This window comes from Myotis daubentonii, chromosome 14, assembly GCF_963259705.1.
Source record: "Myotis daubentonii chromosome 14, mMyoDau2.1, whole genome shotgun sequence".
NCBI classification, from domain to species: Eukaryota; Metazoa; Chordata; class Mammalia; order Chiroptera; family Vespertilionidae; genus Myotis; species Myotis daubentonii.
This window is the reverse complement of record NC_081853.1, coordinates 15,883,370-17,036,802: the sequence shown is the minus strand read 5'-3', so window position 1 is coordinate 17,036,802 and position 1,153,433 is coordinate 15,883,370. Positions and strand designations below refer to the sequence as shown.

Here is a 1,153,433-nt window from a genome sequence, read left to right as displayed (position 1 = left end):
ACCAGACTGTTTTGATTACAATGGCTTTGTAGTACAGTTTGAGGTATTGTGATCCCTCCAACTTTGTTCTTCTTTCTCAAGATTGCTGTGGCTATTTGGGGTCTTTTTTGGGTTCCATATAAATTTTCAGAATGTTTGTTCTAGATTTACGAAATATGCCTATGGCTTTTAATAGGGATTGCATTGAACTATAGATGCTTTGGGTAGTATGGACATTTTAATGATGTTAATTCTTCCAATTCATAAACATGGTATATGCTTCCACTTGTTTGTATCTTTCTCTATTTCTCTTGTCAATGTCCTATAGTTTTCTGAATATAGATCTTTTACCTTCTTGGTTTCTTTTATTCATAGGTATCTTTTTTTTGTCACAATGATAAATGGGATTATTTTTTAGTATAAAAATACCATGGATTTCTGGATGTTAATTTTGTATCCTGCTACTTTGCTGAATTAATTTATTAAATCTAATAGCTTTTTGGTGGAGTCTTTAGGGTTTTCTTTGTACAATATCATGTCATCAGTGAATAATGGGAGTTTTGCTTCCTTCTTTCCAGTTTGGATGCCTCTGATTTTTTTTTCTTTAACCACAGTTCTTGTGAGGCATTAAATGTTCAAAGTTTCTCCAATTGGGATGAAAGAGCCAACAGCAAACTCCTTGCAGCTCCAGGTGGTGGTAAGTCCACCACAATATTGGCAATTTCTTAGATTTTCCAAACCTCTTCCTATTTGGAAAAGCAGCAAAATATTTGAAAAAGAAAAGAAAATGCATTCTTTGGTCCCACTTATTTTTCATGTTTGACTAATGTTGGTATGACACACTCGATATTTTGATATTGACATCTGTTTCATGTTTTGCTTCTTCTTAAGTGTTCACTTCAGTTGATGTGAACTCCTCAACCTTTGGGTGACGTCTGTCCTTTGAACCGCAAAATTGCCTGTGGCTTCCCCAGGAACCCATCACGGAATAATGGGGTTCATTGCCTTCCTTAGGACCACACTCATTTGTCTTCTTTATAAGGTTGACGTCAGTGTTGGAATGCCCTATCTTCTGGAAACCATCTCACACTTCTTCGCCCGGGCCAGAGGATTAGTCAGGATACAAGATTCTCAACAGCACCCATGTTCATATCCCATCAGAGCACCTCTGATCTACCGTTTCATAGCCAAGAGCTTACATTCAATCCACCTGTCTGTTTGGCTGCAGCTCCCTCCATTCAACTTTAAAATTAAAACAGAGTGTATGTTTTGGGGACAGGGGGTGTATCTCATAGGTGCTTTGGGGTAAAATTTGAGAAATGCATGAGGATGCAAGCTTTGAAAATAATCAAATGTGTGGATAAAGAGCTTAAACAATAGAGAATGTGTTTTTTAATTTATAGCATTTTATTCATGGGTTACTCAACATTTACTCAGAACCCACTGAGTATAGATGTAACAGACATGTGGGAAAATTGCAAAAGATAGAGGAAGATACTTTTTTCTGCTTGCAAAAATCCAACTCATTTAGTCTAATGGAAGACACCACCTAAAGACATATGAGCATAGCTAAGAATACTAATCATGAAGTTTTATTTTCAAACAGAACAAATTGGAAGCCAGAATCTAGGCAATTTGACAAAGCCTTCAGACGCTCTGTTCCATCATGCCTAGGGTGGGCCTGGTCTTCGTGGTACAAGATGGCTGTGGAGTTCTAGACATCTCATTAGCATTCCAGACAGCAGATTAAAGGAAGGAATAGAAGAAGCCTTCTCTTCCCTTTTTTGGAGACTTCCCACAGATCCCACACAAGATTTCTGTCTAAATCCCAGTTTAGTTACTTGGCTGCCTATAGCTACAAAATAAGCTAGAGGAAGGAGGGTTTTTTTAAACCAGCTAAGTGATGAGCTAGCTAAAAATCAGCATTCTTAATGGTGAGATAGAATGGGAGAATGGATCAGTTATTAGGTCACAAAATGTAGGCATACACAAGCACATATATACATAATTCTTCTTAGAGAAGGGACCATCACTACTAAGGCACCATAAGTTACCATTGGGGCTGAGAAGATAAAGCCCAAGTCAGGATCTGAAGGTCTGAGGTAGGAATTAATTTCAAATGCCAAGATTCTGACATTTGTTGTTAGGTCCAAGAAAGAAGTGGGGGGAGTAAGTGGAGAGAAGATAAGGCACTAAGAATATGTGAAGGGACCAGAGAACTCTAACAGGTGGTACAGCGAATTCTTAAAAATCAAAAGAAGGAAAGAGGGAAAAGGAAGGAAGGGAAGGAGAGGGAAGAGGAGGGGAGGGCAGGGAAGAAGAGAAAAAATACTTAGGTGGTAGAGCAGCTAAAAGGGTTTGTACAACAGAGGTGGCCAATATGCAAACCTGCCTCCATTTGACCCTACTTACTGCATTCACGAAGTTATGCTTTTCTTAGCAAGTCTGAACAGTCATGGTCTATACCAGTGATGGCGAACCTTTTGAGCTCGGCGTGTCAGCATTTTGAAAAACCTGGCTAAAAATTTCTATATGTGACACGGCACCAGAGTTAAGTTAGGGTTTTTCCTGGCTAAAGGCTAGGAAGGACCTTTAGCCAGGTCAATGTATCCTACAGGGGACCATGTACATGACATAACATTAAGAAGAAGAAGCATTAAAACAAATCTGACTAAGCAAACAGGAGACCCCCTCAGAAGTCACAAACATCCCGGGGGCTCTGAGAAACAGGAATACCACAGGTCATGCAATGGGATTTGGAGCTAATTTCTTCTAGGGCAGAAAAGGCACTTCCATGTGAGTTAAGCTGCGATAAAACTTCCACTTTTCTCTCATGTCAATCTCCCAACGTAAGTGTGAAGAGGATGAAGAAATGTTTATTCGAGCTTTAATAAAATAGCAGCTTTATAATGCAGAAAAACACAGTTAAATGCCATCCAGCTGGTGAGCCGTTAAACCAGAGCCAGAGCGTGTGCGTTGTCACAGCCTCCTCCAGTTAGGGAGGAAGGGTGTGTCATTATCTCATCAGCTGAGAGAGACAGCCTACAGTGACCTGCTCAAATGCATGACTGAGGCTAGATTTGGCAGAAGAGTGCCCTGATTGATTAGTGATGTCTGCTCTGTGCTTTGGACTTGGGTGTCAGCTGTCATGCAGTAGATCTGTTGTCCTCCTTAGACCACGATGACACTCTAATTGCTGAGATTTACAGCAACACTATTAGGTATAATAGATGTAATAGACCAGCGGTTCTCAACTTGTGGGTCGCTACCCCTTTGGCGGTCGAACGACCCTTTCACAGGGGTCACCTGAGACCATCCTGCATATCAGATATTTACATTACGATTCATAACAGTAGCAACACTACAGTTATGAAGTAACAACGAAAATAATTTTATGGTTGGGTCACAACACGAGGAACTGTATTTAAAGGGCCAGAAGAGTGAGAAGCACTGTATAGACCAGTGATGGCGAACCTATGACACGTGTGTCAGAGGTGACACGCAAACTCATTTTTTTGGTTGATTTTTCTTTGTTAAATGGCATTTAAATATATAAAATCAATATCAAAAATATAAGTCTTTGTTTTACTATGGTTGCAAATATCAAAAAATTTCTATATGTGACACGGCACCAGAGTTAAGTTAGGGTTTTTCAAAATGCTGACATGCCGAGCTCAAAAGGTTCGCCATCACTGGTATAGACCATGACTGTTCAGACTTGCTAAGAAAAGCAATTTTAATGTTACATGTTTTTAAATAAAATCTTATTTAATGTAGAACAGGAAATCAAAGAGACATAGCTTCTACGAAGATAGCCTAGTTTACCGATGGCCAATAGACATGAAAAAATGCTCAGTGTCACAATGCAAAATATCACTTCACACCTATAATCAATAAATCAATAAACAACAAGTGTTGGCAAGGATGTAGAGAAAAGGGAACCCTTGTGCTTTGTTGGTGGGAATGCAGATTGGTGCAGCCACTGTGGAAAACAGTATGGAGCTTTCTCAAAACATTTAAAATGGAACTGCCTATGACCCAGTGATCTCACATCTGGGAATTTATCTGAAGAAAGACAAACGCTAACTTGAAAAAATATATGCACCCCTATGTTCATTGCAGCATTATTTACAATAGCCAAGGTTTGGAAGCAGCCCAAGTGCCCATCAGAGGATGAGTGTATAAAAAAGCTGTCATACATTTACTCAATGAAAAACTACCCGACCATAAAAAAGAAGGAAATCTTACCCCTTCCAACAGCATGGATGGACCTGCAGAGTACTATGTTAAGTGAAATAAGCCAATCAGAGAAAGACAAATACCATATGATTTCACTCATATGTGGAATCTAATGAACAAAATAAACTAACAAGCTAAAAAGAGACAGACTCATAGATAGAAAACAGGCTGACAGCTGTCTGGGGATGAAGTGGGTTGGGGAGCTGGGTCAGGGATCATGAAATCATCAAAAAAGAAAAGAAAAAGAAAAAACTCAAGGACACAGACAACAGTGTGGTGGCTGCCAGGGTGGAGGTGTGGGAAAGTACAGAAGGGTATAGGGCGGATAAATGGTGATAGAAGGAAACTTGACTTGCGGTAGTGAACACACAATATGGTGGCCAGATGGTGTGTTGTGGAATTGTGGACTGGAAACCTGTATAATTTTATTAACCAGTGTCACCCCAATAAAATTAATAAAAAGGAAAAAAAATGATACCCTAGTTTACCTAGTTCAACCTACAATGTCATACTTCAACTTCTATAACTTTCTATAAAAATATCAGCCACCCTTGGGATTCCTTGTGGAGGTGGAATAATTATAAGTAAGACAACATTGAATAACATGAGCAAAGTTTCTACTGTGTGCTACATGTTACACTGAACCCTTCAGAGATCAGATCTAATTCTCTCAGCAACCTGCAAGGTTCATGCTACCATTATCTTCATCTTCTAGGTGAGAAAACCAAAATCTTGTCCAAGATTTCGGTAAGAATCTTGCCCAAGGTCCTACAGCTGGTAACCCACCTCTCACTGCCTCTAGGAGTGAGCCCAGGGAGGCCAAGCATAGCCTCACCAATTCACAGGAGCAGTAAAAATACTCATTCCATGTCTGAGTCTTTCCTTGGGACCTGATCAGTGCGAGCATGGATTAATAGCTGTAGAAGCAGCTGGGAGGGTAGTGACATATTCATTCTCAGGGATCTTATTGGTTTGCTTCCTAATAAGAAGGGAATCTCATAACTGAAATATAGAAATTCAATTATTTTTCTGACTATATTTCCTTCCCACAGTACTCCAAGGAAGAGACCAAATTTCCTTAGACTAGAATTGGATTGTAATAACTAAGGCGTCTAAACAGACAATCACTAATCTTTCTCTCTGAGGAATAAATTGGGAATTTGTTGACACTTCCCCTCATGGGTGTTTCAGTCACTGGAATACCATTTTGTCACTAACCTTCTGGTGGGGAGTATTCAGAATGATTAACAAAGACAAATCCATGAACCCCAGTCAATGGGGGATGATTGGTCACAGGCAAGGGAGGCACAGCTTCTTAGTGTGCACATCTCTTCTCCTCTCGACACAGCAGTGTGGGGAGATGAGTGCCCTCACCTGTTCCCTACCATGATGTGCTCACTCACTCATTCCTTCTGTCTCTCCTTAATATTACCAAGAGCATACGATGCGCCACGCCCTGTTTTAGGCACTGGGGACACAGTGCTGGATAAGCCCTCTCAGAGTTCACAGGTTCTTGTGAGGAGATAATACACACTGAACATCACTAAGAATAATGATAGTAGAATGTCCAGGAGGGGTAGAAAGTGACTCTCAGAGGGGATCAGCGTCCCTGTACAGTTTACACCAGGACCGGAACAGCCCTTAGAATAAACCCTGTTAAGGAGATGCAAAGCCCACAGGTTGTGAAGAAACATGACCATCTTCCTTCTAGAGGGGGTCACAGGCTGTGGGATTTATCATACAAGGCGTCATACGGTCTCTTTTCCACCCCTGACCCAAAAAGAAGGTGGCTTCCATCTGGCCTGGCATTAAAAATGTAAATAAAAATGATGCAGTCAAGAAGACTTAGAAGACAAAGAATAATAAACTCCAGAGCTTGCCTTGAGAATACGTTTTACCAACAGGATGTGTCATAAATATGAAATGGCAAAGAAAGATGTTCCAGGACGTGTCCTCTGTCCTTTGTTAGCCAGACAGATAATGACTTACCATCAGGAATTTTCCCCCCCATTTGAACATGAGCTGCATATAACTTCCATACTTCTGTGAAAAAGGAACCCATAAATCATAAGTTATTGTTTCCTAGAAACTGGGACTACACAGGGGAGAGCCAAACAAAACCCTTTGTTTCACGAGTTTGCAACTTTTTAATTAAATACCACTTTAAACTCACACATGCGTAAGCCAAATGGAACCAATCCATTCTGCTTGGGAGCCTGGCGTCCAAATTCCCGCTTCCACCACAGTTGCTGTGATGGGGATAGGATTCTTGCATTTGTTTCTATTTTCCCCCTCTTATCAATTTAGGTGAAATTAGAAACACGGTTCACAGGACATGGACTAGTTCTTAACATTTCCTTTATAGTTATCATGACCAAGGATCAGATTAAACAGATCAGATTATAAACCAACTAGAGGCCCGATGCACAAAATTCATGCAAGGGGCTTGGCCCTCACAACTGTGGTGGCTTGCCTCAGCCCTTATAGCCCAGCTTCATTGGGAAGGTTGTCTGATCTAATTAGCATATTATGCTTTTATTATTATAGATAAGGAAGAAGGGGTGGGAGGATGGGAGAAAGGCAGGAAGAGAGAGAGGAAGAGAAGCAGGGAGGAAGGGAGGGAGGGAGGGAGGGAGGGAGGGAGAAAGGGAAGTAAGGAAGGAAGAAAGGAAGGAAGGAGGGAGGAAGGAAGGAAGGAAGGAAGGAAGGAAGGAAGGAAGGAAGGAAGGAAGGGAAGGAAGGGAGGAAGAAAGGAAGGAAGGAGGGAGGAAGGAAGGAAGAAAGGAAGGAAGGAAGGAAGGAAGGGAAGGAAGGGAGGAAGAAAGGAAGGAAGGAAGGGAAGGAAGGGAGGAAGAAAGGAAGGAAGGAAGGAAGGAAGGGAAGGAAGGGAGGAAGAAAGGAAGGAAAGAAGGGAAGGAAGGGAGGAAGAAAGGAAGGAAGGAAGGAAGGAAGGAAGGAAGGAAGGAAGGAAGGAAGGAAGGAAGGGAGGAAGGAAGGAAGGAAAGGAAGGGAGGAAGGGAGGGAGGGAGGAAGGAAGGAAGGAAGGAAGGAAGGAAGGAAGGAAGGGAGGGAGGAAGGAAGGAAAAAGAAAGGGAAGGAGGAAGAGAAGGAGAGGAGAAAGGCAGAAGATTTCTTAAATGTAAAATACTTTATCTGATCCCCACATATCATTGAGGCAGAATCTCACCAATACCCCTGTCTCCTTCCTCTTTAGCATGCTTCTAAATTGCATTTTCCAATTTGCATAAGGATATGTGACATATTCCCCACAGAATGTGCACAGAAGGGATGTGTCGATCCAGGAATGACCCCTAAAATCGCCTGCTCTGTTCCCCATGTTTGCTCCTCTTTTCTTCTGGCTACATGCAAAGGATCCAGTGGAGGTCCCTGAGACCCTAGAAGATGGTAGAGCCCCATGGTGAAGGCCCCTGGGTCCCTGAATGACCTCCTGGAGCACAATGCCCTCATCCTCATTCAATTGTAACCTGACAAAGAAAGGTAAGACTCCAAGATATCAGGACTTTTTCTATATAGCTTACCAGCCTGAACAATATACCCGTCTTAAACCGTTTGGCCTGCTGTAGTAAAATACCGTAAACTAAGTGGCTTAAACAACAAACGTTTATTTCTCACCGTTCTAGAGTCCAGGAGTCCAAGATGAAGGTGCTGACAGACTTGGTGTCTGGTGAGGGCCCAGTGACGGACTGGTTCATCAGTGGCTGTCTTCTCTCTGTCCTCACATGGCGAAGGAGGTGAGGAGCTCTCTAGATCTTTTAGAAGGGCACTGATCCCATTCATGAGGGCTCTGCTCTTATGACCTAATCACCCCCACCACCTTCAAATACCATCACATTGGAAAGTGAAGCTCAACATATACATTTGAGTGGGGACACAAGTAGTCTATAACAACCCCTTTGCTCCATTGTTCCATCCATGGCTGGTGACATAACAGATACCTTGTGGGTAAATTCTCAGGTATACTACCCTCAAACACTTATGCCATGTCCCAGGCAACGCTCACTTCACACTCAGAGGACATTCCAGAGATCTTACCTAAGTACTTAAATGGTAGTTTATATTATTAGCCAGTTTGTAATCTACCTTTCACCGCAATTCCTATTTTAAAAGGCCTTTGAGAATGAGTCCCTGACTCAAGTCAAGATGAGGAAGGTTTCCTAAATCAGGGCTCAGCAGCTTCTTTTTTTTTCCTGTAAAGAGCCCAAGAGTAAACATTTTAGGCTGCTTGAGTCTCTGTCCCAACCACGCAGTCCCCTCATCACAGCACAAAGCAGCCTGGACCACACACAAATGAATGGGCGTGGCTGTGATCCAATAAGCTCTGATGCACAAGAACAGCCAGGCTTGGCCCCTGCGCTGTCGTTTGCTGACCTGCTCTAAATCACTCTCACATTTTCACTAAATATGATGGAGGCCACATGTAAATTCCAGTATTAATTCTGATCCCTGAGACATTGGCTCATATTTATTTGTTTGTTGGTTTTAAGCATCACGCCTTGAGCAGTATCCACTAGGACAAACGAAGCTGTAGACAGTATTTACTTCCTGTCTCCCAGCACTGCACTGTGCCTGGCACAAGGTACAATGCAATACATTTTAGTTCCTTTCTGCTTTCCTTAAAGCTCGCTCTGAATCTGACTCGCATTTCTCAGTCCGTGACTTTGGTCAGGTCACTTTCTCTTTGTGAGCCTTGGTCTCCAAATCTCTTGGTGAGCCTTGTGTAAAATGAGAGTAACAATATATAACTCACAGGATTTTTTGGAGGGAGAACCAAATAGAATAATGTATATATTTCATGAAATGTAAAGCCCAGTACAGAGGTAAGAGACTATTATTATAAGCTGCCTCTCCCTTCATGAATTCTAGATTTACTCTCTTCCCACTTGAAACGTGATTTTTTTTCCCCTGACAAATCCCACGGAGGTCCACTAAATCCCCATTTAGCCTCGGCCAGGAGGCTGCTGGGGGCCACAGGCCGCCTCCACCTGTGTTCTGATTGACTGCCAGAAACCTGAGCCTCCTTACAGCCACTAACTGGATCCAGAGAAGGCAGCTCCAGCTGCCAAAAAGGGTCGCTGCTTTAGAGAGATAAAATGCAATAAAGATCTTTTTTGTAATGGGCATTCTCAGTCTGGTTTGACCGGCCAATGACACAAGGTACTTGGCCTTGGACCCAATGTTATTTGACATGAGCTCTGGAATTAAGGTCCTATTTCCATCAAAAGAGTGTTACCCCTAGCAGTCCACAGCTAAGACAGACCTTCAAAGTGCATGAAGAAAGACTCCTTTTAGTCAAGTATTAAAGTGTTGAAAAAAAATTTGTGGCTGGAATATTTACCCCTTTGCTGCAAATTTTCATGGTTGCTCCATTCAACTGGGAGTTGCCACGTGCATTCCAGATTCCACAGCAAGCCTGGTTTCCCCACATGGACAATTGTGTGCCATCTACGAATGGTGCACATTTACCACGCAAAAGGAAACAAAATGCTCTGTCTGGAGCTTCATGGATGATGCCTGCATTAAAACTTGAAGGAAAGCATTGTAATTGGTTCTTGTCAACATCATTCAACCTGCCCTGCCAGTGTCTAGAACAATGCCTGGCAACACAAGGGCTCAGCACACCTGCCAACAGACCAAGCCCTATGAGCTGAACATTGTCCCATATCTGATAAGGCAGAAATGGTAAATATCCAACAAATGTGCCGTAACTCCCTTCCCTATGCTCACATCTGGTATCAGTGATCACTCAGAATAATTTTTTTTTTTCTTGATGAACCAAAATGGAGCACCAGTAACACCTTGGCCAGGGTAGCTTTACTGAATTTCTGTACCTTTGGAATGGTTGCCCCACTGTTCGTATTTGTCCCTCCCCCAACCAGGTCCTCTTGCAACCATAGTAAACTGATCCATCTTCTCAAGATCTCAAACTAAAAACTTGGTAGCATCTTTGAAAAATCCATTAATATCTAATCTATCAACAAATCCTATGAATTCTAATGCCCAAACTAAATTTTGAATTGCTTCTCTTCAGCTCCATCATTTTGGACCCTCGTCATCGTGGGTCTCAACTATTTCACCAGCTTTTGAAGTGCTCTCTTGCTTCCATGCCAATACCCTCAGCTCTGTTACCCAAATAGCTGATAGAGGACTGCTAGTCAAACTTAAAACAGGTCGCGTCAATGGCTCACTGATGGACCACATAACCTGTGTGGTTTGGCTCTTCCCTTCCTTTCCAACATCAGCGCACCCTCCCCTCCATCACTGAAATGCAATTGCAGCGTGATGGTCTTCTTTCAGTTCTTGGAAAACAGCCAGCTCTTGGTCCCACTTAAGGCCTTCACACATGCTTTGTCATTACCTGTGAGTCTGCTGCCCATGACCCTCATTACTAAGGCCTGATTCTTCAGGTCATAACCAAACTGCCACCTCCTCAGAGAGGTCTTTCTGAATCACTCACTGAACCACCTTCTCTGACCTTACACTTTCTCTGAAGACTTGGATTTACTGGGAGTTTTACAAATATACAAGTTGCAACTTTCAGTAAAAAAGGAAGCATCCATTAAAACAGTTCCATGGTTGTCTCCTAGCAATCACTGCATTTCACAATGTTATATTATTTTTTGTTTTTATGCCACTTCTCTTACCTATTATGCAAGTGACCCAGGCATCCGGGCTTTGTTTATTGGGTGGCCTGTGTTTGCTTTAGGCTTCAGGAATCTAATAAGGGGACACCCAGAAAGATGAAACTAGATCCCTAAATGCCTATTCATTCAATAATCCTAAAATAATTTATAATAAAATCGGAAACAAAGGGCAATTGTGAAGGGTCTTTGTCTGTCCCCCTTTTCAGAGAGCCTCCAGGGGTAGTTTTCAGACCAGACATTTGGATGAGGTTTGGCCCATGTAGGTCCCATTGTTTGTGGTTCCATTGGAAGAGTGAGTCTCTCTTTCCCCAGCCCCCATGAATTCTTTGAAAATACCAGTCAATGAAGGGCGTTCCTCACAGAAGAACTTTGCCCTCAGGGAAGAGTTCCAGACAACAGGTCATAAATTTAGAAGGTCCCTGGTCTCAGAAGGCATTCGGAATGATTTCAATACAGTGCAAAGGAGAGCAAGAGCGTTGTTTTAACACTGTTTTGCCAGCCCTAGCTGGTTTGGCTCAGTGGACTGAGTGTCGGCCTGCGGACCAAGGGTCCCGGGCTTGATTCCAGTCAAGGGCATGTACCAATGGAAAAATATCCTCGGGTGAGGATTAAAAAAAAATAAAATAAAACTTTTTGCTGGAGGGGTCAGAAAAAGAGAGGTCTGTGCAGGAATACAGGCCAGTATACCTCTTAGAACATCCACATATTTTTTGGTCGTCCAAATTATACATATTTTTTGTATAAATAAAGAGGATCTTTACTTACCCATTTGACAGGTAGGCAAACTGAGCCTGGCAGGGAGGGGTGTTGCTGAGTACAACACTAGAGAATACCTTGTAGGGGAGATGCCCAGTAGGGAAGTCTCCAAGTGCCCCAAATCCCTTGTTTCTCCTCATGATCATAATCTGATCCTGACATCTAAAGTGCTCAGCACAACAAATGGGGACCTCTTGTCTTAGACAAAGGAGATGCCCTCAGGGTGAGAGCAGATAGAGTTAAGGCCACCATAACAGGGAGACATGGGGAGCTCAAGTACTTTGGATAATTTCCATGAATCCTGCTTTAGCTGACATTTGCATCCACCCAATTCAATATCTAAGGCAGAGAATTGCGTTGACTTCCTTTTGAGTCTGGTGAAGAGATACAGGAATAGCTCCAGTCATCTTACTTGTTAAACATTCTTCCTCTTTGTGGTCTGGGACTTGGTTTTGTAGCCCCGCTCTATTCTCAGCATTCAGAATATTGCCTTACAGAGTACACACGCATTACATATTTGTAAAATTGCTATTAATGAATGAGATTTACCACTTCACTCTGGCCTCAGACATTCTCTGACTTTCTGGGAGTCATATCACTTCTGAAATAGGTTATTTTTCGTAAGCAATAAGTGAACCACCTGTCGTTTCTACCATTGAAGGAAAATTTTACATGAGACCATCATTGGTCATAATCTCAAAATATTCCTCGGTCTCTCTGAGATGGATCGAGTGCAGAGCTCAGGCATCACAAACTTCCCCACGCTGGGTCTAAAGGAGGAAGGTGCACACAACTGAGTATACAACCCGTGGACCAGAGCCCAGTGACGTCACTACTTTGAGGGCCTGGGACTCTCATCACTGTCCTTGCAAGTCCGGGCTTATGGACTCTTGTGTGGACGCTGCACACCTGCAGCATCTGGCTTGTGGCTGAGAGCTTTGACTACAACCGATGGGATTCAAATCCAGCTTGACCTTGGGACCATAGTAGGCAGTGTGTTGAACTTCTTTGAAGCTCAGTTTTTTCCCACACTGGGGACCCAGCCTCAACCCGGGCATGTGCCCTGACCAGGAATCGAACCGTGACCTCCTGGTTCATAGATCGATTCTTAACCACTGAGCCACGCTGGCTGGGCAGATGCTGAATTTCTAACAAGCTGCCAGGTGATATCAGTGCTACTGTCTGGGGACCACACGCAGAGAAGCAAGTCATAGGGCATTACATAAGATAATAATAGAAATAAATGAGCTTATTAATATTAGTAAGCATTATAAAAATATTAATAATTATTAGTAGGAGCATTTTGGTTGAAACACATAAAATTACCACCAGCCAGGTTTGAATTAGACTGTTTCTGACAGAGTCTTTTTAGGCAAGTTTTGTGATTACATCTGAAACCTCCTTCAGACCCTCCTCATATGCCCGAATGTAACTACAGAAGCCAACGGCACAGTGAGAAGATATTTTATTACCCATGTATTTATGTATGGGTTTTTGGGGTTTTAAAACTGGCAATTAAAACCTTGTAAATTTGTATTATCAACAAAATAAATGTAGACGGGTTAGTTACTCATTGCTAATAAATTTGATCATTCATTTATAAAACGAATGTTCGCCCAAGAATCACAGAGCACTCTATAAATATTGCTCCAGTAAGCCACAAACCACCTCTGACAAGGAAGGCACACAGCACCCCTGAGGGGTTAAACAAACCCTCCAGGGCCCATGGGGGTGGGGTGAGGGGAGGCAGCCTGAATTCCAGCCCTCTGTCCCCTTCCCACACTGGGTTGAGCTTCTGGCCCAGAGGGGCTGGCTCTTTGAAGCATGATATCCGTTTGGAAGCATTTCAAGTCAGCCCGCCTGGAGGCCCCATCCTTAGATAGCCCAGGAACCTGTCCGCGTGAGCCGAGAAAACCATATTTCTCTCCTTTGAGAAGCTGAGAAGCACTTGCCTCCCCATTTCCTCTTTTCCTACCCTGCACTCCAGGCAGTTCAGCTACTGTTGAGAAAGGAACTCTCAAACCAAATGGCCCAACTATGGAGCTCAAGCACAAAGTAATCAAACAAAGTTGCTTTATCACCAGACTCCCAATTCAGTATCCCCTTCTGCCCTTCCCCACTGAGGGTCCTCTTCACTTCTTCTCCATCAAAGAACTCAGTCAGCCCACTTGTCATTGTGTGCTGGTGCCTTGGATGGAGCAGGGCTGGGTATCTGGCAACAATGGATGTGAATTCCCACCCAAGGCTCCAAGGACCATGGAATCTCATGTGAATTGGGATTTCACGCAGATATATAGACAGACAGACAGACACACACACACACACACACACACACACACACACACACACACTGGGTGGGCAAAAGTAGGTTTACAGTTGTGAATATGCGAAACAGTTTATTCTTATATTATTACTTATTGTATTATTTTCCATAAAACAAGTAAACCTACTTTTTCCCATCCCTGTATGCACACCTGCCACCCATACACCTACACAAATCTCACATATACCTGGGCAACCACACCCACCATCCACACATGCCCACATATAACCACACACACAGCCCACATGCATAACTCAGCCACACTGTCCTTCTACCTATGTTCACAGACACTCATATATGCATGTACACACATTTACATAATACAAGTAAATTTATAGTCCCAAAACCTACATTTTGCTAAAATTTAAACACCATTTTATGAAGTCATAATTCTGGATAAATACATATAGAAAAACTGACCTTCTCTCTGTCTGTCTGTCTTTCTCTTTCTTGGAGGAAGGAGAATTGGAGACTGGTCCCTCCTTGGCTGGTGTCATCAGCAGAGCTTTGGGGCCTTGTGGGTCTCATCCCACTAGATATCACATCTACTCCCTCTGCCCAGATTCTCCACCAGACTGTCTTCCCGGAACACCTTCCTGTGGCCCATCCAGACCAGCAAGGTCACTTCTAAGAGAAACCCAAACCTTGGCTTCCACAAAGACTGAATGTAAGGCCATATTTTTTGTTTTCAGCCTCAGTCTACTTATCCGACCGCCTTCCCTCCACCTTTGCCTACGCAGCTGGAGCAAGTTCGAGGCTTATCATCATCCATTATCTCTTAGTCAGCTACTGATTTCTTTTTAGTTGGTGGCTGTATCTGTATTCTCCCCCTGGATTCAGCCTTTGAAAGAGCAGGACTCATCCTTCTTAATGATCTTTATTCCAGTTCTATATGTGATACTGTTGTAATCAGCTAGTTATTTATAGGAAATAAGCCAAAGGAAGGCCAGACATTATAAATATGGCCATTGGGCCAGCTTCACCAGGAAGCTGCAATTTCACGCTCCCTAGAGAACCATCAGCCTATTCCCTGGAGACCACTGGGAGAAGGAACTGGACAAAGGGGAGAATAGATGCACATCCAGTGAAAGTGGGATGACATATCTCACTGGGGAACTATAGATTGGATTGACTAGAGTAGGCAGGGCCATTGCAAGCTGCACTTCTTCTAGGGCAGGAAGAAGGAAAAGGGGACCTTAGAAGCTCAGGGGGGTAATTCCACAGAAATAAAGCTTTCCTCAATATCTCATGCTCCCCTTTGAGTCTCAAAAAATTCCTTTTCTTGGGATATTGCAAGAAGTCCCACAAGCAACAAATGGAGATGTGGAGCTCTCCCCACCTGTACCATATGCGGGTAGGAATTTAATGAGAACTTGAGAGATTCCATTCCTCTTGGGCGCCTTTATCAGATCACCATGGAGAATCATAGGATTTTTGAGCAGAGAACCAAAAACAGAAGACACAGTGGATGGTAAGCGTGCTGAGGCATGTCTATCGAGGGGAGAGGATCTAGAAAGCTGCTTAATACACTTCCTATGAAAGGGCTTCTGGTCTGCCCTGGGCTTGGAATGAATTATCCCCACTGAAGGCTCTGAGACAGTTGTCACTCTGGCTACCTGCCCTGGACTGTTCTTTCCTGGGAGGGCAAACGTCTGCTATGAGTAATGCCACAGGCCGTTTTATCAGTCTGAGTTTGGCTTGCATGTGACCACCCTGAATCAGCTATCCAACCATAAAATTTGCCCCTTTAAAATGAACAATTCAGTAGTTTTTAGTGTACTCACAGTTGTTCAACCATCATTATCATCTAATTTTAGATTTCCATTACCCCACAAAGAAACCCTATGCACAGTGCACATCAGCAGTCAGGCCCATTCCACCCATACCCAAACCCGAGGCAACCACAAATCTACTTTCATTCTCTCCCTGGATTTGCCTATTCTGGACATTTCATATAAACATAATTGCATAATATGTGGCCTTTTGTTACTGGCTTCTTTTACTTAGCATCATATCTTCAAGTCTATCCATTTTGTAGCATCCCTTTTTATCCACTGTATGGATATATACCTCGTTTTTTATCCACCTACCAGTTGATGGACACAGGCTGCTTCCACTTTTTGGCTATTAAGAATAATGTTGTTATGAACTTTGGTGCACAAGTTTTTGTGTGAATATATGTTTTCATTTCTTTCGGGTAGGTACCTGGGTCATATGCTAAACTCTATTTTTCACATTTTTGGGAACTACCAACTATTTTCCCAAGTGGTTGAACCATTTTACATTCCCCCCAGAAATGTTAAAGGGCTTCAGTGCCTGCACATTTTCACCAACACTTGTCATTGTCTGTCTTTCTGATTGTCAGGCTTATAGCTTTCATCTGGAACTTTATTTCAGAAAACAAGTTTGAGGGGGAAAAGGGGGGGTGGTATCCAGAACACTTAACTCATGAAATGGCCATACAACTCTCACTAACCCTCCGACTCCTGAGCACGCAAAACTCTTTGGAAGAGAGAAGCGACTGTGCCTGAGAGCGAGGCAGCCCTGTGTTCACCTTCTCAGCGCTAAGATTGGCAAATGGTGCACCTTCGCTAGGTTATTCCACAGCTTTGGTGGCCTCACCGGTAAAATGAAGATGGTCTAGCTGTGGTCGGCAAACTGTGGCTCGCGAGCCACATACAGCTCTTTGGCCCCTTGAGTGTGGCTCTTCCCAATTAAGTTAATAACAATGTACCTACCTATATAGTTTAAGTTTAAAAAATTTGGCTCTCAAAAGAAATTTCAATCGTTGTACTGTTGATATTTGGCTCTGACTAATGAGTTTGCTGACCACTGGTCTAGCCCTAGCCGGCTTGATTCAGTGGATAGAGCATCGGACCACAGACTGAAGGGTCACAGGTTCCATTCCGGTCAAGGCCATGTACCTTGGTTGTAAGCTCCATCCTCCACCCCAGTCAGGGCCCACACAGGAAGCAACCAGTTGACGTGTCTCTCTCACATCAATGTTTCTCTCTCACATCAATGTTTCTCTCTCTGTGTGTCTCTCCCCCTCCCTTCCACTCTCTCTAAAAATCAATGGAAAAATATCCTTGGGTGAGGATTAACAACAACAACAACAACAAAACAAAAAGAACACAAAAAAATGAAGGTGGTCTATCCATTATCATCAAAATGAAATGTGACATATGTGTGAACATATCTGGAAGTTCACGTGAAATGCAATAGATAATCTAGAAAGCTCCTTTTGAATGGTTCTCCCTGAAGTCATGTAGTTTTGTGGCAGACCCACCACCCCACCAGATGAAAGGGAAATTTTGGTCAGTTTTTGTGAATACTCAATGTGTGTGACAAGAATGGATGTTCTCTTGTTGAGTACAAAGGTTTTGTATACACATACACTGAGCAAGTTAAATGTACAAGTCCAGTCCAACTTTTCTTTATTCACTTCTTGATGTCCTTGTTGTATTTCTGAGGAAGCTGTGGACAGTTTCACACTGAGTGTTCATTCCTCCACTTCTCCCTGTGTTTCTGTCATGTCTTTACAGCAGAGGTTCTGTCTAGTCCTCCCTTAAGTGTGCTGGTCCCCTCCCAAGTTCTCTAATGCTTTCCCATAGCCCAAGAGCAAAATAATGGTGTGTGAAAGCCTGGGAAGCAACAGAGTATTGTTGCTCATAGTGGAAGCTTCAGAGACACACAAACCTGAGTTTAAAGCTCAGCACCACTGCTTCCCAGTTTGTGAACTTGAGGAGCTAGCTTAACCTCTCTGAGCCTCAGGGTAGCTTCCACTCCAGAAGGTTAGGCAAATTCAATGAGATGAAATATGTACAATGCTTCTCACTGAGCTGGGATCGGGAATCTGGAAAGGGTTTAGTAAGTGCCAACTTTCATTGATAACAATAAATAACATCAACAACAGCCACAGATGCTAGCCTTCCTGGAATGCGTAATATGTTCTGGGCACTAAGCCAAGTGCCTCAGATGCAGCAGCTCATTTAATTCCCACAGCAAACCTTTGAAAGCCATGGGATCGCCCTCACCATTTCACCGATGAGGCCACTGGGTATAGAGGGATGAGGCAGTGGGCCCAAGTCACCAGCCAGCGGTAGCTCTAGGACTGCGCCTCCACCACGAGAGCCTGGGCTCATCTTTTGATGATCAAGTGGGTCATGGAACTGACAAAAAGACACACCGCAAAGGGGCCTATTGGTCTCACTTCCCTTCCTGTGGCCTCCCAGAAGTGCCCCACAGCACCAGGCTCCACACTGGGTGGCTACTGTGGTCTTCCTTTGTCTCAGAAAGAAGAGAGTTCGATAGGATCCAGCTGCCAGCTCCCTGCAGCCCTGCTCATATGTTTCCAGAGCAGCTCCTGGGGCTGGGACAACAGAGCCCTTATTAGTTTCTTGTTCCAAGCAGAGTCGCAAACATCTGAGAAAAAGCTGGAATGGAAAACCAAGCAAACCTTTAAAATGTGCACAATGAAAAGGCACTGTTGGGACACGTTTATGCATAGCGCGCTACGTTTGCTGAAGTTAACACTCTTGGACATAAGCCCCAGTTTCCTAGTGCAAGGGTTATTTTTTTTTTTGGGGGGGGGGAACAAATATATAATACACAAATATATTCCCACTGAAAAAAAGGACCCAAACCATAAGTATGATGAGTAAAATGAGAAAGTTGCTCATTACTCCCCACCTCCAGCCTGGACCCACATCTCTTAGGTATGTGGTAACCACCATCAATCGTTGGCTGTGTCTCCGCCCACGCTTCTTCCTTTGTGTTTGAATGCATGTGTATATTTGTGCACATAAACATGTTTTGTTTGGAAAAATATTTTGTTTCTACACAAATGGTGTCACATTTGTTTTCAAAATAGCTTTGTTTGTGTTATTCATTTACAATAGGTTTGGGAAATCGCTCCACGTCTGTACACACACATATCGACATCATTCTCTATAAATTACTGAGGTGTTTCCCACGGCGTGGTGCTACCGTAAATTATTAAACCTTGACTTTCTTGATGGACCTTAGTCACCATGGTCCCCAAGGTCCCTCCCTCCTGGTAGAGTGCCTCTGGGTGATTGCCTGCCTTTGAGTGTGGGGCTGGCTAGGGAATCCATAGAATAAAGTGAAGGGGTTGAGACATCACTTCTGTGATAGGAGACAAGAGACCAGAGACTGTAACTTGCCTCTTGCTAGCAGACTCTCTTTCTGGCTTATAGAAGAGCCCACATAGCAAGGAACTAAGGGCAGCCTCTGGCCAACAGCCCACCAGGAACGGAATTCTGCCAACAACCATGTCAGTTTGGAAGCAGATCCTTTCCCATTGGAGTCCCAGATGAGTCTCCAGTTCTGGCCAACACCTTAATTGCAGCCTGTGAGAGACTGGAGCAGAGGGCCCAGCTAAGCTGTGCCTGGATTCCAGATCCACAGAAATTGAGACACTAAATGTGTGTTGTTTTAAGCTGCTAAATTTGTGGTAATTTGATATGCAGCAATAGATAACTGGTACAGTTGCTAATTGCTTTCTACCACAAACAGCCCTGGAACAAATGTTCTTCTGCATATAATTAGTGGTGGATTCTAGGAACAAGTCCTAGACCTGAGATTGCTCAGTCTAAGGGTAAGGATATTTCACATAGATAAATACCAGTAAACTAATCTTTAAAAATATTTAGGAAGTTACATGCATACAAACAATATGAATGTTTCTACTTCTCTTACACCCTTCCCAAGTCATTGATCACTTAAGTAATGTCAGTCTGAGAAAATCAATACTGCATTGCTTTGATTGCATTTTCCTGATTAATAGTCAGGGGGAGCATCTTTCTTAATAAATCTATTGGCCATTTTTTTCCTCTTCTGCCTTTGAGATTTACCTCCTGATATCCTTTGCTTTAATCCTATTTCAAGTCAACTACTGCAGCTATGAATATGAATAATGTATCTGGAGACACACAGTGGCCAGCAGTTCCAGTGCGATGCTGAGGTTAATCACCCCAAGTGTTATCCAATTTCTCCACTGTGCAGTTACTACTTTGTCCCTTGAAACTAATAAGAAATTTATGGGAAGATTCTTAGCAATCATTCAAATATCCTGCTCCTCGTTAAAATATCCCTGTGGATTTTGTGTCCTTTGATGATTCTTGCATGAACAAAACTTTATTATGGTGGATGCAAAATGGTGATTTTCCAACTCCAGCACCCCCTCCACATTTACCAGTCCACATTCTGCCTTCTTTGGTAGATAATATCTCCCCTCTTGCCCGTTTATGTCTTTATTATTTGTATGAACTCACAGTTTCCTGTTTTTCTCGTGTTTTATAATTTATTACTGTTCTTATTTTGGTGCCCAAATTTTTCCAGATCTTACCAGTGGAACCCTTTCAAGTTGACTATTATTTCCTTGTGATATGAATGTCTTTTTTAAAAAAAGAAATCACTACTTTACTTTCTGATACAACAAAATGTTCTAGGTTCATCTCGTGATAACCTGCTGCAGCTCCAGAAACAGCCTTTTCTTTGAGAACCCTTGGTTTCTTCAGGTGGGCCAAGGTGTTAGAGACTATGACCTGGGGCACCAAGTATGCTAATTAAAATGGACCATTTTAAGTGAGTTGGAACTTTTTTAACCACTACCACAATCGAGACATGGAGTTTTCTTCTCCCTCCTCAGTTCCTGTGTCTTGTTTGCTATTATACAATTTCCTATGTCCAAAATGCCCCCATGTCCTATCTCCCCCACAGTCTGCAAAACCCAGGTCAAATCTGCTTTCCTTCTTAGAATTTTGTTCAGCTTCCTCAGTCAAGATTCCTGGTTCCCTCTTCTTAGTTCTCATAGAACAGAGGATAAAAGTGCTTGTTTAGTAGTCAAAGGGCTCTAGTGAAGATGGGTTCTCTTCTCACTGTGTGTCCTTGGGAACCTCTCTCTCTGACCATTGTTTTCCCATCTGTCGAATGGTCACTCTTGAACTATTCTCATATTCATCACCTGCAATCCTATCAGTTTACCTCCCAAAATGTCTCTCGGATTTTTGTGCTTCTGTACATCTCCACAGCCACACTCAGTTATTTCTCTCCTGGAGATCTAATCTCTCAACTTCTAGTTTTGGCCCATTATGATGCATTCTTTACAACACAGCCGCAGTTGTCTTTAGAAATGCCGATCAGCACCATTATTCACCAAGTGTTGCACACTCGAGTGGCTTCTCAGTGCCATGGTGAGCAAGGCCTCCCTCCCCACATGGCTAGCAAAGACCTTCTTGATCTGACCTCTCCTTACTGATATCTCACTGAGTTCTCCTGATTTGCTTTCAATGAATCATCCAATTCTCCATACACTGTCCTGCTCCCTTTTGCTGGAATACTTTCCCCATCTCATTTGCTCAATTCTTCTTCATCTTTCATATGGTTACATCCTCAGAGAGGCCTCTTCAGACTTCCCCAATGAGCTCAGATCCCCCACTGTGCACTCCTGTAGCTTTGTGTCACTTTTTTGGTAGCACTTACCATTGTGGTACCATCTCATTTATATTTTGTGATATGTCAGTCTCTGTGACTAGAATCTAATCTCATGACCGTGGGCACTGTGCCTATCCTGAGATTGGCACTTTGTGGGTATTATTTGAAAGAATGGCTACCCACTAAGAGTAAAGTGAGATAATATACATATGGCCAAGCACAGTAAGACACATGCAAAAAGTACTCAATGCTAAAGGTTCAGTAAGACACTGCTGTGTAAGGGAGAGATTTTTTTTTAATCCTCACCTAAAGATATGTTTTGCTTTGTTTTATTGAGAGAGAGAGAGAGAGAGAGAGAGAGAGAGAGAGAGAGAGAGAGATATGGATTGGTTGCCTCCCATATACATGCATGACCTGGGATCAAACCCACAACCTTAGGTATGTGCCCTAACTGGAAATTGAACTCACAACCTTTTTGGTGCATGGGATGATGCTCCAACCACTAAGCAACCATTCAGGGCTAAGGAAGGGATTTTTATACATTGTTTTTAACCACCCTACTTGCCATTGTCTATTGTGAGTTCTCATTTAGATGTCTCTACTATTTCAAAAACACCTTGAAGGTGGAAACCAAGTCAGAGTCCTGCTATAGCTCTAGCACCAGGTATAGTATCCGTGCTTAGGAAGGGCTTCGAAAGTGCCTACTGAGTCAATGAGAGGTTAAGTGAATGAAGTTATTTAACCCCCAGATACTTTTATTTCCCCATGAGAAAAGAAGAAAATATAAGTATCTAACTCAAGGGCAAATCATGAGGCTTTAGAATTGATATTTGCAAATGCTTAAAACAGTATCTGGCAAAATCAAAAGCTCTGTTTGTTCAATGAATTTATACAAATACGCAGTGCTCCCACCAGACAAATGTAAGGAATTTGAGTAGACAGGCCCGTCACAGAAAAGTTGTGTGTAGGATAGAGGGGAACTTTTGGAGGGGTAATTTCTCTCTTCACCAACATAAGACATCATCTGCTTCTGTTTTAGAACACTCCAGAGTGCTCATCATCAACCTCCTAAGTTCACATCCCAGTTTTCTAATCACCCTTTACACACTTTAAAAGACAATTATTAACTGTGAGATGGAATGGGTGTTTTCTTAAATTTCTCCCCACTGCTCATTAAAGTCATTGTTATTCAGTCTTGTTTATTTAATCAAACCTTAATGGAATTGTACAATATTAAAAACTTAAAATTTATAAATGCTCAATTTAAAGTTTTCCCCAATTATTTATGATTATTAGTTCTGAGCACATATGTGGATTTTTCTTACTCCCTACCCCCAAAATAATTCCTCAGTCCTAATATAGTGCCATCTCAAAACCTCGTTTTACATGAAAACTAAGCTCTATCAATTCTCTAACTTCGAATAAAAATTTGATGAATGTCACATCTTCCCAACAAACCTAGTGATTGGCAGTTGGTCACTTGGCACCACGACAGCCAGAGTACCTGAGTCACTTGCATCCAAGAGGCTTGCCCGTGAAGGCACTGCGCTCTTGAATGAGTCGGGTGCAAGGCAATGAGACCCTATCAGTGACCATCTGCTCGGGGTGATTCTTTCAGTTGTGAATGAGAAACTGAAAGATGGCAGCAGTCTCTTTAATATTCAGTTCACAGTTATGAAGTCATCGACATTTTTCACTTAAACTTTATTGGTGTGAATCTCCTCTAGGAAACGGAATCATGCTTTCAATTCCTTACATCGCCGAACATAATCCTTTTTCTTCTGAAGTAAATAGGGCTGTGTCCTGGGCTTTTTCTGAACGCCTTGTCGAAGCAAAAATCCTTTTCTTTAGGGCCAGCATTCATCAGTTAAGCCTGTCTTTTACTCTAACTGAAAAAGAAAATGGTCCAGCCTTCCAACTGGCTATTCTCTGGTTGCCTTAATTCATGGGAAGCCAAGAAGGGAAAAATTGGTAGGTTCAACAGTGTTGGACAAGGATAAACAGAACCATATCACATTAACTGTAATTTACAGCATTTCAACACATCCCTGCTTCTGCCAAGGCCAGCAAGAGCAGCCCCCATTGGAAAAAGAGGGAGAATGAGGTGGGGCTGGGAGGTTGGAATAGAAAATCTGAATTTCTATTTTCTAAGCTGGAGTTAGAGAATTAGAGACCCATCAGCACTTTCTTGAATGTTCTGCTTATTCATGTTATGAAAATAAATATCACAAAATATTTTCTGAACTCTGCCTTTAGTCTGTTGCTAAAACCAAAGCCAGCGCGCTTCCAAACAGACTCACCAAGGCTCGTTTCTCGAGATGGACATTGGCCGGCTGGCAGGCGGCCACCAGTGGAGTTATTGAAATTCAATTCAAAATGATGTATTCTGCATGAAAATGCCCATTTATGAGCATTCAAAAGGATGAGAAATTTCACAGGAAGATGACAGCAGTGACAACTCCTAGGACGACCAGTGTTTCCTGGAGATGATTACCCCTAAGCACACATGTACTCCCAGCGCTCTGCTGGAGAGTTCACGAAAGGCTGGGACTGTTTGTGTTCAGATGGAATCTCTGTATGTGAAGCTATTTATTACAGGCTAAGTAAACAAATACATGCAACAGAAGGTTGGTGGAATTTGTAGTTAAAATACCCAAAGCAGGGTCGACATTGTGGATCCCAAACACCAGGCTTAGACCAGAGCCCAGGGCCGAGGGACCCTTTTCTAATGAGCACTCCCTAACACATGCAGGGAATGAACATCTGGAAGTTATGTTCTCTCTGGAGAACCCCAGGAAACACTGATACCATTTTTTCCAGTACATGACCTCGAAACAATTTTTCTAGCTAAAACGATGGCTCTGTTATTGATATGCAATTTAACAACTCAACCCTCAATATTGTACTTTTTAAATTTAATCATCTTTCTCTCCAAGAGCATTGAAATGATCTCAACGATGGCATGGACTTCATCTTATTCACTGCTGCCTTCCCAGGGCTTGCAAAAGCATCCCATAAGCCCTGTGTGGTCAAAATGCATGTGCCTGGTCACAGAGTTCTTCTAGGAAATTCATCTTCTACTATTGAATCTATTAGTGAGATAGATAGCACCATAGATTTTCAAAGGAAATTAAGGAAAGGAGAATGCTCAGCAATTAAAAAAACAAAACCCTCTATTCAGAAATATTGTTTCATCCTCTGCATTGGGAGAAGACCAACCATTATAACATATTAGTAGTGGTCATTTCTTAGGTCCACCTCTATTGAACACTAGCAATTGGAGCAGCAAAGTTTGAGAACCATTGGCCTAACCTCTCCTGGCATTGCTGAGAACCTATGTATAGAAATCAACTCAGATTAGGAGGCTTGATCCTCAGCTTGGCTAACTAATGGCAGTAATGACCACAGGACACAGGTCCTGCCTGAAGCCACTCCATAGAGTTGCAAAAGGCCCCAAAGCCAGTGACGTCCAGGCTCCACTTCCAAATGAGGCTCAGTGTAGCCTTGTGTTTGGTAGGTGGAGGCATCATGCATTCATCTGATAGTAGTAACTCAGAGCCTTCTTATGTGCTATGTACTGTCCCGGGCCCTGGGAATACAGCAGGATAAGATAAAGTTCCTGCATCATGGAGATTATTTTATTCTGGTTGGAGAGAAAAAATATTTATAAAATGCATAATAGAAGGTCTGTTAGTGATGGGAGCTATAAAGTAAAGTAAATGGAGGAGAAGGTACTGATGATAGTGCATTTGGTTGGACTACTTCGGGGAGGGAACAATGAAACAAACACATGAACTAAGTAAAGGCACAAACAATATGAGAATAGGGGCCACTACCATCTGAAAAGATCCCAAGAGGCTTTTTGGTCTCAAGCAGCATCACACAATGACATCAAAACAATCAGACAAGAACAGTCCATGACACAGTCATATCTGAATGGTGAAAATCATTGGAAACATTTTTGTTTCTTCCACTAGGCTGTCAGTAAGGAATATTCTAAAATATCGATGTCTGCCTAGTCATAATAGAAAGCTATGAGTAAGTTACTACATGAGACCCAAGTACATATACATTTGCAAGAAGTCTTTACTCTGTACTCCTAAATATTTTTTTTTAATTTTTCCATACCCAACAAAAGAGAGGCAATATGTTTTTCAGCAGAAAGAGCACTAATCTTGGGGGACAGAGAGATGAACAGGGAAGTCTTGGTTCTGTAACGCCTCAGCCACGTCACCTTACATAAGTTGTCTCTGAGTCAGTTTCCACATTTTCAAAATAGAAATAGCCATGCTGGTTTTGTAGGGTGGTGGCGAAAATTATTTATGATAATGTTTATAAAGGCCTCGCCTATCTGGCGGATGGTGGTGGTCAGATAGTAATATTTGCCATGTTATACAGAAAATCAGAAAGAAACAATACTTCCCCTGAAAGCCAAAAAGTAGCACCTAAGGAAACATTTCCTTCACCCTCCCCCTATCTTTAAGTTCTAATCCATCAGCACCAATGCTCACAGACCAGGCCACTGGTGGATGAGGTATAGATGATCCAGCTACTTTTAGGTACACACACGCACCCATGCACACACACAGTATATATATATATATATTTCTGTTTTAGACATGGATGTCTGCACACATAGTCTTCTGAGACTGTGGAGCTTCTTCAGTCTCAAATAAAACCAACTCACACTAAATGGTGTCAACTCCGACCTAAATTAGTGACAACAGAAGCCACGAAATATTTTAATGAATTTAACCTCTTGAAGTGTGTAAATCAACTTCTAATTAGAATTGAGAACAACCAATTGCTACTAGAGGAGGATGCATTCACTGAACTTAACTTTTTTTCAGTTAAACATTCTTCCTCCATGCAACCATATATGCATTTATCCAACCCAAGAGATATCTACTGGGTGTTTGCTATGTGCCAGGCACCAGTTTACATGCTTAGGTTTCCTGACAAACAGACCACTTTGATGCTGACCTCACAGAATGTATATTCTAGTGCAGAAGATAGAGAAACACAATTAAAAATGATTTTATGAGTCATATGAGGTATTGATAAGTGCTACAAAGAAATTTTATTCAGGAGAAGTGGAGACCAGTGACAGGGCAGTGGAGTAGGATGGGGTATTAAACAGGGTGGTGAGTGCTAGCCGGTTTGGCTCAGTGGATAAAGCGTCGGCCCTGTGGGTTTAGTTCTGGTCAAGGGCAACATGCCTGGGTTGTGGGCTCGAGCCCCAGTGAGGACTGTGCAGGAAGCAGCCAATTAATGATTCTCTCGCATCATTGATGTTTCTCTCTCTCTTTCCTCTCCCTTCCTCTCTGAAATCAATAAAAAATAAAAAAATAAAAATAAATAATAATAAAATAAACAGGGTGGTGATGTGTCAGATGACAGGTGAAATGGAAGAGTGAGTGTGTGAAGATCAGGGGGAGAGAATTCTAGCTGAGGGGAGAGCAAGTGCCAGGGCTCTGAGGAGAAAGTGAGCTGGAGTTTTTTGAGGCATAGCCAGAAGGCCACTGTGACTGGAGCCATGAACAAGGAGAGGGAGGCAGGGCCAGCTCACCCGGGGCCTCATTGGCCATAGTAAGGATTTTCTAATTTATTCTAAGTGTGAATGAAACCTTGAATTTTACGGTATATATTTGTTTTCTTTTATATATATATATAATGTATATATATGTGTGTGTATATATAATGTGTGTATATATATATATATATATATATACATATATATATATATATATATCTTTTTATTGATTGCAGAGAGGAGGGAGAGGGAGAGAGAGATAGAAACATCATGATAAGAGAAAATCATTTATCATTTGCCTCCTGCACATTCCCCAAAGGGGATCGAGCCTACAACCTGTTGCATATGCCCTGACTGGAGTCAAACTGTGTAACCTCCTGGTTCATAGGTCGATGCTCAACCACTGTGCCATGTGGGCTGGGCTTATTTGTTTGTTTTTAGTAAGGAAGTGGTTTTATCTGATTTTCTTTTTAAATATGACATTGTTATAGGAGAAACAAAATCTGTGTGCTCTGTTGCAGGACATGGCAGGGTCTAGAGATGGAGAAGGAAGATGAGAAAACAAAACAGACTCATTAGGGAGTCACTACAAGAGTACCCTTGCAAGAACTGACCAGGGACTTAGACCAGGGAAGTAGTAGTAGGCGTGCAGTGAGAAGCAATCAGATTTTAAAGTAGAGGAAACAGAACCTCCCGGTGGAGATGTGGGTGTGAGAAAGAGGGAGAAATAAGGGACAGCTTCTAATTTTCAGCCTGAGCACTGGGCGCATTACTGAGATGGGAGACAGGAAAGGGAAACCAGGAGTGTCTTTGTGGCACATCAATTTGAAATGTTCCTTCCTGATAGAGATGCTGAGCAGGCAGATGGAAGAGAGACAAAGATGCTTAGCGTTCCGGGAGGAGCACTCAGTCACTGTGGAAAAAACTTCATTTTTTTTCTTTCAGGAAGTAACATCTTACCAACTTGACTAACTGAATTTATCCAGGAATTCTATACTCCATAATTACTGAATACAGATTATCTTTTATTTTTTAAAATATATTTTATTGATTTTTTTTTTTTTTACAGAGAAGAAGGGAGAGGGATAGAGAGTTAGAAACATCGATGAGAGAGATCGATCAGCTGCCTCCTGCACACCCCCCACTGGGGATGTGCCCGCAACCGAGGTACATGCCCTTGACCGGAATAGAACCTGGGAACCTTCGGTCCGCAGGCCGATGCTCTATCCACTGAGCCAAACCAGTTCGGCTACAGATTATCTTTTAAGTACATATGAAACTTTTATTAAAATAGACCAAATACTGGAGAAAGAAGCAAATCTTTCTCCAAGTCAACAAATTTCAAAAGAGTATATTTTTCATCTCAGTGGACTTAAACTAGAAATTAGTAACAAGAAGATTAGAAAATCTCCAGTGCTTAGAAATTAAGCAACCCATACTATATAACCTATAAATTCAAAAAGGAAAACTATTTAAATGGAAATGAAAAATTACTTTGAACTAAACAATAATAAAGTACGACACATCAAAATGTGTGGGATGTAGCTCAAGCAGTGTTTAGAACAGGGGTGGGTAAACTTTTTGACTCGAGGGCCACAATGGGTTCTTAAACTGGACCGGAGGACCGGAACAAAAGCATGGATGGAGTGTTTGTGTGAACTAATATAAATTCAAAGTAAACATCATTACATAAAAGGGTACGGTCTTTTTTTTTTTTTTTAGTTTTATTCATTTCAAAGGGGCCGGATCCGGCCCGCGGGCCATAGTTTGCCCACAGCTGGTTTAGAAGCAAACTTTCAGCTTTAAATACATATATTAGAAAAGAAAAGTGAAAGTAAATTATAAGAGCTTCCACTCAATAAATGTAGCAAATTAAATTCAAAGGAAGGAAAAAAATATACAGATCAGAAAAAAAGCAAAGAAATAGATGACCAATGTACAATGAGGAAACCTAACAAAGCCAAAAGTAGTTGATTCTTTGAAAAGATAAATAAATGGACAAATAAACCAAGAGCAAAACTAATCAAGAAAATATAAGAGAGAGAAAGAGAGAGAGAACACAAATCAAGGTTTTAAGAGGCCACACACAACATTACAGATTACACAGACATTAAAAGAATCATAATGGGTTATGTTGAATAACTTTATGCCAATAAATTAAACAAGTTTGATGAAATGGATAAATCCCTTGTAAAACACAACTTGTTAAAACTAACACAGAAAGAAACCAGAAATCTGTTAAAGAAATTAAATCTTTAACTAAAAATATTCCCACAAAGAAAACTCCAGATTCCGATGGTTTCATGGGTGAAGTTTTCCAAACATTTAAGGAGAATTAATAGCAATTTTATATAAACTCTTTCAAAGTTTAAGGAAAGGGAACATTTTTAAACTCATTTTATGAGGTCAGCATAACCCTGACACTACAACATGACAAAGCCATTACAAGCAAAGAAAATCACAGGCCCATCTCTCTCATAAACAAAATGTAATAAAAATGATTTCTTGAGAAAAACAAATTTCTCTGAAGATATTCCTTTGCTTCATGTCTGTTTCGTTCACGTCTTTACAGTTGAGATACCTTCCACGCTCAAAGAAAGGTTTCCAGAGACAAACATTTTCAGTGGAATCTTGCATTAAAAAATAGATGCCTATAGTTTGCCTGCTATCCCCAAAGGATATATGTATGTCCCAAGGACAAAATTAATCACAATTCCTCTACATGGGTCCAGCCCATTTTTTGGTTCATTTACAGAAAATGATTTAAATTAAGATAGTAAAATGACATCAGCTCCGCTCACCCACATCATTTGCATAACAAATATCTGCTAACACAAAGGTTGGTAACAGTGAGGTCATTCCCCACTGTATGCTCCTGATGATTTGCAGGTGAAAGCAGGCACACACTCAGTACCCGGAAATACTCAAATACTAGAAAGACTTGTAACCACTTGGCACCAATCACAGTGATAAAAAGATGTGATTTTGTTCAAAAACAAAGAGCAATACGCCATCCCAAGTTATTTTTATATGATAACCTGTAATTATTACTATAATAAAAAGATAGTAGTTTAATATGTTCTTGCTTATGTAATTGTCAAATATCTTTGTGTGCCATTTTATTCATCTGAGTACTCCTGAAATATGCTCACTTTGATTTGGCCATTTTGGAAGAGGGGCCAGGCTAACCTATCAGCAATGCAACTAAATAATCAAATTGCTGATTTATTCTATTGAACTGACCTGACATTTCATATGTGCTTACAAACCAGTCAGCTGCAGTTGCTACAGCGCAATGGTTCTCAAAGTGTGGTCCCCAGATCAGCAACACGAGCTTCACCCAGGAACTTTTTAGAAATACAGTGGGGCCTTGACTTACGAGTGTCCCGACTAATGAGTTTTTTGAGATACCAGCTGTCTCTTGGCCGATTTTTTGCATTGAGTTGATAGAGTAATTTGAGTTAACGAGCTCCTTAATGGGCTCCTTAACGAGCTCGGTCTCGGAATGAATTAAACTCGTAAGTCAAGGCCCCACTGTACAAGTTCTCTAGCTCAGCTCAGACCCATCACATCAAAAACCAAGTCAGAAACACAGCAGTCAGGGTTTGAGCAAGCTTCTCCAGGTGGTTCTGATCTCCCCCCCCCCCCCCCCCCGCCTCAAATCTGAGGGCCACTGTGACAACCACTGAGTATCCAAGGCTTATCGAATGCATTCTCTTCTTGCAACACATATGCTATTTGGGGCTCACATATACAACAGCTTCCCCTGAGGCACAATTTTCAAGGGAAAGAAAAGGAAAAGCATGTTGGAGAAACACTAGTAAAAGGCTACAATAATTTGAAGTCTCTCTCACTACTGATAGAGAGCAGTACTTGTCTCTCCGTTCTGGCTGCGGCATAGATAAAATTGTTTATAGACTTAGGTGTGGTCTCTGGACCCATTGGCTTTGACTCCACTCTTGACTCACTCAAGAACACAGAATGGCAAGTGAGTGGGAGTGATGGTGCTGTCCACCAGCATGACTTGCCTACGGAATGAGGGGCGGTTACAAGACCGGGTGCTGAGGCCCTGGTTTAAAGTTCACCTCCCCCTCTGATTAGCAGTGAGACCTTGGGCAAGCCTCTTAACCTGTTTGTGCTTCGATTTCCTTATCTGTAAAACAGGAACAATAATCGCTCCTATCTTAAGGGGTTGTGTATTAAGTGAAAGAAAATATATGCACAGCATTCTTAGGATGGGACTTGGCACATAGTAAGTCCTTAATAAATGTTAGCAATTAACATTACTAGCATTGATACTATTAGATCAAACAAACAATCTTTCCATAAATTTCAGAAACTTATAGCTAGACTAGGCAAAAAGAGAGAATTTACTGGGCTCTGGAAATAGTGGAAATGGTGGCCTCAGGGATGAATGTAACCAGGACCTCAGATATGCCCAAGACCCTCTCTCCTCTCTGCTTCTCTCAGCATCGCCTTCATTCTCTTAGGAAACAAGACTGGCTTCCTCCCGACGTGGACCACACCATTTAGTGAAGGGAGCAGACGATCTGATGAAAACACGCCAAGGACAGCATGGACCAGCCTGGACACTGCGCTTCTCAGGACCGGTTTCTCTGGCCAGGGAAGGACGCCTTCCCATTCCACACATCAGACACCGCAGTAGCCCCAATCGACCATGCGTTTTGCTGGGGATTTATATCCCTTTGAGGTAAGCCTGGAGCAGCCTTCCTGAACCACATGGCTTGAGAGAAGTAACTCACCATTTTGTTCTCTCTTCCTGGTGTTTCTGTCATTCTCACCACATCACAATCTGGTTCTTGGTGAGGGTCCCATCTTTCATGACTTTGGTGGCGTTTGACCCCAGGCTGAAAACGGGAAGTGTTTATTTTACCTGACAAAGTACCCATGGCTGAAGGGCTTGGAGCACTGGCGTACAGTCTTTTCTCCCCCTCCAGATGGGGCTGTAATTATAATTTAACTGTCTGGGTCCAACGTAAGGTGAGGAAAAGATATATTAAGTTTACACACATGTTATTCCCCCGCCCCCACCCACATCCCTTCAGCTCTCCACATTTCAGACGCAACCACCTTTTGGGGGAGGTGCGTGTGTGTATGGATGTGTGTGTACACACCCGGCGCGTTACAATTCTCATTTTGCAAAGTTTATGCAAAAACCAAACACCTGGGTTCAGAGTTTCCTAAAGGAGTCATCTGAAGTAGGTGCTTTATGCCAAAATGTCACAAAGATTTATGTGCTTTCATTTGTGCATTAAATTGAGGACAGGTGGGAGAATGCTCAAGCCTGAGAAAAACTGATAGCTCATTTTTCCCTCCGAAGAGAGATGGCTGTTATGACTACTACTGGTTCAGATAAAATAGATACAGACCTTGTTTTAAAAAAAAAAAAAAAAAAAAGGAGGAGGGTTCAATGTTTGAAAAGCAATATTTCAGCAGTCAAATGATTACCTCTGCGATCATGTTTCTCACAAATGGGGACACTGAGCTGGGATCCCAAGGTGAGTCCAGCCCCAGTTCCAACAGCACAGGCAGGACCATGCCCAACAGCCAAGCAAACAGCCCGGCCTCCGCCCAGCTCGCCCAGAAGGGGTCTCTGAAATTGAAGCAAATGGCGGCCTCAACACATTCCATTGTAACGGCTTGCAACAGAGTCAGTTACACATATGTAACCACTCATTTTTTAATTTGATTCTTGTTTCAAACACCTTTTCAGGACCCAATACATCTAAAAAATGTCATCACTTGATAGGTCGCTACTCTATGCCTGGCCTTGAAACAGCCGATTGGATGTGCTGAGTCTTCACCTGGATTTGAAATAAGAGTGTGAATTTGCATTTCAGAAAGGTTATACTATTTGGAAAACATGGCCAAGCCAGGTTGTTCACAAAGAGAAATGAGCGCCTGAGGGCCGGTGGTCAGCCTCCCCTGGGAGGGACACATCGCCTGTCCCTGGGATGACCTGGAGGCAGATGGGATAAATCAAGGCGATTCTGTGCACAGCCATCCCCTGAGGTTCAAACTGAGCTTCTGAATTAAATATGTATCAGACCATTGACTGATTTCTGAAGCAAGAATTTTCTATTTGGAAACCAGAGCTATGTTCACACCGAGGGGCCAAGGATAGACCATTAGTCCCTGATTTTGTATGACTTCATTCAATGGCTTGAATGCAAATGAACTTTGAAACTTTAATGGTTTCTGATTTTTTTTTTTTCTTGTGTCAGCAATTACTACAATTCCAGTGATCTGTCTGTCATTTAACGTGACCACTAAATATAATAACCAGATAGTAAGAAATGCTCAACGAGCAACAGGAAAACTTCAAGATAAAGTGCCTATAACTCCCAGACATTTCTACATGAGTTTATTTAACAGTTCAGCTTGTGATATGCATGTGTTTGCGGGAGTGATAACTATGGCTGTTGAAGGGAGGTAGATAAAGGAAGACATTTTATAAATTGGAGATAAATGGTGTTAATAGTTCAGGAAGATAAATGCTAGTCTCTGAAAATGAATTCCAGAAGGAATTGCAACACAGGAGCTGACACTACATTTTTTTTTTTTTGTATGCCAGAAAAACACACTATCTCGCCCCCAGACTGGAGAGGGGCCTATGAACAATATTGCGATGACACTCTATTTAATTTCTAGAATGTGCACCTTTTTTTGCTTGTATTACTTTTTAGCTAAAGTTTTCATTAAAATTCCACTGTTTGGTGAGAGTTAAACATGGTTACTTTATAATTAAAACAAACAAAAAAAATCTGTTCTCCATGGTTTAGAAAGCATGCCTTGAAAGACAGCCCTACCTTAAATTTGCAGTTCTTTGTAATAATGGATCTTAACTGTTTTAACATACAAATAACTGCTTACAGTGTCAATGAATCCATGGATGGTCTACTGCCCAAATGCTGTACAAGGTTATGGAGTTGGGTTACCACCCTCAGCTCTGCCCTTTACAACTGCTTGAGGAACGGTGGATCCAGAGACCTTAGTAATGCCCATCGCTAGACACTGTGCAGGGTTATAGAGTCAGGTTACCACCGCCAGTTCTGCACTTTGCACTTTCATCTACACTCTCTAACTTGATCCAAATAATAGTCCTCTGAGAGTCTTATTCCTTGAGCCTGGCCTGAAAACCCAGAGCTGACCACAGCCAACTAGCCCAGAAGCTTTTGCTTTCTCTACTCCCTCCAGCCTGACTCTGCTGCTAGCATCACCTTCCCAGGTAGGATCATCATTAAGGCTACACCACATCTTGCTTGGCAGGCTGAGTATTCAGAATGTGGTGTTTTGGTTACCAGTCTGTTTTTCGACAATGCTTCATGGGAATAGTGCTATTGCTTTTCTCCACACATCACAAGTTCTCCAAGAGAAAATTCACTTGTGGCTTCTTGGGGGTGAATATCTCTTTGCCACAGTAATACCAGAAACAAGCTGTCTCAAACACCTCCCCACCATTGCCTTCCCATCATTGGCAATGAACCCCAATCATGGCTTAATAAAAACAAGAGCTAATGGTCAGGACTGGCTCTCCACACTTATTGACTTATTTAATCCTCACAACAATCCTACTGGATAGGTGGTATTATTTCATACTTTCCACCATTTTTTGTTTTTTTCAGTTTGCTCATGGTCACAGTCGGTAAAGGTTAGACCAGGACTCAAATCCCAGTTCTGAGTCCAAGCTCTGACCACTTGACTCCACTTATGAATAAGATAAGAAAATATACACACTTGTAAATAAACAAATGTGTGTGTGTGTGTATGTGTGTGTGTTTTGACCAATAGTTTTATTTCTTTCACTGATGTGAATATGCAACCAAGAAGATTGGGAATACCCCAATCAGTTGATGGGATGTAGTTTGAGAAGGAAGCTGTAAGGAATAGAGGTGAAGAGGGGCAGTGGCTGCTGGGGACTACTTACTCATGAAGGAAAGTTGCAGATGGTCAACTTCTCTTCTGTGTTCACCAACAACAACAAGGTGTTTGGGGGTCCCATAGGAGGAGACTCTGTGTAGAGGTGAAGTGATGGTTCCAGGGGGTAAAGAGTGAAGAGCAAAAAGGGAAGTGCCCTGTGATTCTACTCAGCTGTACCTGGAAGTCTAGAATGGCTCATAACCAATGGCTACTGTCTACTGGGGAACATTAATTAGAGACTATTGCTGTTTACAGTCTCATGATCTATCGTTGTGCTACCTACATGCCTGTATCAGATGGTTTACAGGAAAGCATACAATAGGGGGCTTGGTTCTAATGACAGCAAGGTTAACTTGACAAGGTTTGGCCTTTTCCTGTACATCCCTGAAACTGTGGATGAAGTAGAACACATAGGCATGCCTTTGTCAGTGGGGGCAACGAAGCCAGTCTGTTCACCAGTATGGAAAGAGGCTTCTGTTCCTTCAGTGCTGCACTCCAGAATGTAGTAGACTTGAACTTAAGGATCATGTTGTTCAAACAATGTAGATTTTTAAGTAGCAGAATCACCCTCAGCATAGGCAGATGCCTACGCTAGAAGGCACACTAGGGAACAAGGATAGAAAAGGAAACATAGGATTCCTATCTCCCAACTCATGCCTACCCAAGGCATGACCCAATTGAAGGGAATGATACCAAAATTGATCTGAGTGGACATAGTAGCATTTGACTGAGTTAAATATGTACAAGAGGGATTCCACTGACATCTTCATAGGCAAGGCTGGTGCTGAATTACACATTGGAGTGCTGGACTAGCCAGTGACAGTTCTAATTAATTGGCCAGTGCCAAAGTGCCTTGCTGTAGCAGTTTAAAGTCTTGACTGTCACCCTCTCTGAATGCACATGTGATTCTGCACCTGTGGACCTGCACATGCACACATACATCTCCAACAATGCAACAAAGGCATTATGTGTGGGAATCCCTAGCTTTAAGGGTGCATTTTTTATCCTCAAAGCCTGTACGTAGAGCTCAGGAAGTATGATGTCTCAGTGCTGTGGCTGATGCAATGGTGTGAGCACACTCCACCATGACATGCTTCCTCGGCACACCAGGAAGTAGCAACGCCCGCCTGAATGAACTCCTAGAGCCACGTGCACAGTACCCCAGCCTTTCAGTCATTGGTCGCCTGTAGCAGCGTGTCTCCCTCTGATTGGTCCCCTCATGCTATATATACCCCTGTAGTTCCACAATAAAATGGATCTGCGTCACCAAACCTGGTCTCCAGAGTCGTGCATGCAGACGCCCTAGCACGTTGGGGCTCCGTCGTCCTCACCCCCGAGGGACCCCCTGCTTCAAAAGCCTAGTTCAAATACTGCCTTCTCTGGGCAGCCCTCCTTACTACTCTCCTATTGGGCATTATCTCTCCTTCTTTATACTTCTGTCCTTGCTATTTCTTCCACTCTGCCTTTTATTATAGGTGATTGGAGATTTGACTTCCTGTCTAGGAAGTGAGCTTCTGGATCATTAGTGACCCTTGTTTCAAGAATATTTACAAAGTCAATTTTCAATAAATTTTTCATAGAAAATAAAATACCAAGTGGGTGAATGAGTGAGCAATTTCATTTGTGTGTGTGAAACAGAGACCCATGAGAAAAAAATAACGAATTGTGTGTGAAAATACTAGTTATGTTAGCATGAAATGCTTTACCTTCTGAGGGTTCAATGTGGCCAAACTATTTCTGTCTGTGTTCCTAGTCTCTATTTCCAGTTCCCCAACACCAACTGGCACTCACAGAATGGTAGTATAGAAAACCACTGAATTGCAAAGGAGTCATGACACTTGGAATTTGGAATCTATCCTGGTAGAGATGGGAGGTGTTGAGTCAAAAGAGCATATACCTATGAGTTTTCTAAAGAAGTTATAAGCATAACCCATGGACACTGACAATAGTGTGATGAAGTCCTTGGGGGGCCAGGGGGCAGATGTAGGGTGGAGAGGGTCAATGGGGGAAAAGGGGATATCTGTAATATTTTCAATAATACAAAGGCTATACAAAAGGTCTTTCTCTCTCTTGCTCACCATCTATTTTATCCCCTTAATTTCCTAATTACCTTAATATCCCACCAGGAAGTAACTTTTTCCCAAGGCCCCATTGTGGTCCTTGGAGGAGAATTCCAGTACCACCTTCTTGTTCCAAATATTCTTGAAACAAGGGTCACTAATGATCTAGGAGTCAAAGGGCCAGAGCCAGACCCACCTTTCACAGACTCAGCATAGAGAGGACAGGCTCTCTCCTGGGACCTTGAACCTTGATCTCAGAACTCAACTGCAAGAGGTTGGGTCCTAGAGCAGCAACCCTGTTTGATCAGGCTTACCTGCCTGTTACTTTGCTTCCCTGCCTGCTCCCATTTTCCTGACCTTCCCAACAGCACCTACCTACCTTTCCACCTTCTCATTCCTCACTGTGAACTTCCCAATAGCTTCCTAATACATTCTTCAAGGCTTCAATTAGCCAGGTAAGTTCACATTGCTAGCAACCAGTACTTCTAACCAAGAAGTGCTTCCTAAAGATGTGTTATTTACATGCTCTGACTCCACATGCCCTGAGATAGCTTCAGCTGCTACAGACAAGAGCAAGAGCATTGAGCTGATAACTAGTCTTGTCAGTAACAAAATCAAACAAACTAAAAACCACAAACAAAAAACTATTGCATGTGAGGAATTGTGTCTTCTGAAGAACATCACCTCTGCCAGTCTGAATTAAGCTGTCCCTCAATATCATCTGTCTCGCCCGGCTGGCATGGCTCAGTGGTTGAGCATCGATCTATGAACCAAGAGGTCATGGTTCCATTCCTGGTTAGGGCACATGCCTGGGTTACAGGCTTGAACCCCAGTGTGGGGCTTGCAGGAGGCAGCCAATCCAAGATTCTATCTCATCATTGATGTTTCATCTCTCTCTCCCTCTCCCTTCCTCTCTGAAATCAATCAAAATATATTTTTTTAAAAAGAATGAGATGTGGTTGTCCCAAGGTTATATATATAATCTGCCTATATTGTGGGGTGTTTCCTTGCAAACCATTTAAAAAGTCACTCAAATGAAAATATTCTACATCCCCCCCCCCACACACACACACATACACACAGCAGCAGCAGCAGCAGCAGCAGCAGCAGCAGCAGCAGCAGCAATAGAAGTTACCTCTCCTGCTTTATCAAAGATGAGAAGGTTTTAATCACCATGTTGTCATGGACCAATCCATTCACTAAAGATAATTTGTTTCCTTAATGAACCTGACTCTCTCACTCAATGCCCTTGGGAAAGCTGCAGTACTATTACTTAACTACCTTTAGGTGTGTATTGAAAATGACTCCATTCAATTGGATCTAACTGGTTAAAGTAGCGAAATCAAAGCTTTAGAGTTCCAACCCAAATATTTCCTTTTTTGGTTCTTATACACATAATTACATATGATTTACAATGACACACAAAATTTCTGGAAATAAAAGCAGGAACCTTTATTCAAAATTTCACCCAATCCAGAAAACAAGTACTAGTATACCCAGGCAGCAGAAGACAGATGTCACAAACATGGGACACTTGAGTTTGCCGAGTCCATCTTCACTATCCCCTGAAGCCCCATAAAGGGCAGAAGAGCAAGATCTTGGTGGTGCCCAGGGGTAAACAAAGTTCTCAGAGGTTCTGAAACCTTCTGTGTTGCTCTACAACTTCCCTCCCAGTGATCCTGTGATTAGAAATCATTCCCCACAGTAGGAAGCAATCTGCAGAAGAGCAAGCTCAGAGGGAGGCACGTGTGTGGCAGTGGCAAGAAGAGGACCAAACCATGAGGGGTCTCAGAGAAACATTCAAGGTGAGCAATGTCATGGGAAACATCTACAATGATGTGCTGGAACTAGAATGGCCATTGAAAGGTCTAGAGCAGGGGTGTCTGGCTCTACCAAGGCATTAGGTGTGAGTTAGTGAAATGTTTGACCAAATATAACAGGCTAATTTTTAGGTTGATAATTTTGAATAGCCTGAGAATGAGGTTATAAATATCCAAATGGCCCTTGACAGAAAAAGATTCCCCACTTCTGGTCTAGAGGCTGAGGGATTTGTAGCTCAGGACTTAGCCTCTAGGGAAGATGGGAAGGCAGAAGTATCATGTTGGCTCATGAGGGAAGGTTAAGCAACCCAGTATTAAACTGCTTATCTAAGCTGAACTTGTGAACTGCTGAGGTTTCTCCATTCTGGGTAATAATAGCTGCACACAATTATCAGCTCTAAATAGCAACCATTGTTGAAAGGAACCTGGGCCAAAATACTGATTGGGCATTTGCAAGGATTTATGGGTGAAATCAGGTCATGCAGTTGAGCCTGGGCATATTCCTCCCCATCATCACCCTCTCAAAAACAAAACAGAAAATGAAAAAGAGAAGATGTTCTCTCCAACTACCAACAGACAGATTGGCTTGGTTGGGTCAAGTTGGATCCATGTTCAAAAAGGAGAGGCTCATAGCCCTTCTCCCAATCTAAGTAGACAAATGAGAGCCCCCTGTCTTTTATGGAGGGCCTGCAAGACTCCCTGTGCCTGGCTCCTCATGCATCTCTTCAGCCTCCTTCACACCTGTCCTCCTGTCACACCTTTGGTATACCTGTCACTCAGCCTTCAGCCACTTTCTAGACCTTACTCTCTTTACCCCTCCGTGTCTTGTGTTTGCTGTTTCTCTGCCTAGAATGCTCTTTCCCATAATTGCTCTTCTCTTAGCTCTATATTTATTCATTTTTTAAATCCTCACCCGAGGATATGTTTTTATTAATTTTAGTGAGAGAGGAAGGAAGAGAGAGAAAAACAAATTGATGCAAGAGAGAAAAATTGATCAGCCGCCTCCCACATGAGCCCTGAACAGGGATGGAACCCGCAAACTAGGTATGTGCCCTGACCAGGAATTGAACCCACAACCTTTTGGTGTACAGGAGGACACTCCAACCACCTGAGTCACCTGGCTGGGTCACACATTTAAAAGTCAACCTCCACAAGGAACACTTCCCTGGAGACTCTTGAGTAGTCCCCATCCTGTTATCTCCTTGAGCAGAGATGTCAGTTATGGCTGAGGGTCAAATATGGTAGTCCACCTACTTTTGTAAATAAAGTTTTATTGGAACATAGCCCTGCCTGTTCATTTACACATAGGCTGTAGCTGCTTTGGTGCGATAATAGGAGAGCTGAGTAGTTGTCACAGAGACCATATGGCCTGCAAAGCCAAAAAGAACTTACTTTCCTTCACATAGAAAGTTTGCCAACCGCCATTCCATAGATTTAACACATCCTATAATTATATTCTCTCTATTCACTTATGATTATTCTACTCAAAGCTGTATGTCCACATATGCAGGATCTTGTCTGTGTTATCCCAACATCCATTACATTGCCTGGCACAAAGACTGCACACAACACTAAACTAAGCAGGGGGATTACCATCCCTATTTTCAAGATGGAAATGTTGAGTGGGAATGAGAGGAATTATATCTGTGCTGGAGGGGCTTCACTGGAGTTGGGCTATTATTCCTTTTGCTGTGGTTTTCTTTATATCCCTCATCTATATTGGTTGGTTTAGAATCTGTCCCTCCAACTGGAATGTGAGCTCCAAGAGGCCAGCTGCCATGTTTCCCTGTCTTGTTCACCATGGTGTCAGCAGCACCATGAACAGTGCCTGGCACATAGTAAGTGCTCAAGAAGTATGGTTAGTGACCGAGCAAATGAGTGAATGGATATTCTTGGCCTTAGAAGGCGGTGTTGCTGACTCTGCTTCAGAGTTGGATAAAGATAGTGCCGTGTACACTGACCATGACTACAATCATAAGAACCAGCATATGTATTTTTTCTCAAAAGTACATGGTCATGTTCCAGTTATTCATGTCAATAGAGGTATGCTCTTGCTCTTGAAATCCTGAATACCAATGATCTAGGCACCCATCCTCTTTGAATAAAAAAGACCTCTCCTTGTATAGCTGTGACAAATGAACTTCCTCAGTGGGGATTTCATTTTTACTAAATCAGTTTTCCCCTGGGAAGCAAAGAGAAGAGGTGGGCATGATGGGGGAAAGAGTTACAAATATTATAAACCTCAGGCCCAGATTTGAATCTACCATTTATTGGTTATATGATCTGGGAATAAATTTAGTAACTCCCCAATGCCTCATTGTGCCCATGCAGCAAATAGTGACACAAGTATCAAATATCATGGATTGTTTTATGATAGCATGTTCTGGAATTGGGAGAGTATGATGCACTGTGTAGGTCCATGAGGAGCTGTTCATATCAGCAGCAGCAGAGGCAGCAATAATAATAACTTCAGAACAGAGTTAGTGTTCAAAGAACAGGTATGCTAGAGAACTAGCATACAAGCGTACTTAAGAACTAAACTACCAAAGCATAACCCCCAGTTCTGCCATTTCCTAGTGATCTGATCTTAGGTAACCTTTGTTGTTGTTATTGTCATTAATAAAAGTTTTACTCCTCAAAAATTCCTCAGGCCCCTGAGAGCTTTCTCTGCAAATTTCATTCATAACCTCATAGCTGATATGGGGATGCTCCTAGGAATAAAATATGGGTCAGTCCCCTAGTCAATATCTCAGGACCTTCTCTTTAAACCATCTCAACCTGGTACCGGTTCTCTATCACCGTCTGCAAAATGGCGCCTTTCAATGATTGTCGGGACTATGCCCAATATACATGAAAAGAAGCACCGAATGAGCTTAAAGCATTAACACTTGGTTTGTGAAAGGCATAGAGGAGGTAGTCAAAGGGTGGAATCTTTCTTTAAGGTGCCAATGTCCCCACAAATCGACAGTACAGACCTCACTTCATCGCCTAAGAACACTGGAAGTTGGAACTTGGCTTAGCTTTTCTTGGGAGGGGAACAAGAAGAGGCATGCTGACATGGCTCTTCTCTGAATGGCCTCTTTCTTTCCATCTGTGAAGTCAAGGCCAATGACCAGACTCTCTGAAGGAACAGAATCCAGCTTTGAGATTCTCTGATCCAAGTTTTTACTGAGCCAGAGCTATCTCTTCCAGGTTGAGTATTCACCTGTCTTCAGTCAGCCTCACTCCTATCACCTTGGGCACAGTGGATTGACCTCATGGATTTTTCTCCATTCTTTTGAGATCTACTTAAATCCCTTCAGCCTGAGTGACACTTTGAACAAGTTTTCATGAATGGGTCAGCGGAAAATGTACCCGCATCACAGACCTAATCAGAGTATATATTTTCATGTATGCTGCCGTAAGCCTTTTTTATTAATATATTTAGTCAGTCTGAGGATTATGCTTAGATATTCATGTTTCTAAAACTTCATCCTAAGGATAAGGCAAGCAGGAATTTGCTTCCAAAGCAACTTACCGTTGCTACCTTTAAATAATTGAAGGTTTTAGCACAGTGATTTCTCCTTAAGCCTCTTGGTAATCCCAGCAAACTCTAGGTGTCAGAAACTGGAAGGCAACTCTCCCGCATTTTGCCATGCACCCAAGACATAGCTTTAATGGAGTCTAGCTAAAAACTAAAGACCATTTCAAAACCGGAGAATGAGACATGGGCAAACCAAGGATCCCACATAAATCCTCTGTAGAACCAGGAAATGAGCATCTAGTTGAAAAATGTGCCTGTTTTTTTTCCTCTCCCACCCCTTCCTACCATCTCCATGTAACATTAAGATTTAGCCCTAAATAACTGCAGCATGGGATAGAGCCACAAAATATAGGCAGCAAAAATCTTTCCTGCAGTGCACCAATAAAGATAATCCCCTTAATGCTGACGGTGTAACCATTTTTGTCACCAACCCCAAAGGGCCTGACAGAGATGGGGAGAGAGTGGGTATCCCAAGAGCAAATAAAGACCCCTCTGGGATTAAAAAGTCAGCAGCAGAGGGCACTCCTGAAGCCCTGACCCCAGGCGGGCTGGAGAGACAGTGCGCATGTTCTAGATGGGGTACTGCCCTCACAGGCAGTCAGAACAGAGCCGTCTGGTGCCAGAAGCCATTCATCAGACTCTGCAGAAAAGGCTGTCAGTTTGGCCTGCAGGCCTCCAGCCAGCCTGTCAGGATCCAGGCTCACAGCCAGAGTGTCAGGGGCTGCGGCTGGTAGCCAACCAGAACTTTGATGTCGAAGGGTTGGCCAGATGCTATGTAAGGGTGGCCAATGGGCTCTGAGACCATCCACTCTGCTCCCGGGTCAACAGTCTGAAAGTGAGCTGGCCACTGGAGTATCTCTAATAAAGATGGAGGTAGACATTTTATATTGTTAAAAAAAATGTTCAAATTATTTCAGTATTTGTTTTGTTTAAATTTCCATTACACATGCTTTTCATTATGCAACTCAATTAGTGTATAAAAGATTTTTCTGTTGAAAATTTTTAAATGAACATAATTGTTCAATTTGGAAAGATTACAATGCTTTTATTTAATCAACACTGCAATAAATACATTGCTCTATAATGAACCCCATACTTTTAGGCCATTAACCATTCAATAAATTTGCAATATGGATGGTTCTTTATGGAGAAGAAGATAAATAAAGCTATTGAAATGAATGTATGACAGCTATGATGCTAAGCAGCAAATTATAGCTTTTCGCTTCTCATCCCCTAGAGTTGTACCTTGATTACAAACATATGCGAGTGTAATAAACAGCATACGTTTCAATTATTACTTTGAACATGAGGTACACTGGACATTCAAGAAAAACCCCGCACCGTCGTTGCCTCTATACTCCATGGCATCCTCCCACCAATAATCTCTTTCGCAGTTTGTCCAAAGGTGCATCTGTTGTTTGCCTTATCGAACTAGACTGTGCCTGCCAGGAGGGAAATGATCTCAGGCCAGCAGGACCAGCGGTTTCTACTGGGGAATCACAATATTAAAGCCACTCCCCTCATATGATGCTCTCTGACACTCAGAACCATTACCTGTACCCTTCCAATCTCGGGAGATCTTATGAGGTCTCAAAGCAGACAAAGGCATGTCTGCCATGGCAAAGAGCTTCCAGGCCCTGCCCGCCATCCTTTCTGCCCCCTAACACATCAACTACAGTTAAAAGGACAAACTTCCCCATATGTATCACCCTCATCTAAACACCTTCTGTTCCTTCTAACGCTGACTCCTCTACGGTGCCAATGAACCCTAATTTCAGATGAAGCCACTTAAGGCTTGGAGAGGTTAAGGGTTGGCATCGAGGTCCAGAACCAAGATGAGAATTTAATTATGTCTCTAATCCAATGCACCTGATTATTATTATTGGTAGCTATACTATTAATAGTACCAATAACTAAAATAATGTATAAACATTACAAATAAGGACCAATGCGGAATGATTATTATGTACCAGGAATTATTATACTGCCTTGTATAGATGAGGAAAGTGAAGCTTAGATGTCTGGGGAACCTGGCCCAAGGTCACAGGAAGAAATGGCAAACTGGACCAAGCTCCTCCCAGGATTCATTTCTCTCTCTCTCTCTCTCTCTCTCTCTCTCTTTCTCTCTCTCTCTCTCTCTCTCTCTTTCTCTCTCCCCTCCCTCCCTCCCTCCCTCTCTCTTTCTTTTAAGTCCTCACCTAAGGATATGTTTTTATTGATCTTTTAGAGAGAGAAAGGGAGAGAGAGAAAGAGAGAGACATTAATTGGAAGAGACATTAATTAATGAAGATTCAGGTGATGGGGCCAGGGCCAGGGTTCTCTCTTTAAGTGGTTCTCAGGAAGGTCCCCTAAACCTTGTCTTATCTCTTCTTCATATTCTATTCCTGTGGTTTTGGCCTCTCACAGGAAATCTTAGAATGATCACAAATGGGAACTCCTCTTTAACCCTCTCCTCCCTGCAAGTCTGGAGAGATGGGGGCCCACAAACCATGCAGTGGGAACCTCCCTTGGTATCCAACTGGCCACATGTGGCTTGTAAGACCGAGAGCTTTTAGGAACAGAGACCAAAGTCTGTGTGGATGTGGAATGGACAGGCCTGCTTTTGAGCTTCACCTCTCTCACTTACTAACTTGTTTACTATGACCACATTACTTATTCTCCATATGCCTCATTATCCTCAATTATAAAATTAAAATCATGACAATTCCTACCATCACACAGTTATTATGAGATACAATAACTATATTTTAGAAAACAAAATTTAAATTGGCTTAGTACATAGCGTATAGTAAATGCATAGTACCTAGTGTATAATGAACGCTGAATGACAGACTCTGGGCTTCAGAGTTACAGGTTTAGAGAAAATCTGAACAATTCAATTGCTCAGTCAACAAATATACATTGAACATCTATTATTTCTGGAGACCGCTCCAGGCATTTGACATTTCTGCACCAGCACTTACTTTGTAGTGTGTGTGTGTGTGTGTGTGTGTGTGTGTGTGTGTGTGGTGGCGGGGGAGGCATAAAATCAACAAGTTTACAAATATATAAATGTATATGTAATATTTCAGATTGTGACAAAAATAAGGAGAGGTGAATGAATTGAGTGGTTAAGATGAAGTGAGGGCTATTCAAGGAGGTGATGTTTAAGGTAAGTTCTGAATGAATATTCAGGTGATGGGGCACACACAGTGGTGCCTGAGACACTCTAGGACAGTGATGGCGAACCTATGACACGCGAACTCATTTTTTTGGTTGATTTTTCTTTGTTAAATGGCATTTAAATATATAAAATAAATATCAAAAATATAAGTCTTTGTTTTACTATGGTTGCAAATATCAAAAAATTTCTATATGTGACACGGCACCAGAGTTAAGTGAGGGTGTTTCAAAATGCTGACACGCCGAGCTCAAAAGGTTCACCATCACTGCTCTAGGAAGTCAACAGGCATTTAGTAGAGGTAGACCAGTAATCCAGGCAGTGGCCAGATGTGTTTGTTTCATCATACAGTCATTTAAGAGGACTTGCTGTGTGGTAGGTACTAGGGGGAGAGAGAAAAATTGTCTTTAGGTTCAAACCAGCTTGTGGTCCTTCTGCATTATGAATCTGCTAATAAAGGGTTGGCAGGCTGGCCTTTTCTATATTCTAGAATATACCAGGGCCTGGATCTCTCTTTTGAGAAGAAGAGAGTGGAGTATGAGAGAGAAAAGGAAGTTAGATTTGGACCCAGGTGACAGATGTCCGAAAGGAGTCCTGGCCAGCGGTGGAATCCATGTTTGCTCATTCAGTGAGAGGCAATAGTGCATGTAGTGAATACAGGGGTTAGGAGTTGAAGAAACCTGGCTTCAAATCCCCCTTGTGTAGTTTACAACAGTGTGTATTTCTTCCTGAGTCTCTGTTTCCCCAGATGTAAAATGGGAGTAATAATCTTCACCTCACAAGGAATTACTGTAATGATTTAAAATGACATGTGTAACATAAAGTTAAACTTGGCTGCTCTTACCAGTTATTTATCCTGTCAGTACATAATGATCACTGTATTATGTTTTCAACATTCCCACACATTTGCAAATTCCCCTTAATAAAATATTGGAAACAATATTAAGAAAGGTGATATATTTAAAATACCTAGGATGGAGGAGGCATTTGACAGATTATAGTTATTTAAAATTTTTCACTTAGAAATAAATTCTCAATTCCCACTTGGTACCAAGCTCTGCCTATGAATTAAGATAAAAAGATTCCTCCTCGTCCTTGAGGAGTTCACAGTGTCCTATATAACTAACCATCACCATTGTATGTCTCCTCATTTTATTCCTGGGCCCTATCCCTATTTTTGCTTCTATGATTTTTTAGTACTTTGTATGGGTTTATGCCGTAAGCCATAAATAATTTAAAGAACCAACCAGGGTATAATTGAATGGATAGACGGAGGGATAGATCGGTCATCCAAGGGAAATCTAAGAGTATTCTCAGAATCCCAAGTCACTAGTCAATTAAAATAAAGTGGGATAGCCAGCATTTCCATGGCTGAACTGGGATTTTCTTTCTTAGAAGCTCTACCAATGGCTATCCCTTTAGTCTGCCTAGTGCCTGATCCTCCGGGAACAGAACCTATCTCCTTGGCGAAAGAGTTTAGGTTATAAACCAAGCTGAGCCAATCATATGACACCATCACTCCAACCACAATGACTAGTTTCTCAATGAGCATATGACCCAAGCCAGGCTAGGGATAGTACCCAGAATTTTCTCCCTGTTTATAGAGCTCACAGCTTAATACAGTAAAATAAGCACCATATCTTTCTATTCCTTCTTCTTACAAAGTGCCTGAAAGAGAGTCAACATGCAAAGTGAAGAAAAAAGATCAAGCGGTTCTAGGCCATCTGAATCCTAGGCTTTAGTAGTCACCCAACCCAATTCCCTTTGTTTAAAAAATTGTATGTAAGTCTTACCATATACAACTGACTAATGGGCTGATACACTCATTTCACTCTGCCTATTGGCATGCCTGTCTTTCACTTTCCTTGAAGGTAATTCTTTCTAATAATTAGACATGGAGGGCTCCAAAGGGGCTGGGCCTCTGTTAGAATCACTGAAGTTTAAGAAAAGTTATTCTTAATATAGGTGTGATGAAAATGAAAAGCAGCAAGACAGAAACTTAAAAAAAAATCAATTATTGGAATAGGCAAGGATTTCTAAAACTGATCACAAAAAGCACTAACCATAAAATTAAAACATTGATAAACTGGATTTCATTGACATTAAGAACATTTATTCATCAAAGACACAATCAAGTTGGTGAAAAAAATGGGAAAATATGTAAAAAATGTAGAAATCTAACAAAGGACTTATATCCAAAATAAATAAATAATGCCATCAAATCAATAAGAAAAGGACAGAAAACACAATAGAAAAACAAAAAAACACATGGACAAGAGTTGAACAGGGACTTCAAAGAAAAGGACATCCAAATAGCCAATAAGCATATGAAAAGGAGTTCAACAACATCACTTTTCAGGAAAATGCAAAATGAAACCCAAGTGATATATTATTACAGATCCATCAGAATGGCTAAAAATAAAAGTCTGATAATACTAAGTGTTAATGATGAAATGAAACATAACACACAGTGCTGATGAAAGTGTAAATTGATACAACTCTTTATCAAAATAATATTTAGTAATTCCTACTAAATCTAAATCTGGCCTGTGACTCCACAATTCCACTCCTAGGTATATATCCAAAAGAAATAAAAACATATGTCCACCAAAGACATGTACAAGAATGTTCACAGCTGCTTTATTTAAAACTAGAGGCCGGATGCACGAAATTCATGCACTGGAGTGGGGTCCCTCAGCCCAGCATGTGCCCTCTTGCAGTCCAGGAACCCTTGGGGAATGTCTGCCTGCCGGCTTAGGCCTGATCCCTGGCCTTACCGCCGGCTGGCTTCTGAGTGTGGGGGGTGAGGGGGGGAGCACCACTCAACCAGAAGTCAGGCTCGCTGCTCCTTAATGCTGGCCCTGCCCCCTGCCCATTGGTTGGAGGGGGCCGATCAGGGAGCTGGGCTGGCCGGGGAAGGGGCCATGGGAGGTTGAGGTGCCACAGTTGCACCCCATCCCACCTCTGCAGAGGTGCTGTGACTGCGATGCCCCCTCTCCCAGTGCCTCTGGAGAAGAGGGGGGCAGGACTGCCATGGCTGGCCTGGCGGCGCAAGCGGTCGTTCCAGAAGGTCATTCTGTCATCTGGTCTAATTAGCATATTAGCTCTTTATTATGTAGGATTGTCCCAAACTAGTAACAGCCTAAATGTCCATAAACAGGAAAATGGATAGATAAATTGTTATGTATTTATACAATAGAATACTGCACAGCAATAAAAATTATTGATATACACAATAACTCATGTAAATCTCAAAGACATTATGTTGAATAAAAGCCAGACAAAAAAAGAACATCTTGTATGATTCCATTTGTATGAAGTTCAAGATCAAGCAAAGCTAATCAATGGTAATAGAAGCTAGAAGACTGGTTACTAGGAAGAGTATTGACTGGGAATGGGTGCTGAAAATTTTCTGGATGGTAACAAACATGTGTAAACAATTTATTTCTACAAAATAATAAGCAAAAATGCATGGATCTATACCTTCAGGCACATGACTGAAGCCCCATTTCCTAGGTGAGGGAAAATTAGGAATGATGATATTTTTTTAAAAAAATTTTTATATTTTATTGTTTTTTTAAAGAGGGGAAGGAAGAGGGATAGAGAGCCAGAAACATTGATGAGAGAGAAACATCGACCAGCTTCCTCCTGCACACTCCCCACTGGGGATGTTCCCGCAACCAAGGTACATGCCCTTGACCAGAATCAAACCCGGGACCCTTCAGTCCCCAGGCCGATACTCTATCCACTGAGCCAAACCAGCTAGGGCGGAATGATGATATTTTAAAACCTATCTTAAATGTCTTCCAAGTGTCAATCCCTTTATAAGTAGGGACAAACTCTCCAGTGTTTTCTGTGAGGTATTATTTGAAAGCCTTCATTCTCCCACTAACAATCATGCTCCTCACACTTATACACTTACTGGATATGTGTATCTCTTAGATCATTTTAATGGCAGCCCATGTGGCAGACAGTTCAGGTGTTTTGGTGCCCACTTTAGAGTTGAGGAAACTGGCAGAAAGACTTGCAAGGGCCTGGGAATAGTCCTGGGTTACAGAAACCAGAAGAACGGGACCAAGCTATCATGACAAGTAGTGGAGCGCTTGTTCTCTCTCTCTCTACCCATGTCTCTCCTTTCTCTCCTATGCTTTCTCTTTCCCAGCTTTCTCTTCATCCACATTCTTCCATCTCACTTCCTATTTGTCTTTTTCTCCATTTTTCTTCATTCTACTCCTTCTTCACTCTTGTACACCATGAACCTACCCACTCTATTGCAGACTGAAACCTCTTTCAGATCTTCCAGAGTCCTGTGCTGACTCAGCTCTGTATTTCCTCACTGGCATCTTGGCATGGAACACATATAACCTCCTCTCAAAGTCTGCCTGTGGTTTCCATTTCTGACCCCCATTATGGGACGAGCATGCCAATTCTCCTTGAGGAAACCACTTTCCTCTGGTTTCCATCTATCTCTTCCTTTCTCAGGCTCCATGGATCTGTGCATATCTGGCCAGTAAGAGCATTCAATTCCCCAGGATGCAGTGATTGGATCATAAATGGGCACTATGACCCAAGCCAAGCCAATGATATCTGTGCCAGAACCTTTTATGCTGGGTTGTGATGCTGGTGGAATAAGTCTAGACCTGTTTGGGATCATCCTTGCTACCACTTAGGGCAGCGGTTCTCAACCTGTGGGTCGCGACCCCTTTGGCGGTCGAACGACCCTTTCACAGGGGTCGCCTAAGACCATCCTGCATGTCAGATATTTACATTATGATTCATAACAGTAGCAACATTACAGTTATGAAGTAGCAACGAAAATAATTTTATGGTTGGGTCACAACATGAGGAACTGTATTTAAAGGGCCAGAAGGTTAAGAACCACTAACTTAGGGGCACATTGCTTGAGAAAGAAATCAACACAGTGGTAATCAGAGCTGAGGAATTATGATAGATTATTAACCACTTTGAGCACCTGCATCCAATCATGACTGGGGTTAGACTACTCTTAGTCATCTGAATTTTATAAACCAATAAATGACCTTCTATAATTAAGCAAGTTTAAAATGGCATAGTATATTATTCTATCACCATCTCTAATTTAATTTTTACTATATGCTTGACTTTGCGAGGTGAGTTTACAATTTCTCTAACTAAAGAGGCAAGGTCCATTTTTCTACCCCCTAAATACAGGCAGACCTTGTCACTTGCCTTAGCCATTGGGATGCTAGCAGCACAAATGGAGATTTAAAATGTGCTCACGTGATAAAACTTGCTTGCTCTTACACTTCTGTTATTGCCATGACAATAGCCCTGAGCTAGCCTGCTTCAGGACGACACAGCCATGGCCTGGTTGTCAACGTGGCCCTAACCAACAGCTGCCAGATCACAAAGCAAGTAAGAGAGTCAGCCAAGACCAGAAGAATCACCCAGTTAAGCCCAGTATAAATTTCTGACCCATAGACTTATGAGCTAAAGAAATGCTTATTGTTTTAATTCATTGAATTTTGGGATGGTTTGTTACACAACATCGTTGTGTCGATACGTCATTGATAGTTAAGTTTCCCATTTTTTACAACCAAGGAGTCTAAAAAATAATATTACCCTTATGGGCTCCCACAGCTGCCTGAATTTTTCTCATTACTTAATTTAACATGCTAATTATTTTTTTTAGTAATTATTATTTTTTTACTGAGCTGTGTATTCCTCCCGATCAGTACTGTCCAATAGAACTTGTACAATGATGAAAATGTGCTATCTCTGCATTGTCCACATGGTAGCCACTAGTACCTGTGGCCATTGAATACTTGACGTGACTGAGAAACAGAATTTTAAAATTTTACTTAATTTGGATTAGTTTAAATTTAAATAGCTTATCTGTGGTTATTGGCTACTATTTTGGACAGAATAGCTCTAATGCCTAAACGCTTTAAAAGTAAAAATTGTATCCATGTTGTTCATTATCATATATTCAACTCAAGAGAAGATGATTAATTCATTTGTATAATATAGAAATAAATTCTTCTGACTCCCTTAAGAATTTATCACTGCTTGATAAGCAGTTTCTTCAGATCTAATGGGTGAATGATCTTAGCTATCACCAATTTGTATAAACACCATAAGCCATAACCCAGAAGCTTTCTGTCTGGAGAACAAAATTCTCCTGGTCACAGCATCCTGAACTTCCCAAGATTCAGCACTTCTGTTGGCCAAAAAGGGCCTTCTGGAAACATCCAGACAGACATGAAAGTCCAGTTATCCTACCACATGTGTTTCTCTTCTCTGACAAACATGCCTTCAATGCTTCCTGCTTATGGTTGGATCCAGGAGGTCCAGGCAGAAGAGGGAAGCAGTATGGTCCCTTAAGTACAGCTTCAAATACCTGTGGGAAAAAGAAGTGTGAAAGGAGAAAGGAGGGTCAAGTTTCTAGGATGAAACTCTCAATTTCATAGGTGGCCAAGGGGCCACATAAGCAACTCAATCCCTAACTTGTGTCACACAAAATAAAGGAGACTCTGAAGTGTTCTGACATATGTAAAACCCATGTTTCCTGACAGAAGATGTTAGGGATTTTTTAGAAAAAGCTTCCCAATTCTGTTGATCCTAAGATATAAGTCCAAAATGTTAGTTTTAGAAAAAATGCCCAACATGAAATAAATGCCCAAAATATTTAAATAATTGCTTTAAAAATAATTACTGTTGTTTGCAAGATCCCTTAGTCAGCAATAGTCATCTCTCAAGACGGCAGGTAGAGGTTGAATTTTTTTATGTTAGTGATTTCTCCTCTTTGTGCCATCTACGAATATACAAGCTAGAGGGAAGTCTTTCCAAGTCTATATTAAACGTCTTTTTAAGCCATGTAACAGAAGTCTCAAGTACAAAATGTTTTTCTAATCAAATCTAGTCCCACCTAAAACGGCTTGTAGAGTCTGTGGATTTGTGTTTCATACATGGTGCATCTCGTTGTCTTAAGTTAACTGGATCCCAGAAGGAAGGGAAGTTTTAGTAACTCAGTCCAAGGGAGTTAAGCTGAACAGAGAAGGGCAGAAAATGAACTTTGGCAAAACAGAAGAAGAATAACCATCACAAACTGCACACCTTTTGAGTCTTGATGAGAAGCATGGATGCTGGAAATGCCCCCCTAAACCAGCCCCCCCCCCCAGTAACAACAACATTGGTATCACCTGCTAATATTGTCATTATTAATAATAACAATAACTGATTGCTTGATGTATGCCCAACACTTTAATAAGAAATTTACAAGATCTCTACCTTGTTCTTTAAAACTCTAGGGATAGGTACCCTCATTATGTTCAATTTACAAATGAAGAAACTGGGGCTCAGATCGTCCTAGCTGGTTTGGCTCAATAAATAGAGCGTCAGCCTGTGGACTGAAAGGTTCTAGGTTCGATTCTGGTCAGGGGCACATGCCCCGGTTGCGCGTTTAATCCCCAGTGAGGGGTGCAGAAAGCATCCAATCAATGATTCTCATCATTGATGTTTCTATCTTTCTCTCCCTCTCCCTTCCTCTCTGAAATCAATAAAAATGTATTGTAAAAATAAATAAATAAATAAATATCAATAAACCATTCTTTAAAAAAAGAAGAAGAACTTGCCCACGATCTCACTCCTAGAAAGTATGAGAGTCAAGATTCAAAGCCAGGTCCTCTGGCAATAGGGCCCATGCTCTCAAACTCTGAGTCATAGGGTAGCAGTTGGTGAGTGCCTTCAAGTCCTGGAAAGCCAAATACCTCTGCAATGAGAATCCCTGGGAAGCTGCGTCAATGTTTTCTTAACAACCCTAACTGCACCTGAAAGCAAGTAAACATTAAAAACTGAGGTTGGGGTTTTTTTGTGCTTTTTTTTTTTTTTTATACACCAGGAAGTCTAGACACCTGCTTTTGTATATTTTCTGGAGGGGGAAAAAGAGACTCATTGTATGAAACTCATTTCAACCATTTGGAGAGGTTTGAGTAAAGATGGGTTAGGTTTGCAACTCAGTGGTGAGACATAAATGTTTAACACAGGATCTTCCTCCTCGCCCACCCTTCCCCTATGGATGCTTTGAATAATGCAAAGTCTGTTTTAAGCCCTGCTGATTGACTCAAGAAAAGGATCAGCATGTTTTGAAATATTGGTCATAGGGTCTGGCGGACGGCAGCATTAAAACGCAGGGTAAAACTCAACAAGCTACTTCCTGTCAGCTGCTTCTCAAGACTTCATGGGCTTATAACACTTAATAAAATAACATGAGCTGCAAATAATACATGATTTCAACTGCAGTTTTCATTAAATGAAGTAGACGTTTGGAAGACAGTTTCTTTCTTGTTGAGGAGTACATAAACCTTTAGTGCGTGAGATGTTCATTTCCTGCCTCTTCGTTGAGGACCCACTGTGCGCTAGGCACTTTACGGTTGGTTTGATTCATATGAAATGATGGCCACCCAAACCGCTTTGACCTACACAAGTGGCAATTTCATATGGCCCAACCCAAACGGATCCTACCTGTGAGGTAGGCTATCTCTTATTCCTAGCTCATTTAGGATGTCAGCTTCATGAGGACAGAAACTCATCGGCTTAATCACCTCTAAGTCCTCAGTACCTGAAACAGGGCCTGGTACATAGTAGATGCTCATTAATTATTGGACAGATGGACGGATGGATGGATGGATGGATGGACGAATGGATGGAAAGCTAAGGCTTAGGGAGCTCATCCAACAAGGCCAGGTTTTGAACCCCAGGTGTGCAGCAAAACCTCCCATTCACCAAACTTACGGTTGGTCAAAGGGAGAATGCATCACCTTCGATCTTCATCTCCAGGCCTTTCTCTAAAAGTCACACCCTGTGTCTGTGGCAGAGGAAAAACCTGGGACACTGTGTGGTAACAGAGCCAACTGCCTTCTCAGGCCCCACAGGGGCAACCTGGCTGGCAAGCATTGCGCATGCCCTTGATGCTTTAGGCCCGGAGGGAAGGGGACGGCCAGAGGCTGGACGGAAGGTCAGGGTCACACAGGAGGAGGGCTGTGTGCAGAGGAGTCTGAGGTTTCAGCGGGGCGCGTGGGGCTGTGTCCAGGCTGCACTGCCTCGTTAAGTGAGGCCCCCGAGGGCTGAGCAGGAAGGTGGAGGGCAGCGCCGGCGGGGGAAAGTAAACCTGGAGGAGGAAGCCGGGGAAGCAACCCGGGCTGGAATCGTTTTGTTTTATGAATAGTTTATGAGGCGTATCAGGAGTCACACTAACGGGCGAGGGCTGGAATGTTTTCTGACTTTAAAGTGGAAGCCGCCCACCAGGCCGCGAGTGTGGGAGAGGCGGAATATGAAAAACACGAGGCCCCTCTTGGCGCTGCCCAGCTCCCTTGTAAACCATGGTCCTCGGCTGTATATCTCCCTCGGAATGTTCCATCGCCTCCGAGCCCAGCACGGCCACTGTGCGCAGCTAAATGCTTTCAGGTGACTTCGTTCAGCGCCCACTCAAGTGGCCCAGGCTGGGCCCAGGGCTGAGGAGAAGTCTGGGAAAGGCCCCGCAGCCTGTGGGGTGACCACGTCCACCCCAGGCGCTTTGTGCACCAGAACCAGGCTCTGGTCACCATGGGGGAGGGGAGGGGCACGGGGAGGTGGTCTTGCTGAGGGGGGCTGGGGGAAGAACACACAAGGAGCCTCAGAAAGAAATCTTTATTTGTTCAAATCAGCCTGGTGCCTTTAACAGCTCCCTCTCTGCCCACAGGCGAAGCCACAGGCGCCCCATAAACTGACCCCTCCATCCAAGGCCTGAGGAACGCCTCCTCCCTGCTGCCCCACCCCTCAGGATGGAGCCCACATCTCCGTGGCTGACCCTCGGTGTGTAGGTGGCTCCCGGGCCCTCGCCCATGCTTGGAACTTATCCCAGCACCATCCCTCGGGGGCTCCAGGACAATGTGGAAGGGTCCCCTTTGCCCCACTTTTCCAGAGTCAGACCTGAGCCCAGCTGGCTCTGGACCCAAGCCAGGGTCTGACCCGGGGCCTCTTGCTCGCCTGCGATGGGAATTCACTTTAGTCAGCAAGCGAATGCAACAGACATTTCTGCCGTGCGGGCTGCACAGCAAGAGCTGGGAGACATCCCTCCCTGGGCACCTTCCAGCCTCGACCATGTATCACACCGCCCTCTCTTCTTCCATTCGGAAGCTCTGAAAACCTGGCTCTCCAAGACAGCTCACTCTCAACCCCGCTCTCCATCTCTTGTCCCTCAGTGGACGTTCAAGTACATGTTTCTTCTTGATAAGGTTTTCTCCCACTCTGAGTCTAAAGGTTTTCCCTTTCTCAGAAAGGTCAGGAAGTCTTTCTGAGGGTCAGATACATTTCAATGACACCTGCTCTGCCCCGGAACATGCTGTTCTTTTGTTATTAGGGTGAAGTTTGGTTTATCTAGAAGAGAAGACTCTGGTAACCTCACAGCTCATTCTGGGGAGCTGGTTGCAGAAAATCCCTGTAGGAAATGGACATTCGTGAAGCTATTATACATGGCATTTGGCCAGGGAATTCATAGATCTCTAATTCTGCTTGCTTTCTTGTTTCACTCATTTATTCATTCAAAATTAATGAGTGCCTGCCCAGTTCTATATAATAAAATAGGGGAGGGGGGGAGCGGAGCAGGTGAGGAAAAATTCTTATGGAGCTCCCAGCATAGTGAGGGAGAAGTAAAATGAAACAAGTACACAAATAAATGAACGTGATCATTAAGATAGTAACGAGATTATGAAGACAATAATGGAATGGAGAGTGACAGGCCGAGGTAGAGGGATGGAAAGTGGGGGAGGTTTACTTCTAGCCACAGAGAGTAGTTAGTGTAAGGACAATCAGCCCTACTCTTTGAAATCTCTGGTCTCCAAACCCAGGAGAGTCCTGGAGAATAGATTTGAGCTCTGAGAAAAACCAATTTCCTAAACAGGGCCAACCTGAATGGGCCAATCACAGTCTACTGGAAAGGCTAAACCAGATACTCCTGTTGGCATTTCAGTGTGAGGAAAGAGCAAACGCAAGCACCAGGAACAAAGGACAGGGGAACTAAATGAGGAAGGGTGTGAGAGTGTGTGTCCGCATCAGCTGGGCTCCCATGTGCGGAAGCTGCTGGAGGGTAAGAGTCCTTCCCAACCAGCTGCAGGCCTGGACAGCGGGACCACCCACAGCAGCTGCCTGGCACCTTCCTAAGAGGGAGAAAGCACAAGCTCCCCTAGAAGTCAACAAATAGACAGATCCTGGCAGGAGGGTGCTGGCATACAATAAGTTTTGGAATGTGGGGCTGTTATCAAGTCTCAAACGATCCCAGTTTGCATCTTAATTTAGGTGACTAAGGGCATAGTTAGTCATACACTGCAGGGGATGTGGGTTGGAGGAAAGCAGTAGATGCCTGGGAAATGTGAAAATGAATTTCTGGCTTGAGTCAAGGGCATAGGTCTGGCCTCAGGTGAAGGAAGCTGAGAGGTTGTTAGGCTCATACTTCTGTGTGTATTACACAAGTCTTTGCTCGTAATGAAAACATCACAAAAGGCAAGCCACATTGTAGCCAAGGCTCCATGAAGATACCGCTGTGATCAACATTTCAAAGATGCAGCAGAGAGATTGACAAGGTTCTTACTGAAAATACCAGGTAGCCAGTTATTTTAGGAAAAGGGAGACACTACGGCACCTAGAGAAGCAGAAGAAAACTAAAGCAGTGGTCGGCAAACTGCGGCTCGCAAACCACATGCGGCTCTTTGGCCCGTTCAGTGTGGCTCTTCCACAAAATACCGACTTCTGTGCATGGGCCATGAAGTTTCAATTGCACTGTACGTGTGTGCCCACACGTGGTATTTTGTGGAAGAGCCACACTCAAGGGGCCAAAGAGCCGCATGTGGCTCGCGAGCCGCAGTTTGCTGACCACTGCGACCACTGAGGGCTCAATCCATCATAGTGTGGCTGAAATAACACAGCCTTCTTTCTTGGGAAGAGAGGTCCAAACGTTTTCTGAGGTCCTCAGGATGCCTTCTTAGGAAGGCAAGCCACTGAAAGGGCTTTCTGAGTTTCCAGCACTTTCTTATTCCCAGGCTCTCATGTTAGAGGGGTCTTGGCCCTAAAGCTGTCTGTGTGAGCCCTGGACAATGTCTTTTGTGCCACTGGCTTCATCAAAGGACCAAGCCTCCACCATGCGACAGCGGTGGGCAGGCGGGAGGCGCCGTGGGGGTGATGGGACTGGGCTTTCATCTTCCTACGGGGGGCTGCCTTGGCTCTGCTCCCGCCTGCCTTTCCGGGGCTTGCGATGAAAGAGTGGGCCATTGTGGGGGAGCAGCCACTCCACCCAGCCCCCAGGGGCCAAGACTGTTAGGCCCCAGCCCATGGACACTCCCGGGCCAGTGAAGAGGCCCCCAGGCGGCAGCCCTTTGAAGTCCCCTCCTCAAGAGGCGGAGGGCTGAAGGTGGCAGGGCCAGGTCCCTCTCTGCAGGAGGAGGAAGCAGGACCCGCAGACCCACACCCCTGCCCTTGGAACCTGGGGCTTTGCTGAGTCTCACCACGTTGGGAGGGAACATCCCAGTTTAAAGAAGAAACGTTTTGTAGGCCTGGCCAGGGACCAATGTTCACACCTGTCTCGGGTAAAGCCTGTCACAGGGCCGAGCTGTGCGAGCCAGCGCACCTCACTTACACACTGGCACGTGGGCACAGGCACACCAGGCTCGCTCCCACTCCCCGCTCTCAAAGGGCTCACTGCCTGCCCCAGGCCAGCCCCACCCAAGGCCAGCAGACAGGACAGACGTGATCTGATAAAGGAAACGGATGCTGACGGGTGGAAAGAGTGTGTGCAGCCCATTCATTCGCAGGGACCAAGCCTTGGGGTGGGCATTTGCTAACAACTGAGGAGCGAGCAGACTGGCCCAGGGGTGGCCCCAGTTCCCGATGAGCGCACTGCAGCTGTCGAGCATGGACCGAGGGGAACCCGTGGGCTCTCTGAGTTCCTCTGCCAAAACGCCTCAGCCTGGGATGGAGCTCAAATATTTGTCCACTTGGACTCAATCAATTCCCTGGTGCAGCACAGAATGCCCAGCAGGCTCTTCCAGAGGCAGCCTCCTCAGTGTAGGGTGCTAGGACTGTTCTTAAAAATAAGTGTGTGTGTGTGTGTGTGTGTGTGTGTGTGTGTGTGAGAGAGAGAGAGAGAGAGAGAGAGAGAGAGAGAGAGAGGCCCACCCTCGGACAGACCCAGCACAGCCAACCAAGCCAAATCCAGGCGTTTCCAAGGAGAGCAGCACATGTGGTCGCCTTGGCAACAAGGCTGTACACAGCAGAGTTAATCCTCTTCTTCAGCACACCTGCAACTTCCCCACGGCCTGTGTTGTTTGGTTTTGCACCCCCACCCCCAAGGAGCATTTAAATTAATATAAACAGTTCTTAGCTGGTCCTTATGGCAACGGCAGCAATATGGTGGGAGGGCCCCACTCAGACAACGATTGGCACAATGCCTTCTTTGTGTCATCCTTCCCGAGGGAACAGGGGCAACAAGACCGTCCAAGAGGGTTGTGGGGTGGTCCATCAGTGGCCGGGGCTCCTGAAAGATTGGGGCAGGGGTGCATTTGATGGCACCGTGTCCATAGAGCACGCAGGCCAAGCTTCAGCGTGATGGAGATGCGAGGACGGGCAGAGGAGCATCGCTTTTGCCAGAAGTGATGCCTTTAAATAAAAGTAAGAAAGACGGCCAGGAGGGAGGCTGAGGGGTGTGGGAGTAGAGAGATAGGAGAAAAGCAAAGGTTTCCACCAGCAGGAATGGGCAAGAAACCCTAGCATTGAAAAATACAAGCCTAGTGATACCCGCTTCCAAGTTCCTGCCGTGGCTGGTAGGGGCAGAAATATTCCCTGCCGAGGAGGGGAGCATCAGAGCTGAGACCACAGACTGAAATGTCTGTCCATGATGCTGCAGATGGCTGAGCTGCCTATGCAGCTAACTGCTCCCTTCTGCACCTATTGTGCATCACCCAGTGGTCACTGAAGGTGACACTGTGACTAAGGTGGACTTGGAATCTGTGGTCTCCTCTGCCCCCCTCTTCACCCCTCCCCCACCAAGTGAGAAAGCTTTATTGACGCACACATACATTTCAGGGGATAAAAGACCAAAAAAGCAAGTCACATCCCAGGATCTCAAGGTATGCCTTCCAGAGCGCTGTCAATCTGCACCAAATAAACCTTTATTTTAAAATATTTCTCCAGCGAGTTCACACCTACCATAGAATCCACCAGTCTGTTCTCAATCCAGGAACCTTATGGGAAAGTCCAGGTAACCTACTAGTCGGTGGTGTTAGGAAAGGCTCCTCTCCAGTAGAGACTTTTTTACAAGCAAATGTGTATAGATGTACTTCTCACAATACAAAGGCCAAGGGGCACCAGAAAAGGGTCAAATAGCCCAAAAGTGTGATAAGTCCTATAATTTTAGTAAAAAGTATAGAGGGATCGGGAAGACGGGATGAGGGAGCATTAGCTCCAGGCGAGGGTGTGGAGAGGGTGGTAGGCAGCCAAGGCTCCCCATGGGCAGTGTGATGCACCTCATTCCTAAAGGATGAGTTTGTTCTGCCTAGTGAAGGGCTGGGGGTGCAGGGTTGTCATGGGAAGACGCTGTTCCAGGTGGAGAAATTATACAGCCAAAGGCTCCGAGATCAGGCAGAATATGGTTTGCTGATGAAACTGGAAGATATTCAACAGAGAGGAGAATAGGCATGATTTGTTGGCAATGGTGAGAGCTGAACACAGGCCAGGTTGTAAGGGGCTGACAGCCACCCTGAGATGTTTGGACCTGGTTCTGAGAGAAGGAAACTGTTTTTCTGACTGCGCTGGTAGGATAGAGGCCGGGGGTGTTTCAACTGGGCTGCATGAGTGGCCTGTGGAGGAGGTTGCAAAACTGGAAGGAAGGTGAAATTATCTAAAATCATGGTCTCCTCTACTCTTGCCATACTGGCTCCTGAGAGAGAGAAACTCCAGGCCAAAGAGAAACAGATCAATTGCCCGTAGGGATTTTAGGTTACTGGCACTTTTTCCCCATTTCATTTTGATAGTAGGTGGGAGAAGGAAAGGATTTATGTTGGAGGAGAAGAATGGTTCCCTGGGCATTCCATCTGAAAGGCATCCTATATAATAAAAGCCTATTGTGCAAATTGTCCCCTCAACCAGGAGTTTGACCTGGAGTTCAACCGCTCACTATGACATGCACCAACCACCAGGGGGCGGCACGGAACATGGTGGGTGCCAGTGATGTGGTGTTGACACTGGAGGCGCTGTCAGCCCCAATGGGCCCCAATGAGAGCAGGACCGCGGCGGGATGGTGGAGCAGGTGGCACCAGGCCAAGGCGGGTGCGAGCGGGACCCAATCACCCCGCCAATCGCCCCACAGATGGCAATCAGCAGTGGTGGGGGGGTGCGGGGCTGCCACCCGGCTCCCAGGCACTGAGGGAGCTGGGAGGGGGCCCGATAACTCAGGTAGAGGGGGGTGCGCAGGGGCCTGGGAGCCCAGGTGATGCCCAAGGCCCAGAGGTCGGCTGGGACCTGCCCTCCCATGCCAGACACTTGTGCTTTGATCGCTGGCCAGGCCTAGGGACTGCACTCGTGCATAAATTTCATGCATTGGGCCTCTAGTTTTGTGTAATAATGTATAACACCTGGTGGGCATGGGCTGAAAATGTAATTGATTGATTGGATTGGATTGGTGGCTTATGGGGAGTCAGGTAGGTTCTGTTCAATCTCACTTTGGGAAGTACAAAGAGGGAGCAATGCTGAGATATGTGTATGCTTTGATGGTAGACTTCTTGATTCCCTTCTCCCCATCCCCTCTACAGACTCATATCCAGGCCTACTGACTTAGTGGGAGATCACAGTGGGGAATGAGGGCTGCCTCAAAGCATGTGCCTCGTCATTAATGAGCCATGGATCAGAGTGAGAAATTCTAGCTCAAAATTGGGAGCCCAAGATATTTGGATTGCAATCTCAGCATGACCCCTTCCAAACATAGTGACCCTGGCTCGTTTACTGCACATTCTAATAATCAGCATCCTCCTCTGTGAGGTGTAGATGGTCATTATAATGCACGTGCAATGCTTAGTGTGGGCCCAGCACAGACAACACTCAATAAATGGTACTACAATGATTGGGATTTCAGTAGTAGCAGTTTTAGCATTCAATTAGTATTCATTCAAGTCTTCCCAAGACTAGAAAGAGCCACATTTACTAATAAATAGATGTTTGGCTGCCCAAGTAAATGCTGATGTCAATTACCACACACCGCCTATATGATGCCAAGAGAGCAGGAAAAGCCACTGCAAAGCCACACGCAATCACATTAGCAAACAATACCATTAGGAAGGGGTGAGGGTGCCAAGGATTGAGTTAAGCATTCACTTTTTACCTGGCAGCAATGGTATTGTACTAATTTATAATCCCAATGCACAATGTGAGATAGAGTTGTGTGAAGTGCTAAAACATGGAAAATGTCTTTTCACAAATCCTGGGCAACCACACAGGGTGATGAATGGCAGGATAAAAAGAAGCCACCCGGGGAGCTGGGGGGAGTTGTCTTCCCACATGCATGGACATAAAGCACTTTCCACACCTCTCAGCACCTGGTGAGATCTTTATGACACCGGGAACGCCACGTATGATGTATGACATGAGGCAGGAGTAAGACTGGACTTTTATAGGCTTTGGCTTTCTGAGTGCTTATGGTGTACAAGTGAGAGCTGCTGAGGAACTAAAATCATGAAGCAGTACCTGAGAATCAGGGACCTGGGAACAGATGGAGACAACACCTGTTAGAGGTGAAACTGGGGGTGGGGGGCGCGGGGAGGTGATCTATGCAGTCCGGTGTTTGGATGCCAATGGCCACCTACAGTTTACATGTCTAGCTTCACCAAAGTGGGGTCATGCTATGCATGCTATTTGGTGCCATGTCTTTTCTACTTGAAAATATATGTTGGAAAGCCTTACATCTATAATAATAAAAGCATAATATGCTAATTAGACCAGACAGCCGACCTTCCAGATGAAGCCAGGGCTGCGAGAGCCAAGCCCTTTGCACGAATTTTGTGCATCGGGCCTCTAGTATCAATATAAATGTCAAGTTAACTTCTTATTTTAGAGTTGCATAGGGTACTACTGCAGGGTGCAAATATCTTTTGCCTAAATGTAAAATATTATCTACTGTTTCAGTGAGGATGAGGCTATATTATGCTGCCGTGACAACAGACTCCAAAACCCTAGTGGTTTTTACTACTCAACAGTAGGCAACCATCAAAGATTGTGACATTTACCAACCTGTCTTCCAGAGAAATTATACTAATTTATAATCCCAATGGTAGTATCGAAAAACTGCCCATTCCCTGGAAAGAATAGCATAGGAGCAGGTCAATAAAAAGCATGGCCTTGACTGAGTCATTGGGTGACAGTCCTTCTTCCTTACCCTTCGCCTCCTGTCCTATCTTCTCCCCACCCGAAGAATGCCAGACATTCTTTACAGTAGCCTCCGTGCAGACACAGATCTGCTTGTTGATTATACTGTCTCATCTTGACCCCAAACCCTTGGATTCAAGAAGGCTGATTTTGAGGAAGGCTGACTTCCCGGAAGAATGCAGACTCTCCAGCACCATCCTCCCACCATGCAAGTATGTGCCTCCTATGACCAGCAAGGCTTTTATTTTTAGCTCTAGGCAACATCATGAGTAGGGGAGATGAAGAAGAGGGAGGAAACGATAATGCATAGGATGGTCTTCAAAAGTCACCTCCTTTTTATTCTGCGGCTTTCCTCACCAACAATGACTTTTATCTTCAAGGAAACTACCTCAATTCTGAGAAGAGAGGTTCCCAGTTTCAGCTGACCTGCACAGGGCCACGAGATAATAGCCACATCCCCACAAATGCAGGATCTAGGCTACTGAAGAGCCATAAGAAAATTTCATTATCAGTTCGTGTGTCTACACAAGTGGTGGGGATCCCCCAGCCACAGCCCTCCTCCGTACTTTGCCTTCTTCCCACGCTATTTGTACTAGTCTGACCCCTACCTCACCTCCAGATCCAACTGAGTGTCTCAGAACCACCCAGATGGAATCTCATGCCACATTTAGATTTTTTTCCCCTGGGAGAGTGGTTGAATGCCAGGTCACCAAGCCTCTGCATAATGAATTCCACCTGCTGGGCACACCCCATGCTTCTGGGTGAATAAAGGAGGGAAATTTGCCTTCCAGTAACAATGCCATCTGATGGAATTTTTCTCGTCATCCCTCTAGAAGTCCACTCCCTGGCCCCCTCCATCTCTGCATTGTTCTCTTGGGTCATGATGGTGGAACAGGCTGTTTCTAAGGGCCTCTTCCAGGGGGTGGGGACATGCAGGTGATATCACCAGCCAGGTATCTCCCTGCGCCCTGGGAGGGAGAAAGGGCCAACCCTGGCGGGCTCCTGCAGGAGGTCCCCTAATCAGATCATTGGTTGGCCCCACTATGGGACATTCTTTTCTTTGTACAGAACATTCTCTCCTCCCCAGATTCCCTCTGATTGAAATGCAGGAGGAGGAATGCCAGGCCATAGAATTTAAACAGAAGGGCCTTAGACAATTTATCTCACACTTAAGCAACTTTGCAGTTTATATTTGTAAACCTCACTTATTTACTTGTCCTGTTTTTGTTAAAGTAAACTCATTTGGAGGCACCACATAAAAGGGTTTTGTTTACATGGCCTCTGCTTTCAGTTTAGATTCCTGGTTTAGTCTATTAAAATGAGTCCCGTTTTATTCTCCCAAAGAAGAAGAAAACTCTAAATAAAGTTCTGAGCCTCCCAGACATGGGTAACAGGCCCCAATTTTTGTACAAAAGCCTCAAAGCGTGGCAAGAGAAGGGTGGGGAGGCAGAGAGGAATTTGTGGGAGGCCCAGGCCTGCAGTGCTTGCCTGGGTACCGGAGTCTGGGGCCTGCCAGAGCGTTCCAGCCTGGAAACCACGAGAGGGTTCTCTCAGGACAGAGCTGAGCGCTCTAGCTCACATTGGCTCAGTGGCGCTCACAGGGGCTTCTCAGAGTCTCATTTCCGCCTTCACCTGACACCAGGCCCCTCAGAATCAGCTTCCCATTACGTGCTTGTGGGATGCCTTTCCACTCATCACAGGACACGGTCCTATTGCCTACAAAGAAGGGAAAAGACGACGGCTGACAAGCATTCTGTCACCTGCTCCTATGTCCCTCGATGTGTGTGTGTGTTTAGGGGTCATTTAGGAGCGCTGGGGGCAAAAGTGCCTGCCACGGGATTTATCCACTGACAATAGTGAGCAATTCATTCATTTTTCTCCCTTTTCCCTCAGCATCTGGTTTCATTCATGTTTCTGGGTGGTGAGAAGACAAGTTACCTCTTAGCAAAGAAATGAAGCAGGCCTGGCTGGTGTTGCTCAGCGGTTTGAGCATCAACCTATGAACCAGGAGGTCATGGTTTGATTCCAGGACAGGGTACATGCCCGGGTTGTGGGCTCAATACCTGGTAGGGGGCATGCAGGAGGCAGACAATCAATGATTCTCTTTCATCACTGATATTTCTATCTCTCTCTCCCTCTCCCTCTGAAATCAATAAAAATAGTTTCAAAAAAACAAAGGAGTGAGAACATGTTCATGTGCCTTTCTTCAAGATTTGAGACTCCCCTGTGGACTTTTGGACTTTTGGGGGCACCCACTCCCCAAAGCCATTCCTTCTGCTTTATAGGCTGTGGCTAAGCGAAGCTCACAGGTAAAGGCCTGTGTGAAGGAGTTTGGGAAAGATATCTCCCTGTACGCAGCCTCCTGAGGAGGGAAAAGAACTCACAGCCAACAGTCAATAGGGAAACGATGAGAGTATTCTAGAGAGTAACACATGACTGTTAGAACCAATTACTTACATCTGAGCACCCTGAAGAAGAAAGGTCTGGGACACACAGTCCAGTTCAGAAGCGTATGTGCAACACAATGTCATTCAAGTTAAAAAAATTGAAAGCTCCATCTCAAAGGCACTAGGCTGAGTGGAAAACAAGCTCAAAGTCAAATATTATATGATTCTATTTATATAACATTCCCAAATGACAGGATTATAGAGATAGAGAAAAGACTAGGGGTTGGCAGGGAGGCGTGACTGCAAGGGGGAGGTGATGGAATAATTAGTCATTTATATATGAAATAATTTTGTTTCTTGATTGTGATGGGGGTTATACAAACCTATATGTGATAAAATGGCATAGAACTAAATGCACACTTTTTACCAATGTCATGGAACAGCTCTATAAGTTGTAACTGCTGGAGGAAACTGGGTGAAAGTTACAAGTCTCAAAACAATACCATATATTTCCATAGATATATGTGTAAGTAAATGAAAACAAACTAAAAGCAAAAGGGTATGTACCACAGTGATTGCTGCGGTCACTTTGCCAGAAGGGGAGTACTTGCGATAAAGGGTTGGTCAGAGGGTGCTTAGCCTTATCTATAATGTTAGAATATTTTTCTAACTGATGTGCATCTACGTATTTTTGTGCAACTTAAAAAAGCATTACTAACTTTGAAAAGTTAGCCAAGATCAGCAAGTATTAACTGAACATTTACTATGTGCCAGGTACTATGATTGCAACAGTGAAAAGCCAGATGTACAGTCCCTGTCCTACTGGAGGATGGACCAGCCATGGAAGTAGCCACTAAACAGATGGTCACACATGTGATGGTGCCAGAACCAAGAGGCATCGGGAGTTGCAGAAATGTGGAGCTGGGAACCTAGCATTCATCTCTCCAGACTCCACAACTACCTTCTACCCAGTACATGTTCACTCACTCACACACTCACTTACTCACTCATCAAACTTTCTGGACTACCCTAAGGGAATGGAGATGAGCAACTAGGCTCCCTGCCTCAGTTACAGAAAATACATCCAAGAAACAGACCAATAACAAGTGTAGGCAATGGATTTGCCTTGGGGTGAGGTTTCTCAAAGAGAGTGAAATAGCCTGAACTTAGGAGAGTGAACAGAGCTCTTGTGCAAAGCTGGACCAAAATGGCCCACAAAAGCCAGATGTTAATTTTTTCTGGAACTCTGTGAACCAATTGTTGTTATTGACAATTTAATTATATGCATTTATATTTAACTTACATTAAAAACAAAGATAATACATCCTTAGGATCCATCACTTCCTAATTATTATATTACCTTTTACTATTATTTATACTCTTGAGGTTATTTACATCTTTGGAAACTATACAGTGAAAATACATATAACGGTATGCTTCTGGGCATCCCTTCCCAACTCTGTGTTTACTTTGGTAGCCTGAAACCAATCATAATGTTGAGTATTTACACTACAGATATTAGTAAATGCTACAAATATGGATCCCCCCCTACACACACACACACACACACACACACACACACACACACACCTCCAGAGAGTTGGTTGGTAAACATTTACTGGCACACCACTGGACCAAGAGCGAGTTCTGTGGAGGATGCCTGGGAAACAGCTATTGAAACAGATCTTTCCCTTTAGCGCTGAGCAAAGAGCAGGAACACAGTAGATACTCAAGAGCTCATTAAGGGGCAGGAAAAGGGCAAGACGGGGCACCATATATTTCCCTGATTCTTTCTGGTAGCTTCAAACCATGGACCTGATGTTTCTCTTGCAAAGGATATCCCTTTATTCATCTTTATTTTTCCTGGGAGGATGAGGGGACACAAAACTACTCTAAGGTCCTCCAACAGGGCTCTCCTAATTTGATGCCAACATCGCCAACTCTGGATTGTTGGCATAGCCATCCAGGAAGTTCATGCCTGGGCAGGGACTCCCACCTAGGTGAGCTGGTGACACCCAGAATCCGTACCCCAAGACAGCCCACACCCAGCTCTCCACTTTATCTTAGCCTCCAGCACCAAGCCTCTCCCTTCCCAAGCTCCTCTGTTTTTCCTTTTATGAACCCTCTGCCTGCTACTTGGAATGTAAGATGAATGCTCCCTTCTATTACTCACAGATCGCACAACTGCCAACTTCTCAGGATCTCGGCCTCTGCACGATTAAATCCCTTTAGGTTAATACAATGTTTTACAACCTTTACTTAACTAAAACCTCCCATGGTGGCCCACATAAAACTGTAAGGACTGACTTGCTGTAGTGAAATGGGGCTTGGACAAATTCACACAGACTCTTCGACATGAGTAGTGCCCTCCTGGAGCTGTGTGAGCCACTGGTTCTTAATTTGGGGGACTGGGTCCCACTGAGTCCGATCCATCCTGCTTCAATCTTCCCAACCTCCATCACCACCTCTCAGAGTCCCCTGGGGGGTTCCCCAGTGTTTTATTTATGGGAACATCTTTCTGTTTTGATGGCTCACCATCCATTTTCCCACCTGCTAGATTCAGCACTTCGATTGTCCTTAGGGAAACCACCTTGCTTTCTTTCAATTTTATGGGATTTAATGTGGAAAAACTTCCAACCAAGGGTCTAGGAGTGGGAGATCATCAGAGTCAATGAAAGATTCAACCCCAAAATTTTTGTGAGAATTGTTGAAACGAGACATTGTTTCCACAGGAGTTTCGAGAAGAGGTGATATAAGCCTAATGATGCAGGCACCCTTCTTGCCTGAGAATAACATGAAGCAAAACAGAGCTGAGAGAAAACCTGAATCCTAAAGACAACTTTTGAGCACCTGGATCCATCTATGCCTGAAGTCCTGAAGTTAGACACTCCTGTATTTTTTAGTTGCATGAGCCACTGAATTCTCCTTTTTGGCATGAATCAGTATGAGTTGGGTTTCTACACAGCATGGAAACCGCTCAGGACTGGAAGGACCTCTGAATCACAGCACGTTATTGCTAGAAGACATCATATGCATAACCTCTTCCCGAGGCCCCTTCACTTTTTGCCACCAATGGATTTTTTAAAAATTATTAATCCTCTCTATTTGTTCTTTGTAGATGATGTCTACCAAGAATGAAAATGTATGTTGTTAATCAGTAAGGGAATCCTTTCCCAATTTCATCAAATTACAGTGACAGCAGCCATCATGGCTGTATGCTAGTTGCCGTAGACTTGGGTGTGAGGCTTGCCTGCCTTGTAGTGAGTGACTTTAGGCAAGTGGCCTCACCTCTCTAAGCCTCCTCTCCTCATCAGCAAGATGAGGTGTGAGGGCTGCTGTATGAAATAATCAACAAAATGCATGGGAAACACTATGTGAGAACCACTAGGTGTTAATTAGTATTAAAATTCTCATTATTGCCACGTCTAACCTTCACAGCAACTGTGAGGTGGTGTTATTATTCTCACTTGCAGAGGAGAATGTTGAGCTTCAGGACGGTCACAGGACCTTCTTGGTTTATGGTAGGGACAAGATTGGAACCCAGGTCTTCTTGTATTGGAGATCATGCTTCTCACCATACTCACTGACATGCACACATAGAGGGAGGGAGGGAGGGAGGGAGGGCTCATTAGAGCAATGCAAAGCAGCATCAACTTGGCATAATATGTATTCCCCAAGTATTCATTCAGCACTTATTAGGTTCCAGGTGTTATTCTAGGCACTGGATAATGTTTTCTAATTAGTCCATTATTTCTAATGAGCCTATTTGGCATTAGCTTGGACAACCGACAGTTTCTGACAAAGTTTTAGAAAAATACTGAAAATAGCTGAAAGGAATTCCTTTTAAACATGAGGGCCTGAGCACACATACATTTATTTCCATGCCCTCCCTCCAACTAACCTCCCCCCGCCCCCTCCCCCTGCAACAAGTGGCAGTCGAGGTACAAGGAGCCATAACCCTGCAGGACCATGAGAATGAGATATCTGACTATGGAAAACAAGAGGGGTCACCAGAATACAATGACTTGAGTTTCCAAACTGAAAGGGTCCCCCAAATGCCCAAAGAAATGAATGAAAAAGAGATTCACTCTAAGTTAATGTCGCAGAAGCTGTCAGAGTGAGTGAAAAAACTAGCTGATTTACAAAGAGAGAACAGAATGGCAAATGGGTTTGTTTTTACTAAAGCAAGGAAGTAAAATCAGGGAAAAGAAGCTTCAGAAACTCTCTGAACCTTAGTTTCATCATCAGTAAATTGGTGATAAAATGCTAAAGTATAGATTAGAGGTAATTATGTTTATAGAGGGGCAAGCAATGTAGAAAGTGTTCAGTAATGCAATGAATGGGGAGCTTCTCCAATTACTCATCAAAACCCACCTGGGTGTGCACACAGCTCCCAACACTGCCTGTTCTCCTTTGGGAGGGGCCCAGGACTCAAAGGATGAACCATAACAGCTCAGAAATCTCCTCCCTAATGGAATTAGAAGCTAGACCTCCAAAGTTTTCAGTACCGCCCACCGAAGGTACCAGACCTCGGTTGGGCCCACGTGAAAAATCCAGTTGTGCAAGCCTGCCTCATTCCTCAGATGACTCAGCCATCCTCGTCCTTTGGGCGGGGAGGGGGCGGGGATGGGGGGGGGTATGCGGGGAAGGCCCGGTAGGGCTCCAGATGCCCTGAGGAGCTGCTCCTCACAATCATGGGCTGAGATGGACAAGGAGAGGCCTCAGCTGAGGCATGGCCCTCTGCCACTGGCTCCCCCACCACCAAAACTCCACCCCACACTGACCCTACATCAGCTGCGCGATCCATTACCGCCTCCGATGCTGTCAGTACATTTTTGCTTAAAATAATCCAGGCTCTCCAGCAGCTCTTCGCTTGAGCTGTTGCCACTGCCAGCTTCTCCCTGGCTCAGTTCACCCTCCACACTTTACACTGGTTTCCATCCCCCAAAACACAGATCTGATCTTATTATTCTCATGCTCAGGAACCTTCCTAGCCCTCCCCCCACCCCCCATTTCAAAGGCTATAAAATCCCACTTCCACAATGTGTCATGTTTGCCCCCTGCTGCCTCCTGATGTCTTTCACTCCAATCACACTGGACTCATTTCCTCTCACTGAGCACCTCCTGCCCACTTCCACCTCTAGGCCTTTGCTTGAGCTGTTGCCTCTGCCTGGAGGGCCTTTTCCTCCTGTCCTGTGGTCCAAGTCCTACCCATCGCCTGTGCACCCACCATGCCTCCTGAGAGCAGACTTTACGCACATTCACTGTGGAAGTCTCTCTCCAGAAAGACCCATAGAGAACAGTGACCTCGTGCATGAGAGCGAATGCCTGAGAACGCTCAGCACAGACAGCATCAAATGCCGGTACCAGGCGTGTATGATAAATCAGTGACGCCCGCGACGTGATGATAACACCCTGAGCACTTGGATGCCCTTCCCTTTGCCTCCAGGTCTCTGTTTGTTCTTCATTAATCAGAGTCACTGGGGGGGAAGATACTCAATTAGTCAAATATGCACTAATTGCTCTCGGTCATGGTGTCCCATTTGTAGTTAAACTTTGTCCTATTTATTACCATCCGTAGAAATACAAAAGATGTCATGCTCCCCAGTCGGGAGCACAAGCCAGAAAGAGACGGGGAGATTTAGGGAATCAGAAGGGCCTTGAACGCAGCGCAGGGGACCTCTTATTCCTTTTAGACTAGCAGCAGCTCTGCTGACGAACTTCATTTTGAGCCACGTGACTTCCCCACCACCACTGCCATCACCCCATCTCGCTCACCCCGAAGAGCAAGTGGCTGGCATGGAGCAGCATGAAGAGTGGTGAGCACTCCCTCCTCGCCCGCCTGTTTGGATTTCATTTTCTTTTACGTGGACGCATCTCTTTCTGTCTCCTGTCCCTACCTTCCAAGATCCCCAAAGTGAAATGGACACTGTCAGCTGAGACTTAATGAATCCACACCTGCTTTGTGGATTTTCCTTTAAAGATAACCATCATGATTAATTCCTCCAAAATAGCCAGAATAATAGAGAAAAACAAAAGCTCTCAATAATAATACATGAAAAACCAATCACAATCGAATCCCAATACGAAGAGTCATCTGGAAGACCCGTTAGGAGCCCACGTGAGAAATAAGTGACAGCCACTGATGGTATCACTGGTGTGCAATGTGTGCGTGTGTGTTTGTATCTGCTGTCTCTCCCGGCACTTTTTAGCTCTCCTCAAGGGAAATATACCCAATCAATTGTCAGTGTCCAAATAGTCCCCTTTCTCTGCTCGCTCTGCTTTCTGGATCTTGATGGGGGTCAGGGGAAGGTCTTCAAAGTGTATGTTTTCTTTTTCCAAATGTGAAGTGTTTGGACGAGGCCGAAGATGACTCCAGTGGAAAGGCACTGCTCCTCACGACTTGTTTTTGATCCTGGAGTGGAGCAGAGATCTGATGTTTACCGCAGGCTGGCCAGGAAGCTGCCTCTAATCACAGAGCCCGCGATCGCTGCAGCGGCCGGCAGGCTGACGTCCCATCCTGTCAGCATCGCCTGATGCGCTCATACCTCCGTGCTCTCACAGTTCACCTGGGAGCCCATGGATCCCACAGCCGCCTAGGGGGCCTGACTCCAGCTCCATTAAGATGGAGTGCCATTAATTTCAGGAGACGTGCCCCTGCCAGGGAACCACAAGGCCTGGGCTCGGATGACTGGAGGGGTCATCTGCTGTTGGGGAGGGTTGTGGTCATGCAGAAACTATGTGCGTGTGGCCCAGAGTGATCCTGGACCACAGAGAAGGGAACTGTCTCTTGGTGTGTTTGACACACATCGCGGATCGTGGCCAACTGGAGAATTCTCCATACTAACGTTCTCCTAATGAGAAGACCCTGCCAACACCACCACCGAACCAAGTTCAGAGAGAAAGAGAACAAAGAAAGCAAGATGTTCCCCCCAGATGTTGGCAAGATGAGCAGTATGTGAGGGTCCCAGAGCCTTCAGCCTGATTCACACCATGGTCAGGTTTATTTTAAGGCTGGAGTTTGAACTTGAAGGCTTGCTATGGTGCCTGCCCTTTTCTTTCCCACAAGGGGCCCCACCTCACTGAGCATCATTCCATGGTCCCTGAGCCTCCTTTCAAAGGCTGCCTTTTGCCATGGAGCTCCTGTGGGATCAGATAAGCTAGTTCTGTCCCTTATATAGAGGTCAGTGCAGCGGCAACATTAAAGATGTGGGTAAACCAGCCTTCACTGCAATGTGCTCACCCTTTGACACGTTTCTAGCATCTTAGATGCATTGAGCCTTGTGCTGAGGGGGAGCTGTCAGGGCAGAGGGGTGAAGAGCAGCTTGTCCCTGGTCAAGTCATAAGCATCAACCCTATGAAGCCAGAGGAGAGACCGTCACTATTGTACAGAGCAGTGGGTCTTAAACTTTGGCAGAATCAGAATTGCCTGGGACGGGGTTGTTCCAACAAGCTGGCCCTACTCCTAGAGTTCTTGATTCAGTAGAGGTGGGGGAGAGGTGTTGAAAATGTACATTTCTAACAACTTCCCCAGGGATATGGAAGCTGCTGGTCCCAGGATCACATGAGCACCACTGTCCAGGTGCAACACTGAGGCCCACCAGCAGCCAGGGACGGGTCCAATGTACCACTAACAGGTGGAGCAGCAGTCCATGGAAAGAACATCACAGGCACAAAGCCAGGATCCACCCAGGCTGTGGGCACCTCTCCAGCTGAGGGTAGTTCGCACTTCATTCTGAATGCCTGTACCCTGCCTTATTTTCATTAGGCCATATCTGGGTGATAATTTGCGTCTAGTTTTCAAACCTGAAGTGAAATAATTAATAGCTTTTATAGACTTAAAAGTTATAAATTAGATAGTACATACTATGTGTCAGTCACTTTTATGCATTATTTCATTTAATTACAACAAGCCTGTGTGACAGTGATGTTATATAATATTTAAATAGCACTGATTCTGTGCCAGGAACTCTTCTAATTGCTTTAGATCAGGGGTCAGCAACCTGCTACCCATGGACCAAATCTGGTCCACCACCTGCTTTGATAAAGTTTTATTAGAACACAGCCATGCACAGTTTCCTAACTATTGGCTGTGTGTTTTTATGCTATTGTAAATGGATTGTTTTCCCAAATTTTTTTCAGATTGTTTATTATGTACACTAATAAAAGAGAAAGATGCAAATTGACTGTACATTTATGATGCCCTCCAGCCAATCAGGAGTGAGTATGCAAATTAACCCAACAAAGATGGTGGGTTAATTGGCATACGTAGGCGCCAAGCCGACAGGGGCGGGATGGGACCCAGGCGTTCCTCACTGCCCAGCTGCTCCGGGCCTCTGGGCAGCGTGGGAAGTCGGAAAGGCGGCTCCGGGCCAGAACGAAAGCAGAAAGGCAGCTCCAGCCAGAGCCAAGGTGATGCCGGCAGCCAGGGGAAGGAAGGCCCATTCTTGCACGAATCTTCGTGCATCGGGCCTCTAGTTAATATATAAAAATGCAAGTGATTTTTGTGTATTGGCTTTTATATCCTGCAACTTTGCTGAAGTTAAGGGCTATTTTATACCATTGTAGAGATAGGAAAATTGTAACACAGAGAATTTAAGTAGTTTGCCTACATCACTTATTCAGTACATGGGGGAGCTGAGGTTATAATCTATCTGATCTGTTTCAGGAATCTCTTCTTTTCACCGTACTCTCAACTGCCTACCCTGAAAAGTAATTACTATCTGGCCAAGGTCTCATTTATAAAATGTGGTAAATCCAGAATTCAGACTCAGGTCTGACTCCAAAGGTTTGCTGGTAAAGACAATAGCATTCTGAGAGCCCTAGGATACCCCAACCACAAATCCATCAACTAAATAGCTTGGTTATTTAGTCAAGAGGAACTCATTTTTTGGGTGTTTTTTAATAAATTGGGTGTATGGAAGAAGTCAATGAATTTAGTCAAAGGGTGGCTTGGTTGGTACCCTGAATTCCCCCTAGACTGTCCATGGGATACATCTATTTTAGATGAAATGTTTCAGGGTGACGCTCACTATGGATTTTATGTTCCTCCACTGGTTAACATTTTCAGCTGAATTGTAAAAGACGAGAAAGGAAGGTTAACAACTTGAACAAATTTCCCCTGAATACTCCCAATGAGCATTTTAAGCCTCTCACCTTTAAAGAGCCATGTGGAGTTGGCTGTTTAATGAGGAATTTCGCCCTCTGAGCCGCAAGGTGAAGATTCCAAATCCTGAGAGAAGCCCAGGGGTAGCTTCCAGCCTTAAATGCCAAATGAAATGACACCAAGTTGCCTCATTTGAATAGTGGGGCTCCCAAGCTGCCCAAAGGGCGGACGTGGTACCTTACAAAGGAATGCTGTGGACCCATCCCAAAGACCTGGGGCACCAGTGCCAAAAGGCAGTGAACTTGAACCAAACAAGCCTCCTCATTGGCTGCTGCCGTTGAAGTTGTAAAAGGCTCTGCCCAATGGCTCAGGGCCTGAGTAAATGTTGGCTTGGCTGACCTGTCCACTAAGATGAATGGGCCATGACTAAGGTGCAGGGATGCCAGCCCTTCCATTAACAGGGAAGGCATGCGGGGGCAGCAGAGAGGGTCAGCATACCAAGGATGCAAACACAGATTTCTCTCTAGAGGATGAGTTTAGGGAGGAGGGGAGGAAAGAGGAGAAGACAAACCTGGATGTCCTTGGGGGATGGGCTACTTTAAAAAACCCATATTCATGATAGCAATGTGGCCCGAGGCAAGAGCACCTGATGGCATTAAGCAGATGTGAGCACATGGACACATCTATAGCATTCATGAGCCTCAGCTTTCCCCTCTGTAAAATGGAGTTCACACTCCACTTTGCTCCTAGTAACTACCAGGAATTGCCATAGGGTTCAAATGACAGGAGATAGGAAAGGGGAAAAAAAAATCTCTCCCTTCCTTTCTGAAATCAGTAACATACATACTCCGTATTTAACAATATGTGGGAGAATACATGAAAGAACAAAAGAGAAAGAAGGGAGGAGAGGGGCAAGAAGAGAGGGTGGAAGGGGGAGTAAAAGGAGATAAAGAACAAAGATGACAGAAATGGAGGTGGTTGTTTCTTTTGAGAGTGTGCTTTTAAAGTAATGTCCACTTTTGCGTGGTAAATACACATATTTAGAGCTAGTATTGCAAACATCCACCTCTTTGTAAAGCAGTGGTTCTCAACCCTCCTAATGCCGCGACCCTTTAATTCAGTTCCTCATGTTGTGGTGACCCCCAACCATAAAATTATTTTTGTTGCTACTTCGTAACTGTAATTTTGCTACTGTTATGAATTGTAATGTAAATATCTGATATGCAGGATATATTTTCATTGTTACAAATTGAACATAAAGCATAGTGATTAATCACAAAAACAATATGTAATTATATATTCAATATGTGTTTTCCGATGGTCTTAGGCGACCCCTGTGAAAGGGTCGTTCGACCCCCAAAGGGGTCGCGACCCACAGGTTGAGAACCGCTGTTGTAAAGGGTGAGAAGTATGCGAGAACCAACTATTGTGTTTGGATGAACAGACTGATTTGTCTTTGCATAAATCCAGTGACAGGCCAGCTCTGTTGAAGGAAAGGGACTCAGAATCAGGCCCATTCAGAGCAGACCGCTGTGATATTTGTGTTTTGCACAGGCAATAACAAAGGGGATGTGGGGAAGTTGAAAGTAGCTACATAAACAAGATTGCAGAGACCATCTATAAGCTCTTTAACATTAATTTAACAGCATCCATTTGAATAATGTGCTAATCCCAGAAAATCAGGTCTTGGCATCAACTTCTTACTATAGCTAGAAAAAGTAAAAGCACACTTATTTTTCCTAAATCCTAACACTTTGACTTCTCACTGTGTGAAGCAGGATAGTAGGCATCAGGCCCAAGGGCACTGGAAGGGTGATAAGCAGAGGCGCTGAGTGTGAGCTATTCTCTGTGCTCCTCCAGGTGCACTCTCTACCTTTCTCCATCTTGCTCTGTACCCCAGGAGGTTACCTCTACATTGTTCATCTCCTGGGCCTTCCTACATTTGAGTTGGGTTCAATCAATGGAAGGTGCCAGGAGGACATGGAAACAGCAGAAGAGAGAGAAATGGAGTTGTCCATTCATTACTCATTTATTCATTCTACTGAAGGCCACAGTACCTGGCAGGTAGCTCTTTTCTACAATCACAGGTCTTGCCAGTGTCTAGCAACTGCTCCTTCTCTCTGCCCCTTCCCATCTCACTGGCTGCAGAAGAAAAGAAGTTTAAGGACAGAAAGAGTAGACTTCGGGACATTATTCTATGTCCAGGAGGAAGACAGTGATGATTTGGTTTAGGGTGTAGAGTGAAGAGAAACAGATACATTTTGAAAACATTAAGGAGATAAACTATGCAACCCCTGCTCATGGATTAAAGGTGAGGGTAATGGAGAAAGCTGCTAGGTTGTAGGCCTGAGAAATCAGATGGATAATGGTCCATCCGCAGTTATAAGAGCACTTAGATTCAATAATCTCTCATGGACATTCACTCTGAGAGGTTACCCTGTTGGGGATGGAGGTTGAGAAAGACCCTCAATTTCTTTGTGCCATTCAGGATGAAACTGCAGAGGAAGCAGCAGCCAGGGGAGAGAGAGTTTTAGAGGACGTGGCTCTGTGTGGTTGAAAGGGCCATTTCCATATCATGCATTTGAGTAGGAAGTTCTTTTCTAAAATTCTAATTTGCATCTGCAGAAAAGCCACATACTGTTTTTCTTACAACACCTAATGAAGACAGATTAGGCAAAGTAAGTTTAAAATTGTTTTGAACTTTTTCTAGCTCTCTAAGGATCCAGAAAAATTGAATGTTAGATTGATAATTACTGTGTTTTGTTTGAGAGAGAAAGAAAAAAAACGTATACGCAAAGAACATTTTCATAAATCATGTATATGATTTAAAAAATATGGTTCAGATAGACACAACTGTGCTTTACCCTGCATCTGTTTCACATACACAAATGTGTCAGGTTTACATAAACCACACTGATACAGATGAAAAATAAGGGAAGAACAAGATAAAAATAGCTCTTATGGTATCAGTAACATCTTTTATTATTATAATATATGATACCATTGCCATCAATCACACTCTTATACTGCATTGGCTAGTGACCTCAAGCCCCATGAAGGAAGAGCTAGCCAACATCCAGGAATAAATTCTTTCAGCCTAAAAAAAAATCTCTAGTATCATATGCTTGGATTTCTGGTGACAATTTCAAAGATAGTGAAATGAAATAATCTCATCCCCCAAGTGGTGTTCAGGTCCTGATTTCAGATGCGTTTCTTTCACATGATACTCTCCCAGGGCAAGAGTGGTGAAGGGAACTGTCAATCTGCCCTTTTCTGATGCTACTATAGATAGATCATCATAAATGTAACCATCAAACCCGCCACGGGTAGCTTCCCAGGCCTGAAAGATAACCCTGATTTCGCTGATTTGTACTTTTATCAACTCCCTGGCCTACTGTCCCTGACCAGCAGAGCAGACATGCAGCTGGAAAACTCAACTCAGTTTGTCCCCCTAACTAAACCATTTAGCTTTGGTACCACAATTATAAAAATTATTGAGGTCTCCGGGGGGGGGGGGGGGGGGTTAATGAATGTAAACTAGACCTTAGTTTACTAAAGCACAGATTTTATTCTCACACAATTATTTAAATTCCTCTACTTTATTTTTCATACTCTCATCAACTATAACCTTGAAGTTGTCAATGTAAGAGATGTCTAAACCTGGTAAGGAATTATTATGAGTTTATTTGAGCCAAACTGATCACCATTGCCTGGAAGCACAATCTCAACAGATTGAGAAAATGCTCCAGAGCAGCGGTCGCCAACCAGTGATCCTCGGACCACTGGTGGTCCGTGAGGTCCGAAAGGTTGGCAACCGCTGCTCCAGAGAATGGCTATTTTGTAGCTTATTTTATACATTAAATAATCAAAGGAGGAGGCATACAGAGGATTCCATGAAATTTATTAGTGATAGATTAGGGAGGCAGGAGAAAGCAAAGAGGGAAAAACTCTGGGATTGGATAAAATTAAAATGAAGAGACAAATACTTATTGGTGGGTACAGGATAGGTAATTAATGTACAGCACATAGAGATGATACTGGGGGAACAAGATAACAATTAGGGGTATGGAGTCTCCTGCCCTGGTAGAAGTTGTGTCCTGAGGGGTCTGGAAAGGAGATGACTCTGATATTTCAAGGGTATCTTATCAGGTATGTTATCTTAGACGCAAAAAGACAATGGACAGGCTCAGTTCAGGTAAAGATTGACTTTTGTCAAGGAAGATACCGCCCTAGGGCATGACTATCTGCCATGACTGCTTTTAGTTAAGAAGTTTTAATTTCAGACCATCCTTTGTGGTCACTTTCCAGCTCTGTTTTTATAAAGCCCCTATGCAGGCCTCCCCTGAGCTTGTCAGGTTTAGTGTGTGGCCCCTTTTTGCCCACAAAGCTTATTGATCTCCAAGCAGGCACCTGATTGTTCTGTCAGAAGCAATTCTATCTAAAGAAAAGGAATTGCTCTGTGATGCAAACACTTACCACAGAAGTAATGTTTTACCAACTTTAATCTTCAAGCCTTGAGGTTGCTTAAAATTTTACTTTCACGTGAAACCCCATTTTAAAGCATTCCGGTTTTGTACATGTGAATTAGAGGATCATTCTTGACTCCAGAGCAACTTGCACGTGTGTAGATCATTCTTTGTGGTATCCCTCTATTTCAGGTGTTACATTTTACATTTTGAGTCTGTGTTTGTCAATTGCCCATTGCATTTTCATGACAGTTGCGTCAAGTCCCCCAGACAAGATGAGCGTTTCGACCCCATTGCCCCTGGTTGGTCCCATCACCCCAACCTGATCATGTCTACTGAGGTTGGTCCAATAAGAAATAGGGTCAAACCCATGGAAAAATATGTGGGGGGAAATAAGAAGTCTCCTTCTGGAGAAGGCTCTTTCCTGTTCCTGTCATCCCACAGCCTCACAGGGGATGCCCTCATCCCCTCTAATAACTACCTCAAAAGATATTTGCTGTAGAAAAAAACCCCTCCTGACCTCGCTAAGCACCCTGCCTCATATTGCATTTCTACCTCCCAAGGGCTCTCCTGGAGGCCAGACGACAAGTTCTTGAGACGAGGGGCTGTGTGCTTGTCTTCTTCAAGGCTCCTCCCTCATGACTGAATAGAAACATTTGGTGGTTAACTGGTAGAGTTTTTATCTTGATTTCCCCCCTTTTGATACCTGTTTACCCATGGAAAATGTGGATAGTGCATACAAATAAAAAATGAAAAACTAACACCGAATCCCACCACCCACTGACAGTTACTAATGTGTCCGTGTATCTCATTCCTGTCTTTTTCTCAAGGCATAAACTGCTCTTGTTGTTGAATTACTTGAACGTAGCTGTGATTATACTCCATGTACAATCTTATATCCTCAATTTTCTTTTTTTAGTTGAATCTGTGTTTCAGCCCTCTCTAGAGAAATGATCATGTGATCACTTCCTGTAATGGATTATGGTTGACAGACTACTCCAGTCTGGGTCTCTAATCTGTCTTTCCTGTACTCTATATCATGTCTCTCCCCACCAGTATTTTGGTATTTCTGCTCTTTTAGCCAATGGTGTGTGTGTGTGAGAGAGAGAGAGGGAGAGAGATGAATGAAAGAGAGGTTGAGTATGTGAAGGCTGAATGTGTGAACAAGAATACGTATGCCCAGCGGAAATCAACTTTATAGACAGGAGTCTATAGAACTCACACTGTCTAAGCCAGGCTGCTGTACTCCATATCCTCAATTTTCTTATCAGATACATTTTTCACACAATAAAATATGACTAGATTCTTCCTTGATGCTATGATATATCTTTAGTATTTAATTATGAAGTGCCGAATTTGAGATCAGAACTACACTTTCTGGTTCAGCCATACCAAGGAGAGATCTCAGTTCACAATGTAGCAAGACAGGCCAATGGATTAAAGAGTTAAACCAATTTCTTCAGTGTTTTTCCTACTTTTTCGCCTATCACTGACCCAATGCTTCCCAGGAAAAACAGAAAGTCTTCAGTCTCAGAACATACTGAGTTTCTTTCAGTTCCCCAGGACACACAACACTCTTCATTCCCTAACCTCCAGGCTTTTTCACATTCTGTCCCCTCTGTTAGAAATGCTCTTCTCCCTCCTGATCCTCCCACATACACCCCAGCCCCAGGGGAACCTGGCAATTTCATGTCACCCCTCAGGCCTCAAATAAATTATCACTCCCTCTATAAAGGAGATGGGTCCTTTCCCATGTACTTCCTTAGCACCATGTACTTCCCACATCAGCATCTTACACACTAATTATCCAGAACTATTTTCCAGTCTTCCCTGCCAGGTTGGAATATCCAAGAAAAGGACCATGCTTTGCTTGCTCACCATTGGATTTTCAGCATGGTAGACATTCAATAACATTTCTGAAGGAATCAATACATGAAAATGCATACATAAAACAATCAAGTGAAGTTAAGAGGTTTTTAAAGTCTTCTTGTATCTCCAAGATGGCAATGGCTGATGTACCTAAGATGTTTTTCCATTGGTTTGACTTAAATGTTATCTACCCATGTCCTATTCTTCTGGACACTGCACCCCAAATGTCCATTATAAAGTCATTCTTTCCCTATTCTCAGGCCATGTGGATTAAATAAGGCTGATTCCACCCTCACTTCCGTGAATGGAAAAAAGGCCCAAAACAAGTTAATGAAAGTAAGCCCTGACATTTTTTGCTGGGCTTATTGGGAAAAGGAGTTTATTGTTCTGCTGGGACTGCTGAGTTGGTAGAATGAGGCCCAGAGTGGTGATATCCATCTTGCTTCCATATGGGAAGAGCCTACCTAGGAATAAAGACAATACAGAGAAAGGCATAGCCAAGTGGTGGAGAGATATAGATTGATAGTGACTCTGCTTCAGCATGTTAGTCCAGATTCATCAAAGCAATACTATCCTTAAACTTGGTCATTTCAGTTACTCTTATAACTTTTGGTTATAAGACCCAATTTTTTTAGATCAGTTAGACTTGGATTTTTATCACTTGAAATTGCCTTTCATATCACTTTACTCCATTATATGTAGTATATGTATGTTGCGGGGGGTTGGGGGGGGGTGGGAGTGTCAGGAACAGGATTCTAGTCAAGGGGTCCTTCCTAGACTCCTTCCCAGCCATTGCTCCTTCCCTGTAACGTTAGATGGAAATTGATCACTTGGTATCTAGATCCACGATAAACCATTTCCAAAGAAATTTCACAATCAGATAGTCTCTCCTCTCATGACATCAAGGCCTTAAAGGTATGAAAAATATGGGCTCACCCAGATGAAAAGGGCTACCCTCTCTCAGAACTCATGACTACATATCAGGATAATGATCTTCAACTCTGCTCTGAAGAAACATTTACAGGCAGCCCCTTCAAAATCACAAAATCTACTTTGCCAGACATTCCTGGTCAGGGAGGGAACCAGAGAAGTATCTTTCCTACAGGGCATTTACATTCTTTCAGTTCTGAAATATAATTCTTACAAAATTTTAATTTCACCCTCAAATTCCTAAATGCCTGTGATGCAGACCCACTGGGCCGATGCCTCATGGCCAGTGCTGGCCCATCCATAAGAGCTCAGGCACCTCCAGGTAAGGTTGCTGCCTCCATAAAAACCATGGATGTTGTACTTGGATGGAAATCTCTGGGAAAAGATTATAAAACTCAGTAAGGAAATAACCACACCCCTAATTCCACAGACCCACAACGATCTACTTGGCAGAAGGACACCTACATGAGAAATTAGAAAAGGAAAACTTTCCAATAGTCTGCTAAACCTATGAAAACCTAGCTCAATCCAAAAGGGTCTCATAAATATAGTGAAACACTTTTGTATACACACACACACACACACACACACACACACACACACACACACACAATCCTTCAAGCAAAGAGCAGAAAATGGCAAAATGAACTTTGCTTCTCTGGCCTGGTAATTTTTACCAAAGTTCTTACAAAGTTAAAAAGCTAAATCTCAATCAGTTAAACTCAACAGGAGTTGTCTTTACTTTAAAAAAACAACAACAAAACTATATGAAATTGAGACTGTCCAAGAAGGTCTTGTGATATATGGATGGTTATTACTCCTGGGCATTGCTTCCAACATGAAAAGTGGGGAAGGCATAAAAATAAAGCCAGGGTTTGTGTCCTATCCAATGAAAGGAAATACGAACATTATTAGATTCTTAACTCCCTATAATTCATTGATGCTCAATCAATGATTTATGCCACAAAAATAAGGTTATTGGCAAAGTTAATGCCCATCACTGGAAATACCTATTAATGCATAATGATCTTTTAATAACCTATAAGATAACTTTTATCCCAGAAAAGGACTGTCATTCATGAAATATTTGTGTCCCTCCCAAATTTATATGTTGATATAAATGGGCCTGGAGCAGGGTTATAAGGTGAGGGAGCAAGGTTTAGGTCAACGTCTCCAACCATTTAGTTTGCAGATTGAGTTCAGCCTGGAAGCTCTTGAGCCAAAGCTGGACCCCTGCCTGGTTTTTTTTGTTTGTTTGTTTGTTTTTGTAAATAAAGTTTTATTGGCACACAGCTATATACATTATTTACATACCAGAGCCCTGGTGCACAAATTCTTGCATGGGTGGGGTATGGCCAGCTTGCCCTGATGGAGGCCCATTGGTGGGCTGGCTGAGGGGAGGGGTGCGGGTGTTTGGCAGCCATCCCTGCCCCTGATCGGGGTGTTGGGGGCTGCCAATCAGGGGCCGGGGAGGCCTGGGGTGGAGTGCGGGGGGCCGATTGGGGCCTGGATCAGGCTGGTTGGCTGCCACAGTGAGTGTCATAGCCACCGGTCATTCTGGCCATTCTGGTCATTCTGCTGTTCCAGTCACTGGGCTTTTATGTATATAGGTTATCTGAGGCTGCCTTGGCACTTTGATGACCTAGTTGAGTAGTTGTTTAAGGTTCCTTGTGATTCACCAAGCTAAAAACACTATCTGGCCCTTTACAAAAATTATTGAAACCCTAATCCCCAGTGACCATATTTGGAGAAGGGACCTCTACAAAAGTAATTAAGGTTAAATGAGGTCATAAACTTAAGGCCCATATCTGATAGGACTAGTGTACTTATAAGAAAAAGACTCCAGTGTATTCTCATTCTCTCTCTCTCTCTCTCTCTCTCTCTCTCTCTCTCTCTCTTTCTGTGTGTGTGTGTGTGTGTGTGTGTGTGTGTGTGTGTGTGTGTGTGTGTGCCTGGTGTATGTATGTATGCATACAGGCAAAGTTGTGTGAGCATGTGAGGACTCAGGGAGAAGACAGCAGTCTACAAACCAAAAAGAGATCTCACCAGAAACTAAACTTGCCAGCATCTTAATCATGGACTTCTAGTCTCTAGAACTATGAGAAAATAAATTTCGGTTGTTTAAGCCACCCAATCTGGTATTTTGTTATAACAACCTAAGCAGACTATTACCAGGAGGGGAATATAAATAAAATCATTAATGACTCCACACAAGTCCCTCCTCCTCCTCCACTGAAGCTCATTGGGGTCATATGTATAATCAAACCATACCACCTCTATTCCCAGAAGCTCATAGCTTGGCAGTATGCCTAATGGTTAGGAGCCTAGTCCTAAGAATGAGAACATAGATTGGATTCCCAGCTCCATGATTTGTTGCCTATGTGGTGTTTAGAAAACACCTTGGCTTTCTCTTGGCAAGACAATGGCATTGTTAATAATTCCTGTCCTTAGGATTAATGACCTTGTTCAGTGAGATAATACCTATGAAATACCAGCCTTATCATTCAGCTTCCATGGTGGCTCTGCTGAGAGACACCTTCTTGGAACTGACGCCCCTGTGGACACTGGGGAGAACAGGTTTGTGTTACCCACTGGGCGTTCTGTCCCGAGTTTAAGAGCAAGACATCAGGGCTGTTCTCAATGAGTCATAAACTCGGTGAGGACAGGGGCCAGTTCTGTTTTGCTCACCACTGTTGATGTGGTGCCTAGTACAGTGCCTACCACAAGTAGGGCTGGATCAAGATCTGTTGAGCAAAGGGGGAAAAGAACACACAACTGATTACTGACTGATTGCCGGTTGGCAAGTCCAGTCAGGGCCACACTGTGGATAGTCTTGGCAAGGACATCAGTAAAAAAGGCAAGGTTAAATGTCACAAGTTGACATTGATGGGATGAGTTACCTTGTTAATTAGAATCTCACTCTTTGTTCTGACTGGGCATGTGAATAATAAAGCAACAGGGACTTTAATAAATAAATTCACTGTAAGCCTCAAAACTGACCATGACCGAAAATAATTGTCATTCCCTACATGTTTTCACTTAATAATCATTTCCACTGGCTAATGCCTAAATAAAGGAGAACAAATATCTGGCACCCGACTGTTTTCTGAGCACATAGCAGATATTTCTAATCAATCACAACACTATTTTTTTCCATGGCTCAGTCTCAGATTATTTCTCCATGTGGCATTCCAGAGAGCCACTGACAAGCAACCAGATTTGGCCTTCGAGGTGGACCCATTCTATCTCTCTGCTCTCCATGGGTTTCCTTTTACATCATGGTAATAGTCGTTATTTTTCTTTCCTCCCCAGCATCTACTCTTCCTCCTTATGACATTCTAACTTTCATTTGAGGATGCACTCCTCTTCTACTCCTAATTTACTGGCAACCAGGGACATTGACTCAAAACCTGGATCCAGGGTAGAGCACACAACCAGTTGGCTCAGTCCAATTCCCTAGCCACAGAGACTGCTTCAGGGGTTGTATAAGTCAAGCCACTCAGAGCCAACATTCCTGGGCTTTTGTTGAGCTGGTGGGAAAGCTGACTCTCATTCTCAACTTGTTATAATCATGGGAGCTTAGAGTAGCCAGGCAAACAATGAGCAGCCTGAGAACAAAATCAGTATGGCAGTAGGCAGAGCAGAGAGATGGGAAGAAGCTAATTCCTAGGGATCACATTTAAGCCCCTGGATCCAAGCATACCTGAAGTCGGATACTCCTGGACTTACTGGTTATAAGTAAAAATTCTTCTTCTTCTTCTTTTTTTTTTTTTTACTTAAACTGGTCTGAGTTGGGTGTTCTGCTCCTAGCAACAAAGAAAATATGCCTTAAAGCAACAAATACCCTGGTGCGTTTCTCCAACCCTTCCATGGGATGGATCTCAGAAATACCCTGAAGGCCACCACTTTCCAACCTGGCCTTGACCTGGTTGAGGGCCGCCATTTTTCCTCTGGAACTGGGAAATGCACCAGCTGATACAACCAAAGTCTTGGCACCACAGAGGTAGAAAGGGCCTTATGGGGCCTAGAGAGCACCCAGGCATCTGGGGCCTGGAGTTCCTCTTCATCCTTCTTGCCATGTGAATGCCCCCAGTCCTGGCATGCTCACCGCCTTCCAGAAAATTCTTTTCCAAATCTGCTACCTCTGATTATTCCAAATTCTTCAATACTATATACTGTTTGGGAGAGAGGGGAGAGCTAGTGTACCTTCGACCACACTCTTCTGCAAGTACTGCCGTCCCACTTATTTGTTCATCATTCATTTCTTCATACATCCAGTAAATACTTTTCAGTGGTCTCCAGGTGTCAAGCACTGGTCCAGGTACTTGGGAGACATGAGTGAACAAAACAGATAAAGCCCCTGACTCTCAGAGCTTACATTCTAGAGACAGAAGAGAGTCAATAAACACTGAACATGATGATAAAATAATATGTAACATTAGAAGGTGACAAGAACAGTGGGGGGTGGGGGTGGGGGGGAAGGAGCAGATTAGAGTAACCAATGACTCGGTTTTACCATCCTACACAGGGTGGTCAAGGTGAGCCTGCCTGGCAATAGAACACTGAACTCTAACTTGGAGAAGGCCAGGACTGGCCCATGCTGAAAGTGAGCGGTCCTGTGACCAGTTCATTAAAACCATTTCCCAAGTTCTTGAACTTCTGACCTATTTACTCGGCCCCAACCACCAGTATCTGGGCTGTATCTATACACAGACCAAGTTCAATAAATTTCTTTCATTTTTTCTGCTTGTTTTAAGTGTTTAGGGTGGTGAAGTGTGGGGAGCTGTCAGATTTTGGCAGCGGGAAGTTAAGGAGTAGTGTTGGTGGAGATGTGCGGACCTCACAGTTTGTCTAAACACCGCCCTGCCAGGGTGTCGATGCCATAAATGTCTAGGAAACTGAGTCAGTGCTAAAGGATTCTGACAAATGAGTGAGCGCAGCAACACCTGATAGGAATTTTCTTATTTTAAAAAAAAACAAACAAAACAAAAGCAGCAGCTGGAGATCCTGCCGTCACAGTGGGAGCCTGGCTGACCCTGGGGTCCTAGGGAGCGGCCACTGGGGGCAACCTCCTTAGCCCTGGGCGACCCCACAGAGGGGTGATGCCTGGCTGCCCTCCCCGTGTGTGCTGGGCTTTCTCGTCCTGACCTGTGTTCCCACTGGCCTGCCGATTTTGAGATTTATGTGCTGGGGCCGCACTCACACTGATCCTTTGAGGAAAACATAAAATAAATCCCAAGGATTGGGGAGGGAGGGGCCAGTCATCAGTGACTGTGGGGAAAGTCAGCGGCAGCGGCACAACCTCCACAGTTCAAGGTGCATCTGAGGCTGCAGCCCAAATCCCTGGCCAATGCCTCTGGGCAGCCTGCCCGGGCCTAGTCCCAGAGGTGGCTATTCAGGGCTTCTCAGTGAGAAGCTAACTAAGGTGCTGGCTCCTCCCTCCCAAGTGAGAGAGAGATCAGAGGAGATTTAGTATAGGGATTGGCTCACATGCTTATGGAGGCTGGGAAGTCCCAGGATCTGCTTCCTGCCAGTGGAGACCCAGTAAAGCTGGTGGTGTAACAGCCCAAAGCAAAGGCCAGGGAATCCAGGGCTGATGGTGTAAGTCCCAGTCTGAGTCTGAAGGCCAGAGACACAGGAACACAGATCTCCAAGGGCGGGGAAAAGTGGGTTTTCTAGCTCAAACTAAAAAGGCAAATTTGCCTTTCTGTCCTATTGAGGTCCTCAAGGAATTGAATGATGCCTGCCTTCCGGCAGGAGGGTGACCTTTATTCACTTTTCCCATTCAAATGCTAATATCTTCCAGAAACACCTCAGAGCACACCCAGAAGTAATGTTTGCCAACTCTCTGGGCATCCCTGAGCCCAGTCAGGCTGACAAATAAAATTTACTCTCACAATAATAAACCTGGACAAATTTCCTAATAACTGGGCCACGTGGTCCCTAGCATAGAATGGCTTGATCAAAACACACCCGGACTCTCCAAGTCATGGTTTGACTGAGTTATGACACTGAAAAGACCAGAGAAGGAATGACTTCAGGCCTGGCTGGTTCCAAGTGCTCAGAAAGGATGCCCGGGAACTGTTATCTCTCAATTTCTCTGCACTCCTCCTTCTGTGGTGGCTCCCCTCTCATGAACATTTTACCCTCGTGGCAGAAGGATGCCCACTACAGCCCTGCCTGTGTGGCTCAGTGGTTGAGCAATTACCTATGAACCATAAGGTCACAGTTCAATTCCCGGTCAGGAAACATGTCTCAGTTACATGCTCGATCCCCAGTAGGGGGTGTGTAGGAGACAGCCAATCAATGATTCTCTCTCATTATTGATGTTTCTATCTCTCTCCTTCTCCCTCTCTCCCTTCATCTCTGAAATAAATAAAATATATATATTAAAAAAAAAAGATGCCCGCCACAGCTCCTGCCTACATCACTGTAGATCCTAGTCCAATGGGAAGGTGGGTGTGCCTTTTTTCTGATATTACTAACAAAAGTCTCAGTGTGTGTGTTTTTTTTTAAATATGTGCATTGAATGCTTTTTAAATATATATATATATTTTTATTGATTTTTTACAGAGAGGAAGGGAGAGGGATAGAGAGTTAGAAACATCGATGAGAGAGAAACATCGATGAGCTGCCTCCTGCATGCCCCCTACTGGGGATGTGCCCGCAACCAAGGTACATGCCCTGACCGGAATCGAACCTGGGACCCTTCAGTCCTCAGGCCGACACTCTATCTACTGAGCCAAACCAGTTAGGGCCTCAGTGTGTTTTTAACTGAATAATAGGCCCATTCCAATCACTGAGGCCACAGGAATAGGATAATACAAGTCAGGGCTGCTTCACTGCTGTCGGAGGGGGTGATGGGCAGAGGAAGGTGGATCATGCCAGCCAAAACCAGTGACCATTTAAGAGCAAAATCAGTGTTGCCCACTCAACAAAGGCTTGAGCCTGACGAATCAAGAACATCACAGGAGTGATCAGATAAGCTTGGCCCTGATGTGCTGAGTGACCTTGAGCAGGGAACCTGTTCCCTCTAAAAACCTCCACGGTTCTATGCAACTCAGAATGTTCTCCCCTATGGATGCTTCAACAGCGGCTTCAAAATATCTCCTCCAAGCCAGTTTTTCAGCTAGAGACCAAATGCTCCATGAAACACAGCAAAAGAAGAAAAATGGGACAAGGCTCAGCACAACCCCACTGCCGCTTGATGTCTTTTCTGGCAGTTACAAAACAAACCACCACATCACTTAGGATAATCTACTCGGTTTACAAATTTCATGGTAGCAGAAACCGCTCGTTCGAGTAGGTCCAGATTAATACCCTCAACACCAAGACAGTGTTGTGCCAAGGGCAGCAGCCTGAAGAAGTCCTCCAACATCTGACAAGATGGACGGGAGGAAGGAACGGAGACGAACATACCACTGGGCCAGGTAGGCTTGCCTTTTCCCCAGGGAGGAACATCATTTTCTAGTGGTCAAATCAGGGGGAGTGTGGAACCGTTATCAATATTACGATGAAATTATATTCTTGGCTGCAGGCATGAAGCCTGTAATTGTTGATTTCATCCTCTGATGTGGCCGATTACAGATACATATATTGGTAGTCCCTCAGCTGTGCTCTTGGCATCACCGAACAAAGAGTTGGCTAGAAACACTCAGGGTCTATTGGGAAAGTGGGACAAGCATGAGGGGGAGCAGCATGTGATCCACCGAGATTGTAATTGCATTAGCAAGCAGGGACTGTGTTTCTCGCGGTGAACCTGTTGTCTCTAGATTTAACAATGGAAAGACCTGATCCTCATCTAGACAATGACATTGGTTTTTATGGCAAGGCCTATGATTTCTACCAATGGAGGCAACTTACTCAACAATTAAAGGGGGCAACATGAGGCCACATTTGAACCAGAGCTTTGGAGCTGAAGAGGGAATTAACAAAATGGAAGACACGTAAGTATTCCAAATGTAGTCCAAAGTTAAAAAGATGGATGATAAGCACAAGAAAGTAAGAAACATGGAAGATGGAATGAGAAGGCTAGCATGAATCTAATTCAAGTTTTGAAAGGTGGTAAAAGACAGAATAAGGGAGGACTATCAGAGAGATAATGTTACCAATTTTCAAATTTAGGGTTAACCATAGAAGTGTCATAGTGAAATTGCCAAAAAGCAAAGAAAACAAAACAATCTTAAAAGCAGGCAATGATTAAGCATGGATTGCCTACAAAGAGACAGCCATCAGAATGACTACTGGTGTCTCACCCACAAGAGTGCTCAGAAAGGTGGAATACTTTTAGTGGGCTGAGAAAACTACTACTAGGCTGGAGACCCACACCCTGTGAAACTCTCTTTTAATAATGATGGTAAAGCCCAGCTGGTGTGGCTCAATGGTTGAGTGTCAACCTAAGAACCAGGAGGTCACAGTTCAGTTCCCCGTCAGGGCACATGCCCAGGTTGTGGGCTCGATCTCCAGTGTGGGGCGTGCAAGAGGCATCCGACCAATGATTCTCTCTCATTACTGGTGTTTTTATCTCTCTCTCCCTTTCCCTTCCTCTCAGAAATCAATAAAAATATCTTTAAAAATAATAATAATAATGGTAAAGTAAAGACAAAAAGAAACAGTATTTATCCACAAAATAGTAACCTATAAGTTGCCCTTAAAACTGAAATTCTAAAGGATGTGTTAGATAAAAATACATTTTTTTCAGATGGAAATCCAATATAAGTAGAAAGAATCAAAGACATTAATAAATATGTGAGCTGATCCAATGTTTGTATAAAGTAATAACATACCAAATACAATGGAGCAAAGTAAAAATAATAGCAGAGCCTTGGCTGGTGTGGCTCAGTTGGCTGGGTATCGTCCCGTGCACCGAAGGTTTGATTCTTGGTCAGGGCACATGCTGGGGTTTTGGGCTCCATCCCTGTTAGGGGGCATGCAGGAGGCAGCCGATCAACATTTCACTTTCACATCAATGTTTCTCTCCCTCTCCCTTCTTCTCTAAAAAAATCAATTTAACTATTTAAAAAAATAATAGCTGAGCACTAGCCAGTTTTCTCAGTAGTTAGAGCTTCAGTCCACATCCTGAAAGGTTGTGGCTTCGATTCCCAGTCAAGGGCACACACCTCAGTTGCAGGTTCAATCTCTGGCCCTGATCTGGGCGAGAGTGAGAGGCAACCAGTCTGCGTGTCTCTTTCATATCGATGTCTCTCTCTCTCTCTCTCTCTCTCTCTCTCTCTCTCTCTCTCTCTCTCTCCTCCCTCCCTCCCTCCCTCCCTCCTTCCCTCCCTCCCTCCTTTTCACTCTTTGAAAAAGTAGTAGAGCAAATATCCTCAGGTGAGGATTAAAAACAATTTTTTAAAAATAGCTGAAACAAAAATACTGGCCTGTAATAGTAAAAAGACTCTGGCTGAAACAAAAATAATGGATCATAATGGAGGGTGAGCTGAGAATGGAATTATCCTAAACTTTGGGGGTTTTTCAGAAAGATGGGAAATGTGTTAATTAAATTTGGACTTTGTTAACTATGTTTATTAAAACTGTTAGTCTAACTACTAAAGGAATAAGCATGGAACATACATCCATAAGAAATAGCAGAGAGAAATGGGTAAAAAAATCCAAAAGAAGGCCAAAAAGGAGAAGGAAGAATCAGAAGTAGAACAAACCGGAAGTATATAGCAAGATAGAAAAAATAACTGTAAACATATCAGCATTTTCAATGAATATAAATGGATGAATGTCTACAGATAAATGTCAAAACTTCCAGGCAGATTTGGAATTTTAAAAAATTCAGTGATATGTTCCATATAAAAACAAGAAGTAACAGACCTACAAGAACTGGGTAAATCCACCAATATAACAGAAATTGTGTTTAACACACCTCTCAATCATTGACAGATCAAAACGATCAAGAAGTCATTAAAAGTTGAAAAATACAATTAACAATCCTGATTTAATGGGTTACATCAATCACTGAGCCTGGCAATTGGAGAATACATACTTTTTTTCAAGCACAAAAGCTGGGAAATGTGTTAATTTATGCCCTAAATCTGGCCTTGGAGAATTCAGAAACTTGATGTCAGTTGCACTACATCCTCTGACCAATATTCACTTAAGTGAGAAAATGTATGGGAGAAGGGAAGATTAATGGAAAAACTATATATACTTGTAAATTAGAAAAACAACAACAAACAACTAATGTGTCAAAAAATGATAATGAAAACCAGAAAATACTAACATGTGGGAAGTATCTAACTTTGTATTACAGGACATTTTCTTTTCAATGCGCCATTAGAAAGTAAGAAAGTCTCCAAATTAATGAACCAAACATTTAACCGACAAATTTAGGAAGGAAAAGACCAGGATAAAAAACTTAGAAAATAAAAGAAAAGCAAAATAAAAGAAAAACAAAATAAAGATAAAAGCAAAAATTAATAAATGAATACACAAGAGTGAAGATCAACAAACTCAAAAGTTGAGTCTTTTAAAATACTAATAAATAAAAATTGATTGTCAATATTAATCAATAAAAACAGACAATATGCAAATAAACAATATTAGGAGTGAAAAAATACATTATTACAGATGCTGCAGAGATCAATAATTAATAGGTTATCATGGACCACTGTATACCAATAAACTTATACATTTCAATAGAATGGATAATTTCCTAGAAAAGCACAATCTATCAAAATTGACTTAGAAAAGAAAAGAACATAGGAATATTCCTATAACCATTTTTAAAATTAGACCAAATGTTACAAAAGAAAACACTGGACCTGGATAACTTTATAGGCATGTTCTACCAAACAGATAGAACAGATAACTTGAAGTTTACACAATTTGGTTCCAGAAATTATTTTTATTAGGCCAACCTAACCTTGACTGCAAACAGGACAGGGATAGTATAACAGGCCAGCTTTACTCATGAGCATAAAATTTAAAATGTAAATTAAATATTGAGAAGCCAAATTCAGAAATCGATAAAAACAACAAAACACCATTAACCAATTCTGGTTTGGTCAGAAATGTAACTTTGATTTAATATAGAAACTAGATGACTGCAATTTGTCATATTAACAAGTTAGAAAAAAATCCCCACATTTTTTATCCTAGTAAATGCAAGAAGAAAAAAAAATGTTTTCCATCAAATTCAACCCAATGAAGTGAACCTGTAATAAAACTACCACAAATAAGATCCTTAGCTATAAAGTTGAAAGAATTCCATCTATAAATATTTTTAGAAATCAATATAGAAGAAATTATTACTTCACTAAGAAAAGCAATTTTAAATAAGACATAATAAGCACCAAATGAGAAACCCTTTAAGAAAAGATTGAAATTTTTAAATTGAGAATTTTTCATGAAAAGTAACAACCTGGGAGAACATTTTGGCAACCATCATTAACAGAGGATTAGTATAAAGAATAAAGGATTCCTATGAATTAGTGCTCAAAAGTAATATCTCAATAGAAACAAATCATAAATAGGGTGGGAAGAGACAGAGCACACACATCTTACAAATTGGCCAGCATCAATTAGCAATTAGATAAATGTGAATTAAAATCATATTGAGTATATCATTTTGAACTGGGAATAATTAAAAAGTGTGACAGTACTAGATGTAGGCAAGAATGTGGAGTTACGGAGATTATTACATTGCTAATGGAGTATGGATTGGAACAGCAACTTTAAAAAAGACTTTGGCATTGCTCAGGGAAGGTGACCGTGCTCAGGCACCAAGGCCCAGCCATTCCAATCGCTGGTTGGGAACACCTGCAAGAAATGCTCTCTCTGAAGACTCTTAAAATGTGTGCCAGCGAACATATACAAAAATGACATGGCAAGATTATTCATAACAGTGAAACGCTGGACACAATCCAGATGTCCATGCACAGCAGAACGGATCGCTGCCTGGTGGCACAGCTCTGCTACGGGTAGTGTACAACAGTTACCAGGACTAGACTGGAGCTGGTGTGTTATCACAGGTGAATCTCAGAAACAGGAAGTGGAAAGGCAAGTTACAAAAGAATGCGAGCAACACAATCCATTTACATCAAGTTCAAAGTCAGGCAAATTCATAAATTGGTTGTTCAGGGATCTGTAAGTAGTGACAGGGCAATAAAGAAAAGCAAGGAAATTCAAAAGTCAAAATTCTGAATATTGGTTACCAAAGGTAGAGGGAGGGAGGAGATGCACCAGGGAAGTAGTAAGAGAAAGCTTGGGAGGTAGTGGAAGGTGCGTGTGTGTGTGTGTGGGGGGGGGGGGGGGGGCGGTATTTGGGGTTCATGTCACTATTCTTTAAACTGTGCTAACACATTTTTTCAAAATTTGGTATATTTGGTATACTTTATAATTAGAAGAGCATTTAATAAAATTACAGTCTCTTTGGTTTCACTTTTTAGAAAGACTCTTAAAGAAACCAGGATAGTTTTTAAATGTGTGTTTTAAATGTCTTGTATCAAGCAGCAGCACTATGTCCTTGAAGAAATGCTGTAATTAAAAGGATGTTGGTTATATTGTAAAGAGTGGGGAATAATAGTAGTGATATCACTATCCTTATGTTGTAAAAAGTAGAAGTATTAGAAAGGAATAGCATAGCATAGATTATAAATTATTTTTTACAAGTTATGTGTTGTTGTTTTTTAAAACCTGAAAAAGAGAATTGAATAAATGTACAAGAATAAAATATTTTATGCAATTTTCCATTTTAAATCTATTTTTATTGTTGACAGTATTACAGATGTCCCCCATTTCCCAGGCTCTAGCCCCCTCTAGGCCTTCCCACACTATTGTCTGTGTCCTTGGGCTACGCATATAAGTATATAAGTTCTTTGGTTTTTCTCTTCTTGTCCCCCCTCACCCTCTTTCTCTAAGATATGCCATTCTATTCCATGCCTTGGGACTTAAATACCTGAAAAAATATATCATTCAGAAATACCTTAAAAACACAAGATACCTACAAATAAAATAAGACATAGGACTTACCTAAAAAAATGTATATATATATACTTATTATATATTATATATTTATTATATATTATACATTATATATGATATATTAATCATATATCATATATCATATATGGTCACCCACTAAGCCAACATTGATGATCCTTGCAATTTGGTCTGACAAGCCCCCTCCTGTGACATCATGGTGGCCTACTGGCAACAGGACTCAGCCACACCTGATACTCCCAGATCTGTGCAAAAGCAGTGAGGGATGCACTGAAGACAGAATTCAAAGCAAACTTGAGAAGATGTCTGGCAGCAGCATGAAAATTGTGAAAGTGATGAAGGAATAACATACCCTGACTAAAGTTGGAAATGGTGCATTGTCAAGGTGGATATATGTAGGCACATGTTAAGTCAGAATGAAAACAATCTCACTTAATTGGATACCTGTCTGTTGATGGATTAACAATGCCAATACATTGAAGCTTGGTTCAAAAAATAATTACACTGGAGTACAAAACAAAGAGAAATAAATGAAGAGATATATCATTGAGACCCTTGGATAGAAAGACATCATATTATACTTTTATTCTAAAACTACTTTATAAAATAAACACCATCTCATTACTTTGGAACTTGACAAAATTGTTCTAAAATTAGTCTGAAGAATACTCAGTGAGAATTGCAAAAAAGAATTTTTTTAAAGAGTAATGCTATAGCAGAGATTTATCAAACTCCTGGATATTAAAATACATTCTAAAGCTTTGGTGACTAAAACCATATGACATTTATTCAGGTACTGGGATATTACACCAGGATGGTCACTGGAATACTTTTGATCTAATAGCAAAATAGGAACAACCTAAAGGTGTACTGCCATGAGCCCATTTAATAAAGCATGTGACAGTAGCACACTGAAATATTATACAAGCATTAAAATTTTAAATTAAAGTTAATCCACATCTAGATATCTCACACCAAAGATGATGAGAACATCTTAAAGGCAGGTAGGCAGAAGACTATATTATGAACCATGAGATGGAACTTTAACTGGCAGGAAACTTCTCAAAAACAACAGTATGGGTCAGAGGAAAATTGAATAAGATACCAAAAATAGTGAGCAAAAATAAATAGTAAGCCTAGAATTTTCCCCTTGCTAAATTACCATTCAAGAGTCAGAGCAAAGGGTAAAATAAATACAGTTTTATGCAGTCGGCAAGAATCCACCACTTGAAGTCCCTCGCTGAAAGAACTATCAAAGGCTGGATCAGAGAGAAGGAACCTGAACCTCCTACGAGACAGTGGGATGAAAGAAACAATGCTGAGCAAATTGGGAAAATCTAAAGCAAGGACTGGGTGTATAAATAATAATTACTAATTTTTAGGATAAAAAGGGTGAGACAAAAACATAAGATTACAATAATATATAATTAAAATGGGGTAATGAGAGTGAAACCATGACATTTATCCCCCTTTTAAGTTAAGCAACCATGTTAAAAACATTTTGTGGACTCTAAAAAAATACAAGAGAAATATATAGCTTGCAAACCAGTCAGAGATAAACGAAGAATTGTAAAGAATAGAAATCAAGCAATTCAACAAAGGAAGGAAAAAAGGAGGGGGGAGGGATAAACAAGGTAAATAAAATGCCCAAACAAAGGGTAAACATCAATAATACTCTCAACAATAAAAATTATTTTAAATAATCCTATCTAATAAAAGGGCAATATGCAAATTAACCATCACTCCATCGCAAATATGGTAGTACCCATAGCCACAAGATGGCGGCGCCCTGTCTTCTCAGCCCTGCCAGAGTCCCCCAGTCCTGGGAGGGTGGCCGCTGAGAGTGAGCAGCATGAGTGGCCTAGTGGAATTCTTGCTTCATCACCATGACAACAAGGCAAGCATTCTGCGTCTGTCCGCGGATGGGCCTCTGGCCAGGCCGGGGCGCAGAATGCTTGTGTAAGAAGAGAAGGAACCAGCGAGCTGAGCAGAGTCGAGTGGCCCTCAACTCCCGGGCAAGGTCAAGTCCAGGTGGCCAGAGGGTGGAGGGGGTTGAGGATAGTGTGACAGGAGGAGCTGGTGGCGGAGGCACAGGGGTGAAAGCCACCAAGAAAGAGGAAGGAAGCCCTTGATCAGAGTTCCTGAGAACAGGGAGGGAAGTCGTTTGCATTTCCCAGCCGCGGATGGGCTTCTGGGCTGCGGAGTGGCCAGGCCCCTCAGAGAGCTACTGGTGCATGGATTCGTGCGCAGGGCTACTAGTAATAACAATAATAATAAAAGTGTGCTAATGATCTTAATATACCAAGAGTTTAGACAAATCAGGAAGTAAAAGATGAAGACTCTAGTAAAAAAAAAAAAAAGAATTGGTTAAAAAGGAATAAAACAAATTGCTTATAATGTGAAATCCCACTTAAAATAAAGATACTCAAATGTAAAATGACAGGAAAAATAAATAAAATGCCCAGCACAGGTGGCGTAGCTCAGTGGTTGAGCATCGACCTATGAACCAGGAGGTCACAGTTTGATTCTGTCAGGGCACATGCCCAGGTTGCAGCCTCAATCCCCAGTGGCAGGGTGGGGAGAGGGGGCATGCAGGAGGCAGCCAATCAATGATTCTCTCTCATCATTGATGTTTCTATCTCTCTCTCCTTCTCCCTTCCTCTCTGAAATCAATAAAAATATATTTATAAAAAGAAAAGAAAATGCCCAAAGGTATGTAACTTTCACTCTGTTTAGGGTGTAGAAAGATAGAATGAAGTATCTCTCTTGTGTTAATAACAAGAAAACACCAGACAAAATTTAAAATGCATACTATTCTAAGGAGCCGGTACGGAGCAGGTTGAAGACTGGAATAATGGAATTACAGAGAGAAAAGAGGCCTTGATCAGTGAGAAGAGCCCCAGTGTCAGTTTGGGTACAGATAGACAGGAGTGGAGAGACCAAAAACCCAGGTAATTTGTGCGAATAAGAAGAAATCAGTCAAAACTTAGATGAAAGCATGGACCAGCAGGACTGAACCCAAATGGCTCCTTCTCACACCCCTCTTCCAGTCTTGCCAAGAAAGCATCAATAATCCATACAGGAGGGGCAAGAAAATAGGGTTCAAGGGTGCTGCTGGAGTTGAATTCAAAGATAAAACAAAAATATTTGAAATTACAGCCTAACCTCCTTCTAGCTCAAACACTAACAAAATCAAAAAGGGAGCTGTAGGTAGAATGAGACTGACGCTTTATGCCTGTGCTTTTTCTCCCTCAAATTCAAATTCAGCCATGAGAAAAACATCAAATACCGAATGAGGAGTATTCTACAAAATGCCTGACCAGTACTCCTGAAATTGTCATGGTCATGGTATCGAGCAGAGTCTGATAAACTGCCATAGGCCAGAGGGGACAGGGAGACATGATGGCAAAAGGCAGTGTGGGATCCTGGGACTGAAAATGGACATGACTGGAAAAATGAAGACATCTGAACAAAGTTCAGGTTTAGTTAATAGTGATGCGCCAAAGTCTGTTTCTTAGTTGGGACAAAGGTATAATAGTAATGTAAATTGTTAATAAATGGGAAACCTGGTCAAGAGATATACAGGAATTCTTTTTACTATTCTTCCAATGTTTCTGTTGATCTAAAATCATTCTAAAATAAAAAGGTTATTTTTTTAAAGAGAAAAGAAACACCCATTTACAGAGTGCAAACCATTTATGAATAAAACTAATATAGTGAAAACTAAAAAATATAGCTCACAAAAAATTAGAAAATACCTACCTAAATGGAGGGACATGCCATGTTTGAGGATTGAAAGTTTGAATATTGTTAAGGTATCATTTCTCCCCCAAATAGATTAATTCAACATAACCCCAATCTAAACCCCAGCATGCATTTTCTAGAAACTGACAAGCTGATTCTAAACTTAAAATAATAAGCCAAACAACTTTGATTTCAAGGCTTACTGGTTAGTGAAAGTAATCAAGACAATGTGATAAGGGCATAAGGATAGCCATGGAATTAGACAAAATAGACCATATATATATATATATATGGAAAACTGATTTACAACAAAAGGCTCAAAGTGAATGAGTTAGTAAAGGTCTTTCCAACAAATGGTGCTGAAATCACAACATATGTTTATTTTTAAAAATGAGCATCTAACCCTACCATCATACCATCAACAAAAATTAATTCAAAATGCCTCATAGACATAAATGTAAGAACTCTAACTATAAAACTTCAGTTAGGAAACAATTTTTGCAAGTTTAGGGTAGGTAAAGATTTCTTTATTGGATAAAAGAAGTATGAATCATGGGAAAAACTGATAAAAATGAAGTTCATAAAAATTAAAAACATCTGCTCTTTAAAAGTTATCAGTAAGAAAAGTAAAAGATACACTACATACTGGGGAGAAATATTCACAACATATATATCTATCAACATATTTGTATCCAAAACATACAGAGAACACATAAAATTCAATAATAAGATTAACAATTCAATAAAAATGAGCAAAATATTTTAAACACATAACTCACAAATGGCCAATGAGAACATAAATCAATACTCTTAAGTTATTAGAGAAATTCAAATTAAAAGCACAATGAGATACCACTACCTATTCCAGAATTTAAAAAAAAAAAAAAATTTAAAGACTAGGAAAGGAATTCAGTTCATATGGCATGATTTCCTCCCCCCCAATAGTTTATTGATTTTTTAGAGAGAAAGGAAGGGAGAGACACATCGACGTGAGAGTGTAACATTGATTGCTGCCTCCTGAATGGCTCCCGCTGGGGACTGAGCCTGCAACCTGGGCATGTGTCCTGACCAGGAATTGAACTGGCAACCCTTTGATGCACAGGACGATGCCCAACCAACTGAACCACACCAGCCAGAGCCAAAATGGCTAAAATTTTAAAAATTAACAATACCCCCTTTTGGCAACAATGCGGACCAACTGAACTGCTGATGGTTCTGCAAAACAATGAAACAACTTTGCAAACAAGTTTGCTCAGAAAGGTAGGCATCCCTTTATCCTATGAGCAAGACATTCTACCCCTAAATAGTTGCTTGAGAGAAATGAAAACATATCCTCAAAAGTATTGTACACAATTTCACTAAGAGGCTCCGTTCAAAGAAGTCCAAGTCTAGAAGTAACTCTGCTATGATTAACAACAGGAAGAGTGAACAAACTGTAGACCACAGCAGGTGGGATCGCTGTCAGATCTCCAGGCCTTTGGATGCACACTTCTGATTCATCTTCACCTTGCGTTCACTTATCTCACAACTATTTCTTAAGGGCCGGACACGGTTCCAGGTGCTGAATACAACACCGAGCACTTTCGTTACGAAGTCCCTGCTCTCGTGGAGTACATTCTAGTGAAGGGACAAATGAACACAACAGCTTCAGATGGTGAGAAACGCAGAGATGGAAAGGTGGTGAAGGGATTTAGTGTGACTTGGCGGGAGAGACAACCCCTTCGCTAGAGAAGCTGGGTGGTGGGGGGGGTCAGAAGATCTTCTTGGTTCAAGTATAGTAAGGTGCTTCATGCTTCCTCCTCCTCTTTTATCCACTATTGTCTTAACTTTACAGACTAGTACTCCAGCTCTCAAAACCTTTATATTCCTGTGACTTAATTCCTTTCTTAGAGAGCAGGCTTTTAGCAGTGTTTAAGAACATGAGGCCCACCCTAGCTGGTATGGCTCCTTGGATAGAGTGTTGGCCCACAGACTGAAAGGTCCTGAGTTCGATTCCAGTTAAGGGCACGTACCTTGGTTGCAGGCTCCATCCCTGGCCCTGAGTGCTTGCAGGAAGCAATCTATCAACATCAATGTCTCTCTCTCTCTGTTTCTCCCCTTCCCTTCCACTCTCTCTAAAAAATCAGGTGAGGATTAACAATAGCAACAAAAAGAACATGAACTTCCATCTTTTTTATTGCTCATTTACTCAACAAATTATAGAGCCCTATTAGCTACCAGGTGTGAGGGGATAGGGCCTGCCTGCTGCTTCCCCTGAAGGAAAGAGGAAATGAAAGAGGAAAAGAAATCAACCCACTAGCACTCCATTAGTAAACATTGGAAGAAGGCAAGCCTCCCCTCAAACCTCTTTACTTCCACTTGTCTACAAGTTGCCCTAATCACAACTGTTTTTAGGATGCAGTACTATATTGATATTTTCCAGAAAGTAGATAAAATAAATATCCAAATATACAGCATTTTTTATGTAAATGGCATCACTGGAAGGTGGTCCTCTGAGAAAGATCATGCCGTTTTAGGGGGACAGCACTGCTGTGGGTAGTGGTTCCAGATCCGACCTAATTTTCTGACTTTGGATTTCTAAACTGACCTAAGCTAATCATGGAAATGTCAGTTTGGGGAAGTAGATAATAGTCAATGATTCGGGGTTAGCCCTACCCCACGACCTTCCTACTGAAAACAAGTTTCAGCCTAAATCTGCCCTTTTATAAACAAGCATTCATTGGCCAGATGCACAAAACAGTTCACCCAGCCTGGACTGCAAAGTGTGTGAGATCCCAGCTCTATAACTTCTCAGGCAGACTGACCAGAGCTTGCATGACAGGTTGACTCAGAGTAAAGAAGATGATCCAATAGTCTAGCCCAGTGGTCGGCAAACTCATTAGTCAACAGAGCCAAATATCAACAGTACTTCTTCAAAATAGACTCGCCCAGGCCGAAAACCGACTTCTGCGCATGGGCCACGAAGTTTCAATCGCACTACGTGCGTGCCTGCACATGGTATTTTGTGGAAGAGCCACACTCAAGGGGCCAAAGAGCCACAGTTTGCCGACCATGGGTCTAGAGTGAAGTTTGTGTTTCCCATAGAATCAGCTTCAGAGAAACAGAAACCTGTACAACGGTGGCTGAGTACAGTCTCATTTCAGGTCATGCCTCAGGGTTGAGCCCCAAATGAATAGGCTCCAGGTAGGTTTAAACAGCCAGCTTAAGATGAAAGTAAATTCTCCCTAGAATATGTCAACCCATGTATATATATATTGACCATACTAGTTTCACCAGTGAGAGCCCCTTTCTAACACTCATCAAGCCACTCATCTCACTGAGGAAAACCCATCTCTAGCATCCCTCTGCAAATCCCCGGAGCCCCTGGTATGGAGAAAAGAGCTAAAGAGAGCCAAATGGGCCTTCTGATCAGAATGTTGGCTCCCTGACCTGGGGATGACTTCCTGAATAGGGAATTGGCTGCCTGCGGTTGTTACAGCCAGCAGCACATTGTTAACATACCACTGCCTACTGTGTATCATACAATATAGACATCTCCACCATCCGAACATCACATCACCTGCCTTGTCTGTGTCCTCGGGCATTCAGTCACTTCATTAAACGTGTGTTCATGCTACTGGGATAGAGACTAGAGACACATTCTGCCCTAAGGAGCTCAAAAGTTTAGATCTCAGAAGACAAATAATTCAATGTCCTAGGAGCCATGCGGAGCACTGTCTCAAGAATTCAAGCTCAGTGAGCAAAGACATTTAGGATTGACTCACATCTGCCATGGCATGAAATGGAAATTGGTCATACATATTTATGTGCTATCCCCATGCATCTTACCAACCTCCCCAGATAGTTAAGATGACAAAGTAGAGTAATTAACTGTAAAAGTACATTGGAAAAAATTTAAAACACTGCCAATTTGAGGCATCATTACTACCAGAAGTAGCTGCCAATTCAAGCAGAAAGATGGTATCACACGCCCATCTTCAGAGATTCAAGCACCCGAGAGATGAAAAGAAGATGAAAAGAGAGAAATGAAAGTGCTGGCAAGCTTCACTTACAGCAATTTCCTGTGAAGGAAGGTCAGTGCATACCAGGCTATGCCAACCACGGCTTTCATTCAGCTTCTCTGAGAAACCACGCAAGGTTCCAACAGGCAGTTAAACCATAGGAGCATTTGTATTGGGCACCGGTGACCTGAGTCATCCCTTAGTGGCACAAGTCACCCCACATAATTGCAAGCCCCGTTTGAGAACAGGGGCAGTGTTTCACAGATGAATGGCCAGTGCCATCAGTCCTGCTATAGCACACCCCATGCATTCCTAAAAATCATCGTGCTGTGCAAAATTACGCAGTAAAAACCACAGGACATGTGGGGAAAAAGGTGTTGGAACACAACACTCAAAATCTTCATTAGTGACACATTTTTCAAAAAGAGAGGAACGTCATAAAAATGGTAACACATTTTCACACATGTGAAACATTTGAGGAATAAATATGACAGTTTACCTTGAGGAAGACCAGGAACTTGCTTGTAGCAGTGGGCATGGAGAGGGTTGCAATGTGTGAGCCAAGCATGTCAAACTCAAAGGCTAACACGGGCCAAATAAAAGAGGCATGCGGCCCGCAGGCCATGAGTTTGACATGTCTGGTGTAAGCTATTCTATGCTGTGTTGGAAAAAAGTTATCTGAAATGGAACAGAAAGCTGTAGCATCCATCACGTGGATGGTATGGTTCATAACATCCATGATGACTGGAGGGGGATGGGAGGAGTATAGGTATGTGCATTCTGTATATTCCTGCGTGTCTTTCTTCAGCTAAGTGCAGTTTGTGGAGTTCACAAAGTGTTTGTCCCGGACAAAGTTCAGCATACCCAAATGTAAAATTTGTGTTAGGCTCAAATTGTTTCCCAATATAGCAATCTCATTGGAACAAGTCTAAATTTATAAAGCAAGCATCATAGCAGAACTGACTAAATAAAAGTAAAGCCCAGAGCACAAAGGAACTAGTTAATAATAGTTATCATTTACTGAGAACTTTGTGAGCACGTACGCAAATTTTCTTAGTCAAGCATCCCAACCAACTCAAAAAGGTTACTGTTTACAAAGGAGGAGTTCTGGGGCTCAGAAATTAAAATATTTGCCCCCAATTACTCATGCCATAGTGGTGAAGACAAGATTTGAACCAAGTCAGCAGGAATGCAATGCTCAAGCTCTTTACCACTGTGTCTACTGCCTTCCCAGAAGATTACTACATGTAAAGTATAATTCACCCACTCATTGATTCATTTAGTCGTTCTGTGTGTCTCCTTAGCACACCAGCTACTATAAAATTGTGCTGTAGCTATTTGCCTCAAATAGTAGAGAGATCAATTCCTGTCCTACTAGGAACTAGGAATTGGGACGAGGCTATGCTCTAAGGTCCCCTGGGAGGATGGCTAGTTTAAGCTCAGCATGAGGCTGGTGCTCACATCTCCCAAGGAGAACACTGCAGTAGGATGTAGACCAGCAAAAGCACCACAAAGCCCCGGGAGAACCTGAGTGAGACCATGCAGGACTCTTCTCGGCACCATGTGGTCGAAAAGGTAACTGCAGACTTGGCTGTGCAGGGCAGAAACTAGCATTTACAGAAAACTTAAAAAGTGTCCGCTCTGGGCTATCACGTTGGATGTTCCCAACAACACAATCCTGTGTCTCAAGATACTAATCTCAAATGACATGATGAATAACATTAATGTGACTTTGACAAGTGAAACTGCTGCTAATCAAAAGGTTCACCATCAAGTAGCGTTTTATAGAACCTGCAAAGGCACAGGCTCAGGGGATAGGTGTATTCGGAAGGCAGGTAGGTATGCCTTTGTATCTTGGCTACATCTCTTCATAACTGTGTCACCTTGGGAAAATTATTTAGCCTCCCCAAGCCTCACTGCCTCATCTATATAAGGGGTGATAATGGGGTGAACCTAACGGGGTTGTTGTAATGATTAAATAAAATAATACATGCAGACCTATCTGATTTGGCTCAGTGGATAGAGCGTCAGCCTGCAGATTGAAGGGTCCCAGGTTCGATTCCAGTCAAAGGCACATGCCCAGGTTGCGGGCTCGATCCCTAGTAGGGGGAATGCAGGAGGCAGCCAATCAATGATTCTCTTTCATCATTGATGTTTCTATCTCCCTCTCCATTTCTCTCTGAAATTAAAAAAATAATAATACATGTAAAACTCTTAAGATATCAAGTGCTTAATATATGACAGCTTTTGCCTTAGACATATTCATCATTGTCATCATTACTCCATATGCAGTTGAAAGGGATGGATACAGTGAAAGAGGAATCCCAACTCATTTTGCATGGGGTTATTGTCATAACTTCCTGCAATAGGAACTGGATAAAGCCTTTCCAAAGAAGAGGAAGAAAAAAAAATGGATAAGCCTTCCAATAAGGATATAGGAGAATTCTCCTTGATCTAAAAACACTGATTTTAAAATTCAGTCCAATTCTTTCAATTAGCGCTTGTCTTCTGAAAACCCTGGCTCTACTTCCTCAACTTGGAGGAAACCAAGGGCCACCAAATCCCAGAGAGCCAATTCCAAAGTGACTCAAAGAACCAAGGGAATCAGAGAGAATAGGTTCGCTGCCATCCTGAACAACTTTACAGCAGCAGTTAGAGCCTGTTCTGTCTTATCCTGTCCCTGGTATTATAAAAAGCGAAGTACTCTTAGGGGATGAAAGGTTATGGTTTGCCATGAGTAAATCAAATATTCCTTATTTTGACCGAAACAGCTGCTCCCAATTGTACATTTTTTAATGTAAAAGGGTACAGAGAATTAAACTCAGTATCTCCAAGGTATGTAACGAATTTCTCAGTTTTCAGGTTGTTGTAAACGTGGTATCATATTCGAGAGAATAAACCTAGACATAAAAACATATCCTTTAAAGACAGGGATGCCCCCTCTCACCACTCCTGTTCAACATAGTACTGGAAGTACTAGCCATTGCGATCAGACAAGAAGAAGAAATAAAAGGCATCCAGATTGGAAAAGAAGAAGTAAAACTGTTCTTATTTGCAGATGACATAATACTGTACATAGAAAACCCTAAAGACTCCATCAAAAAATAATTGGACTTAATAAATGAATTTGGCAATGTAGCAGGATACAAAATTAATGCCAAGAAATATAAGGCATTTCTTTATACCAATAGTGAACTTACAGAAAGTGAAACTAAAAAAGCAATCCCATTTACCATTGCACCAAAAAAATTAAGATACCTAGGAATAAACCTAACTAAGGAGGTAAAAGAGTTATATGCAAAAAACTACAGGACACTGAAAAAAGAGATAAAGGAAGACATAAACAGATGGAAGAACATACCGTGTTCATGGATTGGTAGAATCAACATCATCAAAATGTCCATACTACCCAAATCAATCTATAGATTCAATGCACTTCCCATTAAAATACCAACAGCATATTTCACAGATCTAGAACAAACGTTTCAAAAATTCATCTGGAATAAAAAGACCTTGAATAGCTGCAGCAATCCTGAGAAAGAAGAACAAAGTAGGTGGGATCTCAATACCAGATATCAAACTGTATTACAAAGCCACTGTTCTTAAAACAGCTTGGTACTGGCACAAGAACAGACATATAGATCAATGGAATAGAACAGAGAACCCAGAAATCGACCTAAACCACTATGCCCAATTAATATTCAACAAAGGAGGCAAGAGCATACAATGGAGTCAAGACAGTCTCTTCAATAAATGGTGTTGGGAAAATTGGACAGATACATGCAAAAAGATGGAACTAGACCACCAACTCACACCATGCACAAAAATAAACTCAAAATGGATAAAGGACTTAAACGTAAGACGGGAAACCATAAAAATACTAGAAGAATCCACAGGCAGTGAAATCGCAAACATATGCCGAAGGAATTTCTTCTCTGATACTGCTCCTGGGGCAATGGAAACTAAAGAGAAAATAAACAAATGGGACTACATCAAAATAAAAAGCTTTTGCACAGCAAAGGAAACCATCAACAAAACAACAAGAAAGCCCACTGCATGGGAGAACGTATTTGCCAATGATATCACCAATAAGGGTTTAATCTCCAAAATTTACAGGGAACTCATGCAACTTAACAAAAGGAAGATAATCCAATCAAAAAATGGGCAATGGACCTAAATAGACACTTTTCGAAAGAGGACATACAGAAGGCCAAAAGACATATGAAAACATGCTCAAAGTCACTAATTATATGAGAGATGCAAATCAAAATGACAATGCGGTATCATCTCACACCTGTCAGAATGGCTATCATCAACAAATCAACAAACAACAAGTGTTGGAGAGGATGTGGAGAAAAAGGAACCCTTCTGCACTGCTGGTGGGAATGCAGACTGGTGCAGCCCCAGTTTCCTCAAAAAACTAAAAATGGAACTTTCATTTGATCCAGTGATCCCACTTCTAGGAATATATCCCAAGAAGCCAGAAACACCAATCAGAAAGGATATATGCACCCATATGTTCATAGCAGCACAATTCACCATAGCTAAGATTTGGGAACAGCCTAAGTGCCCATCAGCAAATGAGTGGATTAAAAGACTGTGGTACATATACACAATGGAATACTATACTGCGGTAAAAAAGAAGGAATTCTTGTCATTTGCAACAGCATGGATGGAACTGGAGAGCATTATGCTAAGTGAAATAAGCCAATCAGAGAAAGATAAATACCACACGATCTCACTCATTTGTGGAATATAGAGAACAACATAGACTGATGAACAAGGACAGATCCAAAGACAGAGAAACAGCAATCAGACTATCAATCCCCAGAGGGAAAGTAGGGAAGGCTGGGGGTAAGGGGAAGAGATCAACCAAAGGACTTGTATGCATGCATATAAGCCAAACCAATGGACACGGACAACAGGGAGATGAGAGCATGAGTGGGGCGGGGTGGGGGGGGGAGGTTGGGGATTAATGGGGGGATGAGGACACATTTGTAATACCTTAACCAATAAGGAAATTTAATATATATATATATATATATATATATATATATATATATATATATATATATATATATCTATCTATCTCCATCCTTTGGCCCTGGCCAGTGTTTCTCAGTGGTTAGAGTGTCAGCCCCATATACCGAATGGTCTCATGTTGGATTCCCACTCAAGGGCACATACCTGGGTTTCAGGTTCTATCCCCAGCACCGACCAGGGCATGGGCAGGAGGCAACCAGTCCATGTGTCTCTCTCACATTGATGTTTCCCTTCTCTCCCCCTTCCCTTCCATGCCCTCTAAAAATCAATGGGAAAAATATCCTTGGGTGAAAATTAACAAAACACACACACACAAACACACACACACATATACACACACAACAAAAACTCATCTCCTCTGGTGAAGGACATTGCCCTCCGTGTGAATCCTGTGGACACTGATTTCCATTTTGCATTTGGGGATCCACCCTCTGCCCCCCTTCCATCCACCAATGCTACCTTGGACATGACCAGTTATGTCTCACTCCCCTGGCCAGAGTGATTGGCTCTGAAATCCAATCAAAGTCAGCAAGATGCAGTCAGACCTCGGTCAGCATTGGTGGGCTGGGGACCTGAGGCTTTCCCCGCTGCACGGGAGCCAGAAAGGAGGAAGGTGATGCTTCTGCAATTATTTTTCCAGGAGGAGAGGTAATCCCTCCAGAGAACTCATCTCAGTCAGAGAACCGTGGCCAAGATGAAGAGAGGAGAGAACCTGGGTCCTCATGGCATCTTTAGAATATGTAGACCACCCACGCCTGCAGCGGACATTCTCACCGAACACACTTCCAGGTGCCATTACATTTGCTTCTTGTTTATATCCACACCTTGCCCGAGCCCCAGAGTTTCCTATCTGAAATGCCTTCATTGCTTCTCCCCACCTGCCTACAATCTAAACATCCTTCAAGACCAGGCTTCCTCTCAGCAGTCTCCTCTGACCACTCCTGTCCTGGCCAGTGCTCCTCCCTGGCTGCATTGCTGGCTGTTGGAGCCATTGGCCTACGACATGACACAGCAGAGGGCATGCTGTACGCTCACCCTTTATCCCCAATGATGCTGGAAGCATGTCACAGGCTGGCCAAGCTCTCTCAGAGCCCAGCTCAGTTCCTTCCCTGTAGGTGGTCTCAGGCAGCATTTAGCTAACTGATAAAATTGATAAAGATGAGTTTCTGGAGCCCAGAGAATGACATTTAGTAAAAGAAATATTTTCTTATTACACAAATTGAAAAGATCAGAGCAATCAGCTTCTCTTGTAGGGTCCACATCCTTGATCATTTGTAACAAGAACCACCCCACAGCATCGCCAACTGTAATAAACAGGTACTATTTCTGAGCGATTATAGCATGAAAGGCTTCTTCAAAGTATTTTATTTCATCTTCACCACAAACTCATGAGATACCCCATTATTAGCCCCATTTTATAAATGGGAAAGCCGAGGCTCAGAGGCATGAAGTGGCTTGTGCGAGGTCACAAGGCGAACAAGCGGCAGAGCCAGGATCTGCACCCTGGCAGCCGGGCTCAGAGCTTGCAATCACCGCGCTGCACTGGCCTGCAAACCTCCCAGCCTCTCCACTAATGTGCACTATAATTGCCTCCCCAGAAGTCACGGTCAATGTACCTCGCTAAATGCTTTTTATGTAAATAGTTTATAATTGCTAGGAATAATACCTCGGTCATTTTTATCAGTTAGATAAAATTATCTTTTCAAATACTTCAAAATTATAGAGAGTTGGTCTAATTTGAAAACAATTTCTATTAAAGGGCTGCATTAAGTGCGATGATGACTCTAATGTGAATGGCCACTGTGCTAATGTCATATACATCACTTTTACAAGCCCTGCCCAGGAAGCGTATTAAATCCATGGTCCAAGAGATAAAAATGAGAAGCCTCCTTTAGGACACAATTGTCTTTTTAAATACAACCAGCTAACTATCTGATAAAACTGAGCTTAATGGTCTCTGCAAAGATGAGCCCGGAGATTGTGCGTAGGAACTGGAGAACCCTCTTAACAGACTGATGGGGTGGAATCAGCCCTGGTAGAGTGACAGTGATCACTGAGGCCACCCCGACTGGTGGGGACCACTCAGCACACGTGCCTTGTCATGGTTACCGCCCGTGGGTCAGCGGTTCTCAACCTGTGGGTCGCGACCCCTTTGGCGGTCGAACGACCCTTTCACAGGGGTCGCCTAAGACCATCCTGCATATCAGATATTTACATTATGATTCATAACAGTAGAAAAATTACAGTTATGAAGTAGCAACAAAAATAATTTTATGGTTGGGGGTCCCAACATGAGGAACTGTATTTAAAGGGCCAGAAGGTTGAGAACCACTGGGCTAAGGGCTCTGAGTCTGTGGTTTAGACTTACAATCCCACATCTCCGAGCTTGGCCCAGGGGAGGCGCCCACATAAACACTCAGCTTCAGAGACTCCAACTATGATTACCCAGAAGAACATGCTTTTGTCTTATTTTGTTTTGCTTTGTTTTGTTTTCACCATTTCTTTTAAATAAAAATTTTAAAAAGCTACTTTATGGTTTTCTTGTGGCATGCCAGTGCCCTGGAGTGAGTGCAAGATGAAAGGTGGGAGGTTGCTGTATGCATGTCTGGTCTCGGCTTTACACCTGAGAGGGCATAAAGGAGAGGGGAGAAAGAGGAGTGGGAGGGAATCATCAAAGTGAGGATAATTCTAGCATTTGGATGTATTTCAGACTGTTCTCTAGAGGCATGCCAAAGGCTTCATTCAGTGTTCTACCAAAGAAGTAGTCCTCTGTCTAACATTGAAACTAATGATGACTATTTTTTATTTTTGCCTATATGCTTCCTTTAGGATCTAACTTCTGTGATGTTAGACCTGGTTGTATAGAAAACATGTCCAGTGTTCTGCAAAGAGGAGGTGGCTCCTGTAATAGCCTACCATCTTCTGGCTCTCAGTATGTTCAGCACCTCACCCCCTGACTTCCACCCACTCTGCTATCAGAGCTATCCATCTAGTGGGAAGAGTTCTTCAAAAAAATGGAATGGATCATCTTGAGTTCCCTGGAACTGGAGAGGGCCAATCAGATTACCGCTTGGTCCATGAATTAAAGAAGGAGTGGAATTCTTGAGCAGATAGGACAGGTGACCATCAGAGCCATACTCAAGGATCTAAGATTCAGTTCCTACACGAAGGTCTAATATAAGAATTGTCACTGGGTCACACAAGAGTTCCACCAATAAATTTCTACAGTGACCCTAAATACTTTCCCACACATGGTTCTTTCGGACATCAACTTCAAATATGTATGGATATTTATAAAAATCATTTCACAGAAACACATTAAAACACACAAACTTCACATATGTGGAGAAGACAAGCACATATGTAAAAATGTTAAGAGGGGATATCTCCAGGTTAAAAATTACAGATAATTTTCCTTTTCTTTTTGGTGCTTTATTTTTTTTCTTAAACTATATCTCACATGTGCCATTTATAAATAAGTTCTTTACTTAAGACATGCACTGATAATAATGGTGATAAAATTTATCAGTTAGGAAACATACAGCAATACAATTAATCAGGCCTTGAGTAATAATCGCACTGCTTAACTTTAAAAGTGCATTGGTATATTTATCAGCTCATGGGGCCTAAGGAAAAGCTGATAAACAAGGGCTTGGAAAGGCCAGGGAGCCCTGGCTGGTGTGTCATCAGTTGGTTGGGTGTCATCCTGTGCAGAGGGGTTGCTGGTTCAATTCCCAGTCAGGGCACATGCAGGAGGCAGCAAATCAATGTTTTGCTCTCACATCAATGTTTCTCTCTCTCTCCCTCTCCCTTCCTTTCTCTCTAAAAAGCAATAAAAACAACAACAAAGGCCAGGGGTTGGGGTCTTTTGGGGAACCAGGCAGCAGAAACCACTTAAGACTTTAGCCACTTTCAGTCCTTGCCTGTCTAGGCTCCAGTATCAAATCCCCAGAGAGACAATTTATTGGTCTATCTCAGGGCACCTGCCCACTCCTTTGTCTGTTGAGAAACGGTCACCTTACCTGACAATCCCAGCATGACTCCATGTGGTAGGAGAGAAGGGGCTCCCCCAAGGAAAATTAGATGTTTTCAATGAAGGAAAGGGTCATGAAGGCAAGGAAGGAAAGCCACCAACATCCACCATAATAAAGACACTGAATAGCAATCAGCTACTAAGTGCTACACACACAGATGAATATAGACTTGATATAGATTGTTTCCTTTAATAATAATAGGTAGTCTCCATAATTATTCTCATTTGATAGCTGATAAATCTGAGGTTTGAAATATTACATGCTTACTTAAGTGATACAGGTAAGTGGGAGGATTGGGGTTAACCTCCATCCATCTAACTGTAGATCCCACACCCTTAGCCACTGTACTTACAACCCACCCAAACTTCCCCATCCTGTAGGATCAAATGTCAAATTGCCCCACCAGGATACATTAAACATAGTCACATTCAGAGAAGTTCAAAGAAAGGCACAAAGAAATGTCTCCGGAATAAGACCAGATTTCACCTCCATTGTGTTATCAGAAAGAGAAGAGAGACCAAGATGTGTGCGTGCCAGAGTCCATGCAAACCCTAAACATGTTTCTCTGAGTGCTCCTCTGGGTCTGGGTATGTCATGGAAAGATAATCTGTTTCTAATCCACTTGCATTTAATTTATTAAAATGTTTTGGAACAGTTATTTGAGTCCCCAAAAAACATCATAGATCTATCTTATAAGACTTTAAAAACATCAATTTCCTTTGAACAAAGTTCTATTTGCCTCAAGTCATTTGACCAAAATCTCAAAAAAAAGTAAAATCGCTTCTAAATTCAGAACCAAAGATGCTTAAGCCCTTCCTAAACACCATAAACACTCAGATTATCTAACCAAAATGGGGTCATCTGGACCCCCTCAAACGCTGACCATCAAACAGAGAAAACAGCATCAACTAAAGCAGGGGTATGAGGGGAGTTAAAGCCAGAAGACAGAGGAACGGGCCACTCACCAGCTGTGTGGCCTCCACGGATCCATTTCCTCTCTCTGGGCCTTGGCATTCCCTTCTTTAAAATAGAAATAGTGTTTACATCCTCAGTTATGTTCTTTGTCCACACTGTGTCCAAGAATCAAGAGAGAAAATATATGGAAAGGCTTAAACTTTTCATATAATATATGTACTACTAGAGGCCCGATGCATGAAATTTGTGCAAGAGTAGGCCTTCGTTCCCCCAGCTGCCGGCACCAACTTCCCTCTGGCCCTGGCTTCGTCCGGAAGGATGTCTGGAATGACGTACAATCTAATTAGCATATTACCGTTTTATTATTATAGATAAAATTTAATCTCTATTATTATCCGTGCTACTAATGCTATAAAAAAAGTATAAATAATCAAATTAGTATAGCCAGTGGCTTAATCAAAACTAAGAAGATGAATTTTCTCAGTTCTTAGCAAACATTGGCCATGCCAAAAAGATCTCAGTTTACAGATGTCAGCAAAACCTAACTCTAAGGGTGTAGTTGACATATCCATCACTATGGCAATGGGTTGACATGAGAGCATGCATTTGTGTGTTCAATAGTCTAAAATAGTCACAGCATAAATTGTGAACAATTTATCCAAATAAATCTGACTCCTGCCCCTCAAGCTCAGTAATAAATATCTGTGTTAGGCATGGCTTACACAAAACCTTTCCTTGGATTTGATTATGATGTAATTTTTTATTGCAAGCTCAAATAGGAAAGGTTAGTGATAGAGAAAATGTGAAGGGAAAGAAGCTAATTTGGGTGAAACATAAACTTGTTCAACTTTTAGACCGCAGGAGAAATTATGACAGTTAATTTCATGTCTTTGTATGGAATAATACACAGAGCTGTAATGGTTTCAAAATGAACTAGCAAATGAAGAAGTAAGTCTTCTCAATACTCAGAAAGAATTTGTGCATTTTATTTTAAAATATATATTATTCACTGACTCCAAGCAACATATTTTCCTGTTGGGTGAACCATACTGTGAGAATTACATTTGTTTCCCAATGTATTCCACGGGGCAATGCCAGAACGCAAGCTTAAGGACAGGAAGCGCCTCATCCATAGTGGATTTTCCACATGTCACTGCTGGTGGAAAGCAGCTCCCCAAAGAGAAAATGTCTGCTCCCGGGGACCAGTATGGCCAACAGTAATGCCAAAGGGGATTTTTATTAGGAAGATTCTCCCTCACCAACTATTCTAAACATTTATCCTTGTCCAGTGACCTGCAACTGAGACCACCTAGTGAGGGCAGAGCAGTCACTGGTGTTTTATTCTAAGGAGCTGGAATGCGGTTCAGCAAAGGTAAACCAGTAGTCCATTCCCCCAGGTGCCTCAGAGAGATGAGAGAGCAGGACCCCCCGCCACCCACTCAGCACCCTCCACCAAGGTCAGCAAGCTTTTCCTTGGAAGGCTGAATAATGAGTATTTTAGAATTTATGGACCAAGAAGCAAATAGAAGATATTAATTATATGGTTAGCTCACAACGATTTTAAGGGTAACCATTTGAAATGTAGAAACCATTCTTAGTTTGCAGGCCATAAAGAAACAGGCAGCAGGCCAGATTTGGTGTACGTGCCATAGCTGGCCAATCTCAATCTGAAATCTAGACTTCTGAGGCAAGCTGACATGAGGGGATAATGTTTTGAAATAGTGCTTTGTTCTTGTCTTCCCTCCCTCAATGTTCTCTTGGCCTCTTCTTCAAGCAAGGCCTCCCAGAGTTCATTGCCTCAGGACAAGACAAGTCAACAGAGAAAGAAACAAGAATCTGTTCCTAGCTTTTGGCATCTGAAAACCTCCAGTTCTCCCAACATGGGAAGATGAGCGAGGAGAGGACTCCTGTAAACAACAGATGTGGGAGAAGAGGTGTTGGGTCTGCGCTGTCAAATGTCCCTCCTGAGACCCAAGGAGAGACCTCAGCAGGTGGATGCTGGGGGTGGGACAAGCCTGAACCTGGATTCATGGTTACATGGAAAGGGGACCCAGCACCAGTTCTCATACCGTACCCCAGGCTGAATGCCAATGAAGAAGAGACCGCCAATCCTCTGGCTGATGTGTGGGATCTGAGAATAGATAAATCCTGGGCCCAGATGCTGAGTGGAGGCCCAGAAAACTAACAGGACTCCAGAGAGAAAGTAACAAATCAAGCCTAAGACAACTTTACCAATACCCTCTGTCCCAGAAGGACACAAAAAAACAGCAAAAATATCACGCATCCTTGGAGAGTAGCAAGGACAGAGGGCCAGTGGCTGAAAGAGGCAAAGTTGGATATGATGAGACATTGCAAAAGGCAATAGGGAATAATTTAGCAGCAAGCTCTAAGCATCTACTAGTAGACCAAAGATCAGGTGAGATGAGGGACGTGGCCCAGGTCACCAACAGAAGGGTAATGATGAAAGACAGGTCAACTCCAGCACAGAGAGACATGACTGAAAAGGGACCATTTAGGACCACCCACACCTTGGTCCTCTGCTGTCTCCCAGAATTTGCACAGCTCCAGACAGAGAAGCTGGTGCTTTGTTGCTGTCACTGATAGTTTGATTCAGAAACTGAGTGTGGTTAGTGGTTGTTTATAGCTTTACATCTCACTTACCTGAGTTTGAGGAGTGAGATTCCTACCCACTAAAGAGGCTAGAAAAAAAAAACGAAGCCCAGCTGGTGTGGCTCAGTGGTTGAGCATCAACCTATGAACCAGGAAGTCATGGTTTGATTCCCAGTAGGAGCACATGCCCTAGTTGCAGGATCAATCCCCAGTAGGGGGCATGCAGGAGGCAGCCAATCAATGATTCTCTCATTATTGATGTTTCTATATCTCTCTCCCTCTCCTTTTCACTCTGAAATGAATATATATATTTGTAGGGAGTGGCTCTAGGGTCAAGCCTCAGGCTGACCTGTGGCAGGGCCACAAACAAGTCCCAGCCTGGAGGGCAGAGCTCTCCTAGCATAATTAAGCCTGACCTTGTAGCCCTCCCTAATTTTTTCCTAAGTAGCTACTGGGCTATGGGAGGTGCTGCAAGTGTTGCCAAAACATGTTAATCTACCCTTGTTTTAATCAGACTATAAAATAAAGCATCAGCTTGCAGGCTGGGTCTTTTGTGTCCTTATCCAGGCACGGGAGATCCACCGAGCCCCAGCTGTATTCTCTTGTCTGTCTTTTCTTCAATCCTTCACGGCCCCTCCTCAGGTTCATCCTTGGCCGTGCTGGTGTGGCACATACATTTTTTAAAAGCAATGGTCTGCTGTGAGATCCAGCTCTGTAACTATCTGTGTGTCTGAGATAAACTGACCCCACTGAGCCCTGGTCTTCGGATGTGTTAAAGAGGAATTGTCCAGATAATGGATAGCAAATAGGTTTCTTCTTTGTGAGCCACATCTGATGAATCAATATATATATTAACTAGCTTATTGAGTTGAGGGTTCTGGGGTTGAATCTAGGTTCATTGAGAAAGGATGTCACCATCAATGACTGATGTTTCCCAGAGATGTGGAGGGAAGAGGGAAAGGTGGTGGCTGACGCATGTTTTTTTCTACTCCTGTGCGGGTACATGATGTCTGAGGTTCCTTTTCACTTAGCAAGTCAGCAGTTTTTCAAAATGCCTGACATCCAGGAGTTGTTCTAGAAAGTTTTATTGAGAAAGTTTTTCACCAAGAGTCCAGCTCCCAGCAAAAACTTGGGTCAGAGATGAAAGTGCTGGCACGGGCTCAGGGGAGAGCAAGCAGACCTGCACCCCTGCATCCGGGAGACAGCGCGCCTAGTGAAGGGTCTGCCCCTCCACAGCAGTGAGCCCATTGGACACTTAGCCCCAGAGAGTGTCAAGAGGCTCCAATGAGACAGCCAATAGAGGGGGGACCCGCACACAGCAGGCACTCAATAGTTGCCTGTTTCCCTCCTTCGGGCATTGGGCCTGCATGTGCCAGCCGGACAGCGGTCCACAGGAAAATCTTTCCTCTCGGGAATGTGGAAATTGCTTGTCCTTAGAATACTTATTTTCCAGGCTTTCAAAGGATGCTCAGAGTGAAATTTTTAAGCTTTTTTTTACATGCACACATCTGAGTTGCATAGGGAGCTTTGTAGGAAAGCAGATTGCCAGGCCCTGCCTTAGGGCCAATGAACCAGAGTCTCTGGGGTGGAGCCTGGAAGGTAATGTCACCAGGATTCTGACACCCACTAGCATGAAGACCACCATGTCAGCAGCCCCTGACCTCTCCATATACCGGCCACAGGCCCATCCCCTTCACCTCCTCAGGGAGCCTTCCCTGAGCACCCCATTTAACACGGCAGCCCTACCGCCACCGAGGCCTCCCTGTCCTCCCCCATTTTATTTTTTTTCTGTAACACTTTCCATTCATCATGCCATTCACATATTTTACTCTGTGTCTTATCTTACCCTACCCCATCCTGAATGCCAACACCACAAGGGCCGGCTCACTGTTTTGTGCACTGCCACAACCCCTGAGCCTCAACCAGTGCCTGGCACATGGTGGACACTCAGGAAATGCTAGTAGTTCTTTGCTGTATCCCATGCTCCATTTGACCTCAGAGGGCCCCAAACTAGGAGGTCAAAGGGAAGTAAGGTAGTTTGTGGAGGGCAGCATCAACGACATGGTTAAAAAAAACACTAGCCTAGAAGTGTTAAGCACTGAATCCCAGTGACCTTTTAAGATAAGAAGGAAGCAACTGATCCCCTCAAAGGTCTCTCCAACCTTGCCAATTTTCAAAATTAAATGATAACTTATGGCCTTGGATTTCAGCTGTGCGGTTGGGCTGGGGTGGTACATAGTCTAAATCCAAGATCAGAGGGAAGGCTGGTGACGGCCTCTCCACAGGACTCTCCCTGTCTGCTAGCCCCCCAAATCCAAGCTCCAGTTCCTGTTGCATTGTTCTGCCCACTCCCTGGCCCATGCCCTTGACAACCAAGCCCAAGCCGGGCACCACCCTCACTTGCCTCCAAAAAAAATGAGGGTGCGGTTCCAAGCATCTGGAGATGACGGGGGGAGGCTGTTATTTAGCAAAAGAGACACATCATTATTTTCCTGTACCAGGATCATGTTTCATTTAGCTGACTTGGCTTTGCATTTCCACAGCATCCCCGAGGCAAATAATACAATTAAGCAAAAGGAGAGGAGATTTAGTAACAATAAATTACACAGAACTGGTCATTCTTTTGCATGCAGTTTTAAAAGGAGCTGAGCCTTTAGAAGGATCAATCACCCTGAATTGCATGGGTTCAAACATTATATATAAACTACTAGTAAAAACTGATGGAGATTTGAAGTGTACACACATACATTCACACACACACACACACACACACACACACACACACACATGCCACAGAAACACCCATGGGTTGGGCCTAGACATCACTTTGTCTTTTTTTACAATCTAATAACCCAAAGACTGCTATAAAAAATAGTCTTAGAATACACATGGAAGAATTCAGGACAAAAGGCGGGGGCGGGGGGGGAGCTACAGAAATTAAATCTATTGGAGAAACAGGGAGGGAGAAGAGCTTCCAGTAATAGCTCTGTGGGAGCAGATGAAGGATTGAAACAGGAACCGAGAGAACTGCGTCATGCTATCAGCTCTATCGTGCATATGTGTAATGTTAGGCAAGACAATGACTTTTATGGGTTTCTAGTTCTCGCTATATAAAACAAGTTGTTTGAACCTCATCACCACCATTTTTATCGTCCCAAGCACCATCTGTGCTGCTATTTACTTACTACTTTCATTTAAGTCAACTCTTCTTTATTTGAATGATTACTCATTGAAGAGGAAAATACGTATTTATGATACTATTTGCTGCATCTTGCTACAATTTCTACATTTCTCATAATAAAGACTTATGCTAGTTTGGCTTAGGATTTTTCGACTTTACAATGGTGTAAAAGCGACACACATTCAGTAGAAACCAGCCAGGCCAAGCTCTGATGTTTGGTACATTAGGTCCACAAAATGCATTTTTGACTTACGGTATTTTCAACTTATGATATGTTTATTGGGACTAACCTCATTGTAAGTCGAGGAGCATCTGTAAATACATTTACTTAGAAAGGCAATTATTTCACTAATATGAATGGAAAGCTAGAATCACTGGTCTTAAAATAGAAGGCAATGACAAAAATAAGGGCAATGGGCTTCTGCTTTTAGTCCTAATAGACTAGATTACTTCAGACCAACCCCCTTGCCAAGAACAACTTTAAGATCTGGATACAGTATATAGAGTATAAAGACAAAGAACTTCTGTTTGAAGACACTGGGGAGATACAAAGGCAGCTAGGACCTGAAGACAAGAGCAAAGAGAAAGAAAACACCCTGAAATAAGTCCAGTACTTAAAGCACTGTTTTCCTACAGGCATTTGCTGATTTGTAAAACTTCATAAGACTCCGAGGCTCAAAAGTCAACAGTCTCATAACAATTGAAGTTGGGGTCCACCAAGTGGAGGGGCCTTGGCAAACATTTCCAGCTCTCCTTGGGACCATGAAAAGACTACACATTAGAAGAGTGAAGCAGAAATAGCTTAACCTTCACAAAGACTAAAACCTAATTTCAGGCCAGCTCAAGCCCAGGTGAAACAAGATGATCTGCCAGTACTTGAAACACCTGACAGAAGAAAAAAAAAGAAAGCAAGAAAAAGAAAAGGAAAAGGTAAGTTTCGCTGAAAGAAGATAACATAATCCAGAGATTCACACTGACTCTACAATTTGTTAGACATTATTTCCAGCATTTACCAAAAATTACAAGGCATGCCAGGAATATAACCAAATAACCCAAACCCAAAAAAACAGTCAGACCCATATGTGAATCAGCTATTGGAGTTATTAGGTACAGACTTCAAAATGTCTATGATTAATAAGTTCAAGAAAGTAAATCGCAAGATCAAGAACTATAATCTTTACCAAATGAACAACGCATCTCTAGAATTGAAATATATACTAACCAAAAATAAGAACACAACAGTTGGGATTTATGGTAGAATAGACAATGCAGAAAAGAGGATCTGTAAACTGAACTAGGTCACCAGGAAATATACAGATTAAACATGAAAAGCAAAACTATAGTTATTGCACAAAGAAACGCAAGAGACATGTGGGACTTGGCGAAGAGTTCTAACAGGTATGTATTTGGAGACCCTGAAGTAGAAACAAGAGAGAATTGAGTAGATGTGATACTTGATAAGATATATTAGCTAAATTTTCCCCCAAAATGTATCAAAGACATCAAGTTAAAGGTGTTTAAATCTTTACATTTCCAAACAGAAGAAAGAAAACCACAACTAGGCATATTGTAGTAAAAACTACTTAAATACAAAAACAAAAAATCTTGAAGTCAGCCAAAGAAAAGAAACATTACCTTCAAAAGAGCAACAGTAATCATGAAAGCTGATTTTTAAACAAGAATGAAGGAATCCAAGGAACAATGAAATGACATCTTTAATGTGTTGAAAGCAAATAATTGTCAACTTGGAACTCTATGCACAGTGAAAATTGTCTTCAAAGTGTACATGGAATTAAAACGTTTCCAAACAAAGCCTGAGAGAATTCATATTCAGCAGAAATGCACTAAAGGAAATACTACAGAAAACTCGTCAGAGCAGAACAAAATGAGGTCAAATGGAAGCACAGAAAATAAAGAAGACAATGGGAAGTCTAAACATGTAGGAAAAGCCAAATAAATACTGACTGCTCAAATAATAATGATGATTTCTTGTGCTATGTAAAGTATATGTAGAACTAAAATAGGTGCCATGATGATGCAGAATATGGAGGGAAATAGCCAACATATAAAAACAATCTAAATGTCCAAAGCTGGGTGAATGGATAAAGAAAGCATGGCATATATATATATATAATCTCCACAATAGAATAGTGTTCAACCATACAAATGAAGGAAATCATGCCATTTGCAACAACATTAATTGATGTTGGGGGCATATTATGCTAAGTGAAATAAGCTAGATCAAATATCAAGTGATCTCACTTATATGTGGAATCTTAAATTTTAAAAAAAAAAGCTAAGCTCATAGATAAAAAGAACAGATTGGTAATTGCCAAAGGCTAGGGTAGGGATGAGCAAAAAATGGGTGAAGTGGGTCAATAGTTACAAACTTCCAATTAGAAAATACATAAGTGTTGGGGATATAATGTACAACATAGTGAAAGTAGTTAATCTGTTGTTTTGAAGTTGCTAAGAGAATAGATCTTAAAAGTTCTCTTCACAAGAAAAAATAATTTGTAACTATTATGGTGACAGCTGTTAACTAGACTTATTGTGGTAATCATTTCATAATATATACAAATGTCAAATCATTATGTTGTACATCTGAAACTGATATAATGTCATATGTCAATTATATCTCAATTCAAAATAAAGAATGTGGAGAGACCTAAATAAAATTAAGGTATTCTGAGAGTCTTATATTGACCAGGAAGTAGAAAGAGGACCAAGTTACCTAATATTGTAATAAATTAAGGATATATGTTTTAATTTCTAACATAACCATTAAAGGAAGTACAAGAAAGAATGTTATCTAGCAAGCTAATAAGAGGGGGGAAAGAATAATAAATTCATTAATTGAAAAGAAGACACAAGGAAAATTAAAATAGAAAAGTTGTGAAAATAGAATAAATTGTAAGATAGCAGGTTTAATTTCTAGGTACTGTAATTCAAAGACAAAATGTCCAACTGGATTATTAAAAACTATATGCTGCTTACAGAAGACAATGTAAACATAAAGGTACAGAAAAGTTGCAAATGAAAAGATGGAAAAAGATATAACAGTGACCAAATACTGACCAAAAGAAAACACATGCAGCTAAACTAATAACACACCAAGTAGACTTTAGGGAAGGAAGTGTCACTAGTTAGAGAGGATCTATATATATAAAAGGCTAAGATGCAAAGTGCCCCCTCAGAAGTTCAACAGAGAGACCAGACCAGCAGTTCGATCATTCACTATGACATGCACTGACCACCAGGGAGTGGCACAGAATGAAGGAAGGCCCCGGCCGGCAGCCAAAAGACCCTGATCAGCCCTGATCGCTGGCCAGGCCTAGGGACCCTACCTGTGCACGAATTTCATGCACTGGGACTCTAGTAGTTTAATAATATGAAAGAATTAATTCTTCTGGAATTAATTCTAAATGTATACACCTAGTAACCAAGCCTCAACAACATAAAGCAAACATCAACAGAAATAAAAGTTATAGTAGTCAAATTTACAATCAGTTTGACAAACTCCCTTAATAACTGATATAACAGGCAGACAAAAACTCAATAAGGATATAGAAGATATGAACAACATAACTAACAAATATGATTTATGCGCATGCGTACACACACACACACACACACACACACACATGCATACTTGACCCAACTATAGAATGGGTTTTTTTTTCAACTATACATGGAACATTTACTAAAATTGGCCCTTTGTTGGCCATAAAAACATACCTAAATAAATATCAAAGAATTAAATTATGCAAAGGGTATTCGTTTTCTCCTGCTGTTGTAACAAATTGCCATAAACTTAGTGGCTTAAAACAACATAAAGTTATGATCTTATAGTTCTGTAGGTTAGAAGTCTGACATGAGAAAACAATTCCACTTACAATAACATAAAAAATAATTAAATGCTTAGAAATAAATTTAACCAAGGAGTAGGTAACGTGTCCACTGAACCCTAACAAAACATTTTTAAAAGAAATTAAAGATCTAAACAAATGGAAAGACATCTATGTTCATATTGTTAAGATTACAATACTCTCCAAATTGATCTACAGATTCAATGCAAGCCTTATCAAAATTCCAACTGCCTCTTTTGCAAAAATGGACAAGCTGATCCTAAAATTCATATAAAAATGCAAGAGATACCAACTAGTCAAAACAATATTAAAAAGAACAAAGTTGAAGAACTTACACTTTCTAATTCCAAAACTTAAAACAAAACTTCGCCAATTAAAAAACAGTGTAGTTCTATCATAAAGACAGACATATGAACCAATGGAACTGCAAGTCCAGACATAAACCCATACATCTATGATCAAGTAATTTTCAACAAGGGTGTCAAGACAGTGGAAGAAAGAATAGTCTTTCAATTAATCATGTTGGACAACTGAATATCCACATGCAAAAGAATACATTTGGACTCATACTTCACACAATACATAAAAATTAACTTAAAATTGGGTCAAAGATCTAAATGTAAGAGCTAAAACTATAAAACTCTTATAAGGAAATATGGGTGTAAACCTCAATGGCCACATACTAGGCAAATTTCTTAAATATGACAACAAAAGAAGGAGTAACAAAGAAAACAGATTTGTTGGACTTGATCAAAAATAAAAAATAAAAAAGTTTGTGCAACAAAGGACATTACCAAGAAAGTAAAATGACAACCTACAGAATGAAGAAGATACTCTAAATCATATAACTGTTAAGAATCTAGTATCCAGAATATATAAAGGACTCTTACAACTAAACAATATAAAAAAAAAACACCTAATTTTAAAATGGGCAAATGATTTGAACAGACATTTCTTCAAAGAAGATATACAAATGGCTTATAATGTACATAAAAAGGTGTTCAACATTATTGTTCACTAAGATAATGCAGTATTGGCTCAAGGTTAGATAGAAGACCTATGGGACAGAATGGAATGCCCAGAATTTAAGGGGGGAAAAAGATTGTCACCCCATTAGAAAAATGGGCAAAAGCCTTAGCTTGGTACTTCAAAAAAAGAATAGTCAAATAACTAATAAGCAAGGGGAAAAGGTGCTCCATTCCATTAATCACCAGAGAAATGTAAACCCAAACCACAGTGAGATATAACTACACACCAGCAAAAATAGCTGGGAACTGTGTGCCTAACAGAAATGCAGAGATGTACAAAAGAAGGGTTGGAGCCACCTATAGCTACTAACCAAAAACTGAAAATAGAGTCTATCCACCATAAAATGGGAAAACAAATTGTGATGTATGACTAGAATAATGGAATATTATAGAATTGTATGGAGTGATATACAGCAATGAAGAAGAAAGAATTCGTTTTACATAAACAACACAGATGAAACTGACATATAATGTGGCCCGAAAGAAGCGAAACACAAAAGAATTTATACTGAATAATTTCAGTTACATAAATTTCAAATCTGGCAAAGCATGTCTAAGGTACTAGAAGTCAAGATAGTGGTCTCCTTTGCCAAGGGTTGGGGAGGAGACTGCTACAGAGAAGGGGGCTCTGTCTGAATCTGAGCAGTGTTTCCACAGGTATGTTTACTTTGTGAAGACCATCAGGCTGTATACATATGTGCCCTTTTCTGTGTGAATGTATACAAGGTTTTTAAGTCAAACACACCAGAGGATATCTGCAATCATCTTAACTTTTAGAAATTTTGAATCAAATGTTAGAGTCCTTTGGTATACTACATTAATATGAGGCCAGAACATTAAAAAAAATGTGAGTCCAAAAATAAATATGCTTTTAGGAAATAATAAATACACTTCGTGAATTCAAAATCATGCTATTAAATTCCAGCAAGATCCTGTTGCCCGCTACATCTTGGGGCCTGATCACTCTTGGTTAAAAGGGTAAATAAGGAAGGGTTCAAGAAGCGGTTAAGATTTACCACCAAGCTGAGATTGCTTCTTGGTATATAATGAAAATAGGATTGAAAAAGAAATTGCTTTCTCAAAACGTAATAACATCCGTTACTATATATCACCTGAAATCTCTTCGCCAAGCACCAGGGTCCTCCCCCACACTGTGGGACACACTGGCTTATTTGACCTCAAAGTTCCTCTCCAGCTGACCATCTGTGACTTGCTGATAGAAGGCCGCACAGTCAATGAAAGCTACAAATAGTACTAAACTTTGAAATAGTTTCACAAGGAAAATTGAGTCAAGTCCATTGGTTACAAGATTTATTAAAATCAGTGTGCATCTATCAATACCCACCATGACATCACCACCCCCTTCACATACAACAAGTCTGACCTTGAGAGGAGAGGAGCTCCATTCTAAGGGGCTCCCTCTCCTGCCGCACACCTGAGCTACCAGCTAAGCTGTCAGCTCTACCTTCAAAGTGCATCTGGAATCCAACTGTTTCTCATCACCCTCCAAGTCACCATGACCCCTCACCTATGGCCTCCTGGCTCTCCAGTCTTAGCCTTTGTCCTTCTTCAATTTCTGTCAAACTCCAAGTCAGACTTTAGCATGCCTCTGCTCAAACCCCTCCCGTCTCATACACAGCAAAAGCTGATACTCTAGCGGTGGCCCACCAGCCCCTCATGACCTAACAACCCATCACCACCCTGCGGTCACCTCCTATTGGTCTTGCCCACCTCACCCTGACACAGTGATCTCATTGGTGATCTCAACCGGACTAATCATGCTCCCACCTCAGCGCCCTGGCACTTGCTGTTCCCTCTACCTGGGGCACTACATTAGATAGCCCCTGGCTCACTCCCTCACCACTTCGTATCTTTGCTCAAAGTTCAACTTATTAATGAATCCTTCTCTGACCTTTCACGCAAAATTGCACTCCCCCTCAAGACTCCCACCCCCCTCCCTGTTTTATTTTTGTCTCATATCCATCACCAACTAACATTCTATGCATTTATCTACTTACCTTATTTAGACCTTGTCGTCTCAACTCTTTACGCCAGGAGATTTTGAAACAAGGAAATCAGACTCTGGGAATTGAAAGGCAAGAGATAGTTTAGACACGAACTTGAAAAGACACGGACCCCCTTCTACTTTAGAGCGGGAACTGCGCCATTGGGAATGGTCCACTCGGGTAACAAAGCCCATTTCTTTCATTCTTTGGGGGCTGATAAAGCCAGAAGGAGAGGCAAACTGCTGACAGGAAGCTGCTGTTTACCCTTCAAACCATGACATTCTGTCCAATTCCTCTCCCTACTAATTCTGGAGGGCTTCCTGATTTACTTGGGGCGGGGGCGGGGGGGGGGGAGAAATCCCTCACTCTCTCACTCCCTCAGGCTGGGGGAGTACAGTCGTTCATTCAGCAAATATTTATCAATTACTATTTATGCACCAGACAATGAGCTGCATGCCAAGAAGAGAAGAATCTGGCACAGCCTTTGCCCAAGGGAAGCTCGCCGTCCAGAAAGGAGAGAGAGAGAGAGAGAGAGAGAGAGAGAGAGAGAGAGAGAGAGAGAGATGGTTCTCACAGCACCCTGATTAAACCCAGAGAGGCATGCTGTATGGCATCCTGCTGGGTCCCCACAGAGGCCAGGCTGCTGCCAGGAATTCACAGGTAATGATTATTCACGTTTACTATTTCATTTTTATTTATCACTGGGAGTGGTTTGAAGGTTGTGCCTATATCACTCTCTGATATGTTCCCTAACAGAAAATAAGGTACAGAAATTAAACACTGAGCCTGGGATTGCCCACGGAGTGGATGTGCCATGCACAAGGTCGTCAGTGTGCAGACTGGAACAGGTTGAGAACCTCTGCTGAAAATTTTCCGCCTCGGTTTACCTCACTTCATTCACGGTGGCAATAACAGTGGCAGCGGTTTGCCACTGGGCACCGGGACATGCAGGGGCAGGAAAAGGCAATGGATTAAGTTGGCTCATTTAATCCTCAAGGCAGTAATAGGTGTAGGCGTTAATTTTTTCCTTTCAACTTTGTTGAGATATAATTGATGTACGGTACTGCATGCGTTTACGGTGTTCAGTATAAAGACTTGACCCACATGCATTGCAAATTATCACAACAATAGTTTAGTTACCTTCCATCATCTCACACTGACACAAAAAAATACCTTTTCCCTAATGGGGAGTACTTTTAGGACCTACTCTCTTCGCTTGTTTTAAATATACCATAGAGCAGGGTTAACCATAGTCAGCGTGTGGTACATGACACCCCCAGTTGTATGCCTTCCAGTTATAACTGGAAGTTTGTACCTTTTGACCACCTTCATCCAGTCCCCCCCGCCCCCGCACCCCCCCTCCCCCCGCCTCTGTTAACCACATCTGATCTCTTTTTCTATGAGTTTGGGTTTTTGGTTTGTTTGTTCGTTCGTTTGTTTGTTTTTGAGATTCCACATGTAAGTGATATCATTCAGTATTTGTCTTTCTCTGTCTGACTTGTTTCCCTTAGCAAAACGCCCCCAGGGCCCATCCATGTTTGCCCACGTGGCAAGATTTCCTCCTTTTCTATGGCTGAGGTGCCGGCATTATTTAACCCTCTTTTCATGTGCCATAATTGGCATTGGAGTTTGTGTTCATTCTTCTCTCGTTTAGGGTGTGTTTCCTTAAAATGTAGGCCCTTTTGCAATATCGTTTCCTAGTGGAGTCCCCTTGCTGCCGTTTTATTTGTTGCGTAGCCATATCATGTGATTTGGGGTCTAATCGCTGTGAATAAGTAAGGCATCCAGAGCTCTGCTGAACAAGTAGTACCCAGGTTCTCCCCACATCAACCCGCTGCTAAAAAATAACGAAAAAAACTCTGCGGAGTCGCACATTACTCAAGCTCCTGGCTTTGGACCCACCATGGACCTGGCCAAAATCTACCTTTTGTAACCTTGTCCCCAGCCTCTAGTCCACATGCACCCTCCTTTAGGGCCCAAGCTTCCATGTCATCTGCAACCCTACATGCAATTGTGTGTTTGCCCTACTTCTGTACATGCTGTCTCTGCTGCCGGAATAAATGTCCTACCCCCTCTTGTCCACCTGGCGAACCCCCCATTGAGCCTTTACAACCCAGAGCACATCTTATTTCCATGCGTGCTCTCATTTGACAAATACGTCCTCCCCTCCGGGCCCAGGGTGCATGGGGATTGAGCATGGCCTCCGCCTCTCTCCTCGCGCAGCTTACTGTCACTTTTAATGTCACTCTTACTGTCGCTCTTGTATGAAGCCACCCGACTTCTAAGTCCCTGCCTCTGCTCTGTCACCACAGCCGTGTGTAGGTATGTATATGTATGAATTTACATATATATGTACATACATACACACACACACATGCATGCATGCAATGACACACACACCTTTTACAGCACAGACTACATTGGACTCTTCCATTAGCCTGTGACTCTTTACACTCAGGGATTACAGCTCATTATCCATTATTATGATTAGATCACTCTGTACTTTCCTTCTAGTAGGAATTCAAATGAACATTTACAGAATAGACAAATGACTATCAGAAGGAAAAGGTGCTCTTGGGAGGTGTCTACCTTCATTCTCCATTTTGCAAATGAGAAAACTAAAACCCACGCAGATTCAACTACTTATTGTGCCTATACCGCCTCATGCAGGGAGCAGTGTGGTCCCCCAACTTCAGGATCAAAAGGGGGACTGTTTTACATTTTAAATACAGTTTCTAGTTTTAGAAACTTTATTTTGCATTCCATAAAATGTTAACTGAGTAAAATATAGTACCTCAAAAATGATTAGAAATTGGGCTTTTGAGCCAGACAAACTTGAATAAAATTCAGGCACTGCTTGACCTTGGGCAAGTTATTTTCACCTCTAAGTTATCTTCACCTATACATGGAGCTGCCCATCAGTATCTACCCCGGACATGTTGGAAGACTTAAAAACCACAGGGCCTACTCCTTTAAAAACGTGTAATACATGTAAGCTATCATTTTTATCATTATTATTTTGCTACTAACTTAGATGATACCTGGCAAATAGTATTAGCTAAACGTTTAGAGGTCCAAGCCTAACCACAGTTATATTTGAGGGGTGTCCACGATTGTTGCTGTCTTAAATTGGTTACAGCAAATCTCTCTGAAGTTATTAAAATCTTGAATGTCTTTTTGTCAGAAATTCCCGATGGAGTTCCGCTTTCTGCCTCAGGATTTACGCACAAGAATTACAGCATTAGCAGGGGCCCTGAGCACAAGGAAACGAATGCATCACAGTCTGATGGCAAGCCCAGTATGGCCAAGACAGTGATTCAGATGCTGTGGCTGGACTAGCAGAACCTGCTTTTAATGGCTGGGAGACGTTCATTTCCTGCGGCTTAGTTAGTACACTGCACAGTCCTTTTTTCCATGCATAAAAAATGGAAATGTAAAGGCCATAACACTATGGTTAAGAATAATTTTCAACAATATTTCGTGGCATGTGAAAGCAAGCCTTTTATCTTTTGCATCTTCACTTTTTATTGTCTGGGCTTTTATGAGCTGTGTGCTTGAACGAGGCCCAAATCCTGGGTGCCACACTCAAAATCATATGGTACATCTGTTTCTGACTGAGGATGTGGTGGGATTCTGCATATCAAAATCTTCCTCCCACCCCGACATCAACACACTCACATTCGGTAGAAGGAAAGGAAAACATGGCACCCGTGCCCTCTCTGAAAAGGGGGTGTCTTGTTCACATTCAAGAGGGTATAGGACAGGGCATGGCCCGAGTCCCCAGGACGATCCTTGAAGAGAGGCTCCTGTATGGACATTCACATCCATGAGGAATCTTCAGCCCCGGTGAGCACCTGAGCCTTAGTATCACCGGAGATGTTGACATAGCACCCCTGTGTGGAGCTTGAACTTGGCTGGCACTCTCTGGGCAAAAGAAAATGCTCTGTCATCATTTCAGAAATCAAGCAAACGCCTTTTAGCATTTTATCAAACATCGGATGGATTTCTGAGTATAAATACTATTCATTGTTTTAAATTAATACAAAGTCATGGGTTGAAGCGAGAACTACAGGGGTTGGGGTCCCGCTGTTCTTTGTGGAATGAAGTGAACTTCATCTGGCAGACACAGTATTCTCTTCCAAAAGGAATTCATATTTATAAAAACGTGTGCCAAAAGTTGACTGAGAGCCATCAATGTCCTCAGCCTGTGTTCAGTGATATTGTCCAGAAGGGACCCAAACCATCTCACGATGGCTGGATGAAATGTGAGAAACAAGAAGTTGAAGAATGCCAATGGTATCATTGAGAACAGTGTAGTTGGCACACGGGGCCAATGGAAAGATGTGGTTGGAAATTATACTAGAAAGGTATGCTACGGTGAAACTAGGAAAGGTTTCAATGTCAAGCTGAAAAATTAAGAGAGTCTAGAATTAACACTCTGAACAATGGAGGGCCATTGAAGGTTTCCAGCGGATCACTTTAGAGTTCACAGGGGCTCCTGCCCCTTTTAACCTTACTGAAGGCCCTCACGATCACCTGCAATGAATGAGAGAAAGTCCTACCCCGAGTTTCAAATACTGTACCTGGACTGGCCAAGCATGTGGCCCAGTGCACACCTGTTGGGTGTTTTCAGATTCTTCCGTTCTCAAGCCCATCAGATGCCCTGTTGCTACCCTCTCCTCTCTGCTGCATGGATGCTCATACCAGGTGGGGCTTATCCTTACTCCTTCCATTTGGGAGTTTGTAGAAATACCTCCCTTGGAGCAGGGGATTAAAATGCTTGCTTGTTTGTTAAGTTTTGACTACTTGCTTCAGGCCTTGCTGCCCAGTTTTTTGTACCTAGTCTTTTTTGTATGTAGGAATGTGGAGAGATTTTAAAAGATTCATTCTCTGCCATTTTTCCAGAACCTAGAATTGGGTTTTGTTCTGCTTTTAGGTAAAAATCAAAGAAATGGGTGAGCTCTACATCTGGTCTGACCTAGAACAGAATGGGGTAATAAGAAAATGTAGGACAGTAAGATAATACACTTTAAATTCAAAAGAAGAAATAGCTCAGGCCTACAGGTGACCATGAGAAGGGTAGCCCCAGAGAAAACACAGTGTCTGTGAGGGCTCTGGGCTTTCTCAAAAGGTGCCTGGGAGCTGTCATCTGACTAGTCCAGGTAGGAACTCCTGAGTCCTCACCCTCAGTGATAAGGGGCCGGGTTGATTATGTCTCCTTGGGATGTCCCACAATCTCCTGGTAAGAGTTCAGACTCAGCTCTAATGACCACTTCACAGGGAGGAGGCCAATGCATGAAGGCTAGTGACATGTGACTAGGTGAAAAAAATGGGAGTTTAAAGGGCCGGCCTTACTGCTTGGAAATGAATTCCACATGATGAAAATGGCTATGTTGGTAGGGCAGACTTGGGATGGAGTCCTAGTAGCAAGGTGACTACCTACCCATCATGGAAGGAAGTGTGTTCCCCCTCAGGATGAGATGTCTGAGATGTGTGCTGAGGACCCTTGCTCCTCCTCTAGAGTCTCAGGCCCTGAAATGAAGCCTGGTGCCTGCAGCCCTCCTGGGCGGTCTGTGACAAAAGCCTTTCTAGGACAGGAAGCGAGTCCTTCCCTTGTCCTTGCCTATGAAGCAAAGCCCAGAGAAAATTTCAAATCCTAACAACAGGGAGAAACCCTAGAGTACAATGTGAGCTATGTCAGAGACTAACACTTGACCTGTGAGACAGAAAGGCAACTTCATGGAGGTCAAAGAATGCAAAATAAACCAGAGCTCTGGCCTCCTGGCAGGCCACACACTGCCAAAGGGTGGGACACATTGTACCCAAAGATGTGATCTGACAGCTGGTGATGGGGCACATTTGAAGCAGTGGGTCAGTGGGCTTTTACAGCCACGAGTCTTACCCCAGATACCTTCGAGGCCAGAGTTGTTCCTGACAAAATCATTACATTAACAAAGAAGCATTGGGTTATTCCTTGTTCTACACCCATTCAAGGCCTCTCCTACTCTTTCCTTAGTGATATCCTTTCCCTGTTGACTTTAGGAGCCCATTGACTTTCTGCCTTGAAGGGATATCAAAGCATAGACTTCGAAGCAAGGGACCTTGGGAATGTTTCTTAACTTCTTTTAGCCTAAGTGTCTTCATCTATCCGATGGGGAGGATACTTAGCTTATCATTGCTACAAACCTAACAAGATAGATCCATACATGGGGAGACATGAAACTCTGTTGATGCAATCCACGTCCAGTGTTTGCCTATTGCCCTGGCATCCCATCAAATTGGCACCTCCTTTCACTCTCAAAAGCATCCTAGCTTGGAGGGTAAGTTCTGTGGTCGCCCTATATACAAAGCTCCTAACACAAAATCCAGCAAAAATAGGCAACAGGCCCTTTCAACCAAATGTGCTTTCATAAGCTTCAGTCACAATGAATTGTAAATATTTAATGATGTTTAAGTATTAGCCCACCAGAAATCTTACACTGAAAAGATATGTCTCTTGTAGTAGAATCTGAATTACCAGTTTATTTGCTGAGAAGATACTGTGGGAGGAGGGATGCTGGGACCATCACACCTCCCATGCAGAAGACTGACCCCCAGTGGTCATTCAGAGCTCTGTGAGTATTCTCAGGCCTTAACTATCACCCCCTACCCCACCACAAAAACTCCAGCATAAATGCCTAGACACCACCAGAAGGCAGAGGTCTCAGGTAAAAGGTGCTGTCTCCTTGGCAAGTACTTCCTCCTCAAGGTGGGTCAGAGGCTTCTCTCTGAACAAGATTATTGATGCTCCAGACACCCTTGGAACATCAATTTTTTTTTTAATGTAGATCTAATGGAGCTTGAGTTTTTATATCTCTTCCCCATTATTCATGTAGGCCCTTAGGCAGTATCAAGCCCTTCTTGGTCCCATGACCAGAGAACATTCTCTCTCCCCTCAATATGAACACAACCATCTTCCCACTCCAAGAACCACAAAGCTGTGGGAGAGAAATACCCTGTGTGGGGCTCTTATTTTGAAGAAATGTTCTAACTGCAATTGTCTATAGCTCTCCGTGCCATTTGCTGGCAGGAAAGTGCCAAATCCTGGAGACACTTGGCATTTTGAGTTATAGGACAAACTACCTGCAGAAGGCAGAAATCGACGGGCGCTGTAGCTCACTGTGAATTCTGACATCTGCTCACTGGTGATTAATGACACCAGGGAAAACAAGCCAGCAGGCACCGATGTTAAGAGAGAAAGCTATTTTAAACATCCCCCAATTCTAATTAAATAGTCCTTCCTATAACACTTGCAACCTAAAAATAGGTTTGATCTGTCCATTGGGGGCCACTTCAAGTTGACAAGAGAAGTTTAATTAGATTGCCTCAAGCGGGAAGGCTATTCTCCAAGGTTTTAAATACTGGCATTAACTCCAGGACTGAAGTCCCACTTACATGTGTATACAGTGCCTGCTAAAGTAGAAGATGGGATTTCCTACAAAATGCTGACACCAGAGGAGGCTGGAGGAAAGGTACATTCACATTTGATCTATTAGGCCCAGAAAAAATCCAGCAAATGGTGACCATAAATACATTTAACTGTTTAACACAGAAAGTGTTGCATATGCTTGGGCTCCAACTCAACATAGAAGCAACAACAATGGACATGACGTGAATACTTGATGGAATAGAAACACTGCATATGCCGCTCCCTTAAGGCATCATTTTGATTGAATCAATGTCAACTTAGTCAAACAACTGGTAGGTAATTCATGAAACTGCTGGTTATTTGGCAACCTCGACTATTGACATATTTAAGGAACACACCAGGGGTGAACATGGAGAATATCTCCTATATTTTGCTACTCTAATATCCTTGGCATATATTTTTTCATATTCATTCAGTCATCTATTCATTCTACCAGTTCCTATCAAGCACCTATTAGGAGCACACAAATGGTGACTAAGTCAGACAAGGTTCCCATCCTTATAGTGATAAAATCAAGGAAACTTTCCAAATACTGTGTGAATCTCAATTTCTAGAAGTAGTGCTGTTGAGTTTGGGATTTTGGATGCACAAGGCCAAGTTGCCTCACCAACAATCAACCACACACCATCATTCATTTGCACCTTTGCCAATTTGACAGACAGAACACAGTATCTCAGGGTCATTTTATGTGTTGGTTTTTTTTTTAAGAGATCAACCGAAGGACTTATATGCATGTATATAAGCATAACCAATGGACACAAGACACTGGGGGGGGGCAGAGGGGTAAGGGCATGTGCCGGGGGGTAGGGGAGGCCGGGGGATGGTCAATGGGGGAAAAAAGGATACATATGTACTACTATTTGTAATACTTTAAACAAAAAAATTAAAAAATAAATTATTAGCTAGATTAAACATTTTTTCAATGTTTGTCAGCTATGAACTTATTTTGAGAGTTATCCACTATGTCCTTTACTCATTTTTCTATTTACATCCTTTTATATACTCTACACACTTTTCAGTTGGGTTTTTCCCTCCATGATTAAATAATTTTAAATGTTAAAGAAATAAGCCCTGCTTAACATAACTAATCCTCAGGGAAGTACAAATCAAAACCAAAATGAGATATCACCCCAAACCCATTGGAATGGCTGTTATCAAAAGATAAGAGATACAAATGCTGGCTAGGATGTGGAGAACAAGGAACCCTGTATTATTGTTGGTGGGAATGTAAACTGGTACAACCAATGTGGAAAACAGTATGGAGGAATTGAAACAGATCTAGGAATTAAAATAGAATTACCATATGATCCAGCAATCCCACTTCTGGATATATACCCAAAGGAAATGAAACCATTATCTTGAAGAGATACCTATACTCCAGTGTTCATTACAGCATTATTCACAATAGCTAAAGTATAGAGACAATGTATGTGTTCATCAATGAATGAATGGATCAAGAACATATAGTACCTATGTATATGTGTGTATAGCTATAGATATTATTCAGCCTTAAAAAAGGAAAGAAACCCTGCCATTTGCAACAACATGTGTTAACCTGGAGGGCAGGTTATATGCTAAGGGAAATAAGCCAGACAAAGACAAATATTGCATGCTATCACTTATATGAGGAATCTTAAATTTAAAAAAAAGTCAATTTCATAGAAACAAAGGGTAGAAAAGTGGTTACCATGGCCTAGGGTTTGGGGAAAATTAAGGGCAATTACTAAACGGGACAAACTTTCAGGTAAAAAATAAATAAGGTTTGAGGACTTAACATATAACCTGGTTGCTATAGTAAATAACACTGTATTGTATAATTGAATTGTAATAAAAGAGTACAATTTAAATATTCTCACACAAAAAAAACATAAATAAAAATTTAAAAATAAATTAACCCCTTTGTCACCAAGCAATTCTGTAAGGTTGTGGTTTCTCATTATTTTCTTTAAGTGATCTTGGCTGCACTGAATATTATTTAACTCAAATGTAATTGTCTTTATATTTGCTCTGTCTTCAGTAACATGTCTAGAGACATTCACATCCCCAAAATTATGTGTTTTAAATGTTTATCTGTCTTCTCTCCTTGTTTAAATCTTTAACTCATCTAGGATTTTGATATGAGATAGAATCCAGTCGTATTTTTCTCCAAATTCAACCAGTTGCCTGAGTTTTCTTTAAACTTGCCAAATGTTTCTACTGGTGTCCGGAGATACAGCCCAAATGGGGCCTCAATCGGCAATCCAAAGCATCAAATGACCGCCAATGGAATGACCACAAGGCAATAAACAGGTTCCATCAGAAATTATCGAGGAGAGAGCCAAATATTTTCCCTCTGAGAGTATTATGTTTTTAACATGTATTTTGTCTCAAAGCGATAGCAGGGGGGACAAATGCTATTAGAAGAAAATCAGAGAAAGATTTATCCTGATCCAGTGGTCAAGAAAAGTGAACACTAAATGGGACATAAATGATCCAAATGTTAGGTGAAACTGAACAGTTGATTCTTGTTTTTAAAGATCAAAAATAACTTTTCTCATAAAAATACATAAATTTTAATTTATTCAGATGGCAACTCTCTGTGCCAGGACAAATGTCCATGACCTTGCCATGGGTTAGAATTCTGACAGCCTCGTCAAGTTGCCAACTTCTTCGACTTGGAAGCTTCCCTGGGCCTAGAAAACACGAACCATGGGTACTCAATTGCTGCCCTGGTTGGAGGCAGAAAGATGGACTTAATGTCCTGAGCTTCCTGTTGCCAGGTCTTCAGATGCCCATCTCTAAGACTGTCCTTCCTTTGTTTGTTGATTTCTTATTTTCAAAAAATGATGGTCCAGTTTGCTCCAGATATAGTCTCCCCTGCCTTCTTCTATTCCTCAAGTGTTTAATAAGCGTTTTCTACATGACAAGAACTGTTAGACAATCAGGATACTGTGATAGACAAGACAGACAGACCCCGGACCTCATGGGGCTCACATTCTAGACCGGGGTTGGCCAGCTTGCTGCCTGCAGGCCAAATGGACCCCACTGCATATTCCCACAAGGTCCAAGAGCTAAAAATGGTTTTTGCATCCTCAAATATATCTTTAAATCAAAAGGAGACTATTTGATTACACATAACAATTATATGGATTTCAAATGTCTGTGTCCACAAATAAAGTCCTGGAGCACAGCCACATCCACTCATTTGCATCTTGTCTAACTGGGGTTGAATCACTGTGACAGAGGCTGTATGGCCACAAAGCTTAAAATACTTTCTATCGGGCCCTTTCCTGAGAAAGTGTGCTGTTTAGAGGGCAGACTAAACAGGAAAATAAGATGATTACAGACTGAGGGAGACACTCGGGAGGACATCATTGGGGTGAGAGGCAGGGAGGCACCGGTGCCAGGACATCAGGGAAGGCATCGCTGGGGAGACGTGATTTGAACTGAGACCCCAGGAGGACAAACATTAGCTTGTGAAGGGCCACGGGGGGGGGGGGGGGAGGGGGAAGTCCAGGCAGTAGAAGTAGTAAATAAAGAGACACTGAGGCAGAAAGAGTCAAAACCAGCATGTGCTGGGGCAAGTGGGCATGGGAGGTGGGGAGGCTCAGGGGATGAGATGAAACGACGAAAGTCAGGCAAGACCTGATCACTCCAATCGCAAGAGAAAGACTAGAAGCAGAAGGTAGCTGACTGCTCCAGAGGCTCCGAGAGAAATGAAGGCGGCTCAGACCAGAGCGGTTACATGGAAAAGCAAATACCAGAAAGAGTCAAGATATACAGGGGTGGGCAAAAGTGTGTTTATAGTAGTGAGTGCATGAAACAGAGTTTATTCTTGTATTATTTATTTATTACTGTATTTTATTATCATTATTATTATTAACCTGCTTTTGCCTACCCCCTGTATTTTGAATGTGAAGCCCACAAAACTTAGTGCTGGATTGGATGTGGGGAAAGGAAAGAGTCAAGGGTGGGGCCTGGATGGGATGTGCAGCTCAAACTAGACAGTTGATGGCACCATCACTGAGCTGGGGCAGGGGATGGGGGGAGTGACCATTTGCGGAGTAGGGGGAGGAAAAGAGACCTTGTCTTTGAGATGCCCAAGGAAAGATGTCAAATAGGGACTGGATCTAAGGGTCTGCAATTCAGGGGAAATGTTGGGAATAGAGACAGAAAACCTGACCAGCCCACCCCTGAGGTTTTATGTTTACAGAGACTCACCCTGCAGATCCTACTCAGGAACTGGCCATTCCCTGTCCACAGGCCATGGGGCCTCAAGGGCCACCAGCAGCCAGATGCTCCAAGCATGCCCCCGCTTCTCTCCCCACCCTCCCCCACCACCACCCAGCCAGAAGAACGCCCTGTGCACATCCATTTGGCGATCTGACAATCATTTATGAGCATCTTTCTAGTCTTGTTATCTCCTGAAGTCACACATGTCAGTCACTGCCTACTGTCCCTGGCGTGAAGCAGGCTTCCTGGGGGGAAGACGCGTTTTCATTACAAGAGGTCGCCACACCTCATTATCCAAGCTCATGAAAAATGTGGCCTGCTTGACTCGAAGTAAATCTGGCCTGTGAAAATCTTCCTCCTGCTCTCAGGGGGAGAGCTCGGCTTGGAACCGCCAGGGCGGGTAGGTAGACAAGAAGGCTCTGTGCGCTTCTGCAGGCATTTCGACTCATTGGGGTCACTGCAAACCATCAGCAAGGTCACCTCTCAGGCAACACTGGCACCGGCTCCCACCGCCTTGGCAAGCCCCATCTTGTAAGTATGCAAGCATAAAATTACTCGATTTGTGCCCCAGAGATCCCCTCTGAGTTCTTCCAGGCTGCGAGGACCTCCCCAAGTCAGTTCGACAGAAGTGGTTACCAGCCCCCTGGTGCTGAAGGCCAAGTGCAGACTCCAGGCACTCAATCTCCACCCCCACCCCATGGCCCAAAGTGAAGACATTTCAAGGACAAGTGAAACCGTCCAGTGACTGTCTTGACAAAATGTAAGGTTTCGTGCAAACGTGCACTGCCACGGAAATACCACAGGCTCCATAATGTCAGTGGCTGCCGTGAGGGCGCGTGAGGCCACACACACCCCCAAAGGGTGAGCACCATGTCTGGAAACAGCAACCCTCCTATTGATGGAGCACCTCCTATGTGCCAGGGACGATTCCAAGTGCTGTGACCCTTCTTAGCCACCTGCTGGGTCGGTGCTATTCTCCCACTTTTCAGGCAAGCAAGCTGTAGTCGGTCACTCGCCCCGACTGCCCGGATGTGAGCTGGTGAAGCCAGGATTCCACCTGTGCAGTCCAGCCCCAGATGCCTGAACTCTTCCTTGCCCAGCTCTGCTCCTGTCTGCACCTGGCCTCAGTGCTGTAGTAGAGCCAGCACCTGCGGGCACCACTGGCATGCCTTCTACCACACAGCAAGGAGTCCCTGGAAACAGCTGTGGGCTTCGCAGGGCAAGAGGCCATGTGTCAGAGGGTTATGCTGTGTGAGGAGGCGGGAAGCAGTCATTCCAGGGCTGACAGCACAGAACGCATCCCCGCGGGGCAAGGTCCCAATAGCCAGAGGCCAGCGAGAAGAGGCCTGGATCCCCTCTGCTACAATCCATCCTCAGGGGAACCCACTGGGGAAAAGGTGAGGTGGGTGGGCTTTGTGGTGTGGCCAATGTCTGGGGATGGCCCTACCTTTGCAGCTTCTGCAGAAGCAAGTTTCACTGCCGTGGAAGGGCTGTGCCCAGTCCGGCCCTCACAGCCCAGCAGCAGGCAGCGTTAGGAGGGTCTGTCCTCTTCACCGGGAGTGGCCTCTGCGTGCTCCGAGGCCGCAGGACCAGCATCATTTAGAGCAACTGAGCTTGCCTACCACATCTTGTGTCAAGTGTCTTCTTTCTAGTGGCTCCTCCCTCCTTCTGAGCTGGGTGATGTTATGGCTGCCCCTCTAGCTCACTCCCTGTGCTCATCTGTGTGCTTCAGAGAACTAAGCCGTGGAGAACAGCAGGAGGGCACAAGTACATCACATTTTCCTAAAGTGGACGAAAGGGGTACAGACCATAGAGGTGCACTTTTCTGACTTTATTTTCCCCTTCTGGTTCCCTTACTAAGAGGGAAGGAGAACCCATTTGGGTAACTGTTCTCCCAACTCCAATTTCCCCATCACGGAGCATGTGTGAGCACAGCCCAAAAGCTCCTCGTCCAGGATGCACAGAGTAGGGGTGGTCTAGGTACAGACGGGTCAGTGGACATCTCCTGAGTCACATGGGACTTTAAGTCAGATGAACCGCTAGGCCTGCTGCCAGTGCTAAGGTGCTATGCTTCCCATGGCCTCAGCTGAAGTGCGGAGGGTGGGATCAGCATCCCTCTTGTGAATGAGGCATGTGTCAAGCCTTATAGTTAAGCCCTATAACTGCACATACGACTCATTGAATCCCTCATGGTAGGTCCAAGGATTACTCCTATTATAGGGATGAGGAAACTAAGTCACAGAGAGGTTGAGTAACTGGTCCAAGGTCACACAGCTTGTCTGTAGCAGAGCTGAGATCTGAGCCCAAGCAGACAGGCTCCAGAATCTGTGTTCTTTAAACTCTAGGCTGCGCAGCCTCTTACAGTGGTTCAAAATGATGAAGTGATCTGCCCACAAGATAGAGGAAGGGAGAGGGAGAGAGAGAGATAGAAACATCAATGATGAGAGAAAATTATCTAATGGCTGCCTTCTTTACGCCCCCCACTGGGGATTGAGCCCACAACCTGGCATGTGCCCTGACCAGGAATTGAACTGTGACCTCCCGGTCCATCGGTCAACGTTCAACCACTGAGCCACACTGGTAGGGCCCATCCTTTGATCTTAACAATAAACCACAATGCATTAGAGCTCAGAGTCAACTGGTGTGATCCACCACTGCACTGGGCAGCCAATGCCCTTCCCAGCCTCCCAACTATCCAAGTGCACTCTTCCCACCCCCCCTATGCCATGAGGCCTCTTGCTTCCAGACCTGCAAGCCTCCTGGCCTTCAGCCTGGTACATACACCTTCTCCTGTGCCCAGATGACCCCTGCTCATCATTCAATACTAACCTGAAACCTCCCTTTCCAAATCTGGCTTGTGTGCCCCTTATATGGACACATATGAAACCCAAAACCCCCCACTTCTGCCTATCATGCTGCATGGGGATGGCATGTGCTGTGCCCTGGCAGACGTCGGCACCAAGAGAAAAGAGCTGGTGTCTTCACTTGGCATGCAACAGCATCTCAACAAGTTCTTAGTGGCAGGAATGTTAGGGGCGTGTAGCATGCAGCTGCCCCAGTGTACCTATGGCAGGGGACTCACAGGGTCTCCTTTCAGCTCCTCTAGGGTATCAGCACGTTCACACCACTGGGCCTTTGGACATGCTCTGCCCACACCTTCAACACTCTCTAATGTTCTTTCTTTCTAGTCACCTGGCCCCAAGACTGCGTTGTGTTGCCCTGTTTTAAGCTCTCATAGCCCCATGTGCTTTTCCTTTAAAGCAGTGATTCCCAAAGTGTGATCCCTGGACCCCTGGGAGGTCCCCAAGACCCTTTCAGGGAGTCCACGAGATCAAAAATACTTTTATAAACCACTAATCATTAAGGAAATACAGTACACCTGAAACTAAAATAATGTGTGTCAATTATGTCTCAATTTTAAAAAATACAAATCATAGCAGGTACTCAATAAATATTCAGAAAATGAGTGAACCAAAGACTTCCTGAAGGGTCTGAGGGTCAACGCATGTGCCCGCAACAAGCCCCATCTCATCCAGGACAGCTCTAAATGCCACACGTGGGCAGGGGCTGCTGCACAGTCCTCCTTGAGGAAAGAAAGGGAGGAGAAGGAGTAGAGGCAACCCCTCCCCTGGATCAGGGTGCCCCCTGGCAAAGCCTGCAGGCCCAACACGGTGCTATAAATGTGCGATTTCCCATTTGGCTCCGCATTTTTCCAGTTTCTTGCAAATGCATCTGGAACACATTAGAAAGGGGTCAGGCTGGTTTGGAAATGTTTGGGTAACACTGGACATGGGAGGTGGGGCTGGAAACCTGTGGGGAAGAGCATGACTCCCCAACAGAGTTCATGGTTAAGGCCAATTGCTGCTGCTGCCAGCCCAGGACAGCTCCCGGGCCTCCCCTCGCCTCTCCCACTCACGCCCTACCTGTCTGCAGGCCTCTGGCTCCACCTTCAACCCTCAGAAACCCCTTTCAGACTGGCTTTGTAAGGAGACAGCCCTCCCCCATCATCCTCCCATTGGCTTTCCTGACCCAAACCACAAACTCAGCCCAGGCCCTTCCATGAATAATAATGGTAATGACAGTAATCGTAACCCACACATTATTTCCCATCTATTGAGCCCTCATGACCCAGGTAGAGAGCTTTACACACAATCACTCTTTTTGCCTTTGAATAAACCATCAAATCATGTGTTTCTGTTCCCACTTCACAGATCAGGAAACTGAGGGCTGGGAAGGCAGCCTAACCCTCCCATGGTCATAAAGCTGAAACTCAAACCCAGAATTATCCAGCACCCAAGTTTGTTTAACCCCCACCCCACATTCATACCCCAGGAACTGACTAGCACAGTGGTTCTCAACCTTCTGGCCCTTTAAATACAGTTCCTCATGTTGTGACCCAACCATAAAATTATTTTCGTTGCTACCTCATAACTGTAATGTTGCTACTCTTATGAATCATAATGTAAATATCTGATATGCAGGATGGTCTTAGGCGACCCCTGTGAAAGGGTCGTTCGACCGACAAAGGGGACGCGACCCACAGGTTGAGAACGCTGGTCTAGCAGCTGATTCCTTTCTCCTGCATCGGGGAGGAGCTACCACAGCCAGGAGGAGCCTGGGAGCAGAGGGAATTCGCACGGGGGACCTGGTTACCTGTGCCGACCAGCTCCTGTTTCACATGCGCCTCCTCCACCTCAGCTGTAGCCAATTCAATTCTAGTTTCCAAATTAAATTGCCAGCACCATCCCCATGAGTTCCCGGGACGCAGCAGGTAACCCACTTCCTCAGCCCACCCACTCCACAGAAGACAGGAGCACTGCAGAACAGAGAGAAGTTAATTTTCTCAAAATAAGTTCCTTCGCTCAAACTATCCCTGAGAAACCCAGGCTTAATGTTTAATTCCGGGCGCGGAGGCCAGCCCAGCCCACGGGCTCAGCAGAGCAGGGAGAAGGGAGGCCCCAGGGGCTGCCCTGCCATGGCTCTGGGCCGGAGGACGCACAGCCCTCGAACCCTGCAGGACAGTCAAAATGGAAACCTGGGACAAGCTCGCTGCTGCTACCACCTTCGCACAGACCTTTTCTGGATCTAGACCCGCGCTGGTCCATACAGCAGCCACCACCAGCCGCGACTATCAGAGAGGGGCTCATCCGAATCTACAAGTCCTGTGTGAAATACACTCCGGGTCTCAAAGATTTAGCACAAGAAAAGTATGAGTCCTCAGTAACGATGTTCATATGGATCTCCCATTGCAATGATAAATAGTTTGGATATATCAGGTGAACTAAATTATCAAAATTCATTTCACCTCTTTCTTTTCGCTGTTTTGAATGGGCTATTGGACGATTTTGACTTACACAGGTGATTAGCATCACGTTTCTATCTGACAGCCCGGCCCCCCCGGCGAGAAAGCACCTTCACCCCCAAAGTCCAGGCCTGGGCACAGCCCCCCTGGTGCTTCTTCCTCCCGCTGCGGCCCACTGCTCAGTCACCAGCCGCACCTCCCACCCCTTTGACGCCTGCCCCTTCCTAGCTCCAGAGCTCCCCAGGGCTCCCATTACAAGTCCTACCAACCCTAAGCCACCCTCCCAGCCTCTCAGGCCGCCCTGCTTGATTCACTGGCCCCGTCACTTAGCTAGTGACCCTGGAGGCCATCTCCAGCCTCCTTTCATCCCTCTGCCTTCCTGGCACAGCCATGGGGCCCCGGGTGGAGGACGCACGCCCTCCTGCGTCACCCCTCCTCGCGGTCATTACCTTCAGAAGTCTGCACATAATTGCTCCTTCCCCTCCTCTTTAATGAGCTCCTGGCTCTCAGGGTGCAGGGAACGCAGGCCCAGACTTGCCCTTCCACTGGAGCTGGTTGCTGCCCGGCCACACCCACCCCACCTGTGTTCATGCCCCACAGGTGTGGGCCACTGAGCCCAGGCTCTCACTCCGAGCTGCTTACCTGTTAGGAAGTGACAGGGACTGGATGCTGCCTGCTCCCAGGGCTTCTCTCCAGAAGCCCCTTGCTGGCAGTGATCGCCCAGCCTGCCCTTCCTCCAAGAATTTAGGCTCCACCTCCCGTGGAAGCCCCTCCCACCTCCCCCGACTTCCTTTCCATCCACTCAGTGAGTCCACACATCTGCTCGTTTGAACCCCAAAAAACTTTCCTGGGGTGCAGAAGGAAGCCCCTGTTTTTGCATCTTGTCGGGGCCTGTGAAGAGCGAGCCCTTCTTTCAGCTTCTCCCGTAGCTGAGTTCAAGCTACAGTACTCTCCCATGGCCTGCCCCTCCCCTTCAATATCCCATCAGAACTCTTCCCCTTGTCATTGAAACTGTTTTGTAAGCCATGCTGTAAGGATGGAATAATATTTCATCATCTGGTTGTATCACAATGTATTTAATAACGTCTCCATTGTTGAAATTTAGGTCATTTCTAATAGCACGCTACCATAAATACTGCTGCGATGAGCATGCTGTGGCATACACTTTTCTTCACCTACCTGGCCCTGAGGGTTTCCGTAGATGGATTCCTAGAGGCAGGATTACTGAGCTTGACTACTTGAGCCCTTTTATGACTCAGGAGCCACACTGACTGGCATATGTATGGGAATACCTGTCTCACCCCATACTTACCAGCATTGGGTATTATCTCTTTTTAATCATTTGATAATATATTATGCTCCTTCTTTATACGTTACTTTAAATACTGGTGAGGAACAATCACCACAGGTTTAGATGATGTAGCTCTGGCAAAAACAAGTAGGAGACATGTTCTACTGAATTTGACATCAGCTGGTATTAGATATTTGTTTTTGAGAAATGCAGTCTGATTATGTTTAACCTGAAGTTTGTGATTCTAAGTTGTGGCAAGCAAATAACACAGAGGCTTGAACAGCCCAGCTTTATGGAACCGGCAAGCAAAAGGGGAAGCAAATACCAGTATTTGCGTGGTTCCAAGTAACTTGTTCTTAACATGCAATACCATATGCCATCTTAAATCCCACAAGGAGCGTTAGTCCAAGTTCTGTAGATATGCAGACTGAGACTCAGAGAGGGTTTGTAAGTGACCTGGGTCACTCAAGCAGTAGCTGTGCAGCCAGGACTCAAACCCAAGTCTTTTTGCTCAAAACTTGGAAATAAAGGTGGCTTAGTCTGAAGGTCAGCTCTCTTATATAGAATAAAATAGCCCCACACCACCTGCTTATTTTACTAAATTCTTCAGCAAACTTTTTCCCATAGGAGGGAAAAAACCTCATTTAGCAGTCACCTACATTATCTTCTACTGAAAATATAAATAACCTAACACATTTGCATGCATTATATCTCTCAAAATGTAAATGTAAAAAAAAAAAAAAGCCCTGGCTCAGTTGATTCAGTTTTTTGGAGCTTCATTCAATACCCCAAAAGGATGCAGGTTCTATTCCCAGTCAGGGTACATATGGGAAGGAACTGATGTGTGCTTCTTTCTCCTCTCTCTCTCTCTCTCTCTCTCTCTCTCTCTCTCCCCTCTCTCTCAAAACAATAAACATGTCCTCAGGGGACAATTAAATAAATAAATAAATGTCCAACAAAGGATGAGTATGTGTTAATGAGGAATTCTATTCACAGAGAACTAAAAACAAAACAAAAAAATTCCACATTTTAGAGTTGTAAATGGTTTGTAAAACCTCCCAGTGCTATAGGACAGGGACAGGATTATTTACAATATGCCAAAATATACAAAACTCTGGCTGTAGAAAATAAAAATCAATTTCTCTGAACTGATTTGGTGGCACAAATTTGAGTTCCGTCGTGTACTTTGAAGTTACATCCAGAAGATGGAAAGCACCGGTGCCAGCCTGGGGAAGAGGCCATTGGCGGTGGCTACTCAGGGAGGGAGCGAGGGGGAGCTCAGTGAAGAATGGAGCAGATCAATGGCACTGACTTTAATACGTTTCACCAACTATTTTGAAAAACTGGTCAAGAAAAAAAGGTGAGTATCCATTTTCTCCTCTTTCCATAAAGTGAAGGCCTCAGACAGGGCGCTTAGGTGTAGTCCTGCCTAGTGTGAGAAGGACTTTTCTTTTGGCAATCAAGCCTGTCGGTCTGTCTGCCTGTCCTCCCTCCTCTCCTTCTTCAACTTCTCTACTATGAATTACAAATAGAAATGTAGCATTTTGGTATAAAGCCAAAATCTTCAACATAATTTGAAAGCTCTTAAAGGAGTGTATGAATAATTGTCCATTTTGTATCCAGAAAAACTTCCATTCAAGATTGATGGTCAAATAAGATATTTTTAAGAAAATAAAAACTGAGACAATTCTCACCAACTCACTAAAGGAACTTCTATTTAAAAGCTACACTTCCAGGCACTGGGGGAAATGCATTGAAATCACAGAAGGTCTAAGAGATAAGATGCTGGCAAATATGTTTGAAAATCTAAACTAATATTGGCTATATAAAATAATTACAAAGTCTATTTTGGGGTTTCAAACAACTAATATACTAGTCAAATAAGAGCATATATACTAGGAGGAGGAAATGGAATTATGATCTAAGAACCTCACATTGTTTGAGAAGAGTAACAAGATACTGATTAGATTTTATAAGCATAAATGTTCAGGTAATCTAGGGTATCCACTTTTTAAAAATTACACAGGAATGTAGCTTCAAAAAAATGGAAGGAAAATGAAATGAGAAAAAAAATCATACAAAAAGAACAAGAAAGGCAGAGAAACAGAAGAAATAAAGAGCATTACAAATACAAAGCTCAAAATATATCAATGATCATAATCAACATAATGAACTAAACTTTTCAAACTAAAAAAAATCCAACTCTGAATGTTTAAAACAACACTTAAAGCCTAAGAACTCAGAGCAGTTCAATAAAAGGATTGAAAGAGATAAATCCCAACCAAAAAAAAGCTGTAGCCATATTAATGCCATGCCCAATAGACTTTGAGGTGCAAATCATTTTTCAGAACACTATGTAATAAAATGTCCCATTTGCAAGGAAGAGATCAAGTGAGGAGATGAGTAAGATGTCCTTCATTTACTTTGCACCTTAAATACATTCATAGAAAGGGAGCAGCACCCTCAAATCCGAGGGGCAAACTCACCCATTGGCTAGGCATGCATCACCTCTCTGGGAGCCTCTGCCACCTGCCTCAGGCAGAAAGATCTCCCCAGGCTCACCATGGCTTCATTTCCCTCAACTGCTGGCCAAGGAGACTGACTTCCAAACGACTGTGTGGAACAGTTCCTCGTGCGCCCCAACTCAGTGGCCCCTGCTTTGCCAGCCCCAGGTGAGAAACCTAGAGGAGCACAGATGCTCTGTGTCAAACAAGCATCTTCCAATTCTCCCTCTTCACCAAGCCTCACCATGAGTCTTACTAAAATTCTTTCCCCATTCATGTATTCAACACTTCCGTATACTTACTAGGTGCTGAGCACGGTCCCAGGTACACAGGGAAGCCCCCCACCCCCACCCCCCAGAGACCCCAGTGTGACTCAGGAGCTGCTTCTGACTCTGCCACTTAGAATTACTGTGAATACTTTGGTGTACTGCTGTTCAGACTTTTTTTCCATCTGCACACACACATGAATAGTTTTACCCATTCACTTCCGTTCTGAAATGGAACACTTAGTCCGAGGGCAAAAAGGAGATCAAGACCCTTGGCTATCAACAAGCACCCCTTAAAAGTCATAGGTTCCCAGGATTAACTATCCATTTTTTCACTGAAAAGTTGCAAAATAAACAGGATGCTAAATAGCTAGAGAAATACTTTTAAATGTTTCCCCCAACAGAAAAGAAAGCATAGCTCTTTTGTATCAATTATCTATGACTGTATGACAAATGGCCCCTCCACCCCTAGATGTCACAAAAGAAAGCAATGAAAATGGTACTGTACCCTCACAGGAGATGTGTCTGAACTCTCTGAACTCATCAGAATTCTCTTCTCTTCTCTTCTCTTCTCTTCTCTTCTCTTCTCTTCTCTTCTCTTCTCTTCTCTTCTCTTCTCTTCTCTCTCTCTCTCTCTCTCTCTCTCTCTCTCTCTCTCTCTCTCTTAAATTGTGGCAAGAACACTTAACATGAAATTGACCCACTTATCAAATTTTAATTGTACAATCCAGTATATTGTTAGCTATAGGCACAATGTTGTACCTCAGATCTCTAGAATTTCTTAGTTTCCCATGACTGAAGCTTTATACCCATTGAACAGCAATTCCCCATCTCCCCCTCCCTCCAGTCCCCTGACAACCACCATTCTACTCTCTGCTTCTATGAGTTTGACTATTATGGATTCCTCAGGGTTAATTTCACTCAGCCTAATGTCCCCCCAGTGTCCTCCATGTTGTCACATCTGACAGGGTCTTCTTTATAATTTAAGGCTGAATAATATTCCCTTGCATGTACATTACACATTTACTTTATTCATTCATCTTTTCAGGAACATTCTAGGTTGCTCCCATATGGTGACTCTTGTAAACAAGGCTGCAAGGAGCATGGGAGAACAGAGATCTCGTCCTGATCCTGATTTCAATTCTTTGGCTCTATAGACCCAGAAGTGATATTGCTGGATCATATGGTGACTCTAGGAATCCAGTTCCCAGGAGTCAGGCTTGAGCCAATTGTGCTGATTGTACAATGGACAGCACGTGGGTGAGTCGATCCTCTTCCAGTCGATCCATGCCTCTGGATCATGGCATTCATTCTGATAACAAGATGATGAGAATACAGGCCGGGAGAGCTGAGAGCATAGGTTGGGAACATAGGTTTCCAGATGGCCGCTTCCTTCTCACCTGAGGAGTCTAGAAAAATACAGATTCCCAGGACTCGCTCAGAGCACAGTGAACCTGAAAATCCAAGGGAGGGCCTGGAAGCTGTGCTTTACCACTATCCCAGTGGATTCTACAGCTCTGTCACACATGGAAAGCTCATCACAGGGCGAATTCATGAATTTCTGCCCTGAGATCCCCAGAGCCACCCCGATGGCTGGAGGCGTCCTTGGATTCCAGGAGACATCTCAACATCTTCCAACAAGTTTGCGTCTGGTTTGCTGCAGCTGGAGCTAGACTCTGTGACTGCAGTTAAAAAGAACCTTGACTAATGCGGTCCAGACCACGGGCACACGGAGCGCCTGCCGCATTGCAGCTGTCCATTTGCATTTGGTAATCTTGGCTGTTCTTGTGTTGTACCTGCCTCTCTGTGGAATGTTTTCCCAGGTTTGGACATTACATACAAGAAAAGGGGTCTCCAGAAAAAGACAGCTGATCTGCGAGTTTCAGATTCTAAACTCTGGGGAACGTGTTCCAGGTAAGATATTTTTCTGATTTCCGTCAACCCCCTGCTAACCACAGGTGCTGTGCTATTCCAGGGCGTGGAGGCCACTGAGCAGGCGGGCGCCAGGCCAGAGCTTCCGGGAGAACCGCCCTCCATGTGGGAAAGTGCTATAGCTTCTGTCATTTCAGAGATGTGGCGACTGAAACGTGGCTAGTGCGACTGAGGAGGGGAATCATTCATTTTATCCTAATGAACTCAAATTCCAATAGTCAGTTGTGGCTAATGGCTCCTGGATTCGACAGTGCCGTTCTAGATACTTCTCATAATTCGTTAGGCAAGGCAAGAACGCCAGCTCAGTTCTACAGATGGGAAAAATGACATGCCTGAGGTCACCGAGGGAGACACGGCCAGGATTCAAACCCATATTCAACCCACCATGGAACTGCTTGCTGCACACACCCCATACCCCCCTCCCCCCCAATACACACACACACACACACACACACACACACACAGTGTAAAACATTGATAGGAGATAAAATAATTTAAAAAAAACAAAACACAAAACTGAATATCCCATCTCTGAGACCTCGGCTCTGTTTTAGTTACAAAACCAAAACAAAACGGAAAGCCACGAAGCGGGACACACACTATCAATTCCGCCTAACCATGCATGGAGACGCCGGCCAACGGCCTTGGCTTTCTCCTCCCGCCGTCCTGGCTTAACAGGGCCTTGTGGTCAAGTGTGTTTTATTGCAGGCCTACAACTGCAGCTATCTCAGCCTCCAAGAACAAAAGTGATCGCGGGGTGAAGAGGGAAGCGGGCCAAGAGGCTGTCTCTCGGGGCTCCTGGGGGCGACACCACGTCCCAGGAGCCCCTCCAGGCCTCCCAAACCCGCACCGGTGCGGTGCGCGCGGCCCTGGGAAGCGTCCCCAGCCGCCTCCGCCCGCTGCCCCAGGAAACTCCATTGCTAACAGTTACGGTCAGCCATTTAAATCACATTACCCTGTAAGTGGATATACAAATTGTCAGCCTTAATGAAATTTAGGAGGAAGCAGCGGGAGAGGTGAAAACACTTAGAACTGGTTTCTTGGTTTTCGAGACCCAAATTCAAGTGGTTTCAAGTGCGCGCTGGGAACATGCTTGGGGTGCGGGTTCTCTGCCAGCGCATGGAGGCTCCCCGGGAACTCACTCACGGTTGTCTTCTCCTGGTTTGCCCTTGACTGCACCACGCCGCCGACCTCCATGGAGCTAGCTCCTCAAGGCAGGAGAGGATCTTACTCATTACTCCACCGCACCAAAGGCCTGGCACTCAGGCGCATTTGGGAAATGTGGGAGGAAAGAGTAAGAGCTGGCAGCCCCCGTGCGCAGCCTGAATCATGAGAGTCGGAGGGGCCCTGGGAAAGGAAATCTACCTCCGAGATGCCAGAAATCCCTCCTTAGACTGTGGGGGGCAGGGAGGGCTGTCATAATTGGCCCCTTTCAGTCCATTCCTCCAGGAAACATACTCAAGAGAATGAGCTGAAGCCCCTAGTGGATTAACTAATGACTTACCTGCCCCTATATAATGTATCAGGCCCCTCTCTTCAGAGCAGAAGGGGTCCGGCAGACATGTAGGCTTGTGGATTAGGATAATAATATAATAGCTTCCATTTCTTGAGTGGTTGCCATGTTCTTACACTGCACACTTTCCTGTGTAATCCACACCAAACCCCTGCACAGTGGACAGGGTTCACCCCTTTGATAGATGAGGAAATAGAAGCTCAGAAGGGTCAAGGAACTTGCCCAAGATTGTACTGGTGTTTCTGATTCCAAAGCTCATACTCTTTTTGTTCCCCACCCCCCACCCCATGCTGGATGGGGAACCTGGACAGGAAGTGTTGGGTATGTGGCTGTGCACAGGACACAGCAGAGAGTTTTCCCTACATCACCTATTCCTGGCCCAAAGCGGTATAGGCCAGGATTTTTTGGCACTCCTTTTATTGCCAAATATCAGGGCTCGAGGTCCTAGTTTCCACCTCAATACAGCATCAATTTCTTGGGACACAATATTGCTGGACAGGAAGTCAAACTCATTAATGTGACCCTGCCCAAACTATTCAGTATGTGTCCAGGAAGGAGGCCCAGAGAAGAGAAGGGATTGCCCTGAAGTCACACAACAAAGTGGTGGCCAAAGTAGAGCCTGAATCCAGACAGAGAAAGTCCTGCTGGGCTGGTCAAAAATTCAGATCCGGGATTCTCCCAGCCCTGGTCCATGCGCAGAGGCAAGCCTGGCCTGACACCCACCGGGGCTCTCCGATGGCACAAGCTTCAGCACTTAGAAGAGGAGCTCTGAGGTGTTCTCAGCTTGAAAACTAGGACAAGTAACTGTGGGTCAGAAATGGAATATTAGGTTTCTACTGTTTCCAGCCTTCCACGCTTCTCTTTCCCGCAACCCAGGTACACGATCACCTAGTGCAGTGATGGCGAACCTTTTGAGCTCGGCGTGTCAGCGTTTTGAAAAACCCTAACATAACCCTGGTGCCATGTCACATATAGAAATTTTTTTATATTTGCAACCATAGTAAAACAAAGATTTATATTTTTGATATTTATTTTATATATTTAAATGCCATTTAACCAAGAAAAATCAACCAAAAAAATGAGTTCGCGTGTCACCTCTGACACGCTTGTCATAGGTTCACCATCACTGATCTAATGGATGAAAACAAGGGCTCTCTAGTCAGACACCTGGCTTTGCTTCTTACCAGCTCTGAGTTTGGGGAAAGATATTGATCTTCTGGGGCTTCTCTTTCTTCCGTAAAATGGAAAGAGTAACCCTTCTTTATGTTGGATGACATGAGATGAAACAAAATATTGTAATTAAAAATACCCCAGCACATGCAAGGGCTCTGTAAATGGGAGCACTTGTTAATAAATCTGTGTTTCTAGTTGCACAGGTCTTATTATTTCCACTTTAGAGATGAGGATACTGAGTCCCAAAGGAAGCTCGGTGGCTTGCCCAAAAGGCACAGCTTACTACCCACAGGGAGCAAAAATGGGGTGACGGGTGTGCCTAGAATTCAGGAGCCCGGGCTGCTCTTCCCAGCCTCAGAAGTTTACTCCCTAGAGAGGAGGTGAGTCCCCACCTTGCTGGTGTCATGGGTCTCTCCTCAGACGTGGGAAAGCGTTCCTCAGAGTTTCCCAGAGCAAGGGAGGACTTGGCATGTCTGAACTGAGGCTGAGCCCATCTTCTGACTCCCCACCCTCTGCTTCTTAGCCTGAACCTGATCAAGAACCTTTAGGAGCCCCCTCCCAGTGCGCCCAAGGGAGTGCCCTGCAATTTGCTGAACACGGAGGCTCATGAGTCATTGAAAGCTGGTGATGGAAATGTGACTGGTTTCTCCCAGGCCAGCAATTGCCACCACCACCATCATCTACAGCTGCTTGAGTGCCTACTCGGTGCCAGGCCCTTGCTTACATAGTTAGCAGCCCTCACCATCAACCTATAACATTATCAGATCCTCATGATACACAGGAGAATACTGAATGAGGGCAGAGAGGTAGGTAAGCAACTGGCCAAAAGACACATAGCTAATATGAACAAAGCTTGGAGCCAGGTTTTCTTGACTTCACATTCTTTGTCCTACCCTCTGCACCATGTTGACGGTGGGTTTGGGGGAGTGGGAGAAGGGGTTCCTTCCGCAGGTGCTGTCACAGGAGAGAGGAGAGGTAGATGCCACTCAGTCCTGTGGAATCTCTCCCATGGGAGAGGCTGTTGGCAAAGATGCTGCACTACTTCCCCCATCCTTTACTGACCCCCTTTGCAATGTGACTGCAGTCCGCTCATCGAGAGGTGGAGTCCACCTTTCCACCTCTATGCATCTGGGCCATCCTTGGGCTTGCTTTGACCAGTAGAATGCGGTGGAAGTGATATGGTAAAAATTCTGACTTCAGGCCTCAAGAGGCCTTAAAGCTTCCAACCGCACCTTCATGGAGTGTGGTGTCCTGACAGGTGAGAACTCATCAAGAGAAGGCCCAGCCAATAACCAGAATCAACCATTGACTTGTGAGTGAAGCCATGTAGGATCATCCAGCCCCTAACCTATCTGCCAGGTCCCAAGTAATAGCATCAGAAGAACACACTCTCCACCCCCCACCTAACTCAGCCCAAACTGTTGACCCACAGGATTATAAGCAATTACAAAAGTTATCGTTTTAAGCCACTTAGCTTCTGTTACTCAACAATAGACAACTGATAAAGTGACCTAATTTCTCCCAGCCTTGGTTTCCTCATCTGGAAATAATGCTCACATTCTTGTTGATAACTTTGTTATGAAGAATAAATTGAGATGAAGCCTGTGAGTCATGGAGAAGTGGGTCTGGCCTCAAGGTTCACCATTAGCAGCTCTGGTTAGGGCCTCAGGGGCAAGTGACATGAGGTGAGCCCTTCACTGGGTGAGGCAGTGTGTACAGAGAGGGAAGCCCTGGGACAAGAGTAGGAGGTAGAATTTAGAAGAAATCACACTGGTAGAGCAGAGGTGGGCATCTGGCTAGAACTGTCCCAGTAACAGGGACCTTAAGCTGTCTTGAATTAGGCAGGAAGCCCAGGATTGCAGGGGCTTGAGCCAAGGCAAAGCAACACCCAAATGTCCCCAAGATCATGGATGCTTTTAGGCAGTGGTTCTCAACCTTCCTAATGCCATGACCTTTTAACACAGTTCCTCATATTGTGATGACCCCCAGCCATAAAATTATTTTCGTTGCTATTTCATAACTGTAATGTTGCTACTGTTATGAATCGTATTGTAAATATCTGATATGCAGGATGTATTTTCATTATTACAATTTGAACATAATTAAAGTATAGTGATTAATCACAAAAACCATATGTAATTATATATGTGTTTTCCGATGGTCTCAGGCGACCCCTGTGAAAGGGTCGTTTGACCCCCAAAGGGGTCGCGACCCACAGGTTGAGAACCCCTGCTTTAGGGTTTAGAAACTAAGGGATTGAGGACACAAGTGTGTCTATAAGGTCATTTAGGTGGGTCCTGGGCATGCCCCACCCCTGCTGAATAACTTCCCATGGCTCCCCATTCCTCTAAGGGAGGTGACTAGGACCTTCTTGACTGCAGCCTGGACTGCAATGCACCCCACCTCATCCCCCACTTTCCACTTCACCTTCACATTCCAGCAGGCCTTTGGACTCATTGTTCCTGGGGATGGACTACATCCTCTCCACTTGGCCTTTGCAGAAGCTGTGCCCTCTTTCTCACCCACACCCCCACTCCTCTCCCCTGTTCCCCCCCCAGCCCCCCCACCCCCGACACACACACACACACACACACACACACACACACACACACACACACACTTAACCTAGATAACCTCTACTTGTCTTTAAAAGCACAGCTAAAACATCGCTTTCTCTGGGGAGCATCCTTGATTCCCCAAGTGTGGGTTTGGCTCTCCTCTCCAGGGCTACCATGGCACCCCATCCTTCCCAATGCTCTGCCATTGTGACTGCTGGTTACTCCAGAAGGGCAAGGGCCCAGTTTGCTTTGCTCACCTCTGTAACTCCAACACCTAAATCAGTGCCCAGAACACAGCAGGTGTTCATTAAATTACCCTCCCTACTCTTTAAATGGGAAATCAGTAAATGAGTTGGATGAATGGCCTGGAAGAAAAAGCAACAACAACAGAAAGAAAATGAGAAGCTCAGAAAAGGAAGAGACTTACAAGGGACCTTCCAATCTGTTCATCCTCTGAGGAGGGGACCCCCCCCCCCCCAACACATACACATTTGTATGTGGAAACTCGGTGATGGCCCTAAGCCTCACTATGGGAGCATGGCAAGTGGACTGAAGTGCCAGGAGAAGCAGTGTGCTGGGTAAAATAACTAAGTGCTGCATCAAACTCCAAAATGCCAGTGGCTTGACCCAATAGCAGTTCATAAGTTAGTCAAAGGAAGGAGTTTCTGGTTAACTCACAGCTTCCCTCCACGTGGTGGGTGAAGGACTCACATTTCTCCCATATTATGGTTGCATCAACCCCTAATACTTCAGAGTCCTCTGCTCCAAACTGGTGGACAGGAAAGATGCAACTGAGAACTCACCAGAGCTCCAAAACCAACATGACTTCCGGTCACCTTCCATTGATAGAAACTACTCATAGGGCCATACCTGGATGCAAGGGAGCCTGGGAAATGCAGTCTTTGGTTAGGCAGCCATCTTTGAGTAGGAACGCACAATAATAAAGAGAGATCCTGAATTTGGGGTGAACAAATGGGCTCTTGAGTCAGGCTTATGCTCTTCAAATTTCCATTTCTTCCTCTATAACATGAAGATAACACAATTACCTCAGGAGATTCTTGGGAAGCTTACTGAAGTGGGTAAAAGATAAAACCCTTAGCAAGTACCAAATGCATGATAAATGCTTATCAAATATTACCTTCCCATCCCACTTTCTTTTTAACTAGTAGAAATGAGATTTGTCTGAAGGTGTTGATCATCTCTGCTTTTCATACCTTCCTCTTTTCCTCTTTCAACCCTTTTCTGGTTTTCCTCCCCTTCTTTCTCATTCCCACCTCTGTGGTATCTTTATCTTCTTAAAAATATATTTGTATTAATTTTAGAGAGAGAGGAAGGGAGAGGGAGAGAGAAACATCAATGGGCTGCCTCCTGCAACCCCAGCATATGCCCTGACTAGGAAGAGAACCAGTGACCTTTTGGTGTATGGGACGATGCTCAATCCACTGAGCCACACCGGCTGGGCCTCTGTAGTAGTTTTATATCTCAGGACTCCATGGTTGCCTCCATGAGCACCTCCTTTCCCATCCCAACCACCCAGGCTGCAAAGTGGATTAACTGCTACTTAAGGCCAGCCCCTCATTAGCGAGAGGAGCAAGGCCAGCTTTCGAGACTGGACAAGTCACCAAGGAGCACCCCATCCCCTCTGCAGCCATAAGAAGGCAAGCCAGACAGCTCCTGACCTCAATAGAACACATCCCCACACACCTGCCAGAGAGAGGGGAGCTCCATGCCAGGGCTCCCGGATTTGCCCGGAGGATAATAACAGGTGTTAAATGAACAGGAGTCAAAACATCCCAAAGAACCGTGCATTAAGCAGCAGCCTTCTTTGCTGCTGATCTTTGATTTTAGCACTGCCAATATGCTAATGCACAGCATACACCTCTCAGCGGAGCCATGATCCACCCTTCATCGTTTCCCAATCTTGTTTGGCAGTGAAACGCTTTCTGTTGAGCATCTCCTGGGTCTGTGGGTGATGGGATGCTCGTTACAAATTGCAGCTCAATAACGAAAATGACAGAATGGAGCGCATCTTCACTTGGCTATGTGGGAACAGGCTCGCTGGGAACATTTGGCCAAGAATTTATTATATTTATTTTTAACACTAATTTCTCCTCTTAAGTTGCTATTATTGTTAGGCTTCAGAGCCCCTTTCAGGTTATGTCAGATTCAAGAATGGTGGTGGGGCTGAGGGAAGTGGATGTTTTTATTCACTCATTAAATATTTATCAAGTTCCTATGATGTGCCAGACGTTTCTTTACAGCAAGAGACTAATTTTTGTTTATTTTATTTCTTTGTTTTAACCTCCTAGGCTAGCTTATGAATACAGACCCTTCAGTTTAGAAGAAGGGTTTGAACCAGGGTGATTCTGCCCCCCAGGGGACATTCAGCAATGTTGTTGTCACAGATGGGAGGAGGGTGGGATGCTATTGGCATCTAGTGGATAGAAGCCTGGGCTATTGCTAAACATTCCATAATGCACTTGACAGCCCTTCAAAACAATGACTTATCGAACTCCAAATGTCGGCAATGGTGAGGTTGAAAAACATCTTTAACAGCCATCACAAGTGCCTGAGCCTGCAGGGGTCAGCTGCGTGTCATGAATGGCTCACTGACTGGACATGCTCAGCCCTGTCTCAAAGGGTCAATGCTGCCTCGCCCAGCTGATTGTTGCTACAGGGGACCCAGGATGCGATGCATTCAGGTGGCCGGCTCTTCCCAGTTTTCAAACCAGGAATCCACATTTGAAAGTGAAAATACTGATCTTTTCAATGCTGGCAGCTAATTTGAGTATTTTTAATACTTTGCCAGTCAAACAAAATACATCTGGAAATGTGATGTAGACAGGCCACAAGTTTGCAACCTCCCGGAACACTCGGGGGGCCTTCCTAGCATTGAGCTAACCACGGCTGGGTATGTTAAACAACACTGGCCCACATTTCCTGGCCTTGGTCTTCAGACTGATTCTAGCCTTCCTAGCTAACATTTAGTGAGCTCTTACCGTGCACCAGAACCTCCTCTGAGCTTTCAAAACACGTTAACTCATTTTATCTTTACAACAACCCAGGAGGTAGGTGTGATAGTCTCTCCTGTTTTAAAGACAAACGCTCAGAGAGGCTACACAGTTTTCCCAAGGTGACACAGCAAATGGCCGTAGCAGGATTTGACCCCAGGCTGTCTGGCTTCAGAGCCTATGTTATTGATTACTAAGCCAGTCTGCCCTGTGGAAGATGCTACATCTCCGTATTCTACACAGGGAAACTGGCAAGGGACTCCCCTGGCTTGTCAGCCAACTGGCAAGGGACTCCCCTGGCTTATCAGGCAAGTAACAGTCCACCCCTGGAGTTAGCCTGCATTCCCCGAGTGCGCAGACCTCAGTCCCTCCATCTAAAGCTGTGGCTCTCAACTGGGGGTGATTCTGCTCCCTGGGGCACATTCTGCAATGTCTGGAGACATTTCTGGTTGTCACGAATGGGGGGCACTACTGGCATCTAGTGGGTAGAGACTAGAGATGCTGCTAAAAGTCACACAGGACAAACCCCCACAACAAAGAATTACCCAGCCCAGAGTGCCAATGGTTCTGAGGCTGAGCAGCTCCTCTCATCTAAACACCTGGCTGGCAACCACTGCAACAAGAAACTACCAGTAGAATATTCCAGATGATTCTGTCTGTTTATGTAGAACCTTATTTTCTCTCCTCACATCATTTTCTTCTCTTGCCCTCGAATGTCATCATAATCCCATGTCACTGTGCTAAATGTCTACACTGAATAATGATCTCCACAACTCTTCTATGTTAGCAGCAGCAGAACACATAAGAAATGGAAAGATTAGCAATAGCCAACAGGAAAATGAGCATTAAAATACAAAATAAATCCTGGAGATTCGACCATAATTATCAACTACATGCCTGGGATGTGACTGTTCTCTTCTGGATGCCCTAAACCATAATTGTGCTCCGTGCCCACACGCATCCAACTCCGACGGCCATGAACACCGTCTCTGCTAAACACACACATGACTGCGCCGATTTCATAAAATGATTTTAATAGAAAAGTACAAGATATGAACAAAAATAAATAATCTTTATCTCATTTCTAGCCCAGCAAATTGTACACTGCATATAAAACTGGTCTCAGATGCAATTTTCCTCGCTCCTTTTTTGCGTTTGAAATACTGAGACAGCATTTGAGTTAAATCTTCTTGATTCAAATTGATACATTTTTGTCTTAAAAAAATCATACCCAAGCTTTAATCATTCCATATCCATTTTTTTTTTAAAAGTTGGCTAACAAGACGAGGTTTCACTGAAATAAAATATCATCCAATTACCAGACTTAAGGGTAAAGTTTGTATGAACAGGTAAATTAGAAGATCCCTTTACTAAGTTGTAATTCCTGCATTGCTGTTTCCTGTTTTAAAAACTCATTTCATCATCTTACTTCCAAAAGACGGCATCTGTTTTTCACCATCCCATAGACAGAGGGGAGATTAAAAAATACTTTCTAAAAAAATAAATATTTTAAAAGTACCATTTACAGTGATCAAGCAGTATTTTAGACCTATGCCTTGGTGCGTATTGGCAGTACAGACGTGCTCCAAGTTCCAAGGACCTTCTCTATGTCGCTCTCTACTTCTATTGGAACCAGTCAGCCTTTGGGGGCTGTTTTTGCTAGCGATCTCTTGGAGTCGACCAGTACCAGTCTCTCATTTGGAACAGTTATCCTGCGAGAGTGTCATATTGGATCATTCCAGTGGCTTGCAAAATGGTTTGCAAAAACAAATTGAAACTTGGTATTGGCAAAATCATCTGAGCCAAGGGTTTGGGTAGGCTACTAAAATATATTCCGTCAAAGAGGTCAGCAGCGAACAGAACAGATAAACTGAACCAAAACTTAAAGCAGTCTTCCTCTTACGTGAGTCCATAATTACTGTTTTGAACATGGCTCTGCTTGCTGCTGTCTCTACACAAATTTTTTTGTTAATTTTCCTGTATTGGGAAGATCTTGAATGCGTTCCAGGATGCGAAGGAAAAAAATATGCTGACACTCCTAAATCAAGTATATGTTTTTGCAATAAAGAACACTGGTCAATATACAACTGAGGAAAAACTGAAACAGATGTGAGTCCTAGAACCACAAGCGTTTGAATTTGCCCAGAAATGCTATTTTAAACACTCTATATGTCGGTCTACTGTTTTTTTGTGGAATAATGCATTCTTGGCATCCTTAAAAGGTTTCAATATGTTACAAGGTTATCCAGAAAAAAAGCAAGGAAAAAAAAAAAAAAAGCAAAGGGCTAACATATCAATCTGGGCAGCGCTGGCCAGACTTCGGCGTGCCCTTTCGGAAAGCACGAGAACCCGTATTAATTGCACTTCACACAACGAGCCTTTAGTTTCCCATGAGTTTTCATTCTCTGCAGACTGAGGCTTGCTTTTCACGAAATGACTCTCAAAGGGGAACAGAGACACTCCAGTCCACAGTAACTTCAAATAGCGAGGTGCAATCCTTGCAGTGGTAAACACAGATACACTTCTGGGGACTAAAACTCTGGTCCTGGATAAAAGCATGTGCCTTTCAGTTCTCTGAGATGCTACAACAGCGACGCGCTCTAAAACAATTAAGTTACATGCATAATGCTAAAAGAATGCGAGCAATCCTATGCCCAGCTTTGCGCCAGCTGCTTGCTTTTTTGAGGAACATATATAGGAAAAGAGAACTTCCCTTTTGTTCCGTTACATACAGAAATCTTTTGAAGCTTCCAAATAGTTTGGTTTTGGGTAAAAGAAAAAAAAAATTCTCCGCTCTTCTGTTATGCTAACATGTAGTCACCCTAAACTCTCCCTCATGGTTTCTCAAAAAATCTCCACATGAATTATCTGAACGACAATTGAAGCCACTTACCAATATACAAGTAACATTTTATTTTATATTCTATCTTCCATTTGGCATAAGCCTTTTGATGTTTGTTTTTTAAACCAGTGAAATATACAAATCACGCAAGACAGAAATATGTACATTAAAAGTACAGAATAAAGGCCATAGAAGATATACATAATATCTGAATGACAAGTAGAATATTTTACATTAAATAGTTTCTTTTTAAAACTAGGATTGTTAAACTCAACTCTCTTCATAAACATGAATCACTAAGAAGGAACAAAATCTGGTTTAGCAAAAAAAACTTCATGGTTTTTGTATAATAAAAACCAAAAAAGTGACATTTTCAACTAATTAGTGCTTTTTAATTTCAAGATCTTTTGCTTGCAATTCACTGCAACTGAGGGGAAGTGAATATCCTTGTGCAATAAATTAAGAGCCACGCATGGCTGAGGTGAAGCGAAGGCCACCAGGACCATGACGGCCGTAGGAGATGTGTATCTTCCCAAACTTCTCAAACGTGCAAGTCTGAGATAAGAGCACGTTGGATGGCACTTTGTGGAAAGAGGTTTCCTATTTTAAAAATTAGTTATATATGTCATGAGCTGGATTTTCCTTAGGGACTCAAACAGGGACTACTAAATCTACCAGGCACCGGTTTCCACTCTGCATCATGAGCTAAGGAGAGAGAAATGATGACTATGCTTCCTAGTTTTAAATCTCTCTTCATTTCCAAGACTATGATGAACTAGTAATGCCCTCTTAGGAAAGTGTACAGAAATGGAGGTTGGAGAAAAGGTGGGGAGGAGAGAAAAGAAATTTTCAAACCAACAGGCATATCAGGGAGGGAGGCCTTCCAGATTCCTTAGGCACCAGGCTGTTTCTTGATGCTCAAGGTAGCATCACATCAGGGCCACAGCCCATGCTCAACTCGAAAACCCCTTCTTAAAATCCCAATGAATCACAACGAAGGACAACAATGTTCTAGACCAAGAAATAACCCCAGAGGAAAGTGTAATTCTAAATCACTGGCTGCACCGAGATATAATAATATTTATATTTTTATATATACATATATATGTATATATATGTGTGTGTGTGTGTGTGTGTGTGTGTGTGTGTATGTACAAAAGACTTTGAGATATCAGGCACCATTAAACCACATCCCTCTCCCCCTCCATACATGCATCTGCTCCAGTCCAGTAGGAACAGTTGTAGGGTTCACCTGCAGTGTCATAGGAAAAGCTCAAATGCAGCATCTAAACACAGGATCGTAACAGTGACACGCTGCAACACCTCTCTGTGGACTCCATCAGCCAAGTAATGTCATTAAAACATAAACTACGGCTCCTCAGAATCCAAGTTTTAGGGGGAAAAAAAAATCCCTAAGTAGCAACTGTTTTCCAAGTGGAGCTCCTAATGGTTCATTTCCTGTCCTGCAATCCAAGGGGGCCCGGTGGAGCTGCCTTGGGAAACGTGGCCGGCCTCACCTGGGCAGCGGGGCAAGGAGGGCTCAGCCAGGGCTGGGGTCAAGGAGGAGGGCGGGTTTCACTCCTTCCCTGCCATCAGGTTTTCTGCTCTGGTGCAGCGCTGAACTGCATTCAATTACCTTGGTGTTTGGGCGGAAGGTCTGTGAATGGAATCCATTTATTATTTTGATTATTATCATTTATTAACCAAGTATCCCTAAGAAAATTACAGTATATTTTCCTTTAGATTCAAGCCAACCGCCCCCACCCCTCTCCAAACAAAAAGTCTACAACCCAGAGTCATTCGGGGATGCTTTCCCAATCTGATAACCTAATTCCTGTAACAGCTTCAAATCAGTCTTAATATAGGAGTTTTTAAGTTTTTTTTTCTTTCTGAGGCTTTCCTCCCTGCTCCCCAAGTTTCAGTAGCTGTTAGAATGGGACCATCTGCACATGGAATGTTTGAGAAGCATGAGATACATGATATACTTCTTTTTTCTTTGCGGGAAATGAGATTCTCGCTCTTATATTTTAAATTACCATTTTGAAAATGTTTCAGGCTGGTAGCCCCTGGAGAAAGGGGGGGGGGGCCTCATTTTTTTTTTGTTTCATTTGTTTCTCAAGACCTTTCACCAGAGCATTTACAATTCCTTTTGGTCATCAAGGCTAAATGGAGTGTAGACTTGGACCAACCCCTTCCAGCTGGATGCTACCTGTCCTATACAACCCCACAGTTGACAAAAAGAAAACGTATTTCCTTTACCCTCTAGATGTGCACACAACTAAGTTAGGGTATGTGTTATTTCCCCCCTCATCCTCCACCGTCAAAAGAAGTCTTACCTTTTCAAAGATCCACAAAATAAATATTTTCTTGGTTCCCACCCTCCATTATTGCCAAATAATAATTATAATATTAATAATAAACCACAGAGTTCTTAGATGGGAACAGAAAAAAAAAATGGTTCCGGTTGCAATTCTCGGGGGAAAATAAAACAATATTTAAAAAAAACAAGAATCACTGTACTTTCTATAAATAAGTGGGTCCTGGGAACGGGGCTGGGTGACAGGCGAGCGGCAGGCGCCCACTATTTGCACACGAACTGGTCCACTATCTCCGTGCACTTCTTGCACTTGACGTAGCAGCACCAGTGGAACTTGCAGTGGCAGCGCTCGGTCTGCACGGTCTTGAACTGGTCATAGCCGCGGCCGCAGCACATGAGCTCGCAGCCGTCCATGCCCTCGGACGTCTTGTTGCAGAGGCGGCCCTGCGTGCCCAGCGAGCCCGTGCTCTCGTTGCGCACGCAGTAGTCGGGGCTGGGGTCGATGTAGACCAGGTCCTGCGTGGTGGGCGAGTTGAAGCGGCTGTTCACCTGCACCAGCTTGCCCCGGCCGTTGAGCCGCATGGCCGCCGCGCTGTCATACTTCTCCTTCAGGGCGTCGCCCACCTTGCGGAAGTCGGCCAGCTGCAGCCAGCACGTCTTGAGGCTACAGGAGCCGGACACCCCGTGGCACTTGCAGGCCACATCGGCCAGGTTGTACACTGTCTGTGGGGACATGAGACAGTCAGTTTATAAGCGCATGGAGGCGCCCCGGCGCAGGCAGGGCTATGTTAACAAAGCTCCCCATGGAGCCACGTTCCCCCCTACACTAGGGGCTGGGCTACCTCCTCCTCATTCTCCACTACCTGAAGTCTTTATTGCTTTCTTTAAAACTGGGGTGGGGGACCTTTTTTCTGCTATGGGCCATTTGGCTATTTATAACATCACTCGCAGGCCATACAAAATTATCAACTTAAAGATTAGCCTGCTATATTCGGTCAGGCTTTTAATTAACTCAGCCCTCGCAGGGCCAGACCAAAGATTTTGTGGGCCTTATATGGCCCCTGGGCCGGACGTTCCCCACCCTGCTTTAAACAGTCACCAAAATAAATATGTTCTTAGCCCCTCATTATTACACATCATCATAATAAACAACCACAGCTCTTTAATAGGAACAGGAAAAATTTGTTCCAGTTGCCTCTGTTTTGTAGGGAAGCAATATTAGCAGCAACCAATGCAGCCTGAACGCTCTCCCCAGAGATGGTGAGCAGTTCTTTACCTGCACGGCCTGGATTAATCCCCACAACCAGCCTCTGAGGGAAGTGCTATTATCATTCCCATTTCACAGAGAAGGAAAATGAGGCCCAGAGAGGTGAGTTACCTACCCAACTAATGGGAAGTAGGGGTACCAGGATTTGAACCCTGGCAGTTGGGCTCCAAGCTCATGCTCAGGGACTTGCCTATGGGTACCCAACTGATAAGACTGGGAGGGGTCTAGCCCAGGTAGGATCAGGGCCCAGATCTCTACTCACTATTACTATTATTGCTGTGTACCACACACTGTATCAAGAGCCTTTACATTCTTTTCTTTCATTTAATCCTCCCAGCAATGTTATCACATAGGCTGGTTTAGATGGTGACACAGTGGCACAGAGAAGGAAAGTGGCCTGCACAGGTCACACAGCTAGAGTGTGGGAGAATTGGGCCTGGATCTCAGATCTTCTCCCGCCTGCTTCCTGGACCATCCCTACCCCTCCCTCCACTGCCTAGGCTGAGAGCACAGACCTAGACCCAGACAGACCTGGATTCTCTCCTGACTCTGCCTCTGAATTCAAGCTATGGGCATCCCCTCTCAGAGCCTCCACTTCCCATCTGTGTAGGAGACTGCGGCGGCAGCAGCCTCACAGCACTGTCCTCGGGATAAATTAGAGGATGCTCTGAAAGTACTTGGCGTGCAGGATGGAATCAGTAACTCTGGTCTTTCTCCAGGGTGACAAGGGCATGGCATCTGGGCCCTTCCCGATCACCTGAGCCTCGGGTCTGGCCTCAGAGCACTGTGCCCAGAGTCCGGGAGGTGGCGGCTGCCTATTTACAGCCCTGACGGCCCACAGTGCCTGGGCCGGTTACCCTCCAGAGTCCGAGTGCTGTTGGCAGGAACCTGGAGGCTGGAGTGAGTTAGAGGCTGCTTCCACCCAGCATAGCCACGACCTTCCTCCAGGGGCTCTGCAGGGGCTTTCTTAAAAAGGGGGCCCAAGTGTGTTCCCTTGGCATAAAGAGTTTCAGGCACAGCTAGTCTGAGGAAGGGTTTTGCAAACATATTTAACCTTCACTCCCCCCTGAGGAAAATAAAAAGCTATGTCCCGAGGAGATGCTAATGGGATTTCCTGGCACAGTGTCCAACTTCCCTGCCCCACCCCCACCAGCCGGGAGAAAAACTGTCTTCTATGTAACTTCATCTGCCAGGATACACGCTCAGCTCACTGCTCGAATTAGAAAACTTATGGGGAGAATCCTTCAATATTAAAAAAAAAAGCAGATGTTAAATGAAATTATAATATTAAAGGTACTTTTCCAATTCTGCAAAATTCCCTCCCTTCACTTGGAAATCCCTTGACCTGTTCTCCTTGGTTGCTAAGCCCCTGATGACTTTTCTCCATGAGAGAAGGGTAGGAAATCTTCAAAGATGGATGAAAGCACCGAATATGGGCAGAGTGGGCCCAGAGCAGCAGCCACATCTCTGTCCCAAGGGCATGTCCTGTCTGAGGCGCTGGGCCACTGCACCAGAGAGTAAAGGCATGTGTCTCTGATGGGCACAAGAGCAAGGTCTCTGGGCTCCCAGAGAGAGCAGGGTTGACATGCCCATTGCACAGCCTTGGGTGGGCCATCCTGGGGAGAGACAGTTCAGACACCCTATGGTAGCTGACCTGAGGCAGGAGAGGCCACACTCCCTCTGGAGCAATTATCTGACCCCTCAGGGCAGCACAGGGAAAAATGGGCAGAGTTCAGTCCTTCCCCAACACCACCAAATGTTTGGCATCAAATCCGAGAAGGTAGGATAGCTGCAATGGTCTACATCTTCCATTTTCTAATGTTTAGTAATTATCATTTATCAAGCACTTTACTATTGGCCAACACTAAAGGAAGACCTTCGGTGGAACCATAGGGAGTTGTTATTTTGTAGGTAAGAAATAGTCACGTAGCCGAAACCGGTTTGGCTCAGTGGATAGAGCATCGGCCTGTGGACTGAAAGGTCCCGGGTTTGATTCCGGTTAAGGGCATGTACCTGGGTTGCGGGCACTTCCCCAGTGGGGGATGTGCAGGAGGCAGCTGATCGATGTTTCTCTCTCATCGATGTTTCTAACTTTCTATCTCTCTCCCTTCCTCTCTGTAATAAATCAATAAAATATATTTTTTTAAAAAAGAGTCATGTATTAGTATTTCACATGGTTCAACCTATTATATGATCCCTGTTAGTGCTCAAGATAACTTCAAGTTAATGCCATGGCCATTGAACAGACGTGGAAATGTGGAAACCGAGGCTCAGAAACAGAAAAATACAGACAGAACTGGATTTTAGATTTCGCTGTTTCCAAAAGCTATATCCCTTCATTCCTAAGCTGTGATGCATGAGTTTATTTAAAAAAAAAAAAAAGCACAAAGCACCTAGTTTACATCTCACTCCATTAATTCTCTTCCACAGCCGTGAAGTGTTTCTCTAGGCCTCAGTTTCCCAATCTTTAAAATGGGGGTGTGCAGCCAGAGGGTTCTAAGACTCCTCCCAGTTTCGGATATTTGACTCTGTGATTATCTTCCGTTCTCCTCACCCCAAAATACAGAAGGGTGAAATCTCTGACCAGAAAGTCCCTGGCACCTACCTTTCCCAGGGGCTCTGTGAAAAAAAAAATGACCCTGGTTTTCAAAGCTGCCAAAGAGAAGTTTTCACCCCTTCATTTTAGAGCAGCCATAAAGTGCCATGTGCTTCCCCACAGGGAAAAGGGGTCCTTTTAACTATTGTGGAAGGAGGGAGCAGAATGGGGACACTCAGGAGGGCCTGCAGCTTTGGTCCCCTCTGGGCACTTCTGAGTGGCTCTCTCATCCCTCCAGAGGCACCCACAATTGTCCTGATGGTCAGACTAGAAAAATGCTGTAGTTTTCCTATAAAAGCTCTCTCTTTCCTTTCTTTCTTTCTTTCTTTCTTTCTTTCTTTCTTTCTTTCTTTCTTTCTTCTTCTTTTTTTTTTTAAGAAAAGCCTTCAGTGCATCAAGCTTGCTCTCTCATGGCACAGGGAAGAGAAAGGTAAATCCTGGAGATTGGGGTGAGGGTTTCTCAGCTGGGCACACACTGGATAAAGAACTCACTCTCCCAAAGTTCAGCCCAGCCACAGACCTGTTCCAGGGAGGAGGGCAAACGTTGCTAACTTTTTTACTTCTAAGCTGGGCTGGCCAATCGCACTGGGGACTAATTAAAGGGGCAGAGAAAGCTCTTTGTCAGGCTCCTGCAGAAGCACCTTGGCTGGAGGGTGCACTGATCCCCAGGAGGCCTTTCTGGGGTGTATGCCCCTCTCCAGAGAGGCCTGAGGTGTTGGGGTGGGGGTAGGGAAGTGGAAGAGAGCAGGAGGAAGGGAAGAGAGAAAAAAAGACAAACAGGGAGAGAGGGAAGGAGAGCAGAAAAGATAGAAAGGGGGTTGGAGGCAGAAAGAGGGAGACAGAGATGCAGAGAGACAAAGAGACAGGAACCTATAGAGAGAGGCCGAGGGAGGGGTAGAGAGGCCGGAAGAGGCCGGCTTGGTTGTGGGGGAGACAAAGGGAAGCGGCATGCACGCCACGGGGCACTCACCCTGCGGCCGGCCTCGTTGTTGTGCAGGTTCATGAGGATGCGCGCGCTCTCGTAGGAGCCTTTGGCGTGGATGCGCTCCCGCTCGCGCGCGTCCACGAACTCCTTGGCGAAGCGGTAGCCGTAGTCGATGTTGTCGCCGCAGCCGCCCCACAGCCAGTCCCTGGGCAGGTCCTTGGGGCGCGCGGCGCGGCTGCAGCCGCAGGTGGACAGCTCGCCCTCGCGGCACGCGCGGCTCATGGCGTTGACCACCCCCGCGGCGCTCACCGCGTACGTGAAGGCCGTCTCGCGGCTGCCTGCGGGCGAGGACGCGGGTCACCGGGCGCTGCGCGGGGAGCCCCACTCGCCGCAGCCCCTGGCCCGGGAGGATGTGGGCGGGGATGCGGTGGAGAAGCTCGCTCACGTGCTGCCCCTGGACGGGGACCACGGAGGGCCCCATGCCGAACATACTCTCAGGCGCCGCGCCCACCCCCTCCCCCCACCCCCGTGATTTCCCCCAAATAATAACAAATAACAAATAACGCAGCAGCAACAAATAACAAAGGAGTGGCACATCCCTGATACCTGTGCTCTTGCCTTTCTGAGCTAAAGGCAGGATTCTAGACAGTGCTGGCCCGATTTTCTCTCCAACTCTTTTTTAAAATATTGGAAACTTCTTATTTCCAAAAATGCACAAGAAAGAAGTCATTGAGGGGAAACTCAGAATCTGGGTAGACTTCCTTACATACATGTTAATGTTTGTATTATTCTCACATGCAGGCGCCTAGCAGTTGCCAGGCGTGGAGCCTCGGAAAGTGTGAGGCCCCAGTGGATGGCAGCCACTGCAGCAGCCACGCTGTGGCCACGCTGGTTCTAGCTCACTTCCCCTCCTGCTGCTGCTTGTTGCCTAGCCCTCATGCGGCACTAAGTGTGTCTCCGGATGAGGTTCTAATCTAGACTTTCCCATTGGACATTTTCTAAACCGATCGATCCCTAGACAGTTATAAATGAGCCGCTTCTTTTTCAATGCCAAGCTGACTGGACTGATACTGCCCATTCTAGGTGAGTGTCTACTGTGAAAACAGCCTGCTGGGCTTCAGTGCCACTTCTGCAACTCCCTGACAGCCCAGGCCTCGGTGTTAGAATGACAGCAAGAAGGCCAAAGCACAATCTCAAGGGAAAGGACAAAAAAAGCTTCTTCTCCCCCAAGACTTGTAAAGAATATATGAACCTGAGGGCAGAAACAGGTTTCCCCTCCCCTAAAGCTGGCAAAGACTTTCCCCCTGGAAAACAGGGGCCCTATGTGTCAGGAGAAAAACGGAGGTCATCACAGACTGCCTTCATCTCCACTTGTATGTGAAGACATTTCTACGCATAACAGGAGCCACTTAATAAAAATCTCTCCTATGAGGGAGAAAGGGTTAACACCAGGCCAGCTGAAGCTGGGTCTGGGGGTAAGATGAGGGGGGCTCACTTTCCTCAACTATAAAATCAGAGTATTGAACTAGAAACCTGGGGGGAGCCCCTTCCAACCCTATAATCCCTGTACCAGAATCAGTTTCTCCCGCACGGCAAGTGCTTGCTAACTGTTTTGTGGGGAGCAGAGGGGGGTGGCCATACAACTCAGCCCCAACCTTCTGCAGGGGGATGCCTGTGCCCATTCCAGGACCCATCCTTTTCCTTGGAGGTCTGCTCCAACTCCATCCAGGGCCATTGCTGACCCCACCCCCACCCCTTCCAGGAATGGCCATGGTTCCCATTTACTACAGACCTTCCCTCCCACATTTTAAAAATGAATAACTTGAGGCGTGTGCTGGTGGTTGGGTGTGGCATCTATCTTGCTGGAATTAGTGAAGCAGAGAACATGGGAGGGAGTGGAGAGAAATGAGGAGGGAAGATAGATTCTAGGGAGTTGTTTAAGGATGAACACTTAATACAGAAAATGCTGTGGCCCTGGATGGGAGGCTTGTGGAATAAAGAGGTAGCTAGAGGAAGAGGAGATAAACAATCCTTCAGAGATACGGAAAATCAGACCCTGTCTTGTGAGTATACAAAGCATAAAAGGTCTTTTATACCAAACACAATCATGCTGCTTGTTTCACAAGTCTATCTTGAGCATTTCCTTTTTTGCCCCAGAATACGAACCTGGTAGAAGTCTGAGCTAAGTGGTCACTGCAGGGAAAACGTGGGTTTGAAAGGGGCTCTTTGGCTAATAGCCTGCGGCTACAGTCTTCCTGGATGGAATACTGCTGCCTCTCCTGGCTTTCCCTCCCTGTGAACCTACACCCTCTCCCATTCTCCCATCCTCACACTCCTTAAAAATGGTGCCTTCCTGACATATCTTTTCACAGCATGGAAACAAAGAAGAGAGGGAGACAAAGGCTGGAAGAAAGGGTAGCATGATGAAAAATGAGGAAGTTTCCCAAATGAAGAGTGGGCCCTTCACCAGGCGATTGTGTACAGTGCCTCCGAGGCCATTGGTACCCTAGAAAAATGAGCTGAGGAGGGGGCTGGAAGTGGCAGCCCCGAGTTTCTCAGACACTGGCCCCATCGCAGGGTCAGATTCTCACGGACAAGAATTGCTCTCCATGTCCCTGATGTCCCAAGTGCTTTGGAGCAGGCAAACACACACACACACACACACACACACACACACACACACACACACACACACCTTTCATTCTTAAAGGTGCTCTGCACTTTCCCTCCCAAGGTACCCTTAAATGGAAAAGTGAAAACTAAGTCACTGTCCCACTGATGGGGTTGGGTCCATGTTCCTCTTCCACCAAGAGCTATTCTGGTTTTTCTTCTCTCCAAATATATTTTAAATTTGGGAGAGAGAGAGAGAGAGAGAGAGAGAGAGAGAGAGAGAGAGAGCCAGCCCTGTTGGTGCTGTAACACAAGCCACCCAGCAGCAGCTTTCTGCCCTGAGACCCCAGGCACCTGGGGAACTGTTGGCAAGGGAGACAAGGCATCTCCCAGAACAGCAGCTGACTTGGAGATCCTATCTCAGAGGCTGTCCCACCCACTTCCCATGGACCCAGACAGACAGTACCACACAGCTGAGGACCAGAGAGCGTACTTGCAAGGGACAATTAAATATAGGCCTTTGTACAAGGGTTCTGCTTGTTCCCCGAGGAAGCAGGCTCTTTGAATCTTGGACCACATTTTAAATAAATCTCCAGCAGAACTCAAATCCACTTAGCAAATGATAGCTTATTCTGAACATTTTGGCCCAAAACAGGCTACATATAAAGACAAGAAGAGGATCTTAAATCAAAGCTGTGTTCCAGTGACTACACAGAAAAACAGTTCCAACTGCTGTTTTCCTTTCTGGTTACCATCAGAGGTGTGTGATTTTTTGCTAACTCGTATTCTTGTGAAAAAGTGGCCCCACAGTGTGAGAGGAAGGCAGTTTAGGGGCACTCTGTAAGCAAAGGTCAGGGGGGAAGGCTGACAACATGCCACTCTGAAAGAACTTTAAATAGAAGTGTTTAGTTCACTCACAATATCGAAATGCAGGGGAGCTGAATCTCCACCACACCCCCTGTTACCTACATAAGGCAGCCTATATTCAGGGAAAACTACTGTGTTCCTGAGGCTGAACTCCCAGCTCCTGATCCAGCATATACATTAGCACATTTTAATCATTAACAGGAAGGACAAAGCCCTAAGAAACTTTGCAGGCTGGGGCTTCAGACCATTTTCCCACTCAGTTAGAGGACTGGCTTCCAGACCTGTATTATTTTAGTTTATGAAGCCGCCTGGCTCAAACATCCACTGACAACTCTTTTTTGTTCTCAATGAATGCACTTTTCAGGGTTTTTTTTAAAAAAAGCATTTTATCCATCCGTGATGGATATTAAGCCAACTTTTTATCTTCAGTCAGTATAAACAGTTAATTGCTTTGATAAATTGCTTCTTATTTTAGGAGTTACTGCAGTCATATTAATTTTAAGGGCTTGTTTTGCATAAAAGAAAAGAGACCTAAAATAGTCACACTAGAAAACGCACACAGGACCTAGTCTGTCAGATACTGCCCTGTGCTATTAAACCAAACCAGAGGTAAACTGATGTGTCACATTCTTTGCCTTTTGTCCAGTTTTAATGCCATCTCCTCCCTGAATGGAACAACAAGTTCAACAACGTATTGTATTTAAAAGAAAGAATTGGATTGTGAGTGATACAATTAAACTTTTTCTTTTAAGTTGCTAGGTTGAGGTCTGAATGAAGGATGTGCTTTTATATCAATTGCCAAAATCGCAAATGTAAATTGGACCATTTCTAATTAAAATTCTTTCAGGAACTAAAAAGAAAGCTTTTAACATATAGATCTCTATAGCCTCAGGGACTATCTATATTAGGAAAATTAGAACCTGATTCATTTCCAACACACCCAGCATTCTGAAAGGCGACAATATTTAGTTTGCTGCTTGGGCCATTTGAATTGTGGCTTAAGTTAGAAAACCGTTAACAGTTAAAAGAGTTTTGGAGCTTAAAAGAGTATCACTGACTCAGCTTTCCTCCTCTACTTTTGAGAAACCAAAATAAGTGTGCTGCTTCTATTGTAACCAAAATGTTTCTTTAAAAAAATTACACATTCAGAAAAAATAATGGCGTCTTAGATGCTCCCCTCCTGATTGGGTGAAGTAAGTCCAGAAGGTAAAAAAGGAGTGTGGGAACAGGAATTAAGACAGGTAGCAATAAGGACACAAATCCCCAAGCCACTATTCTGCGGGAAGATTCCCTGGGGATCAGGCTGGTCAGTAACCACTAAGGACTTTTTCTAGGAGAAAAGTTTATATATACATATATATATATATATATTTAAAAATATGTTAAGTGGTCTCCTACCTATCTGCATAACCCTGCCAAACACGGAGGTGTTATCCACAGTGCTGCAGTTCCATCGCCGATGCCGGAACTGATACTGGCATTCTTTGATGCCCGTCTTCGCGCCTTCACCAATGTACTGCATGTGGTCCTGGTACAAGTGGCAGAGTTTCTTCTGTCCTTGAGAGAGTCCTGCCAGCTGGCTGCAGAGAGGCTGTGCTCCTATGATATATACTTCTGACATCTGAACAGGGTTATTCATACCTAGCGACCTGGAAAGGGGTGGGGGGGAGATGTGCCTTTAAGATTTACGTGAACTCTCGAGGTGGGCCCCCAGAAAGCATGTCAGCAAGACATAGTTCTAAGCACACAGATGCTTTTCTCTCCTGCTTGTCCTCATGACAAAGTATGAGAAGGGCTTCATAAAACTCCTCTGTTTCAGCTCCACTCAGAAAACGGAGGTATTGTGTAGTCCCCATCCCGCCATCTGGCCCCTCAGAGTTTTTAACTCCCTTCCTTGCCCCTACCCCTGCCATAGACCTGAACCAGTATTTCCGAAACCCACTCAGAAAAGAGGTACACAGCGGTTTAGGGACAAATCTCTGACTTTAGAGAAAGTGACTCACTTTGCCCCACAAATTGGACCGATCTGCCTTGAAAAAAATGTATGAATGCTGAGGAAAGTAGACACAATTAGACACGGGTGGCAGATAGCAGCTCCTTTTGACTGATGGAAGAACAGTGGGACAAGTATGTAGACGTAGACGGGAGAAACTTCACCATGCTCTGGACAGCTTAAAAGGGCTCCTTATATATGATTGTGAAGGACCCAAGACAGGGTATCCAGTGAACAGCAGTCATGTTTGACAGTCAGAAAAACACTGCTCATTCACAGGGAAAAATATCCAGAACGCCGTCAAAAATAATCCTCTGGATATACTGCAGCCTGTCTTCCAGGGCCCTGCCAGAAAGAAACCCTCTCAGTCAGGGCCTTTGGACTACTTCAAGTTCACCTTTGCTTGACCGAATTTTGAGCCCAAATACTTCTCGACTTGAAGTTCAGCTGTCTTCCTAGAACTCTCCCTACAGTAGACCCTGAAGGTTAATAACCTCAAGTGACAGAAAAATAAAAGTTGGAACTCACTTTTACTACCTAGAGCTGGCAAAACGTAAAATTTATAGATAGGCTTTCGGTGATTAGAGAAGTGACTTTTGGGTCCCTTCTATGATATGATGTGCTACGAGCATACATCTGAACAAGGGCCTCACAGAAAACAGCCTCCCTTTAGAAGCTCTGATTCCCAAAGGAGCTCAAGATAAGCTCACCAATATTAGCAACTGAAAAGAAAGTTCTTATTTAAAAATACATGCAAATAAAAAAAATGTATTATATGTGTATTAGATAAATGCACCCAAACTCGTGATTTAGCTTTAAATATCGCAGCATCCTACAAATGTATCTTTAAAAATATATATATATGCACATAGAATGAACTTACCACCAAGAATTGGCTTCTATTACAACCTGGGCGAAGGAGAAAAATATGGCCAAAGCCATTAGGAAGAACTTGGAAGACATGGCACTCCCAGCCGTCCCCAAAGCAACTCCTGGGCTTAATATTCCAGTGGACTTCTGGAGAGGGAAGAAAGGAGCAGATGTTTATTGCCTCTCAGATAATCTCCCAGCACACAAGTTTAAACAACGGAAGCATCCGGGTCTCTCGGGTCTACTGTCGATGGACTGCGCTTCTCCTCCGTGAGTTGTTTGATGAGAAGATATAGGCAGTTTCTTTTTCCAAATTAATCCACCCACGCAACCTCACCAGGAAATCTGATTTCTCTGGGATCCTGCGCGCGGGGCACGCCAGCGATTACAAACATGTCTCAAGGCTGTGGAGTCAAAGCCCGGGTGCCAGGCGCTGCCTCCTTCCTGCTCGCTCGTGTCCCGCACCCCCTCGCTCCCCTCTAGTTCGCACAGTGCTAGGTCCCTCCGTGGGAATTCACTTGGGACCCCCGCCGCCACCCTCGTCCTCTCCCCGACCTGGGCCGAGCGACAAGTGGAGACGGAATTCATTCCAAGGGCGAGAGGAGCGCGGAGGAGAGTGGAGCGCGCCCGCCGGCGGCTGCGGAGGAGGCGGGGTGGCCGGCGCGGGGGTGGGGGTGGGGGCAGGACGCGGGAGGGAAGGGCAGGGGGTGGGGGGCGAGGCCCGGGGGAGCGGCGCGCGAGAAAGTGCCCAGCTGGGAAATGCGGCTCTGAATTAACATCGTATGTTTCATAATCAGTTTACGGGCCGCTTTGGGCGAAGCCACTTCCAGAGGGGGGAGGGCAGCCTGGTTTTCCTTAGGACGCTCCTCAGCCAGATTGGAGCTGGAGAAAGGAGCTGGGGGGCGCAGGAATCAATCGAGAGAGGGAGAGAGATCTGCTCTCCCAATTAAGGAATCCAGAAAACAGGGCGCTCCCTCGGACTCGGCGTGCTCTAGCGAAAGGATGGCACCCAGAGGAAAGGAGGGATCTGGGTCCCGTAGTACTCGGACGGGACCCCTGCCCTGCTCTCCCCACCATCCTCCTCCAAATTCTTTTTCACTCTCCCGCCCGACCCTCCCGTCCCCACTCCTGGCAGCTGCCTAGGAGCCGGGGGAAAGGAAGCCAAGGGGGACTCCAGTTTCCTTTGGTCCTGGTCGGAGTTGTCCGCCGCTTCGCCATCGAGGCACCTTGAGCCTGGCCTTGGAACACCGCCCCCGCCCCCCACCCCCCCTCCAGCCCAATTAAGATGCGGTTGGGTCAGTTCTGAACGGTGAGGGTGCAGATTGAGGCCGGAGCTGGTTCCAGCGAGCCCCCCGACGGGGCCAGAGATGCGCAGGCTCGGGCGCCGCGGCGGAGACCCCGGGTTCCAGGGCGCAGAGGGCCTGGCGGCGAAAGTTCCAGTCGTCAAGAATGTCGGGGCAGGGGCGGCCTTGGAAGCTCCCGCTGCCTTCCTCCCCACGGGTGACTTCTCCACCTGCAGGCGGCAGCGGAGCAAAGCGGTGGCGGCTGCGGGAGGGAGGAGCACGTTTCCAAAATCCCCTTTTACATCTCTGACCAGTTTAACCCCGATGCGCTGCGCCTCCGGCAGCTCCCCAGGGACCCCCTTCCTCAGGAAAGGACGGGTGAGCCTCTTCCAGGCGACAGAAGGGACTGAGGGGACCTAGGCAGCTTAGGAAACACGAAGGGGCTCAGAAGCTTGCCACGGATTTTCCTGGCCAGCCACCCCTCCGGCCGGGACACCTCGGGGCTTCTTTGAGAGGAAATGCGTTTGTGTCCCCGGTGCCCGCTAACCAGGGCTCCAGCGCCCGCGGCACACTAGTCCTCCAGACGCCTTGGAGCTGGGGGCGCATCCCAGAGAATAGAAACCTGGGGTTTCCCCAGCCGCGGAGAGAAGCCTTCGGCTCCCTCCCCACCCCTGCCCGCCGCCCGAAGTGTCAAGTTTCCTCCAGGGGAGGGGGGTGGGCTGCGAGGTCTGCCTTCGCGCGCGGCCCCTGCTGCAAAGCCGACTCTCCCCATAGGCGGCCGAGGCCGCGCGCGCGTACACTCCTGCACGATCACACTCACGCACTCGCACACACTCACACTCACACGCGTGCACCGATACACCGGCTCCGATGTGCTTCCCAGACGGCGGCGCTGGTCGCTGCTGGCCAGGCGCACCTTCCGAGCTTCCCGACGGGCGGGGCGCGCGGGGCGGGGCGCGGGCGGCAGAGAAATTGATAACAGATTCGGCGGATTACAGGGGATCTCTTTGTTAGAGGGGAAGCCACACAAACCGAACCCACTCTCGGCCGACGACCCCGAGAAAAGTCCACCTAGTCCCAGAGCTGGGGCCAACTGGTAGTGGGTCACTGGGTGTCTGCCAGCCGGGTCTCCCCAGCTCCAGCCTGGGGGTCAGCCAAAGGTATCCCCAAGGGGATCCGCAGGAGAGCCTGGCGAGTCGCGTCGCCACTTAACCCCGCGCGCTTGCCCGGAAACACCTTGGCCCTCTTCCCCATCCAAACCCCGAGCAGCCCAGAAAAGGCCCCACGAGTTTGAAACATTTAAGGAACCTACAGCGAACTCACTAAGAAATACATGGACTCTGTTGGGCAAACACCCCTGCCTTGTTTACGAAGAGATCTGATCCGAAAAGACAGTACGAAAGGAGACCTCTCCGGAGACTGGTACACCGAGCGAGGGCAAATCAAAACTTCTAGGCAGAAGCTAAGTTTACCGAGAAGGGATTAAAGGTTTTCAAAAGCGTTCAGGGCCCGGGAAAGCTGACTTTGTGAGGACCTCGGAACCTGTTCCCTGTGTGGGGTGGGAAGGAGGGTGCATTTGAGAGTTTCTAGCGCAGGGGAGGGGGGAGGTTGGGGGTGAGAACGTCAGCGCGCCCTTGTTTCCAGCCCAGATCAGCGAATTGTAGCGGCTGCTTTTTCTGTCTCTCCTCCAAAGCTTTCGCATTAAATGAAAGGTGTTCCTAACCCTTCTTTTCAACTGGGTTGCGGGCGTGGAGTGATAGGAGGTAAGAGAGAGGAAACCAGCAAGCTGTTTGGAAAAGGTTCGCATGCCTCCGAAAGCACTGCGACGCACTCCCAAACCTCCGAGAGTCCTCCGCCCGCCGCCCCTAAAAAGAAAGTTCCACAAAGGCAGGGCGAACATCCCCGACCCTGGGCCACCGGCGCTGCCTCACGCAGTTTGGGCATCCCCTTCCACCAGGCTCTTTTCGTCCCAGTCCCCTCCTCAACACCCCCTCCCCCCAAAAAAAGAAAAGTCTCTGGAAGTGGAAATGATGAGGGAGACCAACTTGGAGGAAGTGAGTTTGACCTGGACTCCCGGTGTCGAAAGGGGTAGGAAACTCCAAGAATCACAGTTCTTGGTGGGAAATAAAACGTGTTTTCCCCACTGTGATCTCTCCCCGAAGCAAGGAGAAAGATGGAGAAAACTGCGGGAGAAAAACTCGATTGTTGTGTTGGGCTGTCCTGCTTCAGGAACGCCAAGAGAAGTGGGAGGGGAGGGGAGGGGAGGATGAGCTGGTCAAGGCTGATAGGAGGTCCTCTTTGGGGGAGCAAACAAGGAGCCAGCGCTCCCCATGCCTCTAGCCTGGGGGTGGGGTGGGGGCTGCGGCCGCCCAGTGTTCCCCGGACGTATCCACAGCGCTGTGGCGGGATGGGGTGGGGAGAGAGAGGGTGTAGGGAGCTTTCAGAGCCCAAATCATTGCAAGGAACGTGAGCAGCCTGTGATCGCCCTGACTCAAAACCAACAGCAGGTCCAGTAGCAAGGGGTCTCTAAGGGAGGCATAGTAGCCAAGTGTAGTTCTGTCTGTTCCCGGCCTTCAGTCGTCCACCCCTGGGACAAGGCTCTCCAGACCTCAACCCCCTCACACACACACACACACCACTCCTACCTTCTCACATGAAATGTCTAACTCTCAGCACAGGCGCTCAACGTTATCCAGAGGCAGAGCAGAGTCCGGTGGAAGGAGAAAGAAAATTAAGCATCAGTTCAACCCCCAGCAACCTCTCTTCAGAGGCAGTTTCAACTGCACTTTTTAATAGACAAGAAACTGAGGACCAGAGAAAGCAACACTTGTCCTCGATTACAGAGAAAATCGGTGAGAGCGCCAAGACCAGACCCGAGGCCTCCTAGAGGGCAACGCTCTTGTTCCAACGCCTTGGAGAAGAGGTACCAGCTCTTGCTCCACTCGCCGGAGCCCCGTTTGCTGGGTCGTGCCCTTGGCCTCTTCCGCATTGCGGTGGCGGCGCGGCGCAGCGCAACGGGTCCTCTGGGGGCCTCTGAGCGGCCCTCCCCTGAGACAGTGGGATAGAATGTGCGCGGCCAGAGGCGGGAGCTAGAGGCGAACCCACTGGCCCCACCGAACTGAATCTGAGGTGTCCTACCTCAAGGCGGCCAACAGGGGGCAGCCGGCACCGCACGGCAGGGAAGAAAAGACGGCAGGAAAAGCTGAGCTCCAGGCGCACGGTGCTAACCCCTTGTGCACTGGAGCGCTCCAATGAGGGGAGGGAAATGGCCAGAGAGTCTTGGGTCGGCCTTCCGGAGCGGAGGGAGGGTTCTCCTTTGTGGGGCGGTGCGGGACTAAGGCTAGTATACCCAAGAACAGCTGACCTTTTACTTCTTCCACACACGCAGGACACAAACCCACACACGCAGGACACACAATTCCGCTGCCTCTCCATCGTCTGCGCGCTCTCAGCATTACCCTCTCGGAACTCCCCTGGCAGAGGCTGTTAGAAACTAAATCTCCGCATCTGGCTGAGCCACAGAGAGCCTTGGCGGCAGGGCAAGGGGCTGAGGAGGTGTGATCGCACCGCTGGCTACAAGCGACTTCCAAACAGCGAGTTGTCCATTTAAAGAAAGAAGAGAGGAGAAGGGGCCCCATGCCGGACTAGGTTTAGAAAGTAAAACAAGGCCGCGGGGGTCTCCCGGTTTGCGGGTTTTTAAAACCTTTTTTTCGGGAGGGAGAATTTGCTTGCTTTTAGGAAACATCCTCATTCCCATTTCAACCTTATTTTCTGGAAAACTGAAAATGGGAGAAATCAACAAAAATGGAAGGATAGAAGCTTGGGGGACAGAGAGAGGGAAAGTTATTTGAAAAATAGCAAGTTATATTGCAGGAAGAAATGTTAACTTTTCCTAAAAGTGAACTCTCGGTGACCCTCGGAGTGTGTGACTCGGCTTTAACATACAACTGACAATTAAAACAAACAAGAGTTCACAAACTGCCCCCCGCCTGCTCTCCCAACCCAGAGGCCCAAATGTTTCCAAAGGACAAGGCGGATTCCGCGCAGGGGGCCTGGGCGCGATTTCCCTGCGGACGGGATTAGAGCCGCCACCGCCAGGACTCCCCGCCCCCAGCCCCGCCGCTAAGTGCCCAGCTCACCAAGTGGCGGCTAATAATGCTAATAACGCGACCCTGCTCCCCAAGCCGGGGTGCGCACTGGCCCCCCGCCAGGCACTCTTAAAGGTACAGGGCCTGCAGCACTAGGGTTCCCTGGCCAGGACGAGCCTGCAACCTGGCCAGCTCTGGGGTGCGCTTCTCTGGAGCAGCTGGCCCCTAGTCCAGCTGCCCAGTCTCCCAACCAAGGAGGCCACTTCCCCTTTCCAAGCCCTGGCCACACACCTCCTCGGTGCCCGCGCAGTGGGCACTTGGTAAATATTTGTTGAATTGAATCATTATCCTGTTACTGAAATATACATAGTAAGTACACTCGAGTTTCTCAGGGCCAAAGGGAAGTCAAGTCGTCTGTGAACCGCACTGTTTTTTCTGCCTTGGCTCTTAGTAACCCTTTCTCCAAAGTCGAAAAGGCTTACAGAACGTTTGGTGAGACAAGAAGAGGTCTCAGGGAGACAGACGTAGTGCGCAGGGAGTAGAGGGCGAAGGGTAGGGGTCCCAGCCAGCCCCGCGGGAGTTCCATTCTCTCGAGGCGAAAGGAGAAATGGAGGAATAGGAAGGGATAGTGGGGGTTGGGGAGGAGAGGGATTCAGTTAACTTCCATAAGAAAAAAAAAGTAAAGGTAAAAAAAAAAAAAGTGGCGAGCGTCGGAGGAGCAAAGAACACCTACCTTCATGGCGAGGGGGAGGGGGCCCGAAGAGGAAGTCGCCACCAGAGCAAGGGCAGCAGAGGAATCCAAGCGGAGCGGCCGGTTAAGCCTGGGGGGACGATCCGACGCAGGGCTGCGGGCTCCCACTGGGCGCGTCCCGCAGGCGCAGGGAATCGGAGCCGAAGCGGTTCCTGGAGCCCGGGTCTGGGGGCCCGAGTCTGAGCAGCGCTGGGATGCGCCCGGGATCCGAGGGGGCGCGGAAGCCCCGCGACCCGCAGCAGAGACGGAGCCGGGCCGGGGCGCAACAAGGGAGCCGCGGGTCCGGCGAGGGCGCGCAGGCGACTGTTCCGCGGCGAGGCGCTCCCTCTCCAACGTCCATCAGCGACGGCGGTAATTAGGGCTTTCCAACCCCAAATGTGGGCGTGATTGTGCAAAAGACTTTACAACAAATAATAAAAAAAAATTCTTCACAAGAGGGTGAAAAAAATGCCCTACTACTCAACTATGGCCTGAGGCGAAAGGGGGGGGGGTGATCCGTGCGCCCAGGTGCCCCCAGTTCATTCACACCACGGATTCTGCAAACTCCTGGCGGCTCACGCCCTCCTGATCTCCAGCTCCTCCTCTCCAAGTCTGTGGCCGAAAAGTCTGCTTCCAGGCGCTGATCCTGGGGCCGCGAGTGTGCGGACGTCTGTGTACACACAGACACACACTCAAACACACACACACACACACACACACACACACACACACACACACACACACTGTAGCTTTGGGGCCCCAGAACAATCAGGCGCGCACGGTTTTTTCTCCGGGAGATGCCGCTGAAAACGCACAAGTCGCCATCCGAGCTGTAAGAGTCAGCGCCAACTTTTGTCCTTTCATTTTAGGGTTTGGCAAAAAGGGAGCGCCAACTGGGTAGTCGTCCCCGGACGTTCTGCCGTGCGGTGGTTTCGGGGGGCGATCGCCCCAGGGGAGACACGGGCTCTCCCCTCCCCACCCCCTTCTTTCTCTCTTCGGGTTAATCCCCCTCGTTCCCCCGCCTTTCCAGGGCGAAGGGCGACGCGAAGCGAGGGCACCGAGGGCGTGGGGCTGGGGAGGGGCGAGGGGCTCCGCGGCGGCTGTTCAGCTCCGGAGGTCCATGGCCGGCGGGGCTGCCCACCTCCTCGTTTGGCGCCCGGGGCCGAGGGGCGGGAGAGCGGGCGGGCAGGGCGGCGAGCGCTCGAGGGCCCGGTGGCGGCGGCGGCGGCGGCGGCGGCGGGAGGAGCTCGCTCGGCGGCGGCCGCGCGGAACCGGACTCTGGCCGGCGGAGGCGGCGTCGTGGGGCGCGCAGCAGCCTTCCCCGCGAACCGGAGCCCCGCAGGCAGGCTGACCGACCGCCGCGACCGCGTCCCCCCCACCCACCCCCGGCCCTCCTGGCCAACTGCCGCACTCTCTCCCTCCCTCTCCGGACTCCTTTCCCCTGGTGTTCTCCGAGAAGAAAAAAAAAAAAATTTTTTTTTTTTAAGTTGCAGAACCAAAGGCTGCTGAAAAGAGAGAGGGAAAGGGGGGAGAAAAAACTCAACTTTGCGTATGCGCATGCGTGGTGAGACCGGCCTATGACAAACTCCGCAGGATTTTAAAGCCGTACCACGGGCTGGGGTGCAGGGGGCGGGATACAATCCCTGCTCGAGCCCCCTTCCCCGGGCTCCCCATCCCCCAGGCATCTGCTGGAAGAGAGAGGTCCGCTCCGCAGCCACTGTCTGCCTGCAGCCGCTCTCTTCGCTCCTTCCCAAAGCAAGGACCTGCAGGAGGCTGAGCCCCGGCTTCCCGGGCTGGACTCTTTGGTTTGCCTGTCCCAGGCCGCTTCCACGCGGGCTGCTGCCCCGGCGCTGAGCCTCTCGGAGGATTTCCTCTGCATTCTTGCCCTTGAGGGTGGGGTCCCTGAGACTGGAGTGGGGGCTGGAAAATCGGGTAGGCACACGCATCCTGCAACTTCCCCAGTGCAATAGATTTGGGTGCTTGGGAGCAAGATTGAGCATCTAACTAGGACGCTGGCGCGTCCGGATGTGATGCCTGGTCTTGCCAGGTGGAGCTCGGTCAGTGCCCTAAGGTGAGAAAGGAGCCTGCAAAGTTCAGCAAAACTGGGTCCCCGGCACTGGGACTTGTGAATCCTTCCAGGCACCTGGGCTCAGGCGGGGCAGGGTTGGTGGATGAGTGACCCCCACCTTCAGGCCTCCAAACAATACCTCACACTGGAGCGCACTTCTTGTTCTCAATCCTCCCCATTCTCTAGACATTCCTGGTGGAAGTCACACACACACACACACACACACACACACACACACACACACACACACCCCTCAATTTCAGTCATCCACGTGGCATGCACTTGACTCCATAGCCAGGGGTACTTGGGGTGGTGGCTGTTTTGTTTTTCTACTTTCCTGCCCTAGTCCCACCCCTGGCTGATCACCCCAGCCTGAGCAGGGAGAGATTCTGGTGACCCGGCAACACCCCTGGCAGGCCCTTCCTGCTCCTTACTTGTCTCCTCGGACTGGACCCCTCCACAGCCTGGCCCAGGGCAGCCCTGGCCGCCCTTGCTGGGCACATCAATATGTCAAGTGTGGGCTTTCCATGAACTGCAAGGGATGCCCTTGCTCCCAGGGGCTGGCTTTCTTCCTCTAGGGAAGAGGGGACCCAAGGTTATCAAAGATCCCCTGGGGACATCTCTCCACCTCCTGAGTCCACTTCCCCCTCATTCTCTCTAGGCCTTCACCGCTTAACCATCAGGTGGGCATTTTCCAGTTTTCCAGTCTATCCTGAGATCTGCCCAAAGGAGACGAGGGTCTAACCAAGAGGGGTCTGTGCCTGGCAAGTCCATCCTCCCCCAGTCCCTCTCCCCACTCTGTTTTGCCCAGCTACTGCCACCTGGGGTTCTCCTGGCTGGCATCCCAGAGGATGCTCCTAGAATCCTCTCCTTGGACCCAGTTCATGGGCGGAGGCACTGAGAGGCGGCAGGAAATGAATTGGTTAAGAACACAGCTCCCAGAGGGTGCGAAGCCACTGGCACCTGAGTGCCTGGAGGCAGTCTGCTCAGATGATCCTATTCCCAAGAAGGAAAGGACCCTTAATGTAAGAATTTGCTCCATTCATGCAATCAGCCCAGAAACACTGGCTACCAAACCGCAGACCTTTATTAATTGCTATATTCTGAATTATCTTGATAATTTTCTGTTTCTTTCCAATTGCCTTTGCTTGTTTGTGTAGACACAACCCCAACAGTTTTATTTCCTGCATCTGTAGTTCCATTCCCCTCTCCCTTACTTCCTAGCTGGGAAAGCTTGGACAAGCCATTCAGCCTCTAGGTGCCTCAGAATCCTCTTAAACACATGCAACAACAATAACAAAACAACAAACAAAAACCAAGAAAGCTAATGACCTGTCACACAACAAAGAAAAACAGAAATGCAATGACCTACCTGGTAGGGATGCAATGAAAATGCAAAGGAAGACCTTAAAAATCAGGGATGTGGGGAGATAAATGGTAATGATCATGAGGCACTTAGGGTGGGTCGGGCACTCAGCAGGGACTAATACCTGCTCTTCTACAGAAAGCTGTTTTTTTTGCCACTCCTTTGGTGGCAAAACTAGACCTCACATGACAAGGCCATTTATAGTCTTAATTTATCTGAGTTGGTGTGAATGTTCATACTGTTCACAGAAGAAATGTGAGCAGTGTTGGATTACTTGGTCCTTCCCCAGACCTCACGGGGGCTGTCTGCAAACGAAGTAATCATATGCCCTATTTTATCTTTCCAAAAAAATCCCCAAACTCCTGACAAACCTATCGACCGACCCTGAGGACTTCAGGTGGAGGATTGTGAATTTTATCTGATGATATGAATAATGGGTGTGCTGAGATGGCACCGTGAGAATGGAATAAGTTCTATGGCCGTGTTTTCATGGCTGTAGCCCCCATGCCTGGCACTCAGTAGTTGCTCAATAATATTGGTTGAATGACCAAATGAATGCATGCCTGGATGAGAAGGTTATTCCCAGAGAAAAATGTCCAGGGGAACCAACAGGAAACCCACGTTGACCCTTCAGTCAGTGGGGAGGGCTACTCTAGAAAGCCAGGCTCGGTTACAAAGCTCCTTCCAAGATGGGCCTCGACTGATTTGGCTGGGCAACAAACAGTGCGAAGGAGGGGGATCCATTCCTCTCCATCTCCACCTCCATCTCCAAAGGTTCTCTCCCACAGATCTCCAGCGCGTGGATCCCCACCTTTCCCCATACGCACCTCATGTATATGTGGGTGTATGTCCGCAGATTGAGTCATCTGCAGACACACTGGCAAGGCATCGCCATGCTCCCCTCATTAAAAATGCTTTTGAGTCTGTGGAACAAATAAATCAATATTTTTGGCTGCTCTCCCAACAGGGTTATTTCACAAAACAGAGTGCAAGATAAGGAATTTATGAACCATCTCATCCCTGTGCCGCCGTTCCCAGTGGGAGAAAGCAGAGCCGGGGTTGACATTCTGGGAAAATCTACCCCCCCTTTGATGCCAGGCAAATAATATTTTACGGCCCTGGGTTTTATGGCGGCGTTTTAATGATCCGCTGTAGAAAGCTGTAGAAAGCGGGTTTTCTCTCCAGTCACTAGAATTTGTCAAGAAGGGCTGGAGGCCATAAAAGAGGGATGGGCCCCAGGGACAAACAGGCTCCATCTTCTGAAATAAACTAATAAAGAGTCCCAAAATGTTTACTCCTTCACCTCAGAGTCAAGACCAGCCGGGCTGCCTGGGAGGGGCCCCCAGATGGAGCACTAAATGGGACAAAGAGGCCGGAAGGGGGTCGGGGCTTCCTGGCCACCGCATGGCCACAGTCAAAGTAACATGGTCACATTGCGTTCTCACCGGCCACTGGCCTGGGAGGTACAGAGGCTCCCTTGCGGTTACGGGACATTTTTGGACACTGACTCAAGGAGGCTCCTTGAAAATCTCAAACTCTCCTGGCACTGGGCCTAATCACGGCGACCTCCTAACTCAGAGCCCTCTCTATTTTTATAGTCAAGTGCTTTTTGGGGGGGAGGGGGAAAGGGGAAGGGCCTGCATGGATACTGGGATTTTTTTTTAGTTTTAAGTAATTTCAAACAGAACTGAGTCTGAACCCCAGCTCAGCCTCATACTGACTGAGTGACCCTAGCAGGGTCACGTCCCGGTCTAAGCCTTGATTTCCCCACCTGTGAGGTGGAGTATTTAGGGGTCTAACAATTGAGGTAACGTTCAGAAGGCCCTGGTCCAGCCTCTGCTCATGGTAGCAGCTGCTGTGATTATGTCAACACTAGGCATGTTTGTCCCTGGGTCCTGAGCGAAATCCTGAGACAAAGGAGTTGCCTGAGGAGGGAGGAAGCAGGGGCCCCAGGAAAATGGAGGGAAACGTGGGAGGCTTTTATAAGATTATCTGCCATGTCTGCATGAAAGAATTCGGTAAGGATGAGGCCAATCAGTGCCGAGATAATAATGAGTATTACTTCCCAATAAGAATGGCTGGGAACATTTACTGAGCTCTCACTATGTGCTGGAGGCCAGCCACTGTGTGAACTCTTCGTGTCATTGATGTCATTGCTGTGGTTCATGCTTGCTCCTTCATAGGGTAAATCCTATTATTAGCCACACAATGTGGAGAAAAGGTAAGGTTCAAAGAGATCGCAGTTTCTATAAGCCCAAGGTTTCTGTGCTCAAACCCAAGAGTTAGAACGCTGGTACTCTGACTCTATGTAACAGAGGCTCCTACTGTTACCTTTACCTACTTACTAGATGCCCGGTGCACAGATTCGTGCACGAGTGGGGTCCCGCGGCCTGGCCTGCGGGGATCGGGCCAAAACCCGCCAGGTGCAAGGATTCATGACCGGGCCTCTAGTATGCATATAAGATCTTTGGTTAATCTCTTCCTGCCCTCCCCTCTCCCCGCTTCCCTCTGAGATTCATCAGTCTGTTCCATGTTTCCATGCCTGCATGTTGAGCACTGCCCCCTGGTGGTCAGTATGCATCATAGCTACCAGTTGAACAGTCTCTTAGGCTTTTGTATATACAGATGAATGAAGACAAAACTATTTTGTAAAAGGTGTTTCCCTGGCTCCCAAATGCGCCCACACTTTCCCCTTGGCCTCTCCTACACAAGACTGATGTTAACAGGAAAAAGTCTTTCTTGAAAGCTCCGATTTACTCCAGGAAGCGCCAAGCACAATGCCCACCAGATCGGCCCCCACCAGGAAGGCCTGATTCAAGTCCAGTTCCATGGGGCTGTCAAAGATTTGCCCTGACTTCACTACCTGCCTTGCCATGAAGCTATGACTTCCCTGCCCTCATTCCAGCACCACCGTCAGGAACCACAGCATCCATACTGAGCCACCCACCTGGATTCTGACCTTGTATGGGCAGTGCCCTTTGCATTCCCTGCTCTCTGAAAAGGGCTTGGTCTGGTGCCCCAGTGTTAGCCCTGATGAGGTCAGGGGTCTCTCTCCCCCGTGCAGCTCAGATCACATCATTCCTCTGCTTAACGTCCTTCAAGGACTCCCCAGTGTACCAGATAAAGCCCAAACAAGCCAACCTGCCTGCAAGGCTCCTCAGAACGCATCCTCTGCCTCTGCGGCGCCCTCACTCCATCGGGTCAGCACCTCAATGTACGTATCAACTTAATGCAGCCCCCACTCTCCCTGCCAATGACTCTGTTTGATTCTGTTCTTTCATCCCAATCTAAAATTATCTTATTTGCATGCATGTGTATTTATTTACTAGAGGCCCAAGGCACAAAATTCGTGTAAGAGTAGGCCTTTATTCCCCCCGCGTTGGCACTGGCTTCCTTCTGGCACCCGGATCCTGGGCTTCCTTCTGGCCGCTGGCAGGCACCTGGGACCCGGGCTTCCCTTGCAGCCCCAGCCCCGTCCAGAAGGTTGACTGGAAGGACATCTGGAAGGTCACTCGGCTATCCGATCTAATTAGCATATTATGCTTTTATTACTATAGATTTGTTTATTTTCTTTTTCCTCTCCTAAAACATAAGCTCCAGGGCAGGGGTTTTACCTTTCTTGTTCAAAGCTATAACCTCCAATGACTGGCACAGAGAAAATGCTCAGAATAAAGAAATGAATGAATGAATGAATGAATGATCATGCCCATAGCCAGATAATGGCTAAGCAAAGGTTTGAACTTTGGCACTTTGACTCTAAATAACTGAACTATCATACTTTATTTACCTATAAATAAAGACAAAACTTTTTTAAAAGGTGTTTCCCTGGCTCCCAGAATGTGTCCACATTTCCTCCCTGCCTCTCCCACACAAGGCTTACCTTAAGTGGACAGAGGCTGATAAGAGAAATAGTTTTCCTCTGAAGAAAGACAGTATCCCATTACTCTCCCCTCTTGTCATGTTGTTTTTTTCTGAAAAGTTGTCTTCCCTTCACTGGCCTTTTCTTATAAAATGGTCAATCTTGTATGTTCTATATTTTACGGGGGCCACCGGGCATCTAGGGCAGTGATGGCGAACCTATGACACTTCTGACACGCGAACTCATATTTTTTTGGTTGATTTTTCTTTGTTAAATGGCATTTAAATATATAAAATAAATATCAAAAATATAAATCTTTGTTTTACTATGGTTGAAAATATCAAAAAATTTCTATATGTGACACGGCACCAGAGTTAAGTTAGGGTTTTTCAAAATGCTGACTCGCCGAGCTCAAAAGGTTCGCCATCACTGATCTAGGTGCTAGATTTAGAACATCGATTTACCATTTTGGGGGAACACACATCCCTTTACTTGCATGAAAGAAGCTTTCTTATCTGAGGGATAGAAGAAAATGCTGGAATTTTTATTTTGTCCTATTTTATTGATTGTTTACAATTTTCAATATTGTGTGCCTAAATCTGTGTACTAGGATTTAGAAAGCTGCATCAGGTATTCTCAATAATTACTTTTGTTCCCCAGCAACCCATTACACAGCCATCTCCTTTGGGTATGTAAGAGCAGGCTTTTAAAATCTTTAGTTAAGTTCCATTTTTCTAGAAAGAGAATCTAGAAAACTGTGATATTTTCCCCAAATTTTGGACTTATACTTTGAAACCAGCTGGCAGAAGAATAAGATGTCATTAGAAAGCAGCTGGGTAAAGCTAATATTGGGTTCTAGCTAGATTCTAAAATAGATCAAACCTACCCCTTTCAAATAGGAAGTAAGAACAGTCCTCCTTGATGACCTGGAAAGCCAACCCAGAGAACACATTTGAATGAGAGCACAATGGACTTGCCCGAAGAGAAAAAGTGACATCTCAAAACTGAGTAAGAATGTGAACAGCCCTCTGGTCAATTTCAGCTATGAGACACCAAATTTTTAATATCAAACCAATAAGTGAGAAACATTTTAACGAAGAGAGATGCATAATAGACAAAAAGGCCAGCGTTTAGCTATCCAGTCAATTACTTGGTCTTCCTGACACCAAGCCATGCACAAGACAACTAGGGAGCTGATGACATTTTTAAACTTTTCAAGAATGTTCTGACATCATAACAATTTCACATCGTATTGAATTCTAACTGGAGTGACTCTAATATGATATCACTCTTCTATGCAAATAGCCTCAGCCTACTTAAAAGGGACCACAAATAATTATAAATAGCAGAATTAAATCCCAATTCTTTTTTAATGTTGTATACTTTGCTGCTATAATCATCAATGCTCAGTAAAGTGACACTGTTATGATTTCCCAAACCTGTCTCAATAAATCAGTGAATTTTGGATAAAGGCTTTTTTTCCCCTCCACCCAGTTAAATCCTTGATTCACTGTTCTGTAAGTGTCCATTAAGGTCCAGTGACAATTCATTGACTTTGAAAAACATGAGAAACACTCCCAGGGCAAAAGATCCCAATGTCATTGAATGTATTTAAAGTAAGTGGTTTTGACTTAAGCAAAGATTTCTACTTAACCCAGAAGAAAAGCAGCCATTCCTTGGAAATACCACAGAATTCAGGAAAGTGAAATGAATGATGGCAAAGGATTAAATTTACCTATTCCAGCCAGTACATATATCTACTGAGTATATACAGGAACACGATGGCTCCACTCACGTGTCATTTGTGGACAGCCCTCTCCTTCTCAGCCCAGGAGCCTGATCCTCTCAGTCATGCAGATATGTCATAACAGAGATTAGTCGGTACATAAGCGACATCCCTTCCTCGTTCTGCGTGCTCAATTCAAGGATGTTTGAACATATCTCTTTGCTATTTAAAATGGGATTCGATCCATATGATAACAGCATCTATTTCAAGATTCAACAACAGAAAACAGAAACAAATCATAAATTTTGAAGAGTCTGTTTATTGGGACTGAGTTATAGCTAAAGGAAATAAAGAGCAGTTAACACACATGGAAGAAAAGCACGTGAAAAGTAATACCTGTAAACTTAACTGATAGGCTACTCATTCATTCATTCATTCATTCATTCATCATTCATTTCATTGTTTACTCATTCAACAAATATTCATGGATCATATATTATGGATCATCAACCACTCGTTAAGTAAGCATTATGGTACACCCATTCATTTCTAAAATTAGTATTGGATATACCAGATCACATTGGCTTTTCCATTTTAGTCAACAGGTAATTATTGAGCACTTCCTGGGTGCTAGACCTGAACAGGCTTCACAAGAAAGCCGCACATGGATGGGTGAGATGGAAGCCCCCGAAACGTTTTTGTCCGCCATCCTGGATGTTACTGCTGCTGGCTCAAGGTCACTGGGCCTGTGGCCTCTTAGTTCAGTGGGTTTACAACAGGGCTTAAAGGGCTTCAGAATGAAGTTCAACATTAGAGATTTCTCCTTGTGCTGGCTAGCTACCCTAGAAGCCCCAGGAGTGTTCAGCAAGAGAGAAGGGTTGCCTCAGAAGAATCATTTGCATATTTCCATATGCCTGATGCAGTGGTCACATGGCATCTTTTTACTTATTTTTTGTTTTGAACCTAGCTGTGCAGTCTCATAATGGTACATTCTTCAGTTTGCTTCCAAATATCACTGTTTGTGATGGAGAGTTTTCACTTGGGCCATAAAACGGTGAACATGTGTTTGAATGGTGTCCCCCAAGACAGGAGTTTGAGTCACAGGTGGTTCACCTGTTTCTTCCTTTTTTAATGTTAAACTTTCCTCAGTTACCTACTATGTGCCGGGAATTATGTAGATATGGAGATGCAGAAATGAATGAGTCATGACTCCTGCTCTCAAGGGCTCACAATGAAGCAGGACATCCAGGCACGTGCAATAATGATGTGCAGCGTGGTGCTTATTAATGCTACACAATGAGTGTGTGTGAGTCACAGCAATAGAGGAAAAGCAGGCCTGTTATTAAAGAAAGAAGATACAGGGCTGTGTCAGCTCTGGAGACAGGGTACCTCATCTGAAAGCTTAGAGCTGTTGCATGTCCAGCATTGTTTTCTCCTTCCTTTGGTAGGAGCACCTAATTATTCTTTGAGGTTTCACCTATACTTGCCTAACAGGCCAAGTGATTTAGCAGGGCTGGCTTCATCCCATGAGTCAAGGTAAGAGCACGTGACTCAGGCTTGTCCAATCAGAGAAGAGTCATGTGACACAGATCAGTTTTTTGTTTTGGCTACAGTAGGATAGAGGAACCAATTTTCCTTTGAGGACACTAACCTGGTTGGCTGTACATGTAGAGTTTCTGGGTGAGGGATTGGGCAGGACCACACTGTATAAGCAATGTTAAAAGTGAAGGCAACAAAAATAAGCAGAGCCCCCACAATGGAGGGGAAATGATACATTGGTCTTCTGACTTTGTTGGAGCCCTTGGATGAGGCCCATATTAACCATCCTTGCCAGTCTTCCATGAAATCAGTCTGCATTGGGTTTATCACTTACAATTCAAGGAGTTTTGATAATATACGGCATTTGCTTGTTATAGAAAAATTAATATTTAAGTAAAAGAGGCAAAGTTGGGCATTGGGTTAAATGGCAGATAACCTGTTCCCTGCTGGGTTTGGACCAGCCCCCAGAGATGAAAGGAGATGTGATCTGAGATCATCCTCAGTCAATGTGAGACAGAGCATCTAGTCAGGCCAGGAAGAAACCATGGGGAGTGAACACTCAGGTATGAATGCTGTGGAGTGGGAGGATATTCCATTGGCAAATCAAGCAGGGATTTGGGGAGCACTTTGAGGATATGCTGGTGAGGTCCAAGCCAGGAAGAGAGTATGTGAGGGGTTTCCCTTGGAGATAAAACACTCTGAAGCTGGGTGATGGATGATGCAGCCCCTGACCTGCTCCTACATCTATAGGACACCTGGCTTCCACATATTGGAGACTATCAGTGGGAAAGTCAGCAACTGCCTTTCAAAAGTAGACTCTTGAATGCTGTGGTCTCTCAATGCTGTTTCATTTGGAAACACAATTAAATAATTTAAATAAATTAAATCCATTAGGGTTGACTTTGGATCTTAAAATCCAAATATTCATGGGGGGAGGAAAAAAAGACCTTAGGTTCACTATGCCCATTAGGAAAATAATATTAAATAACTAGATTTTCAATGTGGGTTCATGAATTATTCCACAAAAAAATACTTCTTGCAAGCTCTTGTGCCTGGCACTGTGCTATAGGAAAGGCTGCAGAAGGGAGCAAAGCTTAGATGAAGTTCTTGCCCTGATGATGCTAACACATCTTCCCTGCCTGAGAGATCGCCCTCTTCCCTGGTAGTGAATATGTTCATTCACTTAGTCATCCATTCCATGGCTATGTATTCGCATCAACTTGTATAAATATACACATTTATATAACAAAGTAAAAGCAAAAACAGCAGGACGTTTCAGGAAATAGCTATCCTTTAAGGTTAAATTAATTGTTTGGTAAATTGAGAATGTAAAAATTAACATGCAAAACCCCTGCTGTGCATCTAAAACTCCCATTTTATTACCTTCATTAAAAGTGGAAAATCTGCTCATTTCTTCTTCAGTAAATACAGGGGTAAACCTGCGTGACACAATCTTCAAAGAGTCGGCACGCTGGTGCAGTGGTTAGAGCATCGCTGTCCAGTACCGGGGGCATGAGCCGCACATGGCTGCCGAGCACTCGAAATGTAGCCAGAAATGCAAACTATAAACGGAATGTCAAAGCCTTAGGACAAAAAAGAGAGAAGGATCCTAAAATATCTCATTAATAATGTCTATATTGATTATGTTGAAATCATAATATTTTTGATATATTGGATGAAAAATATATGTTCTTGAAATTAATTTCTCCTGCTTCTTTTTACTCTCTAGATACAGCGGTTCTCAACCTGTGGGTTCGCGACCCCTTTGGCGGTAGAACAACCCATTCACAAGGGTCGCCTAAGACCATCCTGCATATCAGATATTTACATTACGATTCATAACAGTAACAACATTACAGTTATGAAGTAGCAACGAAAATAATTTTATGGTTGGGGGTCACCACAACATGAGGAACTGTATTTAAAGGGCCAGAAGGTTGAGAACCACTGCATGGTGCCTATCAAATGTAAAATGACATACGTGGTTCGCATTATGTTGGGCAGCACTGGGTTAGAGCAGGACTCTGACGCCAGAGTGAGGATTGAGATCTGGCTTCTCTGTTTAACAACTACATGGCCCTGGATAACTTCACCTCCCCAAACCCTGGCTCCCTGACCGCCCTGCACAGGGGTTCCTAACAGTCCCCGCCTCACTGGGCTATTGCGGCCACTAAATGAGAAAACGCATTTGCAGTGCTCAGCACCAGACTGGGCATGTCCTTCCTTCTGAGCGAAGGTCAGCTCTTCAGAGCCACTGGGAAGTCAGGACACTGGGCCAGATCACTAAGGACAGAAACCTCTGCCACGAGAATTTGCATAAATCCCTGACACTGAGCGGTTTCCTTTGGATTGGCCATCTCCCGAAATCTCAAGTGTTGGAAAAATGAGGCCACTCTTAACGGACGGCTGTAGAGAGCCAGGTTCCGGGGAGGCACAAGATCTGATGCGTTAGGAGTGGGTTGATTAAGGGCTAGTACCCACGGTAACTCCTCGCGGTACTGGAGAATACGTGAATTACTGTTAACACAGGTAATGTTTCCCGAGAGCCGACTCTGTGCGGGACACGTGCTAAGCATGTCACCTGAAGCACAGGACAGTGGAGAAGTGTGCTCAGGGTCACCCAGCCAGGGATTGGCAGAGACAGAACTCAACACGAGTTTATTTTACCCCCAAAGTCCATCTCTGTGTGACTGGAGCAGAGCACACCAGGTGATGTTTCGTTCTCTGTGGCCATGAGATCATGCAGCCTTTGCCAGAGCTCCGTGGGCTGCTGAGAGGAGGAGGATGGGTCACCACAGAAGTTCCAGATGATTGCACCAGCAAAGGAGAGCCTGCGACCTCCCAGTCATGGAAAGGCCTGCTTCCAAAGGTTTCCATTCCTTGGTTACAAGGCAGCAAAGAGCGTCCATCTCTAATAACGACCCCATGAAGTGCAGCCCGTCTTTCCTTCGGTTCTACAACATTCCCGGCCAGAACTGCAAAAGTGGTAGAACTTTTCCTCTTGAGAATTTTCTAGGACCTTACAAACATGACCTCATTAATCCACTCAATACCCGGATGAGATAGGTAGTTGGAAGTTATTATTATTGCCACTTTCAAGATAGAAGACCTGAAGCCAAGAGAGATTAAGCAATTAGTCCAAGGTCAAATGGTGAGCTAAAGACAGACCTGGAAATGAAACAATTATCTTGTGAAATTCGACTCAAATGCACAGACTGATTGGCTAGTTAACACCACGTGCTACGATCTGGGTTGGTGCTCTCCGTGCAAAAGATCTGGCTTTTCAGTGAGATTTCTGCAGCTGCATTGGACTGAATTTGTATGGAGTGTTTTAATACCAATGTTCAAACTGACATCAGATTTTTCCAAAATATTGTCTGAAGGAAAATACAGCTCTTTGCTCCAAATGTGGTATCCATTTTACCTAGCTCTGCAACATTTAATCATACCGATGAGCACAGTTTGGGAGGAGGAAGGGTGAATTGTTCTACAAAGAACTCCTGCTTCTGCTCTCTTTCTTTCAGAGACAATCTGTGGCACATAAGAAGGTTTAGGGAAGCGGTTCTCAACCTGTGGGTCGAGACCCCTTTGGGGGTCGAACGACCCTTTCACAGGGGGTCACCTAAGACCATCCTGCGTATCAGATATTTACATGACGATTCATAACAGTAGCAACATTACAGTTATGAAGTAGCAACGAAAATAATGTTATGGTTGGGTCACAACATGAGGAACTATATTTAAAGGGCCAGAAGGCTGAGAACCACTGGTTTAGAGGCATCTTGTCATTTACTCTGATGATGAGACTAAGGAAAGATGACCATAAACTATCTCTGAACTGCACAAAATCTGGAATCCAACTACTCACCTTTCCGCTTCCCATCACTCTTCAGTCAAATACCCTTGGCTCTTTTGAGCTATATGCTTTGGACACCAGGTGAATTGTATGAACCAAAGTTGGGGAAAGAGAGGACTCCCTGGTGAGCCCAGAGGAGCCCATGCTCTGCGTTAACAATTCCAAGGGCAGGTGCACAGAAACATGGTGTCCTGGACAAAACGCCACTACTGATTCCTCTTCTCCAACCTTGGAAAAGGCTCTGCCCCTCCAAACACCTGGAGCAAAATTGTATTTCTTTCTGCCCACCTGAGTCTTTGGTTATTTAAAGTCAACTACTCTGTTATCCATTTTGACTGGTTTGGGGCAACATGAGATATAAATGTTGGACGGAAAATAAGGCCCATTTTGTGAACCCGGTAGGAGGGCAGCTACCCTTTCAGAAATGCCAGGTGCCATGCTCTGAGCTTGTTCCTTAAGAATTCACAGTCCTCACTTTTGGACTTGTTGAATCCTGGTTTCTTCAACTAGTTAAGTCAGGCTCATGGGCAAATTCTTCTGCCATGACTTGCCAGTTTCTGCACGTCCAGGAGATTTGGAACAGATCATTCTAAGAAATTCCAATTATGTCCCCTCACACAGCTTAACCTGCTCAACCTTTTCTCAGCCCCCTTGGTCCTGTGCTGAGGTGGACAGCTCCTTCCAGAAGCAAACTCAACTCAAGCCTACGCCAGGGATGTTATGTTGCTAATACGCAGACACTGCTGCAGGGGCGGGAGGGGGAGGGGATGAAAGCTTATCCATTTTCTTCTTTCCCCCAAAATCAGCACTTTGGGGGGAATCCAAAGGCAACACAGTTCCTTCTCTGAAACGCACTTCCACTTCCTTTCTCATAAACTGAAAACATCATGCTCAGAAACCAGAGCATCTTCAATTAGCGTGTGGGGTCCAAGCCCAACATCTTGGAAAGGACTATCTTGAGCATTACCAACCAAAGTTATGGTGTCTTCCTATTTCCCAAAGTCCTAGCTTGTTGCTGCCTTGGGATATTTCCATGGAGCCCATTACGCTGCCCTGTTTGAAGGCTGGTGAATAGCATGGCATCATTTGCAAACAACCATGCTGTAAAATAAACTAGGAAAGGCACCTGCCTTACCCAAGGAACACTAAAGACTAAGGCCACGGATTTTGGCCACAGGCAAATCACCGATTCCCAACCAACCCCTGGCTGATTTTAAAGTCTTAATTCCTCTTCCAGATGTGTGTGGCATTTGGGAGGAAAGGGGAAATGGCCCTGCCCAATGCAAAGTCTTCTGATGGCGCTCTGCCACGCCGGTGCTAGTCCTTTTTCTGTTTTTCTCACCAGGCGCACATTTCTTATCATACAAGTCAAGCGGATCTTTCCTGCATTTTCAGAAGCCGGTGCTTTATTGTCCCAAACCCTTGCTCTCGAGTGCATGTGTTTTGTGGAAGTACAAGTGGTAATTACACAAGTCTTTCCTTCCCTGTCATTGGCAACAGTCACCAGGGAAATTTACAGCCCCCAATATCCAGATCTGGAAACTGGTTATTAAACGTGGTCGAGGGAAACCCTGACGTGGCCAATGGCCTCCGAACAAGCAGCCACTCGGCAGCGGTTCCTGTGAGAGTGGCTGGGAGTCAGCAAGGGACCGTCAGTTTTATTTCATTGAACGTTTTGACTATTTATGATAATGTTACCACTGCTTATCATTTCCATTTGTTTAGAATACATTCTGTGGCTGGCATTACATCCAGTGGCCACTTGATCCTTGTTTTTTGTTGTTGTTGTTTTTAACAACCTCCTGGGAATGTTTTATGTTAGGATGAGGAAACAAACACAGAGAGGCCAACTAACCAGCCCAGAGCCGCTGGTCTGGGATGTGGTGGAGTCAGGATTTTAATAATTCCAGAGGCTTTGAACTCAGGTATGTTCAAGAGTCAGGCAGGGACACACCGGGTGAAGCTGGCCAGGGGTGGCCTTTCAGAGAATAAGGAGGAAATGGAGAAATGGCAAGTATATCTAACACTTCCCCAGGCTCCCAGGCTCCACGCTTACCTCTCTGTCCTGCCAGAAAATTCTGAGGCCTAGAGCTGGCCAGAAATATCTGAAGCCCAAGTTCATCCCACTGGCCCTTGTTTTCCAGTCTCTTTAATTTGAAACTTGATTAATGCTTAATGGCATTAAAAAAAATCTTAGGACGCCAGTTTGGCTCCGTGGATAGAGCATCGGCCTGTGGATCAAAGGGTCCCGGGTTCGATTCTAGTCAAGGGCACATACCTCAGTTGCAGGCTCCTCTGGCCCAAGCCCTGCTCAGGGCCAGGGCGTGTGCAGGAGGCAACCAATCCATGTGTTTCTCGCACATCGATGTTTCTCTCTGTCTTTCCCTCTCTTCCACTCTCTCTAAAAATCAATGGAAAAATAGCCTCAGGTGAGGATTAAAAAAAAATCTCAGGATAACCTTTTTAAAGGAGATATAACATATAGAGAGAAAAGTAAACAAATCTTGAAAATATCACTTGATGAATTTTCCAAAACTGAACAAAGCCATGTCACCAACTTCCCAGGACAAGCATCACAATAGTACCAGCATTCCAGGAAATCTTTGTGCCTTTCCCAGGTATTAACATCCAGAGGTTAGCCATTGTCCTCACTTCTAACCCCATAGATGAACTTGGCCTACTTCTGAGCCTTGTATGAATAGAATTATATAGTATGTTCTCTTGTATCCACTTCCTTTCACCTAACTTTGTGGGAGATCCATCATGTTGTGGCATGTGGCAACCGTATCCTCAAATCTGTTGTTTGATACATTCACATCGAGACGCTATACCTGAGCTACTAAGGAGGAAGAGTTCCTTCTCTGAACACATGTTGTAAAAAATGAAACAAGTCATTCTAGGACAGTGGTTCTCAACCTTCTGGCCCTTTAAATACAGTTCCTCATGTTGTGACCCAACCATAAAATTATTTCCGTTGCTACTTCATAACTGTAATGTTGCTACTGTTATGAATTGTAATGTAAATATCTGATATGCAGGATGGTCTTAGGCGACCCCTGTGAAAGGGTTGTTCGACCACCAAAGGGGTCACGACCCACAGGTTGAGAACCGCTGCTCTAGGACCTTGTTAGAGGGACTTTTATAGTTAAAAGATTTTCCTAAACATTTTTTCATTTTTCCTCTCCTAACCCATGTCAGGTAGTTAGGAGATGTAATTCCCATTGGTTAGATTTAGAAACAGAGGGTGCTTGCAGGTGTGCGAGCGCATATCATTATACAATTGAGATTTCAGCTGAGGTGCCTTGATTGGCAATATGATGCTGAATGGACACTGTGGTGCGCCTCTCTGGGTCAAAAGTCCTTTCAAAGGAAAAGTAAACCAGTCGCTAAGGTTGTTTGCTTTGAGTATGTCATACTGCTGTGTGCATTCAACGTTTCCCTCCTCAGAATTCATTTTCTTTCTTATTCTGGGATCCACCTTTCCCCTTCTTGATCCCAAGATTGAGGAGGGCTCCATTCCCGGCAGGGAAGAGCACAGGACTCCGCCCCTTGGCAGAGAAACATAGGTCCTGGGGTCTCACATGCAGCCTTGAGGGGGCTCGGGAATGCACTGCCATGAAGGGTGCAAAACCAAGAGAAAAAGAGCAAGAAGTCATTTCAGTTTCTGGAACAAGCCACACCCGAAACCCAGTACCTCTGAACTATTTATTGCATGAAGCCATGCATGTATATATTTATTTTTGCTCAAAGTAGCTTGTGTTAGTTTTTTTTTTTAATTCTTTCTTTACTTATAAAATTAAAAATCCTGAAAGATACATTTATTTAAATCCTCACATTTCTCCTCCCCAATTCAAGGAGCCATAGCGCCCTTATCCAGTGAGTGGCAGCTATGTAGACGTGGAGGTTGTGTCTTGAATTTATGCAAAGTTGCTCTCCTGAGTTCCCCCTAAGTGAAGTCACTGTGTTGACACAGACAACGTCTGTTTTTAAACCATAGAAATGTTGGCTTTGCCTTGTACTCGGGAAAGGGTCTATACCACCCACGTCGACCATTCCTGCCCTAGATGCTCACGTAGCCTCGCCCGGGAAGGCAAGACTAAGGGAGGCAAAGATATTGTCAAGGGGCAGGGGAAACTCCTCCAAACAACAACAGAGCTCACACAGTTTTTGTCCAAAGGCTTTTGGAATTGTTTCCTCTCTAGCCAGTGTATCATCTACACTCTCCTCAGAACATTCTCCCTAGGACAGAGATGTATTCATTCATCTCTGCACGTTAGAAACCCATCACGGGGAGGTGGGGGGCGGGCGGGAGAGTAACTGCAGTGGAGAGTCCTGACAGCATGCCTCAGCCAGGTGAGCAAGGCCGGGAGTCACGCTGAGATGCGCGCCCGAGATGATGTGGTGAGCAGGGGGCTTTACCGCTGTGGTCCCCCTCCCGTAAACCAAACCCCCGTCTAATCGGGAGAAAAAGGTCAGACAAATCCCAGAGGATGGGCAACCTGTGAGAAAGCAGACCCGTGCTCCTCAAAAGCATCAAGATCCTCACAGCAAGGGTGGCGTAGAAACTCACAGCCAAGAGGAGCCTCAGGAGGCCTGGCATCTAGGTGGAATGCGGTCCCTGGGGGAGATCCTGGGAGGCAAGACTAAGGGAACCAGAGTGCAGTGTGGACTTAGTTAATGACCATGTATCAGTGGCGCTTTCATTGGTGAGCGCTTACTCATGAAAGATCTAATAACAGAGGAAACGGTACGTTGGGCAGGGGGAGCTTATCTGAGAACTCGCTGAACCACCTGATCAATTTTTTGAAAATCTAAGACTGTTCTAAAAATAAAGTCTATTAAAAAAAAAGAAGTTTATTTAAAAGTCCATCACTGGATTTCTATTGCTGTAGGAGGCTCTCCTAAAATTCAGAGACCCCAGTGGGTCCTTGCAATGATTTTAGGTAGTTCACGTACAGAGTCTTAAACAACCCTGAACCCCGTGGTTAAATGTTCCTTCAGCGAGCACTTCTGAGTCCTGATTCAGTAAGAACGAGGGAGTCCCCATTTAGCCCTGGAAACACTCCTCTAGCCATTGCCAGCCTCCTTTGGAGCAAAGAGAAAGCGTCAGGCTCCGAACTTTGTCCTCGTTTTATTGTTCTATTTGGTGCTGTCTGTGCACTGAAAATGACCCTACTTTCTCCTTTCTGATAGTGGGATTTCTTTACATAAAGTAAACTTATTAAAATAAAAATGTGAGCCTGTTTCGTTTCTTAAAATTACTTACCTACGACGACATACTGTCTTCAGACATATAAAAAAACAGGAAAGTGGTATTCTAATGACTGACGATGGGAACCTGTGGCCAACAGCATTCCGCCCACACCCCTCAGCAGGGCACTCCAGCCCTCTCCCACCTGGGGCCACCTGTCCAGTCTCTTGTCCCAGCTGCTCCACCCTGCAAACCCAAGGATGCTAGGAGGTTAGAGGTGCTGCTGCTCAGGGCTCAGAGGAAACCAGAGGGACGCATGGATAGCAAGTTTAAATCCACGTACAGCTTTGTCGGGACTCTCTTTCACAGCTGGCTTCATTTCTTTGGGATCCCTGGCCATTCTCCCATAATATGGGTCAGCTGTTATTGCTGAAGCAACCAATTCCTTTAGCCCCTGTGAGCTCTATTGGTGTGTTAGAGACCAAACCTACTTCAGGGAAGCCTTGCTGGGCGGGTGCCCGTGGGACCTGAACCCCAGCCCCATACATCCCCTCCCATCTGAACTCGGGCCCGATGCATCCCCGAAGCTGAGGAGCTTGCTGAGCTCTAGGTCCAAAACCTGGCTCCACCACGGACCATCTAGGGCAGTGGTTCTCAACCTTCCTAATGCCGCGACCCTTTAATGCAGTTCCTCATGTTGTGGTGACCCCCAACCATAAAATTATTTTCGTTGCTACTTCATAACTGTAATTTTGCTACTGTTATGAATAATGTAAATATCTGACATGCAGGATGTATTTTCATTGTTACAAATTGAACATAATTAAAGCATAGTGATTAATCACAAAAACAATATGTAATTATATATGTGTTTTCCAATGGTCTTAGGCGATGCCTGTGAAAGGGTCATTGGACCCCTGAAGGGGTCGCGACCCACAGGTTGGCGACCCACAGGTTGAGAACCGCTGATCTAGGGGGACTTGGTGAGACATGTAAGCTCCCTGGACCCCCTCTTCCTTGTCTGTGAGAATAATAACAGTTCCTACCTCCTGGGGTTACTTTGAGGGTAAATGAGTTCACGTAAGCACAGCACTTACCGCAACGTGTAGCACAGACGTCCTCTGTAAACACCGCTGTTGCTGGTCATCTCTGCGGTCCCCACTCCCCTCACTGTCAAATGTGGGGCGTGGCAGTGCCCACCTCCTGGGACTGTTGTCGGGAATAAACAAGCTGATGCACATTACTCCTCAGTGCCGTGGCCTGGCTCCTAGCAAATGCTCACTTTCAGTCATGTTTGTCCATATGTACTTATTCGTAGTAGGATTATTCATATGGACTTGCAATTCCAAGAATTAGAATGTCTCTCCAGTCTTTTGCAACAGCAGTTCATAGATACTAGGAGCGGTCAAGGTCGATTTGCAAGGTCAGACCTCGGGTGCACCCAAATCAAATCTGTGTGGCGGGACTAGCCATTGCTTCTGCCCGCCCAGCGTCCTTGTCCTTCTGTCCTAGAAGACAGCCCACTTCCCCTCTTTGGAAACTGCCCCTCCCACATCCATGAGGCCTGTCAATCACTAGGCCTCACCCTCCCAACTCCCTTAATAAGGTAATTGGATGCATGATCCAAATGAGCCAGTGAGAGTCTCTTCAGGGGGCTGATAGGGATTTTGGGGAGAGAGGGGGTCTCCTCTAAAATCCAAAGCTGTTGGGAGTCAACTTTGCCACCAAGTGAAGAGAACCTAGCAGAGAGTGGCGTCAAGGCCATGGGAAGTGCTGAGGACACAGGGAGAAAAGGAGGAATGGAGAAAGAGAGGGACAGAGGGAGAGAGGTGAAAGGGAAGCACTGAGAGAGAGACAGGCGAAAAGGGAAGAGGGAGGGAAGGAAGACAGGAGATACTGCCAATGACTCCATTTTTTAATAAGAACCTCTAGATCCAGCTATGCATGAAAGAGAAATTTACGCCTTGGCAGTTCATAACTCCTCTTTTCCTTTTTTAAAATTTTTCTTCAAGTCCGTAGGTTCTTCAAATGGGGACCCAAGAAAATGAGAAACCACCACAACTGGAGCATTTATTAGAGATGGAATGAGCTCACTTCAGAAAGAAACAAAGTTTATTTGATGAATATAAATAAGGCGATCAGCACAAAGTACTTCTCATACACATGGTAACAAATTTATGAACTGTACAGACCTTGTACGTTGTACTTCTACTAGACACGAGGTTACAATGACTGGCTAATACATGCCCACTGGGAGTTTCGGAGGGTTCCTTAGTTTTACTGATTTATTTATTTCATATCGAAGTCCATAATCACATGGTCAATATCACAACCCACATGCCACTCACTTGAGGAAATATTACAAGAAGCACTATCGAACGAGGGTCTCTGGGAAGCAGATACACTGACCCCTGGCAGCATTCAAACGCCACTCGACACAAAAACTTCTCAGATAGAACTTATGTCAACACTTTGGAGGTCTCGTCATGAACACTGTTTAAAAAGTAAATTGAACCCCACTTCCAAATGAAAGTTGACACGCTGTTCACGTGCATACTGGATACACAAAAATCATTAAATACAAAATTGAGACTGTACATGGAAACCAAATCGGGCATCAAGGACAAGTCTGCTTTTGCGCAAAGCAAGAAGACCAACTTCTCCCAAATAGTAGCCTCAACTTCTCTTTTTCCCAACGTCATTAGGATTAGAGGGGGACCTGCTAGAGTTCGTGCAAAGGAAAGAGCTTCCCAACATCACAGTGTTTGTTGTAAACCCAGAGACTATTTTTAATATGTGAAAAGGGAGATTTTTTTGTTAACCCCCAAACATCAGGAATATTACAAGAAATGGGGAAGGATGCTATGTTAGAAAAAATTAAAATGTTCAGGGACTAAATGATATGCCCCCATCAATGTAGGATCACTAATATTTTTAATTAACAAAAGTGGGGCAAAAAATGATCCCCCAAACAATAGCGGTGACAAAATTGGCACATACTTATCGCTACGCATTTGGTTGCTTTTTCTGTTTCAAGGACCCCATTTTCCGTCGTGGGTTTCCTGCTTCCTTCTTCAAGTTTTCAGTCGCAGAGTTCAGGTCGGGACTTGGCTGTAGGAGACAGTGAGGACCTCCTGGGTGAGGACATCCGCACTGTTCATGGGGGCGCGTTTGTGGCCTGGGCTCTCGGTGCAACATTGTGTGAGCACGTGACGTGCTAAATACACTTGCGAAGAACTCTGCTTGCTTTTCCAATCAAGACCTACATCCCTTTGATAAAGGACAGACTTTTTAAACATGAATGTATTTGGATGGTTTATGCAACACGGAAGCTTTACAGAGCTCACTATACTTACAAGGACGAAGCCAGCAGCAAAAAACCTGCTTGAACCTATGACTCCTAATGCACCGAGAATGAGCAGTGCAACCCAGTTTCATCTTTCCCGACAAACAGGGTGCCTGTCTTTTAAATATCTCTATGGCTCACGGGAGAGGTCCAGTTAGTTGCACCAACATTTGAAAAGGTAATAATAACGACTAAATTCAATGCAAGATTCAGGAACATCTGTTTAGAATCCTTTTCACAGCAGCAAAGAAAGACAACTATATTTATTAAGGCCACTCATGCTTAAATTCACTGTTTGTCCTTTAAAAATGCAGATTTTAATCTTCCACTTGCATACACGTGGAAGGGTTTCTTCCATTGACAAAAAAAAAAAAAAAAGGATCAATACAAGAGCTGCACATGTTTGCCAGACTTGGTCATGAGTTTCATGAAGTTATAACACTTTAATTATTTTTTTATCTTCAGAGGAAACAGTAGGAGCTTAATTCTCCTTAGTACCATGTCACTGTATGTAAAAGACCTCAAAATTTGGTCTCTTTCCCTGGCATGTGCTTTAAATAATGACTGTACCCAAAAACATGTTGTGTAGAGCTATATACAGATACACAGCTTTTGTGATTATTTCTCATTCATCAATGTTCTCATGTTTGATGCTGAAAATGCTTTGGAATCCATGTTGGAGACTTTTTTTTTTTGAAAAGTTGAGAAATGATCCTTCATTTACAGAAGATCTAAGCTTATACTGTTTGCACAGCATTTGGATCTTGAAATGTGAATGAGTCCCAGCTTCTTCATGGAGACCCTCCTGTACGGGAATAGTAAGAGCCTGAGGCTCGGCCACACCCCGGCCACGGGATGTGGGGAACACGGCATAGGAATGTGCAGGTGCCTCAGGCTTTTGCCACTCTCCAGTACAGAGACAGGGCAGATAAGATCATGAATGACCAATTCAGATGTGCCATGCATTGTCAGAGACACACACCACATTCTCATAAGGCGATTTCTTGGCAAGTATTAGTGGTTTAAAAAATTGATTTCATTTCCAACCTGGCCCAGAGGTAACTACTGGTTACACCATCAAAATGTGGTTCTTTGAACAGCGGATTAAAGAAATAGAGGAGGGTAAAGGCTCGCCATTTGCCATTTTTTGGTGTTTTGGTTTCTTTGTCAAACACTCCATGCATCTTGATATACAAACACTGTCAACACCACTCACTCACAGAACTCATCCTTTTTGATAATCTAATGCATCCGGAACGACCTCTCCGACTGAACAGGCAGAAAAGCTGGAGATGAAGCTTGTTGTCCAATAGAAGCTGCATCCACAGTTAAAATCCCACAGAGCTGAAATTTATCCAATGATGTTGATGTAACAAATAAAATGTTATCAAATATTGATATTCAGAAGAGATGGTCACATTTTTAATGCCCAAATCCTGACCAAAAAAATAAAATAAAATAAAATAAAAAGAAATGGAGGATCTACCCTTTTCTTCCTCTGCCACATTTTTCCTTTCCAACACATGAAACGCCATGGGATGGTGAAGGGAAGATCAGGTAGAACGGAACCGTGCTCAGTAATGGAAGGGAGACTCCTTTTCAGTCCTGATGAGCATTCCACGTGGTGATGGACGGGGGCATGAGCCGCACGGCAATGGATTATCAGAATATTGCTGCGGAGCTGCGATTTCCCTTTCGTCAGCCCTTCTGATAGCTGCAACGAGAAAGCATATCACTTAGCATCCCAGGGGCTGGTGGTGATATTGGAGACCATCCTGCCTGGGGCTCCCCACCTCCACCCCTGCACCCACCCTTCTCCACTCTCTAGGGTTGGGGTTGGTTGCGATTGGTGAGGAGAGGGGTTAGCAATGAGGAGGAAGCATACAGGAAGGATAAAGTGAACAGAAAGTTAAATGATGTCCTGCAAACACATCTGAGAAGGAGCCCCTTTCAATACATATCACATGGAGGTCTCTGATATCTCCTGATGTGCAAAAAGAAACGGAAAGGAAACGTTCCCGTGATTATTTCAATGTGATCAAATTTTTCTCTCTCTACACGTGTCTACAATGAGTATGGCTTTTTGGTGTTTTTTTTTTTAACGAGACTTTATAGAGATTAGAGAGTTAAAGATGGTCAAGACCCCAGAAAATGTAATATTCACTTACAAACCATGTGCAACCATTTAAAAGAACACGGGACTCAGAGATTCCGCATCGAGGGATAGACCCGGAACCGATACACCAATGTTCATAGCAGCATTATTCACAGAAGGTGGAAACAACTTCCAGTGCCCGTCAACAGATGAATGGCTGCACAGAAAGTGGTAATATGCAATATCGTTCAGCCCTAAGAGGAAAAGAAGTTCTGGCACATGCTACAACATGGATGAACCCTGAACACATGCTAAGTGAAATAAGCCAGCACCAAAGGACAGATACTGTATGATTCTGCTTACATGAACTATCTGGAAGAGACAAAGTCACAGATGCAGAAAATAGATGAGAGGGCCCCAGGGGCTCCAGGGGAGGGGCAGGAGGGGCTGTGCTGGGTGGTACAGGTTTTCTGTTTGGGGTCATAAGCAAGTGCTGGAGAGGGATGGTAGCATTGGTTGTACAACTCGGCATGTGTACTTAATGCTACTGAATTGCTTACTTTCAATTGGTTAAAATGGTAAATTTTATGTATATTTTACCACAGTAAAAACATATTTTAGAGAAGAATATTGAGCCTGGCCGGCGTGGCTCAGTGGTTGAGTGTTGACCTATGAACCAGGAGGTCACCGTTTGATCCCCACTCAGGGTACATGCCCAGGTTGTGGAATCGATCCCCAGTGTGAGGTGTGCAGGAGGCAGCCAATCAATGATTTTGTCTCTCCCTTTCCCTTACTTTCTGAAATCAATAAAAAAAAAAATTTCTTAAAAAGCATATTGACATCTCCTTAAATAGAGCAGAATGTGGCACAGTTGGCTTTCATCCCCACATCTCGAGGCCTGTGTGTAAGCTTAAACCCAGCTCTAATACCACCGGCCACCATGCATTGGCACCGCTCATGCCCTGGGAGCAGGGATCCAGAGAACCTTAACTTTTCTCACTGTCCACAGGAGAAGCCCTGCGTGTGGGATACACTGCAGCTGGGGAAGAAGCAGCGCAGGGGGGAGAGGAGAGGACCATCCCACATGGACCCTTCAGATGATGGCTTTCTTCCCCGCTGAGGCTCAGCTTTGTGTGCCTGCCTCATTATCATTCACATATGGCCTTTGAATACTTCGGGAGTTTCCGGGCATATGGCAATAGTGCAGCTATCTGGGGAATATGGCAGGGCGGGGAAAGATCAAACAGGCGCACACACTCACACACGTGTGAGCCATTCTTTATACGCGGCCTGAGCTGTCTGATTTGGTGGTGGATGCGCGGCGCTTCTCAGGCCACACTGACTAATGAGCTCGCCAAAGATGCCCGTGTCCGCCCAGGTAGGCCGCTATCCCAAGCCAGCATTGAACGGTGCTAATGAAGTATGTGGCTTGGATGAACTCTGCTCATTCAGACTCTGAGGAGTTTGGTGTAACCCTTCTGGTTAAGAAACTTGAATCAGAGCAAAAAAAAAAAAAAAAAATGACTTTTGCAGAGCCAGAAAGCTAGGGAGTTCCTACAGCAGATCATATTACTCATTCTGGCACATAAAGTCTCTGCAAACTCCGTATGAACATTGTAAGTCAGAGCACGCTTTCTGCTCCATGAGCTGTGCATAGCTCTAATTCTTTTGTGCATTAAGCATTTCTTAATCATCCTTTTAAAAGGCTGACCAATACATTAAAAGGACAGGTGATTAAGAGGTAAAGAGAGACCCGAAGTAGTACGAAAATGCACCGGTCGTATTTAACCGACGGGAAAATGAGTGAAAAATAATTACAGTGAATGTCTGATGTCCTTGATGTTTTTCCAAGATAAAGTAGCAAAGAACAATCATTTATTCAGTTGAGAGAAAGATGTCCAGCTGGGTAACAGGTCACAAGGCAAGACACAGTGCCTTGCAACCGCGGTGCAGTGTTTGGGGTGCGGCTTGTGCTGCAGAAAAGAGGAGTCTCCAACAGAGTTGCCCCTCCTTCAATCAGACAACCCGTTCGCCAGGAAGCCTAAATGGATTTGAGAAAAAAAGCTCCAGTGATGTCGCCAGCAGCTGGACATGCAGATGATCCTTGGTTGAGGGACAAACTTGCATACGCTTTTAAAAAATGTTAAAAGGAGGTGAGCTGGGGAGCCACCCACTGTGAGGCAAGCTCTGGCCGGATGTCCCTCACCTGGAGGGCCACACAGGCCCAACCTGTCCCCATGCATCCTCTTCTGCAGCACCCAACTCTGCATTCTCCTCGGTGCAGCCAGCGGTGCTATTTCCAGGATGGCACCGACTTCATCCTCATCCCAGGTTTACCACGCTCATTTCCAATCACGTTGCCTCAGGATGGAGGATGGAGGGTGGACTTGGACCATGCAGGCCAGGGCCACCTGGCCCCTCCCTCTCCAGCGCCACCTCCATGTCCCACCTCTGCTGAACCTGCATCTGCAGGCCTAACGCTTCCCTTTCTCCCACCTCACAATTTTTCTTTTCTGTCTGACATGCATTGACGCCAACCCTTGGCCCGACCACTCCTACATTTGCGTCCATCTCAGTTTAGATGTCGCGTCTTCCCTGGAGGCCTTTCCTGGCCCTTGTGAGTGTAGGATGCTTCTCAGGAAGTCTCACACATACTGCACTGTCCCCTTCTGGTGACTTGTCCAGGTTTTTATTGGCCAACATGACAGCCACTGGCCACATGCAGCGACTCTGCCCTAGGCACATGGCTAGTCCACTTGGAGATGTGCTATAAGATCACACAGGGTTTTGAAGATTCAATAGAAAATTAGTTTTTCATATTGATTTCGAATGAATATAAATCAACAAATTAAATTTTAGCTTTAGTCTGAATGTCATTTTTTGTGTCAATTTCGTGTTAAAATGGCATTTTGGATGTACTGGATCAAAGTAAATATCCTATCTAATAAAAGAGAAACATGGTAATTGGCGTACGACCGCTACCCTTCCCATTGACTAATCAGCGAGATATGCAAATTAACTGCCAGCCAACATGGCGGCCGGCAGCCAGGCAGCTTGAAACTAACATGAGGCTTGCTTGCTTCAGTGATGGAGGACTCCAACGTTCCCCGCCTGCTTTGCCGGCCTCTGAGCCTGCAGTTTAAGAAACATTGTAACAAATATAGAAACTAAACCAAACCTCAGAAACCTGCTTTCAGCGAGCCTGGGATCTCAGAGCTGGAGTTATACAGTGTTTCGATTATAGAACCGAAACAAACCAGATACCTTCTTTCAGCAGCAGAGGCCTCAGAGCTGGAGCCAGAGCTAAAGCTGGCCCAGAATAAAAAAGAAAAAGAAAAAAAGGAGCAGTTGGGAGCTTCTGTCGGCCTGAAAACAGCCCTCAGCCCCTCACCCAGACTGGCCAGGCACACCAGTGGGGACCCCCACCCTGAAGGGTGTGTGACCAGCTGCAAACGGCCATCATCCCCTCACCCAGGCTGGCCAGGCACCCCAGTGGGGACCCCCACCCTGATCCAGGACACCCTTCAGGGCAAACCAGCCAGCCCCACCCATGCACCAGGCCTCTATCCTATATAGTAAAAGGGTAATATGCCTCCCAGCACCGGGATCACCGTGACAGGGGGCAGCGCCCAAACCCCCTGATCGCCCTGCGGCTCTGTGTGTGACAGGGGGCGGGGCCACAACCTCCCTATCCATCCTGCTCTGTTCGTGACAGGGGAAGGCGCCCCAACCCCCTGATCAGCCCTGCTCTGTGCCTGATAGGGGGGAGCTCCCCAACCCCCTGATCGCCCTGCGGCTCTGTGTGTGACAGGCTGCGGCGCCTCAACCCCCTGATCAGCCCTGCTCTGTGTGTGAGAGGGTGCGGCACCCCAACCCCCCCACCCCCCACGGGCCCTGCTCTGTGTGTGACAGGGTAGAGCCATAACCTCCCCATAGGCCCTGTCCTGAGTGTGAGAGTGGCGGCGCCCCGGCCACCTGATCGGCCCTGCTCTGTGGGTGATAGAGGGTGGCGCCCCAACCCCGCCCCCCCACGGGCCCTGCTGTGTGTGTGATGGGGTAGAGCCATAACCTCCCCATCGGCCCTGCCCTGAGTGTGACAGGGGGCGGTGCCCCAACTCCCCTATCGGCCCTACTCTGTGAGTGACAGGGGGGAGCTCCTCAACCTTCTGATCAGCCCTGCTCTGTGCATGACAGGGGGAAGCTGCCCAACCCCTTCATTGACCATGCTCTGTGCGTGACAGGGGGCAGCGCCCCAACCCCCTGATTGGCCCTGCTCTGTGCATGACAGGGTACGGAGCCCCAACCCCCTGATGGGCCCTGCTCTGTGCGTGACAGGGGGTGGTGCCACAACCTCCCCATCGACCCTGCCTTGAGTGTGACGGGGCGGTGCCCCAACACCCCAATCGGCCCTACCCTGAGCGTGACTGAGGGTGGCATCGCAACCTCCCAATCTGCCCTGCTCTATGCATGACAGGGGAAGGCACCCCAACTCCCCAATCGGCCCTGCTCTGAGCCCGACCAGGGGATGCACCTAGGGATTGGGCCTGCCCTCTGCCACCCGGGAGCAGGCCTAAGCCAGCAGGCCGTTATCTCCCGAGGGGTCCCAGACTGCGAGAGGGCACAGGCCGGGCTGAGGGACCCCCCTCCCCCCCGAGTGCACAACTTTTTGTGCACTGGGCCTCTAGTATTATTATAATTAATTGTACCCTTATTACTCATGTTCATGTGACTGTCGTTCTGTGGCTCAGACATGGCTTGCATTATATTTCTATTGACAACACTGGTCTGGGCTTGACAAGGGCCAGGGCAGGCCAGCCTCGCTCAGTTAGGGTCCCCTGTGCCTCGCGCAGTTCATGGACCGGAACAAGCTGATTCCCTCTTCCTTCCCCACATATCAGAGAGCACCTAGAGTGGGCAGAATCCTCACATCACCCCCTGGCCAAAGACTTCCTGCTCTTTCCCTAGCATCCGGACTGTGAGCATCCCATACCAGGATCATGCCACCTGACAAACATAATTAAGGCTACTAATCAGTTGTCTAATCAAAAGAGAGGTGACCTGCCCGATTATGGCTTTCTTCTCCTGGCCATTCAGTAGTGATTTGCAGAAACATGCTGGGAGAAAGGGTCTTTGGTAAACACGGAGGGGTTAGAGGGGGAACTGTTTAATCACAGGAGCCATGTAATAGCAGAGACATTTCGTTCGTTGGTAGCAGAAGGCAAAGTCAGAGATTTGCTGTGCTGAGATGGAGGGAGCCACGAGGCAAAGACTGGAGCATGTACTGCAGGAGCCGAGGGCAGCCCCCAGCCCACAGCCAGGGAAAAAACAGGACCTCAGTCCCACCACCACAAGGAACTGAGTTCTGCCAACAACCTAAATGGGGGTGGAGGCGGGTGCTTTCCTGGAGCCTCCAGGTTCAAGTCCACCTGGCCAACACCTTGACTTTCACCTTATGAGACGACGGAGACAACCCAGGGGAGCCTGGCTGGTCTTCTGACCAACAGGACTGTCAGATAATCCATGGACGTTCTTTTAAGCCACTGATTTTGTGGTGATTTTGTTATGCAGCAGTAAAAAGCTAACGTAGCTCTTCACTGTATCGGACAATGCGCATGGTGCCAGGGATATAATGGTTAAAAAGACGAAATCTCTGCCCCCATGGAGCCTGTATTTTCGGGAGGAAGACAGACAACAAATAGATGCACATATAAATAAAAGCACGAGGATTTCAAAAATTTGTGACTTGAAGGAAATGAAGAGAGAACTGTGATAGGGATGCTTAGGATTTACTCAGCGACTTCATGACAATTATGAGGTAGATATCTATTTCATTATATGGAGAGAAAGCCACCTTTATTTCAGTGAAAAGAGCAGATTACAATTCTACTTGTATAATTCAATCTTGCTTTTGCATCAACACACACATAAACACTTGCAAATGTAGGTAGCAGGGTATTGTTAATAGTGGTGTCTGGGTGGTGTTTTTTAAATGTTCTTCTTTACATTGTTATTGTTGTTGTTGCACTGTTTGGCTATTTTAAACCAAAGATTGTGTAACTGGTGTCACAGGAAAATAGAAAGCTATTTCCATGGTGAAAAAGCTTGACTTGTTTCTTGGGAAGGGAGCCCTGCAGTTGGTGTTCCGGGTGGGGGTATGTGTGGGGGGTGGGGTGCGTGTGGGGCTGAGGGTGCATGTGGGTGTAGGGTTGCATGTGGGTGTGGGGGTGTGTGTGGGGGTGAGCTGAGCACAGCAGTGAGATTCCGCCCCCGGACCAGCGCCCCCAGGAGAGCAGGCTATAAATGTGTGGTGTCTCACAAATATGCCTTCAGACTGTTTTTCTTTGGAATAAAGACACCTGCCCGATTATGGCTTTCTTCTCCTGGCCATTCAGTAGTGATTTGCAGAAACAGGCCGGGAGAAAGGGGTCTTTGGTAAACACGGAGGGGTTAAAGGGGAAACTGTTTAATAACAGTAGTAAAACGCGGGCTATTTTTGACATCTGGGTTAATGTCCATTACGCTCCATGTGCTTTCCAAATGTGTGCACTGTGCCCCAGGTACAAAAACAGACACCCATTCAACGTGGCCTGGGCGCCCCGACCCTGCACATGGTGCCCACATAAAAGCGAGCCCCGGATAGGCCAATTAGCAGGGGTCTGAAGAGGCACACTCTCCTGCTGGGGCAGCGGGCATTGTGCAGAGCAACTCCACTAAGTGACTCCACTCACAGGAAAACCCAATAGAGTCGTTTCTGCTTAAAAAAAAAAAAAATCTATAACTACATCTGTGTTATTACTTAACATCTTTTAAAACGGGCCGGAATGGGTTTCCCATTTTCCTCATGAAGATTTATTTATTATTGTTGTGATCAAAGTGGCAACAAATTATGTTAAATCATTTAATTTTCTTGATAGGAGCAACCACCTTGAAGCCATAATTCAAAAATATGAGTGGAGAGCAGCATTTTACCTTGCGAGTGGCCTCCTACAGCTCCACAGGGCAATAAAATGTAACACTTCAGAGCCCAGTGCTTTGGGGGCGGGGCGGGGCGGGGCGGGGCGGCCCAGCAAGCCTGGGCTCTGAATTGCAAACTGCTGTTTGGATGAGAGCTGGAGGGAGGGCAACTGAGGGACTCCAGACTTCATCTTTGGTTGCGGTCTGCTGGTGCAGCTACCCACAGTATTTTATTTATTAATTTATAGATTTTAAAATTTTTATCTATTGATTTGAGGGAGAGGAAGAGAGAGAGAGAGAGAGAGAGAGAGAGAGAGAGAGAGAGAGAGAGAGAGAGAGGAAGGAAGAGAGAGAGAGAGAGAGAGAGAGAGAGAGAGAGAGAGAGAGAGAGAAACATCGATTTGTTTTTTGGCTTATTTATGCAATCTTTGGGTGACCCTTACATGTGCCCTGACGGGGGATGGAACCCACAACCTTGGAGCAGTTGGATCGCACTCTAACCACCTGAGCTAGCAGGCCAGGGCCACCACAGTATTTTATTTATTTATTTATTTAAATATATTTTTTATTGATTTTTTTTTACAGAGAGGAAGGAAGAGGGATAGAGAGTTAGAAACATCGATGAGAGAGAAACATCGATCAGCTGCCTCCTGCACACCTCCCACTGGGGATGTGCCCGCAACCAAGGTACATGCCCTTGACCGGAATCAAACCTGGGACCCTTCAGTCCCCAGGCCGACGCTCTATCCACTGAGCCAAACCGGCTACGGCCCACCACAGTATTTTAAATGAAGGAAATCAGGTGGGCGCACACTGCCGAGTGTCCTTGCGATTTATGTTTGACATCACTGCGGTCAGAGTTATTCGTGGCTAACGTTTAGTGCATGCTGTCTGCCACGGCGCTCTGTGCTTTCGCGTGAATTATTTCAAACCAGCTGGATGACACCAACCTTGTTGCTAGTCTGGAGCACATACGGCAACTGAAGCTTAAGGGAACTGCTTTGGGTCAAATTCCCACCTTGCTGGCATCTGACTGAACCCACATCTCCTCCATCCAGAGCCCATTCTCTCTACCACGAGGATTCTCGGGGCCTTGGTCTTTCGTGTTCTTTTCACAAAAGTACATTTTTAAGAAGCCTTGGTCTTTCGTAAGCTCTCCATAACACCTGCCACATTTAATTAATATTTTTCTTTAAAATATCTTTCCCAAAAACTGAAGTTTCCTCTTTAAGAAAGATTTACTTAATGCCATAATGGTGCCAGCATTTGCCGACTAGACATTCTAATAATTGCATAGCTACAGAAATGAAAGTGCTTGCCCACCTAAAACCATCCCCTGTGGGTGTGCAGCGCCCTGCCTGCCCTGGGCCCTGCCTCGGAGATGGTGCCCCTGCCCAGCGGTGACCTTCGCCAGCGGGCGGCACCTGGCACACCTCAGCTGGGCTTGCCCATCACTTGGGCCACCAGCCACCCCGGCAGCACCTCAGGAGAATGGTTAGGCTTGGCCACTATGGACCGGGCTCTTTTCTTTTCAAGGGCAGAGGCAGCAGAAGTGAAAATCAGAAGTCTGCCACCCAACATCAGCGTTAGGTATTCCATGTAACTTTGAAAACATTGGTTGAGATGAAATGTGCTTTTAGTTGTAATTTTTTCTTAAAATAACACCTTCTTTAGCCTGAGAGACTGCCCACAAGCCAAAGGTCTTTGTCATCCTACTCTCAGATTTCTCAATCTTGGTCCTGTGGACACTTGGGGCTGGACAGTTCTTTGTTGTGAATGCTGGTGCATTATAGGATGTTTAGCAGCATCCCTGGCCTCTGTTCATTAGATGCCAGTAGCACCACCCCTTGCCCAATCATGACACTAAAAACTGTCTCCAAATATAGCCAAATATGCCCTGTGGGACAAAATCACACCCAGTTGAGAACCACTGTTCTAACCTATTTTATTTTTTTTGTATTTAATTGGTTGACTGGGCTGTTTTAAATATAATTATATTTTAATAAGGTGTATTTGCATATATGCCTCTACCAACCTGCACAAGATATAAATAATTTGCAGATATAAAGCTCAATTTCTAAGCTGCCACCATATTATTTCAGACACGGCTGCAGAGATTTAAATGTCCTGTGGAAATAGGTACAACCTAAGCAATAAAAACAATAAAAATGTACAACGTATCTGACATAAAATAGAAATGCCACAATCCTGAGATAGCAAGACACCTAAGACACTTGCTGAGCTAAGTGAAAAGGTAAAATCTAGTTTAAATTTATAGCATTCCTTCAGTGTCCCTCCAGGAGTTTGGCATTTTGCCAGGGTTCCTTGTTAAAAATTTGTTAAACGTGTTTGGCATTAATGCAAACACAAAGTGGTCATTTGTTACAAATTCTATTGGAATGCATTCATTTAAGGCAATGAAGTAGTTACTAGAAAAGAAAAAAAAATGTTCATTAAGTACATTTTAAAAATACAATGATGTATGCAGTGTGTAACTGTGGCGCCCTCGTGGCTATATAAATCGCTGACAGAATAACCACACATTGTGTTTAGTTTGAAATTGGAATCTTTTAAACATAACTGATAGAACAAAAACTGGTTTTGTTTGTTGTCAAAACCGATGTTAGTCTTTCTTTTCTGAACTAGTTAAAATAACCAAAAGTTTGGCATACAATTTCTAACATCTCAAATCAGTGAAACGTATAGGTTAAAATAATGCTTTGGGAATCTTTGGGGGGTGCAGCGAATGACATGGGAGACAGGGCTGATTCAACAAACAGAACACCCGCGCCCCAGAGAGGGGAAAATGCCCGAGTCATCTGGGAGAACCCCACTCGGGCGGGCCCGGGGGGCCCTCATCTGTTGTGTCAGGTTATTAGGTTACCTGCAGAGGGAAAACCATCTGCTTTCATCATGGAGACAATGGGTTCCTATGAGCAAATATCCTAAGCCTGGTATATGGAACGTCCAGCTTCCTGGCCCACCCTGAGTCCACACAAAGGAATTGTTGCCGAGTCATGGTGACTCCTCAGCTCCTGACCCAAGGATTCTGAGCTCAGCTTTGGGAGAAAGGGTGCTATTTGACGTCACCACAGGGCCCCTAACTGCTCGCTAAAAGCGGATCCTCAAGGGGAACAGGAAACTCACACTTCATAAGACTATTCAGAAATGACTCACAGCTTTCTCCTTACCCCTCCTGCCCCATTCAGACATACTTCTTGCCCTGAGAATGTCCAGATAATAGAATCCCTGTGGTTTGGGAGCCTCCCGCCCAAATCCCCACAGCCCCCGAGCCTCTCTTAGGCTGGCCTCTTCTGCCATCTGAGGTGTGTATTATCCAGGCTGCCCTGGAAGGGGATGGATCCAGGGTCTCTGGATCCCACGCTCTTGAAAACATTCTCTAGTTCAAGGATAGAGACCTTCTCTAGTCAAACTTAGACAACACCTCCCACCCTGCACGTGGCCTGGAGGAGTTTGCCGCGCATTGCAGAGCACACCCTGGTGCTCTGCTAAAAGAGGGGTGGCTCTCTTTTAGAAAAGGGGTACAGAAATAGTTGGCTGCTTCAAACGGTTCGAAAGTATACGGCCCCCTGAACCCATGGTTAGGGCCTTGCCCCAGTCTTGGGAAAAGTCTGTGTACTCCAGGGATTGGAAGCATAAGCCCCATTAGCTTCATGACAAACCTGTCCGCCTTGAAATTAAAGTTGATTTTCCAGACAGCATTTTCACATTCCAATGAGAATAACGTGAAACCCATTTCAGTTCCCTTCACTGGAAACCGTTCAATGTGAGGATGAGCGCGCCAGACAAGGGCGTCGCTGTGGCCGGGTGCTCAGAAAGCTTCCTGGGCAAGGACGAGATGCCCCTCCTGGGAAAAGGGGCCGGCGGGGCGTTTTGGAGAATTAGAGACAGAAGGCACAACCTGACATCTCCAGCTTGCCGACCAGAAGTGACTGGGAGGACAAGTGTTTACAACAGGATCTTCCCAGAGCCAATAATGGCAATTAGTCCCCAGGATTCGAAGGCGCCCTTCCCGCCTCGCTGGGGTGGAATGCCATTTACTCTTGGGCCAGGGACTAATTAGGGGTCTCTTTTGAAGATCAAGGTTTTGCGATCCCTGCTCCTTAATAACATGGTTTGCCTGTCGGCCACCTGGGTCCAGGCGAGACCTCCCTTTCCCCCCTCCCCAAACAACAGGCACTGCCTTAGGCCAGGAGCAAGTGTGGGCAGGAAAGCACACAGCCAGGCGGGTGAGCAATTTAACCTCTTCCCCACCGAGGTCCTGCAGCCCGGGGCTGGGCTGGGCTGCCTAGAAATGGAGGCAGTTGGCCTGGCTTCGCAGGCAGGGCTGGCCGGCCTGCGAGACATGCAGAGAAACCGGGCAAGGTGCAAACGCCAGGCAGCTGCTTTCTTGTACGGAAGGGAGGCAGGAAGACCACTTTTCCAGACGAGCGGTAAGTCAAGGGGCTCTTTCCCTCGGCTTCACCTTGGGCCGTTTCCAGAACGAATGTTAACAGTGACGGGCTGAGGAAGGCTGCAGGCAGAGGGGGAGGACACTCAAGTGCACCTTCTGGAGCCCTGGTCTACCTGTCATCAGACCAAGAGGCTGAGGCGCCTGCCTCTGCGGACCTCTCGTCAGGGCCATGGCCTTGCTGTAAGGAGGCTGGGCTGGCTGCTATGCTCTTTAAGACATGGCGGGGTTGGGGGTGGGGGAGGAGAACGACAGGCCAAAACAGCAGGAAAATTAAGCTGCAAAGAATTAAAGTTGTAACAACTTGGGCAGAGTACAAACAGCCAGCGAGGTCCGTCCTTTGGCTGTTGACACACTCTGGCCTGGGTCGGTTGTGGTCACTAAACCCATTAGCGTTCCGATGTGGCAACAGCTAATGCAGCAAGTCCAATGTGTTTTTGTTTAATTTCTAAATGCTGGGTGCACGCCGGCAATGATGGCCGGGGAAGGCAGGCAACCTCACTGCCATAAACACAGTCATCATTGTCAGCAATCTGAAAATCATTTTTTAAACTATTTATTTCTGGCAGATAGGGGCTGCATGGAGTTTTGCATTTGATTAACTGTGCTTTAATTTCAACATGCTTCAAACTTTTTTTGTGTTTTCTAAGCAACCACCAAATCAGAGTTTCCTGCAACAAAAGGAACTGGCCTTGATGGGGGAGGAGAAGACTCCCTGGGTAGGTGGAAAGGGAAAAGGAAAATGCGCACACACAAGCGGGCCACCAGCTGAGGGAAGGCAGGCTCTGTAGAACTAGTCAGGGCCTCGGAGTCCTATGAGCCCCAATTCACACACACCTGAAAACAAGGGAGTAGGAAAAAAGCTACCTCGCTTTGCGCTGTAGAACTGGATGTGAAATGGATTCTTAAAGGGACACAGAGGCAAATTCAGTTTAGTTTTATATTGTCTTCAAACTATGTTTTTTAAAAATATAAGAGTCAATCTTTCTTTGCTTCTTCCCTCTCTTCCTCTCTCCCTCCCACGATGTTTAAAGCATCTACCAGGAACCACGCTAAGTCCTAGGGCAGCGGTTCTCAACTTGTGGGTCGCGACCCCTTTGGGGGTCGAACGACCCTTTCACAGGGGTCGCCTTAATACATCCTGCATATCAGATATTTACATTAAGATTCATAACAGTAGCAAATTACAGTTATGAAGTAGCAACGAAAATAATTTTATGGTTAGGGGTCACCACAACATGAGGAACTGTATTAAAGGGTCGCGGCATTAGGAAGGTTGAGAACCACTGTCCTAGGGACTGTGGTTGAATGAGACAGGCACTAGCTCTGACTTCATGGAATACACATCTAGTGAGCATGGAGGACAGGGGTGGGGAAACTTTTTTCTGCCGAGGGCCATTTGGATATTGATAACATCACTCCCGGGCCATACAAAATTATCAACTTAACAATTAGCCTGCTATAGTTGGTCAAACGTTTAATGAACTCGTCCCTAAGGTCTCTGCAGGGCCAGGCCAAATGATTTCGTGGGCCTTATATGTCCATAGGCTGGATGCTCCCTACCCTGATGTAGGACATTACATTCAACAAATAATTAATCTGCACATGTGATTAATTCGTTAGAATTGTGCTAAGTACCAAGGAGAGAATGACCTGTCAACATTCACTGAGCACCGACTCTTGTTTTATGGCATCCAGTCCTTACACTCTGAACAGGTCGCTATTATTAACCCATTATGTCGCTCCAGAAACAGGCACAGAGAGTTCAAGATACACACTCAAAGTCACACAGCTAGTATGTGGTGGGACCAGGCTAGGATCCCAAGGCACTGTGATGTCAAATTTCCAGCTTATGACAACACATTAGGGCCCTGACCTGCTCTGACAGGAGGGTTGGAAAGAATTTCCAAGGCAGAAACATCTCTGATGGTGTACAATGCCTACTGGAAGAGAATCTCTCCTCCTCCTCCTCCTCCTCCTCCTCCTCCTCCTCCTCCTCCTCCTCCTCCTCCTCCTCCTCCCCCTCCTCCTCCCCCTGCTCTTTTGCACAGTGCTAATTGAAAAGTAAGCCTGAGGATTTCTACGCATTCCTAGAGTTTTGTCCAGACTCTCTCCTTTCAAATGGATGTTCAGCCTGTGCTTCGTGTCTTTCACCATGAGCTCACCTACAGCCTCCTCCAAAAGCCTCCACTTTAGACATCAAGGCGCATGCATCCTCCTTCCCCTCCAAGAGTCTGCACTGTGGCCTTCCAGCTTCATGGTCTTTGGGATGATTAATCACTTTTAAATATGAAAAAAATTAACATGTCTGAAGCATTCTTCTCCACTGTCAAATGTTTCGCTTTAACTTAGATCCAGAAGGTCTCCTTTTCCCAGTGATTCCAAGGCAATACATTTTCTGTTGAAAATTCAACGGCAGAAATCCCATCCAGAAGCCCCAAGCAATATATCTTAACATCTTAATTTCATTTAGGAGGAATGCAGTGATTGATCATGCATCATTCTGAGATTGAGTGAACTATCTGGAGGATTCCAATCTATTGCTTCTATCCAACTGATGGGATATTCACATGTCTTCTGGCTGCAGGAAGCCTTTGGGGTCCAAGTTGTCTTTGAAGGAGTGGGATGCTAAAGAGATTATTGAGGGAGGGTCTGCCTTTACCAGCAGAGTGTAACTCCAAAGCTTGACTTGCTGAAAATCAGAGCCTCCCCCAGTAATGACCAGGAGGTCTGTGGCTGAGTTACCCCCACTCCTCCATCCCTGCACATGGAATCTTACATTCCTGCCCTCATCTTTTCATAGGTAACTCGGAGAGGCCTGGGAAAAACCTTGACATGAAATCTACTTGGCTTCTCATCTAGGAGAGTTCTAGTTAATCTAAAGCTGTTTTGTAAAAAAGGAATTTGTACTGCAGTATAAACAAAAGGACACCTTCCTGGGACAGGTAGGCCAGGCCATTGGCATTGTAGCTGCCATTTTGGTTTCCATACAGGACATCATTATAATCTCTTCTTGTTGGGTAGGGTTGCTTGCTCAGCAGCATAATTGGCCAGAATGATACAGAACGAGATTCTTGGAGTGCCTACGGTACCACTGCCCTTGAGATAGATATGTGGGTGGGAGCAGGCAACAAACACACAGTCCTCAAATCCAAGTGTCTGTCTCATAATGGTAGGTCCCAATTAAGTACCTAGTCTGTGTTTTACATAGTGAGGTTTTAAGAAACACACACAGAACAAGATGCCTCTCAAATTGCAACCAATCTCTGCAAATAGGCACGGAGTTTTCTCAAGAAGCCCATTGACTAATGGATCACCTTAATGGGACACAATGATGTCCCCTCCGAAGAATGGGGACTTAGAGAAAAGCAGAGGTTATTTCTAAGGGAATCTAAGGCCAGTCACACTTGCACCGTGCTAAAAAGCAGGCTTGCCCTCTGGACTGAGTTTACATTGAAATTCCATGCTGAAGTCTGTACTTGTAGGTCTGCAGGAAGCACAGGGCCCCTATTCCTATCTCCAGCTCCTGCTTAGGGAGATAAGCGAACTCAGTAATCTTCATGGGGAATGATGGGCTCCACGTGTCACTTGGGGAGTCACCATGGGCCGTCAGGTGGACCCGCTCTCCCATCTGTTAGGAGGGTCTTAGCTATCACCAAAGCTTCCAACTCAGGTGTGGAGGCGCCCTCAGAGGAAATGCCTGTGCTTCTTTTGTCACTGGTCACTTTGAAGATTAAAGAGGGGAAAACACATTTTTATAATTCATAACTGACTGGAAGTTTCCCTATTAAATCCCGAGGTCCTGGAAGAGGGCTAGCTTAACTCTTCTATGACAGACCTGGCCTCCAGGATTGAGGACTAGGAAATGCCTCGGGGAAGAACTGGGTCAGAGATCAAGGAGCTAGGGCATGACAAAGTGGCCACCCGAGGCAAGATATCAGTAGGTTCCTGAGGCACCCTTGGAGACACTTTCAAAGCCCAATGCAGGAGGACTGCCTATTTTTCTAGCAGTCACCACGTGACCCAGGATGCACCAGGGTTTCAGCTCTGTGGCAGAGGACTTCCTCAGGACCCAGCCCTTTCTGATATTGCAACCCCCTGCAAAAGCACATGAAATTGCTGATTGGCAGCACCAATCTATGAAGACGGAGTATTCCCTCGGGAGGAGGCACATAGCTGGGTCCACCTTCAGGGCTTTTGAGACGTGCAGTTCCTCTTCCTGGAGTACTTTCCCCATCACCCTTTACCTGGCTACCTTCTGCTTATCCTTGGAGGTCAACTTACATGCCACTCTTCAGAGGGGCCTTCCCTGACTATTATTCCTGGTCAGATCCCCTTGCCAAACACTCCCTTAGCAATCCCTCCCACCTTTCCCTGCATGCTCCTGCTTTCAAACAAGTTTGCATCATGCATTTGGTTAGTATTCGGTTGATCTCTGGTTGCAGCCTCAGCTGCCCTCATGGGGACAGGCTGTGCATTTCTTGCTCACTACAGTATTTCTTATATGCCTGCCACAGAGTAGGTGCTCAATACTGGTAAATATTTAAGTGGATTAAGGGGAGAGGTGAATCCATTGATAATAACAAACGTTAATTGAATGCCTACTACATGCCAGGAATAGTCCTAAATGCTTTACAGCAGTGAGTTCGCACTACTGACACATTGGACCTTTATAGGAGGCTTAGTAGCATCCCTGGCCTCTACCCACAATATGCCAGTAGCACCCCCTCCCCGCTCCCAGGTCACGACAATAAAAAATGTTTCCAGGCATTGCCAAATGCCTCGTGGGAGGGCAACCCACTCCACACTCCCTGTTGAAAACCACTGATGTGCACATTGTGCCATGCCAGCATGGCCATGGGTGAACCTGAGAGGTGGTGGTGATGGATTAAAGAAGACAGACAAGAGAATAAAGCTGGAGGACGCTGCCCTCTGACTTGAGACAGTGCCACGGCCTGCAAGCCAAGTCTTTATTTTATAGCCAGATGCCACGAGGCAAAGTAAGGGCGTGGTCAATGTTTACAATGTTCTCGGGGGTTTCAAATCTACTCAATTACATGCACCTGAACTCTATCAAGCCCACATCACTCAGCCTCCTGGGACCACAGGTTCGGACCATAAGGTCAAGCTTACAACTGTAGCCTTTGGCTATAATTGTGCTGGGACCTGCACGTGGCTTTGCCAGGAGAGGATCGTGCCCTCTCGTTAGTCCGAGGCTTAAACCTGTCCAAACGCTGTAGCCGCTCTCCACAGCACATTTAACACATTTCATCTCCATAATCGCCCCGCGAGCTGGGCACTATTATTTTCCTCCTGTTAGAGTTAAAAAAAACAAAAACCCACACACACAAGGCCAAGTGTGGTTAAGTAACCTGCCCAAAGACACATCTAAACTAGCAGAAGCTAAACCAGGTCAGAGGCAGTTCAGTTGTTCCATTTAAAGAAGTGTTGGGATGAGAAAGGGCTGTCCCAAGTTCACGTAGGTAAGAGGTGACCAGTGTGAGAATGGGAACATTCCTTACCTTAACCCAGGGAGCTTCCTGGCCATGGCCCTGGGCTGCATTTCCAGACTCTCCCAAACCAGGGCTCTCAATGGGGTGGGGCGGGGTTTCTGGAAGAACTCCCATGGATTGGCAGTAGCTTCTCTTTCCCTGGATCAGCGGCCAGTGCTGCCCAGACCCTCTGGGAGCAAGGCTATCAGAAATCAGCAAAGAGAGGTCAAGGGCACCTCACTCCTAGGCCGGGGAAGGCCGGCTGGCATGTGAGGGGGCAGCTGGGACTCAGACCCAGGTCTCACTACATCTCACCATGGCAGGGAGCCAGCTCCAGCCCACAACCCAACTGGGTGGCAGTCCAAGCTCAGGCACCACCTAACTTTCTGCACTTGCTCAGTGTGGGGAGCCGCTACAGTGTTTTGGACAGGTCCAAGCCTTGGACTGATGAGAGGGCACAGTCCTCTCATGGCCACGTGCAAGTCCCAGCTTGGAGGGCAGGGCCCTCCCAGCACAATTATAGCCAACCACTGTAGTTGTAAGCTTGAACGTATGGTCCGAACACGTGGCCCCACGTGCCTGAGTGATGTAGGCTTGATAGAGTTCAGGTGCGTGTAGTTGAATAGGATTGAAACCCATGAGAATGCTGTAAACATCTTGACCACGCCCTTACTTTGCCTTGTGGCATCTGCTATAAAATAAAGACACGGCTGGTGGGCGCTGTCGTTGTCTCTCAGAGAAGCAGCGACCCACCGAGACCCAGCTTTCATTCTCTTGTCTGTCTCTTCTAAGCCTTTCAGCCACCCCGACTCAGGTTCACCCTTGGCCGTGCTGGCGCAGCACAGCTCAGGCGACTCCATTCCTGGGCCCTCAGACTATCACCCAAGGATGGATGGGAGGGATGATGCTGCCCACCTGTGAGGGTTGCCATGAGACAGGGCCTGATAGGAGCTCTGCACATGTGAACACCCATCACTCCCCCCCCCCCCAGGTGGGTGAGCTCAGGTAAATCATTTAACCTCTCTGAGCCTCATTTCATCTACAAGGAGAGGATGATATGCTAACCTGTCCAGGAGGTGGAGAAGATAAAATACAGCGAGCTGTGCCTGCAAAGCAGAGCAGCACAAGCACAGGGACATGCAATAGGTGTTCAATTACCATAGTTGGTAATTACTCCTTCTCTACAGTAGCCCAGACAGAGCTGGGCATCAGGACCGGCTTGATCCAGAGTGCAGAAAGCACCAGCCTAGCTTCTTGAGAGAGCGCATCCCAGGGGCCCGGAAGGAAAAGAGGCAGAAGAACCCACACCTTCCCCCAAACTGCAAGTTCCATGCGTCCGACCCGCAGCGCATCCGGCAGCCGGCCACCTTGGCAGCCTCCCCTTTCTCTCTGGGCCCTTCCTGTTGGCACAGCCCACCCGCTTTACAAAGCCCCAGCCGGGGTTTTTCACGGCTCCAGCTGTTAGATAAACTTTCAAGGATATTTCTGTGGCAGGTACAAACCTGGACAGGAAGCCTCCGGAAGAAATCCTAAATTAATTATATGTCAACATTTAAGCCACAAGAAGGAGCAGTTGTCATAAATTTTTGGGAGGTTAGAATCCAATTTTAGTTGTAAATGCGAGCGAGCTCACTGACTCACTTGTGAGCGGTGCCAACAAAATGATATATTTTACATTCTTTCACAGCTTGTTTTGGCAAAACACAATGAAAAAAAGAGGGGGGGGATTACCGTTTTTATTCTTCAGTGGGCCAAAATTCAATCATGCAAAAGAGCTACACCACACATATGCCAAAGCAGAAGAAGTTAGCTCAGTTTACCCACTTCCCATTGCCGTCGTCCACCTTGATTGAGAAGGCAGCGGGGGCTGAAAACGCCACAGGAGGCCACAGGTCTCCAGTCCCCTTCCGCACGGCCCAAGGCTGGGTGCTCAGGACAGTGAAACAAGATGGCCTCAGGCTGCCCTCCTGGTTTATCCCAGCCCTGACCAAACCCCTGCATAGCTATAGTCCCTCTGGCGCACACTTCCCTGAGCTCTGGTTCCCGGTTGGGTTTGGTGGCAGGTGGTCATTGGCAGAAAAATCTTTAATATTCACCAAATTAGGAAGGCAGCTAAGCTCCTGTTATCCCTTTGGCTTTCTGCTTTACTTTCTTTTATCCAATCAATTATTCAATTCAAAAAGCACTTATTTTTGCTGGCCATGAGCTGGGGCTGTGAGGGGAGTAGGTGATCTTAAAGTGCCGCAGCCAAGTCAGGGCCATGGAGGAGCAAAGAGACAACTGCCACACAGTGATGTGTGAGGACCATGGGCGGGCGGGGAGGCAGAACAGGGAGCCCGGGCACCTGCTCACGTGTCAGTGAGGCTCAGCAAGGACTCCTAGGAGCTGCCTTCCAGGTTGAGAAGTGAGGAGTAAGGAAGAGTTAGCAGAGGAAGAGGGGAGGGGGGAGTTTTCTGACTAGAGGAGCAGCTGATGTAAAGGCCTCAGAACCGGAGCGAGGCCTCCTCAGAGAGCTGCTAGCGAGAAGGACAACTGAGTGCAGAATGTGAACGGGGAAGTGGTACCCACAGGGCAACAGGAAGTGAGGCCCAGCCTCACAGGACTTTGTGGCTACATGGAGGAGACCAGAGGCTTCCCTGAGGCAGTGGGATAGCATCAAAGGGGAGTGATCGGGCCACACGTGATTGGGGCAACATGGAGGCTGGATGGAGGCAGCTGACAAGGCTGTGGCGTGGTGCATAACCTTGCCTTGCGGGACAGACAACCATGGGTGGGGTGTAGGTTGAAATGTATCCCCTAAAAAGATATATTCAAACCCTAACCCCTAGTCCCTGTGAATGTGACCTTATTTGCAAACAGTTTTTACAGATATAATCAAATTAAGATGCGGTTATAGTGGATTAGGGTGGGCCTTAATCTAATGACCCATGTCCATGTAAGAAGACGGAAACTTGGACGCAGGGAGAATGCCACGTGACAATGGAGGCAGAGATTCGAGTGGTACATCTACAAGTCAAGGAACACCAGGGACTACAGACAAGCTAGGAGCTAGGAAGAGGCAAGGGAGGGTCCCTCCTAGAGCCTTGGAAGAGAGTGTGGCCCTGCTGATGCCTTGATTCTGGACTCCAGGACGGTGGGAGAATGCATCGCTGATGTTTTAAGCCACCCAGTCCATGGCACTTTGTTACAGTAACCCCAGCAAACTAATACAGGAGGCAGGGTGGACTGCTGTGTCAGCACTCCCAACCCTCTCCCCACAGCACCAACACTGACACAGAGGGGTCATCTGAGATCCAAGGAGCATCGCCACTTGACGCTGGCTCCCTGGGACCAACCCGGTTGAGCAACCACTGCTCCGTAGCCTGACACGGGCCTCTCCCAAGGGTGGCCAAGCGTGAGAGTTAGCCCCCAAAGTCAATATTTGTCCACAGGCAACAGTTGTGTTTGCATTATGGAAGCCCCAACAGGTTGTTTTTGTTTTCCAGAAATTTCAATCTGTGTGGTCTTCAAGCCATCGGGTGACCTTGTCCTGAGGGGACCCCTGAAGATGAGCCAGGAGGGACTCAAGTCCCAAGCAGTAAGTAGGTTCTGGCAGGCAGCGGCTCAGGAAGTGTGGGGACTGGCCCCAGGGCCGCGGGCTTCGGGGGGCCCTGCAGACAATCCCTCTGCTTGTGCTGCTGGTGGGCTGGACTTCCTCATGCAGCTCAGCTGAGCCTCCCGGCCGGCCCTCCTGCTGACCTGCTGTTCCCAGCTGGAAGCCCTAATGTCATCCGCTTCCCAGGGACACCAGCTGACACAGCTGATGGGACTGAGGGCCAGCAGAAGCACACATGGCCCCACGCCTCCTGCCACCCTGGTTCTGCCTGAGGGGGATGGGGGTTCCGAAGGCACCCGCAGGGTCACTCAATGCCCAGCACAGTGCCTGGCACTAGGAGGGGCTCAATACATGAACAAGTAAATGAATGAGGACCATGGGCTGTTTAATCCAACTGAATTCAGTTCAATCCCGGTCTGGCTCATGGGTAGCTGTGCAACTCTGAACAAGGGATTGTATGTTTCTGGGCCTCAACTGCCTCACCTGTTGGAGATGTTAAAAATATAGAGGTACTGGGAGGATTAAACAAGATCATACACATACGTGCTTAGTGGAGTGCCTGACAGAAATCAGGACTCAATAGCTACTAGCCATTACAATTATCATTATGTTTCTTTATGGAATCTTGTGCCAATATAACAGAAGTGCTAATATTTGCCAGTTCTAGGCTCAAAGGTGGGGGGTGGGGGAGAAGAGACGGGGGAGAAATCCTCATAAGAACTGTTTGCGAACTCCCTCTGTGGCCCTGACCACCTCTGGCTGTCATGACAACTCTATGACATAGGTCAAGGCTTGTCACCTCCACTTCCTATAAGAGAATCTGAAGTTCCCGGCAATGAACTCAGGCAAATGCTCCCTAGTGATGTGGCAGAACAAGACCCAAACACAGTTTTCCCATCACATCAAGACAGAGCACAGAGGCGCTCAGGACTCTTTCCTGAGTGAGTGAGTGAGACCCAATTTCAAAATGACCTTCAGGAATAGGCAGGGACACGAGGGCTGGAGAAGTTAAGATGGAAGCACCCGGAGATCCTGGCACCCCTTCCTGTGTGGGTTTGTGCAAGTCAGCACCCTTCTCTGACCTCGGTCCTTAAATCTCACGTAGTTCTCAAACCCCAGGAGAGGTAATAAAGAGGAACCAGAAGTTACTGACTAGCAGTTATTGAATTTCTGGAGCCTCCCTTTCCCCATCTGTCCACGGATGAGCGCACAGGCTTGCTCTGAGGCTCAGCCATGATCTGTACATGTAAGGGCTCTGCTCTACCAGTAGGGCTGATATTAAAAAGGATGAAGCAAAATATGATGGCAGGTTGGAAAAGAGAATCGGAAGGAAATGGCCCAAGATGAGAATGCATTAATATTAACCAACAGGTTTCCTCAGAACAGAAAGCAATGAAACAATAATTTTAGAGAAACAAAACCCAGCCTCGGGAAAGTCTGCCAGAGGGAGCGGAAATGAAGGCACCACCAAGTGGCCCTTGGCTTACCTATCTGGAAAACACAAGATAAAAAAGATTCTTTGTAAACCAATATTTGTAAAAGCCCCACTGGGCTTTGTGCCTGCACAGACTGCCTATTATCTTGGCAAAGGATGAAAACAAGTGACTTCTTATTTAAAACAAGCATGAAGCAAATTCAGGTAATTGTTATCGCATCATCATGAGCTACCATTTACTGAATACCTACTATGTGCTGGGCACTATGCCAGGAACTATGCACAACTACTTGATTTGGGAAATTATTTTAGCACTCTTACAAGTCAATCATACATATATTCACATATTTTTATAAATTTGTTGAACAGCTATTTCTTACATGTTCATTATGTGCCGAATATGGTACTATGTGGTACACATACAATGAGGAACAAGGTCTAGTCCCTCTCTGTAAGTCAAGATTTCTCAGTGTCAGAACTTCTCTAATTCTGGGGCCAATACTTCGTTTGATAATTCTTTGTCATGAGGGAGTGTGCTGTGAATTGTAGGAGGCTTAGCAGCATCTCTGGTCTCTGCCCACATGGACACCAGTAGCACCCTAGTTTGATGACCAAAATTGCCTCCAGACCTGTCCCTGTCCCTGTCCCAGGGGATGGGACAGGGGGATTGTTCCTAGTTGAGAACCACTGCCTTAACAAAAAAGATGAAGAAACTGAATCTCAGAGAGGCAAAGTCCAAGGCTGCACCGCTAGGAAGAGCATCATAGTAAAGGCAAAGCCAGAGCTGATTTTTGGCACGGACGTGACTTTGTTTCTGCCTGCAGAGATCGGGAGTTGGGAGTTCCCAGGCCAGAGCCACCATGACCTTGTCTTGTTTACTATCCGGGCATGTCCACCTTTCAACTCCACCTGTGCATTTGTTGGCCTTTTCTCTCCCTATCTGCTAGATCACACTGCAAACATTTAATTCTTCAAAGCTGGAGGAAACTCTAGGTAACTCACATTCTCCATCCAAGACATCCTTGAGCACTGCCGGAACATGGATCAGTTCTCCAGTGAGCCCTGGATGGCCCTTTGGAACGCAGTTCATGTTAGATTCCTTAAACAGTAACCCGGGGCGGCGAGGTGGGGTGCACAGAAAGTCTTAGAGAGTTTTTATACTTCAAAGTTTGTGTCTCTGTTCCAAGAGTAGCCTAACCTTTGCAAAGGTTACTCTGCAAATACATTCGAGTTAAGAATTCCCTGGGAGAATGTCTGCCAGGATCCTAAGCCTACATTCATATCTAATTTATAATCTCCCTGGGAAAAAAAATGGATTCCTTTTACAAGGAGCTCACATTACCCCTGGTCTGGCATTGTGCAGAGGAGTGACAGGTGCAATTTATGTGAATAATCACCACAATCAGCCTCACTTAAGAAGCAACCAGGGACTTATCTCCAGAGAGAGCAACAGTCAACCGTCGTTCTCCAGATCGCTTCCAAGGCTACTGGTCACGATTGACCCAGTTTAAGGAAACCTTTGGAGCAGCAGTCACCAACTGGTGGTCCGCAGACCACTGGTGGCCCGTGAGGTCCGAAAGGTTGGCAACCACTGGTTTAGAGGGCTCAGCAGAAGTAATGCAGCTGTCTATTGACATCTCAGTTCCCTGGCCTGGGAGAGTAGAATTCTAATTCCAACCTTGCCATGAACTCATCTTGTCACATTGGATCAGGACTCGCCCCTCCACTGAGCCTCGATTTCCTCATCTGTAAAATGAGGTCACTGGACTAGATGAGAACAAAAGACTTGTCTTGCTTTAATCATTTCTCCGTTTCGCATTGATTTGCCAGAAGTGTCCTCTTCTCCCTAGTAGTCGTGGCCGATAGCCTGGGAGTTCTCGGGGGAAGGACTATGGAGATGATGACATTGATAATAATATCTCAGGGCAAACACTCCTTGAATGAATGACTCAGCGAATGAGGGTGGGAGTGGTTCTCCTGCAATTTAAGAACTGAGCTGCCTCCGCCATCTTATTTGATCCCAAACCAAGGATAACATACCCTGGGGCATAAGGATTTACAGGTCTGTGAAAACCATCGTGTGGACCAGGGGTTGGCAAGTTAGTAAAGGGGTCAGAGAGCATATACTTTAGGCTTTGTGGGTCTTATGGTCTCTGTCACAACTATTCACTTCTGCAATTGTGGCGTGAAGGCAGCCATAGACAGTAAGTAAATGAATGGGTGTGGCTGTGATCCAATAAAACAAAAATAGGTGGCAGGCTGGATTTGGCCATGGCTGTCATCAACTGGTCCCTGTGTGTGGCCAAAGCCTCTGACATGTGTCCTCTCCATCTTGATCAGCCCTTGGTGCTCTGGGAGTGAAGAAGAGCACAACCATTTCCTGAAATATCTGCAATAATAACAGTCTCCTCTCTCCCTCCGCTCATCTTCCTGTACTCAGACCTACCAACATCTCCTTACAAGACCCCAAGATTATTGGCATCAAAAGCCACCCTGTCTCTCTGCTTCAGGCTGGGGCCTCAAGAGCAGGGGAATGAGATGGAAAGGATGAATAGAAGGGAGCACCCATGCTGGCTTATCTTCCCTAGAAAATCAAATCCAGATGTTAAAGGAGTGATGATGCCCGATTACTGCAAGCAGCGGTTGCAGGTGGGGTGGGCTCTGCTCCTGCCAGAACACCTTTCCAGCTCACACGTGAGTAGAGTTTGGATTCTAACAGGACTGCGAAGGAATAGTTTGATTGCGAGGTCATCACATGGGGCTCCAGAGCCCAAGTGACCTTTGAAGTCTGCTCAGGGAACCTCATTATGTTGCATTTCTGAGTCGATCCCTTCTCTGACTTTTTCCAAGTCTCTTTGCCCTTGCATTCCTCTGACGAGATTTTTGCCTCGATAGAGAGGCACAGGCGAGGGGAGGGGAGCCATGGAGGGAACCAGGAGGAAAGACGTGATTATAAGTGAATAATCCACCCTGGGGACCTTGGCCTGCTACTCCTTGGGCGGGACATGCTAGCCGAGGGTATCTTTAAGGAGCACTAATTCTCCAGAAGGCAAGACTCCCATCGCTTACCAACACAATTTGGAATTAATTGATGCAACCCTCGAGTTGCAAGCAGGAACCCCTGCCAAAGCAAGCACAATGTTTCCCATCTTGTAAAGCAGTCACTGGGAGTAGCTTCTAGGGAAAGGAAGCCAATCCCTCCACATGACAAGCCACCCCTCCCTTGCCCCTTGAACATGAATGTGTTTGCTCCGCCCACTGCCTGCCCCTCATGTGCATTTGTGTCGCTGCTGCCATTTTTCATCGTAATGACTCTCGACTTCCTGCGAGCAGAATGTCAGAGCACAGAGAGGTCCCCAAAGATTCTCAGTTCCCTTTAAAAAGATGATAAAGGGGGGCTTGGCGTATACCCACACGCACAAATCACCCACGCTCATGATCTCGTCAGGAAAGGAGGTAATTCTCCCCCTGATTTCAACCTGCTGACGGGAACGCTCAGCCAGGCCCCCACTTCCCGCTCAGGGAGAGAAACTGCTTTCCTAGAAAGCCCGGCTTTCCCGGAGCCACCAGTGACGACAGGACACAATGCCGCTCGCTCTTCTCTCTTTCTCCAGCGACAACGTATTGGAAGAGTTTTAAGGCACAAAGCAAACCCGCAGGGCTCTGCTCCCTTGTTGAATGAGAGGCCTGGAAATTTCACAGTCATTAAACACGCTTGTAAAAAGGTTGGCAAAAAAAAAAAAACCCAGGGCACTGTCCTCCAGGCTGCAGCCTCTGCAGGCTGAAGTCCCGTATCCAAGGCTGCTTCAGCCCAAGACTCCTGGGCCATGCCAGAGCACTGCTTGGGCCTCAGCACCCCTCCATGGCAGCTCTTGATCTCTATGGGGGTTTAAAGACAGTCAGGGCCATTTCAAAGTAACTGAATTCCTGGAGCTGCCACATGAATGGAAGGACCACAGGGATAGTGTTTAGTCATTCCTAGACCTGCGTCCCTGTCCCAGCTTCAACATGAACACATAGGGTGACCTGGGTTAAATTGCTCAACTTTCTAATGTGTTGATCCAGGCCCCTCCAGCTGTATGGGTCACTCCCTCTGACTCAAGGACCAACACAATATCATTACTTCCCCTTTATCATTACAAACATCACCTGCAATAGGGTGTCCTATTGTGTCCTAGACAGGAGCTAGTACTGAGGATAGAAGACAGTAAGACCCATCCCTGCCCTCAAACAGACAAGCAAACAAACCCCTCTGTCTACTCTCTTAAGTGTGTGCTAACGATGGTGATGCTTGTACTGAGCACAAACCAAACGCCAAGCGTAGTTTCTGTAAACTCATCAGTTGTCCCCGAGTTCCTTTAAGGGCGTGCTCTTCTCACCCTATCTGAGATATTAGACCACAGCCTGACAGGTCCAGACACAGGGTGCCACAGGTGTTGAGTGATGGAGCCAGGACCAAACTCAGCCTGGCTGTGGGTCCCTCCCAAGCTGCACTCCCTCCTCACGGACACAGAGGTGGCGTGGGTGCCTGCCTCTCCTGAGGGGGCTTCAGTTCACCTTTGCATTCATTCCAGAACCTGTTACTAACGCCCCACAGGCGCCAGGTGCTGAGGTGATGGGGGCCCTGCTCTCACAGGGCTCACCATGGAGCAGGAAAGACGCCGCACACACATACCTGCCACCTTTCTTCCCAGCTGATAGGACTGGCTGGCCTGGTCAAGGTTGGGAGGAAGGCCCGTTTTCCCAAAGTACACTTCTCACCTGACGGGGGGACTTTCTTGGTCAGCAAAAGATGTGAAGTCTGGCAGGGGAGCCACAGACCAGAGTGGCCAGGCCTCCTAGGCATGGAGGCTGAGGCCACGTTCAAGCAGTGCCTCCAGGGATTCTGCAAGCCGAGGTGAGGGGCGGGCAGAGGGGAAGCATGGGACCGGAGATTCTAATCAGGCTCAGGACTCCTCAAATGCCCTCCATCTCCCCTGTATGTCCTTACTGATAATGGCAATTTTCATGGGAGTCATATTAGGAACCACCAATGGTTCAGTGCCCTGGGCCAGACATCAGGCCGAGCACACGCTGTGTATTTTGATATTTAACCCTCACCACCACCCTTTTTGGTGGGTGACCATATTCCCATCCCAATTCCGATCCTACTCTCTGTATGTATGTTATCAAGAGGAGGCAAAGGAACCAAAGAGTAGAAGATAGGTGGTAAGGCGAGAAGTTGGGGGTGAGGGGAGTAGAGAGGAGAGAGACCTAGAGGCAGTTTCTACCCTTTGCCTGGTGTGCAGAGCAGCTCACAATACAACAAAGTGTGTGACCCTCCTGGGAGGAGGTGTGTCTCAGGACCCGGCCCTGCTCACCCTGGATGCTCATGTGCCCATACTCCCACCAGGACAGCTCTGAATTTTCTCTCTTCTATGTTTTGAGGTTCCTTTTTACAATTTCCTATGAACTAAAAGTTCAGTATGATTTTGATAATGCACAGGAAGTGAAACCCTGAGAGGGGTAGGTCACCCAGTGGGCGAGTGGTGGTGCAGTGAGCTGGTCAAGAATATGGCCTTGCCTTGGCCGGCGTGGCTCAGTTGATTGGGCATCTTCCATACACCAAAGGGTTGCTGGTTCAATTCCTGATCAGGGCATATGCCTAGTAGGGGGTATACAGGAGGCAGCCGATTGATGCTCTAATCTCACATCGATGTTTCTCTCTCTTCCTCTCCCTTTCTCTCTCTCTAAAACTCAATAAAAATATTTGTGTTAAAAAGAACGTAGCCTCTACAAGCGGTGGCATTGGGTTTGAACCCCAGCTCTGCCACTTCCCAGGTGCCTTGGGCAAGTTACACTATCTCTCAAAGACCAGTTTCTTCCCCCTCTGTAAATAGAGAGGATGCAGTGGGTGGGTGGGAGGATTTGCTGAAAACTTGTACTAGAGAACTTAGCATAGAACCTGGTACAAAGTAATAGCTCAACAGACAGTAGCAAGTATTATTTCAGTCTCATTCAAATGCCCACTCTTGTTCTTGGAGTCAGGCTACAACCTTCGGTTATGACGTGAGGTTCCCAGTCCTTTGAGAACCAGGACCCAAACAGAATAGTGTGGCCCCCAAGGCTTTGGAGAGAAAACAGTTGGACAGCATGGTCAGTGGAAGACATAAGGGTGAAAATGTGCGCGTCCCCAAGGAATCCAGCGACTGACGTCCAGCCTCTGAATCAGCCTGGGGGACGTGTGGCTGTAACTCACCCCAGCGCTTCGAGAATGTAGCTTCATCGTGTGTGATGTCGGCACATGAATGGGGCTGCCCATACCCTCTCCAGGCCCCATGACCTGGACTGTCTCCCCCATCCCACAGCCTCTCCATCCCTTGTTATTAAAAGAAAACAATAGCTAAAGCCCCAAATTCCAATCCATTGTCCCCAGTGTGGCCGGAGTGAACTTACTAAAACATGAAAGCCATGAAGCCCTCTCTGTGTAAGAGCCTGCAGTGGCTCCCCACTGTTCTCAGGAGAAAGGCCTGAGGCCAATTCACCCACTTCCTTCCAGTCCCAGCTGCCTCCACTCTGCTCTAGCCTCTCCCTTCCTTAGCACCTGACAGACTACAACTCACCCTCCAGGTTTCAGGTTAGACAGTAACCGTTAGACAGTGACTCCTCCTCCTCCTGAGTCCCTGGTCTGAGTCAGGTGACCCTCACCCCTTCTCCCAAGGCCCCCATCCCTACCTACCCCTTCCTGGCACTTCCCACATGTATCTGCCTGGTCTTCACAGCCCCAATGAGAGCTCCTAGGGACAGGGACCCAGTCTGCACAGCCCATCACTGCATCCTAGCAGTGTGCCCAATGCATAGATATGCCCACTAAATACTTGTTGATTGACTAAGCTCCCTTGTTGTAGGGTTTGGGGTAAGGTCTTACAGAATCCAAATTTATCAGTCTTTGCCTAAGGAGCTGAAGTCATAAATTGACATATTGTGAAATATAGAAAGTGAAAGAATTTTGTACTAGCAGTAATGAATCTGAGCCTCCTGCCTCCTGTGAAGGGGCCACAAGGGTGTGGGCAATGGCTGGAGGGGGGAGCCCCCTACTCTCCAGACTCAGATGTCAGGAGACCCTGCTGGCAGCGAGGCAGGCCCTCCACTGCTCTGGCAGCTGCTGCTGGCTCCCGCCCCTTCTGCCCAGTGCCTCAGCCCTACCGGAAGGGACTGTGAAACCTCAAGCTTTTGCCTTGAAATTAGAGGCATCTAAACCTGTAGCTTAAGAACCTTTGCCACATGTAATTATTGACCTGAGACATCAGTCACCTTCAAAAATTCTGCGCTGACAGAGGGCAAAAGAAAAGCGTCTAGAATATCAAAAGGTAAAGAAAGGGTCCAGATTAAAAAGGGAGATGCTAGGATGGCTTTTCCCAAGCCCTAGCCTTTAATTGACTCCAGTTTCTGGGAGCACCTCGGCCTCCTTTGTCAGCATGCTGGGAGGTGGGACGGGCTCCCCACGGGTGAGTCGCTGCAGACCCGAGCGCCAGCAGCCACATGTCCCCGAGGAATCTCCCCTCGCTGCCATGCTGGTGCCACGAGCAATCAACGTCTACTCTAGAATGACACGTGCGCTGAAAGGATAGTCGGAGAGGCTGGGGCAGGTGTGGAGCATAGAGGTGGAGGGCAGTTCCCCTCAGGAATGACACCAGAGGCTGAAATGCCAGCCCTGAGACCCCACGAAGTCTGGGCCGAAGGGAGGTGCGGGTTCGGCTGCATTTGTCATTCAAAGGTCAGTTGAGCAAACGTCCTAGTTGGCTCATTCCTTCAGGTTCTGGCTTACCAATCTGTGAAGTGGCTCTAGAAACAGTCATTTCAGAGCAGAGGCATATTTGAAATAGAACAAGGGCCCTTCCTCTCACGCAGGCTGCACCTGCAGTCGGGGGAGCCTCCAGTTCAATACGGATGCAGCTGGGCACTAGTTCAGAGCTCAAGAGCTCAAGAGATGTGCCCTGGCAGGGAATTAGAAAGACAAAGCAGAGCGATTCCCGCAGAAAGCCTTAGAAACACACCAAAGTCCTGCTTCTTCTGAACGAGAACACACGCAGCGGGGACAGACTTCACCATCGTTTTTGTTGTTGTTATGTTTCATTAGCATTTTACTTTTCTGCAAAGGAGCCCAAAAAACAAACCAATGGGCTTTTGAACCACAAATGCCACTCTGCCGATTAACCGTGGTCGGCACACTGTGGCTCACGAGCCACATGCGGCTTTTTGGCCCCTTGAATGTGGCTCTTCCACAAAATACCACGTGCGGGCGTGCACACACGGTGCTATTGAAACTTCGTGGCCCCTGCGCAGAAGCCGGTTTTCGGCCTGGGCGAGTCTATTTTGAAGAAGTGCTGTTGATATTTGGCTCTGTTGACTAATGAGTTTGCCGACCACTGGGCTAGCAGAACACTGCATGCCCCCCCCCCACTCCCCTTAAATTGTGGAGGAGCCCCGACAGCTTGAGTTGGTCTCTCTGGTAGGTGTGTGGGAGGCAGTAGGGAGGAGATGCCGCCTATGGCCAGCCTGTCAAATCCTTGGAGTTCATTTGGTATAAAAACCGGTATCAAAAGGAATGCCAAGCAGAGAAATCTAAATACTAATTAAAATTTGTTTAGTGACTACAGACAGACCATCATCTCTTTCTCTTTGGGTGTCTGTCCCTGGCTCTTTCTTTTTTTCTGAATCCCCTACCAACCCGTGGGACTGCTGGGCAAAACCCAACTCTCCTCCGGTTGCCGGGCTGTGCTTATTAAATGTGGATGAATGTCAATGTCACCCAGCTCATTAATAATTGATTTCCAGCCCTGTCTCTATTTGCAGAGCAGAAGCCACTTACACAGTCTATTATTCCAACTCCCTGTGTGGGTCACGGGGCCAAAGAGGTTGCACCAGGGGTAACCTCTGTTGACAGCAATCACCACGGCAACCCCACACATCTCCAGCCTCAACTCCGAAAGGGTGCGGAGTCCTGCCTTGCACCGGGGACTGGGCTGGAGTTTGTGGAACTAAACAGCGATATGAGCAACTCTGCTGGCAAAATGGGATTTTTCTCTCCCAATTTTTTATCCTGGTCAAGCAGAGTTAACAAACACTTTTGGAAACCTTCACAGAAAAGGGCACTTTGAGATTTAAAAAACAAAACCCTGTTTTTCTTTCTGTCTCCTCAGGCAAAAAACAAAGGCAAAGCAAATCCCCCTCTGGCTGCTTTTAGGTCATTTTAAGTCAATGAAACCGATCTAATCCTGGAATAAGCGATGGTTTCTTTTCCACCGACCAAGGGCTGCAAGCTTAGACGGGAAGAATTACTGTTTTGCTTCTAACCACCTATTAATATTTTGTCCTACCAGCCACGCTTCCTCTATCCCTCTACCTCTTCTTTGAAGATTTCCCCACTAAATTAATGTTTAACAATTAAATGAAGCCAGCGGAGAGTTTTGAAAGATCCACACAATTACGGATTGGGTGGGCAGGCAAAGCCTTTAATTTAAGTGGGAAATGTTTCCCAAATTATGGCCTGAGACCTCACAGCTAATTACATAATTTTCTGCATCTGAAAAAACATAAGCTGAGAAAACGCAAACAGAATCACACTGATAATGAGAGAGAAAAACCTGGAAGTGGGTCCATCTATTATTTTAGAAAACAGAGCTACTAGGCATATCGAGGGAGAGTGAAAAAAAAGAAGCACGATGCTAGAACTCTGCAGGGTGGGCGAGATCTGCTATCCCATGTCTGTCAAATTGAGGCTGGGCACCTGACTTAACCCGGCTTGTGGAAAAATACATTTGAGAGATAGTGTGTATTTCATCTACACTTGGAGATTCTCCAAGGCACATTTCCATATTTAAGGCTCTGATAAGTCCTGCGATAAGACAACATATTGTATTTCATTCAGAATTGGCCACATTGATGTGATTTTCTAAAAAGAATACTTAAGTGATATTTATTGAGATAAATTAAAGATACTTAAAAATATTTATTTTTAATAAATAATACTGATTTAATACATCCTTGGGACATTTGTGTGTGAGTGTGTGTGTGTGTGTGTGTGTGTGTGTGTGTAATAACATTTTTATGATTCTGTGGGACCTGTATTTCTCAGAATGCACTCTCGGAAACGCTAATGGAGCCTCAGACCTTATAAATAAAGATACTGAGTCCCAGAAAGAGGAAAGGATTTGCTCAGGTCCCAAGGGCATCTTAGGGATCTTGGAGGAAGAGATGGTGGGTGGCTGCTTTCCCAGCCAGTGCCCTGTGGATTAGCTCTCACTGATGCCTTACCCCAGTGGTGAGACTATAGAATTGAGACACAGGCTGGCTGCTGTAACTGGTTTGGCTCAGTGGATAGAGCGTCAGCCTGCGGACTGAAGGGTCCCAGGTTTGATTCCGGTCAAGGGCATGTACCTTGGTTGCAGGCACATCCCAAGTAGAGGGTGTGCAGGAGGCAGCTGATCGATGTTTCTCTCTCATTGATGGTTCTAACTCTCTATCCCTCTCACTCCCTCTCTGTAAAAAATCAATAAAATATATTTAAAAAAAGACACAGGCTGGATGGCCTTCAAGTCCATGATCAGGATAAGTCAGTGTGCCTTTCTGCTGCATCTTTAAAAGATTGCACTTTATAATTGAGAAGTCGGGATGCACTTGGGGTGATGTGCACCTGGGAGACAGGATGCCACTCATCAAAGAAGGGGCCCCGTGAGCACTCATGCGACTCACTGCACACTTTTCTCTTCTGCTCTGGCTGATGCTAGCTCCCTGTGGTAGGAATACTCTAGACAGAGCTAGGAGTAGGTTGGTGCCATTTAAGGCTTATCCTTGCTACAAAATATGAACGCTGAGGAGGCTGGGGACTTGGGGTAAGAGGTAGCCACTCGGGAGACGAAAATACATGAGTTAAGGAAAGCATGGCCTCAGACAAGCCGTTTGAGCGCAGGACGTGCTTTCTTATCTGAGGGCTTAGATTTCCCGTCTGTAAGACCAGGGAGGTGAAGCTCAGTATCTGGAAGGTGCCTCCCAGCTTTAACATTCTTTATCCTATTCTCCTGGGAGTGACACTCAAAGCCACAGTCACACAAAGGCTGTGCCAATGAATAGCTGCTTTTAAAGTCAAAATCCTCTTCTCTGGGAAAGAATCCTCTTTGTTCCTTTAAAGAGCAAGGTCAGTTCAGACCAGCACCCCACAGACCAAATGCTTATGCAAAGCTCCTGCTGTTTCTGGGAGGCACCTAGGCCCATCCTGGGAGGGGCTGGCTGCTCCTTGCTCCCCAGGGACTGGGAGACCTTCAGATAACAGCTTCTCTTCTTAGAGTCTGGCTCCCACTCCCTACGAAGAAAGCAAGAGGTGCAGATATGCAGAAGCCAATAAATATATACATAATGAAATATCTAACGTTTTCCTCGGGAGGGAATTTCAGAAACTCAGATAAGTTAGGGCCCGCGTTTGGTTTCGGCTCAGGTCTCCCTCCTGATCACAAGCCCCCATTCCTGAAGTGCTATCTGAGAGAAAACAACTTCATTTAGGACATCAAGCAGTGAAGTCATCAACTCTTGAAAAATATCAACCTCCCAGACCACCATCTGTTATGCAAGCTCCATGCAATGTACAAGGTTGCTAATTTTTTTGGCCAGAGCTTCAAATTCCATGCTTTTAAAAATTAGGATGACAAACAACTTACTTTTACAGACTTTACGCCAGCCAAAAAGACTCCTGCTCCCCCTCAGGTCCCAGCGAAACCACAGCTGTGATGAGAGTCACGCCAGGTGCTTGCTGGGATTTGGACCCTGCATCCCCGCTGATAAGAGCCCAGTGGTGGGGAATCTAAAGGGTAAGTCATGCCTTTGCATTGTAAATAAAAGGTAGGGATGGTCATTCCCACTCTTGGTGCTTATCTGGCTTGTGCATCTATTATCTCTGGTAAGAAACATTCACAAGACAGTTTAATGATTCATCAAGAGGAGTGTTCACATCTTTATGTTGCCTTCTCCAACATGAGAATTGGACATTTCTCAGCACACACCACTGACAGAATGCAAGAATTGTGCCGCTAAGTGTCTACACAGAATGGGTTGTCTCAAAAACCAGACAAAGACTCTCATTAGATCCCAGATAATAATCCAAGCAGGAATGTTTTTGCCCTGATTCATTTCACAAACATTGAAAATAGACAGGTCAGGGTGCTCATGCACCAAGTCAATGCTGTTTGCATTAACTCAGTCCCGAACACACGCAGTCGAGAGGGTAGTCTTGAAAGACTTTGAAGGGTTTCCTCAATTTGTGTGCCAAGCTACCCTTTGCTGAGCACCTACCATTTTGCAGGCACGGTGAAAAGCAATGACAAATACCAACTTTATTCCTCACAGCAATCCTGCATAAGTCAATATCTTAGAGCCCATCTTATATATAGTTGGGGAAATTGAGAGTCAGAAAACCTAATTTATCCAAGATCACAGGGCTTGTATATGATGAAGCCAGCTTCTCTCCCCTACAGCTTGCAGGAGACGTCAATTCTGGTTCTTTTCAGTACAGCTAAACAGGGGTCGCCACTCTCTTTGCCCCTTTACCGCTAAATTGAAGGCTGTGGAAGACTGCATCAAAGAGAGGACATTGCCGAAGATGGCAAATATGTCTCATCTAAGAGTGCTCATCTAGAGATGAGCTGGCCCTGGCTGCCCAGTGAGCTCTGTTCACCACGGCTCAGTGAAAAGAGAGCTGGGAGGCATCGGTGACACCAACCATGAGAGACAGAGTAATGCCATCTGTAGCAAATGTTTTCTGACTCCTAACTATAGGTACTATCAGGACCCAAATTCATCTTCTCTCTCTCTCTCTCTCTCTCTCTCTCTCTCTCTCTCTCTCTCTCTCTCTCCTCTCTCTCTCTCCCTCTCTCCCTCTCTCTCTGTTATCCCTTGAAAACATGACACTCAGTGACTCCATGACATGCCACCAAACTCCACTTCCCCAGGGACTTACTCTAGCAGTGACATACCAAGAACAGGGGGGAAAAAAGATGGTGCACCCAAATCATTTTCTCACTTGCCCCTTCTCACCGATAGCTGCTGTGGGCCACCTTTTTCATCCAAATTGTTGTCAACTTCAAGGGGACCTACACCTTGCCTAACAGCAGACCCGATATCTCTTGCCTGACACCAAAAGGAATGTTCAAAGACTTCTCCAAGTCTTCTAATGGATTCCACTGTGGCCAGTATTTATCTTCCTTTTGCATCCTATTTCCATCCAGAAAGGCAGCTGGTCTTCCTACTCAATCATATACAGTCACTCTCGGCTTCTGTCCCTTAGGAAAAACCCTCTAGAGGGGTCCCTCCTGGGCTTTGGCCACGGGGTGGTCTCCTAGGTCCCATATCTGCTCAAAGCGTCTATCTCCCCAGTTATACTTTGCAAGCTGGAGAGGGTCCCCTCTCCGGGCCTGCCTTGCTGACTTCCTGCGCCTGCTGTGTCTAATCTGTCCTTCCATCTGTCCCTGAACTCCATCAGACCTCCGTCTCCGGGAGGAATGGGGGAGCGAGGCTGAGCAAACAACAGAGGCTGTTGAGGAGTTGTTTGGGAGGAGAGAAACAGCAAAGGGCTGTCCACGCGTAAGCAGTCAAAAATCTGAACTCCGAGGGAGAGCTGCAGGGAGACAGGGTTCATATCAGCCAGAAACATCGAGGGCCAGAGCTTAGACTAATAGGAAGAAATAAAAGATGGGAATGCTTCGGCTGGACATCAAGAAAAACATCCTGATGAAAAGGGAAGGCTCCCATGTGGGGGACGTTCTCGTAAAGATGAGTGAGTGGCCAGGTCACTGCTGTGCTCCCCAACTCCGCTCCAGTGCGGTATAAACAAGGCCGCCCTGCCTCTGCGGGCTGGAGGCTGGCCTCCCTCCAGCTTCCCTTCCCTTGGAGAAGACCAGGATGGTGGGGCCGATAGGTGATGCAGCCTGAGGTCAGTTTTGGTTGGAAGAGTCAAGGAGGCACTTCAGCTAAATCGAGAAAAACGGGAATTTGGGGAAGGCTACTGCTTCCCCGGAGGGCCTGGAGAAGCATGGGGACTGAGGAGTGTGGGGAAGGATGCTGCTGGTCCAGAGGGCCTGGAGAAGCGTCAGGAACTGGGAAGCATGAAACTCGTCTCTACTGCTGTGTTTCTGTGCCCTTTGAGTGTCCCTGCTGACCCAGTTCTGGTCCCTCACTTGTTCTGCAGCCTCATAACTTCAGCTTGCACGTCATGGCTGCCCTGGCCTCTCTTGCCTCGCCAACCTTGCAGCCTTACTTCTCACTGCGAATCCACTCTCTCTCCTCACTTCATATTCCCAAGGACAAGAACCTGACTGGCCCACTTCATCAGTTCCTGGAAAGCCAGTTTGCAGGTCACTATCCCGGTGATAAGGTGGCCAACCCTCACCCAGTCAGCAATGGTTGGGCAAGGCTGGGCGGTGGGGTCTACACAAGACTGTCTACACAGCAGGAACTGCAGGCAGGCAAGAGGTTTCTTTAGCAAGTGATGTGGGCCTTTGGTTACCACCAGATCCGTCTGGGACTTTCGGTCCTCCAAGCCCCAGGTTTCAGCCTCCCCATTAGATCCAGACCCCCTCCTGAGCTCCAAGGCTTTCTGGCTTGGGCTGGGCTAGTGCTCAGCAGATGGGAAAGAGGTCACCTTCCCACTCACACATCTGGCCTGGTGACCAGCTACTGGGTTTATTGGGCCTCAACGACAGCCTTTTATCAGTGACGGATGTGCCATTTGTTCCCCTCTCCCTGCCCAATTCTACATCCACCCTTTGCTTCTGGCTGTGAAGAGGTCAGTCCTTCCCTACCTACCAGGTCCCTGTCCCCCACCCCCGCCCCCGCCCCCGCCACTACCAACCCCTCTATGAACTGTCCCCTAGGGGCTGTTTTCCTCTCACTATCAGAGTCATTCGGGTACATCTGAATTCCAAAATGTTTGCCAAATGCTGGCTCCTTCCTTGATATTCCTTGAATTTGTTAAAGTCATCATTTTAAAGTCAAAGAACCACTTCTGAGATCCTTACTAGGGCAAGGAGAGTGGCATGGGGGTTGGGGGGAGACAATGCAATAATGACCATCACTCAACACAACAATGTACAAAGCATCTTAGTGCTGTGGCTATGCCCCCATCCATTCTCAAACGACCCTAGGAGATAGGACTCATTGTTATCTCCACCAAGCAAATGACGAGATATATCTCAGCAAGTTCAACTACCTTGCCCAAGGCTGCGATTAGTTCCAGACGTTAGATTGGACATCCACGTTAGTCTTTACGGCAGGTATATACTCTTTTGGTTGTCATTGTTCTATTTGAGCCACATAGTATAGGATAGCTCCTGCTTTTCTGGTCCGTTGTATTGCGCTTTCGTCTGTATTACTGGCTTCACTTTTATGGCTATAGAAGTGCTTCCTCCAAAGGACTTCTCCTCTCTCCCCTAGCCAGTCACCAAGCCTGGCTGCTTTCATCTGCAGAATGTCTCCGGGAAGTGGTGCCTGCTTCTCATCCTCACTGTCACCACTGCCACGTCTCTGTCCTAGACTCCCACAGAGCGTCCCCCCCGGGCTCCTGTCCTTCAGTCTCGCACCCTCCCTGTGCACACTCCAAGCTCCAGATCCTATTCTGTGACTGCTGGGGAGGGACAAGGAGGGTGTGGTGAGAAGCAGGGAGCCAGAGGACATGCTGTGGGCACGGATGTCCTGCTGCATTTCTGCAAAGCAGTGAAGGCTCAGGCTGCATGACTGGGGTCAGGCGGACGGGTCACAGAGAGCATCAGGCCTGAGCATCTGAGGAGTAGGACATCCTGTAGGTGGAGTGCCAAGGACAACTTTCTCCCACTGGCAACTTTCTTCCCCAAGGAACACTCAGCATCAGCAAATCGCTGCCTCCAGGAAAGAGTTTCTGTGTGTCACGGGGAGCAGAAACAGTACAGAGAACGGGATGAAGAGAAGGCGTCCCATGGAGAACAGCGATGCCAGATGGACTCCTGCCCGCGGGCCGAGGTAGGACCCACTAGGCGGGGACCTCCTGTCATTCTTATAAGAAGCGTAGCCCTGGGTTCTGGGTTCTGGTTCAGAGCAGGGCTGGGGAGCTGGGAGCCCCCCTGTTCCCGGAGGAATCCATGGGGCAGGGGAGCTAGAGAACCCCATTTAGGGGGCCCCGAGTCTCCTCACCCCATCTCCAGTGCCTTCCTTAGGGTCTCCAAGCACACACAGCAGCCCCCATAATTACTGCAGAAGGGGATGGAGAACAGGAAGGTAGAGCAGGGAGCGGGGACCCAGTGGGCTGGAGCCAGGCAGCATCACCACCTCCCTAGGGAAGCTGGACTAAGAGAAGCTTCAGATGGCTGGTGGCGGGGGTGGGGTGGGGGTGGGGGTGGGGGGGGTGGCGGAACCCCTTGTTAATTAATGTAATGAAAACAAGAATGACAAAGGCAGCAGGTCCTCAGGGGCCAGGTGCTGAGCAGGGCGCTTTCTGGTCTCAGGGCTGCTCCTTCCAGACCAGGCTGGCTCCTCTGCCAGAGCACCCTTTCCTCACCTCTGCCCGTCCGTCTCTGCTCTCCGTAACATGTCAACGAGACCCTCCTGATCACACTAGTAAGGCTGTTCCCCACTCCCACCCCCGCCCCTTCTGGGCTGCATTTTTCTCCCTTGCTTACACTGTCTTCTGACATTCGGACATCATTTCTTTATTTCTCATATTTATTGTCTGTCTCCTCCACGAGATTCCAGGCCCCGTGAGGATGTTAGGGTATTTGTTCACTGTTACATCTGGCACAGACGTTTCTCAATGAACATTTTAGATTGAATCTTACTTAGCCCTCACGATGACACTAATCAAGCCAGGTGTTGTGGCTCCTCCCATTTCCCAGATGAGGAAACTGAGGCTCAGTGGGGGCTCAGAACCAGCTGAGCACAGACGCCAGTGAGGGGCGAGAGAGCCAAGCGTGTGTGTGCCCAGGTCTCTGAAACCCGAGAGCAGTGTCCCCACCCCCAGCTCTGTCACTCCAACTTACATGGGAAATGAGGACTTTGGGCTCGATTCTTTCTGAGACTCTCTCTCCTGAGGCCCAAGAGCCAGTTTAGGTCCACACTTATTTCCTCATAGGAGGTGGGCTCACAGGTGGTTGCGGCACTCCCGATGGCATGAGAGTTTGAGTCCTGTGTTTTCCATTCAATAATGGGGCCTTCTCGACATCTCTGAGCCTCTGTTCTTTCTACTGCAAAAGGCAATGATAGTGCATGTCTGTCGGAGAGCCAGGAGATGGCGGGACACAGGCAGAGGGTTGTCAGTGCCTGGCACCAAGCCAACGCTAGCTGTCCCAATCTAGGTCATTCTGCTGCCACCCGGGACCCTTTCCCCACTCACCCGGCCCTGCTTCTGTCCAGTCCCCCACCACTGACTGTCCTGGGGTGGGGGAGCACCCCGGCTTTGCTACGTTCTACGTCTGCCTGGTCCCAACGGTTCAGTGTCCGAGAGGCAGGGCAGGGCCTAGCGGCTGTGTTTGCTGCCGGCAAATGTTCCTGGAGCCTTGTTTTTTGTTCTGTTGCCGGGCCATTTGTTTTTATAGCTTATCGTTTCTGCAGGGGGGCTTTGAAAGGCTGCCATTGCTCCAATGGATGTTTCCGGTTCGCCTCCATCAAGCCCCGTTTAATGAAAACCAGTTTAAGGTCTTCTTTCTCATAAAATGTCTCATTGTTGCCCCAGCAGCTCCTCTTTGGAAATAATGAAGATGAACGCTCCCTCTGCGGGCAGCACACCAACCCCTCTGCGGCAGGAGGGCCTCGCTCAGTCCCCAGGAACTTCCCGAGACCGAGGAAGGAGAAAAACCAGGCAGCGCAGTCTCCACCCGGAGCAGGCCTGGAGGCTGGATGCTGCAGGCGCTGGGCATGGGGCGTGGGTCCTTGTCAAGCCAAAGGGTTTCTGCTATGGAAGGAGGTCCCCTCTACGCCCCTCTGCAAGCACGTGAGCCTAGAGACCTCGAGGCACACCCAGCGTTGGGTTAGTTGGGGCGCAGCTGGAAAAGAAGCCAGTCCTCCGGGGTCCCCGCCCAGAGCTTTCCGTTCTGGAGGATGGGGTGAGACGAGGCTGGGGGCCTTCAGGCTGTGAGGCCTCGGCCAGGATGGGGATGCCTGAGGAGGACCTGATGGGTCTGCAGTGGGGCCAGGGAAGCAGCTTGTGGACAATTTCACAGACAACGGGAGGCTCATCTGAATACAAAACCCAGGATTTAGATGCACGTGCCTGACGGCCCAGACTCCGGCAACCGGCTCATGGGAGCACCCACAGGAGTTGGGTCCTCTGCAAGCAGGCCACGTGGGGAGGGCCCTGCACAGCACAGTAGTGCCTCGGGGAGACACACCCGTTTTCCTCCTTTCGGTTACCCTGTGCTAAGAAGTCATTTGGTGGTACTCTACCAAGTGATAGCTTTGTTAATCGTTTCAGGAGATAAAGGGGTTAAATATTGTTGATTGACTTGGGTTCTTTGCATAAGTGACTGACGTGGACTTTTCTCCCTTAACTGTCTACACACTTACTCCTGATTGGCCCGTCCCTCCATCTGCCACATTTGCACCATCTCTTTTGGGGAGGAAAGCCAAGAGCAGAAAAGAAATGGCCATGAGGGAGCCTTGCTAGTGTGTCAGCAAGGAGGTGGCGTGGGGCTGAGCTGGGAGTGAAGGCACCCCAACTCTCTCTCTGTGCCAAGCCTCGCATCCGAAAGCTGTGTGTCCTTTGATGGGTCACATGGCCTCTCTGGAATCAACGTCCCCGTTGCTAAGTGAGGAAAATGGTGGAGATCAGGGTCACACATGTACGTGTTTACTTGGGCACCAGGCGGCAACAGTCCCCTCATGGACATGGAAAGGACAGTGGGAAGCTGGGAGAGCGCCTCACCTCCTGCAGGGCAGCCACCGCCCTGGCCCAGCCAATGCCGCTTCTCAGAAATGGAGATCCTTAGGGCCAGACTGTCCATTTCTCAAGAGAAACTAAAAACCTCTTTAAAAAAAAAAATATGAACCACCAAATTCTTAAATCTTGGCAATAAGATCACACGTTTAAGACACAGTGCCTGAAGGCCAAAAAAAAAAAAAAAAAAAAAAATCCATTTGTTGATCTCTAACATAGTCCCGAGTTTAAAACTCTATGATCCACACTTACTGTTGTAAAACAGAGATCTCAATTTGGCTGCGCAAGACAGGAGCTGGGGCCTGGGTTCCCCACGACGGCCCGGGTTGGATCTCTTTGTCTGGGAAATGGGAATGCGATCTCTGGCCTGCCTTCCAGTGTGGCCTGCCCATCAAATGGGGTCCCATTTGCAAAAGGACTCAGAGCAGGGTAGAGTGTCACGCCCCGGTTATCCTCATGACCTGAAGTTCTTCTCCTTACGGCGGGGGACCCAGGCCTACCCCTGCAGCTCAGCAGCCGTCTCGGAGGCTGCACTCCCACAGCAGAATGCCTGAGACAATGTGGGAGCCAGATGCGCAGCACACACCGCCTTACCTTTTTTCCCCCAGCGCTTTTGTAACGTTTCAAAGTCATTCCACATTCATGAGCTCTGATATCACCAAACAGCTGCCCTGCAAGGCCCTTAGGTCAGGTACTCTCACATTCCAGATGGGGAAACTGAGGCTCGGAGATAAAGGTGACTGGGCCAAGGTCCAGGGGAAGTAAGTGGCATGAGATGGAGGTCCTGTGGGCTACTGCCTGCTGGCCATGCTTTCTGGGGGGCCAGCTGCTTACAGATCATGCACCTTTCTAATACAGGCTCAGTGCTCAGGGCCCTGCCCTCGGCGAGCAGCAAGACAGCTTGGTAAAGACTACACACACACACACACACACACACACGCACACACACGCACGCACACGCACACAATGTTAGTAGAAAACCCTTTCCATGGCATTTTACTGTCCCTTAACAGCTGCCCTGCAAGGCCCTTAGGTCAGGTACTCTCACATTCCAGATGGGGAAACTGAGGCTCAGAGATAAGGGCGACTATCCTCAATAACAAGGGTGGGCCGCATCCAATCAGTTGAAGGCCTTAATCGAACACAGACTGACCTCCCCTGAGCAAGGAATTCTGCCCGAGTCTCCAGCCTACCAGCCTCTGCCATCAGATTTTAAACTCACATACTTTTCAACAGGACTTCCAGCCTGGCCCGGCCTGGCCCGGTCCCTGTGTGCCTCTGGCCTCTGTGATCTCACTGGCCTCATGCGCCCGCCCCCTCCCCAGGCCTTCTTGCCTCCTTCCCTCTGTCTTCAGGGCTTTGCACTACCCGTTCCCCCGCAGCTCAAGCATCACTGCCTCCAGGGTGCCCTCCCTGAAGACCCCGCTCCTGGTCATATTTCTTTGCTCTGAACTCTCGTAGAATCATGGTCTTTACATCAAACTCCTTATTCCAGTTTGTGCCTATATGTTTGGGAGCGTGATGATCCCATTTAGTTCCATCTCCTCCAGGGAAATCTAAGTTGTTCAAGGGTAGGGCGTCTCATCTTTTTGTATTCAGTGTCATAACTACAATACTAAGGATGGTGTACAGTAAATATTTGTTGGATCAGTGCATAAATAACTATGTGAATTAGATTTTACCCATCGCCTCATGTAATTCTCTCCAAACTCCATGAAATAGGTACTAAGAATGGTCCCTTGTTGCAGGTGGGGAGCCTGAGAGTCTGAAAGGTCAGTCATTTCCCCAAAGTAACACCTCTGGTGGGATGAAGACAGGATTTGGCCACAGGTCCGCCTGATTTCCAAATGTCCAAGCACACATTACTCAACAAAATAAGATAGTGAACCTCTGTATAGCCAAGGTTCTCCAGAGGAACTGAGCCAACAAGGTGTGTGTGTGTGTGTGTGTGTGTGTGTGTGTGTGTGTGTGTGTGTCTAGAGTTGAATGTAGATAGGTAGAGAGATGGATAGAAAGATATATTTGAAGGAATTTTCTCACATGATGATGGAGGCTTGGCGAGTTTAAAATCTGAGGGCAGAGGCCAGTAAGCTGGAGACTCAGGCAGAATTCCTTCTTGCTCAAGGGAGGTCAGTCTGTGTTTCATTATGGCCTTCAACTGATTGGATGAGGCCCACCCTTGTTATTAAGGACAATCTGCTTTATTCAGAGTCCACTTATTTAAATGTTCATCTCACTCCCCCCCAAAAAAACAAAGAAAATAGCAACAACAAAAATCACCACCTTCACAGAAACATCCAGAAAAATGTTGGAAAATACCTGGGCACCATGGTCCAGTCACGATGACACATGAAATTAAGCATCACCATCGCCATATGCCCATCCCTATCCACAGTTATCAAGAAGTGGCTACATCTGCTTCCCATACCACCCTCCTCCTTCCCCTTCTCCCTCGTCTCCTACTTTTCCTTCTCCTTCGTCTTCTTTTTTCCTGTTGGGGAAGTGTTTTGAAACATACTCCATGGGCCTATATCTGTATCCCCCAATCTACTTTTGCCCTCAAGCCGACCCAGCTCCAATGCATGCCCATGTTCTCTGCACCTCAAAGAGCAGGCTCCTGTCTTGGAGGAATCGGGCCTCTCCAAGTACGGAGAAAAGGCATCCTGGTGCCCAAGGCCCAGTCTCCACAGTCTGAAAGCGGAGTCTGATGTGTGGCATGATTTCCATGGTCTTAGCAAGTCTACATATAAGTTGACCTTGGCCAGGGGTGGGCTTGGGGGGCAGGTCGCAAGGCTTGCCCCTTCCGCTCCGGACAATCCCTCTCCGATTTTCCACAGCCATGCACTGTTTTCCTGTTCACGTTGCACCGTCCTGCTCCCCCGTCCGTTTATTGCTTTCTCCTCCCTCTTCCTCCCCCTCATTCTCCTCTTCTGGCTTTGAGGAGTCTGGACGTTTGCACACTAGAGAAAGGGACCCATTTAATCTACCGTTTTTATGAGCTTTGTAAACAAGGTACAGTGACTGAATCATGGAAAAATGCATTTTATGTGAAAAAGTTCATTATATGACTTTGTTCTATTAAAATAGCCTGGTGGAACCTACCCCACCCGTGAATTTGAAAAAGAGAGAGAAAGAGCAAAGAAAGGGACCTCTGGCAATGCCTCATGGGCACATATGTCCCATAATGCCACATCCACAGCCATATTTCTGTCGCTATAGAAACACTTGAGGGGAGTTTTCCTCTAGGCAGGAGATACATTGGCTTTTTTTGTTGTTGCTTTCTAAGAATCTCTTTCTTAAAAATTATTTTTTAATTGTCAAATAGATTTAGAAACTAAGGTTAAAAAGTGACCAACTGAATGAATTCTTGTATTGAGTGGCTGAATAATTTGCAATCATTCCTCTTCTTTAGTGTCATTTGTTTTGACTTTTGTAACTTAATAATTCTGTGTTGTTATGATTGTGGGGCTTCCAGATTTTTTTCTGTTTTTCTTATGATGATAACAATGGCAAGTTATTAAAATGCACCAAACGCAGTGCTGAACGCCCCACATTAATAATCCTGTTTACTAGTAATCCTCAGGAGAACAGGATGAGGACATGGAGGCTTTTCGGGATTAAGTAACTGGCTTCAGGTCACAGCTAGAAAAGGATGGTGCTGAGACCCAAACCTCACAGCCAGGCCATCATTTAAAGTCTAATCTTCTACGTTTTTTTTAAAAAGAGGACAGGAGACCAAAATATACTCATAGTCATGGGAGTGACTTTTTAGGAGGTAGGAATATGGATGACTTTTAGTTTCTGCTTTAAAGTTATTAGCATTTTCATGAACCCTGTCCAGCACAGCCAGTGGTGAACCTGAGGGGGGCGTGGTGAAGGATTGAAGAAATCAGACAAGAGACTATAGCTGTCCTTGGATGGAGAGACAGTGCCACAGCCTGTAAGCCAGCCGAGTCTTTATTTTATAGTTGGATCCCAGGAGGCAAAGCCAGGGCGTGGTCAAGATGTTTACCACGTTCTCCGAGTTTCCAATCTACTTAGTTACATGCACCTGAGAGCTCCATCAAGCCTTGTTTGGCAGCACTGGCTGCACCTCCCGCAGCCCACATCACTCTGCCACCTGGGACCACAGGTTCGGACCCTAAGGTCAAGCTTACAACCTTGCCTTTGGCTATAATTGTGCTGGGAGGGCTTTGCCACGAGCGGACTGTGCCCTCACATTAGTATGAGGCCTGAACCTGTCCAAACGCTGTAGCCGCTCTCCACATTTTCAGATTTTCTAAATATGAAATCATGGAAGAGGGTTGTTACCACAGTTTTGTGGAGGAAATCATATAATCAGCCTAGTCTCTGACAGTGAAGACTGAATGTCTTCCCAGAAGTGCCTCAATCCATCTGAGAGGAGATAACGCAAAGTATGCCCAAGTCTGTACACTGAGAGAGAATGCCGCCTCCTGGACCTGGCTGAGCCAGCTGTCCACTCCTCACCCGTGATCCTGTGGGTGAGCGACTCCCTTTTCCTCCTCAGTCATTCCATCTGTAAAATGGGACTTCTAAGGACACTCTGTCTGTGAACCTCTTTGACCTCTTAAATTGCTTGTGAGATAACTTAGATGGCCTATTTATCAGCAAACATTCAAAAACATTGCTGCAGGGGAGCTCACCATAACCTCACCAGTAGAAAGGACTTTCAGGCATTTCCCACCCTTGCATTACGGTTTTGAAGACAGGAGTTCAGAGAGGGCCCGATGGGATGAGAGCGGGCCTCTTAGGGCTGTTCAGGAGACACCGAATGGATGACACCCTCTCCCGGGTAGGAAGTGTCTCAGGCTACTGGGATTGGCTCTTTCTTCTCCCGCTCCTGCCTGGGCAGCCTAGGAATCGCCATCAGTGCAAAATAAAGACACTTGCAAGCTGCATGGTTGTGATCTCCCCGCCCCCACACCCCCCCTGCTTCCCAGGAAGCTGGGTTTCCACACATGTGCTTCATGCTGCAGGCCGCCCTTGTTCTCAACCAAGACTTAGGGCCACGCCCAGGGGCATGGCCAGCCTCCTCTGGACAGCCTGGGTTCTCAGGGCTGGCACACATCTCTCTGGGGAGTGGGGGGTGGGGCGCGAGGAAGGCGGCAGCTAGCTATTCTGCCTCTAAGCCTTTAGCATCCAGGGTCCTGGAAAGGAAGGAAGGGAGCCTGAGAGGCAGGGGCCCCAAGCAGACCCAGAGCTCTGGCTCCCAGACAGAAACCTCACCAGCGACTCTGAGGGCCCCACTCCCAGCCACCACACCAGCCACCTTGGGGAAGTCCGTACCAGGCGCCACGGAAAACAATCGCAACGCAGGCACAAATAATAGGAATAATCCTAATAATCTGAGACCCGCCGCCCTTGCTAACAGGACCGTAAAGGGCATTTGTTTCTAATTAAACACCAAAACCCTAAACCTTTCAACTCTGCATCCACAACTACTGTAAATGTTTATGAAAAACGGGAAATTCTCCTTTAATTCAAACCATGCCAGCAATGCATTTTCATTGTCTCCACCGGCGCAGAAACCCTATCAGCTCCAGCTTGAGCACATCTGAGCTTTAAATTAAGGAAGGAACAGGCCTCAGAGCCGGGCAGGACCCGAGCGAGGAAGCCACGTCCCCTCTCCACCGCCAGGCGCTCAGAAGTGTCTCAGGCAAAAGCCAGAGCGCCTTCCGGAAAGAGAAATGGGTACCAGAGGTGCTAACATGTTGAGGGGAGGGTCAGGCTTCCCAGCCAAATGGCTGTGAGTGGAAGTTCCAGAACCCGATCAACTTCTGACCACCTGGGCGACCCTGGCCAGTTCGCCCACGCCTCCCAGGCTCAGGTTCTTCAAGGCTCAGTGTGATCACGGAGAGGAGGCCCTCGGCACAGCCGTGAGCAGACGGAGCATGCGGTGCCTCCAGCTCCCTCTGCACCTTGTCAGTAGATCCCTTAGGGTGGCTGAAAGCCCCCCATCCCCCCCACGGAGAACAGAGAACGTGGGTCGGAGAGGAAGGTTTCAGCAGGAGGGAGCAGCCTTTCAGTAATTCCCACATCACTGAGCCCAAGAGCCCTGGAATCTCGAAAGCCTCCCCACCGGTCTTACTCTGCAGGTCACAGCGCCCGGAAACCGTCACATTGATGCCCACACGGGGCTGCGGGAGTCCCCAGAGCAGGAAGCACCTCTGCCTCCTTGGTTGGAGGGTGCCAGGCCTCCCTTGGAGACAAACATTTCACATCAGTAGAGAAAGACAGAGCAAGCAAGAGCCCGAAGGACTCGCTCCACAGCATCTCCTAACCCTTCACCCAGCCTTAAAGACTGCGGGGTTTCCTTTGCAGATCTTTGAGAGGAAGGGTTAGGGCCTGAAATCTAGGGCTGAATCGTCCTTTCTCTCACTCTGGATAGTCCCACGCTCACAGTGTCAGCGTGTCAGCAGTGAGTCCAACACGGGGGCACCTTGCTGCCCTCTAGCCTGATAAAGAGGCGTGGGTGTTCACCCCATAGCACCCAGTGACCTTACCTCCAGGAAGGTAGCCCAGATTCTCATCTCCTCGCCTCCGTCCACAGGCTCTAACCCCAACGCCATCCACAGACCATGTGACTCAGCTCAGCCAATCACGGTAACACACACCCTGGCCCACAGTGACTCATTCAGACCCTATGCCAGTGGTTCTCAACCTTCCTAATGCCGCGACCCTTTAATACAGTTCCTCATGTTGTGGTGACCCCCAACCATAAAATTACTTTCGTTGCTACTTCATAACTGTAATGTTGCTACTGTTATGAATTGTAATGTAAATATCTGATATGCAGGATGTATTTTCATTGTTACAAATTGAACATAATTAAAGCATAGTGATTAATCACAGAAACAATATGTAATTATATATGTGTTTTCCGATGGTCTTAGGCGACCCCTGTGAAAGGGTCGTTCGACCCCCCCAAAGGGGTCACGACCCACAGGTTGAGAACCGCTGCCCTATGGGGTGTCTTGAGAGTTTTGCTGGACTATTGGAAGAGAGGAGCCTTTTCTTTGCCAATGAACCTGAACCTGAAAGGATGATGGCTGGTAGCCCTCTTGCTGCCAGGTGGAGCCTGGAGAAGTAACCAACACACAGGAAAGTAAGGCACAGGGTGGAGAGAAGTCAGGCCTCACCATATCAAGTTGAGCCCCTGGATCTCACCGTGCCTGAAGGTGGCTCTCAATCATCCAGTTCCACAAGCAAATACATTCTCTCGTTTGCAGATGGGATTTCTGAGCTGTTTTTTTTCTTTCACTCACAACTGAGAGAGTTAAAAAGATCTGACTATGTGATGGAAAGAGGCAAAGCCCATCAGCAACATCCAGCAGTTGGTGAAAAGCCTACTCTGCGCCTGGCACTGTGCTAGGTACACTGACTCCAGGATAGAAACACACAGACCCAGAGTTTACAGTCTTTTAGGGGAGACGAGACATGAGCGCGAGGGACAGAAAGACAAGAAAACGTGTGAGTGCTGTGAGAGGGGGACAAAAGTTCTGTGTACACACACGGAGCAAGAACTTTCCTCTGGCGAAGGGCCTGAGGCGGCTGTGTGGAGACGGCACTGGAGCACCACAGTGAAGAAAGGTGGAATTTGACATGCAGAATTTGGGGTGGGAAGTGACAGGTGGCACCTTGAAGGGGAAAGTGTGAGCAAAGCTGAGGGAGACATGTTCTGGAATGGCAGGTGTCCACACTGACAGGTAAGCAGCAGGGAAAACGGGGCGAACAAGGGGAATTTTGTGGGCATGGCCAGGACCTGCCCCCTCTCAGGGCACCTCTCATGTCTTTGTCTCCATCCTGTAGCAATTCTGGTGGAAGTTCTGCCATCGTGGGCTGCTGAGGGCAAAGATTTCTACAACAGACTGCAGCCTGCAAAGGAACCGAGCTATTGCTTATTCTGGCCGCCGCTGGAGGGAACACTCTATGCATCGAGTAGTCGCCACTTGAGTTCTGCTACCTCTGAGAGTGAAAAAAGCTCATGCTGCCCGCCCCAAAGGCTGCTTCCAGCTTAAAGCCAGGCAAGGTGGGCGGAAAAGCCATCTGGGAGAAGCCTGAGGGGAGGAGCACGCCAGTCAATGCCCTGCATGGTCTGGCCACTGCCAACTGCTTCACTCCACCATCCTCTTTGCTTTCTGCATTCGCTATGGCCTCCAGCCACAGGGCCTTTGCACAAGCTGTTCCCTCTGCCTGGCTCCAGCTTATCCTTCAGATCACGACTCAATTGCTACTTCTTCACGAAAGCCCCCCAGACCTCCAGGGTTCAACTCCTCCTACTGCATGGGTTAATTACCAGGATTTCAGAGTTAAAATGTCTCGATTTGAATCCAGCTCTAGTGTTTACTATGCATGTGACCTTTCTGGGCCTCTTTTCCCTCATCTGTAATATTGGCATAATAATGGAGAGGCTCTATAATGGCAACAGTGCTAGCACATAAAACCACTAAACATGAACCATCCTAATATGACCTCAGAGCACCACATCCTTCGGCCTCTCTGCCTCTTCCCAGATGTAATTTAATGTATTCATGTAATCCTTTGATTGACATCTGTCTCTGCCAACTGACTGAAGGCCCCACGAGGCAGGGGTAATGTCTGGTTCTGCCCACTGTTATACCTTTAACACTTAGTGCACTGCTGGGCACATAGTAGGCGCTGAATAAATACTGCAGGCACGAGTGAAAGAATTCAAGTGCAAAAAAGTTTGACCCCAAATATTCTTATCATTTGCAGAGCCCCTGATCTCAAGAAGTCCCTCCAAGTAACTCGGGAATGATGTCTTAAAGTTGCAAACATCTGTGGTTACAAAAGATGAGGAAAACAGGTTCCAGAAGATGCTCCAGCCACTGAATTCCCCCTCAGCAATTCATTTCCTCCTTCACCCTGGATGCAAGGCTGGGAGTGAACATGGCCAGCCAAACAGATGCAACACTCCGAAGTCAGCAGAAGTCCGTCTGATGCTCATCAAGTGACTATCACTCCTCTGCTAGCATCCCTCACCATTCCAGAGAAGTTTCTGTGTTTGCAACCTTTGGCCCAGATTTTAAATAATATTATGCTTTGCTCTGCAGTGCTATTGTCTGAGAGTTTACATGTTTGGGGTGTGTTTTTAATATGCGCCTCATACCATGCAATGGGCCAAAAATCTCTGAAGTATGGAACGTGTTAGAGATAGAGGGGTAAACAGTGGTTTACATGCCAAACTTTTGATCCATCCTTGCTCTGTGGTCCTCCAAAGGGGCGGCTCAGATGGAAATGACCCAAAGTGGGCATGGCTTGCAGTGGGGACGTGAGCCTTTCCCCTGCAGAACCCCTCGCTTTAGTCCTGCAGCAAGGTCTGGAGAGGCAGATGCGCAGGGAGCACTGGCCGATGGAGGCAGAAGAGGCGGAGGCTGGAGCCTCACCTCTGGATCGCCCGCGGCACGCAGCTCCGTCTGGCATGGTTTCCCTGCAGCCGGGCTCCCCGACCCGCTTCCCCCTCGTCCCGGGTGTCTGAGCCAGCCCAGCTGTGCTCACTCCACGCATCCCACTAGGTCTGAACCACAGAAATGTTTTCCTTCCCGGATTGTTCTGCCTCCTGCAAGTTTTTCTACATCTTCCTTCCTCCCCTGAAAGAAACCTTTCTCCAACTCGGGTTCTGATTTCCCTGGAGTGTAGTTCCGAGCCACGGTCTCCTCTCACAGTGGCTTACTGGGGGCACAGGGGGGCATGCATGCATACACCCGGCGCCCACACACCACCCTGGGACTGACGCCACAGCTCCGGGCGCCCGTAAAATCCAGCCCCCTCGTATCTTACCAACCTGAACTCCCACCTCTCAGGGGTCCTCCCTCAGTAGCTTATTTTAGGTCTCCATCGCCACCTGTTTATCAACGAAGTTGTTGGAAATCAATGCTAGAAATTTAAATTAGCCACGTCAGACAACACGTGTGTCCCGAGAGACCTGGCTGATGAAATGAGGCCCCTGATGGATGGGCCTGAGCCCTGGTGGGCGAGGTCTTCAGGGTGCAGCTTGGATTCCTCCAAGCTCCACCCAGAGAGGCCTCTGAGGACAACACCCCTCGGTCCATCCATCAACGTCCTCCTTGCCTTTGGCCTCTCTCCACTGGAGATGGCGAACAAAGAGAGAACAAGAGAGATTAATTTCTTTTTAATCCTTCCCTTCCAGCAAGGGCCTGACCCCAGACTTCGGCCTGTTTTAGCTCCGTCCCGGGCAAGGCCATATTTCATGCTGAATCATCAGTTTCTAGGGGAACAAGGCACTTACCCCATGGGGTATGGATGGCCATCCTATCTCGCAGAAGCTCACCGGGGCTGCTCAGACATGATCTCATCCATCCCCACCCTCTGGCGCAAGGTGGGGGCAAGGAGCCTTATCTCGGCTGGGCTGCTGGAGAAACGTTAGCCCAGAGGTGAGGCACCCCCCGGAGTCATGAAGTACCAGGAGCGATGCCCTCCTCAGCCCAGCTCTTCTCTGGCAGGCGGTCAGCATGGTGGTGACAAATTCATTGAACCTCCAAAGCCGCCACAGGTAAATGAATGGGTATGGGTGTGTTCCAATAAAACTTTATTTACAAAAAACAGACTGTGTCCGGCTCACAGAACAGTTTGCCGACCTCTATCTCAGTATAAAGTGTGACAGAGATGGAGTTCCCCGTCAATAAGCTATTGTAGACTGTCAGGCTGGATCTCAAACACAAGGTCAGCACTCCTGACATTGGGCCCCATCGTTGTTGGGGGGCTGTCCTGTGCATTTTTTAGCAACTCCCTGGCCTCCAGCCTTGAGCTGCCAATAGCCCCCCTGGGGAACAAGACTGCTCAGAAGTTGAGAACTCCTGGGTGGAGGGAACTTAAAGAGATCCTGTCATTTGAGACCTTTCAACAGCTGTCCCTGCCCAGGGCTACCTAGCCTAGGTTTGCATACCTGGAGGCAGAGGGATGCTTGATGCTTGACACTCTCACCTGAACAACCACTCCACACAGAATCACGGAATCACATACTCAAAAGGGTGACATAACTCCCACTTATTCTGGAGCCCTGCTCTGCACTGCATGCCCTGCACGGGCCATCACACCAACCCTACGCAGTGGGCACTGCTTTCCCCCCTCATCAGGGCAAAGCCAGGTGCCCCCAAGCTACACTCCTGCAGAGTCCACGCTGGTTCTGGCCGGTGCCCAGTCTTCCTGCAGCCTCAGGCTCCTGCTCAGTGACATAGCAATGATGACTGCACTGCCCATGAAAGGCTGCTGGAGGCCCAAGAAAATGGCTATGGGAACATCGGTGCCCTTACTGTCACTGGGGCTGACGGTCTCTTTCTATAGGGAGGCCACTACTTCTGGGTGGCTCCCTCCCTAGCTCCCTCCTAAGTTTGCATTTTTTTATTTTCGGTTCTGGGATCCCTAAGTCCTTCTCTGAGGTTCTCTTGGGAGCCTTTGGAGGGTGGCAATTAGCCAGATCCCAGGTCCCTGAGTGCCAGTCCCTTCACACAGAGCACCTCTGCTTTCACCTTCTGGACACAGAGTCTCAACTTGCGATTCCTTTTGTAAAATGGGCTCGGCTGCTAAACGGAGCTGAAAACCATCACTCTAGGGCAGTGGTTCTCAACCTTGTCTGCACATGAGAATCACCTGGGAATCTTTTTAAAATCCTGATTTCTGGGCCTCATCCTCCAGAAATTCTGTTTCTTTGTTACTAATGTTGTGGCCCCACCCCATAACAAAGAAACAGAATTTCCGGAGGATGGGGCCCAGAAATCAGGATTTTAAAAAGATTCCCAGGTGATTCTGATGTGCAGCCAAGGTTGAGAACCACTGCTCTAGGGCCTTGTTCTCTACTTGTGGGCCTTGAACCCACATGTTCTCAAGGCTCTCGTGGGAGATAGTCAGATATGCAGAATGTCAGGCCTCACTGCAGACCTGCTGTGTCAAAATCTGCATTTTCACAAGATCCCCCTGGGAAGCACATGCCGGGGAAGTGCCTCTGACGCAGAAATTCACCTTATTTACCCTCCTGGGAGCTCCTTCACTGGCCAAGGGACACCACTTCAACCAAGTCAACCGAAAGCCGCAGTTCAGAAATCCTTTAAAAATGCACAGATTTCTGTAAACTGCAGCCGAGGACAAGGCCCCTAGCAGAGCACCTTGTGCATTAAAGGTGGCCCTGAGAAGAGGAGGCCATTTGTCCTCCTGATTCTGCTCTTGCCTGTCACTGCTTTGACCAACCGAGTAAGGTGAAAGGGATGCTATGGCCCCGCCTCCACAGACCAGCGGCCTCTGCCTTGGTTTCCTGGTGCCTTAAGCAGCCATGCAAGGAACCAGACTGCCCAGATGGAGAGCCACAGGGAGGGCTCTGCCAGGACATGGAGACGCAGGGCCCTGTGAGACCAGTCTCCAGCGGCCCCCACCAAGGCACAAGCATACAATGAAGCCTTCTTGGACTTCTTCCAGCCCAGCCACCTGCTGAATAAATATCCTTCTGTGTGACCTCAGTCCACACCACACGGAGCCAAACTGTCCAGCTGAGCCCTGATGGGATTTCTGAGCCACAAAATTGTGAGATATAAGAAAATGGTTATTTAAGTCACTAAGTTTTGGGGTAGTTTGTTATGCAACAAGAGATAACTGGAAAAATTTCAGAGAAAAAGCTATCATATGGTCCAGTCTTAGACCAACAGATGTTAGAAATATGATCAAAAGGGAAACAACTAATCAGAAACCCACTGCTGTGGCAGGGTGCCTAGGCCACTGTCATGGCAGACTGTTGGCCCCTTAAGCCCTAACATCCCCTTTCTGAGACACTGAACCTTTTCCCCGAGCAAGGCACAGGGAACCAAAGAACAGAGGGTGTTTTAGACTCTTCCCTGTAGCTTAGGATGAAAACTTGAAAGATTGTCTCATCAACGTATCAATGACTAAAGGAAATATGACTTCATCAGTTCAGGCAGATAGGTTAAACGATATAAGTATATTCCCAGTAGAAAGTACACCAAACTATTGCTTCTTTTCTTAGAGAGAAAGAGAGAGAGGAGAAGAACATTGGGTTAGAAATCAGACATCTTGTTATTTAGAAGCAGCTCTGTTACCTTGGAAGGTGACAAGCTTTTGTTCGTGGGCAAATTCCTTTACACCCCTGATTTTTCATTTTTTCCATGTGTCCATTATGGTTTTATATGAACGCAGGGATGATCATATATAGGTCTTGGGAGTTCATGGAAGACCCTCAGAGATTGGTTGTGTTTATGTGGGTAGAGAGCGATGAGAAGGAAGATTCAGCAAACTGGGGCTGGGTCCTTCAGCTTCGACTCAACCAAAGGCATTTACTGGCATTTGGCAGACTATTTAATTTGACAAATAAAAGCTAGAACCATTCCTGAATCTCACCAGTCTTCATGATTTGTGAGGGTTCTTCTAGAATCCTCATCCTGAAATTCCTGGCTCCTAATTCTGAGGGTGTGTGGTGTGGCCAGTGCACCTTTCCGGAAGGTAGGCCTAGTGGACCACTCTTCTCTTTTCCTGCACAGTATCCTCCACCTTCTTCTAATAACAGCACCCCAAATTTAGGGGGAGGAAACCACCCACCCTCCATTCCCAGTCTATGCCCAATCTAAGAGGAAGCACGTGACCAGACATGGTCAATCAAAATGCAGCATCCTCTTGGCTATGGCATATTTTTCAGCAATAGATGGCACAGGTCCCAAACCACCCCAATGAAAGTTTGTCCTGGACCTTCCCTGGAACAGTTAGGAAAGTAGCCATCCCTTCATGGAGTTGTTGGATGCCAGCCTGGTGCTGACAGGAGCCCATCTTGCCACCTCAGCATGAAAGCCAGCCTAAGAAGACATCCAACCCAGAGGAGAGCAGGGCAGAGCCAAGAGACGGAGAGAAGCAGTGTCTTGATGACATCATATGTGCTTCTGGACCCAACTCTATCTGCAGTCAATCAGCCCCTGGACCTTATGGTTATTTAAGCTGAAAAATGCTCCCTCCCAACTTCCTTTTAAATTAAGCCAATTTGAGTTGGCTATTTGTCTCTTGAAACCAAGAGTCGCAACTAACAGAGTACGTATATATAGCTTAATTGAGCCTGCGGATGTCATGTGAGAGAAGTGTAAGTGTGCTGCACGCTCTGCCTGTGGAGAAAGCAACCGCCCAGGCTGGTGGTGAGAGTTTGTGTAAGACTGACGAATGCCCAGCTCACTAGCCCGGTTGCTCTCCATCCCTTTTGTCCCATTCCTTCCCAGCTGCACCTTCATTTACCGAGCTCATCTTTCCCAGCCAAGACATCCCAAATGACATGCTATTGAAAGACATTTCTGTCCATGCTTATACCTGCATTTAAAATTTTTTGTTGTGTTTTTAAAAAAATGATCGTGATGTGATAGCAAATGAATGTTGGCAAATTACCAACTGACAGGCGTAAAATTTTATGAACATGCACATTCCAAAGGAATGTGGAAATAAGCCATCTACTGTAGTCCAGTTTGGCAGAAATATTACAAAAATATAAGTTTGGCATATATTGTAATTCATTTAAAGATGCTTAAAAATACATCCATCAACCTTGCACGGAAGGTCAAAGAAACATATGAATCCCAAATAAACAGTAACCGATGTACAAGGAAACGGCCTGAATCTCCATCCCGGATACCAGAGAGAATGTACACATGTGAAGAAGGTGAGGCTTGTTTGGAAGGCTGAGCTTCTAAAACCTTCATCGATGTTTGCAAAAGAAATCATAACGACTTCTTAGCAGCAAGTAGGGTGGACTGTTTCCCCCTAAATGGCCATCTGAATTCTGCTCCTCAGAAAGAATTTTGCTAACGGACTGCTGAGTTCCACCCTTAGAGTCTATATTTTTTACATCAAGGACCTTATCTGTAAAAAGAACAAAGAGTACAATAGATTGCTTTTGCATATGTCAGTGGATCCCCTCCACCTCATCATGTACCTGGAGGGGCGTACCCAGCCCCAGGATGGATTATTGACTGAGATCTGGCTAGTCAAAGTATTCAACCTCATGTCATGGTGATGGGTTCAAGCATGGCAAGTGCCCCAGCTGAGTCTTCCAAAAGACCCTAAGATGAGAGAGAGAGAGAGAGAGAGAGAGAGAGAGAGAGAGAGAGAGAGCTCTTTTACTCCAGAATCCAGAGCAGAAAGGACCATGAGATTTGAGGAAATTGCTACCTTTCCCCCAGCCTTCTGTAGAAGAAGGAAGGGAATGAGGCCAACATGCTGAGAGAAACAAAGAGGAGAGATAAATGCAACAGGGGTGGGATATATATCAGATAAGGGGGTGGGGGGGGGGAGGGAGAGAGAGAGAGAGAGAGAGAGAGAGAGAGAGAGAGAGAGAGAGAGGAAAGAGAAAGAACCTGAGATCCAGCTGTGCAGGCACACAGAATCACCCTTGCCTGGACTTCTCAGGAACGTTAGCCAATAAAGATTCTTTTCAGCTCCAGCCAGTTTGAGCTGGGCTCCTGCCACTTGGAACTGAACTAATTTTGACTGATACAGTTACCCACAATATTTGCAGCATGATCAAGACCATAAAAAAGTTGGATACAGGAGAAGGATGACACGGGTCTTACTTCAAAGGAACTCACAATCTAATTGTGCTCAGTTTGGTAATGGTTTGCTAAGCATCTATTCTGTTCCAAGGCCTGTGTGAGGTGCTGGGTGATCCTAAGATGAATATGACACAGGCCTCCTCCTAAAGGACCTCCCAGTGGAGCCAAGAGATGGCTTTCTTCTTGGTGGTTTGAAGATGGAGAGACCTGTGGCTCTTTGGGACCAGGAAGGCACCATTCTGCTCCTGAAGAAGGTGAGCGAAGTCTAGGGAAAGAAGGAAAGCTTGGGGGATATGGAGTAGAGTGTTTTAGTACAGTGGGGAAATATTCAAGAAAGATGCTTCCTTCATAGCTTCTAATCTCCCAATTGTATGTGGCCTATATTTGTACACATTTTAACCATTTGTGAAACTGGGGTATGTCTTATAAATTGCTTCAGTGCTTGAGTTTCAGCTTCCCCAACTGTCATGTGGGAATAACAATATCCATGTGCAGGATTCTGGTGACAATCACTGCTGGTTGTCCACCTACTAAGTGTTAGACATTCTCCTTAGTCATAGGCCCTCTGACTCTTAGATAGACACGTGGCGACTAGGATAATGGCTGTATTTCACAGCCTCCCTTGCAGCTGTGTGTGACCACTTGTCTACATTCTGATCGACAAAATATAAGCAGAAGGGTTATTTATATGCAATGCCTAGGACGGGTCCGTAGAGGGAGAAGGAGGGTCCTTTCTTTCATCCGTCTTCATCCCAGGTGCCCAGAATATAGCCCTGAAGGCTGGGCTTGAGTGGCCATTTTGCATCCGAAGGCAAAACCTGTCCTGGGACAGGGATCAGCAAATGTTTTCCTTTCGGGGTCAGATAGTAAGTAGTTTGGGCTTTGTGGGCCATATGTTCTTCGTGGCAGCTACTCAACTCTGTTGTAGTGAGAATGCAGGCATAGACAATACGTAAATAAATGAGTATGGCCGCGTTCCAATAACACTTTATTTACAAAAACAGGCGGTGGGCTGCGGGCCAGTTTGCTAGGATGAAAGAGCAGCAAGTTAAAGAAACCAGGGTCCCTGATGACATCATGACACCCCTTACCTGGACATACACTGCCTCTTACCAGACTTACTTTATATGAGAAAAAAATAAATTTCACGATTGTTTTAGAATTTCTGTCATTCTAAGCCAAACCTAATTCTAACTAACATAGTTGTTTAAGGAATGAATAAATGGTGCATGTAAAAGATTCAGGATAAACATTAAAAGACAAGTGGATATTGAATAAAATGGGTATTTCATAATAATAACCAGATAGCTCTGTTCCAAAGAGCTTTAACCCACCTCCAAGCTGAGGACTCCATGGGAAGACAGGGAAGGAGTGTGGGCCACAGGCATTGTGCGCGGATTAACCCTTTCTGCCCTGGCGGTGCTCTCTGTTCTGCGGGGGTCAGGGAATGTACTCTCCTCTGCTCTCCCCAGCTGGGGTTCCTTCCCAGCCCGCTGAGATGCTGCCACCAGGACGACAATAAACCACTCAGACAAGAAAAAGTGCCCCAGTAGATTAAACATAATAAAAAAGATGTGACTGCTTAGGCCGTGTAAGCTCACTGGGTTAGAGCGCCCAAGCTTGGCCGTAAGTCACCCTCTGGCAACTGAAACCACATGAAGCACAGTGTTGAAAACTTGCTAAATCATTTGTCACTCAAAGGCTTTTAAAATAAAATCCTTTCAGAAATAATCATTGGATTTCAGGTTCTGAACCGCGGGCTGCACGGAGCTGGATGTAAATGCTCAGCCTTCACGGGCACGTTCAACAGCGACTGAAATCAGGGCCAGGCAAAGACGTGCTGTCGAGTTTCAAATCCCAAAATACACTCCTTTCAAATTCCAAATTTTTTCTTCCTTATGACTCAAATGAAATTATCGCACCCCGTGGGGAGGCAGAGGTCTCTATGTCTGGGGAAATGGCCTGGTGCTGAGTTTTCTGGCCCTGGATTTAAATAGGTTTGATGTTTGCTCCATGAAACGAACGTCCTACTGTGTGTCAAGAGCATCTGCTCTATTCTGATTGTGCGGGTTGCAATCCTGGCTTCATCACTTACTAACTGTGAGATTTCTCATCTGCAAAATGGGTGACATGAAGAATTAAATTCACTCATGCACTCATTGTAAAAAAAAAAGTTTTGAGCACCTATTATGTGCCAGGCACTGTGGTACGTGCAGGGAATAAGTAGACAGATGCCATGGGTGTATTATGCAAAGTAGTAATTATTCAATTAAGGCTTGCTATTATTATGTTAATAATCCATTCACATAAAAATATATAATATATATAATATATATAATATGTATATATATTAGACCGCATTCTAGGTGCTAGAAATCCAGAAAGAAATGAAAGAAGTCCTTCTTTTCATAGTACTTGCATATGAGTGCGGAAATTGGAGAATATGTAAGCACATAGCCTAGCCCATGTGGCTCAGCTGGTTTGGCATTATTCTGTGCATTGAAAGGTTGCTGGTTCAGTTCCTGGTCAGGGCACATGTCCAGGTTGTGGGCTCGTGTAGGGGGCATGCAGGAGGCAGCCAATCGATGTTTTGTTCTCACGTTGATGTTTCTGTCTCTCTCCCTTCCTCTCTCTTTAAAAATCAATGATATATGACATATAATATGTAATATATAATACTATATATATATATATATATATATATATATATATATATATTATATACACACATAAATAAGATCTTTTCCTATGGTTGTAACTGCCATGAAGACAACTGGCTGTGGTTATATGATGGAGAATAATCAATGACAGTGTGGGCAGGGGGCACTCTAGGCAGTGGGCTGGGCATGTGCAAAGGCCCTGAGGTCAGAAAGAGTTTAATGTGAGTGATGAACAGACAAAAGACTAGTTAAGCAAAGGGAAAGGTTGTCATTGGTGCAGTTGAAGAAGTGGGCAAGTCCCCCATTATGTAGGACTGGGAAGCCCTGAAAAGTGTTTGGATTTTATCCAAAGGAAGCAAGATCCATTGAAGGATTTTAATCCGATTTCCTTTTAAAAATCTGGTCTTTATGAAATGTATAGAGAGAGGGTAGAAAGAGGATGACCAGCTGGGAGGCTGTTGTGGTCCAGTTGGGAGACCATGGACTGGTGGTAAATGGTGAGATGGTAAGAAATGGACAGTGGGAGGCCTGGCCTACTGTGTGCAGGAGGTGAAAGAGAAGGAAGAGATAATAATGATTCCAAGGATTTTCAGGAGGACTAGATCTGGAACGAGGGTGAGAAGACCCTGAGATGGAGATTTCCCAGGGCGGGTCTGGAGGCCTGCTCTGGGCTTTCGAGTCATCGCCCATGGATCAAAGATGAAGCCAGGGGGACAGATGAGGTCACTCCGGTGATTAGTGGATCGACAGACAGCAGCCTGGAAAATTTCCTTCCGGCCTCTTCTCTCACAACTGTTTTATCGCTATCTAGTGAGTTTCACTCCTGGTGATGGCTTCCCTCTTTGGGCCCTTCTAATCTGTTTCCTTTTAGAAGGTGGCTGTTTTCAGTGGTTTTTCATTTCTTTCTCTGGACTAATTTTATTGCTCATAGCCTTCTCTTCAGCTGCCTTGGCAGGGAGATGCTGTATATTAAAATAGTTATTATTTTATTTTATAGCCCAGTCCAATCTATATTCAGCTCATTACAAGTCTATGGGCCCCACTAGCCAAGTACATTTCATAACGGTGAGCTCTTCATGAGAGGGAAATCTCATGTTCTCTTGGTATCTCCCAGAAGGCTGCCTTCTAAATTGTGATGACTCTCATGTGGACATGAAAGGCCCACAGTTTGGGCCAGTTCTACTCAAGCTATTGTCCTGGTTCAACTAAGGAAAGCTTATAAAGCTGGAACCCATGTGGTCTAAGCTCAGAGTGTCAAGAAGTTTAGAGAAGAATCACCCAGAAACCAATGGTTAGGCGGCATGTCAAAATGAACGTGTCCCACACCTAGCTCCTGATCATCATCAACCTTCCCTTCCTGTAATCTTCCCTGTAATCAGTGGTGGCAACTCCATTTTTCTAGTGGCTCAGGCCAAAACTTTGGATCCCTCACTGACTTATGTCTTTCTCACTCCACATCAAATCTTTCAGCAGATACTGTCATTTCTCTATTCAAAGCACATCGAAAATCCAACCACTTCCCTTTGCCTCCACTGTTACCACCTTGGTCCAAATCCTCAACATTTCTTTTGTGAATTTTTTTAACTAACCTTCCTGCCCCTGCCTCCATCCTGCCTCTTCTAAAGTCAGCCAGAGAATTTCCATCAAAATGAAGTCAGATCATGACAAACTCTGCCCCAAACCTTCCAATGACTTGTCTGCTCACTCACAGCAAAAGCAGGAGTCCTTGCTGTGGCCTATGAGGTCTTACCCAGCCTGGCTTTCTTCCCTCTCTGACTCACCCTCCTGCTGCTCACCCAATGCTCCCCATACTCATATTGAGAGTCATGAACACATGGCAGACACATACCCACCTCAGGGCCTTTGCATGTACTGTCCCCAGCAGCCAGGCTCACTCCCTCAACTCCTTCAGGTCTTCACTCCATCTGACATTCTCACTGAGGCCTTCCTAAGAATCCCTACCTACAATGGCAACTGTCCTGCACGTTTCATAGCTCCTGCTTTTGTGGCTCCATTCTACTTCCCAATGATATGAAGCAGAAGCACTTATCATCAACAGACATCTCACATACTTATCTTCTTCAAATGGCCTGGATCCTGAACTGGGATATAAGCTCACAGATTTTTGTTTTGTTGGTTGCTGTACCTCCACTGCCCGGCATACAGTAGGTGCTCAAAACAACATTTGTTGAATAAATGAATTAACTGAAAGACTCTCTTTAAAAATTAATTTTTTTTATTGGCTTGTCTTTGCTACTAGGAAGGGCACTGGTCACGTATAAGCCAGGGCACACCATGCTGTGCTGCGGTAACAAACAAATTGAAATGTCAGTGGCTTTACGCAGCAGAGTTTATCCTTCCTTCATGCTATGTGTCCACTGTGGGCCCTCATGGGGTCCTGCCTGGGGTGCTGACTTGGGCCCCATTCTGGCACATGCTCCCACAGTCAGGAAGGCAGAAGGAAAGGGGCAAGATGAATCACGAGAGGCCCTAAAAGCTTCTGCCCAGAAGTGACACACATTTCATTACTCAGAGCAAGACACAAGCTCAAGGCTGACTTTAGGAGGCAGGGAGGTGGAATCCTGCCTCGTGCCCAGAGTGAGATTGGGGAAGGATTCGAATGACCACCCCAGTCCAGAAGGGCACAGTGAAATCCCCTCCCTCTGCATTTACTTCCCCCACTCCCTACAGACGTCCCAGTTCCTCCTGCCTCATCCCCCAAAGCTCCTCCAACACACAACTCTCCTTTTTTCTCCAAGGACACCCCTCTCTAGCCCCAACTCTTTCCCTGGACACACACACACATCATTCCCCAGATTTTGCATCACAGAAGCCAAGGGCTGGATTCAGCAGGGCCGGCCTCCCCAGAAGGTGAGCCTAGGACTCAGCCGGCAAAGCCAGACCCTTTCAGGAGGCTGCCTGAAGGGCAGGTCTGGAAAAGCTCACATTATTAAGCTTTGTCCAGTAGCTCAGGCACATGGCACCCTGCCCATGAGCCAGAACATAGTGCTGGCTGATTTCCACTTGGCTGACACCAGGATCTTAAAGGGATCGAGGAAGATCCAGCCTTTTGACATTCTGTGCCTTAAAAATATATATATATATATATATATATATATATATATATATATATATATACCTATTACAATTATTTTTTAAATGCATGGAACCTGCGATGGCTAACCAGACTATTTGACCAGCAGAAACACCCATTTTCCCCTACTTTTCCTTTACATAGAGATGTTATTTTGTCAATAACGTTGTGAATGCTTAAATATCCATTCGCCATTTCACAAATTTCTACTGAGTATCAACTATGTGTGCGTTACATAGTAAAGAAGACAGGGATCCTTGCCTTAGGAGGTGACATGCTTTCAGAGGTGACAGTGGACAAGTGAGCAGACGGTAAGTGATGTGGCAAAAGTAGAGGGGAAGCCGAGGAAGGGCTGGCACACGGTGGGAGGTGGATCTGTTGTCCCGGGCCGTGGCACATACAGTGGGTGTGCAGGAAGATGATGGGACGCTGCCAGGTCACCTGTGGCCCAAGCAAACAGGACGGAAAGCCGGTGTCCCAGGGACACGGTGGGTGGCTCTCATCACCCCCTCCCCCAGGGACCACTTCTGTTTCTTATCCCCTTCTCTGCAGAGTGATGAAAAAAGCCTGGGTTCTCCATTTTCCTCACCTTTCATTCATCTCTCCTTGGGACCATTCCAGGAACTTCTGGGTAATGTGATTGAGGGAGAGGGGCTAAAAGTTGCCTCTGGACCCACTTCAAGGAAATGCCTCTGAAACCCCAGAATTCATCTCACTTCAGTGAGCAGGTACCCTTGTCTCCAAGGAACCAAGCAGGCAGCAACTTTCCAACCTATCTGATTAAACAAACATACAAGAAGACCACATTTGGCCGCAACAAAAGATTCAAACTCCCTCCATGATTACGGGGCCAAATCTGAAGAAGGAATCTGCACTCATTCCAATAACCTGTTAAAGTTCAGTGGCTGAAAGATCTGCGGAACAAGCCGGGTCCCAGTGTGGAAGGGGCAGGGAGGGAGCACACGCTCGCGCTGCCAACGGGGAGGGAAAAAATTTTAACGAGGGCGAGATAAGAGCCAGACGTGTGGAAATATTTCTCTTTGAGGATATTCTTTGTACCAATTACTCTTCAAAGATATCACGTTAGCGTTTTTGGCACAACTTGACAATTAAATTAGACGAATGGTTTTCAATGTTTTTGCATCTGATGGGCCTGAAACTCTTCTTAACGTTGACATGTTCAGCCTGTCACCCACGTTTTCAGAACTTTGGCAAGTCGTGTAAACACTGATTTCATTTAAGTAAAAAATCTAAAAAACATTTCACCATTCATCTTATTTTTAAAATGACATGACAGGTAATTAATTGGGCTTGATTATCATTATGAGGCGCCTGAAGTTTGGGGATAGAAAGAAACACAACCGATACGTTTGTCCTTGGAGCCTTCCAAGATGGCACTGCCTCTTGCATTCCTTGACTCTCCTCTCCTCCCAAAGGTCAATGGTGCCCCGAGTCACCCCCCCTTTCCATTTCCTGCTCCAAAATGGCTCCTATCTGGTGCGTTTGGTCCTGACCCCATCGCAGGAGAAGGAGAATGCTGTGCTGGACATGGGGAGGGAGAAGATGAACCTCAGCCAGAGGAAAAGCAAGTTCCAGGTCTTCTCTCTGGGGTTACCGTTTCCTGGTTGCTGATGTGACCATGTAACTTGACAAGATAATGATTCCCAGGCTGGTTCCAAAGGGCCTGGGATTGGAAGGGGCGTGTGGACAGAGGCCCAGGTGGGGCCTCAGCAGCCACATGAAGCAGGAACTGGAAGAGGCGGCTGACTCCTCAGGACATCTCTCCCAGGAGTTCAAAGAGCTCTGACCATATCCTCGAATGCATCGCTACCCACCGGGGAAGAACAGATGGCCGCTGGTCTGATAAGCCATCGGGGCTGGGATGCGATAAGGAAGTTCAAGGAGAACTCTGAAGTCCTGGAGTGTTCCTTTTCTTCTCTGCCCTCCCCTCACTTCCGGCCTTTCTGCTCGCACAAGTCATTCTTTCCTTCTCCTGACACGCCCCGTTCTCAATCAGGTTAGTCAGCTCGACCAACATCACTAAAGACAAGCGATGCTCCCGTCTGCACACCCACTGTCTGGGCAGAGGCGCTTCCGGACCATCATGAGAATTCTTGTGAAAAACCCCACAGAAGCCTGCTCTTACCCTCTTTCATCGCTCAGTGCACTTTATCATGATCAGTAACCTGATGTCTTATTCCTCGCTGGGTGGAAAATTCCACGAGGACAGGGATCAGGTCTGTTTTTGCACCATGTACCTCCTCATCCCCCCCCCCCCGCCCCCCAGAGCTGAGCTGCATTAACCATGTCCTTTTATTCTGATGTTTTGACACTGGTGCCTTATGACCCTAGGGAGACTGCTCATCCCAGGGTTAGCCAATACCTAGAGATAGAAAATGACTTGTGTTCCTTTCACATGCAACCAGCTAACCAAAGCCCATACCTCCAAAGACCCCCTTTATGGGGCTTTCATAGGGCTCTTATATTCCAAGCCTAATCGCCGCAGGGCCAGACACCAGACAACTCTAGACAGCCTCTACCCTCCCAGAGCCTGCCCGAATTATTCAAACTAGCCAATCCTAAGCCAGTTTACCCTTCCTTTCCTTTCCTGTAGAAAACACAATAAAACCTCTTGCTCTCCCTCCCCCACGCCTACCACCACTCCTTTGGCCTCCTGACTGACCCCGGGGCTTCCCTCTGTGGCCCGCAGGACATGGCATGCCTCCTCTTCTTGGGAACTGTGAGTTGCCAATTATTTTCTTAATGACAGCTGCCTCCTGATCTATTGGCCTCACCAGAGCTCAATAATAATAAAGCTTGCATTTTAAAACACTAGCATAGTACCTGACACATAGTAGGTGCTCAATTAAATACTTTCAGGGGGACTGACCAAATAAATAAGTGGATGACTCTTCTGATCGTTCCTCCAAACTTTAAAGTCCACAAAAATTCCTGTCTATTGTTTCCTTGGACTTCCTCACAAGATAATGTCAACACCAGGCCACCCAACTCGGCCAAAATTCAGCCGGTCCCTCCCAACGCAGGGAGTACTGGTCTTCCGGCCATCTGCAGGGCTTGTGTGGCCCAAGGAGGCAAGCCTGAGGGTGTTGCTGAAGGGAGCCGCTGTGGGGACCTTGAAGGGCTGTCTCTGGCTGCCCGTCACTGTGAGACGTTCCAGCCTGCAAGGAGAACCAGGACCTCAGCCAGGGAGCCTTGCCTTTTACGGTTCCATCCTGGCAGCACTTCAGGAACAGCCAGAAAGCAGCCTGGGGCCAGGCAGGCGTTGTCACCCACTTCTGTGTACCTGGGCCACCGGCCTCCAGCTAGAAAACCACTCCCTACAGCAAGAGGCATGGGGATCTGAAGTGAGAATGTGGTTGTTGAGGGGACACAATTCCCAGCAATTACCTTTCCTTGCTAATCCTCTCCCATAAATGCTGTGTGACATCAGGAAGAAAGGACTGAAGCAATTCCATGCTGCAGTAACACCAGAGACCATTTTGGACCCCTGTGGGTATTTGGAATCTTCTTCAAAATAATAGGTAATGTTAATGGAGCAGTGGCTGCATGCCAGGCACCAGTCTGAGTGCTTTGTATGGGTGACAACCAAACCTCACAATAACCCTGCAAAGGGCTCTCACTACTCCCATTTCCAGATGGGAAGGTGGAGTTTAACTGGGGTCAAGGGGTTTGCCCAAGGTCACACAGTGAGGGGGCCAGGTTTAAGTTGGAGACATCTAGCTTTAAAGTCTGTCCAGTACCCCATGAGACTCCCTTCAAACAGCCAAATTCTGTTAAATGTTAAAAGTGGGTGACTTCTCAGGGCCTCATTTTCCCACTCTCTACTGTTCCCCACTAAGGGGCTTTTTATGCTCTATTATTTTGACGCAACAAGTGGCATGTCCATGCACTGCAGATTTCCCTAGCTGAGAGGTGTTTGAAGCCCTGTGTAGTCTGTGTGACTTTGAGCAAGTTGCATAACTTTCCTGAGACACATAAACAGGAACAATATAGTCCTCAAGAAGATGTAACCCCAGAACCCCAATCCCTTTCTAAGTATTTGCTACCGATACCACCTCCTTCCTCACCAGTATTCCTATCTCAAAGTATTTCTGGAATGTTATGGAATTACAGGTTATGGCACATAGAAGTGTAGGTAAGAAATGGGCTGTAATGTTGGACAGATTGAATCTTACATCCAGTACTTAGCAGGGAATATTTAGCTTTTTCTGTGCCTCAGTTACAGAAAATGGGCACTGACAATAGTCATTGTTCCATAGAGTCATCTGAGAATTTTTTAAAATATATTTTTATTGATTTCAGAGAGGAAGGGAAAGGGAGAGAGATAGAAACATCAATGATGAGAGAGAACCATTGATCGGCTGCCTCCTGCACACCCTACACTGGGGATTGAGCCCACAATCCCGGCCATGTGCCCTGACCAGGAATCAGACCGTGACCTCCTGGTTGATAGGTCGATGTTCAACCACTGAGCCACGCCAGCCAGGCTGAGCATTGCCTGAGGCATTTTGCATGGAGCTGGGCAACACACAGTAAGCACTTCATAAATGTTAGCCATCAATATGATCTTTATGACTGCACTTCATGCGGACTCTATTCTCTGCAGGCCTCCTACATCAAGAATGAGGATGTGAAGAGCAATAAATGCGAGAGCAGTCAGCATCGGGGGGTCCACAGCAGCCATCTGGCAGTGAGCTGGAAGGCAGCGCCAAGAGCTAATGTCACGGCTAGTTGGAGGCAGGCTGTAAAAGGGAAGACTGGTAGCCATGCTGGGTGACCCACTGGGCACCCCCCATTGCAGTCCCTCACAATTGCTATTATTTCTTCCTCCATTTGCTCAGCCAATGTCTGTCTGTCCCGTCTGTTTGTCCCTTGGTCATCTGCTAGCCAGAGTCAGCTGCCTGGCCCTCCCGGAGCCCACGTGTCCCTGCCTTATCTTCACCCTGTAGGCACACACCTCAGGCACTGGCGAAGCCTGCCGTAGGCCATCAGCCTAAGTAAAATCCATTCTGTCTACAAACTCTTTTGGAGTGAACTGGAGCCAGGCATTTTCATAGTCCGAAAGTGCATTGTTATTCTAGCTTTAAACTTTTCTGAAATGAGAAGTTTACATTTGATGAGTGCACTCGATGTAGGGTTTCTTCTTATTACCAAAGAGCTGTTAATAAATGGGAGAGGCATTTAGAATTGAGGGGATATATTTGTTTGTCACTGCATTTTGTGAAGTGATTAAATATTGTCCTGCTAGGGTTGGTAGTAGTAATGATCATCATTATTACCACTCTTAGCAGCTACTTTGTGTTGAGTTCTTACAAGGGCCCAGCACTTTACATGTGATATTTTTAATCCCCATAAATCAAGCTCTGAAGTGTAGGTTTGGTTATTCCCATTTTACCAATGAGGAAACTGAGGTGAAATGAGTTATCCCAGGCTTCATAACTATAAGGCCAAAGGGCTTGAGTTTGAACTTAGACCCACTTGGATCCCAGATTTCTCCTGTTTCATTTACACCATTTGGTAGTTACTGTTTTTCTCTCAAATCCCCCATCAAGTTTTTGATAGGATCTTCCTTTGTCAAAGTCCCTTGAGGGAACATTGCAATAAAATAAACATTTATCTCCCAAGGAATCTAGCCAATGCATGAATCTAAATAAAAGGATGCAGAGAATAGATCAGTCCTTTGGTGATGAGCCCTCCACCACTAGATAATGTCTGAGAGGAGAAAGATGCCCCCGATGGGTACCAAGTAGGATTCCTGTGGCCTGGGGTGAATCACTGGGCCTCTCTGAGCTTCCACTGGCTCTGTATTTGGCAAGTGTGCCATGAGAACTAGAGTCTCATAAGAGCCATTGGGGGATTCAAGATGTTTTCAGGGGACTCAAATGGTGGTGGCTCTGGTGCCACAACTGTGGAGATTTGAGTTGATTGCCAAGGTTGTCCCTTCAAGCTTCAAAGTCCCATAACTTCTCCTCAGAGAGTCAGAGCTCAGATTAACTATTGCCAGTCCCCCCCAAGACACAGGTCACAATGGGACCTCTGTTTCCCTGGGGCCAGTTTTAAGACCTTCACTGATCCCCACTGCCACATAATCACCCACTGTCCATCATAGAGAAACCACACATGAAAGGAGTGGCAACTTTTGGGGTCCCTCTTGTGAACTACTGGCTCACAGGGGGTCTATTTCCCTATCCCTTTCGTGGTCTGGGCAGCCCAGTGTTCTTCTGGTGGACAAAGCACAGTGGACTAACTGGGGTCCTGTGCTGGGTCCAAATCTCTGCTGCCTCACTCTGACTAGCCTATGTGACCGCTGGAGATCATGCCACCTCACCGTTACCACGTCTGCAAAAGGGGATGATGGAAAGAAAACCACCCAGCAGGGCTGCTATAGGAATTCTTTGGAGAGGATGTACATGCACTAAGTACACGCGACATCATTATTCTGATGCTCACCAACCAAGATGCCACACCTGGGTCCTGGCCCCAGAGGCCTCCACCCACCTCCACCCCCCACCATGTGTTGGCTCAAGAGCTTCCCTAGCCCCACTAGGGGCCAAGGGCAAGGCAAGGAGAAGGAACATGGGCGCCATCAGAACATTTCCAGACTAAATTCTACCCCCAAGGCCCTTCATTGACCAAGCCAAGCTTTAGAGGACAATCAGAATAGCAAGAGCAGCCAAGCAGTGCTGGAACTGAGCTCAGCCCTGGGCTGTGCATTCGACATATCAGATTGCATTTAGTCCTGACTTTAAACGTGCACCCCGGTACTTATACCGTGTCCATTTGACAGAAGAGCAAGCAGAGACTCAGAAAGGCTCCTGAGTGGTCTGCTTAAGGTCACATGGCTAGTTGATAACAGGCAGAATTCAAGCCCAGGTCTCAGGGAGTCTCAAGGCCCATGCCCTTCACCTATATAAAAATACAGACATTTATGGAGTCCCTGCCATGAACCAGGAACTACTGGCTATTTATACCTATTACCATATTTAATGTCCTGAATGAATGCCTTGATGCAGCATTTTCCCTCATCGTCAAATTGCTGTTAATAAATGGAATGGGGTATTTTAAAATGGAGGGAATATACTCATTTGTCTGCAAAATTTGTAGGCTTAAAACCCTTCCAGGGAGATAGATATATAATTTTACAGATGAGGGGGAAAGGGACATGCCCAAGGGCAGTGATACAGCAGGCCCAGAACCCAGGTGTGCTGGGCTCCAAGCGGAGACCCTGAGCATGCTGTGTGTCGCCACCCTGGGGCTTCTCGCTGTGTCCAGCGCAGAAGCAGGAGCAGGAGCAGGAGCCGGGCTTGCCTTTCCAACTCTGAGCCAAGGTGGGAGGTAGAGAACCGGCTTTGAAGAAAGCCGACCACCTTGAGGTCCTCCCACTGGCTGAGTGCCCTGCCAGTCTCTCTACCGCCTCTGCTCTCTGCTGCTGGCCTCTTCCCGGCTCTTATCCCTCAGCTCCTGTCCTACGAACCTGGTCGGAAAATTGCAGTTCCCACATGGCAATACGTGTGAGCAACACAGCATCATGAGAGGCTCAGGCCAGAATCTCCTGGCGGGGGCAGGGGCGGGGCCGGGGAGATGCCACCCCCTCAGGGCCCCCTGGACTCTCCTGAGCCCAGTTTGGATTCTAGGACCAAGGCTCCCGTCTCTCTTCAGAGGAGGGACTTGCCACACTTGGTCGTAGACAGGTGGGTGATAAAAGATCAAAAGGGGAGCTCAGGCTTCTGGCTTGCCAACCGGCGCTGTCTGCCCTCCCCAGAGCCGCCCTCCAGGCCCCAGAGGCCCAGAGCAGCCCCTCTCCACCGGCCACCTTCTCTTTCACAAATGATTAAAAAAATCCCCTCCTGCTCTTAATTGCATGCTGTGTGTTCAGATTTCCTGAAGTTCATGAACTGCTGTGAAATTTAAGACAAGTCTGCCTTCCCGCTGCATTGCTACTTTTTAATTCTAAATTCCACCCACCCTCCCCAGGAAAAAAAGAAAAAAAAAAGTCAAGCTGATTCAAAGAAAATGATGTATGTCAGTTGAAAGGAGAAAGCCAGCCCCAAATAATTCTACTAATAAAAGAGCAGGGAGAAACAGGGTAAAAATAATGAGGTTATCTCTTCATAAAGTCCTTTCATTTATGATCTACAAGGCATTGGAGGACGCTAGCCCATCAGGGCAGGTCCCCAACTACAGCATCTGCTCCCAGGGGTTGCCTCCATCGCTCAGGGTGCTCCATAGACACCGGGTCCCATGGTCGAGGGGCTTCGGGGTGGGTTGGTGGGAAGCGTAAGTTGTAGGGATTTTATAGCAGGAGAAAGAGGAGCCAAACCCCTCAAGACTTCCTCATCATCCCCTGACGAGTCAGGCTGAACCTCCAGCAGAGGCCAGGCTCACACGGAACCCCTGGCCTTGGAGAGGAACCCACTGGGCGGTGGCCACCGGCCTTTAAAAGATGCTTTGTAATAACAAAGACCATGCCCGGGAGCTTTGTGGGGCCTCCACAGTCCTGTGTAAGAGGAAGAGCACCCCTCCTAAGCCACTGGGTGAAAGGAAAGGGGAGAGATTAGATAGGACATCATAGCGGGAGTTAGGGATCGAAAATTCTGAGAAGAGCTTTCCCAAGGCAGGCGTTTACGAAGGCCTTGCTGGGAGTGAGGCAAGGGAGATGGGGAGACAAAGGAGCTATGGTCTTTTCGCAGGGAGCTCGCCATCACCTGATGAGAGCACAGGTGGGCAAACAGCAGGCTCTAACAAGGGAGTGTGAGCTGAGTGCTGTGGCAGGGATGCAGGGGCTCTGCCCAAGTAGGTCATCCTCCTTGGAGTCGCCAGCACCTCTCATCTGACTTCTGCTGTGGTTAACAACTGGTTTCCTGCAGCCCCTCTTGCCACCACTCAACAGCCAGAGAGTGAGAAAAAAAATACAGAGTCACTCCCCTGTATCAAAGTCCTCACTGCAGTCTGCAGGCTCCACAGATCTGCCCCTGCCCCTCTCCCAGACCTCTTCTCCTATCATTCCCTTCCTAGATCATTATTCCCCAAGCCCTGTCCAGGGCCTTCTTTGTTCCAGGAAAACCCCTGCCTCCATTGTTCTCAGAGTCAGCATCCTCTAATTGCTCAGGTCTTGCCTTCCCTGTTTCCTTCTCAGAAAGGCTTTCATTCAGCTTCTTCTATGCAATAACCTGTGCAAGTCTCTCTTTATCACGTGACCCTGTTTTAATTCCTTCAAGGCAGTGGTTCCTATCTGAACTACTTATTCTCCCAGAATTTGTTAACTGATATATGCCAGTCTCCCTGTATTAGTTAGCTATTGCTGAGTAACAAAATACCACCCCCCCACCCTGAAAGTCAGTGGCTTAAAATAGCAACAATGTATTATTTTCATGAGTCTACAGGTCAACTGGATGATCCATCTGGTTTTTAGTGGGTTCCTCATGTGTCTGTAGGGGTTAGTCAGTTGGCTCTGCTGATCTTGGCTGGGCACTCTCACAGGGTTGGAGGTTGGCTGGCTGTGACCTGGTCTAGGTGTCTTGGCTGAGACAGCTCAGCTCTGCTGTACATAGCCTCTATTCTACCAGCAGGCTAGTGTGGGCTTGTTTACATGTGGCTAGAGTTGAGAGAGAAAGTGGGGGAAGATGCACAGGAGTTCACAAGGCTTTAGCTCAGAACTGGCATACTGGCATTTCCACTGCATTTTGATGGCCAAAGAAACTCTCAAGACTAGTCCAGATTCAAGAGGAGGCAAAACAGAATTCCACCTTTTTTTAAAAAAATATATTTTATTGATTTTTTACAGAGAGGAAGGGAGAGAGATAGAGAGTTAGAAACATCGATGAGAGAGAAACATCGATCAGCTGCCTCCTGCACATCTCCCACTGGGGATATGCCCCGCAACCCAGGTACACGCCCTTGACCGGAATCAAACCTGGGACCTTCCAGTCCGCAGGCCGACGCTCTATCCACTGAGCCAAACCGGTTTCGGCCAGAATTCCACCTTTTTACCAGAGAAGCTGCAAACCACATTGTAGAGGGTGTGGATATATGGATCCTGAAGAAATGGGGACATTTTCACAGTCAATCTACCACATTCTCCTTCTCCAATGTAAGTCCCACAAGAGGAAAGACCTCAGTGAGCATTTGCCATGCACCACACACAGCTTTAACCACTCCCTTACACAGTATACATAACTCATGATCTGTGTTTGGTGTGTTTGTCAATTTCTTAAAAAATGGCACAAACCCCTTCACAACACTGGATTCTGGGACAAGGTTGTGTTCCGGGTGAGACAAGTTACAACAGGCATCTGCTGTATGGGTCTGTGCTACGCTGGGAGACGTATTTGCCCCATGGGATATCAAAATCCACGTAATAACAGGTCATGTTATAATGAGGTTTTGCTGCACATGCTTGCTCTCAATTTAGACAGCAGGGCCTGCCAGGTCTTCCTCCAGCTGCTGGCTTCAGACCTCTCTTTCCAGAAGGATAAGAACTACCTGTCAAAATGCAAAGCTCTAACAGTGAAATATACAGCGCATGCTGTGGGAAAGCCCTGGGTTTACTCCCACAGGCTACAGCTGGTGTGCGCGGCTGAGATGATTCATTCCTCCACCCAGCAAAACAAGTCCGTTTACAGGGTCTCCCAAACAGAACACATCCTCAGCCTTTCACAGGCTCTGCTCTCGGCTCATGATTTAACCTCCTCTGCGTCGAAGAGCGGCGGACTCAGCAGACTCGTGCTGGAAAAGGAGGCTCCTGCCTGAATTGCTCTCTCTTCCCAGGCAATATACTGTTACATTTCTAGGAAACCAGAACTTCCTTTAAGTCCTGCTTCAAGTACCTACACATTCCAAGCTAAGCTGCAATGCTTAATTTAATATCTCCACCGCAGAGCTCACGTTTTAAACAATAGAGCCCACAGCCTGAGGGACCCAGGAAGAGAACTCAAAAGGTGATATTGTACATGAGGCAAGGCAAAAAGACCGAAAAGCAAGAAGGGTTTTTGCCACAACTGTCAAAATGAATGTAAGGGGCACTTCAGAGCAACCCCAGGGCCATCTTTTCGCTGGGAAGCTGGAATTGTACCGGGTTCCACTTCTGAGAGGCGGGGCCGCCAGAGGCTAAAGAATAAAGAAGTCACTAGCTGGAAACCTGAGGGCAAGAAACTATTTCAGCCACAACAAAAGGAGCAAAGGCTTGTCAATGCCAGGAAATCTGGAAGAGAAGACAGAGGAAGAAGACTCGAAAGAGGCCAAGTTCATTTCCTTTGGAAATCACTGCCTGGACCCGGGGCCCTCAGACTGTGACCTATTCCCAGGAGAGCCTTGGACTCATTTTTCCAAATCCAAGGTGCCAATGGCTTTCATAAGGGCGCTGGCTGGAGCAGAATCGAGAGCATGGCAAGTGTGCCGTCCTCATTTCCCTGGGCCTGAGCAGTGTTGGAAGGTGAGCCTCTAGATCAGGGGTCCTCAAACTACAGCCCGCGGGCCACATGCAAATACAAATATTGTATTTGTTCCCATTTTACTTTTTTACTTCAAAGAAGATATGTGCAGTGTGCATAGGAATTTGTTCATAGTTTTTTTTTAAAACTATGGTCCGGCCCTCCAACGGTCTGAGGGACAGTGAACTGGCCCCCTGTTTAAAAAGTTTGAGGACCCCTGCTCTAGATCGACTACATACATACAGTGGGGCCTTGACTTACGAGTGTCCCAACTAACGAGTTTTTCGAGATACTAGCCATCTCTCAGCCGATTTTTTGCTTTGAGTTGTGAGCTAAAATTCGGGTTACGAGCCAGCTTCAGATATCCCACCTCTAGTTGGCGCAGCGAACGTCACAGTGAATGCCACAACATCAGCCCAGCATCACGTGTCTCACTCGTTCACTTTATGATTTGACATATGAGTAATTTGAGTCACGGAACGAATTAAACTCGTAAGTCAAGGCCCCACTGTACTCTGATCCCTGTGATGTTTGTCTTTCTCAAACGCACCCAGGAACATTACTGGTTCATTCATTCATTAAATGTAGATCGATACCCCTAATATGTACTATGTATTGTTCTGGGCTAGCCTGCATGGGACTTCCAAATAAAATCAATAGTGAAATACAAGAGTATGTTAGATGATGATGTGTCACATAAAACAGGGGAGGGAGTGGGATTTATTCCTAAAGTGGGTAGTTAGATGAGGCCTCCCTGAGTAGGTGGTATTTGAACAAAGGCTTGAATGGGATGAGTGGTTATCTGGCGGAAGAGAATTCTAGGCAGAGAGAACAGGCAGTCGGCTGATTCTCATTTCAAGTGAGCTCTTGAGCAAGCCCCAACTACTGACTGTCTTTGTATCATATCAGTTTTCATAACTCCACATGAGAGTCCTGAAGGGCTGCACATTGAGCCTTCCCATGCCTGAAGGAGTAAATGCTGGGCCTGACCTTGAGAGTGTTTGCTAAAACAGACAGGATAGCATAGGTAGTCTGAGTGCAAGGTTAGATTTTATGACAAACCAGCTGAGGGGACTTGGCAAGCTATCTAGCATCTCTGAGCCTCAGTTTCCTTGCACTCGACCAACTCAGTGTAGTGCATGGTGGTTAAGAAGTGTATGAGGCTTCAGAGGCAAAGCTGAGTTTGAACGAGGACTAACACTTGTTAGCTGAGTGGCATTACACAGGTGCCTTCACTTTTGTGGGCTTCAGTTTTCTCGTCTGATAAATAGGACTAATAAAGGCTAATTGCAAAGCTATTAACTGCCCAGCCCAGAGACAGAACATAGTAAGTACCAACTAGCTATTGTGTTATTTTCATGGTTGCTGTTATGTTATATAGACCAGAACATAATGAGACAGATGTTCTTTTACTCAGAATTACCCAGAGCCTTTAGAGTCAAAGCAAAATGCCATATTCTTACCCACCAAATGCTGACCTTTAGTCTTGTTGCATTAGTGCATATGAATCTAGAGAATTCATATGTGAAATTAAGTATCTCATAGTTATTGGCTAGTTTCCAATGCAGAAGCATGCGTATGTCCTTTGTTCATTCATTCATTCGCTCTGGAAAAAAGGCAAGGATGCACCACCTGATATCAGCTTTCCTAACAATTCAGTGAGTGCAATTCTGTCAGCTACTATGCCCGGTCCTAGACTGGTATCAGACAATATGCGATGGTGGGAGCTGGGGAACCTGCTCAGCACAGGTGACAGAACTAGCCAGGTGTATCATGGGAAAGCCCTGACTCTTCTACCTATGCAAGGACTCGTTGAGCTGCCTCTCCCCTGTGGCCCTCAAAGGACAGCAGAGGGCCTAGTAGTAGTCCTTGGCAGCAGGTCCACTAGTCCACTACATCCCTTCTCTCTAGCCTCCTGTCTCAACACAGGCCCAGGGGTTGGGAATCCAAGTTCCCAAGACTGCCTGGGCCAGAATCTTGGCTCTTCCACATATTAGTTAAGCAATTCTGAGTAAGTCACTCCGCTTCCCCAAGCCTTCATCTTTTTATGTGTAAAAGAGTAATAAGCACTGTATCCACGTCGGAGAGGACTGCGAGGATTAAAGGAGATAACGTGGGGAAAGTGTTTCTTTACTCGCGCCTGGCCCTGGGAAAGTGCTCAGTGGACAGCCAGTATTATTATTGTTGGCAATCATGGGAGCCTCAGAGACCCCACAGTGTAGCTCAGGCTGGAGCCAGATGACCCGGGTTTGAAGCCTGGGCCTGCATCTTCCTAGTTGTGCGCCCCTGGGACAAGGTGTTTAACTTCTTGCAGACTCAGCTTGGCCATCTGCAAAATGGGATCAATAGCAGCATCTACTTCCTGGAGCTTTGATGAGGACTCAATGAGTTTTAACAGGCACGAAGCCCTCAAGCCATGCCTGCATTACATCAATGTGCACTAAGGACAGCTGCTATTGCTGTCCGCTACCCCTGCCAGGTGTTCTGGGCTCCGTTCCTGGCTCTACCACTGTGTAGCTGAGACTCAGAGGAAAGGCAATTGCCGGCCTTGAGAGGAGGTTTGGAAACCACACCTCTCCTACCTTCCCATTCACTCCACTCCATGGGAGACTCTCCGCTCTCTCGCCCACAGGTCACTTAAATGAGCCAGCTACGACCTTGCTCTTGACTGCCAAGAAGCAGCCACAGTCCACATCTCACGGCCAAGGCTGCCTTTTTCAAGAGCCGCCAGAGTGGGGGCTAGGAGGACATGTTCGAGGATAACATCAGACAGAGAGCAGCAATCCCTCATTGAACTGGGGAGACTGACAGGGGACGCCACCTGCTAATTGGAATCACCCACAGGGCACTCGGGCATTCCCATCCGAAGGAGAGGTGTCCAAACAAATGGCTTATTTCAAGCTGAGCAGACCTTTGATTTTATCGCCAAGTCAATGGACTAGGACAGTGGTCGGCAAACTGCGGCTCTTTGGCCCCTTGAGTGTGGCTCTTCCTAAGCCTTAGGAGTACCCTAATTAAGTTAATAACAATGTACCTACCTATATAGTTTAAGTTTAAAAAATTTGGCTCTCAAAAGGAATTTCAATCGCTGTCCTGTTGATATTTGGCTCTGTTGACTAATGAGTTTGCTGACCACTGGACTAGGAGAACCAGACTTGCCTGCGAATGCCCGGGGAGTTACAAATCCAAATACGGCCTTCTTTGCTGTGTCGGGAGCCTGATGTATGTCAGTCCCCTTGGTGGAGGGGGGGCGGGGCAGGCAGACACTGGGCACTTTAGAGCTGCCTGCGCTGCTGTGGTCCCCACAATCTGGTGGAGCTCCCCCATTTACTGTAAAATTCAAGTGGTGCCGTTTGTTCAGCCCAGATTCCCTGGCTTGTTCTGAGATAAGTGGCACCCGGTATGGTCTCCACAATGGTCTGTGCTGTCTTCTGGGCAGCACTTAGCAGGTGGGGAACAGCCTTAGAAAATTTCTAAAAGGGGCCTCTACTCGGTTTTCCGTTTCTCCTCTGTCAGGGCTCAGGGTTTTGCACCAGTAACTGTCCTGGGGCATCCAGTGGCTTGGTCCATGGCTAGGCCCCTGGGGCTCCATTCAGCCCAGTGCTCTTCCAGCATGCAGCTCCACAGGCCCTTAATAATCCAATTAAGGGTCCAGTTATTAAGATATGAAGAAAACTCCCAGCATGCCCCTCTCCCTTACCCCTGCAGCTGCTGAGGTTCTAGACTTTACAATGCGATCTTTGCCATATGGTGTTGCTGAAAATAACCAGCAAGATTTCCACCCAAATGCCCTTGTTAGAGAGCTCTTTGGGGGACTCCACCCTGGAAGACAACAAAACCCCAAGTCGTGTCAGTATGTTTAATTGTTCTTCCCAGTCATCCAGGACCAGGGCAGGGCTACCGACGGGCCTCTGTGGGTTTGAGGTTTCTCTGACCCCAGTCCTTCCTCTGTGACCATGTGAACCACCTTCTTGATTATTCAGAACACAGAGTGACCCAGAAAAATCCCCAGGTTTCATGGAAATGAAAGATCCGCAAACAAACACAGCTGGCTTGGGCTTTGATGCCGATAAACAAAGCGAGGCAGAGCAGAACCGCAGAACGAAAATCAAAAAACCAGACTGAAAACAAGACAAGAAAATCCTTTCCCCTCAGCCTGTAGTGGTGGGAGGCAAGGCGCAAAGGAAGCTCTGGGGGAGCAGCTTTGAGAGCAAGGCTTCCCCGAGGGGAAGCGGGGAGCCCCTGGGCTGTGCCCCGGCCAGGCACAGGCCCCCCGCTGCGGGCCTGACATTCTGGCACTGGTGCACCTGAGGTGACCCTGAGCCGGAGAAGAAGCAGTGATTATGGGGGGGTAGAGGAAGAACAAAGAGGAAACCGAGGGGGGAGGGGTTATTTCCCCAAAGGGAGAGAATTGGCTGAGGGGACCATATTTCTAAAGGGAGACCTGTGTGATGGTAGGAGGGAAAGGCAGGTGCCCACAAGCTCTCCGTAGATGCAAGCAGAGGACCTGGTGTTACATGCCCCAGAGAAGTCCTGGGAAGATGTGTGGAGTGCCTCTTGGACTGTGCATCCCTCCCTGCCTTTTCAGTGCGAATTCCCAGCCATCCCAGGCCAGCAGGAAGGAGGATCCCAGCCACGATGCTCAGAGAAATGCTATTCATAGGTCCCACGCTACTCTGGGGAAGATTTTATAATTGAAGTGTAACTGTATATTACTGCATTTGAAATGCAACGATTACCAAATATATCCCCCCATTCTGCGTTTACAGACAGAAACACCGGCATGGTTGTTAACTATTTTTAAATATCCTAATGCTTCACATGCTTGTGACACAAAATGAAGTTCCTTAGGGCGCCCCCCCCACACACACACCTTTTGCTGCAGGTAAAAGAGAGACAAACTCCTGGAGAGGAGTGTTGTCACTGTATCATTTCTTCTCTGCCACAGACAACTTGATTTTGTTTACTACAATGTTTACCGTGAAATATTTTAAACATGAAGAATAAAACTGAAAAGAAAGTATTTAAAACACATATATCCCCACCATCCAGTGGAGTAAATAAATCTTAGCATTTTGCCATATTCCCTTTAAATCATTTTTCCAGGAACAAAACATACCAATATAATTTAAGTCCCCCACATCCTTGATTTTCGTCTCCTACCTCCCCTAATCCCAAAGTAAACACTAAGGAAAGTTGAGAGTATTATTCCTGTGTTTGTTATACATCTTATTGAATGCGATACATTTAATGCTGTTGTTCTCTATGTTTCCATTAATATATGTAGAATAAATCTTCAAGTTTTGAAATTTTAAATAAATGTTATCATACTATATTTATCACTCTTAAACTTGCTTCATTCGTTCAACATGATGTTTTTGCTATTTATCCATGTGAATGCAATTGGTCCCAGTGCATTTTCATGCTGTGATGTCTCCCACTGTGTAGATATACCAGAACTCCCACTGATGAACATTTGGATGAACATTCTGAATACCATCCAAATGCTTGCTAAAGCCTCAGTGACACTAATAGCACATGTCCCCCTGTACACAGATTCAAACAATTCCCTAAGGTATCTACCTAAAAGCAGAATTGCTATGTCATAGCAAATGTCTACTTTCCGCGTGACTAGATTTTGCCCAGTCGTGCTCCAAAGTGGCTGTCAAATCCATAGCAGAGCCGGGTCATCCACGTCCCGTGCGGTCACAGTGCCTTGTCTGCTGCACTGGTGAGAATACTGCTCAGCAGTTTCCATGTGCCAGGCCCTGGGCTAAGTTCTTCACACATTTATCCCATGGATTATCCCATGTAATCCTAGCAATGACCTTATAAAACAGGTCTTATCAACCCCATTCCACAGCCAGGAATCGCAGGGAGCCACTCACACAGGGTCAGCATGGCAAGGAGTGCTGGTTGGTAATAGCAACCAGCTGTCTGGCTTCAGAACTGTTAAAAAGTAAATACTGTTGCCTTCAGAACTGCAAAAACGCCCCCTTTCACTGACCAGACACATGATTGGAAGCCACAGAGAGAATAAATTACCCACAGGACTAAAAACGTGGTCTGCATTCCTAGCCGAACCCAGAGCTCTGGCTCCTTACTCCCCACGTGAGCCTGGCACAAGCATCGAGGTTGTTTCCTCAATGGTTTTCCTCAAGGAACCAGCACGAAGCTCCACGCTGAACGGCGTTAAGGGGAGACATCCTCGTTTCTGGAGCCCAACTGTGATGGCATTCACAGACCCCAGCCCCTCCTTCCAGGAATGGTCCTCTTGCCAGGGCCTCCCCACCATTAATCAGGGCGCCTTGGAGCGCATCAGTCATGCAAACCATTTGGAGCACTTTTCCAAGAGCAGGAACAACATCATAAAGCCTTGGCAATTGAGTCAGAACAAATGGATCCTAAAGACGACTTTCCACTTAGGCCCCAGTAAGCCGGCGGAATGTTAAAAAGACACATGAACTTCAGAAGTGAAAGCAGAGAGTGAGAGGGAAATCCCTCCTCCTGATGAATCAATTCCAGAAAAGCCCTTTCACCAGGTCCAGTCCCCATCCATCAGCACCATCGTCAGAAGATGGGAAATGTTGGCTCTTACTCTTAGCACCTCTGCGTTACTGTTACCCATACTCTGAGTGTGGTCAGAGAAAATGGGTCTTGGGACAGAGAGCAGGAAACCCTGACTGAGGAAGAGGGCACATCAAAAAAGGGGGCTCCTCCTTCCCAGGTGAGACTCAGAGGTGCTGACCTCCAGATGAGATTGCCGTGGGGCAGCAGCTGGGCCCTCATGCTTCAGGGTTATTCACAGAAGGGCACCATTGGGTCATCAGGGTCCCTTGGATAGTTTCAAGTTCACCCACTGGCCACACCGCCCGTCTAGAGTGTTGTAGGAAGAGAGTGGCGGACTGAACCCAGTGCTGGTACCATAACCATGGCTTGGGGTATCGCAGAGGACTCTGGAGGTAACAGGATCCTAATACAGAGGAAGGGCAGGCCAAGAGTTGAGCACAGACTTTGGGAACAATTGGACCTGAGTTCACTTATTAGCTGTGTGTCTTGAGTAAGTAACTTAACCTCTCTGAGGCCGTTTCTTCAGTTTTAGAGGGGGCAGAGGGTGTAATGTCATCAACTTCAGCGGTCTATTGGAATGATTAAAAAAATGAATGTGTTTAAGGCACATAGCATGGTGCTTGGCAAATCGTTAACCTTGCTGCCCACTATTCTGGAGATTCTTTATAATTTTGTTAAAAGGCGCCCTTCTTCAAGACATTTTTCAGCCACCAGGCAGAAATAATTCTGCAAATCTCCCATGACTATGCAGTGAGTGGTACCCCCTGGAGTTGTGCAATGGACTTGACCAACCATAGCATTGGCCTTGCACATGGTAAGTGCGCAATAAACAGTAACTAATTTTTATTCACCAGAATAAAAACTACCGTCACCCACAGGCCTCATGAGTCTTTCAGATGGTACCAAATTCCTAAAGGAGGTTGTAAAGGGTTCCCAGGACTCTAAGAAGTGTGCAGAGCTCATGTGGGATTTGGGAGGGGTGATGTGCACAGGGCAATGAAAGGTTGTCAGGCAATAGTCCCAGCAGGAGACAGGCAAGCAGAGGATTCGGAATTCTCAGGTCAGGCCCAAGAGGCAAGCCTCATCAGTCAGGGGCAAGGTGAAGGTCTGACAGCTAAGAGGTCATCCGGAGCTCAGCCTACCTCCCAGGACTGCACTGAGGAGCATATGGGGGCAATAATACACGTGAGAAAAAATGCCTGTGAACTACACAGCACACTGAAGGAGTCATTACTGCCTTTCACTCACCCACTTCCACTCTACGAAACCCTCTCCTCCCAGCAGCCATGGGAGGTCTTGCATTCTCAACGCATTTATCAAAAAACCCACTTTATTCATTTTTTAATCAATTATAAAGATGATATATATTATATATTAAAGAGAATTTCACTCAAAAGGATACAAATGGACAATTTTTAGGACAAAAATAGCCAATGAACACATAAAAAGAAGTTAAATCTAAGTAAGAGAAATAAAATAGAAACAGTGAGACAACTTTCCACTCAATAGACTGGGAAAAAATTAAGAATGATGATTCCCAAAGCTGGCAATGTTATGGGGAAATGGGTGCTCCCCATCCTATTGGTAGGTGCATAAGGTGCTTTCAAACATTGTAGAAACCAATGTGGAAGTCTCTATTGGAATTTAAAGAGAATATACCCTCTGACTCAGAAGCCATACTTCTAGGAGTTGATTCCACAGAAGTAAAACCACCATAATACACAGCAAAACATAAATATCCATTTGCTGCAGCCTCCTTGGTACCAACAAAAAGACTGGAAACAACCTATTGCCCATCAAAAGGGTGTGACTGAATAAATATGGCTTTCCCACAATATGAAACAGGATGCTGGTTAAACACAGGAGGGAGATTTACATATACTGACCTCAAAGGACCAACTCAATGTAGTATCAGTGAACGGCAATTACCCCAAAATACAAATTGCGGACCCCTGTCCTGTAAAAAGTATGTATCCAGGTCTGTATACATGTCAATAGGGAAATGTATTTCAAACTGAGGGGGAGAGTGAGAAGGACAGACACCAAATTGCCAAAAGGAGGGGGTGCAGAAAACCGGCTTCCTGTTTTCTATCTCTATGCATAACTAGAGGGGGTAGAATTGTGGTTGATTTTCACGTGTGTTTTTAGCATTTTGCAAACAATTTTTTAAAAACACTCTTTATAGAGCAGTGCTCTTTATAGAGCAGTATTTTCATTTCACTCTTGTGTTTTGTCTCTTCTCTTCCTCAGGATTGTGTTCTACCACACATGACCCCTTGTGTCCACCTCTGTGGGACCTCGCACTGCGATCAGGAGGGAGGTCTCGGATGTAGAAGGCCTAGCGGAGAGCCTCCAGACATCAGGACTGGAGTGGCACCCAGAGGTGGTTAAAATGAATCAACATTGAGTTCACACCCTTTGTTTTCCAACCGAGAGACACAGAGACCCAGGGCCCAGGCAGGGCCTGCGTGATGTGGTTACTCATGCAGACTAGGAGCTATTTACAAAGAGAATCATCACTCAAAACATCAGCGTGTGTGTGGTTCTGATCGAAGAAGCAGCTGACTGAGGCCCAAACCAAACATCCTTAACAAGGATCAAAAGCTCACGTCTTGGCTGGGTTCTGGGGGTCTCTCCAGCCAGGTTCACTGACAACACTGACCTTCTCTTTGCCAGACCATCTGTCAAACACCTCATCTTCATTATCCTCATCCTTACCACACCGATGGCACAGGTCCAATTTGTTCCATTCTACCAAGAAGGAAACTGAGGCTCAGAAAAGGTAACCCAGTTGCTTAAGGTCACACAGCACAGAAGTGGCTTAAGAGGATTTTAAATTGAGTTATGTCTGTCTACTACTCTGACACATAGGTTCTAAAGAAAAGATGGCTTTCCTGTCTCAAAGGCTTTTTGTAAGAAATATTTGTGGGAAAGAGCAGTGCCCAAAAAGATGCCAGCCCAAAGCGGGCCTTGTGAGGAACATCTCCTCAATCATGCCAGGCTGACTGCCAACGTCTGGTGAGGCTTCCCTGGGCGGTTCCAGAGTGTGGGCAGGGCAGGAAGTTGGGATTCTAAGTGACCCAGCAAAACTGGAAGGGTGGCCGGGCCAGATGCAGCCTTCTTAGAGCATATGACTGGCTCACTAGTGAATCCTGTGTCCTTAGAAGCTGCCGCCAGACCCAGGAGAACAAAAGCCAGTCCTGCTGACTCAGTAGCTCGGGCCACTGTGGGCATGTCCCCAAGCCCAGGCACAAGCTATGCTCCTTCCCTTTTTCTCATCTGTTGAAAAGTACCTGATCGGTAAGCTTTTGTTTTGAAAATAAACACCCTCTAGGATTCTGCACACTCTAGGCCAATCCCTTTAGCCTTTATTGATGCTTCCATCTCTCCCCTCTGCCCTCTCCTTCTGAAGACATATTTTTCTTTTATTCTTTGGGGATTTGTTTGACAATCGATTTCTCCATGCTGGTGGGGTCCTGGGGAAAGGTAGAGAAAGATCTTATTTAGCAGGGAGGGTGGAGAATGTAGAAAGAGTGGATGAGAAGGAAACTCTGCTTCTCTATTTAGAACCCGTTTTCATCTCTTTTTGCCTTGCCCGGACCATAGCTCTGTCTATAATGACAGATCACTATATATTTTTAACATTAAGAATAAGAAATGACTAAATCACCTTGGATCAGATTACTGAAGAAGTAGGAGCTAATTTATCTGTAAGCCAAACCAATAGATGTAGACATTAGATGGCTAAATTTAAGCAATTCTGTAAAGCCCTGCTAAAAATATCTCCTTTCACTGGCCCACCAGTGGTAGCTGACATTCTACTATTAGAAATTCATTCTTTGGAATGATATTGTGCCTGCTAAAATGCACATTGGATTAACAGTCCCTCATACTTGCAAAGAATAGTGGGATTATTTGAAGATCTTTATCTCTCTCTATTAACCCATTCAAATAAATTCCATCAGTACCTACTATATACCATGTACTAGATAACTGGCTAATGATGGAATGGCAAGCAAGAAAGACATGACACCCTGTGCTGCAAAGGGCACAATAATAGGGTAACCGACTAGACAGACCTGGGACTACACTCCATGTCCTCTTGATCCTGTGCTCCTTCCACTCAACTACCTGTCACACTAATGCCTGGGTGGGATGAGACAATACACCTTTGCAATCGTCCTCACTTTGGTGCAAATCATCCAGTGATTTATTTCTATGTGATAACCATCTGAAAGCTGGGCTGGGTGTGAGGAGAAGGAAAGGGAGGGGCCCATGGGTGAAGTGGGAGCAGTATAGGGCCATCTGTAGGATTATAGGGTACTTATGGTACACAGAAGATCATAGGGATAAAATCCTTGACCTTTAAGTGTAGGGGACGACACTCCATCCAAGTGAGCTACAGGCCAAGGCTCACCTTTTAACAGAAGATCAAGGTCATTCAACATGAGCCTCACAGATTACACTGTTCCTCACCCATCTGTTCATTGGGGATGTGGGTGGATGCTTTTATGGGTCAATCAACTTCTCCTCCTCCTTTTCCCATTCCTTTCAGGACTAATATCTACTTGCTTTTGTATTTTCTTACTCACCTTCCCTTGGCTCCTTCCTCTTGGTCTAAACATACACTTTATCCTCTCTTATCTAAAAAAAAAAAAAAGGCATTTCCACCCTGTGACCTCCTTTCTCTCTTCCATGTCTGTGGCCTCCATGCCCTTACGTCCCAGGTACACTCCCATCCTTCGTCTTTCGCCATCCCAGTGATTTTGTGTCCCAATGCCAAAACTGAACCTTCATAGACAAAAGTATTGGTCTTGCTCAACCTTCCTCATCCTAACCATTTCTCTGATATTCAAAATTACTGACCTTCCCGCTGTACCTGGAACTTTGCCCATCTTTGCTTCTGTGACACTACAATCAGCTTCTGCCCAACCTCTCTGTTGGCCCTCTCTGCACTGCCTTCTCTAAGTTCCACACTCATGTATCCAAATGACTAAAGAAAGAGAAGTTGGCAAAGATGGCAGAGAAATGTTCAAAGAAACAGAAGAACCCCAGGACATCTAATGTCATACATGCCAAGGAATCAGCAAGCTTTAGGAAGGAAATGGATGTCAAAAGGATCAAATGACTCAAAGTAACACTTCTTAGCCTTTTCAAAAACAGGTACAGGCCTGAAAAGAAAGTTGTATGAGTAAAGTAGGCTTTTGTGGTTTTCTGTCTATAATGGATTTTTATTCAAAAAGGATCTCCTAATTGACTGAAAGTATCCAAGTAACAGTTGGGGAACTATAGGTCAGGTAATAACAGATAATTCTGTCTTTTCTCAAGTTATTTAATAAACTTCTCTTAGCCTTTTTCAAAGGACTCCTAACATCCAGTAATTTGACTACCACCACCACCATCTTCATCACCATTATCACTACCATCATCAACATCCTCATCACCATCACCATCATCATCTCTATTACCACTGTCTGTACCATCACCACTTGCATCATCATCTTTATCATCTTCATCACCAAATGTCATTAAATGGTCCCCTACTATGTACCAGGTTTTGTGTTAAACACTTTGCATATATTATTTTATTTGAAGTTCATATCAACTCTGAAAAGTTGATTTATTATTTTAACTTTAAGGAAAAGAAAAACAGAGCTCAGAAAGGTTCATTAACTCATCCACTATTACACAGCTAGTATGTCCTGGAAGGAGAATTCAAATGCTGATCTGCCTGACTCAGGGACTTTGCCTCCCATGTTAGGCTGCCTCTCTTGAAATGCAAAAGTAGACAAACCTGCCAATGACATATTCAAGGAGCTAATACGGAAAAGGAAGTTACTTTAAAAATAAGCAAGAACTCTTGCCATAAATTGCAAACTTGTTGATTCCAGGAAAGTTAACATTCCCGGCCCTTTCAGCACACACAGTTTCCAGCTTTGTTAAATGGAGAAGACTCTACATTTGTTCATGAAGAATTTGGCATCTTCTGAAAAAATGTTGAAAATATAGTGCAATGATCAGAAGATAAAAGTCTTCTCTTTTCTTATTTTTTCTTATAAGGACCCAGCCATTTAAAACGTTTTCTCTGCTAATATACACAAGAGAGTGTATTAATCCAAAATCAAGATATCTGTTTAAATGTAGACCAAAAGATTGAGGTCACAAAGACATAGATATAACTTGCTTATCTTTATCAGGATACACTGAAACTAAATAGTGGTTTAATAGCAATTTCTAACATTGTCTCTTAATGGACTCTGCAGGATATTTTTACATTGAAATTCTTCCTGTCCAATCCCGAAGTTCTTCAAAGACTCTCTTCTCATCCCTTACCCTTTTGGGAGATGGCATGGGGAGCTAGGGATGGGGTGGGGGGCAGTGAAAAAAACTCTTCAAATCCTTTTCCAAAAACCTTTGGCTGAAAAAAGACTTTCTCATTTAAGAGCAGGTAACAGTAAGATCTCTCTCATAGGCAGCACATTAAGACTCTCTGCAGAAGTAAACAAATCCATTATGATGAAAGCCGGACACTCCTCGGGGCCAGGATCTAATGAAAATGTCAGTGTTTTATGCAGTTTAAAAACTGCCAATTCAACAGTTTTACAGGAGCCATTTAACGTTTATCATCACTTACAAGAGCTGAAATGCAGACAAGGAGAAGGGCAACAGAAGAAACCAAGAGACTGCTTGCTTAGAAGCCACACTGTTACCCATAACACATGAGGATTTTACAGTTTGTCAATGACCAGATCCCTCAAGTAACAGGGCACAAGTCTTGGCAAAGGCAAGTCGGAAATCCATACCGCAAGATATAATCTTCACACTGACCATATTCTATACTTGCATTTACACCCTTCCCCATTAAAGAGGAAACCACCGGAGTCAGGACACTAGAGAAAGCCATTAAACCAACTGAAGAAGGTGCATTAAGGGACTGTGAGTGTTTTCCAAAATCTGCATTAGATAATATCCACACTATGAAGGGAAGACAAATAGAATATATAACTTCCAAATCAGTAGAATAGAAAATAAAAAGAAATAGAGAAAGCACAGTCAATTCAAACAGGACAGCAGAGAAAAGAAAAAGAAAAGGAAAATCATAATAGAACACACAAAATAAAAAGACAAAGTTAAGTCCAGATGGATTAATTACAATAAACATAAACAGCTTAAATTCACTCATCAAAAGGCAGAGACACAAGGTTTTATGTTATTTATGAAATGGAAGAAAAATGCTGAAAAATAAAAGGATGGAAAAAAGCATAATCACACATATTAACCCAAAAGGTGTTGCTATAGCAATATTAACAGATAAAATTATTTCTCTTGCCTAGAAAATTGTCCTCATTTCCCAGGGCTTTTGTGTGTGTATGTCACCTCCTCAGAGAAGCCTTCTCTGATTATCTTAGGTAGAATAGCTCCTCCTATCCCTATTCATTATTGTACTGCTCTATTGCATTTTCTTCAAGCAATTAGCTGGTCTCTGAAATCCCCTTATTTGTTTGTTTACTGTTTTACTATCACTCCAGCCCCCCCCCACTCCCCCCCAGCTGCAATCTCTCCCTTCTGGAATAGAGCCTGCTGACACACAGTAGGCACTCAATAAGCATTTGCTGGTATCTCCCTGACTAGGCAGCCTGCAGTGCTCAGAGCCCCTCATAGAGGTACAGATGTCTCTTCTACAACAGATCACATTACTTGAGGATTATTATTATATCTGCACATCTAACAGATGCCAAATAAATGGTTGTTACATAAACTATGACCTGCTGTGTGCCAGAAGTCTGAAACCCCGAGAAGCCATGTGATCAGCTAAAAACCACATCTTGTTAATGAAAGCGCCGGAGTCTTGCCTGGAGGATCACTCTGATTCCCTGCAAGTGACCGCTGTGTCACATCCTATCATGCGTGGAGGCTGCAAATGAGGAGAGAAGACAACTTGGAAATACATTTCTCATCGAACTCAGTGTTTCTGTTACTGTTTTATATATATATATATATACTAGCCTTTGCCAAATTTATTAAAATGGACTCAAATAAGCATTTCTTATAATAACTGCATGTCTATAAGAAATGCATTTTCCAATGAAAGAAACAAAGGATAGAGCTTAAAATAGTAGCTTGTTGACTCAAAACCAGCAGTGTGACTGTATTATCAGCCCAATGGTTAAAGCAGAAGGAGTAACTGTGACTTTGGACAAGTTGCCTAGGGAGCCTAAGCCTTAGATGCTATCTCTATGAAATAGTCATAAGATCAGGACTGGCTTCGTAGCTTGCTATGAAGACTAATTAGATTAATCCAGTGAAGCACTGGATATAGTATGTGCCCCGATGCGCCTGATAAATGTCTCTAAGATTTCAGACTTGTGCACAGCCAACTCAATTACTTTGCATTCGTCATTTGCAAGTTTTGCTCAAGAAACTGGTTTTCGATCATCTGCCTTCCGGAGCTCTTCCGGAGATGTAACACTGTTATGGAATGAGTCTTAAAGTTCCTTTGAATCTGATTAAATCCATTCCTTGTTAGAGCTGAGCTAGAACAATCCTGGCTGATGCCAGATGTATTTGTTGAATGGCCTTTTTACTGAAGATCTCAGGAAGACGAGGCTGCTGGAGGGGCAGCCAAGATGACAGCACTGATTAGCAAAAGGGGCATATTGTCTGGCACATTCTTCTCTGACCTAACCCCCCTCCTGCCTCAGAAGGAACTATTCTAGAGTGGAAAGTTTCCACCACAAACATCTGCTCGCCAGATCTGCCCTGACACTGTAGCCACTGGTGAGAGCCATCAGGCATTCGGGGTTTTTTTCCTTTGGATTGGGAGCTACTTGGCAAAGGCACAACCAAACTTCACATGTATCGTGAAGGACAGGAGCAGCACATTTTCGATGGGGACTCCTTTTCAAGATCAAACAATTTTGCACACCCCTCCCCCCAAGTAATAGTATTGCTCTTGTCATTTGAATCAGAAAAACACCTGATGATGAAAAGCTACTAGGAATTCAGTAATGTTTTAAAATGAATTATTAATTTAGAAATCTCAATACTCTATACACATAATCAGAAATTGTCACATGTATATTTATGCGGCATTGTGTGGGTGGGGGGTTGGGGGCATTGAGCTGTTTAGCATGGGCCGTGGCCTCTGCCTTTTATTTATTTTTTATTTTTTTAAATATATTTTATTGATTTTTTTACAGAGAGGAAGGGAGAGGGATAGAGAGTTAGAAACATTGATGAGAGAGAAACACCGATCAGCTGCCTCCTGCACACTCCCCACTGGGGATGTGCCCGCAACCAAGGTACATGCCCTTGACCGGAATCGAACCTGGGACCCTTGAGTCCGCAGGCTGATGTTCTATCCACTGAGCCAAACCAGTTAGGGCGCCTCTGCCTTTTAGATCTCAGTAGCACCCTCCTCACACCCGACCTGAGGGGTGGGCAGAACTGCCCCCAACTGAAAATCACCGTGTTTCACTCTCTCCACATGCTACCTTGCTCTAAGGGAAGCTGTTTGGCAAGCTGTGCTGGAGAAGGGGAGGGATGGTGAATATGGGGCAAACAGTGCTCAGTTGGGATATTCACACTCAATAGGTGCGATATTTTCATTAGGTGATGATAGTAATGATTTTTGTCTATGCAATTACTTTGTACCTCAGAGTTGATCTTGTAAGTGGAGCTTTGAGGATAAAAAGGGCCCTGGATTGTAGACCAGTGTTGGATTCCCACCCTCACTAGGAGCCAATCATGTGGCCTTTGGCAAGGCATCCCCGCAGCCTCAGTTTCCCTATCAGTCTGAAAGCTCACAGGGGGCACTCAGGCAGAGGATGGACAATGGAAGGGGACGTCTACCACCCACCATCCACTAAACATGTAATAATGGCCTCACAATGGGCAGCAGCAGCAGCTAAGAGCTCAGTCACCAACATAAAAAATACATCGTGAAATAACGCACCCACTTGTGCATTATCCCGGAATATAGAGATGTAATGTATGAAGGGCAGGATGATGGATATGGGCATTAGATAGTGAAGAACCTGAGGATAACAGATGCACCAGAAGAAGAGGCTGAAACTATGAAAAGAAGCAATAAATTCATGTAGATGGAAAACATATGTAGCAGGTTAAAAGGGCTTAGTGAACACCAGGAACATGTAAAGGAGGCAAATACTAGATCTAGTCTGGCACAAGTATTGACTTGTCTACATAAAGAAAAACACAGTTCACAAGCATCTAGCGAGAAAATAGCAGGCTGCCTGTAGGAAGCACCAACCGGACTGCCCCGGGAACCAGCAGACGTAGCAGCGCCTCCCACGCCCGTGTCTGAGACAAGGCAAGCATCTGTGTCTGCCATCTTCCCCACCCAAGTCCCATTTTTTGTTGGTATACTTGGTATTTCAAACCAAAATACTTTTGGTTTTTGCACTTTACCCCTTTTATTTTTAAAAGCCACTTTGACATGTGTGTTCTCTGAATCCGTGGCTTATGACCGTAGTTTGTGATGTTCAAGACCAATTCAGGAAGAGGATCTGGGCCAAGAAGAGTGCCGATGGGAGCAGAACACTTGTCCAGAGCGCAGGGGAGCTGGGCACAGACCACACTGAAGGCTTTCCAAAGTGCAAAGCCCAGAGGAACTGCGTCAGAATCCCTGAGGTGGGGCCTGGGTGGGTGCCCACTTGGTTCTCATGAGAAGCTCGGGTTGGGTGGGGACCCACTGACATTGACCCTACAGGCCCTGGCGTGTGGCATCTGGACAGGCGACTGGAGAGGCAAACCGAGACATCATCACGCTGCAGCTGACCACAGCCAGCCCACCACCTGGCCCTCCTCTGCAGGTCCCAGGCAGGGCTGCTCACTGTGCTGACAGTGGCCAGGGAGGTACAGGAATGAGGGGCATGAAGGGTGTAAGCAATGCAGACATTAGTGAGGAGTTTACGAAGGGGATTGCATGGACTCTCTGGGAATATGGCCTTGTGTAGTTAGGTCACCTAATCCCTCCCTCCCTCCCCCAATCCAGAAAGCTAGATTTAATGTGCTATTTGCAGGCTTCGAGGACCCTGTGTGGGCCAGCCATACTGGCACCCGGGCCACAATTGACTTGTAGGTTCTGTTTTGCATCACAGGCTCAGATTTTTCAGGTCTGCAGAAATGCTTCATTCGCTTTCATCAAAGAAACCCTCTGTCTTCTCAGAAACAGCAGATAGAAACCTAGATGCTTCAAATTACTTTCATCCTTAATTTGTTAAGTTTTTAAAAATCCAGTCAGAACACCCTGAAATTGAATTGCTCCCTGTCAATTCTGTTCACCCAGGCTCTGTGCAGATGGCCAGTGAGCCGTCCTTGGGCACTCCACATGGCAGAGCACATGCCCCCAGTTTCCCCCTGTGTGTCTGAAGAGAAGCAGACACACTCAGAGCCTGGTACCCTGCCCTGTCGCTTCTGAATGACAGGAGAGGGGGAACACTGGGGCTGCATGTTCGGCGGGACTAGAACATGAAGGGACCCAGACGCCAGGGCCGGTTTTGCGCCTTCTCCCTGCTAACCACGGTGTACTGTGAACTGACCATGCACCACGCATGGTGTTTCGGTTCACGGTTAAGCAGTGGGTCCTCCAGAGCTGCCTCTACACGGGCGGATGATAAATAGATGAATCAGGCATTGGTTCTATTTCACATTCCTGAAACCAAGCCTCTGCACTACAAGGGCATTTGGATTTGCAGAATCCCTTCTTTCATTTGTCAACTATTGCTGAGAGCCAGGTTTGTGCCAAGTCAGCGTGCTGGGCACCAAGAACAGACAGAGAGCCTGCCCTCAAACTGCGCTCTGGCTGGGACAGGTGCGACATGTGTAGTGACGACTCCCGTTCAAGAAGGCAATGGGCAGAGGCAGTTCCTTCCTTCTAGGAGCTGCTGGCCACACTCAGCAAGATTCTCTGAAGATGCTCAAATGCCTCGCCAGAAAGCCATGTAAGAGTCTTCCAAGGAATAATACATGCCTCCCCCTGCCCCCAGTAAGCTATGTTCTCAGGAAGGAGAACAGCAGAGGCCCCCCCAAAAGGAGGGATCTCAGAGGGGAACCGACAAAAGGAAGAGAAATACATGCCCAGGTGCTGATGTCACACTCGGGCACGGTGCATGTGCTGATGTCACACTCAGGCACGGTGAACACGCTGATGTCACACTCGGGCACGGTGCACGTGCTGATGTCACACTCAGGCACGGTGAACACGCTGATGTCACACTTGGGTACGGTGCACGTGCTGATGTCACACTCAGGCACGGTGAACACGCTGATGTCACACTCGGGCACGGTGCACCTGCTGTTAGTGGACACAGGGAAATCGCAGCCCCTGTAGCTCATCCTGCAGGGAGACTGGGTGTTTTCACTGCAGACTTTCTGCTGTGGCAGCTTCTAGGGACAGAGTCCAGCTAGTAAAGGAGGTAGTGCCAGCTCCCTGGGGACAGTCCCTTAACCCGCCCCCCCCCCCATGCCACCAACCTAGACACATCCTCCAGTTCTCAACCTGAGTCCACAGAGAGAGCCTGCCCTCCTCTCTCCTGTCCCAGCTCCCTTACCCTTCCAAGTGTGAAAATGCACTTCGGAGTTGTTTGCTGAAGTCCTGGCCTGCGGGCTGTGGGCTCCTGAGAGGCAGGGACAGGGCATGCCTGTCTTGTTCACAGCCACCAAGGGCAGACTAGCTGAGGGCTTCCTGCAATTCAGGGGGCTCCCGTGCTGAGGAGACCTCCCTGCTTTCCTGGAGGAACTGGATGAGGCAGGGGAAGCTGAGGCTGTCGGGAGCCAGCACTTCCCACCGACCTCGCTCCTGGATGGCTCCTCCACACCGGCCTTCCCTCCTCTGCTGACCATCTCAAGTGAGAGGCCCCCTAAACAGCCAGTAAAACCCCAAACTGCATATGCGCCATCAGAAAATACTGCGGGGGACTGTGAAAGAGCTGTGGGCAGTCAAAACCAAATCCAGACCCAAACCCAAACCCCAAACCATGGTCCCTGTTCTTGGCTCTACTCGTCCTAAATCCTTAAGACACCCTTTGCCTCTATTTCAAATTGATTTTTCTTTAACAGATCCTATTTAAAATGTGTGTTCCCTTCGTATTGTAAAGAGAATCCCGAGGGACCATTTTTTTCACACTTAATACAGATCCAAACAGCTACTTTGTTCCCAAATCACATGGCACGTTTACTATCCCAAAGATCAAAAGTGCCACGCATCAGGAAGTTTCTACAGAGCCCAAGCCAGCGGACACGGTCACTGTCTCCCCGAAAAGTAAGTGAAGATCCCAGGAACCACGCATCCGCTCCGGGGATGTGCTGGTGCCACACAGGGGAGTTCACCCTCAGCACCTCGTGCCTCCCTCCAGACACTTGACTCGGCTACAGTATGTGGCTGAGCACTGTGCCTGCAGGACCGACTCTCAAAGAGAGAAATCAATACAACGACATTATGCTAAGACTCAACTAAACTACATTTAATAGTTCCTTCATGACCCGTAAGTCCTCTCGGATGGCTACACTATAAGATGCGGCCACTAATATTCATTATCACATTAACATGTGATCCCAATATATAAAAGCATCAATCTAGTAATATATTAGCCAATTGGGACACTGGTTTAGAAACAGCGTGCCATAGGAAAAAATACATCGGTGACCAAGCCTGTTACTTAACCTTTGCAATTCTCTCTCTTGTTTTTCATCTTCCTCAACACAGATTCCTGCTGACCCCACAGTCAGTGGGGGTGCCTGGGGAGCGGAAAGAAGGCCAGTGTGAGTGGCAGAGCACCAGGGCAGGGAGGGAATGCACCAGCTGAGGCTGGGCAGGTAGGCAGGGGATGGAGCACGCCAGGCCTTGTAAGCCTAAACCACACATTTACATTTATTCCCGTACAAAGGGAACTGCCTGGAGGGACTTAGGAAGTGAGTGTATGAAGCAATTCGCATTTCGTGACGGTCACTCTGCCTCACTGATGGATGATGCCGTGGGCCCTGACTGGACCACAAGCCCCTCGACGATGGGGAGAGTGCACTCCTTGCTGCCCTCACCCCACACGCTCACACAGGTTTCACGCCGCCAGTTCTCACACTGTTGTGTGCAGCAGCAGCATCCCCAGGAAGCTCTTTCAAACGCAGCGGCTGGACCCCCCACCTGCGGAGTTTCTGATTCAGAAGGTCTGGGTGGGGCCCAAGAATCTGCATTTCTAACAAGGTCCCAGGTGATGCTCAGAAGCCCTTCCTGGTCCAGGCAGGGCACTTATCCAGAGACACAGAACCATGGACAGACTGATGAATTTCAGAGAGAAGGTGGGAGCAGGGTGGGGGTGGGGAAGGCGAAGGTGGGGGGAGGGAGATATTAACCGGGGAACTTGTAAGCATGTATGCATAGCCCATGGACACAAACAAAAGTGTGGCAAGGCCTGGAAGAGGTGGGTGCAGGGAGGGGGGTGGTCAACGGGAAAGGAAAAAAGCAAAAGCAAAGGGGACACCTGTAATACTTCCAACAATAAAGATAAATTTAAAAAGAAAGAAAGAAAACTCCATAAGTTAAAAACAACAACAGACAAATCTGTTTGCTGAATAAGTAAATCAGTCAATGAAGGGGCATGAAAGTGTTTTCTCCAGCAAAACAATAGAAACTATCAGTGGTTTGAGTTCGACCTACGACTGCAATCATTGATTCTACTTTCCCTTTTTCTTTTCTAAAATGGGTCCTTCGCCAGGTGACAAGGGGACTACGCTGCATGCAGAGGAACTCCGAGAGGAAAGAGATGGTGACTACACAGGATGAGACGCTTCAGACACTGCAGCGCCACGTTTAATTATAAATCAGATGCCACGCAAAGATTTTTTTGTTCGGATGGTAATTTCTGTAGGCAGTAATCGCCTGCCTCAATCCAGAAAGGATGTGAGGTGGGGAGGCATCCCTGGTGCTGTTCCAAACCGAAAACGAAATGCGCTTTGCCTGGAATTCATGGCCAAGCCCACCATGGCCCATCCTGCCGGGGTCAAAGTGCACAGCGTTGGTGAGCACACCTGCTCTAAGAAGAGATGTCCTGTAACATTGCGACAACTGTGGGTGGTGCAGGTGGGTACTGGGCATATCAGGGGAGCACTGTAAAGACTATGATTGTCTAACCACTCTTCTGTACACCTGAAACCAATGCAAAATAATATTGAAAGCAAACTGTAATGGAAAAATAAACATGAATAAATAAATAAATAAATAAATAAATAAATAAATAAATAAAAGACATGAAAAAAAAAGAAGAGGTTGTTCAAACTCTCCTTCTTGAAGGAACCCTCCAAGGTTCCAGTTTAGATGTTTATGATGACAAAGCAGAGATGCAACTGGTGGATATAAAGTAAACAGAGACTCAGAACCAGCAGAGGAAGAAAATGCTTTAGACCGAGAGACCACGCTGCAAGAAGCAGCCCGACTCTGAGAGCGCCTCCTGCCCGCCACAGTGAGGCTGTGGTTGCCACATGCAAATGCCCATCCACCCAGAAATGATGACTGGACTGCGGCCCCACCTGCAATGGGCAGTCCAAACTTAGGGATGGCCGGGGGTTTGCGGGTTCCTTAGGAAGCCCTCTTGCCTGAGGCCTACATGGTCAGGTTCATATTCTGCTTGGGGAAAAAGCTGGCCAAATATACCCAAGATTGTGGAGGGCTATAATTAAACACCGAGGCATGGTCCTAAACAAAATCTCATCTAGTCAGGAGTTATTCAGGATCTCATGATCTAGGAAGTTGACCCGGGAGAGGGGATTCAAAACATCAAAAGCCAGCGAGCCAAAGCAAGAAAGACCACTGAAAACCATAGATGTTAAAGAGCAAATAACAACTAGAATAGTCATGAAGCAGGAACCAATGAGTGATCCGTACTCTCTGTCCACAAAGCAAGACACCAACAGCACAAGGCCCATGTGACAATTTGCCTCATGTGGATGAGGAACCTGGGTTCTTGTTCTAGGCTGGTGGGAATCATGGAACAGTCTACGAATTAAATACAAAAATAGCAATCCCTACACGCCAGGAAAAACTGAAGTGCGTGCGAGCCCCGAATGCAAGGTCAGAGGCAGATACTCTCGGAAAGCCCGCTCCCCACGACATTTGCAGTTACCCACCTCCAAAAGGGTACAAGTAAACACTGGACCTGCTCTGGCGTTACACTGCCACGGCTCCTCCCGCTGGCTCCCTCCTCTTCTTCTTTAAGACAGGTAAAGGTGGATCTCTTGAAGGAACTGGGGGCTCCCACTCTAGGCAAAGGTTGGACAGGTGATCAATGTACAGCATGAGATTTGACTGTGCCTCCGTGCCTCCAACAGAGCTGGATCATCTGGGGCAATGAAAATTATAAGCAACAAGAGAGCGGTATTAACAGCAAGGGTAGGGAAGCCCACGCAGCACACACCACGATGCCCTACGACACCCAGCGACCATCCCTCGCCTAATTCAGTCATTCCAAACACACTCATCAAGCACTGTGCCAGGCTCCGGGGATATAGGAGTGACAGATATAAACACAAGCCCGGTCCTCAGAGCTCATGGGCCGTTTTGAACAACGAGACAAGCAATTAATAGAGCTCATGGGCCATTTTGAACAAGGAGACAAGCAATTAAAGGACAAAGGAACTTAGAGGGAGCATAAAGCAAGGGTAGCCAACCCAGACTGCTGGTCAGTGATCATGGAAGGCTTCCTGGAAGAAGTGACATTTGACACGGAACCCAGAGGACCCATTTAGTTAGCCAGACAAGTCTGGGGTGTGTCCAAGAGTCTAAGAACGTGCAAGAATCTGAGATGAGAAAGTGTGGCTGGTGTGAGGGGCTGAAAGCCCTTTGTTCTCAGCCATTCTCCAGCCTGTAACCCTCCACCCAACCAGAGCACCAGGTCTGGGGTCTGCAGCTCTCATCACAGGCTGCTCCTCCAATCCCCACAGTCCAGTCGTGTTTCGACCTCTTCAGGTTGGGATCTCAGGAAAGCAAAGAACTTGGAAAATAGTTTGTTCTATAAGATAGAAAAGCATCCACAACGCCGAGTTGAGCACTGCACAATGGACCCAGCCATCTGCTTTCTGCACACCAGCATGGCGGGTGAGTGACCTGCCATCCTCGTTCCGGGCAGTCGGAACAAGACCCTGGACTGCACTTCGGCTTCTTCCCTTCGGCTCTCCCTTTGCCCTTCCTTTTCCTCCAAGGGAATCGCAGGGGGAGCAAGAAGGAAACCCAGAAAGCTGATGAAGCCGATCTTGCCAGGGGCCTCCATGCAGGAGGACACAGCAAAATAAACAAAAACCTGTGCAAGTCCCAGTAGCCTGAGTGTTGCCCGGGGTTCTAGCTGCCTTTGCATGAAAGAGACCATGGAAGGGGATGGTTTAAGACATGGCGATAAGTACGTGGTCATTTTACCAAAATGCAGTCCAAAGTAGCGTCCCTTTACATTTTCATATTATCATTTCATTCAAGTCCTGCAAACACGGAGAGAAACAAAACCCTCACTTCTAAAAAGCAGAGCACGCAGCTACTTTTCAGACAAAGAGAGGATGTCTTTTTTAACCGATGACAACACAAATTTGTTTAGGTTTTCCCTCCACTAAGTAAGTAAGCAATTAGGTTTTTTCCAATAAAAATATCCCCATGCATGTGCAAACACCAGAGGCAATCATATAATTACCCTGCCCAATCAGATTCAATTGCTGACAGTTGAGTTCCCACTGCTCATTAACTTCAGATCACAATGAGGTCTTTACGGAAGCCCTTTCCCGTCTCTTTACAAAGGTCCCTGTGATGCTGTGAGCAGTCCCAGCACCACCTCATGTCGGATAATCATCCCAAAATGGCCAGGGCCAAGGCCAGCCTACTCTGACTTCCCTCTGAAAAAATAAAAAGAGAAACTCCAAGAAAGACTGGCTCAAACACCCTGGCTTCATTTGGGGATCCCACTTCTAAATATAATAGTAACCTTTCACCCCCACACTTTAAGTGCCATAATTATATAATTAAAACCAATTATGTCATTTAACAGAGATTTTTTCAAGATCCACAGCAAGCCAATTACCTCACTCATTGACCTCAGAAGATTTCCCTCACTGACCTGCAACAATGAGGACTGGGATAAATTTAGACACCGGCTTCCGAAGTGACAGCCATGGACCAGCTGGGTGGGTTGTAGCTGGTCTAGATTCTTCTGGATTCTAGAAGCTGAACTGAATTCACTGGCATCTAAAACAACTACTCATGTGCACTTGATTTTCAGAACCACCCTAATAGCATTACTACTTCCATGATGCAAGTTATAAAAAGCAGGCAGGGAGAGAGCTGTGGGGTTATCTCAAACTATGCAACCAGTTAGCGGCAAAGCCAGGCACTAAGGACAACGTCAGGGCAAGGGCTTGAGTCTTCCACTGCAGAATCCAAAACTTCTTAACAGCAAGGAGTGTGTGTGTGGGGGGGGGGGGGAGGGTGTGTGTGTGTGTGAGGGGGTATGTGTGTGTGTGGGGGGGGTATGTGTGGGGGGTGTCTGTGGGGTATGTGTTTATTGTCCTGGGCATCCATTTTTCCTATTTTGATGATCTTACCCCAATTTTTCTTCTTCTTCTTTTTAAAAAAATATATTTCTTTATTCAGAGAAGACGGGAGAGGGAGAGAGAGATAGAAACATCAATGATGAGGGAGAATCATTGATTGGCTGCCTCCTGCACGTCCCCTACTAGGGATGGAGCCTGCAACCCAGGCATGTGCCCTTGGCTAGAATCGAACCTGGGACCCCTCAGCCCGCAGGCTGACACTCTATCCACTGAACCAAACCCGCTAGGGCCCCAATTTTTCTTTAAGGCGACACATCTGCCCCACTTCCAGCACACATGGGTCACAAGAGACTCAGGGGTGTCACCTCAGCCTCAGCCAGTCAGCTCCTAGCATCCCCTTGGCCATTGGTCAGGGATGAGCAACTGACCCAATCAACGCCAATGAGAGACACTGTGACTTTGCTGAGAATCCTGGGAAAGAGTCTCCCTCCTCCTCAGGGGGCTTGGGTGTGAGAGGAGGTAAGGTCGGCTGGTTGAGCAGCCAGAGAGTGAGGGAGAATGGAGCCAAGAGACGCAGGGAGAAACTGGTTCCGGGAAACTAACTGAATCCCTTCGCGTGGACAGCAGCAAGCAGCATTTAGGCACAGAGAGCACCACCACCTATAGCTCCATTACAGGGATGGAATTAATTGACCAGGCTCTGGGTCCTGCCTCCTGCTCACCACATAGTCACATGCCTCTTATTTCTGAGTTATTTAAAGAACATACCATTTTATGGGCAAGAGGAAGCACTTTAATCTGCAAAATGATTTTTATCACAAACTAAACATCCTTGTAATGTTTGGGTCCTCTCTTTGGTCAAAGTTGTCTCTCCTTGGAGCTGAGACAGCTGTTGGTGCGGCGAAGGCCTGCATCGACCTTGCACTTTGCCCTGCTCCATGGTACTCTTCTCCTCTCCAATTCCTGGGTCCATATGGGATGTAAGACACCAGGGCGTGTGTACTCATCAAAATGGAGCACTTTCTTTCTTTATTCCCAGGCCTTGAGGAAAAAGAAGAAAAAATTTCCTCTAACGCAGGATTTGCAACCTTGGCTCTACTGAAGTTGGTCCTTGGAACTGCCTTATAGGATGTGCAGTAGAGTCCTCTGGCCCCTACACACCAGAGGCCAGTAGCACCCCTCCCCGAGTTGGGACAACCAGAAATGTCTGCCACATTGGTCAAATGTCTAAGAGTCTGGCCCAGATCACCCCTGATTGAGACGCACTGCTTTAATAGAACATTTGAGGTCTGTATTGGATTTGCTTCGAAGCATCTTTGAAAATATAAGCCCATGCAGTGCTGTGGTGCCTTTTACTTAAAGTGTGAGGAGCGAGGGAACCACACCCTCCCTCGAACTTTACAGGAGCATGTGGGGTACCCACGGAGGAGCGCTGAAGGAACAGAAGCTTCCACTATGGCAGCACTGCCTTCCATGGGGTCTCTGAAGCCACGTAAGACATAGTGACCCCTTAAGGACCAGGGTGAGGGGGGGAGGGGAATCTGTACCAATAGAAATACTTTTACCTAAAGACCAGGCAGTGGAAAAGGAGGTGGAGGAGAAAGTTAGAAATGGAGAACAGGCATTGATAGGGAGAGAGTTCCAAAGTTGGCATTTGAATTCTCATTTCCACAGGAAAGACAATGAAACCTTAAGACTGTTGCTGGGTTTCCTGGATTCAGGTTCAGCCAAAAAAGTGGAAGAGGCTGGAGTCAAACAGAAACGATCCCTCCAGCAAAGACCTAAAACTCAATCCGCAGAGAAAAAGCCCAAAATGGTAAAGCTTCACTTATTTGGACAAATGTGGGTAAAGACACTTAAAATAAGCAAAATTGAAGGATTTATAGACAATTTCTTCAAGGAAAGGCATTTACTTTCTTTACAGGGATTCCTTCCTTTAAGAAGTTAAGATAGAATTCACTTAATTAGCATATGCATTGGCTAGCCTTCAGGAAGGCCTTTGAATTGGTTTGTCCTCTCCAATAAGCTAATTAGTTATATCCTCTCCCAAGCAGCACCCAGGAACTCCCCAGGGGACTCTGATGAGGCTCTGCTTCAAGGCACAGACTTCTGCACACCACCCAGTACTGATTTCTGATCAAGTCTGTCCAAAGAACAAGGTAGGTTTGTGTGTGAAGACTGGTCTTTGTTGGGGCCTCACTGGAAAATGTTTGGGTTCTAGCAATTCCCCTCACCAGAAGTTCCAACGCCCTGGGGTTGGAGATGTGAATTAGGGACGTTAAAATGATCAGAGTTAGGCCAGCACAGCTTCCTCAGTTCCCAGGCAGCTCCCCCTCCAGCCAGCCAGCACCTTGTTCTGGCTGCCCCATCCTCTGGCCCTGCATTCTCCACCCATTCTCACTTCTCTCCTGCAACCAGTATAATCTGGCTGCTAGGGTGTGACTATGTCTGAAATGAAGAAAGAATAAGAACAAAGGAGTCTCTGAGGAGACTTGGCCCTCTTCCCATTGTTATTTCAGGCTTATTAATTTTTGTTTTGGTGAAGAGGTAATGTTTAAAACAAACAATAACAGAAAAATAGAAGTATTCGTCTGGAAGCTCTGTAGAGCTCAACAGGGACTCTTACAAGCTGAATAATGAGCTGTTCTTTGTAGAATTTAGTAAGTAACCCTGGAGGAGCTAGTCCTCAACTCTTGATGCATAGAGAATGAGTTTCTCAGGGCATCTTCCTATGGCTAAGCATCCACAGCCCACCCCACCCTACTGGTTATTCACCTCGCGATAAAAGAGAAGAGTAGCCCCCTTCCAGTCCAGCTAGCACTAACGCCACAGGATGGGTTCAGTGTGTTTTGATGGAATTGCCTCCTGACTGAGTCTACTCACTACCCACTTACTTTTTTATTCTGAGTTGCAGACTAATTTGAGGATATGATAAACACCATAAATCCACTCCTCAGAATAAAGCATGAAAGTGCCTAGATCAAATATTTTGTTTGTACCAAAGACATTAGTCAAGACAGGAACATGGGTCTGCTTCAGCAGATACGTGCCATTATTTCCTAAAAAAAAACCAACAACAAGCAAAATAACCCAAGGCTCTAGATATAACTTAAGACAAGTGCTGCCCTCCCCATGTCCTTCTCGGCATGAAATGTAAGAGAGGCAGTCAGTCTCGTTAGGGTAGCAGGTGTCACCACAGATCACCCTCATAATCGGTGACTGACCAAGATCACCAAGAGCAGCAACTCCTTGCTGTAGCAGGGGTGGGCCTTCCTCCCAAGGGCCAGCCGAGGACTGTCACAGTGCTGGAACCTGGAGGTGGCATCTAGAGATGAGCTTCAGGAGATCTAGAAAGTTTATGCATAATTTGATCTAGGCACTTTCATGCTTTATTCCGAGGAGTGGATTTATGGTGTTTATCATATCCTCAAATTAGTCTGCAACTCAGAATAAGAAGGTAAGCAATCATTGTTATAAAGCTATCCCTTAATTTTTTAAAAACAATTTTCTTAACTATAATTAACACATAATTAAGTTCATCCATTTTTCCGGGTAAAGTCCAATCTTGAGCAAATTGATAGAATTGTGCAACCATCACCACAAACCAATTTTAGAACAGGTCTATCACCTCTGGTACAGTGCTTGTTTAGAATAAATATCCCTTAATTTTTGCAATAAAAGTTCCACGGTTGAAAGGGCTGATCCATTTCCCCTTCTCAAGAGCTGTACTAAAAAATCACTGGTTCTTGATCTGAAATGCAAATCCAACGAGGTGTGCTGTATTTTTATTTGTGAAATCTGGCAACCCTAATCAAAGACCAAAGCAAAATTAAGCAAGTAAATCAATATTTGTATCTAAAAATAAATGCACTTTTTTTGGAGCACTATAAGTAGACATGTGTTATTGTATCAACTTTAAGCTTTCTGGGTTCAAAGATGGTTAGAACCTAGTTCCAGTTAGAGTTGAGGTTGAGAACTAAAGCTGCAGAAACAACCTGAAGAATTCTGGGCCCAATTGCTGTTGTGCAGCAAGCCTGGGCCTCGGCCCTCACTAGGTTATGTGCTGCATTTGCCTTGAAAGGTTAAGAAAGTGAATGTACTTGTTAACCTTGCAGCTCACAATCAAAACTTTAGGGGCACAAATTATAAGGAAATCAGTTTTAACCCTTTGAAGGTTCACAAACCCCTTTGAGAAAATAGGATAAAAAGTTAAGAATTTTCTCCATAGTAAAATGCATGTATACACATTCTCAACATTTTGCATAGAATTTATTTTTTTTGTGGGGGGGGGGGTGTCAAAGATTCTGTGACATTGGAAGGGTCTAAGAACTCCGCAAGGGCCTGGGCAAGTTGATTAAAGCCATCCCGAATCTTATGCCTTGCTTTTCTTCCCTCCCATCTGAGTGGGAAGGGAGGAGTCAGGGCGATGGGACAGGAACTGGGTAAGGCAAGGACACTTAGACATCAGGGGTGAGAACTGTAGCAACTCACGGAACACCACGGCTCGAGGTTCATCATCCGTAAAATGAACAGATCAATGTTCATCGTCCGTAAAACGAACAGATCAACCAAGTCTGTTTTCACAGGTTATGCCGCTCACGCGGATCTAACTGGCAGGGATCCGAGAAGGGCCCTTTCAGATCCTGGAACACTGCATGAGGTTTTGTATCAAAATCAGTTTCAAACCCACTGGACTATATGGTCATCAAGATTCTAAGTCATCAGATTATCTGACTCCACAGAACAGAGGTCAGGTGACAGCTGGGGATTCTTTTTCTTGGAGTCCAAGGGGAAAGGCATTTATTTGGCAGGGACAGCATGAAGGACAGCCTGGTCCTTACCTCTCTGCAGTTCTGCACCGTGTCTTTCCTCCTTTGTGCTGCTCTCCCTTCCTTCATGTGGAAAACTCAAACACTGCCCAGTTTTCCTTTGGCAAAATAATAGTTTTTCTCCCATGCCATGAACTTAATTTAGTTAATATCCTATTGGGTAATAAAGATACCCAATGATCTTTTATAGCATTATACCATAACGCACCAACTACAATAGTACTCCAAATGGATAAAGGACATGGATGCCCAGCTCTGTGCTTTAGAAATCGTACCTTTTATGTGCCTTGGAGCACTTACAAAGTAGGTCCCAGGAATATTATGCCCATTTTTCAGAAGAGAAAACTGAGGGGGAAAAGTTAAGTGATTTATACAACTCACCCAGCTAGCCAACAACAAAAAGGGATTTCAAGTCCTAATGTCTACACTCACAGCCACTCTACTATTCTGAAGAGATTATTTATGCAACTATGCCTTTAAAAAGACAAGGTTTTATTCATTTATTTTCTCTCAAAAACAAATAATCTACCACTTTAAGCAGATCTACCATGTGCATATTTATCACCTCAAAGGAAAATATATTATTGAAGTTTGGTCTTTTTATCTTATCCACCCTTGGTCCTTGAAACAGCACAAGAAATATGTACAGGCTGTTATTATTTGTTGTCATAAGATAGTAGTGACACGCTGGGAAAAGCATGCTGGGAAAAGGACGCTGGGAAGTAATGCCCAGTACTCTGTGCTAAGACTTTTCTTCTTTAAAAAGAGCTTGTTAAGTCACAGACAAAGTTGACAAATTTCATGGCTTAGTCATGGCTAACATATCAGATTTCACGGTTTGACGGAGATTAACAAGAAAATCATATTAGAGTTACAACTATTAGTAGATTCTTAGATATTTGGTAAGGAAACTCCAAGCTCTCTCCAAACTCTCCAAACTCCATTGCCCACTGCACACCACGGTCATCTTTCCTCCCCCCGAAAAGCTCCGGTGAATCAGGGAGAGCAAATGAGGTCCTCTAGTGCCCTCAGCCCCCTCCTGGCTCCCTCAACGGTGAGCGGTGCCTGACGGGCTCCAGGGACAGGTCTAGCCTCCATGGAATAAAGCAAAGTTTAGCACTTATGACTCAATCCCTAAGAGTGCTGGGAGAAAAACTCACAGGCACCCTGTTTGTCCATAGCACAGGCAGCGTACCCTAACATCGCATGCCCTACGGAGAGGAATGAATGATCACAGTTGTGGAAACTAAGATAATTTAGGTAAAAATTAAGTCTTCACTTGTTCGGGAGGAGGCGGTTCAGCAGAGGCCTTGTTACAAGGAGTGGCATGCAGGCCGACTTCAAAAAGCCTGCTGCCTGCCCAGCCATTTGGCCGGAGGGCTCTGCATATCCTCTTTCAGGTAGGAGCCCCACTAGCCTGTCAACTTTGCATAAAAGACAGCCAATTTGTCAGCCATTTGCTTTAATTCTCTTTCCCAGTCTCCCTCATGATAAACTCCCCATACCTCCAGGTCTTCAATATCATATATCTGACTGGAGGATGGAAATTCACTGGCGGCTGGGACCGGTTTCCTCCCCCGGCGACCCTCCTGGGTCTTATAGGATGTCCTTAATCAGAACCACATTCCTGGGCTAGAGGAAGTCCTCTCACAGACACTATGGCAAATTAGTTTCAGAACCTGGAGGTCAGATTGGGAATAAAAGCTGCAGTTATCTATTGTGTTTTCTTTAGTTGAGACAATTAAGGCGGGTGCCTCACTCTCAGGGAAACGAAGACCCGGGAAGCAGCAGCCCCTTAGGAAGGCTGCGTGGACTGCGGAGCCCAACAGGCAGCTGTGGAAACGGACAGACTCCCACTCTGGGCATCTGGACTTGAGCAAGGATTTTCTCATTGACCCAGATAAGCTTTTATATTTCAGCAGCACCCTAGGTTGGTGAAATAAAAATAACTTAAGGTATGACAAGTTTAGTCAAAAAATATAGTTGTCAACTAAGTATGTGTGTGTGTGTGTACACATATACACAAATCTCTATATTGCAATACATATGAGTGTTAGATAAAAAAGCGTATTTAATCACAATAACAGTAATAGCAGCTACCATTTATGATGTTCTTATGTGATAGGCACTGCTGAGCACTTTCCATGAGCTATTTCATTGATGCTCTCAACAAACTAGCATGGCAAGGACTATTGTTCCTATTTTACTGATGAAAAACCCCTTCAATTAGCCACAAAGTTAACCACTGAGCCATGGTTTGAACCCTGAGCCGGGCTTTGGAAGCACTGGTGTTTGGAACCACTGCGGCACACTGAGCCCTCGGCCTTCTCAGCAGTCCCAAGGTGTCTCCGAGAAGAAATACAAATTTCCTGGTGGGTAGGGATGAGGGGTACATGACTTCACTAACACGCGAGTGTGAAAGGCCTCTGCCTCCAAGAATGGGGGGTGGGGGGTGAGAAAAGCAAGACCCTGTTGCAGAAACCCAAGACCCACCTCCTCCACAGCTCTGCCCAGGACTAGCCTGCCTGGGACACTAGCAACCAGAAGGGCCAGGGCTTAGTGGAAATCTGTCCCCCAGCCAATTTCAAACGGACAGGCTGCCCTTCTCATGAATGGAATTGCCCTGGAGATTGAGGCAAGAAACATTTCCAGTGTGCCTCTGCCTTAACTAACACTGTGGGGGCAGCGAACAATTACAAAAGGAATGAACTTTTTCATCAAAAGCCCTTCCATAAAACCATTTCCCAGGAAATGTAACACAGCATGGAGCTGGCCGACTGCAATTTTCCACCAACAATGAGCATCGTGGGGCACAGGTACTATATTTAAACGATTTTCCTCCAGCTTTTTGGCAAGACTCCCTCTCAAGGAGACTCAGGGTTGGGCTGAGGTCTCGTTCCCCTCCAGCCAGCGGGATTGGAATGTTTAATACAGCCCTGTGTCTTCAACACCCATGTGTAAAACGCCAATAAACAAGCCGGCAAAGACCTGCAGGCCTAATTGCCTTTTAACTCCACCAAGATGATAAACTCCCAGAGCAAGGAAGGAAAGACTCCCAGGGATTTAACAAGTTTATCTGCCTGCCACTTGAACATTTTCTGTCTGCCTACACTTCAGTGAATTCGCCAATAAAAGGATAAAAGGGCCCCGAACCTCAGACTCCTCAATGGCCCAAAAGCCCCAGATTCAAAACGTATGGCCAGCAAAAGCCAACCCAATAACCGAACCCTGTTCCACGTGTTTGTGAGGTCTGGAGCGGGGAGAGTGGGGCCGCTTGCCCGTTTCTAGCACCCGCCATTTCCTGTTTATTGACCACGGCCTACAAATCTTCACCGACAATAAAGAACACTGTTCTCACAAGGAAACTGGGAAAAGCAAGTCATCCAGAAACCTCTAAAATTCAGGTCGGGGGACTGTACCAAGCAGAGAGAAGTCATGTGGGTCCCGGTGGTGAGGAGCAGAATGTGATCATTGACGGTGATGAGCATTGAGTTCACTTCTGAGGGACATTTTCCATCTTTCCCTCCCTGAACTGCCTTCCAGGGTCAGCATTCTAGTTGCTTTTGTTGCTTTGCACCCTACCACCCAGAAGAACAGTTCTGAGAACTCTGTACCAATTGGAGTTAAACTGGAAAAGCAAAGTAAAACAAAACCAAAAGACCTGGGGATAGCACAGCAAGATGGTGCCATTCAAGACATAAACGTGGGGTGAGTGGGCATAACCGCTCTGGGGCTACTTCAGAATATTTATCAGTAGAAATGTGCAACTTCCTTTGTGGGAATTTATTCTAAAGAAATTATAGGATAAGTGCATAAAGGTAACGCCCCAGCAGCCACAGCATTCGAACAGGAAACATTTTAAAAGAACTAAATGCTCATCATTAAGGACTGGTTAAGTAACACAAAACTGCTATGCTCTGTAGTTACAAAAATGATACTGTGGGTATATATCAATTAGTGTGGAAAAGTGTCCAACATACAATGTTAAGTTCAAAAAGAAAGTTTTAAAGGCATTTATAATATGGTATCACTTTTTAAAAGAGCCTAGATATAGGTAAAAGACTAGGAAGACACATAAGCCCATCAAATCTCAGTATTTCTAGATGGTGGAATTCTGCAAAGACATTGTGGTATTTGAAATTTTTAGTAATAAAAATGTATTTCCTTTAAAATCAATGAGAGCACTAAAGCTAAAATATAAACTATCTCATCATCACCACCACCACCACCACTACTACCACCATCACCATCATCATTACCACCACCACCACCACCACCACCACCACCACCACCACCACCGCCACTCTCTTGATCAACTGGAAGAGAATCACAACTGAAATAACTTATGGAAAGAAAGACCCAGCTTTCCTTTCTCAAAAAACATTAAAAGATTTGATCTTGCTTTATTGGCACATACAATTGTTGTTTAAGCGTATTGTCCGATGAGTTGAGAATGAATGGTAAAACTATAAGTGGGCTCAAAATTCCAAAGGGTGTATTTCCCAGGTGGCCCAGGCTTCTCTCTTCCCTCAAATCAGGATACAAATGCTGAGAGCTCCTCTATTAAGCCGGCCTGTTCCACTTAATAAAACAAGAGCAGCCCTAGAGTAGGGTGCTTGCCAAATGAAAAATCTGAAGCACTATTTTTCTATTAAAATCTCGTCCATGTTTTTCCTATTGGAACCTGGAAACTGGACAAATTCTGAAGGAATCCAAAGGAATTTCTTTAGAAAGGAATTCTGTTAACACCAAAAGCTCCCCAAGCACTACACAAAGCAAATGCTAGATTGCATTATGTTGAGATGTAAAAGCAGGGGTTCAAACCCAAAATGACCCCAGAAGGCAGAATGTGTCCTTCGCACAGGCTTAGTGTGTATCGGGGCTTATGCGTCTGTACACTGATCCCCGTGCATTTCTGCATCTCCCTGCTTCATAATTTCATAATCAGTTCCAGATTTTCTATTTCTCTCACAGTATAAGGCACGGGATTCTGGATTGGGGAGATGCAAGGTTTAAGGGTATGGAAGTGCCGTGGAAAGTATGATAAAAATAAAACCAAAACTGAAGTTTTGTTTTGTGCCCACTGAGAAATAACAAATTGAAGGCACATCTCGGGACCCATTAGAAAATGTCAGAACACTGGATTTATATTAGAACATGAACACATGTGCAAGCATTTCATGTGTAAAACTGTTAGAACATGGACTCATGTGCAAATATTAGAACATGGACATATATGTGAAAATTTCATGTGTATAACAGACTCTTTTTTGGGGAGTCCTTACCAATGAATGGAGCTATGGGAAGCTAAAAGCCTCGCTATGTGCTGTAATATATCAATGATAGGTCCGACTGCCAAAGCACAATAGTGCTTCTCTCAAAATTCAGAACTCCGTCCCTGATAAACAGAGTATGAAAGGTCAGGTTAATCCAGGGTAAATTCATCTCTCCAGTTCAAAGACACTGGCCTCTCTATGGGCTTCAATTGGAGGTTTCTTTGAAGGATTGTTCTCAAATTCATTAAAGAAATTTCACTGACTTCACAGACTTTGTCATTAAATAGATAACCTGAGCTCTTCATTGCCCTGCAAAATGACTGTTCACCTTTGAAGCTCTGCAAATTGGGATTAAGCTGGCTGTTTGCCTTTTACCCGGAAGATGACTCCACGCCATGGATTCCTGAGCCCTGGGCAATCACCTGGTTGATCAATGATATCAGATGTATCGCTCTAATGTGTCTCTTTCAAAATGCACACCCTTTCATGGGTTGGCTTTGTTATAATTGTTCCTTTAGATGTAATAGTACTGCTTGGCACTAATGCCCTCCCTCAGTAAAAACCTCCACGGAATATATCACGTTTTAAAAACCCAAGTTTAATTTTCAAGTACGTGGAATTATTCGATGCATCAGTTCCCTCCTCAAAGGCCCAAAGGCCGAGGCATCTCATCAGACCCTGGCCGGCTCTTTGGAGCAGCGTTTACTTGCTTTTCCCAATGACTCTGCACATTCCAGAGAGGGCTCGGTATAAACAAATACCCCAGCCTTCAGCTTTCACCCTCTAACCCCACCGTCTGCTTCCTGCGCATCCCGTAATCTAAAACATCTCCTCCTCACAGGTATATGGTCTTGGATTTGTCACGGTGAACAGGAGACTTTACAAGGCCAATAAAATGACAGCTGTGCTGGGGGACGAGGTGGCTTTTACCGGCTCTGAAACACCACTGCCTTTAACTCCCAGGGATCAGGAACTTGAAAGCACTGGGATTCACTTAGCTCTGTGCTTGTCATAAAGTTAAGGCTAATCAGATTTCCCCCAACTTGCAGCCCTATCCTAAATCCCCAAGCTTCTCCTATGCAAACTTAACTGATGGAAGCTGTGATTATGCCTTCTCAGGTCGTAAATTCTAATATTTGTAACATAACTGTTGTCATTTAGGTCAATTAAGATGCTTTTACTGGCTCCGAACAACTACCTATGGGTCTTGCCCAATACCCTGACGGTGGTTTATGACCCCAGGCTGACTTTATCTCCTAGGGATATGAAAGATGGCTGCACGGAAATGGTCACGAGGCGCTTGAAGCATTTGCCCCAAATTACGGTCAACCGTGCCCATTTCTAGTCTAGGTATCCCTGGAAGCTCAGAGCCCTTTCTTATCCATAAAAAACACTGTCGGACTCTAAGATTCCCCCTACAGTTGGTTTCTTTGATCACCTTTTCTCCCCCAGACACCTGGGTGGGGAGATGCTGCCTGAGACACTCTGTGATAAAATCCCCCAGGGATGGGCTCGCCACACCCAGCCGGGAAGCGCCAGGCTTTCGCACGTACAGATTACATCCCTAAGGACAAGTGGGCTTTACTTTCACCTGGGGCGGCCCACTTCCTCGTGACAGGCAGAGTAGGTTGACAGCGAAGAAAGAATGGAATGCATTTGGGGATTTCAAATAGGCAGGCTGCAGCTTCTTTTCCCTGGAGGAGTATCACTTATTTATCATCATCTTCCTCAGGCTGTTTCTTCTTTCAACAAGGCCCCGGGACCCCCACTACACCCCAGGCACTGTGCTAGGTGGGGATGCAGAGATCCAGGAATTCCAGGCTAGCTGTAGCCACAGAGGCACATGAATAACAGGCAAGAGAAAGTTCTTTACAGCCAATTCCGAAAGCACTGAGAAGTGACATGTCTACGTTTGCATGGGAGGGAGGTGGACAGGGAAGGTTCCTTGGGCAAAAGGATTCCTATCCTGAAGCTTAGAAAATGCTTGAGCCCAGCCGGTGCGGCTCAATGGATGAGCGTAGACATGAACCAGGAGGTCATGATTCGATTCCCAGTCAGGGCACATGCCCAGGTTGCGGGCTCCATCCCCAGTAGGGGGTGTATAGGAGACAGCCAATTGATGATTCTCTCTCATTGTTGATGTTTCTATCTCTCTCTCCCTCTCCCTTCCTCTCTGAAATCAATAAAAAAATATATATATTTTTAAAGATAAATGCAGGAGACATCTGGGTCCATTGGAGGAGAAGAGCATTGCCAGCAAGGAGAGCAAGAGCAAAGCACGGGTCTGGGAAAGGCATGGGACAGGTGCGAATGCAAGCAGGCGGGTGTTCCGGGGCCTCGCATACCTGACGGGCATGGTGAGCTGAGGCTGGAAAGGAGAGCCAGGGCTAGACCTGGTAGGGCTTTGCATTCATGCTCCATAAGCTATTACCCTTCCGTTCAAAGGAGACCTGGCATAATGGCACCCTTTTCACAAAACCAACTGATGTAGTTGTGGAGGAACTTTTTCTTTTTCCCACCCAAATATGTTTGCCCCACACCTCCAGTAGCAGCCAGCACCGTAAAATCCTCCAGTCTAACTTGACCAACATCACTCTTCGAACCTCCAGTCACACCTCCCTTGGTAGAGGACACTTTGTTTTTGATTACTATTTGCAGAAGCCAGGTAAAATATCCCACATTCTACCCGGCAAACATATACTAACTGACTCCAGACAAGGCTCTGTCCTTAGATGAGTCAGAAATGTGGAGGAGGAGGAGGAGGAGGAGGAGGAGGAGGAGGAGGAGGAGGAGGAGGAGGAGGAGGAGGAAGAGGAGGAGGAGGAGGAGGAGGAGGAGGAGGAGGAGGAGGAGGAGGGGGAGGAGGAGGAGGAGGAAGAGGAGGAGGACAAGGAGGAAGAGGAGGAGTGACCTCAGAATGCAGTGTGAATTTGAGGTGCACAGCGACACACCTTGAGTCTTAAGATTTAAAAGGCTTTTATTAATTGGATTTTTTTCCCTGATGCTGATAATTTGGTTGGATTTGGCCCAAAACACCCAAAGAGCACAACATCTACTCGGCAACAGGAGGGTACCCCTGTGACAGATATGCTCCGGCAACAGCATTTGAAAGCCTGCGGTTGGGAAAGTGCAAGCTACCAGCAGTGTCCTGAAATTAGCTGCTTACATGTACTACAGGGATCCAGGGTCAGAAAGCGACGGTGTGGACCCAGGCAGTCACAAGTTTCTCAAAACGATCCAATTGTAGCTCATTTTTAAGAGTAGCAGTTTTTGCTGCTGTTGAAAATTTAAAATACTTGACTTTGCTTGTTTCTGCATATTATCTACCTTGTTCCAAAATGGATTAAAGTGCCTAATACCCAATAGAAGAAGCTCTTATTACTGGAGAAGGGAGGAGTGAGGGCTTGAGTCACCCCCCCCCCCCCCATGCAAAGATCAAACTTGTTCCAAGTGGGACTTGGAGAGTGCTGATGAAATTTGTAACGCTTTTCTAAAATAGAATATTCTGACTTAACACATAATTCTCCAGGTGCTGAGTGACAGGGGAGGAGCCGAGAACCCATTTCTAGAGGAAGTCTGGGAACCTCGAGCTTCATTAGCTGCATAAAAATCTCAGCTAAAGAATTCACGCTGACTCATTTGTTCCCTATGCCAAGAAGGGCATTTCCCTGTATCTGACCCCCAGGATAGTGCCAGGCAGCACAGTGCCGTGTGGTGGCACTGGCTCTACTGTTGATTGGCATTTCAGTTTCAGCATTTGGGAAAGTCACCCGATCTTTCAATTCCTCAGTTTCTCCGTCTGGACATGTAATTAATAGTAGTTGTCACCTCAGAAGATTATTGTAAAGAGTACAAGAGTTCATACATGTAGACAGTACTTGGTGTATTTTAAATGCTCAATAAATATTAGCTATAATGATTAATTTCTAGACCTCTGTTAAGTACAAAGAGAACAAAAGAAATAAAGAGCATTACCTCGTCGTAAGGAACTTATAGTCTGGAAACAAAACCACCATAAAGGAAACAATTGTGATCAAGAAAAGGAAATTCTGGGGTAAATTAAGTTAGGACTCTAAGAGCCCCTGGAGGTCAGGAGAGAGAGATAATGACATTTACAACATTTAGAAGAGGCTGGATCCAATAGGTGGTTTAGACAGAAAATAGGGCATTTCAGATAACGGCACACAATAGGCATGAAGACATGGAAAAAGAAATAAACAGTATATATTTTTAGAAGAGGAAAAAATACCTCATTATGTGGGAATAGTGGAAAATTCATAAAAACTGCCCAGGGGACCTTCGGGAGGCATAAGAGGACAGGGCAGAGGTACTGAGCCTCATGGGGTTGAAAATAGGAGGAGCTGGAGGGACGCCGAGAAGGTGGTGTTTCAGGTGAACCTGGCCGGGCATGCAGCTTAGATGAGCTGGGGAAGTTCTGACCCAGGGAAACCACCGAGAGACCACGGGAGGGGTGAGGCGCTGTGGCCCGCACCAGACCAGTGCTGAGAGGACAGACAGAAAGTGGAGGCAGGGAGAAGAACCGCTGGCTGTGGCCAGTGACCAGACATCTGGCCCTGAGGTATAAATGCACAGGATCTGGGGTTCCACGGGAGGGGCCTGAGGCCCAGCACTCCTGCTCACAGGCCTGAGCTCAGGGCACGGACCCAGTGTGAGTTCAGCTTCCTCCTTTGCACAATGCATGCAAGTGTTTACTTCACATGAATGACTCCTGGCTCATCCCCAAGTGGTCAAAACATGGTAGCCATTTCTTCGGTGTTGGTATAAAGAAGAAAGAAAAAACAAGAAGAAAACAGACGTTTTTCAAGCCACTGCCTGAGACCGAGGCCTGGTCACTTCCTGGAGACCTCATTAACGTTTCACATGAGCCATTTAATGCCTCAGAGACAAACAGGTGTCCATATGAATGAAGACTCGTTTATTGTAGCTCCTTCAACACATACCAAACTCACACTCACATCCGTCTTGACATGGAAACCACGTCTTTCTGAAATATATCAGACCAAAGGAACATGGTGGTAACTTTGCTGCATTTAAAAGAAATAGCTTAAGATTAAAAAAGGTAAGTACTTTGCACTTTGTTTCATAAGAAGAGGGAGGAAAAGGGATGACACATTGTACCAGTGATTACCTGCCCATTTTAAGCCCTGTCAGCCACACAAAGACTTAAACCGAAGCTAAATCCAGGGCCCATTATCCCTCTAAGCCCCTGTGTTAACTCCAGGGACTGAAAGGCTTGTCTGCATTTCTGCGGGAGGTTCGTGGTGGGTTCAGAAAACGTTTAAAGAAGCGCCCTATTATCTTAGGTAGGTGTGTTCTGAAGAATCTAAACTGAATGTTCTTTTGTTTTAGCTCTTAAAAATGTTTCTCATCCACCCAGGTTTCCCGAAGTCCACCTTGCACAATGCAAATTGTAGAGCTGGGTTGTGTTTGACTTAATCAGTCTGGAATGAGACGCTAAGGAAGCGGGTAACACGGGGAAATTAAATTCTCCATCAGCATGCCCTTTTGACCCTCGCAGAAGTGTCCGTGATGGCCCTGCATGTGCCAGCCTTCGCTTCTCTGGTAAGCGGTGAGGTATTTGAAAACAAAGTTTTGAGAAAAGCCACAAAATCAAAGAAGAACAGGCAAAACGACCTGTTGCTGATTAGTGCTGATAATCAGCTCTGGTGGTCACCAATGGAAGGAAGGACTTGTGACCCTTCAAGGAACCAGCAGGAGAGAAATGATAGAGTAATGTCCCTATTTCTACTAAAGCATATCCCCCCAAGGAAGGCCCCTCCAGTCCACAGGCTCTCCTGAACTATGGCATGCCTGAGCAATTATTTTTTCCATCGTTTATACATGCAACTAATACTATGACATAAATGAGCTTTTACAAGCCAGCCCTGCTTCCTTAATGAATAGCCCAAGCCAGCGATTGCTTTGATTGCGGAAGGAAATAAATGGCTTCTCAAGGTCCTTTGGATAAGGTGCCATTGGAAAAGGGACCCCTCAGATGCATAGAACAGAAGAATCGCTACTGCTCCCCAAAGGCATAAAACCCAATGAGAAATCCTTTAGCTACCACGGAAGTTCCACAAATACTCATAACGTGTTGCCTGTGCATAAAAGCACATGTTGTAGGGTCTCTTGGACCTGAGGTTCTATTCATCGTGTAAGACCCACATGCCCTTGGGCAAGTAACATCTCTGAGTTTCAGTTCCTAGTCTTTAAAATGGAGCCAATATTTACCTACCTCACAGGACATCATACAGGTCTCCAGGCTAATGCCCATGTAGCATTTAGATTTCGCCTGACATGTGAGAATCACTCTGGAATATTAGCTATTGCTATTAACGTAAAATCCAGAAAAGCACAACCTGTGCCCACTGGACAGTGTTGTTTCTCAGGCCCAGCAGTAAATTCTTTTCCGTGGAGAAATCCTTCCTGAATGAGGCAGGAACAAATCAAAATTGGGCTTCAGCTCCATATAATGATGGGTCAACTGTTTCTTAAGATATTTCTCTTTTCTTGGCTCTATTTAACAATCATCTTCAGCCCAGGAAATCAGACTGGCCATAAGGGTGATCCAGTATTATCACTTCAATATTTTAAATGCTTCAAATGTGTAGACAAGAGTAGAAGGAAGACAACTGGGGCCAAGGAGCTTTCCAGGCCCTTGAAAACCTTTTAGTTTAACTGCCTCACAGTCAAGACACCAGGAGGGAAAGTGTCTTGCCTTGGGACACAGGCCATGAAAGGGACAGAGGAAGGACTAAAATCCTCAATCCAAGACTTTGTGGCCACTGCCATTTTTTCATTAAGAAATGAGCTGTTCCTTGGAGGTTTGGTAGGAATTAACTGTAAAATCATCTGGACTTGGTGCCATTGTTTTTGGTGGTGAGGAAGATGGTGGGGTCATACTTTAGCTATTGATTCAGTTCTTTGGTTACTACTGTATTCAAGCTTGCTTTCTATTTTGCTTTGTGTCAGTTTGGGAAATGTTTATCTTGTCAGAAAACTGCTTATTTTATCTGTTTTTTAAAATGTATTGGTACGCCTGGCTGGTGTGGCTCAATGGTTGATCATTGACCCATTGAACCAAGAGGTCACTGGTTCAATTCCTGGTCAGGGCACATGCCTGGGTTCCAGGCTCGATCCCCGGTAAGGGACATGAAGGAGGCAGCCAATTGATGTTTCTCTCTCATTGATGTTTCTATCTCTTTCTCTCTCCCTTCCTCTCTCTAAAATCAATAAAAATATATTAAAAAAATAAAATGTATTGGCACAGTTATTCATAACCCCGTTTATAATAAAAATGTCCATGTTATATCTGTAGTTGTCCCTGGTTTTCTTCCTAACAAAGCATTTTGTACCTTATCTACTTTCTCTGGTTTATTAAACTTAGATTAAGGTTAGACTACGGAGACACACCCAACGGAACTTGCTGCCACAATGGAAACCTCCCATCATCTGCTTTGTACAATATGGATGGACCTGCCCTGTCCACTAGCCATCAGCTCAATGTGAACTCTTCACATATGACCAACAAGACTGAGGAACTCAACTTAAAATTTAATTTGAATTCATTTAAATTTAAATAGTTAGGTGTGGTTACCACATTGGATCTTTTCAAAAATCAGCTTCTTTTTCAGCTTTTTTGGTGGATCATATCTTGTTATTTACTATCGTTGTTTTTAATTTTATTTATTTATGCCTTTGACTTTTACAAAGAATGTCCTTCCTTTCACTTTATTTACTCTGTTTTTACGAAGACCAGTCATTCGTCAAGAAACAGACTTGGGCAGCGTTCTTTTAAGGCCCGAATTCCTTCTTCCTTGGATTTGAGTCCCAAAGGCTTGGTAGGAAAGGTCCATGAAAAGGTGATTGAAGAGAGAAGATGAAAAGCTAAAGGCCTCCCAGATGAAAGCCAAGCCTGAAACCTGGCTGTTAAGAATATTTTCTTCTTCCGAAAAATGAATGAGCTGAATCCAATGTGACACTAAAGGAAAATGAAAATGCTTGACGAGCAGGTTGTGGACCTGAGCTCCCATGTAACTGGATTCCTCCTTGGGACTTAAGGCTCCGACACATGATCCTTTGTAGAGAGGGTCCTGCCAGCCCTGCTGAAATCTGGACACCACGGGCCTTTTTATTTGGGGAATTTTTAATATAAATGGAGTTGAGAACCAGGAACTTAGCTCTCTGGGGATTTCTGCCATTTGGGACGAAGACGTGGGATAGAAGCAACAGGAAAAAGAAGCAGATGAACTACTGTAAAGGGACAAAAAGAAATCTCCTGCCTGGAGGGAGTCGGTCTTTAGGCCTGAAGATGAGAACCCCCTCCATAAAGAAAGAATTCATTACACTTCCCGTCCCCCAGGCCTCACTAGAGTTTGAGCCAACATGTAATATGTATTGTGAAGCTCGGTATCAGAAGGGATGCCAGGGCAGGGGGTGACGGCGAGGCCGCAGCTCCCAGAGACGACTAGAGCCCCTGAGCGGTGAACTCTGGAAGGCTTAGGCTGTTGCTGCTTTGATGCCTGGGGTTGGGAGGAATGGGAGAGGCTTACACCAAAGGGACTGTAAAATGCCAGAGATAAAGGGAAGGAACCTGAAACACGCAGAAACTTATGGTGACCTTGAGAGTCCTTCAAGTAAAGTTAGTCTACCATTGGAAGTTTTCCTGGTGATTTTAGTACAGTCACTCGAGGCTTCTTAGAATACTCCTTGCCTCTTGCTACTTTGGATCGTACTCTAAATGGCCAAAGAATCCTAAAAACTCACGTTATGTCATTATACCCAGAAAGCTACAGACTCAGGTATTAGCTGTTCCATAATAATTTATCTCATTAAACAACCAATTACAGTTCCAGGCAGTAGGCCAGGGGCTGGGCTCACAATGGTAGCCCGTTTAGATAAAGGTACTTCTCATGAATGGATATTCTGCTGAAGACAGGCAGACATGTTCGCAAATAAATAACATAATTCACATGGTGACAAGTGCTATCAAGAGGACAAAACCGAGGAATGTGATAGGGAGGGCCTGGAGGGCAGCGGGGGGACTTCAGATGGTGTGGTCAGATAGGGATGCTTCCAACAGTCACAGCCTAGCTGACACCTACATGAAGAGAAGGCATTCGTCTTATACAGGGAGAGGGGAATGGGTTCCAGGCCCAGGAGACAGCAGGCTCAGAGGTCCTGGGGTGAAAATAAAGTTGGGATGTTGGGGGACAGAAAGAGAGCCAGAGTTCCAGGAATGCAGTGAACCAGGGAATGTCAACAGGAGGGAGATACAGGGGCCAGACCAGAGGGTCTCTCAAGAGTTAAAGTAAGGGCTGTGGATTAATCAGGGCTCATGAAATATCTAAGGCCACTCTCCTAATGTACACTGTGAGCTAAGACAGTTTTTATTCTTCCTTAGTGACTCCACGTAGAGTAGACCTTGATCCGGGCAAGTTTTCCTCAAAGAAAGGGCAGATCACCATTGGTGCTTTTCACTCAATTAGTTGGGCAAGAAACCAAGTTCTTCCAAGAACTTCCCATGTGTCTCTGATCACCAAAGACACCAGTATTGGGGCTTCACAGAGCTCAGGGTTCTCCCTGGTGGGCTCACGGTCAACTCGGGGAGGCCTGGAGCCCCTTGGCAATCATCCCTGCTTCTGCCTCTGGGTTTTGCACAAAGGTTTTTTCCCCCCTCTGCCACTGGGAAAAGTACATAAAAATAGGTGTGCCACTTGAAAATTAAACAAAGAGTAAGTCTCCAGGCCAGCTGGGCTGTGATCTAGATAAAACTGGAGAATCTAACAGTGGGAAGTCACGTAACATAAAAATAAGAAAGCAAGAAAGAATCGTGGCCGTAATGATCGGTTTGGAAAAAAAAAAAGAGAGAGAGAGAGAAAGAGAGAGAGAGAGAGAGAGATGGAAAGAATTTGGAAGGTAACAACTTCCAGATGGTCCTGGTGGTGAAGATAGCTATATATAGAGAAAGAGGGGCTAATTAGTTCCTGGGCCGAGGCCCCAGTTTCTGTTAAGTGAGTGATTGTCTTGTGGTGGTTTAGTTCAATACTAAGGGACACACACCACATCGAGAGTAAATTAAGTATTTGGTGTGTGTTTTTTTCTCTCTCTCAAGCAATAGGAATTGCCCAACCTTAATACAATTAATTAAGACTCAATGAATGTTTAATTTAGTTCTGGTGCTTGTACCGGGGACACAACGGGCTCTTTGTTTTGGTCAAGGCTCCTAAATATTAGAAAAAGGGAGACAGGCGGAAAGAGAGCAAGGGTTGTCAACAGCTTTTCCCCAAATGCTCAGATGCACAAGTTGGTTTCCAAATGTAACAGCCAATTCCATGAAACCCAAGAGATTGCCCTAGAAAGAGGCTGTGGATCTTCCAAGAGAAAAGGAAAAATATTGCCTCACGCCTCTGGGTTGGCACCGAAAGTTACAAGCTAGTCTTTCAAACACCCTCTCCCAAACTCTCGCTCTGCCAACTAAATGGACCATCTTTACAGTGCATGCTCAACTACACTCGCACTTGGTTTCTTCCTGTTTTTGAGTCAGGAGCTCTTGGCAGCAAAAAGAAGGTTTGAGAAAATGTGGGCGGTAGGAAGAGTGGTTGGAATGCTCCTTCCAGAATACTCTGACCCAATGGGTGGCTTGGGGCCACCAACTATCAACTGACAGGCGGCTGGACAGCCATGTGGGGATTTTTATCACAGTTGAATCCACGCAATTGGTTCCTGAGAGAATTCCACAAAGAACAACAAAAACAACATTAAAAAGCGCTTCTGTTTACTGTGTGTCTACTGTGCGCCAGCCCTGTGTGTGGTGTTCCATGTAGATTATCTCACTTAATTTGCGCAACAACGTTGAGCGGTCCGAGTTCTTCTTATCATCCCCTACGGAACACATGTGGAAGCTGAAGCTTTGAGATGTTAAGTCCTTTGCCCAAGATCTCATAGTTAGTGAGTGGAGGAACTGGGATTGCAACCAAGGAAGCTTGATCCTGGAGCCTGCACTAGCTCTTGCTCACGCCTGATACTATGCTAAGTTACTCGCTGAGTGAACTCCCACTGGGTGGAGGAGCTAGAGGGATTGCCAAACAGCTGGCTCTCTCTCTGCACACCGGCAGAGGAAGGCTGGACATCTAAGCCAGAGAGCGAACATGTGCTGTGTGCCCATTTACATACCAACTTGCAGAGCTGGCAAGTGGTGAGAACTACCAATGGATCCCCAGAACAATGGCTTCCCATCTTGGTCAAATTGTTCCAGAGAATTAACTAGTTGGAGAAGAGAAGCATGTGAGGCTCAAGTCATTTTTTTCCCCCCTGGAATCTGGTCCTGTTCACTCTTAATCCACTGCTGGAAGGCTGTCAGGCTCTGGGAGACAGGGTGAGATGGAGATAAGGAAGCAAGGATTATTGTCCCAAATTCCCATCTCTCCTTTCTCTTAAGTTCGGTTTCAGTGAAAGCCCAAGGGGTGACCCAAAGACAACTGATTTGGCTGTGTTAATGGTCTCCCACCCTCACCCTGTACTATAGGACCTTTGGTAGCCTGAGGTGATTGCAGTCAACCTAGAACTTTAAGTCTACTCAGAAGATGTAGCTCATCTAAACTATCATTACATTATACAATTTAGAGCTGGTAGGTCTCTTGGGGATAATTTAGAACAATATATTCTTACTTCTAATTACTACCACCTACAGCCAAGACCCTCAATATCATTCTGTGGAAGAAAGGAAGTTGGTTAGCTAGCTAAGTTTCTAAGAAATTAAATGACTTATGAAAGGTCACCAGATTAGCAGCAAAATCAGAACAAGAACAGAAGTATCCAAATTCCTAGTTGTGGACTTTTTATTATAGCATCCTGAAAGTCTATTGATCATATGTCCATCTATACATCCAATATGAGAATCCTTATTGCCTACTTTCTGCTAGGCATTGAAAAGTGCAATGATGAGGAACTCATTCTTTTATGGTCTTTAAGAAAAGGACCCGATTCCGTACAGTGCCTGGCCTAGAGAAGCCCTCAATAAACGCCTGCTGCAGAGCAGGTATTCCATAATATTTGTTGAATGAATGAATGAAGGGATGGATGAATGAGTGGATCAACTAATCATTCAACAAGTAAACGAACAGATAGGAGTCCAGCATAATCTGCACCACTGGGCTTTAAGAATACTAGGCATTAGGGTTTGTGGAAGAATTACTCCTTCACGTGACCTTTCCTAGAGGGTCTTGTGTTAATTCAGGAGCAAAGATCTCAGGACTCTGGAATCAGAAAGACTTACATTAGAATCCTTCTCTGCTATTAATACATCATGTTCTCTTGGACAAATCAGTATTTTGTCCTCTCTGACTCTTGTTCTTTAAGAGGGCAAAATAATAGCACCTTCCTACCTTCCTTGTTAGGCTGCTGGGAAATGTAGAACTTGGTAAATTAAAATGCTCAAGAAATACAAGCAATTCCTACCAGGAGTTCCCATCAGTCTTAACTAAAAGCTTCCCTATTTTATCCATCCATTCATCCATTCATTTCTCTATCAGCACTTCCTATTTACCAGGCATTATCTTCACACTCTGGAAATATAAACACCCTCAATCTTCAGAACAACTCTCTGAGTCGGGTACTATTATCTCTCATTTTACAGACAAGGAAAACAAAGAGCAAAGAGGATAAATGACGTGGCAAAGTCACATAGATAGAAAGTGGCCGAGTTGGGATTCCCAGGGGAGCAAGGAGCCTGGCCCCAGAGTCTATGCACTTGGCCACCACGTGCCCCTCCCCCCACAGCAGTGGAAAGAGTCTCACTTCCTGTCCCCTGAAAACATGAAAGGTCTTTTCACCACTATTCCCACATGATTGGAAACTCACAGACTGTAAGTTTCAAGAGATTAGTTCCTTATGCTTTTAAAAGAGTGTGGTCATCAATATGGTCAGGTGAGACCTGCGAGGTAGAGGAGCGACAGGTTCAGCAACACCAGGCCCCCGGCGACTGGACCACGTCACCACGTCAGCCTGGCACACCACCAGCTTGTGCCAGTGTGGTCTCCCATACATATACAGCTGGGTTGGTCTGAGCCTCAATGTGGTGCCAGGGAAAGCACAAACTGCCCAGATAATGCTGGTGGCATTTCTCGCCTTGGAAGGCTCAGTCACCTTCTGAATTCTTTCTTACACACTAATTCTTCATCATCATAATCACAATTATAGGAATGATAAAAATAATAGTCTTTAAATTTTCGCATAGGCCAGACATTTCACGTTACCTCACTTAGCCTTGTGACAAGCCCATGAGTTAGGTGTTGCTGTCCACGTTTTGAAACAACCCGGTCAGTGTGGCTCACTGGTTGAGTGTTGATTTATGTACCAGGAGGTCACAGTTCAATTCCCGGTCAGGGCACATGCCTGGATTGAGGACTCAGTGCCTAGTAGGGGGCGTGCAGGAGGCAGCCGATCAATGATTCTCTCTCATCATTGATGTTCCTCTCTCTCTCTCCCTCTCCCTTCCTCTCTCTAAAAAAAATAAAATTTAAAAAATATATACAGAGAGCTTCCTTTACTTCTCTATCTATCCATCTGCCCAGCACTCTGACATGCCAGGGCTGTGCCAGGCACTGGGGCTATGCAGACAAGCAAAACCAACTTCCTGCTTTTATGAAGGTTAATTAACTAAATTCCACAAATTGTGGTTACATGGCACAGGATATGAGGAGTAGGTAGGACAGGCAAGCATAGAGGAAGGGGACCAGCCCAGGCTGGGCCCAGGGAAAGTTTCCCTGGGGGAAGGCGAGGAGGGGCATGGGTTGGAATAAACTGGGCCAAGGAGGTGGAGGCACAGATGGTTCTACATGGAATGACCCAGGCAAGGGAAAGAGCATGTGCACAGGCTTGATGGTAAAGAGAATCATGAGACCTTCCCGGGTGGGCCTTGCCGGCCTTAAGGGCCCATGGTTAAGCAGCTGGTCCTGCTGGGAGTGCAGCGCGGCCAGGTCGCTCCTTCCACCACACAAGTCTGCCTGCCCTTTATGTAGTGCGCAGTCCCATGATTCTCTTGTGACAGTATTTTTAGAAAATACACAGTGACAGAAAGGATTAGGAACACATTAACCTTTTAAAATAAAATATAAAATAATATTTATCAGCCATACCAAATCCACATATATTTGAAAAATAGTCAACTGTACATTATTATTTATCATTCCAGCGGACAGATGGGCACATTTCAGATTTTATAAAATAGCTCCATTCTCTCGCCCACAGGTTCTGATAATGCAGAAACCATGGGCTGGCATATGTGTCTCCCTCTGCTGGGCTGTGAGCTCCTTCGGGCCTGCTCCTTCCTTCAGTGCCTCGCATATGATAGGTGTTTAACTTAACATGTGCTGATGGAGCAGATACACACGTGGGCACTCAGTGGCCTGTCACCCATTCAACAAATATTTATGGAGTGCCTATTGCGTGCCAAGCACTGGTCTAGAACCTGGGACGGCAGCAGTGAAAAAATGGGTGAGGTTTCTCCCCTTTTGGAGCTTACATTCTACTGACTCCACAAAGAATTAATCATTCATTTCTCCTTTGACCCTTCATGCAAAAGCAAACCTAACCCTTAAATGATTTTTTTCCTTAAGCATTTTTAATTAAAATAAAGATAATTCAGTCCTGGCTGGCTTGGCTCAGTGGATACTGGGTCGGCCTGAAGACTGTATGTTCCTGGGTTCGATTCCAGTCAAGGGCACATGCCTGAGTTGCGGGCTCGATCCCCAGTGTGGGGCGTGCAGGAGGCAGCCAATCAATGATTCTCTCTCATCATTGATGTTTCTCTCTCTCTCTCCCCCTCTCCCTCATTCCTCCCTCTCTGAAGTCAATAAAAATATATTTAAAAAATAAAGATAATTCGGATATACATCTCTCGAGTCCCCTTTCCTTGGTGACTAACGGCCTCACCATGAAATATACTACACCTGGGGTCAAAGGTCTCAGATGGGAAAGGCCACGTGCTCTGCCCACTTCCCACGTGGCCCATTAGAGGCTTCATTTCTGTTCCCAGACCAGGCACCCCTTCAGGTGTGGTGAGCTTGTCGGCATTTATCAAATGCAACAGAGATCTCTGCCAGCTGAGCACAAAGGGCCTGCTCCCTCCTCTTCCAGGTATGTGGTTTTTACAGGGGATCTGAACGGGTGGCTAGGAATTCAGGTCATGACTACTCCAGACACGCAGACAGTTTATAAGAATCTGCTCCTGCCATAAGTAACAGGCAGAAGTTGAGGTAATTTATTTTCTTTAAATATTCCATTTTATGTATCCATGCCTTCTCCCAGGGTATCCAGTCCACAGACTGCCTTGAAGCTAGTTGGGATGTATGTACACCATACATCCATTCTATTTATTGGGACCAGCTTGCTTCATTTCTACAATCCTGTCTGAATTCTACCTATTAAATATTGTCAGTCCTGGCTGTAACCTAATCCTGGCTGAGCTTCACATGCAAGATGTAATCTTGACAAGCCATTTGGAATCTCTTCTAAAAAAAAAAAAAAAGTAAAAGCCAGCATTCTTCCAGAGGAATGAATCAGTCAGATAAAAATGTCTACAGGGGAAGCCTAATCAGTTCACATGAGAACTTGTCAGTAGAACCTCTACTTGGACTGTGCGATTAAACCATCTCCATAAATTGTCATGAGTGGGAAGCGTGGTCCATTCAGCTAAGGTGCTCTTCTCTTATTTCCAGTTAGAAACTCGGGTTTGCATTTCCCGGATAGGGATGCTGGCAAAAGCCACAACTAGAATGTCAAAAACAAGTGTCACTTTTGCTCTCTAATAAGGATTCATTATTAACCTGCAGGATGGCAGCTCTTCTCTCTCCCACCACAGTGTGGAGAGTTCTGAAAAGGAAAACTTGCCTCACTTTATTCTTTCTTTCTTTCTTTTTTTTTTAAACATCCTTTCTCTGACCTCTTATCCAGATAATCACTGGCTGATTATTTTAAAGGTATGCTAATATTTAGACAAATCCTCCAAGATCTTTCAGGTTGGAACAGGAAATGCTTTATGTCATTTTCATGTTTATCAACATTAGTGGTGAAATCATGTCATTACAAGGGAAAACATTTTCAGATGATTTTTTGATACCGTTTAAAGCAATTAGTGTGTGCGTTCAGGACAGAGCACAAGGAAGAGCCACCTCAACAGAGGCTCTGCCAAGTCAGTAGCGACTCCGTTTCCGCATCACGTTAAATAACAAGAGTTTCCATCAGCGATTTGTAAAATAAATTGTTTCCAGCATGTTTATCTTTCTTCTCTACTCATAGCAATCCATACTAACGGGGGAGGATAAGAACCAATGTGATTCTGATCCTGGTTCTGCCTCTTGTGGCAGCATGACCTTGGGAAAGTCACTCAGCCTCCCCCAGCCCTCACTTCCCATCATCCCCAAAATGGGAGGATGACATCATCGACTCACACAGCTGTTACAGGGATTGGGCACAGCATCTGCGACATTTTGTGGGCCTCGCACAATATATAGGGCACCTGAGATGAATACTTATTTGTTCAATGAATGGATCGATGAATGAATCTATTCCGACCAAAACTATAATGTTCTAGATCAGGGGTTGGCAAACTTTTCCTGCCAAGGGCCAGAGAATAAATTTTTAAGGCTTTGGGGGCCATATGGTCTCTGTCACCATTACCCAACTCTGGGATGTAGCATGAAACCAGCCCCAGACAATAAACAAATGGGAGTGGCTGTGTGCCAATGAAACTTGATTTGCAGAGGCAGGCAGGGGACTGGATTTGGCCTGCATGCCGAAGTTTGCAGATCCGTGTTCCGAAGGCCTAGACTGCTAATGACAAACCAGACTAACTCTCAAAGTAAAGGCTAGGTCATGACTTACAAGCCCAGTGTTAGATCAAGTCATTCAAAGGGAAGCAGGAGGCAGTGAGAAGTCAGTCCCTCCTAGCTTCACTCCAACCATTTGCTGGTCTTGTCACACTCTCCCTCCCCATGGCCAGAACCCTTCAGTTACCACAGGTATGTATACAGGGGTCCTTCCAGACATCTGGGGACCCTCCATTCTGTACACCAACCTGTTCCACCCAATTCTTCCTTGGGACCAGGCCTATGGCAAGGCCCTAGTGGAGTGCACCCCTTATTTTCCTACTCAAATTAATGATGACCCTTTTTTTGTCCCAAATCCTCAGAGCTGGAGATGAGAACTTTCTTGTCCACACCTAGGCAAACAAATGGAAAGGATGGGCCACAGAGACCAGATGCTAAAAGAAGGGCTAGAGCCTTGTTAAGGTAACATTTCTACGTGCTGAGTGCCTACTGTGTTCCAGTCACTGCTGAGAGTCTCCCACCGCCTGCCCTCCTACCCCTGGGTACAGAGGGAGAACAAGGTGCTCAGAAAGCATGGACGAATTGCCCAAAGGCACATGCTGGGCATAGGGACTGGCACCCAAACAGGACTGACCTACTCAAAAGCCCAAGTTATGAAAAAACACTCTCTGCTCATGGGTACAGTGGCAGCTCTAACCCATTGAGTTCTCACTGAAGCCAGGCTTTCAAAGTCAGTCCGATTTGCAAGCATTTTACTTAGTGATATCTTCACTTGCTTTTTGGCATTTCTCCCACTAGACCAGTGGTTCTCAACCTTCTGGCCCTTTACATACAGTTCCTCATGTTGTGACCCAACCATAAAATTATTTTCGTTGCTACTTCATAACTGTAATGTTGCTACTGTTATGAATCGTAATGTAAATATCTGATATGCAGGATGGTCTTAGGCGACCCCTGTGAAAGGGTCGTTCGACTGCCAAAGGGGTCGCAACCCACAGGTTGAGAACTGCTGCACTACTAGACTATACATTGGAAAGAAACTGATCTGCATACCAGCACAGTTCCTGGCACATTGTTCATCACACATTTGCAGAATTAGTTAAGACAGAATAATAATGAGAACATTAGATAGTAGTTGCTACTATTAGAATTTCATGGGAGGGATCTCATGGTCAGGCACTGGGCTAAGAATTTGACATATTATTTCAACAAACCCTCCAACGCCACAAGTTATTTTTCCCAATTTATTGATGATAAAACTAAGGTTCTAAAAGGTTACCCCTTCCAGCTCAAGGTCAGAAAGCTAACAAATGGCAGAAGCAATAACTGAACCCAGGCTCTTAACCCAGATTCCTCTTACTCCATTCAGTTCCCCCCACACAATGATCGCCCTTGTCCCAACCCAGACAGTGAGCCCCTTGGCCCAAGGCCCTGTTCCTTCCACAACAAAAAGTCATCTTTTCCCTTTCTCCCTGACCATGTTTGTTTCTAGTGTCTGAGAATTGCCTTCACCTATAAAATCAGGATAATTTTCCATTGTCAGCATACATCCTAACCTCCTCCATGGGGTTTTTGTGAGAATTAACTCCATTTGCAGCTATTAATTAAGTTGTTAAAAGTACAAGTAGCTTTTTCTCCATTTTTACATGGCTTCCCAAACGGTTAATGCTGATTTCTTTCCTGGTGCAAACACAAGGAGCTCATAACTTCTCAATGGATTATGAAAGTTCTCCCCGCAGGGGCTCTGCAAGGCAGTCATCACTGGGCATAGCTCTGACATGACGTCAGTGAGTTCAGTCCTTCCCGTGCTAATGGTGGTTCTTAATAATATTATTGGAATTATTATTACCTTCAATTAAAAGCTTGGCCATGAATGACTTACTACTTCAGAGAGATTCCCCAAAGAATCACGTTAGCCTTTGCTGTCTTTTTGCCAAAGGGCTCCATAAGAATGGGCACCAGAGTCCTCGCCCATCCCCCTGCCCCTAGTAAATATATTAATTAATAAATACACTGCATTCAAATATTTTATGATTTCTGGCTGGTTACCAGCTTTTAAATTGACTTCCTTAAAGGTGGATAGGGCTGGCTAATCACTACCACTTTGTTTTGAAAACTAAAAGGAAGTCAGGAAAACCTTAATTTTTTTTTTTCATTTTTACTCACCAAACAACATGAAAGTATATTAACAGTGCAGCTGCAGCCTTCACAGAAAGGCCTACCTCTTACCTGGCTGGAGACAGGGAAGCATAGGGGTTAGTTTCAAAGACACTATGGTGAATGTCCCTGGTGCAGGCACTACCTATTACAACCCCCCTGCACACTACCAGAGGCCTGAGAAAGGCCTTCGCAGCCAGGTGAACTCTTCAGTGGGTCCAGGTTCGGGGAGCTTATCTGACTCTGCAAATGAGCTTAGAGCCAGAGGTCGTTCTCAACAAAAAAGCTGGAACATGCAGGTGAGGCCAAAGGAGGGCTTTGGCTGTGTCTAGAATCCGATGCTCAGACAGCATGGACGCATGTCACCCAGATCTGGGAGACTAGGTCTAGGTGCCAGGACAGGAACACTCCCTTCATCTTTGGAGGTAGTGTTAGCATCCCCTCAGCCCAAATGGACAGAAAGGAGAACAATCTCAAGGATATGGGGACGAACATTGGGGACCCAGGTGCAGAGTTTCACTGAAGGAATCTCTGTGGCCAGGAAAGATGGTGAATGATTCCCAGGGGAGAGAGCCGGGAAGCTGGGGTGCCCACAGAAGGGAGAGAAAGCACAAGCTGTGCCGAAGAGGAAGAAGATGCTGGGACACAATGTCTGGTTTATCATAAGCACATACATGCTTGTTAGACTAATGAACAAAGGAATGAATGACTGGGAGAGACCTGCCAGCCGGCTGGGCCTGAAAGCTCTGTCGACTTAAATCAGCAGCAGCCGAGAAAGGTTATCCGTGTGCAGCACATATGCTAATTTCAACACATAGTCAAGAGTATGCTCCTTTGCTTTCAACCCAACCAAACCCAAGCCACTCAACTTGCATAAATTTATGGTACTTTTGTTCCTGTGTGGGCTGTGTGTTTAATCTTTGTTTCGAATAAAATATTTACTTAATCCCCTGGGCTGCTCATGAGTTTATCAAGGGCAGGGAGAGGTGTTTTGACCCATGGGGCCAGGCTGGGAGAAGTGGCCCATCACTGGTGACCAGGCCCATCCACAGAGGGTGGAGCCCCAAGGACAACTATGCCAAACCAGGAGGAAGCAGCTTTGGGAGGGCTTCCCCAGGAAAGCCTGGTGATAAAAGATGCCAGGATTCGCCCAGCCTGTCTGGCTCAGTGGTTGAGCATTGACCTATGAACCAGGAGGTCATGGTTCAATTCCCAGTGAGGGCACATGCAAGGATGCGGGCTTGATCCCAGTGTGGGGTGTGCAGGAGACAGCCAATCAATGATTCTCTCTCATCATTGGTGATTCTCTCTCTCTCTCTCTCTCTCTCTCTCTCTCTCTCTCTCTCTATATATATATATATATATATATATATATACACTAGAGGTATATATATATATATTAGAGGCCTGGTGCACGACATCGTGCACTGGGGGTGGTGGTGGTGGTGGTGGGAGTGGTGTGTGTGTGTCCCTCAGCCCGGTCTGCACCCGCTTGCAGTCTGGGACCACTCAGGGGATATCCAATTGCTGGTTTAGGCCCACTCCCCTGTGGAAGCACCACTTAGCCAGAAGCCGGGCTGGCTGCTCCTTAGCACTGCCTTGGAGGCGGGAGAGGCTCCTGCTATGGCCGCTGTGCTTGCCAACTGTGAGCCCGGCTTCTGGCTGAGCGGCACTCCTTGTGTGGAAGTGCACTGACCACAGGGGACAGCTCCTGCATTGAGCGTCTGCCCCTGGTGGTCAGTGCATGTCATAGCAACTGGTTGTTCAGTTGATTTGCATATTGGGGTTTTATTATATAGGATATCTACACTAATAAAAGAGAAAGATGCAAATTGACCATACATTCACGATGCCCAACAGCCAATCAGGAGTGTGTATGCAAATTAACCCAACAAAGATGGCGGGCTAATTTGCATATCCAGGTGTCCATTGGTGGGGCGGGAAGCTTGCCTCATTGCCACGGCGATGGCGTAGCCATACCACACTGCCCCAGCAACTCCGGGCCTCTGGGCAGCATGGGAAGGAAGAAAGGCGGCTCCAGCCAGAGCAAAGGCGGTGCCAGCAGCCAGGGGAAGGAAGGCCCATTCTTTTATGAATCTTCGTGCATTGGGCCTCTAATATATATATATATATATATATATTAAAGATGCCAGGACTCACAGGTAAATCCCCTGGCTGCGTTTTCCCTCATGGCTGTGTTGGAGCAGCCAAGTCCCACCCTCGATTCTCTGTCCGCATCCTTCGTGACTAACATAGCCTTTCACTTGCTTCCTTCATAGCCAGTCCTTGTCCATCCACCTTTCTCAAGGAATGAGATTCCAGATTTTTCACCAAGACTCCCATTCCAGAAATGGCCTTGCAGCCTGATCCTGTCCAAGTTTCTGTGTGTTTTTGACACATATTATTGCTTTCTCTGACATACCTTTCTAGAGATCCTACCTTACCCACAGCCCTAGAATAAGAAACCTCCCAAACAGCTTGATCTGCCCTAACTTGCTAGAGTTGACTGTACCCAGTGAGGTCTCCTACTTTACGCAAATATGTCTATAAGTCTGGCCAGAGACCTATAGCTTGCGGCCTCGTTCTGAGATTATCAATGAGCTTTGCTCCCCTAGGAACTGAGAAAGAGGGATTCCAACAGACTGAATCAGTCCTTGAAAAGGCGGTGGGGACATGCAGGCTACGGCAAGAGTATAATGAAGGTGGAGGAAGTTGGGTGACAGGGGAGAGAAGAACACAGGAGAAACAGGAGACAAACATCCTGGTTTTCCCCTCTCCAGACCCAGTCCTGTGCAGCTCAGCTTTCTGGAGGCTTTAACAAATCTCTGCAGGAGACACCCTTCTGCCTGCTCATCCTTCAGTGCAGTTTATTTTTGCAGGAGTATCTTGACTTCGATCCTTCAGAGAATCATACTTTGCCCATTGTCAGACACTGGTGACCAGGCCCATGGAAAAGTCTTAATTAATAAGATATCCTACTTCTTAGCTCCATGGTGATTGGTTCATGGATGGGACTGTGGCAAAAGTTGGTGCCTTGAGTTTCATCAGGGGACTTCTGCTGGAACTATTAGGGAGAAAGCTTCCATGCTTCTGGGGTATCTCTAATATCTATACATGTAAAACCCTAATATGCAAATAGACTGAATGTCGGAACAAACAACCAGTCAAAATGACATATGCTGACCACCAGGGGGCGTGCACGGAACATGGCGGGCATTGGCTGTGGTGGCATGGTGGAGCACGGGAGCGGGGGCACCAGACCAAAGCCAGGCGCTAGTCGCTGTCATTGGAGCAAGCCTCTGGTGGTTACTGAAAATTCTTTGCTCCCACCTGCTGCGGTCCCACCCGGCAATCGCACCTGCTGTGGCTCCAGCCCAGCTTGTACCTGCGGCCGGTGCCAGAGCCACAGCTTTCACCTGCTGCCGGTGCCTGCTGCCAGCCCCTATCGCCCCTCAGGGCTTCTCCACTTTCCCCTGCTCCTGAGGGGCAATCAGGGCAGCAGCCGCTGCTCGCACCTGCTGATGGCACCAGCCCTGCTGGCACTCACTGCTGGCACCAGCCCCAATTGCTCCATGCCATCAGTGGGTGCAAGTAGAGCCAGCGCCATCAGCACGTGGGAGCTGCGGGAGCGGGCTGCTGGCAGACAGAGGACCAGGGACTGTGGGGGGTGGGGGGGGGGCGGGCCGAGACCCACCCCTGTGCCACCACAGCCTCGCAGACCACAGTTCCTTTCAAGGCGCACAAATTCGTGCACTGGACCTTAGTCATATAAATATATAGGGATGTCAGCAGCTATTTTTCTATCTTATGGGAACCTTTTGGTAGAATTCTGCTAAAGAATAAAATACGTTTAGAGGAAAGCAAAGCCCAAAGGTGGTGAGAGACAAGAGTCCTAATCTCCTGGATCCAGTGATACCTGATGCCATTACACCTTGGCTCTTCAGACATAAGAGAAAATATATTCTTCCCTTCCCTTTAAAAACTAGTTTGAGTTGCTGCCAGAGTCCTGACTACGTCTATTCCTCTTGGATGCAGACAGCCTGGATAGGGCACTGTCTTGGCATCACAGAAACCGTCCCTCTCAGTCCTGTCCCCTTTCCCTTCCACTACTTAGCTTGTCAGAAAAAGGTGTTAAAAGAAGAGCAGACATTTCTACCTTTAACTACTGTAGTGCCCTTATAAGCTCCACACTCCCTATCTAGTCATCTTTCCTACCCATCTTGGTATCTCATTACGTTTCTCAGTCTAATTCAAGTAGTCTTATATGTCTTCTGAGAGCATAAAAGGTAAAAGGGTCATGAGGGATATTTTATGGTGAAGAATAGAAGTGTTGCCCCTTACTTCCACCCAAATTCCATTGGCCAGAACTGAGTTGCACATTGGAGAAATGGAGTCTTCCCTTATCCCCAGGAAGAAGAAGCAGTGTAGGTGAGTAGCCATTTTCTGCTGCACTGAAACCCACTGGCCCATAGCAGGCAGTCACCATTCATTGGAAGAATAACCAATGAGGAATATGTAGAGCTAGGGTTTGTGGGAGATTCAGAGATTCCTTCTCACACTATCAGGAAAAGAGGAAAACATGTGGAACCTGTTGGTTTTCATTGGTGAGCACTTTCTCCTGGGAGGAGCCTGCTAAGTTCCATCTCTGCACCTCAGACCTTCTGCAGACCAAAGCTTAACTGATTTATTTTGTTTTCTACTCTGTTATGCGCTCTTTTTGTAACTACATTGTACCATTCCTACACCATCCCTGTGTGTCAGAGAGCCTGTCGGGGGTCTGGTGAAGAAAGGAAGGGAGAGGGACTTTGCTTGTTATACATCGCGTATGGATTTAGAGGTGTTTGACTCTTAGGACTCAGCGGTTCAGAAATAGATGAGGCTCAATATTTTCCTTGACTGGAAAAAAGATATTTCTACCCTGAAAGTCACATACATACAGGAGTATGTATGCCTCTATGTGCTTACAAAGGAAATAATTATGAAATTTTCGTTGCCATGTGATTTGCCTGGATTTCTAATTTCATGATAAAATATGGCACAGAAATGTACTCTTGAAAATTTTAGAGAAATTTTCCTGCAGTGTTGGTCCACCCTGCTCGTGGGTGGGGCTCTGCACACACGTGCTGCTCACACTGTTATGGTCGGTCAGCAAGTGCACATGGTAAACAAGAAGGTTGGTATTGTCATGGGTGAAAGGCAGGTCTGACCGACAAAGTTTTTGTGCTTTTCCCTTCCATCAATGGGTGTCTTTTAGTCACATATTAAGGATTTCAGCCCTTTATTTTTATTTAATAATAATTTTCCCCCAAAGTAAGCCCCCCTTTTAAAAATGGATTACCTTCTTGTAAAGTTAAATTATTAAATTTTTCCCTAAATATTTTTAGGTCAACACCGAGATCAAAATAATATATATATTGAAACTGTAAACTATTTCCCGATAGGATCAAGATGTTTTGTTTGAAGGGATCTTATCAGACCAAGTTTTATCAAGGCAAATAATGGGATTAGTGATCAGACTGGTAGACTTTTTTTTTTTTTTGAGAATGAGACTTTTTAAATACTTTTAAGAACACATCCTTGATACTTCCTTGGTACTGATATTTCCTCGATGATTGAGATGATTTTTCAAAATCTTATTCTGCCTTGAGGTAACCATTATAAGCATCAATCATCTTGTGGATTCAAAATCCTGGCAAATGCAATGTTAGATAGAAGAGGGTCTGTAAAGCCTGTTCTAGGATGTGGTTCTCTTTTCAAGGCACTTGCAACTATACCATCAAGCTGAATTTTACCAAACTGGGAGGGATTTGCACACATATTCCTTATTGGTGCTATAATCTTGAGCAAGTGACTCAGCCTCTGTGTGCTTTGGTATCTTCATCTGCAAAATGAAGATAACAATAATTCCTGCCTCTTATGTTTATTGGGAAGATCACACAAGTTAGTACACAGAAGATACTTAATAGAGTACTTGGCATAGGGTCAGCTTTATTGCTATGATTATTTACTCATTAATTTTCACCATATTACAAGATAGGCTGATCTTTTTAGAAATTTGTGGCTGCCATTCATAGTAAAATCAGATTTCAGTCACCATCTAATATTGAAAACAAAATATTTAGAGAAAAGTGAGTGTTAAATTTAAAAAAAAAATGGGACTCTGAATTATGAATGCAAAGCAGTTTTTACTATAAATATTAGGTCTCTGGGTTTTAAGATATGTGGAAACAATAATGAAAGCCAAACTCGCTAATGCCCTCCAGACTCTGGGATGCTAGGGTAAGCAAAAAAGTGACTGTGGACATACAATGATAAAGGAGCCTTTGTGGACAGGATGAAGGGGGTCAAAGAGATGTCAAAAGTAGGGTGGGGTGTGAGAGGGCAGCATGGCCCCATGCACAGGCTCAAGGCCCAGGCCAGGCAACCTGCGTTAGAGCATCCGTGAGCTGCCAACAGGTCGGTTGATCTTGGCAGGTCATTTAAGTCACAGCACCTCCATTTTAGCGTCTATAAAATGAGAAGAATAATAACACCTTCTCTCTCTTCAGTCTAAAATGTAAAAAATGAAGAATGGGGAGCACTTCAAAAGTGAAGAGTTAAATGTGTAATTGTTTTACCACAAATATGCATTTCTTGTGCAATAAGCAAAGACTTTGTAAAAGTTACTTATTAAGAAAAAAAAGTTAGTGTAGTATGTGAACATATAGAGTTGACTTAATGTTATAGAAAAAGTGAGGGTTACACCTTGGGAAACCCCAGTATTTGAAATGCAAGAGTAGGCACTTACTATGGCCTTGAGTGAGTTTCCTAACTTTTCTCAATGCTCAGTTTTTCCATATGTTAAAATTAGGACAAGCCCTAGCTGGTTTGGCTCAGGGGATAGAGCATAGGCCTGCGGACTGAAGGGTACCAGGTTCAATTCCGGTCAAGGGCACATGCCTGGGTTATGGTCTCGCATGCAGGAAGCAGCTGATCAATGATTCTCTCTCATCATTGATGTTTCTATCCCCCTCTCCTTTCCTCTCTGAAATCAATAAAATATATTTTTTAAAAATTAGGACAATACCACATACCCCATAGTATCACAATCAGCAACAACAACAAAAAAGAAAACAAGATATAAACTGCTCTGGCTCTTAGTAGGAGTGTGTGTGTGTGTGTGTGTGTGTGTGTGTGTGTGTGAAATAAATAACATATGATTGGGAGTCAGGGGTACAGATCAAAGGTGGTTTATATCTATGATCTGATATCTATGATCCATGGATAGACATCTAAAGGGTAAATGAACCCCTTAAAATTTCTTTTGTGCATTTTCTAGAGAGAGGCTCCCCAATTATCATGTTCCCCATCCAAGGGGTCCAGGACCTTGAAAAGATTACACATCACCAGTGTAGACAGGGAGGTAGTTACACTGATGGATACTTGGTTCCCATGGATACTGCCCGCTGCTCCAGAGTGCATGAACAGTGGTCATCTGGAGCAAGACCCTTCCCAACGCAAATACACCAGTTACTCCTCATTGGAGGAAAACTGGGACCTGGAGACGTGCACCCCTTTGCCAAAGATCAAAACATCATAGTAAATAGTGGAGAAGAGATTTGGGACTTTATCTTTAAAAATGAGACTAAAATTTTTGGAAATGCATTTATGTGTGTGTGTGTGTGTGTGTGTGTGTGTGTATTATTTTTTTAATAAAACATGGGTTACAACTTCAGCAACTCACTAGTTTTTAGAAAGTAAGTGTTGATTTAGTTGGCCTGTTTTGTCTTAACCTGGTTGTTTGAGTGCACGATATGACATCCTTCACTTCCATCAGCACAGTCATTAAGAAAGAGCATGACATTAACAAAACTATGGAACCTTGTTCCACTTTCCCAAGGATCTGTCACAAGCCTCTAACATCCAATCATTCACTTTGAAGCCCCATCTCTTTTTAATGGATAACAAGTTACCTTCATTTGTTAATGAATTTGCATGTGACACAAACTGGATATCCAACATCAACTTGATAAATGGATTGGGAGTCAGGGGTACAGATCAAAATTTGAAAAATTTGCTACTTCATTTTGTACGCAATGTATATTTTCACTGTGTTTCTGGATGCTGGATCATTCAGAAAAGACAGATTCAGAAAGAATGGACTCTCAACACAGTGGGAGGCCCAGCATGAAGTAGGGAAGGTATCTAAGTGAGACTAACTTGATAGGTGGTCAATTAATTCCTGAATGTTTTCATGTTATGACAACTTTGGCTTTTCTGCAATCTTTGAACCACCAACCTCTGATAGTGAATTTTGGGATAAGGGAAACCCCTACAAAATTGGTACAGACTGGCATTGGGTCGGTACAGGGCAATGGCCCCCTCAGTGCATTCTCCCATCGCTGCCATAGAGGCTGGGCAGGGGGAAGAATGCAGTGTGTGCTAGTACACGTGAGGATCAGTCCATGCACCCCAGTCTGGTGGGAAATGAGGCCCACATTCCAAACCAACTTCACAACCCGCCCTTATGTTAATAACAACTCGTTTTTACGTAGTGGGGTGCCTATCCTGCACTTCTGTAAGAGTGAAGTTTCGCTTACTGTGCTTCTGGGTATGAGGTGGGCCTGTGTCTCTCTCCTGCATATCAGTTTGCAGAAGATAATTGCCCCACGATTCTTAATCCAACCCCTTCACGCATTCCTTTCTGTGTTGTTCCAGTTTGTCATGTCTGAGCTGTCACCTGGGCGCTGACTTTCCTTTGCTAAAGTCCATTCAAGAAGCATCTTTATCCTTCGAGATGTCTGGGCAAAGATGGACTGTTTTGACTGACCTGGCAAAACATACACAGATCATCTTTTCCCCACGTACTCTCGTGTTACTTCTCAAAGAAAATCAATTTTTAAAATAAAATGATGGAATTTAGACTCATAACTTGTTGTGTGTTTTTTTTGGGGGGGGGGTGTTGTTTTGTAAAAAGAACCTAAAAAATAAGAACATTTGTTCTTTTTACCAAAATCTTCCATGCCAGATAGAGTGCTAAGCATTTTCTATGCACACTCTCATTTAATCCTTATAATAACCCTCCCTGTGAGCTTCCTTTCCCCCAGGGGAACAGAAGTTTCATAAGGGCAGGTATGTTTGGTTTTTTGTTTCTTGCTGCATCCCTGGTGCCTAGAACAGTGCCTAGTAGAGAGTAGGCACCCAACCAATATCTGCTGAGTAACGAATTATTCTCCATTTTCAGAATGGGAAACCGAGGTGCTGTGAGGCCAATTATAAGTACTGTGTCCAAAGTCACAGAGGTAACAAGTGACAAATGATATTTCAAACACAATCTAACGCTAAAACGTACACTTGAAAGATAGGCTCCCTCCCATCCAAGACACATACAGATACCTACACATTCACATTCCAATACATGTAGGCAGACACCCCCCCCACACACACACACACACAAAGAGGCTGCCCCAGCTCATCTGCTTCCTCTGTCTTCTGCTCAGCACTGGTCCACTGCTAAAGGAACCCCCTCCCGGGCCCCCCAAGTTGTCCTCCTCCAACAACAGTCTCCGAGGATCTTTCTGCTGGCACTGTTCACCAGCAGTTGGTGACGTCCCTGCCCAGTTCTCATCCCCCATGCTATACTCCCTGCCCCCCAAAGTCTTGTTAATTATAACCACCACACAGTCTATACCCGCCCCGGAGAGAGGCTGTTTGGCAGCAGCTGCGAAAGCTGAACTAAGTTATTTGGGGATTAATCCGCTGCTGAATGTAGTCTTACAAGTATGGCTTTGGGAGGAAAAAAAAGATAAAAGGAGCTAATGCTGTTATAAATGTGAACTTACATACAACACAGACACAGGCACACCCACAAGTACGTTGACTGAAAGTTAAAATATGATTATCAAAGGATAAGAAGGACTTACAACTGTAATGTAAAACATTAAGAAATACGTCCTGGCTTTCTGTGTTCTGCAGGGATACAAGTGTGCTCTGAGCCAAGGAGAGGGGAAAAAAAGAAAGATAGCAAATTGAAATATCTTTAGGTAGACTTAAATATAGCTTCAGAGATTATAATTCAGATCAAGGCTAGAGCTCCATTTCAACATTCCTTTACTGCTAGTAATATAACAAAGGCCTGCAAATTGGGAGGTACGTCTGCTGGGGAAGAGATGCTTATCTGATCTCAGCCCATCTTTCTTCATGTTTCAATCCCCGAACAGCTGCCCTCCGCTTGGTGAGAATCCCAGCAGTGGCACATAAAACTCAACAGGCTGGGAGCCCGGCTGACTCAGATCCAGCTGAGCCGCCTCGCCCTGCGGTGTGCGAGGGGTGGATGGATGTGGGCCCCGGCAGGAAGTTCCGGCGGCTGCTGGCAGGTAGCTGCCGTGCCCCATAATTACACAGTGCCCCCTGCACCCTGATGGGGGGGGGTGCAAGACAGAGAGAGATAATGAGGCCCTGAGAAGGTGGTGGCCTAGAGCCAAGCATGCTTCTAGAAGCTGGGGGTCAGAGAGGGGTGTTCATTTGTTCCTTCATTCATTTGTTCATTCATTCACTTAAATATCTATAGAGCCAGTGCAGTACAATGATCAAATGCACAGGCTTGGGGGACAGACTCGAGTGGGGCTTCCAGCTCCCCGTGAACCGGCTGGAGAGTTTCGGAAAGTTACTGAGCCTGAGCAAGGGTCAGCGTTCTCGTCTGCATAGGAGGAATGATACAGAGTCCACACCTCACAGGGCTGCTGAGGGCCCTATGAGTCAGTGTAGGCAAATCTCTCTATACACCGCCTGGCTCACCGCAAGTGCTCAATAAGTAGCAGACATTAGCATGATGGGAACAGTCATGTGGAAGGCGTTAGGGACGCATCACACTGGCTCTTGCCCCCTACGTCACCTTGAAAAGTGTCCAGGGGAAGTTCTCAGGGAGAAGGAGAGACCACTGGGGCTGGAGTTTGTCTACCAAAAGAGGGCATCACCATCCGGCTCGTGAGAAGTGGCTGCTGCGGCCCAGGCACCAGGAAGAGGCTGGAGTACCCAAAGGGCTCCCAGTGGCTCCGACACCCAGAAGCCCTGTCTGTCCTCAGGCTCCTTCGGGAGGCAGTCTCTGTGGGTCACTGGACGGGAGCAGCAGGGGGGGTGAAAGTGGGCAGGGGAGGGGACACACGACCGAGACGCCGAACAACCTGCCACTCTGAGCCACTGATGAGTAAAGTGGATCAGAGACGTGAAGGGAGGCTCCCTGTGATCTCAGTGTCTCAGAACCTCAGGCTTATCTCCGAGGCCAGTTCCCTGAGAGTGTCCTGGGGAGCACGGGTTTGGGAGGTGTCCCCCCTCAGAAGCATTCCAGGGCCATGTGCATCACTATGTCTGTGACATGCATCAGACTATTTCCCTCTTGGAGCCTGGCAGTGCTCATCAGCACAGTAAAGGCTCTGAGAAGTCCTGCAACAAACAATCTGTTTGGTTCAAAATGATTCAAAGTAACTTTTTATTAAGGCCTATGTCCCAATCCTCTCGTTTTATACCTAAAAGAGTGCAGGTCCAGAGTGAAGAAAGAACTTTCTCAGGATCGGAGTCAGGGCACCCCTAAACCTAAATCCAGTTCTGGTGAGCAGCTCCTTGCCTTCCACCGTTCCTCATGCAGCCAGGGCACCGCGGGCCTGGGCTGCGGCTCCTCGGAGTAGGTGGTGACAATACTGACACTTCTGTCAAGCAGAAGTCATTCAAGGTGACTGCCTTTTAACACACTACTAAAAACAAATCATAAAAGCCCTCTCCGAGATGCCTGATGGGGAACAGATTTTAAATGCAAGTCCTGGGAAGATATGCTTGTGGGTTAGGAGACAGAGGAGGTAGGCAGGGCAGACATTCAGGATTCAGAGTCCCAGCTCCTGAGTCTGGGCCCAGCCCTCCCACTGCCCAAGCCGGCCACACGTGTTGACTCTCTGAGCCTCAGTTTCCTTATTGTAAAACAAAGGATCGCGTTCTCTTTTCGTTCTGCCTGTCTACATTCCTAAAAGCCTGGTGGAGCCCAGGTGGACTGCCTGGCATTCTGGGAGTCCATCCACCTTGGCACTCCTACCCCCACTTGGTGACGCTTATGCTTCTCTGCCTCCTCACTCTTGCTGCACGGCACTCTCCTGCTCAACCACCTCCCAAGGCTCCCTAGTTCTTTAAGAAGGACATTCAATCTACTGACCCTAGACAACCGGCCCCCTGCAACTTCTCCCACCGCCTTCCTCCAGCTCCTGGGCCTTCTTTGTGCTGCTCCTTCTCAGCCCAGGGCCACATCCCACATCAGACTGTTCTATCTGAGGCCGCATCCTCACCCTTGGGCTTGTCTACCACATCACCTCATTTGCCTCTTTGCATGTATCACTATCTAAAATCATCTTATCTATTCATTTATTTACCTGTTTAATTTCTGTCCCCTCCCAAGAGAATATAAAGTCCCCGAGGGCAGAGTATGTTTATAGCTCTATTTTTACTGCTTGTTTAGCCACCACAAAGACAGGCAAGAAGTAAATTTCAACAGAATGAATGAATGAATGAATGAATGAAGTGTCAAGTACAACCCTGCTTACCCTTTCAAGACCCAGGTCAAATAAATCTCTTTGAATTATCCCAGTAGAACTGAAAAACCACCCTCTTTCTAGTCCCAAATCCTTCATCTGGCTCTCTCAGGGGACACTGAATGCGACACTGCCCTCACCGCTTGGAGGGCAGGGACCGGTGTGTGCCATTCTCTAAGTCCCTGGCCATCACTAGAGGCTGGCCCTGCAGGTCCAGTCCATAAAAAATTAATGGATTGCTCTTCTAGGACCCAAATGTCTCTCTGTATTCACACAACCAGGGGTCTGCTTCCTCTCCAAAGAAGATCAGTCATGGGAGGTTACCTTTAAAGTGTTTACATGTGTGTCCCCCACAAGAAAGATCTGGAAGTCACATGATCAGTGGAAGGAGCATTTAGCAGAAGCCTTGAGTCCTGGGTTCTAGACTCAGGCCTGGCTGAGGGACCTTGAGCCCCCTCTCACCTCCCTGAACCTTCCTTATCTCTTTATCATGTGGAATGGATTACAACACATGGAACCTGACTATCCTCCGGCCCTCACCTGTTTGACATTGAGGCTCAGCCCTCCATATTCTCCCTCTGACAGCCCGTCCACAAGGTGGGATAAGGGCTCTGTCTGAGAAGTGTAGCCCAGCAAGTATTTGGCCAAGAAAATCTTATACTGAGAGAAACAGGAGATCACCCTTTGTGCTCTAAGTGGCGTTTTAATTCAGACTCAATCTGCCAAGGACCAAGGAAAGTGATTTTCGTATCTGTTAAAGATTTCAGACTTTTCACAGATTGCAAAAAAAAAAGGTCAAAATCACAGTGGCTCCCAACCCCACTGCATTTCATTGTACCCAGCCTTCAGGTTAGCTTCAAAGCCTGCGTGGTCGGCCAACGCTCCTGCTGGCCTGGAAAAGCTCTTCGGTTTTCCCCAATCAATGCCTACCAGGCCTGTGCGACCGACCACAGCTCTGAGCAGTGGGCGCGCCGTTTCCCACTCCTGTGAACGTTTCGGGCGCGGAGCCTGCCTTCTCTCAGAGTCTGCGGGCCTCGGCTAATTTGTATGACAGCTTCAATGTAAATAGGACACATCTGCGTGGGTTAAAAAAATAGCCCCTCCTCGTAAAGGGCAGTGCACTGTGTTTATTTATCATCTACAACTGGAAATAGGGTTCTGTTTCTGGTCTAGAACAGATGATGGTTTGCGACAACCTCTGAGGCATTTTGGAATCGTTTTAGTTGACTATTGACTTTAAAAATAATTTTACACTCATTTTATTTTCCATGATTCCTTCTCCACTACCTAGCTGGGGGAAGACAATGAGCATGCGTAAAGGGTGGGTATTTATGTGGATCTCGTGTATCCCATACGGTGTACACACCTGACAGCTGTCAGCTGTCTGGGGAGCACGTTCCTCTTCCTACTACTGACAACCCCGGTTTGCTGGGCAAGTACTTAGTGCCAGGCAAAGGCCCCCTACATCTTCTGTCCTTTGGTCCCATCAATGACACTAGGACATACATGTCATCATTTGCTCTGAGAAATGAGGGAACTGAGACACAGAGAAAGGCAAGCACACTGACTAAGACTGCAAGCATCGAAGTTGGTATCTGAGCCCACGGCCTCTATTCCTAATCATCTGTAATATCTTGCAGGAGCCTCACACTTAGCTACTGAGCTGGGCTGCCGGTCAAGGAATGCATACAAGCCTAACATTAAATCTTGGCTGGTGAGTGAAGGAATTCATTCAAGACAAGTAACTCAGGTATAGAAGTGACATCTAGCTTTACTTAGACAATTATCTATCTTGAATTTTATTACACTTTACACATACACACATTTCATATATATATATATATATATATATATATATATATATATATCCATACATATATCCAAAAATTATATATATATATATATCTAAAATCACTATTTCTGTAATCATTTTTCTGACTTCTTCCATTCTTCACTTTAATTCTATTGAATTCAAGAGGTAAAATAATAAAACACTACTCCTGCTGGAAATAATAATATGAGCCATCAGCTGGCAGCATTTTCGATTGCTTACCACGGGCTGGCAAGTTTGGAAGCACTCTGGGAAGTCCCCTGGAGAAGTGTAACAAATTACTGTAATCTATCAAAAGAACACCACAACCAGCAACAAGGGTTATACTGGTGTGGAAAGATGTCCCAAATTCGTGAAGTATAAAAGGGGGTAATTTACATAGTACAAGTTCCTTCCTTCCCTCCCTCCCTCCCTCCTTCCTTCTTTCCATCCTCCCTTCCTTCCTTCCTTCCTTCCTTCCTTCCTTCCTTCCTTCCTTCCTTCCCCAAGGATGCTTTATTGACTTTAGAGAGAGAGGAAGGGGGAGAGAGAGAGAGAAAGGGAGAGAGAGAGAGAGAGAGAGAGAGAGAGAGAGACATTGATATGAGAAAGAAACATCCATCTGTCGCCTCCCGTACGTACCCAGCATAGTTATGTGCACTGACCAGGAGTCAAACCTGCAGTCTTTTGTGTATGGGATGACACTCCAAATAATTGAGCTGGGGCAATAAGCTCACTTCTTGTAAAAATATGTTGTGTTTGTGTGTGTGCGGATAAGTCTGGAAGAATCTCTGGAAGGACAAAGAAGGGCTGGATTGGGGGGCATTGAAGAGGGACCTTTCATTTTCACTTCATGAATCTCTAGCCTGTCTTTTTATGAGCATACTAGAGGCCTGGTGCACAAAAATTCATGCACTTGGGGGGGGGTCCCTCAGTCCAGCCTGTGCCCTCTCACAGTCCAGGAGTGCTAGTGGGAATGTCCAACTGATGGCTTAAGCCGGCAGTCGGACATCCTTAGTGCTGCCGCGGAGGTGGGAGAGGCTGCCACCACCGCTGCACCCAGCTTCTGGCTGAGCAGCGCTCCCCCTGCACTGACCACCAGGGAGCAGCTCCTGGGTTGAGCGTCTGCCCCCTGGTGGTCAGTGTGCATCATAGTGATTGGTCGTTCCACCGTTCGGTCGATTTTACATATTAGCCTTTTATTATATAGGATACTTTTACTTTAAAAAAGCAATAAAGATTACATTTACACACACTACAGCCAGCTGACACCGGCAGCCTATACCATTGTGAGCCTTTTTGGTGACTCTGCCATTGAAGCCATATCTGCTTTCCTGGGTCACCCGCTCACTAGCTGCAGCTCTCTCTCGGAATGCCCCCTCTGTCTCAGGCCTCGGGGCTGGCTAAGCAGCAGAAACACACAGAGCATCTTTCTGTGAGATTTTCAGTCATCCAGGTCTCCCTCCTCTTCCTGGATACCTCCCCTTGTGGCCTCACGCTCTGCATGCAGCAAAGGACAGTGTAGCTGGGAACTGTTCGTGCCCCAGACAAGGGTGCTGGCCTTAGCTGTCTTGATGAGGAAGGTTTGCTACAACCCAGCTGGTCAGGAGATCAGGAGGAACACACAGATCTCAGCACCTGTGCTGAGCAACCCTCCAAGCTGGATTCCGCCTTTGCCCCTGGCCGGTCCGGCGAGCAGCCACACTACGCTCAGGCACTGAAATGAAAAACTCACACGCCTGGCTTTTCAGAAGGCGCACTGCCTGGCTTCGCTGCAGGACACACGTCGGGTGCTGGGTGGCAGCACCTGCCAATCAAACAACATTTCCGTGTGGGCCTGCGTCCCCCCAAACTTTGAGAATGTGGTTTTCAATCTGACTTCCATGTTCTAGGGCTGAAGTTTCAAGGACGCATCTGGACAAAATATGCTTTCCATATAGGCCAACAATTTATTTATTTATTGCTTATGACATTGTACTTGGCAGCTAAGGAGATATAAAACAATTTGAACCACTCTGCAGAAAACGGTTGCAGAGTTGCCACTGGAGACCCCGGTGGAAGATAATGGGGGAGAACGGAATCTCGTAGATCTTTCTGTAATTGACAGGCAGATCCTCGAGAGGCGAGCGCGGTGAGCAGGCATTCCTGACAGGAGCTCACATCTCTTTCCAGCCTCAACTCCTGCTTTGGCACAAGCAGGAGACCAGAGCCATGTGTTGGAAGCCTATTCTGATGGGACAGTCTTCGCCATCCACCCCTATTTGCGGGGGTAGATGGGACATTGGAAGGGTCCCTTGCACTCTTGCCAGTGCAGTGACCGGCACTGGCTGCTTCCTCCTGCCCCTCTCACACTGCCACTCTGGGTGTCCTACCCCCTCCAACTGCTGACCATGGCCTGTCGCTGCCCGAGGGCTCCTCTGGCCCCCAGGCCCACCGTGCACAAGCTTGTGGAGCAGCCCTCAGCCAGTGACTGACAGGAGGGTGTGCACACATACCCAGTCCCTCACCCTCGAGCAGGTGACTCTGGCACGTGTCTGACACTGGTGGCCCCCTGCAGGAGTAAGCTCCAGTCACCAGTCACCCAGTGATGACTTGGGAACACCCTTTTCTTGGCCTTCCCTGTCCCACTCCTCTGTCCCACGCCCTATTGATGTTTTCTGTGTCCCATCCCAAATAAATGCTTGTACTGCATCCTTGTTGTGGGACCTGCTCCTAGGGAGACCCAGACTCATCCCCCCAAATCCTGCTCAGCTTTTAAGGCCGAGATGGTAAAGAAAGCGCCAAGACCGTTTCTGTTACACAGGCTGGTGTTTTGCCCTGCTGAGTCTTTAAAAGAATTCAAATTAGTTTCTCTTATGTAAAAATGGGATATTCACAAAGAAATTGAGAGCACAGGCTTTGGAGCCTTAGTAGACCACACCTATAGCCTACCTCTTCAGTGACTAGCTATTTGTTCTTCTTATTGTTATATTGGATATATTTCTTAATCTTTCTGGGTCTAGGTTTCCTCCTCTGAAAAGTGCAAGTAATTCAAAGGTCTGCTCAAAGGATCAAATAAAGTAATGTGCGTAAAGCCCTGGGGAGTGTCTGACAATGGGAAATGCCCAATAAATGGAACAATAATCATGGCTGTGATTATATCATGCCTTGTGTGTTCCCTGGAGCTCCGAGGTATAGCTGCCATCATAGATCTCAAATAATTGCTAAATTGACTTGAACCAGGACTCAATAATGGACACAATTTCTATTCACCAGGTCTCAAACTGGCTTACTAAAAAAGACATTTATTAGTTCTTGTAACTGAATTATTCAGGACTAGTCTGGCTTTAGGCAAGACTGATCAGGAAATCAAACAAGGATCCCCAAGGATCTGTCTTTCTCTCTCTCTCTCTCTCTCTCTCTCTCTCTCTCTCTCTCTCTCTCTCCTTTCCTCTCCTTTTTTACATCCTTCTCAGGCAGGCCTCGCCTCGTGCTGTAGCACAGGGCACCCCAAACATCACTATGCCAGCTTATGGCTCCACAGAACAAGCATTTCTTTCTCCAAACAGTCCTAACCCAGTTCAGAACTGAGAGTAATTGGTCTAACTGGTCATGTTTCCATCCCTGAACCAATCATAGTGGCCCAAGGGATAACTCCGTCTGAGTGATCAAGTCTGGGGGTGGGGTAGAAAATTCTGATTGGCTGGCTTGAGTCATGCATCCTTATCTGACACAGTGCTGGGCAAAAAGCTAAACTGTGAAGAACTGAACGGAATTCACCAAAGAAAATCTGGCTGCTGCTATCAGAAAAGAGGAAGGCAGATTACGTGCAGAACAAAGCAGTAGATGGTAGCTGGATACCATTGCTAGGCACTGAGTGCATTTCATATACTTGCTCATGAAAAGCTCCCTTCCTTGCTGCAGAGCCATAGTAATAAGAAATGGGCTGCAGGCCCATCACTGTGCAAGTGGATCTGAGCGGTCCTGACGCATCAGCCTGTGTAAGGTCTCAGCCATGTGGTCATAGCAGCCACAGGTGTTTAACCAAGCACATGCTACTAAGCCCCAGGCTCGCTGGCTCTTCCCAGAGCCCAGTCCCAGCTGACTGGCAGTCAATACCAAGAGTCATGACCCCTGTTAAGACATCACAGAGCCTTAGGGCACATGAGGTGGGCAGATTATAGCTGCACTGACCCCTCCCGGGGCCCACAGAGCAACCTGCACGGCACCTTCAAAAGGAAAGGCATTCTTCTCGGCAGAAAACAAGGGCCCCGGACAGAAAGAGAACGTTTGAAACTGCATGTCATTTCCTGTTTTGTTAAGGGATTGGGACTTTGTTTTCTTGAAAGCTTTTATTCTTCTGTCAGCATATTCCAAACGATCAGGAGGCATCATCTGCTCAGAAGCCCCGACACCATCCACACTGCACTCGGCCCCAGGCAGCTGAGGAAGATGTGCTTCCTGGCTGATTCCCTCCTTCTCGGGCCCCCACACACGACAGACTTAATCCTCTCTCACCTCTGCAGACCACAGCTCAGGCCTGTCAGCCAGAATGATATTTGGATGATGATTCAGCCAAGGCAGGCCTGGCTGTCATCCTAGACTCCCTTTTCCCTCCACCCTGCCACCAAATCCCTTTGACTCTTTCCCAGATATCCATGGAATCTCGCTGCCTTTCTCCATCCTTAATCTCACTCTGCTTTACACATACCACATTCTCTAGCCTCCCAGTGGTTTCCCTCACCCCTTTCTAACTCTTCCACCAGCGAGATCTGTCTAAATCACCCACATCTGGTCATGTTTCTGATCAGCTCCCCCACTCCCCATTGCTTTCCAAGTTTACATACAATAAAGTTGAGTCCCCTTGAAATGGCAGAAAGCCTTTCTAACCTTAGTCCCTACTGTTATCTTCAGCCTAATCCTTTGTCATTCTGCCTTCTATACTCCAGATCAATTTATGGACATATGCATGTTTCCAGATCAGACCTCCATTATGACATTCCTCCATCTGGGACAGTCTCATACTTATCTGGCTAACTCCCACTTTTCCTTTAGGCCCCAGTTTAGGGGCCACTGCTTCTGGTTTCTGAATCTGCAGTTGGCATTTCTCCCACATGTTTTCATAGCATCCAGTACCTTCTCCACCACAGCATTTCTCGTACCAGCCTACAATTGCTTGCTTATCCACTCTTCTTCCTCTAGCCTGGAAGATTCACGCAACCTATCTTATTCATCAATGTATCTTCAGCTTCCAATGCAAACGCTGGCCCATGAAAAGCTCAGCTCATATCTGTTTAATGTTTGGACATGTGAGTGAATACATGCAAGAAGGAGTTTGTTGCATGCTCAGACTTTGCATTGGCTGGGTTTGAGGTCACACTTTCTGTACAGACAACTGAGACCAAATCCGCACACTGCCCTTCCCAGATAAACTGTCAGTTATGCACCACACTTGCTCCACTTGATACTCCTTTTGGCTCCTTATGTTTATGTTCAAGGTATAAAAATGCCTCCAGCACAACGTACACCTCTGGAACTGAGTGCCTGGTGCAGGGAAGAGAGCGCAATCTCTGATACAATCTAGAGCGAGTGGGACCTCCAAGGATTTGAAGAGAAATGTAAGAGTGTGCACTGTGCTTTGGCTTGAAGAACCCGGGGGCAGGAGAGAGGAGTCTCTTGTTTCCTTGACCGCCCAACTTTGATTTTTTTCCTCCTTGCTCAGCATCCGATAGGATAGGATTCCAAGGGCACTGGAACAAGGTCAGGGGGCCTTTATCTGACAAAAGGCATTCCTGGATGTGAATGTTTAGCTGGAGTTTAAATATCAGTGATTTAGACTCATATTTTATGGGGGTGGGGTGTCACAGTGGTGCACTCTGACATAGTGTTGTTGTGCATAGTATTGGGTGTATGCCCCATAGGTACGGGTTTGAGTCCCAGCCCTGCCATATGTAAGCCATGTGACCCCTGCCTATGGTCCTAAGCTCTCTTAGGCTTGGTTTCTCATCTATAAAATGTAGATGGTGATAAAAGCACTCATCTTTGTAGGGCTATTGTAAAGAATAAGGTAGTGAATGCACCTATAGCACCAAGCACAGCACCACTCACGTTGTAAGCATTAGGAAAGTGTGAGCTCTTGTTCATATTATAACATTGATCCCCACCCTACTTCAGATGCTAGGAAGTGAGCAATGCACCAGCCTGCCCTACGGGCACATTTCTGCTGTTCAACGCATAGATGTCCGTTCATAGAGGTTGGTTTTCTATTGTTGTCATGAAAAATCACCACATACTTAGTAATTTTCTGATCTCTCTGCCCTGGGTCTCCCAAGAGCAAAATCAATGCGTTGGCAGGTGGCAGTCTCTCCTGGACCGTCTGGGGATGAATCTGCCTCCAAGCTCATTCGAGTCCTTGGCAGCATTCAGTTCCCTGTGGACTGTTGGCTGGGAGTCAGCCTCAGCGTCAGGAGGTCCCTTGCATTCTCTGGCTCGTGGACCCTTCCTCCATCTTCGAAAGCCTCTGTTTACACATGGTGTCCCTCTGACTTCTCCTTCCGCCTCCCCTCCCATCCCCCTTTCCACTTCCTCCACAGGTCTCGGACTCTTCTGCTTCCCTCCTCCACTCCAAGGGCCCATTTCATTACTGGGTCTGCCTGCATAATCCCGGATACGCTCATTAGTAACCTTAATTCACCCGACGCCGAGATTAGGTTTGACTCCCTGGGGATGGAAGTCTTGGGGAGACATCTTTGAAACTCTGCCCACCACACCCTGTTAGTTACACTTTAAAACCTGCAGCAAAATTCATGTCAACACAGCACACTCACTAGGTTCTTAGTTCTGGCTATTTTGTAGCTTTGCCTTCGCAGGGATGAAAAAGTTACTTTTGAAAACAATGACCACCTCCTTTCCTAACAGACTCATCTGTTCACTACGGAGGTGTTAAGCCATTCACCAGGGAAACTCCCCTGATTCTTCTCTTTTCCGCTTTCTGCTCAGTGAAGTCCATACCATTTCAAGGCATTTAAATACTGTAACCCTGAGGTTTCTACCTAGGAGGCTCAGCTCCAGCTTTCGAAATCTCAGCCAGCAGAGTCCAAACATGGAAGGCAATCCTGAGTTATTCCAACAAGACAGCGCGGGCCCAGAAACTCGAGACACAGGTTGGAATACATTTGCCAGTTGGCAACGAATCCTGTTCTCATCAGTTTATCAAATCCATCTGATGCAGAAAATTAAAATTCTGAGTCTCTCATCTACATCAATACTGGCACATCTGCCCAAAGACATGTACACAAGGTCGTTTACTGCGGTCTTATTTGTCGTAGCAAAAAAAAAAAAAAGGCAAATAATATAAATACCCACCAACTGTGGGTAGTTAAATGAACCTTGGCAGGGGAACGCCATGGACTACTTTTCTAGCTATTAGAAAAGAATGAGGTAGACTCATATATACTAAAATGGAAGGTTTACCAAGATACGCTGTTAAGTGAAAAATGCAAAGCACAGGAAGCATCAGTATAGCACAATCCCATGTGCGCTACAAAAGAAACTTATAAATGTGCTTGTATTTTTCAGTGCACACGAAGGGCACATCTATACTGTTCTGGGGAGAAGTGTGCAGTTGGGGAGCAGAGGGAAAGGGACATTTGGGTTTTACGCTGTTTACTTCATTGTCTTACAGTGAGAACTAAATCATGAGTTAACTGTAGACTAAATCATACATGGGACATCCCACTGAGAAACGATCTTATTTGAAAGCATGTCCTAAATTGAAGCCCACCAATGTGCTACAGTGAGCCTGTGGACATCTCAGCTGACCATGCCATGCGTACTCATGGCTGTAATAGAGCTAAGCATAACACAGGCTGGACAAGAGAGGGCTATCTGTCCTCTGGTTTCTGAATGACTGTGGCGTTCCACAGGCCTGGCATATTATACTTGTAGGATAAAACTACTGGCACACTATTTAATTTGGGAAAGTATGCTGTCTGTTTTTGACGAATTAAAGCAAGCATACTAAAATCGTGGTAGAGATGGATACTAGATTCAAGCCAGTCTCCAGAATGGATGGACAGAAGGGAAGTGGTTTCTGTTACAGAATACAGGCAAGGAGGATTTGGACTATAGATAATCCTGCTCTACTTTAAAATAGAACAAAACAAAGAAGCCACTGAAAAACATCCTAAAAACCTGACTCCAACCCCATGCAGCCCCCTGGGATAAAGCTCTTATAGAGTGCAGCTCCGAGCAGCCAGAGAAGGGGAATGGGGCTCAGAGGAGGGGAAGTTCCCCACAGCTCTGCCCCTCCACCAGTGGAATTCAGGGGCTGGAATACATGATTGCTAAGCTGCCTCTCAGGGCCAACCTCCCGGCAATCCGTAAGTGGCTGCTCAGGTGGCTCAGTGGCCTCAAAGGAGCTGGAACCAGTTCTCTGAGCTTCAAAGGAACAGAGAGCCTCGGGTTTGCATGTCAAATGTCAGAGTAAACCTCAGCCCCGGCCCCCACCTCCTCTGCAGATCACCTGTCAGGGGCTGAGCTGCAAGAGGAGTGATGGTGGCCCCTTCATTTCAAAGGGCGGGCTGGGAAGGGAGGCCGAACGTGGCGAAACGAGCCATCCCCAGGTCAGCATACAACTTTGCGTGGTCTTTAGCTCTCTCAGGCCCCTTTTTACCCTGAAAGCCACAACGTGCACTTTGGATTTACCAACAGTAAATAAGTGACTAGGCAAATAAACACATAAAGCAAACACGAACTCGGGGCCCGGGAACGCAGGGAACCCCGTTTCCAGAGCTGCATGTTCATTCGTAGCCGCGATTGGTCTGTTTCTGCCAATAACCGAGAAACATGTTGTAGTGTGACTATCCCGTGAACCATGAGCTTGTTTTTAAATTGTACCAGATGTGCATCCACTCACTCAGCCTTGTGTTTTCATCCAATTTTTATGTTTTGATGATGTACACTCTTGCCACTCAAAGTGCGGTCCACACACCAGCAGCATTAACCTCGCCTGGGAGGAGGGTTGCCAGATAAAACAGAGGAAATTCAAAGTTAACTGGGCAAGCCAGCTTTTTCCTCTCCCTCTTTCAGTCTGGCAAGCCTACCTGGGAGCTTGTCAGAAAATGCAGACTCTCCTGCTCCACCCAGACCTGAGGACTCAGATCTGCCTTTCATAGGATTCCGGGTGGTTGTAAAATTCAAGAGGCCCTCCTCTCCTGGATTCCTGCGATGTTAACCTTTTACTTTGAGGCAAATTCTGAGCTCACATCTCCACCCAAGGCAGATGAAAAGCGTAATCCGTCGACAACCACGTTGGCTTGTGTGTCTCCTTCATCGGAGAGTTTCATAATGTATTCTGTGTGCAGATGGGGGCGTCCTCCCACCTGGGCACACATGACCTCCCACTTTGCACCGCTGATCAGCCAGAGCAGGTCCTGGGAGGCGAGGCCAGGCTGTGTTAATTGCTTGCTGGGTGGTGAGGAGGAGGGGCGGGGTTACCATCTCTCCTTTGATCAGGAGGGAGAAGTAATGGTTTTACTTACATCCTGCTTTGTCTCCACACAGGCCCAGAGCCCAGGATCCATTTCAGGCTCTCTCTTTCTTCCTAGTGTTCCCTTACGGCCTACATACTGCGGCCCAGGCTCTGGGGGAGGGGAGTATGGAAGACACACCACATGACAGCCTTCAAAATGGAAACAATATTTAAGTGACACCTGAAAGATCAAGTCTGCTCAGATCTCACAACACAGGGAGCTTTGGGAAACACAGCAGCAGCTCTGCGTTTGATGGGGAGAGGCGAGGCCCCGTTACCAGCCCGAATCCCCGTGTGGGAATCAGCATTTCCCTTTATTCCTTATAAATGATAAGGATAATAATAATGCACCTAGACAGAACCTGGAGAGTTTCCATGTCTTTACAACCACATCCCTCTTCAATCTGCACAATAATTAGCTCAGATGGAGGTGAAGGTGTAGGGGGCGGTCATCGTAGACAAGGTCCAACCAAGTAGAGACATTGTAAAAGTAAAATAAAACCAAGACACTTCCTTTGAGTGGCACATTCTCTGACTCCTAAAGCAGTGCTCTTTCCCCTGCTCATAGAGGTTCATGTATTTGGTCAGCCCAAGCCACTCAGACCTCAATAACCCCTCGGGAGACTTCATAGCTGGAAGGAACCTTAAAAAGATGCACAGAATCCTGTTATAAGTGCAATTGTGCCTCCTCAAATTTCATGTTGAAGTCCTAACCCCCAGCACCTCAGAAGGCAAAAAGAGGGTCATTCAGATGCAATTCGTTAAGATGAAGACCCTTATCCACCATGAATGGCATCCTTATAAAAAGGAGAAATCTGGACACAGACACACCCACTCAGGGAGGACCCCATGTGAAGACAAAGGCAGAGACTGGAGTCTTGGATCCACAAGCCAAGAAATGCCACGGCTTCTAGCCAACCAATAGGAGCTGGGGAGGGGCACATGGACCGATTTCTCTGTCACAGCCCTCAGCAGGGACCAACCCTGCTGACCCCTTGATGTGTAGCCTCCGGAGCTGTGGGACAATCAATTTCCCTTGTTTAAGCCACTCCGTGGGTGATACCTTGCTGCAGCGGCCCCAACACACTAATACAAAGCTTAAGGTGGGAGGACTCCACACTTTGTGTGCCCCGTTTCATGGCCTCCTCCCATTCAATCTGAGAGGTAGGAATGAGAAATGAGAAAGCTGAGGCTCACCGAGGCTGAGTCACTCAATGGAGATGACATAGCTAGCAGGTGGCCAACTGGATTGACACCTGGGCAGTCTGAGTCCAGATCCTGTCTTCTTAACCACAAACATCACAGCCTCCGGTGGAGTGGCCAGGACAACTGATTAGCATCTACTGAGCCCTTTCTGGAAATCTGTCAGGCGCTTTTAGTAACTCATCACACAACCACGAGGTTTTGTAGAGGAGGAAGCAGAGGCAATGAGGTCAAAGGACTGGCCTGAGGTCACACCGCCCATCAGTGGAACAGAGGGTTGAACAGGTCTGTGAACTCTAGCAGAGACCCAGCAAACAGATTTTCTGGGTTCTCAGTGGTAGGTGTGTGTCCTTTCCCAGATCAGCATCCCTCTCTATGTCACCCTGCAGCCATCGCCTTTCTGAATCTCTACCTGTCCCACAAATGCACGCACAAGCCTTTCAGACATTCATTTCCTCCCCGCCTCTACGAGAAAGGGCCGTTCCCCCAAGTGGTGCAGAAAGTGGGTTCATGCGGCAAAGTCTATGAAATTGTTTCAGCTTGTGGGTCAAACTCTGATAATGTCCTAAGTCAGTTCCAGGAATTTTCTTAGGAAAATTTTGGGCCACACACTGAGAGCAAATCTGGGTGTGGAACAGAGGTTCTCAACCAGGGGCAATCCTGTCCCTCAGGGGGCCTTCACAATCGCTGGAGGCATTTCTGGGGGTTACACCTGGGGTGCAGGGACATGACTGGCCTCTAGAAGGCAGAGGCCAGGGGTGCTGCAAACATCCTGCAATGCACGTTTGCACAGCACAGACGTGTCCAGCCCCAAACGTCAATAATGTTGAGGTTGAGAAATCCTGATTCGGAGTGTGCCCAGCAGAGGCAAACTGCCCACGTGTGAATTCCAGCTCCATGGCTCACTATTCCACAACCTGCGGCAGTTTTCTTAAACTCTCCAGGGTAACGAATTCTTATCTCCAAAACGAGAGATAATAGTCCCCACACCGTGCCTGACACAGTGTCAGCCTCAGGATAGTCACCCTCATTATTTCCAAAGCTGGGAGCTAGGCACCTGGCCACGGGCTCCAGGAGCTGCTGCTCAGTTGTCCCAGTTGCAATGTTAGCTGAGGTCGGCATTCTCAGATTCATGAATGGCTGACTTAGGCACTCAGCACACGCACAAAAGGCAAGGTGCAATGCATAAGGAAACTCTTTTGTTTCAAAGTAAAATGATGCAGAAGGAATAATTAGGCCACCCCTCTCTAAAATCTTTTAAAAAGTATTTAAGAAACTCCTTTTGGAATCTTTTCCAGGGTCTCCATTTACCTATGCCGCTGGCATTTACACAGCGCTTACAGCAGGCCAGGCACTGCATGCTTTGATGGAATTAATCCTCCAAACAGCCTAGTGAGATGGGCACTTCCTTTCCTTGTTCTTTTTTAAACAAAACCACTTCTCCTGAAGCATCAGAACCCAAGATCAATCAATGCCTTGTTAGGTTTTCATTCTATATTACTGTTCTCCTTATTACATTATAGCTATTATCTTCTAATGGATTCCTCAGCCCTTCCCACGAGCATCGAAACTTTAGCAACATGACAGGCCTTGTGGTTTAACATGGACAAGATGCATTATACAGTATGTACAACCCATAATCAATCAGATATATAACCACTCTTTGATTTCTCAACCCTGAGTCAGCTGACTTATGGATTCTTGGAACTTAACCCACTTGGGGAGAGACTGCGGCGTGTGGTTTCAGGAGCTGGGTCTGAAGAGCCCCTTGCCACATGGCGGCTGATGGTGGCCACATCATACTGAAACAAGAGCATGGCGTGGTGGTGAAGGACAGACGTGGGCTCCAGCCTGGGCCCTCCACCTCCCAGCCCTGTGACCTCGGGGCGTGACTTAGCCTCTTCTCTGTAAAATGGGACACCTGAGACCTGCATGTTGGGGTAGAACAAGGCTAACCGGAGTTACAGGAAGAAGGAGAAGGCATTCAATAATGGCCGCTCTCCATCTCTGTCCTTGTCTTAACTCGGAGTCCATGGCCACAAGGCTCATAAGACTCCATTGGCATCTGTTAACTGACTGCAACCCCACATTTAAATGCCCTGGTGTCACTTTCCTATCTTCTTTTAGTTCCTTTGTGTGTTACCCGTCTTGGCTCCTGACCCTGGTGTTCAGGCTGCATCATACAGCCCTATGTCAGCCAACTGAACTGCCCATGCTACCCTGCTGCTATCCGGAATCAATGGCAAGGTGTCATGCAAGGTCCAGTTGCCCTGGACTAAAGTGCGGAGTCCTTGGACTCTTCTTAGAGCAGCGGTTCTCAACCTGTGGGTGGCGACTCCTTTGGCGGTCGAACGACCCTTTCACAGGGGCCGCCTAAGACCACCGGAAAACAAATATATAATTACATATTGTTTTTGTGATTCTCACTATGCTTTAATTATGTTCAATTTGTAGCAATGAAATTGGGGGTCACCACAACATGAGGAACTGTATTAAAGAGTCACGGCATTAGGAAGGTTGAGAACCACTATCTTAGAGCCTCTTATTGACGGGTAATTAAGAATATATCTGACTTGGGTAAAATGATTCAGGAGAGCAGGGCCTGTTTCTGTCTAGCTGCTGTGGAATTATACATAGTAGGTATTCGAGAAATATTTGTTGAACGAATTGCTAAACGGGTGAGCATTAGTTAAGTGCTACATAATGAGGTATGTGGCGCTTTTCCCTCCCAGTGTCTTCTTTCATTTCTTTTCAAATAATCGGAATAATTTGTAGGCAGGAGCACGAGAGCTTAGCTTTTAATCTCATCAACAAAGGACTTTCCAAAGAGGAGACATTCCTTTGGCCTTGGTTGTTGGCATTTCAGATGTAATTACATTTTTTCACCCTAAAATTTCCCAACAAGATTAAGCGTCACACACAAAGTTTCCTTAACTCTCTACTCAAAAGTTTGCAAAGGAGCTCTGCCCACTTTTCACGGGCTTTCTGAAAGATGCCAGCTGCCGGCAACCATGAAACGTGAAACACAAAGGCCTCGTAATCCCCTGGAACAGCGCCGCCTGCACAGCTCCGCAGGCCTCTCTAAGAATACGCCAGGGCCTACAAGTGTGTACACGCTTTTCCGTAGAAAAAAAGATGCAACTTTGCCTTTCTCAACAAGCTGTTTCTAATATTTCCTTTATCTGTTCCGGATCAGACAAGATAAAATTGTACACATATCTAAGAAAAAAGGCAGCGTTAGCATTTCTTTGTAATGTCACTTGCTTTATGGCCTGTGGGAGTTCCTCCTGACTTCACATCATGGTGATGGTTCTGGTAACAGCTGAGAAGTTTTAAACTTCTTCAGATACCTGGTTCCAATTGGCTATTCATCATACTGGTTTATTGGGACTGTATATTGAGGGTTTTTGAATTTGTGGGCGTAGATTTTTTGTTGACTAGACTGTTTGCTGGCTCCTAGGAAAGTTAGGTCCAACCCATTCTGCGACGGGGGCTTTTGGTCCAAAGCATGAGAAGCCCAAGAGGCCGATTCCATTTGTTTCTTTGAGGATGTGAATCCACATAAAGTAGTGACAGTGGTCAGACTGGTGTTCAGTGCCCCGCCCCCCGGTTCAGGAGATAGTCACTGACCAAACGTTTAGATCTTTATAATGAGAAGTAGATACTTGATAAATAATTCCAGAAATCCTGATGCTGCAAGACTGTCAGAGGTGGTCAGTGAAGGTATCAAAAGAGGAGATAGTGGGAAGAAAATAAGACAACAAGGGCCAGTATTTATTGAGTGCTTGCTCTGTACCAGCCGTGGACTAGCATTTTAAGGCATTATCCTATTTGATCTTCACAAGAACCCTCACTCTGCAGATGAGAACACCGAGGCTCGGAGAGACTAAGTAATGTGCCTGAAGTCACACAGCTACTGAGGGACAGATCTGGGGGGCAGAGCTCCCACTCTTGTTCCATGAACTCCCACGTGTAAGATGGACATTTTACTCATGAGAAAGGGAAGGACAAGAGGAGGAAGATGAGGTGAAAGAAGGTGAGGAGAAGGGGAGAAGTGAAACAGCCTGAGATGGAGAGGAGGAAAATGGAGCTCTGGTTGCCTGTCTTCATGATTTTTGGAAAACGGGCCCATCTTCTCTTTCCCATGAGAGGGTACTGAGTGGGGAGCTTGAAGACTGAAGCAGAGATCTGAAAGGGTCACCCTGGAGAATGCAATGTGACTCAATACAATCAAGAGTCCTGGAGAGGGGCTTTGGAGTCGGATGCACCTGGGTTCAAATCCCAGCTCCGACATCCCTGAGCCGTGTGACTTTAGACAAGGAGCTTCCCTGCTCTGTGCCTGTGTCCTCATTGGTAGGACCTGCCTAGTTATCACACTCTGAGAGAAGGAAAGGGTTGGCTGGGGTGGCTGCACTTCTTGTTCCTAGCCCTTTTTTCCCCAGACTCTCGTATAGAATTAGTGTCCCCAGAACATATTTGGGGACAGCTTTGCTGCCACCTGCCTTCTCTTTGGTCTTTAAGATGGGCTACTGCCCTAGCAGGTGGAGCTACCACCACTGTTCGGGGTGGTTGACTAGGAGCCTATAGGACCCTATGCCAAAGGGATGAATGGCCTGAAAAGGAGAAGGCACGAGGCCCAGCACCACTGAAGCACTCATTTCCCTTCCTATGTGGGGCAGCTATGTTTTGCCCAGTGTTTACCTGAAACTGGATGGGCATATGGATGCAATATCCAATAAGATGTACAAGGAGAAATCGGGACCTTTAGCCAGCTGCCTTCAGGAGGGAAACGGCGCTGGGGCTATGATGTCAGTAAAAGTGAGAGCTGGTTTCTCCTGTACCGTGCTGCCTTCCACACGCCAGCCACGTCCTAAGTCGGGGCTCAGCAACTTATCTCTATAATGGCCAGAGAGTAAATAGTTTCGATTGTGGGCCAAAGGGCAAAATCAAGAATATTATGTATTTATTTATATAACAAGAAAGAAAACACATTTTTATAACGTTTTGTTGATGAAATTCAAAATCTAACGAATGCATTTTTTGATAATACATGTCTACTGATGAGAAGGATAGGGTTTTTTTGGGGAAAATAACTTTTCATCTAATTGTTCTTTGTCATCAAGTCTATTGGAAATGTTGAGTGCTTACCATGTACCAGCCTTGGGCTAGCATTTTAAGGCATTATCCTATTTGATCTTCACAAGAACCCTCACTCTGCAGATGAGAACACCGAGGCTCAGAGAGACTAAGTAATGTGCCGGAAGTCACACAGCTACTGAGGGACAGATCTGGGAGCCAGAGCTCCCACCCTCGTTCCATGAACTCCCACGTGCAAGATGGACATTTTACTCACGAGAAAGGAAAGGACAAGAGGAAGATGAGGTGAAAGAAGGTGAGGAGAAGGGGAGAAGTGAAACATCCTGAGATGGAGAGGAGGCTGTCTTTATGGTTTTTGGAAAACACGAATCTGTCATCAAATCTATTGCAAATGTTCATGCGTTCCTATTGGTCTGGAGTGGCATCTTATGTATTTCACCTTTGAAAATGTCTGTCCACACAGATGGGTGATACACATGGCGCTCAGCATGCTGTCAGGCCTCACTGCCCCGCTGCCGGCTGTACTGTGCTGAGCACGGTGCAAAGCTGTGAGCATGCCCCATGCTGCCTGGTCATGGCCACTCAGCTGCCATTGCAGTCCAGAAGCAGCAAAAGCCAGCAAAGAAACTAGTGGACATGGCCGTGCTGCAATATGAATCATATTGATAGACAAAGAAATTTGAATTTCATATATTTCACAAAATATTCTTTTGATTGTTTTCCCAACAGTTTAAAAGAGAATTTTAGCTTGTAGGTTGTATAAAAGCCGCTGGGGGTGAACAAGTGGGCCATCGTTTGCCCAGCCCACCTATGCCTGAGGGCACTGGCCTATCAAAGGCTCTGCGAAGGCCTGCAATGAAGAAACCTATTTCATTCTGCTTTATCTAGATGTTTTCAAACTGCTTTGAACACAGAATGCTTTCATTATAATTTTTAAAAACTAGTGTCTCATCCAATACCGTCAGCTCTCTAAGGAGCATCTTAAGGGAGTTACTACTACAGGGGAAGGAGCAGTTGACCAAGAGTCAGGTGTTTAAGTTCATGTCCTACCTCCCGTATCCTATCTCTATATTTCTGGAAAAGTCTCAACAGTTGGAACCTCACTTTAAAAAAATAATAATCCTCACCGAGGATCAATGTTTTTCATTGATTTTAGAGAGAGGAAGGTAGAGAGAGAGAGAGAAACATTGATTATTTGCCTCCCGCACAAGCCTCAGGGATCGAACCTGCAACCTGGGTATGTGCCCTGACTGGGAATTGAACCTGCCACCTTTCAGTGTATGGGACGATGCTCCAACCAACTGAGTGACACTGGCAAGGATGCAACCTCACTCTTTTACATGATAAAAAGGCATGGTGCTACCTGCCCGCCCCCCTCATAGAGCTGAGGGGGCATCAGATGAAAACCAGGGATGGATAAGGGTATTTTCTCTGAACTGCTGAGGGAGCTGTGAGTGACACAGAAGTGGGAGACGCGGCAAGGTCAGCCCCCAGCGCTTTGAGGACATTCCCAATGATGGTGGACTGGGCACAGAGCTACCGGCTGAGGGCTTCCCCTCAGCTGTCCCTGCCCTCAGTGTCTGTGGAATGGCAGTGAGCAGCTGAGGGGGAGATGGAGAGAGCCCACCCTTCCTTGTGCCCAGTCCCTGCCCAAGCTGAGAGGCCCACCAAGGAGAGGTACCCCGTTACATAAAGCTCCCCAGGGCCTCCAGGAGTGGGAGTCCGGACTCCAACCAGGTGCTCGCGCTCACCCACGAAGCGTGGAAACAGCTTAACAGTCTGGCCTCGGCAAACACATTCGTGCATTCGCAATTTTCAAAAATAATAACATGGAGAAAATTCCTCCGGCGCGCCTGGGCTTGCACCCTCACCCACAGTCACCGCCTTATCTGCGATATCGGGTTTCGCAGAGTCCCCGCCAGTTGTGTAAGGAGGGACAGGCCTGCTCTGGGCTCTGAACACTTCCTCGTTCTCCCTTGCTGTCCTCCACATTCCCTCAGAGGGAAGGACAGCTCTTTCCTGCCACAGATCCCACTGAATGGCCTGCAGGCTCAGCTGAGTTCGGGAGCTGCTGGTGGAGATGCTGTTGGCTGGGCCAGTCATTGAGTCATTTCTCTCTCGGGAGAAAACAGAAGTGCTTTCATTCCCTAGCATGTCACCTGCCTGCAGACAAACAGGGCGAGAAGGGTTTCCCCTAATGTGATTTCATCCTATCCCCAAGCCAGTGCCCGGCGCCAGGATACAAGTACAAACACACGAATAAACCATACGTGCACCCCACAACGGCAGCAAAACGCTCTACCTGCAGACCCTAGCCAGGACCCAACCCCATGGCCACGGGACACCCCTTTTCAATCACGGAGGGTTTTTGTTGTTGTACAGGGATTTCTACAGAGACTCTTCTCAAATAATGCAGTGACATCAGAGGTCAAAGGGCACTGAAAGAAGAATGATGCTGGGATCAGCAGGGCTGCTAATCCCACCGGCTGACTCAGGGCAGCCACAGGCATCCCAGTTCCCTTGCCGACACCTGAGTGGGAAACAAGCAGCCTCACATGCTCTCCGACTGGCCAGGGCAGAGCTGACATCAAAATTACACACAGGTTTCAGTATGTCAACATGGAAAGACAATCAGGGGACACTGAGTAAATAGTAACAGTAACAGCCTTGAGCTTAGGCCAGCACATAAGAGTGGTGGAAGCAGCCCTGGCCGGTGTGTCTAATTGGTTAGAGCAGCTGCCAGCACACCCAAGGGTTGCAGGTTCAATTCCTGGTCAAGGGCACGTAACTGGGTTGCAGCCAATTAATGTGTCTCCCTCACATTGATGCCTCTCTCTCTCTCTCTCTCTCTCTCTCTCTCTCTCTCTCACTCTCTCTCTTTCTTTCTCTCTCTCTCTCTCTCTCTCTCTCTCTCTCTCTCTCTCTCTCTCTCTCCTATCCCTCCCTTCTACTCTCTCTAAAAATCAATGGGAAAATATATCCTCGGGTGAGGCTTAATTAAATAAAAAAGAAACAGTGGTGGAACCAGTATGGGAACTGGGTCTGCGTGACTCCAGAGCCTGGTGCTCACCACCCACTCAACACCAGAAACCATGCAAAGTCGGAGTCTGTGCTGGCAAGTATATATTGGCACGACCATCTCCGTATAGGAACACGGGCTTTAAAATGGCACTTTCTCTGAACGAGAATGATGAGAAATGTTTTTCCTTGATTCCTCATCAAACTTTCTAAGTTTGCTAGAAAAGTAATAAGTGGGGAAATGAAGCGGTAGCTGTAACATTTGGGTTTCCCGGTGGAAGCGGTCTTTGTGGTATTTGTTTCAGACCTTGTCCTATGGTTTCCTCTGAAGGAGGAAGGTACAGTGTGCACAGAGGGCTCTTTAGCCACATGTGGGATTTTGCCTTTTCATTCTGTGTCTATCAGGTTTCACTGAGAAATGATCTTCCCTCAAAGAGAAGATGACAAGCGCCCTTCTGTGTCATCCCAGCAGTTCTGTTACCAAGCCCTGGGTGTGCACCGTGACCCAGGCACGAAGGAGCTGCTTGGAGAAGGACCGGATCCTCAGCTGCCCAAGCCCTGACCACAGTCATTACTGGAGGAGCCTGACTCATGAGGACACACAGTGGGGTCACAAAGAGCCCAGCTGGCCCTCAGGCTCTGGAAAGCTCCTGAAGACAGAAAGAAACCACGGGCAGGGCTGTTCTTTATGCACAGAAGCATCCCAGAGATCCTGTCACCATGGGAACAGCCCTGTGCACTGCAAGGCCAGTGTGACCCAGTGCAGGACCTGCATGGGAGAGCTGGGCAGCTAGACCAGGACCTGGCAGGACAGACGTTTTCTGCTGTTGTGTGCTGCTAATCCCAGCATTTGCATTATATTTTCTGGAAAACGTAGCTAGAGGGAATGTCCCCAAATCTCTGATAGGCACATTCCTAGGAACGGGGCCTTTTGGCCACCCCAGGCAAAATGAGGTTGTAGAACCGATTTCATGGGATCATCTGAGCCAAGTGGGAAAGCAGGCTCCTTGCAGAGGTCACCGTCCTCTGGGAAGACAGAGATGGGAAAGCCCTGAGGATAGAGTTAAGATGCATCTGGGCATGACCAATGGCCTCGAGCCAACTGATGCCTCAATGGCAGAGAGGAATACCACCATTCCAGTTGTGGCGGCCATAAATATGCACTCTTACTTTGGATGTTGCTGTCTGGTTTTCCATTTTGTTGGGGTGCCGGAGATGGTTGGAAAGAGACAGAGCTGGACTTCCTCTCTCTGTAGCACCAAGAAAGTTCTGGCACAGCTTGTTAACATCACTCATCAATGGATGGCTTCCCAAAGCCGGCCTCTGAGGAATGTCTACTCTTGGTCCACTGGTCTAGGAAGGAGAACTGAGCCGTCGCCAACCCACATTTACATGTCCCAGGAGGAATCGCTCATGCTCCCCCTGAAAAGGCCTTGCTGCCATATGTTTGAAGGCTGGTTAAGAGGAGTTGTGAATCAACACCTGACACTGAATGGTGTCCTGACATCACTTAGTGGTTGAGTTCTTTAAAAACCCTCCATCTTCTTGGTAACTGCGTGATCCTCTGGAAAAGAGGGTGCATACCCTTGTGATGTCCCAGGTGCAGGACACAGGTTACGGGCGGGATTGTCACAGTGGGTGATGCATGTCCCGGCACCTGCTAACATCCAGATAGTGCTACCTCCCATCGGTGCTGTCTTCTCCCTGCTCTCACCCATGGCTGATGTCCCGAAGTCTACTTGGCTTACTATTTTTCTTTTAGCGTTCAGTTTTCCATACCCCTCCCACCCACTGATATCTGATTAATTCTCACCAGATGTGAGTGTTTGGACTGCTCCAGATTTGTTATTTTCCCCCCCATGTTCCTAACCTTCTTCGGGCCATTTGTGTGATTTCTCTGACCTCGCTAGTGTTTGCAACACCTCCCAAATTAGTGTCATCTGCGATGTTCCTTCACATGTCCTTTTCTCCCCTTTACAGATCATTAATAAAGAGGTTAAACAGGACCAGACCAGCACCACAGTGTAGAGCAAGTGACAAAGGGGTGGGAGAGGCTGGGCTGCTCCCTGGGCGCCAGCCCTGGCACCGGGAGGATGCAATGCAATGCAACAGCCCTCGCTGACTCCTCCCACCTCTGGTTTGAGTTCATTTATCACCACTGTTTGTTATGAGTTCCCGGCCAGCTTCCAGGTCCTGAGAGTGTGGTTCCATCCAAGCTAACATGCAGTGCTTTGCCAGGTAACTCTTCGAAGCTCCAGAAAAAATCCACGAGAACTTATTTACTGTCCTTAATTCAGCTTAAAAGCTTCTACCCAGCACCCGAGTCCATCGTACTTGAGAGCAGAAAGAGGTGGACTGAGCCATTATTAATATTACTCTTTTCTCTCTTCCAATTCACTAGCTCACATTGTTTATTAAAACTTCATTGGCTTTCCACTAGATCTTTTTTTTTTTTTTTTTTTTTTGCCAAAAGAAACCCTCTGCTAGAAATACAGACTAATCTAAGGTCTCCAGGCATCAAAAGCTGCCTTTGCTATTCTCAGGTGCAATCAAATTAAAGGTGACTGAAGAGGGTGTGTTTTTAGGGTACACATACTTGCTATTTATCAATAAATCAACCAATCAATCATCTATCTATCTATCTTTCATCTTCACCCAAGGACACTGTTTCCAATGACTTTTAGAGAGAGTGGAACAGAGGGAGGGTGGGGGAGAAAGAGAGAGAGAGAAGTGAGAGAGACACATCAATCGGTTGCATTGGGGATTGAACCTGAAGCTCAGGTACATTCCCCTGACTGGGAATTGAACCCACAAGTGTGTGGGCTGATGCTCTAACCACTGAGGACACCAGCCATGACATGGTACACATACTTTAAACCTGTTAGAAATTGCGTAGCTGGCTAATGTAATTATGGTCGTAGGAATAAATTTCCCCTTTTTATTCTTCCTTCTGACTTTTCTCTTACATCATCCCCCCCCACCCCCCCCCACACACATATTAAGATGCAAATATACAGGTACCTTCCAGAGGAGCAGAGATGCCAAAAAAGAGGCACCAGTGGCAACAGGGGAAGGCAACAGAGCAAAAGCACGTACCCCAGCAATGAATTCTGCCACTGGTGCTTCTGAAACAGCTCATGGCTACTTCTAGTTCCTTCTCATTGGAACTCTTTAGAACAGGTTGCTGAAAGCCTCTCTTAGAGAAAATTAGCAGTTAATGCTTGAACAGCACAAGTTTGAACTGCACAGGCCCACTTATGTGAGCCCCAGCCGGGACCCTGTGGAGGCAGAGGGCCGCCTGTATGCATTGTTCTGCGTCATCTTATGTAGGGAACTTGAACATTCTCGGATGTGGGTATCCACAGGGTTCCAGGGCCAATCCCCATGGACACCAAAGGACAACTGTAAAGTCTTGGGGGTGTCAAAACTTGTACGTAGATTTTTGACTGTGTGGGGAGTCAGCTACCCTCATCCCTACATTACTCAAGAGTTCACTGTACATTCAGAATTTCAAGATGGGTAGCCATTCATTATTTGCAGCCAAAATCTCGTGAGGCCGCCACTTAATTGACAGAATTCTTGATTCCTAGGTAGTTCAGGGGGTGCAAGAGCCAGTGGCATCTTCCTTCTCTCTCGGTCCTTTACAACCTCCTACAAGTGCAGGAACACGGATTTTTATGGGTCACTCTGCCCCATACATCTCCTCAACCCATGACTGCTGATTTTCCTTTGCAATCTTTGATACTCAAGCTCTCTCCTTTCCTTCGGGAGTCAGAAGAGCAGCACGCTCTTGATGTTAGGCTTCGTCTTTGCTGTAAACTCAACAGCCTGTATGTCACTGCAGTGAGAGGCCAGAGACAACCTCCCTCCCCAGCCCCCATCCCCACCCTCCACCCCCGTTGGGCAAACAGGCAAATGGAGAACAGGACAAGTCAAAGTCTGCCTCTCCTTTGGCCAGTCCAACTGGACACAGAGGGAAAACTGGACTCTGGATTCCTCCCTAGGCCCCACCCTCCAGTGATGGCCTGCTCTGGCTCTGACACCCATGGTCGAAATCTGGAGGCATTCTCCATGTAGTCCTTTCTCTTACCTCCCCACCCAAATGCTCCTGGCTTCCCCTCCTAGACTCCTCTCCAGTTTATCCATTTGTCTGCATCTCCCCCACAGATACTTGGGACAGCACCGTCAGTTCTTTCACAAGTGATGGAGCAGCTCCTACTTCTGCTCTTCTTGCCATGACCATTCATCTTCTACAAAGCAGCCAGGGTTTCTACAACATAAATCAAATCATGGCATGTCCCTGCTTAAAAGCCAATGATTTCCTTTTCTCAGGCTAAAACCCAAACTCTCTCCGTTGGTCTACATGATCTGACCCCTTCCCACTTCTTCATCTTCATCTACTGCCTATTCTTTACCCAAAGTCATAGTCTTCAAGCTCTTTCAGGCCATAAAGCTCTTTCCACCTCCAGCCCTTTGCACATCTGCCTGGAACCACCTCCTGGGTGGTCCACCTCCTGGCAGAGATACCTCCTGGCTCTCCTTTCAAGGCCAACATAACATGCATTTCCTTGGAGAGATGCTCTATGAACAACCTTTTTAGAAGTAGGTTCCTTTTGTTAATCTCAATATCTTTCTGTTTTCCATGAAAGCAATGATAAAAATAACGATTCCATTCATACTTTTAATTCTATGTGATCTGTTTTCCTCAACCAGATTGTAAGATTAACAGAGTAGCAATCACATCTTCTTCATCATTGTTTTCTCACTATCTAAACAAGAATTTAACCACTTGATGCAAGAGTGGACAAGGAAGTAAAAATGATTGAATGAATGAATAAATGAATGAAAGAAAAGTCTCAGTAGCCAATGGCAGGAGGAGGAGATATTAGTCACAGGAGGTCTAGGCTGAATTAAAAGCAGGAGGGGTAAAGGAAAGCCTCCACTCTGCAGACAAGCCAGGACGTTGGTGGAGAAGACGAAGAGCCCTGGAATCCTTCTGTGACTTCTTTCACAGCCACAGGATTCCTCTTGCCCCGGGGCAAGCTCAGGCCCAGTGTCTAGACTCTGTCTCTTCAGGGAAAGCAAGAAAGCATCAACTTTCAGGCCACAATAACACACACCTCTTCCCAATTCTCCCTGCATGGAGGCACACAGGGAGTTCCCAGCCTCTAGCACTGCTCTCCTGTGTACAAAAGCCCTTCAGGGCCAAGCGCTCTGCGGCACACACTCGCCCTCGGTAACATGGGCCACGTGCTGGGGGCGCAGAGCTACCATTTTTCATTTTGAACAGGATGTATCTACTGGCATCACAGCCCCATGCCGATACTTGTTAATGCCCACATCTGTATTTTGAGGAATCAGGACCGAAAAATTTGCATGTGTTTTCAATCTAAAATGAAGTTTTCCTTTCTAGTGATTTAAGAAATAAAAATGACCTTGTGCTGTATGTCCACCCAATTACGAGAGTTCACAGTGAACGCAGGAGCATTCAAACGTCAAGGCCGACGTGGCAATAGTTCTCACAAGGTGACTTGATTTGGTCCCTCACTGCCCCACCTCATTAAATGCTCATAACCAAGGCGCTATTGGGGGTGGGGGGCGGGGGCGCAAGGAAAGTAGCTCCATTCAATGGAAATGAAGAGTTATTTGCCAACACAAATAATTGCCACATCAAGTGGATTTTCCCAAATTAAAATCATGGGGAATTAAGTATCAGCTTTCCTGTATGTTGCAGAGCAAGATAGAAAAGGCAGTGAGGGCTCCGGGAGCACATTTTCATGATCAGAAGTGGGGGGCGGAGGACAGTGTTTGAATATGCATCTCGGGGAGGCCCACGAGGGCAACCACATGCCGGAAATGTGATCCCATGGGCTCTCTGAAGGAAGATCATGACAGTAAGGCAGGCCCAAGGTCAATTCCAGCCTCCAGAAAAGAGGAGGAGGGATGAGCCAACAGGGAGGGGAATAGAGAGAACTTGGAGGCAGAGTATATGGTGGATCTTCGCAGCACCGACTATGTAATTTAGAATGCCAAGTGCAAAATGAGATTGTGGGCCCCCTTGATCAAACATTATTAAGAATTTCACAGCAGGGAGTGGGTTCTGTGGACTACACAGATAACATGCCCCGGTGGGGCATGAGTTTGGGGTGGGGGAGGGAGGCCAGCTCTAGGGGCTGTCAGAACTCATTAGAAAAACAAACTTTCCCCTCAGAAAACAGCACCCCTGAATGATCACAGTGAGAGAAATAAATCGTGTCTAGGCCAGAAGTGGCAAAAAAGGGAGGGGCTGGCAGGGTGGCCACACTAATTCTGATTTGCTGTCATTTTTGGAGCGACTTTTCCTAAATTATGATTCATTTTAGCACCAAAACACCAGATACTTCAGATACTATTATAAGCATATTGCTGATGCTTTAGCAAAGTAGCGTCTTGTAATGTTTCTTTTATAAGGGCCATAAATCACGATATTCAAAACAGTTAATTTTTAATGTGCCACTATTATCCATCCTCAGTTGTAAATTTAACGTCTCCTCGGGCCCCACAGATTGTAATGTGACTCAGAACGCGCAACGGCTGTTCAAAATAGAAGGTTCCCCAGCATCTCATTATTTCAGTCCCTAAGATACGGTTTTAAAAGCCTGAAGTTATCTGAGTAAACTTGTTTAAGGGAGCCATAAAGAAAGATAAGTAGTTTTCCTCAGAAGCCTATAAAGTTTATTACAACATGTTAAAGGGGGATTACATATTGACTAATTTTCAGAAGACATTTGTTTTCTGGGGTTCAGGGCGTTTGGGGAAATTCACGAGCAGAGCTAGGTCTTCTATGGGCGTTGGCACGAGTTCCCCCTGAGGATGACAGCACAGTTCCCATCTCAGGGATGGCAGGGTGGATGCCATGAATCTTACGAAAGAGCAATAAAAATCTTTACGATTCAGGAAAGACAGAAATGCAGCCTCCTGCCCTAACCTCTATGATGCAGAAGCAGCAGCGTCATAGAAATGCTCCAAGTAGGACCCACACTTCTCACGCCAGCCCCCCAAACTCGTCGAGCCTTCCTCTGCCTACCCCATCCGTGCATGCGGTAGGCAGATTTGACACCTTTGCTTTGTAATATTACAAAACCTTTCCTTCTCATTTAATATTGTTTTCGGTCAATTTATTCTTTATTTTTTAAATATTTTTTTTTATTGATTTCAGAGAGGAAAAGAGAGGGAGACAGAGATAGAAAGATCAATGATGAGAGAGAATCATTGATCGGCTGCCTCCTGCATGGCCCCCATTGGGGATCCAGCCCACAACCCAGGCATGTGCCCTGACCGTGAATGGAACCATAACCTACTGGTTCATAAAGTGGACGTTCAACCTCTGAGCCATGCCAGCCAGGCCGATTTATTCTTTTATTAGCTTTTCTAGGTGAGTAATTCTGATATTTTTCTTAAAGTTTCCCCTAGACACAGGGAGGATTTCTCTGGTTTCCCCAAGTACTCACACTGACAAGCTTCCATTTGGAGCCACTTTGCATGGAAAAGACACAATTCTGGTACCATTCCCCCCTTTACCCAGGAAAAGGGGAAGCAAGGAGATGCTCTGATGTCACCAGGAAGAAGGTTCTATTGGCGGCAGAAAGATCCAGAAGGTGTTACATCTGTACTTCCCAGAAAGCTATTGTATCTGAAAATTAACCCCCGTGTCTTTCCTGCAAGACCAGAGGAAGTGGCCTGACTCATGGGTGGGACCTAAGACAGCTTCAAGCCAAGCAATGAAACACTCTGAAGTAAACTGTCAGCCGCGGGCAAAACACAGCAGCGATTGTTTTAAAATTTACCCCAAGCCCCACTGTCATGAAATAGGAAGCAAGACTTAAGGAAGGGACGCCTGTTAAGTTATCCCAGAGAAATGCCTCTCTAGTCACAGACCTGGTGGTGCTCCAGCCCTGTGACAGCTCGTGTTTGTCCAGGAAAACGAACTACACATTCAGTACTCTTTGACCATAAAAAAATCACCACGGCACACAGTCTACCACATGCCTACCATATTCCATGTCACCATAGGTATATGCAACTCCAGGGAGCTGTGGCTTGGTGTTAAGCAGCCTGCTGTGTCCTAGAGAGATGTGAGTCCCAGCAGCAAATGTCACTAGAGTTCAATGTCCCGGTTATAACTGTGGCAATACATGCACCACCATTCCATTATAATGCATATAGGACAGAAATAGAGGGTGGGTTCTTCATAGTTAAAAGCCAACCTTTAAAAGAGCAAAACATCCTAAAAAATGCAATGCGTGAAATTTGTAATGCAAAGCTTCGTAGAAGCGCAATTGTAAAAAAGAGCAACAGATATGGCACTAACGAGACCTGTAAACATTAATATTTCTATTCTAATTCATTCAGAGGTACAGTTACCCATCCACCATTACTATGCCTTGATCCTTGCGTTCTCTTCAGAACTGCCAGAGAAGAGGTAGCACAATCCATCAAATGGGCTTCTTAGAGATGACAATTTCAGCTCCATAAAAATATATGTAGTTTTGTTTTCCTTATTCCTTGTCAAACATTTGACACAGCCAGAGAGATGTGAGAGTCACACCACACTGGCAGATCTGGCAAAAGCAAACAGTGCTGGAGAATTGTGACAATTTCCGAGCCCACAGCCATGCTTTTAAAAAGTGTGTATAAATTCTAGCAAGGGCAGAGTTTACATCTTAAATAACACAGAAACATTGGAATCGTGCTTGACCCAGCCCCAACAAGGCAGAGCAATCACGTGGTTTCAGGGTGGCAGGGGTTGGGGTGGGTAGGAAGGAGAGGGCTCTCAGGGATGGTCACAGAACACAGAAGCAAACACAGGGCACGGTCACAGACATCAGCAAGCACGATTGATCACGCACACAATACAACACCAGAATGCAATCTTTTAAAGAAAAACGATATAAAAGATGGTTTCTCACCCCTCAAAACAAAACTGGAACTTTGGTTTACAGGCCCGGCTATGCCCATATGCCCTCCTCGTCATCCTGCGGCCGGCCCGGGGGAGGTGCACGGAGAGGGGGGGAGCACGGAATGAAAGAAGAGAAGGTTAGTTACACCGTGATGCCCTGGAAAGGCACACCGATCTTCACTTTGCTTTTTCATCTTAAAGCACCAGAAAAAAAAAGAAATCCATAGTAACTTCAGTTCCATATCACCGACTTGTCAAATACATAACTGAGTTTTGTGTCTATGGCAACCCCCACACAAAAACATTCCGCCCACCCAGCTCTGACTCTGTGTCAAGATTGGATTAGAAGATTAAAATTAGTCTACATTAGCAGATGATTATTTTTTGGGGAAAGCATGCCATCGGAATTGCATATGCCTAAGGAGTAGATTAAACCTGTTAAGTAAGCAGAGAAGTAATTACAGTCATCAAATACCCTTAATTTCTCTTAAGCATAAAGTATCAATAACGGTTGAAGAATAATTTTTTATTAAAAAGATCTACTTGGGTGGAACAACTTTGGTTGCATGCGATAGTTCACACTGGCTCAGACCTGCTGTGGACTCCACTCCTCGGGTTCTGTTCTGCTCTCAGCATGAAAGAGGATGTGCATGCCACAGAATGATTATCCATTTGCAACCAAATGAGTTTCAAAGAGAAGAGCAAGCTTTCAATTCGGTACAATGCTTGCAGCAAGGAAATTTGTTTAACTTAAAATTGTATTCAACTGTGGATAAACGGAAACTTATTTGGTCTGAATTCTTGTTGTTGAAAACATTTCCAGAATGGCTCTGGCCACGTTCCCCACTTGGTGAAGTGGCAGATAGGCAAGGAAGTTTAATCTTTGAAGACAGAAGTGTATGCAAAGACCAGCATCACAAGGTCTATTTTGCACAAGAGTGCTCACTGCTCCCTGCAAGGATCAAGAGTGTAGACAGCCCAGCAGTTCAGCTCCTGTCGCACATGCACTTTGGGGAGCTGTGTCTTTTAACAGGTCCCTGATGAAACCAGGTTTTGCCAGGGCGTGCTTCTTGGTTTTAAAAACCAGGACTAGAAAAAAAAAATAACTTGGAATATTTTCTCACTATTTGGAACCTTACTGCTTAGGTTTTTGCAATATTCGGTTGAATCATCTGAAAATGCCAATATTTGGCCATTTTTTATCTAGAAAAAGAGCAATTTCATACAGTTCAATCTAATCTTGCCAATAGGCAAAGGTATTTTTGCATCTATTCAGAGATTTAAATCTGTGGTCTTGAACTGAATTTGCATATAATTTATTTCCTTTCTATTTTTTCATATTTTATTTTATGCATTTAAAAATATTACTTGGAGAAGAGGTTCAGAGAGTTCACCAGACTGCCAAAATGGTCTATGGACCATAAAGGGTTAAGAACCCCCACCTGATATGAGTCCATTAGGAGATTTGCACGCAGTCAGAACTGCATAATTTGGTATAGATTTGCACTGGACAGTTTAAATAGGAATGTTCTAGTAAGAAAAAAAAAGGTACAGTTGATCATTTTTAGCTGGGTCTTCTCATGTAAAATTGACCTTGTTTGTCACTATGCAGTCTAGTAACTACTCTTGACAAAAAAAAAAAAAAAATCCCCTTTTTTCTACATTACTTGAGAAAAGTGTGTTTTTACAACCATTAAATGTCCTTTCAGTTCCTGTAGAAAAGCAAAGTTGGTCTCTCTTTTTTATGCTAATAAAGAAGGAAACTCTACAGCACCTACAAATGGGTTGCCAGGGGTCTAGCAACCCCTTGAACTTCAAAGCAGAACTTGTGGGGATGTGTGGAAGTGTAGTTCTCTGGATGGAGGCTTTCATCACAAAGTTCCTGAGCCCAGGAGTTACTGCTGTAGGGAAATTCCAGGCCCAGAGAGATGCTACGATTTGCCAAAGTCAGAAAAAACGCTTTCCCTCTAAGGCAGCCTGCAGCCTCTCCTGACTGCTTCTCAAAGACTTAAAATCACTCTCCTTGCAGAGCAGTTTATTTCATTTTGCGTTTAAAATCCAAGAGCATGTATACATTCAGTTTGTTTCAAATCCATCCCCACAGGGTTTCAAATTTTTAAAAAAGAAGCAAGGAAGAAAAGAGGAAAGCCACTGTCACCAAAATCGACCGCTATTTTCTTAACAGTGAAATGTGGTCGAATGCAAATCACTTTTAGCAAATTAAATACATTAAAAAGTGGTAATTAATTATGATTGAATGAGACAGGAGTTGTAGCTTGAAAATATACACTGCCAATATCACTACTGTGCCTCGTCCACCGTAGGGATAAAAAGGAGCTCCCAGATGTCGAGGGTTATTAAAAACCAGATGTTGAGATCGACGTCTTGTATGCTGGTGAATAACGTAAAGAAATATGACAGTCCAATATAAACGTTGCTAACATTTAACATGGCAGAAATGTGGATAAATTCCTTTACTGAACTTGTAATATTATGCTTTTTTCCCCTCAAGTTTTTAGTTTCTAAGGTTTTAAAGTTTTTTTAAAAGAAAATACAAAGGGAAGTGGTGGCCATTCCTGCTCTCTCTAATCTTCAAAGCTTCGACATGAATTGACCCTAATCACCGAGTCATCTGGGTCAGAGCGAGTGTCTGCTTGGGGAATAAAAAAGAAAACGCAGGAGCTAATCAGAGAGGAAGCACCAAGGAGTTCCAAACGCTCGCAGCTGTTAGACTCCTGCGCTGCCTGCATCTCGGGATGAACTATTCATTTACTCAGCAACCTTACCGTAGAGAAATGTAAATTCGGGGACCAAAAATAAGAAGCAGATAGGGATCACTTGATCACTAACTTTACGCCAAGTTGTCTAGCGGTACTTGGAGTTTGAAAGTGTGTCTCCCAGGCCTGGGAGAGTCTGTCACCTCTCCTGGCACTGGTTGTTCCAGATGCTGCCTGTGTCCGCTCCCTCGTGTGTCCTTCCTGAGTGATGGCTATGCCAGGAGCTGCCAAAGTTTCCGGATGGAAAGAGAGCCTCTAGTCCATCAGTCATCCAAGCGCCTTTGTCCACAGCATCTGGGTTGGAAACATCCAAGGTGGGCTGAACCCCAGAGCGCAGTGACCACACATCAGCAAATTTTGAAGAGAGAGGAAGCTTAACTATCAAATAACCTCCGGATGTATCTCTGGCTCCAGAAGTGATATGAGGCCTTGATGGCCATCCTGCACTCCCAAAGGCTGGGCCCTAAAGGGATTCTCTAAATTCTGAGATAAAACAAAATTCCTCACGAGGTGGGCCACTCACTGGGCCATGCTGATGACAAGATCTAAGGGAAAAGGACTGAGTCATCGCCGACAGGACAGGAGACTCACTGTTAAGGGGGGGGGGGGGGGCATTTATTAGCCCAGACAAAAAGCTTGGGAAGGAACTCTATAATCTGGCATGATAAATGGCCTGGTGTAAACCTTTAATTGGTATCTATTTTGAAGCTTTAGGTGCATCCAGCAGGCAAGCCCCAGCCATCACTGGATATTTAAAAAAAACACAACACCACAACAACCCCACAAAAACCCAAAACCTGGCAATTCTCTTTGACTTGATAGCCAGCCTTTTTTCTTGAAATCAGACAATGAGGTTCCTGATGGGGACCTTACTGTCACACCTGTTCTATCTGGAAATGAGAGTGAAATTATGGAAGTGTCACCTTCAAATCAGCACACTGCCCCTCTAAGAGTCAGCTGCTATTTCTATCAGGAGGAGACGTGTCCTGGTTATAACAGGGACAATCCCCAGGCCCACCCCTGCCCCTAGTTCAATTCAGGGCTTCTCTGACATTTCCTGAAAATTTAAAAACCCAGGACTCTGCAGACTTCAGCTGCAGGAGTCATGAAAGCAGGGCCATGGTGTGGGATTTATGATGTGCCCTGCACCTGGGTGGGACCAACCCCTCCTGGCATATCCAACTGAAGGTGTGGCCAGAGCTGGGGAAGACAGGTGCATGTGAAAAGGAAAACAGGGGCCCTGATACTCTTCAGGGCACTAGTAAGTTTTCCCGCAGGGTCAAGTTCAAACCTTCCCTGTGAAGATCTCCTATTTATGTCTTTCACCTCTCCTGCCTCCTAGAATGCTTAGTCCTTGGATGGGTGCCTTTGTACAGGTGATGAGGTCAGGAATGGTCATGAACTCTTAGGATTTGTATTCATTACAGCCTCTGGGGCCCATTTGCAGACAAAGTCTCCCCAGATAATAGGAAAATCCTGTCCAGGTTTAAATACCTGATGGGTGCTCTGTTTAAATATAACGTTAGCTTATCTCTGACTTTGACTAGAAATGAGCGGCAGGTATCAGCACCTGCTCCAGGTTAGAGGCAGTGTGAGAGCTTTCTGTGCTGCTTCCCTGCGTCTCACCACAGCCCCAGGGCAGGCTCTCCCTGCAGACGTGGAAAGGCTCAGGCGGAGAGTTCTGGTAGCTGGCCACCAGGCACCTGGAGCTGTGGCGCCAGGGTCAAATGCCAATCTGTCTGACCACAAAAGTTTACCCTCTCTTATAGGGGAGCTGTGAAGATCCAGAAAGAAGAGCTCATTTTGACCTTGGGCATTTGTGGGTTCCCTGGGCTCAGCTCTCAAGTACTTTGTACTCTGCAGGTCTCTCTCCAAGCTGTTGAAGGCTCCTGTTGGAGTTGGATGGTAGAATTTAGGGTGGTCCCTCTGGCTCTTGGAAGAAAAAGCACATGTTCCTTGAATGGGCATGTCATCAGCACCCAAGCAAACGTCAAGGTCCCTGGGGGGAAAGGCAGCACCTGCAGTCCCTTCACACTGCCTCTCCATGTCTCAGAGCTGGGAACTTAGCAAACATTTCCGAGTGACGAAGGGTTGGGGCTCGATTCTGGCTTGCTGTCTGACTCCACTCCTCTGAGGGAGCACTCCCTGGATCCCAGACCTCCTTGGGCTTCCCAAGACCGCGTTTCCTTGTTCCTCCGCACAAGCCACTGTACAGCCACAGCCCTGGTTTATTCTTCTGATCCCAGTTGTGAAAGCTGAGCACCTCTGGCTGAGGGGGAACTAGACGGAGACGTCATATTGTACAGGCACACGGGGTGCTTCTCAGGTGGAGGCAGAGCCAGAAAGCCCGTGCAGCCTGGGTTCGTTCTTCTCAGCCAGCTCACCCACACGGGCACCCTGAGCAGGGCAGCCTTCTGAGTCCTTGGTGCCAATGAGAACATTCAAGGGGGTGAGGGCTTTCTCCTCCATGTCTGCATGTGAAGCACCGTTAGGTGCTTCCTCAATTTTTGGACCATCATTGTGGGGCGACTAAAGAAGTGAGTTTTCTATTTCCTTCAAGCAAAGCGATTCTGACAAACCAGGGTTTGGTGCATGGCACCAGCTCCCTCAGCTGAAAGATACCAGAGACCCAGCTGAGGTGGAAAGGCCGGAAGGCTCTCTGTTGGCCAACAATACCGTTTCGGAGCTCAAAGTCAACATCTGCTCCACGCTGAGCCAATGCATTGCCAGATAGCCATAAAAAGGGGTAGCGGTGGACACAGGCTTTGCTCTTGCTCCCGCGTTCATCAGTCATTAGCGCTCGGCTTTGTTAAACACAGTGAACATCATGTTTTCACCATGAGTCTGGTTCTGCTATTTCCTGGCTAGTGGGCAACCAAAGCCTCAGGCCCCTTGACCGTGGCTGCCTTAAGAAAGAACATGGTATCATATCCTGACCCTGGCACATCATAAGGCCGGCTACCAGGTGAATTAAATTGGGAAATATAAATTAAAGCACTTTGTGGACATTACAAGCATATATAAATATAACTGGACCCACCACCCCTGTTAGTCTCATTTGATAGTTTGTTACTATCATAACAAGCTATTTGATTTTGCACTGCAATCAAGGGCAAAAGGGTGTGTGAGAAAAGAACCCGGTACTGCATAAAACCATCCTTAGACATTTGAGCATCGCTGGGCTGTGGGAGACTGGAGTTTATTCAGACCTTTCTTGTAGAAGCTGAAGCAATTTTTTTTGAAAGCTCTTGTTCTGCAAGGAGGCAGCTCTCCGAATCTGAGTGTGTGCAGGGTACATTTGAGAATGTTTCCAATTCCCCCTCCTCGGCTGTTTCTTTATCTTCAGAGTGTGGCGAGGGCCTGGAGTGTGTGAGTCAAACATGATCCTTATTGCATCAGTTCCAGAAAAGAAGAGAGGCAACGGTGTTTAGCGATAGAAAATGGATTTCCCTGCTCTGAGATGTTTCAGGGTTGGCCACCTCCTTTCAATGGGGGAGCTACGGCGCTGCCTCGTAGACAAATGTGAGCGGATTAGAGCAGCGAGTTGAAAAGGAATCAAGCTGCCGATGTTGCCAAGATGAGCTACATCTACAAGCTGGGGAGTGCAGGCTGTGTCTGAACACCCGTGCTGACTCAAAAGATACTGCCACAAATCTCTTAATGAGACCCTAATACTGCAAACAAGGTTTAAAACTAAGAGGAATCAGTAAAAAGGGGGAGAAACCTTTACCCCAAATAGAGTAAGACTGGAATTGTCAATTAGGCTCAAATCTCCTGTAAGGAAAAATCCTTTATTAACAGGAGGATCCTGATGCATTAAGTAGCTCTGCCTCTTTCCCATCCGCGATGGCCCTACCTGGCAGGTTTATCGACTCGTGCCCGCCTGTGCTTACAGGTGAGGAATTAACATCACACCCGGATTTAAGAGATTTGGCAATGACCTGCTCATCTGCAGAGCCAGCCTCCCAAAGGCTGTCACCCCCACCCGCCTGCATGCTCTTCTGTGGCTTGTAATGGTTGGGTGAGCATGTAACTGCTCTAGAGGAAGGAGCGGTTAAATACCTCCCACCGCAGCTCAGACATTTGTCCGCATTTCCTTCTCTACCTGTGGCCTCACAGAGAGCCAGGGCAGGGCCACTCCAGAGTTCCTGCTCTTATACACAGGCAAGCAAATGCCTGCCACCTCTTTCCCGATGCTCAGAAATCACATATGCCTTCTGGCTCGTGTTTGAGTAGCTTTGGGGATTTTTAGTAGTCTTCCAGGGATAAAGGAAAAAGTAACATCCGAGTTATCTTTCTATGTCAAGTACTTAAGAAAGTTGGAAATGCAGCATCTTTTCAATCAACTCTATGATAAAAAAAAAGTCTCATAAAAGGGGCAAGTAACACAGGAAAAAAACAACTTATAACAATGTGTGGTGAGGGATGTTAACTAAACTTATTCTGGTGATCATTTCACAATACATACACATAGCAAATCATTATGTTGTAAAACTAAAAATAATTCAATGTTAAATGTCAAGTATAATTACATTTTAAAAAATTAAGTAGTCCTGGCCAGTATGGCTCAGTGGATAGAGTGTCAGCCTGTAGACTGAAGGGTCCTGGGTTCAATTCATGCCCGGGTTTCGGGCTGGATCCCCAATAGGGGACGTGCAAGAGGCAGCTAATCAATGATTCTCTCTCATCATTGATGTGTCTATCTTTCTCTCCTTCCCCCTTCTTCTCTGAAATCAATAAAAAAAAATTTAAAAAAATTAATTGATTTTTTTAAAGGAAAGAAAACAGGCAAGTGGCTCACAATATTTATTTCAAAATGTACCCAGGATATCTTGGGTTCTCGTTGGCAGGACTGGCCCAGAATGGGAACAGGTGACATCTCTGAACCCTTCTCCCATCTGTAAGCATCAGCCCAACAAGAGGTCTCTTCAGGGGTTTTTAAATTTGGCATCTGCACATGAAGCCAAAACCCAAGGCTTCTTCCAAGGAGTGGGTCAGGAAGTTAGATTTGCGATGCAAAAACAAACAAACAAAAACCCCAAACAAAAACAAACTCTGTTGTCCCTGTTGTCTGTGAATCAGGCAAGCGTCAGTCATCCTGGCTTGGATGGGAAATGGATATTAAAAGCCTAACACATGTCATTTTTCTTATTAGATTACTGGCATGGGAAGCTAACATTTTCTGAGTGTTTTTTTTTTACCCAGTTGTTCTGTAATGATACTCTAGTAAGCTCTGATACATGGTAAGTTTTCTTATATGCAGGAAATGTGAAAATGTATTTACACATACACACACATATATATGTATATATAATGTATATTCAAACATGCACTCCGGGGAAGTTAGGGAGAGAAATTTCTAGTTAAACATGATCTTGAGAAATTCTTCCATATGTGGAAAAGTCCTCAGTTCATCTGACATATAGCGATACATACATATACACACTCAGGACACTGTGTATACATTTATCCCACATTCATTTAACCTCAAAACATAAAATAAATTTTTTTCTTCCCAAAGCAAAAGCTAGGCATAACAACTTTATATACAGAATCCATCTTCTGGGGGCCATGAAGCAAGTGAAACCCCTGGTCTGTTTGTTAGAATTCAAAGGGCTGCACTTTGGCTAATCTGCGGTGCCCAGAGAGCAGGGCATCCATCACAAGCCCAGCCCAACACTTCAGGAGGAGGGGCCTAGGGTCGGTGTGGAACCAGGGCCTGGAGTTGGCTTACTGAGATGTAATGGGGTCCGGGGAGGGGCTGCTGTGACCCCTTCGTTTTCCTGGTGGACCATGAGATTCCACCAACTCCTCATTGACCAAACATAAAATGCAGGCCCCTGGGAGGGGGAGAAAAGCAGGGAAGTGGTTTGCCTCACAGTCTGGGGCCAAAAAATACACGTGGCTTGAAATATTGTCAGCGGACTAGAGCTACCACCTCACAGAGGTCCTGACTGTGGCGATGGCTGGGCATTCCCCTCGTCTGGGAATTCTCTGCAGGACACTGACCGATTCTACCTGAGAGCAGGTACCCGGACTCAGGTGTGTGCAGTGTGGACAATGGTGGCAGGGAGAGTGGGTAAGAACCCTGCGTTTATTTTCTGAGTTGACTTTACCTTATGGCTCTTTTGCCTGTGGGAAAAGGGGAGAGGGTCTCAAAACCAAGGTAACCAGGGGGAGGTGCGGGAAGCCACACTGCGTCTGGCACAAGGACAATAGGGATAGAGAAGAATAAAGGGGGACAGGTGAAATGGGGGGAAAGTGAGAGGAATACAGTCACAAAACAGAGAAATGGAAATAAAGAAAATAAAAGCTGAGGCAAGTGGAAAAAAGAAACAGGATTAACATTTACTATAATTTAGTGGGAAAGAGGAAAGCACATTTGCACTAGAGGAAAATTTGCTATTACAGCCATGCAACCAAATTAATACATTTGGTTGCACAAATGCATACAGACTAACATCCAGAGAGGCTGCGCCAGTGTACGGAGCCCAGGCACTCAGGTCCTCATTTTGGGCCTGTTGATTTTCAGGGTGTGACCCTGGATAACAAACAACCTCTCTGAGCTCCAGGGTTTTGTTGTTTTTTATCTGGAAATTCTTTTCTTTACCCTGGAGATACTTCCCTCTGCCCTTCCTAGTTCCCAGAGGTGCTGAGGAAACAATGTCCTCTACAGGCGTTGATGTGACACTACATGCCGGACAGGTGTGGCTGTGCTTTGCCATATGAAAAAAGAGTATGAACGACATATCAATTATCAGTTAAAAAAATACTATGCCTTCATGCTCCCTGATGTTAGCTCTTCCTTAGAAGTAGGATTTCTAGAAGTAAAATGTGAAACGTCACTTTCAAATGGGGTCCAAAAATCTCCCGGTAGTGACCATGCCTTGAGCTTCCCAACTCCCCTCGGGGAGCATTTCATTCCAAGGAAGGAGAGAGGAGAGGTGAGTTCTGGGCTTGTCAGTGACCACACGCTGTGGGGTTCCCAGCCCCAAATGTTTAGGCTCTTTGCCATTTGGGGGCTCTACACATTAGATTCAGAGGGGCAGATGCTTTAGCAAGTGGAAGTGACACCGAGATCCAGGACCTTAAAGGCGCAATCTCCAACCCAAAACCCAAGCACAGAAATGCGAGTCCTGGACTCAAAGGGCGGCTGAACGAGACCCGGCATTGTGCGTTGGCTGGAGTGTGGGTTCACTCTGAGGGTATGTTTTTTTTTTTTTTTAAATCTACAGGTTAGCTCATACCTGGGAGCCACTGGAAGGAAATTAATAAAATATGACTTTTTTTGGAATAATGAAAATCATATGATGCCTGGAAAAAGGACTTGGCATCATAGATAAGGCAAGGAAAGATACTACAGAAAATAACAGGTGATACTGATGGCGACAGGCACACAGGGCACTGAGAAGTTGAGTTTCCACTTAGCTTTTCTAAAATCAGTCTTGGCACCTTCACTGAAAATAAAATCACTAATGTGTCCCCAGCCTGGTCCTTACTGTTCCTGAAAGCTCCCCAGCAGCTTGTCACAGGAAATATTTGTTGTCTGTCCTTGTGTTCACTTCCTGGTTGGAAGGATTTCCTGAGGCTTTCTGGGATTGTGTGAATGTTCCACTTGGACATATTCAATGACTATGGCCATCCTGGGGGGTCTCACAGGGCACACTGATGGCTAACTGCTCCTTTCTCGGCCACTGGACTGCCACAGCCCCCTGATTCCTCTTACATGTCCTCCAAACCCTCCTTCCCCTCATCACACTCATTTCAAATCCCTGAGGGCCTGTGTGTTTATTATTATCCTTGCTTTCCTGGGCCCTCATCCTTAGAATGGCTTCCTTAGTTCAGACCTATTGGGCTTTGGGTGGGATAACCATTCTCGGGTGCTATACCTTTGAAAAAGGCATCCCAGGAAGCAAATGAAAGGGGCACCCTCGTTTCCTGCTATGCCAAGCACAGGGGAAATTGCTTTCGCCTTAGATGAAAAATACTGCTGGAAACGAGATCAGCCATGTTTTAAACTGGATCGTCTCCTTCTACACCTGATACTCTGAGAACAGTATTTCTCAGAGCACAGATGTTACTAGGAAAGAAAAAACAAAGATTCTACGATCAAATAAATCTGGGAAATGCTGGATTAAATAAAATTGGAGAGCTTTCTTTCTTATATGACTTTTTCGATCCTTTGATCTGCAAATTGCACCAAGATTCTCCAAGGTTGAGTTATAATATGCAACACTTTCCCGAAATTCTCTGCCCACTGAATCTCTGTTTCAAGACTTTCCTCATGGGACTAATGTTCCAAAGTTACTTTGGGAAATGCTAGTCTAGACTTATAACCCTTGGATTCAGTTTCTCCCGAGGAGAAAGCAAAACCATAGTGAAGGAGAGAGCGACTGGGAAGAAATGGAAAAAGAATCTAATTTTGCAAGCCTGGCAATACTTAAATTGAATTTCCTAAGGAAAAATGAATTTCTCTGGAAAAGTAGCAAAGTGGCTGACTTTTTATATTTCTTCATTTTCATGTTCTGATCCCTTAATAAACCTCAGAAGACAATGTCAACATTGGCAGGCCCTCTTCCCGAAGACAGTGATGGTCAACCTTCGGGGCACAGGAAAGTCGGGGCTACAAGATTGATGGGAAGGGAATTGGGAATCCTGGAAGCGTTACCTTCCTGTTAAGTCAGTTCAGTGAACATGGGTCCATTACGGACATTTAGTTCAAATCTCATTCATATCATCCATGATTTAGACTCCAGTGTTGTCGCACACTGATAGAAGTCTGTCACACTCTCTGGAGAAGTAACTCCACTTCATGCGTATTAGCATATATGCTTACACAATTATGTGTAGAGTTCACAATCAATTGGGACAGGCTTCCCAGCCTTTTAAGGCTATTACTCTCTGGGACTTCAATTTATAACAATGCATATATTGATATAAGAGTTTTTGATGATTATGATTCTCAAATCTTCAGTATAGAGTGAGCGTCATTTCCCTAGACCTCAGACAGCTCGTCCAAAAGGGCATCATTGTCACTGGGGTCAGCTCCTCATACCAGGTCCTTGCTTAGCTCTCCTCTTCTAACTGAAAATGTGCAACAAAGGAGCCTACTGCTTTGCTGACTCATCTTCCTAACAGTAGCAATGAGAAAGGTGTGTCCGAGGTCCTGATGACATACCTTAGCCACACTCCTCAAGGAATGCTAGCTCTTCTGGAAAGGGCCCCCACCCCCGAGCCATGATTCTGCCCTATGACAACCGCTTGTGTCAATGGACAAACATAAAAGGGTCAACCAAGCACACAAGTACTCTAGTTTCTGATTAAAGACCTCTGGGAAAGTAGCAAGAGATAACTTTTGCAAGAAAAAGCATTCTTAAGGCAGATAAATTTGATCTGGTGCCCTGCTGGTAGCAGGACATGTTAGCATACATGTCTCCATGATGAAAAAAGCCTGTTTGCTATCCCACCAGGTCCTTGTGCAATCAACTCCCCCAGTTTGGCTCTAAATTCTTCTTTATGCCCCTATGATGCTTTCTATTCCTGTCTCTCTGGGCGGGGGGTGGGGGGAGGGAGCCCACTTTTCGCACTAATAAAACCTCACACTCACCTTTCATGGGGGAAGGTTGAGGAGCAAAGTGTAGAGACCAGGAATGAGAATGAAGAGATGTGGTTAGCAGGATGCCAGTTACACTGGGGCAAGTGAGGGTGGTGGTGGTGGTTGTGGGGGATGGGAAATGAATAAATAAAACCAAATCAAACTAAAACCACAGTCACACAAGATAATGACAGAAAAATAATATCCCTTTCCACTTTGCTGATCTCCAAATTGAGAACCATTTCTAGCTAATGACATTCACTGGCGCCTTTCTGTACTTGGCCTCAGAAACTGACAAGCCCTGTGTGTGAACACCTTCTGCAGGTGTTCTGAAAAAGACATTCCGAAGTAACCCACCAGCAGACACTGAGCCAGCAATAGGTTGCGTATCTACGAAAGAAGAAAGAAGGGAGGAAAGAACATGCATAACATAAACAAGAACAGACAAAACCTCGAGGTGTCTGAGGGCAAATGGTTCCCAGTACAAGGGTGGGGCCAACCTTGGATTGGGGTTAGGGGACCTCCCTGTTGGAGCTACCTCACTACAAGCCCTAGGGAGCCCTTATATGTTGTAAACTATACAAATGGCTCCCCCTGGGGTTGTGCTCCTGGTAAAATATCTTGGACACTTGTAATCTTAACTTCTCTTTTGGGATGCGAGTGGTATGAAGTGAGAATAAAACAGAGCCATCTGAAAACCCCCCACAAAGCTTTGGGAGCATATTAAGCATCCTTTCCTCCAACAAACAATTAAAACCCTCCTCTCACAGGTCATTCCAAGTCCATCCCTCACATATTCAAAAATACATAACAAAGGCATACACACTTGTTGAGATGCTTCTATCCCATCACCTCTGCCTCCATCCCTCTTGAAATTACCATCTAAGTTATACCAGGATCATAAAGGGAAGGTCCTAATACAATCAAGGCGGAAATACTGCTAATATTGACTCTATCATCCTGCATCAAATTTAATCATTTCCATGAAACTCACCTTCAAGAGTTTTAATACTAAATGCTGTAAATGGTTTTTGCATTTGGTGGGTGAATGTAAAATAGTTTTAAAAATCACAGGAGATTCTTGTATTTGTCAATCCATCTTTTCACTTGCTTTACTGAGTCAAGGGATAAGATGGGGTCCAAGTCAGAGAAACCAGACCCTGTGACGTCACTGGTTGAAATGCAAGCAACACAGATTTCTCTTCATGTCATTTCACCCCACTGCTACTTTGCATCACTAAGGAATTTTCTAGGAAACTGCTCAGCAAACTCAAGGCCTCTCTGGTTGCCGAGCTCATGGAAACAAAGTGCTTTCTCTTAAAACTTAAAAAGACATTCCGAAGTAACCACCAGTAGATACGAAGCTGGCAATAGGCTGCATGTCTATGAAAGAAGAAAGGAGGGCAGGCAAGAAAATGCATAACATAAACAAGAACAGACAAAACCTTGAGGAGGAAGGAGAAAGGAAAACATTTAGATTCCTTGAGTGATGGAAATAAATACCAAAGCTATTAGTTTCAGTTCAAAGAACGTATCACTTTATGCTGTTTATTATTTCTCGAGGATGATTTATTTTATCTTAAAATATCCAAAGGGGAGAAGGGGTCCTGGAGGTAAATGCAAGGGAACTGACCTGGTCGGGAGAGGGCCTGTGATTAGAATGCTGCGACCTCCCAGGAGACCGGTGGTGGTGGTGGTGGTGGTGGTGGTGGTGGTAGTGGTGATCCTCATCGTAGTTGTCCGCCATCAGCTTCATCCTGTTCTGGGTCTGTGCAGAGCAAAAGCCAGGGAAGACTCTGTCAGGAGTGAGAAGCCCAGCCAAAGACACCCAGGGCATCATTATAGCACCTAGAGGGTTCCCTTTGCTCCTAATCCACAAGTTTTCATTTGCAGGCACATTGGGACTTAAAAAGGAATGCATCACGCTTTGGTGAAAGAGGCTTTGCCACACCCTTGATGCTGCCTGGTCCTTGGATCTGCATTTGTAGATGTAACTGTACTTCCCCACATGGTTTAAAGGGGGAAAGGATGAACTCGTCCAAAGGTGCTTTGTTTTACGTTGTCAAGCGATCACAGAGACCCAGAGTAAGCTTGCCACCACAGACTGCCAACAATCACATCCTACGCTCTAGAGCAAGCGAGACAAGGAAGCCCTGCATGAAAAGATGGGAGAGGACCGGGTGGAGACACGGAGCCACAGACAAACAACGGTCTTGAGAGACAAGGCAGGAAATCCACTCAAGGGCTGCCAAACGCAAAAACACTAATGGAGATGGTTTGTTGCTATGATGACTTCTGGCGAAAAAGAGCACTCTATGAGGTGGGGGGAAACTGGGCAAAAGGACCACAGTTGACGGAGAAGAACTGACCACTGCAATTTACTCCCCACTGTGATTGGCACAGGAGGCAAGCCCCAGGTGTCACAGTGAAACCCCCAGGGCCACAGGATTGTTTTATTGTCTTGTTTCACTATGCAGGGCAATAACATACCAGCGATGAATTGACCTAACAGGGTCACAGAATCTAGAAAAATGTCTAAAAGGCAGATAAAAATATCTAACCCAGAAAGCTTACAAAGATGGGTTTAGAGATAAGACTAACTGGGTTCAAGTCCTGCTGCACTTCTCTGCTGGTTTATTTGAGTTAACTATTTCTAAGACTCAACAATTTCCTCAACTCTGAAATGGGAGGGAGAGTGCCGCCCTCTCTATGGTGAACCTGGCACAATAGGGACTTGCAAAAAAGGCAAATGCCGTTATTATTGTTGTTGTTTACTGTAAGGCACTTCTTTTTTTAAAAAATATTTTTTATTTCTCTTTACAGAGAGAGAGGAAGGGAGAGGGAGAGAAAGAGAGAAACAACCACCAGCTGCCTCCTGCCTGTTTCCACTGGGGATGGAGCCCATAACCCCGGCATGTGCCTGACTGGGAATTGAACCAGCAACCATTAGATGTATATGATGACGCCCAAGCAACTGAGCCACATTGGCCAGGGCACCACTTCTCCTTCTTGATCCGTGTTTCCTTTGCCTGAGACACCTCCCACAGACATCTTCCCTCACCTCTAACTTGTGTGTCTGGCTAACTCACAGCCTTTTCCTGAACCCAACCTTGAGGCCAGGTGATGTGTGCCTCCTACTTACCACCACTCTGTACCCACAGACTTATCTATCCATCTGTTGGTAGACTCGGGGCTGTTTCTCTCGTCTGCCTCTCCCCAGAATCCAGCCCAGGGTCTACACAGTGTAGATATTCTATGCCTGTTGCTGTAATGCCTGGCTGAAGGAAAGAAGGGGGCCATGACTCTGAGGGAGGCTGCCACTCTAGAGGCAAGCTGCACCCTTGTTTCAGCCAGAGGAGGTCACTGAGAGGGGAGGCTCTCTCATGAATCACCTAACAATCTCACTGGTAGCTTGAGATGACGACCAGCCATCAGCACTTTAAGAGAGCTGGACGTCGGAGGTTGGCAGAACTGCCAACTAGTGGGAATTTTATTATGTGATATAAATAATGCTCTGATAATAATTCTGGACCTCACACAGTGTATTCTTGTAGTTTTTTCCACCCACAATCTAACTTACCCTCAAAACTTTCCTGGGACATATTATTACTCTCTTCCTCTGTAGCTAGAAAATCAAGGCATCGATTTCAGCCCCCAGAGCCTCTTTCTTGACATAGGGCTTGGAGGTTTTCTGGGCCCTCCAATTCTGAATCGTTAGGCTTTTCCCCTTGCCCCGCTGTTAGCAAAAATGGCAAACAGCTGAACAGGTAGAAACCGCTTCCCATAAATGTTTCGATTCTGTTAAGTCTTGGAAACACCTCACATCCCAGTTCTACCTGCCAAAGAATGTCTCATGATTCACGCATTCCGTTTTTTTAAAATGTGTACAATATTTGAATGGCCCCAGAGTAGATGTAAAAAATGCATTATATGGATGAAATTAATAAAATTAGAGGGAAAGATCCACCTAACAATTAAATTGGAAATCCCAGACAACCTTTGGCAGCTGATAGCATGTCTGTCCTTCACTCACCCACTGACAGTATCAGAAGACCCAATGGACAAGGCACGTCTTGCGAGAAATACTAGTAGAAGTTCAGTTGCCAACTAAGTCCTGAGCTCTCCCAGATCTCCCTTATTTGGCCAACCCTGGTACAGGAGATGCTGAAATTCAGCGTTCACACCTAAAATTCCAGTATTGTCAGGAGCCTGTGACTTTTGAACTTGTGAACTAATAAATCTGGAATTGTGTCTTCCAATAGAATTCTGGGGCCTAAAGGGAGCTATAAGATCTGCTCTGGCCAATAAGGAAGGGACTTGCCCAAGAATGAACGATGGAGCCTAAATGAACAAATAATAATGGCTATTGTAAATATCATAATGTTCTTATCCTTTGGGGAAGCTCCTGTGATTTTATGAGATTATTTTCTTACCAGTGACAAGCCTAAAGTTCCCTACCTTTGAACTGTATCCCATAAAAGAATGTACAAGCTAAACAAGATGCTATATGCAGCCCTAAATGTGTCTGCTGAAATGAGGTGTTGGAGAGTAGGCATGTCATGGGATAAAGACTGTAAATGAATGATGTCATCTTTCCAATTTGGTGCTGAAATATAAATAAACCACATTGTTCATGTGAATACCAGATCTGGGGGAAATGTACACAGAGCAATTGTGAGCGGAAGAGGCTTCTTTTGATTAGTCTGGGCTGAAAGAGAAGAGTGTGAAACGGAGATGAAAAATGAGAGTTTGGCCTGATACTCTAGACTACTTTTATTTATCTTGCTTGTAACATATCCCCTAAACTGTGAGCGATTTCTTACAGGCTGGTTGCTAGTTTTCCTTCTGTAACAAAGTTTGGCCAATCCTGCTTGCTTAATTGTCAGATTAGAAATGAAGCTCCTTTAATTTTTTAAATCTACACTCCCTATCTTCATTACTATCCAACTGTACTTGTTTCCTAACACGCCAAGAATGGTCGGGAAGGATAGGAAGCCATGAACAAGACTCCCTAAAGGCTGATGGGTGGGGAGGGGGGGGAGGAGGGGAAAAACTGAAGAAAAGAGTAGCAAGCCTTGGACCAAGGATATTATTCATTCAAATAACTTCAGACACGTTTACTGGGTGATCCCATGCATAACGGTTCATATCCCTGTCGCCATCAGCGAACACGCGGTGCCTACCACGAAGCCTTACACAGTAAATCTGGGCCGTCACAGTTGCATTCCCAGGAAAACTAATATAAAGTTGGAGAGGGTAGCTTCCCCCTGCTCTGCACTTGGGAACTCATGGACTCACTTAGCAATCTACTGAAGCCCGTTTTTATTTCCTTTCCAGTGTCTACCAAATGGCTGACCTGACACTTTTGCTTTTGGCTAACCGTGTTTATTGGTTTTACGATATTATGTCATGGCTGCTGAAACCAATCTAATCAGATTTCATTTTCTACTTCCCTTTTCTTCCAGGCGCCACCTTATTTCTCCAGGGCAATAGGATCCTAACAGCTCTCCTGCTGGACTCTTGCTTTCCATCGAGCACAATCTGGAGCCAGAGTGACCTCAGACCCACTGACTCGCTGGCTTCAAGCTCCTCACAGGCTCCCACGGCCTCAGGAAAAGAGCCCAGCTCCTCCGCAGCTTACAAGGCTCTTGGGGGGTGACTGCCGTTCACTTCCCAGCCTCACCACTCATCCCCTCTCCCAGGCCCTGGGACATGTGGTCTCTGTTCTGTCATGTTGCCATCCTCTACCTTCACCTGAATTATACCCTTTGGTTCTTCTGCTCTTAGCTTCGACACCATCACTTCCAGCAATGCCTTCCCCAAGCCTGCCTCAAAAGGGAGTGAGTGCTCATCCACTGCCCTCCCAGAGTCCTGTGCCCTCCTTCAACCTCTCAGTCATCACAGCACTTACCTCAGTGAATGGTAAATAACCATGTGCTTTCTTGGCTTCCTCTACCACTAGGTTGAAAATCTCTCGAGGCAAACACTACGCCAAATTACTCTCGTACTCAACACCTGACCCAGAGTCAGGTGTATTAGTAGTAATAAGTGTGTGTTGAATATATGTAGGAATGGATGAAGAAATGAATGGAAAGGGCATAGACTGCTTTGGAACAAATGAAAGAAAAAATACACAATTAGGGTCTATGATGGGCCAGTTGACTATGTAACCCCCCATGTAATAGTTTAACTTTCCCTGTTGTATATTTGTTTTTGGTTGTTGTTGTTCTTAGACATGGGGAGAGCAAGATAAATGTTCTTTTTCAAGAAATATTCTATTCTTTAGTAAAATGGATCCAGTGAGATACTCCATGATGTCCCCAGTTTCTTGCCTCATTAATAATGAAGGGTTTGGAGGTGTTATGGGGTTCATTTCCTTACTATACCCTAGCCTTTGAAAGAGCAGGGGCCGCTAGAACACTTTTGTTAGCACCAAAGTCAACCATGGAAAACTGAAACTTTCTCCATTAACGAAAATCCTGATGAACACCATCTGTGAAAAGGTGCCATATATTCCATCTCTCTTGACATTTCTGAAGAGTTTATCCAAGGAGCCCTTGAAACAAAATGAAAATCCTTGATTGACTAGTAATAGACTCAATAGCTTAATGGCAATATGTAGCTATAAAAGTGTAATATTAAAACTGCCTTTAAAATATTTTAGCAAGGTGGCAATAACAAACTATGCTTTGATCAGTCATCTGGATCAAGTTAACAATAAAACCTTCATGAATGTGGTTTTAAATAAGAAAAAATATATAAGATCTGTTGCTATGGGATATGGAGATAATACCATACAATAGCAATTACACTTTACTCTATCAGATTTTCTTTTCTCCCTCTTTCTTTCCAGAAAGATCCAAAATAGTCCAGAACTATTCTACTGATCTTATTTTTGCTAATTCAGAGCAAGGTCAACAGTTCTTATCTCTGAGTAAAAGATGGAGAAACCAGCTAACAAGAGACAACGAGGAAGGGAGGGATTTTCTGAACATCACCAGGCCCACAGGGCAATGAATCCTGAGAGTGGGCCTAGGTTCCAAGGCTTGGGCCACTCTTGGAGGATGAAGTGGGAGGATAAAGCAGCTATCAGGAGAATATGCCGCGTTGGGGACTATATGAGAGTAAGAATCACTGATGGAAAAGATTCTACTGAGGACACTGCGCAGAAATTCATTCAACACTCACTGAACTTCCGCAACCACAAAGACAGTGAGTGCAATTTGTGCCAGGCTAAGTGCTTGACCAGTATGCTTTTGTCAAATCCTTGCCTTTGAGGTAGCCATTCTTATGAGGAAACCAAACCCATGATTGCTCAGCTAGTAAGTTAAAGGACAGGACTTAAATCCAGGTTTCTGACTGCACAGTCCTACAGTGTGATATGAATTATCAGAAGACTGACTACAACACAATATGGGAAGGAAATCAAGAGGGAAGGGACTGGTTTGCATCAGGGGTGGGGAATGTCTGGCCCACGGGCAGTATAAGGCCCGCAAAAGCATTTGGTCTGGCCCTGCCAAGGCAACAGTAGGCGGGACTCGAAATTCAATAAATGTAGGAGCTTTTTTGATAGCAACATAAATTTATATTAAGTGGCCCTAACCGGTTTGGCTCAGCAGATAGAGCGTCGGCCTGCAGACTCAAGGGTCCCTGGTTCGATTCCGGTCAAGGGCATGTACCTTGGTTGCGGGCACATCCCCAGTGGGGAGTGTGCAGGAGGCAGCTGATGGATGTTTCTCTCTCATCGATGTTTCTGACTCTCTATCCCTCTCCCTTCCTCTCTGTAAAAATCAATAAAATATATTTAAAAAAATTATATTAAGTAAATTATAGTAAGCAAATGATGTTATAAATATCCAAATGGCCCTTAGCAGTAAAAGGGTTCCTCACCCCTAGTTTACATGAATGTCTAGAGGCAGAAGGAATCCCCTCCTCGCTGAGGACAGGGGAATCCAATAAGTCTCCATGGGTCAGGTGCCCTGTGAGCTAAGATTTGAAAGTTGGCGTGGATATGGGTATAAGGAAAAGTGGGCTGGAGAGATGCCATGGTAAACTTACTTTCTAATCGCCTTGAAAGGAAACCCAGGTCAATATGGTATATATGTGTGTGTGTGTGTGTGTGTGTGTGTGTGTGTGTACCTACGCTGCTTTCTTCATTGCTTTATTGGATGTGGAAAGAGCAGAAAACATATTTGAGATAATTCACTTTCTTATTTCTCAAAAGCACTTTTCAACTTGGGTCATTTTGGAAGGAATTTAGGACAGCCATAGCCATATACTCATATGCTCACACTTGTCAAACTATGACATTTCTGGGAAAAATGCACCAGTCTCTTGACATTTATGCTTTCACAGATATCTACACAATCCACTGCTTTTGCATCAGCCCCATTTCAAAAAATTCATCTGACCTCTCCCAACTCAGTCAGCCGATCAGTTCTACAACCAAACAGAACATTGATGAAACTCTGACTCCCAGCTTTGTTGAAGGCACCTCCCTTAGTCCTTATTTATAGACAGAAAATTAGTAGGTCACCAAGGAGGGTTCGGCTGCTATTTTTGTACCTACTCTTTATGTAGCCTTATTTTATTTTAATTGTTAAGAGAATGTCAGTGCCTCTCCACAGCCCCTTGTTCTACCCTGGAGGCCACCTGCAGCTTGAACAGAGACTCTCAGATGTGCTGCTGTCTTCCCATCTCAGCACCCTGCATCTCCCTCTGCCTGAGGTCTTCCTCTGGCCACAGGTGCAGGCTTGGCCAGGGAACAGGGCAGACCAGAAGTGTTGGGGAGCTCACGTCCTCAGAACAACTCTTGATGTGAGGGAGGGAGGTAAGGAATAAATAACCAGCATCCTCGCTCCTACTGGGAAAACGCTACAGTGTGTTCGGGAATGTCCCAGTAGGTCCTCAGCAGGGTGCAGGCCTATTGGTGATAACAGAAACCTGCCCACAGTGTTCCTTTTTTTACCTTTTCCCTTCCCTGTCTCACTTCTCCATTTTTTCACCATGCTTCTTGGGACCACTATCCAAATAAACCACCTGCTCCAAATTGTTGTCTCTGGATTTGTTTTTGTGGGAATCCCAGCTCAAACCCTTGTTGAATGATGGACAAGCTTGTGCCTAACTTTTGTATCAGACTAACGTTCCTGTGACTACCAGGCCTTTCCATGCTCAGCTCTTGAGATTTCCCATCACCTCCGGAGACAGATGGGAAGTGACATGGGCCTGGCCCTAATTCTTTTTCTGCCAAATATGCACTCTGAGACTCAGAATGAACCACTTTTCTATGAGTCTCTGTCCCTGAAACAGAGGTAAATGGGAGAGATAGGGTAGAGTGTCTTTAGCATGAACCAAACTCCATATGGATAGATACTGGTCTGCTGTTCTTATTCCTGACTTCACATTTTGTGGAGGTTTTCTTCCTCCCTCCCTCCCTCCCTCCCTCCCTCCCTCCCTCCCTCCCTTCTTTCTTCTTCTTTCTTTCTTTCTTTCTTTCTTTCTTTCTTTCTTTCTTTCTTTCTTTCTTTCTTTCTTTCTTTCTTTCTTTCTTTCTTTCTTTCTTTCTTTCTTTCTTTCTTTCCTTCCTTCCTTCCTTCCTTCCTTCCTTCCTTCCTTCCTTCCTTCCTTCCTTTTTCTGATAAAATCAGGGGAAAGAAATTTTTCTGGCAAACAACTTCCTGCTGCTACTTTAGAAACCTGAGGAATTCCACAAGGGGTGATGGACAACACCTGTCACCAGGGGCATCACCACTTCTGTTGTGCAATCAGCCAGCGCAAACCGTGGGGGGGCGGGGGGGAAGTTATTTGTAGAGAGAATTCTATGTGCTCTGCTGATTAGTGTGGAGATTAGGATCTCGAATAGTGGCAGAATGAAGACTGGCACTGTGAGAGGGAGCAACCTGCAAACATCAACAATAACAACCAATGCTTGCCTAGCCCTTCATCCTGTCATCTCAGGGAGTCAGTCCCACCAACCTGCGATGTAGGCTGGAGAGGGCTATCGTCAGAATCTTTAATAGCTGCTATGACAGAGGCAGAAACTCCTAAGAACCAAGAGTGACTCAAAAATATCTGCCCCGAATATCAGCCCTACACAGAGGCTGTTATTATCCCGCTGTAGAGATGAAGACACTGAGGCTTGGAAAGACTGAGAAACTTGCCAAAGATCACACTCCTAGCAGACTTGGGACTATCATTCCAAAGCTTCCTAATTAACTACTGTACCCTGGTGCTCAGATTCATAAAGACTAACCCCTCATAAAAAAAAAAGTAAGATTGATCTGGAAATGGGCCCCGACTCTCTGGACAGTGGCCCCAGTTGGAGCTGAGAAGAGAAGAAGCTCACTTTGATTTTAAAATGCGATGTGAAAAGGATGGAACTCAGACACATTATAAATCTTGATCAAGTCCCAAGGGAGTCCAAGTTGGTGACCTCTCCTAATACAAACTCAATCGTCATTACTGCCATCCATATTAATTTTGAATGCTCCAACCAACGAGACAGTTTCGAACACATCAGCAATCAGACAAACAAGGACTTTCTAACATCCCACACACCTCATGATGGTGGGGTCTGGGGGAAGGGAAGGCCCCAGAAGTTTCCACCCCAAAGTTACTCAGTTAAGCACAGGTCTGTTTAATTAAGTAGTGGGCAGCACATGCTATACTTAGCTTTTAAACACTTGTAAAGTCCTCTTCATTCATTTATCTTACTTGTCACTGACAAGCTCTTCAAGGACTGTAACAGTATGCAGAGCATGAAGAGCCTGGGTAAACAACACATATTTTATGTGGAGTCTAAACTGTTTCAACTCGGAGAGTCAATAGCGGGTCTCTGAAAAAGTCCCAGACTCTCCCAACAACCGAGGGTGCGTTCTGAGCATGGTTTATGAGGAGCTTCTTTAGAAAGGGAGCTTCAAAATCAAATCCCAATTTTTTAACTAAAAGGGGGGAAAAAAGAAAGGAAAAGGGGGAGGCCAAGAAGATAGGAAAGGAGGGACTAAGGGAGGGAGGAAAAAGAAGAAAAAAGAAAAGAGAGGAGGTAAGAGTTCAGCCGGCGTGGATCAGTGGTTAAGCATAGACCTATGAATCAAGAGGTCACAGTTCGATTCCCAATCAAGGCACATGCCCAGGTAGTGGGCCCAATCCCCAGTGTGGGGCATGCATGAGGTAGCCAATCAATGATTCTCATTATTGATGTTTCTCTCTCTCTCTGTCTGCCTTCCTTTCTGAAATCAATAAAAACATTTTTTTTTTAAAGAGAGGAGGTAAGAAGGAAAAAGGGAAGGCTGTTTGTGAGCATTGGAATTCAGCTCTAAAACTGGGCTGACAAGGGAAGGAAAGTTCTTCATTCATTCCATTGGTACCCTCAATAAATGTTTACTACACTGGCCTAGCCAGAGCTGGTATCACCCAATCATCTCCTCAGACAATGAATTAAAACAAAACAAAACAAAACACCGCAGGGTATGGCCTAACAGAATGGGCTGCTGGACACTGACAATGTCGTTGCCTACTCATCGGAGAACTTAGAGCAGTTGGTAGCCTAGCAGCACCTCAGGAAGGGACACAGAGAGTCATGGCTAGGAAGAGAAGTGTCCACATACCTGGACTGATTCACAGGGAGTAAGCGGACTTTTAATAGCTATGGATTGACTGTGCAATGTATTTGAATAAATTAGAATGAGCACAACTGAGCATGCATAGAAAGCATGTCATAGGGCATGGAAAGCATCGTGATGGTGGTTCTCAAAATGACAGAAGCTTGAGACACTCATCAGAAGGAAAGAGCTAAGCAACTGGGAATGGCCTTGCAAACAGCAGAGACCGGACATTCAGAGCAGCCCAGGGAGAATGAATGGGCCTGAGCTGGAACTGTCCGAGGCCGGGAGGACGTTCTCCCTCTGGGGCTGCGACCTCAGCACGGAAATGGGGCCAGTGAAACCTGGGCCTGCTCCCAGTTCTGAAGCTGAGTGGAAGGGCACAAATCCAAGACCTCCTCGGCACCTCACCTCCCTCAAAACAAACAAATGACAACAAAAGCAGGAGAGACAGGAGGGTGTGAGCAATGCAAAACATGTGGTGGGGCTGCTGGCCCTGCAGCACTGAGAGAACCCCAGGGAGAGGGGCGGTGAGACCATGAGTGGAGGTTTGGCAGGAAGGAGGGGGCCTGGCAGCTGGGGGAGTGAGAGGCAGACAGGAGAGACAGCAAGGGCCCTGGACAGAGAACAAACCCCTCTCCCAGCTGCTTTCACACTTGGGTGAAACAATTGGAGAAAATGTAAACACCCTCATTAGTCGTTTTCCAATCAGTTGAAAAACAAATGGGAAGAGAGAAATGGCAGTGGAGTGTCCCAAATACCAAATCTATGAAACATTCCCCCAGGCGTCTGTCTACCTTCTCCTTGGGCTGCTGGCCATGCTGCCCTCCCTGTGTTTGGATTTCCATGCCTTTACTGGCTTTAAATGGGATAACCTAGGACCAGTTCAGTTCTACAGGGAAGGAAAGTCTGCCCACATATTCCACTCTGGATAGAAGATCTCCACGAACCCTCCGGAGACACACAAACAAGACAGATATATCATTTACCGCCGCTTCTCCTGTGGAAACTCACCCCAAGAAGAGGCAAAGTGGGACTCTTGGGCGTGGGGAGCTGACAGAAATCCAAGTGTCAGAAAGGATGAAATTACATTCGAATTCCATCTGGAAATGCCCAGTGTGTTGAATCACACTGCTTTTTCACGAACCCTTCCCAACATATCAGATTAAATTCATCAATGGATACACATTGAAAATTAATTTCTCTTGGTTTCCTGCTTAAGGTAGAATCCAAAAAGTCTCATTTTCTATGACCCTGCAGTTGAAACAGTGTTAAGTATAAAACATCCAAATGTATTTACATTTGAAACTGCACAAAAACAGATATGAAATATGTTTCTTCAGAGCACTAGGAGAAGTTGAGGTGATTTTCTCAAAGACTCCTGAGGATTTCAGGGACTATCTCAAGTCTCTCTCCTACAAATGAGGATTGGCTAGGTTAGAATGATCCAGATGCACACCGTGTTGGTTCTAGGCCACACCTTAAAACAATGAATCCAAGCTCCCTATTTCACAGGAGAGCCTGAGGCTCCAAGGGGCTGAAGGTTGGTCACAAACCCAAGAGAAAGCCCCAGATACCTGCCTATGAGTCAGGTCCGGCCCTCCCCTGCCCCTGGCTGTCTTCCCATTTGATTGGCATGCGCAGACAAGTCCACCTGCCCACGACCAGGAACACCAAGCCCACCTCATGTCTTTCACATTGCATTCCAAAGCACTGTGGTATTCATTTCCATCTTGCAGTCTGAACAGCATCAAACACCTAATCATTTTGGTCTCAATGTCTACAGATAAGTTACGGAATTTTCCATTTTCTTTCAGATAGGAGCCTTGGTTCTCTACCACAAGTACTGATTTAACTTTATGTTTCTTCTTCTATCTATAACACCAATAAGTTTTTCATTCTAAAAAGCATACATCCTATCTATGAAATATTAAATAGTGCAAAATACTTTATTTAATAAAAAAGTTATTCCCTTTCCTTCCATCCCAATAGCCACTCTCATTGCTAAGATTTTCTCCCAGTCTTTCTGGAAAATTTTATGCATAGTCAAGCACACACACACACACACACACACACACACACACGCGCGCGCGCGCGCGCGCGCACACACACACGCACACACGTGCACACACAACCTTTAAAAATGAAATGTCTAATATGTCTCAGACATCTTTCCATATCAAGATCCTGTTTGACTACCTCATTTTTAATGGATACATATTATTCCAGTCTATGCATATATTCTCATTATTTATAAGTCTGATGTACTAAAATAGTAGGCCGGAAACTTTGTTTATTTTTTTAATTGATTTAGAGGGAGAGGAAGAGAGAAAGAAATTTTTTTTATTGATTTGTTGTTCCACTTATTTATGCATTCATTGGTTGTATGTGCCCTCACTGGGGATTGAACCCACAACCTTGGCATATCGGGGTGATGCTCTAACCAGCTGAACTAACTGGCCAGGGCCTCTTTGTTTATTTTGTTCAAAGATGTATCCCAAGCACCTAAAACATTGTCTGGCACATAGTTAATGTTTACTGAATAAATGAATGAATGAATGAGTGAGTGAATGAATGATGGACACTTAGGTCATTTCCAATTTTTCATTATTCCAACAATGCTTCAGAGAACACTTCCCCAAAGGAAAGCTTTGCCTGTCCTCATGAACTTGTTTTCAACAAGGATGGATGCTTAAACATATAATAGCTGTTTCTATAATGTGCTAAATAAAGAGATTTGGGAGAGTTCCCTGGATAGAGTATACATATTTTAAACTTTGAAAGATATCACCAAATTTCCCTTCAAAAATGCTGGCCAACTTCCAGTCTGCGCCTCTTCCCTTATACTGTGCCAACACGGAGTCTATTCAAATTCTTTAATCTTCAAAAATCTGATACATGGAATACTGCAACCCATTCACATTTCCCCAGTTATAATTTGAGACTGAGCATCTTTTCAGTCATTTATTGGCCATTTCCATTTCACTATCTGTGAATCTCCTTTAATGTCCTTTAGTCCATCTGGGAGGGGGAAGGCGTGGGAGGTTTTTTTCTTACTGTGCGTGAGAATAATTGTATAGATAAAGAGAGCAGTGAGCTGCTTTGGGGAAGTAAAAGTGGGAAGAGAGCAAGTAAAAGCAGGCTAAGTGGAAACAGGAAACTGTGCACAGACTGGATAGATTTGAAGAGGCCTCGATCAATGGAACACATTAACATCTGAAATGTCACTGCAGTGGGAGAGAGAAAGAGAGAAGCGGGAGCTAGTTGGTGTGCTGCGATGCAACAGAGCCAGCTCTTTCCTTTGGTGCCACAGCCCTAGCAGGTGGTGGTTATAGGTGAACCATGAGCAGGAGAAGTAAAATTATGCTTTACTTCTCTGCAAAAGATTTTTGTTTTTTTTTCAAAGCCTGGGTCATTCATGGGAGAGTATTGAGCCTGTAAATGCCACTCAACATGCATGTGTTAGTGGAAAGAACCTCGTCCAGCCTTCTTACCCAAACAGGACTTCCTGTGCAGCTGTCCTGGTGGACGCATTATCACAGGAGAAGGAAAACTTAACCTCTTATGAGGCATGCATTAAATGGCCCTAACTGACATATTTTGAGCTTTGGCTGCCATCTCAGTCTACCTGTCCTAATTCTGCCTTGTTGAAGGTGCCCAGGTTTTGAGACATTTAAGTACAGCTATGCCCATGATCTTGAGCTTATCTAGCCTAACCATTGTATACTCTTGACTGGTCATTCTCCACTTCTCCTAGTCCCTGCTCTGGACCCCATCACATATGGGGTCATCACAATGTGTCAGGGCTTCTCTTAGAGAATAATTCCCTAAACAGGGTCTGAATGCAAATCTTTACATGTATCCTTCCCTGCACTAAACACAACTTTACAATAATTAATATACTCCACCCTGCATTGATTTCTTAGCATCTGCTGTGTCTCAATGACTCGTTGTTAGATATTCAATTAATTAAATGCATAACCTGGTGGCCAGTTTCCCAGCCATTCACACACACAATCTCACACACACACACACACACACACACACACACACACACACACACCAGAATTTTAATTTTAAGTATAAGTTTCATTCTTTTCCTTACTGCATATTTACTTTAGACTTATCCTAACTAAATTTGGGTTTATAGTTTCATTCTGCTGAGGTATTTCTCAGTTCTAATGATGTCTCCCATTGTTTTATATCCTCAGCTTTGAAGCATCACACTTTCTAAGGCTGCATATACAATTGACCTTTGAACAACACAGGTTTGAACTGCACGGGTTCACTTATATGCCAATTTCCCCTGTAATTTACAGGCATCCCTCCCTATCTCTGGGCTTGGTATCCATGGATTCAAACCAACTGAGAATCAAAAGGAGTGTTTTCCGTTTACCAGGATACAGAGGGTCAGCTGTATGCATCCTTCTACACCATTTTATACAGGAACTTCAGCATCCTCACGTCTTGTCATTTGTGGGGGTCCTGGAACCAGCTTCCTGTGGACACTGAGGGGCAGATGTGGCCAAGTTTTTAGGGGAGCCAATGGTTCTGCACAAATTTTCTACTGCCCTGGGGTCGGCACCACTAACATCTGTGCTGTTCAACTGTAATCGGGTCTGTGCTCATTCCGGAAGGACAGAGCACAGTGCCTCTGCCAACCTCCCCATGAGGGGACAGGATTCCCTAGTCAACCTGCTAGGATGGAGGTGTTCATTCCACTGTAAACCCATCTTGCTGAACCACCATTCAGTCCAAATCTTTCTATTTGGTAAAAGAAAATGAATAAAAAATACGTGTGTGTGTGTGTGTGTGTGTGTGTGTGTGTGTGTGTGTGTGTGTGAATTTGTTGTGTCGGATGCCTAGCGGAAGCCCCGGTGCCTGTGCCTCAGCCGGCCATCCCCTGCCCCGCCCTACATTAACCTCATGAAAAGCCAAAGTGAGCTCAGCATTAGTTAATTTTAGTGAACAAATAGAGGATTTCGGTAATTGCTGATTTTAGTGCAGCTTCATGAATGCATTTGTCGCTTAGACATTTAGAGGCAAAGTTCCGGAGGCAGGTAAAATTCAGAAAAGCTACGAAAATGGAAAGTTAATTTCCCGATTCTTCAGATGCTTTCATCCTGTTGGCAGGATGGTGAACTGGAACATGTTTTCTCAAGGGCAATTTGGCACTAAGTACTAAAACTCAAACTATGCACGCCCTGGGGTCCGGCAACCTCCTCCTGAAAAGAAAGCTGGACCGGTACACAGGGATGAAAAAGATAAAAAGACATTCACTGGGATGCCGATCCCAGTAGCAATTAATGAGAAGTAAATAAAAGGTCCATACATCTGGATTTTGTTTAACAAGTTACTGAATATCCATTATTCATAAAAATAGAATCCTCAGAAGCCATTTGAGAGTGACAGATATTCTGCCCTGGCTGGGTGGCTCAGTTGGTTCGGCATCGACCAGAAAGGTTGCCGGTTTGATTCCCAGTCAGGACACATGCCCAGGCTGCGAGCATGATCTCCAGTAGGGGGTGTGCAGGAGGCAGCAATCAATGTTTCACTCTAACATTGATATTTTTCTCTCTCTCCCTCTCCCTCTCCCTTCCTCTCTCTCGAAAAAAAAAAATCTTAAAAATAAAGAGTGATGGATATTTATATTTATTAAAAGGAAAAAGTATAACATATGTAGATGAATTCCTGGAAGTAGTAGATGATAGTAAAACAACATGTTCCTACAAAATAATATAAATATCTACATAAACATATATATAAATATTTCCATACTAGTACATACATAAATGTATGCATGCATATGTGAATATGTGAGAAAGACCCAGAAAGATAAACACAAAATGTTAATGGTTATTGCTGGGTGCTTGGATTTCATGGAATTTATATTCTCCTTTATTCCTTTCCACATTTCTTGAATAGTCAATGAAAGAAAATAATAACAAAACAATAAAAATGTTCTTGGCTCCATATACAAAAATGCTGAGCTACTAGTACAGATTACTTCTGAAATTAGAAGGAAATGGTGTTGAAATCCTTTCAGTTCAGGGCAGGGACTCTGAGACTGGCCTTGGTGTGCTTGGACTCCTGCAGTCTTTCCTGTTGACCTGCAGCAGCCCAGGATTAAACGAACCCTGCTTTAAGGCCACAGCTCTCCTCCCTCCAGCTTGATCCTCTAAAGTCCTTGTTACTCTGAACAATCAGCATCAACAATCTCCCTGTAGCCTAGTGAGCTCACACAGTAACTTCTTCCGCCAGAAGGGGCAGTAAACAAACCTGGGCCTTTTCAAATACTGAGGAATGCGAGTACCTCACAGGGCAGTGAGAGCCGTGGCCGTGGCTGTGCACCACAGCTGGATGGAAACGGAGAGGCTCCAAAGTCCCTGTCAGGCTCAGAACCAATACATTGGTGCCAAATTCAAGTCCTCCCCCAGGAGCCCCAGGGCCCTCAGCTGGATCAAGTCACTGTCCATCTGAGTTTTGCATCATGGGCCAAAGATTGGGAGTATCTCTTTGCTGGGTCTTTTCAAGTTGAGAGAGTTAATAGTACAGCTTCAAGTTCAGGAAATATCTTGTAATAATACAGTGTTTGCAGTAATGTATAGGCTAAAGTCATGCAAAAAATATTTGTCTCATTCCCACACACTGAACTTGGTAATTATATAGGAGTTTGGACATTAAGGACCCAGACATAAAGGAGTAGGTTAAAAGCATAATTATGGCTCAGAAAGAGCATGTGCCTGGGGACATTTCAGGCCTACTCCACAAAATAAGAAAAAATAGAAAATAGCACCCAAAATCAGGTAGTAGTCTCTCTCTCTCTCTCTCTCTCTCTCTCTCTCTGAAATAACCCATTAAAAGAATAATGATTATTTAGGAATAGACATGAGTTGGAAATAGGTAGCAAATAGGGCCTTTAGCTCTGGGATTTTGATATTAATGGCCCAAAGGACTTCTAGTTCCTGAAGCTTTCAGGGCACTGTTTGAAAATTAAACTACAGAGGAAACAGACTGCAGATCCCCATGTCTCACAGACTGTATAATTGAAGGGAGCTGTTATTTCATCCTCGGTATGGCTGGGGTGGAGGTGCATTAATGAAAGGCCCAGATCATCCCTGACCAACTACTCTTAAAATGCAGAAAACAAGAACAAGCCCCAAGGTGCCCACGACTCAGCCAACTCAGGGCAAGCTCCACGCGTAGAAATGACCTAGCCACCGAATCTCAGAAGCCATTTTATCATTCATAAAACATGCTGGTTTTAACCTGCTTCCTGTTGACAGTTTTCATATCATACTCCCCCTGAATACACAGTGGCTCCCCATGGTCAGAGAGGAACAGTTCAGTCGCCAGGTAAGGCCAAACTCTACCTTTCCTTCTGAACAATCTACCTCCTTCCAGCCTCCTTCATAAAAACTCTCCCCAAATATGGCCTGTCTGTAACCCAACAGGCACACAGATTCATCTCTACCCTAGCCAGAAAGGATCCCTCCCTACTAAACCAGGCCCTACAACATCCATCACAGCTGGGTTCAAAATGGATCTCATTAAGATAAATTCCATAACTGAAAGTGTCCTGGAGAGTGAGGAAAACTAGAAGTGGGATCAGAGGGCCTGGGTCAAACGGTCAAAGTTAGGCCACTTTATAGCTGTTTAATGACCAGCAAAATATTTTCAACCTCTCTGGTTTTGTGCACAGGGCATCTGCAGGTACCTGAGCACAGTCTGTAGCTTCTGATTCCTTTTTATAGCCCTGGAATGCCTGGACCAGGGTTCGGACCCTCTTCGTGCTCAATAGGGTCTGTTGACCAACTGTCTCTCTTACCCATTATCATTGTGCGCCCTGTGCTGACAGGTTTATCTCTACTCCAGCCCTCACCCTGCTACATGGTCCTGTGACCACCTTTTCTTGTCACAGTTGCAGCTCAAAGATACCCCAATTCTTGCTATTTATTTCCAGTTGACATTTCTGCATTGCAAGGCTGTCTAGAGAGAGAGAGAGAGGAGACATTTGGTGACACAATGATTTCCACCTTTGGAGGTTGATGACTTCCTTCATTAGAGCAGTGCCTCCAGAATCCTGGCTATCAATCAGACCCGTTGACTTCTGGTGTCTCTCCCCTAAGATGCTGACCATGCAGGTGGAAAGGCTGGCCCTGGAGTTGGCATTTAATGAAAGCGGGGAAGAAGCACACCAGGCCATTCAAAGCACAGCCAAGTTTAGCTGCAGTTGCTATAACTATTTTGAAAATTAAGATACATGTAAATTGCTTTTGAGAATTTTGCCATGAGATAGCCAGAAACACTAGAGAGAACTGGAAGTTCAAATAATAATCTCTATCCTTTTTACTATTCTTTCCTTTTATTTTCCGCTTTCATTTGTGACCTTCTTCCTCTGAATGGATAGGGCATAGCACTAAGCCTTTGGGAGTTCCGTGCCGGGGATCACTGAAGCTGAGAAAGGGTCCCTGTTTCTTGCCCTCCCCTCTCAGTAGCCCTTGCTGATCAGAAAAGGGTCCCTTCTACCTCCTTTTCATGTTTTCTCTCTTCCTCCTCAGCACTGGGAGCCTTTCTTGCCTGTAAAGATATTGGTAAGGTGGGTATGGAAACCAGCATGAGATAGACCGGCTCTGCCCCCGAAGGAGTGTGCGGTTTTTGGTTGGTTTGTTCCAGAAGCTCTTTCTTTGTGATTTCATCACTGTGAAAGGTCTGCGAAACACCCTCACACCCTGCAATCCACCAGGAGGATATTGCTTTACCTGGAGGAAGAGACCCCTGCATTCCCAGAACTTTCCTTTGCAGTCTCTGAGATCCACAGAAAACAAAATATAATAAACAAACAAACGAATGAATCAACAAACGAACACTAGAAGTGACACCCAAGTAACTTCAGCTGGTTCAAGGTAAGGAGAACAATCTCCTACAAATCAATCAACGGACTGAGCAGATGCTGTGCTGCTTCCTTGATCCCTATCTGGATTCCCAGAGTTCCACGGAACATTCCAGAAGTAATTTGGCCTTTGTGCGCAGTGCACAGGGACTAACGTTTTTCAACAGCATTTCATAAGGAGACGTGGGGATGATTTTGGGCCTTGCTCTCGGCAGAAGCTAAGCATTGGGTGTGGCTAAGAGGAGAGAATTGGGCTTTTTTATATGACCACTCTTCTGAAAACCACCCCAGCGATGAAAAATCGTCTGCCCAAACCTCACGGAGAAGTAATGGTGGATCTGCCCAAGAGGATTCCTGCTCATAAAACTGCAAAACAGACCTGTTAACGCAAACCTGCAATTACGACCAGAACTGGAATCTCACTTAAATAATTTCGCGGCTATAACACAACTGATTAATAACCCCTCACCTGATCAGACTTGTCACACTTGACAAGATTTGAGTCCCCTAAAGGTGACTACTGAGCATGCACCACTGACAACCAAACTGTGTGGGAGGCTGAAAAAGAATGGAGAACAGGAAAATAGTTTCAACCCAAGCAATTGAAAAGACGTGACAATGATTTTCAACATAAAACTGTTTGGGAGAGAGGAGAGAGAGAGAGAGAGAGAGAGAGAGAGAGAGAGAGAGAGAGAGAGAGAGAGAGAGAGAGAGAGAGAGAGAGAGAGAGAGACACTATAGTCAAGCAGATTTTTGGACCAAACTCCAGAAATGGAAATAAAAGGACAGGATGTGCCCAAGGTCATGTGTATGTGGGTGACCCAGGAAAGGAATGTGGAATGCCTGACTTCTAGCCAACACCTAGCTCCTTCCGCTTGGAGGAAGGAGGACCAAGATTGAGAAGGATGCTCAGTGAATGCTTGGGGCTGTACCTGCATCCTTGCTGACTCTTTCATGCTCAGTGGAGTTATTATTAAACTAAAGCATCACACATCACTCTAAAATTTTCCTCAGAGAGAAATTCTAGCTTTCGACTTCCTCAATTCTCTTGGTCTTGCTCAGAACATTAATATTTGTTGGACAGCCTGTTTTTTTTGTTGTTGTTCTTTTTTTTAAGTGGGAAGATATTTCAAAAATCAAATATTCTGGTTTGTTTCAAAGAATATGTTCTCAGCCAAAGCCATGTTTTCTTCCTGTGGGGGTGAGCCACAGTTGGCCACGATTCACCAGTTTCCACCAGCTAACAATAAAAAACGATGTCCCATTCTCAAGAAATAAAAGAAAAATTCCAGCAAAGTTGTGCATTTCCGTTCCAGTCCCCAAAGACAATCTGAAGAAGTGGCCAACGTGCCAAATTAAGCCATGCGAATTTATCCATATCTAATAAGGATTAGCAAATGTCACAACACGGAACATGGCCTGGACATAATTTATATTCCATCTTCTAAGGCGCTAGGTTCAGCGTGGTCGCATTCCAGCCCGGAACTAGGAGGAGAGGTGTCTTTGTAGAGTCCCAATCATGTGTGTGACAAGCAGGAGGGCTCTTCACGTGACTAAAGAAGGTTTCTTGACACAGAAACAGCGCCCTCACAACCAGAATGTGGTGGCTGAGCATAAAGAACTCACCACCCAAGGGAGATGCAGGCGTTTCTCCCCTCCCGCTCAGGACAACTGTTCTGGAAGCCGCTCTGCCTCTTGCCAAAGCTGGGTGTCCACCTGCAACTTGAAAAGCTTTGGAAACAAGTCTACGTTACATATTTGGAGCGAGGAAGATTAAGACTCCTGAACTTTGGGCTAGCCAGCTCTGATTGGGTCTCCTCCACCCCATTTCTCATCCGTCCTTGCCAAAAGCACAAAGAGGCAACTGGGACTCTTGCTCAGAGTATCTGCTATTAAGATAAATCAGCAACACTTAAGTGTCTTTGGTTCATAAAAAATAGTCCCCTGGAGATGGCTCTTCCCCTCCGAAATATCAGCTTTTCGTTTCCCGGCCTCACCGAGGATTGCATCACGGGAAGGCTCAGGAACGCAGCTCTCCCTGGAAGCCTGGCCTCATCTGGGAAGCCTCAGAAGACCCTGGCCCCAGCAGACCCCCCAGGAGTCTGGACAAGCAAGACTGGGGCTGGGAGGTCTGGATGCTCCTTTCCTGGAAGGAAGCTTTCTGAACCCACTCTGAACTGGGTTCTTTCAAGGCAATGTTTGTACCTTCTTCACTATTTATTTTTCTCCAAGGATAAATCAGGGTCTGGCTCCCAGAGAAGCAGCAGAGGGGGGACTGTTTATGAACATTGCCACTCAAGTTCTTTCTTCTTTGGTCTGGGGAACAAGTCCTGTGGAGCAGGTTTGTGTCAATGGATTGTCACCAGAGACAGTTTGGGACCATCCCTCCTCAAAGCACAGTGCTACCCTGTGGGGAACAATAAGATGGCCCTGTCCTTGCACCTCAGCACTGAGGTCAACCTCCTGCACAATTGTGCAGCCCTCCGGGTAGATCCTTCATGATGATGCTTTTCTGTGAGTCAGGTAGAAAACAGCATACCCATTTCACAGGAAGGCACATTGACCTGCCACCATCACATACTAATAAGTGGAGGTCAGTCAGGATTCATTACTTGAGCAAACTTCAGAGCCTTCCTTCTTCCCTGCTGCCTTTAAAACCTAGACTTCTCAGATACTCCCTGGTGGGAAAGATGGCAACTTCATTGCAATGAGAAAACAAACGGTCTCAGAGTGTGAGGCTACAGGCAGATGCACTGAGCATCTTTCTCGACCACTCACCAGCTCTGTGACCTGGTTTGTAAGGATTGTAATAAAACAACCAAACTATAAAATTTTGCTTAGAATATCATTTCTTCAAGAAATGATAGCTGTGCTAATGTCCTATTGAACAATGCACCCCCCCTACTCAATAGCAAGCTCCATGAAAGCCAACACTGCCATTTGCTTGAGCATCCTCCAAGTCCTTGGTGTAGATCAAGTACTCAACACACTACTTCTGAATGTGCTGGAATAGTCTGTGACTATGAAAACTACAGGAGCTTAGAATTCTCTTAGTCCACTTCCTTCATGTTACAAATGGGGAAACTGAGTCTGTGAGAGAGAAGCAAAATGAGGTGCCCAAGGTTTCTTAGTGTATTGGAGTCAGAGTTGAGCTGGAACTCTGATCCCAAGATCCATTCTCAGACCCCACACCTTCTACTGCCTGCCAGGGCTTCCCTGGTGAGGTGGGCTGCCTTGCTTTATTTAAACATTTAATATCCTACTTTCTACATGGCTGCTTGTGTCAGACAGCACAGAGAGTATTGGGCCCCAAACCAAAGAAGACTGACAAGAGAGACTCTGCCTGGGCTTGTGACCCACACATCTGCTTCCTACCCTGACACCCAAAAGGGCTTTGGCACACCCCATACAGCAGTAGGGTGTCTGGCTAGCTTCTGAGCTGGGTTGGTAATTTTAGGAGTGCTGGACTGTGAGAGAGAGGAAATAAACCAGCCTCGAGATATCAGTGAATCGGAGGTTTCTCGGCATAAGAACCACCCTGGACTGAAACCTTCTGAGTTGCCATTTTTGTTCAGTCGATTTTCATTGTTTTCTGAAATGACAGCCTCTCTGTCCAGTCTGAACTTGTAACCTCTTTGCACAATTCCGGTCCCAGACTGTGTCAAAGATCACCCGAATATAGATTTGCTAGCTGTGTCCAAACAGGCATTTCCCAACGGCCTATCAGGGCAGAGATAAGAGAGTGGGGTTGTGGTCCTTGTGTGTTTATTTTATTGTTTTAATAATCGCATCTAAACATTGGTGTTGTGGGGTTCTGGCTCCCCCACCTTGTCAACTCAGCAACTGCACTTGGGACTGGGACCTGAGGAGAACAGATTACAGCTCTCCTGGCTACAATTTGTCCTCACAGGACTCCCTTCCTACACAGTGCTCCGCGAGGCTCACCCCTGCAAGTCTTTGCTCACATGTTCCTCTCTCAGGGGGGAGTTCCAGGAACACCCTATTCAAAATCACTTCCAAGACACCTCACAGATCACTGAAATTTCCCCTCACACAACTGATTGCCATCCATCACACCAGGTATTTGATGTCATTGTTTCTCACTTGCCCCTCATAGAACACATGCTCCCTTTGGACAGGGATATGGTCATTGCTATGTCCCCAGTGTCCACACAGTGTATGTGTTGCAGAATGGACTGCTCATTTTTTCCCCATGCCTACTCCCCTACGAAGTTGTAAAAATCCCCCTCTGCCTTCTGCTCTAGCAGCTTACTGACCATTTACATTCCCTGTAGTAATACTCTGCCCCAAATCTGAGTGGCATGTTATCAGACTATAGCTTAGACCAGGGGTGGGCAAACTTTTTGACTCGAGGGCCACAATGGGTTCTTAAACTGGACTGGAGGGCCGGAACAAAAGCATGGATGGAGTGTTTGTGTGAACTAATATAAATTCAAAGTAAACATCATTACATAAAAGGGTACGGTCTTTTTTTTTTTTAGTTTTATTCATTTCAAACGGGCCGGATCCGGCCCGAGGGCCGTAGTTTGCCCATGGCTGGCTTAGACGAACTTAACACAAATAGGTGGCATTTATGTAAAAACTTACAAATGTCAAGTACTTTGTAAGAGAGAGCTATTTCTTAGTTCTCTAAAATCCTCAAAATGCCCATAACTCCAATATTTAAACTCTGGGGCATTAATCCTAAGAAAAAAATATTTATGTACTGAGATGTTTATCAAACGTGATTATAAAAGTGAAAAACTAGGAATGAATTGAAATCACAACAAAGAGAAGAATGATAAAATTAATTATGGCAATGATGGAAGTCATACAACCAAGATATATATTTTTGAAGATTTTTAAGGACGTGGGAATATGCACACCAAGTTAAATGTTTATAAGGCTAAAAAATCTTCATTATGCAGTATGTCATGTCTTCGTGCAAATATGTATATAGACAATGGAATGTAGGAAACTATAAATCTTAATGACAGTTATTTCTGAGTGGCAGGAATATGGGGGATTTTAGTGTTTTATTTACATTTTCCTAAGATTCTTTAATGAACATATATTACTTTTATAATAAAGCATTTATTTATATGCTTTCATTTTTTAAAAAGTATCCTTTACATAATAAGGGTGGTTAAAATTAAGTCCTTCTTATTTTTAAATATGGTTCATTATTATGGGTTGAATTAAAAAAAATAAAACAAGAGTAAACATGGGAGATTCTGGAACTTTTAACTCTGCCATTAGCATGTCACAGAGATGAAAAAAAAAAAAAAAGCGGCATCTTCCCCCTAAAAATATGGAGCTGAGTAAGAGTAAAGAAAGATAAACTTGCCCTAGATGGTTTGGCTCAGTGGATAGAGCATCGGCCTGTGGACCAAATGGTCCTGGGTTCGATTCTGGTCAAGGGCACATATGTTGGTTGCAGGCTCCTCCCTGGCCCTGGTCAGGGTGTGTGTAGGAGACAGCCAATCGATGTGTCTCTCTCATATTGATGTTTTTCTCTGTCTTTCTCTCTCTTGCACTCTCCCTAAAAATCAATGGAAAAATATCCTCGGGTGAGGATTAACCAAAAAAATAAAGAAAGAAGGAAAGGAGGAAAGAAAGAAAGAAGAAAGAAAGAAAGAAAGAAAGAAAAGAAAAGAGAAGAGAAGAGAAGAGAAGAGAAGAGAAGAGAAGAGAAGAGAAGAGAAGAGAAGAGAAGAGAAGAGAAAAGAAAAGAAAAGAAAAGAAAAGATAAACTACTGGCAATGTTAAATTCTGTGTTTGAGAACTATCCTCCTCTAACGAAAAATCCTTTTCCTATTAAATTATTACGAGAGAGAGAGAGAGAGAGAGAGAGAGAGAGAGAGAGAGAGAGAGAGAAAGCATTATGAAGGTGGGAAGGGCGAACTGGGTTTGCTACTCTGCTGATCAACAACAAAATCACTCTGATTTGAACACAGCTATTCAAGGGCCAGGATGAAGTGAAAAGGGAGGGGGAAAAGGACTTTTCTTTCATTTTGAAATTCAGCTTTAGGAAGACACAAGGGCAGGAAGTCAGATCTTTTTTCAATTCATTTGAAATGATAAGGTGAAGACAGCCTGGAAGGACTTTTAATTATATGATGAGAGGAAGGAAAGGAGGGAAAGAGAGAGAAAGGGACCAGGAGAAACCTGTTTTTATATGTTCAATGATGAAGAAGAAGATGGAAAACTAAAGGGAAAAATGACTTTCAAGCAGATATCTTGAGAATGAAATACAAAGGTTCCAAGAAGCAAGTGCCAACATTTCATGCTGGAAAACAGGAAATGCAGTGCCGCTGATCAGCTCTCAGCCCTTCTCCCCATGGCAGCTGGAATGCCTGGCGATGCAGGAAGAGATAACTCTCTCTCCCCAGCCTGCACATGTGACCTCAGGTCATGGCAGGAGCCTCGGGGCCCTGGGGAGGGGCTGGGAGTGGTGTTCGGGATCACAGAATAAAGCCTTCTTCTTATGCTACCTTTCAGCCCCATTTCTTGGGGGCTATGACCTGAACAAGGTATTGCCCCAACTTGGGGGCATCTGCTGAGAAGAGCATGGGAGAGCTTTGGAGTGAGACCCTCTCACTGGCTGTGGTATCTTTACCCAATTCCTGGACCTCAGCTTCCTCATCTCTGAAATGGGTTTAATTACATCTAGTTTTCAGAGCTGCGAGGATTGAGATATTTCAAATCTCTACCTGTGGTCAGGTATGCAGTAAGAGTTAAAAAATTGTTAATTCCTCCCACTCTAAAATGTGAGTAGCAAAACTATCACGAGGAGCAAGAACACTGGACATGTTACACCCACACCTGTCCTCATGAAGCTATGCCTATCGAAGTTCCCCCAAATCTACCCCGTGCAACAGTGGGGTCCCTCTCATTCCAAAGTGAGGTGGCTCTGGTGGTGGACACCTTGGGAGCCTTCCCCACAGACACTCTCTGCTTTGGTGGTGGTTCTGCATGTTCTCGGAGGCAGTCATGAATAGGTTAAAGTGGAGGGGATTTCAAACATGTCTAATCCAATAAGAGGCTGGGTAAAACATGCGTTATCACTTAAAGAATAAATGTTTAAAAATAGAGCACAGATGTGAAATTTGAATAAAAAAAAGAGAGAGAGAAAGAGAGACAGCGCGTGAGAGATCTTCTTGGCACTTGTCCGCCCTTCTCTGTTTTGGTCACCTTCAGCTAAGCCTGCTATTCCGATGTGCTCTGCCAACTGCTGGATGCTGTGGGGGCGCCTCAAATCACCGAAGCGAAGTTGGCAAGTCGCTCTGTAGCTTAAAAGTCAGACCCACCTCTCCTTTTTTTGTAGTTCTAAAAGCAGGACAGCACAATGGTAAAGTCAGTCTTTTCAAAATTTTCACTTAAAATGGTATGCTTGGAAAGCAAAGAGTAAGTTCTTCTAAAACTAGCACTATTTACACTAGGGTTCTTGAAAATTTAGGAGAAAGTATCACAGTTCCACAAAAGATAGGCTAAGGATTGCCAATCACAAAATTCCTAAGAATACTTACTTCTGTATGAAGCATTCCCTGACCCCTGCAACGCAAAGATTTCTGAAAGTTGGTAACATTTCTGCAATCCCCAAATAGCAGTCTTCTGTTTTGTGAACTGTCTCTTACTGGTAGGAGAAATGATAAAAACCCAAGGCTCAATAGCCAAGAGTGCCCAACACAGTCCCACCAAAGATTCTCCATAAATGCTTAGGGAAGAGAACAACGGTAGGTTTTAAAACATGGCTTCATTCGATGGATAGACTCAGAAAGTAGTCCATCAGGGTCAGCCTGATGTTTTGGGAAGAAGCACTCCTAAAGGGATTTAAGAAACATGGAACTGCAGAGAAAGTACTCTGCCTCCGAGATCTTTGAGCATTGTTTTATGGAGCAACTGGCCAACTGAATGGATTCCCTGAGCAGCAGGGTTGAGGCACGAGCAGCCTGGAGTAAGGAGTGTCTCCAAGCTAAGAGAGCAGACAAGTGTCCTGACCAATGACTCAGACACTCAGAGGACACTGTTCTCAGCAGCACAGAGCACTTTACCTCCATGAGAAAGCCCTGCCCCTGGCCTGCCCAGGAGAGATCTAAGTAGTTCTGTTTGCAAAGGGGATTCTCTACAACATACTGTAAATATCCTTGGCATTGAAGGCAATGATAAATAGAGATGTGGCTATATTTTACCAGTGGGACATGAAAAGCTTAACCCAAAGTGAGTCTGCAGTGAAAACCAATGCATTTGCATTTCAGCAATTCGATCTGGGCAAGTCTGTGATGCATTACAATGCTGGGATCAAATCAAGCTTTTCTGGAGCTCCTCCAAGGACAACACGAGGCTATGGGAACCCTACTGCATGAAGTTCCTCCACTGCTGTTTAATTGTGCTCACCCCCTATCAGCAAAATTCAAAGTTATCTGCATACAATGCAATGGGCCTGTCAATAGGAAGCACAACATAGTGTGGCCTCCAGTAGAGGGGGAAAGAAATGCCTGACCAACCATCCCACTGGGGAGCTTCCCACCTCCCCTAACAGGATGGATCTATCTCTGCCAAGATCCAGTTTTGACTAGGATCCCACCCTTAACCACCAGCTCTCATGAGCATTTCAGGGTCAGTGCTGCCTTCTTCTTTTCTAGGCCACACCTGTCTGGATAATTCTTGGAGCCAGTCCTATGACCTCTGGACAACATTTGGGGGGGGGGGACGGGGGGGGGGGAGGAGACTCTACCCAAATAGATTTCACTATGTTGCCCTGAACATAGGATTAGTTATTTTTCCTCTGCAAACTCTGGTGAAAAACACCGAGAACCAGTGGCCTAGTCTCCTGGTCTTAACACTTTCCGGCTACCAACTGACCAGCATGTTTCCTGGTAGCCAAACGCAATGCCCAGAACTGGCAGGAAAGGAAAAAGAAAAGCAAGTATAATTTATCTCTGATCACAAAAGTATTCTAACCAGTTCTGAGAAATAAGCTGGTTCTAATTTGAACTAAACAACAGTGTCTGGCCCTCATTTTAAAAAGGCATTTTCATCAAGGATGTGTGTATCACTCCTTCCACACACAGGGGAGCATTTGGGAATAAGGCTTAGGGGGTAAGATTTAGTTTTAAGCTTTCTTCAAAAACCCTTTAGCAGCAGGAAAATGCAATGATTTCAGAATTAATTATTTTGATGTCAGTCCTTTCTTCAAGGGTGGAGGAAGAGCTGGAGGGATTGGATCCAAGACACAAAAGAAGGAAAGATGGTAATTTTTAATAATATTTTTAGAACTACTCTCCCTAGAGCGAGAAAACAAACAAACAAAAAACTTCACTCATGTTCAGTTGAGACCCTCTCCAAAAACTGCAAAAATCTGGAAGCCAGATTTTTTTTTTTTTTTTTTTTTTTTTAAGAAAAAGGTGGAATAAAAGCATCAGAGGTGTGTGCTTGTGAAGAAATGGGATTGGTAAGAATACAACAGATAGTATTATCTGTCTACAAGAAACTATGATTAATGCTTTATCTTTTTTATGCAACACATAGCTGAAAGGTAACCTGTGTTGCTCTCTTACCTTTCTACTGTGCTCAGCCTACAACCAACACTGACGTCAACATGTGAAGAGTATCATAAAGATTCTTTTGTTGTTAGGCATAGTTGGAATTTCTGAACTCATTTCATTTCACCTTCTCTGGCTCTCCTGACAGATGCTTAACTGAGTGCAGGTATTTCTAGGCACACTGATTTATGAGATGCTCAGTTTTCAGAGATAAGATGGAAGGGCTCCCTTCATAATAAGTAATCTCTGCCATATCTGGAAACTCACTGATAGTTTAGTCAAGAAGAACCCCCCAAATTGGAGAGGATTTGAACTAGGATATGATGAAGAAATTAAGAGAAAAGGTTGAAAATGGTCATGATTGCAAATTATTCATATGAAAAAAAGGCATTTCTGTAAAGTGCCTTGCGACATGGCAAGAAAGGACACGCACCATTTTGTGGTCATCATTTGGCAAACAGGTCTCATCTCTCCTACGACTCCTATAGGTTGGTGATGGCGTATGCCTAGAATACTGGGATAAGAAGAATTATGCAGTTAACTCTTGTTAAAAGTCATACTAGCTCAATGATGTCTTTTTTTAAAAAAATAAGCTGCCCCAAAAATCCATTCATTCATTCATTTATACATTTCACAAATAATTGCTGAATACCCACTATATGCTGCGGATAAGTGGTCAGCAGAAAAAGTCATGAGTCCCCATGAAGCTCATAAACTAGCAGGGTGGATAATTACTACTTAAATACTCACAAAAACAAATGCAAAATTGTTTCTATTACAGTGTAATTAAGTGATGTACATATGCTATAGGAGTGCCCCACTGGGGGTTTGACCCAATGGAGAAAGTCCCAGAAGGCTTCCCTAAAAAAGTGATGTTGAGCTGAGATGGAGAGGATGAGGGAGCACTGACTAGGTGAGAAAACAAAGGCAATGTGTGCCAGGCAGAGGGAATCACATGTGCCAAGCAGAGAGCACATGGGTCTGAATTTATCTTTATCCCAACAGTGAGGCAAGCCAGGGAAGGTTTTTCAGACGTGAGGGCTACAGGGTGATGAGTATCATAACATTTATCTTTAGATAAGATCATGCTTCTGTGGAGTGAGGTCTGAGAGCCTCTGGCTTGTCCTGGAGGCTGGTTGCATTTCTCCAAGGCACGGCCACACCCTAAGCAGGCCAGGGCTTGGTGGTGGCCAGTACTGTCTGCCTGCCTGCCTCCTCCAGCACATGGTGTGCAGGATTGTGGAATCCAGCGCAGTGTTGCTGAGACTGCCAGAAAGTCCAGAGGGTGTTTTGTCCTAGAGCCTCTTCCTACTCTATTTGAAAATCTCATCAGTGTGACAAGAAACTCCGGCTTTAGCTCTTTGTGGCTCCAAAGAAAGTGTCAGTCTTATTATTATTATTATTGTTTTAATCTTCACCTGAGGATATGCCTTTTTTTATTGATTTTTAGAGATATAGGAAGGGGAAAGAGAGAGAGAGAGAGAGAGAGAGAGAGAGAGAGAGAGAGAGAGAGAGAGAGAGAGAGAGAGAGAGAGGAACATGATACATCGATGTAAGAAACATTGATTGGCTGCCTTCTGCACGCACTCCAACCTGGGATCAAACCCACAACCTGGGTATGTGCCCTGACCAGGAATCAAACCGTGACATTTTGGTGTACAGGAGGACGTTCCAACTAACTGACCCACACCAGCCAGGGTGTGACAATGCTTTTTAAAATGCAAGCTAAGCTCTGGGATTCCTTGGAGGCCAGAGCTGGGGGATTTGGAGAGTAGGCTCAGTTGGGCAGCCTTAAACAGGGCACTCTGAGTGGTACCCAAAAGAGACTCCCTTGTTCTAAAGCTGCATGGCTGTTGAATTCTGCTTCCTAACTGCAGAGATTATCTGCTCCAAAATATACCACACTTAGAAGATTTTGCACTGGCTGTTCTCTCTGCCAGAACACTCTTCCCCTAGATCAGTGGTCGGCAAACTGCGCCCCTTGAGTGTGGCTCTTCCACAAAATACCACGTGTGGGCGCACATGTACAGTGAGATTAAAACTTCGTGGCCACACTCATGGGGCCAAACAGCCTCATGTGGCTCGGGAGCCACAGTTTGCCGACCACTGCCCTAGATAGCCAAAGGGCTCACTCTCTCACCCTCTTCAAGTCTTTGCTCAAATGTCTCCTTCCCAAGGAGGCTCATCCTGTCTACCCTATTTTACAGTGTCACCAGCCCATCGGTCCTATTCTGGAATGCCTGTTCTCCCTTATACTGGTCTATACTCCTCTTTTTCTATCATGTAATTTACTTGTTAATTATGCTCATGATCTATTGCTTTTCGCCCCACCCCCATTAAAAAGGAAACTCCATGAGAACGGGGATTTTAACTATTTTGTCACTGAGGTATTCCAAAAATGCCTAGCATTTTAACACAGAAAACACCCGTAATGAAGAGCTGCTGAGTTGAAGTCCAATGTGGCACTTGGTCTGGCCAAGCTACCCACCTCTGCTCATCCTTGTGCCCCCGGGCAGCTTGGGAGGCACAGGCTGATGCGTTGGAAATAGGCTCCTCTGATGGCTTTTGTGAGGGGGTCAATCCATGGCTCACAGTGTTGCCATGGGGAGGTAGTGTTTAGCCAGCTAAAAGCAAAGTATTGGCACTCCTACAGCAATGGGTCACAACCCTGCACTGCTAGGTATGAGTGGTATGATGGTAGTTGAGTCAGCTGGTCTCCCAGAGCCTTGGTTTAAACAACTCAAAAAGGAGGGTGATGCTTTTCTCATTGGAGCAGGTAAAATATCTGTGGGGATGAATCCCCAGCACCTGGCACAGAGCCTGGCACATATAGCTATGCAATACATCAGTTGGTTGATTATGAGGAAAATGTAAGATAATGCTTGTAAACTTACATACACATAAAGCACTTGACATAGAATCTGGCATGTGGGAATCATATATTCATTCACACAATAAATATTTATCAAATCCTACTATGTGCTTGGCAAAGTGCAATAACTATGGGGATTATTGTATGAACTGCTCATGTCCAGTCACGGGGAATGCCATGGGCAGTGTAGAGACCTGCATGAGATGAAACAAGCTCACAAGGCAGTCTGAAGAGGGTGGCACCTCTCGTGACTCAGTCTGCCTCTGCATCCTTGCAGAACATCAGACGGATGAATACCCACATCCATGGCTTTCTCTCCGGTTAGCCTGGGTGCCTAAAGCAGCTCTGCTCACTCAAGCCAGTCACACAGGTGATGATAACTGAGGTTTGGGACTCCCCCGCCTCCCAGAGATGCCCTCTCTTATTGATGTCTATGTGGGCTGGATACACAAGCCAAGTAAATTTAATAATAAGCTTGTTCAGTGCAGGCCGGAAGCTGAGGTCTAGAATTCCTGACTTGCCTGCACACTGCTCCCCAAGTGTCTGGATTTGAGGGTTGGGAGGACACCTGTATGCTCTTTCTCCCACAGTTCCACAGCATGTTCTCCTTACTGTGCTCAATGAGTGATGACTCCCAGGCATGTAAAAAGCAGCGATAATGAGGTCAAAACCAAGCTGTCTCTGAGGGTTGGTAGTGATAAAATCAAGTATTACTAACAGTAGTAATAGCAAGAACACCTCACATATAAGTAGCACCTATTAGGTGCTAGTCATACACAAAGCACTTCTATATTCATTACATCTCACAACAATCCATTGCCTTAGATTATTAGCCCAGTTTACAGATGAGAAAACTGAATTTCAGGAGGTTTAGTATCTTGCCATGATGGCTCAGGTAACAAGAGCTAGAAGCAAGATTCACTCCAGATAGCACCTGCAAGATCCAGTTATGGTTGTGTGGCAAAGGGTCTCTTCAAGCATCACAGTGTGCCCAGCTGTAAAGCCTGAGCAAGGCACCTGGCCTCTCTGGACCTCTGGTCCCTTCTCTGTAAGAGCATCAGTCCTTCAGTTGTGTTGGGAGTTCATGAGTGTGTGTATGTAAAGCTCTCAGATCCATACCTGGCTCATGGCGAGAGCCAAAAGTATGATGTGATTAAAGTGCCTAAGTCTTAGAGCTCTGGGCAGAGGCCACTCTTGGTGAATGGCCGGAGAACATTCTTAAGTGGCATAGAGTAAACACTCAATAAAAAGAGGGTGCTTCGTACGCAAATGGATCATTATTCTTAGAATCATTACCATTTACAAGAATGCATACACTGATGTGCTCTTCCTTGCTCTGTGGCAGGGAGGGTGTGAGAGGGTTTCAAACCTACATCACCAAGGAGCCATCCTCCTCCTTTGCTGCCTCTTTTCCCACAATAGCCTTTCAGACCTGCCTCAGCCCAGGCAGGAGCCTAATTCTGCATGGCTGGGGTTTCCCAAATGTGCCCCACAACACCCCAAACCAAGCCTGTTGTGAAGAATGAAGGCTTTATGTGGTTTCCCAGGAGCACACTGAAGGCCTACACTCAACCCTTCCTGGAACCCTGCACTCAGAATCATGCATTTCCATGATACTGAGCAAGAAAAAAAGGATCCTTAAAAAAATCCTTATTGGGAAAAGCATGGGGATATATGAGGGGCAAAGTATCAAAGAGACAGAAAGAAAAACCTTGTCCACTATGCCTGACAGGAGGCCTCTGGCAGCCTTGGCTCTGCAGTGATGCAGGACCATTTCAGAGGAGCTGGCCCTGTAGGGCACTCACCAAGTCTGGAACCCTGGGCAAATGTGTAATAAATGAAATTACATTACACATGGACACATAATGCTATCATTTATGGTTCCAGACTTTATGGCTACCAAGTACTGGAAATCACCAGAAGAGGTGAAGGTCAAGATAGGATGTAGCTCTCACGCACCCCCACCCTCCATGGCGGGGGCAAGTGTCTCCTTAGCCACTGACTGACCTGAGACCTTTGGATCATGTGTGCATCGTAGCTGGACCCGTGGTACTTGGCCGTAATATCTGGGCTGTAGCAAGCATCACAAGTGCATGGTATATTCGAGCTCAGGGGCTGTTTCCTAGGTCTATAAACCTGTGGGAGAAAGCTACAATGGTTAGGTGCAGGAGGGGAGGGTGCAGGGCGCACAGGGAAGGAACTAGGAGAAATTAAAGAAGGAGGCTCATCTTGACTTTCTGTGGCCAAGTGGGTGAAAACCCCAGTGTAGAAGATGCACAGCCCCAAACAAGAGGTCAGATGGAAGCGGCCCCCGAGCCCCAGGGCCAGCACTAGCAAGGCATGCCGCTCTGTGGAATGACCCCCATGACTGGCAGTGCCTGGGACCCTCCCTCTGCAGGAGAAGGTGCCCAGGCATGGCGGCGGCCCCTCTCTTTCAGCAAGGCAGCCCCGTGAGAAGTGGCCTCTGGTTCAGGGCCAGAGGATGCCTTTTCCTTCCTGAGGAGGAAGGCTTGGCCCAATTGTGAGGAGAAGGGACGTATGCCTTTGGGCTTCCCTTCCACTCACCTTGCACCTTGTGCTCAGCCCAGATCAGCCTAGCAGGCAGCGGGCCAGTCCTGGGGGCTGAAATCAAAGCGGACACACTCCATGTGGTACCATGTGGCATTTAGAGAATTTCAGAACCACATGGGGCCTGAGGTAAGATGTGGCAGCCACCTTGTGAGACCACGGAGCATTGAGCCATATTTTCTAGGTTTCATAATGAAGCTAGGATCTGAGTGAACATTTGAACCACTGCTTCCAAAAGCTCCTGAGTTATATAGAGAGGAGAAATAATGCCTGAAGATTTCAGGGATGACTTTGCAATATGCTTCAGGTACAGTTACTTCCATTGAAGCCACTTCCAGAAGACCCTCCAGAAAGCAAATCACTTTTTTTTTTTGCACAAATTAGGACTTTGTCCCTCCTTCCTTTTCCCTCAGAAGAAGTACAGTGGCCGAGTGAGGAGGAAAATCAGGATAATGAGGTAAACAGGTGATAAAAAAAAATATTAGACTAAATAATGGTCCGGGAGGGCTCCAAGCATAGCCTGGCGGTGCCAGGGGCTGGGGGATGTCCCTCGGCCGAAAGGTCCAGGAGGAAACAGTTAAAGAGCCAAAGCTGGAAGTCTGGTGAGAAAGAATTCTAAAGAACTGGATGAGGGAAGTTATTTATAGGCCCAGAGAGTGAGCAAGACAGAAGATAACGGGTCCAACAGGAGAGAATGTGCCCAGAATTTAATTAGTAGTTCCTAGGATTTAGTCAGAAGTCACACAAAGTCCACTGGAAGGAAGAGAGCTATTTCTGGGGAGATGATGCTAACACAAAAGAACAGAAAACAGCGCTGGTTGCAAACCACACAAGCCCAGGCACATGCAGCCCACACAGAAAAGCAGTAAAATGGTGCTCCAGTGACAACTCAGGTCATTTCACTCCTACCTGCTTTCAGCTGCTGAGCCTGCAGGATGGACATGGGAAAATGAAGAGCTGCTAAACCCTCAGAAAGCACCCAACGGCCCAAACCCAGCAAAACACACCTGACGGGCAGGAGGCCCCACCTGCTGCTTTAGCTGGTGCACCAGTCGGTCTTTCTCCCGCTTGAGGGCCATCACTTCTTCCTGCGTCTTCTTCTTTTTGGAGGCAGACAGTTCCAGCAGGGCGATGTTTGCATCTTTCTCACTGATTGCCGCAAGCAGAGCTTCCTGTCTGGTAAAATAAAGATTATGGTGATGATTTGTACAAAGTGGGAGAAAACACCATTTGGCATTTATAACTGACATGAGCCACGGAGTATTGTCTCAATGCGAAGGAATTATGAATAATGCTTAAGACAAACTACCTCCTTGCCTCTCAGAATAGACAAAGTTGTGTGGGTCAGAATCCCTGAGACCCACACACTGTGTCCTCTAAGAGAAGTGGCTTTCAATGGTTTCGCAGATATAGCTGCATATAAGAAATGGAGGGAGTCCATATGAACATTTGCTTTTAAAACACCTTCATCCATCTACCCATCTATCCATCAAGTTATTCATCCATATGCCTGTCCATCCTTCCTTCCATCCATATCTCCATCTACCTGTCCAACCATCCATCCATCTATCCATCCATCCATCCATCCATCCATCCATCCATCCATCCATCCATCCAGGTAACGTTCTAAGACAACCGGACAAAATTGGGCAGCAACTTCAATATCAAGTGTAACTGTTTTTCCCTGTAAGCTTTCCTTTTGAAGCCAGGCAGAGATACTTACTAGGGTTCCCTTCCCATTTTCAATGCAATTAGTGAGGCTTGCTTGCCATTCCACCAAAAATCATTTCTTCCCCAGTATTCCATATCTCAGTAATCACAGCACCATCCACCAAGTAGCCCAAAGCCCCAAACCTAAAGTTGTCCTTGATTCCTTTCCTTCCTTCTCTATCCAGAGCCAATCAACAACTTCAGTAGGTTTCACTCCAAAATACATTCCTTATCTAAACTAATCTGTTGCTAGGAAATGTTTCCCAACCACCAGCATCTATTCACATTGCTCATTCACTAGTCTCCCTGGTACAGACAGAGGCCAAGTAACCTTTAAAAACATTCGAAGTCCGGATTCCACCACCCTGTTGCATGAAAAATCCATTGCATCACTCATTAGACTTCAAATCCAGAGCCTTTACTGATGCCTGCAACTCGTTACACCAACTGGCCCTAACCACCTCTGTGAGGTCATCTTTTTCCATTTCTCCCTCCTCAATCATTAGGCTCCAGCACATTTTGTTCCTGAACTCTTTTCTAGTCCTTAAAAATGTTACACTTGTTCTCACCTCATAAGCTTTGTCTTGCCATTGCCTCTGGCTGGAATGGCTTCACCTTGCAGCTCCCTATCCTTCAGGTCTCAGCTCTAATGTATCCACTTCAGACAAGCCATCTCCAGCTGCTCTCCTTGGCAATGCCTCTCTACCTGGCACCTTGTACCCAAGACGCTGGCCAGCTACATTACCCCAGCATTTTTTGTTTAATTTCATACAACTCGTCACTATTAGAAAGGATCTTAGATATTGATGATTTTTCTCTACTTGACACTCCATGAAAGTGGAAGCTCCTTGGTCTTGGGCACTACTAGTTCTCCAGCTTCTGGCAGAGCACTGAGCACATAGCAGGTGTCTAAAATGTTTGTTCAAGCAATAGAGAAGTTCACTTCTCACGAACGTTGACGACACCATGTACAACTCTTCTCACGTAAAAATAATGACAATGAGTTGACTCCTGAGTACTCTCTGGTCACTGCTTACTCAGAAAAGTGTTAAAGTTGACTCCTCAAATTTTTTTTAAAATATATTTTATTGATTTTTTTACAGAGAGGAAGGGAGGGAGATAGAGAGTTAGAAACATCAATGAGAGAGAAACATCAATCAGCTGCCTCCTGCCACCCCCAGCTGGGGATGTGCCCGCAACCAAAGCACATGCCCTTGACCGGAATCGAACCTGGGACCCTTGAGTCCGCAGGCCGACACTCTATCCACTGAGCCAAACCGGCCAGGGCGACTCCTCAAATTTTAACAGTCCAATTTTATTGCAACATCTATTGCAGATTTTAATCTGGAATTTCCTGGGACCATTATTAACTAGGAAATGGCTCGCCTGGTGTATTTTATTTGGTCCTCCTTTCCACTGAGGGAAGTCTTGTCCCAGCCATTGTGTCACTTCAACCATTGTTTAGATAATTAAGAAGACCCCACAGTCCCAGGAAAGCCTCAATATTGGGTACTTTTTTTGCACACAAGTCCCAAGACTAAAACCTGTTTTGCCTTTTTTTAATCCCCACCACCAGACCAGACCCTCCCCAGATGATTGGACAATGTAGTCATTATTTAGATCTCAGGTCCTCTGTTCACTGCAGGGATTTGTATGGACTTTTCTGGGCCCTGCTAATGCCAGGCAGTAGAAGCTGCCGACTGAGGCTCAGTCAGACGTGTGAGCAGCAGAAATGTCAGGAGATATCTCCACTTTCTAGAAGAAAACCAGTGCAGGCTGGACTATGAAAAGCAGCATTACTATCTAGCTTTATAGAGCTCGTCTCTTTCTGGGTAACATCCTAAGACAACAGGCATGCTTGTTGTTGATGGCCAATGCATATTTACACATAAGGCCAAGCTGAAGAGTCTGCATGGGCTTCAAATCTCTACACCAACTCAGCTACAACACGCCCAAGGTGATTGCAACATTTTACCACACTCTGCCCCAAATTAAAATGTCCAAGTGAAAATTTTCAATGGAAAAAACCTTAAGAATCATTAAGAAAATTGGGAGTTGACAGCAAATTATGCTATATCCCTATGACTCACTCTTTACAGCTACATGCAGTCATGTAAAATGCTGATGGAAAATAATAATATGTGAAAACATGTTTGTTGAAAGACAATTCTCCATGAGTCTCATATTTTTGCACACTCTTTATGAGCATAGGCACTATCTTCTTTTCTCACATTTTTTTCAAGGATGTTTGTATAATAAATAGCCTTGGAAGATTGAGGCAGTGTCTCTTTTAGGATCAAAGAATAGCTATGCTTACAGCCCTGTATAATAGTGTCTCTTTCCAGAGCAAAGGGCAAGCATGTTACTGCCCATTATAAAAAATTTGGGCACCCTAAGTTCAGGGTTGCCCTCCTTTAATGCAACCCACTGCAGGTGTAGCTATTCATCTGTCCCATCTGCCTTGCCTTCATGGAACTTGGGGAAAGGAGAATTGACATAAATGTGCTGATGTTGCTGTCTGCACCTTGAGCAATGAAGTCCTTTGTCTCTGACCTAAAAGTCTCTGGTTTGCTGCCTGCATCCAGGACACTGAACCAGGCTGACTTGTTAAGCATACCATGGGGAAAATCTCAGATCCTTCACAGTTCTTGACATGCAAATGTCTATAGAATAAGATCCCAAAACATAAAATTCTATTCCTAGGAAAAACAAAAACAGGAAGAAAATGCTAATAGTTATTATCTCATAGTGGTAAAATGAATAGGCTACTTTTAAATATTTTTCTGCATGTACTTTTTTGCATTATTCTTCTCTTCCACAAAGTATCCTAAGAGTAAAGCCTAAAAAATTGTAAATGAAGCTTTTCAGTCACCAAATAAACTACAGGAACATGCTTCAAATACGTGGCAGACGTGAAATTTGCTCATTTTTAAATCAAAGTATTTATGTTCTCTCTGCCCTCTGGCTCTGTATGCACAGGTGAGTGCCTGCACACATACTCTCATACACGTCTAGAACAGTCTACATCATTCTCACTAGGGCAGCTGCAATAATCTCTTAGGTAGGCTCCCTATGTCCACTTTTATATTCCTAGTCCTATGGCCCCTTTTTAACCCATCTTTCTCTTTCAGGTCAAAATTCAGAATTATATAATTTTAATAACAGTTAAAAGTCACCATTAACCTAAAGAATGCACCTTCTAAACTCCTTTTCCCCTATAATTCTATAATTTAATATTTTCAGAATTTAACATATATTTCCCCTGTTATAATACTATCAAAAGTTCCAATACATTAATTTCTAATATCATTTTTCTTGTTAATCATATAAAAACATAAATTCCTAACTCTTTACAGATGTTATCACTAAATACAGCCCCAAATCTAGTTACACTTAAATCATTTTTATAAAAGTACATTTAAAAACACTCATCAATATTAGTATAAATATAAAATAATCAATTTTGTTCTTCATAATCTTTTCCTCAGTGTCCTTTTTGTTTTGTTTTATTTTGTCTGTTTTGGCTAACAAATCTATTTATGATAGAACTCTGTATAAAATTAGTGTAAGAAGAGTTATATCTCATTTAAATATTGACTGTTATTAATGAAAATTTACCCTAAAATACCTTGATTGAATTCTACATTCAATAATTTTAGTCTAATTAAATCAAAGAGTAATTGCCAGAAGGTAGTAAAAGTATATAAAACTAGACAAACATGATCATTTCACACTTAGAAAGAATTTATGATGCTTTTAAGGCTATGCCTGACCTTAATAGGTAATGACCTATTTGTACAGGAATGCCAGGTAGAGCAAACTCTTAATTCTAGAGTTGGCGGAGTCAATATATTAAATTTTTTAAGCAATAAGCTTTATACAATGAACTTTAAATAATTCTTTATCAAGATGATACATTTTAACTAATAATTTAGACCACTGAGAGTGAATTCTGCAGTTAGGACTTTCATTACCTCTGCTTTAAAAGTGAGGGTGTTTTGTTTTTTGTTTTGTTTTGTTTTGTTTTGTTTTTTTTAGGTGAGGATTTCTGAACATAAGATTCTACATCAGATTCTACACCTTTACAATTCCCATAAGCCACTTTGCTGATACATACTTAGAACACCTAATGATGAAGACTTTACTGAAAAAAACACAGAGGTCCATTTTGAGAAAATGGCAAACACTGGAAAAAATTAAGAAACTTAAATCGAATGTTCCTGCTTTTTCTTTTTCCAACAGGGAATTCGGATCCAGCCTGTCCCATATTGGGAAAATAAAAGAGGTGCAGCACCAAAAGAATACCAGGGATAGGACACTTGGATATAAATTGGAAACACAAAGACAAATCCGCATTCTTTTCCCCAGCAGGTGAATCACCTTCCAGATCCAATCACCTTCTCCATACGTGTACATCACTTCGGAAATTGTGACTGTCCCATCCACCTGAAGAAAGTGTCCATGAGCCTAAAATCGCTTTCAGCACTTAACCTGACCTCTTTGCTTATTCACAGACAATGCAGAGAGGACATACATACTCATCTTTAGAGTTAGCGGGGTTTAGTATACGCCAAAGGCTTGCAACCTTATCTTTAGAAACTGCAATGTTCCAGTGTACATATACTAAGGTGATCTGTCTAGCCCCAAAATGCAGCTTAAAATATAAAAAAAAGGAGCCCAAATACGCTAGGAAGGAAGATAAGATAATGCAAAGAGAAATAAATCTATAACAGCCTGCTGAATGCCAAGCTAAGAAAGCGGACCATGGACAGCATTTTATCAAAGTGCAGCCTAAACAAATGTCAAGGGGAATAATTTCTTTAACAAATATGGGCAACAATGGAGTGAAATGGGGCAATTCTGTGCCCTTGCGTGCATTTAGTCAGGGCTAACAATGGATGAAAATATGTGCACGGACACATTTAATAACCCTAAACTGTCATTCAGTTTGTAGGAGGTAGTCAAGATATAGCTAATAAAACACCAAAAAAATGGTTTTAGCCACCCTGGGGGAAAAAAAACCCTTTATGGAATAAAACAAAAGAGGGTTGAAAGGTGGCTCCCACTAAGATAAATGCCTTCTTTTGAGTGTTGGCTGTGGCTAACCTTCTCAAGGAGAACTCCAGAATCCGGATGGTAACACATCGCTACTTCACTTATCACAGTCAATTTAAAAGGGAGCTTTATAAACATTTCTATTTCACTCCCTGTTGCTGTCTTTCTATTAATGATGACTTGGGTTGGGGGGGAAGGGCATCTAAAATTAATTTTCCAAGTTGTAAATGAGGCAGGCTAATTAGGAAGTTATAAATTGGTTGGGGGGAGAGCATTAGCACATTTTGTTTTTTCTGGTGGGATTTTGTTTTAGTTAGCCGACCCATCTTTAGGAACACATTCAATTACAAAAGCAGATGCTTAAAAAAATGCACTCCATTAAGAAATGTTTGGATAATGACATACGAGGGAGAACCTACATTATGTATGGTGCTCAGCCCACAGTCATGTTCTAATCATACTGTGGGAGAAAAAAAATTCCGCTCAATCAACTTTGCCAGTTAATTACTGTTTTCTTTCCCTTGTGACCCTGAATCTTCAACCATAAGTTCAGTAGGAGGTGACTTAAGACAGCCGGTGACGAAAGATCCTGTTCAAAACAGCCTCGTCTCACCCCTGGGGTGAGGGTAGGTGAAGGTTCGCTGCGATCAACCCTGGAGAAAGATGCTCATTTGCCTACATTTTCAAAGCTGTATTTTCAAATGGCGTCTTGAGAACGAAAAGGCTTTTGATATCAATTTATATCAACACTCCCCACCAGTAAAACGATGCATTGTGCGTGCGGAGGGGGCCATGTAGAAAATGAAGTCACTCACCTCAGGGTGGGGCCCGCAGGGGGAGATGTAGTGGGACAATCAAGGACAAAGAACAGAGCAGACTTGTACAGGCCAGGCTTTGGCAGCCCAGACTTCTTAATGCGGTTTGCTCTCTGTCGCCCACCTAAAACTGACCTCAAGAAATAGTTTACTCCAATTACGCAGAATTTTGTCTTTGAAACCTAATAGCACATGACTGGAATTTCCTCACACGGGGGCCACAGAGTCTTCTGGAAGCTCTTTGCTCCACGCACTAGCCCCAGCATGACTCGGGGAGGCAGCTAGCCCACCCTAGGGTTCCTCTAAGTGCAACTGGATCCAGAAGCTCGAAAAGGCCAGGGTACTTCAGGGCACCAAGATGCAAATGCTAGCACCACTTGGCATTCTGCTACAAAGGGGTATAGGTGAGAATGAGGCCCACAGGGAAAGGACCCAGGCCGGAGGAGGGCAAGTGCCAGGAAGAGCTACTGCCCTATCCTGAAGTGCTCTCTCCATTCCCATCCCTTCGGTGAATCGATGGAAAGGCAATAAGAGGTGAAAGGACCACTGCCCAGGTCCTGGCAGAGGACATGTGCGAGGGAGTACTGTTACCGTGTGCCTGATCACCAAAAAACTTAATTTTAAAAATAGAGGAAGATAAAATACTTCTTTTGATTATGTTAACCTATTATGATTTCTATACAAATAAAATATCATCCAAGTCCTAGCCGGTTTTGCTTAGTGGTCAGAGTATTGGCCGGCAGACTGAAGGGTCCTGGGTTCAAATCTGACCAAGTGTACATGTCCGGGTTGTGGGTTCGATCCCCAGTAGAGGGCGTGCAGGAGGCAGCCGATCGATGATTCTCTCTCATCATTGATGTTTCTATCTCTCTCTCCCTCTCCCTTCCTCTCTGAAATCAATAAAGAAATATATTTAAAAATATATATTTATAATAATAAAAGCGTAATATGCTAATTAGACCGGGTGTCCTTCTAGATGACCTTCCAGATGAAGCCAGGGCTGCGAGGGAAGCCCAGGTCCTGGGTGCCAGAGGGAAGCCAGCGCCAGCAGCTGCGGGAAGAAAGGCCTACTCTTGCACGAATTTCATGCATCGGGCCTTTAGTATTATATATAATTCAAATCCTTCCTTAATAGGAAAAGGTCCTGGTTTAGTGTCTCAGCATTGGAGTTGAATATACCTGGGCTTGAATCTCCACAATACCTTTTGTTTCTATGACCCTGAGCAAGTTACTTAATGCCTCTGCAACACAAATTTGCTCTTAAATGGACTAAGAAGGATAACAGGAACTCTCTCTTATGAGATTTAAATGTGATAATGCATGCAAAGATTTTGTTCAGTTGCCTGACATAACTATGCAAAGGTTAGCAATTATTATTTTATCCTATGGGCACCACCAAATGTAAAGATTCAAAAGTTTTGTATTATTTTCTATTGGACTCCCCTCTGTAAATGTAAATGTACTAGCGGATCTCTTAATTTAAAAACAGACTCTCAGAGAAGCCTCTGAAATTGGTTGCTGTTAAGCTGCACATTTGACTTTCAAGAGCTGATGTCTGTTCTGCAAACAAACTTAAAGAAGAAAACAGAGTTTGTGTGTGAAGAAGAATCTGTCCGTCATAAAAGCATCCCCTACCAGCTAGGTCCAACTTGGTCAATACCTGTTCGACATCATTCCATCCAGACTGCTAGGAAAGGCCACTCCCAGAAGTGGGCAAGACATGATTTCCTGCAGTATGGGAAATGGAAACATGTTCTAACAGGTGACCTTTTAAAAGTCAAGGTCAAGTGCAAAATCTAACCAAAGTCAAACAACTTCAAAAAAAAAAAATTCTTCCATTATAAAAAACGTTTTAAAAAGTTGGTGAATTTGGAAGGCAGGGAGGGCAAGTGAAATGAAGGGGCTCCGTGACCCACCAGCAAACCTGGCTGTGGTGTGTGATGTGGTGATGCACATTCATCCGTGGTAATTCCTGCTCAATGGTAAGAAGGCTTCCCTGTTGACCACTGAACTCTGCCAAGGTAGCTGTCTATGTGAAATACACCCAGCCAGACTGCCTGGGAGGGTTATTGATGATTGATAATGAGAAACCAAATACATCTGGGCTTCACTGTGAGCCGGAGCTTTGCCCAGCATTCCCCTCACTAAACCTACTGGCCATGGATAATCAGTTAGTATCAGGAGACGTGCTGCATCACATTACATTTTTCATTGGAAATGAACAACTGTCAGAAAGTAGGTCACTGACTTCAAGGTTTAGCCCCCAAGCCATCTGATCAATTATTTTTTTTCTTTTTATTGGTGAGATGAATGTGCACGTATGCATGTGTGTGTTTAAGTTTCCAAAAGAGTATATTTCAATGTTCTCTCTAGTATATACTGAGGCAACCAAGATTTGTTAGTAAGTCTCTGCACAGAACAGCAAATTGCCCTCCTGTACCTTGAAGTAAAAATTCCCCCTCTTAATTTGAAATTTTTGTGCTAAGTCAAACCTCCCTTTGTTTATGTTTACATGAAATAGAATATTGCCATCGGCTAAATTATAATGAAAAACACAACAGATTGTCATGTCATTGCTGGAAGAGGGATCCGAGCAGAGGGGGCACATTCCAGAATTTCGTTAACGCAACATTTGAAGAAAATCAAATTAGGGTTCTGTGAAGCAGATCTCTGCTGAGAGAAATACAAAAAATTGAGTTGGTTGGAAGCAGCTCCTCGGAGAGAGTTCCTGTTTCTGGGGAGAAAAAAGGCCGTGTGCTCCTGCTCCGGGGAAGGCAGCAGAGTGGCGTGTCTGCATGCTCCGTGGGGATGGTAGTGGTCAGGCAGAGCAGGCTTCTAGGAGGGGCAGGAAGGCAGGGTACCACTAACCATATTCCCATCGACCTGATGCTGTTCTTCCTGGCCGTGCCTGCCACAGAACTGAACCACAATTCCGGGAAACCAACAGGAGTCTTCCTTTGGGACACTGATGGCTTCTGGAACATCCTCGGCCATGCAATTCCTCACATCAATGTCTTAGGGACTTTGAGAAGTCTAGCCTTTAGGTCTGCCATCTCGTGGCCATTGCAATAAATACCGCCCTTTGCTATTTTTTCCCAAAGTAGTTACACCTCCATAATCTATATTCTAAAAAGTTACCACAAAGGGTGCTTATTAAACAAATGAACTTTAGCCACAGGAGGGCTCCACAAGGCAGAGGGAGCTAGGGCATTTCACATTCCAATCGCCTTTCTGCTCACATTTTTCATTCCTGATGAAAGCTTTGATTCAAATGATCATTTATCAAATTACTAAATAATCATTTGGTACAGGGTTGGGCCTGCTAAGAAATCGGGTAAGAGGTAATAGGCATGTTTTAGGTGCCTATTTTATTTTTTAATGGACACACAGCTGTTTCCAAATGAGCAAGTCTCTGCATCTCTGTACTTGCCATAGACTTGCTAAGAGAATATTCAGAATAAAACAGATTATAAATTCAAAGGGGCTTATTGCCTGAAAATTACGAGGGAACATTTTCCTGGAAGTACCTTAAAGTCCAAATGACAGAGTTCAGAAATACATACATCAACCTTCTGAGGACACGAAGGAAGACCATATTTGTCACAGATCCATGTTAGAAAGAAATTGCTAAAATGCCCCCAGGAAAACACACTGAGCCTGTCTAATGCGCACTCAGCATCGCTTGTTGAACGTCAACTGCACGTGGCCATCTTCTCAGCAAGGCTTCCCAAATGTACCATAACCTTCACATCAACAGGAGGTGCAAGAGCAGATTTAATGGCCCTAAATTAATTTTAGGTCCCTAGTTACAGAAGTATAGAACTATACACTTCTATACACTTGATGTGCTGCATTGCTAAGCAACTGATTAAAAAATCATATATATATATATATATATATATATATATATATATATATATATATATATAAATCAGCTAGTGAATCCAGAAATAACAAGTTATATCTGTTAGTTACCTGAAATTTCTGGATTCATGAGACAATACATGGGACACTACCAGCGTGTTCCTTCTCAGAGGGTGAGGGAACGTGAAACCAGACGGCGGATGCAGAATGAAAGAGTCTGGTAAACTACCTGAACGCACTCCACATCTGGAAAGAATCGTGGGGGAACCAGCCCGAGACACAATGGTATAGAAAGCAGTCTCAGATTTACAGTATGGGTGGCCTTGTGGCTCATGGAAGCGAAATTTCCACTCTGGGAGGAGCAATCGCCAGAACATTTCTGGAGTGAAATTAGGAAGTCCAACCTGAACACCAACTGAACTGAGCGTGTTCCTTTGGGTGGCTGTTTACTGGCCTTACAAGCAAATCAACCAGATGTGCAGAGCCCAGATCTTCAGTGCCTTTAACACACATTTACTAAGCACCCACTGTATGTCAGGTCCCAGGGACAAAAGCACAAACCAGACAGGCACCACCCCTGCTTCTTCGGAGCTTGTAACACAGTGGACTCCAGAGACTCTCCAAGGTCATGAGTTGGCTGATCCTACAATGATGTCATCCCCTTCTCCCCGATCTGCCCAAACACACACACAAAATAAAAATGAAAAAGAGAAAGAAAGAAATACCCTTCTATTTCCATCAGGAACACATATCAGATCGCCAGCAGTAGCATGTGAAGAAGATACTCATGAATCCCGTTTACCAATCCAAAGTCTTGGTCTAAGAATCCACACAGCATTTCCACTGATATGTATCAGATCCTGTGATAACAGATTCAAAAGCTCCCTCCCATCCCATCCCCTTCCTCTGAATGTCTAGTGCAAGCCAGCTGCAATCCAGAAGCTCAAATACCAAAAAATACATAGAAACACTAGACCTTGTTCATAGCTATTAGAGGCTGAATGATAAGTGCACTTTTTGTGTGGATCCGAAGCAATCGAATATCAGTGATTTCATACAGTTCAACCTTCTATAATAAATAATAGCAACTTTACTGGTTTCTTTGTTTGTTTATAATATATGCCCACGGATAATTTTAATTATTTATCACTTCTACAGGCAAAGATTTAAAAGGTTGAGGTAATTTCCTCTCCACAATATCAACTATTATCCCCCATGTACCCAATACTAATCACTTGAGACAATTAACCCAGGAGAGAGCCTGCTACACAGATCACAGGGGAAGGAGGGGGTCCTAGCAGCCCAGAACGGTAACAGAGGCTCCCAGACCTGGAAAACCACTTAGTGAGATGCTTCCTGGTGACCAGACTTCAACCTGACACTGATTACCACTCCCCAAGATACTGACCTGTTGACTGATTGCTTTGAGATCAGATCATCGATCTCCCAGGACAGCCTTGAGGCTGCCCAGCCCCACTGAGCAGCAATGGAGCCCCTTTCTTTAGATTTGAACTTCAAGTCACAGGACCTAAGGCAGAAGTCAAAGCAGAATGGGGCTGCAGAACTCCTAAAGGGGTTTTTCCGAAGTCTCATTGATGAGAGGCTCAATAAAAAAGCGTTCTTGAGGACAGCAACACACGCATGGCGGCAGCCTAAAAGAGCAGTCGGATGTCAACCAACGTCTTAATATCCCCCCCATGTCTGAAGAGACTTTACTCTGGACAAAATACTGTGCTAGGTGCTATGAGAGATGACAAACTTTTCTGGCAATGAAAGCAAATGCAAAGGAAAAGTTTAATCACAAAACAAAAGATAAACAATTGTTGATTAATGACTCCATTGTTAGAATGGAGGATAAACAATTATTAATAGTTATCACTTTGTTTGTTATAGGCATATGTGAGGCCTGAGTAGAGCACATTGTTTCATTTAGTCCTCTCAAATTATCCCCCCAGGAGACAGCTGTTATTACTCCTATTGCGGAGTTGAGTGAACTGAAGCTGTGAGATTTAAGCAGATTGAACAGTCACATTGCTTTTAAACGGTGTGACAGGAATTTGGATCCAAATCTGTGTGAACTGGTCAGTTCACAAACATGCTTGGTTGGAGGAAGGAAGCGACATCAGTTTGGTCTGGGATGACAGGGCCGGGCATCATAAAGGGCAGAAGAGACGGCTGGGTGTGAGGGAGGGCTGGACTGGCAGGGTTCTGGAAGGACAAGAGAGACTTCCCAGTGAGGATAAGTGTCTGAGGAAAAGCTAAGAAGATTCAGTCATTTAAAATTATTTCTGTCTTCCTTATTTACATCTCCATTTCCAGCTGCATAACTTCCATGGATTAGTTAAGAGACAATGTGGCCAAATTAAGTAATTCCTAAGTGCCAACCCAAGGACTGGTACTAGCTTGTGCTGAGGTCTTCCTACACGCATACATACATATTTGCACACATATATACTCATTTACACATTCATTCACATACATGAAAACATGTATAATAAAAAAAGCATAATATGCTAATTAGACCTGACGTCCTTCCGGATGACCTTCCAGACAAAGCTGGGGCTGCAAGGGAAGCTCAGGTCCTGGGTGCCAGAGGGAAGCTGGTGCCAGCAGCTGGGGGAAGGAAGGCCTACTCTTGCACGAATTTCGTGCATTGGGCCTCTAGTCTGATATAATAAAAGGCTAATATGCAAATTATCCCCTTGACCTGGAGTTTTACCTGGAGTTTAACCAGGGGGTGGGGCTGGCCAGCCAACTGCCTGTGGCCCCTCCCCTGGCCAGCCCTGCCCTGCATTGTCCCCCCACCTTGATCAGGGGTGGGGCCGGCCAGCCAGACCCCACCCATGCACGAATTCATGCAATGGGCCTCTAGTAGATAAATATTGTAGGAATAAGATTGCCAACACCCTTTCTAGGTAACAGCAATTGAATAGCCTTATGTAACTTAATCGCTTAATTAGGTTGTCAAGCTTTATGTTGTTTTCAAAAATATTTTTTCATATTATTGGCCCATTATATCCAAAGTCTAGAAAGCACTCATTTGGTTGCCAAATGTTATTATACTTAGGGTGTGTGTGAGGAACGCCTGGGGCATTCGCTTTGGTCCTTCTTTACTGAGCGTGGGTGGGAACTTACTTGTCTTTTGGAAAGTGCTCGATGTTTCCCTATTGCTGAGGCTCCCAGGCAGGCCGCCCTATCAGTGTCATGCTGCACCCAGTTCTTCCTGCGAAGAGGCCATTCCTTTGGTATCTGTATGAGATAGTCTCTGTCCTTGGGATCTAGGTGGAGAGTCATCTTTAATTTCACAAACAGGCCCTGTTAGGTCTTTCTGGGGCCTTCAGTGCCCAGAGCAGGAAAAGAAAAGCTGAGTTGGTCAACAGGCATCCTTAGGAGAACCACACCTACAGGTGACCAGAGGGTCCAGTGTGAAATATGGCATACTCTGCCTCTCCTTTCACGGTCCCTGTTGTTGGGCTGTGATGCCATGTTTGTGTGGATAGAACCCGGGAATGTGGGAATAATCAGTGTCTGGGAAGACTTGGGAATATGGTAGTTATTCTGTTAACTATCTGCTGTGAATATAGATGAGACTTGCTCCAGGGGGAGCCTAAGATTTGAACTAGGACCTAAGGATGGAAGTCACAGGTAGTTATAAGGCAAATGCCAGTTCAAAAACAGGAAGGACTCGAGTCAAGTCATAGCTGTCACACAATAGAGCGGCTGCCTCGTTCCCATCTCTGAAGCTCCTGGCGCAGACAACTGAAGACCATGCTGAGCAATTCCCAGAGAAAGAATTCTAACAAACAATAACTGGTGAGACTAAACGCGTGTTTTTGTTAGGTTTCTTTGAATTGCAAGTAACAGAAACGGATTCTGGCTAACTTCGCAAAGAGAGGAAGTATTAGTAGGATACTTGGATAGATCAAAGGAAAAAAAGAGCTAACAAGTGAACTTTAGGAAGGTCAGTAAGAAAGTCGCTCCAGGACACTCATAGCAGGAAATCCCAAATCTTTCATGGGAAGACATACCATTTATGTAATAACTCTGCTACAACCTTCAGGCCTAATGTAAAAAGAATGATGTTTGACCTTCCTGGAAAGAAACAGATTGACCCAATCCAGGTTATTCAGTTATGGCCTGGGGTCCCTGTCACTGGGAACCCACCCTAAATAATGAAGTCACATTAAAAAAAAGGGGGGGGGAGGGCGATACCTAGGAGTTGAAGGCTATCCTAGCTGGCAATTATGCTAATGATCTATAGCCTGAAGGGTCTGTTTCAGTGGTGTGCTGGAACTGGTTTTTACTGGCTAGTGAAAGTCAATTATATGCATCTCTTTCCAACTCCAGGGCAGTCTGTACCTTGGCCATGGTAGAAGAATTTATACCATAGAAATTGGCAAACACTACGGATCAGACTTTTTCCTTTTCATTGACCTGGTTTATCAGCACACCATTGGCCTATTTCAACACTGGACAGTCTTTCCAAGACTGTTATACACCCCAGAGGACATGCCATAGATCCCACATTAGGGAATATATAGCTAACACTCACCAGCACTTTTTCTATGCCAAACACTATTCTATAGCACTACAGTAACATAACACTATACTATACGCTATACTGTTCTAACTCCTTTATGAATATTAACTCATTCAGTCTGCACAAACATCGAATGAGGCTGGTACTATTATTTCCCCACTTGACAGATAAGGAAATAGAGGCAGAATGGAGTAAATCTGAACCCAGGCAGTCTATAATAAGTCCTCAAAATAAAATAGACAATGGGTAGCTGTTGTTTTGAGTTGTGATACCTGTGACACAGAAAAATACAAGCAACTCAACCACTTTGAACCCTCAGCTGGATTCCAATAAGAGGATCACCCCTCCATCTCAAGGCTGATGTCAGCGAGCACGGCCCGGGATAGCTCTCCTTTCATTACCTGGGATGCTGGGCGATTGTATCCAAACCCAAAAGCTACTACAAATCCAGGGGGATGAGAGTGGCTCATAGCACACAGTGCCAGAATTCCCCATGTGAGTGACAGCAGCATTTCAGGACTCAGTGGGAAGTGCACATCCCATCAGTGTTCCTGAATGGGCCATGATGCCACAACCCCAATGAGAAAGGACAGAAAGTCTGAACTTTCCACCCACCTCTCTCACTAGTCCTACTGGGAGGCAGACATGGAAAACTGCAAGCAGGGCCTAATGGAAAGGTTGTCACCTGATTGTAGATGTGTGCCTTGGACAAGTCACTTTACACATCTTAGCTGTGGGGCCTATGAAATGGAAATTATGTTATCTACCCCTAAGGTCACCGAGAGCTTCAAATGAGCTGGCCCCCAGAAAAGCATCTGGTAAACTGTGCAATCTCACGCCAGGGTGAGCATTACCGTCAGCAACACCCTTACTCACATGGCAAGTGGGCCCTGAAGCCAGGGCTGCCCCAATGCAATTGGATTCATCTCAAACAAAATGTGATATGATCCCACTATCAATTAAGCCAAACTAGCCCAGCCGCTGTCAAATCATCAGTCCCAATGGCTGACGGGAGTTTCAGCTGGGACAGTTGTAAGTTCGTGAAGGGAAAATGACGATCAGAAGGAAACACAAGCCAGCTTTCCTCTTCCAATGATTCCTTGAGAGAAGTGACCATAATCCATTGGCAGGAAAGACAATCACTGTTTCTAAACAGACTTTAAAAATTATTCATTTTGTGGAGTGAAGGCCTGGGGGAGGAGTGGCGCGGGTGCAGGGTGGAGGGTGTCAATGGGGGGAAAAGAGGACATCTGTAATACTTTCAGCAATAAAGATAAATTTAAAAAATTATTAATTCCCATAATGAGAATTTCCATAAAACGAGAATATCCACTGAAGATTTGTTGAGTGAGTGAATGTGATTCCGCAGACCTGGAGGTAAACCCTCGTTCTGCAGCACTATCTGCTGTGATTTTGAGAAGTCAATAGACTCTGTACATCTCAGTTTCTTCACCCATAAACTGAGACTAATAACCCTCACTCTCATGGAGAATTATATGAGATAAAATAGGTAAACCATTTAATACATTTAGTTGGACACAGCAGTTATTATGGTAAATGCAAGCTGTAGTTATTATTACTATTATGTATTCATTTGCTTCATTAATTTACTATTATTATCAGCTACAAGATAAATATGTTCAAATCACCAATTGCCAAGGGAGTAATATGAGTATTCCCAGCTGCTAGAGACAAGAAGAGAGAGCTTTTTATTTATTTATTTTTTTAACAAAAAGGAATGTTGAGTAACGATAGTCTCGCTTTTCTGTATTTGTATCGAAAGACTCAATATGTTCCTAGTGTTTACCAGGGTCTCACAAGTCCACTTCCACACACTTAAGCAAATGTAAATTGGAAAGTGGAAATGCATTTTTCTGATAAGTGCAAGAGGAACTGCATTATAAAACAGACAGTGCATTCCAGACAGCATTTCCACTCTAGATTTGGCTTTCTTTTTTTCTTTTTTTAATCACTTAGCAACTCTTTTGAATATCCAAATCCAATATTTCAGTGGATCTTCAGAGCCAAAAAGCTTTCTGCAAAGGATTAAAGAAGTAGCAAAGTGTCATGATGAACATGAATTCGATTCCCTTGAAAGAAAAATGAAAGTTGTGGCTATTGCCAAGCCGGTGTGGCTCAGTGGATGAGCATCAAACCTATGAACCAGGAGGTCAAGGTTTGATTCCAAGTCAGGTAGGGCACATGCCCAGGTTGTGGGCTCAATCCCCAGGGTGGGGTGTGGGGGAGGCAGCTGAATAATAATTCTCTCTCATCACTGATGTTTCTATCTCTCTCTCCCTCTCACTTTCTCTATGAAATCAATAAAAATAAATAGTTTTTTTAAAAGTCATGGCTATGACAGTTCCCCATTTTTATGTAAAGCATTTTTTTAAACTCCACAAAATTATAACAGGAAAAATATTAACAAAGTTCTATGGTCAAATAAGCGAACGTCCCATCAATTTATTTGTAGTTTCTCTTTGGATCTCAAACAGACACAGGTGCTAAATGTCTTTCTTTGTCCTGTTAAAGAAGTCTGAAATTCTTAGAAGTTTCTATCCTAAACAACTCAACATAAACCAGGACAATTCTTTGCATAAAATCGAATGATTTTAACTTCTAGGTTAAAACATATATAAAGTATCTATAACCCACAAATTGTAATAATATAGCAAAAGAACTTGTATTCTTAAGTGACAGCTGCATTCTTTAAGTCATTCCTTCCTTTTAAAAAGGGAGGATGAAGGAGATACAGCAAATGTTTTGATATGAAGACAAACTCTCCACTTTTACTTTAAAAAACTAATTACGAATAAAATCCTCAGCTAATAATTGGCTATTCATCTCTCTTCCCCCCCCCCCAACTTAACTATTTCCTCAAAGATCAATCTGCACTTCATTTATTTATTTCCACATAAAGACGGCTTATAATTCGCTTAACCCAAGTTTGAAATACTAGGTTGTCTGTAAATATGGAAGCGCCTGGAAGAAGCCCCGGTAATTGGTGCTTTTAGCCGCCCACTTCATCTTGCTTAAATTACCAGCGTTCACCATGAGGAATGACCGAGAGGCACAGGTTGAGTAACCACCAGGATGGCAAATGCAGGGGAGGAGGTTAATAAAGATTATTGTCAGGAACCTGAACTGCTATTCCAAATCGCGGCAACCAGCAAGTCACAAATTAAGAGCACTCGCTAACTAGAAGCGAGGTGACGGCCAACTGCGGTAGTTAAGATATTATTGCTTCTGTAAATGCTAAACTCCAGTATAAAGTAGACATGTAATCTTCAACTCCCCAAACACCCCAATTTGGCCACTAAAGATGCTGTTTTACATTTCCAAACATTTTCCCCTGTCACTACTTTTTAGACTTCAGTTCTCAGGTTGTAAGTATTTGTTACTTGCAAAGAAGCCCCCTTTGAACACTGAAGCATGGGAGGCATTTGTAACGAACCGCCAACGCCGCCTGCCAAACAAAAACTCCCCGCTGGTGACATGACCACCTAGTGACCTCTAAAGATGTTGTAACAATGTGAAAAATAGCTCCCTCTTGTAGGAAACAGCAATTTTTTAAATTAAACGTACATCGAACGTTCGCTTACATACAGATAAATGGTGTTCAGAGTCACCTTCTCTGTTTCCAATTTCAATCTTTTGAAACCCAGCCCAAACCTAAATAAATAAACGTTGATACTAAGAAGAAACTAAGAGCTCAAGAGCCTTGTGATTTTGCAAACAGCTTTTTTCCATTTTTGAAAATCTAAACTCTGGGCCAGACACTGAACAGGTAATGAAAAGGAACAGGCCTGGCAGTCCCTCTGTGGTTCTAAGCTGAAAACTACGTCAGGCAGAAATAAGTGGCTATAATTTGGCAGGCTTAATGTCTTTAAAAGTTTGCAGCTTGCTAGAGAGAGAAAAAAAGTTTTTTTTTTATAAAACAGTTATAACATTTACAAATTGAAACACAATCACTAAGCTAAAAAGCCACCTTGACATAATTTCATTATGCTCAGACTTTTAAACATATTTTTATCATCTTCAAGTGTTTTTTTGCACCTAATAAAATAGCAGGCACTAATAATTATTAAAACTGGGGCACTGAGAGGCTCTTTGATGCGAACATAATCTCAGGTGACTGCAATATTGGAGAATTCAGTTTATACTGTTTGACATCCAAATATTCAGGGCTAGTCTCACTTTAAAAGGTGCAACGGAGCTTCCCATACACGCCCAATAGGACAGGAGGAATGGGAAATTGGACTTGACAGTAAGGATTTTGGAGGCTGGGGATCACTGTTTTTCCGGTTAGCTTATCTTTCTAAAATTTCAAAATTAAAAGTCTCAAAGCACCAGGAGTACGACATGTCAAAGGCTGTTTGACTTTAATGTGTCTGTTGTTCATCCTGACATCTTCTGATGAATTATTTCCAAACACTGGCCCAGGCCACGAAAAATCAGATCAGCTTGAAAGCAAAGTGGCACCAGCAACTGTTTGTTTCCAAGCCATTAAAATCCTGTGCGATCACTCATTTTAGAAAGAGTCTAGCCTTGCCTCTTTGAATCTTTCTCACCAAGCCCCACACTGCACCCTGCTCCTCCCTGCGTTCCGAACCCCTCAAAGCAAGTGGACCTATTTTAACTATGAATTATAAAAAATAATAAAATGCAAAGAAGGAAGGAAAGAAGTGCACACCCAAATCTATGTTAACATGTGCTTCTACCTTTTCAAGCGCTAGCTTCAAACCCACTTTGTTTACCTATGAGCACGCCGATTTAATACTCTGGGTGAAGTGCTCCACTCTGCACTGAAAACGATGCCCCTTGAAACTAAAGTGCATCTTGGCCATCGGGAAAGGACCTCAAGTGATAGGAGTGGAGAGCATGCTGAAGTATTGCCATTTCCCACAGAGGGCGGCTTCTCCTTATTTTGGGACACTTTTCCTAGCTCTCATTAGCATCTCCATCGTATGCAAGTTGTTCTAGAAAACTTATCCTACAAAAGAGCACTATGATGTTACTGAGCATAAAGCAAATCAGATTCTTAAAGAACCCCAGAGGTAGCAGAGGACCTGCCTTGCTGACCGGCCTCTCTGTCCCAGGCTTTGAGGCGAGGCGGTTCACACCAGCAGTGTGATTCGAGCAGTGATAAATCCGAATTCATCTGCTAATTACAATTATGGGTATAAGACCAGTATAACACAATTATAATAGGTGGATCTACAAAAAGTGTCTAGTGTCTGAGTATGTTCATCCCACAAAAGTGACAATATCAAAGGATTCAACCTAATAATAAAGTGCCTTTCTTTATCTGTGAAATTAGTCTAATAATAAGGATCTCACAGGGTTGCTGTGGGAAATCAATGATTACTGTCAGTAAGGGACTTAACACAGTGCCTGGCACATGGTGCATATTCAGTAACAGTAGGAGGAGGAATTATAAACTATAAATACTGTTCATTTTGAACATTCTAATAGTTTTAGGCAATTGCCACTTACATAAGCAAGAACTTCTTATGAAATAGCTTATAATTTAAGAAATGTAACCGCTCCTCTCAGTTAATATTAACTAAGTGTTTCCAGTCAGTTTAATATCTTTAAAAGTCAATTTTATTCTAAGTTCAGATAACATTTTTCTTTTGTAAAAGACAATTCTATTAAATCAAGGTAAATCTATATATACCAATTTTATGTCGTTTTTATTTTCTGTATTCAAATAAAAATAGGGACCTTGTTTATCATCTGGAGAGTATAACATTTGATCACTATCAGTGTGGCTAAAGTATTACCTCTTTTCCAATCTCTTGGCTATCCAACATTTCCCACCAAGTCCCTGAACTGTGCCAGGTGACTCAAGTAATCCGCTATTATCCCCCAAACTAACATGGACTGTTCTAAATTCATGAAGAAGGGACAGAGCTCCAAATGTCGTGTCATCTTCAAACCTTCCATGCAAAAAACCACATCATACTAACTAATGCACTTCTGAAAACTGAAGGGATTGGAATCTACGGCCGAGAGGGTCCAGGGCTCTGACATGGGTGGAGACAAGTCCTGTGGCTTAGACTCCCCCCTTCCAAACTACGCACACCACAGCCACGCCACTCACACCCAGGAAAATCACCGAAACCTGTCTTCTCTCCCAAGCTTTCCCAAGAGATCCATCATCCCCAGAACCACTCTTCTTGGACTCATCTTGCGACAGAGCCCTCCAGTGGCGATAGGACCTTCAGGAATCCTTGGACTTTAAGATCCCTGCCCCCATTTTACAACTTTCTGAGTTAGAGTCCCTTGTCACCCAGGACATTGCCAGCAGCACATGGTGGGCTGGCACTGGGACAAGGTGGGCCATGTCTTTTGCCAAAAGAAATTCAGCCATTGAATCTAAGAAATTGTGGATATTGGATCTTTCTACTCTTCGTCTTATACATTGAAAGGCAAACCAACTCCCTTGCAAAAAGCTCAAACTATGTAACATTTTCCAAAAAGGTTACAGTGGGTTTATGTCAATGAAGGTGAATGGATGAAATATATTCTTCAGCAGGGTTGCTACCAACAAATAAGGTTTATGTATATTAAGAGAGAGTCCGTTTTGGAAATTCAAAACACTTGGCTTGCCAAGGTGAGGGCTAACCACCGAATTCCACCAGATAAGGTGGTTTTATATTTTTCTTTTTAGATTATAGACTCTGACTAATTCTTGATATTTTTAGCTCTTTGCAGTGGAATTTCAATTTGGAATACGATTTTACTCCCTAACAATTAAGCCGAACCTCAAAAGCAACTCTGTTTTACGACATTTCAGGCTCCCCCAGTTACCTATCAGTGGAATTCCTCTTTTTATACCAATCCAGCAAAGCATAAATTATGAACAGTAGTCTAACAGGAACAGGTTCCCAGTTGGTACACGGTTGTGCCATTTCTCCTTCTCATTTTGAAAATCACAATCACATTATAATTTTAAGAAATAGCTTTCTATAATCTTTATGAATATAGGATGAATACTTCCCCAGTTCATCTACATCCCTGATGTCCCACTCCGTCCTCGGACATTCCCTCCATCTCCTCCCTGTCCCTGGGAGTCCAACCAGCTGGGACATTTTAGTCTCTTTCATTAAAAAATAGAAGGTTAAGGTCAAAATAAGTATGATAAACATGGTAGTATCTATTCTCAATACTCAAGGACGAAAGACTACACAACAAAAAATTGTAACATCCAAATTCACTAAATGTACGACGAAGACTGTGTTTTCTTCGCTTGCAACATAATCATGAAGGACGAAGGGGTTCTTGGAAAACAGCAGACTTTACCTTTAGTAAATCTAGTCTTTTAAATGAATCCAATCATTCATTTTACAGCCCACATTCCTTAAATCTATGTTTCCAATTATCTGAGCGACTGACACTTTCAAGTTTTACAGTTGGCTTTGGAGAGCAGTGCACATAAACTTACATAAAGAATATTTTCATACACACACACACACACCCCCAAGAGTAAGGAAATTGGGCTCTACTGGACCGAGTTCATCTTTGAAGTTTTAGCGTTTTGGTGGAAGGGTCTTTAAAAGTAAATTCCAACACTGTGACTGTTCACAGCACAAACTTCATTGTGGGGCTTAGCTTCTTTCCTGACGATGTCAGCACCCTTCCCTGACCATCAGCCCCTACCAAACAGTAGTCTAGTGTCAAGGTTATCACATGAAAACAGACCGAGGCTTCAGGGTCATCCTTTTCTAATCGCTGATAAAGGCACTCTCACAGCACCCAGGGTAACACATGGACATCAGAGAGCCTGTGATAGCACAGGTGAATGAATGGGCCTCCCACCGCCCCAAGTCAAGGAGCAGACCGGACTCCTCAGCAACACATTCTGAAGCCCTTTTATCTTCCAATCGCCTTCTTCCTTAAAGGTAACAGTCTACTGTCTGTAATGTAAGCAAATATCTCAGGTTGTAAAAAATTGATTGGGGGCACTTTGCAGACCCCAACCCAGTGTTTTTTGTAATAGTCACATGGCTCAGCTCTTTGATAATTCTGCACACAGCTGCAGAGATACTTTCTTCTTTACTTAGCTCAGAAACACTTGATGAATGAGTAGCAAAACTTAGCTGCTATTCAATACATTATTAACGTATTTTCACATATCTGTTGGAAAGAAAAGTGGGTGAGCTGTGATGCACACTTCATCACATCGCTTAATACATCGCTTCACAGTTAGAGGACTGGATCACAGTAGCACAGTGGTCGGCAAACTGCGGCTCGCGAGCCACAGGCGGCTCTTTGGCCCCTTGAGTGTGGCCACGAAGTTTCAATTGCACTGTACGTGCGCACCCGCACGTGGTATTTTGTGGAAGAGCCACACTCAAGAGGCCGCAGTTTGCCGACCACTGCAGTAGCAGATAAGGTTGGAAAGACTGCCCCGAGAAAATTCCTACTAAATGCTCGTTCCCATCAAATCTGGCTTCACACAGTGTGTCTACGTAAGAATGTGCCATGTAAAAACAACTATCACATAAAATAATCCAGAAATAAAACCACTATTATTTGACACATATAATAAGCAAATGGCATCAGTTAACGGGGGAAAGAAATACAGCAAAGGATAGTGGTTTGGGGGTGCCTTGACTTGTCTCTGGAATAACAGAGGCTAAAGAATGGGGAAAGAATGATGGTGAGTCACAAACCCGCCCCTGAAAGAGAGTAGGTGGGCCCAGCGTGCACCCGGCATGCCAAATGAGGAGACAGGTGATGCAGAGTAAGCATCCCACATGCTCACTGTGTGATCCAGAGGCTCTGCCAACATTAAGGAAGATGTTGTGAGGATCAAACAGATAATGCACTGACACTGATAACGCAAATAAGAGAGGCTTCGCTGCTAATATTACTGTTATTGTTCTTATTCCTGCTATGCCTTTGCTATTATTGTTATTTATTACTAGAGCCGGGTGTCAGCCAACTTATTCTGTAAAGTTCAGTAAATATTTTAGGTTTTACAAGGAGTGTCAGATTCTGCAAATAAAAGTACAAGAGTCCAGTGAAACCTTAATTTCAGATAAACAGTAAATAACTTTTTTTAAAAATAATAAGCATGTCCCCTGCCATATTTGAGACATGCTTATACTAAAAATGCAAACACTGTTTATCTGATTCTTTAATAATGGAGGCTCCTTATTTTGTCTGGCAACCTGGTTTCCAGGCCATGGGTTCTCCCCTGTGACTTCTTGGTTCTGCTGTTGTGGTGTGAAAGCAGCCTTGAGAAGACAAATACAAATAGGTGTGGCTGTATTCTAATAAAACTTTATTTACGAAAACAGATGGGATGATGGTAGGAGTTGGCGGCTCATGGGAAATAGTCTTCCAACCCAGGGCACAGCTCAAAATTGAGCCTATACTTAGTGAAATTATCAGATGTTAAGAAATGACGGACTACCCTAAACATGATAAATGGAACCTTTTATTTTTCATTCGTAAGAGCAGTATATGCCTTTGCCGCTGTCTAGATACAGTCCCTAAGGTTTTTCCATTCACTACTGTGTCCAGGAAAACATTTCTAACATTGCAATGCACCTAAGAATGTAATGATTGAAAACCAATGTCTGACATACATACGTGTCCCCAAATCTTATCAAGTATAATAGATACACACATGAATGAGATCTTTTCCTGACTTTAAGGGTCTCTAACACAGATCATAAGAATCCTTTCTTTTTTCTTTTTAAGTTATATTATAAGCTAGCTGGGTCAAGCAATCCATCCAAGGGGCCAACATTGGTAGAAGAAACTAGGGGACCTCAGTTGGCTCAAACCTAAGCAGGCAGTTTGGCTTATGCAGACAGATGGCATCTACTCAGGTCATTCAACTAAATGTGGCAAAAAATATAATCCAACTGGGATGTTTAGTCAAAGAAGAAAAGGCTACAGCCCTGGCCAGCATTCTAAGTGGTTAGAGAGGGTCTTAGGTTCAAATCCCAGCCAGTGGCATGTACCTGGGTTGCAAGTTCAATGCCCAGCCCCAGCTCCAGTGCATGCAGAAGGCAACCAATCAATGTGTCTCTCCCACACTGAAGTTTCTCTTTCCCCTTACCTCCCTCTCTGCCCCCTTCCTTCCACTCTCTCTAAATATCAATGAAAAAGATATCCTTGGGGGAGGATTACCAATAACAACAAATAAAACAGAAAAGAAAAAGGCTACGATAAAGGCAAGCAGGAAAGAGTGGCTGAATATTCAAAGGGCTATTGTGTGGGGGAGAGACTCAGTTTATTCCATATAGATTCCAAGGGACCTGAATTATTTCATGTAGCTTGAAGTGGCAGAACCAGAGGACAATTCAATTCAACATAATAATTTTCTACTGAACAAATACTAAGGCAGCCAGCTGGAACCTGACCACAGGTAGATTACAGTCTATCTAGGAAGACAGAGGTAAAAATACATAATTAAACAGGGCATCAGGGAGGGGACTGCTGAGGAAATGGCAATATCAGGGGATTTCAGGAATGACCAAGATTTGGTCAGAAGACAGGGTGGGAGACAGCCTGCACGCCTATGGGAAAGCACTGGCAAGTGCTAAAAGCATAGAGGCAGCTTGGGAAGTAAAAGGAACAACAAAAAGTCAGTGTGTCTAGGGCGTGAGGTAGGGGATCAGAGGAAGATTTAACGGTCTCCTAGGGATGCTGATGAGACACTACAGAGTGCAAACTAGTTAGTAGGTAGGTATTAATTTTACAGAATTAATGTGGCCCAACTTAAGAAAGAGATGTTTACCATTGAGGGAATGCTGCCCACCCATCGAATTCTCCCAGAAAGGGAAGAATGGATATCTTGACAGAGACTGTGGGGAGAATTCCTGCTCTCGGCAGGGGACCACACTCACAATGAAGATATATTGTGTGTGTCTGGCATTAAACAAACTAGATTCAGAGTCAGACTCTGCCTCCTACCAACTGGGTGACCCTGGGCTTCAGTTCTGCCATGTTTAAAGGAGGATGGTTTTATTGTCCTTGCAGGGTTGTTGTGAAATTTAGACATGATGGATATCCAGCACCCAGTGGAACTGTCTGGCACATAAAAGGCAATCAGTAAATAATATAGATTTTCTGACTGTAAATTATGGACAATTTCAAACATACAGAAAAGGAGTGGAGAAAAGTATACTAGACACCCACATGCTCCTCACCCAGACTTCACAGATATGCCATATTCTCCCGTCTTTTATTCCTGAAATATTTTAAAGTAACTTGTACAGCAAGACATTTCTCCCCTAAACATATCAGTGTGTGCTTCTAAAAAATTAGAACATTTTCCTATAGAACAGCATCCAATAAAATAAAGAATAATATTACCGATAGTTTAAGCCCCTCCCCTTTTTAAATGTTGGGTTTCTCATGTTACAATTTTATGAAAATTATTTTTGTGAATTCACTGACTTATACATGAGACCTGCCCCATTCGATCCTTTAGAGTCACAAAAACAAGTTCTCAATGTTAACATTCTCAGAAACACTTTCCCCATTCCCTTATCCATTTAGTTCAGAATAAGGTTTTTCAAATCTTACTTTTGAGCCCCACAGTGTTCCCCAAATTTAGAGAAAGTGTTTACCTCTCTGAAGACCAACTATTTTAACTGAAATTATGTCTCTGCAATAGCCTCATAATAGATTATGAAACACTGTTGTAATTACTGGCCCTATTTACAAGCAATTTCTTTTTCTTCTTAGGCAATTTTCACTTCCTAAGCCCCCCCGTTCTGCCTGCACCACTCCCGGGGAGAGAACTGCTCTATGCCACATCTGCCATGACCTTGAGTTGTGTCTACTTGTTCATGGATCCTTCTCCCCTGTGTACACAGGGCCTGCACTCACGGTCTCCAAGACCTTGCCCAGAGCCTAGCTGATGCTAACCCCACAGTACGTATTGGCTGAATAGCTACACGAATGAATAGATGCCTTACGGCTCTAGTCATGCTGTTATTTTGCTCGTCAAACTTTCCTAGACAGATCAAAAGCAAACACATATGACCTGAAAGTCTGAATAATTGATTTTAAACTAATCAGGTTTCCTGATAGTGTCTTAGGCAACCCTAAGAGATGTTGGCAATCACTGAATGAATTCTCACATATCTCCAGAGGATTCATCTAAAACCACTAACACCCAATAAAAACTGGGGGCCTAAGAATAGAGGTGTGGGGCCTCCGTCCCCCGTCTCTTATGCAAAGGGAGTCTTCTCCACTGAATGTAGCTGAATGTGACTCTGAACAACAGAACACAAGCCAGACAGGCCTGTTTTTGGTGGGGCATTTCTCCCTTTTGGCAACATGTAGGGTTAGAACACGGCTGCCAAATTCTAGAGCCCTTCAACTCTGGGCCAAACTGTCAATTCCAAGAGTTACCTATTAGAACAATTTCTAGGAGACGGGTTTTAATCCAACTCAAAATAGCTTCTTGGAAGTTGTCAACAGACTACTGGTTCTTCCAATGGTCATAAAAGTAAGTCTTAGTCAAGTCTTCCTACAAGTCCACATGATCTATTTCTTACTGCTTTTTTTTTTTTTTTACTGAATGAAGCTGAAATTTCTAAGATAGAGAATTCAGATCAGGTCACATATGTGACTGCAGTATCCTCATACATCAAATTATGCAAAACACATGGAATTACCCACATTACCTGCTAGAAGAAAAAAAATGAAGGCTTTTATTTGCCTCCCAAGACATAAGAATGATCTGAAATCTACTTTTCTTGGCAGATTAAGTTGCCTATCCATCTCTGGCCGTTGGTGCCTGTTCCAGCTAGGGTAGGTTCTGCAAAGGCCGATCCCAAAGGTCCCAGATTCACATTTAATCTAGAGGTAAACGCAGCAATCAATCTTGCCCAGGGTCTAAGAGAGCTATTGTTTTCTCCTCCGTGACGTAGTACGTGCAATTATTGTTATGGCTTACTGCCCTAATGACTCAAAATGAACATTTTTAGACAATCTAAACTGGCAGAGGCATCCTCACCAGAGGGGGCACCCATCGGCGAGCGGGCTGTTACTTGAGGCTTTTCCCCAAGGTTTAGGGAGCAGGTGTCACTGTGCTATGACATCATGCAGACAATGCATCAGTGCAAAACACTGCACACGCAGCTTTCAATAGGGGCAGCGGTCTAGACCCAAAGCCTCAGGAAACCTTGCCGGCATCAGTACAGCTACTATTGAGTTTGGTTTTAGTGTATTTTGCTAAATAATTGATTTAGTGACCCCACTGTCTCAGTTTTATTTTTCATTAATCTCAGGAAAAAAATTTTCATTGAATGAGTTGTGAGAGGGAGTAGAGTCGGATATGGTCTTTGAATGACTCCAAACTGGAGGACGAATTTGCTCGGGGGCTCAGACCCCACACAGGGAGTGTCCACGTTCTGTGTCCTGGACACGAAGGGAATTGTGGGTACTTGCTGCCCAAGCTGCCAGAAGGAGAGGCTGACTTCAAGGTCCAGTCCATTCACAGCAGCGCTGAACCCGAGCTGGTCACCGAGATGACCACTGTCGCCTAGGGCTGGCAACAGCAAAGTATAGGCTTGGGGAAGTGGCATCTGCTCCACTTAATGTTAGCACATGCCTCCTGGCTCTCTCCCCCAAGGAAGGGGAACAGAGACCCAAACAAAACACAAGAGGAATGGATGTAGTGTTTGGGTGGATGACTTTAATTGAATCAACAACAGTATGAGAGTTCTCCCTGTTTAGCCTTGGACATGACCCAAGGTGGCCGGGCAGTGTTGGCATTTCAAGTGGATGTGGAGGGGAGCAGGCTGACGCTCACCCCAGAAATAGTGAGGAGGCAGGGGATGAGCAAGACTTGGTACAAGGGCTGAGAACCCTCAAAGGAGGTTTTTAGAGGGCAGTGTTCACTCTCTGGCCCCACCGCTCATGTCTGGCACAGGCTGGGAAGGGTCGATGATCTTCTCGGAGACCCCAGGCATGCTGGGAGCTGGTTATGTGCAGAACCCCAGGCATGCTGGGAGCTGGTTATGTGCAGAACTCATCTATAAGCCAGAACTCACCTTCTCTGAAAGCCCAACATATGGGGAGAAAGGGCTGCCAAAAAGCACGCTGTATTCCTCCTCTGCCTTCCCACCTCCTCTTCCTAAAACAGGAGACCTGAGTATGGTCACCTGCCTGCTCCCAACATCGTAGCCCAGTTCACTTCCTCCTCCTACCATGTTCTTTCCGTTACCTATGTTCCACAGGTCAGATAAGCTTGGGGTTCAGTCCCTCATTCATTCAGGCAGCAAATACTTATTGGGTACCTACTGTGTGACAGGACCTGTGCTGGACATCAGAGATAAAGTCGTGAGCAAAACCAGGCAAGGGTCCTGCTGCCTTCATGGGGTTATGAGTTAATGGGGTGGAGGGGGCATTAATAAGTGGGGAAGTGCTAATTAAATAGTCATATAAATAAAATGTAAACGTTGGAGTTCCAGCAGCATAATCAATTAGCATGCAGTGTTTACAAAATGTAAACTGCTCAGAGGGCTTTGGTGTTTTGCCAGGGGTGCTAGCTTCCAATTCACTAGCACCTTCTTCCATTGCTAACAGATCTGCCAGCTCCAGAGCGGCTGGTTCCAGGGGCTGTCGAAGGCCCCAGAGGCAGTCCATTCCATTTTTGCTGGCTGTCCTTGACTTCAGGCAAGTGCGAGGGAAGTAAAGCAGAAAAATCCCCGTGTGACAGGTTCCCAGCTCCACTCAGTCATGCCTCCGCTCTCAGCCTAGCTTTCTTTAGGATGCTCTGAACTCCCAGGAGACAAGGCGGCCTTTCATGGGTTAGACCTCTAAGGAGCCTGCCTAATCAGACAAGCCTGGATCATGAAGACTCAGCTTAAACCAGGGACGACAAATGGTCCTGCTCTGATCCATGAGTGATGCCCACCAGGAATACTAGGTCGAAGAAGGTTTTCAAGCTGAGCAAGACATGATTGCTTTGAGTGATAGGGATGCCTGCTATAGACATGAGAGTGAAATGTCCTCCCTGTGGCATTTAGCCTGTGAACACACTCACTATTCATTCAACAAATACTTGAGTGCCCACTCACTATGTACCAAATGTAGAAGGACAGCAAAAAGGCTAATTTACAAATCAAAACACAGCTGGTATGAGCTGTAGAACCTAGTCCTTCGTGTTCGCTACTGTGTCCCCAGCACCAAGCACAGTGACTGTCACAGAATTGGTGTTATTTAACTTGTTGTTGAATGAATGAGTAAATGAATGAGTGAGCGAATGAATGAATGAGTGAGTAGTGGGAAGAGGCTGGCGTATGGATACCCAGATGGAGAAATGGGGTTATCCATGAGCAGATCAGAGGGAAGAGCACACCCAGCAGGGGAAATAATAAGAATAAAACTGTGAGGCAAGAATGACCTTAGAAAAAGTAAGCCAGTGGGGCTGGAGCTTACAAGTGAGAGGGAGGTGGTCTAGGGAGGTCGGCAGTAGGCAAAGGCAGGTTGCATATACTAGCACTCTATGGGGTCAAAGCTCTTCTTAGAATTATCATTTATTTTTATTATCAAAACGGCTATTTCCCTTTGTTTCTCTCACCTACGAATTATCACTCATCAGAACGGAGCCCAGCACACTGGAATTGTAAAATCTTCCCAGATGGAAAGTCCCCTGGCCTGAACCAGATCCTGCTAGGTCATCCTCATTTTCATTCTGAGAAACCCCATTCTTCCCACTGCCCAGTTCCCAAACCTTAGTGTCTACTTTAACACCCCCTTTCACACCCAACTTCGGATCTTTCAGCAGTTCTGCTGGCTCTACCTTCTAGACCAGTGGTTCTCAACCTTCTGGCCCTTTAAATACAGTTCCTCATGTTGTGACCCAACCATAAAATTATTTTCTTTGCTAATTCATAACTGTAATTTTGCTACTGTTATGAATCGTAATGTAAATATTTGATATGAAGGAGGGTCTTAGGTGACCCCTGTGAAAGGGTCATTCGACCGCCAAAGGGGTCGCGACCAACAGGTTGAGAACTGCTGTTCTAGACAAATCCAGAAGTGGGCCACCACACCACACCTGCTGCCACCACCTGGTGTAGCTCACCATTATCTCTTCCCAGATTATTGTGATGGCCTTCTAATTGGTCCCCTACTTCTGCCCTTGCCCCTGCAGCCTTTGCTCAACCCAATAGCCAATGATCCTCCTGAAATATTATATTGAGCAAGTAAAACTCTTCACATAGGGCTCCTCTTTTACTCAGAGTCAAGCCGAAGGCATCCTGATGCTTCTACTCATCCTTCACCCACATCCTCAGCCTCCTTGATGGTCCCACCTCAGGGACTTTGCATATACTGTTCATTCTGCCTGGAATGTTCTTTTCCCCAGGTATGCATTTGGCTGGCCTCTTACCCTCTGCAACCTTTGCTCAAATCTTACCTTCTCTGTGAAGGCTTTCCTTAACTAAAAACTCCTAACCTCAACATTTCCTATTCCCTTTAGTACTTTACTTTTTTTCTCCTTAGCTCTTAACACCATCAAAATCCCATATAAGTTCAACACTATGAAATTGCCAATTTTTGAAATTGCCTATACAAATGGCAACGTCATAGGGGTCAATCTAGTATTTTTCTTATTTGTCTTGTTGATTGTTTCTCTCCCCCTCTAGAACATGAGAGCAGAGATGCTGGGTTTTGTTTACTATACTCCTATATCCTTAAAAGAATGCTTGGCACAAAGCTGGCACCAGTCAACAGTCACTACAATGAGTGACTTGGTGTTTCTGCTTCAGTAAAGAAAGAAATCAAACTGCTGACAGGTGTTTCGGGGAGAGGCAATTTTGGTTAAAAGTATCCTGGGCTCCTTGAAAGTGCAGTGGGAAAGCTCTAAGGGTATTTTTCGGTTCACTAGACATTTGGGATATACTGCAAGGAACAGAGATTACAGAGAGGAAGAAGGCGGCCTCTGTATATATACTTATCCAATTTGAGATTCTTGTCATTTTATTCTCCTCTCCCCCAAATTTGGGCTGCTACCCCTGCCTGATGCCCAAAGGACTCTAACCAGAAGCCCCATAATCATAATCTTTTTGCAAAACATCCTTCTGGCTGCCCTGCTTCAGCTAAAGCAGTAATTAACCCCACAGCCTTTTGAGGCATGGAGCACCCTCTTTTAACACACTTTTAATATGACACACTCGGTCTCAGACCAGGCTGGGTGAAACATGGGAAGAGGACACAATGGGACATAACCACAAAGCTCCCAGTAATCCAAGAACCACCTAGATGGGTTGGGAAGAAAGCTCGTGCAGGGAGGCTTATGTCAACATTGGTTCTTCTAGCAAGTTCATATGAATTCCGCAACCCAAGCTCAGGGCCAAGTGTGCATTTAGACCCCGGGGACAGGAAATTCCGGAGCTGTGGCCTGGAGCAGGACAACAAAACGCTCAGGGACTCCCCGACGCCATGGTCCTTTGTCAATGTCATGACGCTGCGGTACCCCCTGTGCTCTGCTCTCCTGCCCCTGGGTTTGGTTCTCCCAGTCCAGCTCCGTAGGTGCCCCCGTGGTCTCTCACAGGCTTGTTTCCCAGGTGGTGACATTGGTCCTCACTCTGCAGGCTTGGCTTTGCCAGGCCAGGCCTTGGGAGGCGCTCATCTCCCCCACCCTCTGCCGTCAGCCTGGGGGCTGCCACAGGTAAACAGCTCGGTCTGGCTCAGCCAGGAGGAACCTGATATGTTTTTCCAGTCAATTTGCTTTGTTTTCCATTTAAAAAGAAAGACCCTCATCAAAATATCAAGCCATTAATATTAACTAATTACTAATATTTATTTTAGCCTGGTTAAGAGAATGGCATGTTTTATACGTTTTAGAGACATAAAACACAAGCCCAATTTGGTTCTCGCCTCATTACATTTTAAATTGTTATAGGTCACTGCTTAACACCAACACTAATTCTAGCTCCCTGCTCTAACCAGAGAAAATGTTTCAGCTCAGCGGGCATTTACGAACATCACCACCCTTTACATAGCTGAAGCGCGAGTCGGTCTTGTCAAAAGTCCCCACATTTCTCCTCTGTCTTTAACCTCCTTCCACAGCTTTCAACCTACCAAACTTCAGGGAACATAAATTTACGATGCCCTCCTTCTTCTCCTCCTCCCTCTGTTATTTCCTCCCTTCCTCCCTCCCTCCCTTCCTTCCTCTAATAAAGCTGAGAGAGAGGGAGAGAGAGAAATAAGTGGAGAGATGAGACAGAGAAAATATAATGAGAATGCCCTCCCCACACTTGACTAGAAACATCTGATCAGAAAAATACTTTCCCTTCTTGACCTTCTGACAGTCACAGTAGCAGAATATGAGTTACAGGCCCAAACCAACATTTTTCTGACAATCGATGCCAGTTTGCAGATAATTTGCTTTGTTCTGTGGGAGGTAGGGGCATCCCGGAGGAAAAGTCTGTGTGTCAGTTGGATTCAGATAATCCATCTGCTGTTCAGTTTTAAAGGACAGGACACAGGTCGAGTCTGTGAACCAGAGGGGAAGAGGATTAGGAAGGCAGCTCGGTGTTGGCGCCGCAGCCCAGTCTCACCGGTGGACAGAGAGGGATGAAGCCTTGTTCTACCCGGAGACTGGGCAAGAGAGTCCCCTTTCCCAGGCTCCTGCTCTGAGGACCTGCATATATTATAACATCGACACCTCCCCCATCTCCCCTACACACACACACATTTTTTCTTTTCTGGCTCTTAAGAAAGTTTTTTATTGTGGAAATTTTAGTAGCTGACCAAGTAAACTGAAGTTACAAAAAAGGACACATGAGCCAAACTGGGTCTCCATGTGTCCTCCTGTCTCCGGCTCGGACTATGTCAGAAACAGGCCTGCCTGCGCCTGTGAGAGAGGAGAGGGTGGAAATTGAAGGAGAGGGTGTCATGAAGAGGACTGAGGAACAGACACATACCGAGGACTGAAGTCCTCAGGCACCAAATGTGACGGAGGGGGAACAGGCCTAAGGGGAAGAGAAGGCAGACACCTTCTCCGCGATGGACCAGGGATGCGGCTGAGCAGATATAACAGGATCCAAGAGGAGATGGCCCAGGACCTCACGAGGACCATCCACTTAGGATTCTTGAAACCCGAGGAGCAGAGCGGAAAGTCCTACACAAAGAAATGACATGAGTCTCTGCTGTGCTTCCTGAGGGACAGAAGGGGCCAGTTAAGGGGCCTGCTGTGAGCCAGCTAGACCGGGGTGTACATTCTAGGAACCATGAGCTGGGGCTAGCGACCTCAGGTGTCCCACTATGGTTAGATTCCCCATCAGTATTAGTTTCAGCATTAGTGTTAATAGTAGCTTTTCTGATGTATTCCATTTGGCTGCTGGGTTTTGGAGAAACGCTGTGGACATTGGTACCTACTCAGTCACATCTTTCCTGGAATCTCTTGCAAAGATTGACCTCTTGTTTACAGGCCTAAGTGTCTTCTTCTCTTTCCCCCTCTCATTCAAAAAAACAGTGATTTCTCTCCCCAAACAAATGACCTTGCCAGGCAGAAGCACGTGGCCGCGTATGGCTCCCATCTGGCGCCAGTGGTCCAGTGCCAGGGGCATAGGCTTTGGGGTGGCATCTGAAGGCCCAGGCATCACCAATGGCAACGGGGAGGCAGAAGGCACCCAGCCAGTGCAGGAAACAGCTGCCGCTGCATCACGGTGAAAAGGAAACTTCCTGTGGTATGGTACTGACAGGGCTGAATGGGGGTGTCCTTAGCCTACACCCCAGGACACACCCTCCAGGCCACCTCTGGATGGACGGCCAGCAACAGCATGAAGCGCAGACTCCCTCCCGGAGCAGCAGAGGAGGAGGAAGCCAGGCTTTGTGTGTAATCTGAATTTATTTACGATAGGCTTCCAGCTCCGCTGGAAATGTTGCTCATTACCCAGAAAGCCAGCTCTGTGCAAGAGAATTTACAACTTGAAGACGTAATGTGATGGAGTAATCTAGATGTTGATTTATAGTAAATTTCCTACTGGCATGAATTTTTATACACCAGGCTTAGCCAATCCCCCTAACCGACAAATAATGCTCAGCAATTATACACTATCAGGCAAACATGCTGTAATGTACACTTTTACCCTTAATCCTGTATATAAATTTTACTTCTTACACTGTGTGGTTCTCGTCCACATGTGAATTTCAGAATACTGTGCCCATTGAGTGCACTGTTTACCATGGTGAAATGCGACATAATTGACTATTTCCTATTTGAGGCAATTTTTCAAAATTCAGCTTTGTAGGGTTTCTTTACTTATGTTGTTTGAAAGAAACAAAACTTTGAGGACATAGGACATTTCTTTGATGATGGTTTCCATCCCATTAGGTAAGAATGTTAGTGCTCACTGATGGTCAATGTGATCCTTTTTCAACGGAATAAATACATCCAAATACCCATGGAGACAAGTATTTTATAATTTTTAAAAAGCGATCTTAATACATTACACCCATGTGTACATGCGCATATGCTTATGCATAACTAACCGAGTACATGAAGCGAGTATGTATGAACCTGCACACAGGACTAGACAGTGTAGGTGTTTCTTCAACGTTGCCACTAGTGGTAACTGAGGAGGAAATCAGGTTCTCGGGAAATATGGTTTGGCCAGTCTGGCTGTTGCTAAAACTCTACTTTTGGCACTTTTACTCTCCATGCAGATGAGCAGGAGGAGAAGGCTGAGGAGGAACATTTGTTGAGTGTCAACTGTGTTTCATGTACCTAGCCAGACATAATGCCAAGTTATTTTATTTCCCAATTTTATTTTCAAAATCTTGGCCTTGTGAGCACTTTTGAAAAGACATGAAATCCAGACACTATATATAAAAAAAGACTGAAATTCATATAATTATAAAAGTTCTATGGAGCAAAAAAATGAACAACCACAATAAGAAACCAAAACAAATACTAGTAACAGCGAAAGACCTCACACAAGCAAAGGTGTCAGATAAGTGACGATTAGGTAAGCACATTTCAGATAAAGAATCTGTATTCACAATATGACTAAGGAGAAGGTCCAATAAATAGCCCAGCAGAAATATGGACAAAGGATATGAATAGACAAATCACTGAAGAGAGACAAGCAAATGACTCATTGATGAAAAGATGTTTACACACACCAATAATTAGGAACACAAAAAAATGAAAATAACAAAAGTCATCCTTCTTGGGAAGGTTAATCAAGAAAAAAATGGGAGGGAGGGGAGACATCAAATAAATAATTATAGAATGACCAAAAGATAAGAGAATATAACAGATAAAGAAGAGATTGTAATAAGGACAATGGAGATACATGTGAATAAAATTGATAACACTCTGGTAAAATATAAATAATAAAATTTATTGGGGAAAAGGAAGCTAATCTAAATGGACTAACACCCTTTAAAAAATCACCAAATAAATGGAAAATGTTGTCAAATAATTATCACCAATAATGGTCCTAGTTTTGAGTCACTTAACAGGTGAGCATTTTTATATTTTCAAGAATAATATCAATTTTTTGACTGCTTAAAGAGTTCTGGAAATATAGATTGATTCACAATTTAATTTTCAAAGCACCTTAGCTTGGATACATAACAGAAGAAAATGTAGGCCAATTCCACTTGCGACTATGACATAACAACCATAAGTCATAATACTTAGAAAGAAAACCCAGCAGCACATTAAAAGAATAATATAAAAATGGCCACATGAAGTAAATTCAAAGAAAGTAAGGATAGCTTAATCTTAAGAGTTCTATAAGGTAACTCATCATATTAATAAGTCAAGAGAGACAAATACACACAGAATCATCCAGATTGATGTCTCTTAGGGTATACCTCAGAATCCTAGGTCTGGTTTCTAACCATGGCAAATTTTCCTGCAGTATATTTGGAGCAAGTCCTGGTCTTTTTACTTTTTTAAAGTGCTCTTTGGAAATTCTTACATATCTTTTGAGAACCACTTATTCAGAAAAAAAAATGCTTAGGAGACATGTGATAAAAATGAAACAATTCCTAATATAAAATCATAGGAAACTAAGAATAACAGTATAGCTCTTAATAAGAATGATCTCATCTGAATAGTAAACATAATGATGGTGAATTACTGGCAACAGTCACATGAAAACCAGGTACAAGACAAGGGTATCCACTATAGTCACTAGGACTTAGTACTAATTGTTCCAGATATTCTAACTAAGCAATAAGATTTTAAAAGGGCATTAAAACATACCTATTGTGAAAGAGAAGTCCAATTGTGATTATTTACAGTTCGTATGATTATCTATTCAGAAAGTGCCAGTCAACTAAAAGACAACTGGAACTAATGAAAATAATTCAGGAAGGGGACAGGCTAAAGAAATTCACTAAGCTCTCCTATAACCTGGAACTGCCAGTTGAAAAAGACACTGGGAGTAGTTTCCATTCAGTATAGTCAATAAGTATGTAAACCACCAATAAATAAACAAAAAATCAATTATGAGTTCCACTTTGAAAAATATCAAAATGGGAAAAAAAATTTGCATCTTAGAATTAAACCCACACAATAAGCAAATACAAATAACATACAACATTTAAGAACATCTCAGTCATAACAACTACTATTTACCGAACGTGTAATGTGTGCCGGTAATTTTATGGAAATGAGTGATTTACATGCATTATTTCATTTCCTATGCAGAATTCACTCCTAGTGGGGACTAGACTGATTTTACCCTTCCACCTTTTCCCCAAGGTCACAAAGCTAGTGGGTGGCCTAGCCAGCCAAACCTCCCATGCTCCTGACCATACGCTCTATGGCAAATATCTCCCCCCGTGGGACTGGGAGGATCCTGTTCAGTAGGCCTAGGTTGTGGGTCAGTAAATGATATGCCAAGAAGCGCTCATAAGAGTCGAGATCTTTCCACATCACTATTTAATAAACCTTCCTAAGTGCGGGATAGCAATAAAGGGCCATGCAGGAAACCGCTGGTGAAGCACAGCGCGCCGGCTTGTGGTATGTCACCCAGGCACATCTGGACACTCTGTCATGGCTGTTGTTTTGGGCTCTTGACCAAGACTTCGTATTAGACTTCAGACAAGGAAGTTTGCCTTTGCTAAGCTGAGTACTTTGTCAACATTCAAAATAATGCCTAGGCAGCCGCAGCACAGCCCAGGAAGGGATGTCCGGAACCGTGACATTTTGGGGAGGACACCCCATATTCATCCCCGTGTTTCAAGTTCAGACCTGCCCTTGGGAACTCTTCCAGAGTTCTTCATGTGAGACTGAAAGCCGGAGAAGCACTGGGAAGGGAGTGAGACCCTCAATCCCCCAAACCAAGGTCCTCACCACCAGCCCTTCTCTCCTGGGTAAGTACCGAAAAACATTCCCGAACTTCCTATGATCCTAACCGAGGTCTGGAGGAGGGGCCATTTGTTGTCTGCCAATTTTCAAGTTTATATAATGCATTCACTGAATTTTTAAAAAATCCTCTGTCATGCCTCAGCTCCTGGCTCCCTTATCTTCTTTGGAAAAGTCTGAGGAGAGAAACAGCCCTTATATATTAAAATAATAATAATAATAATAATAATAATAATAATAATAATAATAATAATGGAAGGAAGAGGCATAGAAGGGGTAAAAGACCATATTGGTAATGCAGCTGGTGGGTACCTTCCTTCATTCAGTTACTGCCCTGCAGAACGGGAACGGTTGACTGCGAGGAGAAGGGACCGGAGAGGCCATCTCACTGCTCCTCTCTGCTCAGGCTCCCGCGCAGATTTACCGGACTATCAGGCAGGGGCATCCCACATTGGTTCCACTGTGTACCTGAGACATCCTTTCATAACTGTGAGGCTTCCTCACACCTCAGCTGCAATTCCTTTTCTTCCCACCTCTCCAGGGGAGGCAGCCTGCCCAGAAAAGTCTGCCTGTGTCAGGCAGACACTCTTGCTGCTATCAAAGACCACAGGAGCCTTACCTAAGGGTAATGCCAGCATCTTCCTGGGCACCTTGGGTTGCTCAGTCCCATTAATTTGTCTGCTTATCCTCAACTCCTACCTCCTCACCCCTTCCCGCCGCATCCTTTTGCATTTCAGCAAAAGGCACCGTCATCTGGCTATTTCATCAGGCCAGATACTCTTCCCCTCTCTTCCTTCTGACCCACCAGGTTCATCCATTTACTCACCCTGAATCAGTACTTTTCTCTCCATTTCCATAGAGAAGATCGCCACCATGGCACAGGTCACAACCCCAATAAGTTCCTTACTGAATTACCCACTTACATCCATTTATTCAACAAATACCTAGTCCCTACTATGTCCCAGGAACTCATCTAATTCCTGGAAACACGGCAGTAGGAAAATAAAAACAAACTCAGCAAACCAAAAACATCAGGGAACATGAAGCAAGGAGTATTGCGTTACTGATAAGCAAAGGGTACATCTCCTGGGAAGATGGCATAGAGGCTCTCCTGCTCCGACCCTCCCTCTACCAGGCCCTCCCCCACCCACTCCCAGCAGCCAGAGCCATTGTTTCTAGACGCAAATCAGACTAAGTCACCTTTTTACTTGAAACATTCACTGACATTTGGAATGATCATCACCACCACCCCATCAGTTTTTGTCACTGCAAGTAAGATGCCCCAAATGAGTATTTGGCAAATAAATAGTTTTACCATCACAGTGAATATTTACTCTGTGCCTACTGAATGCTTAGTACTCCATCTGCTCCTTTGATTGCAAAAAGCTGAAGGAATCTGTAAGGCACACCTGTTACCTCCCGGCCTTACAATCCAGTTATCGAAGCAACAGCTTCTTAAGCACTTACTGTGTACCAGGAGTTTGATGGCAAAAACAAGCGAAGTTCCATTTTCCTCCTGAATTCTGTCTTCCCACAGGCCCTCTCTTAGGCTTCTAATCTTCCCACAGCTATTCTTGTGCTGTTTTATGTACAGTGGGTACTCCACTGACACAATGAGCAGACTAGCATTGTGTATGTTAGCTTGACAGCATTTTTGTTGCCAAGACAGGTAAAATATCCCATATTTATATCATTATGACAACAAAATCAACAATAATAAATGCTGCCATTCACTGAGCACCAGATTAACTGCTTTCTTCACTTTTTCTCATTTAATGGGCACCGATTTACTCCAGCTCTATGAGGTGTGGCTGTTTCATTCCCATTTTACTAAAGAGTAAAGTGAGGCCCAACAGAGAGTAAATGGCCGAACAGGGATTGACGTCTCAGACTCCAAAGCCAGAAACAGCTAGTGTGGCCACCACACCAGAGGCTCCAGAATGCGGCACTTTCCTGCAGGGCACCCTGCAGTGTCCCACACAAAGAGCCCCAGTGTGCCTTCTCATCAGCAAATAATTCTCACCCAGCAGCACCTGCAGGGATGCAGTGAGTACTCACCGAAGACTGGAATGAAGGATTTATGTTTTTAAAAATGCCTGCACTTCACATGGAGGAAACACATGTGCTCAATAGCAAGGAATGCAGGCACTGCCTGGGTTCCAATGCCAACTTGGCCACTCCCTGGTTGGGTAACCAACTGGGGCCTCAGTTTCCCCAGGGGTAAAAAGGAGTAAATATTTCTAGTACCAATAGGTACCTTAGCATGGTGCCTGAAATAATTATTATTTTAAAACTATTTTATAAACTAATTTTTCTTTTTATCTTTTAACTGTTTAATTTTTTTATTATTATTGATTTCAGAGTGGAAGGGAGAGGGAGAGAGAAATAGAAACACTAATGATGAGAATCATTGATCAGTTGCTTCCTACACACCCTGTCCTGGGGACCGAGCCCACAATTCGGACATGTGCCCTGACAGGGAATTGAACTGTGACCTCAACCAAGTGAAGTGTGATGCTCAGCCACTGAGCCACACCGGCCGGGCCAAATGTCACTTTTCTTAACCTAACAGTCCACCTACCAGATAACATTTACTAATGCTGAACTGGTTCAATTGCAAGTAATGACAAATGTAACTTCTACCTTTTAAAATATTTTGCTCTTTGCCCTGGAATGTAAGCCTAAAGAAAAATTTCTGCTGACTCTACTTAAAAATATTATTATGGCCCTAGCCAGTTTGGCTCACTGGATAGAGCACCGGCTTGGGGACTGAAGAGTCCCGGGTTCGATTCAGGTCAAGGGCATGTACCTTGGTTGCAGGCACATCCCCAGTAGGGGGTGTGCAGGAGGCAGCTGATCGATGCTTCTCTCTCATCGATGTTTCTAACTCTCTATCCCTCTCCCTTCCTCTCTGTAAAAAATCAATAAAATATATTTTTAAAAAATATTATTATGGTCTGCAAGGTGAATTCAGAGGTAGATTGATGGCATGTTGTCAATATGCCCATCACGTAGGGTTTCCAAGGTTGGAGAGTGCCCATCCTTAAGAATATAGTAAAAACCGTCATCTACCTTGGGTGACAAAGCATCATAGCTTGCTCCTAAAGGTGACAACATGAAGATCACCACCCATTCCCAAGGCAAGGTCCCAACAATAAAGCCACAGGTAACCGATAGAACATAGGATAATAATCAGGAAATTAGGGGCAGCTGTCAAAGATTCAACATGCTTTGGCTTCCTTGGCAGTGCATTCCTCAACCTCAACTGTGGACCCCAACTGCTATAGGTTATCACATTTCATATCCTTAAATGTAAAGATTTTTAAAAAATTAATTTCATGTTATTAAGATATTATCTTAAACTAGGATGTTTTTATTCTGGAGGAGAAAAGTACTGGTTATAGTAGATAAAATTTACTGTGAACAGACACACATGGAACATGGTCTTTTGGGAGTAATTTCTCAAAGGTTCGGTAAGAGGCAGAGTCCTTTGTCTTCTGGATGTCTGCATACGTTCTGTTTTAGAGAACTCTGACTTGTCTCTCCAGTCCTTGTGATTTTTCCCTTTATATTCACAGAAGAATGGAATGAAGGCTGAGAGGAAACTGTGATTCGTTTTACAGGAGATTTAAAATTTATGGATATTTCACAGAAGTTCATCATTCCCATCTTAGCTGAAAAACAGAGTTTCAAGGGAGTTTCTATAGAGCTTGTCAAGATTCTCCATTTCGATTACCAATTTATGGAACTGTGTAAAGAAGGCTGCCTGGTGAGGTCATAGGGCCCAAACCAGTCAGATCAACAACAGGACTCTGGGAGACTCTGAAACACTTTGTAGGAACTCATCAATTACGTCCAGAGGGTAAAAGCCTCCCATGGTCTGTTCACTATTTCACATCCCTCTCCAAACACGGGAGCATGATTTGGAGAGTTTTCTTTACCCTTCTTACATTTTACCATCCTACTATTCCCTTTTCCTCCCACATTTTTTTTAGATTTTGTGGATTCTACTCAAAGTAAGTCTACATAAATCACAGTAAGGTGGGTGAAAATCTTCCTTGATTTTCAAATTATGCTTCAATCATCATCCACAGGAAGCCAACTGGAAAACAACCCTTTGTCTCTCAGTTATTTATCAGGAGTTAGTTCTTTGCATGTGGCTGGGGGAGTTGCTGCCTAAAGCTAGAGTTTCCACAAGTGCCAACAAAGGAAAGAGTTGCTCATACGGACTTTCCTTATCTATTACTTAGAATTTAATACATGTGGGTAACTCTGGATTAGAAGGAACTCTGGACAGGACAAAACTTCTGTGCCAGAAAGCATCACAGGAGATGGAGTCAGAGTGCAATGCTGGGAGGGGTGCAGAAAGGGGAAAGGTCACTTCCAGCTTCAGGAAAGACTTCTTGGAGAAGATGTCATTTGAGCTAGGCCTCGAAGAGCCGGTAGGGTTGTTATGCAAGAATAGAAGAAAAAAAAAAGAGCATTTGGCCTAAATAGAATAACTGAAAGAACTACCTGGAGGTGGGATCATTCAGGGTACACCTGGAGAACCTTAAAATAGTCCCAATCAGAAGATGTTCTTAGTATTTCTGCTTAGCCTTTGAGTGTTTAGAGACAGAGAGGGACTGCATAAATTAACCACCACCCTCCTTTGACTTCTCACCAAATCTCACTTCAAATTATGCTAAAAAGGGGATGCTATTAAACTTGCAAAGTTTTAAGGTTCCCATCACCACTTTTTCTCAGTTTCTTTTTGTAGCTAACATCTGTCCCTTTTCTATAATTTTAAACTGGTGTCTTCTTCCTGTCTCCAAGGGTAATGGTGGCTTTCCCTATCTTTACATCAACTGTCTTCCCCCCCCACCCCCCACGCCCCCGCCCCGCAAGTCCCCAATGCCCTGCATTCCTCAACCTCAACTGTGGACCTCACATGGCATTGAAGGGTACTGTGCCTTGTTTCAATGTAAAGGCAGTGAGCTATGCCTCCTGAGCCCTGTGCAGTCCACATCTTCCCATTGATGCTGCCTGGAAATGCTCTTGACTTTCAGCACTGCCTCTACTTGGGGTTGGATCCTTGACTGGGTCTCCCCAAAGCCAGCTCTGCACCACCTTCTGCTCACAGTTTGTTTGCTCCTGCCCCACTGAGTTCAGTCTGATTGTTTCTGATCATGTCTTTAACGTATCAAGGACACAAAGAATTCTAATCCTTTCCTCCAAGGTGCCAGCTACTTCTGAGTGGGTTGCGTTCCAACTCAGTGGTTACAGCGACTTTGAAATCAGCCATGTGTTTAAAATATTGAACAAAGACTTAGATCTTGAAATGTGCATTTATCCTTTCACTTATTTTCTTAATTCATGAACTGACTACCCCTTATGGATCCTGCCTGTACATCTGTTTTAAATGTGGGAATTTTTTTAAAATTCCTTCATCATTTGAGTTAAACTCTCCATGGTATGTCACACACGACTTGCAATATGCCAACATACAGTGGAACAATTATCTTTTCTTTTGCAAATCTGATCGAAAAGGAGCCAAGTCCTGTCCTTCTGTGGAATGTGTATGAATAGTAGTAGGGTGGAGGGGTAGGGGGTCCTTTAGAGAGAGCCAGTGTCTGGTTTACCTTATATTTTGGAAGGGATTACAGAGCCCTCTACACACTGAATCTAATGCCATGGTAATTATTCAAGTGCCCTCTGGATGCCAAGGCCCATGCCCAATGAATGAGTTCATTCCAGAGGGACAAGAGAGTCTAGTCTCTGCCTTACCATGCTAGAATCAGGCCTCACAGTTAATTCCATGTATGTGACTGTGAATGTGGATGTGTGCATGAGGCACTTCTGTGATGTTGCTGATTATATATATATATATATATATATATATATATATATATATATATATATATATATGAAAGCCTAAGTGACCATTATGACCGGTCACTATGATGACACACTGACCACCAGAGGGCAGATGCTCAATGTAGGAGCAGCCCCCTGGTGGTCGGTGAGCTCCCACAGCCAACCTCCCATGGCCAGCCAATCTCTCACAGTCCCTACCCCTGACCCCAATCAGCGCGATAGGCCCCGATCACAAGCCAGGCCCAGGGACCCCACCCTGTGCATGAATTCTTGCACTGGGCCTCCAGTATATCCATAATTTTGTGATGCTTACCATGAGCCAGGCACTATTTCAAGTATTTTGTATAAATGTCTCATTTAGCCTTCCCAATCTGTGAGTTATATTGGCTAAGAAATAACAGTTTATAGATGAATAAACTGAGTCTTGGAAAAGTAAACATCACGTGAACCAAATTGTGTCTGCAAAGTTTGAGTTCTTGAACGATTCCTGCATTGCACTTCTGAATGTATGTAGTGAAGTCAGAGTCCTGGGAAATACTGATGCCAGGTTTTGGCTGTGGCTGGAATGGAGGGCGAATTGAATGAGCCCTACCCAAGGAGGTAACATCTCCCTTAAGATTGTGAATAATGAAAAATGCCCCTGGCCCATATCCTAAAGGAAATGTCTACTCAGCTCCAGTCCTTAGCAATGCCACTGCCAGGACAAAGTATCATGCTTTGAGTCCCTGTGCTGGAGTACATATGGATGCAACATGAATTATCAATGGGCATCACCAGTGCCAAACACATGCCTGGAACATAGTAAACCAATGGTTTTAATATAAGCTCCCTTAATCACTATCTTATGACCTTAGGCAAGGTACTTAGTGTCCTTGAGCATCAATTTCTTCATCTGTGAAAAAATGGGGACATGAATAGTGTCTATTAATACCTAGTAGTTATTATGAAAAATATGTTAGATAAAGCCCAGTTTCCAATTGTCAAAAAATGACTTCAATTTTTATTGTTGTTAGCCATGCTCAGCCATCAGATAGAGGGCTTGCTTTGGCATCTTAATTATTTCTTATGAGACAAAATATCTCACCATTAACTTTTCATGCATTTTACCTCATATAAGATCTTTTTGTTACTAATATTTAATTTTATTTTAAATGGAAAATAGAAACAAGGGCAATAAGAAGCATCAATCTCCCCAGTAAGTCTACAAAGACCCAAAACAGATTTCCATTAACCATAAGAACTCACTGGAGAAAATCTACTCCACATCTGATAATACCACCCCTGCAGGCTCAAAAGAGTCTCGGGGTCAAATATTCAAGAGCCCACAGCTCAATCCCAAAGAAGTCTCATGCTAGTTTCTGAAACACAGAGGCTTCCTAATTCTTGGACATGTTAATGTCTATGAAAAGAAATCCATGTCTGGATCACATCTCCCCAGCCTTGAGAGATTTTTGATGTACACCCAGCCCCCAGTCCCAAGTATTATTGACTAAGAAGCAAGAACACATCCCTTCTTGCAATCCTTTCATTATGTGAACCACACAAATTAGTCCAGTGCTTCCCGATCCTTCTACATTAGGCTTCATAAACCAATGAAACCCATTTACCTCAAATACTGCTTATGCTGAGTCTCACTACCTGCCTTCTCTCATCTGCAAGCCAAGGAGAATATGGCAGGAGTTGGGCCAACTCTAGGGATAAAGAGCCATGTGTCTGCCTTGAAATATGGTCCAGAATCTCTCCTAACAATCTCAGAGTCCCTTAAACACCAGGCAGAAGCCACTCCTCAAAGGGCATCTTGAATCCTGGCCATGTGCTGGGTAGGTGCCCATGAAAGTTTTGTTTTTCCCCAGCAGGATCATTAGCTAAATGGGAAGACAGGAGGCAATTCAAAACAACAACAAAAGCAATACAAAAGCATCTTGATCCTCTTGTCCTGTGGATTTTTGTCTTAGAAGATATGTTCCTTAAGAATTCAAGCTTGTTCCCAATTCTCATTGGGATACATGGAGCCTGGATCCAGTCATCTGGATACACAGGAGCAATGGGCTAGGAGAGGGTCCCTTTGGCTGACATATCAATTCTGGAGCTGGGTGGTTATCTGGAGACCTTGAACACACTCCACCTCTTCCCTGGGCCTTGGTTTCCCAGATGTAAACATATACAGGCTGGAATGGATGGCCGACAGTTACTAGTAGCTCTGTTCACTTCTCAGGTCTAAAGTTTCCATTTTAATTTTTGCTTTGTTTTCAAATAAATGTATTTATTGGAGAATAACATGCACACAGAAAACTTCACATATCGTAAATGCACAGGTCCATGTATCTCACAAAATGATCATACATATGTAATACTGTCTATATTCAGAAAGAGAACCAGCCAACACCCAAAGCCTTCTTGTGCACTCTCCGTCCCTCCCCAACAGGGGTAACCACAGTTGTGAGATCTAGCACCATAGTTTGCTCATTTGTACTTTATGGAATGACATGTTCTTTCTTCCTTCATGCCTAGCTTCCTTCACCAACAGGTAGGTGAGATGCATCTTTGTTGTGGAGATATGTCACAGAAGCTCACTGTCATTGCTCTGGAGTACACCGTTGCATAAATAATACCACCAGCTTAAGGTTTAATAGTTGTGGTTACTACTAGATGTCCAACTTTGTCCTAACTCACAGCCCTCTGTGGTGATCCTGCAACAAGAATCAGGAAAGCAGAAGAACTGCCTGGAACATCCTAGAAGAGACATTTTGTTTACCGCATCTTGGGGCCATGGATGCTATGTTTCTTCTAAGCCCTCAGGGGCCCATGCCCAGAGAAGCTGAAAGCGAAGTGCCCACAGCACCAGACTCATTTAAGCAACACCTTTGTGTACTGGCTACTAATCCATGAGACTTATACACATAAAACCCCAGACCCCTTAGCAGCTTCCAAGCTAAAAAGACAACACTGATGCATAAAGAGATTAAAGACACAGGCAAAAAACCCAATACACAATCTAGTTTAGAGAAAACCCTTTCAGTATAAATGAAAGAAAATAACATGTGCAAGAAGAATGATGAAGGCATTTTGTGGGGTTATATCAGGTAAAAGTGCTATTGTTTTTCCAAACAATTAGTCTGAGAAGAACTCCCAAGGAACACTGGAAGAAAAGGCACAGGCCTGTTGTAACCTGGGGATAATAAACTGGAAAGAGTTTAAAAAACTAGCCACATTTTTGAAAAAGGAAATAAAAGCCTTCCCACTTAATCAAATGATCAAACATTAAGGGTAATGATCCTGCTGCTGATGCTGAAAGGCTAGAGAAGTTCCAGAGCCATCGTCCACAACCCTTGACAAGGCCAGGAGACCTTGGCATCCATGTGATTTGATTTGGCAGCCAACACTGGACGTGTCCGCCTGAAGGGAGGCTGTTCTATTAGCCAGATTTGAGGCAATGACTTAACCTCACAAGCCTGGACTATTGCAACATAATCTTAACTGAGCTTCCAGTCTCCAACTGTGACCCCTTCCCTCCATTCTCTGAACCGAATCCTGAAGGACGGTCCCCAAGCACAAGCCTAATCATGAAATGCCTCCATTTAAAACCCTCCCATCAGTCTCCCACAGGATAAAGTCCAAATTCTTCATTAGCTTTCAGTTGCTCTTGGGATCTCACCTCTGCCTACCTTGCCTTGCTCACCTCTCATCACACTTCAACCATATGAACTTCTTATTGCTCCCTCCACTAGAACTCTTCCCCCCACCCCACCGCCAGCCTTCACCGGGCTAATTCTGCTGCATGGGTCTCAGGGCACTCCCAGTTTCTCATGAAAGGCTTTCCTGATGGCCCCTCACTGCCCATGTCCCTGCCACAGCACTCTAATCACGGACTGCTGCCTGGCTCCCCACTGCCTGGCCAGTGCTGCACCCTCACCCCTCAGCACTCACAGAATGTGCCAACTGTCAGTCCCATTGCGGACACCTGCAACTCCACCTGCGGGCTTCTTCTTGGCCTGGCCTGCACCTCCAGGCAGGGGCTTCTGGGTGCATCCTCAGCTAATGGTGTATGAAGATGGAGGTGAATGCTCCAGGTGTCTTCCCCTCCAGATAAGCTACTTGTACTCAAATCCTGTCCAAAAGCCTGATTCTGGGGAAACCCAATGGGCCTACTGCCCAGATAGCCTGACAGCTCAGTAAAATGAGGGACTGAAGTCTCCCATTTATCAATGGGCATCACCAGTGCCAAACACATGCCTGGAACATAGTAAACTGATGTTTATGGAATAAAAGGGATGTGACACTCAGTGAACACTTCTCTCATTGTTTGTTTTCTATTTAAAGGCAATATGGAGACTGCCAAAAGCCACCAGCTCTGGAGTCAAAAGGCGGGTTCAATGAAAAAAAAAATGGATGATTCCACTTCAGATTAGTGGCCTTAGGCAGGGGGTGGATGTTGAAACTCCTGAGTCTTAGCTTCTCTTCTGTCCAAGGAGGAGTCTTTTTAAGTCTCGAAGAGAGCTGTGTAAAAGTGGGGGAATGACACAGTGTAAAAAGTTCTTCTTTTAGGTGTTCAGATAATTCTTTGTGACTGAATTGGGAGAAAAAGATATCATGCTAGCACCATCAACAATTGTGGTGGGAAGAGAAAGTTGATGAAAATAGGGGCTGGGTAAACAGTTAATTTCACTTGGAGAGTAGAGGCTCACATCACTTTTTTGAAAAAGATCATTTAAATTCCAAAATAAAAGGATTAAAACAGAGTAAAAGAGGCTTTAAAAAGTCTAGGAATAGCCCTGATCGGTTTGGCTCGGTGGATAGAGCATTGGCCTGCGGTCTGAAGGGTCCCAGGTTCGACTCCAGTTAAGGGCATATACCTTGGTTGCGGGCACATCCCCAGTAGGGAGTGTGCAGGAGACAGCTGATTGATGTTTCTCTCCCATCGATGTTTCTAACACTCTATCCCTCTCCCTTCCTCTCTGTAAAAAAATCAATAAAATATATTTAAAAAATCTAGGAATAATTGCTAAACATAAATAGGCATAAAAGAATATGTCTAATCTATCTATATATATGACAGCAGACTTGTAATGAACCATATAATATGAACCATCTCAGCATGTTTTCTTGAATCACTGTTGACATACAATATTATGTTAGTTTCAGGTGTATAGCATAGTGAATAGACATTTATAGAACTTATGAAGTGATCACCCTGAAATGTATGGTACCCATTTACACCACACATAGTTGTTACAATGTTAGTGACTATTCTCTTTGCTGTTTTATATCCAAGTGGCCAGTTTTAATAATGCGCTATTTGTACATCCTTTCCCTCCCCCCCTTTCACTTTGTTTTTCTTTCAATAGATTCAAAATTCCAAAACACAAACACATACATGCTGAGAATTTTTCAGCTCAAGCTAAAATCAAATGTCATCTTCATAATGAGATCTTCAGAAAATCAAGTATCTTCATAAATACTGCTTTTATTTTTAGAGACTTGCCAAAACTTATATTAACCCACCAAACCACATACAGGACTAAATGAAATATAGTACTAAGTAAAAGAATATTAGTGAAAAAAATAGAATCTGGTCTAAAACAATGAAATTCTTAGTTGTGTACAATACAGAACATTAATATGAAATTAATTAAACATCCTTTGACATCTTTTTAATTTAAAGGTCAACTTTTAATTTTTATTTTTTAAAATATATCTTTATTGATTTCAGAGAGGAAGGGAGAGGGAACGAGAGATAGAAACATCAATTATGAGAGAGCATCATTGATTGGATGCCTCCTGCACATCCCCTACTAGGGATCAAGCCAGCAACCCAGACACGTGCTTTTGACCAGAATTGAACCTGGGACCCTTCAGTCCACAGGCTGACGCTCTATCCACTGAGCCAAACCAGCTAGGGCTAAAGGTCAACTTTTTAAAAAGAGCCAAAATTTAGAAGAGAAGCATAAACTCATTTTCCTTCCCTTCGTTTAATAACTGTGTTCTGGAGGCAGGGGGAAAACGGAAAACTCTGCTCCATCATCATATTGATTAGCACTCTATAAGAGTGAAAAGTATGTGAAAAATTTTACTCCAATGTTCTCAAAGTCAGTGCTTCCAGGGCTGGGCTTTCTCTCCAGACCCTCACCCACGACTGTGTATCTTATGTATCCATGCACATGGAGGACATAAAATACATGTCAAACAAAATAAAGCAAGTTATTAAGTACAACGAAACCCTAAATCTTGGTGGAAGTCAACAGATAAACAGACTCTAACAGTAGAATAGTCTAAATACACAATGCATAATTCATGGCTAACTCAAGGCTGGGCTTGTGCAATATTTCACCGGCCTTCCCTTGCAGTCTTTGAGGTTAAGACTGGGTAAATTGCACTGCCTTTGCTAACTCAGCAAAACTCTAAACAATCAAAAGATGGAAACCCATCTTTTCCAATATGGGGAGGAGGCAAGAAGGAAGAGGGTGGAGAGTGTGTTATTTAACCCTTGAAGCCAGACATTTAAAAAGGTGCAGTTACTAGGCTCCCCACTATCTTATTAACGGCCACTTTATTGTTGGCAAATGTCTCTATCTTCTCCAGGCTATTGTGCAACTAAAAGGAACAGAGCTGGCCAACCTCCTTCCCCCTACTCCCCTGCTCACCCTGTGCTCAGGACACAGCAGGCATCCAGTAAACAGTCCTTGGAGGAAGTTCCTTTTGCTTTCCATTTGTCGTCTCCTGGATGCAGCCATGAAGTGCACATGTGACTATACAACGCCCAATACCAAGAGTAACAAAGACTTAAATAAAAGTCAACATCTTCATGTATATTGGGGTCGAGGCAATATCTTATATTTATCATTTCCCAAATTGTAGGATGAGCTAACATGAGTGCACATGACTCTCTCAAAACTGACGAGACAAAACCAAGACCTTGGCAGCTGCCCAGCGGCCGCAAGTGAGGCTCTGTGCCGCTAATAAGCACCATATCTCCCAGAGACTCGAAAGCTGAATGGGTTGTGGGATACGGTGGAGACTGCAGTGTCATTTTTTGGCAACTAAGAAATAAGAGAGGGAAGACAAATGTCAAGTCATCACCAGCAGAAAGTTCATGTGCTTCCTGATAATGGGAGAGGCTGCCTGGTGATGCTACAAGCCTGAGCCTTGGGCAGGACCTGGGTCTGTCCAGACATCAGGATTGATGCTGAGTTAACTGTGGATGCAATTCCATTTTTTCAGGGAACTGTGCAAATATTTGTAATAATGGAATTTAAAAGAATGTCAAGAGCAACAACAAAAACAAAGGTGAGAACTACTAGTTTAGTCTTTCTAAGCTAATGTTTTCAACCAATTGTTAATGTCTTCTTTTGAGTATGTTGTGGTTGTTTTCTGATCAAAGATCCAGGTGAACAGCCCAATGACAGAATGTCTGCGATAGACAGTGTCTGCAGGACTGGTTTTACCTACAAAAGCCAACCAACCTCCTTCTGCACACTCCATCGCCCCTCCCTGTGCTCCGTTCCTGTGGGCATCCACAGAGCAGAAGAGATACCGAGCCTGCTGTTTTAATTCAGTGTCACGAGAAGGTGCCCCCACAGTTTACACGTTTAAAGGGGTAGTAGAAGACAAAAAGGTGTATCATTACACAAGTCATGTTAGTTTGATATGTTGGCTATATAAACACAATAACAAAAATATAGAAATATTAAAAACAAGTAGTAAAACCTAGATGAAGCAGAAGTAATTCACACTGACTCTGTTTAAAGGGATAACATTATCCCTCCTACGAATAAGCATGTAATTCAGCACATCTGTCTACACTTAGCCAAATTACCGAAAAGCTTACTGCCTCGCTAATGAATAAAGAGAGAGGCAGGCCAATAGAAAAATATGAGTGCTAGCTCAGAACTTTCCAAACATTTAGAAGGTGGTGGTGAGTGAAGCTTTTTTCATGTGCGATATACGTATTTTCCCTTGGAAATGCCTAGATATAGAAACAGTGCCAGATCTCTGCAACGCAGGCACACAAATTTGAATTTTTCTTTGGACCTTTAAAATATGTATTGAAAGCAAAATCATGTACCTTTCACAATGTGAAAAAAAATCCAGTACTCTCACAATATGTGCCTTCTCTAAGCTGCACTCAGTGCTATGGCACAAGCTTTTATTGGGGGTTCTTACAGGAGACAGCTCTGTGTAAACCACATCTGCATTTGCTGGAAAGGTCTGGTGAGGGCATTATCCATTATGTGGTTCAATATTCCTATAGAAAATCACACACAAGAAACTCCTTTTAATATCTGGTGCCAGGAAAATCTCTATCTCCAGGAACTAGTCTGTTTCCTCCTCTCTAATAACAAAAATGGTACAATTTATCCTGTTTCCCTTTTTGCCCTGGCTGCCAGGGAGTTCAGGGCCAAATCTGATGATCAATCATAGTAATTAAAGTGGACTCTGTGGTTAGCAGAGTTACTTCCACCAGGTTTTCAAGGCTTTATTTTCAATTTGTATTTTTATTAATCAGGGTGTGTGTGTGTGTGTGTGTGTGTGTGTGTGTGTGTGTGTGTGTGTGTTTGCTTGCAAACATGGCCTTCATTGTACTTCAATACCTTTTTGGAAGACAATGGATTATGTTTACTGCATAAAAGTAAAAAATCTAGAAAGGTCAAACTATGCTTTCTCCTGGAACAAATAGTTTTCATACACAAGAATGTGAGCATGTATATCTTGTCTTTTTCTTTGGGAATAACCACTTTTATACACGTTAAGTGTGAGTCAATGTTATTACACCCAGACAAATTTTATTCTGTTTATGGATTATTTCTTTTAGACAAAATAATATATATTTATAGTTGATGCTTTTCAGAAAATTAACCCCATAATTCTGCAAAACATAGTTACGCTCACAGTCCTTCATGAAGACCTTAAAGTTGGCGCTGATGGTTTGGCTGAACTTACAGAATCACTGCGGAGAATTCATTTACGTTACGTTTACCAAATGTTTGAAATGGACCATCATGTCATTTTCCCTTTGCTTCAATGTTTTCTTTTTTTCTTAAGTAATACATATAAAATTAATGGTTGATTTGCTTCAAATGGTCTATTTTCCTCCCTGAGCCTGCTCTATTAGCCAGCATACAGTTAAACATATTTTAGTCATATGGATTTTCCACTAATAGGCAAAACACTGCTTTCCAAAAACCCAAGTACATTAACTTTCTTTCAAAGTGTTGTTTTAAAAAAAGCTCCACATTGAATTCCCAAGCTTGGGACAAACCGGAAAGATCCCATGAGTTTTTAAACCGTATTCATTTCCCTGAGCACAGGGGCTCTGCCTCCCGGATGGCACAGTGCATTCAGTCCTCCTGTCAGTAAGAATTTAGGAAGTCATTTCTCTTTAATGGTTGCCAGACCTCCTGGATAAGCGGGGGCACTTTGCTTTGCCCTGGATCTCCATTGAGAATGCAGCCTTCCTACTGACTTTCCCCTTCACCACCGTAAGAACACAGGAATCCTGCTGGCAAAAAACTGTTTTGACCCCTGAATCATAAAGCTGTACCTTAACAGTGGGATTGTTTGCAATTAAGTAACTGATCCTTTTCCTATTTAACTGGAGTCAGTTCACTTGATATTAACACCGGGCTTCTGCAAACCCACCTCTCCACCCCCCACCTCTCACTCCCTTGAAAAGTCTCCAATAATAGCTGGTGGCTTTGTTCTTCAACTCTGCACATAACCAAGAAACCAAGAGGCCACGGAGGGACTGGAGATCAGCATAGGGCCTGGGATCACACAGACCCACCTCAGATTCAATCTGGGGTTTGCTACTTACTAGCTATACAACTTTAGGTAAGTTACTTAATTCTGTGGAACCTAAGACTCCTCGTCTGCAAAGGGTGGATACTAATAATAGTATCAAACCTGCCTCAAAGGGTTGCTGCATTCATTAGTTAAATATTCAGAGTACCTATTATTTACCAGGAGCTATGTTAGGCACTCAGGACACAGTCAGAATATACATGGATCCCTCCCTCATAGAACTTTCAGTCTAATTGAGGAGTGAGATACAAAATAAGCAAATGAGAAACAGAAATTTTGATAAGTGATCAAGATGAAATGACAGAACTCTTTGGCAAAAAACAATTAGAAGAGGGGTGTGTGTGTGTGTGTGTGGAAATGCCTTTATAGAGGGAAATCAAGAAAAGCATCTGAAGTAGGAAGTATTTAGGTTATGATCTGAAGGCTATAGTGGAAGAATCAGACACAGAACATGTGGAAGGGCATTCCAAGAAGAGGAACAGAATGTGCAAAGGCCCTAAGAGGGCAAAGCCTGGCTTTTTTTTTTTTTTTTTTGAGAAAGGAAGTGGTCCACTGTGTCTTTTTCCCCCCACTGTGTCATTTCAGTGGACTATGTAAAAAGGGATAACCTCCAAAAAGAGGTTAGTGAATATCAAAGTAGATTCAACATGCAAAAGGGGGAAAAAAGTGATCCAGAGTTTAGAATAGATCAGGTATCAGGAAACTACTGCCTATTTCTGCAGTAAAAGTTTTATTGAAACACAGCCACATTCATTTGTGTACTGTCTATGGCTACTTTCACACTACAACAGCAGAGCTGGGTAGCTGGAACGCACCAGAAAATCTAAAATATTTACTATCTGTCCCTTTAAGAAAATGTTTGACAACTCTGAAACTGAACAACCCTCCATAAAATGTAAGTTAATACTGTATGAATCCAACTATATGACATTCTGGAAAAGGCAAAACTATGAAGACAGTAAAAAGATCAGTGGTTGCCAGAGGTTGGGGAAAATAGGAATAAAAATGATGAGCACAAAAAAATTTTAAATCAGCAAAACTATTCTGTATGATACTATAATGGTGGATACATGTCATTATCAATTTGTCCAAATCCAAAGGCTATATAACACCAAAAATAAACCCTAATGTAAACTATGGACTAGGGATGATAATAATGTGTCAATGCAGATTCATCAGCTGTAACAACTTTACCACTCTGGTGGGGGATGTTGACAGCAGGGGAGACTGCATGAGTGAGGGCAGGGGGTACATAGGAATTCTCTACCATCCACTCAATTTTGCTGTGAACCTAAAACTAACCCACAATGAAAATCTATTTTCTTAAAACAAAATTAATATGATCAGCAGCAGCAATGCTTAATTGCAGCTTAAAATTTGGGGGGAGGGGGAACAGAAGGAGAGGTAGAGAATTGAAGTACATTTCTCTATAAATCAGGCCCTAAAATTTATTTTTATTTGATTCCACATAAAATACAGCAACTCAAACTGAAGTCTCCCCTGAATTTCAGGACATCTGCGTTCTTAACAAAATTGGAATAAATGTAATTATTATTATTTTAAGTGTTTTTATTGATTTCAAAGAAAGGAAGGGAGAGGGGGAGAGGGATAGAAATATCAGTGATGAGAGAGACTTATTGATCGGTTGCCTCCTGCACACCCTCTACTAGGGATCACGCCTGCTAGGGCATATGTCCCAAACAGGAATCAAACTGCGACCTCCTGGTTCATGGGTCAACCCTCAACCAATGAGCAACACTGGCTTGGTTAAATGTAATTATTACATTTAAAAAAAGATAAACCATCTTCTAATGGGGGGGGGGACCTTTTTTCTAAAAAAAAACTTTAAAATAATCACAGAGGAAAGCTTACAATTAGCCAGACAGCAGACTTTTCCACAGCAACTATGAAAGCCAGAAGTTAGTGGACTAATATGTTGCTGATAGAAAATAACTATCAACCTAAAATTGGATGATACAAGAATGAAGATATGAAGATTGTAATAGCAATGACCAAGATGGAGGCGTAGGTAAACACCGGTACTCGTAGCTCCCACAACCACATCAAAATTAAAACTAAAATACAGAACAACTATCATTCAGAACTGTCTGAAATCTGGCTGAATGGACGTCCTACGGCTAGAGAAGTGAAAAAGAAAGCATATTGAAACTGGTAGGAGGGGCGGAGGCATGGAGCAGGCTGGTCAGACACCCATGTGTGATGTTTTTTCACTCAGGAGGGATATCACAGCTGCAGAAGTGGCGCATGAGAAGCAAAGGTCCCAGCCCCACACCAGACCCCCAGCCCAGAGTTCCAGAGCTGGGAAGAGAAGTCCCTGTAACTGTGGGTGATGTAAAACAGCAGCGACTGTGGCTGAGTGACATGCAGGCTGCTGGAGTCCTAGGCAGTCCCTCTTTAAAGGGCTGCCACACAAACTGACACAGTCCCTCTCACTCTGAGCTCCAGCGCTGGGCAGTGGGCAGTGAGGGAACCAGGGACATACAGAGAACTGAATTGTCTGTCATTTGGGCAAGAACTCAGGGGCAGCTTTCTCTCAGACAGGGGTGTTCACGAGGGTCACTGTTCTTGTGCTGGGACCTCCCCCAATGCAGAGCTGACTGGTAGCCATATCTGAGTTTCCATTAGTGTGGTTCACACTGTTCACTCAGCCCTGATGATTCCCTGAGACCCTATCCCATCCAACTTGCAGCCCCACTCAAGCAAAAATAAAAAAGAATCCTAAAATATGAAGATAGTGTTGGGAACCTCTGGGACAACTTTAAGCATATTAACATTAGCATTATGGAGGTTTCAGAAAGAGAAGGGAACGAGCAATATATTAAAAACCTATTTGAAGAAATAATGACAGAAAACTTCTCTTGCCTGGTGAAAGAAATAGACTTACAAGTCCAGGAAGCCCAGAGAGTCCCAAACAAGAGGAACCCAAAGAGGCCCATACCAGATACAACATAATTAAAATGCTAAGGGCTAAAGACAAAGAGAGCATATTAAAAGCAGCAAGAGAAAAGTAGTTAGTTATCTACAAATGCACACCCATATGACTGTCAGCTGATTTCTCAACAGAAACTTTGCAGGTCAGAAAGGAGTGGCAAGAAATAGTCAAAATGATGAATAGCAAGGACCTACAACCAAGATTACTCTACCCAGCAAAGCTATCATTTAGAATTGAAGGTTAGATAAAGATTTCACAGGCAAGAAAAAGCTAAGGAGTTAATCATGACCAAACCAGTATTACATGAAATGTTGAAGAGTATTGTTTAAGAAGAGGAGAAGGAGGAGGAGGAGGAGCAGGAGGAGAAGGAGAAATATGAACAATAAAATGGCAATAAATACATATCTATCAATAACTGAATCTAAAAATTAAATGCACAAATAATCTAATGAACAAAAGAAACTGATAAATAAAATAGAACCAGAGGCATGGAACAGACTGACAAACCTCGCAGGGAAGAGGGGCGGGGGGCAGGAAGAGATTAACCAAAGATATTATATGCATATATGTATTACATATGGACATAGACAACAGGGTGATGAAGGCCTGTGGCAGGGTGGGAATAGGGTGGAGAGGGGTGGTGGGGGAACAGGACATCTTTAATACTCTTAACAATAAAGATTTTTTTAAAATTAAAAACAAATAAACAAAAAAGATGCTAAACAAACAAAAAAGAATGAAGGTGAAATAAAGAGATTTTCAGAGAAACAAAATTTTAACAAGTTTATCACCGATAGATCTACACTAAAGAACTTGTAAGAGCATTAAAAATTATAAGCTAAAAAGGAAAGTCTGTGCTATAAAAAGAAGTGGTAAACAAAGTAAATTACTTTTAAAAATAATTATAAATACAGCTTTGTTTAGAATTGCCTAAAATAATGTATACTTTGTTGATCAAAAAGAGAATAATTAAAGTACTGGACAAGAATATGTATGTAGGAGGATAATGAACAGATTTAACATGTTTTATCATCTTTATATTGTCTAGAAGAGGGAATTAATTGGCCATGCACAGCTCAGTCATACATAGAGTCTTCTTCTCACCAAGGGTGATCCAACAATTACCACGGCTGAGTACCAAATCTGCCACAGCAAAGGCCAATTCTCAGACCTAAATATTTGCTCCCCAGCGACAGATTGATGACATTGGACTTCTCTGAATTTGAAGTCAGTGTGTTGATATAAAAATAATAGAAACTTCCTATTTATGGATTGTTCTTCTCTTCTTTAGCACTTCTGCCAGGCTAACAATTCCTGGACATACAAAATGCCTTACATATCATATGATAATTTACAGTATCACCTCCAACCATGGGACATATTTCACAGCAAAGGATGTGTATCAATGGGCGCAATGGCTCAAAATGCTGTGCTAGCTGAGGGAAAACACCCAAAGAGCATGGGATGCTGTTCTATAAAAATGCAGTATATGTCTTAAATCACAGGCCAATGCGTAATGCTATCTTCCTCGTAGTAAGAATACATAGATCAGGAATCTAGGAGAAGGTCGGAGTGTTTCATTAAAACATCTAATAACTCACTAGGAGAATGTTTGCTTCCACCAAAGGACATTATCATGGTGTGATGAATTAAAAGCTGAGATCATCCCTTACCTATCATCCTCATTCCATTGAGCCAACAGTCAGGGGAGGGGGTCACCATTACTACTATGCAAACGGTATAAGAAAGCAGGTAAGTGTAACCCAAAGATTCACTGGGTTCAATGAAAGTGTAAAACTGTAACAACCTTAAAGTCAAGGTCATAAAAGACTTAGATCTTGTAGGAATTAAGGTGTGGATCACCCTATCGATGAAGAACCCTATCTAGTTGAAGTGCCAGCAGAGGTAAGAGGATCACAGAAGAGGTGATGGAAGAAAACCATGGCCAGCTATAGAGATGGGGGCTCATTTTACTAAGTTGTTTCCTTTTAAACTTTCACCCTCTCCTATCTTACAAGACTGGTGGTAGCTCAAGCTTTAGATAGGAATATGACTAAATTGACATTGCCTCAAAATGATACAGGAGATGTGGTGACTTCACACCTCTCCTGTTTTGGGGACATCAACTTTACACTGGAAGGAAGGGTGAGAGTAGATGCTACGAGGCCAATGTAGTAAAGCATGATAGATTTTCTCCATTTGTCCCTCTACATCCATCTCCACTCATCTCCTCTTGCTTTCTTCCCCACATCGATGGGCTCTGTGCCCTCAGGCTTCCCAGCAGAATTAAGCTAATTGCAAGAGATGGATGTAAAAAGTGGATTTATCCCTTTGTTTCCCACCCTGTGAGTTCACTTCAGATTGGCTGTGTCTCTTGACAGAAGGTTATTATCCCTCTCAAAACAGCTTTATCTGATGCTCACTTCTTCCAGACTCTGGGAACCTCTCCTTCCCTTGTCCATCTGGGCCTAGGAGTGGTGAGATCTCTGCTACTGTAGCCCTGAGTTCTGTATAAACCCTAATGGGTCCTCTACACCAAGTCCACACCTTTGGAATGAATCCTTTTATAAAATAAGTGTTGTTTAAATTATCTGTTATCAAATCATTTTGGTTTTGATACAATTAATACATAATACAAAGAAAGTATTATAGCTGAGTGAATTTTTAAAAGTAGAGAATGCCTCATTTCAAATAAGAATATTAGATTTTCTTGGTGACCTATAGAAGTTTGTTAAAAATTATTGTCCTGGCCAGTACGGTCAGTAGTTAGAAAGTCTGCTGGTAGATGAAGGGTTGTGGGTTTGATTCTCAGTCAAGGGCACGTACCTGGTTTGCGGGTTTGTTCCCTACCCTCAGTCAGGGTGAGAGCAGTAGGTAACCCATCAATGTATCTCTCTCACATCTATGTCTGTCTGTCTGTTTCTCTCTGTGTGTCTGTCTGTCTCTCTCTCTTCCCCTCCCTCCCTTCCACTCTGGCTGAAAAGTGATGGGAAAAATATCCTCATGTGAGGATTAACAACAACAAAAGAATTATATACTTCTATTCTGTATTTAAATACCTAGCCTATAAACAAAACTTTTGGAAATTTTTATATACTTAGAAAGAGTGAAGTATTTGTTGAGAAAATTACTGAGTCTAAGTGAATTTTTTCTGATGAATTAACAAAAAGTCAGACACTTTATATGAAGAGTAACCTCCCATTGTCACAGTCTCCCGAAGCCACAGATAGTTTATTGCCACAAACATCTCCTGCATCACACCCTGTGAGAGCCCATAACAGCTTCAGTGTCTGGTTTCCCCTCCTGGATATACAGTGTGGCTGGCTGTTGACTATTCATCATTATGATTTCAAAGGACGAAAAGTTTGCTCATGTGGAATGTAGGTATTCTTGATCTCTGAACTCCATTGTTCTGAAGCCAGGGGAAAACATGAGAACGCTGGCGATACTAAACAAATCTGATCAGGTCATGTCTGGCTTCAAAGAAAGATCAGCAACTGACTGCACAATAGTCTACAATTTCCAGTATATTCTTCTCTCTAAGTATGAAATGTTGATAATTAACTGCCTACTATTCTAAGCTCAATTTACTGCCTTTTTATTGTGATTTTAGTAAAATTAAATAATTGTTTTTGTAAAACATTTTCTAATGACATTGAAAATATAAAGTAAGCGATTTTTCCCACAATCTTCCCATCTTCCACTGAAACATGAAGACTAAAATATATGTTCCACATTACAAGAGTTTACTGGGAAGAATGTTAATGAAGAATGCCAAGAAAACTTTATGCTAACTTCCAAAACATAATAATAAATAAGGGAAACTCCAGTTTCAACAAAAATCTTCAAATCAAAAAAATCAAAAGTATTTTCAACAGATGAATATTTACTATGGGATCCTGGTAATGTTTTTTGCAAGGGCATCTTTTTTTTTTTTTTAAGCACAATGCAAATTATATTTTGTATCTGGTCCCCTGTTGATTTATATCAGTTTAACTGCCAATAGTTTTAAATTCATAATGAAACTGCACAGATCTCAACTTATAAATATTTATCTATACAGTTAACAACTGTGAACTGTGGTGGTGTGTCATACTGTAAACACAGTCATGGAATATTGGTTCATTTTGAGAACAGATGTTGGGCCATCACCATGATGGGGCTGATTGAAGGAGACACTGTAATGATTTAGTCCCTTTCTTTCTAGCAACTTTTAAAAGACATAAGTAAATCTAGGGAAAGCAAAACTTGAACTTGCCCTACTCTTCATTTCCACCACCATGGCAGACATTATTAAACGCTCCTAGAACTCGTCAGCACTCTGACTAATCAGCATCAATTGATTGTAAGACAAGAGCAAACTATTTGCTCCGTGTTTAATTTTTGTATTCTGCAATGGTTCCTATATAGTTTTGTGTGTAGCATATTTTCAAATATTAGAAAGGTAGTATGCTCAAAGAAAATTAAAACATTGAAACAGTTATTAATAAGTTTCAACACAATAATCTTTCGCTGCCTTGTGGTGTCTAATGGTATCTAGTGAAGCAGCCACAATTATGCAGTTATTCCCTTTGTACCCAGGTTACCCTGTAGGTAGCTATTTACAGTTGGTTCTATTCCTAGATTAAAGCTCTCTGCATCCATTGAATGTGCCATGTCCCTTTAGGCCCTCCTGGTACTCTGCTTAAGAGAACAAACTCCACTACCAAGACAATGGGGTGTGATGCTGTCAATCAGCCTTTAAAAAGAACACTTTGGCCAATGAACAGTCACCCAACCCAAGAGGCAGAGAGAATGATGAGGAGTCTACTGGGTTTGCCAGGTGAACACAGTTAGTCCACCTGGTTTATCCATCTTATCTCTTTCAATCCTCCAGCATCCCTGGAGAAAAATGAGGCTCAGTGAGACTACCTCCTTCCCCACAATCCACAGTTGAGATGTGACAGAGATACCCCAACCAGGAGATGTGGCAGACTCCAAGTGTGCTTAGCTCCTCTGCCACTCTGCCATCTGGTGACCAACCGAGTCCAGTCACTTTCTGCAGCAGGAATGCACCTTAAAAATCAACAGCAACAACTGGCAAAATGAAGTTGCCACCATCACGCTTCCCACTGCCTCCGTCAGGGTCTGTTCTATAGAGGGTAGGCACCCCCCGTTCTGCAGGGACCTGGTGTCTGAAAGCACCGGTTCGTGCTGCTTCCTCCAGGAGGTCTTCCCCTTGCAGGGTGATAACTTGTTGGAAATTAAGTGGATGATAAAGCTTTACGAATGTTAAAAGCCACAGTGCCACACAATGTTATTTAGGATTACTTAGCCTCCCACACTCACACAGGAGCAATTGTTTTATTCTCACTTGACAGGTGAAACAAATCAGGAAAGAAGAGAAGGACCCTACTAATCTTAATTAAGCACCTACATGTCAATTATATTCTAGACAGGTGACATACATGAACTCATTTAATCTTCACAACAGATACCAAGTCTATATATTTAAATTCTCTGTGGCAATTTTTATTTCCATGCCATCTACTATGTGTTTAAAGTATTTAATTTGTTTATTATCTTTGTTCTCCCCCCCGCCCCATTAGATGCTCCATTCCATAATGGATTCAAATTTTGGGCTGTTTCATTTACTGCTATATCCACAGTAGTGCATGGTGTAGTAGATGTGCAGTAAGTACTGGTTGAGTAACTGAATGGAGGCTCAAGAACTTGCCTGGGGTCACACAGCTTGGAACTGAGCCCTCTGTCATTTGAAACCAACACCACATGAGCACCCTTGTATGACTCAGGGCTAGTAGAATGATAGAAGAGGCCCTCAGCAGGCAGAGGGCTGGGGTTGTACAGTAAGGATATGACTTGGCAGTGCATTTCACAGGGATAATGGCATACTTTGACTAGGGGTATCCTGAAATTATTGGTTCTTCACAATAAAAAAAAAAGAAAGAAGATTTGTCTAGAGATAGCAGCTCTATGACAAAAATTAGCAAACCCTCAAACTAATGGTGCTGATGGGATCATACCAGCGGGAGGCTCTACCCACAGTTCCTCCTTGCTACTTCCCTCCAAGCCTTCAGCCCCTGTGTGGTTCATATGGCTGCTATGCAATCAACAAATACTGACTGAGGGCCACCCTGAATCACCTTCAAGTGGTAACTGGGAAAGATGCATCATACTCCCAAGTAACTCAGTCTACGATGAGGAGAAAGGCAATGAAGGTTTAACATAAAGCACCATGAAAGTGATAACAGCTGCATACAGTAGGAGCATATACAGAAGGAAAGACTGGCTATCTGAAGGCTGCATCAAGGAAGACTTCAGGATTAGGGGGTATGTGACCTGGGCTAAAAACAAGGTCACTACCCCAAGGAAAGAGTAATCCCAAAGTCGCCACCAAGCTGAAGCAGGGAATCTCGGGATCCTGGAGCACTTGGCCAAACTGAGAGGTGACTAAACTCAGACCAGCGGTTTTCATCTGGCTTAAATGAGGAGTAATATGACTAAAGGGTCCCCTGGGTGCCAGGCACTATGCTAGGGGACATCTGACAATGTCTACAGATATTTGTTACAACTAGGCAGATGCCACCGACATCTAGTGGGTAGAAGCCAGGGAGGCTATCAATACCTTGCAATGTACAGAACAGACCCCCCACCCCAACCCCCAACAAAAAATTATCAGGTCCAAAATGCCAACAGTGGCAAGGGTCAGAAAGCTTGGCTTAGGGCAAAGAGCATGAGCATTGAAGGCAAGCAGACCTGGGCTCTGCCCCAAGTAGCCAACTGACACAAGGTGACTTAGTAGCCAAGAGGTAAATGACTTACCCTCACTGAGCATCACTGTGATCATCAGTCAAATGGGAAAAGACAGGAGTCCTTACCGCACAAGTTACTCTTTCATTCAGCAAACATGTCTAAAGGGTCCCCTACATGCCAGGCGCTATGCTAGGTCCCAAGACACTGCAGTGGGAAAGATTAATGCAATCCCCATCCTCATGGAGTTAGGCATGAAAACCAGGCATAGAAATGAGCCATAATCATCAAGATATAGAGATGCTACTGCAGAGATGTGTTAGGGCTAAAGGAGCTCTAAGAAGGAACATCTATCTGAGTCAAGAGGGATGTAGCCCAGACCCAACTGCAGCCATACGGATGTTCTGTGAAGGGTCAGACAGCAAACACGGTCAGCTTTGTGGGTTGTGACCTCTGCCACAAATACTCAGCTCTTCTGTTATAGCACAAAAGTTGCCAAAATATGCAATAGGTGGGCATGGCTGTGTTCCAATTAAACTTTATTTATCAAAACAAGCAGCAGGCCAAATCTGGCCTTCAGGTCGTCGTTTGCTGACCCCTGTGGGAGGGGATGCAGGAGCAGTAAGATGGAAAGAGCCAGGAACCGAACTTCCCTGGCCAGGGCCCAGACACAATCTCAACATTAAAGAACACAATCTCGCCGAAACCCGTCTGGCTCAGTGGATAGAGCGTCGGCCTGCGGACTGAAGGGTCCCAGGTTCAATTCCGGTCAAGGGCATGTACCTGGGTTGCGGGCACATCCCCAGTGGGAGATGTGCAGAAGGCAGCTGATTGGTGTTTCTCTCTCATCGATGTTTCTGACTCTCTGTCTCTCTCCCTTCCTCTCTGTAAAAAATCAATAAAATATATTTAAAAAAAAAACAAAAACAAAACACAATCTCTCTGCCGGGAGCCGGTCCATCCTTGCTGTTTCAAGGGACCTGGCATATATGGCATACAGTTCTTAATATGTTTGCTCACCTTCTTGGCGCTGTGGTTTAACCAAGGTCACCTCTCCGAGAAAGGTTGAATCCCCAGGTAGGGATTTTCCCCTGAAGTTAGGGAGGGAATAAAACCCCTCAACTAAGTGCCAGGCGGGTAATTAATCACTTTAACTACGAACAATCATGCTTAAACTACATAATCTTTTCTCCCTGGAATGGAGATAAGAAACGCCCTAACCTTTGTAATAGAGATTGATAGGATTGAATCAACTGGTATAAATACAGTTGTAACAAGACAGAAACACTCAGAACTTAGAACACAGAATTCAGAAGACAGAACCTACACGGAGCCTGGAGACAGAAGAACTTCGCTGGAGAGAACATGGCAAAAGATCCTGGATTGAACCTGACTATAGAACATGGCAAGAGAACCTGACTAGAACCTGGTGACTGGACCTGGCTGGAGAACCTGCAGAACCTGGCTGGAGATCCTAACCAGAACTTGGCTGGAGATCCTGGCTAGAGATCCTGGCCAGGCTGCTGATAAGCTGAACGCTGTCTCCGTGTCATTCCTTCTTCGCCGACTCCGTCCACACCTTTGGGGACCCCTGGACCTGCTGGGGTTGGACCCCGGCATCTCTCCTTTCACAGAGCTTATATGTTCAATCCCTCAAGTAGTCTTCACAGTATCTTCTGAGCAAAAAAGGAGAGACATTATTTTCCACCCCTCTCCCCCTAATTTGATATGATACAAAACTGGAAATGATGGAGGTAAAATGCTTCACCCACAGTAAGTTAAGAGAGGAAAATGGGGCCCAAATCCATGTCTAAGCTGGAAGTAACTTTAAAAGTATCCAGTTCAGTCTGATTTTCCCATCTCACTGGTGGGAAAACTGAGGTCCAGAGAGGTTGACCTTTCAAGGTCGCAAAACTAGGTGAGAAATAATGTACTTGTGTGGCTTGGGGTAGAAAAACAATGGATGTTGATATTTGCTTGTTTGAAATTGGGGAGGAAAACACAACACTACTGTCTGTTTTCCCTATTGAAAAGATCCAGAGGTAAATGTGAGCTCCGATTTTTAAATCAATTTTTATAATCAAATCACAAAGTTTTATGAAACTTGGAGGTAATAAAATTTTCAGAATTTTGACTGATTTCTGGAATTTATTCAGTTTTCTAGAGAAAAAAATGGAATGAGTAAGATATTTACATGTTCCTGTCAAATAATGGCAGCTGTGTCCCTCAATACAGATCTTATTCTACTGAATCCTTTGGCTTTTGGAAATAAAATGGGGGGAGGGGACTGTTAATTATATCTGAATTGAGATGCTAAAGGGGAGGCCTAAGCAAGATTCACCTTTCTGTTCTCAGTTTCCCCGTATCTTTGCATAGGTTCTTCTCTTTTTTCTAAACTATCTCACTCACACTCTGAATTTAGAAAGATGAACATTCCAACACAGCTCCCACGGCAGGGCCCTGGGCCAGGTTGCCACTCACGGAGTTGCACATCTTGGGAGCATTCCCTGTCTTCCTCAGGCTGGCACACACACTCAAGTCAGGTTCCTAAATTCAATAAGGCAACATGCCTCTCAAAAGACAGAACTAGGCCCAGCCAGCGTGGCTCAGTGGTTGAGCATCAACCCATGAACCAGGAGGTCATGGTTTGATTCCCGGTCAGGGCACATGCCCGGGTTGCAGGCTCAATTCCCCAGTGTGGGCATGTAGGAGGCACCCCATCAATGATTCTCTCTCATCATTGATGTTTCTATCTATCTCTCCTCCTTTCCTCTCCGAAATCAATAAAAATATATATTTTAAAAAAGACAGAATTAGGACATGAAAATGTTAGAACATGAGAGCCACGCTGTTGATTTACATTTAAGCCATATATTTTACAGTACATAGTACAACTGTGTATAATATTCAGAAGCCTAAGCCTGACATTCAAAAAAATATGGCTGACTGTGAAGTTCTGGGGTCGTAATCAAATACATGGGCGCTCACCCCAGGACCATTTGTCTCTCGACACAACCAACGTATAAAAGTCCACACTTAGCTTTCCTCCAAATAGGTTGGCATCCATGCCTCAAATCACAGGGGTTCTGTGGTACGATATTAGCTGGAACAACTGCTGGCCAAATTTTTGATCCTCAAAACTGCAGGGGAAATGTGCCTACAAACCTTTTCAACACAATTTCAGATACACCAAATATGTTACCACCAAGGGCATCTCAGGTGGAGAACACTTCTGCTGGCTTCCCAGCCCAGTGCCAAGGGGACCGGGAAGGCTTCTAGTGCAGGGATGTTTTTCACACTGAATAATCCATGATGACAAGATTTTAAGGAGGCAATCCATCTCCTCACAAAATCCGTGTAACTCCCTTGCATGTCTGCAAATCATCAGGCAACAACTGTACTTTTAAAAAATCTGCCTTAATAGTCTGTTCATGTGTGCATTTTCATATTCTGACATGTGCAAACATTTCTGCTCCTTTTTCTTTCTTGTTGGATTACACACACAGTTCATATCCGACAATAAAAAAAAAAACTCAAAAGGAAAAAGAAAAACAACAAACTATGATCTCATCAACTAAAAGTAAACAATTTTTGGACCCTTGTAAATAACTCTCCAAATATTTGTTTCTCTCATGCACTCTTTTCCCCTCCCCTCTCCTAGGCAAACACAACATGCAGACATATGCATCCTAAAATGAATGTATACTTTACACATACTAACCTGACTTTTTTTCACTCAGTGATATGTGCAGAATGTATTTCAATGAAAATAAATGCATATCTGTATTGCCCCTTTTAATGGCTATGTGGTATTCCATTATGAGTATGTATAAACATATGTATATGTACAACAAACCATTATTTATTCAATTAACTCCCACACAATCTTTCCTTTCAAAGAACTTACATGTTCAACTCTTCAAGTGATCTTTACAATATCTTCTGAGACAAATGGAATGTCTCTTCTCCCTCTCTCATCTTCATAAATGATTCTTTTTTTATATATATACATTTTATTGATTTTTTTTACAGAGAGGAAGGGAGAGAGATAGAGAGCTAGAAACATCGATGAGAGAGACATCGATCAGCTGCCTCCTGCACATCCCCCACTGGGGATGTGCCCGCAACCCAGGTACATGCCCTTAACCGGAATCGAACCTGGGACCTTTCAGTCCGCAAGCTGACGCTCTATCCACTGAGCCAAACCGGTTTCGGCATAAATGATTCTTTAATAAATATGGACATTGACTACCAAGATCCCTATGTATTTGTCAAATTGTTTCCATGGGTTAAATTCCTAAAAGAATGGCCACACCAAAAAATATCAATATTTTAAATCTTCGGAAGCCCACGATTGCTGCATTCGAATGAGCGTTGGTCACAGCTCTTCAACAGAACTCTGTGATATAGAAATTTCTACTTCTGCAGTAGCCACTAACCTCATGTGGCTACTGAACATCTGAAATGTGACAAGGACAACTCCAGAACTGATTTTTAATTTTCTTTAATTTTAATTTAAACAACCACATGTGGCTAGTGGCTACCAAAATCATCACACAGATGTTAGATCAACTTAATAATACTTGAACTCTTCAGAGGGAATTTGCCATATCAACCATGTCTCTTCATGTCTCTTCTTAAGGAATCCCATATATATATAATGTTAGAGAGAGAGGAAGGGAGAAAGAGACATCATGAACCTAGGTATGTGCCCTGACCGGGCATTAAACCCACAACCTTTTGGTGTACAGGACGAAGCTCCAACCAACTGAACCAAATGGCCAGGGCCTATACATAATCTTGACATTAAGGAACACAATCTCTCCTTTCACAGAGCTTATATGTTTAACCCTTACAGTGATATTCACAATATCTTCTGAGAAAAAAATGAGAGACATCATTTTCCACCTCCCTCCCTCTAATTTGATATGATACAAAACTGGAAATGAGGGAGGTAAAATGCTTCACCCACAGTAAGTTAAGAGAGGAAAATGGGGCCCAAATCCATGTTTTCTGCTCTTCTTCTATTGTTCTTTGCTTCTAGAATTGGCTTGTGTCCCCTGAACCTCACACACATGGAGTTCTGCCAAAACCTCAGCCTTTGCCTATGCTGTTTCCACTGTGTGGGACACTGGTCTAGTTCTTTCCACGTTGTCTACCTACCTACACTTCATCTTCTGAAGTCAGCTCAGATGCCACCCCCCTTCCTCCAGGAACCCTTCCCTGTGTGCATCCCCAAGGCCTGGGTCATGCATGTGCCCCATTCCTCAGCTCCTACAGGATTCTTCCCTCGCCCCATGCATAACACTTCCCCTCATGCTCATAGTTGCCTGTTCTGCAGAGGTAGGGGTCATGTCACTGTTGTTCACCTCAAGACCTTCAGCTACTAGCAAAGTGCTTCCCTCATGTAGTAAGCTTCAATAAACACTTGCCAGATCAATGAATTAAAAGCATAATAGAAGGAGGAATCCCCAAAGCATGTTTGTTAGGAGAGAATATTCTAAGGTTGAAAAATAACCTCAACTAATCCATTAATCTGATACTCAAAATAATTAATAATCAATAACTAATATAAACAAACCCATTAAACAAATACTTATTGAGTGTCTGTGACATGCCAGACACTGTGGATTCCAGATCTTGAGGGCTCCTTAGGTAATAAACGAGACACAACCACTGCTAATATCTGATGAAACAGATAATCAACAAGGCACCCAGTTATCAGTGGTGGGAAATGTGATGGCGATCAGCAGGGCAGTCAAAACAATTCTAGGGAATACCTACTTAGAAAGGAGTTATGGGAGAATTCCTTGCATAGGAAACAACATATACAAACCCTAGGAAAGAGGGTGGGACAGTCAAGGGACTGAAATGGGGCCAGTGCGGCTGTCGTCTACTGAGCAAGGAGGGCAGTAAGTGGAGACGAGGTTGGGGAGGTGGGCTGGGGCAGAACACACAGGGCCTGAGGACCACGCTAAGAAGTCCTTGGCTCCTGTGCCCTCATAGCTAATCCCCAGCTCTCCCTTACTTTAACAGCTTGCATGTGTGCCCCTGTATTTTCTGACTATGTCCTCAGAACAGACTTCCATTCCTGATGGCCAGAGCCAAGACTGGCCACTTCGATGATTTCCTATCATAGGCAGCACTTCCATCCTCAGGCCATTAACATAAGGTCCTATCTTAGAAAACCCAGACACTTGTCTGCAGACGAAACCTTAAGACTCCACTGTTTCTTCTGGCACCAGAGGTGTTTAGAAACCCCAATAACCCAGTTCCCACTGCCTGACCTTGGCTCTGAGGACCCCCAACTTTACTCCATAGCCAACCCCCCCTAATTTGTTTGAACCATATTCTTTTGCTTATACTTGTTCCTATGAGTAATGTCATTACATGGATATGTACTAATTAATTTAGAAAAATGAAGTTATTCAATAGATCCCAATATGGATCTTACATTTTTTTCATTCAGTGGGATATAATTAAAATCTCTCCATGTTGCTATATAATGTATCTAATCTGTGGCTTCTCATCACAGTAGTCCACTATATGTATTCCATCACATGTGCCCATTAAGGTGCTAGAACCCTATGTTGGCCCTATTATCAATTACGCCAACAGCTTCACAGTTCCACTAGCCACATTGAAAGTGATCAGGAGTCACCCGGAGCTACCGGCTCCAGACCATTCTATTGGACAGCCTGGCTTGGATAGTTGCAGAACCAGGAACATAGCTCAGGTTGCCTCCCTCATCCCCTGGCTCTGTCCCACTATCCATGCCCCTCCTGTCGCAGCCCCTTACAGAATCTCAGCAGACAGGAAGGTTCTTTGACACTTCCTTGCACTGAGCTGAAAGGGCATGGGGAGCCTGGGACAGTCTGACTAGCTGGCCAGCTTTGGATTCTAACTAACCTTTTGCTCTGCACCGAACATTTTTTCTTAACGAATGAGAAACTAAAACTTATGGGAGGCAGAAATATTCAGCATGTGTAAATAGTTACATAAGAGAAAATAAAAACTTGCTACAACACCTTCAAAGAGCTGGCCTTATTATAAATGCCAAATTCTTATCATTCCTTCAAAATTATTTCCCCTATTAAATGTGAGACCCTCCATCAAAGCCACATTTGCTCGTTTAGTCAACCGCTCTCCTAGCCTTGGGCAGCACACGCTTTCCCACTTCTTCTCATGTAACCCTCTTGGCTACTGTGAAAGCTACAAAACCCACTTCAAAGCATGCGAGAGGCGGCGACAGGATCTATGAGACCAAGAAGAAAAGATTCCGGGGAAAGGATAAGATATGAATGTTGGAGAGGAAGATAAAAGCGTACTTAGGACATCTTTGCAAATGCAGGAGCATGAGCAACTTGTAGATGAATCAGAATATAAACAAAAATAAAATTGTATCCCTGGCATCCCAACCAAATGCCTTTTCCCAGAACCTGATTATCAAGTATCCTAAAACTCAGGTGATGCAAGTTAGAAAAATGCTCATTGGTTGTTAGACATGCATCATCAAATCCTCAAGATCACTTCATTTTCTCCTTTTGATTCTCTTGACAACCCCACAAAGTACACAAAATTGGTAATAGTATGCTCATCTTGTAGGTGAGAAAACCATGACCATTCCAGCTTGCAAATCACCAGAAATACGGTATCTACCAAAGATTTTCTGCCACCAATTCTTAAGTTTTTGCTATATGTTGTTGCATTTTACTTTATTTTTCCTTTCTGAAGCATGAATCAGATTCTCTACCTCCTCCCTTTCAACTTAAACCTACAGTGGCCAGGCTTCAGAAAAGAAAGTCTTTCAAATCTGTAGGTTGGGCATGAAATAACTAAGAAAATAGAAAAACCTGCTGATGTGGTCCATCGTTCTAGCAAAGTAGTTAAGTAGCAGATGCCACGTGTAAGATACAGGTGGGCTGCAAATGAGAGCCACTTACTTAGGAGCCTACGTGAAAGCTGGGTGAATATTAAGCTCTACTCACCTTTCTCCATGTCCCGCATGAGAGCATCTTTCCTGACCTTCTCCTTCCCATCTAACTCACAAACTGCAACCCCACCCGTACCTTGATCTTAGCCTGGTCAGACCCCGAACAGAGAATCCAGCTGTGGCATTCCAGAATTCTAAACTATAGAAACCGAGAGAGTAAAGGAGAGATGTGGGAAGCTGCCACATTTGGGGAAATTATTATGGTAACAACAGAAAACTAACACAGGAACTTCCTCCTCCAGCAGGCCCTGAGATAGAGTTTGACTCAAAGCTTTTACCTGGGCAGGCAATCCCCAGACACTGATAAGAGAATGAGGAAGTGAGCCAATAAGAAAAGAAAACGCATCCCCTGAGGTTACTACTGCGGGGGATGGAGGCTCAATCCCACTGAACCTCTGGGAGACCTACAGAAAGTGCCTCCGTTGTCCGTTGTCCTCTCCGAGTGGAGAAAGCCAGGGCACTGACCCACCTGCTCCCACCTGGCCTGTGCCCAGGGGCATCCCCTCTCCAGCTCATTCTATAGTTTCTTCTCCCTTACAGCCTCTCCCCTGGGAAAGGAAAGCCATCTGATCAATTAACCCCTTGGAAAGCAGCAGAGACTGAAATCTTACTCCTTGGGTTGGCTATGCACTTACGACATGACTTACAGGGAATGAGGAATGTTTCACCTTCTCAACAGTACAGCTCAAATGGAGGAAGTTAGGATTGTGCTGATGGGAGAGGCTTTCCCAGTCTCCCTACGGCCTCATCTCCATCCCTGCCCCCTTGTACATCTGCTGGCAAGATGTGTCTGACCCAAGCCCTTCTGCAGTTGCGCCTCTTCCAGTGCCACAGCTTTGTGCGAACAGGCGTGAGCCCCATCCAATCTGTCTGCGTGGCCTCTCTCCACGCCACTGTGAGCATATAACCATGTGGGGCTTCTCCAGTGAAAGTCACATCCTACATAATAAAACCCTAATATGCAAATCAAATGAACGGCAGAAGGACCAGTCACTATGACGTGCACTGACCACCAGGGGGCAGACACTTAATGCCGAAACTGCCCCTGGTGGTCAGTGTGCTCCCACAGGGGGAACACGGCTCAGCCAGAAGCTGAGCTCACAGCTGGCGAGCGCAGTGGTGGTGGCAGGAGCCTCTCTGGCCTCTGCTGCAGTCCGGTGGTAAGGAGTGAGGGGTCCCAGACTGCGAGAGCCCCAAACTGTGAGCTGAGGGACTCCCCCCCACCCCCTCCTCTACCCGACCCCCCCCCCCCCCCGCCAAGTGCATGAATGTCGTGCATCAGGCCTCTAGTTATAAATAAAAAGCATTATTCTTGTTCACCAATGATGATGACAATAAATCCAAAGATCCAAAGGACAGGACTGAGTGTGTGGGGACATTCTGAGGATGCGGGAGACCCACGGAGGAACTGGTTTCTTAGCAGGGGCGTGATTGTGTCTCTCAGATAAAATCTCACTCCCACACAATTCCATTGTTTCAAGACAATTTGAATCTCACCTTTCTTCAGATAAGGCCCAGATTGCAAAACAAGGAGCCTTTTACAGCAAGAATAACCTGAATTGTTCTACAGAACATATTGCATCTGAAAACAGTTTTCCAGGAGCGAGCAGAGCAGGTCTAGGGGAGAGGCCTGTTAAGTTACCATGACAGGGACCTGAGAACATGTTCTGGTGTCTAGTGTGTGTGTGGCAGTGCAGGGAAGGTCCTGGATGAGACCCTGCTTCTCAGAAATGGCAGATTGCTCAGAATATTAATACCAGGGCTAAAGTCTCATACACCACTTAGCACCGAATGCTTCAAGTCCTACTTCTCAAAGTTAAGTTTTGTAGGACACAAGGGGTTTCCACCCAGTTCCCACCTATGCCCAATACATGCTTGTCGTTTTCTATTTTCTAGACCCTGGGTGAGGCATTCTTTAGGTAATACTCATAACCATCTTCTGCTATTACTATTAAATCCATCTTACAGACGAGGAAAGTAAAGGCCCCAAGAGATTAAATCACTTGCCTAACTAAGGTCACAAAGAACTAAGATTTGAACCCAGTTTGCCCTGCTACTCTGATCCCTGCTTCAAACATTTCCCAGATTCTAGTGTTCACACTCAAACATGTACAGATCAGGTACCAAGTGAGGTACCTGTGAGGTGAGAGGTTTTCTGCATCACACCAGCCCTGCCTGAGCCGCAGCATCCACACCTGGACACTTCTGGAGCTCACCCAAGAAATGGCAGTCCTTCGGAAACATGTTACTATAAGAATAACTGTGAATACAATCTCATTTATTTAGAAAAAACTCAACTATCCCTGAACCTTGGTTGAGGCACTATTGTGCAGAGGTTAAGACCTCGGGCTTAACACCTTTTGAGCTCACCTACTTGTTTCCACCAATTACTAGCCAAGTGGCGTGTGGAGCAAAGCAATCCCAGTTTCCCCATCTGTCAAGTGGGCCCATGTATAGTATCTGCTCAGGGGGCTGTTGTGAGGATCAAATGAAATCATGCACATAAGAAGCTCTGCACGCTGCTTGCAACATAACAAGCCCTCAGTACGTGTTAGTCTCATCATCATCGTTGTCACCTTATTGTTGTCCAGTTCTTTGTTTTAGTGGCAGAGCTCCAGACGCTGAGGACTCAGCAATGCCAGCGAAGTCACAAGAACTGCCCTCCAGCTTTCTAACTGCACAAAGCCCCAGACCTGGCCTCTCCTTGCTGACCTTTGGCACCAGCCACGGATTGCTTGTCACTGCCTCTCTCATGGGGCATCACACGTCTGGGGGATCATAAGTAAGTTTTAAAATCATGATGGGGCTGCTGAGTGGAATTCCTTTTTTCTTTTGGCAAAGCTGCAAGGCCTTGCAGAGCTGCCTGGAAGGACACCATACCCCGAATGTTTCCATTCATTCTAGTGACATTCGTGAAATACACACTCTTGGCTGGGGCCTCCCAGATGAATCAACCTGGCCCCACCCTGGAGGAAAGCATGGTGAGGTGCCTTTCATCCCGCCAGCGGGGAGCAGGACCTGGAAAGAGCAAACCCTAAAAGCCAGAATTAAAAACCAGTGCTATCAATGTCCGCGCCTACATGAATGCTGTCAGCTTCCGTCTCTTTCTGGATTAAATATTGACCAATTGTGAAGTGTTGTGACACAGATAAGATTTCTATAAAACACACAGTACAACGGTACAAGTGTTCTTCTTTCAAAGAAAAGACAGGCACACAGCCGCTGATCCTTGGCTCAGATAGATCCAGGTCTTAACGCTGCCTGGCTCCTGCAGGTACTGGCAGGTGACCTAATCATCTAGCCTCGTTCTCCTCACCTGCAAGGTGACAATGTCACAGTCACCCATCTCAGAGGGCCGCTGTGCATGTGGAGTATCACAAGGCGGTTAAAAAAGCACAGCACCTGGTATTCAAAAGTTATTAGAAATGCTTCTTTGTATTATTTTTATTTATTAAATTGATTGGGGTGACATTGGTCAATGGAACATATAGATTTCAGGCATGTGTTTCTATGTCACCAGATCTGTAGATTGCACTATGTGCCCACCACCCAAAGTCAGATCTTCTCCTGTTACTGTATATTCGGACCCCCTTCCCCCCACCCCTTCCCTCTGGCAACCACCACACTGCTGTTTGTGTTCATGAGTTTCAGGTTTATATCCCACATATGGTTCTTAGCTTTCTGACTGACTTATGTCACTTAGCATAATGTTCTCAAGACCCATCCATATTGTTGCAAATGGCACTAGTATTGTGTTCCGTCCTTTCTTATGGCTGAGTAGTATTCTGTTGTGTATATAGCTTCTTCTTATTAAAGTGCCTCAAACTCATTAAACAGATTCACTGGCAAAAATTCAGCAAAGAAGCTACTAATGGATTTAGAAAAGGAATAACAGGTTTCTATTTTCTAATGTAAAGCTTTCAAAGTTAACGTGCATAACTTGTCTCTGCAAATCCTTAAGTGTCCCTGTGTCCACTCGGGCATTGAGGAAGGGGTTCGTCTTTGCAGAGACCAGAATATACTTCAAGGCTGCCAATGGTGCGGGCTGATGTGGGTCGCCCCTTGGAAATTCACTTTTCTGCATTAACTTTCAACGGTCCTCCTCTGCTGGGCACTTGGGGCTGTGGTTTGAAGTAAATGCATTCAAATAAACATCTTTTGGTGCCAGAACTGCCATGGGCACATACTTTTCCTTCGATAGTCCCGGGAAGTGGTTTGCTAAACGATTGTTCTCGATTAAAAACTCATGTGTTTTTTCAGTCCAATATGGGTCACTGCTTTGAGTGAAAGATCCCCTTGACATGGCAAAACCTCCACTTGTGACATGCCAGTGCCAAGTATGTCTTAACCAGATGCAGCCACTGAATTCCATGTAAAATCAGATAATGATGGTTTTCCCCCTCTCTGCGAGCAAATATCCTCGGCTTTTAATCAAGTCTCCATAGGAAAAACCTCTATGTAAATAACTCCACGCAGTACAACGGGTTTAAAACTACGGTTCATCTCAACTTTCCTGACCTCTGACTGTTTAATCTGAGAAGGACCTGTGCAATACCAACTCCAAATAAAGGGACTACAATATTTATTTTGGCAGATATCATAGAGATATAATAGAAGGACATGTGGTGAGTGGAAATTCCCCACCACACACAGAGAGAAGAGAAAGGAGAGGCTCTGGAGCCCGTTTCTGTTGTCCTGCTTGTGGGGCAGCATCTATTGGATAATGATGACATTAGGACTACGCAGACACGCGCCGCTCTGAAACTCTGCACCAGGCCCCTCACTCGCACAGAGAGCTCCTGCCCTACCCCTCTGGAAGCCGAAAGGGTCCAACGGCAAACCTGGGAAACACGAGACTTTTCAGAAGGGCTGGAGCCTCAGCCTGGCTTCGTTTCCTTTCTTGTGGGCACAATTTGGGTGTCTGCAGTTAATTATTTGCAGATGCATTTCTGCTGCATGCAATGGACTGAGTTCCCAATTAGGCTCTTGCAGGTGTAATTAGCAATTTCCCCCTCACTTTGAGGGGGCAAGTGGATAATTGTGCCCATGAGGTGGCAACGGTTCCTGACCAGGTGAGCAGAACGCTCCACGGCTGGTTGCTGGCTGGGTATCTAGCTTCATGAGTCGGCATGCTGGGCACCGAGGAACAAGCGCTGGGTGTGCACCTGGGCAGAGAAGTCGAGTGCTGCCTGGAGGGCAGGTTAGTTCTTCAGTTCTTCATGTTCATAAGAGAGCAGGGAGCCACGAGACAGCATTGAGGAACAAGACCACAGTAGGCTCTCTGTGGCATATGGAAGTCACAGCTCTGGGCTGGTGACATTCTGTAGTTTTTAAAAACTAGCTCTAAGAGAGGAGTGGACCAGGACTGCAGAATTAACCTTTTGTAGAACAAGAAAAGTAACTCAGAGAGAAAAATAAGTCTCTATTAACTTTGCAATAAACTTTATGCTTATAGCACTTTCATATAAATCATCTCAAGTGAGTTCATATCCTATATAATAAAGAGCCAATATGCTAACTAGATCAGAGGGTGGAATGACTTTCCAGAACGACCTTCCAGAATGACCAGTGGGTGGGGGTGGGGGGAGGCTGTGAGGGCGGAGGCAGCTGGGGCTGCAAAGGCCTACTCTTACACAATTTTTGTGCTTTGGGCCTCTAGTAAAGTTATAATATTCAAAATTTTAAATAATAACATTGAGTGCTTACTGTGTGAGATGTGTTTGTGTATACATGTACGTGTAAGTGTCTTTAAGTAATGCTCTTCACAGACAACTTTAATTATTATACCCAATTTTAAAGAAGATACATTGAGGCACTAGGAAATGAAGGAAAAGGCCCAAGGTCACAAGGCTAGGAAGGACTAGAACCAGATCTCAAAGCCCAGCAGGCTGGCTCTAGGACCTTAGCTAACTTGCCATTAAAGATGAGAAAACTTTCAAAGGAGAAGATAAAATCAGGTAGTTAAGGATTTGCTCTGCAGGACACAAGATCACTTATTCATTCATTTAATAATCCAAGGAGCATTAGTGAGTGCTGTGGTCCAGCCACTCTGTGAGGCACCAACATACTACTAAGAGGGAGGGCAACAGACTTCTTGGCACATACGTCAGGTAAGTGTTTTATAATCTAGAAGTTTCCCTGACTGCTTGTTTAATGTGGGGAAGAACAACTGCGAGAGAGTAAGAAAGAAGGAAGGAAAAAGAATGAGCAAAGGAGGGAGGGAGGAACGAAGTGAGAGAGAGAAGGGGGCAAGAGCTAGAGAGAATGAAGAAAAGGGGAAAAGGAATCCTTCTAAATTAATTTGTCTTCTGAAAACAAATCCCTTCGTGAAGGAGGGAGAGGAGTCACACTAACCAACCAGTGTGGTCACAGTGAGGAATGTTGAAGACAAACCCTGCCGTACCTCCAGGTGCGTATTTCTTGTTTAACTGCAAGAGCAGGTGTCCATGGGACTGCCAACAATTACTCCCCACATTGAGATCTGAGCACCAACATGGACCCAGGCTCCCTGGCCTGTGCGGCTGAGGAAGGGGTCAGTGCTACGCAGCATTAGAGTTCTGGGCTGTCGACCCAATGCACAGCAATGAGCTTAAAGCATCTCTGGATGGGAAGGGGCCACGTGCTGCTGAGCCAAATTCCACAGACTCTTTCCCTTGTTGATCAATCAACTACATTCTGTCATCTTTACTGAAGCCTGTTTTAAGAGCATAATTGCACATTAACCTATTGTTAGCATGAGTGCCTTAGACTGAAACTGAGGATCAGCAGTGGTGTTCCCTATCTTGCAATTAAAGATAAGAAAACTTTCAAATGAGAAGATAGAATCAGGTAGTTTGGTCATTCCTAAAGGATGACCAAAACCCAACAGAGCTCCAGAACTGGAAGAGACCTACCACTGCTGCCTGAGGAGGCTGGTGGTCACAGAGAGAGCTGGCCCCAGGTGCATGCTAAATTCTTCCTCTGGAACCGTCATTCAATGCTCACAACAAAAGTATGAACAGCTATGAATCTACAAACCTCCTAACAGCTGATACACAGGGTGTCCCCAAAAATGTATACACACTTTGAATAATTATAAATTCCAATGGGTTAAATCTGAATAAAAAGGAACACTGGAATTCATAGTTATTCAAAATTAGTATACATTTTGGGGACACCCTATATATTAGGAGCCTCCATGTGCCCTGCACTGTGCAAAGCTCCTTAAGGAAACTATATGACAACTAGAGGCCCGGTGCACGGGATTCGTGCACTGGGGGGCAGTCCCTCAGCCCAGCCTGTGCCCTCTGGCAGTCCAACTGCCGGCTTAGGGGAGTGGGCCTAAGCCGGCAGTTGGACATCCCCCAAGGGGTCCTTAGCGCTGCCGCGGTCGCCACCCTGGCTTCTGGCTGAGTGGCACTCCCTTTGTGGGAGCACACTGGCCACCAGGGGGCAGCTCCTGCATTGAGCTGCCTGCCCCCTGGTGGTCAGTGCGTGTCATAGCGACCAGTTGTTCTGCCATTCGGTTGATTTGCATATTAGGGTTTTATTATATAGAATGGAGACTATTTCATATGAATCCTTTTAATCAATATGATTGGCTGGAACTTACAGAAGTCTAGCACCTTGCCCAGTCACACAGCTGGGAGCAGGACAGAGAGAGAATACATGCATGCAGATACGTTCACTTTGCCGCCAGCGTGCACAAGGCTTAAAAATGATCTCTCCTTTGATGTTTTTAGGGCCTAACTTAAAGCTTCAAACATATTTTCTTTTTTCTGCGAGGGTTTTAAGGACATTTCCACTGTAAACTTCCATTTGGCTTTACTGGTTCCATTACATAGCTGGACATTTATTCCACTGGCTTACTATAAAGCCAGGCAAGAGCACATTTTAGCTGTCATTTCTGAATTGCCCTGAGGTTTGAACTTGGTACAGTGCAGCCACTCAGGAGATTTTGAACTTGGCATGGTGATAGTCATCCAAAATAATTTCCTTTGAGATCCTCACTTATTCCACAAAGACTTTAAAAACAACTAACATCTAGGGCCTGTTCCTGAAATCTATGCTGTTACAAGTTAATCTTCAAATCACTCCACTAGGGCCAAGACCTATTACAGCCCTTTAGTTAAATCATCCTTGGGTGGGGTGGGTCAGGGAGAGCAACCAAAGAACTTGTATGCATATGTGCATAACCCATGGACACAGACAATGGGATGGTGAAGGCCTGGGGCGGGCTATAAGGGGTCAATGGGATAAAAAAAGGGGACATCTGTAATACTTTCAACAATAAATATTTAAAAAAATAAAATAAACTACCCTGTCTTACTATGACGTGCATGGCAATAGGGGCTGAGAGACCCTCTTAGTGAACCTGTTTGATTGTTTTTCTCCTCCTCATCACAGACTCTGTCACCAGCCAGGCTGTTCTTGACTTGCAGGAATTGTTAACAGTCATGCTGCCCGGCATCTCCAGGGCAAACCCCTCCCTTCACTCACCAGTCAGACATGTCTTTGCCAGTATCCTCCTGGCCAAACCGATGAGGTCAGGTACTGTATAGTTCTTTCGTTTCCATTTTAAAAGACACAAAGGGCTCACTTGGCCTCTTTGTGCTGAGTTAGCAGACCCAAACTGGGTCCATTCTAATGAGACATTTTATGCCCACTGTAATAGAGCTGGCCTCATAAGAAAGCTGGTCATGCGCCATCACCCATCTGAGTGATTTGAAGTGACCCTGGAGAGCTCACCTGCCCCAGAGCCTTCATTTCTCAGCATTCAAGCTGCACTACATGTGATGCTCTTTGAAAATGCCAATATCCTCCCAGAGGAAGCACAGTGGACAGTTCTTGTCTTTGTTGGCCCAGTGCCCTTCACATTTTGGCAAATGGCCTCCTTGTTATGCCCTGTTGTCCTGGTGAATATCTCAAGCATGGATTCTACTCCTTCCCACTTCAGAGTGGGTGTTTTACCCAGTGTGGGCCATAGTGCATATCCCTTCTCCCCTTCACCCCTGCCTCTCCCAGCAAATGACTGGTTCAGCTGTTTGTCTGAAGCCCAGCGGGGTCCAATACAGATGAAGGGGACTGAAGACTGCTTTTTATCCACTGCATGGACAAAACCCATCACTAATAAGCAGGGCACACAATTAAAAAATAAACTCTTTTGGTACAACCACTTTGAAAAATTGTTTTTGCAATATCTGCTAAAGCTGAAAATAAATATATCTATGATCAAGACATCCTATTCCCAAGAGAAATATACATCTATACAAAGGAAACATTACAAATAGCAACACTATTTGTTATTGCCTTAATCTGGAAACAGCCTAAATGTCCATCAAGAAGAGACTAAATTTGTGAATTATAATATAGCATGCCATGAAATACTGTACAATAAGAATAAACTATTAAACTGTATACACACAACATGAATGAATTTCATAAACATTTGTGTCAAAGAAATGGACACAAATCCGTACATACTGCATGATCCCATTTATGTAAAGCTCAACAGGTGAAACTAAACTGTGGGGTTAAAAGTCTGGATAGGGGTTACCCTCGGGAGGGTAGTGACTGGAAGAGTGTAAGAGGTTGCTACAGTGATAATCTTGTAGTTCATGATCTTGATGCTATTTCATGGGTAAGCTGAGTTCATATAAAACTCCTCAAGCTGTACACTTAGAATTTTTGTTCTTATTTCATGTATGTTCACCTTAAATTAAAATTTGGAAAAACTCCCTTACTTCACAATGTTGCAACTAATGGACTTGCAACTAAAACAATCCTTCCATGTTTGGCTTTGGACTGTGTAAATGGTTACTACCTTTGGCCTTCTCAGTTCCATCTGTCTTGCTCTCTTCTTTTTGCCTTTTCTCATTTCTAACAACCATGTATTGAATGCTTCAGGTATGACAGGTTGAGGGCACATAAGACAGAATCTTCAGGTAATTCTCCTCATATCTTTGCTGGCACCCATCCACTCACCTTCCACCAAAAGAGGGGCTTTATTAAGGCTAGAGAAGGGAGCTGATGATATGGCCTACTAAAGTTAATAAGCTTTCTCAAGACCCACAGATGTGTATGTAGTCCAAATGCAAAAGATGAGGCAAAAGGCATGGCAGACACTATTTACTACTGGTAAACTCAGTTTATCTTCTCCCTGGATGTAGCCAGGTTGCATTTTCCAGACCCCATTGCACTTAGGGAGCCATGTAACTAACTTTTAGTTAATGAAGTGTGAGTGAAAATCATGTAAAAATATTAGTTTCCTAGGGCTGCCAGAACAAAACACCATAACAAAATACCACAGCCTGGGGGGCTTAATCAACAGATATTTATTTGCTTACAGTTTTGGAGTCTAGAAGTCCAAGATCAAGATGTTGGCAGGTTTGATTTCTTCAAAGACCTCTTCCCTCAGCACATTCTCTCTCTTTTTTTTTAATTTAAATTTTTTATTGTTTAACTAGAGGACCAGTGCATGCAGTCCAGGAGCCATTAGGGGATATCCGACTGACAGGGAGCAGGCCTAAGCTGTCAGTCGGACATCCTTAGAGGTTCCCGCCATCGTCGCTGCACTCGCCAGCTATGAGCCCAGCGTCTGGTGCACTGACCACTGGGGGCAGCTCCTGCATTGAGCATCTGCCCCCTCATGGCTAGTGTGTGTCATAGTGACCAGTCGTTCCACCTTTCTGTCGATTTGCATATTAGCCTTTTATTATATAGGATGTATTACATAAGTCTCCTCCACCGCCCCCCCCCCCATTGACCTCTCCCTGGCATCCCCCAATCCCTAGCACATGCCCTCCCCACCCCCCCACCCCCGTCTGTGTCCATTGGTTATGCTCATGTTCATGCATACAAGTCCTTTGGTTGATCTCTTACCCCCTTAACCCTGCCTTCCCTCATAGGTTGGACAGTCTCCTGTGTCTTCACTTGGTGTTTTCTCTGTGCACACACATCTCTAATGTCTCTCTGTCCATTCAAATTTCTTCTTCAAAATGCCCCAGTACCAGTACTAGATCAGGGCCCAAAGTAAGGACTTCATTTTTATTTAATAACCTCTTTAAAGGCACTAATGGGGCCATATTCTGAGGTATTGTGGTTAGAGCTTCAACATATGAATTGGGTGGAGGGAGTGACATAATTCAGCCCGTAACACTATTCGTGATTCTCCAGGCTCTCTCACCTCCCACCAGCTGGTCGTCAACATCCTATTGATGTTAGAAGCCATAAGTTGAAGATGGCCAAGCCTCCATTTTCCAGGGTCCCATCATGATTGTGTGGGAGCAAGACCCTGTTAACTTGGACCCTACTTAGACTTTATGTGAGAGGAAAGAAATACTCCTGTATAAGCAAGCAAGAAAGTTCTATATGTATGAGGATTTACATGTTCAATCTATGTGTTAAAGTATTAGTTGGTTCCAATTATTATAAAGGCCAATGAATTTTTTTTTTGACATTTTGACAAAAATAAGCCAGGGTGGACTGATTAGTTATGTTGAGGGTTCTGAGGGCGCCCACAATACTTTTATCATTTCCAGCATTATCACAAGCTTTACTTTAGTGTTTCTCAACATGTTATAACAGTATGGTATCCTGGGTCTCAATTCACACCTGCTAATAAAAATCTCAGTGCATCTGGAGCCCTGCATTTAATAAGCCTATATGTCACACAGATGGACACCAGCATTTAGGAAGCATCACCTTACCCGGTAGGCCTCTTTCTAATTTTAAATGAACACTGAATGGGTTATAGCAAAGCTGTTTTGCCTAAATGTGGTTAGATATTGAGATAAGGCTTTAGATTTTCTCCATGGGATTATTGAACATGTTCATTCTATTTCTTCTCTGTTCTAGATAAAATAAATAATTCTTTCTTCCCTTTAATCAACACTACTATATGATGATTTACCACTGGATGGAGGCTACAGCTGGAACTACCATTTGTTTACTATTATGACTTACCTTAGTAACTTTCCATTGAAATTACATTTACGTGGGTAAGGAACTTCACCCAAAGAGTTTTTCCTGACATCCTCATTTCAGGCTGTGAGCAGGTTTGCTTAGCTTTCAATGTCAATTTCATGTTGAGTCAGAGAAGAAGTGAGTCACCATGAAATATTCTTACTCCATTTTATACATATGAGTCTTAGGATGGGGCATTTCCCACATTAGTTCTTTAGGATTTTAACAGTTGTTAACAAATAAAATGGTTCCATGTTCAAAGTTATTGGGAAATAGAACATAAAAATTTATCAAATTTCTTTATCTAATGAGTATATTCTGAACCTTTAAATATCCAAGAGTTGGATATACTCTGTAAAATTTCCCAGACTTGATTTGCCACCAAGTGTTTGTGTATCTGTGTAACTACTTATAATATCACTGTTCTTCAGAACACAACATCCATCTCAAAAATCTCTAATAATTATTAAGATTATATCATGCTGATTTTTTTTTACTAACATAGTTACTTCTAAATGTTTTATATTAGGACCATAGGTATGTATAATGGTTTTTTTCAGTCCTGTGATAATATAGGCCATCTCTCAAAAGATATTTAAAGAGAAGAGCTCTCCTCTACAAAACTAGTATTTTGTCTGTGGTGATATTACAGAGTCCTAAAGTTAATGCAAAATGATGCAAACTGGAAAACTGCTATATTTGCTAAAGTTAGTGTCATTAACTACAGTGTGTAGTGTTTTTGTTGAAATGGCCTTCAGTAACCACCTGGTGTGGATGGCAAGATGTGCCTTCACTTTGCCCTCCTGTGCCAGGGCAGGCCTGGGTAATCCATCAGGCACTATTCTAGCACCCTTAGCCAGTGTGAGCCTCGAAAGGACTACGGACACAGTGCTCCCGGAAGTCACTGCCAAACAACCAGAACATGGCTCCAGTTGGCCTCTACTACTGAGTAGTTATAATTTTCAAGAGTCTGCCAGAGTCTAGAGTTAGAGTGCACTAATTGGAAGAGTAACAATTTAACTTTGGCAAGTTAGATAAACCTTCTCAGAGCCTCAGTTCCCTCCCCTGGAAAAAGAAAATATCAATAGTATTTATATTAGTTGCTCTGAGATTAAATGAGCTAACCCGTGGCATACACACAACAAAAAGCCTGACAACTACCACTGTTTAATAATTTTCTTTTCTTTATTTAAAGAATAGTCCATTGATTTTTTTTTAGAGAGAGAGAGAGAGAGGAAGGAGAAAGGAGAGTGAGAAACATCAATGTGAGAGCGCAACATCGATCTGCTCTCTCCTGCACGCCCCTTACTGGGGATCGAGCCCGAAACCTCCTGGTGCATGGGACGACACCCAACCAACTGAGCCACAGCGGCCAGGGCTATTTAATAATTTTCATGTGCTGTTTGCTCTATTAATAAACACCCTCCCCCCATTATACAAAAGGCTGACCTGAGGCCCACAGAGTGTCTTAACCTTGTCAAGTTACTAAGTACAGTGGGGCTTTGACTTACGAGTGTCCCGACTAACGAGTTTTTTGAGATACCAGCTGTCTCTCAACCGATTTTTTGCATTGAGTTGACAATAATTTGAGTTAATGAGCTCCTTAACGAGCTCCTGAACGAGCTCGTTCTCGGAACGAATTAAACTCGTAAGTCAAAGCCCCACTGTACAAGATTCCTGATTTCCATTTCGGCTGTCTCTCTCCTGTGTTCATTGTGTAGAGAGTTTTTATTAATTGTATTTGTCAATTAGTAATGTATATCTTCCTATTTTATCTCTAACTACTTAGATAATTTTGGAAAGATTTAACATAGCTTTCAAATAGAAGGGCAGGTAAGGAATGTTCTGGACTGGGAAGGACTCCAGCTCCTCTGCCCCATTCTCCTTGGCGCCAATGGCTATCATGGAAGACCTGGCTGTAGTGAGAGGTCACCAAGAAAAGCACAGCCTGTTTCATTTTAACAACAGCCTCACTTTCCTTGTTACTGACAATGCCCTCCTTTACATTAGCTGTGACCCCCAGATGGCTGCCTTAACCAAAGGAAGTAACACGGTCTAATTGTTCTGGATTCCTCTGCAACAATTCCCTCTTGGGTAGGGAGCATTCCTGGCCTTATGCCAATATATTTATTTATTCCCTCAGTGTGTTAAAAAAAGAAAGAAATGATAAAGTCACATTGCCATAATTAACCCCTCGGTGCTTCTAACAGGGCTATGTCTGATTATTCATAAATGCCAATGCACACGTGGGTTAAGATAGTCACTGAATAATCTCTACGCAAATTTAATCAGTCAATCTATCATGGGAAAATCTTGGGCATAATATAACTCTAGTCGTTCTTTTAATATGTCCATTTCCATAAAATGAGCAGACACCCTCTCTGAAAACCCAATCCTACCCCTCTCCTGGTATATGGGTCTCTGTGAATTCTATATTTCTTCACCTCCAATACTGACCAAACCTGGACTTGAGACTGTGGGAAATGCCAGGCATCACTGGCAGCCAATGATAGGACCAAGAATAAAAACTCAGCTGCAGAAAGTTCCCGAATCTGTGATCAATGCAGAGCCCCTCATGAGAAACCGTCACGTGTGACATTTGCAAACCTGTTCCACGCAGAAGCAGTGGTGGGAGCCACACAGCGTGGCCCGTGTTGGGTGCATCCATCACAGTGGTGGACGCGATTGAAACCAGCTGGAAAGCTGTCAGCCATTTTAAACACTCAGTTTGGATTACAGCTGTGCTACCAACTGTGACTATTTAGAAAAATCACTTAAACACTAAGAGGCATGAAAGAATAAATTCTGAACTTAACTTTTAAAGAACACGGCAGAAAGCTGCATAATGGCAGGCAACATTTAACCCTTTCAATCATGCCCAGAAACTTCCATGGCTAGCCAGGATGGAGCAGCCCACTACAGCCACCCTCTCTCACTGATTACAACCAAACACTATGGACAAAACATAAAAGCAACTTCCTGAAAGTGATGTGTCAATAGCAGCCTATGCAAGTCTAACTCCAAGAGAAATCTTGTCTTTTACTATAGAATTGGGGAAAGAGGCAGCTGAGCTCAAAGGAGGGCAGGGGAAATTCCTGTTTCCCCTCTTTAGTTCTCTCCCAGTTTTGCCACAAGGTGGGGGGAAGGGGTCCTAATTGTAGAGCTGTGCTGCAAAGGCTGGGGCAGTGGGCACCTAAGACACCAAGAGAAATGCCATTTTTCTAACCAGGACACTGCGGAAGAGGGCCCTGCACACTGCAGAATGTGGAGGAAATCCTGGAGAGGAGAGAGCCGACGAAGAAATCCCCACAATTCTGTGTATGAATCAGGAACACTCCCAGGCCTGTCGCTCAGCTATGCATGTGTCATGTAGATCTAAAGGCTTTGACAATGGAACTGGCATTGGAAGCCCCTTTCACAGAAGCTAAAACAGAACTTGCAGTGTGAACCTAATTAGACTGACTGCCTGCTCAGCAAAAAAAACCACAATATTCTCCAGAGGATTTTAGCAGGACCCAAAGTCTGAACTACATAGAATTTAAAGTGTTCAGGGTACTTGACATACAGAACAACAGGAAAATGCAACCAATTTGCAAAGAACAAAATAACCAATAGATGCCAACACTAACATGATAGAGATTATCAGATAAAACTTTAAAGCAACTATTATAACTATTCTCCTTAAGATAAAGGTTAAAACACTTGGATGTGAGTAGAAAAATATAAATTCTCAGCAGCTATACAAACTATAAAAATAAAAGTAATTAAAAAGCATTGAATGTCCAATGGCAGAATAAAAATAACCTTGAAGATAAATCAATAGAACTCATTCAATCCAGAGAAAAGGGCGAAAAAAGTGTAAGGAAATATAAACACTGCCTCAGGAACAATATAAAAATGTGTTAAATTTGTGCTAGGAGAGTCCAAGAAATAGGGGAAGAGTCTAATGCTAAAAAAAAAAAAAAAAAAAAAAAAAAAAAGAGAGAGAGAGGAAGAAGCTTTGTTTTTTTTTAATGGCAGAAACTTCTGAAATTTGGTAAAATATATAAATTTCAAGAAGCACAGCAAACTTCAAACAGGATTAACTCAAAGAAAAACCACAAACAGCTACATCAAAACCAAACCACTAAAAACCAAAGATTTTTGTTTTTAATTCTTGGAAAGAGCTAGAGAAAATGTCATGGTGTGTGGAAGAGAAGAATGAGTGGACTGACTGTGTATCTCTCATCAGAAATCATGGAGAACAGAAGACAGTGGCACAAGTTCTTACAAGTCCTGAGAGAAAAATAATGTGATCACTTCAGCAGAAACAGGAAGTGTCCAAATCATGAACAGGCCAGAGCTGTCTACATGGACCATTTTAACACTGTGATGTAGGTTTCAATCAGTACAAGAAGGGGGGCGGGAGGGGGGAGTTTAAAACATCTAAATTTAAAGGAAAAAGTGAAATTATCATTTTCACAGACTACATGATCATTTCCATAAAAATCCTAGAAAATGTTAAAAAGAAAGGTACTAGAACTTGAGTTTAGCAAGTATACAGAGAAAAGATCAATACATAAAACATACAAAAATAAAGTGCATTTCTATGTACAATGTACAGTCAAAAACTTTTTAAAAAAATTATAACAGAATAATAAAGGTAAAAGAGGGATCTATCTATCAAAGAAACATATAAGACCTTACACTGAAAACTATAAAATGTTGCTCAAAGAAATTAAAGATCTAAATAAATTGAGAGGTAAACTGTGTTTTGGATTAAAAGGCTCAATATTATGAAGATGTCAGTTCTCCCCAAATTGATCTATAGATTCAACCTAATCCAAACCAAAATTCAGATATATTTATAGATATTGACAATTTGGTTTTAAAACTCGTAAGGTAATGCAAAGGACCAAGAATAGGCAAACCACTTTGAAAAAGGAGAAAAAAGGTGGAAGACTTATACTATCTGATCTCAACACTTCATAAAAAGTTATAGTAATTGAGATAGTATGGTACTGGCATCGACATAGATAAACAGATCAATGGAAAAGAAGAGAGTACAGAGTTCCAAACAAATCTACACATTTATGATCAACTGATATTCAACAAGTGCAAAGGCAATTTGGTGGAGAAAGGATAAATTTTTCAAAAAATATTTCTGGCCGTAGCCAGTTTGGCTCAGTGGATAGAGCGTCGGCCCAAAGACTGAAGAGTCTCCAGTTCGATTCCAGTTAAGGGCAAGTATCTCATATCTCGGTTGCGTGCGTGGGAGGCAACTAATCAATGTGTCTCTTTCACATCGATGTTTCTCTCTGCGTGTCTCTCCCCTTCCCTTCCAATCTCTCTAAAAAAATCAATGAAAAAATATCATTGGGTGAGAATTAAAAAAACAGTTCTGGAAAAATCATATATATATATATATATATATATATATATATATATATATATATATATATATATATATACAAAAATAAACCCCACAAAAACTAATTTTTTATCCACACTTCACACCATATACAATATTAACCCAAAATGGATATGAGACCCAACTGTTGAACCTAAAACTATAAAATATCTAGGAGAAAAATCTTTGTGTCCTTAAATTAGGCAACAATTTCTTAACCATTTTGAAAATAAAAGAAAAAATTTATAATTAGACTTCTAAAAATTAAGAATATCTGCTCTTCAAAAGATGGTTAAGAGAATAAAAAGACAAAGCCACACCAGAAGACAATATTTGCAAATCATACATGTAGTAAAGCAGTCAAATACAGAATATATAAATAATTCCCAAAACTTAAAAATAAACAACACAATACAAAATGGAAAAAAAAATCTTTAAAAACACTTCACCAAAGAATCTACAGAGGTGGCAAATAAGCACATGGAAAGAAACTCAACTCCATCGGTCACTAGGGAAAGAAATTAAAACCACAATTAGATACCACTACATACCAATTAAAATGGCTAAATTAAGGAGACTGACTATACCAAGAGTTCATGAAATTTAGAAGAACTAAAGTTCTCATATACTGATGGTTGCAAAGTAAAGTGGTATCACCAGTTTTGAAAAGAGTCAGCAATTTCTTAAAAAGTCAAACATATCCCACCATATGACCCAGCCCTTTCACTCTTAGGTATTTACCCAAGAGAAAAAGAAACACTGCTGCATACAAAGACATATACAGGAATGACCATAGTAACTTTGTTTATAATCCCCCCAAATTGGAAACAACTCAAATGTCCAAAAAATAGGTAAATGAATGAATAATATGCCAAGATTACTGGGATACTAGTCAGCAATATAAGAAGGCATGGCCTGTTGATTCGTGTACTCTGGACAAGTGAAAATAAACAAGTCACAAAAGAATACATATGCATCACATAATTCTATTTATATAAAATGCTAGAAATTACAAACTAATTTATAGTAACATAAAGCAGATCAGGGCAGTGGGATGGAGGGATAGTGGAGAGGAAGGACAGATGGATTACAAAGAAGCATTAGGAAGTTTGGGGAAGTAAATGTCAAAATCAATCAAGTTTTACACACTAAAATACATGCAGTTTATTGTAAGTCAATCATACCTGAATAAAGCTGTTAAAATTTCAACTAATAAAATCTTAAATATAAAAAATCTGGCAGCAACCAAAACAATATAGCAGCTATATTTTACTGGGCACTTACTATGTTCCAGGTGCTACATTAAATACTTTTTATAGGTTATACCACCTAATTCTTTTAGAAACCCTAAGGCACATACTATTAAAGGGAGTCTGAGACACAGAAAGAATATATTTGCCTGAGGTCACGTGATTAAAAAGGGGTACTGCTGGGATTTGTTCCAGAGTCAGTCATCTTAGTGATAATACTATGAGGAAACAGATCCAGAGAAGGCCACACAGAGCTGGGGATCCTTCCTAGATCTGTCTGGCTTTAGAGCCCAAGCTATTCATTGTTCATGATACCACATCCCTTATTGGAAACATCCTGACAAAGACATACTAGTCACCCTAGAACAGCCGTGGGCAAACTACGGCCCGCGGGCCGGATCCGGTCCGTTTGAAATGAATAAAACTAAAAAAAAAAGACCCTACCCTTTTATGTAATGATGTTTACTTTGAATTTATATTAGTTCACACAAACACTCCATCCATGCTTTTGTTCCGGCCCTCCGGTCCAGTTTAAGAACCCATTGTGGCCCTCAAGTCAAAAAGTTTGCCCACCCCTGCCCTAGAATGACTATGAAACTTGTGCTATGATAAGTGTGCTTTCTGGCCTCCGTAGTCAGCATGGATGGGACCCATACTCGCCCTCCCTCAGTGTTCATATAGCCAACAACTCTTGCATGAATGAAAGCTTACTAGCAACATTTTCTCGTGTCATAAAATGGAAGAAATTAAAGCTCAGATGAAGGTTAAGAAACTTGCTGAAAGCCACACAACAAACAAATCATGGTAAAACTGGCAGGCAAACTCCAGTGGGCTAACTCCAGAGCTCGATGACTTTGGACTCTCTGAAAGAGATGCTGAAAATCTGCCTGCCAGAACATTACACCCTCTAAGACAACCACAAGTGACTCAGAGGTGTTGAAGGGCTGCAGATGAGCCGAGACAAGCTTACAAAGGAATGTGGCTGTCCTGTTCCAAGGACACACCATGAATGCTCAGGTCTCCTGGTCTCTGAAGACAATGCATTCCAAGCGCCCAGTCCTCTTGAAGAGTGGAAGGCCTCTACTGTTCAGCTGTCCAGCACCCTTGTTATCTCAAGGTTAACTAATTATTTGCCTTTATAATTCACTGGAGACTGATAACTATTATTTCCCTGTCTAACACATACTTACAAGTGCTTTGGTTAAATATAGGTTGCTAGGTATTGGGATCAACATTTTTTTTAGCTCAACTTTACCAAGGGCATTTGGACTCAGAATTCTAGAACTACCCCAATTACCTCAGAGAAATTAACATGTGAACCGAGTAATACAAAGATAATTTTCTATTTTCTCAGGTTAAGATCTGGGAAAGGACAGGTAGGATCACAGGGTTTGCTGGCCTTTTCCCTGGTTAATGGGGAACTTCCAGAGAACAGAAGTGAGTTGAGGAGCTTAAAGAGATGAGTTCCAGTCAGAAAGAAAAACATGTAAGAAAGACAAGTAGTGAGAGACAGAAGGAGAGATCAGAGCCCATGAATAAAAATATATGACATAGTTATAAGGCTCCAAAACCACATAGGACTGATAGTAGTTTTCTACTACCTATTACCCTCTTTAGAAAAATAAACATATTTTTATTGATTTCAGAGAGGAAGGGAGAGGGGAGAGAGAGATAGAAACATCAATGATAAGAAAGAATCATGGATCGGGTGCCTCCTGCATGCCTCCCACTGAGGATTGAACCCGCAACCCAGGCATATGCCTTTGACGAGAATGGAACCCGGGACCCTTCAGTCCACAGGCCAATGCTCTATCCACTGAGCCAAACCAGCCAGGTAAATTACCCTCTTCTATAGCTATGGAATTTTAGCTGGTCTGTAGCCCTCATCTAAGGACTACATTTTCCAGCTTCCCTATCATGGGCTGTGGCCATGGGACTAAGTTTTGGCCAAGGGATGAGTGTGGTAGTGATGTACACAGCATCCAGACTGTGTCCTTAAAAAGAAAAGGAATATGTGTTCCCCTGTCACTTATTCCTCCTCTGGTGGTTAGAGCACAGACTGGAGAGAGGGAGCTAGAGAAGCCACCTTAAACCAGGAGCTGGAAACTGTCATGTGTTGAGGATGGCAGAGCAATACAATCAAAGGGGCCTGGGTCCCTTTCACTGTCATTCCACCAAGACAATCCTAGATGACATAGACCAATGGTCGGCAAACTCAGTCAACAGAGCCAAATATCAACAGTACAATGATTGAAATTTCTTTTGAGAGCCAAAGTTTTTAAACTTAAACTATATAGGTAGGTACATTGCTAAAAACGTCCTCAATCTGATTGAGGTACATTCGCTGAGGTCGACCCCTTCCAACTCCCCCATCCACACTCGTCTTGTATACTTGTTTCGTCTATCTCCTTTCATTCATCCTCTCTATATGTCCAAACCATCTCAACATACCTTTCTCAATCCTCGACACTACATCTTCTTTCACTTCACAACATTCCCTAAAATTAACTTAATAAACTTTACTTAAAGTTTTAAGTCAACTTCGCACTGTACGTGCGAGCCTGCATGTGGTATTTTGTGGAAGAGCCACACTCCTGGGGCCAAAGAGTCGCATATGGCTCACGAGCCATGGTTTGCCGACTACTGACCTAGACAGATCGATGTCAGGAATAAGTAAACTTCTCTTATATCACTGGCTGGATTTGAGGGTCCTTTTGGTATAGCAGCCTAACCTGACTCCTAATTAATACACCAGATCATACAAGACTGATATTTAGGATAATGATATCAAATTATTTTGATGGAAAGGAGGATTTAATTTTACTGCAACAAACTCTTCTGGACCCACATCTCTAATCACCAGTTCAAAAAGAGATCAAATGTGTGATTTGTGATCATAAACAAAAAATCTAAAAAGTGTAGTCAAGACATAAAGCCAGCTCAATTTTCCCTTGCAGCTTCTTTCTGAAGGCTTGGAATAGTACACGTTCAGTGTGGATTATTTGGGGAGGACTCTTGATGCTGAAAAGCACAATTCTTCTGTTCCCTTAATCCCACTGCAAAAATGTTTGGCCCCAATGCTTTATGCCATACCTGTTGGCTCCTTCCTTTGCAAAGACTCTAGTTGTTACCTTAAAATCACACTGGATCATATTAGTTCTCTCCTCTCAATTTCCCTTCCTGAAAACTTGAAGCCTCCGTAATATCACAATGAAGTATTGTAAAAATATAGGGTAACAAATGTTTTCCTCTGGGCTTGGTAAATTGGAATGGGGCAAGGATTGTGCATTTACACCCAATTTACTTCAGACCATATTACCTATAGAATAACTTGTGAGTGCTCAGATAAAAGCAAATAATGGAAACCAGGCCAAAGTAAATGAACATTTTTCAATTCCTTTCAAATATTAAATACTGATATATTCCTCCAGAAATATAAAAATATACAGCAGCACAGTACATTTTCATGCAAAATGCAGTATACACACTCTCTACCACCACTTTTGAAAGGCTGACCATATGCATTTTGTGTATATCTCCTCCCAGAATTTCTACTCCTGAGTACATAAGCAACAGAAATGTGCACAAATGCCCACTCAAACACCACTGGTAGAATGTCACAGCAGCTCTATTCATGGTAGTTCCAAAATGAAAACAGCCCAAACATCCATGAAAAAAAGGATGCATTTAAAAAGTAAACAAACATGGTATACTCAAGCAAGGGTCTACTCAACTGGAATGACAATGAATTGACTACAAGTGCACACAACCATATGAGTGAATCTCACAAATGAAATGCTATTCAAAAGAATCCTGGAAGAAGCATACATTATGATTCTAAAAGCATACATTTCATAACCAAGCATAGTCTACAGTGGTGGAAATCAGAAGAGATATTCTGGGGAGAAACAATGATTGGGAGGGTATGAACCCTTCTAGAGGGCACAGGTGTTCTGTGTTGTCAGCTAGGTGCTGGTTACATGTGTGTTCACTTGGTGAAAATTTACCAAGCTGAAATCATTTGACTTGTTCACTTTCACGCATGCATGCTGTGTATCAATTTTAAAACAATTTTTAAAGGAATACATGAATCCAAAATATCAGATTGTTATAATACCAAAAGCAAAGGTAAGTGAAAAGGTTGTTGCTACTCTCCATCTAAAACAATAACACTAAAGAATACTGTGAATATATCTATGAAAGTGGATATTACATCAAAGGACAAAAAACACACTATAGAGAATAGACAAAAATTGAGAAGCATAAAGGATCACCTTGTAGAAATATCTGCTAACAATACTTGGTTTGATGCTAACAAAACATAACTTCAATATCAATAGTTTTTCTTACTCATAGCAATTTTCACTCTTCCACCTCACCATTAAAATTATTTAGAATCTGTCTTTTACACTGGAAATCAAAAGAAGATCACTTCAGAATATTTAAAATCTAGATTATACATAGAAAACTCGAGTGTATTAGGCTTATGATGTCTAGATCACTGGGTTCAAGAAGCTTGTTGTATGTAAAGGAGTGAGGGTAACTCAGCCTCTAGGTGTCCAACTTAATTTTTCAATACAGCAGCCACCTGCACTAGAAGTTGTGCAAATAGAGCAAGCAGCCTATGAAGTTCAGGCTGCCTCTTAAACACACATGAATTTGGCACAGAAATGTCAGCTAATACCAACCACCATTGTGAATAGAAAGGGCTGAGGGAATGTCTCAGGGAAAAGGGCAGCCTCTGAATGGGAATTGATTTTTGTACAGATTTAAGTTCTATCTATCCATCTACCTACCTACCTACCAACCTACCTATCTATCTCAGCATTGATTTTGATTTGGGGTTATGTTTATATGATGTGTTTTGTTAGGAGAAGAGATTTCAGAGAGATGGAAGGCTTCCACTTCCAAGACAGTCAGAGCTCATAAAGACATCATCACGTGTCCTGCCACTAGGACACTTAGCAGAAGGCTTGTGCAGTCTGTAGGGTAAATGGCAAAGCAATTAAGCAAGTTCCAGACCCACTGATTCGGACACCTATCTGCTCTTTTGGAGGTAATAGAAGCTCTTTTTAGGCATGAGCTAAAAGCCAGAAACCATGAAGAAATGATCGGTAGATATGAAGACATGAATGTTTAAGTGGCAAATGCACACACACACACACACACGATTAGAGGAAATATACTGTAAAAAGACACATAACACATTCCAAGGAAATAACAAAGTTTTCCTGGGTTCTGTGCAACCCAGAAACTGGAGGTTCATCTGAGTTCTATTTAGTTTGGTTCACACTGTTATTATTCAAGGCATATTAATAATTGGACTCCAGAGCTTTAGCTTTTAGATACTTGTTCCTTATCTCTCTTGTTTAGAGGCTTTAAAATAGCTTTTATGATTATATATATATATAATCTAACCTAACTTTCTAAAACTCTAGGTAAGCCATCTGCTCTCATTGAAATGGACCATAACCAAACTGCATTTAAAAAAATGACTCCATTGGATCACACAGGTATCACACCAGTGTTGGCCATGGAAGTCTGTCCTATTAAAAGAGGACATAACAGCACAAACAGCCAGGGTCTCAGGCCCCTTTCAGAGAACACAGTGCCTTTACTGGCAATCATCTTCAGGCTTCACCTGCTCTTTTATCACAAAAGCAATGTTTAGTCCTCATGTACAAGTAAGTGATGGAGCAGGATGTGCTTTAAAATAATTACAGCATAAGAAAAAGTCACTTGCTAAGAATTTTCTATTTTACTAATGCCCCACACGTGGATTTTTTCATGGTAATTCAATCCCTTCATTTTGTAGATGAGGGAAAGATGGCCCAGGGAGATCATCAGAACTGTTAAATGTCACACAGCTACTTAAGTGACAGAACAGGGACGAGAACAAGGTCTCCCAGCCCCAGCTCTATCCCTCATGACCTCCGTGCAGCCACCCAGTGTCGTTACCGGATGGCCTGCACAGAAATGTAAAAAGTTCTACAAGGACCGATAGCAGAATTAGCGAAGGGAAAGGCCTATGGATGCTTTTGAACCCTCCCACTTTCATGACCCAAGTTGCTCCACAAAAACCGGGTCTCCCTCTGCATTTGTTTGTGTTGAAGCCCCAGTATTTAATGTCTCACTAAATGAGAATAAATGGATGACAGCATAGAATTTTATTTCAAAACTACTCAATAAAATAAGTCTTGCATTTTTCTCCAAAATTTTTTTTCCGTAAGTGACTGGAAAATTCATTAACCTTGACAAGATTTCTCAAACATGGCACTTTTGACATTTGGGCCTGATAATTCCTTTTTGTGGGGGCTTCCCTGGGCATTGTAGGGTGTTCAGAACATGACTGCTTGTGAATTATATATGCCAGTGCCAATCCCTCCTTCCTCCTCCCACCCCTGCCTCAGTTGGAAGAACCAAAAATAATGTCTCCAGTTATTGTCAAATGCTCCTGGGGGTGCCCAGGAGTCCCTGATTGAGGACAACTGATCTACGGATACTGCATACCCCCCGTGCTGTTCATGAGACACAAAAGTTTGATGACTCAACCAGCTGCACATTAACAGATACATAAAGAAAGTGCTCGGGCAATACAAATTGGCTTGATGATACTTTAATCTGGTGACATTAAACAAACTCTCTCTTGAAGACACTATGCTAAGTGAAATAAGCTCATCACAAAAGGGCAAATACTGCAGAGTTCCACTCATATGAGGTACCTAAGTATGCAAATTCAGAGACAGAGAGCAGAATGCTGTTTGCCAGGGGCTGGGAAGAGGAAATGGGGAATACTGTTTAATGACTACAGAGTTTCAGCTGGGGAAGATGAAAGATTTCTGAAGATGGGTGGTGGTGACGAGTACACGACAATAGGAATGTACTTGATGCCACAGACTGCACACTTAAAATGCTTACAGTGATACCTTTTATGCTACGGATATATCTTACCACAATTTTTTAAAATGTTTATTTTTTTTGTCATTGCAAGCAATGCCTAATTCCATAAAGCTAAAGTACCTTCATATGCTTTTAAACTCTCATACAAAGAACCCAGGGTTTTCTGTTGCTGTTTTATTTATTTATTTTGGTTTGCTTTGTTTTGAAAATAGACTCCATAGCTGAGGAATCCAAAGACTATGAAAATCTCCCTCTTAATTCCTGGCCAGGCGTTCGTGGGCGGCGGCAGCAGCAGCAGCAGCATTGAGAGGGCTGAGGTGCTCTGCAGAGCAGCAGGCACACACACACCAGGGCGCAGGCCCTTGGGGAGGCCCCCTGATTTAAGAGTCTTCTCTGTGTGAAACATAGCAAGTCCAGATCCCCCAAGGACCCGGCCTGTGGGCCACGTCGGCCCAGAGCCCTTCCAATTGCCAGGATGCTCTTGACAAAAGACGGTCTGGCACTGAGCGGCAAGGCCATTATTTTCATTTAAACCATACATGTCATGTCCTGTTTGTGAGAAACACGTTAAACAACTCAGAAACACATTCGCAATGGGCTCCAAAGTGGGATTCGCATTCCTATGGGCTGGCGTACTGTAAACTGCAGGGGGAGGCTGGTGGGGTGGTGGGCTGGCTCGTCCACCCTTGTTCTAACAGAGGGCCCCTCTCCGAAGCTCAGCTGACAATGGGGCCTTCTCTTCCTTGTTTGATGTGGGTCTTACTGTTTTCTTCAAGTGCCCAAAGCATGAGCCACATTATCCATGAGAGGCCAGAACCTTGAATTTCTTTAAGATTCTCTCTTAATAATTTTTATTTCTACTTAAAAAAAAAAAGAGTAAGACTTGAGCCAAGGAAATACCCTGGAGGAAGATGACTGCCCCATTTCCACCAAATTGCAAGAGCAGATGATCTGTCTACCATGACTGAAAGGCATCTTGGAGACGTAAACGACCCCCAATAAAACCAGAATCTGTTGTCCTTCTCACAAGACCATTGTGGATGGAAATGTACTCACCTATCACACATAAGCTGAGAAAGTAATTCACTGATGGAAGAAATAACTACCAAACATACAGAAACTAATTCAGTTAAGTATAATTGCAACTTACTCTGCCGATCTCTTATTCAGCAAAGAGACAGTATTTATATGCAAACCTTCAAGAAAAGTACATCCTCAAATATTAAAACTAGAACCCAAATCTAGGCCTTTGGCCAAGTCAAATACTAAACAGTGTGATAACTATGTCTGCTTTCGTGCTGTGACATTTCTTTAGGGGAGAAGATTTATCATTTAAACTGTACATATCACATCCTGTGGAAGGTTTTTAAAAGTGGAACTATTTCCTCCAAATGCTAAAGGCAGATTAACTATAAAGAAAATGTGAATCAAACAGAATCAAAGTCCTGTAGAATCCATGAAGAGTATTTTTAAAGGAACCATATAATTAATTAGAACAAAAGTGAAGCCAGCAGAATTCCTAAAAGCCAAAATAATACCAACCAGGATTCACTGGGGCGGTGAAGGCAAATGATAGAACACTTCATTTCCCTTCCCTTGGGACTGACACTTTCCTTATTAAAGTATCCAAAGGTTCTGCAGTCATTTAAATGCTGCTTTGGCTTTGTGTAAAGGGATATCTCTGGCTCCTTAAATGCAACTGGTGAATCGTATTAAACTTGGCCATTATGCCCCAGGTCCTGTTCTTTCCTCTCCAGCATGTCTGTCAAAGAGGAGATGAGCATCCCGCCTCTGAGGAAGATGAAGATCATGTTCTTCCTGGCATGACTAAAAAAGAACTTTATCTTTGCTTTTATTACAGATCCAAGAGGATGTCTGTCACAGGCAGAATGGAGTCTCCTGATATTAGCTACCGGCACCAAAACTAACCTTGGGTCTAGGGTTGGTTATGAGATCCCAGTTTGGTTTCTTTGAACTCTGCCTGGCATGCAGGAGGCTGTTTGGGTCTACCAATGCTCCTGGGACAGTGAGGGACAGCTCCCTGTCATATTCCACCCAAAGGATGGCTTAAAAGAAAGACCAAAGGAGATACTCTGGGGCTCAGAGAGAACTCTGTGGCCCATCATTCATTCTTCACCCACTAATTCATTACATTACACACACACACACACACACACACACACACACACACACACACGGTGGTGGTGAGTGCAACCACGATATATAGTGGTGCTGATTACTGGGGGGGTGGGGGGGGGAGCTATACCCTAGAGAAATGTAAATCTATATCCACATAAAAACGTGTACACATATATTCATAGCAGCATTACTCACAGAGGCCAAAGAATGGAAACAGCCAGGATGTCCTTCAACTGATGAATGAATAAACAAAATGTGGTCTATCAACGCAATAGAATATTATTTGGCAATAAAAAGAAATGCAGGCTGGGATACATGTTGTAAAATGCAGGAATCTTAAAAACACTATGCCGCATGATAGAAGCAAAACACAAAAGTTCACAAACAGATTTTGTTTATGAGAGACCCAAAGTCGGCAAATTGTCCGAGACAGAAAGTAGATGAGTGGTTGCCTTGGGCTGGGAAAAGAGGAAGGAGAGAATGACTGCTTAATAAGCATGGGGCCCTGGCCACGTGGCTCAGTTGGTTGGAGTGTCTCCCTGTACACCAAAGGTTGCAGGTTCCATTACTGACCAGAGTATGTACCAGGTTGCAAATATTCTGTGTTAATTTTGTTTTTAAAATATTTTTTTAAAAATATTATATTAGGGTAAGAGGACAGAGAGTGGCAGGGGATGTTCTATTTTAGTTAATGTGATCAGAATGCCCTCTCAGATAGGGTGACACTGATGTACAAACCTGAACAACCAAACAGCTGTTCTCTCTCTCTCTCTCTCTCTCTCTCTCTCTCTCTCTCTCTCTTTCTCTCTCCCCCCCCCATTTCTCTCTCTCCCCCACTATATCATCATAGCCCTCATATTATCATCATCATCTTTTTATTGTAGCAAAATATGTATAACAAAAAATTTGTCATTTTAACCATCAGGGGATGTCCTAGTGACAGCTTAGGCCCGCTCCCTGCTCCCCTTGGGGATAGGGCCTAAGCTGCAGTCTGGCCTCCCTTTGTGGGAGGTGACCGGGCTGATCAGGGGAAGGAAGCAGCCCCATCACCCCACTGCTGCAGCCACTGCCAGTCACCGCAGCCAGCAAGGTTTTTTCATCAACACGGACTCCAGTCCCTTCACCATGAAAAAATGACAACTTTCTTTAGGCATTTTCAAGATGTGTCTTTCATATAATAATAATTTCTTTATTATTTTTTTTTAGCCTCACCTGAGGATATGTTTCCATTGATTTTTAGAGAATGTGGAAGAGAAAGGGAAAGACAGAGAGAAACATCAAAGTGAGAGGAACACTTTGATTGGTTGCCTCCTGCATGAGCCCTGACCTGGGCCCCGGCCAGGGAGAAGCCTGCAACCTAGGTACATGCCCTTGGTCAGAATTGAACTCAGACCCTGCCATCGGCAGGCCAAGGCATTATCCACTGAGCCAAACTGGCTAGGGCAGGATATGACATTTCTTAGCCCTCCAGCAGCGGACCTTTGTTTTTTTCGCCAGGAGTGTGGTGAAAAACCCTAGATCACCTTTTTGGATTCTTATTACCCAAGTTACTAAGAATATTACCAGTGGCATACAGGGAGCTTAACCAATGAGTGGTCAGAAAAGGTGTTTTCTCTGTAGTTCACACCAATCGCAGGCTTGGCCCTCCTCCTCTCCCCCCACCCCCCGCCCCAGGCCTGACGCCTCTGGCCCAGGCTTCAGGCCTGGGCAGGGGACCCCCATCTCCCTCCGATCACCGGCTCCTCCCTCGCCCAGGCCTGACGCCTCAGCCAGAGGCGTCAACCCCCATCACCCTCCGATTGCCAGATTGGCCCCTTGCCCAGGCCTGAGGCCTCCGCCAGAAGTGTCAGGCCTAGGCAGGGGACCCCCATCTCCATCCCATTGCTAGATCGGCTCCTCGCCCTGGCCTGGCGCCTTGGCCAGAGGCATTAGGCTTGGGCAGGGGACCCCCAGACACCTCCGATTGCCGGCTCCACTTCCCACCCAGACCTGACGCCTCCACCAGAGGCGTCAGGCCTGGGCAGGGGACCCGCATCTCCCCCGGATCACCAGTTTCTGGGCTGCTTCTGGGGCCGGCCTGTGGCCCATGATGGCGGCTTGCACTGGCAGCTGGGCTGCCCTGCCCTGCCTGCAGTATGCAAATTAGCCGTCATCTTTGTTGGCAGTTAATTTGCATATCGTGCTGATTAGCCAATGGGAGGCGTAGCGAAGGTATGGTCAATTACCATGCTTGTCTATTATTAGATAGGGTTATGTAACTATCACCACCATCTATTAAAAAACATTTTTATTGTCTTTAATAGAAAACTTCCATCCCTCTTTTAATGCTATAATTAGTTCATTAATACAGAAGACAAAGCAAGAAAAAGAAAAGGCAATTTATAAAAGAAAAGGTGACTGGGGAGTGTACTTATATCACTGTTTGTTTCTCTCCTGTTCAATAAAAGGCACAAGATGACAATGGCAATGACTGTGTTACACAGGCTACTCAGCCTCTGTGTCCACAGACAGTGGGGAGTGGGGAGGCCCAGGTAGGGAGAAAGAGGTGTCTGGCAAGATTAGCCTTTTGTGAGCAAAGTCCTTCCCTCATCATGAAACATTTGTTTTTCAAATAGTTTTTGACTCCTGGGGAGAGTGAGAAATGACTAGGACCTCCTCCATCCATGTATTCTACAGAATGAACAGCTATCCAACCAAATCCGGATCAAAAAATCCCAACTTCTGTGCCATGAATAGTACAAAACTTCAAAACAGAGGTATTTTTTCCATATCTTGATATCAAACCTTAATAATTCACAGAAAGAGCAGGGCTTTTTTTCACTTTAACTTGTAATATATGTATGTATGGATACACACACAGGATAATTAAACCTCTGCTTTAAAAAGGAAAAGTACTCCACTTAAAGACAAAGAAATGCAAATATGGCTAAAATTTATTGGTTTGAAATAATCAGATTTGGTTCTCAGCGTTCTCAGCTTTATTTTCTCATAATGTCATTCGTATTCTGGCTACAACCTGGTTTATATATTACATGTCTTTGGTATTTGTAAGAAGGACCTTAAATTTATAATGCTGGCAAGAGAAAAAGATTTATACACTCTAAGACGTAAGCCTTTATTCAACATACTTAAACACACTTAAACCACTACTGATAGGAAGTTGCCACCAGGCAAATGTGTGATCTAAGCAACTATTTGAGCAAAAATATTGAAAAGAGCCCTCACCAGTTTGGCTCAGTGGCTAGAGCTTTGTCCTGTGGACCAAAGGGTCCCAGGTTTGATTCCAGTCCCTCCGTTGCAGGCTCCTCCCTGGCCCAGCCCGGGACCTGGTTAGGGTGCATGCAGGAGGCAACCAATCGTGTTTCTCTCACCTCGATGTTTCTCTCTGTCTTTCCCTCTCTCTGGAAAAGCAAGGGAAAAATATCCTTGGGTGAGGCTTTTAAAAAAAGTGCTGAAAGGAGGTTTTGATGCATGCCCTAGAGGCACCCTGATGCTCACATGAAACTGAAGGTAGGAGTTGGGGCCCTGCTGAAAGGCATCCCAGCTCCAGCGGTAGGTGTGTCCGATCTGAAAGTATTCTGATGCCAAGGTGAGAAGGAATTTTTTGATTCAAAACAGTCGTCTCCATGCTAAGCAGCAAGACAAAAATACTCTGCAATAAAGCTAGGCTACTAGCAAAAATACCGAAAATGCAATCCCAGCATGTTCTCCTTGAAACCAATAACACCGTAGAGCTGAACGGGCAGGTAGAATTTAGGCCACCTCTCTGGGCTTCAGAGACGGAGCTGGATCCTGTTTTCCTGGCATGCAGGCCCTACATTCTCAATCTGCCCACTTGCTGAGGTCCAAGCAGCCGACCTCCCCAGCGCCCTTGCTTCCCTCTGACCAGCCCAGCTCCACTCCTCAAGACACTGGCCTGTTCCTCTTGCAGCTCCACGTACCCTCAGTGCCTGTAACGTTGCACCAAGCAACTCTTTGAATGGGGCACAGCCATGCACTTGTCTCAGCAAGCCCTCAAACACTGACCACTCTCCAACACTCTTGGGCTTCTCACACACACCTTCTTCTGACTGCCCCTCTTTCTTTGGGGGTATACTTGTTGGGCTGCTGGAGGGAGTTTGTGGGACTTCTCAGCTGGGGTTCACTGTACTTAGCTCCTTGGAATCACTTTGCCCATGAAATCATTCTTTTTCTCCATTTTCCCCTCTTCTTTTTCTTCCTCTCATCCCACCCTCAGGCGTAACTCTAGACTCTTTAGAACACCTCCGTTCCTGCAGGGCAGCACACAGCAGTGCGGTGGAGTCTGGAAGTGTGGGGGCTGCTGAAGCTGTCTTCGCCGCTGTCCCCGCCACTGGGGCAGGGGTGTAGAATGACCTTAAGTCTCCAGGCTCCCTACCACGCCAGCCCAGCCGGGCTGCTCCTAATGAATAACAAATGGGCCTTCCCGATGCATTTGCTCAGGACAAGCTGCCATTACAAGCCGTTTTGTTTTTTTAGGGTTGTGGTAATGTATCATCTTGCTTAGCTGGATGTCATCTCTGAGAAGGTCACCAAAGGTATGTGCGCCCTTCCCCTAGGCTCCCCTCCCACCCGCCCATACCCCGTGGCCACCCCTCCCTTAAAGGAAGGTGTAGCAAACACGGATCAAGTACTCAACACCTTTGTTTGAACCTAGGGAACCAGAACATCTAGGATCCACTCTTGCTGATCAGCTGTACATGCTCCCCGTTGTGTAAAAGAAATTGTGCAAAAGATGCTAGGTCTCCAGCACATAGCGAAGACAAGTCACCAGGGGGCCACAGGGGATGGCACTGTGCCTTCAACATTGATTTGGGGGAGGGGGGGAGGCTGGGGGTGGGGGAGGGGATTGCCCTTTATAGGAGAACTTAAGAAATCAGATCTTGATTCACGGAGTAGAAAAGGTTTTCTTTCCAAGCCTCCTACTATTCATCTTCATTTCACAGATATTTAAAGCATGTATTATGTTGCTATGGACAATTAGCCTTTTATCCAATTTTACTTGAGAATTTAATTCTCCCACCCGAAGGTTTTAATTATACCCTCAGCCCCATACTTAGGCTCGGTTCCTGCAGCTGGAAATCTGCCCCAGTGATGTTATAACCTTGTTAATGTAACAAAAGAGGAGTTTACTTAAAACTGGACTGACTATGGACTTAAGCCAAATTTACTTGAAAGAGGAAAGAGTCTGTCAAAAATCCTATAGTAAACACGGCAAAGCAGTTCTTTCATAGCCTTCCCTTAATTCATAGCGACAAGCAATTTACATGTAAGTGGATTCATATGCTCTACCAAGAGGCCGCCTCTCTCTAAACTGGGGTGGTGTGCTCTCCCCGCCCCCCAATGCAACGCCCCCCCCCTTTCTTTTCTTCCTTCCCTTTTAGTTTTCCCCCCTCTTTCTTGGTATGTGGAATAGGCCATTCTCCTTAGTGGAACAGCATAAATCCACAATGTTTTAATCACCCCCAAGCACAATTAGGGCCTCTAAACATTTACCAAGCCAGTCGCTCTGAATAAAGGCAGCTGAGATTCTGAAAGCCACTCTTAGACCTGACTGTTGTCCTGTCAAACCCACACTTCCTATTCCATTGATGCCTGCTTAGGAACTCCCTGCTAACGAGGAAAGAGTGTGAGCCTTAGGTAGTTGTTGCTGATCAAATACCAGAGCCCACATTTTTCTCTGTTGCCAAAATCCTGCAGGGCTTCTTACCTTCTACTGTTAATTAGATTACCTTTTTCCATCCACACACTAACAAAAAACATGCATTAGACTAAACAAGATATGACAACAAGGAAGGGTTGGAGAGAGAGCCTTCTGAGAAAGCATTAAAGAAAAACATCACTCTTAATATCACTGTATAAAGGCAAAAAAAAAAAAAAAAGGCTGCAGGTAATTTCAGCCTGCAAAAGGGGAAATCCCTAACATTTTAGAAGCAAAAATCAAAAAATTAATTGCCCCCAAGTAGAAAGCCAGGCCGGGGTTTGCTTTAGTTACATTATTTTCAACTATGCTCTTTGACAAAATCCATCCATAGCAAACAACTGGCCGGCATTCAAGTTTCTTTCATGCACATTGAAAATTTAATTAGTTCTAACTAGATCAAAAGTTGTTTTCCCCCCTTTTGGCATGTATCTGTATCATTTCTGTGCTGTTTGGAAGCTGCTAGACATCAAAGGCAGATCCATCATTCTTGGGGAACCTCCTCTCCTTGGAGGCAATTCCCATCCACCTCTCCTTCCAGGCTACCGGACCTCGGACTTTGAGGCAGCCAGGGGCCACTCTGGCGAGGCTGGGGGGGGGGGGGGGGGGCTGCACTCCCGGACAAGCACAGAGCTCCTCACTCGGAACAGCACCCAGCGCCAGTGACCTGACTGTTCCTGAGATGCCCCTAGACAACCCAAAACAAACCATTGCCATGTGCAATCATGACGAGTCCCCCAACACACAGACCCCGGGAAACACAGGGTGGGGCAGAAGGCGGTTTGCAGTTGTTCATATGGAAAATAATACAATAATTAAGAAACAATAATATAAGAACAAACTGTTTCACATACTCACAACTGTCAACCTCCTTTGACCCCAGCCTATATATGCTAGGATTGAGAGATTCCAGAACCTAGCATCCTTTAGGCCTTTATAACAGTCCGTGGCACGGAGATCTACTTCACCTACTCCAAAGTTATCCTAACTTTTTTGGCCTTTTAAAATTCATTCTAAGGTCTTTAGTTCTAAGCTGAGAACTGGGTTAGCAAATGACTAGGCAAGTCCACTATCCACGGAGAGAGCTTTCTACTCACAGGAGGGCTCGGAGATCATAAAGGCACAGGCAGAAGGCAAGGGTGAGCATCCCGGGCCTGCTCCACATTAGCTGTGTGCTTTAGGCCAGTTTGCTTAGCTGCTCTCAGCCTCAGTTTCCATCTCTGCAACCTGGGAAGAACTGCTCCCTCGTCGGGAGTAAGATGGAAGGCACCGAGCCTGTGCCGTGTCCTACAGGCTGACCGTGCCTGAAGCTGCTGGACACTCTCCTCTAAGCAGAGGAACCACGGCCACTTCTAGAGGACATAGTTGTAGTGCTGCCTGCTCTGGCTTTTCACTACAAAGGTAACATTGTTCTAAGATCCATTTTCGTATGATACACCGTGTGCCTAGAACTGAACTAGGAGCTATTTACATCGACGATATTTTCCTTGGTCAGAGGAGCAAGCTCTGTTGGCTCCACATTCTAGCTGCTTCTTCAGCCACTCAGAGTCCCTGGCACATGTGTGGGAGAAATCGTGCAACCCATATCAGGCAAATGAGTAGGTAAAAGTCCCTGAAAGAAGCTGTCCCTTCCCATTAAAATAGGATGTCCCAGGCCTGGCTGGGTAGCTCAGTTAGTTAAAGTATCATCAAAGTTGTGAGTTTGATCCCCAGGTTAGGGCACATACAAGAATCAATCAATGAATACATAAATAAGTGGAATGATAAATCAATGTTTGTCTCTCCCTCGCTCATCAATTAAAAAAAAAAAAAAGATGCCCCTCCCCTCAAGTAGAGTTGTTTGGTGCTTACCCTTTCTTCTACTAGAACGTAGAGGTGATTACTGAAAACTGCAGCAGCAATTTTGCAAAATAAAGACAAAAGCTGGCCATGACAAAGGATAAAATAGGGTGGCAAGAGTAAAATACCCTACACACTAGGACTGTCCACCTCCAGACTTATTGTTATGTAACAAAACATACTGTTCAATGTGGGGGTTTCCAGTTAGGACAGGCAAGTGTATCCCTAGCTGATACCTCCCCTGACCTCTCTGTCGCCCAGAAGAGATGGCTACAGGGAGAGAGCATTTCTGGACGTCCTGCAGGTCTGCCTGGGCCTATTTAAGGAAGGACTGGATGGCAACTTGAGACACACAATGTCTGCTGCCCAAACCCGTCACACTTCCCCGCCACAGCCTCACCACACGCTGCAGGATCACACAGCACAATTACTAAATCGTGGTTTTATCACTGTCTGTGATATTTTGGCTTCCCTTGGGTTCCAAAATATTATGTTTAAAAATCTCCATACTTGCCCTTGGTTGTGTTCCAAAAAGAAAAGACATTACTGGCGCGCATGTGCCTTCCTAAGAAGCACTGACAAGAGTACATCTTGAAGTGAGCACATTAATGGGTGTCCTTTAAACCCTCCACTTCCCATTTTCCCATTAGAGCCTCCTTAATTTAGCACCCCAGGATTCTACTTAAATTACCTTCTTAGTTGGGATTAGGGGAGCAAAAGGAGACCACAGGGCCTTGACCCTGACAGTTCAAATTGTCAGCGCCGGGAGACTGACACTTTCCTCCCCACTAATCCCGCGCTGCGTGGCATGGTCTCAATTTCGAAGAAATCCAAATGCTTATGCACTTAGCCAATCCCCAAGTGCTTCAGATAAACTCGGTACTGAGTAAGTGAGGCATTTATGGATCTTGAATATCTCTACTTGCTTGATGCCAGGGCCTCAATATTTTGATAAAGTGATGACAAGAAGAACACAGAGAACAAAAAGTAAGAGCAACAAAAATACTATAAGTACATGGAAAAACTAGGAGCTGCTGGAATTTATTTTATATATTAGAGAGTGAATGTATGTCCATAATGCAATTTTAAAAATGTAGATTTTGGAAGCCAGATTGGTTTTCCTTCCTTTTTTTTTTTTTTGAGGAAAGTGAAGCAGATTTGGATTCAGAATATTCAAGGGCAATTTCTAAAAGCCACTTTGAATCGTCTTCCTTTTGAATTTGCCAAAAAGTACACTGAAAAGGACTTTAAAACCCTGTCACAACGTTGTCAAACAAAACTATAATACATCTAAATTTTCTAATAGCCACATTAAAAATGTAGAAAGTAACAACTGAAATTAATATTTTTATTTAGCCCAATATATCCAAAAATATTTTAATATATAGTTAATATAAAATTATTTTATACTAAATTTTTATATATTTTTTCATACTAATGTAATTTATATTATTTTTTTTCATACTACGTTTTTTAAATCAGGCATGTGTTTTATACTCACAGTTCATCTTAGTTTGGACTAGCCCCATTTCAAATGCTCAGTAACCACATGAAGTTCATAGCTACTGTACTGCATGGCACTGGTCCATACCAATCCTGCACATACACACACACTCACAGAGAGTCAATGGCACAAAAGCTGTCAACAGCAGAATAACATATATGTTTTTGATCCCTTCTACCCATCCCACACACTTATTGAAGGGGTGGGTTTATAAATCAGCATCAGGTATCTTATAGCTTAATCTAGATAAAACTGCTGATAGCCAATTATTTTTGGCCTACAAAAATGGCAGTTTTGTGTGGTTCAATCTAATATTTTAATTTAAAGTTTTTATGAGAGGCAGAATGGCAAGATCCAGAACTTAGGCCCACAGCCGGCCTCCCAAAAAATCACTGATATGAGTGGTTGCTGACTGCAAGAGTATGGACCACTACAGTTCCAGTCCAAGAGCAGCAATTCAATAACTGCTAAAGTGGTTAGCTTCTCTTTTATAGGCCAATACACTGTTTCTACAAGCCTGGCTAAAAGATATATATTTGATCAGAAAGCAAGACTCTGGCAATGACAGGTGCTCCAGGCCTTTGTATGCTTGCAGCTCAAGGCTGATGGCTGCAGATGCCTAGAAGCTCAGCACTTAGAAGCCTCAAAAGCTCCTCAGACTCAGTCTTTGCAAATACATCACCTCCAAAACCTCCATTACAACCATCATCATCATTATCACCCTCATTGATGCCATCATTGTATTTACCATGACCCCTGTCTTTACCATGACCTTCATCATTGGGTCATCACCATCACTACCATTATCATCATCACTGTTGTCATCATCGTTACCATGATCACTACCAACACCAGTATCACCATCATCACCATACGTCCTACCATACTTCTATTTAATAAGTTTTACTAAGACATTTTCATTCCTTCATCCATTGAATTCCTATGCAATCATTAAGACCTAGTTTAAATATCACCTTTCAAAGTTCTCACAGACCAAATGAAGGGCTATCTCACTTCTGAAAAACCACTGTAAAAGTCCTTTGTACATGTCTAGGTTATAACATAACTAGAGGCCCGGTGCACAAAAATTTGTGCACTCGGGGTTGGGAGAGGAGGTCCCTCAGCCTGGCCTGTGCCCTCTCACAGTCTGGGACCCATCAGGAGATAATGACCTGCTGGCTTAGGCCTGCTCCCCGGTGGCAGAGGGCAGGCCCAATCCCTAGGTGCAGCCCCTGGTCGGGCTCAGAGCAGGGCCAATTGGGGAGTTGGGGCACCGCCCCCTGTCATGCACAGAGCAGGGCGGATTGGGAGGTTGTGATGCCACCCTCAGTCACGCTCAGGGTAGGGCCGATTGGGGGGTTGGGGCACCGCCCCCTGTCACACTCAAGGCAGGGCCCATAGGGAGGTTGCAGCGCCACTCCTGTCATGCACAGAGCAGGGCCCATCAGAGGGGTTGGGGCTCTGCACCCTGTCACACTGATCCCCGTGCTGGGAGGCCTCGCTGCTCTGCTGATCCCAGGGCCAGGACGCCTCTGGGCTCCGCTGATCACCTGGGCTGGGAGGCCGCTCGAATCTGCTGATCACCTGGGCTGGGAGGCCTCTCGGATCCGCTGATCGCGGGGCCTCCGACTCCGCTGATCGCGGGGCCAGGAGCGGGCCGGGAGGCCTCTTGGCTGATCACCAGGGCCGGGAGGCCTCTGGACTCCGCTGATCACCTGGGCTGGGAGGCCTCTCGACTCTGCTGATCACCGGGGCTGGGAGGCCTCTCGGCTCCACTGATCACCGGGGCTGGGAGGCCTCTTGGCTCCGCTGATCGCGGGGCCTCCGACTCCGCTGATCGCGGGGCCAGGAGCGGGCCGGGAGGCCTCTCGGCTGATCACCAGGGCCGGGAGGCCTCTGGACTCCGCTGATCACCTGGGCTGGGAGGCCTCTCGACTCTGCTGATCACCGGGGCTGGGAGGCCTCTCGGCTCCGCTGATCACCGGGGCTGGGAGGCCTCTTGGCTCCGCTGATCGCGGGGCCTCCGACTCCGCTGATCGCGGGGCCAGGAGTGGGCTGGGAGGCCTCTCGACTCCGCTGATCACCGGGGCTGGGAGGCCTCTCGGCTCCGCTGATCACCTGGGCTGGGAAGCCTCTCGGATCCGCTGATCACCAGGGCTGGGAGGCCTCTCGGCTCCGCTGATCACCGGGGCTGGGAGGCCTCTCGGATCCGCTGATCACCTGGGCTGGGAGGCCTCTCGGATCCGCTGATCACCAGGGCTGGGAGGCCTCTCGGCTCCGCTGATCACCGGGGCTGGGAGGCCTCTCGGATCCGCTGATCACCTGGGCTGGGAGGCCTCTCGGATCCGCTGATCACCAGGGCTGGGAGGCCTCTCGACTCCGCTGATCACCGGGGCTGGGAGGCCTCTTGGCTCCGCTGATCTCGGGGCCTCCGACTCTGCTGATCGCGGGCTGGGAGGCCTCTCGGATCCGCTGATCACCAGGGCTGGGAGGCCTCTCGACTCCGCTGATCACCGGGGCTGGGAGGCCTCTCGGCTCCGCTGATCACCTGGACTCCGCTGATCACCGGGGCTGGGAGGCCTCTTGGCTCCGCTGATCTCGGGGCCTCCGACTCTGCTGATCGCGGGCCGGGAGGCCTCTCGGCTCCGCTGATCACCTGGGCTGGGAGGTCTCTCGACTCCGCTGATCACCTGGCTGGGAGGCCTCTCGACTCCGCTGATCACCTGGGCTGGGAGGCCTCTCGGATCCGCTGATCACCAGGGCTGGGAGGCCTCTGGACTCCGCTGATCACCTGGGCTGGGAGGCCTCTCGACTCTGCTGATCACCGGGGCTGGGAGGCCTCTCGGCTCCGCTGATCACCGGGGCTGGGAGGCCTCTTGGCTCCGCTGATCGCGGGGCCTCCGACTCCGCTGATCGCGGGGCCAGGAGTGGGCTGGGAGGCCTCTCGACTCCGCTGATCACCGGGGCTGGGAGGCCTCTCGGCTCCGCTGATCACCTGGGCTGGGAGGCCTCTCGGATCCGCTGATCACCAGGGCTGGGAGGCCTCTCGACTCCGCTGATCACCGGGGCTGGGAGGCCTCTCGGATCCGCTGATCACCTGGGCTGGGAGGCCTCTTGGCTCCGCTGATCTCGGGGCCTCCGACTCTGCTGATCGCGGGCTGGGAGGCCTCTCGGATCCGCTGATCACCAGGGCTGGGAGGCCTCTCGACTCCGCTGATCACCTGGGCTGGGAGGCCTCTCGGATCTGCTGATCACCAGGGCTGAGAGGCCTCTCGACTCCGCTGATCACCGGGGCTGGGAGGCCTCTCGGATACGCTGATCACCTGGGCTGGGAGGCCTCTCGGATCCGCTGATCACCAGGGCTGGGAGGCCTCTCGACTCCGCTGATCACCGGGGCTGGGAGGCCTCTTGGCTCCGCTGATCTCGGGGCCTCCGACTCTGCTGATCGCGGGCTGGGAGGCCTCTCGGATCCGCTGATCACCAGGGCTGGGAGGCCTCTCGACTCCGCTGATCACCGGGGCTGGGAGGCCTCTCGGCTCCGCTGATCACCTGGACTCCGCTGATCACCGGGGCTGGGAGGCCTCTTGGCTCCGCTGATCTCGGGGCCTCCGACTCTGCTGATCGCGGGCCGGGAGGCCTCTCGGCTCCGCTGATCACCTGGGCTGGGAGGCCTCTCGACTCCGCTGATCACCTGGCTGGGAGGCCTCTCGACTCCGCTGATCACCTGGGCTGGGAGGCCTCTCGGATCCGCTGATCACCTGGGCTGGGAGGCCTCTCGGCTCCGCTGATCACCTGGGCTGGGAGGCCTCTCGACTCCGCTGATCACCTGGGCTGGGAGGCCTCTCGGATCCGCTGATCTCGGGGCGGGAGGCCTCTCGGCTCCGCTGATCGTGGGGCCGGGAGGTCTCTCGACTCTGCTGATCCCAGGCCCTGAGGCCTCTCTGCCCTGCTGCTTCAGGGCTGTTTGGCTTCACTCTGCTTGGAGCCTGAGTATGCAAATTAACCGCCATCTTTTAGCTTCTATAATTGAAACATTGTATCTTTTGGAGTTGTTGCTTCAGGAGCTCAGAGCCCCCGCAGCTGCGGGGATCCTTGACTTTCCCCATCGCTGGGGCAACCAAGCCTCCTATTCTCAGCTGCCTGGCTGCCAGCCGCCATCTTGGCTGACAGTTAATTTGCATATCTCACTGATTAGCCAATGAAAAAGGTATCGGTCATAAGCCAATTACCATTTTTCTCTTTTATTAGTATAGGATGACCCAATTATGCAATCTTCTCTCCCTGCTTTCAGCTCCTAGCACTCAGTCAGGCACCTATCGAAGGGCTCAAAATAAATATCAATCAGTTTAATTCAATTGCATAGGTTTCATTTCAAGTGCATTCACTGGCTAGTACATTCCTTGGATGCTGAGATAAAAAACGATTTTGAGGATATCTGATATTTCTAATCAGTTTTATATATTCTGCTTTCAAACAGGTGGTAAATAAATATGAACATAGACTATAACGTGTATATTTTTGTAGATTACCCAGCACTATGCAGACCCCCTTTAATAGCTTTATAGAGATAAAATTACCATACCATACAATTTGCCCATTTAAAGAGTACAATTAAATGGGGTTTTGTATGTTCAGTTTTAAAATCATCACTCCAATTGAATTTTAGAAAATGTTAACTGCCCCAGCAAAACCCCAAACCATTACCAGTCATCTTTCCCCTCCTTCTCCCCCTAGCCCTAGGCAAAGATTAATCTATTTTCTGTCTCTTTATATTTGTCTATTTCAGTGGTTCTCAACCTGTGGGTCGCGACCCCTTTGGCGGTCGAACAACCCTTTCACAGGGGTCGCCTAAGACCATCCTGCATATCAGGTATTTACATTACGATTCATAACAGTAGCAACATTACATTTATGAAGTAGCAACGAAAATAATTTTATGGTTGGGTCACAACATGAGGAACTGTGTTTAAAGGGCCAGAAGGTTGAGAACCACTGGTCTATTTGCATATGAACTGGATCCTATAATATGTGGTCTTTTATGACTGGCTTCTTTTACTTAGCATGATGTTTTTTGGGTTTTCCATGTTGTACTATCTATCAGTACTTCATTTCTTTTTAATGTCAAATAACATTCCATATATGAATAGGTCTTGTTATAGGTATCCATCCATCATCAATTCATCCATTTGAGTTGTTCCCACTTTGGGTTATTAATCATAAAGTATCTGGGAATGTTCATGTATAAATTTTTAGGTAGATATATGTTTTCATTTCTTTTGGGTATGTACCTAGGAGTAGAATTGCTATATCATATGGGAACTCTGTGTTTCACATTTTGAAGAACTACCAAACTGTTTGCCAAAGTGGCTGTATCATATTATATTCCCATCAGCAATGTGTGAGGGTTCCAATTTCTCCACATACTTGCCTTGTTATGTCTGTCTTTCTGATTATAGCCATCATAGTGGGTGTAAAGTGGTATCTCATTGTGGTTTTGATTTATATTTCCCTACTGATGCCAAACATCTTTTCATGCACTTACTGACCATTTGTACATCTTCTTTGGAGAGATGTCTATTCAAATCATTTGTCCTTTTATAAATGGGTTTTTAAAATTTTATTATTGAGCTATAAGATTACTTTATATATTCTGGATACAATTCCCTTACCAGATATGACTGCAAATATTTTCTCCCATTTTGTGGATTGTTTTTCTTGATGGTAAACCCTGAAACATGAAAGTTTTTAATTTTGATTAAGTCCAATTTTTTTTTCTTTAATTGCTTGTGCTTTTGGTTTTATATAAAGGCTTTGTCCAACCCAACATCATAAATATTTATACCTATGTTATATTGTCAGGGTATCATAGTTTTAACTCCCACATTTTGGCCTATGATACATTTTTATTTAATTTTTGTATATAGTGTGAGATAGCCCTTTACATAGCTTAGAGTTTTCAGAACTAAGCAGTCCACACATTTTTGTGTGACTCATATACACATTACTAATAGTTTCTTCTTCAAAGGCAACAATACTCAAAGTATGCTATCTCATGAGCATTTTAGAGAGAGACCTAGTATTCTTGTCCTGAGAATTTTATACAGGGAGAATCTAGGAAAGCTAAAAAGACTGTTCCTCATCAAGACATTGTTAATATTGGCAAAATTTCTCAAAATTTGACTTTATGTTTTTCTGTGATATCTTTCATTGTCTTGAATGATTTCTATATTCTAAATATTGAAAAATTCAATAGGTTTTTATGGTTTCTTAGGTTTTTGTGTAATTTCTTCTTCCCTCCTTTCCTCTATCCCTCCCTCAGTTCCTCCCTTCTTCCCATCCTTCTTTCCTCCTTACTTCTTTCCTTCCCCTTTCTTCCTTTTCTTCCATCCTCCCTTCCTTTCCTTGCATCCTCTCTTCCTTCCTCCCTCCCTTCCCCCTGTTCAACTCTCCTCCTGACTTTCTTCCTATGTTGCTTCCTTTCCTTCCTCCCATATTTACTTCTTAATTTCTTTTTCCATTTCTCCTCCTAACTAAACTGTAAGTTCACTGAAGGCATCCTCTACAGATCTTGGTCATCTTGGAAACCACTCCCCACCACTGCCCACATACTGTGCCTAGAATAGGGCCTGGTATATGGTAGGTACTCAATACATGTTTTAGGGTTTAATGTGAGCAAACTATAAGTTCCAAACCTAAACAATAAGGATTCCCTTCTCCCACAGTGACTGTACAGGCACTATTCTATCCATATTCAACTAAAAATATTTGTTATATAGTAACTGGGGAACAAGAAGCATTACTCTATGTAAATGAAAAATATAAAGAGAAAAAAAACAGAAACAGTGCAATCACGACTATGTAAAATGTACTATGTATGGGAAAAGAAATTAAAACGAAAAGAACTCAAAATGTCAAATCTTTTTCTTGGGTAAATTCTCTCTTCTTTCCTATACAAATATGACTCACCACTCTTATTTTGAATAACAATAACACAATGAATCAATTATCATCCAGTCTAAATACTATGAAAATATCTAGCACTCAGAAATTCTGAGCACCCAATGCAGATAATTTTCTATATTCATTTGGCCCTGTCATGATGATACATAGCTCTTCCTCTTCTCTCCTGCCTTACTGTTCATGTGTCAGTATGTATTAAACATACATTTCTACATATTAAAGATGAATTTACTGGTCCCTTAATCTCTACATGAAGTAACCTCTATACCTCTGGGGTCATCAGGAAGCGTGTGCACAAACACAGTGCACAGGTAAGGCCTGCCTTTCCACCAGGTAGGCTCTGCTCCTCAGGTGGGGCAACTGCTCAGAATATAACCTGTTTCTAAGGACATCTGCTGGATTCCTGTAATCAGTTTGTTGGCTGGATTTGAGAACCCTGGAGCCAGTATTTGATCACTTTTGCTTTGGGTACCACTGTGGCCCAAGAGAATGATGCTAAGAGACTTTCAGGAGACAAGGGCATAATTCAGTCAGCTTATAAAAAAGGGCAGGCAAGCAATCCCTGGCAACAGAAATCAGCTCTTTCCCGAGTGATTTTGGAGGGCCCTTGTTCTGCGGACTTCAACATCAGAGGCCAAGGCTCTCCTGCTCTTCCACTGGCTGCTGCTCAATAAAAACACCATCCCGTTCCATCGTTTTCATCATGATTATTTCCTCAGTTAATAAAACTCAAAGAAAGCATGTTTTCAGGGATGCTAAGGGGCAGAGGCCCGTTTTGGCTGAGGTAAGCCTTGGCAGGAGTCAACACTTTTTTCCTAAGGTTTTATATTCTTTTGGTAAAATTGTTGTATCATTTCAAAAATTAAAATAATAAAACATTAGGTTATGCAATGGAAAGTGGTTCAAGTTTGCCACCACAGATTTTCGTGTGTGTACTTTCAGTTGTATTAAAAAGCTAAACTCCAAGCTAGAGTTTTAAATATTTTTCAAGCTCAGTATCTCCCTGAATAATTCCAGCCCACTTCTGGGAGCCTCTTTCATTGTGTACCGTATTTTTTTAGTCCTTTCTTATTATAAACATATAAATTATTTCTAATACCATCATGAAGGACAGGTAATGCTGAAAATTTCATATCCAGTTACAGTTGACCAATATGAACATAAACAGTGTTACTAGACATTGTGGAGATAGCATCTAATGGCAGCTTGGGGAAAAGGACTTGGGTTAGTAGCCAACTTTCAATGGCCACGTTTCAAGAAGAGTATGACAATGGAGTAAAATGGGGGTCCTATCCCTACTTGGAAGAAAATTATTTGTTTCAGGGCAAAAACAAGGTTAGGAGTCAAGTATGTTGTGGTTGATTAGCTACTACTGCATAATTATGAGGGTGACATTTTTGAACCCTTGCCCCAAATAAATGGCCACTTTCAGCAGAATCTTCCAAAGCTGGTTTTGGCCTTTCAGCAGGACTCAATTTGTTGAATCATTAAATTATTTTATTGGCCATTTGAATACTATACTTGATTGAGTCCCATATGAACACTGCTCCTTTCTCCCTTTTATACTTGGCTCACTTCTCTCATCCCTTAGGTCTCACATGAGCTGTCCCTTCCTCCTGGAAGCATCCCTCAACCCCCATGCTTCCTTCCCCTCTGGATCAGATGCCCTAATACCCCAAGACCTCCCTTATCAGAGTTCTTACCCCATCTTCCTCATTAGTGCCTGAGCTCCACTAGGCAGGAACCACGTCACAGTGTCCTGCTCATCGAAAAGTCCAGTGACTATTTGTGCAGAAAAGATGCACCCATATCCAAAGGAGATGGGTTAAAATAGGGGGAGTCCTCTAACCATGTCACAAGAAGAAAATAAACAAGAGGGTACTTTCAAATTAAGATGAGAAAGCTTTCGCATGGACGGTATGGGGACAAGACAGGACAGGAGAACAGTCTTAAATACTGAAAGGTCATAAGAAGGACTAAATGCTTAAGGGGCTTCAAATAGCAAAATGTAAAAGAACTGAAGAATGAGAGGGTGAAATGATAAAGAGAAGTATCTACACTAATAAAAGACAAAGATGCTAATTGACCATACCTTCGCTACGGTCATCAGCCAATCAGAAGAGTATGCAAATTAACCCAACAAAGATGGCTGTTAAATTTGCATACTGCAGGCAGAACTCGCTGTGCTGCCCTGCCCAGGTGGCAGCGCGATCCCAAGCTGCCCCCGACCCCAGTGCGGGATCTGGGCTTGCTGCGTGCCGGTCGGGGTGGGCTGGGCAGGAAGCAGCGGGATCCCCAGCCGCCACCTGCCCCAGTACAGGATCCAGGCCTGCCGTGTGCAACTGAGGGAGATGGGGCAGGCATCGCAGGATCCAGCATGCCATCTGCCACCAGGGGAGCGAGCCTAAGCCAGCCAGCAGGTGGTTATCTCCTGAGGGGTCCCAGACTGTGAGAGGGCAAAGGTTGGGCTGAGGGACACACCCCCCCCCTCAAGTGCACAAATTTTTGTGCACTGGGCTTCTAGTCCTATATAATAAAAGGCTAATATGCAAATAGACTGAACGGCAGAACGATCAAACAACTGAACAACCAATCGCTATGATGTGTGCTGACCACCTGGGGGCATGTGTGGAACATGGTAGGCATCAGCCGCGCAGGGAAGGTGGAGCAGATGAGCAGGGGTGCCAGATCAAGGCGGGACGCCAGTCACTAAATTCTTTGCTCCCGTGCGCCGAGGTCCCGCCCAGTGCTCTCACCTGCTGCAGGCGCCTGGCAGTGGCCCTGATAGCTCGACTCTGTCAGCGGGTGTGAGCAGTGGCTGCCGGCCCTGATTATCCCTCAGCGCTTCTCCACCTTCCCTTGCTCCTGAGCGGCAATCGGGACCAGTAGCCACCTCTCCCACCCACTGCTGGTGATGGCCCTGATTGCCCCTCAGAGCTTTTCCACCTCCCCCTGCTTCTGAGAGATGATCGGAGCTGGCAGTCGCCTCTTGTACCTGCTGCCAGCACTGAAGCCACTTGCACCCACTGTTGGCACCAGCCCCAATAGCTCCACACCATCAGTGGGTGTAAGCAGAACTAGAGCTGTCAGCACACAGGAGTGGTGGCAGCAGGAGCATGGCTGCCAGCAGACAGGGGACCAGGGGCCATGGTGGGAGGGGCCAGGCAGGGGTGTGGAGGATGGGCCAAGACCCACCCCTGTGCCCACCACAGCCTAGTGGCCCACAGTTCCTTTCAAGGTGCACACATTCGTGCACTGGGACCCTAGTTATAGTATAACAAAAGGCAAATATTTTAAGAGAGGGTTCCCTGAAAAGAGAATGAGCTTCCCCAGAATGCTGATGAGTACATTTACTAAGACTTACTAAGTAGCAGATCTGGGCTAAGTGTTTTATATGTATTAACTCATTTAATTCTCAGAGGATCCCCATAGGGAAGGGTATGTCATTTACACACTTGGCCAAGGTCACGATGCAAGTAGAATAAGTGGTAGGGCTGAGATTCAAACCCAAGTTATCTGACCCCTCAAAGCCCAGGTGCTTGACCCTTGTGCTAACACACTTCTCATCACCCTCAGTGCCAGACAGAGGTTAAAGGACCCCTTTCCAGAGATGCTGTCAAGGAGTTAGGGAGTAGCAACCAATGAAAGGACAGGCTAGATGATATAAAAAACTAAGTTTCCAAGGTGACACTCAATCTTGCTTGGATCAAAGGCACCTGTCAACTGAAATATAACAGACATAAAGTCTGTTTTGGTGTGGAACTCTAGCTTTCATATTTCCCTACCCTTCTGAGGTACCTTCTCTCCCCATCTTCTACTGCAGTTAGGGCGAGAATGCTGCCCACGTTCCTGGCCCAGCTACTACAGCTTCTTGAGTCATTCTCCTTTAGAACAACTAGATTTGAAAGCCAAGCTCAAGGCAGTAATCTAGCTCAACCCAACTAAATCCCATGGTTACCTAGCTGAAGGAGAGAAGGGCACAGAGGATATTTGGATATGGAAACCATCCCACTGCTCCCCCAAATCACCAAGGTTGTATGTACAATGAACAATCAAGACTACAGTGAGCTTTGGGAAAGCAGGGACTATGTCTGAGCCATGACTATATCAGCATCTAGTGCAATGGGAGAACCCCAATTATTGCTCAATTAAACAATGGTTGAATTAATTAATGGGCAAATGGTCTAGAGCAGTCGTCGGCAAACTCATTAGTCAACAGAGCCAAATATCAGCAGTACAACGATTGAACTTTCTTTTGAGAGCCAAATTTTTAAACTTAAACTATATAGGTAGGTACATTGTTATTAACTAATTACGGTACTCCTAAGGCTTAGGAAGAACCACACTCAAGGGGCCAAAGAGCTGCATGTGGCCCGCGAGCCGCAGTTTGCAGACCATGGCTCTATAGTAACCCTGCATATATTAATTTTATTTTCCAAATGAAATGGGAGTTGCTGGGGACAGCAGATATGATCATTAACAAAAATAGTGCAAAGAACTGAGTGGCTATGTTCCAGCTTCACAGAGATTCAGGCGTCTAATCTCATTACAAAGAGAGCTTAATCTCAGCTTCATTCTGTGCAGAAAAGCTATCATTAGTCAAGCTTCCAAACTCTTAGGAGTAGTAGATGTGACAGGGTCACTGTTCATGGTCACACGTTGAAAGCGGTTGTGTGCTTTATTTCTTCAAAATCCTAAAGAATTACCGTTCAGTCAAGAAGTAGAAAAGAGACCCATTAAGAAAAGGCTTTCCCTTCTAGTTTTGTGTAGAAATGTCAAGGATCCCTAAGAGATAATGAAAACTCTACCCAAGATGTAATTATCTCAGTCCTAGGAACACTGACACTTAAGTGTAAGCAACAGAGAATAGAGCTGAATATCAATGAAGGAATGTGTCTAGTGGTGTTAATCCTTCTGATTTCTTTGTATAATACTGCTGAATGCTCCATTTTGCCGTTTTATAACAGGATTTTTTTTTAAAAATTAAAAATCTAAGCCTCTCCCAGGGAGTTTCAACTTTATGGGGAAAGACCTTCATTAGAATTTTCCTCCACTTTAAAGGATTTGCAATTTGTTGTCAAAATGTTTAACTGGAAAAAAATGTTTTTATTGAAATATTTATGGATAAATGATATAATGACTGGGATTTACTTCAAAATAACCTAGGGATAGGAATAGGGAAGTGTGGGATAGGAAGGAAACAGGGTTGGCAATAAGTTGACTAATTACTAAAGTTGGGTGAAGGGTATACGGGGGTTCACTTCACTTTTGTATATAATTGACATTAAAAAAACAACATTTAACTGTAATTTATCCAAGCCCATTGGGGCAGCAATTAGGAAAGAGATGATCCTCATAGGAATCCTCCGCTCTGTCCCATGGAGGCACCCAGGCTTTTGAAGGAAGAGAAACCACCACTCATCAATACCAGACTTATAGTCACATCGTTCTTGCTTGTGCGTTTCTCCCTAGATATCTGCATGGATCCCAGGGCAGGCTTTTCAAGGTATTTTATTTAAAAAATGCCCTAGAAGGGAATTTTCAATTGACCAAAATTCTTTTTTTTAAAAACATATTTGTTTATTCTTGTTCTCCAACTGCTTTTAGAAAGATTTTACAATTGGTGTGACATCATTTTTCAAAGTAATTACTGGCTCCCAAAAATAATTTCTTTTTTTTAATTGTTTAAAGTATTACAAAGAGTATTACATATGTCTCCTTTTTTTTCCCCGCCCTTGACAATCCCCTGGCCTCCCTTACCTCCCAGTGTCTTATGTCCATTGGTTATGCTTATATGCATGCATACAAGTCCTTTGGTTGATCTCTTACCCACCTCCCTCCTGCCCTCCCACCCTCCCAAGCCTTCCTGCTGTAGTTTGACAGTCTGTTCCAGGCAGCTCTGCCTCTGTATCTATTTATGTTCATAAGTTTATAATGGTCTTTATTATTCAGAAATGAGTGAGGTCATGTGATATTTTTCCTTTATTGACTGGCTTATTTCACTTAGCATAATGCTCTCCAGTTCCATCCATGCTGTTGCAAATGGTAAGAGTTCCTTCTTTTTTACAGCAGCATAGTATTCCATCGTGTAGATGTACCACAGTTTTCTAATCCATTCATCTACTGATGGGCACTTAGGCTGTTTCCAGATCTTAGCTATGGTGAATTGTGCTACTATGAACATAGGGGTGCATATATCCTTTCTGACTGGTGTTTCTGGTTTCTTGGGATATATTCCTAGAAGTGGGATCACAGGGTCAAATGGGAGTTCCATTTTTAGTTTTTTGAGGAAACTCCATACTGTCTTCCATAGTGGCTGCACCAGTCTGCATTCCCACCAGCAGTGCACAAGTGTTCCTTTTTCTCCACATCCTCTCCAGCACTTGTCTTTTGTTGAATTGTTGATGATAGCCATTCTGACAGGTGTGAGATGGTACCTCATTGTTGTTTTGATTTGCATCTCTCGGATGATTAGTGACTTTGAGCATGTTTTCATATGTCTTTTGGCTTTCTGAATGTCCTCTTTTAAAAGGTGTCTATTTAGGTCCTTTGCCCATTTTTTTGATTGGATTGTTTATCTTCCTTTTGTTGAGTTGCATGAGTTCCCTATAAATGTTGGAGATTAAACCCTTATCAGTGATAGCATTGGCAAATATATCCTCCCATGTAGTGGGCCTTCTTGTTGTTTTGTTGATGGTTTCTTTTGCTGTGCAGAAACTTTTTATTTTGATGTAGTCCCATTTGTTTATTTTCTCTTTAGTTTCCAATGCCCTAGGATCTGTATCGGTGAAGAAATTGCTTCGGCATATGTCTGAGATTTTGTTGCCTTTAGATTCTTCTAGTATTTTTATGGTTTCCCGTCGTATATTTAAGTCCTTTATCCATTTTGAGTTTATTTTTGTGTATGGTGTAAATTGGTGGTCTAGTTTCATTTTCTTGCATGTATCTATCCAATTTATCCAACACCATTTATTGAAGAGACTATCTTGACTCCATTGTATGTTCTTGCCTCCTTTGTCAAATAATAATTGAGCGTATTGGTTGGGGCTGATTTCTGGGCTATTCTATTCCATTGATCTATATGTCTGTTCTTGTGCCAGTACCAGGCAGTTTTGAGAACAGTGGCTTTGTAATACAGCTTGATATCTGGTATTGAGATCCCACCTACTTTGTTCTTTCTCAGGATCACTGCAGCTATTCGGGGTCATTTTTTATTCCAGATGAATTTTTGGAGAGTTCGTTCTAGGTCTGTGAAATATGCCATTGGTATTTTAATGGGAAGTGTGTTGAATTTATAGATTGCTTTGGGCAGTATGGACATTTTAATGATGTTGATTCTACCAATCCAAGAACATGGTATGTTCTTCCATCTCTTTATGTCTTCCTCTATCTCTTTTTTCAGCGTCCTGTAGTTTTCTGAGTAGAGGTCTTTTACCTCTTTAGTTAAGTTTATTCCTAGGTAGCTTAATTTTTTGGTGCGATGGTAAATGGGATTACTTTTTTAGTCTCTCTTTCTGCAAATTCACTATTGGTGTATAGAAATGCCATAGATTTCTTGGCGTTAATTTTGTATCCTGCTACATTGCTGAATTCTTTTATTAAGTCTAATAGTTTTTTGATGGAGTCTCTAGGGTTTTTTAAGTATACTATCATGTCATCTTCAAATAAGGACAGTTTTACTTCTTCTTTTCCAATTTGGATGCCTTTTATTTCTTCTTCTTGTCTAATTGCAATGGCTAATACTTCCAGTACTATGTTGAACAGGAGTGGTGAGAGTGGGCATCCCTGTCTTGTTCCTGTTCTTAGGGGAAATGGTGTTAGTTTTTGTCCATTGAGTATGATGTTGGCTGTGGGTTTGTCATATATGGCTTTTATTACGTTGAGGTATGATCCTTCAATTCCCACCTTGCTGAGAGTTTTTATCAAAAATGGGTGTTGAATTTTGTCAAATGCTTTTTCTGCATCAAATGATATGACTATGTGGTTTTTTTCTTTCAATTTGTTTATGTGATGTATCACGTTTATTGATTTGCGGATATTGTACCATCCTTGCATCCCTGGGATAAATCCTACTTGGTCGTGGTGTATGATCTTTCTGATGTACTGCTGGATCCGATTTGCTAAGATTTTGTTGAGGATTTTGGTATCTATGTTCATGAGGCATATTGGCCTGTAATTCTCTTTCATTGTGTTGTCTTTACTTGGTTTTAGTATTAGGGGGATGCTGGCTTCATAGAATGAGCTTGGAAGTGTCCTTCCTCTTGGATTTTTTGTAGTAGTCTGAGGAGGATAGGTTTTAGTTATTCCTTGAATGTTTGGTAAAACTCCCCTGTGAAGCCGTCTGGTCCTGGGCTTTTGTTTGCTGGAAGCTTTTTGATGACTGCTTCAATTTCTTCCATAATTATTGGCTTATTGAGATTTTTAGATTCTTTCTGATTGAGTTTTGGAATGTTGTATTTTTCTAGGAATATGTCCATTTCCTCCAGGTTTTCTAGCTTGTTGGAGTAGAGTTGTCCATAGTATTTTTTAACAATCATTTGTATTTCTGTGGGATCTGTTGTTATTTCGCCTCCATCATTTCTGATTTTGTTTATTTGGGTCCTTTCCCTTTGCTTCTTGGTGAGCCTGGCTAGAGGTTTGTCAATCTTGTTTATCCTTTCAAAGAACCAGCTCTTTGTTTCATTGATTTTCTGTATTGTTTTTTTGGTCTCTATGTCATTTATTTCTGCTCTAATCTTTATTATCTCCTTCCTTCTGCTCACTCTGGGCTTTTCTTGTTGCTCTCTTTCTAATTCGTTGAGCTGTAGATTTATATGATTTACTACCATTTTTTCTTGTTTGTTGAGATAGGCCTGTAGAGCTATAAACTTCCCTCTCAGGACTGCTTTCATTGTGTCCCAAAGGTTTTGGATTGTTGTGTTTTCATTGTCATTAGTTTCCAGGATGTTTTTAATTTCTTATTTGATCTCACTGGTAACCCAATCAATATTTAATAACATGCTATTCAGCTTCCAAGTGTTTGAGTATTTTGAGTTGTTTTTATTGTAGTTTATTTCTAATATTATGCCCTTGTGGTCTGAGAAGATGCTTGGTATGATTTCAATCTTCTTGAATTTGGGGAGACTTTGTTTGTGACCCAATATGTGGTCTATTTTTGAAGATGTCCCATGAGCACTTGAGAAGAACGTATATTTTGTGGCTTTGGGGTGAAGTGTTCTGAAGGTGTCAATTAAGTCCATCTGATCTAGTGAGTCATTTAGGATTGCTGTTTCTTTGCTGAGTTTTTGTCTAGCGGATTTATCCAGTGATGTCAGTGGTGTATTAAAGTCCCCTACTATGATTGTATTGTTGTCGATCTCTCCCCTGATATCTTCCAGGAGTTTTCTTATGTATGTGGGTGCTCCTGCATTGGGTGCATATATGTTTATCAGGGTTATATCCTCTTGTTGTATTCATCCCTTTAGTATTATGAAGTGGCCTCCCTTATCTCTTGTTATGGCCTTCACTTTGAGGTCTATTTTGTCCAATATAAGTATTGCTACCCCAGCTTTCTTTTCATTTCCATTTGCCTGAAAGATATTTTTCCATCCCTTCACTTTCAGTCTGTGTGAGTCCCTTCTAATGAGGTGGGTCTCTTGTAGACAGCAAATATATGGGTCATGTTTTTTATCCATTCAGCCACTCGATGTCTTTTGATTGGACCATTTAGTCCATTTATGTTTAAAGTTATTATTGAAAGGTACTTGTTTGTAGCCATTTCTATTTTTTGGCTGTTTTCTTTCTGGGCTTTTTAGTTCTTCTTTTTACACCAGTCCCTTTAGCATTTCTTGCATTGCTGGCTTGGTGGTGATAAACTCCCTTAGCCTTTTTTTGTCTGTGAAGCTTCTTATTTCCCCTTCAATTTTGAATGATAGCCTTGCTGGATAGAGTATTCTTGGATTCAGTCCTTTGCTTTGCATCACTTTGTAAATTTCTGTCCATTCTTTTCTGGCCTGATGTGTTTCTGTTGAGAAATCATTTGATAGTCTGATGGGGGATCCTTTGTAGGTAACTCTCTGTTTCTCTCTTGCAGCCTTTAAGATTCTCTCTTTGTCTTGTACATTTGCCATCGTTATTATGACGTGTCTTGGTGTGGGTCTTTTGGGGTTCATCTTGCCTGGGACTCTCTGTACTTGTGTAACTTTTTTCTTCCCCATATCTGGGAAGTTTTCTGACATTATTTCTTCAAATAGATTTTCTAATCCTTGCTGCTCTTCTTGTCCTTCTTGCAGCCCTATTATGCGTATGTTACTTCGTTTCATGTTGTCCCGAAGCTCCCTTAGGCTCTCCTCCTGCTTTTTAATTTTTTTCTTCAGTTGCTGTTCAGATTGAGCTTGTTTCTCTGCCTTATCTTCTAACTCACTAATTCGCTCCTCTGCTTCTTCTAGTCTGCTGTTGAAACTTTCCATGGTGTTTTTGATTGTAGCTATATCACTTTTCATTTCTTCCTGATTCTTGCATAGGTTGTTGATTTTCTCATCCATCTGGTGAATGAATTGTACAACCATTATTCTGAATTCTTTTTCTGTCATGTTGCATGCTTCAACTTCATTAATTTCCTTTCTTGGAGACTCCTCATTGTCTTTCCTCTGGGTGTTGTGTCATCTCTTAATTCTGATTATCTCCCGATGGTTCAAACGTTGAGTTGCGTGGGCCTGGGCCGTGTGCAGTGGGAGCCTCCCACCACCCTAGTGTCACTGAAGAGCTCTGACACTAAGATGTGTGGTTGTTGTGAGTTGGTGGGAACCAGGCTCGCTCAGAGTCAGTGTTGTCAGCGCTCAATGTGGCCTCATACGCGCCCTTAGAATCAGGGACCCTGCCTGCACTGTGCTGGAACAGAGACCCCCCTGAAGCGTGTTGAAAACCAGAGCCCCCTAGCGTGCGCCAGGAGTCAGAGTTCCCCAAGAATCCAGTATCAGAGTCTCTGTTGCTTCGCACGACCTTGCCTTGAGAATCAGGGTCCCTGTGTGCCCTTGCACCAGGAATTGGAGTCACTGGCTCTTAGTATGAATGCACAGGGAATCAGGATCTCAGGCGCAGGTGATAAGAAACACAGTCAAGTCACTGGTGCTTGGTGCTGCCTCCTGCCCAGAGAATCGGGGTCCCTGGGCCTGTGCGGGACAAATTTCAGGTCATCACGAAATTGCTCCCAGCCCAGGGCTCTGAAGCCCGCATTGCGTGTAGGTTCAGTTCCTGGGGTTCGCACGTTTGCTCCCAGCCCAGGGCTCCAAAGCCAGCAGTGCACATAGGACCAGTTCCTGGTGTTCATGCGATTGCTCCCAGCCCAGGACTCCTGAACCTGGCCCTATGCGCGGGATCAGTTCCAAGGTGCTCGCACACTTCCAGGCTAAAGATCCTGGAGCGCTGAGGCCCGGCAAGGGGTGGGTCTATCAGTTAGTTACTCTGGCGCTGCCCGCAAGCCTGCTGGAAGGGGAGATGGGCTCTGTTACTCAGGGATCTGCCACGGGGATTTCTGAACTTTTGGTGTCCGCAGGTCTGTAGCTGTGGTCACAGGTCTCTGTCCCCAGTGGCTGCAGGGTCCTGGTATGCCTCTGAGATCAGACTGGGTGGTGCTCAGGCCAGGATCCTAGTCTCAAGCAGCTCTGTTTCCCAAGATGGTGTGGTCGCTGTGCCTGTGCTGGCCGCCCAGGAGTGTCCGCGCAGGGAGCGGGACTCCACCGCCTAAGACTGCCCGGTTTAGCAGCCCCTTAGAAGACCTGCAGAATCTAACTGTCCCTAGCTCACACACACACACCACACAAGTCCACACACTCCTCTATCACTTCCTTGCGCTCTCATACTCTCTCCCTCCCTACCTTCCTGCTGGTCGCCATATTCTCCTCCCGACCAAAATTCTTTAAAATTCTCTTCTCCTCTTAATATGGGCATTTGATAAATTCACCTTTCCAAGTGTGAAGCTTATCTAACCTTAATATATTTTTCATTGAAAGGCCTTCTAACCAAATAAAAGTCCACATGGAAAAACTTTGGAACTATATAAGAAATAGTTGCTCCAGAAACATGAGGTGCAAGAAATGCTCAAATGTAAGAATAGATTTCAGAAAGTTCATGTTGAAATCAGTTGTATAGAAATTAGGTGTCTATGTCTACGAGCTAAAGAAAATGGGTCTACATGATGGTCAAGTGTCTATGGTACCCCACCAAAGACTGTTATATGGATGACATTGTTGAATACAGAAGAGACTTCTTTCTAAGCTTTCTGGTCTGAGGTTATCTGCCTTCAGAGTAGAGAAGGCCTATGGGTTAGGCATGAGCCAGTGTGCAAGTTCTACTAGTGCCACTAACACATTGACTCAAGACCCATTGGATCCCAGGAAGGAGCTGGGCTGCTGGGCCAAGATGAGACATTATAAGCATACACAGGCTAGGTCTGGACCAGATATTTACAATCAGGGCTGATTTTGCCTTCTCGGGTATTTCTGGCAATATCTGGAGACATTTTTGATGGTTACAGCTGGAGGAGGGAATTGCTACTGGCATCTAGTAGGTAAAGACTAGGGATGCTACTAAGCACAGGATAGTCCCCACAACAAATAATTGTCCATCTCAGTGTTAGTAGGGCTGCTGTTGAGAACCCCCAGACTAGAGCAAATAGTTGCCACAATTTCCTCGCAGGCTCCACGCATGGAGGAACGGAAGTGCTCAGGAGAGCAAAACACAGAGCTGGCAAGAAGATCCCATCGCTAATCTATCCCTGTAAATTCAGCTTCCTACAGGTCTCCTGAAATCTTCCACTTCTTTCCATCTCCACTGTGAAAATCCCAGGACAAGCTTTGCCTGGAACTCTGCAGCAGCTTCCTGACCAGTATGCCCACATCCCGCAGTGTGGGACAGTGGTCAGGCCTATGACCAGACTATATGACAATCCAGAGGCTCAAATTTCACCTTTGCTATGTGACCTTGGGCTAGTTACTTAACCTTTTTTTACTCCTGTTTCCTCAAATGTAAAATGGGAATAATAACAATACTTAGATTGTGAAGATTCAGTAAGTCGATATTTACAAAGCACTTTAAAAGTTTCTCACACAGGATATGTATACTGTAATTGGTTTTTATTATTTATTTTCAAATCATAAGTCCATCACGTCACTCCATTTCAATGGATTCCTGTTCTGCTTAGAATAAATATCAACAAACTGAGCATGGCCCCAAAGTCCTGGATGGTCTGGCCACCCCTCCAGCCTCAACCAATCCCTTTGGTCTCTGTGCTCCAGCTACACAGGCCTCCTGTGAGCTAATGGAAGGCATGCCATTCCCTCCTGCCACAGGACCTTTGCACAGGCAGTCCCCTCCTCTTGAAATATGGCCCCCCACCTGACCCCTCTTCACCTAATGAACTTCCACTCACCCAACACATCATGGCTCATAACCACATCCCCAGGGAGCCCTTCTACTACCTTCTGGGTGTTCTCATTGCTGCTCAAGCCTTTCCATTTGTGCACACCTATCCCAGCTGTAATTCTGCATTCAGATTTCTAATCCTTTGATCAGACATCAGATTGTTCACTCATTCTGTCAATAAAGAGCCTTGCCTGCCCAGAATGATTTGTTTTGTGAGTGAATGAGTCAGTGACTGCCCAAATGACTGACTCAATGTGGAGTGCTTAGCTTGTACCTCAGTCGAGGGTGCTACATTAGAGCAGTTGCTGCTGAAAGCTGCAGCGCCTCTACTTCATGGAAACCCCAAGTGCTCTGAGCTTGGCTGAAAGGGAGCCCCACAGCCTGGAGGAGCTGACGTGCACTATAGCCAGGGGCCCTGAAAATGCTCTTTCCTTCCATCCCATGAACCTCTTCTTGATTCAGTCAAACCACGCCTGCAGATAGGGAGGGGTTATTTTTCCTTGTATGTGGTGGGAGCAGGGGGCTGTCTCCACTCATCCTAGCCCTAGGGCTGAGGCTGACTCTAGGAACATCAGCTGCACAACATTCTGGGTCTGGGCCACAGCAGTCATTCATGCTGAAGGGTCATTTGGAAGCCAACTGTTTTCAGAAAACCACAGAATGGCAGTTTTGTTTTAGTGTTTTGATTTTAGCATCAAGCAATGTGCTTATTTTTCCAAATTTACTTAATATGGGAAATGTAAACACTTTCTAACAACACTTGCTCAAATAATCCTATTAACTTTCAGGCGCGTGGCCTTGGCACCATGGCCTTCTGGCTGTTCCCGTCTGCGGCTGGCAGGAGGGAGGGTCCAGCACAGAAGAGCCCAGTGAGGAGACGTCAATGAAGGGACTACACGAGCAGAAGTGACCAGGGCTCATGAAACAAATCAGACAGGTGGAGGCACCTAGAAAGTGGCAACAGAGGGCATTTGCTAGCGTATTTCAGGCCCAAGGAGCAAAAGGAAACATGAGTTAATGTCAGTGCCAGCGGGCGCCACAGGTGGGGCCCTGCCTAGAGGAGCTATGGTCATGGAGAGAAGTTCCTACTTCCCCAAAGCAAGAAGGGAACGGGGAGGAAATTCTCTAACCTTTTTCACATCCCAGCCTCCCACCTCCGACAGTGCCTCCTATGGGCCCTGGACCCACCAGTGTCAGCCAGCAAGGAAGCCCCAGGAATGCAGCACATGGGGGCAGCTTTCCTCCCAAAGAATGGCAGGGGCAGGAGGGAGCCCAGAATAACTGCAGGGCCTACCCAACCCCATCCTGCCTTAGAATAAAACCTTAGCTGACAGGAGTCTTAGAAATGCATTAAAGGGAGATTTTTCCAAGAAAACTTCCAGAGATAGAGCCAGGAGGAGAAAGAAGCCCCGAGCTCAGGCTGATGAAGTGCACACACCAACACCACGTTCAAAACCGAAGAGAGAGACAGCAGTTTCACTTTCATCCTCACTGCACGCTGGCACTAGCCGCAGTGAGCTCTGCAAATCTCTTCAAGTAAGCAGAGCACCGGGGGTGAGGAATAACAGAGTCTCAAAGTTGGCCACGGCCTCCTGCGGGTTCAGATTAAGATCCCAGGGATATTGGCTTAACCTAAAGATCAAGTCAAACGCTGCATTTCAATGATCACAATTCCTTGGTTCCCAAATTCCATCACTGGAAAACAAAAGACTTGGCCATACTTGACTGGCGGCTTGGCTTAGGATGATAGTTCTCGATCGCTTTGCTCCTGGGAACTGAAGGGTCTGGTCTCCCCTTCAACACCTCATTCTCCAGGCAAGCTTGCCAGAGCCAGCCCCTTCTCTGCCCCCAAACACGTGAGTGAGTATGCGCACATGTGCACACACACACTCCTCCTCAAGTGCTTGGTCTGTCTCCTGCCCAATTCTCAAAATTAGAATTTGGCTAAACAACCATTATGTTGAGGAAATATATTGAACTCCACCGGAAAGGTGGAGGAAAGGAAGAAGAGTGGAGAGGAAGGTCGGGCAAAGTAAAGGGCAAGAGCAAACGAAGAGGAAGAAGAAAGAGGAGATTGGGTGAAAGAGAGGGATGGGGAGGGGGGCGAGGCAGCTAGAAAGAGAAAGAGTATTATTTTCATCAGCATTCATTCACTCCTTCCACAAACTTTTATTAATTCTTCCCAGGAAGCAAGAACACTCAGAGCCTTCCCCACCTCTACGCTATGCCTCATCCTAAATCCTGTAAGTCTAACTGACATGGAGGTTTTATGATGTCCGCTTCCAATGAGGGCGCAGATCTTGACGTTTACCCTCTCCGTTCTCAGGGTGGAGGTGTCCCCTGATTGTATCTGCACTGGATTTTACCCAAGCTTAGGAGATATTACGGGGAGACAGAGATCACTGCCCCTCACGCAGGGATTTGCCCCAAGTCCCTCCCTTCACAGGTCTGGCAGGCAGCTGGCATCTGGGCAACAGTCTGCTTCCTTCTGATGCCCCTGGCCCCTGCTCTGGCATATATTCTCCTACCTCTGCAATGTCTTTGCTTTTCTTCTATCCTTTCTGCTCTTACCAACCATGACAAGAAGTGGTTCCCTAAGTAAACACTGATCTCCCCAGAGGGATGTGGTGAGGGGAGGAACAAATGGAAGGGAGGGACAAAGGTGGAGAGAGTAAAATTTATAGGGCTGACTAGAGGACTGGCCCATTGAGGACTATCCCAATTTCATTCCCTTCACTGACATTTGGGCAAACTGAGGACCAGAGAGAGCCGCGGGTTAATGAGTAATGGAATACTCCAGCTGGAGAGGGCTGCGGATCTGCTCAGCAGTAGGTATTAATGGATCAGGTCTTCTGAATCTTAGCCCGGATTGGTATCTTAAAGGGAGTACAGGCTCTTGGGAATTGGGATCTGAGACCAGTGCCAATTCCACTGGGGAGCTACCTGGGGGGAGCTGGTCTATAGTCCCCAGAAAGCAAGCCAGAGTGAAGAGGTCAAAATCATCTACACAAAAAGCAAGTCCCAGGCCCCCAGGCCCCCTGGGATCACAATCCCGAATGTGAAAAACACATCCTGTGTGAGTTCTCTCTGAAAATAAGTCAGGTTACATTAGAGATGAGACCCAACAAAGCTTTTCTCTCTTCCCTAGTTAAATAAACACGTCTTTAAAAAGGGAGGCTACTTATGACGGGTTTTTCACCCTGCCACCATTGGCATTTGGGGCTGGATAATTCTCTGTTGTTGGGGAGGTTGTCCTGTGCATTGTAGGATGTTTAGCAGCATCTCCAGCCTCTATCCCTAGATACCAGTGGCATCTCCTCTCCAGTATAACAACCACAATGTCTCTAGACTTCGCCAAATGCCCCTAGGGGGGCAACCCCCCCCCAATTTCTGGAGTAAGAACCACAGCTTTAGAGAATCATAGACTATTAACACGGTCATATGAGTCCAGGGCCCTGTTCACAATTAGAAATTCCAGGTCAGGCTGGCTGCGGCTCACTCAGCTACAGCTGCCAGACTCAGGCTATGAACTCCAGTCCCGAGAGCCCTGCTCACTGCACCAGAGAATTCCTGTTTCAGGACTTGATGGATGACCCTGGCGATGCTGTCTGCTCCTTGGTTTCTCTTTGTGTGATGTAGCTGCCCCATTCCTTGCCTCCTGGGGCTAAACCTGACAGCACCCCCACAGCATAAGAGCAAGTACTTTACGAAATTCCTCAAGAGGATGTTGCTCTTGGATTAGAAGAAAGGACCATAACTGCCCCCTTTGCCTTGCTATGTGTGAGGAGGTTGGAAGGCCATGCATTTCTCTTTCTCTTTTTTAGTGGTTGACCTTCCCTACCCCATGGAGCTGCTGTGAGAGTGGAGATAACATGAAGTATGGCACTTGGAATTATTTAAGCTTTATGATTCACAGGCATTTAGATTATTTAACTACTGATTATGATTATTTAAGCTGAAAGATTATACTGCTCTAGCTCAGAAAATGTTTGTATTTCCATTAAAAAGCACCAGGCCATGGGCCCTTTTGACTGACATTTTTCACTATTAAAACTATACATACAGTGCATGCTTTTGGCCAGAAGACAGTGTGGCCCTTATTTTGTTTTAAGATAAGAAAGTTGACTTCAAAGGCTGCCTCCAGCTAAGTCTCTCCTGCCCCCTCCCTCTGCCCCCACGCCAGACTGTTGTCCTGATCTCCCAGGCAAGTTGAAAGAACCAACTATGGGCCCACTGCCTTTAACTCTTTTTTAAAAAAATATATTTTATCAATTTTTTACAGAGAGGAAGGGAGAAGGATAGAGTTAGGAACATCGATGAGAGAGAAACATCAATCAGCTGCCTCCTCCACACTTCCTACTGGGGATGTGCCCGCAACCAAGGTACATTCCCTTGACCGGAATCGAACCTGAGACCCTTGAGTCCGCAGCCGACGCTCTATCCACTGAGCCAAACCGGTAAGGGCTGCCTTCAACTCTTTAATCAAAACTGGCTCTGCCATTCCCAGACTTAGAATTTCAAGCGACAGTGTACTCAATGGTTAAGATCATGGACTATCATGTCAAACAGATGTGTTTTTGAGTTTCAGTTGTCTGGCCTCAGTTTCTGCATCTACACAGTGGGGGTAACAATACTAGCCATCTCTCAAGAGTGGTGGGAATATGCTGGTGAAGTACTTAGCCTCTGCCTGACATGTCATAAGCATTTAGCAAGTGTTATTAATATTAACATTGATTAATGGTAATATTAACTCCATCCCCCGAAGTCTCCATGCACTGAAGGGTATATATGCCTGGGCTAGCTTAATTCTCTGAAGGCATTTTCATCAGAGATAGCCCATTCCTTAAGGCAGGGAGAGTGAAGGGCCCCTGATTCTACCTGACATGATATGTAACCACTGCCTCCCTATCATTTTGTAAAACACATCTCTGCTTGGCTCATACAAACTCTTTATATCTAAAGAGTTTTGTGAAAAGTAAATGCAATGTACAAAAAAAAGATAAATTTTATTATGGTCTCATCAGAGAGGGCAGTGTACTGAACCAAGCAGTCATTTTTGGCTTTTGGGAAAAGTTCCTGATTTCATATAGTGTTCCTCAAGAGAAAGAAAAAGAAGATTCCCACATCTCCTAACGATTTCCATGTTTCAGGTCATTTATTTAATGGAGTTAGGAACAGAATTCCACACTGGAAGGAAATGCAAAGACCACACCGCTGCCTCCTCCCAGATATGGGAATTACCTCTATGGTAGCCAGAATGGGTGATTTTCTCCCCACAGGATTTGCTGACAAAACTTCAGGAGCTGCCTCAAAAGGCTGCAGAGTTCCACAAGCATCAAAGGAGGTCTTCCCCTCCAAATTCCAGATCCCACCTCTGGTGCAGTCTTCCAAACCAGCACAGATCAAGCCCAGTTCTTTTCGTACATGTCAGCCCTTTAACAGTCAATGGACGCATCTGCCTCTTTGCCTTCTCTGGACCTAGAACCCTTCACCCATCAGCCATCCCAAGTGCGCAAGGTGTTCAGTTATCACTCAACCTGTTCACTCACCACATGACTTGCCCACAGTGTACCAACCCTGGGACCCATGAATGAACTCAATGTATACTGAACACACATGCATATGAGCAAATGTCTGTTAGAAATACTATCTCTAAAGTTGTAGTTTGCAAAGTTGCTTTTAAATGCTCAGTGAGTTATCATAACAGTCGGCATGTATCTTTTCATACTTTATTTCACCCAAGAGTGCTACTTGTTCCCAACAGCCTTTCTCCCTTTCTCTTCCATTGGTACTGGGTCCCCTGAATGTTAACTGGACATAGAGTCGCCCAGCTAAAGGCTGCATTTCCCTGCTAGTCTTGCAGCTAAGTGTGACTTGGTGACTTAAATGATGGCCAGTGAGCCCCTTCCCCCACCTTGGTTCTTGCACCTACTTAGAATGTAAGCTCCAGGAATAAAGGGATTTTTGTCCTTTCTGTTCACTCAGAACAGTCTTACGTCAGTGCCGAAGGCATAGAACAGTCCTTGCAGGTCATGGATGCTCAACAGCTATGTAATGAGTAAACTGTTCAGTGATTCGGATGTCCATGGATGGTACATGCCACCTAAAGGACAGAGAGGTTCCTTTCTCCTTCCGCCTTTCTGCTGGCTTGACTGTGTCTCTAAACCACCAGTTTCAGGGTTCCAAGAGAGAAACAAAAATCACGAGTGGTAAGCAACTCGTGTGCACGTATGTGACTGCCTGCAGCTCACACAGCCGATGTGGAATGAGCAGTTCTTCAAGATCTTTATGCCCTGTCTCTGTGCCACCTGTGCTCCATCATTGCAGGCAACTGAGAAAGCTGCAACGAGCTTATCAGGGTCCTAGCTGACTTGGTTCACTTTTAGAACTGAGCAGGTGGTACATAGTGACAGACAGACTGTGTCATTCTAGGACACATTGCCATAGTACTAAATATGTTTAAAAATTGGACACATTGAAATTCTTCTAAATAAACCATTGGTTAGAGAAAAAATTGTATTGTAGCCAAAAAAAAAAAAAATTGCTGAAAGTATAAGGCCAATTGGAATTTGAAGACAGAATCAGTGTATGCTAACTGTTTTGGGTTTACCTAACATATATTAACATGTAATATGTATATGTATGTGTGTATATATATATATATATATATATATATATATATATATATATTAGGGGCCCAGTGCACGAAATTCGTGCACTGGGTGTGTGTGTGGGGGGGGGGGAGTGTCCCTCAGCCCAGCCTGCCCCCTCTCACATACTGGGAGCCCTCAGGCGTTGACCCCCATCACCCTCCAATTGCAGGATCGGCCCCTTGCCCAGGCCTGATGCCTCTGACAGAGGCATCAGGCCTGGGGAGGGGACCCTCATTTCCCCCCATCACTGGTTCTGCCCCGAGCCCAGGCCTGATGCCTCTGGCCCAGGCATCAGGCCTGGGCAGGGGACCCCCAGACCCCTCCGATTGCTGGCTCTGCCCCTTGCCCAGGCCTGATGCCTCGGCCAGAGGCGTAGACCCCCATTACCCTCCGATCACCTGATCAGCCCCTTGCCCAGGCCTGACGCCTCCGCCAGAGGTTTCAGGCTTGGACAGGGGACCCCCATCTCCCCCCGATCACTGGCTCTGGCCCCCGCCCAGGCCTGAGGCCTCTAGCCCAGGAATCATGCCTGGGCAGGGGACCCCCATCTCCCTCTGATTGCTTGCTCCACCCCCTGATGCCTCGGCCAGAGGAGTTGACCCTCATCACCCTCTGATCACCAATCACCAGATCGGCCCCTTGATCAGGCCTGAGGCCTCCGGCAGAGCCTCTGGCCAAGGCATCCGGCCCGGGCAGCGGGGACCTGCAGTGGCAGCAGGGGGCACTGCGATCGCACGGGCTCTGCCCCTGCCCCTGCAGGATGCCTCTGGCTGAGGCATCCGGCCCGGGGAGCAGGGACCCGCAGCTGCAGCGGCCCCGCGATCGTGGGCTTCGCTTTACGCCCAGGCAAGGGACCCCTAGCTCCTGGGACTGCCAGCTTCGACCAGTGCCCAGCTCCCATCGCTGGCTCCACCCCTACTTCCTGCTATCACTGGCCAGGGTGGAAAAGGCACCTGATTCTCCGATCATGGCTGGGGGGCAGGGCAAAGGCGGCCCCAGGGCCGCCTTTGCCCTGCCCCCCAGCTCTTAGCTCCCCCCTGGGTTTCCAATCACTGTCAGTGGCAGGGGGCTTCTTCCTGCTTTCCCTTTAGCCTCTCTGCATTGTGCCTACATATGCAAATTAACTGCCATCTTGTTGGCAGTTAACTGCCAATCTTAGTTGGCAGTTAATTTGCATATAGCCCTGATTAGCCAATGAAAAGGGTAGCATCGTACGCCAATTACCATTTTCTCTTTTATTAGTGTAGATATATATATATATATATATATATATATATATATATATATATAGAGAGAGAGAGAGAGAGAGAGAGAGAGAGAGAGAGTTTTACTATTTAAAAATAACTTTCTCATAAATGTGTAATTTCATTCAGTCCCCATAATATCTCTGTAAATTGGTATATCCTTCTAGCAACTAAGTTTATCAATTTTAAGTAATGATTGCCTTCAAAACTCCTCTCCCAGGCTCCATTTATCCTGTGTAAATTGCCAGGCACTTAGGATTCCTCCCTGAAGAAATGTGATTTGTCTTTTCTCATGTTGGCATGAAGTAAAGAATAAATTGATTATATTATTTTCTGTACCCCGCGTCTCCTTTGAAGGGTACTTACCTAATGAGTGGGTCTCTCAAAAAGGATCCTAGATCAAAGCGGCCAACAGGATCATGCCTTACCTCACTGTAAACTTCTTAAAATAGCTCAATGTATACAAAGGCTTTTGAGGCTATCTGGAGAAGATGTCTAAAATGCAACAATATCCAGTATATTAAGATGAATCGCACAACATCATCAGATAAGTAAAAAATGTAGAGGTCCCCTTAAAACCTTTCTATAACATAAACACAAGAAACCACCAAAAAATCTAAAATACACACTTTGAATTATGTAACTATTAACCATCTCTCAAAACCCTTATTCACTCAGTATTTATTACTAAATGGAACATATCAGTTAGCTGGCCTCTCTGCCTATTAAATTACTGTGCAAGTTTAAACTGTGCAAGCAAATGCACACAAATTGTAAGTACTATATCTCATGGCCTTCAGCTCCTTTTAGCCACAGATATCAAATTCACCTGCCAGAAATTAAGTAATCGAGCTTTGGTTACTGGAATGTAAGCTTATTAACCAGCATTAATAAAACCAAACATAGAGAATGATGTTCTTAATATTATTTTAATAAAATCCCCTTTAAATAGGAGCAAATGTAACAAAGCTGAACCACTATGAAATGTTTTAGCAAGAGGTTTTAGATATTTTTGAAGTAAAAGAATAATCTTATACTCAAGGGAAAGTGAATATTATGTAGGTTTTAGATATTTTTCAAGTAAAAGAATAATCTTATACCCAAGGGAAAGTGAATATTATGTAGGTTTTAGATATTTTTGAAGTAGAAGAATAATCTTATACACAAGAGAAAGCCAATATTATGTTCTTCTATGGCTGGAAACTGTTAGTACCTTCCAGTGTGAGAATAATGACCGGCAATTAGAATGCCAACCACTGAAGACCAAACTGAAGAAAGAGGTGTTGGGGGAAGAACCCTACTTGAAACACAGGCAAAGACCCTCCCTCATCGTCAGTTCCCAAAAGGGTTCTCAGGCCATAGGAGGGCACATTGCATTTTCCATGTCCCTCTCTACCCTAAATAGCCATGAGGCTCCTTACCTTTGGAAACAGCTTGCTAAGTGGGATTCCAAACTTCTTTGGTTATACAAAAATCTACTTTATTCATCTATTAATTTCTTTCAGGTATTTGTCTGTTCATTTCCTTCCGTCATTTTACAAAATGTAAACTGGATAAGGTCATGGATTTGTCTCTTTGTTCACTTAGAACCATACCTACCACATGGTAGGAGCTCAATGAATATTTATGAGTTTTTGAACTAATTTGTCCTTCAATTCCTCAAACACTTATTCGATCCTTACCACATAACAAGTTCTAGATATCCAATATTAAAAGGGAATTCCACTGCAAATAAAATAAAACTAACTCATGAGAAATCTTTAAATTAGAGGAATGAAGTAATATTTCCTAACTTTAAATTCAGTCTAAATTTAAACTAAGAAGAGGATAATTCCCTGCCCTGCCAAAGAAGAATGGCAGGGAAAACGTACACTATCTGGCACATGTCCCAAAATGATATAACACAAAACTCTGGGTAAAAATGAAAAAGCTGGGCCCTGGCCAGTTTGCTTGGTGGTTAGAGCGTTGGCCTACACACTGAAGAGTCACAGGTTCGATTCCCAGTCAAGGACACATACCTGGGTTGCAGATTTGATTCCCTGAGCCCTGACCAGGGTGTGTGGAGAGACAACCAATAGATGTGTCTCTCTCACATTGATGTCTCTCTCTCTCTCCCTCTCCTCTCTCTCATACTCACCCTCTCATTCTCTCTTAAAATCAATGGAGGGAAAATATCCTTGGGTGAGAATTAACAAAAAATAAAAATAAGAGGAAACAGTTGGTTGTGGGTGTAGCTATCAAAAGGTGGCATGAGGGGTCTTTATAATGATGGAACAATATTGTGTCTTGACTATGATGGTGGTTACACACATCTATACATGAGTTGAAATTGATATGTCTCAATTTCACACCCACTCACACATAAATGAGTGCATGTAAAACTGAATAAATCTGAATTAAAGTTGATGACTGAACCAATATCAATTTTCTGCTGTGACATTGTGCTATAATTATGCAAGAGGTTACCATTGAGGGAAATGTTGGAAATGTACAAGAGACCTCTTTCTACTGTTTCTTGTAACTGCATATCAAGCTTTAATTATTTTAAAAGAAATGAAATTAAAGAGCAGAATGTTTATCAAAACATTCTTTATATCACCAAAACATTGGCACCAAGATTCCAATAAAGGAGCGAACCTATATGACAATATATTGAGCAATTACAAATGGCATTCTATGCTTGTGACAGGGAGAGTATTCCCCATTCAGTAAACAAAAGAAGCAGGATTTACAAACTATAAAAATACGATCTACTTTTGTTAAAAAGTAAAGAGTATTCGTAAAGGTATATACCAAAATGTCACCAATGTGACATTTAATTTTGCTTCTTCATATTTCTTTTTCTTTTCTAAAATAAACACTGTTACTCAAACAAATATCTAAACTGCTTTCTATCCTCTGGGTGAGGTTCAGATAGAGTCTGTGGAGCTCTAGAACAAAAACCAAGACAAGTAGAAAGACTACATGGAAAGCCATTCTAGTTCCACATGAGAATGAATGAGCTACCTGAAAGAGTCCCGGGCATGACCATCACATTATGACCCCATGACTCCCATTGTGAATGCTGTTTCCCAGGACCTGGGAATTCCTATCTGTAATTAAATGGATGGGAGTCTGGCTTATGCAGACTGGGATGCTGGACCAGCTGCTTTCCAATTCTAAAACTTGGTGCCATTTGATTTTGCAATGGATTTAACAGACACCACCTTTCATTCCAAAAGCCCCTTTTACATTTCAAAGCATTTTCACATATGCTGGCTTATATTAATTTCAGTTTAGTACTTTTTAAAAAAAAATCCCTACAACAATTCTATAGAGTAGACACTATTATCACCTTCATGTTGCTAAAGGGAAAACAGAAGCAACCAGACAGTAATCTCCTGTTAGGGGTGAGGGATGATATTATATCTCCCGACTCTTGGCTTAGGGCTCCAGCTCTTTCCTCTAACACCATACAGCCACTCCCTTCCCACCAGGGATTGGAAACTGGGTGGACTTGGCCGAAAGTTGCCTGCATGTTGCCTGCCAGTTGAAAGAAAATCAACATTGCCTGGCACAGAGTGAGAGTAATTCTGCCAATGATATACACATATGACTGTTCCCACATACTTAGGTTGACTGGGTTAATGTCGAGTAACCAATATGGCAACTCAGCTTAATAATCAAGAACAATCAAACCAGTTGGAGGACTCGAACAGCCCAGGAGGTTGATGAATCTAGTTGCTGTTCTCAGTCAATACAATTGCCCTGTACCTTTGTCCCCACAGTCCCAGAACAGAGCCATAAGTGGGGTTCTGGGCCGATTAAATAGTCAATGGGGTTCATATTGGGCTTAGTGAAGCGGGGCTTTGTTACTTTTACCAAAGGAATTAACAGAGGAATTTTGTATTTATTTTGTAGTGGTAGCAGATTAAGCACTTCAGAAATAATGTGGCAATTCACCAAAAGAGGTCTTAGTTAGGTGCTATCTGAAATCATGAAATTAAGTGGGAAAACATACACATGGAAAAGGTTTATATGTTTTAGAAAAATAAATCCAAATTTTAGATAAATGATACTCTTCACAAAGTATACTAAACGCATGATATATTTTCATTGGCTGGTAGCACCATTTACACTCATATATTCTGTTCCATGTGCCAAGCCCTCCTCTGAGGACCCCTGCTCAGAACCACCCCAGGGAAGTGGTTACAGGAGGGAACTGGAGGATCAGTGACAGTCAGGTCACTTCCCTTAAGTCACCAGCCACCAGGTAGAAGCAATAGGATTTCTAGGTCTGATGACTTCCAAACCAGCATGCTTCACCATTATTTGTTCTCTCAAAGTGTTGAGAGAATATGCTCTTTTTATGAAAAGGAAGGAATGGAAATTTCCATAAAATGGCATAATAAATCACTCCAGGAGATAGAGAGTTACCTTGGAAACAATAAGAGAAACTAGGCTGCATACCAGGAAGCAGAAGTGAACAGATGAATGGAAAAGAATAAAGGCTGATGAAATCAATGTGCTGGTAGTGAATAGATTATTGATCAAGGCGCTTGAAATACTATGCTTCTTAGTTACATAAAATCCAGTCTCCGCATTCAACCTACTCACTTATTCAACAAACAAGCACTGAGCACCTACCGCAGGCCAGGCACAGTTCTAGGAAGGATGATCGCCACACTGACTCAGACACAGAAGTTCTGGGCTGGGTGGCGCTCACATGACTTCTTGAGAAAATGAGGTCATAGAAAGAAAGCTTGAGGTAGAAGGTTTTGCTTTTAATTCTGGCCAGATGGACTTAAGCAAATTACTTGAAAGCTTTCTGACTTTCAGTTCCCCCACCTCTAAACTGAGGATAAAAATATCTGTTTTCATTATATCATCTTTTATTAGGAAACATTTGAGTTTATAGGTGAGAAAAAACTACTTATTCTTTGGTCTTAGAGAAACTGAGGTAGTTGATGAGAAATAAAAGTTTTGTCCTCATTATTAAATCTTTCAAAATGTTTCACTCCACATTTTCCATGATCTAAGCTCTCAGGTCTAATGTTAACCATGTGTAAGGCTTGTGGGGTCAGGAGAAGGTCATTCTCCCATACCTAGCCACCAATTTCAAAGTCTATGTTACAGGCTTAAGATGTCATCGTTATGTACATTTCCCCTGATTGTGGAAGGAAGGTGGATTGAAATTATTTCTTGGTGATTATTTCATTTTAAAACTTATATGGAGACATGTTGCTTCTTATCTGCTTCTTTAGAAACAGATCCATAGCAATTGATTATTTCTAATATCTTTGAGTAATTTTCTCGGCTATGTTCTTCCATAATGATATTATTTCATTGTGAGGGCAAAATAAGACCTAGGTGGAGATGGATGTGCTATAGGCCCACAGGAATGACCACTACCCAGCATGTGGCCGTACTTTACTGATTAAATCAAAGAAAAGAGATTGGATCCAGTCTCCCCCCTTACCTAACCTTCCCCAGAAGGGGTGGGGGTGCGGTAGAATTTCCAAGCCTGTTTTTATCAGCTCAGCAAATCAGAGGCCTGCTTTCTAAACAAAGAGGTGCCAACCTTGAGACTATATGAAAGCCAACACAAGCCAGGCATTGTACACAAGTGAAAAGAATATAATTAGCAAAGTTATAGTCACAATTAGGAAATACCTCCTCAGAGAAGTTTCCACTTAACTGGTGCCCTGCTCAAATTACTATTGTGCTTAACGAGCCTCGGCCTCTGGGCCAGTTCAGACCTTTGTGACAGACCTAAGAATGCCATCCATGAAACAGAAATACAAAATCTAATGCTCAATGCTTTGTCCCGAATCACAGATGTGAAAAATGTGCAAAATGGATCATGGGAAGCTATACTTAAAAAAAAAAAAAAAAAAAGAAGCGTAGTCCTGGAAATGACTAGTCAGGTTTTAGCTAAATTATTCTTTCTTCAAGCTCTTTCTTCACCTCCTCCAGCCTTCCCTTCCCCATCCCTAAAGAGAGATCAGAAAAGAGAGACCAGGAAACAAAAATGGGTACTCACTTCATCTCCAGGATCTCCTCCAGCTGTTTCCTCCTCTCTATTCGGAGGTTGGCCAAGTGCGCTTCCTTTTCAGCCAGGGACTGCTGTGTGGAGGCCAGCCGTGCCTTGGTGGCGTCTAGCTCCTGTCTGGTCTTCTCCAGGGCGTTCATCAGCTCCTCTATCTGAAAGGCACATGCAACGGGCTGTTACTGCTCCTTCATTCAAGCACAAGGCCTTGCTTGCCAGCCTGTGTTCAGAAACAGACACAAAGGAGTCAGAGCCATCCTTGAACGGGACACTGCACCTTGTTTACTTTGTCCCTGGTTAAACACAAATGCTTCAAACACTGAAATGTCCAAATTTCTCCAAAATCCTCATTCAACTGGAGTGTCAAACAACCTTCATAGAAACCTGTTGATACATTTATTGGAAGTGGAAGGTGAGTGACATGACCCAATTTTAACGGTGTCTGGCAAAAATCTCAGATATTGCCTCCCAGTGGGTGGAAGGCAACCTTCAAAATGCACTGTGCCTGGCACAATATACTTCTGTGTGTAGGCCCCAGAGGATTCTGACAGCAAGTTAATCTCCGTGTTTCGGAGGCATTCATGTTTGAATCTATCAAAGCCTTGTTTGGCAAAACTGACCTGATGTCCAAGGGGCCTCACCTCACCTCCCAGGCTCACAGTCAGGAAGCAAGATTTGGCCAAAGGTAAACAGAATTCCAGCCACAAAAGGTTCAAGTTTGGTTGGCCCCTGAAGTCTGAGAGGACTCTAAACTTGAAATAAATGACATATAACTTTTATAGGGTGCTAATACACCATAGAAATAAGCCAGACTATCTAATAGCCAGGGTTTCCAGCCAGGTCCCACCAAAACTGGACCAAGAAGCCCCAAAGCAAGGCCTCATCCTCCCAAACCACTGGGGGCTTTTAAACGCCGATGCACAGGAAACAGGGCTGGTGTGTATAGCTCTGGCCCGGGGACTTCCGTGGAGAAGCTGGTGGCATGCCATCCCTTGCACAGATGCAGGCTGCAGCCATCCTGATTTAAACCTATGGACGTTCCAGGAAGTTTCTAGGTTCCAGATCTGATGCTTGGGTTTCTAAGCTACCCCTTTCAGCTAAACTTGGCAGAATGGGACCATCCATCACTAAAGGCAAAGGAACACACTTCAGAATGTGTCAGTGACATGTTAAGTTCCAATTCATAAAGACTTTCTACATAATTTCTGCAGCTTTACATGGAATTTATTCAGAATAAGTCTTATAGCTCACATCCAAGGTAAATTACAGGCTTTTAAGATCATCCAACTCTCCATTTTGCCCTGATAGAAAGAGGAAACTTGATGACCATGTAATGTAACTCATAGCAAAACCCAAAACAGTTTAAAAAGCAACGAATATAAAGGTTACCCTATTAAAGTCTCAGAACCACACCTGCTTAATTGGAGAATAACAAGCATTATTCTTTAACTTTACAAATATACAAAAATTGAAACACAACCACAAAATTGTTTAGTTTCTCACACAAGTTCAGAGAATGCCATACATATGACCAGAAGCCCTTCTACAAAGCAATACTTGGTGAGGCTGAAGCAGAGATTTTATTTTTCTTCCTTCCCTCCTGTGTTGATGCATTCAATAGCTGTGTAAAGAGATCAGGAGGCGTCTGAACAGCGGCACAGGGAGACACTGAACTCACCTCCTCCCACAAATACATTGAATGGACCTGCAGACAGAGCAATTCCACCTGAAGAAGAACTGGGGGCTGGCTGAACAGTGTCTGCACGAGAAATGACAGAGAGACCACATAGAAACAGGCAGGAGAGCTGTGGGAACCCACACCCACAAGTCAACCTGCAATAGGGATGAGGCACTGAGGAGCCTCCTGCAGACACACTGGCTCTAGGGTACAGCACAAAAGCAGTCATTTAAAGGGCATCTAGACTAAATGGGAAAGAAATCAATCAGCTGCTTAACTCTAGAGCAGTGGTTCTCAACCTTCCTAATGCCGCGACCCTTTAATACAGTTCCTCATGTTGTGGTGACCCCAACCATAAAATTATTTTTGTTGCTACTTCATAACTGCAATTTCGCTACTGTTATGAATTGTAATGTAAATATCTGATATGCAGGATGTATTTTGTTACAAACTGAACATAATAAAAACATAGTGATTAATCACAAAAACAATATGTAATTATATATGTGTTTTCCGATGGTCTTAAGGCGACCCCTGTGAAAGGGTCATTCGACCCCCAAAGGGGTCTGCGACCCACAAGGTGAGAACCACTGCTCTAGAGCATCTGCCAGTTTGGGGTGGGGAGGCGGGAACTCTCTCTGGGTTGGAGGCTCCAGGCAGCACATTTGCTGTGTTCCCCCACCACCTTGAGTGCACAGGCAGGAGGTCAATCAGGAGCTCTAGCCAGCAGGCCAAGGCCACCCTAGTCCCTAGTGCACCCCAGGCTCTAGCCTCCAGGGCCCAGGCCCACACTGGCTACACTACTTGCCCTCGGGCTCCAGCCATAGCTCCTGTCCCCTCCCCCAGCCCATGCTAGCTTCATCTTCAGCTCCTGGCTAGTGCCTCTGACCTCCAGCACTTTCCACAGCCTGCCCCAACTACAGCTTCCACCTCACCTGCCAAGACAGGCTCTGTTATGGCTCATCCCTGGAAACCCGTGGGGCTCACCTGTTCTAGCTACAGTTTCAGGCCCGGGAACAGCTTGTCCCAGGAATTACCATGGCCCATGCCCACACCAGCTACAGATCCAGCCATCTGGCCAGACACCTGGCACACTCACTCTAGAAAGGGGATGCTCCTACACAAGGCCATCCTTCAAGTCCAAGAGAGGCTGCTATTTTCACCGATTTCATAGATTAAAACTCAGAGAAACACCGAAGTGGGAGACATAGGAATATGTTCCTAACGAAAGAACAGAACAAAATTCCAGAAGAAAACCTAAATGAAAGAGACAAGATTACAAACCTAAATGTAATCTACCAGATAACAAATTCAAAACAATGGTGACAAAGATGCTCAACAAACTCAGAAGAAGGGCAGATGAATTTAGCAAGAACGTCAATAAAGGGACAGAAAATATAATAAAAGAACCAACCAGAACTGATGACTACAATAACTAAAATGAAAAATATATTAGAGGAAATAAATAAAAGATTAGATAACACAGAAGGCCAAATCAACAACCTGACAAACAGGTAGTGGAAATCACAGAATGGGAACAACGAAAAAAGAAAAGAAAAGAAAAGAAAAGGAAAGAAAAGGAGATAAAGAGAAAAGAAGATGAAGAGAAAAGAAGACGAAGAGAAAAGAAAAGAAGATGAAGACGAAGACGAAGAAGAAGAAGAGGAGGAGGAGGAGGAGGAGGAGGAGGAGGAGGAGGAGGAAGAGGAAATAATGAGGCCCTGGCTAATTTGGCTCAGTGGATAGAGCATCGACCTGGGACCAAAGGGTCCTGGGTTCGATTCCAGTCAAGGGCACGTGCTTTGGTTGCAGGCTCCTACCCCGCCCGGGTCCTGGCTAGGGCTCCTACAGGAGGCAACCAATTGATGTGTTTCTTCACATCAATGTTTCTCTGTCTTTCCCTCTCTCTTCCACTCTCCCTAAAAAGCAATGGAAAAATATCTTCAGATGAGGATTTAAAGTGAAAAAAAAAAATAAAAAGAAAGAAAGAAATGATAGTAAGTTTAAGGAACCTGTGAAACAACATCAAGCATACCAACATTTGCATCATAGTGGCCCCAGAAAGAGAAGAGAGAAGAAAAAAGGTTGGAGAACCTATTTGAAGAAATATGTTTGAAACCATCTCTAACCTGGTGAAGGAAACAGACAACCAAGACCAGGAAGCGCTGCAAGTCCCCTAGGTGTTAAACCCAGAAAGGCCCACACCAACACACATCATTATTAAAATACCAAGTGTCCCTGGCTGGGTAGCTGCATTGGTTAGAGCATGTTCTGATACTCCAAGGTTGCAGGTTCAATCTATGGTCAGGACACACACAGAAGAAGCAACCATTGAATGCATATATAAGTGGAACAAGAAATTGATGTCTCTCTCACCTTCTCCTTCTCTCTAAAATAAATAAATAAAGAAAAATTTTAAAAATGCCAATAAAGATAGAGAATCTTAAAAGCAGCAAGAGAAAATCAGTTTGTTAAACAAAGAGGATACCCATAAAGACTATCAGCTAATTTTTCAGCAGAAACTTTTCAGAACAGAAGGAATGGTACAATATATTCAAAGTAATGAAAGAAAAAACCTAAAACCAAGAATATTCTTCCCAGAAAGTCTATCTTTCAGAATTGAAGGAAAATAGTTTCTGAGACAAGCAAAAGCTAAAGGGGTCCATCACCACTAAACTGACACTACGTGGAATGTTAAGGGGACTTCTTTAAGTGGAAAAAAAAAGCTAAAAAATAAAAATATAAGAAAAAATATCACTGATAAAGGCAAACATTTAGTGAAAGTAGTAGATTAACCAAGTATGAAGCTACCATTAAACTTAAAAGAGAAAAATAATAAGATCATGTGTGACTACAATAATACATTAAAGGATACACACACACACACACACACACACACACACACAATGTGAAATACAATGCCAAAACACATAAAAGTGGGGGAGGGGTAAAAAAATGTAGTACTTTTAGAATGTCTTTGATCTCAAGTGACCATCAACTTAAAATAGAATGCCATAAATATGTCTTGTTATATATGAATCTCATGGTAACCACAAACCAAAAGCCTATAATAGATACACAAAAAATAAAGGGAAAGGAACTCAAATTATTAAATAAAGTCATCAGTCTACAAGAGAAGAGAGAAAATGAAAAGAACAGAAAAGAACTATAAAACAATTAATAAAAGTGCAATAACTACATACCTATCAATGAACACTTTAAATACAAATGAACTAAATATTCCAACCAATAGCTATATGGTGGCTGGATTAAAAAAAAAAAAGACATAAGCATATGCTGCCAACAAGAGACTCACTTCAGATGGAAAGACACACTCAGACTGAAAGTAAAGACTGGAAAAACACATTTCATAAAAATTGAAATGAAAAGAAATACGGGGTAGCTATACATATATCAGACAAAATAGACATTAAAAAAGACTGAAACAACAGAGACAAAGAAGGGCATCACATAATGAAAAAAGGATCAATCCAACAAGAGGATATAGATGTCAACATATATGCACTGCATATAGGAGCACCTAAATAAAGAAATAAGTATTAACAGACATAAGTGAGAGATCAGAGGTACTACAATAATATTAGACAGTTTCAATACTCCACTTACATCCATGGACAGATCTTCCAGCTAGAAAATTAACAAGGTAACAATGGCCTTGAATGAATGACATTCAATCCAAAGGCCTTAATAGATATTTACAGAACATTCCGCCACCAAACAGCAGAAAACACACTTCTTTTTCAAGTGCACATTCTTCAGGATAGACCACAGTAGGCCACAAAACAAATCTTAAGGAATTTGAGGGCTGAAATCATATCAAGCATCTTCTCCAGTCACAATGGTATCAAACTAGAAATCGATTACCAAAAACTCCTAACAAATACAAACACGGGGAGGCTAAGTAACATTCTACCAAACAGTCAATGGTTAATGAAAGAATCAAGCAGGGAAGAAAAAATAAAATTTCTTGAAAAAAATGAAAATATAATGATACTAAAATCTATGGGACACAGCAAAAGTAGTTCTAATTAATAGTAATACAGGCCTGCCTCAACAATCAAGAAAATCTCAAATAAACAGTCTAACTTTACATCTAAAGGAATAAGAAGAACAAATAAAGCCCAACATGAGTGGAAGAAAATAATAAAGATTAGAGCAGAAATAAATAAAATAGAGAATAAAAATATGTGTCAAATAGAAATTAAACTAAAATCTGGTTCTTCATAAAGATAAAATGGATAAAACTATAGCCAGACTCATCAAGAAAAAGTAAAAGAGTGGGCTCAAATAAATCCAACCAGAAATGAAGAGGAGAGATGAGAACTGAAAACACACAAAAAAAATACAAAAAATTATAAGAGAATACTATGATTAGGTATACGCCAACAAACTGGAAAACCTACAAGAAGAAACAGACAGATTTCTAGAAACATATAATCTTCCAAGACTTAATCAGAAAGAAACTGAAAATCTGAACAGATCAATTACTAGTAACAAAATTGAATCAGTAATCAAAAAATTCCCCCCAAACCCCCCCGCCCCCCGCAAAAAAAAAAAAAATTAGGACCAGATGGCTTCACAGGTGAATTCTACCAAACACTCATGAAGAATTAATACCTATTCTTCTGAAACTATTCCAAAAACTTGAAGAGGAGGGAAAGTTTACCAACTCATTCCACAAGCCAGCACTACCCTGATCCTGAAACCAAAGACCTTGCTTTCACATTTATCAATTGTCTCAGTTTCCTCCTCTAAAACAATAGCACTTCGCATAACAAGCACTAGTAAATGCAAGTGTTAAATGAAGCAGAAGCCATGAATGCAAAGCCCTTAGTGCCAAGCCTGGAAAATATGAAAACAATACCTTTTTAAAAGAAGAGGCAGCAGAGCACAGTGGTCACAGACAAAACTCAGGGGTTATTGCACTACTTAGTAGCAGGGTCACCCTCAGTGAGGCTTGTAAAGTGGAAGAGCAGAACTTAGTTCAAAGGGATTTTGGGAAGATTCAGTGGGTTGACATGTGTGACACCCTGAGAACAATGCCTGATACTTGGTGGCTAGTACCTGGTGTCAGCTTTTATTAATACAGTGCCTGGTAAGCATTCACCCCAGGTTACGGTCGCTTACGACTGAATTCAGGATTTTGTGCTTGCTGTCACCTACCCTAAACCAACCACAAACACAGGCAAACACACGCCTGTGCTAACCGCATCGGTGAAGGCTCTGTCATGGAGCCCGGCCCATTTCGCTGGGTGCGGTGATTAGAAGAGGTGAGAGTTCTGAAAGTAGACAGACCTGGGTCAAGTTCTGGCTCCAACAAAAGAATCTCTGTGGCCTTAAGCCAATCCTAAGCCAGTGCTTCCCAAATGTTGTTGCACATTAGAATCTATTGGAAAGCTTTGCAAAATCCTCATGCTATGGTCACACCTCTACCAATGAAATAAAAATGCACGCGAGTGGGAGTTAGGCATCCATATTTTATTAAAGATACTGATGATTCTGATGTCACTGCCAAGTGCAGCCAAGTCTGGGAACCCTGGATATTACTGACCTCTCTAAAGTGGGAAGGAAACAGAGCCATATACGGGATGGGCAAAAGCCTACAGGGAGATAATATACATAAAGTACCCAGCCCTCTCTGCAGGACACCCCGGAATTGCCCAGTGCATGACAGTGACCATCGTCCCTAGAATGGTTGCTAACCAGGCGACCTCTACCCAACCCAAATGCCTTCAGTTCTTCCTGTTTGCACCTGACTTTCAACCATCTAATCAAATCCACTTCCCACTTCTGCTCAACTATTTCATGTGTGTGCTTAGTTGCTACAACTAGATTGCAATCCCCTGGTGGGCACGGACCATGTCTGTATCTTCTCTGGAAGCGCCATAAGTACCTCCACAGCACCAGTGTCCACACTCAGTAATACCCGAGGAAGGGCAGGAAGCGGAATGCAAAATCGTGACTCTGAAACACCCTCCTCTGACCCACTTAATGCAATGATGGATGAAGTGTAAGCTCGAACTTGAGACTTTCCTACCCTATAAATCAGTGGTCCCCTTGCCATCCTCTCGGTTTGCCTCAAGTACCTTCTCTTTTCCATGGCGATAAGGAGGCCCAGTGACTCAGCTCCTCAGGACTTACGCCCATTGCCGCCCCAGCAGCTGCCAAGCATCCTCAGGAACCTGCAAGTTGCAGGTTGGCACAATAACAAAGTTCCAGGTTGAGCTGGAGTAGAAGCAAGTAGCTCTTCGTCCTGCTCTACTTTCCACGGCGTCTCCACAGGGCCCGGGAGATGAGCACTCCTTCCTCCCCTCACCCCTGCCTTGGCGGGCGTACCCTTGTGTGCCAGGCACTCTGCCCGCACAGTGACAGACCTGTCCTCAGAAGCTGTCTGGTTTGGCAGGCAAGCTTAAATCAAACAACAATTTAATCACAGCTGTGGTTTAAAAATTCATTAAAGTACTGAGTGATGAGCACGAGTAAAACAGGAGCCAACCCTGCCCTAGGCCCATGGCTAGCCTCCCTGAAGGAGGCACGCGGAGTAGCCTGCTGAAGGGGGGGTGGAGGGGTAAGACACACCTGCTGGGGACCCCCATGGAGGCGGGGGATCGGTTCACAGGGACCTGCTGCTGGAGAATCCCAATGATTATGAGCCAAAAGACGCTTTGGAGGAACCCAGCAGGAAAGCAACCCATTTGTGTCCATTTGACACAGGATTTGCTTCTTTTAGAAGCACATCTCTGGGTAATTCAACAGACAGTATTTCCTGAGTGGGGAAATTTTTTTTTTTTTTAGAATGGCTGTTTAATTCCTAAAACACCAACCTCGATGAAAACAGAATTCACAGCAACCTCAGAAGTCTTCTATATATGTAAGATATTCCATTTAAAATAATTTCATAATAATAATAATTTCCTAAAAGATCTCCAGATATGGCAAGACTAGTATTCTAATCCTATATCTATAAAGCTGGGGTTACATTTTAAAATATATTGGTTATAGAACATAATAATTAAAGGTTTCTTCAAGCTAGGTGTCTAGTTTCACCAACTAAAAAGGAAAAAAAAAGCAAACCTTAAAATAACTATATGTCATTTCTGCTTTGATTAGTCATTCTATGTGGCAAATCATAAAACGTCTCTTATAAAATGGCTAAGTTACCAGGACTACCCCGTTGTGTTTGAATAATGCATAGCTCTGTGCCCTCTCAGAATAATGAAGCCATCAAGTGAATTTTTAAGGAGCCTCCTGCTTATAGCCAGCTCTGCAGAAACTGTCGGGACTTTTAAAGCGAGCAGCGGAGCCTTAAAACAATAAAATAAAAAACCTGTTTAAGACCTGAAATCATTAACATGTGTCGACTTAAACTTACACATACATTTGTGTTGTTTAACTAAATATTTGAAAACCAGCTTCTCTCTCGGTTATCTGCCAAGAGCCACGCTCCGGGTTCTGTGTGTCTCTTCCCGACACGTGGCAATGGCCAGTGCTTTTCGGAGGCGTGCTTGGCAAGAGCTGATCTTCAAATATTTTGATAAAACAAATTTATTTTTCTTGAATTATACGTCAGTATTGAGTTAGTATCTATTTTGTCTTAATAATTTGGACTCTTTACACAGCTTTTAAAGCTTTATTTTAAAAATAGATGGGCTCTCCGGGCCTCACCATCACCGTCCCTCCTGGATTTCTGCCTTTGCTCCATTCAAGAGGATGCAAACTGAGTTTGCACAGAGCCAATGAGATCCCCGCGTCCCGGGTCACAGCAAAACCGGAATGGGAATTGGTCCTGTGGGAACAGCTGGGATTTGGCTCAGTTCGGCTCTGGACACCGAGAAGGTCACCCCAAGATCAGAAGCTGAAGGTAAACGCCAAGACCCTCCCTCCTCGACAGCAACAACTTCTCAGACAGCGGCTGTGGGCAGAGGATCTGTTAAAACAGGGACCACTAATCTTATTTTTCCAATTACTCTTATCTGACTTCTATCTCCGCCTCCTCCCCACCTCCCCATGGCTGCCTTAGAGTGACACCTTTTGGAAAAGGTTGAAACTGAAAATCCCCAGGCTGCTTTCTGCCGGGACCTGACCGCCACCCTCAAGACTGTGTTTCGGCTTTGTGTTCTCCTCACTGAAGCTTATGCATCCAGGAGCTTTGCTTAGCTGTGTCACCTCTGATCCTTCAGCTGCAAACAAATACCGCATCAAGTGTTCGAGCTCAAGCTCTTAGATGCTGACTCCATTTTCAATTCCCCCTCCCCCCTTCTCTCCCCAGGCTCATGAAGGAAACTTCACACCATAATAAAAAACGGGTAGAGGAGAGATGTGCAAAATATGTGCACCTGATGTCACAGATGTGGTTGAATGGACAGGGTTGAGCCGCAGAGGAAAGGTGTCTGCAGGAAGCCTGGGGCGCTCATTCAGGGCAGCGCTGTGGCACCCCCCGGGGGAAAGGGCTGTGCGGGGCGTGCTTCTGTGTCCCTTTGGTGTAGCTACTTCATGAGCGGCTGGGAGGTACTGTTTATGGGTGCCCAGTCTGCAGCACAGCAAAGAGCTGGTCTTTTCTCTCACAGAGTCTCGAACATTCTTGAAAAGCAGTTGAGGGAGCGGTTGGTTAAGAATGTGGACTCTGAAGCCAGAGGGCTTATGTCCAAGCAGGAACCAGCGTGCTGGCTCTGCGATCCTGGGAAAGATACTTGCACTCCATGTATATCAGTTTCTTCCTGTAAAACGTGGTAAATAACTGTACCTCCTAACGTCCTTGTGAAGTGACAAGAGTTACAATAGTTACGAGCTGGGCACCTAGTAAGCGCACAGGAGCCTGCAATCATTACCAACAGTGATGTTCGTTTAAACACTGGCGTTTCATTTTCAGCCTGTTAGAGGGTAAGCAAGCAGGACAGAGCGTTACATTTTCTTCCATTTTCAGAATGACACAATATTTTCATCTTCAATGGAATGGTGAAATTTTTACTACAAAATCTATTTATAACAAACCAAACTAATCACATGCAAAATGTGTGTTCATATTTTAGTTTTAGCTAAATTCCAGACACAGTCGTGGAGGAACCCATGAAGATATGAGAGCTGTGTTGTCCCACAGAACTTCCTGCAATGATGGGGGGATTCTCGTCGGAGCTGTCAATACACATGCCACTAACTACCCAATGGCTGCAGAACACTGGAGATGTGACTATGCAAATGAGAAACGGAATTTTCAATTTAATTCAATTTTAATTTTAATGAACTAGAATTTAAATGTAAATAGCCATGTGTCTAGGAATTACTGTATTAGAAAGAGCCAGAACATCAAAGTTTTACCACTTCATTGTCCAATGGTGATGTTTAGAAATCATTTCACTCTTTGTAGAAATTATACGTTTTTTTGAACATATGAGATAAACATGAAATTCAGTATAATTTATTAATTATACCGAATAAATTCATGAATTACTATTTGACTATGTAATTCCACTTTAGGAATTAATTATATTAACATAATAAGGGATGTGCCCAGAGGAATTTATTCTTAGGATAAACATGTTCATTATAATTTATATTTATTTCTTATAAAAATCAGGATAAAATTGGGTATGTATATATGTACATATGAGTGTGTGTGTGTGTGTGTGTGTGTGTGTACGCAGGTGCGCGTGCGCACACACACGCGTGTAAATGTTGCAAGGAAATTGGATACTAAATCACAGACATCCAGTTGTTATGTTGGTCAGACATTAAACACTAAGTAGAAAGATTTAATGTAAAGGAAAGATGTTCAGGAAATCCTAAATTAGAAAAGCAGGTAAGTAGATAGTAAATACAATACAATGTAACTATGTGTGAGCTTTTAAATGCATATTCATAGAAAGAAAGATGAGAAGGAAATGCGCCAAAATATTTATGGCGGGTTTGTTTCTAGGCTTACAGATTTCAGGTAATCTATTATATTCTTCTTGGTATTTATTGCTGCAAACATGAATTATCAGTTTAAAAAAAGTAAATTTTTAAAAAATTGCAACTAAGGAACATCTGCATAGAAAGTACTTCACCTCCCATGAAAAAATTAGTTGCTAGTGGACCACAGCTTCCCAAGGCCAGTGGTAATAAAGCAGAACTGAGAGCAGGACGGGGCCCCCTGGTGGCAGTTATGGGGCAGCTACCCTCAGCCAAAAGGACCTCAATTCAGGCTACACTTTCAGGCATGGCTGCTTTGCCCCTGACAGTCACTTAGATTTATGCTGATTATAATCTGGGTTCACCAGGGAGTGCTGGAGTGTTAGTGACTCCAGAGCTGTCAACAGTCACTCCTGCCACCTCCACCCTGCCCACCATGTGCTTGAATGTGGCTCATTTCACCTTGCTCCCTACTAACATTCCTATGGGTTTGGGGAGTTTAGCATGGTTGTTTACTTGTGGTTTGTTGTTTGTTTGTTTTGTTTTGTTTTGTGCCTGTTCAGCATTTCCTGATTTTATTGTTGTTATCATTTTGTTTCTGCAGCACACAAAATAAGTTGTCAGGCCCTAGAAAATCAAAACCATTTGTCTATGCACTGGGCCACCTCTATTAGTAAGGTCTGTTCATTCCCATTCAACAAGTCAGGGCAGTGTTGTCAAATAGCCCTAAGTTTTTGCAGTGGAAAGATCCGTTCTGAGGCAGTCCCAAGGAGGCATGACAGAAAGAGGCCTCTTTGATTCTGCAGGAGATAACGTGTTGACGGTGACACATTTTAATCAGCCCAAATCAAGCCTGGCTCCAATCCCTTTCCTGAGTCCTTCAGGATCCTTGCATCATAGTTCTCTTCTTATGTAGTAGTTAGTGGCCTCCCTGGTGCCATCTTGGGACTTGAATATATGTAGTCTAATACATCTTTGTGTCTTTACATGGGGCCCAGCATCTCAAACACACAGAAGCTGGTCCATAGATAATAGTGGGAGGGGTGCCCAGAGGGAGAAAAGAAGAGAAGGAGCTATACCGGGGAACGATAATCATTACCTCTGATTTCATTAATATGGTTTCCTAGATCCCATTTGACCCTCACATATTCCCAAAGAACCAGGGCATTTAATTGATGGATAAGTCAAGCTTGGAAACGTAAGGTATTTACCCAAGAACTGTGAGTCTGATTGTTGGGTTCAAATATAATGGAACAATTGTTAGAGGGGTCTTCACTGAGAGAATCTGGTGAGAAACTCTGGAGCATGATTCCTTCAACAGCAAGGAAAGACATTGGCTCATTCTTCTAGTGTCCCCACTCCTGAGTACAATATCTAACATATAGCCAGCACCCACAAATGCATGAATGAACATATTTAGTGAATGAACCTTGAGTCCCATTTGAGTCACTGGAGTAGAAAATTCACTATGTGCTTTGATTCCAGCAATGTTCTAAGCTATCTTAGTTGACTTTTCTATTTTCTATTATTTTCTATTTCTATGTAACACATTGCCACAAATTTGGCAGCTCATGGTTCTGTAGGTCGAAAGACTAGGCAGGAAGCACAATATGACTAGGTTCTCACAAGATTGAAATCAAGATATTGGCAGACTGCATTCTCACCTGGAGCTCACATAAACAAAATGAACATGACAAAATACTCTCCACTGTTTAGTTAGTTCCCTTTTGCTTTAAAGATATAACATTGTGTTTCAGAATGTATATGCCAAATATCAGGGAACTTTCTTTACTTGATAAAGAGCAATTACAGAAAAAAAAATCTACAGATACCAGTGGTGAAAGACTGAATGCTTTTCCTCTAAGATCAGGAGCAAGGAAAGGAGACCTGCTCTCACCCTCTTACTTGGCAGTGCTTAGAGTCCTAGTCACTACAATAAGGCAAGAAGAATAAACAAAAAGCATAAAAATTGGAAGGGAAATCATAAAGCTGCTCTTCTTTGCAGATGACATAACTATCTATGTAGAGAACACTAAAGAATTTACACAGAAAAGCCCAGAACTAGTAAATGTATTCAGCAAAGTTGCAAGGTACAAGAGTAACCTAACAAATATCAATTGCATTTCTACATATTAACAATTACCATGGGAAAACCAAAATTAAAAACATACCTATCTGAGTGGCTAAAATAAAAGTAGTAACAAGCGTCCTGGCCAATGTGACGCAGTTGGTTGAGTAATGTCCTATGCACCGAAGGGTTGCCAGTTCAATTCCTGGTCAGGGCACATGACCAAGTTTCAGGTTAAATCCCCAGTCAGGGTGCCATATGGAAAGCAATCAATTGATGTCTTTTTCTCTCACATTGATGTTTCTCTCTCTCTTTCCCTCTCCCTTCCTCTCTCTCTAAAAAATCAATCAAAACATGTTTTTTTAAAGTAGTGACAATAATGAATGCTAGTGAAGATTCGGAAAACCTGGGTCCCTCTTACATTGCTGGTGGGAGTGTAAAATGGTCCAACTGCTCTGGAAAACAACTTGGGAGTTTCTTGTAAAACTCAGCATGCAACTGCCATATAACAGAGCACTGCACACTTTTTATCATTCATCTCAGAGAAATAAAAACTTATGTTCATGCAAAATCCTGTACATGACTGTTCATAACGTCTTTATTAGTAAAAGAAAAGCAATGGGGACAACCTGATGTTCTTTAACTGGTGGACTGCGGTACATCCATACCATGGAACACTACTCAGCAATCAAAAGGAAGGAAGTATTGATACACACAACTTGGAGGGATCATCAGTGAGTTATGCTAACTGGAAAAAAGCCAACCCATAAAGGTTGCATCCTATAGGATTCCATTTATATAATGTTCTTGAAGTGACAAAATTGTAGAAATGAAGGACAGATTAATGGTTGCCAGGGGTAAGGGATATGTATGGGGGAGGGGTTGAGTGCAGTTGGGGGGAAAAAAAGGCAACATAAGGGATCCCTGGGGTGATGAAATGTTCTGTATCTTGTTATCGATGTCAACATCCTGGTTGTGATACTTACTATAGTTTTCCAAGATGTTACCACTGGGAGAAACTGGGTTAAGATCTCTTTCTCTTTTCTTAAAACTGCACCTAAACTACAATTATCTAACAATAAACGTTTTAATTCACAAAAAGTGCATACACATATATTAGGCATACACTTCTGCAGGGAAAAGAAAAGACAGGGCAAATGCTGGGGGAGAAGAAGGGAGATGCTCACATACGGTCAATGAGTTCATCCCATCCTCTGCAGGAAGAATCCTCCCCAAAATGTCACAGCTAGGAGGATTTCGGCAGAGAATTTTCATGCCGTACATGCCTTCCATTCCCCAGGACACCTACATACCCACGTAATATCGTCAGCATTCAAATCAATGGCTATTAAATCAGGCTGTCATATCCTAATCAGTGATAAAAAAGTAAAGTGATAAAAATGCCATAATTGTGGTCCTCTTTTTTATAAATCAAACTATTGCACACACAAACAATAAGACATTTTTAAGCACCGTGTTCAATGATAGACACTAGTGTATCATCTCTAACCCTTAAAGGCCACCAGCAGGTACTGGTTTCCTTAGAATGATAATCCAGATAAGCACAAAATCATAGTAAAGCTTCACTCTCCTCAAACTAAATACACCCCTCAGAGTGCTGGCGTGGTTAGCGCCTCGGTGGGCAAAAAGCAAAAACCAGGCGCGAAGTGCCAGAATGAGCTCTTCTTCTTCAATGTCCCCTGCATTTAAAACACTTTATAGGGGCTTTATGTTGACCCTGTGGCTTCTGCAGAAGGAAATCCTCCCAAAATGCCTCCCCAGGACACAGCACCCCCCACAGTGACCTGGCTCCCTCCTGGCAGAAGGACTGCAACACGGAAAAAACAATGCTTAATTGGTGAACCTTGGGGAAATCGCTTCACACAGAGAAGACTCAGAACAAAGACTTCCACCCAGTCAGTCCTCCCTAAACACAAAGCAACTGGCGATCAGTATGAGACCTCAGAGGCAAGGCGGACGGACAGAACCTGGATGCACCTTCCGGCTGAATAGAGGGTGACTCCCTCTGATTTCCTTCCAGCCTCCAAAGGAATAAGTATGGCCCAGTCACAGCAGTGGTCTGCTCAATTCCAGTTCTGCCTCTCTTCCCATCTAAGGCATCCATGTGCTGCTCAGCATCCTCCTCCTGCTCCAGGGAACAGCCCGCTGAGCTGATGAGAACGGGGTTATGGCACTGGGTTCCCAGGCCCAGTTACTCTGCTTCTCACCTGCCTCTGCACCCGAGACTGTCCCTTCCCCTTCCCGCCCCCCTACACGCCCCCCCCCCCAAACACACACATATACACCAGGAGCTGTATATTGGTCCCTAAAGGAGCCCTGAGGAGAGTGGGTAGATGGCAAGGGTCAAATCCAGCCACTCCTATAAAAACAGCAAAGGCACAAATCCTGCCGAGCATAATTTGCATGCTTAAGAGCAGCAACTTCTGTTTTTTCCCCTGATTACCCTGACTCGTGGGAGCACTGACTGTTCATCTGAGCAGAGACAAAAGCTGCTCTTATCTTAATGTGCGACACTTTGTTCTTCAAAACCCCTCAACTGTGATGAAAGGTACTCTGTCGATGGCATAAATTATACTCTCAGGCATTAAACCCCAGGCTTCACCAAATACGTGTATCATGATTTGGAAGTGCATGTCCATGTTTTCCCCCAGGGACATTTTCTCCAATTTATGCCTCCGAACCCTTTTGAAAGTAAGTGACTTTTTTGTTGTTGTGCTTAATCCCCATCTGAGGATGTTTTTTTTCCATTGATTTTTATAGAGAGTTGAAGGGAGGGAGAGGGAAGAGAGAGAAACATATATATGTGAGAGACACATTGATTGGTTGCCTCTGGCACATGCCCCAATCAGAGGAGGGGATCAACCAGCAATCCAGGCCTGTGCCCTTGACCAGAAATTGAACCAGAGGCCCTTCAATACAGGGACCAACGCTCTAACCACTTAGCAACACCAGCTAAGGTGAGTAAATTACTTTTTTTCCTAGAAGCTCTTTTCAGCTATATATTTCATTACCAATATGAGATTGCAGTCTGGTCCCAAATAAGGTGATTAAGCAGAACCCTGAATCAAACATAACCCTCATATTCAAATAGTCTCAAGACAAACATCAGTGAGAACATTAGATTCCTGGCTTTGACGCCAAATATTCACTTAAAGATCTGATTTCCTCAGTTGGAATTTTTTCTCCCTTTATGACTTCTCAAATCTTTAAATCGCTTTGTTTAAAAATATTTCTCATTATTTCTCCCCTCTTTTCTTCAAGAATTAATACTGTTATAACCGGCTATCAGGAAATCATGGGAGCCAAACTTCAACAGGAGAGGCAGGCTTGATGTTTAAAATAACTAACCACCATCTTATATGGAGATGAATACCCCATTTTGATGGGTCCCACTCAGTAACCTTAGAGGCGCCTCTATCTGGGCAATAGTTCCTTTTGGACGGAAAACAATTAGGCTGTGTAATGTGCTGAATCCCTTCAGATAAACCGAGCGCTCACAGCCCGGCCACTCTCGCGCTGGCTTCAAGGCCGGGGCTGTCAGGCCCACTCCTCTGGTTAATGTCAGTAGCACTATGTATAAAAGGTGACTCCAGTGTGTACAAATGTTGATCTTTGGAGAAGTCATGCCTAGACTCACACACACATCCACTCTTTCGTCCACTGGGTCACCGGCAGGAACAGAGGGCGACCCCGACAGCGGCTTGCCAAGCGTGGAGTCTTACTTGTCAGGTTACCTTCTCCCTCCTTCCCCTGCAACCACCCCCCGCCCCGGGACTTCCCTGCCTGAGATTAATTCATAATCCTGTTTTGTGTTTAAAAAATCCAGGTTCTAAAAGCCTTGCCTTTGAGACGGTTTCAGAGGCGACAGGGAAATGTTCTAATAGACGGTAACAAATTAGGTGCCAATGCAAGTAAGCGCCTAGGAGAAGGGAACCGAGTGGAGGCGGTGGCGCGGAATGGTTGCCCTTGTCCAAAATCATTTCTTTACGGTTCCAAAGTAGATACTCAAAACCTATTTTAATGGCTGGAGTCCCTGCAGGTTAAAGGAAGCAACGCCGAACCCATCGCTGATTTTCCGCACAAGCTCAGCGGAACAAAGATGCCCTCTAGGCAAAAGCACAGCCGAGGTGCCGAAGGAACACAATATTCGCTGGTGTGACTCCCAAACTGAACTTCATCTGCATACCGAACAGTAAGAAAGCTCTCCTCTCCGCTCTGAACAATCCTGTCTTTATTACAATAAAATTGTTTCTTCCCTTGCCAACCTCATTCTACCCCTTTTTTGTGACAAAGTTAATGTCCAGAAATCTTCCTTGGACAACTCTAGCAGACGTGACCGAAAACAGACAGGAATTCCCAATGCTGTAGAAACCATCTCGGACATGTTCTCATCGGAATGATTCTAAAGAGTATAACTCGCCCCACCCTACAGGCGAGAAAAAGAACGTCGAGGGGACACAGTGCTGAACGAGGTGGCCACGTGAACGTGACACTGTGATCACCTAGGTGTGGACAGGGACAGTGGGCCTGGGAAGTCCTCTGCTCAGAGTCAGAGAGAAAGAAAAGCCTGCCAGCTAATAGTACAAGTTTCTGTTCGATGTGTGACTCAGTCTGGGTTTGCAGTCATTCTGCTAAGATTTAATGTGCCTTCAGATAAACTGAGCGCACACAGCCCCACCCTGCAGGGAAGAGAGAGAACGTCTCGGGGGAGGGGGGCCACAGGGAACATGCTCCATATCTAACGTTGGCAACGTGCTGGCCTATTCAAAGGCAAAGGTGAGCATGTAGGGAGCACCTCTACCCAGGTGCACGCCTCTAACAAAAGCAGCTCCAGTGACCTACTGTGAACATGAGGAGGCGGGTCACCAGCCTTGTTACTCAGCGTTTGAAGCTGCATGTGGTGTGTGTGTGCACAGCATCCTTTCTGCCCTCTCCCTCCAGGGCCCCCTCACATGCTCCTACTCTCAGTGATAAGTGGGGGTGAATTTGTACTTCCTGTTTTTTTGTACTACGGGTGGAAGGAGGCAAAACCCTACAATTGAGCCAACTAAGGTATTTCCACACCTATAAGCACTGACTTACAAAATCCAAATGCAGTTTTAAAAGAGGCAGTATGGTTCCTATTGCCTTGCACATAAAAGCCCAACTCCTTTCCACGGCCAACAGGAGCCCGGTATTACCCAGCCCCTGCCTGCCTCCTCGACTACATCCCATGCCACTCTGGTCCTTCCCTCGTTCTCAGCCCCCTTCCCAGCCCTTTAAGCAACAAGCATCTTCTCACCTGTCAGGCCTCAGCATAAACGCTGCCACCTCCAAAAGGTCCCTCGAAACCTCTTAAAGCAGCTGCCTGCCTGGCACCCGTCGCTGGTATGCCTCATCTCAGCTCCAAGTGCGTTTCCTTCGTAGCATGTACCATAGTTTTAAATTACCGAACAATTTCTTTGTATTCTCTTCTCATTTCCCTCTCTAGGCTCTTTGCTCCATGTCTAACGCACCCACCCAGTTATCTGTAATGCCCAGCCGTGGCCTGGCACAGGGCTGACACTTAGTAAATACTCACCTAACTCATAACTAGAATCAGCCAAAATAATAACACCCCATGCTCACACCAGTGGTTCTCAAAGAGGGTCCCCCAACCACCAGCATCACCTTCAGAATTTGCTGGAATGCATGTTCTCAGCATCCTCTCTCCTGCCCCCAGGCCTCTGCTTATTGGATCAGAAACTCCAGGGGTGGGTGGGGGAGGGGTCTGGCCCAGTGAGCTCTAGTTTAACAACCCTTCAGATGCACTTGGATGCAAGTTCAAGTCTGAGAACTACTGGTTCACATGCCATTCAAGCTCAAGTGTCATAGACCTGCCTCTCTTTGAAAAGGAAGAGCGAGCATTGTCTCATAGGGGAGTTATCTTTGCAAGCAAAGGAACTATGATCATTCAGCCCAGGAAAGACCATAAATTCACAAATACATCTGCGTCTGGGGAAAGGACACCAATGTATGCCCAGGATACGCTGGCTCATTTCTGCTCCTGCAGCAGGAGGATCAGGCTGGGTCTGAACCTGCTGCAGCCAGACCATCCACGGGAGACTCCTGCCCTCTCCACAGGGATGGCCCAGCAAGGACCCTACATTCATAGAGACCTTGCCGCCCCATCCCCACCTTGATGGGAAGGTTTCTGAGGACATGGACCTTGCCTTGCCATCTTTGCCTCCTGGCCTGGACCAATACCTGCACAAAGCGGCCACTCAGAAGATGTTTGCATAAGAACCACTGGCTGAAGTACCTGTCCTATTCCCTGTATAGCTGTGGAGAAACAAACAGGGGGCTTTGCCTGCTGGTGTATTAACGGGCTTTAATATGAGAACAGGGGTTCAAAACATGAGAGCTGGTGGTGGGTAGGGCGCAGTCGAGAGGATCCAGGTTCAAATCCTGGCTGCTTGCTGCTGTATGTCTTTGGCCAAGGTACGTAACTCACTGAGCCTCCGATCCCTCCACTGCACAGGAAGACTACATGCCCTGCCACACAAGGTAGCTGTGGGGCTTGCGTGAGGTTGCAACCTGCAGGCAAATGTGCAGCACAAACCAGGCATGTCATGGGTGCTCAGGGTACTGTCACCAACAATTGCAACATCACTGAATTGTTCAACTGCAGAACATGGACCAGAGTCCTGTGCCTCTGATATCGTGTGTGTCCTGGAAGCATTAAATGTAAGAAAGGGAGAGGCATGCCTGCCCATCTCATAGCTTTCCATGTGACGGGAAAGAATAAAATGGGAAGAAACACAGGCTCTGAGGCTAGGTAGCTGGCGGCTCGAATTCCTTCTCTGCCACTTACCAGCTGTGTGACCTTGAGGTAGCCACTTACACTCTCTGGGTTTCTGATTTGTTGACTGGAGATAATATTACACTTCACACAGGGTCGTAGTGAGGCCTGGAGATTAAACTGTCTATGAAACACTCAGCCCTGTGCCCTGCCCTTAGTAAGCACTTGATAGGTGATAAGTATTATTCACTAAAACCAACAAGAAGCAGAACAGAATTCCTTCTCTGCTACACAAGAGGCAGAAGCCGAGTGTTAGAGGCATAAACAAGGAGGAGATGATCCATGCAGACAGGGGGACCACGCTTCTCAGAGGGATTGCATTGAAACAATGTCTTCAAATAGGGGTTGCAAACACTGGCAGGACGAAGAGGTCATCAAGGAGTGAGACTGGCCAGGCAGGGAAAGTGCTCCTTACCTCCCACTATTTCTACCAGGCAACATGCAGGTTCCATGTGGCCAGAACCTCTTATCAAAATAAGAAAAACCATCTGAATTTTTCCTGTGAAGTCTGATTTATTTTTTTAAACAATGCCTCCATTAAAAAGAAAAACCTACCTGAATTCACAAAATACATTTGTGGGCCACGTTTGAATCACTGGCTACCAGTTGTGACATCCTATTTTAAAGGACAGGTAGGATTTTGTCAAGCAGGGATGGTGGGGAGAACATTCTAGCAAAGAAACTGGATGGGCCAAGGCAGTGAGGGCAGGAAAGGCCAGGACATGGTGGGAAAGAAGACGATTGCTCAGGGACTGAAAGGGAGAGGGTGAGGAGCAGAAGGCCAAGAGACAACAAACCCTTGGAGATGGCTTTCAGGCAAGGCTCAGGCTGGGGGGACAGGTAGATCTAGGAATGCTGACAGGACCAGGAAGGCTTTGAAATGCTGGAGGAACACAAGCCTACCAAGCCACTCTCTCCCTCCCTGGGCCTCAGTTTCCCACCTGTGAACTCCTGAATTAGATGAGCTCTAAACTCCCTCGCAGCCCTTTTTGCACTACTTGGGGCGCCACAGACATTTCCTCACTGGGGACCCCACATGCAGCTTCTGGACTCTAGTCTGTGGGGGATGTGACTCTAGCTCACCATCAGGAGGGTCAGGAAGGAAAGGAGCCAAAGTCTGTCCCAAGGGCCACCCTGACCAGCCACCGAGGACAAGCTGACTGTGTGAGACAGAGGGAACTGGAGGCCTTCAGAGAAGACTAGATCCCTCAAGGAAGCAGCAGCTCAAATGATCACAACCACCTTCTCTGAATGTCTGCCTTGGGCCAGACTCCGGTCTATTTACTGGGCAGGACTCTTTCATCGAATGAGGCAGGTCCTACCCGTCCACACCAGGCACAGAACGGCTAAACAGGCCCAAAGTCAAATAGCGAGGAGCTGCAGGACGCAGCCAGGCCAGGTAACCGCTCTGATCCAGCACCTCGACCCCAGCCACTCCATCAAGCCGCCCCCCGCTCCTGGCTTTAATATCTGTGTTTTGGTCTGTGTTGCTTTCACAGTGCTGTCAAAATTACATGGCAGGACAACCCAACTGGAAACATTCTTTGGCCATGGATGCGAGCAAGGCTAAGGACTAGGGCTCCCTCCCCTGCTCCGGAGGGTGGCCCAAGATTTGAGTCCTGGGGAGTTTTGTTCTCTTTTGGATCAGGGAAGAGAAGTAAATGGACTTTGATCCCAAAAACCTAGAATTTTGGTCTGAGGAGAAAAATTGTCAGATTGAGTTTGGATGAGTGGGGAATGGCTGGACTTAGGAGATTTGGAGTCTACCTGGCGGCTGAAGGGGTGGTGGATGTCACGGAGGGCAGGGGCCTACATCCCACTGCCAGCAGCCCCCAGAGAGTGAGGAGACAAGGAGCCAGGGACCCAGTGCTGAGGGCCAGGGCTTAGAAGTGTATTGGCAACTCTATGTTAACAACCAAGCATCCCAGAGGTAGCCACCTGGACCAAAGGCCAGAGGTCTTACCCCAAGCACTCTGAGTGAATACACCTTGGGGTTCTTGTAAGAACCCTGAGGGAGAGAGAAGGACCCCCCACCCCTCCAATGTCTGAGATTTGGTTTTCTGCCAAGCATGGCTGATGTGGAGGGAGGGTGTGATCTAACATTTGATTTGACTTAGAAAATATAAAATATTCTGTTTTTGCACCCAAATGTTGTGGAATTAATTTAGCCAATTATAATTATTTGTATGAAAAATATTTATATTGAGAAGGCTTCATATGTTTGAGGAATTTCATCCATCTGATTATGGAAAACCTTCTCTCTCTTATGCACATATGCACTATGTATTCTGATTGTTTTCTCTTTAAATTCTCAATTTTTATGTTGAATCAGTAGCTGGTCTACAAGTTAAATATAAAATTAAAAAAACAATGTATATACCTTTATGTGGACACATAAAATATTTGTTTCTATTCCCACTTGAAATGAGAGACAAGGTAATATTGTAGGGTTTTACTAAGCTTTAATATCAATACATACTAATTAAATAATGAGTATTAATGCTAATTAACAATTATATGGCATTTACTCTGTGCCAGACATTGATTTGCGTGTGAGTAATTATTTATAATCCCATTTATTTCTTACAACACTCTTTTGAGTTATCATTCCCATTTTAAAGATGGGGAAACTGAGGCACATAGAGGTTAAGTAATTTGCCCACAGTCATACAACTAGTAAGTGGCAGAGCTGGGATCTGAACCCAGGCTGTGAGGCTCCAGTCTTTGATGACCACTAGCATACTTCCTAGCATCTTTTGTAAGGATCAAAGGTGAGGCAGTTAGCATCCAAAGCTCTCTATAAATTAAACAAAATTTACTGTGGCACTATGCCAGGTATGCGGGATTCAGTGCCCACACTCATGGTATTCACAGTCCAGCAAGGAACTTGCTCTTAATTCCCTCTCACTCGTTCTCTCACTCTTTCTATCCCAAGGAAATGACCCACATGAACAGAATTCATTTCACAACTTTATCCAAAAGCTCACATGCACATATCTTGGCGATGCAGGTAAGTCTAATACACAACAGGTATAAAAATAATTATAATTTTTTAAAGCTAAATTTTAAAAAAATTCCCTTTATTGATTTTTAGAAAGAGAAGGAGAGGGATAGAGAGATAGAAATATCAATGAGAGGTAAACATCATCAATTGGCTGCCTCCTGCACGCCCCCCACTGAGGACTGAGACAGAAACTGGGGCATGTACCTTGATCAGGAATCAAACGGGTGACCTCTTGGCTCCTAGGTCGACCCTCAACCACTAAGTGATACCGGCCGGGCTTAAAAATATTTTTAAAAACAAATCACAAATATTGATCTCACAACTCAAAGATAGTAGGACATGGTCCAATTAGAAATAACCCCAAGTTGCTAAGACATGTAAGCATGAAAATCTAGAAGGCTGGAAAAATAACATTTGCCACTATTAAGAGATTTCTTTTGTATTTATAGTTCACTGGTTGAATGTGATTCATAAATATCCTGGGGTCTGAGGTCCATTTAAATGTAATATTCTCATATGTAAGGAAAAGAGCATTGACTTCATCACAAGGCAGGCCCTGCTGATGGCAGACGAAGACTGGAATGTGCAGATAATTATCTTTAAGGCAGTCAGCGGCTATATGTCTCCTATAATATCACCTTTCAGATCAAGCCAAGACATTCCAGTCTGAATCAAGGTTTATTTATGAAAGGATTTAACACTTTTAGATCCCATATTGCTTGGAGGACCACCAATTTCATTCCCAAATATCCAATTTCTTCAATTTCACAGAACATGAATGATATTTCAGGTTCCCATATGTGGAGGGAAAAGTTTAAGACACTAAAATTCCTTTTCTTCAACGAGGTGAATTTCTTTGCTAACACCTCCACAGAATAAAATCACCACTAGGGACTGCAAGTAGAAAATGCCATAAGTCATAATGCCACATTCATGTAGATACGAACCAATTTTCAGGTAATTCTAGCTGAATGGGCTCCCTTGTTCCCCTCAAACTTGAAAAGTCAAAGGAGCAATTTGATTGTGGGTGCTCCATATGGGCCACAGACAGGAGAGAGAATGGCCCTTCTACCAGCAAGGACAAGGAGAGACACAGAGATGTCCAAAGAAAGCAACAGAGTCCAAATGGACCCCCATATGTTGGCGTGATCTACTGGAGGGAACCGTTAATCTGGAAGATTATATAAGTTCCTTCATTGGTGCTGCTAGGGACTGATCAGATATCCTTTTTGAAGAACTGGCATAAACTAGCTTAAACTAGACCAGGGCTGGCATAGTGTGTGGGGTGTCAGGAAAGAGATAGTACCCACTGAGGAGAAGAGAGATAAGCAATCACAGAGGCAAGAGCCCATAGCCCAATATTTCAATCCTACAGTTGTCTGATAATAGCCCAGGCTAGTAAAAAGGATAATGATGGCCATGAAGACCAACATAGATAGGAAATTCAATGTATTTTATAGAAAACATTGCATTAGTCATTTGGTAACAGTAACTAATTTTAGTCATTTGATGATTTAAAATAATTTAGTAGGAATTAAGCAAGGAGAAAAAGAGAAAAATCATTTATGCTGAAGAATGATCAAATGCCTTAACTTTATTATTACCTACTAGGGGCCCGGTGCACGAAATTCGTGCACTGGGTGTGTGTGGGGGGGGGAGTGTCCCTCAGCCCAGCCTGCCCCCTCTCACATACTGGGAGCCCTCAGGCATTGACCCCCATCACCCTCCAATCACAGGATCGGCCCCTTGCCCAGGCCTGACGCCTCTGACAGAGGCGTCAGGCCTGGGCAGGGGACCCTCATTTCCCCCATCACTGGTTCTGCCCCCAGCCCAGGCCTGATGCCTCGGCCAGAGGCGTAGACCCCCATCACCCTCCGATCGCCTGATCGGCCCCTTGCCCAGGCCTGACGCCTCCGCCAGAGGTGTCAGGCTTGGACAGGGGACCCCCATCTCCCCCTGATCACTGGCTCTGGCCCCCGCCCAGGCCTGAGGCCTCTGGCCCAGGAATCATGCCTGGGCAGGGGACCCCCATCTCCCTCTGATCGCTTGCTCCACCCCCCGCCCAAGCCTGACGCCTCTGACCCAGTCTTCAGGCTTGGGCAAGGGGACCATCATATCCCCCCAATCCCCGGCTCCGCCCCCCACCCAGGCCTGATGCCTCGGCCAGAGGAGTTGACCCTCATCACCCTCCGATCACCAATCACCGGATCGGCCCCTTGACCAGGCCTGAGGCCTCTGGCAGAGGTGTCAGGCCTGGGCAGGGGCCCCCCAGCTCCCTGCGGTTGCAGGCTCCGCCCCTGCCCAGACCTAACACCTCTGGCCTAGGCGTCCAGCCCGGGCAGCGGGGACCCGCAGCTGCAGCGGCCCCACGATCGTGGGCTTCGCTTTAGGCCCAGGCAAGGGACCCCTAGCTCCCAGGACTGCCAGCTTCGACCGTACCCAGCTCCCATCGCTGGCTCCACCCCTACTTCCTGCTATCACTGGCCAGGGCGGCAAAGGCACCTAATTCTCCGATCATGGCTGGGGGGCAGGGCAAAGGCGGCCACAGGGCCGCCTTTGCCCTGCCCCCCAGCTCTTAGGTCCCCCCTGGGTTTCCGATCACTGTCAGTGGCAGGGGGCTTCTTCCTGCTTTCCCTTTCGCCTCCCTGCATTGTGCCTACATATGCAAATTAACCGCCATCTTGTTGGCAGTTAACTGCCAATCTTAGTTGGCAGTTAATTTGCATATAGCCCTGATTAGCCAATGAAAAGGGTATCGTCGTACGCCAATTACCATTTTTCTCTTTTATTAGATAGGATTAATAGGTATTAGTAATTACCTTTTAATTAATCACTAATATAACTTTAATATTATGTTAATTAAAAGAGTAATATGCATGCAAGTGAGTGTATATTTATTTACTTACTGTTTTTCACTTTTGTATCTTTTAAGTTTTATTTGTAAAATTTTTCAGTGACAGTTGCCATATAATATTATATTAGTTTCAGTTGCACAATGTAGTGATTACACATTTATATAACTTATATGTGACCACCCCAATAAGTCTAGTACCCATGTAACACAATACATAGTTATTAAAATATTATTGACTATATTCCCTATGCTGTACTCTATATTCCCATGACTATAATTATAACTGCTAACTTATACTTCTTAATACCTTCACCTTTTTTTACCCATCCTTCTAACCTCCCTCCCATCTGGCAACCCTCCAATTGTTCTCTGTATATATGAATTTGTTTCTGTTTTATTTGTTAATTTATTTTGTTTTTAGATTCTACAAATAAGTAAAATAATATGGTATTTCTCTTTTTCTGTCTCACTTATTTCACTTAGCATAATATCCTCTAGGGTCCATCCATGTTTTCATAAATGACACTGAAAAAAGAAATTGAAGATACAAATAAATGAAAGGCTATACTGTGCTCATCAATAGGAAGAATTAATATCATTAAAATGTCTATAATATGCAAAGCAATCTATAGATTCAATGCAATTCTTATCAAAATAACAATGGCATTTTTCACAGAACTAGAACAAATAATCCTAAAATTTATGTGGAATCACAATAGATCCTAAATAGCCAAAACAATCTTAAGAAACAAAAACAAACAAAAACACAGGCCAGGACCCAGAGAACCACTGGTGGCCATTTTATAGCTTTCCAGACTTCTTTCCATCTATGCCCATCGCTCTAACAAGTCAAGCCCACTACACATATGGCTTTGTGGCCTTCCTTTTAACTTAAGCTCCAGGGATGTTTTCCCTGTCAATAAATATTGATCTCATTCATTCTTTAATGGCCATAGTGTAACCTATAATAGCCCTCTCCCAACAGTCCTTACTTCCAAGTTTTCGAATTTTATAAATAACTGTACAAAAATAATCTCTGAACATCTTCTTTGCTTTTGATCCAGTTATTACTTAAGGTAAGTTCCTGGAAAGGCAGTTGCTAGGTCAAAGGGCACGCATATCTTTAAAGAACAGAATACACACCAACAAACAGGCCTCCTGAAAGACTATACAAATCCAGAGTGAAGGGCATATCTTATATTCTTCATTTTGTTTCTTTGTATTTTCTGGGGATATTTTCTCTAACTTACATTTTGCTTAAAATTGCATACATCAATGAAAAAATTATAGGTGGTTATAGAAAAATAAAAGGAAAAGTAAAGGGACAACCGGAAGGTAACTTTTTCCAACAGAGAATTCTAATCTACAAGACAGGTTTTGCCTAGAAAGAAGATGGGGACACAGGACTCTTACTTGATGCTACTGTCCATTACACTCACCCTCTCACTCCCCTTCATGCCTCTCATGTTCCTATCCCACCCCTGGTCATCTACGGGTGGAGAATGCAGTGATGAGCAAACTTGAGTGTCCCGTCCTTTCAATAGTCATAGTCATCACTCTATTAATAAAAGGCCATTCTGGGTTTTCAAAAACAAAATAATGACTTCCTCTCTTTTCTAGGAATAGCTCTCTTCAAGGAAGAGATTCAAAAGTATCCTCACTGGGTTGAGTTAGGACTTCCCAATTCCCTTCCCCCACCCTGAAACCAATAAAACACTCTAGCTTTTTCCTGTTATCACAAATAGTAGCCAATCCACCTATCTACAAGTAATGTCTTTCCTGTTTCCTGATTGACTGAGGGGTTAGAAGCAAGATACCCACCCTCATTAGAAATATGTGTATATAGAAAGACAGGCTCTAATGAAGTTATTGGGGAGAACTGATTTTTATCTACTGGGCCTATCAAGAGGCTTGGGGCTCACTTTATTCACTGTTGCTAGATAAGTAAGTTCCTAAAAAGTTAGGAGCTACAGATTACTTCAAAAATTATTTGACTTTTTTTTAAAAAATCATGACATTTTTAGATTGTAAGACAAAAATAAAATAACACTAAAATTTTTCCTAGTAGTTTATAGTTTATGTCTTCCAAATAGGATGTACATATTTTTAGTATTTGTATAAGAACAACCCAACCCACACACAGCTTCTGCTGACCCAGAGCATGAACTTCACCTTGAGGTCAAGCCAGGTGATTCTGAAAAGAGGGCTAAATCCTTCAACCACTGCCAACCCATTCAACTCACTGTGGCAACGGAGTGGTGAGTATTTCGGTCCCAGTGACCTGAAGAATGAGTAATTCACAAAGCACCCAATTTATTCCCATAAAATGCTTAGCATGCCAGTTGACTTTGGGCTCAATTTACAGAAAAATCCAGGTTTTTAGAAAGATTTACTCTAGGGTTTCCAAATGTTTATTGCCTTGCTGACAGATTTTTAGACTGATACTTGTAACAGGTCATTTTTCACACCACAAGGAATCCAGAATGTGATTCCAGAACATGGAGCAAAAATTGTCTCTGAGAGTCCAGTTGATAGGAAATTACTCAAATTCTAGAGTCTATGCAAGCCAGTAAGTAAAAGTACTTCTTACATTAATGATTATATGTGAGATAGCACAGCATCAGCAAAAGTTATATGTGCCTACTACCCCTCCCACTCACCCTCACTCTATCAGGCTCATGCTTACTGGTACTTTCTCTGTTACACACACACACACACACACACACACTGAGCTTGTTCCTATCTCAGCAGCCCTGCACTTGCTCCTGACACCTGGAGTCCATTCATCCCAGTGCCTTGCAAAGTTGGCTCCTGCTCATCATTCAGCTTCAAATTAGCCCCCCTACCTCTCCAAGCCACACAGTAAATACTATGGCCTACTGATTCCCTTCTTAGCACATATTACAATCTCCAATTATCTTATTCATTTTTAGAAATATACTTCTTGTTACTGAGGGCTCGACCTTGTCTCCCTTATTCACAGTCACATCCTTAGTGCCCTGAACGATATCTAGTACAGAGAAGGAACTCAATAATTTTTTTAAGTAATTACATAAAAATCTCAATTAATCCAAAGTACTGGGGTTCTGCATTCAACTATAGTGCAAAGCTATGAGGTATGGCTTGCATTGTATCCTAATTACTCAATTATTGTAAAAATAAGATACAGTTCAGATCAGACATGTGAAGATCAGGTTCATGATCTACAGAATGAAGGGATTATATTAATTGACTAGTTACAAAAGTTCCATCATGAAGATACCCTGTTATTGTTGTTTTCCATGATGCCAGTGTTTTAAAATAGTTTGCTTTTTATATCAGTAGTGTATCCTTATGAAGTTTCTATCAGAATTTTTGAAAGATAGCAAATAATTTATGGATAAAAAAAGTGTGCAATTAATGTTCATAATATTCCTCATGATAGCCAACAAGTGGAAACAAACCAAAGGTCATCATCACCTAATAAATAGACAGATAAAATGTGGCATATCCAAATATCCATACAATGGAATATTATCCATTCATAAAAACGAATGAAGTACTATGATGTGCTATAATATGAAGGAGGCTTGAAAACATTATCCTAAATAAAAGTGAGACACAAAAGAGCACATACATGATTCCATTTATATGAAATGTACAGAACAGGCAAATCCGTAGAGATAGAAAGCAGATTAGTGGTTACCAAGGGCTAAGAACTGAAGCAACAGAGAAGGAGAGGACAGGCAGAAATGGGGAGTAACTGCCTAATGGGTACAGAGTTTCCTTTGGGGGTGATGACAATGTTCTAAAATTAATTGCAGTGACGGTTTCACAACTACATAAATATACTAAAAAAAAACATGGAAGGTATACTTTAAATGAGTGAATTGGATGGTATATGAGTTATAGCTCAATAAAATTATCATGTACATATATTTTTAATGGCATGAAGATACCAATAATATCTTTTGTGATTAAACTGGATGATTAAACTGGATGATTAAGTCTCATCTAGACTACAAGTCTACAAATAAAGCTCCTCCGGGTTTACATTGCTTTAAGAAAATGTCAGCTGCTCTAACTCTGAAATCTTAGTGGCTTATGAGAAGTTTATTTCTAGCTAAAATAAATTCCAATCAACAGCATAATTGTGTATGGGGGGGGGGAGAGATGTTCACTCTGAGCAGCCATTTCCATTCTTTCTGTCTAATGGTGCCATCATTCTGGAGTCTGAGCCTCAGAGTTCCAGTGAATCTTCTGTATTTGGCCAGTAGACAGGGACAAGAGGGTTCAGTAAATTACACTTTGGTACTATATTACCAAAGTAATTTATATGCCAAATCAAAAAATGGCAAAAATCACTTCCATTGACCAAAACTGAGTAATATGGCCACCCCTAACTACAACAAAATCTGGGAAATGTACTCTATTTGTGTGGAGGAGGAAGAGGAATCAGGTGTTGTTAAATGTATAGCGACACTTAGCAGGGATTTAGGAGGGACCCAGGGCCACCTTTTTGTCACACACACAGTTGCTCCAAAGATATTATGTCTTAGCAAGTAGTCGGTACCAACTGGAGAATGAACTTGTAAAACCAGTTTTTAGAGAGAAGTTTCGAACAGCTAATAAAGTTGAAGATATGGTAGATTAGAAAACCTGGCCACAATATTTTGCACCTTCTCTTATCCCTTAAATCTGGGCCGGGCTTGTGACTTGCTTTGACCAATAGAATATGGAGGAGGTGATGCCATGGCAGTCCAGAGCCTAGGCCTTAAACGGCCTTGCAGCTTGTGTTTGAAATGATGCCTCAATAACGTCATGCTGTGAGGTAGCATGTGTACCCTATAGGAGAATGAGAAGCCAAATGGAAAAGATCTGAGGGAGCCTAGACTACAGACAGTCCAGTGGTCAGACATGTGAGTGAGGCCACACTGACTATTCCGCCATTGCCACCGTCATCTGATTGCAGCCAGATGAGGCAAACTAGCAGCAGCACACCGCCCACACACAGCACTGTGTAAATCATCAGTTAGGCCAGGAAGTTTGGCGGGGGGGGGGGGGGGGGGGGGCTGATACAGCCATAGATAACTGATACAGGAATTTGACCGCTGAGCATAGACTACAGAAAAACTCAGACGTTAACCCAAAGAGAACGTCTCAAAAATGTCCACTACAGTACTATTTATACAAAGAAAACACCACAAACAAAACTAATATGTCAACCATTACAATAAAAATGGATCTTTAATAGATGATTTAGGTAGCCAATGGAATACTACACAGCATGAAAATAAAACAAAGCTACAGAGCCCTCGCCAGTGTTGCTAAGTGGTTAAAGTGTCGCCCGACCCATTCACAGAAAGGTCATGGGTTCGGGTCACAGGTTCAATTCCTAGCCGCAGTTGGGGCATATGTAGGAGGCAACCAATCAATGTGTCTCTTTCACCTCTCTCTCTCTCTCTCTCTCTCTCTCTCTCTCTCTCTCTCTCTTTCCCTCTCCCTCTAAAAATCACTGGAAAAAATATCCTCCTAGGATGAGGATTAACAAAACAAATAAACAAACAAAAAAAGCTACAGGTTTCAACTTTAAACTTAAAGTACATACTCTTAAGAAAAGAAAGTGAATATCCCAATGACACATATTCAGTCATCAAATATTTACAGAACACTAGTAGGTATCTGGGATAAAGGAGTCATGAAAACAGACCACAAAAAGAAAAACAAACTAAAAAACCTTGCCCTCACTGAACTTGCATTCCAATGCAGGGAGAAAGAAAATTAGTCAAGTGTTCAGTCACCTCGATGGTGAAAAGTAGTAGGAGGTAAAAATTACTAAATAGTTAAAAGTCCTAAGGAGAATAATGAAGAAGGGAAAGGGATAAAGGATTGGGGGGATTTGCAATTTGAGATGGGGTAGCCCAGAAGGTCTTAGGCCAGGGGTGGGCAACCTTTTTGTGAGTGTGTGCCAAAACCAGCAAAACCTCTGACTCAAAATTCTTCTGCGTGCCAACCCTAATTTTTTGAGAACATGTTACGCCTACTTGATATCTCTTAAGGTGTATGTATGTGAAGAACCTTGAAGAAATAATAAAATTCATTTGAGCGACAAAAACACAGTATATGATGATGAAAAATACATTTATTTTTTAATGTATACATGTACACTGATAGTCCAACAGAAAACTTTATGACTCTGTTTGATATTATCAGTGGGACTTTTGCTGCTGAATCACTGATGACAGAGATTTTACATCAGGTTTATATTTCATGACCTTCAGAGATATGCACGAGCTACTACTTTCATCCGTCAGGCTACTCCTATAATGAGACTTAACAAAATTCATTACTGAGAACAAAGATTCACAAGCATATGTGGATGAAACCAAAACACTGGTAGGATCTAGAAAGGCAGGAAGAGCTAAGGCAGAGGCATAGAAATTGCTCTTCCCCTCTCTCGTCAATCAATGTCTATGGTCTTTTAGATAACTTGTTAAGTAAAATTATTTATTTATCGAAGATGCACCTACACTGAATTTATCTGAAAAATAAAAAAGTCAATATTAAGAAAAAAACTGTAAATAGAAGATTATAAGAGAGGGTTTTGCGTGCCAGCAAAAGTTACTGGCGTGCTATGTTTGGCACGCGTGCCAGGGGTTGCCCACCCATGCCTTGTGCAGAGTCTTTTAAATAAAGCCTGGAGGCGAAGGGAACTACAAGTGCAAAGTGCCCTGAAGCAGAAGGATGGCTGGATTTTCAAGAAACAGGGAAGAGGCCAAGAAGCAACTGGCCTAAAGAGTCATGAGAAAACTATGAAACCATGTACTGTGCATTTAAGACTGTACAAACGAGCAGTACACATTACTTATGAATTCATAAATATCTAGTTTTAAACGTCCATATTGGTTGAGAATATATACAACATGTCAAATAAGAATAAAAATAAGCAGGAAAAGATACACATTAATTTCAGGATAGGATTTCCTTTGGGGGAAAGGGAGGCCACTGGATCAAGATGGAGTATAATCGTTTCATGGCAAATTTTATTTATTTATTTACTTATTAAAGTAAAATTTGTTTAGGGTGGACAGGTAGGTTTTAATTATAATATTCTCTGTATTTTCTAGTATGTTTGAAACATTTCATAGTTGGTTTTAGAAGGAAATAAAGTAATAAATATTTAATCAACAGTCAGCAATTGTTTACATGAGGAGACATAGTTGGAACACACACACAGTGAGAAGGGAGTTTACTAATTGTCCAAAAACTCAACTGGCATCTTGCTGGGCCACCCTAAAAAGGACACCATCTCTCCCCTAGAGGTAACAGCCACCACATTTCACACATCATATTATGTAGGATTTAGTCCATATATAGTTAGCATAATTCTATTTTGATAAAGGCAGACACCAACATGAGTTCTACTTTAAACCTGTAGTGCCTCTCTATCTGCTTCTAATATAATTTTCAAGTTTTATATGTAAAATTACATTCCAAATAAAAGAGCTCATGCTTCTGTAAAACTGGACAGGAAGAGAGGTTAGTAATAATGACGATAACACACTGGCTTATTGAGTGCTCTGTATTTGCCAGTCCCTTTTTCAAGTTCCCGTTTTGCATACTAGGTCATTTAGTCTTCCTAAGAGTTCTGTGAGGTAGGCACAGCCATGACCCCCTCAGACCAATGAAGAACGGAGGTTCAGGGAGCTGAGTGACTTGCTGAGCTCACAAAGCTGGGAAGTGACTAGTCAGGCTGCAAACCCAGCAGCCTATCTGGTGGCAGAGGCTGAACTTAAACCACCAGGTTCTGCTGGGAATGCAGAAATCTCTGAGCACATCCTAAACTGCTCCCACAATTTACCACTTGTATACTAAAGTCAAAACCAACTGTGGGTATGTTTGTGTGACTGGGCAATAAATAATTAACTATATGGTTCATATTCGCTTCAGCTCATGGGATTATAGGCTTCAGTTGAATCAATGTGAATCTTCAGTGCCCACCAACATAAATTTGAAATTTTGCTGTCTCTTATAAATAAAAAAAATAAATAAAACTGCATCCAAAATAGTGATGACTTTTTAAACTCTTTAAAATTTAAAAAAAAAATTTGCACATCTAATTTTATTTTACTCTTTTAAAAAATTATTGAATTTATTGGGGTGACCTTGGTTAACAAAATTACATAGGTTTCAAGTGTACAATTCTATAATATACCACTCAAAGTCAACTCTTATAAACACTATCATCCTTAAAATGGTATTGGTATTTGGAGAGAAGGAGCAAGGTCCAATTTAGCTCTGAGAAATGCCTCCTGATTCTCACTGAAAACTGTATTTATTTCCCTAAAGGCTATATTCCCACACATATTAGTCCTACAGAGTCATACAAAGCAAAGTTTGGGGACTGCTTCTCAATTGGGAATTCTCAACATGGCAGGCCAAAATTCACTGCCATCACAAATGAAATGATCAAAATGAAACATGGTTTTTAAAAAAAGAGAGATCTTAAGACCAAATGAATACAATGCAAAGGCATCTAACATCACCAAAACCAAAGCTAAAAAATGTAAAAAATCTTATCTTTAGCCACAAAAATGAAAAAGAACTAGCATGTCACTTTTCTCCTAGCTTTAGTTTAATAATAGGAGATTAAATAGGTATGCAATCCATATAAGGAGAAACTAACCCTTATAACTGAAAAATCATGTTTGGTAGAAATTAGGTGCAATAGCAAACATCAAACAGTCTATGGTGGTACATCTAAAAAACAAATTCACTGTTAATCATTTCTTTCAGACAATCTCTATTGCTAATATGCTTAATATTTTCCCTCATTTAAGCAAATGTTTGTTAAAAAAAAGAAAGATCAAACATGCATCTCTCTCTATGTCCTTGAGAAATTCTAAGCTTTGTGTAGTATAATCCAGAAGTACTGTCTCATGCTACACAGTAGCTCATACAGAGAACTTTAACCAGAAGCCTTCCCAAACATACCTCCTGCCATCATTTATTCTTTAAAATAAGAGGACTAGAATCTTTTTTTGTCCACTGTCCCAGAATGTTTCTGATCGATATAGTTCAAATGAGTGACTTTAAGGAGATTAAAGCTTAATTTAAATTATTTCTATTACTGCAGTCAAAGTAAATTCAATGCTCCCAGAGTGATGTTTCTAACAAAACCAACTCAAACTTTGCTTCACTATAATATAGCCAACAGAGGGAAAAACACCATAAACATAGTAATTATGGTGAAGTAATCAAAGGCCTCTACACTCAGAAAAAAAAAATGTCCTAAAAATGTCACTTGTGGGTTTTGAGGGTTTGGATCCTTGAAAGGGACCTATTTTAAACAGAAGTCAAGAGAAAGCAACACACGGTGGATCTCTCTGTCCCTCCTCCCCTTTCTCTCACTCTGGGGAAGGAGAAGACACAAGTGGAGAAATCAAGCAGCACGTCTCACCCCACCCCATTCTTTCTGTCTTCACTTCTCCAGGGGCTTCAAAACATCCCCACTTTACATAGAATCCCCTTCCCATCAGATTCCCTGGCTTGTAATTATCATCAAAGGCAGCTTCTATAGGTTGACTTAGAGAACTTTCGGGCCTCAAACAGGAATTCTTGGCTGAAAGTGACTCTGTTTTATTCTCTTTAAAGAAACCAGCAGTGTGAATTTACTAGAAGAGTTGATTCAATCTGAATAGACATTTCTCCAGAGAAGATATACAGTAGGTGCACAGAAAGATGGTCAACATCTCTAGTCATTAGGAAAATGCACATCAAAACCACCATCAAATGCTACTTCCTACAGACTGACTGGGATGGTTGTCAAATGTGTTTATGACAATGTGGAGACCTGGATCCCTTTACACACTGCTGGTGGGAATGCACAGTGGCAAAGCGACTGTGGAAAAGTATATCAATTCCTTAAATCAATGATCGTAGAATTACCATTGGATCCAGACATTCCTCTTCTGGGTGTATGTTCAAAAGAATTGAAAGCAGACTCAAAGAGTGTACCTAACAGCATTATTCACAACTAGGGGCCCGGTGCACAAAATTCGTGCACTGGGTGTGTGTGGGGGGGCGGAGTGTCCCTCAGCCCAGCCTGCCCCCTCTCACATACTGGGAGCCCTCAGGCGTTGACCCCCATCAACCCTCCAATCGCAGGATCGGCCCCTTGCCCAGGCCTGACGCCTCCGCCAGAGGTGTCAGGCTTGGACAGGGGACCCCCATCTCCCCCCGATCACTGGCTCTGGCCCCCGCCCAGGCCTGAGGCCTCTGGCCCAGGAATCATGCCTGGGCAGGGGACCCCCATCTCCCTCTGATCGCTTGCTCCACCCCCCGCCCAAGCCTGACGCTTCTGACCCAGTCTTCAGGCTTGGGCAAGGGGACCATCATATCCCCCCAAACCCCGGCTCCACACCCCGCCCAGGCCTGATGCCTCGGCCAGAGGAGTTGACCCTCATCACCCTCCAATCACCAATCACCGGATCGGCCCCTTGACCAGGCCTGAGGCCTCTGGCAGAGGTGTCAGGCCTGGACAGGGGACCCCCAGCTCCCTGCGGTTGCAGGCTCCGCCCCTGTCCAGGCCTAACGCCTCTGGCCTAGGCGTCTGGCCCGGGCAGCGGGGACCCGCAGCTGCAGCGGCCCCGCGATCGTGGGCTCCGCTTTAGGCCCAGGCAAGGGACCCCTAGCTCCCGGGACTGCCAGCTTCGACCGTGTCCAGCTCCCATTGCTGGCTCCACCCCTACTTCCTGCTATCACTGGCCAGGGTGGCAAAGGCGCCTGATTCTCCAATCATGGCTGGGGGGCAGGGCAAAGGCGGCCCCAGAGCCGCCTTTGCCCTGCCCCCCAGCTCTTAGGTCCCCCCTGGGTTTCCGATCACTGTCAGTGGCAGGGGGCTTCTTCCTGCTTTCCCTTTCACCTCTCTGCATTGTGCCTACATATGCAAATTAGCCGCCATCTAGTTGGCAGTTAACTGCCAATCATAGTTGGCAGTTAATTTGCATATAGCCCTGATTAGCCAATGAAAAGGGTATCGTCGTACGCCAATTACCATTTTTCTCTTTTATTAGATAGGATAGTCAAAAGGTAGAAACAACCCACATGTTCATCAACCACTAAATGGATACATAAAATGTGGTATAGACATGTAAAGGAATATTATTCATCTTTAAAAAGGAAGGACATTCTGACATGTACTACAACATGGATGAACCCTGAAGACATTACCCTAAGTGAAATAAGTCAGACACAAAAAAACAAATATTATATGAGTCTCCTCATATGAGGGAATCAGAGTGCTCAAAATCAGGGGACAGAACGCAGAACGATAGTTGGCAGGAATTAAGGGGAGGAGGTGCTGAGTTTCAGTTCAGGTGTTGAAAAAGTTCTGGAGGTAGACGATGGTGATGGCTGCACTTCAATGTGAATGCACTTAATGCCACTGAAGTGGACACTTAGAAATGGTTAAAACAGCACATTTTATGTTATGTGTATTTCACCACAATAAGAAAGTTGACTCACAGGATATAATGGTTTTCATTATAAATCAGTAGCCTGCCACGCTGTAGCTCCACACCATTTAGTGTATAAATATGATGCTCCCTGGTTACACACGCTCTCCTTTTAGTGACCATCCAACCAGAGCCCAGCTGCAGTAGGCAGAACAGTTGTTCATGTCTTTAAACGTCCTCCTACTTTAGGAAGAAAGCACTAGCTTGAGACATGGATCCCCTTTCTCTAATGCATAGGCCCCGACAGACGGAGAATCATCCACAGCACCGCTTTGTGCTGAGGCCCCTGGGACTTCATAATCCTTCCCAACATAGGGTCCAGGCAGACATCAATTAATCAGAGCTGTCTGTCAAAAGGAAATCTATTTGCCATAGTGGTCTAGGTAGCAATCTAGTTACTTTTACATAAACCCAAATCTTACACATTAAAAAACAATTACAATTAAGCTGAATACACCAGATTATAGATATAAGGAGACAGGTGTGTTTTGTCAATCTCTGTCCAAACCTTTTAACTGTCTTGGATTCTGACAGGTACAGGGCCAGGGTACAAGAAAAACACCTTGGGTAATACAACTCGGGGGACCAGAGAGAGAGATTTTCATAGCATACTAATAAAAAGGAGACATGCCCATCTAGTGAAATCTCTTGTTATGAAAGTCCTCATTGTCTTCCAGAGCAGGGTGGCAAATTGTTTCTGTAAAATGCTGGAGAGTAAATATTTTTTTGTTGGCCATGCTGTCAGCCTCCGCTGCACTCAATGCTGCTCTATGAAAGCAACTATAGATGATACATAGACGAATGGGTGTGGTTGTGTTCAAATAAAACTATTTACAAAAACAGGTGGCATGTGGGACTTGGCCTGTAGGCCACAGTTTGCCAACCAGTGTTCTAGATGTTCTATCTTTAGTCCAGATCTCTCTGAAGGCCTCTTTCGCCTTTTCTTTTACCTCCTTCAGAATGTAAAAGCTATTTCTACCTATACTTTGCCCCCAATATTGCTGAATGAAGGGCAACTGGCACAGCAGGCAGAGCACCAAGCAGGAGGTGGAGAAGGTCAAAGAGAGAGGATCCCAGAGAACTGATGTCTTTGGGAGGGGGTGAGGCATGTAGAGTTGAGGACTAAAGCTGAGGGGGGATCAGTGGGGTAGGGGAGTCACTCCTGAATTTCCATCCGCCCACAAGAGCTGTTTGCACTGGGATCTGGTATTCCAATCTACCCAACATGAAGCCCATCTGGGTGGATGTGCTCTTGGATCCTGCGTGTGAACTCAATGTCGCTAGGAGCCAGTCTGGTTATGGGCTGCGCTATTTGGATAGGAGTTGTACAGGAAGTGATTTCCTTAGATCACTCAAGAAACAGGTGCAAAGCCTGTTCAAAGCTAACCCAAGGTTACATCATCCAATAAATTCTGCTCAACAACAATTAGATATACCAAGGTAAGTATGGAGCAGGGCATAGCCAGCCTGCCTCAGCCCCTGGCCGTCCACTCTGACTCACTGACTCTAGGCAAGCCTGTCTGTTTCTTGTATTGAGAGTGGGAATCCAAATGTTGATTCTACTCAAGGATAAGCAAGGAAATCCAATCCAGGTGATCTGCCTTCAGACTGAAAGATAACAGCTAATGAAGGGAAGAAAACTCCCTCATCCCCACAAGGATTTGATGCTCGGTCTTCAATGCAAGATGGAACTGAAGGGACTGAAAGAGACAAAGGCACTTGGTATGGAGAAACAGGAATGCAGAGAACTGATAGGGAGACAAATTGTGACTTGAGAATGGATTTATAAAAGAACCAAAGTCAACACCTAAGCCGGTCGACAGGAACAACCTAGAGCTTCTTAGAGAAGCGGACATATATGCTGAGGGACATGAGAATAAGCGGGAGTTATCTGGGGAAGATAAGTGAGAGTGGGAGCATTCTAAACATGAAGTGCAGAACCAAGGCCCAGGGACAGGAAGTGTATGTAGGGAATAGTTCTGTTCAGTGTTACCAGCCTCTAAAGCTGGAGGCAGGTTCTGGTGCAAAATGAGGCTGAGGGTTAGGCCAGAGCAGAACAACAGAAGGTCTCAAATGTCTCAAGGAAGACGAGAGTTTATCCTGCATGATGACAGAGGTGTTGAAGGTATTAGGTAGGACAGTGATGAGAAAATGTAGAGCCAATCAGAACAGAATCAGGCTGGAAGCAGAGGGGCCAGCAAGAAGCCAGGGCCTAATGAGAGCAAGAAAAGATCAGAACAAAGGCAGGTGACAGAAGGGATGGAGAGGAGGGTGCTAATTCAAGAAATATTTACAGGCTAAAGTCAGCGAGACCTGTTGAGCCATTAGATGTGGGGTAGCGGGATGCAAGGGACAAGAAGGAACTAAGGGTGACTCAGATTTCTGGCCTGGACAGCTGGGCATATGGCCAGGCTATATCCCTGTGAGGCCAAACCACCCCACACCCCAATATAATCTTTACAACTACAGAGAGAGTCACTCTCCCAGAAAACAGGCAATCTGGAAAAAGTTCCATAGATGGAAAGATGCAAAGACAAAACCAAGTTTGGAAATATCACTGTAACAAGTACTGAAAATCATAATCACACATGTATAAATTAAAGGCCAGCCGAGATGAACAGCTATCCGACGCGACCATTACACCAGGTTTCACTCTACAAGGCACTGTAATATTTCTACGACGTTTCAATGTCCTGCCTGCAAAATACACAAAGCTACAAAGTGTGTATCACATGTATGTCTGGGTGTTTTACAACCACCCCGTACCTCAGATGAACACTGTCTGTCCTGTAGTATTTCATTAGAACATTTTTAAACAATGGAGGAAATTTCAGTAAGTATATATTTCAAGTTACTCACCCAGAAAAAACTATTAGAGTGGGTGGGCATCCATTTGCTGTTTAGGTTTATAAATTATTATTAATCCTATAACTTTTTAAATAGCTTCAAGTTGTCTTAAATGACAGTGTTAGGGGCTTTCAAAACCTGTTCCCTGAGGAGAATTCGGGTCCACAAAGCTGTGTCTAAATTCAAACCAAGATCCAGGATCCTGGCTTCTACATTGCAACTGCCAACCTAATGGAACATTTTGTAAAAAATACAAGAGAAAGAGCCCTACACACTGAGGGGCACACTGGATCTCATGTAATTTATCAAGTCAGTTTCACAGACTCCTATCTTCCAATTTTATGTTATGAAACATGCCTGTGTGCCCTTGACAGCAGGTTGGAGGAGACCTCCATGGTCCTTCCGAGGCAGACCCTCCAGCTGGGCTGTGACAAGCCCTCCCACACCTTCTCCTCCATAGCACTCAACAAGCTTATCATTAACTCCCTGTTGAAGGTCAGTCTTTACGTGTGTAAGGCAGCTGTGAGGGCGAGGGGTCTTGTCATCTTGTTGATTTCTGTAGACCCGATGCTTAGGGCAGTGCCTAGTCCTCTGGAGAAGCTCAGCAAGTACTTTCTAGTCACGAACTGCCTCCAGGGAAATTATATACACACACATACATATACACAAACACTGAGTGGCCAGATTGTTAGGACCGGCCAGATTATTATGATCACCCCATCAGTACAATGAAGTGAATTAGTTATGAAACAATAATAATAATAATAATAATAATAATAAAACCTTGAGAGTATTTGCTTAGGAAGTTTTCAATATTCAATATTTTTGGAAGTGTCAATTAAGTACTGATGGGGTGGTCATAATAATCTGGTCAGTCATAATAATCTGGCCACTCATTTTGTGTGTGTGTGTGTGTGTGTGTGTATACGTGTGTGTTTAAATTGATGTATAATCAATATATCCTATCTAATAAAAGAGAAACATGGTAATTAGCCATACCTCCGCTACCCTTCCCATTGGCTAATCAGGGCGATATGCAAATTAACTGCCAGCCAAGATGGCGACTGGCAGCCATGAAGCTTGAAGTGAACTTGAGGCTTGCTTGCTTCAGTGACGGAGGAAGCTAATGTTCCCCGCCTGCCACTGCCAGCCTCTGAGCTTGCAGTTTGAAACATTGTTACAAATATAGAATCTAAACAAACTCGGAAACCTGCTTTTAGCCAGCTGGGATCTCAGAGCTGGAGTTGAAACAGTGTTTCGATTATAGAACCCAAACAAACCAGATACCTCCTTTCAGCAGCTGAGGCCTAAGAGCTGAAGCCAAGCCTCAGAGCTAAAGCTGGCCAAGAATAAAAAAAGAAAAAGAAAAAAAGGAGCGGTTGGAAGCTTCAGTCACCTGCCAGCCTGAAAACAGCCCTCAGCCCCTAACCCAGGCGGGCCAGGCACCCCATGGGGACCCCCACTCTGAAGGGTGTGTGACCAGCTGCAAACAGCCATCATCCCCTCACCCAGGCTGGCCAGGCACCCCAGTGGGGACCCCCACCCTGATCCAGGACACCCTTCAGGGCAAACCAGCCAGCACCCACCCGTTCACCAAGCCTATATCCTATATAGTAAAAGGGTAATATGCCTCCTAGCACCGGGATCAGCGGAGCCGAGAGGCCTCCGGGCACCAGGATCAGCATGACAGGGGGCAGCGCCCAAACCCCCTGATCGCCCTGCGGCTCTGTGTGTGACAGGGGGCAGGGCCACAACCTCCCTATTGGCCCTGCTCTGCTCATGACAGGGGAAGGCGCCCCAACCCCCTGATCAGCCCTGCTCTGTGCCTGATAGGGGGGAGCTCCCCAACCCCCTGATCGCCCTGCGGCTCTGTGTGTGATAGTGGCGGCGCCCCAACCCCCTGATCGGCCCTGCTCTGTGGGTGATAGAGGGCGGCGCCCCAACCGCCCCCCACGGGCCCTGCTCTGTGCATGACAGGGGGGAGCTCCCCAACCCCCTGATCGACCCTGCTCTGTGCATAACAGGGTACGGAGCCACAACCCCCCTGATGGGCCCTGCTCTGTGAGTGACAGGGGGCAGCACCCCAACCCCTGAATGGCCCTGCTCTGTGCGTGACAGGGGGTGGCGCCGCAACCTCCCCATCGACCCTGCCTTGAGTGTGACAGGGGACGGTGTCCCAACCCCCCAATCGGCCCTACCCTGAGCGTGACTGAGGGTGGCATCGCAACCTCCCGATCCGCCCTGCTCTGTGCATGACAGGGGGCGGCGCCCCAACTCCCCAATCAGCCCTGCTCTGAGCCTGACCAGGGGCTGCACCTAGGGAATGGGCCTGCCCTCTGCCACCCGGGAGGGGGCCTAAGCCAGCAGGTTGTTATCTCCCGAGGGGTCCCAGACTGTGAGAGGGCACAGGCCGGGCTGAGGGACCCCCCCCCCCCGAGTGCACAAATTTTTGTGCACCAGGCCTCTAGTATATATATATAACCATAATATGCAAATAGACCGAACAGTGGAACAACCAAACAACTGGCCACTATGATGTGCACTGACCACCAGGGGGCATGAGCAGACCATGGGAGGTGTCAGCAGCAGGCAGCAGAGTGTGGAACATGGCGGGCATCAGCCACGGCGGGATGGTGGAGCAGGTGAGTGGGGACGCCAGACCAAGTGGGGTGCCAGTCTCTGTCATTGGGGCGAGCCTCTGGTAGTTACTGAAAATTCTTTACTCCTGTGCGCCACGGTCCCACCCGGTGCTCTCATCCACTGCTGGCACTGGAGCCACCACTCACCCCCACTGCTGGCCCCAGCCCTGCTCTCACCCACAGCCGGTGCTGCCACTCACACCTGCTGCTGGCATCCAGTGCTAGTCCTGATCGGTTGGTGCCATCAGTGGGTGTGAGTGGCAGCTGCCAGCCCTGATCGCCCCTGAGGGCTTTTCCACTTGCCCCTGCTCCTGAGGGGCGATCTGGGCTGGCAGCTGCCGCTTGCACCCTCTACTGGTGCCAGCCAAATCACTCCATGCCATCAGCAGGTGTGAGCGAGGCCAGGACCGTCAGGTGGAGGTGGGAGTGAGGCTGCTGGCAGATAGGGGACAGGGGGCCATGGTGGGAGGGGCTAGGAGGGGGAATGGAGGATGGGCTGAAACCCACCCCTGTGCCCACCACAGGCTCATGGCTCACAGTTCCTTTCAAGGTGCACAAATTCATGCACTGGGCCCCTAGTTGATATACAACATAATAGTTTCAGGTGTATAAACTTTTTTTATGTAGTTCCTAACAATGTCATAATTGAAATCCAGATCTCCCAGTACACCCAGGGCAGGGAGGATCACTCAGCTCTGAGTTAGGTTCCTGTCCCTCCTTCTAAGCTGTCAGATTGTTTGAGGACTCATCTCATCCCAATTACTGGTTCCTCTCTGAACAAGCCCTGCAGAGCCAGGTGCCTAAGCTGTTCTCCAGAGCTTCCAGGCTCTTCTAAAAGGAAACAAAAACTCCATTTAGATTTGTCTCAGGTTTCATGTTAATACTATCTATAGAGATTGAGTGTAGTTTTTTAAATGGCATATAATAGGGAAGTTAAAAAGATAAGCATAAACTCAAAGTAACTTCTTAGAACTAAGCCTTGTCTCACCCAATTCCTTTCTCTTTAAGATCACAGAGAATGACCCACCCCAGGGAGTCCCACCATCCCTTTTGTTCCCGGAGAGGCAACCTGGGGAGCCAGCAGAGGGATGCTCTCACTCTTAACTTTCTCTCCATATCTGTGGATCCACCTCCATGGATTCAATAAACCACACATCAAAATATTAAAAAATAAAAAATGTTACATTTTTCTGACATGTACTAAGTAAGTAGTTAAGCCTACACTAGCTGCATCTTTACTGAATGGATGCAGGTTTGTTCTTGTCATTTTTCCCTAGGCAATACAGTATAACAACTACTTACATAGCCTTTACCTTGTATTGGATATTACAAGTAATCTAGAGATGCCTTAAAGTACATATCAGGATGTGTGTAGGTTATATGCAGATGCTCTGCCATCTATAATAAAAGTAATATGCTAATTAGACTGGACAGCTGAACAACCTTCCAGACATCATTCTGGACAAAGCTGCAGCAGCGGGGGCCAAGGCTGAGGCAGTTAGGGGTGATCAGGCAGGCAGGTGAGTGGTTAGGGGCAATAAGGCAGGCATGTGAGTGGTTAGGGGTGATCAGGCAGGCAGGCAGAGTGGTTAGGAGTGATTAGGCAGGCAGGCAGAGTGGTTAGGGGCGATGAGGCAGGCAGGCCAGTGGTCCTGAATTGAGAGAGGGCATAGGCCAGGCTGAGGGACCCCCACCCCTCGTGCACGAATTTTATGCACTGCGCCTCTAGTTTTATATAAGGGACATGAGCAACCTGGAATTTTGGTTTCCTGGGGGCCCTGGAACCAATCCCCCAGGATACTAGATACTGAAGGAGGGCTGTATTTCTGTTCACCGAATGTTGATCTCCCTCCTGAGCCTTGGGCCCTGGGGAAATGGTTATGGCTTCTTCAAAGAAGGAACTCCAGACTCCCATAAACAAATAGCTCTCTCTAAAAGGGCCTGCTCAGAGCTGCCCCCTGCTGTGCAGTCTGAGTCTCCAAGGCAGGACTTCCTTCTGGTGCACAGGGGCTCTCCTGGGAAGGGCCCCTGAGCCAGCCACACCCCTCCCTCCTCAATTTCTTCCAGAATCTACCTCTGGCCACCAACCCAGGCTGAGTTCAAGTTTTGCATATTACTTTTCTGTTGACTTCCGCTCTTCTTTACATGGCCACTTTCATTTCATTTCAATGTGAATGGTTTAAAGCTTGCTTTCAAATAGACAAACATAAAAGTAGACAAAGCTAATACATATTGTAGGTATACGCAATTGGGTAAGAAAATGGACAAAGCAAAGTGCAGTAGATCACCACAGAGGTCAGGTTAGCAGTTATTTTTAGAGGGAGATGAGTTGGTTTGAACAGGATCTCTCCAAGGGCTGCTGGGATCACTAGAAAGCTCTAGGTCCTTTCATGGGTGGTGGATTCAAAGATGTTATGAATTCATTGACGGCATATGTGTTTTAGCTGCTTTCTGTATTTATATTATATTTAATAAAAAATTTTGGTTTTTTAAGCTCTCATCCTCTTTGACTCTATAACTTAATTCAGGAATAACAATCAACTAGATTTCTGTAAATAGAGAAAATATTCAAGTCTCTTCCCATGTTTCTGCAAGTTCTCATCACTGCAATAAATATTTCACATCCAACTTCCACTTGCTTGTCTCCATGAATCAAAGCAGATCTGCTTGAAGATGGAGAGTATGAGCAAGGAAAGCTGGACCCCAGAAAACTTTGGATGATGGACAGCCTGGGGGATAAAATGCCTGAGTAGTCACTAAAAATATAATATCCCTGATCATTCATGTCTGTTAAAGTACTCGTAAGAATGACTAAGTTCAGAGAAGAACTTTAAAGCAGATGAAAGCAACGATGATATTACTATGACATCTCTTGTTGCCCTGTGCCTGTAGCTAAGTATTTAATGGACTTTATCAAGTTTAATCTTTGCAACAACCAAAGGATATAGATATTATTTTTCTTGATAATTCTACATGGTGTGTATTGCTACTCCTCTGACAAGCCAATCCTATCCTCACCCTGGATCTTTGCACACTCTGCTCTCTCTACAACTCTTTGTGGCTGGCTCCTACTCCTCCTTCTGGCTTTATCTTACATGTTACACACTCCTCACTGCACAATTAGCCTTCTCCCCCATCCTGGTGCCCTTTAAAGAATAGTTCCCACACTCTCAGCGCTCAGAAAAGCAACTGCCCAGTTCCTCATTTCCTGCTCACAACTGCGGTGGAATCTTCTGAAAGTAATATTCTGATGACTGAGCCATCCTAGACTTCTTTCCCATGCACACACATACCTTTTGACAAAGAACCATGGAAGAGCAAGCAGTTAAAACATAGTCAAAATAACAGCAACAAACAAACAAACAAAAAACACACATTCTTGTTTAATTACTATTAATAATAAAGAAAATAATGGTGTCCAATCATAATCACCAATCTTCAGGCTGGGAAGGGAGAGAACCTGTCCTCTATGCAAAGATAAAGCCAAGGGAAACAATCTTAATTTCTCAGCAAAACAGCTATACAGTATATGGGTTGGTTAGATCAAGTCTTAATTACAAACTTTCAGCAACAATAAAGATGGCAAATGAAATTCTTCAGACATTAGAAGAAGGAATAGTAATAGCCTCATGCTTTCAGTCCAATAGGGAAGTATAGAATGTTTCTAAAATTTGTATCAGAGCTAAAGTGTATGTTTAGCTTGGTTTTGTGGCTGCCTCTATGTGCCCCGTATTATAAATACTCCTCAGGGGTCCTGCCTCCCTCCCACACCCTGTAGCATCAATCAAATTAACTAAGTAGTCTTTTGGAAGGTGCTCTGTGGCCCAAACCAACTGGAGGCCACAGGAGCCCTGCCATTTCCTCCCCAGTCTCCTTGCTCCTGTGGCCTCTAGCCTGGAGACGGTGTCCAATCTCTCACTTTACGGAAACCCCCTGCCTACCTCCTGCACGTGGGTACGCAGGACCATATTTAGCTCAACCTACTCATACGTCACTTGGCCAGACCAGGTGAAGCCAGGCACCAAGTGAGCACAAAGAAGAAAGGGCTTTCTGTGTCGAGTATCTGTCTGTGTGAAGGCAGTGGCTTTTTCAAGGTTACCACTTTGGTGCCTACACGCCAAATTCTTTGGGTATTTAATTTAGGGGCAGAAAATATAGTCGTCGAATGCCAGCAAGCAAAATTAAGGAAACTATGATGTTTCAAGGTAAGAAAAAAGACAACTTGGGACTGGATATACATATGTGAGTGTATGCATGTATGTACATTCATAGATACCACATGTGCATGTACATACACCCATACATACCATATGTGCATGTATGCTCAAACAATGAGGGTATGGCTTGCTGCCGAACATTAAGAAAAGCTTTAAAAATTTATGATGCTGGGAAAAAGTATATGAAGACATAAATCTTAGGTTTTCCTCCCAGTCAATGTTAAAGTACCAGAACAGGCATGCAAATTTTTAAAGTAGTATAACCTCCTAAATTGAGAGTTTAACCTAAAATTGAGAAAAAAAAAACTAAAATTGACAATGGCCTCAACAATCATGTCAGAAAATGACTGATTTTTTGGTCAATGCTAACTACAGTATCAGTGATGATGGCAAAGTAATTGTGCCCATCATTTCCTGAGCACATCCCATGTGCAAAAAACTGTGTAATGACTTTACATTGAGGTGTCATTGACTGACACAAACCTATGACGTAGATAGTCTTCTTATCCCCATTTTAAAACTGAAGAAGCTGAGGCACAGCAAGATTACGAAATCTCAGTGTCACACAGTGTAAACTGGAAGAAGGGAATGGGTTCCAGGCCTATGCAACTCGATTAAAGAATTGAAAGTGAGTCCTGGCCAGTGTGGCTCACCGGTTGAGCATCATCCCATGAACCAAAAGGTCCCTGGTTGGATTCCTGGTTAGGGCATGTGACTGGGATGTGGGTTTGCTTCCCAGTAGGGCATGTGCAGGAGGCAGCCAATTGATGTTTCTCACTCTCTTCCCCCCTCCTTTCCTCTCTCTCTAAATACACACACACACACACACACACACACACACACACACACACTAGAAGCCCAGTGCATGAAATTCGTGCACGGGTGTGTGTGTGTGTGTGTGTGTGTGTGTGTGTGTGTGTTCCTCAGCCCAGCCTGCACTCTCTCCAATCTGGGACTCCTCGAGGGATGCCAAACTGCCCATTTAGGCCTGATCCCAGTGGTATCAGGCCTAAACGGGCAGTCGGACATCCCTCTCACAATCCAGGATTGCTGGTTGCCAACTGCTCACCTGCCTGCCAACCTGATCACCCCCAAACCACTCCCCTTCCAGCCTGATCAATGCCTAACTGCTCCCCTACTGGCCCGATTGCCCCTAATTACCCTCCCCTGCTGGCCTGGTCATCACTAACTGCCCTCCCCTGCTGGCCTGATCACCCACAACTGCCCTCCCCTGCTGGCCATTTTGTGGCGGGCATCTTGTGTGTTGGAGTGATGGTCAATTTGCATATTATCTCTTTATTATATAGAATATATATATCTATTTATTTATTTATTTATTTTTTAAATATATTTTATTGATTTTTTACAGAGAGGAAGGGAGAGAGATAGAGAGTCAGAAACATCGATGAGAGAGAAACATCGATCAGCCGCCTCCTGCACATCTCCCACTGGGGATGTGCCCGCAACCCAGGCACACGCCCTTGACCGGAATCGAACCCGGGACCCCTCAGTCCGCAGGCCGACGCTCTATCCACTGAGCCAAACCGGTTTCGGCTATATATATCTATTTAAAGATTTAAAAGTGACAGCCATTGATAGGAAGCTTCCCCTAGGAAATGGGAAATAGAAAAGAAACAAAATCAAATCTAGATAAAGAAAGAAAATTATGAAAAACTCAGGGAATTCTTTGGATAATTTGGGCCTACAAGGAGTCAATATCATCCACAATGTAACACCATTTTGGCAACATAGAGTTTTTGTGTGGTTGTGACTCTGAGTCTTTCCTGGTATAGAAGCAGTCATTTGAAAAGTTAGAAAGCCAATCAGTGTATTATTTAGATGATGCATAGAGACTGGCTTGCTTCAATTCAAAATGAAATAGTGTGGTCTGAAAGAGAAAAGGAAGCTTTACAAAATATGCCATAACTTTCCCATTACCATGCACATCATCCTATTCTAAGCAGTCACCATGAGGCAGCCTTTTCTCCAAGGCATTTTGGGAAGCCGGCCTTTGGAACCATCTCCAGAGCTTGGCACATGTCTGTGACACAGGATCAGGCCAGCAGCATCACGTTATAGTCACATGTATTCTAGAACCAAGTCTGGGGAAGAAGGCTGCTGATTGAAATAGGAAACTCTGGCTTTAGGAAAGAACGTGCTATGATTACAAAGGAGCAAGGGCCACAGAAGGGCCAGAAAGCTTTGAGTAACAGCTGCCATGCTGGGAAATGTGCATCCGTTCCACTGGGCGACGGGTAAGAAGGGAAACATTCCTTGGGAAAAAAAGTGAGACTGTTTGAGATGTTGGCAGCGACACATCCATGTGTGCACAGACTTGGTGCTCCCTACCCGGTGCCCAGCATGCAGCGGGTGCCCACTGTACATTGTCAATGACCCAATGACCCCTCTGCCAATTAAAGAATCAGGCTCTTTGCTAATGAAAAAATTCTCTGTTCTGTTCATACAACAGTTATCAGGTCAAAGCCCCGACCACTCACGAAAGTATGGCTTTGTTGGAGAACTGAATTATGAAGAAAGCCTGCTCTCAGGGTCTGGCGCTCATTTCGCCACCTCTCGCCAGATGTTTCCATCTGCAGACTGTGTTTCCTAGATATGTGCACACGGGGTGCCTGCCACACAGGCGGTCACTCTGAGGGCAGGATGGAGTCTCCCTTGGCCCCTCATTCTGTGGCCCCTCCCTGCTCTCCTGACAGGCACTCTAAGCACCTTCCATTGAGGACAGTGCCCCCTGCAGCTTAAAGGAGAAAGGACAACAACTAGGGCAGACCTCTAGAGATGGACATCTTCAAGAGCGAATGAGAAGGTCTCTTATAGGAAAACCCTGTTCAAACAAACCTCATGACAAAAATCTAAATGGCACTTCCTCTATGTATGGTCAGCCACTCATTTATTCCCATATGTGTCAACAATTCATAAATTATCTTATTACCTATGGGTGCTGAGATGACAGAGTTGAGTAAGACACCGGTCCTCGCTGCCAAGGAGGTGGCCATGGAGTGCCAGTCAGAACATACCCCACTGCTCTCTCCCAGGCCCAGCTGCCCTGCTGACCAGCGTGAGAACTCTTCCCTCCAGGTCCTTATCCACGCTCTGCCAGGCTGCTGCTCCCAACCCACAGAAATGCTAGGAAAGCTCATTTTCCATTCTGCTTACTTATAATAATTCATTATTCAGTTAGTAAAAAATATTTATTGAACGCCTACCACAGGCCAACGCTGCTCAGGACACATTATAGTGAGGGAGATGGACCAAGTCCCATGCACTCATGGGAACGACAGCTGGGAAACAAGTACACAGATAACTGTGCAATATTATTTTTAGGCTGGATATGCAGGATAAAGAAAGATAAATAAGGTCAGGACATGAAGAATGACAAGAATAATTCATTAGTGCACTCAAAGAAAGCTTCTCTGAGGAGATAACATTGGAGCACAAAGTGAGGGAGTAATCCACGCACATATTTGAAGAAAGAATGTTCTAGTCAAGGGAAGAGTAAGTTGCAGGATCCAAGGGCAGGACAGGCTGGGAGGCTGATGTGCTGGAGCAGTTGGTGATGGGGCAGCAGGAGGAGAGGGGGATCTCAAAGAAAGCCAGGGCCAGTCACACAGGGCACTGCAGCCTATGGGAAGGTCTTGGAGAAACCCTCACAGATATGAATGTTGACAACATGACATCATCAACACCCCCATCAGCTCCAGCCAACATGTACTCCGTGCTGCATCCTGTTTTCTAAGTGACCACAGCACTGGGAGGTGGGTACTAGCATCACCTGGGATTCAGGAACTTAACAACCTGGTGCACATCACACAGCTAGCAAATGCCAATATCAGGGGTCACTAGGAGCCCATGATCTTAACCAGGGTGGTAAAAACACACCTTACAAAAAGCAGGTACAACTATGGATGAAAAAGAGAGAATAAATATTTACCATTACCAAAAAGATTCTAAAGCAAGCCCTTTTCATATTGTGTGAATGGACGTCAGTGGCCTCCAGTGGCTGGCTCACACATAGATTCCCAAAATACTGGGTGAAACCCCTCAGAGGTGTAGATGGGAAGATGGGAAGACTGCGTCCGATGGTGGAAAAGCCCCTCTGGGTGGGGTGGGGCACTGGCTCCAGGCAGAGGATGCCTGTGGAGAGTCTGAGTGAGATTGGACCATTAAATATAAGAGTTGCCAAAGAGTAATGTGATTGTAGATGTAACGAAATGGACAAAACACCAACACTTTAAGTAGATATCTTGACTATTTTATCTATATCCTTAGTAAGTTTATATATTGACTCTTGAGAGAAAATTGTTGAAATGACTCTTTGAGTAGTAGTTGGTGTCTTTATAATCAGGGTAGCTTATATTTGGGGATATACAGTGATGCTTCCTGACTCATACACGATGGAAGAAAGGGCTCATCAGAACCAGAGCCAGGCCCAACACTCGGACTGGAAACGTTACAGGAAACCCCAACAAAGCTAGGGAGCTGCCCCAGGGGAAACTCAGGCTGCCCTGATCCACATGGCCATCTTCTGCATGTGCTGCTGCCTAGTCCCCCCCTACCAAAATGGTTTTCTTTGGGCCGTGTTCCTGTCTCCCAGTATGTCTTATATGACCCTTATGTCTCATGGTTTTGTCTGTCCATCAGGCAGGGTGAAGGGGAAACAAGACTCTCATCTCAGAAACCCAAGAGGTCAGTACAGAGCCCTACACACATGGCTGCAGAATGAATGACTACCTGAATAACACTTATTTCATAAGCATTTAAAGTATAGAGATGTGACTTTATGTTTACATGTGGGGAGGGGGGGACAAACCGTAAGCATTGAAAACATTATAGAATCTGCTAGAACTGAAGGGGGCTCCCCCAGCACCTATAACATTATCTCCCAGATTTCCTAGTCCCTATAGATACAAGTCTAACCTGGTCTCAAACGGTGGGCTCTACGTGCATGTGGTAATTCCTGGGAGTGGAACTTTATCCAGGTGAACAAGCTGCAGTCTGGTGTGGCCTTAACCGCCCATTTAGAGTAATGGGAAAACAGCCCTGTAAGATGAGTAGAAGAGTAAAGCCACCATTGAGCCAGGTTAAGAGAGGTGCAGTTCATTCAGAAATTATAGGCCCTTTTATGATCAGACTCGGGCATCCAGGAGACATACATCCAAGGTTTTATTGTTTCACTGTGCACATTTTCAAATGTGCGATTTTCTAATTTCTCATAAAGATCCTTTCACAGCCAAAAAAGCACAACCAAAATAAAAACAAGCCTGCTGGTAATGACACAGGGACGCTCTGTACTTCATTTTCAAGCCGTATAATTGATTTTGACAGCAACACAGGAACCTCACGCACTATATTCCACACTGCCAATGAGCTCTCGGCAGGAAGGGGTCCACACTGCACCCCAGTGAGAATTCACAATGGATACCTTAAAAAAGTCAAGTGTGTGTTTTAAGCCTGGAATCGTTTCCACATCTTCCTCCAAAACATTCATCATCCGATTTGGATTGGGGGCACAGCATAATGTGAGCTTATAATCAGAAGTCAATGCAGACCCCAGAGTCAAGGGTGACAGATGGGAATACCGCTATGGCTGTCACAAACATTTTTCAAGTTTGCTTCGCATGAACGTTTTTAATGAGGGGCAGTTTTTAAAAAGGCTAGCAGAGGTAGAATTTTCTTGGCCATCGTTCTGACAGAACTGTTTTTTTGAATCAAGTGGCAAGCGCAAAGCCATTGCGAGATGCCCAGGTGAATTCTGACTCAGCAACCATGATATATGCTGAATCAAAAGTATCACTGCAGAGTGTGTCCGACCTTAAGTTATAATCGAAGAGCTGATTGCATAGCTCAGTTACCAGCACTGTGACTTGCTTAGATCAGCATTAACCCAAGTTCCATAAAATGCTAATTCTTTGCAATGTTAATAGATATTCCAGAAAGAAAAAAAAAAGGATTTGTTTTATCAAATGATTTAGAGAAATTTTGGATAGATATTGAACCCTTCTCTTGACTGCAGGACTTCTCTGTGTCTTTAATATGCTAATGTGCATGGTGATTCTTTAAGAGAAGGACAGAGTCTGTACTGTTTCCCAAAGGCATTTGACAAATGGAACCCTTTTTTCTAATAGTATTTTACAGGACTTTACTTTGATAAACATGCTTTGGGAAATGTGAACCTAGATCATATCAACTGGGTTTTTGTCAAATTAGTCTCTGTTCTATTTTCCCACAGCTCACTATGACCTACCCCCAGAGTCCGGGGGGTGGGGGGTGGGGGGTGGGGGGGGGAAATATCCCCTATTGACATAGTGGCTTATTAAAACAACTATCTACATCACAAACAATGACATTGGAAAACCACATAGCTCCTGCCCTTGAGAAATAAGTCTGGAACCCAGGTGGTTCAATTCTGAGGAGTTCCTGCATTGTATATCTTATGTCCAGACTGTCACTGGTCTAACTTTTATCTTTTACCAAAAAATAACAATTGGTGGGTGTATTATTATAACTGACTACTCTAAAGAGAGAAAGTACAATGCTTTATTTAGTACATAGTACAAGAGTCTCCTCAAAATGGCAGGTTTTGCACTTTAAGTGGAGAACAGAAAGAGTTCCTAGAATATATTATAGTTAAGCCAGATAGTGTATTACAGACTGGTCTTAAGGAGACCAGCTTCTCCCAGTTTACGAACCTCCGGCTGGAGGGCCTCCCGCCGCTAACATGAATGCTCTGCATGGGCTGCAACATCCCCACTGGCCCATGAGCTGCCCTCTCAGATGCTTTTTTAAATCATCACATGTGTGCATCCTTCAGTGAGTCCCAGGACCCGGGATTGAGAGTTGAAAGAGGCCTTACCCCACACAAGCCCACCATTTTGTACAGAAGAAAATAGGCTCAAAGAGAAAAAGAAAATCATTCAAAGTCACACAGCTCATCAGTGACTGAGCCCAGATCAAGCCCAGAATTAACCCAGATCCCCAACTCCCTCCGTACCCTCAACCCTCACCCACTCAGATGCGTGCAGCTCTACTGCAGAGCTGAAGTTCGGAAGGTCTTCTGGAAGCTTCCGCTCTGGCTCCAACAGCAGACACAACTCATCATGACCTCTTTTGAAAGGTCTTCATCCCAGAGGAAGCAGCAGCCCAGGAAAATATGTTCCAGAAAACTTACAGAAGCTGCTGCAAATCAGCTGCCCGGTGAGGACACTTTTGTTGGAAGAGAAGACCTTGAGATGTTGGAGGGTAAAGAATCTTGACTTACTGACTGTAAGTCCTAGCAGATAGCACAGAGTCCTCAAAAACCACCAGTGAGACTATGTGCTGGAAGACCTTACACGCCTTTACGAATCATTCCGTTATACCCCATTACATAAAGGAGCTTAGCCACTACTCCATAAAACCCATGCAAAGCCTCTTCACCCAAGTTTCCACCACCTAATCATTCTATTTGTTTTTGAAGTAGCCTGACCATCACCTTCACTGTTGCTATAGTTACTGTGGACGATCTAAAGCATATAAAGAAGCAGTTGTGCACAGGAGAGGGGGAGTGCCACACTCGTGACTGAGACCGGGAAAGAATGCCAGGTCTTCTTCCTGTTAAACATCACCAGGTCTCAATCTTCTCACTCGCAAACTGGTTTCATAGACAGTAGCAACCTCATGAGCTTGTTGGGAAGATTAAACAAGTCAATGTGTGTACAGAGGAACTTGGCCAACGAGGACTGGGTTTGTAATAGCTGCTTGTATTGAAAAGAAAGTTGAAGGTGGGTGGGAAAGAAGCCTGTGTGTGTTTGCCGTGGGTGTCAGAGGGGACCGTGCGACACATTGGGTGTTTGCTGTAGACGCAGTGGTGCCCTGCCCAGATCCTCTTTAGAACTGAGACGCTCATTCCCAGATGCCAGGAATGTGCCTGCCTTGAGAGGTGCCCTGCCCATGGTTATGCCTTCCCCAGGAGTTGACTGAATCCACTGACTTGCTGATGGGGGGTTACAGAGGTGCAGTCCTATTATCTCATTTGGGGTCAACTCCTTTCAAATGGCCACCCCAACTGCAGACCAACGGATGGGACCTGCTAAGGCCTTTGTTGGAACATTACAGCTCAAGTTCTCCAGGCCCATCCCTGCTTCTCTCCCTTTCTGAGAGCACTCCCAGGAACCTCCTGCATGTTCATCTCTGACTCTCCATTTCCCGGGGAACTCAACCAAAGACTAACCCCCTGGCTTAGTTCATTGCCCAATAAAAAGTAGCAGCTATTATTCTTATTGTTGAATTGTCTAAGCAATCCACTTGTTTTCCATGACAAGAGATTTCCTGAGTCTCTTTATAGATGATATCCCATTATGGATGAGAAAAAGAGGCAAAGATATAAATAACTTAAACCAATTTTTATGTATCATCTAAAGAGTCCTAAGCTCCATAGTTTGTTCTCACAGCAATTTTTTCCACCACTCACTTATCCCTCTTTAGTGACTCTAATTTTAAAGACAGAGAAGAGACATACTAGATAACAGAATACCATGTTTATAAAATGTGCATAAAGCTTAGCTTATTGTGAAGGCATAATTTTAGATTATCTTAAAGGGTCAATCTAATATCCAGCATTAAGGAGCAGAGGCCCAACCTTTGGGCTTGAAGGTTCAAGGTTCAAATCCGCCTGAAGGCAGACACATTTTATGGAACCAGTGGGCTGCACAAATAGCACTGGGCAAGGATATGAAAGGCCTGGGATCTGGTCTCCCCTCTGCCAACAACTCCCACTGGGGTGTTGGGTAGGTTATCTGCCTTTGCAGGGCCCTACTTTCCTCATCAGCAAAACAAGGAGCTTGTGTTAAATAAAGTCTTTTCTAGTAAGAAAAACCTATGATTGCTTAGCCTTGCAGAGTTTTTCCAGGCACCATAAAGAAATAAAATGCAAAGGGAAAGTGTAATAGCAGAGAAGAAATTAAAAGTATCATAAATTCAAATTACCAACTTCCCAAGTGTGTATTTCAGAAGAGGCTATTAAGTGACTAGAAACAGATTTCATAGTTGAATTTACCTTTCACAAGATTTTTATCTAAATCATTGCCTATGTCATTGATTGTCATTTCCCTAGTCTGGAGTGCCTGAATATACAGCTTAGCCATGCTCTGGACAAGCCATACGTCTGAGTTAACATTTTAAAAAATTAACCATGCGCAGTTCTCTGCCTTGGGCAGCAATGTGCTGAAATACCAGCATCTATGATGTCAGGGTGACATGCACTGTGATTTGCAGGTGGCCCCTGACTAACCTCCAGTAGCTGTATCTCAGGGCAAACCTGCAGTAATTGCCCTGGCCACAGAGAGCTGATTTAAGTGGACTCGATCTTTTGATGCATGTTGAACACAATTGCCCCCTAGGGATTCCTGAGTCTCCTGTGTGAGTTATTATGTAAATTCTACCTTTGAAAAAATTATAAGGTCTGCTGTCAAATTTTTTTTCTCCTTTCAGCCCGCTTGCCTTCCATGTGTGGGTTCTTCAGTAATGCCTTCACCATTTCTACTTTGAAGATTATACTGCGCATGCTATGGATTCAAGTAGAATACAAGAACATTTAGATGCTCCAAGCACACACCTCTGATGCCTCTTTTCTCAGTGGCTTTTAAAGCATGACTTCTGGTTCAGAAAGGTTTGCCTGGGAAAGCATTTTCTTCAGTGTCCAAAAGCTGACTGAGCCTTCGTCTGACCTTCATAAGAAAAACTCTGAGGCCTTGGTTCCTCCTCAAAGCTTTGCCTTTTATGAGACCCATGATTACAGATGATTCACTGAACAACTGCCTGAGGCTCAGTTTCCTCATCTATAAATGAAGATATACAAACTTGACCCATCCAATCCTCAAGGTCAATGAGAGGATCACACATGAAGCTCAGCCCCTGAAAGCCCTCTGTGAAGTTCACAGGGTTCAGCTGAGATGCTATTATTACTTCTGACCAAACTGATCACTAGCAGTGATTTTAATCTATACATATAAAAGCCTAAGCAACCATTTGACCAGTAGCTATGATGCGCACTGACCACCAGGGGGCAGACACTCAATGCACAGGCATGGAAACATGGAACAGACTGATGAATCTCAGAGGGAAGCGGGGAGGGCAGGAAGAGATTAACCAAAGATCTTATATGCATACTAGAGGCCCAGTGCATGGATTTGTGCACCGGTGGGGTCCTTCAGCTTGGCCTATGGGGATCGGGCTGAAACCAGCAATCTGACATCCCCTGAGGGGTACCAGATTGCAAGAGGGTGCAGGCCAGGCCGAGGGACCCCCCCACCGGTGCACGAGTCCGTGCACTGGGCCTCTAGTAAACATATAAAAATGATGTCTCCAGTTTATAGCCAAAAACTCCTTCAAAATAAGCCCAGAGATCAGAGTTAAAGATAAACTGAAGAAAAGCAGATGCTACAAGGCAAGCCCTCCATCCTCGCTCTATAGAGCTAGTGCCCACTCTGTCCTGTAGCACCCCTCTGTCTGCTGATTCTCCCTGGAGATCACAGGAGCATGCATGCTGCCTTTCCCAATCAACTGACATTTCAGGGGCCAAAGGGCACAAAATGGGATAAAAATTAAAAAATTGTCTCATCTCCTAGTCACCTCTCTCAAAATGAATAAGAGATTGCATATCATTCTACCACGACTTCTTTTCCAGCCTCCAGCCCCTCCGGCTTTGTCATCCCAGAGCATTTACAACTCTGCTCCCATAATAACAGTGATTTCATTTGATAAATATGTTGCATTTCATTCTGCAGGATCTTCAGCCTTTGACAAACAAACATGCACTTTGCTGAGGACGGCTGAAGAGCCACTAATGGAGTGAAACCCGAAAACCCTTCAGAAAAGAATAATGAACTCCACTCCATCTCTAGGGGATAATTTAGGAGGTCGATTAGGCAACACTTGATTAAAGGTAAACCTCTCTTTTCCATAGAAATATATTGTGTTTGTACAGAGGGGCTGTATGAAGTGAAGGATTAGTCACAAATCCTGAGGAAAAAGCAGAAGACGTTTCTCGAAGAAATATGCAAGTTACTGCATATTGGGAAAAACAAGTAATTCGGAAGAAAGGAGAAAAGCTCCACATAAAACAGTTTTATTTACTTGATTTTACTTGTTTGCTTGAAACATTTCTAAGGAATGGTTAGTTCCCAAATACCATGCACAGAATGCCTGGTCTCCCTGACAGTCCTTGATTTCCTACAAAGAGTAGGGACTTCAACCCAAGGCTACTGGAAGCTGACTGTCAAGTAAGATTTTCTGAGGCTGCCTACAGAGATCTGCTACAACAAAAGTCATTCTGGGCTCATGGAGAATGAGAGTGCAAAAGTAAAATAAATGTCAAAGTAAATCCCCAAGAACAGAAAACCTTCTGTATTAATCTTCAGTCCTACTGGCCAATGTTTGGTGTCCTCTGCAGACTGGCGAGTACCTGAGTACTTTTTGTCATCTTAAACTATGAATAGCCTGGGAACATGGGATGCCTCTCAGGCCACATTTCAATACCACCACAGACTTTATCCACAGCTTAATGGAACATCCCAATCTCTACCCATCAAGGTAGAAAATCACAGGACAAAGGAAACACCTCACTGTGCTAAAAAGACCAGACTAAATGAAAATGAAACTGTAAACAAATGTGGATTTTTCTTTTAAGCTGGTGTTAAGGCGACGTCTCTCACCTTTCCATATGTTGAACAAGATGGCTGAAATGGAGGCTCCCTAAATCACTCCACACCATGCCTACCAAACAGCCATGAAAACGCAGAACTAAATCAACGTGTTTTGACAGTGATGAATCTCCTCGCTCTGCTGGTCAGGTTTCTTCTAATGGCAGTAGGCAGAAGTGCCCCGTAACAGGCGAACATAGATCACCACTAGAGTAACCATTTTAAGCGTGGGGAATTGAAAGAGAAATTAACTCATTGACATGGAGAAATGAAAATATCGATAGGAAGGCTTAAAAATTGCTTCTTAAAACATCAGTGTCCCTCTGCAAAAAACAACCTGGCAAAGCTTGGAAACTCCATAACGTTTTGCTGAAAGCTAGGTATGTGTAAGGTTTCTGTTGCTTGTTACACTTCCTCTGTTAGCTGATTCCAAATCTAATTGGAGGAGCAAAGTCAAAAAAGTCCCCTTGGAAAAAAGGTACGGATGTCCAAAGTTGCACAAATTGGAAAATAAAATTGTCTTCTGAGCTTTTTTGCTTTTTTTAGAACTCTACTAAAAGGACAAGAATAAATGGGAACATTCATTTGCTTTTTAAACTGATCACACTTGGGCTTAACCACTAGCAGAGAAGAAACTTTACAGTTCCCTGGGAACCTATAATTTGGAAACGGAAGCACACAAGAACAGACTTTAGTTTTCAGGCAATAAATTGAAGAGAATTCTGCAGACATACAACAGAAAAGGAACATAAAATATTGGCTTGTGCACTTCTTAGAATGTTAGTTCATTAACTTGATAAGCTGCACAGGGAAAAATGCAGCCAAAATCTACAAAGATGTCCACTGGGATTTCACATTGGCATATTTACTCAGCAAGAAATAGCTAGAGGTTGGAGGGGGAAATATGCATCCCGTCCTTGTAGAGACGATTTAGTGTGAATCTCCGGGAAGACACCTTGTTGAAAAATCTCCATGTGGCCTCTACGGGGACACACGGAAGCCCAAAGCCCCGAGGACAGACGTAAATATCATGCTCCATCATCTGTGTCCTGAGGAACAGGTCTACAATATTATACAAGAAAATCACGGTCTTTCACTTCGACTTTTCACACATAATTCAGCATAAACTTGAAAAATATTTTAATTTTCCCTCCTTATTGCCCAAAATGTTTTTTAGTGCTTTATTGGAAACTTTCATTCACTGGCCTGTGCTCAAGATCTGTATTACTCATCAGTATAAAATTGTTAACAAAGGATTTGTCAGGCGATACTTCCAATGGGCACTGTCTTCTATGGTTAGAAGCTCATTAGCTGTCTCTCTGGGAGAAAACCCTAGTAACTGAACCCCATGTGGGTCAGATCTGTGCTAGGCTCTTTCATAAACTTCATCTTATTTGAACCATCCAGGAGGGTACTAATTGTAATCCCCACTTACAGATTAAAAAGGTGAGTGTCAGAGAGATTCCCTGCCTTACTCAAGTAATTACATAGTCTCAAACTAAGGTATTTCAGACAAAAGAAAGAACTCAGGACAAACGCACTAAACTGCCATCTCTCTTTGGTGGGTCGCATTGGGCCAGCTCTTTATTTACAGTAGGAACAGAACGCCAAGCTGTGCAAGAGATGCTACACACCAGGGGTCAGTTCACCTGCACGTGTGCTTCACCGGACCCACGGAGTGTTTAAAGCCATTGAAACCAACTTTCTAAAATCCACAGATTTCATGCAAAGATTCACATGTTATGGCAACCAGAAAGCCACTGGACTCTAGGGCCACCTTCATGGCAGCAGTCAGCCAAAACTCGGTGGTCCCAGGCCTTTGATGGGGCACGGACTCACAGTGCCCACCACTCTCTATTACATCCCTACACACAAGCCATGGCAGCAGCAATTTTTGATTAGTTTTACGTTCTTGCTTTCTTTATAAAGGAGAACCATTTCTCCAAAGCATGTCTCTTTCGACAGACTGCATGGCTACCTTGCCCTTTTACTATGTCCTCTTTGTGGGAAGAGTGCACTTCCCCAATCCTGTGTCTCCAATTCTCATACCAACTGGTTGAATCTCTTCAATCTTCCTTTGGGACACAATCCAAAAGCCATTATCGTTTCCGGCAATGCTCAGCCTTAGATTTTTCTGGATGTAATATCTATTTGGCTGAATCATGAAGTCAGAGTATCCAACCATTACAAAATACTGGTGTAGAAAAAAACAAATTTTGTAAGTGCCAATCACACAACCATCAGCTAATCAACCAACCAATCAACCAACCAAGTAAACCAGATGCCAGGTGACTGAAACTTAAAGGGCTTAACAGGCCGACTTATAAACAGGAAGCCCTTAAAACAACAGCAGTATAAAAAAACGAAGTGCCCCCAGAAAGGAAAGTTCTGCCTTCAGAAGGCAGTAATTGCTGCATCTGAGTACATCTGCTTAACAATCCAGGAAAGTGGGAGTTTTACTCTCTATTAACCTTAACCAGAGACATTTTCATCAAAATTAATCGTGATTACTTTTTATTGCATTTCAAATGCTGTCCGTTATTTGGGGTGGTCAGGAATGCAACTAAGCAATTCCAGACCAGGCTATCTTTTATGAATAAGTCTATGAGGTAGTTACTAAGGCCCCTTATGAAAATATTGCTATACAAAAGTTCATGGGTCAAAACAAGACATTAATTTCCATAACTGGATGTGTCCTTAGAAAAGAAAAAATGACTATTTATAGAAAAAACAGAAACTTTAATGCTCAATGCATATCACAGCAGAACTGCATAATTTCCATGTGCAGCATAGATACTTTTAAAATGTTTCTTTTATCTTTTCTTTGTTGTTATAATAACAATTAAAAATAGAAAAAGAAAAAAGAAAAGAAAACAAAAAACACTCTATCATTAACACTTATTTTGAGTATAGCTTGTATCAAGTACAATCCTAAATTTTTATATGCACTGACACTTTATTTTTTATTTATTATTATTTTTTAATCCTCACCTGAGGATACGCTTATTGATTTTAGGGAGAGAAGAACACAGAGCGAGTGAGAGAGAAACATCATCTGAGTGAGTATATTGATTGGTTGCTTTCCATATGGGCCCTGACCAGGAATCGAACCCGCAACCTAGGTATGTGCCCTGATGGGGAATGGACCCCACAACCTTTTAGTGTATATAGATGATGCTCCAACCAACTGAGCCACATGGGCCAGGGCTGCATTGACACTTTAATCCTCACAACTCTGGAGTAGATGCAATTATTATTCCCATTTTACAGATACACTGGTCTTAGGGAAGTTATGTAACCTGGCCAAGGACATTCAGCTAATAAATTTTGAAACTTGGAATGAATTCTGGTCATTCTAGCTCCACAATTAGATAAAGAAATATAGCAACAACACTTATCTCACTGTCACAAGGATCAATTGGTCTGTTATGTTTTGTACCCTGACTGTATTTTGCTCTGTGCAACCTGTGTACCTGCCTGGAGGGCCTTCCCTACTGTTCTCTCCCTCCCATGTCAAACTCATTCCATCTCAGTCCTACTTCTCTCCAAAGTTTTCTTGCCCTCCTCTCTTAATTCTCCAGAACCCTCACCATATCCACAATCTCCCCATATGACACTGATATGAAAAAAAACCAAAGGTGGCTTTGGCTGCCCAGCACCCCTTTTGGTAACAGAACTCTCTTTCTTATGGGAAATCACCTGTCCTCACTCTCAGCCCATGGGCTTTGGGTAAGGCTACCCCCTGTCCTCAAGATGAGGTCATCACATGACCTGATCCTGGCTTGGCCAATTCATGTGTTTTATCAGCCTTTGAACTTTGTCTAGAACTACTAAGAAAAGACTTTTCTCCTTCCCCTGGGATGACAGCACTCACAGACTGTGTTGGCTGGTGGTGGCCATCATTGGCATCACTGTGGACTGCCTTCCTGAGAATCAAGGCAACGAAGAACAATGGCTATCTGTGAGTAGGATAAAGTCGGATTCCTGATGCCATAGTCTGCAACTAGGAGCCCTGAGTAACCCAGTTGACATAAGAATTAAACAGCTTCTATAAAGTAAATAGCACAGAACCCAGTATATGGAGAAGTTTAATAAATGGTACCTAATCCTGTTAATACTTCTCTACATTAGATTCTTGAAGGTGGAAGACCTGGAGTCAGGTTCATCTCCACTCCATGCTAGATGTCATTTCATTACTTTTCTGAGGCTAGTTTTACCATATGTAAAATCACCATTTTTGTGAAGAATAAATGAGACTGTGTGCCTGGCAAGGCAATAAAATGTTCTACAAATTTAAGTTAACTACTAGTATATTCTCAGTCTGTAGGCTCCAATCTGATGTCTCATAACCAATAGGGAAAAGAATTACAAAACCCTGGGATGTAATTTGCCAAGAACATTGAGGAAGCTGTGGATTTAAACAAGTGACCAGTCCATGCTAACTAAGGTGGCCCCAGGGCTGAACAAAGAAGCTGATTCTAATACTGTGCTATCCAAATCAGGCATCAGTGCAAGGAGGCTTGACTGGCAATCTGCAGGCACCTCCCGGACACAGAGAGAAAAGAAACTACTACTAAGTCATCCCCTCATGCCAGTCTCAGTGCAGGGCATGTTCTTGCATTTCTTACTCCAGAATAATTTATTTCTCTTTGGTTCAATTAAAAAGAACAATTTTATGTACATATTGAAATTATCTAACTTGTTCTATCTCCAAGGAGGAAACCTAATATATAACTGGAGAGAGACATTAATTAATAAGCAAAATTTAAAATGAACTCCAGCCAACTTGAACTTGAACTGTTCTGTTTAAAGGCCCACAAATAAATAAAGGAACTTCAAAGCAAATGCCCTGGGCTAGCTTGAATGTTTTATTGAGCACATGGAAAGAGCCCCTTTGCCAAAAATAGGAATGGTTAATGAGGAAAAATGGGTGTCTTCAGTGGGTCCATTGGTTTCTGAGAGCCATCCATTCAGAGATAACTATATTCCACTGAGAAGACAGAATAATGACCTGTTTCGGGGCCTCAGAGTTTTAGGCAAAACAAAACCAATTTTATAAACTCTCTGAGATCAAATTCCTGCATCTTTTCCCAAATACCTTCTGTGATAATAGGCACACATTTCCCTTCTCCTAAAACCAAAGCAACGTCCATAATTCTAAAAGGAAGACATTTCTACGTTTTAAGCTTCTTGCCAACTATATAAACGGAGCCCTTCACATTTAAGGTAAAGTATAAGAACCAAGAGAACCTGTGAAGCATCAGTGGGCGCCCCCATCATCGCTTTTCTCGGACACCATTTTGAAATGATGCTCCTCACTACAAAGACCTCCAGGTCCCCTGGGGGTACGTGGTCAGTGCTGGATTCGGGGCAGAGGCACGCCCACCGCTTCTGCGCACGTTTTCCCACAGCAGTGGCTACGTGTCAGAGCAAGTGGACCTCCCACTACTCAGGCAAGAAGAGGAAAAGCCTGGGCTCACCTGCAGGTGCTGGGAGGGGTCCGCCATGCTATCTTCCCGCCTGCGCACTTCCTCCAGGAGCTGGGCGTTCTTCTTCTTTTCCAGCTGCTGGTTGTGCTTGAGGTTGGCCACCTTCTTATTCTGATCCTTCATATGCCTGAGGAGAGTCAGCACAGCTGGGTTAATTCAACCCCTGCAAGGTCGTACGCGATCATAATGGAAGCGCTAAGTACAGACCCGTATTGATATGGGTTCAGGGAGAGCTGGGACTTTAGAATATTCTATTCATTCAACCACACATGGGTATGGAGCACCTACTTCACGCCAGGGACCAGGAGGGCACTGGGGCTGCAGTGGTGAATAAAACAGGGATAGTCTCCACCCTCCTCATGGAGCTTAGAGTCCAGTAGAGGAGACAGACAAATACCAAGGAGACACAACTTAGGTTTCCTAATGTTGAAGGAAACACAGAGCATGTTGTGAGAGATGTTGTGCCTTGCATGTGTGGAAAGGCGGGGGGTAGAGCAGATGGCTTTAGTCACTGTGTCCAGGAAACCTCCCTAAGGAAACAAGACTGTGAGTGAGGCTCTGAAGAACCAGCCAAGAAAACACCTGGGGAGGAGCCCCCAGGTAGAGAGAACAGCAAGTATAATTCCCAAGGCAGGAAAGGACCTGGCTACTTTTAAGAACTGGAAGACTGCAGGGAGTAAGTAATGGGGTGGGGTGGGGTGGGGTAGGCGATGGAACTGCAAAGGTAGGCAGGACTCATGGTATGCTGGGCCCTAAGGTCTGTGATGGAACATTTATTTTCTCCTAATTAAGTGCTTGCTGTTCTAATTATTATTATTCTTTTGGATCAGGTTCTATTCTGAGATCATAATCCATTACTTTGATTTTAAAATAACAATTACAAGGCTCCAATCAAATACATTGTCATCACTTAGCTCAAACAGAATAACACTTCGGCTAATCATCATGCTAAATAAGCCCCAGTGCATGGACCAAAAAGTTCTCAATGAATCTATAGGATGTCAAAGTGCAAAATCATAAAGTGAGAGTAAAAGACTAAGGATAAAGAACGGGTTAAAACAAAGCAGGGGAGGGGGCAGTTACAGGCGTAATGTGGCCTATTTCACCAGCAGCGTTTAGCGAAACATTCCACAGGTTTAGGCAACCATGTCCACGGCAGCTGTTATAAATCTAATCCAACATGTGAGGAGGCAGGAGGGCCGTCCAGAGGGCTCAGGAGCAGCGATTCCAAAGTTGGAGGGCCGTGGAGCAGAGCCATCGGGGGAACTTTTAATCCCTTCGCCCACTCTCCCCTGCTTTGCTAACGGGCCACTGTTACTGAGCCCCGAGTCCCAAACAAGTGTACTGAGAACCACTTCTCTTATGGAAGTATGGGTGAGATGAGAACTAGATGATAAACAACAAACAGGCCCAAAGGAAACAACTAATCATCAAATGGAAGCATTCTCAACAAGAAACTCTTATTTCTAGTGCTCATTAAATTATAGATGTGTCTACTTCCTCCTACTCCAAGAAAAAGAAATTCAAGAGAATTATTTATTGAGCTTAAAAATCATCTATTAGGGGCTCTGCTAATAAAAATATTCTGAACCAACTAAATATTTGGCTCAGTTGGCTCAGAATATTTATAAAACCAATGGACTCAGTGATTTCAATATTCCTTGTGATACTTATTAAGAGGATATAAGTATAGAAGGTAAGATAGAATAACCATCCCCTTCATCATTATTTGGATTGGATTATTTTGGTCTCATATTTCCCTGTTTTAACCAGATACAGTAATGTGCACATATGATGCTACCAGCAAAGTCTACATGCTAATCTACTTTTAGGAGAGTATCATTTGGTTACTACAGAGATGTTAAGAATGACCACTTGCTTCCTAAATGAACAGAGGTATAGTCGTTCCAAAGCGCATACTAACCCAGGGCAAGTACAATTCCTAGTTCCTTGGAAGACAAGGCCAATGCACGGTAATAGGACGTGAGGGAGAGGTCAGTATTACTAGTGAGATTGTTTAATTAGAGGACATGTTTTATAAATAAATACTTTTTTATTACTTTGAAGTACATCCTTAAATAGAACTAACTGCTAAACGTTTCCCCCCAGTACCAGTGATAAATAAAACAGATTATAATTGCAAGCATCATTTTGCAAACATCACTTAAGGAACTCCCACAAAGTTCCCAAGAAGACCTTGCTTTCTGGGATACTGCAGGCGTTTTTCAATCCAAAAAGAAGAAAACATTCCAAATCCATGCACCCCTTAAAACGTTCCAGAATTAAGAACGAGCAGCAATCAACTCGTGCTATATAATTTAATACAGGAAAATATACAATTTTAGATGCACAGTTCAATGAGCTCTGACAGATGTATGATACCCATGTAATTACCACCATAATCAAGATATGGAGCCTTTGCATCACCCCATGAGTTTCCCTTTCACAATTAACCCCCTGCCACCACCCAGGCTTGGCAACCACTAATCTGTTCCTATAGAAGAATGGAACCACACAGTATGGACCAATTTGTGTCTGCCTTATTTCACTCAGAATGATGTTTTGATTATTACTGATTAACAATGCAGTTGTCAGTATCAGTAGTTAGTCCATTTTTGTTGCTGAGTAGTATTCCACGCATGGTTATTCTACAGTTTGTTTAACCATTCATATGTTGATCAATATTTGGGGTTTTCCAGGTTTCTAGCTATTAAAGTAAAACTGCTATGAACACTAAAAAGAAAATAGAATGGGTAGCTAAGAACAATGGAAACTGAAGTTCAAACACTGTGATGGAGGCATATCTTCAGTCGTCTCCAACTATTCCTTCAAATACTTTATTTAAGGCACTAGCAATTGGAAAAGAAAAGTAGGGTTTTAAATGGCACAACTTAGGATTTGGGCCAATAAGATTCTATGCAGAATAATGTGATGAGGATGATCATCTTGTCTTTGCACATGTGAATATCAAGAGATACATGTAAAGTGTCCATAACTTCTTGGTAGGATGACTAGGGTTTTCATATATTTTTCTAGCAATAGAACCCTTTCTTCTAAGAAAAGCTTACTTGAAAGCCAAAAAGAGAAAGAACAACTGCTCTGCCAGAGGTAGGAAGGAGGGAAGGAGTGGAGTGGGATGGGAAGAGATGAGCACCTCATCCACTGGACAGTTCCCCTCTCAGATGCTCCTCAGGGAAGCTAAGGCAAGCGGTGGGGTAGGAAGGGAGAGTAGGAGGCAGGTAGAAAAAGTCATAATGTTTAAAAATATTAGATCCCTTGGAGAAGAGAAAATACCCCTACACAAGCTCAGTAGACACTTGCTGAAGGAATCACCACAGTGATTCTTGCTAATAGTAACTTCAGCATTTCCAAGAGTAAGATGTGTAAGTGGCCTATCAGTCCCCACACTTTCCCCACCTGCAGAAGTAAACACACACTGCATAAGTCATGCCGCACTCCGCGTGGCTCTCAATGGTCTCTAAAACTCTGTGGGAGTGCAAACCACCAGCCCTCTGACAGTACTGCCTGAGAAGAAAGTGTCTCTGATACCAGCTTCCCCAACTCCCACCCCCCGTCCCCCCAGACAACTCAGGTTCCAAGACTACCAGAGACTGACCTGCTCCATGTCTGGGGGAAAAGTCATTTTGGAGTGATTTTTTTTTCTCTCCAGGAAAACAGCATTAAAATATATCAAAAATGCAAGTTTTTTTAAAAAGCAATCATGGGGGCGTAGTTTGAGAGTACAGTGGTATGGGCAGTTTTTAATGTTTGCCTTAAATTGACCAGTCTCATTAAATAAGTCATGTCACTTTTCTTGTTTTTAATGTTTTTATTGATTTTAGAGAGAGAGGAAGGAAGAGGGAGAGACAGAAACAATGATGAGAGAGAAACATCCATTGGCTGACTCTTGCATGCCCCTAGTGGGGATTTCCCAAAACTTGGGCATGTGTCCTGACCAGGAATTGAACTGGTGACCTCTTGGTGCATGGCATGACACTCAACCACTGAGCCACACCAGCCAGGCAAGTCATGTCACTTTTCAAATTCAGCCATCATTAAGGAATTTGGATTAAATAAAAAAAAATTCCAGCAGGTATCTAGATCAACAATGGCTACTATATTAAGAATGAATGTCGGTTCTGGTTGGGTAATTAAGTTGGGTGGAGCATCAACCTGATGTGCCAAGGTTGCAGGTTTGACCCCTGATCAGGGAACATACAAGAATTAACCAATAAATGCATAAATAAGTGGAACGATAAAAGGAATCTACCTCTCTCTCTCTCTTCCCCCCGCCCCCCCCACCTTCCTCCCTCTCTATAAAATCAACAGATAATTTTTTTTTTTAAAAAAAGAATGTCAGCCCTGACCGGTTTGGCTCAGTGGATAGAGCGTTGGCCTGCAGACTGAAAGGTCCCAGGTTCGATTCCAGTCAAGAGCATGTACCTTGGTTGCAGGCATATCCCCAGTGGGGTGTGTGCAGGAGGCAGCTGATTGATGTTTCTCTCTCATCGATGTTTCTAGCTCTCTATCCTTCTCCCTTCCTCTCTGTAAAAAATCAATAAAAATATATTTAAAAAAAAGAATGTCAGAGAGGACAGACTCCTGCTAGTTTCACTTGAATAATCCATCAAAGTAAAAACGTGTTCTCTAACTTGCTGGTGAGAGCTGGTCAGGCCTATACAATCACATGGCTGGGATATGGCCTGGGAGATACATATGTTTCTCCAAAAATGTATGTTTATTTGTATAGAAAAGAGAAAACCAAACCTTCTCTTTCTTTAAAATCTCAGCAGAAATCAGATGCCATTTTTTTTTCCCATCTGCTCTCGAAAACTTGAAATGATGGATAATAGCCATTGTTAGAGAGGACGCCAGAATCCAGAGCTCTCATCTGTGGTCAGCAGGAGTGTAATTGACAAAGGCATTTTTGGAAACCAATTTGGCAGGATCCACCAAAGTGCACAGACACTTTGCCCAAGCAAACCCACTTCTAGGACAGTAGCCTACAAAAATGCTTGTCCAAATATATATGTACAAAAATTTTCATTATAGCGCTACAAAAGTGAAAATTTGAAAACTGCCTCATCACCCACAAGGAACCTGGCTGAGACCGAGTACATGCGTACCATGGAACCCTGAGCTAGCTGAGGAATGAAGGCAAAACTGAGATGTGGAAATGGAAAAGCCTTCAAGACATAATATCAACTGAAAAAGAAAACAGGCAGCAGAATAATACCTATAGCTGATCTTGTTTATCATAAAACATGAAAGCCTGTTTGATGGATAGATACAAACATGCCTGGACATGGAAACTCCTAGACACCCCTCACCAGTCTGTAAACGATGGTTCCCTTTGAGTATGGGTTTGGGGAAGAAGGGGAACTTTCATGTGTGTGTGTGTGGAGGGGGGGTATAAAATACATATAAGAAAATGCACAAATATTAAGTGTACAAGTCAATGATTTTGACCAATCAAAATGCAGAGCACTGCCATCACCCAGCCTGGTGCCCCTCCCCCTGCCCAGAAGTGATCACAGTTCTAACCTTTACTCACATGAATCTTTGACTGCTCTTGCACTGTGTACACATGGAACCAGAAGCACGTGTTCTTTTTGGTATGACTTCTCACACTCAGCTTAAGGTTTTCGAGATGCATCCGTATTGTTGTGTATTAGTTCCATCTTATTGCTGAGCAGTATCCCAGTACATGAATACACTACAGTTTCATTAGCTGTTCCCTTTTTAAATGGATATTTGAGCTATTTCCAATTTTTTTAAGATTAATAAGATGGCCATGAACATTCTTGTACCAGTTTTGTGTGTGGACGTATGTTTTCTTCTCTCATGGACACATAACTGGATGGAGGTTTAACTGGCAGTGTTACATGGAACCACCCCGTGGAAGACAATTTCTGGGCTGCAGGAGTTTTCTAGGGGCAGCTGCGGCAGGAGCTGGGAGCATAAACCGTGGAGCCGAGCCGCAAGGCTCCCATCAGAAACCACCCCTTTCTAGCTGTGTGACCATGGGCAGGTGTCTTAGCCTCTGTTCCTCAGCTTCACATATAAAATGGGAATAAGAATAGCCCATGGGGGTTACTATGAAGAGCTGACAAGTTAGAGCAGGTCAAATGCCTAGAACAGACGCCAGCCCGTGCCCTCTGTTTCACGTTAGCTGGAGGCAGGAATGTAATCGTGTCTTGTGCAATGTTGGGAACACATAGTTAGGGTCTCGCTTCCCACACCGGAACAGCAGGTATTCTAAAGGCCTCCAACAATGAACTTCAGAATGGGTTATTAAGCGCTTTTTGTCAGACATTTCACTTCCACTTGTACTTTTCTTAATAATAAGATGAGTTACATTCCTGGAAGGTGATTTTAATGGAAGCGTTGCCGGAAGGTCACGACGAGCCTGGGTAAATGAGCTGGGATCCCGAGGCAACTACACAAGCAGACGGGCCACACACACACAATGGAAGCTGACAATGAGTACTGTGCGCAGAATTTCCAATAATGAAAGCTTTTACTTTAACCACTGAGATGATCCCATTTTTGTAAAGCTTGTAAATTCCATTCAGTACTTCAGCGTAGCTATAAATTTCAGAAACCTATTATAAATAGCCCAGAGGTATTTTTACAGCACACACAAATGTGCTAAATGTCAGGAGCATGATATTCCTTCCTGGAAGAGGAAGGATCTGGCCTGTTGTGGCTACTTGAATCCAGCTCTCCTCCCTGCAAAGAGTCACCGGTAGGGCCAAGGTCTTAGGGCTTAGCTCCGGAAGGAAGCAGATCTCTTGGACTGAATGTGTCACAGCATCCCTAGAGGAGCCCGCCTGCGTGGCCACCAGCTTTGACAACTGCCTAGGGACTTGCCAACACCCTTCAGCAGGTGCCCACTTATCTCCCATGCTTCCCATCTCGGCTTTCCTCCTCAGTGGTTCCTCCTCTGCTGCTTACCTGTGGCCCTTGCCCCTCTCACTCCCTGGAGGTGTGCCCTCCCATCTCCCATCTCCTGTATTCCTACCTCCCCTATGGTGTTTGAGGTTCCCCAAGAACCCAGAGACAGGGCCACCTTCAGTTAAAGCACACAATGACGACGCACCTCAAAAAGACACCATTTATCGTTTACCAGGCCCGCGGGACATCCCAGAACCTGATAACAAAGCCAAAGAAAGAAGGTGTTAGAGCGGACAGAGTGTTCAAATACGAAACCTGAGAAATGAGCTCCCCCGAGGCAAAGACAGACTCAGCCTTCCACATGGTAGTCTCAGGCTCCTCTGACAAAAGGCTCCTTGGGGAGATGATCCCACCAGCCGGTCCCTCATTGGGCCTGAAAAATGGTTAAATCATCTGAGACCAAAGCGGGACATTGTTGCTAGACTGGCCGCACTGTCCTCCCAGAAGCATCCCTTACAAAGTGTGGGACTCTGGGCAAGTTATCTCACTGGGGTGTGTGTGTGTGTGTGTGTGTGTGTGTCTGTGTGTGTGTGTGTGTGAGAGAGAGAGAGAGAGAGAGAGAGAGAGAGATTAAATGATTTAATAAACCTAAGGCTCTGAAAACTGTAACCACACACAGTGAGTGCTTTCTACATGTCAGCCTACTCCCACTGCCCCAAACACTCCAGTGCACTTCTATTCTCCCCACTACCCGCCAGGTGACCTCTCACCCAAGCCAGGAAAACCCAGGGAGCAGGTTACACAGCAGAAGGTCAGCACAATTAACAAGAGACGGGCTTGTTTTTCTTATCGGTATTTCACTCCGGGGAAGCTTCTGAAGGGCTGACTTCCTTCAAATGTCCTCCCTCATTCTGGCCCTGAAGAACCACCTCCCCCCAAATACCAATGCAGTGCCATCCCAGATGTGAACGGAACGCAGTGACGGAAGCCCAAGCAAAGAGAGCAGATGCTGGGGCCTGTTAGGGGAGACCCAGGGCCAGGGAGCAGGGAGAGCCTGGCCCTTCCTGACCTTGGTGCCCTCCAGATGCACCTGGTGGGAGGGCCATGCACCCACAGGAAACTTGCAGGAGAAAGGCAAGCCTGTTTGCAGCCTCCTTGGGACACAGTGGTCAGTCCATGGGCATCTAATAACAATGTCCTCCTCCTGGTAAGCAGCCGTAACCAACTGGCAGGCCTGGCCCTGATGTACTATTTACCACATGAATTTCTTATCATGTGGCCTCCATGTAGGTGTGGTGACCCAGACAGCATGGCTGCTCACATGCGTCTGATAATGGAAGCTCTGGAATGATCAGTGTTCTCATTGTGGAACAATACACAGGTTGTGATGTTCTACATCCCCCCAGCACAGACTCATCTACAAATACAGGCTTCTCGTCCGTATGCTCACAGTTAGCTCCCCAGGGGAGTCCAAAGCAGGGTGCCCCTGTATCTTTACTGCCCAGCAGGTATCCTCTCCTTCATTACATCATGGATCCACATAGCCCATGGGGCCTCGACGCCCTGCCTAGGGAAACTGAGAATGGGTGGGCCCCTTCTCTCCGTCACCCCTGCTGCCACAGCTCAAGTCAGCATCGCTTCCTGCTAAACCACGATGCTCTTCTCTCTTCATTGGTCTCCCTGCATCCACTCTTGGTCCATTTTAAATTCATTTTCCAGCCAGCAGCAAGAGTGAGCCTTTCAAATCAACTCAAATCACACACTGTTGGCATATGAACCTCCAATGGTTTCCCATTTCCCAAAGAATAAAATCACACACCTGTGGGCCTCACCAGCCTCACCCCACACCATTCTCACCCTTCCCCCCAGACTCCAGAATCCAGTCTTCTTTCAGTACCTGGTGCTCACGGGCTCTGCGCTGTTCTCGTTGGCTGTGCCCCCGTCATTTCCCTCTCCACAGCCCTCATCCCTCTCTCCAAACTCACAGAGCGAGTGAGTGGCAGAAGCAGGGTTCTCATTCAGTCTGGCTCCAAAAGCCACCCATCCCTTCACCTCTGTGCTGTGCCAACCACCTGCGCAGAAGGTTGCAGAGTTCCTTCACGCCACTGTCCCACTTTCTTCTCCCACGCAACCCAGAAAGTTCTAGAGTAGAAACAGAAATCCTCGGATACAGTCTCTGTTCTGTAGCCCAACCACATCCGGGTCCATCACCCCAAACTTCACAGGGTGCCCTGACTACTAGTGAACTGGACACCCGTGAGGAAATCACCCGAGAACATTAGCTTTCCACCTGCAGCGTCTGGAATGGAAGACGGTAGCTTAACAGCTTCCAACCTCACGGGGCAGCAACACTCCCCCAAATGAAGACCTAGATACGAAGCAGGACACAAAGCCAAGGAGGCTGTGCACTTCCCTGTTAATTTTGTTCTCTGAACCTGTTAACCGCAGTGTGACCACTTTTGAACAGATCATTAGGTTTTCTGGATGAATCTGCCACACAAGTAGACACATGTAGTGTGTTTCAGATCCTGACACTTGAATGCATCATAATGAATTTGGTTCTCTTCTTTCCCTACAGACAGGGTTAATCAGAGATGAAAGTTTGAAGGTGACACAATGAGTGAAGATAAAAGTAGAAGCTCAGCAAAAAAGGGGAAGTAAGAGATCAACAAAGGACAGTAACAGATAACAGGGAACTTAGGATGGGACTCCTGGGACCACGGGAAAACCCAAGACGGAGCCAAGACAGAAGATTCAAACTCCTGCCCTGCTCCCACCTCATATCTTCTCCTTGCACATCATTTACTTCTTTTCAAATAATAAAAAGGGAATCCAAACACTTTAAAAACAAAACATTTGTCGAACTGCCACAATTCCATAGAGCATTGAATCATTCTAAAAGCCTACGACTCCGCTGTTGGACAAGGGCACATTAGGGCCAATTTGGTAGGGTGTCAGTTGTATTTACAGTTTGGGGTAATATAAAAACAGATGGAAACTGTGAAATTGACCCCTGGGGGGCTAATGTTGGAGGAAACCAACATTCCACAGTCTGGCCAGAGGTTGGGGCGATTTGCCCAGACAATAGACAGCCACAGCAACCTGTGAGCACAGGGGCACTTGGTATATATGCAAGACCTGTTTTTATTGCATCCAATCTGGAATTCGGCTGCAGCAGCCCAGACACAAAGTAAAGCAAAGGCATCCTATGTAATAAAGAGCTAATATGCTAATTAAACTAAACAGGCGAACGACCTTCCAGATGTCCTTCTGGACGACCTTCCAGACAAAGCCGGGGCTATGAGGGCTGAGCCCCTTGCAAGAATTTCGTGCATCAGGCCTCTAGTAACAAGATAAAAATCTTACATGCTGATTTTCCAAATTAGAGTCCAGAAGAAATGTGTCAGTGTTTATATTATTTTCTACCAGAAATCAATGTTAAAATATTGCTAAGTAATAAAAAAAACAACCTCTTTTCTGGATGTCATGTTATGTGTCAGCACCGTCCTGAGCACTGTAAAAATATAATCTCAGTTAAACAAAATGTCATTACACAGAGAATATTTTTATCCGTATTTTACAGATTAAGAGGCTTAGAGAGGTTAAGTAATTTGCCCAACATCATACAGTTAATAAACAGTGGATCCAGACTTTGAACCATTGTTATGGTGTTATCTACTATGCTATATAAAAATAATAAAACATTATTATACATTATTATGAGATCTTTGCCTCAAAAAGAAATGGAGCATTCTAGCTAGGCCTGGACATGCCTTTGTGAGAGTTACAATCTCTCTTCCCTAAGACGGAGGCAATGCACTAGCCTCAGTACACAAGCCACACTCATTCAGGGTCTGGCCCATCCGAGGTATGGCTTATTGGAGCATCCCAAAGAGAGACCAACACTGAGTCTGTTTTCCACTGCTGCATAACAAATTACCACAGATTTCGCAGCCTAAAGCAACACTCATTTATTATCTCACACTTTCTGTGAGTCCCAAGCCCAGGCACAGCTGGCTGGTCCCTCTGCTCCCAGGATTATCGGGCAGAAATCAAGATGTTTGCAGACTGCATTTCTCATCTGCAGGCTTAACTGGGGAAGAATGAACTTCCGGGCTCACTCGGGTGGTTAGGGAGAAGGATTCCTTTCCCTGCAGCCTTATGAATGAGGTTGCCTTGTTCACTGGCTGTTGGCAGGAGTGGAGGCCGCCCCAGGTCCCTCAGGAGGCCTGGCTACGTGGCCCTCTCCATCGGCCATTAACAACATGGCAGCCTGATTCTCCCTGGGCGGCAGGAGCCCTCTCTCTGCAGTCTGCTAAGAAGACATCTTGTATAATGCAGAGGAACCATGGGAGTGGCTTCCTATCCTTTGCCTATTCTGTACAAGTCACAGGACCGGCCCAAATTCATGTGGAGGGGATTGGGAAGGGTGTGAAACCAGGACTATGCTGGAATTCTATCAATGCGCTCCCCATAGAACTTGCTGCCATGGAAATGTCCACTTCTCTGCTGTCCACTGCAACAGCCACTGGCCACATGTGGCTACTGAACATGGGACATGAAGCTAGTGCCACTCTGGACCACAGTTTCCAATATTGTTTTGTCTTAATTAATTTAGTTACATGTGGCTAGTGGTTACCATATTAAACAGCATAGGCATGGACTTTAACCAATAACCAAATTATAAATTAATTGGTTTTGAAAACTTTTTAAACCTTTATTTTATTCTGTTTGTGTTAATCTTTTAAAATATTTCACAATCTTTTTAATTTCAATTTCAAACATTTCCTGGGGACTATTTACTTCAGTATCTATCTACCAGACTTCACTTTTCCATTTTCTAAACTTCTTCCAAACCATTTTCACCAAAGCAACTAAGGCATCTGGAAGGGCTAACTTATGGCCAGCGAGGGGTTATGGAAATTTATGCATCCTTGCACTTCCCCAAGTACTTATCCCCATGGCAACACAGTGCAAAGCTAAATGCCTGTCCCTTCCACTCTTCTTCTCATAACTCAGACCTCTTCTAGCTCTTAGTCTAATGTCAATGAGTAAAACAGAATCGGAGGTGGATAGTGGATAAAATGAAAATCAATGTAGGAAAACAAAATTGCAGAATTATCGGCAAAAAGTGCATAAACCACTTCCCCCAATTACACGAGGAGACAGAGCAAACCACTTCTCTCATGACTGCCTCAGCTCAAGGAACCACCCCCAAACACAGCACTGCTGCCACCTGTTCCAGTTTCACTGGATGATGGTTTTCTTAACTCGGTGGTTTACAAACAGTGCTCTGGCGGAGCTGACTCTGGGGGATGTTAATAACTGTTACCAAAACAAAATAAAACAAAAAGAAGGGTTAGGCTCAAGTAAGTTTTGAGAGCACAGGGAAAATAAATGTGAACACTGCAGGAGTTTTCAGAGCCTTTACTATTGTAAAGTGCACTGTGACTCTCCAATGTGGAACATGGTAGAATGTGTTTATTGGATTTATTTGATCCAAACCCTTTTTCCCCCAGGATCATGCTACTGAATTATTGCTCTAAGGTGTAAAATCTGAGGAATAATAGTTTTAATCAGGGTTTCCCAAACGTTGGTCATTAGTGTATCATCGCAATGATTTTTGCCATACCCTAACTACCTGTGCTACCTAATATTTTTTCTTTATGTTTTTACTTTATACACCTTTCAGTCTTAGATTCTTTCTAAGCAACAATTAGTGAAATCTAATGTTTGCTCTGCAAGTTCTGGATGTTCCAGTACAAAAAGGCATAGCTGATAAAATTCATAAATATTCATCTGTATCACCTAAACAGATCCTACGTACTAAACACGTGTAACTAATGACAACAGAGATTCCCAGGCACCACTTAAGCCAGGGCTAGAAATGAGAGAGACAGCATTTAAGAATAAGAAGGAAGCGGAACGCCTTTCCTTTGCTTTTCAAAAGCAATACCAATGGGCCATCCAGGCTGAACCAGGTGGCCCTGGATCAGCTCTAGTAACTTCACGCTAGAGACAGGGTGAACTTAAGAGCTGGGACTTGGAGCCTGATTGCATGGGTTCAAATCTCAGCTCAACCATTTCTTCACTGAAGAACTGGGGACAGGTGAATTCATTTCCTTGTAACAGTTTTCTTATATTTAAAACCAGACTTGAACAGTAAAATAATCCTTACTCAAAGGAGAAATAAATGAGTGCCTGGCATATAATAAGGGATCTATGGATACGACCACACAGTACTTTTAAATAGTAAGGAAAAGAATAATATCAACAGTGGCTTCTTTCCTCCATGAATCCAGGCTGGCTTTCTGTGGGGGACAGACACTCCCTTTACTCAGGGACACCTGTTCCAGGACACTGTGCTGGACCAAACTGCTGGAAAGAAGTCTCCCATGCCCTCAACCCCTCAGACAGGGACTCACCACACACGGTGAAGATGGCACCAATCTGAAGTCCTGGCTTATCTCAGCTCCATGGTTTAAAGCTCAGGTCTCAGGAGGCAGTGAGACCCGGTGATTGAGTTGATTCCGTGCATCTGGGCTCTGTGTCTGGGTCACAGGTCTGCCTCTGCCCTGACTGGTTGTGCAGCCTCAAGTCTGGGGTCTGATCTAAGTTTCCTTAAAGAATGCATATGCATATATGCACAACCCATGGACACAGACAACAGTGCCTTGAAGGCCTGGGAAAGGGGTGGGAGTGGGGAGGAGGTGATAGGGGAGTGGGGGGAAGAGGACATCCGTAATACTTTTAACAATAAAGATAAAAATAAAGCAATAAAGACATAACTGTGTGGCATTTCTTTGTCCTCCTGATTTTGTGGAGCAGAATTCAGCTCTGCTAGGTAAGTTATGACAAGTCCCAGACACTTCCCAGCCATAAGATATATTTGGGCAGCTCTTATTCCATCTGTCCTTCCTGGGACCCATGCATTCCTGTTCTCCCAACTGCTCCTCTAGAACAGTCTTCTACTTGACAATGGTTACTCAAACCAAAGCGATCAGAGAATGCCCAGAGCCAGCCTAGACCTCGAGCCTGCCTGCAGATCTCTGACCCTGGGAACTCCAATCATCCCTTTCACACGTCCCTCCTCCTGGCCCAGGCTATTTCCTCACGGGACACAGTCCTCCACACTGGAGTCCTGATGGGCTGTTCACTGGAAGGATGCAGGAAACCCCTGCCCATCCACAGTTTTTCCTGGTCTTTCTAGCTTCTACCTGGGTGGCAATGCTTCTGGAGCTCCCAGGTGCAGAGTAGCCCAACTTTGAGGAATGCTGTCCCATCTAAAATTGACAGAGTGGCCACCAGGACTCAGGTTCATAAGCATGCATGCTACAGGAGGAAGCATTTTATCAGCCTCTCTCTGGATTAGGCAATGTGCATGTTAAATCCTTGGGACCATTTTATGATCCCCATTATAGACCAGAAAAGTGAGGAAGAGCATTAACAGGCTGTTCCAGTTAGAAGGAGGAAGAGCTGGGTTCATTCCAATCTGTGAGACTCCAAATCTCGTGTCATGTTCCTAACCTCCCATTGCTATTTTTTGATTTACCACACTGGCTAATTTCCTATCAGAGCTAACCAGAATAATCCTTCCACTAAAACAACCCACCATTACCTGGCTGCAAGATTGTTTCCCCAAAACTATGTCACCACCACTCCCCATCAGCAGTTCCAATTATCATCTCTTATTCCCGCCACAGAAAGCTCTGCAGAATATTCCTACATCAGGAGATACACACACACACACACACACACACACACACACACACACACATATTTAGTTCACACACACACCCTTCTTATCTTTATTTCACACACACATGCAAACATAAATACCTCTCTCTCTCTCTCTCTCTCTCTCTCTCTCTCTCTCTCTCTCTCTTTCTCTCTCGTCTCTCCTTCCCTCCCTCTGTACCTTCCCCCCTCCTACACAGATACACCTGAGAGGTGCCTGTGAAGACATCTCTCCTTTAGGCAAAAGCTCTCTCCATTGTATAAAACAGACATCCTGGGACACTAAAACCATCTGAGACGCTGTGAAGACAGATGGACAGACAGGAGGAAGCCTGCTCTAAATTCCTCATACAGCATCCAAGGAACCCATTTACCCAGTGAATAGCTGATGTTTGAGGAATCACTGAAGTTTTACAAAATTCCCACAGAATAATGATATATAATTCAGAAATGAAAAATAAACTTAAAGTCACATTGTATAGACTGATTATTGATACCAGTAGGTAATAGGTCATATTATTTTTTTTTTACTTCTATGAGAAAAACACCATTAATATTAATTAGGTGAATATGGAAAATATTTAAGATTCAAGATAAAGCAAAAAAAAAAGAAAATGAATTCATTTGCAAAAAGTGCCTGTTTTGCTCTGCTAACAGTGTCTCAATCTCATATTTTTCACCCGATTTAGTGATTCTTACTATAACAAACCCATTTGCTGGCATAAATTTTAAATTCTTTCTTGTTACACCTTGTAAACTCAGAATTCTTCTTCATCCAAGGAAGAGATCAAAAACAAGAAAGATTTTCCCGTTTCCCAACTGAAGAAACTTAAGACCCTATAAATTTAACATAGCCAAAGCCCAAACCAGATAAAAGCAACATTCTATTAAAAATAATCTGTCAAATTAATAGTAAATTTTTGTGACATAGTGAACTCAAGTCCTATGTGGGATGTATTTTAATTAATTTTCCTTCCATTTGATCTTTTCCTTTTTTTAAAAAAAAAAAGTGTTTAATTTGGATCTTCTAGAAAACTAGGCTATTTGCTTACATCCTAAATGTAGACGTGAAATACTAAGGAGCCATAGCTTCCCTAGTTGTTGGCATTTCTGTAGTGTTGTTTGGTGAAAACTGTTTAAAGGAAAAATTCTGGCAACACCTGAACACATGATGGTTAAAAAAATCAGACCTTTCTCACTGACTGAATTGTTGGGAATGGAATATTTTATGATACAGATTTACAAATTTCTATGAACTGGAAACATTTCCTGGGCAATTAATCAAGGGGAACTTTTATGTAAAAACACATCTCGATTGAGCTATTCACAAACGATCCCACAAGCTGCAATGACTAATTATAAGCCTCAGACCAGGGCAGTTTGCTGAAATGCTTTTCTGCAGGCCATTAAAAATGCCATGACAACATACAAATTCAGCAAGAAGAATAAACTAACTACGGGAAGTTACAATTACAGAAGGAATTATTCAAAGTATGTGACCTTTGTACAAAAATGATGCATGTTTATGTGATACTATGGGCGCTCCTCTCCTCTCCCCTTTGATAGGTCTGGGTAGTTCCCACTAACATTAATGAGAGATATGTGCTAAAAATGAATAGCTGCTAACTCCAGCCATCTGTGCATTCCTGGTGCAAATAAAATTGAATGTCATCACTACCCTATTGGATTTCTCGGTAATGCTCTCTGCTGATAAGGACTTTGAAAAAATACCAATGGCTTTTTTTTCTTTTCTTTTCCTTACTCATACAAAGCATGCCCATTCCCCTTGCTACATAAAGGAGTCTATTCTACTCTGAATCCAGGCAGCCACTGAGAGGTGGGGTGAGATAAATCCCTGCTTATCAAGATAACTGTTTCCCCACTCAGTATAAATGGAGACAAAGTATACCCAGACTCGAATGATTAAAATGGCCAAATTCTTAGCAGGTTAACTCATTACTTTTCATCCTTCCCCTGCCAGCCCTGAAAGCTAAGTAGCTGTCTTAACAGCCTGCAGCCATCACTTCCAAACAACTCTCTTGCCCTACAGCTATACTGAAATGGAGTTAATTCATCTTTCCTTTATGAATTACTGGCTGTCAAGAATTTGAGAAGGTCCCAGGCTTTAATGGAGACCTTTGGAAAGAGAGACCGTGTGCTGGAGAACCCAAAGGAGGCATGCTGGGGAGCCAGGAAAGCTGGAAGACGGGAAAGCCACTCACTGGTCAGGAATTAGAACTCTCTCTATATTTTTAAAGGGAGAGGCTCATGTGACATCTCCAATCACAGCTAAGTGTCTCTTCAATAAGAACTGGGCATGTACAGCACACAGGGCCATGCAGTGGTAACTCCCTGAGCACCCGCCAGACCATCCTCAGCAAGCCCAACCTCTCCAGTGGCCCCTTCGCCGACCCTCCTCAGGGGTGTGTGCTAAATCTTGCTTCTGGGAACCCAAGGCTGTAGTGATCGAGTGGGTCACTTCTTTCTCTCAAGCTGCACAGAAGGCTGTGGTGCTTTCAACCCTCTCGTAGATTTGATTGTTAGACCTAGTTTTGTAGGACACAGGATGACAGAACTGCAGAGAATATGGATTAGCTTAGCTAACAACTGCAGAAACGATGGCAATCATAGCTCGCTGGAGAGGCTGCATAAATTTCATTTTGTGGCACTGTAAAATAAGGTCATACCTGAGCATGTACATGGGCAATGTATTTGGTTGGAAGTAGCTCAAATTTGGAAGTTCAGTCGTATCAATAGACAAATGCTAAGCAAATCTTCAAGGTAAAGTCCATTGCAAAGGTAGCTAATATATCTCTAAAACACAGTAAGCACCTACTTACTTAACACTAGATTGCCCAAAGAAGTCATTTTGACTGCTTTTTAATTTCAATTAGAAAAACAATTATGTATTATAAGGACACAATGTCTTAGAATTTTGTGACTTTTTGTACAACATATAAATGCATTTATTAATAATTGTAGTTACCTCCCCCCTCCTTCATTTCCGGTATATATATATTATACCTATATTGCCCAAAAGCAGTCATTTTGACTGCTTGGGGAAATTTTAAATAATCAAATGACTCTTATTATTGAATTGAGTAAATTTCTTATATGACCAGTTCGGCTCTGTATTGAAATAACAGTTTTCATTTTTTTTTGATTACAGTCACATGATAACATACAAGTACATGATAAATTGTCGATACTTGATAAGTTGCAGTTGCTCAATAAGCTAAACTAGTACTTGTTATTCGAATCTTTATGCAGTGATACTTGTTCTAATAAGTTGTTTATTTTATTTCTTTTGCGCCCTAAATTCATGAAAGAAATGTCGAATAGAAGTGAGTTATTGGAAAAGCTAAGGAACATAAGTGAAGAGTGCTCCGATATTATTCTTTCACAATGCAGTCATTTTGACTGCTTTTGGGCAATATAGGTATATACTAAGTTTCAGTCTTTCTAGTGTTAATATCAGCAACCACATTTATGTTTGTAGAAGTATGTTTGGGGTCAAGATTACATTTTGAAAAAGTTCTTAATATTTGGTAAACTGTTCTTAACCCTAGATCAGGGCACCCTCAGAAAAGCAGTGCCAGTGTAAAACTTCCAACTGGTCACTTCATTGTAAGCAACATATTTAATTACAAATATAATAGTATACATACACTTACTTTCCCTAAGAATATAATTTTTTAAAGATATCATCCTTTCAACTTGTTAAAAAATATTAACTATTATGTATTGGACTGCATTTTTTAAACAGAACACAGCAAACACTAAAATTATTAGCACAAAAGAGAATAACCAGATCAGTCACTCCGGCCCTGTCCCTGATTGCCTTACCCCCACCCCAGGCTCAGGCATTGAGCATCTGCCTCCTCCCAACCCCCCACCCCGCCCACCCGTGGCTTGGTCACCTGCGGGGCCGAGGCAGCTACAGAGAGTGAGCTGCGACCACATCTCCATCGCCCTGGACCAGACGCCTGCAAGATAAACCTGGCCAAGTTCAACCAAGGCAAGTGCTCCACCCTCATCGTGACTGACCTGGGGGCGGGGGGTCTAGACATCCTGCTACTGGACAACATCGTCAGCTTCCTGACCAAGGGCGAGCTCTTCCTGCACCGTGTGGGTCACGTGGCCTGGGCTGGCTGATGTAGCACAGCCTACTCCTTGGTGGCCCCAGATGAGGTCCCCTACCTGCTGGAGCTGCACCTGTTTCTGGGCCGCCGTGCCCTCACCTTCGCCCGCCCCCACGAGGAGCCATCAGGTGGAGTCAGCGTGGATGGCGTGCTGGGCTGGGTGCCACAGAGCATGGTGGACAAGGACTGCAGCCTGTGGAACACCCCTGAGGCGTCGCTGGAGCTGCAGGGCCTGGGCCACGTAGCCGACAATGCCCAGCAGCAGTACGTGTGCCCTCACCACAGTCCACCGAACGGGCCAAGGAGCTGGACCTTCCAGGACTGGGCCTGCACCCCCTCTTCAGCTCGAGCTTCAAGGAGGAGGAGCTGTAGCGGCTGAGGCTGGTGGACAGCATCAAGCAGTACCGCTCGCGGGCGACCATCTTTGAGATCAGCGCCTCCAGCCAGGACCTGAGCAGCCAGGTGATGCAGGCCGAGCGGCAGAAGGACTGCAAGGCCATTGCCAGCTTCCAGCAGGGCGGCAGGAGCGGCAGGAGGGCCTGGCTAGCCCAGCCCAGAGCTGCCCAGCACAGCAGGCAGAGCAGCCTGGGAAAGAGGAGGAGGAGGCGGCGGCAGGAGAGAGCGTGGAGGACAGGACGTCTTCCCAGAGGCCCTGGGCCGGAAACGGCAGCAGCCAGGGCCTGAGCGGGGACCCAAGAGGCAGAAGGAGGAGGCCCCGCCGCTGGACCAGGATTTCTATGTCCCTGATCGGCCCAAGGACTTGGACAGTGAACGGGGCCTGAGCGTTGGTGGGGACAGGGGCGCCTTTGAGCAGCAGGTGGCTGGGCTGTCCTGGACCTGATGGGGGACGAGAACCAGATCCTGACCAGGGGCCGGCAGCAGCAGAAGTGTGACCGGAAGAAGTGGTTTGTGGGACAGTCAGGACAGGAGGACAAGAAGATCAAGACAGAAAGTGGTCGCTACAGCAGCAGCTCCTACAAGCGGGACCTCGACCACAAGTGGATTCGGTCGGGGCATGTGCAGGAGGCAACCAATTGAGGTGTCTTTCTCACATCCATGTTTCTCTCTCTGTCTCTCATCTTCCCTTCTACTCTAAACATCAAAGAAAAATGTCCTCAGGTGAGGATTAAAAAGAAGAAAATAGACATACATACACACATATACAAAAATACATGATATTGGGGGACTGGAGGTCAGGGCCCCATAGGTGCATGCATGCACCCAGCCTCTAGTATCTAATAAGTGTCTAGTATCCAAAATATATAAATAACTCTTACAGCTCAACCATAAAGGAACAAAACACAATTAAAAAGTAGCAAAAGGATCAAAATAGAAATTTCTCTAAAGAAGATATATGGATGGCCAATAACCTGAAAAGATGTTCAATATCACCAGTCATTAAGGAAATGCAAATATAAACCCCGATGGTATACCACTTCATACTACTAGGATGGCTACCACCAAAAAAGAAAACAATAACAAGTGTTTTGGTGAGAATGTAAAGAAATTGGCACAAACATATGGTGCTGGCGAGAATGTAACACAACACAGTCACAGTGGACAACAATTTGGCCATTCCTCAAAACGTTAAATATAGAGTTACCATATGATACAGCAATTCCACTCCTAGGTGTATACTCAAGAAAAAAAACACATATGTTTAAACAACAACTTGCATATGAATTTTCATATTAGCATTATTTATAATAGCTATAAAGTCTAAATAGCCCCAAAGCTGATCAACTAGTGAATTGATAAACAAAATGTGGTACACCCTATAATGAATATTATTCAGCATAGAAAGGAATGAAGTACAGATGCAAGCTACAGTGTGAATGATCCTCAAATACATGAGGCTAAGCCACTCACAAAGACCACATGTTATATGAACTAATTTATGTGAAATGTCCCAATTATGCAAATCCACAGGGACAGAAAGTAGATTAAGGTTTGAGAGAGAGAAATGTCTAGAGGAATGAGTGTGACTGCTAATGGGTGTGGGGTGTCTTTCTGGGGTGATAAAATTTAATTCTGGAATTAGATAGTGGTGATGGCTGCATGACTTTGTGAATATACCAACAACCATTAAATTATAAGGATGAACTTTATGGTATTTAAATTACATCATAATAAAAATTACACATGCTAGTAATAAAAAGTTAAATAGTACAAAAAGTTTATAAAAAGAAAAGATATATTTATTCCCCTCCCACCTCCCCCAATAACCACTTTCCCTGTTATGGGATTTTTGTCAATCTTTTCAGACATTTTTTATGCATAATGCACAATTAGACACAACGTCCCCCCTTTAAAAACACAATGGAAATTGCTAGACATTTTATAACATGTCTTGGACATCTTTCCATGTCAGGGGCGTATAGACTGGGGTTTGGATAAAGGGGCTGGTGAGAGATGTGGGGCTGAAGGAGGGAGTGCCAGCAGCAACCTGAACTCCCACACTCTGGAGGAGCTAGGCTGTAAGTTTCTACATTTTCAAATGTCTATGAACAACTCTGCCTGAATATCCCTCAGAGAGCTCTATATCTTCAAAACTAAATTCCCAACTGTCCCCTCTGCAGAGCCAAAGACCACCCTACCTTCTTGCAGCTTCTTCTCTACCAAAGTGATCCTGGATGCAGAGTCAGGAGTAGGTCCGCCTTCTTCCTAACACTTCTGCACATGCAAGGGATCACCAAGATCCACCATTTAAATGTAATTTAAAATATCTACCAACCCAGTTACCTCCTTTCTATTCTTATTGCTGCCATCTTGGCTCAGGCCTTTGTTTTCTTTGTCTAGACACTGAAATATCTTATCTGGTTTGCATGTTGCTCATCTATCTGTCCTTCTATCCATTCATCATCTACTCATCAAACATATATGAAGCACTAACCGTGCACCAGGAACTGAAGACTCAAAGATGAAGAGAAAATTATCTTTAACATTAGAAAGTTCTAAGTTTAGCAGAAGGGAGAAACACTTAGCTGAAAAAAAATCAAAATATGTATTACAACATTCTACGTACTGTCAGAACACAAGGTGGAACTACTGTCCTTTGAGAAGAATCAGGGAGTGACATGTGAATTGAAACTTCAAGGATGAGTGGGAGCTTGCACGAAAAGAGGAGAAAGGGGGCATTTGATCAATGGGAAGAGTTTGCTTAAAGGCAGAGAGATGGAAATATCTAGCAAGTATAGGGAAGGGGAAAAAATTCAGTGATGCAAACAGGGTGGAAAATGAGGAGGTATAGGAGCTTTGTGTGTATATTGGGTTTTAAGATACGACTTGAGCCCTTAGCTGGTGCGGCTCAGTTGGTTGGGTGTCATCCAGTGAACCAAAGGGTTGCTAGTTCGATTCCCAATCAGGGCACACGCTCGGGTTGCAAGCTCAATTCCCAGTAGGGAGTGTGCAGGAGGCAGCAGATTGATGTACTGCTCTCACATTGATGTTTCTCTCTCTTTCCCTCTCCCTTCCTCTCTCTTTAATAATCAATAAATATATTTTTTTATAAAGACTTGGAAACCACCTGGGGACAGAGTGTGAAGAACTTTATAGAACAGGCACAGAGTTTGCTATTCTGTCCAATGTCTGAGGAGAAGGCAACAGGGCCTGAGGCACAGGGTGTTGACTCGGTGAGTTTATCTGGAGTAGAGGATGAGGCAAACTGTGACTCTCTGGAGGCTACTGCAATAGACCAAATGACCAATGAGGACAATAGCACTGGAATGGGAAAGACCAAGACAGTGGTACAAATAAAATCCGGTGAGTTAGACACAGGGAGAGATGAGTCAAGGGCCTCTTGGAGGTTTCTATCTTATACACCCAGGTGGATGTGGGCCAGTTCCTAAACCAACACCAAATGATGAGCAAAGGAAAAGGTGGTGAGCCCAGTTCGGGCTGTCCTGGAAATACAAGGTAGACGTCTTCTAGAACACAATGAGAATTGTCCCCCTTGCCTTCAGAATAAAATAATAATAATTGTTTTTATTATGGCAGACAAGAAAGCATCACTTGTGCATAAATCCACATGGTCCTTGTGATTATCTGGGTTCAAGTTCAGAGTGACCTTGAGAAGGTTACCAATAACCTCCCTAAGCCACAGTTTACTCATCTGCCCATTTGTTTTTACTCACACTGTTCTCCAAACAGGGCTGTTGTGAGGATTAGAAAAAACATTGCCCATCATTGTTCTGCACAGAACCTGGCCCATGGAAAGTGCTTAATGAATAGCAGCAAAGTTTCCAAAGAAAGGCACTTAGAATTACTTTTCCCCCAAATTAAGTGTCATTTGAAAGGTCTTGTGTGCTTTTAAACTTTACAAAACTTAGTTGATGGTATGATAAAAAACAATAACAACACACCCTGCAAATAACACTTAAAATGTGGAAAAGTTAAAGAAAGCTATGTTACCCACTCTACCCAAAACATCTTAACTTTAGAGGACCGGAGGAAAGTAAAGTATCAACGGGAAATAAGAAGGTAAACCAAACAAACTGACAAACAGAACAGAAACCCCACGCTGTTCAGCAGCTAGAACTGGGAGATGCACACTGAGCTGTTCTATCGGGCATACAGACGCACTCACTAAGGCTTACAAGTTTAAAGCTCTAAAGTTTTGGTGTGTTGTTTTTGTTTTTTTTACGCAGCTATGTGGGAGGAAGACCCTGCATTTGGATGGCATGACACCTGCCCTTTGATCTAACATCATGATGAGGAAGAAATGATTCCACAATCTGATTGCTGCCTGGACAGGGCACTGGTCCATGGGTTTGAATCCTTGGCCTTTGTTATTGCTGCCAGCCCTCCCATTTGTCTCAGACAAGATCAAGGGAGATGTGGATATTATGCTCAGAGAAGACCATCCCTCTATCAGACAGTTGTTTTGTTTGGGCTGATTTTTTTTTTTCCAGAAGAAAAATCATCATATATCACAACAAAGACCTTCTTTCTTTTCAACTTTTATGCTGCTGGACTTCTCTGATCCCACTGTGTGGGGCCATGAAGAGCAGTCTCAAGAATGATTCCTGGAAGAAGTAGAAACCCCTCCTGGAAATACATCTTTTTTCTTGGCTTCTTCCCCAGAATTCCCCACAGGGAGCTGTGTCAGGCAGGCAGGAGGATGGATGGCCTGGGGTCTTCCCCCATCTCTGCCGTCGAGGTTTCTTGAAGCCCATCCAGAGCTGATGACTGTCTCCAGTCTACAAAGCCGCGGCGGCCTCCACAGAGGCCCACTCCAGGCCCACTCGAACTCTCTTCGCAAAGAGAAACTCCGCAGCCCCAGAAGAGAGGGCGCAGACTCAGACCAGCAGCTCCAAAACGGCTGCTGGCCCTGCCAACACAAACAGCTTCTCAACTTCCATTATAAGAGGTTTTCATCAACACGTGGAACCCTTTGTATTACAGAAATAGCTTCCCACCCCAAAAGAAGCACATTAAAGAGGGGTCCCTGTGGTACCAGGAGTTCTTGGGCCAAATCAATTTATCCTAGTACAGAAATCCTCACTGCGGAACAGGATGCAGCGGTTGACTCTGGGTTGTGGAGTCAGAACAGCGCGTTTTGAATCCTGCCAGGCTCCATTAATTAATAGCTGTGTGGTAGTGGGCGAGTTGCTTAACTTCTCTGGGCCTTGTTGTCCTCAACTCATAAATGGGACTACTCATAGCAACTACTTGGAGTTACATAAAGAAAATGTGAGATAAACCTTGAAGAATGAGTAGCACCGTGCCTAGCACCAAATCAGCACTGAGCTCAGGCTTGTCTTATTTCTGGTGCAGTGACGGCCATAGTAACAACTACAGAGCACTTGAGCCAAGGATCTGCCTCTGTTTTCTTCCTGCCATTAAAGCAGCTAGGTTGTGTTTCTTTCTGTGTGTGTTTCTGTCTTGCTGGCTCTTGTTAAAACAAGTTTAGTTCTGGAAACTAAAGGATAAATACACAGGCTGTTGAATTTTGTGTTTTGTCTGTATGCTTGTTAATTATCCTTGCATCTCTTAAACTTGTTCCCTCCTCTTCACCTCTAGTGCCACCACCTTATCTCGGCACCACTGTTCCTTCTAGCCTGTGCTACTGCCAACCCCTCTGGCACCGTGTCGCTATATAGTTAACCCTTCTAGACGATACTCCTCACTGTGCTCTTCCCAGGCTCGACAAGTTCCAAACCTTTAGCTAAGCACCTGAGACCTCCCATGTCCTGGCCCACCTTACTGCCCATCCTCCCCTGCTCCAGAGCTGAGCTACGGAATCCCACCCTCTCCTCTGAGCATGCCCTATACCTCCCCACCTTTGTTACATTTGCCCATGCTCACACCTGGTTCTACATCTGATTAAAATATTTTCCTTTTTTTCCTGCTCCAGTGGAAATACCATCACATTCGCGGAAACTTCCCCAACCACTCCCTCCTCTGAATGCCCATGACATTCATACAGCGTTTGTCACACTCTGCCATGGGCAATGCCTCTTCGTCTGGTTCCAGACTTCCATTCCAATCTGCCTACTAGACAGGGACACCCAGCTATCCCAGAACAGCCATCACACAGCCTGGACCAAGCCTCTCTGGTCTGGACTCCGGCCCTGTGTTCCATACCTCTTCCTACATCCTGCACCAGTGAGGCAGGAATCCCTATTGCTTAGGTGGATTTCACTGAACCCCGGGGAAGCTGAGAAATTAGGCTTCCCAAGAAGAAACAAAAATGATATTCCTGCTGGGCATCAGGACGGGAATGCTACCCAGGAGAACAACGGAAGCCCACCACACGGTTGTTCTACTGCCCGGTACAGCAGAGCTGGCTGATCTTCCACCACGTCCATGCTGTTGACTTGCCCCTCGTGGGAGCCTCAGTGGCTCACATTCCCCTCTGCATGCCTTTTCCATAGCTTCTGCTCACTCATGATGTCTACCGCCTCATAACTTCAGTTCTTTAGAACTCTCGTCACTAATTCATTCTATAAATATTAAGTGTCTACTCTTCATAGGCACTGGGTGGATAGGACAGGTCCTTTCTAGGTAGAAGTCCCACTCGAGACCGAAAGACAGATGTTAAACAAGAATTAAGATGGTGCTTCATGTTCTAATGAGAAGTTACATGAATTTATAGCAGACAAACCTAATCTGGGCTGGGCCAATTCCAGTGAAAGGCACATGAATGAAGTGACATTTAAACTTCACTTGACCTAGAAAAAAATAAAGTTATATCCATACTTCATACCTTACAGATAAATTCCAGATGGTTCAAAGACTAAATGCAGAAAATCAAACCATAAAAATACCAAAAAAAGATCCCTGGACAATTATTCTTATACTCTTGTAGTATAGAAGAAGTTTCTAATTATGACACAAAATTCAGAAGACCTAAAAGAAAAGACTGAATATGATTGACTAGATAAAAATAATTTTTAAAAAGTTCTGTGTAGGAAGAACCAAGATGGCAGCATAGGTTAAACGCCTGTACTCTCTGTCTCCCACAACCACATCAAAATTACAACTAAAATACAGAACAACCATCATCCAGAACCACCGGAAAGCTGGCTGAGTGGAAGTGCTGTAACTAGGGAGGTAAAGCAGAAACACATTGAGATTGGTAGGAGGAGCGGAGGTGCAGAACGGGCTGGTCTAGCACCCGGGTGTGCCACTTTTTTCATCAGAAGGGAGATCGCCTCTGCAGAGGCCGCCTAGAGGAGCAAAGAGTCCCAGCCCCAAACCAGACCCCCAGCCCAGGGCTCCAGAGCTGGGGAAATAAATCCCTATGGGCAGTAAAAACTACGGAGGCCAGCACCATGAACTGCATTTATTATCTCCCACTTCCTCTGAGTTCCAGTGCCAGTCAAGGCTCTGGGGGACCCAGACACATATGGTGAGAAACTGGACTGTCTGGCATTCAGACAGGAACTTGGGGGCAGCTTTCTTCCAGACCAGGTGCTTGCAGCGGTCATTGCTCCCGGCTGGGACCTCCCTGGTGCAGGGCTGACTGGCAGCCATTTCTGTTTGCTCCGTGTTAGTGATTCCCTGAGAACCCACCCTACCCAATTTACAACCCCACCCAAGCTGTTCACAGCAGCTTTTTCATATTAATGGTCTGTCCTTTCTCAGGCTAAAACTCTATCAAACAAGCTGCAGCTTGGTCAGGAAGCCCCATACCTATAAAAGGCCCAAGACCCGGCACCAGCACCAATCCATCTTGCTTCACAGCTGGGACTTTTCTGGGCACTTCCAAGAATATAACAGATTACAACTCTTCACATCCATAAGCGACACTCAAGGGGAAGACTCAGTGAGCACCAAAGTCCCACTGAAGCAAGTCCTGCTCCATAAGGGTGTCTCCTGCACAGCAGTTCTCCCACTATAGTCACAGCTGATCCCCATAGCCAAATGGCCTGGAGGTCATTTACTCCCAGTGACACCAACAGCAAACAAGGCTCAACTACAATAAAACTGTGCACACAGCCCACAAAGGGGTGCACCAAGAGTGTCCACCTCAGGTGACTGGGGAGGCTGAGCCCCTGGGCCCTATAGGAAACTTACTATACAAGGCCACTCTATCAACTCAAGGAGACTTAGCAGCTACCCAATACATAGAAACAAACACAGGGAAGAAGCCAAAATGCAGAGACAAAGAAACATGTCACAAATGAAAGAAAGCAAACTACTGGATATAGAGTTCAAAACCACAGTTACAAGGTTACTCAAGAATCTTCTAGAAACCTCTGAGGAACTTAGTGAGACTTTTAAGGATCTTAGTGAGAATGCCAAAAAAATGGAAAAGGACCAGTCAGAAATTAAACATACACTGACTGAAATAAAGAATAAGATATAGGGATTCAATAGTAGACTAGAGGATCCCGAGAATCAGATCAATGATTTGAAATACAAGGAAGCAAAAAACACCCAACAAGAAGAGCAAAAAGAAAAAAGAATCCAAAAATATGAAGATAGTGTAAGGAGCCTCTGGGACAACTTCAAGTGTACCAACATCTGAATTATGGGGGTGCCAGAAGAAGAGAGAGAGCAAGATACTGAAAACCTATTTGAAGAAATAATGACAGAAAACTTCCCCTACCTGGTGAGAGAAATAGACTTACAAGTTCAGGAAGCACAGAGAACCCCAAACAAGAGGAATCTAAAGAGGACCACACCAAGACACATCATAATTAAAATGCCAAAGGCAAAAGACAAAGAGAGAATCTTAAAAGCAGCAAGAGAAAAACAATTAGTTACCTACAAGGGAGTGCCCATACGACTGTCAGATGATTTCTCAACAGAAACTATGCAGGCCAGAAGGAAGTGGCAAGAAATATTCAAAGTGATGAATAGCAAGAACCTACAACTAAGATTACTTTACCCAGCAAAGCTATCATTCAGAATTGAAGGTCAGATAAAGAGCTTCACAGACAAGAAAAAGCTAAAGGAGTTCATCAGCACCAAACCAGTATTATATGAAATGCTGAAGGGTATTCTTTAAGAAGAGAAAGACAAAGAAAAAGAAAAGATAAAAAATAGGAACAATGAAGTGACAACAAATAAATATCTATCAACAATTGAATCTTAAAAATCAAATGAATAAAAAATCTGATGAACAGAATAAACTGGTGAATGGAATAGGATCAGGCGCATGGAAATGGAACAGACTGACAATTCTTAGAGGGAAGGGGGTGTGAGGGGGGTGCGGGAAGAGATTAGATAAGGATCTTATATGCATGTATGCATTACCTATGGACACAGACAATAGGGTGGCAAGGGCCTGGAGTGGGGTGGGAACCAGGTGGAGGGAAGCTATGGGGGGCGGGGGAGAGATGAACATCTGTAATAATCTCAAAATAAAGATTAATTTTTAAAAATACCAAAAAAAATTCAGTGTAACAAAAAGAAGACAAACTGGCAGGGGGAGTATTTCAAACTAAAACCAAAGACAAATGGGTGAAAGTAAATATATAAAGAGCCTCTACAAATAAATAAGAAAAATACCAACAAAAACTCTGATAACTTATACACGTACTTAAAGATGCCCATCTTCACTTGTAATAAGATAAAAGCAAATGAAAACCACACTTGGAGGCCATTGTTCCCCTTCCATATCAACAAAGATTAAAAAATACAGTTTGAAACCCATACTGCACTGACAGGGTAAATAAGAAAAAAGACACTCTTACATATGGCTGACGGGACTGCAAATGGTTTAGTCTCTGTAGGAGGCAACTAGAAAAATTAGAAATGTATTAAGAGCAGTCTATGTGAGAGGAAAAGACTTGAAACAACATAGAAGTCCTTCAAGGGATACTGGAAATTGAACAGGATGCAGAGGTAAAAAGATTGGAGAGCTTTCACGTATGGGTATCGAAAGATTACACCACCTGCATAAATATCGTGCTATAAGTCCTATCGTTTGCTTCCATTTCTCTAGAAGCTGCTTCGGAAGATAGTTCTAGTTACCTCATGGTGTCTACTGCAGAGTAGACACACAATTACTATTTGGTGAAAGTAAATAAGTTAATGCATGAAGGAAATAAATGGGGGAAGGAACACACTTGGGTATTGGCCTATCCTCTAAGCTCAGTATCAGTTCCTTTTATATGTGGATACACTGGGGCTGAGTCCTGGCTGTTCAAGACTAATGAATTTTCTAGGTTCACTTATTCATATTCCTCAAGAAAAAAAAAGAACATTCAAAGGATCATATTGTTTCTAACCTTCCCTCAAAATCTCTCCATGGCTTAAGGGGAAAAACGTAATTGCTTTATTCTGGCCACTGCATTTTCCACAACTAGGAAAGCAAAGGAGGCGGCCTTGACAGGACCATCTCCCACTTCTCTTGTGCATGAACTCCCTACTCTCTCACCTGCTACTCTTGGCATGAAAATCTTCATCACAACCATCACCATGACAACCACAACCATCACCACTTAATGAACATCTATGATGTGCCGGACCATGCTCCACACTCAATGTGCATCCTGGTCACAAGCTCATGAGGAATGAGGTATAACACAATGGTCTCCAACTTACAAATACAGGGACAGGCTTGTATGGACACATGTGGGCGTGTGTCCAACAGGACGCAGCTATGATGTACTGTTTCTTAGGATGGAGTTTATTTCATTTTCTATACGTAATGTTCTGATGATGGATAGCTATTTGCATAACCTGGACGACAAGTGTAATACTAATATAAAGCAATAACAGGTCTAGGATAAATGACACATGCACCATCCAAGAGCAATGCTTCTTTATCTGCTCAGGAATCCCTAAAAAGCCCCTGCTTTGCATGTCGAGGTGGCAGAAGAGCACCCACACTCACCAAAGTGATAGGACACCTATGTGCCAATTGCCCGGAGAGTGTTTCTCACCAGGGCCCACTCATCGCAGGTTATCAGAAGATTCCCAGCTATTCATTATTATACCCAACTCATTCTCTCCACGGCAATTATCTGTGAGCAACATATCCTGCTGTCCTTGGAACCATCAAACTGACATATGATTAAATAACAGAGGGCCGCGAAGTTAAATTTAAAACCACTCTCTTACACTTCAACTCACACATCACATCAAGATCTGTCCGGCCATGGGAATATTCTAGCTGACCCACGGAGGGGTTACTCCGTTAATTCACGGTCCCCCTCTGAGAAAGGTGATGGTCACGTTCTCAAAACTTTCTAAAGATACTTTCCAGGAACTGAAGTAAAATTTTGCGTAAAACAATTCCCTGTGCGAAGTCCTGCCCTCGCATCACATGAAAATATCTTAAGAGTTGCTTATGTTCACTGTTGTGTCTTCACAATTACGTGTGGGATCTCACAAAAGAAGGAAAGAAAAAAAAACCCAGTGTATTTATTCAGCACACTGAGAATCACAAGCCTTTCAATTTCCATTGTTGAGAGTTACAGTAAAGCGTAAGTTATTGCACACTCAGATATACTCAGAAATACTAATAAGAATATGCTTATGTTAACAATGTTCCCAGTTAGGAAACAAACTGCAAGAGAAGGTCAGTGGGCAAACTGCAGGTAAAGCATGAGGCCCACTGCCGCTGGACTCAAATAGCAGCAATCGTGGTTCTTCAAGGGGAAATTTGTTTTCATTCCCTGATTTACTCTATAGTTCTAGAATTAATGCTTTTCTACAAAAATAATTCTGCACACCCCCTTTTATTTTTGCAGAAGCTATATTAGGAAAAACAACATGTTTCATCCCCAATAAATTAGTTGCACCCCAAGCAAAAGCAGTCATTTTCTCCCTTTGTATGCTATTCTATTTTTCACCCATAGAGTATTCACTGAGTTTGGCATAAATTAAGAAAGGGTGGCAAATATTAAAATCATCAGAATTCCTTACAAAGAAAATCTCCAAAGCCTTTATTAGATATGTTAACAACACAGTATTTTCTTTAGAGAAACATACACAGTACCCACTCGTTTTTAAACAGGCACCCAAAATGTAGGCTTCACAAAAATGCAACCTCACTCAGTGTGAAAATTCCACACACCTTCACCCAACGCTGAAGCAAGCCCCAGCCACCAGTTGGATAGGTTTCCCTACAACGTGAGCTGGTATTGTGGCTAATGAAGTGATAGAATTCACATTTCATAAGAAAAGCCATATAAAGGAAATAAGATATTATTTTTCTAGAAAGTGATTTATAATAATACTGAGAAACTATTTTTTTTTAAATTCCTTCCCCTTCTCAACATTTACAGAAAAGGCTAACATATCTTGAGAGATTTACTATTTGCTGATATTCATCCACATGGTAGTACCAACAAATAGCCAGGAGTACGGGAGGAAGCGGGGTGGGAGAGGGTTGGAAAACCACAGAATGGTTAATTCCACCAACGTGGTATCTCTTAGTCTAGAGCCAGGCCTTTATTAAGCCAACCTGCCACTATCTCTTCATCGAGATGCTGCTGTTCTCGCTGTTGTCATTGTTTTAACAGATTTGCAAATTGAGAATGGCCTTTCTCATCTCTGATGAACTTCAGAAACATACTGCATCACAGAGCATTTCAGCTACAATCGTGATCCTTCATCTTCCGCGCTGTCCTAGAGCAGCGGTCGCCAACTTGTGGTCCGTGGACCACTGGTGGTCCGTGAGGTCTGGAAGGTTGGCGACCGCTGTCGTAGAGGTGTGGATAGAGCATCGGAGCAGCAAGTCCAGCGAAGACTAAACAGCCGAAAAAATACAGGGCACAGAGCCCTAGTTCTACAAACTGGAGCTGCCTCAGCAAAATGTCAGCCATGGCAAGTCCCACCAAGACCAGGTCAGAAAGGTGCAAGAACCAAGCCCTGGCTACTCCTCAAAGGTTCAAAACCATGTCTAAATATAGAACCCACTTTATGTTTGCAGGAGCTGTAAATCAGGGAAAACAACTTTTTTCCACCCCCAATAAAATATTTGCACCCAAAGCAAAATCAACTGATTTCTGGCTTTCTACCAGTTCTGCTTGGGCATAAAATTTTCTGACACTTCACCAGAAATGTCAGCGTTAGTATAAGGCAGCTTTAAAGAGGGAAATGATTGTCTGACCTGTGGATAACCCCTCAATCCCAACAGGAAAAAGGAGTTTTCAAAAACACCTGAAACCCCGTTTTTCCAGTTATTAGTATAAATGGGAAAAACTATTTTTCTTAGTGGCCAAATCCTTCCTTATAGGAAGTGTTGGTCTTTGAATTCAGTGAGGGGAGAGGCCATGTCTTTTTACTGCCATATTCCCAAAGCCCAGCACAGGCCCCGACATGGAGAAGGATTTCAGTGCGTAGTCAGGAAAGGAGGGGAAGGGAGGGAGGGAGCCAGAGGAAAGGAAGGAAGGAGGGAGCACAGGAGAGAGGGAGAGAAGTAAGGAGGAAGCAGGAAGGGGGAGAGGAAGGAAGGAAAGAAGGAAGAGAGAGTGGGAGAAAGGGGTAACTTCAGCAGGATTTTCCCTCTCCTTTTACTTGGGATTTGTTTTTCTTGAATTTTCAAGCATCCAGCTCGATAGAAAAACCAATCATTTCTTTTCTTAAGGCTTCCCGTCTGCAGCAAGAGAAGATATCCAGGGGAGTGAGCTCGGCCTCCAGAAAGAACCCACCAACAAAGCTCAGTGGGGACCCAATAAAGGTGGCAGGAGTGAGAGGAGCTCATGCAGGACCCTTCTTCAACAGTTTTTTCCAACAACATTCAGGACTATGACTGGCCACTCCAGTGGGTGGCACACATGCATCAAGCTAGAGACCCATCGAAATTCAAGGAGGCAGTGTCTACTAGGGAGAAGGTACATTGATTAAACACCTCAATTTGAGAGAGGGTATGACAGCAGGAAAAGGGGTCAGAGAGCAAGCTGAGAGTACCAAGGAAGGGAGAGATTGTTTCTGCGGGGTGGTGGGTGGCGGGAGGGGGGAGATGGTTCAGAGAAGGCTTGGTGTTGGAGTGACACCTGAACTGGCCCTGGAGGGGCTGGATCTGGGTACAAGAGGCCAGCTCTGGCCCTTGCCAATTTTGCTCAGTGGTTCGAGCATCAGCCCAGAGACTGAAAGGTTGGGGGTTCAATACCAGTCAAGGGCATGTACCTCTACCTCGGTTGCAGGCTCATCCCTACCCCAGTCAGGGCATTTTGGGGGCATGTGTGGGAGGCAACCTAATCGATGTGTCTCTTTCACATCGGTATTTCTCTCTCTGTCTCTTCTTCCTCCCTTCCACTCTCTCTAAAAAAAAAAAACCACAGGGAAAAAAATATCCTCAGGGGAGAATTACAGCAGCAACAAAAAGAGACCAGCTCAGGCTGGGAGGTGGGTTGGGGACAGGCATGAATCTCAGGGTATTTCCACAAAGTGCCTCATGGGATATAGTCTATGAACACATACTTGGGAAATGCAGACTTGAGCACACGGCACAGGCCTTGTCAGAGACTTTACGATGCAACTAGGGCTGAAGCGACAAAATATTCAATCCCCTAAATCAGGAAGGATGGCTTTAGCGGGGATCCCCAACACCTTCACTTGCATGCTGTACTAACTTGAGCAAAATATTTAGCTTTTATGAATTCATTTCCTCTTCTCTAATATGGAAGAAATGACATTCCTACTTCATGTGGTTGTCATGAGAAGCAAATGCTACATAAGAAGTGATGAGTTCCGTGCTGGCCCTTAGCTCATGCTCATTGTAATGACTGCTGCTGCCACTGCTGCTCTTTCTATCAGCAGCCGCATCAGTGTGCATCGTGAACACAAAACAGGATGCAACATGCAGCATTTCTTCACCAGCTCCATCAACTTTCCAGCAGCTAGTTTTTGGAAATGCCAGGCCAGCAGGTAGGGCTCAGCCTAGCACACAGTAGGTGCTCACTCCAAACTCGTGTAGGGAATGGGGCCAAAAAAAGACCCTAGGAAGAGCAAATCCCTGGGCAAGATGGTTTTCATTACTTCCTTGGGCAGCAGGCCTCTGAGGTCCGGGAGGAGTGACTTCATCTTTTGCTGGAAGAATGAGGGATTGAGAGCGCAGGGCTCAGCTTTGGGGAAGCATCACAAAGAGTTTATTTTGGTAGAAGTGTTTGAAGTGACTCTGTAACAATGAGCTCATGCCTGCTGCCAGGTGCCAGCCGTCAGCCGGAGCCTGCTCGCCGGGGGGATGCGCCAGGCCCATCAGACACGTGCACTGAGGATCCCTTAAGACTGGCTCCAGGGACAGCCCCTTCCTCTCCGAGAGGGGATACTGAGGCACAAACAGGACGCAGCTGGCCCAGCACCCAGAGCACACAGCGGGCTGAGAGAGCCCTGGAGAGGCCCGACCCTTCTGGTTTTACTTGCTTGATTCTCTGACAGGATTTTGAATGGATTCCCAAAGGATACTTTTTCATCTTCTTCTTTTCTTTTCTTTTTCTTTTTTTTTGTCAAGTGCTGCATACATTTATCTAGATAACTTCATTGTCATAAGCCGCACACTAGTCTCACAAGGAGTTCCTAGAAATGAGCACATGTCACACACACCCTCCCCCGAGCACAGGCAGGAGCCCTTCAGCCTCTCGGGTTTCCCCCTCGCTGTGTGGAAGGGGTGGCTGGACCGCGGTGCAGTTTCCGCAGTGAGAACCTACGCAGGGTGAGAATATGACATTTGCATTTTACCACGCCCGATACTTAATAGCTGTCCACCCGAATCGAAGCGTGAGCGTCTACATAGAATTTGAAAAGGAAATGAGGCCATTTACAAAAGTGGTTGGAGGGGAGACTTTCCCATGCAGCCCACTGCACACAGAAGAGATCCAGGAGGTAGTGAAGTTTTCAAACTTCAGATTGGGCGAGGGGGAGGTACCAGGCAGGCTACAAACTTCCACGGTAAAAGAGATCAGACTTTAGTTTTTAAATATGTGATGAATGTATACACACATACATACACACACACACATACACACAAACATCTCTGTATGTATGCACACACAAATATATGGATGGATCTCAGTTGTGAGCCATGTAGAGAAAGCACATGGGGTAGCGATGCTGTATTCACCCTTTGTTACACTTTGTTTTATTTTAACTGGTAAACCTGGAAGTGGTTGGAAGGAAAGCAGAGCTAACCCTGGAAACTTGTCAAAGCTCAAAAATGCTTCCAAGACTCCACAGACTTTTTGGTTTCCAGGAGAGTGGGGCTGGCCAGGTTCTCCCTCCACTAAAAATAAAACTAGAGGCTGTTTACAAGGGTTGTACCTTTTCTCCAGCAAGTGCATTTGGGTCAGGAGGTTAAATGATAACGTAATTATCTGAATCTTGATTCTCCCACTACATAGTCACCCAATGGGGACTGGCTGAACCCTTCACCAAACCCACTCGGCACACCTGGCCCCTGGTCCGGAGAATCCCCGTAACCTACAAATCACTCGGGCTCTAACCCTGCATCCTGTCTTCTGAGAGTCAGAGTCCATTCCCCATGAAATAGGAAAGAGCTAAACACCGTGAAGCACAGTTGCTGGAGGAAAAAAGGAAAGCAACCACAGCAGAACGCCTATGGACACATCTCCAGGCCCAGGCAGGGAGCCTAATCTGTTACAGCGAAAGGGGTCCCTGGTCTCCAGGGCCTCAATATCAACAGGTGCAGACTAGGGTAGCGAAGGGAAGGCAAAGGAGAAAGAAAACAAAAAAGACAGGCAAGGAGGAGAGCGTAGAGCTTCGCTACAGGAGCGGATCCAAACTTGGAGGCAAGGTTTGGATAGCACGTGGCCGAGCACCTCCTTCCCCACCACAGTGTGATGTCTGTTTCTGCACAGAGAGGCACAGAAAGGGACCCACCAGTCATCGGGTTTCTGGTGAGAGCCGCTCTGCAGGGCTGTGCTTTTAGTCTCTGTTTAGATCTCTGTGTGGGGGACTATGGAGACCCGGGTTCCTTCAGTGTGACTTTGTTCAAGGCAGTTTCTGGGGCCCACCCCATGTGGCATGTGGGAATAGCAGAGGAGGGGGTTCATTTGCAAGGATTGCAGGGCACAGGGCACAGGGGTTGGAAGCAGGCAACAGGACAAGGCTGGTACGTGGGCAGGAGGCCTCGTTCTGAAATCGTTTGCTGCTGGTGTAAATGCATGGGTCTGGTGGCTTTGGTGATGAGCAGTGGACAGGATATAAAGAGGTGCATTTAGGGAAGAATGGAGAAGAAAATAATATAGCTTGCCTTTCAAAAGAGCAACTGTATCGGTTATCAACTTAATGTGACTCCTTTTTTTAAAGTAAAGTCTAGGTAGCACAAATCATACTATGAGCATCTTTTAGTAAACTCATCGATTCAATGATAAAGAAATCACTAGATAATTCTACATAGTATCAAGAAGAGAAGTCTTGCCTCATTTAAAGGTGAACCAATTATTGACCTGGGCCCTCTTTCTTAGAGGAACCAAACCTGGGATGTGTGTTCAAACAAAATGTCCATTTTGCATCTTAATATTCGGGTACACACAGTCCACACTGAATCTCGTTTTACATTTGGGCCCATATGCTATTCCGTAGGTAATTAAAGTACGTCTTATAGCTAATAAAAAGAAAGCTAAAAATTTAAAAACCAAAACAATGACAGGAAATAACATGTGTGTACAATATGTTACGAACATACTGATAATTTTCAAAAGTGACTTTAAAAAAAGTATTATAAATCTTTCAAAACACAGTGATTTATTAAGCGAAAAGTCTCAATGGTTTGCACTATTAAATCTGGCTTTTAAGTTGCTGTGTCACGGGCACATCTTTTGTTCTATTCTCCGAGGTTAAATTTAGCATCCTGCGTTTGTTTTTTTCCACTGCTCCATGTTTTATCACCATGCAGTCAATTTTGCACTAGGGAGTTTTCCTGAGGATTCCTCTTATTGATTTTATAATCTAGGAACAGAATGTATCAAATAATCCAACAGTGATTTATTTCCATCTTCTTCTTCGCCTTTTCCCACTTACATAGCCTTCTCGTAAAATAAACCTTCCCTAGGCATGGGATGAAAAAAAAATGTGGTGGCCTGAGCAAAACCATTTCAGAAATGTGTTTGTTAAACAAGTGCAAGCAGTAAATTGAGCTTAGGAGGGAAAGGCGGTTAGAAGAAAAACTGAAAGTACTAACCTGAAAGTCAAGCTGATTGGAGCAAGGGTGAAAGCAGCAATTTGGAGGATAAGCAGAAAGAAAAAGGGATAGCAAAAGAGAATAAAAGGAAGGAAATGCATTAGTTTTAAACATACAGCCAACAGATGTTATATTAGCAGGTTTTATAACCAAGTGAAGGACAATAAAGCAACTTTTATCAAGATATTAACCGCCCCCCCCCCCAAAAAAAAGCTGTGGGCACACACCATAAGCTGTTATACTAAATATTATACCTAGGACACAGGTACCTGCTCACACACCCACAGTCACCACAGGCTCTGAGGTGAGCCAGAGGTGTGCTCTGGCAACCAGTGGCAGAGCTTGCTCTTTTCTGGAGGAATATTTTAAAAAGTTCCTATCTGTGTGCATATACAATTCTCATTATTTAATAAAATGAAATGGAAATTACTGAGGTATTAGAGTGGGCGGTAAGCACTGATGTCAGAAAGATTTTATTTGAACCAGTAAGTCGGATGGTTATATCCTATGAGATATTTTTCCTTCCTCCCTAAAAATAAAAAAGGAGCGGAGCAATTTGGCTTTCTGTTCAAAGGTTTCCATTTGAGATGCTCACAGAGCACTGCACCTCACAATGATCAAAGACGCCACAAGGAAGGCTTCTGGTGCGGGGCCCATCAGCCTCCCATGAAAGGGCAGAGTCCCTTCCAAAGCTGAAAGTACTTTTGTTCAGTTGTGAAAACGAGAATCGTACTTCATCACTGACAATATATATCCACACTTGATCGCTTATTTGTACAAAAATATTTAACGTGCCCTTCTAATCAGTCAGAACAATAAAATCTCTAATGTCAAGCAAACTTTAAAAGGAAAAAAGTAGCATGATCCCCTTCAGACTACCTCAGGAGCACACAGTGGGTGTTCATTTTGTTAACCTGTAAAATACCATCAGCAAAAAGCAAAGTGGATTTACCACTTCACTGGATTTCTCTATTCAGTGGGACCCCACCATTCTCTACTACTAAGAAGTAGCTTTAAGCATTTGCACAGGAAGAAAAAAACAAAACAAATCCTCAGGAGAAAGCTTAAACAAGAACATCTCCCATGAAAACAGCATTGACTGTCATGATAAACATGAAGGAGAAAAATTCAAGATTAAGCACATGGTGAAAGCATCGATCTGGTAATTCCTGTAACTGAAATCCCCCTGCAGAGTGTTCTGTAATTATGAACGTACAACTGATCAAAAATAAGAGATGGGTCAGGCCATGGTCAGTGTGGGGACGTTGGGGATGCTGGCCCCAGCTGATGTTTCAAATTCTTCTGGATCAGAGGTGTATCAGGCTGAGATTCATGGTCAATCTGTAGGAAATGCTAAACTGAAATAGCAAGCCAACATTTAAGATTTAGTTGATTTTTCTATGGGTTCCTACTTTTCATCAAATTCTCAAAGGATCCATGCTATCCATGACCTTCCCCCAAAGGCTGTTAGGGATGGTGTAAAACCACCTGCCGCTTATTTGAAAGAAAGTTCTGCAAATATAATGACAAACATAAATGGAAATTACTTAGGAAGAGGAGTTTATACCAAAACCAATAGAACTGGTATCGTTTCTTCCATGTACCAGGAGATTTCTAAACACACTATCATAGTTAAAAATAAACAAATAAAGATTAAGTTTACATTTTGTGAAAAGAGTTCTGAAAGGAATCAAAGAAAGTATGTCAGCACATTATTAAACAAATTCAGGAGGAAAAAAAAATCATAGCTTCTCAACCCTAGATAAGGCACTTGTGGGCACCTAAAATGATGCCTCAATGTCCAAACATCAGGTGGCATTGGTCCCGACCCAGATAATGGAGTGCCGCCTCGGCTTCTGTTCTGATGCTCTGTCTTAGGAGTGGAACCGAGGGAGCCAGCCTCTTCTCCACAGTAGGGAGGGATGTGACTGATGGCTTGACTGGGGCAATCCCTGTCCTTGAGACAAATACCAGCAAAGCCCCTAACATATTTAAGATAATTACATGAAAAGGCACCTGCCTGATTCCTTCCCATGAGTCAGCTGCTTGTTTGGCAGACTCTGTTCACCTCTCTCCTTCCCCAAGGCACCAAACGATTAATTACGAAACTAAAACTGCAAGACCCTGATGGGCACCAATACAGAAAGGCTATCTATTTCACTGTCTCTAATGTTCAATTAGCGACTCCATTGTATAGCCTACAAGATACCTAGCACTGGTGATTGAATAAGGACCTCAATTCTCAGGGACTTGCTCAAGGCCTCCCACCACCCTGTGCCAAACTTCCCCAGAGCAGCCTGTGGTCCCAGGCAGCAGCTCCCTGCTAGAACCATCCGGATCACGAGCCCGGCTTATGGCAGAACTGCACACGGGGACCACACTGGAGCAATATGCCCTTTGAAAGGCAAAATCTTTAGTGGCTGGTGGAAAACATCACTCACGTGGAATTTAAGAGGTAGAGGCATCCATGTAAGTGCCGGGCATGTGTTATTTGGAACATATACATTATAGAGAAAATAAAAAGTGGGAAGATTACCGAAACAGAAAGCAAGCAGGAATTGCCCTTGGAGCGAGAAGCAGGCCAGTGTCGGAGCCGTTGAGTTATTCCTAACCCCATGCCTCTTGCTGCACACGACTGAAGTTCTGGGATATCTTAGAAACTAGCTGCCTTGAAAAGGAGGCCTTTTCACTCTGGTAGGTCACATTACAGACCAGAGACCACAAATTTATTTCAAGTTCAATTTCTTGGTTTTCAAAATCACAAACTTAATTGCAAACACTCCTCCGTGACTCCAAAATGGAGATATATGTCACATTGCTAAGAAATCTTTAGTTCCCAACATTATGAGGTATGAATTTGGCAGCCTAAGCCAGCAAATGGAGATACTGCCCAACGTGAACAGGGCTGCCTGACGAGACGAGGAAGATGCGTGGCTGGAATTTACACGTAGCCCTTACAGCAGCAGATAAGGCTCGAGAGAGACAGGCCAAGGCTGTGCTCTCCTTTTCCCAAGATGTTTCCCCTCTTGATCTCCACCCCCAAACTCCTCAGGGGCCTGGGCTGAGGCTGGGGCTCAGACATTTCCCAGACTGTGCTCTGCTGCTGGACCCAAGACACAGGCAGGCAGAGAGCTGGGACGGAGTCAAGTCCCAGCACACGTTTTATGAATTACAGTGCCTGGGAGGCATCAGCTTTAAGGAGAGGCAAAGGCAGAGATAAAGAAAATGTGCAGAAAGTACATAAAGATAAATGCCTGTAAAATCACTGTTGTCTTAATGCATTCCATATTGAGGAAATAAAAATGTGAAGACTCTTGATGATTTAATGGCCAGAGCGTCCAGCTAAGACCTGTTTGTCCACCACACAATGATGCTTTTTTTATGCAAATATTTATAGTAGCTGATCCTGATTTTCAATTACAGTTCTGGAGAGCTGGTTTGGGGCAGAAAAATGCTTTCTAAATGTGGGGCACATCAGTTTCCCTCATGAAAGCTAATAAAGATGAGGCAGACCTCCCGTGTCCCAGCTGCGGTGCCTCTCTGCTGGCTGAGTGACTATTTGGTGCTACTCACAGTCAGTCACTCATGTGTCAGACCTGGGTTCAAATTTAGCCTTTAATTCTTATAAACTCTTCCATCTTGAGGAAATTAATTAATTTGCATAAAGTCATAGTTTTGTCATCTAGAAAATGGGGATGCATTGTGGGTAAGATGTAGTGGTATGCAGTATTGCAGGTCAAATGCTTAGAAAAGCGTCTTATACACGATTAGCATAACCTATTATTGAGATTCCAATTACTATTATTAATTAATATCATCAATATAACTATCTAAGGCATCTTCCCAATGGAGCTCTGCTTCCCAGAGCAGTGGACGAGGGGTCCGGAGACCTACATTACAATGATGTCCCTCTGACCACCGGGCCAATCCTGAGTCTGTTCAACCTGCCAGGGCCTTGGGTTGGTCCTAAAATGTAGTTCCAAAATAGCCATGTAGACTTATCTCAAATTAACAGTGTTCTTAAGAACCAGTAAACTGGCAGAACATTTCCACATTTTAAAATCAAAATAAAGTCCTTTAAAAAAAATTTTAATTTGTACACTTAATTCAGGAAAATAGTTTTGGTTTAATGGCTACAATTGGTCTCATTCAATCAAAATCAGATTATTACCAGACTAATGCTAAGATTTTTAAATGGTTATTAGCTGATTTGGAGTTTGGATATATTTAATACTATATTTGAAAATTTCAAAATTTTATTGAGAACTAATCTGTCCATTTAATACCAACCCAGGTGATATTGAGAATTTATTGAACATTCAGCTTTTCATAATGATATAACCATCCTATTTTACACTGGGAATTGGTACCTACAAAGGATGACATTTCTGTGTGTTTGTTTATTTGTTTATGTATTTATTTATTTTTGTTTATCCTCATCCGAGAACATTTTTCCATTGATTTGTTTGGGGGGAGAGTAGAAGAGAGAGGGAAAGACAGAGAGAAACATCCATGTGAGAGAAACACATCAATTGGTTGCCTCCAGCACGAGCCCCAACCAGGGCCCGGGCCGGAGAAGAGCCTGCAACTAAGGTACATGCCCTTAACCAGAATTGAACCCGGGACCTTTTGGTTCGCAGGTTGGCGCTCTATCCACTGAGCCAAACTGTCTAGGGAGATATATTTTAATAGGTTATTAGAGATACACTTCTAACAAGATCCAAGGTCACACAGCTGGCATGAAGCTGAGGCAAAATCTGAACCCAGGTCTTTCTGTTGCTAAAGCCCGTGATCTTTCCACACCCCATAGACAGTTATTTTGCATATATCCTGAAGTCTGTTGGGCCCGCACGGGTGTCTTGGTCAGAGTTGGCAAACCCTCACGGCTTTATTCAAAATTGGCTGATCTCTTCCATATGCACTGAATCTAGGAAAGACAAATTCTTCCTTATTACTGAACCAATAAGGAATCCTGAAAGGTTATGGAGTTATGTAAAATTATTCAGAAATTCTTTCCTTATATGAAATACAGGAAAAAGCACTGATGGAAAGCTTATTTTTACAGTCCTTGCTATACATACATACAATATGGACATGATTTATCTAAAAATCTAAATACTCTGGAACCCTGATATAACCTTCTTTGTTTTTAGACAGAATTTGCTATCAAGTAGGCCTGCCTTAGACCCTCTTCAAACGTATTTATTTACCAAATGTCATAAGGTCCTCTTAAAAGATAAACCCCAAGATGAACTTAACGTTCTGTGCCAAAAAACACTGGAACTCCTTTCCTTTCTCCAATCTTGAATGAATTCCCAACTACCGTATAATCTTCCATATTCTTTGCTTGAGACAAACCTAAACCACAAATGTTTGTCTTTGATGGAGAAAAAAACAACAACTGAGGTTTCAGGTAGTCAACGTCTTAATTTCTTACACACTTTGCTGGCATCAATGCCAGACCACTATTTTCTTAAACACTTTAGAAGTACATAAGTCATCAAAAGATAAGCCAAATACCTTCTGAGTAGCCCAGAGAAACCCAATATCATCCTAAATAATGTTGGTGCTACACACAGGCCAAATTCATCAGACGTAACTTATTTCTGACTTGAAATATGAATGTGTATTCTAAAACCACGGTGCCCTGAGATGGTAACTAATCAATAGATTCTCTCTCGCTGTGGGCAATTCACAACATGACTGCAACATTTACCTCTCAAGTTCCGCGATCTTCTTGTCCTTGTCATTCTTTTCATTCTCCACCTCCTTGAGGATCTCCAGCAACCTGTCGACTTCAGCTTGGGCCTTGCCACACTCATCGCGATAGTAAGATGCCTCTTTATCAAGCTGCTTTATTCGGTCTGCAAACTCGGGGTTCATCCTGGAGTCATCTTCAATATTATGAGCCTTCAATATTATATTTTTAAAGAATGGAGTTAAGACAACAATTTAGAACAAGAGATAGTGAAGTCACCAATGGCCCAGAAATTAACTATGGAGAACAAAATAATAATCACCAAGAATTATGGGTATACTGTCAGTTGAAAGGCAAAACGGGAAAATCGCACACGTCAGCTATCTTAGAACAACGCTGATTTTAAATTATATTACAGTTTCAATGGAGAGGTTTTTTTATTGTTGATATTTTATTCCATTAAACATAGCTACTTTTTGCTTTTTTGCCCACCAAACATCTCAGGGGAGGTGGGGGTAGAGACTGCGATGCTACCTAGTCATTTGTCAAGCAGAACTAAAACTATTATCTCATATCCTAGAAAGTGATTCATACTAACAGTTTCCTTTCCAATACAGAGAAACCGAGATAAAACAATATTAAACCATCAAGGGCATATGCAAAGCCAGATAGCATAGAAGAGACTGGCTTCCTGATCACTGAGCACTTCATCCCATGAGAAGTAACAGCAGAAGATGCAGTCTGGATGGAAGACTTGGCCGTGAGGAAGGGCTTTCCAGCTAACAGCCATACCCATAAATTCTTGCTCTATTGATAGAACTCAACCTGAACCAGGAGGAGGAGGAGCTAGTTCATGAACAAGCACACAGACGAGAATCGCAAACACATGCATGGGTGGGTGGCAGCTTTACACACGAGAACAGACACGGCAACAACACAGCAACAACACTGCAGAATAATTTGCAGCCAAAGTATTTGTGGTTTTGTGTGTGTGAGACTGTGTTATGGCTTTTTTTTTTCCCAAAATAAACATTTGGCTGAAATATTCCCGGACAGATGGAAATAACACTGCACTGCGATGTTTTGCCTACCCCTTGTTTCCCATCATTCCTAATTGGCTTCTTCAAAGAGCAGGCAGGGAAAAAACAAGTTGTTTAACAACAGTGCACAGTCAACATAGAAAGTCATCTATGTATGTATCTCCAACATCCATGTGTGAAATAAAATGTTAACAATTTATTAGGACGAAGTTGTTCTGCTGTCTTGCTATGGAGAGCAAGTGCTCATTATGTTTTTATACACCTTTTTTTTTTTTTTTAGTTTCAGGGAAAAAACAAGGCAAGCAAGCTACAGCTACTGTGGGGTCAAATGAATCATGCATGGTTAGAAAAATTAATACTAATACTACTGTTAAAAGGTTGACAGTCTTTGCAATGATTTAGTAGAAAAAATTCAAAAATTAGTATACATAAAATAAATTTCTTATTTATGACAAAATAATCACTTTTAGAATAAGATTTTGCATGTAACATATTATTTAAGCATGAGGATAGAAAATGAATAATTTGCTTTGAAACTCCTTAAGTTTTCCTTATTCAAGAAAAAACTTGACTATACAAAAGATCTTGGAAAAATATAACAATTCAGCATACTATCATGGACTAGCTTACCCCCTTTTACCAACATTCCTTAGAAAACATTTATTTTTCATTTATTTAGTTTGTATACTAGGTTTCATTTTAATAGATTAGTAAATACTTCAATATAATTAAAACAATCTGAAAAGGAATACTAAGCAAATTAATCTTCAGGAGTTTGTTCATCTAATAATTTTATTTTAAATTACAGTAATGAATATTTTCATTTGTTAATCTCCCCTTTTAAAAGTAGAATAGATAAAATACTCCATATAACTACTTCTATTTGTGATATTAAGAATCAACTCATTCATCTTGTAACAAAAAATATTTATAATACAGTTTTTAAATTGCTAACAAAATTTCATGTTAATTCTCTTCTACTTCTATAGTATCTTGCCATTATTGTTCAGCAGCTAAAAACCTTTTCATGACATTTTTCTCAAACTACCCAAATAATAACTTAAATTTTTACAAAATAATTAATAAACTGAGTAATGAGCAGCTAGAAACACTCAAATAAATGAATAAATATGTTTTGATGGCTTACTTCTAACAAGTTAAAATTCCTTCCTTGACTCAGATTTAAACATACACAAAGAGCTAAAAGTCAGCCACTGTGGTTTATTTTGGTTGTTTTTATTCTTAAGATTATTATTATCACAATTTTTAATAAGTGGGTAAGGATTACTAGTTATAAGATCTAGATTCTAAATCTTGCCCTGTAACTTATGACTGTAGGTAAATAAATTAGCCTCTCTTAGGACAGTGAAAACTATAAAATGATAAACATGTGAAAGGCATTATCCATTTGTTTTCATTATGATGATTATTGTATGCTATGTATCCCATCAGTAGGGCTTGTTACACAGCTAAGTTAATAGGTTTATTTAATTTTCATTGACAAGCTATTACATATGCCTTAGAGAAGCTTTGCTGCTAGGTTCACAGAGGAAGCTGCTGGTAACAGGTTTATGAACACATTCCTAATTTTAGTTCCTTAGAGAGAAAATGATCCAAGGCTAGCTTTCAACATGGGTGTGAAATTAGATAGGCCAGTAATCTTTTCAACCCCAAAAGTGGGTATGGTTAGAGGACTCATGGGATGTTTAGAGGTATAGAAAACCAAGGGGAAAACATGCCTAAATCTAGACCAGTGTTGACCTCGTGTGGTACTAAAGTTAGATCATGTTATTAAAATGAAAACCTACGCCAAGTTTACAGCTGGCTGGGTGTCTGTGAGATAATACCTGTGGGTGCTGATGATTCTCCCTTTTAAAAGGAATAGATAACCTCAAAAATATCTTTGAGTTAAATACATCTATCCATCTCTATCAATATCTACTGATTTCTGGGCAAAATAATTTATGTCAAACCACCTTGAATATTGGTGCCAGAATTTTTGAAAGGGTTATTAAATAAAGGTGCAAACTGGTAGCATTTAATACTTCAAGTCCGTAGAAAGCTGTAAGAAAGAGTCCCATAGAGATGGGAGAGGAACAGCTGCTCCTGGGTCACCACCAGGGTCCATGCAAACACAAAAGGGAAGAGAGGGGTCCATATGACTGAAGCCTGGTGAGTCCCCAACCCAACCTGAGTGTTGGAGCCCAAAGTCTAAATGGGATTTACAGAAATACTTCAGATAATCAGCTATATTCAGCCCAAATCACAGCTTCTTAGAGGATGGGCTGGAATTGTTAACCAGGATAGCATGAGTGTGTTAGGCTGTGGCCTACAGACACGGGGGTGATACTATACTAAATAAATACAGGAGAACTTGAGCTTAGAAAGCCAATGCTTTCTTCAAAGGTGTAAGGCCAGAGCCTTCATCAAAAAGGGAGTGAAGAAAGCAGTTATTTGCATTTAGGTAATACTCTTACCTCTTCACATTGTGGCATGGGTTGTCTAATCTAGACTGGCAGCCCCTGGTGGGGATCTAAAGTAGATAACAGATTTGGGCCTAAAGCACTTTAGACACTGAAGGGGGGTGGGGGGGGATAATAGATAGATATATTTGAATAAAGCATTACCTGAACAATTCCTACCATGGCATTCTGACCCATTCAAGGTTTAGAATGAAAATGTACAGTATTTATTTCCCCCACTGAATCTGTTGGTTTGAAATTACCTCCCCCAAAAGGCCAGGAAGCAATTGCCCATTCCATTTTCCGGAGGTACAGCATTAGTCAGGAATCTAGCTCTTGAAAACGCAGATTGGTGTGGCTTTTCCTTTAATGATCTCAGGACTTATTTATCATAAATATAGCCAAGCACATTATCACTTTCAAAGCTACTCAGCAGCCATTAAAACCAAAGGATTGCCAATGAGCATTCTTTTCTAACAGTAGAGATTTCATTTTGCTGAAGACACAGCTCAGTTTAAGAGCAAATCCAGGTACGCAGTTCTGCCTCAGAATATTTCTGGTAACTTCTAGAGCAACTTCTCAAGGATTGTATAGGAACAGAGAAAATTCAGGAAAGAACACTTTGGAAATGTCCTTATGACATATTAGACCAGTAAGCTCAGAGGGTCCCTCGATTATGTTTCTTGAATTTCCACAAGGGAGGGAATTTCCCCATAAATGGGAATAACCAAGATACAGGCTGCAGTCTTACTGATGAGGGCAAGCCTTGGCATGTGGGCGCGAGCTGAATCTGAAAGCGTGAATCACGCACAGAAGAGACATCTAGCCATGACTTAAAACAGGTGGTACATAACAATACCCAGGGGTTCTTTTCATGAAAAAATTTAGAACTATTTCAGGGAATAAGGCAAAATTTCAGGTAAATGCTATATCTAAATCAAAGTTAAGAGCAAAATGTGGTTGAAGCCAAACCAGGAATTGATAGTATCAATACAACAAATTACAAGTTTACTGACACTCCTCATGTATTGTTTGACGATTGATTATTTTCAATAAAGTGGTAGTTCAACATTCCAAGTGCCTGGAAAGGGAAGCATTAACTTTGGTCCAGAAACCTGCTGTGAAACCAGGCAGGGAATATTCAATTATAATATTATATAACATTCTCTCTTTGAAATGAGCCCCAACAATTTTCATAAAAAATCCTTTCTCTCAAACAAATGATTAGTCCTGACCATAAAGTGCAAGCAGAACAGTAACTCGTGTGTCTTCCCTGCGGTTTATGGGTTGTAGCAATAATTTGCTAAATGTATGCGCTGTGAAAATACGATTCTCAACTGTGGGACCTACAGGGGTTTAGTGTCTGGTAACAGCACTTTAACACGCTGTTCATATCCTAAGAGTGGAGCAGGGCGCACAAATTACTTTAAACATCTTTGATTTCACTCTTCTAAAAGATATTATAATGTACACTTAACTCTGAGTTATGAACAAAATATTACTTTTTTAAATAAAGTTTTAAGAGTTATTATACAACTCTAGCATATTATCAATTTTAAATTTTAAGTCTAATGAATAAATAGCTGAGACTAAATAATACATTTGGAAACTAATAATAATGAGTCTTACACTATTTACTTCTATGGAAAAGTATTACTTCACAAATCCAGCTAAATACATCCAGAATGTTCACAATTTGCATGTTATAACTATTCCTAAAAGACATTTTTTGTTATAGATGGGGCAAATAGGATATTTATAAATAAACATAAACGCATGCTCAAAATAATGTTTCTGATGTCACATACACAAAATAAAAAGACTCAACTGTATGCTTAATACTTTTTACACCTTTCACACAAACAAACAAAAATAATTATTAAGGTAATACCTTCTAACAAAGAAATCACTTAAAAATAGCAATATAGAGAACTGAGGTAATTACCTAGATATTCTACAACAAAACATGTAACTTCAAATCTTAAGTGTCAATTCAAATATTACTTGAGTTCTTCAGATACTGAAAGCCTGGATCAAGTGTGAGGGGTGTGTGTGTGTGTGTGTGTGTGTGTGTGTGTGTGTGTGTGTGTACATGCTATGAGTACATCCTGAATTATCCATCTTGAATTATCTCTGAAGTAGTTGTGATTTGCCAGTCTATGAGTGAACAAACTAAATTTCAAGAATAGACTAAAAATCATAAAAAGAAAGTACTGTACCTAGACAAAGACTGTGAAGGTATATATAATTCAGCCCAGCATGTTCCTGGGATTACACAGTCCTATAATGACAAATAAATCAGAAAGACTTCACTGAACATTAACAAGATTCCCCCCCAACCACCCCCTAGACAGGCAAAATGCTTGATCTTTTTCTTTTAAAGCCTTCTGTAAAATGTGAGCCCTGCAAAAGATGCATTTAAAGAAGAGAGAGCATTTCAATGGCTAGTGATCGGGCAGGGGACTCACATGCATGTGGGAACATCAGAGGCGTCTCAGGTGAGCCCTGGCCAGTAGCAAGGTTGCTCCAGTGCCTCCAGATCAGTCACTTGCCTGGTAGCAGTGAGGGTATTATACAAAGCATTAAACTTAGGACTGAAGTGTCTAAAGATTTGTTAAAAGTTTACAAGAGAACTCGGGATACCATCACTTGGCACAACAGCCTCTAGGACTACTGTAAAGAAGGTATTCCAGACTGGTAAACACACACACACACACACACACACACACACACACACACACACAAACACACATATTATCTGTCTAGAATTAAGAACTAAGGGAAGAAAATAACTCAACTGAAGATAACCTACAGTGTTCATAATAACAAGACAAAACTACTTTGGGAGTAGAGACTGGTAGTTAAGCTACAGAAAGGTTATTATTATAAGAAATAATAAAGATACAAAGGCAAAGTTTTAGATTCCTAAGAAATGACATTAGAGTATTACTTAGTACAAAGGTTTTTAAAAGTAGGTTTATTACTACCCTAAGAAAACATTACCCCCAGGAGGACTTCAAAAAGCTTATTTACTCTGATTTAGTTTAGACTGATGGACATAGGACTGACTGTAAAATTATCTTATTTAACAAAAACAACTAAGTTATAATTCACCAAATTTGTAGGCGGCCATATTAAAAAGAAACACACAAGAATAAAATTAATTCCATAGGTACCAATAGCTGGTTAGAAAATAAAAGGAGAACTGTAGCATTCACAGCAGTAACCTAAAAATTATATATATGGAATTGCTTAAGACTATACCTTAAAAGCAATACCACAGGCCTATAATAGAAAAATATCAAAACTTTACTATAAAAGATCACTGAAATAAATAAAAGTTGTACTGAGTTCATGAATGGGGAGAGATAATATCGGAAAGATAACAAACATTCTAAAATTACTTTATAGGTTGATTAGTATTCAAATTAAAATCACCAACACGTATGCTTTTTAACTGAAAGGTGATCCTAAAGTTTACTTGGAACAATAGAAAATTAAAAGCTAAGAGCATTAAAACAAAACAAGACAAAATGAAAAGCAGAAAGCAATAGGGTGTAATTTTTTTCACTAGATGTTTAAACATATTATAATGACACAATAACTAAAATTCTGACCCAACAAGCAATGGACAGTGATAAAATGAATAGGAGTTCAGAATATAAGATATTTGTCCATATGAAAACTAATTATACAATAAAATAGTGTCAAGGTCAGAAGATAAAGAAAGATTTTTTTGTTTAAGGGCACTGAGATAATTAGTTGATCCATTGAGAAAAATAAAAAATTGAAACCTCATAACTCACTATGCATCAAAATAAAATAAAGGTAAGTAAAGGGGTTAAATTGATGTAAAAAGTAACATTAAAATTTTTTAAATATAACTGAGAATCTATTCTTAAAATCATCAATGACTTCTAAGTATAAAGGCAATGAGGAAATCTAAAAGGGAAACACAGGTCAAAAACCTAAAAATAGTTCTCTATGAAAAAAAATTAGGTTAAATAAAATTTTGCCACAAATTTAACAAAGGTTCTATTTAAAGCATAAGTAACTCATACAAACTAATAAACAAAACAGCAAACTAAAAAACAAATGCTTAAATGATTTAAAGGAACACTTTACAGAAAAAAAGTACAAATAATGTGTTAAAAATCTCAACCACACTAGTAATTTTAAAAAGGAAAGTAAAAATGAAAAATGCACATATGCACTTGTCAGAGTTATGCAAAATGATGGTTCTTAGTGTTGGTCGGTGTGGCAGAAAAGGCTGATCCTGATTCGGTGCGGGAAGAAATGTTTCTTGGTAGAACTTTTCTGAAATGCAAATAGCAGGAACTATTGGGAGTTTTTTAAAATCACTGGCCAGGAATTTATTCTATGAAAAAAAAACCCAGAAATGTTGGAAAATTAACATGGAAAGATGTTCTGCAGAACATTGTTTATACTAGCAAACACACACACAAACACACACACACACACACACACCGAGAAAAGGAAAGAAATGACCAACATTTGGCAAATGAGAAAATAGAGTGGAATAAGCATTAAAGTAGTGTTTTGGAAGAATAGTGGATAATATGAGAAAATTCTGATATGTTAATAAAAATTAGGATATAAAGCTCAATAAACACTTTGAGACAATTTTGTGAAAAGAAATAGAGTATTAGATTTTTTTAAATGAAAGGATATAGGGAAGGAGAAAGAAAAGAAAGAGGGGAAGAAAGAAAAAGGAAGGGATGGAAGGAGGAAAGAGGAAAGAAAAAAGGAGAAAAGGTGAAAGGGAAAGAGGAGAGAAGAGAACAATAACATCGAAAAGATGTCTGGGTTGGGAACAAATCAAATGTTCCTAGTGATTATCTGTGTGTAGTGAGATGTTTTGTTATTTTTATTTTTCTCCTATGTCCTTCCATACTTTTGCAAATTCTCCACTGTGACCATATATTATTTTTATAACCAGAAAAACAGTCATTTTTTAAAAGACTATTAAGAGTAGGAAATTCATCATGCTGCAGCATCCCTATCAGTCCAAGAAAGAACTGGACCCTGAGAATATGTGCAGACAGGGAGTTAAAATAATGAGAGTTTGGCTATAGTCCCAGGATGCCAAAACAATGGGTTAGCTTAATTAACTCGGTGGGGAGAAAAGCCAGTGGATGACTTTAGAATTAGTCACTTAAAGGACTTAAAAGTTCACTTTTGCATCCTGGGGACCCATCACTGGGGTGAAAGGAAGGCAACATCCAGCAAGTGCCACATCATCAACATTTCTGGAAATGGGCTAAAAGTCCACAGAACTATTTCTTTGGGCCAACCTACCCCACCAGGGATGGTGAACGCCTGCCCTGCTCCTGTTAAATCTGGGATCCTACAGAGACACGTGGGCTCCCCATGCGCCCAGCACAACCCCAAAATGTGACATACTTAGGTTTCCTTACTGTCCTTCACTAGCCAGAATGACACAATTTCAGTGGGATTCCTTTATGTCTTTTTTTAAATGATCTAAAGAAAACACTCATTTTTCCCCGGGTCAGTTTTCAGGCTTGAAGATATTCCAGTCTTATTTGTCTTTCCTCACCTCCACCCTGTCTTGAGCCTGCATATTAAAACTTCCATTCAAATGTTAAAGGACAGGAAATTCGGATGTTTTTTGCTGCTCCGCTAAAAATCATATTTGGGGAAAGAGGTTAATAAAGAACCCCCAACAGGGCATGAGGAATTCAGTTTGCAAAAATAAAAGAGTGGAGGGTGGAGCCTGAATCTAATGAAAGACACCAGCATGTGTGTCATGCCTTGGTTTCTGGAGCAGCGGCTTAACAAAAAGTGGTGGGCTAAGGTGTTTCCTTCATCCATCCCACTCCTTTTCCTTGTGATGGGCATTTATAAATAGGAGGTAACTGGAATGCATGATGGCACAGATCACATCTGCCAAATGACAAAGTCTGGTCACCTTCCGGCAATATGTCTCCCAGTAAGCAACTTGAGTTGACAAAGCAAGAAAAGCCCTTCTTTAAACTATGTTAAAGAAACAAACTGCTTCCCATAAATGCATCCCTGTCATTAGGATAAAATAAATCAGTGATGGAATCTTGACCATCTTACACATATTTTTACTAGTCACCTGTTTTTGAACCATTAAGCTATAATCAGAACTGTTACGATCTGTTGTTATTAGGAGGCTATGTTTTAGTTTGTCCTCAGCCAAATGACACGTTTTTAACTCTTATAAAACCCACAATAATGTTAGGCATTTACCAATCTCAGAGAGCATAGCCCTATTTTTAGATCTAAACCTATTTTAACGTCTATCGTTTGAATGTAGCACACATTGACTTGTTTGCTACACGAGTATGAATTTAAGGATCTAAGAATTCCTTGAGCCTAGATCTGCAGCTGACCTCTGCTTTTCTATAGCCTTGGCTTGAAGAAGGTAATATCAAAGCTGGCAACATTTCCCTGGATTCTTAGTTTTTAAATTTCTCATTCAAAAGAAATGGCAGTGGACTGCGCACAGGTCATTTCTTCTGACAAAACGGAAATGGGAAGAGACTCATAAATATTTTCCAAACCTCCCCAGTATGGCACACTGTGACATGTGATCAATGGATCCTCATGCTTTGATATGTTACAGCAGGAACTTTCAGAAATGACTTACTGGGTTGTACATCTGATTGAACAACTGCTCAGCTTGCTACATTGCAAAGTTGGGGAGGCATTGAAGCACAGACAAGGAAAGAAGGAAAGATCCAGAAAAACAGCATTAGCTCAACAAATCCAGTGCATTTGCACAGACAAACTGGTTGTTAAAAAAGAAGAAATTTCAGTTTCTAAACATTCCACAGTGAAAGTGAGAGGCTCTGGGGAAATAGAAATGTTGACTTTGGCTCCTAGAAAAGAATAGCTGGAATAAGAAATTTAAGGTTTGTGTTACTTTCCCTTTCTCAAGTTAAATAACCCATGAAATAAAGAAAGCTGTCCACTTTTGATGATACATGAAGTGCTGGCCTCTAGCAATGAATCAGGAGAAGTACTTTTGGCCAAGCTTGCAATTTATTACCTGAACTTCAAAGATGGTAATAATAAAAGATTAATTAAATCTTATCATTGAATTTATAGCTCTTCTTTTATATTAACACAAGCCTGAATTTTCTATTCAGTCTAACTTTAGAAAAACATAGATCAGCAAACAGCAGGTTAGCAATAGCAAAATATCAGTAAGCAAGACATTACAGGATTAAGAGTAAAGGGAAGAAGTAAAAATTTCAGTCAGCAGGAAGAATAGAGGGAACCAAAAACAGCATTATCCATTGTTCATTACCAATTTCTTACTGTTAGTTTGTAATTAATAAAAAATATCGTTTTCAGTGACTACCCTACTATGATCCAAGTGTTTAAGAATCTGCAATGCTCTCCTGTCTATGTTGTGTAGAGAGTTCAATGTTTGCGGACTTAAGTGTACAAAACATTATTTTAAATAGCACTCTCAAGTTCTAGTTCTCAAATACCTGCATCATTAACTTGGGGCCCAACAGCAAGGTGCAGAAGGTAAAATACTGTAGGAAATTTTCACTTTGCTTTACACTAAAACACGTGACTTTGAAGAGCCTGAATTTTTTTATTTCTTCAACTTTAATGAAGTAAATAACTTTACCATGGTTAAAAAAACACCCTCCTCAGAAATTAACAAAGATCGCAAATCATAACATTTCACATTGCTATTGCTTCTCAATTGATTTCTAGTCATCTAAGGTAAATATGCTCCCACATATCGAGCACCAAATAGTCTTTTGAAAGACAAATCAATCCATGTATCCCTGACTAGTTCTTCTCCACCCCTAGGTGTCTATTTAAGATTAATGAATGCACTAGTTTATAAAACACACACATAACTAGTAGTTCTGCATTATTTGGTTAGTACCATTTTATCAGCCTATCAGCAGAGATTTCCTCACATGAGAACATTTGATTGCATTGTTTTTAAGACCTGGGATGGAATGTGTAAGAAATAGTTCTTTTTCTGCCTGTAACCATTTTTCATCACAAAGTATTTAATTAACACAGTATAGTAAAGGGTTAAAAGCAACTATGTATGTGGAATGTTTTCCACAAACTTTTATATAATCACTCACTTTACTAATTTCAAGAATTGTTTATAAGACAAAAAAAAAGACAAATTTAAATCACCATTTGGACTCCACTGTCACTGGCAGACAAGGTTTCTGTTCAGCTAAACACATCTACATTGTGTAGATTTTATGGCAAAAATACCTGGACACTCACAAATTGTGAGCAAAATTCCATTGGGAATTCATGGTTTATTTATGACATAATAAAACTATTATGTTTTCAGCTTTCATTTAGTAACCCTTTATATTTTATTCACAAGTCACATACCCTTTTATTTAAAGGGAGGCCCAGACACTCCTTAAGCTTTTATAGCTGCTTATTTTTCCATGAGTAAATGATGTGTTTATATGTATATTCACATACTGTTGGCTTATATTTTCAAATATTTCATGTAGATCTCAATTCTTTTTAAGGTGATGGGTACTTGAGGTTTTTACAGAACTATTTATTAGCAGAAATTAAAGACTACTAGAAAAAGTATTTTAAACTTTTGAATTTAGTTGATGCTAGAGAGCCAAAAATAACAAAATAGCATCTGCAGGTTAGGTATGAAAATATTTAAATTATAATTAACTTATTTAATCTCACTATACTATGCATTTAGGAGATACTATAAGCAAAGATTATTTATATACTTAGAAATAAGTTATATTTTCATAAATTAAGTAAGTCCTTTAGAGCAAGACAACCATATTTGTTACTTTAATTCTAGTGATGTGGCAGAATATTAAAATATTGTCAGGAATAATGCTAAAATGTTTACAGAACTTGATTTGTGAATTTCAGTATATGGCGTCTTCCTGTGTGTTAAAGGAAACCACATGCTTGAAATGATTTCTCGGTCGAACCATAGCTATATTGAAAGAAACAAAATTGAATTGCATAGATGCTGATTTATTAAACTAGTCAATTCATATATACATGGAAATCTTAAGCATCAATATGTGGACCTCTCCCTTTTAATTCATTACTAGAGCGTTTTAAATCTCGTAGATGACTTACATGAAAAGGGAGGGTGTCTAGAGAAATAACCTGCAGAAATAATGTATGGAATGCCCTCATCTCCAAATTGGCTCCTCAGAGTTGATGAGATAACACGAAGGACCACCAAAGAGAGCCAATGACATCCCCTCTTTCACAGAGTTATCTTAGAGCCTGCTTTATGGACTTTACAAAACTGTTCGGTAAACAAAAAGTACAGTTCTTGGTATGCATGTGCATGTATAACATATTGCAGAACACATGTATATATGTGTCAAGAATGTATATTTACGCTCACTGCATGAATAGCCAAGTCAATCTCCATTTAAACACCCTCAAATGGGCAGTTTAAATTCTTCCATTTATTGTTCAAGATTTCTGCTTAACTGGAAATTGCTTGGGGGGGAAAAGTGAGATGTTGAGTAGATTGGGAAACAGATTTTGCAATATAGAGATTTTCTTGCTGTTTTGTTACAAGGGGATTTGATCTGTATATTTAGCTTTTCTGTATTGGTAAGGAGGCTTTATTAGTGAGAAATTTCTCATGACAATTTCTTAAAATTCCATGGTAAAGTAAACATAGTATAATCAATCACATGTCAGTTACATATTGCATCATATAAAATAGTCTATTAAATTTTAAGGTATCCAGAATAATTTCTCCACAGATATATATAATGTTTCACATCCCTATCATCCATATCATAGTTTCATAACTTCAGCAAATAAATCCCCATCCAATGTGCTGTGAATTATACATAGTCAAATTCTTATATGCTTTGTTTCATTTTTTTAGATTCTTCTCATCTCCTTTGAATAAGTCTATACGTTGTCAAAGGGAAACAAAATGCTTAAACTCATAATGTTATGAGTTTTAGGTGAACAATGAATGCAGACGCACCAAACAACACAGGGAAAGAGTCAAAGGCATGATGCATGACTGGGAATATGCTGCACAGAAATGTCTAGCCCAGGAAAACATGTTAACACTGCGATATAAAGACCCTGCATTCTTTCCCAAAGCCTTCACATAAAACAAGCTTCCTCAGAAAGTAGGGCCAGTTTAGGTCAAATAGAAAGAGTCGTCCCACAGATATTCCAGGGACTTTGGCTCTTTTGGTGACTGTCTAGAAATTTAATGTTGTCAGGTAAACTTTGAAAGTTCCAATAGAAAAACTGACCTATTTCTAAAAGTAGTAAAACTTTGTCAATGTATAATCGGGCCCTGGATTCTTTGGTTGGTTGCAAATATTTCCATTTATCTCTTTTCGTAGTTGAGATTTGCCCAGAGAGTAATGGCTGGCTTTTATATTTTGTTTTTACTTCCACTACTATTTTCATGTATTTTTCAAAAAAAAAAAATTTTTTTTCAGACAGGAAACCTAAGATAATTTTTCAGGTTCACAGACAGATTTGATGCAGACTTCTTAGGAATAAAGTTATCAGCAGACAGTGAAAGATAAGGGGTTTGTTTCTTTTCCTTTCCCATTTTATAAGTTCATTACAAAATGAACATGTTTTTTTTTTCCTTCAGCCTCACTTACCTTTTTTAACTGTGCTTCCAGTTTGCTACATTCTTCTTTCTTTTGTTCGATGGCTATTTCTAGAGATTTTAATTTCGAGTCCCTTTTCAGCCCTGCTGAGGCTAGTGAAGATGCGTGCTCCTTGAGGTCAATTAAACTAGACTGAAAGAAAAAGAACACCAGTAAGGAAGGAAAACACAGCCATTTCTACCAGCGGTGCCTTCTATTTGAATACATTGATTCTATACATAGCAATAACGTGTGCGTTAGGCCGAAAGAGTAAATATAGTCTTACTAACGTAACAATAGTCTGCTCTGGCCAGGAAATTAAAGTTGGCCAGCTTACAGAACCGAGCAGGATCTAATTGCAACAGAATCAAATGTGACCGAATGGTGTGGTCAGTAAAGGCATGTTTCATGTCTCCAAGTCCTGCTAATGATCTAAGTCCCGAGGTGGTCTTTACATGTCATGGCAAAACAGACACCCTGAACCTCCATTTACATTTATTGCTGTCAGGTCGTGCAGACTCTAAGACAAATAGGAAAGAAAATACGAGCTTTAGTGCTTTCCCACCCTCCCTCTCAGGGAAAATCATGTATAAAAGAAACACCCTATTAAGTTGTGATAAAATTCCATTTCTTTAACAGACAAATGGCCAATGGATTTTCAAACATCTTCTGTGTCATCGAAGATAAAGTTATATTAAAATGTAGAGTAGACTTTCTGTTCCAGTCCTCCGTAAATCCAGATTCAGCAGATAGAATGAATCTCTCCAACTCGGACACGGGGTCACCTAAATTGTTCCATTCATCATTCATACCCAGAAACCAAGGGCTTCCCTGTACAGTCTAAATTCTAAAAAAAAACTAAAAAAAGAAGTAGTTGCCTACATATATCACAGAACATAACATTGCTGGCTGGGAGGGCAATGTCCATCACTATATATGAAATCATTAGCAACATCTAACTAGGTGACTAAAACGTTCACGTTTCTACACCCCTCTGCAACACATAGGGAGACACTAAGCATTCAATGCTCTCTCAGTAAATGATGTTGATACTTTAATTCTGGGCTGCTTCCCGGGTACTGGCATCACCTTGTTGATGAAAATGCTACCACCATTACCCAGCCAGCAGCCCAGCTCCTCATAACCATCTGAGGGGCAGGTTAGCCATTCTTATTCTTCAGGTCAGGAAACTGAAGCTCACATGAGCTACGTGTCTTTTCCAATGTCACCAGGCTATGAAAGGGAGATGCAGGTCTCCAACCCAGGTCTCCAACTCCAATAGCAATACTCTTTATCAGATCACTCCACCAGAAATAATAAAGGACCTTATACTCCACACATCCTGCCCTGGTGAGGACTGTTACCACCCCATCTCAATTATAAGCTCCCTGCTGACAACAATTACATGTTTTTTTCCAGATAACTTTTAAACTGCTGGGTGTAACAGCTTTGCGTGTCAACTTGGCTAGGCTGTCATCCCCAGTTCTTCAATCAGACACTGATCTGGGTTGTTGCTGTGAAGAGATTCTGTAGATGTGACTAACATCTACAGTCAGCTGACTCTAAGTAAAGGATATTATTCTCCATCGTGTGGGTGGGCCTGATCCTCTCCGTTGAAAGGTCTGAAGAGCAGAACTGAGGCTTCCCTGAGACAGAAGGAATTGCACCTGTGGACTGCAGCGTCACCTACCCTCTGAGGGTCTCCAGTCTGCCCTTCCTGATGCATTTTGGACTTGTCTCTACATTTTAAAATGAGCCAGCCTCCCTAAGTATGTAAGCCAATTCCCTGCAATAAATTTCTTAATATGGTTAAATTTCTTAATACAGTTCTGTTTCTCTGGTGCAAGTTTGACTGACTCTCCCAGCCCAATGGCAGGCACATTATTATACAGGAACAATAAATGTTTGCTGAAATGCCTGTCTGAAATTCATACAGAGTAGGCACTGTTTACAAAATTATTTTCAGTTAAAACTTATGCTCCGCCATGTCATCAAGATCTCGTTTCAAATAGGGGTGTGTGGGTGTGTGAGTGTGTGTGTGTGTCTGTGTACGTGTGTGTATTTCAACTTGCAAACCCATGAAGAACACTTGCCATTGGCGAAGAATGCTGCAAAGTTCTATGCTTCTGTCGCATATCAATTATAGTAGTTATAGATCCCCAGGTTGAATGATCAGGAAATAGAGTTGAAAGAGGATTTACATTGTTTATTTTCATATCAAAACTGTAATCTCCTCTCTAAAAAACTTAAATTTTCACTTTAAATTTTAGGGTGCGTAAATTTTGCTTCTGCGTTTCTTCCAAACTCCTATTCCTCATCCATTCTTCCCTTCTTGGATTCCAAATTTAGACTGTACTTTGATTCATACAGAATTATCAGAACCCATTGGTTGAGGTAACAGTTTGCAGCTGGGAAATGGGCAACTCTGCAGTGAGGAAGCCCAGCAGAGAGAAAGGCCTGGAACAGGCCTGCAGGAGAGGGTGAAGGGACCATGAACAATAGCACATGTCTCAGAGTTTTGGAGATTGAATAATGTGCATTGCTGCTTCTCAAACCTCTCCCCCAAGCACCCATAAGTAAACTGAAGAGTATTGGGTTATAGCCCAAAGCATCCTCTCCATAACCCCCAACAAGAAATTTCTTTAAAGTATATTGTTTTACTGTAAAAATGCAGGTGAGATCTGTTTTCTGTTTCCATGTTTGCTCCAACATAAAATTATTATTTTAAACTATTTACCATAATGTGAAAATGATGTCCCAGAAGAGCAGCCACATTTAACCTATACCTCTGTGTCCAGCCTAGTACCCTATCTTTTAACCTGAGTATTGAGTGATCCATTTGAGAAGCATAGACGAATGTAAATCACCCAACCCAAGGTAAGCACACAAAAGGCCTTCAATAAAGTGGAACTGTTATTCTTATTGAAGAGGCCCAGTGGACGAAATTCGTGCACGTGGGGTGGGGGGTGGGGGGTTGTCTCTCAGCCCGGCCTGCATCCTCTCTGATCTGAGACACCTCGGGGGATGTCCGACAGTCGGACATCCCTCTCACAATCCAGGACCGCTGGCTCCTAACAGGTCACCTGCCTGTCTGCCCGATCACCCCTAACCACTCTTCCTGCTGGCCTGCTCTACCCCAACTGCCCCCCTCACCAGCCTTCTTGCCCCCAACTGTCCTCCCCTGCTGGCCTCATGGCCCCCAACTGCCCTCCCCTGCCGGCCTCATGGCCCCCAAGAGCCCTCCCCAGCTGGCCTGATGCATCATAGAGTCACAACTACCCTCCCTGGCCGGTCTCCCAGAAGGTCTCCTGGTCTAATTAGCATATTAACCTTTTATTAGTATAGATGTTTTTGTTGTTCTCTCAAACAAAAATATCATGGGACAATGGCATCTAGGCCAAGACATCAAGAAGAATTTCAAGGAACTACACCACATGCAGCTAGTAGAGAAGGTCTGCAGTGAGCATCACCGATGAAGAGAGTTACAGTATATATTTTCCTTTGAATTCAGACAGCTTTACAAAGAAGGGTAACTATGTTCCCCAAGCCTTCACAGAGGCCCTCAAATTTAGTCTTTAGTGTCTTGAGGCTGCCATGAATAGGATTTTATGAGAACTATCAACATGGTTCGTTTGTTTCTCCAGACTCACCTCTTTCTCAGTCAGTTCAGCTTGCAAAGCATTGACCTTGTCTTTAAGGTCTTTGTTCTCTTTTCGGAAAGATTCTATCTCTTCTAGTCTTTCCCGATCATCTCTTTCCCGCTGTTCTTTCAAGCGCTCAATAATTCTTTCCTGTGAGGCAATTGTAAAAAAAAAAAAAAAGTGAAAACCCATCAGTATATATGGCAAGACATGCTACCAAAAGAAATGAGGCAATAAATGTAAGCAATTCTCTACAAGAATCAATACACAAGATTAAAAACTGGGTGTGTGAAGAGAGGCATAACAGACAATCAATACAGCTTTTGGCTTGTAGATGAAAGTTAGCATCATAGAGTCACAAGGGATATTAATGTTCAAGCTCTGAGGCTGTTTTGGTTCATGGTGGTGCTTGGAAAATGTCAAGAGCAATTCCAGCAGAGAGAGGCTCAGGCACCAAGACGCCAGACCAGCCAAAGCCTTGCCAGCCCAACCCTCTCTGCTGGTCTTCCCATCTGATGGCAGACAACTTTCCTTGGTTTCTGAAGACGCTTCTCTGACCAGAAAGTGGATTGAAGTGGGGCAGGACTTAGGATGGACTCAAGTGAAAACTTGAAACAAAATTAAGAATTAGCTGAATGTGTAAGTGATTTCCCAGTGTGTTTAGAGATGTTCATTTACTTTCAGATTTTTTTCAGTGGTTTATTGGCAATCAGTAGAGACTCCAAAACATTGCTTAAATTTGAGTAAAGTTCACATTGCAGCTTTCCTTTACTGAGAGCTTAGTATGTGTTAGGTACCATAACCTGCCTGCTTACCTAGTCCTCAGCACAACAGCGAGGTCTCAACCACGGCTACTAGGAACAGTGCACAAATGAGGGAACCTAGGCACAGAAAGGTCAACTGACTCATCCCAGGTGGCTCAGCTCACAAACAGAAGGCCCAGGCTGACAGCCAGGGATCTCTTAGTCTTAGCTAAGCCCATGAAAACATACTGACAACAACATAAGCATGGAGCCATCCAAGAAGATCTGAGGACCTGTCTGCCCATGACTTTCATACTGAAATAAAAATACCATGCTGGCTGACAGGTGTGGATCAGTTGGTTGAGCATCATCCTATGCAACAAGAGGTCACTGGTTTGATTCCCGGTCAGGTTACATGCCTAGGTTGCAGGATTAATTGCCGGTAGGGGGCATGCAGGAAGTAGCCAATAGATGTTTCCCTCTCCCTTCCTCTCTCTCTCTAAAATCAATAAAACATATTTTTAAAAAATACTACTCTGGTAGACAATGTCTCCCAAACTGAGCAACTTTACTGATATCAAAATAAGAAACTTTTTTTAAGGAAAGTTCCACTTGAGAAAAGTTTGAGTTAGATTTCTAAAATTTGCTTCAAATTACCCAACACATATCTGAACTTCCTTTGTGAAATCATCATTAAAAAATATTGGTGTGGCCCTGGCTGGTTTGGCTCAGTGAATAGAGCATCGGCCTGCAGACTGAAGGGTTCCAGGTTCCATTCTGGTCAAGGGCACATGCCAGGGTTTGTGGGCTCAATCCCCAGTAGGGGGCATGCAGGAGGCAGCCGATCAATGATTCTCTTTCATCATTGATGTTTCTAACTCTCTTTTCCTCTTCCTTCCTCTCTGGAATCAATAAAAATATTTTAAAAATATTGGTGTGGCAATGACACTTAAATATCCTGATATTATCTTTTATATTCTTGTAAGTACATAATACAAGACAATTCCTGATGCATAAGACAATGTAGACTAGTGTTTAATGCAGAGGGAAGTTAGTTGGAACACTGCATCTGTGATTTAAGATCCCCCAGGGAAGCAACTGTTCTACCTCAATGATAGTAATTTATGTATCTAATGCTTTCAAGGGGGGGGGGGGGAACTACCATTATTGTTTTACAATTTCTTAAAAATACTTTAAAATGAAGTATATTATTACAATAGTGGGGGTGGAAATAGAACAAATGAGTCATTAATAGCCTATATTTGTTTCTTCTTGATTCCAGTGACAGTCCTATTTTACTCTGTCTGTGACACTGGGAAGTGGATGATTATGTGATCTCCAAAGAAGGAAATGTCCTCAGTGTATGGGGAGTCTCTCAAGGGCTTTTAACAATTTCAGCAACCGAGCCCTTGCTGCCTTTTGCCTACAATTAATGCAAATGCCTTCGAGCAGGTCACCTAGCCACCAGGCCCTCTCCATCTCATCACGTCCACCGCATGGCTGTTGGAGTGACATTTTTAAAGCCCCAAACTGACGGTGTCACCTCACTATTTGGAAACCTTCCCAAGAATCACTCTGGCCTGGTCATGTGGCATTTTTTCCCACTCAGCACCCTTCACGTGGCTTCCAGTATGCCTGTCCTCCCGGGCCAGCTTCTCAAAGGGCAGTGCTCACATCCAAAGGGCTGGGCAAACTGTCTGGCCTACACCAGGCAATTAAAAAGCCTGATGGAAGAAATAAGGACTCAAATGAGGGTCATCTTGTCTTCAAAGGAAGGGAAATAAAACGAAGTATGTGTGTTAACATCCGGAAGGTGTCCGAGTCATTGGGAGAGCAGGTTGATTTGCTCTAAGCACTTGTACTATTGACTGGGCATTGATGACAAAAAAAATCAGCAAGCAGTATAACGTTTTTAAGTGTTATTGATGATTCAATACTCCAAAATATTTCTCCGTCAATCACAAAACTAATTTAACTGTCAGCCGCACAGGGCCAGATGTCAAAAACATGTGTTAAAAAGCCCTAATATGCCACGATCTACTTGATTAACAGCTAACTTGTAGAAATTCCAACAATGTGTTCTTGTTTTAGTCTTATTTGCATTGGCAAGTGTTCCTGGTGCACTCCTCTGGCTCTGCACGGTCTAATCTATTTGTGCTTTATCACTGGGTGGAACTGAACTGCAGTGGCCTCCGGCCCTGCTATCTGCCTTTCTCCGCTGCTTATCTACCATGTGGCCACAGCAAGGCTTGAGAGACCACTTTACAAACACCAGGGGTTCTGTCTGCTGAGCTTCTGTGTGTCAATCCTCAGACTAAGTCATACTCAATCTTAACTTGCTAAGTGGCATTATTTTTTTCACGCTCCGAATGTTCGAGTAAGTTCCTAGAAATGAAAAGGAGTCACACACTCCCTGGGATGTAATAATCCAGGCGGAATGGTGAATAATGCCTACCGGGTCCTATTCAATGGCCAAAAGACAGCGCATAATTCAATGTCCTTATGACTCTATAATTTTTAATTAATCCTTTTATTTTTTGCACTGTGTCGCGTTCCAGAGGATCTATTCAATTCTGTGTGGATAAAATTAGAACTCATGAGGGAAAGGCCATTAAGGACATGTTAGGATCCTAAGGCCACTCAGCTCACAAGTGATGAAATAGGGCTTAATCTCAACCATTCTGATATTTGTGCTTTTGATGTCAAAAGTCCTATTTCATCACTTGTGAGCTGAGTGGCCTGAGGATCCTAACATGAGGTAGGCAACAAAGTCCCAACCATGGGCCAACTGACAATCTAAGGGACTTCCTGGAGTGCTGGCTCAGGAGTTAGCTTGTGCCACGGTTGATTAATGATGTCTGCCCAGGGCTCAGAAATGGCCAATGATGCTGCACATGCACCAAATTTTTAATTTCTGGGTCAAGTCATTTTCCCTCGCTGAGCCCTCTGCCCATCTTGCAATGGAAGAACATAGATTTAGTGTTTCTCATAGTGTGGTTACTGACCATGTGCATCAGAATCACTGTGTGTGCTTGTTAAAAATCGCCAGTTCCCGGCCCCACAGCAGAGCAATTAAATCAGAATCGCCAGGAAATGGAACCCTGGAAACTATTATTTTAAGAAGCTCCTAATTGGTAAGATTATTTGGATGCACACCGAAGTTTGACACCCATTGGGATAAATACTTAAATCTACTATTCTTTGCCCCATGATAGAGGACCTTACCATTTCCTATTCAGTGTTTTTGTCTGTGCTTTTCAAATATGCTAGCATTGTGGTTGTGGCACCATTTGAAAATTCCCTTCAAATAAATCTCTCTGTTTGCTTTTATTCTTCATTACTGTGAAAGGCAAAAGAGTCAATGCAAATAGGGTTTGCAAGCTAACAGCTCACAGGTCAAAGCTAGCCCACAGAGCTATTTGGTTTGGCTTGAGCATTGTAATTTTTAAAAATCTGAACGTGAATGCTATGAGACAGGTCAAGGACTCTCCAGCTCACCACAGTTACCAACAGTCCCTACTGTATCACACCAAACCCACTTCCCTCATTTTTGTTCCCTGCCAGGCCCTCTGAGACATCTGAGCTCTCAACTCCTCATCTATGGTGCAATTCAGCTTTCATGTGCCTGAGACTGAGGCCCAGCAAACTGAACAATTACGGTTCAGGCAGTTCCCCAAAGGGACCGGAACTTAGTGATCAGCTCATTTAGACGTGCATTTTGAAAATACAGTACTAGCAGACACAGAAGAAGGTAGCCCCTCTCGGTGCTATTATCAGGTAGTGGAGGCAGTTTGAGGGGCCAGACTCCCACAGACCTCAGCTTCCTTCCCAGTCATCCCCTCAGCCTCAAAGGAAGTGCTTAAGGAAGGGAGTAGTTTCAGATTTGGGAATTCTTTGGGATTTAAACTAGAATAAATCAAATCTTAATAGGGCCGAGGGAAAAAAATGATAAAATCCTGCCAAGAATTCATGACATGGAAAATTATATGGTATATGTTTACTTCTGTAAATTTGGAGAAAGAAAACAAGTAGACTGACATCCTATCGCTCAAAAACTGCAAAAGGGAGACATAATCACTAATAGTTTTGAACCAGTATTCCCTCATTCAGATTTTACAAACAAAACTACTACAGAGAGCTTTGGCAATACAATCTCCAAGCTAGAAATAGAAGAATATCTTTCCCTGAAAAACCATTATATTTACTCTTCTTAAAAGTCTTCAGATAAAATCTTCTATCTTATAACTTAACCTAAAGTTATTATCTTATCATTTTAATAAGGAACATGAAAACTATCTAGCCATAGAATCTAACTACGTTTTTTTAGCCCCTGTATTTCTAACATAGATCAGTGGCTCTCAGACTAATGAACATAAAGATGACCTGAGTGCTGGCTAAAGTGCAGACTCCCAGGCCCTACTCGAGGTTCCGATGCAGTCGGCATAGGTGGTGCCTAATAACTTAGATTTTCAACATGCACCTCCTGGTAATTCTGAAGTAGAAGTCAAAGAAGACTTCTTTAAGATACACTGGTTTACAGAACCTGGGGCCATGTAATCAAATTTCCCCATCCCACAAATGGGAAATTTGAGGACCTGGGAGAGAGAGTTACTTGACCTCTGCAATCCCATATATTTACTTATTAATTTATTGTCTGTCTCTCCTTCACCCTCATTAGAATCTAACCTCCAGGACAGCCAGGATTTTCACCCATATTCTCTGCAGCAACTCCATTGCCCACAGCAATGCCTGTCATCTGGCAGGGTCTCACTCAATCCAACTCCGCTGAGCACTCCCCCGTGCACATATTATTATACTGGGCAGGGGGAAGGCGAGCTAACCACACATAAATAACACCCAAATATGGGTGCACTTCTTGGGCTTGGAGTCTAGCAGAGAAGACCGATTAATCACACAGACATAGATAAAAGCACAATTAAGATTGTGGCATGAGCTCTGGGAAGTTCACGCTATTCATGAGAACACAGTGAAGGGTTTTACCAAGGAGGCTTCCCTGAGAAAGTAAGTAGTAAAATAGTAACAACAACAGCTGTAATGTATTATCCCTATCGTTCTAAACAAGAACGGAGAAAGAAACTGAGGAAGTGAAAGGTGAGGTAACTTGTCCAAAGTATAAATGGCACACCTAGGATTGGAAGCCAGGCAGTCTGACTCCAATGTCCACATTCTTAACTACTATGTGAAACAGCTCCTCGGGAAACTGAGCTTTCAGAAGAAAAGGAATCAAGTCTGCAGAGAGTAAAGAACATGCTAGGATCAGTGACGGCCTGTGCAAAGGGTCTGAAGCAGGAGGGAGCATGGTACACTTGAAAATCGAGAAGGCCAGTATAGCTAACACACAGGAAAAAAGGGAGGAGAGATAAGGGGTGAGGTTGGAAAGGGCGGAAAGGAGGAAGAGAGAAAAGAACGAAGGAAGTGGGGTGATAATAATAGGGAGAAAGGGAAAGGGAGAGGAAGAGAAAGGAGTAAGACAGACAGTTAAGAGCCAGATCAGACAGAGGGATGGACCCTATGGACCAGGTGAATTGTTTTACTTTTTATCATCCAAGAACAAGGACAAGCAGGGCCAAAGGTGAGGTGCTCAGGTTTGCTTTTCCAAAAGACACCTTGGCTTCAGTGAGCCAAGTCTACTGATGAGGGCTAGCATGGGAGTGGGCGGCCCAGCAGGGCCTGGGGTCAGTGTGAGTGCGTGGAGAAAAGAGGGCACATTTAAATGCATTTGCAACATCTCCTCCCAAGCACATTTCCCTGAATCCTGATACCCACTGTTTAGTCCAAGCTCACCTTCTCTGACAAGGCCTCCTCGAGTGTCGCCAGGGCAGTGTCGGTGTTACTGGAATCTGTCTGCAAGGACTTCACTCTGTCCTTCAGATTGGTCAGTTGCTTGTCTTTATCCCTAAGTTGTTCTTGCAAGTTTTCAATCTGAAAATAAAGATCACCATATTTAATGCACGTGTTATTGCACATCCAGGGCCAAGAATCCTGAAGTGAACTTGTTTAAAAAAATAGATTTGAGATCACGGAAATTGACCGCATTATGAGGTTACACTCTGACTTAGAATGAATGCTGTTAGGATGAGACCTACCTTCTCCTGCATAATTCAAGCTTGCATTTAAATCGTGATACCGATGAGAATACCAGCCTCCATACAAATGCAAGCCCTCCAGACATGTAAGCACTATTATTTCTATCTGTTTCTACCCCCTCCACCAGCCCTTTAAGTCTCCCATCCAGAGACCTCACCGAGGTGCAGAGAATCAGAGAAACACACATACAGGATTTATTCACTCAGTGAACAGAACGGGTACCCAGTCTGCACCAAGCAGCGTATCAGTGTATAGCAGAACCCATGTAGTCATTCACTCACTCCTGTATTCAGTATTAAACCTTGTGATATGCCAAATGTTGTCAAGTGGCTGTTTCAAAGAAACCACATGAAAAGCCAAGTAGGTTATCACCAGTAGACTGTTAATGGGAAGAACTTGTGATATAAATCAAATGTAACAAGTACTAAACACTCCATTTGGCAACTAAGTCATGTGCTGGCAACCTACCAGGCACTTTCATCCACTATCTGCAGCCTGAAATAAACACACCGAATGCCGACGGTAACGCCTGCCCGGGAGCGGCAGCCAGGACCTTGCAGCGGGCATTGGGAACATTATCATTCATGTTTTTATTCTCTGCTTTCAAACCACGTATTTCTTATCTAAGGATTAAAAAAAAAGCTGCACTGTACAAACAATTTATTCGTATTAAGGGTTTTAAAATGACAGGGAAAAATAGCAGTACAACTGTAAGATAAGTCCATTCAAAATATTTGTATTCTGCACCCAGGCTTTCTCGGGAAATCATTCCAAAGGCATGTTTCACAATGTGTGACTCAAACAAATTTTTGGCTTACTTGATCCATTTAGCACGAATCTGGAATGGCACTACACATAATGACCGTCGTAGCAGCAATAAGGAGGCGGAGAGGGTGACAGCAGAGATGGCAGCAGTAGCAGCGTCAAAATAGTGCTGAGAACAAAGACAGTGATGCTGCTGACCCTCAACCTGCAGGGTGAGGCTTGGTGAACTTTTCCAATGGTTACAAGGGTAGTGGGCGAGCAGAGATGGACTTTGTCTCCTTCCACCCTCCCTTCCCTCCTTCCTACCTTCCTTTCTCCCTTCTTTCCTACTTTTCTTCTTTTTTTTTCCAGTTGCCAATGTATCTTTAGTCAGACATGCTTTCTGCCTTGAGACATATATCCTGGAAACTCAGGTTATAGATCAAATAATTAAGCTTCTCCTTCATCAGAATGCAATGTGTTCCTACCCAGCCACCACTGTGAGAATTCACTGTCCCTCCATGGAAAACAGGAAAAAGGCATAATCATCTGCAGTCAGAACAGAGGCTTCCTCCATTCCAGACAAGTGCTCAAAGTTATACATCATAAGCAAATGTCTGCGTGAGCAAGAATATGGACAGTTACATGTCAAACTGATGGTTGTTATGTAGAAGAAGCCAGCAACCGAGAGGCCTGACTCTTCACACAGTGCATGTTATTGTTTGGAGTACACCCCCCACACACACACACACAGAGATACATTTGTGTAAACATGCGTGGGCAAACCCATGGTGGTTCTGAGCAAACCGATTAGACACACCTTGTCCAACCTGGAAGACAGTGCCCCGGACAGGGGGGAGAGGACCTTTTCTCAGGACATCAGCCCTGGGACAGTGGTAGGCACAGATTGCAAGGGGCTTTGAGCACTGGAAATACAGGCTAATAGAGTCTAGCTGTGAGCCTCTGTGGGAACCCTGGGGCCTCCCCTAAGTTACCAGAAAAACAAAGGAGGTTGAGGGCTAGAGGTCCTACCAGTATGCAGGTGGGAGGTAAGAGTTGAAGAAATGTGGGCTGGTGAGACCTGGGACATACAACTGACATATCTATTTATCTCACACTTAAGAACCCACAGAATAGCTGATGTTATCGCAGGCCATACTGAGTAACAGATGCGGAATTTGTAGAGCAAGGGATGCACCACTATGAGCAATGATGCACAAAGACTCTAAGAATGATCTTAATAGAGAAGCACACGGTGCAGAACAGTGTGGAAAATACCGTGTCTGTGTAAAAAATAATAATAAATTTTTAAGTACACACAGTTATGTAGCTACAGGAATTAAGACATTTTCTGGGGGGAAAAAACACAAGAAATATTACAGTGCTTAACTTTGGGGAAAAGGATCTAGGGTACAGAGGTAGAAGGAAGCTTCTGTTTCTCATTGCTGTGCACCTCTGTGGTTTTAGGCTTGAATTTTCTAACCATGTGGGTTTGATTAATTTTTTATGCCAACTGAGACTATCTGACTGGTGGGATTATGGGTTATCTTTAGTTTATATTTGTATATAAAAATAACATTATATACAAAAGTAAATAATAAATTATTATATAAATAACAAATGCCTACTTAAAATTAAATTGTCCAAGTTACTAACAATTACAGATAGTTGGTACATTTAAGACATTATGCAAATATTTAAAATCACCTTTGCGTACAAATGCCACTAAATGGAAATAGTAGAATGCATAGGGGGAGGGGGAAAGCAGAATGTAAAATAACATGTTTGTTAAAAAAAAGTTTTTACATAGAAAAAAAATACCTATATAAAAGAAACTCACTAAAATGCTATTTTCTGGTAATGGTGTGACTAATGAAATCACTGTTCTTCTTTATACTTTCCTACATCTGCCCTGAACATAGTGAACAGGAGGCTGGGAAGCCAGGGTGAGGGGAAAAAGCCCAGAACGATGCCCAAAGTTTTGATGCAAATGCTAATGTACACACTGTTGCCTCAGCTGCTGAATACCAGACACTGAGCACAAACCCAGCTGTCACTGACCGCTGGACACCACCACGAGCCTTGCAGTCATGCAGCCCCTGGCCCAGACCTTGCAATCGCTGCAGCAAAGCGTCCCTCACACACCCAACCTCCCAGTGACTCTGGGGCAGATACACCTAAGGAACAGAATGAAGGGAAGGCACAGAGCCCACCTGCAAAGGAATCTGAGAAGCCACATGTTGCCATTTTCAAGTCCAGCATGAGAGCCCCTTCATAAGCTCAGGGGAAAATGAGAGAATAGAGAGCCAAAAAAGACCCATATCCACAACAGCAGGGGAGCGCCCTGGTGTTAGCTCCTGAACCTGCAAACTATACCACCCTGGAGGAATTACCATATTTTTTCATGTATAAGACAACCCCCACTTTTCCAACCAAAAATTAAGAAATCAATATTTTAAACATTTTGCTGGTTTTTCTCTGAAGGCCTTCTTCTCTCTTGGCATCTTAGGGGGTTGTTCTTCCTGTTTTCTCCACTGTCTGATCACACACTCCGTGGGAGGAGGTCCAAACTGTCTCTCTGCTGCTCTATTTCCATGTTCTTTTGCATAGCTGATTACATTCAGTTTGAATTTGCAGAGTAAGACAATCGCTTACCGGTATTTATCTTTTAATTTTTGACATCTTTATGGGCTCAGAATGCTCCAGTCCCTGTTGCATCTGCGCACTCTGCACCTCCACCTCCAATTATGGCATTAGCTGATGTCAGTAACAATAAGGCTCGTGACTGGAGGAAGTCTGTTTGACAAGGTATGGGCAGCTACACACCCATGAGGCTCCCTCCTCGGCTGACTTCCATGTATAAGACGCCCCTTGATTTTCATAATGATTTTAGAAAAAATAGCATTTTATTCACAGAAAAATATAGTATTCTCAACTATCTCTCTATGAAGCTCTCACAGGGCTATACATTTAAGCCAGGGGTCCTCAAACTACAGCCCGGCCCGCGGGCCACATGCAAATACAAATATTGTATTTGTTCCCGCTTTGTTTTTTTACTTCAAAATAAGATATGTGCAGTGTGCATTGGAATTTGTTCATAGTTTTTTTTAAACTATAGTCCGGCCCTCCAGCAGTCTGAGGGACAGTGAACTGGCTCCATGTTTAAAAAGTTTGAGGACCCCTGATCTAAGCTTTGATTCAGACATTTGGCCAATGGTTCATGCGACCCTTTGTTACCAGACTGTGATAAGAAAACTACTACAGACACAGAGAGTGTCTGAATATCACTCCAATATTCAAGATCATGGGGGATGGACTTCTCACCCTGAGCAGTATAGTATATAGACCAGTTGAGATGTTTTTGAACTCATGTGTCACATGTGGTCAGAACCACACAGTGATCATAACACAGTAGGACCACATATTGTTACATGACAGATTGGAAATTTTTTTAAAAAATAGGTTGCTTGGTAAGCACAAATATATAGGCCTACTAATCTCTCAATACTTCTGAAATACATTCCTATTCCCTTTTTTAAAAAATTGTGGTAAAAGACACATAACAAAATTCACCATTTTAACCATTTTTAACATACAGTTCAGTAATATTAAATACCTTCATGTTGCGTAGCCATCACCACATCCATCTCTCCGAGTCTGCATTTGGTTCTACACCATTGTATCTCAGGTGTAGAACCAGCAAAGTCAAGGGACAGAACAATCCCATCACCACACAGATGCCCTGTGCTGCCCTTTTTTAACTGCATCCACTCATCTCCTGCCTCTGCCCCATCGCTAACACCTGGCAACTATGACTCTGTTCTCCATTTCTATAATGTTGTTATCCCACAAATGTTACATAAATGCTGTGTAGTCATACAGTATATGACCTGTGGGACGGCTTTTTTTTTTTCACTCAGCATGATTCTCTGGAGATCCATCCAAGTTGTTATATTTACGAATAGTTTGGTCCTCTTCATTGCTAAGTAATATTCCATGATATGGATATACCAGCTTATTGAACAATTCACCTGTTAAAGTATACTGTTGTTTCAAGTTGGTGCTATTACAAATCAGCTCCTATGAACATTCACGTAGAAGTGTTTTCTATGCATGTAAGTCTTCATTTCTCTGGGATAATGCCAGAGAGCCACTGCCAGGTCATGTGGGAACTAAGAAATTTTAGTTGTATAAGAAACTGCCAAACTTCTCCAGAGTGGCCACACCAGTTTACATTCCCACCCGCTATGTGTGAGTGTGCTGGTCTCCCTACATCCTCACCACCTTCTGGTGTTGTCACTGGTGTTTTTATGTTAGTAATTCTGCATATCACTGTAGTTTTCTTTGCGTTTCTCTAATGACTGGTGACTGTGAGCATCTTCTCATATGCTTAGTTGCCATCTGTAGATCTTCTTCAGTAAATGTGCTCATATCTTTTGTGCATTTTCATTGGATGTTTTTACTGCTGACTTTTGACAGATCTTTATATATTCCAGATACCAATTCCTTGTCAGATATAAGACTTACAATTATTTTCTGTATTATTTCCCAGACTGTAGCTTGTCTTTTATCCTTTAACAGGATATTTCACAGCACAGAAAGTCCAGTTTATCATCCTTTGCTTTGTGGATCATGTTTTTAATGTTAATTCTATGAAATCGTTATCAAGCCCTAGATTCTGAAGATTTTATCCTATATTTTTTCTAATAAGTGTATATCTGTTTTACATTTAAGTCCATGATCTATTTTGAGTTCATTTTCATTAGGTGTGAAGTTTAGGCCAATATTCATTTTTGTTGCCTATGGATGTCCACATGGTTCTACCATTTATTAAAAAGGCTATCCTACCTCCATTGAATTTTTTTTGTAAAATAATCAATTAGGCATATTTGCAGGGGTGTGCTCCTGAATTCTCTACTTTTTCTCTTGATCCATGTCTCTATCTCTCTAACAATACCATACTGTCTTGCTTATGTTAGATATATAGTAAAGGTTAATATGAGTATAGTGATACATACCGCCTTATTCTCTTTTTTTAAAGATTGTTTTAGTTGAACTTGGGCTTGTGCTTTTCCCCAAAATAAATTTGTAATAAGCTTGTCTATGTCAATAAAAACCTTTGTCAAAATTTTGATTGAAACTTCATTAAATCTAGTCCATTTTTTGAAAATTGACACCTTTACTATGTTGAGTCTTCCAAACCATGAATACAGTACATTTCAATTTGCTTAAGTCTGTTCTGATTTCTTTCATTAACATTTTGTAAATCTCAGAATAAAGATGCTGTACATGCTTTGGTACTTTGGCATTATAATGAATGGAATTATATTTTAATTTTAGCCTCTACATATTCATTGTAGAAATAGAATTAATTTTTGTGAGTGATCTTGTATCCTGAGAATTTCCGGAACTCATTTATTCATTGTAGAAGGGTTTTTCTGTTTTTCCTTTTCAATTATACCTTGAGATTTTCTGTGTAGACAATCATGTCATCTGCAAAAAAGAAGAAAACTTTGGAGTGCATATTGCATAAAAGTGATGACAGTAGATATCCTTGACTTTGTCCTCAACTTAGGGAAAAAATATTTAGTCTTAATGATGAGAGATAGATATTAGGTATAAGTTTTTATGCAGATATTCTTTATCAAGTTGATGTGGTTGCTCTCTATTCCTAACTTGCTAAGAGTTTTTATCATGAATAGGTGTTGAATTTTGCAAAATGCTTTTTCTATGTTAATTAATATGACCATATATTTTTCTTTAACCTGTTCATATGTTGGATTATAATGATTGAATTTTGAATGTTGAACCAGCCTTGCATACCAGGGATAAATCTCACTTGATCATAGTATATATTATTATTATTTTAATAAATGTGTGCTTTTGATTTCTAATATTTTGTTGAGAATTTTTGCATCTCAGTTCATGAGAGATAGTGGTAGTTTGTGGGGGTTTGTGGGTTGTTGTTTGTATTGTCTTTTTCTATTTTTAGTATAGATGTAATCCTGGCCTCAAAAATTAGCTAGAAAATATTCCCTCTTCCCTTTTCAGTTTAAGACTGAGTAAAATTAGGGTTAATTCTGTTTGGCAATAATTTCCAGTGAAGCTATCTAGGCCTAGAAGTTTCTTAATCATGAACCTTTAAATTAAACACTCAATTCATTTAATGGGTATCAAACTATTCAGGTTTGTTACTTCATCTTGTTTGAGTTTTGATAGTGTGATTTCTGGATTTCTGAGAAATTAGTCCATTTCTACTAAGCTGTCAAATGTATGAGTATAAAGTTATCCCTAATATACTCCTACTTGTCAATGACTACGCAATCATAATATCTCCTATTTAATTTCTGATAGTGGGGATTTATATTTTCTTTTATCTTTGTCAATGTTGCTAGTGGTTTATCAATTTTGCTGATTTTTTTCTCCAAAACAGCAGTTTTTAATCTTATTGAGTTTCTCTATTGTTTATATTTTTAATTTTTTATTTATGCCCTATTTTTATTATTTACTTGCTTTGGATTCATTTTCTACTTCTTCCCTTTTTTTTGTTTATTGAGGTAAGAACTTTGATTATTCATTTGTGATCTTTCCTCTTTTCTAATATAAGCATTTGATGCTATAAACTTTCCTGCTTATGCTGCCATAGCTGCATCCCCAATATTTTGATATTGTATTTTCATTTCCATTCAGTTACATGTATATTTTTCCTGTGAAACTTCATATTCAAAACATGGATTATTATGTATTTAGTTTCTTTGAACCATGAATTATTTCTAGATTCTTATGTCTTTTTATTATTGTTTTCTAGTTTGATTCCATTATGGTCATAGAACATATTCTAGGAATTCATTCTTCTAAATATGCTGAGGTTTGTTTTACAACCCAGAGTATGATCTATCTTGGTAAATGTTACATGTGCACTTGGAAAAAATGTAGTCTGCAATTGTTGGGTGGAGTGTTCTATAAATGTCAATTAGCTCTTATTAGTTGGTAAGAGTTCAGTTCTTCTGTATCTTTGCTAATTTTCTGTAATTAGTTTATCAATTACTGATTTTAGGGTGGTGAAGTCCCAAACTATAATTTTTTGTATATCTCTCCTTTCAGTTATATCAATTTTTATCTCATATATTTTGAAGCTATTTTGTTTGCTCCATACACATTTAGGATTGTTATGTCATCTTGGTGGATTGCTTCTCTTATTATGTCATAATGTCATTCCTTGTCTATAGTAATTTTCTTTGCTATGAAGTCTACCTTATCTGATATTAACTTAGCCATTCCTCCTTTTTTAAATTAATGTAAACATGATATATCTTTTTATTCTTTTTACTTTCAACCTATGTCAGTGTGTTTGAAGTGAACTTCTTATAGACCTCATATAGCTGTGTCATGTGCTTTAAAAAAAATCCACTCTGACAATGTATGTATTTTAATTGTTATAGTTTGACCATTGATGTGTCAGGGCTTAAGTCTGCTATTTTATTATTTTTTTCTGTTTATTTCCTCTGTTGTTCATTCCTCCATTTCTCTTATATTCCTGAGGGTTACTTGAAATATTTTTAGGATTTCCTCTTCATTTATTTACTGAGTTTTACTTTTTTTAGCAATTGCTGTGTGCAATGGAGTTTACATATGCAACATTTCACAACCTACTGATATAAATAGCTTAGCAATCCAAATGGAGTATTGAAATTGAACTTCCTTTAAGACCTTCATACCTTCCCCCCTTTTCCATACAATTGTCCATTATTTCCTCTACATACATTGAGCACCACAAAACAAGCTGTTACGATTTTTGCTTCAACCATCAACTATGATTTAAAAAACTTACAAGAATAAGGATACAATATATTTACCCGTATTTTTTCCATTCCACTGTTCTTTTTTTCCTTTCTGGAGTTCTAATTCTTCTTCTTGTTTGAATTTCCTTTCTGCTTAGAGAACTTTTTTTAGTCCTCCTTTAAGGACAGATGTCCTTGTGACAAATACTCTTGGTTTCTCTTTGCCTGAAAATGTCTTTATTTCCTCTTAACTCCTGAGGGATACTTTCACCAGCTAGAGAGTGTGGCTGACAATTTTTTTTCCTTTCTGCATTTGAAAAATATGCCAAATCGTTCTGGCCTCAGTGGTTTCATGAAAAATCCACTGCTATTTGAATTGGTATTCATTCTCCTATAAATATTGAGTAGTTTCTCTCTAGCTGCTTTCAGATTTTTATTTAATTTTTTTTGTTTTTAGAGGTTTGATTATGATGTGTCTTGGCATAGATTTCTTTGGGTTTTTCCTAGCTGGGATTCACTCCTCTTTTTTGAATCTGTAGGTTTATATTGCTTGCCAATTTTGGAAGTTTACAGCTATTACTTCTTCAAACACTTTTCAGTCCTTTATTCTTTCTCCTCTCCTTCTGGAACTCTGGCGATATGTTAGGTATTTTGCTATTGTCCCACAGGTCCTTGAGCTCTGTTCATTCATTTTCCAGTCCACGTTCCCTCTGCTGCTCAGCTTAAGTAAGTTCCATTGATCTGTCCTTAGTCCGCTGATTCTATCTTCTGTCATTTCCACCCTATGGAATCCTTCCAGTGCGGATTTCCAATTTGTTCAAGGGAATTTGTAATTACTTGTTCAATTGATTTTATAATAATTGCTATACATTTTTTTGTCACAAAACTAATATCTGATTTATCTTGGTGTTGGCATTAGTTGCCTTTTCTCATTTATATTGTGATTTTTCTGGTTCTTGCTATGACAAGTGTTTTCAATTATATGGTGGACATTTGGGATCTATGTCAGAAGGCTTGTTTTGTTTTCCTATTTACATCTATATCTATTTCAGCAGTCAGCCGCCCTGCTGCAGTTCAGTATGTGAGTTCTGGCTGACCTCCCTGGTTTGCTGACACTCCTGCTAGGTGCAGAATGGCTGCTGCTCCAGGGACTTGGGGCTGTGGAGAGCGGGGCCTGTCCTGGTACTGCTAAGGAAGCTGCTGTGGGCAGCTCAGGCCCACTGTTGCTGGGAGATGGAAGAAGGGGGATGGGTTGACTAGCAAAGCTGTCATGAGCAGAGCTGGCCACTGTGAAGTGCTGGCAGGCTTTTCCTTTCCCAGTCCTTTGGCCTGGAGAGCAAGCATTCCCTTCTTTCCCTTACTCCCTTTTACCTTCCCTTCCTCTGCCCTCCCTCTTTCCCTTTGCCCCCTATTTCTGCGGGCAGCTCGGGGTTGCAGGGCTCTCCAGCCCCCATCTTGGGTATGTGGGAGAGGAGAAGAAAATCCGGGTAACTTGCCAAGGTGCTCATCTCTTCCTGAGGCCCCTTGTGAGTCCTCCTTCTTCCTTCCCACCCTTCAGGGTCTTTTATGATTGTCTATTGAATTAGTTCTAGAGAATCTGAATTAAATTGTATTTAGAGAGAAGGAGCAAGGACAAGTGGAGGCTACTCTATCTTCTCCTGTGATTGGAAGATGCTCAATGCATTTTAGAAATTGTTTAATTTGCTTTTGAAATCCCATCCTGATTTAAAATGAAAAGATGCAAATAGCTTTTTTTTAAGTGACCCAGAAAACTAGTGGTGAAGGGAGGATTCAGAGTCAGACTGTCTGACTCCAGAGCCCTGCACTTGGGCCTCCCCTCAGCTACCCAGGAGCCCCTCCGGCACCAGCACACCTGGGGCTCTGTTCCCACCAGAGGATGGAGGAAGAGAACCAGAGTGGAGCTGGGTGGCTGAGCAGTTTCCAAGCCTAGCTCCTCCATTTGAGATTCATTCCAAAGTCGTATGAAGCTGCATGGCAAACAAACTCAAGCAAACTCTGTCGGTAGATATGTTCTCCACCAAAATACGGAACACAAAATAAAGACAGGACTGGCATGACACCACTAAGATCTCCTATCATGAGGCTGGCACACGGTAGGCCCTCACTAAATATCCCTTGACTATAACCAAAATGAAAGAACCTTTTGAAATACTGCAAGAGCCTTGGCTCAAATGACATTCCACCAGACAGTCCTTCAGAGAACAAACAACCGCATCATGACACCCTGTGGAATATTGGAGACACTGCACTCTGCAAATTCTACCAAAGTCCAAATTCAAATGGAGGGGGGGGGGGGGGGGAGGTAGAGCAGGAAAGGAAACAGCTCCCCAAAGTGCATAATCAACACTTAAAAGTCTAGAATGCTCTTTTATCGTCGGCAGTCTGACCCCAGTGGATAAGCACTCTAAACTAAAAGTGCCTGCTTCCCAAGCTTGGTGCTTATCTGAATTCCAGAACATTTATATGATTTCCTTTCTTTTAAAACTAATTTTAAAATATAATCCAAGCCCTAACCAAGACAGCATGTTCCCAAATAGTATGGAATTTTGTGTAATTTTCCTTTAGACATAAAATGAATAGGCAGCAAATTTAAAACATCCCCAAATTGTTATAAAATAGAACATCCTGAAAATGTTCAATGATAAAATGACAGGCAAGGTCCAAGGGAGCTTTCTAGAATTCTCATGATGTAAAAATATTAACAAGCAGTTGTTGTAGACAAGATCTTCATGGCTTGCTAAACCACGGATAAGCATACAGACAGGATGGGGGGAGGAGGGCGGGGGGCGGTAAGAGGTCTAGATCCTCCTAATTAGAAAAACTTTTAGTGTCAGACAAACTCATTTCTGCTGGCTATCTTGACAGTCAGAAAGATGATTTTACTTTTATTTTTACCATAAAAAAACTAAAAACTCATCAAATATATAAATGCAAAACATTCCAATTGCCATATTTGAACTCCCCAAAATAACCAAAAAATAGCAATGCATACACAAGGAAATCACTATATGCAACAAATATACATTTGTGCACACACTGAACAGTAAATAATTAAATAATTGTTATGGCACTGATTTTATCTGATAGTTATAGCTTTCATATTTCAGATATATATTTTTTGTATCAAGTTTCAACAATACAGGGATTGGAGTGCTGGGTGAAAAAGGTGAAGGGATTAAGCAAAAACATACAGACAACAGGATGGTGATTATAAGAGAAAAGGGGGGTGGGAGGGAGGTAGAAGAGGATAGAGGGGAGATAAATGGTGATGGAAGGAGACTTGACTTGGGATGGTGAGCACACAATACAACATACAGACGATGTATTATAGGATTGTACACCTGACACCTATTTAATTTTACATGTAACCAATGTCACCCCAATAAATTCAATGAAAAATTCAAGCATGCATACACTTTTCATTATTATAGACATCTTTACTTATTCAAATAGTATCTGACACCAGAAAAATTGGTTTGCTTATTGGAACACACAAAACACTACAGAAAAGAAGAATTAAAAAAAATAAGACAAACAGAAAAATCTTATAAGATTTTTAAAATTTCATGAAAACCGCATCTAGATGATTCTGAAGCTCAGATACAACAGATCTTCTGCAGGCTTTTGTTTATGTATTTTCTTTTAATATTTACACATTTATTTTCCACTCCCTAATTCTATTCTAAACTTGAAATTGAGTTAGCAAGTTACTACCTGCCTTTCATACTTGTTTTGTTGCTATTTAATTCCTAAACTGCATTTCAACTGCAGCTAACTTGAAATTTTAAGAATATCGACTAATCTTTGACCATTTAAATAATGTATATTTTAGTAATTTAAAAAATTTCCATTAAGATCACTAAAAAAATCATTAAGCTCTTCAGGATAAAAGCCTTTTCTTGTCCACACACTGTCAATAAACAAAGTGTTAATCGTGTCAGTTTTTTGGCCACTGTCTCAAGAATGCTTCTTATGTACTCAAAGGATTAAATTAAATCTCACCTGCAGACAGGCTTTACAATTCCGCCAAAAACCTAGTTCTCAAAGGAAAATTACTTTCATTATCTTAACTTAAAACCAAAGATTCTGTCCTTTGGAATTTGCAAGAAAATAGCAGCATCAAAGAAAACAATTCACTTTAAGAGCATTTATTCCTCAAGACCCTGCCTAAAAGAATTCTTTAATAGAGAATTCATTTGGAGAAATATTTTCTCAGGGTCATTCTAAGACAGCCATAAAACTGTGTCATTTAAATTACTTCCAGTTGATGTCTTTTCACAATTTTGACTGTCTTCGTGAGGTTTGCAGAGGCTTTTCATTTTTTAAAAATTTATTTATTGTCCTTGTTTTGAATTATAATTTTGGCTTATGCTTTCTTGCTTTTCCAAGAGATTATTAATCTTATGAACTAAACATTTAAAACCCATGGAGGGAATAAAAATTAAAAATTTATTTCTCTTGCGTTCAAAAGTGAAATAGTAAAAGAAACTGAATTTGAGAGTAAAAGTATGTATGCATTTTTTTAAATGACAGCACACTAACTAGTATTCAAGAAACTATTTTCCACCATGATGTTAAAAAAAAAGCAACTATTTTCCAACTTAAAGTATTCAGTGCTCTTTAATTTAATTTAAGAAATACTTAATAGGATAAAATACTCACATTGCAGAAAATTTCCTCCTAAGAAGAGATAGCATTTCAAATAGGTCCCCCACCGTGTTGTCATAAGAGCCACTGGGGGGAGAATTAGGACCTGGTTCATTTTTAGACTCTTGCATCTACTTCCTAAATAAACAAATCCTGGCTCTTTCTCCTCAAATCAAATACAAACCCAGAGGAAGGCCAGGGAGATGAACTACTAGACTGAAAAATAGAAACGTTCTGTCAAAGCACCCTACTTCATAATTTGCAGACAATTTATTTTGTTATTGGTTAGTATCCTTCATGCTAAATGTTCTGTCCCCTACAGCAAATGTTCCATTGCAAAAACATGGTAACATGTGCTGGGAACAGAAACCACCAAAGCAACCGTTCTGGTGGCTACAGAATGCCTTTGTGGTAGATTAGAAAAAGGCACATTATTACTGAAGCTCAGAAGGCATGAATTTCACTGTCAATATAATATGTAAATAACAATAAAAATTAAATTCTGTTTTCGTTGGAATAAAAACTGTGAAATGGAGATTGAAAGTATATTCTACCACCATCAGGCTATATCTAAAAGAAGGCTCTGTATTAAAGGCAATATTTGCAAATTCACTTTTTATTTTCATCTTGGAAACAACAAGAAGTGTAAATGAAGAATAAGATAGCTTCATTGAGGTATGTGAGCATAACCTGTTGGAGGATCATTCTGTAACTTAATATTTTTTTCTCTTAACTTTTACATTTGATTCTTCAAACAATGTGCTTTATGTATACTTATAAGTCTTGCGCTAGCCTACACCTGCCTCAGCCCAGTCCAGATGGCCCTGACAGGACCTCAAAGATAGGTCTAACCCAGGGGTGGGCAAACTTTTTGACTCGAGGGCCACAATGGGTTCTTAAACTGGACCGGAGGGCTGGAACAAAAGCATGGATGGAGTGTTTGTGTGAACTAATATAAATTCAAAGTAAACATCATTACATAAAAGGGTACGGTCTTTTTTTTTAGTTTTATTCATTTCAAACAGCGCAGGCCGTAGTTTGCCCACGGCTGGTCTAACCTGTGCCCCAACTCCTTTCACTTCCGATGGCTTTCCTTAGGGACATCTCATCTTTAGTGCCATTCTAACTAAAGCCGTGGTGTGCTGTCAGAGCTTCACAAATGTTATACAGTCATTCTGAGCATACGTAATGTTTTTCTCAAATATTTTGGAAACTACGCATGAAAGGATCTCTGGATATGAAGAGATTGTATGAGGCGAAGGCTGAATCTCTCTCTTCTTAGGATTTTTTGTGACACAATGAGTTATGTTCTTCATTGGGACAAAGGGGTGAGTAGACAGAAAGCCCACAAGAATGTCCTTCAGCAACCCTTGAGAGACTCCAGCATCCAAATGACTTACACAACTAATGCAGGCAGGAGCCCACAGGGATGGTCTGTTTCTATCACTCACTGTGTTGTGATGAATGACACATCTGCAATATACTCCCTTATCAAAATACTAAAATTATCCAAAATAGTATATCTTCCAACTTGACCACATATGAGAATTATCTAGGTGCCTAATAATGCAGGTCCCTGGACCCCAGGACCAGAGGTGTTGGCTCATTAGGCCCTGGGGGAGGTTTGGTAATCTGCATATTTAACAAGCGCTACAGGTGATTGTGATAGAACAATCCATGAAACAGTTAAAAACAAAACACTGGAACTGAGCACCTATATATACAAAAGGCTAAATGACCACCCATACGTCCGGCCGGCCGGCCTGTACATATGACACACACTGGCAACTTAAAATTAATGTTGACTCAAGCATGCTCGATATTTGTCCCCTCTGACACTGGCCTCCCATTTAAATTAATTCGAAGACAGTTTCCCGTGATGCCAGCATTTGCAATGACTATTAATAAATCACAAGGACAAACTCTAGACAGAATAGGAATATTCCTACCAGGACCCGTTTTCGTACATGATCAGTTATATGTTGCTTTATCTTGAGTTCAAAGAGCATGTGACGTTAAAGTTGTAAATCCTTCATCACAAGGGAAATTAGTCAAGCACTCTGAAAGTGTTTTAACTCTTAATGTGATATACAGGGAGATATTAGAATAAGTTTAATCAATTTTTCAGTCATTGTATCAATGTTGTTTTTATATCATGTTTTTATTGTTTTTAATATCATTTTTTTGTTATATCATGTTGTTCTTGTTTATTTATTAATCAATTTATATATTATTTTCATATACATTTTACTAATTTTCTTTCATTGCTGACACTTCTATTATAGAGAAAGGGCGAATAGTGATATTAAAATATTTCTTCTAATTAATTTCCTTTCAATGTGCACGAATCCGTACACTGGGCCACTAGTCTTCTATGAGAAAACAGGGACTGGCCCAAGAAAATCCAATCTCCCGGAATAGCTCTGTAAGTGGGAAGTCACCAGTTACTTATGACAAATTCTATGTCCACTGCCAAAACCACTGGAGGTCTGAGATATAACAAAGAGGCTGAGGGTAAAAACGAACACCCATAAACAGAACAAAACCTGGTGGATAGAGCTGTAACATAAATGAAACAGATTTTGTATATTCTCTGCCTCTCCAGTTCCTGGGAAAAGAACTTCATGGAATTTCATATGGATTAGAAGAAAAGCAGCACAAAGAGATGATGAACAGCAAGCCTGCAGGCCTAAGATTTAAACCCTGAGGCTGGACAGAGGAGCTGAAATGGTTAAAGGGGCCTTTCCTTTCCTTCCTTTCACAGTTTAGCATCCTTCATTCCCTCCAGCAGTGCCCATCTGCCTTTGAGAGGTCTGATTACAGCACATGCAGCATTTACAAAGTAAAATAACGGCACAGTCTCTGGGTTCATTCGGTTAATGGAAAGGAGTCTGTCTTCTGCAAAGTGTCAAAAATTCAATCTCATCTGCTAGCTCGACACTGGAGAAACCGGAAACCCACTTTTTCCCTCAATTAAATTCCTTAAGCTTTCCCGCGAGGCTCGTCTCGTTCTGAAATCGGATATTTAAAGAAGCAGTCTGCTTTTGTTTATGCGCTTTTGTTTCCTATTAAGATCTAGAACGTGTTTTGTTCTTTTCTTGTCCGAGGCAGCTTCCCATCTGTAATTTCTGAATCTCATGATCGATGTTTCAAGGTGGCCATCAACAGCTTCTATCCTTTGACAATGAACTCTGGCCCCCTAATAGCAACTAAATGAAAAAGTAGGACTTGAACTCAGGTGTATCCGATCGCAAGCACTATGCTTTCTTTAAAAACAACAAAAAAAGAGCCACCTAGCCACAACTTCAATTTTTATTTTTAATTTTTTAATATGGATGGAACACAGAAGGACCAAGAACAGCTCTTCTGAAAGCATTTATTCTGGACTGATATGTCTACATACTGCTAACATGTCCCTTTGCCCCTCCCACAGATAGGTTCATAAAGATCAAAAGTTACAAGACAGCCCTAACCAGTTTGGCTCAGTGGATAGAGCATTGGCCTGTGGACTCAAGGGTCCCAGGTTCAATTCCGGTCAAGGGCATGTACCTTGGTTGCGGGCACATCCCCAGTAGGGGGTGTGCAGGAGGCAGCTGATCGATGTTTCTCTCTCATCAATGTTTCTAACTCTCAATCCCTCTCCTTCCCTCTCTGTAAAAAATCAATAAAATATATTATTTAAAAAAAGTTACAAAATAGTGCACAGTAAACTGTTCTTAGTAAGAATATCAAGGCATCTTTTTTCCCAATATTGAGCTGATATTTGAATGTCGGGTATCTTTGCAGACCTAGAGAAGCCAGACAAGCTCCCTGCCCCCATAGAGCTTATGTATATTAGGGGGCAGAGTTAGTAAATAAGTCAGCAAATGTTCAGAAAGCACTAACTTCAGGCAGTGATAAGTACAAAGTCTATGAAAAGAATAAACCAGTCAGGGAATATAGAGTGATGGAGTTGGAACAGAGTCATGTCAGATGGGGCGCTCAAGAAGACTTCTGGGAGGAGGTGACATCTGAACAGAGACATGGATGCTATGAAGAACCTCCCGGGGAGCATGACAGTGCAAAGGCCCTGGGGTACAAAGGAGATGGGGGTGTTCAGAACATCAAGAAGGCTTCACAAACACGGCTGGCAGATGGCATCCGCCTGGTAACAAAGCTTTCAATCTCCAAAGAGATGTGATTGATATCTCTGCAAAAGTAGAGGCAGCCACCCATTCTTTTGTTAATTCCTTATTCCCTCATTAATTTAACAGATAATTGTTGAGTCTCTGCTACATGAGGGCTAGCTAGTTAAATGATTTACAGATTTGTTCCCTACCACAGGACTCCTAACCTAAGTCAATTCACCCACAGCTTATCAAAACAGTCACTCCAGAGACAAAAGAGGAGCAAATTCTGATGCCTGGAAACCCAAAGGGAACCTTCCGTTGAAATGCAGAGCATGCAGAGGTGAGCTTGGGGTTAGACCGGCAAGCCTCCGGGATCAAGCGGAGTGAGTGGTGCTCAGTCTCAAACCTTCTGGTGGGATGCAGGGATACATTCGTGAACCTCAAAGAAGCCAGGATTCTATTTTGAGGGGCTCTACTTCAATCAAGGTTGTAAGAGGGAGGAAAGAACCTGCAGCACCAAGATATTTTGTGGTGCAAAAACCCGGCGAGACTCCCAACACTCCAGAGCTGTGTCCTGGATGACAGCACATACAGGCCCGAGAGCAGCAGGAATCTCCCAGGAGCAACATGAAGCCACTCTTTTAAGGGTCCCAGGCTCTAATTTCTGTGACTGGCATGATAGTAATTTCCCTAGTCACAGCCATTTAGTCAACAGATACTAGTGGAGCACTGGGCACCCATTAGGTCCCATGAAATCATTTGGTCTGGCCCTGCCAAGGCATTAGGGTGAATTAATTAAATGCTTGACCAAACATAGCAGGCTAATTTTTTAAAAAAAATATATTTTATTGATTTTTTCACAGAGAGGAAGGGAGAGGGATAGAGAGTTAGAAACATCGATGAGAGAGAAACATCAATCAGCTGTCTCCTGCTCACTCCCTACTGGGTATGTGCCCGCAACCAAGGTACATGCCCTTGACCGGAATCCAACCTGGGACCCTTTGGTCCGCAGGCCGACGCTCTATCCACTGAGCCAAACCGGTTAGGGCAGCAGGCTAATCTTTAGGTTGATAATTTTGTATGGCCCTTGAATAATCTGATAAATATCCAAATGGCCGTTCGCAGCAGAAAGGTTCCCCAGCCCAGTATTAGGTACTGCGACATAGCAGTGAACAACATAGCTCCTGTCTCCAGGACCTTTTCATCTAAGGGGAGAAAGCCCAGAAATGAACAGGGAGTTACAATCTGGTGTGATAGTGTCAATAAGCATAGGGCTATGGTGGCACCTAAGGAAAGTACCTACCCCATTCTGTAGTGTCAAGAGAGAGCTACTGGAAAAAGTGACAACTAAGCTGAGAGCCAAGGGACAAGTAGGAGTCAGCAAGGTGGGAAATGATGTGGCAGGAGAGGAGAATGTCTCAGTCTGAGGGAAGAACAGTGCAAAGGATCAGAGGCAAAAAAGAGCAAATGTTTGTTCTGGGGTCTGAAGAAGTTCCGAATGGCTGGGGAGAGTGACAGGGGCAGTGGTTGGGCCATAGAGAAGTAGCCTAGGGCCTCCAGATGAGACCGGATGTTAAAGGGTATGGTGGGGGTGCTCAGGCACCTTTAAGGTTTGAAGCAGGGGATGGCATGACATGACTTGTGTTTGGTGAAGATGGCGCTGCTGCTGTAGGTGAACATGGGAGGGCAGAGTGAAAGGAGGAAGGGCAGGGAGCCCCCACAGCCATGCAGACAGGATTACTGTAAAGGGTGCATTTGGCAGTGACTGGACAACTTCACCAGGTGAATGGACAAGCAGCAGCAGTTCATCAATGCAAGGAATCCTACTGGGCAATGAAAAGGACCAGACCACTGATACCCACAACCGCGTGGATGAAGTGCAAATGCATTATGTCAAGTGAGAGAAGCCAGACCCAAAGTCTACATATGCATGAGTCCACTGATATAATATTCAGCAAAGGGCAAAGATAGGACAGAGCAACAAACCAATGGTTGCCAGAGGTAAGGCCCACTGCAAAGAGGCGCCAGGGCATTTTGCAAGATAATCAAACTGTGGGATATCCTGATTGCTGTGGTGGTCACATGACTATGTGCATTTTTTACAGATTTTTATTTTTAATTTAAAATGCTTTTAGAGAACTTTTAGGTTCACAGCAAAATTGAGAGGAGGTACAGAGATTTCCCATATGCTATCTGCCCCCACACAGGCATAGCCTCCTCCATTATCAACACCACTCACCAGACTGGGACATTTGTTACAATTGAACCTACATTGATCAGCATAATCACTCAAAGTCCATACTGTACACTACAGCTCACTCTTGGTGTTGTACATGGTATGAGTTTGGACAAATGTGTGATATCTATCATTACAGTATCATACAGTTCCCTGCCCTAAATATCCTCGGAGCTCTGCCTATTCATCCTTCTTCCCACATCCACCCCTTGGCAGCCTCTGATCTATTCACTGTCTCCGTATTTTCAATGAATGCATTTTTTAATGCATTCCCCCCACCCCCCTGCTCCAACCAACTTCTGCCCTCTATGCTCTCAGCACCTACACCTCTTCATGACATTCCCTTCAATTAGTCAGGTCATTAACGCCAAAATCACAATTGAGGCTCGCCTTTTGTTTTGACTGTCATTTGCCACTGAGAGCAGGGACTCCTTCTCTCTCACCCCCTGCTATTCGAGACTCTAGCACACGGGAGGTCCTCAATACATTTGTTAAATGGATTTCAATTGCTCATTAAAATTATTAGATCTTTAGAAGATGCTCTGGAAAATCTTAATGGTTCTTCTAAATTAGTTGTTATTGGGGGAAGCAAGTGAAAAACTCCTATACAGCTTTTGCAACAAGAAGTAAGTCCCTTCCCCACCCATTTCCCTGATGCCTGCAGCTGAAGTAGTGAAGACAAGACACACCAGCCAGGACCTACTTAGCGTTCAGAATGAGAGGCTATAAGCTTCAGAGAACTTTGCTCTCCGTGTTCTAGAATGAATGCAATTCATGATTCATAGATACAATAAGAGACCTAGGAATCTTTTCCAAGGCCTATTGGAACTCAGATAAGTACTAGAATAAAAACATTTACCAACAGATTAAGGTGGTTTCAACATTTCCATTATAAACCCCTATTTTCAGAGACTTACATGATAAGCCAGCTGTAAAACTTAATTCTAAACTGAAACTTGCCAAATAATGGTGAACTATCTTCATGGATTTTTCCTTTTCTTTTCTTTTCTTTTCTCTTCGTCTTTCTTTTTTATTTTTATTTTTTTGAGAGAGAGAGAGAGAGAGAGAGAGAGAGAGAAAGAAAGAGAGAGAGACACCCAACCTGTGGTCATATGTAAGTTACTAAATTGTCAAAAGAAACTGAAAGGCATTTTCAGTGTTTCTTTAGATAATCCATGTAGAGAGAAAATATCTTTGTTTTCAACCTTAATCTTGAGAACTGGTGATCAGGATGAGACTACTGCACAAGCAGGAGAAATATTTTCGTGGGAAAGTTGACTCAGGCAAAATAGGACAACTTCCATCAACACAGCACACTGGGTAGCCATTTCAAAACAAAACAAAACACAAATTTAACCTGGTCACATTTATTTGTTAGAGTTAGTGTCCCAAGATGTAGGAAGCAGGGACTCCTGCTGTTCTTTAGACACAATAAATGGAGCATAAACTATGCTCTCTTAGGTCCCTTACAGCCCCAGAGAGGAAAGGAGACTTTGAGAAATGTTGGCAATGCATGCACTGTCCATTTTGCTTAAAAGAAAGTGTAAATAACAGTCACACAATCCCAGCAATGTGCCCTGGGCCCAGACTGTAAAATCTCAGCAGGGCTCCAGCCAAGTTCGGAGGCAGCACCATCCTGCCCTATGGATAGTTTAACGATGATTACACACTTGTTTGGTCTGCGCAAAGCCACAGATTGCTCTCAGCAAGAAAAAGAGGAGCTTAAGATGATGTGGCCACGTGGATTCTGTTCTCACTCCACCACAGGCTTTAAGTTAGAGACATTAAATAGAGTGCCAACATTACGGGGAAAGGCTGCGCAGTGAAGTGCAAGGTTGGCAAACTAGTCAACCACCTGTTTTTGTAAACAAAATTCACTGAAACCCAGCCATATCCATTTGTGTACAAATGGCAGAACTGAGGAGTGCAGTGGAGACCATCTGGCCCTTTAAGAAGCTCTCTGGTGATCTCTGGTGTGGAGGAGATGAAGACATTAGATCTCTGTGTGACCTTAGGCAGGCTAGCTAATCTCCTGAGCCTCCTCCTCTTTGTCAGCTATAAAATGGGATCTAAATATAATGATACCTACCCTCTGGGGCACTGTGGTGGCTACAGGAGTTAATGCCTCTGTAGAAAGCTGGGGGGACTGGGACTTTAAAAGCTGGCACCTCAATTTCATTTGGGGATAAAAATTGCCCTTGCTTCAGGAAATGTGAAATATTACACATTCCTTTTCACGTGGGAAGGATGAAGGCTGCAGGGGTGGCCTGCAGGGGCCCAGGAGAGCATACAGAGACCTAAAGTCCACTATACTCCAGGAGGTGTGAAGGAAAGTAGACAGGTAGACCAGGGAGAGAAGCAGGCAAGAGAGAGGGCCAAGCAACTGGGCAAGGTGCTGGAATGAGCAGACATGGGTGAGCCAGGAGCAACTCCACGACGAGGCAGCACAAGCCTGGCGAGGAGTCGGGTATCCCGAGCCTCCCTGTCCTCACGTCTGCCCCAGTGTGACCTGCTCTCCCCCTCAACATTTCAGGAATGGCTCCTCACCCCGCATGCCTTGTGAGTGGGAAGAGCGGACATGAGGGTCTGGGGCTGTGTTCCTGGCTGGGTAAGTACAACAACCAGACCCCCTGCAGGAAGGAGGTGTAGAAAAGCTCAACAGAGCAACAGAGGTGGAAAGTCACAACCGAAGGGCATCCTGCGAACAGGCTCTGAGGGATGGCGAGGACCCCTGGGGAGGGGTGGGCATCGGATTGGATGTGAAATAGGACAAACCAGCTGTATTTAATCATCTCAAAGGACAGGTGAGCTCAGCTGGCACCTTAGCGACACACGTCAGGAACTCAGCTTAGAAACTGTCACATAAAACACTGTCCGGATCTTTCGTACGGACTTGCCATTATAATTACTGTTGTTATTATTTGCTGGGAGTCAGAAAATATGACTCCCATTGCTTTCGTATCTCATGATCTCAGTAAAACCATTTAACTACTTCTGGACCTCAGCTTCTCCTCTGCAAACATGGGAATCACTACAGCTGCCCTGATGACCCCACAGGGTTAGGGAGAGAATCAAATGGCACAGCCTGTGTCCTATGAAGATGGCCAAGCCCTATCCCGGTCTAATGTCGTATCATTAAGAAGTAGTTGACTTTTTTGGTAAAACATTAACCAGTCTAACCCCTTAAAACCAACACTTCAGAGATCGTGAAGCAGTTTACATTTGCTCCCTCTTAATTCCAGGCAATAAAACTGGTAACCTCTTTAAAGTGGCACTGGGAGATAACAAAGAGGCAGACGGGCCCGGCCGTTTAAGCTCAGGGTCTCCTCTCCCATAGGCTGAGACCATTTACTCAAAAGTGCACCTTTGAACCATCTGTGAACTCTTCCATCTCTCCCAGTTCCTGCAAAGTTAAACTTTGCTCACACGTTCAATTGCATGGCAGTCATTATATCCACTTGGTTTTCGGATTATGGCCATACTCTTGGGGAAACAAATGAGAACAATATAAAGCATCTTTTTAATAAAACTGTGTACAATACCTGCGTCCTGACTGAGGGCGATAGACAGGGCTGTTTCTTTAGGGGATGTCAGGTGGTGAATACAGAGAAAGAGCAGGACTGTGCCCACACATGGCCCCAAGGGGTGCATCTGCTCTCAACTAGAATAGGGAAGAGCAAACTTCACTGAGCAGAGGACAGCAAGTTCAAGGGTTTCCAAATAAAAACTCTGGAGAAACTCCACTGCATACCATTAAAGCCAATGTTATTGTGAGATAATATATGAGTGAAGTGTAGACACCGAACGTGATGGGTGTACAATATTACTGAATATAACTGGACACAGGCCATTTGCATAAATGATAGTAGGCAGAAATATGCTCAGCTATTATGTACTCAGTGTTTATTATGTCCATGTGCTCTGCTGGGTACTTTGAACAGTCACCACCCCAATTCAGTCTCACAACAATCCTATGACAAAGAGATTCTGTGTTCTTATTTTATTGATAAGGAAACTGAGGGCTCAAGGGGTAAAATAAATTGAGTCCACACAGTTAGTAGGTCACTCAAGATACCATCTTTTGATAAAAACACAGGTCACCTCTTTTATTCATTTACTTACTTATTTATAGTTTTTATTTTTAAAAATAGTTTATTGACTTTTTTTTAGAGAGAGGAGAACGAAGAGGGAGAGAGAGAAAGAAACATCAATGTAAGAGTGAAACACAGATCAGGTGCCTTCTGCACACCCCCCACCAGGATTGAGCTAGCAACCCAAGATGTGCCCTGACCGGGAATCGAACCAGCAACCCTTCGGTGCATGGGATGATGCCCAAATAACTGAGGCACACTGGCCAGGGCACATCTTTTAAAACAATGTGGTTAAAATCAAGTGGTTTTGTCAAGACTCAAACAAGTTGGAAAAACTGGTGCAGTAACATAATCAAAAACTTGTTTTCAAAATGCTTCCATTTTGATTAAGTCATTCAAAATTGCCTTCATGCTCAGTATATGTACTTTTATATAAAAAAGCAATTAAGATCTGACATAGGCCAAATGTTGGTCTTCAGAAGGTCACAGCCTTCATGGCAGTGCGATGTAATCCAATATTCCAACACAGGGGCTCCAAAAGACAATGCTAGTGTTGGGTTGCAGCCCTGGTGATGTCAGGCTAGACACAGGCCCTCTGTGTATAAGCTATCAAAGCCCCACTAAACTTGAACTGAAATGCCGAACACTGAGACCTGGGCCCCTTTAATCAACATCTGCTCAACAGTTTGCCTCTTTCCACCAGCCAGCAGAGGGAATGTGATACAGCCTTCCTGCTATAAAGCCTGGGCAGGCCCCGGGAACACTGCGCACGGGTGCAGGCTATGCGATGGCAGTGCTCCCTGAGGGGAGGGCAGACTTGGGGAGGAAAGATAGGCATCGAATGCCTTCAAGTTTCAGGGATTTTCTCTCCCAGAAGAATAGCAAATGAAGCAAGTCATTTTCCTCCCTTCCAAGGGATGATATCATTTTTTTTCAGACAACAAAATTCATGGAAAGTGAAATGATTTGATTATCTTTAGCACCAGTAAATTTTATTGTAATCCATGGCCAAATATATTTATGTCTGGTTCTGATATACAACCTTAGCATCTATTGTTCAGAAGAAATTTGACTTAGAAGACATTAGTCATCAAGTCTGCCCCAAAGAATTCAAGTACTTTTTCTACTAGACTGTCCTGTGTAAGAGGCGAGACAAACAGACTGCAGGGGCAATGGAGGCTGGCTTCCAAATCGGCCACTCGGGAGGCCCGGAGGCCCGGAGGCCCGGAGGCCCGGAGGCCCAGAGGCCCCCTCACTAGCAAAAGTGGGCTGCAGAGACTCTTCTTGTCTTCAGCGAATTCATCCCACCTCCACCTCTGGGCCCAGCCCAATCGGAGTCTCTCCTCCTCCTCTCTGCCCTGCCTTCTATGTTGAGTTGCACGCTGTGATTAGTGCTGTCTGACCACGTTTCAACAGTAACAACAGCGGTGGATCCAGATTCTAAATTGGGGTCTGAATTGGGGATGAGTGGGTAGGAGACGTTCTTTAAAAAAAATAGAGAAATATCTTAATTTTGCAAAATTTACAAATATATATAAACACAAGAACACATTGCCAGGGCTTTGGAAGAGACCTGCACAAGGGAAGGCCATAAACTTGAGCACCATTACCTTCCCAGAAAATTCACCTCTGATAAGGAATAACGAGTGCTCATTAAGCAATGCCCAGAAAACCCGCAGATACCTGCCTTGCCAGGCCCAAACCTTAACCATTTGCCATGTGACAAGTCTTTCTTCATCCGGAGACAAATACTTTTGAAAAACCTGTCCTTAGAGAACACTAGGTTTGGTCTTTTCCATTCCTGAATTCCAATAATTCACATCAGTCCTTAAAATGAAAGGGAAGGAAAACATGAAATGTCATTGAGTCTTTACAGCTTCCTCAATGTCAAACAATGTTCACACACTTGCTATGACTTTGTGATGTTTCTCTTTGGAAAGAGGAGAAACCTACCTCTCAAAGCCCCAAATAAGAAAGGGAGCGTTACCATTCAGTGGCCCCAGTGTCAGCCACCTCATATAGTAAAGATGCAAATCAACCACACTGACTGGTCATGGCCTTGAAACCAACCTGGGATAGATGTGCTTCTTGTCTAGGACTCGTCAGAGATTGAGGCTCTACAAGCACTGCCCAGACATAGGAAGAACTCACATGAAAAGGGCCTCAACCTTCAGGAGCTGAGCAATCAGTGTTGGCCATAACTGGTCCTTACTCAATGTCATCTGAGTGGAAAATGAAGGGTCACGTGGAAAGCACTTCCTGGCGTTTGTCTTCAGAGCTCTCACTCCTGCACTCAACTGCCTCACGCACAGAATCAAAAATATAGTAAGAGTTTGGCAAGAACAAAAGTGTCTACACTGATCATGTGGTTAAAAACTCTTAACAGAGGGCCAAGCACTGTGCCGGCCCTTGTCACTCAGTCTCTCATGCCTTGTCACAACTTCTCGATGAGGTTGGTACTGTATGTTTATTGCTGAGACTGGGGAAACTGAGGCTGAGAGAGGCTTAAGAACTGATCTAGCCGAAACTGGTTTGGCTCAGTGGATGAAGTGTCGGCCTGCGGACTGAAGGGTCCCAGGTTCGATTCCGGTCAAGGGCATGTGCCTGGGTTGCGGGCGCATCCCCAGTGGGGGATGTGCAGGAGGTGACTGATCGATGTTTCTCTCTCATCGATGTTTCTGACTCTCTATCTCTCTCCCTTCCTCTCTGTAAAAAATCAATAAAATATATTAAAAAAAAAAAAAGAACTGATCTAAGCCACAGAGTCAGAAAAGCAAGAAGCCAAAATTTAACCCCAGGTGCTTTAATGCTTCCCATTAAAAATATTTTCACTTCTCATCTTCTCCTCCTTCCTTCACACACACACACACACACACACACACACACACACACACACACACACTGAACAATGGCTAATAAATCTTAACACTTATTTCTTAATAATAAACTTTTCTATTTTCATTTTAATTGTGATAAAACATAACACTCACCAACTTAACCATTTTAAGTGAACAGTTCAGTAGCATTAAGTTCATTCACATTGTTGTGTGATTATCACCACCATCCATACCTAGCACTCCTTTCATCTTGCAAAACTAAAATTCTGTACCTACTAAACAATAATTCCCCATCATAACACTTTTTGACTGTTTTTCTTATTTTGTTTTAATTTGTTAGTATCGTGCCCCACATTGCATAACAGCTTCTCAGCTTGGCTTTGCACCTGTGGGATCTGCTGGAATCTTCTCAATTGCAAAGCCTATGGCAAGACCCCAGCTGATTCTGGTTCTGACTTAGCTGTGTGGTTCTTCAGCCTAAGCTGTGTCTAAAATGCAGCACCAAAGTAACTGCCAAGAACCTGGTTTCCTTTTGTTCAGTTGGGATAAATACAGGACTACCTAACTGTCATTGAGGGAGTCATGAGGATCAAGTCAACATTCCACACATATTTATTCAGCTCCTACTATATGGCGAAGGCTGGTCTGTGCACTTGGGCTCCACGCAAGCGCGCGCGCGCGCGCGCACGCGCACACACACACACACACACACACACACACACACACACACACAATCCTATACTTCATATATCTTTAGGAAGGCAGAAAATTACAGGACTTCTTTGGCTAAGGAGGTCGGTGACTTTGGGCAACTTCCTTCAGCTCTGAAGGCCTCCCTCAGATTCCCCATCTGAAAACTGAGATGCCCTCAGGCTCCCCTTTGCCTAGAAGTCCTCGCTGAACAAACTGGGAGCGCTGGACTTATTCTCTGCATTTAACTCTTTTACCCCAAATCACACCCTATAGTGTCACATCACAATTCTCTCTGTAGTCCTATAGAAAAAAAAACTGTGTTTCAATAGAAAACTATTATTTATATCAGACTCTTTCAGCTTATCTCAGTTTAATCTTTCATTGTCTTTGAGCTATTTTACGACTAGATAAGTTAAAGATAATTCATAGCAATGAAAATAATTCTTGTCTATGAACATTTAAATTCTGATCTGTTCAGTAAGTTATACTGACTTCCCTCTGCTCTTGAAGAAAAATCAGTTCTGCTGCCATTTGCACATCCATTTCAATATTTCTGATATATAAATGTTTCTGTTCTATGGTTTCTCTATCCAGTTCTAACGTCTGCCTGTTTCCTTCATGAATTAATGAGTTAACGAAAATCTTTAACACATGTTCATTTTATATGTGTATCAGAGTCATGATTTTACCATTTTTTAAAAATTACCTTTAATGGCTCTGTTTCTTCTGCTATCCCAGGAACATCTTAGTATGTTTGTACATTCAAGGATGTTTGCTGAATGAATGAACAAGTGAATGAATGAACAAACAAATGAACAAACCCTTTCTCCATGATCATATAGGGATACTATGTGCATAGAGATTAAGAGTAAAAATCAGACTACCGCCTGGCCAGCATGGCTCAGTAGTTCAGCACTGACCTATGGACCAGGAGGTCATGGTTCGATTCCTGGTCAGAGCACATGCCTGGTTTGCTGGCTCGATCCCCAGTAGGGGCATGGAGGAGGCAGCTGATCGATGATTCTCTCTCATCACTGATGTTTCTATCTCTCTCTCCCTCTCCATTCCTCTCTGAGATCAATAAATATATATATTTTTAAAAATCAGACGATGGCCCTAACCAGTTTGGCTCAGTGGATAGAGCGTCGGCCTGTGGACTCAAGGGTCCCAGGTTTGATTCCGGTCAAGGGCATGTACCTTGGTTGCGGGCACATCCCCAGTAGGGAGTGTGCAGGAGGCAGCTGACCGACGTTTCTCTCTCATCGATGTTTCTAACTCTCAATCCCTCTCCCTTCCTCTCTGTAAAAAAAATCAATAAAATATATTTTTTTAAAAAATCAGACAACCTCAGTTCACAACCTATTGCTGCTACTTACCAGCTGCATTATGCACAGTGATTCCCTATACCTCACTTTTCTCATCTAAAAAATGAAGAGAAAAAACTTAGGTGGGGTCAATAGGATTAAAAGAAAGAATCTGTGAAAAAGGCTTAGCATTACGCATGGCAGCCTTGAAACTATTCAGTAAATTGTACCTATTATCATCATTTTTAAACAGGTTGACCGTTTGTGCAATTGTACACGTTCTATCTCTTTCTTCAAGCATCCCCCGGAGTGGCCCATACCAACAGGTGCTTCATAAAGGCTAATGACAGTGGTGGGGACCACAGCAGGACCAAACCTCCTGGCCTGCCAAGCTTAATAAAGTGTGCTATCCATTCTTCCAGACCACTGCTGGGGATGTTACAGCCTGACCTTCTATTGATCCCAACATCGTCCCAATGGACCTTGTTCCATTGTAATTTATTACAAGAGCCAAATTGAATCCACATGACAGTGCTCAGAGCCAATTCTCATTGAGGTTCTCCCCGTCCCCCGCCCCACCCCCCACAGCCCCCAAAGATTTGTGGAGACACTGAATTAGATGATTTACTCAATTCCAGATATTACAGCTATTGAATTCCTTTCTTTAATCTTGCACGTCCACCTAGAAAACAATAAAGATGGCCTGGCATGATTTGTTCTGTGCTCTCATAAATTTATTATTAATGTGGAGTCCATAACCTTCACTTGCCTGCTCAATTCTTCCCAGCCATGGTCTTTATCTTGAGGAATTCAAGTTGGTTGTTGCTACTGACATCTCCTATATTCCTCAAGCCTGAGATCTCAGTTAGAAAGAGGCAAGTCCAGAAAGATAGCTCTCTGGCTGCAGGCATCAGTGCACATAAATAACAACAGGACCGAGCAGAGTCTCCATGCACGTTTGCCAAAAGATGTCTGAGCAAATTAGCGCCTCCCGTGCACTGTAAGGCAATTCAATAGCTAAAATTGACATTCTTGATTTTTCCTTCAATTCAACACAGGGTTGGTGTCTCGGGCCCTTTCCCTTGTCACAGCTCATTGCTTTTGTAAGCATTTTGGACATTACTTTCTAGCTTCTTCTTCTCTCCATGGGCTAGACTAATCCGCGCTGACACTCCAATTGGGAGACTTATCTAACCGAACTAGTTTGTCAACTACCATAACACTTATCACAGTCTCTGCTTAGTTTCCAGGTCCTTGATTGTAGAGACTCCACAAAAGCAGGAAGGGGACTTTAAGGGATGAATTATTCAAAGAAAAAAAAAACTAGCTTAAAAATTTTAAGTAAAGGTCATGTGACACTGATGTGAAAAAAATATATAAACCACACAGAAGTGTACCACAAATGTTTAAACTGTAAAGGGAAATGAAATACCAAACCAAAGACACAATTAGAGTTCTTCATGAGGTCCATACAAACTCTTCCTGAGGGTTTAAATTTGATCATGACAAGTAACATATTTCCTTACAAAAAACTGCCATTTTTACCAGAGATTTAAGCTAGTTATTGTGTAAGCAGAGTAAATATATAAGTTACCTTGGATGCTTAACTAGGTCTGTATCCAAGACATTCAGTCAACTGACATAAAATTATTTTAAAAGGGAAGTTTGAAATAAGGCAGAGGAAGTTGAGCTGATATGGACATGAGGTAAACATGCATTACTGTGACCAACTTAAATTAGTGAATAAATGCCTCATGTCACTTATAGGACTATTTTTCATATTATAAACCATAAGTCTGTCCTTAAGGTTAAATATTTATTTTGGTCACTGCATTATGTAATAAAAATGGGCAACTATTCCAATATAAGAGATTTCATTTAGAAAAGAAACGTTATTATTGAAAGTATTACATAGTTCATTCCCACCCCCAATTGAACTCTTCTAGCCCACCCCCACCACCAAGCCTTCATCACCCTACTGTCTGTGTCCATGGGTTATGCATATATGCATACAAGATCTTTGGTTCCATTTCTAAAATCCTAATTTGAGTTTTAAGAAAGAAAAAGCTATTTTATTATTTCTATTTTTAAAAGAAGATAAAATATGGTACTCACATGTAAACTAATTATTTTAAAATCAAGTACTTATGCATTTAGAAATAAAATAGAAATAGAATAACAAACAATAAAAGAACACTGTCTAGCCCAGCCGGTGTGGCTCAGAGGTTGAGCATCGACCTATGAACCAGGAGGTCATGGTTCAATTCCCAGTCAGGGCACATGCCTGTGTTGCAGGGTCCATCCCCAGTGGGGGGCGTGCAGGAGGCAGCCGAACAATGATTCTCTCTCATCATTGATGTTTCATCTATCTCTCTCCCTCCCTCTCCCTTCCTTTCTGAAATCAATAAAAATATATTTTTTAAATAAAAATAGATTAAAAAAAGAAAACTTGCTTCTTTTAAAAAAAGGGACACCGTCTAATTCAAGCATCAGAATAAGACTACACACCTCTGTGCACTCCAGGCCTGCCACGAGCTTTGCGGTGGGGAACCTGGTGTACACTGGACCAATCTGACAGGTTTAAAAGGCTTGGCCAGTTACCATATACCTGCTCCAGGGGCAAAAGCAACATCTATGATACCTGCCGTCCACTCTCCAAACCAGTGCTTACTATGAATGCTAGAAAATAGAGGTGGATTTATACAAACTCACCCCTATTGCAAAATAATGATAGAAAGTACTATCTGCCTATTCTAAACACACACAAAAGTGCTGGTTTGTTACCTATTTAAAATAATTTAATGTCATCATTTCAACACATTACACACACACACACACACACACACACACACACACACACGCGCGCGCGCGCGCGCGCGCCTCTCCCTGCTCTTTAGGACTTTCCCACTAGTCCATCGCCAGAACACTTTACCCTCTCTGACTTCCTATAGAACTTCGCTAGCGTAGCATTAAGGCTGTGGATCCTGGCCTCAACTCCGACTTCTGCTCATCTGGGGGAAGGCACTTGCTTTCTGGCTCTGAGACCCCTCCGCTTCTCAACAGGCTGAGTGAGAGGAGGCTGTTTCTCCAGCCTTCTTCAGCACTAACTCTGCCCTCTAACAACTGACTTCAGGACAACTTCAGGGATGAAAGAACTACATGGTTATGACCCGAAACATTTCAGATACTAGGAGTTATCTTTAAAGTATTATCTTTAGAATGAACTATTGATAAAGACTGCAACATGGATGGATTTCAAATGCATTATGCTAAGTGAAAGAAGCCAGATGCAAAGTCTCGATATTGTATAATTCCATTTCTATGACATTCTGGAAAAGGCACAACTGTAGGGAGGGGAAACAAATAGGTGATTGCCAGGCGTCGGGGCTGGAATGAGGGACTGACTGCACAGGAGGCTGCAAGAAGTGCTGGGACTGTCCGGTGTCATGGTTATGGAGCTACTTACACAAGTCTACGCTTTTGTCAAAATCCACACAACTGTGCAACACAAAGACTGAATTTTACTGTATGTAAATTTAAAAATCAATTTAAAATTATCTTTACGAAGTAATTCCATTTTCTTTCCAAGTTCAACGGGTCTAGCACATCAAAACTGATTTTTAATATAATTTGTTAAGCACCAATGGTGATAGACACTTTGTTCACTCAACAAATACTTCTTAAACAATTACTATGTTGAGGAGAATTGAGACTGAAAGTGAGATGTGAGCTTATCCTCATCCTAAAGATAGGGAAAATGAGGCAGAATAAAATGTAAGGAACTTGCCTAAGGGTAAAAGCAATTTAAGATTCATAATTTGAGATTCAAAGCCAGGCCTGTCAGTCCCTGCCCCTAACAAACAAATTATACTGAGGCATGCATATAGGGTATTCCAAAGAATGTATGCACACTTTAACAGCTGACAACTCACTTAATTTTCACTCCTTTTCAGCTTTAACTGATTTGAAATAATGAGTGAAGCCAGATTAAGCTTAGAACAAAGAAAATTTATCCTAAAGTATGACTAGACTTTTTTTTAATGGGGATACATAGAAGATAAAGTTTACAGTACAAAACTATTAATAGTCGACTAATTGAGGGCACACAAATACTGAATGAAATGATTCTTGATGTTTGGTTCATGTTATCAGCAGTGCCTGGACCAGAACGGTCATCCGTTTGAGAAAACAGACATTGACAAAAAAAATTATTCACTTCTGTAGATTCTTTAAAATGTTGAAAATGAACTGTATGTTAATAAATACTGACTTCATAATCATTCAAAGTGTATATACATTTTTGAAACACCCTGTATGTGTGCTTGCATATGCTTTTGAAACAAAAATAGGGTCAGACTATGGTGGTGAGAGTGTGAGCAAATGCATCCTCTGACCCTTTTCTGTACGTACATATCATAAGGAGTTTATTTCAGTTCATGGAATAATATGAATGCCTTTCTATCACTAAATATTATTCTATAACATCATTTCTATTGGCTGAATTTCCCTGGAGGAATATACCATCATTTATTTGGTCACTCCTCTACTTTATAATACTTTCACTGATCAGACCAAAAAAATTAAAGAACCATGCTATGAACAAGACAACAATCTATGACTACAACCCTAGTTCTTCCTTAGAATGAGTTCCTTTATGAAGAACGGGTAGACATTGGTCGACAGCCCACTTCTGCCTTCCACCCAGCTACCTGACACATTATACCTCCCGTCTGTCCCTCTTAAAGAAGCTCCAGTGAAGTGTTGTTTACAGGGAACAGCAGCAAAGGATCCGCATATCCATTCCCACCTGCCCCCTCTCCCCACCCTTCTCAGCACCTTCATCTCTGCCTCTAGCTGTTCACAAGTTCACAAGCATTCATAATTCGGAGAGAGCCTTGGTATATGTACGCTACCCTTCATTGGTGGTTTCATAAGTCCAAGTATCATGCATGACCTACAGAATTTAACTTCATATTTCAAAATTAAAGAAAGCAATATCTCCACGCCAAGTCAATCGGTGCTATTCATTGGAGCGTATCCTGTTTGCCTAGCTTTGCTTCATTCTGACTTTATCCCTTTATTCACAAGAAAGCTACAGAATACAACAGAAACTTGGAAAGAACTCACCTGTGGGAGAAAGTGACTTACTTCCCATTATACCAGGAGGAATGTCTGAGGCAAACAGTAAATAAATACACCCCTTCCCCCTCAAAAAAAGAAGTATACCTTGTTCAACTCTATCAAATATTTTGAGTACATAAAAAAAAATTCTCACTTTCCATGAAGGTTTTTATATGTTAAAATCTGAAAAGTGTGTTACTACTGAACAGTCGCTTTAATATGCATTTGTATAAGTTTGCTCTTGCTCTGTACAAAATACCACCAACAATTTAATGTCTTAAAACAGCGTCCACCTATCAGCTCACGGCTTTGTATGTCAGAGTCCAGCACAGGTGGCTGGGTCTCTGTTCAGGTATCTCAGGGATGAAATCAGTGTCAGAATGAGTGCTTGTCTGGAGGCTCTAAAGAAATATCTGCTTCTAAGTTATTCTTGCTATTGGCAAAATCAGCCTCTGGTGGTTTTAGGGCTGAGGTCCTTGCTGCCTTTGATGGCTTGCAGTGGGAGCCACTTCCAGCCCCCTGGGCTGCCTGAATTCCTGGCCATGTGGCCCTCTCCATCTTCAAGTCAACGGTGGAGCAAACCCCCTCATGCAGCAAACCCCCTCAAATTTCATCCTCTGTCTTCCCTGTTTCTGACCTTAGGGTCCAGATTTAAAAGGATCCTGTGACTAGGTCAAACCAACAGAAATGATCTCCCTTTCTTAAAGTCAGCGGTGCCACAGGGCACCATCTAGTCATGGGTGTTAAGTACACCATAGTCAAGGTCCTGGGCATTATTCAGGGAATGTATACCAGGGAGGTGGGAAATCTTGGGACCATCTTAGAAATCTACCTACCACAGCATTTTTGTTAGTATTGTAAATTACTTTTATAAACTACAATTATGTTATCCAAGGGCTGATTACAAGTTGATGCTATTGCTGGTTCTCAAAAATCAGCAACCTGAAAAGAAGGTAAATGTGCTAAAATGCCATGATGGAGGCACTGTATACTCTGTACCATTAATTTAGAGTTTGGCTTCTGTGGAAGTAGTCTGTTTAGAGCAATTACATCTTTGACTTTGCAAGGCGGACAGTATAATCAGGTAAGCATAAAGGGGGAAAATGGCAATGAGACTGCAATACCAGAACAGTATGAAGGTGCCCCTTAGCCACAATAACTGTGGGTTATAAGCCCCAATAACACATTACCCCTAATTGACACTTATTCTTATGGGAAACTTAGACACATATGATTAAAGTTTTGAATTATGGACTTCTCCAGCAATACAACATGATAAATGCTAATATAGATACGTGTAAACTCTTCACAGCAAAAGAGAGTTCATTGCCAAGTACAGGATAAGTGAAAAAGACAGACATTTTCCCTCCCAGATAAATAAGGGTGATTTAAATCAAATGGCCTGGGAAGCATGTGGGAAGAAAAATGGAATCATCTCCAGACTGAAATATGTAAAGGCTCAACCACCTCTAATCCCATCACACAAAACAGCATCTACTGGCAGCTGGGATGGACAGGTGTGTCAAGATGCCTGTACCATTAGGGTAGCAGCCACAGTCAGTGCACTCTGGCCATTTTTATTCTAAATCTCCAAGGGACTTGCAGGTAATTATAAGCAAAGCTTTTTAAAAATCCATCATGCTGAAAGTGAGTATAGAATCCAAGGTCTTCACCCAGAAGCAAATGCTTAAAAGAGATTTTTTCCTCCCAGCTCAGAACTAGCTCTGTCGCTGCATAAGAACCAGTTGTCGGAATGGCGCAGCCCTGACCTGCATTCTGAAATAACTCAGATAGTCACCACTGCCACGTGCAAGTCACAAGGGAGTGGAAGAGGATATTTATAATATGGAAGTCAAAATGAGTCTCAAACCTTAATTATAAGATACATTTGACTGCTGGAAGACATAAAGAACCCAAAAACTTCTAACTGCGAAATGTATTTCCTAAATGGGGCAGGAAAGTGTTGTCCATCCATAAGAAATTACTTCTATATCCACCAATGCACTGCACTGCCTCTTTGCAAATGCTACTCTCACTCCTTTGACTGGGCAACACTCCGAGTTCCTGAGATCTTGGTTTAGTCTTCAACTATTGCAGAAGCCCTCCTTCAGCATCCCACTCTCCATAATGGGTCAGATGCCCCTCCTATGTGCACCATTGGACCTGGCTGGCATAGCACATACCACACACTGCCCTGAAATTGCCTATTTAATGGATCTTTTCCATGAGTATGAGTTCCCAGAGGGCAGAAACTATACCCTCTTCAATAGCCTACGTATCCCCTAGTGCCCAAAGAGCAACCAGATTATTACAGATGCTTAATATGTATTGTTGGTTCACTGAATGGGGGGAAGGAAGGAAGGCATGCTGACCAGAATATGGCAATGGTGCTCAAGGCCTCAGTGGCCAGAAGGGCATGGAGAGAAGAAAAAGGAAAGTGTAATCAGAGCCCATGTCTGTCTCTAATGATCTTTGTGACTCTAAACAAGTCACTTCATCTGTCAGGACCCCTGTGTCCTGAGTGGAAAATGAAAAGGTTGGACTCAGAGGGTCCATCAAGTCTCTTCCGGATGCACTGTTCTCACACCTTTCTGTCTTCAGGATTGTCCATGCTTCATCAGCATTCCCATTTTAACATGTCTTTTAAAGTCAAATAGTATTGGGTTGCATTCAGTAGAGCCAAGGGGTTGGAAGAGGCAGTGGAGGACAGTGCCTGAAGATGCTGAATGAAGGGCAGTGCCTAAACCTCGTTCATTGCTCTATCAGAAGGGGGCATTTTTAGCTTTGATTCTTTGGATAACAAAATTTCATTTCATCAATGTCATCTCTAAAAGAAGGGCAACTTCAAATACTTTAGAAAAAAAAAAGCAATATACACAAAGGAGGATGGTAAATTCAATGCTTCACAAAGAAGCTTACGTTTACCAAGGAAGCCACAACTTCTATTCAAGAGACACAAAGTGACCTTCAAAATATCACTTCACCAGGGCAAAATGGACTTCTGACCAATAGGATCAACTGATAAAACCACCAAGCTGTTGGGTTTTTTTTTCCCCCCAAGGCTAATAATTCCAGCCAAGATTATTCCAGGCTTGGTGATTGCTTGCCCTGTGGAATCTAATTGACACTAGAACCCTTGCATCAACTTCCTGCCATGGTAAAGAAAGAAGGTATTAAATGATACCACAACAAAGACCCATCTGATTTGACCAGTGGTCGGCAAACTCATTAGTCAACAGAGCCAAATATCAACAGTACAATGATCGAAATTTCTTTTGAGAGCCAAATTTTTTAAACTTAAACTATATAGGTAGGTACATTGTTATTAACTTAATTAGGGTACTCCTAAGGCTTAGGAAGAGCCACACTCAAGGGGCCAAAGAGCCGCATGTGGCTTGCGAGCCGCAGTTTGCCAACCACTGGCTTAGACCAATGACATACTTCTACCTAGAATATGTATAGACAATTTGTTAAATAATATAGCAAGTTAGCTTTTTCTTATATTTTCTAGACTGAAGAGGCAATATTCAAAAAAAAATGGAAAATCACAAACACTAACCTATACAATACTTTTTTATTTGCAAACCAGAGGCCCGATGCATGAAATTCATGCACTGGGAGGTTAGGGGGGAGGGGGCGAAGGGGAGGGGGGAAGGGTCCCTCAGCCTGGCCTGTGCCCTCTCACAGTCCAGGAGCCCACATCAATTGCCCCAAAGAGGTAGGCCATGCCCACCCAGCCTGGGCTCTGCTATAGATCGCCCCCACAGAGGGAGGCCCCACCCACCCATCACTGCCCACTGGTCAGTGGCCTGGGCCTCCCACTTTGGGCTCTTTGGGGCAATCATGGAGCCCCCTGATTTACTGATTGCCCCGCTGGCCAGTGGCCTGGGCCTCCCTCTGCAGGGAGATCATGGGGCGATGGCTGGGCCCCCAAGCAATCGCATCGCACCCACCTTGCCTGGCCTGGCACAAGTGGGTTTCATAGCGTGGTCCTGTATGGTTGTCTGGATAGTCGTTCCGCTGTTCAGCCATTCGGTCGATTTGCATATTATGCTTTTATTATTATAGACTAGAGGCCCGGTGCACAAAAATTTGTGCACTCGGGGGGAGGGGGGGTCCCTCAGCCCGACCTGTGCCCTCTCGAAGTCTGGGACCCCTCGGGAGATAACGACCTGCTGGCTTAGGCCTGCTCCCGGGTGACAGAGGGCAGGCCCAATCCCTAGGTGAAGCCCCTGGTCGGGCTCAGAGCAGGGCCGATTGGGGAGTTGGGGCATCGCCCCTGTCATGCACAGAGCAGGGCGGATTGGGAAGTTGCGATGCCACCCTCAGTCACGCTCAGGGTAGGGCCGATTGGGGGGTTGGGGCACCGCCCCCTGTCACACTCAAGGCAGGGTCGATGGGGAGGTTGCAACGCCACCCCCTGTCACGCACAGAGCAGGGCCCATCAGGGGGGTTGGGGCTCCGTACCCTGTCATGCACAGAGCAGGGTCGATCAGGGGGTTGGGGAGCTCCCCCCTGTCACGCACAGAGCAGGGCCCATCAGGGGGTTGAGGAGCTCCCCCCTGTCACTCACAGAGTAGGGCCGATAGGGGAGTTGGGGCACCGTCCCCTGTCACACACAGAGCAGGGCGGATCAGCAGGTTGGGGCGCCGCCCTCTATCACCCACAGAGCAGGGCCAATCAGGGGGTTGGGGCGCCGCCACTCTCACACTCAGGGCAGGGCCGATGGGGAGGTTATGGCTCTATCCCGTCACACACAGAGCAGGGCCCATGGGGGGGGGGGGGAGGTGCCGCACCCTGTCATACACAGAGCAGGGCCGATCAGGGGGTTTGGGTGCTGCCCCCTGTCACGCTGATCCCGGTGCCGGGAGGCCTTGCGGCTCCGCTGATCCCAGTGCTGGGAGGCATATTAGCCTTTTACTGTATAGAATAGAGGCCTGGTGCATGGGTGGGGCTGGCTGGTTTGCCCTCAAGGGTGTCCTGGATCAGGGTGGGGGTCCCCACTGGGGTGCCTGGCCAGTCTGGGTGAGGGGCTGAGGGCTGTTTTCAGGCTGGGGGTGACTGAAGCTCCCAACCGCTCCTTTTTCCCTTTTTCTTTTTTTATTCTGGGCCAGCTTTAGCTTGAGGCTTGGCTCCAACTCTTAGGCCTCCGCTGCTGAAAGTAGGTTTCTGGCCTTTGCTTACAATGTTGCAATCCTGCTGGCTGAAGTCCGGCGGTATTTGTTACATAGTTTCTTAAACTGCAGGCTCAGAGGCCTGCAGCCGCAGGCGGGGAACGTTGGTTTCCTCCGTCACTGAGGCAAGCAAGCCTCATGTTAGTTTCAAGCTGCCTGTCTGCTGGCCGCCATCTTGGCTGTCAGTTAATTTGCATATCTCGCTGATTAGCCAATGGGAAGGGTAGCGGTCGTACGCCAATTACCATGTTTCTCTTTTATTAGTGTAGATATTTAAGTAATTGCCTTCAGTCTACATTGAACAAATGTTACCATATCACAAGTGACTAGATAAAATACATAAAAATAAATATTAGTCCTAGCCTGTTTGGTTCAGTGGATAGAGCATTGGCCTGTGGACTGAAGGGTCCCAGGTTTGATTCCATTCAAGGGCACGTACCTCAATAGCAGGCTTCCTCCCCAGCCTGGGCCACATGCAGGAGTCAACCAATCGATGTGTTTCCCTCACATCAATGTTTCTCTGTCTTTCCCTCTCTCTTTCACTCTCTCTAAATCAATGGGAAAATTCCTTGGGTGAGGATTAAAAAAAATAAAAATGTTCATTTAAAAAATAAATAAATAAATATTAAATGTAAATATAGGAATCACATTTTCAGCCCAAAAACTGACCAGCACACCCCCCTCTAAATTAGTTGATATGATTAGTGTGATAAGTTTTAATAATTATAATAATTCAAATGTGTTATGTATATACCCTTTATGGATTATTATATGTGAAAATTATGAAATAGAAATAGTTCAAAAATCTCTCTCTCTCTCTCTCTCTCTCTCTCTCTCACACACACACACACACACACACACACAATGTGCTCACCTCTGTAAACTGCCTCTAATGGTGCTAGAGAAAATGCGTAGCTAAAATTGTTAATCATATCAGCTGTAAAAATTATTTTAAGAACTTATTTTTTTAAATATGATCTAGAGGCTGGGAGCAGGAAGAGCCAACCTGAGTAGAGCAGTCCATACATGGGAAGGAAAGGACGCCTGCAGACAAGGGTTTGGTCTGGATAATTATTTGCTTGGCAGGGAGGGGGTCTCTTGTACATTGTAGGCTGATAGCAGCATCTCTGAGTCTAGCCACCAGATGCTGTAGCAATTCTCAGTTGTGACAACTCAGACTATCTCCAGACATTGTCAAATGTTCCTGGGGAGAAGGTAGTGGGTTGTAAAGTGTCCCCAGGTTTGGAAACCACGGCCGCCCTGGTTGTGTTCTGACCCACAGATGCCACCCCAGTTCCTGTCTGCAGATGCAGAGGGAGTTGGCCTACACCAAGGTCAGACATCAGGTGACAGCTCACTGCAAAGTGCAGTGGCTCCCCAGACAAGGTGTGGAGTCCCGTGAATCATGTGTTCATCTGTGACCAGTCCCGGAAAGTTATGTAGATTTCCCAAATCATCTGTTGAGGTCTCGGTCCTTTACACCAATAATCAAAACAAACCGAAACAACTATGACAACAAAAATGATGCAATCCTCTGAAAATAAGGCAGCAAAACCATCTAATGGCTTAGACTATTACAGGCAGAATCCCGTGGGGGAAAAATAAACAGAAACTGAAGGTTGCAATGATCTTTACTTTTTCTAACTATGGCTTAGCATATGCTTTTTAAAATTCAGAACTGATGTTGTATTTTACTAATTTAATTGCTTTCCTATTTTTTATCACATTATATAGTAAAGGCATCTCTGCTTGCTTGGTATTAAAAATAAACAACCTGTATATCAAAGTTAGGTATGTTGCTCAAATTATAGTTTAGTTAATCCCTAAAAGTTAATGACCTCACTTGTCTGAGGGAGGCAAGACCATAAAGTAGAAAAATAGCAATAGTGTGGTGGTTACAAAGAGCTCCATCCAGAGTCATCCCTATCATGTGACTATGGGCAAGTTACTCTCTAAATCACAGCTTCCAATTATAAAAATAGGAATTATGATAGTACCTACATGCCATTAGGTTTGTTATAAGGACTCATAACCTAAAGCTGCTAAGCCCTGAGCACAGTGTCTGATAAATAGTAAAGTCTCAATCAACGATAGATAATCCTCTTGCTATAAAAATTATCATTTGCATGTTCATAATTGGAAATGACCATGGATAATCAGCAATTTCATTGTGTCACTCTTAGAAGTGAGAACTGGATAAGAAAACGTTCTCTTTGCAGAACACAACAGTATTCTCAATAAATGCTACATTTTCTTTTGTTAAAAAGAAAAATGAGCGAAGAATGACCAAGCTCCCTTACTCAAGGTTTCATCCCTTTTTACCTTTCCAGTGTACTGGAACCGAGGCTGGAGGTATAGATGTGGGTAGAGCAATAGCCATTCCCCCATCTGTGTTTTATTATTCATTGGATGGTTCCCTCCTGCAGCCTACACAGAACATACTGTCCTGGGAACAATGAGTTTGATTTGACATTTCACTGGGGCAAATGGCTCTTCTCATAGCTAATAATATTCTTGGGCCAAGAGTGGATCTCCAAGTGATTTCCCTTCTTCCAAGTTCTCATTCATTCAGAATTTGCTGATATAATTTATTCACTCAATGCAAATTGATTGAAGATCATCACCTGCCAAGAATTTCGCAAGGAGCTGGAGGTATCTTGATGATCACAGTTGGGGCACTCAAGGAACTTAGCCTGGGAGGAAAGCCAGCATTAGCTAGAGGGATGCATAATTTCCAACTGAGCCAGGAAGTAGTTCTCGAGGAGTGTGAAGCCTGCAGTGTCAGCGAAGACTTCCCTGAGTAAGTGACACAAGAGCTGAATGGAAAGCTCAGATGGGAAGCCTGGAACCGCGTTGCCCAGATTCCTTCTAGAAACGGACTGGTTTCATATGTGTGAAATTTTGAACTCTGTGTCAGGACTTCCAATCTTGACCAACAGCAGGACGTAAGGGCAGAGTGAAGAGGGGAAGAGGGCAGCTGTCAACAGAGAAGACACCGACCAGACACCCCTGGTTATAAGATCATGGCATTGTCTGCCTTTTCTTGGTCTCAGAGAGCTTTCCTGGTTTTTGATCATTGCTTTAATCTGGTTCTATGAGCCAGAAACTGGGGTTCTGAATGTTCTTGCAAAAAATTCCCTTTTGCTTAAGGTAGCCAGCATTAGTGCCTGCTGTTTGCACCCATCAAGCTGTTTCCATGCCACATCGCTTTCTCCACGCTTATAGCTAGGATTATGCCTGTCTATCGCCACAACCAGACTGTCAATGTCTTAAGTTATTTCTCTTTGAACCCCCAGGGCCCAGAGAAGTGACTGACTGACACTCAGCAAATGCACAATGAATTTGATTTTGCACATGTTCAAAAAATTAGGTTTGCCAATAATAAATACAAAAGTTCCAGTGGATGTTAAACACCGAGAAAGAGCTTTATTTGGGGAAAAAAAAATAAATAAAATAAAAAGGTCCTCCATGCCTTACATCAATTTCACACTAATGTGGAAATCTCTACGCTCTGTAGTTACCTTCTCAGATATTACTTTTTAAAATAAACTTCATGAAGAAACCCAGTGTTCTAATAACCATACTCCTGCAGCATCCTTGCCTCTGAACTTAACATCATTCAGCACTTTTACCACCACGCTTCCAAATGGGTAAAGCTCCTGAGGTGGGCAGGTCCAGGGCATCACTCCCAGGAGCCAACCCCATTCACCTCTCTTTGCCCTTTTTAACCCTCAGGGTAATCCGTAAAGCCCAGTAGACAGCAAGTGAACTTGGCTTCCAGAGAAATCACCATCTGTTTTTCTACCCCTAATAAACAAAGTGCCTCTGCTCTATAAATTCACAGTGCTGTGGAACTGCGACCTAGAATGAAAATGGAGATAGGTTGTTTTTTTGTCCAGTTAAATGGCTTTTTAAAAACAAGATCTTGGGCAGTAGGTTTATGCTGCAAGAATCTATGGGCTGCGTAAATTTTATCTGGTTCAAATAATACTACCATGTCCTAAAACTTGAGTATTATACACTTTCCAAATGTACAATGTCGTCAAGGTTTTATGACATTTCCTACAAAAAATGACTCCACAGCTACAGTTCGAATTCAGGTATCGGAGCAGAATGCAGCAGGAAAGCGGTGCTGCTCCCCTGACTTCACTATCTCAGCCACAGGGGGATATTCCACTGAACAATGTTCATCCATGCATGTTTCTATTCCCTCATGAAAAGCATTCCACATCTTGGATTATGGAGTACAACCAAAACTATGGTGGAAGGACCAAAAACCCATTCTTGATGACTTCTATTTTCCTGCAAAAGCTTGATCAGAGAAATTCTGCCATGTGCGGGGAATAGGGCCAGTGCCTATTCAACTTCACTTCCTTCTTCAAGTAGCAAAACCATTAGAGTATCAGGTCCGTGCCTGCTGCTTAAACGTGTGACCCATCAAAGTGGCTTATGGAGCACCCAAGACTTCCGAGACCCAGAGCTCTGAAGGCAAAGCTGACAGATACGAGGTGCAAGTCTAGCCTCGCCAGGTTAAACATGGCTATGAAAGGAGCATACTCAGTTCTACTGGCAGCAAAACACAGTGCTCGCTGCCAAAGAGTCTATGAGGAAGAAATATTAAGTAATACGCCAACTCTGACATTGACATGCATTTGTTATTCTTCTATGCCAACCCACCCTAACCCAAAGCGTATGCTGTTCCAATCCAGGCCTGCCCTAACGCAGCTAATTATGCTTAAATTTAGGCAAAACACTAAGGAGTATTCAGTCCCAAAGACAATGTTTCAATGGCCCATTAGCTTCTGTATTATTTCCATATTTTGAGTTGGGTCCTGAACTGTGTTCATCACTGTAGGAATTGTCTCTCTTCCTCATCGCAGGTATAATAGAACTCCCACCCACTCACTGTGTTGCCAGTGGTATTAGTTCCTTCCCAAATGTACTGGGAAACACTCAGTGAAAAAGACTTGAAGCAGAACAACCTCTTCAATTATACATGAAATATTTCCAAATTCATTATCTACATGGTTTAAGTGGACTTGTGATCATGTTGCCCAAGGGGCCATGGTATAACCAAGGGCTTTTGTTTTAGGGCTTTCAAACTCGTTGCCAAACCTTTGAGTCTGTCTGTGAAGGAAAAGTTTAAAATTTTACAAAATATACACACATCGGCAAAAGTGGACATGTGTCCCTTAGGCATGAAAAGTGCCTTTCCCAAACATTTACTGAGATTTTTTTCTATTTCTCAAGAATGAGAGTGCTTAGTCTCACCTCCTGGTAAAACGAACACTTGGGATATTCTTCCTAAATTCATTCCCACACATGGTGTCATCGTCAGAAAACTAGAGGAAATGAGGCGTATTCCCTTAATTTGTAATAACCATTTTATCATATTTTCCCAGAGAAAAAATCTTGTATCTAGATTGTATGACCTTGGGTTACCCTACCATAAGCTTCAATTTCCCTCAGTTTCTTGGATGATTAACTTATACTTGCTTCACAGAGTCCCGGTCAAGAGTAAGAGAAGAAAAAAAATGAAAGAGTAAGTGAACAGTGCATGTGTATCCAGCACACAGCATTCAACAAAAGTCAGTGCAATGAAGGTCAGTTTTGTCCTCATTCTCTGCCTGGTATTTAAATGACAAGACTTCTTTCCAATCCTCAGCACATGTTCCAAGAACTTCCACGTAACTGTTTCTCTGTTAGTCCCGCCTGCCCTGGACAGCCTCTTTGATTCAGAGGTCTTGGTGGTCCCTTCCCGGCTGTCTCCTAATTATCTGTATCAATTAGCTGGAACTTCAAAGGGGGGAATCCAATGGCTGGGGCCTTGTCTTTAAAGATCTTGCCAGAAATGAATTAATAATATGATCTATCTGATCACCAATATCCTGAGAGTGTGGATGGGCACAGCTTCATGGGCTTGCGACTTGTGCAGTTGCACAGGGGCCCGCACTAAGACGGTTTGGCTCAGTGGATAGAGCATCAGCCCTAGGACTATAGCATCTTGGGTTCAATTCCAGTCAAGGGCAAGGACAAGTTCCTCAGCTGCAGGCTCATCCAGGGCAAGGTGCGTGCAGGAGGCAACCAATCGATGTGTCTCTCTCACATGGATGTTTCTCTCTGTGTGCCTCTCCCCCTTCCTTCCATTCTCTCTAAAAATCAATGGGAAAAAATATCCTCGGGTGATGATTAACAAACAAAAAAAGAATAGGCTGTAGGAAAGGAAAGGGTAGAAGCAGGAAAAACAGCTAGGATGCTGTTGATATATACAAGGTGCAAGATGATGTGGCAAATGACACCAAAGAAGAGCCAGTTAGACTCGATTTACCTGATGCTACAGCACAGGTCACCAGGCACAGGCCTACCTATGGCAGTGTCCTTGCCAGCCAGCTTTGTGCCCACCACTGGTTCCTGCCCAGTTCCCATGCTGGCTGCCTGCTTTACACTACGTTTTCTTATAAGAGCAGGTGTTTTTCTCTTCTTGCCTACCCTTTTCCTATGGTTCCCCAAAAAAACTGTATACAGTAGCAAATGGGATTCCCCAAAAGAAAATCAGACTTGTCACAAAATCTGGATCTCCCACAAAGGAGAAAATGAGCTGCTGAAAGAAGGAAGGAAAGAAGGGCCTGACTCAAGTCATGCATCTTCCGTGTTAGGTCACTGTAGTTGGGGCTCACTACACACTCCCTATGGTCTCTAATTAAGTAATGGATGTGAACATTGACCCCCTCCTAAAATCTGTATGGGTGTGCAGGATAAAATCTCCTAAAGTTTTTGTATATACAAAACGCATCTAACAATATCTTTAAAACCAACAAAATACTTTGCTCAATTCTCCATAAGGAAAAAGGAAAGACTAATTTTTTGAACTTTTTATTCGACTTACATCTAAATTTGTACAATTCTCTCTATGGTTAAGCTGGCAAATGAAAAAAAATATCATCACTATTTAGTTTTCAGGTAATCAAATAGAAAACTCAACCGGCCTTGCTAAAAATGACACGATACAACTACAGGTGAGTGCAATACCAGTCAGTTACAAGGGTGCAGTGCCTAACCTAGATTTCTCGAAGAATACTCCCTGCTTTTCAGCATGCTCAGAAATATCTCTGCAACTACAGAGCATGGATGCTACCCATCCCCAGCCTGAAGGGCGCTGCCAGCTACTCACCTTTTTCTGAAGAACATTGATTTTCCTTTCCTTCACTTCTAACATATCCTTCATGTCACGGATCTCCCCGGCCAGCGTCCCCTTCTCTTCCGTGAGATCTTGCAGCTGTTTTGTTTTTTTATTGAGAAAAGATTCTTTCTCTTCCAGGCGTAATCTCAGCGCATCTACCTGAAACCAGGAAGAAGAAAGAAGGTAGTGGTTTCAGGCCAGAGTCATCAGGAGGCATCAGTCAAGCCCCGGGAGGGGGTGGGGCCCAGCAGGCCTTCTGAGCACAGCGTGGTCACACCACTGCTCATGAGCATCTCTGTGGCACGCGTCCATCCGTCTGTCTCTACCTTAAAGGCCCGTTGCCTGTGTATCTGAACAGTGATACATTTTTTAATGTAGGCTTTTTTATGAAAGAAGATGCTATGAAAGAGTAGTGTGTCTCCGTGATGGCCAGGGAGGGTATAGCACTCAACGCAGCAGCATCTGCCAGGAACCTGGAGAACACAGTGAGCCACGCCCGACACCTGGAAGGAACACTGACATGGAGAAAAACACTCCAAAATTAGAAGAATACAGCCCTGCCAGTGTGGCTCAGTGGTTGAGTGTTGACCTATAAACCAGAAGGTCATGGTTCGATTCCCGGTCAGGGCACATGCCCAGGTTGCAGGCTGGATCCCCAGAATGGGGCTTGCAGGAGGCAATCAATCAATGATTCTCTCTCATCATTGATGTCTCTCTCTCTCTCTCTCTCTCTCTCTCTCTCTCTCTCTCTCTCTCTCTCATAAATAAAAATATATTTTTAAAAAAAACATTTTGCCAAGATGAAGTAAATACTGCTAGAGGGAGGAAATGTGGAAATGACACTCACTCGCCAGCTTTATGAAAGACTACTTTCCAAAGGATAAGGATAAAAAGAGACAAAGCATCCCCAAAATACCTATTTCTACCTTACCTCAAAAATTGGATTATTACAATCCCTGCTTTTCAAATGTCAGTAATAAAATGAAGAAATGTAAGCTTTATTTTTTTCCGTAGACCACATGTAAAAAAAAAAACTGGAGTGAAGGAAGATTTTAATCCTCACTCATACCTGGAATTTGATAGGTAGTAACTACATTGACAATCAGGAAATAGTGCTGAAGCCTGTTAGTTATATTATCAAAATAACCAGGCAAAACAAATTAAAAGTTTATCTTGGGGAAGAAGAGATGGGACAGGGATAAGTGGGGCTGCTGCATCTCTAGGCAAAGTGTGCTCACTACACTAAGAGCAAGAAAAAGTTGATGAAAAGGGGGAAAAAAGACAAAAGTTAAAACAAAAAAAAAGGATGCAGGAATGCCATAATGAGCCACAATAAGCAGCAACATAAATACTATGAGGACAGAGTCAAAGGCCTAACTTGGAACAACGAAAAGAGAGCATGAGGTGTCAGGCTGGTTCTGCCTCTATCTGGCTGTGAGGATGGGGACAAACAACTCACTCCCCCCACCCAGCCTTTTAGCCTCAGTTTCTTCATTCGTAAAACCAAAAGGTTGGAACAGAGTGCCTGATATTTTAGGATTTTAAAGACAGGAATCAATCGTAGGTACAATACATCATGAAAAAGGTGATGATATGAGAAAGAAAACAATTATTGGGGTAGAATCTCCATTTCTTACACCTTTCCAAGAAAGGTGTGCCCAAGTGTGACCTTCCTAAAGGTCAGAAGGGATGAGGAGGTGAGTGAGTAGATGCCGGGAGCCGGTCCATCCTTGCTGTTTCAAGGGACCTGGCATATATGGCATACTGTTCTTAATATGTTTGCTCACCTTCTTGGCGCTGTGTTTTAACCAAGGTCACCTCTCCGAGAAAGGTTGAATCCCCAGGTAGGGATTTTCCCCTGAAGTTAGGGAGGGAATAAAACCCCTCAACTAAGTGCCAGGCGGGTAATTAATCACTTTAACTATGAACAATCATGCTTAAGCTACATAATCTTTACTCCCTGGAATTGAGATAAGAAACACCCTAACCTTTGTAATAGAGATTGATAGGATTGAATCAACTGGTATAAATACAGATGTAACCAGACAGAGAGAGACAGAACTCATGAGACAGAATTCAGAAGACAGAACTCAGAACACAGAACTAAGGACACAGGGCTTGGAAGACAGGACCAAGAGAGACAGAGCCTAGGCACAGAACCTACACAGAACGTTCTCTAGAGACAGAAGAACTTCGCTGGCAAGAGCATGCCGGAGGATCCTGGACAGGGACTGGCCTCGGAGCCTGGAGGCGGAGCCTGGCGAGAGAGCATGGCAGGGATCCTGGACTGAACCTGACTGCGGAGATTGGCAAGAGAACCTGACCAGGACCTGGCCACAGAACCTGGCTGGAGATCCGAAGCAGAACCTCTCTGGAGATCGAGACCATTCCTTCTTCACGGACTCCGTCCACACCTTTGGGGACCCCTGGACCTGCTGGGGCTGGACTCCGGCAAGTAGAGTGTTCCCAGTTTCTGTCCCCGAGAGGAGGATGAAGCTGGGAGGTCCCAGCAATGGAAAGGGTGACAACAAGAACTTGAAGTCCAGTGGAGACCCTGACTGCAGTGTGGAGAGGACGGGTATCGGTGACTGCAGAGGTAAGAACTGCAGACTCTTCAAACATCTGCTCTTCCCACATAATTACCACAGAGATCTAGGGGCCAGGAAGGTGGAGGGGATGCTTGTGTCTGGGGATCTTCCACGAAAATTGATTCCAGTTGCACTGAAGTTTAAACATAGAGATTCTCAAGTGACCTATCTTCGTTTAAAGTTATCTTCACCTACCAATCTGGAATAAAATCAATACTTGTCTTTGGATTTTCATCGTATCAGGTAGAAAAGAAACATTTTTTATACAGAAAGAATGGCATTTGTGGGTTCCTTGTACATTGGCAGGGCATGCTGAGCAGATTAGGGCAGTGGTTATACATAAGGGCTTACACTCAGTTATGGAGACTTGAACACAGGCTGACCAGGACTCGGTGTGAATCTGAGAGGAAACTGTGGTCCCATTAGCCCTGCATTCCAGCTATCAAAGATGGGTGGTCTCTATCAGGACTAAAGGAAATACCTAATATCCCAAACTGTGATATAAATCAGTTACAATATGGGAGGTAGTGAGTGGTGCTGACGAGGGCTTAGAAAAGAGACTCTGTCCTGATGAAGAAGACACTTAGCACGTGTAGCGCCTTCTCACCATGCATGGCCTATCAGTGCCCAGCTGCATCTTCCTGAGCCCAGAAGAGATAAAAATAAACAACCCTGGCTGTAAGAATTTTCCTCCAAGAATAAAACAGAGCAGGGATGGTCGTGATCAACACACTACTCAGAACACCCAAATTCTACATGGCAGGAGGACTCTGTGCCAGCTCAGGTCTCCTGCTTAGGAGTTTATTTTCCATGCGCCCGAAAGCATGTACTTAGCTTCAAAGGAATTTGAATCGTGCCCTTCAATCACCTTCACTCTATCTTTACAGCTTTGCACAGTCTCCTACAATCAAGAAACAAAGCTTAAGGGCCTTTTTTTTCTCTCTTAAGACAAAACTTTGACCTGAACTGCATCCAATTCTCAACCAACATTAGCCCCGTTTGCAGTAAGCAAGTATGACATCATTTCTAAAGTCAAATTTTAACTTCCAGATGGTGCAAAACCGCAAGCAGGCGCACGGGCCTTCTGATGCACAGAAGTTTAAATACAGGGAAGATCAGGCAAGAAAGAATAGAGTCTATTAAAAATTGGAATATGTAGTTTCAAACTGGGTATCAATGAGTAGGATTAAAGTCGCCCTCACTAATATTTGGACTTCACTCAACAGTGTACATTGGTCAAAAAGAATCAGAAAGGCCTTGAAGTTTAGATTATAGTCCAACATCAGGTAGAGACATAAAAGTTAAAATGTTAGAGAATATGAAATACTTTTCTTTGCCTCTTCACTCAACACCAAATAATTTTAAGGGCCCTTGACTCTCTCTCTTAAACTTTGGCAGTTGACTCAATAATAAAACTTGGCAAAGCAAAAAGCACTATTATTTCCCAGAAAGAAAAAAAACACTTAGAACTGTATGATATAGTCAGTGCAGAAAGACCCATAGGTTCAGTTTCCAATTTTTACATCTGACTCAACTGCATGGGAACTAGTCACCTAATGTTAAAAGTAGGACAATCTTTTCATTTTAGGAGAATTACTCATTTCCTTCTGATCCAATTATGTGTGTATTTGTGTGTGTGTGAGTGAGTGTGTGAGTGTGTGCGCTCACGCGTGCACGCTTAAGACCATATAACATATGAAAATTTAACCTTTTATCTGGCAGTATAAAACACGAAACATTTGTTATCACTTCAGTTCCAGGTAATAACTTGAAAGAAAAGGACCATGGCAACGAAATTGGCAAAAATTGCCAAAATCGGAGTTAAACATTATTAATCTTCATGTCAGCACCCAGGAATTATAACCAGCTCCAATGGTGAGGTATGTTTGGAGAAGTTCTGTACATCAGGCTCCCGACCTTGCTGCCATATTTTACACGGGCCTTCAGAAACGGCTTTAATGTTGTGACAAAACACTAAGTGCTACTCGATGTGCCATAAATAATTTTTTTTAAATCAAACGGTTCATTCCAATGACTACAGCAACACTTGGAAAAGAAAAAAAAAAAGAAACACTTGAGAGAGAAAAGGGGGCCACTTGAAATTTTTCACGGATTAAATACCACTTACTTGACAACGCTTCGGGAATTGAATAAACATGGTATCGCAAAGAACAACTTTCAAAGAAAATGAAGCTGGAACACTCACAAAAGCTCCCGGTACAGTTTTCTTTCACATTCAAAGTTGAGTGTGTTTGTTTTTCCTAATAGTAGACTTGGGTTAAGGGTGTATTTGAATTTGATTCAACTTGCAATCATTCAAATGGGAGTCAGCTTCGAAGTTGGAAGGATGCATAGTGGACACAGCCTCCAAAGACACAAACACTTAAAAACACCCTAAAATGTAAAACTTGCTGTGGGAGTAACCACTACTTCTCACTCACATCCAATTTTCCTTTTCTTCCTGAACACAGGGACGGTCTCCCTTGCAGGAGGATGGGGCCATTTGTCTTATTCGTGAAATAGAAACAGAAGCGCACACCTCGCTTCTCCATGCTTCCCCCTCCCCACTCTGCCCCGTCCTCAGAGACCATGGAGGCTACACGTTCAGGGTGGTGGAGCTGCAAGACAGCGGAACCTCCACAAATCTGGATCCTCAAGAGACCACAAGGAGGAGGAGCACCCCCTACCTTCCACCCACCAAGCCCCAACACCCAGCCTGGGTTGTACTTACAATAGGATGCACTGAACTACTAAAAAATTATTATTCTTATAATTTCCCCTGTTTTTGTTAAGAGGTGGGCACCTTACAAGTAGAAAGATTTGTTTCTCTTTCAGATTATCATAAATCTGAAAGAAATGGGGCTGCTGTACCTCCCTCTACTCCTTCTACGTGTACAATCGCAACATCTACTTTCTCCTCTATTTTCCCCCCAAATCCAAAGAGAAGGGAAAGGACAGAGAGCCAAGGGCAGCGCTAAAAGGAAGAGGTAGCAGAACCCTGGGGAATGGACTCAGAGGTTAAAGTTCAAGACCTCAGGGAGAAGAGAGAAAGAGATTGAAGAGGATGAGTCCCCTTAGGCCCACGGGCTTAAACTTCAGTTTGTATAGATAAGTGGCTCAAGGGGACAACTCTGTTTTGCAAAACTCTCTGCATTACAAATGTATGTGTTCAAGCAACTCATGGAAATGACCAGGGACTTACCCACAGGCCTTCCAAATGCTGAGAACAAAACTAAGGTGTTATGAGCAAAATGAGGATAATAACAGTACCTCCTTCATCAAGTTATTTTGGGGATTAAATTGAATAACATGTAATGCACTTAACACAGTGCCTGGCACCCAGAAACACTCAATAAATTTTTGCTATTGTTATTATATTTTATTATTCCACTTTCCACAGTCTCCAAGCCAGTGATTTATATACTGTAGGAATGCAATAAAGGCTGCTAATCAACAGCCCTCAGGAAAAGTGGAGAACCAGCAAATAAGGTTTTGTGCTCTAACATGTACCAGGGTGTTATATTGTCTGTCATTTACTTTAAATTATTTCAGCATACCCTGTATGATATGGGTGTCTGTGTGGAGGGGTGGTGTCTGGGTGGGTGGGTGTATTTCTCAACAGAGAATAAATCCTCCACGGTAGTTAATTGGCCTTTGAAAGACTTTAATTAAAAGCTGACATGCCAGAGTCAGCTACCAAAAGTGCCTCGATATTCTTTATATTGATGAGCACCTGAAATTTGGTCAATTAGCATAATTGGTGTGAGGAGTGATTTTTCCTTGCTGTAGTGAGTGGTGTTTGAGATGTGTGGATTGCCTGGAAATGCTGCACAGGCACTTGACTCTTCCAGGAATGAGATTTCAGGCAGTGTATCCAATGGAATATGATGCAAGCCACATCCATAATTTTAAACTTTGTAATAGCCACATTAGAAAAGTTAAAATGGGGTAAAATTAATGTGTATTTAATCTAAACTACTATCTCCAAAATGTTATTACTTAAGATGTAATGAATATGAAAAAATTACTGGCATTTTATTTTGTATTGTCTTCAAAATGCAGCACTTATGTTACACTTTCAGCATATCTCAAGTAGAACCAGCCATAATTCAGATACTCAGTGGCCTCATGCAGCTCCTGGCTACCATATGGGACAGTGCAGGTCCATGGCTAGTAAGCCCAAAAGTTTCAATCTTTCTATTTCTATCTCCTCTGACCCAAAAGCAAATAAGATTATCTGAGACCTGCCATAGGAAATATCATCACACTGGCCTAATGTGAACCTTCTGTGGCCTCAGAAGTACAGAGAGCTTCAAGGAGCACAGCTGAACAACTCTAATGGAAAACCTGGAGGCAAGATCATGGACAGTAGTCCCATAGCCTTCCCTTCTCCTACCATCAGAGGCCACTGACCTCAACCAAAGAAAATCAAGTTAAGTGTCGATGAGCTAATGGGCTTGGTGACTCAGCTAGCATGATCTCTTTGGAGTCTTGTTGAAAAGAAGAGTTCAGAATAATCATTGCTTTTTAAAAGTTCTTTCACCTAATCTCAAATATAGCAAATGTTGCCTTTCAGAAAAAAAAAAAATGTCCTTCAGTCGCTGTATCATAAAATAATGCTATTAGATGAGGGTGTGTCCGACTCTTATCTTATGCTTGGGTTATGGCCTTCTCTTCTTTGACATTTGCAGCTATTTTTATTTCAGAGTTCTCTTCTCTGTAGGTACTCTTGTCAACTAGAATTATTAACTTAATCATTTAAATAATATAAAGATTAAATTTTGTGTCAGGCATTGTTCTAGTTAGAGATACAGCCTTTTAGCAGGACCGTCAAGTCTATGACTTACTGAATACACATTTGTAAAATTGGGAGTGGGGTACAGCAAGTTTTTATTATGTCAATATCATTAGTAAACAAGATTTTTAGGATACGATGAAAGTAATACAAATATAAAAATATAAAAACTTTTGTAAAAAACTGCACTGACAAAAGACTAATTTGTGGATGTCTGTGTTTATTAGTAAAAATGTATATGTGCATGTTTGTCTGCATATGAAATAATAAAATTCATGGTTTAATGAATATCTATCAGCTAAAATCTATCCTGGTATTCAACAGAATTGTTTATTTAACAAAGGGCTACTCTTGACTGTGTGATCTTGGAACACTGAATGACTTTATTGAGCTTTCAATAAGTTTGCTTTATACCCGCTCCACTATGTTCAACATAATTTTGGAATCTAATAACTTTGGGTCTAAAAAAAGCTTTTTAATCCTAATAAGTATGAACACATGATTTTTTTTTTAAAAAAAAAGGTTTTCTAGCTTTTCCTAATAAAAAGCCTTAGAAAAAAGTGACCAATAGCAATGAGGACCCATGCCAAACACAAAATTTTAGGTCTATGGCAAGAAATACAGAAATGAGTATAGAACACCTCAATGAACCAAATAGCAAGGAAATAATAAGGACCAAGTCTTCTTATTGGCCAAGGACCAGAGAATTTGGTGCTATTCTATAAACAGACACTAGTGGGCAGGAATGAGGGCTGGGACAGGTAGGGAGCTACTGCAGCCAACCAGAGTAGAGGCCCTGGCAGCCACAACTAGGATGCAGGTGCTGCAGAGGGAGAAAGTGGCTATGTTTGAGACACATTTTGAGATACAATCAAGATGCTGGTGGCAGGTGGGAAAGTTTATATGTACAGGGATAAAAGGTAGGAATCAAAGATACCCCTGGGTTACTGGCTGAAGCAACTCCATAGATAGTGGAATTATTGCCTGTGCTAGTAAAGACTGGGAGAATCAGATTTGGTGGTAGGAAATCAAGAATTCAGTATTAGGTACATATAGGTTGAGATGCTAGAAACGTCCAAAGGGCAAAAGGCTACATGACTTGGAATCTCCCGAGACAACAGAACTTAGACTAGAGTCTCACCTACATGTGAATGAGCAGTCCTGTAATTATATCAATATTCCTCCAGCAGATGAATTAGGAAAACTCCTCTGCATTTTACAGACTAATTCCCAATTAGATGCAGCTGCCTGAGATCAAGTTTGAAATCTATGGTAGTTGAATATAAAAGGGTCCCTGATTTTCAACCTTTAGTTTACAAGGTCTCTTCCTTCATAGTCCAGAGAAACAAGAGATTTGGTCATTTCAATCATTCCCTTAAGCCAGTGGTTCTCAACCTTCCTAATGCCTCAACCCTTTAATACAGTTCCTCATGTTGTGGTGACCCCCAATTTCATTGTTACAAATTGAGCATAATTAAAGCATAGTGATTAATCACAAAAACAGTATGTAATTATATATGTGTTTTCTGATGGTCTTATGGGACCCCTGTGAAAGGGTCGTTCAACCCCCAAAGGGGTCTCGACGCACAGGTTGAGAACCGCTGCTAAGCTCTTTTCTGGTGGCTAGTTAATGCCAATGATGTGTTTACCCTCCTGGGGATCAATGCAGTCAGGAGAGGGATACTGACTGGGGAAAAAAGGATTGCAGGATCCCACTGCTGGGGCTGGCTTTCACCTAGCAACCGCAAGCTTATACATTTGACCAGAGAAAAGTCCTAACTTACATTTTTAAAATATAAAATTTAGATAGCACAAATAGAAACAATAATGCCTGTATTATAGAGTGCTCCATAATTTACAATATACCTTTCTGTTAAATTATAAATCTGTTCTCTTACACAATTTCAATTCAAAAAGTAAAATTCAGGGATACTTAGTATTGTATAGCCTCATACTGTGCTTATGAAAGTTAAGTTACAATCACCAGCTTGTTAATAACACAGTTGAGATTTTCAGGTTGTAAAGATTCATTTTGTCTGACCTGCCTGTGAAAAAATTATACCCATGTCCCACATGCCACCTACTTGAGGCAAACAATGCTGGGTTATGAGTGCTTTGTGTCACCTACAGGGAAGAATTCATATCATATGTGGGTTAATAATCCAGCCAACTTTATAAAGCCTGTTTTCATACTTAAGTTTTTGGCTACTTCTTACACTAAAATTAGGTGGTTTTAAGTGACTAGTCCAAAGTTCAAAATTTAATGTTCAGTTCTGTTCCAGCAAATTTCTGAAAACACATGGGAATTGTAACTCATGTGTTAATACTTAAAGTTTTTGTTAATAAAACTTCCAACACTAACCTTACCTCATTGAACTTACCTCACTGGTTTTTATGCTTACTATAAAACTATAGCTGTCATAATATTTTTGAATTACTACAAAAGGAAGTAAGCCATTCCAAAGTCAATGTTATTTTGCAACATGATGATAGTTATAAATTCAAAATACTTAAAACCAATTTGCAAAGCTATCAATCTTAGTGCCTCCTAACATTTGAAAAGCCCATCTTCAAGACATTTACTATTACAAAAAAAACACAAGTTTAAGAAAACACTGTGTATCATTCATATTGCACTTTCACTTCAAGTAAGCACATTAAATTTAAACATGAACACTCATTTTAACATAAAATTTTAAAATATTGGTCCTGCTTAGATATTTCATGAACTTTCTAAACTATCACTGAAGGCCAAAGAACTGAAATCACTGATAATTTAGCACCAAGATTAAGTAATAATTTTGTGATCTCAAGGTCAGTGCTTTCCAATAAATCCAAATAAGTAACCTCCATGCAGGTATGCTTTACATATGTGTAAATGACGAACATGTTAGGGGCTGTAGTCATTTTATTTTCAAACAGAATGAAACCCATATTTTAGTCATATCTCTCAAATCAGGGCCGGTACTCCTGGATGATGGGGAGCAGTGTTCAAAGATCCTTGAGTTTGCTACATGGATTGCTTTATGCTGTCTTTTCTTTTGGATGATGACCTCAGAATTAAAAAAGAACTTATTCTGGATAATGTAAATAACTCCTTAGAACCAAAGATTGTTAAGAGACTTCAATATCTGCCTTTGTGTTTGCACGTAAAATTCTTTTGGGGTGAAATGGAAAAAGCACAGAAGGACTTCTTATTTCTCTCCAAATATTATATTCCCTCCAATATACTGGCCATGGGACATCATGGTGACCATGAAACAAGGGTTTGACATCACCATGGAAACCGCATCCGTGAGGAACGAGGTCATCACACAGCACACCACTATGCAGACCTCCTGCACTGGCACCTGTGCCGAGCGGCTGGCACCATATTCGTATCAAGTGTAAATTTACGTCCAGCAAACACAGCCCTTTTCCATATAAAGCTAATACCATTAATTTAAATTTTATAGGCTTTGACATTATGTTTTCATTGAGTGTGTAATTTTTATTTGGTTTCATAGTTCTGTAAAGACTATAGCATGCCTCGTCTTATCTTCGTACCTAATTAAGTAACACAAGTAATAATTATTACATAAAGCAATCCTGGCTGTCTACAATGTTCTTCTTCTTATTTTTTCTTCTAAAAGGAATTTCTTCCCCAGTGTGAGACATACAGCCCTAAAATAAACAGTGTTTGTCCTTTAAAAATCCTCATGAGTGTTATGCAAAAATGAAATGCAGAGCGACAGTGCGTTCCTCGATCAAGCTGACTTGGGAAATGCAGCTTGCTTTCCTGATTTATGGTACATATTAAGTAAAACTAAAGCAAAGATCTTACTTAACTTGATTTAACCACAGACCCCATATTTTTAAAGAATGCATAATAATAACCTTCAAAGGTTGTTATGAAAGACTGTTCTCAAGTACCTGTTAGTCATCAGAAGTTTGAGGCACAGCATAGATATGAAATGTTTGAGGAGGGTGAAATGCGGACACGCCATGGGATTAGATTCAGAAGACCCTGACTCAAAGTAAACTACATTCAGTCAAGCTGTCCTCCGTGGCTACCTGTGTGTTACGTGGTGTGCCGTGTGTCTTATGTAATCCTCAGAACCACCTGTGAGGTAGGTATTGTTTACAAGTAAAAACCTTAAAGCTCTGAGAGCTTACAGGTAGATTGTGCTAAAGCCCCATCTTCTAGTTCAGTGGTTCTCAACCCATGGGTCGTGACCCCTTTGACGGTCAAAGGACCCTTTCACAGGGGTCGCTTAAGCCCATCCTGCATATCAGATATTTACATTACAATTCATAACAGTAGCAACATTACAGTTATGAAGTAGCAATGAAAATAATTTTATGGTTGGGTCACAACATGAGGAACTGTATTTAAAGGGCCAGAAGGTTGAGAACCACTGTTCTAGTTCAAGATCTATTCCACCAGCTTACATCCTGGTTCACTTTTGGCTCTGTGGGCACCTGGGGTTGAGACCTCCGGGGAAGTCACTTGTTTCTTAAGGACTTGGCTATCTCTTCTATAAATTAACAACATTTTGTTCAATGACCTCTTCAGTAATCACCTACCCCAAACTTACATGATGGCAGGAGGTGAGTGATCCAGATACTAAAACATATTTTAAAGCTTTGTTAATTAAAACATTTTTGTATGGATGCAGTAAAAAAAAAAAAAAAGCAGACAAAGTCCAAAATAGATTCACATACTTAAGGAAATTTAGTATAGGATAAAAGTGACATTTAGATTCAGTAGAGAAAATACAGGTTATTCAATTAATAATGGCTCAAAACTGACTACAGTAGCAGTATCTTACCCTTTCTGGTATTATTTAGAAAATAATAATAAAGGTAAACTTACTTAATTTCTTATGACAAAAATAAATTCCTAATAAAGAGTTAGATATGAGAAAATTAAACCATAAAAACTGTAAAAGAAATTATGAAGTACGTCTTACTTTTGAAACACAGAAGTCCTACCTAAGCAAGAGAAAATGCTTGGGTAGCATAAAGGAAAAGATAGACAAAATTAAATATAAATTAAAATAATCTTTATGAAAAAAGACAAAGACAAATTGCAGGAAATTATAGCAAATGTTTCAGTATCTATAATATGTTTCTAATGTTTGCAAATGTTACAGTATCTATAATATGTTTCTAAGTGGGACTATGAAAAGAATGTTTGCCTGAGTGTGCATAGAATATTTCTGAAAAAAACAAATAGGTAAATAAGAGTTTACTAGATATCTACTACATGCTCACTTGATAAGTGATAAAAACAAGAATTAAATTACCAGGCTAGTTAATTTCCCTTATAAGCTAATGAAGGCATCACACCAACTACTACAGGGAGCGAAGAGTAAGATAAATTCAGTCAGACCCAGAGCTCCCAAAAAATGAACTGATTAGCTGCATCTCCAAAGGACCCTCCACAGGGCAAACATGCTGCAGGTGGAGGAGACGATCTGTCCTGGAAGAGTTACTTATGGTGGTACATATTATAGCTGCTATGACTTTTCATCTAATATATCAATACATTGTTGGGAGGCAGGAAAGAATAATAGCTACCAGTAGGGGCTCTTAGCTAGACTCCTCACGTGTTCCATCATTTACTGAGCATGATATAGAGAAAGATACAATCTCTTAAAAACTTCAGTTCCCCCTCAATGAAATGAGGAGACTAATAGTACCAATGCCACAGGATTAACTGAATCAAGACTTGCAAGGTGATTTATAGAAATGTACTAAGAAAAAAAAGTAGAATAAATCAATAAACAGTGGCTGCTCTTCAATAGTAAATAGTGATATAACTTATGATCACTATGATAAATTATATATTGTATGAGACATATATGAGTAAATTTAGTCATTGGTATACTATATGTTAATATTCTACCTGCTACCATAAAAACCTAGTCACACTGACAACAATGATAACATAAGCTAACACCTGTGGAGCAGTTTCATGGAGCCCATCAGCCCAATAGCTTTGGACAAGGTATTTCTTTCCATCCTACAAAACCCAGAGCTACACAGCTTATATGCAGCACAGCCTAGACTTGAGCACATGTCTGTCAAAATCCAAAGGGCCCGCTCAGAATATCAAGCTCAGAAGGAGGAAAGCATGGATGACAAACACAAGAGTGAAGAGGAACATGTGAAGACACAACAAAAAAGGTAAAGTTACTAAAATTATGAGCGGTATCTTACCCTTTCGGGTATATTGGTAGTTATTATTTATAGTGAAAACATTAAGCCTTTGCTTTGAGGGGTCTTCATGCTATCATGGTAGAACTGTTACATATATATATATATATATATATATATATATATATATATATGATGTTTATTATGTATTTTTAGGTTATATATAATCTATGCAATATTATATTTACGAATATATATTAAATATTAAATTACTAGAAGCCCGTTGCACAAAGATTTGCACAACAGGCCTTCCTTCCCCTGGCTGCTGGCACCGGTTTTCCTCTGGCACCAGGGACCCAGGCCTTTGGTCCGGCTGCAACAGAGAAGCCAAGCCTCTTCAGTCTTTAGTCTTCAGTCTTCAGTCTTCAGTCTTCACTCCGGCCGGAGCCTTCAGTCTTTGTTCCACGCCTGCATATGCAAATTAACCGCCATCTTTGTTGGGTTAATTTGCGTAGTCGCTCTGATTGGCTGGTGGGTGTAGCGGAGTGACACCAATTTGCATGTTTCTCTTTTAATAGTGTAGATATATGCTATACAATTATATATTAAATTATATATTATACATTGTATTTATATATAATATATTGTATATAATATATATATATTATATTATTATTTCTATATTATATTATTTCTATGCTATATTATTATAGCATATTATAATAATACTAGAGGCCCGATGCACGAATTTCGTGCAAGAGTAGGCCTTCCTTCCCATGGCTGCCGGCACCGGCTTCCCTCTGGCACCTGAGACCTGGGCTTCCCTCGGGCTACCAGCAGGCACCCAAGATTCGGGCTTCCCTTGCAGCCCCGGCTTCATCTGGAAGGTCGTCTGGAAGGACGTCCAGTTTAATTAGCATAGTATGCTTTCATTATTATAGATAATACTAGAGCCTTGCTGCACGAAATTCACGCATGGTGGTGGTGGGGGGAGGTGGTCCCTCAGCCCAGCCTGCACCCTCTCCAATCTGGGACCCCTTGAGGGATGTCTGACTGCCTGTTTAGGCCTGAGCCCACTGGGCAGTCCAACATCCCTCTCACAATCCAGGACTTCTGGCTCCCAACTGCTCGCCTGACTGCCTGCCTGATTGCCCCTAACAGCTTCTGCCTGCCAGCCTGATCACCCCCTAACTGCTCCCCTGCCAGCCCGATTGCCCCTAACTGCCCTCACCTGCCAGCCTGGTCACCCCTAACTGTCCTCCCCTGCAGGCCTGGTTGCTCCCAACTGCCCTCCCCTGTCGGCCTGGTCACCACAACTGCCCACCCCTGCAGGCCTGGTCCCTCCCAACTGCCCTCCCCTGCAGGCCGTCTTGTGTCCACATGGGGGCGGCCATCTTGTGTGTTGGAGTGATGGTCAATTTGCATATTGCCTCTTTATTATATAGGATATAAATAATAACATGTAATATATACTACCAAATTAAATCACATATTGTTGCTGCCATATATTACATATACAGTTGACCCTTGAACAACACAGATTTGGCAATTCCAGTCTGCACTGCCCTCCCTCTGCTGAAGAACAGGGTGAGTGGCTATGAACAAAAATCCTGTGTCTGGCCCTTTAAAAAGAAAAGTGGCTTTGTCTCCAGCAGGTTCCTCTCTCCCTGGTGGATAAAAGCCCGGCCCCCTTTCACCTCCGGATGCTCCGTGGGCCGTTGATCCAGGCTCTGATGCTCTGGACTGGGAAGCCCAGCCTGTGGTCCAGGCCTCACTCCTCTCAGGAGAGGCCACCCTGCCCCCTGCTGCTGAGATATCCCTCCCTCCACAGCCTTGCCTGCCCCTGGGGGAGCGGGCCAGACCCTCTGGCCACCCCACCCTTCCTACCAGTCTTGAGGTGCTTTCGGCCCTTCCTTGTTTATAAGTTTCTTCTTCAGCTAGTCTTCAGTTGGCAATTCAGGGTGAATGTTCCCCAATTTCCTTTTGTTGCCAATTTGGTTTGGGGAGGAGGTGCAAGAAAGAACCACCTCCTCCACCACCATGGTGAAATGCTCCTTAATAACATTTTCTTCTCTCTAGCCTCCTTTATGTTAATAATACATCACATAATGCAGGTAACATACAAAATATGTGTCAGTCAACTGTTTGTTATTGGTAAGGCTTCTGGTTAACAGTAGGCTCCTAAGTTAAGATTTTGAGGAGCCAAAGTTACATGCTTATTTTCAATTCCACAGGGAGTTGGTGTCCCCATGGAGTCTACCCTATGTAATATATGACCACACATATCAGCTCTGTCCTCCATCTATGTCTAGAATTCCCTGAACAAAAAGTTATCAACAAGAAAACCCTGCAAATTTCTACCTACAGGGTATATACCACTCCCTCCATATCGTCTTACAATGTGAGGTTTCAAGTTTGGCCAAGTATTTACTACTGAAATGATTTTTGCAGATTTGATTTTTAAAATAATGAAAACACTCTTTCCTATCCTAAGATATTCAGAAAAATCTTTTACACACACAAATAGCTGAAGGAAAGAAAAGTTTACCACTAAAGTTCCATTGCAACACACCCCACCAGGGTTTGTGTTAAATTTAGGAACACTCTTTAGTTTTAAGCCAAGTTGAGGCTTCACATCACTGGCTTTGAGGAAGAGCATAAATGATTCTGAAATGGGTGGTAACACTAAACCCTGTGCAAATTTACCTTGGCCAAAGAAAGCAATTGTTTCTCTGTTGGGACTTGTTACAGACTCTTCCAACTTGGAAGCATTTTGTTACTAAGGAATAAACATGGAGCTGAAAATAAAATAAGCTCTAGGAGTGAAAACCAATTAAGGCAGAAGCAAGAACTGCTATGAAGTTTAAAATATTAAAGTCATGCTACATACATTCTTTGGCTCTTTTTTTTTTTCCTTAAAGAAAAATGCATAGCCATCCCTTTCTGGTTCACCGTCATTGCTTCTAAAAATATTTACTGTGATCACGGCACTATTATGCCATAGAATATTTTGGTAGGGAAAATCTGTTTCATCTTGCAAGTTCCCTGTGCATAAGTAAATCAATTTACTGTGTAATGATTCAACAATATTCTATTGTGTTATTCTTGTGGCAGTGGTTTTTTTTTGTTTAGAGTCCTACAACTTTATGAAAGAAATCACAAGTGAACTGCTTGAAGAGTAACAATTAGTGACTGGGAGTTCCCACCATTTTCACATGTGAAAATAAGGGGGCTGGATTCACTGATTCAGGTCCAACTTTATTATTCTACTAGAGGCCCAGTGCAGGAGATTCGTGCACTGGGGGAGGGGGGACGGGGGGATGTCAGCCCAGCCTGTGCCCTCTCACAGCCCGGGACCCCTAGATTCCCCCAGGGATCAGGCCTAAGCCGGCAATCAGACATCCCTCTTGCAGTCTGGGTCTCTTGCACTCCAGGACCCCTCGCTGCTTACCACCCATCTGCAACAGAGGTGGGAGAGGCTCCCACCACCGCCACTGCACACAACAGCCATGATCCATGCTTCTGGCTGAGCAGTGCTCCCCCTGTAGGAGCATACTGACCACCAGGGGGCAGCTACTGCATTGAGCATCTGCCCCTAGTGGTCAGTGCACGTCATAGCGACCGGTTGTTCTGCCACTCAGTCAATTTGCATATTACACTTTTATTATATAGGATTTGGTTAGTTCTTATTCTACAACACTGGAACCCAACAAGCCACTCACAAATGAAGGGACTGTTGTTTCTGAGTAGCATGATATCCTTTAAGCAAACTTGGTCACTAGGCATTTACCCATTTAAATAATAAGCATTTTCAGTTCGATCTAAGAGGAGACACAGACCGCACGTTGCATTGCATTAAGTCTTGCAAACTGAGTGTCTTGGATCGAAAATAACTAAAAATCATAGCCCCTTTAACAATTACCCACTTTACAAAGAAGGGGGGAATGTGCTGACAGCAGCCTATCTAGCTGAAACATAAGAAAAACCCAGAAATGAGAGAAGTCATCAAAAAGGAAGTACTGTCTGAGCCAGAGCGGGGAAATATGTCTAGAGACTACAACTCTCTGATGATGGAGAAACCAAATGCACCAAGCAAACTCTACTGGGGATTCTTCGGAGTATGGCACTCTATTGCATTCCAAAGACAAGCAAGTTTTCACAAACGACAAGATGAGTAAGGATGCTGGGAGGGCAAATATTGCCAGACTCCTTTCTATCCATGCAGAATTGGAGTCTTTTAGAAACTGTCATGTTAACCATGTTGTCCCAATATCTTCTGCAGATTTAGAAGGGAGCCCCAGGACCGTGTTCCTTCCCTTCCCTCCTGAGGAAGGCTTCTGAAGCTGCTCACTGCCAACATCCCACTTCCCTCTTCTCCAACTGCCCTGCTGTGCCCTTCACTTAATTGCCCAGACTTGCTCTTCCCCCTCCCCCTTCCCTCTCTTCTACACCGCAGCCCCCTACTGACCTAGGGGACAGGCAAAATGCAAAGTCAGTCCAAGATAGACTAGAAAAATATTCTGAAATTCGGATAGCTTCCTCTGGAGAAAAGGTGGTCTCAAGCAGAAGGGAGCCAGCAATTATAAACATTTCTTGGGTTAGAACAAAATTAAGGAATCTACCTAAAGATTTCTCCAACTTTTTCCAGGACCCTGCTGGGTTCACAAATGAATTTAATTTAACCATTAGAACATGCGATCCTGGCTATTCTAACCTATTCCAAATAGTAATATAAATACAGGTTGCTGGGAGCAAAACAACAGAATTACTAAATAGGGTTGTCTGGGAAATTGCTGTGGAAGCATTTAATTTTATTGTGGAAAGCCAGGTCACCTTAAGAAGGGCTACAGAAAACTAAAATGGGATTTAGAAAGAGAAAGGATCAGTAACGAGCATAGGGATGCTCTGAGGACTATGAGAGGGCATTTGCCCTTCTCCTTACTAATACTTTAGGAGAAATTGAAATTGCCATCTAAGGTCCTTGTAGATACTAGGAATGCTTTATCTGCTCTTAAACATACCAAACTAAGCTGACTTCTCCCTTGGAGTAAAGCTTCTGCACAAATGGTAGGAATATCTAATCAACCAATGTCTGGTCAATTTGTTGTTGTTTTGATCTTCACCTAAGTATATGTTTTTATTGATTTTAAGAGAGAGAGGAAGGGAGGGGGAGAGAGAGATCAATTGGTTGCTTCCCGTACACTCCCCAACCAGGGATCGAACCTGCAACCTAGGTATATTCCCTGATCAGGAATCAAAACCATGACTCTTTGGTGCACGGAATGGTGCTCTTACCAACTGAGCCAAACTGGCCAAGGCCAATGTCTGTTTTTAGGTCAACACCTGTTCTCTTCCAACTAGGGAATGGTACAGTGCAATATATAATTTTGCTAATCAAATCTGCCCCAATTCACCTGACAGCGTGAGATCTTCTTGAAACCAATGATGTCCACACATCCCTTTTCCAGAAGGGTGACATTTATTTAGAACTAAATAAGTCAGATACTGAACCAATCAGGAAAATATTGATTTTAAAGGAACCTCCACAAGAGGAAATTCATCTTAAGACCGACTGGACATTTGTTATAAGATAGATGTTCCTATGCAACTCCTCTTTTTTTCCAGTCACCAATATCCTTTATACGTGTAATGGAATTAAGCCCTTTATACAAGATTACACTATAAAGGGGGTTTTCATTCCATGTTCAAGTCCCTGTAACTCTCCTATCCTTCCAGTAAAGAAACCCAAAGGCAAACAATGGAGATTTCTACAGAATCTTGGAGGTATAAATTATATAGTTAGTTATCTCCAGAAATCCTGTGGTTCCAAATCCACATAACTTATTATCAGCTAGTCCTGTGGACTGTCAATGTTTTTCAGTGACAGATTTATGTAGTGCCTTTTTTAAGCATTCCTGTAAAAAAAAAATGACAGAAATAATGCATTGCTTTCCCCTAGGAAGATCACAAGTTTACCTGGACAGTAATGCCCCAAAGATATACGGAGAGCCCCATCTATTTCTCATAGATACTAAAAGCGGATTTGAATGGTGTTAAATTTTCCAGAGATTTCACTCCAATCCAATATATTTACTTTACTTTTATGCTCTAGAACATATTAGACTCCTAAGAGGACACAATTAACCTATTACAACAGACATAGGGTATCAAAAGATGAGCCTCGAATCTGTTTACCCCAGCTAAAATACCTTGGTTATTTACTATTTAAAGAGGGGTTGCTAATTATCCCTGAAAGACTAAGAGAAATAATATCCTTTCCTCTTCTAAAAACAAATAAACAAAAAATAGCTTAAAGGGTTCCTGGGTCTGACTGGTTACCTTACCAGTCAGACCCAGGAACCCTTTAAGCTTTGCTACCTTCTTTGTAGAATAAATACAACCATGATTGCATTTTGCTTTACTGACAATGTTCTTGTTTCTAGGAATGGTTTATAGAAATCTCCTATTGATAATGCTGGCTTCATTTAGTTTACAGATGGATCTTTGCAAGATGAACAGAGATGTTACTGAGCTGGATATGCAATAACTTCCACGGTGGACATAAGTGATGATTCGTATTCACCTGAATAAGATCTGCCCAAAGAGCTGAATTAATTTTTCTAACTCAGGCTTGTCAAAACTTTTTGGCCAAAACTCAAATAGGCGATATTTGCACTAATAACAGCTATGCACTTGCTATAACTCACAACTTTAGAATGTTGTAGAAGCAGTGAGGCTTCTTGACTTTCAGGGCAGCCCATAAAGAATGAAAAATAGGTTGCAGAATTATTAGATGTCATACAAAAATTGAAACAGTTGGCAATTATCAAAATTCCAGGACATTCTAAAGCCGCCACCATGAAAGCAAAAGGAAATCGTATAGCTGATGCAGCAGCTATACAGGCAGCATTAAACAGCCAAATTACCCAGTCCCGAGAATGATCCTTCCTTGCTATTGATTTCATAAAATACTCTCTTTTACAGTTCCAACAGACAGCTACAGAAGAAGGAAAGTGAATATGGCAACAAAAAGGGGGACCTTTGACAATTAGATATGATTTGGACCCAATCAGAAACCAATCTTACCAATAGGGGCTTAATTACCTATATGTGAATATGCACATGAGCTAGCATATTAGGGGTCCTAAAAGGATGATTTCATGGAGTAAACAATATTACTGGAAACCTTCTCCTGCTGTAGCTCGTAAAGTGTATAGCAGATGTTCTATCTGTCCAAAATATTACCCTGGAAAATCACTCCACAGGTCCCAAAGACACTTCACACTTCCTTTACATCCATTTGAGGTATCACCATCTCAAAAATACAAATATGTGTTAGTTATGAATTGTATGGGTTGCGACATTCCCTTGTAGGAGAGCAACTGCCTTAATGGCAGGTAAATTATTATTGGAAAAAATTAATTTCCAATTAGGGGATTCTCTCTGAGTTATGTTGACTTAGGGACTCATTTCACTGGGCGAATAATGCAATCCATTTGTAATGTTTGATCTATTTTATAGCATTTTAATTGTGCCTATCACCCCAGTCCTCTGAGGATTGATGAAAGGTACAAATGGATTGCATTATTTGCCAAGTGAAATGGGCAAATTAAAACCCAACTAGGTAAATTCTCAGAAGCTTTCAATCTTCTTTGGTCCAAGGTTCTCCCTATGGTGCTCCTCAACCTGAAATCTACTTATTTTAATAAACACATTGCTTTTTCCACATTAAATAATCACTGGTCACCCTACGCATCTGGATATGCACATGAACCAACCTTACTAAAAGGAGATATTCTGTATTATTATCAAGGACTTATTAACCAGCTTAAATAGATTGATAAATTAGCTGATTTATTTCACAGTGTGTTCATGGGAGAGGAAGATTTCAAAGACATCAACTTACAACCAGGAGATTTTGTCAACTGGAAAAGACATAAATTAAAGACTCTCTCCAACACTGTTGGAAGAACCTTATCAGGTTCCCACTGTGAATGGACATCTGCCCTTATCTCTGACATTCACCTCTGCCTTCAGCAAGCAAAGACTTCTTGTGGATGAGAAGCTGCCGACATCAGAAATAGGCAGCTATCCCAATGGACAAGGTCTGTATACCTACAAATTGTTATTGAACTAAACACACACACACACACACACACACACACACATTTGTTTGATTGTTTCTATCTGTCTTCTGATAATATTAGTCATAATAATGACTATACTTGATCTTTGACTTTTCTCAAACCTTGTGTATATAACCCGACTGTTAATAATTGCTGACCGTATATAAGTTTTGTATTATTAATAATACTCCTTTTATGGGTTTTCCATTGAAATTTAGAAGGAATATTATTGCAAAGAAAAGGGGTGTGTGTGTGTTGGTTTATTTTAAATTTATTTTTATTTAGTTTATTTATTTCTTTTTCTAGGGATGTGTGTGTTTTTAAAAGAAATTAAAAGTAAGTAGTTTGTCCTAATAAGTTGGTTAATTCTGAATGAGTAAAAAGAAACAAACTAAGAAGAACTAGGGAAGTTATAGGAGGTTAATAGAAAAGGAATATTGAAGAGTGAATTTTATGTATAAATGCTAGAACCCAATTATGGGAATGTGCTTACTTCCTAACCTAACAAGGACTACTGATTGTATTAATTCAGATGGAAGCTGACGTGGCTATGAAAATATGGCCTCTAGAATTACTACTGAAGCACAAGAAATGGACTTATGAGACTCTTACTGTGTTCCTGGCCTTGGAAGTTTTAGTTGGTAATTGTAATTTACAGCATTATGTTCTAACAGCCTTGTCCCCGAATAAACCCTAAGGTTACAGTTCTCAATTGCACAACTAGCAGGAATCAGATTAATAATGAATGGCACTTGAGTGCTTCCAATGGAAAGTAGATGGTCCATAGTAAATGGGAATACATCTCATGATCAGACTGTGAAAACAAAAGAGTAAACCAAAGGACTTGTATGCATATAAGCCTTACCAATGGACACCGTCACTAGTGGGTGAGGGCATTTGCTGGGGGGTGGGAGTGCCCAGAGAGAGGTCAATGGAGGAAAAATAATATTGTAATATCTATGTACAGGCTAGGAGGGATACTTGAAATATTAGGGGGACCACTCTGTAAAGTATATGATTGTCTAACCATTATGTTGTGCACCTGAAACTAATACAGAATAATACTGAATGTGAATTATAATGGAAAAAATGATGGAAATTGTATGTTGTATGTTTTTCATCATAATAATAAAAACAATATAAGAATAAAAAGTAAAAAAATAGTAGCATTAATAAAAGACATAAATTTAAAAAAAAAATAAGAGGTACATGGTGTGCTCTCAAACTATAAGTAAATGTTATGCTAGATGCAAACTACAAAACGTGAGACAGACAGCAAAACTTGGATCATGATAGCTTTTGGTTAGAAATTACCCAGAGTGTTTTTCTTAAAATTTAACCTTGGCTTCCATCAAATGTTATGGTCTTGCCCCATTCCCAATGGTCCATAACTCAGCAAGACAAACATTAACACTAAGGCCTCCTAGAAATGAGCCTTCCTAGCACCATAGGACCACATTATCCAACCTTAGGTTGGTCATCAATGCATCCTTCTGGATTGATTTATGTTGGAAAGGGGGGAGTGATGAAAAGGAGCCACAGACTAAACCTGACAAGCTCAGGGTAGGCCTGCATAGTAGCCTTACAAATGCAGAGACCTAAAGTAATGACAAAGGATGGTCTGAAATTAAAACTTAACTAAAAGTGAGTCATGGCAGGTACTCATGCCCTAGGCCACTATCATCCTTGGCAAAGGTCAATCTTTATCCTTAACTGAGCCTGTCTAGTGTATTTCTTGCATCTAAGATAACATACCTTTGGAATGCCAGAGTAATCACCTTTACCCATACCCCCCAGGGCACAATCTCCCACCAGCACAAGACCAGGAAACCCCTCATTGTTTTGTCTCCCCCAATACCATCTCTAGGTGCTGTAAATGTTCATTGTTAACTATCCTGTACCCACCAATGTGAAAGAAGTGTGTGTCTCTCCATTTTACTCTTTATCCAGTTCCAAAATGTTCCCTCTTTGCTTTCTCCTGCCTCCCTCATCTACCACCAATGAATTTCATGTAACCCTCCTTATGCCTCTTCCTTTGATTGTAATGTATAAAATAAACTGCAAAACTGCCATTCTCTGGAGCATTTTATTAAATCCGTTGAGATTTTGCTACCTGGAAATTGTCATCAGTTTGGCTTAAATAAAGTCTTACATATTTGGAAATTTCTTTGGCCAACAGTGTCCTTGCTCTCAGAAGCTTACCTGGCCACACACTGTGCAGTATGATTTAATCGTACACTTGACAAACTATACTTTGCACACGCAAAATGGATGGAGATTTTTGTTTTGATTGCTAACAATTGGAAGTATTTTTTAGGCCAGCAATTCTCAACCATTTTCATCTCATGGCACACCGAAGCTATTTACTAAAATTCTGCGGCACAACAAAAAATATATTTTTACCAACCTGACAAAAAAAATAGGTATAATTTTGATTCACTCACCCCAGACAGCTATTGTTGTGTTGGCTGTTGTGTTTTAATTTGACAATTTAAAGAAAACTGGTCAGTGCCCCTGACTAGTTAGGTATTGAATGTTTTAAAAATTCTTGCAGCACAATGGCCAAAAATCACTGGTTTTTTGCAAAGGAGCAAATTATGGTACCTAAAAAAATTCACCTTTTTCAAATGCTATATTTTGCCATACTCATAAGAATCCCCATGAACTTGGCAGAAACAAAAGCATTTAATGAAATATCGTCCCTCAGAAGATCAGGGCTAAGGCATACTCCCCTGCCATTCCTTTCTAGTTCATCACTAGTTATTTTATTAACATTAAGTGTAATATATTTATGGTTGTACCACAGTACTGTAAAGCCTATAAAAATGAACTCTTGGTTATTTCATGACTACATATGCTATAAAAATTACAAGGAAGACGGAATCACGAGGGCAGAAGCCTAAAAACTCATTCTCTTACCTCTGACAATTGTCCTCAACACAGAAATTTCAGGTTAAATCAAATTAAGGAGAAAACACTCGAACACGAGCGCGCGCGCGCGCGCGCGCACACACACACACACACACACACACACACACACACACACACACACTTTTCCTCTGTTTTTCTCTTCTTGGTACAGTTCTAAATGCAAAGTTATTTTCCAAGCAAAGAGAAAAGAAATTCTGCCCTCTCCAGCCTCTGTAAGACTGTGAAAATAAAGATCCATTTCATTGGATAGGACGAGGCCTGCTCTGAAAAGCAGCCACCTTCTGATGTGAATGGGCATGAGTGGGCAGGACCTTCTCTCTGAGATATGGATGTGTGAGCCTCCAGCCCGCACTTCCATAATCCCCTTCACACATCAGGAAAACAGACTCCACAGAGCTGCTGACACCAAGGACTGTAAGAGCACTTCCAAGGTGAACAATCACAACAAAGTTATAATTGTAAAAAGAGAGGCTGTTTTCCTTCAAGGAGTTCACATTATTCACATACACGCCTTCACTGTTTTTTGAGGGACTTCATTGTTGTCTGTCTTTAAAAACAACGGTGTAATTAATACTAACAAAACCTCCTGCTATTTAGCCAAAGCATTCAGTGCTACATGGCAGCCTTATGATGATGAGACAGCGGAGTATTTCCTCCAGTTTTCAGAGAAGGAAAGTGAGCATCAGGAAAACGAAGAACTTAGCCGGTGAGCCCACATCCACTAAAAGGCAGAACCAAGCCTCCTCTGCCCATCAGAAGAGCCTGGACACTTGGGGGGCTGGAGGACATAAGTAACAGACAAGCGAGATCCAACAACTAGCTCTGTGCCTCCCAAATCAGACCCAGAGAAGCCAGCACAGTTTCAGTGTCACAGTAACGTAAGGGAGGAAGCCATTCCTTAGAGAGGAAAATGTCCAGGGTTGGAAACACTCCTCCCAGCGAAAGGAAATTGGATTGCTCGGCCTCTGAGGAGAGGATGCATGCTCCGACCAGCTGATCCGAGGAAGGTCCAAGAAGCATCACAGCTTCCCCTCATCCTCTGCAACCTGTGTGGGTGTTGGGAGCATAACATTGGATTTTGATTGAGCTTTTTTTTTTCAGAATTAAATTTTAAATCCAGTAAAACAGGGCACTTTCAATAACAATTGTTACCGGATCTCTATCACCTGGATGTTCTTACACTCATATTTTATTCAGATGTTCCCTGACTAACCTTTCCCTCCCTTAACTTCACTTACAAAGCAGACTAAACACTGGAGTCACAAATGAAGTGCCAAGGAGGTCAGGCCAGTGACAATAAGGAGTAACTCTGGCAGGGTGGGGACTGGGCAACCTGGGGGCACGCACATCACCCCAGGCAGCAGCCAGCCAAGGCCTCGCCCACCCAGGCTTGCCAGAGGACACCATGGCAAGGCTACAGAGCTTCACCTACTCAAGAGAAACTAGAAATCTACGTTATTATGTGACACGTTGTGATTTGTTGATTTCTCACAACGTTTTTTTTATTTAAGAAAAAAATTAAAGCCAAATAAAAATATTGGGTGAACACAGAAAACTAAGTCTGGGGATTGGGTTCACTTTGTGTGTTTCCAGCTTGAAAGACTTCTCCTAAACATAAGACAGTTAGAGAATAAAGAGTAAGTTAAGATCATTTCATTTAAAAGAACCCCCCAGAGAAAACTTCTTAACAGTTTTATGTTTTCCTAAGAAAAGATTTACTTTCAATTTACAATAAGACAGGAAATATATGCAATTTTGTGTCCCTTCTATTGACATTTTGATATTCTAAAATTAAAGGTTTGAAGAGAAAAATTAAGTTGAATTTCTTCCAATGAGCCCATTCATACTGATAAGCTGGTATTTTGGAAAGGGGGAATCAGGGTGAGGAGTTTGAAAACTTGTCTAAAAACATATGCATTATTTACCAAATTGATACTTTAACACTATTTTCAGAATATTATTTTACTTATTTTCTTTGTTGTCATAATTGACCAAATGCCAGGTTTTATTCTGAGTTCAGAGGAAATAGTGGTGAATGACATAGCCTGTCCTTTTCACTGAGCTAATAACCCAGCAGGAAAGACAGGCAATTATATAAGCAATCCCCATAAAGCCTGGCTACCTGTTATAATCGGGGAAGTGGAGAATGTTGTGAGAGCACCTACGTTAGTCTAGGATGAATTAGGGAGAACTGCCTGAAGGAGAAGGCATTAAAACTGAGACTGAAGAAATAGAGATCAGTGAAAGAGAATTTGAGGTAGAAAAGACCTCAAATCTGTAGGCAGGAGATAGTGATCTGTAGGGAACCAGCAAAGAGTTTGAGGCACCTGCAGACTTGAATTGACAGGATTGGGTGGGGGGCAGGAGGGGAAAGGGGGAGAGAGTCCAAAAAGCTGCCAGGCCTTGGGATCAAAAAGAGCTTGAAGGGATTTAAAGGGTGAGAAGATACAGAGTAACCGAGTGTTAAACAAGGAACCTGAGCTAAAAGGAAAGGATGGTTGATAGAAAGCTCTTCTGCAAGACTAGCCTGGTGTCCACTCCCTGTAGGAAACCAATAAATATTTTTCAGATGAATGAATAAATAAACCGAGGAATGAATGAACCAGATCTCCTTTATTGAGTCACAAGTAAAGAATTGAGAATTGAGACCATCTTTGTCACCATGACTTCAATACGACTGTTGACTCCCATGTCAACATCTTACTTCTTTGTCCCAGGAAATCTTTGCCCAGAAAACACAAGGCTGTAAACAAATAAATAAATTTACTATTAGCTTCAGAAAATTCTTATTGATTATTTTATTCGTGACAATAATCTATTCATCTGGTCAAACCATTCACTTATCAAAACAGTTATTTATCATGACTCTCTTCAATGACCTCATTTGCTATTTCCACCAAACCTAAATTTTTATATCACAAACTTTGGCCAATTCCAACTAGTTCTGTCTGAAAGGCCCATTTTAAGCCAATTCAGCCAAACCTCAAAGGCCTATAAATATTCCACTTCTAATTTCCCCTTCTGAGAAACTGTGAAAGCTTTGTCAAGGTAGTGTGCTCCCTCACTAAGATTGTAATAAATTTAGCTAGTGATATTTTAGGAAGCGCAACAGAATGGAACTACTTTTTAATTTCTTTAGTGATTGGGCTATGTGCCTTTGAATGTGACAGGGCTAAATCACATGAGATCCCAGATTTTTTTCAGTTATATTATAGGATCTGTCTAGGATTTTGAACTTAAGCTAAAATACCATAAGCACTATATCTTAAAACATTCCCACAGAACATCATTTGTTTATTTAAAAACTAGAGGCCCAGTGCATGAAATTTGTGCGGGGGGGGGGGGCGGGGAGGAGGAGGTTCGGGGGGGATCCCCCTCATCCCAGCCTGCACCCTCTCGTAATTCAAGACCACTCAGGGAATGTCTGGCTGCCAGTTTAGGGTTAAAACCGGCAGTCAGACATCCCTCTCCCAATAGGGGACCGCTGGCTCCTAACCACTGGCCTGCCTGCCTGCCTGATCTCCCCTAGCTGCTCTCCTGCCTGCCTGATTGCCCCTAACCACCTGTCTGCCTGCCTTATCGCCCCTAACCACCTGTCTGCCTCCCTGATAACCCCTAACCACCTCTGCCTACCTGATAACCCCTGACCACTCTGCCTACCTGCCCGTCTTATCACCCCTAACCGCTGGCCTGCCTGCCTGCCTGATCTCCCCTAACTGCTCTCCTGCCTGTCTGATCGCCCCTAACTGCTCACCTGCCTGCCTGATCACCCCTAACCACCTCTGCCTTGGCCCTGACGCTGCAGCTTCATTCAGAAGGACGTCCAGAATGACATCTGGAAGGTCGTTCGGCTGTCTGGTCTAATTAGACTATTATGCTTTTATTATTATAGAATAGAGGCCTGGTGCACAAAAATTTGTGCACTCGGGGAGCGGGGGGGCGGGGGGGGCCTCAGCCTGTCCTGTTCCCTCTCGCAGTCTGGGACCCCTCGGGAGATAACGACCTGCTGGCTTAGGCCTGCTCCCGGGTGGCAGAAGGCAGGCCCAATCCCTAGGTGCAGCCCCTGGTTGGGCTCAGAGCAGGGCTGATTGGGGAGTTGGGGCGCCACCCCCTATCATGCACAGAGCAGGGCGGATCAGGAGGTTGTGATGCCACCCTCAGTCACGCTCAGGGTAGGGCTGATTGGGGGGTTGGGGCACCGCCCCCTGTCACACTCAAGACAGGGTCGATGGGGAGATTGCAGCGCCACCCCCTGTCACTCACAGAGCAGGGCCAATCAGGGGGTTGGGGCGCTGCCCCCTGTCACTCACAGAGCAGGGCCCATCAGGGGGGTTGGGGCTCCGTACCCTGTCACTCACAGAGTAGGGCCAATAGAGGAGTTGGGGCACCGCCCCCTGTCAAACACAGAGCAGGGTGGATCAGGGGGTTGGGGCACCACACCCTGTCACACTCAGGGCAGGGCCGATGTGGAGGTTATGGCTCTACCCCGTCACACACAGAGCAGGGCCCGTGGGGGGCGGTTGGGGCGCCGCCCTCTATCACCCACAGAGCAGGGCCAATCAGGTGGTTGGGGTGCTGCCACTGTCACACTCAGGGCAGGGCCAATGGGGAGGTTATGGCTCTACCCCGTCACACACAGAGCAGGGCCCATGGGGTGGGGGGTTGGGGCGCCACACCCTGTCACACACAGAGCAGGGCCGATCAGGGGGTTGGGGAGCAACCCACTATCAGGCACAGAGCAGGGCTGATCATGGGGTTGGGGCGCCTTCCCCTATCACGAACAGGGCAGGGCGGATAGGGAGGTTGTGGCCCCGCCCCCTGTCACACACAGAGCTGCAGGGCGATCAGGGGGTTTGGGCGCTGCCCCCTGTCACGCTGAATCCGGTGCCGGGAGGTCTCGCGGCTCCACTGATCCCGGTGCTGGGAGGCATATTACCCTTTTACTATATAGGATAGAGGCCTGGTGCACGGATGGGGGCTGGCTGGTTTGCCCTTAAGGGTGCCCTGGATCAGGTTGGGGGTCCCGCTTGGGTGCCTGGCCAGCCTGGGTGAGGGGCTGATGGCTGTTTGCAGCTGGTCACATCCCCTTCAGGGTGGGGATCCCCACTGGGGTGCCTGGCCAGCCTGGATGAGGGGCTGAGGGCTGTTTTCAGGCTGGCGGGTGACTGAAGTTCACAACCGCTCCTTTTTTTCGTTTTCTTTTTTATTCTGGGCCAGCTTTAGCTCTGAGGCTTGGCTCCAGCTCTGAGGCCTCGGCTGCTGAAAGCAGGTATCTGGTTTGTTTGGGTTCTATAATCGAAACACTGTTTCAACTCCAGCTCTGAGATCCCGGCTGGCTGAAAGCAGGTTTCTGGAGTTTGTTTAGATTCTATATTTGTAACAATGTTTCAAACTGCAAGCTCAGAGGCCGGCAGCGGCAGGCGGGGAACGTTGGCTTCCTCCATCACTGGCGCAAGCAAGCCTCATGTTCGCTTCAAGCTGCCTGGTTGCCGGCCGCCATCTTGGCTGGCAGTTAATTTGCATATCGCCCTGATTAGCCAATGGGAAGGGTAGCGGAGGTACGGCTAATTACCATGTTTCTCTTTTATTAGATAGGGTATTCATAAGGTTCCTACTGTGTTCTAATGTTTCCTGTACCCTAGGAATAACAGTGAATAAAACAGCTTCCTGTCTAATAGCAGGAGGGAAGAGGAACAAACAAAGACCTCAGGCTTCATGAAAAGGTGAGGAGGTGAAAAAAGTTGGCAACGTAGCAATCCAGGGGATAAGTGTTCCTGGTAGAGAGGACTGGTACAAAAAAACAAGGGAGGGCACACACCTGGCATGCTGGCACAAAAGCAGGGAGTGAGTGGTTGGAGTGGAGTGAGCCAGGGAGACAAGGGGTCAGGAGGCAGAATCATGAGGTAATGGGGTGAAGGAGGGGTGAAGAGAGATCATATCAACCTGATGTCACTTTACCTAAATAAAAATATAATTTATTGGGGAAAATTAAATACTTACTGAAAAAATAACTGTTCAAACTTCTCATTCTAAAAAAATAGGTGAGAAACATAAGACATGATCTCATCCAAAAAGAAAAAAAATCTAAAATGATAGAAACTTATTCCTTCTAAAATTACAACTAGTGAATTTTGTCAAACTTTCAAAGAACAATTTCCATATTAAATAAACTACTCAAGAACATAGGGGAAAATATTTAATTTATGCTGCGAAGAAATATAATTCTGATCTTAAAACCAGCCCTCATCGGTTTGACTCAGTGGATAGAGGGTCAGCCTGCAGACTCAGGGGTCTCAGGTTCAATTCTGGTCAAGGGCATGTACCTTGGTTGTGGGCACATCCCCAGTAGGGAGTGTGCAGGAGGCAGCTGATCGATGTTTCTCTCTCATTGATGTTTCTAACTCTCTATCCCTCTTCCTTCCTCTCTGTAAAAAATCAATAGAATATATTTAAAAAAAAAAAACAACAATCTAGCTATATGTGTATAAAATCTTCCTTATTAGTATAGAGAAGTCCTAAATAAAACTTAGCATATGAAATTTAATATATTTAAAAATAACACTACAGTAAATAGGCTCTCACCTGGGATATGTCAATAAATAAATTTTGGTTAACGGAAACACCATAAAAAAACGCAAAGTAGGAAAGCCAATGAGCACCTGACTTGATTTAAAATATAATGTAATAAAATGCAACTTTCATTCCAATAACATTTTAAAAGGGAAATAGAAGCTCTCTCAACATTAAGAAAACTATCTCCATAGCAAAGAACCATAGTGCCATTATTGGAGAAACTCCTTAGACATTCCTACACAAAATGGAAACAGAAATGATTTAATATTACTTTAAAGTTTGACTACTACATAAGAACCCACAAAAAAAGTTTTCCAAGTAATAGACAACAAAGGAGTAAAAACATTATTTGCCTTAACGTAATATGAAAACTGAAATGGCTAAGAAGTTTTCATAATTCTTACAATAAAAGAGTAAGTGAATAAGAATACACACACATATGTGTATAAGTATATGTACTTCATATAAACATAAATTTCATAAGAACATCACAAAGATACAGCATATTGGAATAAACTTAAGGGTAGTAAAATGACTGAAAGTCAATATCTAAGATTTTATTGCCTATGTATTCTCAGATTTGTATGGTTTTATGACTTACATTTAAGCCTTTAATCCATTTTAAGTTTGTTCTTTTATATGGTGGAAGTTGGTGGTCTAGTTTCATTTTTCTGCTAGTCCTGTCCAGTTTTCCCAGCACTATTTATTGAAGAGACTGACTTCACTCCATTGTATACCCTTGCCTCCTTTGTCAAATATTAATTGATGAAAAAAAATATTAATTGACCATATCGGTGTGAGACAATTTCTGTGTTCTCTGTTCTGTACCATTGATCTATATGCCTGTTCTTGTGCCAGTATCAGGTTGTTTGGTTATAAGAACTTTGTAGTATAGTTTGACATCCAATATTGTGATTCCCTCCAACTTTGTTCTTCTTTCTCAAGATTGCTGCAGCTTTTTGAGGTCTTTTTTGGTTCCATATAAATTTTTGGAATATTTGTTCTAGATGTGTAAAATATGCCAATGGTACTTTAACAGGGATTGCATTGAACCTATAGATTGCTTTGGATAGTATGAAAATTTTAATTATGTTAATTCTTTTAAGACATAAACACATTATATGCTTCCTCAGTTTATTTCTAGAACCGTTTTTCTTTTATTCATTTCTAAAAATAATTATCCATGGGGTGCACTTGATCTGCAAATTAACTTAGGGAGAATTGATTAATCTAAAATAAATTAATTAATTAACTAACTAATATATTCTGAAAGGGAAGTAGAGGGGCAGATGACAGCGGATTTTCTCCCACTCCCTCCCAGAGTCTAAGGGCAACTGAACTAAACTGGGGAATATTCACCCTAAAATCCCAGCTGAAGAGTGGCTGAAGGGGAGACTTTTAAACAAGAAAGGAAAGAAACCACCTCAAGATAGGGTGGGGGCGCAAGAGGTGCTTGATGAGCTTTCAGGAGCCACAGGCCAAGAATGAGGAGGGTTCCCCAGGAGAAGATTGAAACCAGGACCCCAGGCAGGGCACCTTAGCCAGGACACCCAGAGTTGGCAACAGCTGCCCAGGCAGCAACCAACAGTGTCCTAATAGCCAGAGAGGTGAACTGCCCGGAGGCAAAGCCACTTTTTTAAAGGACTGGCACGCAGGATCTTTATTCCTAGAAACTCACCCTAGATTTTGGTGGAGGGAGGGTGATGTGGACTGGAGTCACTTGAGGAGAGTGGGGGATGGGGAGGGGGGAGGCGGGGAATGAGTTGGGGAGAGTGGTGGGAGGATGGCTGCTGGAAAAAGAAATTTTGTATTGAGGGTAGCAGTCTACCTTCCTATCTAGAACACAGAGTAAGGAAGCCTGGTGCTAGATACAGCACGAATATTTTATTGTTTTGACTGAAAAAAGAGAGAGCCCCAACATAGAGCCAGTTATTTAAAGGAAATAGACGAAGAGTAATTCAAAATATAGGAAGAAAAACAATTCAATTGCATCAGGATAAATTAGTCAAATGGAAAATTTTAACTTAGATTTATACTTTGCAACATATGATAAAAGTAGACTCTGGTTGGGTGCTAAAGAGCAAGGTTTTTCAAATAAAGTCTAACTGGCTACATAATTATACTCCATGCACCTAATGGAATATGATGTAGTAGTGAAGGCATAGGTCAGCTATCTCTTTTGGGTGGAATGAGTCCTTAGGCATCTTGCTAATTGACAAACATGAACTACGGACATGGGACACTTAAACTATGTTTTCAAAAAGAAAAAAATAAACTACAAGAATACAGGATGAGGAAAAGTGGTTTATAGTTGTGAGTATGTGAAACATAGCATTTGTTCTTATATTATTACTTATTAATTATTGCATTATTTTCCATATGAACAACTGTAAACCTACTTTTGCCCCACCCTGTATTTAAAACTGCTCAAATGCCAAGGTATAAGACAACAAGCTGAAACTAGAACAGAGTACTTCTCTGATCTTTGCAAGAACCAAAAAAGTGAAGACAGAAATGGTTGACAGATCCAACTACATTTATAGCCAAAAACTTAACGAAAACCCACAAAACCAAAATTCAAAAGGCAAACAATAAAATGGGGTAAATATTTACATCAACTCTCTAATGTACAATTATACTAAGTAAGAAAGAATCTGCCATGGAGAAAATACACACAGTAAACACAGCATGAAAATATATATGATCCTGTAAAATAATTAAAGTAGTAACAAAGCACAATAATGTTATGCTAAACATTTTAACAGAGCCAGTGCTAGCACGATTGTGGGGAATTTCCTATCAGTCTTCGCTAAGGCATTATAGTTGGTACGTGAGTTTAAAAAAGCAATTTAGAAATACGGTTATATTCTTTGATCCAGCAATCCAACTGTTCAAACCCATTTACACTGGAATTTATCTACAATCGTGAAAACTTGTAGAAACAACTGCAACAGCCAAAAGAAAGAATGTGGCTAGGGAAATCACAGCACCTAGTGTGATCAAGAATAAAAATAAGGAAGCTTATAATCATATGAGCACACTTTTAATGACATTATGTTAAGTTAAAAATCGCAAAGCCCTAAATTGTAGGTATATTATAAAAGTAATCATGTCAAAAATAATGTGAACACAGCATAACAAAGATGAGAGGGGGGCGTGGAAACAATTTTGAAAATTCTGTCAAAATGTTAGGATTGTGATTGACTTAAGCATTAATAATGTCACCAGAGCACATTAATGATACATTAAAAGTGGGAGAAATGAGGATTTTTGAAACGTGGCCTGTAGGCAGCACTGAAACAGGTTAGCGTGTAGAATGATTGACATCTCATGCAGGCTTATTAGATTCTACAAATCTAAGTGGATAATCAGAGACTTATCCAGAATGAAAAGCCATGGAAAGCCTTTGAACTCATTAATCTCATATCTGCCAAGGTCACCTCTGGAGTCCAGGACACATATCTGCTCTTATTAGGCTGCCCACCCGTTCCTGTGGCATACCCCTGCCTCTTTCGATGATTGAACAGATCACTCCCCGCCAGATGCTTTCACAGGCCTGGGAGGGAAGCCCACAGCCTGACTATGGCTCAAGGACTCCAATTCGCTCTCCAGTTGAGGGCATGAGACCTTTACATTCTCATTACAAACCGGGGAGTATAACCCTTCACACCCTTTACAGTAGGAGAAAAACCCGCGGAGTCAAGGAAGGAATGTGTCATTCTAACATTACAGACTTCCAAAATGTCCAACAAAGACATGCTGGTACTCCCCTTGAAAAAAATATGTTTAAAGGGAAAATATGTTTTCAGGCATGAATTGCAACCCAGAGCTTATGCTGAAGGAACTTGCCCCTGGGGGTCGGTGAGGGTTAGGGTTAGGGTTAGCTGTAGGACCTGGAGCCCTGCGCTTCAGTTCTGGTGTCAGGTGGAGATTCGCTTTCTATCAACCACGACCAGTAGTAGGTGGTTTTGACAAAAACAAGAAGACAAGCAACCAGCTAACTCTCTTTCTCTCCCCGCCTCTCTCATCAACTCCTATAATGTGCCTTCTGATTTTGGTGTTAACGATGTCCGAAAGACCCAAAAGGCAAAATCTGCCAAATAAGGGGAAATCAGAAAAACAGCGGCTTGTTCAGAAAGAGAAGCAGAGCGCCTTACGCAGCAGACACGCTCAGCAGCACCCGCACAAGAAGACATTTCGCTCGTTGTTCATGGTCATCATTAAACCATCTAAGCCCGGGAGAAAACAAAGATGATGGTCTGAAATTCATTCATAGGATTTCAAGACAAAGCCGGTTTTACCTAACTTTACAACAGCCAGATTCCACTGAACCATGTCCCGGCTCCACGAGAAAGGCCAAATGGCTCATTATGTGAAAAGTTCCAACGACTGTTTTTTAATGTTTAGCAGCGGTTTGCTTGGCTCGGCCACTGCAACAAATATTGCTGAACTGTTTAACTTAACGAGAGACGTTTAAAAGCTAAAAAGCCCAAATTCTAAATATGTAATTCATAAAACAGCATATTTTCTTTAATTCATTTTCTCAAAGTTTACAATATCTGTACTAATTCTCTGTAACCAGATATGTTCTGGATACATTCTCAGAGAATCTGTGCAGAATAAAAATTTGAAACATCTTAAAACTAACTAAAAACATCTTTCTAGTATGCTGCGAGGCAAATGCTTTTTAGATGTTTTGCATTTTTATGCTAAACAGTGCAGCTGTGATTGATAAAAAGCAATCAAGCTAATTTAAGTCAATCAATTCCAGGAGGTTCTCATCACTTGGATAAAAATGCTCTCTCACTCCTTAGAAAATAAATAAAGATTTAACAGAGTGAATGTATTTCCCTGACTCTGCTTTCTTGCCATTCCGAAAGCAACATACAGCCAAGAAATTGCGGTCAGCAATTTCTGTCACTAGGTTAAAGCATAAGGCAAACTTTTAAGTCATGTTTAATTAAGTAATCCTGGTCAATAGCATATTAGTAGAGAGTAAGAAGCCTTGAATGAGAGAAACACACACACACTCACACACACAGGTACAAAACTGCTGTCAGAGAGGCTATCCGTTTCTCTTTAATCACTAAAGGGAGTATCATGTTAAACAATTTAGTTCTGGCTGGCTGTCATTATTAAAAGATGATCCTGGAGTTTTAAAGTCACAATTTAAAATATGTAAGTTCAGGAATAAACTGGAAAGCAGAGTTCATGCATTTAGCTAACTTCTTACATTATGAGAAAACCAGTAGGAATGGTTACAAAGTACTTCACCATGATGAAGATAATGCATGTTTGATATTTGGGGCGGGGAGGGAAGGAGAGAGCCTAAATTTACTATTTCCACTACCAGGTCAACACCCATTCCTCCTGACTGCAAAATTCTAAGATGTCCAAACACATGACCTAACAACAAAACCTGAGCAGTATCTTAAAAGACCCATCAGCAGAGATATTAGCTACCTGGGCAGGAAAAATAGACCAAAGCCATTTGGCTTTTCAGGGAAGTGATCCCCAAGAGGCATCCATGAAAAATCAGTAAATGCTTTTCTGCCTCTCTTGGTATAAAACCCTGGTTGAGTTATGAAGCAACTCCAAATACTCACTTCTCCATCTCATAGATGGGGATGTTAATATCCATTTTGAAAATTAAACTGTAATACTTGACAGGGCTCAGCATATAAGCTCTATTCATAGCTGAGACTTCATGGTGTTCTGCCTGTGACAGCCACTGTGTTAAATGTTTTACCTGCATCCTATCATGGAATTCTGATGCTAACGTTGGAGGCAGGTATTCCTATCATCCCTGTTTTGCAATTGAGAAAACTAAGGTTGTGAAAAATTAGGCAAATTTCCAAAGATCACAACATTTGTCTAGTGATAGAGCCTGGATTAGAACCTGGGTCCCTCACACACAAAGCCTTTGTTCTTAATAGGGGGTAGCCTCTTCCTGGACAACACACTGCCGAGGAGGGTACGACGGCCTTGGCATTTGCCCTCCCTATGCTCAGCTCAGTGCGCGCTCACAGTGGATAGTGGGTGCTCAATGTCTGGTAAACGGAATTAATAATTCTGGTTATGTTTGAAAATCATATGTTGCAATTGTCCATCCATTGTGCTTTGCCACTCATTTGGTAATGGGCCATTGCCTGGATTCTCCAGGCCAATGTGAGTTTGACATAATCCTTAGAATGGACCCATTTGGTTTCCATTCCATATAAGTAGCTGCTAAGACAAGGACAATTGGCCCAATGAACAACTTTGTCCTCAATGGATGTCCTCAGCAATCACGAGGTAAACCAGTGAAGAGCTTGGCCCTGATGTATGCTCCTGTACTGCATATCCACATCACCCTCCCTAGTCCAGTGACCTTGGCCAGACTCAGTTTCTGCATCTGTAAATCAGGATGATAAGAAGATCCCTTCAAAAGGGTGCTGTGAAAGTGGTATCATGTGTGTGGCATAAGGCCTGCCACATATAAAGTGCTCAGTAAGATATTCAAAATAAGGAGGAAGACAAGAAATCAGAGTTGCAGCTCACTAAATACACAGGAAAAAAACACACTAAATGTGTGTTTTTTAGTGACCAAATGTGTTTCATTTAGTGACCAAGCTACAAGGTATTGTCATTTCAGCACCCAGTGAGCAATGCAAATGTTCAATACAGGCTGGGGGAGGTCACTATGGCAACAAGAACCAGCCTCTCTGAGATACAGGAGTTTAGAAGTGAGCAGATTTTAGGCAGTGGGAAGGAAAAGTCAAGATTGCTCTGAGCAGAAAAAATGCAACCGAGATGATGTCCCAGGAAAAAGGAATGGGCTACCCTGGCCACAGTGGTGACTGAGGCAGTCACTTTACCCACTCTACCTGGGTTACCCTTGCGACATGGTGTGGCATAGTGATGGACAGTATGTGCAAGGGCTTTGGTGTTAGGCAGGCAGGAGTTAGAATCTCAGCTCTACCACTTCAGAGTGTGTAGCCGAGAGCAAGTTATGCACCTCTAGACCTCAGCTTTCTTGTCTAGAAGGTAAAATCCTATATAATAAAAGAGAAACATATAAATTGACCATCCCTCCACTACGCTCACCAGCCAATCAGGAGTGAGTATGCAAATTAACCCAGCAAAGATGGCGGGTTAATTTGCATACACAGGCGCAGAGCAGAGAGCTGGCCGAGAGTGGATCAGCTTGGGGAAATTGGCTCCCCAAGCCGCCAGACGGAGAACAGAGAGGGAGAGCTGGCAGCTTGGAGGACTTGGCAGAGTGGGAGGCCTTGGAATGGAGACAGAGCAGGAAGGGAAAACCAAGATCATGGGGAGCACCAGGAATTCTGGGAAAAGTAGTTTTGGTGGCAGCACCAGAACCGGAAGCAGAAGCCCAGAGCGCAGGGAGCACCAGGAATGCTGGGAATCGTAGTTCTGGTGGCAGATGGATCTCCTAGACACTAGAGCAAAGTGAGCCTGGAGCAAGTTACTGTTGCGGTGGGGAATGGAGGGAGAGCAAAGGTGAGAGATTTAAGTAAAATCAGAGTGTCTAGGAAAAATTAAAGGGAAGATATCCTAAAACTTCCAGGAAATCTCCACCAATGAAGCAAAGAAAAACAATGCCTCTATTATTCTGTGAGCAACAAACCAAACTGAGTTGGGGTCTCAGACAATTCGCTCATATGATGGCAAAGACAGACAGAAACTCCCGGATTGGAGAGGGATCCTCTGAGGGCTCCCAGATTAGAGAGGATGCAGGTTGGGCTGAGGGACCCCCCATGCCCCCCAGTGCACGAATATCATGCACCAGGCCTCTAGTTGTTTTATAAGGACCTATTACTGATGTGAGCACCATGCTTGGGCACAGAGTAAATGCTCAGCCAATGGAGTGGTAGTGTCTGTTACTAATATGAGCAGGGCCCATAAAATGGGGATACCTCTTCTTCAGAGGACTGTTGTAAGGGTTCAAAGAGATGAAACACAAAGCTCCCAGCATAGTGTCTAAAACACCACAGGTAAGTAATACATGTGAAGTATTATTGTTAGTAATGGCAGTAATAATACTGACATAAGACATAGAAGGCTTAGCAATTGGAACAGGGGTGTCTGAGAAGATAACAAAAAGAAAGAAGATAACATTAGGAATAACAATAAATAGCAGCAGCAGCAGCATATTATATGCAGGTACCAAGCTAGGTCTTTTCCATGCATTAAAGTGTTCCCTTCCATAGCCCCATGCAAAGGTTATGTAACTTCAAGTTTTTCATTGAGGAGGCTCCTACCATGCTATTAAGAAGGGATTGCAAAGTTTTTGGTAAAGAGCCAGGAAGTAAATAGTTTTGGCTTTGCGGGCTATATATTCTCTGTCACAACTAATCAATTCTGCCATCGTAGTAGGAAGCAGCCCTAGACGCTATGTAAATGAATTGGCATGGCTGTGCTCCAATAAAAATTTACTTACAAAAGCAGGCAGCAGCATGATCTGGCCTGTGGGTCATAGTTGTTGACCTCTACTTTAAACGATTAAAATATTGAGGTTGTTACCTCAGCACAACCTAGACCAGCGGTCACCAGCCTTTCAGACCTCACAGACCACCAGTGGTCCACGAACCACCATGAACCACTATATCAGCGGTTCTCAACCTATGAGTCGCGACCCCTTTGGGGGTCGAACGACCCTTTCACAGGGGTCGCCTAAGACCATCAGAAAACACATATATAATTACATATTGTTTTTGTGATTAATCACTATGCTTTAATTATGTTCAATTTGTAACAATGAAAATACATGCTGCATATCAGATATTCACATTATGATTCATAACAGTAGCAAAATTACAGTTATGAAGTAGCAACGAAAATAATTTTATGGTTGGGGGTCACCACAACATGAGGAACTGTATTAAAGGGTCATGGCATTAGGAAGTTTGAGAACCACTGATCTATATAATAAAAGGGTAATATGCAAATCAACCAAACTAAAGGTGGAACGACCAGTCACTATGAGGTGCACTGACCACTGGAGGCAGACACTCAATGGAGGAGCTGCCCCTGGTAGTCAGTGCGTTTCCACAGGGGGAGCACCGCTCAGCCACAAGCCTGGCTGACAGCTGGCGAGTGCAATGGCCCACTTCCGCGGCAGTGCTAAGGATGTCAGTTGGACATCCCCCGAGGGCTCCCGGACTGCAAAAGGGTGCAGGCCAGGCTGAGGGACCCCCTCCCACCTCCAGGGCACGTATGTTGTGCACTGGGCCTCTAGTCTGATATAATTACTACTGCACTTGACAAGGAATCCTGATAGAGAGCTACAGAGCAGAAATAGCACGTTTATGTTTCTCTATGAGAATGCATTATTCATCAAAATGGTACCATGTAAAATTGCCCTGGATTCAGATCGTGATTTAATCAGGGTGCGTAATATCAGTGTGCTTTCACTGCCTTGGAAAGAAAGCATACACAGGACCTTTTGGCCAGAAATGCTATAACATCTTTTTCTCATAGGGTTTACTCACACTCATCTTTCATATCTCAGATCTTGTAGCTCTTCCTTCAGGAAACGAAGCTTAGAAGCTCCTTTGGTTTGGGCAGAGCATCTAACCTACTTTTTTTTTTAAAATATATTTTATTGATGTTTTACAGAGAGGAAGGGAGAGGGATAGAGAGTTAGAAACATCGATGAGAGAGCAATATCGATCAGCTGCCTCCTGCACACCCCCTACTGGGGATGTGCCCACAACCAAGGTACATGCCCCTGACCAGAATCGAACCTGGGACCTTTCAGTCCACAGGCCAATGCTCTATCCACTGAGCCAAACTGGTTAGACCTAACCTACTTTTTTCATTGTAATTATATTACTGAGATTATTTGATTAATAACTTTCTCTTCTACTGGATAATGAACTCCAAAAATGCTAAAGCCATGTCTGCTTTTATTAACTGTGGCATTCCCAATACTGAACCCAGTGCCTGGTACATAATTGGTACTCAATAAATATCTGTTGCATCATAAAGCATTTAAGACAGATCATTAGTAGTCCCTTTTATTGGTGACTCACACAGCTGCAATGACCCATCCAAGGTAACAGAATTATTATGCAATGGAGCTATAATTTAACACAGATTTGGCTAATACTCAAGCCTTGATTTTAAGCAGAATACCCCACTGCCTCCTAGGGATGTAGGGATAATATCTATTGGAAAGAAAAGTACAAGAGAAGACTGCTTTAGCTGAAAGGTAGAAAAGTATGGAGGGAGCTGAGCAATTACCTTCACAATAAGAAAGCTCAATTTTTTTCTTTGGTTTACAAAGAGATTCCAAGTGATATCTAACAGATGTCTTTTGAATATCTTTTGTTTGGCTGCACGCTATTGCAAAATAATGTTTAATTAGTTTCCAGCATTAGAAAAATAGAGGTTTCTCCCCAGCCCCCCTCAAAAAAAGTCTAGATTTCTTGCTTCTATTAAAGTCATAATATCTGGCCACACTGGACCCCTAGTTCCTGAGGGCAAGAATCAGCCTTAGATTGAGTGTCGGTTCTCCAATTACAACCGTCTCCACTCAGCCGACTTCTCTGAGTTAAGAAACCTGCCTGGACCTTGTCACATTCATATGGGAACCACAGGTTACATGAGGTTCAGTGGAGGCAATTTGGGGGAAGCAAGCTACAAGCTGAGTGGAAAGAGAGGAGAACTTGATTATTTAGTTTCTTCTGGAAAGGACATCAAAAGGAAAGAAGGAAGGAATAGAGATGGTAGGAGGGAGGGAGAGAGGAAGGAAGGACAGAAATTGCAGTGTTGAAATTAGAACCCGAAATAGAAATATTGGGAGGGGGTGAAAATGTTTTCACCTTGGTCGTAACTTTGTAACTGTGTACGTAAAGAATCAGGGCAGGAAGAGGAAGCAGTCCTGGAGCATGTGGCAGTGATGGAGGGAACATTCACAGTGGCTCCTGGGAGAATGACCTTAGTATCATATGCTGGAAGGAGTTCTGCAGACTTGAGGAGTTGTCCATGTGCAAAACTCTTAGCAACTATTTCATCCAAATCCTCCATATCTGGGAGCTGTACTGAAGAGCAGGGGTCAGCAGACTGCTCAGGTGAAAATCCACCATTGTGCTTGCCCGGACCTCTGATAACCTTAAGAATTAACCTTCAGAACTGTTAAAGTCTGTTTAAGAGCACAGTTGGCCAGTGAATATATATATATATATATATATATATATATATATATATATATATATATATATGTATGTATATATATATATATATATATATATATATATGCCTAATATGCAAATTGTCCCCACAGGAGTTAGACTGGGAGACCCATCGCTTGCTATGACATGCGCTGATTACCAGGGGGCGGCACGGAATGAAGGAAGGCCACAGCCAACAGCCGGAAGGCCCCGATTGGCCCTGATCACCAGCCAAGCCTACAGACCCTACCCATGCACAAATTTCGTACACCAGGCCTCTAGTTTAATAATATAAATCATGATACTTTATCTAGCATAAGGAAGGAAGGTTGTTTTAGTTCCTGGTAGTAAAAGTTCTGATAAATTCAAAAAGGAAAACAAACAAAAATGAGGCTAGAATTTTCCATGCATTAAATTGTTCCCTTCCACAGCCCCATGCATAGGTCACGTAATTTCAAGTTTTTCATTGAGGAGGCTCCTACCATACTATTACGACAACAAAACAAACAAACAAACATAGCTGAAGGAGCAGCGAGGACAGGCCAGACTGGGGATGAAATCCTGTACTACCACTTGTTAGCTACATCTTTCAGATATTTACTTTACTTCTTGAGGCCTCAGTTTTCTCATCTGTAAAATAGGTTAGCACCATCTATTTTGCAGGATTGCTAATCACAATTCACTAAAAAAAGGTTTTTAAAGAGTGAAGCCCACACACGCTGCTTTCCCAGCCCTCCATCTTCCTGGAACAGAAAGGTTAACCATTTGCATCCAGTCTTCCTGTCCTACTCTTGAGAGTATTAGTGAACCATACAGTTGTGACATGTTAAGGACAATTATAACACTCTTGATTTTCAGCAAGTACAAATGGCTCTCCCTAAAGCCAAGGGTATTACTTCAGAGATACCCATGCCTCCAGTGAACCCACCTATAGAAAGCATACAAATTATGCCCTTATGACCTAAGTAACTTCGGGGGTTTTTAATTCATTCTTTAAAATATACTTTTATTGATTTCAGAGAGGAAGAAAGAGAGAGAGAGAGAGAGAGAGAGAGAGAGAGAGAGAGAAACATCAATGATGAGAAAGTATCATTGATCAGCTGCTTCTTGCACACCCCACACTGGGGATCAAGCCCGCAATTCAGGCATGTGCCCCCACTGGGAATCGAACCATGACCTCCTGGTTCATAGGTCGATGCTCAACCACTGACCCATACCAGCTGGGCAAATCATTTTCAAAAACACAAATGCTCCAACTTGCAAAGATCACAGGCTCAGGCAGTCAGTGTATTTAAATACTTTTCCTTCTCAAAAAATAGTTATTGCTTCTTAAGGCTGAACTTTGAAGATACTGTTTATCCTCTGCATGTTTAATTAAAACTCTTAAATTTCACTCAGAAATTCTCATTAAAGCTGTCTCTTTAGAAGATTATTTTAGGAACGTTCATATTTTCTTTTACTAGGTGTTAATGTAAACAGGGTAGTTTACTTCAAGTTTCTCTAGGGGAGACCACAACGCTCGAGGCTCACCCGCCCCTGCAGTTCTGATTCCTCCCTGCAGCAACAGAAACGGGGGGGAGAAATTACTGCCACGTGTGCCTGGCCTGAAACCCACACAGCCGCATGGGCTCACCTGCAGCTCAGCCAGCCCCAGGGCTGACACACTCCACAGCCGCCAAATGACACAGGACTTGACCAAGACTACTTTGGTTTTGCCCAAACAGGTGAAGGCCACACAGTAACACAGCCCAGCTCTTTAAGACCAGTCTGTAATAGCCCTAGCTGGTTAACTCAATGGATAGAGCATCAGCCTGCAGACTGAAGGGTCCCGGATTCGATTCCAGTCAAGGGCGTGTATCTGGGTTGCAGGCTCGATTCCAGGCCCTGGTCGGGGTGCATGAGGGAAGCAACCAAACCATGTGTTTCTCTCACATCGATGTTTCTCTCCGTCTCTCCCTCTCCTCCCTCCCTTCCACTCTCCCTAAAAAGCCAATGGGAAAATATTCTCAGGTAAGGATTAACAAACAAACAAAAACCCAAGTTTGTACTAGAAACACTGGAAACAACTTAACTGTTCATCTACAGGAGAATGATTGACTAAAAGCAGGTGAGTGGAGTGAGCAGCAGCTGTGGACAGTGATGCAGTTCTGTGTGGACCAACATAGAAGAATCTCTAAGAAACCGTAATTGAAAAAAGGAAGTTATTGTTTTTCATACCCAATAAGATCTCATTTATGTTTGGAAAATGCCCACTTAATACTATGTGTAAAGTACATAAACACACAAAAAATGATATGAAAGGACATACCCCTAAATGGCAAGGGTGGTTACCCCTGGAGAGGGGACATAACTTCAATGTGTTCAGGAAGATAAAAGAGAAATTTGTTCTACATTTTAAAAAAAAATTATTCTAAGAATTTTATAAAAATCAACAATATAAATATATTCTTGCATTACTTTAAAATTTAAAAATAAATAAAAGTCTATTTTCACTATGCCACTTTGCACATATACAAGTTTTGTAAAATAAGAAAGCCCATCAAAATCAGGTATTGCCAACCTCATAGGACTCAAATGAGGATAATTTGACATCACAAATGGGCTTGGCATGTGGTAAATGTTTAATAAACATAATACGACACCACTGTGTCAGCTAGTGATATATAAGACTTCCTGTTGGCAAAATGCGTCAAATTGCATTAATGCCATTAGTAACTTCATTCCACTAATTTTTTCACGTGCAAGTACCTAAGGAGGGGAAAACAACACTTCAATTATGTTAACCATCCTATCTAATAAAAGAGAAACATGGTAATTAGCGTACGACCGCTACCCTTCCCATTGGCTAATCAGGGCGATATGCAAATTAACTGCCAGCCAAGATGGCGGCCGGCAGCCAGGCAGCTGGAAGCGAACATGAGGCTTGCTTGCTTCCGTGACGGAGGACTCCAACGTTCCCCACCTGCTGCTGCCGGCCTCTGAGCTGCAACTCTAAGCAACTATGTTACAAATATAGAAGCTAAACAAAACCCCAGAAACCTGCTTTAGTCACCGGGCTTCAGCCAGCAGGATCGCAACATTGTTTCAAATACAGAAGGTAAACAAAGGCCAGAAACCTGCTTTCAGCAGCGGAGGCCTAAGAGCTGGAGCCTAAGAGCTAAAGCTGGCCCAGAAAAAAAAAAAAAAAAAAAAAGGAGCGGTTGGGAGCTTCAGTCACCCACCAGCCTAAAAACAGCCCTCAGCCCCTCACCCAGACTGGCCAGGCACCCCAGTGAGGACCCCCACCCTGATCCAGGACACCATTCAGGGCAAACCAGCCAGCCTCCACCCGTGCACCAGGCCTCTATCCTATATAGTAAAAGGGTAATATGCCTCACAGCACCGGGATCAGCAGAGCCGTGAGGCCGCCCGGCACAGGATCCAGTGTGACAGGGGGCAGCGCCCAAACCCCCTGATCGCCCTGCGGCTCTGTGTGTGACAGGGGGCGGGGCCACAACCTCCCTATCCGCCCTGCTCTGTTCGTGACAGGGGAAGGCGCCCCAACCCCCTGATCAGCCCTGCTCTGTGCTTGATAGTGGGTTGCTCCTCAACCCCCTGATCGCCCTGCGGCTCTGTGTGTAACAGGGTGCGGCGCCCCAACCCTCTGATCGACCCTGCTCTGTGTGTGACAGGGTACGGAGCCCCAACCCCGATGATGGGCCCTGCTCTGTGAGTGACAGAGGGTGGCACCACAACCTGCCCATCGACCCTGCCTTGAGTGTGACAGGGGGCGGTGCCCCAACCCCCCAATCAGCCCTACCCTGAGAGTGACTGAGGGTGGCATTGCAACCTCCCGATCTGCCCTGCTCTGTGCATGACAGGGGCGACGCCCCAACTCCCCAGTCGGCCCTGCTCTGAGCCCGACCAGGGGCTGCACCTAGGGATTGGGCCTGCCCTCTGCCACCCGGGAGCAGGCCTAAGCCAGCAGGTCGTTATCTCCCAAGGGGTCCCAGACTGCGAGAGGGCACAGGCCAGGCTGAGGCACCCCCCCTCCCCCCCGAGTGCACAAATTTTTGTGCACCAGGCCTCTAGTCTATATATATAAAAGCCTAAGTGACTAAGTGGACCAGCTGGTAGCTACGACATGCACTGATCACCAGGGGGTAGACACTCAATGCAGGAGTGGAAACCACAGGCATGGAAACATGGAACAGACTGATGAATCTCAGAAAGAAGTGGGGAGAGGGGAGGGAAGGAAGAGATTAACCAAAGATCTTATACGCATACTAGAGGCCCGGTGCACGGATTCGTGCACAGGTGGGGACCCTCGGCCTGGCCTGTGGGGATCGGGCCAAAACCGGCCCTCTGACATCCCCCAGGGGGTCCCGAATTGCGAGAGGGTGCAGGCCAGGCCAAGGGACCCCACCGGTGCACCGGGCCTCTAGTCAGTAATAAAGTATTAGTTTGCCAAAAGAGATACATAAGAACTGTGAGCTTTAGAAATGCTCCTAAGTTGAATCACAAATTTCATCCTGTAGATAATGCAATGGCCAGAATAAGGTTTTGTGTAATAATTTATCTCTAAAAGACTGGCATCATAGCAAAGTATTGTGAAATGAAAATAAGTGCAAAACCACATTCACTTTCCCATAGTGGTCAGTCAATGGGGCTCCTTCCTGGGCTCTGAAACATTCCCAGAAGATAAATGGTGATGGAAGGAGGCCTGACTTGGGATGGTGAACACACACCACAGTAGATAGATGAAGTGTTATAGAATTATACACCTGAATCTTACATAATTTTACTAACCAATGTCACCCCAATAACAAAGAAGAAAGATTCTTTGATATAAACCAGGAGTGGGGAACATCCAGCCTGCACACTGTGTAAGGCCCACAGAATCATTTGGTCTGGCCCTGCCAAGGCATTAGTGGTGAGTTAATTAAATGTTGGACTAAATATAGCAGGCTCATTTTTAAGCTGATAACTTTGTATGGCACCTGAATGATGTTATAAATGTCCAAACGGCCCTTGGCAGGAAAAAGGTTCTCCACCCCTGACATAAACCCACACCTACAACAGCTAAAGAGAGTAAATTGAGCAACACTAGACAATGCAGAAGAAAAATAGGAGACAAGATGGCTCCGCCTCAAGAAACGTACAGCCAAGTTAGAGAACAATTCTGGAAACTCAATGTTAACGACTATGCTGAGAGAGAGCAGAAAAAGTGATGGGGGCCACGTCATCCTGGGATTATGAACACAAATAAATGTCCACCAGGACTTAAAGATAAGTGGAGAAATGAACAAAAATATATATCCAAAGAAAGAATTGGAAATAAGCTTGCCAAAAATGTATCTATTCAAGTTCTACACCTGAACAAAATTATTTTCAAATCGGCCATGTCTTAATTCTCCCTCAAATCTCACATAATTTAATGGGCATACCTTTCTTTTTTATGTTTGCAAATACACTCTACAGTACATTAAGACATTCTGATAATGATCTTAGTTCTATTGTATTTCATCCAAGATGTGGCATTGCTTTGAAATTCACTTTCTAGAGAAACCTGGCTTAGTTCTTCTAGCCTGGGATTTAAATGAACTCAATTTACAAAACACACACTGACACATTCTAACAAGTCCACATCGAATATGCTTCACCTTTTATAGCATCTAAGAGGCCTCAAAAAAATTAGCGTGGAGAAGCAATAAAATTAACAAGATTTTACTACCTGTATTTCATCCTTTATATACTTTTCTCTTTCTAAAATATGTCAGGTAAGTATTTAGGATTCCTTGAGTCAAACTTATGTTTTACTAATCAGAAAACACCAATAGTAAGATTAATAGAAGAATCCAAGCAGGAAAAATAAGGTTTTTCTGAACCTCTAGACAGAGAGTAAAATGGAAATTAGATACTCCGATGACTGATACCAACCAATTTGGGTAAAAGAAATGATGTCAAGCCAAAATCATGTGGCCAATGTCTGCGACTGGCAGCCCAAGCCATTTCCAGGGAAGTTGCTGTGAACTGACCCTGCCTAAATGGAATGAATCATCAGCAGGTCCCTGACATCAGCCAGCTGCAAAGCCTTACAGTGACTGACTAGATTGAAAAAAGATTTCCAAAAGCTTCAACATAAAAAGCCCAACTGATTCAGTTTCCCTATCGGATTTCCCAATGCTTTCTCCTAGGTCATTTATATCAAAATTGCGCCCACCCCCTCCATAAAAACAAAGGCTACAGAAAGTTAAAACAGCACTTTTGCCTTCTGAAAAGTGAAGTTAGCTGGCTCGATAAAAGGCCTGAAATCATCTTCAGGGTCACCATCAAGATTCGAATAATTTAGCAACAACAGCATCTGTAAAAATGAAGACATAAATTCCAAAGGTAGGTGGGAGACATCTGGTAGGTGGGAGACATCTGGTAGGTGGGAGACATCTTGTGGCACATCCATGTCACTGATAAAGAATTTCAAAGAATCCATGAAAGCCGCTGAGTCGTTTTATTTTTGTTTTGTGTTTAATGCTTTTTTGTGTAAATATCAAACACATATAAAAGTACGGAAAATAATATAATACATTTTCATGTGCTCATTCCCCTTCTTCAACAATTATCCACCCTGGCTACTCTTCCCTTTTCTAGGACCCCAATCACTCTCCCTCCAGCTAGCTCCCTAATTATTTTAAATCAAATCCAAGATATTACATGATTTCATCTGTAAATATTTTAGTATGCATCTTTAAAAGATAAGAACTCTATACTAAAGAAAAAAATCCATCATCACACCTTAGAAAAATTTACCAATGATTCCTTACTGTCATCAGTTCAACCTTCAAATTTCCCCAGCAGGCTCACAATTTTACTATTTGCTTATTTGAATCAGGATCCAAATAAGATTCATGCATTGTGATTGGTTAATATGTCTCTTAAGTTTTTAATCTTCAATTTCCCTCTCTATCTCTCTCTCTTTTTCCTTGAAAACTTTTGTTGTTTAAAAAGAAGAAAGAAAATGGGGTCATCTGTACTGTAAGAGTATCCCATGGTAGGGAGCTTGCTCGCTGCAACCTCTAGAGTTGTTTGCCAATTTTCTCTTTATCTTCTGTATTTCTGGTAAGATTCTGGTTTGGTTTTCCGGCAACAGAGTGTGCATCTATCAGGAGGCATGTAATATTTGATGTGATAGCCATTGATATAGCTCTATCCCCAGAGTTACAAAATGGTGAGAGTCTAGTATTCTTTCTTCATTTGTTAGCTGCAATACTTCTATAAAGAGAATCTTCTCTTTGTCAACTCTTTGACTACCCTGGGATACAATTTATGTAAAAGAGTTACAATGATTACTCATTTCTTTCCCTTATTTATCAGTCTACAAATAATGTGTTGATTCCTTAGTATCTACAAAAGAGGTCGTATATCAGTTATAAGCATATTTTATGTGTTGTTGATATTCAAATTCTTTGTCCAGTGGGCAAATTTTTTTATTTGCTCCTAAGACTACAGTAATTTTACTTAACTTCAGCAATCATACATCTGTATTTCCTTTCTCCTAAGCTCTGAAAATCCAAGCTCTTACTGACACCAACAGAAACACTCATTTGTTTTATCCCACTCTTCACACACACTCTCCTATTATGCCTTATAATAATAATGCTCACACTATAACCAATTATATAAATACTGAAAAAATTTTCAGATTCTTTGCAGATTTTTTTTTGTTCTGGATTATATCACAATAGAATTGTACACTCAAAGTAATGTGTTTTAAAGTCACTTGGAATAGAACCTCTCTGTGTGATTATACCACCACTCAGATATACAGATAGGTTAATTTTCCTTTTAACTTTTTAGCAATTGCCTTTTTGGATTTAATTTTACTTTATAATTATGCAAAACATTTATGTGGTTCCAGAGTCAAATCTACAAAACAAAATATTCAACGCCTAGGTTCTCTCCATGTCTACTCATTTTACTGCAAAACAAGTAACATCTTTGTCCATCAATTTTAAAAAATATATAAACAAATATATATTCATATATATATATATACATATATATATACATATATATATATATATATATATATATATATATATAAAATACACACACATACATATATGCAAATCTCTTAGGTAGCATATCCTATACACTTCCACAACCTCCTACTTTTTTTCACTTAACAATATATTCTAGAAGTCACACCATATCGGTATATAGAGATATTCTTCATCTTTCACACCACTACATATTAATCCATTTTGTGGATCACAGTGATTTGTCCAATCAGACCCTTCCTGGTAACCATCTTGGATGTTTCCAGTCTTTTACTATTACAGATAGGGTTGCAATGAACAGTCTTGGATATTCTGTGTTTTTGCTGTATCTTTGGGATCTATTTCTAGAATGGGGATTGCTGAGTCAAAGGTAAACATGTGTAACTTGCCAGATGTTACCAAATTCTCTTCTGAAAGGGGATACACCATTTTGCATTCCTACCAGCATTGTTATTAGAGGGCTAGTTTTCTCCACAGTCTTACCAATAAATAGAATACATTTCAAATATTTGGATTTTTGACAATCTAATAAGTAAAAATTATTTTTCAATGTAGTTTTAATATGCACTTCTATTATCATGTGTTAGGTTGAGTATTATAAATAAAGCACCTTTGCATTTATTTTTCTGTATGCTACCTATATATCAGGCACGTTATTCCATAGGGTTGTTGGCCCTTTGTTTAACAACTATATATTGGGGCAAGAACCCTTTATTTGCAGCATAACTTATAAATATATCGCCCAAGTTATCTGTCTTTTACTCTGCCTGTAATTTTTGCCATGCAAAAATGCTTTATTTTATGACATCAAATTTATCAATCTTATACACTATTGGTACCAGATGTTGATTCATAGTAGAAAAGTTCTCCCCAGACCTAAGTTATAAAGGAGTTAATCCATGTTTTCTCCAGATACTAGTATTAAAGTATCGCCTAAGACTGGATATTTCTATTGCTACCATGATGCAATATCTCATCTAATTCTCTCACTACACCTCTAGTGATACAGGAGAGCAACAATAGATCCAATAGATATTTTTGGAGTTCCTATATTATGCAAGGCACTGCTCTCAGAGATCATATACCCCAGTGAAAATGCCAAAAGGTCATTTTCTTTATGAAGCTTATATTGTGATGATGTTTTCATTCGATATAAATACTAGGTTAATAAAGGGTTAAAATATATACTCAGGTGCAGTTCAATAAAGAAAACCCCAGTGAGGCCATAATCACCCATAATATCAGAGACAGTTTATCAAAGAAAGTTTTGCTTGAAACTTTAAGGATTTATAAATGAAAAGAACTCCAAGCATTAAAATAAGTTGTCCTTTGGTTAGGTACTTTCTTACCCTCGCTCAGAGGCATGGTTATACACTCAAGGTCTCTGTGGGGTTGCTCTGTCAGGCAACCAACAGTTCACTAGACTGAATCCTTCATGAATCAATCCCAGTGGATACTCAAGGACAAAAAGAACTACAAAGAATCCTTAAACATTTTTCAATAATATTATGGATGAGAATGTTGTCAACGTTTATCTCTTGTTTACCTCGATATTCCTGGCCCCTAGAACCATGCCTAACACACAGTATATATCAGTGATGGCGAACCTATGACACGCGTGTCAGAGGTGACACATGAACTCATTTTTTTGGGTTGATTTTTCTTTGTTAAATGGCATTTAAATATTTAAAATAAATATCAAAAACATAAGTCTTTGTTTTACTATGGTTGCAAATATCAAAAAATTTCTGTATGTGACACGGCACCAGAGTTAAGTTAGGGTTTTTCAAAATGCTGACACGCCGAGCTCAAAAGGCTCACCATCACTGGTATATAGTAACAAACAGGGTTACCAAAATAATGCTGCATACCTACTTTCCATATCTTAGTGCTCTGTTTCTTTCATTCTTCACACACACACACACACACACACACACACACACACACACAGTGCAAATATGATCACATGTTTACAAATTACAACTGTAAAATTCATGTACATCTTTCTGCAAATGTTCTTTTTGACCTTGGATGTGATTGAGGTTGAAGAGTTGACAAACCCTGAGGTCTAGCACTCTGGCAGTCCCCAGCACTTCTAGGCAAGCATTGTGCTCTGCCTGTACAGCAGCCAAAAGAGCAGCCAAAGAGGGTTCGCCAGGTCCTAATGGCACAACTTGCAATCTGTCCAGTTCCAAATTAGCAACTTCCAAGTAGTATTTCAGAGGCCAAACATCATTCTGTTATAATTATAAGAATTTAAGAAATCACCTACATTTGAAAATGAAATAATAAAATAAAAATAATTTAAAAAATGCAAGAAAATGCCCCATACTTCAAGATAGACACACTGGCAATGAAAACAAACTTGTAGGATTAAAATGATCTTCATCCACACAACTTATGACCTCAAGTTGTATTCTCCCTCTCTCTTTTTCCTAATAAAATAAGAGAAGGAAACTGTACGTCTGTATGGAATAAATATCTGTGTTTAATTTTAAAAAGAATAAAGTCCACTGGAAATGGGTAGAGGATTCTTGCAGGAGCCCTGCAATTTAACTTCACTCTTCAGACTTTGGTTTGGTATGTAAACAAGCACATAAAGAAACCCAACCACAGCGAATGTGAGCCTTTTTCCAGACGAGCGGGGGCAAGTGTTACAAATGTGGGTCCAGTGTCAGGAGAACATAATCACAGTGTAAACTGGCTATTTCCAAATGGTGCCCCCCAGAAGGAAAAAAAATGAATGGAAGTACTTAATAAATCCTGTTTTCCATAAAATTCATACCCTCTCCCCCCAAAAAAGAAAGAATGTGAGCTCAGGGGTCAGGGAGAGTTTTGTTGGAATTCCCTCCTTCTAAATTCTGTCATCTCCTTTTTAAAGTGGAAATTCAGCTTCCCACAGATATGACAGATATACATCCTTGCTTTTCCTGCAAACCATTCACCAGTGAACAACACTAACCAGTGGACATGTAGTTTCTCACGGACCATTTGCTAATTGGATACTGTCACTTCCAGTAATAGCTGAATACAGTACAGAAAATGCCTTTTTCAAACAGAAGTAAAACCAAATAAAAATACCAATGGCCTATTTATTTTCCACCAAAGAATATAAAGGACTCTGGATCCATCTCTACACACCAAAACATGGGTGCAGATATGACAGGATTTAAAAAGATTCCGTTGTCTTCATTACATGTTTAGCCACACAGGTCAAATAACATCCCATGTTGCTCAAAAAGAAGGGCCAAATTCTTCTGTTTCACTGGAAAAATAAGTTGCTCAAAATACATTGACAATAGGCTAAGGATTGGAAAGTTTTTGATTAAAAAGGGATTTTTGTTGGAACACTTATAATGAGATTTGAGCTACAGTAACAATATAAAATTGAAAGCAAAATTACATACAAAATGAGTACTGTAAAATATCATTACTTTAGTACAATGGAAAATAAGGTGTTTGTGGTTTTACTCTATAAATTCTGTGTTGTCTGCTCATATGTGTTTCTTCTTGGCTGTCTTCTGAATAGCCATTCTGATCTCCGAGGCCTCTGCACCAGCCTTCCTTTGTGGTGGTGAGGGGGGTGCAGGGGACCCACACAATCAGCATCTCCTAGGCTCAACTTTTCCCTCGCATTTTATTGACTTTTCAGACTAATTCTTGTCCACGCATCACACTGGTGTTCAGTTACAGGGCAGACAATGAATTTTCCTAATCCATTTAGTGTGCTGACAGCCATGTTCACAATTTATAGGATTTCCTTTTAGACGTCTACCTATTTCACAGTTCATTAAGACTCAAACTGAACACCTGTGTTTATGAAGTCAAAAGCAATTTTATACTAACAAGGTGTTAAATAAGGCATTCTCTGGAACCCTGAACAACAATAGTAACAACAAAAGGACTAGATGCTTGGCCTGTGGAAGAGACTCATGTCCGTAGCTACCTGCCTCATCCTTTAATAGACAAAGCATCGCATGGACCCCCAGCCAACAAGCACAACACAGCTGAATTCCTCCACCAGAAGCCTTTCAGGTTTTACCTTAAGAAAGCCAGAGCATGAGGCTGCCGTACAAAGTTCACCCGGATATCTAAAATCTGCAAAACGGCTAAAAATGTCAGGAAGGAGAATGTGGCCCCTTTAAACAATGTCTTCGCTAGCTGGCTATAAGGACATTTTCAGCATTCTGGGGCCCACAACGCTTGACCCTGGCTCATTTTTATGTGACCCCAAAGTTTTCACATCATTAATAAAGAGAGAATCAAAACAAAGCCCTCAGACGTTAGGGGAGGGGAAAGTGTGTAGTTTGGCACTGCCATCGTGCATACCCTCAAAATGAAAAGGGGAAAAGGGGAATGCACGTAGCAGAGGTGGTGACCCCTATAACGACTGTGGTTCCCAAGGCTTTTTTTTCTACTGGTAATAAACCATTTTGCAGACCTCCCAATTGTGGCCACCGTGATAGTTACAGCTTGCAGGTTTATGTCTTTTTCTTGCAGCTAAGAGTGTTATCAATAAAAATTGCAAATGATGCCTTTCCTGGTCAAATAAAAACATTTTAAAATGTGAAGCCAGCGACGGGATTAGAATGGAAAAATACAAGTGACACCAGGATGTTGTTTTGTCTATTTTTTTTCCAGCAAGTCCCTTAATGTATTAATTTTAAAAACATTCCTTGCAAGTCTAGAAAGGGAGACAGCACACCCCGATGATGCGGTAACTGGTGATTTGACAGTCTTCAAAGTCGGTTGTGTCGGATGCTACCGACACTCTTAAAAAGCACCTCACTGTTAAATTCCGTGATTATGAAGAGCATTAAACAAAAGTCTATCTCAGAAAGCACGTTTGACATAACATTCTTTGAAGGCTGGGCTGAAGGGATTAAAACGGGCTTTTCTGCTTGCTAGTCAACCACGGCAGGCGGTAAAAAGGGAAACTGAAATGACAGAGAAAGGAAAGGAGCACTCCGGGGAAATTCACCCTACGTATGTGGCAAATATTGTTTTCGTTCATTAAAAAACCCTCTTGCTCAAAACATGTGAATTCGGAGGAGAGGTGTTCCTTAGTATCTGGAATAGTTTCAAAGCCCTGTGTGAAGGTAGCCGGCCCCACCATCCCTAGGGGCCACAAAGCATTCAGACTCCTTGGCACGGGAACCTTTATGCCCAGGAGTCTGGCCTCACCATAAAGTGAGGCGGAGGGCTCATCTCAAGATGAGCAAACCAGGAAACAAGGACTCATGAAATGTGTCTTCTCCATGGAACAACAACATTTTCATTGTCAAAAGCTTGGCTTTAATTATGATCCAGCTTGAAAACTGACAGCTCAAGTCTGCTCTCTGGTTGTGTTATGACACTGAATCATGCGTGACTCAGAGACCAAAAATCGCTGTCACCCCCTCCTCTGCCAGCACCCTGCACAACCTCCCTGAAGAAATGACCATCACCACTTCTGTTAAAAATGCACTTAATTTTTTTCATTACAAATGTATAATATCTTTATCATAGACAATTTAAAGATCACCTGAGTCTCCAACATAAAGAAAAAACACAGTAAGATACTGTTTTCCATCCTTTTACTTTTTTTTACAAAGTGTGCATGTATGTGTGAATATATGTAAATGTACATAATCATAACATCTTTAAAGAAATAAAAATTAAACGTTACACAATGAATTCTTCTTAATGTACTAGGATTCTAGACTTCATGAAAAATGTTGCCATCTCTTGAGTTTGGCCAATATCTTTCAATATGCCACAGTGTTACTGTTATTACAGCCATATGCTACCATGAGGAGTTAAACCCCCGAGTTATTCATTCTTCTCTCTCTTCATAGCCAGTTTACTAAGCATTCTTGCAATCCCAATGAAATCACCTATTAAGACATAATTATAAAACTTACAATAAACTTTGCCATGAACACTAAATATGATCATGTATGTCAGTCCCTTGACACAAAGGGACTCATGGAAGGCCTAGATATAGGGTTAAGAGTTCAGGATTTGAGAGCCGAGGCCCTGTCACTCATCATTGTGTAACCTTGAGCAAGTTACACATCCTCTCTGAACCTCTATTTTCTCATCTTAAAAATAAACAATACCAACTTCACAAGTTGAAAGTCAAGGGTAAAATAAAGTATTGCATGGGACACACTTAGCCATAGTTACCGAAACTCAGAATGGCAGGCACAAGACACTTGGTAGACATTTGGGCAATACAATTAAATTTAAAAGTCTAAGACCAATAGCTCCTGAGATTATGGGTCCAACCTTATCCAATGCTCAATAAAATATTATCAAGTAATACCTCCCTCATTTAGACAATGAGAGAAGGGTCTTTCTGAAGTACAGCCTACTGAAGCATTTCTGAGTAGATGAGGTAACTTCTGAAATAATCAAGCCAGCAGAGTGTCTGTAACCCCATAAATAGCATCCCCTCTCTCAAAGAGAGCCAAATTGCTTGAGTGTGGACTCAAAATATATTGGCTTTAATCAAAACACAGAAAGAGTATCAGAGTAACCCTCTTAGCAATGTGAACCTTCCAGTATGAGCGATATGAATGGATATTTCATACAGCTTGCATACTTTAGTTTTCAAAGGAGCTGAACATTTATTTCTTTGTATTTCCTCTCCTTCTTTTGCTTATCCATTTTTAAACAACACAAGGAAAGTAACATATAATTAAGATATTGTGTGAAATTATTAATAACCAGAAATTCCTGAGCATTTATGGTACTATAAATCAGTTATCTATCACACATCCACATACCCAACAGAATGTTGGCTGGATGAGGGCTGAAGCCATAGTTCGTACACAGTAGTCATTCAGAAACTATGTGTTGCATGAAATCTATAGGGCAGGAATCTTTCATGTGAAATTCTCAGAAGTGCTTCAGGGCATCTATCAACTGCCTGAAATTACATTCATTATTGCATGTGAATATGAGTGTGTATGTGCTGAGGTAAATGTTCCTAGGGAATAAGCCTATAAATTGCATGATAGATTTCTATATAGATTTCATTTAAAAAACAAAAACAAAAATGTTCTGGACCCTTGTTATGGAGCTGAACCTAACCTAACCTGCATGCGTTGTACCTTGTCTTCAAGAACACAAAACCCTTATATTCTCCATTAACGGGCTCTCTTCCCTGACCTATTAGAAACAGCAGTGAGTATAAAAGCAAGCATCACACCATTGTCATGTAACACATCTTCCAGAAAAGATGCAAAGGAGTTGTCACATCTGGTTGTTACAAAACATGCTGGGCTGGGGAAACATGTAGTTGCTGGAAAGCCCATAGAAACCTCTTAATTTGGGTCTAGAACAAATAGATGGCACTTTTATAGTAACTTCATTAAAAAGTGACTCCATTGTAAAAATCTGAGTTCTGTATCTGTGGACACCAAAATCTCAAAGGAGACCCACAAAGGCAGAACACACAGAATGGATGATGAAAGAGTAGTGAGCGGGAGCATTCCCCAAACACCCGTGAGATACCATAAAAATAATAGCAGCAATGATGATAATCAACACAATTTATAGCTAAAACCACTTACCAGAGTTAAAGCACGTTTCACACAGATGCACCAGGCTGACACAAAGACTAACATTTTATAGATCAAGACTTGTAAGCTCAGAGAAGTTCAAGTCTTATCCACGTCACAGTTATCCAATGGGAAGGCTGAAGTATGTCCACACACCTCCCACTTCTAAATGCTGTGTTCTTCACACAACATTTCACTTCAGACCATGGAATAATATCTAGGCCTCTCTTCTAAATTTTTGGATATGTTGGTAATTGTTTTTAAATATATTTTTTTATGATTTGAGATACAGGGGGAAGGAGAGAGATCGAGATACAGAAACACTGATGAGAGAGAAACATCATAGATGGGCTGCCTCCTGCAATCCCCCTATTGGGGATCAAGCCAACAACTCAGGTTGTGCCCTGGCCAGGAATCAAACCAGTGAGCTCTTGGTTCATGGGTCAACACTCAACTACTGAGCCATACCACCAGGCAGGTAATTATGTGTTGAAATCCAGAAAAATCGAGGTGCTAAAGAAAACTAGTTTATTATCTCTATTGTCATGTAATTAATGTATTGGAGGATGAGGATAAGTTGGTACATAAGAAGCATCCAGGAAAGTAGCAAAATAAGAAACTTGGCTTTGGGGTCCTTTGAAGCTATTTTAAAAAGTAAAATGTTATGTTAAGAGCTTTGTGGTGTATCCCTCTGTGTGCATAATTATTATTCCATTGATTTATTGCTCACATGTCAAAGAGCATCTGGGCATTTATGCAAGTTAAAACAACCAACCCAAGAGCCAAGCCACACAGCCTCAAACCCAGAAAACTTGCCTCCCACCCTTGTCCCACTCTTCATCCTGCCACCTCCCAAACAAAACTTCTCATAGTAAGAATCTTCCTGGCAGAGATGAACTGTTAAACCAGTGACATCTGTCATGTACACCATATTCTAAAAGAGTAGCTAAAACCAGTTGATAGCATAGATTTTCCAGAGAAACCAGCAAATTTCTTCTAATTCTAGAAAGAACCCTCTTCTGTTTTGGCAAAAGCTTTTAAGGAGTAACTCAGGAATCAAACTGGAAGGAGCTATCACATGTAACCTTCTGCAAGGATGAGCCCTGATCTGTCTTATGGGCATAATGAATCATAACGTATCTACTGAATACTCATCCACTAAGGTAGGGAGACTCTTTAGAGGTGGGAAAATCACTTTAATATATTTCACCCTGTTGCCAAAAAATTCTTTGCCTATGATCCAACCATTAGAGCAAATTTTAACTGAAACTGCTTCCCCTAAGTCTTAGAGATGGACATCACTGGGTAACTGTCTCCATTTTTATTTACAGAGATCTTAAAAGCAAAAAAAAAGGCAAAAAGAAAATTCCTCTGATGTCTCCAGCTGATAAAATCATTAATCACACACTCCGAACTTCAAAGCAGAAGACGAGAAAATCACCTCACTTTCCCTGCACATGGAGAATAATTTTTCTACTTCAAAGAACCGTCTTTTTTGTTGGGTCATTTTAATTATTGAACGTGGGATGGAAGCTATCCACATAATGTCACCACTGTCTTTTTCATGAAATATACATAGGTCTAATTTGACTACATTCACTCAAGAGGGAAACACTGAGGAGAGGATAAGAAAAGGGATGTGGGCTGGGGATGCAGCTCTCCTCCGTGCAAAGGAGTAAGAGAAGGGAAGTAAGCCTTTCGGGGCTGACTCTTCTCATTCCTTCCTCTTGGAGAGAAACCATCAAGAAGCAGACTGCCTATTTGGGCAATTCCTCAAGGGACTGCCTTGCTTCTCAATTCTCCTCCTACCCAACACATGGCAACACAATCGCACTACCTTTATTGGTAACTAGAGGCCCGGCGCACGAAGTCATGCATGAGTGGGGGGTCCCTCGGCCTGGCAGGTGATCGGGGCCAATAGGGGACATCTCACCCAGCCACGATCAGGGCCGATCAGGGCCAGCCGGCTGGGGGGAGGGACCGCGGGAGGTTGGCTGGCCTGGCCGTGGGAATTTGGCTATGGGAGCATACTGACCACCAGGGGGCAGGCAGCTCATGCGTTGAGCATCTGCCCCCTGGTGGTCAGTGCACGTCATAGTGACCGGTCGACCTGTTGTAACCGTCACTTAGGCTTTCATAGATACTAGTATAGATGCTGGCATTATTGCCAACCTCAGACAACTGTGGGTACAATCAGTTGATTTGTGAATAACGAGTGTGAAGAAAACCTTGTGTCCCAGAACAAGGTTCAGCAAACTATCTGGCCCTGTTCAGAGTAAGACTGCTAGAGAGAGGTCAAGTCAGGCATTCCAATCCCCACTCGGACCTTTTCCCACAAAATCACAATGCCGAGAATTGGAAAATTTCTTCTGTAAAGGGCCAAAGAGTAAATATTTTTAGCTTCGCGGCCTATACAATCTCTGCAACTACTCAATTCTGCAGTTATAGCCAAACACAACACATAGACACTAGTAAATGAGTATGGCTGTGTCCTAGCAAAACATTACTTCCAAAAATAGGCTGAGGGTGGGATTTGTCCACAAGCCATAGTTTTCAACTCCTATTCTAGTCAAGTGCTAGATACTAGAAATGTTCTAGCACTGTGCTAGCCAATACAGCTGCCATTAGCCAGAGATGACCATTAAATACTTGAAATGTGGCTAGTCTGACTAAGGAACTACATTTTAAATTTTACAGAATTTAATTTTCTTTAGTTTTTATTAAATTTATTGGGGTGATATTCATTTAATAGGATCATATAGGTTTCAAGAATATATAGGTTTCTATGATACATGATCTGTATATATAGCATTTTGTAGCCACCACCCAAAGTCAAATCATCTTCTGTCGCCATGTATTTGGCCCCCTTTACCCAGGAACTGCATTTTATTTTTTTTAAATTGTTTTATTGCTTAAAGTATTACAAAGGGTATTACAAATGTCTCATTTTTTTAAATGTTACTGACTTTTACTCATTTAAATTTTAACAGACATGGGTGGCTAGTGCAGTGGTCGGCTAACTGCGGCCCCTTGAGTGTGGTTCTTCCACAAAATACCACGTGCAGGCGCGCACGTACAGTGAGATTGAAACTTCATGGCCACACTCAAGGGGCCAAAGAGCCGCATGTGGCTCGCGAGCCGCAGTTTTCCGACCACTGGGCTAGTGGCTCCAGTATTCAATAGCACAGTGGTAGATGCTTCTCACTGCTCCTCTTCAAAGCAGATTCAGGCCACCTTCCAATTTATGGCATAGTTTAAAATTTTTCCTTAAAAAAGAAGATATCCATGCTTCCACATTCAGAATGAAGCCACATCCAACTGAAAATTACGTTTCTTACGTGTGGAATATCTACATCATTGAAGCGAAAATAAGTGTTTGGTTTGAATCAATCAAATAACGGCAATTTAGCTAATGTGAAGTGCATAGGGGCTAAGTCGGACCCACGCCAAGACTTATCCAATGTGGAACCTGTTTCCTGTCTCCTTTGAACTCTGGCCTGCACCTCCACTGAGGGCACAGACCTGCTGAATGGCCCCATGGACTCCTAAGGAAAGTCCAAATCTCCCCACAGACCCAAAAATGTAAAAATTCAAAGACATGGTTCAAGAGCACAAGAGGGAACACGCATCTCAGTTAGGCTGCCTTCTCCCAAAGTGATCACATCATACGCTGCCTCTACACATCCTTCGCTGCTGCCCACATGGATAATTTATTTTCTGCCAACTGTTTTATTTGCACAATGAGTACCTTGTGTCCTGCATTCCTTCGCTATCCCCAAAATATAATCCAATGGGGAGAAGCAAGGAAATAAGATAGCAACATGTTTGTTTGTTTTCCAAGTGTGAATAAGAAATAACAAACCAACTTTTTGTTTAAGCAATTTGTATAATATCAACTTTCTTCAATGGGTAAAAGAATATTAAAAATTAAGGATACTCTTTAGGAAGTAGGAAACCTTCGGAATCATAGGTGCCAGGAGGGGGACCTATATAAATACACAACAAAGGAAGGTAAATGACATTCTGACTTTTTAAAATGATTTTTGATAAAAAATAAAACCATTCCAGATCCAATCATTTATTTATCTGTGGTTCCCAAATCTCCAAAGCTGAAAAAATGAAAGAAAAAAAAATCCAAGTGTGAAGCAAACTCCCTTCACTGGCACAACCTGACGCAAACTGGCAGAGGGTTACTTATATAGTCTTTATTTATCCACTTTAGGGTGAGAACTTTTTTTCTGCAGAAATATCCATGTGTTTGTATAACACTCCCAGGAACTGCACTGGGAACATTACACAGTCTATGATACATGCAGTAGGTCTTCCCTTTCCAAAATCCACCCAAATTCTGATATCCAAAACACCTCTTGCCCCAAGGGTTTGGATAAGGAATCTTCTCAAGAAAGCTGTTCAAGTAGAACATTTTCTATCAACTCAGAATTCTGAGACAGTCAGTGCCTTACCTCGGTTTGAAGAATGGCAGCCCGCTGTTCTTTGGCAGTAAGCGACTCTTTAAGCACTTCAATGTGTTGCTTGCAATCTGAATTTTGATTGCTAAGGGTTTCAAGCTTTGTTTGTAAGGCAAGAAGTTCTGATTCCTTCTTTGAAAGTTCCTGCTTTAGCTGATCAATCTGTAAAACAACAAAATCGCAAGAAATTAGAAGCCACAAATACTACTCTCTATTTGAAAACTATTTATTTCTCTTATAGTCCTTTCGTGTGTGTGTGTGTGTTCTTTAAATGACTTGTTTATTTTTTTTTTTTATAGTCAGTGATTATTATTCCAACAATGCAGGCTATACGTTTGATGAAAAAGATGCTCCTGGGAGTCACACAGACTTGGGTTCTGGGGAGGCTCTGCAAATGTGGCAGAAAGTGTAGAAAGCTGGAAAGGTAAGGTCAGCAGACAGCCGTCCACCTTCCACCCCACTGAGAACGAAGGTTCACAGTGGAAAAAAGGCTTCCTGGAAAAACCTCCTATTCATCTATGAAACCAAAGACAATTCACCAAGATTCTCAGAAGGGCAAACAGGGAGCTAATAAAGGTACTTAACCTAAGACATAACCTGGACCTTCTCTACTATTCCACAGAACAATCATTCAAGGGCATTATTTGACAAAAAAGAATTCTCACCCCCAGCCCAAAAAAGTAAGTATTGGGGGTGTTTCTTTTGCTTATATTAAATACTGAGAAAATACCAAAAAATAAAATAAAATATATATAAAGTATAAGGGAAAATAACACAAGTAATATCCATCATTCAATTCACCAAAAAAGATAGTTAGAATTATCTGTGCTCAGCACATTTCTATCTCCTTCTTTCCCCCTTCAGAAATAATTCCCACTCTAAATTTTATGCTGATCATTTTCTTGCTTGTCTTTTAGGTTCACCATGTATTTTTTCCATCTGTAAATGATATATACCATTTAGTTTTGAATACTATTTAGGTTTTTAACTTTGTTTGCAGTGTATGTTTTGGGGGATATTTCTTAAGCATTAGGCTTTTTTCTACTCAATCTTATGTCCTAGAGATTAAATTGTGTTATTGTACAGGCAATTTTCATTGAAGAACAGTATTCCATTGTAAAACTTCACCGCAGTTTATTTGTCCATTCTGTTGCTGATAGACATTTGGGTTTGTTTCCAGGTGTTGTTGCTGTTTTTCCCTATTAAAGTGCTATTCTGGCCTGGCCAAAGTGGCTCAGTGTCGATCTATGAACCAAGAGGTCACGGTTTCATTCTAGGTCTGGGCACATGCCCGGTTCCAGGCTTGAACCCCAGTGGGGTAACTGCAGGAGGCAGCCGATCAATAATTCTCTCTCATCATTGATGTTTCTATCTCTCTCTCCCTCTCCCTTCATCTCTGAAATCAATAAAAGTATTTTTTTAAAGTGCTATTCTGAAGATTCTTCTATATATCACCTGGTACACATAGTAAAAATAATATAAAAGTTAAATTGCTGGACCACATAGTATACACATATTCAACTTCACTAGACAAACAAATGTTTTCCAAAGAAGTTACATTAATATTCATAGTCACAGGCACGGTGTGTTCATCACTCCACAGCTGTGCCAATCTTATGTCACCAGCGTTCTACATTTCTGCCTGCAGAAGGAATGGCAGCTTCAGCCTCCTCCTGCTGGCAGCCAGCCACCATGCTAGAAGTCAGCTATCCTCCCACTGCTGTGCTCTGAGGAAGCCATACCAAACACACAGTGGGCAAAGAAAGACAGAGAAGCTGGTGGAAATGATAATTCCTTTGTCTTGTTCATGATCGTAAAGGGAAGAATTTCAATGTTTCACCATGAATGTTCATGTTTGTTTTAGCTTTTTATAGGCCCTCTTAGGTTTCACAAAGTTCCATTTTATTACAACTTTGGAAAGTGTTTTGTTTTGTTTGTTTAATCTTCACCCAAGGATGTGTTTACTGATTTGAGAGAGAGGAAGGAAGGGAGATGGATGAGTAGTTTCAGTCTTCCATATTTCGATCTTTGAATCTGCCTCATCTGTTAATCACTTAAAGGTGGGTTAAAACACCTACTTAATGATGAAATAATAAATTCTTCCTTATAGTTCTACCAATTTTTAGATCTAGAAATGGTTTCTTTGTCTTAATGTCTACAAATCCATTCCTTTAAAGGTTATGAAATCTGTCATTAGCTGCAGTTTTTATAGTTTTATTGAAATATAATTTACTTACCATAAAATTCATCTAACTAAAGTGTACTATTGATGGTTTTTAGTATTTCCCATCATCATCATGGTTGTACATGTGAATCCTCTCAAAATAAAACCTTTCATCATCTCAAAATGAAAGCCTAAAACCATTAGCTGTCCCTCTCCATTCCCCACCCTCTACCCCCTGCTGTAGGCAAACAATACTAGTAATCTACTTTCTTGCCGGGGTCCAACCCCAGCAGGTCCAGGGGTCCCCAAAGGTGTGGACGGAGTCAGCGAAGAAGGAAGGACACGGAGACAGCGTTCAGTTGATCAGCAGCCTAGCCAGGATCTCTAGCCCGGATCTCCAGCCAAGTTCTGGTCTGGATCTCCAGAGAGGTTCTGCTTCGGATCTCCAGCGAGGTTCTGTAGCCATGTTCCCTCGCTAGGTTCTCCAGCCAGGTTCTGTCCAGGCTCTCCAGTCAGGTTCAGTGTCCAGGTTCCAGTCAGGTTCTCCTGCCAATCTCTGTAGTCAGGTTCAGTCCAGGATCCCTTGCCATGTTCTCCCGCTAGGCTCTGTCTCTAGGCTCCGAGGCCAGTCCCTCTCCAGGATCCTCTGGCATGCTCTCTCCAGCGAAGTTCTTCTGTCTCTAGGCTCCGTGTAGGTTCTGTCTTCTTGATTCTGTTCTAAGTTCTGAGTGTTTCTGTCTTGTTACAACTGTATTTATACCAGTTGATTTAATCCTATCAATCTCTATTACAAAGGTTAGGGCGTTTCTTATCTCCATTCCAGGGAGAAAAGATTATGTAGTTTAAGCATGATTGTTCGTAGTTAAAGGGATTAATTACCCGCCTGGCACTTAGTTGAGGGGTTTTATTCCCTCCCTAACTTCAGGGGAAAATCCCTACCTGGGGAAAACAACCTTTCTCAGAGACCTTGGTTAAAACACATAGTGCCAAGAAGGTGAGCAAACATATTAAGAACAGTATGCCATATATGCCAGGTCCCTTGAAACAGCAAGCATGGACCGGCTCCCGGCACTTTCTGTCTCTATAGATTGGCCTATTCTGGGTATTTTGTATAAATGGAATCACACAAGATATGTACTTTGTGACTGGCTTCTTTCATGTAGCACAATATTTCAAGATTCATCCTTTTTATTGCTGAATAATATTCCCGAGCATGAATAGAGCACATTCTATCAATTCACCAGTTGATGGGCACTCATGCTGTTTCTATATTTTGGCTATTATGAATAATGCCACTACAAATATTCATGCATAACCCTGTGTGGACAAGTTTTCATTTCTCTTGGGTATATATTTAGGTGTAGAATTGTGAGGCCATGTGGCAACTGTATGTTTAGCATTTTGAAGAAATTCTAAATCATTTGCCTAAGTGACTGTAGCATTTCACATTCCCACCAGCAATAGATGAGGGCTCTAACTTTTTCATACTCTTACCAGAATTTGTTATTGTCTGTCTTTTTAATTATAGCCATTATGAAGGGTATAAAGTGGTATCTCATTATGGTTTTGACTTGCATTTCTCTAATAACTAATGACACTAAGCATATTTTCACATACTTATTAGCCATCCATACTGGTATATCTCTTTTGGACAAGTATTCTAACTGCTTTCTATGACTTTTTCTTTGCCTTTTATGGCTTTCTTTGATACAAATGGATAGGTTTCTTCCAATTTCTCCTTTTGGGGTACTTTGAGCCTCCTGATTGTGGACTGGTCCCTGTCATCAATTTTGGAAAAGTATCAGCTTTTATTTATTCAAATGTGAACAATGATCAACCACATCTTTCCTTCTGGAACTCTGATTATACTTATAATTGACCTTTTTCTATATATCTTAACTTATCTTTAATTTATTGCATCTTTTTACTTAATTTATTCTTCTCTATTTTCTAGTTTAAGTGTCTCTTCTTCTGTGACCCTCCTCTGTGATGACTTTGTATATATTCATTGAGCTTTGAAATTTGCATTTTTATTTTCCCATTTCTAGAAGTTCTCTTTAAATTTGCTTGGTATTTTAATTTATTTTTTAAATATATATTTTATTGATTTAAGAGGGGAGGGGAGAGGTAGAGAGACAGAAACATCAATAAGAGAATCATTGATTAGCTGCCTCCTGATTACCCCCCACTGGGGTTTGAGCCCACAACCCGGGCATATGCCCTAACTAGGAATCACACCATGACCTCCTGGTTCAAAGGTCGAGGCTCAACCACTGAACAACACTGATTGGGCTAAATTTTCTTGATATTTTAATAGTCTCTCGACTTTTATTTGTATTCAAATACCTTCTTTTATTTATTTAAACATATTAATCACATTTATGTCATAGCATTTGTCTTAAAAATCCAAGTCCTAAAGTTCTTGCCACCTGGATCTGCTGTCTGTTTTTTCTACTGATTCACGGTGGCTTGCTTTCTTGCAGGTTTTCTAATTAAAAAAATAATATTGTGCCTTCATTTTTTTTTGTAACTTTACTGAAATATTTTGCAGGCTAAGTTCGCACGCAGCCTTCCAGAGCAGTTGCCTCTGCCAATACCTGGGGCCCTACCAACCAAGGACCCCTTTAAACCACATCCTCTACTTGTAGATTCCGGATCACCTCACACTGCACATCCGTGCAAGATCCAGCTGTGGGTATAGATACTCAGAGATCGTTTTGTCTTCCACTTGGCTCAAAGTTTTAAAATATATACTTTTCCCTGTAGTCTCCAGTCTGAGTGAGAGGAGAGTAGAATTGGGAGGTTATTTGTAGTTAATCCTCACACCCCAGGGTGATGCTGTCCGGGATCCCAGCCTTATCTGGTGTGGCAGCAGAATCCCTATTTGACTCTTCATCTTGAGCAGGCTCAGGCTTCTGTCTCTTTTCTTAAATGTCTCTGTGACGGTGAAAATCAAAGCTCAAGTTCACTTGCCTAGCAAAGACTAACAAGAAGATTTAACCAGTGCTTGATTGATCACTCCAGCTCCCTGCTTTGGCTTAGTTTGGGCCCTTGAGATTCTTTCAAGCTTGACAGTTCACAAGTACATTTTTATTTTATTTTCTGTTTGTTTTAAATTTGTCTTTATTGTTGAGAGTATTACAGATGCCCCCCTTTTTCCCTGAGGACCTCCTCAAGGGAAATACGTTCTAAAATACATTTCACCCAGCAATTTTTGTTGTTTTCAGCAACTGAAACTGGCATAAACAAGGGCCAAGCTACTGACAATAACTGCTGAGCATGAACCAGAGTGAGATGCTTAAAAAAGAAGTGAAAACATCTTCAGAAGTGTTCAGGTTGCACAATTTACTAGAAGGATTTATATGGAAGGAGATTCCATTCTCAGGAGAAGTCAGACTGATCAGGGGGCAAATAGGTTGCATCTTTGTTGCCATAACAAAAGGTTTGGTAGTGGCCGGCCGAAAGGTAGTCTTGAGAATGGTTCTGGATTTGCCTGAACGTTCACTGGGAGAGAATCGTGATTGATTATCAACATACTCTGCATGTGTAAGCAGGTGGTGGCACGGCTCAGGTATGTGCAATCCATAAACTACATTATTATTGTCATAATCTAATCATGTGAGTCGATGATCATTTTTATCTGGAATAGAGTAAGAAATTCTCTCTCTCTCTCTCTCTCTCTCTCTCTCTCTCTCTCTCACACACACACACACACACACACACACACACACACACACACAATGCAGTGTAAGTAGAGGGGAAATCAAGATTAGGATTACCTAAAATTACAAAAGAAAAAACATCTGTTGTGATCAGCAGTCTTCTCAGGGGATTTGGCTACAAATCACAGGCAGTTGACCTGACAGCACAGAATCTAGTTGATTCCACATATGAAACTTATTTATCTGGAAATAATGCTAAAAACAAAACTTTCAACTCTACATGCCTATGCAAAAATGATGCTTCTAGTGAAAAATCCAATCTGTGCTAACTGCTACAAATACCGGAGTAGAAATCCACTGTGAGAGTGGGGTATTGAGAGAGAAATTTGAATGAAATTAAGTTGATCAACAAAATGGTATTTTGGTAATAGAAAGAAAGAAGATGGGAGGTTCTACATATACCTACTTTATTCAATAAAAACAGACTGATAATGATGAAACTCTTTCAGTCTATAAATATTAAATATGCAGTTGCTTTAAATAGCTTTCAGACTATCACTGACATGAGATGAATTTTAAATAAATATTATATGCAGACAATAACAGAAAAAGACTTTTCTAGAGGGAATATAGTTATGGGGTAAAAAAAACCAACATATTCTTCCATAAAAATATGCCTTTGGCTTCTTTTATAGCCATAAACTCAATAAAAATGGAAAGTGATGCAATCGAACATACATGAGAACTGAGGCGGGGGAAGGCTGTCTGGGTGATGGCAAGAAAAGCGGATCGGAATTACATCCACGCTTTGCATGAAGTCCATGTGGACATCAGGCACACTTCATCTCGTCTGAAAGTTCTTCCACCGCTTATGTCTGTGACACAACCAACACCCTGGAAAAAGGACTCTGCCAAGGAAAACAGCGTCTTTGTCACTGCAGATATGGCCCTCGTGTGTAGCAAGTGATATGCCTGTTATCATGCAGTTTGGGTTATGAGGATTGTAATCCGTCAGAGATTAGTAAGAAAATGGGTTACAAATTCCAAATAAAGGGGGGATTGAACACAACAGACTGGTGTCTTGGGTGAACTCTGAAAGCAGAGGGAGCGGCTAATATAGAAGCACTGGGATCGGGGGGCGAGAAATGTGTTAGATGAGGAACAAAGCCTTGTACAGAACAAGGGATGCCATCACTCTTCCCCTACCAGGAAAACATTTATGTATGTTACAGTCCATTGTTAAAGGCTCAACAGTGCTCCTGAAAGTAATTCATGCTTCTCACAGCCTCTTAGTTCTGCTCTCACAGTCTGATCCCTCTAAGCCAGTGGTTCTCAACCTTGGCTACACATTAGAATCACTTGGGAATCTTTTCTAAATCCTCTTTTTAAAATCCTGATTTCTGAGCCTCATCCTCCGAGGCCCAGAAATCAGGATTTTAAAAAAGATTCCCAGATGATTCTAATGTGCAGCCAAGGTTGAGAACCACTGCTCTAAACTCTCTAGGGAGGCCTGTTGGGACAGGGGGAAGTCGGGGGTGGGGGTGGAGAAGGTGTAGAAATTGAAGTTCCCAACAGGGAGAGTGGTGCAGCCAGCAGGTCTCCCAGAGCCTCAGTACTCAGGGATAATGTGCAAGTGCCGAAGGGCTTGCAAGACACCAGAATCTCCACCCAGGACTATGGCCAGCAGCCCTCTGCCTTTGCACAGATGAGTTTCTGAGATCTGCTTTTACGTTTTTGTAATTCACCTTCCAGCTTTCCAGAAACGTTACGATCATAGTTTTTCTATGACATCACATTAACAAAAGCAATTTAGGTCTTCAGTGCTGCTTAATTTAATCACCGAGCTTTCAAGGGTCCCTACCAGTCCCAGGATCTGTTCAACATCAAAAAAGAGGTACGCGCACTTTCACGTGGCTATTAAAATACTTCCTTTCCCTCCAGCCTACATGCTTGACTCATCTTAATAATTAGTGCAAGCAGAAATTCCTTTTCATGCACAACATTGGAACATTGTTTCTATGTCAAATTTCACTGAAAAAGTATATTCAATATACTTCTATATCTAAAAATGAGTTTGTATATAACCATTATTGGTAGCTGCCTTTATTATCTATTTGGAGCAAATCATTACAGATTGAAATGGAGATGGATTTGAGATCCTGCTCTGTTAATGAAAAAGAATCAAATGCTGAGTCAGTTTTATCAACAGGGAATCATAAAAACAATTTCCAGTTAAATAGTATTTCAAAAATATCAGCAAATGAGAACATGGATATGTGAACAATATTAGGGGATATTTTTTTCATAATTAGGTTGAATTTATCATATCATTGTTATTTAAAAAATAGAAAACTCCTGCCCTGGCTGTTGTTGCTCAATGGTTAGAGCCTCAACCCACTCACTAAGGAGTTGTAGATTCCATGCTGGTCAAGGGCGCGTGCCTGGTTGCAGATTTGATCACCAGGCCTGGTTGGGGCAAGTGCAGGAGGCAACCAATTGATGTGTCTCTCTCACATATCTCTCTCTCTCCCCCTCTCTCTCTCTCTCTTCCTCTCCCTCTTTCTCTGTCTGCCCTCTCTCCCTCCGTTCCACTCTCTTAAACAACAAACAAAAATCAATGGAAAAAAAATATCCCCTGGTGAGGATTAACAAAAAAATAAAAAAATAGTAAACTTAGAAGTGAGCATGATAAAACATGCTTTGACATCTGGTAAAGAAATACTCAGGTCCTAGCTGGCTTGGCTCAGTGGATAGAGTATCAGCCTGCGGACTGAAGGGTTCCAGGTTCGATTCCAGCCAAGGGCACATGCCTGGGTTGCAGGCTCGATCCCCAGTAGGGGGCGTGCAGGAGGCAGCCGATCAATGATTCTGTCTCATCATTGATGTTTCTATCTCTCTCTCCTGCCCCCTTCCTCTCTGAAAACAATAAAGAAATATATTTAATAAAAAAGAAAAGAAATACTCAGGGCAATCAGCACCACTAATCTAGTCTTGCACACAGTGGTTATTCTGGTTGCCTCCCCAAAAGCCCCTGGTTAGGGAGAAACTTTCTGGACCACCTTTAAAGCTTTCCATATATTCATTACAATCAGCAATAAGCCGGCACAATATTTAACTGCAATTTTAAGCTTGGTTTCCAAAGAGTGTGAGTCCCCCTCCTTATGCAGCATTCCATAAAGATGTCTGAAATGTTCTACCATGACTCTTTGAGTCTTTATAAAACATTAAAACAAAAGTTGTAAAGTCAACACTCCTAGCCTCAAATCTATCATTTTTTGTTAGTTGGGATCCAACGTCCTTTTGTGATTTCCATTTCTATCACTGCCTCAGTAAACCCAGTAACTTTAACAATTACTTCTCTATTTCCCACGTGAGTTTCAGAGCCTCTAGGATTTATAATTTAATATTTCTTTCCTGTTTTGGAAAATCTGTCATTTCACATAGATTTGAGCTCTTCCTACTTCCCTATCTGTGTGAAGTTGGGGGGTGGGATGATATTTTCACTTATCCTTCTAGGTTTTCTCTAACATTGATTTAAGTTTGCGTTCTTCATTGCTGTTTTATTTAGACAAAAAATTACTACCACCTCTAAACCTAAACAACCTGCATTGCTCTAGCCAAAAGTGAATTCCCCTGCCATCAAATCTTCAGGGTAGTGTTGTTTTGTTTGTTTGTTAGTTTTATATTTTTATTTATTTCCAAGAGGAAGGAAGAGGAAAAAAGAGATAGAAACATCAATGATGAGAGAAAATCATTGATTGGCTGCCTCTTGCACACCCCCTACTGGGGATAGAGCCCGCAACCTGGACATGTGCCCTTGACCAGAATCGAACCTGGGACCCTTCAGTCGCAGGCTGATGCTCTATCCACTGAGCCAAAGCAGCTAGGGCATCCAGGGTAGTGTTTTGAGTATACTTCTTTACTAAATGGTCAATATGAATGGACGGAAAATACTTTGAATATGCACTATTTTTAGTGGGCCTCAATGGCTAGCTCAGTGCCATATGCTAAAAACAATGCTTAACAAGATGGGGACTGCAATACTCAGATTCCACCAATGACAGCTTTATCCATCCATACAACTCTGCAAAATTAAAGAGTTCAAGAGATCCCCAATGGTGATACTAAATTGTTCTATCAATGTGTGTAACCAACTATTGCAAAAATTAACTCCTCAGATATCTGTGATGATTTGGCAAACAATATAGTCAAGTAAACTTTGTAAAGAATTATTCAAATAGGCAACAGTGAACCATATAATATGCTAGTGATCCGATTTTAGAGGCTATCAGCCCATGACTATCCAATTTCACAAATTCCATGATAAATGGTTTAGCCACTGGAATCAGTACACACAACCTAAGGGATCCCAATAGCATAAGACACAAGCACCCAGGACTAAATGTTTAGCAATAGCTATGTCTTAACAGAACTGCTAGGCCATTCCTAGGCTTACGTAAGGAATCAAAGTAGAAGTAAGAAAAACAAGTAATTGAAGTAATGGTATGAAGGTTGAGCAATAACTGTTACGTTTCAACCCAATAAAAACATTCTTTCAATTGAGAAAATATAAAAAGATAACTTTTAGGGGTATTTTTTATCTAATTTTTCTCAGTCTGTAAAGGATAGGACATTATAAGAACTCATTTTAATTTTATTTCTTAGAATCCCTTGTCCCCATTAATCAAATTAAATACAACATTTATTATTATTATGTTTGGTTATACTTCAATAATAATGGGTATCATTATGAACTGTGAAAATTAATAAACAAAACCTCATTTAAAATGGAGTCGGGAGACTAGAAAAATGTCATGCACATGTAGACCAACTGACCCAAGAAGAGGAGACAAACCTTGCATCTCCGACAGGAAATGATGCCACGTTACTATCACAGCAGGAGGAAGGAAAGACACCTCCTGGCCCTGGAACAGCTCAGCCAATGGGAGGCTGCCATAGCTCAGCACTGAAAAGTCACTGCACTTTGAACTTGCAGTTTCTCCAGTGGACTCTTCGTTTACAACAGCCCCTCCCAAGTCCACAAAACTCCTCTCTTTTGTCTCTCTATATGTGTGTGTGATTTACCATTAGACCACATGTCCCGAATTGCAATTCTTTGTTGTTCCCCAATAAACTATTTTGCTGGAGAAATACCAGGCAGTGGATTAAAAGTCAACAGCTTTTTTTTTTTTTTTTTTTTTTTTGAGCCAAGAACTTAAACTACCTTATTTCATTTAATCCTTTCGGACAACCTCTACAGTGGGTGGTGTTGCCACCATCTTATAGAAGAGGAAAGTGTGGTTGGGTGACTTAAGTCACTCCGCAAAGCCCTGCCGCTAGCAAGGGCAGGCTAGAGACTTCCCGGTCTGCCTTTGCCCTCAGCCTGCACCCTTCCCACCCTACTCCATAACTCCCTGCAATCATTCTTCTGGCCTGACCACATTGGGAATCAACCCTTCAAAGTAAGTCTCTCAGACAACTGCAGGCCAGTAACAGTCATGACTTATTTGCTGAAGACCATATAAATGCTTTATTTTACCTGGACAGGAGTTCACGGTGTGAGTGAAGTTTACAAATTTCATGGCAGTTTTCGTTACAGAAGAGGCTTGCACTATCTCCCACCATGCCATGACAGGGAAGGGAGGAAAGGTTTAAGCTGAAACAATCGTTTCCCCCAAACCTCAGATCTGTGTCTCTGGTCTTCCTTCCCAGAGAAATTTGGTCATCATCTGCAGGCACGCTTACTGGCCTGAGAGGGAAGGACTGCAAAAATGAAACCAGAAGGCAGGGCTGAGCAGGAAACCTATTCTGCATTTTGTGGTGGTCCCTGAAAGGAAGGGGTTAGATTCAAACCCACTGGACATTCTCCTCATATCTCCACTCCTTGATCCAAATTTTTTTTTAAATATGTATTTCTTTATTGATTTCACAGAGGAAGAGAGAAGGAGAGAGAGATAGAAACATCAACGATGACAGAGAATCATTGATCGGCTGCCTCCTGCACGCCCCCTACTGGGGATCGAGCCCGCAACCCAGGCATGTGCCCTTGGCCGGAATCGAACCCGGGACCCTTTAGTCCACAGGCTGACGCTCTATCCACGGAGCCAAGCCGGCTAGGGCCTTGATCCAAATTTTTATTCATAATCTCAATGTCAACTTACAGATGGAAAGTTGGCAGAAGTACAGTTTTTGTTTTTTCTCTTCGAAAAAACACACATATGTACACATATATACGTATGGGGTGAAGCAGATGCTAGATATTATTATTTCCTCTCTATAATTTGCAAATTTTCTGCAATGAGCATGCATTTATTTCACAACTAATAAAAAAATCAATTATCATTTAAATACTTTTTCTCCCTACTCCCACTGGTTTCTCACAGAAATATGCATTATTCTTAAATCTGCTACATTTTATAAGGCAATAAAAAAGAGTAAAATCTAGATCAAGAACAGGATTATTTACTAATAATTTTTTATTGGTGTGGTTATTATTTTCAGAAGCAACATGATTGAAAAAAATTTTTATTGGTGCGGTTATTATTTTCAGAGACAATATGATTTAAAGACAGCAATAGATAAAAGCACCTCAAAATCTTATTAGACCTATTGGACTATTCATATATTCAATAATTATGTATATGTAAAAATAATAGATATTCAGGTGCATGGTCCATTTGTAGCCCAGTTCAATTTTGAAAAATGTAAGACAAATTCTTCAAAACTAGTAATATGAAATAAATTCATGAAACATGTAACTATAACAACACATAAATATTTCATAGCAACAGATAACAGTAATAATAATGACCACTGTCAATAACAATGCCTGACTTTTCTATGGATCAGACCGAGGACTAAGTGCTTTAAATGCATAATCTCTTGGGATCATCAAAAAACCAAATGATAGAGGCATTTTTCTTTTTCTTATCCCTAGTTCACGGGTGAGGAAACTGGGGCTTAAAGAAGTTGAATAATCTGTACAAATAGTAGCATTGGGACTCAAAGTCAACTTTTGTTTTAAACACTATACTAAAACTAAAATGTCCTCATATCATTCAAATCAGTTAAATTAACTTCTAAGATTGCCTTTTGAGAATCATCTTCTAGGGATGGACTCAAAATGTGGCAATGAGAGAAACTTTTTAAAATAGTTTTCAAAACTTATGAAAACTCAGAAAATTTGGAAGTAAGAGGACTATTACACGGTAATTTTAAATTCCCAAGACAGAGCAACAACAAAGGAACTCATTAGAAAATCCTGAACCCCTTTGTAGGTAGAAATTCTACTGAAGGTTTTCCCTGATTTCTTTTTGGAATCTATGCATCTGAACTAAAATTTTTGCATTCCTCTTTCTTGTCCATATATTTCATGATATCATATAAAGCAGATTATGTATTTGGGGAAAGAATGTAAGTAAACCATCACTTCCCAGTCACACTGAGAGTATAAAAGTTTGTAACTCTGGACCATACCTTGGTTTTCATGAACTTGGAGTGACTTTTGTAAACCTCTATTTGTTTGATCTCTTCCTCACGGTCCTCGGTGTTCAGCACGCCATTGGCTTTTAACATCTGGATCTCATCCTCAAGGTCCCTTATGTTTCGCTCCAATGAAGCAATTTTTGTGTCCTGTTTGTGAAGTTTAAAAAAAAAAAAGGAAAGAGAAGGAAAGAATTGTTTTTCAGTGTTATCAAAACAGAATTTCAGATAGGAATTTTGGTAGTAATACAAATAACCATGATGTAGACATAGCCGTGAATTCAGAACATTTTTTTTCACTTCTAAGGAACGTTTATGAGATTTGTTAAGCTCCTAATAAAGATCATGTCTCAATAGAATACAGGGCTATCTAGATACATTTGCCTAATATCTGGGAATCAAATTACCAAAGCAATAGTGATAAAAGTGAAAATATCACTTAAAGTGGACACATTTTTAATTCAAGATATAGTTTACCACTGTATATCCTTAAGTCTACTTGTAAACATAAAAACGGTGTGTTCGTGTGTATATTCTGTGGCTGGTTTTTTAAGGCAAGCTTGGAATCTGACTGTGAGAGAGAAGGAAATTAAAATCTACTAATGGGAAAAAGGATTCTCATCTAAAATGCAGACATAAGTGAAATTAAATAACTGAAACTTGACTTAGTATGACTGATACAGTAAATATTAAAAATTTTATAGTAACTGGAAATAATATATCACAACATCATGATTTATTTGGCAAGCTGTCAGCTCCTAGCATCGCAAAAACATTACTACTTTGAAGGGTATTTCTAACCAATTGATTTACAGCAAAAATACAAAAACAAACAAACCGAGAATATGGGATTGAGAAAAATAAACATAGAGAATTTTTTAAAGGAAATGACAAACTCTGTACACAATGTAGAGCATAATAAGAAATGAAGCATTAGGAAGTAGAGAAGAGAAAGCTCTTATGTGGGGAAAAAAATCATCCCTCAAACTTCATTATTAGACTCAAGCCAATCTGGTAAATGAAACATGTGGAAAATTTCGCTTTAAGTTTTCCCACAATCACCATCTACCTGCCATTTAATTGTACAGATTCCAGGCACTTATATACATTTATAACTGAATATCAATTAAAAACAAATCACCAAAATCATTTTGTAACAATTCGTTTAGAATGCAAAAAATTAAGAGTTCCAAAATAAAGGCAATGAATAAACTATTCAAATCATAACTAATTAATTAAAAGGTCTCAGCAACAAATGTGTCCATCCTGACTTTGTGACTATTTTCTACTTTATTTCCCTATATTATATGCCCGAAACATGTCTCCTATGGAAATATAATAATTGTTGTTGTTAACATTGTCATCATAGTTAAAAGAAAAACAAGGATCTGCAAGAGAGACTTATTGAGCTCCACTGTCTATGTGTCAAGATCCAAGTGCTCGAAATGCTGGAGAAACAACTTTTATTAATTCTAAAAAACAATTAAAAAATCCAAGAAGATAAAATAAAGAGATTCTGGAATTTGCAAGACTATTACGGATGGTACAGTCCACAGTATTCCATTTCCTTTAAACCGTATTTACTGAATTTTTTCCAGTTACAAAAATAATACACTTTAAACTCATTGAAAATGGAGAAAATCCCCTCTAACATCATTAATGTTCTTACATATGGCCTGCCAGGCTTTTTTATTTTAGATGCAATTTCTGGTAGTCTAGTGTACGTCCAGCTTGAGTGAAGGGAGTCTTGTGGACTGAACATTTGTGTGCCTCCAAAATTCATATGTTAAAGCCCTAACTAGTAATATGATGGTATTTGGAAATGAAGCCTTTGGGAGGTAGTCAAAGTTAGGTGGGGCCATTAGAATGGGGCCCTTTGAGGGAATTAATGCCCTCAGGAGAAGGCACACTAGGAAAGTTGTTGTTTTTTAAAAGAAAGTATTCTCATCTGGCAGGTGAGGATTAACCAAAAAAAAAAATTAATTAAATAAATAAATGGCAAAGGTTAAAGACAAAGAGAAAATCATAAAGCAGCAAGAGAAAGCAGTTGGTTGCCTGCAAGGGATCTCCCACAAGACTGCCAGTTGGTTTCTCAACAGAAACTTCTTAGGCCAGAAGGAATTGGCACAAAATATTCAAGTGATGAAAAGCAAGGACCTACAACCAAGAATAATCATATAATCAATAATATTGTAATAACTATGTATGGTGTCAGATGGAAGCTAGATTTATCAGAGTTGTCACTTTGTAAGTTATATAAATATCTAATCACTGGGTTGTATACCTGAAACTAATCTATAATTTTAAAAAAAAGGTAATATGCTAATTAGACTGGATGTCATTCCGGTCGTTCTTCCGGATGAAGCCGGGGTCAGAGGGAAGCTGATGCCAGCAGCCAGGGGAAGGAAGGCCTACTCTTGCACGAATTTCATGCATTAGGCCTCTAGTATAATATTTGTACATCAACTGCAATTGAAAAATAAAAAATTATTTTTAAAACATTATGTTTTAAGCCACCAGTCTGTGGTCATTTTGTTATGCCAGCCCAAGCTGACAGAGGTAGGGAGTCATCCTTCGTGACTCACTTGAGCTCTGAGACATGAGAACTCCACATATAAAAAGAGCAGCAATAAGAAAAAGGCTATTAAAAAAGAATCTCTAAAAGTTCACAAGAATGTTCTTAAATAAACGACTCATTTTACCTCAATGTTCTGACTATAAAATTGAGACATGTCATTATAGAAAACTTAAAAGCTATTGATAATTACAACTGTCCATAATCACATCACCCAGATATACCCATTAACATCTTTATACCCTTGAAAGCCTTATTTTATTTTTACTTTAAAACACAGAAATGATACATATCAATATGATATAGATTTCTTCCCTTTATTGAGATGTAAGTTGACTATTGATGAGATGTACAAATATCTAAGTAAAATATTTATGAGTTACTGTAAGTTAAGTGTGAAAGGCAGGACCAGCATTTCTGCTTTTCCTATATAAAATCTCCTAGAAATTCAGACCCACGTCTAAAGTGATCGACCATATTCATATGTATGTATGTATGTATGTATGTATGTATGTACATATATACGTGTATAAATGTGGTGTGTGTGTTTGTGTGTATGTGTACTATGATACACTTTGTAGTCCTCACATCTTATACCTTACTTTTTGAATAGCGCTTGGTAGAAGTTCAGGTTTCGATCACATCGACAAGCGAAGAAGACCCCTTCAGCTTTCCAGTCAATACTTGATGCTTTAGTTAGTAAAGACCAGAACTGCCTATTTCTAAACGGGTTAGAAGGAGCTTCCACTGGACTTTAAAAAACTACATACTGCTAAAGAAAGATCAGCTGAGGTAAGATAGAAAATATCTTAACACAGAAAACTCTCTTGGCCTATAAACTTCTGAACTAAAATTTCATCAAATGGTGAATCACATTAACTTTTACTAATTTTTGTAAATTAACCAACAACTTTCTTTTTTCCTAAGAACTTCTTTTTCCCTTTAAACTTACGTGTCCCAAAACAGAAGGAAGAGGAGAGGGAGGGGGGTGAGTATTGAGGAATTTACTTGAATAAGGGTCTATTTTTTTCTGTCCTGATAAATATTTATGTTCTTACATAAGAAGTCAATTTCAAGGGCAGCAGAACTCATACCTGAAATCATGAGCATATAAAAAAGGAGGTAGAAAAATATTATCAAGATCTAGAGAGAACAGGTACAACATACATCAATACATTAGATAGTGTATTGACTGTGCCCAAGAAGATGGTCAAAATTCTGAACCAGAGGAAGACAAAAAAATAAAAGCAAGTGAAATGTCAGCATCTCAACTGACTCACTTTGAGAAACTCACAGAGAAGAATGTTTTTCTTTTTTAAAAATCTCTAAAACTAGATAAATGACTAGAAACATATTTATATTTAAGTAGGGCTATGAAAGGTTGAAACTACTTCACAAGTCCTGATGGCTCAATGTGGCACATGGATGGATCCTGTCTTTCAGAATAGATACCAAATGCACATCCTATGTAATAAAAGGCTAATATGCAATTGTCCCCTAAACAGGGAGTTCGAGGGTCAGTTCAACCGGGAGTTTGACCAAGGGGTGGGGCCAGCCGGCCAACCGCCCTTGGCCCCTCCCTACAGCTGGACCCCACCCGTGCACAAATTTGTGCACCAGGCTTTCAGTGTTCAATAACCTTTTCACTGATTTAGACTAGAAAGAGAAAATTAAATAAAGACATAGGCTATAACATCCTGAAAAGTAACATTTTAAAAGATAGAGCAACATTTTACTCCCAATTACCAGAGATTTCTTCATCTGAACATCTTCAAATATTATCTGTAACTGATATTTTTAAATTATATATTATGTAGTGATTTTCAAATACTCATCTTGATTATGTTTCACAAATAAGCAAGCTCTTGAGGCAGAGAATTGTGGGCCTTCCTTAGAAATGGGGAAAGTGAAATACAACACAGAACAGCCTTTCCGACCACGGAATCCAAACGCTCTGTGAAAAGGGGCTCCCAGGGTCAACTGCCATGGAAATGCTTGCTGGGCATTCCCAATGCACAACAGCTCTGGAAGTACTGCTGGTTCTGGAACTACTACTGCCAATTATTCCTTTTTCCCAATTGTTACTCCTACAGGAGTCAATTCTTGGGGAAGAAATTAGGACTTTAATGATCACATTAAGCTCATGGTTATATACGAAAGTGAAGAATCAAAACAATAATTTGGATTCCTCAAGGGAAAACGTGCCATGATTACACCCAATTTAAAATAATTGGGGGTTTAAATATGCAAATCACCTTGTCAGCATCTGTCACTCCAAGGTGGTTCACTGAGTGCCTACGCTGAGCCCCAGCAGTGAGAGAACAGACTCCCCTGCTCCTGGAACACAGCGCTTCCCTTCCTGTCTCAGGTGACATTCTTCGTAGTCCTGCAATAGGACAACCATGAAGTTGTTTTGCTTTTACACTATTTCATGGTTAAAGACTGTAAAACTGTGGGAAACAAAGATTAAGGAGAAAAAATATGTTTGCCTCACTCCCCACCAGTTAGAAAAAAAATATCTGAATGGAGTGTCTCTTTCAAATAATTTCTTCCCACATCGTCATAAAATATACTTGTAAAACTTCGATATATAAATTGCAGATCTTAACTCCTACTTAAAGATTCATACCCAAGACGGTTTGACATCTATCATTCCAAAACTAAAAACTAGGTATTTGATGTGAAACTAATAAGTAAACTACTGGAATTGAACCCCAAGTAATAAACTACCCAGTGGGCCCAACTTGCTGATTCTTAAAAAAGCCATGAATATTAGCACCAGCCCATGAGCGCAGGAACTAGAGCAATGCGGGTGGAAGTCAGGCAGGAAGGCCGAAGTAAGTTTCTCTCTGCTTTATCTTTCTGTCAAAAATCATCTCTGGATTTTTCTAGGACATGTCTGCTATAGTTGATAGTAAACTTAAGCATAGGGAGTTCTCTCTTTCTTTCAACAAATATAGATTGAGAATCTACTGGGTACCCATCACTTTGCCAGGTGTGTGAGATCTCGACAAGATTCATGGCATCCTTCTCTCTCCTACACGGAATAGTCTAGATCCCTGTTACTCAGTGTGGTCCACAAACCAGCGCCATTGACACCAGCTGAGAGGTTTTTCAGAAATGCAGAGTATCAGGCCTCCACAAAAAAACTACTGAAAATAAATCTGCATTTTCACAAGGTCCAAGGGTGAGCATGGCATTCTAAATGACTGCAGGGGTCCAGCACATCCAAGGGACAAGACTGACCAACGCAGAAGAGACCAGGGCCACTTTACTGCCCAAGTATATTTAGAAAAGTCTGAACCTCATCTCAAGAGCTATGCACCATGGCGTGAGGGTACAGAAGTCCTGGGAGCAAACTTTCTGGAGCATCTTTGGCGGTCAGGATGTCTTTATTGGCCTTTTCATGTGTGTCAACCATTACGTTCTCCTTAAACAGAAAGAAACGGATTTCAATTCCTCACAAGGAACTGTGAACACTGAAATGGTGAGTAGGGGGCACATCCAAAAAGCAACATCATTTAGTCACAAAAAGTAACAATTACGTTATTGCTGAGTGTCACTTTGTACTTTCCTTCCAAATACAGTAAGAATTACTGGTTTCACTTTAATATCAGGCCAAGAAAGAAAACACAAGCAGTTTTTACAAAGCATGGAACTGACTGTGATCACATATCGGTCTATGGACGTCGATCAACAGACTTAGGGCCAATTTGGTTTAAAGAAGAAGACGTGATCTAATGTTCAGGAAACGTCCCTACATAATTATATTACACTTTATTTAGAATAAAATTCTAGACTATTATTACTGGATACCACAGAGGTTCTTGAAGGCTTAAGCTTTAGAAATCATCTACTTGGAGTTGCAAACATAACTGAACAGCCCTTGGTCTTAGGCTATCTGGGTAATGCCCTTCCTTTGGAAGGATTTACTGTGTGGGATTCACCGCGGTTATGTGAGGCCAAGTGAAGCACTGCAGGGGGGGAAAAAAAGTCGTCTTGGGCATAAGCCATGTTAAGAGAAAAAAAAAAAACAGAAAAATAAAAAATGTGTCTTCTCTGGCCTTATCAAACTGTAAAGAGATGATGACCTAAGAAGATGACAGGGGACATGCCGTTTTTTGTGGTGGTGCTTTTGTGTTTGATTGTTCGGATGGCATCTAATTCTTCACAGCAAAATACACACACGCGCGCAGCTTCAGGATAGACTACTTCAAATCAAAAGCCACTCGAGTGCTTTGGTGTTCCTTTTCATGGTCTCATTTTCCTGCTGCTGACTCATTCTCAGGAAGCCCGTGCCCCGGGAATGTCCCTCCTGCCGGGCTGTTTCTGTGCACATCGCTGATGACCCGCGGGCAGAAGACGTGTCTCTGGTGGTTCTTGCTGGACGCTATGTGACCCCTGAGGTTTGGGTCTCCATGTGCAAATTTCTTGCTGTTGCCAATGGACAAGTCTAACAAAAAGAGCTCCAGGGGACAATCCAGCAGACCCTCGGAGAGTCACAAACCTCGGTACAAATCCTGGTTCAGGCGTTTACATCTTAGGGAAAAAGACTGTGCCTCTCAGAACGAGGCCCACGCTCAAGGGCATGTTAATAAAGTGACAAGTGAAATATAACGCATGAAGAGTGCCTACTGCGGAGCCTCCTCCTGGAGAGTGAAGGGCCACCACTGCTCTCATAAGCCCATTGGCCAGTTCTGTGGGGTACACATGTAGAATACCACAGCGACTCGTTTTAGTCCACCCTGTGTAACACCGCGAGCATGTCCCTAACCTTGCTAACCTTGTAAGGTTGCTATGAGAACTTAGTGAGTGACATTTAAACCTTCCAGAATCTTAGTGCACACACAGTAGGTACTCTATAAGGATTACCTTCCTTCCTATTTCCCGTGGTAAAATATATCTATTACTTCTTTGTCAGTCTGCTCAGCTGCTTTTCCTTTGGGGGACCACATTCCCCCAATTCCCTGTGGTTTTCCTGGGGTTCTGATGTATGACCCTGCCCTATGGCAAGTTCCGTGGACCCTCTGGACACAATGACTGATCCAGGAATGCACGCATGATGCCACCGGGCCAAAAAGAGGCATTTTAAGGGACTGACATAAATCCCGGGACCTCTCCTTTTCTGAGGTTATGCTTCTCCTTTGCTGAGATTACGAATGATAAGGAAAACACAGGCCTGTGGCTGGTTGTAAGCTTCTTTCATTCATGAATCAGAATCTGCCTGAATTATTGGGCCCTTATAACATCATTTGAATACCTAGATACAGCTACATCTGAATCATCCACTTCCCAGAATACCAAAACACAATAGCAGTGTTTTGGCCATTTTTAACCAAAGATTATAACATGCAAGTGATAGTGTGAAAGATAACACCAAAATATAATTAGATATAATATTCTGTAAGGCTACAGATAAAGATGTGAAAAATGGGTTAAGACCGCCATAGCTGAGTCAAGAAATCTAGAGAAAGTACAGAAGCTTATTGTGGGGTTTGGAGATGGATAAGAACCTATAATAATAAAAGCGTAATGTGCTAATTAGACTGGATGTCCTTCCGGACGACCTTCCCGATGAAGCTGGGTCCTGAATGCCTGCCAGCAGCCAGAGGGAAGCCCGGGTCCCGGGTGCCAGAGGGAAGCCGGTGCCAGCAGCCGGGGGAAGGAAGGTCTACGCTTGCATGAATTTCGTGCATCGGGCCTCTAGTAAGGTTATAATAGAGAAGATGAATTCTTTCCAGCCAGAAGTAATAATACACACACATTCAAGAGCATGTAGCATGGTGTCCAGCACATATTATTTAATAAATATCAAATTGAAAGAATAAGAAAACAAGATTAGAGTATATATCAAGGAGGGGGAAGAAGACAAGGCTGATTAAAAAATATAGATCACTTTGTGTTGCAGAGGAGTTAGACATGAAAAGAAGGTGAGGCTGAATGATAACCAGTCTTCAGCAGAGGGATAAAAAATAATGGAAATCATGTAACAGTCACAGAAAATAAGAGAGTGACATTTCAAGAAGGCAGAGAAGTCAAAGAAAATGTTTGGAGAGATTAAAGGCTAAGAAAAAAATGAGGATATCATTGGTGACATGAGGGCTGTTTCAATGGAGTTTTGTTATTGTTATTGGAAACTGAACCCCAGTGTGTTAAATACCACAGAGTGGGAGGAGATTGCTGAGTCTTTCAACAATCAGTACAGCACAGGGCAGGAACCCAGGGAACAGACACCACCTGGAGCCCTGGAACCAGGTCAGGGAAGGGCCTGCAGGGCCAGGGTTTAACTCTTTAGTTGCTGGGTTGGGGGAATCCCAGGGCAAGGACTCTGGTGAGGAGGTGCTCTGGGGTAACCAGAGAAGTACTTCAATAGTTTAACAAGCCAGATAGCTGCACCTGTGCCTCTCAGCTGGCTAGCAGCCCTTCACAGAAAGCTGCTTCAACAAACACTGCAAGCTTTCTACATCCCCAGAGCATGGAAGGGAGCACTGACTAACCCACACTCATGTCCCTCTCCAAGTGCCTGTGAGCCACACTAATGCCAGTGCCCGGCTGTGTACCCGGTGGATCAGAGTCATCTAGGGAGTGAGTAAAAGCTAGCAATGATTTGGTCCCACTCCAAAATATTCCATTGCAGGAGAGGAGAGGGTGACACAAAAATCTGTATTTGTCTGTAAGTTCCTCAGGTTGGGAGACACACACACACACACACACACACACACACACACACACACACATTTACTTTTTATACATGTGTTCCCTTCAGTTGAAGTTAAATATATAAATATAAATGCACTATCTGAATATGTAAAAAGGAATAGCATGGGACAGGAGGAAACAATGTTTCTTCATTCCAGTCTTAAAAATGCAGTTAAAACAACAGTTAATGGGTATTGATTACTTATGCAAGCACTAGGCTAGAAAAATCTCATTAAGCTTCCCCCGAACCCTATGAATTAAGGACTAATTTTACCCATTTTAGGATCAGGACATCTACAGAACGGAAATAAGTTGCCCAAGGTTTTCCCTTTGCTGAAATAACTTTCTAGGCCCAAGATGGAGCTGCTCCTGCCCGGGGTGACACACCAGCAAACCGAAACCCTCATCAAGCCCCTGTGATTGCTGCACTGGCCCAGAACCAGGCAGAGTAGCCAGTCACCATCCCCAGGTGCCACTCATCTCCTTGTTCCTTCTCACCCCAAACAAGGTGACTATGTGGCCCCAGCCAATAAGGTATTTTCAATTTTTCATCCTTGTTCTTTATCCTATAAAAGCTTCCTGCCTTTGGTCCCATTTTGCAGTTGTCTAAATGGGAGACTGTCTGCTTCGTGAAACATTAAATAAAATGTGTTGGTATCACCTAAGTTGTCTTCTTTAACCCTTTTTTTAACACCTTTAATAATCTGGAATGGTTCCCTCCACAAAGCCTTGCCTTGAACAGGAGAGAGGAGGCCACATACTGGGACCTTGCCATCTGTCCCCAGGCCAACCTCAGAGAGCCTGGCTCCCGAGAAGGTGCGCACCTAGAAGCTGGGGTGTTTGGGTCCTTTCTTCCACACAGCACCTTTACCCTTTAGGTCACAGGGCAAGGTGCAAAGAAAATAGTGCAGAGCCTGGGGCGAGAGGAAAGCGAGGAAGAAGTTTCAGAAACTGCTTCCAGGTGACAGCAGCCCTCAGTGTTCACAGCCCACCCTCCCTCAGGCCGGATGGACATCACCGTCCACCTTCATCGGGATACAGGGAGGGTTTGACTTCCCTGAGGTTCTGGGAAAGGCTACTTTGCTATTTTAGGGACTCCTAAGAAGATGGTCACCTGACCACTTGTTCTCTTCCAACGCTCTTTAGGAAAAGGCTGGGTGAGGGAGCACTCCTTCTTGGCCGTCCAGCAATCTGAACTTGCTCTTCCCACTCCTTTGAACCCACGGCCCCAAAGCCCCCAACAGCCCTGGTTTGGGGCTTCATTCTTCGGATTTCTAAAACATACCACAAGTCCTTCTATGTTCCACCAGTTTGTCTCATGGAAAAAAGCAACAGGCGGCAGAGGAATTCAGGCCACCCCAAGTCACCAGTGCGGCCTGATGGATGTGGAAACTGGACCGTGCCTTAGGGATGAGGCATGTGACAACCGGCACACTGTCATTACTGAGCCTTGAAAGGGGAAGTTCACATGAGGCCTGTGGTAGACTTCTAAACCCTGCTGGCGAGGGTGCATGCCAATGAGGAAATTGCAATCCCTAAATAAACAATAGGCTGGGAACCTGAGCACCAGCAAGGGGAGGGCAGGGGCTGCAGGCCGGAGCAAGGCTGGCCAAGACGGAGCAAACAAAGCAAAGATTTCAAGTTTGCAAGAATGTGATGTCAATTCAGACACCCCAGGCAGGTCCTCTGAGAATCCAAATAGCCAGTCACCGAGCCTCCAGACTTGGAAAAAATTTGAAAGTAGGACACCAAGTCCAATCCTTCATATGCCAAATGAGAACAGTGAGAGCCAGAGGGGACAAGTGACTTGCCAAAAGCCCAACATCCAGAAAGCTTAGTCCCTGGGCCCACTGGGGGCTGCTATATTTTTTTCCACTGCTTTCCCCTTTCAAAGATGCTTTTAAAGTCTTTCCACAAGCAAACTGTGTGTGTATTCAGAGCTAAGGCTGCCTGAAGTTAAGTTTGTAAAATTCCTTCTCTCTGGTGGTCCTTGCTCAAATGTACCACCTCTTTTTTACAGGGAAAACTCAGTTTCCAGGCTGAAAGGGAAGGGATGGAGAAGAAAAGGATTCTTTGCGCATCCACTATGTGCCAGGGTTTTCCCATGTTTAACTCCACTTTAATCCCCACCACAGTCCTGTGCAACCTGGCACTGCATCATGGTCCCATTTCACAGATGGGAAGGCTGGAGCTCAGAGAAGCAGTAAACCAATTCTAATTTTCATAAATAACCTAACCTTCTCCCTTCTGGAGCCTTCTCAGTTCAGCAAAAGAAAACAAGAAAAGAAGAAATTGTGCGTCCTAAAGCTTTTTGAAAAATGGTTTTTCTTCTAATCAACTTATTGTTATTGTTCCTGAATAATAATTCCTAATCATTCCTATACAATGAATGCACATTACTGAAACATAAAAATTTGGTGGGGTAAAAAAGAGAAAAAAATCCTTTATAATCTCCCCATCCAGAATTAGTGGCAACATTTTGGTACATTTTTCCCCCAAGCTTTTATTCCACATTGATAAATATATCTTCTTTATACATTAAGAATAATAAGTCTCTAACTGCTATAAACTTTAGATATACATCTCTTAGTTGGTTATTTCATAGTTCTATTTTTATGTTTTACTTTGTAAGTAATCAAAGTTATTGATCTTTTCCTTTGTAATATCTTTATTTTTACAACTTTATTGATATATAATACTCATACCATAAAATTCACTTTTTAAAGTATATCATTCAGTGGCCTGTGCAACCATCACCACTGTCTAGTTCCAGAATATTTTCATCACTCAAAACCCCTGTATCCAGTCATTATTTTTTCTCCCCTCTCCCTAGTTTCTAGAAACCACTAATCTACTTTCTATCTCCATGGATATGACAATATTAGACATTTCATACAAATGGAAATGTATAACATGTGGCCTTTTGCAACTGGCTTTTTTCACTTAACATAATGTTTTTAAGGTCTATCTATGCTATAGCAAGGATAGGTACCTCATTTCTTTTTATTGTTGAGTAATCGACTGTATGTATATAACATTTTTATTTTTCATTCAAGATAATGGGCATTTGGGTTGTTTTGGCTTTGTGGCTATTATTAATAATGAAGCATTTGTGTACAGGTTTTTGTTTGTAATTCAGTTAAGGTGTACACCTAAGAGTAGAATTGCTGCGTCACATGGTACCTCTATGTTTAACATTTTGAGGAATGGCCAGATAGTTTTCCAAAATGGACTGAACCATTTCACATTCCCACCATCAATATATGAGGTTTTCCACATCTTCCCCAACATTTGTTGTCTTTCTTACTTTAGCCATCCTAGTAGAGGATAAATTGTATCTAACTGTGGTTTTGATTTGCATTCCCCTAATTATAAATCTTGTTGGACATCTTTTCCTGTTCTTACGGGCCATTTGTATGTCTTTTTTGGAGACATGTCTATTCAGATTATTTGCCCAATTTTAACAGGATTATTTGCCTTCTATTGTTGCATTGTTCTTCCTTTATTTTTAAGTGAAGTTTTAAATTAAAGTGTGTGTGTGTGTGTATGCCTAATATGCAAATTGTCCCTGCAGGAGTTCAACCAGAAGACTGATGGCTCGCTATGACATGTGCTGACCACCAGGGGCGGCGTGGAACGAAGGAAGGCACCAGCTGGCAGCCAGCAGCTGAGGAAGGGAGGCCCCAGCCAGTAGCCAGAAGGCCCCGATTGACCCTGACCGCCGGCCCGGCCTAGGGACCCTACCCATGCACAAATTTCGTGCACCAGGCTTCTAGTATTACATATAAGAAGGCAGCCATGTCACAGATTCCCAGCATGATGAGTTATGACAAGGTGACAACACCTGGGCACATGAAAACCAGATCATGGAGCAGAATGTCACTTGGACCAAGAAGCTTCTTTCATGCCCCTCAACCTCCATGCGGCGTTCTTCCTCCAGAATAACCACAATCCACATCTGACCACTGATTACTTCTGCCTATTTTTGAAACACATGTAAACAGAACCATGTTGTATATGTTCTTATCTGGTTTCTTTCAACACTGTTTTGAGGGCATTCAATTATGTTATCACATGCTTGGTCCTTCTCATTGCCATATAGCATCTCACTGCATGAATATCCATTATTTATCCACTCAACTGTTAATAGCTATTGCATTTGTTTCAAGATTTTGGTTAGTCTGTATATAATTATGTTGTGTATCTTCTTTTTAAATGAGATTTTGAACGACCATTGTTAGATTTGCTCCTAGATATTTTAGGTCTTTTTTAATACCATCAGAAATAATACTGTTTTCTAGATTTCATTTTGTAATTGTTACTGATATGTAGGAATATGATTCATTTTAAAATACTGACAATCTATCTGGCTAAGTTCATTTATTAATCTAATAGTTTATACATGGATTCATTGAGACGTCTTACACACCAATTATGGTGCCTGTGAATAAAGGTGGTTTTATTTCTTCCTTTCTAATTCTTATACCATGGATATCCAGACTATTGTTCAATAGAAGTGAGAGCAATAGGCATTCTTGTCTTGATCCTTATGTCATAAGGAAAGCTTTCAACATTTAATAGTTAAATATGTTTTCTGTAGCTTTCTTGTAGCTACCTCTTATTAGATTAGGAAAATCCCCTTCTGATCTGTTTGCTAAAAGTTTTGGGGTTGTTTTTGTGTTTTGGATTTTTTTTGGCATCGGTGGATGTTTCACTTACCAAATGCTTTCTCTGCCTTTATTGAGATTTTTTTTTTAAAATGTCAGGTAGGAGCTCAAATATGGGATTATATTAATTTTGCTCCTTTATCCCATTAAATAACATTTGATATTTGATAAATAATGTTAATTGATATACAAAAGGTAGTCCTTGTATTCCTGAGATAAGCACAATTTAGTCATGTGATTTCATTGTCATTGGATTCAGTTCACCAGGATATTTTATATCAGGTTTAAAAGAGATTGCTTATACATCTCCTTTCTTGAAATGGCTTTGTTGGATATTAATATCAAGGTTGTATTGGCCTCATAAATAAGATGGGAAATGCTCCCCTTTTTAAATTCTCTAGAATAGTTTCTGCATGATTGATGCCATTTTTTTTCTTCAGATGTTTAGCAAAATTCACTGAAAAAGTCATCTGGGCTTGCATTATTTTGTTTGGTTTGCTTTCTGAATTATGAAGTGTTCTGTTGTTGCTAAGATTTTTAATTCTAGAATCATTTTTAATATATGTAACTACTCAGATATTCTATTTCTTCACATGCAATTTTAACAAGTTGTTTTAAAAATACATTTTCTAAAATTTTAACTCTATGATCATAATGTTGTCAATAAAATCCTTTGCTATTTTTAATGTCAATAAGATTGATAGCAATGCTCCCCTTTCAATCCCGACAATGGTTACTTGTGCTATCTCTATTTTTTCAATTATAACAAGAATTCACATTTTTAATCTCTTAAAAGAAGCAGCATTTGGTTTAGGGGTTCTCCTCTAGTATATGTTTGGTTTTTATTTCATGAATTTCACCTTGTATCTTTACTACTTGTTTTGAATATTATAATTACAGTTGACATTCAATATTAGTTTATAATAGTTTCAGGTGTGCAGCATAGTGGTTGGACATCTATACAATTCACAAAGTTATTCCCCAATAAGTCTATTACCCACCTGGCACCACACATAGATATTACATTAGTATTGACTATATTCCCTATGCTATACTTTACCTCCTCAGGACTATTTTGAAACTGTCAATTGGTTCTTCTTTAATCCCTTCACCTTTTTTACTCAGGCCCCTAAAGCCTCTCCCCTCTGGCAACCCTCAGTTGGTTTTCTGTATCTATGAGTCTATTTCTGTTATCTGTTCATTTATTTTGTTCTTTAGATTACACACATAAGTGACCTCATATGGTATTTGTCTTTTTCTGCCCAAATTACTTCACGTACAATAACTCTATGTCTACCCATACTGTTGCAAATGGTAAGATTTCATTCTTTTTTGAGTTCAGGTAATATTCCATAGTATATACGTACCACATAAATAAAACAAAAAGACAACCTACTGGAAGAAAGAAAATATTTACCAAAGATACATCAAATAAGGGGCTAATATCCAAAATTTATAAAGAACTCATATAACATATTATTAAAAAAAAATCCAATTAAAAAATGGGCAGACCTGAATAGACTTCTCCAAAGAAGACTTACAGATAGCCAGCAGGCATATGAAAAGATGCTCAACATCACTAATCATCAGAGAAATGCACATTAAAACCACAATGAGATATCAACTCACACCTGTCAGAATGGCTACCATCAATAAATCAACAAACAGCAAGTGTTGGTGAGGATGTGGAGAAAAGGGCACCCTCGTGCACTGTTGGTGGAAATGCAAATTGGTGCAGCCACTATGGAAAACAGTATGGAGATTCCTCACAAAATTAAAAATAGAACAACCCTATCACTCAGGAATTTCACTTCTGGGTATTTATCTGAAGAAATCAAAGACACTAACTCAAAAAGATATATGTAACTCTATGTTCATTGCAGCATTATTTACAACTAGAGGCCCAGTGCATCAAACTCATGCACTCGGGGGGTCCCTCAGCCCAGCCTGTGCCTTCTTGCAGTCCGTGAGCTCTCGGGGGATGTCTGACTGCTGTGGAGGTGGGAGAAGCTCCCGCCACCGCTGCTGCGCTCACCAGCCATGAGCCCAGCTTCTGGCTGAGCAGCGCTCCCCCTGTGTGAGCGCACTGATCACCAGGGGGCAGCTCCTGCATTGAGCGTCTATCCCCTGGTGGTCAATGACCAACCAGTCATTCCGCAGTTCAGTTTATTTGCATATTAGCCTTTTATTATATAGGATAGCCAAGATATGGAAGCAACCTAAGTGCCCATCAATAGACAATTGAATATCTTTATTATTTCTTTTCTCTAACTCTCTTATGGTTTAATTTAATCTTCTGCTGTTTTAAAACTTAAAAAGTCTTCTCTCAACCAAACTGAATGACCTGCTCTTCCAAAGACACTCTTCATACTTTTCAGCCCCTTTGCCTTTGCTCATCTGCTTCCCACTATTAATAAACCATCTCTCTCCACTTAATCAAGATCATGTCAATCTTTCAAGGCCTTCAGGTACTACCTCCTCCAAGAAGTAGGCCCTGTCCCTCTCTCATTTGACATCCTATAGCCCCTGCAGCCCATTTTGCCATTTTTAGGTCTCTATTTGGACACTGGTTTATGCATTTCCTTCCAGAAGCACCTTAAAGACCAATCACTCAATTTTTCTGAAAGGCTCCCCATGGTGCTGGGCACAAAATAGATGCTCAATAAACACTCCTGCTTGCGACTCAGTCTCAGGAGTTGAATTCATACCAACTAAACCTATTTATTGCAGAAATAATCAACTGGCAACTCATTTAGAATCAAACACATCATAAGGAGCATTTGGGCAAAGAAGAAAGTAAGTCTCATTTTTAAAAAATCTTCCTTGCCTCTAAATGACAACTATATATCATACAGAGCTACCATTTAACTTGACATTTTGCTTTTTCTGGCTATCACTTCAAACCCACATTTCCCCTCGTATTTAAAAAAAAAATAGTTAAGTAAGAAAAAGTGTGTGTTTTTTAAGTTGAAAGATGAGAAGATGAAGAAATTTCTCAACGACAAAGAAAAATAAGCTAAAGGATAATTTTTGGTATTGTAAATGGATAGTGCACACGAATAACACAAGGCTTTCCAAGTTTGAATGAATTATGCTCCACACTATTATAAAGATTTCAGGGCAAGACTTGAAAGTCAGGCGGGGAAAACAGGGCATGTATTGGCTGTAGGGCACATATTTAGAGCCTATTTGGAGAGCTGATAACACATGTGTAAAAAGGGTGAATCTTGACTTATGGCACAAAATACAACACTGGGCCTTTCCAAAAATACCAAATAGACCTCTCCAATTCTCATGAGCTGCCTCAACCTGTTAATTGATGCAAACCTCAGTTCATAATTTTCAAAGTAAGTGTCAAAAGAAAAAATAGTTGAATTGGGCAAAGGACCTAAATAGACACTTCTCCGAAGAGGACATACAGATGGCCAAGACATATGAAAAAAACACTTGAAGTCAATGATCATCAGAGAGATGCAAATTAAAATGACAATGAGGTATCACCTCACACCTATCAGAATGGCTACCATCAACAAATCAACAAATGACAAGAGCTGGCGAGGATGTGGAGTAAAGGGAACCCTCATACACTGCTGGTGGGAATGCAGACTGGTGCAACCATTATGAAACACAGTATGGAGTTTCCTCAAAAAATTAAATATGGAACTGTCATTTGACCCAGTGATCTCACTTCTAGGAATATATCCTAAGAAACCCAAAGTACCAATCAGAAAGAATATATACACCCCTATGTTCATAGCAGCACAATTTACAATAGCTGAGATCTGGAAACAGCCCAAGTGCCTATCAGTAGATGAGTGGATAAAAAAAGTTGTGGTATATTTATACTATGGAATACTATGCAGCAGTAAAAAAGAATATCTTAGCCTTTGAGACAGCATGGAGGGACCTGGAGAGTATCATGCTAAGTGAAATAAGTCAGTCAGAGAAAGACAAGTACCACATGATCACACTTATATGTGGAATCTAAGTAACAAAATAAACTGATGATGGAAGTGGATCCAGAGACATGGAAGCATAGAACAGAGTGCGAAATCTCAGAGGGAAGGCAAGGAGGGTAGGTGGGTGGAAGATAATCAACCATAAACCTTGTATGCATTATGCATAACCCATGGACAGAGACAATAGGGTGCTAAAGGCCTGGGCGGGGGGAGAGGGCAGGCTGGAGGGGGCCAATGGGGGGAAAAAGGAGAGCATATGTAATACTTTCAACAATAAAGAATTTTAAAAAAAGGAAAAACATAGTTGAATGTATGGGCTATTTTCATTAAAAGTAGACTGGAGGATTAGAGAGTGTGAGAACTTTGGAGGAGAAACCTGTGTTCAAATTTCAACTGCCAACCGACTAGCTGTAGAACCTTGGGCAGGTTGCTTATCTCCATTCAACCATGGCTTTCTCATCTGGGAAATGGGGCTAATTATGCCTATGCACGAGTTTTTATATGTCAGGTACCCTGCGCCTGTGTGGCCAGTGGTGTTCGAGCTGCAGGCTGTCACTGGTGGTTGTTATTGTTGTTATTTTTCTTAATAGCCACAAAAGGAGCCAGGCAAAATTTAAATCCTAAAGGCCATCATAATGGCTTGACTAGAAAAACTAGGCTTGACACAAATGTTATATGAACACATCATCCCAGGAGAAGAAATTATTCTGAGTTTGTGTTTACACTCAAACAAGTAACAGTTCAAAAGACAAATGAAATATACACCTAAACAAACAAAAAATAAATAAAAATACTTCAGCCATTACATAGTTCTCCTGATTAGATCCTAAGAATGGAATTAAGTTCACACTGGAAACTGGGATGCATTCAATGGCCTACGTTTGGATTCGAAATCTCTCCCTTCCTAGCTTGTGTGACCTTGGGAGAGGTTGGCAAGTGGTAGCTATTGCCTTCTCCATGCTCCAGCACCTTCTGTGCCTCGCAGAACTTAAATGGCTGAATTTGATGAAGCACTAAGATGTCTTTTAGGAGAAACTTAACCGAACTGCAGGTCAGCTCAACCACATGGAGAAGAGTAGTCTCCATGCCTGAGCGCCAAGACAAGGCTTGATTTTTAGTTTTGATAACAAAAATCAACCTTACCACTGGAGTTTAGCATCTGAATACAAGTCACACTTTTTTTATCAACAGCACAACTAGAAGTGGACAATTCAGTCAAGCTCAGTCTTGAATTGCTTACAGTGCAGTTCCCATGGAGAGCATGGTGGGGACAATTTTGCTAAAGAAGAACCACGTATGACACACATGTGCCCTGGTTGGTCATGTGACTGGAAAGCTAAACACCCACAATCCTCACTTCAATTGCCACAGAGACATTGTCACATGGAGACATTATGCCTCCAGCCTCTTAATCCACTTTAAGAACAAGTTCACCAGATCAAGTGTATTTTCTGCAACTTTCACTAAAACCATGACATCACTAGTATATGTCCCATTTGATAAATTCTGCTATTGTCAGTGCTAGGATAAAACTTGTTTTACTTGATGAATGAGTGCCATTCAATTCACAAGCAAAGGAGAACCTAGGGAACTCCACGCATTTTCTTTTCAGCCTGCGTTGCTAAGTGTGAGTGAGGTTCTATGCTTCTATGCCCTATCTCAGTAATTATTATTCTGGGGTTGATTGGGTTTTCTGCATTTTTTTTAAACATGGCTTTCTTCCTGTTCCTTCCCTCTGTGACTGTTGGAGCTGCTGCAGTCACTTTGTTCAGACAGGCGAAGAGGTTGTCTGAAAATAGAGCTCACATGAAGGAAGCCAAAACAAGAGATGGAATGAGAGAAAATGAGATCTGTCAATATCTCTTGAGCCCCTGGATCAAGCTGTGCTGGAAGCAATACTTCTGCTGTTTTGTGTTGTGGGGGTTTTTTTCCATTGATACGGGCCAATAAATTTCCTTTTGGCTTAAGCCATTTTGAATTAGATTTTCATTCATCTAAAAGTTCTGAGGAACAAAGAAAAAAATTTTGAGATTATCTGACAAGTACTGTCATTACTGTAATTCATTTCCCTTTAAAAAAAAAAGGGGGGGGGAGAATAACACTGGATACAGCTTTAGGGATGAACCCAAGAAAGTGAAACTTTGGGACATCATGTTTATTCCATGTCAAAATTACAATAAAAATAGATTAAAAACAATTCTTTCAAAAGACTTAGCATTAACAAAAGAAAAAAGAAGGTAAAAAGCCTTTTAGCTGCCCTTTTGATTGACAGTTCTCCATAAGAGCAGAAAAGAGGATCTTAGTAACAAAAATTTAGACACAAAAGCAAGAAAGAGAAAAGCACTGCAACATCCACAGGAAAACTAATTTTTCGGAGAAACACACACAGTGTTCTAACAGTGCAAACCAGGAACATACCTGCCAGACCAAATCGGGACCAAAATTAAAACTTGGAGCTCCCTGCAAGAAGATAAATCACAAATAACTTCAATTCATTCTGCTTCCCTTCATTTTCATTCAGGTGACCCTCCCTAGGCTCAGCTGGCCGGTAATAGATGTGATGGCTACCAATGGCCCTCCCCATGGTGTGCCCCACAGAGAAAGACCTTCACAACTCTACAAGGGCGAGGGGCACAGAGAGAGTCACTACACGTATGAGATTGTGGTTCTAAAGTGCTTGACTTCACAGATTTTCACAGTAAATACCTTTCTAGAGTTGATGCAAAGTATAAGGGTGGTGAAGATGAGAAGTCAGAAAGTCTCCCTCAGATTCACTAAGTAGCAAGGGATAAGTAGGAATAACTTCTAAGCCCTTACTTCACGCCACCTCCCTGAAACTACTGATCAATGTCCTCTTGGAAAATTCCCTTTAACTCCAGATTTTGCCAAGGCGCTATATATGACACTGATGTTTACCCGAAGGTGTTTAAGTTAAAACACAATCGGGTCTCAAATTCCACCCACCAGGATTAAGGGTCAGATCTATTTGATAGTCAACCCTATAGCTTATAAAGTATTGGTTTCCAATATTCCCTCCAATTTAAAAGGGATGTAATAAAAAAAAAATCAGATGAGATCACAGCCTCTATCACAAGCTACACACATGGCTGAGGAAATGACCCTCTACCAGCTGCCTCCATAATTCAATTTATGCATGTTGAGTAGATGCTAATGGGACTCAGACTTCTCCACTGACAAAACAGAAGGCTATACTTTGTAAGTAAGCAGGCATCCAAAAGACAACAGAAACACTCCAGGCCCGAGTCCCTGACAAATACATTGATCATCATTGTCCTTACAATGTGTTCTACAAATCAGGAGCATTGGCATCATCAGAGAAAAACTCCAGACTCAATTTACTGATAATATATGGATATAAATTTGCCCTAAAAAAATCATGTTTTTATGCCTACCCACCTAGATAGCCTAAACAAGTGTTTTTATTTATTATGTTTTTGTTTTCCAATAAAACATATGATGTTAAAAACAGTAAGCTAAAATCAAACAGATTTACTATTTATTAAAGTCACAAATAAGTACTAATTGTCTCTGTAGTGACCTCTACTAGAAAAATGCCCCCAGCACTGGAAGAGATGTCATTCCTGGCTTCTCAAAATAGTTTTGGGACACATTTGTTCATTTATTTTAAAAAAAACACACAATACTTTGGAAATAGATTTTATATGTACCCTCTTTCCCATTACTAATTGTGTGGATATAGGTGTGGAGGTGGGTAGAAAAGTGACTGACTGACTTTTTGCAATAAAATAAAATCTTTAAGCCCTAACCAGTTTGGCTTAGTGGATAGAGCGTCGGCCTGCAGACTGAGAGGTCCCAGGTTCGATTCCGGTCAAGGGCATGTATATTGGTTGCGGGCACATCCCCAGTAGAAGGTGTGCAGAAGGCAGCTGATCTATGTTTCTCATTGATGTTTCTAACTCTCTATCTCTCTTCCTTCCTCTCTGTAAAAAATCAATAAAATATATATTTTTAAAAATCTTTAAAATTATTTGTCTTTTCTTTCTTTCTTTTTCTCTCTCTCTTCCTTTATTTTTTTTTTCCTTATCAAAGTTTCAAGTTTGGTTCTAATGTGAAGTGAGGATGAAATCTCAGTTATGAACCAATCTCCCTCAGTTGTAGAGTAAGTTTCATTTCAAAATAAGTTAAAATTACATAAATTCAAAATGAACTGATAAGCCAAAATTAGCAATTATTTTTAATCTTACTGGCAGCTGGTCCCTTTGATTATATTTTTCAAACCAATTTGCTGCAAATGCATTATGAGTACCTTGACTCATCTAATCTTCGGGAGACATATAGTTTAAAAGCAAATGTTCATTATTTCCACAAAAATCTACTTGGATAAAGACACTGTCATTGACTGGAGGAAAAAAAAAAAGAGAATTGTACATGCCAAGAACTCAATGGTTCATATTAATTTATTTTTCCCTAGGACATGGGAATTTTTGGCAGACAATTCAAAATCATCTGCTATAAGAAAGACAGAGAAATCATTATCCTATCAGCAAACTTCATGATTCTCTTGCAGGCTGATGGTGACAGCAAACTCTTGAGTGTTAAACTCAAGTGTAAAATTACTAAATTGCAGACATTGTTGTTGCGGTGTTGTCATGGAGCAATTTAAATCAAGAATTACTTATTCTTAAGATAAATACTCTGTTTTCTTCTGGCAAAAACTGGAAGTAACAAGACTTTAAATTTCTAGATACTGACAAAGCAATTGGTTTTCATTTAGATCTGTTTCTTAATCATAAATCGTGATTTGGCCACCATCATTTACATCATTCTTCTTTAAATGCCCGGAATCCATCCAGGAGTATCTTTGATCCTTTTAAATAGCATATTTCTATGCTTCTACAGCTAAAGAGGATACCTGGAGAGGATTTTAAAAAGTATTACCTCCAAGCATGGTTAGGAGAAAATACTGGAGTATTTTCTTTGATAAGCAAAAAAAAAAAAAAAGTATTATTCTTGGATAAGCAAATTTTGCTAACAGCATCATGTAAATTATTTAATGACTCCATTGTATATAAAGCCAAATCTTAGTTTGTCAAGGTGTCTTTTCACTGCAATGTGAGTGGGAGGGGAAAATATTTTTTTCCAGGGTTAGAAATTTACTTTTAAAGCACACACAAAACATCCCTTAAGGGGAAAAGCATCAGCAATGCTCTGGAAAGGAACCCAGCTCCTTTCCGCTCCCCTGAGCCAAGGGATACTTGAGCCCTTTATTCTTTTGCTCAGAAAAGGAATCTTAAAAGGCCGAGAAATTAAATGTACCCAGGAAGGCAAAAGACCCAGAATAAAAGCACTGATCAGGGAGCCTAGAAAAAAAACACAACATTCATTTCCATGTTTGCTAGGCACCCATCAAGTTAGAACAAACTCCAGAGCCACAGCTTTTTTGACAAATGTGAACAGCTCCTACCTTCATCTCAATGACAGTCTGGAGAGCCTTCGTCTTGGCTGGCTCCGGCTGAAGTTGGCTTCTCCGGTGCAATTCCTGGGGAGGAACACGATAGAAATAAGCCTGACGGTTCATCCTCCTGTTACACCATGGCCTTTACACAGGTGCCACACAGCCCCCCGGGCACAGGTTTGCTGTGCACAGACATAAACAAGCCACAGGTGCCAATCCCCCCACCCTCCTTAGCATCCCTCCTGCTTGGAGCTGGAGTTCCGGTGAAAGGCTCCTGGCACATGCGCTATTTCTGAAACTTCCATCAATAATTAATGTCAACTGTGACAAAGCCAGCAAGTAATTATAGTCCAAATACTGTTCAACACTGGGGCTGTTGCCCAGCCATCAAATCATAATTTACTAAATTACATTGCTCTGTGCTCCCAATACAAACACAGCAAGAAAAACGGAGGAAAGAAAATGACTAACGTGGTTGCAAATCTGTTGCACGCATGGCATTTAGCTACTGAGGTAAGTTTGAAATGAGCAATTTAAAACCTTTCCAGGACAACTATGTCACTTTTTGGAGTGAACCGATCTGATGAAATCCTGTGAATCTCTTCCTTCCTAATTTACACTTTCAGTCCTTGTTCAAAATTACGTGTGTGTGTGTGTGTGTGTGTGTGTGTGTGTGAGAGAGAGAGAGAGAGAGAGAGAGAGAGAGAGAGAGAGAAAGAGAGAGAGAGAGAGAGAGAGAGAGATGTTTATGCGCGTGTGATGCCAATAAATTAAAATTGGTATTAATATCAACAGTGTTAGTGGGGAGGCAAATGGTTAAAGCCAGATGTAGGCTCAAGAACTTCTGGAATATGATGGCTATTTCTTTAGATTAAAAGCAAACAATATAATTGCAATTTTAAGCTTGAAGGCTTGCTTTTTCCATGCCTCTTCTCAAAAGAACGGTTCTATTAAGACTAAAAAATTGTCTTGGCAGAGGAGAAGAAATGAACAAGGTTGTTTTGTTCATGCTTTGATTTTCTTAGGAATGATTACTAACAGTTTTATGAGAGTAGCCAATGACAGGAGTAAACAAAAGTGCTCGCACATGTCTATGCTGCTAATACAAGTTACCGATGAAGTAATTCCATTAAGAATCATTTGACTTGCCCTAACTGGTTTGGCTCAGTGGATAGAGCGTCGGCCTGCAGACTGAAGGGTCCCAGGTTCAATTCCGGTCAAGGGCATGTACCTTGGTTGCGGGCACATCCCCAGTGGGGGGTGTGCAGGAGGCAGCTGATGGATGTTTCTCTCTCATCGATGTTTCTAACTCTCAATCCCTCTCCTTTCCTCTCTGTGAAAAAATCAATAAAATACATTTTTTTAAAAAGAATCATTTGACTTGTAAGTCACATGTAGACTAATTCCAAAAGTCTTATTTGCTTCCAGAAAACTCACTTAAAGTCAACATGGAATAGTTTTAGGCTTTTACATTCCATTGATCCACAAACATTGAAAAAAGAAAGAAAAAAGAAAGAAACAGCAACAACAACACACACAAAAACTTGGATATTGAAGAAAGAAAATCAACATAATTTCCAGCTTTTTCCAAGTACAGACATTAAAATTAAATCTACGTGCACCACTACCATCTATTATCATTGTCACTTCATAAAGAAAGAATAGATTGACATAAAAATTGTCAGAAGAACAGAATCCCACAATAAAAGACTGTCCTTCCTATGATAAGATAATATCCTATTTCCTTGTTCTTATTTGCCAGCAGCCCAAGAAAACCTGGTCATGCACCATCGTGCACATGTCCAGGGGCCAGCACTGCGGAACCACCACTGCAGCTCTGGACTGTAGCCATGGGGGCAAGGAAGGGAGCATATTTTCTTCTCAAAGTCATCACTAGCACAAACCAGCAAACCTGTGCAAAACTGTTTCTCAACCTCTAATTTAAGAAGAATTGGAATAGAATTTGTACTTCTTAATGATTCAAAATGGTCAGACATCAGTTAGGACATTTTTTCCCTCTAACATATCCCTAAAAGGGAGGGAGTCAAGTATTACTGAATCCACTTTATGATGGAGTCAAGATTCTGTCAGCACCCACCAGGACAACTTCAAGCTACCTAAGTGGTGTCACTGAATGCGGAATTGGGAAGAGGGGTGCAATAACACCCCACTGCATAGTATTTCCACTGTATGGACAGAATGGATAGAAGAACCTCAAGAGCATAGAAAATGGTAAAATATAACAAAAAATAGGGAAATGTGAGTTCTTAATACAAGTTCTTAAATTGTGATTTGGTATATTTAATTTGTAATATAGGTTGTTAAAACAAGTTTCCACTATTCAGTTATCATAGACTAGCACAATCCAGTTTCCAGCACACCGCTGGGTAAGTAGATTTTTACTTAGCCCTAAACATTCATTTCAAGATAACTGGAGAGATCACTGAACCAATAAAATCTCATTGATGAGAAAACGGAAAGTTAAGTCACTTGTCAGAATTGTTCCATAGTCAGTGGGAGAAGAAATATATTTCACAGGTCACTGATTCTGATACTGTTATGGGTGGGGAGCTCTCCATGTCTGCACCAGTTGACAGCAGAGGTGGACTTCTTGCAGTGTCATGAGAAAAGGAATTTTCTGAAATTCACGTGGGAGAATGAGTGGCATTTGTTTGCATTAAATTACATCCCTGCGCTTCCAAGGTCCCATTTCCCCTCCATCCCACCAAGGAAAAGGTCCTGTTTTGCTTTCAGCAGAGCTGGGATTAAAGCTGTTGTGCAGAGTTGCTGTTTCATGTTTACATGGTCCAATCCAGCATCAAGCTAGCTTAGCTTGTGGTTCCCACTGCAGTCCATCAGCCCGTCGCATGCGGAGTTTGCAGGACCACATGGCCATGAAGGGAACACAGGCAGGAGCAAAGCCAGAGGAACAAGAACACCAAGAGAGAAAACTCCTTCATCTGGGGGATTACGCATTCCCTAATTTCCTTGGGCTTGCAGTGGCCCCACCCCCTTGGCCAATTATCTCTGTTCCAGGTTAGATTAACAGGCACCTTCCCTACATCTCCCCAACCTTAGAGTGAATGCACTCATCTCCCCTTTGTTAGACACCTTTCCCCCAGTGATTTTCGGGGAATAGACCAGTGTTTCCCTCAAAAGTGTGAAGTTGCAGCTTCCTGGTAAAGCTGCCCAGATGGTATGCTTACAATGCCTGGCCTCCCTTTTGCCCATTTCCTATGATTAATAATTACCTAATTACAATGGTAACAATACCATGTGGCATCAAAAGCATCTTAACAAAGAAAGATGAAAATGAAATTCAGGACAATTTCATATCATAGCCAATCCCAGTTTCAAAATAAAAATCGTAAGATAATTTTAAGAGAGAGGTTAAGCTTTCATAAAACAAATAAAAATAACCAAGAAGCAACAAAGCACCACAACAAATAAAACCCATAAGGTAAAAGCATGTGCTGTTATAATTTCTGCCAAGCATAAAAACATTTTTTAGGGAAAATATGCACTAACAAAGCTAAACTTGTAGCAATAGTTTTACAAAAATGGAAACAGAGTTCTCTTCACTATAATTACACAAGTTCTGCTGTAATATAAACCAGCTCAGAATCCAGATTGGGCCCTTACCCTCTGTGTCACTCCATAACAAAGAAAATAACATCTCCAATTGCTGATGAATTATTATTTCCCTTTCTTAACTACACTACTTCGATCAGTCCTGACTTCATGGTTTCTGAGGACCACCTTAATTCCGAAGATGTCAGGCAAGTGACGACTGTAATCCACACGCAGACTTCATGGACTATCTCAAAGTCCCACCTCAGACATTTCATTCATCTCTGAGATTTGGAAACCTTAAAGTGCTCACTGTGACTGTAGCCAAGAGGACCAGTTGTCCACTAATGAAGATGCTCCTCTTCATTAATGTAGAGGAGCAATGTTCAACCTTTTCCATCTCATGGCACACATAAACTACCTACCAAAATGCTGCGGTACAAAATTATATAGGTATAATTTTGATTCATTCACACTGGAAGGCTATTGTTGTGTTGGCTGTTGTCATTTTTTTATTTGATAATCTAAGAAAAAAGAGTTCAGTGCCCCCTGACTAAACAGTCAGGTATTGTATGTTTTAAATATTCTTACGGCACACTGGTTGAAAATCGTTGGTGTAAAGTGGTTGGTAGGAAGCCTCATCACCACCATCCTTGTTTGGAGATGAGTTCTGTGACTTACTTCTGGCCAGTGGAATGTGGGTAGAAATGAAAAACTCAACTTCCATAAGTACCTCCTAGCACAAGCATGTCTAACTGGCGGCTTGTGGGTTTGTTTAAACGAGGCCTGTAGCCCGCAGCCACGAGTTTGACATGCTTGTCCTAGCCTATCTTCAACTCACCCATTTCCCTGTCTGCTGGCTAGAAGTAAAGGACTTCAAGACCCAAGAACGTGGCAGGACCTCAAGATAAAGGAGCCTGGGTTCCTGAAATGCCATCTGAAAAGGGTGCCGAGCACCCACATTGGATGGTGGTGTACATGAAAAATAAATTCCTACTAAGTTAGCCTATGCATATATGGAATGTTTCTGTGGAGATCCCAGCTCTCTCTCCCTTAACTACTGCAATAGCTACAAGGAGACATAATGCCAAATTAGCCCTCCATTGCGTGTTGCTTTTGAATCACCAACTGATTGTAATGTGTGAGTACTGGCCAAATTTTTCTAAAGAGACAGTAAGATACTTGGTGCTCCAACTATCCCTAACCATCTGAAAGATGGGCCCACTATGCACTGAACTTAAACAACTAAAGAGTTTCACCAGGGCATCTAGTATAGGTATGGGGGGTGTCCAAGATTTCAATGATTGTGGTAGTTTTTAAGTGACAGTGTGAAATCATCAAGAGTGGTGGTACTTATGGTTTTCTGAGTCACGGATCTCTGTGAGAATCAGATGGAAGGTGTAGATTCGCTTCAGTAATGGGCATAAAAGCCACACAGACAACACGGTGTATACGCTTTCAGCTGGTCCACAGGGCCCGGTCCAGCACTTGAGAAGTTTGTCACTAAACCAGACTGCAGGCTAAAAACCACTTATTCAGAGGAAAAAACACTGAATAGAGGATTGGGAATCAGGAGTCACAGTTCCAGACTGAGACCTTGGGCACACACAGCCCTCTCTGATCTGTAGAATAAGGAGCTTTATGAGTGGGTTGCTAATCACCCTTCCAGATCTGAGATCATCCAGACTGAATAGGCAGCTGCCTCTGAAATGCTGACTTTTGCCTGGTATTTTTAGTCACATCCATTCTGTTTTAAAAACAGAGTAAAAATAAAAGAAGTAAATTGGCAGCATCACAAAATTTAATATCTCACTGTAACACTGGTCCCCAGCTTATATATCCTATATAATAAAAGCCTAATATGCAAATCTACCAAACGGCGGAACAATCGGCGGACCAACTGGTCGCTATGATGCACACTGACCACCAGGGGGCAGATGCTCAATGCAGGAGCTGCCCCCAGCCTGCAGGCCCAGACCAGAAGCAGCAGCAAGGGGGAGGTAGGGAGGAGTGGGGGAGGGGGCGGTGAATGGGTGGTGCCAGGCCAGCCAAGGCGGGTGCCCGTGGGGGCCCCACTAGTCACCCCAAAGATCAGCCCTGATCGCCGGCCAGGCCTAGGGACCCTACCCATGCACGAATTTCATGCACTGGGTCTCTAGTTTTCCTATAATTTCATGATTAGTTTGGCCTTAACTGGTCTAAAAATGCCAGCTCCTCCAGGTGATCAGCATGGAAATATACCAAGAACCCAGAATTCTGAGCATGAAATCTCCAGTGGTTCATCGGGATGACATTTCTTGGCATTAATGAGCATCTGGAGTCTAGTGAGTTCATGTGGATGGACAATAGCTGCCAAGATGAGCCTGGCAGAATAATGTTTCACGCACCATACAGAGGAGGACAAATAGGAGATTTATAGTTGTAATAGATAACACAATAAATAATAAATAATAACACAAGAATACACTTGTGTAATCATAACTGCAAATCTACTTTGCCCACCCATACATTTCTTCAATAGACCAAAAAAAATAATAATAATAATCAAAACTTAACTCTGGTCTTTCCAAATTACTTTTCCAGTAATCTGCCACTGTGTAACAAACCACTTAGCGGTGTCAAACCACCTCCACTTTATTATGCTCAGGAATTCTGCACCAGGAATTCACAAAGGACAAGGCAGGAAAAGCTTGTCTCTACAGCATGATGTCAGGAGGCTGGAAGAGTGAGGGCGTGTGGGTCCATTTCCAAGATGGTTTCTTCACTCATTTGCCTGATGCCTTGGATGGAAAATGTCTTGAAGGTTTGAATTAGCTGGAATTGTCAATCCAAATATGGCTCTCCCTGTGGCCTGGGCTTTCTCATGGCATGGCTGCCTCAGGATAATCCAATCTCTTTGAGCGTACAAATTCCAAAAGCAAATGTTCCAGCAAATAAGCCAGAGACTGCATGGCCTTTTATGACCTAACCTCAGAAGTCCCATAGCATCACTTCCACAATGCTCTGCTGGTTGAAGCAGTCATGAGTCTGCACAAATTCCAGGGAAGAGTACCAAACAATGTGAAGACATATTTTAAAACTGCCACCATTAAGGAACAAAACCAACTGGAGAAACCAACGAAAATGTAATACTATAATCCCAAACATTAATTCACATCAATTTTAAGATATGGCGGATTCATATATTCAAATAATAATTTGATGCAGCGGGTACAGGAGATACAGCTGTGAACCAAATAGACAAATATCCCAGCCCTCATGGGGTTTCATTTCAAATTCCAATGGAAGAAAGGCACAATAATTTTAAAAAGGAGACCAGCCCTGACTGGTTTGGCTCAGTGGATAGAGGGTCGGCCTGCAGACTGAAGGGTCCCAGGTTCGACTCCGGTCAAGGGCATGTACCTTGGTTGCAGGCACATCCCCAGTAAGGGGTGTGCAGGAGGCAGTTGATCGATGTTTCTCTCATCGATGTTTCTAACTCTCTATCCCTCTCCCTTCCTCTCTGTGAAAAACCAATAAAATGTATTTTAAAAAAATAAATAAAAATAAAAAGGAGACCAAACCAGTTTCTCATAGTGTTATAAAGGAAAATAAGTCAGAAAGGTGGAACAGAACATGTTGGGGGGTTGGGACAAATTGCAATTTTTAAATAGGGTGATTGGGGAAAGCTTCATAGGAAAGTGACATTTGAGCCAAGAGCTAAAGGAAATGAGGGAAACAGTTGTGCAGATATTCCAGGCAGAAGGAACAGCAAATGCTTAAGTGTCTGGCTAGAGCTGCATAAGGGATGGGAAAGTAAGTCAGAGAAGTTCGGGGATGGGGAATAACAGAAAGAGGGGTCCTACACTTGGAGTCCATTGTAAGAACACTGGTTTCACCCTGAGAAAACTGGGAAGCCACTGGAAGGCTGTGAGCAAAACAAAGCAAAACAAAAACAAAAACATCATGATATGATACACTTTCTTAAATGGTTATTCCAGCTGCTGAATTGCAATGTGGTCTGGGGTTGGCTGGAGGAAAAATTGGGAAGGTGGTAAGAGCAGAACTATGGGGGCTAGGAAGAAGCTATTAGAATAACCCCAATGATAGAATGTTGGACCAGGGTGACAGTGGAGGCTATGAGAGGAGTTAGAGTTTGGATACCTGTTGAAGGTGAGGCTGACCTGACTTCCTGACAGATTGCCTGCCAACTAGAGAAAGAGAAAAGTAAAGACTTCTAGACTTCCAGGAGTCTATTCCAAACAGAAAGAATGGAGGTGGAATACAAAGACAGGGAAGACTGGGGAGGAGAAGTGGGAGTTATGGAAACCAAGAGTTTGGTTTTGCATGTGTGAAGTTTGTGATGCTATTAAGCATCTAAGTGGAGGTGTTAAGTAGGAGGTTGAATAGATGAATCTTCATTTGAAGGGAGAAGAGCTACAATTGCAAATCTGAGTGAATAGATAGCATTTAAAGCAGAGAGCCTAGATAAGATCAACTAGGAACTGAGCATAGAGAGAAGTCAGAGGACTGAGCTCAGGGGCAATCCAACATTAGGGGTAGGAGAAGTGAGGAGGAAGCAGCAAAAGAAGCTGAGAAGGAATAGCCAGTGGGGTACGAGGAGGACCAGGACTGTAGCATCATGGAACTCAAAAGTGAAGATAATGAGTCTAGGATACATGAGTGACCACCTAAGCAATTGCTACAGAGAGGTTAATAGAATGAGGCCAAAGGATTAACCACAGGACTTGGCAACATGCGGGTTATTAGTAACCTCATTAGTAACCTTGACTAGCAATTTCGGTAGATAGTATGAGTGAACGTTTGACTGGAATGTGCTGTGGGAAAATGGAAGAAGAGAAGAAACTTAGGCTACTATATTTCTGCAGATTTAACTGATCATTTCTTTTATCAAAATTCTTTAAGATTTGTACACCCGTGTTCATAGTGTTAACACAAAAGCCATAAGATGGAAGCAAGTGAAATGTCTATGAACAGATAGACGGATACACAAAATGTGGTATATAAATACAATAGAATATTAGCCTTAAAAAGGAAGGAAATTTTAACATCTGCTACAATATGAATGCACCTTGAGGGCATTATGCTTAGTGATATAAATCAGTCACAAAACACACATAGTGTACCTGTATAATCTTACTTAACTGAGGTATATTGAGTCATCAAACTCATAGAAACAGAAAGTAGAATGGTCATTGCCAGGGACTGAGGTTTAGGGGAGAAACAGCAAGTTGTTGTTTGTTAGATGGAAAAAATTCTAGAGATTGGTTGCAAAGCAATGTGAATATACTTAAGATTATTGAACTGCACACTTAAAAATGGTTAAGATGGCAAATTTTATGTTGTGTGTGTTTTACCACAATTTAAAAGAAAGCATAAACTTAACAGAAAGTGTTGAAGTTCAACAACTTTTTTCATTGCCATTCTTTCAGAGACTATCTTCTTAAAGTTGGTGTCTTTCTCGTGCGTGTTTTGTGCTTTTTACATATGTATGTCCTTGTAAGTGGTATAAATCTAACAATAGAGTGCATTGTTTTTTCATTTACATAAATGTCAGCCACCCATATTGCACTAAGCTTTTGCATTTTGGTTTTGACCTCAACAATATTTATGTTTTCAGAATTTGTCTATGTAAATAAGTGCTTCTTACTCTTCTTTTTTCCATTACAAACCATGTTACAATAAAACTCCTAGACATGGGAAAACCCTGTTTTAGGTATCTTTATACTCTTAAATTCACAAGAATTCTAATCTTTTCTAGAACAATCTGTTTCTTCTGTTTGGAATAATCCTCTACCCTTTTATTCTCTTTTGTCTATAGAGGTCAGCAAACCATAGCTCATGGGCCAGATCCAGCCTACCATCTATTTCGGCAAATAAACTTTTATTGAAATACTGCTTGCCCATTCACTTACTTATTGTTGATGGCTGCTTCCATGCTACCATAGCAGAGTTGAATACTTTGACAGAGACCATATGGCCTCGCATATGGCCTTTTAGACAAACAGTTATCAACCCTGGTTTAGACTACCTTCAATACTCATCCTAGTCATGGGGAAAAAACACCAGTTCCTAATGCAGGTGAGCTATGTCCACAGATCCTCTGACATTCCCATTATAAGGTGAAGCCTAAATAGCTTCTCCTTAACCGTGGCCTGCACTTAGTAACTTACTTCTAATAAATAGAATAGGGTCGAAGTGAAATGTGTGACGCTGAGACTTGGTCATAAAAGACATTATGGTTTCCTTCTTGATCACATTCTTGGATTACATGCTCTGGGGGAAGCCAGCTGCCCATCATGAGGACACTCAAGCTGCCGTATGAAGAGGCAATGGCATGAAACTGGGGCCTCCTAGGAACAGCGAAGTGAATGAGCCATTACGGAAGTGGATCTTCCAGATCCAGCCAAGCCTCCAGGTGCTTGCAGCCCTGCCCAGCAGCGTGACTGCACCTCATGAGGGACTCTGGGCCAAAGCCATCCAGGTGAATGACTCCTTCTTTCCTGACCCACAGAATCTATAAGATAGTAAGTTATTTTAAGCCACTAAGTGTTTGTGGTAACAGGTTATGAAGCAATAGATTACAAATATGTCACAGAAAGGCTATTAGCTGACCCTCCAGACTAATCTACATGCCACACACTCATATACACTCATAGCATTGTGTACTCTCCTTCATGTCATTGACTATGACTGTAATTTTACGACGATTTATAAAATTAATGACTCAAGTCCATGTTTGCCAGTGAGTGGCAAACTTCATGAGCATAGGGACTCTGTATGTCTATTATATTTCCAGTAACCAATATATTACCTGCCAAGCATAAGAACTCAATAAATACTGATTAATTGAATGACACAGTACAAATAACATTGTATTCATAGGCCTAAAAGTTTATCGCTTTTGATTGAAAGGAGTCTGTTCTGAAGGATGATAATAGCTAATAGTTACTTATACACTGCTATGTTGTACTTAGCACTCTTCTAAGCACTTTATAAATATTAAAATATTTAATCCTCACATTAACCAGCTTAGGCAGGTATTAATATCAACACCATTTTTCACTCACAGAAACAGAGGCATAGAGAAGTTAGTGACTTGCTCAGTCCAATGCATTGCACTGCTGGGAATCACCCCAAGAAGTCTAGTTCCAAGGTCTCTGCTCCCAGCCACCATACTACACTGCCCATTTTCAGCACTTGGCTTTGATTGGATATTTGAAATTGACACCAACATCTCTATTGATCTCTTTCGTTATATAGTCATCTCCTTATTTCTCCTTTGATTCAATCTCCCATTTCTCTATTCCCATCAGCTCTCTAAAAGCTCAGAACTTTCTCTGACTGGAGGCAGCAGGGAGAGGCGGCAGATGGGGAGTCAGAGAGATCCTAAGCATGAACAGAACTGCTGTGCCACTACCGGTTCTGAGATGTAGGGGTCATGGGCAAGGTCCAGAGGTGGCCGCTAGGGGTTAGACCAGCTGTGGGCAAACTACGGCCCTCGGGCCGTAGAAATGAATAAAACTAAAAAAAAAAAAAAAAAAAAAACGTATCCTTTTTTTTTTTTTTTTTTTTTTTTTATTGCTTAAAGTATTACAAAGGGTATTACATATGTATCCATTTTATCCCCCCGCCCTAGACAGTCCCCTAGCCTCCCCTATCACCCAGTGTCTTATGTCCATTGGTTATGCTTATATGCATGCATACAAGTCCTTTAGTTGATCTCTTACCCCACTACCTCCTGCCCCCCAACCCTCCCCGGCCTTCCCGCTGCAGTTTGACAATCTGTTTGAGGCAGCTCTGCCTCTGTATCTATTATTGTTCAAAAGTTTATAATGGTCTCTATTGTCCTTTTATGTAATGATGTTTACTTTGAATTTATATTAGTTCACACAAACACTCCATCCATGCTTTTGTTCCGGCCCTCCGGTCCAGTTTAAGAACCCATTGTGGCCCTTGAGTCAAAAAGTTTGCCCACCCCTGGGTTAGAGGTATTGGGGATCTCAGTCCTACAAATTCAAGGAACTGGATTCAACCAACAACCTAGGTGAGCTTGGAAGCAGATTGATCTCAAGTCTCTAGAAAGGAACACAGCCCTAACAGCACCTTGATTCTGGCCTCATGAGACTCAAAGCAAAGGAAACAATTAGCAGTGCTATACCAGGACTTCTGGCCTGTGAGCTAATAAATGTGTTGTTCTAAGCTGCTAAACATGTGGTCATTGGTTACGGCAGTCATAGAAAACTTTCATAGGTTGGTTAATCTTTCACTAACCTTTGGACTATGCTGTTAGCGTTCTACACTGAAGCAAATACATGCCCTGAAGTTTCTATACACTGACCTTGGTTCTACTCATTCAAGGACAAATGAACAAATCAGGTCTCTCTCCTCTGGTGACAACTTCCTGATCCAAAATCTTTCTTACTCAAGTCCAGCTCTGGCCGTGGTCTTATATGGCACGGTGCCAGCTACCTCAGTGGTATCCAGGCCACTTACTTTAGTCCACCTCTATGACTTAGGTCAGATTCCTGAGAAGCAGAGTCTGAGACAGGGCTTTTATGCAGAGAAGTTAAGCAAGGATGTTGTTGTATAGGAAACCGAACCAGAGCCCGAGCCTGCAGGAAGCTAGGAAGTAAGCTGTGCTGCAGAGTCTGTCCCACTGAGTCAAGGGAGCCTGACTTCTGTACCCCTGCTCCAGTCAGGCACCACTTAAGGGTGGCCCTGGCACTTCTGAGGGGGAGGGGAAAGTTTGTCATCTCCAGCTACCCAAACGCACACCTCCAGTAAAGATCACAAGTGTGAGTCATTGGCAACAGCACCCACAGCCACTGGAAGATGGGCTTACCTGCCCAGTGATGGGATGCCAGGGGGCCTGAGCCAGGCAAAATTAGCATCTGCTGGAGCTCATGGTTCAGAGGTTGTGCACAGAACTCCTGGTTTGGTCTAAATAGTCATGGAGTGGGGCAGGTTGGATTCCATTTTTCTTATTCTAGATAAGTGAGTTTAAAACTTTTATTTTAGCAGTATACATTTGTTTTGTTCCCAAACAAAAGCCTACATCACACACACACACACACACACACACACACACACACACACACACACACACTCTTACTTGATAAAACTAATTGATCATCTATGCTGCAGACACTGTGGTAGCTCCTTTACATAGGCAGGAAATAAAACAGATTGGTCCCTGTCTGGTAGGAAGGGCATCAGAAATATGTAAAGAAAGAAATTAAAAATGACAAATGTATACAGATGATAAATGCTGTGGATGCTGAATACTGAGGTGGAGATAATGGGGGAAGGATACGGTCAGCCTCCTGAACATGTGCTTAAATTTCTAATTGTCTAGTTCTGAACTGCAATATCAATTAAGGTACTTTATTTTTTCCTGTTATCATCCCCTTCACTTTATTTTTTTAGTGATTTGACGTTTATATTCCTTAAAATGTGACCACCACAATAAGTCTAGTAACCATATGTCACCATACAAGGTTATTACAAAAATATTGGCTATTTTCTCTATCTGCACATTACAACCCTGCAACTTCTTTTTTTTATCATGGGGGATTTGTACTTCTTATTCCCCTTTACATAGGGAAGAAATTTTCATCATCCCCCTCCCCTCTGGCAACCCTCAGTTTTTCTCTATATCTATGAGTCTGTTTCTGTTTTGTTTTATTTGTTCATTTGTTTGTTTCTCTAGATCCCACATATAAGTGAAATCATACGGTGTTTGTCTTTCTCTGACTTATTTCACTTAGCCCCTTAACTTTAATCTAGCATTTGGGAAGGCCTCCCAGAGAGTCTGACATTCAGCCAAGGCCTGAACAATGAGCAGACACTGGCCATGCGGACACTGTGGGGAGAGTGTTCCAGGGAGCGGGAACAAAGAAGTGGGAAAAAGTGGATCTGCTAAGGGAGGGAAGGGGAAGAAAGGCTTTGAGACCCCCTCACTCAGGCCACTGCAGACACCCCTGAGGTACCTCATGGGAATCCCAGGGTCCTCAGAAACCCGTATGAGAACCATCATCATGGGGGTCATACTTCTAGTGCCAGATTCTAAAACCAGGTTGAAGTAAGTCACTGGTTTTCTGTCCAGTTGCCCTCAGGGCCACCCAACCATCATTCCATGTTTCTGGGTCTTTACACACTTTTCCTCACGACCCTTTCTCTCTCCAAGCCTTGGAGAAGGTGTGGGAAAGAAAGGGCCCGGCAGCTTCACAGCTCCAGCCAGAGGGCCCACTTTGGAGATGCCAGCAGGGGGTGGCATATGAATCAGTGCTGTTCCCTGCACACCCCCACAGCCCAGATGGCTGCACATCGCAGGAGCAGAGGGTGGCGCCCACACAGATGACTCTCTGGCTGAAGACACACCACACTTTTGACCATGAGGGAACAAACACTCTGTGGCAATGTGGTGACATTTTTACAGAAAAGGGCACGGTCTTTCTTTTGCTCTCTTTACCATCTGCAGTGAAACCTCAGAGTGTAAAATAGTGAGGGCTCACAGCAGTGGAAAGCAGCTCATGGGAATGAGCTGGTGCAGTGCCTCACTCACAGCAGAAACTCTTTCCTATCTCTGATGTGGGGCACTGAGCTGAAGCTTGAACAACTTCAGATCTGGAGGGACACACCTCCACAAAGCAATGCTGTGAGTTGGAAAAGTTCTCTCCTTGACCAAAAATATGCTCCCTCTAACTCTCCTCCATTTGGTCTGCTTTTTTTCATTACACAGAATTAAATAATAACACTCACCTGACCATTCATGGAAGTCTGGCCATGGCTTAAACATTGTGCTAAGTGCTTGAATGAAATATTTCATCTAATTCTCACCCTAAACTTGGGAGGCAAGCACAAATCTTATCTCTACTTATCACAAGGAACCTAAACCCCAGGTCCCAGGAGCAAGAGCAGGGGAATCTGAAGCCAGGTACTAGACCTGAGGAGCTATCTGGGGACAGCTCTGAGTTGCTATCTAGCCCTGCAGCACAGGGCACACCCTCCAGCACACAGCTGAAACAAGAGCACCTAGCATCCACTGCCAACTGCTTCTCTATGCCTGAGCCAGTTTAGGTCCTCTTCATGGGCCCTCTCACACAATCCTCATTTTACAGATGAGGGGATTAAGGCCCAGTGAGGTGAAATGATTAAGTGAAATGAATGGATGGATGGATGAATAGATGGACAGATGAAATAAGTTCACATCATGGTCTCAAACCAAAGGCAGAAACCATTTCCTAAGAAGCTTCATATCACCCTCCAATCTTTCCCCAACACTAACTTCCCCAAATGCCCCTCCTCCATTGCAGTCATGCTGATCCAGCCACACTTGCCCAACACAGTCCCCAGGCCATCCGTTCTACTGCCTTCTTTCATTCACTGCAGTCTCTCAATGACCCAGGTCAAATCCCATCTGCTGCAGGGGGCTACACACACACACACACACACACACACACACACACACACACACACCCCTCCCTTGTCCTCCTACTCTTTGCCTTTATTTCCATTAGAATTCTGATAACAATAGCCAACATTTTAGAGTAGTTTCCATGTACCAGGTACTATGCTAAAGTATAGACTTTCTGTTTCCTTCAATCTTCCCAATTCTCTCCATTTCATAGGCAAGGAAACTGAAGAACTAACTGGCCTAAAATAATACAGTTCAGATTTAATCTCTAGCCTGTGTGCTAAGTCATTATTACCCAGCTCTTTCCAATATTATGAATGCATGACTATGTGTACATTTTCCATGGGGGCCCTGGGAGGGTGAGGCAGGATGTGGCATTCAATCCCTAACATATTCCACAGTGCCTGCCCACTGTTGACACTCACCCCCGCTCGCTAAGCCTGGTTGACTTCCTTAAACTCCTTCTGTGTTTAAAATGAGGTTAATATTGCCCAACCAACATGGTTCAGTGGTTGAGCATTGACCTATGAACCAGCAGTGTTGAACTAAGAACCAGGAGGTCATGGTTTGATTCCCAGTCAAGGCTCGATCCCCAATAAGGGGGTTGGGGGTGGGAGAGAGCGGGGAAGGCCCCTGCAAAAGGCAGCCGATCAATGATTCTCTCTCATCATTGGTGTTTCTATCTCTCTCTCCCTCTCCCTTCCTCTCTGAAATCAATAAAAATATATTTTTTAAATGAGTTAATATTTGGAACAGGGCCTGGCACATGGTTAGCATGAAATAATATGCCTAAACAAACAAACAAACAAATTATGTGAGATGTTACACATAATTTCACTTATCTTCTATCCATTTATGTCTACTCAATGTTGTTCCAGGAGACTTAAGGCAATGTTATCCCTTATACTAATGCTTGAGGGCACATTGTTATCCCCATCTAACAACTGAGAAAACTGAGGATCAGAGAATTCATGAACGTTTGCACAAGTCAAGGAGCTAGTGAGCAGCTGAGACAATTTGAACTAAGGCCTCTCTGGATGCAAAAGACCATGCCTTTCTGTTACATGGGGTTCAGGCTTGGGGCCAGACAGGAGTGGAAATCACTTCTAGGTGGACTTGATACTGTGTTACCTGAATCAGGTGCATTCCCTTCAATGAAAGGGGCCATGGGGTCTTACTTGGGATGAAGCTGAGCCTGAAGAGGTAACTCATTGGCTTCAGCAATGGCCCAGTGGGCAGTAAGAAAGCTTTAGAGACTGTGATACAGGCAGACCCTAGACCTTTCTATAAGGTCTCCCCACTAAGCAGTACAGCCAAGGCCAGCAGCCACCTCCCAACAGAAGGGTCCCTAAGGGCAGGGGCATCTGTTGAGCTGTCTCTGCTTATAAAACTTCCCCATTTTGATTCTTCTCTGTGTATAATTATTTACTTCATTTACAAAACTGGTACATGATGAATTGACAGTTTATATTAATGATTTTGGGGTAGGAAATTTACTAATGTATGGAAGTTTTCACAATTAAAAGAGGTGTTTACAAAACAGTTTTAATAAAAGAAATTATACACTATATGTAAAAAACATGACTGAAAGAATATATGTCAAAATGCAGAGATTAGTTACAAGCAAGATCATGAGTGATTTTCATGTTTCTTTTTTAGGAATCTACACTTTCTAAATTGCCTAAAGGGAACATGAATTAATCATAAAAATTTACACAGACTTGTCTTTTCGTTAAACTGCTCATGTATGAGCTCATGTTAAATGCAACAAGAGCCCATGAGGTACTATTATTATCCCCATCTTGTAGCTTAGGAAACTGACACCCAGAGAAGTTAAGTCACTTGCCCAAGCTCTCAAAACCTTGTGAGGGTGCAGTCAAAATGTGAATCTAGGAGTCAAAACCCAGACTCTGGGCCTCAGAAGGACAGCATGAGCAAAGTCAATTCCTCACCTATGGTCTTATTTAATCTTCATAATTTTCTTGTGAATTAGAGCTATGACCTTGATGCCAATTATGTAAACCAATAAACTGAGATTTGGGGAACTTAATTAGCTTGAGAAGATCACCCAACAAGGTAGCCGTCAGTTCTGGTCAAAGTATTCATTGCCTAGTGTCTACCAGGCCCATAAGGTCCCTACAACAGGGAAGTATCTGTCTTGGAGATTGATGTCTTGGTAATTCTAGCACATAGCAAGTACCCCCCAAAACCGTAGGCACTCAAAAATATTTGTTGGAAGAATGAAAGAATAATTTTCAAAAAACATAACATGTTGTAGGTTAAATGGTGCCCATCCCCCCAAAAAAGGTATATCTCATCAGAAACTGCAAGGGCTACCTTATGTGGAAAAGGGGTCCTAGCCGGTTTGGTTCAGTGGATAGAGCGTCAGCCTTCGGACTGAAGGGTCCCCGGGTTTGATTCCAATCAAGGGCATATGCCCAGGTTTCGGGCTCAATCCCCAGTAGGGGTGTGCAGGAGGCAGCCGATCAATGATTCTCTCTCATCATTGATGTTTCCATCTCTCTCTCCCTCTTCTTTCCTCTCTGAAATCAATAAAATATGTAACAGAAAATATATAAAAGAAAAGGGAGGGGTTCTTGCAGATGTAATTGAATTAAGGATGTTGAGGTGACATCATCCTGGATGATTCAGCTGGATCTTAAATACAATGTAAAGTGTTCTTGTAAAAGAAAGACAGAAGGAGAGACAGACAGGAGAGGGGAAGACGGACACACAGAGAAGGTGACATGGAGATGCTAGCAGAGACAGGAGGGAGTGCCACCGAAGCCAAGAATGCCTGGAGCCACCAGAAGGTGAAAGAAGCAAAAAACAAAGTCGCCCCTGAGGCCTCCGGAGGGAGTGCGGTCCTGCTCATGCCTTTATTTCAGACTTCTGACCCCCAGAACTGTGAGGGAATAAACTTCTGTTCTTTTAAGCTCCCAAGTCTGTGATAATGTGTTACAATAGCCCTAGGAATCTAATACACAGCATACTAACAGCAACACAGGTGTGGGCTGCACTTTACAGTTGATAGCACTTTCATAGACACCACTTTTCCTGACCTCAACAAAAGCCCCAGGGGAATGCAAGGTTATTTGATCCATTTTTTTCAGATCAGCACAGTGAGCGAGTAACGGGATTTACCCCAGGACAGAGATAAATGTCGGGGTGCAGTGCAGGTAAAGGGGTGGCCAATTCTCAGGAGCTTTAAATGCTGGCCTGAGTCGCTTGAGCTTAGTTTACATGCTTCAGGAACCACAAAACCAGAAATACGCTCAGTGAAGATGAGTCAGGCAGCAACCTGAAGGCTGGGGAGCTCAGCGCAGGCAGACCATGGGGGGCTGTTCCAACACTGAGCAAAGGGGGCTGCAGAGGAGGCCGTGAGCAAGGGGAGGAGTGGGCCACACTGACAACAGCTGCTGTTTACTGAACCCCTCCACTAGGCCAGGCCCCACCCAACTGCTGAAGGGCATTGCTATGCTGCATGTCTAATCCTCACGAGGTAACCATGGTTCCCATTTTAAAATGGGAATCTGGAGATTAAGGAGCTCACTGAGGCCACCCAGCCTTGGAGCAGAGGAGGCTGGCCTTGAACTGACACCTGACACGGGCACCCACATGTCCCACTGCAAGGTATGGCTACAGAGACAGAAGTTGGTATGCAGCTTTGGGTGGAGGAGACATGTTTTATAAAAAATGCTGTTCATAGAGCCACCCCTGAAAATGGTGGCCATGTTTTTTTGTTTGTTTGTTTTTCAAGCAGCGCTTGTAAAAATGTGAAATTTACCTGTAATCCCTCTATCAGACATAACTGCTATCAACAGTCTGGCATAACATGCTTTCCAGCCCTTTTCTCCATGACTGTGTGCACACGTGTATATGCAGGGGGTTGGAGGGTGCATATATGGGTGTATATATGCAGGACCATACAATACATGCTGTGGGGAAATCTGCTGTATGCACTTAACATGAAATCATAACAATCTGGTCCTTGATTTGGGCTTGGTCAGCAGGGCAACAGTGGGTGAAGGGCCAGGGGGACCAGTGGTCCATCCCATGGGGAGAATTTTATTACTGATATTGTCTAGAAAAGCCAGAGCATTTTGAATAAAAGCATGCCCATTTTTATACAGCTTGTTTCTAAATCCTCCACAGACAATCCACAGTTATCACCTGTGCCCGGAGAGGGCCACATCTACTGTCCTGCCCCCTCTGACAAGCCACTGCACTAGGGAAATGGTGACTTCAGTGGGTGTGGGCAGACAATGGGGGCGGGTGTCAGTGATGGGTATGGCTCATCGGCTGGGCCACACAATGGAAGTTTCACACCATAATCTTGTTAAACAAGTGAGAAAACTGCCCCCACTTCCTCCTCATAGAGATCTTGAGAAAACATACGAGGCAATACCCACCATGTCTTTTGGGTATCAGAAAAGGTACATTTTAAGTATATTAAAAATACAGCCCATCTTCAATGGAGTCCAGGCAACTGCATCCATAGTCAGGCAGTTCCCCTTTAAACTCACTGCTGAGTGACAGAACAGAGGACCCTCTTCCTTCCTTCCTTCCTTCCTTCCTTCCTTCCTTCCTTCCTTCCTTCCTTCCTTCCTTTCTTTTTTTTTTTTTAACATATCAAAGATAAAAACTTCTTGAGATGAGTTACTGAGAAGATATAAGGGAAATTGAACAAACTTCTCTAAAAGCAATCAAGTTGTCCATAACGACATGATCAGAGTTTAGCTTCTAAAAACTGTAATGGCATAATTTTCCTGTTGGCCATTCCCTTGAAATAATAATTGAACTGGCAAGTCCATTCCTCATAAACACTTTCATCATCTTTGGCTTGACAAGGCCTAGCTGCTGAGCCACAGATAAAAGTTTCTTCAAAATAGTAAATCATGAGCCATATGTCAGAAATTACCCTCCTCTCCTGTAAATGGGACCGTACCCCCGTTGTCCTTTCCAAAACAGTGGCGGGATTTGGGGCGGCCAGACTCCCACTAGAATCCCTGGAATAACACTGCTAATCCTCAACATGACACTTGGAAGACTCTGAGTCATGTTTCACAGTATTCTCAGTGTCTGCAGAGACCATGTTTATAAAAACAGATTCAAAACAATAAAAAGAGATCATTGAAAACTGAGTCCCAACCACCTCAGGTGTGAGCAAAGCCCCAGGTGTTGGCTATGCCTGTGCCTGAGACAGGCATCATCATGAGAGACTGTCACCATGGAGAGAGAGCCTGGGCTCTGCAGACCAACATCCTGGAATCAGATCCTGGCTCCACTAATTTCTAGCTCTGTGACCTTGAGCAAGTAACTTAACCTTTCTGTGTCTCAAGTTAGTATCTATGGAAGGGGAATGGAAATAGTACTTGCTTTGCAGGGTTAAGAGAAATAAGTGTAATTACACAAAAGCATCTAAACTTTCTGATGGACATTTTCTTAAATACACTTTAAAATAGATCTCTGACTACAGCAAACAATGTAAGTGACAAGTCCAGTCAAGGTTTCTAGAGGCCATGCCTGGAAGTAGAATATTCACTTTTGCTCACATTCCATTGGCCAGAACTTAGTCATATGGCCAAAATGAAAAAGCAGCTGGGAAATGCAATCCAGTTGTGAACCCATGAAGAATAAGGGAGTGGGATACTGGTGACAACAGCAGCCCATAAAAATGGATGTAACGGAAATAAATTCCTCCGTTTACTAAATAAACATGAGAAATTCTGCTATTTCTATTCCACTCCATTATATCCTAATGTTTTTCATTTAAAACATGTTGGTCATGACCCAATCAGCTGATTTTCACAATCCACTAATGTTTTGCAATTCATCATTGGCTCAGCAAGTGTTTGTTGCTGTTATTGACAATGGCGGTGGCAGTGACAGTGAGCAAAAGGACAAACTAGATACTTGCAAATTTTCCAGAAAATTCTTGGTACTTGGGTTCACAAGACTACAGTGAGGACATGCTTGGGTCCTGACTTCAGGTACTAGGGGTCTGAAACATGTATCTGGAAACACTGATCAATACCTAGAGCCCAGGCTGCCTTTGGAACACATCTAATTACAATCACACACTGTAGAAACTAACAGAAATAAACATGGACACACACAACACACACGTGTGTGCATAAAAATTTAAAAATATCACTAAAAAGAGACCAGAGAAGAGATAAATAAGAAGAAACATGCCAAGAAACAGAGAGGGTTGCCCTCTGTGAATACACAGCAGCAAGCACCGAGCCCAGAGGAAGCCCAGGTTCTACTTTCCCAGTGACCTTGAGCAAGCGATGCATCAGATCTTGCTCTTCATGTCCTTGGCCTACAAATCCCTTACAACTTGTCCATAAGTTCATACAATGTTCTTCCCTGGCATTCGTAATGTGCTAAGGGAGTTGAACTTCCTCTCGATAGTCATGGGGAGGCTACGTAAGGATTCAAGAAGGTTATGATGCGATCAGATGTACATTTTATAGAGATAGCTTGGGACATACGGGATCTGACCTGACTGGAAACAGGGAGCCGGGCGAGGAGGCTGCTGCAGTCACAGGTCAAAGAAGACAGTAGCCTGAGCTAGGGCAGAGATGGCAGGTAGAGAAAGAAGAGCCCTGAGTCAGAAGGTACACAAAGGATCAAACTCATAGGTTTTGGTGACTGACCTGGAAATAAGAAAAATCCTCCAAGGAGGATGCACAGGTTTCTGACTTGAGCAACTGAGTAGATGAAAATGCTGTTTGCTGAGATGAGACACACAGGAAAACAGGAAATTTGATTAATTAAATTTTGTTCAGGCTATGGTTGAGGCACCTGGCACTCAATCAAAAGATGCCCAGTTTGCATTAGTTATATGGACTAGAGGTGAAGTGGGAGTGCTATAAAGACCCAGAGTTTAGGATCATCAGCAAATGAATGTTGGTTAAAATCAGGGGGTCACCCTGGGACTAGATCTAGAACTATGAAGGCCAACCTCATAATCTCAGTGCTGCCAGCTCACTGTACAACAGAAGGTGGAAGGTGGGAGAGGGAATGGGAATGAACTTACATGCTCACTAGATAGAAGAGGCAATAGCATAAAACCCAAGTGACTTTGGACTACGATTCAGTTTCTTTATTCATCGATAGGATTTATTGAGCATCTATTATGTGACAAGCACTGTGCCCGAGACTGCAGAAACCATGGTAAACAAGAGAGACATGGTTACCCATCCGTGATCTAGTGGATGAGGCAACTGAAAACAAGGAAGCAAATATAAAATGAAATAGGGAATACTATGGAGAAATTAGGGTGCTGAAACAGAGAATATCAGGGAAGGGGGAGGTCCAACTTAGATTCTACTCAGTAAAGTCATCTCTTAGTAAGTGGCATTTAAATGGAGACCTCAAGGAAGAGGGGAAGGGAACCCAATGGGGAGGGGAAGCAGAGGAAACTAAATTTTAGTCAAAGGCAAAGGAAAATATTGGATGTTTGGAAAACTGACAGAGCAGTGTTCTGGAGCTTAGAAAGCAAGAGGCATGGTAAGTAAGGTTAGATCATGGGAAGAAGTTTGGATTCCACTCTAAACATGAGAGCCATTGAAGGTGTTCTAGCAGGAGATTACATGACATGACATGTACTTTGAACAGCATCACTCTGGCTGCCATGTAGAGAATGGATGAAGGAGAAACTCAGGGCCACAAGATAAGAAGTCAAGGATGATGGTGGTCTAGACCAGAGAATTAATTAGGGACATGGAGAGGAGTCAAATGTTTCTGAAATATGAACCTGATTATAAATAGGATGTGGTGGGTGAGAGGAACAATTACGGATGATTCCTATGTTTCCAGCTTGAGAAACTGAGTAGATTTGAGTATCTATCTCTCAAGGTGACTGTGAGAGATGAAGAACATAGCCAGTGTGCGTCACTCAGCACCAAGGCCAGCACTTCAGGTGAGCAGCTAGAAACAGGGCTTCCTCATCTTATTTTTCTTCCCGCACAAGATCCCCACCAAAAGCAGGTTCTCCATTACACAGAACCGTGGACTGCTCTCTGAAATTCTTTCCCACACATTTTGCCTACTCAAACCCTCATGGGGAGGGAGGGCCCTAAAAAATACTATCATTTTGCTAACAAAAATATCTTTCCTCCCAGCTCTAACTTTCCTCCCAGCTCAAACAAGTAACTCACATTAGTCAGCCGCTCCCACCAGTGCCACCCTCACCCAGCCGAGAGTATGCTTACCCTCATGCCTATGACTCCGAGTGGCTCCTGGCCACAGATGTGAGTCTAGAAATCCCCCCAAGCAAAATGCATGTCCCAGAGCCAAGCAATCACTTCCAATAACGTACCGCACACTAACACCATTTATGTTTTAGTGACTAAGCTAACTTCCTGCTGCTTTGGCGAGGGTGACTAGAACATCCTGCAGATATCGTAGAGGGACTGCGAAGACCTCGAGCAGTACAAACGGGAAGCAGTCGGGGGTGTGCCAGAACCAGCTTATACCGATGCAGGAGAACTGCTCATGTCTTCCCAACCCAGTTCAAAGAGCCAGTTGTTCTACGTTTACCAGCACACCCCTGGAAGCAGCATTTATTTTCAAGGTACCATGTAATGGGCACTTACTGTGTACCAGGCACTGTGCTAAGTGCATTACTCATGTCACCTCACTGTGTTCAGCAGCCCACAGGCAGGACGCTAGGCCTGTCAGAGCACCCACCATTCATCTGGCCGCCTCATTCCTCCTTGCCTAACGCTCTAGTTTTCCCTTCTTGCCTCAGTCACTTTCACTGCCTTCTCCCTTACATCCAGCTCAATTCTCCTTATGAAATCTTTGCTGTGTCCCTCCAGAATTAAATCCAGCAAACTACCTACCATGTACCAAGCAGAGAATGATTACTCCTTCGGTGGCCCGTCTCTAACATGTACAGGCTTCTCTCGTGGACGTTTGTTACCTGGAAGCTTATCATTTGATTTATCTGAAAACATTCATATTCTTTTTTTTACTTTCAAAACATAAGATGCAATCATTTTGGGTCAGTTTGCTCTTCTTGGGAAAATTGTAAACCTAAATTTTATTCATCTTTATTTCTCTTAATTATCCAAACCACATCAAATACCCTTATAAAGAGGTAAAGGAAAATTAAAATTGCAAAATCTGATTATGATTTTGTGTCTGTATAAACCCTCCTGAAATGTCCTAATTGAGGAATTCATTTGAAATTGCATTGTGATCTAGAGCAAAGGACAGTTGGTAACCATAATGCAGACTTCTGAGTCCCCAAACTCAAGCTCTTAAAAGACAACCAAGCCCTAGCCAGTTTGTGGATGGAGTATGGGCCTGCAGACTGAAAGGTCCCAGATTCGATTCCAGTCAAGGGCACATGCTGGGTTGCGGGCTCAATCCCCAGTAGGGGGCATGCAGGAGGCAGCCAGTCAACCATTCTCTCTCATCACTGATGTTTCTATCTCTCTCCCTCTCCCTTCCTCTCTGAAATCAATAAAAATATATTTAAAAAATAATAAAGAAACAACAAAGCCTATATTAACTGCTTTAGAAAAATAAATTGCATTCCACAACCCTGACATTGAAATCACACGTCCTAGGTCCAAAGAATCTTGATCTTCAAGTTAAGCCAGCTCTTGAGCAAAAGACAAAATGGTATTGCACCTGGGCTCATACTTACTGGAAGATATTGTAGAAGTTTCTTCATTTAGCTAAAACCTCAACCTTTGAAGGAAAACCTTTCTGCCCGTTACTCGTTTATCAGAGGTTCCTGAGAGAAGGACAGAGGCCTGACAGCCTCTTATGCTAAAGTAACTCTAAGAGCTGTGGAAGCTGGAGGAAGACAGATTTTCCTGATCACTCTTGTAGTTCCTGACCTTTGGCTGAAAAGGGGTACAATTAAGTCCCACCCATCCTAATTAGGACAAAAGGGAGAATTATTCCTTCCTTGAGCAAACCCAGTGACCAAGCTATGATAGTCTGTCTAATTATATGTAATTTTACAGTACTTTCTTTAAAATCTGCATCAAGCCTTTTTTAATAATTCAACAGAATGTCAACTGCACATGTTCCAGATCCAATGAAAAGGCACGTTCCCCTACCTATATTGTGCTTATGACAGATCAGGGATTGAGCATCCCCTGAGTCATCCCATTACTTGTTCACTATTCTCCCAAAAAGAAGTATATTAAAACCACAAAGATAAACTGAAACCTTGGAAACAGGAATTATAATACTTATTTACAATGAGATCTGGAAGTGCTAAGTAAATGTTATACCATAATAAGCTCATAGACTAACCCAAATAATAATTGTATGTAGATGATCCAGTGGGAGGTATTTTTATTGCCTTGGGGAAACACAATACAACCTTGAATGTATTAATCAAATAGCTCTAAGTTCCATGAGGATGGGGTGAGGGTTGTGGGGGGATGTTGCCTTGCTCACACCACTGTACCCCATCTCCCAACATGAGCCAGGCATAGAGTAAGCACTCAAAAACATATTTGTGGACTGGATGCATGATTTTATTTTACTTTTGCTCTGCTATCTCTATTTAAGTTCTCATTTTTATTAAGAGACATACACAAGCCCTAGATGGGTAACTCAGGTGGTTAGAGCATCGTCTCAATATTCTGAAGGTTGGGGTTCAATCCCAGGTCACAGCACATACAAGAAGCAACGAATGAATGCATAAACAAGTGGAACAACGAATCCATGAGTCGGTCCTTCTCTCTCTCTCTCTCTCTCTCTCTCAAATCAATAAATAAAATAAAAAAGAGACACATGCACAAATATTTCAAATTAGTTTCCCTGAAATTTTTAATGTGATCTATATATTTAATTAGATGCATATTTAAAAAGCATTGAAAAATCTTCCTGTCACATTAATAAAGACATAGCAGTGACCCCAACAGAGTCACTGATGCTCAACATGAAAGGGTTTTTTTGAAGAATGGAGTGTGTGTGTGTCTCATTATGAAGCCACAAAGTTGGATTCAGATTGAATTCTGTTTCTTCAGAAGTATTTTCACATAAACCCTTTTAACACCCCATAAAACTCTGCCCTTTCTTAACATAACTGCTTGTCCCATGTAGAATCGCCATTTCTTTGAACAAAAACAAAACAAAACAAAAATACTCAAACCCAATCCTTAGTATCTGCCACCCATGCATCAACATCTCCTTCATCAAAGGATTTAGCAGGGAATATAGTAACCAGGTTTTGTCTGCCCTCAGATGATTTTCCCAGCCTCAGACACCAAATATTTTATTTTATTCATAATTGTGTGTGATAATACATAGGATTGCTACAGAAAGTTTCCTCATTAATCCCATCTCCAAATTGTCCCCAAGTCCAGGGTGCTCTCTTAGAAAAGGCGAGTATCTTCTTATAATTTGAGTCACTGGAGCACATTGCATTCTGACAGGACCCCAAATACTCTAGCATCTGATGAACGTCTGTCCAAACTCTTGTCCGGTGCCAAGACCCTCTGTAGCCCAGCTAACTGTCTAATAGTCCACATCATCAAGACCCATTATCTTTTATAATGTTGATTCTTTGTATCCAAGGGCTGTGGTCCAAACAAACTATTTAAAGGCATTAAAAGAACAACAGCCTTGCTAGCTGAGAGCATGGCCACCAAAACTGCCATTAGGTTACAGGCCAGATGCATCAGATGCCAGGAGCAAGACTAAGACAGAGGGCACACCCAATTAAGAAAACAAATCCACTTGTGTTCCCAAAGGAGAGCACGGGGCAGCAAATCCCACGGGTATTGAGAATCTCTAGCTGGTAATATACATGGTGGCAACTCAACTATTTAGTTGATTTCTTAAATTGTATCTCCTTTCTTGTCAAATTTTGTCTTGAAACTTTTTAAATCTTAAAACAAATTTTATCTCCTTTTTTTCCCAGCCAGGTGAATCAATTCTACAAAATCACATGTGGGATTTCTTACAGCAACTGCCACTCACTGCTGTTCTTTTGACTTAACCTGTGACTATAAGCTCATTCGGGAACAGGGATCATTGCTGAGCTCTCTACTTGTCACACACTGTTATGGGTTTTGCCTTGTAACCATATTTTTTCTTGTAACCATAATTTCTGTTTTACAAATGGGGAACAAGAACAAGAAACGCTAAATAATTTTCTCAGAGTCATAAAGAAGGAGAGAGATCAGTGTTGGAACCCAAGTCTCTGACACCGGGACTCAGGATTTTAACCATGATACACTCTACTGCCTCCAAAGCTTTTGGTTCTTAGAATTTACACCAGATGTTCTCAACTAGAAGTCCCCAACTTTCAAAGGATGAAGAGACCTTGGAAATGTAAGACAAAGCATTTCATAAATTGACATCTAATGAAGAGCTTAGCATAGAGTCTGATACATACTAAACACCCAAGAAATATTAGATGTGCTATCATCATTAGCATTGTTAAGAAGAACCTCAGGATGGTCACTATACTTTTAGGATACACCGATGATGATGCTAATGAATGAATGAATTTCATATCCATTATAACAGCATCCACACTTATTTTTAAAAAATTACAAAAATAACTTATAGCACGTACAGGGTGGCTCAAAGTAGGTTTACAGTTCTGTGTATGGAAAATAATACAATAATTAATAAATAATAGTACAAGAACAAACTGTTTCACCTACTCCCAATTGTAAACCTACTTTTGCCCCCCCCCCGTGTGTGTGTAGACCTTGTAACACGCATGTATATGTGTACTTTCACATATGCCCACATGCATGCGCGCACACACACACACACACCAGACTCAGAACTCTTCTTGAGGTCCCAGCTTATCATTGAGTGGTATGCCTGAACCCTCTAGCAGTCCTCTTCCTCTCATTCATGGATAGTATTCTTTTCCTCCAAAGACTCCCCAAATGTATTTTCATATCATGCATGTCCTTATTTAGTTTCACCACTTTTAACATATCTAAGTGTCCTCCTAGGCTGCTAGATAAGTCAGCCTATACCTTAAATATAATAATTTCTCTCATATACCAATAATAATTCAATCAAATAATCAAAAAACTTGATGGAGATAAGCAAAATGAAGGAGGGAAAGAAAGCATGTAGAAGATGAGAAATAGCAGATAGAATTATCATCAACTGCTGTTCTATGGTTGCAAGAAAGCCTCGAGATGTTTGGTGCCAGCATCTCTATGACAATAAAATGTCTTAATTCATGGCAACTCAAGTCTAGGGATTCTTTACCTGATTATAAAATTAACATGTTATTTTTGGAAATAGAAAAAATATAGAGTAGTTTAGAAAAAAAAGAAATTACTATGTCTCTACCACATGTAACTATGAACATTTTCCTATACTTCTACCTGTTCATATTTCTATAGTTATTCATAAAATAAAACTGAATTATATACTAATATTATATTCTGTCTTTTTCACTTAGCATTAAGTCCTGAGGTATCTCCCACTAACTACCTTCAAAAACATTATATATAACTAGAGGCCCGATGCACGAAATTCATGCAAGAGTAGGCCTCCCTTCCCCTGGCTGCCAGCACCAGCTTCCCTCTGGCACCCAGGACCCGGGCTTCTCTCGCAGCCCTGGCTTCATCCAGAAGGTTGTCTGGAAGTACGTCTGGAAGGACATCTGGTCTAATTAGTATATTACACTTTTATTATTATAGATGGCATTAGAGTATTCCGTCTCATGGGCTTAAAAGGATGTTAAAGATTACATCTACCTTTCATTTACATTTAGAAATTGGAACATAGGGTGGGGAGAAGGTAAATTTTCTCAAAGGAAAAAAATGCGTTTGGAAATTATTTTTATGGGGTTCAGTTACTTGGTAAACAGCAAATAAAAGCATCCACCCCAACCCAGGCACTCTGAGATTGGAAACATACCTGTCTTGTCCACACCATGATATCTTCAAAGCCTAAAGGACTCCTTGACACAATAAGCATTTATTTCAAGGCAGGGAAAACCCTGGGTGGCTAGGCTTCTAGTTTGGTATTTCCAGAACACTCAGTTCCTCAATCACTGTGAGCCTCTGCCAGATGGCATGGAGATGAAGAACTAAAGGGCTTGCACACATAATTGTATTTTACTGTCTCATAGATGGCGTTTTTACTAAGTGTAAACTGCTTCCATTTTCAGGCATGCAAACTAGTAGACAACACAGCAAAGTCAATTGTGGTAATTTCATCCCCCAAATGCATAAGGGTTTATCAGATCCAGACCATGTGGGAATAAACTGACACATCTTCAGACAGACTTTCCAATCACTCTCTTCTGGGACATGACTGAGCAGCGTAGAATTTCCATGATTCATTCTATCAAATCATAAAGATGTCAGAGGGACTGCCACAAACGTTGGCAGGAATACTAAGTTCATTCTTTCTGACTGAAAAGACAGCAAGTCTAAAATTCATAGAGAGATTCTGAACCAATATTTTAAAATGAGATTTTTTGCCCACAATTTAAATAAAGTTAATTCTATCAAGTTCTGTTTCAGTCAACAGGTCGGGAATTCAGGACACCTCCTCATTTTACCCATACTTGTCTTAAATTGTAGTTTTAAAGCAATGCTTTTCTATATTTTATTTCTTTTTTAGACAACAAACTGTGTGAAGATGCTATAAATCCCCAATGCTCAGAGCAGTTAACAAGGAAGAGCACCCAACACCTGAGGAAGGGGGATATTTGTGCTGTTCTTCATACTTAAAATCCTTCTTGTTCCTAGACTGTGGCCAGAGCTGATAACCTTGCAGAAGTTGACTCAGTGACAAAGGACAGCTACTGCCTCATTAGAAACAAGAGATGCCCATACCAAACAGTAGGAGATTCTAAGCTCTACAGCAGGAGGGAAAGTATGAGGTATAAGAAAGTATAGCCAGGCTACTGATATGGAGTGAGGGGCTGCTCTACAGTTAATGGGCACATCGATTAAATAAAAATTAAAAAAAAGAACTTGGATGTGAAAAAGAACAATGGGCCCCTCTGCAACACTGAAGTTGCCTCGGTAGCCCGAGGTCAGAATAGGCAGGCTAGAAAATTGTAGGGTGGCCACTTAGGAGTTCAGGCTCAGAAATGGGAACATGGTGATGGAGTTGAGCCCCCAAGTCCACTCTCACCCTCCATCCACTTTCCTTGGAGTAGCCATGGGGTCAAAACTGACTACTCCGTTCCTCTGCTGAAACCCTTCAAAGGCTCCCCACTGCCCAGTGGGTCAAATTCAAGCACCTTAAGGTAGCATTGGCCGCCCGCTGCCTTTCTGCCCAGCCGCCTTTCACACCACAGCTCTCCCTAGCCTCAGAGGTCAACTGAATTTGGCTCCTGCTGGAGACCATCACTCACACTTTTCCCAGCCTCCAATCTTCACTCCTGCTGGGCATCCCTCCTAGTATACTTCCTTCTGCCTGGCCTGCTTCTGGGCTCTATTCATGTCTCTAAGATGCCTGGCTTCACTTCCCAGACTAGGTGTGGTCCCCTCATAGATAGTGCACTTTTCCTTGGTTTCGCTCCTCATTCTGGAAATTTCCTTTGAGGTGTCTTTTAGATGGTCAACCCCCTAAAGGCGTAGAACACCTGCCGATCCACTGCTCTACTTCCAATTCCTTGCAGAGTGTGCAGTAAATAAGCAGCACTCAGTAAATATTCGTTAAAAAGGTGAATAAATAAACTTTCAAAGGATCTCAGAAGGAAGACCGTTGGGTCTTCTGGTGCCAGAGGCCCAAAATCCTCTCACAGGTAGAGATAAAAGGAGGGTTTGTCTAAGGGCCCAGGTCCACTGTAACTGAAGGGTGTCAATAACCCCATGTATTGTCCTTCTCCTTTTTATCCTACACACAACCACCAGTTCCAGATGTCAGAGAATTCTCAAGAAAGCTGACGATGAAAAATACAATTGACATTTTAATAAAAGAATGGCATTAGGCCCCTTCAGACAGAGCAGCACTGAGTTGAAGGGAATATGGTTCCCTTTTTACTTCACTCTGGACAACATACTACAGCATTAAAAACATATATTTTAAACACAAATAAATCCCAAGCACTCACTTTATGAATACTTTTACAATCAGCAGACATTTTCCCAATATTATCAGCGGGACAAATGTAAACACATACTGTAGTAAATTAAAGGGTAAGTTCCTGATCTTATGTCTTCCTCCTAACTAACTGACAATAGCTTTCTTTTGTGCAAGGGAACTGCCTGCAGGCTGATAAATCAGACACATAAGAAGAGAACTTGGTAAGGGATTCTAGTCAGTTGCCATGGAATGTGCAATTGTGGTGTTTCCTTTAATAAAAGTTATTATCCACAGGAAAAATAATTTGTTGAACTTATCTAATTGAAAAGAAGGAAATATGCCAAAAATAGTACATTTTAATATTTGTGACTCAAAATCACAGAGCTGTTATGAGGATTTTTAAGCCTGGAGAATGCATGTATAATAAGGCTAAATGATTTTTACATAATTTAATTACTGTCCAGGGAATCCATAGAGATGCATCCACTCTGTGGGTGTGGGCTTTTACCTTGAGCTTAAGTTACACTATCAGGCATTCCTTGGGAAATTCCACAACTGAAGATTCAAAACTGAATTAAGCTAAGTAAACTGTCAGAGCAAGAGGTCTCCATTAAAAAAGGAATCTTGGATAATCCTCGTGCCTTCTCAGAAAATGGTATTTCATTTATAGCTCATTGTTCAGATTTGCATGTTATAAAGACTGTAACATCAACATGAAAATTATCTGACCAAATGAAGTCATCCCTGATATTAAATTAACATTTAATAGAGGATACCTCAGACCCATATGAGCATCTACAATACAAGGACTACATAACGATGCTTTCATCTCACAGCAACCCTATGAATTAAACATTCCTAACTCTATTTTACAGAAGTTGGAACTAAAAAGCCAAGAGTTCAACCTTTGCATTCTCAACAGGGATGGTATCACCACCAAGGGGGAGGGGGTGGGGGGGGCAGGGGGAAATGGTTCTGATATGATGAGAAAAAAACCTTAGATACTACAATGGTTGGTGGTCCTTCAAAGCCCAACCTACCCAATAAAATCTTGCCTAGCATTTAATTTCTCCCATTAGGGTGAACTTAAATTTTTCTTCTTAGGTGGGGCAATAATAAAAAAGGTTGAGGATCACTGGCCTAACCTCTAGTACATGGACCCATTTATTTATTTACTGATATTTAGGGCATTCCTATGGGTCAGGCACTGTGTGGGGACTAGGTGTCCAGTGGTGAACAAAACACACATGGACCCTGAGGTTCCCAAAGCTTCACACGTATACCAGATAGCCACATAAGGAAATGTACCATTCCAAACCATGGAGAGTGCTTTGATAGAAAAATAGGTGCTATGAACATGAAAGGTCAGAAATGGTCTCTTTACAGAAGTGACCTTCGGCTGGAACCAAAGAGCAGCAAAGGTCAAGTGCAGCAAGAAATAGTGTTGGACTTAGAGAACCAGCCAGAAAGACCATGATGCCTTAAGAACAAGGAGTTAAAAGAGTTTGTGCTCCCTGGTTTGAGACGCTTAAATAGCTTAGTGGTCAAAGAGCGTGGGCTCCAGGTTCAAATCACAGCTTTAATGCTGGTAGTCTTGGGCAATTTATTTTACCATTTTGTGCCTCTATTTTGGCAACTGAAAATAAGGATAACATTGCCCACACAGAGCTGTTATGAGGATTAAAATAGAAAGTGCCTGACATGGTAAAAGCATAAAAAATTGGTTGTCTATTATGATTGTTTATTATTAATGTAACAAATAGAAGCAGAAAATGGCACAAGGAACAACACTGAGCCTGGCCTCAATGTGCAGGTGCTGGTGATGGCTTACTCACTTCCTGCAGTACCTTGGCTGGGATTATGAAACTCTCTGCAGAGAAGACTAACTGCAGGCACACATGGGGACTTTCTAATCACGGCCATTTCCATAATTAGCACTCTCCCCAGGTCTCACTACATCATGCCATTCTGCATTTTCCAACATAGGAATTCCATGAAATGTGCTATGAAAAACAGGTGGCATGGACAGATGGGTTTGGAGACACTGTCTACAATGTAGAGAAGTGAGATTTGGGTTGCAAGCCAGATACTGGCTGACTGAGGTGGACATGTATCAAAAAGTTAGGATCACTGTGACGGATGGAAAACCAAGCTGGGATGCCTCACAACTAAGATCACAACCCAAAGCACCAACAACACTGAACCTGGCATGAATGTCCCAACCATTAGCACTGCACTGACCACGGCACACTGACCACTGTAATTGGCCCTAGAGCCTGGATGCTTTAGGTGGCACCACTGCCATAGATCGTGTCACTAGTGCCTCCTCAAATTCCAGAACTACTGCATCTGATTGGCCAAGTCAAGGTCACCTGCTGGAGGTATGGTTGCATGGGAACCTGGAAAGTAAGCATCTGATATTTTCCATTTCTTTGAGGGAGTCAAGTTCTGCTTCCTACTAAGACTCCTAAGGTAAAGAATTCCCTCCACTTGATATAGAAAGAATACTATGATGCTAAGAGCAAGGAAAAACAAAAATGAATGTCTACTATAACAACATGCTATAAACGTTTTCTACCAGGACTCTTATCAATAAAAATTGAGTATGCACTCAATATCTACATGTATTTATGAATTAAGTATATGTAATATTCTAATACTATGTTAGATGAAGCAACCTGTTGAAGTCCTACACATAAACAAATATGTTAGAGCAGGGGTGGGCAAACTTTTTGACTCGAGGGCCACAATGGGTTCTTAAACTGGACCGGAGGGCCGGAACAAAAGCATGGATGGAGTGTTTGTGTGAACTAATATAAATTCAAAGTAAACATCATTACATAAAAGGGTACGGTCTTTTTTTTTTTTTTTTTTAGTTTTATTCATTTCAAACGGGCCGGATCCGGCCCGCGGGCCGTAGTTTGCCCACGGCTGTGTTAGAGACACACGGTGAAGAAAGGAATTTCAAATTCCATAATTTAATTTGATGATTTGGCAGCTGTAACTATGATTCTCTTTTGTTCTCTAACTTTTGTCAGAATGACATTAGGTGCTGACTAATCATTAGCAAGTACATTTCAATAACACAGAAGCCACCCACTTCTGCAAAACTGGAAAGTGAATTTAAGCAATGTTATTCTACTGGCTTTGGTTATAGAAGTCAAGGGATGTCATTTCAGAGCCCAACAAAAAAGTTATCAGCTCATGGAAAAGACAACCCTGGAGGACAGTGAGTGTTTTACATAGAGATCTGCTCAGCTGCTTTGCAACCTCCTACAAAAGAAAAAAAAATAAGGGCAATAGCCCTGGCTGGTGTTGCTCAGCTGTACAGCATCAGCCCTCGGATCAAAGAATCTCAGGTTCAATTCGAAGTCAAAGGCACGTGCCTGGATTGCAGGTTTATTCCCCAGTCCCAGTAGAGGCGTACATGGGAGGCAACCAAAGTCTCTCTCTCTCTCTCTCTCTCTCTCTCTCTCTCTCTCTCTCTATCTCTCTCTCTCCCCCCTTCCTTCTTCCCTCCCTCCTTCCTTTCCACTCTCTCTAAAAATCAATGGAAAAAAATATCATCAGGTGAGGATTAACAACAACAACAAACAAACAAAATAAACAAACCCCAAGAAGCATATAGGTCTTGCCCAAAGGCATGCTACCTACCTCCATGGAAGTATCTGCCATTTTTACACAAAATCTAAGGAGCATTTCAAAATCCCTAAAACAATCTATAAAACAGTACAATGAGAAACTCTGGCATCTTCTGACATAAGAAGTTAAAACGAATCATAGAGGAAGCTTTGATAATTTACTCACTGGTATAAGGAGGGGTGCCATTTTACTGTCATTTACTGTCAAGAGCATTAAAATGTTTTTAGTAATCAAAGACAATGTTACTAACAATCCATCATGGGATTCCAGACGGTAAAAGATATTGAGGGTGCTGAATAAAAATTAAATGCTGAGAATGGCAGATTATAGAAAATGTATCCCGGTTTATTGAAAAGGCATAGCAGGTTATGGTCATAGATTATATTCTCTGTTTTCATATTTGTGAGAAATGTCCACAATGTACATTTGAACCCAGGGACCTGAGTTCTTTTAGCATCAACCACACCGCTTTTTTCTCTTTTCCTGACTTTTTGCAGATGATGCCGCTCTGCATGGAACACGATGGGCACGAGTTTACCCCCACCAGCAGCACTACCTGATCCCTCCACCATCCACTGGCCAACTGCAGTTCCTCCCTCAGTCCTCAGCTACAACATCACTTGCTTGGGAAGGCCTTGCCTGACTGTTTAAAAAAATGTTAGGTGTGTTTTTGTGTGTGTGTGTTTTGTTTGTTTATTTGTTTGTTTCCTCCCCTGAGGATATTTTTCCATTGACATTTAGGGAAAGTGGAAGAGATAGGGAAAGACAGAAACACCGATGTGAGAGAAACACATTGGTTGGTTGCCACCTGCATGCACCCTGGGCTCGGGAGGAGCCTGCAACCATTGTATGTGCCTTTGACCGGAATCGAACCTGGGACTCTTCAGTCCGCAGGCTGATGCTCTAACCACTGAGAAAAACTGGCTAGGGTAGGTTCTTTTTTGTTACGACAGTCCCCATATGCTATCCTCTGCTTTCTGAACCATCACAACACTTTTAACTACTTATCTCATTTTTTGCTCCCCTAGAACAGAAGGTAGAGGACAGACACCACACTGATCTTCAGCAATGAGTTCTCTATACCTCACCCATAGTAAAGACTCAACAAATATTAAATAAATGAATGGCTGAATGGATGAATTAATTAAAAGCTGCTATTGCTAGATGCAAAATACATCACAGTCACATTATTTCTATGGTTCAAGTAACCATAGAAAAGCCTCCCGGTCATGACATGTCAAGATGGAAGAAAAAAAAACATAAAAGACCCATATACAGACTCATTCAAGTCTGACCGAGCTTTGGGCAATGCCCAAACCTTTCCTCCGTCTTGGGAACAACCAGTTCCCAGAACAAGTTGGCTTCTGATTGAGACCACCGTATTTTTCCTCTCTCTCTCTCTCAAGTCCTCCCAATGAGCAGCCATCTCCCAGCTGGGTGCCTTCTGCCATGCCAGGAATGAAGACACACTGCACCACCACAGACCGAGCTCAGGAAAGGGAATTTAACCAGCTCCCTCCCAAACACAGGGCAGCCATCCATGGCTGTCAACAAACGGGGCTCTGTGGAATCTGGACTGTCCTCACCTCTTCATTCTTCAATGAATTTTTCAAAGGAATCTGTGTGCCTAAAATGAGCATTTTGGAGACCAGAAATAGAGCACCCAAATAGGTCAATATGAATGGTCCCATTTGATGAGATTCCTTTGCTGGGAATGCGAGGCTGTCAGCACTACGGTGGGACCTGTTAACCACTGTCCCCATTCCACACACCAAATGAATCATGTCTCTTAGCTGGAAAAACATTTTCCCCAAAACCAAGACGACATACAAATCGAAGGCAACATATGCTAGGAAATGGCAACCACGTTTGTCAAATAGAGAGGGGACAAATTAATAGGGGGAACAACAAACTCAAGGGTTACCAAAGAAAAATAGCTGAGAAATGACAACCAGTAGCTGACTTGGCAGGATAACCATATTTCTGGGGACATTTTAGCCCTGCAATTTCTGTAACTCTCCCCTTTTTTCAATTCACTGCTTCTTGGCACCTGCACCTGAGCTGCTGAAGCTTTGCGTTGGCAACTTTCCGTAGTAACTAATCATGTCCCAGCACTGGTGGTCAGCCAGAGGGTGGACACTTTGCCAAAGGGTCCTTACTCCCCGAGTGACCATTTCTATGTGAAAATGTATTTGCAATTTTCTCTCCACCAAATACAATTCTTAAAATATTCTACAATACATCATCTCTGATGGTGAAAAGCTGCCAAAAATGCATGTTATTACACCCACATCTTTCTTGTTATACTTTCAGATAAGGTTACATCAATATGTAAAGAGATATCTGTAGCCACTTAGAACATGAAGAACAAGAAAGTGATATGCAGTTTAAAGTTCTTGTATGTCCACTATGTCAATTAGATTTACTAAGTAATATGTACATATGTACATACAGAGTTGCACATAAGCATAAGCTAATTTTTGGATTCAGATCAGCAAACAGGCTCAGGCTTAGCATAGCCAAGGCTGGCCAGAGTGTGGAGAAGCAAGCTCTCTCAAATGTCATCAATGAGTGTCTGAACAGCACCGTCATTTATAAGGTCATGTGGTAAAATGTTAATTGACCGGCCCACCAATCCTACTGCTTGGAATTCACCCAGTGAATTTATTTATACAAGGATCTTAGCATTTATGTAAAAGGATATCTAAGGCAGCACTATTTATAACCAAAAGGGGGAAAAAAAAGCACCCAAATATCCAAATCCAGAATAAAGAGGAAACAAGAAAGATAAAAAGTATCAGAAATTCTTAGAGGTATGGTTCGGGTGGGGGTGAAGGGTTTTTGATGGCAGTGGAATGGGGATGGCAAGGTGAGAGAAACACAAAGCAGGTGAGGAGTGTACCTGTTGGTTATAAGGAAGCACTGTCATCGTCTATTTATCCTGCTTCATGGTATTTGAGAAACTTAACACAGACCTTTGAGCTACTTTGAAACTAGTGTGTGGCTGCTCGGCAGAGACACCATGTAAAGAGGGACAAGGTGGGTCCAGGCTCTCTCAAAATACACACATACACACAACCACACACAGGTTTTAATATGCAAGTATACCCAAGGCTACAAGCCCTTTTCTACTCCACATTCACACACCTGTTCTACAAATGAACAGTGTGGAACACCCTCACTTATTCTCTTCTACCCCCTGGGAGACCCAGAGATATGAACAAAAATAAGAGGCTCTGTGCGCCCACCAGGAGCGAGGCACATGCTAAGGGATATACATGGCCACCAGGCAATGGCCCACAGGTCACCCAAGGAATTAACTCTCACTCAGCATGTATTTCCTATCCTCACCTCCTCTCTGGTGGGATAGGACCTGCCTCCTCTCTCTACCCTCCCAACCCCCCCGCCCTTTTTTTTTTTTCCCTGCCTGGCCATTGTTTATCCTGTTACTCTCCTCAGGCAACCCCTTTCTCATGAACACCATCATCTTTCACATTCTCCCAACCTCTCATCATCCTTCCTCCTCTACCTGGGTTCTTTACTAAATCTCTCTCTTCAAAAAATTTCTTTTAAAAATTTCTGTCATAAGATTTGGTCCCCCTGTCTTCACGCCTCCTCTTTTCTTTTAAAAATGTCTATCATAAGATTTGGTCCTCCTGTCTTCACGCCTCCTCTCTTTGCTCCAAGAGGAAGCTGAAACTGTCAGCATGCTAATAATGGAGGGGGCGGTATTTCCTGACATCCGGGAGCTGGCCTGGCACTCATAGCTAGACCACATTGGACATAAATGACCTCACAGAACACCAACTTCAGACAAGATTACACTGAGACCATGATAAAGTGAGACAAAACAAGGCCACCTCATAATTTCACCTAAGCAGAGGCAACCATAAATCCCTGTGCCACCAACAAAATACCAAGCAACCCCTTCTCTTGGCTAATACCAGTGACTGCTGCTTCCTTACCAATGACGACTTTATCTTTGCTCTAGTCTGCCCGCCCTATAGGTAAGATATTTAGCTATTCGATCACAGAATTACAGCCACTTTCCCATGGCTCCAATCTAGAGCAAAACCCCCTTCCCTGAATCAGCTATCCCAAGTCCAAATCCCATAAAAGATGGTGCTCCAACGCCCTCTCTCTGTGACTCCTCAAGTTTCACCATGGGGCATGTTCACTCTCACTGCAGCAAGTACAACAGGTACAACAAGTGTGTCCCTGGTGGCCACTGGCTGGGCACTACATCAGCAAACAGTAAACAACAAGGGAAACGAAGCTCTATGATCTGAAGAAAAATGGAGTGTCATCCTATTGATACTTCCACCCCATCAATAACCAGGCAGACAGCTAGTCATCCCCAACTCGCAGGGCTCTGGCCAGAACCGGTCCTCCTCAGATCAAGCAAACCTGCCTCCCCATCCAATAGCTTTATGAAAAATGAGAATGATGCCTCATGCAATTGCTTTTTTGTGCTTTTTTACTATTTCCTGAGACCCCAACAACACCAAGAGTTGGTGAGGAGGCAGCTCAATTGGAACACTCTTACAATTGAGTGTAAGGGTAAATTAGTACAACCACTTTGGAATACTATTTGGTGATATCTACTAAACTACCCTGTGATCCAGGAATCCACCCAAGTGAAATGAGTGAAGATGTCCACCAAAAGCTTCTGTTCACAGAAGCTTTGCTTACAATCAACAGACACTGAAAACAGCCTAAATGTCATGAACAGCAGATGAAGATAGATAAGTATACTCAAGCAGTGCAATATTCTATATAATAGTGGTAATATGCAAATTGACCATCACACCCTCACACAAAATGTCCGCCCCCATGTGGGCACAAGATGGCCGCCACAAGATGGCCGGCAGGGGAGGGCAGTTGGGGGTGATCAGGCCAGCAGGGGAGGGCAGTTGGGGGTGACCAGGCCTGCAGGGGAGGGCACTTAGGGGCAACCAGGATGGCAGGGGAAGGCATTTGGGGGTGACCAGGCCAGCAGGAGAGGGCTGCTGGGGCAACTGGGCCGGCAGGGGAGGGCAGTTGGGGGGACCAGGCCTACAGGGCAGGACAGTTGGGAGCGACAGGGCAGGCAATGGGAGGGCAGTTGGGGGCGATTAGGCTGGCAAAGGAGTGTATAGGGGGTGATCAGGCTGGCAGGCAGAAGCAGTTAGGGGCAATCAGGTGGGCAATCAGGCAGGCAGACAGGCGAGTGGTTGGGAGCCAGCAGTCCCAAATTGTGAGAGGAATGTCTGACTGCAGATTTAGGCCCAATCTCACAGGGATCGGGCCAAAATCGGCAGTTGGACATCCCCCAAGGGGGTCCCAGATTGGAGATGGTGAAGGCTAGCCTGAGGGACACACACCCCACCTGCACGAATTTCGTGTATTGGGCCTCTAGTTACACAATAAAACACAACTGCTAATATGCATAGCAACATGGAAGAATTTCATATACATGAGAGAAAAAGCCAAACATAAGAGTATATACAATGTAAATCCATTTATATGAATTTCAAGGACTGACAGAATCGTGATCACCTCAAGGGAGCATAACTAATGGGGTGGGGCATGAGGGGTCTGTTGGGGACAGGAAGTGTCCTATTTCTATATTTGAGTGGGAATTATATGAGTGTAGTGTAAACATTTCTTCCATTGTTTGTGGGGTTTTTTCTTTGTATTTTTACTTGCAGAAAAACATACATAGCATAAAGTTTACCATCTTAAGCATTGTTAAGTGTATGGTTCAGTGGCATTAAGTACATTCACAATGTTGTGCAACCATCACCACCATCCATCTCTAGAATTTTTTTTATTTTCCCAAATTGAAATTCCATCCTCATTAAACAATAACACCCCATACTTCTACACCCCTAACCCATGGCAGCTACCATTCTTAGTTCATCTATGTAAATTGGACTATTCTAGGTACCTCGTATAAGCAGAATCATATGGTATCTGTCCTTTAGTGATTGGCTAATTTCATTTAGCAGAATGTCTTCAAGGTCTATTGATATAGAAGGTTGTCATATCTTCCTTACTTTTTAAGGCTGAATAAGGACTTGATTGTCATCACAGGTGAATATTACCAAACATTCAAAGAATAATTAACACCTATCCTTCTCAAAGCATTCCAAAAAATTCAAGAGGAGGGAAAACTCCCAAGCTCATTTTACAAGACCAGTATTACCTTGATTCTAAAAGCAGACAACATTATTATAAAAAAAATTTAAAAAAAGAAAGAAAATAAAATTATAGGCCAAAAACCCTATTGAACATAGATGCAAAAATCCTCAGCAAAATCTTAACAAACCGAATTCAGTAATACTTTAAAGAAATTATATACCATGATCAAGAGCAATTCATTCCCGGGATATAAGGTTAGTTCAATTTCCACAAATTAATTAATATGATACACCACATAAACAAAATGAAGGATAAAAACCATATGGCCATATAAATAAATGCAAAAAAATTTATTTGACAAAACCCAGCATCCATTTATCATAAAAACCCATTTATTATGTTGAGGTATTTTCTATCTATTCCCACTTTATAAATTACTTATGTCATAGTTATTATGTCAAAAAATATCTTCATTATAGAACTAAGTAGTATTAATATTTGTGTTTTTTAAACATTTCATTGTAAAGTAGGGAAAAAAGGCAAACTAAAGATTGTGTCATAAAATTAAAATAATACCAATGGCATTCAAATGTCATTTGCCATTTCTCCCTGCATCTCCAGGACATGTGCTACTTCTCATATAGATTATTACAATAGCTTTTATTACAGCCAAGTGATCATAACAAAATTAAGATAACAACATGTGTCAGGTGCTTACTAAGGGCAAATAGCCTGACATGTGCTTTGTTTTTCTTCCTTTAATACTAACAACAACCGTAAGAGGTAGGAACTATTATTACCCCCCTTTTTATAAATGTAGGAACTGAGGCTTAAGCATATTTAAGTTACTTGGAATTCAAAGTAGGACTGTCTGATTCCAGGGCTGGCGCCTTTAAGCATCATACTATATACATACCTCAGCTCCTAATCTGAATTCAAATTAAGCTCTCTAAAGCATGGTGCTCTAATACCTTGAGTGGCTCCTTCAGTATTACAAACAGTTTATTTCACTCAGTGTTCAAAGCTGTTCCTGCCCTAACTTTCAAGACCTGTCCCTCACACTTCAATCATTGAACAGATTTCCTGAGTCCTTCACCCACCGACTGATCCCTTCCAGTAAAAAAGTAACCGGTTACCCAAGACCTAGCTCAAAACCACCAGCCTTGTAGCATTCCCCCAACCAGCTGTGCACATGGTGCAGCATCTCCAACTGGCCGCCTTGTATATGAACATTCCAATCAGAATTCCGTAAGAGTCCATGACATAATTGTCAATGCATTGTAAATTAAAGAGGTTGATTATGTAGGGGTTACAGTTATGACACATGTATCTGCACTAAACATATTTCTCTATCTTTTTTAGCCACATAGAAACAGGTCAGGCCTGACAGGCTGAATTTTAGCAATCAATCACTAACATTAGCTGTTCTCTTCAAGAAAATATTATTCAAATTGTCAACAGTGACTTCAGTAACAGGCACAGGGTCTAGTTACTGCCTATCAGACCATTTCCCTCATAGAATGTTTAAGAAAAGAAAATCATTCTAAATAAATCATCTCTTCAGTTGCCTCTAAAACTGCCCTTTAGTCACACAAAATAAACATTACACAATTTACACTAAAATAAAATTTCTTTATAAAATATAAGATCAAGATATATTTCTTAACTGTAAAGTAAAACAACCCAAAATAAGGCCCTAGCTGGTTTGGTTCAATGGATAGAATGTAGGGTCCCTGGTTTGATTCCGGTCAAGGGCTTGATCCTCAGCCCTGGTTGGAGCACCTGCAACCAATCGATGTGTCTCTTTCACATCTCTCTCTCCCCCTTCCACTCTCTCTAAAAATCAATAGGAAAATATCCTCTGGTGAGGATTAACAACAACCAAATAATAAACAAAAATCTTCTCTGACTTAGATTAGATACATGCAATTAAGAAGACTAGTTTTGGGATAGTCTACCAAACCAAACAAGGGTCTCACTCACAGGGCTTTCTCCTAACAATCTAGAATTGCCTTCCTTTTAAACATTTCAGAAAACATCCTCCCATACACCATTGGTCTCCAGAAGAGCAACGTGCAATCATGGCTGTATCAATGTTTGTGACTTCACCCTGTGAACAGTCACAATGCCAGTGGGGCACAAGCTAGGATAACGTGCTCACCCAGCAACCCACACAGAAAACTGAAAGTGGAATGGCCAGGCCAAGAAGTGACTGTCATCTCTATCACACATCTCGAGGGGAGCCCCTGCCCCTCAGGAGTGAGTGGAACTGTGACCAATACCTACACTGGGGAACCAGAAAGCACATGGGACAGACACTTGCAAAACCCGAATGGGGAGGAAGCATTTAGGGAGAAAATTTACCCTGCAGCGGAAAACTGGAGTTTATTGACGAAATTGGAATGAAGGGAAAGAAACAAACATATCTTGGCAGTGCTGCCACCTGACAATGAGAGATGTGTCCAAAGACTCTCCGAGATGGAGTAATCCCTCATGGTTGTGCATGCTGCTTCTCTGAAATGCAGTGTGCACAGGCCTCACGTTGGCAGCAGTCTTGAGTTTGAAACCTGAATTACCACCTGTGGCCTTGGGAAACTTACTCTCCTTGACCTTCAAATCCCATATCTATATATAAAAAGCCAGTGTCCACGACGACCAGGACAACCAAACGACTGGTCACCATGAGGGGGGTGACGACGGAGCAGGACTGGGGACTGTTGAGTGGCCCCAGCAGCAGTGAGCGTCCAGCGGTGAGCGGCGGGGAGCATCATAGGGCAGCAGCGAGCTTCACGGAGCGTTGCAGGGCAGGGGAGCTTCACGGAGCAGTCACAGGGTGGGGGAGCTTCATGGAGCAGTCGCAGGGCTGGGGAGCTTCACAGAGCAGTGGCGGGGTGGCAGCAGCAAGCATCGCGGCAGCAGTGAGCATCATGGAGCTTTTTGGAGCAGTGGCAGGGTGGGGAACTTCACAGAGCATCGTGGAGCATCCCGGGGCAGGGAGCTTCGTGGAGCATCGCGGGGCAGCAGAGGCCACCATCACAGGGCGGCCCAGAGCGGTAGCAAGCATGGCAGAGTGGGGCATTGCGGGGTGTTGCAGGGCATTGGATATGGCCCTGATCACAGGCTAGACCTAGGGACCCTACTCGCACATGATTTCGTGCGCTGAGCCTCTAGTCTAAAAAATAAAAATAGTGCCTCCCTCAGGGATCTGAAGATTGAGAGAACACTTAGAAAGCAGACAGACAATGTCTGCCACGTAGCAAAAGCCAATAAATTATAGTTGCTACTATTATCATTTTAGTTTTATTACCTGAAGGCATTAAAACAAAGATTTGTCGTCTAAAGCTGTGCTGCCAATACCACATTTTGTGACGATGGGAATGTTTCTAACTGCATTGTCCACTATGGTAGTTACCAGCCACACGTGGCTGTCAGGCCCAAGAAATATGGCCTGTCCAATAGAGGAACTGTTTTGTTTTTATTTTTATTTCACTTTAATTAATTTCAATATAAACAGCCACATGTGACTAGTGGCTAATATACTGGGTTGCATGAATTTACAAGAACTAAAATACCACTTCCCTTTGAAGGAAGAATGACCCGGCACAATGGCTCTAAAACCCATCGGCAGACCAGTGCCAATCTGCCATCAAGTTTTCATTAGTCCACAGCAAACAAACCAAAATGTTCAATTTAATGAATTTTTCATAAAGCTAAACCAATTCCATTTAAAGCACTACTGCTCCTTCAGATATCGGATGTTCACTCTAAATTTTTATTAAACTTATTCATTCATTCAACAAATGTCTATTATAAGTTCTCTCTCTATGCCAGGCATTATTCCGTGGCTATGGAGTAAACAAAACATTTTCCTGCTTCATGGAGCTTACTTTGTAGTGGAGGGAGAAAGACAATAAACACACACATATACAAATAATAATAATAATAATAATAATAATAATAATAATAATAAAGCAGGGTAGGGTAACAGAGGGGAAGGGGAAGGGAAAGGACTAAGGAAACCCTCTCCCATACTGTGCATTGGAGCAAATACTTGAAGGAGGCGAGGTGAAGGAGCTAGCCCTGCAATGAAGAAAGAGCACTCCAGGCATAAGGCACCGCAAGTACAAAGGCCCAGAAACAAAAACCAAGGTGGCATGTCCGAGAGAGAGTTCAGTGTGGCTGAAGCAAGTGAATTGTAGAAGAAACGGTCAGAGCATTTATCAGAACCAGACCACGTAGTGCCTGGTAGGCCACTCTAAAAACTTAGGCTTTTTAAAGATAAGATTGTGTTTTTTGAATAGTTTTAGATTTTTAAAAGTTACAGAGATGGCTCAGAAGATCTCTCAGCCCGTTTCCCCAATTATTCAGCATCTTACACAACGGTGCTGCACTTGTCTAAACTAAGAAAATAACATCAGTGCAATAGTATTAATTAAACTCCAGACTTTATTTAGCTCTCACCAGCTTTCCCACTAATGTCTTTTTCTGTTCCAGGACCCAATCCAGGATACCACAATGAATTAAGACAAGTGCGTCTTCTTAGTCTCTTCCACTAGGGGACGGTTTCCCAGTCCTTATTTATTTGTCACGCCTCTGCAGTTTTAAAGAGTACTGACCAGGTATTTTGTAGGCTGCCCATCAGTATGGATTCTCTGAGGTTTTCCTCATGTTTAGCCTAGGGTTACGGGTTTTGGGAGGAATACCACAGAGGTGAAATGGCCTCGTCATCGCACTCTATAAGATGATGATATGATATCCACATGATTTATTACCGGTGAAGGACGCTGTCTTTTATTCCAAAAGAGATGGGAGCCACAGGAGAATTTTGACCAGACGAGAGACATGGCCTCAACTTTTAAAAGGATCATTCTGGAGCCCAGCCAGTGTGGCTCAGTAGTTGAGCATCAACCCATGAACCAGGAGGTCACAGTTCGATTCAAGGTCAGGGCACATGCTCAGGTTGTGGGCTCCATCCCCAGTAGGGGGCACACAGAAGGCAGCCAATCAATGATTATCTCTCGTCATTGATGTTGCTAACTCTCTCTCTCCCTCTCCCTTGCTCTCTCTCTGAAACCAATAAAACATTTTTTTTAAAAGGACCATTTGGGAAACAGGCTATAGGAGGCAAGAACCATGGAGAGCAATAGGGAGGTTATTGAATGATTCAGGTGAGAGATGATCATGGTGCTTTAGGCTAGGCCTAAAGTGGCAGCTGAGGTGGTAAGAAGGGGTTGAATTCCAGGTATATGCTGAAAATAGAACCAACAGGATTTGCTCATGAATTGGATGTGAGATGGGAGAGAAAAAGAGGCCAAAAGATAACAGTAAGGTTTTTGCCATGAGCATCAGATAGGAAACACTAAAAAAGGCCAAGGGAATGGGGGGAGGGGAGATTAAGAATCTAGTTGGATTGTTGGATTCATTTCATTTGCAATATCTATTAGACATACAAACAGAGAGGTGGAATAGCGATTGAACAGATGATTCTAAAATTCAAAGGTGAGGTTGAGGCCAAAGATATAAATTTAAGAATCATCAATAAACAGATGGTATCTGAGACCATAAAATGGATGAGATCACCCAGAGACTGAATGTTGAGAAAAGAAAAAGTCTGAGATTGAAAATGATGAAGGTAGTTAGTTGATGATAGCTGTGGGGTTTTTTTAATTTTCTAATTTGGAAAAATTAAAAGCTGGCAACCCTATAGCAATCTTTGAAGGTTTGGTGGCATACATATAAATAAATATAAATATACTCACCATTTTACTGTATCTTGTTTTGTTTATTTTTACTCCAAATTTCCTGAGAACCATAAATAATATCGCCAGCTCCCTTTGCTATCTTTAGTAGTTTTTCAAAGGTTTTTCTGGAAGGCATTCTTTTTTTTTCCCTGCAAGTTTATACTTTGAAGAGGAAGAGGAGGCACAAGTTTAAGGGCTTTGGGGTCATGGATCCCCTGACTGCAGCGAGCCCCAGAGAACAGCAATCACTTGGTGCTGTCTCATGGCCCAGGGACACTGGTGAGCAGTATGCAGTGGTGGTTAAGGGCAGAGACTTTGCAAAGGGGCATGGGTGTGTCCCAGCTCAGCCACTTATCAGCTACAGGACCATAAATCAGTGTCTTCTCTCCTGGAGCCTCTGCCTGCTTCTCAGCACAGCAGGGTTCTTCTTCTAGTGCACTGAAGCCCTAAGCAGTGCCAAGGCCCAAAACCTTTGGCCAGCTGCAGTGCTGCTGCTGCAATGTTGTCCACGACAGAAGGAGAATGAATCTTCCTCCAAGCCGTCCTCTTCCAGTCAGGGATGGAGGCGTGAGAAAACGAATTAATGTCACAAGCAACCATGTATAACCATGTGTTCAAATGCCTGAACCTCTACCACAGTGGTTCTCAACCTTCTGGCACTTTAAATACAGTTCCTCATGTTGTGACCCAACCATAAAATTATTTCCGTTGCTACTTCATAACTGTAATGTTGCTACTGTTATGAATTGCCATGTAAATATCTGATATGCAGGATGGTCTTAGGCGACCCCTGTGAAAGGGTCATTCGACTGCCAAAGGGGTCGCGACCCACAGGTTGAGAACCGCTGCTCTACCAGCTGCCTTCCTAATAGAGAACAGCATTGAGGTTTGTGATTTTCAGATTAACAACCAATAAATTAACACAATCCCAGGAAGATGACCTTCTTAGAGAAAGCTCAGAAAAGGAGCTAAAAGAAAACCAAGGTTTATTCCAGATCTTACACATCACGTGTACGCAGGAGGCGAGGCAATTGTAAATAGTATTTTCCCCCTGTCTTCTGACACAGTGGCTACCAAGCTTTACTGTGAACCAAAATCACCTGGAGGACTTGTTCAAAGGTATGTTGCTGGGCCAACCTCAGCGTTTCTGATTCAGTAGGTCTGGGATGGGCCCTGAAACTTTGGATTTCGAACAAGTTCTCAAGCGATGCTGAGGCTGCATGGCCGAGGACCACGCTTTGATAACCATTGCTCAAAAAGCGCCCACTATGTCCAAGCCACAGCAGAGAAGATTGGAGGGGACACTAATCTCTTTTATTTATTTCCAGCAGGGTCATGATTGATGGCCCGTGATGCCTGCAAGATTTTACCATAGGATTTGCAAATCCAGCCCTAGATAGTTACCGTATGAATCATTTTCCAGCCATGCAGAACTTCCAGGAATTCGTGGACACCAAACCACACACTTTTGAAAGCCTTCCCTAAAAGGAAAGCTTATGAGAAGCCCTGAGGATATGAAGTAAAGACACTCAAAAATAAATTCAACAATTACTTCATGGCAACACTGTCAAACTTTGACATAACCAAAGGCCATACATATGAAATATACTAAAAACTACAGAGCAAAATCTAAGTAATTTTTAAAAAGTAAGAAGGCCTAGCTAAACTGTGGAAAAAAATTTAAAAAAAAATAAATCTTAGTACTTCTTTAAAAAAAAAAACCTATACCATAATTGAGGACAAATAAGGAAAGGGAGAAAATTTCAGTTAAGATTGCTCTACATTTAAAAACGCAAATAAAAACTCAGAGTTATGATACCTACTCAAAATTTGCATTCCTAATTCAATGAAGCATGAGCTGATGAGTGTCATAACAGAAAAACAAATATACTGAACACAGAGGGAAACAGACCATTATACTGGGGAAATCCGTATTGAGACAGACCTGTAAGAATGGAAGGGAATCCCAGGTAGAAGCACAGCAAATACCAAGTTCTAAAAATAGACCCAGCTCAGGGCACATGGGGAAGGCTGTAAAATATGATGAAAGTGGAAAATGCCCTTGGAAGTATAGTGAAGGGTAAGGCTATTAAAGCAAGATCATGTGAGAACCCCAAAGACAGCCCATCAGAGTTTGGTCTTACATCACAGTTAACAGGCAGTAAATGAATAAAGGTGCACTCTGTAAAGAAACAAGAGTACCCCTGTGAGAATGCAGAATTTAGGCATAGACATAGTAACAGCAATACCAGATGCCAAGTCCGAAAATTTTCTCGAGGTCCACACAAAATGATAGGAAAGTGCCGAAACCAGTTTGGCTCAGTGGATACAGCGTCAGCCTGCGGACTGAAGGGTCCCAGGTTCGATTCCGGCCAAGGGCATGTACCTGGGTTGCAGGCACTCCCCAGTAGGAGATGTGCAGGAGGCAGCTGATCGATGTTTCTTTCTCATCGATGTTTCTAACTCTCTATCTCTCTCCCTTCCTCTCTGTAAAAAATCAATAAAATATATTTTAAAAAGTGATAGGAAAGGAAGTGAGAGAGATCACATGTTTCACTGAACATATTCTTACTCTCTCCCCATAATTAGGCACTAGGCAGAAGTCGGGGGGATGATCCCAGTTGAGGCCCTACAAGAGATTCTAATCCAGCACCCTCTATGGGAAATCACTTCTAAAAACCAGCAAACTGTCCTCAATGCTCTCTAATATCAGTGGAAATGACAATGAATACATAAGCAGAGGCTGAAGAAATCACAGCTCAAGCCCAGACAAAGCAGGATGTTGAGTTCCATGACATGACCTTGGTTGCCACTTATGACACCTGCTTGTACCTGATATCTCTTCAGAGGTAAGACGGTGGGTCCTATGGCAGCAGAACAAAGGAGAGAGGTGTGGTGGAAACCGTCAAGCCTTTTTGCAGAGGCCAATGTACAAAGTAATTGGACCTATTTGAAATCATTTATCTACAAGTTTTATTCTGATACTAGAGGCCAGGTGCATGGATTCATGCACCAGTAGGGTCCCTCAGCCTGGCCTGGCCTGAGGGAAGTGGGCTGAAAATGGCTCTCTGACATTCCCCGAGGAGTCCCAGATTGCGAGAGGGCATAGGACTAGCCAAGAGACCCCACCAGTGCACGAATTCATGCACCAGGCCTCAAGTATGCATATAGGATCTTTGGTTAATCACTTCCCGCCCTCCTCCCTCCCCCTCTTCCCTCTAAGATTCATCAGTCTGTTCCATGTTTCCATGCCTGTGGTTTCTGCTCCTGTTGCACCCTGAAGCATAACGACCAAGCGCATCATGACTAGATCGCGAATCAGTAGGAGGGTGGGCCAGCGAGGTACAAGCGGGCTGCAGAGAGCTAAAGGAGGGGGCAGGGCAGCAAGCTATGGGGGGAGGGGAGGGGGAGAGCTACATGAAGGCAGCAGCGGCCTACTAGTGCATGGATTCGTGCACAGGGCTACTAGTGTGTGTTTGTGTGTGTGTGTGTGTGTGTGTGTGTGTATTAGAGGCCCAGTGCACAAAAATTTGTGCACTCGGGGGTTCCCTCAGCCCGGCCTGTGCCCTCCCGCAGTCTGGGACCCCTCAGGGATGTCCACCTGCTGGCTTAGGCCTGCTCCCCAGGGGATCGGACCTAAACTGGCAGTCAGACATCCCTCTGGCAGCCCGGGAGCCCTCGGGGGATGTCCACTTGCCAGCAGGGAACAGGCCTAAGCTGCAGTTGGACATCCTTAGCACTGCTGAGGAGGCACAAGAGGCTCCCGCCACCACCGCTGTGCTGGGAGCCTTCAGCCTGGCTTGTGGCTGAGCAGAGCTTCCCCTGTGGGAGCGCACTGACTACCAGGGGGCAGCTCCTGCATTGAGTGTCTGCCCCCTGGTGGTCAGTGTGTGTCATAGTGACCAGTCATTCCCAGTCTTTCTGCTGTTAGGGTCAATTTGCATATTACCCTTTTATAATATAGGTTATAAAGCCAAAATGGGGGGGAGGGGGGGAGTCATCCATGCCTCTAATGAAATTCTCAAAGAGCCATCTTCATGGCCACCATGTGGCTCAGCTACTACTATTCATGCTCACCTTAGAAATACAATAATCTCCAGTTTGCTTAGGAGAGTCCGTTAATGTTGTCCCAGTAAGTATTACCACCCTCTTTCATTCTCAGAAATTCCCCAGTATGGATGATGTATAGTCACTCTACTTCTGATTTATTCTCACCTCACCTCAGTCCTTTCTCCACATCATAGAAAAATCATACTTATTACATTACTACAGTCCCTGATTACTTCGCAGCTTAAAACCTCTCCTTGGTTTCCACTGTGTTGGCACCAAAGTCCTACACTGGCTCTTTCGTGCACCTTTCCTTCTACTCATACCAGAACTCTTTAGTTCCTCAAGGACACAGAGACTTCTGCCCTGGGCCCTCACACATGCTGTTCCTGCTACCAGGAATGCTCTCCCATCACCTCTTTTTTTCCGCTAATTCCCACTCAGCATTTGTAACTCAGTCTAAAAATCACTTCCACAGGAATGCCCTCCTTGAGCACCTCTTTGGACTATGCATATGCACTTCGATTTATAACATCACATGTGTGACTAAATGCTTGTTTAATGTCTGCCATGGAACACAGTTCTCCGAGGACAGGGATTTTGATGGGGTTTATTCACCATTGAATACTCGGTGTCTAGAACAGTGTCCTCCACATAGTAGGTGCTCAATTAACATTACTGAATAATTTAATTCACTTAGATCACATGTTACAATTTTCTGATGTAGAAAATAAAGTCACCATTTGTAAAAAGACTTCATTTCATTCATCAGGGTAGTAATTTCCCACTGCTGCTGTTACAAATGACCACTAACTTAATGGCTTAAAATTACACAACTCTTCTACCTTATACTTCTAGAGGCAAAAAAGTCCAAAATGGATGTTTCAGTTATAAGCAAGGTGTCAGCAAGACCATGTTCTGGAAGCTCCTGGGAAAATGAAAATCCTTTCCTTTGCTTTTTCCTGCTTCTACAGGCTGCCCGAATTCCTTGGCTTGTGGGCACATTCACTGCCAAATCCAGCAATCCCATTACTCTGACATCTTCTTCCATCACCACATCTGCTCAGGCTATGACTCTCCTGTCTCCCCATTTCACTCACGAGGACCCCTGTGATTACACTGGGATCACCCAGATCATCTAGGGCAGTGGTTCTCAACCTTGGCTGCACATTAGAATCACCTGGGAATCTTTTTAAAATCCTGGTTTCTGGGCCTCATCCTCTGGAAATTCTGTTTCTTTGTTATGGGGTGAGCCACAACATTAGTAACAAAGAAACATTATTTCCGGAGGATGAGGCCCAGAAATCAGGATTTTAAAAAGATTCCCAGGTGCTTCTAATGTGCAGCCAAGGTTGAGAACCACTGATCTAGGGCAGGGGTCCTCAAACTTTTTAAACAGGGCGCCAGTTCACTGTCCCTCAGACTGTTGGAGGGCCGGACTATAGTTAAAAAAAAAAACAAACTATGAACAAATTCCTATGCACACTGCACATATCTTATTTTGAAGTAAAAAAACAAAACGGGAACAAATACAATATTTGTATTTGCATGTGGCCCGCGGGCTGTAGTTTGAGGACCCCTGATCTAGGGTAATCGCCCCATCTCAAGATCCTTAATTTAATTACACCTGCAAGCTTTTTTTGCCATGTAATTTAACATAATCACAGGTTTCAGGGATTGGATAGCCACATCCATAGGGGGGAGAAGGGGACGGTGACAGCATTATTATGCCTACAATTTGTTTTTAATGCACCTCTCCCCTTACATGAATACTAATAAAAACAATAATATCACCGGCTGGCTTGGCTCAGTGGTTGAGTGACCACCTATGAACCAGGAGGTCATGGTTCCATTCTGGGTCAGTGCACATGCCCGGGTTGGGGCTCAATCCCCAGTGTGGGGCATGCAGGTAGCAGCCGATCAATGATTCTCTCTCACCATTGATTGTTTCTCTTTCTCTCCCTCTTCCATCCTCTCTGAAATCCAGAAAAATATATTTTTTTTAAAAAAAACAATAACAAAAATTAGAATCTATTACAGTTTTATATCTTAGAGAATCACTATGAAGGGATAGCAACATGCAAATAAACACCATTTACTCTTTTCTTGGAACAATTTCTCATACACCAGACACCTCAGATGACTTGCTCAACTCAAAGCAACTGCTTTCATAGCCCATGTGGAATTGTAGTAACATGGCATATACAACTGAAGAGAATGTTTTTCCTTTGATTGAGCTTTTTTTATAAGCTCAATTGTATATTTGGAGAACATAGAATTTAATTCCATTAAAATTCATATTTTATACCAACACCCCAAAAATGCAATTCCATGAGCTAGACCAGTGATGGCGAACCTTTTGAGCTCGGCATGTCAGCATTTTGAAAAACCCTAACTTAACTCTGGTGCTGTGTCACATATAGAAATGTTTTGATATTTGCAGCCATAGTGAAACAAAGATGTATATTTTTGATATTTATTTTATATATTTATAAATGCCATTTAACAAAGAAAAATCAACCAAAAAAATGAGTTCGCATGTCACCTCTGATACACGTGTCATAGGTTCGCCATCACTGAGCTAGACTATTACCAATGTCAAAGGTTTTGACCCACAGTTCTTAACAATTTTTGACCATGAACCCTGGAATTTCTAGGATATACAGATGGTTTGGGGTATTTTAAGAGAATGGTTTCAATTGGAATGTAGACACCAGGACAAATAGCAGCAGTAGCAGAAACATTTTTCCTTATAGTCTTGAAACAATTCATTCTTCCTGGTTTCCTTTAGTTGACAGCTTTCAGAGCCTCCCCTGTCCAGAATCCCCTGGTCTCTTTCACCTCTTTTCCTTCTCAGGGAACCAGGTGTAACTCAAGGCCACATCTTACATTCCTCTAAAATCTGGAATCTTCCCTTAAACCCATTACCATGTACTGAGTTCTATCCAGAAGGGTTTGTCCCAACCAGGCAACTGCTTACTCATGAAGAAAAGCAGGTTGGGTTTCATCCAAGGACCAAATTTTCTGTCTTATTCCTTCGGTTTGGCTTTTCTTCTTCCTCTTTTAATTTATTTCCACCTTATCCATCCACAATCACAACAAATAATACTGAATGCCTGCTCAATACCAACCTGAGTACTGAGATGCAATAGTGAACCAGACAGGTATGGCCCCTGTCCATATGGAGCTTACATTATATTGGGGAGACAAAATTAAACAAACAATTACACCAAGAATTGTAACAGTGATACTTAACCATGCAAAGTCAAAGTATAAGTCACAAAATGGACTGCACATGGATCAAGTCTGACCAAGAAGTTTAAACAGTTGCTGTTATTTTTTTAAATAAGAAAATGTCACTACAAGTAAAGGAATTTCTGCTACTCTTTTTTAAAAAAATGACTAGCAGCTTTGCCTTTCGGCTAGCACAAATGGTTTCTGGTTCCACAGTCCTCTTCACTGCCTCTGTCTCCCTGACACTGAGCCACAGTTCAACCACCTGTCGTCACGTTTATGCTGCTGTTTGTCCCACAGACCTGAGCTATCGAACAGAGTACCCACTAGGCACACGTGACTATTTAATTTTAATTAATGAAAAGTGCAGGTCCTTAGTTGCACTAGCCACAGTAAATGCTCAATAGCTACCATAATGGAACAGCCAATAGAGACCACTCCCATCATCACAGAAGGTTTTACTATCAACAGCCCCTTTCATTCTCCACATCACACACGTGGCTCCTATAAGCATACCAGTTTACAAGCCCCGACACAGGATGATATGTGGTTGTTTAAAGAGGAGAACCAAACTGGATCTGGAAATTCAAGGAAGGCCCTCCGTGGATCTGGGATAGGAAGGACATGCCAATGTTTGTTGGTTGAAGACAGCTGAAGGAAAAGTGGTCCCGGCAGAGAGAACAATGTATAAGGGAATCTGAAGTGGGATTTATGCTTATAGAAATCTTTCCTGATCATCTAAGCTCACTTCCTATCTCCTTCCTAAAAAAACATCCCTATTTAGCACATATTCACGCAGCAGAGGGGTGCATATAAATTCAGATCTTCAGAGAACACTGCTCACTTTTATTTTTCAAGTTTCACTTGAAAAACCATCTCCATTTGAAGGGCACATACTTTTCTTCCTCTCCAATTCAGGATGATAGTTTCCAAGCCTGAGACTATCAAGGCCCCAAATGTGAAGGCCATCTGCTGAGCAGACCGTTTCCCTGGGAACAGCACATGCTCTTCTGGAGTGGATTCCACTCAATAGTTTTCCTTTCTAAAGGACAGCGACTTCTCTGTAGAAGAAGGCTTTCTCGAATTTTTTTTTTTTTTAAGAATTTGCCTCCTCTGTGAAAATGATGTGATTGGGGAGTTGTTTTGGATCCCATACTGCTAAAAGCCAAGTTTTTGCTCACAGCTTCTCAGGTGCTGGGCCTATTTATTATTTGATGCATTTTGGACCCCCAGCTGTAAAAATATGGAAGCTGTTCTGATCTTTCCACTGAGGAGACTTTGCTTTTCCTGGTCCATGCAACCAAATGACAACTAACTCCATGCAACTCGATGACAACTCCTTCTGAACCTTCACTGGTTCTGTTGGAAATAGAGAGAAAAACAAATGGCCTAAAAAGCTCACAGCTCAGGGGTAACGCAAGACATGTACATGAGTGTAATTCCTACAATCAGTGCAAAAACAGACATGTTATAGGTGTTAGAAGAACAACCAATACACGTGTTGGGAAAAACATCAAGGCGAGTGGGCATATGCAGCCTCCATCCAGGGAGGGGACTCAGCTCTCGGGCAGAACTTCCACTGACCTCTCAAAGGAAATCCAGGGGCAGCATCGGAGGCAAACACAAACCCAACTTCCCGGCCTAAGCCCTTCTGCCCACTTTCCTCTCAGAGATCCTTCAGACCAACAAGATCGAAGGTTTTATTCCCATCATCAGACTCCCGCACCCACAAAATACCTGCCGGCACCTAAAGCAGCATCTTCCACTTCATGGCCTGGTACGTTTCCAGCCTCAGTGAGGATCTCCATCACGTCGCCGGATAACAGCATCACCCTTCCTGGACTCCACATGTGTTTATTGCAAGAAAAAATATAAAACCCTCCATGCTCGAGCCCTTCCAGTTGGCCTGTCTACTAGTTGCTTGTACTTTCATCTTTACTGTGAAGCAACCTTGTTAAAAAATTTATTTTTCAGGTGCCACCCCAGATAAATCGGCCTTTTGATCAGGGAAAACGCATAGTGAAATTAAGAAAGGACACATTTTCCTTTTTCTGGGAAGGTTTTGGGGATGTCAGTCACTGTAAAAATCTTTTCCTGGGAATGCTGTCCACATCTGCAAACTGTTGCTGTAAGACCTATGCAGAAATCCATTTAAGAAGAGAGCTTTGCTCCATGATAAGCAGCCTTTCCTGGAAAATGCCAATCCGGCCTCCTCGGCTGAACTAGAAAGTCATGTTGCTTTCTTTTTCCCTATGACGGGACAGAAGGAAGTGATTCACGCACCTGAATTCCCTAAGAAATGGAAAATTTCTCACAGGAGAATGTTTTGATAGCTTTTCTTTCTTTCAAAGTCACGACGTGCATGTGAGTTTTAAGGGTTCCTTAAACTTAAGGAACTTAAGATGGGAAAGAAAGAAAACTTAAGATGGGAAAACGATAACGTGAATAATACCTTACTTAAATGAGTTCTGCCTTTTCATTTCCTTCCTCTTCTTGCATATTATCAGAAGCAAGCATGTTTGTAAATTACAGTGCAGATGGTACAAGTTTGCAGTTTCTGAAGAAGATATCACCATGCCTGCACAAATAGTTGCAGAATGTTGTCCAAGCCCCTCAACCTCTCAGACCTAGACCCGAGGGGCCCTTGCCCTGCGCCACGCACATGACAAACCTCAAAATGAAGTGTTTTTACTTTCAGTCTTTAAGGAAGTTTTGTTTTTATTTGGTAGTCACCTGAGCCAATGGGGGGGGGGGGGTGGGCGGGGGGGGGGGGGATGACGACTCCTTAGCTGAACTTGGCCCCCAGGGCAGAGGATTCTGAGCTCGTGGAGAAGATGAACACAGCCTCTGCCCTTACCAAGGACTAAAGGGGTGTCTAGGTATACCAGACTCCCCCATAACTCTGCTCCCTTCCTCCCTCCCCCCAGCTCAGAGGATGTGGACCTAGAGGCACTTAGAACCCTCTGGAAGGCCCGGGTCAAACAAGGATGGCCTATAAGTGGAGAGTCTGCCAAACCCACCTCTCTGGGGAGCTGGGCAGGTCATTCCCATTTTGGATTGGGGGCTCAGAGATCTGGGGCCTGGGCCAGCTCCCACCCTGCCCTGCTCCAGCGGAGCCAGGAGACCGCAGGACTGGCACTAGAGACAGTGAGGCTCCTGCAGCCTCCAGACGCTGGCTACAGCCCCAGGAGAGAAGGCAGGCAGAACTGGCTCACACAGCCCTCTAGCTCATTTAGATACTTGGTCTGTGGGTCTCCATCAGCGCTTGCACTGGCCTCGAAATGGTAGGGGCATCCTGCCTCGGGTTCCTTGTCTAAAATGTCACACTTTTCACTTAAATACCTTAAGGTAAAGCGAGGGAAAAATTACAATTTAAGATGTCAGGAGGAAAAAATAAAATAAGATTTATTTTTCCAGTGTTATTCCAAGAAGAAATCTTTGAATGAATTGCAACTTCTGGCTTGCCCTTTCCTACCTCTCAGGTTGCATGCCCTATAAAAAGAATGCCATTAAGTAAAACTATGGTTTGAAATGCTTGGGGATACATACACACAAAATACCACAAATACCACATTATAAAATTCTCCATGTGGTATACGAATCACAGTTTATTGCTCTCTAATGATCAATCGGCAATTAATATTTAACCACATTCTTACACGGAAGACCTTCTCTAAAATACACAAGAGGAAAAGACTATGTTGAGATTATTTCAAGACTCAGCATTCAAACCATAACTTTAAAGAGAACAAATGAACAAAGTCATGCCAAAAGGAGCCCAGTATTACACACACTGAGGAGTATTTACTCCTCTTACTTAGAAGCATTAACTTAAAAATATCTAGAGATGTCAGCTGTGAAATACTAATCTGAATTTTTCATTTTTCTGATTCTTTATATTAATCACAAAGACAGATGTGCTTACTATTCACAATGCCTAAACCATAAGCACAGTGTAAGAAACAGCGTTCCCCTTCTGATCAGAAGCATAAATAATGTTTCTATATTATGTCGGATTCCTATATATCACGGGACTGGCTGAAATGTATCTCTGGCTACTGTAAATCATAACTACAGTTCAGCGGAACCTCCTCCCTGAATGCAGAAAACAAGCACATAGCAATGAAAGCTGGGGTTACACACGACTTGAGTGTGAGTTTCTTCATAGCCCATTTTAATTGATTTATATAGACAGGAAAGAGAGGGAACATTAAACCTTTTACAAACCTTCCCAAGCTCTCCTAATTAGGCCAGTCCTGCATAAAGAACTTCATAGTTTTAGAAAATCTGAGAGCAATGAAATGAAAATGAGATAAACTGGGGGAAAACACAAATATTCCAACACCTGTTCTCAAATTCTGTGCTTCTAACAAAGGGAAAGTTATAGGTAATAGACACAGAGGGCTATGGCCAGGTTCCTCAATGGGCCACAAAATGGTATTTTTGTCCATAATTTATCTTTATGAAGAAAATCTGTGAAACAAGCCAAAAGTATCAAAGAGCACAGAAAAAGCCATGCTTGACATGAGAAGTTTATTTAACAGAACATTAACTGAGACATGTAAAGTAACTAATCTCTGTCAGGACTTACAGTACTAGTTGGGTTTTTTGGGGTTGTATTTTTTAAAGCACTTGAATCTTTATTTAAAATGTTCTCAAAATCTTTCTGTCTAGCAAATATACATGTAAAAACTAAAATATCTAAAGTAAATGGCACTGTTCTAGAAAATATGTAAGGCGGTACTAAAACAGACTCTAAGCCACCATTTATTGTAAGGCACATCTTAATTTATATCTGAAGAGAAATAAAAATCATGTCATAATTACACCATCAAGTGTGAGACGCATCCCAATTTCAGAAATGTGTAAAGTCAAGTCATTAAAATATGAAAAACACGTCCAATTATGATACTTGAAAAAGCCAGAATGAACATTTGTGTATAATAACCACTTAGCAAATACTTGTAGAATAAATGAAAGAGTGAATGACTTTACAAACAACTTTCTTGGTAGAAAAGTGGGATGAATAAAACTTCTACAAAGTTTTATGAATAAACTCTGTGATCACAGAGACAGATGGTTCTCCTTCATCAGCCCCCTCCCCTGTGACTCTGGCCCGGCTTTCTCTCCCCATTAGCGTTCCTATAAAGTTGTAGTAAAAAGCACACACTCCAACACTGGTTTTATACACATACCACATTCATACACACTCAACCACACTCTAGAGCAGAGGTCAACAAACTATGACACATGTTATACCCTGCTGCCAGTTTTGTAAAGATAGTTTTATTTGAACAGAGTCATGCTTTATGTATTGTCTATGGCTGCTTCTATCATGCTACAATGGCAGAATTGAATAATTGCAAGAGATGAAAAGGCCCGAAAGCTTCTATCATGCTTTTTTTCATAGCGACATCTACACTAATAAAAGAGAAAAATGGTAATCGGCGTACGACGCTACCCTTTTCATTGGCTAATCAGGGCTATATGCAAATTAACTGCCAACTAAGATTGGCAGTTAACTGCCAACAAGATGGCGGTTAATTTGCATATGTAGGCACAATGCAGGGAGGCGAAAGGGAAAGCAGGAAGAAGCCCCCTGCCAATGACAGTGATCGGAAACCCAGGGGGGAGCTAAGAGCTGGGGGGCAGGGCAAAGGTGGCCCTGAGGCCGCCTTTGCCCTGCCCCCCAGCCATGATCGGAGAATCAGGTGCCTTTTCCTCCCTGGCCAGTGATAGCAGGAAGTAGGGGTGGAGTCAGCGATGGGAGCTGAGCAGGGTCGAAGCTGTCAGTCCCAGGAGCTAGGGGTCCCTTGCCTGGGCCTAAAGCGGAGCCCTCGATCGCGGGGCCGCTGCAGCTGCGGGTCCCTGCTGCCCGGGCCAGACGCCTAGGCCAGAGGCGTTAGGCCTGGGCAGGGGCGGAGCCTGCAACTGCGGGGAGCTGGGGGTCCCCTGCCCAGGCCTGACACCTCTGCTGGAGGCCTCAGGCCTGGTCAAGGGGCCGATCCGGTGATTGGTGATCGGAGGGTGATGAGGATCAACTCCTCTGGCCAAGGCATCAGGCCTGGGTGGGGGGCGGAGCCGGGGATTGGGGGGATATGATGGTCCCCTTGCCCAGGACTGAAGCATGGGTCAGAGGCATCAGGCTTGAGCGGGGGATGGAGCAAGCGATCAGAGGGAGATGGGGGTCCCCTGCCCAGGCATGATTCCTGGGCCAGAGGCCTCAGGCCTGGGCGGGGGCCAGAGCCAGTGATCGGGGGGAGATGGGGGTCCCCTGTCCAAGCCTGAAACCTCTGGCAGAGGCATCAGGCCTGGGCAAGGGGCAGAGCCAGCAATCGGAGGGGTCTGGGGTTCCCCTGCCCAGGCCTGACGCCTGGGCCAGAGGCATCAGGCCTGGGCTGGGGGCAGAACCAGTGATGGGTGGAAATGAGGATCCCCTGCCCAGGCCTGACGCCTCTGTCAGAGGCGTCAGGCCTGGGCAAGGGGCCGATCCTGCAATTGGAGGGTGATGGGGGTCAACACCTGAGGGCTCCCAGTATTTGAGAGGGGGCAGGCTGGGCTGAGGGACACTCCCCCACACACACACACCCAGTGCACGAATTTCGTGCGCCGGGCCCCTAGTAAATTTATATTAAGCAAATGATGTTATAAATATCCAATAGCCCTCGGCAGAAAAAAGGTTCCCCATCCTTGCACTAGAGCATAAAGCCTTAAAGAGAAGGGGCCATATAGAAACTGGTCTTACTCTCCTAGCAGTATATGGCATCAAGCAAAGAGCAGATAATGTATGCTCAGTGGTAGATTTTAGTAATCTAAGGGCACCACACCTCTAAGTTAACCTGAAAGGCCTTGTGACACACATACCTTTTCCCACTTATCTTTATCCAGGCTACTTCCATTTCTAGAGGAATCGCTCTGCCCTCCATTTTACCTTTTGGTACTATTAAGATTTAGTATATAACTCAGTGCCACACTTGCTGTCTGACTAATGCAGAGACTAACTCCATCTATCTTCCTGATTAGGTTCATTGAATAGATGCTTTAAAAAAACAACAGATTTTAATGAGTTAGATGCTGACATCAATATTGAATTCATATGTTCAGACATTTATTTTTACATCCCTCACTGAATAGACGCTTTGAGGTTCTTCGCTTTGAGGGTCATCGATTGTCTTTCACACAATAAACAATACATACAAAGAAGCATTAGCCTCCTAACAGCAATCAAGGCACCAATTATTTGCCAGTTAGGCATGCCCTTTGTGCTACTCTAGATAAAGAGCTACTAAATAGAATTAGACACAACACCCACCCTCACTTAGACTTAATCTCCTTAAACTCATTTCAAAGTAAATAGCATGATAGTTAACAGAACCTCGAGTTGATGACAAGGGGAAGATCCACTAAGTCATTCAATCAGAACTTTTAGGTACTTGCTGTGTGCAAAGGCCCTGGGGCAGCTGGAAGGATGTACAGTCATGGCTCCTTATCTTGAGCTTTGTACAAGACAGCAACAAGGGTACTGCTGTGACCAGCTCTAATAAAAGGCAAACCAAAGAACACAGACCTTTGGGTTCCTGAAGAGGAAAGGATTCATTTTGAGAGGGTTGGGGATTGAAGAAGGAAAAAGAGATCTCATGAAGGAGGTTTTAGGGTAGATTTTTAAAAAGAGAAGAAGAACCCAGCTGGTATGGCTCCGTGGTTGAGCCGTGACCCATGAACTAAGTGGTCACCAGATCTAGTCCAGTCAGGGCACATGCCCAAGTTGTGGGCTTGGTCCCCAATGGGGGGCATGAAGGAGGCAGCCAGCAGATGTTTCTCTCTCGTTAGTATCTCTATCTCTCGATCCCTCTCCTTCCCTCTCTCTCTAAAATCAACAAAAACGTATTTAAAGGAGAAGAAGAAAAACCTTCCTGTGTGAGGAAGGAATAACGGCACGAAGATGGGGAGGCATCGTGCCTGGTGCATCTGTACGTGCTCAACGAGGAGAGCTACTATCACACAATCACGAAATGGACCTATTCTGTGCCAGGCGATATATCTGGGAGCAAGACAAGTTCTCACTAAAGACAGGAAAACTTCCTCTAAAGCTGACTGCATATTGCCATCACTCTGGTCTAAGGAGAACACCGTGTGGGTGAGGAATATGGTGGGAGACAAGGCTCAACACACAGGCTAATCCTAAAGAATACTGTCACGCTTTAAATATCTATATAATAAATTAAATGCACGTATATTTAATATCTTGTGAGTTCTGCTCACATTTGAGGGCACTGGAGATCACTTTAACACTAGTCTTCAAAACCAGTTGTTTTTATAGCAAAGTACAGGGCAAAACCTGAATTCAACTCACTATGAAAAGTACCACTACGCCCTCTCCAGTGCTCAAGCTCGCTCACATTGAGCAATACAGAAGGGACCCAGTGTACGTCAGCACAGCAGCCGATGTACCGCTCACTAGCTGTGGATTGGAGGTTATTTCCAAATAACTTTAACTTAATACACACTCTACAGTTTGCCAGACCTGTATTTTTGTGTGTTGATGAACACACACCTTTAGTTTTATTTTTAAAAGCAACAAAAGTCCCTCCACTACCTAAATGCTTCTTTATAAAGTAGCTTCAGAAGTGGTGAGAAGAACATGCTTTTAGCAACTTTAATCCCCAAACAGCAGCCCCATGGCTTTCTCGGCCATGTCCCACCAACTCTCATGTCCTAGCTGGACTGTTTCCTAAAAGCCAGCTTCCTTTGCCTCTCCCAGAGTACACTTCTTCCCCAGTCATCACAGTAAGTCAATTCCCAGGTAAAATACTTATCCTCATGACTTGCCTTCCCCTGATATAGAAGAGCAATTTAATATTTAAACATTCAATAAAATAAACAAAATGCTTCTTGGCTAATTTATCCTCACTTACATATGCTTATTAGGCTAACCCAGGGCTTCTCAACCTTGACACACTGACATTGGAGACCAAATAGTTATTTGTTCTGCGGGCTGTCCTGTGCTTTGTGTAACGTTGAGCAGCATCCCTGGCCTCTTACCCACTAATCGCCAGTGGGTAAGTTTGGCTGTCACATCACACTGTGACAACCAAAACTGTCTCCCGTCACTGTCAAATGTCCTCTGGAGGTAGAACCATCCCCTGTTAATAATCACTGATCTAAACTCATTAGTTCCATTTTATAGCAATAGTAAAAGGTAACCTATATTGAGGTTTACAATTGGCCATCCATGATCCCAATCATGTTTATAAGTTAACTCATTTAATCCTCACAATACCTCCTTTTAAAGATGAAGAATTACTCAGAGAAGATAAGTGTCTTATCTAAGGCCAGACAGAACCATTTATTGAATACAAGCCCACTGATGTCAGAACCTTGGCTCTTAACTACTTCACCAGTTTGCCTTTCTTAAAGGCACAAAACTGACAGCAGTAGACCAGGTACAGTCTCTCTCTTTCTTCCCTATTTTGTGACCCAGCACACATTAAGGACATATCATTTGGATAGCAAGAGCTCTTACATCTTCCAAGGAGTAAAATTCAACTGTTTAACAACTGGTGTCGCTCAGGCATGAGCGAACCCATGGTCCTAAACAACACATATGAGTATGCCCAGCCTCCTAATGCCACAGGCTGAATGCCATCTGCATTTTCAACTGAAGTTTTGTTTTGCCCAAGCGGGCACTGCCCGGTCAAAAGCAGCCATTTATAGAGCACCTACAAGGCACAGAGCACCAAAGCTGGACATGGATACTAAAAAAAGTTAGAGACCAGATCCTTGCTTTTAAGATATTTGAAATCTCATGGGGCCAAAGCACCCATAAAATGACTTAGGAAGACTTACAGCACATCACAATGGCAATAACCTCAACTAAAGGTAAGGAGAACCCAAGTTAACTGCATCAAAACTTAGAATCCTATATAATAAAAGGCAAACATGCAAATAGACTGAATGGCGGAACAACTAGAACACCTGAACAACCGGTCGCTGTGACGTGCACTGGCCACCACAGGTCGTGTGCAGAACATGGCAGGCGTCAGCTGCAGTGGGATGGGAGAGCAGGTGAGTGGGGGCTCCAGACCAAGGTGGGGTACCGGTTGCTGCCATCAGGGCGAGCCTCTGGTGGTTACTGAAAATTCTTTGCTCCCGTGCGCCGGGTCCCACCGGGCGCTTGTACCTGCTGCCGGCGCCAGCCCTTCTCGCACCCACTGCTGGCACTGGAGCTGCCACTTGCACCCAGTCCCAGCCCCACTCGCACCCGCAGCCAGTGCCCGGTGCCAGTCCCGATCGCTCAGCACCATCAGCAGGTACAAGCAGCGGCCGGCCCCTGATCGTCCCTGAGGGCTTCTCCACCTCCCCCGCTCCTAAGGGGTGATCAGGGCAGCAGCCACTGCTGGCACAGGTCCCAATAGCTCCGTGCCTTCAGTGTGTGTGAGCGGTGGCAGCGGGAGCGGGGCTGCCAGCAGACAGGGACAGGGGGAGGGAGCGTCGCAGCGGGAGGGGCCAGGCGGAGGCATGGAGGATGGGCTGAGACCTGCCCCTGTGCCTACCGCAGCCTCGCAGCCCACAGTTCCTTTCAAGCTGCACGAATTTGTGCACTGGGCCCCTAGTTATAGAATATTTTTCTTAGAAACAATTTTTAGAAGCGAGTAATCAAGCAGGCTAATAAAATGTTGTGGATTAACAGTACTTAATGAGCTTATTTAATGGATGTGAAAATGACCTCCAAATTCACCTATCAGTTTGTTTAGATGAATACAGCTTTCTATGACGGCTGAAAGTTATTTGTGCTCTTTAGTAGGATAAACATTTCCCTTATGCTCCTGTGTAATATATTAATTTGCTTAGCAAATCCTTTGCAAAGGTAAACTTTGGCCCAGCCCATACAAACTGGCACAAATTCTAAATGAGTGGATTATTAATTAATTAAGCTTTTACCTCAGAAATAACTGACCTTACAACTATTAAAGACAATCAGAAGTAATGTGGGGGAAGGGTGGGGGGAAGGGGGCTTTCACCCAGTTTCTCTGCCTAGTAGAATAACTTGGGCCCCATTTCCAGGTTATTGATCTGGGGAGGGACTTGCTGTTTGCATTTTTTTTTTTTTTTGGTCCTTTAAATCTTTTTTTTTAAACCTTTTTGTTGAAAGTATTACCTATGTTCCCTTTTTCTCCCATTAACCCCTTATAGCCTGCCCCTGCCCCTGCCCTCCACCCCCACCCCAGGCCTCCATCACCCTATTGACTGTGTCCATGGATTATGCATATATGCATACAAGTTCTTTGGTTGATCTCTTCCCACCCAACCCCACCTTCCCTCTGAGATTGGACAGTCTGTTCCATACTTCTATGTCTCTGGATCTATTTTGTTCATCAGTTTATCTTGTTCATTAGATTCAAAGCTCCTCAAATTGTTCTAATGAGACCCAGGGCTGAGCACAACTGGACCAAAGGAATGTCAGTGCAAACTAGGTATCAGGAACGCTCCACACCCCACTGCAGACAGGAGGCTCTTGCAGCCCAGAATCGATCAACTCTTCTACCAGCTCCTACTCTGTAACCTGAGGTAGGTTTACTTCTCTCTGATCTTTAGCTTCTTCATCTATAAAATGAAGGTGTTCAGTGGAGTAAATGAGGAAAGCAATGTAAAGCTTAGCATACTGACTAAAAGTACTCACTATATTTTATTTTTTTAATTTATGTTTATTGTTGAAAGTATTACAGGTGTCCCCTTTTTTACCCTTTGACCCCCTCTCCCTACTCCCTCCCCCTCCTCAGGTCTTCACTGCATTACTGTCAGTGTCCATGGGTTATGCATATATGCATGTAAGTTTTTTGATTAATCTCTTCCCTCCCCACCCTTCTCCCCACTCCCCACCCCACCCCCGCCTTCCCTCTGAGAATCATCAGTCTGCTGCATGCTTCCATGTCTCTGGATCTATTCTGTTTGTCAGTTTATTTTGTTCATTAGATTTCACATATAAGCGAGATCATATGATATTTGTCTTTCTCTAACTGGCTTATTTCGCTTAGCATAATAATCTCTAGGTCCTTCCCAAAGGGTAAGAGGTCTTTCTTTTTTATTGTTGCATAGTATTCCATGGTGCAAATGTACCACAGCCTTTTTATCCACTCATCTACTGATGGGCACTTGGGATGTTTCCAGATCTTAGCTATTGTAAGTAACACTGCTATGAACATAGGGGTACATATTTTCTTTCTGATGGTGTTTCAGGATACTTAGGACAAAGTCCCAGAAGTGGGATTCACTGGGTCAAATGGTTACTACAGGCTTTTCAGAAGAGATGACTTTTCAGTTGCATATTGGTCTTGATGGTAAAAATAAACCTATGTGCCTCTAATAATTTTTCATTTTACCAATTAACTTCTTTTTAAAAAGGGGTCACAAAATTCAATGATATACTATGGGGACTTCCTGTTTATAATTGACATGCAATCTAAAGAACAAACTGCATTTGCCCATCAGGCATCCACAATCCAACTGATGTGTTATTCTTTGCCACTTAAATCTTTGAGGTCCCTGAACTATTTCCGACAGCCCTCCTACCCTTTTCAACAATTACGCAAACATGTGCACCAGCCCCAAATGCTAAGGCAAAAATATGTTTTCATCTACATGGTTCCTTGCAATAACTAATCTTGCAAACACAATAAAGTCAATTCCAGGCGGAGCTGAATTTTTTACAGTATTAGTTATAAACCCCAATAATAATTTATAATGGAAATTCTGAGATGTCCCCCACTATGGAGGATGTTGGTCCTGGGCCCAACGACAGAACATGTGTTCACAGGCGCACACAACTGTATGTGTGCAATATGCACACACAGAAAAGGGTTCCTTTCACTTAACTCAAATTTATTCAGAACAGTTTTATGTTATTTATTTTCATGAGTTTTAGACAAGATCTTTTTTAGCACATTACAGAGGCCTGGAGGGGCTTTCTGCATAAAAGACAAAGCCAACCACTGTTAATGCAAAGTATAGTAACTCAGTGTTTTGAGAAATACGGCCAAACAGATTTGAATATGAAGCCATTGGGCCAAGAAATCTTGGTGTCTAGAGCTGAGAGCAAAATTGGCAGTTGAGTTCGCACTATCAGGAGACTTCTTGCTACCTTATGGCCTCTTGGCGTAGCCTGACTCAACGTTACACAGATTCATATGCATGCTCCACAAAACATTCAGGATGGAATATTTCCTATCATTCATGTGGTGATAAAACAGAAGTCATGAAAGACTGGGTCTGTGGTCTTTGCTGGGCCTCTGTGTGACATTGCTTAACATTAATCCTTCTAACACTCAGCGTGTTCATCTGAAAAATGCCATAGAAATAGCATCTATGGAGCTCTTGCTCTTGGGAGCACGCCCACGCCTTTCCCATCCCCGCAGGTGTGTCCCCTTTACCTTGCTTTTTCTCCTAAGCTCCAAGAGCCCTCCCTTTCCCTCTGAAACTTGTTTCCTGAAGCCATTTCTTCTGCAGCTCACTTCTACCTCCGTGACTTTCTAAATAAACTTTTGCTGATGGTTTGAAAGAAAAAGAAAAAAATAGCATCTATCCCAACAGGCAGCTGTGGAGATTAAATGAGCTAATACATGTAAAATGCTTGGAAAAATAAATGCTCAATACATATTAACCAAGATAATGATTATCTGTCTTACCTGACATTTCCATTATTAAGCCCAATCATGAAATTTACATCAAAATTCTCAAACAGATATTCTAACACCAATTGTTTTACACTCTACTATGCTAAGAACCCAGCACCCCACGGTGAACTAAAAACTAGGCCCCATGCCATGCTGAACATTATGGAAGAAAAAGCTAAAAGAAAACACACGTGCACAACAATTAAAGCAACAGATAGCAGCAGATCTGATAGTCATGCTAAGAAAATCACAGCTCAGACAACCTACCTGTAGGAAGTCTGAGAATTTTAATGCCCGTGGGGCACTATTTGAGGTTCATAAAGCATCTTTACTGGAATAAGATTTAAGAGGCCTTACAAAGATCTTTACCTTCAAAAACTAGTATTGAAAGAGCAAGATGAGACACTAGTCGCAGAGTTTGGTTTCTTATCCTCCCCCTCCCCACCCTCCACCCTCACTCACACACACACAGACAGACTGACACACATACACACATATTTCAGGTAATTCAGGAAGCTGTTCAGGAAGCCTTCTCGTTATATTTTTAAAAGCTCCCTTTCCATCATTAAAAAGGCACACATTTCTAATAGGTAAACATCCTTCAGTTGAACAAGCTCGAAGTATGACTATTCCTAAGTACAGTTGCCTTTATTTTCCAAAACTCCTGGGCACACTTAAACCAACGTGTGAAATTCCATGAACTCCAGGCAGGAGGTGAGGGGGTGCTAAAGTGCTTACGCTCACAACAGTGAGACCCAGTGAAGGACAGACGGACTAGCCCACAGAACAGCAAAATCTGAGTGCGTAATAGCAAATTATTTTTAATAAAGGGCCAATCAAAAGTTTACTAGAACATGAAGGAGACTTTAAGAGACCACTTTACACAGCCTGCTGGAAAGCGAGACCTTCTGAAGGTGCACGCCACCTGAATGTAACAGTAGTTCAGTCCCCTGACAACATCATTCACACGCGGATGGCTGAGGACACTGCTCACCGATCAGAGAAAATAAAGAGGGTCCCAAGGACCACCAGAGTCTCAAAGTCTCACAGTTCCACGTTTCAGGTTGGTCAATAGAACAACCCAAATGTCTAATTAAATTTTGTCTGGCTAAAGTCTCATGTGAAAACATTTTTTTTTTTAAAGAAGATATACTGGCATTGTTCAAATACTGGTAGTGTTTTTTTTAAAAAGTTAGCTCTTGTGAGAAAAAAAATTAATATGCTATTTCACTCTTGGCTGATATTAATGCTTATAGTCGACACAACTGTTTTATTTTTAAATGGCTTGTAAGACATTACTAGGATGGCCTTAGAATCCATTTGATAACTGATCTGCACTCTCCCAGTGCATGGGAAACGCAAGCTCCAAAAATGTCCAAAGAGAAACCAATCAAAAATAAAAAGTAAATCTCATTCAAGGGTGCCATCTAGTGGGAAAAATCGGGTGGCTGTCATGGTGCTAAGCAACATTTGGATGGTATGTTTAAAACCCCAGGATCTTGGATTTGGAAAAAACTTAGTTCAGTGTTTCCCAAAAATATGTTCCTTGCTAACAGTATTCTGTCATCAAATACACTCAAGACATGCTGGGTGAAACACTGTGGAAAATAGGTCTTTGCTACAGAATGTCTCACAACCTAGAATATGCTCACACACGTTGGGACTCTCCAAAGGGAGATGCAGCATTTCTCACATGTATTTGATCAGCGCCAGCTCTTTACGTGTGGATGTCTCTGAACACCTCACAGACCACCGGAGCTTCTCAAAACAATGTTTAGGCCATGCGGATCTACTGCAGCTCCTCCCTCCACACTTACCCAGGAGGTCTCCAGCAGTGTAAATAACTTGCCCTGGTTCCCAGGACTGCCCGAAGCCCCTCAAGCCCACTGCAGGTCTGTCTTTGTAACTGAGGGTGAGTGGGGGTGACCTGAGGACACTCTCCTTTGTCCCTCTTCTCTGGCATTAAAATTCTATTGTGCCTGTAAACTAGAAGGACATCCTATTGCACTTAGAATAAATAGACTTAAAACTAAAAATAATATTCCTCTTTCAAGTTTTGATGGTTATCATTCTTTAAATCTGGGTACAAATTGATCTTAATGTACATATCAACATGGGTGATAGTTCACCTCTATAAACTGTGCTAACTTTAAAGTTATATTTTCGCAGAAACACAACTTACGTGCGTGAAAGTTATTTCTGGTGACTCCCATACATGTCCCATTTGAGTGTAAGCCAAAGGGACAACCACAATACCTAATAGTGATTATGCAAATCAAAAATCAAAGAAGTATGGGCTAAAATGATAAGCTTGAAGGCGGGTCTTATGTACCTCCCCTACCTACCTCAACTACATAGGACAATACACAGGATAATAACAATGGAATTACAAAAGCAGCTTCCAAAGGTATTGCTACAAATTATCCTGAAAAACTAAAATACACTTTCATTCTGCTGTGTTTATGCACATCCCGAGGAACCTATGATGCACCAGTGACACAGTTCCTTTCGGGGAACTGAGTTCAGATGGTGACGGCTCCCCATCCTCTAGGGATGGACGGCCAGAGCCAAAGTGTCCTGTTACCGGTCCTCTGTACCTCCTGAGCTGGCTCCATAGCCCACTCCCTTCTCTTAAGATTGAAAAATAGGATAATGATAACTTCAATGAAGAATAAAGAAATAAATGCAAGTAATAAAGTTACCTTGTTACTTTTAAAATCATTTTGATGGTTATTTAATATTCTGTCACTGCTACTTTCTGTATTTGGAAATTTTTTAAGTTTTCTCTTATTTAAAAGAATGTTCTCTTATTTAAAAAAAAAAACTTAAGTTTTCCCTTATTTTAAAATGGGGGGAAATTGTTCTCAGTTTCTTTGGGCACAAAACTCTTTCTATTGTAAGAATTATCTCCAAAGGAGAGATTCCAGAAGAAGTATTATAAGAATCAAAGGTTAAGACTCATTTATAGTGACAAGTTTTTTTCCTACCGCGGTTGTCCCAATTTATATAAAATCTCTGATGTCTTATCCCTCCGTTCTAAAAGGGAGCCTTGAGAATAACCATAGGTGTGCAGACCCCTCTCGTGTGGTCCAGGTCAGAATGCACAGCCACTGAAAGGCTCAGGTGTCCGCACACACATTTAGACTTGAATGTGAAGAACTGGCTCCCATATTCGAGATGCAAGTTGTAAAGATTCCCAAAACTCTAAAGCCATAAGTTTCCAAAGGACTTGTACTTCTGATAGGAAAAGAAAGGGGGGAAGCCTGACCAGCCTGGCTCAGAGGTTGAGCATCAACCTATGAACCAGGAGGTCACAATTCGATTCCCGGTCAGGGCACATGCCTGGGTTGCGGGCTTGATCCCCAGTGTAGGGCATGCAGGAGGCAGCCAATTGATGATTCTCTCTCATCATTAATGTTTCATCTATCTCTCTTCCTCTTTCCTCTCCCTTTCTCTCTGAAATCAGTAAAAATATATTTTTTTAAAAAAAAGAAAGGGGGGAGGTTCTTAATTAGGACCCCAAGTCTCAAAGCGCTAACAAGAGATTTAACACGTACATATAGGATTGGTGTTTTAATCAGATTAACAGAGACCCAAGTACAGAGTGGAAAGTATTATCAGTGAGACAAAAGTATTGTCAGTGAGACTGGATGGGTTAGGAGAAGGCTGGTGTCCAAGTTTGAAATTGGCACTGCTTTGTACCAGAGAGCTGGCTGTGGTTTCTTTAGATCTGCCCTGGAAGGCTATGGCTTAGGCTGCTTGTGGATTCCAGCAACATGACGGGGTGTTGTAAAGTGACTCTAAGAGGAAAGAACTGATCTGAAAGACTTACTGGTCCCTCCCACATGCCCCCAACTCCCACTAAGCCCAAAAGTTAACTTTCCTCAGGAGTCCCTAAGCCACACACCACTTTTTTTTACTTCTAAAACTCTTTTGCTTTCTGAGGATTTTCTGACAGGAACCACAATTGTTTTCAAAGGCTTGGCTCTGAGTTGGATGCACAGCACATTAGAGACAGCTAATCCGCTAATCCACTGAGAGGAGGCTCAGCCCTGGGTTATTTTTCTTTCCTTACCTTGCTCAGAACAGGATTCCCAACATACCAAGTAGTCAGCTCATGCTGCCACACAATTGAGCAGTCATTCATTCATTCCTGTATTTACTGTGCCCTTGTTATGTGTCAGGCTCCATGCCAGGTTCTGAGAACCCAAAATGGATGTTAAGTCCACAACTCCAGCCTCATTCATTTACCAGGTAAGCCAATTTCCCTGAGCCTCAGTTTCCTCAACTGTGGCATGTGGATTAATAACGGTACCTGCCTTAAACTATTAAATAATTGCCCCGCTGGTGTGGCTCAGTTGTTGAGCATTGACCTATGAACCAGGTGTTCACAGTTCGATTCCCCATCAGGGCACATGCCCAGGTTGTGGGTTCCATCCCCAGTAGAGGGCGTGCAGGAGGCAGCCGATCAATGATTCTCTCTCATCATCGTCATTTCTATCTTTCTCCCTCTCTCTTCCTCTCTGAAATCAATAAAAATACATATGAAAACATTAAATAATTATACATATCTCTCAAATTAAGTGAAATAATATACATGATTCCCAACACCTGTTAAATATTCAAAAAGTGTACCTTAGTCACTAATATGAAAACATTGGAAGCACAATTAATTTAGCTGTCTCTGGTTAAAAATAGTCAAAGCAATTGTTAATAGACAACATATGTAATACCTTAATCAATAAGGAAAATAAAAATATTTCCATGAAATCCCCCCCAAAAAAATCCTGTATAAATTAAACTATCATGTGCTTATTATGAAAAACTGGTAAAATATAGAAAAGCAATATCATCCATCTTATCATATAATAATCACTCTTATCTCCTTCTATATCTATTATTTTCATTGTTGAAATCACACTATATCTACAGTTGGTTTGACTTATTGTGGTAAAATATACCAAAAATAAAATTTGCCATTTAAAAAAGAATAGACCATGTGAACAATATAACCTTATATTTGATGTCCAAATATACCAGGTAGAGGAAAAGTAGGTTTACAGTTGTTCATATGAAAAATAATACAATAATTAATAAATAATAATACAAGAATAAACTGCGTTTCGTGTACTCACAACTGTAAACCTACTTTTGCCCACCCTGTATAATGCTATATCTCTATAAATGAATATCAATGTAGCCTATGAATTCCTAAATCCAATCCCTGGAGATTAAAGGTACAGGTGACTTAACCTTGCAATTAAAAGTAACTCAGTCATCACTAGTTACTTAAAAGACCATCAGTCTTTTCAGATTCTTTTATTTCCCCATTTCTCATCTACCCCTGACTTCCTGACACTGGGAAAGCAACTCTGGGGCATGCCTGCCATCTACAGGTGGTGTCATGTCAGAGTAGCTGGTGCCAGCTGGTTTGCATGTTGACTTCTGGCATCAACTACTGATGACAATAGCCCCACCATGGACTCCAACAAGACCCACCAAGTCTTTCTGCTGCCCATCCAGGTCTCCCCAATCTATCAACCCTCTCAGCATCTGCCACAGCTCCCCGTGAGGACGCAGGACCTCTCTGCTGCTGTTCCCACGCCACACGGGAGCTTGGGTCCTCTATGGCTGTCCTCAGCTACCACCACTTCACTCACGAGGTCAGGTGAATGTGCATCTTCTGGTCTCCCTGGGCACAAGCTCAGCTCCCCCGCTGCCCTAGATTCCTCCTGAATTATCTTGGGAGATTTCTGAATCTGAGAAGACCGTATCTCATTCTCCCTTCCCTGTGTGACACGGGGCAGGGTGCACAGGGTCTCTTCCGGGTAGCCACTTGCTTTGCAACTCCAACCACATCCCCTTTGGAAAAAAAATGGGTCAATATACTTAACTACTTAATGGTTATGACCTTTTGAAGTGCTTCATTAACCAGTTTCCTTCTCTGTATAATAGGGATAATAATTACCCATCTCACAGGGACACTATGAGGATTAAATGAGAAAATATAAGTAAAACCTCTAGAATGAAGCAAGTGCTACCCACCCCTTCTAGGTTTTCCCTTCCAGGTGACCTTCTAGTCACTGCATTCATATGTATAAAGTGTGCTTGTTCCAATAATAAAACCCATCCTCCCTGATCTTACACCCTGAAAATTCATTTGCAAACACGTGTCCCAAGTTTCTGCCCACAAAAATTAGTAAGACCTTGCAATACTTTTGGCATATAAAATACCTTAATGCATCATGGCTCAAAGTCTTCATTCATCAAGCATAGCAAGCTTGGCAACCACCTACAGTTTAGGTGACTTAATCTGAACAGCCTCAAGCCTCATCCTTATCTCCCAACCCCAAGGCTTGACTTCCCACCCTGGTTTAATCTTGCAACTCACATTTAGATTTTCACTCAAGTTACAAAAATCAAAACACTTGAGGAAATTAGGTAAGTAAGAGGCCATTGCCCATGGCATCAGTTCAAGGCCAAATTAATGTATTGATTTTTAAAAATTAGAGCAATTTGGCAGATTTTCAGCCATTATCTTGTGAATATGAACTTCTCCCCTTCAGCAACTCTAATCATACCTTCCTTTTTAATTCTGATTGCACCACAGAAATAAATTTAGCAGCTTTGCCTACAAAGAGAGAAAATGGGGCTGCCAGACACCTAAAAGCAATTTCCAGCAAGTCAGTAATCGCAGAGGTCCATCTCAGCTTTCAAATTCACACTGAGGATTTTTTTTTAAGTTGGAGACATCCTGTCAAGGTAACAACCACTGCAGCTCACAATGAAGATGCATAATGAGACATCGCAGAGAGACCCTCTGCATCAGATCAGCAGCTTTGACAGTACTTTTCAAAGAGAACAATCCTGTCTTCCCTCTTCTCAAGTCATATCCAGAAGCCCAGCAGAGCAAATAGGGCAGCCAAAATGCTCTACATGATACAGGACTAGGGTAGGGGCTCAGGTGCCTCAGCTCGCCCTGCTGGGTCTCACCCCATGGCCTGCCTCACAGACTCCCTCAGCACTGCCTCAGATGATCTCCCAGACCAGGGGTCGGCACATTTTTTTCCATAAAGAGACAGATAGCGTGCACTTTCAGCTTTGCAGGCCATGCGGTCTCTGTTGCAACTGCTCAACTCTGCTGTTATAACATGAAAGCAACCACAGACAATATGCAAACGAATGTTTGTGCCAGTCCCCCAATAAAACTTTATCTAACTAAACAAGTAACCAGCTAGACTTGGCCTGGGGACTATAGTTTGCTGGCCCTGAATTAACTAGTGACATATCTTTTTATTGTCTCTTGATTCACATGATCCTCAAGATAGAGAAGCTGAATATCACAGAAAGCACCAGAAACTCTATACAGTACATCCTGAACTTTGATTTATTTTCATTTTACCCACAATATTTATCAAGGTTGTGAAAATTGCACCTCATTCATTTTCCAGGTGGCTGTTTAGGACCTTAAACTATATTTACTCTATAAATCATGATTATGTCAAATATAATCTTCCACACACTGTGAATTTTAATTCTTGGTAGATGCATGTTCACTGCAATTCTATAGATTGATCCCCTTTCTTCTAAAAAAAAAACTGCATTCCATAAGTATCACATAAAATTAGGTTTTTCCCTTCCTCTCTCATATGTAAATAGCTGATACTATGAAACACAGAGCAGAGTCCAACGAGTTTCATTATAATAAGCATTATATCAGAGTAGGTAGGATGCAACACCTATAGGGCGAGGGACTTGGGTTTTAGAGTAATCTGTTATATAATATCCTAGATACTGCTTAGTATATTCTATTTATAGATTTACATTATGCATTTATGCTATATGACATGATATGACATGACATGGCGTGATACACCATTCGAACAACAACCAGGCAGAGTCCCTTCCCCATGAGGTCATGGAACAGAGGGCCCAGAAGGAATATTTGTTCCATGTGGTCATTCCCAGCAAGCCAGGCCTGGCTGGAGCAAGGATGAAAACTGACCCAAGCTAGGCCCTCTCCCAGAGTCCAGATGGACCTATGAAAGGTAAATTCAAGAGCTTTGGGCTGGCTAATTGCATCACGTGAACCAAGATGCCCCACAGGTCAAGCCTGTACTCAGAGGGGCTGGAACATTCTGGCAGCCCTGGGGTCCCCATCCCTAGTCTTCCTGGAGGCCAGCGGCATCCCGATTCCACAGCCGCCCTTCCAGGACAGACTCCTCTTCCCATTGTGCTAGCTGGGGTTTCTCGCAAGCAGAGTCTTACTTCCACAGGCACTGCTCTGCTCCAGTCCTCATCTCCCCGTCCAGCCATGCCTCCCAGTCTTCTCCAGAGAGAAAGCAAATCTGGTTCATCCATCTGTTTGGTCTGTGACTGGGGAAAACGAGCTCTAAGTGAATGCTGTGGGGGACCCTCAGGAAACCACTCCTCTCCCGTAAGTCCTGGGACTCTCTGCCACTGCCAAACACTTTCTTATGGGAAGCAGATGAGAATAACAGGCCTTCCATAAAAGTTTAGTGAGAAGCTTACCAAATAAGGTAAAAGAAGATTGAATGAGATGTCACCAAGGGCCCTTAATTTCTGCACCATGTGAAACAAAAAACAGGAGAACATCGCCTACGTGTCCCACCCCAGAATGACAACCTACAGTGGCTCCCAGAGGTCTGGCTGCAACCCCAGGAAGCCCTCTGTGGTCGCCCTGGAGCTGGGTGAGCCTGGCCCGCCTGGGAGCCAAGCTCTGCCAAGTGAAGATGGCAGCCCCAGCTTTTGGCTCCGGCCATCAGACCCCAGAGCCTGCACATTAACCAATGTGCTCTGCCTCTTCCCTTCTGACCTCTTCACCTCCTTTCACCCCATCCAGTCCATCCCACACCCCACTCCAGGTCAATCTTCCTTAGGGACAGCTTTCTTAGTCCCTTTCTTGTTCAACTTCAGGCCAACTGCAGAACGCCTTTTTGAGTATGTCTCACTTTTTCACAAAACCCTTTAGTGGCTTCCTAAAGCTCTAGGATAAAGTCTTCACTGCTCACTAAGGTCTACTGTATCTCATAAAATACCTCTCCAATGGTGGGGAAATCACTGAATCTCAGAGAATCTCAGACAGAGCCATCAACAAGTGAATTGGGAGGATTAACAAGGATGATGGTAGGATAGAAAACTCAAAAGAAAATTGTCTGAATAACAACAGTTTAAAGAAGCTACTGGGAAACCTGAAGACTCTCTCCAGGATATTTCTGGCAAATGACACTTTTTAAAAAATGGTAGTGCAAAGGCCAAACACTGAGTGGCATGCTAGCTGTCCACTTACCGGAAACATTTCGGCCAAGTGAAAACTGACATCTGAGTTTCATTCTTTATTCTTTTTAAAGAGTAGCACATAGTTCTACTTCTCACCTAAGTTTTGTCAAATGTAAGATTTGAAAACATTTCATACCATTTAATTTCATTTGCAAGATGAACATTCAATCTAAACTTACTAACTTGTCTCTCATTATTTACACAAATTTTGGTCGCAATTTGATCCCAAAATGAATACCCCCACTTAAGGAAGACCTCCTCTTGGGAATAAAATCTAATTCCCTGTAACAAATTAACATTCCAAAGATTGACCCTTCTTTAGTCTCCCATTTTGCTACAGAAGTTATCACCTTAGCTGTCACATGGGACAAGCTGAGTCCTCTAAAACAGAGCCACCCACATGGAGTCTGACCAAGGAAGGCATTTTCAGAAGGAGCTCACAGTAGCAAGAAAAGAAACACAACAATACTATCCCATTTCCATTCATTGTATGCCCGTTTAGGCAGAAGAGCCTGAAAGGACATAAAGAGCTTTAAACTCTCAGATGATATGATTCACAAAGTTCAAAGTGATTTTTATTTTAGTCTATTCAATCAGCTTTAATTGACTCACAAATGCAATATAAAAGATTTCTAATATACATATTTGTTCCAGCTGCCTACACACTCATAGAAAGTACAAGAATGAGAAATTTTCAGTAGGCCAGAATAATATAGAATTTTCAGTTTGTAACACCCAATTAAGAAACTGGTCATATTATATTAACCCTAACTGGTGTGCATGACTTTCCTTTCCCACTTAATCCAAAGCAAGTCTAATTACTTCCAAATTTCAATCAAACCTTCAAAGACCAGAACAGACAGGCTGTGGGTTTGATACAACTTTACAGTCACGGTCTAATAAAACAGGTTGAGGGAAACATATTGCTTTCAAAGTTCTTATTCTTCCCCTGCCTTCTCCCAGACCTTTCCACACTATGCTTAGCCGACATCCTCCTGTATCAAGGAATAGGAATTTTAACCTGCTATGTGGCTTCTCCAAATATGGTTACTTAATGTGATGACATTCCTATTTTCTAGTTGCACACGGCTTGGTTGAGGTTAAAGACATGGTCAGGAGGGTAAATAATAAAAGATTTTTAAAATTTTAGAATCCATCATTAGGGGGGAAAAAAGAAAGAAAATATTATAAATACCAGTCCTTTGGCTAACAGTATAAACATACAAGATACAAGCAGATTAAATAGATTATGTTACATGTTCAGATGTAAGAAAGGGTATCTGGAAAGAATGGAGAGTTCCCAGCACCATCTCGACTTAAAAAGAAGCGAAGGCAACATTCTGAGGCAGGAGATCCCTCCTGGTCCGGATCTCTGGTCCTTCACAAGCCCAACTTCACCAAAGGAGACGTCTCAACATACACGCAGATAATCCAAGCTCTACACATGAAGACACATTCAACTTATTCAAAGATGAGTCTGCTCAGCCCCTCATTACTTTACACAATCCTGACAAGTTTGGCAATCTGATGCCCAATCTATAGTGAATTAGCAGTAAAACGCTGAAATGTGAGAGAAATACTAGAGACACCAATATGTCAACAGTGATAGATGAGCTCTAGCATTATGGGGGGAGGGGGGAGCCAAACACACCAAAAAAAACACCAAAGGTGGGCATTAGAGGAGAAATCTGAGACTACTTAGGAGAGAGGCAACTACGCTTATTTTCCCAAGACCATCCAAAGGCACCCACCCGGTCACTGGAAAGAATAACAGACACTTCTAATCTTGGGCCTGAGCTATGAAGAAACAATTCCAATCTGCTCGGGACACACTCTGAGTAAGAAAGCCAGGAAGTATTCAAAAGGCTGTAATTTATAAAGATTTTCCTCAAAGCGGTTAATCATTTTTGCACGTGTTGACATGTAAAGAGCAAGGCTCTGGTACTTGGGGAGCTGTCTTCTGAGGAAAGCTCCTTTCTCCCACACCCTCAGCTGACGAGGCACTGAATGGACAGTCCACGCTGGAAGCCGTTCCAAGGATAGCATTCCAAAGTCAGCTACAACAACAAACAGCAGATGTCCTGAAGAGGCACAGAGATCTCCTCCCCACACCCAAACTGTTTGAGAAGGAAAACATAGACCACCCGCCCCCCCCCCCAGAACAAAAACAAAAACGTGTGACCAGATAGGCAATTGATTTGAAAAAATAAATCTCTATGTTTCCAAAGAGTACACAAGAGCACCTTAAAAAGAACGCTTTTTATTTTTAAAGACAAATCATTCTCATTATTACAAAAAAGTAATCAAATAAAGTTCCCCTTGTACAACTGCCAGCCCCACAGGCAGTTCTTCCAACATGAGATAATCAAAACTAAAGAATTTCTCCAGGGATTAGACACGTCCAAGTAGCAAATTTCCATTTTAAAAATAAGCATATGTATTGCTGTTTTCTCTAGCGCAATAGTGTGGATGGCCCTTCAATATTAAATTCTAGTTTCTCAACTCCTATAATGGAGGGAAACACTCCACATTCAGGGTGGGGTCATATGAGAGTATGAACCTCCTGCCCACTACCCCACCAGCACCGAATTACTAAAATCCATCAACCTAGAGAAAAACAGGCCTGAGACATCTGGCTGAAATGCAACCAATGTGGCCAAATAAGTATGTTCCGACCATCATGGCGGGCTATTCATGCACCTATTGGTAACTTCTTCACCTGCTTCTAGAAAGACCCAGAGGATCCTGCCTGATGAGCTGCCTAAAAGACCCGCCCTGTACTTTACTCACACCTTTTCTTTATATCCTGAAAAAGTTTACTGGAAAAACCACAAACTCATCCAAACTCTCCAGAATACACACAACAATAGTAAGGAGAATGAAGCAATCCAGTGGTTCCTACCTTATCTTTCCTTACTTATCCCTATCACAGCATGCAGCAGTTGGGTGGCCAACTCCTTCCGATTTGCCCAGCACTTTTCCAGTTTTTAAACTGAAAGTCCTATGTCCTGGAACTCCCTTACTGCCAGGCAACTGGGACAGTCTATCATCCTACACAAAACAGTGACATTTCACATATCTCTGTGGACAGTGCCCAGAGATGTGGCTATGCACAAACCCTTGTCTTGAGTGGAAATCTGTTAGTCAGACTTGTGTTCAAATCCCATTCCCTCCACTTCCCAGAAGTATAAAATTCACCTCTCTTTGTAGAGCCTCAGTTTCTACATCTATAAGATAAAGATAACAGAACCTTCCTCGGGAAATTATATGAGAAATAAGTGAAAGCATGGATCCAAACTGAGCTTTCTATTATATAAGCTATCTAATTTTGAACATGTTATTTCGATCATCATTATATTATAATCACATAATTCCATTTTAACACATTATTTGAAAATTTCATAACTTTAACTCCTATTAAAAACAAATTGTTTCCCCGCATCTTATAACTTTAGGCTTGTAGTTGAGAACCCTAGCACTGAACAGTCATAAAAAAAAATGACATCACCATACAGAAAAATATATATAGGTGAGATCCTTCTTTGCAAACGAGTGAAAATGACCAATTTGGGCACATTCAAATCCAAGAAAAACAGTCCCAAAAGTTTACCACTGGGAAAATAAAGCAGATTTCCCGGCCTGGTCCTGTCAGTAACTGCCTTCTATCCCTCCTGCTCTGCCACCTAGAAGAGCACCTGTCATCTGTGACACCAATGCTGCCGCGTGCAAACAGGCTGAGTTGAAACAGCCATTCCCCGCCTCAGTGACTGTTCAGGTGCAAGTCCATGAAAACTGCAGACTATCTCTAGAAAGGAATGGAGGTAAAGTGGAATAACTACAAGAACATGTGTAAAACGTGTCAACCCAGGATGTGACATATGACAAAGTTGTGTGTCACATGACCAACAATGCTGCTACGTGAAGAGCCCCCCAATCCAGGAAGCAAAGTCCTAAAGAAGGATGCACACGAGATGCAGTCTCATGTATGAAATGGGTATCGTTGTCCCCATCTCCCCAGCACAACCACTGTGTCACCGCCTTCCTTCACATCAGCTGATCTTCAACCAATCTAAGCCAATGGGTTTCTCCAGTATACCCTAACTAGCGCCTGCTGGACTTACTGTTCGTAAACCTCTTCAACTTCTTAAATTATTTCTCCTTCGCTTGGGAAACATGGCAACATACACACAACCATCAGCAATAGTTTCAAGATGAAAGTGATATTCACAGACACCCCTTTTATGCAGGATTTTTTTCATATTCATCAAATGGAAATTAAACAAATTGCGCTTTTCTATGGCTCTCGGCCACATTCTGACTTCAAGGATAATGATCAGTACTGTTTTGCATACTAGCATAGAAGCTCCCAAAGAAAAGAAAGATGGTGGGGCTACAACTAGCCGACATGGTGTCCTTGTGCAAATTAGAAAAGGAAGTCCCTTCCTCAAGACACTTTATCTCCATCTGCCAGAAAACTTGCTATATAGTGATTTTGTTAGAACAAGGGACTGTGTTGCCACATTCTAACAAACTGTCATAACATATATACAAACCCATGATGTCCACGTTACACAAGGTGCCCCAGAGGTTTGCAGTGCCCAGCCTACAACTGAACATTGGCCTGGACAACGTCCCTTCATCTTCAAGCCATCACATCACAACACCTCGGGTAAACTACCTGTGATTTGCCTAAAAATTGTCTCCAAAAGTCAGGTTCATATATTGCTTGTATGAGTGTGTGATTGCATGGACCTATTTTAGACACTATTTTTTAAATGAATTTTGCAAAAGAGAGAGAGAGAGAGAGAATTGTCTATGTCAGGTTAGATTACTGGCCCAAAGCCATGAGAACAGCTATTCTTGATATGTCAGAATGAGAAATTTAAAAATATATTTTTTATATGAAGGCAATGTCATAGTGGGAGAAAGAGAAAAGGAGGGAATTTTGGAATCCTGGAAAAATCGGTTTATTCCAAGGCAAAAATATGTATCCTTATCTTGCATACTCTAAAATGTTACCAACAGTCATCAAATAATTGCCCTATTTCAATATCCACTTGCCATCGCACAGGAATAAAGTTTACCAGCGTGGATGTCTTCCTTAAATACTTTTACATTTAGCTGCCATCAATTTCACCCTCCCCACCTTTAGAATCTGGCCTCTAAATGAGGCCATTAACAGTTCACAAGGCCCAGGATAATGGGTTTTCCAGAAACAGGATCCCAGTTTCCCAAGCAATGGGAAGGCCAGACCACAGGAGCCACAGCTCGAAGAAAGCAGATAATTCAAAAATAAAAATTCGTAAACAAGCAGATTTTTTATGGCCCTCTGTACTGCAGTGCCCTGACTCAGACACATTGTTTTTCCTCGACCTCTTATATCTTCACTACAAGTAACTGTGAGTGCAGCGGGGCCAAGTAAAACAGCTTTCCAACGAGAGGAAAGCAACCCAGCCCACTGGAGAGTCTAATCGGGGCCAGGTGTCCTTTTTGCTGCTTCAGCTGGAATTCCCCCTTTTTAATCTCGCATCACAGAAGGTTTTCCTGGTCCCATTTTATAGAGGAGGAGGCTGAGTCTCAGAGAGGTTGAGCAACTTGCCAAGGTCACACAGCTACCAGTGGGAAGCCCTGTTTGGCTTCCAAGCTCTTGCCCTTCTGCTGCGGCACACTGCCCTGAGCAGAGCTTTAGGTGAGCACTTCTCCAACCTTCATGTGCCCTCGGGTTTCCTGCAGGTCTTGATACAGTGCAGATTCTGGTTCCGGAGGCCGGGGTGGAGCCTGAGGTGCTGCACTTCTAACAAGCCCCCGAAGATACCGAAGACCTGCTGGTTGCTGGCCCACACTCTAAGCAGTAAGGCTTTTGACCAGTGGTTCTCAAATAGGGACAGTTTTGCCCCCTGGGGACATCTGGCAATGTGTGGAGACATTTTTGATTGCCACACTACTGGTGGTGAAGCTACTGGATGTTGTAGGTGGAGGTCAGTGATGTTGCTAAACATCCTACAACTCCCAAGGCAGGCCCCCAACCCGAACAAACATTTATCCAGCCCAGAATGTCAACAGTGATGCAGTAAAGAAACCTCATGTTGGAGGTCCCAAGTTCCTTTAAACTTCTTCCAAAGCTGCTGCAATTTTGCAAACTTGCACTGGGGTCAAAGGTAGCTCTCTTCTCCTAAAAGCCCAATAGAAAATTTGATGTCATGAGACCGATGGCTAGAGCATGATAAAGTTTCATTTCCTCACCAATATTTTGCCTGAATTCTGAGAAAATCAAATCAGCTGATCACAAAGAAGGGTTTCACACACTGCCTGAGTTCCTAGAAGGTCTTTGTTTCTTCACCTAGAAGGTCACAATGGAAAAGGCAAAGGATAAGATTATTTTTAGATACAAATTTTATAATTTCCTGTTCTGGCAGCTCAGACATTTACCCGGTTGATAAGGATCACATGAAACCATCTTTTATTATTCAGCATTGGCCACTGCTGCCCACCATCAACATCATGCTGGGAAATTGCAGGGCTCGTACCCAGCATCCACTCAGTTCCTACAACTCAGTAAAGAAACCAGCCATTCATTTGAGTCTTTAATGTTCATAATACCAAAAACACTAGTTCAATTTTAATGTTGTTCACTGAAGTAACCAAGCATTACAGCATTAAGAGAATCTTCAAATGTCATATTGTTTGATTATAGCACAGGCTTTAGGAAGAACACATTTGAATATAATTTGGGTAGCAAATTAAGGTTTGGTTAGAATTGGATGGCTTTTAGGAGGGTCTAAGAAAAAACGTCATATGTGCTAATGTACCAGACTCCCAGGCTATGCACATCTTTCTGTCTTTCCTATCTTATCTATCAATTGACTTCTCCTCCCAGCCCAAAGGCCCCACCTTAATGGAGCCCCGAAAACAGGGTCTCTGTCATCTCAATGTCCCCCTCAAAACGCAGGTTAGGTTTGAAGGCTCTCCATAAAATGACTGAGTGAATGAATGAATGAATGAATGAACTTTCATGCCCTTGAACAGTCAGCTCTCTGGGGTCTCCCTCCTCTCTGGATATTTCCTTGTCAGTTTTTTTCACTGCTTCCCTTGCTCGTTATTTGTCCTAAACACAGATAAACCCGAGCTCTAGCTTTGGGCCTCCTCCCTTTGGGGAGCTCTAAACCTTACCTTTACAACAGTTCCCAAACCTCCACCTCTAGCCCAGTTTTCTGCCCTGAAATACAAACCTGTACAGTGGGGCCTTGACTTACGAGTGTCCCGACTAACGAGTTTTTCGAGATACAAGCCGTCTCTCGGCAGAGCTAAATTTCGGGTTACGAGCCAGCTTCAGATACCCCACCACTAGTTGGTGCAGCGAACGTCACAGTGAACGCCACAACATCAGCCCAGCATTCAGTTCATTGTAATGGTGAAAATTGATTTGACTTACGAGTAATTTGAGTTACGAGCTCCGTCATGGAACGAATTAAACTCATAAGTCAAGGCCCCACTGTATTTTCAAACGTTAAATTCATCTTCCCCTCCACAAGTCCTGCCTCCCCCATAACTATCATAGGCATTATCAATGGCCCTATCCCCCTCCCCGAAGCTGAACACTCCAGCTTCTTTCTGATAGCGTCCTCCTCCTCACCCTTTACATGCTCAGCTGCCACGCAATGTGGTTCCTATTCCAAGGCATCCTCTTCTATTCCTTTCCCAGTCTGTCCCCACTGTCATTGCTCAATTCCACCTCACAAATGGTCTCCTAGGCTCCAAAACTAATTGATAGGTACAGGACTAAGGAGACCAGCACAGGAGATGGTTGTAGACAGAGTATAGGTTGTAACTGCCCCATGAAAAGCCCTCATGACCCCAGATGCTGCACTAGACCCCACCTCAGCCCTCTCCCATACACAAAGGAGGTAATATAGCCTGATGGTTAGGAGCACAGGCCCTGAGCTCACTGTGACTCCCTATAAGGCTTTGGGCAGGGTAATCTACTTCCCTGTGACCCTCTACTTCCCTGTGACCCACTTTTTTCATCTATAACAAAGGGAGATGAAAACATTCAATAACATTCTGAAGAAATTAGAGTGAAACTGGGATGGTGAAGAGAAGGTCACTCTTGAGTCTGCATAACTCAATACAAATATCTGTGCCCCAACAAGCGACCTGTACAATGCCGCCAGGTGAGGTTTGATTCTGAAGAGAGAAATCAGTGGTTTGTAAAAGGAACGTGGACTTGCTTTACAAGGAGACCAACTGATGTGAAGGTAACTATTGTTTATCCCTTCCTCAACTTTCTTCAAAGAAACATCAATGATATTTGTTGAGCCAGGCCCTATGCAAAGTGCTTTCCATAGGTCATTTCATTTGAGAACAAAGAATAAGCTCATGCAGGTGAATGAAAAGGTTTTGTAGGAAGCAAAGAAAACTGCTGATCAAAATTATATTAGGCCAGAAGTCTCCTATAAATTTCACTAGCATTCTTAGGTCTCTCGCAAAACCTCAGACCTGCTCTTGGAATATAACAACAAAAACAATTAACCCCTTAAACAATGCAGATGAAAACATCAGGGGAAGAAAATAATTGAGGTTGAAATAAAAAAGAAAAAAAGAACATATTAGGAGAAAGAAAAAGGTTTTAAATAAAGTATAATATAAACCAGATGAGAAACCTAAATAGAAAAGATTCAAAGAAAACAAATCAGAGAGGAGAGGGACTGGGTGGGGTAAAAGTGGCTAGAAGTTATTTTGACTTTCTACAGATCAGTAGATGATACAATGGTTCTCATTTCTGAGGGCAAGTGCCCTGTGTGGTCTTAGGCAAGTGACTGAGCCACTCTGATTTAGTAATGGGTCAATGTCAGCACCTACACCTCACAGGGCTGCTCGTAGGAGTATCTGAGGACAGCACTAAGTTCTGTACCTACACCAGCGCCTGCCATTTCAACAGCAGTGGTGAGGGCGATGATGATTTATGCTAAAGACAGCACCCTGCCAGGACCTCCCAAGACGAGAATCCATGAACCTTCCTCTATTGCTGTGATAACCCTCAGACAATCCTTGCCACACAGATTGCTTGGAAGGCTGCTGTGATTTCAGGAAATGTGGTCATTTTGGACCATTCTCCTTGAGTCCTCTATGCAAGCAGCACATTTGTGTCTGGAAAGCAACAGAGCAAAGCATGCAAAGATAACCTCAGCCCAGAGAGGGGGAAGAAAGATAATGAGTTCTTCCAAAAGATTGCATGTCCTCCGGAGAATCCTGTGTCATCACGTGTCAGAAGTCTCCATGCAGCATAAGCATCCTCAAGTCCCCACTAAACTCCCACAACCCCTCTACCTGTAACATTTGCTCACACGACAACCTAAGGATACCTACTGAGGTTAGCACATGGCAGGTTTGTAAGGTGTATCAAGTTTCCAGTGTGAAACAAAAATCCAATATCACACAGTGTGTTAGTCTGCCTTTTAAAGCAAAAATTGAGCCCTTAAAATAGTCTAAAACCTGACATGCATCATAAAGGCAGTACAACAGAGACCTTTGGCAGGAACACCACTGGCTATCATGAAGGTCCAGTGGAATATCTACATGAAGTGTTATTTCTACTGGCTAAGGTGCAATCGGGTTTTGCCTCTTCTTTCTTATCCGAACTCTGCCAGGATGACAAAGACCTCCCCTGCCCTTTAAAAGAAAACCACCTTGCAATGCATTCCTGTTTGGATGTGGATGGAAAAGGCAATGCTTTAAAGAAGCTTGTTGGTCTGAGCCAAGACTGTTTCCAGCACACGGAAACATGCGCATCGTTGGCTAGGGAGCTCTTGATTCCAGGATCAACTGATTAAGGTGAAAGAGGTTGGGGCAGGGGGCGGAGGGAGTTTGCAACTATTTAGAAAAATGTTTAAGTCTAGCCAAGAAATATAAGAAGAGAGTAGCACTAATAAACCCCTCAGAAATGAAGGTTACAGTGGTAGCTAATCTCCATCAATAGGGTTCTGAGTGGGGGGGGGGGGGTATGCTGAGTGTTGATAAGACATTTCCTAGATATAGGACCAGGGGCCCCAGTGTATGGCACTAGAAAAACGCAAACTCGGCCACACATCTGTGGACCCTCTGAGAGAAGAGCACTTTCCTCTATTAATACCTTTTAAAAACATGCACCAATTCATGCTGGCATTTCAAATCCTGCCATCAAATTTCAGTAGGTGATCAGGCTGAGTTGGAAAATATATGCAGGATAAAGAGAAAAACTCGAGTCTAGAGAACATTTGGGGTAAGGGAAAGAATAGTGAAGAGAATCCTATAGCCTAAACTTAAAGTTTAAGAGTCAGGAAAAGAGGCTAAAACTAGAGGACTTGGTTAAGTGGGTCAAAAAACAAAGGTTTCGGTTGCATAAAAAGCCAAATGTGAGTTCAGATTTTTCAGTGTGATATGCATAAATACTTGCTGCTATTTATACACACAAATATTTGCCTTTACTTGAGATTTAGTGGGACTCTGCCTGAGGCAAGATTTTTTAATAGTAATAATAAAAATAGTTAATAGTACTTAAAGCAAAGCATGTGTGGTCATGATGTTTTAAAGGGGAGAAAGCAAAGGTAATTCTGAACATCTGTACTACATTTCCACATGATAAAACCACCACACTCCAAAATTATTCTGAAGGTTGGAGGTGGAGCATAGTGTAGCAGTCCATGTAGAGAAATGTTTATTTAAAAAACAGAAAGGGAGACTCAAAGGCCATTTTGGAAAAGCAGGGACAACATTTATTGTAAAATAAAACTGCCTATTAAGCCCTAACCAGTTTAGCTCAGCGGATAAGACATCGGCCTGCAGACTCAAGGGTCCCAGGTTCGATTCCGGTCAAGGGCATGTACCTTGGTTGTGGGCACATCCCCCGTGGGGAGTGTGCAGGAGGCAGCTAATTGATGTTTCTCTCTCATCGATGTTTCTAACTCTCTATCCCTCTCCCTTCCTCTCTGTAAAAAATCAATAAAATATATTCTTTAAAAAACTGCCAATTAATAGCGAGAGTCCAGTAGTCAAAAAGTGAAGTTTATGTGTCTACTTGGATCCATAATTATGACCTCCATAAATACTCCTGAGAATCAAGTCTTTTATTTTTGCAAAATCTCAACCTTCCCAAGTAGTATCTCAGATTAAAATACTACCTCCTAAGCCCTCCTTTAGATTACCTCCCTTAGATTACTTTTCCAGGGCTTTCCTCATTCCTAGCCTTAAATTTTCTAAGAGGGAATGAGTAAGGGAGGAGTAGTTAAAGGCAGCTTCTCTCTCAATCTCTAGCAATCCCACCCCATCTCTCTGTCTCTCCCTCACTTTCACCTGTACACACACATACAGACACACACACACACACATTCTCCCCACTTCTGTTTCATATATATATATATATATATATATATATATATATATATATATATATGGGGCCCGGTGCACGAAATTCGTGCACTGGGTGGGGGGGGGGGAGTGTCCCTCAGCCCAGCCTGCCCCCTCTCACATACTGGGAGCCCTCAGGCGTTGACCCCCATCACCCTCCAATCGCAGGATCGGCCCCTTGCCCAGGCCTGATGCCTCTGGCCTAGGCGTCCGGCCCGGGCAGCGGGGACCCACAGCTGCAGCGGCCCCGCGATCGTGGGCTTCGCTTTAGGCCCAGGCAAGGGACCCCTAGCTCCCGGGACTGCCAGCTTCGACCGTGCCCAGCTCCCATCGCTGGCTCCACCCCTACTTCCTGCTATCACTGGCCAGGGCGGAAAAGGCACCTGATTCTCTGATCATGGCTGGGGGGCAGGGCAAAGGCGGCCCCAGGGCCGCCTTTGCCCTGCCCCTCAGCTCTTAGCTCCCCCCTGGGTTTCCGATCACTGTCAGTGGCAGGGGGCTTCTTCCTGCTTTCCCTTTCGCCTCCCTGCATTGTGCCTACGTATGCAAATTAACCGCCATTTTGTTGGCAGTTAACTGCCAATCTTAGTTGGCAGTTAACTGCCAATCTTAGTTGTCAGTTAATTTGCATATAGCCCTGATTAGCCAATGAAAAGGGTAGCTCGTACGCCAATTACCATTTTTCTCTTTTATTAGTGTTGATATCCTATCTAATAAAAGAGTAACATGCTAATTGACCATCACTCCAACACAAGATGGCCGCCACAAGATGGTCGGCAGGGGAGGGCAGTTGTGGGCGATCAGGCCAGCAGGGGAGGGCAGTTGGGGGGGACTCAGGCCTGCAGAGGAGGGCAGTTGGGGGCGACCAGGCCTGCAGGGGAGGGCAGTTGGGGGGGACTCAGGCCTGCAGGGGAGGGCAGTTGGGGGCAATCAGGCCTGCAGGGGAGGGCAGTTGGGGGTGACCAGGCCTGCAGGGGAGGGCAGTTGGGGGGGACCAGCCCTGCAGGGGAGGGCAGTTGGGGGGGGACTCAGGCCTGCACAGGAGGGCAGTTGGGGGCGATCAGGCCTGCAGGGGAGGGCAGTTGGGGGTGACCAGGCCTGCAGGGGAGGGCAGTTGGGGGGAACCAGCCCTGCAGGGGAGGGCAGTTGGGGGGGACCAGCCCTGCAGGGGAGGGCAGTTAGGGGCAACCAGGCCTTCAGGGGAGGACAGTTAGGGGTGACCAGGCCAGCAGGGGAGGGCAGTTAGGGGCAATCGGGCTAGCAGGGGAGCAGTTAGGCATTTATCAGGCTGGCAGGGGAGTGGTTAGGGGCAATCAGGCAGGCAGGCAGGCAAGTGGTTGGAAGCCAGCAGTCCTGGATTGTGAAAGGGATGTCCCAGATTGGAGAGGGTGCAGGTTGGGCTGAAGGATCCCCACCCCCCCCCACCCCCCAGTGCAAGAATGTCGTGCACTGGGCCTCTAATATATATATATTTGATTTCAGAGAATAAGGGAGAGGGAGAGGGAGAGTGAAACATCAATGATGAGAGAGAATCATTGATCAGCTGCCTCCTACACACCCCTACTGGGATCAAGCCCGCAACCAGACATGTGCCTTGACCGGATATACAAACCTGACCTCCTGGTTCATAGGTCTACCCTCAAGCACTGAGCCTCATCAGCCGGCTCCTACTTCTGTTTTCTCTTTAGGCTCAAAGCCCCACCTCTCCTCAGCACATCTGTCTCCTGGTTCAATCCCCTGTAGTCAGTCTCTGGGTCAAGGAGTATCAGGGTCTGGGTGCCCTTCCTCAGTAAAACAGAGCTTCCAGCAAGTGGGGCTGGAATCACTGCCTTTGCCACAGTCACAGAAAGATGTGCCAATCCCTCGACACCAGCAGCTCACAGCCTGGCGATTTTGTCTCTCAGGGGATATTATGCAATGTCTAGAGACATGTTTCGTTGTCACAAGCCGGAGAAGGAAAAAGGTGCGACTTGCTTCTAGTGAGTAGAGGCCCTAATGCTGCTCAGCGTCCTACAAGGCACAGGACAGCCCCCACAACACGGAAGTGTCCTGACCCAAATGTAGGCAGTGTCAGATTGAGAAACTCTGGGGCACAACCAAGGAAGCAAAATCCCAGTGACATGCGGGGTCTTCCCCCAATACTAACCACACTCACACAGCTGGCAACCCAGGGGCATGGCACCAGACGAGATCTGACCACTTAGGGGGCTGAAAAGGAGGTGGTGGGTGGTGAGAGGACTTTCTCAGTGGTCAGGCCCCGACTTTACTTGATTAGAACGCTTTCCATAGGGAAGCCTAGTGATTCTATGGCACACCCACAAATACTATCCGTAAAGACTTCTTCACAGGACTTGTATATACGGTACACAAGTTCCTTTTTCAGGCCATTTCCTCCAAAGCAGCCACCAATTTTTTAAACACTAATTGTGCAGGCCTGGAAAGTACCAACAAACATGGGCATTCAAAATTTTAAAAAAAGGAGTTGGAGGAGTTGGAAGTCTGTTTTAATTGTCAGGATTCCTAAATCTTTTGGAGTGTTAATGCAATCTCTGTTCCTCTGCTACATTATAAGTTAGTGAAGGCTTCACACATACCATCCCTTTTTAATCCATGTGGGTTTTTCCCCAATAACCTACCACTCCTGAAAGTGCTGCAGACTTCTGTGATAAGGGGCACTACTCAATGTGCTGTGGCTCTGGAAATAAAATCATGGGTCTAATATTATTAAAGAAAAACGGTACAAATGACAGAAAAAATATTGTGTCTTCATTTAAAAAATAAAACTCAAAAGCTACACACAGAAGTAGCAAGACTTGATACTCTAAGTATAAATAATTGCACATAGGCTTCTAACCAAACATCTTGATTCAAAAAACCACTTACTTGCCCAGCCAGGGTGGCTCACTGGTTGAGCACCAAACCATAAACTAAGAGGTCACTGGTTCGATTTCCAGCTGGGACACATGCCCGGGTTGTGGGCTCAATCCCCCCTGAGGGGATGCAGGAGTCAGCTGATCAATATTTCCCTATCATCAATGTTTCTATCTCTATATCCCCTTCCCTTTCCCTCTCTCTGAAATCAATAAAAAACATATTTAAAAAAAAAAAAAAACACTTACTTATCATCTAAATCAGGAGTTGCCACTCAATCTTAAAGGGCCAAGGAAGTCAGTCTTTGAGGAACACGGGGCAAAATAGAGGACATTATATTGGGTCTTACGAAACCATTTCAAGTGTAACCATTTAAAACCCAGGCCATAAAAAACATATATAAATACATAAATAAAATTTAAAAAACCATGGTGGGCCATATTTGGCCCAGAGGGTCTCATTTTGCCAAGTCTTCATCTAAAGCAGTGATTTTCAACCAGTGTGCCACAAGAATTTTTAAAACATGCAATACCTGGCTATTTAGTCAGGAGCACTGACCTCTTTTCCCTTAGATTATCAAGTAAAAAATGACAACCACAACACAATAGCCATCTGGTGTGAATGAATCTATATATTTTTTGGTGTGCTGCAGAATTTTAGTAATTATTAGTTTATGTGTGCCATGAGAGGAAAAAGGTTGAAAATCACTGATCTAAATGAATAGTAAATCTCTATAATTTTCACTCTAAAGTATCACTCATTTTTCTTTTTACTTTTTCTACAAACTACTCATATAGTATAATTATGTTTTTCCTTAAATAAGAAGGGCTCAGCCCTAGCCAGTTTTGCTCAGTGGATAGAACGTTGGCCTGGGGACTGAAGGGTCCAGGTTCAATTCCGGCCAAGGGCACATGCCTGGGTTGCAGGCTCGATCCCCAGTAGGGGGTGTGCAGAAGGCAGCTGATCAATGATTCTCCCTCATCATTGATGTTTCTTTTTCTCTCTTCCTCTTCCTTCCTCTCTGAAATCAATAAAGAAATATATATTTTTTAAAAGAGTTCATATATCCAACTGCTTTATACCCAACCAATTTATATCCAACTGCTGTAACCATAAGCCACACCAAGGAATCACCCAGCAGCCATTCACATTGCCCTATTTAATACTACTCAAAACAATGAAGATATCCTTTAACCTATATCCCAAACTGAAAACACAAATAAAATTCTCCTTTTACATCCAAACCATGGTGGATAGAAAAGTAGAGTTTGCTTTAGCAAATTTTAGCCAATTGGAAGAGAAATAAAAAGAGGCTCCTGTCAGTAGGTTTTAAATACAATTTTAATGTCTCACAACACAGAAAGAAACTGAAAATACACATCAAAAACTAGACTAAAAGGCCCAACTGGCGTGGCTCAGTGGTTGAGCGTCGACCTATGAACCAGGAAGTCACGGTTCGATTCCTGGTCAGGGCACATGCCTGGGTTGCAGGCTCAGTCCCTAGTGGGAGGGCATGCAGTTGATCGGTGAGTCTCTCTCATCATTGATGTTCCTATCTCTCCCTCTCCCTTCCTCTCAGAAATCAATAAAAACATATTTTTAAAAAACTAGATAAGAAGGAAACTCAGTTTGGGGAGGCAAAGCACTTCTCTTAGGCAATGAGTTAAAGATGAAGGGAAAAAATGGAAAAGGCTGACTTTGAACAGATGAAATGCAAAAGGCACAACTCTAAGCACCACTCACTTTTCCTTATTCTCTGCTCACAAAAATTCATTTGTTCCCTAGGAATTTATGGCGGGGGGGTGGGGGGGGCCAAACATGCAGTACTGCTACGTGCATTTTCACCAGCCACAGGTGGGCTGAGAAGACTTAGCCCCAATGCTGCCTTAGACATGGCACTGTCTGACCTTTTCACTGCCAGTTACAGGCCCTGAGATGTGACAAGAAAAAAAGAAAAAGGAAAAAATGGAGCCTTTTGGTACTTAGAGAGAAAATAACCCTGAGCAAGAAGTCAGAAGACCCTAACTCTGGTCTCTGGTCTACTCCATATCAAGTATCTGCAGATTATCTTGAGCTAAAGGCAATTTTAGTTTTAGGCTCAAGAGAAACTTTCTCATTCCTTGACTACCCAGAAGAACCTGAATTAGGGGCCTTGCCTATAATGGGAGATTATCAGGTACCTCTTTTTGACTCACCAAAATGACAGGGCAAACTTCTATTTATTAAACATCTGCTCTTATCATCCTGCAATGACCCTCTGAAGGACGCAGGCACCTTACCTCATCGCTAGCCGAGTGCCTTGCATACCTCTGAACCTCACCTGCATGTAAGATCTCTGACTTTCTCAGGTGTGGTAAATTCCCATACATATACTAGTATGTCTATTAAATGTGGGTTTTTTTTCTCCTGCTAAAAATAAAATATAGAAACCCCTGGCAATATCAAGGAGTGGTTAGGAACAGGTGCCTGGAACCAGCACACCCAAATTTGAGCTCAGACTACCCACTCTGAGAAACTGGATCAGACACATCACCCTTCTGGGCCTCAGCCTCCTCATCTGAAAGGCAGGAAACCACCTCCCACCACGGAGAACTGGAAGATTTAATGGCACTCCCAGGAAACTGATCATCAGTGATGTTCCTGAGTGCCAATCAGTGTTACATGTCATCACTGCTTAACTCCCCTCACAGGTTAGAGGCAGCGTCAGAGGAAATCACGAAAATGGAATGTGTCCTGTAACATATAAAGCCCCCTCCATACATCAAGTATTAATTAATGTTCCCCCCGGTCCTGACATAACTGAGCCCATCTCAGTGGCCGTGGCTGCAGCTTGTGAAACACTGAAGAACCCACAGTACTGCTGCTGCGGGACTTTTCTCCGCTGAGGTTTCATTTGTGGTGCACTTTTTACCAAAGATGATGGTAATAAATTAGGTCAGGTTAACAAAAGAATATTTTTCAAAGGGAAGTCGCACCCTCCAGGCAGAGCAGCAGGACAGGGCAATGAGGACAGTAATCAGTCTCTCCCCGCATAACCCCCGCCAGTCTCCCCACCTGCCTCTGCCCTCCGCTTTCTCTTTCTCAGCAGGTTCCAAAAGGCCTTGTGCCTAATGGCTCCCTGGGACTCCACCAGCCTCTGTGAGCTGTAAAAGGCAACCAACTGCACTCATTAAATTCAATAATGGGTAAAACCCGAGCCATTTCAAATTAGCATAGTGTTCAAACTTTAAAGAATGTATTAAAATTTAAAGATAAGGCAAATGATGCTAAACACAAATGAAAGCATTCCTTATGTCTTCAGGAATGAGAGAGGAAAGGCTGTGAAATCCTGCTTTTGGACCTGTGGTTCATCGAGGTCCACAGAGCACTTTTCTGTTGAGATGCTTCATTGGCATCCACCCTGCACAGAGCGCTTGGAGAAAGTGGAACTCGGTGAGAACAAAGGGAATCTGTACCACGTTGGCATCAGCCAATGAAAATTCCATGTAATCTCAAAAGACATATCATATTCAAAATTAAATGGTACTCAGAAAGAGGCAAGAAGGAGACTCTCATATGCCATTCCTCCTCCTCCTCCTAAATAACAGAAGGAATACTCGTAAGTGACAAGGCAGCCTTTAGAAGGGCCACACAAGCTGGGGGCTTGGTGGTCACAAATTGGTGGTGTGTGTGTAAACAACAAGCAAGTGACCTATAGTCAGAAACACCGTATGCACTTGTGCAGAACTTTATAATCATTTCCTCAGCCATACTCTCGGCCTGGCTGGACAGCTCCACCAGTATTTCATCCAGCTCAGCACATCCAAAGACGCTCCTCAATCCCAGCATCTCCTGCTGGTGACTCACCTGCCCACTGCCCTGCCATCAGCCAACATCTGGGCCCACAACAGTCTGCTCCTTGCAGCTCCCCGCACTCAGGTCCTGAGCTGTCAAGGTCCTGGACTTGACCTTTCCCCTCAACTTCTGTGGCCAGCACCCAGATTCAGACTCTTGGTCACCTGAACAACCACAGTATCCTTCTAAACTCTCTCCATGCCTTTAGTCCAGTGATGGCGAACCTTTTGAGGCCGGTGGGTCAGCATTTTGAAAAACCCTAACTTAATTCTGGTGCCGTGTCACATATAGAAATTTTTTGATATTTGCAACCATAGTAAAACAAAGACTTATATTTTTGATATTTATTTAATATATTTAAATGCCATTTAACAAAGGAAAACCAACCCAAAAAAATGAGTTCGCGTGTCACCTCTGACATGCGTGTCATAGGTTCGCCATCACTGCAGTTTAGTCCCTTCCTAGCCAATCCACTAGCAATTAGCACTAACACTCTTTTCTGATCATGCTATTGTCCAGGGAAAATTCCTTCACAGGCTGCCAGCGCCTACCTAATAAAGGCCAACCCCCCGTGCCCCAGGGTCAGAGCCCTCAGTGACCTGACCTCAAACTACCTGCTCACCTTTATCTCCTTTTCCTCCTGACAGGTGGAATTTCAGCTGCTCCAAACTCACTGTGCCCCAAACCCATCACACCCCCCTGCCCCGACACATGCTTGGCTCAGCCATCGCTTTTCCAATCACACTTCCCCATCACCCATGGGCGTTGAAATCCTTCCTGCCTTTGAGGTCCAGCTGTCCTCAGCTCTCCTACTCTAAGCTGCAGAGCACTGAAGTGCCACTCGAGGTCCACTGGGTGCACCACCTTGAGAAGTGGTAGCGTGTCGTGTGTCCAGTGTATTCTCTGGAGACAGACTTTCCAGGTTCTGGTCTTGGTCCCAGCACTTGCTGTGTATAACTGGGAACAATTACTTACCTCTTTGTGCCTCAGTTTCCTTATTTGCATGTGAGAATGACAATGGCAATATGTACTTAGTACAGTACCCTGGCACAGAATAAGCTGCACTAAGTGTGAGCTGTTTCTCTATTGCCCACCTGAGTCCCTGAACAAGACCGTAAACCTGCCAAGGGTGCTCCCACAGCATCCTACACATGGACGTTCAACATGTGCCCAGTGCTGTCCAACACACCTTGAAAAAAAATGAAAGAAAACTTCCAGTTAATGTTACCTGCCAAGTTACTGCTCCACTCCAAACACAGAGCAATGAGAGAGAAAACATAAAAGAGCATGACTCTTAAATAACCATTATAAACTTTTCCAATACTGGCAAAATACACCGCAGAGCAATTCTCAAGGTATTTTTTAACTATTTTTTCACTTTCAAATATTTATTGAGTACCTGCAGGCTCAATATTTGAAGTCCAGAAATATTGATGGAATATGCCGATCAGGTAAGAAACTTAATTAAAATAGGGAGAAATTGTTAAGTTCTATGATATATTTATAGGAGACAACTCTTGGAAAACAAAGTATGTGAAATGATATGTTTATGCAGTCACTTGTGTTTGGGGATGATTTTTCTGATAAGCTTTGTTAGTAGAAATAGAATATATGGAGCCTGTAGTCAGAATTAGAAATGCCTGCATCGGCAAAATCATGGCTCATCCAGCAAAACTGGAGACAAGTGTATTAAAGAGAAAGAAGCCATATGGTTTTGAAAGAGGAGAGACTAGGGTGGAGTTTAGAAATTTGGGCAAAAATTATATGGGGGAGGTTTGAGTTATCCGTAAAAGGTTTATGAGCTCAAGAACTTCTAGGTCACAAACTTTCCTTGGTGGATCTCCCACTGGCCTGGGGACAATCTGGGTAAATAAAGTAGAAGATCATGAATTCATATTCCCTTGTCCTCCTCCTCCCTGCTTCCCTTCTCCTCCCCTCCCACACAGCATGGAGGGAAGCCCACACCCGGTCTCATGGGGGGTTTACTTGGGCTGGGTTAATAGCAATTGTGGCCACTGATAACTTGACAGCTCTTCTGCCCTTGCTGGAGGGGATGAACATAGGAGATCCACAGGGACGGCAGCAGAGCATATATCCCTCCCTTTCAAACATCTTACAGGACAATGCATCCAAAGACTCCTGACTCTCCTCTGAGGACCAGCCAAGAATACATTAAGGAGAGTGGAGATATGAGGATCCTGGTACATAAACCCACTTTTTCTTTAATGAGATCAGTAGTATTTTGGGTCCTTGATTACTAAAACCTTTACATGGAACAATATGTTCTCTGCAGAAAAAGCTAGAGAACAAGGTAAACTATTACTACATCAAACAATGTCTGATCAAATCAACCTGGATGCAAAAGCATCAGACTACACCAGTGAGTAATGCTGCATTTCAGCCAACACTTCAGCTCACATTAGCACATCCGTTGTAGTTCTTGGGCAATCATCTTGGTCTTCCAAATAAGTTGAGATCATAATCTTTCTGTTGTTGTTTCCTGCCAGGCACAGAAGTGGTTTCACCCTCAGCCTTTTCCAGACCACCGAAACACGAGACACTAAAGCAATCTGACTCTCCCGTATGCAATTCCTGCCAACTCAAAATCTCCTGAAACAATAGGCTGCACAAGGCCAGTACTCCAGGAGGTGGGTTTATACGAGGTCCAACACCTTTGCCTAAAAATGAATCATAAAACCACTAGATCTCTATTCCCGAGCATTACGCCATCTAGCCCCAACAGAGTCGAACCGTGCAAAGTGAAAAAGAAATCAGGAACACACTGAACTTAAAACTGCAAGTATATTTTAAATCCTATTTTAGATTCATTTAAATTAACCAAGGTCAGGCAACTTCTTTATTCAGCTGGGTTACTCTTACTGGTTTAATATCAAAAGCAGTCAGCCACATTTTTCAACCAAAAATAAAGAAACTCCCTAACAGAAGAACACTCTAAAACTCAGTAGAGATATAGAAACAGCTTACAATAAACTACCTTCTGGAACAACTAATGGAGAAAATTACTGTTATGTGGCCATGGGGGACAACTCTTTGTATATTATTACACATTTTGCAGGTCACAAATTAAGAGCACAATTTTTATTTTCTAGCATAGCACTTTTCCAAGGTGTTTCACAAAGAACACCAGTGCAACAGAGAAAAGCAAGTCAAACAAGATAAGTGTGAGAAGTTCTGCCTTCCCTAGTCCCCTCCTTGGAAATGACTGATGCATATTTGCAGTAAACTCTATGACTCCAGCATTTTCCCACATTTATTTGGCCCTGCAGTCTATTTTCTCTTAGAGAAAGATTTTTTCTAGAAAATAGATATAATGAAATGGTCCAGTAGCTAAGACTCTGAAGTCAGCCTGATTCGAATACCAGCATAACCACTTGTTAGTTATGGGCAAGCTTCTTAACATCACTTGTCCCTCAGTTTCCCCAGGTAAAAATGGTCAAAACAATAGCAGCTAGCTCTTAGGTGTGGGTCTTCCAATATGAAAGCAACTGTCTGCTGAGAGCCTTATTTACTTCATGCCATTTTACTGCCTACTATTTTTTGTGAGGTCTGTGTCTCCCACAGCAAGTCCCTTTTTGTCACTCAGATCTCAGTTCACAATGACACCCCCTCCAAGAGGCCTTCCCTGACCACCAATATGAAGTTGGCCCCACCCAAGTCACTAGTTCTTCATCCTCTTCTTTTCCTCCTGATACTTCTCTGTTTAACTGTTACATAGGTATTTGTATACTAGTTGAACCCAATAGAATACAAGCACCATGTAGTCAAACGTTATCATTTATCATTGCTCTATCCCAAAACACATCCTCAAATACGTATTCATTGGATGGATGGATGGATGGATGGATGGCTGGCTGGCTGGCTGGCTGGCTGGATGGATGGATGGATGGGTGAGTGAATGAATGAATGAATGAGGTGGCTGTGAGAATTAGATGTGAATCACATAAATCATTCTTTATAATGCCTGACACATGATCATCAATCTAGACAGTTTTGAAAACTTTTGATGAATGATGTGGTTAATGCATTCGAAATTCTGACACTATTTAACTTGCCTCTTCTTGCTGTATCATGGACAAACATTTAATGGCATTTAGTTAGAGATGTGTTGGTAAATGGGCTTGCAGGAATGGGGCAGGTGGGGGGAGTGCAGGTAGCATTTTACCGATTTGCATGGTGTAAATACTCCCACCATGACCAATTTCAGTTATCAATGGTTTAAAAGCAGGCTCACAAAATTCCAGAAAATAAAACATATGGCTCTCACAAGACAGTACAAGTCTTCTCTGGGGAAGGGTCTTTTCAGGCCTCCAAGTTTTGTTTGTTGAGTTGAAGTTTAACATTTTTAAAAATTTAATTTTTTTATTGATTTTAGAAAGAAAGGGAGAGTGAAAGAAACATCAATAATGAGAATCATTTGATCAGCTGCCTCTAAAATAAAATTTTTATAGAGAGATATTTTTTCCACATTCTCCCTTTTTATGAGTCAAAATAAGGACTACCCACTGCCTGGTCTGATACTCAAGGAAACTAGTTGGATGTGTTGGGCTACATTTTCTGTGAACTCTCAGACTGGTGTTTAAGGCTCTAAACATGATCTATATCCATATATGACCATTGTGAGGACCAACTAACCTCATAAAACACATACTAAGTTTAGTTTAGATTTATTTAAATGGAGGCATCCACACAAGAGACTCAAGGAACCATCTATTAAGTGCCACCAATGAGCAGAATCTGATAACAGAATAAGAGTGACTCTTATCCTGACCCCAAGATTCCAACATAGAGTGAAGGTCAATGCTGCAGATGGGAGTTTCTCTGGCACCACAGGCTTGCTGTACATGCAACATGACCCCTTGGCACCGAAAGCAAACCATCTGTGTTTTTCAAGTACAGCAATCTACCAACCAGAATGTTGAGATGACACAACCAAAATTCAAAATCCACAGTCACTCTACATGCAAGTGATAACATGCCAATGATTATTGCTTCTCTTTTGTAAACTATATGGAAAGTCTATGGAGTAAGGCAGGAAGAGACTAGCTTCTAATCCACTGTATCAGCTACCTATTGCTATATAACTATTACCCCCAAAATTCAGCAGCTTAAAACAACACACATTTATTATCTCACAGTTTCTGTGGATCAGGAAACCAGGCACAGCTTAGCTGGGTACTCTGCTTCACAGTTTCTCACAAAGCTCTAGTCCAGGTGTCAGCCCACAGCTCCCATCTCATCTGAAGGCTCAACTGGGGAAGGATCCACTTCCAAGCTCACTAAGTGGTTGTTGGCAGTTTTCAGTTCTTTGTGACTTTGTAGTAAGAGTCTCAGTTCCTCACTGGGTATTGGCTGAAGGCTGCCCCTGGTTCCTTACCACAAGGACATCCCCACATGATAGAAGGCAATAGAGTCTGTTAACAAGATGGAAGTAACAGTCTTATGTAACTTAATCATGGAAGTGTCACTGTCATCCCATTACCTTTGGCATTCTCCGCTGTTTAGAAACAAGTCACTGGGTTCAACTTATACTCAAGGAGAGGGGATTACACAAGGGTGTTCGGGATCATTGGGGCCATCTTAGAAGTCTGCTCACCACAACCAACCTTCTTGGAATATGAACAGGAAGACCAGGTCCAACAAAACACCTTTTTAAGCATCTCCATGTGAACCCAAGCCATGTGGTTTCCTAAGCATATTGCTAAGTCTCATAAAAACAAAACAAGAGAGAATGAACACTGAGGACATTAAGTCTGAGAACACAAGCAAATACACTCTATATCAGAGAAAACCCCTGGGAGCTTCTGTATTAGTAAGTCCCAACATGAAAGCCATTTTTTCTGAACAATGAAACGAGTGACTCATGGGAAGGCTGCCCATCTGAGCAGGTATAGAATGCCAGGAAATCTAGTTTGGCCTAGAAGCAAGTTATCTTTTGGAATTTTGATTTGTTGCTGTAGCATAATTTGAAAATTTACTTCATCCCATTTTACTGGCTACTATTTTCTGTGAGGTCTGTGTCTCCCACAGCAAGTTGCTTACATGGTCCTTTCGCAATAGAAACCCATCATAGTGGCAAAGAACTGCTGTAAAAATGTCAAGCCTTAGCTGTCACCCGCCTTCTATCTAAGCTCCACCCAGCCACATATTCTCAGATACATGAGCATCCCAACATTCAATGGTGGTGGCCGGCCAGAGAGGCTGCTTCTGAAAGACTTTGAAGGATTTAACCCACTAAGTGCAACACACATAGAAAACATGGAGCACTCAGTCCTGGATGAATGCAAGGGCAAGCAACAAAGATTATCGTCAATCTAAACGTTCAAAAGTGCTCCGCACGTTTTACCATGCTTTCCAGAACTATCCATATGCTTTCTGAAAAGTCTGCCCTCAGTTCAGCTATAAAAAAAATAGTTAGGTTTATTGTTTTGCTAATCACCTATTCATTTTGCTCCTCTAGAGTGATGATTTTTGGTAAACATCTAAAATTAAACAGTACTGTACAAAGGCCCCGAAACAACGACCATCTGTGGGAAAGCAGCCGTAAACCACCTTAGAGCTGACACGTGCTACACACGCCTGGACCCTGAATTCATATTAAATAATAATGGAACATATGTGTGGTGAGCAGAGAAAACAAACTAATGCAAAATTCCAGCTTGAAGGTGATAAGCAGACAGGAAGGTTATAAAACAGGTGACCAAGGGGATTTTAAGGCCGTAGATGTCTTCCAACCTGTGAAAACAACTTGATAACAAACCTTAACTCGTAAAATATGACCTTGGGACAATAAAGGGGATGTTCTTACCTCTCTCAGATGTATGTTTTCCTTCTCTTTCTGGTCTAAAATCACCTCCAAGTGGCTGACCTGAGACTCGGCCTCGGCCACCCGCCGCGTCCTTTCATTCTCTTCCTCCAGACTTTTGGACGGCAAACCTTTACTTTGTAACATCTCCAGCAGCTTTTTAATGGACTCGTCTCGGGCATTGAGGGTCTGTTTCTGCGTTTCGATCCTCAGCTCCATTTCCTCCAAGGTCTTCCTCAATAGGAACAGCTCCTTAGCCTGCCGGTCATGCTCCGCTTGCAGCCGCCGGAAGTTCTCCTCCGTCAGCTCGATGGTGAAGTGCTCGGCGCCGCGGTTGCCGCTCTCTTGCTGCAGGAGGTGGTTGAGGTCTCTCTGGGTTCGCAGCTCATCCTGAAGGGCCTGGATTGTCAACTGCAGGTGCTGTGATGGAAAGACGGGGCAGGAGAGGAGACAGAAGGAGAAAAGTCAATGGCCACGCCAAGGGCTCTGTGCTGGTCCCGCACCATGAAGATGGAATGTTAATCATGAGGTCCACAGGGCCAGCGTGAAGTCCTCCGGGTGACTTCAGAAGCATGGGACAGCACATGGAGAGGGGTAGTTAATTCAATGAGGCTTTCTCAATGTCGTAGGAGAAAAGAAATGCACACATACACAGAAACAGTAGATCAGTGTCAGTCACGAGGGAAATTGCAGTCTACCGTTTTAATTTAGGAAGTGGGAAGGGTTAGAGGGAAACTCACAACACACCTTCTTTATGCCCACAGTGCTCCAGACTCAGTATTCCTTGTTTCCTAAGGGGTTCTTTATTCTACTATCCATTTTTTTCCATGATAAATGCATGTCCACTTAAAAATGAAAATAATAGCATCCACTACAGGTAGACACAAACAAGGACTTTATTTTTACAAATAAAGCTGTGAACAGGTTTAGTGAACAGGATTACTGCATCTGCAAGCAAAGGGAACAAAGGCAGACGGAGACAGACAGTCAAACACATGGGGAGGTGAGGCTGTGCAGAGTAAAACAAGCGAGCTGCAAAGAGTGGACAAACCTTGGTTCTTCTGGCATCCAGCAACTGAACAGCATGGGAAATGAAAAAAAAAAAAATGAAGCAGGAAATCAACACAAAGAAAAGTCCAGTGCAAGCAAAGGATATTTAACAGAAAGAACTTAATCAACATAAAGTACCTTCACAGAGAAAAAAAGAAAAAGAAAAACAACTTCTTCTTACAGCAAAGACCCATAAGCTACACACAATCTATAGTACTGATGCTTGATAAATGTGATTTTTTTAAAGTGAGGTTTGTTCCACCTTTTCTTTTCCTAAATCTCCCTGACACAGTGAGTCTTGGGTGTATTACCATGGAGAAAAGCACAATACCCCAGAAGCACCCACACCTAATTCCAGGTCACCCTTTTAACCAAAATTACAGGGAGAACACCAGAGAAACAAAATCATTACCAATGTGAGAAGAGAACCCCTTGGAAGAATGAAATAATGATACATGTTATAACATAGATGAAAATGTGCTAAGTGAAAGAACCCAGTTATTGCATGATTCCATTGATAGTAAATGTTCAGAATAGGCAAATATATAGAGACAGAAAATAAATTAGTGGTTGCCAGGGCCTGGATAGGGAGGAGATAAGGAGTTACTACTAAAGTGTTTCTTTTTGGGGGTGATGATGTTCTAAACTTTATTGTAGTGATGGTTATATAACTTTATGAATATACTAAAAAACTACTCAATGTTATACTTTATATATGCCTCACCCAAGGATATGTTTATTGATTTTTAGGGAGAGGGGAGGGGAAAAAGAGAGAAAGAGAAACATCAATCAGTTGCCTCCTGTATGCACCCCAATCGGAGATTGAACCTCCTACCCAGTCTTGTGCCCTGATCAGGAATCAAACCCACAACCTTTTGGTGTACGGGGTGACGCTCCAATCAACTGAGCCACCTGGGCAGGAAAGTGGTGTATTATATTTCTTTTAAATAATTCATAAAGGCCATCATGAAATATGTACCAGTTGCTTATTCCCCATCAGTACCCTGTGAGGCACTGTGGCACATGGGTGAGAAAGTGAGTACTTGACCCCTATGCTCTAGGAATTTCAGTGGAAATGTATAGATGCAGTGAATATCCGTGATAATTCCTACCACAAAGAGTTATTGTGAGAATTGAATTAGCTAAGACAGTACATATAAAGTTCTAGGAAGTACAGAGTAATCACTTATACTGTATCAGTCAGGATAGGGTAGAATATGCTGCTGTGACAACAGCAACAGAAACCCACATTCTGAAAGACATAACCCACCTGCCGGGCTGAGGACACAGAATCAGAACTCTTAAAGCTCAAAAAAACCTTAAAGATTTACATGTTGACATCATTTCACAAATGAGAAAATCAGTTCACACAGGTTAAATGTCAGGTGCAAAAACACACAAACACTGCCAAAGCCAACATCTCCGTTTCTGGGTTCCTGGGCTCCATCCTGGTGTGTATTCCAATAACCCTGAGGGTAGACAAAAAGGGGGTGGCTCTCTACTTTAACAACTTAGGAAATGGCAGTTGTGTTAGAGACAGAACAAGCAATAACCTAAATTGTTTCGCCTATACATCACTGGGTCCTGTCCAATAGTTAAGTAGCATGGGACACAACAAGGACAGGGACAATTTACTGAGACCTCCTTTCTAAGTCCTTGGAATTTGACTGTTAGCTAATTAGAATTAGCTATTGGAACACAAACTCAATAAAAACTACCTCTAAAGATCATAAACAATAAAGGGAAATCTCTTGCAAAGCTGAAGACCTTTTCTGAGGGTCAAAAATTAAGAAAAATGATGCACAGTTTTCAATTCCCCCTTCCCAGATTATTCAGTTCCTTCAGGCTGAATCACTCCCCTTCTCAACTGTGAAAGCCCATTTCTCTTACGGCAGGCACCCAAACCCCACTGGATCAATAATCAAGAACATTCATTTCAACCGTTTTTTCCATCTCTGGAGAGGAAAGGCAATGATTATATGTAATATAAAGCTGTTGTACCGGGGGGAGGGGGGGAGGAAAAAAAAGAACATTCATTTCAGCTTGTTACCTACATCAGGTACGTACCTACAAACCAGCAACCTGCAAGACTGGATTCTAGGGCCATCTCTTGGAATCTCCCAGTCATCACCACAGTCTCAACTTCCCAAAGCCTCGACCACTCCTTCTATGGCTTCTACTCCACTGTACCACTAGAAACAGAAGCCCTTCCAATGTCCACCTACATCAGGAAGGACATCACCACATGATCCGACCTCGTACCTGTGTCCCAGTCAAACTGCTGTCAACTCAGCACTTGTGGCACAGGTGAGACAGGTGGCAAAAAAATTCTCTTCAAGTACAAAAGTGAGGCAGTGGTTGGATGAGTATTCAGAAAGCTTTTTACTCCCCACCCTGATTCTGAGATCATCTCCAGTGACTCTCGAAGAATCAAAGCTCAGAAAGCAAACCCTTTTCTCCATGGCCTGCCACTGAGGACATCACGGAGGAAAGCAAAGCAGGTGTGACAATGGGCATACAGGCTGCTCCTTCCAGTCAGTCCACTAGGAGAACAAATAGAATGTGTCACATTTATCAGGATACCCAGCCTTTAACCAGCTCTTTTTAACCTTGGCCCTCCACACTTAATCACATGCTTTGAACTCTGCCCTGGAGAGTACAGACTAGCCTCATCTTCAGTCCACAGAAAAAAAAAATGGTTTAAAATCATTGGTCTGCCCTTTAAACACAGGTAAACAAAATGGGAGCTGGAAAGATTAGTCTGTCCAACTGATTCCAAGTCTCAGACAGTAAAGGAGGTTACAATGACTTCCCTTTCTGGTATTATGGTAGGCTACATTTTCTGGTAGGCCCTCCCAGTATGCAACAGGCAGATAGAAGCAAATATATCTTTCAAAGTATTGTTGTGCTTACAAACAAAAGTAATCTCCAGGAGAAAGAAAGAGAAAGTGAGCTTCTCAAGGGCAGGTTCTGGGCCAAAATTGGATTATACCCCCAAATCTAGCACATAGTGGGTATTCAATAAATAGAGAGTACAATATGGGCAGGAAGATGAAAGGACCAAAGGGGAAATTGTCTTGCCAGTCAGTTGGCACAGGGGAACAATGTGAGGGAGAATGGGTTTCCGTTCCTCTTTGCTTTGCTGTTAGGTTGGGGGTGAGGAAATGGTGGGGAGGGGGAGTGTGTCCTTGACCTCAGATTACTCTGCCCCGTTCTGTCCTCCAAAACTAAAAATGCCTCACATCCACCAGGTCACTCGGCTGACAACACTGCTCCGAAGCTGCCAGCACCACGTACACTCCACAAGGGAATAAATAGGGCAGGCTTAAGGGATTGGACTGCAATCACATCATTAGTTGATACGGGCCAGTGTCTAAAATTGAGGTTTCCTCCAGCCAATTCTAAGAACTTCATTTTGCACAACTCTTAAAAGCTCAAGAAAAGGAGAACCATGAAAATTAAAGAAACTAAGCCACACTTGAGTTTATCTGAAAGAGGAGGGGGAATATCCTTTGCCTTAGCCAATGTTTAGGAGGGTGACCTCCAATTGCTACTGGAGTCAGAATCTAATCCAGATTTCAGAATATCTATAGCACAGAAAGGTAAATAGAATGAATATATAAATATATAAAAATATATATATATATATATATATATATATATTCATATGATGTACATGGAACACACAATTATATAAATAGGGACTAGCCAGATGTTTAGAATCTACTGTGTCTTATCCCCAAATATGGAAAATATGAGTTCCTGGCAGATTTGGGGGGGGGGGGGAGAGAAATCTGTGACCTTAAGCTCTTTTCCACACTATAAGGAAAAAACAAAGAAATGATAAAGTTTTGTACTATAAAGCAGTTTATGGTTTCATTGCTATGAAAACCATCTCTGAGCTATATAAAAATATGAATTGGCTTATACCCAAAAGTCTTGAACTTCTTTTTAATAAATCCATACGGCTTCTCAAGCAAGGGCTTAACATAACTCTTTCAAAGAAAACGGAATCTCTCTGCAGACAACTTGGCCTGCTCTACTTTTTCTGTGACTTTATTTTCCTATTTGTCATTTCCCAGTTTGTCTCTAATCAAATTTTAAGGGCAGGTTCTCTGATCCCTTTTTCCATAATCCTGTAGGCAGGACGCACAGAACTCCTCATGGCTCCAAACCTTCATGTGTGTGAAAAGACGAACAGCAGACGTTGGCGGAAAACACATGGCTCCGTGTGCTGTGGAAGAGTTGCTCTACTGAGAAAAGTATAAAAAATTAATATTTGGGCATATGGTCCTGGGCGTTCTCCTTCAGGATAGAATAAGGACACTGGGTGATTCTTAAAAGCACCAAAATGCGGGGACCCTGGGTTCCTAGGGCAGACGTGCTGTCAGAGATAACTGTGGAACCCACTTAGGTTGATAGCATGTGACATTGTGCCAAGATTCATAACACTGGGAACAGCATCCATGGGAAAGCCCTCTTGGCAGCTGCTTTCATAAGCAAGGAGTTCTGGTTTTCATTACAGTCCAATACCATTAGGTGGCACAGTATCAGAATATGGTGCTGAGCTTAGAGTTAAAGATTTACCTTCTAAGTCCAACTTTGCTACTAACCAATTATGTGATCTGGGGGAAATCCCTAAACTTCCTAGGGATTCCAAGAGGAGTGGTGAAGAGCTGGGTTTTGAGTCCTACATCTACCTGTTACAGTCTGCGTGACCTTGGACAAACTACTTAAGTACTCCAAGCATCAAAATATTCATCCTTAAACAGGAGATAATAATCATAACTAATTTACAGGGTTCACACAAAGACCACATGAGATGCTTAAGTAAGTGAACAAGTTCCCATAAAGCACAAAACCCAGCGTTCTGGCACATACAACTGCTCAATAAATGTCCACCATAAGCACCACTGTTGAGACAGAGGTGGTGGCTAGAGGCCTGCAATTAGATTTTTTTCTCCCGTTTGAGCATAAAAACTAAATTAACATAAATTTGTGATCATCAAATAAGTGTAATGGTGGGAAACTAAATGCTAAGCGCTTTGGCATTTTTTAAATAAGGGAAAACAAGAAACAGTTGTTTTAAGACAAACTCAAAGACGAATAAAATTGATTTCCCATTAACTGGTCTATAAATAACTCTACAAGGGGCTGCTAGAATACCAAACATTTCTGTTTTGAAGATCAGGGTTCTTTCCCTACTATTAGTCAGTAATACATAAACAACTAAAGGATAATAGCATCACCTGCCATTGACTCTGCTCAACCAGGTTCAGGTTAAAATAAAAATTCAGAAGTATTGATATTTTTAAATATGTTCAGAGAAGCAACCCAAAACATGTAATCATAGAAATTATGGTTAAAGTTGGAACTTTTACATTATTAATAATCACAAGCAGTTGCTAAAAAAACAAGCTCCTTTATTTGAATTGCTTAACAAATTTTTAAATGGGATTTTAAGAGACAGAACTTAAGAAGAGAGCCAAGAAGACAGAACCTACAGAGAACCTACAGAGAGAAGAACTTCGCTGGAGAGAACATGGCAAAGGATCCTGAACTGAACCTGACTACAGAAATTGGCAAGAGAACCTGACTAGAACCTAGTGACTGAACCTGGCTGGAGATCTCAGACAGAACCTGGCTGGAGAACCTAGCGAGGGAACATGGCCACAGAACCTGGCTGGAGATCCTAAGCAGAACCTCTCTGGAGATCGAGACCAGAACTTGGCTGGAGATCCGGGCTGGAGATCCTAGCTAGGCTGCTGATCAACTGAACACTGTCTCCGTGTCCTTCCTTCTTCGCCGACTCCGTCCACACCTTTGGGAACCACTGGACCCGCTGGGGCCGGACCCCGGCACCTGAGAGTGAGTCTCCTCCCCCCAGCCCCCAGGCAAGGAGCACAGCCACACCCAGATTCCACCCTGTACGAGATCAAGGATTAAGATAACCTGATCAGTCCCTGGGAGTTAACAGGGTCTGGCCTATAGGGGGATTTTCAATCCCAGCAACAACATAGCGCCGGTAACTAACTATTACGCAGTCAGCTCTGGGCAGTGAACTTCCACTGGACAGAGAGGCCCTATAGCCTCAGAGGCCAACCCCAGAACACTGCCACCCAGAGGCTGACCCACAAACTGACTCTTTGCTAAACACAAAATAAGGCAGTCTGGGAAATAAATGCGGCATGCTTTAAAATAAGGACTGTGGTTTACAACACAGAGGAACAGTATATCGCAGGGAAACTCAACACTCTCCTGAATACCTGGAAGGTCTAAGGTGAGCCACACTGAAGAATAGAAGAAACGAAGGACCTCCACTACTGCAATTTTTTTTCTTTTTTCACTTTTTAACTAAGAAACCAATTTTTTTCCATTCTTTTTTTTCTGTTCCTTTTTTTTTTTATCTTTTTTTTTCTTTCTTTTCTTCTTTTTCCATCACCTGATTTTACCCTTTTAATTACTACCTTCTTATTTTTAACCAGTATTATTACTGCTACCATTTTACCATTTTTTAAAGTGCCATTTTATTTTTTCTTTATTTTATTTTGGGATTAGTGTTCACCATTCTATTTTCATCGTTATATTATTGGTTGTTTCTAGTTTGCATTCATATCCAGGGAGCTGTTGCTGGAATTTGTTGGGATTAATGGCTGTTCTATAGGAGTATTCTCCTCATATAAAAAGTCTCTTCCCTCTTCCACTTCATTCTCTCTTTTCGCTCTTTTTTTTTTTTCTTTTCTTTTCTCGCTTTTATTTTCCCCCTTCCATTTTCCCAATTTCATTTTTGCACTCCCTTTTTTTGGTCCCTACTTTTCTTTTCCTTTTTCTCTTTTATATTTTTCTCTTCCTTCTTCCTTATCCCCTAATTCTCTTAATTCAGGTGGTCACCTTTAATTGGGGTTATTAATATCGTGAATATATTTGTGTATAGTGCCTGGTACGTGGTGCCTTGTTGTGTTGTATTTTGTGCCTTTAAATCAACGCAGCAGATCCAAGCAACAGCAACCTCCTGAGCACCTCATCCTCTGCTGAGGAACAGCAGCTGTACGTGAAACCTCGCCCCACCAGCCGGAAGAGCCACCACAGCTGTGAACAGCACCCACCAGAGGAGCTGCTGACAACTGAAGAGCAGCTGCTACCGCAACCGCCCGAAGAGCAACCACAGACCAAGGAGTCACTGCCACCAAGGGAGCAACCACTGAACAACTCAACGTCTAGATATGTCAGTGAGATCAAACATGGGTAGACAAAGAAACCCCCAAAGGAAAGAGAAGGAGGACTCTCCAGAAAAGCAGCTAAGTAATACAGAGGCATGCAACATGACAGATAAAGAATTCAGAATGAGGATCCTAGAGTGCATAAACCGGATGGAGGAAAAAATCGACAACCTCTGCAAGAAGCAAGAAGAAACAGATGAAAAAATCGATAACATATGGAAGAAGCTAGAAGAAACAGATGAAAAAATCAACAACCTAAGTAAGACCCAAGAAGAAATGAAGAGTGATATAGCTGCAATGAAAAACTCCATTGAAAGTATCAACAGTAGACTAGGGGAAGCGGAGGACCGAATAAGTGAATTAGAAGACAAGGAAGCAAAACACACCCAAAATGTACTGCAATTGGAGAAAAAAATTAAAAGACAGGAGGAGAGCCTAAGGGAGCTTTGGGACAACATGAAACGAAACAACATACGAATAATAGGAGTACCAGAACAACAGAAGGATGAACAAGGATTAGAAAACCTACTCGAAGAAATAATATCAGAAAACTTTCCTGAGGTGGGGAAGAAAAAAGTCACACAAGCCCAGAGAGTCCCAAACAAGGTGAACCCGAAAAGACCCACACCAAGACACATCATAATCACCATGGCAAATGTTCAGGACAAAGAGAGAATCTTACAGGCTGCAAGAGAGAGACGGAAAGTTACATACAAGGGATCTCCCATTAGATTGTCAAATGACTTCTCAACAGAAACACATCAGGCCAGAAAAGAACGGACTGAAATTTACAAAGTGATGCAAAGCAAAGGACTGAATCCAAGAATACTCTATCCAGCAAGGCTATCATTCAAAATTGAAGGGGAAATAAAAAGCTTCACAGACAAAAAAAGACTAAGGGAGTTTGTCACCACCAAGCCAGCAATGCAAGGAATGCTAAAGGGACTGGTATAAAAATAAGAAATAAAAAGCTCAGAAAGAAAACAGCCACACAAAAAAAGAAATGGCTACAAACAAGTACCTTTCAATAATAACTTTAAACGTAAACGGACTAAATGCTCCAACCAAAAGACATCGAGTGGCTGAATGGATAAAAAAACATGACCCATACATCTGCTGTCTACAAGAAACCCACCTCATTAGAAGGGACTCACACAGACTGAAAGTGAAAGGATGGAAAAATATCTTTCAGGCAAATGGAAAGGAAAAGAAAGCTGGGGTAGCAATACTTATATCGGACAAAATAGACCTCAAAGTGAAGGCCTTAACAAGAGATAAGGAAGGCCACTTCATAATACTAAAGGGATCAATACAACAAGAAGATATAACCCTGGTAAACATATATGCACCCAATATAGGAGCACCCAAATTCATAAAAAAACTCCTGGAAAATATCAAAGGAGAGATCGACAACAATACAATCATAGTAGGGGACTTTAATACACCATTGACAGCACTGGATAAGTCCTATAGACAAACAACCAGCAAAGATACAGCAATCCTAAATGACTCACTAGATCAGATGGACTTAATAGACATCTTCAGAACACTTCACCCCAAAGCCAGAGAATATACGTACTTCTCAGGTGCTCATGGGACATATTCAAAAATAGACCACATATTGGGTCACAAGCAAAGTATCCCCAAATTCAAGAAGATTGAAATCATAAAAAGCGTCTTCGCAGACCACGATGGCATAATATTAGAAATAAACTACAATAAAAACAACCCAAAATACTCAAACACCTGGAAGCTGAATAGCATGCCATTAAATATTGATTGGGTTACCAATGAGATCAAAGAAGAAATTAAAAACATCCTGGAAACTAATGACAATGAAAACACAACAATCCAAAACCTATGGGACACATTGAAAGCAGTCCTGAGAGGGAAGTTTATAGCTCTACAGGCCTATCTCAAAAAACAAGAAAAAATGGTAGTAAATCATCTAACTCTACATCTCAAAGAATTAGAAAGAGAGCAACAAGAAAACCCCAGAGTGAGCAGAAGGAAGGAGATAATAAAGATTAGAGCAGAAATAAATGACATAGAGACCAAAAAAACAATACAGAAAATCAATGAAACCAAGAGCTGGTTCTTTGAAAGGATAAACAAGATTGATAAACCTCTAGCCAGACTCACCAAGAAGCAGAGAGGACCCAAATAAATAAAATCAGAAACGATAGAGGCGAAATAACAACAGACCCCACAGAAATACAAATGATTGTTAAAAAATACTGTGGACAGCTTTACTCCAACAAACTAGACAACCTGGAGGAAATGGACAAATTCCTAGAAAAATACAGCATTCCAAAACTCAATCAGGAAGAATCTAAAAATCTCAACAGGCCAATAACTATGGAAGAAATTGAAGCAGTCATCAAAAAGCTTCCATCAAACAAAAGCCCAGGACCAGACGGCTTCACAGGGGAGTTTTACCAAACATTCAAGGAAGAACTAAAACCTATCCTCCTCAGACTACTACAAAAAATTCAAGAGGAAGGAACACTTCCAAGCTCATTCTATGAAGCCAGCATCACCCTAATACCAAAACCAGGTAAAGACAACACAATGAAAGAGAATTATAGGCCAATATCCCTCATGAACATAGATGCCAAAATCCTCAACAAAATCTTAGCAAATCGGATCCAGCAGTACATCAGAAAGATCATACACCATGACCAAGTAGGATTTATCCCAGGGATGCAAGGATGGTACAATATCCGCAAATCAATAAACGTGATACATCACATAAACAAATTGAAAGAAAAAAACCACATGGTCATATCAATTGATGCAGAAAAAGCATTTGACAAAATTCAACACCCATTTTTGATAAAAACTCTCAGCAAAGTGGGAGTAGAAGGATCATACCTCAACATAATAAAAGCCATATATGACAGGCCCACAGCCAACATCATACTCAACGGACAAAAACTAACACCATTTCCCCTAAGAACAGGAACAAGACAGGGATGCCCCCTCTCACCACTCCTGTTCAACATAGTACTGGAAGTGTTAGCCATTGTAATTCGGCAAGAAGAAGAAATAAAAGGCATCCAAATTGGAAAAGAGGAAGTAAAACTGTCCTTATTTGCAGACGACATGATATTATACATACAAAACCCTAGAGATTCCATCAAAAAGCTACTAGACTTAATACATGAATTTGGCAATGTAGCAGGATACAAAATTAACCCCAAGAAATCTGAGGCATTTCTATACACCAATAGTGAACTTTCAGAAAGAGAGATTATAAAAACAATCCCGTTTACCATTGCACCGAAAAAACTAAGCTACCTAGGAATAAACTTAACTAAAGAGGTAAAAGACCTCTACTCAGAAAACTACAGGACGTTGAAAAAAGACATAGAGGAAGACATAAACAGATGGAAGAACATACCGTGTTCATGGACTGGTAGAATCAACATCATTCAAATGTCCATACGACCCAAAGCAATCTATAAATTCAACGCACTTCCCATTAAAGTACCAACAGCATACTTCAGAGATCTAGAACGAACTTTCCAAAAATTCATCTGGAATAAAAAAAGACCCCGAATAGCTGCAGCAATCCTGAAAAAGAACAAAGTAGGTGGGATCTCAATACCAGATATCAAGTTGTATTACAAAGCCACTGTTCTCAAAACTGCCTGGTACTGGCACAAGAATAGGCATATAGATCAATGGAATAGAATAGAGAGCCCAGAAATCGGCCCGAACCAATATGCTCAATTAATATTTGACAAAGGAGGCAAGAACATACAATGGAGCCAAGATAGTCTCTTCAATAAATGGTGTTGGGAAAATTGGACAGATATATGCAAGAAAATGAAACTAGACCACCAACTTACACCATACACAAAAATAAACTCAAAATGGATAAAGGACTTAAATGTACGACAGGATACCATAAAAATTCTAGAAGAATCCAAAGGCAAGAAAATCTCAGACATATGCCGAAGCAATTTCTTCACTGATACAGCTCCTAGGGCACTTGAAACTAAAGAAAAAATGAACAAATGGGACTACATCAAAATAAAAAGCTTCTGCACAGCAAAAGAAACCATCAACAAAACAACGAGAAAACCCACTGTGTGGGAAAACATATTTGCCAATGACATATCTGATAAGGGCCTAATCTCCAAAATTTATAGGGAACTCATACAACTTAACAAAAGGAAGATAAACAATCCAATCAAAAAATGGGCAAAGGACCTAAATAGACACCTTTCAAAAGAGGACATTCAGAAAGCCAAGAGACATATGAAAACATGCTCAAAGTCACTAATCATCCGAGAGATGCAAATCAAAACAGCAATGAGGTACCATCTCACACCTGTCAGACTGGCTATCATCAACAAATCAACAAACGACAAGTGCTGGAGAGGATGTGGAGAAAAAGGAACACTTGTGCACTGCTGGTGGGAATGCAGACTGGTGCAGCCACTATGGAAGACAGTATGGAGTTTCCTTAAAAAACTGAAAATGGAACTCCCATTTGACCCTGTGATCCCACTTCTAGGAATATATCCCAAGAAACCAGAAACACCAATCAGAAAGGATATATGCACCCCTATGTTCATAGCAGCACAATTCACCATAGCTAAGATCTGGAAACAGCCTAAGTGCCCATCAGTAGATGAATGGATTAGAAAACTGTGGTACATCTACACGATGGAATACTATGCTGCTGTAAAAAGGAAGGAACTCTTACCATTTGCAACGTCATGGATGGAACTGGAGAGCATTATGCTAAGTGAAATAAGCCAGTCAATAAAGGAAAAATACCACATGATCTCACTCATTCATGGACAATAGAGACCATTATAAACTTTTGAACAATAATAGATACAGAGGCAGAGCTGCCTCAAACAGATTGTCAAACTGCAGCGGGAAGGCCAGGGAGGGTTGGGGGGCAGGAGGTAGGGGGGTAAGAGATCAACTAAAGGACTTATGCATATAAGCATAACCAATGGACATAAGACACTGGGTGATAGGGGAGGCTAGGGGACTGTCTAGGGCGGGGGGATAAAATGGATACATATGTAATACCCTTTGTAATACTTTAAGCAATAAAAAAAAAAATAAAAATAAAAATCAATTTTGTCCTTCTTCAAATAAATAAATAAATAAATAAATAAATAAATAAATAAATGGGATTTTAAAATCTTTACTGCAGTTTCCTTCCCTATCACTTCCTCTTCCCTCTCCAACATGTTCATTACACAAAGCTACTAATAATCTAAGTATTTTTTAAATATATTTTATTGATTTCAGAGAGGAAGAGAGCAGGAAAGAGAAATAGAAACATCAATGATGAGAATCATTGATCAGCTGCCTCTTGCACACCCCCTACCTGGGATAGAGCCCGCAACCTGGGCATGTGCCCTGACTGAGAATTGAACGTTGAGCTCCTGGTTCACAAGTCGACCTTCAACCACTGAGCTAATCTAAGTATTTTTTTAAATATATTTTTATTGATTTCAGAGAGGAAGGGAGAGGGAGAGAGAGAGAGAAATAACAATGATGAGAGAGAATAATTGGTTGGCTGCCTCCTGCATGCCCTCAACTGAGGATCTAGCCTGCAACCCGGGCATGTGCCCTTGACTGGAATCGAACCTGGGACCCTTTAGTCCACAGTCCGACGACATTCTATCCACTGAGCCAAACCAGTTATTGCTAACCTAAGTATTTTTTTATTAACATATTTTATTGATTTTTTACAGAGAGGAAGGGAGAGGGATAGAGAGTTAGAAACATCGATGAGAGAGAAACATCGATCAGCTGCCTCCTGCATACCCCTTACTGGGGATGTGCCCACAACCAAGGTACATACATGCCCTTGACCAGAATTGAACCTGGGACCCTTCAGTCCGCAGACCGACACTCTACCCACTGAGCCAAACCGGTTAGGGCTAATCTAAGTATTTTTAATACAGGTAAGAGGTTTTACCTAAACTAGTATCACTTCGAATAACTAGATGGCAGGCATTGAACTGCAAATTTTTCCTTGCTCTATCTACATGGTTTCCTTAACCAAACTCTAAGCCTTGCCATTCAAAGTTTTCATAACAAGTTTTTTCCTAAGTACTCTCCTGCCTCTCTCTGCTTGATGGATCACTCCTCCCCTGGGAAGGGGGAATAACCTCCATTCTACTCAGAGCGTGGTCATTGGGCCAGCAGCATCAGTATCACCTGGGATCTTATAAGAAAGGTAGAATTCAGGTCCCACCTCAGACCTGCAAAATCACAACCTGCATTTTAACAAGATGGCCCACCAGGTAGGCACACAAAGGTTTAAGAAGCACTTCTCTAGATTTCAAAAAAAGTTTCACTATAGATTCAGTGCAATCCTTATCAAGATACCAATGGAATGTTTCACATAACTACAACAAATAATCCTAAAATTTATATTGAACCATCTGAATAGCTAAAGCAATCTTGAGAAAAAAGAACAAAGTTGGAGGTATCATGCTCCCTAGTTTCAAACTATACTACAAAGCTATAGAAATCAAAACAGACCCATAAGTCAATGGAACAGAATAGAGATCCCAGAAATAAAAACACAGTTATATGGTCAATTAATCTACAAGAAAGGAGAAAAGAATATACAATGGAGAAAATATGGTCTCTTCAATAAATAGTGTTGGGAAAAATGGACAGATACAAGCAAAAAAAAAAATGAAACTAGACCACTTTCTTACACCATATACAAAAGTAAACAAAATGAATAAAACGCTTAAATGTAAGATCTGAAACCATAAAATTCCTAGAAGCAAACATAGTCAGTAAACTCTTTGACATTAGTCTTAGCAATATTATGGGGGGATATGTCTCCTCAGGCAAAGGCAACAAAAGCAAAAATAAACAACTGGGACTACATCAAACAAAAACGCTTTTGCACAGTAAAGAAAACCATCAACAAAACAAAAAGGCAACCTACTAAATGGCAGAAAATATTCATAAATTATATAACTGATATGGAGTTAATCTACAAATATATTCATACAACTCAACTTAAAAAAAAAAACACCAAACAATCCACTTTAAAAAATGGGCAGAGCAGCTAAATAGACATTTCTCCAAAGAAGACAAACAGATGGCCAACATACACATGAAAAGATGCCCAGCATCACTAATCATCAGGGAAATGGAAATCAAAATCACACTGAGATACCAGCTCACACCAGTCAGAATGGCTGTTATCAAAAAGCCAACCAATAACAAGTGTTGGCAAGGATGAAAGGGAACCCTCATGCACTGTTGGTGGGATTGTAAACTACTGTAGCCACTATGGAAAATAGTATAAAGATGCCTTAAAAAATTAAAAATAGAACTACAATACAACCAAGCAATTCCACTTCTGATAACTACTTGAATACAAACAACACTAATTCAAAAAGATTAGTGTACCCCTATGTTCATTGTAGCATTGTTTACAATAGCCAACATATGGAAGCAACCTAGGTGTCCATCAATAAATGAATGGATAAAGAAGATATTATAAAGTATAAGACTGTAGTAAATAAGATACTGGACTATTACTTGACCATAAAAAAGGAATGAATGAAATCTTGCCATTTGTGACATGAGTTGACCTAGAGGCAGTATTATGTTAAGTGAAATAAGTTCGACAGAGAAAGACAAATACCATATGATTAAACTTATATGGAATCTAAAAAACAAACTAAAAAAATAATAAAAAAGGAACAAACAAAACGAAACAGAAACAAACTGGTTGTATACAAAGAACAAACTAATGGTTGCCTGATGGGAGGAGAGTGGGGGGATGGGCACAAAAAGGAAAGTGGATTAAGAAGTACAAATTTCCAGTTATGAAATAAGTCAGGGGGTATAATATAGGGAATTTCACTGCAATAATTACTCTGGAACTACTCGGGCATAGGGGATATAGTTAATAAGACCATAATAACTGTTTACAATGACAAATGGTTAACAGACTTATTGTGGTAGTCACTTCATAAGGTACATATATGTCAAATCACTATATTGTACACCTGAAACTAAGGTAATATTGTATGTCAATATAATTTTTTAAAAATTTTTTTAAATCTTCAGACTTACTACCACTTTAAGAAATGATTATTTGGTAATTGAAAGGTGGGGAATGAAAATAGTACTGTAGTAAAGTACAGTCCTAACGAGCACACTGAAAGTTGGTTTATGTGGTTAAGAAAATCTGGGTAAACTATGAGTAGTACCCCTCAATACAAGACACTATTAGATAAACTAGTCAGAGGGTCATTTGTTCACTCGTTCAACTATTACTGAGCTGTGTGCTATCTGACTGACATGTATACTATTTCCTCTCCAAGTCAAAAATGAAATCTTAACAGGTTAAATATAAATAAATTTTATTACATATAAAATATATTATAAATAATATTGTAAATTATATGTTAACATATATGCTGTTTATTTTTAAGGGATACATAATACCTAAATTTGCATTCTGTTATTGAATGTTATCATTATTTAAAGAATAGTTTGAGGGAACCCTAGCCAGGTAGCTCAGTTGATTAAAGCATCATTCCGATATACCAAGGTTACGGGTTTGATCCCTGGCCAGGGCACATACAAGAATCAACCAATGAATGCATAAATAAGTGGAACAACAAATCAATGTGGCGCTCTCTCTCTCTCTTTCTCTCTCTCTCTCTCTCTTTCTCCCCTCCACACTCTCTCTAAAAAATCAATCAATAGAAAAAGAAAAGGCAGTCTGAGGAAAACTCTAAAAAGTCGTCTGAAATGTCAGTACTAGGGTTTATGTTCAACTGTTTTATTCATTCCTACTTTTAGATACCATTTCTGTAAGTATGTCTGTGTTCCCAATGGAATTTTAAGTGACTGAGAAAACCATGAAATAGTCTGATATGAAACTTCTCTTATAAATTATAATTTGAATAATGTATAGGGAAAACATGACCATACTGGTTCCTAAGATACCTAATCACTCAAACTCTCCGGTTTTCCATTTTATTAATAAACTAGAATCAAAGCCCTATACCATTATTTCTTTCTCTGGTGTGAAGAATAGATACCTATTACTGTATCCAAACAATGGTATGGTCTTTAATGTGTGTGTGTATGTGTGTATTTGTGTGTGTGTGTATGTGAAGAGAGAGAGAGAGAGACAGAGAGACAGAGAGAGAGACAGAGAGAGAGAGAAGAAGAAGAAGGAGGAGGAGGAGGGGGAGGGGGAGGGGGAGGAGGAGGAGGGGGAGGAGGAGGAGGAGGAGGGGGAGGAGGAGGAGGAGGAGGAGGAGGAGTAGAAGAAAGAAGGAAGAAGAAAGAAGAAAGAAGAAAGAAGGAAGAAGAGAGAAATATAGCATACCCCACAAACAAAAATATGTCCAACATACCATAGGAAAGGAAAGGAATACAAATAAACTAGAAAAACAATACACTAAAATGATAATTGTTGGGGGTCTAGGGAATGGTAAATGACTGTTAAAGCATATGGGGCTTTGGGAGGAAGTGATAGAAATGTTTTAAATGATTGTACAACTCTCTGAATATACTAAAAATTGCTGAATAGTACTTTGTTAAGGGTAAATTTTATTGTATGTGAGTTATATCTCAATAAAGGTATTGAAAATGATGGGAGGTAGGAGCATTATGAATGCCTTCCTTTCTATTTCCCCTTTTCATTCAAATATTTTTCCAAGAATAATTTTTGAATGCATACTGCTATAGACTAAATATTTATATCTCCCCCAAATTCATATGTTGAAACTTAACCCCCAATGAGATGGTAGTTGTAGGCTGGGCTTTTAAGGGGTGATTAGGTCATGAAAGGGATTGGTGCCCTAATAAAAGGGGCCCCAGAGAACTCCCCTGCCCATTCCTACATGTGAAGACACAGTGAGAAAATACCCCTCTCACCAGGAAGTCGGCCTTTAGCAGACACCGAATCTGCCAGCACCTTGATTTGGGATTTCCCAGACTCCAAAACTGTGAGAAATAATTTTGTTTTGTTTGTTTATAAGAAAACCATAAGGATAGTCTGAGATAAAACTTCTTTTACAAAACAATCTTTGATTCAAAACAATCTTTATAACAGCAATGGTAGTAGATTCTTCTTGAGGGCTCTGCCCTAGCTGGTTTGGCTCAATGGATAGAGCGTCGGCCTGCGGACTGAAGGGTCCCGGGCTTGATTCCAGTCAAGGGCACATGCCGGGTCCCAGGCTTGGTCCCCGGCAACCAATCAATGATTCTCTCTCATCATTGATGTTTCTATCTCTCTCTCCCTCTCCTTTCGGCTCTGAAATCAATAAAAATATTTTATAAAAAACAGAAAACAAATCTTCTTCCCTTTGAAGTGTCTAGATGGACAGGGTCAGCTGATGAATTCCCAGTGGATGCCTGGCCCACGCCAGGACAATTCCAGATTCTGTCCTGGGTATTTCTAGTTTGAAGCAATAAGAATCTGAGATGAAACTTCTCTCTCTCTCTCTCTCTCTCTCTCTCTCTCTCTCTCTCTCTCTCTTTCCCTCATCCACTCAATCTCTAAAAAATTAATTAATTAATTTTTAGTTTATGGCAGGTGGGAAGGGGAGAAAGCTTATGGCAGGTATCTCAGTCCATTTAGGATGCTAACAATACACCATCACCCTGAATAAACGTAACCACAGAACTAGGGGATGATATATTGTGATAGCATCCTAAATGGACTGAGGCGTCTGCCATAAACTCATCACTGCTAGATTAGTTAAGATTCTTTGAGTTGCAAGCAACAAGAACCAACTGGGCCTAACTTAAGCTAAAGGAGGCAATGTATGGAAAAACATCAGTCGCTCCCTGAATCAAAGCAGAAAACAAAACCCAGGAAGCCATAAACTCATCACTGCTAGATTAGTTAAGATTCTTTGAGTTGCAAGCAACAAAAACCAACTGGGCCTAACTTAAGCTAAAGGAGGCAATGTATGGAAAAACATCAATCTCTCCCTGAATCAAAGCAGAAAACAAAACCCAGGAAAAGAAGGAAGCTGGACACAGCAAAAATGGCTGCCAGAAGCTTATGACCTGGTCTTGAGCTGGAAGTACCGAGGACAGAATCTGGAATTGTCCTGGAGTGGGCCAGGCGTCCACCGTGAATCCATCAGCTGACCCTGCACATCTGGAGATACTACAAAGGGAAGATTTGTTTAAAGGTGGACTGAGACCCCAAGAAGAATCTACTACCATTACTGCTATAGTTAAAGATGGTTTTGAATCAAAGTGTGAATGATATAATATTGCTATAGTTATGTTTATTCAGGACAAGGAATTCCTACAGGGCAATATATACAAGACTCGGGTGATCTTGATGGTAGAGACATAACCATGCCAGTTCAAGCTTCTGACCAGCAACAGACATGATTAGTTAAGAGAACTTGGAAAATTTCAAATTAATGTCAGATAATTAATAACGAGAGTTCTACAGATCTGACTGAGAATAATACATCCAATTAGAACCCTGTCTTCGATGCTAAACAGCCTTGTGCCGAGCGCCAACTGGATGACTCACCAGCTATGGGGTCAACCTGATCACTTGCCAGCTGCAGGGAACCCAGGCTTGGGTGGGCTGTGTTGACACTAACAGGTATTTCTATTCTCTAGAGTTTCTAGCTCTTTTTGAAGCTGCTAATAATATATGCATCTCACAAAACTGTGATGAGGTTAAACAGGTAGCACACATCAGATACTAAGCAAGCACCATTCCAGCCAACATTAACCTATCATTTTAAAAAGCTGCTGTTATTAGTAGACAAACCTTCCCAAAATGCAATGGAAAGAGATGAAAGTAGAGTGGGGGAACATAAGATTACGTTGGACTGTGTCATGTACAAATAAAACCTTTAACCCAGAAGAACTTTTTGGCTTGGCCACTTCTGATGCTAGCCTTTCCATAGCAAATAAAATACTTTGAAAGAATGGCCTGGGTTTTGCTACAAGCTGGTATATTCATTCTAAAGAGTCAGCAAGTATTTAACAATAAAATCACTAAACATAAGTGAAGAAAAAGATCAGAAGGGTAATCATCTTTGCTTCTTTTTATAAGGGGCCCAAAGAGGGGACCACTCTTCACCTGAAGTCACAGTGGAGATGGCACAACTGCTAGTTATAAAGCCCAAGTCACTGCTCTTTCCGTCCCAGCCCCATGCACCAGTCTGATTTGTCAGGGGACTGCAGGAGGATCCTGTTACCACATCATTAGCATCAAAGCATGTGCAACAGCTGCCACGAGCCAGATTCTGCACTGGAGTCAAACATCTTGGGCCCAGACACATCCCTTCCACCAAGTACCTCAATGGTGCAGCTGCTGCAACCACACCCAGGGTGCCCATGGCTGCAAGCCTTCAGGAGCTGGAGCCCATGCTTAATTCCAACCAGCATGAGGTAACTCCCCTCTCAGAAAGCACTTCTTAAAGAGCACCTTTAGCCCTAGCCGGTTTGGCTCAGTGGATAAAGCGTCGGCCTGCAGAATGAAGGGTCCCAGGTTCGATTACAGTCAAGGGCACATGCCCAGGTTGCAGGCTCGATCCCCAGTAGGGGGTGTGCAGGAGGCAGCCTATCAATGATTCTCTCTCATCATTGATATTTCTCTCTCTCTTCCTCTTCCGTCCTCTCTGAAATCAATAAAAATATTTTTTTAAAGGAACACCTTAAGGGACTTTTGAAAGATTTAGCAATTTTCCACCTGAGAGCTTAAAGACATTGAAAAGGGTTTACGGGATCTTTCCCCCCACCCCCAAAAAATATGTTGGATAAATGTCAAGAATGAAGGGGTCACTTACGAACATGAAAAAGATAATGGTAAGTCACAGAATACCCATGCTATCACTGGGTAAGCCAAAGCAAAAAAATAAAGATAGTATTCCGGAAAGAATATGTTATATCACTGAGAAATAAGATCTCTCGATACTACTCTTGAATAGTATCAATTTGAGATTATTTTTATTTTATCTGGATATTTTTGTGTGTATTATCAATAACAAAAGTTTTCCTTAGCAAAGACTCAGAAACCCAAGTATGCATTTATGAGCATAAACATATATTTCAGATGCTTTAAGATTCTTTTTCAAATCTTAAACCAGTGAAAGAGAATACAATTTTCTCCAGAAGGACAGCAAAAAATATGTTTAAACAAGGCCTTGCAAAGTGCTTTTCTCATCCCTGAATATTTATTTTGTTTAATAATTCATTGGAGACTTTTAAAGTTGGGAAAGGAGGAAAAAATGGCTTTCCAATCTGAGTCTGGAACAGAGCTAACCTATCAAGTCCAACAGGGATATAAAGAAAGTATCTAACGGTGCAGACACTGCGGGGCCCGGAACAAAAGCATTATTGAATGGAAGAAGAATTTAAATTGAAGCAAGCTCTAATGTAATACCTTACGAACTCCAGGTCCTACTGCCATTTTTCTAAATAAGATGAACTATTAGTCCTGGGTTACATAAATTTCAACATACCAGAGCCCTCAGCAAGTTACAGGGAGGCCAATGGCAGCTTGAATCCATTCATCTGTACACTATTTAAAATGCATGACTATCCCTCTCATCATTATTTGCATCCTTGCCTGTGGACTAGGAGAAGTTTATGAAACCAATGGAGATAAGGGCTTGCAAGTTAACATTTTGCTGTATCTCTGAATGTTTCATTTCTTTAGTTTAAAAATGCAAAGGAAATAAGAGTGGAAAGAATTGTAGGCTTTATGGTTTTTTAAGGTGGAAAAAGGCACAGAATGAGTTTATAGTTTGCAGTGTCTGCAAAAAGACTCCTCACTTATTTCTCTAAATAAGCTTTGAAATCACCTTTTAAAGGGGCAAAGAAAACTCTATTATTATAGGAGTAACCGAAATTCAGTTGAAATCCAGTGTGGAAGAAAGGTTAAGAGCCTGAGTTCCGGACTCAAGCAAGAACTGTTTCTACTATTATTTATGTCTATACTGTTTCAACTCTGCAAAGTTATTTGCCTGCAATTTCTTCTATTGTAAAGTGAGGATGATACAGTTGTAGTGATGAGCAAATTTAGATATATGTACATATGTAAATTTATATATGTATATATTTTATATATAGCTTAGTACAGTCTATGAATTGAATAAGCAACTTCTCTTAATTTTATAATTAGCATTAATAGTGAAAACCACCATTATGCTGGAAAATATCTTCAAATATTATTTAACAACTTATTCAATGAACTCTAAGCAAGATAACACTTACTTTTCATCAGATAGAAAGCTTTTTTTTCTGGAAAGAAGTTTTTTGTAAGGATATGACAAACTCTTCCACCAAGACCTCTACCTCACAACTGTTATGCTACAAAGAATTCTTCCTTCATTTGAGTCCACTCAGAAAGTTAGAGTATAAGCTCATCGTTCATTTCTGCCACAATCACCCCCAGGCGACATTCATTCAAATCACTTTACTGAGCATTCATTCAGTGTGCTAAGCACTATGCTAAGGCATTGAGGATCCGAGGACAGAGAAAGCAGGACACATTTTCCTTGGCCTTGAGAAGCTCTTAGTGAAGAGAAAGTGATAAACGTGGAGACCAGTAATCACCATGGAAAGGAATGTGAGCAAAGGGAGCGCACAAAGTGCTGAGGCAGTGCAGAGGAGGCAGCATCAGCCTGGTGTGAGCATAAGGAATCCACAAAGGATGTGATCTCTGAGTGGAGGGTGCAACAAAGAATTTCCCAGAAGCTAAAAGGGAAGGTGTTCCAGGTAAGGTGACAGGTATAAGCAAAGACATAAAAGTGTAAAGAAATCAAGGCATGTTGGATAGGAAAAGATTAGAGAGCTTGGTAGGCATATATGAGCATCAAGAATGGCAGGAGGCAGCTACAAAGGTGATAGGAAGTGCTCACCAGTGAAGGGCCCAAATGCCCTTCATACCTCATAAAGCAGAAAGTAGTAGAAATGAAGTGTTGCGTACTGCATGTGGCTGGGCTTACCAATGCATTCTCAAAGGTCTGTGAGATTTATAAAAAGTTAAAATTTCTTTGTTTTCATTTTAATGGTAAAAAATAAAATTACCTGAAAAGTAAGACATAACTTTTCTTTTCTTTTATTCATTTGAATAAAAAGTATCTATTGAACATCTATTATGAGCCAGGCACAATACCAGGATTGAGGCTATAATAATGAGCAAAAGAGACAGAGAACTTGACTTTGTGGGACTTAAAGTCTCATAAGGGGAGACAATCAATAAACAAATAAAAGTATAGCATATAATGAAATGGTATTACTGGTACATAAATAAATAAAACAGAACATGGTAAGAGGGTGCTAATTTTAGATAGGGTGGACAGGTAGTCTCATGCTTCTTCATTGTCATGATATTTAAGCAAAGATCTGAAGGAAGTAAGATATTTGAAAGGTATTTTTAGAGAATAAGATTTTATTTCACCACAGTTGTCACAAACATTCTTAAGGGTGTACAAGAATGTTTTTTATTATTAAAAAGGGTACATGTATAGTCCTGGCCATGTAGCTCAGTTGGTTAGAGTGTTATCCTGATATGCCAAGGCTACAGTTGCAGGTTCAGTCCCTGGTCAGGGCACATACCAGAATCAAACAAGTGGAACAATAAAGCAATGTTTCTCTCTCTCTCTCTCTTTCTCTTAATCAATCAAAAATAAATAAATAAATAAATAAATAAATAAATAAATAAATAAATAAATAAATAAATAAATAAATAGAAGTTCGGGGGAGAGGGGAGTATTTTAGAACTGGAAGATAGCCTGAAAGGATGGGAAATTAGAGGCAAGGAGGAAGCTACTGAAAAAATTCAAGGGAAAAAGGATAGTGGGGCCCTAGAGTGTACCCTGCACTTCTGTTTTTAGCAATATGGCAGAACAGATAGCTATAAACACCTGGAAAAGCTAGAGAAAATACAAAAATATCACTTTGTATGCATAGATGAGCATACAAGAACGTAGGAGAGGTCTTCAAGGGCCAAAGCAAAGAGGAAAACTAAAAATCAGATTGGTGAGAGTTGCTGAGGATTTGGCTATCAAGGAGTCAGGCAGGGGCAGGGGAAGGTAATCTGGAAGACACGGGGAAAGGTTGAGAGTCCTCCATAAAACTGGATCAGTGAGATGGTGAGCACCAGCACAGGAAGATGATGGCCTGCTGGAGGCCCAAGCATAACAAGCATTTGCATGAAAGTGCAAAAGAGACCCTGGAAGGCCAATGGACCTTGATTCCAGTAGGGCTGAGTATCAGCCCAAGTTCGCTCCTGCTGTGATTGCGATTTCCTGACCTGATAATCCTTACATTGTTTACCAAACATTACGTTTGATCTGCCTGTATGCATTGCTAACGAGCAAATGTGTACTCAAAGTGAATAAAAACATAAAAAGCAGACAGGACCCAGTCTCTTGGTGCCTCTTCATGAAAGAGGTTTCCACCTGGCCCCCCCAATGCCTTCAAAATTCATATTTCTTGTATAGTGTATTCATTGTGTCGTCGGCCCTCCTGCAAGTTATCCTGAACCCGCCATGAAGGTCGAAGCAATAGCCTGAACTCTGAGATCTGGGCAAGATGAAACTAATTTCTCCAAGGATTTACCTTCATGTGAATTTGGGGTTCATTTTACAGTCCCTGAAAGTCTTGGAACACCCAAATAGAGAATAAAATTAAATATAAAAATGATCCCAAGGTGATACCTGACAAAAACTAATACACAAATGTTCTGGAGGAGGAGTCTCTTAACCCACACCACGTAGAATCCCAGAGGTCAAACACTCTTCTAAGAAAAATTGAATTTAAAAAAATTTCTATTATCATTAAATATTGAGAGGAGCAAAATCTTTCCAAGAGGGTAAGTAAAATTCAATTCACACCCAAACATAGCAAAGTAAAACTACAGAATGCTCAACACAAAGAAAAGATTTTAGAAGCAACCAAGGAGAAAGAGCAAAATAACTACAAAAGAATAATGTAAGATGACCATAGACTTCTCAAGAGAGCAACAATAGTTTAAAAGTGGTAAAAAAAAAAAAAAAAAAAGTTGAGAAAATAACTCTCAACCTTAGAATTTTACTCCCAGTTAAACTGCCAGTAATGAGGATGAAATAGAGATGTCTTCAGACAAAAACAGAGTTTACCACTAACATAATCCACCTGAAATAGTACTGGCTGGATAAGAGCCAAATTTCAAGAAATTTCGAGAGTCAATTGACAACATGTTAGTAACTTGAAGTCAGCCATGGTGGGAGTTTTTATACCGTAGAAATGAGCAAACACTAAAAATCAGGGGAGTTTTTTGCCCTCAGGAGACCAGCTGTTATATATTTAACAGCACAGCACTAACATTAAGGAACTTCTGGAATATGTTCTTCAAGAAAACAGAAAAGCCTAGAAGGAAGACTTGACACGAGTATAAAATAATATTAATGATGATAGATAATTTGGGGGGGGGTCAAGAGATGATCTGTCAGGAAATCACCTTATGCTATGGCAATAATCCTGAAATCTCTGAGGCTTCAAACAATAAATGTTTATTTCTCCCTCATAGTAAATACCCTTCAGGGGTTAGCTGGGAGTCTATAGCCGCTCAACAACCTCATCTCAAAACCTTCAACAATTGCTACAGGTCACATGGTGAACTGCACACTGGCTCTTTAAGCTTTCTGTTTCTCATACTTCACTGATTAAAGCCAGTCACATGGCCGTGCATAATTTCAAAGAATATAGGAAAGTACAATACTACCATATCCCCAGGGAGATGTAAAAAGAAAAACATGTAAGACAGGGGGCAAATGGCTGGTGTTAAAATGTTCCAAATTCTTCATGAATTTTTATTTTTGAGGAAACAGAATATAAAAAGGTTAACTATAGACTTTAATTCTAGTGTACATGTTACATTTTAAAGGTAATAGGATGAGAGTAGAAATATAATTTTCAAATATGTAGGAAAAGAGAATTTTTTAAAATGCAAACAAAAGAGGAAACAGATCTCTAAAAGGCAGGGTAAATTGGAAGTGCAAAATAAAACAGTAGAAATGCATCCAAACACATCAGTAATTATAATAAGTGTAAATTGAATAAACTTACCAACTAAAAGGACAGAAATCATCTGCTTGCATTGTTTTTAATGTTTGTAAGAACTACACCTAACACTTAAGGACACAGAAAAGTTGCAAGTGTAAGAGTGGATTCAAAGCACAGGCATGGAAGTTGTACAATACCAGGTAAAACCTCAGGCAAATCACTTATCTTTTAAGGAGTGGCAGTTTCCTCATCTGGAAAACGATCTTTGCAATGTTACACTTGTTCCATATGTGACTAATGTTAGAAAGTTCACAACACTTCACAATGTTACTAGGATTAGATGAGCTATGTGTAAAGGGCTTAGTTGATAGCAGCAGACTAGGAAATGATAGCTCTCACCTTATAAGTAACCCTATCTGTCCACACACAGTTGGGTAGAGTGTTTGCAAACAGTGCTTCAATTATTCCTCCCATGGGCCCGACCCATCCCTATCCTCATGCCCCTTTGCAATGTAACTTTATCGCTCCTCCCATCAAGAAGTCCACTCTACTTCTCCACCCCTTGAGTCTGGGCTGCCCTTGGCCTTGTTTTAACTAATAAAATTCAAAGGTGATGTGTGTGAATTCCAAGCCTAGGGCTCAAGATGCCTTATAACTTCCATGTATATTCTCTTGAGACTACTATCTCCAGCCAAGATGGAGTTACAGAAATGGAATAACTTTCTTGCCTGAAACAACTCAAAAACTGGGCAGCATATATAAAACAATGGTTTCAAGAACACTAATCCCCGAGATGGGAATCCAATGAGGTGAGCACTATAACTGGCTCAGCCAATTGCCTGGAGACAGTGTCCAGGCTGCAGCACAATGAGGACAATCTCAGGCAAAGACTTTTGGTCTCTCTGATTTTAGAGAAATCTGGAAATATCAAGTCAACTAGAGTTCACAGGGAAGAGAGGTGCACAGGGTCCCCCTGGAGCTATTAATCATCATATGTGTGTGAAGAAACTGCCTGAGGCCAGGGAAAGAATCACAAAAGAAGAGAGGAACTCCAACTTGGAGCTCCCACTTTAGCTCTCTTGATGTTAAAAGTTCAGGCTACCCTACTTGAGGATAAGAGATCATGAGAAGAGAGACCTAGCCAAAAGTCAACACCAACCACCAAGACAAAAAAGAAAAAGAGGCCATCTTAACCCAAACAGAATGACTGCATTCACCAGATGACAGCAGCCTGACGAATGACTGACCCTTGAAGAGATCAGCAACAGAACCACCCAGCTGAGCCCTGCCAAGCCCAGGCAAAACTAATCACCCTCAGAACTATGAACAAATAAAACAGTTGTTTTTAGTCTCCAAGTTTTGAGCTGGTTTACTACCCAACAGTAGAGAACTTATACTCAAGATGTCTAAAGCAATGTTGTATATACAAAAAAGCGAGCCATAAATGTCCAGTAAATGGCCCATCCCTGCTACCCATCAGCATAAACCGATACCTAAGGGCAGCCTGTCCCACTGCAGCAAGAGCCACAGTCTCCTTCACTTGCAGGAAGTTAAAACCATTATGGAAACACATGTTTTGAATCAAAGAACCCTGAAATATCAGAGCTCAAGTGTCACACCCATTGTGAAGCACTCACTCCCAAGATTCTGCTGATAGAAATACCTACTTTTCCCTCTCGTTTCCAGGCACCTCTGTCAGCATATTCTGCGGGCCTGCTATCCTCAGCAGCAGTGGATGTGAGGCACAGCTAAGTAGTTCACCTCTTACTTGTGGTGAGTCACTCAGCACAGTTCCTGTCCCCAAACAATAACCACACTGGATACAGCATGCTGGGCTATTTCAATCCTGGAGAAAGAGGTCAGGCACAGAGACAGGATTAAAGGATGACTAAGGAAGAAGCGCTGTGATAGTGATGACAGAGGGAACTTGCTTTACATTTATCAGGACGCCCCCCTCCCCCCGCCAATGACTCTCCCTATCCCGGTGCAGAGAAATCCTAAGCAGCTTCAAAAGCCAAGAGTCCACAAATAGTTTAAAACTCTAATGAGCTCCCATGTATCTCACCAAGTCCATCTGCTTCAAGAGGGGCATCTGCTCGCTGCCCTTGGTCACTAAAAAGTTAGGAGTTCATGCTGATCTGAAAAGCCCAGATGAGCCACAGGCACAAAATATAATTGAACCCGTAGGAAGGTTAAAATTTAAAATCAGCCCAGACGGCATGGCTCAGTGGTTGAGCATTGAGCTATGAACCAGGAGGTCACAGTTCCAGTCCTGGTGAGGGCACATGCAGGGTGTGGGGTGTGCAGGAGGCAGTTGATTAATAATTCTCTCTCATCGTTGATGTTTCTATCTCTCTCTCCCTCTCCCTTCCTCTCTCTGAAGTCAATAAAAATATACATTTTAAAAAATGTTAAATCACCCCCAGCCCCTGGCTACCTCTAAGACTTCATTTTCCACTCTTCTCACCTTCACTCACTAAGGCTCCAGTGACCCCAGCCTCCTTACTGTTTCTTGGCATACCAAGCGTATACCTGCCTCAGGGCTGTTGCCTTTGCTCTTCCCTCTGCCTGAAATGCTCTTCCACCAGATGCTATTTGGTTTAGTGCTCTTCTCAAATTGAATTCCTTAGGGAGGCCATCCTGGTCTACTCCATCTAAATTAGGCCCCCCACATACACCCTGGTATTCTCTAGTCCCTTGACCTGCTTTTTTCCCTCCTAGCACACAGCATCACCAGACCTTGTCTATCTATCTATCTATCTATCTATCTATCTATCTATCTATCTATCTATAGTGTGTGTCTACCTTCTGACTATAGCGTGAGTTCCATGAAGGCAGGGACTTAACTAATTGCTTAAAACTAATACACTCAGTGCTGACCATAATGCCACACCTAGCAGATGGACAATAAATATTTGTTCAATGAATTAATTTACTAATTATAAGATATCTTCTATACATTGTAAATGTATCACCACTAGTGCTCTAAGTGAGTGGCCTATGAAAGTTATTTCCTTCTTAGACTACATGCCCTATGTATTAATGACTTACAAACTGCATATAAAAATAACTAACATTTACAAAGTGCTTACTCTGCACTGAGCCCTATGCTAAACTCTTTATATGCATTTTCTCACATCTTCTTCTAAACAACGTTATGAAGTAAGTACGATTAGCATCACCTTTTTACAGATGAGAAAAGTAAGGCTCAGGGAGAGGAAGTCACTTGCTCAAGGTCACAGCCAAGATTTGAGTCTAACTCTGGAACCCAAGCTCTTAAACCCAAATGCTATGCTGCCAGAAATGAAATGAAATGAAATGAAATGAAATGAAATGAAATGAAATGAAATGAAATGAAATGAAATGAAATGAAATGAAATAATAATGAAATGAAATGAAATGAAATGAATGATTATGAACTAGAGGTGTCCATTGTGAGTTGCTCTGGTCATGGCCTACTCCAAGCAATTCTGTCTATCCACACCCAAGCTCCACGTCACATGGCCCTGCTCCTGGCTCTCCCCATTCCAGTAGTGAAATGGACCAAGGATGTTCTCACTCATAGTTTGATGGGGCCATCAGATACCTTTCTGAGAAAATTATAATTGGAAACTGAGAGCATAAGCCATTCACTAGAGCAGTGGTTCTCAACCTGTGGGTCGCGACCCCTTTGGAGGTCGAATGACCCTTTCAGGGGGTCACCTAAGACCATCTTGCATATCAGATATTCACATTACGATTCATAACAGTAGCGACATTACAGTTATGAAGTAGCAACGAAAATAATTTTATGGTTGGGTCACAACATGAGGAACTGTATTTAAAGGGCCAGAAGGTTGAGAACCACTGCACTAGAGGAAGCAAAGTTACCAAGAATTCCTCAGGAAGGTATGGGGACTTGGCAAACCAAAGCCCCAGGGAAGCCTCAGTTCTAAGGAAGCGAAGAGAAGGCTTTGGAAGATAGAGGTGAAGTGGGCAGAACAGAGCAGGAAAGCCATAGAAATGCCCAAGAGAGCAGCAGACTTAGATCCAGATAATGCTTTAATTTCTGTTTTAGTGAACCCCTAACTATTTTTTTCTTGAGGTAGCTAACAGTGTCAACCCAATCAACCATAAATTGGTTGCCATAAATTGGTCACACTAAAACAAAATACAGGGCAAGAAATAGCATTCTTGTCCAATAGCTCCTTCTCTGGAACTGTTCTCCAGAACTACCTTGAATTATATGCTCGTCCTGAACACCCAGGAGTGAGAGTGGGAATAGATCCACGTTTCAGATTTTCTCTCTATCACTATGGCCTCAAGGTCACCAACTTCTGCAGCTCTTGGCCCTTTCTGACCAAAAGGAGAGCTCCTGAGGCCCCACATGGGCAAGTTGTTCAAAAGGAGGTTCCCACAGCACAACTGATGGGCCTCTAGTGACTCATTCCTCTTTCTTTATACCATGGCCCTCTCATTCTCAGAAAACAGCAGGCTAGAGACTCCATGAAGCCATAGTTAGGCACCTGCTGCACCAGTCCTCTGCTCCTTTGGTCTCTGTGAGCTCTCCTCAGTCGCAATGATTTTTTTTCCTCAAGGGTCCCATCTCTGGATCTGAACCTAAATGCGATGCTGCCAGAGAGGAAATGAAATGAGATGAATGAATGAATCATTATCTCTGAAATCTGGCTTTCTTTGAGAATCCTCGGTCCATCAAACTTGGGCTACACATGTCTAGATTCTACCTATCGTAAGAGATCAAATTCTCTCTCAGAAATGTTCCATGATGCCTAGGAGGCATATGAGCTTACAGAGTGGGTGCTGCTGCCTAACTCCACCTGCTGAACAGTTTCAACTCGATCGAGTCAAAAACATCCCCTTAGAAGACCACTGAAAAATAATGGACCCATATTTACATATCTCTCCTATAAGCACCCCTTCATGCTGCCGTCCATGCACCACTTACCTGCCACCAGATGCTCTCCAGGGAATCACAGAAACCCTAACCGGAAGGACCCTAATTCAATCCTTCCAGTTTGCATATGATAACTGAGTTATAGCAAGGCAAAGAGGAACCTCAGGCCCACATGAGCCAGGCTTGAGAAAGAATTCCTTTGCAGGATCTACCCTCCTCAAAGCACAATGTGGTTTATTTCAGAAAGTGACCGAAGGCTGACTTGAACAGGGTTATAGTATTCAGGAAGCTATGACCATTAAAAGATCAATAAGATCTAGTCTTCCTCTTCAAGGTGTTTGCAACTCAGTGGCATACCCACATATTTATAAAATAAAAAGGCATTTGCACATGCTATATTTGAGGCAGAAATAAAGTGCTCCAGCAATTTAAATCAAGGGTGTAAAAGAATAAATGTGACCAGGAAGAGCTCCAAGGAAAAGATGGAATTTGGTTCATCCTTGAAAGCTCTATTCATGCTTCCAGTCTCAGCTGAATGTTCCCTTGTCGCAGAAACTTCCATTACCTCACAGGCTAAGTTTGTGCCCAGGCTGTACAACTCCACAGCACCTTGATCTTTCTTTACTTTCACAACTGACTCATTATCTCCCATGTTTTTCTCACTAGAGCAAATTCCATGAACTCTCATCCTCTGTATCTACCAGAGTACCTTCCACAGTATAGGTACTCAGTAAATAAATGTATGTGTATGAGTGTGTGTGTGTGTGTGTGTGTGTGTGTTAAATGAAATCACACCCATATTAGAAAAGAACGTGCAAATGGGAATTTTCAGAATAATTTATGCAAAGGCAGGGAAGTGAGAAAAGAGCAGAAGAGAGACGTGTCAAAGACAGATAATAACATAATAATAGTATCAACTAACATTTACCAACTCCTTACAGTGAGTTCCGGGCATGGTTTCCCTCATTTCGTCCTGCCAACAACTCAAAGAGGGAGGCAATATTATTATTTCTGTTTCATAAACAATGTAACTGGGGTAAGGACAGGTCAAGTACTCACCCAAGGTCACACATCCCTAAGGTCACATAAAGAGCAACAGTTAGACTGGAATCCAGTGACTCTGATCTCAGAAGCTGAACTCTTCATCACCACCTGACACTGAATTCAGAAAAGAACTACATATAGACGTTGTGAAAAGAGAGAGAAGGAAGCCTTGCTTTGGTGGTTGGAAAAGTATAGAAGCATCTCCTCTTAAGAGCTACCTTCTGGAAGGATGCACCCACATCTTAAAAGTAATTCAAGTAAAAGTGGTAGAAGAGCAGAGCAATGGACAAGCTCATGGACACAGAAACTTAGGTAGTTTCCTACTTCTTCCCACTGTGCCTCACAACCTGTGGTCACCTTCTTTTATTTTCCAATAAAGGACACTTGTGGATCCTGAAAATAATTAAGAGCAAAATCTTTTTGCAAATTACAACATGGGAAGTAGATGTCTGACATTTAAAATATTTTGCTGTAAACAAACTAAAGTACAAATTCTGTTTGGGGGGGGGGGGGGAAGGTTAAGAGTTTCTTAACTTTTCTTTTACTCTTCAACCTAACTTCATCTTTTACTCTTTAACCTTACATAAATCAGGGGGGGAAATCCAGTTATATAAAAGGTTCAACAATTAAAATCATTCGGCAGTGGTACTTTTTAAAAACAGTTCAAAGGGCCTTCCAAGGCAATGTCTGCTTAAATAATTGTCTGATAGTAAAATAAGCCAATGACTTCTATGACTTTCTAGTTTCTGATAGATTTTGAAGATCCACCATATTCTGAAGTGGACACAGTTCACAATTGTTTGTTTTATAAAATATCATCCATTTACTAGCTGGCTTACCACAAAGGAACCAGAGTCGGGTGACTTATTCTTTTCATCTACTCCCCTTTTCCTTCAAACCACACACACGGGTTACACACATCTGGCTGTAACCACAAGACAGTTATTCTTATGCTGCCATCTATTATCATTATTCTAAACAAATTCCTTAAATGCTTGCTAACCCTCTTCCTATGTCCAATCTATAAGCTGATAGGAACAGAGCAAGGAAAATATGCTATTTTATTCCTTAATTTTTTATGAAACAACATCATAAAAACCCCAGGGGAACCCAGGGTTGGCAAGCTCCAAGACAATCATGAATTTTACCTCCAGGAGCCCTACCAGGTTCCTACAGTGAGGATGAGGGAAAATTCCTTGGTTCTTCCCTCAGGGGGCTGGGGAAAGTAGTCATTAGCAACACTCCCAGAGCTTTCTGTTCTTAACAGGTCTTCCCTCAAAGGAAACCTAACTAGCTGAGGAAAGGGAAATACCCAATTCCTGCTCCCTCTAGCCTTCCTATCTCTCCTAAGGGGGAAGATAAAACAAAGTTGATAAGCACAGCCCAGGGGCACAGTCTCACTAATGGACTGATTACTAAGTAATAACTTTAGACAAATTTTGATTAGATGCTAAATACAGTCCTTTCCAGTTTTCCAAGTACTTTCAAGTATATTTTCTCACTTCAGAGGAGGTAATTAGGGCATTGGGAGGTGATTAGGCCATGAGGGTGGGCCACTCATTAATGGGATTAGTGCCCTGCTAAAAGAGACTCCAGAGAGCTCTCTTGCTCTCTTTGCCATGTGAGGCTACAATAGGAGAATGGCCATCAGCAACCTGGAAGACAGCAGGCGCTGGAATGTCACCATGTTGACACCCAGATCTTGGACTTCTAGCCTCCATAACTGTGAGAAATAAATTTCTATTGTTTATAAATAATCAGTCTATGATATTCTGTTATAGCAGCCTGAACTGACTAAGACACCTTTAAAAGTATAATTGCCCTCCTAGGAATCATAACCAAGAGGATAATTAGAGAGCCTCTTTTATTTTGAGAGAGAGGAAGAGAGAGAGAGAGAGAGAGAGAGAGAGAGAGAGAGAGAAGGAAAAGAAATGGGAAAAAAAAAAACCCACCCAACAATATGGACATTGCATTTTCCATTTACTTGGCCTTAATCGTAAGAATATGGTACTTTTGACCCACAAAATGAATCCTTTGGAGAAAGCTATATATTCATTTCTCACTGAAAAGTTAAAATTTTTAGTCCATGCTTCCAGCTCCTTTTCCAGTATCCAACACGTGGTCCCACTTGGTTCACACATAGTAGGCCCTCGCAGATAAGAAAAAATCAGTTTACTGGACACATGAGCAAATTGTCAGGGATGGTTCGTTAAATTCTTATGCTCTCTCTCCTCTATTGCTGGTAAGAATGTAAACCAAAATGACCTCTCAAAGGGCAGAGCGGCCATCTGGATCTAGAGAATTAAATGCGTGTCTTCCCTTTGATCTCCTAGGAATGGAGCCCAAGGAAGCCATCCAAAAGGTAGACAGTTCATTCTTTGCATTTCCCATGTTAATAAAGTTTAGCAAACAACTTAATGTGTGATGCTGGAGGAATGGTCGACTATGAAGCAGAGAATATAAAAATTCTAACGTATATTTCTTTGCAAGGGAAAATGTCCATGATAAAATGCTAAATAAAAAGCCAGATTCAAAACTGTATAAACAGTATTAAACCAATGTGTCTAAATATAATAATTATATAAATTATTTTACCTTTACATATATGCATATAAAGACTATAAAGATATACTCCAAAATGCTAACTAACTAAGATGCTACCTCTGGCTATTAGAATTATTTTTTTGTTTTCTTCTTTATACTTTATCTCTTCCAAATGAATATATATTTTTTTCATCAGAAGAAAAGAAATCTTTTCAATGAACAGATTTTTTAAATCTATATTCACCTTTTAGGAAATTGATTTGCAATATCTATAATATTCAAATCATCCCAGGGAAGTGCCCATTCATTAAAACACAACAAAACAGAAAATTCTAAAGATTAAACACACTCCAAAATATAACTCCAGTCACGTTCAGGAGGCTTTTCCTTACATTTAACCCATTCCCTCCCAGTGTAATTTATGCCCATTTAACTTGCTTTGTGATCTTGGTATTTGCTTTGAATACCTAGGGTGTAGTATGGTATAGTGTCTGACATAGGAATCACTCAATACATGTTTATTTAATCTCAAGTGCAACCATCCAGTGGGGTATGGGAGCCATGTTTCATTATTCCCTCAAATGTTCTTGTCCCCCTTCTTCTAGCAACTGTTCCCCTTTGGCTAACTCATGTTCCCTCCTCCTGGCTCAGATGGGGCTATTGGTCATTTACAGCCCCTTCCCCCTCCCTGATTCCTGGCTAGACAGAGACTATTCAGGGAGCAGGGATATGGGCCAAGCAGGGTCAAAGTCCTTCCCTAAAAATCAATCCGATGATATCGGGAAGAGAAGTACAAACATCCTCCCAGTGCACCACAGAAGCCAGGTGTGAGAAGGGGCATCAAGCATCTGGGGACTATCTTCTCCAGCCACACGGAGGAGGCCGTGTCTGCAGGGTGACTAAAGAAAGCCAACAGGCAGAGGGAAGAAGTGCATGAATGAAGAGAGACAAGGCAAGGGCTGGAGAATGATACCACAGGGCAGGAGAAGCACAGACCAATGAAGGCACAGAGAAGGTCCTGAAGCCATGAGACCACAATTTTAGCCCTGGCGACCCCATCCCTGCCATTTAGCTTTCATTCTGTTCGTCCCAGCTATAGCGGGACAATAAATTCCCATTTATCTTAGGCCAGTGGTCAGCAAACTCATTAGTCAACAGAGCCAAATATCAACAGTACAACGATTGAAATTTCTTTTGAGAGCCAAATTTTTAAAACTTAAACTATATAGGTAGGTACATTGTTATTAACTTAATTAGGGTACTCCTAAGGCTTAGGAAGAGCCACACTCAAGGGGCCAAAGAGCCGCATGTGCTAATATTGTGGCCCCACCCCATAAAAAGAAACAGACTTTCCGGAGGATGAGGCCCAGAAATCAGGATTTTAAAAAAGATTCCCAGGTGATTCTAATGTTCAGCCAAGGTTGAGAACCACTGCCTAACCCAGCCATGGGCAAACTATGGCCCGCGGGCGGCCCATTTGAAATGAATAAAACTATTGAAATAAAAGACCGTACCCTTTTATGTAATGATGTTTACTTTGAATTTATATTAGTTCACACAAACACTCCATCCATGCTTTTGTTCCGGCCCTCCAGTCCAGTTTAAGAACCCATTGTGGCCCTCGAGTCAAAAAGTTTGCCCACCCCTGGAGTGATGGTGAACCTATGACACGCATGTCAGAGGTGACACGTGAACTCATTTTTTTGGTTGATTTTTCTTTGTTAAATGATATCTAAATATATAAAATAAATATCAAAAATATAAATCTTTGTTTTACTATGGTTGCAAATATCAAAAAATTTCTATATGGCACGGCAACAAAGTTAAGTTAGGGTTTTTCAAAATGCTGACACGCCGAGCTCAAAAGGTTCGCCATCACTGGCCTAACCTAATGGAGCTTTGTAAATTAGAAAGCAATTTCTCACAGAAAACAGATTGAGAACTAAAATTACATATTAAAAATCCAGATCAATTGGGCAGCCAACCAAAAAAGCCATTTAAACAATAATTAGAAGCTGAATTCATTTAAGTTAGGGCTTACTTGAAAGCTATAGCTGGGAATAGGAAAAAAAGCTCCGCATGTGTACTCCACTGTGAGCCATGCTTCCATCATTCATTCACCAAAATAGCAAACACATGAGGTATGCAGCTGTGTGCCAAGCATGGAAGACCAGGGAATAAACAGGGTGGGCGGGCCTGCCCCCATGCAGCTTACAGTCTACAAGGAAAAGCAAAACAATCCACAAGAACTTTTTTTTAAAGTAACAGAAGTATCTACTTCAGCTGGTAGGTAGTTCAAGCAAGTACACTGAAGCTGGCTCTGAGGGGGAAGAAATGCTAATTGGACACAAAAAAAGGTGAGAGAAGAGCATCCCAGACAGAAAAAACACCAAGTGCAAAATCCCTGGGGAGAGGAGTAGGGTGTGTTAAAGGTACGCAGAGAAGTCTGAGAAGTCCTCCTAGTGCAGGTGGGGAAAGCCTGGACTCTGGGAGCCAGGGAAGCTGGGCTTGAATCCCAGCTCTGCCTGGCATTTACTAGCTGTGTGACCCTGAGCAAGTTACTTGACCTCTCTGTGCTTCCTATTTAAAACAGGAATAATACTTTGTATAAAATGGGTTTATTAGAATAGTGCCTGGTACATGGAAAAGTGTTTATTGATTATTGCCACTGGAACACAGAGATAAGGGGAGAGTAGCATGAGGCTAGGGAAGGGCAGCGGAGGCCTATCACACAGGCCTTGGTGAGAAGACGTATATGCCAGTGGTTCTCAACCTTGGCTGCACATTAGAATCACCTGGGAATCTTTTTAAAATCCTGATTTCTGGGCCTCATCCTCCGGAAATTCTGTTTCTTTGTTACTAATGTTGTGGCCCCACCCCATAACAAAGAAACAGAATTTCCGGAGGATGAGGCCCAGAAATCAGGATTTTAAAAAGATTCCCGGGTGATTCTAATGTGCAGCCAAGGTTGAGAACCACTGGTATATGCAGACATTTTAAAAAGGACTTTTTTAAAGATCCCATTGGCTGTAATAAGGGCGACTGATGGGGGTGTGGTAGTGAATGTAGAAGTGCCAGCTGGCCATTAAGAAAGCTTCTGTGGTGGGTGGCTGAAGAGGAAGAAAAGACCAATGTAAACAGTGCTGAGGCCATGGAAGAGGTTGATCTGACATCATTACTCTATATGTGTAAGATTTCAGCTGTGTCACTAATAAAAAAGCTTAAACAGGAAAGCTAAACACTGACCCAGTGATCATTCATTACTTTGATTTCCTATTAGAAAAACAGAAGGATATTCTATAACCTCAGAATTTTAATGGGGGCACGGGAGATACTATAGTCCAGGCATAGTCAGTGACACTTTGAATGGATGGATGAATACTTGAGGCACAGGCTCAGCACAAGGACCAGCTAAGCCTGACCTTAACGGGGCATAAACCAAAAGGACTAAAGAGATGCTTCAAGCTCCCAGATAACCCGTTTTTTCCAGGTTTCTTTCCTTCGGGAAAAAAGAATCTTTCTTTAAATGAATGGCTGCCAACAGGTCTGACCCACATCGGCAGCAGGAAGGCACCTGTTCACTGTGCCAAACCACAGTTCCCACGCGCTGCGGACCAGGTAAACCCAGCCTCTCCGCAAAGAGGTAAGAGCACAGGTTTGGGAGTCAAGGAGCTCAGACCCAGGTTTAGGTCCTGGCTCTAGTACACACTGGTTATGTGACCCTGAGTAAGTTACCTAACCTAGCCTCAGGGTCCGCATCTGGAAAGCAATTGAACCTGTCTCCGCAGTTGTTTCGACCAAGATTTGATATACTATTTCTAAAGCACGTCACACAGTTCTCATACAGAGTAAGCACTCAGTGAGTAACCATTGTGATTATTACACATCTTTTGTTCCTGCAATGCCACCAAAACTGGGGATTAGAAGAGGCAGAGAAAGAAAACACTGCTGGTATATTGGTCACCTGTTTTGGGAAACTGGCATATGGAGTAATAGTGAAGATACACCTAACCCATGCCCGGGTACTTCCACTCCTAAGTGTACACCCAACTGAAGTGCACCCAGGTACACCAAGAGACAAGAATGAGAGAGCTCACAGGAGTTATCACTCATAATAGCCCAAAACTGGAAACCCAAATGTCTATCAACAGTAGAATGGAAAACTAAATGATGAAATGATGGTATATATATATATAGAGAGAGAGAGAGAGAGAGAGAGAGAGAGAGAGAGAAGTAATATGCAAATTAGGTCAGGATAACGGTCACTACCAGCTCAGGAGGAGGGGCCAGGCTCTGCCCCAAGCCTGAGAGAATAACACACAGGCACAGCCCAGAGCTGGAGAGAACAACCCCGCAGGGGGATCCGGGCTCCAGCCCCTCGGCTGTGTTGCTGGGCTGCTGGGGCCGGAGCCAGCGGAGACACAAGCCCTCAGAAGACGGCCCTGATTGGGCCGGTCCCTATGATGCCCACTGTAGCCAGCAAACTGGCTGATCAGGGGTTGGGGCTCACAGCCCCTCCCTGCTGCCGGCCTGCCCCTGATCGGACTCTCCCATCCTGATCAAGAGCAGGGCGCACAGAGCCTGGACCCTTCCTGGCAGCCCCCAGTCCGTGGGTTGAGAATTCTGATGGCCCTGCCCAGAGAGTAGAGGTGCCGGAGGGGCAGGGATAGGGACCACAGACCTCCAGGGAGCACTGCAGAGTTGGCAAGGAGAGGACAGGGCCTGCGAAGGGGGAGGAGGCTAAGTCAGCCCACATCAGCCCAGAATCCAGCCCTTCCCCTCCAGAGGCAGCAAGACCTAAACCCAGAACCCCAGCCTGAATCGGAAGAGCCCTAGGGAGGCTTCAGGAAGCTCTATGCAAAGCTGCGCGTCGAGAACTAGAGATTTTGTGAGTCCCTGACCCAGACCACGCGGTGGCTGGCACAGCTCAAGGTGGAGCTAGAGCATGCCACGCGGAGGCAGGAGCGTTTTACAGAGAGGCTGGCCCTCCAGGAGCTGGCGAGATTTGAGCGCAGGGCCCTGGAGTGCAAGGCTGGAAGAGGAGCTAAAGGGCCTGTCCAACCTCAGGGCTAACAACAAGCGCCTCAAGGAGGAGAACACGGCCCTGATCCGCGTCTTCATCAGCAAACTGTCCAAGTGACCCCAGAGGACTTGCCCCTGCACCCGCATTTATACAGCTGCTTCTGCCACACGCACCCCTTCCCCTATGTGAACATGAGTGACAGGGCTCCTGGGGAGTCTCTGAGAAGCCATAACCTCCCCTTGGGACCTCCAGGCTGGGAGGGGAGGATAGAGCCCCCAGGAGCCATCTGAGGCCAGGATGGAGATGGGAGGCTGAGCCAGGTAGGGGGACCGGGGCTGTAGGTAGGACCAGGAAGGAATCGAGGACCAGGAAGTGCCAGGACCAGTAGCCAGGACCAGAGTGGCCACCCAGAGGTCCCCTTTCACGTGTGCTGCCACCAGTCACCCCTCCAGCCCCTGAGCAGGGATCCGAGAATGTGCCAAGCATCCCACCATCCTGGGCTAGGTGGGCCTGTATATAGGGCCCATGTGCAATAGGGAGGGACATCTTTTATTTTTTGCTGCCCCCTCCCCAACACTGTCCTGGGCAGGGGGAGAAGGTATTTTTGAGACATAGCACAGGCACCACAAATAAAAGTTCCTGAAGTTGCCAAAAAAAAAAAAAAAGAGCAGGCTGGCCAGCCAAACACCTCCTCCCTGCCCCCCCACCCCCCACCAGCCCCACCTCAATCAGCCTGCCCCATCACAATAGGCCCACAGCCCCTCCCTACCGCTGCTTGCCCCTGATCACACCCCCCACCCCAACAGGGGGCAGGGCTGGGCGGCTGACCTCCTGCAGCCCATCCCCAGGCTGGCCCCGCCCCTGATCCCCTCACCCCAATAGGGGGAAGGACCGGCCAGCCAATCTCCTGTAGCGCCTCCCCCTGCCCAGCCCCAGCCCAGATCAGCCCCCCCTGCCCCATCAGGGGCAGGGCTGGCTGGCCAACCACCCATGGCTCCTCCCCCAAGCTGCTGGCCCCTGATTGGCACCTCCCCACCCCATTTGGGGGTGTGGCTAGCTGGCCCACCAACCACAGCCCCTCCCCATGGCCAGCCCTGCCCCCAATCCCAATCAGGCTGGCAGGGGGGACATTTGGGGGTGATCAGGCCAGCGGGGTGGGACAGTTGAGGGCGATCAGGCTGGCAGTTGGGGGCAATCAGGCAGGCAGGCAGGTGAGCGGTTAGGAGCCACCGACTGTGGTGTGGGATCGGGCCTAAACTGGCAGTCTGACATCCTCCGAAGGGTCCTGGATTGGATAGGGTGCAGGCTGGGCTGAGGGACCCCCGCCCTCATGCACGAATTTCATGCACCAGGCCTCTAGTATTTATATAAAAGAGTAACACATGGTGCCAAAAATGAAGAAACCATGGCTACAATCAACAAAAGGGATAACTCTCAAACCCAATGCTGAATGAAAGAAAGCAGACACAAAAGAATATACTAGATTATTCCATTTGCATAAAGTCCAGAAAATGGGAAAATTAACTCTGGTGTTTAAGGATGCATACTCAGGTGGGACAAGAGTAAAGCAAAGAGATTACCATGAAGCCAGGGGAGTGATTGGCTGTGGAGGGAAGAGTGGGGTTGTGAGTGGGATGAAGAATGCAGGGGCTTCTAGGCTTCTGATTCTTGACCTGGATGATGGTCACATGTATGCTATATAGATTTGTTCAGCTGTACACGCTGGTTTTGTATACTTCCTGTATGTATGCAATAATCTTCAATAGTTGAAGAACTGATCATTCTACCTGTTCCAGCTAATGCGTGCCTCTTTTCAAAGAGTGTCAGGGGCTTGGGGAATGTGATCTCTGCAACTAGGAGCTTTCTGAACCCCCTGTCTGCTCAAACTAAAATCCTAAGGGGGCTGACAGGCAAGGAGGGTGCAGGAGAGGTGAGGAGGTAGACCCACCACCTAGGACTGTCCTGATAGAACTGTCTATGGGATATTCCCAGGGTCAGCCCTTGTCCTGTGCCACTTCTGACACATGAAAATGAAGGGCAGTGAATGAAGAGGCTTGTAATTGGCACCAGCAAGAAATAAAGAACACAAGGAGAAATGCCACAGGGAGTATTCACTCAACATGTACAAAGTGCCAGGCCATAGTGACTGTTCCAGGGATGGGTATATGACACAAGCAGGGCCAATGTCCTTCCTAAGATCCATTCTCCTGAGGAGCCCTTTCCCCTGAGGCTGCCAACCTGCAGAATTAGTCAGGAGCTTCCGGAGACCACTCTCCCCAGCCACGTGGAGTGAGCCACATCTGCAAGTGGACAAAATAAGGCAGCCAGAGAGGGAAATAGGATTGAAAGTTGCAGAGAGGTGAGGCAAGGAGCTGAGAATGGTGCCTCGTGCCAAGAGGAACAGCAGCCAGCTGAGGCAGAGAGAGGGTTTGGAAACCTTGAGTGCCCAGTCCCACGACTGATGCCCTGATTTCGGCAGCCTGACCTCAATTCTGTCCTTACCTTCTGTGGTGAGATAATATGGGTCAGATTTTGTGCTCAATTCTAATAACACAAAGGTAAATAATATGCAGAACTTTCTCTTAAGGATATCACAGTTTAATTAGGAAAACAAACATTTCAACAGATTGTCAAACAGCATTATGAGAGTCTATGGAGGTGGCACATCTTAACCAGACTAGAGGAGGAGAGGGGAGGTTGAGGGAAAGATTTTGGAGGAAGTAAGCTTGGGCTGAGCCCTATGGAATGCTTTGGATTCATGCGGGGGGGGGGGGGAAGTGAGGTGAAAGAGTGGTCTACGAAATGAGTGGGGATGGCGGGGCAGCTAGAACAGAGAAGGGGAGCAAGAGAAGGAATGTGTGGGACGCTGAGAACACCTTGGTATTGCTGGAGGGAGGTGTGGTTGTCAGGAGAAGCCAGGAAGGTGGGTCATAAAGGAACCGAGAGTCAATGAACAGAGTCTGGACTTTGTCAGGTAGGCAAAGGGGTCGGCCTTTTAAAAGCTTTAACCAGGGGAAAACAGTTTACCTTTTAGAAAGGTCAAGGAGATGTGTCCTAAGGCCACTGTCTAACAGAAGAAATACATTCTCTCTCTCCTCTCCTCTAACTCCAACAGCCTGAATCTCCAAAACTTGAATCAGCCTACAAGTTTATTTCTTGCATTTGGCACTCTTCAGAATGTAAACAATGGGGACAGCTGATGCCATGAGCAGCAGACCAGCTGACCTGGAGACAGGTTCTAATCCTGCCCTGCCACTGCCAGGCCTTGTGAGCTAGGGCAGTGGTCGGCAAACTGCGGCTCATGAGCCACATGCGGCTCTGTGGCCCCTTGAGTGTGGCTCTTCCACAAAATACTCACTTCTGCGCATGGGCCACAAAGTTTCAATCGCACTGCATGTGCGTGCCCACACGTGATATTTTGTACAAGAGCCACACTCAAGGGGCCACAGAGCCGCATGTGGCTCGCGAGCCGCAGTTTGCCAACCACTGAGCTAGGGCAAGCCACCCAGGTCTTTGTGGCTATCTTCTCTGTGGGCAAAATGAGGATCAACAATGTCAGTCCTGCATGCCTCAGAGGGCTGTCGTGAGAATGATGAAGTGGGTCCAGAATCACATCCCCAATACCTTTGAATCTGCTGAAGGATTTTGGTAAAAAGTAGCATCCTATTATAAAATAGCATTACAGAACCCATGTTATGCATTCTCTTGTTAATCAAAAGTATATTAATTCTACCATTTGGTAAATATCTACGTTTTATTTCAAATACATTAACAAGGCTTTCTCATACCTGTACATGTCCAATATTCTATTTGGGGCAATCTGTTTTGACTTTACTATGTTTTCTGCAGGTAATAAAGCACTGGTACCTCAGCAGGGTATCAAAATGCCTTAGAAGAATGAAGTATTTCCTGAAATTAGGTAGCCATATTGCCTCTAAGATAAGGCTACACAAGCCTAGTGGGAGAATTATTGAGGTTTTGGGGTTTATTTAATCTAACTAATTTACTGAGGATATGTTTTGAGCATTTTAATTGCCTTGGGGAAAGTTTCCTCTTAATGGCATGCATAATAGTCTGACAACTGCCCACAAGGTGGCACCAAACTCATGCCCAGAAGACAACCAAGGGATATTTTTTAAATCCTAAAGCAGGCATTCCAAATACTCAACAGACAGCTTCCTTTATAGCTTAGCCTCAACCATGAGCCAGATTTATTTATATTAGCTTCTCCAATCTCTAGATGATGCAAAAGGTAAAACTTACTGCCGCCAACAACAAAACTTTTAATGTAGACATACCTCCTCTCAAGATAGAACTGTTCTACTTCTGTGCGAAGTCTTCAACAGGGAAAAAAAAGTAGTATATAAGACCTAAAAATAAATGTCCCATTTCTGGGGGGTAAAAATCCCAAAACTAATTTAACACACTGAATCACACCCAGAAGTTAGTCGCTCTTTCCTTGTTTTAAATTTTATTTAATTGAGCTTAGATGAGGCCATATAAATCTTTAAAGAACTGAATGTTATTTAAAAACTGAAACAAATCTGCAATTAATACTTAATATATCAGGTCATGGTTATTTTAAAAGGAAAAGATCTATTATTGGAGACCTTCTCCTTCCTACCTCCCTGCCCCCCCCCCCTCCACCCCCCACCCCAGCCTCTCCCATCTTACAAAGGCTGTTCTAAGGTGAACTGGTCTAGGCTGGCATGGCTCTCTGGGAACCGATAATGAAAGTCATTCTGGGAACAGGCACAATGTATCACGGTTGGGTGAGGGGATATTTCTGCCAATTAAAAACAGAATGTGCCGGCCCGAGCCCCTGGGAGCCAATGCTTCCATTTTGAAAAAGCAGAGGTTGTGATAGATGAATGAATCTCAAAGGGCCCAGCTTCCTGTTAGCATGAGAAGAGAGAGCTACCTGTTAGGAAGAAAAGTTTATCTGTTCCCATTTTCAACACCCACCACAGATAAGAGTGACCATCTGTGAAGGCTTGTGGCATGAGCTCATCAGCCTCTTAGGGAAAAAAGCTAAAAGAAAAGAACAAGGTAGTCCTGGCTGGTGTTTCTCGGTGGTTAGAGTGTCAGCCTGCAGACCGGAGGGTTGTGCATTTCATTCCTGGTCAAGGGCACGTACCTCGGTTGCAGGTCTGATCCCTGGCCATGGTTGGGACACAGGAGGGAGGCAACCAATAGATGTGTCTCTCTCACATCGATGTCTCTCTTTCTCTTTTTTTTCTCTCTCTCTCTCTCCCTCACTCCCCCGACCCCCCCCCAAAAATATATCCTTGAGTGGGGATTTAAATATATATATAAGAAAAGAACAAAGTAGATGAATCTCATTCTCAGACCACCAAGTTCCCTATAACCAAGCATCATCCCACCGGGCATGCCTGAGAAGGTTCCCTAATCCTATTAGCAATCCTGAATCATTTGTTCAGCCTCCAGGTCATTGCTCCACTAAGGAAACACCCTTAATTGCAACCCCTTGGCTTCTATACAGTTGTGATTTCTGAAAATATAAGGCGAACTTCCTGTTCACTTATTTCTGTTTCCTAATTAAGGCATCACACATCCCTAGACCATGTGCAAGAGGTTTGTAATCTCAGGGACAAGACATTCAGGGAGGCTAGTAAAGGTGCCTCCTGTAGCCCCTGCTGCCCAGCAGGGCAGACACTCCGCCAGGCTGGCTGGGAGGCAGGGAGGCAAAGGGAAGCCAGGATGTGGTTGTATTACCGATGCTCTTGGAGCTGCTCCCTTGTCACTCTGCATTCTGCAAATCTGCCGTGCCCACCCTGCCGCCCAGCTTCTCCTCCACGTGAGGAGTAACAGAACTCCAGCTTCTCAAAACGCATCTCTCCTCCAAGCAGTCTAAGCTCGGGCAGCCTGGCAGATACTGGACCTCAAATGTCCCAGACCTTTTTAAAAATGCTTCAGAAGCCCTTTCTTACTTACCCTGACCTTTAAACCGAAAATACTGCTTACCGACATCACAGAAGTGAGAACAAATTCATGCAATGAAATGCTGTAATCACAAAAGCCAGTATCATTTCTCTTAATTCACTAAGCAATGTATGAAGTGTTAAGACTTTAACCAGGGAATGGCATAGAGTTTCAGCGTTGGAATCCATAATAAAAAATATCCCTAGTGATGCTGCTTTTCACTACCATTCACTAGACAACTGAGTTTCAAACTTTTCCCTCTCACGGCACACAGAAACTAATTACTAAAATTCTGCAGCACACCAATAAATATACTTTTTGATGATCTGAAAAAAAAAAATAGGTACAATTTTGATTCATTCACACCGGATGGCTATTGTTGTGCTGGCTGCTGTCATTTTTTAATCTGACAATCTAAGGGAAAAGAGGTCAGTGCCCTTGACTAAATGGTCAGGTATTGCATGTTTTAAAAATCCTTGGGGCACGCCGGTTGGAAATCGCTGCACTAGACACTTTCCCTATGCCAGCTACTGTGCTAAGCATGTGTCAGTTTCCATTTTAAAATGTATTTCATAACTGCAAACTTCCAAAGGACCCATGGCAAATCCATGAGTGTGCCCTTCTGTACCGTTCAACACACACACACACACACACACACACACACGCCACCAGGCTGGGACAAGCACCATCACGGACACAGAGATGAAGATGAAGCAGGGGACCTACCCCCTGGGAGGAAGGGGAGCCATGCTCGGCACCTGCAAGGAATGCACCAGGTACTGCCAAGAAGGAAGCAGTGACACACCCATGGATTCCAAACCCCACCTTCATTAGAAGGGTCCTCAACTGAAGAGAGAGGAATAAAATGGTATGCAAAATTGAACAGCGTGGAATAGAGAGAACTCATGTAGAATCTGAGAAATGTTCTCTCAAGAGTATTCTCTTTTAGCTCAGCAAGGACAAATGAATTCTCTAAGAAAGGGGGTGTTTACACTGACGAAGTTCAAGCCCTTCAGCCTGTCTTTGCCTGATCTTCCCTTGGCACAGCCCTTAGAGACCTCTCTCTCTCCCCCTCTCCTTTTCTCTCTCTCTGTCTCTCTCTCTCTCTCTCTCTCACACACACACACACACACACACACACACACACACACACACACAGCCAACGTTTCCCCACTAGGCTGTAAATTTCATGAGGGCAGGGGCAGGGACTTCACCCTGTTCATCACTGTGTCCGCAATGCCTGAAACATAATAAGCACCTGATAAATAATTGTCAAATGATAGAATTTTACTTTTTAGGTAAGTTGACTTTCTCCCCCAAAAGACGTTAAGCTCATCAAAGGCCAAAAGTGGCTGGTGTCCAGGAAGTGCCGCAGAAATGTTCACTGAGTAAATAAACAGCAAACATTAGGCCAGAAGACAAGTTGTCTAAATTAAATTATTGCTCCTTATTGTAAAGTTGGGTTTTTTAATTACAAATTTCCTTCCTCCACAAGTCTTGTCCTCCTTAGCTTTGCAAATTCTGTTGTTTGCATTCCAAAGCCACAACATAATGCCACACTGAAGAATTCAATAACAACAAAGAAAGGATTACTTATTTCAATACCCTTATCTGTAGAAATTTAACATTCTTTCCCCCCCAGAGAATACACTGTCTGATCCCTGGCTCCTAACCCAGCTACACTTGTGTTACAAGGAGTTATCAGAATAAACAGGCAGAGACAGGCAGATGGATATTTCAAATATCACGTAAAACAAAATATCCTTTTACATTTGCAAAATAAATATGATTTCATTGCACATATCTCCAGGATAAAGCGGAAAAAAGAAAAAGGGAAAAAAACAAACATAAGAAAAGGACCCAAGGCCTCTCAGAATGTCTAATAACCTAGGTCAGCGATTTTCAACCAGCATGCTGCAAGAATTTTAACATGCGATACCTGACTATTTAGTCAAGGGCACTGACCTCTTTTCCCTTAGATTGTCAAATAAAAAATGACAACAGCCAACACAACAGCCTTCCAGTGTGAATGAATCAAAATTATACCAATTTTTTTGTCAGATTGGCAAAAAATATATTTTTTGGTGTGCCGCAGAATGTTTAGTAATTAGTTTATGTGTGCCATGAGGTAAAAAAGGTTCAAAATTGCTGACCTGGATTAAGCTGTCCACTTAAGCACTAGAGCACAATCAAGGTTCTACTGTACAGACAAGAGCCCTTCCCTTGCCTCATCCTCCCCTTCCCCTGCCCCCGTCCCTCCCCCTCTCCTTTCTCTCTCCCCCCTCCTCTTCCTCCTCTTTTCCACCCTCCCCATTAGCACACTGAGAGAGCCTGACAGCAACAGTCCTTTCTATGATGTGTTGAGTACAAAGCTCACAATCACTGTAACCAAGTGTCTGCCTCCAATAAATGCCTGCACCATAGCTCAGAATGGAGAGCCAGGAGCTGTTCCCCACTCCACTCCCTACCCCACCCCTCCACACCAAAACCTCAGGAAGTAACAAGAAGAAAATACTATCCTTTAACAAAAGATAGACCCTGACACCAAATACAATGCATTTACTATGAAAATGGATTTAAGTTATCCCCTCAGTAGGTTTTTTTTCCTTTTATTAAGCCACCCCATCACACCACTGACCCGAAGCAAAAATAAAACAAAAAAGCAACAAACAAACTCATAGACACAACACTATGGTGGTTACCAGGGAGAAGGAGGGTGGGAGGAAAAGGAAGAGAGTGAAGGTGGTCAAATACATGAACGGAAGGAAACTAGACTTTGGGTGGTGGACACTCATTGTAGTTCTATGAAGTGATACACCTGAAACTTACATGATGTTACTGGCCAATGTTACCCCAATAAATTTAATTTTTTTAAAATTAATCAGAACTGGAGCATTTCCAGTAATGGCACATCAGTTCATTCCATGATGCCCTGGTGAGATGAGTCATTCCCTCAACAATGACTGAGGGCCTGCTAGGTGCCAAAGGTCATTACACGTAATCTTCTACTTATCTGTTAGGTATTGTCATGACAGGTCCGTGTATTCCCAATTCTAAGCACAGTGCCTGTTACACGAAATAAAAAACAAGAGATGTACAACCAATCTTTGCTTGATGTGTCAATGGAATCATTATGGGATATGTCAATGAAAAACTAAGGTACCACTTTCCAATGTGCATGCTCATTCTCAACAAGGCCACTTACAGTATCAAGTCACACTACAAGGATCCAGTTTACATTCTCCCAAAACAATGAAGTTTGAATACAGATTTGCCTTAATGTTCAATCATCTAGTCAACAATTTCTATTGAACATCTACTTTATGCCAGCCCTTAATGACGTTAACAGTAAAAAAAAAAGCGAGCACAGCCCACACCTCATGGAGCTTACAGTGTATCCGGAAGAGCAAGCATTCAGCCAAACATCACCCATAAAAGTAGCAGTGGCTTACCAAAGCACAACACAACTAAGGAATGGATGTGGTGGGACCAGGCCGGCAGGAGTCTGACTCCAAACTCAACGTTCTCCTGCTCTACTGCAGATGCCTCTAATACAGTGGTTTTCAACCTTTTTTATCTCATGGCACACATAAACTAATTCCTAAAATTCTGCGATCTGACCAAATAAAATAGGTATAACTTTGATTCATTCACACTGGATGCTATTGTTGTGTTGGCTGTTGTCATTTTTTTACTTGACAATCTAAGGGAAAAGAGGTCAGTTCCCCCTCACTAAATAGTCAGGTATTACATGTTTTAAAAATCCTTATGGCACACCAGTTGAAAATTGCTGCTCTAGTGGAATGTCCTATTTGGAAAGATTCTGTTAAAAACAGCTATCATCTGTTCAAGAAACATGGCATTATTCTGGTTTTATCAGCAAGTCAAAACAATTTCCCATAGTTGCCCATTCTCCCTGAAAGCCAAGGTTCCTGGTACGCACTCACATTCAGACAATGCCTTTATTTTTTTCAAATAAAGATCCATCTTGTATGTTTGGTTTTCATAGTGTGAGTTAATTTTTCTAAACTTCTGTGTCCTAGTCTTCTGTTTTAATATCAAAACTGAAGAAAAACTGAAATGTACCTTATAGAAGAAGTCTGCACATATTTTCTGGTAAACAAATGGGCATGGCTATATTCCAATAAAACTTAATTCATAAAAACAGACAAACAACCATATATGGCACACAGGTTGTAGTTTGCAACCTCTTCACTAAAGGACAAAATCCATTCATACAATACAGTAACTTTGGGGTATATTATAAAAAGATCACATTGGAAACTAGTGTTGTACACGCTGGAAACCTAGAGATCACAAGAAGGGAGGTGGGGACTTTTCCTTCCTATTGGCTTCCTGCTCCTGTGGGCGTACCCCAACCGTGCTTCCTCCCATAGCGCATTTCTTTCCTGTTGCAGCTGCTGAATCCAATATACAGTCTTTTTGGGACCAGCCCCTTTATGTCCCCTCAGAGACCACAGTCCCAGCCTGTCTCCTCCTCAAGTCCAGGTCCCAGCTTCCTTCCCCTCACCTGAGCTCAGAGACTCCAAGACTAACCAGGACACCAGCCAGGTGGTACTACCCCTCAGAGTTCTGGGTTAAGCTCAGAGGCCTCAGCACCAGCCATCATCTTGGAAATGTGAGTTCAGCCCCACTCTTCCAAGCTTCTAAATTTTAATAAGCCCAATACTAGGTGTGAAATGCTTCCTGTAGTTGCTACTTCCATGATACATTAGCGTGTTTTTTAATGCCTTTTCAGTTCTTCATTATCAAGTTGATTTTTTTTGTTGTTGTTAATCCTTACCCAAGGATATTTTTTCCATTGCTTTTTAGAAAGAATGGAAGAGAGGGAGGGAGGGGAAGAGGGAGAGAAACTTCAATGTGAAAGAGACACATAAAGTGGTTGCCTCTCACACGAGCCCTAGTCAGGGCCAAGGATCCAACCTGCAACCCAGCTATTATTGTGCCCTTGACCAGGAACCAAACCCATGACCCTTCGTGTGCAGGCCCATGCTCTGGCCAGGGCCAAGTTGATAATTTTTAATATTAAATTCTCTCTGTCAAAATAATTGGTGTAGCTCCTGTCTCCTGATTCAACCCAGACTGATTCAAACACAGTCCAGCAATTTCACAATAACTCACATCCTCATTTGTGTTTCTTGAGCACTATGAAGTGGACACAAAATTCTGTGTTTTATTTAAAATCCAATTGCTGCTCTCAAATACTCCAGCTGCTCCCAGGCCTGACTCTTCAAGAAACTTCTCTTCCCCAGAAATTTCTTCTACCCTTCGATTCTCCTCCGGTCTCTTTAGTCTTCCTCCTCAACTCCTTTTCTCCTAATTCTCCATCACAAAATCCCAAGGATCAGTCTACCAAAGAGGATGAGCCTCAGAGGGTAGCAGAGCCGAGTCTAGAATCCAGGGCACTTGGGCACCCTTCCTCCTGCCAAAGATTATAAAATGAAACACTCACCCCAAACTGAAAGGGGAAGCACAGGAGAGAAACCGGCCAAGCATGAGACTCTGGGACTCCAATATCATCAGACTCAATGGGCAGCATTGCAACTACCCTCATCTTTAGAGAGAAATAAGGAGTTGTGGGGACTGCAAAGTGTGTGCCCTGTCCAGATGTCAGAGCTTCAGCTTTTCAAGGGAGGCCAAAAAAAGAAAGAAAGAAAGAAAGCAATATTTTTATGCAAAGTCTCCAGGTTTTAAACATTGGCTTAATATTCTTTAATATCCTGTGCAAGTTAAATGAAATATGCCCCATACTGCCTGTATGCCTTGTTTGCCACTACTGCCCTGTAATAGCCCTAAATCCATTCAATCTATTACATTTGCTTGACAAATATTTGATGATTAACACTATTTATTTTTTACCCTGGATGGGTAACTCAGTTGTTTAGAGCATCGTCCTGATATACCAAGGTTGCGGGTTCAATCTCCAGTCAGGACACATACAAGAATCAACCAGTGAATGTATAAACAAGTGGAACAACAAATCAATGTTTCTTTCTCCTTTCCTCTCTCTCTAAAATCAATCAACAAATAAAAATTTCAAAATAAAAGTGTGTTTAAAAAGAAACAACTATGTTTCAATAGTTACCTACAGGGCTCTGAATTATATCAGCAAACCAAAAACAGGATATTTTTTCCTGCCACTTTTCCAAATACCACCAAAAGCAAAAAAAAAAAAAAAAGCAAAAGTAAGAAAGAGTTGAGTAACACAAGATACTACTTGATTTAAGCCTTTAGAAAATCTGGGATTCAGCTTTTAAAATATTAACAGAAGAAAACAGCTCTCTAAGGCAAAGCCTTTAGTTTAATTTAGCAGAAGGTGGTGGTGCTACATTATTTTTAAAGTAATATTTACAGAACAGTTTGTTCTAGAGTTCTAAATGACACAAATAGAGTAGGCCTGGTATATACACACCAAAATGGTGACAATGAAATTAGAGCTTGATCTGGTGGTAAATTACCCTCTGCTCATCTCACCAACACCTAAGGCTCTGAAATGGAGAAGGCATCATATGAATAAGTAGACCATTTGGGTACACATGAGGGCACACACCCACTTACCTTCCAAACCCCCCATATACAATTAATTACCCAATCTGTAAGAGAAAGACAAACACTAGCTCTATAATTACCAGATGTGAGCTTAAAATTCATGCCCTTTTAAAAGCTAAGCTACATTTCCCAGCCACACTTTATCAGCCTCAGAGCAAACTCCATAGCATGATGCTTGCTGCCTAGAATGTCTATTAGCACAGACAAAGTGCAATACACCAGCCCGGGGGACAAAGCAATGTCAGTACTGCTAGGGTCAGGGGTAGGTATGGAAAAAAGGAGTTAATTTCTTCTTTCTTATTACAAAATGTCCCTGTGTGTTATTACTACAGAAGGACAGAATTACAATTTCCCACAGCCAACTTGTTTTGCTTCACCTCCACAAGTGCTTATTGTCAACTACAGCAAGAACTGGCCTATCTGAAACCCACAATCTCACTCTCCAGAAGCCAGCAAGGAGTCATAAAGGCCTCTGCAGAGTTTACACCAGGGGTCCTCAGACTTTTTAAACAGGGGGCCAGCTCACTGTCCCTCAGACCGTTGGAGGTCCGGGCTATAGTTTAAAAAAGAACTATGAACAAATTCCTATGCATACTGCACATATCTTATTTTAAAGTAAAAAAACAAAACGGGAACAAATACAATATTTGTATTTTCATGTGGCCCGCAGGCCGTAGTTTGAGGACCCCTGGTTTACACAGTTGGCACAAAGACCATGCCCTAAAGACTCCTTGGGGACCTACTGTATCTTTAGTCCATTGACTCTTACTTTTGATTTCAAAGTTGACAGATCAGACCTGGGAAATTTCAGCGTGGAGACAAATCAAAGGCACTTGGATAAGAAAAGGACATACTATATATTGTGAAATGCCAGAGCCCATGGTGGAGACACCATATGTTGGAGAGAAGGAGATGTGTTAAACAAATGAAGAGCAATGTATGGGCCCGTTGCTCAAAGTGGGCCTGAAAGAGAGAGTGCTACTTGTTGAAAGGTGGGAAGAGACTGAAGCCATATAAAGATGGGTAGGACAGAAACAGACCTCAATAGGAAAGGAACCAATCTGAAAGAGCCCAAAGAGGCAAAAATATCCTGATTCTCATAGCTGTTAAAGTAGCATCTGATATGTATGGTGAACTTAGGCAGCCAGGTTCAATGCCAAGTGCTTCACCTGATTTCTCTTATTCAATGTTCTCAACAACCCTGTAAGGTGGGTATTATTATGTCCATTTTACAAATGAAGCTACAGAGGCTTAGAGAGTTCAAACCCAAGGTCACCTGGCTAGGAAAGGGCATAGCCAGAATTGAATTTCAGGTTTGCCTACTTCCAGAGCCTGTCCTGGGAGGAGAAGTGGGAGAGGCAAAGGGAGAAAAGAAAAAACATGATACTATTCAATGATGGAAAGTACCACCATGCCCCTGACTCTCTGTACTCTGTATCCAGGTCTTATGAGGGCAAGGACCATACCTCTCTCGCACAGTGTCTGGTACACAGTCTGTGCTCTCTCTGTCTGATTCTTTCCATAGGGCAATCCTATAATGTAGGTATTGATATCCCCACTTAACAGTTGACGAAACAGAGCAATTCTTTAAATCATTCATTCTAAAAGAGAGAAAAAAACTTTCCCAGTAAAAGGTAAAACTAGGGATTATTGTAACAGGCCAAATGACTGCCCTGTCAAACAACTGGCAGAATTCTGTGGAGGAAAATAAAGCAGAACTACAAAGGAATGCAAAATAAGACACCTGTATTATTCCTTCTCTTTGATATGTAAGATAACATAACTTGCAATGACATCAGCAAAGAAAACAGCTCTCTTTGTAAAAAAAAAATTTACTTATGAGACCATACCCTTGAAAACAATGATGCAGGGAAGAGAGAGAGAGAGAGAGAGAGAGAGAGAGAGAGAGAGAGAGAGGTGGGGGAGGGAGGGAGGAAGGAAGGAAGAAAGAAAGGGAGGGAGGGAGGGAGGGAGGGAGGGAGGGAGGGAGGGAAAGATATTGAGAGAGAGAGAAAGAGAGCGAGAGAGAGAGAGAGAGAGAGAGAGAGAGCGCTAACAACTCAGAAAACTAGGCAGCTCATTACAAGTTCTCTTCCAAATTCTGCAGAATCACGCTTGAAGTGACAAATGTGAAGAGGAAGGAGGTTCACACCCAGAAAGTCAGAAGAACTATTTTGGTGAGGTTTGTTAAAGGAGGTGGCAGAGTGCCTGGAGAATTCGTGCACAGATGTAGCTCCAGCACATGTATTCATTCACGCATGCATACATGTGTGTGTGCATGTATGCATGCAACAAACATTACCCTACTATGAGCCTGGCTCATCAACAGGAGCTGGAGATACTTTAGGGAACTAGACATAGTCCTTGCCCTTAAGGAACTCAGAATCTGCTAGAAAATTTTGGACAATAAGGCAATTAATACTACCCATAATGGGGTATATCCCAGTGATTCTAGGAACTCAGCCTCGGGGAGGAAAGTTTCAGAAGTGACAAAGGAAAGAAGTGGAAGGAAGTTTGGAGAGGTTATCAGAGATAGGGTTTTGCATGCTATATGTTATCCTGAAGGGGAATGGAAAGCCATTCAATGCTTCATTATCAGGAGGATTATATACCTAGACTGACATTAAAAATAAAAATCAAGAGATTAGACAATGGGAGAACCAAGATGGCGGCATAGGTTAACGCCGGAGTTTGCTGCTTTGAACAACTACTTCAAAACTGAAACCAAAAAACGGAAGGGACATCACCCAGAACCACAGGAACGCTGGCTGAGTGGAAGTCCTACAACTAGGAGGAAAGAGAAACGCACACGGACACTCAGAGGAGGCGCAGTGCTGAAGTCAAATTCTGAGGTGCGAAGTGCGCGGAGCGGGCTGGCGGCAGAGGGCGCGGTTGTTGTTTTCAATCGGGAGGGAGTCGCAGACTCTGAGCTCCAGATCCGGGCGAGTCTTTAGGGACCCATACTCAAACGGGAGAAGCGGGACTGTCTGGCTTCGGTCAGAGCGAGTGCAGCTTTCTCTCCCAGCTTTGCAGCGGGTGCTGGGACTCAGAGAGGCAGAGCCCCTGGGGACAGGACTGAGAGCCGCCATAACTGCTCTCTCCGGCCCACCCTGTTGATCCTGTGCGACCCGCCCCACCCAAGCCCTGCACAGAGGCATTTGCCGGATAGCCTCAGGCAAAGGCTAGATTAGCACCTCCCTAGAGGACAGAAGTTCTCTCACTGCTGACACAGCTGATTCTCATAGCCACTTGGCCTGGAGGTCAAACCCTCCCCGGAATTAGCTACAACAATCAAGATTTAACTATAAGACTGCGAACAAAGACCACTAGGGGGTGCACCAAGGAAGCATAACAAAATGCGGAGACAAAGAAACAGGACAAAATTGTCAAAGAAAGATATAGAGTTCAGAACCACACTTTTAAGGTCTCTCAAGAACTGTTTAGAAGCTGCCGATAAACTTAATGAGATCTACACGAAAACTAATAAGACCCTCGATCTTATATTGGGGAACCAACTAGAAATTAAGCATACACGGACTGAAATAACGAATATTATACAGACGCCCGACAGCAGACCAGAGGAGCGCAAGAATCAAGTCAATGATTTGAAATGCGAGGAAGCAAAAAACATCCAACCGGAAAAGCAAAATGAAAAAAGAATCCGAAAATGCGAGGATAGTGTAAGGAGCCTCTGGGACAGCTTCAAGCGTACCAACATCAGAATTATAGGGGTGCCAGAAGATGAGAGAGAGCAAGATATTGAAAACCTATTTGAAGAAATAATGACAGAAAACTTCCCCCACCTGGTGAAAGAAATGGACTTACAGGTCCAAGAAGCGCGGAGAACCCCAAACAAAAGGAATCCAAAGAGGACCACACCAAGACACATCATAATTAAAATGCCAAGAGCAAAAGATAAAGAAAGAATCTTAAAAACAGCAAGAGAAAGAAACTCAGTTACCTACAAGGGAATACCCATACGACTGTCAGCTGATTTCTCAACAGAAACTTTGCAGGCCAGAAGGGAGTGGCAAGAAATATTCAAAGTGATGAATTCCAAGAACCTACAACCAAGATTACTTTATCCAGCAAAGCTATCATTCAGAATTGAAGGTCAGATAAAGAGCTTCACAGATAAGGAAAAGCTAAAGGAGTTCATCACCACCAAACCAGGATTATATGAAATGCTGAAAGGTATCCTTTAAGAAGAGGAAGAGGAAGAAAAAGGTAAAGATACAAATTATGAACAACAAATATGCATCTATCAACAAGTGAATCTAAGAATCAAGTGAATAAATAATCTGATGAACAGAATGAACTGTTGATTATAATAGAATCAGGGACATAGAAAGGGAATGGACTGACTATTCTTGGGGGGGAAAGGGTTATGGGAGATGTGGAAGAGACTGGACAAAAATCGTGCACCTATGGATGAGGACAGTGGGTGAGGAGTGAGGGCGGAGGGTGGGGCGGGAACTGGGAGGAGGGGAGTTATGGGGGGGAAAAAAAAGAGGTACAAATGTAATAATCTGAACAATAAAGATTTAATTAAAAAAAAAGAGAGATTAGACAATGGATTAGAAAGAACTTTAGACTGGAGGTAAGAAGGTGGTAAGTCAAGAGACTATTGCCTTTGTTCAGGATAGAACTATTGAAACCTAAACTAAGGTAAAGATGGGAGAATGAAAAAATCAATAGGAATTTGGGACCAATATGGATAGGGGTTATGAAGAAGAAAAAAGGAGTCAATGATGGCCTCAAATTTTGTGGTTTGGTTGTGATGGGGTTGGGATACCGGAAACATTCCTTAAGGTAAAGACACAGGATAAGATTGGGGGACAGTAGCAAGTTCATACTTGGACATGCTGAGTTGAAAGTGCCTTTGTCTTGTGAAACCTCCTAGTCGTGTGTCTCTATATCACACTCACTGTATTAGTTGTCAATTGCTACAAAACAATATTAGCACAAATTCAGCAGCTTCAAACAACACACATTTATCTAATAGTCTCTGTGGATCAGGAGCCCAAGTATGACTAAGCTGGTTCTTCTGCAAGGCTGTGCTCAACGGGTTAGCCAGGGCTGGGTTCTCATCTGAAGCTCAGCTGGAGAAGACTCCACTTCTCCCATTTCTTAGCTCATGTGATTATTGGCATCATTCACTTCACTGCAGAAAGGATTGGAGTTCAATTACCTACCGGCTGTTGACTGGAGTCTACCCTAGGCTCCTTGCCACATAGCCCTTTCCATAGGTATCTGACAAAATTGTAGCATTCTTCCTTGAAGCTACCAAGAATAAGCATCTCTTTGCAACCTAATCATGGACAAGCAATTACATACACACCATCACTTTCGCTGTCTTTTTAGTTAGAAGCAAGTCACAGATTCAAGGGCAGACAAAGGCATGAATCCAGGAAGTGGGAATCCTGGAGTATACCTTACAGTCTACCCACCACACTCATGTTCATTTGGTCTCCAAAAGTTGAAAACTCTTGGACCTGCTTTCTTACCTCCTGTGGCCCCGTAGCCTGAGAAACTAGATACAGAGTGGTATGCAAATATAGAGCCACAACCAATCTAGCTCCCTCAATTCAATCTCTTTCATGAAACCTTCCCAAGGAGGCTCTCCCATCCCTCTCCCTCATTCTGGTCTCATAGCACTTAAAATCTAAACTAATAGTTTCTACAATCTGAGGATCAAAAAACTGCATAACCCCCTAAAGAAATAGTAATACTATCTATTAAATGCTTACTCTATCTCACTCACCATACTGGAAACTATATATGCAGTATTTCATTGAATCCTCACAATGATACTAAGTTAAGTGCAATATTATTCTTATTTTACAGATGGAAATAATTGAGACATAGAGAGGCTATCTGACCCAAAGTCAGATAACTAATTAAGTGGTGGTTACTAGGCAGTCTGACTCCAGCGCCCACACTCAAAGCCAGTTCAGGCTCTTAAACATCATCAGTTGCATTTTTAGGACCTTCTGAATGAGAAAATGCAAAAAAAATAGCGAAAAGCTACTTTGAGTTCAGTAACAGTTTTACATACATTTGTAGTCCCCCCCCCCCCCCACACACACACACACAGTACGTATATGTGCAAACACTTATTCCCTCCACAAACAGTGAGGACTGGCAACCATTTGCAGAGCCTTGCAGCCCTCCCCACATGGCTCCTCAGCTGGGCACCAGTGGCTCCTAACACATTCTTTTGGTACTTAGATTATAATCTACATCGGTGGTTCTCAACAAGAGGTGATTTTGCCCTCCAGGGGACATTGGGCAATGCCTGGAGACATTCTTGATTGTCATGACTAGAAAAGGGTGCTACCGGCACCTGGTAGGTAAAGGCTGAGGATGCTGCTAAACCTCTTCCAGTGCACAGGGCAGCCCCAACAACAAGGAATTGCCCTGACCAACGTGTCAACAGTGTCGATTTTGAGAAACACACATGTATATCAATATAAAATTCTCTAATTATTTTATATAGTTGTCTTAACACTCTGTAATAAACTTGCCTTACATCAGAGCAAGGACTTCCTGAGTTCCTCGGATCACCCCACCTTTCCCAACCTACGCCTGAATTCCAAACATGGTGAGTGTCCAAGAGATATGTGTTTTTTAAAGTTTATCTTTATTACTGAAAGTATTACTAATGTCCCCTTTCTTTCCACATTGACCCTCTCCACCAAATCCCCACCCCCCAGGCCCTCACACTGTTGTCTGTGTCCTTGAGTTATGCATATATGCATACAAGTTCTTTGGTTAATCTCTCTCCACCAATCCCACCCATACCCACCTTCCCTCTGAGATTCATCAGTCTGTTCCATGTTTCTATGCCTCTGGATCTATTTTATTCAACAGTTTATTTTGTTCATTAGATTCCACATATGCGTGAGATCATGTGATACTCTTCTTTCTCTGAATGGCTTATTTCTCTTAGCATAATACTCTCCAGGTCCCTCCCTGATGTCTCAAAGGGTAAGAGATTCTTCTTTTTTTACAGCAGCATAGTATTCCATTGTGTAAATGTATCACATCTTTTTTATTCACTCATCTACAGATGGACACTTGGGCTGTTTCCATATCTTAGTAATTGTAAATAATGCTGCTATGAACACAGGGATGCATGCATTCTTTCTGATTAGTGTTTTGGAATGTACTAGGGTTCCCTTTTCTCCACATTCTCCCCAGCACTTGTCATTTGTTAATTTGTTGATGGTAGCCATTCTGATAGGTGCAAGATGAGACTCCATTGTCATTTTAATTTGCATCTCTCTGATGATTAGTGACTTTGAGCATGTTTTCATATGTCTCTTTGCCATCTGTATGTCCACTTTGGAGAAGTGTCTATTTAGATCCATTGCCCATTTTTTAATTGAATATTTTGTCTTCATTTTGTTAAATTATACAAGTTCTTAAAAATTTATTTCAAGCATACAGTAGGCCTTATTTCTACAAGAGTTATTTATTCAGTGATGAATATGTTCCCTCCAAATTAAGAGCTTCTACATTGAATGTACTGAAGGCTAATTTACTTCAGGACTTAATATAGCCCTGCCCTGAGCAGCCTCTGGCACCTGTAGAGTAGAATTAGCAAACAAATCCTTGGCTTAGAAAACAGATAAACGAAACAATATGCAAGGTTGAGACAAATAGGCCCTGAAGTACCATCAAATGCCAAGGACTAGAAGGTGTTTATTTTCTTATGCAACCACTCACCCCTTAAGAAAGCCAAGGACATGCAAATAGACTAAGTTCCAAGAATTATCCTTTTATTTTTTTTTTAATCACAAATCATTGTGAGGGAAGAGAAGGAAGAGAACATTGTTCTAAAGCATGTCAGATGTAGCTGCTGAATGATAAAAGAGCCCATCATTTGTTAGCACAAGTAGACACCTTATAATTCTAGGAAGAAGGAGCTATTATTCCATTTTTCAACATAAACAAATCTAAACCTGCCAAACAATGAGTCAAATGACCATCCCAACAAATTTTCTACCAACTAGGGAAATGTCTGCTGTGGATTCCCATGCCCCTGTGACCCAGTCTCAGGGTACAGCCTGGTTCCTAATTCCCTCTCAGATAAACAAAAAACAAGTCCATTGAATCCAAAATAACCTAAAACCTTTGGAACCACGCGCACACTGCTGAGCACCTCCGTGGCTCTGTCGGCTCCAGCACTGCCACCCAAGGGGAGCCGATGAATAACACTGGACAGGACCATGCAGTTTCTGAAGTTCCTCAGGAGCGTCTTGATTACACCCAATTAGTGAGGCTGTTCAGAAGCCCAGTGAATCAGACAGCCAGGCAGCCCAGCACGGTCAGCTGGGCTGGAAACCAAGGCCATTAGCTCCCGCTGTTTCCCACCTCTCAAAGAATCAAATCCAAACTGGTTGTTAAAAGACAATGGCTGCTTTGTACAATCAGTAACAGATTATGTTTAATGGGAGCACCAGAGATTCAAAGCAGTCGGGAACCTCCAAATCACTAATAGTCACATTTGGGATTCTCTGGAGATTGTCCTTTAAAAAAAAAAAATTTATATATATATATAAGTATATATATATATATATATATATATATATATATATATATATATATATCCTATCTAATAAAAGAGAAACATGGTAATTAGCATATGACCGCTACCCTTCCCATTGGCTAATCAGGGCAATATACAAATTTACTGCCAGCCAAGATGGCGGCCAGCAGCCAGGCAGCTTGAAACTAACATGAGGCTTGCTTGCTTCAGTGACTGAGGACTACAACGTTCCCCGCCTGCCGCTGCAGGCCTCTGAGCTGCAACTCTAAGCAACTATGTAACAAATATAGAAGCTAAACAAAACCCCAGAAACCTGCTTTAGTCTGCCGGGCTTCAGCCAGCAGGATCGCAACATTGTAAGCAAAGGCCAGAAACCTACTTTCAGCAGCGGAGGCCTAAGAGCTGGAGCCAAGCCTCAAAGCTAAAGCTGGCCCAGAATAAAAAAAGAAAAGAAAAGAAAAAAAGGAGCGGTTGGGAGCTTCAGCCACCCCCAGCCTGAAAACAGCCTTCAGCCCCTCACCCAGACTGGCCAGGCACCCCAGTGGGGACCCCCACCCTGATCCAGGACACCCTTCAGGGCAAACCAGCCGGTACCCACCCGTGCACCAGGCCTCTACCCTATATAGTAAAAGGGTAATATGCCTCCCAGCACCGGGATCAGCGTGACAGGGGGCAGCGACCAAACCCCCTGATCGCCCTGCGGCTCTGTGTGTGACAGGGTGCGGCGCCTCAACCCCCCCCCCACCCCCACGGGCCCTGCTCTGTGTGTGACAGGGTAGAGCCATAACCTCCCCATCGGCCCTGCCCTGAGTGTGAGAGTGGTGGCGCCCCAACCCCCTGGTTGGCCCTGCTCTGTGCGTGACAGGGTACAGAGCCCCAACCCCCCTGATGGGCCCTGCTCTGTGAGTGACAGCGGGCAGTGCCCCAACCCCCTGATCGGCCCTGCTCTGTGCATGACAGGGGGTGGCGCCACAACCTCCCCATCAACCCTGCCTTGAGTGTGACAGGGGGCGGTGCCCCAATCCCCCAATCGGCCCTACCCTGAGCGTGACTGGGGGTGGCATCGCAACCTCCCAATCCGCCCTGCTCTGTGCATGACAGGGGTCGGCGGCCAACTCCCCAATCGGCCCTGCTCTGAGCCCGACCAGGGGCTGCACCTAGGGATTGGGCCTGCCCTCTGCCACCCGGGAGCAGGCCTTAGCCAGCAGGTCATTATCTCCTGAGGGGTCCCAGACTGCGAGAGGGCACAGGCCGAGCTGAGGGACCCCCCCTCCCTCCCGAGTGCACAAATTTTTGTGCACCAGGCCTCTAGTATGTGTGTGTGTGTGTGTGTGTGTGTGTGTGTGTGTGTGTGTGTGTGTGTGTATTTATTGATTTCAGAGAGAGGAAGGGAAAGGGAGAGAGAAATAGAAACATCCATGATGAGAGAGAATCATTGATGAGCTGTCTCCTGCACACCCCACACTGGGGATAGAGCCTGCAACCCGGACATGTTCTCTGACCAGAAATCGAACCATGACCTCCTGGTTCATAGGTCAATACTCAACTACTCAGCCACATGGGCCAGGCTGGAGGTTGTCTTTTAAAAATAACAGATTTAACCCTCAAATAGACTGAGAGAGGAAAAGTCACTTGCCCCAGATCACACAGCTAGTAAATGGTAGAGCTGGAGCTCAAGCCCATGTCTGTCTTGGGCACTAAATCAGGGCTCAGGAAACTTTTCCGTAAATGGCCAGAGAGTAAACATTTTAGGCTTTGCAAGCCACATGTTCTCTGTCGCAACCTTTCAACTCTGTCTTCAATTGCAGTGTGAAAACAGCCTCAGACTATACATTTAAAAAGGGAAAAACTGCCCGGCCACCCAGCCCGCATGGCTCAGTGGTTGAGTGTTGACCTATGAACCAGGAGGTCACTAGTTCAATTCCTGATCAGGGCACATGCCCATGTTTCGGGCTCCATCCCCAGTGTGGGGTGTGCAGGAGGCAGCCAATCAATGATTCTCTCTCATCATTGATGTTTCTATCTCTTTGTTCCTCTCCCTTCCGCTCTGAAATCAATGAAAAAAAAATTTTTTTTAAACTCTAGGAAGTGTGATACAGTGGTTGAGCACTGACATATACCAAGAGGTCACCTGTTCAGTTAAATTCCTCATCAGAGCACATGCCCGGGTTGCAGGCTCGATCCCCAGCAGGGGGGCGTGCAGGAGGCAGCCAATCCATGTTGATGTTTCTTTCTCATGGATGTTTTTATCTCTCTCTCTCTCTCTCTCTCTCTCTCCCTCTCCCTCTCCCTCTCCCTCTCCCTCTCCCTTCCTCTTCCGCTAAAAAAATCAATAAAAACATATTTACAAAAATAAGAAAAAAACATTCTTAACTCACCAACAGTATGAAAACAGGATGGCCCATGTGCCTATATGAAACATTCCCCTATGTAAGTCAATGAGTGATAGCCATTCTGACAGGATGAGGTGATTTCTCTGATGATTAGTGATGTTGAGCATCTTTTCATATGTCTATTGGCCATCTGTATGTACTCTCTGAAGATACATAGATACAGATAATAGTGTGGTGATAACCAGAGGGAAAAGAGGGTTGGGGGAGGTTGAAGAGGGCAAAGGGGGGATAAATAGGGACAGAGAGAGGCTTTACTTGGGACAGTGAGCGCATGATGCAGTGTGCGGATGATGTTGGTTGAGTTGCACACTTGAAACCTGTATGGTTTTGTTCACCAGTGTCATCCCAATTAAGTAAATAAAAAATAAATAAGTAAATAAAGTCAACAGCCTGCCAGGCCTTTGGCAATGCTGCCCCATCCCAGTGAGCATAGCTCCAGATTTACCCACTTAGCCTGTACTAAGGGCTTGTTGAAGCCAGACTCTGTCTGTGTTTCCCAAAGACCTCACAAGTCCCCTCCCACAAAGCAGAGGCCATCACTATTCCCATTTGAGCGGATGTGCTTCGAGAAGTGAAGGAACTTCACCAGGTCACCTCACCGGTTAGGAGTGGGCTGAAATTCCAACCCAAGCAGCCTGACTCCAGAGCTGCATTTCCCATCTCCACAGCCAGTGTATGACCAGGCCCACTGAAACTGGAACCGATGCCTGTTCGGTGTGAGCACCCAGGATGGAGTCCTGGCCGCTTGGCTGCTCTGCTACTGTGTGTGTCCACAGGAGATACGCACAGGCCCACTGCAGCCTCTGGCCTCTGGCCGCCTCACCACTTTGACCAGGCAGAAAACATTTCTGCTAACTAAAGATCAAGAGTCATTTCAGAAACCCTGATTTCATATGCCATTGTTAAACTGTAATGAATGATCTAAAGGATCAAATACATCATGTCCCAGAATGTGATTTTGTCAATTATGAATAAATATTGCAACCACCAAGGAAATCACTTCCCAAAGCCCCTTTCATTTACAGTCCCTACTCCAGGTGTGCCTGTTTCCATTCTGAGACAACCGCCTGCCATCAGCTACGCCAGCATATAACACTTCCTCCTCCGTAAGACTTCTTCTGCCCTAATTCTGCAAATAATGGATTAAAGACAAGCCCCATGCTGGCTGAGCAGATAAAAGGGGAAAACGAGTCCTGATTACAAAGTAATACATCCTTGTTCTCCCCATGGGCTGACATGTCATCCGGTGGTGCAGATCTGAGTTTCAGATCTAGAAAACTAGTTTACTGCTAGAGTGACCTTGAACCTTCACTAATCCTCAAGTTCCTCATCCAGAACATAAGAACAAAAAGACTATGGCACAGGTTCTTCATTAAATGAAACAATATTTCTAAAGCGAATGACCCAGCTCTAGTTCCACTCTCCGCTCTTTCCTCTTAGGTGAGGATTTTATTTTCAAGCCACATGAAATAGAATAACTGCCATCGTGCCTGTTGTTTTTACTTCCCATGCATGTTATATTAAACTTCCAAATAGTTATTAGCAAACGGTAAAAGAGGCACTGTGATACATTTAAATTGGCATTATCTAGATTTTTTTTTAGGTCTACAATGAAGTGTAAAAACGAGTTAGTAGGTCAAAAGCACATTTTGATTTAGCTTACACACTCAGTGCAAGTAACAATACAATTATCACCCACTTGGCCAAACATAACTCGCTTTACAAAAGGCAACTACATCCAAAAATGTGCAGTAGACAGCCACTTGGGCTGGTGGCTTAAGCCGTGAGAACTAAAGCCAGGCTCCTGGGTTCACATCTCAACTCTGACACTTAGTAACTGCAGATGTTGGCAAATCCTTAGCCTTTCTGAGACCTGTTATCCTCATCTATAACATGGAGTGATAGTGCCTGCCCCATGAGCTTGTTATGACAGTGACATGAGAAAATCCATGTAAATGCATATTAAATCCATATAAGTCCACATTAAATGTAAAGCAATTAATATGCTGCCTGACTCCTTGTAAGGATTCAATACCTGCAGGTTATGATTATTAGTGTTTTATTAATGTTGGCTCATTACTATCATTGAGGAGATTCTAAAGAAAATGAAGGTCTGCAAGAAGACCTGAAAGAGAATGCTGAGCAATAAAATTACTGGGGTGGGTGGATGATCTAAAGTGACACCTTGACAAGAAACATACTTCAACATGTGTACACATGTGCATGGATTTACAAAGATGTATATATGTACAAATTCAGGCATGTTTGCTAAAAACTCCACCATATTATCATCGTGCTTTGTGAATCTAACCAGACTGGGGAGTCTACCACAGAACAACAGTCAAGTTAAAATTGGATCATAGCTGTCCAAATGAAGACACTTTCTCAATTTCCTTTTTTTCTTTCTCCAGTTCTTGTCACCCTCCCACAAATGAACCTGCTTACCCATGCCAAGAATATACCACTCAGAATTGAGATCAGAAAAAAAAAATTTAAAAGAAAAATGAAAAACCTAGGAGAATAAGGATATCAGAGAAAATAATCACAGAGCAGCACCATTTGGTCATTCACACAATAAGCACTGTGAGCTGCCTGCACAGACACTCTCTAAACCTCTGTGCTGTTGTCTCTAATCCTTATAACCAACGTGCAAAGCACAGGTGCCCCTGAACAATGTGGGGGTCAGGAGCATGGACCCCTGTGCAGTCAACAATCTGTGTATAACATTTTGTAATTGATGAGAGAGAGACAGAGAGAGAGAGAGAGAGAGAGAGAGAGAGAGAGAGAGAAGTCAGTTTGTTGTTCCACTTACTTATGCATTCATTGGTTGTTTCTTGTAAGTGCCCTGACTGGGATCGAACCCACAATCTTGTATTGGGACAACACTCTAACCAACTGAGCCAACTGTCATGGCCTGTGTATAACTTCTGGCTCCCCAAAAACTTAACTACATTTGTCCCCCAGTATTCGAGGGGGATTGATTTAAGGACCCCCTGCAGATATCAAAATCTACAGATGCTCAAATCCCTCATAAAATGCCTAAAATGGCATAGAAAAATGCCTACAGTCAACCATCCACATCATGAATTCCCAAACACACATCTGTTGGTTGAATCCACAAATGGGAAACTCAGGGACATGGAGTGCCAACTGCATATTTATTGAAAAAAATCCACGTGTAAGTGGACCTGCACAGTTCAAAACCATGTTGTTCATGTTCCACTGTACATATTCTTATTCCCATCTCATAGATCAGGTAATCAAGGCTTTTAAAGATAAAGTGACTTGCTCAGGGCCACACAGCTGGTAAGTGGTGTGCCAGCATTTGAACCCTACCCTCTCTGGTAACAAAAACTCTTCCTAATAGCCCCTGACACTTCTCCAAGTTCTGTGACAGGCATGGGGCCCTGCATAAAATAAAATAAAAAAAATGTAGTTAGCTCTTGCCCTCAAGGTGCATGTAGTTTAATGGGAAGGAAAGGCAGAAACAAGGAATGATGGTACAAGGTAAAATACATGCTCGCCAGGGCTAAAAATAACGAGTAATGGGAGCTCCCAGGAGGAAGGAACTCAATCCAGAGTGAAGTATAATGTGAGAGTTGGGTATTAAAGGATGAATAAGAGGATGACAGCCAGAAAAGAGGGAAACAGGCATGAAGGCTTGGGATAATCATGCAAATGTAAGCAGAGATAGGAAAGATCCTTGCACGTGGAGGTAGTCAGATGAGAGGTATATGACTGAGCTGTGAAAGAAATGGAAACAGGCCAAAGAAGACTAGAGGTTGGCCATGAAAAGTCTTATGAGCCATGCTATAAGGTGTGGAGTGGATTCTGCTGACAAAAAGCAGGCAGAAAAAGACCAGCAAGGCAGCTGCTACACCAGGACAAAGTAAAGAAGATGAAGAAGGACAAGGGTGAACTGGTGAACTGAAGGCAAATTTGACATAGAGGTGTTCTGGGCGGCATGGATATCCAAGGCTGACATTAAACACCTGGAAGAAAAGATGATGCCATCTCAAAGGAGGTCCTACCAGGCAAAAACAGCCCACAAGAGAAATAAGGGACGTATTGGATCCTTGATATTTAAGACACATCACTGCAAACAGAACAAGCCAATAGAATATTTTATTTAGAACAGTAAGAAATAAGGAAAGAAAGTTTCTAAAGTGAAAAAGTGGTGTAGATTAGCACAAGGTTTCCAACAGAAACCAGCAGAACTAAAAATGTTGAAGGTAAGATTGTTTTAAGAGGAACTTAATTGAAAGGAATAAGAAATTGAAAGCAACCAAATTATAAAAACAAACACACTAAGTCTGGCTTGGAGATGAGACCACTGGACCATGGCATACTCACAAGAACATCAAGAAGTGAACTAGGCAAACAAATATGTTCTCCCATAAAGTGGGCTCCCTTTTCATCTTGTTGATGGCTTCTTTTGCTGTGCAGAAGCTTTTTATTTTGATGTAGTCCCATTTGTTTATTTTCTCCTTTGTTTCCCTGGCAAATATCACATGATCTCACTCATATGTGGAATCTAAAGAACAAAGTAAACTGATGAAGAAAATAGATCCAGAGACATAGAATGATGGAACAGACCTTCAAATCTCAGAGGGAAGCTGGAGGTCGGTGGGTGGGTGTGTAGAGATTAACCAAAGACCTTATATGCATATATGCATAACCCATGGATACAGACAATAGTGTGGTGACGGCCTGGGTGGGGGTGGGGGTGGGGGTGGGGGTGGGGGTGGGGGTGGGGGTGAGGGTGGGGGTAGGTGGGGGCTCTAAGGGCCCAGTGGGAAAAGGACATCTGTAATAATTTCAACAATAAAGATAATTTTTAAAAAAAGTGAACTAGGCTGAAAAGGGTGAAAGGATTAAAAAGGGGGGGGGGACCCTCATATCATAGACTCAGACAACAGTATGGTGATTACCAGAGGGAAAGGGGGAGGATGGGGAAAGCAGAAGAGGGTAAAGGGGGGATAAATGGTGATGGGAGGAGACTTGACTTGGGGTGGCGAACACACAGTACAATTTAGAGATGATATATTATAGAATTGCACACCTAAAACTTACACAATTTTATTAACCAATGTCACCAAAATAAAATTCAATTAATAAAAAAGGAGAAAAAGTGAACCAGTACCATCAGAGTGGAGTTTAACCAACCCGAGTAGTAGAGATGGTATATATTGCTATAGGGACGGGGGGTCACACGCACAGGATCGGTTTTCTGCATTTTCCCTTAAGAGAAACGCATATTTAGATGAGGAGCGTGGGTGCAGGGTACAACCCAGGAAACACAGAGACCTGAAATGACAGCACAACTTCCTTGTTATCCTCAATACTGCTCCCGTGATGCTGGCTGCAACGCATGACTCACACTCAGGAATTAAAGGTTCTCCCGAAAAAGCTGTTTCATTACACACCCCACTTCTACAGGAGGAAGGTGATTATGTCTATGGATGCAGGCAGAACTTTGAAGCCCAGCCAATCCTCTGTGCGGAGGATTCAGGAGCATTCCCAATAAGACGAGATAAAGGCTAGACACTTCATGTCATGCCAGATGAAAGGAAGGACACTCGCTGATCGACCAAAGCAGGGAGAAAGGTCCATAGACTAAGCTGCCAGGAAATCATGGAGGAATTTTAAGTGTTAGGGATGCTAAGTTCCTGGGAGACTATCTAGTCCAACTTCCTGCTTCATAGATTTGAAAAATAAAGACCAAAATAAGAAAGATACTCCCGCCTCATACAGCACGTTGAGGGAGAAGTGGGGAGAGACAGAGAGAGAAGTAGCGAGGAGAGAAACAAGGGCTTCTCAAACCTTCCATTCCAAGATTCTGCTTTTCCCAGGGTCCAGAACCCAATAGCTCAAGAAAAGCAGCCACCAGCCCTACAGATGGGCTCAAAACCCTCTTGAGGAATGAAAGGGAGACCATCGTTAAGCCAGTCACACCTTGGAGCACTCAGAATCAGTGATTTCAGTGATGGGTGGAAAGTCTCTTTGAGTTCACTCTGAACCTGCTCCCTGTATTGTGAGCATCTCGTGTGCCTTAGATTACTTCTTTTTTAATTTCTTTATTGATTAAGTTATTACATATGTGTCCTTATCCCCACTTATTCCCCCCCCATCCCCCTCACTCATGCCCTCACCCCCCAATTTTCTGTGTCCATTGGTTAGGCCTATATGCATGCATATAATAAGTCCTTTGGTTGATCTCTCCCCCTTACCTCCACCCTCCCCTTTTGTTTCTCTATGAAAATGCGGGAACAATTACATATGAGTCTATTCAGAAGGGACGATTAGTTATGCACATCTGCAAGGGGGTTAGAGTGGGCGCTTTCTGACAGAGGCCATCCTCAGCCCACGAGAATGCTTGTCCCACTGGAGCAGAGGGACCCTGCTCTGGAAGCTCTGTCCAACAGCTGGGAGAGGGCTCCCCTTACTCACAGCGTAGCCTCTCTGGAAGTTTTCGAGCTTTCTAGGTTTCTTGAAAATCTGCCCAGCAAATGTCTAATAGACGATGTTGTCTCCTCATCGCCAGGCCTCCTTTGAGCGAGGTAAACAGGATGGCTACCATTCGTTTTGAGGACAGTCACATGCAGAAACAAGCAGTAGTCAATCTATGTGGCAGTCTAATGAACATCATTTCTTCATGAGCCTTTTATGAGACAGAGGCAAATAAAGAATTGAATCTATGGATGGCAAGACATTAAAGAACAGACTAACAATAAAGCGGAATAGAAAAGACCAGCATAAGAAAGATTAAATGTGTAATCAAACCTTAGGAATAAACTCCTGATGAATAAAAATGGCCATAATTTAAAAACAAAAATAGATTTGCTGAATTTCAATTTGAAGAAGCCATCCACAGCATTAAAAAAAAATAAGCAGACGCTATTTCAGCCTTAGGATTTAAGCCCCTGCTTTCAAATCAATTAATCAAGTACTCATGACTGCTGGCTCTGGCCCCAGACACCATGGGACATAGCAGGGAAGGTATAGCAGGCTTCTTCTCCAAGGTAGCTGGAGACCCACGTTGGTACAAGCAAGGTGTACAGGACTGAATTAGGGGAAAAGGGAACTTATGCAGTGAGAGGAGCAGCCTTTAGGCTGTTACACAACATCAAGTGCTTCTTCCTGCCAAAATATGTCCCAGGGTGTCAATTTCCTTTGTTGTTGTTGTTTTTTAAGTACAACTAGAGAGTGACGTGTGCTTCACTTTAAACAGAAAAAGCATTTTGTCTATCAATGCAATTTTAAAAATCAAATTAATCTTCCAACCTTTAGTCCAGTATTTCTCAAAATAAAGTCCAGGAGCTATCTGCGTAAGAATCAACCAGGACACAACTTTAGACTGCAGATGCCTTGGCCTTCTCCAAGACCCCGTGAGGGAGGACCGCTGAGGTGAGGCCACGGAACAGGCATTTTTATAAACATCAAGGGAAACTTTAATGTTTACTCAAGTTTGAGGACTAGAGCTCCCAAAATTACCCTTTCCTCGGCCTCTGCCATAACTGTGTTAGGGTGTTCTTTCTAAAACAGAAATTTCATGTCATTCTTCCACATAAAACAGGAAAGAAAAAAATTTTGCTATTCCTTCATTGCCTACAGAACGAATCCAAACTCCTTGATGTGGTTTATAAAACTTGGCCCACCACCACTGTCCAGATCTAGACCCTGGCCAACTGAGAACATTTTCACAATATGCTGTTAAATTAAAAAGTTGGCCACAAAGCAATATGTACATCTGATACACGCTACAACATGGATGCTACATGACATTGTGAATATAATTATCACCATTGAATGGGTACACTTAAAAGTGGTTAAAATGGCAAATTTTATATTATACATATTTATCGTTATTTTTAAAAATAATGTAATATACCAAAAACCACTGAATTATACACTTTAAATGGGTGAATTATATTGTATGTAAATTATATCTCAACTTAAAAGTACATAAAATACTAGTGTGAGAGAGAGACAGGGAGGATATACTCCTAAACACTAACAGGGGTTAATTCTGGATGGTAAGATGCAGAAGATTCTATTTTCTCAGCTTTTCTACATTTCCCCAATCTATACTAATAAAAGAGAAAAATGGTAATTGGCGTACGACGATACCCTTTTCATTGGCTAATCAGGGCTATATGCAAATTAACTGCCAACTAAGATTGGCAGTTAACTGCCAACAAGATGGCGGTTAATTTGCATATGTAGGCACAATGCAGGGAGGCGAAAGGGAAAGCAGGAAGAAGCCCCCTGCCACTGACAGTGACTGGAAACCCAGGGGGGAGCTAAGAGCTGGGGGGCAGGGCAAAGGCGGCCCTGGGGCCACCTTTGCCCTGCCCCCCAGCCATGATCGGAGAATCAGGCGCCTTTTCCGCCCTGGCCAGTGATAGCAGGAAGTAGGGGTGGAGCCAGCGATGGGAGCTGGGCACGGTCGAAGCTGGCAGTCCCAGGAGCTAGGGGCCCCTTGCCTGGGCCTAAAGCGAAGCCCACGATCATGGGGCCGCTGCAGCTGTGGGTCCCCGCTGCCCGGGCCAGACGCCTCAGCCAGAGGCTTCCTGCAGGGGCAGGGGCGGAGCCTGCGCAATCGCGGCACCCCCCCCCACCCCACCCCCCCCCCCGCTGCCACTGCAGGTCCCCGCTGCCTGGGCCAGACGCCTAGGCCAGAGGCGTCAGGCCTGGGCAAGGGGCCGATCCTGTGATTGGAGGGTGATGGGGGTCAACGCCTGAGGGCTTCCCAGTATGTGAGAGGGGGCAGGCTAGGCTGAGGGACACTCCCCCCCCCACACACACACACACCCAGTGCACGAATTTCGTGCACCAGGCCCCTAGTTTTTCATAATCAGCTTGTGTTGTATTGCCTTTGTATCCAGAAGAGTAAATATAATTGTCATTTTAAACTGCTAAAAGTTTAAGCAAGATAAAAATAAGATATAAGCCATGACCTTCTGTTGGGATCAGGGCACAAGGTGCTGAAATGCCAGGGCAGACGCCTGGTGCTGTCTGCATTCTTCTTCACAGAGCGAGCCCCTGGCTACTTCAGGTGCTTATGATGCTATGTCTTGGTGGCTAAAAGAACTTAATGCAGCTAAAAGAACTTAATGCAGGCAGGAACTCTGGAGAAGACAGCCAGGATTCCACCACTCACGGAGCTCTTCTCAGAGCCTCTGCTTCCTCATCTGAGCAATGGGCATAATAATGGTACCTACTTCATGGTATCAAGAAACCAATTGAGGCAATTTACATGAAGTGCTTATAACAATGTCTGAATCCAGTACTTTGACCTAAATGTTTAGTCAACCATCAGCTGCTATTATTTCTATTGCTGCTATTGTTCTATTATACTCATGTAAGTATGTGTTATCTGTCCCTACTAGAACAGGGATTGGCAAACTATGGCCCCAGAGCCAATCCAACCCAGCACACGTTTTTGTATGGCCACAAGCTTAAAAAAAAAGGGGGGGGTTACATTTTTTAAATGCTTGAAAAAAATGAGAAGAATTATATTTCATGACATGTGAAAATTATATGAAATTCAAATTCCAGTGCCCATAAATAAGGTTTTGTTGAAACACAGCCACTTCTATATATTTACATGGTATCTGTGTCTGCTTTCAAACTGCCTGCAATGCCTAAAATATTTATTATCTGGCCCCTTGCAGAAAATGTTTACTGATCCCAGGTGTCTTGCCCAAGGAGGCCCTTTGTGCCTGCTGCTCATGGCTCGTCAAGTCCGTGTCAGCATGGGGTCGGACCACCATTCTCTGCATTGGGTTCCATGGATGTTTATCCTCTGGTTGGTAGTACCCATGTTTTTCTATTGGTTCCCATTTGTTTAGAGGAATCCGGACTTCCTTTTCATCCCTCTCTGCTCTTTATCCTTCTATGTTGGGTTGTGCTACCCAAAAGTGTTGCCATAAAAAGAATCCCGGGGTAGAACACGGGCAATAGGCCCTATGAGCCTGTTGCTTGAGCTAGTTGCACAGATTAGTGATTTTGTGGTTCTCACAGGACCAGTGTCCATTTGGACAGGATTTTCTGTGGGTCACCAATAAAACTGGATAAGGTTCTCCTTCCACTTCTATTTTTTGACCTGAGAGTTTGGTTTTAATACAGAAGGAGCATTTTCTCTGGTCTTCCTGCAAGGAGGGCAAAGATTATCAGGTTCATGTTTGAAAGCAGCCAACTGTCAGGTTGAGGGTCCAAGTACAAATAACATTTTCACCAGCTCTTGTGGGGTCATCGGAAGTCTAATTCCTCTCCTCCTCCAGGAAAAAAACTGCTGCATACACGTACTCTCATACAATCCTAATTGTACCTATCTCTACTAACTCCACCAAGGCTACATTCCTCTAGAGCAGTGGTTCTCAACCTGTGGGTCGCGACCCCTTTGGGGGTCGAACGACCCTTTCACAGGGATCGCCTAAGACCATCGGAAAACACATATATAATTACATATTGTTTTTGTGATTAATCATTATGCTTTAATTATGTTCAATTTGTAACAATGAAAATACATCCTGCATATCAGATATTTACATTACAATTCATAACAGTAGCAAAATTACAGTTATGAAGTAGCAACGAAAATAATTTTATGGTTGGAGGTCACCACAACATGAGGAACTGTATTAAAGGGTCGCGGCATTAGGAAGGTTGAGAACCACTGCTCTAGAGATAGTTTGATCTAAAATTGTTTGAGAGATAAAGTATCATGGGGGGAGGGGGGTAAAGGCGGTAGAGATTTCTCAGGCCCAATGGACAGCACTTTGGGGCCAAAATTTCCAAACAAAATTCTGATTCAAACCTTGTTTCACTAAAAGATTCTGTGATCAAAGCTGATAAACAATTTAACAATCTTAAGCAACAACAAACTAGACTCATTGCCCTAGTAAATCCTCGCCCCCTTTATCCTCCAGTTGTCTCTCTACATCCAGCTCTCCCTCTTTCCCCTTATCCTTCTATTCTCTCTCCTTCTGCAATTTTGTCAATTCCTCTTCCCTTATTCATTTCCCAATGACTCTTTTAGGACCCTAAGATGCCAGTTGTATCTAAAGATCCATCCTGCATGCCATGACTCTGGTATTCAGGCAACTATAGAATTTAAACCTTGGACCTGAGCTAAATGAAGAACTATACAAAACAGTTTTCCTAAGTCTAGAAAAGACCAGAAACTATTCATAGATCAATTTACAGTTATTTTGAGTGCATATGACCAGGTTTTAGACTTTTATCAACTTGTGCACGTTTCTTGGAATCCTGAAACGTAGGGTAAAATTTTTCTTAAAGTCATACCAAAAACATTTCCAATAAAAATAGATTAGACTGCCCTAACTGGTTTGGCTCAGTGGATAGAGCGTCGGCCTGCAGACTGAAAGGTCCCGGGTTCGATTTCAGCTAAGGGCATGTACCTTGGTTGCGGGCACATCCCCAGTAGGGGGTGTGCAAGAGGCAGCTGATCGATGTTTCTCTCTCATAGATGTTTCTGACTCTCTATCCCTCTCCCTTTCTCTCTGTGAAAAATCAATAAAATATATTAAAAAAATAGATTGGACTGATAGGCCAGTATGGTTCAATGTTTGAGCGTCTACCCCTGAACCAGGAGGTCATGGTTCAATTCCTGGTTAGAGCACATGCCCAGGTTGTGGACTCAATCCCCAGTAGGGGGTGTGCAGGAGGCAGCCAATCGCTGATTCTCTTTCATCATTGATGTTTCTATCTCTTTCTCCCTCTCCCTCTCTTTCTAAAATCAATTTTAAAAACGTTTAAAAATTGGTTGGACCATAATTCTATCATGCTGAGAAATGATGAAACTATAAAGGATTCTCACGATAAGCTGAAAAATAACTTTCAACAACATTCAGCAGTTAAAGAAGGTACAGGTCTAACAGCAGTTCTATAATCTTGGCCAAAGGTACTACTACTAGTCCTAATGACCATGTAGTCCACTCCCTTGGGGACACATTAGTTATTCTCCCATGAATGAGTAACTGAAAGGTCCATATGTTTAGGGATTTCATTTCAAATACTAGATTCTGTCCTGCTCACATAGACACGGCATACTATTGCAAAGGACTCATGTACTATGCCCAGCCCTATCACCAACAAGTTAAGGCCCCCTTCCTACATCTTCCCAAACAGCCTCTTCATGATCTTCTGGATATTTGTCAACTGGAAGAAACAGCAGAGAAAATCTTCTTGAACCTTATTGTAAGAGACATTACCAAGTACTCTTACCAATAAATAAAACAGTGAAACTCCAAAGAGTTCGTTCCTGGGCTAACCTTTCACAATTAGAGAAGCAGAATACCACAGAACTGAAAGGTACTCCAATATGGGGACCTCGAGTTAAGGATTCTCGGAGACCCTCTAGAATCAGTCAGCTTTCAGAAGTAGACAGCTGACCCAAGATATTTGGAACAAGCTGATGACCTTGGATAAGGGACAGTTTCCACTCAAGGCACTGGACCAGGTCTCCTATCTAATTCCTGTTTCGTTTTTCATCTGCCTCCTTATAATCATTCTTCTCATTTTCTGTAGATCCCAGATTGTTGTCCATACAAAGTAGCCCTTTTTCTCTTTTCTTTTTTCTCTTAACATTGTTAGGTCAGAACATATTCATTCTTAGATTATCCCAAACAGTAGCCACTACTCTAATCTTACTGATTGTTGGCTATCCCATCCATCACCGGATACCCATGATATAGTCCTGCAGGCTATTCCAGTCTTACCAAATGAGACCATAGGGAATTACAGTCAATGGCACTTCCACTCACATCTATGTGGCCAAATGACCTTAAATAAATTAATCTGTGACTTTGCTAGTGACCCTCTCTCCCAGAAAAAAAAAGATCTAATTGCTACAATCTGTTGTTCACATCCTAGGTAATTTCAAATTTGAATTTAACAAATTTCCTAGAATAATGGTCAAAATATTTACCACCTGAAAGAGACTCTTAGAGATTCAAATATTCAACTGAGCTAATTTGAGGCTTTGGTTCTGATCTCATGTTATAAACAACTCCTTTCATCCCATATCTGCATGAGCACATACTGGATACAACTCATTTTGTGGCTGAAATACCTGATTGTATTTGCCTCAGACTAGTATCTCATGCACTTTAGGGATAATATCCCAAGACCTGCCCATGCACAGACACTCTTAATTCTATAATTCACCAAGCTTGGGCATGAGCTCCAAAATGAGGCCACCCTTGATTATTCAGGCACTCTACCTGGGGAAATGATTGACTCACTGTTTATGCAAATAATCAGAGCAATGTTCCCAATGTTACAAAGAGAAACATCTGCAAGAAATTAATAACTAACTCTGGCAAAAGTTATTAAAAATAATTCTGCCCTAGATGAATTCAGTCTCAATTCATTAGCAAAAACAGTGATGGACCATTGCATTGCTCTATTTCATGGTGGTGTCTGTGACATTGCTTGCTGTGTTTAGATCAATGAAACAGAAAGGTAGAAGAAGCTAAACATTGCCTTAAAGAAACAGTTACTTGGCTTTCTACAGTTAATCCTCATGGCCTGTAGAATTTGTTCTCTTGGCCTGAATTGAACAGTTGGTGTCCCTGCTTCTGAAACAACTTATAGAAACTATTAATTGTTCTCATTTTTGTCATAGTGGACAAATGACTGTCATAATAATACAACAAAAAAGTCAAGAAGATCTTGCAATACACTTGACTATGGAGACAAGGGGATACAGGTGAACGTCTGGATTTCTGGCCTTTCCTGAATTGGTCAACCACTCACAAGCAAAATAATGATGAAAAGAGAGGACTGAAAGACTGCTTATGCAAACGTACATGGCCAATAGAACTATGACCAAACTTTGTTGCAGCTAGCCTTCAACAATCAGGATTTGGTCAATTATTGTAAGCTTCCCTATTCTTTGTCCCTGCTTCTAACTCAGGATCAACCAGAAGAGGCCAAATATTCTCCCCAAAACCAATCACATCAGATGCCTTGCTCCTAGTTAGCCTGCCTATAGCTTCCTCATGACAACATCCCCCAAACAAACCATATATAATTGGAGGCTCCCCTTTTTCACTGTAGAGCTTTCCCACTGCCTCTAAGAGTCTCTCTCAAATGCAAGTGATGGTGGCTGCCTTCCTTGTTATATAAAGCAAGCTCTGAATAAATAGCATCAGCTTGTTCTCATTTAGATGATCTTTATTTATTTCCATACTACATATTTAACTACATACACACACACACAAATAGTAAGGCCATGTGCAAGGCACTAGAAATCTCAGCAGGCATATACAGAGGGTTAATCTTCAATAACAGAGCACATTCTCACCTCCACCCTACCCACCAAGGGCTCAGGTGCAATTGCTACCACCTACAAAGATGCCCTTCCCAGGCAGGTAAACTTTGCTTCTTTTGATAGCCTGATATTCTACCACTGCACCCAGACTCTGCTCAGAGATGGAGCTGTTTAACCATATGCCATGGCACAGCCAAAAATGGGTCACCACTGTGCTGAGAAGTCATTGGTTCCCCACATCACCTCCCGAGCTAGGCATCTCTAGCCATGGGCAACTTCATCTGCTCACTCTAGACTGGCATGGAAACATTACCATTTCCCGTACATGCTATAGCTTGAGAAAACTGGAAAGGCACTAAGGAGGTTCCATGCCATCTGACCGTTGGGTCTCCCGTGCTGTGTGCCAGCCTTTGCTCTGGGGAGGAATTTGTATGAGCCTATGGGGCTTTGGCAAGATACACCAAATGAGAAGAATATGAATTTGATTCTTTTGATGGGTAAGAGGAGTAACCCCAAGGAAATGAGCTGAAGAGTTCTGTGGTTAGGGGGTATTCCATGCTTTCAAATTCTGAGAACTGTGTAAGCGACAAGCTGTAGCCTGGCTCCAAACAGATGGGGCCCATAATATTCTCACATCCCCACTGATGGCAGGACATCTAAATTACATTGATTCACATTAAATAAGATTGCTAATTATATCATAACAATATTTTTAACAGTCAATATAGCTCTCACTATATTTCAGGCACTATTACCAAGCATTTCACATGTGTTTTTTTTTCTCAATCCTCACAACAGCTTGGTGATAGAGGTTCTATTAATGAACACTTTGTGTAGATAAGAACACTTAGGCTAAGAAAACTGGAGCAAGGTCACAGAGCAGAACAGCAGCTAGAGCCTAGCTATAATCTGTTAGACTTCATACCCTGAGCTATTAGCCTCAAATCTACATCCCATACTTGACTGACCACATGTTAGCAACTCTGGTGTGATAGTTTAATATGAAGAAAAATGTATACAAGGGAGAAATCAGTGTTACTCATCAACTAAAAATGAAATTCTAATTTATATCAAGTCAGCTATTAATAATATGACAATTCTAATTAGTAACTTGCATAGCACTTTTGACAAATATGGAATATAAATTCCTTTTAGTGGTTCATTTTATTGTGGTTTTAAAATTGACTTTGTGCCAGTAATTGTCTTCCAAATTATTTGAGATGATAACCACTGAGGTAATTTCATGGATTTTAAGTCTATTTTATGCATCAGGCCAGCATTTCATCAGCATTTTCAGCTTAATTTTAATGGAAATTTAACTAATATGTTTATCATAATGATCCCATAAAGTTACATGGAAGCCAGGCTATTAAACCAATCTATAGATCACAATAATATTGGTGTTATTTCAAAAAGAGTAAATTCAGTAACTTGCTCTTTTTATACAGAGTTAATTTCTATAAACTAAAAAAAGAAAAGAGAAGGGAATTTGAAAGTCATTTAGTCTATTCAACCTCCGGATATGTTACTTCCTAAATTTAAATATAGGATGTAAATAATCTGGGGCCTCACCATATCAGGAAAGCAGAGGATTGGCTGAAGAGCTTTTTGCTTCCCTTTCTCATCATCCCCACCCCTCCCCCACTTTATGCTGGAAATAGTTGCATCTTGGTATAAAGTAGCAATTTAATCTTTTTTCATTTCATGGCACAAATAAACTAATTACTAAAATTCTGTGGCACACCAAAAAATATGTTCTATATTTTGCCAATCTAACAAAAAAAAATAGGTATAACTTCAATTCAAGCACACCAGACTGCTATTGTTGTGCTGGCTATTGCCATTTTTTTTATTTGACAATCTAAGAGAAAAGAGGTCAGTGCCCCTGACTAAGTAGTCAGGTAATGCATGTTTTAAAAATTCTTGTGGCACACCGGTTGAAAATCACTGGTCTAAAAAGTAAGGGTCAGCAAACTCATTTAAAGGGCTAGATAGTACATATTGTAGTCTTTGCTGACCAGATAGTCTCTGTCACAACTACCCAATTCTATCCCTGTAGCACGAAAGAGACAAAAGTTATTATATAAACTTAATTTTATTTGTAAATAAATAACTGTATTTCTAAATTTTATTTTTTTAATTTATTTTATAAACTTTATTTATGAACATGGACATTTGTTTTTTATGTGCTCTGAAATATTATTCTTTGGATTTTTCCAACCATTTAAAAATGAAAATGCATTCTTGCTCATGGGTTATCCAAAAACAGGAGTGGAACTGACCTGGCCCTCAGGTCCTAGTTTGCTAACATCTGATCTAAAGCAGAGTTGCCCAGTTTGTTTTTTTATAACCACTTCCTCTGTCAAGTTCACACCTTGCATTCCCCCCTCTATGAAGAGAGGTCATCCAGTATCTGTTTTCAAGCAATACATACAGCTAATTCTTATTAAGTGCTTACTGTATGCCAGGCCATGTGTGAAGGCTTTGGGCATATCACTTCATTTATTCCTCTCCATAACCTTGAAAGTGGGTTCCATCATTACCTCCATTTTATAGATGAGGAAACCGAGAGAGGTTAAGTCATGAAACTGCAATATGGTAGAGCTAAGCAGTCTAAGTCCACAGCCCCTGTTATTAGTACCCCTATTACATGCCATCCTAAAAGGCTTCTGTGGGGCAGGAGGCAGGGGGGAAAAGTTAAAGTCAACCGGAAGCTTAATATGAAGAATAACAAATAGGAGATATCAACAAAGCAAAAGTCACAACCACCAACACAGTAAGGAAAGTTCCTATTTCCATATTTCTTTTGAAAATGACTAGTCTTGGTTATCTTCTTTATTTAATGCTGAAGTCTATCAGTGTTGATGTGATAATATTTACCACTGAGTGTGGAAAACTGGTGTCTCCCCAAATCTAACTGAGCATCCATTCAGTGTTCGGGAAGGATGCCTTCATGTTTTACCTTTTCTGGAATGGATGAAACCAGGCACCCCTGTATGTTCTTCCTTGTACTTGCGGAGCACCCAGGATGCTCCCAAGGTTACGAGGTCATATCTGCCCATAACAAGGAAGTTACATAGTCATCTCTCACCCAAATTTTTCCCTCTGGGAAAGAGATTTCAAACACTCTTCTTGGAATTAGGAGGCCAGTACCCTGGAGGCAGAGCTAAGTGTGGGCAAGGGGAAGAAAAGAGGCAAGGGGAAGTGAACTCTGGTGCCAAAGAGGCTCCCAAAATATGGAGTCTAATGGGGTGAAAAGAGGCAAGAATTAGGTCTAAGGTCAAGGGTCTTTGGTTGGAGTCAGGCAAACAGAGTGGGGTCCAAGAAACCCAGTAGGAAGAAGAACTTGGCAACAAATATGCACTGAACATTATGTCACAGATTTAAGCCTTGGGACACAGCTGTGGACAAGACAGACATGGTTCCTGCCCTCCTTGGTTTTACAGGCTATTATAAGAAGGCAATCCACTAATAACAATAAAGGTAGAAGAACTTACAATGAGGAAATACTGAATCCTATGGGAATACCAGTTGGGAGAGAACCACGAAGGAAGCTGTAATAGGCAGCCTTTAAAATGGTTCCCACTGATCCCCACCTCCTAATGTGCATGCCCTTGTGTAATCCTCTCCCCAACCCACTCCCTCACCTCCCAGCCTTGAGTGTGGGCTGGACCTAGCAACTTGCTTCTATTGAATAAAATACAGTAAAAGGGATGGGATGTCACTTCTGAAATTCGATTATTAAAGACGGTAACTTCTGCCTTGTTAGCACCCTCTCTTTTTGCTCTCTCTCTTACACATTCACTCTGAGGGAAGCCAGCTGCCATGTATGAACTGACCTATGGAGAAGCCCAAGTGGCAAGGAACTGAGGACAGCCTCCAACAACAGTCCGTGAGGAACGAAGGCCCTCAGCCCCAAGCCTGCAAGGAACAGGATCCTGCCAATAACTCATGGGTGAGCTTGGGAACAGATCCTCCCCCAGTCAAGTCTTCAGATGACACTGCAGCCCCAGCTGGCACATTGATTGCAACTTTTTAGAGACCCTAAGCCAGAGGAATCAGCTAAGCTGCTCCCAGATTCCTGACCCACAGAAACTATGAGAAAATAAATATTCTGTAAAGTCACTAAGTTTGGGGGAAATTTGTTATGTAGCAATAGATAAACTAATAGATAAACCAAACCAATATGCTCAGAAAATACCCACAACTTTTCAAACTTCTCTTATTTCCCACAAAAGAAGCAGATTATATGGTATTCACTGCCAAAGTCCTGAAGCTCTGATAGGGTAACAGGGATATTACAAATGGAAACCATCCCTCCCAATGGGTGAGACTGAGTGGGATCCTACTATTTGACAGAGAATCTCACTGGCTCCCAGAAAAGAAATGATGTGAAAGAAGAAAGTCCCTCTTTTACCCTGGGCTAGATGTAAGAGTGGGGCAGAGTAGGGGGATTCTAGTAGAACCAAAATGGCACAAAGGTGTAGTAAATAAAGAAGTCACCATAAACAGGAGGCTGTTGTTAAAATATAATTCAGGAGGCAGTAGATCAACTGGCTTCCTATAGGTTTACTTGTTCAGGGGTAAGATGCACTATGGTTATAAGGGTTCTTCAGTGCTCCACAGCACCCTGTTCCCCCGCCCCCAATCATCAAATCTTTTAAGATGCTGAACTGCAAATGAACTAATTACTAACTAGTTTCTCCTATTAGTGTGGTATGACAATATTGGTCTCAGTCACCAAATGAGCAAAACATGAGCCCACTTCTGTGACAGGAAATATGCACAGAAAGAAAGAGCAGAAAGGAATGCATCAAAACATAAACAATGATGACCACTAAATGGTATAATCCTTTTGTTGTTTGATTAACGTGTCTGTATTTTCCAGAATGTCTTTAATGCAGAAAGAAATACCAGAGACTATCATAAGACAAACTTTTTGGACTCTATGATAATCTTGCTATTGCTGCCATAACTTTCCATATTCAGACACTTATTTATAATAGGTTATCACCTCACTTGTCAATTTTTAACCTGAAAACTAAATTCTTAAGTGCCATGTAGAAACTTTCAAATATAAATTAAGAGATCAACACCTGCAGAACAATATTATGCAAACAGCTACCACAGACTTTCATCTTTAAATAGAATAAACAACTTCACACCTTGGGCCCCAAAAAAGATATCAAATGGGAGAACATATTGTATTAAAAATAACCACATGAGCATCTTTGGATTGTGCAGTACACATTGTCTCCAACCAGTCTTTAAAATGCATTGGAGCAGCCAACCTACCAAACGAGATTACCCCCAAATGCAGTCAATTAAGTAGAAAGAGATTGTGTGTGTGTGTGTGTGTGTGTGTGTGTGTGTGTGTGTGTGTGTGTGTGTGTTTAAACTTCACATGTTTATCATGAATCACTGTATGATAGATCACAAAAGCAGCAGAAAACGGAAAGTCTCCCAAAAGGTCACTACGTTCTATTTCGGGGGGGAAAGGCAGACACCTGAAACTATTCTCCAAATGTACTCTAGATTTATACTGACAGAACACATTTCTTCCATATGATTCCAACTTCCAAAGAGCTCAATATCATCCACATGTCCCCAGTTTAGAACTTCACCAAGTAAGCCAGACGAATTGGGCTCGAAAACAGGCTGCCATGCCTGCCTAGTCACGGCTATGCCAAGAATATGCCAGTAACAGCGATGGGCATGTCCACTGCAACAGGGAGCTCTGATTCTGGAAGAACACTTCCATTTGAGAAGCCTTGCCTCTTAGGTTAGCCCTGCACAGCCCAATGGAAAGAAAATCCAAGCTATCTATGTAATTTCTACATTTTCTAGTAGCCACGTTTAAAAAATGTAAAATCAAACAAGTAAAATTAATTTTGATAATACATTTCATGTAACCCAATAAATATTAAAAACTTCTGAGATATTTTACAATTTTTTTTGTACTCAGTCTTTTAAATTCCGTGTGTACATCATACTTTAAAACACATCTCAATTTGGACAGCCCACATTTCAAATGCTCAGCAGCCACGTGTGGCTCCTGGCTACTGTATTGTACTGGAGAGGTACAGCATTACTCAAACTACCTGATTACTCAGTAGAGACCTTTTTGTGCTCCTTACAACTGATCAAGATAGCTCACCTCTCAAGTCTTTAAACTAAATTCCAACCACATAGAGATGAAAAAGCAAAACAAACTGGTGCAGCTTCTATCTACTCATGCAATAATGTACTAGTATACTGAGCACCTTCCGTGTGCTAGGCATCGAATCAACAGCTTTCAATAGCTCATTTCATGTAATGCTCATAACAACCCTATAAGAAAATACAACATAGCCCTAACCGGTTTGGCTCAGTGACTAGAGCGACGGCCTGCGGACTGATAGGTTTCAGGTTCGATTCTGGTCAAGGGCATGTACCTTGGGTGCGGGCACATCCCCAGTAGGAGGTGTGCAAGAGGCAGCTGATTGATGTTTCTCTCTCATCGATATGTCTAACTCTCTATCCCTCTCCTTTCCTCTCTGTAAAAAATCTATAAAATATATTTTTTAAAAAAGAAAATACAACATAATCCCCATTTTACAGAAAACTGAGACACAGAAATTAATCTGCCTACTACACATGTCCAGCAGATTGTGGTGCTTGGATTTCAACCCAAGCAGGCTGATTCTAAAACATATATTCTTACCCGCTGCACTTACTCAACAATGGGTGTAAAGTAAGGACAGGAGATAAATGGTTAAGAAATCCTGGTCTGATGTGAATGTGCATATCAGAAAAGATTCGGGGAAGTATTTAAAAAGGCTGGGACAAAAACGCAGGTTTGTGGCACAGAGATAAATTCACCTACAAGGTAAGGAAGGGAAGAGAACAAGAAACATGCTCAAGGGGGAAAAAGAACTGGCAACCGAATGAACATTTTTGTGTGAACAATTGATGATGATGACGATGACGACAACGACAACGATGACAAGAACTTACAGTTGTGTAGCCTTTGCTCCCAGTCAGGCATTGAACTAAGTCAGGGTTTCTCAACCCCAGTACTGTTAACACTTGGGGCCAGATAATGGTTGTAGGGGTTGTTCTGCGCATCATAGGATATGTGGCAGCATCCCTGGCCTCTACCCACTGACAGTAACAAACCAGGTATGTCGATCAAAAATGTCTTTAGACATTGCCATATATCTCCCTGGGAAGACAAACTTTTTCATAATTGAAGAACTCCTGTACTAAGTGCATCACATGCATTATCTCATGTATTCTTCACAGCAGCCCCACACGGAAGCAACATTATAGCCCTCACTTTACTGATGAGAAAACTGGGGGTCTGCTTGGGCGGCTGACCTGAGGTCCCACCACTAATAAGTGAGAGAGCTAGGACTGGAATCCAGGTTTGTCTGATTATAAAGCATATTTTTACTGCTGGTCGATATGAGTTTCTCTCTCATCTCAGAATCGCACACAGATTTGCAAGCTGTCCCCGACTCTTCTGATCCCAGAGAGGAATAGAAACAAAACATCAGCGACACAGCTCATTGATGAGGAGTTCTCCACCTACCAGACCCTCTTTGGCTTTCCCTTTAGTCTTCTGCTCTTTTGGCTCTATTTGTACCCATGTTTTCAAGGTTAATTACCTTTCAGAAAATCAGTGTAGTATGAATGAACAAATAAATGGTTAAAGCCTGAATACATGCATATGGAAAGTGTGTCCTCGTGTTCTTAATATAAACAATTAACCAACTGCAGTTCAAAACTATAAATATGTTTTTATAAGGAAATTAATCTACCAGCCCATCACTTTTGATACCCAGTGAGATGTGACTAAAAATGTAAACTTCACAAATGGAGCTAAAGTTTAAACTGCTACAAGTTGTAAATTTATTCTTGAAATATTACACACATGGGAAACAGAAGCTAATTATTTTGTTCTATTTCAGTATGTGAAAATTACTTATAATCTGTCTGTTAAACAATTCAAAATTATTTTAAATTATAATTGACTATCAAACTAGGGCAATTTACACCTACAATCCCTCTGAGACTACCTGAAAACTGGGAAAGTAGCAGAAGAAAAACACTTCCATGTGTGTCAACTTCTTTCTGTTGCTCAGCCTCATTCCCCCAGGCTAAAAAAGAGAGAAAATCAGAAAAGCTTCACACAATTGATTAATAAGGAAACACTTCTCAAGCACTGGAAGTTTTACATTATTTTATTTGACTCTGCCAAGGAAAATTCCGTGACTCTCGCACTTAAAACAAGCCATTATTCCAACGTTGTTCAAGGGGAATTTAATTTCTTTAAAGAGGAAAAAAAAAAAAGGAATCTCTTCCTATCATCTCATTGTGCTTATTGACCATCTCCACTTCAATTCAACAGCAACGGCAATCCAAATGCAGGGTCACAACCAACAGGTCTTAGGTTTTCCTCACAAAATAAGAAGTCTGGAGTTAGGTGGTTGCTGACATCAGTTGTACCACTTAATGATGCCATCCAAGACCAGATTCTTTGACTCTTCCTTCATTCTTCGTATTTGTATCACATAACAGAATGGCCACTTCAGCTCCAGGCATCATGTCCATAGTCAAAGTACAAGGAAATGGGGGAGGGAGAGGCATCGACTTTCCCAGAAGCCTACCTCTAGCCATTTCCTCTCATGACTTAGTGGTCCATGGGTTACATGGTACATGATCACCCCTAACTACAAGGGTTGCTGGGAAATTAAAAATCTATAAAAGAAAATGGGATTACCTTGACCAGTTTATATCAATCATGTTTCATCTTCTGGAACTGGATTTACGGCTGATCCAAACAAAATTAGTTTCTGTTACCAAGAAAGAAAGTGAATAACAGTCGTTGGGTAGAAATAGCATCTACCACGACTTTCCTGCCTTGATTTATAAATGTAGCAACAAAAGAAATGGCATGTTTTGCTTTCATTTAATCCCATAATTTTTGAACAATTATGATGGGACAGCCATTATTGTAGGCACATTTTAGGGGCTAGAACTGGATCAGACAGTGGCTCAGTCTAGAACTTAACAATTAGGACTTATAGTTAAGCCAAGGAGATAAGGCTTAACTACAAACAACCAGAAGTGAGCCATGTTAAAAATGTACAAATATATACTACTAGAGGCCCGGTGCACAAAAATTTGTACACTCGGGGCAGGGGGGAGGAGGGGTGTCCCTCAGCCCGGCCTGTGCCCTCTCGCAGTCTGGGACCCCTCAGGGGATGACCACCTGCTGGCTTAGGCCCGGTCCCCAGGGGATTGGGCCTAAGCTGGCAATCAGACATCCCTCTGGCAGCCTGGGAGCCCTGGGCGAATGTCCACTTGCCAGCGGGGAGCAAGCCTAAGCTGCAGTCTGACATCCGTAGTGCTGCTGAGGAGGCGGGAGAGGCTCCCACCACCGCCACTGTACTGGCAGTCGTCAGCCTGGCTTGCAGCTGAGCTCCCGCTGTGGGAGTGCACTGACCACCAGGGGGCAGCTCCTGCATTGAGCATCTGCCCCCTGGTGGTCAGTGTGTGTCATAGTGACCAGTCATTCCCAGTCCTTCTGCTGTTAGGGTCAGTTTGCATATTACCCTTTTATTATATAGGATAGAGACCTGGTGCATGGGTGGGGGCCAGCTGGTTTGCCCTTCAGGGTGGGGGTCCTCACTGGGGTGACACTGGGGTGCCTGGCCAGCCTGGGTGAGGGGATGATGGCTGTTTGCAGGCTGGTCAAGCCCCCCAGGGGGACCCCCACCCCAGAGAGGTTTGGCTAGCCTGGGTGAGGGGCTGATGGCTGTTTTCAGAGTGGCCACACCTCCTTTAGGGTGGGGGGTCCCCACTGGGGTGCCTGGACAATCTGGGTGAGGGACTGAGGGCCGTTTTCAGGCTGGCCAAGCCTCCCCAGTGACAGAAGCTCCCAGCCTCTCCTTTTTTTCTTTTTCTTTTTATTCTGGGATTTATTTACCTTCTATAATTGAAACTTTGTAGCCTGGAGTGGAGCTCAGAGCCAGCCAGGGCTTGGCTTCCTCCATCGCCAGGGGCAACCCAAGGCTCCAGCTCCGTGTCTACAGCCGGCTGAAAGCAGGTATCTGGGGTTTATTTATCTTCTATAATTGAATCTTTGTTGCTTTGAGTGGAGCTTAGAGCCAGCCGCTGCAGGTGGGAAGTTGGCTTCCTCCATCATTGGGGCAACCAAGCCTCCTGCTTGCTCCAGCTCCATGGCTGCTGGCCATCATCTTGGTTGGATTAATTTGCATATAGTCGCTCTGATTGGCTAGTGGGCGTGGCTTAAGGCATAGTGAAGGTACAGTCAATTTGCGTTTTTGTCTTTTATTAGTGTAGATTAAAAATGTGCCAAAAATGTGTTTTAGTGAAATAGCATTTGTAGGAATGTTGCTAATCTATAAGAATTTAATACTTATATAGAAATTATGTTCAAATTTTAGCTAAATTATAAATAGAATGCACACATTGAGGAATAGCAAATCAACTTGAAAATGCAAAAATGCCATGAATTAAAATCCTTTACATTTACTTTGAATGTATTTAACAATTTGCTATTATTACTATAGAGCCCCATACACACACACACACACACACACACACACACACACACACACAATCTTTTATAAAATTCAACAGTTTGACCTTCATTGAATTTTTCCTAAGCCTCAAAGATTCTCATCACGCCATAGGTGTTCTTGGTTTCTCTTTAACCTGTGCAATGCAAAGTGATTTTCAAAATCCTTTAAAATGAACACGCCAATAAAATGGGCCTCCCTGCTGTTCCTCCCTGGTTTATTTGACTCTTCAGAGCCTGCCATTTTGCGTCGGTGAAACCTGGGATTAGGTCAGGCAGGTTCAAGATAATGCTCTTTCACCATGACAACACCATTGCGTCCAGGCCATGGAGAATGACAAGGAGATTTTATAACCTCTCTAGTATGGCTATTTTCATCGCCTGAACAGAGGAGAGGCTAATCAAATTCCATTTCAAGGAAGAATATTGTTGCCCTTATATCACCTCTTTCTTTTCCAAAAGTGTCCTCCTAAGAAATGTATGATCCAGATATCAATGCTAAAGAGGTGGGATTGGATAAGGAAACAGAGCAAGTCCCACACTCCTATCTCTAGCTCTCATTTTCAACAAAGGCTCTCTGCCTGTGGCGTGAATAATTTGGTGTGTAGGAAAAGCTGGAATTAACAGATGAATATTTTCTTATCCATTTGTAGACAGATATGATTCTCACAGATGATTCCTGTTTTCACTTTCCATTCTATTCCTCCACGTGATCACTCCTTTCCTTTACACTTTTCCAGTGTCATATTTACATATCCAAATCCCAACTAATCATTTTCATAATAAGTATTTATGGAGCACAAACTGTGGGCTATGACTATGCTCAGCCCTGAGCATACAATAGTATCCAAGAGAATCCACAGATCCTGGCCTTATGGAGCTTAAAGTCTAGCCTTCCTGTGGCTATTTTAATGCTACTCCTCCAGAAGGCCTTACATGATTCCTTTCCTTAGTCTACATGCTCACAGTGTTCCACCCTCATTGTACTTTTGGTCTGCATCATTTTCCACTCTGTATGGCCATTATGTACATATTTCATCTCCCCTGTCCATTCATTCATTTTTTAATCCCAACAGCACCTCACCCAATACCTTGCTAATAGGTGGCATCCCCCCCAAAAAAAATTGAGAGACTGAATAAAAAACACAAGAAATAAATGTATCAGCCTTTAAAATCAGCACTAATTACATTTCCAGAGTCTAAGGAGGAAGAGAAATTTATGAAAATCATGGAACAGTAAAACATTCGTAGTATTCGAAAACAAAGGGTACAAAAAAATTATAGTGCACATATTATATAATGTGGGGGTTTTTAAAAGAGGAACAAGTACTAGCCCACTTTCTAGACTGATAACACTCTAACTAAATGGGAAAAGCAAAAAATATGTGCCAGTTAAGTAACAGCTGTTAGGTGGAAAGTATTGATCACAGGGGAAAGTATTGCATGGGAGGAGGAAAATACACCAAGGAGTTAAGTTAATAAAGGCAGGAGAAACCCTGCTTGTCAGCCAGACCTGGAGGTGAGAGTCATAATTCAAGGAGAAAGAGAGAAAAATGCAGAGAAAAAGCAGGTCTCACCGTGGAATGAGCTGTATTGTTTAACCACAAGAGTAAGACACACAGAAGGAAGTTGACTGAGTAGTGCTATTATCTCCAGAGCTACCTACATAAGATTCAGTTCCCTGACAGGGTCACCCCAGTCCATGACAATGGCATGAGAATGAGAAAAGCCACCTCCACATGAAATGAAAACATCCCACCTTCAATGGCAGGTGTGGTCCACACATGGTCTTGTTAGTGCCACCTCAGGAATTGTGCCAAGCAAGGAAGACCAGACATTAGGTGGAGCCTGTGTTCTCAAGAAAGCTGACGTGTTGCTTCTCCAGCTGACATCGGCTAGCGTCAGCAGAGGCAATAAATCATCATGTCATTGTCTGGTCCCATTATCTCACTCCGTCTACCCTATGATTCTGTTGCTTGGAAGGAAATCCCAGAAATCAGGAAGCCCACACTGAGAACCCATAGAGGTTATTCAGAGCATTCAAGAAACCTACAGGAATTCATCACTTTGAATATTTCTTGCCACTCCCTTCTGGCCTGCAAAGTTTCTGTGGAGAAATCAGCTGACAGTCGTATGGGTATTCCCTTGTAGGTAACTGAGTTTCTTTCTCTTGCTGTTTTTAAGATTCTCTCTTTATCTTTTGCTCTTGGCATTTTAATTATGATGTGTCTTGGTGTGGTCCTCTTTGGATTCCTTTTGTTTGGGGTTCTCCGCGCTTCTTGGACCTGTAAGTCCATTTCTTTCACCAGGTGGGGGAAGTTTTCTGTCATTATTTCTTCAAATAGGTTTTCAATATCTTGCTCTCTCTCATCTTCTGGCACCCCTATAATTCTGATGTTGAATACCAAGAACCTACAACCAAGATTACTTTATCCAGCAAAGCTATCATTCAGAATTGAAGGTCAGATAAAGAGCTTCACAGATAAGGAAAAGCTAAAGGAGTTCATCACCACCAAACCAGGATTATATGAAATGCTGAAAGGTATCCTTTAAGAAGAGGAAGAGGAAGAAAAAGGTAAAGATACAAATTATGAACAACAAATGTGCATCTAGTAACAAGTGAATCTAAGAATCAAGTGAATAAATAATCTGATGAACAGAATAAACTGTTGATTATAATAGAATCAGGGACATAGAAAGGGAATGGACTGACTATTCTTGGGGGGGAAAGGGGTGTGGGAGATGTGGGAAGAGACTGGACAAAAATCGTGCACCTATGGATGAGGACAGTGGGTGAGGAGTGAGGGCGGAGGGTAGGGCGGGAACTGGGAGGAGGGGAGTTATGGGGGGAAAAAAAAAGAAACAAATGTAATAATCTGAACAATAAAGATTTAATTAAAAAAAAAAAAAAAAGAAACCTACAGGAATCTGTCACACCCTGACCTAAGAGGGTGAGACCCATCCATAGGAGGCCAAGAACAGGAAGTGAACAAATAACAACAGCTCTAAAAATCCAACTTCACAAAGGTTGCTAAATTTTGCTGGTTAAATGCACAGCTGACTCTGAAAGGGAGCCTAAAATAGGGCTGAAGTTTTAACAATGAAAAATCATCTCAGTTAATAATGCCTTTTTGCATTCAAACCAATGACAGACAGTCAAGAAAATAAATGACCATGTTGAACTCAGAAATGGAATAAAGTAGTCTTACAACGAAAAAAAAATAATCCTTTTCTCAAAAACCTCTCTCAAACAGGATAAAAATGTCCTGATTAGTAACTATTTACTAATTAGCTTTTCCATCAAGTGTATTTCACCTTCCACAAAAGATCTATCACTCAAATTCTTGGAAATCCTCCCACTGAGTTTCAAGGAAAATAATGACAACTAACTCAACAATGGGTTTCTAACGATGTACTTATCCCTACAACAAAAATAGAATTTCATGACTTTCTTCTCATAGCTTGCTTTTCAAGCTAAACTAACTCCAGGTCATTTCCCCCTACCCCTAAGTGATTGAGTAATGAGAATGTTATAAACTACATTAACAGTGAAAAGCAACACAGGACAGCAAATGGTTGTGGCTGATGGCCTGGTGCTTTGGGTTCAGAAGGATTCTAAAGCCAACACTAGTTTAGTGGGGAAGTCTCATGATTGATTATTGATTTCTGCCATTGGATGTAATCTACTGCTTTGGGTCTAGGTCACATCCAGGATTAACAGGAAGCACTATTCATAAGGACCCCTTCCAGGTAAGAGGAGATGGCCCACTTAAGGTTGGACTCTGATAGGCTAATAGAGCTGTGAACAAAATGCTCTGAAAGGAAAACCACTGAACTTAGAGCACCTGCTTCAGTTTCTAAATGTGAGTCATGCTATGTCAGCCTGAGCTTTACTTTCATCATCAGTTAAACGGGATAACGGCTCTTGCACTCGTCTGAAAGGATGGTGAAGGGTTAAAATGAGAAGCTAAGTGAAGCATTCAGACCACAACATATCTGAACACCTTTCAATCTCATACATAGAAGACATTCCAAAAATAAAAGCTAATTTGGATTCCCAGATTCCAGCATTGCAAATTATTCTCCACTGAAGATTGCCAGAAGGAACAGGAGGCTGAGTTGCCGACTGGCCTCTGGTCTGAGGAGGTCACAGTATCACTCCACCTATGTTTCCTGGTCACAGTTTTCAATGTGCACCACTGCCTACACCCCCCTCACCAGTGAAGAGATAAGAACAAAATAATGTCAGTGATTAACTTCTATCTAGAACTTTAGAGTTCGCCAATCATTGACCATGAGAAAACTCTCATGTCAACTAGTGGTATCATCATTCCCATTTTAGGAATCAGGAGACTGAGAAAGAGAAAGAGTAAAGGAATGGGAAGTGGAGAACAGGGAGAAGACTGCAGCACTGATTCTAAATACCATGCCATGTCTACTGTTTAGGTGAGTATTATCAATTCAAGTAAGTAGGTAAATTATGACAGCTGAACGATGACCCTATATTTTCCGTTATCACTTAGGAAAGGAATAAAGGAAATGAGCTTCAATTATAGAGGCAGAAATTAAGGTTTCATACAAGGGCGAGTGTACTGACAAGACAACCAAGTACAGAAATGGGTTACTAATGAGATTTGTGTAGAACATCTCTCCAGAGGGGGGAGAAAAATGTGCCTGCAATCCGATACTATTTTTTTATTTGCCAAATTAAAATAGGCCTATGGGCTTTAGGAAATTTCTAAAAATAACCTTCTCTGTCCCCTGGGCATCCCAAACCATTATCTGATGAAAGATTAATTTTTCCATTCCATGGATACTATTCAATTTTAAGTCAAATAAAATACTTACCAGTTGCCTACTGTGTACAATGCACAGTATAGCAGATGACATGCTGTGCAATGTATTCAAGTAAACATATTATAATCCTGTAGTGAGAAAAATAACAAAGATACTATTCTCTGCTAGATAAAGGTGAAGAGGCAAATCAAAGAAACAAACTAGTCTTTGAATTTTTAAAAATATTTCAAATATAAAATTATCAAGATGCAAGTGGATTTATCCAAGCAAAGTTATGTATGTATGTATGTATGTATGCCCATATAACATTTAATGCCACCACAACAGTTTTATTTCTTTTACAATGTTTTTGGACCCTGGTTATGGAAATACCTCACATCTTTGGCTCTCCATCCTGAACCAAGGTAACTTCGTGGAATAATTATTTCATCGTGATATTTGCTACCAACAAAAGTATCTGTCTATCTTCATGAGGCTCATAATAGGACAATTTGAAAATAAAGTAGTGAGCATGTGCACAGTGATTCAAAAATTCTTGTTTCTCTGGGGAGATGGAAAGGATTCACATTTGGAAAGGATTCACATCGACTCCCTTACTCAGATGCATTTCACCCAAAGGTACTGACACTCATTAACTTCTTTCTACCCCTCTTCTTTGACCATTGTACTAGGATTCACCACAGCATAACGTCCTCTTTCAGGACAAACCATCAGAATGGGGAAGCTTAACTAGCTTTCCAAACCAGTAAAGAGGGGGAAAAAATTCTTAAGTATTTATCTTAAAGTATCACTTGCATTAAGGACTTTTAGACAAGGTACAGTAGGAAATGTCTTCCCATAAAGATGGTGGTGGTTATGATCAAAGCATCTCAGTAAACAATTCCAGCTATTTCTAGCCTTCTCCATTCTCCTCTCTGGCCACTCGCTGTGGCAGGCAAAAAGTCCAAACAAGTTGCCACAGCCCAAGAAGTCTTGCCTGACATAGGAACCACCCACCTCCATAATCTCATCTGAAACTACTCTCTCTTCAGCTCATTCTTGTCCACAATTCTTTCCCAGTTGCTTCTACTTGCCACTTCCACCTTGAAGGTCTTCACACCTGCCATTCCCTTTGCCTGGAATGTTCTGTACTTCCACCCTCCCCTAGTGATCCTTCATAATACCGCTAAAATGTCAATCCATCAAGGAAGTCTTTCTGTTCATGGGTGAAGCCTCGGTTATGACCCCCCCACGATGTGCTCTTTCCATGACACTTATCACAATCCATTGTTTGTATGACTATCTAGTTAGGATAAATCATGCCAGACCAGTGATGGCGAACCTTTCGAGCTCGGCATGTCAGCATTTTGAAAAACCCAAACTTTACTCTGGTGCCATGTCACATATAGAAGTTTTTTGATATTTGCAAACATAGTAAAACAAAGATTTATATTTTTGATATTTATTTTATATATTTAAATGCCATTTAACAAAGAAAAATCAACCAAAAAATGAGTTCGCGTGTCACCTCTGACACGTGTGTCATAGGTTCGCCATCACTGTGCTAGACTATTAACTCTTGAAACCAAGGACTAAGTCTGTCTTTTTCACCTGTATATCTCTAATAGTTAAGACAGTTTCTGGCATATAGTGGGATTTTAATATATTCATGGAATAAATGAATGAATGAATTGAAAAAAACTTTCTAACCAAAAAAACTTTCTCCTTTAATTATTTTCCTAAATCAAACATGGGCCAGTTGACTGAAAGCCAGGATCAGCAAGCCATCAGCTACACCACCATAAACCTCTGTGAAGGCTGCAAAAGTATCACAGTACAAAGTCTAGTGAGCCATCAACTGGAGTTTCTTTTTTCAGGTAGTAAAATGTTCTAAAGGTGATTGTGGTAATGGTTGCTCAACTCTCTGAATATACTAGAAATTATGGAATTGTATATTTTAAATAGGTGAATTATATCTCATTAAAGCTGTTATTTTAAAATTTTCTGACTCTAAGATATAAAAAGCAAAGTACTGAGGTCTTAACGTATTTTATTTCCAACTTTAAGTTCGTTAAGTTGTCTTTGGATTTGGTCTTCAATTATTAAAAGAGAAACTGGAGGTTTTTTGTGGTTTAAGAAAGTATTCAAATGGAAACTGCTATATTTTGAATGAGACGTTTGGGAAAGAATACTTTTCACCAGTGGGCTCGGATCTCCTTTCACATGAACAGACAGCTCACCAAAGAGGAACTCCAGAGTGGTGCTACACTAAGATGCTGACAAAGAACTCAAGAAATGCAAACTGAAATGAGACTTCATATTTTTTGCTTATACTACTGATAAAAAGCTCAGAATTGGAAAATGTGTGGTTAAAGAGGAATTCATACTCACTGTTGGTGGGAGTGGAAATGTGCACAAGCATTTATGGTGGGCAACTTGGCAATAGCTATTAAAATTTTACATATTTATATCATTTTACCTAGGTATACCCTCCTAGTAGTTCATTCTTCAGAAACACTTGCTCTGTGTTGGGCAATTATTTATAATACTGAAAAACTAAAAACAAACCAGTTATAGTCTGTCCACTCAATAAAATATTTGATAATTGTTTTTAAAAATTAGGTGGTTTGCCTGGCCAGTTAGCTCACTTGGTTAGAGGATCATTCCAATACACCAAGGTTTTGGGTTCGACGCCCCCATCAGGGCGCATACAAATCAACAATCAACCAATGAATGCACAAATGGAAAAACAGATCGATGCCTCTCTCTCTCTCTCTCTCTCTCTCTCTCTCTCTCTCTCGCTCTCTCTCACTCTCTTGCTCTCTACCTCTCTATAAAATCAACTTTAAAAATATATTGTTAATATATGCATAGGAAAAATATAAAGGAATATGCTCTGTATTTAATGATAGTTAACATACTAGTAGAGTGATGGGATTTCCATTTTTTATGTTAAATATTTCTTTCAAGTTTGAATTGTATTGCTTCTGCAAGCAAAAAAAAAAATGAAAGGTTTTTTAATGTCTCCCTTTCCTTTGTTTGGCCCACTGGAGAATGGAGAAGGGGGTCGCAGCAATTACAACTGTCTCCAATTCTAGGAACAGGGACAACTTTCTACTTTCCATTGTGAAAAGTCACTCCCCTCCGCTTTTCTTATCTCCCACAGCCCTTCCTTTCTTCTTTCTCTACTTTCAAACTTAGCCACTTTCTACCTCAAAGTACTGACTGGCAATCAATCAATTCTTTAGGCTCCTGTTGGAGCACAAGTTCCTAGAAGACAAAGGACTCAATTCACCTTATCTTTAGGTCCTCCACAGCACAAAAAACAATGCTTGTACACGGTGTTCTGGAGAGCTTCAGCAAGCACATCAGAACTTTATAAACATAGTATTTATTTTTAAGTTTTTTATTGGTTTTGACTTTAAAATACAACAGAAAGAAAAGATTAAAATGTCTTCCTCCCAGTCTGGATTCTCAGTTCCTCAGTGCTTGACAATGGCTGTTACCAGGGTCTTGTCTATTCTTTCAGAGACAGTCTATATCAGCCGTGGGCAAACTACGGCCCAGCCCATTTGAAATGAATAAAACTAAAAAAAAAAAAAAAAGACCGTACCCTTTTATGTAATGATGTTTACTTTGAATTTATATTAGTTCACACAAACGCTCCATCCATGCTTTTGTTCCGGCCCTCCGGTCCAGTTTAAGAACCCATTGTGGCCCTCGAGACAAAAAGTTTGCCCACCCCTGGTCTATATACATGCATGTAATCCTACAGCCCCTTTCTTTACACAAATAGTAACATACACTCTGTTCTGTAGCTTGCTTTTTTCACTTATAAAATTATGCAAATATTTCATACTGATACATATAGATGGAATTAATAATGCCTTCTTTATCATATTGAAGGCTTCCCAATATTGCATTTTATGGCTATCCCCTAACTATGTTGGCCGGTCTCTCCCTGACATATTTAGTTAGTGTATTATTTAGGATAAGATCTCGTTGTGCTCAGATAACAGTGCCTTTCTTTACAAAAGTGTGGAAGTAAATAGTACAGGGCTGTTCTGTACCCTATAATAGCAGACACCCTTGTCCCTAACCTCTTATTATTCCACCAGGCACATCCTCATTCCAAGGTCCCTTCATGGTCCAAGACGACTGCTCGCACCCTAACTACAATGTCTATATTCCAGCCAACAAAGAGGGGGAAAGAGGAGAAAGGCATGCCCCTCCTTCTAAGTGGACTTCCCAGAAGCTGGACAAGCTACCTACACTTACAATTTAGTGACATGGTCATACTTTGTCACAAAGAAGGCTGGAAATGTAGTCTTTACTCCAGGCAGCCATGTGCCCACCATAAATTAAGAATTCTTTTACTACAGAATATGGGAAGAAACCAAGTGTTGGAAATAATACCATCTCGCCGTAACTGGTTTGGCTCAGTGGATAGAGCGTCGGCCTGCGGACTGAAGAGTCCCGGGTTCGATTCTGGTCAAGGGCATGTACCTTGGTTGCGGGCACATCCCCAGTGGGGAGTGTGCAGGAGGCAGCTGATCGATGTTTCTCTCTCATCGATGTTTCTAACTCTCTATCTCTCTCCCTTCCTCTCTGTAAAAAGTCAATAAAATATATTTAAAAAAAATAATAATAATACCATCTCTACCACAGGTTTCTTCCAATCTTTTGCAAGTCAAACAAAAAGCAATAAAGAATATCCCTATGTATCTGCATCTGTACACTTACCTGAGAGTATTTTTGGACAAATTATTATAAAAGGAATATGAGAGGTTTTAGAGATACTACTCCAATTCCCTCATTTTACAGATGAGGATTGACACCTAAAGAGGTGAAGTAACTAACCCAAAATCACAAAATTAGCTCCCACAGAGTAGGGTTGCCAGATAAACTACAGGACATACAAGAAAATTTGAATTTCAGGTAAACACATAATTTTTTATTATAAGCATGTCACATGTAATATTTGGGACATATTTATAATAAAGAATTATCCCTTGTTTATCTGAAATTCAAATTTAACTCAGCATCCTGTGTTTTTATTTGCTAACTAGGGGCCCAGTGCACGAAACTCGTGCACTGGGTGTGTGTGGGGGGGAGTGTCCCTCAGCCCAGCCTGCCCCCTCTCACATACTGGGAGCCCTCAGGCGTTGACCCCCATCACCCTCCAATCGCAGGATCGGCCCCTTGCCCAGGCCTGACGCCTCTGGCTGAGGCGTTCGGCCCGGGCAGCGGGGACCCGCAGCTGCAGCGCTCCGCTTTAGGCCCAGGCAAGGGACCCCTAGCTCCCGGGACTGCCAGCTTCGACCGTGCCCAGCTCCCATCGCTGGCTCCACCCCTACTTCCTGCTATCACTGGCCAGGGCGGCAAAGGCGCCTGATTCTCCTATCATGGCTGGGGGACAGGGCAAAGGCCCCCCAGCTCTTAGCTCCCCCCTGGGTTTCCGATCACTCTCAGTGGCAGGGGGCTTCTTCCTGCTTTCCCTTTCGCCTCCCTGCATTGTGCCTACATATGCAAATTAACCACCATCTTGTTGGCAGTTAACTGCCAATCTTAGTTGGCAGTTAACTGCCAATCATAGTTGGCAGTTAACTGCCAATCATAGTTGGCAGTTAACTGCCAATCTTAGTTGGCAGTTAATTTGCATATAGCCCTGATTAGCCAATGAAAAGGGTAGCTCGTACGCCAATTACCATTTTTCTCTTTTATTAGTGTTGATTTTTGCAGCTCTCTTCAGCAGAGCTAGGTTTAGAATTTAAATGTCTTGACTTTCTATCCCACAGTGTTTCCCACGTACATCACGGCCACGTCAAGTGGCCACGCAGTTAATAAATGAGGTCTCACCAACAAAGCACACCAGCAATCCACAGACAAAGAAAATACTTGCCAACAACGATTACCTTTTATAAGGGCTCAGACATCATGCTTAACTGGGCCATATGCTTAAATTAATTGCATTTTTCAATGTCTTAGATACGTGGGTGACAAACCAACCACTCCACAGTGGTTATAATAAATGCTACAATCCAAAAGCCATTAGAGCCCATGAGCTCCTCTTCAATAGAAAATGAGCTTAAATCAAAGCTGACTCCCAGGGCCTGGAAGAAGGCAAACCTTGCCAGAGTTCTGGTTTATTAGGCATGCAGAGCGGAACACAAGGATGCAATCTAGATATGATAAAGCAGTCAGAATTCCTTTGAAATTCAGTCACTTCACCATAGTGATAATCTCAGGAGAGGAACCAAGCTGGAAACCACAGTTATGCCAATAAGTATATTTCATTACATTCTGTATGTATGACTTAAAAAACTAAAACCTAACGAATTAGGACCTTCTCATATCATTTCTTTGTGATTACAAATAAAGAGCTCTGCACAATTTTTCACATGACAAGATTTTATAGATACACATACTTTTTATAACAAAGAAATCAAGAACCTTAGTTCTAAGCACGTTTTTCATTCTAAGTAATATACATTATTCCCCTAAAAGAGAACTTCCTTAAGCCTTAATTTTCCAAAATTTAGCACACGAGGCCAAAAAATAAATAAAAGAGTCTGATTATAATCCTTTCTCCTGGATTTAGCTACTAATTTCCAGGAAACACAAAGAACAAACCAACATTTTAAACTCCGCAGAAATATATTCAACGAAATCCAGGCTGCGGGAAGTGCTACAGGACAAATTATCTGGTCTCTTCAATAACTAAATAGCAAATGGGGAGGGAAAAAAATCGATGAAATTTTAAAAACACCAACCAATCACAATGTGTGTTTCTTATTTAAATCCTGATCCAAACAAATTGTTATAAAACAAAAAACAAAAACTATTGCACTTATGAGACAATGGGAAATGTGAACACTGCCTGAATAGCTGATAATATTTTTAAAGTATAGCTAATTTTTCAATGCATGAGATAATATTATTACAGTTAGAACTTCTTAAAGGTCCTTACCTTTTAGAGATAGAGACTGAAATATTTACAGATGAACTGATAGGCTATCTTGGCTCTGCATCAAAATAATAGAGGAGGAGGTGGGTGGGGTGTGGATGGCGTAGGAGTGGCCACAGGTTGATGGATTGGGAAAGATAATGGGAACACAGGGAGGAATTACACCATTTTCTGTTTATGCTTCCGCATGTTTGAAATTCTCCACAATTTTTTAAATTTCTAGAACATGCCAAAAAACAAACTAAAGCCAATAGCATAGTTATAAATATCTGAAGTATGGTAATAATCTATCAGAAAAAAATTAATATAAACAAACCCCATTGCTTCGGATCCTATTATGAACATTATAGTAATTTAGGTAAAACACTTTGTCTCGATTTTTTTTCAGAAGCAAGGATTTTACTTCCCTGTTATGAATTAAAATGAGGAAAAACACTACATGCTACAGTTATTTAAAACATTTAATTTTCCTACAATCCAGCAACATTAAGACCTCTCTCCTAAAAGCCGATTACTATTTTCCACCAACAAATTATTTTTTAAAAAAAACCCTAATGGATGATTTTGCTAATAATACCACAAAAACCATACTGTGAAGCAATTTTTATCAGCTGCCCTTCCCCTTGAATCCTCTTTTCGTTTACTTTCCTAGCCCTTCACTTACCTGAAAAGAGGGAAGCAGGAAAGTCCCAAGGTTGTCCAATATAAACAAGCCTGTGGAAACAACCTGTGAACTTTTCTAGCTCCGATAAAATGTTTATATCACAAAAGGCCAAATAATTTTTCATTAGGCCCATTCAACCAGGAGGTATAAAACACAGAGTGTTTTTTTGCAAGCAAAGCATCAGTTCAGTCTAGGCATCTTGTGAAGTGGTTAAATTGCTCCAATGAAGAAACTGAGGCTCTGAATTAACATCAAATGAGACAGTCAAGGAATAGTTGACTTTTACTCAAATCCCCCAACATCAGTTCCAATATTCACCCATCCCTGCAATATAAATACATACTCACACGCACAAATATTTTTCAACCTAAATTACTGTACTGTAACCTAATCAATATTTCTCTCATCAACATTCTTCCACATATCAAAGCCCACCTTATTATGCAAATGGCTGCAGTATATCCCATGGCAGAAATGTGCCATAATTCATTTAGCTAATCCTTTAAATTGGCTCTTTAGGTTTTCTCCAATCTTTGCCTTAGTAAAAAATGCGAAAAAAATAGATGGGCCCAGACTGGGGCAGTGGCCCTGAGCAAAGTCAAGGTCCACAAATTATCTAAGCCTTACTATTATCAAGGTTGACTAAAGCAAAATATCAATGATTACTTATTCTGTGTTTAAATGTCTGGATGGTATTTCATCATATTAAGATAATATGGACATCCTCCACTATTGGACATTTAGGTTGGTTTCCATGTTTTGTCAATACTCAAAATGGAATAACTATGATGAATATCTTTTTTATACTTTGTGTGCACATAATTCCTAGAAGAGGAATTACTGCATCAGAGAAAAGAATACTTTTAAGTCTTGATGCATATTACCAATTTCATTCCAGGAAACAGGTACCCATTTAAACCTCCAAAAGCAGTATGTGGTTTTGCTTGTTATATGTGGGTGACTATGCCCATCTCACCAAAATAATGTGGGCTTCTAAACACTCTATCTCCTCTCCCGATGGGTGGAGCCAGACCAGAGAGGAGACGCAAAAAGGGGCCAAGGGAGAGTTAACTTCACCCTCTCCATGAAACTGTGACTCCTCACTGGCCATCCCAGTACCTCACACCCAGGCTGCCTTCACAGTTGTGAGCTGTGTAGCTTCATAGAGCCCCAGGCTAAGCACAGCCCCATGACTGGCTTAATGTCTATCATCAATAATTTCTGAACAACGGTCCTGCATTTTCATTTTGTACTGAGCCACCAAAATGTTGGAGTCAGTCTTGCTCATACCCCCGCAGTGCCTTGGAGAGCGTGATGCACATAAAACACACTCAAAACTTTCCCCAAGAAGAACAATATTATTGTACATATAGGAAAGGGGGAGGAGAAAAATCAAACTAAATCCACATTAAATGCATTTTTAAAGAGTATGCATTGTTTTCCAAAAAAAAGTCATTATAAAATTACTGCTTAACATTGTTAGTTACACAGACATGGGGACAAATTAGAAGTCACAGAGATCCAAGGAATCATGCAAAGAAAAAAGTAAACAAAAATTTTTAAAACCTAGAAAGACAATAGTTAGACAAACACTAAGTTCAAAGTCAATGAGAATTTGGCTTTTTCCAATACTATATCATCTTCCCAGTGGGTTCTTGAACTGAATAAATGTGATTTCTGCTTGGAAATTTTCCTGAAGGCCATCTGGAAAATTGAGACAGATGGGATAAGTGTCTTTTTATTATATTATGAGCCACATAAAACAATTGTTCTCAGGAGCCAATAAAAACTATTCCAGAGGAACACAGACCACTAATCTTGCTACCCCCAATCACTCACCAACCCTAAAATTTAATAGACTATTAGTATTCCTAGTGTGAACACTGCCCTTTTCCCAAGTTTTAGTTAAAGCTTAGAAAGTATTCGGATTCTGCAGATGGATTCTCAGGGGAGGCCCTAGACTTCCTCAGGCCAAAATCATTTTCAGTCCAAGTCCACGTCCACATCTTTCTCACATTCCATGCAGACATGGTTGAGAATGTGTTATTAAATCTGGTCTTAAATAAACTGTTTCAGAATTACACAGGATATTTCTTAAGAATGGTGATTTCTGGGCCCCATGATGGACCTTATGAATCTATATATCTAAATAAAATTTCCAAGACTCAGAAATCTATATTTGTGTCCAACGTTGGGTGAATCAATGCAAAAACCAGAGTTTGTCACACTTCATTCTGCATCTGTGCACACTCATCAACTGGGGATTTTGTAAGAATGCAGGTTCTGATTCACTAGCTCTAGATGGGAGTTCAAAAGTGGACATTTCTTACAAGATGAGAGCAGTAGTTACCACCCTGGCTACAAATTAGAGTCATATGGGGAGCTTTAAAAAAATTTATTGATTTCCAGAGAGAAAGGAAAGAAGACAGAAAGAGAGAGAGAGAGAGAAACATCGATGCAAGAGTAAAACATCAAAGCAAGAGCGAAACATTGATGGCTGCCTCCCACACACACCCCCTTGCCCCACCACCACCACTGGGGATCAAGTCTGCAACCTGGGCATGTGCCCTGACCAATAATCCTTTTAGTGCAAGGGTGCCCAACCAACTAAGCCACACTGGCCAGGGCCATGGGGAGTTTTTAAAATCCCAAATTCTGGGGGCGGGTCTAAGATGGAGGAATAGGTGGATGCTAAGCTCACTTCCTCCCAAGAACACATCTAATGTATATCTATATTTAGAGCAATTCCTCCTGAGAAACAACTGTACACTAATTAAACAGCTCTGCACAACAAATGAGAGAGGAGAGAGAGAGAGAGAGAGAGAGAGAGAGAGAGAGAGAGAGAGAGAGAGAGAGAGAGAGACCTCATAAAGAAGGTTGGAGAACCACAAGAGCTTTCCAGAAGCTGAGGGAACAACCCAGGACAGAAGGAACTGGTAAGCACCACTGTTCATATTTCCCTTGCATGTGGATAGCAGGTGGAAGCTCCATCCAGGTTCTCTGGCCAACCTGCAGGGCACCATAGCATGTCTCCAGCCACCCTGCCTGGAGCTAGATCCAGCAGAAACAGAAACAGCATGCATATAAGAGACCCTCCCACCCAGAGAATGATTCAGCGGTAAGGCAGATTGCTGCTTCTGGAACCCACTGGGCTGCCCACACATGTGGGGCTTCCCTGGCTGGACAGTGTGAAGCCAGCAAAACACTGTGGTCCCCGCCTACAGAGCTACTCAGTGCAGAGAAAGTGTGGAGATAGTAAAGTGCTACTGTGTATTCATGTGGAGCTGCCCCGCCTGAAGAGAGTGTGGAGCTAGCAAAATGCCATGGTACCTACACAGAGGGCTGCCCGTGTGGAGTGAATGGTGTGCTGCTGTGCGCACATAGTGCTGTCCTGTCAGGAGAGGGTACAGAACTAGCAAAGTGCTACTGAGTACGCACACAACACTGCCCCACCTGGAGAAAGGGTCAAGTTGGCAGGATGTAAAGATGCAGGCTCATAGAGCAGCCGCCCCCACACTCCCCCCTCCGCCCCCCCCCCCCAAGATCCCACTCTGATGGTGGACAATTAAAGCAACAGGGCGCACACACACAGGGCTTCCCTACTGAGTGATTGGGGTGCAGTTGAGCAAGTGAGAAGCTGCACTGCCAAAGAGGGTGCACAACCAGTAGAGAGCAGGTGTACATGCATGCAAGACTGCGCCACCCAGAGAGGGGGTGGAGCTGGTGGAACACTGAGATGCAAAGCAGCCCTGCCCAGAACCTCCTCTGACAACAGACAGTTAAAGCAACAGGGCATGCCAAGAACACATCAAGCAGCCCTGTCTACACCAGGCAGTCCCACCTGAGTTAGGAAGGCAAGGAAGTATGCATACACCAGAATGCCTCACCTGGAACCCACTCCTTCAAGCCAGGCAACATACCAGGCACTGCACACACCTGCCCCAACTACAACCAGCCAGCCAAAACTATTCAACACACAGTCTACTCAGAGACCACTTTTTCAAGACTGAGAGAGTTAACTGTCCCGTCCAACTCATAGGAACAAAGACAGATCAACAAAATGGGCAGACAGAAGAATATGCCCCAATAAAAAACAAGAAAAAACGCAACAGAAAAACCCTAAGTAATTCACCTGACAAAGAATTCAAAGAAGGAGTCCTAAAGATACTCAACAAACTTAAGAGTAGGATATGGGAACTCAGAGAGCACTTCAACAAAGAGATGGAAATGTAATTAACAACCAATCAAAGATGAACAATACTGAATGAATAATACATTACATGGAATCAACAGCACACAGTGGAACCTCAGTTCTTGAACTTAATTCATTCCAAAAGGCTGTTCAAAAAGTGATTTGTTAAAAAACCAAATCACTTTTCCCATTAGAAGTAATGTAAATTGAAGTAATCCATTCCAGACCTACAAATGATTCCCTGTTTTAACCTTTTTTCTATAAGGTACATGTTTAATATACTGTTTAGTCTATAAATAAACAATTCCTGTCTTAAACTTATTGAACCACACCCTTTTAGCCTTAAACAAATCACTTTCAGCACTCATTCTAAGGTTGTCTTTCAGGTCAGCATGTAGCATTTTCACTTTTGCACATATCACTGCCTCCAAAATGCTGTCACCACTACCTTCCTTGCAATTATCCAAATCAACAACTGTTTTTCTACCTCTTCAATTTCCTGTGATCACTGTTTCTGAGTACTTTGACACCCTTAGCAACATTAGCACTCTTTTTTTTTTAATCTTTAAATTCTTTCTTGATAGCCTTTTATGTTTTAAAATTATACTAATCGTCCATTTCACCAACAACAAAAGCATTCTCTCCTTTGTTGCCTGAGAGATGCCTTTTGTCATACTGAGGTATCAGGATGAAAGAGCAGTCAGGTCGAAAACCGAAGTTTGACAACCAAGATAATTTTTCTGTAAACAACTTAGTTGAGAACCAACTTGTTTGAGAGTGGAGATATTCAAGAAATGAGGTTTGACTGTATTAGTTAATACAGGAGAACAGATTATAAAAATTTCAGAAGGCAAAGAGAGAGTGAAAGGGGTGAAAAGAATATTTTTAGAAATACTGGCTGAAAACTTTCCTAATCTGGGGAAGGAAACAGACATCCTGGTCCAGGAAGTACACAGAATCCCAAACAAGATAAACCCAAAAGACTCGCATCAAGACATATTGTAATTAAAATGGCAAAAGTTAAGGATAAAGAGGCAACCTTAAATTCAGCAAGAATGAAACAAGTCACATACAAGGGAAACCTCATAGGATATCGGCTGGTTTCTTAGAAGAAATTTTGGAGGCCAGAAGGGAGTAGCAGAAAATACTTAAAGTACTGAAAGAAAGGAATCTACAACCTAGAATACTATATCTGACAAAGTTATCATTCAGAATAGGAGGAGAAAGAACTTCCCAGATAAACAAAAACAAAAGTAATCCACAACCAGCTTACAAGAAGTGTTAAAAGGTCTTCTTTATGCCAAAAAGGTTATAACCAGAAATAATAAAATACAAGAAAGAAAAATAATCTCACTGGTAAAGACAAATATGCAATAATCACATTGAATCAACCACTTAAAAAGATAATATGAAGTTTAAAAAACAATAGTATCAAAATTAATTATAACTACTATAAATAATCAGAGGATACACAAAACAAAAAGATATAAAACATAACATCAAAAACAAAGACTGGAGGAGGGAATAAGATTTAGTGCTTTAGAATGTGATTGAACTGAAATGCCTATCAACTTAAAGTAGACTATTATAGATGATTGATGATAGATAGATAGATAGATAGATAGATAGACAGATAGATAGATAATAGACAGACAGATAGATATGAATCTCATGGTAACCATAAAACAAAAACACATAAAAAATACACAAGCCCTGTCCTAACTGATTTGGCTCTGTGGATAGAGCATCAGCCTGTGGACTAAAGGGCCCCGGGTTGGTTCCAGTCAAGGGCATGTATCTTGGTTACGGGCTCAATCCCCTATAGGGGTTGTGCAAGAGGCAGCTGATGAATGTTTCTCTCTCATTGATGTTTCTAACTCTCTATCCCTCTACCTTCCTCTCTGTAAAAACCAATAAAATATATATTAAAAAAAAAAATACACAAGCCCTGGCCTGTGTGGCTCAACTGGTAGGAGTGTCATCCAACACATCAAAGGGTCACGAGTGTGATTCCCAGTCAGGGCACATATCCAGGTTGCAGGTTTGATCCCCGGTCAAGGTGCATACTGACCGATGTTTCTCTCTCACATTGATGTTTCTCTCTCTCTCTTTCCCTCCCCCATTCTCTCTCTCTAAAGTCAACTAAAAAAATACACACAAAAAAAATGAATAGAAAGAAATTCAATGAAAACCAACAAATCAAAAGGAAAAAGATCAAGAGAAGTAAGGAATAGAGAACAACCACCACAAAAAAACAATTAACAAAATAGAAATAGTAATAAGCACATACTATCAAAAATTATTTCAAATGTAAATGGGCTAGACAGGAGAAGATTTTACTTTGGGTGGTGGGCACATGATGCAACCCTGAACCTGTAAATGTGACCTTATCTGGAAAAAGAGTCTTTGCAGGTGTAAATAAAGGTCTCGAGATAACAAGTGTCCCCATAGGAGAGAGGCAGAGGGAGATTTGAGACACAGATCTTGCAACATAGAAACCCACAACTGAAACCTATATGCTCATGTTGACCAATGTCACCCCAATAAATTTAATTTTTTTAAAAAGTGTAAGTGTCCTAAAAGCTCCAATCAAAAGACAAAGGGTGGTAGAATGGACAAAAAAAATAAAAATAAAAACATGACCCATATATATCTATGGCTTACAAGAGACTTACTTTAGGTCAAAAGACACACAGACTGAAAGCAAAGGGATAAAAAAAGATAGTCTATGCAAGCAGAAACAAAAAGAAAGCTGGCATAGCAAAACTCCTATCAGACAAAATAGACTGTAAAACAGAAAATATAAAAAGACACAAAGGAGGACATTACATAATTTTAAAAAAGCCGATCTAAGAAGAGGGTATTTCAGCTGTAACTAACTATGCACCCAACATAGGAGCACCCAAATATATAAAGCAATATAAATGGGCATAAAAGCAGAAATTAGCAGTGATATTAGAATAGTTGTGCACTTTAATACTCCATTTACCTCAATGGATAGATCATCCAGACAGAAAACTAAGGAAGAAATAATGGCCTAAATGCCACATTAGGGCAGTTTGACATCTATAGAACATTTCACCCCAAAACTGCAGGTTACACATTTTTCTCAAATGCACATGGAACATTTTTCAGGGTAGATCACAGACTAGGTCAAAAAACAAGCCTAAATAAGTCAGGAACATTGAAATCATATCAAGCATATTTTCTGACCACAATGGCATAAACTAGAAATCAACCACAGAAAAAAAAAAAAAACCTGGACAAAACCACAAATACGTGAAGATTAAACAACATGCTCCTAAATAATCAATTGATCAAAGAAAAAAATCAAAAAGGAAATCAAAAACTACCTTAACACAAATGAAAATGAAAACACAATCTTATAAAAAAATTATGAGATGCAGCAAAAGCAGTTTTAAGAGGAAAGGTTGTAGCTATACAGACCTAATTAAGAAGCGGGAAAAATCCTAAATAAACAACCTAAATTTACACCCAAAGGAACTAGAAAAAACAAAACAAAAACAAAGTAGAAGAAAGGAAATGATAAAGATCAGAAAAGAAATGATTGAAATAGAAAAGCAATAGAAAAGATCGATGAAACTAAGAGCTGGTTCTTTAAAAGGGAAAACTGAGCATCTCTAAAAATCTCTCATAAAAATTATCTGTAAATAATGAGAAAGATGTTGAAATATTAACGCCTCCTCCATGAGCACATCAAAATGCTCCCCCAGCCACCTCCCATCTGCTCGCCCGCCTCTTCCAACATGAGCACAGCCTCACTCGGTTTTCAGTTTATTTAATGTCTGAAAAGATTAAGCCAAAAATTGTTTTAACATGCTGCAAAGTATAATCCTCACATTTCAGACACATTTGGACACGCTAATTTAAAATATGGTGGAAAAATAGCATATTTGTGGGCTGTTTCTTGCCGTATTTTAAATGCATCCTTCATAAAATTATTTTCTCTATCAAGATCATATGCATGAACTTAACTTCTTTTTTTTTTCTTTTTTTTTTTAATATATTTTATTGATTTTTTACAGAGAGGAAGGGAGAGAGATAGAGAGTTAGAAACATCGATGAGAGAGAAACATCGATCAGCTGCCTCCTGCACATCGCCTACTGGGGATGTGCCCGCAACCCAGGTACATGCCCTTGACCGGAATCGAACCTGGGACCTTTCAGTCCGCAGGCAGACGCTCTATCCACTGAGCCAAACCGGTTTCGGCTGAACTTAACTTCTAAGTGAAATCACAACAGCAATAATAATAGCAGCTAACACTAACATTATTCTAAGCACTTTACACAGTCGTTCATTTAATCATCCTGTAATGTTATTATCATCAGCTCCATTTTACAGAGCAGAAGACTGAAGCCCAGAGACACTCAATGACTTTTTCAAGGTCACAGGGCTGATAGTAGCAGAGCCAATGCTTAAAACCAGGGCTCTGGCTCCAGATTCTATATTTTTAGCCATTATGCCAAACTGCCTACTACCTAGCTTTAATCTTTTCTTTTCCAATGTCTGTGGTCATTTTCATATTGCAGCATTAAAAAAAGCTGGAGGGTGAGTGTAGTGGGTTGAATAGTGGCCTTAAAAAAAGGTATGTCTAAATCCTAAGTCCCTGAATCTGTAAATGTGACCTTATCTGGAAAAAGAGTCTTTGCAAATGTAAATAAAGATCTCGAGATGACAAGTGTCCCCATAGGAGAGAGGCAGAGGGAGATTGTGATATGAAACAGAGGCAGATATTGGAGTGACGCATCTGCAAGCCAAGGAGTGCTAAGGGTTGCTGGCAGCCAGCCACCAGAAGCCAGCAGAAAGGCATGGAATGTATTCTCCCTCACAGCCTCTAGAACAGTGGTTCTCAACCTTCCTAATGCCGCGACCCTTTAATACAGTTCCTCATGTTGTGGTGACCCCCAAAACATAAAATTATTTTTGTTGCTACTTCATAACTGTAATTTTGCTACTGTTATGAACCGTAATGTAAATATCTGATATGCAGGATGTATTTTCATTGTTACAAATTGAACATAATTAAAGCATAGTGATTAATCACAAAAACAATATGTAATGATATATGTGTTTTCCGATGGTCTTAAGCAACCGCTGTGAAAGGGTCATTCGACCCCCAAAGGGGTCGCGACCCACAGGTTGAGGACCGCTGCTCTAGAAGGACCCAACCCTGCAGACACTTTGCAGACTTCTAGCTTCCACTACATGAGAGAATAAATTTCTGTTCTTTTAAGCTACCAAGTTAGTGTTACTTTTGATGCAGCCTCAGGAAACTAAGGCAGTGGGTCACACAGTGGGCCCAAAAACCTTGAACAGAAATCACATCCCCACTTTACAGATCAGGAAACTAAGGCTCAAAGTGAGGAATTTATCAATGTGCTGTCAGTCACACAACAGGTGGGTGGCACAGCCAAGTCAGACTCTAAACTACATGCTGGGCTCCCAACCCTAGGCCAGCCTCTTGTTCAGTATCTCTTCCCCACCTCTTTGAGAGACAGAATTGTACATGCATTTTTGAACCTGACCACCCAGGTAGGTGTCCTGATTCCACAATTTTCCAGCTGTAAACCTCCATTTTCTCATCTGTAAAATGGGAACAGAAATGACACCTACCTTACAGAGTTATTTTGAGGAGTAAATGAATCAATATGTAAGCTTGATATATAGCCGCTCAATAAATGTTAGCTTTACTATTATTTTATTCCAATATCTATTTAGCTATTGATAAAGGGTTAATTATAAAATCAGGAATGTCACAGTGCCTAGGGGGGAAAACTGATAGACACATTAGCAGCATTTATCTTTATGTTTGGAAACTGGTGACAAATCTTATCCCCCAATATCTTATGAGGGGGTTGGATATCAAGATATAATCCCAGTACCCTAGATGTGCACCTCTCTGACAGTCTTTCTTGGCCCTACCCCAAAAAAGGAGGGCCTAATCTGATTGGCCAGTGACCAGGACATTGACTGGAAGGTGTCATGCTAGTGGACACGGTCGCTATAACGCGAAAGGAACACAATGTCCCACATCCTCTCTCAGCCAGCCCCAACAGGGCAAGCTGGCCCTAAGCCTCCCATCTTTTACTTGCTCTTCCATGATGACCATTCTTGGAAGCACTGCTCTCTCAAGCAGCTCTGCCATTCTCCCAGCAGCTTCCCAGCCCTGGGCCAGTAAGGCAGGCAGGGCCTTTCCCTGCCTTACAGGAGGGGGCCCTGCCCACTCTCTTAACCCTTTCACTCTGGGTATCCACGGGGTAAGCACGCCAGAGCCTCTTGCTAACTCTGATGTCCCCTGGAGCATGGTGGCTACATGGGGTCAGCATGCAGCAGGATGGTCATCTTGGGATCTGGTGGGGAGGGAATAGCAAGTTTGTCCCTAATCAAAACTCCCTGCATGGAGGGAGACTGAGCTCATCCTCAAAGATTAATAAAGTCATACTCTGTCTCCCTTTGACTGCTGGACATCAGGTGTATACCCGCCTTGGTCAGACACTGAAGAGAGGAAGAAAGAGCACTAGCTTTCAAACACCAGAACCCCATCCAAATTCCTAACAAATTCATATTATTTTCTGATGGTAAATGCGTGCAATAAGCTATGTTATCTCAAAGAATAATACTCATCATAAAGTGTCCTCTGATGTACTGAACTCCCTATTAATCATCTGAGTGATAATGCAGACTTGAAGAATACCAAGAAAATGAAACACTTGGGGAAATGAAAGCCATTTCTCCGCAAACCAAATAACCATCAATCTGTTGCAATGGTTATCCTGCTCTAATTATAGCACTGGATCTACACACATATACACATGCATACACACCCCTCCCCTTGTCATATCTCTCCCAATGTAAAATCCAAGCCAGCTGCTGGGATGAAGCTAAATACTATTGAAATTAACAGTGGCCTTAGGAAATGGGGGTCTGGGATGCTGATTTCATCACAAACATAATTTCTCTGTTTGCCAGTACTTTTCCCAAGAAGTTCAAGAACCATGAGCGGCTGTAGAAATCCAAGTCATTAGAAAAATCAAACAAAGGATCTCCTCTCCTCCAAATGCCCTAAAAGGACCTCAGCACCTGCCTTCTTAGCATCAGATGCCCGGCACCTTAATCTAAGGTGAATTTTTAAAAGTTCTCTCATCCCTTTTGTTCCATTTATCTGTGAAACATGATCCCTTTTACTCCAGGCCAGTACCATACTTCCAGCATCATCCATAATCATGTCAATTGTTTTTGACTTTCAAGAATTAACCAATATGCCTTGTGCTTTTCCCTTTCCCCCAATATCCAAAAGGAGGTCCTTTTCCATTTCCAATCCTGTGTAAGTGGCTCATAAATTCCTTGAGGTCAAGAGAATGATTAAGGTGACACCACAACCCCCTCCCACAGGTAGAGTCAGGATTCTCACCCAAGACTTTGGGGCCACAAGATGCACATATTTTTCTAACATCTGGAATTTGAAATTGTTCACCTTTTCTTTAATCTTCAAACTAACAATGAACATCTGTCAACCAAGGGGTGGACCTGAGCACCCCAGAAAGACAACATCCCACAAAGTATCCAACAGGAGGTCTTAGGGCAAGCAACAGCTGCTTAGCTCCAGCTCACTGGGTTCAGGGCTACCATCTGGCTGGTGTTTAATAAAATTCAGAAATCCAGGTTTTCACATGCTAACTCATTCCCAAGGTCACACAGCCAACTTGTGGCAGAATGAGAATTAGATCTAGTCCTCCTGGCCTCATAAAGGCCAAGAGGCCTTGGCCTTATACATACTTGTGTGTTTCATTTCAGTTATTTAGCAACAAGTGTTATTATTCAGGGATATAATTTTTAATAAGTGGATAGATGGATAGATGGATGGATGGAAGAATAGCCAGATATTAAGGAACTAAGGGAGAAAGCAAGACATAATTCCCAAACTTACAAAATACCTTAAAAAACTGACACAACATTCAATGCATAACTATCATCTTCCTTTCTAAAGTAATTTTTTTTTTTTTGCAATTGACATCAAAGAGGGAATAGAATAGTCTGAAAACAAAAAGTAAAGCAAACACAGAATTCCTATTTAAGCCAGAGCATCTTTGTCATAAGAAAGCCATGACTAAGGAAGCACTGTAGCTCTGTGATCCGCAGGTAAAAGACCTTCTTGGATGACTTAAGAATCTCTTTTCCCCTCTGCACTCTTGGGAGCATGGAGTATATTTCTACAGTATTTCTATCAGGATGCTAATTAGTACGGCTGAGAAATGCCATCAACAGCAAAAGTAAAATTAGCCTTTCCTTGTAAAATTTCTCCTGGGATATGCTGGTGGCTCCTGTCTCAACCAAACAGAATAACAGGCTAACTGTGTCATCCCACAGCAAGCAACGCACCCCATCAGCAACACCTGAATGAAACCACCAACACATCAAACTGGACTGCCAACGTATCGACCTTGGCCTGCTGCAACCACACCTGCCCCATCGTAGCCCCATGCCCCCACCAAATCGCACTCGTGAGTCGCGTAACACTGACAGTTTGCACCATCAGGGCACTCTGAATTTCCTAAAAAAAATTCAAGTAGCTTAGAAGTGTGGCATGTTTCAGCCAACATACACCTTTGAGACCATTTTATTCAGCGATGCGGCAGGAAAAACTGAGGTCCAGGGAAAAGAGGCAATTTGGCCAAAATCACATCCTGTTTGGCATCGAATTCAAGTCTAAGTTAATTCCTAGTCTGTGGCTTTCTCTTTTTTATAAACCAGCCTCCTTAGGTTAAAAGGTACTTCTTTCACTCCACAGCTAGTAAGGTCTCTATCTGGACCTTTTCTAACTACCTCCTCCCTGGATCTGAGGAAGAGAAACCTTACCCCATCCCCAAGGCTGACCTTATCTTCTTTCTCTGTGACTTTTTTCCACCAATAACCCCTCTCTCTACCAGCTCATTCCCTACAAGTTAAAAATGTGGTCAAGTACGTCACACATTAGTGAAAGGATATTTCCTCAAACTCCACGTCCCCCTCCAGTTACCACTCTTTCAAGCTAAGCTCCTTGCAGGAAGAGTATAAAAATCAACATGACCACTTCCAACCCACTGCAGCCTAATATCCACCCTCTCCAGTCCATAATAATGCCCTGGCAGAGGCCATGAGAAAGCCCATTCCACCAAACCCTACTGTGCCTCACCACCTGGGTCAGTGAGGCTTTGCAACAAAACATGATCAAAGAACCAGACTCCTGACCTCTCCCTTCCTGAGTCTCCCCAGTGGTCCAAGCTTAAATCCTTTGACTTCTTTCATTTCCCCACACTAAAATGGAAGCTCCACAAAGGCAGGAATTGTTGTCTCTTACCAGACCCTCAGCACACACAGGGTCAATGTCTGCTGACTTAATCCATTTCAGCCACTCAGTCATTATCTTGTTTGAACCCCTTGGGGAGCACCAGTGATGTCTCCATTGGAAAGTGGGAGTTACATCTAAAGGCCAGTGGAGATATTTGAGTTAGAGAACTTGATTTGGGAGACCATTCTTTTGATATAAACTACTAAAGTGTCATTTATAAGAGTTTTATCTAGACAGAGCTGATGCAGCAGATGAATTCAGTAGGCACAGATGAGCAAAAGAGGCCCAAGTCTACACAAATCAATTAATCAATAAATCACTTCCTCTGAGTCCTCAGGATTTTGGCTGGTTGGATCAGTCTATCCAGACCTGGAGGCCATGTGATCTTCTTTGGGCAACTGGAAAGTTTGTCTTTCCTGAGGGATCAGATAATAATATTTACTGGAAAGTCACCGTCACTTTTTTCCTCTATTACTCCCTATAGAGATACAAAAATTTACAGTTTCCACCTTATGCCACAGAAAATATTTTAATGCAGCCTACCAGAAAATGTAATGTGAGTCCTCCACTTTTTCTAGCTATGGCCCCAAGTTTTCCAGAGCAGCCATCTGCAAATCATCATGAACAGGCTTGGATTCAGCTAAGGGGGTCTATACTTCAGTGGAGAAAACTCTCCTAGCCACCCCCAAGAAATTCATCTTAATTTGGTTTCAAGAGCAGGATATTCTAATTCCAACGACGCTGTAAAGGAGAGAGAACAAGACAATAAGGAGAAACTGTTCTCAAGATTGTGATATGGTACCTCCTTGGCATATCACAAAAATACTTGTGTATCCAGTGATGACAGTTTGAAGATGACCTTCTCTCTCTCTCTCTCTCTCTCTCTCTCTCTTTCTCTCTCTAACAAAAATGACCTTCATGGGCCCAATTTCTCTTTCTCCTCTCTCTCTCTCTCTCTACTAGAGTTAACCCTGACTTTGAGGACTAACTCTGCATGGACTCAACCCCAGCTCTGCCACTTGCTAACTGTAACCTTGTGTAACCTTGGACAAGTGACTTCCCCTCTAGCATTGCCTTGCTCACATATAAAATAGTGATATCATTAACAGTATCTACTTCACAGGGTCATCATGTGGATTAAATGAGATACCATATGCAAGCCCTTCAGCACAGTATTTGAAAGATCATTATTTCACTTAGAGTACATGTAGGAAGTTTTTTATGGGCTATACCAGTGGTCGGCAAACCACGGCTTGCGAGCCACATGTGGCTCTTTGGCCCCTTGAGTGTGGCTCTTCCACAAAATACCACATGCGGGCGCGCACGTACAGTGTGATTGAAACTTCGTGGCCCATGCGCAGAAGTCGGTTTTCGGAAAGGAGACAGACGAAGTAAGTATACAAGACGAGTGTGGATGGGAGAGTTGGAAGGGGTCGACCTCAGCGAACGTACGTCAATCAGATTGAGGATGTTTTTAGCAAAGGCCAACTTAGGAGTACCCTAATTAAGTTAATAACAATGTACCTACCTATATAGTTTAAGTTTAAAAAATTTGGCTCTCAAAAGAAATTTCAATCGTTGTACTGCTGATATTTGGCTCTGTTGACTAATGAGTTTGCTGACCACTGGGCTATACTGATCATTTTTATTCTTATCAAGGAAACATACTTTAGTGACATGGGTGTGCTCAATGGGACAGTCTCACATGCTTGCCTGGGAAAGTCAGGAGCCCAGCCTTCCTCAATCCCTTCCAGAAGCCCACCCTGGCTGGTCCTAGGAGGATGCTGTATCCACTCTCCTGGACTCTGGCTAGGTTTCTACAGAAAAGAAAGCTCACATCAAGGGCTACTCTCAGAAAGGTAAGTAAATTTGGCACGCTCAAACTTCATGCTCACATAAAGTTCCAAGGTAGAGTCAATTGTCCATCAAAAACTAGGTCTATCACTGCTGTGTTCCTTATTCACGTTCTATATACTAGTAGATAAAAGAAATGGGTCTCTAATGATTTTCACTAGACAGTAAGGGGACAACTCTTCAAAGTCTTCTTCAGCCCTCAGCGTATAAATAGGAACACAGCAGGTACCCATGTAACCCAAAATCTTTTGTTCCTTGCTCTATCACAAATGCCTACAGCATAATTTAATTTACAGTGTTCGATTTTATTTGCAATTACAAAGAAGTAAAATAGAATTAACAGAGGTGAATTGGGAATTTAAGGGCCCCAAGACAAACATGATGAACTAGAAATCCCTAATGAAAATATTTAAACATGTACCTTACTATGACACCCAACACTATGCAAACTCTTTTTTTTTTAATATATTTTATTGATTTTTTACAGAGAGGAAGGGAGAGAGATAGAGAGTTAGAAACATCGATGAGACAGAAACATCGATCAGCTGCCTCCTGCACATCTCCTGCTGGGGATATGCCCGCAACCCAGGTACATGCCCTTGACCGGAATCGAACCTGGGACCTTTCAGTCCGCAGGACGACGCTCTATCCACTGAGCCAAACCGGTTTCGGCTATGCAAACTCTTTTAAGGTAACTTATTCTGGAGGGTGAACTAGAATCTACCACCTTTAGTAATTTCTACTTGAATACATTTAGTGAATGTGGTGCAGTCTATCTATAAGTTTTCATCGTACTGATGTACACACCTTTTAACTATCCCCAAAATCCTGGCACATGTCCCCTACTTCTCAGCATAAATTGAATAGTAGTGAGCTGAAGACATGTCTCAAATTACCAAAAGCTCATTCATTTCATTAAGTACTAGGAACTACTTATGCCTAATACACATGCAATATTAATGCAATACCTAAATATTCTTAGATGCCCTTGGGATTCAGAGCACGGGTAAGGAAGTGAAGTTACAATTCAGTTATGCACACATTTTTAGGGAAAATGACAAAGTTTTCATATGCTCAAAGAGCACATGACCCCCAAAATTAAAAAACCACAGGCTGAAATTTTTAAAATCTGATAAACCACATTTCATTTATTACTTGCTGCATTTAAGACTTTGAGCAATTTCTAATTGGTCATTATGTGCATTGTTAAACTTTGTACCTTGTATATTTACTTATTTCTACTGGTTTCAGTATTCCTTGGGATCTTCTATAAATTTTATATGAATATTTCAGAAACATGCCTTGTTCTAAAAGTAGCAAATCCTAACTAGCATCATAATATCATCCATCATGGAGAACCAAGTCTAAGGGAGTTTATAAAAAGTGGAGATTTTAAGACATTTATGGAGGATATAATCTGACATACAAGAGAGCCATGTGGGTCCACTAAGATAAGACAGCATGAATTAATCCTGGTGTCAGTGAATACCACTTCCAGAATTTCTCCATTGGGCACAATCAGCAGTAGGGGTTGACAAGGTGGGTGTGAAAATCAAGAGATTCCAGAAGGTTCCTGAAGTTGCTGTTGAAATACCTAGGTATAGACAGGTGAGAGTAGCTAACTTTCTTTGATTGATCTTGGTCTTCCTAATAACTGAAATAAGGCAAGCTCCCAATTATGTGTTACACAAACATGTTTCCTAGCAATGGCTGCCCTTTCCTCCTACCCACCTACCCACAAGCTCTATTGCTAAGAGATTCTACCCATCATGCCTCTTTTTCAGAGTCTCTTTCCATAGCTCTGCTGTGGGGGGTGGAGAGGTGGGAAATGGATCCCATGACTCTCTTGGCCACAGCTAACTGGATCTAGAACAGACCTGGGATTCAAGCTGGTCAATCAGATTCTTGGTTCTCTGAATTAGAAACTGAAAGAGAGCAACTCTAGGCAGACTCCAATGAGCACTTGAATAGAAAGGACACATGCTTTCCTTGAGTGGCCACTTTTTCACAAGCCACATATAAACACATAGCAAGAGAGAAAACAGAGAATGAGAGACTGATTTTGTCATAATTACTATTTTCCAAATGATTTTATTCTAGCCCCCCAAAACACCTACCCTACATACCCTTAAGGTCTGAGAGGAACTCTTATATGTTCCTAGTAAATCCCTTCTTTTCCTTCAACATGCTTGAATGGGTTTTTACTACTTGCAGTTACTATATTCTCCCTTAAACAAAAAGTAATTGAATGGATTAGTAAATGAATGAGTTGGATTCTCAAAGAGGACAAAGAGGTTTCATAGGGAAGTTGATGGGAGAGAAGGAAATCAGGAATGCTGGCACCCAAGAGGGGAAGATCTGGCTTTGAGACACAAGATTTGGAACAACCCAAAAGACAAATCTTGAATGGGTGTGACCACCCAGTGAGGTCAGAAACCACCTGAAGAGGAAGCTGAGAGGTGCCAGTTGAGGGACTCTTAGGCCAGGAGGCAATTTATGTGCCCTGAAGTTCCTGTGGTTGGAGGCAAAGTCAGAAAGAATTCTAACTGAATTAATGAGATCATCTTCAATAAAGTCCAATAATCCTATCTAATAATAGAGAAACATGGTAATTAACCGTAACTTCGCTACCCTTCCCATTGGCTAATCAGGGTGATATGCAAATTAACTGCCAACCAAGATGGCAGCCGGCAGCCAGGCAGCTGAAGCGAACAGGAGGCTTGCTTGCTCCAGTGATGGAGGAAGCTAAGGTTCCCTGCCTGCTGCTGCCGGCCTCTGAGCTGCACTCTAAGAAACAATGTTGCAATTATAGAAGCTAAACAATCCCCAGAAACCTGCTTTCAGCCAGCCGGGCCTCAGAGCTGAAGTTGCAACAGTGTTTCAATTATAGAAGCCAAACAAACCCAGATACCTGCTTTCAGCAGCGGAGGCCTCAGAGCTGGAGCCGAGCCTCAGAGCTAAAGCCGGCTCTCAGTTCCAGTGACAGCCATAGAAGGTAAATAAATCCCAGAATAAAATAAAAATAAAAAGAAAGAAAAAAAGGAGAGGTTGGGAGCTTCAGTCACCTGCAAGCCTGAAAACAGCCCTCAGCCCCTCACCCAGACTGGCCAGGCACCCCAGTGGGGACCCCCACCCTGAAGAGGGTGTAACCAGCTGCAAACAGCCATCATCCCCTCACCCAGGCTGGCCAGGCACCCCAGTGTCACCTCAGTGGGGACCCCCACCCTGAAGGGCAAATCAGCCGGCCCCCACCCGTGCACCAGGCCTCTATCCTATATAGTTAAAGGGTAATATGCAAACTGACCCTAACAGCAGAAGGACTGGGAATGACTGGTCACTATGACACACACTGACCACCAGGGGACAGACGCTCAATGCAGGGGCTGCCCTCTGGTGGTCAGGGCTCTCACATGAGAGGAGCTCTGCTCAGCCACAAGCCAGGCTGATGGCTGCCAGTACAGCAGTGGTGGTGGGAGCCTCTCCTGCCTCCTCAGCAGCGCTAAGGATGTCCAACTGGAGTTTAGGTCTGCTCCCCGCTGGCAAGTGGACATCCCCCAAGGGCTGCTGGGCTGCCAGAGGGATGTCTGATTGCCATCTTAGCCAGCAGGTGGTCATCCCCTGAGGGGTCCCAGACTGCAAGAGGACATAGGCCAGGCTGAGGAACCCTCCCTTCCCACACCCCTCAAGTGCACAAATTTTTGTGCACCGGGCCTCTAGTCCATAATAAAGAGCTTCCCCATCCTTAAAGCTCTGCTCTGTGAATCCAGTGAATTTATCAAAGTCATGACTACCTAAAGAATCTGCGGGATCTTTAATGAAGCATCCTGAGCAATAATCTCTCTCATTTCTCTGATGTGGCTTTAATTTTCCAGTCAGTCATGAAGTTGCTTCTCCTGTCCTTCTGGACAGGTTTCCAAGATAGGAGTGTTCATTTGGCATTCTCCTCTATTCATTTGCTTGACAAGAATGCATTTGCTCCTTCCTGCTTGCCCTCTCTTCTCTGCTGCTCCCAGCAATGTGCTTCCTTCCTCATTCTTGCTTCCCACCCTTTCTGCATGCCTCTTTGACAGCATCCTGAAGATATTGTCAGGCAGCACTGCTACTTCCACTCTATACTAGGCCTTCCATTTCAGCACCAAATTCTCTGGTTTTCAAGTAAATCTGTGTGTTCCCTTCAAAACAGTGAAAAGAACACAATTTTGGGGCTAAGCATACCTAGATCCAAATCCAACTATACCTAATGGTGAGACCTCAGGCAGGCCACTTAATCTCTGCCTTGTTTCTCATCGATAAACAGTGATGGCATGTGTCTTGCAAGGCTATTGTGCTCTCACACACAGAAAGCAACTAGTAAATTCCAGGCACATAGTAGGGGCTCAAAAATGCGTATTCTCTTTAAGAAAAAGAAAAGAGGAAAAAAACCTCATAGACACAGACAACAGTATGGTGATTACCAGAAGGAAACGGAGTTAGGGAGACAAATGGTGATGGAAGGAGACTTGAGGTGTTGAACACATAATACAATATACAGATGATGTCTTATAAAACTGTACACCTGAAACCTAAATAATTTTATTAACCAATGTCACCCCAACAAATTCAATAAATAAAAAATAAAATGTTTATTCTCCCCCCCCCCCTTTCAAGATCAATGTCAAGCATGGACCAAAAAAACACACCATAAAAAATAAATGACAGTATAAAGAAATAATAGGTTTAAAAACAGTTTTCATTTCCTTAAAGGGTTGTTCATTTCCTTGTAAGATTGATCTCTATTTACCAAATGTCTACTTCTAAAAGAATTCAAGGTGTATGAAGATTCATGTGTGATAGTCCACATCAAGGTTTTGGTTTTTTTTTAAAGTCATTCACAATTAATTCCTTTCCTCAAAATCATGAAATAGGTTTTATCTTTTATGTCATTATTTTTAAATAAATGTATACATTTTTAAAAAAATTTTTATTTTTCAATTACAGTTGGCATCCAATGTTATATTAGTTTCAGGTGTATAATCCAGTGATTGGACATTTATATAACTTATGTAGTGATCACCCCGACAAATCTAGTACCCATCTGACCATACATAGTTATTACAATAATATTGACTGTATTCCCTGTGCTGTATTTTATATCCCTGTGACTATTCTGTAACTACCAATTTGTACTTCTTAATTCCTTCACCTTTTTCACCCATCCCTCCCAACCCCTCTCCCATCTTTTGAAACCCCAGCCCCTCAACCCACCATACATACATTTTGATTATCACTTTACAAAGTGCAAGGATTGAGTACAGGCAAACTATCAAGAAAAATGAAGATACAGTAATCATCCAATTAACTCAAAACTTCTCAGCCTTGTACCTACTGACACTCTGTCCTATTATTCATTGTAGGATGTTTGCAGCATCCCTGGTTTCTACCCAGTAGATGCCAGTAGCATATCCCACCCAGCTTCAAAAAACAAAAATGTGTCCAGACATTGCCAAATGTTTCTTGATAGGCAAAATTGTCCCACTAATTGAGACTCACTAAGTTAATTTGACCAATATACCTGTAGTCAAACTAGACTGTACAAGCGCAACTATGGGTTTGTAAGATATAAAGTAGCTGCTCAGTCTTTACTTCTCTACAGAATATTCCTGCTAAAAAACAAAATGGCTGCATATCGCTTCCAAGATACAATCAAATGCTGGCTTCTCAGAGAAACGGGGCGGGGGGGGGGGGGGGGTAGGAGGGGGACAGGGGAATGGCACGTGCCAGAATTCTGTTTGTCAGGCTGCCCCAGCTCTTGGCTGCATGCCCACATTCTGCCTAAAGCCTACTTCCCAAACTTCTTAAAATGCTTTCCACAGCTTTCCGAACCTGACCTTTCCAGCAGCTGTGTGTGTGTGTGTGTGTGTGTGTGTAAAATAGATTTACAATTTTCTATATTCTTGCAAAGCCAAACCACTTATTGAGTCCAAATGCCAACTGGGGATGGTGGGAATTTGCACACAGATGTCAATGGACTCCAAAACAACAACACAAGAGCTCCACCTGCAACTAATTATAGAAACTGAAATTGCACTCTGGCCAGAAGAGGCCAGGTTCAGAACCCACCCCATCTGCTCTGGCGATAAAATCACTCTGTTACTCTTTCTCCTGTCAACATAGACTTGCTTCTTAAAAGTCTCTGAGGATGTTGTCTGTAGGGAATTGTATCAGGCAGTGAATGCTTTGGGGGTGACCACTCCCTCTGCCTTCCCCTCCTGGAGCTCGGTTTCAATAAGTGTCTTTGGCACAAGTGAGTCTAAAACCTCACTGAAATATTCCACAATGTTTTCTTAGGTTGTGAGCTGTTGCTCTTCCATAGCCAAAATAAAGTGATCCAGAGAGAAAATGGAACATGGAAGTCATTTAGCTCTCCCAAGGTCCAACGTGCAAGAATGTTTATTTTCCTCCCATTAGCCAAGTCTTTCGTAAGAAAACCTGGGAATAAAAATCTCTAAGGCTACTAATACAACGCACATGGCTGATCCTAGGGCTGACTGCAAGAGATTACTGAAGCAAAAACCAGCTGACATCTGTGACAAAGACGTATAGTTCACTTCAAATCATTCTCCTACACTCTGGCAAACAAAGAAATCAACTGTTGGCGCAGTGCCATCTCATCTATCTTCAGAACCAAAGGAAGTTTTTACCTCCCCATGAAAGGCATTACAATTGTGGTTTTAGTCTAAGTAGATCACTGCCTAAATCTGGACCAAAATTTTTCCACCTTTCTGGAAAGATAGACAAAAGCTACAATTCTCTGAAAAGCTGAAGAAGACTATGTCAAGATGAGGAAGATGGACACTTTTATTGCTCCTTCTAAGATTCAACATTCCAAGTTATGTTATGGTGCTAAATTAGTTCATATTATCTCGTTCCAAATCCATGTGCCTATGTAACATTGGGAAACATACACATAAGACACACACATTTCACACCAGAGTTTAAATGTACATATACACAGATATGACATACGATTGACTTCTTAATTTCTCAGGTCTCTTGATAGGACTTACAAGCCCTTAAACCATTTGGAGAAAGAGAGTGACCAAGCACAGCTCAAGCCAGTGCAGCGGACATCTGTGTTTGTCCCAGAGTATCCCTTCACCCCTCATCTCAGTAACTTTGAAAACTGCTTCTCTCCCAATGCCTGCTGTTCTAATAGGGTCACCAGTCACAGTAACCCCTTTTCACGTACCTGTCCCCATCCCTGCCACATGCACTCACCAAGTCTGGAGGCAGGATATAACTCAGGCAGGACCAAATCCTTCCATAAATTATCCAAGCAGGAAGTGAAGACATAGGGATCTCTTAGCCCTTCCACTGTGGTACTGGCAGCCAAGACAGTCCACCACATGAAGGAGAAAATGAGGCTTGCACATACAGGCAGACACCGAGAACCAGAGATGAAGCAATGGGTAGACCCACAGTCCTGCTACAGTTTGAGGCCCTGGGTTTAGTCAACCCCAAGCTCCACACCTAAGCCTTCCGGCAATTTAATTACAGAAACTAATAAATTCCTTTTTTCTTATTCGGGCTTTGAGTAGCATTTGTGTCACTACTTTAGAATATTGCTTAATATAATTAGTAAGTAGATCTCTTCATTCTGATGTGTAAAGTCCTTTAAGATCTCATTTCACCTCCTGAAATGCACCTGTTTTACGACCAGTAATTATTATTAGTAACACTTATCAATTAATGGTTTTCTATGTTTTATCAGTTAGGAAGGTATTGAGCTGCAAGTAACAGAATATCCAACCAACAGGGACTTAAACAATTAGGGGTTTATTTTCTCACGTGACTAGAAGTCTGGCGGCAGCCACTCCAGGTGCTGGTGCACTGCTCAGAGATAGCAGGGCAGGTCTATCTGTGCTCATCTCAGTCTCTCTTCCATGGTTACTATACAGATGACTATACTATACAGTTGCAGCCAGCTGCAAGCATCACATCGGCACTCAAGACAGGAAGAAGGAGAAGGAAGCATTGCCGGTGACATTCCTTTTATCAAGAAAACAAAAGCTTTCCCAGAATCTCCATTTCCCAAAATGGTTTTATTTGAGTTTTATTTGCCACACACTTGATTATTCCACCCCCTCTCTGCTTTGGCAGGGAGTAGATTTCGCTGACCTCACTAACTTTGGCCTTGGTCATGTAACATGCTTTAGGCAACAGAATGTTAGTGGATATGATGCAAACAAAGGCTTTAAATATGTTTGTGGGGTTTGGTTGGACACCTGATGTCTGCGATCCACCATGAGAATATGAAACCTTAAGTAGCTGCTGCTGTGAGAAGACATTGTCATAACTGAAACCAACTTACAGACTAGAGCCTGGTGCCCTGAGTCCAGACCTACCCAGCTAAGTTGCAGCCAACTGGCAAATATGTGAGGGAGAGATAAATGCTTGTCTTTTTTAGCCAATTAGTTTTGGGATGGCAAGTTACACAGCATTACTGCTTAAGATAACATTTCATAATCAAGTAAGTTTGGGAAATTACTGGCTTAAAAAAATTTAATAAACATTTTTAACTGCAAGAGTCAGAGCATTTCACATGCTGATATGTTGTATTAGTTTTGCCATAATAAAGTGCCACAAACTGGGTGGCTTAAACAACAGAAATTTATTGTCTCAGTTCTAGAGGCTAGAAGTTAGAGATCAAGATGTCAGCAGGGTTGATTCCTTCTGAGGACTATGAGGGAAGGCTCTGTTCCAGGCCCCTCTCTTGGTGTGTAGATGACTGTCTTCAACCTGTCTCTGTATACTCTTCCCTCTGTGCATGTCTGTGTCTGTGTCTAAATTCCCCTGAATTAGGGCCCACCCTAATGACCTCACTTTTACTTGGTTACCTCTATAAAGACCCTATCTCTAAATAAAGTCACATTCTGAGTTAATGGGGATTAAGAATCCAACATATCTTTCTGAGGAGATACAATTTAACCCACAACATATGCATTATGATTTTGTCCTTAGGATAGTCCTTAGGACAGGACTATCTAGCCTATTACATCTCAGGTTTATTTGACCAGAGAATCCTCTTTGGAAAATGCTATTTCCCCAGACACACTTTGGAAATACTGGCTTTGAGGGATGCATGGATCTCAGACAAAGTAGTAGAAAGAATGGAGCCTGGAAGAAGGCACAGGGATAAGATAGGCCTGTTTGAGCAGTGAATTTGTTTAAGTCCTACCTACAAACCTGAGGGGACCTGACACTCAAGGGCAGAGCCCTTGGTTTCAAAAACGTTCAGTGTTCAAGGTAACTTGCAGTGGCATTTAACTGTCAACTGACCCTTCACAAGACAGCTGCCTCACCACCTTCTCAACAGGAGAGAGAATGGATTCTATCACCCATTTCCAATTGGTACAACTCTTCATATCTGGACACTCACAATGAAATGAGTATTTTAAAACAGAATTGAATGACCCCTATTGAAATGACCCTGCAATTATACAAATAAGAGAGAAACTAATAATAAAGGAAACACAGAAATGCGATCTAGCTTGACCTTTTCAAGTTACACGCTCAGAATGAGAATCAAGTCATATATTGCAAGTAGCTCAAAAACCCATATTAATATCGATTTAGAGTAGATTATTTCCTATTGTGTTAAGCCAGAAATAGAAATTATCACATAACCATTGCTTAAAAGCCGTAGCATTCCCCAGACGGGCTTACTTACACTTCTTAGGTTACGTTTCCCAATGACCTTGTCCCACTTCTGCACACATGAGACGGATAAATATTAAATCTAGTACAATCTCCCAGTGTGTGATGCTATTTATATTCATGCAGATCCTTGGCTAGCCATGCACAACTTAGGGAAATGTTTAAATATTCTTTTAGGTACACCAAATTTGGAAAAAATAATCCATTAAAAATACAAAACTAATAATTGCATAAAATATCCAAGAATCTGAAAAGTCAATAAGTTATACGCGCCAAGCTGTAAGATATAAGTCCCTATAACTTTCTGTAAATTTATTCTCTACCATGTTTTCTCTCTCTGATCTCCATCAAACAGGTAAATAGAATGGAGCTGTCAAGAAAAACAACAACCATATAACCTTTTAAAGAAAATTGGGTCCCTTTACACCCATGTAGTTGCATTCTTCCACCCCCAACCCCACACAGGCCATTACAATATTAAGGGGCTGTCTCAAGTGGCAGCCAAACATCCATTCTAATTTTTTTCTCCTCACTGCTCTCCCAATCAACCTACTGGTGTGATACTGAGAGCATGGACTATGTGTTCATTCCATTCCAAAGAATTAGCTGTCATAATACACCACCCCATTCTTCTTCCATTTAGGAAAGAACATCATGAAGCAGAAAGCATAGGGATAACTCTGCATCCATGCAATCTGGTTCATACAAACAAGCCAAATTCCAAATGTCAGTACTGTAACTCTTAGTAGTCACAAATGCATTTCTACTCATGCAGCTCTGTATGGCTGAGAAGTAGGGCCTTGGAGAAAGCCTAGGGGTGGAGGGGCTCTGGGGTATAATATCCATCCAGAAACCTGAGTAGCATCATCCCTTGGCACAGGAGAACTTTTGTCACAGTCACCTGCCACTGGCTCCAAGGTTTCAAACAGTCCAGTGTTTCTTGTAACACAGGATAGGGCATGCAGCATCCTCCCTTAGATCTGGAGTTGGGTTCAGCTCCCTTGGAAAGAACCACCACGACTTCAAAATCTACTGCGAAAGAACTGATGAGTGGGACCCCTCAACAACGCTGCACATAAGGATAAAAGGTCTATGCCAATGAGTATTAAATTCACAGAACTATAAATACCATAAACACGAGCATTCTAGCTTTCTCATCTTCACTCAGTAATGGACCTGCCTCCCATTTCTATTCACATAGCGCAATTCATATTGTCTTAGGTCATCTGAATTTCAGTTACTAAAGTTCCAATTATCCAAATACCCTCTGGTAGAACTGTTTGATTGTTACAGATAAAAAAAAACATAATCACGTGTCCCCTTCTCTTTTACATTCTTTTCTCCCACGCAGAAACTGTATCCATGTCTTTTCCTCTAAAGGGAAATTATAGTAAGTGATAGTAAATGGTAGAAATTCTAAACAGAACAAAAACCATTTCTAGGAAAAACAAAGTCCTAATTACGAATGAAAGTACTAAGTAAACTAAATCACATTCTTAATCATTCTATCAAAACTAAAGGTGCTCCTCAACTTACACTAGGGTTACATCCTGATAAACCCATCATAAGTTGAAAATATCACAAACTGAACATGCTTCTCATACACCTAACCTACCGAACATCATAGCTTAGCACAGCCTACCTTAAACATGCTCGGAACACTTACAATAGCCTACAGTTGAGCAAAAGCACCTAACACAGGAACGCACAGTAGAGTATCAGTCACGATTGCATGGCTGACTGTGAGCTGTAGCTCACTGCCACTGCCCAGCATCACAGCAGAGCACAATCCCACATTTTGGTAGCCCAAGAAAAGATGAAAATTCTAAGTACACCTTCTACTGAATACATATTGCTTTTGCACCATCATACAGTCAAAAAACATGAGTTGAAACATCATAAGTCAGGGACAGTCTAAAGTCATTTTTTACATCTAATCTATATGAAGTATGATCTTCCTATTATAGTAAGATTCTATTTACAGGTCAGTGATTCTATAAGAAGGTAGTTAACATAAAGTTATGATTTAGATGTTGATGCGAAATAAACCAAAGCTTAAAATTGCAGCTCTGTCAATTATCAGCTATATGAACTTGGGCAAACTGCTTATTCTCTCTACATTTATTTTTCATCTGTAAAATGAGACAGTCTAGCACCTACCTCAGATGACTGATGCAAATACTAAATAAGATAAGGTACACAAAGCTCTAAGCACAATGCCTAACACATAATGGCCCCCAACAGATGTCTGCTGGTAGCAGCAGCAGTAATAATAGAAACAGCAGCAGCAGTCCGCATTATTCCCCAAACTTTATTTCATCTAGCTCTACTTTTTGACAAACAAAAAAATCCCACTGGTAGAAATTTCTAGTGCTCCTTCATATCTAACTCTCCTTCCTGGAAAGAGGAGAGGACAATACCTCCCAGCCCCTTGCAATTGTCTCTTCCAATCCAAGGAATTGAGAAGCCAATATGCCATTTCCAGGCACTCTCGCTCTCCTGTAACCATGTACCAAGATGCAGAAAGCCTGGATCTGGAGTCACTGCCTGGAGGAGAGCTACTTGACCTGCTTCATACCTCAGGTGAATACAAAATAAATCTCTGATGTGTTAAGCCACTGAGATTTGAAGCTGGTTTATTATTGCTTCAGGATCTACCCTATCGTGACCAATAGGTACTCATATACCCCTAAAAGGGATCCTGACAGACTTCCCAAGAGGGGAAGGAGGGGCACATCAATGTTTTTTTAAGTAACTTGCTTTTTGGCAATCTTAATATTCTTTACTTTGTGATACTACCTCATATTGCAAGTAAATTGACTTTTCAAACTCTCCATGTTTCTTCCTCCTTATATTTATATTTAACCTAAAAAATAATAATTATAATATATTTAATATACAGATTAATACTGTGGCTTTCTCTGGGTCTATGTTACACAGTCCTATCTCACCCACAGCACCCAAGGTAGCCTCTGATCATATAGGTTCCAGAACAAGGAAGGGGTAATGGGAGCAGCCTCAACTCTTCACTTGTTTCCAGCTTAGGGTAACATGGGATAGTTAAATAGAATTATGAATGTCACCTAGTTTAAACTGAACTAACCCTCATGAAATGAACAAGGGGTTTTATATGTTTTTTACTGCCTGGCTGGTGTGGTTCAGTGGTTTAGTGTTGACTTATGAACCAGGAGGTTATGGTTCAATTCTTGGTCAGGCATATGCCTGGGTTGCGGGCTCGATTCCTAGTCCGGGGTGTGCAGGAGGCAGCCAACCAATGGTTCTCTCTCATCAGTGATGTCTTTACCTCTCCCTCCCTCTCTGAAATCAATAAAATATGTATTTTAAATGTTTTTACTAGGAGTCAAATGGTTCTTTGTGTCATTAAAATTTACCTCAATATACTATTTATTTTACTTTGCCTTTTCCATACTTAATATTTGTGAATGTCATAGAAGACAATATATTAACATAGTAGCACATCATGCAATTGATAAATAAATATACGTGTGTATGTGGGAAATCTATGCTCAAAAACATTTAATGATTAAAGCATAAAATAGAAGTTTAGATATCAGCTTTCAATTTTGCCACTACATGCATTATTCCTAAACTTCTGTAACCATTTCCCAAAACAACTAAAAAAGGAAGAAAACCAGTATCGGACTGGGGAAACACTCACAGCTGTAACAGGTTCACAGGATTTGCATGAACTAGCAAAGTCAGAAAAAAATATAAATAACAGTGAAGAGCATTAATTTGAATTAGGAGTAAAGAACAGGCTTTCTGTTCCAACTGAAAATCACATTTGCACATCTGAAAACTAGCAGACTGTCAGAGAACCAAAGGGATAAGATGATTGCTTTCCACACTCAGAACGAACAGCAGATTCTCCGACAGATTAGAAATGCTTCTATGGGTACTTGGACTCCACAGGCTGGAAGCCAGGGAAACAGACAGGAGGGCCCACAAATGACCTAAGAAAGGCAGAGCACTACCTTAGGCCAACATAAAGATCACTTATTGGAGAACATGAGTTTAGCCAAATTTAAATTATCTCAAATATCTGGAAACTTTTGTAGCCAAATGGCATAGCACCACCTATTCCACATCTCTTAGCACTTACCTCACTACTACGAAACGGTGAGGCTGGGACTTAAACCCAGGAATGTCTGATTCCAAAGCCCTTATGAAATTAGCATCATATAAATGAGCCTCACAGAACAGGTAGGATATGAAAATCAAGACTGGCTTGGATTAAAAGGGAGGAGGTAGGGCCTTAACCGGTTTGGCTCAGTGGATAGAGCGTCAGCCTGCGGACTCAAGGGTCCCAGGTTCGATTCCGGTCAAGGGCATGTACCTTGGTTGCGGGCACATCCCCAGTAGGGGGTGTGCAGGAGGCAGCTGATCGATGTTTCTCTCTCATCGATGTTTCTAACTCTCTATCCTCCTCCCTTCCTCTCTGTAACAAATCAATAAAATATATTTAAAAAATAAAATAAAAGGGAAGAGGTAGGGAGAGGAGGTGTTGTGACGTCCTCCAGTATAAGATAATGGAAAGAGCAAAGTTATGGAGGTGGGAAACCCTGAATATGTACAGTTATTACCACGTGTGGTTCTGGTAGCCTAGGAGATGTGGAGGGAGGTGGTATGAGATAATGTTGGAAAGGCTAGTCAGGCTTCCCAATAGAAGGCTCAGCCACAGAAGTAGACTTCATTATGGAGACAATGAGTAATTATGGAGGGCTTTAAAGCAGGGGAATGGCATAAGTGCAGGTAGATGCTGGGAAAACTAATCTTGCTATGACATGGAAGAGGGATCAAAGAAAAGTCTGAAGGTGGCTTCCACATAGTATGTGGTTAATATTGAATGGATGAGGCAAAAATGTGTTGTGTTTCTCTAACATATCAAGCCCATTCTACCCAACACCACTTAATAATTTTGTTCAGTTTGATATTTAGAAAACAAACTCCACTCATTCTAGTGCTGATACTTCAAAAAAAAAAATAAATTCACTGGTCAGATGTGGTCCTCTAAATGTTGCTCTTAAAATGTCTACTCTTGCCCTGCCAGTGTGGTTCAGTGGTTGAGGATCAGGGCACATGCCCAGGTAGCGGGTTCGATACCCAGTGGGGAGCATGCAGGAGGCAGCCAATCAATGATTCTCTCTCATCATTGATGTTTCTAACTCTCTCTCCTTCTCCCTTCCTCTCTGAAATCAATAAAAATATTTTTTAAATGTCTACTTTTGCAAAAATTAACATTTTCCTCTTCTATTCAAAGGAAGTACATCTGAGTTGCTGTTGTAACTGCTGAAAAAGAAAACAAAATTAACCAAGTCTCAAAGTTAGACAATGAAAACTGATCCTCCCTCTTCCACAACAGTGTGAAAGGTCATTGGAAAATAAGGAGGTCACAAGCTGTAATCTCATATTTCCTATGCCCTCTTGTAGTCTCCAAGTCAAACACATACTAAGTCGGAGCTTGTTTGATAATGCCAAACTTTCTTCTGCAAAGCAAAACACTGAGATGAGTCCTAACCTACCTGATTTTCTTCATGGGAAACCCTCATCTGCTCCTTGAGGACAGACATCCGGGCTGCTTCTTCTTTCCTCAAGACTCTCTCCTTCTTGAGCTCCGGACTCCAGAAGGTCTTGATACTGTTCATGGAAGACCCCAACTTGCTGTCCTTGATGTCTAGCTCTTTCCGAAGGAGTTCATTCTCTCTCTGCAGTTCCTTGAGCTGGGCTTGCAGGTCTAACATTGTGCTGTCCCTTACCTGCCTCAACATGGAGGGGACCTGGTGGTGGTGATGATGGGATGAGCTGGTCAGACCTATATGTTGATCTGTGTAAGAAAGGACATCTGTGTGGGAAAGTCCAGCAGAAGCAATATTGGGACTACTCCCCATGGCTGTGACGCGACCTCCATATACAGCTCTATTTGTGGCCCTTCCCAGAGTCATGGTGCCCTTTGGGTAAGTTGTCGAAGCCACCCCCTCATGATCACTCAGATACATGGGTCCAGACGTAGCATAGGCTGCATTAAGGGACTGGATATTCTCCATGGACAGAGTCTTGCCCGCTCCTCCACCTCCCCCACTACTTGTTCTTCGGTGGCCCAAACGAGGAGACCTTGGCAAACGAGGGGATCTGGAAGGGCTCCCTTCCAGATTGGTGATTGTTCTTGCACTTCCATACATTTTTCTTCTATTATGAGGTGCGACTGAAGAGAAGAAATGCTATACTAAGTTGAGGATAAAGCCAAAATTTTCACTGTTGGCCAGATTTTTCACTGCATTCCGCTCATAGTCTGTACCAGAAAATTACTCCAATCAGAGATCTGAAAAATGAGAAAAAGGATCATCAAAAACAAACTTCTTTAGAACTGTCACTATAATTTCATTATGTTTTTAAATATATAGACAACCAAGATGTCCTCCAGTAGGTAAATACATAAATAAATTGTGGTACATTCAGATAATGGAATATTATTCAATGCTAAAGAGAAATGAGCTATCAAATCATGAAAAGACATAGAGAAAATTTAAATGTATATTACTAAGTGAAAGAAGGCAATATGAAAAGGCTACATAATATATGATTCCACCTAAAAGACATACTAAAAAAGAAAAAACTATGGAGACAGTGAAAGAATCAGTAGTTACTAGGGGTTAGGATCAGTGGTTGCTGGGAGAGGGATGAATAGGTGGAACACAGAGGATTTCTAAGGCAGTGAAACTACTCTGTTTGATACCATCATGGTGGATACATTTCTTTATACATTTGTCTAAACCAGCCGTGGGCAAACTATAGCCCATCCGGCCCGTTTGAAATGAATAAAACTAAAAAAAAAAAAAAAAAGACCGTACCCTTTTATGTAATGATGTTTACTTTGAATTTATATTAGTTCACACAAACACTCCATCCATGCTTTTGTTCCGGCCCTCTGGTCCAGTTTAAGAACCCATTGTGGCCCTCGAGTCAAAAAGTTTGCCCACCCCTGCTCTAAACCTATAGAATGTCCAACACCAAAAGTGAGCCCTACTGTAAAATATGGGCTTTGGATGATTATTATGTATCAATGTAGGTTCACTGTTTGTAATAAATGTACCACTCTGGTACAGGATTGATAACCGGGGAGACTGTGTATATGTGGAGGCAAGAGCTCAATGGGAACTCTGTTCTATTTTGCTGTGAACCTTAAACCACTCTAAAAATAAACTCTATTAAAATAAATAATAGATAGATATCAATGGTGCTCATGATAGATGAACAATAGGTAGGTAGATAGGTAGGTAGGTAGGTAGGTAGATAGATAAATAGGTAGATAGATAGATAGATGATAGATAGATAGATAGATAGATAGATAGATAGACCCATGTTCATTTAAAAAGAAAAGTGACCCCAAAATTTTACTTACTACATCTGAACATTTTGTAAATTCTCCCCAGCCTGCTCCCAAGCAAGGTCAAAATTTCTCAGCACAAAAAACACTAATTTTGCCCTAACTGGTTTGGCTCAATGGATAGAGCGTCGTCCTGCGGACTCAAGGGTCCCAAGTTCGATTCTGGTCAAGGGCATGTACCTTAGTTGCGAGCACATACCCAGTAGGGAGTGTGCAGGAGGCAGCTGATCGATGTTTCTCTCTCATCGATGTTTCTCACTCTCTATCCCTCTCCCTTCCTCTCTGTAAAAAATAAATAAAATATATATTTTTTTAAAAAACACACTAATTTTTCCTTAGGAAAATGAAGCTCTGCATTTTGGGTTGTGTTAAGTGACAGTTAGAACCTCCAGAAAATTGACCATAGCATATTTCATCACAAAGACCTGAGTTACCCAATACCCTGTCCTGGGAGCATGACCCCTCTACACAAATGGCTTGACAGTGACTCTGAGAAGCTGTTGCTTCCTAAGATGTCAAATAATAGTCAATCATGTTGTTACCTCCACTCTTGTACCCACTACAGACATCACTAACCCATCACAGTCCTCTTTTCCATTAGGTTCAGAACTGTTCTCAATACAGCACTCTAGGTGGTTTACCATCAATCAACTGGCATTGATATATGATTTAGAACATATCGGCCATTCTTGGAAAAAGAGGTTGCTCAACTGATATAGGTGGCTTCCTACATATCACCGGATCCTAAGTGCTATCATCAGAGATGACAGTCCTGCCTCTTTCCCCTTTCACATACATCTTTCAGACTGGCCTTTGGGACTTTGGGGACTTCTTTCACATTTCTGCTGATCTAAATATTGATATTAACCATCCCATACCTGTACAGAAATGCACAGAACAGTGCACCATGTTAGAGTCCCTGGTTCCATAACCCCTAGAGAAAAGTAGTAGAAGCTCCGTGTCACCATTACTAAAGTACTTTGGTACAGATTTTATGCAGCCAGGGCTACAAACTGTGATTGTCCAGTCAGTGCTGGTATCCAGATGGCCTTAACAGGATGCATCACGGCCTCCTGCTCTTTCCCTTAGGATGTGTTTGGTCTACTCTCTTTTTCTTCAGCTTTAAGATAGTAAGAGCACAGATTCTGGAAAGGGCCAAAGTGAAGTTCAACTCTCCACTCTAACAACTGACTAGCTGAGTGACCTTAGGCAAATTCTTTCACTATTATGAGCTTCCTTTCTCCAATCAATAAAATATGGGTAATTTTATCTAACTCATAGTATCCTAAGAAAAGATGATGTTTATAAACCACCTAGTTTGGTGCCTAGCAATAATTTTTGTTGGTAGTATCAATAAATACATTAATAGTATTATACAGGGCACCTTTTATTTTTACCTGCTTATCATTCATTTCTCCCCCACCCCCACTTTCTGGTAACAGTATCTCTATTTTCCTTAGAGAAATTGTCCCCAACCCTCTACTCACAGAGTCATTAGGTTATATAAGGCTGATCCCCTCTACTCCACCCTGGATAGGATTGGAGTGAGAATATGAACCAGGCCTGGCCAGTCATCATAGTCCATCCCCCAAACATGGCAGCTGGTTTAGGATGGACATGTGGCCCACATTGGTCCAAAAGACTCCATACCATCATTTTAGATGAAACAACTAGGAAAAATAAGCTCTTTTTCAGCTGGAATTACTTGCTTTGAAGATGGAACTTCTGAGTACTACCATGTAAAAAGGGCTTCCCTGAGACTGAAGCTAATGCAAAAAAAAGTTAGAGCCAAACTTTTAATAGTGTGAAATCAGGCCAGGTGACATCACTTGATATCCTGGATCCAGCAGTCATTGAAACTATATCCATCCCTAGCCATTTTAGTTACATATGCCAGGCAGACTGACTGCATTAATGGCCCCAATTCCTTTATCTGTCCCCTTGGCAGTGCCCTCACAATCTGACCCTGGGTTCTGTTGCATGACTTGCTTTGGCCAATAAGTAGATAACAGATGTGAAGAAGTGGAGGCCTGAAATAGCACTTGTGTATTTACTCTCTTGCTCGTTTTCTTCTGCCATAGGAATTAGAACATGCCTAGTCTAGCCAGATGGGAAATAAAAACATAAAGCAGGGCAGTGTGACCTAGCCAATAGCCAGCCCCAAGATATCTGAGCAAGCCCAGCTAAGATCAGCAGAGGTGCCTAGCCAACCAGCAACTGACTACAGATGCAGGAGCAAGTTCAGCTAATAGCCACTGAACTCCATACACTCATGGACTAAACAAATGCTTCTTAGTATGTCACTGATGTTTTGTGGTTGGCTGTTTGGCAACATTACTGGTTCAACAGGTAACTGATATATTCACCCACAAAATTTCTACATTCAATTCTAGTTGGAGTATCTGTCACTTGTACCCGGAAAAGTCCTTACGTATCATATGAACAAATATTTTCCATAATTGCTTCTGCTTTCCCTAAAAATTCCCTACAAAGAATTATATGCCTGTCTCTAACTAAAGAACTTAGTTTCAAATGTTTATATTGCTCAGAGCTTAATTATATTTTACTTGATAATAAACAAAAATCATTTATATCTAAGATTTTTGCAGAAATAACCTGTTTTGTTTTGTTTTTTAAGAGTAAATCAATAGTTCTAACCATTGGAATTCAGTTTACATAAATGATGAGAGACAGACGGTGAAATAATGTGATCATTACATGAATATTTAATGAAATGAAAAGATGTTCATGTCATATGGGGGTGGTGGGGGCAAATAACAGACTACAATACATTTCTATGGTTTACTCAAACTTTTGTAAGACATATGCACACACACTTACTAGCAGAAGATTGAAACAACACACATCAAAATGTTAACAGTGGTGGGAAACAAAGTGGCTTTCATTTTTTTTCCTTTTGTTTACTTGCATGTTCTAAATTTTCTATCAACACTAATAAAAGAGAAAAATGGTAATTGGCGTACGACGATACCCTTTTCATTGGCTAATCAGGGCTATATGCAAATTAACTGCCAACTAAGATTGGCAGTTAACTGCCAACAAGATGGGGGTTAATTTGCATATGTAGGCACAATGCAGGGAGGCGAAAGGGAAAGCAGGAAGAAGCCCCCTGCCACTGACAGTGATTGGAAACCCAGGGGGGAGCTAAGAGCTGGGGGGCAGGCCTTTGCCCTGCCCCCCAGCCATGATCAGAGAATCAGGTGCCTTTTCCGCCCTGGCCAGTGATAGCAGGAAGTAGGGGTGGAGCCAGCGATGGGAGCTGGGCACCGTGGAAGCTGGCAGTCCCAGGAGCTAGGGGTCCCTTGCCTGGGCCTAAAGCGAAGCCCACGATTGTGGGGCCGCTGCAGCTGCGGGTCCCCGCTGCCCGGGCCGGACGCCTAGGCCAGAGGCGTCAGGCCTGGGCAAGGGGCCAATCCTGCAATTGGAGGGTGATGGGGGTCAACGCCTGAGGGCTTCCCAGTATGTGAGAGGGGGCAGGCTGGGCTGAGGGACAACCCCCCCCCCCCACACACACACACACACACACACACACACACAGTGCACGAATTTCGTGCACCGGGCCCCTAGTCTATATATATAAAAGGTAAGCGACCAAATGACTGATCAACCAAATGGTCAACCAGTTGCTATGATGCGCACTGACCACCAGGGGGCAGATGCTCAACACAGGAGCTGCTCCCTGGTGATCAGTGCACTCCCACAGCCAACCTCCTGCGGCTGGCCAGTCTCCCACAATCCCTCCCCCAGGCCTGCCAACCTCCCGAAGCCCTGATCACCTGGATTGCCAGCCAGGCCAAGGGACCCCACCCATGCACGATTTTGTGCACTGGGCCTCTAGTACTATATAAAGATTTTTCTATTGTCTTTTTCTTCTCTATTTCACGTATTTCTGCTCTGAACTTTGTTATTTTCTTCCTTTAGTAACTTTGGGCTTTGTTTGTTCTTCTTTCCCTTGTTCAAAAATAGCCACTGGTAAGGGTTTTTTGGTGGTTGTTGTTACACAGCAAAGAACTGAAATAGTCAATTAATGTTTCATTGAAAGGTTATCTAATCATTTTTTGACCAATCACTTATTATTGGACACAGGTTATTTTTAATGGAAATATCATAATTAATATTCTGATTGATAAAACTCTATATACATCTCTTATTACTTCCCTAGGATAAAGTTCTAGAGGTAGAATTATAAGATAGAAATTTAAAGGTTCTTAATACCCACTATCAAAATTGCCCCCAGAAATGTTGAAATAATTTACACTCACACCCTTACTGTTGGCTATTTTTCCTCCACTGCCTTTACTCTTTACTCTCAACATATCTTGGAAGCCACCAGCTTCTTTTGAGGCTATAAAAAATCCCTAAATTACCCAAATCATGATCACAGCTCTGTATGTTCAGTAAATACACCTTAATCAGGAATACCAGTACTGTGCTAACCAGCTCTGCTTTGGGCCAGTGCTTCTGCAATAGTGTGGCCAGTGTTCAGATAAACAAGGCTAATGGGGATTTGTTTGTATACCAAGACTTTAAGGCACTAATGTGTACTGTGACTATTCCAAAATTGAGTATACAATGTAGCTTTTTCCAAATTTATTTGAGAAAAGAACTCTTTTCCCTTCAATGTACCTGAAAACTTTTCCCTAACCATTCGGACTTATTTATTTAATTAACATTTTTTAAGCATTAGCTTAATTCCCAGTATTGAATACTGAGGATAAAGAAGTGGCTGAGACAGACACAGGTCTGGCCTATGGGAAGTTTAACCATGAGGACAGACTTTATCAGAGTTTTCTTCATCACAAATCTAACATGGTTTGAGGGGAAGGTGGTTACAGGAACTGGGCATTGCTTTAAGGACAGGGACATAAAATTGACAAAAAAGAATCAGAATTGAGCTCTAACAGAGAAATAGAGAAGACCAAAATGATGACTGGTTGGAGTTTTAGCCTTACTAGGACAAGAAATAAATATAATTTTGTATTTATTTTTCAAACACCCCATATGGAAGCCAGAACGTCAAAAGGAACACAAGTGAGTCATCGGCAATCTGTGTGTCTAAGAGATGAGGAAACAGGTTGATGTTGCTTACTCCAACATCCCACCAGACAAGAGGTATTATGGACAATTCCACAGAATTTAGCAAATCAAATAAGAATTAACTCAGGAGAACATTAAAATGGTAACAGAATAACTTCTTCACCACTATACATGTGCTTCTTAACAGTAAATTATAATTAGCAACCCAACACTTTACTTATTAGAAGTAGTCTCTTCTACCAAATTTACAAAGAGCGGGGATAGTTTACCAGAACAATTTCACCTGTAAAGCACAGAGTTGATGTGGTTTTCACAGATGGGGTAGAGGCCAGTTGATGTCCCACTGGCGTGGCTCAGTGGTCGAGCGTCGACCTATGAACCAAGAGGTCGCAATTCGATTCCCAGTCAGGGCACATGTCCAGGTTGTAGGCTTGATCTCCATGGGGGTCATGCAGGAGGCAGCCAATCAATGATTCTCTCTCATCATTGATGTTTCTATGTCTCTCTCCCTCTCCATTCCTTTCTGAAATCAATAAAAAGATGAAAAAATTTTAAAAGGCCAGTTGTCATGGTAAGCCAAAGGTGAGTTCCCATGGCTGTCGTGTCCCAAGTCTCATGATTCCTACTTGTTCTACTGAGTAACCCACAGCCCCTACCCCTGCCCGAGCTGTGTTTAGTCGCCTGCTATAGTTTTAGGCACTTGTTTCGACACCCGGGCTTTTTTGGTTGTCGTCTTCTAATTCTCGTCTATCCTGATATTTTTTTTTTAGTTCTGTAAAATGAATCCCTGAGAAACAGCAAAAAGATCAACTTTATTCAGCAATCAATAATGCAATAATGCCTTCTATTTCCTATTACTGACTTCAAGAAAACCATTTCTGGGCTTTTCCCACCTATAAACACATTGCAGGAAATTAGGTAGCAGTTAAGATCATACTGTTTTAAATATTATTATGAAGCCAAGATAAGCTCAATCATTGGGCATTCTTGTAAACTATTAAAAACACCTGCTTTCTTATGTGTTTGTGATGTACAATCCTAAGAAGGATAAGTTATTAGTAAGACCAACCTGTACACAGAAACAGAAATGTGCTGCTGAGAATGACCTCAAAGAAATTAAATTGCGCAACACCTTTCCCTTTAAAAGCACCTCATGAATAAAATTCGGAGTCCAAGAATAAGTTCCATTTAAAGCGACAATGCAAAATAAAATCAAAGACGGTTTTATGAACCTATAAGAATACTTCCTCTAATTGAATATGGATTCATAAATAAAACATACACGCATCCACTCACTCTCTTAAATGGCTTAAGGACTCGAACTGTAAGCTCAGAGGGAAAGGAAGTAGAGAGAGACCTGATTCCTCTCTACCTCAGGCATTTCAGACTATCATGGTCTGGAATTGTCTATTTTAAGACAAAAGCATTTCCTGCTATGTGCTCTAAATTAGGTTAAGTTTATTTCCACATATCTCACTCTCAGTCCATCACCTGAGCCCTGCTGACAGGCCATGTGAGCTGAGATCATCAGTATCTCCCAAGATTTAGATCAACTTAAAATATTCTCTTTTTTTTTTCCTTACTGGCATCCTTAACTTTTTTTTAAAGTTTTGTGTAACACACTCCAGTTAATTCTAAAACCATTCCCGGGGAAGACATGGTGCTGAACAGACCTCAAGCAAGAACTGGCTGACTAGGAGCCAGATGCTGCCACCAGATGTGTTGTATCGGACTAGCCCAGTGCTCTTTAGAATTTTGATATAGTTGCCAACATAGATACGGACATTTCACATTAAAATCCAGATTCTAGCTCCTGAAAACCTGACAATGTCAGGCCTACTTCCCTGCCTGGCAATGACTGGTGAGAGCCAATCGGCAGTTGCCCCTTCAAGAGAGAATATGCACCCTCCAGTCCCCTCCTCTCCTGTTATCTTACATTCAGTCTCACTTGCATTCATTCTACTCATACTTGCTTCTTTAGGCATTTAAATTTTACTACTTCTACCCTTATAAAAGAACTTAGATAATAATTCATTCTCCTCACCACCCACTTCAAGTCCATTACCAAATCCTACCAATTCTACCTCCAAACTTCTCAACCTGTTCCCTTGTTTTCTGCTTCTGCTTATCACTACCCAACTGCACTGGCATGACTTCCTTAAGCTATCCCTTACCCTCCTAAAGCATGGTCACTCCTCTAATCCTCCTCCTCTATTCCTCACACATCAACAAAACTATTGTAAGGTAACAATTCTGATCACAAAATATCTCCCCTTACCCACTTAAAACTGTCTAGTATTTCCCAGTGCTCTTTGGTCAAAGACCAAACTCCTTCCCATGGCCAGAGGCCCTACGAGATCTGGCCAACAGTTCCAGCCCCTCTCCTGCCACTCTCTCCTTCACTGACTCAGCCCAGGTTTTCTTTCTGTTGCTCAGGTGCATCCAGTCACTTCCTGTCCCAGAACCTTCTCTCTGCACGGCTGATTGCAGTCATCCTTTAGAATCTAAACGGACCACCGGCTGCCGACAGTTGGTTTAGATCACAGCATCGACAGTACACCCTCCAGGGTCTATCACATCTCAGCTATGTTCTTTCAAAGCATAATGCCTTTGTTCATGACATGAATGTCTTTTTTTTAATAAGAGAATCTGACTTCATCTGCCCTACAAGGCTCTTCAGAGTGGTTCTCTGATTTAGACGACAAAGGGGTGACCAGGTAGCCTGCGTCCTCTGGTGAAGGTGTAAGAAAATCTATTGTAACCTGTTCAAGGCTGCACTTCCTCAGATCCTTGGTTTGAAAAATGGAAAGCCATGAAGGAGAGGAATTGATATGCACAAAGGATTCTGGAGCCTTCAGGGAGGGAACACTGACACCTCAGTCACGATGCCCAGGATTCACGGTGAGATCTGTGGGAGGAGATGAATATGGTTGCTAATAAGACTAAAGTTTCCAGAAACAAAGTAAATACTTCAAAATAAGAGGAAGTCCAGGCTGGTGACTGGGACTCAAGACAAGTATCCCAGGTGCCACGGAGAAGCTTGTATGTACAGAGCATGTGAGGCAGGAAGCTAATAGAGACCCACCATGCTGTGTGGAACCTGTGCAATAGGCACAACGTGTAACTCATAAGGAGGCCCATGTGTCCTAGCAGGGTTCCCCACAAGCAGACGCTAGATGAGGGTTTAGCTCAGTGATGGCGAACCTATAACACGTGTGTCAGAGGTGACACGCAAACTCATTTTTTTGGTTGATTTTTCTTTGTTAAATGGTATTTAAATATATAAAATAAATATCAAAAATATAAGTCTTTGTTTTACTATGGTTGAAAATATCAAAAAACTTCTATATGTGACACGGCACCAGAGTTAAGTTAGGGTTTTTCAAAATGCTGACACACCAAGTTCAAAAGGTTCGCCATCACTGGTTTAGGTGAAGGTGGTCCATTTTGAAGGTAATCCCAGGAAGTACTAAGAGGAGAATTTGGCACTAAGACAAGGAAGTAAAAAAAGTCCACCTAGGATATCTTTTAAGAAGGTTTCTGTTGTGTTCAACTGGACTCAGTCCCGCTGGAGGAGCTCTGAGAGATAGTGTAAAACCTGCCTCATAGTCACACCTCCATTCATCACTGGCAGAGGGCCGCTCCCTGGCACCTCCAGCCTGCACTGCAGGAGGCCAAGATAAAGCTCTCATGTTTCCATACAGAGATGTGAATGGGGCATTGATGGTATCTGCTACACCACGCTTGGCACACCTGTGGCTGAGCCTGGCCACTGAGAGACCATACAGTAGTGACTATGAAGGGCAGGAGCATCTTTCACTCTGAGGAAGACCAGCCTCAACAGTGACACCTTGTGGCAGAAAAATGCAATCATGTGGCGGACTGGTTGATCCTCCTTCCTTAGGAGCAGCATAATCTCAGGGTAGAGGGTCAAGGGAGGAGATAGGGAGAGGGGGAGAGAGGTGGGAGGGAGCCCTAGTGAAAAGACCTGGACTTCCAGCTAAGAGGGAAGGCAGGTTCCAGCAAAGTTGGTTTAATTTAGACAAATAAAACTGGTTGTTGTTTTTTAATAGAAATCCATATAGGACCCAAAAGCTCTAGCACACTTTATAACTCCGTATTAATTTGTGTGCCCACTTGTTGGGATCTCTCCTCCCTCCTACTTTAACTCAGACACGGCATAGTCAGGGCTTAGCATTAATTCTAGCATTTATGAGGCCCAGGCAAGAATACAAATGGAGGCACAGATACCACATGTCTATGTATTTTAAAGTTATAATCAAACTAACAAACTGGTAAACAAAATACATTCTATCCTCCTTTACCTTGAACAATACAAAGATGTGGATGTTGAGGTTTGAATTTTGAACTTAGAATTCTTGCGCTCTTTATAGTTCTGGACAAAACATGGTAGTGAGAGGCAGGCCTGCCCCAGCCAACATCTTTCTCTCCCCACCCCTGGCTCAACATGTGATGTCTGCAGCCTGCACACCAGGCTAGCTCCATGTGCAGCAGGGGCCAGCAAACTTTTTCTATAAAAGACCAGACAGTAAATATTTTAGGCTTTGTGGGCCATTCGGTCTCTGTCACAACTACTCAACTCTACCATTTCAGCACAAACGCAGCCACACAATTTGTAACCAAACGAATGTGGCTGTGTTACAATAAAACTTTATTTTATTTATTTTTTTTAAATATATTTTACTGATTTTTTACAGAGAGGAAGGGAGAGAGATAGAGAGTCAGAAACATCGATGAGAGAGAAACATCGATCAGCTGCCTCCTGCACATCTCCCACTGGGGATATGCCCGCAACCCAGGTACATGCCCTTGACCGGAATCGAACCTGGGACCCTTCAGTCCGCAGGCCAACGCTCTATGCACTGAGCCAAATCGGTTTCGGCTAAAACTTTATTTTAAAAAACAGGCATGGATTCAGCCCCCAGGCAGTCGTTTGCTGGCATCTGATCCATACTTTCACAAATAGGTACCCCTCAGCCATTCTCGGCTTATGGGCATGCCCACTGTAGCATGGATTGTCCTGTGGAGAACAGACCTGGTAGAGAAGACCAAGCAGACCCTGGAAGACAACTCAGGGTCATTTAGGCAGGGAGGTCCCAGGCCTGTCAGGCACAGGTTTCAGGTGGGCACCTCCACTTGGCCCCATGCCAGTGGTTGGCAAACTCACTCAAGGGGCCAAAGAGCCGCATGTGGCTCACGAGCCGCAGTTTGCCAACCACTGCCCCATGCAGGCAAATGAGGCCTTCTAGACTCAGCCTCTAAAGTCTGAGGCCCTGGCAGGGGCTCCCCCCGCCCAGATCTAAAGGTACATCGGAGGTACATAAGAGATTTTGAATATTTGAAAAAACATACTTAATATTATGACACTTTCATCATATCACTGAAATCACTCCCATGGCAATTAATGAAACAATTTTGTAATGGTAGCCAGAGACATATGTTTTTATAAAATGAAAGAGGGGAGCTCAAAATCAGATCTGGTTAAAGTCATATCTCTACTTTTTTGACTTGTTGCCTTGAGCAAATTACTTCACTTCTCCAATCCCCATTTTTTTCATCTGTAAAATGGAGATACTAGCAATACTTTTCACAGTGATTTGGGAAAGATTAAATAAAATGATAGGAGAAAAGTAGTTAGCACAATGCCCAGTACACAGCTAAAGGTTAGTAAAAGCTAACTTTGATCATTCCAACACTACCAGAATAGGGCACAGTGATTTTGAATCTCAAAATTGTCTTCCAATTCTCTCAGTCCACTAACTTGCCTTGTCTGATACTCCTGAGTCAAACTTAGCCTACTATTCAAAATGCTCAAGACATCAACCATTTTTTAAATGGAAAGGAAAAATGGACATCTTCCCATCATCTGCAAGATTACATTATGCATCGATAGATATTGAAAGTCCCAATAATAAGCCATTTCTTCTTTAAATGCTACAATGATATGAATCAGGAAAACAAAATAAAAAATGTCCAACTTGATACAACAGGGATTTTTTTTAAATGCTTTCCCATCATTCTCCAAGAAGCTGTCTGCAACTGAAACACATTCATCCACGCATCACTATTCTCTCCTTTAGTTCCTCTAAACTCGTTTTATAATTACTGTTTTCCATGTGCAGATCTAGCATGATTACGTATTTTATAGTAAGGTGCTTGAGTAAAGAGGCTGACTATATATTCCATACTACAAGGTAAGGACTCTGTATATCCAAGTATTAGTTAACTGCACTTTCCATTAGCTACTTTCATTACTTTAACTTCAAACTCTAACACTTTACTCTGAAGAATTAAATTTAAATTCTAAAACACCTAAAAATATCTGTTAAAGGGACAGACCACTATCTAATACATAGCTAAACACAAGTTAAAAATACATATAGCAAAACCTCAAACAATAAACAGTAAGAATAAAAAATAATTTGAGATGCTAAATCAAATTATAAAATATTATGATTAATATAAAATGCTGATTATAATATTACTCATTATCTCATAAAGTTTCCTAAGTATAACAAATTAAACTTGATACACTGAACAAATAAATAAGGTTTTTTTATTTGTGAATTTCTGTGAATTTCCTTTAATCTGCAAATGTAAAATGTCAGTTGGCAAAGCTTTTAGTTATAGTGTACTTACAAAAAAAATTCAGGAATTATTGGGTTTTGCACAAATAATCCTCAATCTGTCAACTAACAGATGTTTCAGAGAAAATGATAGAAAGGTAGGACAATAACAACCTCTTATTCCTAAAAACCCAATTACACAATTTTTCTACATTTGAAATCGACATGTAAGGATTACATTTAAATAACCTTTTACTAGAAAAGTATGTATGTATATGTGTGTGTGTATACATATATATATATACATATATATAATCATATACTCAAGGGAAATTTTTAGCAAAGATTATAAGCAATTCCAAAGGGGGAAAAAAAAGACCACAATCAATATCAAGGAATGGGAAATGGCTTAAATGTGCAAATGTCAGAGACAAGCATTTAGCTATATATTCTGGAAAGATGATAAAAATAAATAAATGTTATATCCTACTTCTGGGGTCTCTTAAAAATGACTGATCACCATGGAAGAATCATATGAGCTTTTACCAAGGGCCATGTTCAGGGTGTGGAATAGTACTCAGAAACCCCACTAAAAACTGAAATCACAGGGAATGAGAGTTAATAACTGCATTAAGTCATCAAGTAACTGAGTTAAGTATTTTAATCAGTGTACTGATAAGAGTAAGTTTAAGTAAGACAAAGATGTATTAGAAGAGAAATTATGGGACATTATTCAAATCTACTCAACAAATATTTCTAGAGAATGAATCAGTAATATGGTTTCCAACCTTCCAGAGACCCAAATCCCTCCATTTCTAAAGGGAGCCATTAACCCCCTTATTCAGGTTTACATGAGCAACTCTAGCCACTGTTCAAGGCTGCTGGGTATGTGAACACTAGAAATAGATTAGAGCTTTTCTGGGAGTGCAGGGTGTGGTCTTAGATGGAGAGAGGCCTATGAAAGAAAGAGGAGTACTAGAGAGAGAAAATTGTTTTTCAACCTGGATAAGAACTGAAGAAAACAGGAGAGACACATAGTCATGAATATTAGAGAATTTACAAATATCATGAGAACTTAAGTTTGCTTTTATTTCAATAACCTGAGAAAAAATAATGTAAGGATATTCAAGATCATCACCACAGCCAGGCCCACTGAATCTGGACAATAAACCATACCCTAAAGAACCACTATGGATCAATGAGAAATGGAGAAAAATGAACTTGAGAGTCTAAATAATGTGGTCTCACCAACTGAAAGGTAAAACTATCAAGCTCCTCAGCATGAATACTAGTAAAAGTTTCACAGAAGTTGAATATGGTAAATATGATGAGAGAATTGAGGCATCACCCAGCACACAGCAGGGTAGACCAGTTGACTGCCAAAGAACCCGCCTAGAATAGTTGGCATCATATTCCAGTTACAAGTAGCAATTTAGTTAATGTGGCTAAATTAATGTTATTAATCTGAATTAGTAGCATTAAGTGTACTTAATTTCTCAATTGATTTAGGTTTTATGTAGGTGTAGGAGTGCCTGGCCGGGTAGTTCAGTTGGTTGGAGCATAATCCTGATGTGCCAAGGTTGCAGGTTCGATCCCTGGTCAGGGCACATACAAGAATCAACCAATGAATGCATAAATGAATAGAGCAGCAAGCAGATGTTTCTTTCTTTCTCTTCCTCTCTCTCTCTCTCTCTCTCTCTCTCTCTCTCTCTCTCTCTCTCTTCCTCTTAGAATCAATAAATAAATTTTTTAAGCGGTAGGAGCCCTGGCCCACATGGCCCAGTGGTTAGAATGTGGGCCCAAAGACCAAAGAATCACAGGTTCAATTCCCCCAATCAAGGGCACATACATCAGTTCAATCCCTGGCCACCTACAGGAGGCAACCAATCGATGTGTCTCTTACATCTCTATCTATCTATCTATCTATCTATCTATCTATCTATCTATCTTTCTCTCTCCCCCTCACTCCCTTCACTCTTTCTAAAAAAAATCAATGGAAAAAATATCCTCAGAGGGTTAACCAAAAAACAAACAAACAAACTGTAGGAGTTTAAAAAAAAATAAAGAACCTCACTAACTTTATGTTTAATAATTAAAAGTATTCACTAAAATAGCAATAACTTAAGTCAACCCTGAGGTTCTACAATAAATTATCTTCTTTAAAAGGGGCCTCATCTGCCTGGCCGGTTTGGCTCAGTGGATGGAGCGACGGCCTGTGGACTGAGGGGTCCCGGGTTAGGGTTAGGGTTAGGGTTAGGGTTAGGGTTAGGGTTAGGGTTAAGGTTAGGGTTAGGGTTAGGGTTAGGGTTAGGGTTAGGTAACACTTAGGTAATAATATAGGGCAGCAGTTTCTCACTGATTTATTGCATTTCTTTCCTCCTTTGCCAGAATACCAATCTAGGTAATGTCATCCTTTCAGGGACAAAACACCTCACGTTAGGTCTCTAGGTAAATGCAAATCACTTGTAAATGACATCTTTTCAAACAAAATAAAACACATAACCAACCATTTTGACTGTCTCCAAATGTACATTTTCTTTATCATTCCTACTCCCTGATTTCTTTCCTAACAAACTGCTGTTCCTGATGCTTGGACATCAAGATGAAGGCAATCGTTGGAAAGGCTCAAAGGAGGATAAATCCTGCTAATAACATAGTCGTGCCAACAGCTCAAGTGAAGGCCAGGAAGCAACAATGGGTGCAGGCTGGAACTCATGCCTCAACCATCAGCACATGCGTGAGTGCCAGTCCTGGAGCACAGCCCCATAAAGAGTCCAGGGGTGCCTGGCCCAAGCATGCCTCACCACAGATTGTTAGGAGAAAAGGGGACCCATACACCTATGGTGCCGTCTTATAATGGCTCCATGAATTCCAGATTGCACCAAGCGATGCCACTGTCTCCCCTCGAGCAGATCCAACCCTGAGAGGTCCCTGAAGGCAATAACCATGTCCCATTCCTGCTGGCATCTCGCTGCTAGAACACCTGTAATTAACGGCAGCTCAGTGTAGAGCAGTGGAAGGCATGGGCTTTGAGTCCAAGACTCAGATACCAATTTCTCCATTTACTTGGGGAAGGCCCTTGTGAGCAGATGCTGCTAAGTGCCCTACTAATGTCCCTCTGCCTTAAACATTTCACTAGTAAAGTTCCCCAAAGGATTTCGCACTGCAGATATCAGCATCGCTGCTGAGGACTTCTTTTGAATCTTGAAAAACTACTCTGTTCTTGCAGGAGGCAAGATGAAAGTGCCAGGGAATACCTCTTTCTCTCTGAGCAGGTGGCAGCGGGTTGTTCAGCCATGGCCAAAATTAAGGCTCGGGACTTTCGTGGCAAGAAAAGAGAGCTGCTCAAACAGCTAGGATGACTTGAAGGTGGAGCTGTCCCAGCTGCCTGTAGCCAAAGAGACAGGCGGCGCAGCTTCCAAGCTTTCTAAGATCCGAGTTGTTCGCAAGTCTATTGCCCGTGTTCTTACCTTCATTAACCAGACTCAGAAAGAGAACCTCAGGAAATTCTACAAGGGCAAGAGGTACAAGCCCCTGGATCTGCGGCCCAAGAAAACACGCGCCATGCGCCACCCCCCCGCCCCCCCCCCCCCCGCCCCCGCAGAAGTACGCGGTCAAGACCTGAGCATCAATAAAGCACAAACTGGCTGACAAAAAAAAAAGAAAAGAAAGTGCCATGGTGCCATGGGATAAAGAACAACTGACAGATATAATTATACACCAATGTTCATAGAAGCATTGTTGACAAACCAAATGTTAAGCGGCAGATTACTGGATAAACAAAATGTGGTAAAGAAATACAATGGAATATTATTCATCCTTAAAAAGAAATGAAATTCGCCCTGGCTGATGTTGCTCAGTGGTAGTGTTGGCCTAACCCACCAAAGGATTTGGGGTTTGATTCCCAGTCAAGGGCACATACCTGAGTTGCAGGTTCGATTTCTGGCCCCAGTTGGGGCAAGTACAGGAGGGAACCAATCAATGTGTCTCTCTCACAATGAGCTCTCTCTCTCCCTCTATCTCTATCTCTATCTCTATTTCTCCCCTCCCTCCCTCCCTTCCTCTATCTATCTATCTATCTATCTATCTATATATATATATATATATGGAAAAAATATCCCTGGGTGAGGGTTAACAAAAAAACAAAAAAAAAATGAAATTCTAATTCATGCTACATCATGGATGAACCTTGAAAATACTATGCTAAGTGAATTAAACCAGACATAAAAGAACAGATATTGTATGATTCCACTTATATGAGGTACCTAAAATATAGCAAATTCATAAAGAGAGAAAGTAAAATAGTGGTTGCCCAGGGCTGGGGGCAGGAGGGATTGGGGAGTCATTGTTTAAAGGGTACAGAGCTTCACTTTGGGGTGATGCAAAAATTCTGGAGATGTAGAGTGGTAATGGTTGCACCACACTGTGAATGTACTTATTACCACAGAACTGTACACTTAAAACAGTTAAACTGGGCCTGGTCTGTATGGCTCAGTGGTTGAGCATCAACCCATGAACCAGGAAGTTAGGGTTCAATTCCCAGTCAGGGCAGATGCCCAGGTTGCAGGCTCAATCCCCAGTAGGGAACATGCAGGAGGTAGCAGATCAATGATTCTCTCTCATCATTTATGTTTCTGTCTCTCTCTCCCTCCCCCTGCTTTTCGCTGAAAGCAAGTAAGTAAATAAATAAATAAATACAATAATTAAATAAAATAATTAAACTGGTAAATATTATGATACGTAAATCTTAGCGTAATAAAAAATAAATAAATTTTTTAGAAAACAACTGACAGGAGCTGCTTCTTCATCCTTCATGTGAGGTCATCCTAAGGCAGGTGTTTTATGCTACATCCAGAGTTTCCTTGTGAGATTAACCTCTAGTCATGACTGCAATAATTTACTGAATAATGTCCCATCCACTGGCTGCCTTCTCCTCGCTGTCTCACCTGCTTTGTTCACCTACTATTGTTCCCTGTAAATCCCATGTAATTACTTGCACTAGAACTCCTGTCTCAGGGTCTGCTTCTGGGAAAACTAAACCAAGACACATAGGCAAGTATCTTAACTTCTCTAAATGTTAATTTCCTCATCTTGAGAAATAATATCTGGATCATGGAGTTATTGTTAAGATTAAATGAGATAATTCTTGATGTGCTTAGCACAATACCTGAAACACAGTCGTCACTTACTGAGTTTCTTGAATTTCTGGTCCAATAGTTATCTGCCTTTTTGATAAAAGCTAAACTATGTCTCTCTGTTTCAAGGGCTATTGTTTACCATCTGCTACATGATTAATATCTCCTATGATTTAACATTCACTATCTAACCACAATGGGGATCAAAAGGAACTGGAGCCCTAACTGGTTTGGCTCAGTGGATAGAGCGCTGGCCTGCGGGCTGAAGGGTCCCAGGTTCGATCCCGGTCAAAGGCATGTACCTTGGTTGCGGGCACATCCCCAGTAGGGGGTGTGCAGGAGGCAGCTGATCGATGTTTCTCACTCATCGATGTTTCTAAATCTCTATTCCTCTCCCTTCCTCTCTGTAAAAAAATTAATAAAATATATATTTTTTAAAAAGAACTGGCCGTGCCGAAACCGGTTTGGCTCAGTGGATAGAGCGTTGGCCTGCGGACTGAAGGGTCCCAGGTTCGATTCCGGTCAAGGGCATGTACCTGGGTTGCGGGCATATCTCCAGTAGGAGATGTGCAGGAGGCAGCTGACTGATGTTTCTCTCTCATCGATGTTTCTAACTCTCTATCTCTTTCCCTTCCTCTCTGTAAAAAAAAAATCAATAAAATATATTTAAAAAAAAAAAAAAAAAGAACTGGCCGAAACCAGTTTGGCTCAGTGGATAGAGCGTCGGCCTGCAGACTGAAAGGTCCCGGGTTCGATTCCGGTTAAGGGCATGTGCCTGGGTTGCGGGCACATCCCCAGTGGGGGATGTGCAGGAGGCAGCTGATCGATGTTTCTCTCTCATCGATGTTTCTACCTCTCTATCTCTCTCCCTTCCTCTCTGTAAAAAATCAATAAAATATATTAAAAAAAAAAAAAAGAACTGGAATTTTGCATCCAACTCAATCCTTGCCTTAGAAGTGGGTTGAGCCCATGAAGGACATTAGACAGCTCCCCCATATCAACAAGATCCTCCAAGGCAGACAGACCACCACCACATCCTCCTGACCTGCGGAATTAATTGTACGCAACACTTAATTCTTGTCCTTCTTTCTTTTTGGCTCTGAATCTACCATCGTAGCATCACCAAGGCTTATGATGAGGACTAAGATGCATTTAGTCTTTTCCTGTTCCACAGAACACCAAATGAAACCATGGGATCATAAAAATCCATTCAGGTGTATCCTTTGTAAAGGACCATTTTATGTGCTTTGGTTTCTCTTTACTTGTTTGCCAAAATACAGAGAGAATTTTGTTAGCACAATGATCACCTATGCCAATTAGCAAAACAAAGGAATAGGTTACTGACTAGTAAGGCTAGTGAGAAATCTAAATTCTATTCCTTACTTTTATAGAAAAGACCTTTCTAAATATGTGGTTTTTAAAAGTTGACTACTCTTACACGTTAAAAAGGAAAGCTCTGTTCCCCAAAACAAATGAGTGACAAAATCCTAGATTACATATTGCCCTTTATCATAATCCCCAAAGCTTTTTTCCAACATTGCTTACCTCCATAGCATTTAACTCTGTTCTTATCCCTCACAACTATTTACAGCTGGCCATCTGAAGTTTAAAGCATGCCCATATTGGGCATGTCTAATGGTTTCCATCTTTGCCTCAAATACATTTACATTACATATATGAGGCTCATACTACTCCCAATATCACTGCCTGCATTTTCCCATTTTCCACTTACTTTTTATAAAATAGTCACAAGATTCAAGAAATATTCAAATGATTACACAAACTCTGATATACAAAAATGGTGACGCTAATGAAATAAAACTACATGTTAGCAAGTAAGACTATGACATAGTAGCTCAAAACATTGGCTCACAAGCTAAAGCACAGAAGTCAAGATTAACATATGAAAGGCAATGTAACTATGTACCAACTAACATCAGAAAAGTGGTATAAGTCATACAAAAGTAGAGTCAGAGGCAGCTAATATGCATGGGGTACTGAATACAGTTCCAGTACATAACTCCCAATCTTGCACATTTCAGGGAATTATTAAACCATTTCCATTCATGAACTTTCTCACACCACTTTCAGAAGGTATACACTATGAATTACTCCAAGTATTTCCAATTCTATTAGTCTAACAAAGTCAGTTTAATTATAACCATTAACTGCAAACAACATCCACACTCTCTGTGCTCTACTCAAAACTCAGGAAAAAGAACTAGGCCCCAGATGACATTCAGAGATTCTCAAAACCAACAACAAGTGTGGAGTTCCACTACAGATCTTTTATCAGGAGCATCTTCACTTGGAAAATGGTCTTTTAAAGTTATTAAAGCTAAATAAATTGTGTTTGGTCAATGAAATTAGAATGGGCACTGCTAGGATTCCCAAGGCCATATTCATAATCTTTCTATTGCTTTCCAGGTCATCCTGCCACTCTCTTGCCCCAATCTCAAACCCCATGCCCCTACAAATACCAAAAGCAGGTAGTCATTGCCATGAAATCCCTCGATGGTTAAGCTTGAACCTCATCTCCTTAATGGATCACAGGATCTTCATGCTTCTCACTCTCTCTAGCTTCTCTCACCATCCCTCAAGCTAATCTCCAGTTCCATTGGTCTCCTATAACCTCCCCAAACCCCGAATCTCCTATTCTCTTGCTCACCTTTGGACCTAGACCACTCCTTGTGTTATCTGCACCAGCAAAACCAAGCTCACCCCAGCTAACTCCACTTAGTGTTCCACCTCACCTTCTTTAAGGAGCCTTCTTTCATCCTTTATGCATTAATCTCCTATGTCTTCCATGATAGCCTGGGTGCTCCCCTACAAGAGCTCCCATTACAGCAGCCTTCTGATTTGTCTGGCTACAATCCTGAACCTTCCAGAATCACCTGATCTGTTTATAGTTGCAGAGGGCTGGCATGAAGCAACCACATGCACATACAGTAAAATATATGCTATAATGGCTTAACTCTTTGTCCGTAAAATCCATGATGAAAGCACACCAGACATTCTTATTTTCCAGGATAAAATAGCTAATAAAATGATACTTAGTTGATCCTTTGCATAAGAAAAACTGTTGTAAAAATATATCATTTTAGCCCAGACAGCATGGCTCGGTGGTTGAGCATCAACATATGAACCAGGAGGTCATAGTTCAATTCCAGTCAGGGCACATGCCCGGGTTTTGGGCTTGGTCCCCAGTGGGGGGCATGCAGAAGGCAGCCAACCAGTGATTCTTTCTCGTCATTGATGTTTCTATCTCTCTCTCCCTCTCCCTTCCTCTCTAAAAATCAACATATATATAAATTTAAAAATATATATATGTATATAATTTTATATCTGGGAAAGGGCCAGATGATTTTGAAACATATCAAGAAACAAAGATCCCCCAAATAAGGAGAAAGCTAGTGGCAAAGCCAGAAATGGAACTTCGGTCTCTTGACTCACAGATCAGTGCTCATATCTCTATATCCCAAAGAATCTGCTCTGAAGTTATTCTAAGCAACTATTCATGTTGCTGAATTCAAGGCGGCCCCTGCCAATGTATTCAAAGTCTGTGTATGAAAAGACAGTTCTTTCTCAGACTTAACAAAAAAGGGGAAATTTTCCCTTGTGTATCCTGGCTAACTGCTTCATACTCACAAACCTGATGAACAGCAGCCACTGAAACTCAGTTGTCTTTGTACCCAGTGTCATAGAGAACCTATTTTCAACAAGCTCGTAAGAATGGCCAAGCTATCATCTCATTCACTACCCTCTCTCCTACTTCTTCCCGTGAAGACGTTTCAGGAATAAGATAGTTAATGAACCAAAGTGAGAAACAAAGAAGGGGTAAGAGGAAATTTTACTTTAAATGCAAGAAAAAAAACACATCACCAGAAAGAAAGAAAACACATCAAGAGCCTAATGTAAAAAGGAGTCAGCAACACTGCTCCCCTAGCATTCTGCCCTTTGAACCATAGTCTTGCTCCTCCAGGGGATATTAGCTTGGAGCTGGCTGACAGGAAGGCAGTATAACTAATCTGCCTCAAACAAGGCACAAGAAAGCCATCTTGTGTCACCGAGAAAATAACCAAGGATCATGATACCAGCCCAACTTCACATCTTCCAAAGCCACTCAACCTTCTGCTTTTAGAGCAGAATTCCCCAACCCCCGAGCAGTTCCCAGACCCCAAACCCACCTTCAATCACCTTTGGGCCCACAGAAGATGAACTACCCCTACCACACCCACCTTGTTTTAGAGAAATCCACTACCTTAGAACTAGTAACTACAGTGCATGACTAGATTCAATTTCTTATATAAAACCCTGCTCTTGTTTGCTATAATTAGCCATACTGTTCTAGTGGAAAGTCTCTCACAGTGTGCATAAGGATCTGAGAGTATTCCGAAAAAACCAGTCACATTACTCAATTCCCATTCAAGTTGTCTTCTAAGCCACTAGAGGAAGTTGCCTTGAATTAATAGTTTGCTTTTAATACATTTATGGGGAGTGCACTTTGCTGCCTGCAATTCATTCATACTCAAATCACAGAATGACACCTGCCTTTAGGGGTAGAAAGCTGTAAGGCAGGAAAAAAAGAAGGAACACTATCAGACAACCCCACACAAACCACACGATACAAGATAATTAAGTGAGCAAAATGTAAAATCTGAAGAACCAACCATGACAAAGTCAAGTTTCTGGTATAAGGCATCTATGAACACTGCCACTGGCCTTCCTGCTACAGGTATATCCCAGAGATGCCCTCTGACCCAATCCATACTCCTCACCTGCTGGAACAGCAATCTCACTGCTGACTTCTAGGAAAAAGTCATCACTTGGCTCCTTCCTGAAATTGCTGTCTCTTTCTCTCTCTCCCCCGCACCCACCCCCCCCTCTCTCTTTTAATTTTGTTAAGTGCCCAGTAGGTGCCAGCAACTAGAGATTTCCTGGAACTTCAAAGCAACAAATCTGGAAGATGCAAGTGGAGAAGAAATATCCAAAGGTTAAAAGCAGAATTTGAGGCACAGCCCTGGAAAACAGGGATAAGAAAATCCACTAGGGTAGAACTTGAACTTTCCCGAGAAAAGGTTGACCAATTATATCAGCAATTAAGTCAGTGAGGTAGTGGCTTTGAGTGTAAATCACACAGAGGAGTAGGCCCTAGTTGTGAAAGAGAGACAGCCTGGATCTTCTTGGTGGGTTTGTCATTGACACTGGTAGGGCTCAGCTGTTGCTTCTGTTGTAATCATAGGGTCACACACTGCTCCTACTATGTCCAACAATAATTTAGCAGACTTGAGAGTCAGTTAGGACTCCAATCCTGGCTCTGCCATAGCATTAACTTTGAGCACACTGTTCTGTTCATTCATTCAACAAATATTTATTAAGCAGCTATTATGTGTCAAACACTCTTCTAGACACTGGGGATTCAGCAAAAGGCAAAAGCTCTTGTCTTCATACAGCCTATCAAATTCTTTGAACTTTAGTTTCCTCAAAATTTGAATAATACACCTACCTCTATGGACAGTATGAAATAAGGGGCATAAAGCACCTAGCATATAGTATACTCAATAAATGGTGTCCTTCACAGAATACAGAGCAAACATATCCAGGACCCCCAGCTAGAGTGTAAGCTACAAATGAGGAACTATCTATAATTCACTTCTATATCCCAGTGCCTGTCACATCGTAGATGCTTAATAAATATTTCACAGATCAACAAATAAGTATTCAATCAATAGTAGCCATTATTATGGTAACTGTTCATCATTACTCTTCCCCAAGCTACTGAGGTTCTATTACCTAAAAAGGCAACAGGGCATTAAAGACTTTTCTTAAAAAGAAAAGCAAAATGTGCCCTGGTCAGGTAGCTCAGCTGGCTAGGATGTCATCCTGATATGCCAAGTTGTGGGTTTTATCCCCAATCAGGGCACATTCAAGAAGCAATCAATGAATACATAACAAGTGAACAACAAATATCTCTATCTATCTATCTATCTATCTATCTCCTCCTTCCTCCCTCCCTCCTTCTCCCTTCCTCACTCTTTCTAAAATCAATCAGTAAATAAAAAGAAAAGCAAGATGCACTCCACCATATGTCTTCAGGCTTCTACAACATGAAAACAAATGTTATCGAGCATAAGTATTCCAATTCGGAGACTCCATCAGTACAAAAACCTGCATGGACAGCTATTGTAGATGCCTGCCTTCTTTCCTAAACACAAAGTAAGGACAAGTTGGCTTGGCTTCAGGTTGATCCCAAAGACACTTCAAAAGTAAGTTAAATACAGTTTAGCAGATATGCTAAAAGATTATCAGTAAAGATAAGCTAAAGAAAAGTGCTACATAAACAATCATAAAATTTTGATGAATTCAGACAACGAAGGTTTATTTCTCGGTCACAATGTAAGTCCAATGTCAGTTGACTGAAAGCTTTGCTCATTTAGTGACTCAGGGACCCAGGCAGATGGAGACTCCATTTCAACAGGTGCTTCCTCGACCATCATGCAGTAGAAAAGAGTGCTGGGTGGTCTCACTCTGAAAATTAAGTGTTTGGCATAGAAGTGACACAAGTCACTTCCAACATATGCCTGGAAAAAGAGGAAAAGCAGCTGTGGGAACATCAACAGTCTCTACCACCGATGATACTAAAACACAAAAAGCTGTGGAATAATAAAGGGATTTGTCCCAGAGAATGTTCTAATAAAACATCTGGACAGCTCCAAGGTTCACATAATCCTGGACCTAGGAGGCTGTGTCGGATCATTTTAGAACAGTGGCCTCAACATAAAGATACCTCAGACAACATAAACCTGGACCCTGAATTTCCAGAGCAACTCTGCTTTTTTCTATAAATATACTGAGGGTCCGGATAAGCTTTCATTTAGGGAACAAAAAAGTGTCTACAGCTGAAAAACATTTGAAAAACCACAACTGTAAACCAAATCCTTTATTTTACAGATTAAAAAAGTAGAGAGAACAGGAGGGAAAAAACAGGAAGTTAAAGTGACCCTACCTCACCCCCAAGAAAGCTCCACAATGTTTAGCAGATGTAGAAATAAGTCCACTGACACAATGTGTTGTTCCCCTGCACCACCCTCTGGCTTTACCCTTCATCTCAGCTACCTTGAACTGGCACCAAGGAGCCAGACCTAGACCAAAATCATGTCATAGGGGTTTATCAAGGGTTCAATACATGGTATGGCTGATAAGTAGAAGTCCCCACCCACTGCACTAAATAATGATTCACATCCTATTAGCAATTCCCTGTATTACCCATTCCCTACTTCCTGGCAAATGTGAAGCCATTAGCAGAAGTTAATACTAACCTTCTGGAGACTTTCGTTTTTGTTCTCAGATTACAGGTTAACAGCCAACTATGATATGTGTTCACTCAATTCCATTTCCTTACAGTCCCAGCTTTGCTTTATCCCCAGCTTTCCTCCACCTTCATTCACACTAAAGCATTGGATACCACAACATACTTAAGATCAATGGTCTCCCAACCTCCAGTCTCCATCATTTTCAAATTATCTTATACTTGCTAGTCCATGATATAACACTCAAACTTTTCAACTTTTAATCCAGCCTATTTTGGGAACATCATCTCCAGTGTGGCATGTATCCTGTCCAGCCAAAAACAGGATGATTCTCTCTTCTCTTCCCTTCTCTCTCTCTCTCTCTCTCTCTCTCTCTCTCTCTCTCTCTCTCTCTCTCTCTCTCTCATCCTTGGGTGAGAATTAAAAAAGGAAAAAGACATAGCAATGAATCCTAGATCTTGTGATAGTTCCTTAATCTGAGTTTTTATGTTCTCCCTGGTAAAGTAAGTTTGAGAACATCTACTTTGAGAGGCTCTTGAGAAGGTATGTATCAGTAAGGATAATGTTTGACTACAAGTAACAACTGGGAGTTTATAAGTAAGGAATTTGTTTTATGCAGTAAGTACAGGAGAAGGCAGTTTAGGCTGGTGCTATGGCTCAACAATGTCATCGAGACCAAGATCCTTCAAGGTTCCAGTTTTCTCATTCTTAATACATGGTTTCATCTTGTTGTTGTAGTCGGCTGCTGCCCCTCCAGGCATGCCACCTATGTTCCCAACAGCAATAAGCAGAAAGGGGCCAAAAGCTGTTGGGGCATATACCAGCCAAGTGTGTCCTCACTAAGCTTTCGGGAAAGCCCCCATCCGACAACACCCACTTACATTACTATAAGATCTGAGCCACTCCAGGCCCTAAGGCAGTCTAGGAAAGGGAGATAGACATATTCCCATCTCAAACAAAGCTGGGGTTCTTTTAGTTAAAACAGAATAAATGTGGAATAGCCAATCAGCAATGTTAAATTAGATATTTTATGTAAAGTGTTAAGCACAGTAACCTCACACACAGTTAACTGTTCAATAAAAGTTAAACTATAGCCTGACCAGCATGACTCAGTGGTTGGGCATCAACCTATGAACCAGGAGGTCTCAGTTCAATTCCCGGTCAGGGCACATGCCCAGGTTGCAGGCTCAATCCTGGTAGGGACATACAGGAGGTAGCCAATCAATGATTCTCTCTCATCGTTGATGTTTCTATATCTCTCTCCCTCTCCCTTCCTCTCTGAAATCAATAAAAAAAAATTTATAAAAAAGTTAAACTATAATTGCTGCTATCATTATTGTTGTTGTTATTACTCACCTACCTTACCCCTAGCCAAACAGAATAACTTAGTATATCCAGATATCCTCCTTCCATGTCTATTATATCCACCCCTCTAACTGTATATCCAACACTATCCCTGCTTCAAGGTCCAGGAAAATGCCATTTCATCCACGAAGTCTTTCCTGACACTCCCAATAAGAGGTCCTATGGTGGCAGGACCCACATCAGATAAAAACTTCTTGGGATAATTTAAGAAATTCTTATACATACTTATACCTGTTTTTACAGTCAGTCCTCTAGAATCAAACATGGTATGTTTCTGAAATGCAAAGGTTAAACATTAGGTTCATATGTCATAAAGCCAGGGGACTGAAGGGATAAAAGCTGCACTCCCCAAGAATGAGAAGAAAAAAATTATAAAATTCTCTAATAACACCATGCTTTTTGTGGGAGTTCAGATTATATTTCATCAAATATTCCCTCTCTACTATGGGCAGAATCCACTTTTACCTATGGATGTTGGGGCTTCCCCAGGTGACTTGCTCTAACCAAAAAGGTTGCTAATGGAAATGACATTTGCTTGTGCAATTTGGCTTGCCACTTGAATCCAGTGATCTGCCCTAAGAACAGCATGCCCCAAGTAGCTGCTATCCCTTCAGCCTGGGCCCCAGAACACCAGTGGAGCAAACCAGAACCCAGCCTGCAGCCTACAGCAGAGCCACCCCAAGGAGTCCAGCCTCGGTCAGCCAAATCACACTCAACCTAAAGACACACGAGTGTGAGAATAAATAGACCTGTTGCTGTAAGTCAGGGAGTTTTGTTATGCCCCAAAAGTTGACTAACATATACTTTGCCATTTGATATATTTTAGCACTTCTTACATATTCATTCATTTTTTTCTTCACATAAGAAAGAACAGGCTGAAGAATCTCTGCCTTTGGTACACGCAGTGATTTCTATCTTTGGATCAACTGATTTAAATTTATGAGATTACATTATCATTAATATCAGTGCTTTTGTGCATTCCATTTGTTCTACTAGCTTTCAAAAATAAGGAAAATCACAATAAAGTATCAAGGAGTAATATAAACATTGCTAAAACTAAACTGTTGGTTAGCCAAGTAGGTCTCTCCTATAGACAGCCAAAACGTTAACTTCTTAGCTGATAAAAGGGGTGAAAGGATGCCCTAGTAGATTGTACAAAGTCAGCCCCATCAAAGTCAAAGACTATCTGTTGAGGTGAATTTGTGGACTCCAACACCATTCATCGAAACACATTTTTCAAGATATCTGTTTTGGCAAACCATAACCACTGATTTTCACCAGTAGGAAGACATTGATAAGGCTTAAGTTTTGTGACTTTTCCAACATAGTAAAACAAGATGGCCATATTATTTTAATAAAATAATTTTAAATAAAATTATATTCAATCACTAATGAAAACCAGTCTCTTTGTAAGTGAAAGATAAAATAAAATTCCAATCCCTTAGTGAAAAAAAGAGCCAGCTGAATGATGTTAAGAGCATGTATTTGACCAAGACCTATTAAAAATTCCAATGGTGGAGGAAATGGGAGATATCTGTAATACTATCAACAATAAGAAATATATATTTTTGCCCTAACCGGTTTGGCTCAGCGGGTAAGAGCGTCGGCCTGTGGACTCAAGGGTCCCAGGTTCAATTCCGGTCAAGGGCATGTACCTTGGTTGCGGGCACATCCCCAGTGGGAAGTGTGCAGGAGGCAGCTGATCGATGTTTCTAACTCTCTATCCCTCTCCCTTTCTCTCTGTAAAAAATCAATAAAATATATTTTTTTAAAAAGAAAAAGAAATATATTTTTTTTAAATTCCCAATTGGAAATTTAAGGTATCAAGTAAAATGGAAGAGTGGATTTTGTTTTGTTTCACCTTCTTTTAAGTCATTATTAACTTGGGAAACAAATTTCCATTGGGCCAAAGCTCACATACTAGAAGTATATAAATCACAAAGTTACTAAATTTGCCTATTAGTGGAAGCAACAGCCTTCAAAGTGGCAAGGCAAAGAGGACAATACAAGGCCATCGACATCTTAGTGGGCTTTTAACAGAATAGGCCATATGTATGCTGAGACAGGTTACACTTCAGACTGGATACATGCAGATCACACTCCCAAAATTTGAATTCAAGGCCATCGCCAAGGTCATCGCCTCTGGGTCAGAGAAACCTGGGCTCAAATTCTCACTTTCACACTTAGCTGTATCAAGATACTTAATTCCTTTAGTCTCTTCTGTCTATAATTTGGGGATAATAATAGTAGCTACCTCATAGAGGTTCTGCCAGATTTTAAAAAGATGATGCATATAAAGTACTCAGCAAAGTGCTAGCACATGAAATAACAATAATAATGATAATAGTAATAACACTACCTTGACCAACCCAGCTCCTACATGAAGACTGTCCTAATCAGTGAACTCTGTCTCATAATCTCATGAAATGCTGAATGCACAGGTCTGTGTTCACATCCAGGTACAGCTTCTATGAGGTGACAGCTCTCTGGATCAACCAGTAATTTTTCTACTGAATTCAGGCAGAAGAATAGTGAAAAATAAGCTTTTCACTAACAGAAAATTAAGAAGGATTTGGTCCTTCCACCCACAATCCATCCACCCATGAAAGTCTTGCTAGGGAAAGCCGCGTTTCCATTCTTATCCACACACCACCCCTCCAAACTGTGCAAGGCTTTTGTTAGAGCACCGAAGCAGACGGACAAGATGGCTCACTTCAGAAGCAAACTCACCTCAAAGGCAAACTCTTCTACTCTCCAGAAAGGATCTGGCTTGACCCCACGGCCACCTCCAAACTGACATCCAAACTGGAAGTGAAGAAGCCAGCCCTCACTTCCAGAAGTTGAGGTACCCTGTCAAAAACTAAAAGAATCCCTTCTATTCGTGGCAATCCTAATAAAGCATGCCTGTCTGCTTCAAAAATATCTCATAAATTCACCCATCAGCGCCAAGAGCCCAATGCTGTAGGCTGAGAGACAATGCGACTTTACAAGGACAAGAGACCATCAGAGACAAAGTGCCACACCCTTTCCAAGGCAGCTGAACGGTAAACGGTGTCTCTTATAAGGGAAGGAAAGTCTAACCCCCAACACCCCTCCCCCACCCCCATTTCATCCTTTACACAGACCCATTTCCTTTTCATTTTAAAATCAATGGCCTGAGCATCCCCAACTACTACAACTTACAAAAGGGGGGTAAGAAACAAACACAAGTCAAATATACTTGCTTCCAAGCCCATTTGGCAGAGTTTTCTTCCCGCTTCTCTGCCTGTCACAGCTGGAGCCCCATACCTGGTGGAAACCAATGGTTAAGTAAAACCACTGATTTTAAAAAGCCAACCAGGAAACTAGCCATGACAAGTGGGAACGGCCCTCCTCTCCCGAGCATTGATTGGCTCTTGGGGTTCCACGGTCCCTGTTCTGCCCACATAAATGGCAGGTGTGGCTGTCAGTCACGCGGGGCGCTGACAATTCACCGCTCCGGGAGTAAATGGTCTTTCATCTCGCAGAGGCAGGTAGCCGCCTAAAATCGATCCGCTCACCCAGCGCGGACCCTCCCTCTCTGGGGAGGAGAACAGAGACCCTTTAAGTACAAAATAAATAAGACAGGGCCAACCAGAGAGTTGACGAGCGCACCAACGCACCCGTAATCTTCACTGTCCTAAAATGATCTTTCCAAGGCTTGGACAGTCATTTAAAGGAAAAAAAAAAATAGGCACAACCCTCTGAGTACCCCTTTTCTGGTCTAATCCCGAGAAGGTGAGGGGGAGGGAAGGAATGTCGTTCGGGTTAATGTCACATCGTATTCGTTTTCATACACCACCACTCCCTCCCCTTCCCCAATTAATCCAGCTCGTTTTCCATGACACGGATTTTTTTTTTTTCTTTTTTAAACACGCTCCCCTCGGAGTCCAGGGAGGCAGCCTGGGACCCCACCCCCCGGAGCTGGGGCTGCACCTTTCCCTACTTTGTTCTGCTGGAGGTTTCCCGAGACCCTTGCCCCGCGAGCACCCCACCCCTGGAAGCCAGAGGGGGAAAGAGTGGGAGCTGGAGAGAAGAAAGGCGATGGCAGGGAGGGCGGCCCCCGGGAGGGACTGCGGGAGGTGCCCGGCCGCCGGGACGAGCGCGCCGGGGAAGCCGTGCACTTGTTCAGCCCGGGGGCTCCTCCGGGAAGGCAAGCCCGCCTGTAGGCCGCCCCATCCTCTCCCCCGCCCCGGAGAGCCCCGGCCGCGGCGGGCGGTGCACCCCTCGGCTCCCCCCGATAACGCATTGCAGCTCCCCACGAGTGAGGGGCGCCCGGCACGAGAGATGCCGGGGCACGGGCGCCCGGAGGGAGCCGGCGCCCAGCGGCCCGGCCGGGCGTCGACGTCTCACCTTTCGGATGCTCGCCCGGGGCCGCCCCACATGGATTTGTACAACCTCACGTCGCCTCGGCCCCGGGCGGCCGGGAGGAGCCGGAGCCGGCGCTAGAGTGCGAGCAAGCAGGAGCGGGAGGTGGAGGAGGAGGAGGAGCCGGCTGGAGGGAGGGAGGCGGCAGGGAGGGTGCGCTCCGAGGGCCGGGGCCCGCGCGGGCCGGGCGGGGCTGGCGGCCGAGGGGGCGGCACCCACCGCAGTCCCGACACGCGCGCTCGCGCGGCGCCGAACTGCGCTCCGCGGGGCCACCGCCGGCGCGCGGCGCTCTCTCCCGCCGCGGCCCTGACTCACATTCCCAGCATTCCCGGGGCGCGGGGGGGGGGACGGGGGGGGCGGGGGGGCCGGCGGGGACGCGGCACCTCTGCGGGGGGCCGCGGGGAGCTCGGCCCGGGCGTGGTGCGCGCGGTGGGGGTCGGGGAAGCGCCTTCTCCCTGGAGGCCGCTGTCTGGAAGCAGCTGGTCCCCGTCTTCTGCCCCTGGCACCCCTTCCAAAGGCTGCCAGCCACTCCCGGACTAGTCAGGTGGCCTCGGCGACAGGAGCAGGGATGGCACTTGGTGGAGAGGCTGCAACTATCTTTCAGTGTAAGCTTTGGAGTTGGGGGTCGAGGTTTCCATACCCCCGCCCCCTTCCCTTAGCTTCATCTTCGTTAGGATGGGTGAAGGGATTTCATAAGACTTTTTTTACTTGCTTGTACCCTCTAAGGAAAGGAGAGAATGGAAGATGAAGGAAGGGAGCAAGAAAAAATATATCATCATCATCATCGTTACCATCATTCATTGAGCGCCTCCTCTATGCCCTGCAATGTGTGTGTCTTCCCATTTAAGGAGGAAAGGTAGTGTCTGAGTTCATTCATACACACACACACACACACACACACACACACACACACACACACACGGTGAGGCGCAGGAGGAGTTGGACACGTGGTTCATTGGAAAAATCTCCCACCCAACAAGTCTGGAGCCCCAGCGGCTACCGTTTTATATTAGCCAGGGAGTTCGAAATGTCATAGGTATCTCCAGATTTGTCTCTCACTGAGAGTCCATCCGCAGGCCTAGAGCAGTCATTTCCTTCCATTCCTGATGAGTCTGCTTCCAGCAATGTCAGTGGCCAGATAGGAATATCTCCTGCTGGGAAACTTAGACAAATGAAGCAAATTTAGCCTTGGGATGTCTGGGTGTGCAGAGGCATGGAATCAGCACAGTGACTAGGAATGACTCCTTTTTAGTGCCCTGATGGGAATTCACGTATTAAATGAAGGAAGTGGGTGCTGAAAGAGGAGGATGCCTTTTTGTTCCAGCCCAAATGCCCTGTTCCTTAAGCCTTCCTTTCGCATTATTGGTATTTAAGGGTTTTCACAGATTCATGGTCCCAGAGGTCTCTGCACTCACCCTCTTCTTTCTCTCAGTCGCCAAGAAATAGGCACTCATTTTGTTGACCCCGATGCTCTCTGGAGAAACCCAAGCTACACTTGTTGTGTTTAGTTTCCCATGTACATCCTAGACAGCCTGGGCTGAAAAGGCTTGTTGTATACTGAAGCCTGGTCAAGAGTCCTTTGACAAGTCCTAAAATCCCATATCTTTTGAAATGTGACCGTGTTTATTGAGTACCTCCCTCTGTGTAGCACTTACATTTTCTCAACTACACTCACAGAAACTCTATGTTTACTCTCTTTCAGGAAAGTCAGGTAACATACTCAGCTGAAAATGTATTTAAATCTATGTCTTGGCCACCCACTATAATCTTAACCTTTGATCCATGGATTCTAAACAAGAATCCTTATACTTCCTGGTGACAATTTCTTGTTTATATGCCTACTAGGGGCCCGGTGCACGAAATTCGTGCACTGGGTAGGGGGGGGAGTGTCCCTCAGCCCAGCCTGCCCCCTCTCACATACTGGGAAGCCCTCAGGCGTTGACCCCCATCACCCTCCAATCGCAGGATCGGCCCCTTGCCCAGGCCTAACGCCTCTGGCCTAGGCGTCCGGCCCAGGCAGCAGGGACCCACAGCTGCAGTGGCCCCACGATCGTGGGCTTCGCTTTAGGCCCAGGCAAGGGACCCCTAGCTCCTGGGACTGCCAGCTTCGACCATGCCCAGCTCCCATCACTGGCTCCACCCCTACTTCCTGCTATCACTGGCCAGGGCGGAAAAGGCACCTGATTCTCCGATCATGGATGGGGGGCAGGGCCGCCTTTGCCCTGCCCCCCAGCTCTTAGCTCCCCCCTGGGTTTCCATCACTGTCAGTGGCAGGGGGCTTCTTCCTGCTTTCCCTTTCGCCTCCCTGCATTGTGCCTATATATGCAAATTAACCGCCATCTTGTTGGCAGTTAACTGCCATCTTGTTGGCAGTTAACTGCCAATCTTAGTTGGCAGTTAATTTGCATATAGCCCTGATTAGCCAATGAAAAGGGTATCGTCGTACGCCAATTACCATTTTTCTCTTTTATTAGTATAGATGTACATTTCCTCCCAGAGGGAAGATCTATGGCTCTCAACAGATTTCTTTCACATTGGATTCTTGAAAAAATTAAGAATAATCACTTTAAATAGAAAGTGACTTTATGTAGTAGAACAAGGATTAGAAATTTTAGTGATGTAAGTCATCTTTACCCTCTCTAGGACTTAGTTTTCTCATCTGAAAATTAAAAAGCTGAGCTAAAGGATCTTAAGGTCTCTTCCAGAGCCAACATTCTCTAACTTTGTGTGTGTGTGTGTGTGTGTGTGTGTGTGTGTGTGTGTGTGTGTCTCAAAATGCTTGCAAGTAGCCACTGCAGGTTCTCACCTTTGAGGACAAAAGACTATAAAACATGCCATGTTTTATTAAACCTGTTATATGGCTTCAGGTTTTTTGTTCATGTTCGTGTTTTTTTGTTGGTTTGTTTGTTTTACTTTGTTTTTCACATCTTCTTCCATCGTGGCAATCCCTTCTCCAGCAAGTCAGAGGAAGCACACACTTTTATGGCAGATATTTTTTCTCACATATTTATTCATTCATTCACTCAACAATTACTTACTGAGCATCTACTCTGTGTTGTCCTATAGGTTCAGAGCCCTTGCCCTCAAGGTCTGCCCAGAACAGTAAGAGAGAGAGACAAGAAAAGCGGGCATTACAATCCCTCTTATAAAGGGACAGAGCTCTGGGACTGTAGGAGCACACAGGAAGGACAGCCAACCTTTTCCCTGAGGTTCAGAAAATGCTTCCCAAGGAAATGTCTTAAAGTTTGCCTGCCATCCAACTTTCCTGGGTTATCCTGTGTTCGGCCCAGACCAGCAAGCAGCTAGAAGAGATTGGATGTCTGATGGACATCTGCCCCTGGGCGTGTCCACAGTATTTGAGACTGGGCCATAAGAATAAGTCAGCAGGACTCGTATGCATGCATATAAGCCAAACCAATGGACATGAACAACAGGGGGATGAGAACATGGGGGGAGGGGGGCGGTTGGGGGTTAATGGGAGGATGAGGACACATTTGTAATACCTTAACCAATAAAGAAATTAAAAAAAAAAAAAAAAGGAATAAGTCAGCCAGTGGATCCTGAATGGTGAGCTTGTAGACTGTGGTGGCCTAAATCAGAACTATGGCACCCAAAACCATGATGCTAAAGTCATCAAGAAATGAGCTCTAAGACTTTTGCCAAGCAAGCTGGTCTGCAGAGAGGAGAGTAGACAGCCATGTTAGACCTTGTAAACCTGCCCAGTGGGTTGACATGATAGCCAAGTGGCCCTGTAACTGAGCACTGGTTGAAAACAACTATTTTTGTCGTACAATGTTGCAGGGCCATAAAATAGACAGCAGCAACTACTTGTCTCTCTTTTTCTTTTTTCATGTTTTTTTTTAAATTTATTTTATTGATTTTTTACAGAGAGGAAGGGAGAGAGATAGAGAGTTAGAAACATCGACGAGAGAGAAACATCGATCAGCTGCCTCCTGCACATCTCCCACTGGGGATGTGCCCGCAACCCAGGTACATGCCCTTGACCGGAATCGAACCTGGGACCCTTCAGTCCGCCAAGCCGACACTCTATCCACTGAGCCAAACCGGTTTTGGCTCATGTTTTTTTCATTATGCATATTTTGCATTCATTCTTAATTCAGCACTTGCAAAGAAAAATATTTATATTTTGATATTTGCAACCATAGTAAAACAAAGACTTATATTTTTGATATTGATTTTATATATTTAAATGCCATTTAACAAAGAAAAATCAACCAAAAAAATGAGTTCACATGTCACCTCTGACACGCGTGTCATAGGTTCGCCATCACTGTGCTAGGCCCTGTTCTAAGCATTTTGTATGTATTACCTCACTTATTCCTCACAATCACCCTTTAAGATACTATTATTATTTCTATTTTACCAATAAAGACAATGATGCACAAGACCACACAGCTAGAAAGTTGCAGGACTGAGATTCAAACCCAGGGTTCGAACCCTGGCCCCCTTACAGGGAGGGACTGAAGAGAGAGGCAGGCCTCTGCAGGTTGGTAGGTGGCAGACTTAATAAGCAAGGGAACTTACATACAAGGCTTGTCTTGGGTGGCCAAAAGCCTCGTAGATCTCCGCACCAGCCCACCAGAATCTAAAAAGTTTACATAGAGGCCTGATTCTCCCAAGAAAATGCCCATGGCAGAACATACATTCCAAGGACAGGGAAGGGAGTGAGGAGCCCCCAGTTCCCAGGTCTAGCTCCTGGGTAACTGGCAGTCACTGTCCTCTCAATCACCTCCTCCAACATCAGTCAGTCTGACACCAAAATCAACAAGGCAAAATTAACTGGGCTTGGTGAGTGATTGGATGTGGGGCATGAGGGAGGAGCCAAGACTGCTCCTAGGAGTCTGACTTGGGCAACTGGATGGATAATATGGCACTAACTAATATTGGAAATACAGGTGGGAGGCACAGGTTTATGGAAAATTTGTGAACAACTTATGGGTTCAGTTGGGTCGTTATACATTTGAAGGTGCCAGGAACCTCATGACAGAGATTCCAGAAGGTGACTACCTCATTGTGCTTCGGGTCAGATGAGAGATATATGATGAAGACAGTGTATGGGCGTCATCGCATTTGGCAATTAGAACCCAATGTCTTAGTAACCCAGCACAGTCATTGGCCATGGAAAAAAAATACAGTTAGATGAGAAACAAAATCCCTAAACAACTCACAATTACCTGTTCTTCTTAGGCATAAAGTCATTTGTACATGTCTCAGGCTAGATTTTAGTTCAAGAGAAGCATCAATAGTCTGCTATAAAAGTAAAAAGGCCCAAATAACTACCCACAAACACCCCCGCCCCAAGAAACGATCACCCGACACTTCTGAAGCCAACCTATTGGCTTAACTAAATGAATTCTGTTTGCCAGGGATGTTTTAAGATTTTTGTAGCACTAAGCATCACAGCAAGCATTTCAAAATCCAGCATCATCAGAATATCTTTTTTCCTGTGGAAATTTTTGAAAGTTTTTTAACATCACTTTTCATTATTTAACTAATTCATTTTATTCACTTTTGGCTATGATTTGTCCATAATTATTAAGCAGGTTCAATTCTAGGCACATCAGTTAGGGCCTGTGGGAGACAACCAACTGATGTGTGTACCTCTCTCTCCGTATCTCCCCCTCCTTTCCACTCTCTCTAGAAATCAATGGAAAAAATATCCTCAGGTAAGGATTAACAAATAATAATGATAATTTTTGTGAGAAGAAATTTCAACCAATTGTTTTCAAATGGAATGAAATGTTTGTAAATATGAAAAACCTTAATATTATGTTTTGCAGATATTTACAATTAAACATTTATTCATTCCCCACTTATAGTTTTCTGTAAATCTGTAATCTCAAGGCACACAAGTCTTTCCTGGGCTTGCTAAAATGTTGATTAAATGTTCATACAACCTAAAATTACATCAATTTCATGAGTAGATATTGTTGCAGTCATTGGGGATTCCTTACTCTGCTCCTGGAAAGATGTGGCAGATGGCCATGTTCAGCCCTGAGCCTGGGCTGTGTCTATGTGGTATTTTCCATGAGATACTGCCCATCCCTAAGGCCTCCCCTTCCTTCCAATTCCCTGTTGTGGCTATTTAAAGGTAGTTCATTAGCACATTTTAAATTATGCTAAAAGCTGTAAAATTAAAAGGACTTTTTACCAGGCGATTTTTCAAGAACAACTTCCAGATGGAAAAGGCCCCTTGGAAGCCCTCATGGAGAGGAAAAACTACAGATGCAGGTTTTAAAAACCTTCAAAACTGCAGGCTTGAATAGGCCTCACCCAGATCCTGGCTCTTTTAGACTTGTGCTTCTGGCTACTAAAGCAGTTACATTCTAATATCACCATGTTTTCCTTCTAAAAAGCTAAAGGCATTGTAGAGAGTTAAGCTATTCTAGAAACCTCTGAGAAGTTCTTACCTTGAATCCATTTGCATTTCCATCCATGCAGATGCTGAAAGGACTTAGCAAAACTTTTTTTCCCATATTTTATATTTTTTTTATTGAAATTTTTTTAATCTACCCAAATAATAACCTAAATAAAACCACACAAATTAAATGTATGATTCATTTAAAAGGAAATTATGCTTTATTACTATGTTGACGATTGATATTTCAAAAGATCACTTTATAAAATAATTCTTTAAATTATTATTTTAAAGTACAAAATCTCTTGACGCATCTAGCAAAACTTTTAAGTGAGCTAATAATGGGATTCATTACGTGAGAGAAAAATAAAATTGGGAAGAGGGTGTTGAAACACAAAAGATGTTTGAAATATTATTAGCATAGCAAAACCAACCTTTTTTTCAGTTTCCCTCCAGTGGCAAAAGTTTGGCACTTAATAGCTGTGTGTCTTCAGACAGTTCTTTACCTAGAAAATAAGAGTAGTTCACAATTTCTTCTTAATGTGGCTGTGATAAGGATAAACTAAAACCATGCAGGTAAAGTCCTTAGATCACACAAGGAATGGTGGCTTCTGTGCCCAAAATGCTGATTATATTAAAAAAAAAAGAGTGATATTTCCATGTAACATTGTCAGGAATTTACAATGAATCTAATGGAACTCCATGCAAAATGGCCAGGACTAGGGTTAAACTAGCCTCCAATGCAAATTTAAGGAGGAATCAAAATCTCAGTAATCAAGGTAAATCATATCTTAATATGATAGTTTTGGAAAACAAATCAGCAAACCACAGCCCATAGCTGGCTGCTTGTTTTGTAAATAAAGTTTTATTGGCACGTCTGAGGAACAAAGGAACAAAATGCAAAAGAGCTGGAGCTTCAATCAATAGAGACTTTATGCCCTGTGGTTCCAATCAAAAATTTCATATATTTTTGATGCACTGGAAGCTGCTGAGAATGCCTGCATTCATCTATTATCTGTACAGCCTGTAATCTCTCTGGGCAGGAGACAAAGAGTGGATTCCTGTTTTGAGAAAAGGGGTAATAAGCCACCCTGCCCAAAGGGTGGGTTCCTGTTTTGAGAAAAAGGGTAATAAGCCACCTGGAAATGTTTCCTGGGACCAAAATGGACTTATTTACCCAACATAACCAAGGAGCCAAGAGCCACAAAATACCAGCTTTAGGCTACATATGTGAAAAATCACTGAGATAAATGTCTAAATGCTCCCTGAGTACTCCATAAATATGAGCCATTTTTTAATAATAGGAGAATCGTTAATGTAATTTGAAGAGTGGAATCTGCAGTAGTACTGGTAAGATATAAGTGATGGGCCCATTAATCAGCCTGTCTGGGGACAGGAGCCAATGCTAGATAAAGATGGAATGGGACGTGGGAAAGCAGGAGAGGGGGCTGGTTTTCTTTCCAAGCTTAGGTATATATCCTACCGCCTACAAAAGTGGCGCAGGTGAAGTTCCACCACTAAGAAATTCTGAGAGACAGTGCAAAGCTTCATACCTTATGTTGCCAAAAATTCATCATTTCTTGAAACAAGCTTTGAATCAGGTCTGAGAAACAGAGGTTCTTTTTCCAAAACCACAGACTTAACTACACAATTAAATGAAAAGAAATTAACTTGCTTGGAGGAGAATAATGAAAGAAAACAAGTAATTTTAAATGATAAAAAATATGTACCAAATTGGCCACAGCTTTAGAATGATTGTTCCTGGGTTTGATTAATGAGATACATTATCAGTAGAACAAACAAAGAACTTACTAGTTTAGGACCTTTTTCTACTTAACCTTTCAATAAAAATCTTTTTTAAAAAGTTTTAGCTTACAAAATCAAGAGGAGTGGGTTGTAAAATAAAATTCAAGCATCCCAGAAAAAAGTGTCTCAGAGACAACCAATCACTTTCAGCAGCCTGGTATGTTATATTCCCTTGGATATTTTGAATGTATATTTTAACAAAAACAAGGCCCAATTATGGTGGCTGTCTATCATATACTAGTGCCTTATCTCCTCCTTCTGGCTTTAGACCTGCCCTTCAGGCTTCAGAAGTTGTCACCTTGCCTTCTCTCCTTGGCCACATCAATTGCCCCAAAGGCTAGACACATGACCACAGCCAGGCCAATCAGAATCCTTTCCTAAAATTTTCAACTGGAGCTCTGTTATCTATTCCAGGAGCTCTGAAAATGTAATAACAGAGTTGGTGGCTTCCATGACTCATTCTCATAGAAAAGTTGCAAACACTGAAAAGCAGAGATAAGAGGCAGAGGATCTTGGCCCTGAGAACATTCAGGTCCTTAACTCCATTGCTGAAGACTCTGATGCTAAACCCATACTAAGCTTGGCTTTTCAATGAAGTTCTTCCCCATGGTTGTCTGCCACTTGCAGCCCAGAAAACCCTAATAGACATACTTTTCTGCTATTTGATTTTATTCAGCTAAAGTTGTGTGTATTGTGGGCAATTTCCATATCAGTGCACATCTCCCTCTTCCTTTTCCATGACTAAATAATAGCCCATTGTATGCATGAATGTTTATGACCTTTTTCTAGAGCAAGGAACACAAGGAGGTTTGAAAAGAGATAAACAGAGGAAATTATATTCAGATTGAAGAGCTGCAGCCACACAGGAGTGGTGATAATTGTTATGTAAATGAGAGGCCAAGGCTGATGATGTTTAAGTAGCATTTATTCCCCAACCCCGAAGGCAGTACTCATCATACCTGCCTGAGGGAGAGTAATACATTATTACCTCTGCTAGATGACTAAGGACTATGACTATGCATCCATTTCTCCACCAGATCTAGTAGTAGTAATCTTGACGTGATTCATTCATTCAAAGGGTCTTTAAATCTTTATTTGTTAGAGGGAAATTGTGAGTGACATTGAGAGGAGGTTACATTTGCATTGGTTGTTAAGGCTGGAACCGTTAAGTACAATTACTGAGTTTGAATCTGTCTATAGATCTGATACCCAGTGCTTCTACCATGCTTCCAAGACATGAGGCAACTATAATAAAGAATTGCACTTGGGCTTTGTGGTCACACAATAATGGAGTCAAGTCCCAGTCCCTCCATTTATGAGCTCTATGGTCTTGGGCAATTTACTTAACCCTTCTGATACGGTTGTAATCAGCTTGTTATTAATGGGAAAGGAAAAAAGGGAAGGCCAGACAGTAGAGGCACATTCCCTGCAAAACACTGGGAGAGGGATCCCACAAAGGGAAGACAGACGCATGCCCTGTAAGGTTGGGGTGGCATAGGGAAGGCGCTTGTCAGTCCCACCTGGGAACAGAGTTCATTGCCCAGAATGGGTGTGGCCACCACAAGGGTGTGAACATTTGGGAAAATATAATCTTCTAAGCAAAGTTGGCTCTCTTGGCCTATTGTGCTCAACTCCTGGTTTTAGGGCCCTTTTGCTCCTGCTTCCTTGCATTCTCCCATGTGGCCCACAGCCATGTGGACCCCACACCCAATGGGCAAATGGACTGCAACTAACCTGATGCTGGATTGGACTCTGCTCCAACATGAAGTGGAAACTCTGGACACTGGCTCTACAAAAGCCCCAGCTCCACTTCAGCTATGACTCGACTAAGGGAAATGGGACTTTGAAAACCCAGGTGTGCAATTCTATGAAAATAAAGCTTTCTACCATGTCTCATCCTCCCCTGGGGGCCTCCAGAAATGCTTATTCCAGTGGTCCCCCAAGAACCCCACTCCCACTAGCAATGGGGGCAAATGAGGTACACTCCCCTCTGGTATCCCTTCTAAGCCTATTTACTCACTAGAAAAAAATGGGGGTGATTAGTAGTACTTGCCTCATAATTTGAGAGAATTCAATGAGAAATTGCATGAAAATTTCCTGTGACTGTCCTAGGCCCATAGTAAATGCTTAACTGCCATGCGTCCAAAGACGCTTTTATCTCGCTTGCGTCTACAGACACTTATGGCATACAAGGGGTTAATAAATGGAGGCCAACTAATATCATCTTTTTCATAATCTACAGTAAATTCAGTTGTCAGGGCTGTATACTGTTTCCACTTCCCAAGTTTCCCAGCTACCAATGTGACTTTCAAACACTGTTCTTTGTAAAGTTTCAGAACACATAAAAAGCTGGGTGCCAAGACACATTTAAAAGCAAAACAGTTCTAAAATAAGAAAGGGATGCATGAATTTTTAAATGTTGGATTTCTCTTTAAGAGCAAAGTTATACTGTGAGTAAAGATCAAAATTCATTCTTCTGTGACCTTGTTCAAAAATAAAGTTTATTGGAGCATGATGCATGTCAGATGTTGCTGAGAGTGGCCTATGCCCTTCTCAGGACATACTGAACATATGTTGCGCGTCTGGATTTTTTTCTACCAAGTGTTTCGGAATGAAGAGAGAGGAGGTTCATACATTTGACTACAGCATCCACAGCACTCAGGCTTGCCCTGGATCTTGTTCTGTAAAGTATAAACAGGTAGAGAAAGAGTAACTTCCTAGATCCTTAAGGCAAATAGTTGGTGAAATGGAATTCAAGGGCCTTTGAGGCCTCAGGAATTCAGACTAATGTTCATAGAAAATCCACAGGAGGAACTATTGCAACTTTCCAAGAAATGAGCTCCTTGCCATTTCTGCTGCATAACACCCTCCTCTCCCACCACTCTACCAGGTTAACTTCTATTTAACTTCACCCTCAGCTCGGTTTGTCATATCCTGCAGAAGCTCTCTCAAGCCCTCTGTTAGGTGTCTGTACTAGCAAATCTCATTGCCTCCTGCACTTCTCTTTCATGGCTCTTGATGTTGCCAGTGGAACTGAAGTTCTTTCATGGAGTTGCAAGGAAAGCATTCTGGGAACCCATTTATGGGAGAATAAGGTATAGTGGTAAGATTAATTGCAGAAGCAAAATCAAAGGACTTTCCCAGATTCAGCTTTGTCCCACTGTGGAAGAAATCCAAGCTTGTCTTCTTCAGGCCAAGAACAAAGGTCAAGATACAGAAATTTCCTGCCATTGGTTCAGTCCATATGAACGCTTAGTCCAGTCCAGTCTTTGTCCCCATCAGGCTACCTTAATCTCTGTTCCCAGCTGCACTCCAGCAGGTGCTGTGCCCAGGCCTGCCCTTGGAGCCACAGGCACCAGGCAGCTGCTAGGGCCACATGGCTGCTATGGAGAGAGAACATGCCCAATGAATGGGGCAAGGGCATGGGGGGTGGGGGGCGAGAGAGAGACCCTTTGTTGGGCTGACTATATTATCATGGCCTTGGGAAGAACCAGGTGTCCTTTCAAACTAACCAATTAACTTCTCAATCTTTCACGAGCTTCTAATGGCTCCTTCCCCTAACCAATCTATCTCTTAGATCTTCCAGGTTTTCTGTCCCTTATCCAATCTGATCCTTTTCCCAGGCTAGATGGCGGGGCCCCTATGGTCGCCATCTTAGTTTTCATTGCACATGCCTCATAGTAGAAACACCTCCCTCTTGCCATATTGGCTTCTACTGGGCATAGACCCAACAGAGGAATTTCCCCTCCTCCTTTCCCCAATAACCCATGCGAGGCTGGCAGTTCTCTGGGGAGATTGCAAAGCTGGAACTTTCTTCCTACATGGGAGAGGGAGGAGTCTTAATCCCCTTGGCAGGGCAATGTTGCAATCTCCTGGGAAGTGTGTGAAGCTGTAGCTTCCTAGTAGATTAGGCTTCTTAATGTCTCACTCCCTTTGCTCACTTCCTTTATTAATATCTACCTATCTATACTAACATTATCATAACTACAATGGAATAACTGTTTGATTCATGGTCTCAATGCTTTCCACTCACCTGTATGCCCCAGTTCCATCAGGAATAGGACCATTTCTGTTATGTTATATCATTGTCATGCTATAATAAATATATGTTGAAAAATTGAGAAATAAAACTTTTATTATATGATTTTCAGCTCAAGAGTGGAAACTCTAAGAGTAGCTAATTTTCTATTAAAAAAAAACTTTCCTTATGAAAATCAGAAGAATATCTTTAATCCATGTAACAAAAAAGCCATGTGATGTCGTATCATCTATATTCGATGAAATTAATTGCTTATTGGTTTCAGGAAAGAAAGTGATAATTACAACAATTAGCACTAGTTGGATGTATAACTGGCTAGATCCAAAAAGAAATTGAAAGAAACTAAGATAAAAGTAGGTTTGCCTACCTCACAGACGCACTTGAAAGTGAGGGTTCTAGTGATGTTCACCCTCTCAATGCACCTGCAACATTAGGTTTTAACACAACATTGAATAGAAGAAAATTCTGAGATAGCTTCCCCTTTCCAGAGCCAGCTAAGCCTTTGCTTGGGTCCTCTCTGTGAGAAAGGACTCACTTATACCACAAAGCAGTCCCTTATATTTTTTAAGGGTTCAAAGCGTTAGACCGAAGCATATCTGATTCTAATTTTACTTATCCAAACCAGAATGAATGGATGTATGAGTAAATTAATATTTACTAATTCTGAAACCAAAATGAGGCTTACTGCACTACTTTAAAATATAACAAACCTCTAAGTTTCTTCACTCTGTGTGTAAGTTGTGAGCAAGCATGTGTAAGTATGTGTGTGCATGTATATGTGTGTAAATATAATTGCATCTTGTCACATCAACATATGACAATGGGTTTATACGATCCCGGGTTATTTTTATAACCCTTGTTAATACTCAAAGCCATTAAAAATCAACACACTTAAATATAGTAAAACTAATTATGGACTAAACCCATAGATAATTTTTAATATAGGACAAGAGATGAAAAGCTCAAAACCCTTCTTCTTTGAGCATGGAAATACACCATAAGGGGTAATTCTCTAATTGCTTCTGATTAGAATAAATGCCCAATGTGTCCTGGATCTCCAGGAACATGACTAACACTTGCCTCACCTTGCAATGATTGCAGATGAAGTGTGGGTGGAGGTGTGAAAATGGTGGGTATCGCCTCAACACCACCTCCTCCTCTAATCTTACAGTTGAAATCAGGCACCCGTTAATACCCGTGGCCCTGGAGGCTCATTCCAACATGTGTGTGAGAATATTAGAGAAGCTCAAATATTGAGTCATTCTTTTAATATATATAAGCATTTTTTAAAAATATATCTTTATTGATTTCATAGAGGAAGGGAGAGAGAGAGATAGAAACATCAATGATGACAGAGTCATTGATTGGCTGCCTTCTGCATGTCCCCTACTGGGGATCAAGTCCGCACCTGGGCATATGCCCTTGACTGGAATTGAACCTGGGACCCTTCAGTCCACAGGTTGACGCTCTATCCACTGAGCCAATCCGGCTAGGACTATTAAGTCATTCTTGAAACAGATTTTGGGAGCAAGTAGCTAGGTATTTAGGAGATTGTGGCTTTGGAGACCAAGAGACCCCCAAGTTCCATGAGGTCTACCTCTAACTCAGCCAGGTGAGCCTGGGCAGCTTATTTAATCACTCAGTAGACGGGGATAACACCTCCTGTGGTTGTCATGAGAATTCCATGAGATAATTCAGAGAAAGTTCTCAGCACAGTGCCTAGCACAAAGTAAATACTCAAAAGCGTTAGCTACATATATATCCAAGACCACCCCATGGACAGATTTAATCGCCAACAGTGTTCGTGTGTTCTTAAAGCCCTCCACCAGACAAATCTAATGTGTAGCCAGCATGGAGAGCCCCTCATTCATTTTTGATCCAAACACTCACCAAGATTGAGAGAGGACACCTGCTGTATGTGACTAAGCTCTCGTAGCCAATCAATTACATGCTTCAGGAGGAGGAAGAATGAATTTTACCTAAGGGACTTCCTGATTTGCATGTGGTTTGGAGGCAGTTGATCGGTGGTTGTTGAGAAGGTGAGGAAGAGGGTTACACTAGTTTTGGGAAAAGACTGAGATGGGTGAGGACAGTTTGGAGTCTGTTTCAGATAATGGGGATGGTCTTCACCCTCTGCCCTAGGAAGTCATATCTGAGTTTTGTGCAGAGGTAGCCTCTAAGACAGAAGTGATGGAGCCACTCCCACTGGGTAAGGGTCTGTGAGACCAGGGGGCACAAGTAGGGCTGACTCAAGTTCCACATCTCAATAATAATGGGAACAGAAGCCACCATTAAAATACATACTCACGCCGAAACCGGTTTGGCTCAGTGGATAAAGCGTCGGCCTGCGGACTGAAAGGTCCCAGGTTCGATTCTGGTCAAGGGCATGTACCTTGGTTGCGGGCACATCCCCAGCGGGGAGTGTGCAGGAGGCAGCTGATCGATGTTTCTCTCTCATCGATGTTTCTAACTCTCTATCTCTCTCCTTTCCTCTCTGTAAAAAATCAATAAAATATATTTTAAAAAAAATACATACTCATGTTGAGCAATTTACATGGGTCAGTAGCAATAGCTGATATCTACTGAGTACTTACTGCCTACCAGACACTAGTCTAAGTGCTTTGCAGGCTTAATTTCATTTAACCTTCAGAACAGCCCTCTGAAATAGCTACCATCCCAGCCACACTATAAGAGAAAAGGAAGCTCAGAAAGGTGAGGTGACTTGCCCAAACTCACAGGGCCAGTAAGGTCAGGCTCTGAGTCATCTGCCTCCCAAGTCCAAGCTCCTGACCAACCACAGGACGACTGAGACTCTCCCCATCTGACGCGTTTGAGACAGCTCCAGAATGTCTATCTATCCCAACCTTCAATAAGCAACTGCCTCTGCAGAGGGTGCTGCCACAGGATATACACTTGTACCAACCTCCTCAAAGTGGGCTATGCTTAGGTGTTCCAATTTTAATTGTCAAAAGCAGTGCTCAAGTAGTTCTGGCCATTCAATCCACTTTGTCAATCCGCAGCTGGCGGTCTGTCACAGCAAACACTGCAAAACACTTAAGGCAGGGGATAGGGAGCAGGTTTAGTCTCCAGTGGGGATGAAGATTAAAGAACACATTTCTTCCCATTAAAACATAAAAAGACAAACGAACCTCCGCTCTTAGGCACTGGAAACCTTTCCCAGGTTATCAACAATAATTGCAATGTGTTGACATTTGCAGTATCTCCATGGTTCTTCTTTGTCTCGAGCTATGGAGTTGAGAAAATGCATAATTAAAAGTCACCCTTGCCAGCACCTTCACCTCAAAGGACTGAAGCGCTTCCATGTCAGAAGTCAACCAGAGGACACAATGAAGTTTCTGGTTCATCTGCGCCTTCAAGATGTGCCTTGTGACCTGTGACCTTACGTAAGTAATTGTACCACAGGGAGTTCATTAAAGGAAACAGAAAGCAGGATAACTGACCCTCTCACAGTGGCTGCCACAGAGGAAGATCCAAAGATAAACAAATGAGGCTTTATGCTGTCCCTGGGTTTCATTATGGTCTGAGGCTATTCCCTGCGATAGAACAGAGTCTTTGTGTCATTTACAACCCGCTAGAAGTTGACACTAATGACTGCTGGTAGCACATTTTAGCTTTCCATTTGTTGGATTTATCATCCTCCTGACAACTATTTGAGGAACAGAGTGCTGATTTTATCCCCATTGACAAATAAAGAGACTGAGGCATGGGACTTGCCTAGTTCTACATGGCTGGGACTAGAATTATGACCTCTGACCTCTCCAATAAATTCATAACCAACCTACTTGTACAGAGATTGATTGAGGGCTTCCGTCTTAAACAGTCTTTGAAAGTAGGAATAATAAATGAAGATGCAGCTATGGAATCCAGGATGGGGAAGATTAAACATGGGAGAACTCTTGAGCTAAACTTGAAGGACTCACTTAACTGTAATAGGACCAGCCACCACTCATTGAACACGAGCTGTGTGTGAGGCCCTGGGCCAAGAGCTTTACGTACATTATTTCCTCACTCAGCACTCACCACCATCCTGGGAGGTGGGAGGTAGTGTTCCTAATTTGCAAGATGAGACACCATATCCCACAAAGTAACTCTCCCCAAACCTGGGCATTTCTCACACCAAGGCCATTACTGCTCACCAAAACACCGTGCTGCCCCCTGAAATTAATGGATTGGGGGATGGAAAGGCATGTCTTAAAAGTAATTCAGCGGTCTGGATCGTAATAGTCCATCAACTTAAGATTTTGCATGCCAAAAAGAAAAACCAAACAAGTGTTTAAGGGACACTGAAACCATTTCTACTCTTGCCATTGCTATATATAGCATGGTGGAGTGATGAAACAGGCTGGCTGGCTTTGATGCAGGAGAAACTTGCTAAGCTTCAGTTTCCTCACCAGTAAAATGGAGATAATAATACCACCACACAGTACAGTTGTGAGAACTCAATGAGTATAATATATAAAGCATTTACACAGCTTTTGTTAAATTGTGGGCACAAAATGAAAGACTGCTGCTGTAACATCATAGCAATGTAGTGAAATAGTTAATAATAAAAAAGAGAGCCATGGCCAGTTTGGTTCAGTGGATAGAGTGTCGGCCTTCGGACTGAAAGGTCCCAGGTTCGATTCTGGTCAAGGGCATGTACCTTGGTTGCAGGCACATCCCCAGTGGGGGGTGTGCAGGAGGCAGCTGGTCGATGTTTATCTCTCATCAATGTTTCTAACTCTCTATCCCTTTCCCTTCCTCTCTGTAAAAAATCAATAAAATATATTTTTTTTAAAAAAAGAGAGATGTAACTGTAATAAGCAAAATATTCAGACTTCAGATCATAACTTTATATTTTCTTCTTTGCTAATAACCATTTCTCATTGATAGGTGTTTTGTTGGTGTTTTTTTCTGGAAGCTTATATTTGTGACTTTGTTTGGTGGGCAGGGCTTTGGAGTCATTATACAGTAATTGCTTCTGCTTGGAAAACAAAAAGGCAGAACAGCACCAACAGCAGGTGGAAAGATGTGATTTATTAGCTCCTCTCCTGTTATGAAACCAGCAATGCAGATGCACCAGGTGAGGGCCATGCAGGAGACGAAAGTGATATTGGAACATCCACCGACTGGCATCCAATTATATATATGGGGATGGCCTTTCTTGTTGAAGGTGAGGAATATCGGCAATGGGTGGCAGCCCAAGTGAGTACGCTCACTATGTGGGAAGCAACAGCAGCAGCTCCAGCTGACTGGCTCCCTAGGGGCTCAGTGCCATTGGAAGTGTCCTGAACCCCAAGAACTTACTGATACTCTTCAAGAAGCCAGACGGAAAAATTCTGCATGCCTACATCCCAGAAAACCAATGTTTTCTACCCATGTATCTTATATGAGTTTAAGATTCCATTTTCACACCCATTATCTATATGACCTTGGGCAAGCTCTTGCCCTCTCTGAGCCTTGATTTCCTTGTTTGTAAGTTGGTTATAATAACAGAAAACTCAGATTTAGTTTGGAAATAACATAACACTGCTCTGCTTCTAATTTAGAGCCGCGCCTCCCCAAGAGTTAAAGTGCATTCCATGGAACGCTAGTCCCATCAGATGCTACAGAAGAGGAAGTGGGTACCATAAACCTCTCTCAGAGATTCCCAATGCAAATTAGCAACTTAAAGGTTCTGAGCAAATAAGGTCCAGCAGTATAGAAACTCATCTGTATTTAACTAGATGTGTCCCAGTTATTGGTCTATGGAATCCTTTTGTCCTTTAACACTCATTTAAATCCCATGAAGCTAGTGTTCCAAGGAATATACTTTGGAACAATGGTTCTCAAATTTTCATGTTCATTAGGGTCCCTTGGAGAGTTTGATAAGACAGGTTTCTCAGCCAAGCCCCCAAAGTTTCTGATCCAGTAGGTCTTAGGTGGGAGCCAAGAATTTGCATTTTTAACTAGTTTCTAGGTGCTGCTTATGCTGCTGATTCAGGAACAATACTTTGAAAACCACTACTTTGAGATATATAGAATTAGACCCATTTTTTACTGATGTTCAGGCTGTTTTGGTAATAACTCTGGGCTATCAAAATCCATATTAGTCATAGAATATTAGATCTGAAACAGAACCTGCATCCTTCTATTCAACCAATATTTATTGAGCACCAACTTGTGAGGCAATAGAGTAGGATAAGTGAAGAAACACTGGCAGGGTATCTATGCTTTCAGAGCTCACAATATAGTGGATAAGAAAATGAAGATAATTGTAATAAGAACTACAAAGAAAAAGCAGGGCATGATGGGAGAGATTAGCATGGGTACTTAGTTTAGGTTGGTCTGATTAAATATGGCCACAGAGTCACATAGCACTTCCCAACAAGAGGCAGAATTTATTTTCTTGCCCTTTGAATCTGAGCTGCCCTTGTGACTGGCTTTGACCAGTAGAATGTGGCAGAAGTGGTATTATGCATGTTCAACGGTATAGGCATCAAGACACCTTCGGCGTCCATTCTCACCCTCCTGGAACCTTGAAACCACCTTATTGTGAAAAAGCTGGGGTGAAAACCATGTGGAGAGCAAGAGACCCACCATCCCAGCTGAGCCCAGGCCCAGGTCAACCTGCCAGCTGACTGCCACCGCATGAGCGAGCCCAGGCAAGACCAGAAGAACCATTCCGCCAACCCACAGAATTTTGAGAAATGATAAGCGCTTGTTGTTTTAAGCCACCGAGTTTTGTGATGCTTTGATATGAAGCAAAAGCAATAGGGAATCATGCAAGTGCTCTGGGAGGAAGGTTATTTAGGGTGAAAAATGAGTAGGAGTTGGGAAGGCAACAGGCAGAACAGCGAGAGAATTCCAGGCCAAGAATGATAGCGTCCTGGCTCAGGGTAGGCAACTCAGCTTTTCCAATAGCTGAAGGGAGGGGCCTGCAGGAAGGGGTAAAGTAGAGTATGTCCTATATGCTGTGACAAGCCATCCAGATACTGCCCATCTTCAACACTGAAGCGCGGAATCCCCTGGCTTCTGCTGGCAGTGATGACTGACCACTCAGCCAATCCCTCTCTGGGAATTAATCGGCTGAAGAGAGCTGCTTAGCCTAAGGTCTTAGGTTTCCCTGAGGGCAGTTGACATTCAATGACAAGTTTTCATGCCAAATGGAGAGGGTTTGGGGGGCTGGATAAAAAAAATACGAAGGAAGAAGAAGCACAAATTGGTAGTTACAAATAGTCACAGTGGATAAAAAAAGGTGAAGGGAGGAAGAAGCCCAAATTGGTAGCTACAAATAGTCATGGGGATATAAAGTACAGCTTAGGGAATACAGTCAATAATATTGTAATAACTGTGTACGGTGCTAGACTTATGCGGAGATGATCACTTCATAAATCATATAAATGTCTACCACTATGCTGTACACCTGAAACAAATATAATATTGGATGTCAACTCTAATTGAAAAAAATAAATAATAATAATTTTTTTAAGTCTACGTGTGTGTGGAAGAGAAGCAGGCCTAGTTCCTTGCCACAGCGATTCAGGGTAACTCCAGAACTTTCTGTGGGATCAACAAAGGTGGTGCCTGCATCACAGTTCAACTTCTCCATATGCCCAATTCTGCTTTCCTCACTCCCGCTCTATGGCTCCAAGCACACACCAACAAACTTCCATGCAAATCGCCGTCTCAGAGTCAGCTTCCTGGGAAACCCAGAGTACAGGGGGAGGATCTTGGGGGTTGGGGTAGGACGTGGGAGGGTGGGGAGGGAGACTATGTCAACAGCACAAGTGAAAGAAGATAGCTTGGACTAGTGTAGTGGTTTGGGGGATGGAGATAAGCAGATGAGTCTGGGATTAAGAGTTAATGAAAGAAGAGGGAACAAACAAGGCAGGATCACTAGTAATGCCATGGAGAGCCAAATAGGAGCCTGAGGCAAAGGTTTTTCCTCAATACTGATTCAGTGTTTATTCAAAATTTTGGTATTTTGCTCATCATGGTCTTTGATTTTTAAAATATTATTTATTTGGGGGTTTTTTTTGGCACCCCCTTGACTTTTGCACTGAAGGTCTGCCTCAACAAAAATGTTTATTGTTTTAAGACACAAAGTTTTGGAATGATTTGTTATACAGCAATAGATAACTAGTGTATTAACTATCAGTCCTCAAAGTCTGTTTCTTAATCTGTGAAATAGGGATAATATATTTCACATGTTGTTTTTTAATCTGCACCCAAAGATATGTTTTTATTGATTTGAGAAAGAAAGGGAGAGAGAGAGAGAGAAAAAAAATCTATATGACAGAGAAACATTGATCAGTTGCATCCCAGACACGCCCTCTCTGGGGATGAAACCCACAACCTAGGTATGTGCTCTGACTGGAAATTGAACCCACAACTTTTGGTATATGGCACGACACTCCAACCCACTGAGCCACCCAGCCAGGACCACATGGTTCTTCTGAAAGTTAATTGAAATATTTCAGGAAAGTCATCAGCATGGTGACTGTCACAAAATATTTCAATGTATCCACAATTAGCAAAAAAAAAATCATAGCTTACACCCTGATTTTAAAATCCCAGAGTAATATTGATTACTTTTTACAGAATTCTAATGAGAATTTCCTGTTCTGCTTCCTAAGTAAATTTTTAAATTTTCTCTATATATTTAACTTTCTTTTTAGACGTTTAGATCTAAGGAGCAATGTCTAGTTGCTTAAGAGCAACTGGTAATGCTTACTGTTTCCAACAGAAACAAGATACCAGGAGGTGCTATCATCATTACTACGAACATTTATTGAGTACTCAGGAAGCATTAGGGCTTCTAAGCACATCCTGTACATTTTGTCATTTAATCCCCCACATCACCTACAAAGTAAACATTCCCCATCCCCTCAAGTTACTCCACTATTTCACAGGTAAGTAAACTGAGGGAGAGAGAGAGAAGGTCAACCCTTGGCATGAAGGCACTTGCCTCCAGCCCCAGTGCTCCGGAGGGCTCCACAGCTTGTGTACAATTTGCAAGTGAAAGTATTTACCTCAATCCCAGCTGTGTCCTTGGTTGAGTCAGTCACCTTTCCATTGCCCACAGCAAAAATCATATCGGAGTGTGCTCACCCAACCTAATCTGGGTGTTTCATCCCTCGGGAGTTAGCCATTTCAAGGATTTCTCTATTCATAATAAGAATTGTAGGCGGATGCAAAGTCAGCACGCTGAGTCTTACTGGTATCCTGGCTTCTGCATGAATAACAGCATGTGCTGAGTAAGAGCTTTGGTGATGCTTTAATTCCCTCCCTGTGGCTTTCGCCTCAAGAATTGGCTTACTCCACTGCTGTGGCCTGATATGCCAGCACAACACAGCAGCCTTCTTGGGTTGCAGAACTCTAATTTTCTCGGTACCTTATGATCTCTTTTGCCCTTGAACTACAGATATCGACTTTTCACTTTAATGCACATTACCTCGAGAAATTCAAGGCCAAAGAAAAACATTCCAACAGGCCTGCCTCTGTAGGGATTAGAATTGAGGAGGAAATGGGAGATTGTATGAGGGCCATATTTGTTCCCAAGAGTCCCGATGCCTGAGAATCACTGAGCAATTCCCGGCACGACTGGAGAGCTTACCTTTGGGAGACTCAACCTGTTTGGAAATGTCTGATTTCTTTTTTTTTTTTTTGCTTGTTTTTTTTTTTTATTATTAAATCTTTATTGTTCAGATTATTACATTTGTTCCTCTTTTTTCCCCCCATAACTCCCCACCCTCCGCCCTCACACCCCACCCACTGTCCTCATCCATAGGTGCACGATTTTTGTCCAGTCTCTTCCCGCATCTCCCACACCCCTTCCCCCCCCAAGAATAGTCAGTCCAATCCCTTTCTATGTCCCTGATTCTATTATGATCACCAGATTATTTATACACTTGATTCTTAGATTCAATTGTTGATAGATGCATGTTTGTTGTTCATAATTTGTATTTTTACCTTTTTCTTCTTCCTCCTCTTCTTAAAGGATACCTTTCAGCATTTCATATAATCCTGGTTTGGTGGTGATGAACTCCTTTAGCTTTTCCTTATCTGTGAAGCTCTTTATCTGACCTTCAATTCTGAATGATAGCTTTGCTGGATAAAGTAATCTTGGTTGTAGGTTCTTGGTATTCAGCACTTTGAATATTTCTTGCCACTCCCTTCTGGCCTGCAAAGTTTCTGTTGAGAAATCAGCTGACAGTCGTATGGGTACTCCCTTGTAGGTAACTGACTTTTTTTCTCTTGCTGCTTTTAAGATTCTCTCTTTGTCTTTTGCTCTTGGCATTTTAATTATGATGTGTCTTGGTGTGGTCCTCTTTGGATTCCTTTTGTTTGGGTTTCTCTGTGCTTCCTGGACCTGTAAGTCTATTTCTTTCCCCAGGTGGGGGAAGTTTTCTGTCATTATTTCTTCAAATAGGTTTTCAATATCTTGCTCTCTCTCTTCTTCTGGCACCCCTATAATTCTGATGTTGGTACGCTTGAAGCTGTCCCAGAGGCTCCTTACACTATCTTCGTATTTTCGGATTCTTTTTTCATTTTGCTTTTCCAGTTGGGTGTTTTTTGCTTCTTCGCATTTCAAATCTTTGACTTGATTCTTGCGCTCCTCTGGTCTGCTGTTGGGAGTCTGTATAATATTCTTTATTTCAGTCGGTGTATGCTTAGTTTCTAGTTGGTTGGTTCTTTAACATAGCATCGAGGGAGGATCTCATTAGATTTCTTGTAGATCTCATTAAGTTTATCGGGGGCTTCTAGACAGTTCTTGAGAGCCCTTAAAAGTGTGATTCTGAACTCTATATCCTCCATGGACAATTTTGTCCTGTTTCTTTGTCTCCGCATTTTTTATGCTTTCTTGGTGCACCCCCTAGTGGTCTTTGTGCGCAGTCTTGTTGTAGTTAAGCCTTGATTGTTGTCGTTGATACTGGGGGGATTTGACCTCCAGGCCAATTGGCTGTGAGAATCAGCTGTGTCTGCAGTGGAAAACTTCTGTCCTCTGGGGAGGTGCTAATCTAGCCTTTGCCTGAGGCTATCCGGCAAATGGCTCTGTGCAGGGCTTGGGCGGGGCGGGTCCACGGGATCAAACAGGGTGGGCAGAGCAAGCAGTTATGGCTGCTCTCAGTTCCATCCCTAGGTGCTCTGCCTCACCGAGTCCCAGCAACCGCTGCAAACCTCGGAGAGAAAGCTGCCGACCGAAGCCAGACAGTCCCACTTCTCCCGTTTGAGTCTGGGTCCCTAGGGACTTGCCCGGCTCTGGAGCTCAGGGTCCGAAGCTCCCTCCCGATTGAAAACAACAACTGCACCCTCCGCCGCCAGCCCGCTCTGCGCACACTCCGCACCTGAGAATTTCACTTCAGCACTGCGCCTCCTCTGAGTCTGGGTATGATATTCTCTTTCCTCCTAGTTGTAGAATTTCCACTCAGCCAGCCTTCCTGTGGTTCTGGATGATGTCCGTTTTGTCTTTTAGGTGTAATTTGAATTGGTTGTTCGAGGCAGCAATCTCCGGTGTTAACCTATGCCGCCATCTTGGTTCCTCCTTAGTGCTTCTGATTTCTTTTTTTAACCTAAAAAAAGAAAAAACCTGATATTTGACATCTAGAAGGCATAGTATTACATTTTCACTTTTTATGGTTACTAAAATAAGAAGTGTTTTGGGAAAGGTTATTGTTACTAGTGCAGATTATTTTTTAGTGTTTCTAAGCCCATATTAGATTGCTAAGCATCTATCATATATCTTTTTTAAATATATATTTACTTATTGATTCCAGAGAGGAAGGGAGAAGAAGGCAGCTGATTAATGATGAGAGAGACTCATTGATTGGCTGCCTTCTGTAAGCCCCCAACTGGGGATTAAGCCTGCAACCCAGGAATGTGCATAGGTCGACGCTCAACCATTGGGCCACACCGGCCGCACACCTATTATATATCTTTTCTTTCAATGTCTCAAGACATTTAAAATCAAATACAATTGAAAATGGATGCCCCTCTAAAGAAGGTATAAATATACTAATCTAAGAAAACAAAACCGTAGATCTTCTGGGTTATAAAAATCCTAGAAAGTGGTAGACACTTGTATACTATACTATCTGTATAAGAGGGGGGAAAGATTTCCTTATTCATGCACATTGAGGACCAATTTAGCTTCATCAGTCCATTCGACATTGTCTAGAGTGTTTATCAAGCACTCTTCTCGAAAGGTCCCTGCCAGCTGGAGAATTCTCTGAGCTAACATTCATAAAAATTTACACGTGAATGGGCTTTTTGAGGTCAACTCATTAAACACTTTCTTAGTGCAGAGCTTCCTCCCTGACATTCCTGACAGATGGTTTGCAGATGCAGAACTAACTCTAGAACTACCTCCCTTAGCAAGCTTCCCCAGCGCCCGACCTTGGTCAGAATTCGCTGCTACTCCTATCATCACAAATGCTATCATTGTAACGAACATAAAAATAATTGCAACTTACTGAGCACCTGCCATGCATCAGACACTGCAGTATCAATACAATAACTGTGCATAATAGGTATGATCATTCCCATATTTCAGATAGGAAGTGGGACAAACTTGCTCTCCAGTAACTTGTTCAAGGTCACAAAGCTAGAAAGTGGCAGAGACATGTCAAGTATGAGGGTGTCTCAAGCCTATACTCCCACTGCCCTTGCCAGGCCACCTCTATCTATTATATCTCCCATATAATAACATGTAGGATTGGAATTACTCTGTTCTCATCTGTTTCCATTGATAGTAGACTTCTTGAAGACCAATATGGTGTCACTTGACTTCTGTGCTCCAGTCTCTAGCATTGTGCCCAACACATAGCAGTGTCGCAATAGGCATTACTCATTGAGTAGGTCATTTCCCTGTACCTCTGCTCCTGCAAAGCCTCAAACCCTGATTCTAGATCCCTTCCTTTGTCCCTCTTGTATCACGCTAATGGAAGCTAATAATCAGGAAACAAAATGTATTAATGTAGATTAAAATTCTTCAATCAAGTGACATAGATGAAAAGTTAGACTTGAACAAGATTCTGTATGCAGAAAAGTGTGATTATGTGAACATGCATGTTTAGAACCGTTTTTATGTCCGTTGGTTGAAATAGAATACATTAAGTCAATATGAGAATTCAGCCCAGCCAAGGAAGAGACATGATGAAGAAAGTGTGTGTGAGAGAAAAAATTTTGCTGTTTAAGCTACCCAATCTTCTGAATTTTTTTAAATATATTTTTTATTGATTTTTTACAGAGAGGAAGGGAGAGAGATAGAGAGTCAGAAACATCGATGAGAGAGAAACATCGATCAGCCGCCTCCTGCACACTCCCCACTGGGGATGTGCCCGCAACCCAGGTACATGCCCTTGACCGGAATAGAACCTGGGACCCTTCAGTCCGCAGGCCAACATTCTATCCGCTGAGCCAAACTGGTCCCAGCTTCTGAATTTTATTATACCAACCTGAGCAGACTAAGACACTTCCCTCTAGAGTTCCTTGGCCTTTTACCTACCTAGCCTGCCTCTTTGGTAGTTTACACTGCCTTGTTCTGTCTTTGTATTAGATTTAAATCTATTCTTAATGCTCCCATGTTCGCAAAATGCTTCATCAATATGTAACTTATCTCCCAACACACACAGTATCAGCTAGAAAAACTTATGTAAGCCTTTTTTATTTTAAAGTGCCTGAAAGAAAGATATAGATTCTGGACATTCAGTAAATCTGAATTGCTTAAATAAGCTAGTTACCAGGTGTATAATTTTGGATAAATTAATCCTCAGTTTTCACATCTTCAACAGGAAGAAAGATTCTATCTCTTAAATAAAATTTATCTGCAATTGTAGTGAGGATTAAATGAGATAAAACTACTTGGCACACAGTATGCGCGCCAATAAAAGAGAACTATTATCATTATCATTTTGTTCTGAAAGCACATCTGGGAAAGGGGAAATATTCATATATATATATATATTCTTTCACTTTTTCTTGTTTTGAGATAGGCCCAACTGAATTTTATTGATTGGAAGAGATAAATAACAGAATCCTGATTCTCCTCTCCCCACTGGCATTCCAGAATGGAATGCTGCTCGGCTCATTAACATTTTCTAGTCCTATGATTTGTTACATTTCAGTTTAAATAGCAATTTGATGCAGCCAAAGAGGTTTGCATAACAATATCTTCTATTTACTGAACATACAAAATGTAAAGATAAAGAAATGTTAAAAGTTGCACTACCAGTCCCTGGATGTGAAGGCCCTGATTTTTGCTCTATTTTAACTTTTTAAAAATGTCAATGTTACAAATGTGATTCTGAACAGACTGCACAGAAAGACAATTTAAGCATATTAACATCTTATTAGAAAACTTCTAATTGCCCCACATGTAGAAGGGGGTGTGACCTGTTATGGGATTGCAGCCTTTGTGATGATTCACCCACTCACACACATATATATTGACACATCAGAGGAATTATCCTGCAATTTTACTGTCTGCAAACATTAATAAGTCTTAGATCATTTTTTAAAGAATCTGTTGCAATATTCACCCTTTAATTTAGACTCTACAAAGGATCCATTGTATGGCTGGCTCAGGATTTTTTCTCACTTCCCAAAACTTCACTCCCCCCGTAAAGTCAAGACTTTAATCAATACTAATTGAAGTTGGCATAAGGAAATTTTAAAATAACTCATAAATTAGCACAGACCCAATCCATGATTTCTCAGATCGGTGGATTCCTCAGAGCAGCACCTGAGACCTCACAGCCAAGAAGCCTTAGTGAAAATGAACATGTGAGCTGATCTATTGAGTTGCCAAGGAACTTTTGCGATTTGATTCTTAGTGAGAAATGTCTAGGGTAATATCCATCTCACTTGTTAAAAGTGCTTATCATAATGTCCTTTGCTGGGGGCCAAAAAGGAAAAACTTAAAGAAAATCAAATTTCCTAGTGCCATTAATTACATAACAGAAAAGAATAAAAATTTTTAAAAAATGCAGACGCAGGGAATAGTAATACATCTTAGCTCAATTTTTTAGTTTACATAATTCCTTTTTATCTTTTTAAAGGCATAGAATGGCACATGATCATTGCATGTATGAATAATAATACAAATGTGTATCAAACAGCAAGCGGAAGGTCCCTCACCTTTCCCATGACATCCCAGTCTCTAAATGAAGCCTCCCATTAATATTTCAGTGTATGGCCTCCTAGGTTCTTCTACCCAAACATATGCAAATTTCTTTACCTTGTGCTTTTTAATCCAACAAAATGATACGGATTTCTTTCCTTGCCTATTCATATAAATCAACCTTCTAACTGTCTGCATATTAACTGCTAAACTACAACTTAACCCACCTACTGTCAATAATATTTAGGTTGGTTCCAGTTTTTCACCACAACGAGCAATGGTATATAATGTCTGCATGATTGAAATAAAATATATTACATACTGAGAGTCCTCCAGCAGTGCAGTCAGTGCCGTGGTTCTCCACCAGGTCTGAAATCTGAGCCCCAGCCAACCCGGTCACAGCAGGAAACGCCAGCAGAAGCCCAGCTCAGGAGTCACTGGGCACGTCTGGGTCTACAGTGCATTTGGCTCATGGGCCCACATGTGTGTGGTTGCGGTGAATTTGTACTGCAGACAAATTCCATGATTCCCCGTAGAGGCAGCCTGGGCTTGTGCTGTCTCTTTCCAGGACACCACTGGCTCCAGACGTCAGCACTCACCAGGGGCCTCCACTCGTCACTCCAGAGTCTGTTCAGTGGTGCTGTCTTCTCTACGTGACTCAGAGTTCCCCAGAGCCAGAACCTGGCACACACATCCTGGGTGCTCAGGGGTGTCTGTGGGAGATCTAAGGAGCCATGATTGCGCCCTGGCTTCAAAGAGCCTCTGGTCCAGCAGACAACAGGCTGTCAGACAAATACAGAGCAGAGTGATATTGGGGGACAGGCTTACTGAAGAGGCGACCTGAGGCCCTGCTGGGGTCCAACCCCAGCAGGTCCAGGGGTCCCCAAAGGTGTGGACGGAGTCGGCGAAGAAGGAATGACACGGAGACAGCTTTCAGTTGATCAGAAGCCTAGCCAGGATCTCCAGCCAAGTTCTAGTCTGGATCTCCAGCGAAGTTCTGGTTTGGATCTCCAGTCAGGTTCTGTGTCCATGTTCTCTCACTAGGTTCTCCAGCCAGGTTCTGTAGCCATGTTCCCTCGCTAGGTTCTCCAGCCAGGTTCTGTCCAGGTTCTCCAGCCAGGTTCAGTCACCAGGTTCTAGTCAGGTTCTCTTGCCATATTCTATCCAGATTCTGTAGCCAGGTTCTGTCTCTAGGACCTTCATCTAAGTTCTATCTCCTGTTGTCTTGTTACATCTGTATTTATACCAGTTGATTCCAATCCTATCAATCTCTATTCCAAAGGTTAGGGCGTTTCTTATCTCCATTCCAGGGAGTAAAGATTATGTAGCTTAAGCGTGATTGTTCGTAGTTAAAGTGATTAATTACCCGCCTGGCACTTAGTTAAGAAGTTTTATTCCCTCCCTAACTTCAGGGGAAAATCCCTACCTGGGGAAACAACCTTTCTCGGAGAGGTGACCTTGGTTAAAACACAGCGCCAAGAAGGTGAGCAAACATATTAAGAACCGTATGCCATATATGCCAGGTCCCTTGAAACAGCAAGGATGGACTGGCTCCCGGCAAATTCCCCCCTTTTTATTTTTTAAAAGCAGGCATTAGAAAGAAAAACCCCAAATGCTCTCTTGTATCCATTTTAAGAGTAAGATTGACGCTTTCCGCTATTACCTGAGTCCTGATCTATCACCCCAGGGAGAGCTTGCCAATCCTGCACTTTCCCGGGGTGGAAAGGCTGCAGTGGGGTTAAGGATAAGGCTCCTTGGGCCTACCTCCTCCCATGCCTTTACATTTACCTTTCCTTCCCTGGACCTGCTGGGGTTGGACCCCAGCAAGGGCCGATGGTCATAAGGGAGATCATTGGGGGTGTGGTGAAGTGAAGGGGTGCCATGAGGGCAGAAAAGGAGCCATGGAGACACTATGTAGTGAGGGAAGGCACTTGCTACCTGGGAAGGGTTCTCTGTGGAAGAACCCCGACCCTCAGATAAACGTCACCTCGTGGCAGCTGCCATGATGTGACAGGGTTACATGTGATGGGCCCATGTTTATTTCTCTCCCGGGCTCCAAGATCCCAAAAGAGCCCATGCATCTGCCCTCAGTGCCTCTAGGGCTTGAAAATGTCTAACTCCCAGGCCTGACCTTTTTCCCTCTTCTCCACCCAGTTGCTGAGCTAATCTCATCTTTCCCAACGGAGACCCACCCTTTTCCTCCTGGGAGGTACAGAAGATGGAATCCCTCCCTTTGCCCTGCAGGATGGCACTGTCTGCCCTCCAGCTTGTCTCCTTTTAAATCCTAAAATCACCCAGAGAAGAGTTTTCCGTCTCTCCAAGGAAAAATAGCCATCTGCTACATGGCCCTGGGTCATTCACAGGGTTCCATTAAGATGGCTCGGCCCCACACTGCCCAGCCCTGAGCCTGCTTCTCGTGGTGATTCTGTCCTGACCTCCCTCAGAGAAGCCTGTTGGTCTGAAGGGCCCCCCACATCCTCAAACGACCACTGCTTGCTCCCTGAAGGAGCTCATGGTCTGCTGTGTCACCTGACATAAAACCTTAGTGACAACTAGGTGCATGGACACATTTCTTTTTTTTCTTGGGGATGCCACCATTGTCTTCTCCCTGTTTTAACTGTGGATAGTTTGGATTACTCTAATGTGGCCAAAGATCCCAGCAACCATGCTCTCAGGTTGTATTTTTTTTTTTCCTTTCTAACGTCAGGAACACATTACACCCTTCACTCTCTCACCACAAGTAAGATAACTATGGGCCATCCGTCCACCTCAGTGAGTGCCTTTGGAAGGAATCAATGAGCCAGTCTTCAACTTTGCCTCTCCCTTTCTCTTTCTAAACAGATATCTGGGAGCTGTTTAGGAAGAGAAACAGCTCCCAATTAATAGGGAGAAACGCATAAATCCCATTAGGATTATGGGGTTTAGACCAGGGGTTCTGATTGGGTGTTAGCATTTGAGAAGGTGTATAAAAACCTCAGGCACCAGAGGAGAGATTCAAGAGTCCTCCAGCTCTGCAGTCCGTGTCGTGGTTCTCCACCAGGTCTGAGATCTGAGCCCCAGCCAAGCCAGTCACAGCAGACGTTTCTGCAGGATTCCTTTCTGAGAACCTTGAAGATGAGCATCTGGACGCCACCCACACTCCTGGAGCTGGCAGCAAAGCGCCTGCTGAGGGACCAGGCCTCGGCCATCTCAGCTCTGGAGTACCTGCCCGTTGAGCTCTTCCCATACCTGTTCGTCATGGCCTACCGTGGTGGATGCCGCCCCCAGCTACTGAAGGCATTGGCCCAAGCCTGGCCCTTCACTGTCCTCCCTCTGGGGGTCCTGATGCGGCGTCCCCCTGATCATGCCCCAACCAGGGCCGCGGGCTTAAAAGCCGTGTTTGATGCGCTTGATGTTCTGCTTGCCCAGGAGGTTCGGCCCAGGAGGTGCAAACTACAGGTGCTGGATTTAAGGAACATGGGTGCCAACTTCTGGGATATGTGGCTTGGAGTCAGCACCGGGAATTGCTCACCGACAGGACCAGTGACTGCGCACAGCTCCGGCCCCAACATGGAGCATCCCCTGGCTCCCTTGGAGGTGTTCCTAGACCTTAACTTCAACGAAAAGGACCGGGATAAGTTTTTCATGCACATCATCCAATGGGCCCAGCAGAGGGAGGGGTTGCTACACCTGTGCTGCAAGGCGCTGAGGATTTCTGAGGTGCCCTTCCAGAGAGTCAGGAGGGTCCTGGATAGGGTGAAGCTGGACTGCATCCAGGAGGTGAGCGTGCACTGCACCTGGGACCTGCCCACCCTGCGGGCATTTGCTCTCTACCTGGGTCAGATGAGTAACCTGCAGAAACTCCTTCTCCTGGGAGAGCTGGCTGAGGACGGTGAGGAGGAAGGGGACGAAGAGCAGGAGGAGGAGGGGCAGGAAGAAGAACAGCAGGAAGAGGAGCAGGAGTTGAGGGAGGAAGAGGAGTGGGAGAGGGAAGAGCAGGAGGAAGAGGAGCAGGAGTGGGAGGAGGAAGAGGAGTTGGAGAGGGAGGAGGCAGAGGAGCAGGAGGGGGAGGAGAGGGAGGAGGCAGAGGAGCAGGAGGAGCAGGAGGGGGAAAGGCAGGAGCAGGAGGAGCAGCGATCCTTTTCCCAATTCCTCTCTCAGATGCTCAGGCTGCGGCACCTCTGGGAGCTCCACATGCATTCTCCCTCCTTCCTCCGAGGCCGCCTGGACCAGATGCTCAGGTGCCTGCAGACCCCCTTGGACAAGCTCTGCCTAACATATTGCCAGCAGCTGACGCATTCAGACCTGACACACCTGTTCCAGTGCCCGAACCTCAAGCAGCTGAAGATCCTATATCTATATGGCCTCAGCCTTGCGGGTCTCAGTGAGCCACTCCGAGCTCTGCTGGAGGCAGTGGCACCCACCCTCCAGGACCTGGGTCTGGATAAATGTGGGATGGCGGACTCCCAAGTCGAGGCCATCCTGCCTGCCCTGAGCCGCTGCCACCAGCTCAGGGAGTTCTCCATCTGTGTGAACAACTTCCCCGTGTCCACCGTGGAGAAGCTGCTGCGCCGCACAGCCGGGCTGCGCAGTTTAGAGCTCGAGCTGTACCCCGTCCCCCTGGAGTGTTACAGGACCCAAGGGACTGTCAACCAGGAGAGACTTGCCCTGATCCGGGCTGAGCTCACGGGGGTACTGAGGGAGTTAGGACAGCCCAGGACCATCCATCTTGTCACCAAGCATCTTAGACATAGGAAGTTTTATAAGCTGGCATTTTCATGACATGGAGCCCGTGCTGTGCCCCTGTAGTGACCCTGATCACTGGGTGCACCCAGAAAAGACTTCTTTCTGGGCCTTTGGAAGCTGAAACCTCGGACCGGGGTGCATTATGCAGGGAGCACCCACATTTCAGGTTCATGCTCAGTGTGAATGGGGAAAGGGAAGGACCTAGCCCGCGTACAGGATTGCAGGGGCAAAGGTTGGGGAGTTCATGGGACCTCAAAGGCAAAGTGTCCTACAATCAGAAACATGAATCTGACTTGCTTGGGGACGGGGAGAGGTATTTGGCTTCCAGCTGCATGTGTGGGAGTCAATCCTGGGGTGGATGGTTGTAAAGGAATGTTCAGAAATAAAGACAATTTCAAAGGTCAAAATATATATATATATATATATATATATATATATATATATATATATATATATATATATATATATATATTACATCCTTATTAGTATCTCTCTAAGTCAAATTCCTAAAGTGGAATTATTGAACCAAAAAGAAAGTCATTGATACTTTGATAGATTCTGCCAAATTGTCCTCTAAAGGGTTGTGACCATTTGAACTCTCAGTAACGGTACACATACATACTTATTTCTTTAATCCGTAACCAACTTTGAACACTATAGACAGTTTCATTTTTACAAAGTTCTTATTTCCACATTTGCATTTACAATCTCTTATAAAATAGTAAAGTGAGGATCCAGGGCATTATTTACAGACTATGTTACAAAGGAGTTTAAGGTTTGGGTACTTTAAGTTAATTCAAGGCAATAAAATCTTTAAAAAAAAAAAAGTATTTGCTTTTCCTAGGCCATATTCTCTCCCAATTATTTGAAAATAAGGCAGAAATTCCCTCTCTATTGTTAGCTGGAGCTTCCACCCCAAGTTTCCAAATTGCCAATATCATCAAGATTCCTAATGGCGCCATGACCAGTTTGGCTCAGTGGATAGAGCATCAGCCTGCGGACTGAAGGGTCCCAGGTTCGATTCCGGTCAAGGGCATGTACCTTGGCTGCGGGCACATCCCCAGCGGGGAGCATGCAGGAGGCAGCTGATCGATGTTTCTCTCTCTATCCCTCTCCCTTCCTCTCTGTAAAAAATCAATAAAATACATTAAAAATAAAAAGATTCCTAATGGCAAAATGTTACCTCTTTTCTTGGGTGAGGAGCATAATGAAATACTACCACTCGCCTACTTTTCTCTGACATTCTAGAGCTGATTCGTTCTGGAATAACAGAGAGGATGAAAGAATTCAGCTCAGTCCCAGACTTCAGATGATTCTCATCTACAGGGCTTGGCAGGGGAAGCTCCAAGCGGTTCTCTAGGTCCCCTCCAGTACGTTTCCCTCCAGTGAGCTACTTACCCTACACACTTCAGCACCTGGACAGCTCTCTCGGCACCAACTCTAGGCGGAAAGCGTGGTAAGCAGCTGTTGAACCCTCTAGTGGTAGCTTTAGTTGTTACACAACTTGTCTTTTAATTACTTGGATAATACATATATTACTGTTATGAAAAATCCAACCTTTTTAAGAATATAGAGTAAATATGAACGTTTCCACTACCTTCTCCACTCCCCCCTCTTCAGAAGCAGGCACTGCTAATATACAAATCACAAATACTTACCAACATCTTTTGTTTTGTGAACAGATTCATTCTAGACCCATTTTGCTTTTATTTTCAGCTAATAAAATTCTTAAGAGTCTTTTTAATCCTAAGTCCTGGAAGACAGTATGGAAGTGTGGCTGAACGTCTGTGTGCTAGCAACAGTTAGGTTATGAATCCTAATTCTGCCCCTTCCTCATTGTCTGACCTGGGCCAAGTCACTTAACGACTATTTACCTCAGTTCACTTATCTGTGAAGTAGGAATAATAAAATCTCACACCTCAGAGGGTTTTTAGGGTAAATAAATGATAAAATATAGATCATTCAATAGCTCTTAACTGCTATTAATATTAATTACACAGTAACTGATACATAGAATTCCATAATATAGATGTATTATAAATTAGGTTATGGCTCACTTATTAAGGGACATTTCTGTTGTTTTCTAGTTTTCCTATACTGCAGTGCTGTAATGAACACTTTAGCATATATGTCTATCTTTATGCCTATGTAAAAAGTAACTTTTTAGAATCTATTCCCAGCAAGAGAGTGAAAAACTTTTCAGTTAACTTCCAAAGACTCCTAGAGTCCACATTATTGGTTGATTTGCATCGTGCTTGGAGAGAGAGAGAGAGAGAGAGAGAGAGAGAGAGAGAGAGAGAGAGAGAGAGACTCCTCTGAGATATTCATATCAGTATAAGGATACATGCTATGAAGAAAAACAAATCAGAGAAAGTGCACAGAGAGACCGGGGAACAATAGTAGATGAGGTCATTAGCAACGACTACCCCATCTACACAGGATGAAATTAGCAAAAGGGACCTGAATGTAGTAAAGGACTAAACATAGCAAGTGGTTTATAAATATGTGGGACCAGGAAACAATCTTGCCTTTCTGGTTTCTTCCTCACCTCCTACACTGAAAGCAAACCCTGTACTCATACATGGCCTATCCTTCCTACTTCCCCATATATGGCCTATCCTTCCTACTTCCCCATATATGGCCTATCCTTCCTACTTCCCCATACATGGCCTATCCTTCCTACTTCCCCATATATGGCCTATCCTTCCTACTTCCCCATATATGGCCTATCCTTCCTACTTCCCCATATATGGCCTTTATTTATCTTGGAGTTTTCAGTCTCTGTCTTAACTTACCACGAACAAAATCATTTTTCAGGCAGGACGTAATTCTTTATGCTTCATAGTCCCCCCCCCCCCCCCCCCCCGCCCCCCCAGCTTCCCACCAGACCAGAGTCCTGGGCTGTGCATTTTATGGACTCTCAATTTTAGCTGGCTGGGATGTGGCTGCTGCTCCAGTTAGTTAATCTTTTGAGGTTGCTATGCAACACACTCCTTGGCCATGTGTACTCACTCTATTCAGCGACATGGGAACGTGAAAGAGGAGGCATTTAAATGTCTACTCTATGGGTGTCAATATTCTAAACAAAATGAGTCCTTCACTCGGGCCTTGGGCTGTAGCCAAAGAAAAGCTATTTTATGCTGGAGCAGTCTATTAGATGTAGGAGTTGATGCTGTAGGTACGGGCCTAAAGGCATCCAAAGGTTTATAGAACCTATTTTGCTCTAGTATATTTTGTTCTAGGTTTCAATTGTTCCGATTAGGATGCGTTTGGCTGCAAGTAAGAGAAAACCAAACTTCAACCGGCTTAAAAATGAACTGTGTATTCTCATTAAACAAGTGTAGAGGTGCTTGACTCCGGGATGATTTCTTTGGGAGTTAAGAGGCATTATTAAGGACCCATATTCTTTCTGTTTTTCTGCTTGTCTATCTTTAGCAAGGCAGGGTGGTGCCTCGGGCTTCTCTCACAATCCCAAGATGGTCGCCACAGCTCCAGTTATCATTGCAGATACAACAATATCCAGCAAAATATAGACCAAACAGGGACTTGCGCCTTAGTGTGTCTCACCATCTAGGAAAACTTGAAAAGCCTCCAGGATTTTCACTTCTGATTGGCCAGAACTGAGTCACATGTGCAATAACTGGCGTACCTGGAATGGACCTATCTCTATTTGCATGGGCATGAATAGTGCCATCTCTCACAGAGGAAGGTGGACACCTACACCAAATTAGGGTTCTATTATAGAGGAGTAAGAGGGTCAAGATTGTTGGGGGTTGGGTACTAGGTCACTGGTCACTTTGTTAGGGCTGTTATAACAAAACAGCACAGATAAGGTGGCTTAAACAACATAAATTTATTTTCTCACAGTCCTGGAAGCTATAAATCCAAGATCAGGCTATCAGAAGGGTCATTTTCTTCTAAGGCCTTTCTCCGTGGCTTGTACATGGCCGTCTACTCCCTCTGTCATCACATGGTCTTTCCTCTGTACGTGTCTTTTTATCTCATTTAAAAATTTTTAAAATATATTTTCATTGATTTCAGAGAGGAGGGAGAGGGAGAGAGATAGAAATATCAATGATGAGAGAGAATCATTGATTGGCTGCCTCCTGCAGTCCCCCTATTGGGTATTAAGCCCACAACTCAGGCATGTGACATGACCAAGATTCGAACTGTGACCTCATGGTTCATTGGTTGACACTCAACCACTGAGCCACATTGGCCAGGCAAGTTTCTTCTGTTTACAAGGACACTAGCCATATGGGATAAAAGCTTAACCCTAACAACTTCATTTTAACTTAACTATCTTTAAAGATCCCTATCTCCAAATGCAATCACATTCTGAGGTATACTGGGACTTAGAATTTCAACATATGGGTGGGCCACAGTTCAGTCCATAACGGTTATCAACAATGTCTTTCACTAGTTATTTGTAGAGTATACAGAATTCAAAAGGAAAGAAATCCAGCCATAGCCAGTGTGGCTAAGTGGATAGAGCATCAGCCCATGGACTGAAGGGTTCTGGATTCGATTCAGGGGGCACATACCTCAGTTGTAGGCTCGATCCGGGGCATGTGTTGGAGGCAATCAACTGCTGTGTCTCTCACATCGATGCTTCTCTCTGTCTTTCCCCCTCCCTTCTACTCTCTCTCAAAATCAATGGAAAAATATCCTCAGGTGAGGATTAACAACAATAACAAAAAAAGGAAGAAATCCAAATTAGACGTTATCACACAACCCACAGGGACCCACTCTACATATCCTTCCAGTCATTTCTTATGCCTATCCACCTAACATGGAGAAATTTTCTTTTTATTAAAATGGCATTGTACTATGCCTACTGCTTTGCATACCTTGAACCTGCTGTCTTACATACCTTGAACCTCTTTCCATGTCTTTAATTTTTTAGCAGCTGCAGATTATTACACTTTATGGATTTACCACTATTTCCTCTCTGAATCTTGTGTTGTTGTGTACTTAGGGGGTTTCCACTTTTTATTATAAACAGCACTGCGATGAACATTTTTCTAGCTGGATTGTGTCGCATCCCTATCACTATTAAGAGCATTATGAACAATTTGTAATTAACTATAAGTTATCTTTTAATGCCAATATTAATAATTACCATAATTATTAATACAGTTATTGGTAATAATTGTACTTATTACTTTTTAATTATCTTAAAGAATTTTAAAGATCAATTTCTAGTAGTGGAATTTCCCAGTTAATCTTTCCTAAACGCTGAGTCGGGAAGCCCTGGGCCTTACAGTTGTCATGTCACCAGAAGTCACCTTCATCACGGAGTAGAGGACAGCTCAGAGAAGGCAGAGAAGGCCCAGGAGCCGCTTGTCTGATCCACAGAATTACTTTACCCCAGAGAGTAAGTTATGTGTCATTAATTCTTTCACTCCATACTTTCCTTTATAATCAATTTGGGGAAACATGTACAAAGATGTATGTGTTAGAGGCCAGGAAGCAAAGGGCTTCATGCTACTCAGATCAGTCATAAAATGCCCCCAATATTTATGAGCAAGAAATACAAATGTTTTGGAAATCTCCATCTATCACTCTGAAGTAAAACTGACACGAGAGAGAGGGGGGAACAGGTGGAGAGAATTACCTCATCTTCATGTTTTTGGAAGTTGGTTTCTAAGTCAAAACAGAAAATGAAATACAGACACAGTCTCACTGAAGGTCTCCTCGGCCAGGCTGTAATGTGAGCAGAGTGGGGTAGAAAGTACACAGGGCAGGGCATGGGGTGGTGTACGTCCCTGGCCCCGGCTCTGTGGTGCTGTGCACAGGTTCCCTCAGGTGTCACTGCCAAACCCACTGACTGCATTCAGTTGTCACAATAATAAAAATGATATTTGATATGGGAGGCTTTCCAGAAGGTTAAGACTCTGCATCCATATCAGAAATTTCCAAGCATTGAAAATAACCATAGAATAACATCTGTTAATTTTTCAAGTCTCTTATTTGAATTTTTTGGTCAGTAATTTTTCCAACATGGCTTTTACCTCCACATAATCAAACGTCCTTTCCACACTGTCTACCTCACTCAAAATAATAAAAGCCAGACTGTAAGCTCCATAGGGACAGGGCCATTTTTCCCCCTTCCCTCCAAACTTCTGCCTGAAGCACAGTGGTGCTTGGGTACTTTTGGAGAGGAAAAATAATGAGTGAGTAGCTAACATTTACTGTGCAGTTGACATGTACCAGGGACTGTGCTAAGAGCCATATAAACATTCTCTCATCACAGCCCTGTAAGGAAGGTGCTATTATTTCCTCCAGTTTACAGATAAACAAACTGAGGCTGAGGGAAATTTTTAATTTTTACCAAAGTCAAACTGCTAGTATGCAGCAAATTGAAATTAAATCATGGTCTGAATTCTAAACTTGTGCTCTTCACTATGACCTATGGAGAAGAAATTTAAACACTGGCAACATCCAGTTTTATTGTTTCAAAGAGAAACCATAGAACTGGATCTTTTAAGTACCATGATTTCCATCTGCATATGTCTATATCTATATCTATATCTATATCTATCTATATACTAGTGTATATATATATCTATATCTATATCTATCTATATACTAGTGTATATATATAGTTGATTTCAGAGAGGAAGGGAGAGGGAGAGAGAGAAACATCAATGATGAGAGAGAATCATTGATAGGCTGCCTCCTGCATGCCTCCCTTTGGGGATTGAGCCAGCAACCCTGGCATGTGCCCTGCCCAGGGAATCTAACCATGACCTCTGGCTCATAGGTCTATGCTCAACCACTGAGCCATGGCAGCTGGAACTAAGCTTAACTTTTTAACGTTTTAACCTTTTGTCTCTTAAGTCATCTAAGGGCACCTTATTTATATTCTAAAGGATTATAAATGATACATAACATTAAGAAAATTCTCACCCGAGGGTGTACAGCACAGAGCTATAACTATAGCAGTAACATTTTGTTTCTTTTCAAACGCAAAATCTGAAGCAAATTTGGAAAAATGTTAACATCTGTTAACTTTGAATGGTGGTTTTTGGGTGTCTGTTATATTACTTTCTTTGCTTATGTATACTTGAAATTTTTCATGATTAATAAAAAAATGTAGGAAAGAAAGAAAAAGTCTTGTAGTTGATACCTTTTATTAGCATTTTTATTGGTACTTACAAATGTCATTTTTTTTAATCCTCACCCAAGGATATATCTTCATTGATTTTAGAAAGAGAGGAAGGGAGAGGGAAAGAGAGAGAGAGAAACACTGATGTAACAGTACACACCCCGACTGGGAATCAAACCCACAACCCTTTGGTGCAAGGGACAATGCCCCACCAACCGAGCCACACAAATTAAGGCTGTCTTTTTAAAAATTATCATTACAGCCCTAACCGGTTTGGCTTAGTGGATAGAGCATCGTCCTGTGGACTGAAGGGTCCCAGGTTCGATTCCGGTCAAGGGCATGTACCTTGGTTGCGGGCACATCCCCAGTGGGGAGTGTGCAGGAGGCAGCTGATTCATGTTTCTCTCTCTTCGATGTTTCTAACGCTCTATCTCTCTCCCTTCCTCTCTGTAAAAAACCAACAAAATATTTTTAAAAATTATTATTACAGAAGATATGTGACTATGTGCTCATTGTAAAAACTGTCCAACAGTACAACATCCAAACATTTTAAATGTTTTCTCATTTAAAACAATGCTGGAACATATCATTTTATGTTCATTTGTAAGGATTTCTGTAGGGGAGATTCTTAGAAATACAATTTCTGAGTCAAAGATATGCATTTTTAAAATTTTGATATATAGCAAGAGTGCTCCCCAAAACAATGTATGAGCTACCCATTTCCTTGAACCCTCACTGACCCTATAAGCAATCAAGCAATCAACCTTTAGAAGTTTTGCTGTATTTATCAAAACTACATCTAGGAATCTACTACACGGATGTACACACACATATGTTAAGTAATGTATGTACAGTGCAGTGTTAATGGAAAAATACTGACAAAATATTTCCACTGATAAGGAAACATTAAAATAGACTGTGGTATGTCTGCACAATGAAAAATATTTCCACCGATAAGGAAGTATTAAAATAAACTGTAGTATGTCAGCTATAAAAAATATGAGCCCTAGCTGGTTTGGCTCAGTGGACAGAGTGTCGGCCTGCAGACTGAAAGGTCCCAGGTTCGATTCCGGTCAAGGGCATGGACCTTGGTTGAGGGCATATCCCCAATAGGGGGTGTGCAGGAGGCAGCTGACCGATGATTCTCTCTCATCATTGATGTTTCTACCTCTCCCTTCTTCTCTGAGATCAATAAAAATATATTTAAAAAATAATAATAATGAGTAAGCCCCCTCGGGACTCATAGGGGAGCTTTGGAAGGTGGAAGAGAACACCACTATATGCAGAGAAGTCATGCAGCGCCTGGCCATCTGTGCTAAAGCGGTGGTGGTAACTACATGTGTCCTGTGTGTGCATTGAAAGTCTCTGGAAACTGCAGCAGATACTGATAACATTGGCGGCACTGGGGGGACGGAAACCAGAGATCTGAAAACGACAGGTGGAGAGGGACCTTTCCCTGTATATTTTTAGAGCCTTTTTCATTTTTATCTTTGAACCCTTTAAAAGTACCACCTACTCAAATAATTCATACAATTTGAATTAAAATATAAAATATTCCCCAAATGACAGATGAAAAATGCTCTTGTTGGTACTTTAGAGTGCAATTTTCTAATTGCTGGTGAAACTGAGCTTACTTTTTTGTTACTGGCCATCCACACACGTTTTTCTGTGAACTTTCTGCTTATATCACTTTCACATTTTGCTAGTGAGTTGTTGGGGTTTCCGCCCCCAATTGTTTGATAGCTCTTTATATATCAGGGTTGTTTTTTTACAGTTTTATGGAGATATATTTTACATCATAAAAATTCATCCATTGTAAGTGTATAGTTCAAGGATTTTTTAAAATATATTTTTTTATTGATTTCAGAGAGGAAGGAAGAGGTAGAGAGAGATAGAAAGATCAATGATGAGAGAAAATCATTGATCGTCTGCCTTCTGCATGCCCCTACTGGAGATAGAGCCAGCAACCCGGGCATGTGCCCTGACCCGGAATCTAACCGTGACCTTCTGGTTCATAGGTCGACGCTCAACCACTGAGCCACACCGGCTGAGCTAATTCAAGGGTTTTTACCCAATTTATAAAGTTTTACAGCTATCACCATATATCAAGGATGTTAATTCATTGTTCCAGAGTTCTTTGGTGCCTCTTGATGACATAACCCTTTGCAACATAAGTACTTGAGGAAATGCTTTCTCCCAATCTGATCATTGTCTTTTAGGTTAGACTGATATGGATAGTCAAAATTTACCCAGTTAAATTTGAACACAGAAAGACAGATATGACAAAAACAAGAGACAAATATTAGTCTCTTCTGGCTATCAAGAAAAATAAAAAGGCTTCACTATCAAACAGATCAGATAAAGTATTATTTGACTTTGTCATTAATTTCATTTATAAAAAAACAAATATGAACCATGGGTGTCTGAGTATATGTATCACTATTAAAGTAATTAATGTATTAAAGTCTAGTACATGAAGAAAGGAGCTACTTCTGAAAAGTTATAAAAGATACATATAAGGCCATAGGTAACTTATACAGTGTAAGAATAATAAAACAAAACCTGTATTCCTAAAACAGTACCTTGAAGTTCCTGTGATAAAGAGGAACTTTTCTTTTTTTTAAATATATTTTTATTTATTTCAGAGAGGAGGGGAGAAGGAGAGAAAGATAGAAACATCAATGATGAGAGAAAACCATTGATTGGCTGCCTCCCGCATGCCCCACACTGGGGATTGAGCCGGAAACCCAGGCATGTGCCCCTGACCTGAATCAAACCCAGGACCCTTCAGTCTGCAGGCTGAGGGCTCTTTAGCCAAACTGGCTAGGGCAAAAAAAAAAAAAAGGTATTTTTCAATAGGAGGATGACACCCTCCCCCACCTCCAATGCAGGAACCACCTGGGAAGTGTTGATGCTCTGGGTCTCCTGTCAATGGCACCAACCTCTGAATTTTAAAAATCACTAAAGCCAAGATAACTGACCCCTCTTTTTTGTACCAAGCCCCATATCTAGCACTTTACATTTAGTGTCTCAATTCTCACAGCAACAGTGTCTCTAGTCACAGATTCGCAGATGGTGAACCTGAGACAGAGAGTGAACTACCTTCTCCGAGGCTGGGAGGTTGGTAGGATTGGCTCCCAGGTCTGTTAACCTAGAGCAGGGGTCCTCAAACTTTTTAAACAGGGGGCCAATTCACTGTCCCTCAGACTGTTGGAGGGCCGGACTATAGTTTAAGAAAACTATGAACAAATTCCTATGCACACTGCACATATCTTATTTTGAAGTAAAAAAAAAAAAAAACGGCAACAAATAGAATATTTGTATTTGCATGTGGCCCGCGGGCCATAGTTTGAGGACCCCTGACCTAGAGAGTCCAACTTTGCAACCACTGAACTCTACTGCCTCCCAAGCCTGCTAAGGCTATCAGACGATTCTTGAAATTTTTAAATCTCAAATTTGTAGGTAACTTTCTTTTCCCGGATGAACATGTGAACATGTACATCATTTCTCATCAATCAGCAGTGAGTGTGTGTGTGTGTGTGTGTGTGTGTGTGTGTGTGTTTTCTTTTTACTTCCTCCATAATAAATCTTTTTTAAGTTGTCTAAATAACTCAAAACACAACAGGCCTATTCTGTCTTTTAGATCTTCCTGTACCCAAATGGATTTTTTTAAAGCAGCTTTGACCTTTGGGGCCCAGCTGGAATTTTTTTATATTTTAAAACTCTGGACAAATGATAAAAGTTTCACCTGCTGTCCACTTTCTCTCCCTGTGAGTCAGAGGCAGGTACTTAGACTGCTTTTCTGCAGGCGAATAAATACAGATGAAATCTCTTCATAGACATACCATTTTGATAGTGATCATTTTCTACCTGGATTTTCATCTTTGAAGTTCAAAAGGAAGCTAGAAAAAACAGTTCAACTCAACAAACCATGTTTGCATGGTTCTCCTAGCTGAGACTTCTCTGGGGATAAGTCTAAGCCTAAACTGGATTTAAAAAGCAACTTCACTTAAAGAGATTTGTTTCTAAGAGCAGCCAAAATGGTAGGAGTCGTGTGAAAGAGTTCCGAGAACACCGTCTTTCCCTGAATCTAGAGTCATACATCTATTCTGAGTTATTCATCTATTCTGAATAATTTCTTCTGCTCTGTGTTCTCTGCTCCTATGACAGCTAGAGGTGGTAAAGTTGATTTACCTGGCCAGTGTGGGCATCAATGGGCTGCTTGTAGCATGTCTACAGGATAACAACAAGTAGATTCAGATTATTGGGTAATTTATCTTAACCCAGAATACATCCGGTTGCTAGATAAAATGCGTGCCAGCTATTGCATGGGAGTTGTGTTGCTTTATTCAAATATTCACAAGCAATCAGTAGCTGACACACTCACTGATCTTTTAGAATAGAAACGTCCCCAGAGGCATGTTTGAAACAAACATGTTAAACTAGTTTTAAGAACTATTTTCAAAGAGATCCAGCATTTACACTTCTGTGGTCAAAGGAAAAGTCTATTGTTTGACTTGTTCTCTGTGACAGGCCCTTTTTAAATATATACTTATCACCTGCAGAACAAGTATTATCATTATCCATATCTTAGTGATGAGGACACAGTCCAGAGAAAGAGGCTGCACTGCCAAGGACATACAGCTGATGTCTAAACTGTAGTTATTTGGCACCACTTCCTGGGCTCGTTTTATCCCCACCAAGTTTATTAACCTTTTTTTTTTTAGGTTCAGCAGACTCATCAGTGACTTCTTGGACTTCACAACTTTGAATTCATTTAGGTCTTCATCTTTCTAGCAGGGAACTGAACTCCCTCCATAATTTCATTTCAGGTCATTTGCCATCAAGATTACAAATGACTCCCTTTCAAAATGAAACAACGTTGATGTATTTATAATCATTCCTCTGGTTTGCAGACCTTGGCTGCATTTAATCTCTAGTCACAGAAGAGGTACTTCTGGTCTTGCATTATAGTTTATAGAACTGTTAACATATGAAAACATTCAAAGCTGTAAAGAATTTTTGTGAGTTTGTTTGAGCCAATTTGTGGACAATTGCTGGGAAGCAGAATCTCAAGAATATTGGGGTTATGCTCCAGAGAATGGTGGCTTTTCACCTAATTTTATAAATTACTACTAAAGGTGGAAAGGGAAGTGAGTTTCATGAAATCCATTGGTGATAGATTAGGGAGATGGGAGAAAGCAAAGGGGGCAGGGTTGGGGGGGAGCCTCTGGGATTGGATAAAAAGTAAAATGATAGACATCTGCTTCTTTTACATAGGTGGGTACAGAATAGTTAACAGTCAACAATTAACAAAATAACAGTAACAATGAGGGAATTTGTCGCGCCAATTATTGTGCTCTGAGGGGTCCAGAAAAAGGGAAGTTACAAGTTACCCTGACATTTCACAGGTAGGTTATCTTAGATGCAAAAAGACAATAGGCTCAGTAAAGATCAAAGTTGATCTTTGTCAGGGAAGGTACTGGCCTAGGACATGACTACCCACTATAAACTTCTTTTTAATTAAACGTTTTAATTTCAGACCATCCTTTGTGGTTATGTTAGGTCTCTTGAGTTTGCAAGACCACCATGCAGGCCTCTCCTGAGCTTGTCAGGTTAGCATGTGTCCCCTTTTCATCCAAAGAACAAAAATGGAAATTATATGGAACATGTGCTGCCCCCTGCCTCTGTCAGATGAGGAAGACATTGATAAACAAGCATGGTAGTGTTGAGAAGGCAAGCCGAGAGCAGATAACCCTCCCCTTACTTGCTCCACCATAACCACGCCCTTGGATTCTATAATCTCACTTGCTTCTTGCATCAGCCAACAGGCCTGGCTGCCACATGTTTGGAAAGATCCCTAAATACCCAGAAGCTTATCTAATCTATATATATAAAAGCCTAAGCGACCAGCAGACTGGCTGACTGGCCGGTAGCTATGATGTGCAATGATCACTAGGCAACAGACGCTCAATGGACAGGCATAGAAACATGGAACAGACTGATGAATCTCAGAGGGAAGAGGGGAGGAGGGAAGGTGGGAAGATATTAACCAAAGATCTTATATGCATACTAGAGGCCTGGTGTACAGATTTGTGCACCGGTGGGGTCCCTTGGCCTGGCCTGTGGGCATCAGGCCAAAACCGGCTCTCCAACATCCCCCAAGGGGTCCTTGGATTGTGAGAGGGCACAGGCCAGGCCAAGGGACCCCACCGGTGCACAAATCCGTGCACTGGGCCTCTAGTCATGTATAAAAGAAGGTCAGAACCTGGACATGATGCTCAGCCTCTGGAGGTGACTCCACTGAGCCAGCACCAATGCAGAATAAACAGTTGTTTTCTGAGCCTCCAAGTGCATAAGGTTTGTCGCTTCCCACCAACCTGATTTCTGCCATCAGTGTGACCAGACAATCAATGGGTCCAGGCTGCCGGCACTATTTCAGCTAATTAAGCAGAGACAAGGTTGAATCATATATGAGCATTTATTCCAATACTGCCAGCATTATGGGAGAGCTGCAGGTCATCCACAAAAATCTGCTCTGCCCTCTGCTATGAACCAGCTGTTTATATTGGGTAGAAGGAGGAAGATTACATGGGGAAATAGGCAAAAGGGATAAGAATGGGTATGCAAAATAGGCAGTTTACAGGTAATGCGGGCTGGGGGTTTGCAAAGACCTAGGGCAGTGGTTCTCAACCTTCCTAATGCCGCGAACCTTTAATACAGTTCCTCATGTTGTGGTGACCCCCAACCATAAAATTATTTTCGTTGCTACTTCATAACTGTAATTTTGCTACTGTAAACAGTAGGTAATTATATATGTGTTTTCCGATGGTCTTAGGCGACCCCTGTGAAAGGGTCTTTTGACCCCCAAAAGGGTCGCAACCCACAGGTTGAGAACCACTGACCTACGGGTATGCAAAGGGCTGGGGTTTTTCAAAGAGCTGGTGCTTCTGCTTCCTGCAACAAGGTTGTTAATCTTCCCATGATAATAGGCAGCTCCTGGATGTAGAAGATGGGCCTCATTTCCAGGTGAACTCCCAGGTTTCACCCAGGTCCCACATGCAACTCCCAGCCAGGTTAGAATGTGCTTTCTTTATTCAGAACAAAACACAGTTAACAGAGCATGATTAATATTTCTTATAATTATAGCTGGTCCTCAATATTCTATCTCTGTCCCTAACAGTAGCCTTCCCTACAGGGT

General features: G+C 43.4%; 3 protein-coding genes, 1 non-coding gene and 3 pseudogenes across 11 annotated transcripts; 4 read left to right on the top strand and 3 right to left on the bottom strand.

Moving 5' to 3' along the window:
- Nucleotides 1-94,780: 94,780 nt before the first annotated feature.
- LOC132215123 (ATP synthase subunit epsilon, mitochondrial-like) lies at nt 94,781-94,931 on the top strand (annotated as a pseudogene).
- Nucleotides 94,932-157,257: 62,326 nt separating this feature from the next.
- Nucleotides 157,258-180,104, bottom strand: WNT5A (Wnt family member 5A). Of its 5 annotated transcripts, none has more exons than XM_059663261.1 (5): nt 178,637-180,104; nt 172,546-172,679; nt 171,068-171,318; nt 166,238-166,530; nt 157,258-162,127 (listed from the first exon to the last, which is right to left on the bottom strand). In XM_059663261.1, the coding sequence occupies exons 1-5, from the start codon at nt 178,640-178,642 to the stop codon at nt 161,669-161,671; spliced, it is 1,143 nt and encodes a 380-aa protein (XP_059519244.1). In that variant the 5' UTR covers nt 178,643-180,104; the 3' UTR covers nt 157,258-161,668. The 5 variants fall into 5 exon arrangements, with proteins under 5 accessions (XP_059519244.1, XP_059519242.1, XP_059519245.1 ...); XM_059663259.1 differs by lacking the exon at nt 178,637-180,104 and adding an exon at nt 176,954-177,265; XM_059663262.1 differs by lacking the exon at nt 178,637-180,104 and adding an exon at nt 176,461-176,750.
- A 20,228-nt stretch (nt 180,105-200,332) lies between these two features.
- ERC2 (ELKS/RAB6-interacting/CAST family member 2) lies at nt 200,333-1,107,275 on the bottom strand. Of its 4 annotated transcripts, XM_059663258.1 has the most exons (19): nt 1,107,055-1,107,275; nt 1,075,367-1,076,163; nt 944,194-944,610; nt 842,533-842,607; nt 819,181-819,336; nt 805,873-806,040; nt 743,487-743,654; nt 697,255-697,392; nt 690,716-690,856; nt 687,078-687,218; nt 683,081-683,116; nt 672,942-673,135; nt 629,897-630,032; nt 565,163-565,323; nt 422,574-422,721; nt 420,985-421,113; nt 387,701-387,835; nt 300,056-300,267; nt 203,171-203,298 (listed from the first exon to the last, which is right to left on the bottom strand). In XM_059663258.1, the coding sequence occupies exons 2-18, from the start codon at nt 1,076,021-1,076,023 to the stop codon at nt 300,211-300,213; spliced, it is 3,057 nt and encodes a 1,018-aa protein (XP_059519241.1). In that variant the 5' UTR covers nt 1,076,024-1,076,163; nt 1,107,055-1,107,275; the 3' UTR covers nt 203,171-203,298; nt 300,056-300,210. The 4 variants fall into 4 exon arrangements, with proteins under 4 accessions (XP_059519238.1, XP_059519239.1, XP_059519240.1 ...); XM_059663255.1 differs by lacking the exons at nt 300,056-300,267; nt 683,081-683,116 and having other exon boundaries at nt 200,333-203,298; XM_059663256.1 differs by lacking the exons at nt 300,056-300,267; nt 420,985-421,113; nt 683,081-683,116 and having other exon boundaries at nt 200,333-203,298; nt 422,553-422,721.
- On the top strand, nt 638,245-658,180 carry LOC132215328 (ATP-dependent RNA helicase DDX54-like; annotated as a pseudogene).
- On the bottom strand, nt 903,368-903,442 carry LOC132215952 (small nucleolar RNA SNORD72). The gene has a single exon (XR_009448649.1). It is a non-coding gene; the product is annotated as a small nucleolar RNA SNORD72 (small nucleolar RNA).
- Nucleotides 1,092,157-1,092,524, top strand: LOC132215373 (large ribosomal subunit protein uL29-like; annotated as a pseudogene).
- A 30,235-nt stretch (nt 1,107,276-1,137,510) lies between the features above and the next one.
- Nucleotides 1,137,511-1,139,157, top strand: LOC132215372 (PRAME family member 8-like). Its single transcript, XM_059663503.1, has 2 exons — nt 1,137,511-1,138,267; nt 1,138,595-1,139,157. The coding sequence occupies exons 1-2, from the start codon at nt 1,137,511-1,137,513 to the stop codon at nt 1,139,155-1,139,157; spliced, it is 1,320 nt and encodes a 439-aa protein (XP_059519486.1).
- The last annotated feature ends 14,276 nt before the right edge of the window (nt 1,139,158-1,153,433 follow it).

What these genes read in the sequence shown, in the direction of transcription:
- WNT5A (XM_059663259.1), bottom strand. Translation starts at nt 177,250, where the DNA reads ATGGAGAGGCAGCGGAATTGTGTGTCCTGCGTGTGTGGGTTTGTGTCC. An exon ending in CCCCTGTTGGCCGCCTTGAG is followed by an intron (nt 172,680 to 176,953) that starts GTAGGACACCTC and finishes TTCCCTCTCCAG; the next exon opens with AAGTCCACTGGAATATTAAG. An exon ending in ACAACGAGGCCGGCCGCAGG is followed by an intron (nt 162,128 to 166,237) that starts GTGAGTGCCCCG and finishes ATGTCCCCACAG; the next exon opens with ACAGTGTACAACCTGGCCGA.
- ERC2 (XM_059663255.1), bottom strand. Translation starts at nt 1,076,023, where the DNA reads ATGTATGGAAGTGCAAGAACAATCACCAATCTGGAAGGGAGCCCTTCC. An exon ending in AAAACATACATCTGAGAGAG is followed by an intron (nt 842,608 to 944,193) that starts GTAAGAACATCC and finishes GTTCCTCCCCAG; the next exon opens with GAATTGCACCGGAGAAGCCA. An exon ending in CTGAACTGACTGAGAAAGAG is followed by an intron (nt 687,219 to 690,715) that starts GTGAGTCTGGAG and finishes TTTTTCTTTCAG; the next exon opens with TCTAGTTTAATTGACCTCAA.
- LOC132215372 (XM_059663503.1), top strand. Translation starts at nt 1,137,511, where the DNA reads ATGAGCATCTGGACGCCACCCACACTCCTGGAGCTGGCAGCAAAGCGC. An exon ending in GGGAGAGCTGGCTGAGGACG is followed by an intron (nt 1,138,268 to 1,138,594) that starts GTGAGGAGGAAG and finishes CCTTCCTCCGAG; the next exon opens with GCCGCCTGGACCAGATGCTC.